This window comes from Python bivittatus, unplaced genomic scaffold (genome assembly GCF_059951505.1).
Source record: "Python bivittatus isolate LINGU-HERP-01145 unplaced genomic scaffold, Pbiv_v1 ctg000390_np1212, whole genome shotgun sequence".
In the NCBI taxonomy this organism is placed as follows: Eukaryota; Metazoa; Chordata; class Lepidosauria; order Squamata; family Pythonidae; genus Python; species Python bivittatus.
The window spans coordinates 821,022-1,953,150 of NW_028277070.1; the positions used below are offsets into that span (position 1 = coordinate 821,022).

The following is a 1,132,129-nucleotide window of genomic DNA, read 5'->3' on the forward strand; positions in this document are numbered from 1 at the left end:
TGCTGCCTACAGAAGTACCAAAATAATATCCCTTGCTATGAATTCAAGAACTATAAGCAAGATATAAACTGCAATTATCTGGAAACATCCCCCTCCCCAATAAACAGACTGCTCCCCTTTGTGAGAAGGTTCTGGTTATTCTCAAATCCTAACCACACCTACATGGGATAAGCACTGAAAACATTGGAGATATTTTAGAGCAAATACTCCTAGGATAGCCTGGTCAAGAATCTTGCCCATCTTACCTTCTAATGGTGGGGGACACCTAGTTGTTGCAGAACTAGATTTAAAATAATTCCCCACAAGCTGCCTGTCTTACTTGCGCTAGATCTGCAAGTAAACTGACAAGACGCAGAAATTTCTTCTTTTAGTTTCCAGTGAAAAGAAAGCTGGGATTTCAGTGTACAAAAACTCAAAAAAGATATTTCAGACATCAGCAAGCAACAATTTATACAAATAAATACACACAGACTGATAGTAAATCTTGGAAAGTGATGTGGTAATTGCTCTGCTGAGCATTTTACTGACTGCCAGGATTTAATTATCTCACTTTCAGGGCTCTAAGAATGTGCTTCTACTATAGGTGTCAGCAGTGCAAGACTTTCAGAATGACCATGTAGAGACTGGCACAAAGCACTTCCCACAGAAAATTCAGTGCATTAGACTGGCAGCTCACATTTATGCAGGGATTCCTGCAAATGGAGTTTGACTTTTTAACCATCAGTTCTCAAGGGTGGATTCAAAATTGCAGGAAGAACCTGCCCTGGTGCGTGGGTGCTGGTAAAAACTTACCCTTCTTGGTCAGCTGCAGGTGCTCCTGGATGAGGAGGACCTAGAAGGGTTCCAGACTGGGGGATTACTTTCGTTGCCATGATGAATGCTGTGTGGAAGGAATGCACGTGGGGGAGTGTATTCCTGCTCTTGTTCCTCACACTATTGCTCACGGTAACCCCCCAGGCCTCACGGAGGCTTTGTCGTCTTCCACTCCTACCTTGAGGGCAGGTGCCAGAAGGTAATTTTGGGAGAGTATGGCTCCTCTCCACAGGCTGTGGAATACTATAGGGCCCTGTTCTGTGCCCCCCCCCCTTTTATGCTGGGAGAGATCATCTGGAATTCTGGAGCTGGATGTCATTTTTATGGAGATGACCCTCAGATGCATTTATGTCTCTCATCCTAAAGGGTGCTGGCCTCTGTGGGAGTCTCCTGCCTGGACCAGACTCTGCTTTGGATAAGATGAACAAACTGAAGCTAAATCCAGACAAGTCTGAGGAATTACTGGTTGGTGGTAATTTCTGTCGTGTCGGAGACTTCTGGCTCTGGATGTGGGTTGTGCTCCCCTTGAAAAAGCAGGCTCATCGTTTGGGGGTATGCTTGACCCTGTGCTTTCTCTGAGTGCTCAGGTCGGTCTGGTGGTGAGGGACGCCTTCCATTCGTTGTTTAATTTACCCAGATTTGCCCTTCCTGGATACTGGTCTCACCAGCTTCTATTGTCCATGCATGGTTACCTCCCAAACAGATGGTAATACAGTTTATATGGGGATCTCAGTGTAGGAAAAAGTATTTTTGAGAAAGCAGTGCTCCCCAGTAATCACACCAAAAAACGATCTAATCCCAGGAGAGGAAGAAAGAAAACTTCAGTACAAATCTGCACAGGATCCCTGCTACCAAAAAGGACCCCTCTCTACGTGTGAAGCCTTCTTGTCCTCCCAGGAAGCTGTGCTCCCATGGCACGAATAACCCAGGCAAAGAAGAAAGGGGGCAGAGAACGCAGGCTAATGTTGAGCTGGAGTTCCAGCTGCAGAGCTTGTTCCAAGGCTGCTGGAGCTTACGTTACCTGAACTCCTATTCTGGCTGCAAAACCGTAATCAAGATTAATCATCTGAACAATCTTTTTCCCACTGGACAAAAACACTGAAGGAGAAACACGGTGCCTCTCTCTTTTTCACTACTGCTTTTTTTCTGTCTCCTCTTCAAGGAATCTTAGTAAAACTTCCCCAAATACTGAGGAAAATCAAAATACTGAAATACAGGAGCATTTACTGAAATATTATAAAAACATCAAGCACACTGGCTGTTTTACAGCATATTCAAAATATTTAATAAGACAAAAGTAACAAGAATATACTTTAATATAAGTTAGTTGGTTTTTAGAAGGTGGCTAAAGAATTCAAGAATGCTTAAATAGATAATCTAACAAAGAGTTTCCCCGTGTCATTCTTCTCTTGTAGAATAAGAAGCTTGTCCTTAGACTTTTTTCACCCTTTTGAGCACTTGCCTTGATAAAATAATTTTTTGGTGAGAGGATCTTAATATAATGCAAACTTTATCCAAAGTTACAGATCATCATTGCAAGGAAACAAGACAGGAGGTTTTTTCCCTGCTCTACATACTTTTCACTCTCAAGGCATTTGCCTCTTGTTCCTCGCACATCTCCCTTTCACCAACACTCCTTCTCCAACCCTGCCTGCCCCCCTGGAAGCCCAGAGCAAGAATTCCTGGAGAGGGTTCTGCTTAAAGCTCGTCTCACTGTCCCTGGGCTACAGGAAGTTGCCATTTGCTTAGAGGAAAAATAAATGTCTTCTTTTAGGATGCAATAAATCGCGGGGGGGGGAGGGGGGAGGCATCGTAAGGTTCTCGAAGAGGAGACTGAAAGCAGCCTTCTTTGTACCACCCCATCCAGAGAGGGTTCAATGGTGGCGATGAGTCTTGCTTCAAAGTCTCATTTTAAGACAAACAGAAAAACACTGGGAGGAGGGGTGCAGAGTAAGTCCACATGTATTTTCTGCAGTGCAATTTTCCATGGTAGGAATAACAAGGCAAATCCATCAGTATTTGCAGGCATCCTTGAGGAAAACCAGAAACAGAAACTGACCATTTAGAAGGAGAACCCACTAGGCAGCTTATGGTTGTGACCACATTTGTAACATGCTTTTGCTCTGTGAATGACGTGCAAGAGACTTGCAGAGGCACAAGAAAACTTTCTGGCTACATTCTTCAGAGTTCATTTTGACTTGCCTCAGGATACAGTTTGGTTTAATGCCTGTCCAGGGAGCTTTCAATGCTAAATCTTGGAGCTGGATTACATTCTTGACAGCTCATACACCAGCAACATTCAAAAGTGTCCTTTAAGAGTGCCAGGCACACAGAAGAATGCAAAATTGCATCTAGTGGGGAAAAGCAAAGTACATTTACAAACAAAAGGTAACAGACTTTGTTTTCACAAAAGCAATGAATGCGCTTTCCTCAGGAGCAAGTAGACCGCCACTTGGCACATCCAGGAAAGTGGCGGTTGCAGCTGAGGTCTTCTTAATTGCCCCGGCCGAATTCTAGAACTGTGGCTTTCCCAAGTCTTCCCTCGGCTGCTACCAGATACCCTGTGGAACCACTCGGCCTTTGGTGCTGGGGTCCGGAGCTCCTGCTCCGCTCAAGGCAGGGCCGAGCAAGGCACCTGCCTCCACCCACAGTGTCTGGCCAGCTTGACTTAAAGTCACAGGAGAAGCATCCAGAGTTGTTCTTCCATTTCCTTAACGGCATGAATCCCACCTATTAGTTTAAGTCTGAAAAGCGTTGCCTGCCAGGCCCTCTGCAGGATGTGCGCTGCTGATTTAAATAAGCTGTGCAGAGGAAACCCACAGAAGCCACTTTTAATTGAACCCAGGATGCAGCAGCAGCAGCAGCTTTTACCAGCTAACCTACACACTCCGCAGGGGCGAGGCCCTTACTGTAAAACGCTGAACACTTCTTGAAGAGCTTATCCTGTCCTGTGACCCAAACATTCTCTTCATCTGAAACAAGCATATCCAGAGCACCACCCAAAAAAGAAAATTCAAAAAGAAAAAACTTAATTCTTCTGAAGGCGTTTTTCCAAAAGAAAAGGTCAACTGATCTCCATAGGGTAGTCTTCTGAAATTTGGGGATGATCTACATGTTATCCCAGCTTCCACCTGTTAACTGAGGCAGCAGCCTTTATTACGATCAACACTCCGGAAGAGGTGGCCTTAAGACACTGATTCTTTGGCCAAGTAGGCCTGTCGCTCTTGTTTGCTGCGCGTGGCCCAGATTTGACACCGTCTTCAATCAAGTGAACGTGGCAAGGAAAAAGCACCTTTGCACTTCTTTTAGCTGAAGAGATGGAGATATTATATGGCTTTGACAAGGTTATGATGAGCTGCTGCTTCTGCTCTGGGGGGCATTGTGGTGTCACAAAAATAATATTTACTGAACCTTTAGGAATATTTTCTAAAGAAAGGTCTTTGTGATACAATCAGACCACCTTCTTTAGCCTTGTGCTTTCTGCAGCTTATATTCAGTTTAGTCTCTGGCAAGAAAAGGACGAAATCTTTGTAACAATCTTGAGTTTGCCCAATCACACTCTGGTAACTAAACCTCCTCACCCAACCGACCAGAAGGGTCCACCAGAAGAGACCAGCTGGTTTTAGGGTATAGTCTTGAGTTTCTGCTTCTTCCCACTATTTCCGCTCTCAGGTTTCAAAGTATTTGTAAATTGCTGTGACATACAGCATAACGTTCTGCCAGTCCGGGCGCTCTGTTCGTACCATTTCATTAATATCCTACCAAGAAAACAAGGGAAAAAAAGGCAGAAATATAAAAAGATCCTAGCCACATAGAAATAACTTCTTCCCTTCTGACCATAAGGTTGTCTATAATAGAAATAACATTAATAATTAAAAGTGTGCAGGCTCTGCCTCTAATGCTTATAGCTTGCCTGTAAGAGGAGTACATGGTGTGTTTTCCTTTGACTGAGAGTTCGGTTAGACCCTTTTGCAATATGCAGAAGACTTTTACGCACGTCTGGGGCTCTCCGGCTTTCCCCAGCTTGATGACAGCACAGAAAAGAATAGACAAGACGTGCAGCTGGCTTCTTGCGAAGAAGCCAGAGAAGGCTGGAGCTGAAAGGTTTGGGCCACAGCTGCTTCACTTACACCAAAGCTCCCACTGGCGCTCAGGCAGCCTGTGCTACTGATCTGTGGGCAGGCTGTGTGAACTGGCTTGCTCCAGCCTCTCAGCTTCAGCATCCATCTGCAAACTGAGCAGTCGCTTGGGTTGTCCTCTAGCCTTCCCACTGGGTTGCTTTTACATTTTTTCTTTTGAGAGAGCTGTCTTCTCTGAACTCCCAAGTCCGAAATATAACAGCAGATTAGAGATTTGAATGTCATGACAGCAAGGAGCAAGGGATAATAGATGTCTGCAAGTTACAAACCAAGACTTCTCTGCTGTGTCTTACCTTGATTTACAGACACAGAAATGGCAACTGATGACAAGTAGCAGAAGACACTTGCAACCCCTGGACTATTCCTCTCGTTCCTTTCTGTGCCTTTCACGGGACGGCATTTGGCATGCCCCAATTTAGCACTGTTTTCAGGCATAAGACCAGAGTTTTGATACACTGGGTTCATCTTTGCAATAACTCACCAAAGTGGATTTGATGCCAACGCTCTCAGCTGCCTGGAAAGCCAGTGTGAAGTTTCTTCTCTGAAATAGTTAAGTCACAATTACCACACAATGAACAATTAAAATATCAAAACTGGCTCAAAAGTCTTCCCTGTATTAAAAGTCTTAAAAGACTTAAAAGTCTTCACTGTATGCTTTTACAAAACCTTTGTAGCACACTTCCCCTTTCACTATTTATCAACAATTCTCTAATAGAAATAAAATGTATTCTTTCTTCAGAGAAATTCTGTTGAAAATGAGTAACAGGCGTTTTCACCCCTTCCAAAATGGATCTTTGGGAATTTTTTTGAGAACTGAGATCTTCACATTAAAAAGACAGATGCTTGTGGGTGACCTAGTAACTGCAGGAATCAGAGGGACAGAAAGCAGCTGGAAATGGGACTTAGAGATGAAAAAGGCCAGACCTGTGACAAAGGGAGAAGCAGTGAGAAAGGAATACAGGAAAGGGCCCAAGGAGAGAAGCAGTGGAGGGTGGTACAAGGGCTACTTCCCCAACACACCAGATTCTAAATTCTGTCTTTTTCACAGCAGGAATGTGTTTTATTAATAGCCCCTTAGTAGTTGTTCTTAGTCAACAATATTAACCACAGTCACTGAAGGTGACCTCTCAGCTCATGCAGGATTGGGAGCTACACAGTCTGGGGACTCCAGGAAAAGGCCGTTTCCTCCAATACAAATATACATTTACCAAACACACACACGCTTCCCTGCAAAGGCTCCTCTTTCTCTTCACTATTTCAGAGAATCCTCCCCGTGTCCAGGTAGTCCCTTGTTCTTTCTCTGACCTTCCATCGCTAACTAGACATTGTCAGAGGAGAGCCCTGTTAGTCTACAGTGACAGAAAACCAGGAGATAAATGACTTTTTAATACAATTTGTCAGTCAGAAAAGGTGCTACCAGATTAGCAACTCTGAGGCTGAGTTTGAAAAAGCATCGCTGAGGTCAGGAGCATTGCTGCTGCGCAGAACTCCCTACTCCTGCCCCCCCCCCCAATTTGTAGCCTTCACTCTGTGTTTCTCAGAAAGATAAAAAAAAAGTCTGCTTATTCATCCAGCTAACGGCTGCCTGGTATTTTGATATTTTGTTTGCCTACAATAAACTTTTAATTTACTTTTTATATTTACTGTCTTTAAACACTCTTGGATTTACCTAAGATACTTTTATTGTTCTCTTGTAAATCATTCAAACTTCCCGGGAACAAGAAATAAATTAAAAAACAGTAAAAACTCTACGCCCTAGTGTTACCTATGGTTGCTGAGGAAAGCAACTTCTTCCACTACGGTTCAAGTGAAAGCAAAGTTAAGATTGCCCGCAACTTCTCCCAGGGAAGATGGGCCCAGGGCCTTGTGCACTGCAGCCCCTGGGATTTGGCCCCATATCCTGGCCAGTGGACCTTCAGAGGCCCTGGCTTTTGGCTGTCAGCCTGTAATAAGGCCTCCCGCATCTGCGATTTTATCTGGCGTGTATTATCGAGACTTGGCTGGGTCTGTGTCTGTGTGTTCTGGGGTGGGGTCTCAAGTGGTTCAGGTCATCCAGGACCCAACATGGGCCAGTGGTCACACTCCTGGTTTTCTTGTTGGAGCAGTGGCAACATGATCTGGAACTGAGGCAGCTCTTGGTGTCTTCCCTATCATGGTCAGATCACACCCTGGTAATCATAAGATTCTCCAGCGCTGGCCCCTGCCACAGGGAGGTGGGACATATTTGACTGGTCCACTCCTGGCCACTGATGGACCCTGATGGGTTCCAGAGGGAGCTGGGTGTTATTCCTGATGGTCTGCTGCATGGTCTGACTGAAGCCTTGGCCATCGCTGGAATGAGAGAGCAGCTGAGGCCTTGGATCAAATTGTGCCCATGTGACTCCTCCCCTCGAGAAGCTCTCCATGGTTTACGGAAGAGCTGAGGGAGATGAAACAGGAGAAGAGACGTCTAGAGCACCACTGGAGGGCAACGAGGGATGAACTTGATCAAACATGGGTGAGAGTTGCTATTAAGGCTGACCTTGTGATGGTGAGGGTGGTGAAGTGGCAATACTTCGTATTTTGCACCAGTTGCGCCCATTCCTGGACCAAGGGGCCTTACTCATGATTGCTCATGCCCTGGTCACCTCCTGGTTGGACTACTGCATGGGGTTGCCCTTGAAGAGTATCTGGAAACTTCAGCTGGTGCAGAATGCGGCAGTGTGGGCAGTTACGTGTGTTTCTGGTAGCATACACGTTATACCTCTGCTTCATGAGCTGCATTGGTTACCAATCTCTTTCTGGGTCCAATTCAAGGTGCTGTTGTTGACCTTTAAATCCCTTCATGGCATGGGACCGGGTTATTTGAGGGACCACCTCTCCCTGATTTCTTCTGCCCATCCCACTATGTCTGGCAGAGCAGTTATGTTACGAGTTCCATCATCTAGGGAGCTGTGTTTGGCGGGCCCTAGGCAGCAGGCCTTTTCTGCTGTGGTGCCCAGATTGTGGAACCTTCTCCCCCCAGAGATGAGATCGGCCTCATCGCTCCTGAGTTTTCGAAGGTCTCTCAAGACCTGGTTAGGTGAGCAGGCCTGAGGCCCCAGGGGACAGATGAAGTAGTAAGGTGGCTCGATTATTAACATCCCTTCACCTATTATTTTCCTTTTCTGTTTTAGTTGTTTTTATAGTTTTTAAAGTTTTAATAATTACCATATAATGGTTTTATATAATGATTGTTTATATATTTGTTTTATTGGATTGTTGTATACCGCCCAGAGTCATTTTTTGTGAGATGGGTGGCCATATAAATTTGATTAAATAAATAAATGCATACATACATACTTCTCCGCCCTTATTGCATCTGCAGATAGTCAATCAGTGACCTTGTTTAAGATGACACGAGCCCTCCTGGGGAAGGGGGACTTGGAGGTTTACCTACAAGGCTGTACAGAAGATTTGAAGAGCATCTGCTGGACAAAATTGCTCACATTTGTTCCAAGTTGGATGCCAGCTTGGGTACAGGTCCAGGGGAGATGACTATAGTACAGTCTTGCCCAGTTATCTGGGAAGTTTGATCCTGTTGGGCCTGAGGAAGTGGACAGGTCTTTATGACTGTGAGCTCAGCCACCTGCTCCTTTGATCCAAGCCCCTCCTGGCTAATTAAGGCTGCCCAGGGCCTCGTGTGGCTGGATCCTAGAGGTGGTTCTTTCTTGAGAGAGGGGGTTGTTCTGCTGCTACTTAAGAAGGCGTTGGTTTGCCCCCTCCTCAAGAAGCCATCATTGGATCCCACCATACTAGACAATTTTCATCTAGTGTCAAACCTCTCTTTTTTAGAGAAGGTTGTGAAGAAGGTGATTGTGCAGCAGCTTCAGCAGTGCTGGATGAAGTGGATTATCTGGACCCCTTTCAGTTGGGATTCAGGCCTGGGCATGGAATGGAGATGACACTGGTTGTGTGTTTAGATGATCTCTGGCGGGAGAGGGACAAGGGTAGTGCATCTGTCCTTGCTCTTCTTGACCAGGTTTGATACCACTGACCACAGTATCCTTCTAGATCAGCTCTGTGGGCTGAGAGTGGGTGGCACAGTATTGTGCTGGTTCACTTCCTTTCTGCAGAGCTGGTACCATTTGGTGTCAATTGGGAGTGAGAGGTCCTGCTCTTGTCCCTTGTTACGTGGGGTTCTGCAGGGCTCGGTTCTCCCTCCGCTCCCATTTAACATCCACATGAAGCTGCTGGCTGAGAATATCCATTGCCATGGAGTGAGGTATCATCAGTATGCTTATGATACTCAGTTGTATATCTCTGCCCCTGATGAACTATGCGATGCAGTTGATGTCTTGTCCTGGTGCTTGGAGGCTGTGGGGGTCTGTATGGGGAACAACAGGCTTCAACTGAACCCTGGCAAGACTGAGTGGCTCTAGGTCTTTGGGCCTTCTGGTTTTGGGAATTTACTGTGGTAGGTTGCAGGAGAGAGCAAGGTTCTCGGGAAGGAGGGGACACATTCCAGAAAGGGGAGAGAGACAAGAGTCAGCACAGCCCGGAGCAGGAGTGTGGGGAGTGTAAGAAGTTTAGAATAGCCACTCCCTAGAATCTCCCAGGGTATATCCACTAGTTGCAGTAGTACAGATTTAGTCTGGCAAGATTTTGTCTTTATGGTGTAAGCAATAAAAGAAGTGAATTCAGTTGGACTGCTTCCCTGTTGTTCTTGGACTGGGCCTGACATTTACCATCTTTGGTACTTGATGGGGTGGCACTGCACCAGATACACCTGGAGCGCAATCTGGGGGTCCTTCTAGACTCACAACTTCTGCTTAAGGAGCAGGTGGCAGTCGTGGTTAGGAGGGCCTTTGCACAGCTTCACGTTGTGCACCAACTGCACTCTTTCCTGGACCATGAGGCTCTATAGCTCTACTCTACAGTCACGCATGCCCTTGTCACCTCTAGAAAGGATGACTGTAATGCAGTCTACATGGGGCTGCCCTTGAAGAGCATCCAGAACGTTCAGCTGGTGCAGAGTGCAGCTGCGCAGACAGTTATGTATGCCCCTAGGAGGGCGCACGTTATACTTCTGTTCCATGAGCTGCAGTGGCTGCCAGTTTGCTTCTGGGTGCAATTCAAGGTGCTGATTTTGACCTTTAAAGCCCTTCATGGCATGAGACCGCCTCTTCCCGCTCACATCTACCAGTCCCACCAGGTCCAGCAGGAGGGGTATGTTGTGGGTCACATCTCCAAAGAAGCCCCATCTGGCGGGACCCAGGTGGTGTGCCTTTTCTGCTATGGCCCTTGCCCTCTAGGACATCATTCCCCTCGAGGTGAGGTTAGCCCCATCTTTGTTAGCCTTCCAGAAGGCCCTTAAAACATGTTTTTTCCATCAACCTTGGGGATTCCATGGAGCCTGAAAGGTGGCTGTACGAGGTCAAGTGACCATTGTTTTCCTGCAATCTTGGGTTCTATGTTTTTTATTTTATTTAGGTTTGAATGTTTTTGGGTTATTATGTCGTTTTAACTGTTGCTATGTTTGTATGCCACCCAGAGTCACGTTTTTGTGAGATGGGCAGCTATATACGTATGGTAAATAAACAAACAAAAAAACTTGGCCAGGCCTGAAGGAAAGACTAAGCTGCCTGTAGGAGAAATGGTAGCAAAGAACCCCATTTTCTCCACTGTCTGCTGGCAGGAGGAGGGAGTCTGAGCTTTGCCCAGAGATGGGGCTTAGAATCATACCTCCGAGTTTTATCCAGCCACTAATTAGTAAAAACTGTATTTCGCACAAAGTATTTAAATAAATACATTACAGCGTAAGAAAAAGGAAGGGGGAGCCTGTTAGTAGAAAGAACTGCATGCATACAAAAAGGGTGAGAAAGAAGTGAGCTGCCAAGGATGGGATCAGAACGAGGGTTGCTAGCACTAACGGCCCCTGGCAGCTCTCGGGCAAATACTCTACCTTGTCCTGACTGTTCAGCTCCTGGTAGGGAATATGTGCTGGGAGGTAAGTGTGGAGGACAGCACAGAAAGCCAGGCCATCGTTCCAACTGCTGCTGAAGTTTGTGATATCAATGTTCTAAAATGGGGAAAACAGAAGCATGTAAGAGAAAGTTAGTATGGGAGCAAGGTACAGTATTTATATTCCTGGGATTTTTTAAAATTAAGATCCAAGCAAAATTAAATATAAAACTAAACAGTAAGCAAAGAAAAACAGTGGAGTGTAAATATTTACATTGGTGGGGGAGAGAAAAACAAGGATAGACGTTGCATAAAAACAAGAATCTCTCACTGAAACCAGTGGCTGCTTTCTGGGCAATTTGGGTTCATCCATTTTACCACAGCCAAAACTCTCGATCGGCTGCTAACTTCCAAAGAATCACAGATTCAGACCATCAAATCCAATCTGCTGCTCAGAACAGGAATCCAAATTAATGCATCCCTGACAGAGGGCTGTTTGCTTCAAAGCATCCACCATCTCTCTGGATCACTGAGGACGCTATCCAGCTGCTCTTGCCACCTGCTTCCCTGTCGCTTAAATGCAGCATTCCAGGCCTTGCTCTCTGTGGTGATGGAGAATTGGTCTCAACACCATCCCAGATATGAGAGGAGTGCTAGCAGCTATCTTTTTCTCAAGTGCCTTCCATTTCTCTTCGCAGTGGTTAGTTTCTAGTGCCCCAAGCATCCTTCTGCCCTCCTCTGACCCTGTTTCAGTTTCTCTCCATATTTCACATCCATGTAGCCTCAGGGTTTGATCAAGCAAATTTTTATTTTTTCACAGAGGTAGAGTTTAAAGTTATGGAAGAAGAGCATAGTTCAGCCAGATAGTATTTACATGAACCACTCAAGGGGAAGGTTCTACACCGCTTGCTTTGCCACAGAAAAACCCCTAACATTGGCTTCTTCTCTACCGGGGCCGCACTGCTCACAGGCAGTCTCTGGTCAGATTACAGCCCCAGAGGAGGAGCAGGGAAAAGACCTCTTCCACCCCTCCGGTCACTATAAGATCTGCCGCTTGTTTGTGAGGACTCTGAAGCTGATGCAGCTACACAATGGGAATCTCAAAGACAATTGAATATGATTTTTTTAGAAGGATATGAGATTTTACAAATAGAGGGTCTGGAATAAGAAAGCAGGGTGTGGACAGTGTTCGCGCTTGATTTCTTTTGAAATATTTTTCTCATGGATGTGTGTGAAAATGCTTCTCTCTCAAACACATCAAATGGGAAACTGTGCCCTAGTCAGTAACCTTTGGCAGCCTTGGGATTTATTTACATTCTTGATACCCATGTATTTGGGAGGGTGTACATTTCACATGATTTTTGGTTTTATATGAGATCATTTCAACCATTTAAGGTCACTGGCAAATGTTGAACTGTGCTTAATGGTAATTCTAAGCAAGCAAAAGTAGATGAAGATTTCTGAAAAGGAGCTTGTAATAACATTACAGGTTCATGGAAGAAATGCTGACTGATGGTAACCTTGCCACAGTCCATGGCACTGTTTACTCAATTTGCTAAGTCACCAATGACTAAATGCCTAGGTCTTATCTCTCTCTGAATGATGCTCAAACATGAGGGCATGAGGTATCTAACATTTTGCTGAGAGACCACTTAGAAATCATCTACACATGTTGCTAAGTTTTTTTCTCAATTAAATACATTTGTCAGCACAGAAATGTCAGCATATGTAACTATTGCCAACTAATACTCAGTAAGCAACTGTATTTCTCTATATGCAGGACTAATCCCACTATTACAAATGAACATCAGGCTGGTTTATGCATTTGCTAGCCAGATGATCCTTTCCCTACAGCATTATTTTGTTTGTTCCTATGCTTTTTATTTTGAATGGAAATGTATCTCAGAATATCAGAAAACTACAGCTACATTTGATAGCTAGGGAAAGAGACACTGGTGGATTAACCACACTTTAATGGAAGCTACAGACTGATTAGAGGGTTGGGAAAACGTCACAATATAAATGAGAAAAACAAATCCTCCAGAAATAAATGAACAATTTGCTGAATTATCATTGGACCATCTACAAATACACGTGTAAAAAGCAATAGAAAAAACAAAAAACCTAACAAACAAAATAAATACTTCTTTTATTAAAAAGATACAATTTCACCCAGGATGTCAAAGGCTACTTAGGAAAAAAACCCACTTCTGGATATGATTTGGTGAATATTGCTCCCACAGTGCATACATCTGCTAGGTTATCTCTGAGCAAAGCTTTTTTCGTTCTTGGCCCCAGGTTTTATGGCCATCTTTCCCCAAAGAGAGCCCTCCAGGACCCAGCAGTTAAAAGTAAAGCCATAAAGTTGCTTATGTTTTTCCTTCATGATTCAGGCAAACTTCTCTTTCTCAAGGCGACATAATGAAAACAAGACATAGGTGCTGTACTGATGTTTACCAAGGATGCTACAAAAAGAAAGGAAGAAGGTGAACAGTTCTGACCCGGCCAGGTGAACTGATGGGCTTTTATGGCTAAGCTTGTGGGGGTCTCGTTTTCTCTCCTCGGGGGCATTTTCACTGGGATGACCAGCTAGTTTCTAAGTGTGTGCACCAGAGATAGTCTAATCCAGCCCAACCTTTATTTCAGTCACAGACCAGGATAAAATAACCTTAGCACTCTAAGATTTACAACCATTCCAATAGGAACAGCACTGCCTAGGAGCTATGGAAAACTAAAGAAATATTAGAATTGCTAGCTCAAAGCTATAAAATCATGGCCCCACTATAAAGTGTAGATAAAAATTAAAATGAATATTAATACTATGTAAACCATAATTTGAGTGCAGTTTAGAACAGGGTGGTACAAATGTTGGCATGAGAAGCAGTTCAAATTACAAGGCTGAATAACTAAAGATAATCTACAGTAATATGTCTACTGGAGGTAGAAATGGTCTTTGACATAACAGGTCTTCCCACCACACAAAACACAGCAACCTTACTGTTACAATCTGGAGGTGGCAGGAAAGAGTAAAACGGACCTGCTTAACCTGCCTCTCATAGGCTGAGGCCTCTGTAGGATGAACAGTGCAGAGGGATGTGCTCAGCCAGCTCACCTTGTCACAGCTGCAGGGACAGATGTTCTGAGTATGGGGCTGTCCTACCAGAACAGCGGAAGGGAGAACATTACAATGTGTTCTGCTGGACAAGGTTGGGGGCCTTTGGCCACATAAGGTCAGTCAGTGACAGGAAGATGGGGAATCCTGTTTGGGTCTTCCTGGCACTCTTTTTGCTATTGAAAAAGATTTTGCTTGCCTATAGCCCAGGGAAGAAAACAGGAGGAAGTGAGCCCTGACGATGCTAATTTTGCCACCAGTGATGGATTGTTTCACACAGGCTGAAGTCATTGATTTTCCAAGGTCTGAGAAGCTCGGCCTCCTTTAACCAAGAGATGAATGTGGGCATCTGTGCTCTGGCACCAGCTCTTGAGTGCAGGTCAGCGTTCGTAACCCAGCAGGGAACCTGGAAACCTGCTTTTAGAAATATGTCCTGGACCAGCTCTAAAATGATTAGGTTAGGAAAAGGCCAGAGAACCGAGGCCACAGTTCTTGCTTCTACTGATTGCACAAATTTGAGGAGGGGGGCTGCATTCATCTGAGCAGTGCAGGTGGCATGAGCTTTCCCCCTGCCCAAGGTATGAAACCTCACCCCTCAGTCAGGAGCAATCGATTTGACCTACTGTGACTGGATCTGCCTTACAGAGGAAGGGGTGCCATCAAAGCTTGCAAACAAAAGGCATCCACTTTCTCAACCAGAGCCCTTTCCTGTTCAACCCTAGCCTGAACAGGCCATGTCTCCAGTCCAAGAATGGCTTCAGCATGATCTGGGTTAAGCTCAGTTTGCTTACCCACCCCTAAATGCTGAGTGTCCTGGACCGCAGTTTGACAGTTCCACAGCTTGCCTGCCATCAGGCAGAAAGACCTCTTAGACTGCACTTCCCAACCGAGCCCTTGCTCCTGGGACTTCCTGGGGGGCCTCCCATCCAACCCCACTTGTTGAGCTTTAGGAGATCAGCAAATGTAAGCTTTTATCTACTGATGCAACGGAGGCAGCAAAAATGAACTCCTTTTCCACAAAATGCCTCCAAGTGGTGCCTTCTGAATCTCCCCCCACTCTTTTCCTAGCCACAGATCTCAGGAGACTCCTACAGTTCAAGTTTAACGGATCATAATCTTCTTTATGGAGCATGTTATGAGTAGTTTGGAATTTATTGTACTGTTTCCACTTGACGTCATTAAGGAAAGCAAAAGTGTAAAAACAAACAACTGCAACTATCCTTTGTCATTAATTTCTTAGCCCTTTGCCAATGAGGTTCACGTTCTTTCCCAATCAGAGATTTTCTTTAGCTAACTGGTGTCAGATCTGCTAGGAACACAATTTTAGATGATTTGATAAGTGGCACTGAGATTACAAAAAGAAATGGACACCTCAGTGCCAAAGGGTCAGTCTCTGAACAAACACAACAACGTCCAGTGAATCCTGTAGTCTGAGCCTTACTTCCTACTCCAAGACCTGACTCAGTGCCGAAAATCCACACCCAGAGCACTGGGTTATAAATTCTCTTAGTCGTGCGAGTGGCAGACAAGCTGGACCTTCTTTGAATATATTTTCTTTATTTATTTACAGTCCCAAACCAATAAAACAGAGGCACAAGATTTAAAACATAGGAAAAATCAAATCTGAAACAGTTGAGAAGAGGGTATCAACTCATCTCTGCAAGCCATAGCTATTGCTAGAAACTTGGCAACCTTTACAGTGGTTGTTCACATAGGTCTTGCGGGAGGAAGACGAATCTCTTGATCAGAAAGACAACTAAAATGTCTATCCACTGGGTTTATGAATGTCAGATTCCATGGGTGGCACAATGGGCAGCATAACAATACATGGGTACTTATTCAACCTCTGTATCTGTGCAGACACACCTAGGGTTCCTGAACAGGAGACTAGTATATTTGCCTAGAGTCTCCACAATAGGTGGTGGGCCAATTTGAGCCAAGGTAAAAAAATATCCTGTGTGGAACAGGCAAGGCATTATAAAGGACAATGGAGAGTCTTCAAGACAACTATAATAAGGGTGGGTGATTTTGGCCCTATGTATATATTTGAGATGTATGTCTACATCTCAAATTGTGTAAATCTGGCTAAGAGGGATGATACTGCCTGGAATGAGAAGTCACATTATGCCAGATCAGAGTCAGTTTGCCTCCTCAAGGATGAAGAAAACCTTTCCAGTAGGGCAAGATGAACCAAGGACTCGCTCTCAAAAATGTGTTTCAGCCAAAGTCTGAGATGGCAAACTCTCAGGAGGCTCCATGAGAGATGCAGCCAAGCTCTAATCGAGTAAGGCATTTGAAGTTGAGCAAGTATAGCTTTCAGAAACTTGTTTTAATCCTTGTATGCCACCCAGAGTCACTGTCATGAGATGGGCAGCTACATAAATAATGTAAATAAATAAAGAAGCTGGTCTCATTTAACTCTTCTGAGGATTCAGATGAGGGTGGCTAGAACGCTATTACAATTGCCTCCAATCTGCACTGTAGCATTTTGATGAAACAAAAATCAACCTGGGAAGGTGATGATCAATGGATGTTGCAGCTAGTTTCCTCCAGAGCCCCTCTGAGGAACTGAATCAAAGGCTTCCTTAAATCAATAAAGGCAACCTAAAGGGTGCATTTAAAATATTCTGATCTAATGGCAGAATATCCTAATCCAAACCCAGTGTGTTTGGAGGCCAAGGTATTCTCTGAATACATCCAAAGTAAATATTTATGGAATAGAAGAAGTTTACCTATTGAAAATAAACTAATTGGGTGGTAGTTAGGAGGATTTTGTCTTTATTGTATATTGAGAAAGTGATAGAATTCAGTCACTGTTTTGAGTAGTGATAAAGAATTATTAATAAACTGGGGCTAGTGCAGAGGTCTACCAATCAGGATTTATTTTTAATAGTTCAGCAAAACTGCACTGTTACTTGGAGTTTGGATATCAGTGTATATAGGAAAACTCAGTTCATTTGTGAAAAGGAGGAAGTGTTGACCAACAACTGCATTAGACTGAGATTTCTCCCCAGAAACCATGAAACACGTTGGCCAAAATGGCAATGGCTTAGAAAATACCAAACAACAAAGGCAACTGAATGACAAAGCGATCAGTGCCTGTAGGTTGGCTATGGAATGAGTTTGAAGCATTTAAGAATGTGGCACAAATGTTTTGATGGGCCTGGAGAAGCCAGAAGAATAGTTCCTATTAATTACAGTAGTGTTTATGTAGAACAACTTCCCTATTCTATTTTAACAGAATCTGAAAAGGGTGTTTCATTATTACTATTCAAATTTCACTGACTTTTAAGCTGATGTGATGTGATGTGATCTTCAGGGTTGTTTGATAAAAATAAAAGATAAATGTTTTAAAACATTTTCTAATACATCAGACCTCATAACCAGCACGCACACAATCATGGGGACAATATATTTTAATTAACTCCACTCCACCTTTGTACTGCAAAACATTTTATACTGTATTGTATTGTAGACTGGCTCTGGTTGTTCTTAGAAATGATATTACTTTTATTCTTATTCTTTACTGTGGACATTCTGTTGTGTATTGATTACAGGTAGTCCTCAGCTTATAACAGCAATTGGGACCAAAATTGCTGTTGCTAAGCAATGCAGTTGTAAAGTGCGATGTCGTGTGATGGCACTATGTAGGAATGGCAGTTCCCGCAGTCCCCGTTGCCGTTGTTAAGCGAGGACTATGCAGGTCATTAAACGAGGACCTCATGTGACCACGACTTCCAACCTCCCCACTGACTTTGCTTGCAGGAAGCTGGCAGGGAATACTGGAAATTGCAATCATGTGACCACAGACTGCTGTGACAACGTAACCATGAGCTGGGCGCCTGGATTTGATCCTGTGACTGTGGGAATGCTACAATGGCTGGAACTCTGAGGAGTGGCCATAAGTACCACTCGTTCAGCGCCATTATAATTTTGAACAGTTGCTGAAGGAATGGTCATAAGCTGGGGACTACCTGTGTGTTGTGTATTGCTATGAGTCTTCCAGACTGGCAGTGTAGAAATTTGATAAATGCATTTATCAGCAGTTACATTTCCTGAACAAACCTTCGAGCCCTCCATCTGAACTACAAAACATATAAAATTAATCTGTTTGGCACAGAATACATGACATGTTTATAGCTTTAATATCAAAATTTGAAAATCCAAGTAACACATAAAAATAATGAGCACAAGCCCTACTGAAATATAATTTGGGAGTTTAAAATTAAATAATCATTCTATTTCTTCAGAAGAATAAACCTATTTAGAGCAGAACAAGTTTAGACTGTTCATGGCTAAGCCTTCAGCCTAACACACTAACTATACATGGAGTGTGAGTATCAAAAACACACACACACACCCCAATTCATTCCACAACTGTAGCGTGGAAGAGCCAAGAAAAGCTGGTCAATTGAAAGAAGGATCTGGGACCAAAATTAGGATTCCCTCCCTCCTCTCTGCTGACCGGAGATAACAGGGTGTGATTCTGCTTAAAGCAGCAAACAGAACCATTGCCCATCTACAAAGACCTGATATTCAGAAATAGCATCATTTGATAACTGCAGATATAGATGGAAGAGCTTAAGAACTGGGTGCTTAGCTTCAGCATTTCCAAGTTTTTGACACCATTAATTAAAATGATCAGCCTTAATTATTTGCAGGCTCTGTTTCTGAATAAGCCTAAGACTGCCGTGTAGTTCTTTTGTGTGGGGAATAAACTTCCACAATCCAAAAGAACAGCAAGAATTATCCCATGCATTAGGTGCCTTTTGTCCAAATACAACTGCGCTCTCCTCCTGAGGCGATCCATTCTATGCTCCTTCTCTACCGGGAAAGGCCAATGTGTGAAGAGAAAACAACCCATTTTTAGCCTCTTGGAACAGGAGTGTCAGCTACTCTGTGAGAAAAGATATTTACATTGTGCAAAGTAACCAGAGTAGCTATTAATAATTGTTCAGCTGGGACTCGCAGGATCTGTTCCTGCAGGCACAGGACATACCGGTTCCCCCACGATCGAGGCAGCGAAGTGTGGCACAGCCTAGCCTACGCCCCGTCTTTCCACCAGACGCTCCAAGCAGAGGACAAGCCACGGTTACCTCATAGCCTTCTGTTTTCTTCTGACACCACTTCAGTAAAGCATTTCTCTTGGAACCTCCGTACTCTCTTGCCAGAGCAGACAAAGGGTCTTTCCTTTCCTCTCTGGAAAGGAAGGAACAGATTTCTTTCAATTAAAGCATCCCCAAACATTCAGACATACCATCTGCGTGCTGTGCCACGGCACGAGAAGGCCACCCAGGGCCAAGGGCCACTTCTCCCACCCCAGGAAGGCCCTTGCCCAGGGAGGCTGCTGCAAAACTGGGTGGGCTGCTCAGACTCTGAGATGGACTGGGGGGAATGGGGGCACCATGGGTATTTCTCTTTACGATCACAGAATCACAGTCAGAAGCATTTTATACATATAAATAACGTGTAAGCATAAAGTGACACTGAACTTTAATTCAAATTTAGAAAATAAACTGATAACATCTCACTGCAACTCATGGCTGGTTAGGAATGTCACCTTGACTGGTTGGAGCGTTAACTGCTAAGAGATACCTTCTTCCAAGGCAATGCACCTTTGAAAAGAATAGCCCACCTCTTCAAAGAACACACAATAACCTTAAAACATGAACTCTCACACACTTTTTTCTGCCCAGGGAGCAGGGAACCAGGCATGGGGTGATGTAGCATGATTTCTTTTTGGAGGGGCAGCAGCAACGGGGCACCTAATTCTCCCCTAAGATCCTGATCCAGATACACTGAGCTTCAAGTCCTATGAGGCCCAGCCAGCAAAGTCAGTGAGCAGCCACTTGTATGTGCTGAAAGGTGGGGGAGGGTGATAAAGTTTAGGACAGAAATCCAACAAAAAGACCAAATTTCATAGGACTTGTTTTTCTCAAACAGCTGAGGCCTTTTTCCCTAAAAACAAAACAAAACAAAACAAAACCAAAACAAAACAAAACAAAACAAAACAAAACAAAACAAAACAAAACAAAACAAAACAAAAAAAAGTTGGGACGATTACAGCTGCTTTCAGGACCAGCAACATAAAGACCTCTGCCAACACAGTGACCAAATCAAGGAGGACGTTCTCCTGTGCGAATTGCCTTCAAATGAATAGGAGAAGCAGGTTGCTGCTTACTGCCCATATCCACTCATTTCAAACCTGGAAAGGGTAACTCCCTCAAATCAAGTCCCAGTGATTCAGGCTGCTTTCTTTTAAAGTTATTTAATTTATGTAAGGCATTTATATGGCCACACAACTCAAACACTGTGGCTGTAGGTAGTTTAGAATAAACCAAAAGACAAGAAAACAAACAGTTCCAATTAAAACCCAATACAAAACCCTCAAAAGGCGATCAGGGACTTACCATTACTGCCCTCCTCCAGATGGGGCTCCAATCATCCTAGCCCCAGAGGAAAAACCAGGTTTTTAATGCCTTTCTAAGGTCAACTGGGTTGGGGCCAACAGTGTATCGGGGGGGGGGGATTGTTCCAGAGGGCAGGGGCTATAACCAAAAGGCACACCTCCTGAGTCCCATCACATAGTGCTGTTTCAAGGAAAGGGACCCAAAGTGCACCCATTTGGAGGGTGTGGGATGGGCCAATACCACACCATACAACATGGCAGTTTTGTTGTTGCCTTCTTCCAGCATACTTTTAAAATTCTCAATCTAGCCTATAGCCTTGACATTTCCCATACAACTACCAACCATGTTAGAATCTGCTTACGTTTCCTGGGATCAGCTAAGGATGCTGCACCTACTACAGCTATTTCTGGAGAACAGTTAGTGTTCAGGTAACAGTTTTCTATTGCTCAGTTTTGGAAATGGCAGGTAACTGCAAGAAGTGTGTTCCAGCCTTCTTGCAAAACTGGATTTTTCGTATTTAACTAGGGGTGAGCAAAACTTTGTGTGCAGCCATTTTCAGGAAGCCTGTCTCCAGACCAAAATCTATGTGTTTTGCCTTGGGCACAGCCCTGAACCACAGGATGGACTCAGAACACAGAGGTTTCAGGGTGGAAGGACTGGAAAAGGGCAAGGAATGCCTGGGCTGAACCTCTGAATAACAATGCATTGCCTCTGAACTCTAAACATTTTCCATTTGGTGTGCACCCTTCTATAAAGGCATGCAAAATCCCACCTGCAACTGAAAGCAGAAAAATCAACAGCCACAGTTGCCTCCCTCCTATTTGTAGGGACTAGCCTTCTCTATTTATAACAGTAATCACAAATCAACTGCTGATCCACAAAGAATGCAATCTTTTAAATAAGTCTTACCAGGATCATATGTAGGAACTGTTAACATCCTTCAAAACCAAGATTTGCAAGTTTTCATAGAAGCTATGTACTGAGAATCTTGTCTGACAAACCAAAAGTCTAAACAATGATTTCAGAGAAAGCCTCTGTAGGGCCTCTTTCATAATTCTGTATTTCTCTCAGTATCAAAACACCACATCATTCTCTCGTTTGATCATTTTTTTTCCTGCTTTGAAGCAAATGCTATCTATTTAGCAGTCACCAGCCTGCTAAAATGTGATTAAGAAATGGCATGTGTTATGTTTTATGGAGTGTTGTTCCACCACTCCACTTACCCACCAACCTCAAATCCATTTTCCATTCCCATTTTGCACCCATTTTCAGTGTGTGTATATTCCTAAAGATCTTCAGGGCTTCTGTAAGGATTCCCCAGAATTACTCCAGCTATGTCAAAGCTTTCTTGTCTATGGCGCTAGCTGACAGAGTTTTGGCCAGATACATATGGACGTGAGACTACACGTTAAGAATATTTTTTAAAAAGTCTGAATCAATTTTTTCTTTAAAAAGAAGACAAAAATCTAACCATCCGTAACACTGTGAAAGAACAGTACAGCTTGTTTCCAAATTCCAGAGAGGAACACATTTTATGTCAAGTTCTTTGTTTTGAAAATAATGTTTCAGGAAACAAATAAAATGAACTGTGTGGACACAATGAGAAGTGGTTTACAACAAATATTAATCTTACAAATGAGTCTGTCTGTTAGGTCAACTGCATTCCAAGCCCCAAGCCAGTTTAACTGTTTTTTATGCTGGCATTACAGACCTTCACTAGGATATTGTTTAGATTTACATTTTTCTTCCCATTTCTAAGGATAATCTTATTTTAACACTGACAAACATTACATATCTAACAAGTTTTTTTTAAACATCCATACCGATACATTAAATAAACATATAGAAATGGTTTCTATCTTTCGTCTGCCCTTTCATCTGATTGCACTATGAATTAACATCTGGTTGGGCCAAAATAAAATATCTATTCTTTATGATGTAATTGTCAACCTGATGTGTTTTACTACAAGCTCGGCAGGGCTGGTTTGAGTCAAAACAACATCAGTGCAAGTTGAAGGTTGTGATTTTATGGGGTTATATTTTTTATGTTGACACTGTTAGCTACCTACAGCCTTTGGAAATGGGCAGCTTACAAGCAAAACAAACAAACAAACAAACAAATATTAAAGCATTTTAGCAGACAAATCACCATTGTGTTGCAACTACTAAAAACAAAGGCTAGTTTTAGCTACATTAAAAGAAGCACAGCATTCACTTCATGCTACGTCATACTACATTAGTATCATATTCCAATACTCTCTTTTTTTCACTAGTCAAGACATATTTGGAATAACCTACCCAACGTATGTCACTACACTGGAAGAAGAAAGGGAATTCTGCCAGGAAGCTGCTGAGAATGCTGTGGCATACAAATCGGGTAAACAAACAAACAAGCTGGAAGGGCAACCAGGTGGAGAAGCACGAGGAGGAATAAATACGTGCACTGGAATCCGCAGAGCAGAAGATTCAATGTGGCAAATGTCCTCGGAAACAAGAAGGGCCATCCTACAAATAGTGCACACACGGGGTTTTGGGTGCCCCAGAAGACTGAACGAGAGGATAATTTGGAGAAGCAGCTGAACAGATTAGAGACGTCTGACCGTTGTAAGCGCAAACAGTGAGAGTTCTTTAACAGGGAACGTCTCCCTTAAGGACTGCTGCTGCCTTCTCTTTAAGGGGCATTTAGCTGGAAGACCACCCTAACTGCACATGGCAAAGCACAGGGGGTTGGACTAAGTGATGTGCAAAATCCTTTCCAACTCTGATTTGATGAACATTTCTTTACCAGTTCCAAAGGGTAACAGTACAGAGTTAAGTGTGAAGAACTGCCTTTTCTTCTGTCCCAAAGTACCGAAGCAGTTTAGCAGAAACAGAGCATGTTTTAAGTTCCCTTCATGTGAGTATTGCTGTCTTCTCATGCTGCTGTTTGCTGCAATATCTAACTTTCAAATATGCTCCACCCACAATTAAAGGAGCTCACACAGTATATTTTAAACGGTGCTAAGTTCATTCATTCCTGATGCAGGTATGGATCTCAAAGTGTGCAGGGATGAGGGGCCGTTCTCGCACCATGCAGGGGATCAACAGAAACTAGCCAGAGGCAAGAGAGGAGAATGCCGAGTATCCCACTGAGGGATACTGCAAAAGCACCACAGCAAAGGCCAGCGAATGTTCCAACAATGCAGGCAGGCCACCACGTGGCAAGGCAGGTGCCAGCCAGCACTCATTGTTAGCAAGCCTAGTTCAGTGGTCCCAGCAATGAACATCACTAGTTCTACTGGTCAGTGCCAGAAAGAGACAATCCATATTTCCAAGAGTTTAGCAATGAGCTGTACCTTATTCGACTCCGTGTTGTAGGAGTGACAGATGCTGTTGGTGAAGATGAGAGGGACAGTTGTGGCGAAGCAGTCCCAATTGCTACGAGGGAGGCTGGAGATGTTCCATCGGGAGCAGTAATATCCCGTTTGATTTCTTCGCTGCTTCGGCGGGACACTTAAATGGAAAATGGAAAAGCCTGATGTTCAAATTTATCCTGGAGCCCACATCCGCTGCCTGAGCACCTTGTGTACCGTTAGCAACCCCAGTTAGAGTAGATGTTGCTGCCACTGAGTTTGGCCAAAGGTGTAAGATCTATGCTTGTTCCAGAACTTCGAAGAGTACATTCTAAGGGCTTAAAATATTATTCAGAAAGAAACTATTTTTATTTCACTACAAGACATTTACTTACTGATCTAGATGTTAAGTTGTAGAAGTTCTATCACAAATGCAACATCTCAAAATGGGTTTGGCAAAGGAATGAGTCTTACTTGTCTGCTTTAATCTGCCTACATTCCTCCTATCTGGTTGCAAACAGAAAAGGATTGCATAGCAATACCAGTTTCCTTACACGTAACCTGTTAACTGTGCTCACTGGGCCTAGACTAAGGCGAAGGCTGAGGTCCACCTGTTTCATACCAACTTCTATTTGTTATTTCACAAACCGACGTATCCAGAGAGTATCTCTTAGGAAAGGGTGTGTAGATCACAACAAGGGCTGCCTGCCTCCATACTATCCATAATTATTCCATGGCTAGATTATTACCAGAGAGGGATTTGGCACTTTCCATAGCTGGAACTCTTGGCAGAGAAGCTGGTCTGCTGGCAGAAGAAGTTCTCAGCAAATGATCTGCACAGAAAGGGAACGAGGAAACATTACTTCACCTTCAGCACAATTCTGACCTGATCCTGCCTACAGGGAGAGGTGGTAGAATGGATGACCCCAATACAATAAAGCCCAAGTGTTTTGTGTATGTGTGCACATGCATTTGTGTAAGCTGGCTTACTGCTTAATGTGTGGTGGGTCCCAAACATGAGACTAAAAAAAAAAATCCACCTATTCTTTGAAGTGTGGAGGAGAATCAGGCTGCTTTCAGTCATGAACAGGTGGTAATGCGGGATGCCAGATAGCCTTCTTCTGAGGCTGTATCTATTACTCTGCGAGGAAGAATTGGCTCTCCTTTTCTTTCAAGGCTTTCTTCCACAGGCTGAAGGTATTTTTCTTCTAGTGAGAACCTGATTTATGTCCTAAATTGTTAGTGTGTATAGCTTCTTTTCTCTAATTTATCAGCCTCTACTTTTATCGCATTGTATTTGTTTAATTATAATTCTGGAATGCTTATTGTTCCAACCCACACTGAGAATTATTTTGGAAAGAAAAGAATGGGATAAAAATGATTTGGTAAAATAAATCAAATGATGCTGCACAAAACCCAGTTTTACAGTATTTTCTGATCCAGGGCAGAAGGAAATGTTGCTGATGCAATAGTTTGGCAGTCAGTGTCCCTTTCCCATTTCTGTATACACTAATTTGGATTCCAATTTACTTTCTCCTGTATATTAAATAATGCCAATGGCATTCAAAAAAACAAGCAAAAAGATTAGTACAAAGTATTATTTTAAGACACGGAAGAATTTCCATTGTTGATACTCTGCTGTTATTTGTCCAGGTTCAAAAGGAAGCCTATTACTTGTTCACATGAAAACTATTCTTGAGAAAGGTCTATTTTAAAAAGCCCAGACATAAATCAAAGAGCTACACCCAGATCTGAGAGCCATTCATTCTTACCGGAAAGGCCCTTTGAAAGGAAAAGTTGATAAGTAAATCTACCAAGCGCCAGAAAAATATTTGGAAATGGAGAAATAAACATGGAACAAGTAGTTTTGTAACGTCTTATTTTTTGTTAAAGAAATTCTAAGAATACTGTCCTAATACTAGCAAAAGTAAATAAGGAAACTAGGTTGTATCCAAAACTATGCAGGTGTAGTATGGAGAACTGTCCATACAGAAGAAATTTTGAATTTAGAATGCTGTCTCATTAAACACAAGTTGGGATCCTTCTGAATCTTTCAAAAGCAGCTTGTTCAAATGTCATATGTGGAGAGAGAAGATAGTTTGAAAAATGTTCTACTGGTAAAATACAAAATATACTTCCCATGGCTTTTTGGATCCCAACCCATCATTTTCAATCTACGTTTAATTTCAAACCAGAGTATCTTCATCAATATGAGATGTCATAGTAGAAAAACCTCAGTGTAGGGCAGAAGAGATAAGTCCAAATGTGACTATTTTTCAACAGAAGGTTATAGATTGTGCCTCAAAATGCACAAAGACACTGAAAGAGTTTTTCTAAACAGGCAACTTCAGCAAAACTCCAGGAATTGATGAGTGTTTTTAAAACAACAATGGGGGAATTGGCTGAGGGAACCTTTTGCCTATCGGATCAGTGATGTGCATCACTTTGTGCTCCCCATTATCAGAACACAAGTCCAAAGACAAACTACTGTCATGTTCTGGAATGGCCCAGCAGAATTAGGCAACAAGACATCATTCAGCTCAGCCAGGCCTAGAAACACATGGCAAGGCTGCCAATTACTCCACAATCAGGTAAAGAAACGGAGCTGATTTGTCTTCTGCAAAGATCCTTCCAGGCCCCCCTCATTAGTGAATGTTTCTTAGCCAAGGGAGATTCTGGTGGGTTTTAAGAATGTGTTTGGGTAATGCTCACACCAAAAAACACGTACCTTGAACTGGAATTTCTGCATAGCTTGGCCTTTTGTCTGATAAAGTAGCCAGGGGTTTTGAAGTGGATATCGGTCCACTTATGGAATGTCTCTGAAGGGGGGAAAAATTATTTTTAGGGAAAGGAACCAGCTTGCTAAAGCCCAACTTGAATATTATGTTCCTATCTGAATTTTAAACACATCTCCAAGAGAGGCATCACCAACCCCAGTACATCACTATGATTCTGCTGAGCATATAAGGGCAGAGAATCAGGTTGAAAACTAGCAGGGCCAACGGCTTATGCCAGAATCTCAGCTGCAGGACCATCACCACCTAAGATAAATGACTTGTTCCAGAGATTGCTGCACCTAGCAAGCTCTGCTCCATCTGGCTGATTTCCAAACAGCTATGCAGGATTGCATCTGCTCAGGGAATCCCAGGACTGAACGTTACACTGAGAAGCGAGCAAAAAAAGCAAACCACCCACCCACAGGAAACGGCAATCACAAACCACTTCCATGTTCTTGCCAAGAAAAAAATGACGTGCCCATGCAGTTGCCACAAGCCAGGCTTGACTGAATGAAGACTTTATTTCAAGATTCCTGAGAGGGCAGCTGAGCATTTTAATTACATTATAATTAATCATCACATTCACGGCAGTGAAGACTGAATTGGTAACTTAAGGATCCTCTGCAGGAATCTGTCAGGCAAACCATACCTAGGCAGTCCTAAGTAGCCAGGCAGAGGTCGCAAAGACCAGAGTTCATACTCTGGTTTAGCCATTATTCATTTATTTATTTAAATGTATTGGCTGCCCAACTCCAGTGGACTCTGGGCAGCGTACAAAACTTTACAACCAGCCCTCGCATTTACGATCATTGCAGCATCCCACAGTCACATGATGCCATTTGCACGCTTCACAGCTGGCTTCTGATAAGCAGAGTCGATGGAGAAGTCAATAAAATCACAAGTTGTGGTCATGTGATGTCTTGCCTAATGACTGTGTTGCTTAGCGACAGAGTTGCCGGTCCCAATTGTGGTTGTTAAGTGAGGACTCCCTGTATTGCTGCTTTTCCCAACTGGGGTGCTTAGGAATACAGGAACAAATAACAAGCTGGAGGGTTCGCCCCCATTTCCACTTCTCACAAAAATCAGCTGCTGAAAGGGTTTTCTGATTTCTGATCTCAGGCACCACAGTTCAGATTGTTCCTGATAATCCTAGTTTGTAAGGAGTTCTTAAACATTTCTCACTTTGGACCTCACTGTTTCCCTAACTGTGGCTGAGTAAACAAAGGCACCTCCTTTGCAGCCAAAGACGTGTGTGGCTCATTCCCCTCTAAGAGACCTCGTGACATGTGAAGCCATGCGGGCCAGCAGTGGCTCAGAAAGAGCTTCTTCGAAGGTGGATGAGATAGAGGGAGATGCACAATTGGTGGTAATCGTTTGGGTATTATTATGGCAAGTAAATGATAAGTAATACTGAACGTAAGACACTCTTTTACTGAAAAGCATTCTCGGTTTTTCTTTCTTTGTGTAACGCTAGCACTGCTTTAAATGTGGCATCAGGCTTCCTTCAAACCATTAAAGTGCATTTACCTGCATTGGAGAGACGGCAGCTGCCGGAGGGGTTTTCAAAGGACTTGGGCTTAATGGAGTTCGAGGAACCGCAGCTGCAGCAGGACTAGGAACTATAGAAAAAGAAAGCAGTTCCGGATTTATATCCAACAGCATAAATATTCTAGAAGGAAACCTCTCCACCTTTTCTCATATAAAGTACACAGACGCAAACATGGCTGGCAAGTAAATTCGGCTACCCATGAATCTGTCGGTGTCTCATTCTGGGCGGACAATGCAACCTAGGCATGCCATGCTGCTTTCCTCAGGTAAGATTTACACGGAATGATGCAAAAAACCCTGCATTTGCGTCTCACGGGGATGTTCAGGAGGGCACAACCTGCAGAGCCACCTGTGTTGCCCCATAAGCCCTCAATCCCCCCCAGGACTGATGCCTCTTGCAGTCCCTGAGTTTTTTAAAATTTTCCTCAGTCTGTCCTTTGATTAAAATAAAGCAAGAAAACATGTTAATTTCAACCAGTTCTTTCACAGTCAGAACTTTAAACAATGAGTGTAGAACAATTTACTTTAAAGGTAGGTTGTTTATTTTTTAGTGCTGGCTTTACCCCTAGGGTAAATTTCATTGATATGAAAATAATAAAGAAAAACTAAGAATTTAACAGATGGGAAAATCAAATGATACTAAGATGAATGAGGGAGACCACTGATGGGACCAGACACCACACCATCTTGGTGGCCGGACTTCAGCTCTGCTTGAAGAGGCTAAGACGGTTCTTTCTTGTGGTATCTGTCAATTAGTGATGCTTTGACAGCTGAATAAGGACGAGATGTTTTAGCTGCTTCAAAAAAAGCTAAGGGATGCTTTCATTTTTGAAGCCCCCTTTTTTCTTTGTTCCTATCTGTTTTAGTCATTTCTGCCATCTTTATTCTTTTTTGTGGTTCCTTCCTTGTTTTTAAATGTGTTTAGCGATTTGTAAACTGCCCAGTCACCTGGAGTTGGGCAGCATATACATTTAATAATAAATTATTATTATTATTGTTATTATTATTGATGAATTCTGCTTTTGAAATCAAACAGATTTTGTATTTATATTAGAAAAATTAAAATATCTTTAAAGCTGAAACTATCAACATTTATGATGAATGGAATAAAGAGTTGGAATATCTGATAATGGAACATCAATGGATGCAAATATTTAAAAATGTTGTGTTTCTTTGGACTTGAGGTTGCAATTAATTCCTTGAAAGCTTTTGTTCCAAATTCACTGGACATCCCAAAGAATGCATCTGAAAGGAGGGAGCGTAGATTTTCTTTGTTGACAATGTAAAAGATTTGATGATACATTAACCCATATGATTTGGCCTTACCTGTTATTGGTTCCTTTTTGGAGTGACACTGTAACATATATAACTAGATTTATGGGTAAACGTTTTAATCTTAAAGATATTAATTACATTCCAAAACTCTGGAACGTGTCTATTTTTGTGAGACTCTGGTTATATTGGGTGTGGGAAATAGCCAAGGAAATTATACTGAGTGACTGGAAAGGTGCTATTCCTCCACACATCAATGACTGGATTCAGGAAATGTGTAATTTCTTTAATTTTTGAAAAGAATTTGTTTGCTTTGTTTATTCCTTTTTTTTTTTTTTTTGGTAAAGAACTTAAAAATTAAGTTCTTTACCAAAAAAAAAAAAAAAAGGAAATAAATTATATACAACTCGTTGGATGGTTGTATATAACATTTTTTAAAATTGTTTTTCTTAGTTGTTTGTTCCTAGTATTTTTGTTGTGCTTTAAGTTGTTTTCTCTGTATTTTTAAAAATTGCAATAAAATACATATTTATATATTTAAAAAATCTGACAATTCGTGACGACCTTATTTAGGAAGGCATTTGTCCCACTGGAAAGTAACTCTGAACTGCGGTTTCCTTTCAGCTACTTTATTTACCCACTTTTCTTGTATACCTCCTACACCCCTACATACTCACCATGGTCTACCCTTTTGGAATAACGAGGTTAGGCAGAGCGCAGGAAAGGAGTAAGAAATAGTAAGACAGACAAATTACAGGCCTGAGATACAAAAACCAAAGAAAATGTAGTAAAATAATGCTTTATTTATCATCAAATCACCATGTGGGATTAAGATTCTGAAAAGGAAGCTCCCATATAATATTTTACTAATTGTATGCAGATTTTTAAAAAAAATTACCTTGTGAGGCGCTATCAAAGGACTTGATGAGTGTCTTGACAGTGGGAGTCGGTTCCGAAGACGTGGAGGACCTGCGGCTCAAGCCCATGCCTTGCCTCAGAGCTGCTAAATCTCTTTCAACAGCGTTCATGTAGTTGTAAACTCGGCCGCGCTCCTCTTCTTGCCTAAATACCAGAGTAAACTCAACAAGGTGCGCTTTCACAGGTCTGACCGACTGACAGGTATGGGACTAAAAGCATCTGTGACACTGGGAACCACAACTTTACTAGAGAACGTATGCCTGAAGGATGCAGAGACAAGTTTATTGTCTAATCTTTTAAACGGCTGGAATTCTTAAGGGAAATAATAGGCACGCTGTCTTTTACTACGCGTAGCACATGGAACTAAGACAAAATGGAAACATTTTGGAATGAAGAGGGATGTTTCTTTTTACTTTTGGCAGTACTGTCAAAGCATGTTCTATGCTGTAATCTATGGATGTGATCAAGAGAGAGAGAGCAAGGCCTAAAGCAAAAATCCCAGAGTATATTTTATACTTAAATACATGAGTAAATAAAAAAAAAGTCAGTCACTGTTCAGCCAGATACTCCTAAGAGGTGAGAAGATGGGGACAAAGGATTTAACAGAGAAGGGACATCACATTCATATCTATTTTTTGCTACCACTACCCCAATGAAAATTTAAGCTAAATTAAAACTAAAGACAAATTGTTACACAATGACAATTTTCAAAGCAAAGTTTTGAAAGTGACACAAATGTAAACAAATTAATTCCAAAATACTTCTGATACTGGACTTTACATAATGTTCGTCTGTAAGTCCTAAACATCTGTCAATTTCTTTCTAAATTAGAAGATTAGAAAAATCCAGGTAACTAGCCATTAATGTTTTAGAGACTTTTGTAACAAATATTTGGTAACTGACTCTGCCAATTTTCCATAGCAAGTGGGAAGTTTCTGCCCTGATTCTCAAGAGGTGGTTCTGATTTAGATATCCTCCATGTAAGGGCTGCTCCTCAGCCTGATGTTCACAAGGACCCTGGCTAAAGGCCTCCAGCACTTGCTCAGTAAGTAATGGAGGTAGAGCAGCGAGCGTAAGCTTTGGTTTGGCTTCGTTAGACGAGACAATTTTCAAAACAAAACAGACAGGAGGCTCTTACACTAGAACCAAAAGGGAAAACTTCCTAGTGAAGTTAAGAAGAGAATATCTTATGGGAATTGCACTTAGTTTTGAATGCCTTGAACGAAGACTGGTGTGGGAGTTGTGTCTAAGCATAGCCTCATACCTTTTTGTTGATAATATCGGCTACAGGTAGGCCTTGACTTACAACCACAATTGGGACCGGAATTTGCCTTGCTAAGCAATGTGGTAGTAAAGCGTGATGTCACATGACTGCATCACTTAGCGACAGCAATCCTAGTTGCCATCGTTAACCAAGAATTGTGGGTTGTTAAGCAAGTACCCACCCCAATCCAAGCCATTCTGGGCTTGGTCCTCCCCCCACCTGCCTATCTCCCCCTCCATCTCGGTCCTTTCGGCCACCCTGCACCACAAGCAGCTCCAGAACCGTGTGGCTCTGGTGCTGCTTGCCACATCCCAGGAAGCTGCAGCTGCTCCATCTGTCCCAGCCCAGTCCCAGCTGCAGCCACCCTTGCCACCCCTGCCACCCCACCCTCTGAGATCCCCGCCACCCTGTGCTCCACTGCCCCAGCTGACCTTCGCCATCTCGCTCCCGCTGCTGATGAGGTGCGCCCAGCCTGGCTGCTGAGCTGGGCTGAGGCTGGGCTTTGCGCTGCGTTGTGGCTCTGGGGCTCCTTTCTGCTTTTTTTTCCGCAGTGCTAAGCCCAGCCCCGGCCTGGCCCAGCAGCCAGGCTGGGCAAGCCTTGCCAGCAGTGGGAGCAAGAAGATGGCAAAGGTCAGCTGGGGCGGCAGAGTGCAGGGTAGCAGGGGGCCAAAAAGGCATAGATGGGAGAGGGAGATGGGGGGAACTGAAGTGCCTCTGCGGCTGTAAGCGCAAGCAGGCTGCCAAGTACCCGAATTTTGATCACGTGACCATGGGGGTGCTGCAATGTCTGTAACTTTGGGCATGGGTCATAAGTCTCTTCATTCAGCATTGACATAACTTTGAACGGTCGCTGAATGAATGGTCGTAAGTCAAGGACTACTTGTACTCTATTTCTTTTTTGTCCTCAGTAGCTCCTCTGATATGAATTGATCCGTTCCAGTCTACTTCACTTCTGTAATTCTCAGAATGTCAATATTTAATCTGACATTTCTGTTCTCACAGCATCAGGTTTGCTTTGGTTCATGGTTCTGACCATGTATGTACACCATTGATACATTCCACGTAGCAATGGTGTACATACCTTTGCAGCACTGCATATTTTTTGCCTCCAGACACATCTTCAACTTTAATCCAGCCATATCATAAGCACTAGTACTACCTCTACCTGCCTTATGCTGTACACTAGGGGGCATAGCAAAGGTTTTAAATAGCTGTTTTAACTATTTTTTAATTATTATGATTGCTACTTTTCTTTTCCATTTCAGTTTTATATTAACCTAAAAAGCCACAATTTGAGTCTACAGAAACTGAGCAACTGTTTTTTTTCCCCCTAAAAGAAAGAAACTTAATATTAGAAAAATCTATAAATGCAGAAAACACTGAACATTTCAATCATTCTGGTAAACAACCTGGGGAATGTCCCACTGGGGAAGTAGAGTGGGGAAAGCAGAAAAGGCAAGCCCCACGCAGCCCCACAGCAAAGGAGATGGACAACGCAAATGGTGGAAACAATTAGGAGGAGGAGTGAGATCTTTGGGGGCACATCTCTTTCTTGTTTATGCTTCCTTCATTGGGTTCCATTTTCCTTTCTGTAGACTCAAAGGGGCAGGACAGTAAACAGCCCCAGGGCCCAGTCCAAATACTATGAAGGCAGCAAAAACTCATCTGAGGGAGGAAACGGGAAGAGGCATCTCTACTTCATCTTATCCAGTTAGAAAAGATGTTGCAGTCTATGAGCTGGAAGAAATAGCCAGTGTCTGGAGAAAACTAGTGGATGGGGCAAAATCAAGAAAAAGGAGGCCCTACCAAACTTACTGCTTTTATAAACCTCCTCTAACAGATGAGCAAAAAAGACTGTAGGTTATCAGATATTTTCCTATGTGTTCAGCAACTGCTTGCTGTGCAGCTTTCAGAAATTTAAGAAATTACCATAGGTAAACTATAAATGATAACGATAAATAAGTTTCATTAACATACTTGCGTGATTTTATTTCCTCTAACTCTTTTGTGAGCTTTTCATTCTTTTCTTGAGCTTCATGCAGCCTGCGCTTTAAGTCTCCAATTTCCTCCTGTGCTTCAGATTTTATGTCATTTGCAATGACCACAGCAGTCTGCAAGTCTGCTTGAAATTGCCGCCATTCTGCAGACTCTTCCTGAAAATAAGCAGATATAAGGCAGCCAGTTTCCAGGGAGGGAACTGATAAGAGTGCAATTCAACAGGAGGAAGACAAGGAGAAGCACTATCTTTTGAGAGACTGTGCGCTCAGCTGGGGGGGATGAAACCCTCACCACCTGAACAGCTGCTGATTGCAAGGCATGTGCCCCAAGAGCTGTTGTTGATGACCCATTGTGAATGAATAGCAAAGAAGAAGCTATACAAAATAAAAACTGCAACCAGTTTTAAGAAAACAAGTAAACTAAGTGACTGAATGGAATGTGTTGGGGGAGTTCCTTCAAATTTTCTCTGTAAGTGAACAGTCACAAAAATGAAGCCAGACATGCCTTTGCAGCCATGACCTATCATGCTTACGCCAAGTTTGTCTTCCTGCCTAAAAATAACCTGGCATATATTTGCAGCAAGCGCAGGCCTGTAAGATGCTTTGAGGATTGGTACAGTGAATGGCAAAGGACAATACTGATCAGCTCCAGCAAAGGAGGTTCTATAAGAAGAGCCAGTAAGAGATACCAACTCTCCAAACTGAAGAAGATCCAACAAAGGAGCAAGCCCAGTGGATGAAACTGACACGCAAATCCCAAAGCCGTAGAAGAAACTCTGCAGTTCTCAGGCCCCAAAGCTGTTAGGCCCTCCCAGAAAAAAAACTATGCTCTGAGGTTTTAGAGAAGAAAGAGAGACAACTAAAGTACAGGAGAGAAGGATGACTGTAGAGGGAAGAGAAAAGGGATGATTAGCAACTCAATACTCTGAGGAACAGAAACAAATATACACTGGCCTGTTTCAGATATGCCTGCTTACTAGGAGCGTGAATGAAGAATGTGACAAAACAACTACCAAAACTTATTAAATCCACTTTCAGTTATTCATTCCTGATAATCCATGTGGGGACAAATGATATGTGGTATCTCACAATCAAGAGAGGAAGCTGAAAAACCCTGCGGCTCTGATGGTGTTCGCTTCCACCCTTCTGACCCATGGAGGAGGACTGAGAAGGGAAAGAAGCTGCAGCACAGCAACCAATGACCTACTGATCATGCAAACAGTGTTGATGAGGAGATCTGCTTTTTGGGAGCATCGTTTCAGTTATCTGAACGATGGGTTGCTAGCACAGAATGGGTTGCACCTGACAAAGGAATGTGTTTGGCCAAAGCATATTGAGCTTGTTCAGAAAAGCTTTAAGCTGAATCTCATGAGGTCTGACACTGAAAATCCAGAAGAACATCAGTTAAAGACATGAACATATTTGCAAGTGGGATGTCACTGTAGAAAAAGTGGGAATGATGGTTCAACAAACATTTATTTATTTGCTTGCATGCCACCCATTCCCAAAAAAGCTCAGGTTGGCTAATAGTATCAACATAAAACAAAACAAAACAAAACCCATCAGAACTGGAGCTGTGCATGTGGAAAGATAATTTGGAAGAAGTGCTTTGAACTTCATGTGAGCATCTCCCTGATATTCATGAAGGAGCCCAACAACGTTCAGGCTTCCGTGTGAGCCTGAAAACATGTGGCTGTTTTAAGGAACTGACTTGCTAAAGTATATTGCCAGCTGCCTACATGCCAATGGATTGTGGTACTGTAGTCTGACTCAGACTTCTCCAATCTGAGAGCCGTCAGGCAACTGTGAAGGGCAGAATGAAGGGGTGGACTGAAGCTTCAGAATGATAAAAAAGATGGTGAGGGAGGGGGATGTGATACAGCAACAACTTAAAATGATAAATTAATGTGATCCATCCAGGCCCAAAATAAAGCTAACGATTGTACTCGGGTTAGGGCTGGGCAAGAAATAAATATACAGTATGCTGTGTATCAAATAAAGCAATGATAGAATTATACAACTTCATAAAATAAAACCATTTCATTGGAAAGAAACAAAAATGATCAAATTTAAAACGGTATTTAAATGGCAGAAAGAAGACAAAACAATGTTCCAGCAAACACAAAGCTACCTTTCTTCATGTTTTAAGAAATGAAAACACTACTGACACTTCTTTCATGTTGTTAGCTGTTTCTGATACTAAAAATACCATTTATTTATTTTATATATTTATTTATTTTATATATCAAATTCGTCACCGCCCATCTCGTTGAACAACTGAGTGGTTTACAAAACAATTAAAATCAATTAAAATGACAAAATTACAGTAATAAATAGAAAATAAATAGATCCAAGAATAATTGGCAGTCACTCAGGGAGCGTCATCAAGGCACTAGCCACCCCCAGGATTGGGTAAGGTTGTTATCACTCCGCGCAAGCTGGCAGAGCCAGGTCTAATTCTTTCCAGAAGGCCGGGGGCATGCCGCACCTCTGGGGGAGAACGTTCCAAAGGGCGGGGGCAACGGCAGAGAAGGCTCTCCTCCTGGGCCCCTCCAGTCAACATTCTCGCTGATGGGACCCACAACATGCCCTCTCTGCCTGACCGGGTGGGATGGGTTGATGTGACGGGGGTAAGATGGTCCCTCAGGTAACCTGGACCCACGCCATGTAGGGCTTTAAAGGTGATAACCAACACTTTGAATTGGACCCAGAAGCAGACTGGGACCTAATGCAGCTCGCGTAGTAAAGGTGTTATATGTGCCGTTCTTTGGGCACTCAAAATTGTCCGCGTGGCCGCATTTTGGACCAGCTGTAGTTTCCAGATACTCTTCAAAGGTAGCCCCATGTAGAGCTCATTGCAACAGTCTAGCTGAGGGATGACCAGGGCGTGAGTGACTGACCGGAGAGCCTCCTGATCCAGGAAGGGGCATAACTGGCATACTGCACGGAGGTGGGCAAAGGCTCTCTTGGCCACGACTGCCATCTGCTTCTCGAGCAGGAGCCATGAGTCCAGGAGGACCCCCAGATTACGCACTGGGTCTGTCCAGGGCAGTGCAACCCTGTTCAAAACCAAAGATGGTAAATCCTTGGATACAGAGAGGCCTCCAATCCATAGCCACTCTGTCTTACCAGGGTTCAGCTGAAGCCTGTTGTACCCCATCCAGACCCCCACAGCTTCCAGGCACCGTGAAAGGGTGGTCACAGCATCACTCACCTCACCTGGGATGGAGATGTATCATCTGCATATTGATGATACCTCATCCCATGTTGGCGGATGATCTCAACCAGTGGTTTCATGTAGATGTTAAAAAGGAGTGGAGAGAGTACCAAACCCTGGGGCACGCCCCAAAGGAGGGGCCATGAGCTGGACCTCTCGCCCCCAATCAACACCAATTGGGATCAACCTTGGAAGGCAGAGAACCAGCGCAAAACTGTGCCCCCCACTCCCAACTCCCCAAGTCAACTCAAAAGAAAGCCGCTGAGAGGTCAAGAAGAGCAAGGATGGATGTACTACCCCCATCCCGCTCCCGCCAGAGATCATCCATGAGTGCAACCAATGCTGTTTCCATCCCATATCCAGGCCTGAAACCTGACTGAAAAGGGATCCTCTGGAGCTGCAATGCCACCACCTTCTCAACCATCTTCCCTAAAAAGGGAAGGTGGGAGACCGGATGGAAATTGTCCAGTATGGTGGGATCCAGTGATGGCTTCTTGAGGAGTGGGTGCACCAGTGCCTCTTCAAAGCTTTAACTAGCCAGGAGGGACATGGTTCTAGTTGACAGGTGGTGGCATTGACCATCTGGAGGACCCTATCCACTTCCTCGGGTTCAACAGGATCAAATTCCTCCCAGATAACAGGGTAAGAACGTACCCTGGGCATCTCTACAGACCATGCTTGGTATCCAACTGGAACTGGATCTAAGCGATTTTATCCTCCAGATCCTAGAAAATTCCTCTGCGTAGCCCTGTAAATGGGCTACTGAGCTTCCCCTTTCCCAAAAGAGATTGTGTGATCTTAAACAGGGCCACTGGGTGGCATTTTGCAGATGCAATAACAGTGGAGAAATATTGACGTTTCACCGCTCTTACCGCCACAAGGTAGGCCTTAATAGCGGCTTTAGCTTGTGTTCAGTTGGGGGCAGTCCTTATTTTCCTCCAGCAGTGCTCTAGACATCTTTTAACCCTTTTCAAAACCCTCAACTCCTCCGTAAACCACGGGGAGTGTCGGGTTTGATGGGTCAAGAGAGGCTGCACAGGCGCAATCTTGTCCAAGGCCTTGGATGCTTTCCTATTCCAGGTAGCAGCCAAGCCTCCACTGGACCGTGCAGCAGACTCTTGGGTATAACCCCCAACTCCCTTTGGAACCCAACTGGGTCCATCAGTTGCGGGGGGTGGACTGATTGAATGGGTCCTACCTCCCTGCGGAGGGGAGTAGCATAGGAGAATCTCAAGGCCACCAGGACATGATCTGACCATGACAATTCCTCCTTCAGATCACATTGCCACTGCTCTGACAAGAAAACCAAGCCTGGTGTGAGACCACTGTCCCAAGTTGGGTCACGGATAATCTGGGACAGGCCCATAGTCAATGAGCGACTCCAGTGTTAATTTCTGAATGGGATCAGGAATAGCATGGGAAAATCTGATTATTAGTCCTTACCCCCAGTTTTTATTCTGTGCAATTACTTTCATTCACCAAAGCTCATAAAAAATTTTAAAAAACGTTTCCTTTGTCTGGGTTGCTACAGGCACCACAAAGGACATTGTTCCTTGCTTAAGCCAGCTTCTCCCAAAGCACTCTTAAAATGCTGCAGCTCGCAAAACAGCGGCAGACTGTAAGTTGCTTTGGGTTCTCTCTCCCAGTACAGCCACACTGTGCTTCCTCTCTCCCTTTCTGCCTGGTGCTTGTAAATTCCCCACCTCCCTCTTGCAACTCCTTCTTTGCTGCAACCTCAAAGCCCCTCCTCCTCTGCTGAATTCCTTCTGGGGAGGATCAGAGGTTGGCATAAGAACCTTGGGTCCCCTAATTTCCCCTCCTTTCAAAGGCAAAGACAATGTTTTGAAAAAAACACCTAACTTTCCTATGCTGCTTCGTCTTCAACCTACTTCTGCACAGAACTAGTAAGCCTATGTAGAGAGTAAGGAAAGTGATCTTGACAGAGATATGCAAGATCCTTTACCAAAGCAACAAGGAGAGAAACATATCTCAAGTCCACAACAGACAGAAAATATTTGGAAGAGGTTCAGACAGACCCCTCCCTAATTTACCAGAGTATAAGAAAGGGGAGGAGGTACAGCACAGTCAGACTTGCAAAGTTCTGTCATTAGAGCCCCTCTCAATAAACGTAATCTTAGCCTTCCTGTGGTGTGGTCTATCTGGTGGGGCTGACAGCCTACTTGAGAAGACCAGGCAGGGAAGCGCTCTCTCATGACAATCCCCTGCCTCCCCCCCACCAACTGTCTTGCAATCCTCCTGGGGTTTGCAACCCACACGTTGTGAAACTCTGGGTGAAGGAATACTCAATTATTTTGAATGGATGTAAAGATTGAGAAACAGATGAATTGCATCCTAGACTACTGAGGCAACTGCAAAGTGGGCAAATATTGTCCCTATTTTCAAAAAGGAGGGGAAGGGGAGACCTGAAGTCTGATACCGATACTCTGGAAAACTCTAGGACAAATCATAAAGAATTTGATCAGTGAACACCTTGAAAACAAGATGGTGAATACAGTCAGCACAAATTTGTCAAAAACAAGTTATTCCAGATTAATCTTATTTTTTGATCTAGTAATCTTAGTAGAATAAATGCTATAGATAAAATACACTTGATTATAGCAAACTATTTGACGAAGTATCCCATGGCATGCTAATCAGCAAGTGTGCACATGGAGCTGGCTCAAAAATCAAACAAAAAGTGCTTTTCAACGGTCCCTATCAAATTGGAGGGAGCTGTAGAGACTGGAATGGGTTGTACAAGGTTCCTTCAAGGGCCCTGCATTCTTTAATGTTTGTATTAATATTGTGGGTGAGGATGTGGAAAGGCTGCTTAGCAAATCTGCAAAGAAAGCAAAATTAAATGGGAATAGTACAGACTTGGAAGACAGAAACAACATTCAAAAAGATCATGATAGCTTAGAGAAATGGGCTGAAAATATTATTATGGAATTTAACAGAAATAATGTTAAGCTGAAATGAGATACAGAGATCTAGAGTGAGGGATACTTCACTTGGCAGTAGTTTTGGGACAGGATCTTGCGACAGCAGTTGATTAGATACTGAACATGATTCAGCAGCACACTATGGCTGCAAAAAGGCAAAGGCAGGTGTGGTTCCCAAATCATAGAAAGTATAGTTCCAGTATATATTCTGTGTCAGTCTGATCTCACTGAGCAGTTTGAGAGCAGAATGAATGACCAAGAGAGGGGGCAGGCTTCCTTTCATGAATGTGCTCAAGTGGGGTCTTAACAGCCATGTAGAATCCCTTATTTCTGGATTCCTACCCAAAGGAGGCTGTGGCATCTAATGACCTAAGTGGTTCCTTATGAATCTATGAAGAAAGAATGGTAGAAGAGACATGCATTCTTTTGAAATCATTATGAAAGAAAACAAGAAGCTAATCGGACCAAATAAAAAAATTAACTAGCAGCAAAAAGTTATCAGCCACATTATTAAATTCTGCCCAAGGCACCAAGGCAATCTGAAGGAGGACACCAGAATAAAACACAAAATCAGCAAGAAAATAAAAGCAACAGCTTAAACCTCAAAGGACACAGATGTATCCCAGCTCTTGTACGCCCTTGGCTGCTTCTCCTGAATACAGTGCATTAAACTTGATGACTTACCCTAAGTCGCCTGTGCAGAGTCTTGATCTCTCTTTCCATGTCATGCTTTTGATCCTGAAGCTTCTTAACCGTGTCTGGCAAATAAAAAGCAGCGCAGGATTTAACAATACACCTGCATACATTTCATGCATTTATTATATTTTTAATCTGGCTAATAACCAAAGTACTCTGGATAGAGAACAAGGGTACTGCAATGCTGTTATATAAAAGCAAGCATCCCTAAGGCATAAAACTGTCTTGGAAGAGGTAAGTATACTAGTCTAAAGACATTGGTGTGCATGCTATGGCAAAAGTGGTAACCTACACCTAAGACGACCTTCTCTCTTAGGAGCCAACTAACATCCCTAATCCTTATGCAAATATATAAATGCACTGCTGAATTTTAATGTGAAGTTCCTTGGCTTGCCTCAAGGACAAAATACGTTTGTTTCAGGTTAACTTTTCAAGTAGTGCAGTTTTGCTTAAAAGCTGCTATTAAGACAGGTTAAACATTGTCATTCAGAGTTGGCCTTTCCAGCTTGTAACACCCGCTTTCAAAATCCAAGAACGCCATCTAGTGAAATGTTAAAGAAGAAAGCAAAGGCCCAATTTGAGTAACACCTATCTATATCTAGCAGGGCAGTGACATTACATTCCTTTTTAATTAGAGGTTGTAAAGTTATTTCCTTTACATCTTAATCTCTGAGGTACGGTAGAACATGTAGATACTGTAACCAGTTTAGTCCTAAAGTGTTAGATTTCTATCTGTTAGATATTATTCCACCAAGTATAAAACAGTCCTTTAATGGTTATAAATTTATTCATTTCTATCTCATTGTCTACAATACTTTTACATTTGTGGGACAAAACAGGTAGAAACCAGCACCAAATAAACAGGAACAATCAAGGAAAAAACAACCCAATTAAGGCTGGTAGGATAAGCTACTGCACATAAACAAGCCAGCCAACTCCACTTCCCTCTGCACAGATAGAAAAGCAAGTTCAAAGAACATCGGAAAACAACCATTACATATTCCAGAAAAGACTGTGTTCCATCAAAGCCATTAATGGGGAAGGATACGGTGCTAATTTTTTTGACCACTTACTGTAGTGAAAGTAGAACACTCCCATTTTTTAAAATACATTCCCTTCATCCAATTTTAACTACGTTCTCTTGTTTAAAAAAAGGTACTGAATTTTATATATATAGGCTTCTTCAATCTCTATCCACTTTTAACATTTATTATTCAGTATAATGGAAACATTATATTTCACTTGGAAAGCTATAAAATTATGTACCTGCATCCTCCTTCCGAGGTCTAAGATATATTTTTCTACTTATATGCAGCCTTTTCTTTCTCAATACAAATTTTATAAAAAATGTTTGTTATGAAGTCCAGAGTTTTTCCAGTTAAGGAGACTGGCAGTGTTTGAGAAAGATGTAATGGCTAATATTCCTAAACTATTTTAGGATGCAATATCCCCTAACATAGATAAGTTTAATAACAGCCATAATTAAAGCTGATCTTCAGTTTTATGCATTAAGAAATTATAGTTTACTGTACCCAATTTGGAAGTATTTGGGGGGAAATAAAATTCCAAGATTTAAGTAATAGTTTTTATGGACCTCTCAAATTAAAAGCCCATGGGTAGATTACAACAAACATGATAAATTATAAAAGCAACAATAATATCAAATTGTAAAAATAAAAGTAGTAATATATCACATAATAAATCTCCCCCCCCCAATATGGATGCCAATAAACCTAACTAGGGTTGAAGGCCCTAGTTGAAATGAAACTGTCTATAAAGACTTCTAAAAACCCCTGAGAGAGGGAGTTCTAAAGGTGGGATGGATGGACAGCGCAGAGAAGGCCTGTGATCTCATCCATGTCCCCCTCATTTCAGGCAAAGGACCCTTAACAAGCCTTCCCAAGATGTTCTCACTGCATAGACAGATTCAGCTCCAGCAAGGGGGTGCCTGATATTGTAGTTGACATGGCACTGTTTGGGACAAGTGAAATAAAGCAACACCACCCCCTCCCTCATTACCTTCCCAAGGACTTGAGCAACAATAAACCCCCAGCCCAGCCCTAAATCACCTGGAGGGCCAAGGAATGTTGATAAGATTGGGAGAAGATACTAGGATGTAGGCATAGCCTCTGGGAACCAGGAACCGTTTAGGAGCGACTCTCTAAAAAGAAGCTATGTTCATGGTTCTCTCAAAAACCACCACAGTCTTTGTGGTCCTGTCCTCAATTATGTCCTTGTTCTGCCCTTAATTTCCTCGGTAAACATCTGACCTGCTGCTATCCAACCCATGCACAACCCTAGAGAGGCAGGTTGCATCCTGCCCTTTTTTAAGTTAGCTTTGCTGACTCCAGTTTGAAAAATAAACAATCTGTGTATCAATGAAATTGGGTGCTGGTCTCCAGCTTTAAATAACCCTTGGAGAAACTTGTGGGAGAAATTTTTCCTGCAACCTAGTGCTATACCATACAGGGCTTTACAGATCATGAGAGCATTCTGAATGGGGTCCAGAAGCTTACTGATAACCAGGGCAGCAACGTCTGGGGAGAGGCTACCCTGCAGCAGAGAGACCTGCCCATCAGTTGTATTGCCACTGTGTTCCAGATCTGTCAGCCTTTTGAAGTAGGCAAGGTCAAGAAACAACAAACAGGAATGTTCTTCATTTCTGCAGGGGATTTGGCCGTCTGGGGCAGCTGGCTTAGAAGGGACCTGCAGCAAAGGGTGAGTCTCCCTTCTTCATTAACCACCTACCCTGTGTCCCCCGCCATATCTTCCCCAGCCCATCATGATTTCAATTCAGCCCCTGTAATGGTATCTGGGAGTAGTCAGTGGGAGACAGGAGGAAGACCCACAGCCTAGGCAACAGTCTGATAAGAGGCAGCTGAGTCTGCAAGTGGGGGAAAAGCATGGGAAGGGACTCTCCCTAGTTTTCCAGAGACTAAAATGAGAGGAGGGGAGAACTACTTTCAGTCTGGCAAGACTCTGTTAATGTAACCTTATAATAAAGTAGGATTAGTTCATCTGGGTGTTCTTCTTATCTGGACTACCACGCAAGGCTGACACAACCCCAGAGAGAACTGGACCCGCCCCCTTGCTTTCATGGGCTATATCCACTCCACCAGTATTAGCCACCTTGCGTGGTCATTTCTCCAGAGTAGGCTGGTTAATTACATATACAATCAGCATTCACTGTAACCACCCATCTTGCCTTGCCTTGCCTTGCCTCACCTTGCCTACCTACTCTATCTATCAAGCTAAAGACTCTCCCCAATCTTCCTCAAACATCTCAGGCTGGGAAGTGCCCACCATCCCTATCTCTCCTCCCAGCCCCTTCCTGTTTTTTCAGAAGGTGCCCCCATCAACCCTCTCCAGTCCTTACCTGGAGTGCACAACACAGAAAGTGTCTTTCTTATTCTTCCTGGGAACTCAGAATGACTCCATCCCAACCAATAAGGCTCAAGCAAAGACTACATACCCCTCCCTCCTCACATCTCTTAGCAGCATTCTGTAGTCGTCTTACCCAGACTCTGGTACCACTCCATCCCTGCCTCTCAGTTTCATTTCAGGCCAAACCTCTCAAGCTCAAAGCCACAATCGTTCTCACTTCCACTTTCGTAGCACTCAGGATAATGCCTTACTTTCCCTGGCAGATTAAGAACGCTTGCTGGCAGCGCTGTCTCCACAGCTCACGTGCAACAGGTCCTTCTACTAATCTCCTGGGGTCCAGCTCTCCTCAAGGCAGCTCACTGGAGTAACCTTGGAGTAACCAAGGTTGCACAGAATTCCCTTACTGTCCAAATGGCATCTCCAAAATGCCTAGCATCTCTTCCACACTCTCATTCTCTATTTCCCTAACCCCAATTATCACCATTTTGACATATGTCAAATGTCCTGATTTTATCCTTCACTTCCCACTTCCCCTCCCACTGAACAGCTTATAATTCTTTTTATCCAAAACTACCTGCATTCCATAACCCGCCCCCCCGAGTAAATTCCAAAGCCCTATTCTTAACACTAAAGCTCTCTCACTACAGTATTTTCTATGAAAACAAGTAGAAACAAGAAAACCAAGCTCATGACCCACGATCTCCAATCCATCAATCCATATAATCCTCAAGTTCTAGCCTTACTGTATCCCAGCACCTGAGAGAAAAGCTAGTCCTTAAAGGCTAAAAGGGAGGGGGCCTGCTGGATTCCAGAGCGAAGGATGGTTGTGGCACAGTTCAGGATCCTCAAAGGTATAGTAAGGACCTATCATACTACCTTGCCAGGACCAGAACTCAAAACATTGCCTGTAATTTTTAAAAAAATTCTGGAGAACTGGTGCAATGCCAGCAGATACAGAAGAGGAAACGTACTTCAAATATTCAAAAAGGGAAGGAGGAAGGACCTGGAAAACTACAAACAAGTTGTACTGAGCAAAAAATTAGAACAGATTGTCAAGCAACATGCTTAGATAAGACTACTACCATTACCAATAGCTAACATAAGTTCATCAAGATTTAATTGTGCCAGAGCAACCCTACCACTTTTTATCACCAAGCGACTAGTTAGACCTAAAGAATAGTGTCAGTGGAGTGTGCCTTGATCTCAGTAAAACACATGGCTGTCTCTCATGAGATCCTTGTATTTAAAACAGATGTGGGTTAGAAGGTACTACATCCAGAAGATTTGCAATTATTTGAAAAGTCTCCTAGATAATTTAATTAAAGGTTATATGTATCTATTCTCATTATATTGTAAATAAAAGTTTAGAAGAGAGAGGGAGAAAAAAGAAGAAAATCTGCCTCTGTAAATAATTCTATATCAAACTGTAGTGAACGACTGAGTGAGATCCTTCAGGGCTCCATTCTTGGCCTTACGCTATTTGGCATCTTTATAAACGGCCTAGAAGGTAAATGGAAGGGGCTCGTATTAAATTTGCGGATTACACCAAGCCAGAGGGATAAAGGATAGGAATAGATTAAGGATAGGGAAAGCTGGCTTGGCAGCACTCAATGTGAGAAGAATGAAGAAGTACTCATAGGCCACCAGCTGAGCATGTGCAAGCAATCTGATGCAGCTTCATTGTACGCTGTGCTTGTCAGACTAGGCGTGGACTGGTCTGTTCAGTATGGGGCACTGCACTTGTAATGCACTAATCAAAATTAATTTTACATAATTACATTTCATTAAAAGAACGACTAATTTTTAGATGTTCTGGATGAATATTTGGAGTAATTTCCTGACAATAAGAACTATTAAGCAGTGTTAGCAATTTGTCCAGGACAGCAGAGATCCCCCCGGAGGTTTTCAAATGGGGACTGGATAGCTACCTTTTGAGGACATGATTTAATGGATTCCTACAGGTGGGGGGGGGGGGAGATTGGACTAGATAATTTATAACCTATAACTTTCTTTCAGGTTTATAACACTGTGATTCAATTATTTTATTTATTCTTTTTGTTTAACTCAACTCTTGTCAAACTACAATCTTACAACACAATGTACATGGGATAAATAATTTTACATGACAATAAGTAATGATTAAAGTATGGGTAAAGTCATATAAAACAATCAATCAAAAACAATAAAAATAAGGGGTAACATCTATAACTCATGCCATGCTATTTTTTAATGGCTGCTTTTAGTCTGAGCTGTTTTGTTTTGTCTATGTTTTTAATTGTTTTAATTAGTGTTAGATTGTGTTAGCCACCCAGAGTCTGCTGGGCGGCTATAATATATTTTTATATAATTTTTGAGATTTTTTTTTTCAAATAATAAAAGACAAATCTAAAAGAAAAAAGAAAAGAAAAAGTGTGAAGTACAAGAAAGAAAAAAGGAGAAGACAGGGAAAATTAACTAAAGGAACAAAAATAAGTGATTTCCTACCTTTTTTGTAACAGAAATTAACAAATTCATTACACAATCTCCCTCCTTAGTATTACAAAAATCCCTTCATATTTAATTCTTTTTTCAATCATCAAATCCATAAATCATCATTTCACTTTTCTCTGTTTTCAGCAAAAAGTCCATAAAGGGTTTCCAATCTTTTAAGAAAGTACTTTTTGTTTGTCCCTGACCAAACAGGTCAGTTTCACCATTTCTGCCAAATCTGACATCTCAACTATAATAAAATAAATTCAATGAAATAAACAACTCAAAAGTCCTTCTATGCAACACTGTTTTTAATAATGTCCTGAAATCTAACAAGGTAGGAGCTGATCAGATTTCAGGAGCGGAAAATTCCACAGCTTTGGCACTACCGCAGAAAATACATTTGTGGTCCTCCATCCCCCATATCTCCTGGAAATGGGGAACTTCTAACAGAGAGCTCTGCATTAGGTTGGGTTGAAACTGAGTGGGCTTGCTCATGTCAGCAAGTACCAGCCAACAACCAGCCCACTGCATTCTGGACTAATTGAAGCTTCTGTATGTGTCAGGCCCAGCCCAAGAACAACAGGAAACAGTCCAACCAAGTTCAGTTCTTTTATTGCTTACATCGTATAGACGAAAACTTACCAGACTAAACCTGTACTACTGCAACTAGTGGATATACCCTGGGAGATTCTAGGGAGTGGCTATTCTAAACTTCTTACACTCCCCACACTCCTGCTCTGGGCTGGGCTGTCTCTTGTCTCTCTGTCCTTCCTGGAATGCGCCCCCTCCTTCCTAAGAACTTTGCTCTCTCCTGCAATCCACCACAGTATGGTTTTCAAAGATAGCCCCATGCAGAGTATATTACAGTAGTCCAACTGAGCACTGGTGAGGGAGTTACTGTTGTAAGATCTGCTTGTCCCAAGTAAGGCTGTAACTGGAGCAACAACTGAAGCTGGGCAAAACACATCTTCCCAGCCACGGCCTCCACTTGCCTGTCTACCATGAATCCAGAAGACCCCCTGCTCCTTCAGGGGCAGTGTCATCTCATCAAGAAACACAACTGGAGATATTAAGGACCCATTTTGTCAAGGTTCCGCCTCACCCTGTTCTGTCCCTTCTAATCACAAGGTCAAGATGTTGACATCACCTGTGTGGCCTGGGTTAGCAATTCACAATTAGGTATCATCTGCATATTGAACCAAACCTCAGACTGTTGGATGACGTCTCCCAGTGTCTTCGTGTAGATGTTAACAGCAGGGGCCCCTTAACATCTATATATGAAGCATCCCACAAACAAAGTTCTGCATGGCTGACCTCTCATTCCTTCACAACCACTGACTAGAAATAGCGGAATCACTGCAATACACTGCCCCCAGCCCCCAATTCCCAGTCCTTGCAGGCAGAAGGACGCCATGGTCAATGGTATCAAAGACTGCTGAAAGGCCCAACAGGACCAGAAGAAATGTCCTCCTGCACATCCAGGTCAAGACAATCAGTGTGACCAATGCCCTGTTTATCCAGGCCTGTATGCTGACTGGAAAGGGTCCAGATAATCTTCTTCTTCTAGGGTGCTCTCTGGTTGAACTCTGACCACAGCCTCAATAACCTTCCCCCCAAAAGAAAGACTGGGATCAGGGCAATAGTCACCAAATACATATGGATCTGGGGAGGGCCCCTCGAGAAGGGGGCATACCATGTTCCTTCAGTGCCATGCCATCATCCTCTCATGCAATGAGTCATTGAGCACCTTCTAGATCTAATCTGTGTCCACTCTTCCAAGAGAGCCACAGATCAAGCTGACAAGTTGCCAGGCAGCAGGAAGACTACTCTATCTACCTCATCAGAGTTCAAAGACCAAGACAATGCCCCAATCACCACAACTGACTCTGCCCATGCGAAGTCAGGATTTTGGTGAATCCAAATAATTATATTAGCAAAATTCTGTCCTAATGGCCATAGCTACCCAGTGAAAGATCTACCTAATGCCTTTTCCCTAAAAGGGAATGGACCTAAACAAGGCTCCTGGACAAGAGCTCACCAACACAGTATGGCAGAAGATATAATTATACTTTGTCTCCCTTGCTGCCACAGAATAGACTTGACCTTGAACTCAAACCTGTTCTTGGTCAGATTCACTTTTTGTCTTCCTCCACTGATGCACTCAATCGTCTTCAGTTGTTTATTTCCCTTCAGGAAACCAGGGGCCATCTTGGATCAGCAAGAGACAGGCCACTTGGTGGCAATCTTATCAAGAGCCCATGTCATCGCCTGTCACCAGTGGCTAATGAGGCACTTGGCAGAACTGCTTGCAAGATCTCTGGGAAAATCCCCAAGTTCTGGGGAACTATAAGGTGCCTGGGGTGGACTGAATGTCCTACAATTAATCTCATTTAGGCCAAGGAATGATGTAGAGATTAAGGATAAGACTCAACTACTAGCATTATTTAAACAATCTCATGTTACCTTCCCAGCGAAGGGCCTTTTTCTTGGCTACAGTGAATGCTTTCCCTTCTAAGGTGCTCCTTGGAAGGTATAAACGCATTCCCATCCATGAAAGGCTCTGTTTTTGTGGCAGCCCAGATACAATCTATCATATCATTTTCAATTTCATTTATTTGTGTCTCTTCGGCATGATTTGCTTTTAAGACCCTTGCAGGGTAAATACCCATTGAACATTGTGGATCCTGTGCCATCTTGCCTGTATTTGCTTTGTGATGCTATATCCGAGATTACCCAAATTGTTGCTAAGTTCTTGGAGGAAGTGTTCAAAAGGAAATGTAACCAAACTCTTCTTTGAGTATTGTTTTCTGCTGTTATCCTTATGATATGTTAATTCCTTGTATTTTAATGTCTGTAATGCCAATAAAGGTTTGAATTGAATTGAATTGAATTGAATTGAATTGAATTGAATTGACTGCTAAACAAAGGCTTACAGCACTGGATACCAAGCTAAGGAAATTCACTAGAGAAGCAGAAGCCAAGAAGATAAATGCCCTGTTCTCCAAAGAACCATCCAAGGTGTACTCCCAACTGCAGTGCAACAAACAGTAACAGCAGAGCCACCAACAGCAGAAACTGAACAGTTCTGGAAGAACATGAGAGAAAGAGAAGACACATAACACCAATGCAAAGTGGCTGCAGGACCTAAGAGCAGACCACAGCAATCTCCCAGAACAGGAACCAGTCACCATCACAGTCACAAATAACCAACAGCGGGTCAAGAACATGAAGAGCTGAACAGCACCTGGCCCAGACATGATCTATACCTACTGGCTAAAGAAACTAACAGCAGTGCATGAACACCTAGCAGCACAGATGAACCAGCTGTTAGCAGCAGGCTCCTACCCAGACTGGCTGACATAAGGAAGGACAGTGCTGATCATGAAAGACCCCCACAAGGGAACAGCACCGTCCTACAACCGGCCACTAACCTGCCTCCCCACAACATGGAAAGTCCTATCAGGCATCAAAGCCACCAAGCTACAGGACCACATGGGCCAGTACATGAGCACAGCTCAGAAGGGCATTGGGAACAATACCAGAGGCTCATCAGTTGCTCATAGACAGAGCAGTCGCCTGAGACTCAAGGTCTAGGCAGACCAATCTGAGCACAGCCTGGATTGACTACAGGAAAGCCTATGACTCAATGCCACACACATGGATCTGTGAAAGCCTGACACTATACAAAGTCAACAGGACACTAAGGACCTTCCTCAATAGCTCAGTGGGACTGTGGAGGACAACACTGGAAGTCAACACAAGACAGCTCATACAAGTGGTCATCAAGTGCAGCATATACCAAGGTGATGCACTGGCCCCGCTGCTGTTCTGCATCGGCTTGAACCCCCTCAGCCAGATAATCACAAGGACTGCATATGGGTACAAGTTCAAGAGTGGAATCACCATCAGCCACATCCTCTACATGGATGATGTCAAGCTGTAGGCTAAGAGTGAACGAGACATCGACTCGCTGATCCACCTGACATGGATTTACAATGAGGACATTGGGATGTTATCCGGACTGGAGAAATGTGGCGGGATGGTAGTAAAGAGAGAGAAGGTAGTTAAGACCAGCAGGCCACATAGCAGACATACAGACCAGTTACAAGTACTTTGGTATCCCAGTGTCCCATGGGAACCACAATGAGGTGGCAAGGAAGACAGCAATGTCCAAGTACCATCAAAGGATAAGACAGGTCCTGAAGAGCCAGCTCAATGGGAAAAACAAGATCATGCCATCAACACGTATGCCCTAATAGTCATCAGATACCCTGCCATTATAGTGAGCTGGCCAAAGGAGGACATGGAGGCTGCTGATGTGAAGACCCAGAAGCTCCTCACAATGTATGGAGGTTTCCACCTCAAGTCCAACACCCAGAAACTATACACCAGCCAGAAAGAGGGTGGGCAGAGTCTGGTGAGTGTCAAAGCTGCTCTCCTGGATGAAACCCAGAGCATCCAGTAGTACCTCAGTAAGATGGCACCCAAAGATGAGCTGCTGAGAGAATGCCTGAGGCAGCAGCAGTCATGGGAGGAAGTTCATGCAGAGGAAGTGCCATGGTAAGACAAGACCCTGCATGGGATGTACCATCGACAGATAGCTGAGGCGGCTGACACTCAGAAATTCTACCAGTGGCTGGAAACGGCTGAACTAAAATACTGCACTATGAGGCACCGATCATAGCAGCACAAGAACAAGCACTAAGCACCAGATCCATAGAAGCAGGGGTCTACCGCATCAGACAGTCCCAAGGTGCAGACTGTGCAGAGAGGCCTCAGAGACAGTCCAACACATAGCGGCAGGGTGTAAGATGCAGGCAGGAACAGCATACACTGAACGGCACAACAAAGTCGCTGGCATTGTGTACAGGAACATCTGCACAGTGTATGGGCTAGACCTGCTCAAGTCCAGATGGGAGATTCCACAGAAAGTCATGAAGAATAACATGGCTAAAATCCTGTGGGACTTCCAGATCCAGACAGACAGGCAAGTACTGGCCAGTCAACCAGACATCGTGGTAGTAGACAAGGACCAGAAGACAGCGGTAGTGATAGATGTAGCAGGTCCAAGTGACAGCAACATCAGGAAGGAGGAGTATGAAGAGCTGGACAAGTACCAGACCCTGAAGGAAGAACTAGAGAGGATGTGGAAAGTCAAAGCCAAAGTGGTCCTAGTGGTGGTAGGAGCCCTTGGGGCTGTGACTCCTAAGCTGGGAGAGTGGCTCCAACAGATCCCAGGAACAACACCAGAGCTCTCTGTCCAGAAGAGTGCAGTGCTAGGAACAGCTAAGATACTGTGCAGAAGCCTCAAACTCCCAGGCCTCTGGTAGAGGGACTGAGATTGAGAAAGATACATACCACCCATAGGGGCGAGAGGGGGGAGATAGATAGATAGATAGATAGATAGATAGATAGATAGATAGATAGATAGATAGATAGATAGATAGAATTTATATTTTTGCCTTCAATGTAAAAATGGCAATACATCTACATTTAGAAATGTTGCTGAAACAATAAAGAACTTGTAATTTTTTTCTTTGTAGCAGTATGACAACTAGTGGTACAGAACTGAAAATTACCATTAAATCTTATATTGGCTCTAAGGCCATTAGAAGCTTTGAACTACTGCTTTAGCTGAAAAAAAAAATTATTAATACCTGTTCTAAAGTAATTTTACCAGTAATTAAAAAAAAAATGATAAAAAGCAGTTTGTGAAAACACTGCATCTTCATAATCCAACTAATTCAAATTCAGTCATCATGGTCAAATTGGGGACATCTATCTCCCCCACTAGAATAACAATGCTAACAAACAATTAAAGCACTGCAAGATTAAAAAAAAGAATATGTGGTTATAAGAATGTGACCACACACTCTGAGCAAAGTAACTGAAAAAGTACTAGATAAAAAAGAGAGACTACTTACTCTCCAAATCAGTTATAATGAGATTGTCATGGAGTTTCACTGCTCGATGCTGTTCGACTTCATCTTCCAGTTCAAATATGGTTTCTTTCATATCACTCCTTTCTGTTTCTTTCTCCTCCAATTCTGTGCGTAGCTTTTCTAAAGTCATATTCAGATCCTGAATTTGCTTTTTGGCTTCTTCTTGGAAAGCTCTATACTCATCTTCTATCTAGTTTAAGAAAAATGGCCAGACTCTAATTGCTTCTTCCAAATAAATTTCAACACTGAGAAGTATATTCATGAACCAGACACTTCTCTAGCTTAGTCCCTCAAAAGTAGCTCTTCCAAGGCGTTAGCCTAGCAAGCTTATTCTTCGCCAGTTGCCTGAGAACCATTTTAACTAGAGCAGCTGGGGACTAAGACATACAAATCATGTTTGTTCCCCGATGAGAGAGAAAGGAACTTAATGAGGAAAAGTGCAAATATGGTTAATTCCAATTTCCCCCCGGGCCAAATTATTTATCATGCTCCTGAAAAACTCTGTGCATCACTGGATATAGCTATCTTTTTATATCTGCTTACAGCTGAACCATAAAGACAGCAATCCTACCTTTATTCCTCCACTGAATAAAGCAGAACTTAACCTTAATGAAGTATAGTGGGCCTGAAAGGCTGTATCAGGATCTGCCAGTGGCTAAGTAGCACAGCACCAGCTTTATGCATGGCAGTTCAGCGTGTCAGGCCAGGACACGCTACACATTCACAGAAGCTTTTAAGTGAGTGGTCTGCCTCCCGCTTTCAGCACATGGAGACATCTGGGAAAGTTTTCTTGTTTGATTACACTTTTTGAACTTTACCTTTGCAATGGTATCCTGGAGGCGATTGGCATCGTTATGTGTCCGAGCAAGCTCTTCCTGTAGGGTGCTGGATAATGCTTCCGCTTTCTCTTTGTCCAGCCTGACACTCTCCAGCAAATCCTGTATGTCTGATTTATCACCAGATTTGTGTATAGAATACAGCTCAGCTACTTTCTGCTTCTCATGTTCCAGCTGTGCTTTCAACCGATTCATCTCAATCTGGTCACTGGAGACTGTAGCTTTGTACTCATCCAAGGCAGCTGCCAGAGTAGCCTTGCTTTTCTGCTCTGATTCAAGAATTCGCTCCATGTGGTGATTCCGTTCCTTCAATGCCCCGATCATCTCTTGTGCTTCCTTATTGTCTTGTTCTGCCATCTTCAAAGTGTTGCTTAGATGCTGCTGGACACCCAGAAGCTGCTCTCTTTCAAAACGTGCATTCTCTGCAAGGTCCATATAACGTTGCTCTAGCTCCATGTACCGTCCACTTTTCATGTCTTCATCAATAACATATGATATATGATGCTCATCTAAAAGTGAGCGGAAATACTCAATTTGTCGGCTAAAGTGTTCCAACTTATCACTTTGCTGGCACAAGGATTCCATGAGAATAACCTTTTCTTCTCCAAGCCTTTCATTCTCACTGTTCAGCTCCTGTGTAATTTGCTGCAAATCTGCGAGTTCCTGAAGAGTTGCTTGAAGCTCTTCAGCTGTACTATGCTGATTCTCTTCCATCTGATGTATTCGTTCTGTTAAACAAGCCACAGATACTTCACTGGCATTACCGCTGCTCCCTTTTCTTGATGTTTCTATGCTTGGCAATCCTTCTGACTCTGAAGATGACGGAGCATCTAAAGCATCATCACTTGAAGTGAGTGGCTGATAAACTTCACTGCACTCACTATCCAAGTTATCCATGGAGTTACTGTGTTGATTGTCCATCAAAGTATTCTCATCCTGACTCAAAAGATCCTCCATTGAACCAGGAGCAGAACCTTCTACTGAAGATGTAAGAGTTCCTCCACCATCACTATGGCTTCCAGTTGTCATTTCTGGGCTCAGAGACTGATAGCCAAATAGCTTTTCAGAATTATCCAACCTTTGCTCCAGAGAAAAGCCTAATGCATTTAATCTATCCTTTAACATCCGATTTTCATTTTTCAATTGATTCAGCTCTTCTCGTATGGCAGTGTTTTGTTCTTGCAACTGCAGTAATGTGGATTCTACATCAGTTGGCTGGTGAACAACAATAGTTTCTTTATCCTCAGATTTTTCAACTCCCTCAAACTGATCTTCATTAAGGCCTAGCTGAGCACGCATATCTCTTAGCTCATTTCTTAAGTGTAAGATCTCTACATCTTTTGTTTTGGCTAGCATCAAAAGATCTTTCACTTTTGCCTCTAGAACAGCTTTATCACTAATCTGATTGTCTGACTTTGACTTGCTCATTCGAACATCAGAATCTTGATTAGCACGGCTACGGGAACGTTTTGTAAGAAGGACATCATTGCTTGCCTGCCCAGTCAGCGGCAATTTTTTGCTTTGAGTCAATCGTGAACGGTCACGAATTCTTTCCCGAGAAGAACTGGATTCCTTACTTCCAGATGAAGTGTTACGTTTAGCTGCAGAATTTGTACCTGCATTGTTTTAAAAAGATAAGAAAAATACTCAATTGATAGGTAAAAGTAAAAATACAATTTTGTACAAGGTAAAGTGACTATAAACTCTAATGCGCATACTTGGAAGTTAAATGTTGAAGATAATTATGTGTAGCATACAAAATACAAATAAACATACTACAATAAGCCATAAAGTTAATGCTGGATGTTAATGCTACTAGCTACAGTGGGGCAAAAAAGTATTTAGTCAGCCACCAATTGTGCAAGTTCTCCCACTTAAAAAGATGAGAGAGGCCTGTAATTTTCATCATAGGTATACCTCAACTATGAGAGACAAAATGGGGAAAAAAATCCAGAAAATCACATTGTCTGATTTTTAAAGAATTTATTTGCAAATCATGGTATTTGGTCAATATCAAAAGTTCATCTCAATACTTTGTTATATATCCTTTGTTGGCAATTTCAGAGGTCAAACGTTTTCTGTAAGTCTTCACAAGGTTTTCACACACTGTTGCTGGTATTTTGGCCCATTCCTCCATGCAGATCTCCTCTAGAGCAGTGATGTTTTGGGGCTGTCGCTGGGCAACACGGACTTTCAACTCCCTCCAAAGGTTTTCCATGGGGTTGAGATCTGGAGACCGGCTAGGCCACTCCAGGACCTTGAAATGCTTCTTACGAAGCCACTCCTTCGTTGCCCGGGCGGTGTGTTTGGGATCATTGTCATGCTGAAAGACCCAGCCACGTTTCATCTTCAATGCCCTTGCTGATGGAAGGAGGTGTTCACTCAAAATCTCACGATACATGGCCCCATTCATTCTTTCCTTTACACGGATCAGTCGTCCTGGTCCCTTTGCAGAAAAACAGCCACAAAGCATGATGTTTCCACCCCCATGCTTCACAGTAGGTATGGTGTTCTTTGGATGCAACTCAGCATTCTCTCTCCTCCAAGCACGACGAGTTGAGTTTAGACCAAAACGTTCTACTTTGGTTTCATCTGACCATATGACATTCTCCCAATCCTCTTCTGGATCATCCAAATGCTCTCTAGCAAACTTCAGACGGGCCCGGACATGTACTGGCTTAAGCAGGGGGACACGTCTGGCACTGCAGGATTTGAGTCCCTGGCAGCGTAGTGTGTTACTGATGGTAGCCTTTGTTACTTTGGTCCCAGCTCTCTGCAGGTCATTCACTAGGTCCCCCCGTGTGGTTCTGGGATTTTTGCTCACCATTCTTGTGATCATTTTGACCCCACGGGGTGAGATCTTGCATGGAGCCCCAGATCAAGGGAGATTATCAGTGGTCTTGTATGTCTTCCATTTTCTAATTATTGCTCCCACAGTTGATTTCTTCACACCAAGCTGCTTGCCTATTGCAGATTCAGTCTTCCCAGCCTGGTGCAGGTCTACAGTTTTGTTTCTTGTGTCCTTCAACAGCTCTTTGCTCTTGGCCACAGTGGAGTTTGGAGTGTGACTGTTTGAGGTTGTGGACAGGTGTCTTTTATACTGATAACAAGGTCAAACAGGTGCCATTACTACAGGTAACGAGTGGAGGACAGAGGAGCCTCTTAAAGAAGTAGTTACAGGTCTGTGAGAGCCAGACATCTTGCTTGTTTGTAGGTGACCAAATACTTATTTTCCACCATGATTTGCAAATAAATTCTTTAAAAATCAGACAATGTGATTTTCTGGATTTTTTTTCTCATTTTGTCTCTCATAGTTGAGGTATACCTATGATGGAAATTACAGGCCTCTCTCATCTTTTTAAGTGGGAGAACTTGCACAATTGGTGGCTGACTAAATATTTTTTTGCCCCACTGTATATATACCTCTCACATACTGCAAGTAAGGAAAACAACAAAATAGGTCCCTGATAAGTCTCCGAGAAAAAGTTTCATATTCGGAGGACAAAACTAAGGTCTTTGTTTTTCCAGTTGCACTACACCAATGACCCATATTCAGCTTGCAGTCAAATACTATTCCAAGATCTTCTTTCACAAGCACTAGTTTACTCCTTATCCTCCAAAACATAACCAGAATTCAAAGTAATTTTGTAGTTCTGCACGGAAGGTAAATAGTAACCTCAGTTTGCTAACTTAGGTATCATGATCACTTATAGTTAGCAGTAAGTTTAATTTTAAAATATAAGGAATGCACAAGCCGGTAATTTGTTCATGATCCCAGATAGTTGGGAAGTGGTCTGAATTGAACATGTCCTGAGTGACATTGTGGGCCATGACACATGAACCAAGCCCCCTTCGAGTTGAACTGAACTCATCTCACTGACTCACCCATGTAGATTTCTTAGGAACAACTGAAGTGAGTGGCCATTGTCTTTTTCCATTATTTTTTTTTTACTTGCCAATCTAGCCAAATGCTGGAATTTCATAGTGGCTTCCTATCCCTGCTTAGGTTCTGAGCCCAGACAAGGTCAACCAGGTGCAAGCACCTCTTAATGAGGACTAGTATCACACATGAACTAAACCATGGTGGTGTTAATAAAAAGACCTTTGTATCTATACCTGTGGTAGACTTCAATTTATTCTCCACACTATTCATTGTGGCCCCTGCAGCAGAAGGTGCTGTTGAGGTACAAACGCTCTTCTTTCCTTTGACACCGTTGCTGATATTAATCCCTCCAGCCATCCCAGCTAAAAGATCATCATTGCTCTTTGTCTGCAGGATAGATATAAAGTGATAAATAAGGATCGAGTCAGAAGTTTAATTTTTTTTTTTTTTTACTATAGGTACGTTGCCTAGAGTCACGTTTCTGTGAGATGGCAGCATATAAATATGATAAATAAAAACAAATAAAATACTTTCCTACAATAATCATAATAAAAAATTCAGCACTCCTACATATAAAACATAGTTGAATCCCCTTTCTTAAAGCGGGGGCGGGGGGGGAGAACGATATATCCTTCAATTGCGTTACAGGTTCAAGTCAGCAGAGCATTATCCCCGCCCAGAACAGTCTGTGAGGCATCCTCAGCTACAAATGTGCCATCGCCGTATGGCAAAAAATGCATTTGTGCCAAGCACTCCCAGCGGTATGCCACTTTTGTTTTGGCAGCAGTGTTCATGCAGCTGCTGTTCCGTGCATTTACAAACAAGCGGTTCCTACTGCATCTCCTGCCATGGGAGCCTGGTGCAAATCACCCTATGTCAACTGAAGACCAGAAAGCCTCAGAGTCAGAGGGGAATTGTCTACCTAACTGTAAATTAAAGGAAAATGGATTAAATACATGGGGAACATTTAATATATATTAATTACATTTAACTTTAATTACAATGAAATAAAATCAATGCACTTTTTGTCTTGGCTCCAACCCATGAACTTTCAGCCCTAGTATTTGTAATTACTATGTTGTACATGCTAAGGGGCTCTCCTTGAGGTGGATCCATACACTCTGCACTGAATCCCCCTTTCAGGGACTGAGAAATCTGAGCACAACACAACCACGCCAGAATAACAGCATTAGTTTCCTGGTCATCTCTTGTAAGGTCTGGGTGCTGGTAGCGAGAGTCTGGTGTCCCGGTCTTCTAAGAGAAAACTCAGCACGAGGCCGAATCATCAAGAGGCACGGAGGTGGCTGAGGGGTGAGGGAAGGATTTCTTTGCGGTAGCCTCCAATTTCATTCATACCACAGCCTTCCTTACTCTAATCTTCATTTGCGTTGTATTCACTAAAAAGAGTTAAAATGGAATATGCAATCTGATCAATGTTATTAAAATTTTATTCCAGAATGTTCTAGCACTTGCGTTCAAAATTAAAAGGACAAAAGTTGTCAGAATGAAAGCCAATTTCACTGAAGATTTAACATTTTTTCTAGCCCACATAATCTTTAATTTTTGCAGCTATAATTGTGCTTGTAACTAGCGATTTATTATTTTAGGTTTCGTCTTTTTATTGGCAAGAAGTGGTTTATGAAAATCTCTTGTTTGGCCTTTCATTACAAGCAGATGAGAATACTTCCATTTAATCTATTGCAGAAAGGCACAGTAATGGTTGATGACTAAAAAAAAAGTTTCCAATGGAGCAAATTTCTCATCCTTTGATCATTTTTATGGTGGCTCACCTATATCCTTAACAAACCGACATAGATTAAGCATTCCTTCCCACTGTCTGCATTTCTACCACACCTAGTTGTTTTTTTTTTTTTTTTTAAAGTTAAGTAGGTTAACTATAGACCTGCTGTATATGTAAGAACTGTTTATTACTGAGCCAAATAGGTCAAGTTGTAAAAAGAGCTGCATGATTCAGCCTGGAAAAATCTACCCTGAAAACGATGGCCAGGATTAGTCATGCTGTAGGCTTCCAAATGCAGCCCTGAAGAAGCTCTTTCCACTGTCTTCAAAACAAAACCTTTGGAGGATGATGTGAATATAGTGGCTGTTACTTCAAGAAAGCTACCGCAGAAATGCAAAGAATTAATTTCCTTTTTTAAAAAAACAACAACTCCAGGGATGTTGGAGGCAACTATATGGGAGACAAGTAAAGCTTGTATGAGAGGAATCTTAATAGGGCCTGCCGCAAATCAGAAAAAAGACCATAATAGATGGAAATCATAATTAGAAGAGAAAATAAAGGAATCAGAACAGATTCATAAAACCAATCCAGATGAACAAGCATTGAAAGAATTAAAGTTAAAAAACAATTAGAGTTATTGGAAATGGCAAAACTGCAAAAGATAAAAATATGTTAAACAAATCATTTTGAAAATGAAAACAAACCAGGGAAACTTCTGGCATATCAAATAAGAAAAGAAAAGGTGATAGAGAAAGAGAACAAATTCTTATATACAATATTGGAAATAGCAGAAAAATATGCAATTCTTTTTTAAGGAATTATATTCCAGGCATAAAATTGACCAAGCAAATTTGAAAACATATACAGGTAATCCTCAACTTAAGACAGCAATGGGGACCGGAATTTCTGTCACTAAGCGATGTGGTCGTAAAACACAACCACACTGCTTAGCAATGGCGATCCCTGCAGGTCCGGTTGCCATCATTAACCGAATCCCATGGTTAGGCGAGGCAACTTCCTGCCAATTCCCCACCACCAAGTAAATGGGGAAGCCGGCAGGAAGTTTCAAGTCCCAGGTGGCTTGCAAGCAGGCTGGCAGGCAAGTAAATGGCTGCTGCTGGATGTGGGAGGGCGCAAGGGAGACACAGCAAGACTCGGGGATGGTATGCGGGAAGCATGGTGAGGCTCAGGGAGAGCGTGCGCGAGTGGCCAACGTGGCACGATTGCAGAGGGACTGGGGAAGGGTGCATGGGTGAGAGAGACTTACTCCAGCGACTTGCAACCTTCTCTGCTCGCTTCCCCGTTGACTTTCTGGTGAAGACGGTAGGGAAGGTCGCAAATGGCGATCATGTGATTGCAGGGCACTGCAACCGGTCATAAGTGTATTACGAATGGTTGTAATTTGAGGACTACCTGCATTGAAACCTGAGATTCTAAAGAAGTTTGAAGCTTGCACTGATTTTGTTACTGAGATGCTCTAAACACAGAAGGAAATAAATATTAAGTTTCTTCCCTAGATAAATTAGATTTCCTTTCTGCCATGCCAAGAAACTGCCATGCATCAAAAAATGAACAGCTCCACAACTAGACAAACAGGTTCCACCATGTAAAACAAAACGAATGTTTTGTTGAGATAAAATTGAATGGGCGAAAACAAAATTATTTTCCACACAGTGAACCAGCTTATTCAAATCAGTTTTGCATCTACTACTATTGGTTCTTATATTTTCCAAAGTCAGTGCAGCCTTCTTAAAACTTGTCAGTTTGGCAGGCAACACAAATAACTATGTTTAACATATAACTATGACTGGTATGTGAATTACAATGCCATGTTTTTAATTAACTTGCATCATTCTGCTTTATTATTACTGTTAGCTGCTGGGAGTCTTAATAGACCCAATGGCATGTAAATAAACAGCGAGCCTGTAAATCATAGTTATTATTTGCTAACATAGTATTGTAATTACTATGCATGAATTTTTAATGATTGCTCAACAGAGACAGGTCTGAATTCCTGAGTGTTGGCAGCCCCAGACAACAAAGTAAGGTATACCAAATCATGGTTTGGCATGATATCTGTGCCAATGATATGAATGCTAACCGGTGGCCAGAGTGACTTGGTCCCTCCTGGGTAAGGAGGGGCCACGGGAATACCTGCAAGACTGCTGTGAGGACTATTCTAGGCATCAACTGGATAAAGTCGCTTGCAGAGTTGGAATCTGACCATACTGGTCCTTTGGAATTGCCTGAGGCACAGCCTGGCCCAGTTATCTGGGAAGAGTTCAAGCCTGTTGGCTCTGATCAAATGGACAGGGTTCTCGGTGCTGCCACCTGTGTTTCAGATCCCTGTTCCTCCTGGTTGATCCAGGTGTCCTGGGAGGTGACAGGCAGTTGGGTCCAGACTTCAGGAGGGTGTGGTCCCATCTGCCTTGGACCATCACTGGACCCAACAGATCTGGCAGTTTTTGTCCAGTCTCCAATCTTCCCTTTTTAGAGGTGGTTGCTGGCTTACAGCTCCAGAGGTCCCTGGAAGAAATGGATTATCTGGACCCTTTTCAGTCAGGAATCAGCCCAGTGACATTACTGAGATGGCACTGATTGCACTTGTGGATGACCTCTGGCAGGCTCGGGATGGAGACAGTGCATCCATCCCGGCTCTCCTTGATCTCATTTGATACCACTGATTGTGGCATCCTTCTGGCTTGGCTTAGGGCTTGGGAGCGGGAGGCACTGTATTACATGTTTCTTCTTCTTTCTTCCAGGCTGGTTCCAGAGCCAGTGTTGGTGGCGGGGAGAGGTTGAGCTTGACGCCCCTGCCTATGGGGTGCTTCAGAGCTCTACTCTCTCACCATTCCTAATTTTTTTTAGATTTTTTAATCTTGCCTTTATTATTTTTATAAATAAGTCAAAGAGGCGAACATACCTAAGGAGGACATACCTTCTTCCTCCTATTTTCCCCACAACAATGATCCTGTGAGGTGGGTTGGGCTGAGAGAGAGGGACTGACCCAAAGTCACCCAGCTGGCTTTCATGCCTCAGGCAGGACTAGAATTCACCGTCTCCCGCTTTCTGGCTTGGTGCCTTAACCACTAGACCAGACTGGCTCTCTACATCTACATTAAGATCTATTGAAGCCGCTGGGTGAGGTCATCCCTTGGCATGGGGTGTGGTATCATCAGTATGCTGGCAATACCCAGTTGTACATCTCTTGGCTGACCAGGCAATGCTGTCAAGGTCCTTTTCCAGTTCTTGGAGGCTGTGAGGGTCTGGATGTGGGAGAACAGGCTTTGGCTCAACTTTAGCAAAATGTGGCTGTGGGTTTTAAGGCCCCCAAGCTCGGGAGATTTTCCATCTCTGGCTCTACCTGGGGGTACACTTCCCCAATCAGAATCAGTGAGCAACTTGATGGTCCTCCTGGTTCCTGCTGAAGAGCAGGTGGCAGCCATGGCTGGGGGTGCTTTGCACAGGTTTGCGCACTAAATACACCAGTTGTTGACCCAAAGAGGCTCATGCCATAGTCCCTTCCCATTTGGATTACTGTAACGAGCTCCACATGGGGCTCTCCTTGAAGAGAATTTGGAACCTGACACTGGTCCAGAATGCAGCAGTGCAGACCATTTTTGGCATCTCTCGCTACACCCATCTAACATCCCTACTGTGCAAGCTGCACTGGCTCCCAGTAAGCTTCTAGGTGCGATTCAAGGTGCTGGTTGTCATCTATAAAGCCCTACAGGGCCAGGCTATTTGCAGGTATCAGCCCTATAATGTAGACCAGATCAAGAAACAGACAGTGCATAGACCTAAAACTACTTTTATTAGAATGTCTGTAGTAATAAAATCTTGCAAGTCTGAATGTACTCCCTCTCCTCCCTCTTTTATATTCATATGAATTAGGAGGGGGGCTGTTTTAGGTGTTTTCATAAATCTCTATCTTGGTATGAGCTTAAGCCATGTTTATCTGTTTATTGCCTTGGTAATGGATCTTTCCTCTCTGTCAAGGCCACTCTCTCTACTCTCTAGAGCAGAACTGCCTTTCTCCCATTGTTTCTGCTTGTCCCAATAGCTGTGGCATAGAGGGCATGGTTCGGGTACCCTCTATTTTAAAAAAAAGTCATCTTGTTGGACCAACAATCATGGTTTCTCTGTAGCAGCATCCCCTGGAGATATGGATGGCCCTGACCTGTTAACCTTTTGTAAGGCACAGAAAACTGGCTGTTTTTCCAGGCGTTAGGGCCAGGGGTTTAGATGAGCTCTGTTGCTGACGTGATTTTATGATTGCAATATATCATTTACCTTGGACATCATAGGCTGTTATTTTTAACTGCTGAGTTTTTAATCTTTTTATACCATCCAGAGTCACTGCTGTGAGATGGGTGGCCATATGATTTTTTTTGTTGCCATTATAGCTTGAAATCAAACTATGGCTTTTTAATTAATCTATTTCAATTTATTCTTTAAAAAAAAACCTCAATGCAATTATAGGCCAATCTGTACCTGATGATGCAGGCAAAACTATTTTGTGTAGCTTCCCAAACACATAAATTACCTTTGTTATATCAGAAAGAGAGCTAGAAACTGAGAGATGTACGTTTCAAAGATTCCAGTGATGTCCTCTGTCAAGACTTCAATTTTTGCCTCACTTACAAGTTTAATTTTGGACTACTTGCCTTACCTGGGTCTCCTTACCTACCAAGAAAAAACCATTTTGAAATTAACGCTCTTCCAGCCCATCTCTCCAAAGGGACACATGGATGAAGAGACAAAGCAGCCCCGCAAAAGGAAGCTCTGCTTGTTTTTCCCTCACCCTCTCCTTGGTGACCTTAATAAGGCCACTGCTGATTTTTCCCCCCCATTTTTCCCTAACTGGGAAAACAAACAAATAACTGTTCATGGAAATGTAGCAGAGCTACCAGGCAAGAGGGCTTCTGATTTAACCATGACAGCTCTAATTTCCTTTGTTATTTATTACTGATCACTTGGTAAATCAGTTACGGGTAGTCCTTCAGTTACGGTGGCAATTGGGACTGGAATTTCTGGCACTAAGTGATGCTGTCGTAAAGCACAATGTTGCATGACTGTGCTGCTTAGCAACAGCGATCCCAGCTGCCATCGAAACCCCAGGACTGTGCAGTCTGTTAAGTGGGAAGAGGAGGGAATCCCAGGCAAGGAGCAGGCTGCACGGGTGCTGCGGGGAGATGCCACGGGCGGATGCTAGGGAATACAGGTGGGAGTTGCAGGAGAGTGCTAGGGAGCACAGACAGGCGGGTGCTGCAGGCAGAGGGGTGCTATGGAGGGGGCTCCTTGGGAGAAAAAACGGTGGGAGCAACTTGTGACCTTCCCTACTGGCTTCCCCACTGACTTTGCTTGTGGGAAGCCAGCAGGGAAAGTCGCAAATAGTGATCATGTGACTGTGGGATGCTGCAACTGTCGTAAGTGCAAGCCAGTTGCCAAGTGCAGGACTGGTCATAAGTTCCCCTTGTTCAGTGCCATCATAACTTTGAACAGTTGCTGAATGAGTAGTCGTAACTTGAGGACTACCTGTACTTAAGAGTAGCACCAGACTCAATAAACTGTATCATGTGAACAGGGTGAAAATGTAGAAGTATGAATTGGGTGAATCCAACACAAATTTTAAATACCACCCCGGAAGCGTGCAAAATTATTTGTATCTGCAGGTCTTAATAAACAATGCAGGTTCTGATTTGAACACATATCTTCAGATTACAGAACTTGCAATCTGTAGAGAACACATAACAACATGTGCAGAAGGTAACGATAAAAAAGCTGTCAATAAACATGAATATTTGCAGCAATTTGTCTTGTGCTATGTCAGTTAATGTCAATTATACCAATATTTGAGCCTTGGAATCATCCCCTCATTGTATTTCAAAAGAGTTGTGGCGATACCTTCAGGAAAGACGCTGCTGTTCCTGTTTTTGCAAGCTTTGTTACTGCAGATGATGTGGAGCTGTTCTCGGTTTTAACTTTCTCCGTTGTTTGCATTTTAGTTGCTCCAGGCACTTTGGGCACCGAACTAATGATCCGGCTTGTTTTCTTCATTCTTGACTGCCTGCTTGATATACATTTACTAACAAATCTGGAGAGAAAAAATACAATTTTAAAAATTGAGGGCATAGTAATTTATACAGGCACAATTCAGACACCTTAAAGCAGCCTCTCTTTCTGCACAGACTACGAATCCTACGGCCAATACCTTCGGGCTCTCTGGACCAGAACTCGGTTGTCAGTCTCCAAGCCTGATGATATGTAGCTTAACTAGGTTGCTCGGCTCAGCCCAAACTCAGCAAGAGTCTTTCAAACATCGACACCTTTTGACTTGACAAGCATCTTTACTGCATCTGGACTGAAACCACCCTGAAAAATTGTTTGCATTCTGTAAATGTGACGGTAGTGTTCCCTCTGACACCCACGGTGGTATAAACCTGTTGTTTCTTCTCAGCAGACCCTTTGCCCTGCACTTCATGGCTTTGACGCTAAGTAATTGTTGGCTTTGATCTTATCTCTCACCAACATTAATCAGTTTGGAGTAATAGCCTTATTGAGGCCCTTAACTGAAAATATAAATGAAAAGATTTAATAATCAAAGCACTAGTACAAGTTACACTGGCTTTAACACTTCTTTTTTGAAATCTTCAGTCTGTGGAGAGTTTATGTTCTAGGCCAAGTCAGTACACCGAAGTTTCTGTCATTTCCCAATATCTGCAATTTCATATGCAGATTAAGGGGGAAATGAGCAACCAACTTTTTTCAATTAGAAATGAAATATAAACAGAACAAGGATAATTAGGTTTTCAAACAAGGTTAAGACACTGCTTGTTGGGCAAAAGCTGCATCAATATAATTGAAATAACTAAATACCCCACTAATGTAACTGAATTTAAATATTCTGTATGAAGGTCCCACAAGATTTTTGCTGTAATAAATTACTTAGTTTTTAATGTAACAAAATGTTAACTTTACAGCTGGTTTGACCATTGCTAATTTGGCTGCAGTGACTCATATTGTAAACATCCTCCTGCTAGATTATTACACTTCATTCCACTAAAGGCTGAGCAGTTTCAGTTTATGTGGAAGGCTGCCATTCTGCTACTGAATGGTGTGCAAGGCTGGAGATCTATCACATCTATTCTGTAGAATCTGCACTTTTGCCTTTTCAACCTACTTGAAAAGTCACTGTTGTTGACTTAGAAGCCTTGGATGGCTTTGGGCCCAAGGATTTGTTGGAATGCTTCTCCCTAGATGTACTGGTTAGCCAATGAGATCTCTCAGTGGGACTGCTCACAGAAATACTAAGCTGCAACGAGCCCATTATGGAACCCACGATCAGGCCTTCAGAGGCTCAGCAGCAATTCTGGTCTGGCAGCCCTTTACCTAGGTTTTGGGGTCTCTGGATACATTAATTGTGGAATGCAGAGGATTTCGTTTTCAAGTACCAATTAATATTCTGTGCTATGTAATTCTGTATTGTTTTTTGTAATCTGCTCTGTTATTTTCATAAGAAGAGCAATATACGGTATAGATTAAGCAGCACAACTGCAGCTTTTAATAATATTTTCTACAGTGCTAATCTCAGGGAAAAATAATTCCATGTACTGTATTACATTAGTTATTAAATTTTTAAAACACTGGTTATCTATATAGCTTTATATACAAACATTTAGCTATATAACTATATTACAATTGTATAAAGGTGATATACTATAAAGAAGGCGGCTAACTTAATATATACTAAAAAGCTATATGGTAAAAGAAAAGAACCCTATACTAAACCACATAAGAGGGAAAATCTCAAAAAGGAAAAAAAATGAAGAGAACAAAACAATTGATAAAAAAATAGCAATTTAATGACTAAGTAAAACTAAAAAAAAAACCCAGGTTATTGAAATTACATAACAATCTTCAATCTTCTTGAACAAAGAATTAAACCTGATCTGTGCGGGATCATATAGCTCAGTCTTGCCTTTCCTTTGATGTAGTTCTAATTCAAAGGCTGAGAGTTGACAGTTTCATTAAGCCAACTTTTAGCATTTGGAACACAAGCCTTCTTCCATGAGTACACAATCACTTTTTTATTTGCAGTTCAAGCTTGAGATATCCAAAGTTCTTCATAGACTGAAAGATTCCAAATTTGGAGGATATAGTTTAACAATACATTAACTGTTAACCACCTTCCAACAACCTGGTTTGCCACAGATAAGGAATATCTAACTGATATCTAATAGGGAAGGGGGAGGCAGGCAAAGACGACGGTCAGCGGGGGGGAAGATTGTAAATATGGGCTGGCTCAAATTTTTATCATGTGACCATGGGGGTGCTGTGACAGTCATAAATTCAAGGACCGGTCGCAAGTCTATTTTTTTAGTGCCGTTGTAACTTCAAACAGTTGCTGAACAAATGGACGTTAAGCGAGGACTATCTGTATGTACTAAAGTTTCTTCAAATTGATTACTTCTCCAGCATAGATAGGATAATAAAAGATAATACATTTTAATATATCTTTGTCCACTAAACTGGATAGTTTTAGCCAGTGACCAATTGTTTTTACAATAACACCTCCATGCGTGCTAATTCTAATTTGTGCTTTTCCTGGAAACCACAGAATGTTTTTGGCCCATGGCCTGCTGCATCTATAGAGCCACTTTTGCAATAGAGGGGCTGAAGGAGATCCTTACTCCTTATATTACCTCCAAACTTTCATTTGAAGTCAATTTTTGGTCAGGACTAAGCTAGGACTAAGCTAGTCAGGACTATGCCCGGTTTTACAACATGGAGAGAAAGAATGTAATCCATACATGATAGAAAAAGAAGTAACATATACTTCAGGGACATAATGCCAATCCTCACTCAATCTGCCAAAGCTCTATCTTCCTTGGAGACTAATTTGTCCTGGATGCTGCCCATGTTCTTTTCTAATAAAATGGCCACAACCAGAACCTTGGCTGATTGTTCTTCTCTACACTTAAAGTACATGGAGCAATGTAAAATGGCTTGGAGACAGCTTTCATTTCTGTAGACCAAGAAGAAATACTTTCATATCTTATTATGGAGCCCACTTAAGAAACTATTTAAATACACAAACTCTTACACACAGAGAGCCACACCTTATCTTGCTATTCTGAGAGATAAAATGTTGGGATTACTCAAAGCTCAATCTGCTTCTTGTTAAGCACTTCTTTCATGTTGTGGTGAAAGTAACCTATGGCAATAGCAGTTTCTACGAGAATAACTCTGGTGTTAACCCCTGGTAAATCAGTGGTACTCTCTGGGGTCCATAAAGCTGCAACTCAGTTTGAGTTACCCTCACAGCAACTTATCAATCATGTGAATTATGTTCACCCCCATCCTGTATATCCTTTGCTATGTGACTTGATGGCACATCACTAATACAATAGGTCCTCATTCAACGACTATTCATTCAGCAACCATTCATACTTATGATGGTGCTGAACAAGTAGTAGTTACGACCAGTCCTCAGAGTTCCAGCTGTTGCAGTGTCCCCACAGTCACATGATCGTGATTTGCAACCTTCCCTGCCAGCTTCCCACAAGCAAAGTCAAAGGCAAGAAGTCGGAAGTCATGGTCATGTGAGGTTCTTGCTTAATGACCTGCGTGGTCCTCTCTTAATGACAGCAACTAGGACTGCCAGAATTGCTGCTGCTAAGTGGCATGGTCGCATGACATTGTGCTTTATGACTGCATTGCTTAGCAATGGCAATTCTGGTCCCAACTGCCTTTGTTAACTGAGAACTACTTGTACTGCTAACAATAGAGGATGGGATGGGATGGGATGGGAGTCACAGGCAACTGTTGACCCCTCAACGAATCTGAGACTCCTAATCTGAGTGATCTCTAATTTGGGTCTATCCATTAGGGAGGAATCCAAAATCATTCTCAATTTCTCACCATTCTGGACAATTATCCTCCAGTTTTCAATCTTCCCTTTGTAGGGAAGGTTGGGAAGAGGGTGTTTAGATGACAGCTACAGAGGAACTTGGAGGAAACATTATCTGGACCCATTTCAGTCAGGTTTCAGACCAGTGTATAGTATGGAGACAGCCTTGGTGGAGCTGGGACCAGGGTGGTGTATCCATCCTTGTGCTCCTTGACCTCTTAGCAGCTTTCAGTATCAGCAACCGTGGTATTCTTCTGGACAGGCTGCAGGGGTTGGGAATGGGAGGCACCATGTTACAATGGTTTGCCTCCTTCCTTAGTCCCAGTCGGCACTGATGGAGGGGAAGAAGAGATTGCATCTGTGGCCCCTCACTTGTGAGGTATCTCAGAGCTTGACACTCTCCCCTCTTCTGTTTAACATCTACATGAAACCACTGAATGAGGCCATCCATCAGTTTGGTATCTTCAGTACAGGGATGATACACAGCTTTATATCTCAACCCTGGGCTGAGCAGGTGAAGCTATCAAGGTACTAATCCAGTGCCTGGAAGCTGTTCAGGTCTGGATGGGATGGAACAGACTTTGACTCAATCCTGACAAGACTGAATGGATGTGGCTGTTTAGCCCCCTGGATCAGGGATGTTTTCATTGTTGGTCCTGGATGGGGTATCAGTACCCCATTTGAGACTGGCGTGCAACTTGGGCTCCTTCTGACTTGCAGCTACTGCTCAAAGAACAGGTGGCAGCCGTGGCTAGAAGGGCCTTTGTACAGGTTCATCTTGTGTGCCAAGTGTATCCCTTCCTTGACTGGGAGAGCCTTCAGATGATCACTCATGCCCTGGTGACCTTGTGATTGGACTACTGTAATGCACTCTACACGGGGCTGCCCTTGAAGACAATTCAGCTGATTCAAAGTCCAGTAGCACCAGCAGTAACAGGCATTTTTTGTTATGCTGCTGCTATGCAAGTTGTGTTGGTTGCCAGCTGGCCTCCGGATGCAACTTAAGGTGCTGTTGTCACCTATAAAGCTCTTCATGGCATAGGGCCTGGTTATCTGAGGGACCACCTATATCCAATTGTTTCTTGATGTACTCCAGACTGCCTCTGTTAAATGTTGTCATCTTGCAGAACTGAGGAAGTATGTCTTCTCTATCACATCCCGCCCCCCAAAACAGCATCCTCCCCCCGAAATACAGATAACATTCTCTCTCCTTAGCCGGGGCTGTCTGTGTTAACTCTTTTTACTATCTTTTAGATTTTGTAAACTGTCCAGAGTCTACTGGAGTAGGTGGCTCTAACAAATTTAAATAAATAATAAATAATATTTAACTGACTCCCCCTCCCCCTCACTTCCATTCCTTCTCAAGTACCTCCAGTCAATTGCATGCTTGTGCCTACCATTCTATTGATGAATGCACCCACAAAAGTTGCATGGCTTACAGGAATTTTAATTACAGGATATCAGAATGCTTGGAACAATATGGAAGGAAAACACTCAATTTTGTCTAAAGCTTGGAACGAAGCTCTGGAATGCAAGGTGTTCTATTCCAAGCTCAGAACAATATAAACTTTTCTACTGCAAGTTCATTTTAAATCTGAGAATAAATTCAAAACCAGTTACAATTACTCCTTAACAGGAAAATACACAATGTCAATCTTTATATAAACCCCAAAGAGCACCATTCACCCACAGGTGGCTTGCAAGAAATAAAATGTATTTTATTTTACAGAAGAGGGGGAGGGGGAGGAGAAGAGAAGAGGATTGTCAAAGACAGCTCAATGAAGATCAAGCATATGCGGTTACTACAGAAAGTAGGGAGGGAGAATGGGGCTGCAATACTGTTAAAGAGGACTTAGCTAGCTGGCTCTAGCTGAGACAGGAATACACTGCAACATTTTGTTGTGGTTCAGCTTGCAATGAGGCATATTTAGCTGGACAGACACAAGCCTGCCATATTTTGTAGGTAATCCTCGACTTACGACCATTAGTTTAGCAACTGTTCAAAGTTACAATAGTGCTGAAGAGTGGTACTTACGATCAGTCCTCACATGACCATCACAGTGTCCCTGCAGTCATGTGATTGTGATTCGGGTGCTTGGTAACTGTTGCACATTTACGACAGTTGCAGCATCCTGCAGTCATGTGATCACTATTTGCGACCTTCCCAACTGGCTTCGAACAAGCAAAATCAATGGGGAAGCCTGCAGGGAAGGTTGCAAGTTGCCGTCATGTGATGCCTCATTTAATAACCATGGTGATTCCCTTAATGATGGTGGCAAAAAAGCTCATAAAATTGGGTGCAGCCACGTGATGCCTCACTTAACAACCGCACTGCTTAATGATGAATTTTCTGGTCCCTATTGTGGTCGTAAGTCAAGGACTACCTGTATACATTCAGTTGTTTCTAAGAATTATGTTAATTTGCACAATCACAATTGAATCAAAGCTTTGAAAAATAGCTCTTCATATCATACATACAGCAATTTTTTTTAAGAGGCCAGTAAACAAACAATTTGAGGATATTTGCTTCCACCTGAACACTGCAATTTCATCCTCTATTTTTACAGGGATTTCTGATTTCATTCTGATCATTACTTAAGAGATAGATCTGCCACAGACTTCATCTATTCTAACCCAATTAGTCCTGCCACTTTAATCTCATTAACCAAATTTCATATATTGGACTCCAGATGTCCAGCACGGTTCAGATTCTCTGTTTGAAATATGGATACAAAGATACCTAGTGGCTTAAACTATGTCAAGTTCCAATGCTCTTCCTTAAGTGATTAATATGCGTGTCACAGAACAGCATCCTCATCACACTCCAGGAATCTGGGGCATGTCCCTGATTATTAGTTGCCCATGTGACAATTTGATCAAAGAGGAGCAAGCAGTGCCAGAGGAACACAACAGACAATTAGTTCAATAGAGAAATCCTGGTTGGGCATCAAAATTATGCTTAGCTTTTAATTATTTTTTTCACAAAGAAACGAAGCACGAACGTATGGTTCAGAACACCGTTGCTCCCTTTACCGAGCATTTCCTCCATTAAAGCATCCAGCCCCAAATCAGAAATAAAAATGTGCACCGGCACCCGGCGCCCGACTACATGATGGACTGTCCCTCTCCGTCCGTAAAGGGCCTGCGCCGGCTGCCCACGAATGCCCGGGGCTCCCCTGGGTCGATACGCCCTCAGCGCGGGACGCAGCAGGGCGAAAGGCCGCTCGCCACACCGGGATCCGCTCAGTCGCCCAGATGTACGGCCCACCTGCATCTCCCGGTCGAAGGTGCAGCAGCGCAGCGCGGCTGCTCAACCTGGCCCCTCTGAGGTGGGCGGACCGCGACTCCCAGAACCCCGTCAGCGTCGCTGGCGGGAGAATTCTGGGAGCGGAGCCCGCCCATCTCGAAGGGGCCAGGGTGAGAAGCCCCGCTCACAGCGACGCCCCCCGCCCGTAACGCTCACGAGCAACGGGAGCCGCGTTCCCCCAAGCGCGCCCTCCCCTGCCCTGCTCCGGGCGCAACCGCAGGGGCTCCAGCGCGGCGCGGCCCCCCGCCCGGAAAGCAGCCCGCAGAAGCGCCGAGAGAGCCACAGCGGCCCCTCTCCGGGCCGGCTCCCAACGCCGCGGGGGCCGAGGGGCGGCGCAGAGCCACGTCGGGCCCGAGCGCGGCCCTCGGGGCAGCCCCGCAGAGGACTGGCCGGGGCCCACCTGCCCCGCCGCGCCGAGCTCTCCGGGCCCGAAGGGGCAGGGCAGGCGGGAAAGCGCCCGGGCCGCGGGACGGGGCTCTCGCGCCTGGGCGCCCCGCCGCCGCCGCCCTCGCCTTACCTGAAGCGCCGCTGCCTCCTTCCGCGGAGGGCGACCGGCCGGGCGAGCGGGCGCGGCGCCAACGGCAACAGCCGAGGCCGCAGCCGCCCTCCTCCTTTCCCTCAGCGCGCTGGGCGCCACCGCGCAGGCGCCGACGGGGTCGCGCCTGCGCGCCCCGCCCCCGGGCCAGGCGAGGGGCGGGGCGGAGAGGGGCGGAGAGGGGCGGGGCCGGTCAGCTGCCGCAGCTGTTGCTGCTCTGCCTCCTTCCCTCTTTTCCTTCCTTCCTTCAGGGTCCGTCCGCGGCTCCTCTCCGAACCGCCGCCCGGCAGCGCTCCGACGGCGGAATGAAGCGCCGAGGCCAGGGCGGCGGCGGCTCCGGAGCTCCCCTGCGGGTTCTCTGCACGGGCGCGGAAGGTCTCCGCTCCTCGCGCGCTGCGGGGCGGGACACGCGTCTCCTTGCCCCGGTTCGGCTCATCTGGCAGCGGCCTCCGGCGGCGTCGCCCTCGGACCCGGGCGGGATTCGGCCGGCTGGCTGGCCCGAAGGGCGCGGCGGGTTTCGGCGGCCCCCCCGGGTCCTCTCTGCGTTTCCACCGCGGCGGATGTTTCCGTGGACACGCGTCGCGGGGCCCCTCGGCCGACGGGGGTCCGAGAGAACGGCCGCGGCACGAGCGCTCCTCTGGGAGCGACCGGGACTTTGAGAGGCTGAGCCACCCGCCCCATCGGGGGACGACAACAGGAAGCGGCCCTCTGAGCGGCCGCAACCCAGTTGAGTTGCGGGGAGAGGAGAGGCGAAGCTGTTCCCCCCTCACGACGACATGCCCAGCGAGCGCGCCTCGGACACGGGTGCCTTGTTACCTTACTGCCCGGTTGCGACAGCCGCGAACCGTCCTCGTCTCCCGCCGCTTGCGTGCGCGAGCTGGCGGGGAATAGGGGCACGCACCCCGCGCTTGTCCACCCCTCAGACCTAGCCGTGCAAGCCAGGGCAATATGCACCTGAGGTAGGGAGGTGCTTCGGGGCCGTTATGGGCATGTGGCGGTGCCTCCTTACCGCAAACCCATTTTGCTAGAATCAGGTGGCGACTGTGAACTCGGGGAGATGTGGCTTTCTGTAAGGAAATCCTCAGCAGCCGGCTTCCTGGCCGTTCTCGCAGGAGGGCCTCAAGTAGGGATTCCCAGGCAGATGTCAGCTTTTTCCTCAGTCCTAACACTGGGGATCGATGACCTGTCCTCACATCAGAGGAGCCTCCTACGAACACCACCCACTACTTACAACATCATTCATGTTGGCATCAACTTCAGCTACTACTTCAAGGCATGACCCCAGCCACATTTCAGTCATTGCACAGGCTCACCTTAGAATGCCCGTCGTGGAAAGCAGTGTTCCTGGGAGCCATAATCTCTGCCGGGTAGGTGTTGGAAACAGGTGCATTCTCAGACAAGGAAGCATCCTGCACCATCCAGGCTTCCTGCTGAAAGACTGGGTCAAGCAAGCCAGCCAGCGATCCTCCCTCCCTTGGGCCCCAGTCCCAATTAGAGAGGGGTTGGCACAAAGTATATGTCACGTATCGAGATTTACCCGAGTAGAACAGGGGAATTCAGAGCCTCAAACCACCTCTTAGTTTCCTATCAACAATCCTACCAGGACTGCAAAGGTTCACTGACCATATCCTGGTGGATCATAGCTTGCATTAAACCAGCCAGTGAGACTCAAATAAAGCCTGCCCCAAAGGGAATTGTGGCCCATTCCACTAGAATCACATCCATGCCCTCAACACCTATACTCCCCTGGGGAGACTTCTGTAGGGTTTCCATATGCCATCCTTTATAAAGCACCATCAGCTTCAGTCTTAGGCCTCAGGTGAAGCCTCTTTTGAGAGAAGGGTATCACAGAAAGGACTTCCCAACAGGATTAGAGCTTCTTTGGGTGTAACACCCCCCCCAAAAAAACAGTTTTGGTATGTCCACTCCACAAAGCCCTGCTTCACTCTAGGCAAACAGTATGTTGGATTTACTGTGAAGATCCTTTTTCTACAATACAGACAAGGTATCTAGCCTGCCCAGGTTAAAAAAAAAAAAGGAAGATGGTTGTCCTAAGATTCAAGTTTACAGTCTAATTTGTTTCCCCTTCCTCCATTTCCCAGGTTTTCCCTACCCTGCCTCCAAAATGAATGGGAGGGGAATAACCACATCTCTGCTGTAGGAAAAGGATTTTCATGGTACATCCAATGCACTGACGTCAAGCTTTCCAGCTTGTTCAAACAAGATCAAGCCATAACCAGTTAAAGTTTTAGGTCAGTGAAATGAGAGATTAAATCAACCTACCTCAATTAGTAAACTATTCTATTTACCCTTTCATTCAAGTGATTTAGGACCATTATCCTCTTTCTTGATTATAGGTTGCTCAGTATGTTTTGAGGAACCTACGTGGGGACCGGCGAGGGCCTGTTCCTTCTTTCAAGGGTATTTTCCTGAGAGGCCGGGCTGATCAGTTGGGGGGAGGGACTTCCTCTGCAGAAAAGACCATCCTTGCATTCGCTTCACTGCCTCCGGCTTAGCCACCACACTGGTCATTTGTTTATGACTTAGTGCCCTGAGAAATTTGCCAGTCCTTCTTAAAGCCCAGTGTTGGGCAACCATGAATGTAGCTGGAATATGGGTCCAGTTAGTGCTGCCTTAGGGACTGAATCGGTCTAACAAATTCAGTCAAAATGCTTGTCCACCTTCCTTTAAATGTTGTGTTTACAAAACACATTGATAATATGATTTACACAATTGACAGTTTTCCAGGTTTGCATTAGTTAACTAGATGGGCTGGATTCAGGGATAAGATAATGTATCAGCCATAGATGATTGCAGTCAGTATAATCATTACAAGATTTGTCTTCATCTTCATCTTACGAGTAGACTAGTGGGATCCCGGTGAGGCTAGGATGTTCCGATATTCCCAAAGTGACACTGTATCTTTTTTTCTCTTATGTATGAACAGTAATCATACATGTATATTGAAATCAGTAAATAGGTCTTAACTGATGGACATTGAATTGTGGCTAAACTTATATGTGATGACTTGACTTTTGGGAGGCAATGGGGCAGGTTTTCTTCTCCAAATTAGTCTGGCTAATCATAGTCCATTCCTACAGAATGAAGTAGAAGCTTCTGCCTAGCAACTGTGACCCTTCAAACATACAGGGAGACCCTTGATCATTTGGAGTATAGAATCCAAATTCTTCCAGGATCATGGAAGAATTGCCAAGGGACAGAGCATATGGTGGGGGAAGGACAAACAAGGCTGTGTGTAAGTGGTTCTTGACTTTTTTTCTTATCAATTTCACCGTTAAGGACTTGTGGGAAAAAAGGGGGGGTTGTAACTGGCTGTCTTTGGATAACACACTTACCCATTAATTTAATCATGGTTTATTCAAACCAGTTTCCTAGGTTTACATAACACACCGAACCACAAACTAATCTCATGGGTTGGACTGGCACAAAATTGCATAATCTGCAACATCTTCCAGGTGTTGGGACTGTATCTCCAGGAGAAAATCATTCAGCAACAGCCAGGGGTTGCATGTTGTTCATTCATGTAAGATTAAAACAGAATTGGCTATTTTGCAATTCAATGTTTTGTACAAATACAGCCACTGGCTGTTTTATAAAGTAAAGCATAGTCAAGGAAAACTATCTTGGAGCCACTTCACAAAAATAAGGACCTAGAAAAATACAGGGGAAATGGAAGAACTTGAAAGATTCTGCGTTTGCTACATCTTCTTGCAAAGAAAATGAGGCCCTCAACTCACATCCCATTTGAGGCATTCGTTTTTGAAGCACAAGATTATCACTTTCAGAAAAGCATAGGTTTATAATTAAACTGAAATTAATGCTTAAATTATACAGTCTCTTCCATACCTACATGCCTGCATGTAAAATTTGCCTGGATATTAAAGCAGTCCTCTTACAGATTACCAACACACATTGTCTCCCTTTTATCTATGTGATATAAAGCATCAACTCAATACTGACAGTACAACTATATATAAATTAAAAATATCAGAAAGAAAATCAAGCAGAATAAATTGGCCTATTTTCCTTTGTGGGATTACTTTACCAATTACTGCAGCTCTGGATATGAAATAATGATGCAAGGAGAAAACTGCAGTCATTCAGCAGTCGTGCTGCTTAAAGGAATCAATAAAATAAATAAATAAAAGCCCTTAAAAACTTTAATTTTCAAGACATGCCTCAAGTTCACAAAACAACACTGTAGCCTTCCTTAAACCTCTTATGATTTTAGTGACTCAAATGAGCTTTATTAACACCCCCAATCTCTACCACCCCATTGTGCCAGCTGTTAATAAGATACTACTAGACCTATAAGAAGGATTGGCGAGCCTACAATACTTATTTAAGGATTTAGAACAGAGGGAAAGGTATCTATTCCTTCCATTTTAGTCCAAATACTGTGCTGGGACGCTAGGAAATTTGTCAGGACAACTTATGATAAGGACTCCTCCTTGTTCTGTGGGTAAACATCTGATGTCTAAGCTTGAGCAAGACCCAAGACTGAGCAGAAAAGGATGATACTGCTGACAAGGTGTAGGAGACTCTTAGGCCAACATGTGGCCTTGAATCATTTCAACAAGATGAACAATGCTTCCTCCTTTTCTCTGCAAAATGACAGCCATGGGACATTCAGTTCTGCTGAATAAACCCAGTATCTAAATACTTTCTGTCTTCACAACCTGGGTGTCCATTCCAAAGTTCAACAGCCACAAAAGGGGAAATCCAGGATTTGCAGTGTGGTAGGATTATTCTTAAAAAGACTAGTACAGGTGGTTTCAGAAATCACATGTGGCTTAATAAGCCAAGATGGACCTTGTTTACGTACATGGGCTGCTTTGCCCTTCTCAAGGTGTCAGAAACAACCTCTGTTTTCTGCTATATCCTACAAAAATGATTCCCATCTTTAAAGCAAGCTAGGAACTGTGGGAACTCTCAATTCATTGAGGCACCCTTCAGCTGCAGCGCATCAGAAGAACCTTCTGTAGAGGAACCTTCCTCCTGCAACTGACATGAAGAGAGACACTGCTTTTGGACCCTGGAGATGATTCCCAGCCATGGACAGCCTTATCCTCCATGAGCTTGTCTGAAAGCCCCTTTCCCTTGGTAGACAGTTGGGAGAAAAATTCCACCATTTTAACAAGAGGAGGAAGGAACATACGTGTGTGGCAGCACAAGGTTTATATATCTCACCTTTGTAAAGTGAAATACGTTACCATCTAAACTAGGACGACAGAACAGAGTTTTAACTTCTAGAACTCTGGGAGAAAGAAACAATATGGAACTCCTATTTAAATATTTCCTGGTATGAAAGACACTGAGATAGTCAGACACCACACTCTGGCCACTCCCATGATGGGCTATTTCCCAATGTTAAAATAGCTGACATTGTACAACTCAAGGATCAGAGCAGCTGTGGAGGCTCATGGTTCTGTATGGCTTTTTAGCCCCCTTTAATAAGCAGAAATCTGTTACTTGCCCGAAGTCTGGGAAACCGTGGGGAAAGCTTCTCATTCCCTATTCATAAACACTCTCTGAACAAAACCAGCATTTCTTGGTCTCTCACCCTTAAGTCAGAGTTGGGAGTCTTAGTCTTCTAAGTCACTTCTGATCATCTTGGTAAAAGTGGCATTGAATTAACAAGACAAAAATTATACTGCATGATTGTGTGGGTACTGATAAGGATATTGTTCCTGTCCATATATAATATAAAAAGAGATACCTTCCTATGCTAGGCTTCTGTATTGAATTCCTGTTTCTGATTGCCAATATTAATTCTTTTCCAGTATTACAATTCATGAATGATGCCTATTCAATCTTAAATCAAATTGTTGGAATTTCTGAAAAATATAAAATGCTCCCTCATCAATCATCATTGTACAAGTTATTAAAACATCTTATCAAAACATTTCTCTTTCCCAGCAAAAACAGAGTGGCAGTGAAAAAAATATTTTCCGTAAGCAAAGTCTTTCCAAAGTCTCAACAAAGAACCTAAAAACCCAGGGGCCCTCCTGCCCTCCCAGCCCCCACCAGCTGAGCTAAGAAAAGTTACGTGAGACAATTGGCTTTTGCCCAATTGCTCAGAAACCATTGTATAAATAGGTTGTAGTCCTTATGCTGTGATTGGGTAGAAAACTAGGGACGAAATCTTTGCATCTGAAAGGGCGTGATTTTGCAGCTTATCTTCTCTAATACTTAGAATGCCTGAAGAATTTAGCAACTTCTCCACACCTTCCATCATTTTTTGGTCCACAGAAAAAGGAGGATAAGTTAGGAGCTGGTCATCATCTCATTCTCTTCCAGTCTCCAGCCTTTATTCTCTAAGTTATTAGATGATGTGTCTTCGGTAAAAACTTCCACCAAAAGAGAGTCAAAGAATAAAAGGCAAGAAAAAGCTTTTTTTTTTTTTTTAAGTTCTGACTGTGCATGAAGCTTCTAATTAATTTATTTATTAAAAAGAAACTTGCTTAAATCAAGGTTTAAATTTGCAAGTAGTGGCTATTATGGGTGAACATCCTTGTAGTATGCCATTAGAAACCAAAACAGTGGCCATAAAAGCAGTATCCTTCTGCTCTTCGAAGTAGTCCAAGTAGCAAGGACTCTCAAAACTTCCCAAACGTAACATTAATTCCATTACAAAAATCCCCACAGGAATTCCTTCTGGCACATTCCTTCCTAATGCAGTTCCGTCGCCCATCGTTTTCGTTCTCCTCTGCTAGTGGAAACTCACAGTGCTGTTGCTCCGCCCAGTTCGTTTCCTAATCCGATGAAGGGAATCTTCCGAAGAAAGTAATCTTCCGCCTGTTGCTTCCCAGACGGCGGGGGGGGGGATGCTTTGTCTCCTCTTGGTGGACAAAGAAAGGCAGGAACGTTGGAAGGACGGATGGAGCAGTTCCAAGAGCAAACACCACAAGCCTTCTTCCCTGGCTGGGCTGGCTTCTACACTTCAGTGGAGAACAGGATGCTCTGCCTCTTGCTGTCCGGGGTGGGAATAGTCTCTAGTTGCAGGAAATAGAGGAGAACCTGAACCTGCAGAGCAGAAGACATGAGGGAACAAGTCAGTGGGAGGCATTCGGCTTGACGTATTGAGCAACCGCAGTGTCAGGAGTGACCAAGAGAAGCCATGGGAGGCTTTCGAAAGACTGGACAGGATATCCTCTGAAGGACAGCTGGCTTTCCTGGACACTGAGCCTTGTGGTCCCCTCCAGCTCCAGTTTTACGCCCCTATGTCTCTGCTATACGGCCCCTGCTTTATACAATGGAACCTGGGTGCCAAACACCAGCAACAAAACAGGAGAATAAAATACGAGATATGCCGAGGTACGTACAATCCACAAGGAATATATATTTCCATCCTTTAAAAATGTTCCTAGAGCTGGTTGTGAAACATAACCAAAATATAATAAAACACATGCAAATTCATGAAAATCCTTATCCATAAAAGTATGCCTTAGTTATAAGTCTGGCCTAAAAGCAATGGCTAGTATTACTAGTACAATCAAGCAGCCCTGACACTCTGAGGCAAGAATAACTTAGGCACCAGAGGCTCCCAATGCTTGTCCCAGGGAGCTCTTCTACAGCTTCTATCGGAAAAGGGAGGCCGTGGTCCTTTCACCGGCCAAACACGGGCCACAAAGGCATCTCTACTGCATCTCCACTGGCAAAAATGGATCTAGAACTCAGTTCCCTTAGAAAGAATCAGGACAGGCTGAATTTGTTCAGCTTGGATAGACGAACACACGTTTACTGACCGCACCTCAAGAGTACAGTTTTCTGGACAGGGCACTTCTGCTGTGGGTGGATGGAGCTTCAGTTTAGTTGCTTCACCCTGTCTATTGCAAAACCCAAGCACTGGTCCAGCATTTACGTCACATCACCTGAATCAGACTCTGTTCTGTGTATTGGTGATAGCTCATTCCAGTTCTGGGCATTCTCTCCTCCAGCAGCGTCACATACATTTTGAACAGCATGGGCCACAAAGTGGAAATCCTGGGACCTTGTAGCATGCCTACAATGGGACTGCATAGAGGATAACTACTCTGGCACTACGCCCTGGAGTCAGCCACCTGGGTAAGAACAGAACAGTAGTAGCACCTGACTGAATCCCCAACTCCAGATATTTGGGAAGAAATTACGGTCAACAGTGTCAACGTTCTAAATCCCAGAGAATCAGTATGGTTGCACTCTTCTTTTTCCTTCTGGCATAAATATAACCTGGGCCTAACTCCTATCTCAAAGGGTCCACATACACTGTATCACCCAACAGTCCCTGGATTTACTCTGCTACATCTGACTAGAACACCTTGAACAGCAAGGAAATAGTATCAACTGGTTAAATTCAGAAGGTGATAGTTCACAGTTCAAAGCAACCGGAACTGATTCATCTTGAAGAAGAGTATTCACAGTCTTTCAATCAGGTAATCAGTCCTGTGCCTGCTTGATCTTATAAGCCATGGACAACAAGGTCATGGGCTTTGCCTGCTAAAACAGTGTCCCCATGCTCTCAGTCCTCAACTCCTGGACAAACTGTTTGGCAAATGTCCCATCAGAGCCTTTCAGGGTTTATAAACTTCCTGTCAAGACAAAGCACAACACAAACTATTTAGTAAGGAACATTTCTTTGCCACCAACTTACTTTCTATAGTTTCAATAATGGGTGTTTCTTTCCCCTCCCCCCTTTTTGTCATCTACTTTCAAGTTATTTCCCTCCCTAGTTGGTATCTCCTGAAAAGAACGTGTTCCCAATTCTTCTGAGAAAGGAATGGGACAAATTAAACTTAAATATTTTGGGCTGCTTCGATGTAACTTAGGCCAGAAGTGTACCCATGTTCAAACCTTCATTTAGCAACATAGTCATTGGGTAGCCATTGGCAAGCAGTTTTCTTTCAACCTGAACAACCTTTCCCCATTCTGAGCTCCTTGACAGAAGGGGGGATATAGAATGGCTGCCAACATGGTGACTGAGATCTAGTTACATGAAATTTTAACTTTGCTTACTTCCCCAGGTGGATTATGGTAATCAGCTAGACAGGGTGATCTAAGCCTTTCCTTCCAACTTTTACTGTCCTTGGGTTATGGGCTGTTCTCTCATTTTCCCTTTGATCTAAGTGGGCCCTAGAAGAAGTATGGGCCCCTGTGAAACACTGGTTGATCAGAGGACCCCAGTAGACATTCAAAGATCAAAGTTCCCTAGACTATCCACTTCTTTTTACCTGGGACATGACTTCTAGTGACCAGCTGTCAGTCATGGCTATGGGTTGCATTGGATTTGCAGGAATTTTGCTGTCCTTTTCTGACGGTCTGAGTAGTGTTGGTCCAAAAACAGTTGCCAGGTTGTGAAGTGACATCTTGTTGATGTTCTCCTTTTCAGCAACTCTGGAACAGTTGACAGGATGGGGATAGAAAAGAAAGTAAGTTATGATCTAATGCAGTGATCCTTAAACAGGGGGTAATTATTCCCAAGGGGGTAATTTGGGCATATATTGGGGGTAATGGAGCAATTTGTAATTGCTTGTTTGTGAATCAAGGCTCCAGTTTGGGACTGCCGCTGCTGAGACACTTGTGTAAAACAACAGAGTCTGGTTGTTTGTGGGGGTGAGGATAAGATTCAAGATTGGGGGAAAAAATAATAAAGGCAGGACAAAAATCTAATAAACAAACAAATAAAATAAAAAAATTGGGTGAGGCAGTTTAAGAAACACTGGCCTAATGTCTACATCTTGTCAGCTCAGGACCAGATGGAAAACAAATGGCCTTGAACAGACAGATTTTACCTCACATGTCCTGTTACTGATCCAATTGTGTCTAAAATGCCATGACAATTTATGCAAAACGCCACTTTGAAAAGGAACAACAATTTAGGTCCAGAATGGATTACAAAAATGACATGAGGAAAGAAGAACTAACCCCTTCTGTTTTCTCTTTCTGCACAAAACTGTTTTTATTGTATGTTCTTGTAAACGACTGGGAATCACAAAGATTTATTGGCATAAAAAGTCTAATAAATAAAAATGATTCTGTTTTCAGGATGGTGATACATCCACAGTAATCTTCATCAATTTATGTGCTTGAAAAAACAAGTTGCCCACCCTCTGGACCCCCCTGCTCAGGTAGATGTGGAACCAACAAAACATCATGCCCCCAATTTCCACCATTCACAGCAGTACAGAAGGATACTGTGGTCAACTGGCAAGCAAACTTTACATATCAAACTCCTCAGCCAGTCAGTTGGAGGCTTTCAGAAGAGGACATGCAATTGCTGCTTCTCCAACAGTGAGCAAGCTCTCAGCTCCCACCCACTTCAGACCTGCCCCAAGAAAAGACCTCTGAAGGTCAGTAATTCTCTCCTACGAGCATCAATTGGGGAAGAGGGAAAAGGAATACCCCAACATGTAATCTCTGTCGCTGCCACCCTCAGCAAGCTGGCTGGATTTGGGGTGGGAAGGCTGCTCTGCCAAGGAATCCCTTGACCTCCTGCGTGGGCTAAGCCTCTTATTTTCTCCTGGGCTCTCGGATCCCAAAATGGAGGCAAAGGGAATGTCTAACCTTCTTACTGGAAAGAAGTGCTGAAGACTGAAAGGAGGGGTTAGGGGTAGGTAACTCTTTTGGGCTGGCTCCATTTTTGGAGATGAAGGACCAAGATCACAGAGTTTATCAAACTACTGTTTTTTTAAAAAAAAAACAAGGGATTTGGATGAGTATCCCTGAACCGCCTCCAGTACTCTCCAGTACTCTTCTACTGGTACGCTTGAATTAAAGTTTTCAGCCACCGATCTTCTCTTGCAGACCAGGCGGGGCTCAGGTGGCCCACGAATGTGGGGATGCTATGGCAGGCCATCCGGCGGACTTCAGAAGACCACACTAGAACCACTGCGCTAGCTCTTTTTACATGAAGTACAGTTGGTCATATTGACTGATGTTCTGGAATGTCTTCGACAATAATGGCTGGGAATGCTAGAAAAAAGGAGCTTCAGCCTTACCTTTTCAAATGATCCAGGAGGAAAAGGAATGTGACAAGGTTGGGTTCCGGAAGAGAAAGCAGCAAGTTCAGCATACAGCTTTCTTTTGCAACTGGGTCTGAAAGTGCTAACACCAAAGGAGAAGAAAAATTTTACAAACTCTGCACAAGATTTGAAAGCGCAGACATCTAATGCTTGTGCACTCAATGAGAAAGAAAACCCAAATAACACATTCAGTACAGATGTTGATGAAGGTTCTCAGTCATCCAGGTGGAATTATCTGGAGGTTGAGTCATGGCAACTGGACTCCTTTTCTTTTGGTTTGATAGGTTTCCAACAAAAAAAACGGCAGACAGAGCTGAGACCCAGAGTCCACGGAAGAATCTTGTCATCCCTTAGATGGCTGGTGTGTCAGAGAAGATAAAATGGATATTTGGAAAACACCACATACCTGTGTTTTTCAAACCCACTAACACACTGAGACAGAGGCTTGTACACCCTAAAGATCGAGCACCAAAACATAAGAAGAGCAATGTAGTAGATGCAATCCAGTGCAGCGAGGAGCGTTCAGAGCTCTACACTGGAGAAACCAAACAGCCTTGACACAAGAGGATGGCCCAGCACAGGAAGAGCAACAACACAGGACCAGAATCAGCAGTTTACCTTCATCTAAAGGAAAATGGACACTCATTTGGGGACAATAATGTTCACATTTTGGACAGAGAAGATAGGTGGTCTGAGAGAGGAGTGAAGGAATCCATTTATGCCAAAGTGGAAAATCCTTCCCTCAACAGAGGTGGAGGCTCAGACACAACTTGTCCCATTTTTCATGCTGCTCTTTCATCAGTCCCCAGGAAGATTAAGATCACTTAACAAGTTCACCAGGGAGGCAGCACTTAATGACCCACTTGGGGACGAGTGAGGGATTAGGAGCAAGACCTTCACATCCCAAAGACTCTACTAATCACATCTCCTATTGTCTCTTCAACAGCCCATCATGTTAGTGAGAAACGCAGCCACCCTGGAAGACATTTATGGGGTCCCCCCAACCAACTTTCTAGACTGAAGAAGCTGCTTGGACAAGCAGCGAAACATATCAAAGCAAAAGAAAAGGAGTCCAGTTGTCGTGACTCAACCTCCAGATTCAGTACAGATGCATTTTCACCTTTCCTCATCTGTTCCAACCTGCCATGAGTTCTGTTAGCAGTGAATCTGTCCTGCAGCAGGAGAGCTCACAACAGCTCATTCTTGTTTCTAACCAATGGTTTATTTAACCATGGCTTCTTAGATAAATGACAATTGGCTGGATTTGCAGACAATGCTTAGCTGAATCACACAAATTACTGCACCCTCCGAATGCAGCCAGAGGGTGTGTGTGTGTGAGCTGGAAGAACCCCTAAAGTATTAACATGGTAGAGAACTGATGATGTTACCTAATTGGGTAACGAAACGTCTGAATCAAACAACCAAGCTCAGAAAGCACCAAGAACTCCACAAATCATTAACTGCCACTATTCTATCTGTAGAAAGATCATGTGGAAAGCTGGACTTGGTTCTTGACATATCTCACAAAGGACAGTGTAGAACTGAGGAAGGTAAAAAATGGGCAACAGAAAGATGGAAAGAGGTGCCACAACTCTTAGAAAGGAATAATTTGTTTATGAGAAAAAGCAAACATGGCGAAACACAAGACTGTATGCTAGGGATGGGCAACTATTTGGCTCCAAACCTGGAAAGGTGCACCTGCTGTCAGCGCTTCCCTGAAGAAGTTGCGTCTTTTCCTGCCTCACCTGAGTGGTCTGAGAGTTAAGGAGGTGTCACGTCTCCTTAATTTTAGTGTGTGAAGCTAACCCAGAAATTCAGGAAAGGTTGCCGCTTTCAAGGGAGCCTCTGCCAAGCGCCTTCCCATTGCTAGGTGACCACGAAGTAGCAGTAGCACCCGCATAATGCAGCCACCTACCAATGCCTTCAGCAAAGTTGGGGTAGAGTTCATCTGTGAAGAGAGGCTCTGGCAGCTCCCTGAAGTAGAGCTTTAGTGTTCCCGCAATAGCATTCACATCCATCTCGCTCATCATGATGGAGACATCTTTGTTATCTAAAAGAAGGAAAGAAAGTTGTTTGCTCAGATATGATTCTTATGTGCTCCATCTAACAAAACTGTTCAGACAAATCAGTCATAATTGTAATAATTTTCCAAACCATGAATATATTTGGTGGATTTATACCCTCTCTTCTCTCATGCACAAGTTCCTAACTGACAACTGTTAAGAACTAACCAACTTCTCTGTGATTAAGAAACTATGATTGCTACAGATTATGATTGCTTCCAAATCATAATTTGTTTCATCTGGTGGTTTCCACATCTGGTTTAATGACAATGCCTGACATGTGGTAACCTGACATGATGGCAAGGAAGGAACTGAGCATGAGCTGTGAGTAGGACGGATTCTGCATCCCAGCAGAATGTTTCTGATCCTGAAGCAACAGTGGAAGAGGTGAAATATCTTAAGTTTTAATAGGTGAAATATCTTAAGTTTTGACATCTCCCAGAAACCAGTGCAAAATAAGATGCGATAGACAGATGGATCGTCTCCTCTTCTGTACACATTCTCTTGTGACTGATTCTTGCAATCTGCTGCACTAGAGAAACCACTGGACTGATTTCTTCTCAGTAGAATAGGAAACGTCATAAGTAAATACTCACTGACATCAAAAGCAGCTTTCAAAGCCTGGATATCAGTGGCAACTCCAGAGACCCGGTAAATGCCCACCTCTTCCATGCCACGACGTTCAATCTCCTCCACACACTGGCGCACAATGTAAGGCACCTTGGATCGCTCTCTCCTAAAAGTTAGATAAAGTGGTTAGATAAGGCAGAGGCTGCTTGGTGTAAGAGTCTTTTGCTCTACAGGGTTTGACCCTTCATTTTTAGGAGCAGGAGCAGGAAGGCATAAAGAAATCTCTTGACCAAGTGGATGCACTGCAGAACAGAAGTAGATTACTTCTTAACACTGTACTTGTGGAGAGTTGGTGGGAAGAATGTTGCCAAAAGATAAAACCTAAATTAATCATTTTCTTAATCCCATTAGCAAACCTTGGCGGGGGGGCGGGGGGCGGGAAGAAGCCTGCTCTTCTTTGGGCCAGCATAATCAGTAACAGCAAAATGATTTAGTGCATTTAGTATAGGCGGCCAGGACTTGGGTATATTCAACAACTTTAATGCTGTAACTACTTAGACAGTAAAGAAAAATACAGAGAAACCATAGCTTGGTTTATTTGGAATACCGAATATAGATTTGGTGGAAAGTTCACACCAGGACTTAAGACAACCTCCTATGAATTGCAGGTAGTCTTTCCACTCACCCAGCAGATGTTTGTACCACTAGAAATAAAATCTTGAAAGATAGTGAACAAAATCTGTTGAGGCTAGTGGTCCAAATTACTTAGACTAGTCAACTCTTTAGCATGTTTTCATTAAGGTGTAAGGAAAAAAACCCCTAAATATCCATAAATATAGTAATAGTTTGTCAACATTGCTGCCACATATTTAAGACAGGAATGGGCATCCTCAGTTAACTTGAGGGCTTCACCAAGCTTGCATAGCATGCTGAGGGCACCAGTCCAAAAGAGATTGGGGCAGGACTCTCTTTTAGGGAGGTTTTAAGACTTTTGAGGGATGAAATGAGGACCCAAGACCCTGCAAGACCTAAGATGCCCATTTTCCCCTATAACTTCTTAAAACCTAAAAAACATGCAAGAAGATTGATGCTTTTGGCCCCACTCACTCTAGAGGCCATGAAATGGATGCTGGTGGGCCACTTGTCTCCTCAGCCCACACTCTTTGCACCTCTTATTTAAGAGTAGAAACAGCAAATCCCCTTTCTGTTAAGGCAGCATGGATCTGGAGGGCTGATGGATTAACGCCAAATGAAGTGCCAAAGCTGAGGAAATGGGATCATTTCCCTCTACAGCACTTCCTCACAAAGAGGTGGCCTGCTGATGTCCTCCAGAAAGGGCATAGGAGACAAGCTGTGAGGAGGCAGGAACTGAGATCTGACCACATTCCTGAAAGGGGGACAAAGTCCTTCAGGCATTTGGAGGAAAATGGTGAACCATGATTGTCAGGGCCACCACAGTACTACTGTGTTGTCTCTAGTCCATGGACTTTAATTTTTAGGAGCAGGAGCAGAAAGGCATAAAGGAATCTCATTCTCTCAACCCAACTACCTCACAGGGTTGTATCTGTGAGGAAATATAGGAGGAGGGTTCACTGTGTATGCCTCCTTGAACTTCTGAATGAAAGGCAGAATAAAAATCTAAATAATAATATCCACCTGTAAAGGAAACTATCTACCACTGACTTGTGATTAGGACCCTGCCCGTCTGCCACACAAATGTTGGCACCAACTGTTGCTGAAGGAAGCAAAACAATCTACAATGGGCTTCTCCAAGCTCTCAAAGAGGGTTTCACCTTCTGGTGGAACACCCCATTGTGACTATTCCTATGGTGACAACTAGGCATATCCACCAAGGTCATTCCCACAGGTTGATAGCAACCGCAGTGTCATACTCCACACCTCCAGCTGCAGCCCTGTGAGGTAGACCAGATCAAAAAACTGACTCCAGAGGAAGACTCTATGTTACTGATAGCCTCTAGTAACAGAACTTGCAAGTCTGCTTGTGTTTCTCCTCCCCTCCCTCTTACACTTCACTGAGTCATGGAGGAGCCCACTTGAGCCTCTTCCCAATACTGTCTCTTTTCCAAGACCTAAGGAATGCTTCTGCCCTTGTTCTTTCTGTAACAGCTTCTGAATAATCCCCTTCAAGGCCATCTCCATGGTTGACTACAAGGAGGGTTTGTAATTACTCAACCCCCAGTGTTGAACTGTCAGACACAATTTGTACTATTTGCTTTCTTAGTACTATTCTTTCTCTTTAGCCCAAAGCATTAGATAGCTACGCTACGAGGATTCTTGGAAAATCCAATGTCCTGGCTAGCTGACCTGAGTGAACTCTCCCCTCAGTTTATGTTTGATAGGCATTCACAGCAACGCTCCTGAATGGCAGCACTGGTGAGAAGTCTCCACACTGCAGATGTCTGTAGTACAGTACTCAGAATCTGGAAACTTGTTTGCTGAGAATTAACTTCAGGTGGAAAATAGTAGGAACCCTTTTTGGGTGGGACACTTAGGCAACTTAGGCAACAACTACCTTTATGACTCAGCTGTGTTTTAAGGAACTGGCTCATTGGCTAAAAAGAGCATCTGTTGTGATGGAAGAACCTCAGCCAGACTGTGTTCAGCTATGCCCCAATGTACTGTCGGTGCCAGGAGGACTTTTTTTCATTTATACAGAGGCCAATCTTTGCAAGGTGGTATAGGCATGTAAGTCGTAACTTCAGATCTACAACCAGGAGCCAACCATCCAAACAGGTGTATACCTGGACTCCTGTATTCTGAGATGAGCCGTAACTACTGCCACATACTTTATGGAAACCTGGGAGGTGCTAACAGTCCAAAAGAAAGGCTTGCAAAATGAAAGCTTGGACTCCACTGTGAACCTCAGTAACTGTTTGTAGCAAGGGTGGATCACAGTGTGGAAATATTCTTCCTTTAACCACCTGTCTTGTTCCAGGCTGAGAACACACATGGATTTGGGTGGCAAGCTGTCTACTTTCAAATCTGCAAGCATTTAACAGGCTTCTGCAGCAGAGCACTGACACGCACAGGTGCCTGCAGACACCAAAACGCTAAACTGGAAGCAAATCTTGATTGTGAGAGTCCAAAGCCAAATTGGAGTGTGGATAAATGTAGTCCAGGAGTCACAGAAAAGTAGTCAGTCCAGGGTCCAAAAGCTGAGGTTCAGATAACACATAGGATTCAGAGACAAGAAAACACAGATCTGGGTTGAAGTGATTGTTTCCAGTGGAGAAGCTGGCCACTGGTGGTTTCACTGATATAGGCTGCTGTGGACAAGCCCAATTAAGGTCTTTGCTGCTTTTGCTTCTGGAGGAACCGAACAGAACATCTCCGTTCAGCTCTTGGAGTTTGTGGTGCATTCTCAGCCTGGACAGCTGCTCAGAATCCAAACTTCTGTCATCTGATTCTGCCAGGCTTGTGAGGTAGTCCAGACAAGAAGCACACCCAGAAGTACCTTTTTATTGTAAGGTTACATTAACAGAAACTTGCAAGTCTGAAACTATATCGCTCCCCCCTCACCTTTATGGTCCAAGAAACTAGGGGGGGTCCCTTCTGTTTGCTTTGTCCCTATTCCTTCTGTGGGCTCAGCGGCCTCTTATCTGACTGTGGTCTAATCTACGGCTCCCCCTCCTGTCTCCAGGGTCATTCCCACAGACCATTACAGACTCATACCATAGCTATTCTGGAGGACTGCTGGCAGCCTCAGCCTCATGTGCTTAATTGCTCTAATTCCTGACATTAACCTAGAATAGGCTCCTCCGACCCTGACTCCTTCAACTTGGCGATGACCATAACACCACCAAGGTGGAACAGCCCCCTCATCGCAAGAGCAGGCAGATTATTTGGGAGGGACGCTGTCCTGAATTTCCAAGGCCAGGGAACAACTGTGCAGGTGGATCACTCTTTGCAGCTGGTTTTGTCCAGCATGAGGATGCTAATCTCTACTTCCCCCTTTTGAGCCCTAGATCTGAAGGTCCAGTGACAATGCTGGAATCAAGGTCAGGGAGCAGAGAATGATAGTGGACATCAAAAGGGAATCACATCTTCCTGTTAAGCTTCCTAATCTGCAGTAAAAAGTCTTATCTAGCCATGCTGCATATCTGAGAGGCTGGTATGAGCCAGGAGCCAGCCAAGCCATGCCAGGTTGAGGATCCAGGAAATTCTGCTGAGGCTCGTCAGTGTGCCTGTCAGCTCCCGATGGCAGCCTCAGGGCACCATTAGTCTCTTTGAGACAAAGTGGCCTTTTTTCTTAAAACAACAACAGAAGCGAGGAAGAAATAACTTTAGGAAGTGGAAAACAGGAGGAAATATGTATACCTCAGGTTATTCCTACCCAGCAGGTTTCTGATAATATAACTGCTGTGGTGGTCGAAAAGGAGCAAGGATGGAACTGCACTTCTAGGCATGTGCAGATGGCCTGCAAAATGGCAACAGAATATTCCAGAAGCTGGCTTCTGGGCTGAGCTCCAGGACAGGCCATCTCAGGAATAGTCTGGGGGAATCCCTGTTGTAGCCTCTGAAAGGGTTGGGGTTCCTACCGGCTGAGGAATGCAAGAGTCTTCGGTCACGGCACACCTCTGAGTTTTTCCAGTTCACCCAAGGGGAGGGGTCAACCATCCCACACGGAAGTGCCCCGAGACAAGTACAGGCTTTTCTATTTTTCAAAAAGAAGTAAGAGTTCAGCACTTGGATCTAGTAGCAAAAGGATTGGCAGTTAAATGGTGTGGAAATCAGAAGGAGAAAATCAGTAGACAGAAAACCACCACTGGGTGCCTAGGAACAGGGGAAAAAAAGGCTAGAAAAGCGCCAACTGAAATAAAGGAAGGGAGGCGAAAGAATCTTTCTGCTGGGGGAAATATTGGCAATTAAACAGAATGTGAAGCCAGTATGTGAGTTGCTAGGAGCTCAGACCCCTGTTCCCTACATCATTTCGGCACCTTGCCAGAAAAGAGAGCAGCAACAGCTGCCAGGTGGTGTAAGGAACACAATTCAAAGCAGGCTTTGATCCTTTATCTTAAACAAAAGTAAATTCTCTCTCTAGGACAGCAAAGCACCCAGCTGTCATGCAGCTCCTTTGGTTGCCGAATGACTTTATTTTTTATGCATTTACCTTATTTCTATTCCACCCAATCCCGAAGGACAATCGTGATGATAATAGTAGCAAAGCCTCAATTCTTCTCTGTGTCTGCAGACTATTGACCAGCAATCCACTTTAGAGTGACCCATCCCCTTCTAGATTCTTAGGCACTGGAGGATTCTTCTGATGGTTTGTGAGCAGTTGGCTAAGCAGTTTGAAGACCAAATCACTCATATTCCTTCTGAGTTGGACACTGAATGGGCAGAGTTCCATGAGATAACAAGAGGCAGCAAACTGCAAGACCATCTGGGATTCTTTTGAGTTTGTAACATCTGAGAGAGTTGGCAAGGTCCTCTGTGGGATGAGCTGAACTACCTGCAAGTTAGATGCCAGTCCCTCCTAGCTAATAAGAACTGCTAGAGGACATGATGGCATTGAGATGGTCAACACAGCATTCAGGAAGTGGGTAACACTTCCAACCTTAAAAAGGTGATGGTGTGTCCCATTCTTAAAAAAAGATTCCTGGTCTCCAACCTACCATTTTTTGGGAAGGTTTTACAGAAGGTAGCTGGTTTCACTTAGGGCGAGCCTTAGATGAGATGGATAATGTGGATCCTTTCCAATCAGGCTTTAGGCCTGGGCATGAGGCAGAGATTGCATTCGCTGCTCTTATAGATGGCCTGAGCTGGAATGCGGACAGAGGTGATGTGCACCTTCATGTCCTGCTAAATCGCTCAGCAGTATTTGGTAGCATCACCCATGGTAGCCTTTTGAGCCACCTGCAGGGTTTGGGGACTGGGGGCATAGTTTGCATGGTTCCATTCCTTCCTGAGTAGGCAGCGTCAACTGATTCTGTTGGGAGAGGAGAGTTCAAGCCCTTGGGCACTTCAGTGTGGGGTGGACCAGGCTCAGTCCTATTTCTCAGCCCACAGGGATAGGTCATCCATTGGTTCATGGTTAGGTGTCACCAGTATGCTGATAATACCCAGATTTATATCTCAACTTTGTGCCAAACATGAGATGTGTGGAAGTCTGACTTGGTCCCCGGAGACCGTGAGGGACTCAGTAAGGTGAAATAGACTGCAACTGAATCCTGCCAAGATGGTGTTGATGGTTTAGAAACCTTTTGGTATTGATGTTCCATCTATAATTCTTCAAAGATTTCCCTTGAAGGAAAAGGTGCAAATCTGGGGGCTTTCTAAGAGTCATGACTCCTGCTGGAAGAACAGGTGGGAGCTATGGCCAGAAGACCTTTAGGTTAGTTTTAGCCAGTCCACCAGCTGCATCCGTTCCTGGACCAGGAGGCACTGAAGACAGTAACTCCCATCCTTATCTTATCTAAGCTCAACTACTGCAATCCCCTTTATGTGAGGGTCCCCTTGAAGGTAACTCAGAAGCTACAGCTGGCAGAAACACAGCACCTTCTTTGCTAAACAGCATCAACCTGTTTAGCAGAGCCATACCTATTCTTTGGAGTTTTGCTGGTTACCAGCAGGGTTCCAGGCCCAATTCAAGATACAGGTGATCACACCTCAAGCTCTTTGCACCTTCAGCCCTTGTTGCCTTTGGAACCATTTTCCTCCTACAGAATTTGCCTGATCTGTGTGATCTAATGGGGAGAGGATGCTCTAGGCACTGGTCCTCAAAGAAGCTGGGGGAGGCTGGGACCTGAAGACTGACCTTCTCAGATGTAGGCCCCTCCCTCTGGAACAGCTTGCCCCCGAAGGCTAAGCGTAACCCTACCAAGATTTGGAAGATGGCGCAAACAATCCTCTTTAATAGAGCTTCTGGACTCATTTGATGGCAGCTGTCAGTTTACTCACAATTTTTAATAGTTTTGTTTATTTTTTTATTGGTTTTATGGATGTATTTTATGATTTAAGCCACCTAGAATAAGATAAGTTTAAGCTGCCTAGAATAGGATAGATGGCATACAAATTTTGGTGAATAAATAAATATTTCCTATCTATATTACAATTTACAGTTACAGCTGTTCTTTTCCTTCATGCTGCCCCATCAATCCTTCCGCTACCTCCTTTCCATGGTCACTGCTTTGATCCAGGAAACCACTGGCCATCCTTTGCTGGGCAACTGCAAACAGTCCAGCTTCCATCCATTGATACGGACTCTAAATATTATAACTAATTAATTAAAATATTTGTTCTACTTCAGAGAATCACATTTTTGTCTTTTAAAATAAACTAGATTGAGGGGGGAGGAAGAAATCCTTGTTTAACTTCCTAATCTTTTGCACATGTAAAAGTCAAGGAAAATTTTACAAACAATGTTTTGGCCAAGAAATAACTAGTGCCTCTTAAGTTCTCTAGCCCCACTGCACTCTCTACAATCAAAGGAGCCCAGACCAAAGTTCAAGAGATTCACATAATGTAGCAAAATCCAGATGTTGAGAGCATTTCTGGGTATGGAAAAAACCAGCTACGGCTCAGTAGCCTGGAAAAATCCCAGGATGAATCGTTTCCCAGAAGTGGCTGCCAAGTACAGCAAGTCCAAAATCAGCAAATGGGGGTTCTGAGGGAGAAGATTGGCTGAAGTTAGGAGAACCAACATCCCCACAACAGATGACATGGAAAGACTTCAACTATGAACAAGTATTAAAAAAATACGGTAACTCACTTGGTGACAACACCAATCTTTACTCCAAATACTCCCGTTTGTTTTCGAGAAGGCATCCTCTTTAGACTGAACTCTCTGCTTGTGAACTTCACGGAGAGCTTCACTTCGACCTTGGAAAGAGAGAACGTCTCAGTTCCTTGTTCCAGGTAATGCTGGATTCCCCCCGACCACAGAGGGCCAGCAACAGAGTGGAGCCTGGAAGCAAGTAGCCTGGGGACAGGCCCCAGTGCCTGGGCCAAGGAGGGCTGCTCCGGCATTTCTTACCCACTAACTGTATGTCAAAAGGGAGCAGAAACAGCAAAGCTACAAGAGAAAGAAGCATCTAAGAACAGAAAACCTATTGTCAACTGAGAAAGCTTCTTCTTAATTAAAATATGCATTAGGCCAGCAGATATTTTTCTGGAGTTCACATAGTGCATAGCAGTATTTCCTAAAAGGTCACTTTCCACGTGCCTTGTGTAACGGCCTTTCTGATTGTGATTTTACCTCTCATTGGTCATGCTTTGTTTTCGTTTTACTTTAGTATACTTTATCATGCATTGTTTCTTCACAGGCATAAGCTGCTACAGTATGTAAATACAAGAACGCTTCCTTGTAGAGTGGTTGTAACAGAACTGATTGACCAGAGACGTCTCCCAGTTATGGATAATTAACGTAAAGTGTAGTAAGTCAGATGGGCGATTGCTCTTTTCAGCGAACAGACGATGGGCCTGGTGCTGGCAAGGAGCATCGTAACACACGTGTGCAGATGTTATCATATGACCAGGAAGTGGGGAGGGCTGGAAATGAGGCATGTACACCCCCAGAAGGCGAGTCTGTAGTCCTGAACGGTCTGCCTTACCCCATTCATCAGGATGACGGTGCGTTGCCAGTCTTTATCTTGCAAGGCTTGTGGATCCAGCTGAAAAACACATTTAGCCAGGTATTAAATGGCGACATCAACATGGCGAGCAAATCACAGACTTTGCCATTTTGTATCTGCCAAACCAAGATCACCTGAAAAAGAACTGTACCGGGTTTTCTTATAAAGTCCATGGCTCTTCACAGCGTACAACAAAACAGAAAACACTCATTTTTTATGCTTCGGCTTATTGCCCCCACCCGGGAAAAGGCTAGGACATTTTTGGCAGGCAAAGAACTATGCTGAATACCAAACACGGGCCCATCTCCTTTTCTCCTGCTTTTGCCACGGGGGCCGCACAGAATTTCTGGCAGATGCTTCCCAGCTGAGTCTGCGGGGACAGCTGCAGGAAAAACACCCGGACCGAGGGGCCCGCGTCTCTTCTTGTGCTACCGTGCTGGTTCTCGTTCACCTGCGGCAGTCCCCCTTTTAACAAGGACCTGCTGCTGCTGCTGCTGCTGCTGCTGCTGCTGCTACTCGGGAGGCCGAAGCCTGAAGGGCTGCTGTTCCTGGGGCTGGGGAAGGGCAACGAGCTTCTTCCTGTCTCAGAACTGAGAGGGAGCTGCTTGTCTGGCGTCTGGTTTCCGCTGGTGAACTGGGAGCTCCACCGTATTTCTATCAGAGCTCGCGCGAAACCTTCCACAAAGGCTCTGCGTCAGATGAACCTGAGCGCGTCCAGTGAGAGCAAGTTCGCCTGCCGCAGAATAACGGAAGAATCTGCATACAGCGTTAAACCAAGGTTTAGAAGAGCTGCATCTTTTTTTGAAGATTTTTCATCCTGCCTTTCTTATTTGTATAAATAACTCAAGGTGACGAACAGACCTAATACTCCATCCTCCCCCTCCTTTCCCCACAACAACCCTGTGAGGTGGGCTGGGCTGAGAGAGAGAGGGACTGGCCCAAAGTTGCCCGGCCGGCTTTCCCGCCTAAGGCGGAACCCGAACTCGCCGTCTCCTGCTTTCGAGCCTGGGGCCTTCTCCGCTAGACCAAGCTGGCTCGCGGTTTGCAGCTGCGGGCTCACACACCTTCTTTTATATGGGAAACAGATGTTCCTTAGCATTATTTTCAAAATCAGAACTGTGATTAAACTTACTACAGGCTGCTAAAAAAAGTGAACTGTATCCGCTACACTTTGACACTGTCCTGTCTGTACCACAGTGACGACTGAGTGCGGGTTGTGGGCTCGGGCTACGTGGAAGTGGGAACTTCCCAGCCCTGCCGTACTTGAAAAGAAAGAAAGAGGACACGGAGCCCCCCCCCCGCTTTTGCCACAGCTTGTCCTTGTGATTCCAACCTTTTTCCCGCCTGAGACCGGCACTGTTACGCATGGTCAAACGGCCGAGACAACGACGGCTCTTTTAGGTCAGTGGGGCGCTGGCCCAAGACACCGTTTCATGACTCAGCCGAGAGGCAACGAGCGCCACCTTCGTATCCTGGCCAAGCAGGTTTTCACGGCAAAATGAGCGTTTAACTAGTAACGGTTCAGCTCTGCCGTTACTAATTGGTAATTAGCTTGATCCGGGGGTTCTCCCAGCAAGAGTCAGAAAAAGGTAACCTCTTTCTCACCTGAGGTGTGCATCGTTACTGTATCTCATCAACAATTTAAAGTCATCCATTTACATTTTACCAAGAGCAATATTATTTTATTCCTGAGAAAACGTTTGCAGAAGAAAAGGGGCACCTTCCTAACTAAAGGCTGGTGGCTGTTCTTGTCTCACATCTAAGCACCTTCTCCTTTAACCATCACAGTATTTTATTTATTCTTGATTGGTGGGGAAAAATCAAAGGCCTGTTAGTGTTTGGAGAAGGGCCGGTCTCTCTCCTTCCAGAGCAGAGTCGGTTTGGGCACGGCCCCTTCGGGCTCCCGAGGGGCCGCTTGGGCATCAGGGCGAGGGAAGGCATCCTGGCTCGAAGGCCGTCGAGCCGGAGGAAACGACACAGCGCCACTGAACAGGAACAGGCCACCTTCCCAGCTCAGAGCCGCGTCTGCCCTGAGCCACTGGGCCCCAATTCCAAGAACGGAAGGGAAGAGTAGGAAAGAAGCGGAAGGGCCAGAGAAACTAATAACCTTAACTCAGTCTGAAGTAGGCTTTAGTTAAATTAAACTAAAATGAATGCTAGAAATACCATCACTACCAATGCACTTAATGCTGTTAGCCTCAGGTCACCCTAACAATTCCCGGTCGAGTGTCAACCAAGGTATCTGGGAAAGGCAATACATGCCGGACATCAGCAGAACTGAAGAACCTAACAATCTGCGCCTCAAATTACCTGGCAGCCCCAGGTAATCTTGCCTACAGCTGATACGTAGTGTATTGGGGATGGGGGGGGACAAAGGGCAACCATCGACAACTAGTGTGGTACAGCATTACTATGCTGGACGGGGCCCAAGAGAGCAGGTTCTAGTTCTCCTTAAGACATGGAAGCTCCCTAGGGGACTTGGGGCTGGTCCCTCCCGCTCAGCCCAAGAGCTGGGGTGATCCAGTGGTGAATCTGCTGGACCCAAGAGTGGGGAGACCCAGGTTCTAGCCCCCCCACTCAGCCTTGCAAGTCCTTGAGGGACCTTGAGCCAGTAGGGTGGGGTAGTGGGGAAAGTGCGGGACTCGGAGTAGGAAGAGCCAGTCCTGGTCCCCCCCAGCCACAGAAGCTCCTTGGGGACTCTAGGCCAGTCCCCCCTTTCAGCCCAAGAGCCAGTAGGCAGAGAGACCGGCAGGCATGTGGCCCCCTGGAGCTTCCAAACGAAAGGAGTGAAAGGTGGCGATAAACAAACTGGTCCGTAGGACCCACTTTTCAGAGAGCCCGGATGCCATGATAATTAGGGACTGGGGGCCCTTCTCTGTCAATTGTAGATCAGCTGCTCCCTGCATGTCCATGGTGTGATGGGGTTTCCTGCTGCAGCTTTGCAGACTTCCTGCTGGAGTCCCCAAGGAGGCAGTTTCCCAGGCACAAACCAGGATGAAACTTTCAGTGGTGGGAATCAAAAACTGTACTCCAGTTCTGCCCCGCAATGCATCAAATGCCATACACACATACTGAATGTCAGTGAAGTACTCCTGTTTTGGGTATGGACGGGAAAGTGTCTGAACCTCTGCCCACACACTTGCAAATCCTGCTACGGAACCATCTGCTCTGGCCATAAAAGGTTGCGCAAAGAAAAAAGCACCTTTTTCTCCCAAGAAAGAGGGATCAGATGATGAAACGAGAAATGCCAAGTTTGCCCCTTGCAAACAGCTGAGCTTCTGCACAAAGCAGAAAGGGAGGAACGCCAACCTCTCTTCCTGGCGGTGCAATTTGCGAATCCCAGATGGGAGAAAATGAGGCCACCGATCACAAAACATGCAACTCCCAAGAATGAGCAAGACGCAGCCAGAAAGGGAGACGCTATCAGAGCAACTTCCTTGTGGCAGGAGGAGAGAAACTGGACAATTCCACCTGCCCAGCTTTTGCCAAAGCAATCCGCCCAGCTGCTCCCGAGGGCGGGAAAGGGAGCCAACGCCCTGCTGTGCTTTCTCCCAGGAAGGAAACCCTACAGACCAGCAGAATCTGCCCAGCCGAGATGGAAAGTGGTGTAAGAATAAATAATATATAAATAAATAATAAAACAATCCCTGGGCCCCACCAGCTAATCTGATAACGTACTGCCTGCACTACAGGAGAGGGGGGCCATGCGCTGCCGAAAAATCCCTCTGGGCCAGGGGCAAAGGGGGCCAGCAACATCCGGAGCGCCACAACAGGCAGGACCTCAGAGCCCACCTAGTCTCTGGGGAAACCTTGCAGCAGCGGGCAAAGCGTCTCGTTCCCTTCAGCCTCACCCGCTGCAGTGGCACAGCCAGATAACAGCTCAAAGAGGGTCCCACATCCCACCCTTGGAGAAGCTGGCAAGGCTGCATTGGCTAGGCCACCTGCCCATCCTGAAGGGGCGGGAGACGCCCTGGGGCATCCCAGCGCAAAGACCGGTCAAGGCCAGCTGAGCTGTTTGTGGAGGTCTGGGGCTTCGGCAGCGCGGCCTCCCTCCCCTGCCCCAGACTCCCTGGCCTTTTCCCCTTCGTCCACTTTCCTCTTTCTCCCTTCCTTGGTCCTGCTCCCCCCCACCCCCCGGAGGACACAGCTCAGGGTTAGGCCTTCCCCGTCCACTAGAGCAGGTCCTCGAACCCAGCCAGTTTTCTACTGCTAGAGCTTGTCTCTGATGGGGGGCTTGGAGAATTTAACAGATTTTTAACAAACAGGTTCTGCAACCTGAAGGAGTTAGAAAAACCCTGCCATAGAGCCCCCTCCCTCTGATTACCCTTCACAATGCTCTTAAAGCGTAACATCCTGACCATAAGCAATAGCCCCCCCAGGAAGCTTTTAGGTTGGCAAATTGCCATGTCGTGTGTGCGCAAGAGGGAGAGTGCCACCATGTCTGAGGAGGAAAGCCTTAATGCCTCTCTCTACCTACCCCAACATACTGAGGGAAATGGAAAAGTGAGGTTTTCCAGGGATTTCGGGGGAAGGCCAGTTGATAGGGACCATGCTGGGCAGTGGCTCCCCTTCCAGGTTCCCACCCAGAGGCTCCAGGACCGCACGCATGCCCCAAAACTTCCCCCTCAATGTGCGCATGCCATCATTTTCAATCTGAGGCGGTGGATGTGAAATACACAATTGCAGCGTAATCCTCCTGAGTATTTGCCACCTCATTTCCTGTTAAATGGAAGTTAAAGTTACCCATCCCTCACTGGGAGGGTGAGCAGTGGTGTGCAGCTCCCAGGCCACCCGGACCCTGCCCCAACTTGCCAACAGAAAGGACTGGCAGCAGCTACCCACCTGGATCTGGCCTTTGCCCATAATGCGGTCCATGGTCTCTCCGTCCTCTTTGGTGAGCTTGGTTTTGTGGTAGCATTTCTCGTAGCACAGGATCCGCAGGGTCTGGGAGCCCTCCAGTTCTATCTCAAACTCCTGCAGGAAAGAAGAGCTCAGAGCTACGGGGCAACGGGAGCAGGCAGAGGGGCTCTGCTGGGCAAAGCTCGGCCTCGCCACGCTCTCCCTGAAGACGGGCGGACTGGAAGGCTTCGTCCCTGCCAAAGGGGAGACCTTCCCTGGCTTCCGACATTCAGGGGCTACAGCCCTCACAGCGCTTGCCAGAACAGTGAAGTCCCCAAGGGAGAGGAAACAGCAGCCGAGCCTTTTCAAGGTCTCTGTGCCACGCGGGTCTCAAACTGGGGCGTTGTGCCGATTCTTCACGCCTTTCCTTCCAGGATTCATTCCTGAATCCAAAGTCCTTCCGAACAGACTGGCACGGCTCCTTTCTCGCTCGCAGCCCTGGGGATCCTGGGACTGACTGAAGTCTCCCAGTCAGGTAACACAGTAGAACAAAAGCCCTTTTGCTGAGCAAGTTATTTGCTTTTAGGACCGATTAGGTCCTAAAAAAATCTCTTAAAAATCAAGATAAAAACATTTTTTTAAAAATAACATTATAATGCAAATTTAGAAAAGAAGACCCACTTTCACAGCAGCACGATATATAAACAATGTCAGACATGGGTAAAATAAGAAGCTGTTTTTTTTTTAAAGTTAAATCACACAATTTTGTCATGTTTTATTACCTTATTTAATTCATACTTACTGCCAGCTTCTTATTTATTGTCCTGTCCCCCCCCCCCAGTATTAAGTTGGATCTAATCCAGTACTAGATCCATTTATTCTAAAGTGTAATTGATCTGTGAATCAGTCTTCCCAATTTTTCTTACAAAACCAAAACTTTGTGCATTAACATAAAACGAGACTATTCCTGCAACGTTTCCCATTTGGGGCGAGGCATCTGTCATCCTCCTTCCGGCCGTCCTATTCGGCTGTAAAACTGCTCTGCCGAGGGAACTGAGGCAAGAAGAAAGCTGGGGCCATAGAGTCCCCCCAGCGCTGCTCCCACCTACCTCGTTCCAGTTGGGCTCTGCGGTGTCTCTGTAAACCCTCGTTTTGGCCTTGTTCACAAAGTACCCAAAGGAGTCCACTTCTAGGGTGCAGTACAAGCCTGGGGGCGGGAGAGAAGGGAAGAAGCCGCAGCTCTGGTAAGAGCCCCTCGGGCTGCGGGGGTCTTCTGCTGCACCAGGCAGGAGGCAACGCCAGCCAGCCTTTGGGTCAGGTAAGCGCACCACTCCTCAGCCCGCCTCAGGCCACGCTCCACCTGCTCTGAACCCTGCGGCCCTTGCAGCTGAGCCTTAATGTGAAAGAGCCTTGTCTGAAAGACGGCCCTTCCCCACAGGGGCCGAGCTCTGGCTTTGCAAATCCTGAGGCACCTCTTTGGGGCACCGCCATCCAAGATGCCGTGAGGCTGGCTCAGCTCAATCAACACAATTGACTGGACCTCTACCACCGACAAACTCAAGCCACATTAAGGCTAGGCACAAGACATGAACCCAGCCAGAGAAGAGATGCCCCCCCCGTGTGTGCAACATGTCCCCCCAGCCGGACCACAGAAATGATCGGCTTCTCCCCACTTGTTGTTGTTCAGTCGTTCAGTCGTGTCCGACTCTTCGTGACCCCATGAACCATATCGCGCCAGGCCTCCCCACTAGCCTGGCTAGTTCTTCCAGCTCTGTGTTTCACCACGGCTTCGCAGCAGTGCCATCCATCCATCCATCCATCCATCCATCCATCCATCCATCCATCCATCCATCCATCCATCCAATGTATATGCCGCCCGCCTCCCCCAGAGGGCGACTGTCCTGGTTTCACTGCACTCCACGGCCACCTCTGATTCTGAACGTGGTCCCCGGGTAGGCGGGGCTGGCACTTTTTCACGGCTTGAAGAACTCGGATTGCCAGGCATCTCCACATGCAGCGAAACGAACGAAGCGCAGCATCCGATCTCAGAAGCCCTCCCGGCACCTTCCCCGGGGCTCTCGGGAGTACAGAGGCTGGTCTGCTGCCAGGTCCCCACTGGGGGCCACAACCTGGCTGGGCGTGTGACCAGCGGGCTTTCCCCTTCCCGTCAGATGCCCAGGCTGTGGCTCCCATGGCTCCATCGATCCAGTCCTCCTGAGAGCCACACCCAAGTTGGGCATGCAAGAGAGGTAACGTCTACTCTGCAATCTAAGGTTATTGGTTTCTAAAATGCCATTCTGTCGACGGAAGCGTCTCTCATTTCATGGTTGGGTGTGGTAAGGGTGGAAACGGGCGAGGCAAAAAAGCCCTTCTCTGGACGAGGGACGCCTGGCAGAAACCTTCAGGGCCAAGAAATGAAAAGGCGGGCCCCTGAGGCCCGGATCCAGCCTGTGGGCCAGAACGAGCAGCGGGCTCCAGGGTGAGGGGACTGGAAACCAAGTTCTAGGAGGGATGAGTAAAGGAGCTGGGCATGCTTAGAAAAGGCTGGGGGGAGGCAGGCTCACCGGAATCCGCTTAGATTCACTCCGGTAATCAAGGAGTCACAGAAGTCGATCAAGCCATCAATAAACAAACGTCCAAAGGGGTTTCATAAGAAAGGGGAGAGGAATGCCTCTGCCACCCCACAGGATAGGAGGAGAATCGGATCAGATCTTAGGAGCTGTCAACAGGCTGCCTCTTGAAGGAACATGGTCCCCTCCAGAGGACTTCAAAGCGAGTCTGGGTAGTTGATCCTGCACCGAGCGGGGGGGCTGGACTACGTGACCTCTGATGCGCTGTCCAGCACTGACCCTGTGACAAGACACTCAGCCCTCCTGCCTGTCCCCAAGTGCCAGCTGGGCTTGCGAATCAGTGCCATAAGTGCGCCAGCCACGCGGCTGCTGGTGGAAAGGAGGACCGCAAGGGCGGGCCCCTGGGCTGCGCAGAAACCGCCTCCACGCTTCACTAAGCCTGCAGAAACAGCCCAGCCCAAGTGAATCTCTCTGAATCTCCACCAGCGGCTATTAACGAAGTGCCCGAGATGGAAGCCGACCCCCCACGCTCTTCATCAGGTATCGACGCAAAGGAGGACTCAGTAAGGGCCCCCAGCCCACTGCTCTCACCCCCCAGTTGCATCGGGTTCCCTTCTCTGCCCCTTTTCCAGCTTTAGAACTAGACTTTCTGAGGCACGGAGACAAAGCATAGCGGCCCCACGGACTCCCCCAGGAGGGCCGCCATCTTGGCGTTTTCTTCTGTAGCTCTCTTCCTAAGCCCGGGGTCTGCCGCCCTCTTCCTGCTCGCCATGGCAGTTGCGCTCCGGGTGGCCGTTTCATTGGGCGGCCCTCTCGGATGCCCAATCCTAGAACACATCCACCTCTTTTAGTGTTAGGAGGTATTAACGTTCAGTTGGAATCTTCCTTCTTGTAACATAAATCTATTACAGTGACCACACAGAACTGGCCTTGACCTTCGCTGTGACTCCCTTTCAGATACTTAATAAGGGCTCTCTGTTTTCCTGCTCCCCATGCTAAATGTTCAATCTCTCTTCGCAGATCATTCTCATTGCCCTTCTCTGCACCTGCTCCACTTTGTTCCCTTCCACTTCCCCCCACTACAGGCCTGTGCAGCTGATAGCTGTTTCCTTAAGCACATAATTTTGCATTTCGTTCTGAATCCCATAAAATTTTAACTTGGCCACCTCAGTGTTCATCTCTAATTCCAGATCATTTATGAACACATTATGAAGTACTGATCCCAACCCAGATGCGGGGGGTGGGGGTGGGGGGGCTACACTGCACATATTTTTGGTGTAAAATATGGCATTTGTTTTCTATTCTTTCCATTCCAATTACCTGTCATTCAGAGCCCTTATGAGAGTTTGAACTAACAGGAAATCGTTAATTATGAAATCAAACAAATTGAGCATTTTTAGGCCCGTTTCTTGCAGGCATTTTAATACCCTTTCATCGCATTTCATAAAGACCACCACCATTGCCATTCGGTGACCATCTGTAGGTCACTCAAGTTCTGCTCAAAAAATAACCAGGACCTTTAATTCGGGCCCAATTTTAAGCACCAAAGAGGGCACACTGCCCTATTTTGCACAACAGTTATTCCACCCCTTTGTACACCCTGTTGTGCATCTACACTCACTTGAGCTCTGCTTGAAGCCGGTGGCAGAATGGACAATGACGTTCAGGAATCCATAGAGGCCGGAGGGTTCATCATCTATGGTCAGAAACATACAAAGGTGACAGTCAGGGCAGCTCCACAGAGGAAATGGAGTTCCCCAGAGCAAGGCCAGAATTCTGTTTTAAGGGAGGGAGAAGAAGATTGAAAAGTTAAGATCACCTCAGTTTGGTAACCTTTAGGCTGTAGTTTGAGAAACCCAAGCAGCATAAATTTAGTTCTAGGAATTTTAGGGTTCCAATAGTTCTAAACAAATCTGTCAAAATCCCTTCCCAAATCCAAGAGAGCAAAAGCTGTCCGGCTGGAGGCTGAGCAGCTGTCCAAAGGATCCTGACTGACCACAGCGAGACGCCCTCTCTGCAGAACGGGAGAAGGGCCCTCTCCCTCGTGCATCTCCTCAGGCCTCCATACCTCCTGGCCCCTATTCGTTGGGGGAGGAGGGCAGCGCACTCCCTCCAGGATAAGCAGGAGCCCCGCCGGACTTCATGCTCTGAAGCGCACGGCAGGTGGCTGTGCAGACCGAGACCGGGCACTGCTCAGCAGTGGGCAAAGCACGCAGGAAACAAGTGCAACGGCAGGGGTGCTGGACTGGTCCTTCTCACACACTCACCTTCTTTATTAATGGTGAGGGGAATGTGATGTACAGTCTGAAGCTTCACACAAGAATTTGTCAGCATCTGGAGTTCCACCGACGTCAGTGAAAAGCTTTTGAAGCCTGCAGTTCAGAGGAGAATGACGTGCTTGGGCCACAGAGACGCCTTTGCTCTTCTAGACTTGGAAGTGGGAATGGACTATCCTGTGCTTTGGGAATTACTGCCAGGAAGACCACCCCATGGGACCCCCTGGGAACAACAGCCCCCCCCCATCTGTGTGGACAATGCAAAGCCTCCCGTCTGGGGGCAAGGCGCCGTCTCTCACAACAAGCAGCCTGGCCCTCCCTAGAGGCAGCAGCACCAGCACCCATTTAGCAAAGACAGACCATCCGCAGGAGCCCAGCGCAGAGTGAGATGCAGCCGAGATGCCCGTCCCTGAGGCTTTGTGGAAGAAGCACTAGAAGACACTTCTGCGACCGGCAGGGACCACGTACGAGACCAGCCCCACGTCCACGTTCACCCTTGCCCAGCCCTTGCAAGGAGCTGCGCTGTGATGCGCCTCTATCAGCAGAAGGACCAGCCTTGGGACCCCCAAATGCCAAGTGCCCAACCACAACGGGATCCCGCCGGGGCACATACATTTCTTCTGCTGCTCCCGGATGATCTCTCGCCATTCTGCCCGTTCGTAGTCCGAGGAGATGAGAAAAGTGTAGCTCTAAGGGGGAGAGAGCACAGGGGATTGCAACCCATAAAAATCATGATTTCAGTGTTACGTGTTTTATCCAGCAATTCCATATGTCCAAAGTCTACTCTAGAAGTTTCCTCTCTCATAACTCAGCCAATGTATTTTTGCTGCTTCGAGTTTATTGAAAGAATTAAAATACAATGTACAAAGCATCCATTGCAAAATGGATAAACGTTTAAACATTTTCCTTATATAATCCACTATGTAAGACTACATGGCAAACAATCATAAAGGGTATGAAATAATAGCCACAGTGTATACAAAGCACCATCAGAAAGTGAGGTGTAAGAGGGCTCTGGGGGGCTGTTTCATATACTTCTTGGCAAATCCTCGCCGCACAGAAGCTTGGCAACTGGCTGGTCTGAATGATATTTCATATTCTGCCAGGTAATACAGACAACTAAATGGACTGTACAAAGAAAAAGGGCGTGTTGCAAGGCATGTGGGTCTCATGACCAGCAGTCATGAGGACTCAACCACCTGGGCAGCCAGACATACCACCTTCCTCTGAGGACAGCCAGGCTGAGGAGCCTGGTGCCGTGGCACACAGAAGCCCCTTGCCAGCTCTGTGACCCTGCCTCAGAGGATGTGGGTCTGAATGAGGCACAGCCCCCCATGCACACCAAGAGCTGAAGGCAGCAGAGGGAGAGGGGGAAGCTCAGCCAACCAGAGTGGCACCTCCTGACTGGGAAGGCCCATGAGGGGAGCTGAAGCCCTGCAGGACTTGAGGGTGGAGAGCTTCAGCCACCCTGGCTGGGCAGCCTGGAGACCAGAGGGAATTAAGGCTGAAGCCAGGTGGGAACAACATGGGTGCCAGTCTCTCCTGGGTGCCGAGAATCTCTGGTCTGCTGACCTGACCCCAAAACCTCAGGAGCAGATCTGACTACTGCCAGCACCTCTCCCTCCAAGTGCTGAGGGGGACTCTGGCTGGAAGTTGGGACCCCACTTCTGCTTGGCCCTCACACCCCTGACAAAGATGACCGCTGGACTGGTGCTTTATAACCCAGCTGTAGCATGCAAACTGACTTATGTAAGGGGCTGTTAGAGTGCAAAACCCTCCTGAGGTGCCCAAGGTCTGGGGCAACTGATCATGGAAGGGACTCTCAGAAAAGTAGTTTCTGCTTCACACTTTTGGCAGAGAAAGGCAGCCTTTCAGGGGCCAGGATATTAAACAGGGTGAGGCAAAGAAAGTCACCGAGCCCCCTTGCAGAACCAGGAGGCGGCGATGGCATTTCAAAAGAGAACAGCTAGGGAAACCACATCCTTTGCCCCTGAGCCTGGAAGAGGGGTCTGTAACACTCGGCAAACCGTTTCTGCAACGACGCTTTACCTTGGGAAACATGCACCCACCCGCTGTCCCAGTCAAACTGGATGGTTCTGGGAGAAACACAGGATGTTCCACTCCTGGAACAGACAGTTTTGCACAGAGCGAGCTTAGGAATCCGGCAGACCACTCACTTTGCCATGGCGATTATGCACTCGGAAAGCCATATTAGGAGACATCAGGAGAAGCAGGGATTCCTGTTCAGACAGCTTCTTCTTCAACCTCTCCAAGTTCTTGCTGCCTTTATTAGCTCTCTGAGGATGAGAGAAGCCCACACAGGGATTACATTCTGTTCTCTTCTGTTCACAATTTGAGGGATGCAGGGAACGCAGCATCTAACTTCCTCACACGTCTGAATGGAGTCTGGGTTCCACAAAACCCATTAGACCCCAGTAAGCCTGAGTTCTCCTTCTGCTTCATCTGGAAACAGCAGCAATCAGGGCTCCAATGTCCACAGAAAAGGACTTCCAGTTTCTGGAGTCCAGAGAAAAGGAATAAGAGCTTCCCTACTGCTGCCTCCACGGTCAAGCCAGTAAGCACAAAGCAAACTACAGGACTTTGTCACCCTCCTGGGTACCAAAAGAGGGCCTGAGTTGAGGTTTTCCATGGCACCAAGTGTGCCCACCCTCCCTAGTCCAGGCATAGCAGAAAGCATACTAAAACCACATGGCTTTTGCGTGTAGGGCTCCAATTTGGCTAACTGTTCTCAGAATAAAACAACTGTACAGCTGCCTGGTTTGCTTTAACAGCGGTTAGCTAAGTCACTCTGGGCATTGTGACAAAGAAGCCACAGTCCCTAGGCAAATTAGTATTTCTTTATCTAAAGTTTGTTAGTCTGCCCAGTGATACAGAAATAATGGATGGTTTATCACCACCAAAACCACTCCAATTCCTCCTCCAGCTTTACTTTTTCACGTTGGATGTCACTCTTGAGTTGGGAAATCTTGATCTTCATGGCATCTAGCTCCTCGTCTGGCACAAGAGAGATGTTTGGCATTGTCTCTGAGTCATCCACCATCTGGAAACTGAGATCTGAGAGGGGTATGTACCATTTGCAGTCATACTGTTGGCTCTTCCTGCAAAGGTGAGAAGGCTGAAGGTTAGCTAGCCTTCCCTGGCCTCATCAATCCTGCGAGTCTTGCAAGAGGCTGTGAAGCTCACAGCAGGCACTTGGTCAGGTGGCTTTTTGGAACTGCTTGCATGGGGTTCTCCCTTGCACACCTTTCAAAGTGCTCACCTTTCCCCTTCACTACAGTATCTCGATATTCCCTCTATTTTTAAAACTTGCCTGAATGCCTGGCTTTGGGAATCTATAACATAAACTCACCCATCTAGAAAACAGATAAAAGTACGATAGAGAACTTGGGTTGCAAGGAAGCATCTCATGGACATTGGCTGGAATGTCTTTGGATGCCTCATAAAAATATTGCTTTCCAGCCATGCAACCTCTCTTTGCAATTTCTGCCTCATAAACATCACACAAATTTCAGAGCTGAAGGCTCCAAGAAGATTCCAAGGAAAAGCCCAGAAATGCAGAACACCCCCTCCTCAGTTAGAAAGAGAAATCCCCGGCACACGTTCAGAAACACTATTTTTGTATCCTGGCATCCAGCCCATCCCTAAGGAAGTTCTCTGCTTGCACCACCCAGCCACAGCTCTTCTCCCCTACAGAACTGCTTCCAGGTGGAGCTCACCCTCCAATCTGTTTCTTGAGTTTGGCGCAGAGGAACAGATCCGTGAAGAGAAAGACATGACGCAGCTTTCGAGATCCCTCCACCAGCTCCACCATGAAGCTGTCCTTCAGGAGTTGCCGGTGCTGTCAAAAAGAAAGAGTTAGGCCTCTTAGCTAGAAAAAAAGGTACAAACAGGCCAAACCCCATTGTGTTCTCAGCCACTCTAGGGTAGGAACGATGGCTGAGATAAAGCCATAAACAGACCAAGGAGAGCTGTTTAGACTTGAACTGTCACAGCAGACGTTAAACCAGGGAGTCTAAAGTTGAAAGGAAAAGGCAACCTGTCCCAAAAGCAGCCCATCAGAACCCAAACTTAGTTCATGATAGTTGAGGGACACAGCCTGCCTTTCTAATTCTTTATTTCTAAAATGGGGAAATCTCTACAATTTTGTTTCAAGTGTGGGACAAAGCAGCCTACTCAGAACGTTACAACCTGGTTGTGTAATGATGGAGCAAAGCTTGAAGTACCTCAAGGGTTCTACAGAGCAACCAATAGGAGCTCAAACCAAGTTTGACTACTTCCTTTTGTCCAACGCCCATAAATGGGTGGGCAGTTCTCCATCCTCAATGCTGCTGCCTATCATCCAATCCATAGAAGGAAAAAACAGGAGGATAGTTCTTAAGCACCAGACCTTATTTTGATTTTTAGGTTTTGTTGAAATCAACCGGCCAAAATTCAACACATAGAAATAATTCCCAAGCCAGTGATCACTTAAAAACAAGTTACTTATAGGGCTCAAGGATCTCAGAACACGTGAAACTGCCACCTTTATGCCCCCCAAGTTCTGGACAAAGCTCTAGAAATGTCGATATTTTATTCCAAGCTGAGAATACCTGGAACGGTTGCTTTGAACTTACGGTACTTTGTACATCATGGATAAACGGATAGCCAGGAAGATTACAGCTAACCCCACGACCTATCTTTCTCGCTCAGCCTTGTTAAACTGAGGAGGGTTCAAGTAGCTAAATACTCATTGCTGAGTCCAAAGGATCTTTCCTCACCGCCAAGCTGGAGCACTCGCCACCCTCCTCAAGGCAGATGAAATCTGCTGTCCCATTGCCTTCCTCTCCTGCCTCTCCTGCCTCTGTTGTCTGTTTCCAGTCACTGCAGTCCCTGACTTCCTTCCAAGGTGACAAAGTCTAAGAGATTTTACACACCCTGGGGGTACCATCAGGCTTTGTCAGAAGGGAGTGCTGGAACCGCCATGGGGAACTTCAGCCTCTCTCACTCTCCGGGAGCAGGCAAGATGAAGGCAACACCAGGGAGATGGAGCAGAAAGAAGAGGTTGCCAGGGCAGCTTTGTTCCATGGCTGGGTGCAAGTGAGGAAAGGCCCACCTGATTCCACCTTGATATTCCTTGTTTGCCCAACCTTTAGGCAGGGTGTGTCGAAGTCCTTCCTTGTGGCAGAAAGTCTAAAGTAAGAAGGACTGTCTTCAAGCTACTTATTGCTCACCTAGGACTTTTATTACTTTGAGATCCCTCAGTAAAATTAACTGCTCTGCTAAAGAAACCCTGGGAGATACAGTTCCATAATAAAACTGGAAAAGTTTAAAGAAAAATCCTTCCCCATTTTTACCCAAATTATTGGCTGCACGCCATGACCAATTGAGCCAAATTCAAAGTGATTTACTTTTTTTCAGTTGCTGAAAGCTGATCTGGCTTCAATCCAAACAAATTCAGGAAACAGCACCATGGCCTAACTTCTCCAAGCAGATGACAAGTCTGAGAATATACAAGGCAACTCATTATTTTGGGACATTTGCACTCCAACCTCTAGGTGAAAATCTCCAACGCAACATTAAGCCTAAAAGCAACATTAAGTCACATAAAGTCAGAAGCCAGGCAAGATTGGTGCTGGTTGGCATTTGAATGTGGGACCATCTAAAAGTCCAGGGCTGTAGGCTAAGCTAGGAAGTTGAAAAACATCTGGAAGCAAGCAGCGGCAAACCACTTCCATATCATGCCAAGAAAACTACATAGAAGCATCCACGTACATCACAGGGAGACAAGCTGATGAAGATTTTATTTCACCTTTTTATTTCCATAGTATCTGAATTAGAACCCACTTGAGGTCATGTGTTTCCAGGAGGAAGAACAAGTAACTTCTGGTTATCTCTTCACTCCCACAAGAGTTTTGTTCCTGCACAGAACAAACTCTGGATGTTTTTCTAACCAAGATGGTTAGAGGCTCTTACTGCTCATGGATTTGGCCTATCTATCTGTTCCCTCTAGGGAAAAGTGGTAGAGAGTGGTCAAACCTGAAATTCCCTCTGGGCATCTGAGAAGGAAAGGAAGGGAGGTGGGGTGAAAGCATAAGATGCCCACTTTGAAGAATTACAGCTATGGGGAAGCAACTTGTCCTTTCCCACTCTGGCAGCACATGCTAAAAGTTAGTAGCAAAATTACCTAGCCTAAATGTCTAGGACCACTGGCCAAATAAAGTATACACATCGAGTGTGAACTTCTAATGAAGCTGGAAGACTGGCATCACGTTGCCATCCTGCATTGCTCTGGAGGTTGGGACACTTCAGAGAAGGGGTCATTAGACCAGTCCGACACTCTCTTCAATGTAAGAATCCCAGGCCAATGGCTGACCAATCTTTGTTCAAAAATGTCCAGTGAAGAGAGCCTGTGCCTTCTCTATATAGTTGATTGCAACGTCAAAATGTTTGTACTCTGAGGAAAAAACAGCAGATGGAATCTGCTTCCCTATGGCTTAAGCCCATTATTCCTGCACTCTGAGGAATAATGCTCTCTGAGCTGTAGAGAGCAGGTCTTGGTCTTCTTTTCTATGACATCCTTTCAGGGAGCTCAATGGGCACCTTCTGTCACAGTTTCTTGGCCAACCTGCCAAGCGGAATTAATAGTTTGGACAACCCATCTGGCAAATCACGAAGTGAAATGAAATGGTGTACCCCGCTTGCATCTAAGGAGCAGGGGCTGGGAGAAGGGCAATGAAGGAATACTCTAAACACAGCAAGTGAAGGCGGTCCAGGTGTCGAGGGAGTGCACAATTTGTTCTAGGCTAGTAGCAAGTTAAGGAAAGAGCGACTTTCATGAAATCAGTTGTCCCAGGTGAACCTGGGGCATTTGGTAGAAAGCAGATACCTGGGCTTTGAATAACCTTAGCTTTATGAAAACTTACGTTGGTGCTTTACACAGCGACTCCTCTTTCAGCGAGTCAAAATTACTGCCAATAAGAAGGTACAGGAAACAGATGTGCTGTAAGAGCCACATGAAAAAGGTGACCCTCCAGGCAGGGTTCAGGGGAAGTATCAGTGGTTAAATATTTGTGAGCTCTTCAGGAAACATCCTGCGTTCAAGTGCAAGATGATGATGTCATGCACTGATTGGCAACAAACTGAAATAGCTACTAGATATTACCTAGAGAAATGACAGGATGACCACGGCTCATCCATCCATCCATCCATCTCATTTATATAGCCGCCCATCTCACACAAGATGACTCTGGGCAGCGTGAACAGGCCCGTGAACATTTAAGGGTGAACAGAAAATAAATTAGTGCAAAAAGCATGTCTTAAAGTGGCCATGCTCAGTTCTGACCAAGATAGAGAATGGCAACCATTCTGAAACATAGGGGCACTGCAGGAGGGTTTCTTGACCACTTGTAGACTGTCAGAACCTCTGATGTACAATTCGGCCCAAAAAACTATGTTGTCAAGTGAAGACTGGGATAGAGAATCTGGCCTTCGCCCTGAAGGAGGAAGCCCAGCCTGCTGGGCATATGAGAGGTCACAAACAGCAGGTAAAAACAACTACAGAACCTGCATTGTCTTGGCTGCCAATGGGATGACAAAGATGTATATCAGTGACTGATTATTGCAATGAGAGGATGGAGAGAAAGAGCTAATGATTTGTTCCATGGCATTCTCTAGAGGACTGGGCCCCTTGCCTGCCCTAAAGCAGAATCTATTGAGCTTTCATTGCAGACATAAAAAGGGTTTTGATGGCATTGCCTTACTGAGGAAGGAGCATCCATTTGTGGGAGGTCAAGCCAATACAATCTGAAAGGTTGCCAAGGTTGTTAGGAACAGCATGGACTACTCCTCCCAAAGAAGAGAACAAGATGCAGAAGAAGGCAAACCAGGTGAGTCCCCAGCTCATGACAGGTATGTTGTGACAGTCCGGGACAGGGAGGCAATGTGAACTGTGACCTTCAAGATGAGTGCTGCAGTTACCAATATAGGGAACATCTTAGGGAGGCCAAACTTCCTACAAATAGGGTGCAGGTTTGGGAAGAAAAAGATAGCACAACCCTCTCTTGTAAGATATGTGTCCTAACCTAGAGAAAAACACTCTGGCCTATTACGGAGACAAGATTTCCCCTAATGAATTAGAGCAACAGCATTCAGGGCAAATGAGACTTTGACTCAACAAGAATTGTGGAGCATGGCCTCAAGGAGACAACTGAACAAGACTTGAAAGCCACTCCAATCAATGCCGACTCTGAGCAGCATACCATCTTCATAAATTCAGATTAAAAGCAAATAATTAAGCATACCAATATAAATAACAATAGAAAAGTCAATAGAAAAAATGTAAAAAATGGAACGCTACTCTCATTGGACCAAAAATTAAAACACCCTTCCTCACCACGCAGAGCATTCTAGGATCTGATGGAACAGCCGTGTTTTAATGGACTCTCTCAAAGCCAGGAGGGAGGGGGATATTTGAATGTTCAGGGGAAAGCTATTCCAGATTAGGAGGGGGTCACAACTGAGAAGGCACCCTTTCTATGTCCCTGCAGATGGCAATTCCAGAGCGAGTCTGCAGCACTTATGGGGCACGGAGATGTTACTGGGAGAAGGGAGTCCCACAGGTATCCAGGCCTTGAACAGTTTTAAAGGTGACAACCAGCACCTTGATTTGCACCCTGAAACCCAGTGGAACCCTTAAAGTAGAGAGGTTCCATGGGCAAACCAAGGCACGCCCACAACTCCCTGAGTCACTGCATTCCGGACCAGGTAGAGCTTCTGAATGCTCTTTAAGGGCAGCTCCATTGCAATAATCCAATAATGAGATAGTTCAGCACAGAGGAAAACAAAAGATAATATCTCTGTGGAGTTAAATGGCTTACAAATCTACAGCCATTCTTGTCTTACTGGGAGTAGGGAGGTCCCTATCCAGACCTAACAGTCTCCAGTGTACTGGTGATACCTGACCCTGCACCAGCAATGACCTCGCCCAGCAGCTTCACACAGATACTGAACAGGAGTGGGCAGAGCGCTGAGCCCTGTGGCACCCACAACTGAGCAGCCAAGGGCCCACCAACTGAAAAGGCCTCTTTTAGGAAGGAGAACCACTGCAGAACACGGTGCCCAAACCCAAACCTCAGGAGAATATCATGAAGGCTAGTAGGTTTGGGGGCAATTTCTTCAGTTGATCCCAGTGGGTTCTTAATATCTACACGAAACTGCTGGATAAAATATCTAGGGATCCAAGCCAAGCCTTGCAACCAGTCCCAATCCTCCTTTGCTTCCCATATCCCTGGGGCAGCTGATGCTGTCTGCTGGGGCTGGGGCAGGTTAATAAGCAGAATGGGACCCTAACATGCTATTCCCAGAACTCCTGCAAAAGACTGAGGAGCAATTGCACTTACAGACCTTCTTGCTTGCTGATATAATGGACTGCAGTTCTGAGGAAATATTTGGTATTCTGTGCAGCTGTAGACCCTTAAATGCAAGGAGCTCCAGACAGCTGATACAAGTTCCGCATTCTTGATGAATCATGTGCCCTCCAATACTTGTGGCCCAAGTTAACTCTCCCAGTTTAAGAGGCATTTGTGGCAACACTTCTGGATGGGGGTGAAAATCCGTATCTTAAGTTGTGGACATTTCTTCACACTATAGCATGCAAAGCACTTTCTTGCCTGTTTTGAGTCTATTTCAAGGTTGACCAAACAGAGCTGCAGGGAGCATCTGGAGTTAGGTAAGCAGAATCATTAGAATTGGTGATGCTACGATGCACTGCACTGCATGGCACCAACACGAGACAGGCCTCTCTGGCTAACAAGAACACCTTTTGAAAAGGATGGTGTGGACCCCACTGGGTACCTATACATGTGGAAACAACACATGCAAAAAATAACATGATGCAGTGCAAAAACAACAACAACCATGAATAGAAGTGCATCATTAAAAGTCACCATCCTTCTCCATTCTGTGTTGGCCAGACCACAACTAGATATTGCATCCAGTTCTGAACTCTGCATTTTAGGAAGGACATTGATAATCTAACATTTTTCAAAGAGAGTAACCCACATCATGAAAAATCTTGCAAGGAACTGTTGGAGGCACTGATTAAGAGAAGTCTGCAAGGAGACAGGATAGTATTTGAAAAGCTGACAGGTTAAGAATTGTTCAGTGTGGTTCCAGAGACAAAAAACAAGGGGTTCAAATTACAAGGAAGTAGACTTCAGTTGGACATGAGGAGAAAATTCCTAATAGTGAGAGCTGTTCCATAACGGAAAAGACTGCCTTGGGATATGCTGGATTCTCCTTCACTGGAGGTGCTTAAACACAGGATGGATGATGGTCAGTTGGGGATGGTGTAATAGCAGTTTCCAGCACTGGACAAGGGGTTGGATTAGATCAGCATTTCTCAACCTTGGTGGCTTGAAGATGCCAACTGGCTGGGGAATTCTGGAAGTTGAAGTCCACACATCTTCAAGCCGCCAAGGTTGAGAAACACTGGATTAGATCATACCCAGGGTCCCTCCCAACTCTTTCATTCTATGATTCATGGTCATGAGTGCTATTTCTCATCAGGTCAATAACTTCAGGTTTAGGACAAGATTCCAGGCAGTATTTAGGGTTAAGTCCAATACATCTCCCCTTGTTGCTTGCTTTAAAATGTACTTGATTTTTTTTTTTATTGCTTTTCCATTCATTTAGTAGTAGATGGCCTAGAAAGTGGACTTTGCCACGTTTCCAGTGGCTTTTCGTAGAAGGAACGCTACGGATGACTGTATTCTGGATCTACCGGGGGTCATCGCTTGGCTTCAGTCTGCTGAATATGCAACCCTGAGGTGTTGGTGAGAGGCAGCACGTGGCCAGCAAAAGCAGTGAACCTCTAGACTAGTCTCCTCCCAGCTGGTCTGAGGAGGAGATGGGGGCCTCCACAGAGTATTACCACGGTGCTACTAAGGGAAATGGTTTGCATGTGCTGGTCTGAGCTGCAGATGCACCCAACGGAGCACTGGGTGGCAAAGATACTTTGGTAGCTAGTACTGAAACTGTGAACAAACCCACTCTTTGGGGGGTTTTGATACGTGCATGTTAGTTCCAGCTTCCAGCAGTAAGGTGAAGGATATTCAGGTAAGAGCATTGTCTCCTTTCCCATGGTAGGTTAAGGTTACTCCTGAGATCTGGATTCATACCCCACCTTATGCAATGAAAGAGGTATAAATCCCATGCATACAACGGTGAATGGACGAGGTGAGAGCCATGGTGGCCTCTGTTTAATATCAGGCCTCTCCTTCAGTATGAAGAACCAAGTGGCCAGAAGTTGGAGCACCGGATCGCCGTCTCTTGTGCTTGGCCACAGTCATACAGCCTGCCTCTTGCTGTAGGGGGTCATTAGGACCAGGAGGAGAACAGTACTCCAATCTGTTCCTCTAATGAATACGATGAAGCCCATGTCTCTAGTTGAATAGCCTTGGGATGGGGGAGGCAAGCAGCATTACACATGGTGGGGATGCTGCTGGAGAAACCTCCAGGGTGACAAAAGCAATTCTGGCAGCCCCCAAGACTCTTGAGCAAACACAACAGAGGAGGAAAAAAATGACAATTTTCACACTGGAGAGGAGGATCTGTTACTCAGCCCAGCCAGCTAACTCTGAGCAGAGAAACAGGCAGGTTTTTCTTCCAGAGGAGGAAGACCTCCCCCTGCCTCACGGTTCTGTGTTCGTCACTGAGTGCTATATACCCCCCCCAGCCCCCAGTGAGTTGACTTTGCAGGAAGTGCAGCAATGCAAGAGGTCTGCTAGCTAACAGCACCATGTTCAGCAAAAAGGAGAAACGCATTGAGATATTGGCCCCTTCCAACTTTGAACACTGGGTCCAAGTTCACACTGGAGAGATAAGTAAATAGGATCCTGTAATGGTATGTGGGAATGACCCTGGGAGACAGGGCAAGGAGAAGCAACAAGGGAACAGTCAGATAAAAGGCAGCTTAGCCTGCAGCAGGAATTCTGTTAATTGTAACCTTACAATAAATAGAATTAGCTCAGTTAGTCGTGATTCCTGTCTGGTCTACATCAACCTTGCAAGTCTGAAAGTACTTCTCCCCCCCCGCCCCGCCTCCTTTACAGCCCAGAAACTAGGGAGGGTCTCTTCTGAGCCTCTTGCTCCACCCACATTCCTGCTGCGGGCTCAGCTGCCTTTTATATGACGGTTCCCTCCTGCCTCCCATGGTCATTCCCACATACCATCCCCTCCCCTCCACTATCTGTACTGGTATCAGTACCTTGACATTTGTTCATAAACAAACTGGAATTAGGGACGAGCAGTAATGGTACCCCCCTTCATGGATCACTGCCTTGTCGTGGCAAAGGGGCTTGCGTAACTCAGTGAAGCCATGAGCTATACCGTGCAGGGCCACCAAGACGGACAGGTCATGACAGAGAGTTCTGACAAAATGTGGTCCACTGGAGAAGGAAATGGCAACCCACTCCGGTATCCTTGCCAAGAAAACCCCATGGACAATGTTAAAAGGCTAAAAGATATGATGCCGGAAGATGAGCCCCTCAGGTCGGAAGGTGTCCAATATGCTACTGGGGAAGAGCGGAGGGCAATTCCAAGTAGCTCCAGAAAGAGTGAAGCGGCTGGGCCAAAGCCGAAAGGACGTTCAGCTGTGGATGTATCTGGAAGCGAAAAGAAGGTCCGATGCTGTAAAGAACAATATTGTCTAGGTACCTGGAAGGTAAGATCGATGAACCAAGGCAAGCTGGATGTGGTCAAACATGAGATGACAAGACTGAACATCGACATCTTGGGAATCAGCGAACTGAAATGGACGGGAATGGGTGAATTTAATTCGGGTGACCATTATATCTACTACTGTGGCCAAGAAACCCTTAGAAGAAATGGAGTTGCACTCATAGTCAATAAGAGAGTGGGAAAGGCAGTAATGGGGTACAACCTCAAAAACGACAGAATGATCTCAGTGTGTATCCAAGGCAAACCATTCAATATCACAGTCATCCAAGTCTATGCCCCAACCACTGATGCTGAAGAAGCTGAAGTTGACCACTTCTATGAAGACCTACAACACCTTCTAGAACTGGCACCAAAAAAAGATGTCCTTTTCATCATAGGGGATTGGAATGCTAAAGTAGGAAGTCAAGGAGTAATCGGAATAACAGGCAAGTTTGGCCTTGGAGTACAAAATGAAGCAGGGCAAAGGCTAATAGAGTTCTGTCAAGAGAACAAGCTAGTCATAGCAAACACTCTTTTCCAACAACACAAGAGACGACTCTACACATGGACATCACCAGATGGTCAATACCGAAACCAGATTGATTATATACTTTGCAGCCAAAGATGGAGAAGCTCTATACAGACAGCAAAAACAAGACCAGGAGCTGACTGTGGCTCAGATCATGAGCTTCTTTCTGCAAAATTTAGGCTTAAATTGAAAAATGTAGGGAAAACCACTAGACCACTCAGGTATGACTTAGATCATATTCCTTGTGAGTACACAGTGAAGGTGATGAATAGATTTAGGGGATTAGATTTGGTAGACAGAGTGCCTGAAGAACTATGGACTGAGGTCCGTAACATTGTACAGGAGGCAGCAACTAAAACCATCCCAAAGAAAAAGAAATGCAAGAAAGCAAAATGGCTGTCTGATGAGGCTTTACAAATAGCTGTGGAAAGAAGGAATGCGAAAAGCAAGGGTGAAAGGGGAAGATATCAGCAACTGAATGCAGATTTCCAGAGAATAGCAAGGAGAGATAAGAAGGCCTTCTTAAATGAACAATGCAAAGAAATCGAGGAAAACAATAGAATGGGGAAGACTAGAGATCTCTACAAGAAAATTGGAGATATGAAAGGAACGTTTAGTGCAAAGATGGGCATGATAAAGGACAAAAAAGGCAGGGACCTAACAGAAGCAGAAGAGATTAAGAAGAGGTGGCAAGAATACACAGAAGAACTATACAAGAAAGATCTTAATGTCCCTGATGTCCACGCTGGTGTGATCACTGACCTTGAGCCAGACATCCTAGAGAGTGAAGTCAAGTGGGCCTTAGGAAGCATTGCTAACAACAAAGCTAGTGGAGATGACAGTATTCCAGCTGAGTTATTTAAAATACTAAAAGATGATGGTGTTAAAGTGCTGCACTCAATATGCCAGCAAGTTTGGAAAACGCAACAGTGGCCACAGGATTGGAAAAGGTCAGTTTACGTTCCAATTCCAAAGAAGGGCAACGCCAAAGAATGCTCAAACTATCGCACAATTGCACTCATTTCACATGCTAGCAAGGTTATGCTCAGAATCCTACAAGCTAGGCTTTAGCAGTACGTGAACCGAGAACTACCGGATGTACAAGCTGGGTTTCGAAGAGGCAGAGGCAGAGATCAAATCGCCAACATTCGCTGGATCATGGAGAAAGCACGAGAGTTCCAGAAAAACATCTACTTCTGCTTCATTGACTATGCAAAAGCCTTTGATTGTGTGGATCACAACAAACTCTGGCAAATTCTTAAAGAGATGGGAATACCAGACCACCTTACCTGTCTCCTGAGAAATCTGTATGTGGGCCAAGAAGCAACAGTTAGAACCGGTCATGCAGCAACCGATTGGTTCAAAATAGGGAAAGGTGTACGACAAGGCTGTATACTGTCACCCTGCTTATTTAACCTATATGCAGAGTACATCATGAGAAATGCCAGGCTGGAAGAATCACAAGCCGGAATTAAGATTGCAGGGAGAATCATCAACAACCTCAGATATGCGGACGATACCACCCTAATGGCAGAAAGTGAAGAAGAACTAAAGAGCCTCTTGATGAGGGTGAAAGAGGAGAGTGCAAAAGCTGGCTTGAAACTCAACATTAAAAAACTAAGATCATGGCATCTGGACCCATCAATTCCTGGCAAATAGAAGGGGTAGAAATGGAAGCAGTAACAGACTTCATTTATTTGGGCTCCAAGATCACCGCAGATGGAGACTGCAGCCATGAAATTAAAAGACGCTTGCTCCTTGGGAGGAAAGCTATGGCAAGCCTAGACAGCATATTAAAAAGCAGAGACATCACCTTCCTGACAAAGATCCGCATAGTCAAAGCGATGGTTTTTCCAGTAGTAATGTATGACTGTGAGAGCTGGACCATAAAGAAGGCTGAGCGCCGAAGAATTGATGCCTTTGAACTGTGGTGCTGGAGAAGACTCTTGAGAGTCCCCTGGACTGCTAGGAGGTCAAACCAGTCAATCTTAAAGGAAATCAACCCTGATTGCTCATTGGAAGGATCGATAATGAAGCTCAAGCTCAGATATTTTGGCCACCTAATGCGAAGAGAGATCTCTTTGGAGAAGACCCTGATGCTGGGAAAGATTGAAGGCAAAAGGAGAAGAGGACGGCAGAGGATGAGATGGTTAGATAGCATCACTGAAGCAATGAGCATGAAACTGAGCAAACTCAGGGAGGCAGTGAAGGACAGGAAGGCCTGGCGCAATATGGTTCATGGGGTCACGAAGAGTCGGACACGACTTAACGACTAAACAACAACAGTAATGGTACCATGTTTGCAGACCAGGCCAACTTAGAATTATTAAAAGAAAAAGGGACAGCAGAAAGCTGCAGAATAACTGAACCCCCTCCCAACACATCTTGCAATAGGAAGGGACCTTCAGTATGCCCTGCCTGGTTGTCTGGGCAGCATTTAGGTGGAAATATCCAGGCCTTGAACTATATAGGTCTTTACAGGGCAGACTGCACCTCAAATTGCACTTGGAAACACATGAGTGACCAGCGCAACTCCCACAGCTGTGGTGTAATATGGCAGTTCTGAGACTGACAAGGGAGCATCGAGGCTGCTGCGCTCGGACCATCTGAAGTTTCCGAGAGTGGTCTTCAAGGGCAGCCCCACGGAGGGCAAATCCCAGTAATGCAATCACAAGATGAGAAGGGCCTGGGTCCATTCTAGACATCGTCCTCAAAAAGACTGTAACAGAATGGGAAATGCCCAAACAAAATCAACCCAATTTATTTCAAAGATCATAAAGAAACAAACCAAAATAAAGTAATAGTTGAATACCAGTAATGTAAACATTGTTTTACTCAATGGAACCCAGACAGTGGTTTGCAGATACTGATATCTTTGCCCGTTTATGTCAAAGAACAGTTTTCATGTCTGGTAAAATATGTTAATATAGATTCTGCCAGTCTGATCTGAGGCATGAAACTACAAAACAAAGAGGAGGACCCCATCATAAAAGGAGCAGTGTTAATGTATGAAGGATGGATTCAATAGTGCCACAGGGGCAGAACTGATTTAGACCTCTCAGCTTTTTGGTTAAGATCAAGCATAGACTGAACAAAATGAGGAAATGTCTGGAGCAATTCTCTGGATCCCTTTTGAGAATTTTGTTTTGGGGGGGGGGGTCTGTTTTTGTTGTTGGGGATATTCTAATTTTGTTTTTATTGCTCAACATCACCCCAAGTTGCATTTTTGAGAACTGGAGGCCATATAAGGCCATCTACATGAAGCCGCTGGGTGAGATCATCTGTCACCATGGGATGAGATATCATCGGTGTGCGGATGATACCCAACTGTACATCTCCATCCCGGATGAATTAAGTGATGCTGTGGGTGTTCTTTCATGGTGCTTGGAGGCTGTGGGGGTCTGGATGGGGAACAACAGACTTCAGCTGAACCCTGGTAAGACGGAGTGGCTGTGGGTTCGGGGCTCTTCCGTATCTGGGGCCTTACCAGCTATGGTCCTGGATGGGGTGGCACTGCCCCAGACAGACCCAGTGTGTAATCTGGGGGTCCTCCTGGAGTCACGGCTCCTGCTCGAGGAGCAGGTGGCAGCCGTGGCCAGGAGGGCCTTTGCTCAACTTCATGTTGTGCACCAGCTGCGCCCTTTCCTGGATTGGGAGTCCCTCCAGTCAGTCACTCGTGCCCTGGTCATCTCCCACACGGACTACTGCAATGCGCTCTATATGGGGCTACCCTTGGAAAGTATCCGGAAGCTGCATCTGATGCAGAATGAAGCGGCATGGACAGCTATGGGCGCCTCTAGGGCTGTGCATGTAACATCTCTGCTGCGTGAGCTGCACTGGGTGCCGGTCTGGGTCCAATTCAAGACGTCGGTTATGACCCCTTAATGGCATGGGCCCAGGTTACCTGAGGAACTGTCTCGCCCAGGTTACATTGACCCATCTCGCCCTGTCTGGCAGGAAGGGAATGTTATGGGCCCTGTCAGCCCCACCCTCTGGAACATCTTGCCCCCTGAGGTGACATTGGCCCCCACTCTTCTGGCCTTCTGGAAGAGCATGAAGACCTGGCTCTGCCAACTAGCATGGGGACCCAGTGGGGGTTTGCAGCACTGGGGGTGGTTGGTGGCTTGAAGACGCTCTCTCCGCCTTTTATCTTTGAATATTTTTGTAAAGATTTTTATTGCTTTTTATCGCTTTTTTACTTGTAAGCCGCATAGAGTCACTTGTACAGGGAGATAGGCGGCGTATAAATTTGACAAATAAAATAAATAAAAATATAAGTCCATAAATCCATAAACAAACTTTTTATCAAAGAAAAATAACAGCAAAAAACTTATCTCAACGCACACGATTTTTAAAAATTGTGAAGTATTAAGTGTTTCCCTGATAAAATGTTTCTTGACGTGCCCAGGGAATCAGAGCTGTCCTCTTCTGTTGGTAAATATTCCATAGGTGCAACTGATCCTCTCTAATACATTTTCCAACATCCCACTGCCAGCCCCCAAATCTCGGACCACTTGGCAGAAGGGACTGCAACAACAGTGCAGGAGGCTTACAGGAGAAAGGCGCAGGGGTCCTACCTGCTCCCCCACCCCACAGTCTGTGGGTCTCTGCCAAGGCAAATAAGCAGGAGGCCAGCTGCATGAGCACAGCTGGCCAGAAAGCAAGAAGCCCATCACCATGCCTGAAGAGCAACACATGTGCAGGCGCACACGCACCCCCCCCCATCAGAATGGTGGGGAAGAGGAGGCAGGCTCCAGAGCAAAGCTTGCCAGGGAAAGATTCTGCCCTTCTCAGCAGCATGGACAAAAACAGCCTCCCTGGGGGAAGTGGCCTCCTCTCGCTTTAGATGTCTTGCACTCCTGGCAGGGAGATGCTTCTCAAGGGTTTCTGGGCTCGAACGCATGGCCTGGAGGGGACCCACTGCAGGGAACATGAATAGGCTAACAGAGAAACACTGTCTGCTCCAGCTGCCTGCGTCAGCTGCACCCAACATTTCATCACTGACTGCCCTTTGCAGAGAAACCGCTCCCTTCCTCCTCTTCCTCTCTTCCACCTGCAAAGAGGAAAACGGGGCCTCGCCAGGGCCTCTGTAGCGGAGCTAAGCCGGGCACCTGGATCTCTGCATTCCAGCACTGGAGTCAGGCTGGTGCATGTCCCCCACCAGGACTTCCCAGGCCAAGAGGATGCCCCTACCCCAAGAACTGCCAGAGGACCTCCCTGTCCTTTAGGGGTCTGAACATGCAGTGTCTCATTGGCAAGAAGGGATAGATGCTATCCCACCTCTGCCATCTGAACAGAGAGCCAAAGCTGGGCATAGAAATGGCAGCTGGCCTGGAAGAGGGACGTGTCGGACTTTTGTTCCAGCACTGCTTGTACCTGGCCAGCACTCTTTCAGGCTGCAAACAGCCACCCCTTAAGAGAAGTCCTGCTAGCCAGGCGAAAGGCCCACCTAGTTTGGCCAGGAGGCGCCAGAAGCCACCTGGGGCACTCACCTCCCCTTTCTGGACAGTCATGGATTGCCTCCTGGGGGTGATCTCTTCATTGATGCTAGACAGGAAGTTCTGGGAGATGCGGAGTGCATCCTGCAGGAGCAGACAGTCGGGGTGACTTGATGGGGTGTGCTTCAGTAAATCCTGCTTGTTAAGAGGGAGGGGAGAACAAAGATACTCAGAGCACAGCACCAGCAGTCCACTTCACTTCCAACGGACTTTCTAGGCCTGGCAGCTGGGCACGAGTCTCTAATTCAAAGCTCAGGACCAACCGACAGAGGTGGAAGGAACCGCCATATCCAAGCTCCTCCATCAGGCCTCCGAGACAGATGGTTGCCCAGGCTCTGCTTGAACACAGCCACTGACTTCCCTCTCGCTGGTCACTGATTTCAGAGCCTCTGTCCATTAGGAGGTTTTTTCCTACGCTCTGGAATTCTACTCTCCCCAACAGCTGTATCTGGGCTTCCAGCTGCTGGTGCCTCCAGTACCCCAGAGCTAGGCTTGTGCTGAGGTCTTGCTTCCTCTCAGCCCAGAGACGAAGAAAGAGCTCCGCTGGGATGCTCAGTGAGTGGATTTCTGGCAAAGTGTAGGTGGCTCTGCATGGAGCAGCAGCCGCAGAAGAACAGACACCCTTATTCCCCAAGCACTTAAATCAATCCCTTTCCCTGCAAGCGCTGTCCTTATGGGTCCTCCAGCGATCACCAGACTTCTTCTACTGGTCTGTCTTGCCTGCCCACCCTCCTGCCCAGCCAGACTAAGCATCAAGGATGTGATTCAGTGTACTGTGGGAACCCAGCCACGATTTCACAATCCTGTCTGATGCAGCCCATCCAGTTCAGCCACAACACGGTTCACAGAGCGCGTTAGGTGAACAGAACCCCTGTGCTTTGCTTTTCCCATCGGTCCCCAGCCGATGGGAAAAGATGTCATATTTTGTTGTATATTTTGGTAACTCTTTTCATCCTTTGTGTTATTTCTCACTTGTTCACTGACTTCTCTAAAACCAAAGACGCATCTCCAATTTCCAGTAGAAAAGGCAAGAGTGTTAATATTCATGGCAACTTACGTGGAGTACAAGTGTACTGCGTGTGACCCGATCCACCGGCTTGTAGAGGAGAGCTGTGGCAAAATAAAGGAAAATGGGAGGCTGTATGGCAATGTAATTCTTTGGAAAACAAAATAATCCAAACAAGGAAGAAAAGGGAGTGCTAAGCAGAAGGTTCATCATGGGAAAATCCCTTCTCTGACAATATGTCTGCCACAATCCTTTGCAATTTGCCTGTGCGACTCCCCCACAGTTGGTCAAGCCCTTCCCACCCCACCCCACCCCACCCCACCCCAGGCACTATGGACTGCTACAGCATGCAGAGTCCCCCTTTCGCTGTGAACCCAAGTACTTCACTCCAACAAGCAGCACTGCTGCTCAAAAAGGACCAACCAACCAACCAACCAACCAAGCGTTGGTTATACAAGTCCCTCTAGAACAAAAAAGCCAGAGAAACCCTCCGCACCATATGGAACTCCTTCCAGGGGGGCAGGTCGTTATTGTTCAGAGAGCAACGAGTCTCAGATCCGCTGGTGCGCCACGCTACTTACTTTCCAAAGAGTTTTTTGTTGTCTGGTCTCTTGTGTCCTTGGAGCCTCTAGCTCTGAGATTCTGCAAAAGATGAGCAAGGCAAGACTCCAGCTTAATTTCCTTCAGCGTGCCTCACGGGCCTGCCAGCTGTTCCTTATCTGGCCACAGATGTTCCCTGGTTTGCACACCAAATCCAGACGAGGCACATTATCTTCAGCACAGGAAGCACTAGCTCAGTGGTTACACCCCCTTGTCATAATGGTTGCCACCACCTCTATGCAGGTTCTCCCCTTCCTTTTGGAAGAACACAGTTCTTTGGGGGCTTGATGAGTATCTCAGGCAGAACTGGCTGGAATTTCATCAAATTAGGGACACCTATGAACCTCCACCCTTAAGGGCCAATCGTTGAAGGCCAACGAAAGAGTTGGTAGTGGCGGACCTCCACCTGCTCCCAAGTGTCCTTCAGAGGGAGGCAGTTCAAATCCAGCCGAGAGGTATTTCTGGAGGGAAATGGTCCTTTGCTACCTCACACTGAGGGTCATGTGGGGAAGGGTTCTGCTTGGAGGGAAATTATTTCCCTGATAAAAGCCACACTGGAAGGAATTCTTCAAAGCCAATCGTAAGAATATTTACTAGGGAAGGAAGTGACTCCATCGACTGAATGGGGCTCCCCTCCCATAGCCCAGACTTGAGTTGGGGCGAGCCAAAATTCAGGCAAGGCTTTGCAGGTTCCAAGGAGAGCCCTCAAGTCAGTCAGTTTCTGTGGAGGATCCCTGGGGTGCCGTAACCCAGGGGAAGCCACCCTCCCCCCTGGGCTTCTCTCCAATCTCCGTCCTCGCAGCTGAGAGACCCACAGCACTTGCAGTACCAGTTCTGTCATGGGCTTAGCCCACTGGGGGGCAGGAGAGTCTCATCAGATCCCTAGGAGGACCCCAACCCCCACCGGGAACCGTCAGCCATCACGCAGGAAGACGCGAGGGCTCTGCGCACCCTGCGCGCATCGCGCAGCCTTGCTCACCTCCGAGATTTCTGCAAACTGCGCGTTGGCTTGGCAACACTTCTCGGCCGTCTCCATGGCAACCTCGTAGTTATCCACGAAGGCCCGGTACACTCCCAGCTGGCTGGCCTGCGGGGGGGCAAACGCGGAATGAGACCAAGCCTGGAGCGGAAAGGCGGGGGGAGAGAGATGGCCGCCAGCAGTGCCTGCTCAGGAGGCCGGCTGGAGATCTGGGGGAAGCAGAGGACATGTCGGGATGAGCCTCTGCCCCGCAACTGGCAGGATGCCCGCCGAGGGCCGAGCCAGAGGTGGGAGACGTGCCCAGCCCGGCCCCACTGACTTTGACGTCCTGGGGAAAGATGGCCCCTCTTCTCAGCCAAATGGCCTCTTCTCTTGCTCCACCCTAAGCTCGCTGGGGAACAGGCAGACGCGACAGTCGTAAAGGTCCAAAACTGGACACACGTCCGCCTCCTGCTCTTCCTTCAGGGAAGTGGGGACATCCTACGAGGAAGGCTGCCCGGAGCCATCCAGGGAACGCTTTAGGCCTGAGAAGGAGGGAGGCCCAACACTGGGATGCCACCAGGGTGGCATCTGTACTGGCTCCGCCCACTAGACAGGGAGCAGCCTGCAGCGTGCTACCTGGTGGCTTCCTTTCCCCCAGCTGGTTTCCAACGGCGGCCACCCTCTTCCCACACTGCACATACCCAGAAACATGGTGGTAAAGGATAATGGGGAGCCCTCAAGCTGGACTCAGAAGCTGGAGGCAAGAGGCCACCCAGAGATGTTCTACTTACCAGCTTCTGGAAGAGGTCCCCCACCCGTTGCTGGTGGCTCCACTGATGAACACGCGGGAAAAGCCCATCATAGAACTCCTTGTGGATTTCGTAGAGCTCAGGCACTTTGAAGAAGATGGTCTCAATCTGCTGGCTCGTCAGGACTGGCTGGGAGGTGGTGGCAGCCGCTTTCAAAGGCTTCATGGGCTGAAAAATCAAAGACCACAGACTTGGCTGCTATCTGCACCGGCATCTTCCTGGGCATCGGTTCTGCTTCTTCAAACATCTACCCTTGAGGAAATGCTGGAGCTCTTAGGGGACAGCGCGATAATCCACTCAACCCTTCCTACTGGAGGCACAAGAGCAACGTCAAGAGTCTCACGCCACCCCACCCCACAGCACCATCGGCTAGAAATGGCTTAAGCCATTAGAGAATGAGCAGAAGCTGCAGAACAACACAGCAAAGTTCTTGCTCAGCTCCCATACCACTGAATGGAGCTTCAGCAGGAGAACTTTCCAAAGAACTGCTCCATGTTGTTATCCTGGGGAGAAGGACCCACTTGATTATTCCTCCCCAGGTCCAGAACATCTTCAGCTTACCCGGAGAATAAAATCTCCCTCCCTCTCACCCACGCACTCACCCATTCCCTGGTGCCCTTACCAGCAAGAGAGCCTCAAGGTGACTTAAGTAGGTTTCCTCGCTGGCCAGGATGCCCGACAGGACCCACTTCCTCATCTCCAGACCCTTTTCCAGGTCTGGCTCACTCTAAAGAAAGGAAGAGCAAGGGAATCAATGGGAGGCAAGGTCTCCTAACACAGGCCTGGAGATTTGGCTGGGATGAAAGTGCCGGGGCTGAAGGGAACAATTAGGTCTGCAACTGGGGGAGAGGGGGGGTCTACTCTCCCCAGGAAAAAGGGGCTAAGCAACACAGGGACACTGAGGCACATTTTCACTCTGGAGTCCTTGGGGTTCTCTGAGCTTTGTTGTTTTCCTGCAAACGCTTTGTTGCCTGGCTAGGTAACATCTTCAGTGCTGCCACATGCTGTCACTCTTAACGTAGCCAGCTGCTGGCCGCCACATCCCCACTGAGCTCGGGGGGGGGCGGGGGGGCTGCCCTGGATGGGTGTAAGCAGCATCCTGAGCTGCAGCTCTGCGCAGGCTGGGTTCAGATCCTGAGCTGGGAGCCTCGGCAGGGCAGAGCCAGAGTGAAACGGCAGACCCCAGGCTGCTGCTGGAGCAAACGCAATCCAAACTGACTTGTGAGGAGACAGAACCAGGCTCCTCCCCCTTTGGCCCCTTCCTCACTCTCCTGGCCGACTCCTGAACCACACCCACCTGCCTGGCTGTAACGGGCGCAAGAGAAGCCCAGCAGGGGACCCCACTCGCCCTCCTACCAGCCTTATTGTCTGCCCCTCCCTGAAAGCAGCCCTATGACACCCCCACCCCCACCCCCACCCCCACCGGACAGGGTTTGGATCTCACTGGGTCTCAGGAGGCCCGGGGGCCAAGGGAGGCTTGCTCCCCAGGGGTGCCAGGCTCTCAGGAGCCATCAGCGCCGGGCCTGCCGCATGGCGCCAGCAGACGTGTCCAGCCAGCCGGCCCAGAAGGAGGGCTGCGTTTCCTCTTTTGGGAGGCGCTGCCGAGGGACGGAGCTTCACGTGGGGAGCAGTGGAAGAGGAGAGGGGGCAGAGCCAGCATTATTTATAGCACGCCAATAGCATCCTTGCCAATCTCAGCTCAGGAAGGGCTTGCCTATTCGAGCGGAGCCATTAAAGCAGCAGAGAATAAAGAGACAGGGGGTGAGTCAGAGCCAGGTAAGAAGGGCGGGGTCTTGGCAGAAGGAAAGGGCTGGCCAAGAGCTCCTCACAGAGGGTCACTCCCTTCAAAGCCACCCCGCAGGCCCCCACTGAGCCCCCCACCCCACCCCCATTCAGGGCCTGATCACTCTCCCAGCCTCTGCAAAGCAAAGTCTCTCCGGTTCCTTCTCCCCCCCTTCCTCTCCCTCCCCAGTTTGCGGCTGGGAAAGTCTCCGCAACTTCATGAGAACACAGCCTGGCAGACTCAAAGGGGAGAGGAGCAAAGGGCAGGACCCCCTGCCAGAAGCCAGCGTGCAGTCCCTAGATTGCCCGTTCCCTCTGGGACCTTTGAAAGGGCTGCCCCAGGTGCCACATCCACCCCTGGATGCCTCCTTCCTCAGCTTTTGCTCAGCCCTGCAGGAGGACGCAGGGAGGGCCCTTCTCAACCCCTGTGCCCAGGCGACTGCCAAAGAAGCCCAGCCCTCCCAAATGAAGGCACTGCGCCCTGTCCTCCATCTCCTGAGCCACGCTCCAGGAAAGCCCTAAGGCCTTGCTCCACGTTGGTCAGAGGAACCTCAAAAAGGGTCCGAGACCAGAAGCCTGTGAGATGCGTGGCTGAGCTGCATCTTCACAGTCAATTCTTTGTCACAATTGCTGGTATCCTTTTTTTATCCTGAGCCGCAAGAACACATCCCACCGAGAGGCAAGGCCTCCAGCAAGCACGCACAGGGAGAAGGGGGTCCGCACACGTGAAACGAGGGGTTTCCATCAGGCAGAGTCCACGAGCAAAGGAAGCCCTAAGTTCTGCCGGGCGCCATCTTCCTTCCCTCTCAGGGCACAAAGGCTCTTCAGGGAAGATGATTACGGCTGGCGCCTTGGCAGGCAAGAGACGTGAGGGCTTCTGGGAGGGACAAATGCAGCTCAGCTGGAGCAGCCCAGAGAAGCCTTCCTTGACCCAAACAGAATTCAGCAGGAGGGGAAACTGGAGATCACCCAGCAGCCTTCACGGGAGAGAAAGAACCTGAGGGCAGTAAGCCTGATGGCAGGTGGACTGTGTCTCAGGGAAGCCCTTGGTTGAGACAGAGGGACCAGGGACAGGGAGGTTCGTGGCCTGCCGTGGAAAGAAGAGCGTTGGAACCCACCACAGCTCTGTGCCAAAGTATGCCCTGAACAACAGAAGTAACTGGGCAAAACAAAGCAGAGAAAACATACAGAATACGTTTGGGAGGTGTGACAAATGGAAAAAATGTCCAGGATGAGTAGCAGAATCCAGCTTCACTTAGCAAATGTAACTTTATCTCCTGCCAAATGGAATCAGGAGATCTTTCTTTTCCTCACACTTCTCCTCTCACCAAAATGTTCTTTGTGTTTTTGGCCAGTTTTTATTTTGTGTGAAGCCAACAGCACAGCCTGAGCGGTCGAAAAGTCCTCACGAAGCCAGCACCACAGGAGAAATGGTGTAAATTCCCAAGCAGTTGCGAGGCTTCTAAGCCTCTGGCTGAACTTGCCCACCCCCCCCCTTTTACTCCAGAGGAGATGGCCCTGCACAACGGGTATCCAAACTTCCAAGCCGGAGGCGCTGCGCATCACCAGCGGGGCAGGCAGTCCAAATGCAGCTCTGGGTCCTGCTGTCAACCCAAGGCACGGCCCAACACCTCCCTCTGCACCTCTGAGCCTGCAGGGTTACAGCCGTACATACAAGGCCAACATTCCAGCTCCCCTCTTTGCCACAGGCCATGTTGCAGCAACTCACTGATTTTGAAGACTCCAGGGATCCTGAAGAGAACCCATCTCGACTGCCTCGGCTCTTGGAGCTAAGGTGGGGTGAAGAAGAGGGGGAATCATCAATGAAGGGCATCATGTCATGGTGGTGCCTCTGTTCTTCAGCTCTGTCCACATCATAAGCGTAGCCAGGTGGCATGCCACCAAAAGAAATATCTGTGAAAGGAAGGAAAGCGGAATGGGAATGAACAATCGGCCTGGGGTACAAACAGCGTTCTTGTGGTCTTCCTCTTGATCTAAGCCTTCAAAAGCTGCTCTGTGGACCCCTGATCATTCACATTTCCAATTTTCCTGCAGAAGGGTCTCCAGGAGACCTTGCTAATCTGGCACCAACACCTTCAGACCAATCTCCTGATCTTTCCAATGAATGCATAATTGAAATTTCAGAGCATGCAGAAAAAAAGGATCTTGTGACTAGGAGCAGGATATGACTGGAAAGCAAAGCTACACACATTAATTTTGTTATGGTCCAAAGTCTACTAGAATAATACATATTTGACTCTTCACAACACAAACCTGTGGGGAAAACAGAAATCTGCATTTTGTGGATTAATTTGCAACTGCAGTTTTGATGTTGTGACTTGTGGCTGCCCTCCAAACAGAGAACTAGAGACTTTGAGATAATAAAAAAAAGGAGGTGCCCAGGTCCATCGGGCCAACTCATTCATCAAGCGACAAGCGAGAGTCCACACGGGAGACTGGTGGCCCTTCTCCTGCCCAGAGTATCCACCAAACTGCTATTCATAACGTTTGCATGTGGACATTCATGATGGAAACACAGATTTGGGGATCAGAGCACAAACTGAAAAGGAAAAAAAAACCCTGGGGAGAAAGCCCAGAACGACGATTGTGGCCATCACCACGCAACGGCACCTTCAGGATTTATTTGCCGAATTTGCTGATCCAGGGGCAAAATGGAAAGTTGGCTTGCCTGTTCCCAGGGGAGTTTCCGTGCCCCTCCCCTCCCACAACACAACCCGTCTGGACAAGACAAGGTGGAAGAAAAATGGGCTAGGCAGTGGGGCAGGGCTCTCAGATGCCAACTCTGCCCCCAGATCAATACCAATGACATGAATGCAGGCGTTACTCCACCCTCAGCTCTTTGAGGATCAGGAAACAGGTCCACGAGTCTGACTGCAGCCATATTTTGTTGATCTGGGCTCTAGTAACGGAATCGTGAAAGCCTGACCGCAATTCCCCTCCCCTCCCTCCGGTACTCCAGCGAATTAGGGAGGACAAGAATCAGCCTGAGATTCTTCCTCTGTACCCCGGGCTTAAAGCATCTTTTGCAGCTGTGGTCTCTGCCTAGTTTCTCCAAGATCATCTCCGTGGCTTTCCACATCTATGCAGTGGCAGGCCATAGATGTCAAGTCATGGAAAGTCAAAGTTTATGTATTTATTTTCCAGCTTCCACACTGCTTCTGCCAACCAGCTGCCTCAAAATGCGTTACAGCCAGCAAATCCAAAACAGAAATATTTACATGTACCACAATATTCCTATGTGCTAACAATGTATAAAGTTAGTGTGGTGTGCACAATCCTACGCTAAACACAAAAAATAACTGGATATATTACAGCAATCCAACAGCATCAACATCTTACTTTGCATGAGTGGTCAGTGCCCGACGGCCTTCGGAAATACTCTAGGGTCTGAGCAGGGGCCACTCATAGGAGGAACCCGCTCAGAGAATGCTCACTTCTGAGCCCTTCCTGCCAAACATCCAGCAAGGTTTTCTCCGTATGCCCTGGCATGCGGATTCTCCCTGGAGGAGGCACTCTTGGGCATCCAGGTCTCATCACATGGAGGACTTTCATTGCCTTGAACTGCACTTAGAAACAAGAAAACTCGAAGCTGGTGCAGCTCTCACAGGACCCGCATAAGGTTAATGAGGCCACTGAGACATGAGCACCAGCTGAAGTTTCCATGGGATCTTTGCAGGCAGAAGTGAATTGACTGACTAAATGAAGAGGTGACAAGGACACGAGTGACTATCTTCAACGTATAGGAATGGCCACCACCAGTACATCAACCAAAGCTTTCCTCACCTGTGTTCTAGAACAAAGAGCGATCCTTTGAAATAAGGCAAGGCCAGCAACCCACCTCGCAAGCTGGGTCGTGAACCATAAGAAACTCCAGTAATGGCTCTTCATTGAAAAATCCCACCGCCTATCACAAATCGTGCTGCTCAGTTGATTGGTCTCTTCCCTGTAGACAAATGTGCTCCCCCCCACCCCTTTTGGATTATTAACTCCTGCAATCATTGGCTATTCTGGCTGTGGCTGACAGGTACTGAAGTCCAAACATCTGGAGCGCCCTTGGCTACCAGCCCTGCTGTTGATGTTTGAACACCGATAAACACTAGATCAATCCTGTCATTACATTAACCTCAAACTTTAATCAGTACAGGTTCTCTTCAAACTAAAGTGGTGGTCCTTAAACTGTTTGACCCAATCACCCCTTTTCCCATCTCAAGTAAGGTCACCACTCCCACAAAAAAGCTGACTCCGTTGTTTTACACAAGCATCTCAGCAGCGGCCATCCCAAACTGGATCCTTAACTCCAAAACAGCAATTACAAATTGCTCTAATACCCCCAGGATATGCCCAAATTACCCCCTTGGGGATAATTACCCTCAGTTTAAGAACAACTGAGCCAAAGGAACAGAAAGAAATGCCCAAGGGGGTAAAACATGCCCTATGCATAAACAGCATCATTTTCTACTACTGACACCCAGCCCCATAGATATAGGGGTGGGGTGGTGTTTTCTACCATTAATAGCTAAAGGATAGTCTATTCAACCTCAGACCCTGGGCACTCAAAAAGTTTGCCAACTTTTCAAACTGCTGAATTTAGGCAACGGTGGGTGATTTTCTAAGGGTGGACTTTTTTATTGTTATTTTCAAAGAGTCTGGCTCTCAGAAGAATGCCAACATGTAGACACAGAGAGCAGATTCAGGCTCCTTGTGGCTCAGACAATTAAACAGAGCCCACCAGACCTTCTTGGTGGCCTGTCAAGCTCTTAGACATCCCATTTTGCGGCCTGCTCCGTCCTGCAAAAATGAGGATTTCTGATCGGCTGAAAGGCTACTCTAGTTTCATTTGGCTTCCTGGACCACGAACTCCACGCTGCGCAGGCTCTTTGGCACGAACCCCAGCCAGTCCTCCAAGCCAAAGTCCCTTTCGCATGAACAGCTGTTTCTCAAGCTTTTCCCTGTCCCTCACCAGCAGGCTGAGTTCAGAGGCTGTATCGTCAGAGCTGCAGGCAGCAGATTCTGGTGCTGTGAAGCAAATCTGCCTTGCGGTACAGAGGCCAGCAAGAAAGTCTACACTAGTGAAATGAACAGCAGCACTTTCTCACAACTCCCATCCATTGGACTCTGGGAGAAGAAGCATTTTCATCTCCCTGGAGAGGTGACAACAGGTGTGTAGGGGTCCATTACGCCAACCTCCTATTTATCTCCAGGCCAAGACAATTCCCTCTAGGATGGGTGTGAGGTGGGGGGGGGGAGAAAATGTTCAGAATGTCCTGATAACTGACAGCTGGGAGTGGGATTTTTGGCCTCTGGTCTCTTGACTCCAGTGGCTCTTCCAATTCTAGAATTCATCCATACAGGTGGATGAGGTGTTCGGAGAATGTCCATTCCTGCTGAAAATCTTTCTTCCTCTGTGGATATTATGGATATTATAATATATATAATAATCTATATTATGGATATTATATTATGGACATTCCTCTATGGATAGTAATCCAGTCACCACCGCTGTTCCCAAAGCAGGTAGTCTTCTCCTAGAGGCCAGTGAATTGGTTGTTGTTGAGGCCAAACTGGAGGCCAGTGAGGGACATAGCCTCGTGCAGGTATTGCCAAAGGAACTGCAAAAGGTAGGCCATGTGGATGCCCGCTGCTGCTTCCCCAGATCTGTCTCTAGGCAGTCCTTCCAATGAATCAGCTATTCCATTCTGCCTGTCTGCACCAGGAACCTAAAATATTTCCATCTCAACCTCTTCACTCTCCCTCCCTCAAGATGAGAGGGTTTAGTAGAGTAAAGCATTAAGGGGCAGAGAGGGAATGGTGGAAATTGATATTCACTGAAGCAGTAAGCAAAACACTAGCAGGACAATCTATGCAACTATGGAGTCGATCAATTTAGCATCCAGCTTCTTAAGCAGTCATCTGGAATAGAGGAGTCTGAAAGAAAGCTACATGTGATTTCCAAACAATTGGGGGGGGGGCGGTCCCTTCATGGTGATGCTGGTCAGCAGACTTGCTTCTAGGAAGCCTTGGAAAGATCTCATTGTTTCTTGAGAAATTGCTCAATGCAGCAGGTGTGACTAGAGAGCTGCTTAGATTTCCTGGAGAAAGTGTGAGTCATCAGGAGTGGAAGAGAATGGGGAGGCATTAGGCCTGGGTAGTAGCTGTTGAGGCCTGAAAAGATAACATGCAAGTACAAGAATGGACTGAGTTATTCTAGGAGAACTCAGCCAAAAAATAAAAGTTCAGGCCAGTTGTCTTTCTTATAGTTTACATGGCAATGGATACTGTTCCTAGGTAGAACTGTCCTTTTGGTTTCACCGTCAAATTTAGAGAGGTAGGAAAAGGAGGATCTAAAAGCTGAAATAGACACTTTAAAAATGGGCAGTAAATTGGACAAGTTGTCAGAAAGAGATAATTGGGCATACTCAGTGCTGGAATACTGTCTCTGGAACAGTGGGAAAGCTGTGATGAAATAAGAAGAAAAATGTTGACTACCACCAAGCTAGCATCCAGGCTGTTAACAGATGGCAGGTCAGAAATAAAATGCAAGGTAAGGAGTCCCAAGGACTTTCTGGGGAGGCTAGAATATGTAAAGGGCTGGTACAGCAGCAGGTGTGACCAGAGGAAACAAAGGCCTTTGCATCTGCTCAGACATGAGATCAGCAAAAATCCTGGAACAGAAATCCTAGTTTTTTATGCTTCAGAATATTCTGCTAGCTGGTTCTTGTGGCCCAGCCACAAACTCCTCTCTAAGGGAAGGGGGGATGTACCACCATCTCCTGTGGAATAGTTCACTCGTTCCCCCAAAAAGGGGAAGGGGGAATCAGGGATCACCCTGAAAGTCGTCTATCCAAGCCTGCATAGAGGAATCCTACCAGTGCTAGGTGAGAATTTGCTTCATGTTAACCTTTTCCAAGCAAGATTCTCACAGAGCCTTTTGTTAACAAGATCTACCAAACTGAGATTAGCATTAAAGGAGTTTCAGCAACTGAATTAATGCTCATACAGAACTCATTTATTTCACTTCTAGGTTGAAGTGGAGAGGATGCTCTCTAATATGACTCCCGCGATTTGTGGAGTCAACACATGTCCCTCTTGGCTCCTTTCAATCAACTTTGAAGGAAGTGGAGTTGTGCACCTTCCTCAAGAAGCCATCCCTGGACTGGGTAGTTTAGACAACTATCACCTGATCTTCAACCTCTTTCTTGGGAGGGTGGTATGTTGTCAGCTACCGAGTGCTCTTGAGGGAGCCCATTATCTAAACCCATTTCAGCCTGGATTCAGATTCAGCCATGGGATAGAAACAGCACTGGTTGCTCTGCATGATGACATGGATTGGAGGCACACACTCCTGGTCCTTCTAGATCTCTCAGCAGCCAATGGCAACCTCCAGGAGGTCAGGAACAGTACCCGTCAGTGGCATGGGGGAGGAACGCTGGTCCAGTGGGCCTTAAGTTGTGAGGTCTCATATGCTGTGCTTTATGAAATTGGCCTAGGGCTTAGAAGCCAACCGCCAACAGTTTCTACTCTAACCTGTGATTCTACAGCCTGAATAGACAAGGCGATCTGAATGCAGTGGAAGAGCCCATGAAGTTCTCTGTGGCATCAGAATCTATCAGGGTCTGCAGAGCCAGTCTATGAAGAAATATAGGAGGGATATTCTCAATGCTTAGCATCACAGATCTGAACTCCACTTAATTTTTGGATGGCCCCCTTCGAGCTGAGGTAGGTGTTAACTCATTTAGCAACAAGCTTGCTCTGGAGCGCTTAGTGTATCTGCTTGCAAAATGCCCCTTTTCCACAAGTATGGCGCTTATGCTTCAGACCAAGAGAGTTCAGCAGAGCAATCTTGTACAAAATGCCCAAAACTTCCACAATATAAGCACAGACCACAAATGCGTGTTATATGAGAACTAGAAGCTTTGCAGACAGGGATTCAAAGAGGCAGCTCTTTGAGTGTTTACTGTTCAAGAAGAAATCCAGCAACTGCCAACTGTAAAATGACTTGTTTACAGTCAAAGCAACGTTCAGTTCTTCTACCTCTTTCTCCTGCTCGATTAACAACGGGCCAAATCCTCATGCTTTTGAGTGAGAGGAGCGGTAAACACTTGGGCATGGTTATTGTAACAAACCTCTGGCCTCAGGCCATTTTTTCTGGCCTAGAAATACCTAGCCCTCCCACCACCCTTGCTCAATCACACAGCCTGAACCGACCACATCCAACCTCCTCAAAATCATCAACCAGGCTATAAGCAGACCCTCCCTATTCTTGTTACCCCCTGCCACAATTGTTCTTCTGCCCTATGCATGAAGCTTCACTGCAGCCCCTGCTGCTTCCATGAAATTACCTGATATTTTCCAAATAATATCCTGAAGGTCAAAAAGTTTTTTCCTTAAAGCCTCCAACTCCATGAATGAAAGACCGAGCTTGCACCTCAGGGTTCAGCAGCTTTGTCTTGGCTTCTCATGGGTCCTTCTGGAAAAGCAAACTCAGGTCCAGGTTTATGCCTTAATTGCATTCCATCTTATGCGTTTCAGCTAGCCTGGCCTTGGAAGGAATCATGAGTTTCTTGGGAGTCAGGAAAGAGCTTAGGCAGAGAGGAAAAATCTCCTCCTTCAGGAAGGGCAGCTTTTATGGGTTGGCTCAGCTGAGCAGGCAGTCTAAATAAATAACGTTCAAAGCCGTTTCCAGCCAGACACCTGTAACGTAATACCATCCCATCTGTCCACCCGATTTGCATTTAAAGTTTTTCATTGAGCTGTTCTTCCCTCTCGCTCCTTCCTTTGGCACCAAAGGGCAGAGGGGCTCCGTCCCAAAAGGGGCCACTCTGCCCCGGGCTTTGACAGCATTAACAAGCATGGCATTGCTGCAGCCGATGCGCTGCAGGAAGAGCCGGGGTGGGCGGGGGTGGGAGCCAGAGTCAGCAGAGGGGAGAGAATTAAAAGACATAAAAGCAGAAGAGAGCATTTGCCTCCTAGAAATGCCCCCTGTCCTATCCTGCTGTTGCTCTTGGCAAGAACTTTTCTGCCCAGCCTAGGGGCAGGAAAACAGCAGAGTGCTGGAAAGCCTTGCCAATGCCAAACACTGGCAAACAATGGAGAAAGACTCCTGCCACTCGCCCAGGGCGCATGGTTATGTATGTGGGGGGGGGGGGAGGTGTGCAGCGCAGAGCAGTGCAATGAAGTGTCAAGCAGGAAATTGAAAAACCTTTGCAAAGTGTTCACACCTACTTTTCCAGGCAGAAAGACTTCACAGAACATCAAACTAAAAGGGCCAAAACGTCAGTTTGTTTACAAAGAAATCAACATTCAACGAGCAGAATCCAATGGAAACATCATTTTCTTTTCTAAACTGCCTTCCAAAATAGACAGCCCTTTAACCAAGGAGGTGGCCTGAGCACATTCAGATTAGTACCTCCCCCCCCCCCGACAGGCTGCAAAGAAAGGTCCCTAACCATGGCTCAGGGTCAGCCCCCCTAAACCAAACCCACAGAGCAAAGCACAAGTAAGATTCATCAAAGCTCAGCCGCCTGTAAAACACCCTTCAAATGGGAGAGGAAGACCATTTTATTCTGTTGGCTTTTTAATGAAAACCTATGTCATTCCCATATCCAGAAGAAATATACAAACTAAGACATGGTATTTGGTTTCCAAATTTTATCCCACAAGTTCGCTACTCAAAATTTTTAAAAGGATAAAAAATAGATATTTTAGGCAAATAATCTACAAAAAAATATATCAGGGTAATTGCCTGCAAAAATGTATGTATTACCACAACTGGAAACAAAAACATAATGTTAGGGAAAGCATATATGAATTTTCACGTAGATTTGTTGCAGAACAAATGAGAGCCAGCTTGGTCTAGTGGTGACGGCTCCAGGCTAGAAACCAGGAGATGGCGAGTCCTGGTCCCGCCTTAGGCATGAAAGCTGGCTGGCTGATCCTGGGCCACTCTCTTCTCAGCCCACGACATCAGGCTCGGGCGACAAGCCGGTCAGTCAATTCCTGTGCAAGCAACAGATCAACGTTCGCTTGATCCAGAAGAAAAAAAAAGCAGACCCTGCACATGTGGGAAAAATGCTAGGATGAAAAAAAAAGTCACAGAAGAACTACTGTAATGCAGAAACAGAAAGAAATGAACTTGATTGGAAAAACTGAAGTTGACACATTCATCCACCCATCCCTATTTTCAAACCCTAAGTGATTCAGGACCAGATTAATACCAACACTTTTAATCAAGCCCAGAAACTAACTGATGCAGCCGATATAAATTGCTTTAACACACCCGTATATTAAAACTCCAGTTGTTGCTCTTGGAAACATGAACACAGCCACAGACCAGAATGCGTTACGGGAAACTAGATGCAACACAGCAGGAGCCAAGTCTGCTCTCCCGGGAAAGGGTTGCAAGGGGCAAACCAGCTGGTGCCCCTCGCCCCGCACGCATAAACTGACACCTCTGGAGTCTCAGCTGGCCTGCGTACCACGGCCGTGCTCCCTGCTCAGGAACATGCAGCTGGTCAAGCGTTCTTGACTAAGACGGGTCTGTCTCGAGCCTTTCAAGGCAATGAGCTTACTGGGTCAGTGCTGGAGTTCAAGTGCTGGAAGTTTGGCAGCAAAGATGATGGACACAAGCAGGAGCTCACTGCTGGGCCAGCTTTAAGGCAGCACTGGGGCAAAGCCCTGCATCCATTCAAGGCTTTGGGTCCCCCACCACCACTGCCAGAGGCTGCCTGGAATTATGAGGTGTCTCTTTAAAGCAAACAGCTTGCATTGCAAGTTTTAGATGAAATCACTTGCGCCCATGCAAAAGTAGATAGAGTGCCTCCTTTTAACTGGCTTTTCCTCCAAGGGTCATGACAAGATCCGGAGTGTCAAGTCCCTATTACTGCTTTAGAGGGCAGGTAAGACTGAAGCCGCTAGTATGCCATACAGCCTAGTTCCCACCCAGCCAAGCAACCCAGGAGGAGTCCACAGGCTGGGTTGCTGAAAATACTCAATCTAACAGGACTCAGCATGATCCCCAGCAGCCCTCTTGCTACTGACAGGGAAAACATAAAGGATTTTCCTGGATACTGATAGAATTGTGGAGTCCTTGGGGTGCTCTGAGCTCGGTTCTTTTCTTGCAAATGTTTCATTACCCAGCTAGGTAACTGGGATGGGGTTTGCTCTCTATTTATGTGCTGTGGCCTGCCTTGCCAGTGCTGGTGGGGGTGGGTTTTTTGTTTTGCTCCTCTGGTAGTTCTTTGATTGGCATATGTCTGCTGCTTGATTGTGTGCCTGGTGGTAACCTTTGCTTATCTGGGTGACGATGCTGGTGATGACCGCTATTCACCTCTACTGATAGAATTCTTTGCAGTCACCGTCTCAAACATTGTGGGAAAGGAGAAAAAACGAGGAGCCCAGATCACTGCTACAAACATCTGCCCTCCAGCCTCAGTGCCAGATGGTGCCTGAATACACCTGTGGCCTGCATTCAGTGGTCTTGCAAGCGTTGGACTTGATTCAGCCAACACAGCATAGTCTGAATCTGGAGGAGTGGACAAGTGTGCATGTTGGTTTTCTCAGAGGAAGAAAGGGCCCATTGTCCACTATATAATACATTAGGGCGTGGATTCTATGGGTGGTGCGGCTGTTTTTTGTGGTATAACAGAAAAAGTGCTGGGTGGGGGCCCCTTATTAATCCTCATCCTTCTTGCTGTTTCCTGTGACAGAGCTTGGTCTCCAAGTGCTGTGGCTGGAGACATGGGGAACAACAGTCAAAGGGGCAGGGAGGTGTGTAAGGGAATGTAGAGACTGGAAGGTTGGCAGCTGATGGTGAAGATGGAGGCTGATGAACGACAACAGAAGAAACCCATGAGACGGCGCGGATGGCAGTACAGAAGAGGAGGAGGAAAAGGAAACTGGAAGGAGAATACTGGTGGGCAGAAAAAAGGAAGGGCGGTGGTGGGCAAACTGGATAGAACAGCTGGAAGGCTGTGTAGAGAGGACTGGATAGCTGAAGGGCTTTCACACATGATCACGGACCAGAGGATGAGAGGAGGCAGAAATCAGACGGAGTGGTTTAGGGCAGCGAGTGAAAGATGGCAGCTTTCTCCATTGATGGCCATCATTCCTGCCTCTTCCAGAGGAGAACTGGAAGAAAAAAAAGATACAAGGAGGGTTGGAGATGCCTGGAGAAGAGAAGACTGTGGGGAGACACGATAGCCATCTCAGACAGTGTTATCCGAAGGGCTGTGAAGTAGAAAAAGGGGCAAAATTGTTCAGGGTTGTTCCAGAAAGCAAGTCAGGAAGGAAGCAGATTTCATCTGGATATCAGGAAAGATTCCTAATGGAAAGAGCTGTTTAGGAATGGAGCAGACTACCTCAGGACACAACGGATTCTCCTTCGCTGTAGGTGTTTAAATGGCAGCTGGAAGGAGATCTGCTTCAGTGGATTGGTGCACTAGGCAAAGGTGCTGGACCAGATAATCCCCAAGGTCCCCTTCAATCTTCCATTCCGTGACACTCTTGCTAAGGCAGGAAGTGGCCGTTTTGATGGAGAAAGAAGTGAACTCGTTGCCACCACTACAGAAGAAGCAGAGCAGACACAGTTTTGTGGGAACTGTGGTGGCTACCACTTCCAGCAGGGCACTGGGCTGGCCTCAGGAAGGTAGTGGCTCTCTCTCAAGCTACAAAGATTAATTGTAACACCCGCCCAGAACACTTGGAGAACCAAGAGCAGTAGGGAAATAAGCCCCCACTGATGTGAATGCATGGAAGAAGCCAAATTGGTTAGGAGGACTTTCCTTCCCCTGGGAGAGACCGGGAGAGAAAGTGCAACGTGGGGACTTGGTGAGAGGTCCCAGGGGGTGGCAGGGGGCGTGATTCACCCAGAGAGAATAGGCAAGTGCTAGACTGCAGGATGACCATGAGGAAGGGCCGGGGAAGGCAACGGAACTGAGGCCACAGGATCATCCTTCAGGGGTATCAGTTCAGGGAGGGGCTGTAGACAGTGATCTAGGTCAGTGTTTCTCAGCGTTCGGCCACTTTAAGATGCGTAGGCCTCAACTCCCAGAATCTCCAGTCAGCGCGCTGGCTGGGGAATTCTGGGACCTGAAGTCCACGCATCTTAAAGCTGCCAAGGTTGAGAAATATTGATCTAGATGAAACATTGGCATGAATACAGGCGGCAGATAACTTTTTCGTAAGCTAACCCCGCTGAAGGCTTGTTCCATAGCAACAGTGGCAGAACCAAGATCTGTGCTAAATCATGGGCAACAGTCCCTTCTACTAAATAGCTTACCAATAACTTCTTTTCCATGGAAGGTTGAACATCTCTGTCCCAAATTAGCTGCCTCCCTTTGGATATGCTCACATAACATGCCGATAGCAAAACCCAGCACTTCATTCTGTTAGTTGTCAGAGGATAAGCACCACTTACTGGCACCTGAGAGTAGGTTCTGTTGACACCAACCACTTCACTTGACCAGCACTGTACTGAAATGTTTGCAAAAGAAATAATCTTTACCATTACTAATGCCTCCGGTGAAGTTACCTAATTAAAGTATTTCAGACTACATTTTAGAACAAAAAGCATCTGAAACAACTGATACAAAAATAAATATCAGCAATAGTAGAACACACCACCCTCAGCAGCCACACCCAAAATACTAAAACCAAAACCATCACTGCAGCCATGGAAAATGTGGTTTTCCTCAAGTTGGACAATATGCATGCTTTTAGAAAGAATCCCGTTCCAGCTGGCACCACCAGGAGCACAGAACGTCTTCCTGGGTCTTCCTGATCTGAAGAGTTACTGGATAGCACTTAAGCCAAACTTTCCATTTTTAGATTATGGTGGTCAAGCAGGAGGCAGCCAAGTGGTTCCAGATTCCCGAATGCGTTATTTAGATGCCTTTCAATTCACCTCTGTTTGGAGTCCATGCTGAAACTGCCACGGCGGTTCCAGACGGCAACCAGGTACTGTAGAAGGCATTCATTTTCCGGGACGTCTGGGCGGCCTCCAGCACCACTCACCATGCTCCTTTTCTGATTCAGGGACGTGGGCTGGGCGCACTAGTCTTCCGTGTTTCCATCCCCTGGGCAATTCCAGGACGAGGTGCTGGGAAACAGCAGGCAATTGTGAGACTCACTCTGTCCAGCTGGTTGGAGGACGGTGGCCCTGGAGCAGGGAAGCAGCAAACCCTGCAAGCACTCCAGGATCAGCACTCAAAAGGAGTGGGTTTTCCCCTCAATGCCACCTGTGGTGTCCTTTCTTGGAGGAGGAGGAGGAGGTCCTGAGAAGCACCCAACAAGGAAATACGGGGCCAATCTCCCGAAGGGGTTCTGGGAGCTCTGGCTGCTCCGGGAGGCGACAGTCCAGCAGCTGCACAGAGCACCCAATGCTGAAGCCCTCCCTGTTTGCTCCTGGGCTAACCTAGCACCACTTCCTTCCTTGAAGCCTCGAGTATCTCAAGACGCGCCTTTTCCCACAGGCACTTTGGTTTTGTGAGGCCCGCCTGTCGCCAAGGCCACCACCGTTCCCACAGCACGGCTGTCTTCCGCGGTCGCGGGGCTAGCCTGCTTGTGGGACGGGTGGAGGAGTCCCTCGCCCCAGGGGGAGCCATCCCCACCTACAGGATCCTTTCGGCCTTCCTAAAACAGGCTTCTGCTGTGTAAGCTTTAGGGACCGATGCCCATCACCCTATGATCATCTGGCGTTAACGTTTGCAGGAAACAGACATAAAATTTTACTGCATTTTCCATTACCTCATTGTTTCACATTTACCCGGTTATCTCTTTAACCAGCAGTGCAGAAGCAGAACCGGTGTTTGCAAGGAAGGTCCTCTCTGCCGCCAACAAAGGCCATTTGAGCAGCCTCCTCCCACCTGCCCTGCTCTGAGGGCCCTTTGTTGAAGCCACCCTGGCATCCCCGGGGCTGTCTGGAAAGAAGGCAGGCCGAGGACCGAAAGAGCAGCTCTACCAGGAGCGGCGCAGAGGAAGCCTTTTCAGAAGGGGGGGAGGTCGACTCCGCCCCCCAAGCAAGGGGGGCCTTCGAACAGGGAAGGAGCCCGCCCAGTCCGGCTTGATAAGCCTGAGGCCCACCCATCAACTGCAGCAAGGGAACAAGGCCGGCCGGCCGGCCGGCCTGTTAGGACTACGACAAGATGCCGCTTAAACTTTGCTGAAAGAGCCACAATTGCCTAGGTTTGCATACTATGTTAAGGCATGATCTTCAAATCACAATGGTTGCGCCCAAACATTATGGATCAGCACAATATATGAACTGTGAGAATATATTTGCAGCATGAGAGGCCCTGAATAAAGCTTCTTCACAAATGCAAGCGTTGCTCCTGTGCTCCAAGACAGCTGTTGCCTTCATGAACATAAAAACCACTAATACTTCGCAACAGTTGAAGAGGAGGAGGAGGAGGAGGAGGAGGAAGAGGACGGCCACTGCAGTGCGCTCCAGGATCTCAGACAGGAGGCGCAGAAGCTCCAAAGAGGAGGAAGAACTTCATGGAACAAACAGTGCTCGATCCCCACCCCCACACGCACACCCACAGCACACACAACTCACACACTGCCGCTTCCTGAGCTGGTTCTTGCCGTCATGCCAGCATCAGCTGGAAAGCCGTCCGAGCGCTTCCCAGCAGCCAAGTGCAGGGCGAAGGGGGCAGTGCCAGAGAAGGGGGTCAATGCATCTCAGAGCATTGCAAGCCAGAGAAGGGCTCCGCTCAGGAGAAGAAGGATCTTGGCTTACGTTGCCAGGCACTTGGCTTCCAACCTGACACGTCCTTGATTTGGACAGGTTTAGGGCTCAGAGCTCCGTGCGTCCCTCCTCTGTTCTTTTCCGAGTACCAGAACAATTAAGGAAGCCCCTAAGTAATTCGGGCTGGAAAAACACAGAGAGCCACGGGCGTAGGAGATCTAATTTTAGAGGATGGTTTTGTTGGGATTTTTACTAAAAGTTGCTTGGCAGGCTTTGCCAACACAAAGTTTCAGAGCTGAAGATGTTTTTTAAATGTTCAACGTGCCTGAGGCAGAGATGGCGATCTACTGCATTGCAAAACAAGGCTGAACCAAGGCTTCCCCTGGAAAATATTCTGGGTCTTAAGAGCTGTTCCTTCTCTTAGGCCAGTGTTTCTCAACCTTGGTAACTTTCAGAGAGGTGGACTTCAACTCCCAGAACTCCCTTGCCAGCCTGCTGGCTAGGGAATTCTGGGAGCTGAAGTCCACATGTCTTAACAGTTGCCAAGGTTGAGAAATGCCGTCTTAGGCAATCTGGGCCACCACCACCTGAGCACTTCCACTGAATCTGCTCCCACTGCTGACCCAGACCTCCTCTGCAGCAGCAGCAGCACCCGATTCTTTTGCACAGACAGGGATTTTAAGAGGACGTGGCGGGCAAGCTCACGGAAGAGCTGCTGGCAGCTTTGCCCCTCCCAAGATGCCTGCCCTGGAGACAGAGGCTGGTTCCCGTCTCCTGCCTGCCCTGCAAGGTGCCTTCGCTTTCCTCTGGCCTCTTCTGGGCAGTGCCAGCAAAGCACTGAGCCATTCCAACCACCCTCACTTTGATTTTCCTTCCTTAATGTTTATTTTTCCAAAATGAAATAAAAGTAAACTGGCAACAAGAACTAAGGAAAGGAAAAAAGAAAACCTTCTGGAATACCGTCGATTTAAAGACCACGTATTCAATGAGAGAGGTGGCCTGCTTTTGCATTTGGCGGGGGGGGGGTCGTATGAGGATAAACCAGAGACCAGGAATCGAATGAACTGCTTGTGCTGCTCCCATTTTCTAGAACACCGAGAGTCTCAGGGGACACGCGAGGTTCAAATCCCAGACCATCTTCCCAAAGCTTTTGAACTCTCAGGAGAGTGGTCCCATGCAATGTATTTTATATAGCAGGTAGACGCTATTTAAAAGAAATACATATGCGATATTCTTCAAATATTAATGGTCTTAACTGAGGACTCTCCTTTATTTACTAAGATAATATATAGAGCCTATTATTATTATTATTATTATTATTATTATCATTATTATTATTCTGAAAAAAGCAGGTAGGGCAGGAAGCCTGGCCGAGGCCACTGCAGGCTTGAAGGGACCATACTGGGACCCCCAACTCTGTACCTTTCATTTGCTGATCTGCTTGTCCCCATCCGTGATTTGACAGAATTGGCACTTTGCACACCAGAGATAAAACAGAGCCGAGATTCTCCATTAGCAGAAATGATTTTCTGCATCAGGACCTAGCAAACACTGGCTATGCAACTTAAGTGTTCCTTGAGTCTAGTTATCTTTCACTAGGAGTCTGATGGTATCCGGTAAACGTGTAGAATTGCATTTAATTTCGTAAGACGTTCACCGGTTTGTGCTTCGGCCGGAAGCACCCTCTGAACGGGCGGAGAAAGAAAGAAAGGCAGGATCAGAGCCCTCTTCTCCCACGGGCCAAAACAGGTCCAGCCTGTCTGCCGGACGCAGGGGACGCTTGCCCGGGGGCCAGAGTGCGCTGCCAGCCGTGCTCCCACACACCTGCCCCCAGACAGCACATTCTTCACGCCACCCAGAGATTTCTGGACAGTTTGGGAAACTGGAACCGCCGCTAGCCCCGGAGCAGAAGAGGCATCCTTCTTCCGCAACGCCCAGCCGCATCCTGAGAGGGGGAAGGCCGGCTCACTTAAGCACAGGGCTGGATTTATCCCCCCAGGGACAGCTCCCAATCCCCGACTCGGGCAGTTTTCTCCTCCGGGTCTCGGCAGCTGCTTGTCAGGGGACCGGATAACAACGAAACAACTGGCAACACATACCCATTTTTAAGCAGCTTTCAGTTAGAGCAGCTCCAGCTTTCTAACAGCCCAGGTCACCGTGCGGGTTTCAAGTCACCAGCTCCTGCTTCAGGGCAACCGGCTGAATGCTCCTGGAGGCCGTTCGGCCCCTGGATCAGGACTGCATCTGGCAGGATCGTCCTTGCGCCCCTCCGAGGTGGCTCCCTGGCACCCCCAGCCGCCCTGGCGTTACAGCCGCCTCCCGCCCGTCCAAGGCAGCCTCGAGACACGCAAACGCTATGCTTACCTCGGAGGAAGTCGGCGGCTGCTGTGACTGGAAACAGAGGCAGGACTGGGGTCGGCAACGAGGACGCCCCGTTTCATGCCAGTCCAGGGGTGTCCACAAGGCACGGCACAAAAACGTCATGACAAACAGGCAGAGCCTCGACTGCACCATCACGGCCACCACCTTGACCGAACCCTGAGGCCGCCTGTGCTTGTTTTAGGTTTACGCTGAAGTCTCGATGATACACTTTGAATCGTTCTCTGTCTCTCAAAATGGTGAGCCATAACACCAAATTAGGTTGTTTCAAACTTTTAATTAACTTTTTTCAGATGACTGTTACTGAGCAAACTACATATTCATTAACACCAAAACTAAATTAGCAGTAACACACACCTGCAGCCAGACTTTCAGCTGCACACTTTGGCACATGCTAGTTCAATATCACACCTGTCTTGAACGTATTAGCAGAAAAGAGAACCTGGAAATGCTTATTCCAACGGGAAGACCAGTCCCGCCAGGCCGCCTTCTCTGACCACCAGCTACAAGAGGGGCAGACAGCCCCCCGAGTCACCAGGCCCCGTGCCCACAAGCCCCAGAGCCGGCATCCTCCTAGGGCCAAGCCAGAATCCTGAGCCCCCCGGCTTCCTTACTGGCAGAAGGCCAAGGTCACGGGGTCTTCCAGAAAACCATGAGTGACGCTGAGCGGGTGGGCAGAGCTTTACTCCACCCTCTGGAGCACCTCAATTATATTAAGGCCCACAGATCTCTCTCATTCATTCATTCATTCATTCATTCATTCATTCATTCATTCATTCATTCGTATGACTACCCTCTCGCCGTCCCACTCAAAGCAAAAGCACCCAAAGCGCACCCGAGGCCAACCTCATCCACCCCCACCTCCCTGAAAGGCAGGCTCATCGGCCACCCGGGCCCAGCGCCCGAGAGACAAGAAAGGCCAGCAGGGTCCGGCGGCGTTGCAACCTCTCGCACACGGGTGTGCGCCGGCAGTCCAGATCCAGGGCAAAAAGCAAATGAAAAATTAGGATAAAGCCATATCTGCATTACAAAAACCACCACACCGTATTTTTGTTGGCAATGGCAGCAGCTAGGCTGACAATATGCTTAGCCAGCAAACCACGAATACCACACTGAGTACCTTGCAGCCAATCTCAGTTACGACTTCCTCATACTAGTGGCTGGCAATATCCGGGGGGCGGGGGAGAACGGGTGCCACCCAGGCCAGACCTTTTCAGCCGGAGCACCGACCCTGGCAGGGCGACGCCCTTGCCTGGCACCCATCCTGCGTCCCCTTAGCCACCAGGCAGGTTTTTCTTTTCATTCCCCGTGGCTTTTTAGAGCCTTGAGGATCTGTGAATTTTGAGGTTTTCTTTTAAAAGTCAGTATTTCTTTCTTGATCTCGCTCTAATATAGTTTACATTGTTCTACTGTCGTACACGCACGCTTGTGTGTGCGTGGGCCAGCTCTACGGATCTCCAGTTAAGGGGGAGCCCAGAAATAAAGGGAAGAGGCACAGCTGGACTTGCAGGCCGATCCTCTCGACCTCAGGACAGAAAGCCATCCCCGGCCATTTCAGGAAACCTGGCGCAGCTTGGCTCTCTCTGCCACCCCACTGGAAAAGGGCGAAACTTCGGGCGGCTCCTCTTTTCGTCCAACGGGTTGGGTACCGCTCTGTCCCGACGGCACCGCCGGGCCCAGACGCAGCCTTTGGGGAACGCAGCTCAGCCCAGGCTCGCCTACTAAACATCGCCAGCTCGTTTCCAAAGGCTGCTGGGCCGGCCTGATCTGGCTGTGATTTACTCCCCGCTGGCAGGCCTCTCCCAGCCGCTGCCCGGGGCCTGCGGAGCAGAGATAAGCCCCCCCCCCGCCCCGTGCAGCCAGCGCGAGGGAGATAGCAGTCACGGCCGCTGACAATGATTAATTCAAGGCTTTGCCAGCTCAGCCAGGCTCGGCCTCTGCAGGCGAGAAAGGGCCGCACCGGCCTCCCCTCCTCCTTCAGGACTTCACCGCCCTGACGGACCCCCGAAGCTGCCCTGCGCGCGGTGCCTTTCCCCCCTCGGACTACCTCCTGAAGCAATCCAGTGGAAAAGCTTCAAAGCAGGTCCGGAGGCAGCAGCCCCCCACTCAGCCCCGTTTGTGGCATCTTCCTCTAGCCAAGGAAACGGTCAGAACCGCCCCAATTTGGGAACAGGAGTTCAGCCTGCCAGCGGGAAGAATGGTCCTCTTTCAGACCCACACACGTGCTTCACACCAGAGTGGGAAGAAGTGCATTGCACCTCTCTGCTACTCATCAAAGCAGCCCCTTCCCTTTCGGCCTTCCGTGCGAGCCAGAGCAAAGGCAGTGCTGCTTTAAGAAGTCCATTCAATTTAGTATGACGTTTAAAGCAGCCTCAATTTGTTCACGCTCATGCAAAAAACTGAAAAACAGCAGAGAGATGTGGAGCGCATGCAAGGTCCAACTCTTTCCTGAATCTTTTGCAATGCATGCACATTTACACGTTCATAGACTAGACATGTCCCTGGCCATGGCTTTAGCCCAGAATGTGCGAGAGACACCGAGAGTGGAAGGCGCCTTTCAAAGCTTCAGACAACGCGCCAACCGCCCCAACTCCAACGCTTCCAGAGAAGGCAAACAAATGTTGGCCTCAATTCTGCCACCACGGCTGCAGCAGAGAGCTCAGCAAGGGGCTTTGACCAAGGCCCGGGTATTCATCAGCCGATGGAAAAAGGATCGGGGCCGGATTCCTGCTTGTTTGTGCCCTCAGGCAGAAAATTTAAAGCCCCACCTGATTTAGAAAAAGGATCTGGGAATTCCTGAAAATTCCAGACTGCTCTCTGGGGGCAATTCCGTGGTTTCTGGAAGTCAGCCTCCCACCGAGTCCCACACATCTGGACAGGATCAAGGAAGCAAAAACAACACCACGGACTTCAGGAAGGCATTTTTAATGCTAACCCAGGGTAAATACAGAATCAGGAAGCTGTAAGAGGAACTTCCAGCCCTTGCTTATCAGCGGGGTCTCCAAGTGATCTGAAAAGTTTCTCCCACCTGGGCTGAGTTGCCGTTTATGAGATCAGCGGACAAAGAATCACTTTCTACCTCTTGGTGGCTTCCATCCACTCCCCCCTTCTCAGCCTCCCCACAAACCCTCACACACTTCAGACCAGAAGGTTTCAAAGTATTCTAGTCCTGAAACAAGGCAGTTTAATCGGAATGCTATATCCACTTTAGGTGCAGAGAATTTACTTCCAGACAGTGCCAAATCTGGGAGGAATCTGGCGCAATCTGGAGGGAAGCAGAATGTTCCATTCCTGGATCAAGGAGTTGTGCACATCCTTGTCTGGATTCACCAGGGTATCTGAAGGACACCCCCCCCCAATTTTATTTATTTATTTATTTATTTCAGCCGCCCATCTCATATATGTGACTCTGGGCGGCTAACAACTAAGACAAAATAAAAACAGTAAAAACACAACCAGTATTTAAAAACATAAAAAATAGCAGCTGAGTCAACTCACAAACTTGAACAAGTCATGACACAGGCTCACCCCTGCTATCAGGGCCCCAGGTTGGATGGCAAAGCCAAGTTTTTATTGGCTTGCGAAAGGCCAAAAGGGTCGGGGCAAGTCGGATCTCGGGAGAGGTGACGTTCCAGAGGGCAGGTGCCACAGCAGAAAAGCCCCTTTCTGGGTCCTGCCAAATGGCACTCTCTTGCGGGCGGGATCCAGACGTGCTTCTCCTGCCGGATCTAATGGGACAGGCAGACACCACTGGGGAGAGACAGTCCCGTAAGTCACCATGAAGGGCTTAAAGGTGACAACCAGCACCTTGAATTGTATCTGGAAGTCTACTGGCAGCCAATGCAATTTGGGGAGCAGAGGCGTCACATGTGCCAAGCGGCCAGCACCCATAACTGCCCACGTCACCACATCTTGTATCAGCTGAAGCTTCTGAATATTCTTCAAGGGCAGCCTCACGTAGAGGGCACTGCAATGATCCAATCCGCAAGGCTCTGCCTGTGCCATCAGTACAACGGTGGGACTGTTTCTCCTGGTGTACCCAGAATTTAAAATGCTCTTCCCAGAGCATTCACACCACACCCTCTTTAACCATGCCATTAAAGCCATGTGTCCTCAGCAGCCTACCTTTATCCCAGGGAGGGGGCTGGAAAAGCGAGAACATGACAGCTGTTTTCACAAAATGAAAGCTGAAGATACGTTGCTGCTTTGGAACAAAAACAAACACAGGAAATCCCAAAACTCAGTACCCTGTTGCTCCAGAGCATGTGAGTGAAACACATGAACACAGTCTGGGAGCTCTGGCTAGTAGCCTCTAGGGCAGGGTTTCTTAACTTGGCTGCTTTAAGATATGTGGACTTCATATCTTCATATCTGGGGAATTCTGGAGAAGATGGTGATCCAGAGGGCAGGTGCCATGGCAGAAAAGGCCCTCTTTCTGGGTCCCGCCAGTGCCGTTAGTACAATGGCAGAATTCTGTGAGTTGAAGTCCATGCATCTTAAAGAGGCCAAGGTTGAGAAATGCTGCTCTAGGGTAAGCCAGGAGGCCCTCTTTCCATCAGAGGGTCGAGGCTGGAAAGCTTAAGATCCGGCAAGCGCTCTGCACCCTGAAATTTCCAAGTGGGGAGGCTGAAGAGGAATCTGGGTCAGAAGCCTGCTTGCTCAGAGGTCTCAGAAGATCACAGCCAGGTGGTCCCTGAAGCCACTGAAAAGGCTGCTGGGGCACTGGGGGAGCCCAAGGTGGCACTCCCAGCTATCAGGATGCCAAAGTTATCCTGGGATGCAGCCAGAAGAGAGAGGCTTGGACGTCAACACACCATACCTGGAGCTGTCTGTCTTCCAAGCTTCCAAGCTTCAGCCTTCCTACAGCTTTCTACCTCCTTAAAGAGCTGGCTGAACAAACGGGCAAGGGAACTGCTTAGGGCTTTGACCTTTTACTGCCCTGAAGGTCAGAAAGATGCTCTACTGCACGGAGCTCTACGGGAGGGGCTCAGGGTGGCTTCTTCCTCTTCTGCATTGACAGTGCTCCTCTAGGCGCACTGGGAGAATGCAGGTCTCCTCCTGGCAGAACACTCCATGCCAACACCACGCCTTTCCAGAGCAGTGGTCTGCCTTCAGCACAGCTGCAACCACAAGGCAAGGGAAGAACCTTCTCATCAGGCTGCCTTTGGCCTTCGTTCCAATGATGAGCGTGGCACATGGTTTTTAAGGGCCTGGCATGGCTGCAGTTATGCTGGCGTGACTCAGCAAGCGGAGTGAGAAACGGGGAAAAGAAGCTCAACTTTGGCCTTGAAGGACAGCTGTGCTGCCACAAGGTCTGACCAGTTGATGTGGCTCCTAGCCAGGGTTGTTGCAGTGAGGTTTTGAGACAGCAGTCCCATTGGCCCAGCCTGGTATATAGAACTGGGAACTAGAGCCCTGCGGGGCACCCACCTCCTCATGGACATGGGGACATGCTGCCAGTCTGACCCAAAATTGGAGAGAGAGAGTGGAGGAGAGGAGAGAATGGGGAGTAAAGTTACAGGAGTGTGCAGAGCAGATGTGGGTTCCTGGTTGGGGAGGGTGAAGAGGGTGGCTTCCCTGGAGGAAGGGAAGGGAAGTCCCAGAGAGACAGCATCTTCACTCAAGTTGGCAAAGCCCTGGGCTCTAGGGAAGGACTGGGCAGAAGACCCCAAGAGAGGTTCTTCCCCTACTGTGGAGGAGATGATCGGCTGAGCGGATCCAGCAGAGAGTCAAGGCATGCTGAGCACATTGCAGCAAATCCAACACATTCCTTCTTTTCACTCTCTCTTGATAAGCCCAGAACCGGGAGGTGAAGCAGTTGGCAGGAGAGCTATAAAGGGGAACAGTCTCTGGGGGAAAGACTCAGGAGTAAACCTGACACCAAGATTGTGTTGAATATACCTGTTGTAAATAGCTTCACTGAATACAGTAAAAAAAAAAAAAAAACAGAAATAGATGCCTCCACTCTCTTGTGTCAACTGCCATCCTTGCAAACCAGAGTAGACCTCCCATTCCAGAAGCAGCCAGTCACACTGTGACAGTGAGGCACCTTCCCTCCCTCAATGGAGGCAAGGAGTCCTATGTGGGGAGGGTGGTTCTCTTGGGGCTTCTGGCCTGGCCCAAGACTGGCTGGGGAATTCTGGGAGTTGAAGGCCACGCATCTGAAAGCTGCCAAGGTTGAGAAACACTGCTCTATGGTGAAGAGACTGATCCAACATCTACTACAGATGATCAGGCACATTTGACTAAATACTGGTTTTCCATAAGAAAAATCTCTGACTTTGGAAAGACATGGTATAAATTATCCTAAAAGTTGTATACTGCATTTCAGACATCCTTTTGGTCCCAGAAATTGCCAAATGATCACAAATTTCAGGTCCTAGGAGATGTACCCTGTGCCTCAGCATGCTCACACCAAGGCCTCTTTCTATGAAACCGGATTCAGCTCTCGCCCCCTTGGTTTTAGGAAGGCCACTGGCTGTTCCAGCAGGCCTTGGGGTCAGGATGTTGAACTGTGATCCTCCCAGCACGGGAACTGGTTTCGATCAGAGTAATTGATATATTTTTTTATTTAATGACTGTATCGTATGTTTTTAACCTAATTTATGAAAGTCACGCACATACACTGCTCCAAGTCCAGGCAATTGGAGTAGACTATTGGTCCAGTAAATAAATCATCCAGATTTATCTACACCTACAGGGTGGTTCTTGTCCTTTGTTCACTTAACAAGCTGAGCTCTGCAATGTCACCAAGACTTCAGTATGGCTGTTTATGATTCTGCCCCTGAAGAACACAACCCTTCCATGAATGGAAGCCACCTTAAGCTAAGCAGAGCCTCTGAACTCTGGAAGAAGAGCAGCCCCACCACGGGAATCCAACAGGCCTTGAGTTTCCCTGCCAGTCTCACTGGCTGTTTGGTCAAAGTCCTGGTGTTTGGCCTACAGAATGGGGGGAAATAATCCCAGGGTTTGATGTGAACGCTCCTGGCTGTCTTTCAGTGCAGCAGGAATGCAATATCAAGGAAAGCAAGGAGGAGGAGAAAAAGGAGGATGGAAGACGTGTAACAAACCAAGTTTGGAGTCTCCTCTCTGACCATGATGGAAAACAGTCGTCCCTCACCTCAGCACTATCTCATGCCTGGTTGAGAGGTTCTTGTGACTGGGGCTACTTGTCAGGGTGGGACAAAGAAACAGGAGTGAAGTGGTGGTCTTCCAACTGGGACTTCCCCCGAACGTGACAAGAGAAAACAATAAACAAAGAATGCTTCATAATGTATCTTCTTCACCTTCACACAAATACTGATAAACTCACAATGCTCAGCTTATCCTGTATGAGTGCATGCCCAGCCTCTGCAGCAAGGCAGCACTGTGGTTCTCCTTCTATGAGGAAAGACACCGAAGGAAGCAGAGGAGAGCAGCTCAAGAAAACAAGCTGGGCCAAAGGCGATGCTGGACAAAGTTTGCAACTACAGTGCCATGGAGGCCAAACCAAGCGACAGATTTACAGGGGTTCAGGGTCCAGGTCCCTTTGCATAAAGCCCAGCACCACTCTGTCCACCTCAAACAGGCTTTCTTTTGGGGTGGGCACCTGTAGGCAAATGGATCAGAAATGCTGGTGTTGCCTGTTAGTCAAGAACAAAGCGAGCCAGGGCTACAGCAACCCTGTCTGATCACTAGCCACTGAGCCGGGCGGGTGGACCAACCTGCCAAACCACCCCCACTCCCAAATCTCCCGGCTCTCTCACCAGGGGTCAAAGACAGCTCTAGACAAGCTCCAAACTATGAGAAAACAGCCCACGTAGGAAATGCTGTTCAGATTTCCCATTCTGTCAATTCCTCTCAATTTTGCCTGCGAGCCAACAAGGGGACAGGCAATGTCATGCCAGGGGCTAAAGCCCCACGTGATTTATTGATTTATTAGAATTATATCCCTCCTCTTCCCCAGGAGCTCAAGGCACTCCTTCCTTCATGGTTCCCCCCGAACAAAACCAGCTCTGTGGGTGAGTCAAGACGAAAGAGCACGACTGTCCCAGTGGGCTTCCAGGGCAGATGGCGGCCTTGAGCTTGGTCCCCCCATTCTAATCCAGCATCTTCACCACCACACCCCTGGCTTGCCTGGGAACTAAGAGGGGAAGCAGGAGCCCCGAAGCCCTCCACTGGAGCTTTCTGGCAAGGAGCACAGAGGTGCAGCCCAAGGAATGTGCGGAGGCTGCAAAGAGCTTTCTCGGACACCTCCCCGTCTCAGCAGCCATCTACAGATGGGAGAGGAAGCTTCGCATCAAGGCTGCAATGAAACCCTTTTTAAAGCTGGCATTAAATGCATATCCGTCTATTTCAGCAAGAGCAATGAAGCTGAAATGTAGCTTCAAACAAAATATCTTGTTTGTGGCACAGCATGTGCTCTGGATACAGAACGACACAACAGATGCCTCATTTGCAGCCAGGTTTCTCAGCAAAAGTGTCCTGCCTTCGAGTGGCTGAAGGAAAGAGGAACTCTCTTTACAGGCCAACCCGGGTGGACGTGCCTGCAAATCCTGGGGGTCAAGGGCGAAATGTGTTTGACACTCCCCTCTTACTTCAGCCATACCAGACCTCTCCCAAAGGAGAAAGATGTGGGATGAATCTGGCACCAGAGAGCAGGTCCAGCTTTGGCTCTGGCAGGCTGAATTACACTACTGCCCCAAGGCCCTTCTCTCTCCCCTAAAAGTTTGCCTTTGCCACCTCTGCCGCAACTTTGGGCGCCCTGAGATTAAGAGTATGCTTATCTGAAGAACCTCCTAAATGGATCTGGTATCACGTTAAGCAAGGGCGAAGGAAAGGTCAAACGGCACAGGCCCAAAGGCGTAGCAAGCTGCTTCCCTGAAGTTGCAACTGGTTTGCAAACACCCCCGTGTGCCTGGAGAAGAACGCAAAATGAGAGAAGCCAGCTTGGCCGGAAATCGACAAGGCCACACGGCCTGCATTTCGTCATGAAGTGAAAACTGGTTTGGCCTCTCGAGAAAGAGAAAAGTGAAGGGCCTGGAGCCCAACCGCCTTCTCCCTTCAGCTCTGCCTCAGCCTGGCCATCGCTCAAGAGATTAGTGGTGGCGGAGCAGAACATCCATTATGTTATTCATGCTTCACCTTCGCTTCTGGCTCTCAAAGCCCAGATCCCCCCATGGAGAAGGAAGGACTGAAAGCAACGTGGAGCGAAGAGGTGGAGCAGAAAGAGCTGGTCCTTTCAGTCAGGCAAAGGTGGCGGCACTGAAAGGCACCGCAAATAGAATTTCAAGGGTTCTGATGGGCGATTGTGTTATTTTAGTACTCTTCTGGTCTTTCCAATGACTATATTATTAACTTCAACTTTTCTTTCTTTCTTTCTCTCTTTCTCTCTTTCTTTCTTTCTTTCTTTCTTTTCTTTCTTTCTCTCTCTCTCTCTCTCTCTCTCTCTCTCTCCTCTCTCTCTCTCTCCCCTTCCCTTCCCTTCCCTCCCCCCCCCCTCTTTCACTTGTGCCTTCGAGTCAGTGTGAGCTCCTGGTGACCGCCTGGACAAGTCCCTGCAGTTTTCTTGGCAAGATTTCAGAAGCAGCTTGCCGATACTTCCTTCCCAGGGCTGAGAGAGAGGGACCGGCCCAGGGTCACCCAGCTGGCTTCGTGTCTAAGGCAGGACTAGAATTCACGGTCCCCTGGTGCCTTCACCACTACACCAGACTGGCTCTCCTACCTTCAACTTACAGGAGAGTTAAACAGCCCATACTGTAAAAGATCCCTCCTTTCTCCCTGCCCCCTCCCCAGTTCCTGCGCCATCCCCTCCCCTTCCAAAGGGACCCGGGGCTCCCCAGCCCTCGGCCGCTCCTCTACCGCCCAAGACCAGACCAACACAGCCACCCTGAAGCAAGGGCTCTGGTTCTTCTGAGACAAAACGCATCCCTTCTTCTCATTCTGCCAGAACCCAACGCCCGCAAGGACGGTGCTGGGATGCCAAAGGAGGCCCGATCGGAGCTACCAGCCGAGGCTGTCCAGGAGCGCTCAGCTGCATTTCCAAAACACCTCCTGCCACCTTAAGACGGGGCCCCCCAATGTGGAATAACTGGAATGGCCATTTTTAAGCGATGTCACATATTCAGTTATTTACAGCCAACTAATGTTATATTGGAAAACCATAATCTCCATGACATTATTAAATCTCTCGGTCTTTCATCTGTATTTTACTCTTTTATTCTTTCTTTGCGGTCCCTGCTTATCCTTGTGCCTGTATTTTCTTTAAAATATCTAAGTGTAAGGAAAGGAAAGGCAAAGAAAGCAAGAACATCAGTCCCAGTGCTCCAGAGGGACCCCACATCACTTTCCCACACCTCGGTGGGAGCGCTGATGAATCCAAGACAGAGGATTGTGACCAGAACCTCCCAAAGTCTTTGGGGCATCCCCAGAATTAGCAAGATGGAGACACACTTCAAGCCCCACGGCGACACTCCAGGCGCTGCAGAACGCTTGTCCACAGAGAGCTTCCCAGCCCAGATCAGACAACACAGCCTGAAACCACCATCTGCCACCAGGTGCCGGGAAGGACCGACTCACGTGAGGAGGATCCCAGGTCCCTTTTCCCGCCCTCTGACCTCATTGCAGCCTGAATCTCTGCAGCCTGAAAGTTGGTGGTTTCGTTTTTTAACCTGATTGTTGACATTCCCCTAAAAGATTACACAAAGGACAACCTAAAGCACGGCTTGCGAGATAATTCCAGCCTTCCTGGACGTTTAGCATCTCTCCCCGCAACGTAAATCAGCCCCTCTGTCCTCCACCTCAGGATCAGCCAGTCAGCTTCTTCTCCAGTCCACACAGATGAGCAGCTGGGAAGGCACTTTTGACAGGAAGGCCTCTCCTCCCCACTCAGAGAGCTCACTGTAATGAGATCACATCCCTGCCGCATTTTCTTGCGTGTCCTTCGACTGTCAAGGAACCGAACCCGGAGATTCCCAAGCAATTTTCAGGCCAGCCTGAACAAAGGCCTCACCTGCTAGGCGGAAGTCGCCTTCCCTAGAAACGGCTGACGTTCTGCGCCAACTGGGGTCTTGGCAGGAGGGAAAGTGACGCCAGGGCACAGGGAAGCCAGGCGTTTCAAGAACCCCCCTTGCATCCACACCTGCCTCCTCCCTAGCCTGGGAATTTCTTACAAAGCCAACAACAGAACTACAGGTACATTCCTTGTATAATTTATTCGTACGGGCTGTTGTCATGCTCCTTCCGAGCAAATGTCCCAGCTGCAACCTGTTTTCTTCCTTCTTTCAGAGCAGGCAACACTAACAATCCCTGCCTAAAAGGCAGGCCACGCACCTGAGGCCCAGCCCTTCAGCGGAACAGCCTCCGTCTTTTGGGAAAGACAGGCAGGTTCAGAGCGTTCTGTGCCCAGGAAGGCACCACGGGGATGGCTACAGAGAGGGCACGTTGTTCAGCCCCCCTCCTTTGATTTCACTGGGTGAAATGATGGCTGCCCCTCCATAATTCCTCCCTCGAGCACAGAGCAGGGCAGCTGTTGATAGGCGAGACGGCCCTGCAGGTACCTGGGAGACAAACCACGTAGGGCTTTAATGGCAACAACCAGAAGTTCAGATTACATCCAAAAACCAACTGGTCACCAGCGCAGCGAGGGTAGCGTCGGTGTCCAGGCAGCAGTCAGGCCACTGCATTGCACGTGCACAATAAAATAAGGTGATGGAGCTGAGCAAGCACGTGCTTGTCCAAAATGGTTTCTGGTCTTATTCATTCAGCTGGAACACTTCTGATCTACCATCTGTTTTGAACTGTGTCCAAATTGCCAGAACTTTCTAGTCATGGATAGTGACTAGCTAGGGAGATTTAAACCGACTGGAGCTCCAGAATTCCGCAGAGTAGAGAGAGATTAATCAGAGCAACGGTCCCACTCACTTCCGAAGGAGAAGCGGGGAGGGGGCTCCTGTCACTTGAGATCTACCAGAGCCCAGGTCACTCCCTGGGATGCCCCACCTGAATATATATCCCCCTCGTGATCCCTCCATGATGAAATTGGTGGGACAGCAACCGGAGCTCTGGCAGAACATTTGGAAAGTGCCCTCTGAACAAAAGGTAGAGTCCATTTCCTGGACTCCTCCTTGGACACAAAGGACCATCTTCTTCCCTGTTACCACTCTACCTGCAATAATGAATAATTTGCAAGACATCTTGCAGATAAAAAATCCTGCACATTTAGTATCACACCTGTGACAGGTCCCATTGATTTAACTACAGTCTTTAATGATATTTGCATAACCAAATGACGTGGGGAGAAGTTGCCAAAGGGGACCAACCAAGATGGAAGGAGAGAAGACCGTCTGAAAAAGGCGGTGACAGATAACACGCGCCCTGTATTCTACTGGCCAGTCCGTTTTCTTTTCTTGGCCAAATCATTCGACTGTGTGGTGGCATCAGCTTTCTCTGATTAATTGGTTTCTAGCTCCATTTCAGTTTGTCAGCTGGGACTTTTTTTTTTTTTTTGGTGCTTCCAACTCTGTTTTTGACTCCTGGTGACTGCCTGGACCAGTCCCTGCAGTTTTCTTGGCAAGATTTTGGAAGTGGTTTGCCATTGCCTGCTTCCTCGGGCTGGGAGTGTGTGACTGGCCCAAGGTCACCCGCTGGTTTTGACTCATGGTCTCCTGGTTTCTAGCCTGATACCTTAACCACTATACCAAATTGGCATTCAACTGGGACACATACAGATGAAAAATGTCTTTGGTCACCTTGGCAGAAAACATAAACCAGATTTGGACTAGAGAGATTTTGAATGTCAGTATTACCCTAGCACCTATCAAGATCACTCACAGGGGGCTCTGCAGGGTATGGTCAAAAAAGTCAAGATGGTGGCCATGGTAATGCAATCAAAGCTCCAACTATTTTTTGTGTCAAATGATGCCATCTTGACTTTTTTGACCACACCCTGTGGATATCTCTGATCACTTGACTGGTTTGGGGAATCTGACAGCCAGTTCCATCTTTCCAGACAAACGTTGCTCGCCTGTCCTGGACGCCTCCCTCCCGCCTCCATGCCAGGTAAACTGCCCTCCTGCGCTGAGCGGGGCCCCCCTTCCCCAACCCCGGGGTTTGCCCAGCCATCGGAAGGGCGTCACAGGGCAGAGGGCCACCACCCGCTTGGACCAGCCCGCCCCACTTGCTCCCCACAGAACCACGGAAAAGGAAACATCCATGCATCACCAGCTGGAAAGCGGCAGGTCGCTCGGAGGGTAAGGGGGCTTCTCAGGGCAGCTCCAAAAGCAACTGCTGCCAGCCCAAACACAACGCCAGCCTGGCGGAACAACTGCACGCACAACACACACACAGACCTGCCAGGGTAGAGGGGGAAAAGCGAGTGCAAAACCCCAATGAAAGGAGTCCGTGCCTCAAGCTGTTCTGGTCCTCCAGACAAACCACAACATCGCTCAGCTGTTGGGCACCTTATCAGACCCAGAAGGTGCCCAATCTTAGGGAGAGCTCTGTTTGTTGTTTCCAAAGACAGCTCTTTCTTAAAATACTGACTCAAAAACACAGGAAAGGACCACGCTTTGGAAGAGGGTAAAAAGGAACTTCAGAGTGATTTGCCACCACCACTGCCCCCTTTCCATTCAAGATGCCCACTTTCGGGGGCAAGCCCTGGTATTCCCCTTGCTGTGGTATCTTCCCTTCCTCGGGGCCGGGATCCGATGGCCGCTATGGGACATACAGAACCTGCAGGGTTAAGATCCTTGCCAGGCACTTAGTGCTGGCAGAAAAGCGGCTACAAGTTTGTGCCATTACCATTGTGGATAATTCCCAGGGTGACTCATGCTCCTTCTGTCTTATTAATCCCTTCCTGGAGCCCTGCCTCCTGCCCGCCCCCCGCCCCCCACTGCTCTCCAGGGCAGGGGTGGGGATCGCCATCTGCCAAGCTCTGCTGCCAGCAGCTGGTCGAGAGGCAACGGTCGTCCCTCCTCTGCTGCCATGGTCTTCTCCTTGCACTTCCCCCAACAACAGCCTGCTCAGGAGACCCAAAAGGTCCCACGGCCAGGACCCTTCCTGCCCCCGGGGTCTATTTCGGCTTCCCCTTCCCTCCCCCGGTCTGCCCTTCAACCACCGAGGCTCTAAAGCAGAGGCCAGCTTAGCTGGGCTCTGTGCAGCCCGGGCACTTTGCTTCCCCGCAGCAACAGGCATTTTGCTGCCCGCTTCTTCCCAGCCATCGTTGTGGATCGCTGCCAGACGGCAGTTCCCGAGCAAAGGCAGCCCCTGCAGGCCGCTCGTCCAGACCCAGCCTGCTTTCTCCCAAGCCGGGGACAGAAATCACCCCTGAAGAACCACCGAGGCAGGCACCTCTGGACTGAAGGGCAGTGGGGACAGACAGGCCGCCTTTGGGTGCCCAGCTCAAATGTCCCACGGGAAAGCCACCCAGCCCGTCACCCCTCACTCCTGCAGGAGGAGGGCAACGACCGGGGCTCACCTCCATCTCAGGGGTGACCTGCTGGCCAAAGGCCAGACCTCCCCCTGACATACTGGATCCACTGTCCGGCCAGACCATGAACCCGCTGATGCTGATCTGGAAGCTGCTCCACGCACAGCAGCTACAAAGAGAAGCGCCAACCGCCTCAACTCACAAGAGACCCAGAGCAACCGGGCACAGGAGAAAGGCTCAACTGTGCACCCTCCTCCAAAGCCCAGCCTTTTTTGAGGGGCAGAGCAACAGCCAGAATCAGACCGAACCCAGATTCTTGGAGACTCCCTGCTTGCTTGAAAAGGCTCAGCTCCCCCGACTCAACCCCTGCAACCCCCGTGCCAGGAGAAGGGAATCCAGCCCACGCTGCGCCTCCCCAAGGCCTTCTGCCCCTCTATACAGGAGAGGGCTGGCCCTTGCCCCTCCTCTGCTCCCCAGCCAGGCCAACAAGGGCCCCCAGGTGCAGACGGACCTCCGCAGTGCCTGGGGAGGGCTGCGGCTGAAGGGAGACCCAGAATCTTGGGGGACCTGGGGGCCCCACCACAGCCAGCCCCACAGAGGGTTGGGGTGGGGAGAGGGCTCTGAAGGGAGCTTTGAGAGCAGCAGACACTCCTACCACCCCCGTCTAGAAGGAGCTGCTGCCTCTCCTCCTCCACAATGAGGTCCAGGATACTGGCAGGGGGGGGGGGGGTTCAAAGTACCAGAGGATACCCATCCCAGCCTAGGTGTCAGGTGTTGCACAAAACAGGCGGGGAGACCCCCAGCCCCCGCCTGCAGGAATCGGGGATCACACCCACTCCCTTAAACCCGCACCGCCAAAAACCTCCGGGAGAGCAAAGGGGCCCCACCTGCGTCGCCATGGAAACAGCCGTCCACGGCGGGTCTCCCGGGGGGCGGCTCGCCGTCGCAGGGCCATACCTGCCCGCCCTTCCTCGCCCCCCCGACGGCTTCGGAGCCCACCGCCTGCTGGTGCTGCCGGTGCCGCTTGGGGGCCTGCGGGGTCGGGGGGCTGCCGCTGCTGTCGAAGGACTGCTGCGAGTGCTGGGAGGGCGAGCGGCTCTTCTCCCGGGCGAGGCGGCAGGCCGTGGCGCTGGGCGATACGTGGCTCGACTGGCCGGACGAGAAGTCCTCCTCGCTGGACGTCAGGTTCTCGTTGGAGCTACAGTCCGGCGTGTAGCCGCCGCCGCCGCCGCCGCCGCCGCCGCCCAGGTCCTCGAAGCTCCGCGGCGAGTAGGAGCGGCGCGGCCAGGTGAGGGGCTGCTCGGCCGTCCCCGCCGGGCCGCCCACGTAGACGCTCTGGTAGGGCTGGAAGGCGGCCGCTGCCGCCGCCGCCGCCGTCCAGGCGGGCCGCCCGCCGCCGTCCAGCAGCAGGTTGTCCTTCAGGAAGCGCGCGTTCAGCTCCGCGTCCTCGTACTCGCCCCCGTCGTCGTAGGCGGCGGCGGCGGCGCTCTCGGCCGAGCGGCCCCGCAGCGGCCCCGGCAGCTTCTTGCGCGCCTCCAGCTGCATGGCTTGGCTGCCCAGCGCGCTGATGCGGTCCGAGACGTCCCGGTCGTTGACCTTCACCAGGCCGCGCTCGCGGTGGTACTCCAGGTTCACGTAGAAGGGCTTCTCGGCCGCCTCCCGGCCGTCCGGCAGCCGCGGCGGCGGCGACGAGGGCGCCTTCCTCCCGCGCTCGAAGCTGGAGCGCAGCAGCGCCCCGCCGCCGCTCTGCCCGCGCTCCCGGCTCGCCGGCTCGAAGGCGCCCCCGTCCCGGTCCCGGTCCCGATCGACCGAGGTGCTGGGCAGGCGGCGGCGACTCCCGCTGGGGGCCGGCCGCGCCCTGCCCGGCGAGCCCGCCGCGGCGCCTTCCTCCTTCGGCTTCTCGTCCGCGGCGGCGGGCTTGCCGCGGTCCTCCTGGCTGGGCTGCGCGCCGTCCGCCTCCGAGCTGCCGTCGCTGTGCGCGGAGAGCTTGCGGGGGGCGGGGGGCCGCGGGCGGGCGGGCTTCTCGTCGACGTCGTCGGCCTCGGGGCCGCGCTGGAAGCCCCAGCGCTGCCGGTCGTAGCTCTTCCGCTCCTTGGCCAGCAACGTCTGCAGGTAGATCATGCGGAAACGCTCCTTGTTCACCTCCAGCTCCAGGCGGCGGATCGACGCCTTGCAGCGCTCCAGCTCCGCCTCGATGTCGCCCACAGAGCGCAGCGCCATCGCGGGCGGCTCCGAATCGGCGAACTGGGCGCGCCACGCCTCGGCGAAGCCCACCGGGTCCACCATGGCAACGGCCCGGCCGCCGCCGCGGGCGAGGGCGGGATCACGGCGGCGCGCACGGGCGGCAGCGCCCGGCGTTCATCTCCGGCGGGCGGCGGCGGGCAGGGTTCTCCGAGGCGGCGGCCGCGAGCCGCGTCGCGCTCTCTGTGCCGCCTCGCCCGCCCCGCCGCCCATCGCCAGGCGCCGCGCCCCCTCCTCGCGGCGGCGGCGGCGGAGGAAGGAAGGAAGGAAGGAAGGAAAGAACAAAGAGGCGAGGCGAGGCGAGGCGAGGCGAGGCGGAGGGGACGCGCCGGCCGGCCGGCCGGCCAGGCGAAAAGCAGGGGGCTCCGCTGCTCCTCCCCGCCCGCGCGCCGCCCCCGACCCCCGGCTTCGCTCCGGCTGCCCTAGCCCGTGCTGCCGGGGTGGCTGGGGACGCGCTGAACCGGCCGCAGGTGACGCGGCGGCCCGCCACGGCTCGCCATCCCGGCTGGTCCGGCTCCCTTCCTCTGGAGAGCGGCCGCGCGATCGGGGCGGGGCGGGGCGAGGGCGGGGCGGGCGCGGGGCGGCCCCTTAAAGGGACTGCGGACGGAGCTCTCAGGGCGGCGGCGCGGAGGGGCGGTGCGGTTCCTCTGCATACATACAGAGCGCCGCTTGCCCGCGCCGCGCGGGGGACGAGGAAGGTGGTTGGCTGCGGCCGCCCAGGCGATGCGCGGAGGTCGCGCGCCCCGGCGCTCTGCGGAGCCTCTGGAAACCGTGCCTGGCGGGCGCTTGGGGCGGGGTTTCATTCCCAAATGCAGGGCCTGGAGCGGAAGCGACGTTGGCGGCTGGAAGGCTGCCCGGCCTGCCGCGAGGGCTTGCCGGAGACCCAGGGCGGCAGCCGGGGGCCTCCGGGGGCCCGCGCCTCTCCTGGTCCTGGTCCCGGTCCGGGTCCGGGCTCGTGGGAGTTGGAGCGTCGGCGGGTCGGTCGCGCGCTGAGGGCCCCCCTCTGGTTGCTCAGTGCCCCCGCCGAGAGGTCGAGCGCTGCAGCTGCAGCATCCCCGCGCTGGGCATTTCCCTGCCTCCCAGCCAAAGCCTTTCCAGGTTCGTGGGGAGGACGCGGCTTCATGGCGGCGTTCCGCAAAGAGCGGGGGGGGGGGAGGAGAAGGGAGGCCCCGAGACCCGCGAAGGGGCCACGCGGGGCGCGTCGTGCCCGAGTGAACTCCGAAGCCCCGGCTAAGCGTGTCCTGCGCGAGAGGCGCGCGTGACGGCGCGAAAGTCCCTAAAGACAGCCGGCAGCCCCAGCCGGTGCCCGGGAAGAGGGCCGGGGCCGTCCCGCTGCTCTGCGTCTCCGAGGGGCGCCTTCGGGGGGCTTTACCAACAGCGCGTCCCGCCCGGCGAGGCTGCTCTTCATCGGCTTCTTTCTCTCGAGACCGGGCGGGCCTCTGCAGCGCAGGGAAGGGAAGAGAAGGGAGGGGAGCGGCCTCGCCGGCTGTGCAGACTCGCTTCGGGGGCCGTAAAAGAGCCGGCGAAGGGAAACAGCGACGCTGCCGCCCGCGGAGCTCTCCGAGCCGGCGGCGGGGAGAGGGCAGGTCGCGCGGGCAGCCCGGCGGAGGGGGCAGGCTGGCCGGGCCTTCCAGAATTGTTCGGCGGAGCTGAGGCCGCCGCTTCTCCTCGGGACAGTAAGCCGAAAAGGGGCACAGGCGCTCTCTTCTTGCCTCGTCCTCTTCCTTGGTCAGCAGGGGGGCGGAGATGACCTGCGGTGGGGTGGCTCCCAGGGACTGGATGTGGGGCGATTGATGGAGTGAACTCGGCGACTCCGGGCGGCTTACCAAGTAAAATCCCCAATACAAAACCCCATCAACGCCCGCTCCCGCAGTGGCCGACAACGATCCAAACGGCCCCTCGGTCGGCTCCTTTCAGCGGGGGTCCGGGGGCCGGCTGGCAAGACAGCTCTTCAGGGCCTTCCGGAACAGCAACAAGGTGGGCGCCGATCTCAGCTCGGAGGGAGCGACGATCCGCGGCCAGTTCGACATTTGGAGGCGAAGGCTGGGCGATTGTCGCTGAAATCAGCGGGGCAGTTGGAGCGCCTCTTGCATCAGAGGCGAGACAGCGCAGAGGTCCGTGGAAAGTGAGCGCCGGCAATGCTGGTACTGAGGACATTTCAGAGGGCTAAGAAGAAAAAGTGCATCGATGCTTGTCTCTTGAAAGTGTGAGCAGTTCAACTTGAGGAATAAGTGTAAAAAAAAACGAGAAGTGGAAGCCCCTGGAACCTTTCTGATTTTTCACATACCTTCCTGCCTCCATCTGCTAAATCGGTCTGTCCCTTCTGCCCAGCAATCTGCCCAGCCCGCTGCCCCATCTTTCCAGCACTTGCCATCTTCTGCCCCAGAACTTCCCAGTCTGAAAATTACTGTTTCTTAAATATAGGTAATCTGTCTAAAAAGTCCACCTTCTCGCACACCCCTGCCCTAGAGAATCCCAGGCAGATTTTTCTTTTAACTGCTCCTTCTCTAGATTTATAAATCATCTTTTTAATCTTGTACAGCTGTTCTGTGGGCTTATCCCACATACTGTACCCATCACAGTGCTCTCTTCTGAGGTGTGCAACGTTATGCAGAGAAAGAGCGTCAGAAATAATAAGCAGTTCTATTTCTCTAGACTGAGAAATCTGTTAGAGGAGAAAAGAGCAGCACAGCATATGGGCAACCTGATCCCAGGGCAACTGGCAGGGTCTGAGAGCGGCACAATTGCTACGAAGGAACTGCCTCTCTGTTATCTGTTAATTATCAGATAAGAGAGGCAGTTCCTGCATAGCAATTGCGCCACTCTCAGATCATCTGCAATTATCAGATTACAGATTAAAAAGAAAAAAAAGCATCCTGGATTTATGAGCAAGGAGGTATCCGTAACGACGGCCCCTCCGTCCCACCCATGGCGTCTTGCAAATACAAATAACAAGCCGCGTTTGGTGTTGCTGTTACAGCAGTGCTTTTGCAGATCAGACTGACAACCAAGGGGAGAAGAGCGCATCGTGCCCCTTGTATCTTATCCCTCCCCCTGTGGTTCCTGGTTTTAAAAAAAAAAATTAAAAATGGTGTGTCTGCTAGCCACCAAAAAGTGACTGCCCTGTAGGACCAGCACGGGACCAAAGAATTGGCAGCTGGTCAACATTTGTTGTTGCTCTTGGCCAACCAGATGGCCACCTGGAGATGCTTCGCTGGTAGGCAGGCTGACACAGTAAGGTGGAAATATGCAAGAACCGTTAGGCAAAGAGGGCTGAAACATTTTTTTAAGCCCTGAGAAACAAGATAACAGTTGGAAGTGGGTCAGGCAGATACTTCCCTGATTCCCTGGGGTGAAAGAAAGAGATGGGGAACTGCAGCAGAATCAGGCTTGCACAATTCTATTATTAGAGCCACTCTCAATAAAGGCCACGCTAGTCTTCCTATGGAGTCGATTTCATGGACTGGCTTATCAAGTGGGATTGACAGTCTCTGTGACACCAGCAATGCGAGAGAGGCTTGACCAGGGCCCACATTTTGGCATCAGGTGAAGACTGTTTTATTTTCACAGGCTTTTTAATCATTTTCTAATTGTATTTTAATTCATATTGTTTTAGAATTTGATGACTGCCTGCTTTGTATGGTATCTTTATATTTTATTACGTTTTAACTCAAATTGTATTATTTATTTTTTCCTTTTTTGGTGTGTATTTATTGTAAACCATCCCAAAAGCTTTGGCTATTGGAGCTTCATAATAAATTGCATAGCCTTGATCTTATCTCAAGACACTCCCATCTCAAAGGAAGTACAGGTAGTCCTTGTTTAGCGACTGTTCAGTTACAATAGTGATGAAAAAGTAATTTTGCAGCCAGTCCTCACATTCACGACCTTCCCAGGTCTGTAAAGCAAAGGAAAGCTGAAGTTAGATCATCAGCATAGTTGCAACCGCTTCACTTAACAACCAAGTTGTCAGTCCTCCTTGTGGCTGCTAAATGAGGACTACCTATATTTTTCAGGACCAGGCTGAGGCCGGAGCAGCTAATGGTTGCAATGCCAAAAAGCTCCCTTCTCTATGGCCTGAAATGGTCAGCCTGAGTGATGCTGCTTCATGGCTGGTGATCCATCACTATCGCTTACATGGCACAGGGAACTAGTCTGTTGCCAACCATGTTTACCTTACCATGTTGTGGGAATCAAAGCCATGGGTTACTTTATGGTTCAGTGTAACAAGCCAGCCCAAAAGTTGTTTAATTGAGAAAATGTGGGTTCAGCTCACTATTGTGTGTCACATGAAGCTTGACAGCCTGAATCATATCTGATACCCCAGATTTTCCTTCGCAGCAGATTGGGGAGTGTCAAATAATAGACTATGTTCACACAACACACTGAATCCTAAAGCCACCCAAGGGACAATACACTGTGAGCTGATCACATTTTGGCCTTTTTTGTGTGTGTGGGGGAGGTTAACCCAAAGCTGATCTGGGTTTTCTAAAGTATCTGGTCCAATTCCTTTGCATCTAGTTGGAGGAGAATCTGAGTTGGCAGGGGCAAAGCCATGTAGCCACCCTCTTTGGAAGGCATCTAGGGAGACACCACAACCTGCGGTGGTCGGTTCCATCAGGAAGTTTCTCCTCAAAACCCTTCTGGGCGACACCCTCCTCTTCCATGGGAGAGCTCTTTTCTGGGCAAAATACTTGGTTTCCTCCATGACTTCCCACTGGATTTGACCGTCCAACAGCTGGCTGTCTTCACTCCCCTTTCCTGACCTGCCCGTTCTTCCACACCTCTCAAGCATGGTGCCCACCAGAAGGCTGAGCTTGCAGCTGGAGCCCAGGAAGCTTGTGCCAGGGGAGGACGAGCCATGCGTGGTTGGAGGTTTAGTGGCAGTGCTGCAATTTGGCCAGAAGAATAGAAGAAAACAATTCTCTCTGTTGCAGCTCTGTACCACTAATCCTTTTGCAAAGCTGCATCTCTCACACTGTTGGGATCTTTGGCTGTCCACAATGCAGAATGGCATGGCTCGTTCTCTCCTAAAAAGCAGTGTCAGAGCTCTTCTGCCTAAAGCAAGCTGAAGATACTTGCCATGAGATGATGATGATGATGGAAACAGACATATTTGCCCCACAATGCCTCATCAGGGATGCTCCAGAACAGCTCAGGAGGGAGCACTGTGTTTACTCTGTCCACTGAAGAAATGACATGCCGCAAAAAAAAATCTCCAGCCAAAGCAGATTTCCGGTGGGAAGAAATGGCACTCGTGCTCATGAGGAGACTGTGCGCTCTGCCCCCGGCCCCACCCCACGGGTTGGCTTCTCCTTCCAAAAGAATCTGTCACTGGACTGGGCCATCAAGAGCTGGCCAAGGGTGGCCGTCATTCAGCGCAGAGACCAGGGCTGCTGCTAGCCAGAGCTTCCACAGCGCCTGGCTGGACCTCCAGAAGGAAGGCCAGGTTGGTTGGCCTCCGGGGTGCATTTTCAGCTGGGGGCAGAGCGGGAGTCTTGCCGGTCAGAGGGATTTCTTTACTAGTTTAGAATGGCCAAAACATAAAAATTCTTTGGGCTCTTGACATTTAATTTATGGAATCCAGTGGCGGCACCATGTCAGTCTGTTGCTTGTGTAAATTTAAAAAGGTTAAGAAATGATGTGGTTTCACTGTTTACTTCTCCTTAAACATAATCAGTACTACTAAGAGCTAATGTATTGTAAAACAAATACAATATATATATATGAAAGTCTTTGCAAGCAAAGCCACTTACCATTATGCACGATTTGGCAGCAGGAAATGTACATTTGTCTGGAATGGACAAATTTTCTCTTCAGCCAAGGAGGGACTTAACCATGACTGGCGCAAGCGTGCACCAAGGTTGTTTTGTTTGCTCCCTTCAGAATGCCAGTGTGCTGCAGATAACATACACTGCCGAGGGGGCTGGGAACGTCTGTGCTCTCCCTGCACAAGCTGTTGTAAAGACGTTTCTTTCTTTCTCCTTCAGAGTTCAGCCGCAACACCAGGCGTGAGTCTCCACCACTAGCAGAGACGTCTCCCTGGAGCGAAACTGTGAGAACCTCTTGAACCAAGCCCTCTGGTTCCCACCCACTGGCGGGTTCACTGATCACTGCTAAGCCAAGGTTTTGCTGAACTATGGGGGAGATACTATAGCACAGAACTCTGGGTCCTAAAGCACAGTCTTTAATTCTACAATAGACGTGAAAACATAGATCTGTTTTTACAAGAGGGAGCTCTGGCAGTAATTCCAAGCAAAGCTAACACGTAATTCAAACAAATAATTCAGGGCAAGACACTCTGGTGCCCTGAGTCCACATGAAAAGCCCTAAATCAGAGATGGCCAGGGATTATAGGCTCTTCTCCCTCCACATATCCCCCTCTTAAGTACAAATTCCTCCTGCTGGTTTTAACAGCTATTAGTCATGGTTAACATTTAACTAAAAGTCCAGCTTAAGTAGAATTTGCAGCTGCCAGGAAAGATCACCTGGTTTTGATTTGTTCATCTGAATTAGTCCATTCAACCCATGTGGTCTCTTTCTATCATCTCTAAGTAACCAGGAGATGAGCTCTGTGCGTTTGGAATGTGAAGAGTTTCCAGGGAGAGGGAACCAGGCTGGGCTGGGAATATACCTTTCTAGAAAAAGGCAGATCTTTTCTTCTACGTGAACCTCCCAAGCTTGGAAGGGCTTCAGGAGCAGCTGGGGTGGCTCTGCGTCACTCCTTGTGGTCCTCTGAAATTCAGTTATGTCTTGCTTTTCAAAGAGTGATGGGTGCAACCTGCAGCGCGTCCACAGTCAGCCATTAGCAGCAGCTCAGGTTGGATGGACGGGGACCTTGTGAGGACGCCACATTTTCTTCTATACCTGCGAGGAGGACGCCAAGGGAGGAGAGGGCTGAAGTTCCTTCCCATGACCTGGGGGAGGGAAAGGGCCTCAACTGCTGTTCTGGCTGACTGCTCTCTTCCCACCCCCAAATACTGGTTGTTGTAGGTTTGCTCTGCGTCCTTCAGAATGTGCTTGGATGTCCCCTCAGCCACCCTGGAAGGCTCTGCTCCTTGAAGAGTAGAGTCAAGGGCGCTGCAAATGCTGCCTTGCTCATGGGCTCCACTGAATTCCACAGGATCTGCTTCTGGACAGCCACAGATATGAGCACTAGCAGTCTAGACCCCTCCTAGCTGCCTCCCTGAAAATGAGGTGGGGGGAGATAATTAGGTCAACATACTGATGAAGTTTCCTGTGCCAATTGGAACCACCCGGCTGCAGCTTTTCTCCAGCTCCATCAGCACAGACTTCTCAAAGGCCAAGACAGCAACCCGGGAAAAAAAGTCCTTGATGTTTTCCCCTGAAGAAAGAGAGAGAAAAATGGGGGTGGGGGACCCCGAATCCCTAAAGCGGGCAAGTGGACATATTTGGTACGTGTTCTTGCTGTACCCAGAGAACACACAAAGCATGGCCTCTCGCTGGGAGAACCAACCACAGGAAGCCGCCTTACAGCACCACAGCGGGATGCGCAGCACATGCGGCCCAACTGCTCCATCCAGAAAGCAGGGGTGGGGGTGGGGGGGTGCAGTTCCCTCCTGGATCTGCGGTGCTGCTTCCCTTCGGCTCAACTGACCTGTTTTGGCCGAGACAGACCAATACTCTGCCTGCATTTCGTTGGCCAGACGGACTGCATCCCGCTCGGTCCGCTCACTCTCAGCCTCGGACTGGAACAGAAAGAGCCACAGACAGGGAACTGCAGTGCTGCCCTTTAAACACAGGCGCACGCTTTTCCACCGTCCTCCTCCCACGCCACAAGGTGGCTTCGTGGACATGTTTCCAATAAAGAAATTGGGGAGGATGCAGCTGTAAGAGGAGGGGGCTGACCGTAAGCTTGGAAGGCATCTAAAGAAGACGAGGGGGCAAATGGAAGCCATACTGACAAGGACACTGCAGCCAAGCCACCTCCCCTCCCTGCCTCCCCCCGCCCCATTTTGTGGCTGAGCGGTTGTGCAACGGACTCTCGCGCTTGGCCGGAGGCAGCTGATCAAGGTCACGGAAGATGGCCTTGAATGCTGCAAGCGGGTTGGTCCCCAAAGCTCGGCCTGCAGGGATGTGGCATCGGGGGCCACACAGCCAGCCCAGCGATCCCTGCAAGCTGTTGGTCCTTCAGCTCTTTGTATAGAGCACCAAGATAAGGGAGGGGCCATCAACCCTTAGATAAGAGCACCAAGATAAGGGAGGGGCCATCAACGCAAAGGAGGGGTGGCGGGGAACAGAGAGTCGGGTCCTCAGCACGCTCCCTGCCCTTCTGGCCTTGTCTATTTCGAAAAGGGACTGAGGTTAAACGTGGGAAGCAGGTGAGGCACAAAGCATCACCTCCAGCACCTTCCCCATTTCCAAGAGCCTAAAGGAGCCCTGTTAGCTTTCTCAGAAAATAAAGAGAATGGGGAGGTGCCCCCTTCTACCTAGGGAAAGGAAAAAGGTAAGCCCAGGTTGTAGGGAGGGGACATTTTGGGGCAGGGGCAGGCGGCATTCTGGCAAAGGAGTCACTTGACAAACAACAGCCCTCCTGTCAGCTGCTCCTCAAGAGCATCCAGAGCATGTTCTTGCTCTTTCAAATACACTGGCCACCCAAAAAAAATTTGGAAGGGTCTTGGAAAAAGCCCCATCAGGATCTCTTAACAGGGGTGTCTACAGGTTATGGTCAAAAATATCAAGTGGGAGCCACAACAGTGTAATCGAAGTTCCGCCTGTTTTTTATGTGTGTTGTGGCTGCTATCTTGACACCCTTGGTTTGTCATGATGGAGGAGCAGGGCCTGGGGGTGTCCCCAGTTCTTCCCTGAGGCAGCATCAGCCCCCCCGGCCATCGGGGGATCTCGTGCAGATGGGCACGCTCCTTTTGCTGGGCTGCAGCTGGATTCCCTCCCAACCAACCAACTTGGTTCTTGAGACAGAGTTCCTCAGGCTCACCAGCAGATCTTTCTTGGTTCCCACCAGAAACACAAAGCTGGAACCAGGGTGATTCTCCCGCAGGGCATCCTCCAGCCACTGCCTGGAAAGTGAGAAGAGGAAAGGTTGTGCGTGTGAGAGAAGACAAACCTTTATCAGTCCTGGCTTGGCCCAGAAAGTCACCGGTGGAGGCGTCCTTCTGCCAGGCCCAGCCCCAAAAATGCCTCCTGCCCCGCTGCAATGGAGACGCTCCACCTGGCTATTTGGTCTGGAAGGGAGGTGAGCAAGGTGCATCTCCACAAGAGGGACTGGGATCTCAGCATCTGGCAAACAAGCAACAGACTGGCCCGGTGTCTCTTTTTCTCTCTGCAAACTTAATCAGATGGCCTCCAGCCATCTGCCCGTGTTTGTCACCATTGCTCCTTTTTAAAACGAGTCCCTGAACTGGGGGCTGATCTTGTGATACACCAAGTGATAACGCAGGGGAAAGAGATAAGGAGACAGTATCAGATTCACGTTCTACGAACGAGAGGAAGAGACAGAGAGCAGAGGAAATGAAAGCCTTGAGGAGAGCAAGAAGAAAGGAAGGCGCACCATATGTTCTCCCTGCTCAGCAAACAACACTGTCCCTGTGCCAGTCCCTTGGATACGTGCCTCCTGCCCACCCAGGCTAGTTAATGAGTCAACCGATCCTCTCACTTCAGGCAGGAAACCTCAGAAAGAGCTGGGGTAAAACAGGAAGAGCCAGAGAAGACACAAGACCCAGCAGAAGGCATACCAAGTGCTGGAGGGAAGCAGCCCAGAAAGAAGAATCGCTCTGCCTGTCATCTCACACACAGCCTGGCAGAGGAGGTTCTGGGCTGACTGGAGTAAATGACAGCTTGCGCACACCATGTCCAGTCCCTCGGCCTCCTCCTCCCAGGCCCTTTAGGAAGACCTGCCCAGATTCCACATGGTAGCGTTCCCTCATTGGCAGGGTGTGTGGAGCCATCTTGCTTCAGATGGTTAATGCATGGTGCCTCTCCTCCGCATGCACACAAATATTTAACTTGTATGTGGCTTTTTCTAAGGCTAAGCGTGTCACCTAAACTTGGAATGGCCATGATTTCAAATTCCCATTGGTGATGACCACTCTGAGCTTGACACTTTGCTACAGAAAAGCCACAGGCCAGCTTAAAAGGCCTTTCTATGTGGGGTGGAGAAGTCGCAGGGGGTGTGCAGGAGCAGATCCCCTTAACCAGCCTGGATGGCTTAACGCTTCATGACAAGACACTAATAGGCCATTTCCCCACCACCGACTTCATAGGATCACCTGCCATCGCTGAAGTCTCTCACCGCTGGTATTATTTCGGCCACAACAGTGGTTGGATAAATCTTGTAAATGGTAGAAGTTGTTATTGCAGAAATGGTCTGAGTTGTAATGGGGTTTGCTTGACTTAGGCTTTGTGTATACGCAGCCAGATCTTCTTTAGCCAATCAACATGGTTAAATCATCCATGGCTCAGTGGGATATGTGAAATCAGTCAGAAGATAAAACTGTGATGACTTACTTGGTGTGATCCAAAGTCTGGATGTCAGCCAAATCGAAAACAGTTATAATTACTGCCAAGAAAGTAAGACCAGATTATAAAAGGTTTGAGCAGCCCTTGAATAGTCTGTCAGCCACGCCAAAGAGGAAGGGAGGGCAAGTGAGGACAGGGGTCTCGGCCCTCAACTTACCTTCTGCTCCTCTGTAGTAAGCAGATGCAATGCACTTGAACTTCTCCTGGCCAGCTGTGTCCCATCTGGACAAGAGGGGAAGAAGGAAAGTCAGTCTGGTGCTGAGATGACCTGAATTCTCTCACTGATGGAGCTAACGTGTGATTTGGGGGAAAGCCCCTAGACAAAACTTCCTCTCTCATTCTTCAAAAGTAATATTATTATTTTTTTTAAAAATCATTCTGGCTGTTATTCATCACCATTTGCGTATCCCCCTCTTGAATATTCCTTTCAGCCCAAATGCTGAATAACTTGCTGCCTTAGAAGACGGAGACTTTTGTATTTGAGAAAGAAAGACCAAGTTAAGCAAACGACCCCTTCGCTGAGTTCATGTATTGGGTTTATTGAATAGCCACATTTGGGGGAGTCATTCAGGGACATTTTCTTTTTAGATCAAGAGTAAGCAACATTTTTGGAACAAGTAAATCTGGAATATTGGAGCATATTGTAAAAGCTTTCACAAAGTGGCAGCCCTGATGGCCTGGGATGGCAAAGAAATGCCCGTTTTCCACAAGGCAGAAAGGGATATTGCTGTGGCCCACCTGGATAACCAAACATGGGTTACAGCATCCACCGGGGTTATTTCCTGGGATTCCTCTGGGGCCACTGGTGCTCTTGGCAATGAGAGAAGATGCTGAGGCTGGTGCTTTTCCTGCACCAAGCAGGCTTCCTCTTATTTTTAAGTACAAGGAACTTTAAAAAGAAACAAAGATCAGGTGCAGCAGGTGGCCTGGGGAATGCCAAAGGACGGGTATGTGGATACGCTGGTTCCTGGGGGTGGTACATCCCCTACAGCCTGCACTCTGATTCAGGAGTGAACCTGGTTAAGGAACTCAACCCCCAGGCCTCTGCACATGTCCATTCAGCCTGTCTGAGGAAAGGCTCCAGGGCAGGAAGCTCAAGAGAGCCTGAAGCACAAGGAATTAAGAGCCTTTGCTATCCTGGACATTCAGTGTCCTGGGTGCCTTTGGCTCTTGTTGAGCCCAAAGTACGTCATGCTGTACTGTGTCTGGCTCCAAATAAATGCAGATGCTTTCCACCAAGTCACCTAGGGAATTCAGAGCTCTGGAGACATGGATGGATCAGTCTTAAAGCATCCCCAGTCCAAGAAAGATCAGCAGCTGAAATCACCACATGGGGACCTTTCATTCCATGGGCCTCTTTGGTCATTCAGAGGCATGGGTCTTACAAACAAAACTACAGACACACATATTTGCTTTGATTCAGTTAAGCAGCCAGGGACCAGGTTGCCATTTCCTTCCTCTAAAGTCAAAACCAGCTGACCCCACCCTGAGACTGCCCTACAGTCTCTTGAGCTCAGGCATCCAGAATTATTCTTGGTCATGGGTTCAGTGAAGGCCAGCTCCCTCTGTGCCTTCAAGAATCCCCAAGATTTGCCTGGCTCTCAGATCTTTCTCAACATTCTTCCCAGGAAACTCCCTCAACTGCTACAACATCCAGCTCTGAGTGGCCTGGACCAGAGTTTCTGTGGCCTACCAGAAAGGTCCTTACAAAGCTCCCTTTGAGATATTCCAGCCAGCCAGCTTCCATTTTGGGTCACTATTTACTGTCAGCTGGCAGTGTCCTTGCTTGCACATTCAGCTGAATACCCCAGGAGACAGCACTAATTGAACAGGTCCCAGGACAAGGGCAACCACATATCCTCACTCTTAATTAGCTTCTCTTCCCCTGAAATGCCTTCCATTTTGGGATTTGCTGTGCCTCTTAGGCTTGGACTGGTCCAAGGAGAGATGCAGATTTTCAGGCTCAACAAAACAAAACCTACATTGGCATCAAGCTGGATTTGGCCACGAAGGCCCCAACGTAACATCTTAACTCTTGAGCCTCCCTCATCATCAACTGCATTGGAATTAATACCAGAGGGCTGGTAGGAGAATCTGTAAGGGGAAGTAGGAATAACCCTGAGGGACAGGAGGAAGAGCTGCAGCCAAGGCAATGGTCAGATAGAAGAAATCTGAGTCCAGGGCAGAAATGTAATTTGAGAAAGCATATCAGACTTGACTCTCCCTAGTTCTCGTGGAGGGAGGCGCATTCAGATTTGCATGATTTCTGTTACTGTCACCTTATAACAAGAGTAGTATTAGCATTCATAACTCTGATGTTCTAGTCTGGTCTACCTTGAAGGGCAGACAGAATCTGGGGGTTGAAATACAATGCATGACATCCTGAGTGCACAGCATACTTCTGCAAAAGTTCTCCGTATGTTGGGGTACATGCATGCACGTAACATTTGTGCACTCCCCTGAGCAAAGGCATTTTGTAATGCAAGACTGACATTTCCATCAGAGCTGCTTTGAAGCTTATTCTAGTGAAACATTCCATGCGCATGGAAATCGGGGAGGGGGAGCAGGGAATGGAACTGCTTTCTGACTTACATCTGAAGACTGTATGGCACCCCAGCAATCTCAAAACGCTCAATTTCAAAATCCACTCCAATGGTTGCCTTGTAATCCCGGTCAAAAACATCTTTACAAAACCTGCAATTGAAAAATGGTTAGAAAAAAACAGCATATTATTTCAGATCTCGAAAGAATGAGAGAAGGAAGTAAAAGTAGTTCTTTCTAAAGGCTGCCATTGCTCCTTTATGTGCATATCTGGGAGTAAGCCCCACTCAGCACATGGGCCAGCTTGTCAGCATGGGAAGAATACAAAACAGCGGAGAAAGGAACCGTTTTAACCATTCCATGCATCTGATGAAGGAAACTGCAGCTCACGAAGCCTTCTGCCTTTTGCTGAAATTTGGTAGTCAGAAAAGGTGCTCCCATATTCCTTCTGAAATTTAAGTGATGTGTACTTCAGAAGAGCCCCAAGAAAAGCACATTTGTTATTTCTATGATGCCCACAGCAACTAATGCTTTCCATGCTTTGGGTGAATGTCATAACTTCCTTCCTAAGTTTTTTTATTAGAAGTTGGGTAAATTACTGATTCTCTTTTATAACCCACACCTGCCATTAGACTTCATTTGAGAGAAGAAGTCCAGTTTTCGAGCTCTGTGTGCATTGATAGCCTTCCTGGAGGGGGAGGGGGAGGGGGAGGAAATCCTTCTCCTCTGCACCCGCCCCATGGAACTGCCCTGATGCCCAGCGGTTCCACCACATGGCAGGGGTCCACGCATTTAGAAAGGCCCTGAAGCAGCCTATATAGTATTCAAGGATCCCTTCGGGAAATGACAACAGTGAATTTATAGTAACCTAACCACTGGGGAAAAAACCTGTCAGCTGTTGTTAATTGCTGCTGGAAAACTGAACAGTTTTGACAAGGAAGTGTTACTCACAATACCTGTTGATAAGGCTTGTTTTTCCAACACAGAGGTCTCCCACCACAACCACTTTGGAGATTTTCAGGCTGAAACACACATTTTCACATTGGACATGTTGACATTAGCAGTTGTGTTAGGAGAAAGCAGACTGTCTCGTGGAGCGAGGGAACTTCCCAGGAGAGGTGTGCAAAATCTGGGGCTCTACGTGGCTTGCTCCAACTTGGCACTGGCCCTGTTCTCACCTATGGCAAGCCCACCATCCTCCTTTTGAGCTTGAAGCTGTTCAGACTCAAACTGTTTTGCACCCCTCTGCTTCCACCCCCCCCAATTCTTTTTCAGTCTGGGCATGAAGCAACCTAGGGAGAGAAAGGACCTTCTTCTTGGTCTGCAGCAGCCCGAAAAGGGAGCACAGTGAAGGCAACATCAGGACATCAAGATGAACCCATAACGGCTGTGCTTCAAAAAACAAATAGATCTGCAAGTATTTGGATCTCCCTCCAGCAAACCAGAGTATGTCTTTACATATTAATTAGATTTCTATCCTGCATTCCCTCCCTAGTGCCCTCTCCTCCTACTTTTCCCCCGCACAACCAACCTGCGAGGAAGGCTGAGCTGAGAAAGAGGGACAGGGCAGGGGCTCCCATGGCTAAGGGAGGGCTTGACCCAGGGTGTCCATGCTCCTAGCCCAACATTTTAATCAGTATATCGCTGTGGCTCTCTAGGTTTGAGATACAGCGACTAGAACATATTCCACAGGGGGAGACCATTTTAACTGATTCCTAGGAGACATACAGACCAATGGTTTGACCTGGATCGAACAGAGTTATCTGCACAATCACTTTTTTTTTTTTTTACATTTCTCTTCCTTCTCCCAGGGCCAATTTCTCATCCTCCCTCACCCACCAGCCATTACAATTTTGGGGCACTCTGGCATGGAGCACCAGAGCAACATGGAGGTGCCATGCTCGCTGGGCTGAATCCAGCCTTGAAAATACCCCAGCCAGAGGATTCTTCCAGACCCTGTCATGATTAAGCATGGTTTGTGGAACAAGCCCCCCCGCCAGCCCTGGTTCACATGTCACACCAAGAGCTCTTCTGCACACAGCCTCAAGCTGCTAAAGGTGGCTGGAATTAAGATGGCTTAAAAAAAACTGCCACAAGATTTCAGCCCAGCTTTGGCCACAATGCTGGACCCATGTTTTGCCCCAACTGCCTGTGACTGGAAGATTCCTCTCCACCCATGCTGGGAAGGAAAGCACCTTAGATGGGTGGCCTCTGTGGACACGTGGCTTCCGCTGGCAAATCTTTTGTGTGAGCTCCCCTCTCTTGACTCCCCATGTACTTAGAATCACAGGATTCTGGGGTTGGACAGGACCACCAGGGTCATCGAATCCACTGTTTCTTAACCTTGGCAACTTTAACCTGGGTGGACTTCAACTCCCAGAATCCCCCAGCCAGCATGTCCACCAATAGCAAAACCAAGTCCCCTTTGACCAAATTTGGGACACTGTTGCCTGTGAGGACGGAAAAAGATTTCACACCAGTGCAAGTCATAAAATGCCACTTTTGAAGTGGAGCAGGACAGCGCAACCGCTGCGCTGGACGGAGTGAGCAGAGGGTGACATTGTCTGTCCAACCCTCTCGACCCAGAGTTGGCAGGCTGTGCGGAACAGCCATGCGCCTGTGTTGGAAGCCGCCTCCCTTGAGACTCTCTGCACTCCCCGACTTTGGACATTATTTTAAAGATTAAAAAATAGGTGCTGCAAAACCCACCAGCCTCTAGCACCCTCCTCCTTTCCTGGGCCTCAAACAGAACCCCGACACCTTTGGAAACGTGCCCCCCACTCAGGAAAAGGACAGACAGTCCAAAGCATCCTACGGGGCCTCTAGAGGAGGTGGCGGGCCTCAGGAGGGCCTTCCAGCAGCCATTTCATAAGAGAGCGCACCACTATGCTGGGCCATCAGCCATGGTTTACCAACCAATATGGCTGGGTTCCCATTACATGCCAAGTGAGAGGAAAACTAATTGCGTTACAGCAGTGTTTCTCAACCTTGGCGACTTTCAGATGGATGGACCTCAACTGCCAGTATTCCCCAGCCAGTGATGCTGGCTGGGGAATTCTGGGAGTTGAAGTCCACCCATCTGAAAGTCACCAGGGTTCAGAAACCCTGCATAGGAGAATGTGTGAATTCAGCCGACTGTTTATTATCTCCCAGAACCAAGTACATCCCTTCTCCTCTCAGGAAAACAGAGCCCACGTCCCGCTCATTTCTCGGCAATGGCCACCCAACCTGGCGATTCCAGCCCCTCCACCTCAGGTCACCTTCCGTTTACACTGCAGCTGTTGGAACTGCCGCTTCCTGCCACGGAGGCCTCTGCTCCACCAAGGGTCCTGCTTCTGCACACCTGCAGTCAGAGACCCTGCAAGAGCTGCTAAGTTGGGCTGTTGATTATCGATGGATTAAACTTCTACCCACTGCATCCTGAAGGCACCATTGAGCAGCTTAGTTAAACCTCCAGGCATGATTATTACTGCACAGCCCTTTAATGACCTTTGGCGGAGCCAGGAGGGGAGTGGCACATCCATCCTTGTGCTCCTGGACCTCTCAGCAGCTTTTGATGCTGTCAACCACCGTATCCTTCTGGACCAGCTGCGGGGGTTAGGAGTGGAAGGCAGTGCTCCAGTGGGTCACCTCCTGCCTCAGCAGTTGGTCCCAATCAGTGCTGATTGGGGGGGGGGAGATTGCATCCGCAGCCCCTCACGTGTGGGGTGCCTCAGGGCTTGGTGCTCTCCCCCTCTTATTCGACAACTACATGAAACCGCTGGGTGAGGCCATATCATCCAGTATGCTGATGAACGTGCATCTCCGGCCCAAGCAGCACTGGCGAAGCTGTCAGCATATCGACCCAGTGTCTGGAAGCCGTTCGGGTCTGGATGGGGCAGAACAGACTTTGACTCAACTCTAACAAGACTGGGTGGCCGTGGCTGTTTGGACCCCCGGGTCAGGGATGTCACCATCCTTGGTCTTGGGTGGGGCTGCGCTTCCCCAGTCAAGACTGGTGCGCAACTTGGGGGTCCTTCAGGACTCGCAGCTACTGCTCAAAGAGCAGTGGGCGGCTGTGGCCAGGAGGCCTTTGCACAGGCTCATCTTGTGTGCCAGCTGCACCCTTTCCTCAATCGGGAGGCCCTTCAGACAGTCACTCATGCCCTGGTCACCTCACAATTGGATTACTGCAAAGCAATAATCTACATAGGGCTGCCCCTGAAGACCACCCAGAAGCTTCAGCTGGTTCAAAAGTGCCAGCAGTAACAGGCATCTCTTGGTGTGCCATGTGTCACCACCGCTATGCGAGCTGCTTTGGCTACCAGTTGCTTCTGAATGCAGTTCTAGGTGCTGGTCATAAAGCCCTGTGTGGCAGAGGGCCTGGATACCCGACAGACCGCTTGTCCCCAGTTGTTTCTGCCCGCCCAGTATGTTCCAGCAGAATGGGTGCACTCCAGGTCCCCTCCATTGAACGTTTTGCAGGACCCAGGAAGTGGGCATTCCCTGTTGCGGCCCCCACCCTCCGGAACAGGATCCCCCAGAGATGAGGATGGCGCCCTTTCTCCTGGGGTCCCAGAAGACCCGCCTTTGGTCCCAGGCCTTAGGCTGATGCTTGCTATTTGTTTAATGGCCCGTTTTGTTTTGTGGATTTTGTTGTTTATCAGAGCGCGTTAGTCCAGGCTGCCTGTTGATTTAATATCTTTAGCTATTTTTATATCTTCTTTAGTTTTGTGCGCTGCCCAGGATCCACGGGAGCTGGGCAGCCAATACATGTAAATAGATAGATAGATAGATAGATAGATAGATAGATAGATAGATAGATAGATAGATAGATGTCCAGACCGAGACGCTTTCCTAAGGCTACTCCCGTCCTTCAAACCCAAAGCAGTTTCTATCTTGGGCTTGCAGGAATTGGAAAACAGGATGAACCTTGGTGGTTTGCTGGCCACATCTACAAAGGGAGGGGGTGTGATTGCACTAACAAGCTCTTAAGACTAAATGTATAAACAGCATGTCTATGCCTGACACCCAGAGCAGAGTGCCTCCTTGCTATTATGATGTTGCGTGCAACCCTTTTATTAGCTCACATCCCATTAAACCATGATATGGGTTGGTTTTGGCTCAGCAGGATATGCAAACACTACAAACTGTTTGGCAAGGAATGGTTTAAACCTCCTGGCACTGTGTAAGGTGTTGAACCCATCTACAGTAGTGTCCCAGGCTTACAACCAACAATATCTTGTGAGCCAAAGAGCAGAGGGGATGAAGGACACGGAGGCCGGATAAAAGGAGGAAGAATGTCCTGTTATTCCAGAAATATGAGGGGGCCAAAGGGGTGCTTCTTGTCTACTTTTTGGGTAGGGCTTTCAACCCAGAGGAGGGAAGCATGGCTGAGAAAGCAAGGCAGACGGAAGAGCCCAAGGAACAAACCAACAAATTGAACGGCCACCGGTGGAATGGAGACTCACCCAACTGTGCCAGGGTTCCTCCGCTGACAGGCAGCCCTCACCTGGGCATGGAAGTCCTCCCTGAGCTGGAGACAGGCCTCGGGGGTGTAGCACTGCAGGCAGAGGGGAGCAGCAGCACTAGAAAGTCCGGGAGGCTGGGGGGTGGGTGCCACTTCCTTCCTCAAGCCAGGCAAAGGTCCCCACCCCAAAGGCAGGAGGGGATGGACGGAAAGGCTGCTTACCTTGGGGAAGTCAGAGATCCTCCTGTCTCTGCTCACGGGCAAGAGGGGGCCCTTCATCGCCCAGTTTGCACTGCTGTGAGGCATAAAAGAAAGATGAGGGCACAGCCATTTTGTAATCCTCAACCTCACCCTGCGAGGCGGGTGGATATTAGCACCTCTGGATGCCCACGAAGCTGAGAGATGGGAACCAGGGCCCTCCAACTTGCAGTCGAGCCTCGGCCACCATCAGCCATGAGAGGCTAGCTGGAAAGAGGTGGGGTGGGCAGGGTGGCCCCCTCCTAGCCTTAGCAACACCCCCCGCCCAGTTAGATCTGTGGGCATGCCCCCGTCAGCACAAGGAGAGCTCCCCCAGCATCACATCCAGGGGGGCACCCTCTCTTGGCAAGAGGCAGAAGCCCCTGAGAGGGGGGCTGCGGTCTCATGCGCTGCAGGGCCTCCTGGTTGACAAGGCTGCTTCCTAGTGCCCGAAGAGCAGGTGACCCAGCACTTCTTTGGCTCTTCATGCCCCTTCCAAGTCTAGCAATCTGGCCTAAAAGCTATTGCCAGCAGGACCTTGCTATGCCAAGAGGCCCAGGATTTTCCCTTTGCCAGGAGCCTTCTGGCCAATTGCGCTATCTTCAGCCAAGGCTAAAGCAGATGTGGGCTCGTGCATGGCACGCCATTTAGGTGAGCATGAAGGCTCTCCTCCACCACAGAAGGGCCCGGGGAACAGCCGGACAACTGTCTTTGTGCCAGGCCAGGCTCTGGACCCTGGAGAGGGAGTGCCGGGGGGTGCAGAAGCTGCTTCCCCAAAGCAGCAGGAAGGCAGGTGCCATTCTTGTGGTGCTCTTCCCGGATCCAAGGAAGGGGCAGGGGCAGGGGAGAGCCATTTCCAGGCCTGCTGCTACTTTAAGCCTCGAAGGCACCTCCCTCCCCTGCGGGGCAGCGCCGTGCCCCCTCCCCGAGCTGGCAGCGGCAGACAGGCCAGGCCTCCGAGCAGCTCTCCCCGCCCGTCCGCCCTCCCCTGCCGGCCCGGGCCCGGGGGGCTTTCCCGCCAATCTCCCCCCACCCCAGCCGCCCCACCTGCGCGCTCCAGCCTTCTGGCGCCACCCGGCCAGCGCTGCGGGCGCGGAGGGGCCGCGGGCCAGCGGGCACCTTCCCCCGCTCAGCCACCAGGAGCCCGGGCGGTTGCCGCGCCCTCCCCTCCCCTCCCCTCCCGACGGACGGAGCCGCGGAGACCAAGCCGCGCCGGGCCCCGCGCCCCCTGCCCCTGGACGTCCGGGAGCTGGCGAAGGGCAGCCCGCAGCCGCGGCTCCCCCGCGCCCGGGCTGCGGAGCAGAGCGGCTGGCGGAGAGCAGGCTCCCGAGCGGCTCCGCGGACCTGCCAGCGGCCGAGGGCGGGCGAGACGCCCTCACCGGGCAGCAGCCAGCAAGAGGCGCCGGCGCCGCGTGGCCATGGCAACCAGCCCCCGCGGGCGCGCGCCGGGCGGGAGGCGGCGTTCCCGGGCACAGCCCCCCGCGCCGGCCCGCCGCTGCCGCAGCCGCCTCCCTGGAAGGGCGGCGCAGCTTCCGCCACGGCAGACAAGCGCTTCTCTCCCCGCGCCCCCAAAATGCCCTTTCCTCACCCGCTTCTGTTCCGGGAAAGGCTGCATGCCTGCCCCGAATTCGTTGCCTTTCCCGTGGCGACACGCGAGGCCGTCGGGGCTCCGTCGCCATCTTCAACGATTGAACCGGTGTTTGTCCGGGATGCTCTCAGGATTCTTGCACTGAGCAGGGGCTGGACCAGATGGCCTCCGAAACCCCATGGTGAAAATGCAGCATACAGACCATCCCCGGAGGTCATCTAGTCCTGCACTGCTCAGTGTGAAGAGCTCCGGAGAAGGGACCTCAAGAGGCAGCTCACTCAGCTGGTTGGTAGCACCTCCAGGAGTAAGACCCTCCTGGGGTCCAGCCTGAGTCCGCTTCCCTGGCCTTACATCTCTGAAGGGGCTCTGTGCCTCTCCCAGCCTTCTCTTTGGCACGCTCAACTTACCCACTTCCTTCATTCCTTCACCGTTGCCAGATTTGGTTTCCAGAGCCTTCACCGCATTGATAGCCGTCCTCTGAACACACTCCAGTTTGTCAACGTCCCGCTTAGGCTGGAGGGCCAGAATTGGACACAGAAGTCCAAGTGGGGCCTGAGCAAGTCGGACTGGGGTGGGACAACTGCTCCAGTGCTCTGGACTCTGGGTGCCTGCTAGCGCATCCGCTAATTGCATCCCACCAAAGGCCCCTTCTCATCCATCGTCTGAGGACGTTGTCAAGGGGACACACCCAGCTAACAGACCCATATTTTCCTGGCTCCTCTTTTCGAAAGGGGGGGCAACCTTCGCTCTTCTCCAGCCTTTGGGACCTCGCCAGACCTCCGGGAGTCCTCCACAATTACAGTTAGCAGTTCTACAACCCCTTCCATTGGTTTCTTTGGTGCCCTGGCATTTGTTCATCTGGACACGGAGACCTGCATTCATTTAAATTAGCTCTCTTTCATTTACCCCCTCCTGGTCTACCCTGAGCTGCATCTCTCTCCTTTGACCAGTGGCACAACCATGGTGTTTTCCCTAGTGAGGGAAAAGTCAGGGTTAAGACTCTGTTTCCTCGCGATCGATCACTTGTTACCAGTGTTCCCCTCGCTCCTCACAACAGCCCTGCTGCCTCTTTCCTTGTAGCTCCAAAGCCTTTTTTGTCACCTGGACATTTCTTGCAGCCTCCACACGTCAGCCCTTCTGGCATAATCCTTGCATTGCGTATTTGCCCCTCTTTCACATCCCTTTTTCTTTTCAGCAGGCCACAGCACATAAACAGAGAGCAAACCCCATTCCATTTTAGCACTGGAGATGTTACCTGGCCGGGTAATGAAACATTTGCAAGAAAAGAACCAAGCTCAGAGAACCCCACGGGCTCCACAGTTCAACCCTGAGCTGCACATATTCGCCTCTATTGGTCTTTTCAGCCTGTCCAGCAGCTCTATGTAAGGACAGAAACGAACAGCAACCATTCCACCTGCCAGAAACAGGGAAACATCCACCAGCGGATCAGAATGGAAACAGCTACATTTCTGTTTGTGGCTGGCGGAGTCCCTTGGAAGAAACAGCTCACGTTAGAGAACTGAGGCCTGCTCCTGCTCCACTCAGCACCATCTTTCTACAGTAACTCAGGAGTTTAAAGGCCTTGCTCGGAGTAGGGGGCCAGAGCAGGCTACTCAGCTCCAGCTCTCAGCAGGGAAAGAGGCTGATCAGCAACTTTTCCCTCCCCATATGCAAATAGGCTTCAAGTTGCCACAGAGAGGATCTGCTCTTGAAACCAAGTGATCCAGAAAATAAACACATTTCCTGGCAACCGGGTAGACTGCAATTGATTTGCTGGGCTTGATGGACAAGCAAACCGTATCTATTCTTGCCTTGTTTTGAACCACCTGCTCAGATTGGCCCCTCTGGTAACTTTGCAATGTTCTCTTTAAATAACTTCTCAACAGTCAAAGGAGTTGGGGTCCCTTTCCCTCTGTTTTCCTCGGAGGGCTAATTAAGCCCTAGCAGAGAGAGGAGAAAGCTACTCTCAGGGTTCTTAAGGCAATAACCAATAGCCTAAGGCAATTTTGTTCTAGAGAAAGGAAGCTTTGCAGTGTTTGTTTTATTTAAATATGTTAAATTTTAAATGGCCTTGGGTGCCTGGGGGAGAAACGTGATGTATAAATGCAATGCCTAAATAAATATATCTCTACTGGAAAATAAAGGTTCCTTACTGCAGTAGCCTGTGGAACGCCTTAGCATCCTCTGAAATTAAGTCATAAGAACGAAAAGGACAGGTCCTAAACGGTCTAGTGTTGTCAGCATTTGGAAGTGCCAGGCTGCAGAATGGGGGAAGGGGAAGGAAGCAAATAAGCAGGTAGAATTCTGCTGCTTGCACTGCTGCTTTCTCAATCCAGTTTCCCAATTTTAGACTCTGAATGGGGACCCTTTTAGAGGGTGGTCTGTTCCCTGCCACTCTACCCGTTCCATATAGAAATAGGGCTACCAGTTTTAGGCTGCAGAAATCCAGAAGACCACTAGGTGGGAAGGAAGTGATAAAGGAAACCCCAACCCTTTGCTACCATCTAGTTGTCCTCCAGAGTTTTGCAGCCCAGAGCTTATGGGATATGGCAGCGTGTCTCAACCTTGGCAAATTTAAAACGGGCAGACTTCAACTCCCAGAATTCCCCAGCCAGCCATGAAGTCCACCCATCTTAAACTTGCCAAGACTGAGAAACATTGGGCTTTGGAGTGCAGCCAGACCCCGTGTGAATCAGCTCAGAAGTAAATCCCCTCATGCTCTGAGGAGCCTGTCCAAAGTGTGTGCAAATGATTACAAGCCAAAACTCCCTTTTCTTCCCTGATAAAAGTGGGAAAGATGCCCAACACCTGAGCCCATTCCCCGGGCTCTATGCTTCATGAGACCCACTCTGGTGTAGTGGTTACAGCCCCAGGCTGGAAACCGGGAGGCCGAGAGTTCCAGTCCTGCCTTGGGCACAACGCCAGCAGGGGGATCTTGGGCCAGTCACTCTCTCTCAGCCCGAGGAAGCAGGCAATGGCAAACCGCTTCCGAAAACTTGCCAAGAAAACTGCAGGGACTGGTCCGGGCAGTCGCCGGGAGTCAGTGCTGACTGGAAGGCGCACATACAGACCATGCTTTATAACGACTTGAAAAAAACATCCAAGGGAGAAACTGCTCATCCCCTCCCAAACCCCCCCAATCTGCGCTTGTTTGCTTAGAACCCAGTTCACGCCCCCCCCCACGCCCATCTCCTTGGCCGGGGAGGGGCCGCGACTCCCGAGCGCACCGGTGGAAGGACGGGGTCCGAAGCCGCACCGGTGGAGGACGGGGGCTCCTCAGCAGCTCTCGGGGCCCCCCGGCCCGGCCTCTCTCACCTGGTCAGCAGCGAGTCGCTACAGCCAGGCCAGCGGGATGCTCGCCCGGAGCCCCGCGAATCGGCGAGGCGGAGGCTGGGCGAGACGCGCTTGCCAGAGGAGGGGGAGCCCCCCGGAACAGGTCGGGCGTGCGCAGCCCCCTGCGGCCCCCCGCCCAACGGGGCGACCCGGCGCAGCAGGAGGCGGGGGGAGGAGTTCGGTCGTGCGCGGCACCGCGACGGGGACCGCCGAATCCTTCCGAGGCTGCTCGGGCGACCGCTCGGCCCCTCCGCAGGATGGCCCTGCCTCCGGAGCCGGCGCGTGCGCAGACACCGCGCCTCCCCCGCCCGGCGGCCCACGGGTCCCGGCGTCCCGGTCGCCTAGCAACCCGGCGCGCGCGGCTCGGCTGCGCTCCCGGCTGGCATGGCGCACCCGCGGATCTCCGCCCGGCTGCCCCCCGACATCGACCCCACTAAGGCGCCCGTGGCCTTCGGCCGCCGAGGCCTCCCCAAGCTCAACGAGGAGCTGCAGTCCCCCGAGCTGCTGACGCGGCAGCGGGCCCTCATGGCGCTCTGCGACCTGGTGCACGACCCAGAGAACGCTTACCAAGCCATCGACTTGGGTGAGCGGCGGCGGCGGCGGCGGCGGCGGGAGGCCCTCGTCTCCCCCGTCCGGCCTGGCGACGGAGGGGCAGGAGAGGGGCTGGGCACCCAGCGGCCCTCCAGCCCCGCGTTTCTCGCCTCAGCCGCTTCAAGAGGCGTGGACTTCAACTCCCAGAATTCCTCAGCCCGGCTCACTGGCTGGGGAATTCTGGGAGTTGAAGTCCACGCCTCTTAAAGTGTCCCTCAGGTGATTCGCCTGGCTGGGAGTGAGCAGGATTTGAGAGTGTAAACTAACTGGAAGATCATCTAGTCCAGCCTCGTACAGACATTCACTCCTGCGGCAGAGGCACAGCGCCTCCCGAGTCAGTCTGTGTTCCGTTGCTGAACAGCTGTTCCTGCTGGGACATTTTTCCTGTCCTTCAACTGAAATCTGCTTCCCTGCAAGTTAAGCTCCTGAACAGGTTGAAAGACTGCTCTTGTGTCTGCCTGCAGGATCACCTCCAGGCGAAATATCCCAGCACCTCCAACCCTGCCACCTTAGTTTTTCCTTCCAGGCTGCTCCCCTCTGGATACTCTCTGCTTTGTCAGGGCCATTAGTAAAATGCAGGGCCCAGAATGGGGCACAACATACTAAGTGCAGTCTGACCAAGGCAAAAGAGAGAGGAACTAGAACTCTCTAAATTTCTGCCAATGCAGTTTAGGATTGCAGTTGCCTTTTTTGAAGCTAGAGCACATTATTGGCTCACGTTCAGCTTGTGATCCATGAAAACACAGAGAGTCCATTCTATTCTGCTCTGGTCAAATAAGATTTGAAGTACTGAGTCCAGTTCCAGACACCCATTTCAGAAGGACAGTGACAGGAACAAATTCCGAAGAATGCTGTGAAGCCCTACAAGGAATCGTTGAAGGTCCTGAGTGTTTAGCCTGCCAAATAATTGACCAAGGGGAGATGTGATAGAGAGCTGTGTTCAGAGAGCTGAAGGGTTGTTATCCAGAGGAGGGAATGGTTATTCTCTATTGCCCCAGAGGGTAGGACCAGGACCAAAGGGTTGAAAGTACAAAGAAGGAGGTTCAGGTTAGACATGAGGAATTTCCCGACTGTATGAGCTGACAGCCAGTGGATCGGGCTATGTCAGCTCTTTGAGATAGGCCAGACTTGGAAACCAAAGTTATGAACACTAAAACTACTCTTATTATAGGGTTACAGTAACAGAATCGTGCAAGTCTGAAAGCACCTCCCCCTCCCTGTTCTTTATCTACTAGAGAACCAGGGAGGGTCAAGTCTAAGACATTTTCTCAAATTTCATTTCTGCTTTGGACTCAGATTTCTCTTATCTGACCGCTGCCTTGGTTGCAGCTCTTCCTCCTGTTCCTTAAGGTTATTCTCACAGCCCATTACAGGCCGCTATGTGAAGTCTCCTTTCTCGGAAATCTTCAGAGGTTGGATGGTCACCCGACCTCTAAAGTACCTTTTGATTCCCTGTTACTCTTAATAAATCCATTCTGGCTCCTGACAAGAAATGCATTGTTCTCTGTATCCTCACAAATTGACTGCTTATAACCTGTTTCAGAATTTTGCTTGGTAACATCTGTAGCTACTCAGATCCTTTTTTTTCCTTTCCCTTTTTGAAAATAAGAGAATATTTGCCTTCTTCAATCCTCTGGCACTACAGCAGTCTTCCATGACTTCTCAAAGATGACAGAAAAGGCGCTGAGATGATATCCATAATGTCTTTCAAATCTTTTGGATGTAATTGCTTTGGAGGCTTAAACTAGATTACGGTAGCCATCTCTACTTTCCTTGGGTTGCTACTGCTTTGTACAGTATGTTGTTCTGTTGAAGTCCTGCAATTCTCCTTTGGGAGAAGGTTGAAGCAAAGTAAGAGCGAGATCCCCTCATCATCTTCCCTTAACAATGGACCTCCCCCATCCTTTCTCTTCCTTTTACTACTGGCATAACTCCACAATGCTTTTTTGTTGCTTTTAGCGATGATGATGATTTATGATGATTTAATAAATGGCTGCCACTCCAGAAGACTCTGGATGGCTTACAATATCCAAAAAATAATAAAAAACAGTTAAAAACTGTTTACCAGCCTCCGGCTGCTGCTGCTTAATGCCAGGTCAGTTAAAAACAAGGCCCCCTCATATGCAACTTGATCACTGAGGAGGGGGCAGACCTGGCATGTATCACCGAGACCTGGCTGGGACCCGAGGTGGGGGTGCCCCTCTCGGAAATGTGGCCAGATGGGTTTACGGTGTGGCACCAGCCAAGATGCCAGGGCAGGGGAGGAGGGGTGGCTGTTGTCATCCAAAAGTCTCTGGTGGCCTTCAGGGGCATTGCTCCACAAGTTTCTGGCTGTGAGACACTGTTTCTTAGGTTGGGTTCCCACGAACAGTTGGGAGTGCTGCTACTGTACCAGCCTCCCTGTTACGTGGCAGCCTCCCTGCCTGAGCTGCTGGAGGCCATCTCGGGGCTGGCAGTGGAGTTCCCCAGGCTTATGGTTCTGGAGGACTTCAACCTGCCATCCCTGGGACGGGCCTCGGAGGCAGCTCGGGAGTTCATGGCTACCGTGGCAGCCATGGGCCTGTCTCAAATTGTGTGGGACCCAACCTGAGACAGTGGCCGCATGCCAGATTTAGTTTCCTTGTCTGAGCAATGGCAAAGTGATCTGAGGGGAGATATACAGCTTTCCCCACTGTCATGGTCAGATCATGTCCTGGTGACCCTGAGTTTCTCCTATGCCACCCCCCTCCGCAGGGAGGCAGGACCCATGCGATTGGTCCGCCCCCAGCGCGTGATGGACCCGTCAGCATTCCAGAGGGAGCTGGGGAGCATTCCCGTGGATCTGCTGCATGGTCCAGCGGAGGTCTTGGCTGCTGCTTGGAATAGGGAAGCAGCTGGGGCCTTGGACAGGATCATGCCTATGCGACCTCTCTTGCCACATTGGCCCCGACACTCCCCGCGGTTTACGGAGGAGTTGAGGGTGCTGAAGAGGGCCAAGATGTCTAGAGCACCGCTGGAGGAAGACACAGACCGAATCTGACCGAACACATGTTAGAGCCGCCATTAAGGCCTACATTGTGGCAATAAGAGCGGCGAAGCACCAATACTTCTCCTCCCTTATCGCGTCCCAGCGGCCCTGTCTGGGATCACTAGATCCCTCCTCGGTAAAGGGGATCTGGAGATTCATTTGCAGGGCCACATGGAGGAATTCTCAGAGCTCCTGCAGGATAAAATCACAGATTCATTCCAAGTTAGACTCTGAGTGTGGTGCGGGGTCTGGGGAGATACCAGGGGATCATTCTTGCCCAGTTATCTGGGAACGGTTTGATCCTATTGTTCCTGAGGAAGTGGACAGGATGCTCCAGACTGTGAGGGCCACCACTTGTCATCTGGACCCATGTCCCTCCTGGCTGGTGAAAGCAGCTTGGGAGGTAACATGCGGTTGGATCCAGGCGATAGTTAATACATCCTTGCAGGAGGGAGTGTTTCCAGCGCCCTTTAAAGAGGCGTTGGTGCACCCTCTCCTCAAGAAGCCCTCTCTGGATCCTACCATACTGGACAATTTTCGTCCAGTCTCCCACCTCCCCTTTTTGGGGAAAGTGGTTGAGAAAGTAGTGGCATCACAGCTCCAAAGGGTTCTGGAAGAAACGGATTATCTGGACCCTTATCAGTCAGGTTTCAGGCCCGGTTATGGAACGGAAACGGCATTGGTCGCACTTATGGATGATCTCTGGCAGGAGCAGGATGGTGGAACTGTGACCATCCTTGCTGTCCTTGATCTCTCAGCGGCGTTCGATACCGTCGACCACGGTATCCTATTGGGACGGCTCAGGGATATGGGGGTGGGCGGCACAGTCTTGTGCTGGTTCTCCTCCTTTCTTTGGGGCCGATCCCAATCAGTGGTGATAGGGAGCGAGAGGTCCCATCCTCGGCCCCTCTTCTGTGGGGTGCCGCAGGGCTCGGTTCTCTCTCCGCTCCTTTTCAGCATCTACATGAAACTGCTGGGTGACATCATCCGTCATCATGGGATGAGGTATCATCAGTATGCTGATGATACGCAGCTATACATCTCCATCCCTGGTGAAGTAAGTGATGCCGTGACTGCCCTTTCTCGGTGCCTGGAGGCTGTAAGGGTCTGGATGGGGAACAACAGGCTTCGGCTGAACCCTGGTAAGATGGAGTGGCTGTGGGTTAATGGCTCCTCTGTATCCGGGACGTTGTCATCGTTGGTCCTGGATGGGGTAGCACTGCCCCAGACAGACCCAGTGCATAATTTGGGGGTCCTCCTGGACTCACGGCTCCTGCTCAAAGAGCAGGTGGCAGCCGTGGCCAGGAGGGCTTTCGCACAGCTCTGGGTTGTGCACCAGTTACGCCCTTTCCTGGATTGGGATGCCCTTCAAACGGTCACTCATGCCCTTGTTATCTCCCAGGTAGACTACTGCAATGCACTCTACATGGGGCTACCCTTGAAGAGTATCCGGAAGCTTCAGCTGGTCCAGAATGCAGCCGCACAAGCTATTTTTGGGGTCTGAAGAAGGACCCTATAACACCATTGCTCCGTGAGCTGCATTGGGTACTGGTTTGCTTCCGGGTCCAATTCAAGGTGTTGGTTATCACCTTTAAAGCCCTACATGGCATGGGGCCAGGCTACCTGAGGGACCGCCTCTCCCCCACTATTTCAACCCGTCCCACCCGATCATACAGGGGGGGGCATGCTCCGGACCCCCTCGGCAAAAGAACTCTGACTAGCAGGGTCCAGAAGGCGGGCCTTCTCTGCTGTAGCCCCTGCCCTTTGGAACATCTTGCCCCCGGAGGTGAGACAGGCCCCCTCACTCCCGGTCTTTCAGAGGAGCTTGAAGACCTGGCTCTGCCACCTGGCCTGGGGTGGGGAGGGAGGTCATCAGATACGGGGTTGGCTAGCCCCCTAGAGGCCTGGTGTTGCTTCCATTGGCCTCTTGAATTTTTCCTTTTCCTTTTATTCTTTGTAAATGTGTCCTCTTTAAATTTTAACTGTATATTTATTTATTGTTTTAACATGTTGTAAGCCGCCCAGAGTCCCCCATTGGGGGGAAATGGGCAGGGACAAGTTTAATAAATAAATAGATAAATAAATAAAAACACATAAAACAAGACAAAACCAACCATACCAATAAAAACACGATAGAGCTCCACAAGCACATGACCCCCAGGCCTGGGTTTTAAGGGCCTTCCAGAATCCTAGCAGAGCAGGCGCCACTCATATCTCTGGGAGGATGCTGTTCCAGATGGCAGGGGCAGTGACAGAGACGACATTTACTTACTTACTTATAACCAAGTCTTCTGTTCTTTAGCCTTTCTAACTTACTTTCTGTAGATATTTGCTACCTCTGGATATACAGGAAGCATTATACGGGTAATTACATCCATCTCTCATTTCCCATAATGTGGTTTCCTAAGCTACCTAGAATCCCCCCCCACCTCAAATATAATTTTTAAAAAATAAGTTACCTTTTGTGCTCCCTTTGATCTGAGAACTTTTGTCCAAGAAAGTCTGCTATGGTTATTTAGCTTGTTGAAATTGGCTATGCTGAAATCTAGGGTGCAGGTATGGCTATGCTCTAAGTCCAATTTTTCTTTCTGTAGTATCTTGAACATCAAGGTGGTATGGTAACTTCTGCCAAAAATCCCACTGTTTTTACCTCTTCATCCAGTAAATCCCTGTTGTTTGGGATCAGATCTAGGATAGCCAATTCCTTCTTTCTTCTACAACCATTTGGAAAATGAAACAGCATAATCACCGAGGACTTTTTGGAATCTTGCAGTCTTGGCCAAGTTGGATTTCCAATGAATATCCAAGTAGATAAAGTCTCCCATTATTACTTTTTATCTCTTCCCCTTGAGAGTTCTGGTCCACCAGGAAGAAATTATCAAGATCTTATACCTGGGTCAACAGTCTTTAGCGCTTCCCCACAATAATATCTCATTTCTCCTTCTTTGAAGTCTTACCTGCATTGATTGATTGATTGTTTGGATTTGTAGGCCACCCCATTCCAAATGACCCTGAGCAGTTTTACCAAATTAACATGACCATAATGATTTTGGACTTCATTCTCAACTTTCTAGATCTCAATACATGCCTGCATGCCCTTCCCATGTAATGCCTCTCCCTCCTCCTCCTCCTCCTCCTCCTCCTCCTCCTCCTCCTCCTCCTCCTCCTCCTTTATCTGGCTTATTCTTTTTTAATAAGGAATTCCTTTTAACTTTTTTCTTTGCATTTATTTATTTATTTATTTATTTATTAGATTTATATGCTGCCCATCTCCCCCATAGGCATTCCACCTATGAGATTCATCCCACCAGCTTTCAGTAGTGCCTGCTGAATTATATTCATTTTCCTGCATTAAAATTTCTAGTTCTTGTTTTTCTCCATGTTTGTGTATTTGTGCAGAGACATTGGGATCCTCGAGTCACAGAACGTGATCTATTCCTTCCTATATTTCTGTGCTCATTATTGGGAGCCACCACCTTCTTTACACCTTCTTAGTTGCGCTGCTTTCCAAGCTCTGCTCTCCCTCTCTCCCTCTCCCACCTCTCAGTCAGGATGGCACAGCACCCTCCCAACACATTTGTCCCATTTCTTGTGAGGTGCCCTCCATCCCTTACCAGCAGTCTCATCTTGGAAATGCCTCCATTATCCAAAGCGTTCCATTGGTTCCATCTGTGCAGCCCGTTTATTGTCTCCAGAACCCTCTCTCTGGCCATGTCCGCCTCCTTCTTTACTCCTCCTCCAGGGTAGTCCCCATGTTCCCGGCTCCTTCACTCGCTTGCCCAACACTTCCTAGCACCTTGTGGGATGTTTCAGCCTATGTCTGGCTAGGCCATTTCTTCCAGGATAGATCAGCCAGAAGGGGTATTTGCCAGTGGCTTAAGGAGCCTTGGCAGTCTTTCCATCATATCCCAGAGGTGTGTCCCAAGAAGGCCACACCCTTCTCAGACTATTACTTTTTATAGAGACAGATAGGTACCAATACATCAATTTGATATGCAGATGTTAAGAAATGAGTAGAGTAGAGAATTAGAGGTTCCTATATTGTCTAGACAATGGGAAAGTATTTTAATTTTTAACTTCTATAGCAAGAATGTCAATGGACCTCAAATTACAATTTATACAACAAAAAATAATATTTAGAACTTATGAGACTCCATTAAATTTATATAGAAAAGAATTGTCAAAAATAGCATTTTTGTTGGAGATGTAATAAGGATAATGCTTCTTTAAAACACATATTTCTACAGTGTCCTATAGTTACCAAGTTTTGGGAGAAAGCAGTGGACTATATAAATATGATTGTGCGACAAAAGCTAAAATTTTCAGAGGATAATATTCTTTTGAACTATATACCTAGTACATGGAACTTGACAATCGGATTGGATTCTTAAAATAGATAAAATGGATTCTTCATGCCATTAGGACTAAATGCAATGTATAAACAGCATGGCTATACCTGACACCCAGAGCAGAGTGCCTCCTTGCTAATATGATGTTGCATGCCTTACTTTTATTAGCATACATGTCATTAAACCATGATATGGGTTTGGTTGGTTTACATTGTCTGGTTGTCAGGTTCCATGTACTGGATAGATTTAATAAAATCAGTACAAATACGGAATTGATATTCCTTAAATGAATGGGTAACCAAATTTTCACCTACTGGCATCCGTTCTGATTTGGACCAGTTAATAGAGTATCCTGCTGTTTTCCTAAAGGCATCTATCATTGCATCAACGCTGGAACAGTAGTGTGAGGTTTAGAAATAAACCAGAGAATGTCATCTGCAGAGGAAACCAATCTGTGTTCAGCTCTCCCTGTGTCGTCTAATAGCACAAGCCAAGGGTTCCACGCAGAGATTAAAAAGCAAGGGTGAGAGTGGACATACTCGCCTAGTTCCTCTAAATAGTGGGAGAGTAGCAGAGAACATGCCATGAACCTTCACCTTGGATGTGGGCGACTCATGTAACATCTTAATCCATTTTATGAATTCCAAAGGAAATCTGAATCTGTTTAGCACGGCAAACATGTACTGTTTATATATTTTGACAAAGGCTTTTTCAGCATCTAATGATAAAATTACAGATTGATCTACCTAGGTTAGTTGTAGATTTAATAGCAAACTCCACAACTGACTCCCATATGAAAGGGCCAGGTTCTGCACTGTGATTTCACATTGTAATTTTTGTTATATTTTTCATCATTCTGATTTGCAATGGCCAAGGAGAAGAGCCATTTATTCAGTGTTTATATTTTTCTGTTTCTGGAAGCATAGTGTACAATGGTTATATTGATTTGTTATTGATGAGTTTGTTTTTACCCTGGCTGCAGTCTATATGTGCATTGTCATTTCTTATTTTTTATTTTTTATGCTGTTTTTTAAATATTGTTAGCCACCCAGAGTCATGAATTTGAGTTGGGCAGCCATATAAATTGAAATAATAAATAAAATAAATATTGGTCTAGATGGACTTGTGGTTAGTAGCTTTTATATTTCCATATAAATCCTCTGAGCTGAATCTGGAGTAGGAATCGTATAAATTCCAATTCCAACTTGTTGTTTTCAGCTTATCACAGAGAGTGAACCATTGTAGAGATGGGAGAAACTAAAATATGTTATTGCACCTGTATTTTCTAAGCTCACATTTTATTCTCTTATATAGCAATTTATAAAACCTGGAAACATATACCTGTAATGGCATAACAGAAATAAAAAAAATTAAACTTAAAACTGAATTTAAAACTATTAAGCCATAACCCATGGCTTACAAATAGTAATGGTTGAGTTCATACATAAGGTGAAGCTGGAAAAAACAAATCTTTTGATACAGTTTGGTATGGAAACCCATATAAAGTCTGGCTTTGCTCAATCTTATTCTTTATTTCCTATATTGGAAATAAAAGCAAGCCATATGAACTAATTGTATGTAAGAACTTCTGTCACTGATTTATCTGGCCTTGGAAACGTTCTTTCAGTCATTAATGTGAGAAGGATGTAAAGAGGATGTGTGAGAGGGATGTGGCAGCATAGCTGGAGTTTTGTCCCTTTTTCATAGAAACTCTAAATTCATTTGATTTCTGCTGTTTTAACAACTTACATTTAGAATGCAGCTGGACTTTATGACACCTGCATTTTGCCGACTGTCCTAGCTTTCAGTCTATCTGGGGACTTGATTCCCTTTTCAACTTCTGGTGTCCTTAAAGCTCAGGAATGATGTACTGGAGATATTCCTGATCCACATATGCTGATAAGTTAACAGAGGCCATATTTTGGGTCCCTGCCATTACCTTATAATCCTTTCCTTTAAGAAAGCGTCTTGTACTTTGCTTTTATAATGCTTGGTGTTTGTTTTTAATTCTGCTGAGTGCCTTTATATTACTTCTTTATATTCTTTATTTTCTCATTTTTACTTTTGTTGAAAGGCAGGTATAAATTGAATGAATAAATAAATAAAATTCTCTCTTTCAGGATTTCTAGATAACTTGAAAAAACTGCTTCTAGATGAAGATAGCACTGTGCGACAAAAAACTACAGAGGTCTTATATATAATGGCAACACATAGCATTGGCAGGTAGGTATTTCTTAAAAATGCTATTTAAAAGGTTGGGGGAAAAAGTGAAGCGATTCTACCCTACATTACAGTTTCCAGATTCTGGAAAGATAAATTTAATATGTTCCAAATTTTAGGACGAATTTTGTAGAACATGGAGTCATCCCAGCACTGGCACAGCTTTTGAACGATCCTGTTGATATCTGTCGGTGGAACATGCATTATGCACTGAAACTAGTAGCAGAAACACCTACAGGTCAGGAATTAAACTTCAGATTAATTATTATACAAAGACTTAATCACTTCAATCTTTGATCTCAGCTGTCTTTCAAATCATATTTTATAAGTGTGCATGTGTGCGTGAGATTGACCCTAGTATTTACGCTGGTGCCCATTTCTGCAAGTCACATGCAAAATCATACAGCATTACGAGCAAGCATTTGGACCTTCCCAGTTCCTATCTCTTTAGGGTAGGAGGAACAGATTGGCACTGCAGCTTAGAAACCCTGCTGGATCTGCCTCCTCCGAAGCATGTAGTTTGACTTTCCTGCTTGAGGCATTTGGAGCTAATTATATGGCTGTCGTGCTTCAGTGCTTATGAGACTGAATGTGTAAAGATGCAAAGAAAAGAACACAGGCTATCAGATGGAAGCAGGCGTGAAGGAATAGCAACAACCCTCATCCCTGCTGAAAATTCAGTTTTGTTAAGTGGCCTAGTTGCATGTTCTGTGGAACTGGGGTCTGGGGACACAAATCACAATAGCCCCTAACGTGGCTTCTTTGATTTTGTTAGTGTGTTGTGTGAATCAGCTAATCTTGGTTTATCCTGTGGTTAAACAAAACCTGTGGTTGGCCTGAGGCATGAACCTAATCACTAAATATGAAATATATTAGGAAGCAAATGGGTGCTTATGATGTTTACACTTCTGGCCATTCTAAAAGTGTAAAGGTTTCGGTACCGATTTTTCCTAGGCCTTGGACAACAGATCAGGCAGACATGATCAGATTGGTAACCACTCTTTTCCACTGCTGCTAATTCTTGTTGATCATATAAGTTAAGCCATTTCTGGGTTGAACGCTAGAACTAGTGATTTTTCCCTAGATGTTCTACAGCAGGCTTTTCCAGCCAGTACCTCCTGATGTGTTGAAACTGCAATTCCTAGCATTCCTAGCCAGAAGGGCCATATTGGCTGTGAATTCTGACAGTTGCCATTCCAGCATATCTGGAGACCAACAGAGTCCTGTGCTATGATTTCTACTAACTGCAACCACCAAGTAGTATGTTTATTCTTCATTTCAACTTCTTTTCAGGTACACAGTAGCTTGGCTCTGGCTTAACACCCCTATTTGTTCATTTCTATAGCAGGATATATAGCAGTGATCTTAATTTTAGATGTTTGCAATTTAATGGATCTAGGAGAGGATCTACAGTCATTGTTTGGATTCAAACAACATGGTAAACTAAGCTAAAATATGGTTGGATACTCTATAGCTCACTGAGTTATGGGAACCTTGCCTCTGTCTTAGCAAGCTACTTGAATCAGGCCATAATACTAAGCTACCATATGGTTTGTTTGGATATAGCATGTTGTATACCCACTCCTCGCTTAGCGACTACCTCAGTTAGCGACCATTTGCAAATACAGATAGTCCTCAGCATACGATAGCAATGGGGCTGGAATCGCTGTTGCTAAGAGATGTGCTCATAAAGTACAACATCACATTACCACGCCACTTAACAACAGCAATTCCAACAGTCCCAGTTGCCATCACTAAGCAAAGACCTGATGTGAGCACGACTTCCAACTTTCTGCTGGCTTCCCCACTGATTTTGGTTGTGGGATGCTGGCAGGAGACGTCAGAAATCACAGTCATGTGACCACGGGTTGCTGCAACATAATTGTGAGCTGGGTGCCAAACACCCAGATCACAATCATGTGACCACAGGGATGCTGCAACAATCAGAACTCTGAGGACCGGTCGTAAGTAGTACTCATTCAGTGCTGTCATAATTTTGAATGGGTCGCTGAACAAATGGTTGTAAGTCAAGGACTATCTGTACGATGGTAATAAAAAATTCATTTTCCGATCAATGCATTCATTTATGACTAAATTTTGTGTGCTTGAAAACAACGCACGCCAGAGTGAGCGTAACACTGGCGTAGCTGTATGAGAGAATTTTAGCTGAATGAGATGGCAGCAACCAATGATCTTTGCAGCAGCTGTCTCTCTCAGTCACGTTCACTTAGTGACCATTTGCTTAACAACCTGGTTGTTGGAATGGAACTTGGTCACTACATGAGGAGTGGGTGTATAAGGAATTGAGGTTTTTTTATTAATGTTTTTGTGAACCCAGCCATTCAGTGCAATTTTTAATCAACTGAGACTAAGACAAGGGATATTGATTTCTACAGATGCAGCTAGATCTCAGAAGGGAATGGTGAATATTGGACGTAAAGATACGTTGCTGATTACTTGTTTGTGCACTGTTTGCCCATATTTTGGGAATGGGTGTTTGTGGGAGAGAAAGGCTGTTATGTTGCAATCCAGTTGGTTTCCAGGATGGAGGTTCAAAGCACAGATTACTGTAAGTTCTAAGTGCTTAACCTGGCCCTGGGTTCTGACCCAGATGTTACAAGAATGCTGTTACTTGGGTGAAGGTGGGCAGGGCAAGGCAAGGAGGGCTTCTGCTGTGAGCAGAGAGCAGACAAGGCCGCATTGTCCCGCTCCTCAAAGGCTCAATAAGCCTGCATCAACATCCCAAGCTTAAATTCATCACGTAAGAGTCCTTCCTTTTCTTGAGGCTGACGGCAAAATGATCCAGTTCTCGGTGCTCTCATTTAAGTGTGTTCATCCATCCATCACATGTTTTTGTGGGGTAAATTTTGGAATGAATGCAGTGGACTTCAGAATAAAAGCTATTGTTTGCCATTATGTGAGTGAAAATTCAGCTTCACAATTTTGTCTGTACTGAAGGGTTATTTTACAGGCCTACAGTATGAAGTACTGAATTTGTCTATTAGGGTTATACCTAAGGTATTAGGGTATAACTATTAGGGTAAATGTTTCCAAAAAAACCCAGACTGTGACATCTGCGCTCCGTTGCATTTGCTTACCATTCAGTTAGTTGAATCGTTGTTGTTCTTACTTGTTCTTCCTCTTTTCCTTTTTCCTCTATTATTTATTTAGATCTATATGCTTTTTGCATCTATTACTATGTAAAGTGTTTTATATACTAATAATACTATATATGTCCATCATGGCTATTTAAGAAACACATTTAATATATCAGTAAGTATAATTGTCTGTTGACCAAGTCAGAGTATCACAGATTGTTCTTCGAAATGTCTTCTTAAAGAACAATTCCCTGATAGCTCATTCATCCAGGAGGCCATCTGGGCCACTGTTACCAGTTCCAATGAAAACTAACCCAACCCTATTACCTGCTCTGGGAACTCTAATCCCTTCCCAGGTTACCAGATCAGGAATTATGTACAAATACTCTCTGAAGAGGACTGTCTTGAAGACAGGTACTCTTTGTGAGGGGCCAGCCCATGCATTGTGTTCTGGCCTGGAACTAATTTGGTAGGAATGCACAATACCCCGATCTGAATACCTCTGTGTGGGAAGCCTCTGTGCCGGGCAATGCATGTTGGATTTCTGATTTGGCTAGATACCTTATTGGTCTGTTTTTGCCTCCACTGGTTTTTCCATCAACGGGATATGAAAAATCTTCTCTCACTGCTCCTGCCAGCCAGTACTCTCCCCAGTTTCTCCCACAGGTCAGCCACCATTCTGTTGTCCCTAAGCATGTTTCAGCCTTAAAAAGGGGTTTCCTCTTGTTGGGTTTATTTAGTCTAGACTTTTGATACTCCCAGAGTTTAGGGCTTCCCCAAGCCTGCTGATGCCTCCCATTGCACTTGGGATTGATACAGCTTTGACTACATATAGCCTGCATCAATTCTCTCCATGAAAGTGCCCCAAATTTGTGGGGTTCTACAGCATCCCCTCCTTCCCCCAAGAGATACTCAGCATTCCTGTCTTCACTGGTTAACTCCCACCATCTGCTACTGTAGGCTCATCCATTTGCCAGGCGACCACTGGGAAGTTGCACTCCTATGCTCTCAGGAGGACCAAGAGAGCAAGGGAAAGACTAATCTGCCCCCCAAATTGGTCAGAATCATTTTCAGGAAAGTGCTTGACTGCTGTTATAAGAACTCAAGGGTAGCCTTGCTGGATCTGACTAAAAGTTTCATGTACAACCTGCTGCTCTTACTGGAGGCCTAAAGTGCAGCCTGCTTTATTCCAGACCACATAAAAATTCCAGTACATTGTGGATGCTCTTAAAAAACTGGCTGCCATAGGAGAGAAGCCCTATTCACAAAGTGGCTGCTATGGTGGACATGGCTACTCAGCAAAATATCTATGGAATTTTCCCTACCTCCTCAGCTGGTTTTTACCTTTTCTAATGTAGGCATGGTTCCAAAGAAAATCCTCGGTGTCATTTTAATTGTTTAAATGGTTATGGAGGCTATGTGTAGGTATTCTTGCAAAGACATCCTTGTAAAGATGATGCTCACGGTTGGTGCTTTGCTTTGCTTCTTGCTTTTAAAATAACACAAATTAAAAAAAAAAAAAGAATCAGATGGAGCATTGAACAGAAGGGTTTATGGGTGTTGGTGACCTTTGCTGCTTTATTTGCAGAGTGATTAATCAATTCTAAAATCCCATCTATATTTTTCACTAGTTCAGGGTGATGGATTGCAAAAAGTTCTTGAAGGTTTTAGCATTTTTTCAATAATACCTTTTATGACTAGAGAGTAAAATTACAGATCTGTCCCAGCTGCTAGAGCAGTTGCTATTTTCTGGCTTAGTTTCTTTCTGGGCAACAGTACCATTGCTGATTACGTTGCATTTTTCATGCTGTTGTTTGCGAAGCCAAATCCTATTTCCTTGCTTATTTAGTGCACTGAGATTAGAGCAGCCTAATCTGTTCAAGAAACTGTACAATGAACTTAATTATTTTTAACTCTAGAAGATTTTTAAAAAGCTACTACCACCATCTCACACCTATCTGAATTGTGAATTACAACACCATAATGCACAAAATAATAGCTGGAGAAAAAAAGGTAATTTACTTGACAGATGTCCATACCCCAGTATAAATCTAAACACAAATGGTTAGCTTGAGTTCTGCTACGTTTAGCATTCTTGTAATATTTTCAGAGCACAGGCTCTGGTGTTAATTCTGCAATCATTGTAAAAAGTAATGAAGGTGGAAAGGCAAATATATGGTTAACATCTTTATTCCAGTTTTGCAGAGCTAACCTAGAATTTGCTGCAACTTGTAGAACAGGTTTAACCCATTATATATGATCAACAACTCTCTGTCATAAAAACTTCATTCCAAAATGTACTCTGAAACATATCCCACGAGTTTCAGGCAGACCACATTTCCAAGCAAAGCAGCTTGGAAATTAGCTTTGTTTTTCTCTCCTTCCAGCCACTTTGCAGTTAGCACCAACCCACACGTTGCCACACAAGGGGACAGATCAGAAGGGGAATATCTTCCCTCTCCAAATCTGTACTGTGACCTGCAAGTTCAGATACCAGCCCCACTAAAGTTACACATCATAGAATCTGATTTTAAATTTTTTTTCCCAATTTGATTCGTACAGTATTTATTTAAAGCATTTATATGGCCACCTGACTGAAACAGTGTGACTCTGGGCAGCATACAACAAAAACAAACAAGGAAAAAAGAAATCAAAGCCATACACCATTGAAAATAACCCAAATGTGCAAAGTGGCAAATTGACAAAACAAACAGCCACCAGGGGACTCCACTCATCTAATCCCAAACACCTGGGGAATGTACTTGGTGACTGGTTTCTAAAGTGACTGTTCTTTCCTCAGAATTCCCAAGATGCACGGCCCGTTCTTTGAATGATAATTCTGGCACGCAGGGCTGGCAAGCGGTGCCGCCTTCTGCCAGGGCTACATCCTGGGAACGAGCTTGCCCCCACAGCAGGGCTGATCCCCTGCAACTGCTTCAGCTCCTTCTGAGCAGAGCATCCCATGCTGCTCTCCTACTGGCTTTGTCCTATGTGGAATAACCATGAAACTCAGCCGGGCGGAATCAGGAAGCTTAAAAGCAACAGGGAGCACACCACAGACCAGTTAGGACCATTCAGAGTATTTATTTTCTTAAAGTGGACAGCCTGTAACATTATTCATTGTTTCTGCTAAATTTTTCTTAAAGCCCTTGGCTGTGAATTCCCACTAATGTTCATACAACTGGGAAACAGAGGGAAGAGAAAAGAGGCAAGTGTGTGAGAGAAAGAAAGGATGAGTGCATGTATGTGCTTTACAATTCTTGAATACATATTTACACATTTAGCTTACACTGGAATTGGAAAGAAGGCTTTTTGCAAGGGGAGAAGGGGAGAATGAGTTGCGTGACCGCTGGCCACATGCCCCAGGTGAGATTTTCCAGTGAAGACACAACAGCTTCTCTGGCAAACTTAACTATGCATTTGCCAGAGAAAGAGGCCATTCAGCATTATTTTAACACAATGACAGAGAACTGGAAAATGCATCACTTCCATTTCTTTAATTCCACTAAGTTTTAAAAATTTAAATATCAAGACATTTAAATATTGTTCATATCACTCATCTGTTCACCTAATAATTACAGCACATTTTAAAAATAAACACCAAAAAAGACTTAAAAGGCTCTATTGTACAGTTTCATTGGCTCCTGTATTTGGAAAGGCTGTTGCAAATGTTGCCATACTTCTCAGAATTTTCTTGGAGCAAAATAATAAGTCTATCCATTGGCACACACAGAATCCAGACACAAAACAATAATTTAAAAAGAATCCATATACCTCTTATATCTGTACTAAAAAAAAAAAAATCAACCACTCATTAAAGTTACAGAGATTGTGTGAAAGGACACAATTATTTGGCAAAAAAGGATTGAAAAGAAAAACGTTCAATGTATAAAATTCCTCACTGGTAGAACAATGACCATGACTTAGCCTGGTCTTTAGTTTAGTAATTCTACTCATTTCTTACTTCTTGCTGCACAATTTGAAAATCTGAATGATTAAGGTGAGAACTCCCAGAACCATTCTACCACATCAGGCCCTTCAACAGGCAGAATATTTTGCGATACACCATGACATAAAGACAAGGCATGTACCTAGTATTTGCTTAGCATGTTCTGCAAGAAATGTGACTGGGTATATAAGATCTATGTGTGTGTGTGAGATCCACAGGCTAAGTCCCAGGAAGTAGGCAAGAAACACGGTTCTCTGGCCTCTGCTTTAGAAAGGGTGTCACAACACATCCTGCTTTCCCATATGCCAGCTCTGCATTCTTCCCAACAGAAAACTGGTTTCTAGGACAGTAAAGACAATAATCTGTCTCATCACAGATAGAACAGGATAGTTCTACCACTGCAGGAAACGAAATGACACAGAATGAGCCTATGAGGATGGGATGGTGAAAATTTTTCAGTACAGTTCAAAACCACACCATTTGCAGGGAGGTGTGCACACACCAAGACATTTCTTTTTGCGAAAACGTGTGTAGGCAGCCGAAGGGATCTGTGAACATACTTCAGGCTTCTCCCTTCCATAACTGGATCTTCCAAGTGTGCCCTGTTTTTTTCCACTGTGAATGGAGGGATTTGCCTATTTTGCATCACCACGCAAAGCCAGACTCATTTCCTCAGATGATCCTTAGCAAAGACCAATATATTTGAGGTTGTTCTGAATGATGACATCTGTCACCGCATCAAACACAAATTGGATATTACTGGTATCAGTAGCACAAGTGAAATGTGAATAAATCTCCTTGGTCTCCTTGTTGCGATTCAAGTCCTCAAACTGGCGCTGGATATAGACAGCTGCCTCTTCATAAGTATTTTGGCCCTTGTATTCAGGAAAACAGACTGTTAGCGGGATTCGGCGAATTTTTTCTGCCAGAAGATCCTTCTTATTCAGGAAAAGGATGAGGGAGGTGTTGATAAACCAGTTGTTGTTGCAAATGGAGTCAAAAAGGCGAAGGCTCTCTGCCATTCGACTCTGTGAAAAAGGATGTAAGTGTCAGCTAGAACATTAGGCACCCAATACATGCTATGTCCTTTTATTGTCAGCATTGTTAGGGTTAGAAGAAATCAAAGGGTTAGGGTTAGGGTAAATAAAGGGAGGAGTAAATCTAGTTTAAGCCAATACCATTCACTCTATCCCCCTCTATAAACAATTCTTGCTTTCAGCATTCCCATACAAGGCTTATTTAAACTTCTAATCTTTTCCTTTTCAAGGTTCTCACAAACTCCATCCAACCCAACCTTCTCAGTCTTCCCCTTCCTCTCAACCCACGTACTCTCCATTCGTATGCTTGTTTTGCAATTCAGTCCTCATTCATTTTTATATGATGAAACAATTTCAAAATACTTCTTTCAGACTGGTCATTCACATCTGAATTCAGTCCATCTTCATATATCCCCCATTCATTTTGACCCTCTCTCCTCTTGTTTAACCACACACCCTTAAGTATCCCACATCGAATATATTTTTGTTTCTCCTGACATACCCAACTCTTGCTTTCATATATGGTAAACAGACATTTTTGCTTCTTTTGTAATCACTCATTCCTCACAATAGACCATATATTGCACTACTGTTTTACCAGTATTTGCATGTCTTAAAAATGTAGTTCAGTTTATATGGCTGCCTACCTGACATAGAACCTTGGGCAGCAAACAACAAATTAAAATTTGGAATAAAAACATCAACAAAAAATCAAAAAGCTTCACGTTTGGGTCAGCACATACCTCCACCTCCACAACCCCCTGAAAAGCAGGCTGTTTCAATTACCTGGCCCAATGCCTGAGGAAAAATCCAAGTTCTGAAGGCCTTATGGAAGGCCATTGAAGTTTGGGCCATCCAAATCTTGGGGGGTATACTGTCCCCCAGGGCAAACACCATGACAGAGAAGCCATGTTTCCTGAGTTCCATCAAACAACCCTGTTTAATCAACAGGACCGAGCATGCCCCACAGATAACCTGCCTCCGTGCCATTCAGGACTTCATAGGTGACAACCAGCACCTTGAATTGCACCTGGTAGCTGATTGGGAGCTGATCCAGCTCATGAAGTAATGGGGTAACATGAGCATACCAAGGCACACCTACAATTACCTGCACTGCCACATTTTGGACCAGCTGGAATTTCCATGTTTTCAAGGGCAGCCCCATAATTGGATTATCACAATGAACTACTTATGGGGCTGCCCTTGAAGACATGGAAATTGCAGCTGGTAACCAAGGCATGAGTGACTGTGAGCAGGGCCTCCTAGTCCAGGAATGGCATATTTGGCACAGAAGATATAGCTGTGTGAAGACCCTCCTAGTATAGCTGCTACATGTTCTTCCAGCAGAAGCCAAGAATCTGGGAGGACCCATAAGTTGCGGATCACTTCCATCTGGGGCACTACAATCCCATTCAGAAGCAATTATAGAAAATACTCAGATCTAGGAGTCCCTAAAATCCATAACCACTCAGTCATGCTAGAGTTGAGCCTAAGCCTGTTTCTCTCCATCCCCACCCCTGCAGCCTCTGGATACTAAGAAAGAACTTGGATGGCATCACTTGGTCAACCAGGAGTTGAGAAATGCAGCTGAGAAACATCAGCATAATGATGATAACTGACTCTATGCCACTGGATGACTTCATTGAGGGGTTTTATGTCAATATTAAACAGGAGTGGAAAGAGGTAGAGCTCTGTGGGGCCCTCAACCCCTTGAGCCAGTCCAGAAGGATACCATGATTGAGCTGCTCAGAGTCACCCTCTGGGGGAGATGGGCAGCATATTAATTTAATACATACATACATACATACATACATACATACATACATACATACATACATGATGGCTGGACGGATGGATGGTATCAAAAGCCACTGAGAGATGAAGGTGAGCCACAACTAGTAATGTCTTTGGAACTATTTCTCCAGCAGTAATGTCTTCCCAACAGGAAACTTTTCACTGAACACATTCAGAGCTCTGAATTAATCTTTTCCTTCTTTAATTGCTAAATAAGATTAGTAACATTAGTAAAATTGTTTTTCACCTGAAAATTCAGTATTTCTTTTATTCAGAGATACCAGTTTAGATGTGCATCTTCAACAGGTGGTTAAGAGACCTTTTTGTTGAGTTTCAATCTTACCTACAATGGATCACAACAAGCACCACACAAACAACCAAATAAATATAAAAGAAAAAAGAAAAGTTGATCAAAAGTAGATCCTAAAATTATGATCCAGGTCTCAAAAGGATTATTCTAGGAAAAGAGGATAGACTGTAACCAGAAGTATGTAACAACGAAACCTGTTCTCATTTGCCATTCAAACCGACCACTTCTGAACATTTATGCAATAAAGGAGATGCAATGATATTGAAAGGATTAGTTTAATTCAGTCTTAGAAGTAAAGGCTAGAATGAAGGCCATGTAAAGCTTTATGGATTTTCATCTGAATGGTCGCAGGAATGGCCATTTTGGACAACTGCATGGCCAGAAGAGCTTTTCAGCCAAGGACGCTTTTATCCTCTTGGCTCAACTGTATCTAGCCAAGAGATGCTGCTGGTGACTGTATTCAGGGCCTGCCACATCCCAAAGAACTATTGGTCCTTGAGATGGGATTCAGTCAAATCCTCATGATTTCCACATGGCTACCACCCTTTTATCTATACAAGGCTGCTTTCCATCCAGAAGGATTGCTGGCATCCATCTGTAATACAGATCTACATGGAGAGGGAGGGAGGGAGGAAATTGGAACCATCCTCGGTACACCACTGTGTCATTTTTCTCCCTGGAATTCCAAACCTGTTTCTAATCTGCATTCTAGCCTGCTCTGCTCAAGTCCCATCAGAAGTTTAGGTGCTGCCAAATGCAATACTTCTCTTCCCCAACCTGACCTCCTCCAAAAGGGTTAATTCAAAATAGAACAGAATAATAAAATGGCTAAAATGTATTAGGAACTATACAGAAGCTCTGCCCACAACCTTAAACTAAGAAGAATGGGATGGGGAGAGAATGGAGAAACAACCCATTGAAACCATTAATTCTTCTTTGTGTCACCTGCAGATTTGGTTAATATTCCTTCTTCCACTTCATCCATGTCATTAATAAAATACTGCAACGTTGCCCTCAATACCTCTTTCCAGTTTGATGAGAAACCACTTAATTGTCATACCGTCTAACCCACACGTAACTAAAATGCTAATCAGCCACAGGGTACTTTGCTGAAGACAAGATACATTATGTCTACAGCATTTCCACAATCTATTAAGAAAATTACCTGATCAAAACATGAGATGAGATGACGAGATTTGATTTTGATAAATCCATGCTGAATTCGGGTAGTTACCATGTTGCTTTTAAGTTACCTAAAAATGGATCTCTTTATGATAATTAAAAAATCCTTGTTTTGTTTCTAGTATACACTTTGCATTACTGTAGTTGCTAAGAAATTCTATCAGCATTTTCTCTTTTTAATTTTATTATGGCTCAATATTCTAATTTGGATATGGCAAGGACAGGATTACCCTAAATAGAATGAGTAACCCAAACTCAAAAACGTTTCCAGCTTCTGCTGTTTCATATCCTTGCTCTTTCTGGAAAATCAAGAATGCTCTTCCCAAGATGAGATCTGCCCCATGTTTAATTTAAAGTAATTCTTGGGAAGCTCCCAAGGAGAAGGCAGCCCTGCTTGGGGAGGGAATGTGGGTGATTTTGCCCCAACCCACGATGGCCTCGTCTCCCACGTAAAGCGCCTTTCTCTCTCTCTTAGCAGGCCTTGCAGTCTTCACAGAGTATTAGCACCTACAGAAAAGGAACTGTTTCTGATTCAACTTGATATTACTGTGAATTTTAATTTTTTCTCACATGTATCAGAAAAAAACAGTTGTGAAAACTTGAATATATTTAGCATCCCCAATTTGAAATTCCTTATACAGCAGTTTGCTGCAGCTTGAAAGTTCATGGGGTGAGGCAGAGGGATATCTAATCTCCCAAACTCACAGGAAATTCTGCCATTGTTTTTCTTCTAACTCAACATCTTTGCTCAACAAGCTTGTTTGTAGCTGGACCTAGGCTGGGATGTCTTAATTTGGATTCCTGCACTGAGCAGCAGGCGTGATGGCCAAGTCTGGGCTCTCTAGTTTAATAAAGGTAGCATACCTTGCAGTGCTTTATCTGGGCAAAATTTAAGAGGGAGAGATCTGTGCAAGCCTGGTACAACAGCAAGCAGTTAATCAATTAAAACTGGCCACAAACACCCACACAGACCTACCATAACACTGCTGTTCCAGAAGTCTTGCAGGTGAGCCATCAAGTGAGAGCAAGTTCTTTGTTCTGTTTAAATTTAGCAGTAAAGAAAGAAAGCTCAAGAGGCATGAAACAGAATATTAAAAATGTCCAGTGTGTTTGAGCAAATTTCCACTATTTTCATAGAGAATACTTATTGCTTCTCAGAAAGAAAGGGATTAAAAATACAGCACATATGTTCTGAAATGAACGAAGTACTTTGTCAAACATTTTATTTCATTTAATCACATGATCTTATCACTCCTTTATCCCTTATTTTTCCCTAGTTATTTGTTCCTCCTTCCTTTTAAACTCAGCACACCAAGAAGGAAAAAAAAACATTTGGGATAATACCATTTTCCCTAATATCTGTCAATCCCGCTTTATAAGCCAGTCCATGAAATCGACTCCATAGGAAGACTAGCGTGGCCTTTATTGAGAGTGGCTCTAATAATAGAATTGTGCAAGCCTGATTCTGCTGCAGTTCCCCATCTCTTTCTTTCACCCCAGGGAATCAGGGAAGTATCTGCCTGACCCACTTCCAACTGTTATCTTGTTTCTCAGGGTTTAAAAAAATGTTTCAGCCCCCTTTGCCTCAGGAATTCAAGTCATCTTCTTTACTCTATACAATATCCTCATCAATTTCCCCATCTTTAATGAAGTATAGTAACCCTATGTCAGAAGGAACTCCACAAATATGCCCCACTCTTGCTCCAGAATCAGACAGCAGTGGGTCCAGTCACCATCCTTTTCTAGCCAACATGTATGTATGTATGTATGTATGTATGTATGTATGTATGTAGAATCTTAAAAGTTACAATATGCACTGTCAGTATCATTCAGTGTTCCTCAGTATTTTGCTTGTTTGGTTTATATGCCACTTCATTTCTGGACTCCAAGTGGTTTACAATAGCATAATGCTGGTTCCAGTTACGGAAACAATTCTAAGATGGATGCAGGGGTGCAAGGGAGAAGCCTCAAGATGCTAATTCACTTTTTGTGGAATCTTTAGATCTCCCCCACTTACAATCTCCACTGTATGGAGCATCTATGTAGGAAGACGAAGCATAGGATTTAATAATTGCCCTCTCAAATTAAAGGAATCTTAGAGGTTGTGAGATGGATCTGCACACAAAGCAAACATCACCAAATTAATGTTGTTTCCAGGAAAATTCATTTAAAAATTCGTTTAAATTCTTCTAATATTCTTGGATCATATCCCAAATACCATTTCTTAAAAAAAATTGATATTGCAGTAATTAATCAACAATTTTTCATCTTACAATGCTGTCCCAAACTTCCCTCACCCCCATTCCCTGAAGGGCAACTCTATTCAAAGAGATGCTGATTAACTTCATATTATATCATATTATATCGTATCATATTAGCTTCAAGAAAGCTACTATAATTTTTTAAGTCTTATATATCTTCATTCTTAAATAGACATTTATTTATTTATGAAATTTATAAGGTCATCCAATTCTAAACAACTCTGGGCAGCTTATGCTAAAAACAAGGACACCACTCTGCCATGACAGAAAAGGCATGCTTCCTAGGTCTCATCAGGTGACACTGCTTAATAGATGGAACCTGAAGCATGCCAACCCTGCCTGATTGTACAGGTCAGGCAGAAGCTATAGAAGTCCTTTAGATAACCAGGCTCTGCCATAAATGGCTTTATAGGTGATGACCAGCACTCTGAATTGTACCCAGAAGCCTCCTGGGAGCCAGCGCAGTTCACAGAGCAAAGGTGTTACATGGGTCTGACAAGATCTGCCCATAATTGGCCATGCCATCACATTCTGGACCATCTATAGCTTCCCAGTGGTTTTCAAGGACAGCCCCATGAAGAGCACATTGCAGTAATCTAGGTGTGAGGTAACCAAGCACGACTGATTGTCTGAAAGGCCTCCTAATCCAGATAAGGGTGCAACTGGAGCACAAGATGTATTTATATAAGGCCTTAGCTACCGCTTCCACCTGCTCCTCAAGCAGGAGCTGTGAATCCAAGAAGACCCCAAACTGTGCACCAGACCTGAAGGGGAAAGTGCAATCCCATTCAGGCCTAGAGATGAAACATCTCTAGTCCCAGGGGCTCCAAAACCCCAGAACCACTCAGTCATGTCAGGGTTGAGTTTAAACATGTTCCTCTCCATTCAGTTCCCCGCAGTCTCAGATACTTGGACAGAGCCTTGACAGCATTGCCTGGTCACTCTGGGGCTGAGATGTATAGTTGGCCACTATCCACATATTAATGACACCTGACCCCAAACCATAGATGACCACACCTAGTGGCCTCATTATTATTATTATTTATTATTATTTATTATTATTATTTATTATTTGTTGGATTTCTCCCCCGCCCATCTCCCCCACAATGGGGGACTCTGGGCGACTTACAAAAAACATTAGAACTGTAAATATATATAAAATACATAATACATCTAGAATGTATATGTTAACCAGAAGGAGCAAGAGGGTAGAGCCCTGAAATACCACATGCATCAGAGACCTCAGGTTCAATCACTCCCATTTGTCAATACCAACTGCACCCAGCCACAGAGAAAGGAGGAGAATCACCACAACGCCATGCCTCCCATTCCCAACCCCACAGGCGGGCCAGAAGGATACTGTGGGTGATGGTGTTGCAAACTGCTGAGAGAAGAACCAGGATGGCTGTATTTCTCTTGTCCCAGCTCTGCATATACTCCACATACACTAGCTATGCGCTACTGTAATATAAGCTGAGAAGCTTGGCAAGATTTGGGTGCACCTGTTGGATTCAGAAATGAAAGGGCAATATCCTTCCCAGGACACCTACCAAAATTGAGAGGAGAAATAAACTCCTTAAATTCTGCAAAAAAAACCAGGTGTACTACAAAATTATTAAGGGGATTTGGAGACAAGTTGACTGAGGGTATAAATACTTTTAAAATATTACAAGTATTCAATATTATTAAAATAGAGTGATCCATATTCTTGATGTGCGCAAATCTGCCAAAGCAATCCTTGTTTATCACATTCTAACATTTACACTTGTTTTACTCTAAGCTCTCACAGTTGGTAATTATAGAAAGCCACTTTCTTGTCTCATTTTTGTAGACCATATGTATCTAAATCCAGAGGAGAGTCAATTCCTAGCAAATCTCATTTGTTAGATTTTCAGCCCATTTTTCATTCAGGAGCTCAAAGGAGTGCATACTGTGCTCCTTCCTATTTTTCTCCCCAACAAGGATGGTTGGGCTGTGACTGGCCAACAGCCACTCAGGGAGCTGAGGGTGGAGTCTCCCCAGTGAATCCAGCACCTTAACTCCTACCCCATATTGGCTCTTTTTCATTTTTCCAGCTCCTTTCAATCAGTTATGGGTAACCAAGAGCTCTGTGGTACAGATTAGGGTCCAAAGCCATCTCAGCAAAGGAATTCGTGTTTTGTGTAAACCAATGCAGTTCTCGTCTCTGCGCTGTAGAGCCTGGGAATTGGGGGGAACTACCAATGACTCCATTTGTCTCAATGGATTCAATGAATGAAACATTTCACAATAATGGTTTGCAAAAACCTGCTTTTACTGATAATACAATAGAAACTCATCACTTGGATCAAATTCTGGGAGAGACTACCAATAGTAGCATTAAGGGTTCCTCTTAACAATAGTTGCTAGTTTACTTTGACAAAAGGTTGGCAATGACATCAGATTGCTCAAAAGAGATAGCTTCACAAGAGGATAGGAAAAGAACTGAGCATGGGAGATCTCCTCTGAGCAATTACACACTTGGAAGACAGATCACAAAACTCCACTCTTTCTATGGCCACAGAAGAAGTCATGCTGTCTAGCAGGTCAGGAAAAAGGTTCTCATCCAGAGTGCTACACTCATGTAACTGCAATGCCCCAGACTACCCATCGACTTAATTTGGCCTCAAAAGGAACAAGACTTAAAAAGTATCTCTTTGCATGGAGAGAAGCTGCAAGGGGTTGGACAGGCTCATATGATCTGCCAGTACCTGCTGGATGAAAGAAGGACAAACCATTTCTTCAACATGCACTGCATTGCAGAAAATCTGATTTTTTTCAAATAGCTGAATATGATAAAGAACTTTTTCACTACAAAGTCAGAAGGTGGTCCCCACTAAGAATTATTGTCCATTTCTGTTTGGTATTTAGCCCAGTTGAGGCTAGTCCTTGACAGAACAAGAGTCTTCAGTTACAGGATGCCCTATATCAACATGAATATCCTCTAATAACGCAACAGGGCAGCCACAAAAATGGGTGCAAGGAAGAAAATGAGAGCAGCCACCCCTCAGCCTGTCCGTCTATGGCTTCCTGAGGAAACAGCTTTGCTGTGACTGATGTGGAATCTCCCCTGCCTCAGATGCTGCTGCCTCCCATTCCATGCTGGAGATGAACATGAACCAATTCAGTGAGATTTTAACTATGAGTCCAAAACAAGCCAAGACCAATCAGCTTGTAACGGAAATCAGCAGTGCCTTGGCATTCACATTAAAGCTATGCAACATAAAACAAGTAAGTAAAGGAACACTGGATCAAAACCCATGGCAGGTCCTCCACTGGCTCTGATCAGGGAAATGCAAGCCAGAGGCTGCCTCCGCACCCTTCAGCCACATCCTTGCGCCCTTTACAAATCTGGCTCTGGATAGGGTGGGGTCACTGGAAAGCCTTTTTTCCCTTCCTCCTCTCTCTCTAGTAAGCAGCAGAAGTTGGCTCAGTGCCCAGGTATGGGTTATTCATTCAGATGAAGACCATCCTTGCTGTGCTTTAGGATTTCACGTATCACTACAGATAATTCAGTAACACTTATATTTATCGTTGCTTTTTAGCCATCGTGTCTTCTATAAATAGTAGGAAAGAGGCTCTTAACTTCTACAACTGAACCCTTTGAAAAGAGTCTTATGTAGCCTCATCGCCAACCACCCTGCTTCAGCAATGAAACCCTGATGGTTGCATACCTGTTCGAACTGCAGAGGGCCTGGATCATCACTCTTCATTACCTCAGGGCGCTCTCTCTCGAACATAAAACCAGTTGGGGAGGGGACCCGGCTACCATCTTACCTATAAGGTGTCTGGGTGTAACATATATTGCAATGTTTTTTTGTTAACCAGGTTAGCATATTCTGTAACCCACCCTTTAAATCTGGATGGTCAATAGCAATTCCACTTGAAGCTTCTAACATTTAGGCTCTTTCTGTATGGAAGCACTCAAAACAGCTGGCAAGAAAAGGTTCCAGGATCTTGTGCATTTGGTCTGTAAATACCATTACAGACTGAGCACTCATTTGCATGGATCCTTTGACCCTGTTTACAAATAGTTACCTGCTCTGATCTATTACAATAAGGAGAACTTTGCAGGAAGTGAATGCTATCACGGGTGTCTGAAAACAGCTTAGGCTTCATATTGCCCTAGAAAGAGAAAATGAGGGAACACTCTTGAACTGAATGCAGTCATTCCAAGTTCCTCTTCAAGTCTCCATGGAAATAGCAAATAAGGGATATTATAAGGGTTAATGTATTCAGAAGCACAGCAAAAGATTTATCTGGCAAATGACTGAGTACAAAATTGTACTATCAATTTTGAGTTTTCTAATACTCAAATGGGGGAACCAGATTAGCCACATGCGCTGTTTGGAGCCGGGAAGTAGTTTTAAAAAAACCATGACAAATGCGGCTTTCATTGTCCTTTAGATTTACAGCTGCTTCTGTATTTTGGTCTTTCACTTACACATTTACAGAGGGAAAAGTGATTTTTGGTCTAATCTGAGTAAGGCTTGCAGGCCCAGGCTGGGTGGGGGGACTGGTAAAAAGTTCCTCAATCAGCTGAAGCCTCCTTGAATTCCTTGCCAGTTGGGATCAACACAGGAATTAAGGAAGGTCTACCACCTTACTTCACTATCCCCCAAAGGCCTCCCTATTCTCAAAGCATCCTTTTTGGATAGGATGGCATCTTGCAAGTGGAAGGAGTGATGTTCCCCCCACCTGACATGCTGTAGGGGGACATCTCAAAGCTTCAAGACCACCACTCCAAAGACTACCTAAACCACATGGGTGTCTAAACCACATGAGTCACAGTCTTTAAGGGGCTTTATATTTTGAATTATTATTATTAATGTATTTTATGCTCTTCCTATAAAGAGAATCTTGATACAGTTTGCAAAAAATAATAATAAAAACAATATATTAAAAAACAGTGATGCATCCAATATTCATGTAGAGGACATCTGAATGAAGAAAAGAAGCTTTAACAGTTTGGTGTAGTGGTGACGGTGAGTTCTAGACCTCCCTTACGCAGGGAAGCCAGCTAGGTGACTTTGGGCCAGACCTTCCCTCTCAGCCCAACCCACCTCACAGAGTTATTCTTGTGGGGACAATAGGAAGCAGGAGTATTAGGTATCTTCACTGCCTTGACTTGATCATAAAAGGAGGGATAAAAATCTAATAATAATAGCAACAACAACAACAGATGCTGAAAAGATGCCACAAAAGGTATGTCACATATTACAGTAAGACTGTTCCACCATAAAGAAAGCCACCTACAGTAACAATAAGTGGGTGCTCTGCAGTTATAGGTCCAAGCAGGAGGACTTTCCACAAGAATCTCAGGGATCAATCAGATCTGTACAAATGAAGGCTGCCCATCAAAGAGTCCTGGTCTCAAGTTGCTTAGGCCTTCTTTGTCATATGCAAAATCTTGACTCTGGCAGTCAACAGTCAGGCAGATCCCCAGCCACCCAAAACCCAACTGTGGTTGCATGTGTCTATCCTCCCGGCATTTTATTTATTTACAAATTTATATACTGCCCATTCCCCAATGGCTCTGGCAGGATTACTAAATATATTCACACAAATCTACCCACACCATAAAATCATATAAACAGCAGCATAACAAACTAATAAAAGTATAGTACCTTTTTAGTAGTTTAGTACTTTTTTTATCCTGCCTTTATTTTTATAAATAACTCAAGGCGGCGAACATACCTAATACTCCTTCCTCCTCCTCTTTTCCCCACAACAACAACCCTGTGAGGTGAGTTGGGCTGAGAGAGAAGGACTGGCCCAAAGTCACCCAGCTGGCTTTCATGCCTAAGGTGGGACAAAAACTCACCGCCTCCTGCTTTCTACATGGAGCCTTCACCACTAGACCAGACTGGTCTACCTGTATACAAAAGTATACCTCATTAAGTTTTGAAGCCCTCTTCTGCATTGTGACAAAGGCGAGTCCTTCCTCAATTGTGCTCCCCTTCCCCCACTTGTCAAGGCCTATAATTTATTCTATAGTTATGCAATTATGGAAAAAGCAGAATTTACTCTTGATGTTAGACATCCATGGTGGGATCTGAAAATGATGTCCTGTTGAAAATATGAGGGCACATGGTGGATTATACAGGAGTCTAAGTTAACTTGGACCTAAATTATGTAAGGATTTGTGCACCATAGTATTTCTGGATCATCTTCAAGGTCTGTCTCACAAAGATACTCCAATAATCCAACCTGGTACACATCATCAGTGCTAAGTCTCCCTGCTCTAGGTAGAGGCATCAATGTTACGTGGCTGTCCAGCATCAATAGAAGATCCAGCAGGATCTGTGGTTCATGACTCCATTCCTTTAGAGAGAATGAGGCCATATTTACAACAGTCATATCATCTGAATCCTGAAGTTCACTCACCAGAATAACTCTTAACTTATCTGGATTCAATATCAGCTTATTCTCCCACATCCCGGCTCGTACAGTCTAGAGACATGCACAGGTTCTCAAGATGTCTAATGCTGAATTCACAGGAACATTGCAAGACTCCCTGGGACGATTCCCCAAAAGCTGAACCATACAGTCTCCAAATAGTCCCTACAGAGGGAAAAGTGAACCATTACAAAACAGGGCCTCCAACTCGAGTTTCCTCCAGCATGTCAAAAGATGGATCTATGGTCAACTTTAGCAAAAGCCACTAAGAGATCTCTAACCCCAAATGATCAAACTCTCCTGTATCTCTCCCAGTGCCAATCCTCTGTAGGGGAGAGAGGACTGCCTGGGTGCCTAATCTAGCCTTCCTCCAGAGAGAGAGGGGGCAGCTTTCCGCACCACCTGCACTTTCCAAACTGCCTTAAGAACAGACCTGTGTAAAGTACGAAGAATTAACCATCACCTACGGAGATGGCAAAGGCAGGATCAGTGTGATATTGTGGCTCTCCTCAGAAGGCACCAGCGCAGCCAGTAAAAGGCCATCAACCATCCCTTCTTCAAGAGGAAGACAGGATCCCAGGAGCAGCCTGAGGCTGCCTTCCTGTCTGTAAAGGAGTGCTGCATGTTGCTTGTCCCAGCGCCTGCACTAACGATTGCCACACGAGGCACAGCATGAAGGTGGCCATTTGCAAATGCCGCTTTCAGTTCCCTGCTGCTCCTCTCCTTTTTGTGCTGATCACACAGGATGTAATTACACTGAAGGTAGCAATAGTTTCAAGCCCAGCTACACTTTAACACAGCCAGGGCTCCATAACCAACATAGCAGCCCCAGGGGTGAAAGTGTAGCCTAAACCCCTAATATATATTTTTTTAATTTAATTGAATGTGAATGGAGCAATTTCCATTACATTCTGTATCTTTTGCATACCTCTTTAAGCTCTGCATGGGAAAGTAGTTCCCTTTTGTAATAGTTTTGGTTTAAGAGATAAACCATTGATTTCTGGCAAGAGGGCAGCCCTTTCTCTGCACATTATGAGATCTGGGTTCAGGTCCAGCCATGAAGCAAATTGACGCCTCTCCCCCGTTAACTTGACACCGTCAGCAGGGGCTCACCTTGGCTGTCAGATCACAGCTTCCTCCTGCTGGGAGGTAAGTGGGGAATTTCTAATTGAAAGTTGTGGGTGCTACCAACGAGAACATGTCCTCTCCATTATATTGCCCAAGGTGGTCTGTGCCACCACTCACGAGGACACCCGGCTCCCACCTCCCTCCCTCTGTGGGGGCTGGGCAATAAGACCACTGAAAAGGCCAGGATACGCATCTGCAAGCCTGGGAGTAAGCCACCACGGGGGTGCAGGTGAAATACCAGCACTTTACTGTCATTTATTGCTTTTATGATGAGAGATTTCTTTCTCGGTATGAAGCAAGCCAAGCGAACAAGGCACTCAGTTCCTGGTTAAAGTACATCCGTCTACTGGTCGAGAATTGGCTGTTAGTTTTCTGTGAAGAAAGGAAGTAAATCTGTAGCATCCTGATAACATAGTGGTAAAGAATGGGGAGTTAAGATAAGACTCCACCAGCCCCCTGCATCCTTCTGTCTAGGACATTACTTTTAAGACTATGTCCCTCCAGTTTCTCGTCCACCATTATCCGAAAGTTATATTTTTGTTGATTTGTTGGCCAGTGTGAGTGGGTGGAGTTCCTTTCTTGATAAAGAGTATGGATAAAAGACTAGACTGTGGTCTAATGCTAATGCCTCTTACTAAAGCCAGCTTGTTCCTCCATGGTAATATTATTTTACAATGGCTAGTCAACCAGTTTCCCACGTAGATGTCTGCCTATAGCTTGCTTACGATACTCAACAGCCTGAAGGGATGGTGATTTGAAGTAGCTTTAGGTCCTTTTTTGAATTATGGAATAGTGATAGACTTGCTCTGATCTTTCAGAATCTGAGCTGTATACTCTATATGTGTAAACAGATTTGCTAAAACTGGGACCTACAGTTAGCACTGGCCTCCAGTAATTCAGCAAAGATTTGATCACCCTCTGAAGCTTCGTGTTGCTTCAACTGTCAGTGGGACCCCAGAGCACAACACTGAGTTTTCTGGACAAGAGGTGGGGAAGACTGGAACTTGAATTTCACTTAACTGAGTTCTGAAATAGTTGGCCCTGACATCTGGAAAAATTGGTTCAGGATACAGGGAATGGGCTTTTTGAAATCAGGGGACATAGAGGGCAGAACATTGCTGAGTTCTAATAATTTGATCAAGTTTCTACTGACTGGCCTCCTGCACCATCTTTTTGTCTTTAAAAGGGACTTACTATATGTGGTTTATTTTCCTCTAAAACACTATGTTGTTGGGAACTCTAACTATGACTTCCATCTAACTTGAGACTACTAATTAGTTTTGTCCTAGCATTTACATATTCATGATCAAACTGAGTCTTAGAATTTCATCTCCCTTTGGGGTTCTTGAGTGAAGCTTTAACCAGGACAACCTGGATACAACAGGATGTCAACATTTGGAATTTGCTGTGCATGACTGGCTGAAGGCCCATTGCAAAAGGACTGGTGGACTTGCAAGGCTTGATCTGAATTTAAAAAGGAGAAAGCTTTCTCCACCCTCTTAGACAACTTTATTCTGTCTTTTTTCCAGATAATTGGCTCGGGCAAAAGTCTTCCAGTGATGGATCAAAGAATGTATTGCTAGTTTCATTACCAAGGGGAGATGGTCTGTGTCAGGGTGGCTGTTAATTGAAAGAAATACTACATTTTGTAATAGTATTGGGAATACCAGAAAATAATCTATGATACTGGCCCTGTGTCCATAATAATAGGCAGGTTCTCTATGGCAGTCTTCCTCTATGGAGCCATTTAGGATAAAGAAATCAGATTCAATAGTTGTTGGAACAATTCCAGCCTTTCTTTGGAGTACCAGCAAAAAATGTTCCAGGTGATCCACAAGATTTCCTGGTGGTCTTGCAGCAGTCAGTCAGATGTTGATGACCCCAATGGTGGGAGCGGGGAGGAGGACAATTAAAGGAGTCTGCTCAACCCAGACTCTGAAGGCTCACAGTGATTTATTAAGGCAGACTCAGTGGCACAAAAAGCTAATGTTACCATTGCCAAAGATAGGCAGATGCTGCTGCCCACCTACATCCCAGATGAACATGAAGTGGTCACTTCTTAGGGTATTTTCAAGAGGCTCCTTTAGAATTTATCACTCCTGAAAAATTGGCAATTTTAACATCAGAAAAACCAGGTCATTCAAATATCTGGGAATTCTATTTCAAGCCTTGACGTGCTGGTCCAGACAAATGAGATCTGTATCCCTGCAAGCTCTACATAACAAGCACTGTCCTTCAATTTGCCACCTATAACAATAATAACATGTCACAGCGATGATTACATTAAAAATTTAATCATTTAATTTCACTTCCTCAAGTCTAATTAAAATAAAGTTAAGTTTAAGACTCTGCAGATTTTCCACATAAATTCTAATCTCAAATGCTTATGACAAACTCCTGTTGGAAATAAAACAACAGATTCTCAACCTGGACTTATGAAAGGAACTAAGCTTTATCCAAAAATCTGTGACTTTGTAGATATGCTAGGAAGATCATTCACAGTGGCCAAATTCCACATCAACAGTTTGTGCCCAACACACAGGAGAGTCCTTACGTGCCTTACCATCAGCTGCTCTTCTGGAAGGAAGTTTCAACAGCATCCAAGATTGTTTAGGGCTGTGACCCTTGAAGGAAACAGACACTGCCTCCTTCTTTCCTACCCCTTTTATTTAAATTGTGCAAAGATTTAATCATGCCTCCTTTAACAACCAGACACAACAAAATATGTGTGATCTTATTCTTCTCTTCCTAGCCTGCACATCAGAGATACTCTCTGAATAGCCGTTGCTATTTATTGTGAGATAGTTTAATTTTCCATGTTTAGAATCTCAGGGCCCTTCAGGGCAGAATTTTAAAACTGTCATTTTATGATTTTACAATATTAAATTTGTATTCATTTACTTCTATCTTCCTAGAGCTATCACTTAAGTAGCCTATATTTTTTTTCCAGCCGTCTACTGATTGTCTGAACTTTAGCAGCCAAGATCTGGTAATCCAAAAGAACAGTAAAAATCCTGAATCTGTAAGGCCCAAGAAATCACAGAAGTGTGCAGGTTCTAGAGCAGCTGTTATGGAAGAGAATGAATTACAGCTACAGAACGTGGGAAGCGGCTTGGGCTTCTATAGGCTTTGGCATCTTAGTTGACAGTCCCTTCAGTGGATCCTGCCCTGAGCAGAGGGCTGGACTAGATGGCCCCTGAGCTCTTTTCTATCTTTACGGTTCTGTGGCTTGATAAGGCTCTGCTGATGTTGAAAAGAAGCATCTCGTGTCTAATAAAGTGCCAGCAGATATTACAGCGGCTTCACAAAAGCTGTGGACAATCAGTAGTTTGTTTAGGAAGGAATGTTGAAATATACATCAAAATGACCTATGTGAAAACTGCCAGACAGCCAAATCCTGGTTGCATTTTATCCGCCAACTGACAGATGATGATTCACGCCTGCCTGCATAGGTACAAACAGACTTGATGTCTGGGATGCAAATGCTTCTGTGGGTGATCCTTGTCCCGCTGCTTTCCCTGTTCAATTCCTCTGAATCTTTCCTACCCAATGCTTTCTTTCCATCCCGAATGATGTGCCAGGATCCATCCCCAGCACTGGCTAAGCAAATGTTTATTTCTCTCCCTGCCTCCTTTCATGGTGGACTGATCTTAAAGGCCATGAAAGAGATGACGCAGGCAGGGAGGATTCATCAAAGGCTCTTTCTATTCTTCGGCTTCTCTTAAACTGTGGCCAATTGCTGCTGTTTTATGCTATTTGTTGACTATTTTTCTTTTCACGTTAAGGCTGTTGCGTCCACCTTCAAGTTCACAGTATTACTTTCCATTCAAAGATAATACTATTGTCAGGCCTGGATAGGTTAACTGATTTTGGTTCCATTAAAATGTTGTTTGTTTTTTAACATTTTTATTAGACAACTCAATATATAAATATAAAAAAACAAAAAAAGGGGGGGGATAAAAAAATAAAATACAAATGAATAAGCAAGGGATTACAAATGTTATAGAGATTATAATTTTCTAGTATATCATTAGTTGAGTGTGAATAACTAAATATACCGTTTAAAAGCCTAGAAATCACTCTATACAAAACATAAATATCAGGAACCAGGATCAGCACGGTATAAATCACAGAATGAAACTATGAATGGCAATACATTCTATCCATATTACTAAAAGCCTGCTCTAGTTTACAAATCCTATAAAACTGAAATATAAACTTTAAGCATAGAGAAACCCAAATTTTGGAATCCATGTATCACTTGTTATCTAGGAATGGTTTCCAATTTGAAATAAATTCTATCTCAGATCTACTTTTAGCCTTTCGTCCATACAGAGGATCAAACGTCCATTCCCACAAAAGGCACAGAGTATCCTATACTTTGTGTAGTACTATACGAAGTACTACACTATACTACACTATACTATACAAAGTACTCACTATACTTTGAGGGAATATATACTTTAGTAAAGCTTAATAAAAATATCACAGACTGAAATGGAAATTCAACTTTTAAGATTTGTTTCATTCCAGCATGAATCATTTTCCAAAACTGTTGAGTTTACAACATTGTGACCAAATGTGAAAGAATGATCCAACCTGTTCATTATATTCTCAGCAATTTTTAGAGAATGAATTCTCTATCGCAAACAGAATTGGAGTAATATACCAACACCAAAACATACCTATTTTCTTTAAGTATAACATTCAGGGTAAATTTATATTCTTTCTTTGAAATTCTCATTGGCGCGTATCTATTACTGGCAGCTTATAAATAATGCCCAGCAGATGTTCCAAGTTACGTGTTTTAGAATTTCTCAAATTCAGTCAAGTCTCTAACTGTTCCTCGTTTCTGCAGTTGTTTTAATATAATGCAGTTTATCTGAAGATACTGAAACCAGACGCTGAAATGGTGAACTAGACCATTGTGAAGTAAGAGCCTCAAAAGATTTTATATTTGTCTTATTAATAATCAGATCCTGTAATCTAAACAAATTGTTATTTCTCCACAGAGTATATTTCTTTCAGCTCTCCTCTTTGTAAAAATAAACATTTTTAGTAGCAAAGTAAAAGGAGAAAAATCTGGGCTTGTTTTTCTCCTGTATTTATTCCAGACATTCAATGCATTACTTATTATTGCATTATATCTTATAAATTGTTTATTTCAGTTTATATCAGTCCAGAGATATTTATGCAGAGTCTGTGGAAATCCTATTCATTTCACAGAGATAGCCAGGCCCTAAGGAGTCACAATCCATTTGTAATCCATGTTAAGCAACTGGTATGGTAATACAGTTTAAACTTTGGAGCTGCCAACCTGCCTCACTCTTTCAAATCTTATAAAATCTTGAATTTAATCCTTGGTCTTTTACTGGACCATATGTAACTCATTACCTGTTTATGCTATGAATATCTGGTTTTCAATGTTTTAGAATCATTTGGAAAAGAAACTTACCTTGGTAAAATATTCATTTTAACAGCTGCAATTCTTCCTAACCAAGACAAGTTTTTTCCAACTCTTTAAATAATTATTTTAAAATAAATCTTTATTTTTTAAAAGTAAATTCCTAAGAATTTGACTTTTGCAATAATGTTAAACCCTGTTATTAGATTCAGATACTGCTTTTCTTCCTCTGTTAAATTCCATGTGAACATATAGGTTATACAAGCATGTGAAAAGGTAAATACACCCCATGTAATTTTTTTTTCTTTTTTAATATATGTGGCCATATCAATATTTTAAGTATGAAAAACTGACTTTGCAATCATTATTTGAACAAAAAAATTAACAGATATGCCAGTTCCTTCTGTGGAAAAAGTAAATGCCCCCTCGGCTCTAATACCTGATATTGCCCCCTTTGGCAGAAACAACCTTTAGTAGGCGTTTCTTAGAACTGTCTACCAGGCTCTGACATCGACTGGGGGGGATTTTTTCCCATTCCTCCATGTAGAATTTTTTCAGGTGTGTGGTGCTGGAGAGGTTTCTTGCATGCACAGCCAAGGTCAAATCACCCCACAGCGTCTCAATGGGATTTCGATCCAGGCGTTGACTTGGCCATTTCAGAACCCTCCATTTTTTTTCTCCTAGCCATTCCTTGGTGGATTTACTGGAATGTTTAGGGTCGTTGTCATATTGCACAGTCCATTTCAATCAGCAATTCAATTCAGCAATCTTCTGACAGATGCCCTCACATTATCCTCAAGTGCCCTCTGGTACAATGAAGAATTCATAGCAGATTGTATGACGGTGAGCTGCCCAGGCCCTGATGCAGCAAAGCAGCCCCAAACCATAACATGTCCACCACTGTGCTTTACAGTTGGTATCAGGTTCTTTTGGTGAGATGCTGTCTTTGGTTTTCACCAAACATGCCTTCTGGTGCTATGGTCAAATAACTCTGCCTCGTCTGTCCAGAGCACACTGTTCCAGAAGTCCTGGTCTTTGCCCTGATACCCAGAAAGGACAGCAAAGGTTCCTGCACCCCCCTCCCCCATGTAGGTCTAATTTGTGCAGCTTCTTTCTAATGGCAGAGTCATGCACTTTCACATCAATAGTGACAAGAGCTACCTGTAGGTCATGTGACAAAATTCTGGGATTCTTAGGGACTTTTTTCAGCATCTTGAATTCTGGTCTTGGGCTGAATCTGGTGGGACAACCTAGCCTGGTCTGGGTGGTCAGTCAGTCATTTTATTTTGGTCATTGACCAGCAAAGGCCTGGCCTGGGCAAGTTGGCTGTTGTATGACATCTCCTCCACTTCTAGATGATCTTTCAGACATTGGAATGACATGAATTGTTTGACAATCTTTTTAAATTTGTCAGGTTCAGCCCAAGAAAAACAGTGAGACAGTCCAGAACAGTTTAGCTCCTTTATTAGCTTACACCTAATAGACAGAATCTTGCCTGACTAATTCTAATCCCCAACAACAGCACCTATAACCATGATGCCCTTAGGGAGGGGCCAGTCTCCTTCTCTTGACTTTCCCACACTCTGGCTGGGGGCTGAGGAGGTGCTTTCCCTGGAATCTCTCTTCCCCCTCCCGGCAACCTTGAAGCTCCATTCCAGAATCTTCCCCGCTCATGCCTTCCATCACAAAATACCTTCCCAGACTCACAGGCATCTATAAGCTTCTTTCTGAAGGCCTCGGAGAGCTCTTTCCATCTGGGCATAGTGATACCACACACTTCAGCAACAAAGAGCAAATCAAACGAAATGTCTGAGGCTTCAATAAGACAAGTTCCTCCAAGGTCCTCTCTAACAATGTTCTAATCATCTGCATCTGATCTGGTGCTCCTGATTCTAATTTTAGGTATTTGAGGTAGTGATAAATGTAGGGATATACTTATTTTTTCCACATATGAAATTTGCATTTATGTTTATTTAAATTACACAATGGACTACAAAATGCAAATGGTACATTAGATTTGCCGTATTATATCTCCTTTCTCTGAAATGAAGACGAAATATCTGTACATTGAAATATGTTGAAAAAGTCAAAATTTCAATGGGTGTACTTTCACATGACTGTATCTTTATTGATTTGATAACCTGACCCAAAGCCATATTGCTATACATGTTCTTTATCATTCTTCTGGATCCCTGTGAGAAAATTAGAGCCACAAGTCATCTTTTTCAGGATTGCAAATATAAAGGACCATTCTAAATTGTCAAAAGCTTTTTCTGCATTGAGAAAAATCATAGCCATTTTATTTATCTTCAATAATGTTCAAAATATATCTGATATTATCTCTCATGTACCTCTTCAGAAAAAGTCCAGTCTGATCAGGACTGATAATTATAAATGGTTTCAGTTAAGAAACTATTTATTGATGTCTGTTTGCTATATATCCTGGAATACTAATTAACAAATTGTTTGATGGTATCTTTTGTTGTAGAAATATTTAGTTCCATACCATCAGAAGTAATAATTATTTTGTTCTGTTGTTTCCACAGCTGATATGCCAACAACTTATCTGATTTATAGGTTCTTACAAAATACTTCCATCTGACAAAATTTAACTTCTTGGAAGTCTCATTTACTTCTGTTAAATCTAGTTGATTCCTTATTGCTTTTATCTTTTGTTCTAAATCCAAAATTAGGTTAGGTTTATGGCTCGATTCTAATTGTTTCAGTTCATTCAGCAATATAGTCCTCTGTTTCTGCATGGCTTTCTTTTTATTTGACACCAGAAAAATAAACAAGTCTTCACAAATACTAGTATCCTATACTGTAGATAAAGAAACATCAGAGGTTAAATTGATTTGGAAGAAGTTCCTGATGACACTTCAGTCTGATATCCTCTTGTAACAATAACAGTTCATTAGGCTTCTGCCTTTTCAATCTGGAGCCTCCTGGTTTTGTTAATATTTTGGACCAGTTTTTTCTCCATTATGTTTTACCCTCTGATCTACTGGGTTACAGAAGCCTGATTCCACTTGTCCCGTCACATCATCTTACTACAAACCAGTATGAAGCTTTGCCGTGGGAGGAAACATGGGAAAAATGAGGGAGGACCAAAACGAGGTGCATTGCAAAGTCAGCAATTGATGAGAGGACAAAGGAAGACCCATCCATATACTGTTGCAGTAGTCCAAATGAGAGACTGTTAGAACTTGAATTAATGGACGTGCAATGACAGGAACCACTTTGAGTGAATGTTCAATAAGTGAAGATGACACACTTTTACAGTTGCCACTACAAATGACCAAAGGGAGAACGTATTATCTAGATCAGTGTTTCTCAACTTTAGCAACTTTAAGATGTGTGGGCTTTATTTCCCAAAATTCCTCAGTCAGCAAATTGGCTGGAGAATTCTGGGAGTTGAAGTCCACACATCTTACAGTTGCTAAGGTTGAGAAACACTGATCTAGCAGAACCCCAAAGTACCAGGCCACTGACACAGGAACCATTCACAGCTCGGGAGGAGGAGGGGAAGAAAGCTTAAGGGGGGGGGGATGATTCAGCTGAAATACCAGGACATCAGTCTCGTCCATGTTCAGATTTAACCATGCGTCATTTATCTCAGGAAAAACTATAAACCTGAGTATCATTGGCACAGCTAATATCTTTAAAAACTCATTGTGAAATTATCAGCTAAGAGGAAGGGTATACGAGGAAAAAAGCATAGGACCAAGATCAGAAGCTTGAGGAACACCCCCTGAAAGAGGGAGCCCTGAGAAACACAATGAACATACTCCCTTACTACGGTTAATATCATCCTCTCCTGTTTTGTGTATTTTTTATAGTTTTTACTATTGTTTTTATATGTATTTATGGGTTGAGTGTTGTATGCCACCCAGAGTCACTCTTTTGTGAGATGGGAGCTATATAAATATGATCAATCAATCAATCAATGAACCTGGAATACCTGAAAAAGAAGGTCCAGAGAGAAATGTCTGGAACCAATTGCCAGTGATATCAAGTGTATCAGTTGCTACGGATAGATCTAACAGCACTAACACCAAGGAAAGACACTGGCTCTTGGCAACCAGAGCATCATTCAATACCTGTCTTGGTTGAATAACCTGCCCGGAATCCTGGCTGGAATGGATTGGCAAGATTGTGGTTGGTTAAATGAATTTTGGGATGGCAGTTCTCTCAAGATTCTTGACAAAAAGGGAAGGAGCAATATAGGGCAGTAATTAAGGATCCAGTAAAGTTTTCTTCAACAGTGGATGAAGAAAGGTTTGAATAAATATTCCTGGAGAACTGCCAGATGTTAAATAACAGTCTATGAAGTGGGTCACACAAGTCAGGAAAAGAGGAAGAGCAGAATAAAGGGATCAGAAAGGCAGGTAGGGGAAGGAGAGGCTAAGACCCCACGGCAACTAGGTTCTAGGCAATCTAGGAAAAAGCAAAAGGTGAAGGTGGCTGTTAAGAATGTTAAACCCTCTTCCTGACCCTTTCCTTTTATGCTGCTGGTGTCCCATCACTCAGGTTCTTTTCTTTCTCAGTGCAAAAATGTATGTTTTCAAGGCATCCCTTTTCAAAAGTAGTTTACCCACATAATAGCATCGTAACTGGCTATCAAGGCTCAGAAAGAAAGAGGCAGTGTATTAGTAATGACCTTAAAGATTATTATAGGATATTGTAGACAGCAATGCTAGCTGTATTGGTCTATGAAAAAAATCCACTTTCCAGAGTTGGGTAATATTGTTAATGGAAATGACCAAAACTGCACAAAATGGACGCACTTTCCAATGCGCCTTCTTTTTGCTGTTCAGACAGTCCTGCTTTTTCACCTGCTTATCTTCTTCCAGTTGCTTTAAAGTTCTATGATGCTCCTTGATGTAGCTCGTTGCAGCTGCCTTTGTCATGTTGCTATTCTTATTCTTTCCAGGCATATTAGTATTCCTGGTCCCTCACTTCTGATACTAAGACTCATAAAACTGGGGCTACCCATGAAGAGTATTTGAAAGCTACAGCTGGCACAAAATGCAGCAGTGTGGACAGTTTCGAATGCCCCAGAGGGGCACATATAACACCTCTGTCACACGAGCTGCATTGGTTGCCAGTGTGCTTCCGGGTCCAATTCAAGGTGTTGGTTATCACCTTTAAAGCCCTTCATGGCACAGGACCAGGTTATCTGAGGAGCCGTCTTGCCCCCATTATATCAGCCCGTCTCACCTGGTTCAGCAGGAAGGGGCATGTTGCGGACCCCGCCAGTCAAGAAATTCCAGCTGGCAGGGTCTAGGAAGAGGGCCTTTTCTGCCGTGGCCCCTGCCCTGTGGAATAGCTTGCCACCCGAGGTGCGGGCTGCCCCCACTCTCCTGGCCTTCTGGAAGAATGTGAAATCTTAGCTGTGCCGGATGGCCTGGGGGCCTGATGGGGGCTCGCATTGTTGGAATTGGCTGGTGGGATAATTGATACTGCTCCCCCCATCATCTTGAATTGTATATAGTCTTTTTGTATAGTATCTTTTTTTAGCTAATTTAATATGGATATTTATATTTTTACTGTTTTTAATGTTTGATTTTAATTGTGAGCTGCCCAGAGTCACCCTCTGGGCGGTATATAAATTTAATAAATAAATAAATAAATAAATAAATAAAAACTTTAGGAACTAAAACAACAAACACTATAACTGCAAGATGAAAATAAGAGGAGTGGGTTAAAAGATGAGTTAATAGATCTGAATCCTAACTATTATCCTAAAAGTCTAGATGCTCCTATGCTATCTTTTTCCCCGTATTCAGCCTTTTCAGCCTTTAAACTGTAATTCTAAATCCACAGAAATGTGACATATAGAAGCCCAAATGTCTTTATATTGATAATCATATATTGGATATCACAATTCTTTATGCCATGATTCCCTATACTTTTCAGTATCTGATGTGGTAAAGTCTAGCAACCGTTGCTGTGAGGGAGTGTATCTACGAGGAGGAAGGCGATGTGGGAGATCGAGGCTGCCGGGAAGGAGGGGGCGCATTCCAGGAGGGGGGAAGGGGCAAGAGGCAGCGTAGTCTGCAGGGGGAGCGTGAGAAGCGAAAGAGGTTCAGGACAGCCCCTCCCTAGAACCTCCCAGGGTATTTCCACTAGTTGCTGTAGTAGAGATTTAGTTTGGCAAGATTCTGTCTATAAGGTGTAAGCAAATAAAGGAACTGGACTAGACTGGACTGGACTGTTTCATCGTTATTCTTGGTCTGGGCCTGGCAATTGGTAATAATTGCTATGTGGTTATTATTTTGCAGATTGCTTATTAAATCCTCTAGTCCTAGAGGGAGTTTTAAAATACTTAGGACTGTCAGCCATGTCAAAAGGTGTTTTAACTAAACATACGGCTACTGTGCATGAGTGGGCAAATAATACTTCCCCCCCCCGCACTCAATCGTTACCGATTCTATGGTGACTGCCTGGATGAGTCCTTGCAGTTTTCAAGGCAAGGTGTTTCGGAAGTGGTTTGCCAGTGCCTCCTTCCTAGAGCAGAGCCCAGCTGGCGAGCGCAGGAGGCGGGGTTTCCGTTGCTTCGCACCTTTTTCGGGCATCCGCAGCTTCCGCGCTACCAGCAACTGCTCCCGACTCCTTTTGCAAGGCGCCGCCAGCATTTTTCCTTTCACCGGAGTGAGAGTACTCATTTATCTACTCACGTAAGTTTTCGATCTGCTGGGTTGACAGGAGCTGGGGAGGAAGCAGGAGCTCACTCTGCTGCGCGAAAGCTGGGCTCGAACCGCTGAAGTGTCGACCATTTCTGGCCAGCAACTTTCAGCGTCATTAAGCTGCTGCGCCACTGCATCCCTAAATAATACTTATACAGCAATTCAAAAAACTATCATCATCTAATGCTAGTAATTGCTGTAAAGTTCATGGTGTTTGTTGATTGTCGTTAATAAGAGGTGGGCAACATTTTGGTTTCTGGAGGCCTGATTTAATGTTTGAGCAAGAAGAGACAATATGGAGGAGACTTCATTCATTCATTCATTCATATCATTTATATGGTCGGCCTTCTCACACAAGTGACTCTGGGTGGCTTACAAGATTAAAAACAAACAAACCCCCCAAACATTAACTATTACAGACCCACACTAGCAGAGCTAATCTCCACCCTGACCCAAACACCTGGGGGAACAGCTAGGTCTTCAATGCCTTGCAAAGGCTGGGAGGGTTAGAGCTATTTGAATCTCTGGGGGATGCTGTTCCACAGAGCAGGTGCATCCACTGAGAAGGCATAACACTGTAATTGGAACCAGAATTTCCATCACTAAGCAATGCAGTTGTAAAGTGCAACATCACATGACTGTGCCACTTAGCGACAGCAGTTCTGGCAGTTCTCAGTTACCATCATTAAGCAAGGACCACATGGGTCATTAAGCAAGGACCTCACTTGATCACAACTTCCGACTTCCTGCCAGCTTCCCCATTGACTTTGCTTGTGGGAAGCCGGCAGGGAAGGTCACAAATTGCAATCACGTGACTGCGGGATGCTGCAATAGTGGGAAATCCGGGCTGGTTGCCAAGCGCCTGGATCATGATCACGTGACCGCGGGGGTGCTGCAATGGCCAGAACTTCAAGGATAGGTCATAACTACCACTTGTTCAGCGCCATTGCAAGTTCAAACAGTCGCTGAATGAGTGGTCATTAAATGAGGACCACTTGCAGAAAGGACCTGGAGCATGCCCTCTCTACTAGATGGTGGGGTGGGCAGAAACAACAAGAGAAAAGCGGTCCTGTGGGTCAGAATAAGAGATCAATGTAAGGTACACTTAACTTATATGAAGGAGATGAGGAACTATGGGAAAAGAGATACAGTGGTACCTCGGGTCACGAACTCTTCTGTTCACGACCAATTCGGGTCATGAACAGCACCATTCGCAAAATTTTGCTTCCGTCCGCGAACTCCGCATCAGGTGACGAACAGGATCCGCGGCCATTTTCCCTGCCGTGACATGTGGTCGTGGCTTCCTGTAGGGAGGGGGACTCTCCCTCCAAGCAATAACTGCCTCCCCACCCGCCTTCCTGTCCTCCACGCCAGAAGTCACGTCGAGCAAGGTTAGCGTTCTCTCTCTTCGTACTGCACTGTACTGTATTTTGTTTCATATTTTTGTGGTTTTTTTAAAAAAAATACATATGGTTCAGAACAGATTAACCGTATTTACATTGAACCTTATGGGAAAATTTGATTCGGGTCGCGACCAATTCGGGTTGTGGCCAGAGTTGCGGAACGAATTAAGTTCATGACCTGAGGTACCACTGTATTTATGAAAATGAAAGGAAAACTATTTTTTTAATTTAAAAGATGAAAATATCCAAGTGGCTTTCAAAACAAACTATCATGATAGCTAGAGAAATATGGAAATGAAAGCCTTAATAGGAAGAAGGCAATATGATGTCTAAATGCAAACTTTCAAGCAACGAAGTTAACATATTCAAGAATGTCAGCAAACAGGACAATATAATAAAAAATGAAAGCAAAAGTTCTTAGATTAAAAAAATCACTGGAAAATTGATATCTAAGGTAGGAATTCTCAAAAGAAATCATGGAAAAGCTTGACAGACAAATGAAGAAAGAAGATGGAAACAACATACTGAAATCTTTTACAAATGGGATTACAAAGTGACAAAAACATCCATAATAGAGAACATAACCAGGAACCAACTCTCCTAGAAACCGTATGCAGTAGACAGTGAACAAGCTGGCAGTGAGGAAGGCGGAGATGAAATATGCCTTGAACTGCTTAAAGGTGGAGAAAAAGCGATTAACATCCTGACAGCTCTCTGTCAAGGTATATGAAAGGTGGGAAAAAACTGCTTATATTGAAGATGGAAGACAAAGAGAATGCATACATTTCTTATGCAAAGTTCAGCTTAAGATCTTACAAAGAAGAACAGATCCATAAACGGAGGGAGAACCACCAAATGGGCAGGCAGGTTTCAGAGAGCTAACCTAAGATGGATAATTGAGAGAGGAGGAGAAAACAAAAAAGAACATTTACCTTCATTAGCTCATACAAAGTCTTTGTGTTGATTATGCCAAAATGTGGAACTGGCTAAGGATAATGAATATGCTAGAGTGCCTTACTGTAATGATTCCTTAAAAAAATAACAGACAAAACGTTTGGAAAGCAGCACTTCAGCATAGGGAAGGAAGGGAGATATACAGGTAGTCCTTGGGATATGTCAATTCATTCAGCGACCGTTCAAAGTTACAACAGTGCTGAAAAAATGGACTTTTGACCAGTCCTCAAAGTTCCAGCAGTCATGGCACCCCTGTGATCACGTGATCAAAATTCAGGCTGGCCCACATTTACAATCATCCTCACGGCAACCTCAAGCCTGTGGCACCTGCCTGCACTTCCTAGCACCCCCTCACGGCACCCACTCCCTGCCTACGCTTCTTACTGCCCTGCCTGAAGTAACCACCCACCCCCACCCATGCTCCTTAGCACCCACCTGCCCCCCCCACTGCCCCTCCGCCCATAGCTCTCACCTGCCAGCCTGCTTGCCTGGGACTCCTGCTTCTTCCCACGTCGCAGTCACATGAGGTCCTCACTTAACAAACTGCGTGGTCTGGGTTACAACAGCAACCAGGACTGCTGGAATTGCCATCACTAAGCGATGTGAAGACATGACATCATGCTTTATGACCAGATCACTTAGCGATGAATATTCTGGTCCCAATTGCTGTCATAACCCAAGGACTACCGATAGATGTTATTCTCCTCATATCTTTTTAACTTAGACAGCAAGTAACTTATGAGAATAGTAGGACTGAAAGAGAACAGCTGGAATCAAAATTAGAGCCTGAAATGTGAATGAGTTAAGATAGGCAAGTGACACACTTCGTTAGTCAAAAGTAAAGAGTTAGAAAGCTATTTATAAAAGTAAAAGTAGAAAGTGAAAAAGCCAAGTTAATGATATATAATAAAACAAAGGTAACGTCAACCTGCATGCTTAGTGAATGCTCAACTGATAGCAAATAAATACTGATAGATAGATCAGAATACTTAAGGCAGTGGTCCTTCTGATAGTAGTGAAGGCTGGATACTGAAAAGGAGAGAAAAAGGTTAGGCATGAATTGCAAGAAGAAGCAATCATTCAGGTCTGGACATAATACAAATCAAGTGCTGCCTTCAGGCAACAATCAGCAAGTAAAAAGTCACAAGCTTCTGGGCATACAATGTGGCAAATAGTGGACAAAATGATAAGTTGAAGTAAAAAAAGGGAAGACAATGATAAGGTGGATGGATAGGATCAGAGAGACTGTTGGAATGTCCTTGGAAGAGTGGTAAAACTGTTACTACACCTGAAAGGGTGTCACAGAGCAGGAGGTGAAGACTTATTCTTTACTATTCCAGAATGCAGGATCTGGAATAGTAGAATGAAAGCAGATTCTGGTTCGGTATTAGAAAAATGTCCACACAGTAAAAGCAGATCAACAGTAGAACAAAGTCCTCAAAGAGATGGTGGGCTCCCATTCCTTGTGTATTCAAGCACAGATTAAACAGCCATCTGGCTGGGATATGTAATTCGGATTTCTGTACTGAGCAGTAGGCAGAACTTTAGCCTAAATGACTTCTTCCAAATCTCAGACTGTAAAATTCTATCTAAATCTCAGACTGTATGATTCTGTCTAAATCTGAGAATCCACATACCTTTCCTCTCCTTCACTTTCCTTCTCCAGATGATACACAACTCCACACTCTAGTTTTCTTCTACAAACAGTATTGAAACAGAGTAAACTATTCAACAACCACTGACAGTATGATGGATTTCAAACTACTACTGCTGCTAACAAAATGAAATCCCTGAGAGGTATCAACACGTCAAAACTATCCACTCCCCAGTTTATCAGGGAAGATGGAGTATTCTAGGAGTATTCTTGAATGGGAGTCAGGAGGCACTTGTGGAGAACAATGGTAGCAAGAAGCTTCCCAGAAGACAAAAGAAAGCCAAACTGGTGAGACAAAGAAATGAAGGAATGTAGCACAAAGGCCGAGGATGTCAAGAAGAACTCTTAAACTCCAGAGCTTCAGAATAGATTCCATTCCTCATTGTAGATGATGTTTCTGGACCTTGAACAAAGACCAGCTGCCACAAGCCTCAGCAGCAAAAAAGAGGGCTCTAGAAGCTTGACAGAAGGGAGGGATTCTTGCCTCGGACCGGAAGAGGAACAGACAGATGGCGGACATCTGAAACTCCCTACTAACAGAGTCTTTAGCAACAATCTGTTGGACAGAGAGCATATGAAGAGAGACATGCTGCCTTCCTGGGCACACGTTTAGGATCTAAAAGCCCACTGACAAATATCCCCTTCTGCTGATCCATGGAAACAAATGACGCAGCTACAAGGGACTATAAAACCCTGGGTAGGATCATGAAGGAACTGGGGGCAGAGGAGGTGTTTTCTTCACTCTTTTATGTTGAAGTATGTGGCCCAGAAGGAAGGAAAATACTGGAAGTGAATGACTGGCCATGCGGATGGTCCCCATGGGAACAGTTTGGATCCTTCAGTAACAGGACGCATTTCTGAGATAAAGGATTCCTGGCAAGAGATGGATTGTATCTCACAAGAACTAGGAAGAATGTGTGTGGAAATGCCTTGCAAACCTGTTGTAGGGATTTTAAACTGAGTAGTGTGAAGGAGGGGAAGAACAGTGCAATGCCAAATATTGGGAACAGGATTGGTAAGAGTATGTAGGATGTAGAGGCATACAAAATGAACATGTACATACAGGAAGAAATAGGTCAATTTAGGTGACCCAACAATTCCAGGGTCTTTATTTTAATGCACAGATTATGGGAAACAAACAGATGTCTTAATGCAGAAGGACATTTACAATTTAGAAGATGCCCCTGAACATGCTCGGGTAAAACTGATGAATGGATAATCAAAAGGAGCAGACCAAAGAAATGGGGAGAAGTGAAATTATATGTGAAAGCATAGGCATGTACTGAGTCCAGGAATTTCAGCATGGAGGTCCAGTCAAGAGTATGGTATCTCAGTAAGTCTGTAAGAGCCAACAAGAAGCCTAGCCCATCCCACCACCTCCAAGCACTGAAACAGAGCCTTTGTGTCTCAGGGTTGAGATAGGTAACTGGGTATTATCAGTGTACTAAGGCTGTACCACTAGATGACTGCCCAGCAGCTTCATGTAGATTATCTTCCTTGTAACTGAAACCCATTGTTTCTTGTCCTGTCTTATGGAACAACTAAGAATTGTCCTGCTCCATTTTCTACATGGTAGTCCTTCAATCACCCAAAGACAATGGTTATGTTTCCTTTCTTTCCTCCAGACTAAACATACCCAATGCCTCCAATGCTTCCTTTTAAGTATTTTAGTCCAAGTCCCATATCATCCTGGCTGCTCATCTCCAGTCTGTCAATGACTTTCCTAAAATGCAGTGCCCAGAATTAGCACAATATTCTAAGTGTGGTCTAGGTGTGCAGAATAGAAAGGAACAATGATTTATCTTGAGCTTGACACTATCCTCCTTTAGATGCAGCCTAGAATAGTTTTTTTTTTCTTTTTCTGCAGTTACATCACATTGTTAGTACATGTTCAGCTTGTTATTCACCAATACACCCAAATCCTTTTCACATGTAAAAGTAGAAAGTAGGGTTGCCTAGTATGGTCTCCCCTACTTTGCCTTTACATTTTTCCTACTGGAATGTAAAACTTTAAAAGGGTTATATACAGGGATATGTATAGGAAATAGAAGATGAGTGTAACTATTGAGGGGTGCCACCAAATAGGTTGTATCTGCAGAAAGACAGACAGACTGAAGGGGATAGAATCAGAATTCTGAAGGAACCTGAGAAGCTGGAACAATGGGCAGAAGCTAGCAAGATTAATTTTAACAGGTTATATCAACTGAAGTGTAGCATTACAATCAAGACAAGTCATGTTCCTTTGTCTTCTATTCTGGACAGATCACACATCAATGTTGCATTCAGTAGTACTGCATTTTAGGAAGGACACTGACAAACTGGAGCATGTCCAGGTATGAGCAACCAGGATGATTCGGTGCTGGGAAAGAAAACTTCTGCAGATTATAGTAGAGGTAATACTTCCTCGGCAAATTTGTTTTTTGTTCCATTTATACTCCATTTTTCCAGGTCCAACTGGAATACAAGGTAATTCTTCCAAATGAACTTAACCCTACTCTCCACCCATCAGAGAAGTTATGCCTAGCATTGGCTGGATCCTCACCTTCAGCCAGCGTTTTAAAATTTAACATTCCACTGGCTCTTTTCTAATCTTCTGGAACAGAAGCTGACATGGAAAATAGAAGATAAAGTATTTCAGGATTCTAGGATGTATGGTTTTGACCCCCATAATTTCTCAGTTTTTAATTAAGAATTGTCAAGTTGCCCTATGGTGCAGAAATGTGTTGCTCCCTTCTGTGTCTTCTCCTCTAGCTGGAAATATAAGAGTGAGTTGAAGGAAACAATCTATTTTCTAGCTGCCCATGGCTGAAAATGTATTTTTCTTTAATTTGGGGGAGAGGGCAGTGGCAAAGGACATATAGACACTTAAGGGAATGGTGCAAAGCCTAGAATTACTGTGTAGCCAACACCATCTCAAGGGAAGAATTGCACACTAATTTGTTTGTACAACATCAGTGTAAATTATAATGATCACTTACTACACTGTGCTTGCAGCTATAATGAGTGACACAAATATTTCCCTCAGGTGCATAGCCGAGACTTTAACTTCTTAGTGGATGTACAACTTCCCCAAGTTGTTGCTTGGGGGAGTAGTCCTCCAGATGTTGCTCAGCAGCTACCTAACCTAGAGGACTTTGGGTTCCTCACACCTGGCCTGACTGCTGGCCTGCTTCAGCAAGATGGCACCAAAATTACAGTCTGGCCAGTTTCTCTTTCGCTCAGAAGATGTGGAAAACACATGGCCCATGGATTAGTGTGCTCATAGCTGCTTGCGTGAGCACTGTATTATTCAGAAAACATTCCTGCTAGATTGTCTATAAAACCTCTTAGTTCCGGTATATTCAAGTTGGGCATTTAGTGCAAAGGAGACACAGCTGTAATTTTTTTATGACTCTAGAAAAGTGCATTTGTCCTTTACAGAACTAAAGGTCAAGTGACATAAGCTGATTACTTTATATGAGAATTAGTATGCATGGGCTGCTACTCCTCCAGTAAATACTTGCTACCTTTCTGTGACAGTGACAACAGCTTTGGGAATCATCAAGGACATAAATTTACAGCAAAGGGTGCATGTGCATGTGCATGCACGCATATGGTTGGGTGTTGGTTCATAAAAGATACTCTGCAGGCACAAAGGTTATTAACTTTCATGTGAGCCACCTCCAAAGGGTTTATTCCTCGGTTAATACCATTGCTTTTTTACAGAATCCAATGAAGCAAAGAGGCCACTTGCAGAAACATGGTTAAATGGACATATTTGCCTCTGGGCTGAAGCCCTTTTGAGCTTCTTGCTGCTACAGATATGGCTCCTTGTTACGAGATTAAACCTGCTAAAGGACACCTCTTCTTGTCAAAACCAAACTTTGATGTTTTACAAAAAAAGCATCAAGAGATCTTTTCTTTTTCTTCATCTTTCTCTTGGTGCCAGATTTGCTAAAACCTCAATAAAACTGAGGTTCTTTTTAAAGAGTTAATAAAACTCTGAAGAACACACTGGCCCATGGGGGGCGGGGGGGCAACCCATAAGCTTGCAAAAAAAAAAAATTTTTTTAAGACCCATTCTAAGTACCCCTCATTCAGCGCTGTCATAACTTCGAACAGTTGCTGAACAAGTGGACGTTAAACAAGGACTACCTGTAATCTCATAATCATAGGAGCAATTAAAATCACTGTCAACTGCAACTATGAGTTTTGATCACCATTGGGTATATAATAGGCATTTTAACAACAAATGTGATGCAGTTGCAACTCCATATCTGAGCACAAGCAAGTGCAGCTTTTGTACAGAGAACAAATTTCTCTGTCCTAATGGCAAGCGCCCCAATTCATGCTAGAGTAAAGAGTCATCTATGAGGAGCATGTGGGAGATTAAAGAAATGCAGGTAGTCTTCATTTAGCAACCAGAATTGGGACCAGCAACTTGGTTGTTAAGCAAAGCAATCACTAAGTGAAACCACAACTGTGCTTTCCTTTCCCTTATTTCAGCTTTCCTTTGCTTTACAGACCTGCGAAGGTTGTAAATGAGGGCATTGGTCATAAAGTTACTTTTTAATCACCATCATAACTGCAAACAGTCACTGACCAAGGCAGTCACTAAACAAGGACTACCTGTATCTAAATCTAAGTACCCTAAAAGACTAAACTGAAATTCAAAACAAACTTAATAGGTGAAGGAAATGGACTGAATGTAACAGAATAAAATTAACAGAGGTAAGTACACAAGTTTTTCACCTGATTGTAAATTGTAAATTGTTTACAGTCATTGTAAACTGAATATGAGTTAACAGTGAAATGTGGTTGTAAAGGTCTTATGACCAGGGACTAGAAGCTAATTATTCTGATGAGAGAATGAAGAAATTGGGAATATTTAACTTGAGAAGACTGAGAAAAGAGTGATAGCATTCTTTAATAACTTGAAAAGATGTCACCCAGAGGGAGATCAAGATTTGTTCTCTGTCATTCCAAAATAGAATGGAATAATGGGTTTATGTTACAAAAGGGAAATCCCACTGAATGTCAGAACAATACTGCCTGTCAATCAGAGCAGTTTAAGCACTGAGTCAGTGACCCTGAGAGAGTCCTTGTGGGGAGCTGTCAGCCCTTCAAGGTAGGCCAGGGCAGGAGGCCACAAGTAATTCTGCTTTACTGATACAGTCTATGGAAACGCTGGCAGCATTTTCCTTCCCGCCCTCCCTCTTACACTCAAGAGAGCGAAAGCAGAGCCACTTTGGGCTTCTTTCTAACGTTTTCTTCCTGTCTTGGACTCACAGTTTCTCCAAGATCGCCCCTGTCATCCTCCATAGCAGGGCACTTCCCTTCCCTGAATGTGTTCCAGTGGTCATCCCAGGCAGCTGCAGGGGTGACTGGGAGACTTTACTCGGACTGCTGCACAGAGCAAGCAGCAGCATTCAATTCTGTGACTCTACATAATCCCCAAATATTCTCTGTTAACTACATTTTCTTTCTTTCTACATTCTTGATCATTTCCAGATTGTTCCCATAGATCCATTTTAATCTATCTAATACCAGAGTATCTTTACTGTGTGCAAGAACATTGGCTATGTTATCCAGACTGCAGTAAGCTCTCTCTTCTCTGCCAAAGCCATAAATTACATTAGTGCTTAAAATGAGATTTCACTCTCCCACCATTTGCTACAGCACAAAGATCTCTCTGAATTAAGCAGCTCTTATGCCTGACTCTAGTTGCCTGTCATTCTCCGTAACTGCATATCAAATATGGAGATTTACATCATTATTGAAAAGCATCCTACAAAAACAGTACAATGTGAGAAAAGTGTTTTTTTAAACCTTTTCTCAGTTTCTATGGACACAAAGCTGAATTATGGTCAGAAGTATTTACAAGAAACCCTGAGCTCTTTCTTCAATTCCAGAAAGTATTCCTATTTCAGAGCCTGAAAATATCCATCAGGTGACCAGAGGAATAGAAAAAGAAGATGCAAAGTAGAGAGGGCAGGCTTGTGTATCTGTACATGGCCTCTCAGCCCTAATTCTAGACATCCATATAAAGACAGACTGGTGCAATAATGTGGCTGAACCAAATGGAATTGGGGCTGTACTGAATAGTTCCCAGAAGTTATAACACCTTTCCCAAAGTCCATAATCAATGAAGGTTCATACACTGATTGCATAAAGTTGCAGTGACCACCTGGATGCACCAAGTGACTGGTTTTGTCCTTTACTGGGACTCTTCAGACTTATTTTACAGGGTTCAAACCATCTATCCAGGTCTTGGAGTTCAGTGGTTACAGAAGGGTTATCTAGAAGCTCTATCAGAACAGATGGATATTAGAAGCCCTATCAGATGCATGTTGCCATCATAGATAAATTTTATAGCAAGCCAGGATTTTGGAAGATCAATGAAAACTGACGATAAAGGTCAAGTTTGGGAGGGCGAAAGCAACAGACTAGAAACACTTTTATGTATTCAGAGATTTCCATAATTATGTTTGCTCAAATTCTGAGCTGATTTTACCATATTTACTCAAAAAGAATTTAACATTGAACTTAAGATACTGCCCCCCCCACCCCAGAAAGTTAGGTGGACAAAATACTGCAAGCACACACACACACACACACACAAATCCTGTTCACTGCTTAGTTTCTTAACCTGGTTACTTAAGATTGCCTAATTCTACTGAAGCCAATCCTGGACATTTTCCCCATCTATCTTTCCATATGTGCGTACGTATGTATATGTATGTGCATATATCTATCCCTTGGCTAAAGGCCAGACTCCACAGCCAGGATGAAAAATTAGTATTTACTGAATTAATAACTACTGATCAAAATCAGTTTCACGTAAATGAGAGATCCCACTTGTAGAATTATTTGGTTTTCTCACCTGCACATACACAAACTACTGTGTCTCCTATACTTTGACAGAAGGACATTCACATGCACACATACCGAAAGAGAGACTCTGGATATTCAGACTGAGCAAGCACCATTAATCAATCAATCAATCAATCAATCAATCAATCAATCAAATGGCTCTTGCTCCCTGAGAAGTGAGATACCTCAGTTGCTCTGATGGGCTACACTTCAGGTAAAGTGAGGTGGAAATCAGATAAGAGATCCTTTAGGTACAAGTTGTTTTTCCATTCTGCTCGTAAAAAGGAAAGGACTGATAGATTACAAGCACCAGGATATTGCACATGCTTCCTCCATAGTAAGGCCAACTGAGTTTTTGGCTTTTCCTCCCAGGTGAGTACACACACAACTTCTAATCTTGTTAGGCGGCAGGCTCTCCTCCTCTTTCTCTGAATCTGAAGGGCACAGCCGCTTTATCCCTGGAGACTTTCTACCAATTCATCCTGAGCCCCCTTTTGTATGGGACGCTTCCCTGGGCAGAAGAGGATCCCCCCTTCAAACACTACCCCTCCACATCTGGGCAGCACCTCTCCCCCAAGACTTCACCCCTCCCCTGCTGCCCTTTTGGCTACCTAGCATCTTCTGTCCTTTGCTTGCTTTTAGCAGTATCTTTATGACCAGATTCCCAGTAAAAATAATCCCCCCCAATTGACAGGCAGTTATTTGGGGGGGAGATCCTTACCTTTCATTCAGATAAATTATAGTGATTCAACTAAACTACAGAGAACGTGAACCTCTTCTATAAATACAGCAGGGGGGGAACAATAGGAAACCAAGCAGTTGTTAGCAGGATGCAGCTTATCAAGCATTCAGAACTAACATTCAGTAACAGAGCAAATACTATCAGAATTCCTGTATTGATGCTGTCAAGACGGACTAAGAAAAGTCTCAGGGACACTTACTGTTTGGTTATCTTCATACAGCTTCAAGTCATATCCACTCAGCTCCACACAGAAAATTATTGCTGTAACCCCCTCAAAACAATGGATCCATTTTTTGCGTTCAGATCTCTGCCCACCCACGTCCACCATTTTGAAAGTCAGCTCTTTGAAAGTAAATTTGTTTTCCACAATCCCTGTGGTCATGTCCCGAGAGCGCAAAATGTCTTCAACGGTGGGGATGTAATCCAACGCAGCAATCCTTTCTAAGTCATTCAAGTAGTAGGCAGCATTATCCTCTAGGTGGTACTCGTTGGAGCGGCAGAAGCACTCCTGCACTCCAGGGTCAGACCAGAGCCTTTTCATGACCCCAAGCAGCTCCGGCGTGATCTCCCCTTTGCTCTCCGCAGGGCCCGTCAAAGCAAAGAGTTGCACTGCGTCATAGGCTCGGTCAGGGTTATGGAATTCAATCTTAAGGGAAGCCAGGGCACGAATTATGCGGGTGAGAGAGTCAATTGCATTATAAATAATCAAAGGCTTATATTCCTTGCAAGCCTCCAAATTAAAGCCGCCACTGTGGATAATTTTCATTTGTTTGACAATGGTACTTTTGCCAGAATTGCTGGTGCCAAGGAGGAGAAGCTTGATTTCACGCCGCTGTCGCTGACTTTCAGAGCGCAGGTGGCGGTCAATTCTTCGGGACCGCCGCGCTGCCTCTTTCTCCTCCGAACTTTGCCTACATCCCATGGTACAGCAGAGACTAGCAGAAGAGGCCACCTGAGACTCTCTAAGAAGGAGCTCCAGGAATTGGGTCTCAAAGGGACAGCTGGGCGGTGGCTAAGAATGTTCCTCCACCAGCAGTTCCTTCTCTCCCAGAAGGGGTACAAAACTCTAATGCGTCACCCGCAACTACAGACCACCATTACAGCAGATCTCAAGGCACTCTCATTTGGTGAAAATAAATGGTTGCACATTCCCAGTAAGGAAGGGAAACTTCCCTTTCCCACAAAATCGTCAAATCTCTCCTATACCTCCCCTTGTTCTCCTGCATAATTCCGTCATCCTCTTCTGAACACAAGGAATCAACTGCGTGTAGGCTGGATACGCTTCAGTTCGTTATATATCTTCCAGCCACTCTTGCAAGGTGGCTCTCAGGTGCAGACGAAGCCCTGGGCAACCACCGTGCAGCATGGAGTTGGCTTCTCGGGCAGCTCTTCAGGGCTAGGGTCAGGTCTAGGAACCCGAATCAGTAGTCCCCACCTGTGAAAAGAAGGAAAAACGAATCAACTCAACTGCTCTTTTTGCATTTCTGAACACCTTATTCTCCCAGCCCAGCAGCCTGAGTGGGGAAGAGAGAAAGAATCTTGGGGAACACAACTGAGGAGAAGAGGGTTAGTGCTGGAGAGTATGTGCTTAGCCTTGCCGGCCTGATATTTCCATTCTACGGAAAAGCAAATGTGCTATTCATGACCTTCTTCCCTCCTGACCAACTTTGTTCCAAGAGGAAAGCAGAAGGGAGAAGAGGAGGAAGGTGAACTGCTCTGTCTGGTGTTGGAACGTTTCTGTGCAGGCTTGCAAGAGCATCTACCCATTCTTAATATTTTGGCACTTCTGCATTTTTGGCATTTATGAATCACAGATTGACATTTATGAATCAATGATTTACAGCATCAGGCTCTGCAACAAGCTGGCTGAAGGACAAACCCCTCACTGTATCAGGCACTGATACTTTCATTATGTAAAAACTAGACAACGACAGTGCAAACCAGCAGTCTCTGCAACAGCGGGACAAATGTGAAGAGCGGGAGGAAGAGCAGGAGATAGTAATTTTTAAAGAGAAAGATCTTACAGCTTTGTGAAAGTTCTGGTTTTAAATAACACAAATACTGCTAACTGCAGAAACCACTGATTTTTTTCTTGTTTCCATTCGGAACAGCCCTCCCAATCTGGTTGCCCTACAAGATGGCAGTAAGTTAGGGCTGGATACTCCAGACCGTCTCTTGGGGTGTGCAGCTCTGCCTTCTCCCTCTCCCTTCCCTTTCTTGGTTCAACATACTACCTGCATTCCTCCACCCATAAGTGCTTCCAGGCAAGGCTTTTACTGTGCAACCTCCCTGGCTCATAACAGCCTTCCACTTACCCCACACACAGATACATTCCTCCACACAGCACACTTCCTTCTTTTTACTTCCCATACCTACGTACATTCACATACAAGAAGACAGAACAGCTCTCTACCACCTGGAAGGAGCTCCTCATTTTCAGCTGTAGCAAGGTCAAAGCAGGACTGGTAACATTTACTGACCTTCACCCCATCTTTCCTCCTCCACCCCATTCCATTCTTTGGGACTGTCCCTTGGCTTCTACCACAAAGATTCAGAGAACTGCCATTCCCATCATTACAGAAGGTGATTCGCTGAAGGAGACTAGACATCAAGTCCCACAATATTATGGAGACACGGGCTGGTGCCACTCCCCCCTCCTTTATGGAGGGGCCCTACATCTGCATGGTAACCAGCTTCACAAAAAATGAGTCACTTCAGATTCAATGGAATATAAGTGAGGAATAATAAATAATCAAGGTTGAATCAATGGGTGGGTCCATGTATCACACTGACTATGGTCATTGGTTGGGATTTAGCAAGATTGTAGAATTATAGAATGTAAAGATTATAACTTGAAGATCATCAAGTCCAACCAGCATAGGAATCCATTCATACAGTGGGCCACCAGCTTCTGTTTAAACACCTCCAGGAAAGGAGCATCCATCACCTCCCAAGGCAATCTGTTCCACAGTTTAATTGCTCAGTTAGGATTTTTTTTCCTAAACTCAAACCAAAATCTACTTCCTTGTAATTTAAATCCATTGTACTACCTTCTGGAAGAACTCTGAACAATTCTGCTCCATCTTCTACTCAATGCTGCTATTGGTGTTCTCTAAATTACACATACAGAATTCCTCCCACTGTTCCTCATCATTTTTTTTTCCTTCCCAGCCCCTTACCATCTTGGTGGTCTCCTCTGGATATCCTCCAGTTTGGAGAGTGTTCTTCCTAAAATGCACTGCCTAGAACCAGACACAGCATACTAAGTACAGTCTGACCAATGCAGAATAGAGAACTAGGACTTCCCTTGATCTTGACACTAAGGTTCTGCTGATGGAGCCAGGACTACATTTGTTTTCCTTGAGGCTGTATCACCCTGTTGATTCAGCCTCTATCGCTGCCTGAAATGGTTTCTCTCAGCCTATATTCATGTCTGTGATTATTCCTAGCCACCTGAAGGACTTTCCATCTGTCTCTGTTGAATTTATCTTGCCAATTTCTGCCCATTGTTTGGGCTTCTCCAGATTCTCCTGAATCTTTATACTGTCCTATAAAGCGTTTGCTATCTCCATCTTTATGTCAGCACCAATTTTTACAATATTTTCTGAGTGTGACCCCTGCCGATTTATTTATTTATTTATTATTAACTTTATATGCCACCCAGCTCCCCCAGAGGGTGACTCTGGGCGGCTTACAATAAAAATTCAAGGCAATAAAAACAATAAAAATATAAATATCCACAATTAGAACAAGTAACAATTCTATATAAAAAGCCAATATACAATTCAAGATGATGGGGGGAGCAGCATTGATCATCCCACCAACCAACTCCAGCAATGCAAGCCCTCAGGCCATCTGGCATAGCCAAGATTTCACACTCTTCAGGAAGGCCAGGAGAGTGGGGGCAGCCCACACCTCGGATGGCAAGCTATTCCACAGGGCAGGGGCCACGGCAGAAGACCCTGTCAGCTGGAATTTCTTGACTGGCGGGGTCCGCAACATGCCCCTTCCTGCTGGGCCAGGTGAGACGGGATGATATAACGAGGGCGAGATGGCTCCTCAGATAACCTGGTCCTGTGCCATGAAGGGCTTTAAAGATGATAACCAACACCTTGAATTGGACCCAGAAGCAAACCAGCAACCAATGCAGTTTGTGTAACAGAGGTGTTATATGTGCCCCCCAGGGCATTCAAAACTGTCCACACTGCTGCATTTTGTGCCAGCTGTAGCTTCCGGATACTCTTCAAGGGTAGCCCCATGTAGAGTGCATTGCCCTAATCCAAACAGGAGGTGACCAGAGCATGAGTGACTACATGGAAGACCTCCTGATCCTGGAAAGGGCATAACTGATGCACAACACGAAGCTGTGTGAAGGCCCTCCTAGCCATGACTGCCATCTGCTCTTCGAACAGGAGTCGTGAGTCTAGGAGGACCCCCAGATTATGCACTGGGTATGTCTGAGGTAGTGCAACCCCACCCAGAACCAGAGATGATAAGCTCCTAGATCTTGAGGCTCCTCCTACACACAGCCACTCCATCTTACCAGACTAGTCCCTGCAGTTTTCTTGGCAAGGTTTTTTGGAAGTGGTTTGCCACTTCCTTCTTCCTAAGGATACGAGAGAGTGACTGGCCCAAGGTCACCCAGCTGGCTTTGTGTCTAAAGCGGGTCTAGAACTCACATTCCCCTGGTTTCTAGCCTGGTGCTTTAACTACTAGACCAAACTGACTCTCAATCCCTCACTAGTCATTTATAAATATGTTTAATGGCACAGAACCCCGAAGGGAGCCTTGTTACATACCGCACCGCACTTCCCTCCAGCATGACAAATAGCCCTTGACCTACTCAAGCTGGGTGGAATTGTTTAACCAGCTCTGTGTCCGTCTAATGGTGGCACAGTCTAGTCCATGTTTTGTCTTTTTTTCTACCAGAATCCCTCAGGAGAATTTGTCCCATGCTTTGTTCATGGTTAATTCCCATGGTTAACTACATTGGTTATTCCATCAAAAAAAGATATCAGTTTGGTTGGCAAAGTAGACACTCAATAATCCCCTCCAGAGTTTTTTCTGGCATTGATGCCAAACTGACATTGATTTGTAGTTACCCAGGTCCTCTTTTCCCACCTTTCTGAAGATAGGAACAACAGTTGCCCTTTCCCAATCATCTGGTATTGCACCCATTCTCCATGATGGGTGAACCCCACCATTATATGTTGTAAATCCTGGGTTGTCGTTGAGGGTGAAGTACGAATAAGGCCATTTAACAAACCCTGATTAAAATCAGGGGTGTTCAAAATGGGGTTCCCTGCAGCTCCTGAAATCTTGGGGTGTGGTCTCAATACCCCTTTGTGCCACCAGAATATATAGGAATAAATTTATGATTAGATTTAATTCATATAAACCACGTTTTGTTCTGCCCCTGAGGGTGGGGTGGGGTGGGGTGGGGTGGGAAGGGACGGAGGGCAGCAAAGCTGAGCAGCAGTGAGACATGAAGGCCCAACGAGTCAGAATCTCTCACTTTCTCTCAGGCAAGAAGGTTAAAACCTGACAAGCAAGTACCCTTCCAAAGCCACCCAAGGAATTTGTCCCCCCCACCCCTTCACTGCTTTGCTATTTGACTGCCAAGAATATCAGAGAATCCCACTCCCACCACAACTCACAGGAAAAGGCCTCTTTCCATCAGGGAAATGATGCCCCTTTTGAGCGTGCTGGGGAGACCCATTCAGTTCAGTGGGACTCTCTTCGCAGTGTGTGGAGTGCCCCCCCGTGGACCCTCACCTCTCCTGGAGCCCCATTTCCAGAGTGCTGCACCCCTTGGAGGAATGTGCCATTGCTCCAGCACAATGGTGCTATTTCAGACTCAGGGGAGGAAGCTCACTTGTAAGAGCAGCAGCCGTTGTACTTCAAATGCACGGAAGCCCTTTCAAATCCTCTGAAAGATGAACCACCCTCTTGAGGCAGAAAGAGAGGAAGGAAAAGACTTCCTTAACCTAGACACCCTTTGGACAACTTCCCAATATTGAAAACCAAGGATAAAAGGTACTGCTTTATTTATATTAATTTAAAGATTTTTGCTAAAGCCTATGGTTGTAAATAAAAATAAATTTAAAAAAATTAACTTAAAAGAAAAACAAACACATGGGAGATAATTCTCTTTTTAAATGTTGTTTGCTTATTTATTTATTGAATTTATATCCTGCTGCAAAGCTCGCAGTGGTTTACAAGAAATGCCAAAAATTAAAATATCCTTGGTGTGATTAAAGCAGCAAAAATCAGCTAAATCCTAAAAATAACAACCAATATATAGCAAAACAAGAAAAAATTTAAAAAATAGAAAGCAAAATAAGCTTTGGCACAATAGGCAAACATCACCAGAATGCTCAGTTTTTAATGACCTTCTGGAAACCTTTTAGAAGGGGGCTAGCCAAGTGGGGCTAGCCTTCCATGGGGAGACCATTCCACAGCACCAGTGCTGTTGCCAAGAAGCAGCACATCAGGTGTCATTTAACACGCAGGCTGCTACTTTTCAGATCAGCTATAATTTCTGAGTAGTTTTTAAAGGCAGCCCCACGTGAAGCACTTGGCAGGATTTCTGGGGGAGATGGGAGGCATATAAATGTAATAAATTGATAAATAAATAAATCTGGGTGGTTATGAGGTTGTGAATTACTGTAGCCAGTTCCTCCTGTGCCAGGTAAGGATGTTCCTTACATATCTGTCCTATTTCCAAATAATATTGTTTTCCCATTTATGTTGCATTTCCTGCATGTCACAGTGCTTGAGAAACTCAGCCCTGCGAGATTCTAGCAAAGCCTTCCAGAATCACCACAACGGGCAGTGCCTATTCTTGCCCTCTCCAGCTGGTTTCTCCAGCAGCTCTCCAGAGAGTCCCCAGGAAGGGCTGCAGCGGCAGCACCCAGGACACGGATTAGAGCACAGCATGGCCCTCGATCTGTAGGAACGGATCTCTCAGGGGCACCGATTAGTTACTTAGTCCTTTCGCTTTTCGAGAGATTAAAGTAAGCAGAACTTGCTCAGAACTCATGCGCTCCAGTTGGCAGGCACTTCATTGGATCAGTAACTGCTCTATTTATTTATTTGTTTGTTTGTTTATTTATGAACCAATCTTTTATATCACTTCAATTGCCATTGACCCTAAGTAGTGAATAAAATAATATACATAAAACCAGTAAAACAAACAGCTGCAGTTGATAACACTGCATCTCACTCAAACAACAGCACTATTCCCTGAAGGTCTTCCAGAATTTAAAAAAAAAAAGTTTTTGGAAGATCCAGAGGGAAGGGGCAAATCTATTTTATAGAAGAGGAGTTCTTACAGAAAATGTTTACTTCTCTGCCTCCTCCTGCCAGATATCCCGAGAGGAGGCACTCTCTCTTCTGATGCCCTCCATTCCGGCAGGTCTTTCTCACTTTGGCAAATTAATTTTATCTGCTATCTCATCTGCAGCCTCTACTTATTGCTTATCTTACTGAAGCTGGGTTGTTCTTTCTATTCTCAATGGATTCTAATAGGTGTATGCATGTGTACATATAGTAGTTGACATACTATATACCATACCGTAGTACGTAAACGTGTGTACTATGGATGTATACATGTGTGCTGAGTAGAGCTATGCAGTACTTCAGTTTCAAAGAAGAAAATGTGCTTTGGATGATAGTATCTGTCTCCAACTGCTTAAAGCAGCTGTCTCTTTTTTCCCTGAAAAGAGTGCATGTGCTCCAAAGCACCTTCCTCTCTTTTGAATCTGGAGCACTACATGGCCTAGTGTTAACAGAAGGCAGGATCTAAATTGATTATAAGTCAAGAGTATTTATTTTATCTTCCACATCCAGAGCAATCCGCTGAATCACACAGAATGCGCAGTGACACTGTTTGACAACTGGAAGTGGCTCTGTTTCAAAAGCACCTCGCTTGCCAAATGTGAGGGGAAGATACAGAGATTTGGCTCAAGAGATTTTCAGAGTTAAAAAATATCAGTTAAACCTGGCACAGAAATAGACTGGGTGACTTCAACCAACTCTTTGTAGGTCTTAAATAACTCTTAAACAGCACAAACAGAAGCATAACAAGCATCAAATGTAATTATCAATGGTTGCAACAAACTTTTTCCGAAGTCAGCTTTCAGAATTGGCCCCTCAAATTGGAGCTGCCAAGGGGTGTCTTCCACCCCCAACCTAGGCACCATTTCCAGGAGTTTGTCATATCTGACAGTTTCTAAAGCTCCTGAGAGGTCAAAATAAATCCATAGGGTCCTATTCTTCCCCTCTGTCTTTCTCAGCAAAGGTTATTCCACAAGTAACCAAGGCAGTTTCTGTCCCTAAATCAGTTCTCAAGTTTATCTGAAATGGATCTGCAACAGTCAGGCTCATCCAATGGCAACTGCAGATGACCAACGGCTTTTCTCTCAAGCAATTTACCCAAGAAAGACAGGTTGCCACCAGACAATGGTTAACCACTTGGGCAGGTAGTGCCTTTAGGTCAAAGCCTTTTCAGTAGGGAGCTGTAACCTTGTTTTCCTATTGTTAATTAGTCTTTCTAAGCCACTTCCAAGAGCTGAAGATTGAAAACCTGCACATGCAGTGCTGCTAAACAGAATCTTCGGTAAACCTGCAAGCCGCCCCACTGTTCCACTGCCTCGGTAAAATAAGTTTTATTTCAGACCAGTGAGCATAGTTTCTTTTAGGCGGGATTGGGAGAAATTATTATTAAATATAAAACTGTCAGGAAAATAGATGGAAAAAAACTTGCTGAAAGAAAATTCACATAGCTTCTGAGGCATGAACTTGTCTCTCCAACTCCAGGAAATTTTGATGGATGTAAACAACCGGGGTGGGGGGCATCTGTCATTCAAGGCCTTCAATCAGACTTTACAGTTCTCAGATGAGAGGATGGATTTCTTACAGATTAAAAACAGAGAGTAGAAATAAATGGACAGTTCTTGCAATTAAGATATAAAATAATGGCATTTCTCAAATATTTCTCTGAGATATTTCTCAATTACCTATACTGAAATGAGTCTAAGGATTAGAATTAAGGATGTGGCCAAGTTTGCAGAGGGCATCAAGAGTGATAAAAGCTCCAAACGTATCCCTCCAAACAGGGTAAGCTGGCATTAAAATGGCAGATACAGATCAGGGTAAGCAATCATCAAGTAATACATACTGAGGCAAAACCTTCTAACAAAACTGATAGTCTTAGCTCATGGTAACTGGAAAAAATCCTTGGGTGGTAGTCAACTTAATCCAACACAGAGCAGTTCTTAGCCTTCTCCTACTGCCTTCCGTCTTCAGCAACGGAGAAGAACTCCTGCATTAGAGAGCGCTACTGGAAGGGGCCAGCTACGACTGTTTTTCAGGGCTGTCACCTATGACAGAGAGAACTCCCTGCAGGCATCTAAAGCAACCATGTTGGTTAGTTCGCTGAAGAGATGTCCCTATTACTTTTGGGCAAAGAAATGGAAATGCCATCTGTTCTTAATTGCAGAAATTCTAACTTTTCAACGAGTGGAGAATTCATATTTTTATTTATCATTTTCAACAGCAAGTGCCTTATACAGAATGATATATAACATGCCTTGTACATTAACTAGAAACACATATATTCATACTTAAATATAGCATTAATGCTAGGCTAGTGCCATGCCACCTGCCTCTCGAAGTAGGACAGACAGCTGGATCCTTCTGGATTCAGCAAATGCAAAACCAGGAGGAATCAGTGATATCAGTAGTTAGCTCAGCTTCATCCAAATCCTCCTACCAAGACCCAAAATTGTCATTCTACTCTAAGTTTTAGACTTTCTGAAAAAAAGAGAAGCCAGCTTCTATGTGTGACAACAGGTTCTTGTAACTCAGTGCTGCATCTGGCACAACCCCATGAAGAACCCCTGGCAACAGGAACAAAGGCTGCAGCTTCTGCTTTTTACTTTTACTTATTTATTCTTACAAGCTAGGTGTTACAATTGTCAAAAAGAAGACATAAAATACTAATACAAATGCAAGTTTAAAGAGAGTACAGGTAGTCCTCCCTTAACAACCATTCGTTCAGTGACTGTTCGAAACGACAAAGCTGCTGAAAAAATGGACTTACAACCCATGCCTGAAGTTACAGCCATTGCAGCGCCCCCACAGTCACGTGATAAAAATTCAGGCACTTGGCAGCCCACCTGCACTTAAACTGCAGGGGTGCTACAACTCCCCCCAGCTGCCAATCTCTGCCCCCATCTATGCCTGTTTGGGCACCCTGCACAGCAGCACTTGGTGGCAGTGCCAGAGCTGGGGCTGAAGTAGAGGCCCCGGGCCTTCAGCAGGCTCAATCAGCTGCTGCCACTCCCCAGGCCTCTACTTCAGCCCCAGTGCTGCCACTGCCACTGAGAAATGCCACCTCAAGCCCCACATCACAACCAGCCACCCCAGCACCACTGCACAAAGCCCCAGTTGCCCCCACCACCCTGCGCTCCACAGGCTCTGCAGCGCCCAGCTGACCTTGGCCGTTTTCCTCCCGCTGCTGACTGGCCTGACCCTACTGTAGGCGAGGCAGCTGCTGGCCACGCCAGGCCTCCTCCCCGAGGCTGCTTACGCTGTTCTCCAAGCCACTCACACCATTCCTTCTCCAAATTGCGCGCCCCATTCTGGCATTCCTTTGGAAACCTTCAGATCTTCCCCAGGTTTTGCGAGAACGGGCGCGCAATTTGAAGAAGGAATGGTGTGAGCGGCTTGGAGAACGGCGCAAGCAGCCTCGGGAAGAAGGCCTGGCGTGGCCAGCAGCTGCCTCGCCTACAGTAGGGTCAGGCCAGGTGCGCCTTGTCAGCAGTGGGAGGAAAACGGCAAAGGTCAGCTGGGCGCAGCAGAGCCTGTGGAGCGCAGGGTGGCGGGGGCAACTGGGGCTTTGCGCAATGGTGCTGGGGTGGCTGGCTGCAGTGTGTGACTTGAGGCGGCATTTCTACTTCGGCCTCAGCCCTAGCACTGCCACCAAGTGCCACTGTGCAGGGAGGCCAAAAGGGCATAGATGGGGGAGGAGGTACGTGGGTGGGGGTTGTTGCAGTACCCCTGCAGTCATAAGCGCTGCTGGGCTGGGCGGCTGAGGTTTCCAGGGGTGGCTGTGGCTTTGTGCCACACCCCGGCAGCTCCCCAACTTGCACACAGCCTGTGCCAGGCCTCCCAGGGCCTCCCCCTTCCCCTTCCAGCACCCCCATGCGTCTTACCTGGGATTCCCTCCACTTAACAACCCGCGATTCTCAGTTAACAATGGCAACCAGGAGTGCTGGGATTTTGGTCACTAAACGATGTGGTCATGTGATGTCCCGCTTTGCATCCACATTGCTTAGCAACAGAAATTCCAGTCCCAATTATGATCATTAAGCGAGGATCATGTCAGGCCCAGCCCAAGAACAACGATGAAACAGTCCAGTCCAGTCCAGTCCAGTCCAGTTCCTTTATTTGCTTACACCTTATAGACAGAAACTTGCCAAACTAAACCTGTACTATTGGGGAGTGGCTATCCTGAACCTCTTTCGCTTCCCACACTCCCCCTGCCGATTGTATTGTCTCTTGCCTCCTCCCCCCTCCTGGAATGCGCCCCCCCTTCCCGACAGCCTCGATCTCCCACATCGCCCTCCTCCTTGTAGATACATTCCATCACAGACTACCTGTATAGAAAAAAAGATAACAAAAATGATAATGGTGATTATAATAGGGGGGTTTTTTAGTTCTGGGCAGCTCGCAGCATAATAAAATAACTAATAAAAAACTTAGAACATAAGACATTAAGCAAGATGGCCAATCAGGTCAGTGATAACAAAACACCTTAAATAACCAGCAAGGAACTCCAGCCGCTCTGGCCCAGACCCTGGGAGAACAGCCAGGCATTTAAGGCCCTCAGGAACACTATCAGGGGGATATAGGACTAGACCTCGGGGGGACTTCATTCCAGAGGGCAGGCACTACAATAGATAAGACATTCTTCTGGTACAGCTTAGTTGAAGGAAATGGGAGTGTGCCAATCCTGTTGGATCAAATCAGCTGGGCCAACACCACAGGAAACAGGCAGTCCCTCAAGTAATCAGGGCCTAAGCCATGTGGGACTTTATAGGTCATAACTAGCACCTTGAAATTCACCTGGAAGCAAACTGGCAATCACTGCAGCTCGCAAAGCAAGGGTGTCACATAGGCATACCAAAGAATGCCCATCACCACCCATTCCACTGCATTCTGGACCAACTGAACTCCTTTCAAGTGGTTTTTAAGAGCAGCCCCACACAGAGCACGTTGCAGTAATCAGGCTGTGAAGTGACTATCCGACAGATTTCCAGACCTAGGAAAAGTGCAACTGGCACACCACATGAAACCATGGAAAGGCTTTCCTAGCCACAGCTGCCACCTCCTCATTGAGCAGGAGCTGTGAGTCCAGGAAGTCCCCCAGATTGCGTACCACTCTTGAATGGGAGGTACTACCATACAAGGTTAAAGATGGAATACAGTACACCCAGATCTAGAAGGCCCTAATATCCACAGCACTCAGTCGTTGTAGGATTGAGTCAGAGACGGTTCCCCCTATCCAAAGTTTCATGGCCTCCAGACACTGGGACAGGACTTTGACAGCTTCACTTGGCCAGCCTGGGATTTACTGATGATATTGGACCTCAAACTGGCAGATGACCTCACCCAGAGGTTTCATGTAGATGTTGAATAAAAGGGGAGAGTCAAGCCCTAGGGCAGTTCCCTTGACTGGAACTGGCCATGAAGGAAGAGAACCACTGTAAAATGGTGCCCCAACCCCTGCAGCTGGTCCAGAAGGATGCCGTGACTAACAGTATCAAAAGCCACAGAGAGTCCAAGGAATATGATGTGGGTGCACCATCCCAATCCTGGTTCCACCCCGGGTCATCCACAAGTATGACCAATGTTGTCTCTGTACTGACTCTCAGACTGAAACCTGACTGAATTGGGTCTAGATAAACTGCTTCCTCCAGGGTTCTCTGCAGCTGCAGTCCAACCACTTTCTCAACAACCTTCCCTAAAAAAGAGAAGGGTAGTAATTGTCCAGGATTGTTGGGTCCAACAATGACCTCTTCAAGAAGGGGCACACCAGTCTCTTTTAAGGCTGATGGCAACACCCCCTCTCTCAAAGAGGCTGACATCACAGCATGAACACAGCTACAGCTCACTTCCCAAGTTGTCTGCACAACCCAGGAAGGACCAGGATCTAACAAACAGGTGTCAGCCTTGCAAGGTAGTCCAGACAGGAAGCATGCCCAGATGTACTAATTCTACTTTATTGTAAGGTTACATTAACAGAGTCTTGCAAGTCTGAAATTATATTTCTTCCCCATTGCCTTTACAGCCCAAGAAACTAGGGAGCATCTCTTCTGAGCCTCTTGCCACACTGACATTCCTTTTGCAGGCTAAGCTGCCTTTTACCCAACTGTTCCCGTGGTTGTGGCTCTTCCCCTGCCTCCCAAGGTCATTCCCACATCCATTACCTCAGGCGGCCAAACTGACAGCACAGAGAACTCTGCCCATTTCCTCAAGAGTCACTGACTCCAAGTCATCCCAGGCTGCACAAGACCAACCACCAGGCGCCTCAAATAGACTTGCCCAGTCCAAGCAGACCTGAGCAACTTTACCTGCCAGGCACTTAGAATATTCCTCACAGCAGCTCTGCAGATGATCCCCTGTCCACCCACAGCAGGGACTGGGTCACTCTAAACAGGGCCACCAGGTAACTGTTGGTGGACACAATAAGGGTGGAGAAATATTGATGCTTTATCACCCTTATCACTATGAGGTAATCCCAAATACAGGTAGTCCCCAGTTTAAGAATGAGTTCCATTCCCAAGGTCTGTCCTTCAGTCGAATTGGATAAGCCAGAACAGTATTATTGTATAATACTGTATTAGTAGTATTTAATTCTAACCATTGTGTATTTAACTCGAATCACTGTGTATTTAACTCAAATTTTGCTACAATAGACTCCGTTCTTAACTATGGGTTGTCTGTAAACTGGAGGTTCTCAACCCCGGGGAGTAGCTGTATCGGCTCTTACCAGTGTATGATCAGACTTATTCTAGTCTTCCTCTAACAGCACTCCAGGCATCTCTTATTGCACTTCATCTCGTGGAACTCCTCCATATGCACCCTGGGGTTGGCACAGGAGAAGCTGCACAGGGGCGATACAGTCCAGGGCCCTAGCCATCAGCTCATTCCAGGCTGTGACTAAGGCCTCAGCCAAGCCACCCAACAGATCCACAGGAAAAACCAGACTCCCTCTGCAAATCCATAGGGTTCATCAGTCGCCTAAGGTGGGTTGATCAAATTGGCCCTATCTCTTTGAGCGGGGAGGATGACACCAGTGAGCTGGGAGGCAATCAGGGACTGATTTGTCCCGGCAACAGACTGGTGTTAATGTCCTCCACTACCAGACCAGGTCGCAACCACCCCAAGACAAAAACCAGTAATTAACTAATAAAATAAGGGTGGATAGCCAATAAATCTCAGATACCCCATTAGGAACTTTAGTTAACCCAATCAGAATCCATAAGAAGAAAAAAGATAAGCAATAAACAGTGGACAATATGATAACATTCAGACTTTAAGTTAAATTTAGATATAAATGCTAAAGCCCAAATTTCAGATATGGCACAATTCCATGTATTAAACTGGAGCCTAAAAAGGCTTCTTTCCATGACTTTCTATCTGCAAGAGAGATCAACAGCATCTCATAAGTGCTTTATTAGCCTCCCATACTGTAGTTAAGTTTCAGAAGTTAAGTTAGTCTGGAAGAAACTCTCCTGTTAATACTTCATTTTCTCCACATACTGATCCAAGAACTGAGAGCCAGCTTGGTCTAGGGGTTAAGGCTCCAGGCTAGAAACCACGAGAAAGTGAGTTCTAGTCCCGCCTTAGGCATGAAAGCTGGCTGGGTGACTTTGGGCCACTCTCTTCTCAGCAACAAGCCGGTCAGTCAATTCCTGTCACAACCAATGGATCAACATTTGGTTGATCGGGGGGGGGGGAGGGGGGGGAATGGATTCTGCACCTGCGGGAAAAACACTAAGGAAAAAAAATTGATCCAGGATCTCTTCACTCTGTTCCACCTTTTTCTGTCTATCCAAAGCCAGTAATTTCTTTTGGTCTTGAAGACAAGTTCTCAGAATATTTAAAGAAGCATTTGAGATTCTATTGAATCTCCAACTTTCAAAAGGATTTTGTTTTTTCATTTTAAAATCACCTCTTTAGTTCTGAAACATGTAGATTTTACAAATCGGTCATGTAGCAGTTGTCTTCATCATACTATCCAGGAATTTTTTCTACAGATTTTTTAAATTTCCAAAAATTCATCCATATTCAGTTGCCTTCTAGAGCTTCCTTAACAAATTCTTCTGGTTTGCCCCCAAATTTCATGTTCTTTTTACAGCTTCTTTTCTAATAATTTTAACTTGGCTTCCAATTTCTTTAGTTTTGTCAGGTGAGATTTTTGAACTAAAGATACTTCTGAATTTTCAGTCTTTAATTCTTTAACCTCTTTGTTCTGAAATTCAATTTGGGTTGTAAGCCTACAATATCCATCATCTATTTTTTTCTGGAAAATACTGAAATTTACTTGCATTTCCTGTTGTGATTGTTGAAATAACTTAGAAAGATTATCTTCCAATACATCCATCTCTTGTTTAAAGAACTCTTGGAATTGTGGAAAACAAACCAAGGTATCTTGCTGGGATTCTTCCATCTTAGAAAAGCCTTTTGTTTTTTGTGGAGTCCCTGGTGCTTGGTTGTTTGCTTGCAGACATTTCATTACCCGACTAGGTAACATCATCAGTGCTAGTGAGTGTGGGGCTCGCTCCATGTTTATAGCTTGCCCTACCAGTGTTGGTGGAGGTGTGGTTTTCTCCTTGGTAGTTCCTTGATTAGGGTATTGTTTTCTGCTTGATTGTTTGTCTGGTGTTAATCCCTGCTTATCTGGGTGTTGTTTGCCAGAGAGGATGTGCTCTGGTCTTTTTGTTTCCTTCTTAGCTTTTTCAGTGATGGCTATTGATGGCTGATTTGTCTGAATGCCAAGCTTCCAGGAATTCCCAACGTTTTTGGATTTAGTTTGTCTAGGATGCTCAGAGTTTCCCAACTGAAACTATGGTTGAATCTGTCCACGTGTTGTGAGATTACGTGTTTTATGACTGCTAGTTGCATGTTCATGGATGTGCTCTGCTAGTCTTCTGCCTGTCTGTCCTGCATAGTGGCTGTTACAGTCGTTACACTGTATGTTGTAGATGACTCCTGTTTTTTCTTCCTGGGCTACTCATCTGAATAATGTTCTTACACAGATCCTCTTGTGGGAGATTGGGTTGTTAGTTTGGTAATGGAGCACTTGGTTCGTGTGGGTTGTTTTTTGATAGGCTCACGTTTCTAATCTGCAGTCATTTCCTCTGCTGATGAGGATATCCAGGAAGGGTAGTGTGTTGTTGTTTTCTTCTTCCCTTGTAAATTTTATTCCTTTGAAAATGTTGATTGCTTTTTTTCTTTTGATTGTCTTTTGTTTTCTTTTATTCATTTTTGAAAAATAATAAAGTCAATTGAACTGATTATAATAAAAGACTGATAAAGGATCATTGATATATAACACAATAGGAAACAATCCGGTATGAGAAATATACACAAAGAAAGTTCTAACTGAATTAGACGAATGAATGAATAGTTAGTGATTTCCTATGTTAGATGCAGGCATCTGCAAAGAACTTGGGAACTCCCCCCCCCCCCCCGCCGGCACAGCAGGAAAACAGGATGTCTTAGGTACCACAGTTACTGCACTGCAAGTATTCTACTGGAGTTACTCTACTAGATCTCAGTTTAAATGAGCACACGTTAATTTTGGCTTTGCCTGATGCCAAACATTCCCCAACATGGAGGGGTATCTGCATGGTATACTGTACTCATAAAAGTTAAGATGACAGCCGTGAGGCTGGGATCAAAGGTCCACCTGCAATGAACATAAAAAGCAGACAGAGCTTCAGTCACACTGACATGACTGCCATCTTGACTTTTTTAACCATCCCCTCCAGACATTCTTGCCAACACGTGAACTCAGATGATAAGCTCTCTTCCAACCACAATTCTTCTACCTGGCTGGTTGATCTAAGAAGGTTCAGGATGAAGACAAGACGGTTGTTATAACCTAATAGTATTGGTTTTTTGTTGTTTTTAAACAGCAAAGGTATAGAGCAACTTTGGGTGCTCTATAAATGGAAAGGCAAGATGTAAATTAGATCAGGTCACAAAATCATAAAGTTGGAAGGGACCTCAGAGATCATCTAGTCAGGACTCAGGGCAGGATCTACTAAAGAGACTCTGAACCAAGATGCAAAAGCTTTACTGTCTACAAAACTCTGAGCCGCTTCCCACTTTCTGTAACTGTAATTCATTCTCTTCCATATCAGCCGCTCTAGAACTTGCACACTCCTGTGATTTCTCGGGCCTAACAGAATGAGGCCAAGAGTTTACAGATAACTCTTTCTAAGTGGAATAAATAAAAAATGCAAACATTTCTAAAAGTGCCGCTCACCAGAGCTAATTTGCAATTACGTTTCTTATCTCACTTCTAATTTGTAGAGATAAATCCACATATCATGACTACATCTGCTTCTCCTTGTTCACTCATACATCTTTCTTCGTTTTTACATAAGCAGGCTGTTCACTGAAAATCCTGTAATGTTATGCTCCACCAATTTTCCTACCTCCAATGTTAATTTGATTTTTCTCTATGATAAAAGATTATTGCTGTGATGAATCTATACCAAATTATCCAATCATACTAGGAAGCACTCGAAAGATTTTATATTTATTTATTTTTAAGATTTTTTTATCCCGCCTTTCTTATTTTTATAAATAAGGCGACGAACATACCTAATACTCCTTCCTCCTCCTATTTTCTCGGCAACAACAACCCTGTGAGGTGAGTTGGGCTGAGAGAGAAGGACTGGCCCAAAGTCACCCAGCCGGCTTTCATGCCTAAGGCAGGACCAGAACTCACCATCTCCTGGTTTCTAGGCCTACACCCGAACCGCTAGACCAAACTGGCTCTCTATTTTAGACCCAAATTTCCAGGTAACCTTAAGGTAAGTGCAGGTAGCTGCCCCTGAGATTATTGATTGAATTCTTCTTCCTCAAAACTAGAAAGTTTTTGCCAGGTCACATTGGACAAGCAAACACCTGTGCAGGGTTGGACTGGCCAAGGGCGTAAGCCAGCCCCTTCGGCTGTACTTCCCTTCTGCCTACCTAAAGTCTGAAAATGGCCCACATTCACACAAACGTGCCCAGCTAGCATGTCAATTCATCCACCAGCATATTTCAAAATTCTGTGCAAACCTGCCAGCTGTGAAAAAGAAATGCAAGCGAGCAAACTGAAACATGGCAGGTTTCAGCAAACTACTAGAAGAGTTCCCAAGCTAAACGGCCATCTTCTGCTGTGCCAGGCAGGGCCTCTGGGCTGCAGGCTGCCTTCTGTTCCCGCAGCCCTCAGGACAGAAGACAGAAAGGTTAAAAGGCAGCTGTCCCAAACAGGTGTGGGAAGAGGCCTTGCCACAGCCACTTTCTTCCTCCCGGGCAGAGCAGCCAGCAAGGCTTTCTGCAGGGCACCCATGCCAGCCACTCCAGGAGGTGAAACATAGGCTGCCAGCAGCAGCCACGCATCCTGGCGCGCATGGCCTCACGCAGCTCCGAACAAGCATCGTTCATTCAGCCTGGGATTGGGATGATGGGAGGAAAGGGAAAAGAGATTTCTGCTCCAAAGACACATACTGGCTAACTTATCATTGAGGGAAGCCAAATTTCTAAACACACTCTTACCCAGGAGTAATTCCTATTTAATTTAGAAAGACTTGCTGCTAAGTTAACATGCAGAATTGGGCTGCAAGAGGCCCAGAAATAACAGCTTTTGCACAATAATTTTCTGGTTTTATTTGTACTGTAAACCACCATGAGCCAGTTCAATCTGGCGTATACAAATATAATAATAATTAAATAATCAATTTAAAACTTGCCTTCATAAACAGGTATAAAAATTATCTAATAATATACCAAGGGAAATTATACATGGTTGGTTCTGCAGCATTTAGAATAAAAAAGGCAGGTGAGGGGAAACTCTGTTAATAAGTTACAGATGTTAAACTGTCTGTTTCCCAGAAAGAAAATTTACTTTGAATAGTAAATACGTTTCAAGTAACTCCTGGAGAAGCTGGATCAGAACAGAACCATTTAATTAGAGATTGCATCCTCTTGTGATTCAGTGTTGCCTTACGGAAGGGGGAGAAAACAAGAGGTTTGCACCCACCTTTTTTATTATGCTGTAAATGGAGCCAGAAAAGCTTCCTTTCTGTTCAGAGATGAGACAAACAGCAGGAGCCACCTGAGGTGGCAGATCTGGGTCACCAGCTGCTTTTTAAAAATGGAGTCATTAAGAATGTCTGCCCCAGGGGCCAAAGTAACTTTGGCCTGTCCTATCACCCAGTTTAGACTTTCCAAAACCAGATGAGATCAAACTAATGTCTGGATGCAGGAATAAGCTGAGGGCAAAAAACTGAGACTGAATCTTGGGGTAGTATTTGGTTGGAATATTTCCCGGTCAAAGAAATAAGCAGCTTAGCTCTTCAGAATTGAGTTGGGCTCCTTCTGATGGACAAGCGGCATTGCTCAAGAGGGGCAAAGAACCGTTCCTGTCACTTCAGGCCCAGCCGATCAGCCCCAGCAGGAGGGGCATCTTTCACCATCACCGTGGCCCTTCTGAGGCAGGAGACAGCTGAGCCCCACTTTCTCAACTGCCTTTGGTATGAGGTGCTCTGCATGGGGCCACCGTATGCATGCAAAATGCTAACTGTCACACAACACCGCTGCTGACAGAGGGGCGCTGCTGTCAGTTGCTCATGGGCAGAGGTTAAGGTTTTTGCACAAAGCCCCAAACCGCTGGGAAGCAGAAAAAGGAGAGGATGCCTCTTCCCAACCAGTGCAATTAGCAACCAAAGCCCTCTGGGTCATGCCACGGCCCATGGACTGTCACTTGGCATCCACCAATAACAGAGGCACTCTGCTGTGCCATCCGCTCTCTAGAACAGCCCCCACATTTGACTTGGTTGCAGATCAGGTTGCAGACAAGGCTCTTCTCAGGACCGCTCAGGAACAGCAGCTGCATACCCATGGCCGCTGGTCCGCGTATCTGCATTTATTTGATTTTCCATGGTGGGTACCATCCAGAGAAGCAGATAGGCAGAATATGCTATAAAAATTCAGACCAGTTCATTCTTTCTTCTTGCCAAGCCTTTTTATGGAATCTATTTAGTCAGAAGTACCTAAAGTTGTTCCAATGATAATCCAATTGTTAATACAGGAACTTATTCAACTCACTGTTGCAGCTTTCCATATTCAGTTCTCTCAAGACTGCCCCTTCTAAAGACCCAGAGAAACCAAATCAGCTGAATTTCCCTTTCTCAGACCTGCAGAATTAAAACAGTTTGTACAAGTGGAATCCTTTGGAGAGAGACTCAGTGACGCAAAAGCATATTTAAATTAAGACTCTGTCGCACAGCCTTTACCTGGCTAGTTTACAAGAATGAGGGAAGAACAAAGAGCAGCTTAGCTTTCTGCTGAGAATAAGGCTGTTTGATAGCACTGCTGGCATTTTTAAATTCTCTCACAGAGCTACAAAAGGGCAAACTATGTACAGACTCCAGAATGAAGTCCACATGGTCCTCCTCAGCTTCCTCAAAGTCATCTACCTCCTGGTCTATGATGCCATTTGGCCTAATTGGCTAAAACGTCTGCAGCTCAGTTTCTTATCCTGCATACGGATGGGCATGAACTGCCCTTAGGAGGAATCCCTAGCTTCCATAACAATCAACCATCTACAAAACCAACCTGTCAGTCTGAAACATGGAAGGTCTCAAACAAGTGCCACCTCCACATGACTAGAACCTGTTGATGCCAACCTACAGATGATGGCATGTAGGCCAAGAATGGGAAACCTTGCCTACTCTAACCCACCATCCCTTGGTGCCCCATAGACACATACCCACCTGGAACCGGTTCAGCACCAGTTTGAAAATTGCCATTTCCCTATTTTTTGCATGGAGGCTACAAAGGAAGACTTGCATGGCACCCTTGATTTCTGCATGCTGTTAGCAGCATGGTGGGTAGACTCTTCTTCTCTCCTACAGCACCCCCACTTTAGCACTATGTTTTATGTGCTATTTCTGAAATTAGTAGGCCAAATCTTAGGGTTTTTTAGAACTTTATTGTTATTGTCTATTTTGGGAGTAAGAATGCTGACATCAAGCACTAGCTGGTCTACTTTTAGAAGAACCTAAATGGAAACTGCAACCCACTGGAAATTGAGGACTAATCCCACATGGCAAAAATAGAGAGCAAGGATATAAATGTTTTTTCTCTGAAAAATCAGCTCATTGCATTAGGAAATCAGATTATAATGATACATTTATTGAAATTTGCTTTCTGCTTTTTAGTTTTCAGCCACTAAATGTTTGATGATCTTTCTCCACCCCATCCTGGTATCTTTCACGAGAGGTATCTTTTAATTGCCCTTACACCTTAACCATGTTAAATGGTTAAAATTTTTAAAATATAACTGGGACTATAAAACATAATTTGCTTTTGGATGTCACCCTCCATGTAAGTGTAAATGTGAAAAAAAAATCATGGATAAAACATTCCAGGTGTACTGAGAAGTCAGAACAAGCCATTTCAATGCTGGACAGATCACTTCTACTCTTCAAGTTTCAACTGTTTCAAACATAACCAGAAGGATTTAGGCAGATTCCAGGTATGCAGGACTGAAAGCTGCCATCCCTCATCACTACCTATTTTCAATCTTAAATACTTCTGGCTTATTCAGAACCATGTAAACAGAATATTCAGATGTAGTGCAGTTTGAGCCACTGCATATTGATCAGAATTCATTTCCAGTGAGGTTCTGTGAGGCTTCTTCCCAAGTAAGTGTGCAGAGAATCATAGACTTATGCTATACCCATTTACTTTATATTTTGTGAAGCTGTACAATGAAAACCACTAATCAAAGCAAAATTTTATTAACATGGCAATTAATGTAACGGCAGCATGGTCCTATGGCAGTTGTTGTCTGCCAAACACTTCAATGAGCCTTAAGCTGCCCAAAACAAGAGAATGTGAATGAACCACCATGAGGGTCGGCTGCACTTTCCCCAGGAGAAAGTTTCAACATCAGACTGCTGTCACCAGAAGACCCCCCTGCTAATGACTCTTCTGCAGACCAGTGCTAGAGGCAGAGCCCCCAGCAGGGCCTTCCCAACCCATTTATGGCCCGCTGGGTATTGCCGGATGATGAGAACTTCCAAGTCTAGGAGAGAGACCTGGGCCTCTACCGTTCCTATTTCCTTTCTCAATAAATCCAAGCCAATATGGTTTCCTTGCAAAGCAGAGGACTGCCAACTAGGGATGCTATCAGCCAGCGGTCCATCTGGATTTTGGCATGCAAGAACTCTCAGGAACAAACCAGTCATCTCCTGGAGCACACCTAATACTGAAGGGAGTGACTTGCCCTTGGGGACTGCAGGGACTGTCTCTGCTTATCCCCATACTTCATCAGGCTCCTTCAACGTAAAAAGCAATACGGAACAAGTACCGTCCTCTCACAATTATATGGTTTTCAACGAATACCGGCCAGCCCTGAAGCAACGCCGGGTACTCTAAGGCAGATAAACAGAAGAAGCCATCTCTGTTCTCAGTAAGGTCGGCGGCCTTGTCCACCGGCACGGGGGAGCCGCGCTGTCCTCTGAAAAGTTGTGAGGCGTCGCCGATGCTGCCGTTTTGACCGTCACTGGCTGGGTCGAGGCTTTTCCGCCTACTGTAGACTAACCTCTGCCTCTCGCTAACGGAGCTCCCGAGGCTCTCTTGTGTTGAGGAGCTGGCAAGGCAGGCAGCGCCCAAAAGGTGGAAGGGCCCTCCGGCTCACCTCTGCCCTTCGGGGTCCTTGTTTCCGACACCCACCAAATCGCGGGTTAGCCATTCGGTCTGCTGCCATGCAGCGCAGCCATCCGCCGAGACGCTGGTCGCGAGGGGTATCTGCCGGGCGCCCTCACCTGCCGGGTTATGCCCCAGCCCTCCTCCATAGCCAGCAGCGAGGACAAAGTCCCCGGTTCCCTCCGAGGGTGTTTTTTCCCGGCGCAGTCGGTCAACAGACGGAGACAAACAAGCCGCTCGCCTCCATCCGCCCGCGCGCTGAAGCCTTCATTGTTCGGAGCCCCCGCGCTCGCCCAGGGCCCGCAGCAGCCCCCCGCCCGAGGCCAGCGCGGAGCAGCCCTTTTCGGCTCCTCTCTGGGCGCGACTCCCCATCCCGCGAAGCAGCCAGCTGCAGGGGCGATCTGGCGGCCGGTAGCCGCCGGCTCGCGCTCCGGGCTGCTCCGGCTCGGCGAGAGCGCCGCCGCCCCCCGTGGAAAAGCCGCGCCGAGGGGCCAGGCGCGGCCGCGGTCGCCCGGCGGGAGCTGCGCCCGCCGCGCCCCGAGCAGGGAGCGGCGGGCTATGCCGCAGCGGCGGGCCGGCAGCCCCGCGCGAGGCGGGCTGCGCAAGGCTCGGGCGGGCGGCGCCGGGGCCGGGGCCGGGGCGCGCCGGGCGCCAGCCGAGGCTGGGGCGGGCTGCGGCGGCTCCCTCGGGGAGCGCAACCCGCCGCGCCCTCCCCCGCTGGCTGCCGGAGAGGCGCCTGGCCGCGGCACATGGCCGGGGAGCGCGCGGCCCGCCGCTGGGCGCAGCGGAGCCGAGCGGGGGCCGGCGCGGGGCCGTTCGTGCTGCATTGGGGCGGAGGGAGCGTGCCGCGGCCGCGCTCCTTGGCAGGACCCGCTCCCGGAGCGCGGGGGAGGCGAGCCAGGCTCTGGCACTCACCTGCTGGCAGCAGCAGCAGCCGCAGCCGGCGGCGGCGGGGCGGGCAGACTCTGCCGCGGCGCTTGGGCGAAGCCAGGGCTCCCATCGGCGCGTCGAGGCGGCGGCGGCGGCGGCGGCGCCCTGCGCTCCGGCAACGCCCGCCAGGCGGGAGAGCCACGCAGCCGGCCGGCCGGCTGCCCGCGCCCAGCAGCGACGGCGGCGTCTTCCTCGCTGCCTGCAGCCGCACGGCAGAGCCGGCCACGCTCCGGAGCCTCGGGCGGAGGGAGGCGGGCGCGCCGCAGAGGCTCCGCGCCCCGGATTGGTCGCTCGCCGCCGGATCGGCGTCGGCGCTCGCCAATGGCCCCGCTCGGCGGGGAAGGGGGCGGGGCCGCGCGCGCGCGCGGGGACCCGTTCGCCCGGCATGGGCGCTGGGCTGCTGCCACGTGGTGGCGGCCGCGCAATTCCAGGCGTGCGCCCGTTACGCAATCCCTGGGCGCGCACGCCGCGGGGGCCGGGCGGGGGTCCCGGCGGTTCCCGGGCCGGCGGGCCGGGCGGCGCTGCTGCCGCCCATATCGCGGGACGTCGCGAAGGCGCGCCTGAGGGCGGCCTGGCGACGGGGAGACTCGGGCTCCTCGAGGGTTGGGCGAAGCCGGCGGGGATCCCAGCCCCCTCTTCCCAGCCAGCGCCTCCGCAGGGCGAGGGGAGGGCGTGGGGGCAGCTCCTGCCCGCGCGCCGTGCCCAGCCTTCGGCGCTGGAGGTGGACCGCCGCCGTCAACGCGATGCGGTTTTCGACGTTGAGACGATCCCGTCAGCGCTCGTGGCCATCCGTTCCGTAATTCGTGCGCTGCAGGACAATCACAGGTTTTTGCGTCACTTGGAGAAGATAAATACGCTGAAAGTATCCAAGCCAGCGGACTCTCCCGACCACAGCCCTGGAAAGTGGCGGGGGAGCTTCGGGGGTGAGCAGCAATTTGCTGAGGTCGACTGACCCGTGGCCGTCTCAGTTCCACAGAATACTTGAGAACTGTTCTTCGCCAACTGCAGCCAGACACGAAAAACGTCTCGGCGTCCTGTAGAATAAAATCTTAACACCTACAACAGCTGTGTAGCTGCTTAAAGACATCGTGCGTTTCTGGTGAAGCCTTGTCATTACAAGAAGTCATGGCTCCCTGCTCTGTAGAGCAGATGTCTTCTGTGCTGGCCAGATCCAGTAGACATAGGTTAATCACAGATCGACACAGAAATTATCAGAATGGCTTGTACACCTCCGAGCCCTGTTCATTCAAGCTCTTCAGTGGTGGCCTTCTGATACCTGATCATTTAACTGGGTTTTATCTCTTCCTGACCTCATATTCTCTCAAATAACTCCTGCTATTTGATTACCTCTATGTATTAATCACCTATCGATCCAGTTCTCTCAGCAATGTGCAAACCACTAGATTGTACAAAAATTAGAACATAACTGAAGGAATACAATGGCACCTAAGCAACTGCCATAAAGAAAGAATATATTTTGCCTATAAAGAAAGAATATATTTTGTCCAGCAAATGACTTGCTGGCGATTGAAGTGCTCCTTGGCAGGCTTGGAGGGGTGAGTCAGGGTGCAGTGCTTCTTGGCCTGAGAAAGAGTAGGCCCCCGTACCCAGATCATGCTTGAGGCAGAGCAATAACGAGGCCCAGTCCAGGGAGTTCCAGCAAATGGGTGCCTGGTGCTTCAGCCACTGTCAGGATTTAGAGACCACACCTGTTGGGTCACCATAAAGGACAGGAGGAGCCTGCTGCGCGCGGGGAGGTGGTTGGTTGGAGCTGAAGAGGGTGAAGTGCCAGAGATGCCTGAGCAGTGGCTTGCGAGCCAAAGGGCCAATAGAAGGGTGAGGAACCTGACAAGTGATGCTAAAAACAGAGGAAGACTAAGTCATCAAGATTTTTCATTATTTCTTTCTTAAATTCGGTAAGAGTATAGGCAGCCTCAGGCAATGTTGGGATTTGTGCTAAAATGCCTTGTTGCCCAGTTCAGATGCCAGTTTGGATTTAGGGGAAAGTGTTCCATTGAAAATGGTAGGCCAGAGGGCAGGTCCCCACTTCTGTCTAGATCTCAGGCTCTTCAGTCCTCAAAAAGTAACCCTGATGGAAGAGAGGATGATGAAATAAGGATTAATGAGGAAACCAGCAGAGCCAGTTGAGTCACCCAGACTTGCCATGTAGGAAGTACTGATTTCCTTAAAAGTGATGGTATGGTAGAAATTTATGAACTTATGCATAACATGAATGGAAAGAGAGGGGTCTGCTCTGAAGCTTCCTACTGGGGCAACAGTTTTTCTCTCCAGACAGGCTTCACCTTTGCTGTTGTAGAGTGGCGAGGTCTTAATTCCTAAATACAGTGCTTTGTTTTTAAATTTGATTTAGTCTTTAATTATAATTCTGTATTTTATCAGCTGGTTATTGTTGTTAACTACTGCAGACAGAATTTCAAGTACAAAGGCAGAATATAAACTTAGCACATAAATAGAATAAAGAAAAGGAAAACCCTTTCTTTGGACTTGAGGAGCAAGCAAAGTCCTTTAGCCCTAGGAAGGAGGCACTGGCAAACCACTTCTGAAACACCTTGCCTTGAAAACTGCAAAGGACTCGTCCAAAAGCAGTCACTGCAGAGTCGGTAACGGCTGAGCGCAGATTTAAAAAAAAAAAAATTGAAGCATGGCGTTTGTTGCCAGGAAAAGGTGGTAAGGCCCACTAGAGAACATCATGGGAGGGGGGGAGGAGAAGTGGCTACCAGTGGCTCGGGCCCTATGGAGCTTCTGTGTTCCCAGGCAGTCTGCCACAAACACCAGCGACTGTAGAGCGGGAGCTCCAGGTGGTAGTGGTCGTTGTGCCCTCTTGCTGACTGCCAGAGGCACTCACCTGGATCGTGGTGGAAGACAGGCTGCGGGACTATGGCACAAAAAGCAGGGCTTGCTTATCTGCCGTCAAAGACACGAGAGCTGAGACACAGCGCGGTTGGCCCATGGGGCTGACCCCTAATCTGATGTTTTAGAAATCTACCTTGAAGTTTCCATAGCTTTAAAAGGACACTTTTCAAGCAGAGTTTACCATTTAAGAAAGAACAATCAACGTATTATATTCAGGGCAGGATAAAAGAGGCTTTCAGCACTGAGAGTAGTATATGAAGTTCTTGAAACATGTACATTTTGGGAATGCCGCTATTTCAGTGACAGCTATTCTTCCTAGCCAGATTACATTTAATTATCCCTCCAAATTTAAGTTTTCAAAGTTGGGATGGGGGCTTGAGGGGTTGTTAGGTACATATTATGGTTTTAATCCAGCCACTGTGAATACATTCCTCCTGTTCCAAGTGTGGCATATGTGAACTGAGTTTGTCTGACTAATATCACTTGATTATTAGCCTAGTATGTTCTTTTAGCAACGCACCATTCATAATTTAAACAGCCTCTCATCTTCCGTTAGTCATTTTTGTTCTAAAAACTAAATAGGCTCATAATCTTGTAAGTCTTTCCTCATACCAACGGTGTTTAACCTCCTCTCTCTATTTTTTAGAGATTTTTTTCCTCCAACTATTTCTCCTTACAATTTGAAAATGCAGGAGCAAAGCTGAATTCATCTTTGTGCTAAGTGTGTCGAGGGAGGACCCCCAGTAATGAAACAGTGTTTGTGTCAGATGAACCTGTATTCCAGCACCCTTCCACATCCCCCTGTCTGCAGCGTGTACTGGCCCTGGCACCTTTTGCTTCCTTCCCCTCCTTCCTTCCTGCCGCTCTCCCTCCCTCGTTTCTGGCCTGCCCTCTGACCTTTTCGAGGCAGCCGTAAGGCAGGGTTGCCTTCGAGTGCCAAGGGTCAGGGCCTACCCTCGGCCATCGGGGGTAGGCCCGGAGCGCCTCCTAAGCACAGGGCTGGGACCCAATGCGACGATCCCCAGCAGAAATGGTCAATATACAGGAGATGCGTTCTGCAGAGTTTCCATGGTAACTCTCTCCTCTTTGGGAGCAGTAGCAGATACAATCCCACATTTCAGGTCAGTGTTTGCCCACCCTCTCATGGTGAAAGAGTGGCAGCATAGAAGGCATGCAAAATCAGCAGGTTTTCCTAGGAGGCGTGTATGTGCGGATTCAGGCACAATTGCCGGCCGAGGGAGGCTGTCCAAGTCCTGGCCCAGTGCCCGGAGGCTGCAGGGGACTGGATGGGGAGCAACAGACTTGGGCTTGATTCTGGCAAGACCGAGTGTCTGAGCTTCTTGGAGTGCCCCCTTCGGGGAGGTTCCATCATCAAGGCTCGAGGGGGGTCCACTGGGAGTTTGCTTTAGGCTGAGGTTAGGGTTTTCTTTTCCTTTTTTCCTCTTTTCCTTTTCTTGTGTTCTGCATCCTCGTCCCTTCTTGTATAATAAGCAAAGTTCTTAAAATGGAGGGATAGCAAGATGAGTGGAGGATTTTAGAGAGCTGGAGAGATGTCTGTACACCAAAGAGAGTAAAACTGAAGGCTGGGGTGGCAATAATGTGGAGAAGGGAATGGGGGTATAATTTGACAGCAGAGGTGTGAGAGAGGAGGAAGAGGATGGGTGATGCTTCATGTCTGAGCAGACCAAATTTGGAAGGAAAGCTGAAGTAGCACCCAAAGAAATTGGACCTCTGGGTTTCATAAGAAAAGAAGGAAGGCTGTGAAGAGCCCTCTTCTTCCAGGCCAGGCCAATGGCTGCTGAATACCATGTTTGCTAAGCATCTGCTGGGGGTGAGAATGACACAATGTGTATTGTGACATTGTGCGGAGGAAAAAGGGAATGGCCTTGAAGGACGGGAGGAAGAGCTGCTACCAAGGCAACAGTCAGATAAGAGGGGCTTGAGCCCTGGCCAAGAAAATAATGTGAGAAAGTGTCTCAGGCTCCTCCCTAGTTCACAGGAAGCACATTCAGACTTGCAAATTCTCTCGCTATAGCTGTTAAAATAAAAGTAGTCCTGGCCTATATGGCATCGGTTTGTTAGTCTGGTCTACCTTGTTGGGCTGACACATTGTGATGCAAATTCCACCCCTTGTGTGGAATGTTGTGACCAAGGCACTACTTGTGACCTGTGTTTGGCTCAGTTAATCCCATAGATTCTGTGTCGCAGGCAATGGAGCCCTTCCTCTAGAATCCATTTTTCCTTCCCAGGCCAATGTCTAAGTTTCAATGGTGTGAATAAGCATAAAAGCCCGTTCCTTTCTCCATCGATCCATAGACAATGTCATCATTGTTCACCAGGCTGTACTTAATCTAATTCTTGCAGCTGGTGCCCTGCAACTAATAATGACCATTGATCCTCTGGGAATATAATTTACAGGGATTGGCTTTAAATCAGATACCGAAAGTTAAATGACCTTATTCTGTAGTTCTTTAACTCAAATGCATTGTCACCTTATATGTGGAAAAAAATTAAAAACCCTACTTTTTCATCTTGAACACATATTTGGAAGTCTTCTAAGGATCTTGACTGACACATAGTATCATATGTACTGTATATTATATTACAATTTGCATCTTATCCTGTCTCCCAAATGTGTCAGTTGAATCTCTAAATTATGTCAGGCTGCATATTTCTTTTCTTCTCATGTCTGAGTAAACGACAGAGAGTTCTCCAGCTGTACCCCTCCAAGGGGGGTCCACATGGAGGGGTCATAAAAGTCAAGATGGCGCCCAGAAACATGTAATCAAAGACCCTCCCCTTTTTTACATTTGCATGGTTGTAGCCATCATCTTGACTTTTTTGACCCCCATGCAGACCCCCTGTCTCCTGCCAAAGACAGGTTGCTCCTGAATGTGCCACATCTTGCTCCCCACCTACTGCTAAGACCTACATGCATCTTCTCTGTTGCTGCTGTGGTAGGCTATGGAGCAGAGGTTCAAGGGCAGTTCCTCTTCTATAGCAAGTTCACAGCATACATTTTAGAGCTTGCCCTGTGCTCTCCATACATATAAGGGCTAAACATGTTTATCTGATAAGCAAATTTAATAGTTTTGTGCTGCACTGAAATTTAGAGTTCAGTCAGTGTTTTGTTTAAAAAAGAAAGATATAAACCTTACCATTGCCTGGACAGTGTGATGGACTGGATGAGACCCAACAAACTGAAGCTGAATCCAGAGAATCCTGGAGATAGGTGTTCCTCAGGACCAGGATGAGGAAGAACTTCCCCTCTGAAGAACAGGTGTGTAGCCTGGGGGTTCTCCCTGATTCCATCAGTCTTTAGAGATGCAGATGGACTCTGTGGCACAAAGAGCCTGTGCCCAATTTCAGCTGGCCTGCCAGCTCAGACCCTCCTGGGATCAAGATCGCCTCCCTTCCCTGATCCATGTCCTAAGAATCCCTCAATTGTATTACTCTGTGCAGGGCTAGCTTCGAAAACAGCTGTCCAATTGTTGAGTGGGGTGGCTAAAAGCAACCACGTGACTTGAATTCTGAAAATGCAGCACTGTTTGCCCAGGAGCTGCCAAACAGTCCCATTTCAGCTATGGTCATTGGTCTGTAAAGCCCTGAATAGCTTTGGACCCAGCATGAAAAGAATGTGGCCTCCATCCCCTGCAGGAAGATCAGCCGGGGCGGTCCGGATCTTCATGAGGCTGGTCCGCAGCACAGTGGCCAGGGGTTGGGTCTTCTCAAGGGCAGCACTGTAATCAGGACCCTGTTTTCTGGGGATATTCACCATACGGCTTTCTTTGAGAAAACCAGTTCAACCAGACATTGTTCCAGTACAAGTTCGCCTTTAAATATAACTGCTGTTTTCCTTTATTGCTTTTCAAAATAAAATCTGTTTTAATTTTGTCTTTTTAAAAATTTTTAATTTAAGTGTTGCATTATGAAGATTTTATTTCAGATTTTTTTGAACTATAAGCCACTCTGGGCTCCTCTGGCAGGAATAATAATACTGTTCCATCTAGTTCTTTTCTTGAGTAGTGATATGGTCCAGAAACAGTGCTTGCTTGTGCTTCTTATTGTTCTGGAAAAGAGATCTGTCATATTTCAGTCTCTTGAAAAATATGCACATTGAACAACCTGCAACAGCAGTTAACCTTTCACATCCGTTTCCAATTTTTTTTTTCCAAATATTGTTTTTCATTGAAGAAATCAGACTCCAGTTCAGCTCTCTTTGTTTCTGGAACTAAAACCTGCAGATTAATTTTTGTTCCTTTTCACAAAAAGATAGAGGCCTAGCCTAAATCCAGATGAGGTATGTCTTGTGGAATCACCATAATTAATTTGCTCACATTTAAATGGGGAAGTCTTCAAAATATTGTCATCCAGCTGAAATTCTCTTATATTTTCTTGGTGCTGTTTCTATCTTTCTTGGATTCTTGAGAACTACAGAAGAATAGGACAACATCCACAAGCTTAAGTGTCCTTAGCAGGAGCTCCTGCCTTCAGTATAGCCTTTGAAAGAGTGTCATTTTTATCATCTGCTTAATTGTCAGTTGATCTACCACCGCCATCGTCATTCATCATTATACAACTTCAACCAACTTAATGTAAGAGCTGGAAAATGTCTCAAGGAACAATCTATTTATTAAAAATTTACAATTTATTATAAGTGGCTGTAGGGAAGGTGCTGACATCCCTGCACTGATTACATGGGGAAATTTCCTGGAAATTAAGTCACAATCTGCATAGTATCAAGGAATATGAAATCAAAGAAGATTTACACTTTTGTCCAGATTCCTAAAGTTTATAACAGAAAGTCAGTTCATGAGAAGTTCCAAAGCCTCTTTTTTAAGGATTCCCCACTTTTTTCTTAATTATCAGAATAACTGAGCTGTCAGATTTCCCATCCACAACCTGAGGTGTGTTTTGTCCTCTTTGTGACATCTCTGATGGATCCAGTTTTTCCCTCCACCTCATTAGGATTTGTCCTGAATAATGCCAGATCACAGCCATGACTTCCCGGATGCTGTAGCTTTCTACTTGATAGAAACAGTACCACAAGAATCACCTGGAAGGCATCTGATTGAACTATTCAGGACATTGACTGCTCAGTCTCAGTTTTCCTGTTTGGAAGTTGGTCTCACTATCTTAGAAATCCCAAACTTCAAATAGCTGTTGGGGGACAGGCCTGACCACACTGTGAGGTCCCAAGGAGGACCTGGCTATCCTTTTCTTTTCTTTTCTTTTCTTTTCTTTTCTTTTCTTTTCTTTTCTTTTCTTTTCTTTTCTTTTCTTTTCTTTTCTTTTCAAAAAAGAACTGACCAATGAAGGAGAGCCCATTACCTCCTAAGGCACTCTGTACCATGCTTCCTAATGTCCAACTGAAGCCTTCCTTGTAATTTAATCCCCATGACTTCTGGAAGAACACAGAACAATTCTGCCTCCTTTTCTACATTACTGTACAGCCCTTTCTGAGACAGCTATTAGGTGTCCCTACAGAGAGGACTCCAAGTTAAACCTGCCCAGCATTTCCAACCATTCTTGATATTGTAAGTATTTTCTTCCAGCCTCCTAACAACTTGCTTCCCCTCCAGACACGGTCTAGCTTGCCAGTGGCCTTCCTAAAATGTGGTGCCAAAAACTAGAAACTTGGTCTTCTGACCAAGAGACCCTTGACTGGATTGAGACCCAGTTTGTTTGCCCATGTGATCATGTGTGACCTCACATCACTTCTTGGCCTGTTGGCCAAGATCAAGCATGGTGTACATGGTCTCATTGAATTCAGGACTGTTACAACCTTCTTGGTATTCACTTAGCAAGAGAGATAGTCCCAGGAGACACACACAAATCCACAACTCTGAATGGCTTTCTCCAGTGGCTTCATGTAAATATTTCAAAGTAGAAAGGACAAAACACTCTCCAGAGGAATTTCATAGGACAAAGATGAAGAGGCTGAGCAGTAGTTTCCCAGTATCAGTTCCTGGGATGGCATCAAATGCTGCCCCTGTATGACTTTTGCACAGGTCATCCATCCAGATGACTCAGTGAAGTTCAGAAGCTCTGATCTGGCTTTTTTTGTAACACCCAGCTCCGTCCTCAAAGTCGAAATTTATCTGCTCCTTTCATGACAATGAAAACTAACACAATCTCCTGCAAAGAATCTTCAGAATTGCAGTTTGGGGCAAGTGCTGAGAATTGTTAATTAGGAATGCGCTTGTCCTTCTCAGAGACAAGTACGTCCCAGTAGGGGGGCTCGAGGGCAGGAGTATTGAACCAGCTTTTGAGCCTATGGTGCAAATACGTTCTTAGGATTTAAAAAATCAATAAAATGAAGCACCCTTTGTTATAACAACGTATGTCCTTCCCTGGGGCAACTTTCTAAATGGTGCTGTGAATGTCATTCACCGTCCCCTCCAGGATAAAGACAGCAGTGTGGGAAGGGAATCCACAGGCCCAAAATGGCAGTAAAAGAAAACCACATCAATGGATGGTGTATTAGCTGTCAGGGGTTGCTAGTGATTGAACTGAGGTGAAAGGGAGGGATTGGTGGAAATCTCCATCTAAAATGGGAGAAACCAGCTGGGCATCATCACGAACATCTGAAAATGCAGAATAAAGTGCAGGATGATTTTGATAACTCGGAAAACAAATGAAGTGAAAATCAAGCAAAATAAAATCTAGCGCTTAGGCAATATCAAACAAAAATCAAATGGTCAGGTGTAGGATGAAAGAGATCTGCTTTGGCATAATACTTGTAAAATTATTTGGGGATTAAAACTAGCCTAGCAGAAGCATCAGTGGGATTTTACACAAGACACGCTCAAAATCTGTGAACTCAGCTGTGGCCGTAAGATTTGCAAGTACAAAGCTGGCGTGTGTCTCCATAGTACTACTTAATGTGAAACGTCAGCCAGGAGGCCTGGCATGAGTTTCTCTAAGGCATCTGGCTGCTGGGAGCATAGGAGGCTGGCCTGTGTGCAACTTGAAGTTTCTTCTGAAATTTTTAGAAACTCTGCATTTTTATGTGTCTGGCTTCCTCGGAGGAAAAGCAAGGTTTAAAAATACAGTACATAATCTAAAATATAAAAAGCACTACCAAAGATACTTATACTTGAACACTGAAGAGTCAATGGCCTTCCAGCTTGTGGGTGTGATCCCACACAGACGCACCCCAGAGAGACAGGGACTATTTGATTGGGCCACCCTAGGTCACTTATGGACTCTGAGTGGTTCCAGAGGGATCTTGGGGTTCTTCCTGAGGATTTGGTGAGCAGTTCAGCAGAGGCTTTAGTCACAGCCTGGAATGGTGGGAACTTTGGACCGCATTGCCCCTATGCAGCCTCTCCTTGTGCACTGATCCCAGGTTTCACCTTGGTTTACCAAGGAAGTCCAGGAGATGAAGCGCTAGAAGAGATGCCTGGAATACCACTGGAGGAGGAGAAAGAGTGAATCAGAACAAACACAGATTCTGGATTACTTTGTGGTGACACGGATGGTAGAGCATCAATATTTCTCCACCCTCGCTGCATCTGCCAATAGTCACCCAGCAGCCCTTTTAAGGTGATCTGGTCCCTGTTAGGGAAGGGATGTGCCACAGGAACATCTGCAGGGCTCTGGGAGGCATATTCTATCTATCTGGTTGTTGTTGTTGTTTAGTCATTAAGTCGTGTCCGACTCTTCGTGACCCCATGAACCATATTGCGCCAGGCCTTCCTGTCCTTCACTGCCTCCCTGAGTTTGCTCAGTTTCATGCTCATTGCTTCAGTGATGCTATCTAACCATCTCATCCTCTGCCATCCTCTTCTCCTTTTGCCTTCAATCTTTCCCAGCATCAGGGTCTTCTCCAAAGAGATCTCTCTTCGCATTAGGTGACCAAAATATCTGAGCTTGAGCTTCATTATCGATCCTTCCAATGAGCAATCAGGGTTGATTTCCTTTAAGATTGACTGGTTTGACCTCCTAGCAGTCCAGGGGACTCTCAAATCTATCTGGTGGATAAAGCCATTTAGATCTGCTCAGAGTTGCACTTTGACTAACAAGTAAAGTTGAGGTGCCTGGGGCACAGTCTTGTGGTGCTATCTGGGATGAATCTGAGTCTGTGATTCTTGATGAGGTGGACAGTGTTCTCCATACTGTGAGTTCGGCCACCTGCTTATTAGATCCAGGTCTGTCCTGGGTTGTCAAGACTGCCTGGGACCTGTAGCTGGGCCTATGCAATGATGGCAGTTTCTTTGAGAGAGCAAGTGGTTCCATTAGCATTGAAGGAGGCAGTGGTGTATTCCCTCCTCAAGAAGCTGTTCTCGGATCCTATGATACTAGATAATTATCCTGTCTCCAGTCTTACCTTGGTTGGACAGCAGTTGCAGAGGATCCTGGAAGAAGGTGATTATCTGAACTCATTTCAATCGGGTTTAGGATGGGATTCAGTACAGAGACAACACTGGTTGTGCTTATTGATGACATTTGACAGGGCTGGGGTGGGAATGATGTGTCCATCCCTGTATTCTTTGATCTGTCAGTGGCTTTGATACTATTGATCATGGCATCCTTCTGGACTGTCTACAGGGTTTGGAAGTTGGGGGCACCACGTTATGGTGGTTCTTCTTTCTCAGCAGCCAGTTCCAGTTGGTACTGATGGGGAGAGAGATCACGCTGGTAATGGTCTGTGGGAATGACTTTGAGAGACAGGGAGAAGAGACACAGCCCAGGGAACGGTCAGATAAAGGGCAACTTAGCCCGCAGCATGTGGGAGGGGCAAGCAGCTCAGAAGGGACCCTCCCTAGTTTCTTGGGCTGTAAAGGCGAGGGGGGAGAAACGTACTTTCAGACTTGCATGATTCTGTTAATATAACCTTACAGTAAAGTAGAATTTGTAAGGGACTCAGTTCCAGCAATATGTAAGAACCGCGGTACTCAGTTCCCAACGAAAGCAACTCCCATTGAAACAATAGAAGTTCAAAGAAAAGTTCATTTATTGGAAAGTAGTATACAGCTCTAAAGCATTGCTGGAACTGAATCCCACGTGTGCCAAAACCCAGTTTTACTCCAATCCCATTTTACCACCCCCCCTTCAGTCTTTGAAACTCTGTTGTGCATGTCAGCGATGTCCTCAGGTTCCCAGGTTGGCATGGCCATGGAAGTCCTGGGCACCGGATAACAACCCATCTGCGCTTAATGGTTCACATTCCATTCCTCCCCCCCACTTCTACTGTAACGGCAGAAACGAGCACGCGAGCTAGCAACTAGAAGCATTGGATTGCGAGGTTCTGATAGAATTACTTCATCTGGCCGTGCTTCATGTCTGGACTACCTCGCAAGACTGGCATGCCCTTGGCCCTTCAGAGCTTGACACTCTCTCCCTTCCTGTTTAACATATCCAAGAAACTGCTGGGGAAGGTTATTTGCTGCTTCAGAGTCTAGTATCAACAATATGCAGATGATACTCAGTTATACATTTTGACTCTGGGCCAGCCAAGTGATGCTACCAATGTCCTGTGCAGGTCTAGATGGAAAGGCTCGGGCTTAATCCTGTCAACACCAAATGCTGTGGATTTTTGACACACATCCCTCTCCTAGATCTGAGGACTTTCTGTTTTCAGTCTTGGATGGACTTGCATTTCCCCATGCGAGACTGGTGCACAATCTGAGAGTCATCTTGGGCTTGCAACTCCTGCTCAAAGAACAGGTGGCAGCTGTGGCCAAAAGGGCCTTTGCACAGCTTCATCTGGTGCTCCAGTTGTGCCCATTCCTGGATATGGAGGCCCTTCAGACCATCACATATGCCCTTGTCACTTCATAGTTGGATTATTGCAATGCACTGTATATGAGGCTGCTCTTGAAAGTCCAGAATGCAATGGCATGGGCAATGATGGGCTTGCCTTGGTATGCCCATGTGACACCACTGCTCTGTAAGCTGCACTGATTGCCAGGAAACTTTGGGCACCATTCAAGTTGCTGCATCTATAAAGCCCTTCATGGTATAGGGCCTGGTTATTTGAGGACCGCCTATCTCCCATGGCTTCTGTTCATCTGCTTTGGTCCCTTCAGTCAAACAATGACATCTATCAGGACCCAGGAGGTGTGCCTTCTCTATCCTGGTGCCTGCCCTTGCTAGCTGCCCAGAGATATGTGTGGCTCCCGCCCTGATGGGGTTCCAGAAGTCTTTACAAACTCGGCTGTCCTCCCAAGGTTTGGGATAGATCAGTTAGGGAATCCTGTTGGTGGTGGTGGGATTTTGCTAAATGAAATGTCCACTTTAGTTTTTCTCTTAATTGTGTGTGTGTTTTTAACTGTAAGCTATTCAGATACTCTCTGATGTTGGGTGGCCTCTAAATCTAATAAATTATTCTAATAATCTAAATCTAATAAATTATTGTCATCATAATTTCTGTAGATAAAACTCAGCATGTGGGACTGCTTGATACTCTAGGTTGGCATCCAAGGTTTCTGTCTTGTCCTTCCATTCTCTATCCCTCCAGCTCTCACTGAAGCCCTCTGGCTCCAACGTGAGCAGAATGCTGCTGAGAGGTCTGCAGAGATCACTGAGAATCTTGCCACCTAGTCTTTATTTTAATTTTATCTCTCTGGAGAGATTGCTGCTGCAGGCTTGAGGGCCTATCCCCATGTTGTACCTGAGTGGCCAGACCTTCTGCAAACTCCCTCTAGAAATACATTCCCAACAGTCAAAGAATAGAGAAGATTTGATTTGGTTCATAACCATGCAGTCCTCGTTTAGTGACTGCAATTGGTTCCAGTGTAATGGTGTAACCACATGACTGAGAGAGATAGATGCTATGAAGATCACTGGTTGCTGCCATCGCATTCAGATAAAGTTATACAGCATACAGTATCCTGTGCCTGACCTGTTTTTTTTTTCCTCCTTTTTTTGCCCCCTTACAGGGCAGAGAGATTGCCTAAACAAGCTATCTCTTCCTGAGGTACTTTTCTCTGCAGCACAGCACTTCCCTAAAATGTGCTATAACAAGCTTTAATTAGTGAAATACTGTTTATTTGGTCAATGACCAGGAAAATTTGAAAAAAATACAACACAAAAGTAAAATCAAATAGATAAGATAAAATACTAGCATAAAAAAAATAAAATAACAAATAATGTAACCTACACTACTATAATGGTGTTTTAATTACCTCTGCAACTGTAAATCAAACATATTACAATTTATGAAGTAAAAATATGTATCACCTAAAACAAGATAGCTAGCATGTATTAAACGTGAAGTGATGAAACTGAACAATCACTGTCTTGAAACAGGTTATTTCTGTGACCAGTTATGCCTTATTTTCATCAGGGCAACACAGAATTTGGCTACTGCACAAGTGATAAAGGGTTTTGAATCTCCTAGAAGATGGCTCACACAGAAGTTGTCTGGCCTTCCTAGAAATGTTCATATTAGGGGCAGAATATAAGCAGACCTTAATTAGTTGACTAGAATCCTCCAGCAGCTGCAGCTGCTGTCTGAAACTGACCAGACCTTAATCAGTTTCACACTGAAGGTTTTTGTTGCCTTAAATGTGAGTATTTACATCATGGCCATAAGGTTGCTATCCCAGGCAATCACTAAACAAGGATTACCTGTACAATATGTGGATTCCCCGAAGGATAGATGGGCTTGAACAGCAACAATAGTAAGAAAGACTTTGGAAAGGCCCAAACAGTAAGAGAAGAACCCAGAATGGGGCTTGGGGATAGGGGTGTTGGGACATTTTAGTGCAACTGCAGTTCTTGCTGAATATCCCAACCAGTGGGATAACCAATACTTCACCCCATTTTCTCTCAAGGACAGGACTGACCAAGGTTGGCAGAAAGCTTGGGATTGCATGAAGCTTCTTGTCCTTGCTTTTCTGCAGGCAGCTGGACAGGATGGTGAAGGGTAAATCTATTCTTTGTTCTTGCAGGGGCTGTTGAGATTGTAGAGAGCAGCTTGATTCCATCGCTGGTGCGCAAGCTGAGGACAGAGGAGGAGAATATCCAGGAACTAATCTTGGAGACCCTGACAGGCTGCTTGAGAGTTGAAGCCTTTGAGGCCTTGGCCAGTGGAGCTGTTTCTATACTGAAGGAGAAGCTCCAGGATCCCTCATTGGGCATCAGGAGCAAAGCTGCCCAGGCCCTCATGGCCATCAGGTGAGGTCACACCAGTGCATCGCACATCTCAAAGGTACAGGCAGGGAAGGATTTTCCAGATAGCTCCATGCCTGGTAAGAGCAGTTTCGGTTTGGCCTGGTTGACTAGTCAGAAGGCAGTAGACCAATCTCAGCTGATCTAAATGTATTGCTTTTTCACTTCAGTGTTCCGTTGGAGGGGAAGAACATGGTCTTTGCAGAAAATGTTTTCCCTGACCTGGTCACCCTGCTGGAAGATGAGGATGAGGAGGTTCGAGCCAATGCTGCTGGGGCCCTAATGAACTCAGCAGTGACAACCCAAGGTGAGCATGGAGAAGGATAGACAGGTAGAACTCCAGCCTCTTCTGCAGGGATAGAGAAGATTGGGGGTCTCCTGGGGACCCAGACAGGTAAGGATTTGGCTGCAGGGTGTTCTCTGGGCTGCACTTAATGTTCTGTTTTTTTCATAACGTTTATTAAAGATTTTAATTACAGTAGTAAAAATGAATACAAGCTAAACTCAGAAAAAGAAAAAGAAATAGAAAGAAATAATAAGTTCAAAGAAAGAAAAAGAAAAAAGAAGTAAGAAAAAGAAAAAATATATAAAGAAGTAACTTCCAATTTTCATCACAAGTAAAAACAATTTTTATCGTAATTTTATTAAAAATTACAATTAAAAAGATAAAAACTAATACAAACTAAAATAATAAAACAATAAAAAGAAAAAATAGAAAGTGCAGAAAGAATAGAAAAGAAAGAAGAAAAAAGAATATAGTAAAGAAAAAGAAAAGAAGTATATAAAGAAACAACCTCCCTTCATCACAAATATAAACAATTTTAGTAATTTATCACCTTCTCTTAAAATACAACAAATGATCTCTTCTTCCCATATCCCATCTCTTATATATAAACAAATCCTTAAACCCTTGTAGTTCAGTCCTGATCAGCAAAAGTCCATTGAGGGTTACCAGAGATAATGACATATCTATTTTAATCTTGATCAAATAAACCAACTTTACATTCCTTCCTTTTAACAATTTTGATTTTTCATCCATTAAAATAATGTCCTAGAAGTTGATTTCTTTTCATTTTTTCTTTGTCTCTTCTCACAAAATTCTTCAAAGCTTTAACAAGTCTCTTTTGTAAATCCATTACAGGAAAGTTATCCAGGTCACTCCTTTGGTTTGTTATTTGTATATCCCTTTTAATTAATAAGACATCAGCTTGTTTCATTTATATATCCAGTGTAGCATCTTTTTCCATATCATTCTTATAGCCTGTCTTTTTCAGATCAGTCTCAATCTTGTCCAGTAAAACTTGTTCCTCTTCCATAACATCTTTTAAACACAGTCTATTTATGGAAGCAGATACTCTTAAAATAAACTTCTGAATCAGTTCTTCAAAAATATCCTTCAATATGTTGAGTGTTAAAATATTTTGCTCCATTCTGTATTAGTAAATCAGATTTACGTGTTCTTCTCCTTTAATTGTAATCTTTCGTTCCTTCTGGTTCCCTCTAGTGTCCATCCTTCAAAGTCTCATCCTATAATTTTTTTTAAAGAGAATTCAAAAGAAAAGCATTTTCCCATGGGAAGAATTCTTATAATTCTTATTTCAAATCCATCTGGACCCTTAGTCCATTTGTAACTTTCCAAAATCAAAGCTCTAATCACCCTTTGCTGTTTATTTCAAAAGAAAAAAAATTAAGTCCTTAAACTTCTACTTAAAACTTTTTTTGCTAAGGATTGAAGGAAACTTATCTGGTGCTGTGAAACTTGTTGATCCATCAATTCCTAATAGCTGAAAGGCAGTTAACAAGCAATTTCCGAAAGGGATTAGAAAAGGAAGTATGCGAGCCCAGGGTCCTTTTGAAGGCACCAACCACAGTCTGAGCAAAGATGGCTTTCCCTCATCTCCCAAAGCTCTAAACCCACTGGAGACTGCTGTCTTGTGGTCTCCTTGCAAGGAGCAACCGTATGGACCACTTGTGGGCAATCTCCTTGTCTGGAGAAGAATTATGAAGAGCTGGTCTACTCTCCCACTCTTCATTCCTCCAGGGTCATTGGCTCTGCTTTTAGCAGAGATGTCTTCAGTTCACAATTTCTTCCCTGGAAGTTCACAACAAGTAAAAACAAACTTGATAACTCTTCATCCCCTATAAATTTACAAACAAATATCTCTTCTTCCCATAACCCATCCCTTATCTATATGCAAATCCATAGTTTTCAGCCCTGGGGTCAGCAGAAAGGCTGTAAAGGGTTACCAGAGCATTATAAAAACATGTCTTATTTTAACCTTCATCAAACAAACTAGCTCGATATTCCTTCCTTTTATTTCTAATAATCTTGATCTTTAATTCATGCAGATGTTGTCATAGGATTTGGTCACTCTGCAGAGGCTTCATTGAGGTTTTAACAAACCTCTTTTGTAAATCCAGTAAAAAGTCTTTATCCATGTCATTGTCATGGTTTGTCATTTGTATTTCCACTTTGATTTTCAAATCTTTAACCAGCTTCTTTTGTGTATCCAGTGAAAAGTCCTTATCAGGGTCGTTCTCTTGGCTTGCCATTTGTCATTCCACTTTAACTGCCTTCTCTATCTCGTAATCCACACTTTTTTTTATTATCCAGTATTTCTGGTTCTAGTATTTCTGCATCAGATTTAATATATTTTGGACATAGTCTGTCTATAGAAGCAGACCTCATTGCTGACATTTCTGATATTGTAGCTAATAATTCTTCAAAAATCTCCTGAAGTACTTCTAATGTTATAGCGTTTGGTGTCATTTTGTAAATCCCCACTTTCCTTTTCTCCTGGAATCTTTAGTCCACTCTAGTGTCCAATTTCTGAAATCATAAAGTTTCCAATTTCTGTTTTGACTTAAGATAGACAAAACATTCTGGTTCCCACAAAATGGTATTTAATTATTTCCAAAATCTTATAGTAAAAGTATCAATATTCCAAAGTTGTCTGGACCCTTAAGGCATTTACAACTTTCTTAGATCAAAATCTTATTTAGCTTTTGCTGTTTATTTCCGATTCTTTACATTCTTAAGCTTATAGTTAATTTTTCTTTTGTTCAAGAAAAAAGGTAAACTCACCATATGGCTTTCCAGACTTATCATTCTGAAGATCTCTAATAGCCTCAGAACAGTCAATAAGCAATTTCCTAAAGTGATTAGAAAGTGAGGTTTGCGAACTCAGTGTCCTTTGAAAGGCTCCTCTGTGGCTGTGAGCATGATGGCTAATCCTGTCATCTCCCAGCTCTCAGGCCTGCAGGAGACCGCTATCCTGCAGTCTCCTTGCGAGGAGCAGCCATCCGGAGCACATGTGGATGATTTCCCATCCTGTCCTTATCTGGAGAGGTTCCAAAGAACTGGTCTACTTGCCGGTTCTTCAGTCTTTGCCGTGGTTGTCGTCTCCATCTTTGTGGGAGGTGCATTTAGCTCCACATGCCTCCCCCAAAGTCTCCAGGCTGCACTTAATGTTCTGGGGGGGGGAGGGCTCAGGCATGTTTAGGGAAGCAGGATTAAGATTTCTTCTGTTTCCCCTTTGCTTTAGGAGTAATGTTCCTTGTATTTTTCACCATGTTAACCCCAAGTTAAGACTTGCTTGGCAGTTTTTACTGAAGCTCTGGGTTGTAGAGGGCCAGAGAGCCCCTCCAGACCTCCTGGGTGCAGCTGGTTCCATCTCACCCCTTGATTAACCACTCACTGCTTGCCTAGTCTAGTCTGTCCCTTCTATGTTTTCTCTCGGTTTCAGGGAAATACGCTGCTATTAATGCAGATGCCATTGACTATCTACTGCCCTTGATCCATGATGGCAAGAGCAAAGTCCGCCTCTATGCCATTAAGGCCCTGACCATGTTGGCAGAAGCCCCTGAAGGCCGCAGGACATTGTTGAGGCATGTGCAAGAGTTCCGGAAGCGGATGGACGACTCAAGTCCAGCTGTGCAGAGAGCAGCCCAGATCGCGGTTCAAGTAATTGAATGGAAACCTTAGAAAGCAGCCTTAGCAACTAACAATAAAGTGACAACAGCTGTCCATGCTGTATCAGACCATTTTGTTTGAGGTGCAACTGGGTAGACTAAGACACAAGGGTATCTGGTGAAGGATCTCTCCTTTTATATCATTCAGGGTGAAGGAGAAGGGGAACAGAATTAAAAACAGCTAACTGGGGAATGCAGAGATTTGACCAACAGGGCAAAATTTCCTGGAAAATTCTGCCACAGAACCTCTGCTGAAATGGCAGGATTCCTGCCCTGTGTCTGTCAGGAGAAATGAGCTAGTGAACAGTGAGAATATGCAGGAGATTGGTGGAAGGGTCTTGAAGAGGTACACATGTTGTTCATCCAAGGAGATGAAGATGAAGAGAAGTGATCCTGTGGCCTGCGCCATGCTTATTTTCCTCTACGAAGACCACAATTATATATGCTTCAAGCACAGGCTGATGGCCTCCTGGAAGAAAAGGTATAAGGACAAGAGGCAAATCTGTCCATGCTCCAAACTCACCAAGGCAGACGAACAATTCTTGGAAAAGAGACAGGAAGCCTGTCAAAAAGAAGCCTTGTTCTCTGGAGCTTCACAACAGATTCCAGTGATGATGTTTCTGCTGCTGCCCCAACCTTCAGGAAATGAGGACAGCTCTGCAAAAGGTAGAGAGGAGTCCTGCCTCTGCTGTGATGAGGTGGAAGAACTTGTGGTGGAGATTGGAGACCCTCTACTGAGAGGGACTGAAGCAGCAGTCTGTGGGCCCATCAGCAAATGAAGAGGAACATGCTGACTTGATGGAAATGTGTGGGGAACCCTTGATGGGATGGCATGGGAAGACATGGGATAGCATGGGAAGCTTTCCCTCCTAGCTGATCCACGCAGGAATAAATGACGTGAAGATGTTGTAAGGGACTATGAAACACTGGCAGGAGGGTGAAAGAGCTGGGGACAGAGGTGATGTCTTCTTCACTCTTTCCTATATAATTGTTTAAATAATTTACTTAAACAAATAGAGACAAGGTCCAGGAAGAGAGAGAATACTGGAAAGGAAGAAAAGGCTATATGCAGATGTTCCCAATGGGAACAGTTTGGATTGTTCAGTAATGGGATGCATTTCTGAGAAGAGGACCCCTGGCAAGAGATGAGCTGCATGTCATGAGAACGCAAATGCTTTTGGAAGGTACTTTGCAAACCTGATTGGGAGGGATTTAAACTCAGTTCTGTGGGGAGGGAAAATAAAACCCCCAAAATAGTGTGATGCCCAAAGGAGTATGCAGGACATGGAGGCACTCAGGAATAAACAGGAAAGGAATAGGCCAAGTTACATGACCCAAGAATTCCAGTGCCGCTATACAAATATACAGAATATGGGGAACAAACAGGAAAAACTGGGAAATTTATGATTTACTAATCATAAATACTAATATGATTTAGTAAGCCTAGAACAGAGCCTTGTGGTTGACAGTTCCCTCCAGCTCACCCAGAGCCAGTGACAGACACATACTTGTTGGGTATGATTGTTTTTGTCCATCTAACTAATGGTAACCTAGTCCAACCCATGTTCTGCCATCTTCTCTACTAGGGTCTCATGGGTGACTTTGTTGAATGTTTTTCTAGGGTCAAGGTACTGTGTCTACTGCATTCTTGTAATCTTTGGATATGGCCACTCTACTGCAGTGTTTCTCAACCTTGGCAACTTTAAAACATGTGGATTTCCAGAATTCCCCAGCCAGTGTTTTGGTGTCATTACAAATTGCTCTGGACATTGCTGCCGTGATACTGCCAGAAGCTTCTTCAAGACTCACAGATATAATTGTGTTTATACCCATCTTTAAGAGTTGTCACACTGTGGGGGGATTTAAATGAAATCAATCAATCAATCAATCAATCAATCAATCAATCATCTCTCTTTCAACTTTTAGCTCAGGCAAAACTCCCTTTGCATTCACAATGATAACCTGAGCTGGCTCCCATTTTTTCTCACTAGATGGTATGAGATTGTCTAATTCTCAAGAAGATCCCAGACCTCCTGTGCTCCCTCTGATCTGAGGATTCCTCTCCAAAGAGCCATGCCTAGGACTTCTTTAAGCTTGTTGAAATTGGTTCTGCTGAAATGTATGTCTATGCTCCAGTTTCTCTTTCCTCCCAAAGTTCCCATTCTTTTATCTCTTCAACCAGCTCTTCCCTAAGGATTGCTGGATACAATCCTAGGCTAGGATTGAATCCAGGAAAAACAGCCCCTTTATCTGTTCATCAGCCTTGTGGAAGATGAAACAGCACATTCGCTGAGGAATTTGGGGGTCCTTGCAATCTTGGTATCCAGGTAAAGTCTCTCGGTGTTACTAGGTTTCTCCTCTGGTCTGTCTGTCATCTGATCTAGGTAGATTTTCTACCTGTTTGGCAGACTGTAGCACATCCTCACAATACTTTTGTTGTTTCCCTCTCCTTGTATTCCTACCCAAATGCTCTTAAGCTGGAACCTCATGGTCAGATTCTGAATCTCACTATACCTATGCATGTCCTTCACATGTAAAGCCTCCTCTCCTTTTCTGTGGTATATTATTTTTGAATAAGTTATATATTTCAATCCTTACCAACCACTCATGAGTTTCATCCTACTGTGTTTCAGTGATGCCTATTCAATCATATTTGTCTTCTTGTATGAAGACTTCTAGAACTTTTTGATTGTTTCCCATCCTCTCCATTTGTATAGAGACACTGGAATCTTTGTGTTACATAACTCAACCTATTCCTTCCTGTATTGATGTGCTCATTATTGGGTGCATAACTGCATAATGGGGACATGTCCCCATCCCATGTTCAGGACTTGGCATTACATTATTTTCTGGGCTACTTTCTCCCACCTACATATGATTCAGTTTACAGCCCTCCAGATCAGGCTTGTAAGCTGCCTTTCAAATACATTCTTCTATGCTCCCATAAGATGAAGTCTATCTCTTGCCAGGCATCTCTTATCTTGGAGACACATCCCATTATCAAAAAATCCCAACTACTCCCCTTCACAGTATCTGTGCAGCCAGTTGTTCACATCCAATATTCTTCTGCCTTCTTGGACCACTTCCTTTGGCAGGAAGGACTGAATAAAGAACTATCTATGCCCCCAGCTCCTTAATCCTCCTCCCCAGTGTGTCATAGTCCCTGGCATTGTCTTCATTTGTGTCATTTGTACATACACATTCCAAGTGTATCAGCAGAGAGATTCTACAGAAATCTATCTTGGGGCCAGCATTATTCAACACTCTTATTAATGGCCTGTACAACAGGATTGATGGGCCACTGATCAAATTTGCAGATGACACAGATTTGGGAGGTCTACCCAATGCCCAGGATGACAGAATGAAATTGCAATTTAATCTGGACAGGCTGGAAGACTGGACTGAGCAGCACAAGAAGGAAAACTGTAGGGGAGAAAAAGGTAGGACACACAGACAAGATGGGGGATTCATGGTTTGGAAACACTGCATCTGAGAAGGACTTGGCTGAGATCATTAACAGCAAGCTGAACGCCTGCTAGAAGCTCTAATGTGATTTTGGGCTGTATCAGAAGAACTTGCATCAAAGAGGAGGGAAGTTCTTATTCCCCTCTATCTGTGCTGGTGAGACACAGCTGGATATTGATTATGGGTAGTCCTTGTTTAGTGACTGCCTCATTTAGCAACCATTCACAGTTATGATGGTGATGAAAAGGTAACTTTACAACCAATCCTCATATTTATGACTTTTGCAGGTCTGTAAAGCAAAGGAAAGCTGAAGTAAGAAATAAACAGTGTCACGGTTTCACTTAGGAACCATTTCATTTAACAACTGAGCTGCCAGTCCCAATTGTGGTCACTAAATGAGGACTATCTGCATGGGCCATCAAGTCAGTATCAACTCTTAGTGATCACATAGACAGACTTTCTCCAGGATGATCTGTCTCCAACCTGGCCCTTCAAGTCTTCCAAAGGTGCATGTATTGCTTCTGTAATCCATCTACCTTGCTGCTGATCGTCATCTTCTCTTTCCTACCACTTTTCCCAGGCTTTATTGACTTCAAGAGAGCTAAGTCTTCACATAATGTGCCTTCATTGCTACTCTACCATGAGCTAGTAGTCTGTGGCGTATTGTTTGACTGCTGGTTTCTTTGATGTTGATAGTCAATCCTAAAAGACAGAAGCTATCCATCACTTCAGTATCTGATTGTCAGTTCTAAGGCTTCTTTATATTTAATCTTAGTTTCATTTTTTCCTTGACTTCCATTACTAGAGCTTCCAGGTCATTTGCATTTCCAGCTTACAGAGTAGTGTCATCAACACAGCACAGGTTTTTGATGTTCCTTTCTCCAATTTTAAAACTGTGCTCATTTTTTATAATCCAGTTTCTCTCAATACACATTCAGCTAGTAACAGCTGGAGTACTGTGTACAATTCTGGGCAACACATTTCCAGAAATATATGGGCAGATATCCAGAAAGATATGACAAAGATTATATAAGGACTTGAGGATGTGCCCCATGAGGACAGGCTGAAAGAACCTGGGGATGTTCAGGCTGGAGAAAAGAAGACAGAGAGGAGATACTATATTGTATCAGTGTTCTGTTACATTAAATGATGTCCTAGGGAAGATGGCCAGGAACTAACTTCTATTGTCACAGAAACTAAGATCAATAAGAATGGGTATAGGCTGCAGTTACCTAGATTTAATTTAAATGTAAGGTAAAACCTTTATGACAATAAGATTTGTACAACAATGTAATTGTCTACCTATGGAAGTTATGGGTTCTCCATCTCTGGAGGTTTTCAAGAAGAGCCTCTTGAGGTTGGTGTAAGTGGTTTTCCTGAACTTTGTAGAGAGAGAGCTTAGATGATCACTATAGTCCAAATCTATAATTCTATGATTCTGTGATATTTGTTAGTCCTTCCATCATTTCTCGAAAGAGGAATGTAGCATGGTTCTTTACTTGAAGGTCTATCACAAGGAAGAGGCTGTGAAATTATTTTCAGAGTTCCTAAAGGTAGGAAAGGAACCATTTGTTGGAAGCTTCAGAGGAAGAAAATGAGGAATTTCCTGGTGTGAGAGCTATTAAGCAGTAGAACAGTAGAACAGTTTGAGTTATGGGTGCTCCATTACTTGAAGTTTTCAAGCGAAGGTTGAGTCGCTTTGTGAGATGGATGGCTATATAAATGTGATGTGATGTGTGATGTGATGAAGGGTAAGTAGCCATTTGTTTAGGATGGTACAATTCCTACCCTGGGCAGGGTGTTGAACTAGAAGACCTCCATAGTCCCTTCCAACCCTATGATTTTATTATTCTATGATTCTATTACTTCCACGTTCCTTTGATGAAGAAAGAAGGATAATGCCTGCTGCTTGGTTTCCCCTGCCAAACTGTCATTTGGTCTTCTTATTTCCTCACTCAGTTGTTGGCTTCCTGATATCTCCCCTGAAGCTGCCTCAACTAGATCAGCAGCAAGCAATCCTTCAATCACATTTAATGAGCAAGTACTGAGGAAACATATTTATAAGCTACTTAACTGAAAGGTTGGAAAATATGATTCTCAAATTTGCAGATGACACAAAGATGGGGGGACAGTATATCTGAGGTATTGTATGTTCCTCAGGTTATCTGAGGAACTGCCTCGCCCTGGTCACTTCAGCCCATCCCACTCGGTCCAGCAGAGGGGGCAGGTTGCAGACCCCACCGGTCAGGGAATTTCGATTGGTGGGGTCTAGGCAGAGAGCCTTTTCTGCTGTAGCGCCCGCCCTATGGAACATCCTGCCTCCTGAGGTCCGGTGTGCCCCCTCCCTCATGGCCTTCAGGAAAGAGATCAAATCCTGGCTTTGCCAGAAGGCCTGGGGGCCAGAGGGAGGCCCACACCTGTGGAGATGGCTGGTGGGATGATGGGTTGCCCCCCCCCGCAGCATCTTACAGATTTTTATAGGGCCAAAATTAGAGGAGGTTTTTTAGGGTATTTTTAATATGTTTTTAAATTATTTATAGTTTTTAGCCATCCTGGAGAGAATTGTATTTCTCTTTTTTATTGTGAGCTGCCCAGAGTCACCCGTGGGGGAGATGGGCGGCACACAAGCCGAATAAATAAATAAATAGATAAATAAATATATAGTACCTTATAGGTCAATATCAAGATTCAGAAGGTTCATGATTAGCTGGAGCAAGATGAATTTCAACAGGGACGAATGCAATAATACAATAATATTAATCACTGGGGATAATCAAAGGCATGAGAATAGGATGGAGAGACTGCATTGGTCAGCCACATACTGTACGTAAAAAGGGTTTGGATATCTTGATGGATTACAAGCTGAACATGAGTCAACAGTGTGATGCAACTGCAAGAAAAGCAAGTGCAATCCTGGGCTGCGTCAACTGAAACATCATGTGAAGCGATAACAGTCCCTCTCTATTCTGCACTGGCCAGACCAAACTCAGAGTATTTTAGCCTGCTTGGGAAACCACGTTTTAGGAAAGACATTGACAAACTGAAACATGTCTAAAGGGGAACAACCATGACTACAAGCGGCCTGGAAGTAGAGATTTACAAAATATACAGTATATAGCTTGGAGAAGACAAAGACAAGTTGCCTGTGTGCAAGTATCTGAAAAGCACAATTGTTCAGAGTAGTTCCACAAAAGGGGGCAAGACACAATGGGATCAAATTACCGTGAAGTAGATTTCTGCTTGATATCAGGAAACATTTCCTAATGTTAGGAGCTGTTCAACAATGGAGCAGATGGCCTTAGGCGATCCTGGATTTATGGAGGTGTTTAAACAGAGGCTGGATGGCCATCTGTCAGGGAGGCTGCACTATTGACTAAAATGGTACTTAATGGATTCTTACACTGGGCAGGAGTTGGACTGGATGTTCTCCAAGAGCAAATATGCCACCAAGGACCGGAGCCAAAAGTGCAGGAGACAAATGGGGAAGCAAAAGAGTGGGCAAGCGGGGGAGGCAGGTTTGGAGATTGGCAGAGAAATACATCAAAGGCAGGAGGGAGGACCAGGCATAATCTCAGATGCTCCTACTCCAATGCACAACGGGAAACAAACAGGAAGAATGTTAAATGCTGACAAAGGGGGATTTGAGTTCACTGAGGCATCACTGAAACTTGGGATGACACTGAAAATGGGTGGCACACCTGACTGGAACATAACCCTCAGAAGCTGTCACTTATGCCAACGGAACAAACTAAATAGAAAGGAAGGAGCTGTCTGGCTACACAACATGAAAGTAGAAATGGACGAATTGTTAACAGGTGACGATGGAGAAGTAGAGCATCTCCACTTGCATTTTATGTCTGTCCTCTCCCAGACGGGAAACAGGACACGGTGGCGGGAGAAGTTCCTTCCCCCCCCCCCCCCCCAGGACTCCAAAGATGAAGTGAAACAGGAGAGTCATAGATAAGCAATGAATACAATGGCCTGGTTCACACAGTGGCAATGACGATCATGATGGCTGGTTTCACATGTTGCAGAGCCCAGTGGTAGTGGGGGGCTCAAAAGAAGCAGGGTGGCAGATGTGGCATTGTAATGGAAGCTCTGCCCCTTAGCTATGTGTGCAACCCACGTCCTCCATCTTGCCTTCCCCCACCCCCCACAGATGCTACTGCTTGTCACCGCCTGGTGCAATCTGTACATCATGCTTTATGCTAGAGCATTGTGTTATCCCAGCCATTTGTGGTGTAGTCGCTAAAGATGCAAACCTGGCCAAAACCATGGATGGGAAAGGCCCACAGCCTCCTTCTGCTCCGAACTGCCTGCCTGCCCCTTCGGTGCCCAGAACCCTGTGGGCTCCACTCCTGCCTGCCCCCCTCTTGGGCCCTCAAGGGACTTTTTTCTGGTTTCCTGGCCTTCCTGGAGCACCAATTTCCTCTCCTAGTAAACAAGTCTGAGACAAGGGGCCATTAAGAAGGCTCCCCTTGGCAGCAATTCAGTTCCTCCGGCTTCTCTAGCAGAACAAATGGGCCCGTTCCTGGCATTGATCAGCTGCAGGCCTCCTGAGACCAGCTGGGAGGAGCCACTGCTGTGCTGAGAAGCAGATGCCGCCCTGGATGGGGTGGAGGGACTCCTGCTCTCGCTCTCTCTCATGCACACGCACATGCAGCCTTGGCCTTCAAAATGTGGTCTGGGGGGGCCCAGAGTGAGCACATGCTCCTGGGACAGTCCCAGGACTTTTCCAGTGGGTCTGCCAGAGGGTCTGGGATGGGGTCTGCCGTGGGGTTGATGTCTGCCTGATCTCCATTCTCGGCCTCAGGGCAAGCTGGCATTCTGCTCAGACTTCCACTTTTTCCTCAAACGAAAAATTGGAACTAAGAGATCTGAAGCAGCTGTAATTTTTCATCTGGGCTTTCCAGGGCTTTGAGCAGCAAACGACTTAGTCACCCAGAAATCCAGGGAGGTGGCGGGGAGGGGGAGTTTGTCTTGCCTCTGACAAAAGGAAAACGCAGCAATTAGGCTGTCGGCACCTGACGCCTTCATCCCCTGCAATTAAATCAAAGGTTGATAAAATGGGGCTGGACTCATCCTGCATCTCCACGCATCCTTGCAGCCGCCCAAGCTCTGCTGGGCCTGGGGTGACGCTGAGCCCGCCTCATGCCCTGACGCTGCTTCTTTCACTCCTTGAGCCAGCCAGTGTCATGCTGCCATTAGTGGAGCCAGAGCTGAAAAACCTCAAGAGCACGGTGTCCATCCTCTACCCAGAAGGCTTCACACGCAAGGCGGAACCACCCGCAGGCCTTCCTGCTCTTCCAGCTGGTAAAGCTCAGCTCCCTGGCAGTTGGTGGGCCCACGACCCGGGCAAGGCCAGAGGCAGCGTGAGCCCCAAGAGGCAGATTCTTCCACCAGGCCCTGGGGAGCAGGGCTGCCCCGGGAGCCACGCTGCTGCCAGTGCTGGCGAGGGATGTCTCCCCACAGCCTCCTGCCCAGGTTTCCCAGGAAGGCCAAGGGAGGGGGCAGCGGGCGGAGAGGCCTCCACTGCATGTTGGGAGGAGGGTCCCTCCTGCAGGCTGCGTTCTCTGGGGCACGATCAGCACAGCCCAAAGAGGAGCCATTGGCATTTCCACCTTGCTTTTCTTACAGCAAATGGCACACCCTTTGGGGGGAAACCAAATTCTACGCTGGAATCATTGCAAAGGGACTGAAAGTAAACAATTACTGTTACGTACACACACACATACATAAGTGTCTCTGTGTGTGTGTGTGTATAAAATTATAATTTAATACCAAGGACTGCAATGTCTAAGCTGCCTTCTCACTTAGGCAGCAAAATCCCATTTTTTGGGCCTACAATCCTTTCAGTGAATTTTTTCTTTGTGTTTTTAGAAGTATTTTTGAATGATTTAAGCACACATACAAAACATTAAAAGGCTGTTTCTGAGGCGCTAGCCTGTGTTGACACGCTAGCCTGTGTCCACGTGCACTTCAACCTGAAAACGACTGCCGGCAACTGCTCCTTACAGTGCTGGAACAATGATGTCTTTCCTCAGAGCACATAATGAACCCGTGAGATTCATTACCATGAATTAACTGAATAGCTTTGGAAAGTGAAACAAAGTCATGAGTAAGCCGTCAGTGGCTGCTCGCCATGATGGCTATATCTCACCTCCAGGTGTCACTCCTGTTTATGGGTTTCTGAAGGCTTCTGGCTGACTCTGGAGCCTGCGAGGACTGACCGCTAGATTCAAGGAGCCTTTGGACAGAGAGACCCTCTGGGCTCCCTGTAGTTATATGCAGGGAGCTCTCCGTGGTCCTGCAAAACCACCCTGTAGTCAGGTCTACAAGCTGCTGCTTGTGGTCAGACCGGTTGGACAGAAAGGGGACCCAACTCTTCCTGGGAGCTCAGAGGGTTGAGGTTAAGCGGTGGTGACTGCCCAAAACTGCACTGTTAGCTTTGCAGTTGAGCAGGTTCTTGATCCAACGCACATCCATACCCTGGGCTGGCTCCTGAGTCAGAAGGTTATCTTTTCCAGGCCAATCCTGGCATCAACCAGGTCCTGGCAATTTTCCCGTCAGTGCAGAAACCTCCCGCCTTTTCCCCAGGCTGTTGCCCCTGGCAGAAAGCCCACGCTTGCCATGGACGTTGGATGACCTGACCTCCAGCCTTGCTGGATACCTGAGCTTCAGGGAGAAAGACAGGAGTTCTGCTTCATTTTGCTTTTCCAACAAAACACAGTAATTTTTAAAAATAAAGCTTATATATTTTTACAATTATACAGTGAATCCAATATACAAAGAATGATAGACAATATCAGTATGTGTGGTCCCAGTGAAAGAGTTTCAAACCACCTTCAAACAACTTCAAGCTGATTCTAGATGAACTTGGTAATAACAATTCAATTCAAATACTTCCAGTTCCAAATCTAACACAGGTAGAAGCAGTTCGGTGTGAATCATAAAGGCGAAACTTAAATAGAAGAGAGGCAAAATTAGAAGAGTCTGCCTCCAATGAAGATTCATACAGTATAAAAGTCAGCCTACTCGAGGCATCTGAACTTACGCACTTTTCCCCCCACAAATCAGACACTTAAAAAAAAAGAAGGGAACAACAACTGGAAAACTGAATTTCTAACACACACACACACACACTTGAATAACACAATCTAAAAACAGGGCCAAAAACATTGAGGATTGTCCCTTCGAGGAGAGGCTGCAGCCCCACATTGCCTCCCCCCAATCAGTTACATTCACAGTCACATTTTCAGTTAACTTGATGGGTTAAATGATTCCCCTGACAAATAAGTTTCAAGTCTGATAAGGTGCAGTTTACAGATTATGATGTCACAGTGCAGTTTAGTGATTGAGACCTTCATTCCAAAGCAAAATAAAATGTTTGGCCTATGCAAAAAATCCATGGCAGAATACAGCCACAGCCAGCAAGATGATGGCGTTGATATTGACCACGCGTCTCCAGAAGGGCTCCTCCGTTGTGTCTGTTAACTTATGCTGCAGAGCTTCCTCCTCTTCTTTGCTCAGCCTGGGGCCCTTCTGCTCCAAGCCGCAGAACCAGTTGTAGGCCTTCTTGCAGCAGTTTGCCTCTTTGTCTTGGACTGCAAGGACAACATCATTGCAGGGAAGTTAGATGTAGCAGCCAAATTGCCCCTTTAATGCCCAGAACACCCTCCTAAAATGCCACCATCCAATTCTCATACATTTTATCTGTTCCGTTTCATGTTGAAACAAATGACTCTGCCAGAAAGAGCCTGGAAAGAATATTGAAGGACTACAAGAGTTAGGCAGGAAGGCAAAAGAGTTTGGAGCACAGATGGTGTTTTTGTCGTGGATTGCAGTAGAGAGCAAGGTTCTCAGGAAGGAGGGGGTGCATTCCAGGAAGGACAGAGAGACAATAGACAGCACAGCCCGGAGCAGGAGTGTGGGCAATGTAAGAGGTTTAGAATAGCCACTCCCTAGACTCTCCCAGGGTATATCCACTAGTTGCAGTAATACAGATTTAGTCTGACAAGTTTGATGTCAGGCCCAGTCCAGGAACAACAAGGAAATAGTTCATCCAAATTCAGTTCTTTAATTGCTTACACCATATAGACAGAATCTTGCCAGACTAAATCTGTATTACTCTAACCTAGTGTTGTCTCTTGTCTCTCTGCCCTTCCTGGAATGTGCCCCCTCCTTCCTGAGAACCTTGCTCTCTCCTGCAATCCACCACAGTTTTCATCCATACTTCCAAGTGAAGAAGGAATGGAGGATTCTGGGGGTGAACCATGGGCTCAAGGGATGGTATACTCAAGAAAACTTTGTATTCCTGGACCACAATCTGTGCCATCGATAGGAAGGGCTTCTGGCAAGAGATGGGCTGCACCTCACAAAGACTGGGAAGAATGTGTTTGGAAGACATCTTACTCAATTCAAGTGGCAGGCTTTAAACTAAATCTGGAGGAGGAGGGAAACCAGAACTGCAGTCAAAGCTTATGCCCAAAGGCAGTAACCCTTACAACAAAGGAGGGAGTGGTAAGAAGGAAAGGGCACCCAGGAACACACCAGAAGGTGCAGTAGGCAAACCTAAGAAGGGCAGTACTGAAGAGTCAGATTTTTTTTTTTTTTTTGTACATCAGTGCTCAGAGAATGGGGAACAAACAAGAAAAACATGAAGTCCCAGCATAGAGAGGAAATATGACATTATGGGTATTACTGAAACTTGGTGGGATGATTGGAATTGAAACATGATTGGAATACAAAATTGGAAGGACATAATTTGTTGAAAAGAAACTGGCCCAACAAAGGGAGGGGGGAAGGGTGCAAACCTCCCTCCCTGTGGACATAGAATTCTTTGCATATAATATATGTAAAGAATTTCAGCACCTGTACAGAAATTCAGGACATCAAGTGTGAAAATCTTGCCTGAAGTGTCTGAGTGAAAATCAAGGGAAAAAACCAAACAAAAATGACATTGTTGTGGGCGTGGGTGTGCACTACAGGCTGCCCAACCGAGCAGAAAATGTAGATGAAATCTTTGCAAATCAGATCACCGAGGTGTCCAGGAAACACACCACTGTGCTAAGGAGGATTTGAACTACTTGAACATCAACTGGGAATCAAACAGCACAGCAAGTGGGAGATTCTGTGGGTTCTTGCTGTGTCTTGCAAGCAACTTCATCATCCAAAGACTAGAGCAAGGAACTAGAGGATCAGCTGTATTGGGCTTCAGGCTTACTAACAGGGAAGAAATGGCTGAGTGGAAAGGAGAGAATAGTAGGAGAGAATGACCATGTCTTCTTAGAATTCACCACGTAGCAGGCAGGGAGAACCAACAGTAGCCTGGTTAGTATTCTACATTTCAGGAGAGCTGACTTCAACAATATAAGGGACAAAGTAGGAAGGATTCCATGGATGGAAATGCTGAGAGGAATTGGGAGCTTCTGAAAAGTGAATTAATTAAGGCCCAAATGCAAACAATACTAAAACTACTAAATAAATACTACATACATACATACATACATATGAAATAAATACGAAATACGAAAATACTAAAGCTCTCTGTCAAGTTAAGAAACAAAAGAGGACAAATTTTAAAGAATGGAAAGAGGGGCATATTACAAGAGCAGAATATCAGAGAATAAGTCCATAAGATGGGGAGTCAATGACAAGCAACAGGGAGAAGGTGGAACTGCCTAATTCCTACTTTGCATCTATCTTTCAAAAAGGAAAACGTAGTCCAAGGAAGTGGTGAGAGAACACCAAGGTCTTAGAGAACAGAGGAAGTGCCAGAAGACTGGAGAAGAACAAACTTCCCATCTTTAAAAAAGGAAAAAAAGGGGGATGCAGGAAACAACAGACCAAACAGCTTGGCCTCAATTTCTGGGAAAATCCTGCAAAAAATAATCAAGCAGTGAGTTTGCAGGCACTTAGGTAGGAACAAGGTGTTTACTGGAAGCCAGCATGGGTTTACTAAAAATAGGTCATGCCAGACAAATCTTACAGCCGGTTTTTTTTTGGGGGGGGGGACAAAGTGGCTAGATTTGTGGACCAAAGGAATGTGGGGATGTGATGTACTTAGACTTCAGTAAGGCATCTGATAATGCTGACCATAGCCTCTCTTTGATAAAATGGAACAGTGTGAGATGGATGGTCCCACTACTACATGGATTCACAGTTGGTTGGAAAACCATCTGCAATGCATGGTCATTAATGAATCTATGTCCACAGGGAGGGAGGTTTGCAGTGAGGTATCTCAGGGTTCTGTCCTAGCCCAGTGCTCTTCAACAATTTCATAAATGACTTAGATGAGTAGATAGAAGTGATGCCCTGCAAATTATCAGATGACACAGAGCTGGGGTCACCTCAGAAGGTAGGCTGAAGATTCAAAATGATCTAGGTAAACTTGAATACTGGGTCTTTTCAATGGAGAAGTATAAGGTTCTGCCGTTAGGTAGGAAAAAGCAGGTGCACAGGTACAAGATATGTGACACCTGGTTTGGCAGTAGTATTAGTGAGAAGGATCTGGGTGTCCTTTTAGAGCATAGATTAAGCATGAGTCAGCAGTGAGCTGCAGCTGCCAATGGAGCCAAAATGGTCTTGAGCTGCATCAACAGAGGTATAATGTTGAGATCACTGGAACTGATAGTATCCTCAGCACTGGTCACACTGAACCTGGCATACTGGGTCCAGTTCTGGTCACCACAATAAAAGAAGGATGCTGAGGAATTAGAAAGAATGCAAAGAAGAGCAGCAAAGACGATGAGGGGGTTGGAGACTTAAACCTGTGAAGACCAGTTATAGAACTGGGTATATTTAGTCTAAAGAAGAGAAGGCTAAGGGGTTATACAGTATGATAGCTGTCTTCTAAGAGTTGAAAGACCATCACAAGGAAGAAGGTGTGGATTTATTCTCCATGGCTCTTGAGGGTAGGAGAAAAACCAGTGAGTGGAAGGTTTACAGACAGGGATCCAAACATGAAATAAGCAGGAATTCCCTTGCCAGTAGAGCTATTAAACAGTGGAACTGCTGTCTCCTGGAATCAAGAGGTCTCCATCACTGGAGGTTTTCGACCAAAGGTTGGACAGCCCTTTGTCTGGGACGGTCTAAGGATTCCTGCCCTGGGCAGGGATTTGGATTAGAAGACCTCCAAAGTGCCTTCCACCCCCAGGATTTCACTGTTCTCTTTAGATCACCCACTCCAATTTCCTGCTCACTGTAGGAACCCAAATTCATACAATATCACAGATGGTGGTCTAGCTTCCATTTGAATACATCCAGTGAAAGGTAGCCCACTACTTTGCTGGGTTATTGTCCAACTTCTCTTGTTATGTTATGAGGTATGTTGTAACACCCTTTATGAATTTTTCTTTAGAATATTCACATCCTGTGGGATGGAAGGGGCCATTTAGGCCATAAAGTCCATTCCCCTGCTCCATGCAGGATCAACTAGAACATTTCTTTATTTATCAACTTGTAAGCCACCTCAGTCATGAAGTAACATCTCTGACAGATGACCATCTAGCATCTTTCTGCAGGACAATTCAGCCTCTTCCACTGGCTGACAGCTCATACAGTCAAGAAATTCCTCCTGATGTCCAGTTGTGTCAGCCCCATCAGGTAAACCAGACCAGGAATCAATTCCTAAGGTTACTTTTACCGTGACTGCTCTAATAACAGAATCTTGCAAGTCTGATTGTGCAGTACCTCCTCCCCCTTCTTATACCCATGTGAATTAGGGAGATTTGAGACACTTCTGTGAACTTTCTGCTTGTTTTGGTCTTTTGGATTTTCCCTTCATCACTTTGGTAATGGATCTCGCTTATGTCCATCAAGATCATCTTCTTGACAACTCTTGAGCTACTTGAAGACAGCTATTGCATCTCCCTTCTGTAGGCTAAACATACCCAGATCACTTAACTGTTCCTAATACGGCCTGCTTTTCAGATAGTATACCATCCTGGTAGCCCTCATATGAACCTGCTCCAATTTGCCACTGTCCTTTTTGGACTAAGATGCCTAGAACTGGGCACGAGACTCCAAATAGGGTCTAATCAAAACAGAGTGGAATGGAACAATTCCTTCCCACAATCTGAACTGTATGTGCCTGTTAATGCACCCCAAGATAGCACTGCATTACTGGCTTATGTATAACCTGTGGTTGACAAGGACATCCAGACCCCTTCACATATTACATTTGCCTACCCAATTGTAGAATTTTACATTTCTCTGTGCTAAATTCCATCTAATTAATTTCAGCCCACTGCTTAAGCCTCTCTAGGTTTTTAAAATTTCTCTCTCTTTCATCTAAAGTATTAACCATCCCTTCTAGCTTTGTGTCATCCACACATCTTTGATAAAAATGTTGAACAGCCCAAGGCCCAGAACAGAGCTCTGTGGCCCCCCATTCATCCTTTCTTCCAAGCTGAAGCAGTACCATTCATGAGCATTCTTTGGGTGCAGTCAATCATCCAACTGGCAGTCCATCTAACTGCCATATCATGTAGTCCATGTTTTACTATTTTAGGAAGGAGGATGTCATGAGGCATTGTCAAAGGCTTTGCTGAGATCTACAGTATTTGCCTGATTTACTAAGCTAATAATTCTATCAAAGAAGCCAGTAAGGTTCTCTGTCATGCTTTGTTTTCTACAAACCCAAGCTGGCTCCTGTTAATTGTAGCCTATCTATTCAAGAGCTCACAAACATACTGCTTCATTATCTGTTCAAGGATCTTGTTCAGTATAGACATTAAGTTGATAGGTCTGTAGTTTCCCCGGCCCTCTTTCTTCCCGTCTTAAGATGAGGGTGACATTCACTTTCCTGCAGTCTTCTGGGACCTCACCAGTCCTGCAGGAGTTCATTAAAGATCAAAGCATCCCAGACAGAGGACTGTCCAACCCCTTCATAGACACCTCCAGTGAAGGGGTATCCACTGGCTCTCTAGGTCTTTGACTCCACTGCTGAGGTTGCCTACTTATTTACTGTTAGGAGGTTTTCTTCTATCATTCCATGATAATCCGCTTTCCTATCACTTAAGATCATTATTTCATGTCTTGAACTGCAGGGTCATAGAGAAGTAGTCCTGATTTTCTTTGAAAGACATCTTTTTAAGCATTTGAAAAGGACTGTTATATTCTCCTTTTCTCCAGACTAGATATGTTCACCTCCTTCAGTCTCTCTTCTTATCACTTAGTTTCTAATCCCTTGATCATCTTCACTGTCCTTCTTTGAACCCTTCTCTGAACCTTCTTAATATTTAGTGTCCAGAACAGCACACAGTGCTTGAGGTAGGGTCTAACCAAGTCAGAAAAAGAAGGTTAGGGTTAGGGTCAGGGTTAGGGTTAGGGTCAGGGTCAGGGTCAGGGTCAGGGTCAGGGTCAGGGTCAGGGTCAGGGTCAGGGTTAGGGTTAGGGTTAGGGTCAGGGTCAGGGTCAGGGTTATAACTCATGATTTGAAAGCTGGCCCAAGATCACCCAGCTGGCTTCGTACCCAAGGGGGGACTAGAACTCACCATCTCCCAGGTTCTAGCCTGCTGCTTTTAACCACTACACAAAACTGGCTCAAAAAACGTATCACTCTTACCATACAGTCATTTTTTTTCTTCCTAGCATTTTTCCCACAGGTGAAGGGTCCACTTTTTTCTGGATCAACTGAATGTTGATCTGTTGGTTGAGACAGGAATTGACTGACCAGCTTGTTGCCCAAGCCTGACATCATGGGTTGAGAGAGGGTGACTGGCCCAAAGTCACCCAGCTGGCTTTCATGCCTAAGGTGGGACCAGAACACACTGTCTCCTGGTTTCTAGCCTGGAGCCTTAACCACTAGGCTAAACTGGCTCTCCTATTACCATACAGTAATATATTACTATACTATAATTTATTAGATTTCTGTTCTGTCTTTTCCCACTGAGGTCAAAGAAGCACCCATTGATATTTTATTCACAGTAGGCTGAGGGATGGCAAGGCATTTTAATGCCATCAGTTCTCCACGTCCATCCTGCAAAATCATGATTCCATAACAAATAGCTCCAAACCAGGACTGGTAACATTTTCTACATTTCTATTAAAAAAAAAAAAAAAACTCCATTCCTTTTCAAGTTTAAGAGAGGGATTTTAAGGTGCAAAAATAGCAATTCAGCCATGCTCTAAACATCTACCTCAAAATCCTTAATAATATGGAAAGAACACATATTTGAACCATTCAACCATCTTAAGTTCCATCAAAATTTCTCTTGGCATTTTTCCTGAGCATCCCACCCCTAAATTTGGTTTTACTAAAACGTGGTGGCTCTGTAATGAGTTATGATCCCTGCTAGTATCCAAATCTTGGCCAAAATTCTTCCTTTTGATATCTAGGTCAGATTATGGTCCCATGGATGGTAGGTGAGGAGTGGTCTGGTCTGACCTAGATTTGAAATAACGCAAAATCTCATGGCAAGAAATAAAATGTGACCTCACCTGGCTCTTCCTCATAGTCCTCCTCTGTTTGCACCATCTCCCCTGCATCCAGATCAACGCGTTGTTCTTTACTGTTGCGGAGAGTCCAGCAAAGGCGATAGAGCTGCTCAGATCGATGCAAGGAAACAAAGGAAACAAAGATGAAGCAGGAGCAGCTGAAATTACCTTGAACTAGGGCAAAGTCAAGATTATGCCCCACCCTTGGTTCAAAACAAAAAAGGGACTACTAGAAGTGCCCTGGAAGCTCAACTATGCCTACCCTCTTTGCACCCAAATACTTCTGGCAAAGTAACACAAACTTTATGTAACTGCTCACAGCAATATTGATCTTCCCAACAAAACTGAGCTGGCAGATGCATCCCCCGGGAAGCTCATATTTAACATAGATTCAAACTGATTTCCTCCCAACCTGCTGGCTTCCACTTGTGCTGAGCGTGAGGTGGCTCCCTCAGATCTGAGAGCCCCAAAGGTGGACATGAAGGGAAGAGCGTTTCAAAGTGGCTCTTCCTTTTATTCTCATCCATGTTGGGCATTCAAATTAGGCTCAGGGACTGAGACCTGGTGAGCCATTGTGTGTTGTTACCCAGAGATATTTGTTTATATGTTGCTAAAATCACAGAGGGCAGGACAGAGAGAAGTCGGGGTGGGGAGAATCAGGTAGAGGAGGGATGCTGCTTACATGGACATCATCGATCGGCTTGGTCAGGAAGGAGACGATCAAGATGACAGTGATGGAGACAGCAAAAAGAATGATAGCAAAATAGAGGTAGTGAACTTTACAGATGATCGCTGGGCATTCACTGGGCACGGCACAGCTGCCAGTTCCATAGGCAAATTCTACAAACATTCGAGACAGCCCAATTAACAGTCCCACGATCAGGCCCCAGAAGGCGCCCTGCAAAAGACAGCAAAAAGTGCTTAGAAAAGTGCTTGTCCTTCTCCCACTCATGTTCCTGTGATCTGATTCCGCACAACCTGGTGGTTCATTTGGGTCATGATTGTACACATATTTTAGATATGGGGCATATTAAACTTTTCAGCAACCTTCAAGGTTTGGAGAATCTTGTTTGTCTCTTGGCTGCAGCTCCAACACAGCATCCTGACTCACATGTACGCTTTAGAAAAAGCCCAGCAGGGTCCTCTATTCCTTGTAGGCCATTCGAGGAGGACAAGACGACAGGATGGATATTTATGGTCCGAAACGCATGCAGGGGGTTGCCAGCACTCACATCCTGCTTGTGAGCTTCCCACTGCCCTCTGAGAAACAAAGGCCAACACGTGACCACACCATTGGTCACAACTCCCCGTTTTTTGAAGACAGGGGGACAAGAGGCAACCCACTTCCTCCTCCGTGGAAACTGCCTGCGCGCGCGTGCTTTTAGCACATCTCCTCTGTGGATTCCTTGATTCAGCCAGAACTCTGGAATGGTCTCTAAAACCTCTGAGGTACTGTATACTGTATATAGACACTCCAGGGCTGCAAAGATAGGAAGTAAATTTGCTGCCACAGTACTTGTTCAAAAATTGCTTCTTGGGATTGTCCCACACAATGTGAGTATTGGATCCCATAGTTCTAGCTACCCATAACAGCCACACTCAACTCGGGTCTTGCAAATCAGAGGACACAGACATGGCATGGTACTAAAAGTGGTAGAAGATGCTTAAGAAAAATGGTGTCCACAGAATCCTCTCCATGGTACACAAGGAGACACAGGACTAGGTTCTACTATTGCAACAAGCAAGGCCTCATGAGGAGCTCTCAGAAATCCAGATTCCACTGTCCTACAGAGACAGATGAAATTAGTGAGTTCACCACCCCATGGGAAGGAATAGTTGCTCCCAGACAAAATGTCACAACAAGTGACACCTCTGGCAAGCGAGTTCAAAGAACACTTCTTCCAGGTCCAGATCTTCTTCATGCTCGTTAGTCAGGTACAGCAGATGGTGCACCGTGATGCGTGCATTTGTTGGCTGTCCCATTTGATTGTGATCAGAACAGAGAGCCACCAAGTCCTCGCCATAACCAAGTGAAGCTGACTGAACTTGAGCGGGTGGAATAAAAGCATCATGACTCCCCACCACATGCTAAATACATTTAAAAATTAAAAATCAAGACACAGTAACTTAAAATACACATAGCAGCCTGTTCCAACATTAAATGAAATTATCCAAATCCATTTCAGGGAAACTCAGGATCACAAAACGTTTGAGTTCAGAACATGTGCAAACCATGGAGGTGGCCCTGACTCTCAGCAACACTTTGAGTTAAGGTTGGAACTTGATTCAGGACATTTTAATTGATTAATTTTGATTATTAATAGATTTAATTTATTCTATAAACAGTTTGCAGATCTAGGACATCTAAAAATAAAGAATGTAGATTGGTTACCTGACACCTGCTTGCTTTATTTATTTATTTATTTATTTATTTATTTATTTATTTAATGCATACACCACCTCAGGCCAACTGGACTTTAGGCAGTTTGCAGTACAGTGGAACCTCGGGTTACGAACGCTTCTGTTAACGAACTTTTCGGGTTACGACCAGCTCCGGCTGCAAAATTTTGCTTCGGTTTGCGAACTCCACCTTGGGGTACGAACAGGATACGCGGCCATTTTCCCTCCCATGACACGGTCCGCGGCCATTTTCCGCCCCTGACACGTGGTCCCTGGCCATTTTTCTGCCCCTGACACGTGGTCTGTGGCCATTTTCCGCCCCTGACACGTGGTCGTAGGGAGGGGGACTCTCCCTCCAAGCAATAGCCGCCTCCCTGTCCTCCACGCCAGAATGGATTAACGGTAATTACATTGAACCTTATGGAGAAATTTGCTTCGGGTTGCGACCAATTCAGGCTGTGACCAGAGTCACGGAATGAATTAAATTCGTAACCCGAGGTACCACTGTATTTATAATAAGATAAAATAATACTAATAATGCAATAACATAAATGACGTATAAACTAAATCTTACATTGACGGATTTGGAATCAACCCCAAAAGGAAAGGCCTTTCTGGAGCAGGCCACCACTTGGAAGGCTGTAAGAGTGGGACCCTCCTTGCTTTGGAGGGTAAGCTGTGTCCCAGGAGGAGACCTGCCCTGGAGAATGCCTGCCTTGCCCTTCCTGAGAGGTGGGCAGGCAGATTTACCCAGGAGAGATGGTTTCTTGACACCCTGAGTCACCCAGGCTTGAAAGGGAGCAACTGGCATCTTGAACTGCACCCAGAAATGCACAAGTGCTAGCAGCGAGCGCAGAGGACGTGGGAGGGTCCAGGCTGACCAGTAAGCAAGTGGACGGCTGCAGCTGGAGTGTCTAGAAACATTGGCTAAGCGGTCTTCAAGGACAGGCCCACAAAGAGGGAATGGCAGTGATCTCAGTGAGGGATGACAAGGGGTGTATAAGCAACAGCCCTGACTGGGAAGCAAGCAGCCTGTCTTCCTGGTTTTCAAAGGTTGCCTGCAGGTGCTAACCCCTGAAGAGGTCTTCAGCAACTCACTTTCTCTGGGCATGTGATACAAGCAGATGATGGATTAAAAAAAGGATGATGCTTGGCAAGGTTGAGGGAAATAGAAGAGGCGAGAGTGGATATGGGGGATGGATGAGAGCCAAGGAGATCGCTAGAACGTCCCCAGAAGAGCCACAATTCTTGCTAGAGATTAGCTGAGATTTTTCCATACGGTCACCAGAACCTGACTAAAGAAGAGCTGGGGGTGGGAGGGAGGGGGCTTGCATGCACGGCTTGATTCATTTCAGGGGGGTGTCAGAGTCAAATGAAAGCCCTTTGCATGGACACCCTGTGGCCCCTGGGAGAGCTTCAACAGCAGCCAGAAGCTCTGGTGGACATGCTGCTGGATGTGGGCAGAGAGGAAGACTGGCCTGATGGTAGGAAGGACAGAAAGGAAGGTATCGCAGGGGGCATCAGACCCACCCCCCGCATGGAACTCTGGAAGTCCTTTAGAAGACCAGGGCCTGGTAGCAATTTTCCTTCTTGGGACCAACAGCAGGAAGGAAAGAAGACGCCCTCAGCCCAAAGAAGAAGAAACGCTCGGCTGCCCCTCCATTCTGGCTGGGGAATCTGGCTTAGCACCGGGACCAGGGGCCTCCCAGCAACAGATTGCTCCAGGAGCTCTCTGTTAACAAGTGGATCTGGCCAACTGATTACATCTTTCCCGCCTAATAAAGACGGCTGCAACAAAAATAATTATGTTGGCACAACCCACTGTGTTGATCACATAAGCCTTGCAACAGATAAGTAAAGCTCTTAAGTCAAAGTTAAAATGAAAGTGTCTATCAGCCAACAGGAATATCGCAGCCTGTGAGGTGGAATATCGCTGTCTTCCCGGGCTGCTCCCACTTGTTCCGTCCCTTGTGCCAGGGAAACCACCCCATGCAACTGCCTTTCCATGCCCTGGGCATGAACACTCCTCCTTTCGGGAGGGCATCGGTGCCAGGTGTTTGTTGCGTGAGGAAACCCTGGAGCTGCTGTCCATCCACGCCCAACAGCTGACAGGGATCCTCCTGCCCTACCGTCCAGCTTCCCTTTGGCTCCCTCCCAAGATTATAACACCCCCAGCTGGAGAGGCAGAGAAAGAAAGGGGCCCCACCCCAGCTGGGTTTGGCACGGGGCTGCCCCCCCCCAAGGGCCTCCTGCTTACCTGCTCATTGACTCTCTTGCAGAAGATGGCCAGGAAGAAGACGGCAGCAATGGGCGGACCCAGGTAGCTGGTGATGGACTGGATGTAGTCAAAGAGCTGCCCGCCTTGCGCGGACTGGATCACGGGCACCCAGGCGATGCTGATGGCAATCAGGCCCAAGATGAAGAGCCTGGGAGGAGAGGGAGGCCGAGAGAGAGCTTTGGAGGCCAGCTCCCTGAACCCACGAGGGGAAAACAGCTGGCCCAGGAACTAAGTTGGCAGCTTGATCTGAATCATGCTCATCACCATCTCTTTCAGGGGCGGCTGCTTTATTTACATTTACTGATATATGTATGACTGTAAATAGACGCTTTCTAAGTTTGTATGGGTTTTTTTTCCAGCTTTTTTTTCTCCTATGATTTTGTGTGTTCTTTTCTTTGTGTTTTGTATTTAGTTAACTGAAAAAAGCAAAAGTAAAAGATGGTGGCTATGGCAGTGCAACTGAAGTTTTGCCCAATTTTATGCACATTGCATTGCACCTAGAAAGCAGGTGGAGCATTGATTGCACCATGGTAGGTGCCAGCTTGACTTTTTTGTCCACATCCTGCGGACACCCCTGCTTTGTTTAAAGGTGCAAGTCAGCCTATATTTCAGTAAAGAAGAAGATCAACTGAGCCACTTGACTAGCCATCCCTCCTGCGAAGGACGAGACAGGAAAAGCGGCCTTCCTTCTCGCCAGCCTACCAAGGTGCACATTCAATTAGGCCAAATGCCCTCCAGGGGGCGCTGCAGCACTGCTGGTGCCAGGGAGCTTTCTGGCCCATGAGTGACCGTCTCAGGTCTCCGGAACCGGACTTCAGGCAGGAAGCTGTGCAAAATAACGGGGGGGGGGGGAGGTGTTGGAACTGGTGGGTTGGCCTCAGTCTGTGGTTTTCAGGTGAAGAACAGGATGCAGAGGACAGACAAAGGCCATTCATGGCCTCCAACATGGCACTAGGGGCTCCTCGGCCCACTGGACGACTTGCTTTGGTTAATGTTTTGATTTCAAAAATCTGGAAGCTTTCTTGAGCAGGGTGGTCAGAGGCCCAGAAAAGCAGAGGGTAAGCGGTCTTCCCTGCACTGCAGCCATTTTGTGAAAGTGACTACCACATGCTTCCAGAACGCCAAAGTTTGCCTAAAGGGTTTGGCAGCCCTGATCCTGGTTTCCAGTAGCCCTCTTCTGCAATTCCCCCCTTGCGAAGCCTTAATTGCTGCCGCTGCCAAGCAAGGACCCCCGTTACCTGCCGACAATCATGAGCTCCCTTTCCTTGGCTTTGGAGCGTATTTTGGTGTAGATGTCCATGGTGAAGAGGGTGCTGGCACTGTTGAAGATGGAGGTGAGGGAGCTCATCAGAGAGGCCAACATCACAGAGAGCATCAGGCCTCGCAATCCTGAAAGACAAGCAAGGGGGACCAGATGGGGTGTGAATAGGCAAAGTTTGGTGTCCTCAACACTCCTTGAGGGTTACAGCCAAGGCTGGTTGGCTGCATGCCCCAACAGACGAGGACTCAACTGTCCTGGCCTAGTCCCAAACACGGGAGCGCAGCTGAAAAAAGGCTGTGTGATCAGGCTCACGATTCCTATCGTTCCTAGAAGAAGCACTTCCTGCATGCTCTAAAGCGACCTTTTCCTGCTTAATAAAAAAAAGCTACCACTCATCGTAATCACTTTAGGATCAATTTAGGATTCACACACGCACACACTCCCATCTCTTATGGCAGGACTGTGGGCAGAAGGCACCCCAGAAGAGGGCATGTTTCTGAGAGAAGGGTCAGCTGCTCTCTCTCCCCCCTCTCTCCCCAAAGAGGCCTTACACAACTGCACAGCCTTTGGGATACTCTATCCTGGGTGTATTCCTTAGCCACGATTCAGTTCCAGGGCCCAAATAACCCACCACAGGGCTCATCTCACCATCAGGCATGAGCTTCACCACCATTGTTGGATAGGCGACATTTGTGCAGCCAACCTCTGTCCCACAAGTAGCCTGGCACACAGAGGGAACGACACATGCCACTTCATCTGCGAGAAAGAGAAACCATGGGCCTCGTGAGGGAGCTGAGCGAGAGAGATGTGGCTTCCTCTCTCCCCTCTGCCTCCTGGGCAGACCAGCTCTCACCTTTGTAGAGAATGCGGCTGATCATGCCCGGCATCACCATCAAAAACATGGGCAGCAACTTCAAGTAGCCGCACAAGATGCATCCAGCCTTGACGTGGGACATGTTTTTCCCCGAGAGGCACCGCTGAACAATTACCTGCCCGAGAGAGACACAAATGAACAGAGCGCCGTGATGGGTTGGGACAAGGGCCACCTTCGGAACGGGCCCCTGGAAATGGCTTCTGCTCTGTGCAATGGTTCTCCAGAAAGAGCCAGCTGGATTTGGGGGAACAGGCTATCCTTTAGCAGTGCCCTCCAGGATGGATCAGGCATCACCTGGGTGAAGTGGGGGCTTTCCTTACTGTTACGGCAAGCTTGGTTTGCTTCCATGAGTTATGTGGAAGATCTTGGGTCTACAGGCCCACCTCCCCAGTGCAGTGGCACATCTGCTGGTTGGTGCAGCTCTTTGCCCAAGATACACAGGCTAGATTCACATGACACACTGAGCCACAAACTAGTCAAGTAGAGTTTTAACTTGTGGTTGTATCAGGCAGCCTGTGGAGTTACCTTATGGTTCAGTGTATCCTGAAAATCAGCTTCATTCCCTAAGCCACAGTTCAGTTAACTTAGGGCCATGGAGTAAGTTGTCTAAATGTCTGGATAATCCAGCCAGGGAAGTAAGACTTGGGACTGGTGACATCCTTCCAGCTCACATACAGTGAACCAGAATCAGAGACCCTCTTCCCAGCAGAAAGCCACCCTCAGCTTTGGAAGCCCACGTTCAGAAACCAGGGACTAGGTCACCCGTCTGGGCCCAAGAGTTCAGTTCTTAGCTAATGATCTAGTTCCTACAGCCAAAGCACTGTGTCTTTAGGGCTCAAAGCATGAGATCAGGACAATCCCACCGAGAAGAGGCTGGGTGTGGGAAACATAAAAAATACCAAGCACATTGTTACACTACCTGGTCAGTGCACCAATACCACAAGGCCAGAATGCTCAAGCCAAAGATGAGTCCAGGCCAAGGGAGGTCACCGTCCACTGGGTCCCGAAAAATCTGGAAGGCATCTGGACGGGGAGTGTAGCATTTTTCAGGGATGGTCACGTTTCCATAGGAGATCTTGGATGGGATTGCTTTCATGTACTTCTCCAACAATCCTTCGTATCCTCCGATTTCGTTAAATGCTGGGAAAGGTTGTACAATCCATCAGGACAAAGCAAGTCCATGACAAAGCTGAGGAGTTTACCTCCTCACGCAAACCCACATGGTTAGGCAGACATCAACTTAGGCACAATTGTTTTAAAGGCACAATTGGACCATTTCCTAGAACATCCCTTCCTTGGAACCTGACCTGTTCTGGCCACATCTGGGTCTGGCAGTTAGGGAGCGTCAGCTTCACTTTAAAAAGAAGGCCCCCAATCCTTATGCTGTGGGCGGGGGGGGACTCAGTTTGTGTGTTCAGCTGAACGTGCATGGCGGTGTTCATACAACATGCTTACTTTGCGATTAAATGAATCCATTTCCTCAGTCCACACAATCTACTGAACCATACGCTGACCACACAGGCTGGATTCCCACAGCATACTAAGCCACAATTTTTTAAAATTTGTAATCAGCCTGTATTGTTTGCTTATTAGATTTACAAACGCAAGGGAAAAAGAAGAAAAATAGGAGATGTGAATTTTACAAGTGCTGTAAAATTAACTTTAAAAATCAAAACGATATTCAATTATTTTCACTATTTCAACAAAGCAGCCGAAAAATGATGCAACTAATGATCATGGATTCTCACCTCAGACTCAACAAATCCCAGCACAACACAGATAACCTCAAGGAGCAACTGGAAGTAACTGACACAGAAAAAGGCTGACAGCCACCACCAAGAACACTTCCCTAAGACAAGCTGAGAAGAAGAAAACAAAACTCCAGACCAAACTGCTCAAGCTAAACCCCAGAAGCAGAGAGGCTCCTGAACCCAAATGGGTAGTCAAGGTGTCCGGCCACCCACTGTCCACCGCAGAACACAATATCCTCCAGCAAGGCCTCAACTGTAACACGGACGATGCTAATCAGTTAGAATTCTCTGCAGTCTTAGCAGCAGCGTCAAAACCACAGGGCTTGCCACAGAGACCCAAGAAAACATAAGGCAGACAATCATACCAGAGACCAGAAGAACACAGAATCAGAACCAACTCAATAGCCTAAGGAAGGACCAAACTGTCACCGTCCTCCCAGCAGACTAGGGCTGAAGCATGGTTGTCATGGACAGAACACAATACAGGGAGAAAGCCGAAGAATTACTGGAGGACCAAGAAACCTACATCCCAGGAAACACCAACCCACATCGATGATCCCACACCCTGTGCTGTGGGATGACTTCTCCCAGTGGTCTCATGTATATGTTAGACCCAGCCCACCATACTTAGTGCTGTCTAAATTCCCAGAGTCTTCCTCAAGGAGCTGCCACCCAGATGAGGGAATGGGCATGTTCTTCGGCACCCCGGAGGGCAGGACCAGAAACAAGAGGCTGAAGCTACAGGGAAGCTGATTCAGGTTAGATACGAGGAAGAATTTCCTACAGGGAGGAGCTGTCAACCAGCTGAGTGGGCTGCCTCGAGAAGTGGGGCACTGAGGGTCTTCAGAGTGAGGCAGGACCACCATTTGTCTCAAATGCTTTAGCAGATCCTGCAGAGAGCAGGGGGTTGGACTAGGTGATCACTGAGGTCCCTTCCAACTGTATTTGTACTTTGCCCTGAGAAGAAGACCTCCCTCTGACACAAGGGCGAAGGGCACCAGGAGAGAAGTTTCAGTTCGCCAGGACAGCCTCCTCTTCGCAGCTGCACCTTGAATATGCCAGGCACCTCATGCCTAGGCGGATCTGGGTTCTGTCCGGCCTTCTTGAAAGCAATTCCTGGAAAACCTAGAATCAACCTGGCATGAAAGGCGAAAGTCTTTCAGGAGTCCCTGAATGTCTCACCTTAATTCCAGCCACAGGACACCTGGGACACATGGGGCAAGGTGCATTAAGTGCTCGTTTTGAACTCTGGCTTACCAAAGATGGTCAGAATGATGGATCCCACCAACATGATGAAGGTTTGTAGTGTGTCTGTGTAGATCACAGCGGCAAGTCCTCCTGCCAGGCAGAGTGGGGGAAACACAATGCTGGGGTAAGGGGAGGGTGGCGGCCCAGGGCCAAGCCCATCCCCCCACAAACCCCCTTGGGCTTCTGCTGGGGCGCCACCCACGCAGGGAGATGGGCAGGGTGCCAGCGGGAAGGCTTGCCAGGTGCCAAGGGACCCGAAAGGGTGGGTGCTGAGCCTGATTCAGCAGGTGACGTCAGGGCTGGGAGGCTCACCTGCAAAGAGAACTCACCTGTGATGGTGTAAAGGGCAGTAATAGTCAGCAGTATGATGATGGCCACGTAAATGTTCAGTCCCATAGCAATTTGGATAAATATGGCTCCAGAAAATATATCTGCCTATGGTGGAAAGGAAGAATTGGCACATTAAGCCAGAGCATCAGAGATGTTTGGCAAAGCAGCTGTGCCAACTGGCAGCAGCCTCTGGAAGATGCAAGAGGGAAGGGCGGTGGTGCCCAAGGACTTGGCAGGGGGCTGAGCACAAGGGGCTTCTTGTTGTGCGAAGACAGGGGGCTGCGTGGACCTGGTCCCAGGGGTGCCCCACTGGAGCCGTAGGGGAGGAGTGGCGCAGAAGGAGGCGGGAGGAGCCGCGGCTGCCACCTCATCACCTCCTCCTCTGGGGCTCCTGGGTCAGCCATCTCCGCTGCCACCAGGCTCTGCTCCCTAGAATCCCAGAGGGCAAGGGCAGGCTATAACGTTAGAGGTCATCTAGTCCAACCCCTGCCCCAAAGAGGAGTCACCACTGCAGTCTTTCTGATTTAATTAGTCAGACTTAACAGGGGCGCGAGGAGGGCTACATCATGCGGGGCCCTGGAGGATCACCACAGGCTTCTCTCTTCCTCCTCTCCTCAGCTCAGGGACTCAGGCCAGCTACTGCAGTGGGTGGGGATGAAGAAGTGGCTGCGCCCTCCCCTCCTTTTACCTGCCAGCCCTCAACTCTGCAGCGGGGGGTTGGTACCTGGGCACTCTCCTCACTGGGGCCCCTCTAGGAGGTTGGTCTCCGCACTCAGCACCCGGGCTGCCTCCATCTTTCAGTCTGACTCATCCCGTGCCAAAGAGATAATTGCAGGTATGCAGTAAAAGGCGCGGCTTCTTGAAGGTGCCACTTACGGGAACAGCCAGCATCCCCACGCTGGATGCAAAGCACTCTCCCAACACCGGCACCTCCCTCGTAGCCTAATGCAACCTGCTGGGGTAGGGCTGACCCAGATCCCCAAGACACAGACTGGGTCTCAGACTCGGAACTGGCTGCGTTATTTTGCAAAAAGGTGGCGGGTGCCCACTCCAAGAAAGCCTGTGCTCTAATGGCACCGTTTGCACGGAGGGCGGCACTCTTTCCGCTGCCTTGGCCCTGCCTGTCCTGGCAAGAGATGGCCTGCCTCTGCCCGCCACCCGAGGAGGCGGCCCACAGCCAAAGGGCTCCACGGCTGCTCCCTTCGGATTGGGACTGCCTGCTTTTCCAAGGAGGACCATCCACTTCTCTCCCACCCCCAGCACGTCCCCTGCCTCCAGTGGGCCTGGGGGAAGGGGTGCCGTTCCCATCCCATTACAGTTTAATCAGTAACCCTGATGAGGATCATTTATTGCCAGCTGGTGAGAGAAGGCAGCAGGCTTTGGGTTAATGTGTGCAATTATCTCCTGCCCGTTGCTCACAAGGGCAGAGTCGCATCGCATCGCAGCTGCAAAAAACGGCTCATAGAGTCTGGTGAGAGAGAGAGAGAAAGGGAGCCCCACCGTGCCCCCTCCCTTGGGTTCACCAGCTCTGGCTCCCTGCTCCCCAGGCCTTCTCGCAGCCCCACCCCACTAAAAAGAAGGGCTCACAGGAAGGCGTCCGTTTTGAAAACAGAGTCAGGCAAGCACTTGTTTGGGAGCTGAAGGAGAAGGAGTTCCCTATGGATCGGGCCCCTCAGGGGTCCCTGGGAAGATGGGGACGGGTGGGGGTGGGCCTGGCTTAGGAGACCAGATGCTGCGATCCAGGGGCAGGCGGGAGAACACCCAGCCCTTCTGGTGGGAAGGTCCCCCCAGTCACTTGGCCTGTCCTACAGCTACCAAGCCATTGGGAGGGCCCCAAGAGACTTCTCTAACTGACCCCCTCCACTCCTGAAGCTCCCCCATCCCCTGAGGGTGGAGGGGTGCAGTGTGCCTGGGCCAGAGGGAGATCCATGAGGGCCCCCTGTCCTTCCGCCTGGAGAAGACTCAGCTCCTAAACTCACCGAGATCTTCGTGAAGATATACAGGAGCAGAGAAAGGACTGAGAGGTAGATCTGAATCCGTTTCCCCCCAAAGCGCTTCTTCAGGTACTCTGGCATGGTTACCACCTGCAAGGGAGGAAAAGGTGCTGGGGGGCGGAACATCTGGTGGGGAGCATCCCAGGAACTGCAGAAGCATGGAGTGGAAAAAGGGGGACGCTAATTCTGGCCCACCATGCAAAGAACCTCTGGGAAAATGGCTGTTGTATGACTGACCAGGAAAAAGGGTAGGTTGGCACCTTTCTTCCCTCCCCTTTTGCTTTTCTTTTTCCTTCTCAGAGTTGGGATCTGTGTAGAGTAAACCTGTGCTTGCATCTGGCATCAACACCTTCACTTTACTTCTTCACTCGAGAGTGGAGAGAAGGAGGAAGGGCCATGGGAGCAGTTCTGCTGAATTTTTCTAAGTTAAAAAAGAGAAGATCTCTGCAGCCCTGGATCTGGGGCCATCCTGCTGAGAAACCTGCCCCACGCAAATGCACCCTTGCAGGTCAGTGATGACCTGAAGGGCAACCTGCCAAGAGACTCTCTTTCTGTAAAGAAGCCTCTGAACTGAGAGACCCTGCAGAAGCTCTTCACGGGCACTCTCTGGGCCAGCCCCTAGCAGGAGAGCGGTCAACCTCGGCCGCATCAGCGCCTCCTTACTCTTCGGGGGTTAGAGGCGTTCCGTCACGGACCGTCTGAACTCTGCAGGCAGGGAGCCGTGCTTCCCTACGCAAATGGCGCGGGGGGTTTATCGTGACCCCGATGGGTCCAAGAACGCCTTTCATTCTTCCTCTCCTCTTTGGATCACCACTTATAACTGAATGGCAGCAAAGCAAGGATTAGGGTGGTCTCAAAGCAGACCTCAGAGTTTGAACTGGACTGTCAGAGAGTGGAAGTCTGGCCAGGTGGCTTGCTTTAGCTCACTTTTTCGGTCAACCCAGAATCAGAAACCTCATGTTTTAGAAGGTCCAGAAAAGCGGTAGAGCCGTTTGCTCATTCTTCGATGCATGAGGAGCACAAATGTATTCCAGCTGCCCTTGAGCTCCTGGTGGCCAAAGCTCCAGTCCAACTTCTTTCCAGAGTGGAATTACGGTGAGGAGGTCAGACATCGCTCTTGAGTCCTCAAAGGTCTCCCAAGGGGTCTGCTGCGTATCGAAGGCAGCCTTGCAGGCCTGCCCAAGGGTGAGACTAGATCCTCGGGGAGGATACGTAACAGCTGGCTAAAGCCGAATTTCAGCCCCCAGGCTCGGCCCCGTGGATACAGGTAGACTCCTTCCATGCCCCAGAAAGTTAGGGTAGGACAGAGAAGCTGCTCTTGGAAGAGGGATGCGACCACCCAGGAGATGCTCTGCAGTGGAGACCGACTGACAGGGCAGGCAGGAAGTTCAGAGTCTCAGCGAGCAGGGCTGCTCGTCACTTGTGCCAGCAGCTGAAGTCTGGCAGAGCTTCTCTCATGCTCGCTTGGCTATTCCCCCGTCAGACTGAAGATCAGATCCGCCCGTGCGGGGCATCCGAAACATTTGCCCACGTTCCTCTGTCCTGTCCCCAGGGGACAGATATTTGCAGAGCTTTCCTTGCTCCTTTGGAGAAAAAAGTCCTGACTGCGCCAGATGGCATTTAGGTAAAATATCCAAACGTTACCTGGCAAGTAGCAAAACTCTGTTTAAAGCAGGCTGAACATGGAGATGCCTTAAGAAGCATCCAGTAGAGCTGATAAATATTTTAGGACTTTTATTGTATCACTGAACTTATGGAAGCCGATTAGTGGCACTGGTTATGGTTCTTCAACATAATGAAGAATTTGACAAATCACCTTAAATATTTTAGCGTTTCACATTTTCAAAACATATTTAATATATTTTATTTTATTATATTATTATATTATTTTATAATACATTCAAACAGTGGTATATTAAATAGCATTTTAGTGCTTAAGTATGGTATTAATTAATGGGTTTTATGGGACTTTAATCAAATTAGACAAGCAGCGTGGAGGATCTAAACACTACATAACTTTTTTAGTTCCCACTTTCCTTCAATTGCCTCTTTTTGTCTCACTATGTTGTCCTTTCTCTGCTGTCATTTTATAGAATCTCTTTCTGCATTTTAATTTGGGATCTAAAATTTCAGTGGTGACCTTGTGGGCCAGCTGCCCCTTCGGGAGACCTCCCTCTTGCCGATGGTCTACTCACCCCGGCCTTGATGTAGATTGGCACAAACACCCAGCCAAGGATCACCACGATCACCAGTGCCTAGAAGCAGGGGGGAAAGCAGGGGATGGCTCCGTCTCTCCCGCAGAGCTCAGTGCCAGGCAGGAAAGGGGGGAGCCACCCACCAAAGCAAGGCCTGGGGGCAGCCCAGCATGCCCCCCCCCTCAGCGTGCCAAGCAAAAGTGCCTCTTCTGGGTGGGCTGGGCTGTCCTCCAGGGGCGTCCAATGGGCTTGAGGGGTCTTCTCACCCCCCCTGCCTCCAGGACACCACCCCCCAGCTAGCAGTGCCAGGGTTCTGCAGCTCTGCTGGAGACGGGCTCAGAAGGACATCTCCAACTGAGATTTCCATCTAGGACCGAAGGGGAAAGGACTTACATTCCATTCAAAGCCTCCGATCGCAATTCCTGCAGCCGCCCCCGTCCCAGCCAGTCCCACAAAGTGACCGCTGCCAATATTACTTGCAAACAGAGAGGCACCGATCTGGAGAGAAAAAGGAAGGGAACCCTCAGTCAGTTGCCCAAGGAGGCTGCTTTGGACATCCTGGGGCCACCTAAAGATGAAGAATTTTAGGGTGCTTCCACAGCCCACATTGTCCAAATGCCTTCTAGCCCACAAAGCCTTGGCCACGGGACTCGGCCCGTTTATGGAGAAGTAAGCCCCACGGAGCTGCCAGGAAAGGCTGGGCAAGGACAGCAGCTAAGCGACTCAAGGTGTTGACTACGCCAATGGCCTCTGAGTGAAGAAACACACAGGATTAGGAGCTCCTCCAAGAAATTCTTCTCCCTGCTCTGATCGCGTGGCACAAGGAACCTTCTTGGTCTGAAAAGCTGCTGGGAACAGGAGTGACTTCAGCACCTCCTCACCCTCTTGATTGAAACCAGCAGCTCCCTGAACACCACTCCTCCTAGTAAGTTGCTCCCTCGCCCATCCCTTGGCCCAGAACAGCTCGGGACTCTGGAAGTTTCCCCAGGAGATGAGCTGAGCTGGTCCCCACAGGCCCCCTTGGCTGTCAGGGGTAGGGTCCTGTGTGAACGCAGCTGGATCCCTTCTGCTCTTCGTTGGAAGCCCTGTACCTCCAGGCACCATCGGACTTGAACCCACCTTATCTTCTTGCACTTTGGTTTGCACAGTGATGTTACCTCCCGGATGTGATCCTCGCCCAGCTCTATCTCACATCACTTTGGTGGATTCCCTTCCCCTTCCCCACCTCTTTTCTTTGCACAAGCTAAACCACACTGAAGGCGCATTGGCTTAATCCAGGACCCTCCCCCAGAGTTGAGCTAAAGAGCCCCCTGGGCTTGGGCGGCTGCAGTGCAGAGAGAGCCAAACTTGGGACCTTCTGCCCACTCAGCCCTCAGCCCCAGAGCGGTCAGGCTCAGCCCTCACGTCTAGAGTCCCTCCTTTGGAAAGTCCCGCCTCAGACCAGAACCAGGGTCCATCCTGGCCCCGGCCTCCTTCCACACACCCTTTGCGCAGGCAGGAAGGGTCCCCTGGCCAGGGATACGCTTTGACGTAGAGCCAGGAGAGAAATACTCTGCAGTGTCCAGGGCTGCTTTTGCCTGCAGCAAATTGCCAGGAGTGAGATGTTCCCCAGGACCACAGCTGGAAAAACCAGGGCTATTCCCCCCCCGGGTCTGAACCCCATGCTGCACACAGGTGTGCTGAGCAGAGCATGGAGTTAGGAAAGGGGGCTGATTTGCACAACGTGCCCCAAATTGCACTAAGTGCTCTTTCCCCTTGGGGGCGCCAGCCCTCTCTCCCAGCCCTCTTCCTCCTGTCAGCTCCTCTTGCAGGTATGTTTTGTGCCACATCCTGCAAATGTCCACTCCGGTCCAAACAAAGTGGCACACGTGAGCAGGTGACTGGAAGCTGCATTTCCCTGAGAGAAATGGAGGGGGGGCACAGAAGAGAGGGCTGGGGGGAGTGCTGGCGCTGTTCAAATACCTGGAAGGGGGGGACACACGGCTGAGTTTGTTGTGCCAATTCAGCCTCTGACCATTTCCTTCCTTCGCCCGGGGCCTTGGCCCCGGGACGGACCTCTTGGGCAGCTGCTTTGACGAAAAGCTGCTTTTGCTTTGACAGGGCAGTTCAGGCTCCCTCCTTCCGACAGATCTAAGCAACGAAGCAGACACGGCTGAGCTGCCCAGAAGTGGCACCGGGCAGGCCTTCTTTTAAACTGAGTTCACCAGCTTGGAAGCCTCTTTAGCGTGGCCAAAGGTTGGGCCACAGAGCAAAATATCACCCCTTAAAGAAGCTGCTTGTTCCGCTTCCGGGCCTAAGAAGGACCTGGCAGCAGCTGAACTGCGTCTTTGCCATCTGTCCCCGAGGGCCTTCCTGTTCCTGGCCAGGAGAAGCAGGATTGGACTGGCGGTTGGGAGCCAAACTTCTATTTTGACTGGCAAAAGCAGCAGAGACTTGCAATATGCCCAGGGCAGCTAGTCCTAATGCCTTTCCTGGCTTACACTGGCTTTCTGTGTAGCGCAGGTCTCGTGCTCTTTTGAAAGAGCACCGAAACCGTATTTATGAGGAGCACCTGAGACTTGACAGGTGCTAAGGGAGGTATTACATGGGCCTCTGTGGCAGCCAGGGGCCAGTCTCTCCTGCAGCCCAAGCCAAAATGGCCACGGAGGGCAATGCCCAGGGACTCCAGCAGAGTGGGGGGTCCACCTCAGCCTAAAGTGGCCAGTAGGAGCTGGACAGATCCTACCCCGACACAGCAGCAAGGGAACAGTTGGCAGCATCTAGGGAAAAGCTGGGTCAGGAAGAGAGGAAAAAGTAAAAAAGTAAACTGGGAACAACTGGGGGCTGCCAATGAAGGCAACGTCAGGAGAACACGGTGGAAAAAAGAGGTGGGTGGGCCCGTTTGTAGCTTCATGGCTGTGGTCTTGACAGCGAAGACGCCTCTCCCAGCACAAACCCACATGAGGCTCCTGCCCTGGAGAACATCTGCCCCCCCCCCATGTAGGACACGGAAAGAAAAGGTAGACGCCACCTTTCCAGAGAGGGAAGCCAGTGGGAAGAAAGGGCTCTCTTGCTGAAACTCACCGGCCACCACACCATGCTCCGGCCTGCCAAGAAGAATCCTCCGACCGTTCCACGGTTGGTCGAGTACATGGCCTGAAGGCAAGAAAACCAGAGATGTGTTGTCAACCCAGCAAAGAAATTGGTAACTGATTACTTGCTTGCCTCCCAGTATCCCCCCATACTGGAGATAGTTTCTCTCTACTTGCCCACCCCCAGGCAGATGGCAGCACCTTCCCAATTGGAAGCTACAACAAGCTTCCCACAAGCTAAGCAGGGTTGGGCTTGGGCAGCTCCTGGATGGGGGAACACCAGGGAATCCCACGGCTGTGGGTGAGGGAAGGTCCAAGGAGAGAGGGAGAGGAGCTGAACTTGCGCACACAGGCTTACATTCTGATTTCAGTCTGGGAAGAAAGTAACACAAAATCAACCTGAGGACCAAGGCCTGTCTGGGCTAGCAGTTAAGGCACTGGACCAGGATCTGGGTGTTGGTAGCCAGAGAGGATGAGCTCTGGCCTTTTTGTTTCCTTCTTAGCTTTTTCAGTGATGGCTATTGATGGCTGATTTGTCTGAATGCCAAGCTTCCAGGAATTCCCAACGTTTTTGGATTTAGTTTGTCTAGGATGCTCAGAGTTTCCCAACTGAAACTATGGTTGAATCTGTCCACGTGTTGTGAGATTACGTGTTTTATGACCGCTAGTTGCATGTTCATGGATGTGCTCTGCTAGTCTTCTGCCTGTCTGTCCTACATAGCGGCTGTTACAGTCCTTACACTGTATGTTGTAGAGGACTCCTGTTTTTCCTTCTTGGGCTACGGGGTCTTTTGGTTACCTAGGATGTTTTAGAGGGCTTTTGTTGGTTTGTGTGCTACAGTGATGCTGTGTGGTTGTAATAGTCTGTTGGTTGTTTCTGAAATATTTCTGATGTGTGGCAGTGTTATCCTTTTCATAGCTTGTGTTGGTTGTGCTGTAGTCGGTTGAGTGGTCAGGCACTTTTTGATAAAGTTGCGTGGATATCCATTTTGATGGAAGATGTTGTATAGGTGGTCTGTTTCCTTTTTCTGGTGTTCTGAGTGGCTGCAGTGCATTTGTGCCTGTCTGAATAATGTTCTCCGCTCCTCTTATGGGAGGCTGGGTTATTACTTTGATAATGGAGCAAAACCTAACCAAATGCAGTAAGATCGAAATACCCAGAATCATGGACCTCATCAACCTCTGCTTTGCTACCTATTTCCAGTTTGATGGGCAAATATACCAACAAATCAGAGGTACACCCATGGGATCACCACTCTCAGGACTCATCGAGGGGACTGCAATGCAGTGTCTGGAAACTACAGCACTCCCATACATACAGCCAAAAGGAGGAAACAAAATGACCAGAGCAACCGACACCCAGATAAGCAGGGATTAACACCAGACAAACAGTCAAGCAGAAAACAACAGCCTAACCAAGGCAGTGCCAAGGAGAAAACCACAGCCCCACCAACACGGGCAGGGCTAGCTGCTGTATATAGACAGGGAGCAAGCTCAGAGAGCACCAAGGACTCCATATAGTCTCTTTTATTGAAGGGTAGCATTTACACCTTCTTGGAAGGATCCAGTGTTCAATAGGCATTGAACAAACAATCAATACTTTCCTATGATTACTTATGCAAATCACTGCAGGTGTCCTGATGACCATTATCTTGATGTCAAACAGAAAAATGTGTTTTTGCACCTTAAAGGTCAGCAGATGATTAGATGCCAAAAGACGATTTCCAGTGGGAGGTTTACTGTAGGGCCACCGCTGCTGGCGGAGAGAGGGCCGTTGTCAGGTTCAGCCCAAGAACAACAACGAAACAGGCCAGGCCAGGCCAGGCCAGGCCAGCCCAGTGTAGCTCCTTTATCGCTTGCACACTATAGACAGAATCTCGCCCGACTAAACCTGTGCCAAAGCCACTGGTGGCTGTACCCTGTGAGACTCCAGGGAGGGGCCAGCTCAGCCTCTTCTTCCTCACGGTCCTGCTGCGGGCTGGGGAAGCGCTCGCCTTGCCCTTCCTCCGGATAGCCTTGACCCCGCACGGCAGTCTCCTCCTTGCCTCTGCCTTCCATTGCAGCCATCCAGCGACAGCCGCGTTCGGCATAACCCTCGCTGTGGGCGTCCAGAGTGGGTCCAAGATGTCAGGATGGCAGCCATAGCGTGTGACTGAAGCCTGATTCTTTGTACGTCTGTTGAAGAAAAGGCTACAGCTTTGGTGACATGGCTGTGGCCACCATCTTGACTTTTTTGACACACACACCCACGGATACCCCTGACCTTTGCATTGGTATCCTATTTATCACATGATTCATGTCTGAATGACTTTTTAAGCAGAACTAAAACCGTTTTCTCCCTATATGTAAACTTTTTAAAATAAAGGTAATAGTATAATACCACTTCAAAGGCATTACAGAGCGTAATGCCCCTTATTTATTATTCTTTCATGGCTACAGACACCAAGGCAGAGACTGTTCCTCCTTCAGTTTCTTCTATGTCTATCCACATTGGGCTGAGGCTAGCAGCAGACATACTTTGATTTCTTCTTTCGTAATGAATGTCACCTTCTCCGAGAGATTTTATACGTCTTCTTTTCCAGCCATGAAAACGGCATTCTCAGATATCTGCAACTGTTGATGTCTCATCTAGCAATTCTAAATGCCATTTCTGCTTCTAATAGTCCAGATCTCGTGGCAGAGTCTGCATGTGTGTGCAGTAAGGAAGGGGGCGGCAGAGCACCTGACTCAAGCATTTGGTGCTCCCTGTTCTCCCCGGACAACCTACAAATTCTTCCGCAGGTGGAGGTGGGGGGGCAGTTTTTGGGGCTGCCTTCAGTCCGTTGCGGCTTGCACAGTCAAAAGCCTTTGTGTAATCAATACGGCAAAGACAGATGTCTTGTTGGAACTCCCATGACCATCGGCTGTTTGTTCGTTTTGCTAATTGCGCAGAGAGATGGAGGGGGAACTGTGGCTATTACAAATGGGCGATAACAATTTCACTGGGCAAAAAGTCCAGGGCACGTTGCAAAAGAGCGGAAGAGCAACGATTAATGGGCTGTCCAGGGCCGCTTTTATTGTGCTTGCTGCAACTGACCGAAACGGCTGCCCTGATGGAATTTCCTCGGCAGAGATTTATCTCAACCGCTGGTCAGACCGCCCATCGCAGGCATGGAAGACTCAGAAGCCAGCTCCCGGCTGCTGGCGAGCAGCCACCTGGGCCGGGCCGGGCCGGAGTGGTGCCTCCTGCGCTTCTCCCCCGAAACCCTCTGCAACAGCAACCCTTTGGGGCCGTCTCAAAAGCACCAGGCTTGTGGACAGGAGCAGGACGTTCTGAGTAGGCCGTTGTCCTGTTTGTTTCCAAGCCATGTTTTCAAAGGTCTTTTAACTGAGGTGCTCTTTCACAATTATTTCCAAAGCTCTTTAAAGCCTGCAGGCTGGTGTTAAGGGATCCATCAAAAAGGTACCCCCCATGCCCCGCCTCAGAGTATTGTATTCAGAAAGAGCTTTCCGGGTTAAGCTCTCCTGCCCGTGTTTCCGCGATGCATCGTTAGGCAAAGGAGCCTTTCCATGCTATTCGTTGACCCAAACGGCAGACAACAGAGTCCCAGCAGGAAAGCTGAGAGGCAGCTGAAGCTGTGAGCCTGGGAAGTGCCTTCACCTTTAAAAAGTCCTGCGGTGATCTTCACCTAAGAGACGGTGCCAGATTTTGACTCTTTCCCCCCCAAAAGCCGGATTTTCTGTCCCCTGAAAAGAGACAGAAACAGCCACAGCAATGGTTTTGCTCTGTGGCCAGCTTGTTAAAGAGGGTAAACCAGATGTCATTCCTCTTGAGAGCATCTCCAGTGTGGAAGCCACTGAACAGCTTAGACCAGGGTTTCTCAACCTTGGGAACTTCCAGATGTGTGGACTTCCACTCCCAGAATTCCCCAGCCACAAGTGAAGTCCACACACCTGAAAGTTGAGAAACTCTGGCTTAGACCAATATGTAGCCGCTCCAGCGAATACTGGCAGTCACCTACAACAACTGCTGGTGGAAGGTCTGAAGAACAAACGTTTATTCAGCTGCATGCACAATCCGGTATTTCCTCAGCATGCCCCGTGGCATCCAGATGCTTCTCCACGGCTGCCCTGGAGCCCTCCTTGGCTCTGGGCGTGCCCTGCTGCCAGGTACGAGCCACCATCACAGCGGACTCCACGTGGGCCTGACTGCAAAGATGGAGAGCTGGAATGGTCGACGAGGCAGAGGGTGGCTGGCCCCACGCGGCAGAGTACCATCATTCAAGCTGATGAAAGGCCAGGTGCGGCATAAGATGGCTGGGGCTAAAGAGGGCCTTTTCTCACATCAGGCCTTTGGTCTGCCAAGGAGGGCTTCCTCCCTTGCTTGCCCCCCCGAGACTACCTGGGGGTGCCAAGGGATAGCCCACTAAGTTGGCCACGACGGTCAGTCCCCTCCCTTCGGATGCTCTTGGGCATGTGATTCCTGGGCCTTTTCTTGAGATGGGGCTGGGAAGTTCTACCTTTTTGCAGTTTGAGTGGTGAGGCAGGAGGCCCATCTCATTGTCCTCATGAGTTTTCATTAATTTGGAAATGCAGGATCAGCACTGGTTTATCTCAGCTGCCTCAGATCAAAGGCAGCCCAAACAGTGTATAGAAGCAAACTGGAAAAGACAGGAAAATAAAGGCCAGCGGAACAGTGGGGGGCACCATCCTGGAGGCCAGTTCTCGTTCTGCAGCACAAGGCGGAAGGAGAGTCCGCTATCTCTTGGACAGGGCAGCGATCTGCACCCACAGAAACCAACTTGTGGAAGACTTGAACGACGTCCAGCATCTGGGGTGAGATTTAGCTGTCTAGCTCAGAACCAGGGAGTTCCTGGTTTGTGCAAAGAGAGCAAGGCTGCACCAGCCCTCATGGTTTCTGAGAGAGGAAAAGGAGCAACAAGCACATCAGACCTTGTAAGTCCTCATGAGAAGGAAGTGACCCGAGTCCTCTTCGGGCTTCCGGCTTGAGAAGACCGTCAGTCAGCCTTGCCCACTGAGAGGCTGACCCAGCACTCCTGTCCAAGCCTGTGGACTCGTTTGACCAGGCCAAGGCGCCTGTCTTGCGAAGCTGATCTGGATGGCCAGCAAGGGCACGGATCCTTTGTTCTCCAAGACGCTACTGGTGTTGCTTTCCTGCCAGCAGTGGGATCAGCTGGGTGAGAGATCTGTTTCTTCAGGGGCAAAATGACTTGGCCTTCCTCCCTCTCTCAAGACATCCTTCGCTGCTGCAGACAGCCAAGCAAGGGCCACGTTGCCCCTCCCAGCCTCTCCCGGCCTTCTCTGCAGCGGGGCTGGGCTCGCCCAGAAGTGACACAGCACAGAGCACAGGAAGCGACGGATCCAGCGATGGGCAGAACGCCTCACAGGCAGGGAGAGCTTTGCCATGCTGCCCAAGGCTGGCCATGGGTCCTGGCAACCTACCTGTGGGTGGGATTGAGAGTTGCCCACCACCCTCCCTGTCTGGGCTCTGCGTCAGCCTGGCACGCCTTGGCTTTACCACCCTTCTCCATACTAGGAAAGGCCTCACCCCCCACAGCTCCCTCCAGGCTTTGAATTGAGGGGTCCTCCTGCCCTGCCTGGCATTTGTTTCTGGGCCAGGCTTCGTTTGGCCATGGAGGTGGTTGGGTGTGGCCATGATGGGAACCTCTCCAGTACCCCGGAGGGTTCCTTGCTCCCTCTGGACATGGCAGAGCTTTTTCTTTTGGGGATTTCCAGGGCTCAGCTTCAATCCATTGTGGCAATTTCATTGGGTGGGACAGAGAAAAAATTGCCCGTGCGAGCGTTTCTCAGCCTTGGCGACTTTAAGATGCGTGGACTTCAACTCCCAGAATTCCCCAGCCAGCCTGGAGAAATGCTCCTCCCAGGAGCCTGGGAACTGGACTTTGGCAAAGGATTAAGTCACTGAAGCCCTTGTGGGAGGTTTGCCCCAGGACAGGACAGGGTGTAACTGGGATGAATTCTCAGCCTGCTTCAAACCAAGAGCCCTGGGACTGTGAACAGACAGAGGAGTGTTGCACTAAGCGTGTGCAAATGTTTGTGCCCCTCTGCTAAAGAGAGGAAAGCCCCCTTCTCTCCCTCTCCTGTAATTTTTCATTGCTGATATCACACCTAAACGGTCAAGGGGGCTGGAGCCTTGCCAGCCATGTCCCTTTGGGACCCAGTCTCTGGCCGCCTCGTGTTCTTTTCCTGGGGGGGCAACCCCGGGTTCTCAGGGTCTCTCGCCCCCTCTTAGACAGAAGGCCTAGCCTACATACCCCACTTGCAAAGGGTGTTTGTTGTCAGCCTTTCAAGGTAGTCCAGACAGGAAACCACAAGCAAGAATATTAACACTAAGGTTACAGTAACAGAAACTGACAAGTCTGAAAGCGCTTCTCCGCTCCCTGCCTTTACAAGTAGTCCTCGCTTAATGACCACTCGTTCAGCAACCATTCAAACTTACGATGGTGCTGAATGAGTGGTACTTACGCCTGGTCCTTGTACTTATGACAGTCGCAGCGTCTCCGCAGTCACATCATCGCCATTTGCGACCTTTCCTGCCAGCTTCTGACAAGCAAAATCAGTGGGGAAGCTGGCAGGAGGTCACAAATGATGATGACATGACATTATGCTTAATGATGGCGTGGGATTCACTTAATAATGGCAACCAGCTGTCGTTAAGCGGCGTGGTCATGTGACATCAGGTTTTACAACTGCATCGCTTAGCAATAGAAATTCCAGCCCCGATTACGTGGTTAAGCAAGGACTACCTGCACATTCCAGAGAACCAGGGAAGGCCCCTTCTGAGACGCTTTCTCCAGTTACATTTCTGGTTTGGGCTCAGATTTCGTTTATCAGACCATTGTCTGGGCTGCAGCTGCTCCGCCCCGTCTCCCAAAGCTATTCTCACAGCCCATTCTGTGTGTAGGCGATTTCGTTGTCCAGGGAGAAGGGACCTGATAGCCCTTCTGACCTTCCCTCCCTCCCAGTGGAGATTTTCTATCCAAAGGAGAAAAAGGCAGTGGGGAAACAGGGGAGATACCACCCCCCAGCTCGTGCGCAGAGGTAAACCCCAACCCACTGGCAAGCCTTTTCTGTTCCCACGCCAGCCTCCTGCCTTCCGTCCCCACAACATCCCCCCCTTGCCAGTTTGCTTCAGGGCTGCCCAGCAATGCCCATTCCTCCGCGCCCCTTGGCCCTCCCGTTGCTGCTGCACCTCCACGTCTCCCAGTCAGCTCCCCCGAGTCCTTCTCCGAGTCTCTCGGGGGCCTCTCAGGAAATGGGCTCCTGGACCTTCCACCCAAACCTCCCCCCAAAGCTACTCCCACTCTTCTTATCTGGACCCCCTACAAACTGTGGCAAAGAAAGCCGACACTTACCCACAGGCCAACCGCCAGGACCACTAAGAAGTAGAGGACAATGACCGAGATGTCTGCTGCATTAGCGATTGCGATGTGAGGGGAGACCGGCTCCGTTGAGACGAACGCTGTGGTAGCCGCTGGGGTTGCCATCCTGCCAGTTTCGGTGCCTCCAGACCCTGGGCTGCTCCACGACTTATGTCTCCTGGCCAAGGTGCCCAGTTAATGATAAATTCTTCCCCTTCCCCTCTGAATAATATTTAACTTGGAGAAGGAGGACCCGTTCCTTGTCCTGGGATGCCTAAGTCCTAGCAGGTGCCTTGGCCAAGGCAGCTTCTCTCTGGAGACGCTGAGTGGAAGTCCAGCTGCACATGCCCCGCAGCAGTAGCTGTGGCAGGTTTTTGTAGTCCTGCAGCAGGTGGCTTGGCAAGAGATGCCGAAGAGGCGTGGCTGAGCTGGCACCCAGCTGGAGAAGTTCCGTGCTCTGGAGCCTGCCCAGCCAGTTCGGTTCCTGATACGCAAGAGCTCCAGATCACTCACCATCCTGGCACATGGGGCTGGGAACTCCCCAGGAACATATGCCTGGCATTCCTACCAGGGTGGCTCATCCATACGTCAAGCTGGAGACCAGAAGATGCAAAGAGTGAAAGCGGCAGGAAGGCAGTCACACCTCGCCCCAAGGAGAGGCACAAGCCTTAGCTGCTAAAAGCTCTGCTCTCCCCAGGTCCATAATAGGAACCGGCTTTAGAGAAGGACCCAAGGCCATGGTTCCACAAAGGCTCCCTCTCTATACGAGCATGGCCTGGTTGTGTATTGGTCTGCGTATGAACCAGGGACCCCAGACAATGCGGATATGCCACATGGGCTACCCAATGATACAGTCACCACTGGCTTGAACAGAGAATGGACTTCTGACAGCCCAAAGCGTGTGCCCCCAGAACCCTCTGCAACATTCACATGGGATTCTGGGACACACGTGCCAGAATAGAGGGCAACTCTGGGTTGTGCAAGAGGAAGGACAGGTTGCGTGCAGTTTTTGTTCCTAGGTGGACACCTCCCCCCAGGTGATTCCAACAGAACCTTAAGTCACGGCATCTCTCTAAAGAAGACCAGCTGAGACTACAGCCATCCCATCAGATCAGCTGGGTAGAGGTTCACCATGGATTCTGATCGCTTTGTGAGAAATACCCAAGCTTACATGGGTGACTTTCTGTTCCAGTGCATTAAACTATGTTCCAACCAAAAATTAAATTTGTGCAAATGTTGAACATTCAAGGCCCCTCATCACCTAAAGTCCCCAGATGAATTGCTTGCTACCAAAGAAGATTGCTGAACAGATCTGAAAGTGTTCAGTGCAGCAGGTTCAGTGTCTGTCTAATTCCTAGTTTTGAAGTAACTTTTTCCCATTCTGTGAGCAATGTGTAAACTTGAGTTAGCGGCATTCTTGCCAGTTTGCTTACCTTGGCAAGGTTACACCTAATCTGGTAGCTAAACAAGAAATACCTGGGTGAACAGCAATGATTAAACTAGAACTAGCAAATGAGAAAAATAAATCTTTTGCTGCACTTCCCTGGCCCTGCAATCCTAAACTTACCCAGAGAGGCTGGCTTCTGCTCCCAAAAAAACACACGGGACAGCCCTGCAAATGGGGACTGGTTGGAATATGCACCCGTTTTAAGAGTCTTCTGTCATTCCACCTTGTAACAGAGACGTTCTGCCAAGAGCTGGGTGGATTGAAACCGCCATATGGAAGTTCAGCATGCCCTTTGTTGGCCTGAACGGGCCACAACTTTTCCTTCCCTTGACAAGGCTCTTTTGGGCTTGGAGGCTGCAGAGCAGAGCAAATGAACTAAGGAAGTTGATGCAAGATTCTCTCTCTCTCTCTCTCACAGAAAGAATGTCTTTGGCTGCTTTTTGCAACTGTTAAAGATCAATGAACCTTTTGCACAAAGCAAGTTATTAACCTTAATTAGGACGAGGGCTGACAACTTTTCAGCTGTTTACCGGAGTCTAGCTTTGGAAAAGCTGGAACTCAAGCTTCTAAAAACATTCATTTGCACATTTCTGCAGGTAACTTTTCTGTAAAAAAACCCCACTGACCCACCTACCCACCCACCCACCAGGCCAGACCAGGTCTTTCAGGCCAAGTGGCCAAGCCACTCGAGACCAACATAACGGCGCTCCAACCCAGAATGGCGAGGGCACCTCCAGTGACAATGAGGCTGTGGTGGTATCAACCCACATGACCCACCAGCTTTTATCCCTACAGCTGATGGGCTCAAGGCCTGGCAAAGGAGAAGATCTGGCACCTGGAGTGGGGCCATTCTAGAAGGGGGCCAATCAGGAAGCAGCTGGCCCTTCCAGAAGGCAATGTGGGGTGGCAGTTAGAGGCAGTTGGTCTGAGGGCAGGAGAAGGAGGAGGTCCAGTGGACCTCTCCTCTGTCCATCAGCCACAAAGATCCCCAGGAATCTCCTGTCTCTCCCCAGCATTTTCGATCTCTGCATCAGAAAGTCTAACGAGGGCTGTCTCCCCCACCCACCTCTTCTCTCACTGTTCCGTCTACTCTACGGCCTCTGTTGATTTTCTCCACAGTTACCTTTCACAGGTGGGAAAAAAACAACAGTCAAGGAATCTGTTTTGAGGAAAGGGTTTATGTGAAAACCATATTAGCAACACTTGGAAGCCAAGCTGGCCGGGTGCACCTGACAGCCTTCTCCGATTGCGTGTTCTCCAGATGTCTCGGCCTTCAGTCCTAGGGATCTGCCACATCTGGAAGGCCGCAGTTGGAAGAAGGCTACTGGGCCCCCTTCCAAGCGCGCCAGTGTTTCTGGTGAGACGCGATAAGGGAAGTGCCCCATACCCAGGGGGTGGAAGCTGGAGAAAGAAGGCAAAAAAATGGGAGATACTGACTTCTTTCATTGCATAACTTTAAAAAAAAAATTGACATTCTTTTTGTATTGTATCTCTTCTCTGCCCTCAGTAGTGGGTAAACACTCAAGAAGTTGTCATATGCCAAAAATGTTCAGGCTATTTGGGAACAAGTGGGTTGCTTGGCATAATAGGAAAGCACTGTGGGCATAACCCCAAAGGAGCTGGTGAGGAGCATTAATCACAAAGCATTGGAGGCCCCCTCCCTGTTTCCTTCCCTACCAAGAAAGCAAAAACAGAGAAAGGAAAAAGATACAAAGCATACCAGAGGGGGAGGCGAAAAAGGTGGAACTGGACGAGGAACAGAAGGGGGGAGAAGATGGACAGAGAGGCTGTCCGTGTCTCAGAAGGGAAAAGTTTATCCTCCAATGCAGCAGAATGGAAAAAAATCCTTCATTTCTTCATGTATTTAAAACCGTTTTCATGTGCTGTGGTACTAGACAGGTTTTATGGGAGAGGAAATGTTAGAAGTGCCTTATTAATAGACATTTATTAATCTCCGAGGATGATTAGCTATTCACCTTCCACTCTATCTAAATAAAGTTGGTAATGATTGCAGGATCCAAGGGTTAAATGAGGGAATGCAAAAGTGGAAAAACCGTGGGAGCATCAGCACAGAAGCGAAGCCCCGGCAGCGGATCTGTCCTTGTAGGAAAAAATCCCCCAGAGGTCAAAACGGCGTTTCCCTTGTCAGATCAGATCAGGCGAGCGCAGGCACGCCCTCCCGCTGCACCCCAGCCGCCCCCCCCGCAGGCCCTTGCTGGACCACGTGGACGAGGGCACGGAAGGGCAGGAGCTCCCCTGGCCCCGGTCACTGCCCGGGTGGCATTCTCGCTTGACAGGCCCTTTTTGCAGCCACAGACCAAGTCCCCCATTAGGGGGAGATGGGCAGGGATAAATTTAATCAATCAATCAATCAATAAAATCTTGGCAAAAGGACAGCCACATATATCTGTTGAATGAATAAAGAAATCTTCCTCAGGCTGCCTCCTTGGGTCCCCCAGGGCAAGCCAGGCCCACCTGAGCTGCGTGGAAGTCCCGGGGTGGTTGTGACCTGGGGAGGTTTTCAGCACAAGAGCACCCTTGACAAGTAGGGCACCTAGCTCAGCTAGTCAGGGGGCGGGGGAGTGGTTCCCGGCCGGTTTTCCTTCCCGGTAGAATCAGGAAGGGGCATTTCTGGGAATTTGTTCTCAGGAGGAAAGAATCAGGGTTGGCTGAAGAGTGGGGCAGCTCTCCTGGGGTTCAGGGGCACAAACATTCACCGGGGTGACTTAGAAAGTCTCCGATCCACTAACCCTGGGGAGAGGGGCAGCGCCAGTTGGCTCTCCAATTAGTGGAGGTCACCTCTTGTGTTTCTCAACCTTGGCAGCTTTCAGATGTGCGGACTCCAACTCCCAGAACTGGCTGGGAATTCTGGGAGTTGGAGTCCACACAACTGAAAGCTGCCAAGGTTGAGAAACACTGACCCAGTCAAAGCCCTGCTTGGTTTCCGTATCCCAGGCCTGGCTGGGACAGAACCGGGAGACAGCAGCCGAGAGCTCGGGGGGATGACCGAGGCCTCGTCCCTCCACTGGATTAAAGCTTCATTTTAAGAGCAGGAAGTGGGTGCTGTGATGTCAGCAAGAGTGGGCCCAGGTCCTGGGCAGGGCTATGAGCCTTTGGGGAAGGGTGTTTTCCTAAGAAAAAGCTTACCCCCAATTAGTAGCCTTCCCACCTAAAATCAGAGGGAAAGGGAGCAAGACTTCTGACAGTTCAGAAGTGGGACTCCCAGAAAGGAGTTTGGGCATCCTGTCCGCTGCTCAGGGCCCGGAGCCTGCCAGAGCCAACCTCACATGGTTGCCTCTAAGCCTCATCCGAAGGGTAACAATTCAGTGGCTGGTCCATTTTTATTGGGCCTTTTACCCACAGAGCTTTGGTTTTCTAATTGGCCATTAGTTTTTTTATTTGCTCGCAGGAGTCTGATTGCAATTCTCTAGCAAGATCCAGTTTCTCAAGAACATCCAGACTCCAAGCCAAACGGCGAAAGTCTGGAATCTGGAAGAAATGAAGGTGTCTGCTCTTTCTTCCTCCTGAAAGAACCTATAGTTCTTTCTATAGCTTCAGAGAATCAAAGAGTGGGAAGGCACCATTTTGACCACCTAGTCAACTTCCCTCTTCAGGCAGGAATCCCAGCTATGCCTCCCGGAGAGAAGGAGACTTTGCTTGACATTTAACTCAACTCTGTCTTCCCATCATCTAACCCCCTTAGCATTTCAGGTGCTGGTTAGTGGCTCCCCTTGAACTGGAAGGACATTATGGAGGGAGCACCATAATAGGTGGTCTGCCCTGGGCCCTGGACTGATCAACAACTCAGATGTGGGCCTTGAGGGGACACTTCCCAAGTTTGTAGATGACAAAGCAGAGAGGGTGGCTAATGCTTCACATGGAAGAGATTCCAGAATGTCTAGGCAAGGTTGGGTGGCCAGGAGTGTCCGCAGGGTACAGTAAAAAAAGTCAAGATGGTGCTACAATGGTGCAGTTGAAGCTCTGCCCTTTTTTTGTGACATACATAAAAAGCAAGTGGAGCTCTGATTGCACTGTTGTGGGTACCATCTTGACTTTTTTAACCATACCCTGTGGACATTCCTGGCAGGTAGCTTAAATTAGTGGGGTGGAAATTAATAGTGGAAAATGTAAAGTTCAGCACTGGGTAAGAAAAATGTAAGGCACAAGTATAGTCTGGGGGAGACGTGGTTTGGACATGTAAAAGAGATCAGGATCAACCATAAATTAAACCTGAGCCACCAGTATGGTGCAGCTGCAGAAAAGGCAAATGCTCTCTTGTGGTGCATTAACAGGTGCATAGAATCCAGATCATGGGAAGGGACTGTTCAGCTCTACTCTGGGCTGGTCAGTTCCACTTGAAATACCATGTCAAGTTCTGGGCATCAAAAGGATAGTGACAAATTGAAGAAAGTTCAGAGGAGGTTACCAAGATAATGAAGGGTCTGGAAACCAAACCTGATGAGGAATGGTGAAAGGACCTTGGTATACGTGACATGAGAGCAGTCTTCAAATATCCGAAGAACGTCATACAGAAGAGAGACCTGTTCTCTGTTGCCCCAGAGGGCAGGACCAGAACTAGTGGGGTGAAACTTCACGACCTATGATCAGTCTCTTTAACTCACTCAGAAGAATTTTCTCAAGCAATGTTATCAGAATTATTGGTCTTTCCTGGGTCTTCCTTTTTCACCTTTTTGAAGACAGTGATAACATTTGTTCTCCTCAATTTGCCTGGCCCTTCATCCCTTCACCAGAATTTCTCCAAGATTATACATTAAAGCTTGGGCATGCCATCAGGGAAGTTCCTGCAGGGCTGTAGAATGAAGGGATGTGCACAAAATGGAAGACCAGCTGTTCTGAACCCAGAACAAGTCTCGGTATTCTGGAAGTTCTGCCAAACTCTTCTGGATCCAGAACGTTTTACTTGTGCTGGCTTTTGGCCAAAGCAAAATTTGGGCCATTAGACAGGGCAAGCAGGGCCCTTGCTCTGTCTGTGTCCTCAGCAGTTTTCAGCATGGCCTTTCTCCATGGCCAGGCTCCCCCCACATCCCACCAGCACCTTGTCTTCACTCTCCCCTGCCTTCAACTCCCACCAGCATCTCGACTCCCCGCCAACCACTGGACACAGCTGCGTATCAGTTTGTGCCCAGACTGTGCCTGAACTCAAGCCCCTGGCACATGTGCATTTTACTTTGGGCACAGACCTCCTGAAGCCAGTGCCTTCGTGTGAGGAACGTATTGCACATCCTTCCTAGGATGAAGTCCACCTGGCCCTGGAGATGTAAATTCAAAGAGGTCTTTCTGTCAACAAGCCTCAGTCTTGCACCTTCTTCCTTCTCTTAATTATTGCCTGGTGAAGTCTTTGAGCATTAAAGCTGCATGGAAATGCTGTCCAGTTCCTAATCTTTGTAAGCACCTTGGTTTGCACGGCATATCTTGAGATAAGAGTAGAGTGGAGTGGGAGGGCTGCTCTCAGCAAAACTTCCTGTTAAAGTTGAATATTTACACTCTGACCTGAGTGTGGCTTGATGAAGCTCCACAGCCAGGTTCTTTCCCTTCCTTTAGCTCTTGGTCTCCTGGATAAACAGGAACGCCTCAAGACTGAGGGGGCAAAGGGGGGCTGCCGAGTCCACATTGAGAATCTGCTAAGGAGCCAGCTTCTTGGAGGATCTTCTCCAGCAGTGCCCTCTCCCTGCAAACGACCAAGAGCTGGCTTTCCCAACGTGGAGCCCTAGAATACAAGCCCCATCATTGCCAGCCAAGCACCATGGGATGATAGGTGCCATCCAGCGTCCTGGGAGGGTGTCCAGTTTGGCTTAGCCGGGCAACTAGTCCGGGACATTCTGGCTATGGATAAATTACCAGGGGTGGATTTTTGCCTTGTTCATATTTTGATGTCCCAGTGAGTTCTGGACACACAGTAGTTCCTCAAGGGCTCAAATTCTCTCTCCTGACTTCCAGGAATAGGGGAGAGCACATTACAAATGGCCTTTGAAGAAACTGGAGCCTTTGAAATGGACTCTGTGGGAAAAGTAGTTGCATTTTCTGTAAGAAGTGAATCCCAACAGTATATACAAGTAGTATTTCATAGAACAGAAGGTGATTAGTAAAACAGTCTTTACTGCAACATACTGTAAATGACATCAAATCTTGAGCCACAGTAGCAATAACTTTTATTTTTGAACCATCGAGAGGTCCGGTTCTTTTCTTTAGACTTTAGACTTTCCATATTCTTCAGATGTCTTGCATCTTACGGATGATACTTGAAGGCCATCAGCTGGGAGGTTCATAGAGAGGAGGGCCTGGCCGCACTGTCGTGGCCACGCAAATCCCAAATCCTTCCCTGCATGGATGTAGTTATGAATGGCAATAAAAGCATAGGTAAAATCACAAAATCATCAAAATAACAACAACAACTTGGGAAGGACTTGATAGGTGGATAAAAATGCCAAATCCAGTCTAACATCTGGCTGACTGTGCAACCAACAATAATGCATACAAAGCCAGAATTGAGAAGACAGCAACAGACAGCAAATGCCGTCTCTGCAAAGGAGCTGAAGAAACGGGACCACCTAGTTAGCTGCTGCAAGAAGATCGTACAGACTGACTAAAAAGAACAGCATGACAAAGTAGCAACAATGGTGCATTGGAATATCTGCAAGAAATACCACTTGCCTGCAAGCAAGAACCGGTGGGACCACAACACAGACAAAGTAATAGGAAATGAAGAAGCTAAAGTGCCCTGGGGCTTTAGAACTCGAACAGACAAGCACCTGCCAAACAATACCCCAGCCTTAATAATTGTCGATAAGAAAGACAAAAAAGTCTGGATGGTGGACATTGCAATACCAGGAGACAGCAGAATAGAAGAGACAGAACTGGAGAAAATCACAAAATACAAAGACCTTCAAATAGAAGTACGACGACTGTGGCAAAAGAAAGCAAAGATAGTCCCAATAGTAATAGGCGCCTTGGGTGCAGTCCCAAAACGTCTGGAGCACCACTTGAAGACCATCGGCATTGACAAAATCACCAACGGTCCATTGCAAAAGGCAGCTTTACTTGGAACAGCTTACATCTTGCGACGATACCTTTAACACCACCAAACAACAAGATCTGGCTATCTCAGGTCCTTGGGAAGGTCTTGATAGGTGGACAAAAATGCCAAATCCAGTCTAAACATCTGGCCGACTGTACGACCAACCATAATAATAATATATTAAATTTATATGCCGCCCAACTTCTAGCAACTCCCAGCAGTTCCAAATGATTGAACTAAAGCAGCACAAGATTTATAACAAGTCAGGGTTAAAATATTGCATTCAAATTATATTCCTCTAATGCCCAAAATGCATTAATGTACTGCTGGGCCAGGGGTTTGTGGTCCTCTCGGCCTGCCAGGCCCTTGGAGAAGGGTCCAGGGATGAGCCCAGGAGATCGGCATTCACATCTGGGGAAGCTCCCCACATGCCGAAGGAGACGTCCTACCCCCCTCCCTGCGTGACACTCCTGGTGAGCACTCTTGCAGCCACCCCCGAGCTCCTGTGGGGCCACCGGTGGCTTCCTTTGTGAGTCCTGGGAGCAAGCGCCAGCAGGCAGGCCCTTTTCTCCCAGGCTTTTAGAAGCTGCCCGTGTGTGAATCAAGGTGGCCTTGGGTGACCTGAAACTTGCGGCCCAAGTTACACCCTTGCTGAGTCAGTACCCTTCTCTTTCCCTTCTTCCCCAACACTCCCCCTATTGTTTCCTCTTCCAGCTGCTGGCCTGGTTCCTGTTTTTCTAGCTAAACGGATCTTGAACCTCTGAACTCCTTCTTCTTCATGGTTGCCATGGATACTCTGTGTGCTTTCTTGAGCCAGAAAACGACACTACCGCTGGGATCCCTAATCCCCTTCCCCGGCAGGCCTCTCACTGAATTCCCCGAGTCAGCTTTCTGGTTTCACCTTCCTTCCCCAAAGGCTTCTGACCTCCCTCTCCTTGCGCGTCCCTTCCTTTACCTTCAGCAAAAGTCGTCAGCAATTCCTTGGCTTTTTTTCCCCGGCTTCTCCCCCTTTTCTCTGAAGACGTGGCCCCATCTTTCTGCTGCTCCCTTCCAAGCACTTGCTGAGGACTCTCCTCCAAGGCTGAGTCACCTGGGCTCTGCCGCCCCTGGATGTGGGGTAGAAGGGGCAGGCAATGACATGGCTCTTTTGGCCAGAAAGCAACCTTTCCATGCGCAGAACAAAGTGATGGCTGCCATGACAGGGGTTCCCTTTGGATCTGACTCCTCTTCAGCCAACATCAGTCATTCATGTTCAAGATCTTGCCCAACACTGAGAAGGGGGTTCAGACATTGGGAGAGCTATTTTGGCCATGTCCTTGAGCATCAGAAGACTTTGCCTGCCAAGCAAAGGAGCCCAACAAGGGCCAGCACGCTGCCTGAGATGGATGCCAGAGAGGTCTTTAAAACTGCACGAGGAAGGGGTGTGTGCCATCTAAGTATTTCCAAGGGAAGCAAAGAGATCCAAAGAACAAAACTGCCTAAAGGTTTGGGACGCATTATGCCTTGACAGAACAATGCTGCTTTTCCCAAATATGTGTCACACGGAAAGGCTGTTGGGAAGGAAGTTTCCGGAAATGTCAACATTTGGAAAGTACTGTCTTAAGAGCTGCTGAACCAGCTGGGACAGTTTCACAAGAGTGCGTGAGAGAAAGTTCAGTTTGATGAAGAAGATGCGTCTCTGGGGCTGCCCATGGCAAACATGTTTGAACAGGGTCAAGGGAAATTCCCATTCCCATCAGGAATTATTGTATTTCTTTGGTCTCCCTTTAATTTCTGTTTTGGCCCATGGTTTGGTCGTACCTTCAGCCCAAACTGCATCTGCTCAGTGGGTTTCCTGTTGCAGAAATACATATTTCCACCCCCACCCCCAGAAATCCTAAAGGCATTGACAAACTGGAGAGTGTGTTAAGGGAGCAACCAAGATGCTCAGGGCCCTGGAAGGAAACATTTACAAGGAACTGTTGGAGGCATCGGATATGTGTAGCCTGGAAAAGCAAAGACTAAGGAGACAGGATGGCTCTCTTTAAGTATCTGTGATACAGAAGATCAGGGAGAATGATCTTCTATTTAGAGTTGTTTCAGAAGACAGGAGAAACAGCACGGGTTTAAATGATAGAGAAGTAGTTTTCAGTCGAACATCAGGTCCCATCAATACGAGCTTTCAGCAGCGGAAGAGACTGCTCAGGAAATGGACTCTTCTTTGCTGGAGGTGCTCAAACCAAGGCTGACTGGCCCTGATCCGGTTGGCCTTTCAGAAGGTCTTAAAAACGGGCCCTTCCCTCAGACTTTAAGGCCAAGATGTGAGCACAGCCCAGGCAGGGTGTTTTGCTCTTCGTTGTTTAACAGTTTTGGTGAGAAATTTATTATTTTTCCTTGTGTCTTTTATTGTTTTTATTTTTCAGTGCTTTTATATGTATGTTTCAGTTTTATGCTTTGTTAGCTGCCCAGAGCTGATTGATTAAAACTGATGTTGCAGGAAGAGTGGCAAAAAATCTCGAGTCTGGGAGCACCTTTTCTGACTTACGGAGTTGATGAAAAGGCAGAAGCGTTTGTGCACTGATGTGCTGCAGGAGCGGATTCTCGCATTGGCAAGAGGTTGGATTGGATCTCATGTTCTGTGATTCTTTTCCCCCTTTGTCCATTCCTTTTTCTAACCCTTTAAAAAATGCCATCTACATGCTACAGTTCCAGTTAAGCATGTCAACAGAATCTATGCCCTTATAGCTGTTCATTTGATCGTCTGCTCACTTCCTGTTTATAAACGAACTTGCTGACAATGGAGGGCTGTTCGATCTTCCCCTCCTCTGCTGGAATCTCATCCCAAATCCATAGGGATTAGTCATGGCATGAAAAGTTCCCAGTTGCTCACCTTCAGGATTCTCCTTCAGGGAAGAAGTGTGTGATGTAACCCAGGTGTGCACTTGCCAATGTCTCCAAAATTCCCAAAGATAAAATAGAGACATAGAGAGGCCTGGAGATACCAGGAGGATCTCTTTGTTCCCAGGAGCACAAGCTTCTTCCCACTGATTTCCAGCCAGCAGACCTCAAGGGGATAGACTAAGGCCTTTCTCTTTGTCCAGATCCAACCAGCTAGAAAAAACTGTGGTGGGTACCTGGCCATGGCAGTCCCCTAAGAACTCATCGGGTGGCCCAAGAGAGAGGTCCGTCCCCAATTCTGGCCGGGAAGGGCAGCTCCGCTGCACAGCCTGCTGCTTCCTTGACTCTTGGTACGCAAAGACCGGACCTTGAGAGGGGAATGATGGAGCCCTCAGGAGGACACCAGAGAGGTTGGCAAGGTGTGGAAGCCAGGAAGGAGGAAAGCTCTTGAGAGGACATGATTGCAGCACCAAGGAATGGCGAAGCTAGTTAAGCGTAGTTCCTTCAAAGGCGTGCCCAATGAGGGCAGAGCAGGCTTTGTTCTTAGGCCAGGAGGGACAATATCAAGGCACTCCTCTGCTTCTGGCAGCGGAGAGCCTGCTTCAGCTCTGGTGAGGAGGCATCTGATGAATCAGAGGCAAGGCCTCCCTTCCTCTGGGCTGAGGAGCAGAGGAGCATTCCCTTTTCCAAAGGGCTGCTCCCATCTCAGCCACCAGCAAACGTATTAGCATCTCTGGGCCTCAGCTCAACCAGCAACCTCCTCCTGGGAGAAATAGCTCCGAAACAAGAGCAAGTCCCTGTTCAGATCCAGCGTTGGCAGCCGTCTGGCTGATCTGCCCAGCTGCCCCCTTTTGCAGGGCCGTCTGCTTTCCCAGAACCTGCCTCCTTCCCAGCGCTTTTCTGTGGTTTTTCTTTTTCTTATAGGAGGGCAACTGACTGACCACCAAGAGGCCCTGCAGCCCAAAGCCCCCAACCGATGGGCACTGCGCACATACTCACCTCACCCCCTCTAAATCCCACCTTCATCTCGCCACTTTACGCACCTGATGAAGAGAGCAGCAACTCATGGAAGCTTCTGCCTTTTAATACCTTTGGTGGGTTGGAAAAGGTGCTCCCAGACGCCTTCTGACCTTTTGGCACGATAGACGATCCCAGCTGTCCTCCTGCCAAGCCCTCCTGTGCTCGAATGCCGTGCGCTGCAAGTGGTCCGGGGGTGGAAGGAGGGCAGGGGCCTTCCTGTGTCTTGCTTTGCTCTGGCCGGGAAAGAGACCAGGGAGGACCCAGCACCGGCAGCTGCTCTGCAGGCTTCATTCCGAAGGATGGGTCAACTCACAGACCAACACACACACAGTAAAACGTCTTCCTCAAACACCAGCCCTCGAACAACATTACTCTCCTGTACTATCTGGTGGCTGCATCTCGGTCTACCCAAAGATGGCAGCCCAGAGCTGCGAAGGCCTCCGGCTCTTTGCTGCCACTGGATGGTCAACAGGATTACCAGGCAACAGAGCCATCATCGTTCTGAACCAGTGAACCAATGAAGCGGATGTACCCAAGAATGCTCCACCATTTGACATGTTCCTCCCCAACCAAAACCCCAGGAACATGTACGCAGCAGGTCAGCACCAATCAGGGCAATCATGACGTTGCAGTTGAGAGAGAGGAAGCCTTTGCTTCCGTCTACTAGCAGTTGGATTGATAGGCTTTGGGGGTAAAAGTGGTGGAAGAATGGCTCAGATTTATGCCAGCCCCAGCCTGGCATCTATTTTGTACGGCAACTGGTGGCAGCTCTTCCCTCAGGTTGCGAGGTTCACGCTCCAGCCAGGGAAACCCACAATTGCTTCTCCTTTGCCATTGCGTGGCTCTGCAGACAGCAGCACTGCCTGGTCTCTCTTTCCCAGTGTGCAGCAAGGGGTGCTGTGGGGACAGCAAAGTTTAGGGTGGCAGGAGACCCTTCCAAGTTTAGGGTGGGAGGAAAGGCTTTGGCGGGGGGAGTGGGACACTCGCCTCATCCCATCTGGTCTGTTTGTTTATGAAGATTCTCGGTCATCCAGGTGGAATTGTCTGGAGGTTGAGTCATGGCAACTGGACTTCTAACCAAAAAGTCTGGTCTGTTGCATTTGCCTTCTTTTATCCTTTACATTTTGTTGGTTTTAATGTTATTCCTTTGATTGTTGTGAGCCACCCAGAGTCACTGGGAGTCAGGCAGCATACAAGTTTAATAAACTACTACTATCATCATCATCATCATCTGTGTAGATGAGTCCTGAACAACTATCCTCTAGACAACTAACCCAAACGAATGTTTGCCTTATGTCAAGAGCATTCAGGATAAATTTACCTTCCTCTTCGGATCTGGACACGTTGCTGAGAGATACCGAATGCAAGGTGAAAGAATCGTTCAAAATTCTGTTTGTCCTGAAGATCTTTTGATCAGGTTCATATCTACATGTCGAAGTCCACCAGGTCCATATGCTTATACGCTTAATGTGATTATAAGTTTAAAGTCCGCAGATATGAACGTAGCCATGCCATTATTTGCTCCAGAGTCACAGAACAACAGAAGGAGCAGATTGTAGGCAACCTTGGAGATCACTTACGCCAAGGCCCTGCCCAGTGCGGGAATCCATTCCATTCCTGCAGGGTCCTCGGCGGATGGCCGTCCAAGTCCTCCCACGAAGGAGAGCCTGCTCCCTTCTGAAATCCACTTTCTTGTGAGGTAAACCTCTTGTTTCTTGTCCGGCCTGCCCTGACTTTTCTACGGGAGTGACTTAAAGGTCCCTGTCACATGGTCTTCCCTTCTCCAGGCTCAGCGTTCCACTGGGGCCAACTGTTCCTCATTCCTCCGAGCGCCGTATCATTCTGGCTGCTCTCCCTCTGGACACTCCTCACCCTGCCCCAGTTGGTCAATGATCTTCCTAAAATGTGGCTGTCAGAACTGGGTGACATGTTTATTGCTGAGTATTATGAACACTATCAAAATGCTTATCGCATCTGCTTACTTGATGGTTTGGCAAAAGGCAGCCTGGCTCACTGGTGTTGCCTGTTCAACCCGGTGAGCCAAAGGCACATTTGGCCCCAGAGGGCGGACCTGGACTCTACCCCATCGCCTGAGGTTGCAGTTCAGCGTCAGCAGATCGGATCTTCGCAATGGCCCCTAGAACGAGCTCACCAGGCACCTTTCTACCCTCTAGTCCCCGCAGCTCCCTGATAGAAAGACACTCAGCCTGCAAAGTTTTTTCTGTTGCGTTTGCCATCATTTTCCTTCCCACAGAAAATGCATTAAGGAGGGAAAGAGTGAATAATTATGCAACGCCCTTAATTGGCAGCCCCAGTAAGAGTCTTCTGTCTGAAAGCAACAGAAAAAAACCGTAAGAAAAGGGTTGGCAGCCTGGCATTTGCTGTTCAAAGAGTTTTTGCAAAGATGCTGGCTCTTCCCAAGCGGCATCAGACAGGCCCACGACTTCCACTTCTGCTGCTGCGGGAGGGTCACTTTCTCAGCACCCCGAAGCCAGTGGCCTACTTTACGCAGCATGAGCTCTCGTACTCCTGAGACCCCCAGAGCTTGTACCAGCTTCCACCCGGTCCCAAAGGGCCTTTCTGGGGCAAGGGAGTTGAAGGGCTGCAGCCGGGCAGAGGCAGCCAGTTCCTCATCCTTTCTGACCTCCATCCTGGGGAGAGAGACTGAGGGGGGAGGGTCCCCGGGGTGCAACGGTGGGTTTGGCTAAGTGTGTGGTCAGAGTAGAGCCTTGAGGGCTAGGAAGTGCAGCAGACTCACAGCCACCCCCAAGTTTGCATGGTGAGGGTGTTGCTGGAGCTGAGCAACAAGATGCTTGGAGAAGGGAGCGAGGCAGTTCGGTCATGGTGATGAAGACCAGGCGTGTGTTTCAACAGGGCTGCCTTCCAGGATGATGATGATGATGATGATGATGATGATGATGATGATGATGATGATGATTAAATTTATGTGCTGCCCAACACGCAGCAACTCTGGGTGGCTGGATGGAGACTGCACATGGCTCAGTTCCTGCTTTCTAGCCTAGTGGCCCTTCCCTAGGCTTTGGTAGCCAGATTGTGGGACCCCTTGGCCACAGGTTGCTACAGCTGAACACCACATCTGTGCAGAATAAGACCTCATGGTCTGGGGGGCAAACCAGGTGGATATTAGTGAAATCTGGTTGGCTGATGGGGAGAAGTTGCCTGCTCAGAGCTTTGCCTCCTGAGCTCCAGATCCTGCAGCAAAAGAGGCAGCTGTGGTTATTCAAGGATTGAGCAGTACGTCTACCAGTTGCACTGATTCCAAGGTGCCCAGGTATGAGTGCCTGCACATAATCCTGGGCTGGGCTCTTCAACCAACTCCTGGCCCTTGCTGCAAGGCAGGTGATGAGGCTCCCAAGGCTTTGATAGCGGGGGGATTTCAGTCTCCAAGTCTGGCGTTCATGGTGACCACAGTATGTCTCAGGGGATCTCAGCTCCAACTCACATATATAGGCACAGACTGAATCTGGGTTTTGTTTTGGAGCAACTGGCATGTGATCTAAAGTTGCTAGCAGCATTTTGCTGAGCTCAAATTACTTTCTTCCAAGCTCTGAATTGTGGGTACCCTGGATCTCTCTGAGGGGAGTGGACCTATTGGGATGGTCTACTCTTGGCACTTGTGGAACTTGAAGGTCTACTGGAGCGGGGAACCATAACAGATTTATTTTCCAATGACAGGAGAGGAGCTGGATGTTGCACCTGGTCAACCTCTGGCATAAAAGACGGCTTCTGCAGGACCTGTCTCCAATCATCCCTGGCTTGCCAAGGACCTTTGGGAATGAAGGGAGAACCAAAGGTGGTTAAAAAACTATAATGTTTGGGCCCATGTTATCTCAGTAAAAGTGGAGGACATGTATCTTTGTCTGCACTTATAGCACCCAAAGATTCTCACCCAGCTTCCCTGTTCAGAGTGACCAGGACACTGTTAAGGAAGGACAAGAGCCAAGGTGCTTGCAGGCTGCTTTGATGATTTTACAAGTATTTTCACTTTATTCCTTTGGGGTTCAACTTGGGCAGTCATGCTGTGTGATTAGGACTGTGTCTTCCACTGTAATCTGGGATTCTTTTGATCTTGTGGAACCTGGTGACATTTTGATCAGTCTCCAATCTTCCCTTTTGAGAAAAATTCTGTATAACATGACTGGCATCAGTTACAGAGATTCAGAAGTGAAGTAAATTACCTGGATCCCTTCCAGTCAGGATTCAGACTGGATATGGGATAGAAACAGCATTGTTGCTCTGCTAGATGACTTTTGTTGGGACTGGGGGGAGGGAGGGAGCCCCTCCTAGGCCTTTTAGAACTCTCATTGGCATTTCTGATCATGATACCCTTTTGGACCACCTGCGAGAGTTGGGAGCATCATTTCAATAGTCCTGGTGGAAGAACAGTTGAGCTTGTGGTTGCTTTGAAGTGGGGTCCTGAAGGACTTGGTCATCTCCCTCCACCTCCATGCTAATTAACATCTGGTTGAAACTGTTGAGAGGGATCTGTCAATTTGAGAGAAGTGCCATCAGTAAGCTGATGATATTCAATTAAGTATTGCCACCCTGGGCTAGGGTGGAGATGCTGTGAAGTTTCTGATCTGATCAGGAGGCTCTTATGGCCTGGATCAGGTGAAACAAATTCAGATTAAACCCTAGTAAGATGGAAGTACTACTCATCTGTAAAACTCTGGACTGTCCAATGATAGTTCTAAACCTGAAGAAGCAAGTTCATGACTTGCGGAGTTGGAGGCCACAGAAGGGAGGCCTTTATTCACCTGCAGCCTTGAGCAGGAAGCTCTGTTGACAGTAATACACAGCTCAGATGGGCACGTTATTACATTTATTCTGAGTTAGGAATGGGTTGGCGATGTTTTATTGTTTGTGGATTTTTATGTTTTTGTGCACTGCAGAGAGCTTGATAACATGGTGCTATAAAAGATCTATATAAAATAAGTAAAGGTGGTTTCGGCTGCGGCTTATGAATGGGAGTGTCTTAGATGCCTTGGTGACTGCTTCTGTGGGAGGAGGTGACCCTCCGCTCTCCATTTCTTCTTATTCTTCTGGATCCTCTCCTATCCCAGAGTCAGAAGACCCATCCTAAGTGGGGGTGCTCTGCACCTCCTCGGGGGCGGGGAGGGAAGTTATTAGGAGCTTTTGATTCAGGGAAGGATGAGCTGCGGCCTGGGGACTGCGAGGTGTTTCCTGAGGAGCAATAAAATGAGTCTGACTCTTGAGCAGATGAAGGTCCAGCAGACCAGAAGGCCCCAAATAAGCCTGCCTGTCTCAGTGGGGCTGCATTCCCTCCGCCAGAACGGGCTGATGGCTCTGCAGGGGCTCCGGGAGCACTTGCTGCAGTCATGAGGTTCAGTGGAACAGCAACTGCCCCTTTTCCCAAACAGGACTATGTCCCCACTGGAGTCCGTCCCCTGATGACCTCATGCTGAGATGGCAGTGCGGCTGCAGGGGCTCCCCTCGTTCTCGGCCCAGGATGATTCTCCTGCGGTGCAAAATGCCATGCAGGTGGGACTCCTGGTCCTGCTACACCTGTCTGGAAACAACACCTCTATTAGCCCCCACCCACAAGCCACTATTTCCGATGGTGCTACAGGCGGAACCCTGCTAAGGTCTCCAGAACAGGCATGGACAGACTGTCACCCAGCACTTACCCGGAGTGGCCCTCTGCCTGGGCCCTTGTCCTCTAGAAGCCTCTTGCCAACAGCCTGAAGGCCAGACCTCTCCTGTGTGTGTGTGTGTGTGCGCGCGCACGTGCGCGCACGCATGCTTTGGCTTTAAACGTTGGCTTTAAACCGTTTAATTACTATGCAATCTGACTGCAATCAAATACTATGCAATATTTTAAATTGTTTACTCTGTTCTTTTATACTGCTTTTAGATCTTCTTAATACAGGAAGCAGTACTGTATTAGTTTCTTACATGAATCAATAAAACTATTTGGTAACTGGGAAAATTAAGAGTTTTCCTTGTTAGTGCTCCAGGTTCTGTTTCTGAGCAGAGGATGGAAAACATTTCATTATTTATTGCATGCACTTCTGTCTTGCCACCCTTCCAGGTACATAAGCAAAAGAGATACCTCCTCCTCCCGCCTGATCCTCACAACAACCTTGTCAGGTAGATCTAGCTGACTGTGACTGGCTAAAGCAACATGGCTGAGTCAGAATTTGAAACCAGGTCTCCCAGGTAGGACTAAATCCAGTATTAAGCACTAAGGCACACTCCTTGTTGATGGCAAAAAATCAGGAGGGGTCCAGGAGCCCCTTTTCTGACCAACCAATTTTATTAAAAGGCAGAAGCTCTGGTGGGCTGCAGCTCCCCTCATCCGGTGCACAGAGTGACTGGACTGGCGTAGGCTGGATTGATGTAGGACGCATGGCGAGGGATGTGCGATATCACTCTTGCCACCCACTGGATCCGATGAAGGGAGCTGCAGCTCACCAAAGCTTCTGCCATTTAATAAAATTGGTTGGTTGGACAAGGGGCTCCCGGAGGCTACCACGGCTCTCCTACAATGTCCTTGTTGATGAGTGATGACTGTTCAGTGGCTCGGCTGGGTGGGGTTGGAGCTCTGTCCTCCAAGATCCTCCTGAGAAGATCCCGACGGTTGAGGGTGCCTACAGGAAGGACTGCTGAGCCTCAGAAGGAAGCAAAGAGCGTTAAGCTATACAACAGGAGAAATGCCTTGCTACAGAAATCACACGGTTGCACCAGACACGTTGCGCAAGCAGACGGAGGGAGTAAAATGGTTCAGTGGGGAAATTAAACAATTCATCCTGCCATCCTGAAGAAGAGCATCTGTGCTGCTGTTGGCTCATCCCTTGGGGTGTTCTGCCTCCTGCAGAGGCATTGCAGAAGTGCAGGATGACGCTCCATTGAGCAGAAGCCTCCCAGCTCAGCTCTTCTCAGTCACGTTCGTGCCCTCCTAAGAAGAGGGCAATGAATTTTAAATTTTAAAAATTGACACTTACTGCTCTTCCCAAGACAAAGGTTTGGCTACTCTGGAAAGGGAAAGTCTTCCCGAAGACTCAGAGAGTCTTTTGGTTCAGTGTCTTCTCCAAGGTTCTTTGTGGGGTCTTCTGTAACTTTCATGATCTGGAATCTGGACCTTCTGGGAACACAGACTTGGAAGGGGTCCTTTAGGCCCCAGAGTCCAAGGCCCTGCTCCGTCCGCCGAGTTCAGCCATTCTAGCTTTTTTCTTCTCTGTTATCTATCCTTTTTCCACCTTCACTGAGCAGATGGCTTATGGTTTCCTTTTTCTTTTCTTTTGAGCTTCTGAAGACATTCTTTGTGTTGTCCTTAACTAATCTCGGTTTATTTTTAGCTTTCCTGACATACTCTCTACAAAGGCAAGCTATTTCTGCTCATATTTCCTTGGTGACCTCCTGCTACCTGCCATAGGAGGCCTTCTCACAAAGCCACATTGGCTGTCTTGCTTCCCCCCCCCCCGTCCCCCACCGTTATTGTAAGTCTTTGAAATTATCCTTTTAGAACTCTTTTGAGAAGCTCCCCCACAACTCGACTTTTTCCCCCATTAGCTCCTGTCTTGGAATTAATTTGAGGGGTTGGCACAGTGAGACCTATCTGACATTCAAAACCTAGGAAATCAAATTTTCATTGTGTCTTCTCTGAATTATGCTTCTGCTGTTCTCCTATATTGACTAGGAATATTTGCAGATGTTTCCTCCCCTTCCCTCCAAGCCAGCTCTGTATCCCTAGCAACTTTCTACATGACGCGTTATCCAGTCCCCATGGCAACCATTGCTTGGGCAATGACATCATGGCATTACTAGGGCTATATTCCATGAGAGTCAAGAGGAAAGTACTCGAAAGCAAAGCAGGATTGGCAGTCTGGTGGGGGAGATGCAAACACAGAAGCAGACCTAAGAACGAGGACCCACCAACACCAAAGCTTAGAAGGTAGCCAGAGAAGAGCAGCGTGGGACAGACAGGAGCGACTCTTCTGAAGCCCTGATTATCAGCCAGATAAATGCCTCAGATCCGTGATGGTTTCTTTTTCTGGATTAAGTTCTACTTGGAAACAGACCCCCTCACCAAGCTCCAAAATTAGGCACTTCTGAATGGTAACTTTTCATTAAAACTCTGAAAGGTGAGACACTAGACCAGTGCTTCTCAACCCCAGCAACCTTAAGATTGGACTTCAACTCCCAGAATTCCCCATGGCTGGCTGGGGAATTCTGGGAATTGAAGTCCACACATCTTAAAGTTGCTGAGGTTGAGAAACACTGCACTAGACTAGCTGGCTGTATGAACGAATCCCCATGTGCAAATACACCAGAAGGCTTAACAGTCCCTTCTGATGTTGGTGATCAAGGCTGTCCTAGAAAGCCATTTTCTGGACCTCTTCTAGCAGCCCGTCTCTGCAGCCATTTTGATTTTCATCTCCCACAGCCACAGCCACGTGTCTAGGGAGGGTTTTAAGCGGGCAGAGGTGGAATAGGCTCTTCTTCCAGCATTTGACTTTGATGCCCAAAGGGGCAGAGAGCAGAGAGGGAAGATGCAGCTCCTTTGTGGCAGCTGGAACACTAAAATGATGGCCACAAGCCAGTTCCAGATCATGTGCCATAGGCACATGAAGATGAGCAAATGGCCCAGGGAGATCAACCGGGTCAGCTGTGCCATGTGAATCAGGCACTGTGTCGCCCAGGCTTTGGCCAGCATTTCTGCCCATCTCTGCCTTGCCAGGCCAGGCAGAGGCAGACTGAATCGCTCCGGGATGGAACATGACGCCACAGCTCAGCAGGGTCAAGCTACCCGCAAGAAGATTGAGTGCCGTGAGACTTTGTTGTGTTCAGTCACATGTCAGAGCCCCACCTCTGAAGAGCAACAGGGAGGTAAGAAACTAACTTTCTTTATCATTGCTTGTCTTGTATGATACTTGCGAACTGCCTCCTTCCCTTAGCATCCTTGATCTCACTGGAAAATGCCATCTCCCTGTGACTAAAGAGGCTGGAGCTGCAAGAAGCACGCAGACCTCCTGCAAGGCACATCTCATCCCTAAACAGTCAAATGCATCGGGCACCCACTGTATCTGGAGTAACATATGCTCTCTGCACATCATTGGCACTCAAGCTAGCAGTGAGGAAAAAACCTCCTTTTTCTGAAAACATCATTTAAATCCCAAGATTAGACACATTTTGAATGCTGTGATAAAGGGACATCTGAAAACTGAGGAAGCTTGTGAACATCTCTGCTCTGCCAGCTGCCAGAAGGTGTGACCTGGAACAGCAGCACATCAAAATGTCATTCTGGGGCATCCTCAGACAGAGGCAATCTTGGATACAGATTATTTCCCTTTTTTTCATTGCACTGAAGATACAGTAAGCCATGTTGAATACATAAAGATTCTGGACAAACACAGAAACCATTTATCTCCCCAAAGCAAATCTCCCCTTCTTAATTTAGAAGTCTGACATCTCATTATTATCCATCTTAAGAAAGGGTAACGTTAACACAGTGCTGCCAGAATGAACAGGCAACTGAACAGCTGAAGAATTTACAGTAAATCATTATTCTTCAACCCCTCCCCCCACTACATATATCACAGGCAATATCTCAAGATGCATCATTTCAGAAAGTTTGTGCACACAAAAGGCAAACACCAATAATAAAATCTCACATTTTGCAATAAATGTGGCGGATAAGATCCACTCACTCCTACTTAGATTTATTTCCATTCACTGTTCACAGTGGAGGACCTGCTGAGCCGACACGGCTCCTTCCAAATGGAAATTTAAAGGATCTTGCTTCTGATCCATTCTCCTCAATAATTTCCATTATTTTAGAAGCCCTTATGTATTAAATGAAATTAAGATAATTTGTTTTAGGCTTCTTTCTGCACAATTAATATGCCACTATGCTAAACCATGCAGCAATGTCCCTGCAGCAGCACATCTGGCCAACCTCGCAGCTGTGCCAACAACAGTTAAGCTGGGCACTAGATGCATAGTTGACCTTGGCAAAGGACTACTGAACGATGGCAGTGAGATGATGACTGATGGAAAGCTGGAATACAAAGAACCCTTCAGATAGTGCCCTCCCCAGGTTCCTCATCCTGCTGGGTCAGCTGCCCAAAGGGAGGCTATCTCGAACGAGCTGAATGAGGAGGAATCCTCATTCAGTGTGTCCAGCTCTGTGATAGTATCACCCAAGACTTGTTTGGCTGGAAGGCAGGCCAGCTCAGGGCCACGTCATAGGAGAAGACAGAGAGGTTAAGCGATAGCCCAGCCCCAGCTGGACCGGATGGTTGGGTTGCATGCGCTCCTTGCTGATTTCACAGCCTTCCTCATCAGCAGCCTCTGATGCATCCGCCACATCGCTTTTCTTTGCCCATGTGGCATTTTGGCCAAACAGTGGCAATAATCATCTTTCATTTTTAGATTAAGAACTTCATGTTCGCACTGAATATCACCGCGGTTCTTGGTCAAGAACTTATCTTGGAGGGCCAAGACATCATTGCATACAGCCTCCAGCTCCTTCTCCATTTTCTCCCTGTGTGCGTTGCGTTTTCCCAGCTTCTTTTCATTCTCATCAGCTATGGCTTTCTGCTCCATGCTGATGACTCACCAGGAAGATCGCCTGCCACCCTCATTCCTGTACGTGAGATAACAGGTTTCTCTCGTCATTTGAAAGAGCTCGGTTACCTGGAAATGCACACAACATTATTGACAGCTTCAGTTTTGGAGGACAAAAACGTCTCTCTAAAAATATCCCATACAAACCCAAACATACAAGTTTCTGCCTGATGGCTGTAATCATACATTACAGTTTTATAGCTACAAAAAGATCAGCTGTTGAGTATTGGAAGGAAAGCACCATAAGACATTTCCAAGCTTTTATACACAGACAGAGAGATTCATATATGTTTCCTGGGAATGTCGCTTTGTGAGATGGGCAGCTATACAGATGTGATATATAAATAAATAAATAAATAACCAACTAACCAACCAACCATCCAACCAACATTTACACGTGCAACTTTAGGTGGTTTAGAAGGTACAGAGCTAAAAACAACCATAAAACAATCAGCGTTAAATAAAATCTGTTGTCCTAATTAAATTCTGCCCTGCAGAATTCACCCATTTGCTGAATGAGAAAAGGAATGAGGATGGGCAACCTTGAGCTCATGGGCACCGTTCCAGAATGTGGGGACTGCTACTGAGAATGCCACTCTCTGAGAGCCTCCTCCCCTCATCTCTCATGCTGGGCACCTGGGCATTCCCTCCTTGCTAGTCCCTGTAGATGGGCAGATTCGACCTGGGGAAGATGGCTGGGGCTTTTTAGGTAGCCACCGGCATACCTGGCCACAGCTTCCTCCTGTTTTTCCAGAAGGAGCTGTCAGGGCAACCGCTCTGGAGCAATAAACGAAACATCCACGCCAGCGTTTCTGCACGAACGGGATCTCTGCCTTGCTGGGATTCAGCCTCAGCACCTCAGTCCGTTCTGCTCACCCTGTTTTGAGGTTTAGCAAACTGATCTTCTCTTACTCTTCTAGAAACTCTACACTCCAATTCTTTAGCTGACTTGCTTAGTACTATCACCAAGGTCACTCTGGATTGGATTGCTCCTGGCCACAGACCAGAACCAAGATCTAGCCCTCTTCACCAGGGATCTGGTGAAGACACACACACGCACACGCACACGCACACCAGGCTGTAAACATGCACCAAATTGCTTTGGATAAGTACTTCCATCACCTGCAGGAGACCAAAGCAGGCTTGCTTTCAGGCCAGGACTCCTCACCAGCTTTTGCCACCTTTCATTCCCCATTAGCCTCACGTGCCCCTCCACCAAGAAAACATGTTGCCTCCCAGCTTTTCTCTTTCAGCTGAGGGCTTGGGAGGAGTCTTCTCTAATAAGGTGACTAATATTGTTCATTCCTTTTCTTCCGTTCATTCTTTTTCGTCCTCTGCTATGCTTCCTACTGCTTCCATATCTGAAGGAGAATGAAGTTCAACAAATCATAGAGGGCCTCCCCTTCTGATCTCTTCCTTCATCCTATTCTTTTACCTCTTTTTCTATCTTATATTATTTACCTGTTCCTAGACTTTTATAAAGCATGCTATTCTTTATCTTTTGTTGAAGAAACTTTCCTTAGATCCTTCTGCATGCAAGTTCTCAGTCTTTGTCTCTGCATCTTTTCTTATTTAAAGCTCTTAAGAGTTCCCTGTCACACCTGATTCTACTTTTGTTTCCTAAAGGCCTTCTTGGTCCATCTTAATCTGGATTTTGGCCAGGCCATTCCACTGAGATGGCACTTTTTCAATGCTTTATATTGTGCTGGTACTTGTCCATTGGATACTGTTGTCCAGATTACTGTCCCTGGCATCATAACAGAATCACGTATCACTGGCTGGGCACTTGATTGGTTCAAATCTCTCTCTCTCTTTTGTGTTCTTCTCATCCTTTTGCAATACTGGAGGGCAGAATACAGTCCCGGAAATTTCCCCTTATAACGGGTATCTCTCCGGGATCAATCCTGGATCCTCCTTTGTTTACCCTTTTCCCTCGGTTGCCCTGATTATGGATATCAATATCATTGTTATGCTGATAATACTAATCTGGTAACATGTGTTCAACCGTGATGCAATGTGGCATCCATGGGGTTGTCTGAGCTTGGTTGTTTTCTTGCAGACCTTTTGTTACCCAGCTAGGTAACATCTTCAGTACTAGAAGGGAGTGGGGTTTGTCGCTGTTTATATTCAGTAGCTAGCCCTGCCAGTGTTGGTGGGGGTTTGGTTTTCTCCTTGGCACTGCCTTGGTTAGGCTGTTGTTTACTGCTTGATTGTGTGCCTGGTGTTAATCCCTGCTTATCTGGGTGTTGATTGCTGGCAAGGAGGTGTTCTGATCTTTTTGTTTCCTTTTTATTGTCTCTTGCGAATGGTGTGTAGTTTACCTCTATGTGCCTGTTGATGGCTGACTTGTCTGAATACCAAGCTTCCAGGAATTCCCTTGCATTGTTGGATTTAGCTTGGTCTAAGATGCTGAGTTTCCCAGTTGAAACCATGGTTGTGTTCATGTATTGTGAGATTAAGGAGTTTTCATCATGTCTTCTGACTGCTAGTTGGATGTTCATGGATGTGCTCTGCTGGTCTTCTGCCTGTCTGTCCTACATAGTGGCTGTTACAGTCCTTACACTGTATGTTGTAGATGACTCCTGTTTTTCCCTCTTGAGCTACTGGGTCTTTTGGTTTACTTAGGATGTTTTGGAGGGCTTTTGTTGGTTTGTGTGTTATGGCAATGCTGTGTGGTTGTAATAGTCTGTTGGTTGTTTCTTGGGAAGAACCAACCAACCAAGGCAGGGGAAGACATCCAAGAGATAATGCAATGTCTGATTAGCATTATCTCTTGGAAGTCTTCCCACTGCCTTAGGCTGAATATGGCTAAGACAGGGAGATCCTGTTCTAGCTTAATCATCCTTCTTGTCTACTGTGTTCTCTCCCATTTGCCTCTAGACCTGATCACAGCCTTGGGAACTTGATTGTCAGCTGACTTTGGACCCATTTATTGTTCTTATCACACTTGGTGTAATTTGATTTGTAGGTTTAGCGTAGGGCTGTTATCCCACCCTACTCTCATTAGTCTTGTAGTTCCTAGGTTACCACCTGTTTTAAGTATAAATACACGCTCAGTTGTACCGCGAAGTGTTGTTTACACATATATGCGACACCTAAAGACTTAACCAATTTATGTGGGAGAAGCATTTATGGCATATAAAATGCCATACTCTTATCTTTTAAATGCCGTTAAAATGCAGACTTGCCACTTGAAGTCCAAGCAATGTTATTTTACCTTCCTCAGTTTCAAAAGGATCCTGTTGTGAGATTGGGTCTCTACTGGAGTAAATCCAAACAGACAAACAAAAAATCACTTAAATCTGTTACTATAGAGATCATAGAACCATAGAATCAGTCGGAAGTCACCCAAGAGGTGATCGAGTCCAACTTCCTGCACACTGCAGGATTCACTACTCCATCCTTGATAGTCTCTTGACAGTTCTTACAAGAGGTTCTTCCTAACGTCTAATCTGTATCTACATCCTTTTAAGTTTCATCTCACATTGTCAGCCCCACTAAGTAGACCAGACCAGGAAATCAACTCCACAGCAAGGGCGAAACTGTTGTATTGAGATTGGCTACAGTAACAGGATCTTGCAAGTCTGATCGTGCTGGATCTCCTCCTCCTCCTCCTCCTCCTCGTGCTTCGGTGAATTAAGGCAGTGCCTGCACAGGCCACTTCCAAATGTTATCTCACTGTTGTGGACTCAAAAATGCTTCGCCCTCTTTTGCCTAGGAAAGAGTTTTTGCCTAGCTCTGTCAAGGTCCTCTTGCTTGCTCTCTATAGTACATCCAGCCCTTATCAGAACACTGATGTGTTTAGCAACAGGTAACTTAAGTGGACAAGCAGTGATTTATACTACTTTTTAAACTGCCGTTGCTGAAGTTTATGTCAGCGCTACATTGCTGACTCATATTCAAATTGAAGTCATTATTCCAAGACACTTGCAAATATTAGCAAGCTAGATATCGCTTATCGTCCTGCCTTCGATTTTTCTTTCCTAAGGGATGACATTGGATTTCTGTTAAATTCAGTTTTGTTTTGTTTTTTTGTCCATACCTCTAGCCTATCAAGATAATTTTGGATTTGTCTTCTAGGCTATTATCTACTTCACCCAATTTTGTGTCATTGGAGAACATTGTTCCTCCATTAACAAAACTATTAAAGAGGAGACGATCCAGGACTGAGCCTTCCAATGGATAATTGCCCCAATCCGATGAGCCGCTTTCGAGCTATGTGTCCCCTTGTGTCACCCAATCCACACTTAACTACCTTGCTTTTAGGATGCCGTAGGGCACTTTGTCAAATGCTTTGCTGAAATCAGGTTATACTGTATTAAGCCTATAGTAGTCCCATTATCAAATTACTAGATTAAAAAGTGATTTAAGAAGAATCAAGATTCAATCTGGCAAGACCGATGCTTGACAAATCCGTTTCTGCATTGTTTCCAAGATGCTTTCAGATCAATTTCGTCAAGATCCAGACTAAATATTCCCCTATGTCAGTTACTGGATCCCCGTTTCTGAAGGTGCGGGCAACATTTCCTCACCATCACCTGGCACTTCCACAGTTCTGACATCTCGGTCCGGTCCCCTTCATATACCCCGGAACAAGTAATCTTTTTTGGAGGAGTCAGAGCCAAATGGGCGTTAAGCAATTGGCAAGGAGGATTCTTTCCTCTTCTTTTTACTTTGATCCAAATGTTTTGTGGGTCTCTGCGCTCTTTGCCAATCTCAGGTCAGTCTGAGCTTTGGCTTCCCTGATACCATCTCTGTGGTTCTGAGCTGCCTAAATTCGCCTCCTACACGGGCCCTTTTTGTTAATTTTAGCTGGTCTTCAACCAAGTGCGTAGGAGAAGCTGGTGGTAAAGGCTGAAGGGGAACGAGGGAAGTGGGGCATTTTCCATCCAGCAACTTCTACCGCTGCAACCACGTCCGTCCGTCCGTCCGTCCGTCCTTCCTTCCGTCTGTCCATCACACAAGTTGTCTGACACGGCGAGAGGCCGCCAGGCCGTCCTCCTCTGCGTGGCTCAGCTCTCTCCGTGTGTATATTCACTTATCAAACGCGCATGCCGCTGCCCCAGGAAAGCCCCGCGCTCGGTGCCGGGCCCAGCCGGGCCCCTCCTTCGCCGCCCTCGCCCCGGGCGCTTCTAGGGAGGCCTTTCCCAAGCCTCCCCCTCTTCCGCGGCCCAACTCCGGACTGACCCCCGTCGCTGCGGCCACGCGCCTGCGGGCCCCGGGGAGGCCCCGGCGGTACCGGGGCGCGGGGCCCGCGTCGGGGCCACGGGGCCCGCCTCGCCTCCCCTCCCCGGCAGGCGCGGGGCCTCGCAAGCCCGGCTCAGAGGAGGCGCGCAGGCCGCAAGGCGGCGCGGGAAGGCCGGGCGCAGAGGCTCGGCCCGGGGACCCAGTGCGGGGCCCGGGGCCGCGGAACCCTGAGCCGTCCAGCCCCCCCCCGGCACGGGCCCCAGCGGACCCACCCCCGCTGCCCGACGAAGAGGCCGCGCGGGAAGGCCGGCGCCGTTTCAGGGGCCCGGCTGACCCCCGGACCGCTGGCCCGGCTCGCCACGGCACCGGGGCGGCCTCAACCCGTGAATTTGAATACATTTACATAAGGAGGAGGGGCCTAGAGCCCGGGCAGGCCTGCTCGGCGGAGGGCCGCGCGGCCACCCTCATCAGGGCGGAGGCGGAGCCGCGGCGCCCCCCCAGCTCCCCAGAGAGAACCGGCTCCGGCGGGCCCCGGGGCACCCAGCGGAAGCCCGACGCGCAGCGCGCCCTCACGGCGGCTCCCCCTCCCTCAGAGGCACGAGGACACGCCCTCACGCACGCGCGCGACAGGACAGCCGCGCAGGCGCGCGCGATCCCGGTGACGCCCCCGCCCTCCGCCGCGGGATCCTGGGAGTTGTAGTCCTGCGGCGGCGCAGGGCCCCGGGGCAGGCGTGCGAACGCCCGGGCCGGCCAGAGGGCGCCAACGGGCGGGCAGCATCTGCGCCCGCCGTCCGGCTTCCGCTGCCCGGCGGAGCGAAACGCCCAGCGGCTTTGCTGAGGCTGCCCGGCGCTTCTCGGCCGCGGTGCCGCCGAGGGCGGCCTCGCCTCGCCTCGCCTCGCCCGCCCCGGGCATCCTGCCTGGGGGGGCCGCGCCGAGACCTCCGCCCGGCTCCTTGAGGTCCCTCTAGAGCAGGGTTTCGGAACCTTGGCCGCTGGACGAGGGGGGACTTCAACTCCCAGAATTCCCCACCCAGCATGACTGGCTGTGGAATTCTGGGAGTTGAAGTCCCCCCTCGTCCAGCGGCCAAGGTTCCGAAACCCTGAAGAGGCTCCTCCCTGCGAGCCTCGCCACGCCCATTCCCTCCCCAGCCCAGCCCAGCCTCGCCTCCTGATCTCCCAGGATCCCCGCCCAGCAGCCCCTCCCAGCCCCCGGGCAGCCATAGCTCCCCCGCCCCCTGGCCCCTTCCCCGTCTCTCCTGTTTGACCACCATCCGCCTCCCAACCCATTCCTTTGCCGCGAAGGTGCGCTTAATCCGCGCCTTCGAAAGCGGCGCTGGGCTACGCAGCCCCCCATGGTCATTCTCAGGTCCCCAAACGCCCCACTCCCCTTTCTGCGCCCCCGCGCCTGCCTTCGGGTCTTTTCCGCCGGGGACGCAACCGTCCCGGGTCTCGCAGCCATCGCCCCACGAAGACTTCCACGCCGCGCGCACAACCCTGCAGAGGACGCCGATCCCCCCTTTCCAGTGCGCGGCTCAGCTGAATCTGTAACTCGCGCGCTCCGCTCCCCTGCGCCTACGCCTGCGCCCGCTCCTTAAGCCCAGAGGCCGGCTATTTCCCCCCTTAATGCGCAGACACAGAGCGTGTCCGCTTTACTTTGACTGCTGATTCCTTTGCTGCTCCTGCACTCCAAGGGGCGCTTTGTGGCATTCCCAGGTTGTCACAGAGAGGGGCTTCGATGGTGACCTCTGCGGTCAGCGGAGGCTTTAGGACAACCCTTCCAGGCAGGGCGTGCGACAGGTTAAAGCCTTAGTCACACTCGTGCAACATTCCCTGCTCGAGGTTCTCTTTTTCAAGCATGCAGCCAAACTCGTTACCCCAGGCATGCTTGCCTTCTTCCAGACGGGACGCTGACCACCTGCTAAGCTGCCTGCCCTGCCAAAAACTGATGGACCCAGGATACTAGAAACAAATTTTATTCGCCTGTAGGGCTTTATAAACCGGTGTATGTATCCTAGTGCAAACCTGTTGAACAAAAACAGCCACCCACGATCAGGATCTGAATCCTGCCTAATGTACGCAGCTTTCCTCGAGGAACACGTAACCAGCTACCCGCAGGGCTTTGGCCCGGGTCAACAACGCCCGCCTTTCTCTCCTGAGAAGCCCCACGGCCACTGTGTGGCCAGCCCGCACAGCAAGACACGGCAAGGGTAGGAAGGGGGCCAGAGCTGGGAAGGGTCCGTGGTTGGCTTGAGGAGGTGTGTTGGGGAAGACGGGGGAACATCCGCTCGGGGGGCCCCCAGCCCTCGAAGCACTGGCTCCACTACTCCCAGTAGGACCTGTTGCAAATGAGAACCGCGGCCAACATTCAAGCCTCCTTTTGTCTGGGAAGTGATCGGGCTCCTCCTCCCCTCCCTCTCCCCACATCACCACGCAGGGAGTGCCAAAGGTGGGCCTACTTTGGAAGGGTGCGTGTGGCCCCTGCAACCAGCTCAACAGCCTTAACCCCTCATCGAAACAAGCTTTGCCAGCTTGGAGCCTCTGGTCAGGACCAACTAGGTGCCGCCACGACTGAGCCAAAGCAGCCCCCCGTCTCTTGGGGCAGCAGCGAGACACCCCTGCAGGACGCTTGGTTGGGCCCAAACGGGAGGGCCCCACGCAGATCTGCTGAAGTCAGACGGGGCTGCCAGAAGATAATTCACAGAGCAGTAAAGCCGCCCAGAAGGTGTCGATGGCGACTGGATCGCTCGTGGAATCCCACAGCACCTGGGGGAAACCCAGAAAGCAGGGTACTGGATTACAAGAGGGGCTTTTCCCATCTGGAGATGCGGGGGGGGCACTTAAACAGCTGGACACAACGAATGAAACAGCAGAACAGCAATTAAATGTCAGGTTCCCCTCATGTGCAGCCATGAATGTGCACAAACACAGAAATTGCCCTAAAAACCGGTGAAGTAAGCAACCGTGATGCAGCCGCCCTCTCTCTTCATTTCCCAGTATTTTAGCAAACCAGGCATGAACCCATAACTGTTGGCCTCTTGAGTGTGGGGCTCTTGTGCACCAGTTACTGCCACTCCTAGGTCAGGAGGCCCTGCTCACGGTCACCCCACGATCACCCATGGCTGCAGTGCACTCTTCAGGGGCTGCCCTTGAAGACCGCCAGGAGCTACAGCTAGTCCAGGATGCAGCGACAAGTAGTCATGGGTATGCCTTGGTAAATCCATGATATATCCCTACTACACGTGATGAGTTGCGGTTGGCTTCTGGGGGCAAGTCAGAATGCTGGTGGTCACCTTTAAAGCCCTGCAGGGATTAGGGCCCGAATACTTTGGGGACCGCCTGCTCCCAGCAGCAGCTGCAGCCAGAGACCCTGCGCTCTGCGTGGGCCGGCTTCTCTGCTGCTGACGGCCCCCTCCCAACCAAGGTGCGGGGGGCAGCAATTGGCCTGCTCGGGGGGCCTTCCAAGCAGCCAGTCTTGTGATCAGTGGAAGCATCCTGATGAGTCGTCGTCGTTGCTGATGTTGTTATTAATTACTCAGGCTGCTCCAGTCGCAAGCCCAGTAAGCTGGCTGAAGAACGCAAGAGCACAACGCAACTCTGCATAACCAAGTCCTCTCACCCTGAGGAATCCTCACATCGAAGTATCTGCCCATCAGTGGTTGCAAGGGAGCTGCCAGCTCTCAAAGTGCCTTGGAAGGGGCAGGTCTTAATGTCTTTCCTGGTGGCAACCAGGTTAGTGCTGACATGATCTGGGTGGGAGGAGGGGAGATGCCCTTCTGTAGAAGGGGGGCAACAGTAGAAAAGGGCCCGATGACGACACTCTTTTAGGGTGGGGACCCCAAAGGGAATGTGGATGAGCAGGTGCTGCTGGGAGCAGGCGGCCCCCAAAATATTCAGGCCCTAATCCCTGCAGGGCTTTAAAGGTGACCACCAGCATTCTGACTTGCCCGCAGAAGCCAACCGCAACTCATCACGTGTAGTAGGGATATATCATGGATTTACCAAGGCATACCCATGACTACTCATCGCCGCATCCTGGACTAGCTGTAGCTCCTGGCGGTCTTCAAGGGCAGCCCCTGAAGAGTGCACTGCAGCCATGGGTGATCGTGGGGCGACCGTGAGCAGGGCCTCCTGACCTAGGAGTGGCGGTAACTGGTGCACCAGACAGAACCGGTTTCCAGACAGGCCACACGTGGCCACAGAACTAACGACTTAAGCCAACAACTTTATGGAGGCTGGGAGTGGGGATGAAACAAGGCCAAAGCGCAGCGTCCACGTAAACAGACGACTGTGAGGGCAGCTGAAATCAGAATTTGGAAACTGGCAGGAAACTCTGCCATCTTTTGGCAGTATCCATAAACAGCCTGTATGTCTATCTGTAAACCCGCATATTACACAATACCCATCAGTCTCCTGTAACTTCCTTCCAAAGGAAGCCAAACCTGGGCATACCTGAAATTTCACATCCGTAGGAAAAGGAGGCGAAGTAGAACCAGGAGGAGGACTCCCTGCTTGCTCACCCGCCCCAGCCTGGCTGCTGGTCTCCTGGGGCAGGAGGGCATCCTGCAAAGGGAGGAAAAAGGCCTCCATTTCCTGGGCTGGGGAATATATTTCACCGAAAGATAATACACGTAATTATTATTAATTTATCTAGACTGTTCAGTTTGAACCATGTGCTGAAGGAAGAGAAGACCCTTTCCGTGTGTGATTCCTGTCCCCCCAGCCTTTCCCGCCCGAGAACTTCACAACAGACACTTGTTCCTTCTTTTCCAACTTGTTGCGTCTACCACTGTCCCTATACTCCCAGTCCATCAATTAACTGCCGCCCAGGAGCAACGACCAGCTTCACTCACCAGGTCCAGTTATGGTGGGACTACAACTCCCAAACTTCCCAGCCAGCAGCAGCTGGGGGAGACGTGTGCATCCCCGAGGGCTTAAGACCAAGTCCAGGGTTTCTCCCCGCAGAGGATCATGAAAACTAGAGCCAGTTGGTCTAGTGGTTAAGGTACCAGGCTAGGAAGCAGGGGACGGTGAGTTCTGGTCCTGCCTTAAGCAGGAAAGCCAGCTGGGTGACTTTGACCAGTTGAAGAATCTGGGAAGGGCAGTTTTTTAGGGGCTGCCCCTCCAAATGAATAGATGTATTATACTTCCATCTTGCCCATCCTTTACATTATCATTGCATCAAACCGTGCCATGGTCCTTCAGGAGAGCCAGACAGAGAATGGGTCCAACCACATGGCTGCTGCAGCCTCTCTGAGCGAAGACAGGATGCAATCCCACTCCCCGGTTTAAGGCTTCCCCGGACTCTCTGCCGGGTTACTCAGAGGCAAGAGGTTGGGGGACAAATCCAACCAGCAGGAACTGCTCACCCACAACAGGAAGGGCTGAAAATTTGGGACAATGTTCTCACAGGTAGTAGCTGCGGTGGCTGCCCTCTCCCTCCTCCTTTCAGCAGCAGCACAATACCTCGTGGTATTCGCTTATCATCATCGTCCATCTGGCACATTCTCCAAGCGCCTCACTCACGTCCCCTCAAACCAGGTGAGGCCTCCTGTTTTCTTCTGAGGGACTGTGGAGCGTCCCCTCCCTAATCCAACCCTGCTGCCCTTACTTGATTTCATTATTCAAAATGTTTTTCTTTTATCAACTCATTGCTTAAAATAGAATCATTTTAGGCAGCCATTAAGGACGATGGCCTCCCCAAAAGAGGTCTTCATAAAACGAACAATAATCCAGCAAAACCCCACAAGAACAGAAAACCAGCCAAGAGCTGGTGGGAAGAAGTTGTGCTGTGGCATCTTCTAGACAGGAGCTCACAAAGCCCCATGGGAACTCTCTGCAGGTGGGCCTTACCTGTGCACAAGCCACGCCCTGGCTTTCCTCTGGACAAGGTTCAATGCTAACTAGGCCACTTGGAGAAAAGCTGGGAAAAGAAAGAAAAAAACGAGGCACATTCAGTTTGCTACACAGAAGCAAACCAAGATCTCTCCAAACAGCAGAAAGTCACAGTGATGGGAGACTTTAATTACCCCAAATTGTGCCAAATACGTCCTTCCGGGAAATCCCTGGCTTGTCCTGAGGGTAGCTTTCTCCTTTAGGAGGTGAAAGAAGGCACAAGAGAATCAGCTATCCTTGACTGAGAGGATGGCTTAGTCAAGGATGTGGAGATAGGCTCACGTATGCTAGAATGCTTACTATGGAGGGAAGCTAAAGTTGAGTGCGCTTCAACACATACCCAAGATTCAAGACAATAGCTGTAATTAACTCAGAACAAAAATAAATAAATAAACAAATACATGCAAGCATGGATGCATACATACTCCTTCCATGGAGTATGGGAAAAAAAAGCTCAAGTTGGTTATAAATTTCTTTTTAAAAAGAAAATACTGAAAACACAACTGGACTGGAGCTGATTACATGCAAGGAAGTGAGGTTTTAGGTTAAAGGAGGAATGAAAGGGTCAAATCATGTCAGAAAATATGTATGGGTGTCACCTAGATTACTGTGGGCATGTGTGAAAGTAGAAATGCATGTGCTGGGGACAGCTGCACATTGTGCTCTAATGTACAGTGGAAACAGAAGAACCCGTGATGACTTTTGGGGAAAAAATTGGCAATCATTTGAATGAATGTGATCCAGGACAAAATGTTCCACTAGGTGACATAAATATATGGGTGGGAACGAGATAAGAGAGTACAGAAAAAGTGACTGGGCCATTTGGAAACTCAAAGTGAATGAGAACAGTGACTGCTTGGTGAACATCTGCCTAAAAGAAGGTCCGTTCTGAATACGTGGTTTAAGCTTAAATCTATTCGTACATATCTATGACAAAGGAATGAAAATAAATCTAAAGCCACAATAGATCTGATTGTTTATGATGAAAGTCTGAGAGGATTAGCAAAGGATACAAGGGTGGTAAGAGTTTCTGAATGTCAGAGAAACCACTACAATGTCAAGCGTGGAGCTTGGGATAAACAGGCATAGAAGAAAAGGGAAGAATGGAAAGAAACTCAGGTAGAATGACTGTGGGAAGAGAATGCATGAACCCAGAATGAAAACGTATTAGAAAACAGACTCATTGCCCAACAGAACCAAGAGAAAAAGGAAGCTGAAGGTTTTTCTAACAGAATGAATTCAAAGGAGAGAGTAGGTGTCCTCTCTTACTGAAGAGGGCTGGATTAGAATCAGTGGGCTGAAACTACAAGGAGGATTCAGGTTGGACATGAGGAGGAATGAGGCTGTCAACCAGTGGAATAGGTAGCCTCATGAAGAGGTATGCTCCCTGTCACCTGAGGTCTTCAGAAATTAGATAGCCATCTGTCCTGCCCTAGAGTTCCTGCACCAAGCAGGAGGGTAGACCGGATGACTTCTGCCCTTCCTTTCAAGTCCGATTCCATGAAAAGAATTATGAAACAGAGCGCCACAGCAGTTTGTGGAGTTATACTGAGAGGAATTGTGAAATGCTTGATGGAACGATGACATGAAAGAGGCTGTGGATGAGAAAAATGCATAGTAGAGGATTATGAAAAAAAATGACACTGAGGGATATTGTATAATGCATATATAGAGGAAAAGACAGTTGCAAAGAATGTAGCCCAGAGATCAAATTACATTAAGTTAAATTAAAAGAAATTGCAGCCCAATTTGATGGAAATAGATCATTTTGGAAGAGTATGTAGAAAGTTAAACAACTCTTTAGGCTAAACAGTGGGGTCACCTGGCAGAGGGGGCATGGGCAAACAGCAGCAATAAAAAATGCAGCCACCACCTTGTGGGTGGGCCTCTCACAGCCCGTCCCTCCTTCGCCCGGGACAATCCCTATTGAGGTACTGTGACCTGTCTGGAGGACATCTAAAGGGTTCAGAGAACTGGAATAATTTCAGAAGCAATGAGGACAACCAAGGATCTAGAAACAGACTCTTAGGGAGACTGAAGAAGCTGGGAACGTTCAGCTTTGTGAAGGCTGAGAGGGAACATCACAATGTTCTTCACAGCTAGAAAAAATGTCACATAAAAAATGACAAAAAAACTGTTCTGTGTCTAGAGCACAGGACAGAGAGTAAAGATTTAAGCTGTTGATTGATTGACAGGATGGATTCCTACTGAAAGTTTTGAAAGAAAAAATTAACAGTGAGAGCAGCAACAGTGGAACCCATGACAGACAGCAGCTTTGGTTCAAGCAAAGGCTATACAACCATGTATCTGGAGTGTTTTAATCTGGATTCCTGCATCAACCCTTGCCACCAGAAGGGTGGTGGTGGGCTCCTTTGTTGGAATCCTCCAAAGGCCATCTGTGTGGGATGCCTGAATTTGGACCAGGGAGTTGGACTCAACAGTGTGATTGTTCTGGCAGGAGTTCCTGGAAGTTTGTTCTTGTCTTCTGGAAGGCACAAGTTGTGAAAATATTGGGCCCCCAGTGCATAACCTTTCTGGAAACATCGCACTGAAGGAGAGCAAGTGATCCTGAGGGTGATTGCTGAAGGAAGAGAGCCTTTAGGACAGTGACATCTTAAAGTTGCCAACATTGAAAAACATGGCTTTAGCCTGAGGTTTGCAGCCCAGAAGCATGGACCTTCTGCCTAGGTCCTGGTGGTTTGAGCCTTTCTTAGCCATTGGTCTCCCATTTTTGGCCTCCAGTAGATGGCTCCTCCAGATTTCTGTACTGTTTCCCAAAGCTTGCCTGAGCAGAGGCATCAGGGAGCCAAGAGACATGGCCAATGACATCGCTTGCTCCCCCACTGGCTTTCCCGTCTTGAGGAGGCAAGAGATGCCATGCTGAAAGCAAGCGCCCCAGTGGCCTGGAGCCGCCTGGTAGCTCTTCCCACAGAGGGAGGGAGGGAGGGAGGGAGCGTGTCCACCACTGCCCTGCTCAGACTTGAGACAATGTCTGGAGGGTCAGTGTGTGTGTGTGTGTGTGTGTGTGTGTGTAATTGGGCACTGGGTTTGCTGCCTGGCAGGAGGCTCAAATACACGCAGCTCCTCCCCAGGCAGTTGCAGGCCGGTTCCTCCCCCTCCCCACTTCTCATTTACCTGGAGGGCAGGTTTGGGACTGGCCAGGATCCCAGCAGCTGTCTCCTCAGCACTAGGGCTTCAATCTGCCAGTCGGCCTGTTCCCTGACAGTCTTGGGGCCAGCCTCCCCACACGCCCTGGGCACCCTGGCACCATCTGCGAAGAGACAAACGGCCCGCTTTAAGAGCTCTGCCCCACAACAAAAAGAGTGGAGCCAACTGGCACCCGCCGCCTACCTCAGAGGACGACCTTCAGCCCAAAGGCGTCCCTCCTGGACAACCTGCTGCCCCGGCTGCTGGTCTCTTGGGCCCAGACGGGTTGATCTGTTTCCCTGGAGCAAAGCACCGTCCCCCCGACTGCCTCTGGGGCACTCTCACCTGGCCAGGTAGGGAGGCTGCTCTTGGTCCTGGAGCAGCTGCACTGGCAACAGGCGTCCAGGCTCCAGAGCGAGCACTGCACCTCTTTGTGGGCGGCTCGGGAGATTGGCAGCTGCTCTGGCATCTGCTGGGCTGGGCATGCGCTGCGGTAGGGATGGGCTAGGTCCTGCCCCCAGGGACCGGGCACAGGCCCAGCCGGTTCCCACTTGACCTCCAGCACAGGGGGGGCGAGGGCTGGCTCAGTCTCTGCCTTGGTGGCCTGGGCGGCTTCCAGGGGGTCCAGGTTCAGGTTGCGCTCTCCCAGCTGACCGCCTCGTGAGCTGCTGGAAGGAGACAACGGGTGACAGTGCTTCCCTCCCTGACGTTTCTGCAGGGAAGGAAGAGCCTCCCAGCGGAAAGGGTGGCCGGCTGCATCCACGGGGATCTGATGGGGATCCAGGGACACTCGGCATGATCACCTGTTTGCTGGGGGGGAGGCCCCTGTGGCGGAGCCAGGCTGCGTGACCCCGCCCTGGTCTGCAGACGGCAACTTGAGAAAGGGCTCCTTCCTCTCCGCCACACCAGCATCTCCAGAAAGGCCACCTGGAAAGGTAGGAAAAAGACTGGTGGGGGGGGAGGGTTTTCCCAGCAGCGCAGAGGAAGACACCTCAGCTCCCCCCCCCCCGCTGCTCCCTGAGCCCCTCCTGGGACGCCCTGCTCTTTGGGAGGCAAGGGATGGAGGCCGAGAGACGGAAGCGGAGTAGGGGCTGGCCCGGAGAGGGAGGAACAGGTGCCCGACAGCCCCAGGAAGAGCTGCTGAGGAGAGGCCTCTTCCCACCAGCCCGGACCGGAAACTGCCCGTGTTGGAAAGAGAGGGGAGGCCATGGCGCTCCCCCCACCCCCCACCCCGTTCTTCCTGATGCCTCAGGTGCTTCTCCCCGCAGGAGAGGTGGGCGGGGGGGAGGGCCAGACTTCTGAGGAACCGCCCTGGAGGCGGCTAAAGCGCTCCTGCCCTGTGGAAGCAAGCTGCTTAACTTTTGGACCATTTGCTTAGATAGGGATATTCACATTACAGTTGTTCTTAATTAGTCTGCTTTGAATTCTTATGGAATTGCGGAGCGCGTTGTTGTGGTCCACTGCCCGGAGTCTGGGGATAAAGCACAGCTGCCCCCCAAGCCAGGCGAAGTCCAAAATCCCAACTGTCTACGTACACCGTGACACTCTCACATGCAGACACGCACGCTACTCTCTGCGCCCTGCCACACGCTCTCAGCCCCACCCGCCCGGCAAGCGGGACCCTCCGCGAAGGGCCAGGCAGAGAGAGTCAGCCGAGGGGCCGGCAGCGCAGGGGGCCCCGGGAGACTGACCCGCTGCTCTCCCCGCCCTCTGCCGCTTCTCGGGCTCCGCGGGCTCCGCGGGCAGGGCGGGCTGCTGGCTCAGGCGCGGCCCCTGACGGCGGCGGTAATTGGCAAACCAGCTATAGACGAGGCGGGGCGGCAGGTTTGCATCAGCGGCCAAGGTCTCCTGCGGAGGACAAAAGCTTCAGGAGCCAGATCTTTTTCATTAGAGATCACACTCCATAACTTCCTAACTGACGTAATCGTCTCCAGAGATACTGGAGTATTTTGATCCTAATACTGGCCATCCAACCAAAGGTGCTATATATGTATATTCCAAAGTCGCCCAAATCGGAAAGTTAACACCAGTCGTTGGCTTCCAGGATTTAATACTTGACAATCAGTGAGCATGATAATATAGCTCCAGGTTCGGAAAACCGAATCCTCCCTCATTAATTGCTAGTTGTATTTTCTGTAAAGATATTCTCGGAATCAAAGAATCTCATAGAAATTTTCTAAAAAAAAAAAAAAAGAATTTATTTTCTGAAAATATTTTCCAGACATATGAACTGGAATTCCTCTCAGAATATAAATTAATCTGGAGATAATATTCATTTTGAGAACATTCACCTTTCCCCAAAGTGTAAGGTTTAATGACTCCCATTTGTTGATATCTGAAGAAACCTCTCTATATATTTTATTTTTATTACATGTTACTGAGTTATATCTTTTGGTATGCACATACCTAGTTATTCAATGGATTCAGTACAAATACGGAATTGATATTCCTTAAATGAATGGGTAACCAAATGAAAATAGGTGAAAATTGGCATCCGTTCCGATTTGGACCAGTTAATAGAGTATCCTGCTGTTTTCCTAAAGGCATCTATCATTGCATCAACGCTGGAACAGTAGTGTGAGGTTTAGAAATAAACCAGAGAATGTCATCTGCAGAGGAAACCAATCTGTGTTCAGCTCTCCCTGTGTCGTCTAATAGCACAAGCCAAGGGTTCCACGCAGAGATTAAAAAGCAAGGGTGAGAGTGGACATACTCGCCTAGTTCCTCTAAATAGTGGGAGAGTAGCAGAGAACATGCCATGAACCTTCACCTTGGATGTGGGCGACTCATGTAACATCTTAATCCATTTTATGAATTCCAAAGGAAATCTGAATCTGTTTAGCACGGCAAACATGTACTGTTTATATATTTTGTCAAAGGCTTTTTCAGCCTCTAATGGTAAAATTACAAATTGATCTTTGTTTTTGTTCAAGTCTATTAAATCTACAACTAACCTATCATTATCTGCTGCTTGCCTAGTTTTTATAAACCCTGCTTGATCATTCTTAATAACGAACAATATCACTTGCTGTAATCTACTTGCTAACACTGCTGTTAAAATCTTTGTATCAACATTAATCAATGAGATTGGATGATAATTAGCACACAGAATGTGATCTTTACCTGCTTTTGGTATAACTGTAATATAAGCCTGATTAAATGCCGGTGATAAAATTCCCTTCTCAAATATCTCTTCATATGCTTGACAAAATTTTGGCACCCAAAGATCTATAAATGGTTTATACCAGTCGATAGGGAATCCATTTAATCCTGGTGTTTTACCACTTGCCATTTTTAAAATTTCTTTAATCTCTACCTCAGATAGCGGAGCAAATAAAAGTTGTTTTTGTATATCATCTAAATGTGGTAGGCTAATTTTATTTTAAAAGGCCTCTCTATCTTCTCTTGATACTTTCTCTGGTTTGCTATATAATTCTGAATGAAATTTTAAAAATTGACAATTTATATCCATTGAAGTTTTATATATGTCTTTTCTTTCACCTCTAATAATTGGAATCATTGCCCTTTCTTTTGCTTTAAGCGATTAGCCAAGGTCTTTCAACGTTCTCCCAGTATCTCTGTTGTAGACATGTTAGCATAAATTCTGTCTGCTGTGATAATTCATATTTCTTTTTCTGCATTTCTCTGTACAAAATTATATTTTTAATCTTATTTTTGTATGATGTATAAGCAATAACTTGACCTCGAATGTATGCTTTATATGCTTCCCATTGAAAAATTTGGGCATCTGATGTTTCTAAATTCAAATCAAAATATTGTGGGGTTTCTACACACATTTGTTGCATGAATTCTTTATCATTCATTAGGGAAACACTGAAATACCAAAATTCATTTGAACCAAAATGGCCACACCTTTCGCTTTTGTCAAAGTATCTGTGAGGTGAACCTGCCCTACCCAATCCTTCATTAATAGATTTATCCTGTTCCGTTAAATGAGTCTCCTGTAGGTAAGCAGTATCTGCCCTTAATGATTTTAAATATGCTAAGATTACATTTTGTTTCTTAGATTCTCACAGCCCTTTTACAATGAGACTAACGAACTTCATCCATTAATTTTATTTTGGCCCACTTATCAATATTCTCCCAATACCAATTCATTTTATGATCTGTACCATTCAACAAATATCTGATAATAAACTTTTCTAAATATTTAACATATTTTCTAATATTGCTCAGACTTAGAACCTCCATAAAGACTCAATTTAGCATTCAAATACCATTCTATTACATATATCTAGAACCTATACTTAAAAGAAAAAAAAGAAAAACATGATTATGTGCAAGAAAATACAAGAACAAGCAAGTAACATTATTAAAGAGATTAAGAATCCTAAAAAAAAGAGATGAAAAATACAGGAGAGCTTCCCAAAGGGGATGGCACGGTGGCTTCATTTCTCTTCTTACAATGAAAATTACAAAACAGTTTCAAACATTACCAGTTGAAGGAAATGTATTGGGTGTTAAAGACAAACGGTAGAGTTGGGAGCATGCCAGACTTTCTATCTTGAAATTAATCAAAACATAAACAAAAAAGAGTGCAAAAAAAAAAAGTGCAGCCAAAGAGGCTTTTAAAATAAAGCCTCTACAGCAGAGCTGTGGGCAAACTCAAACTTCTCCCGCAGCAGATTCCGTGGAATGAAACACAATCAGGCTCGTCCATCAGCAGATTTTAAAGACAGGATGAAGAACCCAACTTCTGTGTGCTCATCTGGCCTCAGGCCTCTGCCTTGTCTCCGAGATAACCCTGGACTTAAGCTGCACCCTTCTACTGCCAGGATCTCTCTCCCACAGAGCCTCCAAAGAGCAGCAGCAATGTGGAAAGATCGCAAGAAGCCCCCAGAAGGGAGCTGGCCTCCTACCCTCTGCTTCCGGCTTGGGTTGGTTGTCACCTCCATAGCAAACCTTCGCAGCCTTTCCCTCACATCCAGTGGATAGTTCCTGTTCTTCACTCCGTCGGGACACAGGGATGCTGGAGGGGGATTCCTGATTGGGAAGAAAGCAGAGTGGGGTATGTCCTGCTCAGAGACCATTGAGCAGGCATACTTAAGGCCCCAGCCCTCCTTGTGCACGAGGCTGACCCTAACCCCCCTCCAAGGCATAGGTTCTAGGTGAATTCCCACCAGGTTCTCCCTCCATCATGCTGCTCCAAAGGATCCTAAAACCCGAGGCTAGAAAGTTAAGGTCAGCTGAGCCCATCGTGAATCATGTGATGCTTAAGGACGATGCTTTCCTAGCCCTGGATGTTCCAAGAGCAGCAAAGAACGCATCTCAAGTGGGATGGACGTATTGTTTGGCTGGCCCTCTGGAGCCAGAGAGAGACCAGCAAGTCAATGGCTGTGTGCTGAAACAGCACCCCACAAATCCCTGGGGCAGGTGGGTCAGCAGTAAGGCAAAGAGAAGCCAAGCGTCAACAAGGAAGTTCCTCCAGAAATGCCATCAGTGTGCGTGGCAGGAGCAGAGTTTAGGAAGAATGTTAGATATTCATTTCCATTTCCGAAGCAACTCAGGAGGTCCCGGCCAGGGGAAGAGGGGAGAGCCTTTCTAGAAGCAACTCTGCCTGGCTCCCCCCCCTCCCCTGGTCATCTGAACCCTGACTGTTGCCTTTCTCAAGTGTTGTGCCAAGGCTGCCCAGTTGTCCTCTGGTGGACTTCTCCTAGCAACATAAAGCAGGTACATCCCAGAACCCAGGGAAGCTAAGTGGGGTCTGCAGCGCCAGGTCAACATTCCAGAAGAGACTTCATCTTCACTTGTAACTACGCACTCAGCCACCCACCCAGCCCCTGCTCTTTGATCCCAACACCCTCTCCCTATACATGCTTCAGGGCCCCCACATATGCTTCAAGTACCTTTTACGGCACCTGTATTTCTGGACAGGAGTCAAGGAGGTCGTCTGCTGCTTCTCCATGGTCTTATGGTAGTGAATCTCATGCCAAAGCTTCACCAGCTGCTCTCTCTCTATTGCTGCGCAACCCTGAGACAAACAGGATGGTGCTTCCTTTTTCATACAGAACATCCTGCTTAAAGTAAACAATTCCCCACATCCCTTTCCAACCTATATCACAAATGTTCCCAACTCTGTCACCTGTGGCAGGGTAGACAGTGCCATGCTCGTCAATGGACCCACAGGCCCCTCCATGGGTATCCAGTGCATTTCCTTTCCCACAAAACTTATATTGACGTTTCAAAAATTAAATTAGAAGCTGGTGGGTAGCAAAAGTGCCAGCCTCTGCATGCTGTGGCCTGATTTTAAAAAGAATACCAGAAACACATCATTCTTGGAACTTTGTGGGATCTTTCCCAGAAAGTTAAGAGTAACCTGCAGTTCCACAGGAGCAATTTCTTGGCCAAAACCATGAAGAACACATCCCTACCTCCAGAAGTTTGCAGGCCATGTCATGCTGATTCTTCTGGAGATGGACCGATACAAATGCCTGGACAACCTGGAGACTGGTACAGAGGTGTGGCCAGTGCCTGCCCTGTACCATGGCTCTCACCAGCTTCTCCAGGCCAGCGGGGGAGTGCTGAAGACGCTGGCAAAGCCTTCCTGCCTCATCCCGCAGCTCGGATGGGGGGACATCCTGGAGGTCACTCTTCTGAAGCAAGACCATGAACTGCTTCATCCCTGCAGGCTTCAGGGTGCTTCTTCTGTGACACAGACAAGATTCTTAAGGGAGGGGGCGCTTTTTTCTATCAAGATGGAAATACCAGAAAGGAGCTGGTCCCCCAGGGTGCTCGGATGAGTTTAGCAAGCTCAGATCCTGACTCACTATCTCATCTCAAACATCTCCTTTATGGCTGTTACCAGAAAGAAGAAGGGAAACAAGGGCACGAAGCAGGAGTACTGAACGAGTTTCTCTTCCCCACACCCGAAGGGCTGCAAGATCCTCATTTCCAGTCAGTGGGTTGGCCTGTGCAGGGTTTTAGAAATCCAAGCGAAGTCACCCCTGCAAATTCTGATTGGCTCCTGGCTGAATTCCAAGGTTTTGGGGACAAGGGAAATGGGAGGAGGCGGGAGCACTTGGAGCCAGCCCTGTTGGGGTTTTGGCCTGACGGGGGGCGGGGGGCGGAGGGGAGTCCTTGCAGAAGGCTCCAGCTGGGGTTGAGGGGTTCTCCTACAACTCTGTGTCCAGGCAGCAGGGCCACGTGCAGCCTGCTGGCCTTCCTTGGAGGCGGCGGCTCGGGATGCTGTAACAGATCCCATTACTTAGGAAATACTTTGTTACTCATCTTAGCAGTGGTGTTTTTCCAGAACCTTGTGCTTGGCTATTATGTAGCTTTAGCAGAGCTGTCATGAAGCAATGGTTAGGTTAAGGTTCCCCCCCCAGCCCCTAACTTGTGGGGTACTGCAGGATCCGGTACTCTCTCTGCTCCTGTGTAACATCTACATGAAGCTGCTGGGTGAGGGCATCTGTAGCCATGGGGTGAGGTATCATCAGAACGCTGTGTATCTCCACCCCTGGCGAACTAAGCAGCGTTGCTGATGTCTTGTTGTCTGAAGGTGGGGGCTCGGAGGGGGAACCACAGGCAAGACTGAGTGGCTGTGGGTTCTGGGGCCTCCTGGTGCTAGTTATGCCATCTTTGATACTGAATGGGGTTGCACTGCCCCAGACAGACCTGGTGAGCAATCCGGAGGTCCTTCGGGACTCACGACTCCTGCCTGAAGAGCAGGTGGCAGTTGTGGCTAGGAGCGCCTTTGCACACCAGTTGCGCCCATTTCTGGATCAGGAGGCTCTACCGTCACTCATGCTCTGGTCACTTTCTGTATGGATTGCTGTAATGTGCTCTACATGAGGCTGCCCTTAAAGAGTATTTGGAAACTTCAGTCGGTGCAAAATGCAGTGGTGTGGTGTGGGCAGTTCTGTGTGCACCTAGATCTGCGCAGGTTACACCTGTGCTCTGTGAGCTGCACTGGTTACCAGTTTGCTTCCGGGTGCAATTCAAGGTGCTGCTGCTGAGCTGTACAGCCCTACATAGCACGAGGCTGGGTTACTGGAGGGACTGCCAGTGACTTCTGCCCATCCCATCAAGTCTGGCAGAAGCAGCTTGCTGCGGGTTACATCCCCTGGGGTGTCGTGCGACAGGCCCCAGCGGAAGGGGCTTTTCTGCCGCTGCACCCGCCCTGTGGAACATCATTCCCCGAAGGTCAGGCTGGCCCCGACCTTGGTGGCCTTCTGGAAGGGCCTGAAGATGCAGCTTTGCCATCTGGCCTGGGGACCAGAGAATGGTGTGGAGCGCATAAAATAGCTGCACGGTTCTTCAGTTATTGTGCTCTCCTGTTATTGCATTGTATGGTTTTTCACTGCTTTAACGTTTTGCATTGTTCGTGCGGCTGTTTATTTTCGGTTTTTTGGCACTGTTTATGTTTTCATTGGAAGCTGCCCAGAGTCACGAATGTGATATAAGTTGAACCTCCGAAGGAACGAGGCCGGAGCCCGCGGGGCCAGGGCTCCGACCAGACGATTCCTAACGTTCGGAGGGCCGACTTCCGGACAAGGGCCATCCCTGCGAGGTCGGCCATTCCAATCCCCAGCGTGTCCGCCGCGCTTGGGGTCAAACAGACGGATCCGGGGCCCGCGTGCCTTCCACCCAACCCGACAGCGTTCCTCCCCATTCCCAGCGCCTTCTCTCGAGCAAACAGGCCCGGGGTCACCGCGGTTTCAGACGCCTCAACCGCCGCCGTGGCGACGGGCACCCCGGGCCTCGCTTCTTCTGGGGCCCACCTGCCCACCGCGCCGCCTGATTAGCCGGCGGCGGCGGCGCGCGCTCTGCCCGGGGCGGACACAGGAAAGGCGTCTCCGCTGGGCATCCCCGGCTCCGGGGCCGGCAGGGAGGCAGCTGAGCTCCCCAACTGTTCGGGAAAAGCCCCGAGCCCCTTTCAGAAGATCTCCTCGTGCCCGCCCCGTTCCCCCGAACAAGAGCGGGGGTGGGGGGACCCAGTCCCGGCGTTTCCAGCGCGCCAGCCCTGCAGAGCAACGCGCAACTGCCGCCGCCGCCGCCCGGCTCCTACTTTTACGCGCGCCGGAGCGCGGCTCCCAGCAAAAGTCGGGCCCTCTTGCCCGGTTCCTCGCAACGGCCGCTTGGCAAGGGGGCCGGGGGGGCCGGCCTGAGACCGGGCGGTGCTTTCCCGTTGGCCTAGCTGGCCTGGACATGTTCGCGAAGACAACGTTCAAGCGAATCGATCTCTCGCTGGCTTCATTATTTCACCGGCCGCCCTGAGTCGAGCGCCTTTCTGTTAACCTGCTTGGAGGGTTTATCATTCCGGAACGCAGCCCTGAGCTCAGCGCTTCCCGCGGGGCGCAGCCGGAACCGCCGGGCCTGCGGGCAGCGACTTCTGGCCGGAGAGAGGCGCCCCGCGGCTCCGCGGGCGCGAAGCCTCCATTACCTGCCCATCTCGGCCGAGGCAGCGCAGCTGCCGTCCCCCACCGCTTGCTCGCGCCGCTGCCGGACTCCAAGGGCCGCGCCCGGTCCCTCCCCGCCCCTTCCCGCCGCTGGAGGGAGGGGGAAGAGCGCACGAGCCCGCCCGGGGCCCGCCAGCGCACGTGCCTGGGCGCCTGCCCGGCGGGAGCCAGCGAAGGAGGGCGGCAGCCCCTTCGCCGTCCCTCGTGGCCAAAGCGAGGGAAGGGGGCGCGGGGGCCCCCGCTGCCGCTTTCTGTAGCCAGGGGGTGGGCACCCGCCGCGGGCCGGGTGTCTGGGACACAAGCGAAGCGCTGGGCCTGGGCAGGTCCCCCGGGGCTCCCTCTCCGCCGGAGCAGGGCTTCTTGGCCTGGGGGCCGAAACCCACCTGGGGCCGTGCATAATTGCAGGGGGCCGACAACGTGGGTGGGAACAAAGCTTTCACTCCCCTCTAAGGGACATTTAGCTTTTCGTTCAAGATGTGGGTGGGCGGCCAAGTCATTTATGGCTTCTAGACTCGATGTGGACTTTGAAGAAGCAGGAGAGGAAGAGCGTTGGCACCTCTGAACTTTGGTGTTGGAGAAGACTCCTGAGAACACCCTGGACAGCCAAGAAAACAAACGGATGGATCATTGAACAAATCAGCCCGGAGTTCTCCCTCGAGGCACAAATGACCAGGCCCAAATTATCCTACTTCGGACGCATTGCGTGAAGGCCAGCTCTCTGGAAAAGGCTCTAATGCTGGGAAGGGTGGGAGGAAGAGGAGGAGAGGATGACCAGCAGCGAGGGGGATGGACATTGGGAGACATGAAAGAACAGGTTAGGGACAGATCGTCATGGAGGAAATCTATGTGGTCACTAGGACTCGACAACTTGATGCCACGTAACCAATCAATCAGGCTTAACTTCAATAATCTAAATAATAATCTAAAATTATTATATCCTAAATAAACGGTATTGTCTTGTTTCTAACGGGTTAATTTGATAACTGCATTTGAGCATAATTGGCTTCCTTTGTAATGCAATCTGTATGTATTTTATTTATATATTTAAATACATTTCTGAGAAGAGGTCCATAGGTTTCACCAGTCTCAAAGCAGAGTTACCTTTCCTAGTACATTTTTCTGTTGGAAATTCTTTTAAAGATGCTGATTTAGCTGTTCTTCATTTCCTCTGTTTTTGAATGTCCTCCACTTGACTTGACGTTTACAAGGAAGGTTTTTTTAAAATGAAGTTTGATTGTTTATAACTTGTGAGGTTCATCTCTGTTGCCGAGGAAGTGGGGGAAGGCTGATTTCCCCAGTGATATACCTCAACACCAGAAGTGGAGCTACCGACTTTATGAAAAAAACATCCTTTTACTTGCCAGTGAGGCACATTGGTTGGGGGGACCCCACTCCCCCCAACACACGACAGGGCTGGGGAAAGGACACCCGGTAAAGGCATCCTCTGGTAGATCGCTGGTAGTGCTAAAACTGCACCACAGCAAGAGATGCGAGGCCAGAGGGTGTGAACCCAGAGGGTTTGTGGGAGGAGAAGACTGGGACCGCTCGTCTTCCACCCCATGGTTCAGCCCTCCCACAGTACCTTCATTTGGACAACCCGGTCTGGTGCCCAGGAAGCAAGATGCCTCATTGTCAAAAGCTTTAGCAGAGGCCTGCCACTGTCCTGCCACCCTGACCAGGAATGCATCCCAACTCCCAGCTCCATCTCCTCTTCTTTCTCCTCCTCCTCCTCAATCATTGGCTGGCCTCCCCTCACGATACAAATCTCCCTGGCTCCAGCCTCTGGCATAATCATCTTCTTCTTTTAATGCCTGTGATGCTGAGCTTTGATTTTGTTACCCGGCCTTAGTGCTTTATCTGAAAAGATCTGTACTAAGGCTTTGTGTAAATCCTTGTTCTGCTGGAATTGCTTCTAAGGAAATGGGTGCACTTTGGGGGGAGAAGAGCCATTTGCTCTCTGGGGGTTCTCAACTTTTGTCTCCAGAACAAGCACGAATATTTGAGGGTAGCCAGGCCCTTCCTTCATCTCTGAAGCAGCTGCCACCTGGGCCAACGTCCCAGGGTGCCTTCTGCTGCTCCTCTCTACATGCTGGGCCTTAGCCAAAAGGCTGAGATCTGCTCCTCTCTCTGCTCCAGGTGATCCCATCTTTCTTTTCCTCTGCAACCCATTTCTGCTTCCCTGATCCCTTCTGGTCAAGCAACACCATCTTGTTCTCTGAATTTCTGGTTTGTTCTCTTCCCACCCAGCACCCTTAAAAGTCCTCCTCCCAGGATTGTAACAATCTCCCTTCTGGCCTTGTTCTTTTCGGTCATCGCCATTTCTGCTCTTTTCCCAACTACCTACCATTTTAATATGCTGCAGGCTTATCAAAGTACAAAGAACAGGAGGAGAGGATGTTATTTCCTATCGCCTACATTTTAAATTCCATATTTACGTATATTTACATATTTATGTATATATAGTATCTTCCACAGAGAAGCAGGCATAAGCTTCCAGTACGCCTACATACTTCTGTCCATTATTTTTCAGTTCCTCTTAATCTTTCATCTTGGTCTGAACCTTATGGACCCCCTCTGCTCCACTCCAGATGCCAAGTCTGCCAAGATGCTTTGCCACAGCACCACTGCCCCAGTCGGGTTTGGTTTTGCCCCAGCCTGCAGGAGACGGCCCTCAGGGTGCGCTGGCGTGCATCTTCTCAAGGCAGCCCATCCAGAAGGAGACGAGCCGACTGTCCTTGTTGCAGCAGAAGTCCGTGAAGTCCTTCAGCAGCCGGTCAGCAAACTTCTCGTCGCCAGTGGCGCTGGACCGCCAGGTTTTGGTCAGCATGGTGTTGTAGGCCCAGTGGTAGCCAATGCGCTCCTCACAGAAGACGTTCTGGTTGGCGGAGCTGGTGGAGTTGCGGCGGCGGCGCTGCTGCCCGGAGAACTTCCGCTTGGAATACGGCAGCTGAAGGAACACCGTGCCTGAGTGGGGAGAGGAGGTTTTTCAGAGAGACCAGCAGCTTTAGTGAGCAGGGCAGGTCCCCCTGGGCCTTCTTACAACCAACAAGGAGGCTGATCCCCTTTCGAAGGTGGGCTGCTGCTCTAAAAATGAAATTTCACTGCTGAGCTGTGCTTGGCACATGAAGGGCTCTTGTGTTCCCTAGCAGCACAGCTTTCTGCAAAACTAGAAGCAGACTGGCAGGGGCGGGAAAGTTGCAGAGGCAACAAGCATCATGCCAGGCTGCTGGGTTTCAGACGGGCAGCAGCCAGCCAGCCAGCCCGAGGCTGGGGTGGGACCAGCAGGACAGCGAGGGCAGGGCTGAACCAGGAAACCAGGGTGGGGGCTCTTTCTCCAGGTCCCAGCAGCAGCAATGCAGCCTGGCGCCCGGGCCCTGCGAGGCATCACAGCCTGGGGCAGGTCTCTCCTCCTGCGCATCTGTGTGAGGAGCCCCTCCCTTGGGTGGGGCAGGGCTACGCCGGGCGCACAGAGAGATGAGCCCACAGGAGGGAGGCAGGAGGCGCCTCCTGGTTCCTCGGTGTTTGGGGAGTTCCGGAACTGCCAAAGGGGAGGACTGTCTGCCGGCCGCGGCAGCTCACACTCAGCCTCCCCTTCGGAAGCATCTCCCGCCTGCTGAGAAGTGAGCTGATGCAGGGTCAGCCGCCCCGGAAGGGAAACGTGGCTCACCTGTCACATGGATATACTGGGGCTTGTTCTCCGAGGGAAAGTTGAAGGCAGAGGCAGAGTATTTATCCTGTACGAATCCAAACCTGCCGGGAACAAGCAGAGCTCTTCTGAGCAAGCCAGGGGAGGCACATCTTGCAGCCCGTCCTGCCCATAAGCTTCACGGCACCGCTAAAATGACCCCATCCAGTTCTCTGGTTCTCCTTTGGATCTGGGGCAGAGGTATGCTCGGAAGGGAAAGCAAAATAAAGGCCGAGCCTTGCAGAGGGGGCATCTCTGACTCTCTAGCTTCCTTCCTAAGCCTCTGGTCCCCCACCCCGGCCCCCCACCCACTGGCCAGCAGCCCGCTCACCTGTGTGCAATGGCTTCCTGCAGAAGGTGCATCCGGTCCCAATAGGTTTCTGGCTCAAAGCCTGCAAGAGAACCGGGAGGGAGGTTCCGGTTGCTGCAAAGATCGCTTGTGGGATTGTGTGCGTCCTGCAAAGCTTCCTGGAGAACTCGAAAGCTGGGAGATGCCTTTGTGTTACCTCGTTTGGTCCCAAGAAAGCATGGATTTTGTCTCCCCAAAGCCCCAGACGGTTCAGCTCCTCCATCTAAGTGAGCCTGATCCAAGCCACCCTCCAGGCTCAGGTGGACAAAGAGCTCACCTACCAACAATGAAGTTGCCTACTGAAGACTCTGGGGATAAGAGCAGCTGCCCTTTCGTGGTCTGCAAGCTAGTTAAAAAACCGCCAGCCGCCCCCCCCCACACCATCAAAGAGGTGCTCGCTGCCCTCTTTCAGCAAACAGCTGATATTGAGGGGGATGAAAAGCTGGGCTCGAAGGGGGTCTCCATACAAGTAACTGGGCAGTGCAAACGGGCCTTCCAGGACTGGGACCAGCAGGAATCCACAGGAAGTGGCTTTACGATGCCAGCCTTGGACCTGTAGAAAGAGGGGAGTCAGTCGGGAGGCTTCGCCTTGTCTGCAGGCCTGCCTGTAGGAGTACTGGGTTCAGTTGATGCCCAGACACTGACTGGATCCTGGTGCCTTGAAAACTGGCCTCCAGGATATCTAGTCAGTAGGAGGCCTTTCTGATTTTCTGGAAGAAGCCCAGCCAGAGAGCCCGGCTGCCAAAGCTCACCATCTCAAAGAGGACAGCTGCTGTCGCCGCCATCCAGTGCAGCTTGACCTCAAAGGCGGCGCTGAGGGAGAAGCTGCCGTGGTAGTAACAGCTGCACCACTCCAGGCGGTCCGTGCGGTTGTTGATGTCCACATCCAGGGTCACCGTCCGTTGTTCTGGCACCGTAGCAGCTACCCGGAGAGAGGAGCCAAATAGCAGAAGGGAAGGAAGGAGAGAGCAAATAGGAGACATTAGCCATTCGGCAACTTGCTGGCTCACCTGACCCAGATTTGGACTCCTTGATCAATGCAAGCAGCTGAGTGCCTTCCTGTTGGAAAGCAGTATCAGCCCTTATTCCAGTAATTTAAATTCCCCAGCATGCTGTCTGGGGAATTCTGGGAGTTGAAGCCCACACATCTTCAAGCTGCTACAGCTGAGAAACCCTGCTCCAGAGAGTGCCCAGTCCAGGTTTTTGTGTGCTCTCTTTCGGGTCCCATGTTGCACCGCAAACGCTCTGACCCGTGTGGAATCAGGAAGGAATTTTCTGGAGGAAAGCTCACGTTTGTTGCTTCTCTTACTGGTTAAACTTTCCTTCATCAACCATTTGCTGGCCTCACCCAGACAACCCCCCCCTCGTGATGGAAGACCACCTTTGGGCTGACTTGTGTTTCTGTGGTCTCCCCCCCCGCCCCGCTCCAGTTTCTGTTCTCTTTACGTTTAGAGAAAGCCAGAGCAGAGTCATGAGACAGCACGCAGACAGATCGGATGGCTACTGGTGGCTCTCCCGGGCAGTCCTAGGCCAAACCCACTTGTTCCTGCCAAGTCGCCCCTCAATCTTACCTCTGCTCCACCCTGCAGAGGTCCCCACCGTGACATTGGAGGGCAGGTACACGAAAATCCCTTCGGTAGAGAGAGACAGTCCTTGCCCACATTTCCATTCCCGGTTTTCTCCGTGCCGCTGTGGGCTCTGCCCTTCTAACCCCTTTAACGCACGAATGGAACTCAGTCCCACTCGGAGGTAGAAGCCAAACACCTCTTCCTGCCGGATCTCAACTCATTTGTTCTAAATAAAGAGGCTCAGTTCTTATCAGCTGCTATCTCAGTCCAAAGGACAATGTTGGTTTTGCCCTGATGCTGCTGATATTTGTTACTGGTTTTCTGTTATCTTCTAGTTTTATCTCTTTTTTTAGACTTTTATTCATCTTTTATCTTTACTTCTATTATATTTTCATTGTTATTTTATTCTCTCTTAATTTTTTTTTTAACCTGCTGGTCATTGACCACATTTTCTGTTAATAAATAAATATATGAGAACATAGCATAGCAGGATTTTGGCACTGGTGAAGGACATTAGTGTTTCTGTATAACTGAGATTCCCCTCTTAGATGATTTTGGAAAAGCAATACCCATCATGGCCTAAAGGGCCTAATTTGGAAGCAGTGCAACATTTTCAAATCGTCATCATCCCCTCCTCCTCTCTGTTGCTGAATTTCCTCCCACATTTTCCTGGTCAGGCCCTACCTGGCTTGGAGGAACAGATATTCCTCATTTGGAATAATTCAGAGCCCCACAGCCACTGTTCCCATGGCAGTTACCCAATAACGCAGCCGCCTGGCTCCGTCCTCCAAAGCTGCGGCTGAAGGAGCTGTGCCTGCTGGCGTAGGATGCCGGGCGGCTGGGCAGCCACGGCAGGAGGAACGCCGGGATGTCCGAATGGGGAAGCTCCTCGGCCACAAACGCCACCTCAAACCACTTTCGCTGGAAGGCGGAGAAGTCGTCCTTTGCTGCCGTGTGCCACTGAATTCCCCCTGCTGTGTGCTGTTGAATTCCCCCTGTGGAAGAGAGGAAAAGAAGCTCCTTTGGGATGGCCGACGCTGCCCAGGGCCCAGGGAGAGTCCCTGCGAGAGATGGGGAGGATCCCTTTCCTTGCCCAGGCTGGGTACAATCTCCAGCACAGCCTATTGCCAAGGAAACTGGCAGAAGGCTGGCCTCTCGCACTCGGGCAGAGGAAGGTCAGGGGTGGGGCGAGGGCGGGGTTCGCTCCACAGGTTAGATCTGCCTGCCCTGCCCTCCCCAGTCCCAAAGTGTTTTGGTGTTTTAGGCTGGCCTGTTTTGCTTTCTGGAGCGCCAATGAGCCAGCCAAGGGAGGGGCCTGAGCCAAGGGCTCCTGGGGGACACAGGTTGCCCCAAACTGCCCCGAGCCTGACCTCGCTCCTGCTCCTTGTCTTCCACTATCTTGTAGAAATAAAACCCATAAATAAAGGTGCGAAGCGCCTCTCCGGAAGCGTGAATTATCAGCTGCTCCTCCAGCATTTTCTAAACCGTGAGAAGGAGAGAAGATGACGTGAAGAACAGCCTCAGCTTGAGGAGCAGCCGGTGGCCGTGCAGGCAAAGAGGAAGGGAGCTGGTCTGCAACCAGGGTTTCTGCTGCCTTCAGAAACTGCTCATCCCACCTGACTTGGTAAAAGCCAATTCCTCATCTAAGGAACAGGCCGAGGTTTATCTAACAGTCCCCAATGCAGCCCTTTGCCTGAAACCCCTGGATTCTGCCAGAAAGGTCTCTCTCCCCACTGACAAGCAGTGATGTCCAGCCTTTATTAAGGCAGAAGGGAGGCATTTTTCATGTACATCTATCAATGCTGCAAATATAGAGAGCCGAGGGGCTGGAAAGTTCCAGATATCATCACCTGCATAATGTCGATGGCCATGGCCTGGGTCTGCACCCCCTCTACCATGTTCACCAGCCAGTGCACCACTTCTGCACTGATGAAGCAGGATGGGGAGAGGCCTTTCTGCTCGGAGAGCAGCTGGATCCCTGTGCTGAAAGCCAAGCAATCCACAGGTTAAGGAAGTCCAGGGACCTTCTCACTTGTCCCCAGCCTCTGCCCCTCCACCCCCCGGTCCTGCGTTGTGTGCCTTGAGATCCCACTGGGAGGGAAATGGTTGGCCTCCAGCACACTCTCTCTTCCAGAAAGGGCTGCCAGAAGGCAAGGGAGAGAGTTGAAGGAAACCTACGTGGGATGTTTCATAGCTTCGAGGATTTCTAGCAAAGTAGAGGATGACGTCAGGGAGCTGGTGGAGAAGGGCTGGGAGCTGCAGAATTCAAACAAAACAAGCACTGAGCTGGCAAACTGGTGCAGATTCACAAAGCAGAAGTGAGCTCAAGACAGGACGGTCACAAAGGCAGTGCGCGTCTGCTTAAGGACACTCCTGCTCCAGGGGGGATTTCAAATGAACTGTTCATTGATGAAGCTCTTACTTCAACTACAGCTGAACCCGCCCGGTCCTTCTTACCTGTTTTCCACAGGGCCAGAGGTGGCTGAGGCCGGGTCTCCTCCATGCAGGGAACTGGCCTGAAGGCCACTCCGGTCTGCAGACTGGCCTGCGCCGATCAAAGTGCTGCCTTCCACGGCTGCCGGAACAGACTGATCGACAGAGACCTTGGGAAAAGAAAGGAGCGGCCATAGCATAGGTCGTCAGCTGAAGGCACCGGCTTTGGGCTGGCCCTAACTGTAAGACTTGGGTGTTTCAGGCTAATCTGTGCGTGCCTGTCATTCCCTTGATTTCTTGGCAGAGCGAGTCCAGCAAACAGGTCTGAGCTGTAGTCTAAAGACACTCTCAGACCAGGACCACAAAAAGCGTGGTCATACACGTTTCCATCTCTCACCATGAAGAACCTGGCACTTCCCTGGAATCCTTTCCACACCTGGAGCTGCAAATGAGCTCACCAGGGACCAAGGACTGAGACAATCAGAGAGAGAATGTCTTGAAGGACATGGCCTGCAAGGGGGACAGGGAGGACCAACCCCGACTCACTCCAAAGATGCAGTCCTACCAAAAGGCAAGGGAGAGGCAACTTCTCCAAGCTGCAGGCTGAAAGTAGCACCAATGTGGGAGATGGACAGACCTGGCCCAAAGGACAATTCAACGGAAAGTGAATGTGAATGGGAAAGTGAATCAGAAGCTCCTCTGATATGAAACAGAGCATGACTGTTCTTTGCACAACAGGTTCAACAGCATCTACCTGCCTAGTTTCCATGACCTACCATGTGGGCAGGACCTAGCAGCGCGTTCTCTGCCTGGGTCAGTGAAGCTTACACTGGCAAATGTGCTCCCAGGTCATTTCCCCAGTTAATTAATGGAATGCGAGCCTGTGAGGGTACCTCAGCGTGTTCTGAAAATGGTCTCTTTGGATTAGGACATTCTCAGTTCTGTTTGGGTTTCCAGGAGTGCATCAAAGGCCCATGTTCTATTCCACACTGAGCTACGAAATGATTTCTGCCTCAGGAAGGGGTCACAGGAGTTCCAAGGTAGTCCTGGACTACCAAAAAGAGCAAACAACAACCATCTTCTAGAAAGACCGGGCCCCAGGAAGACCACCTCCATCTGCCATAATCTCCATCTGGGGGGGGCAGCATATAAATTTAATAAAAAATAAAATAAAATAAAATAGTAAAGTAAAACAAAACAAAACAAAACAATAAAATAAAATAAAGCAACGTTGGGAGGAGTAACCAGGGAGGAAATGGGCCCCCCATCAAAGGTAGAATCTCCAACTGCTAATTCTGCACTAAGAAAAAGAAGATTCTTTCCAGCATCTATGAATTAATGCTGAGCAACCTTTACCTCTTTCCACTGGAAATGGTTAATTCCTTTGCCAGTTCCTAAATCTTCCACAAACTATTTACTTGTCCTTTTTTAGTCAGAAGCAATTACAGTTTAAGCCAGGGTGAAATCGCTCAAACTACATTGTGCCTTCTTGCCCATAAAAGAAATCTCAGCAACACCACATTTCCTATTTTTGCCTTTCTGTCAAGTAACATCCACATGGTTGAAAAGGGTCTCAGGCCCCTTCCAGCCAAGCCTGCGGGCACGTCTTCCCAGCCCGCTCAAAGCCGAGGGTCAGTGCGCTTCCTCTGCAGCCACAGGCGGCTGTTCTGAATTCACCGCCATATCCTCGCCGTGGATCCCGTCCAGTCCTCCTCCGCAGAATGAGCCACAGCGCAACCAATCTGAACTGGCTCTGGAGGTCCAGTGGCAGCCTTCTTCCTCCCAGCACTCCAGCACCCCTCACCCTTAGGGAAGGCTCCACCTTGACCGGGGGTCTGCCCAGCCAAACCTCGGACGACAGCACAAACTGACCGGGACAGAAAGCCCACAAGGTCTGGTGCGCAGAGTATCGACCAGGGCCGGGCTCTCCTCTTTAATTCACAGTTCCCTGGGTCAATGGTGACCTTCAGCTCTCAGTCCGGTCTGTACCACAGCCCCGCTGTCACTCTGGCCAGGCTGTAGCACCACCACGGCCCATGTGGGGGGCGAGAAGGCAGGTGGCTGCTGTGCGCAAGCTCCTTCTGCCCTCGTGGGGAATTCAGGTCTTTCAAACATTTGGGACCTCTTTTGGAAAACTCAAGCCCAAAACATACCCAGTTGCCAAGAATCACTCCCATATCTTTGCAGTAGCTAGACAGTAGCTGAAGGTGGGGGGAGGAGAGGGGAGGGGGGAGGGGAGGGGAGGGGAAGGGGCAACCAGCTCACACAGACTTTCCTCCTGTCTCTGCAGGAAAAAGGGCCAAGAGCTTTTGGCCTGGGTCCTTTCTAACGAAAACTGAACAGTCCAGGAATGGGAGGGGCAGATCTCCAGACAGGGGCAAACGGCATTTTCCTCCCAAACCAATCCACGTCCTTCTAATTGACTCAGACCCGGCCTCCCCTACGGAGGGGTATGGACCCCAAACGCACTTTGCAGCATTGCCACAAAGAGCGCGTGCCCTGTCCAAAACTGACCTGCGTGTGGAAGAGAGATGCTGCGCGAGGGCTTCGAACAAACTCCATAAAGAAGGTCCCATCCTGAAGCACCGGGACACGGCAATGGCGGCAGCAGAAACAAGAGGGGGAAAGACACCGTTGGGCAGATCTGTCACTCCAAGTGGAGGGGCAACAGGGCACGCAAACTGAAGCAGGCAGAGAGGGCCCGCGAGGCGGAAGGAGGCAGCATTCAGAGCGTGCAAGAAGGAGAGCTGAGACTTCTGCTCCGACCCAGGCTGCCTTAGGGACTGGAATCGGACGTCCCTTCCATGTTCTGCCTTCGTTTTCTGCCTTCCTGGCAAAGCAGATGCATCCCAAAATAACTCTTCAGGGCTCTTAAGATCAATGCATCTCTTTCCCAAGAGCAGTGGATTTGCACAGGGATAGAAACGCCCATAACAAACTCCAAGAATTTCTCCACCTTCCAGCGAGTGGCTAGCCAGGCAGAGCACACAGGGCTGCTCTGGGCTCCCATTGCCGAGATGCTGAGGCAGGCAGGCAGGCACCAAGAGAAGGCAGGCCGGCCTAGCCCTTTTTCATGCCTCTCCTACATGCTACCTTTGCCTCCCTGAGCTTCTCAACGGCCCTGCAGGAGGCAGTCACTTTGCTGCCCATTCTACAGATGGGAATGACAAGCTGAGAGACAAGCCTGGATCAGAGCAGAAACTGAAGACCTGGAGTCCAGGCCCCGCAACACCATTCACAGTCCGACCTCCTGAAACGCCCTCCTGCTCCTAACTGTCTCGGTGAGACAGGAACCTCTCTGGGTGTTCATGGGTGTCAAAAAGAGCTTCACTGAACGACTGCACTTCTAACACGAAGCAGGCGGAGGAGCAGATGGTTTGTAGGACGCAGCTTGCAGCTCGACAGCCACGGTGACTCTTAGCAGCATCGGGACTAAGCCTGTGGGTTGTGACGCCCCCGGCCCAGTTATCAATTCACCTCGAGCCTGAACCCCACCAGGAGGGGCCGTGATACCAGGGTTGCACAGGAAGCGTTTTGGATGCACCAAAGGGCTGCATGACTAGGACAGCATCTCGTTACTGGGCCTGTGCGCCCAGCTTTGATCCAAAATGATCAAACCAGGCAAGTAGCACAAGAACCGCCCTGTGGGTCAAGCTCTCCAACAAACGCAGCCCCCGCCCCACCTTCCTCTCAGAAGAATGCAAGGGCCTCAGCCACGCAGTGTCCCAGAAGAACCCCCAAAGAGTGAAGACTCGTTAGCTGTGAAGACGGCTGAACACAGAATGCGACCTCTTTGGCGTACACCTTGCCCACCTGGCCCAGGTGGCAAGACTCTTCCCTTACCTCAGACTTGTGACACTGGCAGCAGTTAGCGGAGGGCCCATGCAAGCCACATGCCTGGAGCCACATGCAAAGTGTGCCAGTGCATCTAAGATTCTGCCCTCACCTTGCGTGGACTGTCCATGTAAGTGGGGGTCATGGCGACGCTGCCACTCTCTGCTGGCTGGACAGAGCTCTTCCCGGCAAGGGCTGCAGCCTGCTGATCACCCAGGACCCTAGGAACAAGCAAGAGAGGTCCATGGAAAATTTCTCAGCATTCAGGTGGAAGAAAACTGTTCGTCTTCATGCCAGAAAGGTCATGCCTGCTCCTCTCAGAGGTTTTGACTCCAAGCAAGGGGCCCACAGAGAAGCTGCCAACAGGGCTGCCCAAAATGTCCCCCCCGTGGGGTGCCTATGCACACAAAGCAGAACCCGTGCAATTATTTCAAAACCGAACGTGGGCCTTTTGAGGCATGGGACTGGGCTTTCACAAACTCCCTTCAGGCTGCTCCGTAGAGCCACACCGACCAGCCAGGTCCCTGCTGCTGGGCTGAGGTGGCGGGGGGGCGATGGCAGCAGTCAAACAGCAGCGAGACGGAAGAAGACTGCTTGCAAACTGCCTGCCAAGTTGTTGTTCCTTTGAAAAAAAGGTCTGATTTGCACATAAGTGCTGCTGGTGTTGCTGCGGCTGAGTAAATGCAAAATCTACTATTGTCAAACAAATGTGCTTCAGTTGGTCTGCTGAGCTTTAATGAACACATGTACTTTGTATAATTTTTTGTGCCCTATTGTATAGTACCTGGAGTGCCCTTTAAAATCCCCAAACTGAAGACTTTCTTTTGCATTCTCACTGAGCTCTGATCATGCCTTTTGCTGCTGAGCTTCTATTAACATCAGCTGACTCAAACTACACATGCTTGCATTTTGCAGAATGCATCCTGTTTGCTGGCTGTACAGAAGCTACAAAGTGCTGTGATGCAGGGCAATGATGTTAACTTTTTTTTTTTTCACAGTATAAAACCCTTCCAAACAGAAGAGCAAGATTTGTCCCAGATGGTCAGACCTTTTGCTCTTTCTTGGGAGTTTCTGTTGTGATTAAGCGGTAAGCCGCGACTAACAGATAAAGTGGATGCCGGCTGAAAAAACGCAAATGGGTGTTTTCAGCACTCTCTGTTCTCTTTGCATCTTGGCTGAGTGCCTCAGAGGGTATATTTAAATAACTGAAAACCAACTCACTCTTTCTACTGAGGCGGAGACCAGAAAGCATGCTGAGTGAATCTGCTTCAATTGTATGCTATTGGCGATTATTTTTAATTTTTTAAAAAAGTTTTAAAAATAATCTCTTTGGCTATTTTTTTCTGCCAATAGGCTGGCCTATAGTAGTAAACATGGGTGGCTACCTCACCCAGTCTTGTGATATTGTAGTGAAACACGAAGGAGTAAGGAGTTAATACTAAATTCCCACTGTTTCCTAAGGCTGCATTTTGAGTCCTGATCTGATGGAACATTCAGAAAGTTCGGAAGAAATGCCTGAGTGGGACTATTTTATTCTGAGTTTGAAACCAAATGTTCTTCATTTTGTGCAGAATCCTGGTAGTGAATACTACTGGACAGGATGATTGATACCAATGGTATTCAAGGTAAACTTCCCTTTGCCTACGCATTTCAGGAAGTCAAAATACAGTGGTACCTCGGGATACGAACTTAATCCGTTCCGTGACTCTGGACGTATCCCGAGTTGGTTGCAACCCGAGGCAATGTTCTCTTCAGAGCCTTACTCCCGCCAAGCCTGCTCTGCATTTTCTTTGGAGCCATGCTAACACGCACAACAAAAACCTTCACAAAACACCGCAAAACACACCACAAGCCTCACCGAACGTCTCCTTGCTACCGCGACCTTGCCCACAGGAAGCCGCGACCGCGTGGCAGCAGGGAAAATGGCCGCGGATCCAGTTCGTAAGTCGAGGCGAGTTCATAACCCGAGGTACCACTGTATTAGCCATGGTGAAATGAACATTTAATCTCTAACAGCTCTGAGTGTGAGCACAGATTAACACCCAAGGATCTGAGACAAAGACAGGGAGAAGAGCAAACACCTTAGAGGACAGTATCAAGCTTCAAGAGAATTTGACATATTATGGGCCCCTGGCCTGCCTGTATTGGCTGTTTGAACCTGTCTGTAAAAAACCTATAAGTTCCAGATCTCCAGAAGTTCTCTCTATTCTGAATTATTTTGACCACACCCAAAATATTGCATCTAGTTCTGTGCCCCACATTTTAGAAAGGACACTGACAAACTGGAGCAGGTCCAGAGCAGGGCAACAAAGACAATAAGGAAGGAATCTGGAAGGAAAGATGTATGGAGAACAACTGGAGGCCCTGCGTCTTTTCAGCCTGGAAAAACTGTGGGGTGACACGATAGCTATCTTGAATGGCTGTGGTGCAGAAATGGGGCAGAATTGTTCCACATTGTTCCAGAAGACAAATCAAGAAACCAGGGGTTTAAATTATAAGGAAATATATTTCTACTGGATGTTAGGCAGAATCTCCTATGATAAAAGCTGTACATCAGTGGAGCAAACTACCTCAGGAAACGTTCAAACAGAGGCTGGATGGCCGTCTGCAGGGGGTGCCACAGTAGTGGATTCTTTCACTAGGCAAGGGGTTGGACTAGACAAAAGTCCCTGTCTGACCCTTACCATCTATGATTCAGACCTGACTGGCAGGGTGCCAACGTGTGAGATGAATGGAAGCCTTCAGAGAGGGTTATCAAGCAAAGAAGCAAAGTACGGCATGTGGGTGAATGTGAAACAGGTCCTATGCACTTCAAGGGTCTCCCAAAGAGATCCACTCCATAGATCAGCTGAACCAATTCAGTGCCAGAGGGATATGCGCACGCATGTTCCTAGACGCGTGAATTAGGGTATGTGGATGTGTGTGTGGAGAGAATGAGAGGTGCGCTTCTCCGGGAACTCACTTTTGGCTGGCCTCCATCTCTAACAGAGCCGAGAGCGCTGAGGTCCCCTTCTTGGCTAGCGGAGGTGGCCCCGGAGGCTCCAAAGAGGGAGCAGGAAGGGGGCTGGTCATCTGTAAGCCTTTCATTGCAGGACCTTTCTGGACAGAAGGAGGACAGCAAAGAGTCAGCGAGGAGGAGGAGAAGGAGAAGGAGAAGGTCAGGGGAACCTTGTGTTGGGCAGTTTTATGACAGCTGTGGTTTTGCCCAAAGGTTTCTGGGAACTGTAGTTACAGGAAAGCAGTGAGAGCTTTCTTCCTTTCATCTATGAAGAGCAACAGTCCTCAAAGGAATTTGCTCTACTGCTTTCTCGAAAGCGGAGAACTTGCATAATCTTGCAATGCCTGTCATCTGAATGGCTCCTTGTGGTGGTGGAAGTTTTTATTGTATTTTACTATGCTGTAAGCTGGTATGACACTGGAAGATTCAGCAGCAAACGAATCTGATAGGTAAATAAATAAAGTCTTACCTTCTTCATGTGGGCATCTTAACTGCTGTCTTTTCACCCTTCTTTTTTAAAAAACCCATCTGCCAGGAGGCTGAGACAGTCTCGTGTTACTTCTACAGCAGAGGATGAGCTCTGTTCTGTAACCGGGGATTTGGGGTTGGGGGGACCGCCAGCCCCTTGAAGCACCCCGGCGGCGTGTCCTGACTTACCCGGATGATCCGGTCAGAACGGTGCCGTCTGCGGATGCGGTTCAGGCCTTCCACAAAGCGGGTGAAGCCGTCCAGAAGCTGCCACTCCTCTTCGTCAGAGCGAGCCTTGCCGCCGTACACATCGCAGTGGGCTTCGCCTTCCATAACACGCTTTGTGGCACTGATGCAGGCCGGCAGGAGCAGGAAACGCGTCCGCCAGAATTTTAGTGACTCGATGAGGCTGTGCGGAGAGAAAGCGGTAGCTGAGGGGGAAGAAATCAAGCCTGATGCTTTCCTCCGTGGTGTTGTCACGTGTGGTCATCTGACACTCCCTTTTCCCAGTGAGCATTTCATACACCATCTCTTCCCTCTCTTGCAAATACATCCCCACAATCTTCTGTTTTAACTCCTAACCGCATTTACATGGCTGCCATTGGGAGCCCGGAAGAAATGGAGGAACCGCGGCCCTTCCCCACCGGGCTACCTGGAAGGATAAGGAAAAGGCACCCGAGAGTTCAAAAGGGGGGTTTCCTTCTGCCCCGACTAGGCAGAGGTACAAGTGCTGAGTTGCCAGAAGGGTTGCTCATTTTTTGAACCATCTCTTGAAATATTAAGAGATACAGGTCAGGAAAGCCATATAAATATTAAAAAAAAAAAAATTACAGGTGGCAAGCCATGTAATCTGTTAAAGCAGCACTTTTATCATTGCAGGGGGAAACAAACCAGCCCCCAAGAGCTCTTCCTCTGTTTTCTCTCCCAGTTAATGCAATGCCAGGGAGACAATGGGGGTCTGGGCTACCAGCCTTTGGCTTCTCACCACCATTACTCCAGCCAAGGAGAAGGTCCACAGGATCTTTTCTTACTGAACAGCTGAAAATGTACCCTATTTATACAGAAATCACTTCCAGTTTTTTCCCTCACAAGGTATTCCCACAAGACTGGAACAAGTTCAAGCTGCCCATCTTTCTTCTGGAATGTTTTGACTCATTCTGAAGAGCTAAACGGAGACCTATGTGAAACATCTAACAGACCCTGCATTTCATGCCCATTTCTGCAGACTGATGCCCCCCAAATAATTCCCCATGGCCTTTCATCAACCCCCTTTTAACCCCCTTCCCAACAATCTCCCTTAACCTTTAACACGTCTAGGAGCAAAGGCAACAGTGTTATTCCAGGTCAGACGATTTGTCCTCCTTGCCCAATACTGCTAACGCTGGCACTCCCGGGGTTCTTCCCTGATTTGGAGTTAGTGCTTCCTGCGCTGGGACAGAGGCTCTTCCCTCTAGCGGAGACTACAGGACCCTTAGAATTTAGGTTAACAGAGAATGCACATCGCTGATGCAACTGTGACTATTAATAGTTCCAAGTTCTCTGAGAAGTGCAAGGAAGGTGAGCAAAAAGACCGTTTCCTGTAATGTTCCCAAAGCTGCTCCCTGGCAGATGCTGCCTCCAGGGACCTCCCCGCTGACCCAATAACAAGGCTGGCTGTTCTGCCTTGGGACTCCTTACAAGGGCATCCTTTCGAAGTGGAAAAGCATCGCAGCAAACAAGGCCCTCTGCTTACCTAAAATCTTCTGAACCAGCAGAGCAGATGTACTGATCCAGGTAATTCCACTTATATTCCTCTAACCTCTCGTGGGAAAACTCAACCCAGCAAGAGACAAACTCTGAGTCTGAGTGGGAAGGACACAGACTGTAAGTATAATTGATCTGGGCAGATTCATACGGGTACCTAAAAAAGAACAGAAATATCAAAGCAAGCCTTTTCAAGCCAGATGCCAGGGTGGTTTTTCTTATTTTCTAACATAAAAGCGGCAAATGAAGGACTTTTGCCTCCCAGCTTTCCTACTCTTGTGCAAAAGACAGTGAAACTTGCCTCAGGACCCTTCTAAAATGTAGGGCCTGCTGATTTACTGGGAATAGAAAGCTGCCAAGCGTGGCTGCCGAGTGCCAGAAAGCAAGCCGTCCACTTTGTGCTTGGAATCGGGTTGAAAGGTCAGGAGAAGGTAGAGACTTTACAAAAATGCTCTCTCTGTCCCGGGAAAGGAGAAAGCGTGAAAAAGAAGCTCCAACCACTCTGCCTTGATTGGGTGAGGGCGGCGTACGTTGAAAGGCTTTTGGGGTTCTTTTCCAGCACCCTAAAGTGCACTGAAGATACTGCAAGACTTCCAGTGACTCCCGTTTCCTGACCTTCTCTGCTCAAAGGGCTCACAGGAACAGATACTCACTTTGGCAGATACCGAGTGACAGTAATGATTTTGTCCTTCAGGGTCACTTTATGGAAGGTCCGGCCCATGCTCAGCCAGTGCTGGTCATCCTCCTCAGGTCGATTTCGTGACACAAGGCCTAGTTGCAGAAAACACGTCTAGCTTTCCAACCAAGCCTTCTACAGCCTTCCCCAGCTGTGGGCATTGGGACTGCAGCTCCCAGAATTCCTCTCCAGAATGGTGGCTGGCTGGGAATTCTAGGAGCTGAAGTCCTAACGCCTCTGATGGTTGCCTGGTTGCTCTCTCGCATTTCAAACCACTGAAGTACTCAGAAAGGTTTGGACAAGATACCCAGCCGCCTTCCTAGCATTTTCTTTAAAGTTGCTGGACAGGCTTCACTTCACTTAGCCCCTTGCAGGAGGGGCAGCAGCTGCCTCCAGTGGTCTGACCCATGGGGAAAGGGGGCAATCTGCCAGGAACTTCCCCAGGGCAGGAAGGGGGCACAGGATCTCACTCAAACCCATACGGCATATGTAAAAGCACGGTAGGAGATGGGATTTAAGATAAATAGCCAGGGAGGGAGAAGCACACCACTTTTGAAACCCACCACATCAGCGAAATCTAGTGCAGATCTATGTCACTTTGGCGTTCAGTCTCTCTCTTCTTCTTTCTCCACACTCATACACACTCCTTAAGTACTGTAACCCATTCTCATGGCAATCGGCTTCTATTTCTCCCAAAACACCCCCCTCTCTCTTCCATATAACCAAGGATGCTCTTATAGTAGCCAATCTGTTTCCACTGACAGGCACTCCTTCCTTCCTTGCAATGTATTATTCCTCAGCTACCAGCACATCTTAAAATTTGTCATCCATCTTTCAATGAATGGTAAACTTTCTACCATGGTGCACAAAAATTATCTATTTATGTTTAACTTGCAACTATTGTTCCACTTTCCTTATCAAACAGAGGTATTTGGGGTTTTAATTTTCAGATCCATACGCCTTCTTTCATCATACAATCTATTTAATATTTGCTGCAAATCTTTTGGATTTTCAGCCAACATCACGGCATTGCCTCCATACCAAAGCACTGAACGTTCACTTCCCAATTAATATGCCTCTGTCATGGCAATAAGGATCCTTGTCTTTGCTCAATGTTGAACCATCACTAAATATTTCATTTATTCTCACACATGCCTGACGTCTGTCCTGTATTGCTCATATCACATCCAGCAGCCAACCCTCCGCTGCACGTTCACATGAAATACGTGGTTTTTCAAGCCTCTAGGATGTCCTTTCTCTAGGTTCCATGCTGGCAGGTACATCTCTCAGGCAGGACTGAGCCGTTTCAACTCAGAGGGGATTCCCAAATATTAAGCAGCCCAGTAAGCTGCAGCCATTAACACTGCTATCACTATCCGTTAAAATATAAGCTCCAGGCCTTCCTGAAGCCTCTGACCAAGAGCCAAGAGGAATCTTGCTGGCATGTCTAGGTCTATTGAATGAGAGCTTGAATACAGGTGTCCCTTTACTACGTTTCTCCATTCCAGTACATTGATTAGACGGACGGACAATTTTCCCAAGGAATCTAAGCAGAGGTGAATTAAATTGGCAATCACATTGCTTCCCTAAGTTGCCTTGCAGCTCCTTGATTCTAGAAAGATCTCCCAGCGTGGAAAAGGTAGTGAGGGAGGTAGCCAGCGAGTAGGAGCAGCAAATACAATACCAAGCTACAGAACAGAAAAGCTCTTCCTCTTTACACACCTCACACCCTTCTCCCAACTCACACAGAGAGTTCCTCCTTTTCTATTTTATGACCTAAAAGTGTTGGACTCTGACCAGCTGGTTTTCATCAGCCCTGGCATGGCATATTGTTACAGTGTGGGGAGGGGTCTATCTGTCCCTGGATCAGGGAAATCCAAGTCCTATTCTTGGTACTTTTAACCATCCGTCATCCTTTGATCTTTGCCTGGTCCGGGGCAGATTGCTGTTTCAGTTCATCCTAGGGTGCTTTTTGCCTCCAGGCACCCGGGTGTTCAGATGGATTGTGTGGACTTCATTAGGCTGGGTGCTCATCATACAATCCACTGAGCCCACTTTCTGTCGTGATCGCTAGACAGGTCACTTGCTGATTATGCTCTGTGTCTCTCGGGCTCAGGTACCCGTGGCTGCCTGTGTCCAAAGGACCCTTCCAGCGTGGGACTCACCTCTGCTGTACAGGGGGCTGCTGCTAAGGGGGGGCTGGACCGCTGCTGGCTTCTGGGGCTTACTCTGCACAATGAGTTGGTAGCCCTGCATGAGACGCTGGCAGATGAACTCCTCAAAGACCTGCTGGGCTGTCATCTGCAAGCCTTCCTCGTCCCTCCTGAGAAAGAAATGGGGGGGGGTCATCACAGGGAGAGAGAACAAAGCTGAAGATCCCCCCCGCCCATTACTTCCTCTTCTCCAGAGAAGTCTGTGCCAGAGGACCCCGGAACCCATAAGGAGGGCCGGTGCCATCTGGCACCAACTCCTGGCACTTTCAGCCACAGGGCCCTGCCAAGGCCAGGACACCCTTCCCTGCTCTCTCCCCACCCGTGAGTTCAGGGGAGCCAGAAAGTGGGAGAGCTCCTGGAGCCTGCCTCTCTGCCATGGAAATGCCTCTAGGCCACAGCTACCTCCTGACTAGGCTGGCTGCTATGTGTTCTATTTCTTAGATTATGCATTTTATCTATTTTACTGTAAGCCGCCTAGAGTCACAAACATGAGATGGGCAGCTATATAAACCAAATGGATGGATGGATGGATGCTCGCTCCAGCTGTCATCTCTGCTGCTGCTTCTGTTCTACTCCCTTCAGGTGCCCTAGAAGACTGGCTGGTGCCACTCTTTGCAGTGCCCCTTGCTCTGGCACTGGTCCCGGAATGACTGGAGAATGCCAACTCCATGCTTTTACTCAGCCCAAATGTCCCCCCGGAGCTGAGCTATTGGACACGCTGGCAGATCAGCTCCCCTGAAGGCTGCTCCCCTCCTCCCCAGAAATATGCTTAGATAGTAAGAGCCTTGGGGCTTCCTACCAAGGGGAAATCATTTGGCACATTTAGATTGTGTTATAAAGTGCCACACGCAACAATGCCATTTTGGATCCTTCCGAAGAGGCACCCCCAGACACGACCACCTACAAGCCCAGCCAAGGAGGAGGAGGAGGACACAGTGACATACCATGCCCGAGAACTGCAGAGGTGCTATTGCTGGAACTGAAAGCTACAAGTTCAGAAGCACAAAAGCTACCAGGAATGTCTGGACAAGGTGCAAGGCAGTAATGGGCTCAAGCAAGTAAAGGCGACTGGCCAAAATTGGATCAAAATGTTCCCCCGGTTGAGTAAATACTCTGGGGAGCTAAATCTGCAGAATGCAGCTTTTCTGAATGGCCACTTCAAAACCAAGGGCCATCCTGTCTCCTCTCTGCAGATGTTGCATCAGGGCCTGCAGTTCAGAGACGGAGCCCGAGTTGTCCCATGCTGGGAAGAGAGGTCCCATCTACCTCTCTCCAAGGACAAGCTGATCACCAGCCACTGGGGTCAGGCTGGAGCAGAGGGGACAAGGTAGACGCCTCTCCTCCCAGCCATGCCTCGTTGGGGCTCGGACGACAGCTGGTGTTACTTGGTTGCCTGAGAGAAAGTGGAGTCCTCGGGCAGAGACGTACCTCTCCAGGTCTGCTTCAGGTAGGAGATCGTAGCAACCCTCCGTGTAGTCATTCTGCAGGCTCTGGCGGTCCGGGAAGTAATCCGTGGTCAGGGGAAGACACGCTGGAGTGGTGAGAGACTTCCAGTCCACCCCAACAGTACAACAGAAGCCTGGCACTATGGGGGGAGCAGACAGCGTCAGAACTGTCTCGTGATGGGGTACAGATGACAAGGAGGAGGAGGAGGAGGAGGAGGAGGAGGAGGAGGAGGAGGAGAAGGAGGAGGAGGAGGAGGATAAATCAGGAGCCAGGAAGTGGTGGGAGGAGGAAGGTGCCACATAAGCAAATGGAAAGAAACAGATACACAAGGGGTGAAAGAAATGAAATCAAAAAGGGGGGGACAGTGGGGAGAAAGGGGGGGAAAGAAAGACAGAGTTTGTTAAACAGTGCAGTGAGCCCATGCCAGCTCATTCCCATCATGCAACTGGGGGTTTAAAAGTTAATATGGTTCAATTGCTGTTGATTTGGAATCCAAGCCAAACTTGGACCAAGCTGCTGCAGAATTAACATCACTCTCAAGCACAATGAGGCGCACAAAAACACCGAACAGCACCAGTATTTCAAGCCCAATCCAGCGAATTAAACCAGGTCCTCCTCTTGCATCAGTGCGAGAGAAATTGCAGGGTGGGGCGGGGGGAAGCCTGTGTTTGCCGAACAGGCACATCAGTACCAGCAGCCATAGCAGAAAGAGACGAGAGGGGGCATTCTCAGAGTTCTCAAAGAAACAGAAAATGGAAGAAAAATGAGTACAGGTAAAAGCGGAAACAGGAGAGGGAAATCCAGGGGAAAGCAGTTTTGCTGGACTTTCTCTGAATGCCAGAAAAGAGGCGCTCTCGGGACCGGAGCGGCTTTCGCTCCACTTTGAGTGGGACCCAGCCCACTCCCACTCCCCTCTCCCTAGTGACGCAGCGCAGAGGGCACCCCCTTCAGAGCTACTGGCGGGGGCCGGCCGAAGGAAGCTGAGTGGAAGCGACGCTAGCGGAGCTTTGACCGCGGGGTCTGTCTCACGGACCTGTTAGGATTCCTCGGAAGACCCACACGCAGCTGGGAGTAATCTGATCAGCACGAGATACTGAGATCTCCACACCTATATTGGAGGAGAGCTCCCTCGCAAATGCTCCCCATCCAGGGCTGGGGAAATGCTAGAAGAGCAGGGCAGGTCTTTGGTGGAGAGCAGAGTAAGTGGCCAGTTCTATACTGAAGCAAAGCGAGGGTTGGAACTGGATGTTTAAGGTAGGCCTATGTTCTTGGGAGCAACAGTAAGATGAACAAGAGGACAGGTACAGGAGGAGAGAGAAGGGAGGAGGGCAGCAGGTTTTCCAGAAGCCTGGCCCAGAAGCGCTCCTTCTCAGCTTCAGGAAAGAGATATGAAAACGGCATCGTCAGTTATGTCCCAGTGCTGGTCAGCTAAAATCTTTCTGCAAAACTCTGCAACTCAGCTCCAGAGCTTAATATTTCATCTCTAGCACTTCTCATTCGTTTCTACCCAGAGTTGCTGGGAACCGGGAGGCACATAAATTTAATACACACAAACACACATAAACACATTTCAATACCAATTTAAAGCATCTTCATTGGCCCTGAGAAGGACCTTGGCAGGAATATGCTTCCTAAAATAGATCCTTCCCTTCAGGCCCAGCTTGCCACTCTTCTCCTTCCACCTGGTCATTCCTGGGAGGCCACAGAGAGGGCCTGATGCCCACGGGTGCACGGCTGGGTGTTTCTCTCCCCTTCCTCCACAAGAGGATGGCAATGCAAAGTCTGGACTCTAGCTTCTGCTAGGACTGGCTGGAGGTGCCACTCCAGAGTCAAGAGACTGACAGCAAAGGGAGATAAAAATGCATCCAGACTTATCCCCCTCCCCCCCAAGGCAGTGCTGCTTAGGAGTTATTTTCTTTGGGCTTTCAATGGATTGTTGGCCTAAGTTTGCCCTTCTTTCTTAGAAGCTGACCCAGGATGCTTCCTAGGGCAGTTTCCCCATGAAATACCCTTGAGGGAGTCACTCACATGAAGATACATCCACAATCCCATCGCTACCATTCTGCACACCAGTAACCCAACCCAAACTTCAAAGCCTGTTTTCACTGTCTGGAGGTGATGCCTCAGAGCAGAAAGATTTGGAAGAGGCTTTCCCGCTGGTGCATGAGGAAGAAGAGGAGGAGCTCTTTGAAAACGGGATTTTCCACTTGCATGGTTTCTTTACATTAAGAACTTGTATTCTATTTTTTATTGCTGCCTAATTAATGCACAGCTTCTTTGGAAGCTGAGAAAAAGGCTGTTATCCTTTTGAAGGGTACCAGCACCGATGGTCCCTTTTCTGTTATCTCCTGCTGGATGTTCCTTGCTTGGTCCAGAAGACTTGCTTGAAACAGAAGGCTTATCAGCTCCTCTCTCCATCCCGGCTGGAGCAATGTTTACAAAAATCACAAGCTAAAGGTCGAAAGAGTTGATACAACAAAGGGAGCTAGCTTCTCCCTTTTGGTTTTTCTTTCTTCCATTATTATCTTGGAAGAGAATTTTTCAAGGATGGAGCCATGCCCTCATGCAGCCGGGCACATGGGTACATCTCCAGCAGCAGGAACTGACTGACAGCTGGAGCTGTGACCACTAAATCCAAAAGCCCTCCCAGAGAGAGGGGGACACATAAGTCTGTCTTCCGTGGCATTTGAGAATGTGTTCCATGTGAAAGAAACACGCATATCAAAGCACATCACTTCAAGGAAAGACGTCACGAAAAAGAAAGGAAGTGGGGTGAGAGCCTGGGCCCTGGCGTTGACCCTCAACCTCACACGGCTTTAGCAGACCAACCTTCTCCCCCCAGCCTCACCCCACTGTGCTTACTTGGATCTGGTGAGCCTTCCCACGGCTCGTTTGGTGTGTGGACATTCATTCCTGCCTTCGCTGAAAGGGAAGGGGATACAGAGGGCTTTCAGGAACAGCATCCAATTCCCAAGTATCACGTCCAAGTCAACCAAGTAATATAATTACCCCTATCCCCTACACCCAGATAATCAATCCCTGGGTACATCATTTGCCTCAATACTGACCTGCTTCTAAAATCTTTATACTACAGCTCAGGTTTATTATGCTGTAAACAACTGAGGACTCCAATCAACAAGGGGGTTATGCATTTCTTAGCAACCAGCCCAAAGCAGATTTCTCTTGCACTAGTTTCTTTGAAAGGAGGGAGCCTAATCCTGTGAGCATCGCCTCCCACACAAACAAAGGCAATGTACAAGGAACTTGGCTGCAGCAGGAGAAGAACAGACAACATTCAAGTTGCCAACTCCATCAGCCATTCAGTTTTGGGTGCCCATGAAATCCAACAGCAGAAAAATGGCTACCTGCTCATGGGATCAGCTCTTCCAGGCTACCTTAAAGCATCCAAAGCCAGGTGGGTTTTGTGGATGAGAGCAAGGCCAGGTGGAGAAGCAATACCCCATCTCAGCCAGAACCCGCTCACTTGATTACCTAGACTCTGGCTACCCGTCAGCTGGTTTGGATAATCTTTCATGTCTCTGAAGCTCAAGAATGAAGTGCTGTCCTCAGGCTGCCGAGAAATGCCATGCCTCGAGAGAAGGAGAGAGAAGCCCGCCTTAGACTAAGGCAGCTATGCTCTGGGCCAGATCCCCAACTCCACCCCCTCCCCATAAGCAGGAGCTCCCCGTGTCCTCAACAAGCATCTTGCAAGTCAACCAAGGGGGAGGAGGCAACGTTAGCCATGCTGCATGCACACTTCCATTGACCGCGGATAAACATCCTTTCTATCCAAACCCCATTCTGTTGTTACCATGAGGACTATTTTGAAAGTGTCCATGCACAGAAAAGAAGATCAAAAGGCAATTAAAAAAAACTCACTGGGCAGCTGTAAAAAGAATGGGAAAGGGAAGTAGAAGGCTGAGGTGGAAATCAAACAACAGGAACAGATATTTTAAAAAATCAAACAAAAGAAGATAAATCCCCAGATGAATCTTCTAGAGAAACTAGAAGTACCTAGAAAAAGATGAAGCAAGCACATATTGTATATAAAAGCAGCAATTAAAAACAACAAACAAATGTTGGCATCTCTGTGAAGAATCGAAAGGTCCAATACGAGCCGTACAAATTTACTCTGATAGATAGGAGAAGACTGTAAATGGGTTGCATCTTTTTCAGAAATAACAAGAAGTGGATTCCTGGAAGGACTATTTAGATTCTGTTCTATCACTTTAACACTGCTTCTTTAATTACAAAACTCCCCTTTTCTTGTTTGAGAGCCAGCATAACATGCATGTGCAAAACAGTTCACGAGACAGCTAGCTAGACAGACACCAGCTCATAAAATTTTTCTCCACTGAGGATCTAGTATAAATGTATCAGCGCTTCCTGACCTTTAGTATTACATTAGGTTTTATAAGATCAAATATTAACATTTTGTGACCTGTTTCATCCCAAGGAGGATATATAAAAGAGGTCCATCTAAGAAATGCACGAAGATGCACGTTCCTATTTTTCAAGATGCTAAATTAGCCCTGGGGGAAAAGTTATTTCTAAGGCCTCTATTAATGGGGGACATCTGCACATCTGCTTTATGGGTTACTCTTTCAAACCAATGGATCAGAGTTGACTAGGTTTAATCCCAAGCTTCACGTTGTAATGGCCTGGCAGCTATAAGCATTTATGGCTCCCCAAAGGGCCTAATTTAAAATATGTAATCTGTAAAATGGATTTAGCCTTGCTGCTTAACAGATTAAAAGAACCGAGTAGGATCAAAATAATCTTTCAAAACAGTTTGATCCTGGGTGCATCTGAAATTAATTCTTGTCACAATTATGTATCAGAGTCTACAAAACCTCTCTCAACAGAGCATTCCACATGCCAGGTGCCGCCCCCCAAAGACCTAGACTCGACAGCCCTAGGCCTAATTTCATAAAACAGGGGTCTAGAAATAGTGGCCTAGATGACAAGCAAAGCACATAGGAAGCTTCCCAGGAAAGATGGTATCAAAGCAGTTTAGAATGTTAACACCAGCACCTTGGATTCAACCTGGAAACACACTGGCAACCTGTACATGCAGGACAACAATTTCAGTCAGTGTTGTTTTGAATGGAAAACAGTGTAAAAGGTTTCTGAAAGGGTTCTCCAGAGTGGGATGGTGGTCTTGCTATGGCATGGTACCCAGTGAGTTATGTGTCCACTTGCCAAACGCCATTACCTGCCAGCCGCCTCGTGATAGGCGAGTTCCAACAGCTCTGCTGAGGAGTGAGTCCAGTCCCTCTGCCCGCTGCCCTGCATTTCTGCCATGTTCTGACGGGTCTGGTGGTGGATCTGGATGGCCTCTCCAGAAGGACCTGTCCAATCACATATTTCTGCTTTGTTAGTCACCTTAAGCAAAGCTGGCTGAAGTTCTGTTTATGCATGTATGGGTTCATCATATATATAATCTCCAATGCATAAATCCCATTTCAAAGAGGGGAAAAAGGGGTCTCAGGTAAATACAGATCGGTCAGCCTGTTGTTATATCCGGCAAAACCTGGAGAGATTACTGAGTAATCTATGGATTGCTAGGCAGAAACCAACATGAGTTTATCAAGAATGCAAGTCGTGACAAACTGACATGATCTTCTTTTGGATAAAGTGACCAGTATACTGACCACAGGGGCATCGTGGATATAATATACCTTGACTTTGGCAAAGCATTTGACAAAGTCTCCCCATGAGACTCTTGTACAGTGATGGCAAACCTATGACATGCATGTCAAAGGTGACACGCCATGACGTTTTGGGTGATACGCCACTGTTCACCAACACCTGACAACAACTATTCTCCCTGAGTTACCAAAGAAACTGAGTTTGTTTTACTCGTATTTCATTTTTGTATTTATTTGAAGTTTCTTTATATAATACATAGCACCATACATGATTGGACTGTATTTTTTTAAAGTAAATGAATATGTAAAGAATTGTTTCTCTTTTGGGGGGGGGGGGGTTACATGCCAGCAGAGTCAAGGTAGGCATTTTCCAAATTTTTGACATGCCAAGCCCAAAAGGTTCGCCATCACTGCTCTAGTAGAAAAGATTACAAAACATGGGCCGGACTGTGCTATCAATAGATGGATACAGGTTAAACAAGGGTATTTCAAGGGCTCTGTGTCAAGCTGGGAATAAGTGTTGCAAGGGTACTGCACGATTCTGTTCTATGCTTTCAACATATTTATACATGATTTGGGTGAGGGGTTGGAAAACATTGCTATAAAATTTGCAGATGATCTTCAGTTGAGTAGGAAAAGTCAAAGGCATGAGACATAGTTGCAGAGGAGACCATACTGGGCAGCAGTACAAGTGAAAACCATTCTAGCCCTCCTGGATTTCTCAGCAGCTTTTGATACCATCAACTATGGTATCCTTCCGAACTGGCTCCGGGATTTGGGAGTGGGAGGCACTGTTTTGTAGTGGTTCGCCTCCTTCTGCCCTGGCTGGTTCCAGTTGGTGTTAGGGGGAGATTTAGACCTAGGCCCCTGTGGTGTGGGGTGCTTCAGGGCTCAGGTCTCTTGCTGCTCCTCTTCAACATCTACATGAAACCACTGGGTGAGTCATTCGTTGACACCCCGGGCCAGGCAGGGGATGCTGTTGGGGTGCTGACCCAGTGCCTGCAGTCTGTGAGGGTCTGGATGTGGAGGAACCGGCTTCAACTCAACCCTGGCAAGATGGAGTGGCTTTGGGGTTTTGGCCCCCCAGGGTCTGGAGGTGTGTTATTTTGACTCTTGATGGGTAGCACTGCCCCAGACAGAGTTGGTGTGCAAATTGGGAGTCCTCTTGGAGTCATGGCTCCTGCTCAAGGAGCAAGTGGCAGTCGTGGTTAGGGGGGGGCCTTTGCACATTTTCCTCTTTGTGCCATTTGTGCCCATTCCAGGACCAGGAGGCTTGCTCATGGTCACTCATGCCTTGGTCACTTCCCAATTAGACTGATACAATGCACTCTACGTGAGGCTCCCCTTGAAGACTGCCTAGAAGTTACAACTGGTCCAAAATGCGGCAGCACGGTGTTGAGCACCCCTTGGTTCGCCCATACAGGTAGTCCTTGTTTAGTGAATGCAATTGGTATAGCGAAATGGTTGCTAAATGACATGGTCGCTAAGCAAACCACATGACTGAGAGAGAGAGACTGCGAAGGTCACTGGTTGCTGCCTTCTCTTTCAAATAAAGTTCTCTGTACAGTGTCCTGTGCCTGCCCTTCCCCCCCCTTTTTTGCCTCCTTGCAGGGTGGAGATTCCTTAAACAAGCTATCTCTTCCTGAGCTGCTTTTCTATGGATCAGATCCTTAAAAGGTGCTAACCACAAGTTAACAAGCTCAGCTCTGTAACCTTAATTAGCTCATTAGAATCCTCCAGCTGGCTTCCAGCTTTGCCTGAAACTGACCAGATCTTAATCAGTTTCACACTGAAGGTTTTTGTTGTCCTAAATGCACACTGGTCAGAAAATGATTTTTTTATTACCATTTATTACCACTGCATTTGTGAATAGTCACTATCCAAGGCAGTTGCTAAACAAGGACTACTTGTATTACACCTCGGTTACACAAGCTGCAGTAACTCCAGTTTTTTTCTATGTGCAATTCAAGGTACCGGTTGTCACCTTTAAAGCCCTACATGGCTAGGGGCTAGGTTATTTGTGGGACTGCCACTCCTGGAGGGTATCTGTCTGTTTCACCAAATTGAATAGAGTAGGGTCCCTTCCCTTAAATCCTGCCATCCAGTGAGACCTAGTAAGTGTGTCTTTTCTGTAGTAGCCTCTGCCCTGTGGAACACCCTTCCCCCTGAGATCCAGCAGGCCCCCACCCTTTTAGCCTTCCAGAAGGCCATAAAGAGCTGGCTGTTCCCCCAAAAGCTGGGGTAGAGTGAAGATTGGAGCCCAAAGATGGTGGTGGTGGGCTGCATCAGAGGAGAATGGTTGGGGTGCCAGGTTTTCGCTTTTATTGTTTTTTGGTTTTTATTGCCATTGTGAACCACCCAGAGTTGTGTTTCTGAAGATGGTCGGCCTTGCAGTTTTTTAAATGAATAAATAAATAAAAGGAATCAGATGTGTTGGTGGATCACAAGTGAACAGTGTGATGCAGCTGCAAAAAAAAGTAAAGCAAAGAAAAAAAGCAAATGCATTCTTAGGTTGCATCAGCAGAAGTATTAAGATCAAGAGAACTCATGATTCCTCTCTACTCTGCATTGGTTGCCACACCTAAAGCCCTGAATTCACTTCTGGACATCATAAACTGGACAACGTCCAGAAATGAGCAGCCAAGTTGCTAAGGGGCTTGGAGAGAAACACTCCTAAGGAAGGGCTGGAGAATTCTCTAGAGAAGTGACGTCGGCTTGACAGCTCTCTTCTAGGAGCTGAATATATTTTCAGTTAGCACAGGTTGTGCCATGACTCAGTCTGCCCATATTTTACTGGGGATTGGGCCCTCCTCTCTGTTTTAAGAGTCAGAGTGTAGCCCACTCTTCCTAGTGCTGGAGCAGCTCTCTAATGTCTCAGGCAGAGCATTCATACATCCGTTGATACCAACTTGCCCATCACAGAAGAGGAGTAAGAAACAGCATGCCAATGGAGGGCGGAGCTGGCGTCGCGGCGATACGGCGGGCGATCCTGGGCTCCCAGGATCGCAGCCGATATCTCCTCCCCCGGACGGTCCCGATGGACCTAAGCCGTCCCGTAGAGATGGCGATCGCAAAGGGCGCGTCCCGCGGATCTCAGGGACGCCGCAAGTCCCAGATTGATCCCGGGAGAAGCTCTTGAAGCCGGCGGAGGAGAGGCAGCCAAAATGGCTGCGAAAGCCGGGACAGCTCCAAAGGAAGAAGGAAGAGAGGGGTGTCAACTGGGTGAGATGGACTTTTACTATTCAACTATTCTTAGAGAACACCTTAAGTAACTTAAAGAGATTTTTAAAAGTGAAGAAAAGTGGATTAAGCGGCGAGATTGAGCCTTATAAAAAAAGGGGCGAAAATTTTTTTTCTTTTCAACTTTCCCTTTTTAGTGGAATTGGCAAGATGTTTTTCTCTTAAAAAAATATATTTTTAACTGGATTGGCTTTTTCTTTTTAATACTCAATAACTCTTTATCTTAAGCCTTTTTTTTGACTAAGATTTCTTTATTGTTATAAGAAATTTATACTTTTTGATTTTGAAATGGGGAAAGTGGAGTTAAGAGAAAGTAAATGAAAGAAAGTTGCACTGCCATCTAGAGGCTCGACATAGTGCTTTTTTCCTTTCATTGTGACGCATGCTCAAGGACTCTGTGCTTTCTAAAAAGATAGTGGGGTGTGCATGTTTATACAGGTGCCATCCGTAACTATAAACAAGAAAGTGGAGTTGAAAGCGATTTTGAAAATATCAAGATGGAAAGTTTGAGCTAGTCACAAGAGCCCTGATTGGTGGCAGTAGCTCTTCTTTCTGCTAGAAGCTCTGCTTTGCTCTCCATTCCCCCCTCAGTTGGATTTTTTTTAAAGAGACTTAGTTGTTTCCCTCCTTTTTTTTTTTTTTCTCCTCTTGCTTTTTTTTTCTTCTTATTTTTGGCAAGAACAAAGATAAAGAATCCTTTGACTCAATAAAGGTTTATCAAGATAATAAATTATACGAGAAACACAATGTAGAAAAAGATCTTTAAACTACTGAGGATGACTATAAAAAACTGGAAGAAGAGCTGCAGAAATTCCCGCAAAAAAAAAAAGAAAAAAAGATACTAAAGCTAAAATGGACTTAATTAAACATAAAACGGGATCAATGGAAAAGGAAGAAATAGTACAAGAAATCAGAAACATTAAACAGAATTATTGTGAGGCCTATAAACTGAGAATTAAAAGGGTTAATCAACTGATAAATGAAGAGGGACAGACTTGTTCTTGGCACTGAGGGTGAGAAAAAGATTATACAAGATTATAATGGAAAATCGTACTAAGAGAATGCACAAAAAGAAGAAGTAAAACAATATTGAAAGAAACTATTTCAGATGTTTAAAGAAAAAACGAGGGGAATACAACAATGATGGAACTGACAGAAGCTTCAAAAAGCAGAATGTTTGAAAGGACATTTATTATTGCTTTCTCTTATCCAATAATATAGAAAAAGGAATAAACAGCTAGATATTTTGGGATATTGAATGAAAAGGGTGAACTCAAAATTATGCAAGCGCTGGAATAAAGTATAAATCCGAGATATATAGTTAAAAATTGTATTTGATTGTAAATGTTTCAAGAGATTAGACTAAAATTTATACATGGTTGAATATAGTAACATATAGATTTTAAACTAGAGACATTTTTGTTGAAACATGTAGTGAAGAATCTGGTTAGAACTGTAATCCGGTTAGAACTGTAACTGATATTGTAACTGATACTGGTTAGAACTGTAACTTTTAAGAATTGGAAAAATTAAAAAGTACTTATGCAGGAGGAAGTTATTGAAAATTATGGAATGTGCAGAGATGAGTTAAATTGAGATTTGAAATTAGAGTAAGAAGATAAGTAATTTTATATGACACTGAGAAAATATAGTAATGTAATGGATTAGGAAATTTTATAATAGAAATTTGATATTAATTATTATATATATACACATATAATCGATAGATGAAAATGTATTACTAATCCTATTGAAATTTAAAATTTCTTGTAATAAATGATTCTATAGATTAGCTATGAATGATTAATAATTGTTAATTGATAAGTATACAAGTATATTTTGAATAGATGATATGAGAATTTAAGATTATGAAAGGGGCACCAACGAGTTGGTAACTGGTTGACACACGGTATAAAATGGAAGATGCTTTTTTTATGCCTTTTTATGTTTTTGTTTGTTCATGCATGTTCTGTGTTTGTTGTAAAAATAAAAAAATATTAAAAAAAAAAAAAGAAACAGCATGCCAATGAAATTAAAGGCATAGGATAAGAACACTTCTCTCCTCACTATACCTCTCCATACTTTCTATCCTTCCTTCCCTACTTCCATACACTGCTTTGTCCTTCTTTTGTTCTTTAAATCTTTCACCTCTTTCCTTCTGAGCTTCTCAAATATGGCTTCTCGGTCTTCCCTTTCCCTTAATATGCTGGTTTGTGATTTAATTCCTCTACATGACAAAAACACATCCATGCACTCTTTTCATACTGGTCCCCTCACTTCAGCTCTGCCAGTCATTCCTGACCCTATCTCTACTTGTTTTATTACTTTTTGTACATCTGCTTGTTGCCCTAATTTCTGATTTTTTATGTGTAACTTGCAGTCGGGTTATATGTAAGGAATGTCTATACCTGTATGCCAAAAATCAGGAGGAGTCTGATAGATGGATCTTATTCATTCAAAAAGTTGTACAATTTTTCCACAAAACCCACTTTTGGTTTTTCCATTATCACCATTCACTTGAGCATAAGATATAATTATCACCATTTATGCATTCCTTTTTACATATGTATCCACAACAATTAAATTACACCAATTCATACTCTCTGACAAACCTTTTAGCCCTTTCAATTATAATTAAATCTACACCTTCATTTCCTTACATGGTCCACTTCAGAAGATCAGACCACTTTATTCAGGTTTATGACATCTTTCTACCTTTTCTTAGTTTCACAGACACACAAGATATCTAGTGCACGAAGGATATATACAGTCACTTTATTATTTAACATCTGTATCATGAAATATGTTTGTATTTATATTGTATTGTATTTATATTATAACACTGGTATGAAAAATCCTGGGCTAGAAAAAATAGTGACTAGAATTAAAATTACTGGGAGAAGTACCAACAATCTGAGGTATGCTGGTGATGCTACTCTGACGACTGGAAGTAAGGAAGGCTTAAGGAAATGCTTACTGAAGGTGAAAGAACAGAGTATTAGAGCTGGTCTGATGTTCAATATATATGATTATGTCAACATGCAGTGTCAACCTGAAGAAAAACTTGAAGTAGCATCAGGCTTTGTTTCGTAAGCTTAAACATTCACAGGGATGGTGTAGAGGGAATAAGGAACGGCCTTGAAGGACAGGAGGAAAAGCTGCTGAAGGAATCAGATAAAAGGGACTTGTGATGGAGGACGTGTGTGAGGAGAGTCAAGGCCGTGGGGAGAAGCATCTCCTCAGCCCACAGGAAGAGCGTGTGAAAGCAAAGAGGATGAGACTGGCACCACCCTAAGGAATTCGTAGTGTTTAGTTGCAGACTTTGGGAGTTAGAGTTAGTCTGGTGAGATTCTGTCTAGCAGGTGCAAGCTAATAAAGAACAGAGCAATTCCAGAACCGTCTCGTGGAGTTTCTTGGGCTGAACCTGACAGGACTTGAGGAGCTGAAGGAATCAGATAAGAGGGGCTTGAGCCCAGGCCAAGAAAGTAACTTGAGAAGACATCTCAGGCAAGCCCCTCTCTAGTTCACAAGAAGATAAAATGAGGGAACAGGAAGCACATTCAGACTTGCAAGTTGCTGTCACAATAAAAGTAGCCCTGACCTACATGACCGTGATTTCGATCTTGTAGGGCTGATAGATGGTGACTACATCCATGAAACAGACATATGCTACCTGGGAAAAATATTATAACAGAACTATACAAAATATTAAAGTGCAGAGACATCACACTTCCATGTTGTCCATATTGTCAAGGCCATGCTTTCCCCAGCAAAATTCTAATGCTGTAATGCATGTCTATGGGAGTTGGAAAAGCTGAACAAAGAAAAAACTGATGCCTTTGGACTGTGATCCTGAAAAAAAATTGTTGAAAAGACCTTGGAGCAGAAGAACAAATAATTCAATAGTAGATGACATAAAATCAGGCTACTCACTGGAAGCACCACTAATAAAGGTACAGCTTAAATATTTTGGAGACACAGTGCAAAGGCAAGAGTCAGACCCTAATGCTTGGAAAAACTAAAGGCAATATAAAAGAGGCTAACAGAAGACATGGTGGCTAGATACTATCACTGATGACAAAAGCATGAGCTCACTGGACTCAAACAAGTAATTATCAACAAGACAATCCTGACAAAATGATGTCTGTTGGGAGAATTGGACTGAATGACTTGTCAAACTCCTCTTCCATTCAAAATTGCAACCTTCCATATACCATGCTTGTCAGGCAGGCCTACAGATACTGACTTCTGCCACCTAGCAAGATAGCAGTCAATCAAGGCTCTCACATAATGCTTTTTAGTTAGATAGAAAAGGTGAGACTGAGTTACCAGACTTAGCCACACTCATGCATAGGGAGAGTCTGTTTTGACTTATTTTGGCTAATATAACACAAACAAAACTCCGGCTTTACTCCAAGCATGCTAACACTGTTCTATATAAACTGGGATGTATAATCTAGACACTACCATGCAAGCCAACATACTGTTGTCCACATCCCACTAATTATGAGGTACATATAGCATACTGACAAATTCAGGCAGAGAAAGGTCTTTTTAAAGCCCAGCTACTCAAGATTTGGAGGAAGAAACATCAGTAACCTGTGCTATGTTGATGACACTACCTTGATAGCCAAAAATGCAAAGGATCTGCAAGCCCTAGTACAAAAGTCAAAGGGCACAGTGAAAAAATGGGACTAAAATTAAATATAAAGAAGACCAAACTAATAATAATAGGTAGAACAATCAGCCTTAGAATTGATAATGAAGATATTGAAATGGTGGAGAGCTTTTGCCTTTTAGGATCAACCATCAACAGCAAAGGAACAAGCAGTCAAGACTTATGCAGACTAGCACTTGGTAAAGCAGCCATGAAAGCCTTGGAAAAGATATTCGAATACTGGGACGTGTCCATACCTACAAAGATCAGAATTGTGCAAGCCATGGGGTTCCCTGTGACCCTCTATGGAAGCAGAACAACTTTAAAGAAGCAGGAGAGGAAGAGCATTGACACCTCTGAGCTTAGGTGTTGGAGAAGACTCCTGGGAAGACTGTGGACAGCCAAGAAAACAAACCGATGGATCACTGAACAAATCAACCCGGAGTTCTCCCTCAAGGCACAAAAGACCAGGCTCAAATTATCCCACTTCAGACACATTATGTGAAGCTTGCTGGAAAAAAGCTCTAATGCTGGGAAAAGTGGAAGGAAAGAGAAGAAGAGGATGACAAGCAGCAAGACGGATGGATTCAGTTACAGTGGCGATGGGGGCACTATCGGAAGACCTAAAAGAACAGATTAGGGATAGATTGTTATGGAGAAAACCTGTCTATGTGGCTGCTAAGAGTTGATAACAACTTGATGGCGCATAATCAATCAATCAATCAATCAATGAACTCAAAATTTCCTGAATGGGCTGAATCCATGAGCTGTGGGCCTCAAAGAGTATGACACAATGGAAGCAACCTTAACAACAGGACAAAAAGCAAACCAAACAAAAATGTGACAAAACATCTATGGTTGGCAGAAGCACCAAAAAAGAAAGAGTTCCATATTACACATCCATACACACCAATGAAGCACAACAAAGGCCAAACAGGAATTCCTTACCCACAGGGAAAGTGTGCATCCAACGCCTCCTATTGGACGTGAGTTTCATGGGCATCCGGGAAGGGGCAAAGGGATTGATCAGTGCCCGTTGCGGTGTGTATCCCCCAGCAGAACGGATGTGCAGCCTAGATTCAGCACTGCCCACGTGAAATCTTCCAGGGGCACTCGAGTCTCGCTGCTGAGACTCCAACATGTTCTCAAGGGGATCTGTGAGGGAAAAAAAAATCCAATAAGAAATTCTCAGAGCTCACGAAGATCTGGCCTACTTTGAAGCAAGGTGAGGAAGCCACTTCATGCAGCTCTTCTGAGGCACCAGAATGGGACATTCTGGTTAGTCCGTGAGGGCTAAAGATAATGCTTTTATGCAGCCCCACTGATTCCCAAAAGGCCTGCGCCCCATATTATTAGACAGGGAGAGCCGCTAGCTGGATTTTCTGATTCAAACTCCAAGCTTCACTACATTTCTGGCCCATATGTAATCTTACCTAGAGACCTCTTCCTCTTCCCACCTTATATAGGCAACCCCTTCACTCTTTCCAGCTGGGAGGGATGTTGGGAAAAAAGACAGATAAAGGGACAGAGGACTCTGCCTGTCTCTCCTTCAGCAGAAAACTCTCCAAAAACTGGACCAAATTCAGTACTGGGCGAGAAGCTGGCAAAGGAAGGACCGAGTGTGAAAGTAGGCTGGGTGGGGCTGGGGGTCTGGAGGGGGAAAAGTCCAGGAAGCCCCCCGCCCCCGGCCCCCCAGGGGGGGCAGGCAGGCAGCAGCTCGGGATGTTGGCAGCTGCTCAGTTCTAAGCCCCCCTCCCACTTCTTTCCCCGTCATGTGACCCAGATCAGAGCTCCTTTTCAGTGGCTGGAAAGACTTCCAGGAACCCGTCTCTGTAGATTCTTCCTACTTTTTGCTTGCAGTTCTTCACTAAGTTTCTGCACAGTTAATGCTACCAATGAAAAATGCTTCTGGAATCAGGGAGGCTAGAGCATATGCTGCGCTTTAGATTCTGCACAGGGCAGGACTAGGCCCATCCAATGCAATGATTCTATGAAACTGTAAGTATACATGTTTCTACATCCTTCGTGGTTAACCTTCAGAACCATTCCACATGTCTACAGCAGAAATCACTTATTGAGGGATACACAGCCCTGGTCAAGCCTGAACCCCAATCTTCCCATGCCAAGGTCCCTCCTTAGTAGTGAATCTTCAGAGGAAGAGCATCAAACGTTATTGCAGAAGACAGTCTGGCCACGTATTTTCCCTGGCCGAGCAGGTGGAGGCAAGAGCTGAAGACCTGGTGGACACAGTGCATAAGAACCCACAGGGGGCCCGAGCTGAGAGGCCTGGGGGAAGGTTGCAGCTTCCAAGAGCAAGGACACAGTCCAGGGGAAGAGGAGGCAGCAAAGGCCAGAGGGAGGAGGAGTACACGGACCAAGACAAGGCGAGGAAGGACCTGCTTCCCAGAAGAACAAGGCACTCTCACAGGTTGGGCTGCACAACACACTCAGTCCTAACCCTGGCTTAACACAGCACAACTGTTCTCCTCACCCAAGATGTTCTTCTCAAGTGGCATGATAGAATGGAATTATGAAGGCCAGGCTCAGGGAAATAAGCATTTTCTTAGCTCACCGGAACCGCGTGGGAGGAACAAAAGGATGAGACTGGCACCTCCCTGAGGAATTCACACTGTTGTGGCTGGAGGACTTTGGGAACTGGGGTTTTAGTCTGGGAAGACTGATGTCAGGCCTAGCCCAAGGAACTCCAAGAGACCATGCAAATTCAGTCCAGCTATGTTTATTAGCTACAACCTCTGGCAAGAATCTTCCCAGACTCAAACCCCAGTTCCCAAAGTCCTCCAGCCACAACAGTGTGAATTCCTCAGGGAGGTGCCAGTCTCATCCTTTTGTTCCTCCCACGCGGTTCCGGTGAGCTAAGAAAATGCTTATCTCCCTGAGCCTGGCCTTCCTAATTCCATTCCATCACAAGTGGATTAACCATACAATGGCATTACCTGTTGGACCGGTTCACGCAACATGTAAGCGAGGGCTGAGTTCCCACAACACCCTGACCCACACGCTGCCCAAGCCCACTCAGCCTAGTGCATTGTGTCAAACCAATCACCGTGTCTCAGACTGAGTTACATTTCTAGGATGGCAAGGATGATGCGCAAGAGAAGTTTTAAGAGGGCTGGGATTCTATTTATTTCTAAATTCTGCGTTGGGGAAACGCAAACAGCACGAAGGGAAACGAGAGGAAAAGGTCAACCAGGGCACTCTTGGAAGAAATCCAGATGTTTTCCCTGGGTATTCTGCCTCGCCCGTGAGGAGGTTGCAATTTGCACTGAGGAAATGAGATGTGGAAGGGGCTGGGGAACTGGGGTTCTCTGTATGTTTTTTTTAAGAGTTCATAACTATTAAAGGTTCACAAAACCACAGATCCACAGCTCCGGTTTTCCCAGCCCTTGCGCTGACCTCGGGTGCTGGTGTAGCCCAGTGAGCTGCTGACTTCATACTGCAGGTGCAGGTGAGGGCGTGGGATCATGAGGATGTCGGAGATCCTCCCCAGAGAGCTGTCATCTGAAGCCTGGCTCCGGACCTCTTCGGGGGGCAAGGGCCGACTCTGCAGGGAGGGGCTGGACGAGACATCATAGGAGCTGGAGGTCTTCCAGGGCCGGCTCTCTCTCTCTCGTACAGACCTGCCGCGGAACCCATAAGGAAGAGTTTACTCAGGGTTAGGATGCCTGCGTAGTGGACTGAGGAGACCCCCGCAGTTTTAATGGCATGGCGTTCCACATTAAACCACAAGAGGGATTTCACCTTAGAGATGATTGATGGCTGCCTACCCAATGCAAGAAGCTGTTACTGAATTCCCCAATTGATAACTGTCCACCCCCCGCTTAAATTATCTCCAGTGAAGGACAGCCTACCACCTCTCAAGGAAATCTGCTCCGCAGCTGAACAACTTTTACTGCCAGGATGTTTCTCCTAAATTTAGAAGAATTCTCCTCCTTCTTGCTCTTCTGCAGGACAAGCCTTGCGGTTTCTGAGGGCCACAGTCTTTCTCCCTTAATAATTTCTAATCTAGATCAACCTACCCCACTGTTCTTCATATGAGTTGGCTTCCAGTCTTCTCACTCTAACCTGCCTCCCCAGACCCATCCTGTTGATCAACGTCTGTCTTACAATTTAGCATTCAAACTGGAGCCAGGAATCCAAATGGGGCCTGGAAGAGGGCTGAACCTGTGACCCAGATATGATGTTTCTGTTGGGACAGTTTCTCAGCAGCAGTGTAGCACTGTTGCAGGCTTCTGTTATCCACTAAGGCATCTCCCTCATTACTGCTTCCCCCATCTAGGACTCTCCTATCTTACACTGCATTTTTAATTGCTTGTACCCAAATATAAAATTTTCTTATTTGTCTTTTTTCGCCGCTGGAATCAACTGGGCTTGGCTATAAACTTGCTGACCTGAAGGTGGTGCAACGTGGGGCTCTGGAGGGGCCAGGCAGACGGAAAACCTGGGCATCATATCCATCGTAGTCAACTTGAATGGGAAGAGCATTCTCTGCCTCTTTAGGAGCTCCCAAAGCTGAAAGACAAGCAGATCAGGCTGTTACTGGAGAGTCTTTTAAGAACTGGGTCCAAGGCTATGGGCACGCGTGCACACACGTGCGCGCACACACACAGAGAAACCATTTTGTCAGCTTAAACATGGGCGCCGTGTGGTGTAACATGGGAGGAGGGGGTACATTTGCAGAGAATCCGATTCTTCCACCTTCTCCAGCTACCCTCTGCCAGGCTGGATTCCTTGCCTACAAAATCAGCACTGCATAAGCAGAACTTGTGAGGGTATCCTGGATGGGGCACAACCCTGTGGCAAAGCCTCAGCAGGACTGAGACTGCAGACATAGTCTCTCTCTGAGGCCCTTGGCTGCAGCGATTGGGAGAGCTGAGCCAGATCTATGATGCTTTCTTGCCCCGTACCCACCAGGCTGTGCTGGCCCACTGGCCCCAATGCCCTGCAGCTCCACCGATGATATGACTTCATTTGCTGCTGAGTTTGGGTTGCTCCAAGGGGGGCTTAGGAGGTGGGCAGGGGCCTACCTTGCCCTCCCTGCCCCAATCTTTGACATTTCTGTCTTCCTTCAGAACCACCACTGTGCGAGTGCCCAATTTTTCTGAGTCTGCTTAGATGCTTTTTAAAGGCCATAAACACAGTCACAAATGGAAATACCACCTGCTTCCTCCTCCACAGAGAGAAGAGAGGCAGAGGGAAAACAGGAAGGAGAGAGGGACAAAGACGGAGAAGGAAAACGGAAGGAGGACCAGAGAGAAAAGGCAGGGGTGGGAGAAGAGGAAACAGTGAACGGGAGGGGGCTTCAGACAAGAGAAGTGACTGGAAATCCCTCCAGTCTCAGTAACATCTGGTTAGCAGCACAGTGGGGGCGTTGGGACATAAAACTGTCATTCTCATCTTTAAAAAAAAGAGCAGCACAGTAATGTTGGAGAGTTACTCACAAGATTCCCTGCTACTTTTTGCTTTTTCACTCTGTGGCTGAAATTCAACAGGCAAAAAGAAAAACTGAAATTAGTCTTTGCAAAATCAAGACCAGGCCTGTACAACACATGGCCTGCTAAGCAGCCTTCTGCAGCCCGCCGGCATTTTTTGAAATAACCAATCCATTGTTGCCAAAAGTCGCTATTGCCGGGAAGGCTCTGCCGCCCCCACCTAGGTTTTCGCAGCCACTTCTACCCCAAAAGACACACTGCGAGCGCCTCTAACACACCAGGCCTTGGAGACCTTGCCAGCTCCATAGCTGCTGCCAGGCCATCAGCCACCCAACAGCTGCTGGGCACACCAGTTATGTGTGGCCCGCAATTATTTTTAAGGTATTAATCCTTAAAACCTTTCCCCCTCTACAAATTGTGCAGGCCTGCCCTAGAGGGAGAATTCTTAAGCCTGTTTTTTTTTCCTTCAACCATTCTGATGTCTGTGCGTAAAGTACCTTGTGGTGATTATTCCTGTGGTTCCAAAACTGAGTTGGTGCAGCTGCACAGCTACGGCTGCACTAGACTTTTAGGCTAGTCCACTTACTTTCTGGGCTGCCAGCTTGATCCGTGGGGTGAAACTGTTACACTGAAGTTGGCTTTTGGAAGTATAGAAACTAAAAAGAGAGGGAAGCAGAAAGATGAGGCAAAAACACAACAGGTTAGAGAAAATATCTGAAGCAATCTCTTTTCTGGAAAAAGAAAAAGAATGTGTTCAGAAAGAAGTAAACAATCCAAAACAAAAGATGTATTATCGCTTTTGCCTCTCCTCAAAAGCCACTTTCTGCGATTTAAGCAAAAAAGTGATGAGGCAAACCTCGTAGCAGGAGGGGGCTGCAGGCCTTTGGAGAGTCAGGGTGACCCCCAGGCCTGTCTTCTGGAAGCGAAGCTACAAAGGGGAGACGGTCCCACGCGGACACTACCTGCTCCTGTCAGAGCCCAGCTGCAACGGCTTGGATTTCGTACCTGTGGTTGATCCAGTGGGGTATATTGTAGTCATCCCCCAAGCGAGAATCTCCAGAACTGCAGCGATTGTGTAGCTAGGAAGAGGTGAGGAGGAGAAACCGTGAATCACAAAGCTGTGAGGTGTCTGGAGAACCAAACGAGATCCTTTGCAGGCAAGGGATTAATCCAGAGATACTTAGCCTCAGTAATCTGTGGCTCTGGGAAGACTGAATATTGTTGAACTACAATAGTCCCAATCATGTTGGTGCCAGCTGAGGCTGATAGGAGACGAACATCCACAAATTTAGAAGGGCTGGAGGTGGCCTGCCCAGGTTTAAAGGAACGCTGTTCGTAGCCCTCAGTGTTACAGAAAGCGCTCAGAAGCAAACTGAAAGCACACTTCTGCCAGTGAGGAAGATGTACCTGTAAACGCTGAGGCCTCAAGTCCTCTCTGTAGCTCCTCTTTCCTCCCTCCATGCCCATCTTGCCTTTCCCCTCCCTGATACTGAGCCCTCACCCAAACACCACATGCCTCCAAGTGGAGGGCCAGGGTGTCCAACAAGGCCATCAACCCAAAGGGCTTGTGCGTTCTGTCTCCATTCCCTCCTTGACCTGTTTCTTTGCTAAGAAGGAAAAAACCCGCAGCAGCAGCAGCAGCAGCAGCAGCAGCAGCAGCAAACCAAGGAAAGAAGGACTGAAGGTTGACTGACAACGTCTGCAACCCCACCCTGCTTGCATGAACGTCAGCTACGGTAGAAGCACAACTGTGCAGGCACATTTTTAAATTTTAATTTGGAAGCCTTATTCTGGCAGTGGCCCAGGGTGGCCACGCTGGCGAAATTGCCAGCACGCCACAGCTGACGCTTTGCGCTGGCGGGTGGGTGGGTGAAAACTGAAGATGGTCCAAGCCAAGAGGGCCTTACCTTAAAAAGGGGCACTGCGTGGAGGGGCTGCTCTCCCATGCACACCAAGTCTACCCCAATCCCTGCAAAGAGAAGCAACACCAAGATGGCCGTGAGGAGCGGGAGTGGGACGAGAAGAGAAACTTCGTCGGCTGAATTACCCAGTGCTAAAGAACTGGGCCAAAAGGGTTCAACTTTAAAATGCTTTTGCTTGTGAGCAAGTCTTTGAATCGCATCAAAACGTTGTGACCCCTGAAAAAACTCTGGACCTCGGGGTCAAGAGGAACCAGCATTCACATTAGCACCTCATGTGTAAAAACACTCTTGCTTTGAATGGAGAAAGCCATCTGGGCTATCTTTCAAAGCATGCATGAAAAAAGAAATCAGTTACAATTAGGAAGAGGGAAGGGAGTATCCAACTTCACAATTCTTCACCCACAAGGAAAAGCCTCCATTTTGCTGACAGTAGATGATCATCATGTCTTTGATAGATGTCTCATAAGCAAACAAAAAAAGGCCTTTATTTCACTTTATTTTACTGACTGTAAGTTCTGACTTTCCAAAGGACCCGCCTCTCAGCCCAGACTCACAACACAGATGGAAACAGGCTATTGCTGACTACTCACAGTCAGCAAGTCAATAATGATGAATTAAGGATGTGCAGGTCTGAGAAAAGTGCTTCATCCACTCTGCACCTGCCAGCACCTCCTTAGAGAGGCGGATCTTTTCCTTGGACTGCAGAATGGCTACGTGATCCAAGGAACGTCATTCACCTTTGAATTCTGGAGGCTCCGACAGCATGCCCACGCCTGAAGGCCCTTGTCACATCCCGTCACAACCTCTTTAATCAAATATGTATTTTCCTGGGATCACACATCTAGCCAGATGCAGTTTCTTGAAGGAGGTGCCAACAGAGGTGGCATCTGCCCCACCCCCCTTCCAAGCACACTTTGGCTTCAGACTTGAAGCGCTGCACATCCCTACTATATAGTATCCCAACAAAGGAGGTGGCATATTCAGCCTTTGAATGCCACCTTGCCCTCAGATGCAGCCTGTGACCTTTCCACAGCTTTCTGGTTTAGAGGGGCCTTTGGTCTAATCCAGCTTCAGAGTGCTTGTTTAGTTTTTCCATAATGCCCACAGCCCAGAACTCATTAAGAAAGGAGCCATGTTGTGGGGGGGGCAGAGGAGCAGCTCCACAGACTGGGTTATGAGGCTGTTCCTCAGAAAGCCTGTCCTGAAGCTGATGATATTTGATCCTCTCAGAGTAAAGCCCCTTAGATGGAACCAAGATGAGCAGAAGATTCACTCATGTAATCTTCTGCTCATCAAATCTTTGGAAAAATCATCAGAATGAATCGGGGTGTTTCAAAGCACTTCCTTGATGTTGGCAGTCAGAAAAACAAAACGAAAGTCAACCATGCCTGAGGAAACACCTGCTGGCTGTCTCCACACCCAGGATTGCTTGCGTGGAGAGAGGAACGTGGGAAGAAGGGAAACTTCCCACCTGGTTGGACCATAAATCTCCCAATCCCCACAACTAAGGGGAAGACTATAACCAATTGTTTTTTTTTTTTAAACCAATTGTTAAAAACATTATTTTACCATTGTCTATCATTCGTTGCTTGGTCAAGATCATGAGGAGGCGGTCCACTTCAAAGACTCCCACCCCTGGCGTGATGACCACAGACATCTGCCCTGTCCGGTCGAAATTTCGATTGATGTAGTGTTTGTCAAACACTAAACAAGTAAGAGCAAGAATTAAAAGGGTACCCAGAGCTTTATGAAGAATATCCCTTACCCATAAAAGACAATTATATAAAATCCTGATGCCTTCTCCAATCAGTCCTCCAGGGCTTACCTAGAAGAGGGGCATAGTGTCCACCTCTGTTGTGATTTAGAACTTAAACTATAGGATAGCAGTTAATTTGTTATAAAAGCTCCTGGGAACTGGAGAGCCATTTTGTTCAGTGTTCCTTAATAACAGAAGCAAATTTGCCCACACACCTGGCCACCACTTCATGATCTTTGCTTGCAAAGGGCTAATTCAGGAGGCCACATTCTGAGCTCAGGGAGGCAATAAGGCAACACCACTGGCCTAGCCAGGCCCCCCATCGGATGAGCACATGCATCAAAAATATCCCCAGAATCCTTTGCAACAGACTGAGATTTCCTTTGAAGAAAAATAAATATGGAGTTCCCCAAAAAGAGAAATATTGAATGCCGCTGAGATATCTTGCCCAAACCAGCCTTTCCAGCCTGACCTCTTCCAGCCTGACCTGTAATGCGGTTACAGGGCCCTTCATGGTTCAAGAATATCCCAGTGCTGCAGACAAGAATTTCCCAAACTCACCATTAAAGGAGAGGTTTATGGCCTCCAAATAATTTCCTTGAGCAGAGGTGGAATTGTATCCAGGTGGAAAACTCTCTAATTGTTCATCATCCAGAAAGGAGGGAGGAAGAAAAAAAGGAGTCTTCATATATCATGAGAAGATAAATCTGTATTATTTATTTGAAGACTTTTTTTTACCCCACTGCATTGCTTTAAATTTCAACAATGATGCATGTAAACAATATAAGCACTACCCCAGCATGTTTTAAGAAGTCTGGGGAAAATAGTCTTTATGGACTTGAGCCAAGTGAGACCCTGGACAAGGCTCTTCATGGGTAGCACCTCACAGGCCACAAGACCCTCGCAAAGAGGTACTTGACTAGGAAGGAGACAAACGACTTCACACGAGCCGAACACCTTCACTACAGGCCCTTCCTTCCCTGGAGACAAGCAAGGTCAGTAATATAGCCTGGACTGCAAGGGACAGCTGGCAGCTTGTTAGCCTGAGTAGCTCTGGACTACTCCTGGTGCCCCCAGACATAATTGCTGCACAACCCTTCACGTCTGAGGAGGTGCACCAACTTCCCAGCAGCAGCACAAGCTACGGAGTGGAACCGAGACTGAGGAGCACCCAAACCAGAAGGACATGCTTGATGCAATGCTGGCAACAGCCATGACTGCAAGCATCTCACCTGCCTTCTCTAAGCGCACCAGAACAGGGTACTGGATGAAGAGCTTCTTAATGGTCACAAGCAGAGACGTCCACTCCTCTCGTCGTTCATTCTGAACCACAACCCTGCAATGAACACTGTGAGTAAGTTACACAGAAAGAGAACAAAGACCTTTACAAAGAATACACAGGATGAGGACAGAGCAGGAGCAGTTTTCCAGTTACGGTGTTTTCACCCTTCTTCGTAAATGTCCTATTGTGGCAGCCAGGCAGGCAGGCAGGCAGGAAACTGGCTGGCATCCGCCTACCTATTTGCATTATATTTTGCCCTGTTTTAAAAACTCCAAACAGCTAGCACCTAAATAAAATTCACAAAATGACAATATCCTTATATAAATATACCAGTAATAAAAACCCATCAGAGCATTAATGCAACCCATGCAACAGCTGTTTATCCCCAAATGCTCTCTCAAGAGGTGGGACTCTTTTGCTCTGCAGGAAAATAGTGGTATGGGTATGGATTTTGGAGGGCACAATACCTCACAGGGAAAAAGGCCTGTTTCTGGGTCCCCAAAACCCAGAGCATCCCTCAATGGATGAATTGGACAGGTAGATTCCCTCTGGAGGAGACGGTCTCATGAGTAGTCTGGTCCTATACCATGTATGGCTTCACTGGCAAAAACAGTACCTTGAACAGACCCTGGAAATAAACTGGAAATCAATCCAGTGCCGATAACATCGGTGTGGCACTGCTGCAATGGCTCTCACCTGCCAATGGACAGGCTGCTGTATTCTGCACTGGTTTGAAATGTCCTAGTATTTTTCTAGCCATCTCCAAGTAGATTGCATTGCGGTAGTCCAACTTCTAAGTAATGAAATTGACGAACTGCTGCTAAGGCTTCCAGCTTTAAGGAGCGTTACAAGTAGCATGCTGGTCGATGCTGTTTCATGCAGATGTTAAATTAATGAGCGCGAGTACGGGAGCCCTGTGAGATCCCCCCATATTAGAACTGCCAAAGGCTCAAACACCCCTCCTCTACTAGGATTGATTGGAATCGCCCACTCAGGAAGGAGCAGACCTGCCGTAAAGCAGCTCCTCCACTCCCAATCCTCGCAGGAGGTCCAGAAGGATACCATGGTTGGTGGTATCAAATGCCACCACAATGGTATGTATGTTCAGAGCCCAAGAGGAGATTCACATCCTGGCCACCTGGACACACTTCTCTAATCAGTTGGGAACACAACCTCTTCGCCAGCTAACCCAGTTAGTGAAGATAGAAAAAATCTCTGCCTCGTTTGTCTGGGAGATAAATTGGGTTGCTGAGACTTCTGTAGCCTTATTTTATTTCTCCTAATAAATCTTGATAAATCTCTGCGAGCTTTGCTTTCTGTTGAAGTAGATCTAAAAGGGCAAGGAGAGCTGCATTCCCTCCCACTTGGAGATCACTTACAAGAGTGACCAGTGGGGTTTCCCTTCCGGGCCTGAACCCTGGCTGCAGAGGCTCCTGATGATCTCTTTCCTTCATGTCCCTCTGCAACTGCAGCCCAACCTCCTTCTCCAAAATCTTCCCTAAACAGAGAAGGCGGTAGACCAGGCAGAAGTTGTCTAGCATGTTTGGACTGAGAAAATGGCTTCTTCAAGTAGCGTGCACCATCTCCTTTCTTAAAGAGGCAGCTATAATCTCCCAAATCCTTGACCCTTACTCTAGCTGCCTGAGGAGCCAGACGGGACAAGGACCCACCCCACATCTGTCTGAGCTCATGCTACAGAGAACCTTGCCCGCTTCTTTGAAGTCCACAAACTTCAAAGAATCCTGCTTCAAAATCATCTCGCAAGACGTTGCTCTGTTACCTTTCATTCTGCCAAGCTTGATTCAAAATCTGAAAGAACACCGATTTTATCAGTGATGGGTTTAGCCAACCAGTCTTGTACACCATCCTGAAGGCAGACTTTCCAAACTGTCCTTCCCCGAGAATATGGCCCTGCTTAAACAGAGCTGCTGGATGACATGCCACCAATGCTACAGCAGCAGAGGAGGTCTGATGCTCTGCCACCTTTAGAGCCACAGTGCAGATCCAAACACGGCTCACACCTGTGTTTGGTCATGGGAACTATTTGTCTCCATCCACTGTGGCTCTGGGGATCCCTTTGCCACATCATCTCCTAGAGCTCCTTTGGATCTGCAAACAGGGAGAGGCCACCTAGGGGCAATCCCGTTCAATGCCCTCATCACATCCATATTCCAAAGACCAATAAGGATTGCATTGGTTGCCAGTAGGCTTCCAGGCATGACTCACAAGGCTGGTAATTACTCTAAAGCCCTTTTAGAGTGTAGCTCCAAAATATATCAGGCAACACCTTGCCAGAAATGAATCCTCCTGTTAGGTTCAAGCAAGGGAGGCCCTGTTGCAATTCCCTTCTTCTCGCAAGGTACATGAGCAGGCAACTGGCCTTTCTGGTGGCAGCCTCCGGAAGCCTCTGGAGATACAGATGGACCTAACCCTGCTGGTATTTTGTGCACAAGCGATTGCGGTTTTGTTCCAGGGTGTGTGTTCATCCTTTAGATTTGATTAGCTTAATTTTAAAGATGTCTATGTTTATTAATGTCTTTAAATGATACTATTTTAATTGTTAACTTTTGCTCCTGACTTTGATGTACCCCTCCCAGAGTTTGTTAGGATTGGGGCAGGTTATAAATATTATAAATAAAAAATAACTCCATTTGCAGAATCTAGAGTTCTTAGCATCCTTACAAAAGATCCAGGATACCTTGGAGGAACCACAGCATTTCTTTCTTTATATATGTGGATAAAGCTATTTTACAAAACAGTGCAAATTGTCAGTTCCCCAGAGAGGTATAAGGCTCTCCACATACAGATTTCTCACAGATCCCTTGACACACCTACCTGCGTACTTAAGAGACACTGCCCACTTTCAGGGGTAGGATAACTATTTCACAGAGATGGCTCAACCTCGTGGCAAACCTACTTGTAAAAGTCTTCATAGAATCGGCCTTCATGATCCTGCTGAACTGAGCAACGCTGCGTCTCTGGAAATTCATCTGGAACAAACCAAGCCAGACGTAAGAGAAAGCTGCTGTTTGCTGCAGCTTTACGCTTCCCAAGGAGGAGGAGAGAAAGAGGTGAGCATGTCTCAAGACCAGGGGAGGCACACGTGGAGCAACTCACTTGGTGACTTGGCATTGTAGAAGGTTCGAGAAAAGAGAACCACTGTCACTTCATGGCTACAGTTCTTCTCCTGCTAGGACAAAAGCAAGCCAATCAAGGCACCGTGGGCCCACCCGACTCCCTGACAGGCACCACGGACTCCATCCACACAGACTGCACCTGTGACACTCCCAGATGTTTCTCAGCTCCTGCCCTCAGTGGGGAGGACATAAGGGGTGGGAGAGATCCCACATCATAAAATGTGGCTGGGGAGGCCTCTTCCCAAGAGCAGCAGAGGTAGCTCCCCCCTAAACTCAAAGGAAGAACCAGCACAAGAGTCTTCCTCCTGACCACATCAAGGAAAAAAAGTCAGAAGTAGCCAGAGAGAACATTTCCTTTGCTGGGGGAGTCGAGGGACAGGGTGCAGGCAAATCATTTCAGGCAGGAACAGATCTCCTCTCCTCCCCCTTTTGGGTCCTCTGCTTCTCTGCCCAGGAAAGGCACCTCCACCCCAGCCATGGCCTCTCCTGGACACTGGTTAATTCCCCACTTTGAAGGGAGCAGACGGCTGCCAGGTCAGAATCCAGCTCCCTGGCCCCCAACCCCTGTGCTCCTCAGATCCCTTGATCCCTCCTGGCCTGGCCTTTTAAACTCAAGTGCAGGAAAGCTGGCTTGAGAAAGGACCACAAGCCCTGCTAAGCTGCAGACCCCCATGATGCCAGTTACAAGCACCCCTTTTGTCCCGCCGAGCTACCTTCCACTTGGTGAAAAGGTCAGCCAGGAAGCCATTCACAGCCTTCTCAAAGTAAAGATCTCCTGTAAAAGAAAGAGGAACCCCATGTGAGAGAGGAAGCCATGCTGCCTCTGGTGGAGGCTGCCAACCCCTCCGCTGAAAAGCTGCCGGGCTATTTCACCCAGCCAGACACTGCGTGGGGCAGAGACACTGGTGCAGCGAGAGTGGCATCAACTTGTGATTCAGTCCTGGGCGTGATTTCCTCTCAAGCCCTGATAGGGCCACAGGCACACTGTTTGAAGGACAGCTTCCTTCCACGTGACTCCGTCCTTCTGTCTCGCTCAATAACCAAGTCCCCCTTGGTGGCAGAGCCTGGCTGTGAATTAGCCTCTTTTGGGACGCCCAGCTGGCTCCTCTCTTTGACCCTTCAGGCTCAGGGTTATTCTGCCTGGCTTTGGGGGTCTTCCAACTCTGCTCTCTGCTGCTGCAGGCTACTGCTGCTGGCAACACCTAGCCCTCCTGGGTCTACTGCATCCTTTCATCTATACTGGGAGCTACTTCAGGCTCTTGCAGCTGAAGCACTGAGGCTAACCCAAATCGTTCCACTGGAGGTCAGTGGCAGAGGCCCTGCTTGTTTTGCAGATGCATTCAGAGGGTGACATCTGCGGGCAACACTGACCTCAACATCTGCCTGAAACTCTGGAAGGGACGGAGACAATGCACTAATAGATAATTCACTAAGAAAACAGCTTCCCACTTTCCTTCATGATTCCTTTACACCACTTTTTTTTTCTTCCTAGTGTTTTCCCACAGGTGCAGGGTTCGCTTTTTTCGGACCAACCGAATGTTGATCCATCGGGAGCTGAGAGAGAGGGACTGGCCCAAAGTCACCCAGCCGGCTTTCGTGCCTAAGGCAGGACTAGAATCACCAACTCCTGCTTTCGAGCCTGGAGCCTTAACCACTAGACCAAACTGGCTCTCCATTCCTTTACACCACTTTTACTGCCTTATAATTTGTCTTTAAAAAAAAAAAAAAACCCAACCCTCTTCAGGTAGAAAAATTAAACTATGTCAATAGATGCTTCCAATTCCTCACAATTCTTGAAGTCTGCAAAAAAGGGAAAGTCCTTCTCCCCCCCCGCCCCCTCCCTCCATCAGATGGGAAAGGATGTTCTCGGCCAAGGCTAGATTAACTACCAGGCAACCCCAGGACTAGACAGAGGTGGGAGAGGAGACTTGGGGAGGGCTTAGGGATCCTTACCGTAGATGTCAAAATCCCACATTTCACAACTCATCTGGATGAAGATGTAAACCATGGCAGAAGTCGAGCGGAACACCACCTGCAAGGCACGCCAGGCATCAGCAGAAGGGAAGAGGCTGATGCTGACCCCTCAAGGGTCTTCTTTGAATCAGCAAGATCACATCTGGCTTCCACATGGGAATTCCACATGGGAATCTCTGCCCAGTCTCAGGAACCACAGGGGGATTAAACAGTGGTCAAGGAGTTGCCTCCTGGAACTGATGAACTTGAACGGGACTAATAACAGGCTTGGACCTGGCAGAAGCTTTTCCTGTTGGTCCTGCTGAGTGGTGGACTCAGCAACCTGGAAGCTACAGGTGGGACTGCAGTTGGCGAATCTGATACAAGAACACCAGGACTCACAGCTGGGAGGGCAAAATTCTTGTTCTAAATTTTTTTCACATTTGGGATTTTCAGGAACAAAATGGGTGCCCTAATTTTCTTTGGGACTGTGAACCACACTGAGAACAGGCCAGCAAGCCTCTTGCACGGAGGAAATGGCTCTATCGCTGGCCTCCAACTGCCCTTGAAGCACTTTCAATTTCCCAGATATTGACAAAGAAATAGAAACCTGCCTCTTGCAATGCACCTGACCTTCAGACCGTATCACTCACCTGTCCCTAAGAGACCATCTGCAGGTAGCCCCAAAATTGCTGTAGGCAACTGGCCCCCTAGTCATCCCTGGTGTGAATCTCATGTTCTCTTCTGTTGGAGCCAGATGCTTTTGCTTGGGCACCGCTGAAGTCATTGCCCTGCCCATCCTATTGACCCCACTGACTTCCTTGCCACTTTTGAAATGAAAACGACTGGCAGGCTGTTTTCTGGCTTGGAAAGAATCGGCTGGCTCCCCATGCTATCTGGAGGATACTTTCTCATACACAAACGCTCATACTCTTCTTGCTCTCGGCCAGCACCGGGTCAATGGCCTCCCAAAAAGCTTCCTACCCACAAAGGGCTCAGGTGCTAGGCTGGCCTTGGGCCGCAGATCAATCTTGCAGGGCCGTTGCAGGCAGCCACCTGTACTGTCATCCAACAAACAGAAGCACCTGAGGTTGGAACTTGCGCCTTAGAGCGCCCAAAGGAGAAAGAGGTGAGCTTTCTATGAGCAGAAACAGCCATGTTTAGTATGTGTGTTCAAGTCTCTCTCTCTCTCCCTTTAAAGGAGAGATCAGAGACTGATCCAGCTGCCACTGATCATCGTGAATGAAGGGCCAAGGGTCAAGTCTCCCAAAGAGGCCACCACTGTTACTGTTGCTCAAGTCTCCCGATGTCCCTGGCCTGCACTTTAGCCTTTAGCTGCATGAGACTCCCAGGGAAGGCTTAAAAGTGAATCTGCAGCACACTGAACGGGGACACCAATTATGCCCCCAAAGCCTGGCCAGAAAGGGTGGGACAATGGAGTCAGCCAGGCAGGTGGGGAGAAAGGAGAAATATTGCCACCTCCGTCAGAGCCTGCTTAGACCATTCTCTTGCTTGGCAAGATCAAACTTTGCTCCCCTGGCGTTGCTGCACTATTTCCTAATTCCTTCTCTGTCAAATGGTTGCAAACAATTCTTCCTTCTTCGCAGAATGCAGAGCAAAGACTATCCACAGGGGCCAGAAATCTCAGCCTGCCTTTGGATGGGAAGAGGGAAATTACATCATTTCCCATCATACCATCTTTGATGACCCAGAGCAGAAGGAGCTTAATGCCAAGAACAAAGGTTAGTCTGGGAGAAAAGAGAGCCAGCCAGCTGATTCCTGAATTACCAGCAGGAGATCACGGAAGTACTTGCTGGCAAGGCTGAGCCATGGCCACATGCTCTGTGAGCAGTCCATGGGAACCGAGAGGGCCCTTAGCACCTTCCCTGCTCCTAGAGCATCCTCCTCTGAGGCATGCAGGACAACCAAGGGGTATCCTGCAGGAAGAAAGCTGGGAAGCCGCTGCTCTGGCTGTTAATTGCAGGAATTCTGAAGCTCAGTGTTTGAGAATTGGAAAGGAAATGTTCGAAGTCAGAGTCCTACCCGAGTATCCTCGCTGATGTAGCCACAGGTGACTTTCTCACTTTTAACCCACAGCTCACCTGCCTGAGCCCTGAAAGCAAACCAAGAGAAAGGATCTGAAACATGGAGAAAACCTTGCTGTGAAAGCTGGATGTGAAAATTAAAGAACTACTGGCCAAAAGGTAGTAAAAATCAAATCAAAGAGTGATGGTCAACTTGAAAGGAATTCAAGTATTGGAGTTTTCTCTCCCTCCAGGAGCAGCTTTGCAGCACAGTCCCAAATCTAGGGCCTTCCACAGGCTCCCACTGCTTTTATCAAAAGGAGAAAAATGCCATCATCCTGCCAGCTCCACTCCTTTTCCACTTGCATGACATTGTGACATGTGTACAAAGGGGGCGGAGTTTGCATTGTGAGACGGTTGCTTTCATCAGCCTGACCCATTTGACCCCACTGAAGACCACTGTCCAAATGTCTTTTCCTCAGACTGCCAATCAGTGTTTAAATCAATCAATCTGATTTGCCCATATGTGACTTAACTTTGTAAGTTAATTATCAAAATCTCAACATGGTGCCTTTTAGATCTCCTTATTTAAACAGAAGATAAATTCAACAATTCGACAAAAGCTTCCATTCACAAGGACATCCTCAGCTGCCATTCATCCTGGCCTGCTTACTCAGTGATTATGGTGCCAACATGCCAGGATGTTGGTGGGGTAAACAGCTTCATCAGCTGGCTCTGCAGTCCAATGAAAGTTTGAAGCTCCCAGCCCTCCAGGCAAAACAGGCTCCAGGTTTTTCCACCTGAAGCCTAGACCAAAGAGGGAGAACTGAGAACTTACCAGATGCCACCCCTTCCCCTCCTCTGGTAAGACTTGACATGAGGGCTACTCTCTCATGCCCTTATTTGGGAGGAAGTTTCATTGAAGTAAATGGGGCTGATTTTGGAGTCTGAACTTTACTGAAAAGGGTGCAAACCACAAACAGTACCTTGGTAATGGAAGCAGCCAAAATCTGTCCTCCTTTATTATCTGGAGATAAGCATTAATTCCTGATACAGCCCAACTTCCTCCCTAAACACTGTGAAAGGGAGGTTTGCCAAGGAGGGCGAGTGGAGTGCAACTGCTTACTCACCGAATTCCTGCATATTCCACCTTCTGAGTGATGTAAGCACATGTGCCAACCTAAGTGACATCGAAAGAAAAAAGAGAGAAATGGAATAATTTGCACACAAGAAAATTTGCATTTGCAGAAGATAAACAACCATTTAAGAAGCAAGCAAATTTCTAGTTGGCATGCATCAGTCTGAAAATATTCAGATCATTTTTGCTAAAGGACACAAGCCAGGACTTCTGAGACAGGCATTTCCACTGGAGCCTTGTGCCTCTCTGCCTTTGATCCCAACCATCTCAGTTCAGTTCTGACTTCCTGCCAACCCTCCGTCCTTTACCAGAAATCCAAGTCCTGCAGCACCCACCCACCCACCCACCTCATGTTTCAATTCTTTCATTATTTCCTGAACAGAGCTGCAAGCTCAGATGCCATCGGCCCTTCAAGGTAGGCGAAGTCAAAGATCAGACACCACAGGGATTCCCAGAATACTACATTATGGTTGTGGGGTATATTAACCAAATCTTGAAACCCTGTCCAAAACCTTCACTGCCCCCTTTTTAAGGACAAGGTGGGGCTGTTCTCTTTCTCACATTTTCTACTTTCCCAGAACTAAGCAAATGTTTTACTTCTTCCATTTCTTTCTCAAGGCCAGAGCTAAATTTCTCTACAGATGCTCAACTCCCCAATTGTGAGTTGGAAGGGGACTGTTAGGTCACCCAGTCCTACCCTTACTCCATACAAAAATCCAGTTTAAAACATTCACAACAGATGGTCATCCTCACCAAGCTCTTCTTAAGCCGCCACATATCTCCGCGTCCAATGTACTGGTCCTTGAATGTCAGCTCCACTAAATCCAGAGTCACATCCTAAAAAGGAATGTGGTGATTTCTGCCTCTGCCACTGTGTTTCTGCAGAGACCAGCAGCTGATGCTCCTGGTTGCACAGGTTTTCTAGAAGCCACCTGCCTATAACTTCCCTTTCAAAAACATTTCAGGACATAAATACCCACAGCCCCCAATTGTTTGTCAGTTAACAACAATTCCTTATCCATTACTGAGTGTCAGAAGATTTTGCCAATTTCAAAAATTTAGCCAGATTAACTTCTTTGCAATCTCCAGAAGAAAAAGCAGAGGGGGGTTGACTGGGGGGAACATATTTGTCCAATACAACAAAATACCAAAACACACATCAGAAATGGGCAGGAGGGAAAGCATCAACTGCCAGGCTGGGAAAGCGCACTCATGTCCACGGCCACTTGACCTACAGCAAAGGATCAGTCCAGCCTCGACCATTCTTAGAACTGCTGTGTTCATGCAGGAAGACCATCCAAGCATGTTTAGCAAAAGCTGAAGGGCGGCAAAATCACAAATACCTTGGGGTCAACAACATTCACATGGACATCCTGGTAGGGCCTCAGTCGAAACACCTGAGCAACAGTCTGATCAACGCTGATGGTTTCTGTGCAAGGAAGAGAGAGAAAGATGGGAGAACTGGGAGGCGGCTTCCCACTGGAATCACTCCAGCAGAAACATCAGAGGAAGGTGGAACTGACCTGCCTTTGCCGTCATGAAGAGCTAGTCCACCAACCAGTATGACTGACAGCACTATGAAACACTGTCCAAAGCAACGCTCAGTGACAAGAACATTGATGCCTCTCTGGGGTCCTCATCAGCGGGTGATGCTCCGCCTACAGATACCTCCTTCAGAGCTTGCCTCGTTCCCTCCCCATCTTCCTTCTCTTTTTTGGCCTAGTGCAGAGCAAAGCAACAGCCTCCAGCGTAACCTGCTTCAATTACCGTAAGTCCAAGGGGCCCCATAAGCTTCCTCAGAAATTAGAAACAATGCCTGGCCCCAATCCAGAGCTGTGTTTTGGAAGTGCCCCATATGCTCCGGAAAAGGACAGTAAATGCCGAGGAGCCGCCATATAGCAACTGGTACAATGGTGCTTTTTGACTGGTAGCGCTGGCAGCAAACCAGACGTGAAGTCTCTCCAGCTGCCAACTTGCAAGGGCATCCCAACAGGATCTAAACATTCCCGGTATGATCCCCAATCCACAAAGGTAACTCTCAAGCAAATAGTGGCTTCTGCTTGAAAGGAGGATGACAAGCCAGGAATTCATCATCCCGTGATGAAAATGACATAAATTACAACAGCATTCCAGACTGCTCCAGAAGCAACCAGCTTTTCTGCTACTTGGGAGTGAAGTCTGACATGAAGATTGTCAGTCCCAGCTAAACTCTGCAGAGATCATAGATTCAAGATTCTTCCATGCAGAAGTGTGCAAATTCCCATTTGGTTTGGATTACGAGGAGTCTAACCAAGCAGTATTCCTTTCACGCTGTTCCCAAGACTGGCCCCTAAGAGGCTCGAGTCTCGCTGCAGGCAGCTTGACCAGGGCTCGAAGACCAGTCTTGGAGCTCAGAGCTGCTGTCGGCCCTACTATGACACCTGCATGAGGACTGAAAAAAAATACTCTGATTTCTTTCAGACAGGCAAAGCCCTCCCCAAATCAGATTTTAACAAATATTATACTCTGCATCCCTAGAACTAAATTACAGGCAGTCCTCACTTAACGACTATTCTTTTAACGACAGTTTGGAATGATGACGGCCTTGGTAAAAGTGCTTTACGACCCTCACGGTGATTGAAATTTGCAACCTTTTTTTACAACAGTCGTTAAGCGAATCACTGCAGTCATTAAGTGAATTACATGGTTGTTAAGTGAATTCTGGCAAAAAATGTCCATTGGGAAAGCTGAATTCGCTTAATGTGATTCACTTAACGACCATGGTGATTTGCTTAATGACTGTCGTAAAAAAGGTTGTAAAATCAGCTCTGATTCGCTTAACAACCAAATTGCTTAGCGACCTAAATTCCAATCCCTATTGTGGTCAGACAGCAAGAACTATCCGTATATCCTTGGTTGCCTCTGCTCTTTCATGAGAAGAGATTTCTTTCAAGTGCTCTTAAGAAAACCTTTCCAGTGGCTCCCACTGGCTTATGAGCATGTGCAAACTGTCTAAGGACAAATCTCAGCTTTAAGTTTATGGCACACACTAGCTCTTATATTCGCTTATGGACAATCCTCCACCTGCAGCCTTGGAAGGTCATAGGTGAGCCTGAGCTAGTCCCACCTAAGCTAGGTGGGTTATCACTGTGTGGAAAAACGTGAAAAGGCAGGGGCATATACTCTGTCTTGAGCTCCAGCAGACCAAACGAATATATAATAAAAAAGTCTCTCTCTTGTCTACAGACCTACACTAATGGAAACGTTGTTAGAGCATCACTAATCGTTTTTGAGAGAGAGAGAGAATCCCACCTTTCTGTAAGTCTTCCTTGAGCGACTTCACTTGCAGGAGCAGCGGACTGAAAAGCAAGAGCGACGATCAGTGACATTGCCAGGACCTCTCCAACAGCTGGAAAGCATTTCAGCCAAGAAGTTCCTCAAGAATTCTAAGTTCTTCACACCTCTGGCCAAGCAAAACTCCCAAAGCAGTACTACCGGTTACCATTTAGGAACAGTTTGTTTCGCTCAAGCTTTTTAGGGTTTTTCACTTTTTATGTTCCTGGTTTGTACAAGTTTGTTAATGTGCAGATTATTATACACTGATGTCTTGTATGCCACCAAGAATCCCAAATGGGAGCAGGCAGCATATGCCTTTTCGAAGCAAGCCAGCAGTCGCAAGGTGTTCTCCATCTGGCTGGCTCCCCTGATTTCCCAGCAACCTCCACTCTCCTCTGGCTCAGAGCAAGCACACCAGCCCCCATCTGTGGCAGTCCTCCTTTCTATCTCCCACTTGCAAAGCTCAGGCCCTGCCCCCTCTCCCTGCCCCCTTTATCGTGCGCTATGTCCCAAGGCAGATCCATGCATAAGGGTTGGAGGGAAGGACAAGGAGAGTCACCTGTATTCATCATTGGGGTGTGCTATTTCCACTATATCTCCCAACTTGATCTGAAGAAATACTTTTGGGTTCACCATAAGCTCATCATCTGAAAAGAAACAGTTGGAAAAGAACCCTTGTAGATGTTTGTAATTTACAGCAGCTTTCATAGTAGTTCCAAAGTTATCCCTGGTGCCACTAAAGCTGAGAAGCCTGAGGTGGGACAGGTGCCAGGGAGGAGGAAACACAGTGAAAACCTAAGCAGTTTTTGAGAAAGCACAACAGCTGAGAGCAGGGGTTTTCAGCTCAAATCCAAATCTTGTCCTAACAACAAACTGAGCAGGCCTGTCTCAGCCTTACTGCATACCCTGCAGTACATTGTAATGTTGATCAATTATAAACATAACATCTTTTTTTAAGATTTTAACATCTTAAACACCCTTATTAGGGACAATTTCCCACTAACAGACTGCAATTTCCTTCCAGATAAAAATGTACTATTTTAAGCACTGCTTTACAAACACCAAATAACTGTTATTGTTATCATTAAGCTAGGAACCTCAAATTTGCCTGAATGGGCCTTGTTGCAGTTCAGATATTGCACAGACTGAAAGATGTTGCTCCCAGAGGGCAAAAGGCTTATTTTCATCCTCCTGCACCCTCAGGGAATCCCAAGGCACCGCCACCTTCAACAGGGCTACTAACCGCTGCTTCCGAAGCCTTTCTTGTGTATGACAAGCTTGTAAACTTTGTTGGTTCTCATCTTGATTTCCAAATTCCTATTCTTCTTGGTTATCAGAAATCAGGCATTAGACAACTTTCTGCTTTCCTGCAGAACAAAAGCAAGTAATGCATGTAAAGCCACTCATCTTCTAGTGTATGCTGTGAGGAAGCCAACGCAAAACAAAATAAAATCACAGGTGCCAACAGCTTTATACATTCTTTATTTATGTATGGTCACAGACTAAAAAACATAGTTAAAATACAAAGCATTCAATATAAAAGTCCTGTTCCTAACAGATAAGCCTAACTGGATTTTGTTCAGATCAAATGGCTTCTAACAGCAATTCCCATAAGCAGAAAATTTGATCACTTTTCTGGAAACTTCATAATACTGATGTTTTAGCTGCCTATTGGGACCAACTCAAGTGGTTTACAGTTAGAGGGGAGATTAGCTTCAACCTCTAACAACGATTTTTTGGGCAACTCAAGAGTCCCTGTGCAACTGATTCAATTTCAGTATCTGAACAATCCCAAATAATCTTAGCAGGGATATTACTGAATCTCACGGCAGGGCATCTACATGTCCCAGTGTAAGTAAGTGCCCTTCTCTGTGAGGGCACAAGAGAGTAGGAAAAGTATTTGGGAGAGGTAAGTAGCGGATACCTCAGCTCACCAAGGCAGAGGTTTGAGGCAACCCTTTGTGTGTCAAAGTCTAAGATCCTCAGCTTGACCTCAGTCCAGTCTTTTATAATGCCATGTTGAGACACCACATCCCATTTTGGAAATCAACATTTGATGTTGGGGCTGTGTGGCCGTGGTCTTGAAGTCTTGTTTCCTAACGTTTCGCCAGCACCTGTGACCGGCATCTTCAGAGTGCAGGAGCACAGACAGGAGCAGTTCTCTCTGTGCCCAGCTCCTGTCTGTGCTCCTGCCCTCTGAAGATGCTGGTCACAGGTGCTGGCGAAACGTTAGGAAACAAGACTTCCAGAACACGGCCACACAGCCCGGAAGACCCACACCAGCCATTGTATGCCGGCCGTGAAAGCCTTCGACAAAACATTTGATGTTCTTTGGCCAGGACACAAAGGGTGTTATGCGATAAAAGCTTATTTTGAAGGAAAGGGAAGCTTCTGTACAAGCCCCGAGGACTCCCCTTTGCAGGAATGACCTTCAGGGAAGAGGACCGTGTAAATAACACAGAGCTCTAAAGTCACTCCAGACAGTGCCGCACCCCACAGCTTGGTGATGCTCCCGAAGGCAACGTTACCCGAGCCTTTAAGGGACCTTGCCTTTCTGCCCAGGAGGCGGCTGCGGCCGGCACAAGACTTAGTCACATCAGAAGGACGCAAAGGCTCATGCTTGATCTCTGGGGGCCTGAAACCGAGCCCCCCAGTGTCCCACAGGATGCAAAGCACGGTCCCCGGAGCCGGGCTTGGAACCTGGGTCCCAGAGGGGCCACCGAAGCGGCTGGTTTCCAAACGCAATTTCCATCGCCAGCACTCCCTATCCTGAATCGCCGTGTAAAGCCGTGGCCCCCCATGCTTCCACTTCTGCACCCGCCCAGGAACGCGCTCCTTTCTGCTCCTGCGTCTCCTTCGGCTGCGAGCGAGGGACAGGGAGCCTCGCTGCCAAGACCTCCCTGCAAGCAGAAGAGCCACAGCGCAAGCCGAGGCCTAAGGGAAGCGCCTCATCCCAGCCGTGCCAGCTTTCCACTTGCAGGGTCGTCCATTCCCGCCTTCAAGACGGGGGGCCGAACAAGGGGGGCGGTCCCCGCTGCCGCGGCCCCCGCGCGCGGTGCGGAACGGGACGGGCGTGCGCAGCACCGGGAGGGGCGGCGAGCCGCTTCCCCTGCAACTCACCCAGCGCCGCCATTCTGCTGGGCCTCCTCCGGAAGTCCAGGCCCGGAAGCGCTTCTCCCCTCTCGATGTTCCAGGGCGGTGCCCGGATGAGGAAGGACGCGACCATAGAGCAGCAGTCCAGAGGGAGAGCGAGAGCGAGAGCGGCGCGATGTCGGAGCCGGCGCAGTGGGCCGAGGCCTGCCGCCCGCCGAGGTACCCGCCGCCGAGCTCCCGGCCGGCCGGGGCTTTTCCTGGGGCGCAGGGCCGGGGGTCGCCCTCACGGAGCCCAGGCGGCCTGGGGTGGCTCTGAGGCCCAGGAGGGGTCCGGGGTGGGTCCTGAGGGGGGTCCGGGGCCACGGCTGCCGTGCCCCGCCTGACAGACGCCTCTTCCTTCCAGGAGCGGCGACGCCTCCGTCCGCCGGCGCGGCGCTGCCGGAGCGAGGGCGGACTGACGCCTCATGTCCGCCGCGGGGCGGGAGCTCTCCGCCGCCGGCCTGCCGGGCGCTCTCCCCGCGGAACGTCCCGCCTCGGCGGACCGGGCCGCGGGCGAGAGGCCGGCCTTGGGGCTGCCCCCCGAGCCCCGGAGAACGCATGGCTGGGCCCTCCGTGCCCGGGAGGCGCCCCGGAGGCAGCCCTTGGCGGGCGAAGCGCCGCGCCTGGAGGAGGAGGAGATGCGGGGCGGCGGCGGCGGCGGCAGCGTAGCGAGGCCGGGCTTGTGCGAGGGAGACCCGAGGGAAGATGGTCTCGCGGCGACGGGCGGGCGGGTCGTTGCCCGGCCACGGCTCCCAGCCCCCGAAGAAAGCAGGCGGTCAGAAGAGGTAAGAACCGGAGCGGCCGCTTCATCTCTCTTTGTCGCGGTGTTTCCAACCTTGGCTGCCTTCAGATGGGGGGGGGGGACTTCAACTCCCAGAATCCCCAGAATGCTGGCTGGGGGTTTCTGGGAGTTGAGGTCCCCCCATCTGAAGGCGGCCAAGGTTGACAAGCACTGATTTAGGGGGGAAACCTTTTTACTTTCCCTGTAACTGACTCATCTAGCGTTGCCGTAATTCTTATCCAGAGAAAATTGTCTTGCATCGGCATTGATAAGCGCCGAGGATTTATCAAGAGAATGCTTCCAATTATGGGCGTTGCTGTTATGTCTGTGGACTGCTTCTGGTACAATATCAAGACTTACGGATGAATACGATTAAATACGTTAGGTCTCCATTCCGTTCTTGAATGTGCTGAACGTGCTGAAATCTAAAATCTGCAGTCAATGATAAAATGTATTTGGTTATTACTGTAGAGCAGTGTTTCTCAAAGGCTGGCTGGGGAATTCTGGGAGTTGAAGTCCCCATATCTTAAAGTTCCCAAAGTTGAGAAACACTGCTCTAGAGAGACGTGCCCTTTTTCTTTATTTATTCTTGACACTGTTTTGTGGTGACTTAGAATATGTAATCAGTGTCTACAGGAGTGAGCAGTAGCTTGCTGACCTGTGAATTGGTGTTCTTGTTTTTGCCTTGCAGCTTATAACAAACTATTTATTAAAGATTATGGTTATTTAATTTCAAATAAGGGCATTATATGAGTGATCATCTATCTTAAAAAAAAATTAATGAAGGCACAGTAACACAAAGAAAGGTTTGTAGAGCCACGATCAGAAAAATGCCTTTCCCCGTCAACTTTATTCTAGAGAAAATGGCAGCTCCTGTTTTGTCTGCATCTTAGTTATTCAAAAAAATCTAACACGTGATTTGATTGCAGTAATTCCCAGAGGAAAACAGGTGATTGCTTGGGACTTTGTGCATGTTGGAAATACTCACTTAGCTTTGCACCGTCATTAAAATTTTCCAGTGGCATTTTTAAAAATAAAATTCCTGTACCTTTATTGTTGTATTTATTTATAATACTTCTAGTCCACCTCAGTCAAATGACTTTTAACAGTTTACGATCTAGACACAAAAAATGAAACATCCATGGTGGGATTAGAATTCAAACAATACCACCATATAGAAACCTAAGAGCACAAAAAGAAAAAAAATGAAGAATAAACCAGAAACAAAAAAGCAAGATGGCACCAGATATAGACTCAGGAAAAGCCCTTCCAAAACAATTCAGTTTTTAAAAGTTTCTGGGACACCCCACAAGGAAGGGGCCAGTCTGATCTCTGTCAGGAGGCTGTTCCAAAACACTGGTACTGCCACTGAAAAGCAGCACGGTCTAGCCTCAGCCCCCTGAAACTCTTAGAAATGCGGGATCAGAAGAAGTTGTAAATGGTTGGGCCAATGCTGGGTGGAGCACGCTGTCCTGATGCTTCTCTCCTATTAGTAGATGTCAGTCTGGCATATAGAGAGGGCCTGTGGAAGTTGTGCAAGTGTTGCAGGGCAAAACAGGGTCTCTCACACCATCAGGAACTTATATACCACACTTATTTTTAGGGGCCCCCAAGATGTATCATCATGTGCCAGCTTTTCTTTTCTCCATTCTTCATGACAGGCAGTATCTAATCCCATTTTTCATATATTTTTTCGTTCTCTACACCCCTTTGTATGTATATATTTGCCAATCAGGTACCCTCTCATGGATTTGATGGTTGAGTGGGCCCTCACCCAGAGAAGCTGCTATGCCATAGCAATAAATTGTTGGGATTTAAGGAGCTACAAGACCCTTGCTTTTTGTTGCTGCAAGAAAGTTAACATGGGCACCACTCCATGAAAAGAGCAAAAAATCGTTCTCTCAATACTATTAAAATAAACACTCCTTGAGAGCTGTGCTTTTACAAGAAAGCTGTGGCCCTCCAACTATTGGAGGGCAACTCTCTCAACCCCTCATGTTGGCTCCGGGTGGTGGAGGTTGGAGGTAAGTCACTCTCAGAAGGCAGTATGTGACTCTCTAGCAAACATGCCTCCAATATGGATGGGCTGGGATGCAGTTGCTCTGCCTGGAAAGGTGTTCAGGAAGTTCTGATTTTCCCTACAGCTTTGGTCCCGTTCCTACTGTTCCATTGATGACCTGCATGCTTTCCTTTCAGAAAGAGTTTCGGCTAATCCAGAAGGAGAGAGGATGTATTTCAAGTCCTTCCTGTGTTGAAATAAAAGGCTTGCCGCAGAATCTAGGTATGCAAGTATGTTTTTTATTGTGCATTCTTTTCAGGGCTCTGCTGTGGTTTTATTTTGCAAACTCAAATGTTGCTGCTCTCTGGTAAAGCCCATTTGATCTGGGGAGAATTTGCTCCCCGGTTTGCTACAGCCAAGAGGCACCCCCTTTAGGATGTTAGGAAGGAGGCTGGTTGGAAACAAGCCTTTTCAGGAACAGCCCCTCCCTCTGGAATGCTTGGCCTCCGAAGCAGTCTGGCCTCTCCCTGCCAACATTTGGAAGGCAGCAAAGGCTGTGCTCTGTCTGAGTTGGAAGGGTGAGGATTAGCTGGCAACATAATGAATGATACATTTGGTATTTCAGTATGGTTCTCTTGTTTTATTGTTTGGGGTACAAGTGGTTTAGGAGCTATGGAGAATACAGTATACAAGAGTGTGCATAAATAAATAAATATTTATACCACTTTTCCTTGCTTCACATATAAATGCAAAAAATTTATTGCCAGTGCATTAGGCCCTTGGGCTACATCATTAGAATAGAAATCTTTAATGTCATTGTACAACTTGTACAACGAAATTAATGCCACTCCAGTGCAGCTTTAAAAATATAAAAACCATAAAACACATAAAACACATAACACACATAAAACACATGTAACACAACCTTCACATTAGTGTACCTATGTAGGGATATTATGTTGGGGCGGTGAGAAAGTAGCATCAAGGTGATCTAATGCAGTGTTTCTCAACCTCAGCAACTTTAACATGAGTGGACTTCAACTCTCAGAATTCCTCAGCCAGCATGGTGGCTAGGGAATTCTGGGAATTGAAGTCCACACATCATCAGGTTGGTGAGGTGGAGAAACACTGATCTAATGGATGGACTGTCAAGAAGCCTTCCTCAGTTTGTTCTATGAACTCTTGGTGGGTCTAGCAATATGTTGCCCTCAGATCCTCATCTAAAAATTGAGATATAGGTGACCCCTTTTTATTGACAAGGATGAAATTAGTCTGACATATATAGGGCCTGTCAATTTGCTAGCAAAGTTTTCCCCTTTGATCTGGCCATCTTTTCCCTTAGCCTAGCCTAACCACTGCCCTCTGATAAAGTTTCAGTTGCCATCACAGGGAAAAAGGTGCTCATGTCTACTGCTAGTGACTTCCTCCAGTTCAGCATAAGAGGTATAGTTCTGTTTCTTCTAGATTTTTCTTTTTAAAATGTGTACCTATTAATGAGAAAGCAATAATAATAATAATTTATTTTTGTAAAAAATCAAATGATTTTATTAAGAATTACAAACAGAAAGAATAAAAACTATTACAAACCACATAAAGTGTAAGAATACAGAAAAAGAAAAAAGTGTAAAAAAAAAAAGAAGTAACTTCCCCCTTCATCCCAGCAAGTAAAAGCAATTTTAGTAGGTTATCATCATCTCTTAATACAACATATATTCTCTTCACCCCATAACTCATCTCTTAACTAAAAAACATAATCCAAAAGCCTCTTCATTTGTTTTTTATCAGCAAGAGTCCAGTAAGGGAGACCAGATATAACTAATTTTCTATTTTAACATTGATCAGATAAGCCAACCCTGTATTCCTTCCCTGTACTTTTAATTTTTAACCCCTTCAAATATAGTCCCAGAGCTTGATTTCTGTTCATCTTTTTTTTTGTCCCAAGAATCTTTCAAAATTTTAACAGACCTCTTTTGTACATCCAGTAAGTAAAATTTGTCCTTTTTTAAATCACTTCTCATAAAGTCCTTCAATACTTTAACAGACCTCTTTTATACATCCAGTAAGAGTAATTCAAATTAGTTTTCTGGTTAAGTAATTGTACATCTCCTTTAAGCAATGAAACATCCACTGCTTTCTTTTGTATATCCAGTACATCTTTCTCCATATCCTTCTCATTGCTTAACACATTTAAATCTACCTTCAAATTAATTTCAGACTTCTCCGGTGTAGCTTGTTCTTCTTCTTAACTTCACTGGCACATGATCTGTCTATCATTATCAAGTAGTTTTGAAGACCAGTATTCAAAAATATCCATCAAAGTTTTTTGCTCCATTCTTTATTAACAAATGTATTATCCTCAAGCTCCCTCTAGTGTCAAATCTTCAAGGTCCCATTATCATGTTTCCTTTTAAAAAAACCAAACAATTGCCATTTCCCATGGGAAGAATTCTAATTAATTCAAAACTATAATTCCAAATCCATCTGGACCCTTAACTCATTGTTAACTTTCCAAAATCCATACTCTAAGCACCCTTTTGCTATTTAATCCAAAAAATAGTATTTTTTCTGTACTTTTTAAATTGTATTTAATTTTTTTTTCTCCAAGGAGAAGGCCACTCACCCAGTGAATACAGTAAAAACTTGTTGATCTGAAAGGTCTTAATCTTTCCAGGTCAATAATTAAAAAAATAAACTAAAAAGTGTTTAAGAAATGAGGCTCGGTCAAGCTTTTTGTCCTTTAAAGACTGCATTACGAGTACAGGCTTAGATGGTATCCCTCAACTCCCAGCCACTCAACTCATAAGCCAACTGCAGAACGTTGATTCCTCCGGTCTACTCACAAGGAGTGGCTGTCCGGAATGCACATGGGTTATCTCAGTGATCTCTTCATCTGGAGAGATTTCACCCGTCTGGATCCAGCATCCAGTCACGATTTTCCTCGTAGACACTGTCCTGCTCGTCAGCTCACCATGGTGCCCACCGGAAGCTGACCCAATAATTTATTAAACTTGTATGCTGCCCAACTCTCGACTAGGCAACTCACAACAACCAAAGAAATTACAATAAGACATAAAAGGTAAAGATGGCAAGCGCATCGAAATGAGGAGCCTCTCTCCCTTGGTGAAGAGCTTGTTTTAAAAAGTTGATTTATAGAAGACCAGTGGCTGTGTCCCACTGGATTTGGCAACAAAATGGGATCAGAAAGGAGGTTTCTGCAAAGACGAGCAAACCCAAAGGCACACAGCAGTCTCCCCCGCCCCATGAGAAGAATTTGTGAGCATCCTGTCTTGAGGTGGCCTGAAGGGCATTAAAGAAATGTGCTGGCAGGAAGCCGATCCGCCCTCGGGGCTCCGAAGAGCAGACTGCTTTGGCACAGGAAGGTGCCGGCCTGCTGGATGGACAAGGCCTTGGCTGTCATGCTGGCCACCGTTCAAAGCATGCCTCCAACGTTCTTGGTATTATGGGATGTAGCGTCTTAATTGCACACAACTTACTTGGCTTGTTTGTTGTAAATGAAGTTTGATTGTTTACCCCAGAGATAAGTTAGTAACCTGTTTGTGGGAAATACAGATCACCAGACAGATATTTCTGGTGATTGGGTTATTCATTTCTTATAGTTACCATATATGCTTGCAGATAAGCTCATCCACGGATAAAGCAACCCTCAACATTTTTGTATGTTTTAATTTTCACAATTGGCTTTTCTGTGAGTGGCACGTTTTTCATGGTATTTTGGTTAAAAATTTGAGGGTTGGCTTATCCACGGATGGGCTTATCTACAAGTATACATGGGTACTTTAAAGGAGTATTATTACCATATATACTCGTGGATGACCACATCCGCGAATAAGCCAAACCCAGTTTTTTGGGTGTATTTTAGAACTTAAAATTGTTGGCTTATTTATAAGCATATAGGGTAGAATAGAATTACATTTACCATGGATTACCTCAGTCTCAAATAATTAATTTACTCCTTTTTCCAGAATGGTTGGCAAGTAGACAGCTTTAGAAATAGAAATTATGTATGAATGAATAAATAAACAAACTAAACCTCCATTTTCAGAGGCAGTATATCTATCATTAACATACTGAAGACAGGCAGTGGGGAGAACTAATAAAGGTGCCCAGTTAAAGTTATTGTAGGAGGAAAGCTGTCTTAGTTGATGGTGGCAAAAAATCAGGAGGAGTCTGGTAGCCCCTTTCCCAACTAACAAATTTTATTAAAAGGCAGAAGCTCTGGTGGGCTGCAGCTCCCCTCATCCGGTGCACAGAGTGACTGGACTGGCGTAGGCTGGATTGATGTAGGACGCATGGCGAGGGATGTGCGATATCACTCTTGCCACCCACTGGATCTGATGAGGGGAGCTGCAGCTCACCAAAGCTTCTGCCATTTAATAAAATTGGTTGTTGGAAAAGATGCTCCCAGACGCCTCCTCATTTTTTGCCAGTAAAAGTTGTAAGTTCTGCCATTTTTTCTTGGAACCTCCTACCCAGAATCAGTGACATCTGAAGCGTTTTGTCTGGCTTTCATCACAAACAGTAGCACATGTCAAATTCTAGAACCTTATCCAAGTTCTAGCATGGGCACAGAGCATGATGTCCTGCTGGTCACAGGTAGGACGTTTTGCTTGCATGTGGGAACCTTGCTGTTCTGAGCTCAGGTTGTCAAATTAAGACTTGGTTGTCATGAACTGGAGCCACCCTGCTGCTTTTCTCCATAACCCTTTCTGTGGAAATCAGCCAGCTAGTGAAGAAAATTATATCTTTGTTTCTCCAGTGGGTCAAGTGTGGCCTTTTTCAGGCTTTTGCCTCCAGGTCACTTGTTCAGTGGATGAGGATCCCGAGTCCTTATGTAGTATTTTGTTGATGGTTTGGAAGGATTTCCAAAGGGAGGAGTTTAGGGGATCCTTCTGAAAAGCCTTTGTGGGGAGGAGGGGTTTGAGCAGTTGTACAGAACAGCCAGAGGGATTTCCTTCATTGGTCTGCCCCATCCCATAGGGGTGTGAGCACAGGAGTTGCAGAGAGACAGAGCACTGGGCATAGGAATGTCTGCTGCCACATGGGAAGTGGTGAGGACAGTCAGGGGAAAAGGTTATTTTAATGTGCTAAGGGAAAGAGGGATGGCCCATATCTTACTAATGTTTTTCTTTTCTTTTGTGTGTGTGTAGAAGAAAGCCCAGCAAAAGCGCAGGTCGCATCTGAAAAGCAATCAAGCCTCACGAAAGAAGCACCAGGTATGAAGGCTGATGGGACTAGGCTGTATTGTAAAACAGGAGAGCACGGTGCCCGAGCGAGGACAGGTATTCTGCCTGAGGCCAGTCGGTGCTCAGGTGGAGACACAGTCATGGCCAGAGTTGCAGTTTCAGGAGCTGACAGCTTAGTCTCTCAAGAGCCTCTAAGTCCTGCCTCCCCTGAAGAAGAAGAAAGTGGAGGAGGAGGAGGACTCTCAGCCCATGCCAAACAGGCTGGGGAAGAGACATTTCAGAATCAAGGCCAAGAAATTAATGCCATTTTTAACATTCGTCCATCCGTTCAGCAGGATACGTTCAGCATGCATGGTAATAGCAGCCTTGCTCTGGCTTTAGATGCTGGCCCACCAGGCATGAGCTCTGAAGCCACAGGTCATACTTTTCAAGGTAGCTCCACATTTGGAAATACACCCTGGGGTGAATGCATGGATCTCTCTGAAGTTGCCTGTGACGTGCAAGAGAAAAGCTTCAGGAGCAGCCAGAGCTGTGAAAAGAGAGAGGTCCTGGAAGAATGGGCCTCTGAGCTGAATATGGTTGAGGCTTTGTTGCAGACCAGGAGCCCTGAAGGTGAGCTGTCTAACAGTGATGATACAGAGCAGAAAGGGGATGATAGTATGGATCCTTCTCATAGCTGTGCACACAAAGGAACAGTTGAAATCCAGAAGGGATCTGCTGTACGCCACTGCTGGAAAGAAGATGGACGTTTTCATTCAGAACATGGCAGATTTCCCATTCCAGCTGAACAGCTAGCAATGCCAAAAGACGTGCATTCAGAAATTGGCACTTCCTCCCTTTGTGATGTTGTCCCGGCATCATTTGAAGATGACCTAAGAATAGGCTCTTCAGAGGCTGGCATTATCCAAGAGGATAACGCTGCTTTTCTTCATCATGAAAGACTGATCCCTATAGCAAAAGAAAATCAGACTCTTTTGTTGAAAGAAAGTAACTTTGGGTGCTTTCAGAACAATTGCCGTATAAGTATTCCTTCACTCTGCAGCTATTTGGATCATCACCTTGACTTTCGGGAAAATGGTTTGCCACGAGTGGAATCTAAGGACAATCTAGGCACGGCCACCCTGATCTGTGATTTAACTCTGCCTCTGTGTGCCACCAATTCTTCCAGTGTAATAGATGTCAATTTATTTACTAATAACAAAAGCCTTAAAATCCCTTCACTCTGTGACAGACTTCCATTTACCACGAAAGCTAATTCAAGGTTAGGTCATGGAGGGCCCTTGGACAGCCGGTCCCCAAGGGAAGTCCTTGTGATGCGGAGCATTAGTCCCTTGCTTCATCACAAGAAAGGATTTGCTTCAAGTCAGAATAGTGGCGGTTGTGCTGAAATGAACGAAGGGGCCTGGGAAATGGTCAGACACATGCTGAGGGGGGCAGAAAAGGGGAACCCTGGTATGGGAAACCTCTGGAGAAAAGCATCCTGTTCTAGTGACCAGGGCACGAATGATCTTTGTTCTGCTACAGAGGAGTTCTGTACTCTGTCAAGAAATCTTTTTTCAGATTATAACCATCTACAAGAAGGGAGAAGAGGGACCGCCACCAAAATATCTTATGGGTCGGGAACAAGCCCATCCTCTTTTGTGTCCAATGGGAAATTCACCTCTCTACAGAAATTTTGTAATACAGCGTGCAGCTGCTCTCTCTACGGAGATAACTGTGTGGACCCAGACGGAGCAGGAAGCACCTTGGGCTCGGTTTATTCTCTGGATGCTCCCTGCTCAAATCTGTCAAAGGCAGGAACTTCCAGGGCAGAAGCTGAAAACAGGAGGGTTGATGGTGATGATACATTTGACAATTCAGAAGGTATTCTGGGTGTTAACAGTAATATTTTTCCTCCCTACGAAAGAGTAGAAGTCAACAGAGCTTCATTTGGAGCCGATGCTGGTGGAATGAAAACAATGGAAAGCATAATAGTACGTAACAATACTTCAACAGCCAGCCCATATCTCCCACTGGCACTTGATGGAGACTTGAGCAAAACTCTCCATCTCTGTGAAGCCAGAGTTAGAAAAGATCAAAACCTAGAAGAACAAGAAAAATACCAGATTCATCCCTCTTCCTCAGCACCTAATCTCTCTGTTTTAAAGCAGGGCTCTTCTTTATGTACTAAAGTATCAGCTCAACAAAGGGAATCCATTTATCGGATGAAAATACTTCTTTGTTCACGTTATGTTCTTGATAGTTATAGCTTGTTTGAACAGAAGAATGATTCACCAGAGAGAGAATTTCTAGAATGCCAGCAGCCTTCCTTAATTTTCTGTAAAAAAGTAGATTATCATGATTTACAAACTCTGATCAGTTCAGCTGTAAAATATATTAGATGTAAAGAAAACAAATCAGTGCATTCAAAGATTGACCCACCAGTTACTGCACTTTTAACAGAATATGATCAAAATGCATTTCGGCAAAATATGCTTGGTGAAGAGTCATCCAGTGACTTGGGGTCAGAATTAACTGGTGATCTTCTGAAAGAAGACTCCGCAGAATCACAAAGTGCCAGGATACCGTTAGGATGCTTAGAACGCACTTTTGAATTACTGAACCAGAATGATTTTGGTAAGAATCAGGCTCCTCAGTCAAAAGCTGATGAACGCAATTCTGCCTCTGAATCAGTCAGTAAAAGTCCTTCAGAGAAGTTAAACTTTAAAAATGGATTATTATCTGACAGTAAATTGGCTTCATCTCCTAATCAGACATCTTTTCAAACAGGCCCTACAATTTCTGCCAAGATTAAGGGTCAGAAAAGTAAGAAAGGACTACATTTTAGGTCATATGGAAAAAGAGAACTATCTACTTTGATATGTACAGGCCTAGGCTTTCAGTCTCCTCAGAATAAAAAAAATTGCTTATCTCAAAAAGATGAAGCGTTAGCTTTGCCTTTGGAAGCTCACAGCTCTCCTCTTGCCAAAGAGCATATTCTAGTAACTGTGGTGCTTGAAAGAGAAGCTGATTGCCATGTCAAGCCGTTAGGTTTGGAAACTGAAAGGGCAAGCAGTTCTGTCAGACGAGGTTCGCTTGTAGATTGCCTTCCAGCCATAGAAGGTGCCAAACAAGAGTCAGGAGGAGTCGAAGAGATTGGATCCATATCATCCAATACTTTAGAACAGTCCTTGGAGGCAAAACAGAATTTGGAAGCTGCCCAGAGAGAGGCTGGCCAAACAGCTGGGATGACAGAATTTCCAATTCTTGTTCTTTCTGACACTGAGGGGTCTCCAGAAGCCCTCTTAGAAGACTTAATGTTTCCTTTCAGGGGTGAGAAGGTCACATTTTCATTCAAGGATGCAGTACACACAAGACTTCCTCTCTGCTTGCCCGAAGATATTTCAGAATTTGATTCCAGAAAAGCCAAAGATTCCTCAGAACCCACAATTACTCAGTGGCATGCAGAGAACCTGAGTTATGCGCTGCAAATGAAACCTTTATTTTCCTCAAGAAAACCAGCAGAACGCCTTGGCAGCTCAATGCCATCTTCCTTCCTAGAGGATGGGATATTAGAAAGTTCCTCCAGGCGGCTCAGTAGTAAAGAAGGACATTTTCTGAGGGTAGAGAGCACCCAGGAACTGGCAGCAGGGCCAGAGGAAGTATGGGAAAGTCACTTGGTTGGTGAGAGCGTAAGGAGGAGGGATTCTGAAGCAGGGGCTCAGCTGCCCCCACAAAAAGAGAAGCCCAAAGTGAAAAGAAGGCTCGCTGCCAGACAGCCTTTAGCCAGCTTTTCTGATGAGAATGCTGGGAGACCAGAAGACCCTGGACAACAGGCTTTGGCTCCTGGAGGAGGTGTTGGGCAGAAGAGGAAGCAGGAATCCCCTTTCCACGCTGGAAGCAAATCAAAAAGGCAAAAGAGAGGCCAGGGTTGTAGGGAGACCACAAGCCTGAATCTCTGCCTCAGGGGCCGTAGCCAGTGGGCAAAAGGTTGGCCTAACTCGGTTCCAGCTTTCAGCACATTGCCTCAAGCTGTCGGCTGTCTTCAGAGCAGAAGCCAAGATGCCTTTGGACATTCGCGCCCAGTAAGGCCTTTTCCACCATTCAGGAAACTGTCAGGAACAGCTTGCACAAAAGTTGGTGTGCCGAGCCAGCTCAGGGCCCCAAAAAACTTGCCTCTGACATCAAGTTCTTCTGTCCTAAAGGGTCCCCCTGAAATTGTCCCTGAGGAAAATGGCGAGCTCATTTATTCTGCACAATTAGCCACAAAGCCAGCAGCACCCCCCACCCCAAAGGCTGTCCTTTGGGACCAACTAGCAAAGCAACAAGGCAACCAGAGCAGCTTGCTGGCTTCCCTCTGGCTCAGCGGGCGCCCCAAAGATGCCGCCTTGTTGATGAGGCTCTCTGTGTTAGCTGAGACATTGCTGGCCCCGAAAGGCAAGCCGTTCCTGCACTGTGGTGCGCTGCTTCCCTCAGCTGAAAAGCGGAGCCAGCTGAGAAGGAGGAAGCTCCTGGAAATCTTTTCCTTTGTCAGTTTCAAGTTAAACTCTCATCACTGGCTCAACAGTGGCAGTTGCTGCTTCAAGATGGCGAGCTCTCGGGCCCTGTCAGTTTATTCCGTTGAATCAACAATCCTATGTTTCTTTGAGCTGAGTAACGAAAGTCCCTGTGTGTGCAGCACTCCAGTTTTCCCAGTGTCTTTCCATCACCCAATGGACACCAGCCCGACCAGGAAGGCCCCTGAGACTGGGCCCCCAGGCCCTGTCTCCAGATTAGCTTTGGGAGGCCCACTGCCTCAGCAGCCCTGGAGACGGAGCCTCCCTTTCCTTCTGCCTTGGAGCTGCCCGGGTCCCACGCCGATCCCAAAAGATGCTGAGCCGAGCTCCATGTCAGCCCCCAGGGGGAGAGAGGCAGTCGCTCAGAGCACAGGCTCCCCCACCCGCGGCCTCCCGACAGCCTTAGCCTTGTTTTCCCCCGGCTGCTATCGCGTCTGGACGAGAAAAAGACATCTAAGCAGCCAGACCCCGACTGTCCGAAGGCTGACCCTGCTGCAGTTTGCCCAGGGCCTGAAGGGGCTCAGACGTGGCACTTCTGTGTCAGCTGACCTCTTCTCCTCCGTGCCCCATTTGCTGGGTAGGGTTCTGCCCATATGGAGCCAGCATGGTCCTTCCGCCCGTCTCTCCGAATTTACTCCTCTCCATTCCACTCCCTGCAAGGGACAGCCAGCCAGCCCTGCAGCCACAGGCCTGGGCCACAGGAACAGGTAAAGCCCTCTCTTCCTTCTGGGAATCAGCTTGCACAACTGTATGTATTTTGCTCTCTTTCTCTCTCATGGGGACGTGTGTGTGTGTGTGTGTGTGTGTCCCAGCTCCTTTCTTACATGTGTTGTGTACATTTGCTAATGCAGAGGGCCCTCTCGCAGGACCCATTGCTGTGTTGTATTCTCAAAGACCACTAACTCTGTTTCTCTCCCTCCCAGCCACTGTGAGGGTTCTTTGTTTTCCAAGGACCGGACACACCACAACGTAGAAGATAGCTGTACATAGTGCTTTATTGTAGCGTGCACCTTCCCCAACAATAAGCTGTTGCTCTGTGTTAACCCCACCATTGTAGGCCTTACAAGTTGATATAGCCATGTAAATAAATCTTTGATGCTTAGTCCGTACAACTGGTAAAAGTCTTAAAGGTTTGTCAAGGGCCATGCAGCCTTTGCCTCCCTCCAAAAGTTGGGGTTAGGTGCTGCCTTTCTGAGGTTGCAGACTTTTATGGCCCTTTGGGAAAAGGGGTAAGCTGAGCCTAGCCTTGGGGAAGTGGGGGTGGGAAGCGTTTCACACCCAGCTTTGCTTCCGACCCATCAGGGGCCAGAACAGACTGCAGGGAAATGAGCTACCTCGCTCCTTCCTTTCGAAGCTGGTTGCAGAGTCCCTGGTTGCTTGGGGCAGGAGAGGCTTGGTGACCTGAGCCAATCTCTAGGCTCTCCTTTGGGTTTAAAGCAAAGGGGCATCGTGCAGGTGGTAGAGTGGCCGCAGAGAAGACTGGCTGCTGGAAGAAAAGCAAGTTGACCGAGTGCCCTCACTTCCTTGGGCTCAATTTGGCAGGATTTTCCTAAGACAGTTGAGTGGTTTGATTTATAGGCTGGACTCACATTCTGTAAAAATTCAGTTTCATTTCTCCCTTTGTGAATCTTTGACAGGTGTATCTACTAGTTAACAAAACATACACCGTTTATGCTGGACTGGTGGTACAGAAAAAAACCATCCAGAGTCGCTGGGAGTTGGGCAGCATGTAAATTTAGTAAATAAATAAAATAAAACTGGGTTAAGTGTTATTAAACCTATTTGAGAAAATTATTTAGACGTTACCCAGTTCCAGCTTCCCCACACGTAAAATTATTGTTCTGCTTCTGTACATGAGTAAATGAGTTTAGCTGTCTATCTGAAGCTGTTTTTCCCCCAATGGACTGTTGGGTGCAGGGGCTGCCTAAGAAGCCCGCCTCCCTCTCAGCTAAAGCAATGCAAGGGCCAGTTTGGTCTGGATCACTGAGCTGTGAGTCTCCACACAAATGCCGGTAGCCGAGATTTGGGCAGCCTTTTGAGATGAAGGAAAACTTGGAATCCTCTCCTTACGTTCCTTCCATTGCTCACTCCTTTATTCTGAAGCAGAGGCACTTGGGATGCTCAGAAATGGGTGCTCTCTGTGCCCAGCAGGCAGTCCTGCTGTGACTTCATGCCCAGCCTCCCAGCCATCAGATGGGAATGTCGTATTTCATTGCTATAAGGGCATCTTTATGGCAAATGCAGGAAAGTATTGTGTTTGCAAAGGAAATTTCTGGGTAAGCTGTGGCAAAACATTTTGCTTAAGCCAATATAGCTGTAGTCATTTTTTTAGTTGTCCCAGAGCAGTATGTGTAGAGTGAGGATTGAGCTTACACATAACAAAATCCCTTCTGTTGGCTGAACAAAGCTTAAGGGAAGCTCCAAACCAAAGGAGGATTTGCTTTTTATTTATAATTGCTACTTTGGAGTGAAAAATTCCACACCGCATTTAAATTGATAAAGAAACAGAGATCCCTTGTTCATCTTTAGGTGGCTAGAACATGAGAATCCTTCAGAAGGGGAGCCTTCCATATAGTTAAGTTTATGGACACAAGTGCATTACGATGCTTGAATAAGTGGAGTTAGGAAGGAGGCAGGTGCAAGCAGGCATATTAACTCCCAGGTCTCTTCCAGTGGATCTCCTGTAATTCTGCAACCTTTGTTTGTTTCTGGACTAACACAAGGTGCTGCGTGAGGCTTCAATCTCAGATCAAGTTGGAGTTTCCACCTTTTAATCCTCTCTCACTTAGAACCAAAGTTCTGCTTTTCCAAAAGCAGTTCTAGGGCAGCTGGTGTAAAAACAGACTGCTAGTGAATGGCCTTTCTGCAAAGACCAGTGTTAGCTCCAGCCACAGCGTTGATGAAAGGCTGCCCAGGGGGAGCTCAGCCGCTTTAATGGCCCTTGGCCCCAAGGCTCAGAGCCAGGAAGGAGGGAGGGAGGGCGGCCCTTTCACTTCTTGTCAGGCCCCACAGTTCAAACCTTCACTGGTTGTGGCCTTCAAATGGACTTGATCTTTGGAAAGACGTGTGAAAGCGGGGACCTTGGAACTCTGTCAAGCTCTCCAGTGTGTCCTGGGAGAAGTCTTTGCCCTTTACACTCCACTAAATGAATGGTTTTAAGACCAGGCTTCCTTTTTTCCCTTCTGTCCTGCTCTTGCTAGAAATGCCCTTCTTGAGCGCAGGCCTTTCCTGCCCATTTCAAAGGCTCTTGCAGAGCAGGAAGGAGGATATCAGCCTCTTGGAGAGCTTGGTGGCATGGATAAAACTTGCCCTTGTATAGAAAGCCATTTTGAGATGAGCAACTGCCTCTCCAGCTAAAGGGAGCGTCATCCCATCCTGGTTTGGGTGTTTGTTTTTGCCCCCAGCATGACCTCTGCCTCCCAGACAAGCAGACCTGGAAAGCTCTAGTCCCGCTCAAGCCTTCTTGGAATGTAGATTAAATGAATGCAGTATCACTTTCTGTAATGTTCTAATTTTCTCTTTGTTTCCTGTGATTTTTCCCCCTCTTTGAACCAGCTTAAGCATGCCACCTCTGGTGCCCAGCCCACTGAGTGACACTTCCAGGGCTATAAATAATGACATGAGGTCAGTGTGCCCCTCCTCTACCCCCAACACCTACTTATATGTAAAGGAAAGTAGTTCCATTCTAGAAGTTTGCCTTGACCTCTCCCCTTTCACCCATGCTTTTCCTTCTGGCTGGCAGTCCCCATGGAGGTGCTCTTAGAGTATGCCCACATGTGCACGGACAGCTGGGGAGCCTTGGAAGCAACTGTGCTGAGCCTCCAGGAGGACACAGATGCTTTTGTGCTTTGAGGAGGGGTGCTTCGCTCACAGTTGCTTTATGAAGCATCCTTTCCAAACGTGAGAGACTGATTTGGGAACTCTCCCTGCTTTAAATGTTCCATTGAAAGGTGGTTTTCAAGTTTTTGTGAAGGTTCTCCTCTGGTCAATGAAGTGAGCCTACACATGTTCCCACACGAGCTGCCTCTGCTCAGGTCAACTGGGGTGAGCAAGGCTCATTTTGCAACCTGCCTTGTCCTTCAAGTTGTCAAGGCCCCACCAGCCCCTCTTGTTCTTGCCATCTTTTTTTCCCTGCCATAATGGACTTTACTGTCACTTTATCACAACTCGAGAGATCCCTGGCCTCACCCAGCTTTTTTTCTCTGCCCCTTTGCCATTGTCCTAGGTTGGAACCATTCTTGTCTGTGTTGTTGCCAACGTCTTGCTCAGCGCCAGAACCGGCTCACTCTCCTCTAGGATTTCCAGCTCTTGGATCTGGAGATAAACATGATGCTTCTGTCCCAGCATTGCCTAAGGCTGGAACTCAGCTTGAAAAGGTAAGCAGTGGAGTCAAAATGGACAGTTAACCTAACATGAACTCAAGCTGGCTGTAGGAGGCTTCTCACTGTTGCATGGGGAACCTATTTCTGTTGATAGAGCATGTTACTGAGGGTGGAGGTAGAGTAATGGTAAGAAAAGCCACCCCTTGCCTGTTGGAACTGAAGGCAGCGAAGATGGCAATTACTCTCAGTGAGCATCAGCTTCAGTATCGCCTCACCTAGTAGAGAGCTGTGCCTAAGGACCACTGGAAGAGCAGGTGTGGTTCAGGGCAAGTGCTGGGAAAGCCACTGTGAAGGGAGCTGTCCTGTTAACATCTGGCTCTGGCATTCTGTCAGCTCAAATCATTCAAGGACTTGAGTGAGGAGAAGATGAGATCATCCCATTTCACATGGACCAGAGGGATAAATGGGGGGAGTGCTGCCGTAACATCTTGACTAATGCTGAACATGTATGTCCCTTTTCCCCCAAGGATGAGTCAGAGAACAGGCCAAAGAAGGTGTCTCAGATCCGGATTCGGAAGACGATTCCTAAGCCAGATCCCAACCTCACCCCCATGGGGCTTCCTAGGCCAAAGAGGTAGGGTCACTGCCTTCATTTGCTGCTACAACAGCCAACTTGCTTGGTATCTATGACATCCTAGGTGCTGCTCAGAACTGAGATGGTGGGGAGGTTTTAGCAAAGACGTTTTGCAGAACAGGTGGTCAGTTGTGTTATTTTTTTAAAGCAGTCAAGAGGTGCCCACAGGTGGAAAAGAAACCAAGTCGTTCTCTGAGTTTGGAGGATCAGCATACTGTCAGCCCTTCAAGGTGGACCAGACCTGGACACCAAAGTCATGAACACTAAAACTACTTTTATTGTAGGGGGTCACAGAATCTTGCCGGTCCTCCCTCCCTTGCCCTTACCCTACAGAGAGCTAGGGAGGGCCCAGTCTGAGGCGCTTTCTCAAACTCCGTTCCTGCTTTGGGCTGAGCCTTCTCTTCTCCGACCGTTGCCTTGGCTGCAGCTCTTCCTCCTCTTCCTCAAGGTTATTCTCACAGCCCATTACATATGCTGGATGAGAGGCAGGAAAGTGGAGGTTCTGCTGTAGGAGTCCTTACAGTTTTACCTTTTGCTTGTCTTGAGCTTCAGCATAAGTGTCTTTTTCCCCTCCCCACGAGGGATGTATCCAAACAGAAGAACTAGTAGAAGCACAAGGCCACGGAGTTTGCACATGCAGCAGCTCTGTGGCAGGAAGAAGGGTGACCTTCCAGCATAGGTCCCAACATCCTGGCAAGTGGCCCCTCTCTCGATTCTCTGGGGAGGCAGAAGTTGCTCCCTCAGTGCTGGAAGCTGGACTGCTGAGGAGACAAACCTGTTTTCAGTAAATGTATTGATTTATTTACCCCTGTTTGTATGCCACTACTCCTGGCAACTCTAAAAATTACAACATACATAAAAATACTATAAAACCAGTTAAGAAATAGCCTTACTAAATACTGCTCATAAGGCCTGTTGCTACCCTTAGAAAGATCTTCTTACCTGAAAGACCTCTGAAAGCAAACGGTCTTAATCACTTTGCTAAGGGCATGAGGGAAGGGCACATTGGGGCAGGCATGCTGTTCCCGAGTGGGGCTGCTCCAAGAATGTGCTCCTCCGAGTCCCAGCCCACCAGTTCTTTTGGAGGATAGGGCCCCAAAGCATCCCCCAACGATGGAGGGCAGGCAGATTCTCTCTGGAAAAGCCAGCCCAAAAGTTGCAAGGGGCCAAGCTGCAGAGGGCTTTATGAGTGACCCCCCCAGCCCTTTGAATTGGATCTGGAGCCCTGCTGGCAACCCTGCAGCTTCTGCCACACAGGGCTCATTTTGCTGAACCAACTTGCACCTGTCAGCAAGTGGGCACCATGTTCTGTACCAGCTGCAGCTTGAGGACTCTCAAACAGCAAATGCTAGCAGTATAACAGAGGGCATGAGTGACCATCCTCAGTGCCTCCTGGCGGACCCCCCAGAACTGGCTGAAGACTCTCTTGGGCACAGCTTCCCCCTTCTGTTCTAACAGGAGTCATTAGTCCAAGAGATCCCCCAGATTTTATGCCAGTATCTTCAGGGTGATCATCAGGAGCAGTAGGTGAAATGGAAGGTTTCTGTACCAGCAGGAATCCCATTCTGTTGGGATTCAGCCACAGTCTGTTTTACCTCATCCAGTCCTTCACAGCCTCCAGGCACTGGGCCAAGATTTCCACCGCATCTCCTGTTCAACCTGGGATAGGAATGTAAAGCTGGGTATCCTCAGCATATTGATGATACCTGCCAGCCTTGCAAGGTAGTCCAGACAAGAAGCACACCCAGAAGTACTAACTCTAATTTTATTGTAAGGTTACATTAACAGAATTGTGCAAGTCTGAAAGTACATCTCTCACCCCCCCCCTTACAGTCCAAGAAACTAGGGAGGGTCCCTTCTGAGATGTTTGCTTTGTTCCCATTCCTTCTGCGGGCTCAGCTCCGTTGTCTGACCATTGTCTAGTCTGTGGCTCTTCCTCCCATTTCCCAAGGTCATTCCCACAGACCATTACATCACCTGACCCCACCTGACGGATGACCTCTCCCAGCATTTTTAAATAGATGCTAAATGCAGTGGGGGAAAGGGTAGAGCCCTGGGGCACCCCACACTAAAGTGCCCAAGGTTCAACCTGTCCTCTCCCAACAACAGTGATTGAAACCAACTGCTTAGGAAATGCCTCCAATTTCCAACCGTCAGAGGCTGAGAGAGGTAACAAGACAAGAAAGGAGACCTCCTCCTCCTTCAAGTCTCAGTGCGCATGATCCATCAGAGCAGCCAGTGCTGTCTCGGCCCCATGCCCAGGCTTAATCCCGACACCTGACTGAAAGGTATCTGGATGGATAATCTATTTCATCCAGTTCTCTTTACCGTATAGCTAAAGCTTCACCACCACTTCAGCAATCTTACAAAGGAATTGTAGATTAGAAACTTACCAATAATTTTCTAAGTATGTTGGGTCAAGCGATGGCTTCAAGGCAGGCAGCAAGATCAACTCCACCAGAGATGCATTCATCACCCCGGAACCCATGGTTATGTAACTTGCCTGGCTGCATGGATCAACCAGGAGCACCGAGAGCAAATTCCTTTCATCTTCCTCAGGCATCACGCAATCAAAAAAATTGCAGATGGCCTTACAAGATATTAGCTTCTTTGCAACTAGATGTCTTGCTAACCCCACATGGGTATGAATTGTTGCTCAGCAGTTGTGCTTGTCAAGCAACCACTATTCAAGACACTGCTTCCAGGAACGTAGCCCAGGTAAGGGGAACAGGCTTTAATCCACCTCAAACGTGCTAAAAGACATACAATATGCACTTTTTTGGACAGAAGGAAGGCAGGCAGGCGGGCCTGCCTTAGAACAGAGGAAGTAAAAGATGCATGAGTAGCAAACAGTTCCTTTGATGCCAAAAAGGAGCTGCAGGTGACGGGGGTAAAAAAGGAAATGATGTTCTGAAATTTAGAAAAGGCAAATCCTTCTGACATGAGACGAAGACAAAGAAGAAAAGGGGAAGTTATTGTGGTGGCACTATCTCCACACAGATAAATTCCATCAAATTTGAAAGTGACTAAATTCCACTATATTGGAAAGGGGATTCCAAGGAAAAGATGAAATGTCATGGATATCTCTTCTACAACACGTTATCTTAATTTCTTACGTTTTTAACCTGAGAGGGTGGTTGCCACACAATGTGACTCTTAATAGCGGTATGGGACTGACTCCTTTGGATTTCTCAAGTTTTTGACTTTGTGTCATTTTATGTTCTGGCACACCTGATAACGTGATAAATAAACATACCTTATACCTTTCTTTTAAAAAAGTGCTTTTTATGTCTATTTGCTTATTTAAATACTTTAAAAAACAGCTCTGGGCAAGGTAAGGGGCCCTGTCGATAGCTCTGCAGCTGAGATGGTGACCCCGCAGCAGTTGGAAGCCTTCCCTGGTGGGAGGAAGGAGTCACCTGCTTGGGGTGTCTTGCTTCACCCAGACATGATAAAGCAACTTTGGTACATGGCTAAAAGTAATCTTTTCCCTGACCAAGAACTGTAACTGCTACTAGAATGTAATGTTATTAATTAAGAAGATATGCTGATAGCGAGTTGCCTTTTTTTTTCTTCTAGGTTAAAGAAGACTGAATTCAGCTTGGAGGAAATATATACCAATAAGAATTACAAATCTCCCCCTACAACCAGGTTGGTTACATTTACAAGTAAGCTATAGACAACACAGCAATGGAATGGAGGATTTTGTGATTTAAAGTTGCTGTTCAAAGAAAAGTTGTAGGAAAGTATCTAAGTGGATCTCCCTTCTACATGTGCTATATGATTGCAAATGGTTATATAGCAGTATATTTTGTGGCTTGAAAAAACATATCTGGCCTTGAGCCCACTTGCTAGTTGTATGAAAGGGCTTTGGGTCCATGTCCACATTACAATAATGATGCCCCGGGTTCACTCCTTTTTGGTTTTCTCAGGTGTCTGGAAACCATTTTTGAAGAGCCAAAAGAGAAAAATGGGTCTTTAATCTCAATCAGCCAGCAGAAAAGAAAACGAATTTTGGAGTTCCAGGACTTCACCATTCCCCGGAAGAGGAAAGCTCGCAGCAGAGTCAGAGCGATGGGTGGCTACACTCGGGCACAGAAGGCAGCCATAGAAGGAAGAGAACTTGACATCCTGCTGATTCAGAAACTGACAGACCTCGAAATGTTCTTTGCCAAGGAGGAGAAGCAGGAACAAGCGTCGGGCAGCTGAGTTCGGGTCGATCCGCCGGAAGAGGCCAAGGTTTTTAGTGGTCTGATGTGCCTGGAAAGAGTTTCGTTTTCCCAAACCAGCCACTCAGCTTGGACCAACCTATCGGACTGAGTCATATAGATATTTTCCTATGTGTTGGAGGAGAATAATTAATATCTGTTAACATTGTCAAACAGCCCTGTCTTTAGCCTCCATTATCACTAGGAATTAACACCTGTGGGGCTTTTTAAAATCTGGGTAAAAGCATAGGGCAGAACAAAGGCTAAAGCACCTTCAAAGACATGAGGATTGTAAAGACTTCCCGAAGTTAGCCAAGTGTTTGCCTCTGCTGCTCTCCTTGTTCTTGAACCCTGGTAATGTGGCAGCCAGGACAAGGGATTTTTTTTAGTTGTTTTAGCAAATCTCCTTAGTTTGCATCGTTGGGCAATAGGACCCATTGTACCCATCAGCAACCACGTCTTGCTCAAAGAAGAGGAAGCTGTGTGTGGCACTTCCATCCTCTGCAGTCCTCTTGTCCCAAAGTGTGTTCTGGGGCAGAAGCCTGCCAGGAGACCAGGACGTGGCTACCTGTGGCACTTCGTTTGCTTTGCTACGCGAGGACCCACTTCGGAGGTCCATCTCCAGTTCCTGCATTAGGGGATGCAGGATCTCTGTTTCGCCTTCACCGCACTCTGCTCTGCAGGCTTCCTCTCCCGTTGATGTCAGTCTTGGAATCGGGGCCAGCAAATTCGTCGTAGATTTTAATTGTGATGTTATACCAGAATGCCAATGAGACCTCAACAATCCCTCATTTTTTGTGTGTGTTTCTTCCACCACCTCAGCTGTCAGTCAGCGCCTATTGTTACTTCCTGTTTTCCTGATTCTGACTCATTGGGGCCCACATGCAGTGAATAGTACAATCGCAGCGTAAGAAGCTGGTTGGTAGCACGAGTAGCATTACTGGATCCTGGTGGAAGCTGGTGGAAGTAGCAGCTATATGAAGTCACGCAGAGGATATTTTAGATTTGTACTTTTCCTTATGGGGATGTTTCTGTGCTTGGGAGACTGTTAAATATTTATCTTAATTGAAAATTTTACATGATGATCAACAGCTGTTAGCTGTCTATAGTGCCTGTAATTCAGGCCAGGTTTAATGGCTGAATTGCTCAAAGGGTTTGCCTTCTGTTTTGCCTCTAAAATTTGCACTTTTGGTACCTTCAGGCCCACGTGGACACTTCGTTTTACCTCTAGAATGAACTCTGGGGGGCAAATGATGATATGCCAGCCAGGGATGAAAACTGTGGCTTGTTCCCAGACTCTCCCATTCCAGACCTGAACAGGGAAGACGTTGAAATGGGCCTTGTAGATTATGGAGGGCCTTAAAACTGGAGAAGTAGTGGAGCAGTGCCCCACCTGTGCCTGGAAGTAGAAATTAATTTCTGCTCCGTATTGTTTTCCCATTGTGAAAAAGAGAATGGGAGTAATTTTTAATAGTTGAGATGTCAGAGCCAGTTTCTTGTGTGACTGTGTGTCCTTACATGTTTCCTGCTGCATGCAAATCGGTGACACCAGTGACCATCCCTTCATACTTCTGATCCTTGTAGAAGAGCCCTGATTATCTCCCATCTCCACATTTTGGGTGGGCTGAATTTAATCATTATCAGAAGTATGGGGCTTTATATCCTTTTGTCCCATAGTGGGATTCTGTGACATGGCACCCTCGTACAGATGCCCGTGTGGGAGTTCTGGTTCTGCCGTTGAACTGCTGCTCTGGCTCTCCCGGTGGGCGACTGCTTGGCACTGCTCCTCTGTGAACCTCAAAATGCCAGTCAGGGTGCTTCATCTGTTCTCACTGTGCTTTGTTTTTGGAATTATACTGATGGGAATGGGAACGCAAGGGTTCTCAGCTTGCTTTTGCTGCAGCTGTCCAGAACAGGCAGCCACTGGAATGCCTAGAGGCAGGATCTGGAGTCCACCAGGGTTGCCTTGAAAGAGCCTCCTCCAGCTCTGAGGGGCAGCAGCAGGGCTGCTGCTGAGAGTGCCCTCAGACCATGCCTCCAAAGGATGTGGCACCGGGCCAAAGGCGGCCTGCTTTCAAGCAGCATTCTTCCAAGGCAGGGACCGAATTACTTGCTTAATTTTCAGTACAATCATGAAAAAGATTCTACTAAGAGCACTTGAAAGAAATCTCTTCTCAGGAAAGAGCGGAGGCAACCAAGGATATAATTCAGTTCTAGGGCGTGGAGTATAATATTTGCTAAAATCTGGTTTGTGGGGGCTGTGCCTGTCTGAAAAAAATCAGTTTGTTCCCCCCTTCCCCCCGTCCTCGTGCAGGTGTCATAATAGGGCCGGCAGCAGCTCTGAGCTTCAAGACTGGTCTTTGAGCCCCGGTCAAGCTGCCTGCAGCGCGACTCGAGCCTCTTAGGGGCCAGTCTTGGAACAGCAAGAAAGGAATACTGCTTGGTTAGCCTCCTCGTAATCCAAACCAAATGGCAATTTGCACACTTCTGTACTGGTGGCTGTTCTTGTGCCATTATCACATGGTTTGTGTTCATTCCTGTAACCTTTGAGTTTCAAATTTCACTTTTTCTAGTGTTTTAAATTATGGAAATAAAAAAAATAAAATAAAAGTGTGCTGGGGGGATTTTTTTAAAATGTTACCTTTATTAAACATTTCAAAAATATACAAGGCAAGTAAGAACAAATACAACTTGTGAAAAAAAACATTATATCTTCGTTCTAATTGTTTTGATATAAGCAAAACTATTAAGTACACTAAACTAGTAGCGCAACTCCGTACATTGCTATTAAGTCTTAAGCCCCCAATTAACTTTAGTTGACCTGCAAAAGATGCTTCTATTAATACCGTACCTACTCTGCTTCACCATAAATATAAATGTCCCTCTGTGGATGATATTCGTGGCTCTGCTGCTGAGGCTCTTGTCTCTCTGGGAATAGATACTGCTAGTTAGTTCTCTTCCTAAGCAAAGGATCAGTGACTTTATCCTTTCCTCACTTCTGTGTGTTTGACAGTTGCCATTTCTGTCCCCCTCTTCTTTCCTATTCATTTGGAAAGGCGTACTAGTTCGGGGATTTGTGGCTTACACCCTTCATTCCACCTCTGAACGTTGCAGGAATAACCATGGCCGTGGTCGCCCAACAGCAAGGCTACTTTCACAAGTGCTGCTAGTGTCCTGCTAGTTCTTGCTCCGTACTGTAAAACACAAGTACCATTTCTGCAACTGTATTACGGAGCTCTTCAGCCATTGTAAATTACCACAGAAATGTCACCACTCTAATGTGTCAGGGAGCTCTCAGAAGTCCTTGGCTGTGGAGATGAGTGTGCAGTGCTCTTCTTGGTACCTGCTGGAGGTGACTGGATACTTAGATGAACTATTGCACCAAGTCCAGAAGCCAGAAAGAGCTGGGAGCAGGTTTGGATTTCTGGAGAGCTCTTCAGAAATGTTGAGCGGGGGGGAGGAAATGGCATCCCCTAAAATTACTATCCTGTGCAGTTACTGGCCATGCTATATGACCGTGGCTGATCTCAGAAAGTTCAGCAGGGTCATACTCAGTTGTTATTTAGATAGGAAACTGCCAGGGAATCCCACGGCTATAGACTGGCCTGGGAAGAAAGCAAAGGCAAGCTGTGCCCACCTGGTTGCCGAGCAAATGACGCGGCCATAGAGTTGCCAGCGGTCTGGCTCAGTTTGAGGGGGGGGGTCATCCCTGATGCAAGTGCATTTGTGTTTAGAGCAGCTGGGGGACAAGCACTTTAGAGCAACATTTCTCAACCTTGGCAGCTTGAAGATGTGTGACTTCAATTCCCAAAATTCTCCAGCCAGCCACTGTAAACTTCAGTCAAGAGAAGAGCTAAGGAGAGGGTCATGGTCTCTTACATCTTGCGAAAGCCAGAGAAATGGAACTCTCCTGGGGCTCTAAGATGGCTTCTCACTGCCGGGACTGGGAAAATTGGAGCCCATCCGTGTGGCGTTTTATCAGAACCAGGCTGCAGTTCCTGTCAGTTCAGATGGAGCTTTGGGTCAGTGATGGGCAGGGCATCTAAACCGAGGTGAAAATGGGCAGATCAATTTTGGATGCAGAAGCACGAGAAAGTGACCAGAGGGAAATGCAGCAAATAGAGGAAAAGTTCCCAAACCAGCCTGTCCTCTGTCCTGGGTGAAGGCAGAGAACAGGCAGGTTAGAGCCGATAAGGCAGCAGGCGCAGCCAAAACCTGGCTGGGATTCCCTGTGTGTCCTAGAGATGGGGGGGAGGGGCGGTGAGCTTTAATCCATGGCATGGGTGCCTTCAATTGGCTAACATACCAGTAAGCTACATTCAAAAATGGATTTTCCAATAGATGCTGAAGGACATTTGATACTGGATTAGAAAACGGCAAATCGCTGCAGACCAGAATCCTCATGTCGGGGAATCTTGGTGACGGTAAAAGCCTTGTATAACCATCTGCCTCTTATTTTAGCTGACAAAGTTGAAGGGAGCTCCTCTGAATAAGCTCAGGGCTGTGTGAAAGAGGTACAAGTATCCTGGTTGCAAAAGTTCAGGATACCTGAAAACCAAGAATGGCAGTATTAAATATGTATCCTCCACGTTCCTCTGGCTTGCCTCCATGGAGAGCATGCCCCCAAACTTACACAAGGACATAATTCAGGTCTCCCACCACAATGATTAAGCACAAAACAGATTAAGCAGACAGGTACATTTGCATCGTTTATATTTATCTCAAAATCTCAGCTACTAGAAAAAAGCATTTTATCAGAGCGCAGAGTTCAAATCAATTCTCTTTGTGTTTCGACCTGCATCTAATTTCAGTACAATTCCAACACTGATATTTTATTTCAGGACCTCAGATATCTTGGAAGACGAGCCACGCTATCTCCAGCATGGAATGGGAGACGGCCCATCTCTTCTTTCCTGCTGAGGCTGTGGGAACCTTCGACTCTTGCCTAGTTACATGTGGAGGGGCATGATAGGGGCTCCAACCTCAAAAAGCGGGTCAGGAGAGAGGTTTCTTTTCCTGTTGCCTCCCATAATAGTGTTCTTTAAAAAAATTCTTAAACCTTGCCATTAACTATGAGCTGTTAGGGACAGAGCAGGTCAATTTCCTATTTTTCATCCTGTCTTGAAGGTTCCACCTTCTCCACCCACCCGCCCCGATTCCACTCACCCTAGGAACTCAAAGATCCTACCAGGCTGTTTTTAAAAAGTGTGCCATTTTAGGGATTAAAGTATAGAGCTAAGGTAAACATTTTTTAATTTCCATACAGCATCCTTAAATACCCTAAGTATATCAACATTAGAATCTCATTTTGGGATGAAAACTTTACTTTCATCTCTGGATGGAGTGGGTGAATGAACTGATTACAGTTTGGCAGTTCTCACAGTCTTCGGCATTATTCAACACATCGACAATATCCAAGCCAGAGAGAAAAAGGGAGTTTGCAGCTTAAGGCCCAGCCTGGCATGTGTGTCCTTCACAAGGACCAGCTTACCTGCAGGGGTGCAGCTGAAGACGGATTGTGCAAGCTGAAAGAAAGACTGCCCAAGAATCACCTTGAAATTCAACTGGCCTGTGAAAATGAGACGTTGAGTAGCGTCTTTAAAGAGCAGATCACTTTCTCCATATCTTAGTGACTGGAAGAGCTGAAACCTACCATTCTTGCTTGATTCCTAAAAGGAAAAGGCCAAACGGAGAGCAGTGATGATAAGCAAAGCCACGGTTGGGGGTGGGGGGAGGAGAGGCGGCGAAAAGAGGGACTGGGCATGATGACCGCGTCGCCCTAATGTTGCAACTTGCATACTCAAGTCAGGATGCAAGCACATAGTTGCAACATTTGTGTGATGAAATCACTGTGTGTGTGTGTGATCATTCTGGCATTACTGGAGTGCTGTGGCCACTGCGAGCAGTAGACCCAACGGTTTTCCTTCTTTGCTTGTTTGCAGTTGAAGTGCCCAATTAGAGTCCTTCGAAATGTTTATTAAAACAGTTGCATCAACAACACCAACACTTGCTCTGGTTGGAAATAGATCGGGGAAGAATAAAAAGAAGCCTCTGGCTAGCTCTGAGAAGGTCTTTCCATAACTAGGACGCCAGGCAGTCCTAACTCCTGACTCTCTCTACATGCTGTCCCTGGAAAAGAGCCTCCTGAGAGGAACAAGGCGAACCTGGCCCTGCACCAGGTTGGGAGAGATGGGCTAAGACCGGAGAAAGCCTTGGAAATGGGAGCGGGGCAAGCACAGCAGGTGAACCCTGTGGGCAGTTGATGGAAATAAAAGTGCAAGATGAACAGAGCTGTATCCAGGCATCGTCCCTCATTCCTAGCTTCCTGTTCTGACAAATAATAATCCTGACGTGCCTTCAGTCAGCTGCCAAGCTTACCTGGGACTTTGCCAGGAAATCATAGACCTTAGTGACAGTCACTGGCCGTGTCACCACAATGCTGGGAGGAACACGGCCCAGGTTACAGGCCCTCCAAGCTGTTATGGCTGCACGGCTCCCATCTGGGCAAAGGAGCTCGAAATCCCCTGGAGTGGAGCCTGCGGCCCATCCTGAGCTGCTCAGGTCTGCAAAGAACAAAGTAATCGACTTGAGATTTAGGTTCCGTAAATCTTACCAAACAACAATACGATCGTTGCTGCTGTTTGAGCACTGAGCATGAAGCACCAGGGACGGAAGAGGGCTCTGCGTGATCTCGCTTGCTTAACTCCCATGCTGATTGGCACCACTTCTAAGAGAAGGCCTGCTGTATTGCATCTCGGTCTGGTGTTCCTGTGAAGCGCATGTAACAGGGCATGGAGCCCTCTGTCAACTGTAGTGGATTTAAGTTTATGCCACAGAGTTTCTGAGGAGATTGAATCAAAAGCCCACTTGAGGTCTACAAACAGAGTTGACTTCTATATACTTCTATTCTATATCCTGCCTTTCTTCGGCTATCAGATTCTCATTTTCCAGCCAGTCCAGAAGCTTCCAATAAACATGTCGGGCACAAATCTTACTAATTACAGTAAGGAAGCTCACTGGGTGGTAATTGGCTGGGTCATTTTTCTTTTCCTTCTTAAATAAATAATCATGGTCAAGCCCCAGATGTTAGGAATGCAGTCTGGTTTATCAATATAAGTAAAAAAGAGACACCAGCACAGGAACTCCCCATTCAGCATGCTTCCATAACAGCTCAGGAGCAATCACACCCACCCCTGGAGCTTTTCCTCATCTGAATTCCCTAGTTCATGTATGGACCTCTGAGATAGTAAGTGGGGGCTACTCAAGCAAAGATTTCTCCCTAGTTCCAGTTCAGAGATTTATGAACTTGTTGCCCCTCCATCTAGACTTTGAAAGTGGGATTCCCCGACAGCTGCTGGAATATGACACTCTGCTCAGATCAGATTAACTGGCCTTCAGCCTCCAGGGTTTGGCAGGATCCCACCCATGTGCTGCCACTATCAGTGGGACCCAAGATGCATGAACAGTGTCTCCCTTGTGGGTGGCAATCAGGGATGTGTAGTGCTGCTTCTGAAGTAAAACCTTTAAATACTGGATATGCAGATAATTCTGTAATGTAAGCCCTGAATATAACAGTTACTTCTTTTTTTTTTTGCAGAGTTATCATGCCACTGCTTTGATCTACAAGTAGACCTCACTTACCAAGTGCCTCATGCAGTGACCGCTCAGTTACGACGGTGCTGAAAAAATAACTTTGTAACCAAGGCGTACGTGTTGTCCTGTGCCTGACCAATTTTTTTTTCTTTTTTCCCCTCCTTGCAGAGTGGAGAGATTGTTTAAACAAGCGATCTCTTTTAGCAATCTCTCTTGTGCCAGACCCATTTTTTTTCTTCCCCCTCCCTTGCAGAGCAGAGAGACTGGAGAGGAAGGGATTACAAGAGAGTAAGTAGGTACATCATGGGGAATACACATTGAAAGGAATGTGCTAGCACTGGCTGTTTGCCTAGCTAGACAAAAAGCCATAATTCTTTTTGATGTGTATTCCCCATGGTGTGCCTGTTTATTCTCTTGTAATCCCTTCCTCTCCAATTAATGTAAATACAAACATTATTTCCCTTCTTGCTAATTATCCCAGGACCGGGGTGAGCATTCCAAAGGGTGAGGGAGTGGGGAAAAAGGAAAGCTGAAGTAAAATTGTAAACCATTGCGGCCACATGATTTTCTATTTAGTGACCATGTCATTTAACGACTGAGTTGCCGGTGCCAACTGCGGTTGCTAAGTGAGGACTACCTTTATATAGATTGATCTGGGAAAGAATGCTGTCTGTTTGCAAGAATGGCTCATATGTTCATGAAGTCTATGTTTTATCAAGGGATTTAAGATAGTCTCCATATGGATCCATCTTGGATAAGTGGAATAAAGCTCTTCCAGAACCATGTTCAGTTTTGTTGACCAACCTATGTAGCCAAAGCAAGGGTTCACTTCTACTGTGGTTAAACAGGGCATTTCTGTCAGCTTAGTTTTTTTACCTGTCAAAAGCAGATGGTCTCCGAATTTGGCAACAAAATGGCCAAAATTCAGTGATGTGATATTATTATTTATTCACAATTTAAATTTCTAAGTCCACATGACTCTGGGTGGATTAAAAAACAATCAATACTTCAAAATTCATAATAAAAAATTGTCATCTTAGCCCATTTTGAGGAGTTGGAATGGGTTTCAAGGTGGAAATGGGAGCAGTTCCAGTTCAGGGAACTCTTTAGCCTTAATGCCCCCCAATGGGCATTTTTTTAAAGTGCCTCCACACATAGACTATCTCTTTCAAAGACGTCTCATCACAATTGGATAGCTTTATAAGGCCCTTCAAGGGATGATGATGATGATTTATTAAAATGGTATGCCACCTGACTCCCAATGACTTTGGGCAACTCATAACAATCAAAGAAATTACAATATAATAAAACAATAAAGAAAATAAATAATACAATAAAATGCATTCAATAGGAGGCTATGCTGCAGCTTCCAACTCTAAGATGTTGCAAGCCCTGCTATAACTATAGCAGGAACTGGGTTCCCTCAGGGTGCTGCCCCATAACAGAGCTTGCAGCAAGGAGATAACATTTGGCAATTTACCAGAACCTGAAAAGGTAGTACAAAATATTTTACACTCAATGTTCTGAAGTAGGTTATGATGTTCCAAGAGAGCCACATCACCAAAGCTTCTTCCAGTGGGATCACCCAAGAGGCATCTGGAAGATAAAGCAAACCAGTCTAGCAAAAAGGGCTTGAATGAATGAATGAATGAATTTTATTATAGCTTTTAGCCACTTAAAAAGGATTAAGCCTGAAACCCCTGACTTCCAGCCCAGCCTTATACAGTAGAGATTCTTGTAAGCCTGATCTGACTTAAGTCCTTTGCAGCCACTCAGGCAAGGTTATCAAGCAGGGATTGTAACTCAGTGACCATAATTGATGATATTATGCTTTACAAGGGCCCCCCTCCCACACATTTCATCAGCTTAGGTTCAGACTTACTATGACCTATGCATCCAAACTGGGTGCCACCTTGGAACCCTACAACCTGGATATTCTAGCTTAAGCTTTTCATAGGTTAAAAAGTTAAAGAGGTTTTAACAGAATGAAAAAGACAAGGAATGGGGTGTGTGATAGAGTTAAGAAGAGGGTAGAAACAAAACAAAAATACTAAGCAAAGGAAACTAAAGGCCTGAGATAAGGAAAGAACAAGAAGTTTATAGCTGAAACTAGTTGATACCATCACCATTCCCTCTGCCTCTCAACACCTTTCCACCACATTTATAAACTACTTTTGCCCTTGAAACTTCTCACCTCCCTCTTCCGGAGGATCTCAACTCCATCCAGCCATGGCATTTTCAGCCTTCCCTTCCTCTCAGCCCTTGATAAGGCAACTGTTTCACCTTTCAGTCCTCATTCACTCTCTCTATCTGGCCAAACCACCTCAGCATACTTCTTTCTGACTAATCTCACGTCTGTATTCAGTCCGCTTTCATTTATGACCCTGTTTTACCCCACATACTTCTTAAATATCCCGTTTCACCTTCTTTTTTTGTGTGTGTAATAACTGTATTAAAGAAGATAAAAACTAACAAGAACTAATGTTTAAGATAAAAGAAAGGAAAAAAAGAGAGAACAAAGCCAAAAGTGCAGAAAGAAAGAAAAAAAGAAATATGAAGAAATGACTTCCAATTTTCTTTTACAATAGTTATAGGTATACATTTAAATTGAACTCTTACTGTACGGTTATAACATTACTTTCATTTTTTCTGTCACCTAATATTTTTTCTAATCATCCAACCCATATATCATAATTTCATTTTTTTTCTGTTTCATGCAAAAAGTCCAAAAGGGGTTTCCATTTCGCCTTCTTCCATTGTTGTTTCTTCTGACATATCCAACTCTCATTTCCACATAACAAAATGAGCAGAAGCATGCACATACACATGTGCATGCACACACACACACTTATTTTGACATTCATGCCTTGCATTTGCATTATCTAAAATGAGTAGTATTTGCACGATTTAAAACTACTCCATCCATTTCCCCATCTTTAATAAACATTCTAATAAGATACCTAACTTCATCTACTTGTTCTAGCTGTTCACCATTTATGTATAATTTGCAATTTTTCATTCTATTTTCTCTGTCATACAGAACTATCTTGGTCTTTGATTTATTCATTTTCAGATCCATACTCTTCACAGCATCATGGAATCTAACATTCGCTGCAAATAATTTGGATTCTCAACCAAAAAGGCAGCATTATTTGAATACAAGAGTAGAGGGAGATTTATATCCCTAACCAACCCATTTCTAGTATCACTGCAAGTATTTCCCATGCATTTGCCCAAAAGTATGTTAAATAACCATGGAGATGTCACACATCCTTCTTACTTTTGCTCCCTAAGGATTCCATTTATTCACATACATTCTTTATTTCCATCATATACAGTGGGGCAAAAAAGTATTTAGTCAGCCACCAATTGTGCAAGTTCTCCCACTTAAAAAGATGAGAGAGGCCTGTAATTTTCATCATAGGTATACCTTAACTATGAGAGACAAAATGGGAAAAAAATCCAGAAAATCACATTGTCTGATTTTTAAAGAATTTATTTGCAAGTCATGGTGGAAAATAAGTATTTGGTCAATATCAAAAGTTCATCTCAATACTTTGTTATATATCCTTTGTTGGCAATGACAGAGGTCAAACGTTTTCTGTAAGTCTTCACAAGGTTTTCACACACTGTTGCTGGTATTTTGGCCCATTCCTCCATGCAGATCTCCTCTAGAGCAGTGATGTTTTGGGGCTGTCGTTGGGCAACACGGACTTTTAACTCCCTCCAAAGGTTTTCCATGGGGTTGAGATCTGGAGACTGGCTAGGCCACTCCAGGACCTTGAAATGCTTCTTACGAAGCCACTCCTTTGTTGCCCGGGCGGTGTGTTTGGGATCATTGTCATGCTGAAAGACCCAGCCACGTTTCATCTTCAATGCCCTTGCTGATGGAAGGAGGTGTTCACTCAAAATCTCACGATACATGGCCCCATTCATTCTTTCCTTTACACGGATCAGTCGTCCTGGTCCCTTTGCAGAAAAACAGCCACAAAGCATGATGTTTCCACCCCCATGCTTCACAGTAGGTATGGTGTTCTTTGGATGCAACTCAGCATTCTCTCTCCTCCAAACACAACGAGTTGAGTTTAGACTAAAACGTTCTACTTTGGTTTCATCTGACCATATGACATTCTCCCAATCCTCTTCTGGATCATCCAAATCCTCTCTAGCAAACTTCAGACGGGTCCAGACATGTACTGGCTTAAGCAGGGGGACATGTCTGGCACTGCAGGATTTGAGTCCCTGGCAGCATAGTGTGTTACTGATGGTAGCCTTTGTTACTTTGGTCCCAGCTCTCTGCAGGTCATTCACTAGGTCCCCCTGTGTGGTTCTGGGATTTTTGCTCACCATTCTTGTGATCATTTTGACCCCATGGGGTGAGATCTTGCATGGAGCCCCAGATCAAGGGAGATTATCAGTGGTCTTGTATGTCTTCCATTTTCTAATTATTGCTCCCACAGTTGATTTCTCCACACCAAGCTGCTTTCCTATTGCAGATTCAGTCTTCCCAGCCTGGTGCAGGTCTACAGTTTTGTTTCTGGTGTCCTTCGACAGCTCTTTGCTCTTGGCCACAGTGGAGTTTGGAGTGTGACTGTTTGAGGTTGTGGACAGGTGTCTTTTATACTGATAACAAGGTCAAACAGGTGCCATTACTACAGGTAACGAGTGGAGGACAGAGGAGCCTCTTAAAGAAGTAGTTACAGGTCTGTGAGAGCCAGACCTCTTGCTTGTTTGTAGGTGACCAAATACTTATTTTCCACCATGATTTGCAAATAAATTCTTTAAAAATCAGACAATGTGATTTTCTGGATTTTTTCCCCCATTTTGTCTCTCATAGTTGAGGTATACCTATGATGGAAATTACAGGCCTCTCTCATCTTTTTAAGTGGGAGAACTTGCACAATTGGTGGCTGACTAAATACTTTTTTGCCCCACTGTACTTCTCTTACTGCATCCAGCAACCAACTTCAGCTCTACATATTTTGATTAGCATCAGAAATTCCAAAAATGAGTTAAAATTCAGAGGGTGGGGGAACATGATCTGCTTTCTCTGCCTGCCCTCTTCCCTCTTTCTTGTGCATGCGTGTGTGAGAAAGACGTAACAGCCAGCTTGTGCCTAGGTATGCCCCTTACAGCATTTTGTGCCTTTGAGTCAGTGTTGACTCCTGCTGATTGCCTGGACTAGTCCCAGCAAATTTCTCAGCAAGACTTTCAGAAGTGGTTTGCCCTGGCCTCCTCCTTCCCAGGGCTGAGAGAGAGGGACTGGCCCAAGGTCACCCAGCTGGCTTCGTGCCCAAGGTGGGACTAGAACTCATGGTCTTCCAGTTTCCAGCTTCGTGCTTTAAGCCACCATGCCCAACTGGCTCTCTTTATGGCTGTATGCAAAGTAATTTTAAAAATGCCAGACACACTCACAGGCCCCAAAGGCAGGAGCTTCCTAGCTGCTAAGGCATGGTCCCATAATCATATTTTACTAAGAAGTGACCTACTCCTTTCCTTTTCCTCCAGTGTGACTCACCTGAGGGCCCCTAGATTGCCATAATACCGTTCATGATGATTAGCTGCACACCTGGATGACCCCTTGCCTCTCTCCTCTTGTCCAATGCACACTTTGCACAGATTTCCCCCAGCTCCTGGCATGCAGCCTTTCCAGAAGAAACCCTGGTATGCTTGGAGAAGGGAAAAGGCCAGCTGTTACTCAGTGGAATTAGGCTATGCTGATTTTTCTTTTACTGCACAGACAAACTGGCGAACCAATGTGGGTAGCACTGCAAAATAAAAAAATAATCTCTGGTTTCTTAGAATATTAGCAGAGGGGGACTAACTCTGGGACATCCCCAGTGTTCTGGTTTACAGTGCAAAATTGGGGAGGGGGAGAGGCACTGTACAGAGAAACATCAGCGCTACTAGTTTGGGTAGCTGTTCAGTGCCTCTGGATTTGTGGGCAGTGTAACTTCTGAAGAACAGCAGCTGGGAGGCAAGAGTGGAGGAGGAGGAATGTCCTCCTGTTTGTGCTCATGAGCTTTCCAGATGCCACTGCTCTGCCACTGACTGGGAGGCACCCAAATGCTAGACTATAGCAACCAGCGGCTTGCAATCTTCACTGTATAGGTAGTCCTCGCTTAGTGACCACAATTGGGACCAGCAACTTAGTTGCTAAGCAATGTGGTCACTAAGTGGAAAATCATGTGACTGTGACAGGTTTATGACCTCCCCTTCGGTCATAAGCAAAGCACTGCAGTCACTAAGCAAAAAAAATCACATGACCGCAACTTTTTCAGCAGTTGCGACATGCCTGAATGGCAATCACACGACTACAGAAAGCTGCAACAGTCATAAATGCAAGGATTGGTTGCAAAGGTAATTATTTTACCCCACTGTAACTTTGAATAGTCACTAAACAAGGCAGTCAGTAAGCAAGGACTATCTGTAATGCTCTCTGGCTTCTATGTAAACCATACTTGATGATGCCTTGCCCCTTGACTGCCCATGAGGAACGGTCTTCACCCTGCTGGATTTTATCCCTCCCCCCAGCCCCTCAACAACTGCACCAGTTATTATTTAATAACAGGTATCACTCAGGTCTTGGAGGTGTTATGGGTTTGATATGCTAAACATTTTTAGCTAACTGCTCCGTTTGAGCCTTAAGAACCAGGGTTATTCTGTAAAGTTGTTCTCTCGCTAAAAAAATTTCCAGTCAACTTCAGAAATCCATAACCAGTAACACAGCAAGTTCTTTTTAAAGAAAGTGCCCAGTATGTTAAAAATGGAGTACAAAATGAGCAAAATAGGCACATAAGCGTGTAATGTATAATTTATAAATAGAATATTACTTTAAAAAGAGATTGGATAAATTCATGGAGGACAGGTCCATCCAGAGCTATTGGTCCTGAAGACTCAATGGGCCAGGGAGCAGTCCCCATCCAACTACCAGCTGCAGGGGAACAACAATGAGAGAGGTATGTCCCAGTCCCCTGCTTATGTCCACCCTGGAGGCATCTGACTGGCCATTGGGAGAAACAAAATGGTGGACTAAGATGGCTTTGCTGAAATCAAGCAGAGCTGTTCTTATGTTCTTACGAAGATCTGTCTGGAAGATCATCTCAAAATTTATTCTGTATCACAAATCCAACAGATGCTGCCTCATTAAGTTCCTATGTCTATTGTGGGTCATGAATCCTTCTATCCCAATCCTTAAACATTCAAAATATCTTGTTCCTACCCAAAAAGAAGACCAGCCCACCTCTCTTCTTGAACCAAGCCATTCACCAAGCAGACTGGAATGCTTACCTGAGGTGAGATTGCATATGCTGCTGCCATTCTCCAGAACCCCAACAGTGTACTGTGAAAGCAGCAGCCACCCTCCTGGGCTGTACACATGGCTGTGGCAGGAGCGCTTTCCCCTCAAGGTGTATCTGCTTACATGCTGGCTTGTCTTTCTTACCAGGGCTACGATGTAGAGTGGAGGAAGCCCTGGGTTACAAGAATACACCATTACCATCAGGCGGCAGGAGACACTGGAGAAAATAGAGACTTTGCCATAGCAAAAGGGAGCCTTATTCAATTTCCACCATGCTAGGCTTCAGTTCCCAGAATTCCCAGCCAAAATGTTAGGAGCTGAAGTCCCACATATCTGGAGGAAACTAGATTGGCTTAAGGAGACACAGTCCATTTCTGGAGAGAGTAAGGAAAGTGACCTTGATGGAGATATGCAAGATCCTTTACCAAACCAATGAGGGGAGAAACATATCTCTAGTCCACAACAGGCAGAAAATACTTGGAAGAGGCTCAGACAGACCCCTCCCTAATTTACCAGAGTATAAGAAAGGGGAGGAGATACAGCACAGTCAGACTTGCAAGATTCTGTTATTAGAGCCACTCCCAATAAACGTAGCCTTAGTCTGTTGGCTGGTGTGGGTCTTCCGGGCTGTGTGGCTGTGTTCTGGAAGTTTTGTTTCCTAACGTTTCGCCAGCACCTGTGACCGGCATCTTCAGAGTGCAGGAGCACAGACAGGAGCAGTTCTCTCTGTGCCCAGGGTGATGTGACCCTTCTGTGGGTATTTATAGAGATCTGAGTAGGGGGAAAGGGGGGATTGGGGGTGAGGGTGGGGGGTTGGGTTACTGAGTGGCTGCTTGTTTTGGTGTCAGAATCTGTGTGTATCTTCCTGGGGATTAGGGAGGGTTTTTTCTTCTATTGAATTGTTAACGAGGGGCTGCTGGGGGTGATTAGCAAGTTCATTGTGTGAACTGTTCACACATCCTGGTGGTTGAGCTGAGTTGAAAAACCCTGCCTAATCCCCAGGAAGATACACACAGATTCTGACACCAAAACAAGCAGCCACTCAGAACCCCATTCCCCCCCACCCCCCCAATCCGGCCCACTCCCCCCCCCTCAGATCTCTATAAATACCCACAAAAGGGTCACATCACCCTGGGCACAGAGAGAACTGCTCCTGTCTGTGCTCCTGCACTCTGAAGTTGCCGGTCACAGGTGCTGGCGAAACGTTAGGAAACAAAACTTCCAGAACATGGCCACACAGCCCGGAAGACCCACACCAGCCATCGTATGCCGGCCGTGAAAGCCTTCGACAGTAGCCTTAGTCTTCTTGTGGAGTTGATTTCCTGGTTGGGTCTACCTGGTGGACCTGACAATTTCCCACATTTAACATCTTCCCAGCACTTCCCAGCGATTACTAAAGTGATAGAGAGACCATCCACATTACTTTAGCAAGCAATGGTTGGGTATCTCTAGAAAATGCTGTCAGCTGCCATGACCGCCGGTTTTGCCCATGGCAACTTTGGTGCCACTAGCAGCAGAAGAGGACAGAGACGTTATTCTGTGTGGCCTGCATTCCCCTCCTTGAAAAGAACTGGGCTACTTTTCCACATACCACATTTATTGCTGATTATTTTATTTTGTTCAAGGAACATTAATTTTCAGTGCAGTGGGCAAACGAAAATAGCATAAAGCAAACACACCTCTGAAATCAGTAACAAGCAATTACAAGCAATATTTTTTAAAAATCTAGACTAGAAAATCTGTCAAAAATCTACAAGAAGCAAATGGCCCTTGGGGCGGATCTCAGGCTGAAGAGCCTTCCAGAGACAGGATGTCACATATGAATCTGCCCTCTCCTTCAAGGTGGCATCACAACAGGCCTTGCTGGTGGCTCGAATAACGTCACTATTTAACAGAGGGTAGACTCTCTGCTGCTAGCCATTAAGTGTTATTTTACTTATTTCTAAAATGTGTTAATCAGCCAATAGTGAAAGCTCTCCGTTAGAGCAGTACAAACCATGTCCCAAAATAATGCTTGAAGAACAGTACAGCACTCACAGCACTTCCTCTGTTTACGGGCACTCCTGCTTACCCCCAACATGGGTCAACTTTTCAGGTTTCTCCCTTCGGGGAGCACATTCTTCTCCTGGGCAGAAGAGACAGGGGGCTGAAGGGGCACTCTCCAGGACTCACCAGAGTTAAAAACTGATAACATCACAAGTTTGCTATCAGGCAGGAGACAGCCTTCTCCGTCACACACGAGAGCTGTACAATGACTGGACTGAGATCCCCATGGCCAGGATTTGGGCAATCTTGTCTTAAGGGGGAGACTTTTGGCCATCTCTCATCTGGAAGCCCAAAGCAACTAAGGTAGCCTTTGACAAAATAGTGCTCCATGGTTGCTTTGAATTACAACTTCCATCATCCCCAGGCAGCATTCCCTTGCAGGCCTTGTCTTTTTAGTTTGTAAACATAATGGCAATCCCCCCCCCCACTTTAAATTGACATTGTCTTTCTAGTTGACAGTGTGAAAGACAAAACCACTGTCATGTGTATATGACTAAATATTTTGTATGTCATCCAGAGACTGTTGCTCCTTAAGAGCCCTTCTGTTCAGAAAAATCAGGTATCTCCCCAGATGCTCCACTAGTCTTTTTCCCATCTCCTGGACCATACCGTTGCTATGGGCATAACTGGGCCTTCATCTTTTTATTTACTATTTTTACTGAAGATCAAAACTTACCATAACACTCTGCCGCAACAGGAGCAAGTGCGCAGGTCTCGGCAAAGTAGGCGTGGGTGGCATCCAGAGTAACAGCATCTGCCTCATTCTTCTGTCATGTGAAGAACCACTCAGTTAGCAGCGTGATGCCAGCTCTTTTCAGAGAAAAACAGCCCTTGCAAGCTGTGATCTGTTGGGACTACAGCCTTTTTCAGCCATTATTTGACTGGACTAGGAAAAGAACAGACCTCAGAAGTTGAGACGGGAACCCAAAGTTGCTTGCAGAATCTTAGAAAGTTTCTCCATGTCACTTCTTGGGCAGGATTTGTACATTATTTTGAGTCACGGTCTATTTAAGCATGATTTATTTAAATAAACCACAATTGGCTGGGTTTATAAAGCATGCAGAACCACAAATCACTGTTCACAAGCCATAACTGTTGGACTAATATTACACTGTGCCTCAAACAAATCACCCAACAGCTCAGTGCAGAGGGCCATGTTCCCCAAAGACCCCTCTTGGTGGCTTACAGAGCCCCCAAGCTATGATTATTGAATAAACAAGCTGTTTTCTGACATTTGGAGGAGCACGTTGAGCCATAAAATAAGTATATCCAGCGAAACATGAAGAGGACCCCCAATGTCACTCTTCCCAACCAGCCATGCTCCTAAGTCTGATACTGCCACCCAAGTACGTTGGCTCCCTGCTGACTTAGTGCCATGCATGAGTCAAATCTTCCTGCTCCTCTGAAGTCTCTGCCTGCCTCTGGCAAGGGGCTGCTTGGCTACTGAGGCCAGTTTTCTGCTTGCAAAGTGCCCAGGACTCAAAGCTAGTACAGTGAGCAAGTGCTCATCTTTCCTCCCATCACTCCAGAAGCACAATTACACTCCTGATCCACAAATCCTAGCCCGGTCCCATGAGCCAATCTCTCAGCCTCAGAGATGGGGGTCTGAGTTCCAATCTTATGAATATCCATCTAGACTGAGTCCAGAGGTATTCCTCACTCCCCTCCTCCATGCAACTTTGATCACTAGAAAAAAACCCACTAATTTCTTAGGGCATGTTATGCAATAGTTATTCTGGGGAAAGGCCTGGATCTCTCCCTCCCGCCTCCATTTTAACCCCTTTTTCTTATAGGAATATTCTCTCTTGAAGAAACCACTCACCTTGATGAGCTCAATGCAGCTGATCATGGAGTCTGCTTGGACACAGACCAGTGGGTCAGACCTGACATTCAGAGCCCACTCCTCACATTTACGGAGCTCCATGTCACTGATACAGCACCAGCGCACCAGGCTATTGGACAGGGAGGTTCCTGGGGCAGCAGGAGAATGACAGTCAGAGGGGGGAGGACCAGCCGCCTTGCCCAGTTGCTGAGTCGGCTGGAGAATGGGCCTTCTCTCACCTTCGTGTCCCAAACCCTGCAGGAGAGCGACATAATCTAGGCCAAGAACTTGGCTGATCTCGGTCTCTTCTCCAAGCAACTGCAGGTACTGAGCAGCGTCGTGAAACAGCAGATCCCTCCCTCTGAATGGTGCAGAGGCAAAGAGCTCAAATCTGGCCTTTTCTTTTCCACTGTCTCCAAACAGGCGCTAAGAATCAAAGCCAGTTATCACAAGGACGTGCACTCAGGCCACAAGCAGGGGCTAGCCAGGGCAGGGGATGGGGAAGCATTTGCGGAAAGCCACACCATCGGCAAGCTTCCAGAACCTCATGCAAAGCAAAAGGAGCAGCTCGCCTGATCGCCAACACCAGCCGCAGGAAGGCAGAAAGGGGATTTAATTTAATTGGAACAGGTTTCTGGGGCAGAATCTTCCTCAAATACTGTATGATGTATACTCAGCCACCCTCCTGGTGCTATCTGTCCTCAAAAGTATGTTTTTTTCTGGCTACATTACCATCTGGCTTTAGGTCAATTGTGGCTTCTGTGTGCTACTCAGAACAATGTATTTCAGGAATCTGCTCCTACGAGGTTGACTTTTGGGATGCTGCTGGAAAAAGCACAGGAATTATGGAATGATCATTCAAATATTTGCACGTGGGGAGGCAGGAAAGTAGACTTAAACAAAACAAAACCAAAGCGCAGCAGCAACTGGAGCCTGCCATTGCAGTGCTACCGATCACCAACATTTACACCTTCTACTTTCCTGCCTCCAGGAGGGTACACAGCAGATTTTGTGTGCCATTCTTTGAGAATTGCCTCCAGAGCACCAGTTGCATCTGGGAAAACTACCACCATCGCAGCACCTCACATGCACAAGAAGCTCCCGCAGAGATCTTATCCTGGTCTCCAGTTATAATAACAAGCTAGTTAAACTGGGCCAAGGAGAACCAGTTTCAGTATCTATATTCTATTTGCTGAACAAATTTGAACACCAGGAGGGCACATGCCTTGTTTACCTTATTTTAAGCCAGAATTCCTGGCTAAGAATCTTCTAAAATGAAACTAAGTTGTAATTTATGTCTCCTTCTTCCCAGCTAAGAGAGAGCAAGGAGGAAGAACCCTTGAGGCCTAATACTCTGTGCAGGCTCCTTTCTCCTCGTGTACCTAGCTCTGAATCATGGCTTAATATTACATATGAATCACAGCATGCTTTGCCTCACCCAGAGCCTTCTTTCCTCCTCCTTAGCAATCACATCCTTCCAAAAGCCTGACATACCTCCTGAAGGAAGTGGACTTTCCCCAAGGGCAGTGAGGATATACTTGAGATTGCAAGAGGTGAAGAATCCTACAAAGCTTGCTATCCCACCTGGCAGGTGTGATCAAGGAAAGAGAATCCACCCAACCCTGAGATCTCCTAGACAATCTCACAATGGGGAAAACATCTACCTACTTTGGGAGCAACAAGTGTTTAAGCCTCACTTCCTTCAGCTAAGCAACAAGAAAAAAATTGGCATCAAATGTTTTTCTCTCATGTTGGCACACAGAAGTGTTGCTTACACAAATCAGGGGGAGGGGGAGGGGGAGGGGGAGGAGGGAATGATGTAAACCAGTTTCTCAACCTCAGCAACTTGAAGATGTGTGGACTTCAACTCCCAGAATTCCCAGCCGGCATGTGGATGAATCTCATGTTCAGTCCCCTTCTTGAGACTCAGAATCTGTACATGCTTGCCAAGAAATACCTGAATGACCATGAGGAAATTCTTAGTTATCTTCTGAAAATTGTGGCGTGTGACAATAGCACGGCCTGGTCCGTGGCCCAGGTTGCAAGTAGAGTAGGCCGTCAAGGGAGCAGTAGTTCCATCAGGACACAGCAACTCATACGCTTCCCGTTCCAACTCTTAGCAAGAGAAAAAAGAGGGCTGGTGTTCAGGGAAGCTGAGGCCAGAGCCCCCAGAGCAGAAGTCCCCCTGGTCCCGGATGGATGGATCACTGCCCACTCAACCACTAGGAGGAGGAAGTGCTTGGCCTTCTCTTGCTCACCAGACAATGACTTCTGAGATTCTGTGCTGGCTTCCTACCCAATCTTCTTATCAAGAGTTGTAAGAAGAGAGATTTAGATTGAAGATAAAAGGCCAGAAAGATCAGCTTCCTTATTGCCCTGAGAAAAACACCTGGCACAGCTCTTGGAAGGAAGGAAGGAGCAGAAATATTCAAAAACACCTCTTGCAGGCAGTTGACAAAGGCATATCTTTCTTTTTTCTCTATGGATTATGCTCAAACTATACATAAACTAAAATACTATGAAATGCACTAAGTCTTGCAAAGAAAATCAAGCCAGGATAGAGGCTATGGACGGTCCCTTTTAATCAACTGCAAAAGTCAGATGCCGTCCTGGGCCCAAAGTTTACCTGTAGCATTCATGACTGTGAGGTGATCCAAGAAAGCAACATCTGACAGCCCCAGCCTCAGGCATCTGCACAGATTAAAGTGATATTTAGCGTGACTGGCTGCTCTGCATTCCTTCTAATTCCACTAAGAAGAAGTACCAGAATGAACACAAGACCACCTGAAGGCTCCCTCTGAGCCAAAGAAGGGTTCGCTGTGGCTAGTCTCGCAGAAATGGTTCTTGTCCCAGATGTACGACTTCTGCCCTTGGCAGAGAGCACAAAGCTGAGGATAGGTAACTCCGGTGCCAGGGATGCAACTGGCATTGAAATAACCACTGATTGCTGACAAAAGAAGAAGACTTGAATGAAAAAGCAGACATGCATTAAGGGCAACACTAGTACAATCAGGGTATGTCTCCTTGGAGCGCCACCCCACCTACTGGGATCCGTGGCCTTATTTCAACAAAGTGCACCCAAGGCTGCATCTGTAGGACCAGTCTACATAAACAGTTTATCCTGAGTCTTCTGACCTACTCATGAGGTGCACAACACACTGTGCTGCAATCCTGATGCTATGTTCTCTAAATAGCCCTTACAACTCCTTAACACTCCCTGCTTCTTCCACACCTATATATTTATTTATGGGCAAGCACTGATATCCTGTCCAAATAAAATATTTTATTTGTAAAATAATAACATATATATCATAATAATATAAAGAAAAGGCAAAAACACATTTGACGTTTAGAGACAATTCAAGGTAGACCTTGTTTTACAATATAGTCTGAATGTGTCCGAATTCACAAAACATACTAGGCTAAAATTAAACCATAATATTTGTTAAATTTGTTTAAAAATTCTCATGTGACCACTTTAGAGATTCTAAGCACTTCAGATATATGGGAAAAGATCTCCCCTTAACAAAAATTACGGTAACAACAAAACCTCAAAGATAAATGAATCCAATACAGGTAGCTGAATCATCATCGGCCCTTAAATAGTCCTCAGAATGAAATAGATTTAACAGCCTTGCAAAAACCCAAGAACTTGGGAACCCACACGCCTCAGAGGGCAGCCCCTTCTGTAAGGTGGAGGTGGGTCACCATCAAGGAAGACTTTGACCCCATCCCCTGCACCTCCTGAAGGTGCAGCCCTCACCATCCCCTCTTGAGATGACATGTTGGGCTGTCTAGGTTAACACTAAGACTTTGAAGTGAATCAGGAAACCTGCTGGTAGAGAGTGCTTCAGCCAGACCACTGGCGTTCTGCTGCTAAACCTGCTCAGCCCCATAAGCAGCTGGGCATCCACATTTTAAACACATTTCCAGGTCAACTTCAAAGGCAGCCCCACGTAGAGAGCCTTGCCTTTGAAAGTGAATTATCTTGACTCTTTTTAATCTGGTTTCAAGGCTGGGTGCAGTGTGGAGATGGCACTGATCACATTTGATGATGATTCTGGCAGAACTGAGATGGGATGGTGCAACTATCTAGGTTCTGGATGTCTCAGCAGCTTTCAGAACCTTCTGAAATATCCTCCTGACATAGCTATGGGGATTAGGAGTGGGGTGTGTGGTGTTCTGGTTGTTCTCCTTTTTCATTACTAGTCCCTGTTGGTGGGGGCGGAGGGCACAGACTGAGCCTGAGGCCCCTGCTTTGCAGAGTGTTGGAGTCCAACCCCCAGCCCAAGGCCAGAATCTTCAGACCATCCCAGACAAAGGGCTGTCCAGAACTTTCCTTGGAAACCTCCAGTGATGGAGCCCCCATGACTCCAGGAGGGAGGCTGTTCCACTGCTTCACAGCTCTCGCAACCAGGAAATTCCTCCTTATTTTGAGTTTGGATCTCCTTCTGTACAGGTTCCACCCATTTCTTTTGTCCTATCTTGGAGAATAAATCCACACCCTTTTCCCTGGGATAGCCCTCCAAGTACTGGAAGACTGCTACCATGTCTCCCCTTAGCCTTCTCTTCTTTAGGCTAAACATGCCCAGTTCTTTTAACCGCTTTTTCATAGGCTTTAGCCTCCGAGCCTTCTTTGTTGCTCTCCTCTGCACTCTTTCCAGGTCCTCAGCATCCTACCTGAATTGTGGCAACCAGAACTGGACCCAAATATTCCAGGGGGGGTCTGACCCATGCAGTATAGAGCTATCCCTTGCCGAGATCTCAACATTATACCTCTGTTGATGCAGCTCAAGATCATAGTGGCTCCTTTGGCAGCTGCAGCACACTGCTGGCTCATGCTTAAACTGTGGTCTACCGGGACACCCAGGTAGTTCTGCAGGTACTACCGATGAGCCTGGCATTGCCTATCTTGTCCCTGTGCACCTGGTTTTCCTACCTAGATCCAAAATCTTACATTTCTTGTCACTGAAGCCACTGGGTAAGGTCATCTGATGGCACAAAGTCAGGTACCATTAGTATCCAGATGACATCTTCAACCCAGGCTGATCAAGCAATGCTGTAAATGTATTGTCTCAGTGTCTGGGGCTACTGGTGTCTGGATGGGAAAGCCAAATTCAGCCCTAGCAAGACTGTCTGTAGGATCACGGACCAGCTGGTTCTGAGAACTTATCAACTTTTGTTCTGAATGGTGTGGCGCTTCCCCAGACAGAATTATTGCAGAATTTGGGTTGTTTTTTGGGGGGGGATTCAGGAAAGCCTTTACCCAGGTTTGTCTGGTGCACCAATTGTGGACTTTTTGGATTGGAATGTCCTGCTCACAATCACTCATGACTTATTCACCTTGTTAATGGGTTACTGCAATACATTCTACATGGGGCTGCTCTTAAAGGCTACTTGGATTATACAATTGGCTCAGAAAGCAGGGGCACAAGTAATTATGGGCATCCCTCACTAAGCCCATGTAAGACCTCCACCACCAGAGTTGCACTGCTTACCAGTGGGCTTCTGGGTGCAATTTAAGGAGCTGGTTGTCATCTATAAAGTTCTAGATAGCAAGAGCCTGGATATCTGCAAGACTGCCTATCTCCTGCTGTGCCCCATCTTTGCATGCTTTGGATCTTATCTATTAATGTCATCTTGCAGGACCCCACAGGCAAGCCTTCTCTGTTGTTGTACTTGCCCTCTGAAACAACATTCCCCCCAACTGCCAAGTTTTGCACAGCTTTACCTCTAACTGCCCAAGAAAGCCTTGGATCTCTCTATAGGTGCTGAGCTAGGGGCTTTGTGCATCCACCATTAAGGCTGAATAGGGTAAATTGGGATGGTTCTTCCCTCCTGGCATGGCTATTTTATTTCTGTTTTAATTGTTGTATTGTTCCTAATCTTTGTTAGCCATCCAGAGTTATGTATGAGTGGGTAGCTATAGAAACTGAAATTATGAATAAATGAATAATCTATCTGAGACATGATAAGGCTGAGCATTCCCTTTGTAACGGCATTCCAGCTGAAAGAGGCCCACATCTAATGCACCAGCCAGACGGGCAAAGGCTCCCAGTTGTGAGTCCAGGAGAACCCCCAAGTCACACACTTGCTCCTTTGGGGGGGGGGTGCAATCTTGTCTAGATCTAAAGTCAGTACTGAAGAAGAGCCAGACTGGTTACCTACAACAGCATCTCCATCCTTTTGAGATTCAATTTAAGCCTGTTTTGTCCCTCAACCCTCCAGATACTTAGAAAGGACCTCCACAGCCTCTCTGCCTGGGGTAGCAGTATACAGTATATGGATTCCTCACCCTATATTGACAAGGGTTTTATGTAGATGTAGGGCCAAGTCTACAGTACCCACATTGGAGCAGACATGTACTAGAACTGCCCACTTAGGAGACAGCAGAACCACTGTATATTTGCCTCTCTTCCCCACCCTTACAGGTGGTCTAACAAGACAACATGGCCAAACATTGCCAAGAGGTCTAACAGGACCAGGAGCAGTACACTCCCCGCATCTACCCAGGTCCTGATGTAAGTCATCCACCAGAATGACCCAATGTGTATCAGTCCTATGCTCAGGCCTGAAACCTGACTAGAAGGGATCTAGGTAATTCATGTTGGATGACTAATGCAATATGATCTGTTTTTAGTGTAGCATGAAATGTGAACCCAGTCACTGTGGTTACAGACCATGGTTTATGGCAGTGGTCCCCAACGTTTTTCTTTATGCAGACTATCATGTCATCACTGAAAACTTCTGAGGATCACCACATCAACTAAGAGTACATGACATGGCACCCAATTACTTAAAAAAAAAAAATAGCTGAAATCTCCCCACGCTACCTAATCTCAAAAATGTTGGCATTTTTGTCCAAAATCTCACATTTGGAGTATTTGGACAAATCCTGAGATTTGGCGTATTTTATTTCTTTGATTATTTTATTTCGGCATCTGCACCAAATGCCCTCATACTGTGAGGGAACCACCGGCTTACAGCATAGTGTGTTGTATGAACCCAACCACACTGTGAATGTTATGACCTGGGAGGTCTTCTTATGGCATTATGGAATGACTCAATACGTTCAGGCAATGGTCACTGTGTCTATGAAATGGATATGATTCAGCCAAACGTCAGGAGCTGAATGTAGTATCAAGTCCAAAGATATATGCTTCCATCTCACAGCTCACTATCTGTCTGGATCTATTAGGATCAAGTATCTGTGGAGATATTATCCCAGATTCAGACAAAGAGGCAACCCTTGTCCACTCACCATGGCTGAGGGGCTGGCCTGAGTCCCACACCAGATCATTCCTAGCCAAGAGGAAGCCCATGGGGATGTTCCAGCCCGAGGTCCACCTAGCCCCATTGTGGCAACTTCGGGATCCTTTCAGCCTTTGGAGATCCAGCGTTCCACGCTTGGCCACAGCCACTGCAAACACACAGCTACCTAAGACAGCGAAAGTTAGGGGAGCAACAACATTCACTTGTAGGGAAGAAAAGACGTAGGTCTGCCTGTGTTGAGCAGTTTTTTGCATCAAATATGGTACTCCTGATTGACAAGAAACCTAATCCAAATTTTGGATTTTGAAACATTCTGTTCTGCAGCATTTTATTTTCTTAGGTTTAAATTCAGTCTGAAAGAAGTGATTTCAAGCTATGTGGCACCTGGGGTGCATATCTAGCAGTATGATTAATGCCATGGTTTCTGTCCAAAGAATCTTGTGAACGATAATGTGGTGAAGGTGTTATAAATCTTGGCCTTGCTGCAATGGCTCCTTATCTGCAATGGACAGGGGGATCTAAGTACACTGCTCCTCCTGTTAGCTCCAGAAGGCCAAATGCTTTTAACACTCTTTTCTTATACAAAAGTCTCCCTTCCCCAGTTCTTGAAAACAAAGCACTAGTATAGCTCTGCTCAATTACCTTCTTGCCTTTCTTTGCATTTACAGTTAAAGACCCATAGTCTCCACATTTCTTGGGACAAGAGAAAAGGCCCTGTGTGGATTTCTGAGCAGAGACAATGATGCAGCCAAAACTAATGTACCTTTGAAAGTCCAGTCCAGTGGAACCTCTCTGGATAAGGAGAGGACGAGAGATCGCCCACTCGTGCCCCAGATGGCTGCTCCTCATGAGGAGACCACAGGACAGTGGTCGACTCTTGGAGTTGAGGGAGGCCATCAAGCTCTCAACCACAGCAGAGCCTATATGGACACTAGGTTCGCCAAGCCTCACTTTCTAAACACTTTTGGAATATAACTATTTTAAATTTAAAAGAGGTCTTCCAAGCACAAGTTTGAAAAACTACCTGGTGACTGATCCTTCATTCCAGAAAGCAGGGAAAATTAATTAACAATTTAAAGATTTAAAGATATAAAGTAAACAGCAAAAGGCTAGATAAGAATTGAATCCAAAAAAGTTTGAAACGAACTAAGGGACCAGACAAATTTGAAATACTTGATTTAATATTTGAAATATTATGACTTTTGCTACAAGACTTCTGGAATAATTAAAAACAAAACAGTAACTTCGTGGGAACAGAAATTGTTTAGTCTTTCAGGAAAGAGATGATAGGCTGAAGCAAAAGAAATCTGAGACAGACTATGTAATATACTGTAGAAAGGAGATACTAGAGGAGTCTAAAGACCCCAGGCAAAGGAAAAAAGGAAAGAAAAGACTGCTTTTTACTTTTGAATTTGATGATTAGCAGTGACACTTGTAAAAATGACAGATAAGGGTATTACATTGGAGACACTTCAAAAGATTTTTGAAGAAATGGGAAAGAAGCTCCCAGTTATAATGACAGCAACAATATCTGCATATGCAAATACATTATTCAAAAAAGTTTTTAAAAAAGAAATGAAAGATGTGAAGGAGAATAATTTGGAAGAATTTACAAACCGGCAGGATGAAGAGGTAAAACAAATTCTAACCTAGAGAGAAATACTAGAAAATAAAACAGAAGTCATGGACTATAAGACAGAGATGAAAACTTAAGTGGAAATACACATGACAGGCCAAGAGATGAAAAATGACCCGGGTAGTGACTTATTACTGAATTTACAAGAGAGGGTTGTTACAGCTGTGAAGAACTCCCAAGACAGGAGAAAGAAAATCTGAATGGAGATCAAATCATACACAGCTTCTTAATGAAGTAAAAATTAAGATTGTCAGGAGCAAAAGAAAGGAATATAAAGTTAACCTGTTTCATCAGGCTTAAAATAAGAAATACTTTTATAAAGTTCTGGGTAACCTTTATGGACTTTTTATTGATCCTGGACAGAAACATTTAATGATTTTTGGATCTGTGGATGGATAAGGGTTGGGATATGGGAAGAAGCGATTTATGTAATATAATATCAAGAGATACTAAGTTTGCTTGTACTTTTTGTGAAGAAGATCGGAAGTCACTTTTTTAAATATTCTTTTTTCTTTTTTTTCCCTTCTTTTTTCTGCACTTTTCATTTTTCCTTTCTCTGTTCTTTTCTTTTTTTAATTTCAGTTTGTATTATCTTTTATTACGGTTACATTTAAAAAAAATTTTTTCTTCCTAGCATTTTCCCACAGGTCCAGGGCCTGCTTTTTTCGGATTAACTGAACGTTGATCCATTGGTTGCGACAGGAATTGACCGACTTGTCGCCCGAGCCTGACATCGTGAGCTGAGAGTGCATGACTGGCCCAAAGTCACCCAGCCGGCTTTCATGCCTTAGGCGGGACTGGAACTCACCATTTCCTGGTTTCTAGCCTGGGGCCATAACCACTAGACCAACCTGGCTCTCTGCTAAAATTTCTAATAAAAAGTTAAAAAGAAAAAGAAAAAGAAAGGAAAAGCCATGTGTATAGTTGCCTAGGCCTAAATCTCACTGAAATCAGTGACATTTACTTGTAAGGAGACATGCCATGGTAAGCCACTGTGGGGCAGACAGCCCAAGGCGACTTTCCTACATGAGAACAAACAAGGCTACTTTTGTGAAGAAAGTCTGCAGCCTGTTCTTTTCCTCCACACGAGACCTGGCGTGGTCATCTTCCGGAACACCCAACTCACAATAGTCTTTTGTCCTAGAAATCTCCTACCAGAGACTGCCTCGGATTGGTAGACCCCTTGACCTTCTCTGGGCCCTGACAGTCAACTCTGGGAAGAATATAACTGACCTTCCAAGTAGATCTCCTTTGCCACCACAGTTAAGCCATAAAGCTTTATAGCAGAATATACATCTCCAGCATCCAAGGAAACCGCATCGGCTTTATTCTCCTGGGAGAGATTTAAAATAACGTTCTTAGTTCCTTCTCTACAAGTTCTTCTGGTCCATCTGGCATCTTGCTTCTAATTACAGAAGAATGTCGTATGCATGATGCAATAGGACTGGCTTAATTAGTACCCAGCCATATATGGACCGTAATCCTTTACGAATGAAGCACGAACACTCATAACAACAACTAACATGTTTTCCTAGAGATCAAGCCACTTCCACCCTCATGGAACGCAGAGGTCATTCAGCTGCTCTGAGAAGGGCTATGTATCCCACCTCTGACCACCACTGGCACCTCGGCTGGAGAGCTGAGGTTCTTGGGAGACCTTATGCTCTGATAACAAAAATCAGCACGGAGCATCTTAAAGAAATGAAGTGCTTGTGCCATTTTCCTAGATTCCTGACTTTGGGAAGGGGCAGCCATCATTCACTGCATCCACTAGTCACTAAACAGAAGACATCCGTCACTAAGCAGAAGACATCCACCCTGTCATCTCAGCGTAATGAGAGGTGCTGAGTCACTTGGTTATTAAATACCACACTCAAAAATGTAGAACCCACAACTAAATGGGTTACACCTCAGAGTATCTGTGTCACCTGCTCAGCAATTCTAATTTTCAGAAATGCTCTGATAAACAAAGTTGTTTGTTTCTCCAAAGAGGCAGATAGTAATTTGTGCTGTTTATTTACTTACTTACTCACTTGCTGACACAGGCACTGACTGCTCCTTGCTGCTCTTGGGAGCAACTCGCCTTTTCAACAGCTTCATTTTGAAATTATCCTAAAAGCAACCATTCTGCCTTTGCCCTCCCTCCCTCCCCCCAAAGCCAGTGGAGAGAGCATTTATTTTTTCTCACTGATTAATAATTATATTATATCCTATATTCCTATATCAAGGAATTCGTCCAGTTTTCCTTCCCATTTGAATCAAGGGAGGCTTATCTAGATAATTTTGACTGTGATTTTTGTCTTCTAAGGTGTCAGTTATCCCACCCCAATCTGGGTAATCAGCACTCCTTCCGCCTCTTCATCCAAGTGATCCATGGAAATCGTGAAGAGTGAAGGACCTGGACCTCATCCTTGTAGAAATAGTCTAATTTGATGCGAAACTGTCCTAGTATGATTTTCACACCTGCTTTGCATCCCCTTAACTGTTCTCCTATCCAGCTGAGGGTTAACCAGCTCGCTATTTTAAGCCGTCTCGAGCACTTATACAAACAGAAAGGTGGGGTAGAAAGGTAATATAAACTTCAAAATTAAAAACCAGTCAGATGTCCTGAGATGCACAGATAGCCTCAGTGGCCAAGAGGGCCTATACCAAGTTTGGCCAGGTGCCCAGTTACTACCCATCCTGGACTGAGGCAGCCCAGCCTCACGATGCTGGGTTCCCCCAGGAAGTTTAGTTCAGGAATACCGCCTTCTCAGGGAGAATGCCCCAATCATGGAGCTCTGCCCTATCCCCTGGGCACCAAAAGCTGAACTGGTGACTTGGGTGACTCCTGGAATGTTGAGGGACTCACTCGAATCTTATTGATACAGTCGTACGTGTTGTGAGCTCGGATGCAAGAAACCCTCGTAAAAGCACCGCTGGAGACGGATGACAAAAGAGACAGAAGTGCTTTGGAGAGCTCAGAACATTTCTTCTGCTCCAGATGGGAAAGCGTGCACCATCGGAACTTCTTCCCTGCGAGCACAAAAGAGATTAAACAGCTAAGTAGCTATAGCAACAGGACATACCCAGGTCATCTCTAAATGACCAGTACATGAAAGTCACAGGGTCATGTCCACTTAGTGGTCTGCACCATCTCAGCACTGGCCACTTTGAGCTGCGGAACCTACAACTGCTGTTAGCCTTCTTTGGAAGTCGTCATTCTAAGCATATTTGTGAAATGACATGCTCTTCATACTATTGCCCAACTGTACAAAGCCTAAAATCATCTACTCAAGAGTAAGCCCCACTATAGGACTTATGTTCTGGGTTACGCAATGGCATTTGAATTCACACTTCTTCCATACCCATTCCTCTACTTTCGCTGTGACTTTGTTCCTGGCTTACGCCTTCACAATTCAGAAACGTAGATACTGACAGGTTTTGTACATCAGAGCAAATTGGGGTGCCCAACATGCTACCCAAGAGATAAATAAGTTCCAGTTGTAAGCCCCTGGCAAGGGCTTGATTTTGCTCACTCTATGAAGCCTGAGATCCACTCAACACTGAATCACCAACCAGAGCTCCAGTGTTGGAGATGGGCCTAATGTTCAAAAATCAGATGGCGTAATAAGGGGTAGCAGAAGCAAAAAAGATGTTTGAACTGGATAGCCCCCCTTTCTGTCACCCTTACCTGAGGCCAGATGAGCAACAACAGGCAAGACAAGGAGAGCAGCCACGGGAACCAACTTCATGACTGCAGAGGCACAAGGAGGCATAAGCCATGTTGTCTTCCCCTTTCCTCATACCAAGGATTCCAGAGCAGTGACAGAACATTGGGACGGGAGGGGGGAGACTGAAAATGCACAGTGCGAAAGCAGTGTCCGCTGGAAGTGAAAGCGGGGGCGGGAAATGAGACCCATCCTTGAGTGCTAATGGGAAACCTCAGCCAGGCAAAATAAAAGATTACAGACTTTTTCCTTTTCTCTTTCGGTTCTAGGCAGAACTCTGTGGAGCTTAAAAAGCACGTGCTACATTCGAAAGAAAACACTGGCCAGTGTTAAATTTAGACTAGTACGGCGAAGCACTCCACGTATCAGCAAGAGATTTTGAAAAATGAAAACATTGTAGAAGGAAAGCCATGTTCATCTACGGCAGTAAAAAATCAGGAGGAGTCTGGTTACTGAAAGACAAGATCACTCTGATTTTTTGAAAAATATAGGTGAAACTAACCTGTACCTTCTCCATCTTTGTTCTCCACTGGCTGTTCTCTTTTTGCATTTAACTATAACAAGGCTGACTTGGTGTAATGTGTGAATCTGTATCTTATACTTAGCTATTGTGTTAACATTGACTGATTATGTGCCATCAAGTTTTGACTCTTAGCAAATACATAGATTTCCTCCATGACGATCTGTCCCTAACCTGTTCTTTCATGTCTCCCAATGTCCATCCCCCTCGCTGCTGGTCATCCTCTCCTCCTCTTCCTCCCACCCTTCCCAGCATTAGAGCCTTTTCCAGAGAGCTGGCCTTCACGCAATGCGTCCGAAGTAGGATAATTTGGGCCTGGTCATTTGTGCCTCGAGGGAGAACTCCGGGCTGATTTGTTCAATGATCCATCCGTTTGTTTTCTTGGCTGTCCAGGGTGTTCTCAGGAGTCTTCTCCAACACCAAAGTTCAGAGGTGCCAACGCTCTTCCTCTCCTGCTTCTTCAAAGTCCAACTTTCGCTTCCATAGAGGGTCACAGGGAACCCCACGGCTTGCACGATTCTGATCTTTGTAGGTATGGACACGTCCCAGTATTCGAATATCCTTTCCGAGGCCTTCATGGCTGGTCTGCGGCGTATTTTTTTTACTGATGGTTCCTTTACTGACGACCCTAAAAGGTAGAAGCTCTCCACCCCTTCAAGATCTCCCTGGACAGCTCCAAGCGTTAATGCAGAGTTGCCGCCTCAATGCCGGACCACCGCTGGAGGACGGCGGCTTCTGCCTCTCTCAGCTGCCGCCCAGATAGGGCAGGAGCCGCAGAGGTCGCTCCGTCAGGGGCACCTGCTCCAGAGCCGCGGCGCCTCCTGCCCGCCGGAGCCCTCTCCCCCTCCTTTCCCGGTGGCAGCAACCCCTGAAATCGGCCCCCGCCAGAGTCCCATTTGCAGTGGGATCTCTCAGGGTGAAAAAGCACTAAAAACATGCCTTTAAAAAAATGGAAAAAAAATTAATTTATTGCAGGGTTATCTATGGGGCCATTTAGCACAGAGGCCTCTGATAGAGAACCATGTCATAAATAAATAATTGTATCATTCATTTCTCTCTCTCTCTCCCTCTCTCTGTTTACGGCGACGGGCAGGACGGGGGCATTTCCCACCGCGACCCCCTCAGGCGGGCGGGATCGCTTGCCGGGCCGCCCAGGCCTCCGGCTGAGGAAGATGGGCGTTGTGGTCCGGCGCCCGCGGCCGCCGGCGGAGGCTGAGCGGGGGGTGTGGCCCTCGCCGCGGCGGCCGCTCTTCGGCGCGGCCTACCTCACGGGGCGGGCGTGAGGAGGAGGAGGAGAAGGAGGAGGGAGCGCGGCCGCCTTCAGGCCCGCACTGTTGGCGGCGGCGGCGGCGGCGGCGGCGCGGGAGGACGCGGTCTCTTCAGCGGCAGCAAGATGGCGGCGGCGGCGGCGGCGAGGGCGGCCCGGCGGGTGGGCGGCAGCAGGTACCGGGAGGCAGCGGGCACAGCTCGGGGCACCGGCGTGGGGGAGGCCCGGCCCCCGCGGCGTTCCCGGGCGCCAGTCTGCGACCCCGGCCTCGCGGGGGCAGAGCCGGGCCTCGGGCTCCGTCCCCGGAGGGGCTGCTCCGAGGATGCAGAGGAGGCCCGTCCTCTTGCCCTTCCCTTCCCTTCCCGCACGCCGGGCTGACCTCGTTGGACTGCGGGGCCCTGCTCGCGCGGGGCCGGAGGGTGCTCGTCCCGGCGGGGGACCTGGGCCAGAGCCCCCCACGCCGGCCGGTCCCCCGCTCCGGGTGGGGCCCTGCCTTCCGAGCTCCCCCGTGAGGGACCGGCCCGAGAAGAGCGGAGGGCGGGCGCGGGATACTAGGAAGCCGTGTTTTTCAACCGTGGCCGCTTTCAGATGGGTGGACTTCAATTCCCAGAATTCCCCTGCCAGCACAGGTTGAAGTCCTGGGAGTTGAAGTCCACCCATCTGAAAGCGGCCACGGTTGAAAAACACGGCTTTAGATAAATCAATCCGGTTACCCGAGGCCTCAGAAGAATGGGGAGGGAACCCAGCTCGGTTTTTCTTGTAGGGGGTGGCAGGGATGAAAAAAGGCTCAGTGGCGTGGCGGCGGCCGCCCTCCTCACTTTTTTGCCGACCCCCCTGCCAAGGGGCGACTTTGTGCCCATGACAGCCTTGATCAGCAGGCCTGGAAATGTTGCCCGCTCGAGATTTGGCAGATGGCCCCTGGTCTGTTTGTTTCTTTACTTTGTGTACCTCCTGCCTTTCTCGCTCGTGGCAAAGGCAGATCGAAAACGTGGCTCGTGTTTTGCTGTGTGGAAGACGCGCCGCCGCATCTTAGAGCCCCTTTTTAACTAAATGTCTGGCTACTTGACCCCTTTCTACCTACAGGTGCTGTTAGTTGGCCAGGGTGACTCAGTTGCTCTAAATGAGGGCACATTCTGTTTTGGTGGTTTTTTAATTTTCTGTGCCTTCAAGTCAGTGTTGATTCCTGGCAACTGCCCGGACTAGTCCCTGCAGTTTTCTTGGCAAGTTTTTGGAAGTGGTTTGCCATTGCCTGCTTCCTCGGGCTGAGAGAAAGTGACTGGCCCAAGATCCCCCTGCTGGCTTTGTGCCCAAGGCAGGACTGGAACTCACGGCCTCCCGGTTTCCATATTGGTGCCTTAAGCACTACACCAAACTGGTTCTTATACCAATTTCTGATTTATTTTTATTTTATTCTGTGTGTTTTAAATTCTTACTTTGCCTTTAGTGGAACTCTGGCCAATTATCACAATAAGGTCTATTCTGTTCTATTTTGCCTTTCTGTTCAAGGCAGCTGATATTAAAAAAAAAAGTAAAACACTTTAAAATCAAAAGTCTTCGAAAGAGATGAGTTTTTCTAAATGTTCTAAATATCGGGCTGGGCCAAACGGGAGTTGAAAGAGAGCGATGAAGCAGAAGATTCCCTGCATGAGAAAGATGTGCTGCTGGGAGACTGGGATCTTCCGAACAGCATCTCCCGCAGGTCTTCCTGGCTGGACAGATTCATAGCAGGAGAAGTGGCCCCTCAGATGAGCAGGCTCTTCATCAATGAGGGCTTCAAAAATCAATGCCAGCACCTTAAGTGGTGTCTGGAAAGAAAGTGGCATGTGGGGCAGATCTTTCTGGATGGGTATCATACAAGCCCTATATCTTGCATGGGTTAGTAATCTAGTTGCTTCGTTGACATCAACCACAATTTCCGGACTCTTTTTCAAGATAGTCCCATATAGCGTGCATTGCATTGTGAAAAACTGTTGCCAAATCCAAGTGGTTCAGCCATGGCTACAGTTGACATGGGAGATGTAATTGTGCAAAAATACTCCTAGCTGCAACCAGCCCTGTAAATTTAGTGAAAGCTGAAAGTCAAGAAGTGTTCCTATGGGAAGCACTATTGTTTAGTAGAATGCAGTCTCATCCTAAATAGAGTTAATGAGCTCCTACCTCTGAGTCCAATTTTCCCCTGAACACCTCTCCCAAGTGGTTAAATTAAATTTAAATGCAGTTAAATCCAATTGCAGTTTGTCCTCCTTAATCCACCCATTTCTGAACTTAGACAACTTCAAGGATACGGATTACTTCCTTGGCATCAGATTGCAAGGAGCAGCAGAGTTGATATTATTTGCATACTGTTGGAATTCCATGCCAGAGCTTCAAATTACTTCCACCACTAGTTTCATGTGGTTGTTAAATAGTATGGAGGAGAGGTAGAACCTGCCAGATGGATATAAAAAGTCACCAAGAAGTCCAGGAGAACTGGTAGAGTTGGACTTTCATCCCTGATCCAGTCTCCAGTGCCATGATAGAAGTTCTGAAGAGATTTTTGAGAACACCTTTGGACTGGCAAGGAAGAGTACAATGAACAAGGTGGAAATAGTCTGAATTAGAGGAGCTGATGTATGGATCAGGTTTGATCTGCAATGCCCTGAGTGGTGTAGGATGACTGTAGTGTCGGAACAGTCTCTTGTGCAGAGCTACCTGGGAACTTTGTGCCTCTTTAAAGGCTTTCGTTTTGGCTGCATTCACACGACTAAGTCAAAATGTCTGCCACTAATGAGTGAATGCAGCCTGATCCAGCCCCTGTCGCAATCAATCATACTTCTTCAACCAAAATCTTAGGCTTCCTATGCAGAAACTAGAACATTGACCAGATTTATAGGCTTCTGTAGGTTTTAAGTGACCCCTCCGGGTTTGGAAGACGTGGAAAGACTTTGGTTAAAGGGACATGTGGGACATGAAGAAGAGGGTATTCATTAACCTGGCTTTCTGGTCTGACTATGAGCAAAAGGGCTGAAGTATCTTTATGGCCTAACTGCCTAGAGAGCCTTTGTGCCTCACCATCTGGACTGCTAAAGCCATTGAAGGCTATTTTATTCCAGCATATTATACTTAAACATTGTGATTCTGTTCTAATATTTTCTTGTTTGGTTTTGGGGGGGGTAATGTTCTGTTTAATGTGAACTAAGCTGCTTAGAGTGTCTTTTCTGTAGGAAGATGGGTATAATAAGTTACTATAATGTAGTGTGTTGATCTTTAGCTATCACGTTCCATTTGGCACTTCAGAGTGTAAGATGAGCTTCCTGGCTGGGGACAGGATCCGCTCTTGCTGACCAGAACATTCTGATCCTCCTCCTTTACAATGTCACATACAGACCCAACTAGTTTTCCTTTTTGGAAAAAATCTTCATTATAGTGCCTAAACTTCATTAACAGCTTAAATATATGTAGTTCTTTAAAATACTGTATGGCCCTCCTATCAGCTGTTCCATTTTATCAGCTTGATCACATATATATTATCTGTGGACCTAATGTGAGTTTTTCTCTGGAGCTGATCTGGGTGCCCAAGCTGTCCTCTACTGCCACATCCCCTCCCAGGTGAACAGAGCTGCCATGGTGGGGAGGGTCATCCATTGGAGCAGTAGAATTGGCTACCTTGCACTGTGAACTTCCAACGCCCCCAGTTGGTGTGGGGAGACGCCAGAAAGGAAAGTGATACACACCCCTGGCCATCTTTGCAAGGGAAATGGGAAAATCATCTATGTGAATATTTAACAGGGCTCAAAAGCCAAAGCTGATCAGGTTCATGCAATATGCTAAGTCATAAAGCAGAGTTTACCAACCACAGTGAAGGTGCTCATGCTTTTGAGTGCTGAGGGGAACTCAAACATTCCCAGTCTGGGCTGCTTTAAAGTGGATTCCTGCACTGAGCAAGGAATCAGACTCGGTGGCTCCTTCCGACACTAGGAGTTGATCACGTTATGGCTTAGGTGATTGCGCAGACCAAGTATAAGGGTAAGAAGGGGGGCAAGGAGGAAGCCTCCACAGTAGATGCCTTAGGGTTAAAATCAGCTCTTCAGCTGTTGCCTGCCCTTCATGTGGTCCTTGGATCGATAGGTTGGACTGCTTCATGAGAAGCATTTTTAGCTGACAAAATTTGGATTCCCAGCTTTGTTTGGGGGCTACATATACCATACCGGGCAGCCCTAGGCTGTTGAGGTATGTGATTGGATGGAGAAAAGTTATGGCAGCTACTCGTTTATATAGGCCAGTGACAGATAGGCTGATGTTTTTAGATATAAAACAATAGTCTCTTGTGTTTGGATTACAGAGAAGGAGATTTGCTGTTTGAAAAAGATACTGCAACTTTCTTGAGAGCCAGCATGGTGTAGTGGCTAACTAATTCGGTTAGGAACAGGGAGATCCCTGTTGTTGTTGATTGAATGTATTCGCCGCCTGACTCCCAGCAACTCTGGGAGGTTTACAAAGTTCAAGTCCCCCCCTCGGCCACAGAAGGTCCCTGGGTGACTTTGGGCCAGTCACACTCTCAGCCCAATCCACCTCACAGAGTGGTGGTTATAAGAACATAGGAGGAGGGAATGCTGTGTTTGCTGCCTTGAGCTCCTGAATGAAAGGTTTGATATACTTCTAATAAATGAATGCATATGATTCCATTGTTCAGAAATATCTTTAAAAACTTGAATCTAATCCAAGTATGCAAGTGTAATGCAATATGCATTTAAAAATATTACTATGTCTGGGTCTGTCACCCCTAAAATAGACTGTAATCTCAGAAAATATTTGAAAGGGCAAAATTACACATCAAATGTTTCAGGTGTAATTAGATTTGGGCCATGGTTTTAAATTCACTTTGGTGTAGTAATGATGAATGGAAAGTTTATATGTCCTTGAAATATTCTGCTCCCATTGGCTCTTTCATCTTTTCACCAACTTCCCATTTTAGGCAACAATTTTCCTACTATGATGAAATAAGTCAGAATATAACCAACTGAAGTTGGAATTTAGGAGACATGGATGGTTATAACTTTAGATAACTTAAACTTCAAACTTTAGATTGAGTTTATATTGATCTAGAGAGCATAGGTACAGTCAGTATTACATCAATATTTTGAGCATGTGTAATTCGATGTATATCCCATCTGTTTTTCTATTAACAGAATTGTCTGGTGGCATGAAAACCTACCTACGAAGAAGAGATTATTTTGGAAGCAGCCAGTTTCCCCATCCTTCTTTGCTGGTAAGAACCCTTATAGCTTTTGTTTTAATCTGTATTTGGAACACATGGAGGATTCAGAGATCATAGCAAACTCAAGCGAAAAAAGAAAACCATGAAGTGAAAAAGAAGCTAAAAGCCAAACTTCACACTGTGAAATCCTTGCATACTTGAGTAAGATGGCGTCAGGGACAGTGCTTTTAATGTTAGAAAGCTCTGATATGATAGGCTTTAAAACAATGTTGGATTCATATTGTGCAAAACCGTGCTTTGTTGAATCGTGGTTTGTTGAATAAAGAACAGTGCTAACCTCCAGTTGCCATCCCATAATCTAGCTGGCTCAGTCTCATGAAAAGGCAAATGAGGTGAGATTTCAGATCTCCTATTTCAGATTATCTTAACATCATAATCAAACAAGCTGATAAAGGAGGGGCAGTCACTATCTTGAATAAGGAGGATTATGTCAGGGAAGCCAAGAAGCAACTCTCCAACACCACATTCTACCAACTTATTTCTCACAACAACATATTAGAGAGAACTACACAATCTGACAAAAGAATTTCCTGAAGACATATAAGTAGACCTTGCTTACTGACTGCCTCATGCAGTGAGTGTTCAAAGTTACGAAGGTGCTGAAAAAATAACTTTGCAAAGATCTCTTTAGACAGTCTCTCCTGTGCTGGCCCATTTTTTTTCCTTCTCCCCCCTGTCAGAGTGGAGGATTGGAGAGGAAGGGATTACAAGAGAGTAAGCAGGCACAGCAGCCTTCTTACTTTCTTGTAATATTTTCCTCTCCATTGAATGTAAATACAAACATTAATTCCCTTCTTGCTAATTATCCCACTGCTGGGGTGATTCCAAAGGTGAGGGGGTGGGGAAAAGGAAAGCACAGTTGCTGTCAAGTGATTTTCCACTTAGCGCCCGAGTTGCCAGTCCTAATTGTGGTTGCTAAACTAGGATTACTTGTACAGGACCGTATCTACATCGAAATACCCCAGGAGCTTCAACTAGGCATCTTCTACCTACTTTCCAAAATACAGGCCTTCTTATTGTCTCAAGCATTAGAACTATCACCACTGGAATACAGTATCAGGTTTCATGGACTTCTCAGACCTTATGCCAATAACATTCCCAGCTATAGAAGACATCCTAAGAAATGTCTCCTTAGGCAATTTTCCTAACTCCATCATTTTAGCCACCATGGATTTTGAGGCAATATATACCAACATTCCCCACAAACATGGACTTCAAGGCATCATCCACTGGAGTGGGCAGCCCAGACAGGAAGGAAAGGAGGGAGGGAGGGAAGGAGGGAGGGAGGGAGGGAGGGAGGGAGGAAGGAAGGAAGGAAGGAAGGAAGGAAGGAAGGAAGGAAGGAAGGAAGGAAGGAAGGAAGGAAGGAAGGAAGATAATCACTGATGCCAAAATAGCATGTCTTGCCACCAGACTGTGTGATTGTGTATTCACCCATAACTACTTCACCTTTGGCAATTACGTGTACCTGCAAATATGTGGCATGGCCATGGGCAAACACGTGGCTCCTCAGTATGCCCACATTTTTAAGGCTGATTTTCTTAATTCTTACCCCCTGAAGCTCCTCCTTGACTTGAGATTCATTGATTACATTTTCATCATCTGTACCCATGGAAATGAATAATCAAATTCCATAATGATTTCAACAACTTCCACCACAACATCTATATGCTCCCAGCTTTCACACACCACCAAATCTATCATCGGTAGCCAAGCTCTATGCTACAATCACATTTGTTCTGACCCACTTGACAGAGATGCTCAACTTATGGAATTAAAGCAGGCATTCAGGAAACTAAACTACCCATCCAGTGAAATCTGTAGACGAATCCCTGGAGCCCAATCAATTCCCAGGGAGGACCTATTAAAACAAATCAAAAGGTTTCAGACAATCTTAGAAGGCCTCAACAAACACAATGGGTTTTTAACACATTACAATTTTTAATTGATCGTTTACTTGTAATCAGTCTTACATGTAACCTGATTCTGTAAAACCATCCTATCTTCCCTGTCCTTCCCCCCCTTCCCCCAATATAAATCCTACACCAGTCTAGTCATTCCACGCATCTGATAAAGTAAGCTGTATCTCAAGAAATGCCTTTTTAATAAAAAATGTTACTCAGAAAAGAGGCTACCAGACTACCAATTTTTGCCACCATAGACTAACATGGCTGTCCTGCTAGACTATCTCAGTGACAAAGTGATGGGATATTTGTTAGGTTTGTATTTCATCTTCTCTCAAGATATAAGGCAGTTTACTGGGAATCTGCCTCTCTGTGAGGGAGCTGGACTATGAAACAGTGACTGTCTCAAAATCACGCAGGGAGCTCCAGCGGCCCGGGTCCAGCTCCTTAACCACTACATTGTGTTTTGTTACCAGTGCAGAGATTGGCCAATCAATGAGATTGAGTTTCTCTTCAGTTCAGTCAGTGCATCCCAACTATGATCTGTGCTGCCAGAGCAAGTTCACGTTCAACTGTATGTCGGTCCCCAAATTCCAAAATGATATCAGAAGCAGTTCCAGGAAAAGGATTCCATATCGGGCATATCTTCCTGTCCAGCAGGGGGCAGCAGGACCATAAAAGATTATTCTGAAACCTTAATGAGAGAGAGGTCATAGCAATGTCTCTCCTTTGCAAAGAGCAGAAGGTAGATTAAGTTTTTTTGCTAGATATTTGGACAGTCTGCCATGAATGAGCAAGGACTGGTAATTCCCACAGTAGCCAAATTACACAAAAATATATTAAAGTGCCAAGATCCTCTGACACCATAAAGACTAACACATTTTTTAGAGAACAATCCTAGTCTTGACTAGAATTGGCGAGGACTGGGTTTGGTTCAGTTCTACCTTCACATATGACAATGGGCCTCTTGTTAGCTCTCAGCCCACCCTACTTCACAGGATTGTTATTGTTGGGAAAAAGTGAGACAGCAGTTAGCAGAACATTCATGCACAGACACATAGCCATTCCACTGTTCCCTCTTGGGGGGGTAATAACCTGTCCCATCAACCATGACTTTCTTGGCCTTCCCCTTCCCTTTGACCCTCTCTCTCATATATTTGTATGGAGATTCTATCTTAATTCCTTCTCTCTAAATGACCAAACTACTTGTGTGTACCTCTTTCATACTGGTCACTGCTTTTGTATTCAGTCCACATTCATTAATTTGCCATTCATTAATTTTAAATAAAAACCTAAGTAACCAAATTTCATGAGATGTTGGTGTTCCCACCTTAAATCTTGCTAGATCTGGTAACCTCCTGAGATTTGAGAGATTAAAAAAAAAAAAAAATTGATGCCCCACACCAGGGACCATGTTCACTAGTTTTGAACCATGTTCAGTAGACTATCATGGTTCTCAGACATGAAAAAGGGTATACTAATAAATCTAAGCTGGATGCAAAATAGATCCCTGATTACTGTTAACTCTTGCTGAGTGCTCTGGTTTGCCAATAGTTTAGCATTTATGTGTGGTTTTTCTGAAGTGCCTTACATCTGACAGATTTTGAGTCACAAGCCAATTTATCTAGCTAGCAAGCCACAAACCTGTATGGCAGCAAGCCAGTCTTTTTCTCCCTTTGGATACAAGTTTTGTCTTTGTGCAGCCTGTCGTCTCAGGTTCTTTGGCCTGGGCCACCAGCTGGGCTCCAACATCTTGCCTGCTTTGATTTCTAAACGGTAGATCCCTTTTGTTCCAGGGCAGCGACTCCTGCACACTGGACCTCTGAATGTCGTGCCACGCATCCGTCCGCTGCATCTTTTGGTGGCTACAGGCACTGGATATTTGGGATACAAGCAATATGAGAAGCACAAGGAGAAGAGTCTTGAAAAGTTGGGTGTGGAGGTGGCCCCCAAAATTGCAAGTGATTGGGAAGTAAGTTGTTAACCATTCTGTAACTTGCTCTTAAATGCCACATTAAAAAAAAAAAATCTTCCAGGGAAATATAAGAAGAAACAAGTATTGTGATGCGTTGACTAAAATGTTGAATTTGGGAAGTGAGAATTCATCTTAAAATCTCTGCTTATCTTCTAGTATTTCTTCTGTTCAGCCAATTAGAGCTATGCTTCCACTGCTGATCTGGATCAAAACTGTTATGTGTGTCCCAGCAGTTTAAATTATATTTATAGGAAAGTATTTAACATTCCCAGATGTCAGCATCTTGCTGGTAGAGGTGAGGTGAGGCTACATAATCTTACAATTGTCTTTTAGTTATACGAACACTAAAAAACAATGCGAATGAAAAAAATCTCAGTGTTACATCTGTGTGATTTAGCCTTTATAGTGGGGAAGATATCTAAATCCCTTGGCCTTTTTTCTGATTTTCTGGTAGTGCCAGGTGGATGGATTTGTCTATTCCTGGTTTGTGTCAGTTTTCTTAAGTTCATTTATCCCATTCCTGTATTAATAATCGTTTTTGAAAAAAATGAATCATGTATGTTACTTTAAAACAATTTTCATAAAAATGTTCGCATCATACTTTTTAACCTAAAACATGCAATGTATACATTTTAACATCAAATTTGATTTTAATATTTTAATTCAGAGAAATGTGAAATCTAAAGAATAATTGCATTTTAATTCACATGTTAGAATGGAGATCATGAAACTTTATTGAAAACGCAGACTGAACAAAATTCTTGAGCGTTGTTAAATGTAAGTGAGAGCTAATGGACTAAGTAGTAGATGGTTTTTTAATTTTTTGTTTTGAATCACTGTTCCATTAAGAGTATTTCTAATCAGCCTTTGTAGTGGTGAAAGTTAATTCTAAAAGGTCTTATCCTGTTGGCAAACAGTTCCCGTGCAATATTGGCTACATGTGTTAATTCATTTCTGAGAAGGAAACAGTTTGTTTGGACTGCCTTACATGGTGTGGCTCTATTCCTGTGTCTTCTTGTGATGGTGAATGGCCAGTAACTGGATCTTCTTGTGTTCTGTGGGGAAAGGGATTCATGTTCCATTAACTCGCGAGAGGTGAGCAAGTGGCTCGGATTGCCGCATTCGGGCAGGAGGCACGACCCGAGGCATTCTGGAGCACTTCTGCTGCCCCCGGCTGAGTCCGAGGGTTTCAGATCAGGAGGAAGCTGCAGCCTTTCTCCCAGAGAAGCCCTGTTTTTGTTGCGTGGATTTACACAAGGAAGACTTGAGTGAAGAATGGGCTTGTGGTATATAAAGTTGAGGCCAGAGAGCCTTTTTGGCTTTTAGTCCAGGTTTTTGGAGAGCTGCTACATTTTTTAAACTCTTCTCCACCCTTGGTGTTGGTTTTTTTCTCTTTGATGGATAAAATATCTCCCCTCCTTTGGAGGAACAGTAAACAACTGAGTGTCTATGTGAAACATGGACATGGGTTTTTTATATATACTGTATATATTTTATTGTGGTTAGACGTGTTTCACTATGTCCTGTGCAAAGGCAGGATGCAAATTCTCTCCTTAATTAAGAGGTTTTATATCCATTAGCTCACTGCCTGTTGTGATAACATAGTTTTAAAGCAATAAAAATCAAGATAAAAAGACAGTACATCATTGGGGAATTTATTTCCCCAAAGCAGTGCATCTGATTACCTGAATAAGCAGGTATGTGAGTTGAGTGCCTTTGAATCTCTGGTGGATAATCCCGGTCTAATGGCCGCCTTGACTCAGGCCCTTTTTTCCAGCTTTGTCTGGTTTCCCAAAGGTCAGAAGAGGGGCCACAGGAATCCATGCTTTAGTGACCTCCCCCCGCAACCCCAGTTGGATTATATGATGTATTGTTTGTAAGACTGCCTTGAAGAAAAGTGGAAACTCAGTCTGAGAATTCTGTTTGATTTGACTCAGTTGGGTGGCTGTGGATGGGGTGGTACCATCTTGATACTACTAGAAGGATAGGGTCAAGATTTTTACTCTCATTTCTGCCTTTTTTGGGGTGGTACCAATCACCCTTTCCACATGTCTAGGTATGGCATGGCCTGTCTGAGATGCCACATTCAGTTTTCCATTGCAGTTGTGGGGGGCTTTGTCAGTTGGGGTAACACATTTTGGGAGGGATTTAAGAAATGGGGTTTATAGGTGAACTGGATAGAGCCCCAGAACATCAGCTGTGAAAGTAGCTGCTATTTGTTTCGAGGTGATGGTACTTCCTTTGGAGGTCCCAGTGTCCTGCCTTCATCCGTCCCTAAATTTCTGAAGGAGCTGCTTTTCTCCACGCCAAACTGTCTGTGTGTGCAGATAATTTCCCTTTTTCTTTTAAAAGAGAGCTTGTTTGTTTCCCGTGAAGAAGAGGGCTAGTTTATGGTGGCCCTAATTTTGGAATGCCTCCTGCATTTTATTATTTTTGGTATCAAGTTGAAACCTTACTTGCGCAGATGTTTTAATACAAATGATACCATTTCATTTTTGCATTTAAATGTGCATTTTTAATCCTGGTTGATTCAGGTTTAGCAGTCTTCCCATTTGGTTTATATGGCAGCTGGCATCTTGTACTGAATGTCTGCTGTTGTCTGAGTCCACCCCGTGGTCTGAGGCTGATGGTGCCTTCTCTTTGTGTTCTGCCTGGGGCTTGCAACCACAGAGCTGCTGATGCTGTGACATCCGTGGGGGGAAAGGAGGGGCTGCGCTTTCAGCCTCGGGTTCCGCATTTGGAGTGCTGGTTAAGCAGCGAAATGGATGCCTTAAACTTTAAACCCTGTTAAAATAGGAAAATTGCTTAGTTTGTCAAGAGGGGCTCTGCAACGTATCCAGCACCCATTCATGTCCCAAACTACACTGAAAAAGCACCCACAATTTTCACTCCTGCCCATTCCAGGGGGAGAGTTGGAGCAACCAGTGCAGTGCTGAGCATTTCCCCTCCCCCCATTCATGCCGTCCCTAAATCTCTTGGAAGTGTGTAGCATTGAAAAGCTATCACAGCTGCTGCCAGCTGGGTTTCCTTAGAGTGGCTCCCTTGAATGCATGCCAGTAGATTTTTTCCCATGGCCTGGACATAATCAGACTATAAAGACTGGGGTGATTCGTTCTTGCTTTTTCTGTCTTCTACTTCCCTCTCTGTTGTTTTATTTGCCTTTAAATATAGACTGCGGATTACGTTGTATAAAGACAGTGTAGCTGGCGGGAACACTGTCTAAAGTCTGGCAGAGAAGCAGCACACGTCCCCCAGAACCCAGTGAACTTTGGCTCCAGTTCATGGTGACATCTTATCCCGTGAAGGCTGGGTACAACATGGCATTCCAGCTGAGCTTAGTCCTCCCTGTCTCTAGATACCTGACCGGGTCAGGAGAAACCCAAAGTCCCCAACCTTCCCTTCAGCCCCTGGATTGGCTACTGGCTCTCAGCAGAGGGGTGGGGCCGGTGTTGACAAGCAGTCCCTCTGGTGACATGGCCCAAAGGGCACCGGGTTTACTAGAGCCACCCCATGGGAGATCCTGGCTCAGAAAAAGGATCAATGGAAAAGGCCACAGCGTGACCCTGGAGCCGAGGATATTCCTGTGCAGAGGGAAACCTTCCTCCAGGCCAGCTGTCCAGGAAAGAGAGGTTTTTAGGCAGGGAGGTGTAACCCCTGCCCCTCTGTCCTCAGTATAGGCAATAATATTGGCGTGACATAAAGGGCTGTTACAAAGACTACGGGATTTGAGCCCTTGGGAACATTGGAATGTTCAGTACTATTATTAAATAGGGAAATGCATTTTAATCCAAAGGTCTGCTATAAATCAACAAATCTATCATTCCCACAAATGATAGGCTTTTTTGTATATACTATAACTTGGACTAAATCTGATCTGAAGGCCATTAAGGGGTACCATTTTGTCCAGAGGCACAAGCTTATGCTAGGCTGAGAATATGTAAAGATTTCTCTCAGATGATTCAACTGTAGTGGTCTGTTGGTGAGCAAAGAGTTTTTTGGTAGATTGCACATGATGAAAAGGTTAACTTCTCAGAATCTTGGAAACCAATGGTTGTTTGTTGGGGAATTGGAGGCACAAGTGCTATGTAAACTGTGTGGAGCTTCTGGAAGAAAGATGGGAAATAAGTTTAATAAATAAACCAGGAGACTGTGAGTTCTAGTCCTGCCTTAGCCGTGAAAGCCGGCTGGGTGACTTTGGGCCAGTCACTGTCTCTCAACCCAACCCACCTCACAGGGTTGTTGTTGTGGGGAAAAAAGGAGGAGGAAGGAGGATTATGTATGTTCACTGCCTTGAGTTATTTATAAACAAATAATAAAGGTGGGATAAAAACCTAATAAATAAATAAATAGAAGTGTCAAAGCACTGCCAAAATAAATTGGGTTTACATGCTGTTGGGAAATTAGGAGTGCACACTCCTTGCTCTTTAAGATTGTCACGATGAAGAGTTTTGCAACCAGATACAGGGAAGCAGACATGGAAGGTAGTTGCTGAAGGAAACAGGGTCCTGGCAAAATCATAATGCCACACATTTGTTGAGATGCAGGGGACACATATAAGGGAAAATTAGTAAGGCTGCCAAGGGAAAAAAACCCCGTCCTTGAATATTCATTGTGCAAAGGGGAATGTGTGGCTTTGCAAGCTCCAGGTCTGGTTTCATACCTCAAGTACTTGAGCTCTAATCTATGAAGGGGCAACTTTGAAAGATACCAGCGGCTGAAACTTACGCCGTGCAATTGTCAGGAGGAGAAGCTGACATTCTTCACCAGTTTTAGCTCTAACTAGCCAAGACTGAGCAGGCTATGGCTTATGGCTTACAAGGGGCTGCTTGGGCACAGTATTGAAGCAAATCTTCCCCATGTGGCACCTGTCTTGTGGAATCATTTGCCCAAGGCAAGTATGTTTTCATGACTGCATCCCAGAAAGTTGGCATCCAGCCTTTGTTTACACACCTCCAGCAAAGAAGAATCCACCATCTCCCATCTATTCTACTACTGAATAGCTGCTGCTGTAGGACATTTTTCTTTTAGTTCATCTGAAGTCAGCTTCCTTATAACTTGTCCTGACTTCTGGAAGAACTCTGACAGCTAACGTTTCTCCCCTCTGTCTTCTCCCCTCCAAGCTAAACATATCCGTGCCTCCAATTGTTCCTTGGACAGTTTTCCTTCAATGCCCTTTATCATCTTGGTTGCTCTCTTCAGGCACTCTCTAGTTTGTCAATGATCTTCCTAAAATGTGGTGTGCAGACCTGACACAATATTTTAGATGTGATTGGATCAATGCAGAATAGAAAGGAAGGATGACTTGGCTTGGCTGATATTGATCTTGACATTTCCATTGATGAAGACTAGGATTACATTTCCTTTTTTTTTTTTTTCCCAACTTAATCACACTTTTGGATCATGTTCAGCTTGTGATCCATCAAGGTATCCTGATATTAAGGGTGGTGTGGGTCTTCCAGGCTGTGTGGCCATGTTCTGGAAGTTTTGTTTCCTAACGTTTCGCCAGCACCTGTGACCGGCATCTTCAGAGTGCAGGAGCACAGACAGGAGCAGTTCTCTCTGTGCCCAGCTCCTGTCTGTGCTCCTGCCCTCTGAAGATGCTGGTCACAGGTGCTGGCGAAACGTTAGGAAACAAGACTTCCAGAACACGGCCACACAGCCCGGAAGACCCACACCAGCCTTCGTATGCCAGCCATGAAAGCCTTCGACAATACATATCCTGATATTTTTTGCATGTTCTGCTGCCCAGTATGATTCCACCCATCCTATACTCATGTCCTTGATTTTTCCTGCCCAAAAATGGAACTTTGCATTTGTCCCTGATAAATTCATCTTGCTGACTTTTTCCCATTGTTCTAGTTTGTCAGATTTCTCCTGAATTTTGATACTGTCCTCTAAGTTGTTTGCTGTCTTTCCTGTCTCTGTATGTCATCCACAATTTGATATTCATAGTTTCTAAACCCTCATCCAAGTCATTTATAAATATGTTGTACAGCACAGGGCCTAGAAAAGTGATCTGTGGCATCAACCCCATCTTCCAACTTGATGTGGCGCCATTGAGATATGCTTGCTGGACACCAATTCTGTAGCCCTTTGATGGTAGCAGCATCCAGCCCACATGTTGCTGTCTTCTGTACTTGGATCTTACAGGAGATTTGTTGAATGCTTTACTGAGAACAAGATATATTGTGTCCATCATGTTCCCATGGTCGACCACATTTCATCCATTGTTTTCATATATTACTGTTGTAAACTGCTTCATGGTTCACATACATGTCTAGTAGTCTGTAATTTAAGTGTGTGTGTGTGTGTGTGTGTGTGTGTGTGTGTAGTAAGTCCATTTAAAGTTAGATGGATTTTCTCTTAAGGAAGCAGATGTGGAATTGTGATCTTAGTCCTAGAGGATGAGAAGTGCAATGCGTGAAGCAGCGGGGTAGCTTAGTCCACAAATTTAAATTGGGGATATTAAACATTCAGTTATTTACTTTAGCCATTAGTTTAAACATCTGGCTTATTTTACACTTTTAGTTGCAAAGCAGCGGGTGCGAGATAGTTTACAACAAAACAAAAGAGAACACTACTGTGGAATTAATTTAAATGCAATAAATGCTTACAGAACAGACAAAGCCACACCACATTTCTGCCCAGGGTAGCTCATGTACCTTTAGGTGCCCTTCTAAAACCGCCCCTCTACCATAGGGATTCTTCTTCTGCTGGGGTCAAGGCTTTGAAGGGCTTTCTCTGCTTGTTAGGACAACAGTTTGTATCTGGAGTCTGGCAGCAGTGCCTCCCAAATGCAAGTTCGTATTAACTGTCAGCGGATGCTCCTGTGAGTTAAATTTGTATGCTGGCAAGATGCGGATGGAAGATCTGGGAAGTACTGTTCCTGTCACTAATGCTTGGGAGTCACAAAGGACGTGAGAGAATTTCCCGGGCAGAAGGAGGGGCTTCCTCTCTTCCCTTCCCCTCCCCACAGTGACTTATAAAATAGTCTGGAAGAACATCTGCAGGAGTGGCGTTCTTTTCTGTAGGAAAGCGAGTGCTGAGAAAACCGCGAGCTTGGGCGCAGGTGAAGTCACCGGGGCTCGGACTGGATGGAGGGAGCTCTCGTCCCAGCCTGCAGTGTCAGTCCTCTCTCCTGGTGAAGGCGCTGGGCTTCTCTGGAGATCGGGTACCTAAATGTTGTGGAATGTAGGCCGTTTTCATTCCCGCTGTCGCTCAGTAGGACAATGAATTTCATGGCTAACCTGAACCTGCTTTTCTTTGTGAATAAAGTTTTGCTTAGATGCATTGTATTTCCTCTACTTCCTAGCCATCTTTTAGCTGAGGGTCTTTCCAAAATGGCTTACAGCATTAAAAAAGAGTTGATGTAATTTGACAGTTTCTGTTCAAGTGGGGTTTTGGTGCCTCGAAAAATATTTTCTAATGCTATTTTTCCAACCTCCATTAATATTTTTCTTTGTTCAGAGTAACCACTGTTCCAAAAGACGATCCAGAGTGTGCTCCTGTTTCATCCTTGTGCGAGTGAATTGGTTGATAAATCAGTTCCATGCTTTTGTACACTTGGCTGCTGCTGCGGTCTAAGAGGCTCCCTGCCTGAAGCGTCTTGCTAGAAGGGCTCCTGCCCCAGCTAGCTGCAACGTGAGGGTCCTCCCACTGGTCGGTGACTCATCGGCTGCTACCCGGCCCAGCCCCCTCTTCAGACTCTGCCTTCGGCACATGCTGCCGGCTGGCAGGAAGCCTGGGGGAAGTGAGCGAGCCCTGTCATGAGGTTGGTCGCTCCTCCTGCTTTATTGCCTGCTGCGCCTCTCTTAAAGAAGCCCGTCCCTGTTCTGGTATTGGCAGAAAAGCCACCTCTCCATCTCTGATGGTGGGGCGTCCTTAAGAGGGAATCGCTGAAGCGTGAGCCGTCTCCTCTACCCCCCTGAGCTGCTTTCTTAAAGAAAAAGAGTGCTGAGGCTACACTCCGTAAGAACCAGGGAATCTCAGAAGGGACCTCGATTTCTGAGGCCTGTTTTGGTCTCCAGCAGTCCTTTTCTTCTTCATCCTCCTCCTCACTGTCATCATAATGAGTCAAGGGTATGGCAAAATGGTTCTCCTGCTGACTAGCTCTTAATTTTTCTGTCAATTGTAAATGTGAGTTTTACCTTGGAAATGGTAAATAGGGAATAGGGATTTGAATAGGGAAGTGTGTGAGTCCAGGTATATTAGTCAATGATATGGTCTCCAGTTATACGGTGATCAGAGTTTGTATCTGCCTTGGGAGGCGTATGATAAAACATGGTTCTTTTAGCTTTGATCCAGTATGTCTCCTCAACGTGTACCAGCCTTACCTGTCTGGCACTGATAAAGATATTGTTAGGAAACAGTTGATCTCAGACCAAAATATCCCAGTAGAATGCCTGAATGGGCTGGGTTTGGCAAAGATTTCTCCTCTCATCAAAAAAAGTCATGGATTTATATTCTTGTTGAGAACTGTTTAGTAGGCATCATATCAATTGCTTTCTACCTTTGGACACAGGGAGCCGTGCCTTTGGAAGGAGGCATATACATTCTGGTTTTGAAATAATACTGGTTTTAGTAAATGGCAGAGCTTGGAAGGTGAATATGGGCCATAATTTTTTTTCCATTTTTAAATTATGGAAGCAGGGGTGTGCACTGCACATAAAAAACAGGTGGAGTTCCAACTGTACCATCATCTTCTCTTTTTTGACCATACCCTGCAGACACCCCTACACAGGAGTAACTTTTCAGGTTATTATAATGGCAATGAAACCTGAAATGGCATTTGTTTGGGCTGGCCTCTTGGACAGCTCGTCAAGAAGATGCCTTCTTCACAGGGTGAGCAGCTTGGAAAAGGGAAAAGCCTTTCCCATCCCCTGCTCCCCGGTCAGGACTGGGGCTGGGAGTTTCTGCCTGCAAAGCAGCTTTCTGGATGTGGAATAACAGCTTTCATTTCCATTTCATTTCATTTCATTTCATTTCATTTCATTTCATATTTTATGCTTATGAGCTCTTGCAAAGTACTAAAGGGAGGTAGTTGAAAAATGTCTGCCTTCATTGATTCTCTCAATGCATGAAATGTCATCCTTTCTTAGAAGGGAAAGGAGCGTTTCTTGAAAATGGCGTGAGCTCACTAGCAGCCAGTCAGAGCCTTGCTTTCAGTCTCTATTGTTAGGCGAGGTTTAGAATGTAAAAGTTTCTGAAGAAGAAAGAGCGGTCCCAGGAGGTGGCAAGGAGGATTTCAAGAGAAGTAATGTGTTGTGAAAGAAAGTGGGAAAGATTTAGGAATATTTTTCACAAATAGCAAGTGAAGAATATGGCCTCACGTGGTAGGCTGTACTGTTATACCAAGAAATTCCCTGCTTGTAAAAAAGCAACACAGGAGTTTTGGCTTAGACGTCTTCACGAAGTGCCAGGTTTCTCTGCAGATAGTTTGCTCATTTCTTTGTTTCATTATGAAGGGAAGCTTTTAATTCTGAAGACTTCCATCCACAGCCTGAAGCAGTCTGGACCTGAATGACGTCATGCGGTCCACAGTGTACCCGGCGTGTCTCAGGGCTGAACACTCTCAGGTTGCTGGGGCAGATTTGTGTGACGTGATTGACTCAGCCAGCCAAGAGTCTGCAAACTGAATACAAAAAGGGCCTCATAATTCTTTGGGGAGATGAAATGGTAATCTGCCCATAAGAACTCTTTGGTCTTTCTCCTCATTTGCAGAATCTGTTTTGGGGACAATTAAAATCTGTTTAGCTGATTAATTATCCCAGCTATCAACACTGTAATCAAATGTTAATGATCAGAAAGTTGGAAAATCCTCTTGTGTGCCTAAAGTCACATTATTTTAGAGGTACAGAAGTAAGTGTCACAGGATCAGAGTCTTAACTTAGTCAAGCCAGTGGGATTCCTGTACATAAAACACAACATTAAAGTAAGTTTAAAAGGCGCAGAATGTAATGAGCTTGGCAGCTGAGGGATTTCTCTTTCTTCCTCTCTTCTCTGTTTCCTCTCAGACTTCAATCCTGGAATTGCGTCTACTCTCAGAAGGAAAGACAAAAATAAATTTGGTGAACTCTTGTCACTTCTAGATGTCAAGTTCATGAGGTTCCACCTGATATTGCAGACAGGATATATAAAAAGTGGCTGCAGCATCCGATGCTTCTGGTTGCTAAGTCCCTGAGACCTTGTAGTTCCTATGGAACCATTCAGCTGGTGATATAAGATTATAGTTGATTAGGCTGAATATAAGATGAAGTGGGAAAATTGCCAGAAGTAATTTAAATGACAGGAAGAATGTGGAAATGTGGACTTTGCATTAACTGTAGAGAACAAAGGCAACAATTAAAATGTGTATCATGGAATCATAGAGTTGAAAAGGGTAGGGTCATTAGCCCATATCAGGGCAGGAACTGCTAAAGCTCTTCAGACAGACGGCTATCCAGCTTTATTTATTTGTACAATTTGAGGCTGATTATCGGTCTTCTGCTTTGATTCAGATCTTAGGCAATCCTAAGTAAAAGCAGCTGCCTCAAGTGAAGGATTTGGGTATTATTCAAGCTGGGAATGGAATGGACCAGACTGATTTCATCACGGGATGCTGTCTGTAGAAGCCAATGGAGAAAAGCAGAACCTGTGCACTTCAGCTGCCACACTGAACCATAAACTGGCCACCCATATTTTAGACTAATGTGTTGGGCAAACTGTGCTTAATTTTGGCTTGCGTCTGTTCTGCAACCTCAAAAATAGAGTTAATTGAATAAACTATATTTAATTAACCGCAAGCAAGCATATCATGCAACCACAACCAATGAAGCATCAGCAGAATACAATGGAAATTATCTCTTTTCTGTTCTGGAAGAAAGGCAAGAGGATACATTTGCCCCACCCAGAGGCAGTTCCCACGTGGTTACAACGTGGGCCGGAGGGTGAAGGGACCTGAACGTATGTATCCTTATCCAGACCCTAATTGAATGCCTTTTCTGGAGGGAAAAGAATCAAATCCCCACTGCCCACAAGACCTCAAATCTACCTTTGCCAGCTCTGAGTAGTGAGTGTGTAGATGCAGGACAAAAGAAAGCATAGTCAAGGAACACATTTTTATAAAAAAATGCATATATAAATAAAACTGCATGATTGCGTGTGTTCCCTTTTCTAAAATTTTCTTTTCTAAACTTATATGCGAGGTTGAGAAAGGGAGTCGTCGTCCATCTTTATCAATTCCTGCCTCCTGAGTTCTCTATGGAATCTTCTTCCTACCTCAATCTTACTTCCCCCCCCTTACTTAATCCCTACATTCTATTTTTCTTATAGTTACCAACCAAGCAGAGGTAGTATTCATGTGGGCTTCCAAAGGTCAGGCGAGGGTCTTCCTAGGCCCCCCGTGTTCTCCCAGCTTTCCACCAAGGGTTGCTTCGCGCTGCTTCCCACTGGCCTCCTGGTTCCGGCTGGACCTCGCGCCTCTTCTCTCTTCCTTTTCTGGCTTTCTGTCTCTCCTTCAACTGCTGCTGCTTCCTTTTTTTCTTTTTCCTTCCAAACCAGCTTTCAACTGATGAATGGCAGAAATTTAAAAATTTTTGGCCCCATAATTTTTATTTTTCTCATGGGAGAAACATTTTCTCATTCATCTCATGGGATGAAATATTTTCAGGTCCTGATCTATGTACAGTATTAGGCATTTAGGATAATATGGGAAGGGAAACCATTCAAGGGTACTTTCTGCCCTCAGTATAATCTCTCTCAGATGACTGATCATTGAATGAAATTTTGTATCATTAACAGATAAAGTCATGCCTGAAACAGAACTTTCTGATAGAAATCTAGATTAAAATCTTCACCTGAAAGATGGATAGCAGAACAATTAAGTGGATACAATTAAGTCATCAAATTGAAAGAGGTACTGGGATGCCACAAGGAAGGATTAGTCCTGGCTCCTCCCTTCTTCAGTATTTGTATTAATGATCTGGAATAAGAGGAGGAACAAATGCTGATCAAATTTGCAGATGGCATAGAATTGGGGGTGGGGTAATCTAATATTTTAGAAAACAAAATTCAAAACTATCTTGATGCATTAGAGAAATGGATTGAGAATATCAAAATAGGAAGCAGAAATCAAATGCATAGATAAAGAGTAAGGGATACCTAGCTTGACAACACCATTTGCAAATAGATCTTGAAATAATAATTGATTACAAATGCAGTATGAATCAGCGGCGTGGTTTGACTGCAAATCAGCCAAATGTAATTCTGGGCTGCTTCAATAATATTATTGTTTCCAAATCATGGGAAGCAGTCCTTCCATTTTATTTTGTCTTAGTCAGCTCCACCTTGGGTATTGTGTCTAATTCTGGGCATCAGACTCAAGGAGGATTCAAATCCAACTGGGACTAGCTCAGGAAAGGGCGGTTTGGATGATTAGGGGACTAGAAATTGTCCTAGAAAGAGAGATTGAATGTTTAACTGAGAAGAGAAGATGGCGTGAGAATGAGAGCACTGTTCAGATACTTGAAGGGGTATCATGCAGAAGAAACGGAGGACACGGAATAAAAGATTAAAGACTGATTCCAGTTAAAAGTAAGGAATAATTTCCTAAGAGAAAGAGCAGTTGGGCTCAGAAACAAAGAGCGGAAGGTTCCGCTTCGCTGGGCGTGTTCAGGCAGAAGGTAGGCAGTCTGTCTGGGACGCTTTACTACACTTTGGATTCCTGCCTGATCAGTACTAAATAATTATTCCTGCAACCAATTACAGGAGATTGGACTGGATGGCCTTAATGGACCGTTTCCGTAAAATACAACTATCATCCTTTAAATTCTAACCTGGACTAAAATGTATGTTGCAGTCTTATTTCACTCTTCCTCATAAGAAAAAAAAATCAGTTTACCTCTGTATTCCACTGTTGCTTTACATCTCAAGGCAGTTGGTCCAATGGGAGAATTTCTCCAGATGGTCTCTTCTATGATCATAAAAGCAGTTTTGCAAAGTATAAAAAGAAAATGGCAAAAATAACTGAAAACTAAAGTATCAGATGGAAGCAAAAATCATCTTTAAAAACATTGATAGATATTATATTCCATATCTGGAATGTTTTAATTGTAATAGAAGTATATTGGGAGTGGCGAAGAGGGATTTTTGCTTATACATGGTGGGAAATCTGAATGAGATTATACATGGCATCAAAGAAATTTTGCACTTTGAGACCAAACAGCAGGCTTGAAAATGAGCAAGTTAACTTCCCTGGCAGCATTTTTGAGTCCCCACAGTGTGCTCACAAGACTCCCAGTGTGGCTCCCATCTCAACAAGATTAACTTAGGCCAGTGTTGTCCAAACTTGGCCACTTTAAGATGAGTGGGCTTCAACTCCCAGAATTCCCCAGCCAGCCATGCTGGGAGTTGAAGTCCACTCATCTTAAAGTGGCCAAGTTTGGACAACACTGACTTAGGCACTGCCCCATGGAAGGAGAAAACACGTGGAAATGAGTTTTTGATCCTCCAAACTGAAATGTCCCCGGGGAGGGGGGTGATTTTCATTGGCTTTGCTTGTGAAGCAAATATGGAGATCTGCTTCTGAGAGAGAAAGTTAGGAGAAGATGGCTGAAGTGTAGGAGCTCCAGTTTGCCTGGAATGCAGGAGGCCTGAAAGACCTTCCAGATTTGCTCTTCCTACCCACCCATTTCCGGCTGAGGCTCGATAGAACTGCCTTCTGCTTCACAGATGGATACTGATGGAAGAATGAGATTTGCTGAAATTTGTATTCAGATCTTGAAGGAATATTTTGGAATAAAGTAGGAAGGGTTTGTTCTCTGGCCTGCTTATTCTCTCCTAGCTTCCTTTCTGAAATATACATGCCCTTGAGGGCTGCTGACAATATTGGGTGACCAGAAACGAGCTCAACCGTTTCATCACCAAAACTCAGCCTTGGCTTTCTGTTTTTTGGAGGGTGAAGTCCTTTATTATCAGGCTTCTGGGTTTGGTTTCTGGTCCCCCGTTCTGTACCAGCTCAGACATCAGGAGGGCTCTGACACGACTTAGATGGTCCTAACTATGAAATCCTTGGATATGTTTATTCTTCTGAGCTACTGCCTGCGCTGCTTGGTGCTCAATATGCTGCTCGTTCTCATTCGTTCCGTTGCTGGAAAACGTTTGCAGATGGGATGATTCCCTTGGCCTGGGCCGGGTGGGCTTCACGGGGCCATTCCTGCTGCCTGGAATGAGAAATTGCCCTCTCCCTTCCTGGCATCTAGCTTGCTTTGGCCGGAGAAGGAGAAGGAGAGCGTCTCTGGCCCTGAGAAGGCTGCATGCGTTGCCTGGTCTTGCACGCCTGCCCAGAACCGACAAGGCTGTCATTACTGCAGTGCAGAGTTGACACCGAGAACGGCCTCCCCCTCCTCCCGGCCTCTCTCGCATTCAGCCTGGCTTTGGGAGAGATGCGTGTGGCTTGCTGGCAGCATTCCTGACCATCGTGATTCAGTCTCCCACCGCCGCTGCTCCAGACTCTTCAGAGAGGCAGCCAGGCCTCAATGGCAGCCCCTGGCTGACGCAGGGCCTCTGCACGTGTGTTGGGGAGAGTGTTTGCTTTGTCTCTGCAGAAGGATGTGACCCAGTGCCTGTTTGTTTGCAATAGCTGAGACCATCCTAAGAGAGCAAGAGGCAGGGCCAGTCGAAGGAAGTACCTGCAGGAGAACTTGGGAGCTGTGACTGCGCCTCCTCCTTCCTCCTCCCGTTGCCGGAGTGAGTGAGGGAAAGAAGCAAGCGAGAGAGAGAGAGAGAGACTGATTCTGAGCCTGACAGCCAAGGATGTGTCAGTCAAGCGCCTTGCAGGGACCAGAGCTGCACTCAGGGAAATGGTGAGATGCTGCAAAGCTTTATCTAACCCTCCTCCCTCTTGCTGCAACCTCCACAAAGTTAAAATTCATGTCCGGAGGCTGCGTTCAGGAAACAGTGGTGGCAGCGGCAGCTGTGCCAGGGAGCAGCATCCGCAGCTGGAAAGTGCGGCCCCAGCTGGGAGCACCCCAAATAGGAAGGTCCGTTTCAGGTACTGTCTGGCGTATCTTTTGCTTTGTGGGAGGGAGGGGGGGAGAGGAGACTGGCAGGTGTCCACAAAGCCTTTGTTTGGCCTAATTACTGTGATAAAGCTCTTGATTCACTTGACTGGCCCAGGAAGGAGGGGCACGGCACGTCTGTCAAGCCCTTTGAGGAGTGGAACCAGAGGGGCTTGTCCTCACCTGGGGATTAAGGTGGGACCCTTTGGAAACAAGGCCCTGCATTGCGAGCGTGGCTCCTTTTGCAGACAGCTATCAAGCCGCCACTCTGCAGGGATTGGCTGTGATTGTCTGCAGTGAAAGGGGGAAAGATGGAGCCATAAAGCCAGCGTGATGCCATGCCTCTCAGCTCTTGCCATTGTCTTCTGTCTAGCCAGCTTTTGGGGGGCCTGAAAGAGCCGGAGGGTGAGCAGCACGCAGGAGCTCCCTTTTAGCTTCCCTTCGCTTAAGAGCCTAAACTCTTTCGGCTCCACTGAAACACAGCTGCCCCTTCTGGGGCTATGGACTGTGAGTGGGGATATTGCTTGACTCCTCAGGGACCCAAAGGACCTGCTCCAGATTTTATTCTTGGGACAGATCCCTGCTCTGCCAGGAACTTTCCAGAAGTTTTTTCTCCTGAAGGAGTTATCTTCTCCTTGATACTGGTGGTCTTTGCACACTCGCCCTATGTGGGCAACTGAGCCAGCCGTTGAGGCTTGAAATCCAAGTCCGCAGCCAGTTTTGCTTCTAATAATGCAGCTAATGTATGCTAGGAGAAAAGTGAACGCTGTCTTCCCAGATAAAATAAAAACGAACAACTGGGTGGGATTTGCTGGTGGTATTCTTTGTTTTGACCAATTTAAAGTCCATCTAGCCTTTGTTCCTTTTTGTTATGAAGAGTCCGATCCAGAAAGGGGACAGGTCAGCTTTAGGAAAGATGTTTCAGGAGCTGCGTGTGAGTCAGGATGCAGCGCTGTCCTGGCTCAAAGCAGTCCTGTTAGTAGTCCCTACAGGCTGACTTAATACCTCAGTTCCTTTTCTCTGTTGGAACATGTTGCCTGCTGAGAGCAAGCAGATGCCTGAATCTTGCTGGTTTCCTTGTGGGCTTTATGGGACCCACCTGGTCCTGTGCTGGTCTTGCTGCAACATGGCTCTTTACAGTGCTAGCAACTTGTAGGATATCTCCAATGAAGTTTTCAGCTCTTGAGGGGAAACGAGACAAAGTCCATGCCCTTGTACTATGTGCCAGCAACTACAGAATGTTCCACCATTATTTCCCGCAAAGGCCAACAGGAATATGAGTTCTTGAAAAATAACAGGGAAGAGGCTTTGACTCAACCTGCAGTGGAGTAGGTGAAATTCTCCAGGAAGCAGGACTTAGCGTTTCCTGTACCGCACTGTCTTGCAGCTCTGTTTTTACTGTGGACAGTAGTAAAACCATCCTTCTGGGATATATTTGGAGGGGTTTCTATTGTCTTTCCCACCCAGTACTGTTTCCTGCTTCTGGACTGTACAGGAGCTTCCCTGAGGGCAAGACCATCTGAAACATCAAGAACGTCTGTGACAGAGCAAAACGGGCTGCTGTGCTTTGCTGGGGTTAGGCCAAATTTGTTTCTGATGGGAGCTGCCCTGTTATTTGGGAAAACCTCAGGAGGCAAAAGAGAGCCCCCTTGACACCAGGTTGGCTGACCATCTTGTGTGTCTGTAATCCTACAGGTTGCAATTTCCCCAGCTGGCCCTGAGGCGAAGGTTGGGCCAGCTGAGCTGTATGTCTAGGCCTGCTCTGAAACTCCGTTCTTGGCCTCTGACTATTCTCTATTATCTCCTGCCTTTCGGTGCTCTTAAACCCTTGACCAGAGTGAGATGGAGACCTGTGAGCAGGGTAAGTGCTTGCGGGTTTGTCTTGTGCTTGTGGTGCCCCATTGCTGTGGGGGAGGGAGGTGACTCTTGGTAGGCCACAGAAGCTGAAATGGGGATGGCAGGTGAAGGGCAAGGATGCCAGAGGAAGCTGTCTCTTCCTTTTCCCTCGCACCTGGTCCTGGTCCTGCCTCTGTTAGGTCTTTGCAGAAGGGACATGCACGCCTAACCCTCCAGTGAATGCTTCTGCCTGGAAATGTTGTGTTAACTATGGGGACAGCGGGAGAGAAAGTAATGGCAGCCTCTGCTCCTTGTCATGGGAAGCTAGAGAAGGCTGGCTCCTATGTCTTTAGGCTGCTTAGAAGTGCACTGCAGAGAAGTGAAACTCCTTGGCTTTGGGAGCTGCAGAACATGTCTGTAAAGGGGATCCAGAGGACACTGTACCTTTCTCAGCACTCTTTGGGGCTTTCTTTGTGTGGTCTTACACATGTGAGTCTTACCTGAGAGATGCAGTTCTGCGTCCCTGTGGAGTACCATTGTTCTGAAGGGATTTCTGTAGGGTCAAGGGATTTTTCTGCAGGAGGTTATGGTCACAGCTATTCAGCTTGTTCCATTTAATTAGGTAGTGACACTGGTACTAAGTAAATAATTAGCATGAAAGGCAAATGTGATGGCTGGCCATTGCTCTTGTTTCAGCTGGCTTCCTAAAGCTGCTGCTCTTTCGTTTTCTAATTTCTATCCACCTTAGGATTCTGCCATTCCAACTGTGAAATGGAAAGTAAGACAAGTTTAACAAAAAGAATCATAAGTACTCCAAGAAAGTAAAATGAGGAAATAATGCACAATATAGCAGTTAGCAAACTCCAATACCACATACCAACTTAGATGTTCTAAGCTTTGAGTTTCACATAATCTCACACCTATGTGCATAGTCTTACCCACTTTAGAGTGCAGTGGGGAGGGGGGAAGAGGTTGAGGAAGATATTACACTCTCTGCGTTTGTCTCTTCTTGTTTCGGGGTTGGTGTCATTCATGTGTGAAGACACGTGCTCAAGAGTCTATTACAGGAGTACTCCCTGTTATGTCTGCATGCAGAGATCTGTGAAAAATATCTTCAGGGTGTTCCAGTAGGAGACCTGTGCAAAATATTTTCCAATAGAGGTGAATATGTGTAGCTCAGGGTTGAACTGTGGAGTCCGTGGGGTTCTCTGAGCTTGGTTCTTTTCTTGCAAATGTCTCGTTACCCGGCTAGGTAACATCTTCAGTGCTAAAATGGGAAGGGGTTTGCTCTCTATTTATATACTGTGGCCTGCCTTGCCAGTGCTGGTAAAGGTGGGGGTTTTGTTTTGCTCCTCTGGTAGTTCCTTGATTAGCATGTTTGCTGCTTGATTGTGCGCCTGGTGGTAACCTTTGCTTATCTGGGTGATGACTGCTGGTGAGGCGATCTTCTGGTCTTTTGTCTCTTTTGAGTAGTGTGTAGATGCTGTTTATCTCTATGTGTCTGTTAATTGCTGCCTTGTCTGAATACCAGGCTTCCAAGAATTCTCTTGTATTTTTGAATTTAGCTTGGTCTAAGATGCTGACAGTTTCCCAGTTAAAACTATGGTTGAGTCTGTCCATGTGCTGTGAGATTAAGGAGTTCTCATCATGTCTTCTGACTGCTAGTTGGTGCTCGTGGATGCGCTCTGCTAGTCTTCTGCCTGTCTGTCCTACATAGTGTTTGTTGCAGTCCTTACACTGTATGTTGTAGATGAGTCCTGTTTTTTCTTCTTGGGCTACTGGGTCTTTTGGTTTACTTAAGATGTTTTGGAGTGATTTTGTTGGTTTGTGTGCTACAGAGATGCCGTAGCACAAGAAAAAAACAAACAGGAGTCATCTACAACATACAGTGTAAGGACTGTAAGAAAAGAACCAATCTCAGAGAACCCCGAGGACTCCACAAAATATTTTCCGTCTTTTTGAACTCTTGGCTTGAGCGAGGTAGATACCTCCCGGGCTTCTGCCTGAGCTTGCTATCTATGCTTCTGCTTGAGTTAGGGCTTTGCCCATTAACCGTTTGTTATCAACAACCTGCAGAGGAGTTGTGAGCCATTAGAGAAGGCAGCCTGCCTCCAGCCTCCCCTTCCCTGGAAAGCTAGCCCGCTGGACCGGCTGGCTGATGCAACTCCAAAATGGCTGATGGGATATGTTCTACTGACAGATTGATAGGCTGAGAGACTCTCTTCCTCTCCTGTACTTACTGCACAGTTTAGAGCTTTGAGTGAAGTTTAGCCCCTGTTTTTCTTGCTGCTATTTGATGGCACATTTTTATTGCACTCAGCTCTTGGGTGGTCCTTTTTCCATAAAAACCATCCCTGAGGAGCAGTTGGATCAATGCTGAGTAGAGGAAGATGATGCATTTTAAGATTTCCTTGAGGTGCCTGTTCTCCCGGCACCTGTGACACAGTTCATTTGGCATATTTAAATTTAAAGGCCTTTAAAACAGACCCCTGAATCCACAGAGAGTTCAGAGAACAGAGCTGTTTGCATATAGTCATTGCACGAGCATTGGTTTTGTCAAATGAGAGAGTAGCCATTTTCCCATCTGATACGCTAGGAACTTAGCAGAGGAAAAGGGCATATAGGTAAGCGCTTAAAATAAGCTGGAATCGCCCAGTAGACTGAGCCTGATAAATAATGGAGGTTGGTGTGCCTCCAGAGTTCTTAATACATTTATTTTTTCCTCAGTGTTTTCTTATGAGTGATTTTTAAAAAGTGTCTTCCTTTTGATTTTCTTTTCAAATATTTAGATTTAGCCTCATTCAATATGCCCAGCAGCCAAGCTCCCTGCTCTGCACACACATACATGTACACACACACATATTTATGTATACAGACACACACAAGAATTAATGGAAAGCTAGCATGCTGCAAAGAAAAGGTAGCTTGTATTTTCTAACAGTGCTTTTGCATTCTACATAGATCCTAGAAACATTTTCAGAAAATAAATTTTGCCTTCTGGTAAGTGAAGTTTTGTGATCATACTTAGGACACCCATTTTGTAAAATCTCTATTATGCTCTCAAAATTCCAAATGTGTCTATTGTTTCAAAAAGGTTAAGGGTCCCTGAAGTAAACTAGAATGTTAGATAGTTTGGCTGAGCATGTGGTGTGAACTGAGCCGCCATGGCTTAGGCCAATGACAGGTGATCTTTTCAGCACCTGGAAACATATAAGGGGTGACCTTTTTTAGGTGGCTTATGAGATGGCAGGCTCATCCTAGAGTCTGGGCACAAGAATGGGATGTCATGCAAGAATTCCAAAAATCACATGAGGAAAAAGCTTTTGGTTGGTTGGAGTCCACAGTTGGTAGAGCAGTGACCCAAAATACATGGAGCTGCATGCATGTCTGTCTGTCTGTCTGTCTGTCTGTCTGTCTGTCTATTCAACGTCAGGCTTGGGCGACAAGCCGGTTGCTCAATTCCTGTTGCAACTAATGGATTAACAATCAGTTGATCTGAAAAAAGTGGACCCTGCACCTGTGGGAAAAATGCTAGGAAGAAAAAAAATATTTTCAAAGACAAGAAAAATATTTTCTGTTTTGTGTTAGGAACCTCATTACTAGGGCACTGGAATTCCCTAAAATCAGAATGCTCACTAGGAAATAATAGAAGCTGACTGGCTGTATTGTTCTCAGGGCACCCGTTGCGATGGCAATAGACTGGAATTTCTGATCGTGTGGTAGTTCCTGGCACCTCCCTTGGGCAAAGAAGCTGGGCTTCTCCCCCCTCTAGGCACAGAGGCATTGCTGTAAACCTGACATTGCTGCACCAACAACCAATTCCTTGAAGAACTGCACAAGCAGGAATGCTGTTGGATGTAATACTAGCAAACGACTAACCATGTTAGCTTCTTATTAGAAAAGCCTTATTACCAGGAAAACTGGTATTTAGAAAATAAGTCCATCTTTTACTTCCTTGGGTTGCAGGAAAAGTCCCTCAGCAATTCCAGCCTGTGTCGTGAACTGCAGCTTAGCCGTGTCTGGAAGAACATTGGTTTGCCACCCCTGGTGTGCAGTATACCTAGTTGCATGGAGAAATAGCAAGAGCTTCCTCTTAAACCCGAAGTTGGAGCTACCAATAATTTTAGATTTACTCAGCTTCTGCTGATTCTCACCAGATCTAAGGAGCATCATCTCGATCTCTTTCAGCAGTTCCAATCTTGATGCCTGACCTAAACTATTGATCTGGCCCTGAATATGTTTACACAAGTACCTCAGAACCTCTACTAAGTGGGCCAGAGCAGAGACAGGCAATTTTATGCAACTGGACCCCCATTTCTGTTTCTTTAAAACACTGGAGTGGCAGAAGGCCAGAGGTAGAAGATGACTTCAACAAGAGGTCTGAGGGAATTTGGGGCACATTTTTCCTCTCCTTTAATTCTGAATTTTTATTTTGTTTACAGCTTTTGGAGGTACAAACACTACCTTTTAAAGGGTTAGCACGCTTTTATTTCAGGTGGAAAATACTGTTTCCTTGGCCATTCTGCAGATGTGTTGTTGAATGAATGTCTTTATCAGGCACATTGCTGGCCCCAAGAAAAAGAGAATACAGCCAGAGAATTATGTCTCCTCCTCCCCATGGGGCATTTATAAGTACTTGTGAGTATGGAAATAACTACCTAGTATATCTGAACTATCTTGGCTGCCTTCTCCTTAGTCACCTCTTACCATTGATGGCAGCTACTCTTCTGCATATCTCCTAGGCAAAGTGGAGTCAGTGTCTGTGATTTCAGAGATAGCCAGCTTGTTATTATCCAAGTTCTCTTTATGGAACTTAAGCAAAGCTATCTACAATATTCACCTCTTGTGGTGTAGAGCACCACCATCACTGTTCCTCCTGATGGAACCATTGTGACATTTGCTATATACAGTCCTCAACTTCTGATGTTCTCATGCCTGTAATTTGGCTGTGGAGAGAGATTTTGAAATTGTCACTCTGGAATCTCCAGTAGGATTCCAGAACTAGTGCCTAGTAAGAGATCCATTCATTTGTCATAGAGTGAGGATCTCTTCCCCTGAAACAAAAAGAAACTATGGTTATTTAGAACAGATGTATAGGAACCCATTCCTCAGGTATACAAACCAGACAGACTAGAATCAGATGCTATCATCTGCTACTAAGTAAGCTGGCTATGCAATAAATCCTCCTTAAGGTGCCTGGGGAACAATGGAATAGACAATTATGATAATCCTTGTGATTAATAAACTGACTTGGCAGTTGGCTGTGCTGTAGAAGTGTTTGTCTGTTTGTTTCACTGTGGTTTGGCCTGTTGTTGTTAAGAGTTGGTGGTAAGGACCTATCTCTACAACATCAAGAGTTTAAACACCTGCTCACTATCCACTGCAGTATTGACCATCAGCTTGCAGCACCCTCTAGCAGCCAGGTCCTAACGAAAGAACAATGGGTACAAATCTGACAGTAGAAATATAGGTAGTCCTTGGGTTATGACCACTCATTCAGTGACCGTTCAAAGTTATGACGGAGCTGAATGAGGGGGACTTACGACTGGTCTTTGAAGTGGCAGCTGTTGCAGTGGGCGCTCGGCAACCAGCTTGCAATTACGCAGTCGCAGTATCCTGCAGTCACATGAGCACCATTTGCGACCTTCCCCGCTGGCTTCCTACAAGCAAAGTCAATGGGGAAGCCAGCAGGAGTTTGTAAGTTGCTCCCGCCGCTTTTTCACCCAAGGAGCCCCTGGGCAGCATGGGGATCTTGTACTCCATAGCACCCACCCGCCTGGCTGTACTTGTAGCACCCACCTGTGGTACCCGCTCGCCACACACCGTACTGCCTGCCTGCAGCACCCGCCTGCCTGCACGCCATAGCACCCACCCGCCCACTCGTGCTTTGTAGCACTGGCCTGCAGTGCCGGCCGGCTCACACTCCATAGCACCTGCCTGTGGCACCTGCCTGTGGTGCCTGCCTGTAGCTCTCGCCCGCCGGCCTGCTTGCCTGGCATATAGTTTCAGCTCCTCTTCCCACATTGCGGTCATGTGAGGTCCTCGCTTAATGACCCGTGCTGTCCTCACTTAAAAATGGCAATGGGGACTGCCAGGATTGCCATTGCTAAGTGATTCAGTCACGTGACATCGTGCTTTACAACTGCATCTCTTAGTGATGGAAATTCCGGTCCCAATTCCCAGCATAATCCAAGGACTGCCCTTAGAGTTATCTAAAAGGAGTGGGGGAATATGTCGACTTCTAGGACAAAAGCAACGGAATGACAAAGGCTGAATTCATCACAAAACAGCTGAGCTAGAATTTAATAGGAGGCCTTATTCACCACAAGGATTGAACAGAGACAAAAGGTTCTTATTATATAATGCGCGTTAATCCTCCACTGGTGCAAAACTGGGTAACACCTAAACAACTGTTATCTGTAGATAATCTATTCCTGTCTCCACCTCCTACAGCATAACCCCAACTTTTATCATCTAAAAGGTGTCACTCTGAGAGGTTCGTGTAGATGCATCAGCAGCCATTGGCCTTCAGGGACTTGCTTTCCTGAGCAGTCCACTGGATACGTCAGCTCCCAGTTACCAGTTTGGAATTCAGCAAAGCAGGTGGTTCTTTGCCAGTCAGCACAGCAGCAAAGAACAGAAGGCTGGCAGGTCAGAAAGAGGGGCCTCCACTCATCTACGGGGAAGCTGAAGAAGCCCTGTCTAGTGGTCCCCCCTGCTTGTAGGCAGGCAGCTTGGTATGGAAGGAGGCCAAAGCCACGTCTTTGAGGCTGCAAAAGTTGGGATTATGCTTTGTGTAAATTCAGAAGGGTTCCAATACATGCAAGATCCTTATCAGAGTGGTAAAATAATAGTAATAGCAATAACGACGATCCCTTTAACACCATCAAACAACAATATCTGCCTGTCCCAGGTCCTTGGGAAGGATGCATAAAAATGCCAAATCCAGTCTAAACATCTGGCTGACTGTGCAACCAACAATATAATAATTTATTAAACTTGTATGTTGCCCAACTCTCAATAACTCAGTGATTATATTCTTAAAAATGGCTCTTCTTCTGGTCAATTCCAACAGGCAAAAATGCTGAAGAGAGCAGAAGAAGCCAGGGTTAGTGAAAATCTGAGCATCAGACAGGATCAGTGTAGGGTATTGGGGAAGAAACGGAGCATCAGAGCAAGAAAGATTGATGCCATTCATGTTTGGAATGGTTGAAATTAGCAACGGTTGCCAGAACCAACCAAAAAGGCTGTTCCAAATATGCTCAAAATAAAAAGAAGGGAAAAGAAACAGAATATAGTACCAGTTCCTTACAGATAATAACAAAAAAGGCTAACAGATAACGAAAGAAAAGGACGGGAGGGGTGGGGCAACTGTCTGATCCCTATTTTGGCTCTTCCTTCTCCAGCAAAAGAGGATGTGTTCCACTAGTTAATAGTGAACAGCAGGATGAAAGGACAGGACTGAACCTTGAGATATATAAAGTTATAGATTCATAGTGCTGTAAAGAAATCCATTTACTTAGAATGTTTTGATTTCTAAGGAGGTCAGATGACTTACATCCTAGGCTACAGAGGGAAGCTCTGTATGTTACCTTTGAGACATCCTAGACTCTGGGTTGATCAAACGTCTCCATTTATTATAAAAGGTAAAAGGAGGATGCAGGAATTACAGACCAGCCAGTCTGACAGCAACATCCAGGAAGATTCAAGAGCAGATCCTAGAGAGGTCAAGACACTTTGAAAATAATGCAGTAATTGCAGGAAGTCTGCATGGATTTGTCAGAAACAAGTTTTGTTAGGCTGACTATTTTTTGTTAGGCAAATCAATGATTGTGGCAGTGGTAGAGACATAATATGTCTTGATTTCAGCAAAACACCTGATAAAATATCCCTTAGCATTGTGATGAGCAAGCTAATTAACTGTGGGTTGGATAGCATGACAATTAGATCGATACATAGCTAGCTGGAAAACTGTATTCAGGGAATGCTCATCAAGGGTTCTGCATCAAACTGGGGTCAGGCATCAAGTGAGGTGCCACAAGGTTCTGTCCTTGGCCCTCTACCTGCAGCATTTTAATGACTTAAATGGAAAGGTGGCAAAACTGGTTATTAAATTTGCAGGTAATACAAAATTGGGTAAATAAGCGAAGAGGCTTACAATTCTAAACAATCTTGATAACTTAGAGAAGTGGGCTGAAAATTTAAAAAGAGCTTGCAGAGAGAAATGCAAAGTTTTTCTCTTAAGAAACAAAAATTAAATGCACTGCTGTAGGATGGGGAAATACCTAGTTTGGCAATAGTATGTTGTGAAAGATTTTGGAATTAAAGTTGATTATAAACTGAATATGAGCCAGCCCTGTGATGTGGTTATAAAAAAGGCAAATACAGTTTTAGACTGCATCAACAGAAGTATAGTTTCCAAATCACAGGAATTTATAATTGTGCTGTGTTCTCTTTTGGCTGGACCCCTCCTCTGAGTACCGTGTCCCATTCTGGGCATCACACTTCAACTTTTCAGACAGACTGGAACCAGTTCAGAGAAGGGCAGTGGGGATGATCTGGGGACTGGAAACCAAGCCCTAGGAAGAGGGACTGAAGGAGCTGGGTGCATTTAGCCTTGAGCAGAGGCGGCTGGTGGTGCTCTTTGGGTAACTGGAATGATGCCAGAGAAGAAGCTCCAGTCCTGCCCTCTCTCATTCCAGAGAGTACCTCTCTGGCTCATAAATCCCTCCGTGCACTATGAATCTCCCAGCCCAGCATGTGCACTCGTGCATACATGCGCTCAGGTAGCCGCCAGTGATACACACACCATACACGTACCCCTTGTATATATACCTCGGGGCAGGCTTAGATGGCAACCACAAGCAAAGAATGCATTTAAGTACTCTTTCCTTAGTTTAGTGAAATAATTTTGCAAGCATACAACTTATGACAAATAGGCAGTAGCAATCAAAGTTACAAGCAGAAGACTATGCCTGGATGCACATCCAAGATGTGGGTGGTCACTCTGCTTTGCATCCAGTGCCTTCAGCCTGGCGGGGAAAGGAAGACTGAAGGGGTAGATGAAAAAGCAGGGGCGCCCTGGGCATCCAGGAGAGAGGACAAGATGTTTGCCAGGAGAGAGATGGCAGCATCTCCCAGACAGGTAGAAGCCCAGCACTTTTAAGCCCTCAGAAGTCCGCATTGCCTCCCAGACTCGCACTCATCCTGGCCTTGGCTGCGCTGCTGCTCCAGATTGGACCCCCGCCGCTCAGTTCAAGTGGGGATTGGCTCCCTCGGGCTCTGTGCCCTCTTTGGGGTTTCTGATTGGCCAAGAGGGCGCTGCGCGTTGGCATTCCGAGCGCCCGTGCTTCCTGACCCCAGCCTGCTCTCCCCCTTAACGGTCGTTAGCCGGGCCTTATTGCTTATCCCTCCTCACTTCCAGGGTGAAGCGTCCCCGGCATCTTCAGGGGAAACAAAAAGAGGAGGAGAAGGAATGTAAATGCATCGACTTTATTGTTCTAGAGAGCTTGTTTCTTTTCATGAGGCCACCGGGTCAGCCGTCCCACGGGGCTGCCTGTCAGTGTTCGACATTCAGCAGAGGGAGCACAGAGCGGATCAGTCAGAACCGAGCAGGGACAGGAAGAGAGAAAAACACGTTCCAAAAGCAATTTAGGCACAAGGAGCGTTATAAGCCCGCTATAATGCAACTAGAAAAGCCACGCTGGGGCTGGTCGGTTCCTGTGTCTGTTCCAGCAGGGAGAACCGTCCTTAGAGGACACTCCAATCTGGGTTTCTTTGCTGAGCAGGAGACTGGATTCGGTGGCCTAAATGCCACTTACAACTTTGCCATTCTTCTACAATTTCTTACTTACTTTTCTTTCTTCTTTTTTAATGAAATAAGGATGGCCTCTTCTAATTGTAGGGCTTTGGGCTTGTTTTCCTTTTTTTGGCCAGCAGCTTGTACCCAGTTTTATGAGTCCTCTTAAACCTCTCCTAGTTTCCTCATTTTCTCTGCAGAGAGTTTTTTTTAACTTCTGTGTCCCTGAGAAGGAATGCCCAGGTTCCAGGATTAACTCCATAGGATTTAAAAGAATTAGCTGCAGCAAATTTGCCAGGCTTTGCTCGTTACAGATTATCTCAGTCTTCTTTACCCCTGTTCTGACTTTGATCCCATCCTGTTTCAGTGTTTCTTCTTCTGCAGGGAATGGAATTTTCTTGCCAGTTTTTACCTCTGGTGACCCTGCAGACCAGTTAAGGCAGGACAGCCCAGCTGGTGCGGGGGCTCTTCAAGCAGAGCCCTGGCCACCTGGCTCTGAGTCCCCCACCCTCCAGAAGACTGCTGGAGGAGGTGGTGGTGGTGGTGGTGCTGCTGCTGCTGCTGCAAGTCTTTCTGGGGCCAAAGATCTCTATTGGTGTGGCAGAGCTTGTCCATCAGAAAAGGTCTGTCCTGCTGCAACCTCTGCCTGGAGTGCAGGCATTAGGACAGGACAGTGAGGAGTTGTGGACACAGCATGATAGGTTGATGGCCTTGCAGGGCCCTCCTCCCCAGCTAAGCTGCATGGAAGAGGCCAGCTTGGGGCCTTTCCACTTTGGGGAGGCCAGTTGCTGATAAAGAAACCCCCTGGCTAGTACCAGTTACCTGGAGAAAGGGCAGGGTAGGAATCTAGAGTTAGAGATGAGGCTTCTCCTCTCCCGACCCCCTTTCAGGAACAGGGGGCACAGGAGGAGTACCTTGGCTTTTTTCTGAAAGGCAGGGGGACAGGCTGCTGATCAGCAAAGAGAGGCAGGCCAGTAGCTCTTTTTATTAAAAATTACAACTACAATGATAAAAAAATTAATAAAAAGAAAAAGAAAAAATAGAAAGTACAGAAAAGAAAAAAGAAAAGAAAGAAAAAATAATATAGTAAAGAAAAAGAAAAGTATATAAAGAAATGACTTCACTCTTCATCACAATAAGTATAAACAATTTTAGTAACTTATCACCTTCTCTTAAAATACAACAAATGATCTCTTCTTCCCATATCCCATCTCTTATCTATAAACAAATCCTTACAAACCTCATCATTTCAGTTCTGAACAGCAAAAGTCCATTAAGGGTTACCAGAGATAACAACATATCTATTTTAACCTTGATCAGATAAACCAACTTTATATTCCTTCCTTTTACTTTTAACTATCTTGATCTCTAGTCCCTTCAAATAATGTCCTAAAACTTAATTCCTTTTCATCTTTTCTTTGTCCCTTCTCACAAAATTCTTCAAAGCTTTAAGAAGCTCTTTTGTATAAATCCAGTATAGGAAGATTATCCAGGTCACTCTCTTGGTTTGTTATTTGTATATCCCTTTTAATTATTAAGACATCAGCCAGTTTCTTTTGTATACCCAGTGCAGCATCTTTTTCCATGTCATTCTTGTAGCCTGTCATTTTTAAACCCAGTTTCAGATGAGTCTCAGTCTTGTCCGGTAAAACTTGTTCCTTTTCCATAACATCTTTTAAGCACAGTCTATCTATAGAGGCTTAAAGTTAAAATTAACTTCCCGGTCCATTGCCCCAAAATATCCTTCAATATGTCCAATGTTAAAATATTTTGCTCTGTTCTGTATTAGTAAGACTTACTTACTTACTTACTTATCAGATATGTCACTGCCCATCTCACTGAAATGATTCTGGGCAGTTTACAACACATTTAAGTGTTCTTCTCCTTTAATTGTAATCTTTAGTTCCTTCTGGTTCCCTCTAGTGCCCAACTTTCAAAGTCTCATCATATTTTTTTTAAAGAATTCAAAGCAAAAGCATTTTCCGATGGGAAGAATTCTTATAATTAATTCCAAAATCTTATTTCAAATCCACTTGGACCTTAGTCCATTTGTAATTTTCCAAAATCAAATTCTAATCACCCTTTTGCTGTTTATTCCAAAATAATTTTTTTAAGTCCTTAAACTTGTATTCAAAACTGCTTTTGTTAAGGATTGAAGGAAACTCACCTGGTGCTGTAAAACCTGTTGATCCAAAGGTTCCTAATAGCTGAATGGCAGTGAACAAGCAATTTCCAAAAGGGATTAGAAAAGGAAGTATGCGAACCCAGGGTCCTTTTGAAGGCGCCAACTGTGGGATGAGCAAGATAGTTATTCCCTCGTCTCCCAGAGCACTACTCCTGCCAAAGAATGCTGTCTTGTGGTCTCCTTGCAAGGAACAACTCTATGGACCACTTGTGGGTGATTTCATGTCCTCTCCTTGCCTGGAGTGGAATTATGAAGAGCCAGTCTACTTGCCAGCATTTCATTCCACTGCGGTCATTGGCTCTGCTTTTAGTGGGGCCATCTTCAGTTTGGCATTTCTTCCCTGGAACTCCTGAGAGAGGGCCAGTTGTTCTGATGGGACTTGATTCCTTTGCCCAGGCTTGCCTGCTAGAGTGGGTCACCCTCCATGGGGGCAGGAAGACTGCTGGGCAGCCCCACCTCTTCTATCTCACTTGAGGTTGCTGGCCAGGGAAGCTCTTAAGCCACTCTCCCAGGATAGGAAAAGACCCTCTGTGTCATGGACAGTTCCACATTGCACACAAGCGAGAGCACAATAAATGGGGAGAGAATGGAGAATACAGTTTTTAGACTGAGAATTGGATTTGAACTGAGCTCAGTGATCTTTAAGGGAGCTTAAAAGCGAGAGAGCAGGGTGGAAAAACCCCATTGCAAGAGCAGTGATAGCTGCAGGATGGATCTTAGCAACCTTTCTAGTGATTTCTGGAGATGAATCACCCAGAAGGAGGAGAGTTGGATAAAGGGGCATTATTGAATCTGTGTGCCAGGCTGTATGAAATGGGCAAGGCCATGGTAAATGCATAATTGGCTGTTTTGTCTGCTGGGCAAAGACATAAACACTCTTGCATTGAGATGTTGGTATATCTCCCTTCCATAAACATAAATAGCAGAGCATCAAATATGGCCAAAGAAAAGGCTCTCAAGTGAAACAAATGAGATATTACCTAGATAATTGGTTGAAGCAAGGGGTCTTCACGTGGAGCCCACTGCCATAACAGCTAGGTTGAACTCAGATCTTTCCTGTGATATGTGTTGCCTCAGGGGCATTTTACTTCTCAAAATCCAGTGCAATTAATACTGTACACAGTATTCCAATTCCTATTCTGATCTGTTGCTTCGTTGCCTCTGGGTCACTATGACTGTTTAAACAGATTACATGTTCTTCCCATGTGTAGTATGATTGTAACTAATCCACTGAAGTTTAAATCCTAACACTCTGGTGGTTAGCTAAGCCTTGAGCAACCTGATCTTGGGAGATCCCAGAGTGCTCTGCTGAGGATCCTCCATTATTGAGATGAGATCACCAGGACCAGCAGCTGTCTGTGCCAACTAAGCCACACACTCTTTTTTTACCTCTCCTGCTGAGTATTAATCCACTTTTTCATCATTCCTCTGGTCCTACAAAGGGACATAACCCTCATTTGCATAAGTTGAATGTCTTCAGATGGAACTAGCTTAGTTTGGACTACAAGAAGGCCGTGGAATTATGAGAGTTAACGCTGCCTAAACAGTGAGATTCCTGATTTCAGATCTATAGTCTCATGAGGTCAGAATAGTAAACAAGAGTTTTCAAAACAGTTGACACTGACTTTAAAATAACCAAAGGAAGTATGTGATGCCTACCTGAAATAAGATATCTGCACTCTCCTCCAGAGGAGTTTCTTCCAGACAGTAGAGAGCTATCCAAAAGGATAGAGGAGGCAAAGGAGCCATCAGTGTAAATCAGTTTTAGCCGGAATTGTAAATGATTGGAGCCTCACGTTAGCCTCTAGAGAAGTCAGTCCAGGTTAGGGTTAGGGTTCCATGTGCAAAATGAATTAAAACACTGAGGAACCTGAAGCGTAGCTCTTAGATCTCTATGCTTCAGGTTCCTCAGTGTTTTAATTAGATCTCTCTGTACCCCTTCCAGAGGTTTGGGGCCTTTATCTTTACAAATCTAGGAATCATGATGGTGGCTGATTACCTTATCTTTAAAAAGATGTAGAGTCATGAGCATAGTCATCATCCGTGTGCTAGAAAAATGCAGGATAGCATTAGCAATCTTAGGGGCCCAGGCAGAACAGCTGTTACTTGTTCTTTTCAACAGCAGAATATTGAAAAATAGCTCCCAAATGTTTAAATGCCTTAATTTGCTGTGGCAGATGCCACTGATCTTCCAGCAATGTCTACGACTTGCAAGCTTCTTAATGGCCACCACCAATACCTTTGTTTTCAATAACTGACGGCAAGTCTTTCCTTAGTGCAGAGTGAGGGCTTGAAGGCTCTGCTTTAGACTGCTTTGCACAGTAGATGGGCTGGCTGCTGGGCCATCAGCGTAGAGGACTGGATGGAGCTCTGCTTTTGTCAAGAGCAGAAATGGGAGTGAAAGGCCACCTCTCAATCAATAAAGACATCATGAAGCAGCACACCATAGGGCACTTAAAATACTTTTCACTCTGGTGATACAAATTAATTTACTGGCCAAGTTAACGTTCATCATCCTGACCCGAACCCAGCTGTTTGTCAGCTAGTACACTGTCCTTGCTCGGTCAGACAATTTCTTGGAGTGCTAGTTTCCACCGAGCTTCCAGCTTGTTCCTTATAAAGTTCCGTACAAGGAGTAGCAATTAACATGTCTGTAGGCCCTATATACTTTGACTGGTTTAATCTTGGCATCAGCACATTCTCCATCAAACCAAGCTTAGATTTAAACTTAGTTCTAGAATTTTTAATTGGAGTCTAGATCACTCGTATCTGCTGGAGATTATTAACTGTTTGCTGGAAAGCAAGCACTGTCTCTCCAGCATCCTTCCCAACAAGGCTAGACTTCCATAGGTGAGAAGCTGTAGTGAACTAATAAATGACAACTCCGGTTTATTTATGGTCAGAGAACAAAAGAATCCAGGTACAGTTTGTTTGATGGCAGAGTAAAAGAACCAAACTATAATTATAAATTAAAATTAGAGTTTGTGTGAGCTAGCCTATGAGAGCACTAGCTTCTAGATTAGCAAATGAAAGCTAAACCACAGGTCTCTTATGGCAACAGCAATTGAAGAGAAGATGACAACCTTTCCAGAAATTTCAGTTGACAAACTGGTTAGTAGAAAGGTTACCTTATTCTTATCTAACCTACAGGGAGAATGATTAAAACAAGCCAATAAGCCTGATAGAAGGGATGCTGCAATAGAACATGAGAAATTGACTCAGTCACCCTCTCCAGACAGGGACAAAGAGGAATGTGAAAGAATGTTATATCTCCCTTCAAAAAAGCATTGAGTCTTACCTGGGGGAGCGGGGGTTTGTCTATGGAGAATAAACAGGAAATTTATGAGATAATTGGCAGGAGTGAATGGACTTCTAAATAAATCATTTTTGTAGTATTAGGGGAAATACTCCATACTTTCTGGAAGTCATGATCAAATATCTTGTTGTAGCTCCACATTGGCTCTCTCAAAACCCAGTGAATCTAAATACTGGGCCAAGAAGCCACAATTTCTAATATCTTCAAGTACTCCTATCTTCCATAAGGACCCAAAATTATCCCCAAGGATAAGGAACGCCAAAGATCTCTGCATAAAGGCCAGTTTTAACTAGAATTTAAGGTGGTGTAGTCTCAGATGAGTCTCATCAGATACTAGGCTCAATTCAAGTGCAGAGCAGTCTTGAAGACACACTGAAAAATCTTATAGATGAGCTTGAAAATAGTGAAGTCGCCCTCTCCCGTCTAGATCAGCTAATATGATAGAATCTTTCCATGGGAGTCTTGGCCAGGCAAGTTTGCTCTGGACAACATACTGCATACTAATTTCACAGTGAGAGAGAAGCAATCACTACTAGTTTGTATATCAGTCTTAAAGAAATCAATTTTGGAGACACAATAAGCAATCAGTCATGCTGGCACCGCATCTGCCCCAGCATATCTATTCCCCTTTTGTGATCCCTTTCTACAGACCCAAGATGGTTGAATCAAAGTTAATGATCATTTGGGCCAGCTGCCGGTCCCCATGATTCTTTATACTTGGACTGACAAAACTGAAGATGGATTAAGCCATTAGGTGAAGGGGAGAATCAGCACTTGAGGCAAGTATAAAGAGTGGCACCATTTGGGCCAAGTCTAGCAACAAGATCACTAGCAAGAACTACAAGAGAATAATGACACATCAAGAACATCAAGATACAATTTTCAAGCTTATCCTTGTCATTAGTTGTCTCAGTAACTGCTGAGGAGGGTGGGAAATATTAAAGAACATATGATAGCTAACCTGTTTTGAAACTGATGGCCACAGCCAATGGAAGTGCGAGACCTTTGGACAGGTTCCTTGCAGATGGAGAGTCTAAATCCTTCATGAGCCTAGCCTTCGTTTGGGCTAACTCCTTTTCTATTATAGTCCATCAGGTGAAGTAGGCAAGGGTTATACCTTGGGTCTGTCTCTTCTGGGGAGAATGTGCACTGTCAGATGCTTCCTCCCCTCTCCCCTTTCTGAAGTTCAGTTATTTTGTACTATGGCTATATACTATGTATATTTTTCATTTTCCACCAAAACCCAACCAGAAGTTGTGGAGTGTTTGCAGCACAATTTTAGAGGGTTTTGTAGGCTGCAAATCAGGTTCAAGGCCAGGGTCATTCCATTTTACTCTGGGACTAGGATGTCTTGGTGTTTCTGCCTTGCCAGAGGTGCAAAGTTGTTTGGACCTTTATGGAGGAGGAAGCTCTAGCCTTGCAGTGCTCTGAAAACTTACTTGCAGTTGTTGAAAGCTGCTCTCCTTTCCCACTGTCACCACCTAATCCAGGACCAGCAGAGGAAAATTGTCTAGAAGACAGAGCTTCAGGTGGCTTGAGACAAGACAGGCTGAGCTAGGTTGAGCCTCTTTTTGACCAAGGAGCTAAATAGGCCAGCTTGTTGAGGAAAGGGGAGAGAATTGTATTGGCCAAGAAAGAGGGGCTGATCTCTTACTCTTAGCAATTAGTCAGTTTCTGCAGACTGAGGTCCCTGATTCTGAACTAAAAGGAGGAAATGTAAGTAATAGCCATAGTTTGCATATTCAGCATTACAAAAAGCTATCCATTGGACCAGACCTGCCACAACAGGCTGTAATTTTTACTTATCTGTGGTAAAGTGTTTCCATTGCTTAGTGCAAGTTAAAATGTGCTCATTCCAACTCTTGCTTCTTCCTCATATAGTAATAAGGCAGAGGAGAGAGGATGCTCTTGAATGCAGTGAAAAACAGTGCAGAGCAGTTCTGTGTTTCCTTCTGGAATGGATTTTGTGGAAGAAGTGATGAGAAGGAGTAGCTGATGAAAGGTGGATTTTGGCTTCTGCAGTCAAAATCAATTAACAATCCAATTAACACTATCTGGAAGTATGTCACTCCACTCTGAGATGCAAATAGCTACTTTCTTCTGAATCTTTCAGGGAAACCATGGAAGGGTTTCTTTGCAATACCTTAATATATAGAAGGAATTCTGCCAAAGGGATCTTGGCCTAACTGGGGAAAATGTGTCTCTGTGAAGAGAAAGGAGACCATCCCTGTGGCTGTAAGTGGATTGCCCATGGTATCGCTGCTCAGAGTTCAATGTGGAAGTGTTTTAACAGAGGTTTCCCTGGTCTGAATAATTCCACATTTTCAGTGTTAAATCAAAAAGGAGGTTGTGTTAATACAATAGAACCAGGTCAACGAGCTGTGCGCATGTTTCTGTTCGGCCTTCCGAGGGAGGCAGATACTTGCTCGGCCCAGCCAGTTCCTTGCTACTGATCTGAAACTCTGCCAGGAGTTGGGCCAGGAGGATTTTTCTCTTTCTTCCCTCCCTCAAGTGGATAGCATCAATTCAAAGACAACTCTTGTGGCTACACCATCTTCCACCATAATCCCTCCCTCTGTCTGTAGGTTTCTTTGTACAAGTCAGTGCCAACACGCCTGCTCTCCCGTGCGTGGGGCCGCCTGAACAACGTGGAGCTGCCTACCTGGCTGCGAAAGCCTGTCCTCAGCCTCTACATCTGGACCTTTGGGGTGAACATGAAGGAGGCAGCCGTGGAAGACCTCCATCATTACAGGAACCTGAGTGAATTTTTCCGACGGAAGCTGAAGCCTCAGGCCCGGCCTGTCTGCGACCTCCACAGTGTGGTCAGTTTCTGAGACTTTCTCCTCTCCAACTTTTGGATAGGGAGGTTTTGGAAAATCTTTTTTTCGTATGAAAAAGCATTTGATGTTCAAGTTGTTTTACTGCTGCTTGTTTGGGTAGATTAATTACATCTACACTATTTTTATTGCATTTAATGAAAGTGGAACAAAGTAATGTGAATTTGAATAACTGTTGATATTGTTTAATAGAGGAGGGAGAGAAGATAGCATCCAGATTCTTTTTGCTCTTTCTCCTCTACAGATCAGTCCTTCAGATGGAAAGATCCTCAGTTTTGGACAAGTAAAGAACTGTGAAGTGGAACAAGTAAAAGGCATTACTTACTCTCTTGAGTCCTTCCTGGGTCCACCTGCCAATCATGAAAACCACCAAAAAAATCCAAGTAAGTCTCCCCTTCAACTCCAGGACCCTTTTTTCCATAAGCTAGCTAGCAGGGCAGAGGGTACTTCTGCCATCCAGAGCAGTTCTCTCCCTTTCTGGCCAGCCCTGTTCCTTAGAAGCATCTTTAGAAGAAGGATGAATTGCACCAAGCGAAGTAGCCAGCCTCCACTCGCCCCCTAGAAACTTCAGGAGGAATTGTGGCCCCACCAGTGGAGTTAAGGAACCACGTGTGCTTCGCATCTGGCACAGCCCCCACCTCTTGCTGCTCAGCAGAATAGGCAGCGCTGGGATCAAGGGACAAATCCTGGCAGCCACCTCCGTGGAGTGGGAGGAGGTCTTATGAGGAGGAGGAGGCCAGGCAACTCAGGACTGCAGCACAGCCGTGGACACTGAGATAACCCTGTCCCCAAAGAGGAGGAGGTGCTTTTATTCAGTTTCTCTTTACTGGACATATGTCCTGCCTGTCCTCCAAGGAGGCAAGCGCCTTCCAACTCTTTCCTACAACGAGGTAGGTTGGACTGAGAGAAGGGAAGCTATGAGAGATGTCTCAAGCAGGCATTCAAATCATTGCACTGCCCTCACAGTCTTCTTTGCTAGCATGACCAAGTCTCCAGAAATCTCCTTTCATAAAACGTAATGATTTCCAGGGGAGCTTTTTCAGAAGCCAAGTTTGCAGGGCTTGGGGCCCCAGTGGCTGTTTAGCTCCTAAGTGTCCCACAGGAGGAATAAATGGTATTCTGTAACTCACAGTCTGCTGGCTATATATTCAATATAAATACATGCAGTGAAATTTGCACAGGGAAGGTGCACTCTGGTGTGCCTCCCCTGCTCTTCTTGTGTTTGCTTCTTGATTTTCATCAGTAATGAATATGGTATGTGAGCTCAAGAACAGTGTTCCAGCTTTGCTTCTCAGTTTCTCCAATTCCCAAATAAGACCATGCACAGCGGTAGATGGTTTGTGGAACCAAGTTGTTGCCAAGAAATGTTCAGGTCTCCGGGTCTCAAGGAGACTTTGACCTACCTTGTTTTTGAACCTATGGCTGTTTTAGGTTTGCTTCCCAATCCAGTTGTGTCTTGGTCTTATTGCTCAGGGATGGGGCCCTCCTTGGCATGCAGGCGATGCCAGGATCAGCCTTTAGCTGTTGTCTGGAGGGAGGGAGGGAGGGAGGGAGGGAGTTACTTGAGTTACTGAATCGATAATAAGGCAGCTTTCCAAGTTCTTTCTCAGAAAGCCTTTCCTCTCTGGCCTTTTCCAGCTTCCTGCTGCGACTCCTTCCAAAGGCAGCTGGTCACAAAAGACACCAACGAGCTCTTCCACTGTGTGATTTACCTAGCCCCTGGAGACTACCACTGCTTCCACTCACCCACAGATTGGAAGGTCTCTCACCGGCGTCACTTCCCAGGTAGGCCTGCTTTCCACAGGAGGGAGACACAGAGGCAGGTCTTCACACACCTAGCATTTGCCAGCCGAGCAACTTAAACATTAGTCCCTCTCCAGTGACTGCTCAGGAGCAGGAAGGCTGTCTCACGCGTGAATCCCAGTGGCGTGCAAACCTCTTCCATGTGGCACAGTCTACACTGCTCTACAAACAAGTCTTTGAAGGAACCGTGGGTAGCGGTGCCAAAACCCATTTGGGAGGGAATGGGGGAGCTTGACCTGCTAAGCGTGTGCTGCAGTCAAGCTCCGCCCCCCAGCAGTGGTGTTCCTCCCTCAGCCTGCCCTGGCGAGCCCTCTCCCCCTCTTTTTTCACTAGGTTCGATCTTCTCAGGGGTCAGTGAATGTTAGGGATAATCCTTCTCTGGTGGACTTTGTCTTCAGACTTCTGCTGAGCTATTTCCCAATGTTAGGGACAGACAGCACCCAAGAGGCCTGAGATTGTCTTCTGGCGCCTCCCCTACTGCTCCCTCAGTTCTCTTCCAGCTTCTGGAAGCAGTAGCTGGATGAGCCAAAAAACGCACCAACTTGCTCTCCCTCCAGGTGCCCTGATGTCCGTGAACCCCGGTGTGGCTCGTTGGATCAAAGAACTCTTCTGCCATAATGAACGGGTCGTCCTGTCAGGCTACTGGAAACATGGCTTTTTTTCCTTGACAGCAGTAGGAGCTCAGAATGTAGGATCCATCCGCATTTACTTTGATCAGGTACGTAATCTTTAAAGAGAGGCGTGGGGGGGCGAGGTGTAGTCACTGAAGTGGAGAAAGACACTGTGCCCATCGGGAAAACCTGTAGATTCTCCTCCCTAACAAGACGGTTCATGCGCCCAGAGCTTTTGGTCTCTGGGTTCTTTTTCTGGCTGAGGGCCCCAATTATGCGTTGCATAGAGAGGGGACACAGCATTTGCTTTGGATAGAGGATCTTTTCAGCCTGAATGTTGAGAGCCTGCACAAAATGGTTGCCATGAAACCGGTGTTATTTATGCAGAGGCAAACTGGTGAGTTTCTCTCCTCCACCCACATACCCTACTCCTTTTCAGAGGCGGGGGGCCTTGCCTTGATTTCCTAGGAATGCCCTTGAGACTCTTCTGTGGGCCCAAAGGTTTTTTCCTAAGGCAAGGTGGTGCTTCTGCAGCATGCCACTGACCAGGCAGAGCAGGAAACCTGGGGGGGGGGGCTGGGAGATGCCCACCAGCACCCCATTGCTGTTCCTGCTCCACATGAGCCCAAGGGGGGGATCTTTGGCTTCTTCAGTTGTAGAAAGGGAGACCATTTTTGTGCTGGTGGGATCTGCCCAGCTGCCCAGAGGTACAGGGAGACCTTGTTCCAGAATATCTGGAGGGCCAACAGGTGATTGAGTTGGTGGGGGTCACGTTAGAGGGTTTGCTAACCCTGGAAAGCTGCTCATGGTGCTGTGAGTCCACACAAGTTGGGCCAAAGGCTAGCAGCACTTCCCACAGGAGAGGAAGGTCCCCCTTCTGAGGACCAGGCAGAACCACCACTGTTTGGTTCCTCCCTTAGCCTTGCCCATTTTTAACACCCAAAAAATGATTCAGGCAATAGGTGGACAATCCAGGTGGCAGGCTGGCCTGAGCGCAGGCAACGCGGTCCTCCCCGCCCACAGAGTAACAGCCTTTTTCCTGCTCCTCCCTCTTCGCAGAAGCTGCAGACCAACAGCCCTCAGTACAGCAAAGGGTCTTACAACGATTTCAGCTTTGCAACCAGCAAGAACCACGAAGGCATTCCTATGAGGAAAGGAGAGCATTTAGGAGAATTTAATTTAGGCTCAACAATCGTTCTGATCTTTGAGGCACCTAAAGACTTTAATTTTTACTTGAAGCCTGGCCAGAAAATCCGCTTTGGGGAGGCTTTAGGCTCCATCTAAGGCCCCTGTGGTCAGATGGGGAGGGGCTTTTCTATGGACAGGGACTCCGGTCATACAAGGAAGCCTTTCTCTATGGCGGAGTATTGCTCAGCAGGACCTGAGTGAAGAGAACCGAGTCCTTGGTCTTCATGTGGGGGTGCCTGGGTCTTCCCCTCGTGAGAGTTGCAGGTTTATCACGGATTGTGGCCTTTAAGAACGTTGACCAGGTGGCTTTTCTTCCCTTCGGGCCTGGGGTGGCGGCAGTGTCTTCCTCCTGCTCAGAACGCAGCCTGCCTTTGCACAGCTGCTCAAAATCTGCATTGGATGTGCAGTCAAGAGGAGGAAGGAAAGCGGCAGAAAGCTCTCTTCTTTAAAGGGATAGGATCCGATTTACAGAAGCCTCATTAGCCCTCAAATTCAAGTTATCTACTTCACACCAATTTTGCAGTCCAATCCTAGAGGAAGGTGGGGGTAGACAGAAAAAACGGACATCCTTGCAGCTTGAGATCTGAAACCTGCTAAAAATCTAGTTCTCTCCCTTTAAAGCAGAGGTTTGCGCTGCACTTGAGCCTCAAACAGTGTCCAGACTCAGCATCTGACTCGTCTTGCCTTTGATTTGAGGAGCCCAGTTGACCCACACCTCTAGCTTACGCCAACTTCAGACACTGTCTTGCTGTGCTGGGCCTTTTCCTGTGTTGCCTGGGAGATCTCAGATCTCCTTGTTTGTTAAACCGGGCTCGTGCAAATGCACACTAGTCCCACTACGAGGGCCTAGCGTTGGCTTCTCTTCCCCGTGTGCAGCTACTTTAGTCGCCATGTCCTGGGACGTGGCAAGGTGGACTCCGCCCAGGACTACTTAAAAACACCATTAGGAACTTTGAATAATTCTCATTTCTTCTCCTATGTATTAACTTTTTAATTCTCTGCTGGAGCTATTCGAGGATGAGGCTGAGGAGGAATCTGAATTAATCACAATACATTCTGTGTTACCCTGAAATATCATTTTCTATGCATCAGACTTTGGGTTATGCCACACCTCCAAAAGCTGTCCTTTTTTTATGGCCAGCAGTTTTAGGAGACAACCATGCCATGGCTAAGTGAAGAGCAAGACGTGATTAGATGCACGTACTGTTTGAGGCTGCATACCTATGACAATGGCCTTTTTCTGTGGCTGTGAGGAATGAAAGGCAGAGAATTGTCCTTTGTGCTGGCTGGTCTCCCTCCCTCCCCACAATGCAGAAATGAATTCCTTAACCAGAAAACAGCTCTTTAATCCTACACCATCATCATGGGGTCTGCTGCCATTGGGCCCAAGGGAGACATTATGAAATGTATGATAGACAGCAGTGCCTTGCTCCATCAGTGCAGAGGAATTACTTGCTTCCTCTTTGCTTGCATTGCAGTACAACTCTGAGCCTTTAGTTTTCTTGTTACTCTAATTGTCCTGCTGTACAGGAGCCCCTAGTAGTTGGTCTCTGTAGGAAGGTTGTTCTGGGCCAGGTCCTGCGAAGCTCCTTGTGGGCTTAGGGGGTCACCCAAACCCTAAACAAATGGGAGTGGGTTTCTTGGTGACGCTGTGAATTTCTCCAACATGGAGAATCCTTTTATTTTTCAACTGTATCAGTAGCACAGTATTTTTGTATGTCAAAATGTACAACTTAAGACATTAACTCATTAATGGCAAATGTTTTAAAATAAAAATAAGGACTGTGCTTTGACTTTTAAAGTGTTTAATTTATGCAAAGAAATACATTTTTCTTGCAGTCCAATGCTCTAGATGCGTTCTTAAAAGCAAGTCCCCTCCTTCCTGGGGTGGTTCAGTTTGTCGGTCCTCCGAGGGATGCACAGACTAGTCTAAGCCAGTGGGTGCAGCTTCTCTGGCCTTGCAGAAGCAAGGGAGAGAGACAAGTCCTCTACTGTGGGATCATGCAGACAATGGAGATACTTAGGTCTTCAGAGCAGCTCGGATATCCTGGACACGGTTCACGTACTTCTGCATCAGCTGCCGCCCTCCTTCCAACGTGCTTACAAGTGAGCCAATCTGTACCTTCAGCTGCAAAAAAGCAGGAATTATGTGGCTGAGCAACAGCCCGACTCATCTACAGAAAGATGGCGTGCTCTATCTTTCTGAAACTATTGCTAGCTTTCTTAATCCTAAAAATTTTTCCATGAGCAAAAACCTGGCTCTGCCTTTCTGCAGGTCCTCGATCACTATGAGCTGCCAGATCAATTCTAAGTATTATTCCTCAAAGGGAATTGCGGGAAGCAAGAGCAGCTTCATTTACCCCAAGGAGATTTTTCAGCCAAAACGTGGGTCAGCAGTGTAATGCCTCTGCTACAAACAGGCAAATGTTGTTCTGGAGTGTATTAACAGGAGCACAGAAGTCAGGGGAAGTCACTGTTCCTCTCTCCTTTACCTTGGTCAAGATCTGCTTGGAATATTGGCTCCAGTTCTGGGCACCACAGTTCAAAAAGGGCAGGGGCAAACTGGAGTGAGTTCAGAAGATGGTGAAGGGTCTGCAACCCACGGCCTACGCAGAAAAGTTAAGGAATGTGGGTGTGTTTAATCTACAGAAGAAATCATGAAGACCAGCTATGATGACAGCAGCCTTTCAGTATCTGAAGATGCCACACGGGCTGCTTCTCTACTGCCCCAAAGGGCAGGACCAGAACCAAGGGTTTAAAGCTACAAGGAAGGAGGTTCAGGCTAGACATCAGGAGGAACCTCCTCATTGTATGAGCTGCCAGCCAGTGGTACAAGGTACCCTACGAAGGCAGTATGAGCTCTCTCTTGCTGGAAGTCTTGAAACAGGCTGGATGGTCATCTGTCAGATGTTCCAGTGAATCCTGGACAAGAGTATTGTGGTTGGACTGGATGACTGGTTAGGGCCCTTCCAATTCTATGATCTAAACCAGGGTTTCTCAACCTTGGCAGCTTTAAGATCTGTGGACTTCAACTCCCAGAATTCCCCAGCCACACATCTTAAAGTTGCCAAGGTTGAGAAACCCTGGTCTGAGCCTTAAGCTTGTGTCTAATTAGAAACCAATCAGTTTAACCTCTACTTCTTGCTTGCATGTACCACGGAAAGGGGAACGGAGGATGCTGAGCAACTTGCGAATTGCGACACAGGTGCCCATTCTCAGGATTCTGGAGGATTGTTCTTCCGACCAATTAATCTGTCAGCTGCAGCCATCAAGCTCAGCCCAGTAACATCTGCTACAGGATTCAGACCTTGGGGATATGTTATATTACACAGTTAAGGAGATCCTGTACTAAGAAAATCAGGACATTTTGTTGTGATAGGGAAAGGCACAAAACAACCTCGTCTATTAACAGCTCCTCCAGTTTCTGTAATGTCCCAGTTTTCAACTTTGTTATTTTCGCTGAGATGCCTGTCTTTAAAATGATATGAAGGTAAACGTAGGATTCTATGCTCAGTGCTACAACTCCAGGACAAGAAAGAAACTAAGGTCCTCTCAAAGCCAGACAGCATGTATTTTTGGGGTGGGGGCAGAGGGGGGAACTATAAGGCTCATTTCTGCTCATCCTGAAAAAGCTGAAACGCTGCAGCAGTTTGTTCCGGCCGATCTGATGGCCCCCTTTCTCACAATGGCACCAGAGGCCTCAGGTGGATACCTGGCTCAGCTTCTCACGGATTTCCTGCGCATCTGTAGGTTCCTCGACCCCTCCTCTCAATTCCAGCCACTTGCACAGGAGGCGTTCCTGCCGCTGGCATGACCTAAAAGGCAAGCCAAAACAGGTTCCTGTTCTTGCAGAGAACCAACAGAAGCAACAGGCAAAGGATCCCCACCCAAAGCCCACATCAACTGTTTCTGCTTTTACAGATGATGGACTATTTTATTTTTTAAATGAAAGTAAAAACAAATCAAACCATTAATTAGAAACAGTAATAGAAATATAAAAAAGAAGGAAGCTGGATGGCAAAACCTCTTCCAAAGCAAATGTTGACTATTGAGAGGACTCCTGGTGCACCATGGATAGAGCAGGCCACCCTTCTTCACATGGGTCTTGGTTTCCAACCTGCTCTGGCCTCTACAAAGCCACCATCTGCCCCTCCAGCTAGCCAACCCAGCAGCTGCCTTCCACATCCTCCTAGAGAACGATTTCCATCCGCCACCAACTTGGCTTCCCAAAGACATTGGGTGGCACCCAGCCCCATTTCAATGCCGTCTCACAGGAAACGCAAGAGGGGAAGGGAGCTGGCCCTTTAACTGATGCAGACAAATCAGGCTGAGCTTGAAACCCGTGCTCTGGCAAGAGGGTGAGCCCTGGAGAGCTGTAACTCCTTGGGGACCCCTCTCCCTCTCAGACAAAGGCAGCCCTGGCTTCCCCCCGCCCACGTCCTTTATCCTCTGCAGCAGCACTGTTTTCCGAAGGATGCTCTCAGCATCTCTGGACGAGGAAGGCGTGGACAGCAGGTAGCCCAAGGCAGGGCAGATCATCGGACGAGAGCCCTGCTCTGCAGCCCTACAGAAGAAGGGCTTCCTGACCGTCCTCGGCAGCAAAGGGATGCTTCTGGCGCTTCTGCTCTGCTGACAAGCTGAAACGCGGAAACCAACCCCCGAATCGTAACAGGAAAGACGTTTTTGGTACACACTTCAGTTCCTGCTGCTGGTTGTAGTAATGCTGCATTTTTTGCCCAATAAGTTGGAGCTCGTCCTCCAGTTGTTGAATTTCAGCCTCCCTCTGTTTGGTTCCTAAAACAAAAAGGAGGTAAGTTGCTAAGTCTTTGGGACATTCTTCCCATCCTACTTTCCTTCTAGAAATTATCTCTAGAACTTGCCAAAATTTATACAGACTGGTCACTTTCACAGCCTCGTTCAGCAGGTATGAGCAGGGATTGCCAGGAGGAAACATGGTCAGATCATTCCTCATATCAAGACCATCCAAATCTTTTGCTTGAAAAGCTAAGCAACTGTCATCCAAATATATAGATTTTCTTTGGCAAAAGTCAAGTTCTGGCCGTGCCTATGAAGCTCCAAGGACCTACTTTCAAAACATTTCAGAATTTCTCCCTGCTTCTTTCTTAAGTACACTGGATTGAGCTGAGTTTCATTATTTTCCCTACCACATGCCATTTTACATTTTTCTAAAAGGGGGAATGAAAAGCAGCTTTGGGAAAAGAGCTAATTGTAACATTCACATTCTGCTGATTCGACATGGATTCCTAGTGTTTTACACACAGTCCAACAATAAAACCCAAAAATGCAATGGTCTATCTAATTAAAACAGTTGTCATCCCCAGGGTGAAAGCTCAGTAACATCAAGTACCAAATGCTCCCCAGAACAATCTGGTCTTGACCACCCATCTCGAAACCACCAGTGAGGGGACCATTCTGGCCAAAGGAACCCCACAGGACAGAGCGTTTACAGAAAAACATCATTTCCTTGTTCTTCCTCACAGTCTCAATGGTCTCAACTTCCTCAAGCAGAAAGTGGACAACTGTACCCGAAGGTACCCAGGTGCCAAGCCATCTATGGCTTATTATAGGTAATGAGTAACATTTCAAATGGATCTTGGAAGCTGACTGGCAACTAATGCAGCCCTGCAACATTAGCCCTGCAACATTAGTGCCATGCTCACAAGGTGGGCCCGTTCTGCATCGCCTGCAGCTTCCAAATGCCTCCACAGACATCCCCACGCTGCAGTAGTCCACCCTAGAGGTGATAAGACCATGAGTAACTATTGCCAGGGCATCCTGCTTCAGGTGGAGCTGCAATTAGTGCTGCCCCCTAGTCATGGCTTCCATGTGGCTATCTAAGAACGAGACCAGGATAATCTCCAAGTCATGGACCTATGTTCCTCAGGGGAGCACAGCTCCATCCAAATTTACAATGGAACCAAAGAAGACCAGATGATTTCAGGACAAACAGCACTTCTGCCTTGCCAGGACTCACTCTTAGCTTGCTCCCATCCAGTCCCACACACCTTCCTGGCACCGGGTCAAGATTTCCACACCATTTCTGGCTTAGCCTGGAATAGCCATAAATATCCAGGCATCATCAGTATATTGCAAATACTTCACTCCAAACTGGCTGATGACTTCCCTCAATGTTTTCCTGGACATGCTGAAGAGCAGGATCAGAGGGGCAACCCCTGTAGCACCCCACAAAGGAAGAGCCACCAGGGTGACCCCTCCCACTCTAGCACCAACAACTGCAACTGCCCCTTAAGCACTGGCCATTTTCCTGATCCAGCCCTTCACACAACCTCAAGTAGAAGCCAGGTTAGGTACAGATCTAGCCCACAGGTTGCAGAGCCCATTCTGCAGACTACTCCATCCACTTGCTCAGAATCACCAAGCCACAAAGAATCCCAGAGAAGCTTGCAAGTCATTACCCCCCTCATTTCATCAGACATTGTCCGTTCAGAATCCAGGCCTGAGCAAATTTGTGTGATTTTATCAGCAACACATTGCACAAACATCTCATGGTAGCCCTCCAGTAGATCTTGAGTTTCACCTCCCAGAAGAGAGCAGGTAATCCAGAAAATGGCTAATTGGGCATTTTTTGCTCATGTAGGAAAAAGGAAGAACGCTTCATCATGGGGCATGCCTTAACATCAACCTTACCTGTGTTTGGTCAAGTACATATCTAGTCTCTTCTGCTGCTTCATCTCCTGGGGTTCCTTGACCAAGGAACTCTCCAGAATCTGCAGGTGACGGCAGCAGCTTGGATGCAATCTTGTCAAGCATTCTGGCTTTCTCCATGTACCAGAAGCCAGCCAGGTACTCAGCAGAACTGCTTACTATGCACATCCTATGCATGTGATCACCCAGATGGATCTCTGAGGGGAACCCCTCAGAGATCCATCTGGGTGATCACATGCATAGGATGGGCCATTCTAATATGTCTTTCTAAACAGAGGTGAGCCTCATACAAATCTGAGAGTGATCTATGGCAACAGACTAACCGTAACATTCTCCAGATTCAGATCATGCATCAATTGCTTTGATATAAAGATCAGACCTAATTGGGTTGGGCCAACTACTATATGGCACAAGCCCATTGGCGCTACGATGACTCTAAATTACTGAGACTCCCTGGAACTCTCTCCCAGAGCATGGAAGTTAAAGTTGCCCGGCACCACAAGCCAGGGACACTCCAACACCGATGCGGAAACCAGTTCCAGGATCTCCGGAAGTGATCCTGCCATGCAGTAAGTCAGGTGGTACATGAAAGGACCCCCAGCTTGCCTTTACAGCCCAACCTCACAGCCTGTCGCATCAGAGACATGGCCCTGATTGCCATCAAAGTGTCCTGGAGAATCACCTCCCCTTCTCCTATCTTGGGACTGAGGCTGGTGGAGGACCAAAAACCCAGGAACAGAATTTCCAATAATGTGACATTCTACCCTTTCCCAGTCAGTTTTTGGTAATGCCTTATCTTTTTGATAAGCTTGGATCCTATGAATTCAGGCAAGAGTCATTCATCAATCAGGTGGTGGCAGTGGCTACTTCTGAAATGTACAAACATCTCTTGCAGCCTGACCCTCCTCCAGGCTGGGGAGCGTGGATGCTTCTAGTTTCCTCCGAGGCTGATCTCGAGTCTTGCTCAGCCAGAGGGAGACCACATCCCAGAAGCAAAAGCACTTCCCACACTCCTTTGCTCCAGTTGCTGGTTCTCCAACCCGATTCAAAAGCCACTCCAAGTACAGCCTCCTAAGAAGCAACTGCCAGAAACCCACTCCATGGGAAGACTAGAGCTAGGCTCTGTTGAGGTTGGCTCTGGTGACAGAATCACGCAGGTCTGATTGTGCTTTACCTCCCCTCCTTCTTATGCCCCAGTGAATCGGGGGGGTCTGCCCGAGTCGCTTCCAAATCCTCTCTCGCCCCTCCAGACTCAAGGAACGTTTCAACGCTCCTGGCTTACGTAACGATGCTGGCATATTGCTGTCCAGCTCCTCTCCCTTATTCTCCACACATCCCTTGCGTGAAGCAGGCAACTCTCCTCATCAGTGAAGGAAAAATGTTTCTTCTGAAAGCGCCTCAGATCGAAAAAGGCGTGGAATTCCCGTTACCTGCTTTTCCACAAAGAGGAGGACTCCTTCTTCTAGTAAAATCTTCAGGCACAAGCAAAGGAGCCTTTGCAACCACGGCTGCCCTCTCCTTGCCAGGGGCTGCAGCAGGAGGGCCGGGGGAATGCTACTGAAAGGCAAAAAAGACAATCACGCCCGTGGCTCACTGGTCCAGCTTGAAGCCCATGGCAGGGCGCTCCACGCCCCTGGGCCGGAAGCTGGACCGGGAGCCTTTGGAACCGGGAGCCTCCACGTGGAACGCCACAAGCCAGACCCAGTGCCTGCCCCTGGGCTGGAGGGAGCAGTAGAGCAGATGTGGCCTGCTAGACACTCACCGCCTCGAGGCTCGCCCTCTGCGTCCCCAGCATGAAGGAGGAGGGGGGCCGCAGCTCTGGGGCAGCACCAGTGGGGCCGTGGGGCCAAGGACTTCCAGGGGGCAACAGCCCAGGTTTGGGAAAGGAACATGGTGAGTAACCGCAGCCACTGAAAAGGGATAGTGAAGGGCCGCTGCTGGGGGGGGCAGACAAGAGGGGGTCTGCTTCCGTTGGCTGAAAAAAAGCAGTCGAGGTTTCCAGCCTGGGGGAAAAAAAAGGAACGTTTGATAGTTTTTGTACAAATGCTCAGGGCTTTTCCAAAAGTCTTTTAACTTGGGGAATATCCATGCGCCTTTCCTACAGCACCAAGGTCTCTTTACTGCAGCCGGAAGCTATCACACCCAAAAGAGCAACTTCAGGCGTAGGGCTGAATGCAGCCCCCGCACTTTCCCCACAGCCAGGTCTACGCTGATAACTGTAAACTTCCCTGGGCGTAGTCTGGAGCTGGCAGGAGGCCCTTGCTGTCCAGGGACAAACCCTCCTTGGAGACCAGCCAGGGACTTGTGGTCCCTGAAATCGGAGATGCAGCAAAGCCACGCTGTTATCTGCTCATGGGTTATTATTTAACAGGCTCTTCTTTAACAGTCATAAACTGGCTTATCTGTCAGAGGAAGCTGGAATTGTGCAACTGGAGATTGGAACAAACGTATTTGCATGGCTGAATCTGCTCACGATTGGCGGCAATCCAGGAGCCAGAAAAGTGCCAGCTGAGAGACTGACCTCGGAATGGCCCAGAGCAGAGTCCGAGGTGGAACGGGCCACTCCGGCTACTGCTCAGTCCAGCCACACATCAAGAGGAAGCAAAAAGGTGCCCCGTTTAGCTGTGTACCAAACCCATGAGGACTAGAACCCTGACTTGACTCTTTCCACCGTTCTTGTTGTCTACTTACCCCTTCCCTGGCTGAGGCAGCTCCCTACTCTCAGGAAATGGTAGCAGGAAATCGGGTCTACGAGGCTGCAGCCTCACCTGGCGAGCCGCGTACCTGTGGGCAGGAGCAAAGTATTGCTTGCTTGGCGCCCCGGGGCAGCTGCAGAATTCAGCCGCACATCCACCAGCAGGACACACACAAAGCGGCTTTGCACGAACTGATGGGTCAGCCAAACTCTCCTCCTCCATCCCCCGGCCCCTTTATCTAGGACTACGGAGGCAAAGAGGCCATCAAGCGGCGCCCAGCCCAGGTTAAGGCAGGCAGCGGGGGAAACCAGCTCCAGAGGCCCACCCTTGCCAGACAGCCTTGTGCCTCTGACCTGAAGCTATCTAAAGGGGCCCCTGGAGGGAACGTGGTTGCTCCCACTGCCAGCCCAACGATTCAAGGCAGTCTCTCTCAAGCGGGGCATCCAGGAGGCCTCGAGGGAGGATGTCACTCCCCTTGCAGATAGGGAAAGAGAACGTAAGAGGAAGGGGCTCTGACAGTCTGGGCTGGGGGGGGGCGGTCTCTTGCACGCATTAACTCTTCTGTTGCTCGTTCTTTGCAGGGAGATCGCAAGCCGAAGAGGAGCCAATAGCGTGATGCAGCTGCAAAAAAAGCAAATCCAGTCCTAGGCTGCATCAGCCAAAGAACAGGGTCCAGACACAGAGAAGGCACTGTTGCTCTCTCATCCCCATTAGCCACGCTCCACTTAGTATCCTGGGTCCAGTTCTGGGCATGCAATTTAGGAAGGACCTGCCAAACTGGAGCGTGTTCAGGGATGAGCAACCAAGGTGAGAAGGAGCTGGAAGGAAAATGTGAGGAGGAGCAGCTGGAGGCCCTGCAAGTCTTAGCCCGGAGGAAAGGAGGTTGTGGGAAGACGGGAGAGCGTCTTCAACTGTCTGTCATGTGGAAGATGGGGCAGAATTGTCCAGGGTTGTTCCAGGTAAGGTAAGAGGCAGATTTCCACCGGAGTTTAATTTCCTAACCGCAAGAGCAGTTCATGAACGGAACAGAGGCGCTGGGCTCTCCTTTGCAGGAGGGGGGTGCTCTAAGAGTGGAATCCTGCACTGGGCGGGGGTTGGACTAGATGGTCTTTGAGGCCTCTTCCAACTCTTCCATTCTCTGATTCGAGGTGCTGACTCACAAGCCTGTCAGGACGGAGTCTCCAGCAGCCTGGCAGTCGCTCGGCACACCGGAAAGGCTGACCTTCCCCCTGGGCAGTCCAGCAGGGACGAGGCCTGGCCTTGGCACCTCGAAAGTCACGTGCTTCTTGGCGGGAGCGCCCAAAAGTGCCGGGCTGGGCTTCCGGCAAAGCGCCTTCTGCTTCCACGTCATGGCACAACGGTAGACCAAGTGGTGACGCTGACAGGCAGCCTGCAAGCACAGGGCAGGAGAGGTGGGTCTCCCAGGCCCTCCATGCGGTCCCCGGCCCTGAATCCCACCCAGGAAGGCAAAGCTTGCCCCAAGCAGCCCCCCCCCCCCCAGTCATGCAGTGTAATCAGACTGGGCAGGCCGCCACATACAAATCAACGCGCTTGGAAAGTGAAATGCCCAGGGGCCTCGAGGATTGTCGGGGGCATCAAAGGATTGTGGAGGGGCTGCTCCTGTCTCTTGCATCTGCGCTGGGCACACCCTCCCCTTGCGCCTCCCAAGGGGAACAGGCCTCACTGAGCACCAACGGGCCCAGCGTGTAAACCGAAGGAGGAAAGGGCACCATCGTGGGGCGAGAGACGGCGTCTGCCGGGTGCAAGACCGAAAGCCCAGCAGGGTTCGTGCTTCACCTTCAGCTGATACTGGGCTTGAAGCTGCCCTCGGTGCTGCTTCACGGCGGCCACGTATCTCAGGATGCGGCTGACCCCCTCCCGCAGCAGCTCCGCCTGGTAGCTCTCAGCCGCCTGCGCAACCCGACTCTTCTTCCGCTGCTGCTCCCGCACAAAGCCTCTCCAGGCCCCAAGCACCTGCGGCCGAGACACAGCGGGGGAGCTGAGAGCAGGATCCCCTCACTCGCCTTCTGGCGCTCCAAGGGGGACAGAGAGGGAGACCTCACCGGCTGCTGCGCTTGGGGAAAATGACCACCCGGCCGGCCGGCCCGCCCGACAAAGCTCTCCTAGCGGGGGGGAGCCGCTGCCCTCGTTGGCAACGAAGGGAAATCATACCTTTGCGGGGAGAGTCGTTAATGGAACAAATTACAGCAATTACAAGGGAACTTCTCTTCCAGTTTTTGAATTTCATCATAAGAATGCACATTCTACAGAAGTGGATGCAGCTAGTGAGCAGAGAGATGTTTTTTTAAGCAGGATAAATCTTTCAGAAATGCCTGACTGTGCCCTGATAGTTGGCAGAAGTCGATGGCCTGGTGGCAATGAGGAAGCCAGGCAGAGCAGCTCTAGAAACGAAGAACCAAGCAGTTCCTGTCCTCTGGAATCTAGTTCTCAAGGGCAATGCGGCCCCTGCAATTTTGAGGACTCTGTAGGGACAAACGCCCCTCACTTGTAAGCGGAGGAGTCAGGCTATTCGAGGATGGAGAAGTGACCAATCCGTTTTAAAAGACCTCATAGGGAACCAAGTGTCTCTGTGTGTGCAAGAAGCACATGAGCAAAAGCACAGGCTAAGCCAGTGAGAAACAGACACACTGCTCTCGGCTGGCCTGAAAGCCCGCAGCCACCCTGTGCTCCTGCGGGCAGATCCAACTGTCGCTGCTGCACAAACTCCTCTTCCTACCTTTGGCCTCCTTCACTCTTTGGCTGCGGAGCTGCTGCTCCATCATGCTGGGCAGAATCTGACCTTTGTCCAAGTTGTTATCACCTGTGTCTCTGTTGATACTGATGCTCAGATTTTAAAAGGTACACGGGTGAGAAGATTATGGAAGCTATTTCCTGTGAAGCCTGGTTCCATAAAAATGTATCGGGCTTTATATAATCTGAGAGTTTGGGTTGATGCAATACCCTTGTTGCATGCTGATAAATATGAATCTACGATGTGAATACTAAAGCCCTCCAAAACATCCTAAGTAAACCAAAAGACCCAGTAGCCCAAGAAGGAAAAACAGGAGTCATTTACAAGATACAGTGTAAGGACTGCAACAAACACTATGTAGGACAGACAGGCAGAAGACTAGCAGAGCGCATCCACGAGCACCAACTAGCAGTCAGAAGACATGATGAGAACTCCTTAATCTCACAGCACATGGACAGACTCAACCATAGTTTTAACTGGGAAACTGTCAGCATCTTAGACCAAGCTAAATCCAAAAATGCAAGGGAATTCTTGGAAGCCTGGTATTCAGACAAGGCAGCAATTAACAGACACATAGAGATAAACAGTATCTACACACTACTCAAAAGAGACAAAAGACCAGAAGATCGCCTCACCAGCAGTCATCACCCAGATAAGCAAAGGTTACCACCAGGCGCACAATCAAGCAGCAAACATGCTAATCAAGGAACTACCAGAGGAGCAAAACAAAACCCCCACCTTTACCAGCACTGGCAAGGCAGGCCACAGTATATAAATAGAGAGCAAACCCCTTCCCATTTTAGCACTGAAGATGTTACCTAGCCGGGTAACGAGACATTTGCAAGAAAAGAACCAAGCTCAGAGAACCCCACGGACTCCACAGTTCAACCCTGAGCTACACATGTTTGTTTCTACTGACATGAATCTTGTTCGATGTAGAAAAAGCTCCTGATGAAGAATATGCTGCATTAAATGTTTAAGAATCTAACAGTACAAAGAACAAGCTTGAAAGAAAATTTTCAACAGTCAAACTGATGGTAATCAACAAGATGGAGGATATACAAGCCACTTTAAAACTGAGATTATGAATATTGCAAAGAGTGCTCAAGGCATGCACAACAAACCCCAGAGTTAAAAGAAAAACAAGAAAAACTGACCAAAGAGTTATATCATTTCAATAGCCTGCTTTTTTTCTTAAAATGTTTTTCTCTTTCACATTTAGAACTGGATAGAAAGTAGACATTTTCAGTTTAGTTTAGTTGCTTTTTGTTTTCTTTTAATGGTGTATTTCCTGTTTCCTTTTCCAGTTTTTTTGTCATTTTTTCCTTAATAACATCAACAGTGACTTCAAAGCTTCATAAAGCTATAAAGGAACGCTGTAGTTCTCCTGAGGGGGCTGGGAGTGGCTGGCGCTGCATCTCTCCCCTCTCAGGACGAAACAGGCCTGGGTCTCCCTGCATCGTGAAATGCAGCATTGAAAAGACGAGGACACCCCTGCCGCGCCCCTTCTCACAGCCTCTCGGGGCCAGAGAAGGAGCTGGTGGGCCACCCGGCCGGGGTTCCCGCCCGCAGCCCCAGCACCCTCCCAGCAGTCCCGAGCTGAGCAGAGCCGGGGCCGGACTCTGGCAAGGCCAAGACTCACCTTCCGCTGGAGAGTCCGGGACCAGTGCCACAGGGCCCACACGGTCTGCTGCCGCTCCCGCCGCCTGCCCGCCAGCTGTAAGCACAGAAAGAGGGTGGGCTGAGCCACCATGTCGACGGCAGCATCCGCAGAAGAAGCCCTGCGGTTTGCCGTGAGACTGGACGAGGCTGCTCTTCCTCCGCTGAGCGAGCAAAGGGTGAAGGCGCCCTCTCTTCCCAGGGAGCCGCCAGGCCCAGCCAGCCTGGCCATCTTCCTGCCCGGCTTGGCAGGCGCACGAGGGGCCAGGTGCCAGGAGGGGGGGCCAGGTGCCAGGAGGGGGGGCCACGTGCCCGGCCTCACCTGCACCTTCCAGGAGGAAAAGGCAGAGGAGCAGCGTCTCCAGGCCAACAGCCGCTCCCCTTGTCTCTGCAGCAGCTGTGGGGGGAAAGCGCAACCTGAGGCCCCCTTCCCACCTGGTAGGGGGAAGTGTTTCTGCCTGGCCGCAGCTGCTTTTCCCAAAGCAGGCAGTAACCCCAGCGCCATTCCCTCACAGCATCCCCCAGAGGGCACCCTGCTTTGGGGGGGTCCAACCGATGGTAGCACCACCCTTGCCCGGGGACGGCCTCTCAATGATGCTCCCACCCCCCCAGCAGATGTGCTCACCGTGACCCTTATGGAGCAGAGGTGATACCGCCTCCACCTCTCCAGGCCCCAGCCAAGCAGCTGCCTCCTGCGGTGCTGGGCTGCCGCGGCAAGCAGCCCCCTCTGCTGAGAAGAGCCGGCAGCGGCCTCCTTCCAGCGGAGAAACAGCCCCCGCAGCCTCACTGCCGGAGGGAAGACAACTCAGCCGCCACCGCCACCGCCACCGCCACCGCCGCCCCTCCTTGCCCCACGGCTGGGAAGCCTCTCCAGACACAGCGGGGCCACCCCATGACGGGCAGTTCCAGGACCCTGCCCTGTGCCCGACTGGTGGTGCCCCACAGCTCCTCCACCAGCTTAGATTTGAGGAAAAGGGAGAGCAAGTGTGGCTGGGGGGCCAGTTTGGGGACGGCCCAACTGTCTTGCTCACAGAGCAGCCCAACCAGCTGCGACGGGCTTGGAAAGGGTGCGACTTCTCGGGCCTGAGCATCAGGCTGCTCTTTTAGCAACTTGGGTGAACTCGACCAACATGTTAGGCAGAATAGGGTTTACTCCTTGGGTGCCTCGTGCTGTGCAAATGCAACAACCGTGCTTTCTTAATCCAGACACAGCCCCAAACTCCAGGTGAACTGAAGAAGCGACTCCCATTTTGCCAAAGGGTTAGCAGGGGCTCAGGCAGCCCTGCCCTCAGCCACCACATCTTGTCTGCCCCCCAACAGGGAAAATCTGTGCCTGTCACTGTGCCCGTCGCTGGATGGGAAGAGGCAGTCACTGGCATCCCCTCTACTGCTGGCACGTGGGACAGAAGGCACGGCCGCCAGAAAGGCTCCAAGGCTGAAACGCTGCAGCCCTGTGACGGTACCCAGGAGGACCCTCCTCTCACCTGCCTGCAAGCGCCTCCTGGCATCCTTCTCGGCCACTGCTGCCCTTTCTCGGTTATCGGCACGCACCGCGGCCGCCTCTCTCCACTGGAGCAACGCCTGTCCAAGAAAACGGGGGCCTTGAGTGCTTCCAGGACTCCTGCTTGTCTAGGGGGAAGGAGGCACCTGCAGACCCCGCAGCTGCCACTCACTAAGTCTGCCTTGCTCTGGACTTCCCAAAACCCACCCAAGGCAGGCAGCAAGGGCTCCTCGGCTTTGGTCCTGCCGTTTAATGCTCGGCCTCCAGCTGAGCTTTTGGACCCCCCTCGCCCACAGTTACCTTGGAGAGAACGACTCTTCTGAAATGATGCCCAGCCAGGGCAGCTCCCTTGGCCTCCCGCCTGAGATCGGCAGCGTTTTCCTTCCAGGAACGCAGCACCTGCCTGGGAACCAGAGAGGAAGCTCGAGGCGCCGGCAGGGCTCGCCCAGCAGCCTGCCTGTTCAAGGGGCACGGCCGGGAGACGAAGGGGGATCACCCAGCCCTGAGACTAAGGGCAGGGCAGGTCTTTACCGCAGCAGCTCCTGGCGATGGCCTCTCTCCTTCTCGGCCACTTGCTGAAAGACATGCCGAGTGTTATTCTGGTAAGCCTGGAAAGAGAGAAGAACCAACCTTCATGTCCACATAAACTTTCCCCAAGAAGCTTCTTCTCTGCATGGAAAAGGGCTCGTATGTACACACCAGACTTGTACACACTTTTCTGTGTGGCAGCTAACCCCATTCCTGCTTGAGGACATAACTGAGCACCAAAAACAGCCAAACGTCACTCTTGTTGGTCCAAGTAAAATGGCACAAGAGCATACAAGCTTTCATGTTCTCCAGAATTCATCAAAATAGTATAGCAGCCATAAGATGAAAAACCACGTGACTGCACTGCTTAATGACGGCAGTTCCAGCAGCCCCAGTTGCTGTCGTTAAGCAAGGACCTCATGTGATCATGACTTCCAACTTCCTGCTGGGTTCCCCATTGACTGTGCTTTGTGGGGGGCTGGTAGGGAAGGTCACAAAAGGCAGTCACATGACCATGGGATGCTGCAACAGCCGTAAGTACGAGGCCTGGTTGTAAGTACCACTTGTTCAGCACCATCATAAGTTTGAATGGTTGCTGAACAAGTGGTCGTTAAATGAGGACCACCTGTAAACCCCACTTCATTGTTTAATTAAAACCTTCACCCACTTTCCTTTTTTTGTTTTAACTAACTGCATCAACGATCCTTTTTATTCTGCCATTTCTCTTGCTGCCTCACACCTCTTTTCCTAAGCTTCCTTCGGCTGACGTGATTTCCAAGCACCTTAGATGGCACTCAGCCTTCCCAGCCTCCAAAGCAGGGCTTACAGAGACAGGACACTGCCCGCATTCTCTGAACACAACTGGCACAATGAAACAAACCGAAATCATCAGTGAGAAAAAGTCTCTCGGTTCAACTGCAGCCAGCAGATGCTCTGGTCATCCCTACCTTCCAAGCTGCCATGATCCTGCCCAGCAAGGTCTGCTGGTAGTGCCCCTCGGCTCTTGCCATCTTCTTCCACTTCTCAGACTTCTGCGTCAGGTACTGGAAGGAAAAAGGACCGTGGAGCAGGACTTGTGGAGACAGTTCAGAAATCAGAAAAAATGCACACACACCCCCAACTTTCTGCAAAGTAGCCATTAGCGGGCCAAAAACAGAGTCAGACTTTTTCCGATGGAAGGTGCACAAAGACAAGTCTCTGGCATAGAAACCTTCGGCCACCATCAGTTACTCTCCTGGGGCTCATCTTTCGAATGGGGGGGGAAGTATGAGCTAGGAGCCCCCCACTCCTGGAATGCGTCTCTTTCCAGACTCAAATGCTCCAGGCCCAAAGAGAAGCATTGGGCAATGGCAGAAGGGTGGCGCAGGAACAGAGCTCCTTTGAGATAAACGGCCCAGAGTTTCCCGCAATGAATTGTGCAGGCTTAACCACACAGTTTTACAAGCTGTGGCAACGTCTTGGGAGTGCAACGCCAGTTAGAAAGAGAGAAACATAAAATGCCCTGACCTGCCAGAGACTGGGAACAGGAGCAATAAAAAAAGGGCCATTTCAACCAACGTTTCTGTTGCGGGGGGTCTGGCGTAGCTTCCCCTGGAGCTTCTCCCCCCATTACAGGCAGCAGCAGGAGAGGCATCCAAGTAAAGGGGTCTCCAGGGTGTGTCCACAAGATGGGGTCAAACAAGTCAAGATGGCAGCCGCAACAGGGCAAAGCTTCATCTGTTCTCATGCCGCTAAAAAATGCATTGTTGTGGCCAACTTGACTTTTTTGACCACATCCTGCAGACTCCAGAGTCTCTCCGGCACTTGAAATCAGAATAGAAATTCTGCCAGAGTTACGTTTTTCTTATGACCCCCAGCCCTTGATGGAATTTATATGCACATGACCACAGCCAAATGCGGGTTTCCTCAAGAATTTATAAAGTTGGTTCAGATTCTCTGAGGCCCCAGAATCCAAAGGGAAGGCGAATGGTGTTTTCCCCCTTACAAAAGCCCTAGACAGGACGCCCACTTTCCCTGTGACCCTTGTCCAGAACCCTTAGCTGATGCTAAGAGGCAAGATTATAACATCCAAGGATTTCTGCAGAATTGGTACTACATCTGATATTTCATTTATCTCTGAATAAAATACATAATTTCCTCCAGACACTGACAGGCGGGGGGTCATTAAACTTTATCTTCTGGGGTGGGATAAACACTCCTATTTTCAAAAGCTGAATACCCTTTGGGGGGGTGCGAGGGAGGTGCGGCAAGGCTTGGGAGGGATGTGCAGAGACACAGTGAGGGTTGGGGAGGGTGCCTGGGGGTATGTGAGTGGGGGGGAGGTACAGTGAGGCTTGGGGAGGGTGCGCAGGGGTGCAAGGGAGGGTCAGGGAGGGTGCAAGACTCAGGGAGGGTGTGCGAGTGGTGGGGGAGGCACAGGGAGGCTCGAGGAGGGGCTGAGGGAGGGTGTGCAGTGACTGGGAAGACTTACTCCAGTGATTGCAACCTTCTCTGCCAACTTCCCCATTTTCTGGGGAAGTCGGCAGGGAAGGTCGCAAATGGTGATCACGTGATCATGGGGCACTGCAACCGGTTGTAAGTGCAAGCCAGTTGCCAAGTGCACAAATCACAATCATGTGACCACAGGGATGCTGGGATGGCCAGAACTCCAAGGACCAGTCGTAACCACCATTCGTTCAGCGCTGTCGTAACTTCGAACGGTTGCTGTTCGAGGTCTACCTGTACTAAATTGACACTATGGGTAACCCAGATCTCAAAACTGATAAAGAACAGTTTTATGGAAGATCTGGATGGATGGCGAGTTTTTATCATTTTCTGTGTTAAGACCAATCTCATTAGTCAGCTGCCGCCCAGTGGCCATAATGTACAATTACAGCATTTATTGATATCTTGATCTGGACCAGCAGCATTCTGAACCTCAGAGACACCTATGTTGTGATCCATCACGTTTATGGTGAGCTCTTCTTCTGGCTGGAAGAGAAGGCCTACAAGATTCTCCTCCACCCAGTTGCTACAAAGGACAGAATTACTCTGCTGTCTGCATCAAATAATACAGGGATAGGACAATTAACCAGCTCTGGAGGGTGAATTTATACTTGTATAAATAAGGGAAAAAAGGCTATGATCAAATGGTGGATGCTTTCAATTTCTCCCACAATCTATCTATGGATATAGAATAAAGCGCCAACCTCAAACCAAGACAGACAACAAACAGCACCCCTTCAGTTCCAACAATACATTTTTCAGACCAACGTTGGAGGATAAAGCACTGACCTACAATGGGGGAAGCTATTTGTTCCTCATCCTCACAATCTGCCTGTTCCACAACTTCTGGCACAAGCGCATTAATGTTAATGATGCTTAGAGGATATGTGTGGAACAAGAGAAAGTCAAGGAAATGGTAAGTCTACTGCTAGGAGAAGATAAGGAGACGGTGACAGGTAACACGGAGAAGGATGAACTGCTGAAGTCCTATTTGCAAAAGGAAAAATTTGCTCCTACCTGCCAGAAACTGCATCATGGGGGTGGGGGGTAGGAGAGACATGCAGATCGAAATAGGCAAGGAAGGATACTAAAGGGACTGATCTCGGAAGCACTGACCGTAATCTCTGAGAACTCCCAGACTACGGGGAAAGGGCAGAGGATTGGAGAAGCGCTCACGTTGCTTCTGTATTCAAAGGCAAAACAATGAACCCAGGAAGTTACAGTCCCTAGGAAGATCCTAGAAAAGATCATCAGGTAGTGGGTTTGCAACCACCTACAAGGTGAGCGAGGGGTTTCTAGAAGCTAGCGTGGGGTTATTAAAAACAGATCATGCCAGACAAATCTTACTGCTTTTTTGACACAGCGACTAGATTAACAAACCAAAGGAACGTTGTGGATGTGACGTACTTAGGCTTCAGTAAGGCGTCGATAAAATTGACCATGGCCTCTCTTTGATCAAGTGGAACCATGTGGGATGGATGGTCCCACTTCCAGATGGGTTCCTAGTTGGTTGAGCAATCACACCCAACACGTGGCCCTTAATGGATCTCTGCCTACACAGGGCGGGTGTGGGGGGCGCACCTGCAGTATCTTGGAGTTCTGTTCCGGCCCAGTTCTCTTCGGCATTTTCATAAATGACTTGAACAAGGAGAGAGAAGGGATGCTCACCAAATTTCAGATGGCAGAAAGCTGGAGGGGAAAAAATGGATGCAGAGGTACAAGATGGGTGGTGTGTGGCTCACTAGCAGCACTTAGGAGAAGGATCTGAAGGCCACGGATTAAGGGTGAACTAAGAGCCACCACAGTCTTGGGCTGTGTTACAGAGGCATAATGCCAAGGTCACGAGAAGGGATAGTTCTGCACCGGCCAGGCTGCACCTGGAATACCGTGTCCACCTTTAGTTGTAGTAATGCCGAGGAACTGGAAAGAGTGCAGAGCAGCGATGAAGATGGCGAGGGGCTTGGAGGATAAATCCCATAAAGAATGGTTAAAGGAGCTGGGTACGTTTAGCTTAAGGAAGAGTGACATGATCGCAGCCTTCCAATACTTGAAGGGCTGTTACAGGGAAGAGGGGGTGGATTTATTCTCCACAGCTCTTGAGGGTAGGAGGAGAACCAGCAGGTAGAAGCTTTATAGAGCGAGATCCAAATTCAGAATAAGGAGGAATTTCCTGATGTGAGAGCAATGAAGCAGTGGAACAGCCTCTCTCCTGCAGTCACGGGGGCTCCATCGCTGGAGCTTTTCAAACAAAGGCCAGACAGCCATTTGTCTGAGAGGATGTGAGAATTCCTGCCCTGGGCAGGGGTGGGACTATAAAATCTCCACGGTCCCTTCCAACCTGAGGATTCTGTGAGGTTGAGCCTTTTGTGCTTGACCCCCATAATCTTAGGGAATTTGAGCAAACAAATCATGTAAAAAGGGCAGCCGGCATTGGGGCACCTCCTTAAATAGCGCTCTGGACAGCCACCAAAATCCCCAAACTGGGTTCGTGATTCTTTCAGTTTCACCAGCCAGACAAGCAGCAGATCTTGCCCTTGAAGCTGTTAAGAAAATATCCATCCCTAAGATGGTTTTTGGATGCTAGTTTACAAAGAATTGACTTTTCAGTGAAAAACCATCGAGGGCCCCACTGCCTCTTCCTTCACATGTCACTGCAACAGGAACTTCAGCCAAGACCAGAAAGAGATGCTCAATCGGCATTAAGACTGTCTTGAACAATTTCCTTTATATTTACATTTCGTTGATGAAGCGTGTCACTGTGTACAGGCTCATGCATCTTGTTAAATTTATGACCAATGGACTAAATGTATAGGCAAATAAGAGAATTATTAAAACACACATTGCTTCAGTATTCCTTTTATCTCCTTTTCAAAAAGAAACAGGCAATAAACATTCCTCATAAAAGAATTTGGGGTCATGAAAAAGAACACTTGTTCTCATGCAACTTCCTTCTCCGGACAACTTTGGCAAACCTCCCTGCATCTACCAAATGCCTGCTGTGATGTCCTAAGGTATTTCACACGCACATCGTAGAGTCGCAGCTTTCATCTCGGGAAAAAAAAACACAAAGGAAGCCAGCGTACAGCCTTTGTGGCTGGAATAAAGCATCCTGAGAAATTTCAGCAATGTTGGTAGAATATGTAACACCAGGAAAAAGCTCCTGATTTCAGCGCTCAGCTACTTTTTGCTTAATTTTGCCCAACCAAACCACTCCCTTGGTGCCCCTCATGAATGTTGGTTTCCATGGGAGAGGATCAATGGGATTTGCATCCACAGCTTCTCTCACCTGCCGCCATTTCCTCCACGAACGCTGCAGGAGCTTCTCAAAATGGAACTGCCATGCTTCTGCCTCCTTCACCCGCCTGAAAGAAGCACAGGGGTACCTGAGCTCGGATGCCAGCAGGCCCTTGGCCAGAGATACAGGCACGTCATCAGTGAAGGAACCCAAATTTCAGCCTGGGGAAGAGGCTTCTTAAGCCCAGCAAAAGCTAAGCTCCACTCAGTGAATGATTCATCCATGGAAATTTAGTACTTTGCTCCCAGTTTTCCATGACGCTCTGGTGGAAGCCTTGAGACCATAAAGAGGGGATTGGGGCCTCTCATAGGCTGTTCATCCCTATCCCTAGAACACAGCAAAGTGGAGCGTGATGATTTAATCTCACCTAGACCAACAGCAGTGTTGCCACCATCCCTATTCTTGGCCCACTTTCATTATGCTACCAATAAAGAGCAGCAACACCTACATTAAAGAGAATCACTATCCCACTCAAGCAGTGACCACGTCAGATCTGTCCTGTTTGGCTACAATGAGCCAAACATCAGGGGGCTCCAGGAGGAGGCCAGCCTGAGGGACACTGGCCGGGAGCTCCCTTCACCAAGTCTTGAGCAACAGTGGAACCCAAATCACTTCTGGGGTGAGGAGCTCAAGACAGGGGAGTCTGCCATCCTGGCTCCTTTGCACACACCATTTCCTTGCTTTCAAAGTCAAGTCCATCTATTCCCAAGAATGTCTGTGGGCTCCAAAAGGGCCCTGCAAACTTTCCCAGAAACTAAAAATGAGGTGCCAGGGAGAAGCGAGGCCCCTAGCAAGGCCATCTCAGGGCACAGCTATCAGATCAGGGCCACTGAGAGACAAAGAAAATCAGCCCGCAGCACCAGGGGAGCTGGCCTGCTGTTGGGACTCTCCTGTTTGTGTCTTACCCTCTTTTAATTTCCCAGACATTCTCCCTCCAGAGGTGGAAAGCGGCCTGAAGGACCCAATGCCTGTGATGTACCCTGGCCAAGGAGGTATGCTCTCGCTCTTCCAGCCAGGCCACGGTTGCCCCGTGCCACCGGCCCCAGAACTGGGACAAAAGCCGCCGTTCAGCATGCAACGTTGCCTGCAAAGAGAGAGGGTGGTGGTCGGCACCTGCGGCCGGGCTGCCCCAGGAGCGGTTTCTTCAGCAGCTTCTTGGCCTTAGGTGGCCAAAAGCTGGAAGCAGTGGGGGGGGGGCGGGTGGTGTGGCACCCAAGCGAGAAAGAAAAGCCTCTGGTTCAGGACCATGAAGCAGAACTGAGACAAAGCTCAGGACCATGAAGGTTGCTCCACATCCCCCCACCAGGCTAAGCCTCCCTTTGAGATCCAGGCCCTGCTTTCCATTCCCAGAACCCAGAGACTAGGCAGCCAACAATGAGCGCAGAGATGCTCCTCTGACTCCAGCAGGAGAGCTGTGCAGAGATCACGGGCTCCCGCAGAAGGCTACGTTTACCATCTTCCCTGCCGCTCGTCCCTCGTGCTGCTCACGCTGTCTCAACAGCCACCTCTCAAAGAATCGCCTGGTCCACATCTCCCTGTGAAAGAGCACAGCGTGAGCCTCCCCTGCAGAGCATCCTGGCCTCTCTGGGTTGTCACACCCCACATTTGCAAAGCCTGGAGTACCGCAGGGCTGACCGTACAAGAGGCAAAACAGCAGGATGAGGGAATCCAGAGCAGGACAGTCTTCTCTGAACAGCAACCTGCCCGACAGAACTCCAGCAACAGTATCTCAGAGCCCAGTCCTCACTTCCCTTGCGGGCCAAAACACAGCACAGCAGCCAGGGGATATGCTCCCAAGAGGCTAACAAGGGAGTTGTTAGAGACTAACAACGCTGTTTTTTGTGGGTGTGTGCACCTCCGAGTCACTTTTTGACTCCTGGCAACTGCCTAAACAAGTCCCTGCAGTTTTCTTGGCAAAGTTTTTTTTAGAAAGTGGTTTGCCATTGCCTCCTTCCTAGGGCTGAGGGAGAGGGACTGGCCCAGGGTCATCCAGCTGGCTTCGTGCCTAAAGCAGGACTAGAACTCAGTCCCCGGCTTCCAGCCTGGTGCCTTCACCACTAGACCAAACTGGCTCTGCTAAATACTTTAGAAGTTTCAAAATGACTGAGACAGCCTTGAACAGTGGATTGAAGATAAACTTTAACAGGGAGAAACATAAAGTCCTGCAACTGGGGAGAAAAAATGTGAGGCACAAGTCTAGGATGGGAGACACCTGGCATGGCAGTTATACAGGCAGAAAGGATCTGGAAGTTTTAGTAAATTGCAATAGTCCCACACAGGGGCTAATGAGGAAAATGGTATTTGGGTGTGTGTGAACACGCACAGAGTCCAGAGCACGGGAAGCAGTTGTCCCACTCCACTCCGACTTGCCCAGGCCCCACTTGGACTTCTGTGTCCAATTCTGGCCCCCCAGTCTAAACGGGACGTTGACAAACTGGAGTGCGTTCAGAGGACGGCTATCAATGCGGTGAAGGCTCTGGAAACCAAATCTGGCAAAGACTGGATCAGTGTTTCTCAACCTTAGCAACTTTAAGATGTGTGGACTTCAACTCCCAGAAGTGCTGGCTGGGGAACTCTGGGAGTTGAAGTCCACACATCTTAAAGTTACCAAGGTTGAGAAACACTAGACTAGATGAAGGAAGTGGGTAAGTTTAGCGTGCAGAAGAGAAGGCTGGGAGAGGCACGAGAGCCTCTTCAGAGATGCAAGACCAGAACCAAGCGGCTGGAGCTACAGGCAAGCAGACTCAGGCTGGATATGATGGTAAAAGCCGTAACAGAGGAATGGGTTGCCTCATGAGGTGGCCTGTTCCCTTCCCTGAAAGGTGTTCAGATCTGTCTCCGATGCCATAGCAGATCCTGCATCAAGCAGGGACTTAAACTAAGGACCCCTTTCTAGCTCTGGTGATACTATGATTTGATGGTGGATCCTCTCAACAGCCTCTCTGATTCAACATCCCCATCATTCATGACTAAGCTACAAACCTTTCCTAACTTTGCTCCTGGAACCTCTCAAGAGAAGGTGATGCCAAGATCCCCGCCAGGCGTCTCCTTCCAAGAAAGCATGCGTTTTCCCCTTTGCTCAGAACCAAACGGCTACAGCCAGCCAGCCCACCTGTGATAGCACGCAGCCACCCCCTTCATTCCGCTCCACCAGCGCTGATGATCTCGGAACAGCTTCCAGGCCAGAAAGGTGGCAGACAAGACCACAGTCTTGTGATGCTGGCTGGCTTGGGCATACTGGAACTGAAGAAAAAAGGGGACTCTTAATGGGATTTTTTCAGCATCCATGACAGTCTCCTCCCAGGAATCATCAGCTACCTAAAAATGGGTGTCTGTGCGTGTAATTCAAGTGGGAAACACCTACCCAGAACATTTTTTTCAGTGCTTAAACTGTGCTCCATTTAAGGCTTTTTGCAGTTCCTTGCTCTGAAACAGCTGCCCATGTTAGGAGCCCATGACCTACTGCTCAGCACCTTCTGAATCAAAGTTGGGGGTTGGCTTGTCCCTCCACACCCTGCGTGGACTCAGTGAGGCCAGCTCACCAGCTCACCCTCCTTTCTGAAGCCCCACCTCCCAAGTGCAGGGCACACAAGACCCTGTGCTGATGGATCTCCCAGCTTCGGCTTCCCCACACTTTGCTGCTTGAAGGGGCAGCGCAGAGGCTGAAGCAGAGTGCCCTGGCATCGTGCAGACATCCAAGGCCATCGTGGCAGGTCCTCAGGGCAACCAGAAAACATGAAGAACTGGGGCCAGGCAGCCTTGCTTCCAGTTCCCCCGCAATCTTTCGGTGAGTCTGAGGATAGGGACCGTCTGGCTTTTAATACTCTACAAACCCTCTTCTGTCAGCTTCTGAGAGTGAAGGGTGGGGCTAAAGTGCTCAGGACAAAATAAAGGTAAGACTCAGAAGGAAGCACTCAGATGCCTCTCTGATGGGAAATTAACAAATCTCAGGGGGTCACTCGGGTCCCACGTGGAGGCTGGCACGCAGAGGCTTCTGTTTCTGTTGGCTCACCTTCCTGCATCTTTCCCCGCAGGCTCGCTGTCTCCAGGTCCACAGACACTTCCGCAGCAGCCCCAGGCTGAAATGCAGAGCAGGCCCTTCAGCCAAGAGCCAGCTGGCACTCAGCAGCCAGTTCTGGATGCTCAGGACCAGGGACGACCCTCCCTGGGTCAAAACAAACGGCACAGGAAAGCAGAGGATGTGGCACTGGGGCTACTGGATGAAGACTACAACTTGCAAGGATGAAGCTGGGCCAGTGCGGCTCCTTTGGGCTTACACAGGTAACTTTGTCTTTTGCTAGTACCACAAGCTCCACCAGTTGGAGCTGTGGACAAAAAGGGGTGCCTGCAAGCACAGGTTCAGTCCAGGGTTGGCTGGAGCTTGCACCCAAATCCTTCCACACCCATATCTACTATTTTCAACAGGCTGGTTTACAGGAGGAACTAGCAACTACTCTAGCCAATTTATGACAAATCCCCTGCTGCTTACTCTACTGCCCTGCTGCATGAGTATGAAAGAACGTCGACAGCATCGCTGCGGAGAAAAGATGGGTGCAGGTCAGCGCCACCAAGGGCGAGCCTGCCACACCAGGCTTCACGCAGGTGAATCTCTCTGACCCTGTCCATCCATGCCCCAGCCCTGGCCCAGGAAGCGCTGAGAGGCACCTGTTGCCTTCCCTTCTCTGATGCCGGGCAGGGTTTTCACAAAAAACTCAGCGTATCTCGCTGTGAGCTGCAAGGCACAACGTCAGCATGTACGTAAGCAAGGCCCACGCCACCCCACTGCAGAACCCTACAGAAAGTCACCCGCCCCTCTGCGAGCACCTGTGGTGAGAAACGGCTGCCAGAGCCAAGGAGTGGTGCTGCTCTTCCTCCTTCCGCTCCAGGCGAGACTTCCAGCAAGCCCAGAACCTGCACGTGAGCTGGAACAGAGACCGAAGCAGCAGGGAACGAACTGTAACTTGATTTGCAAGACAGAGGTAGAGAGGGGGACTGCGCGGTGGGAACAAAGGGACCTCCTTTCTCATCCCAAACGACAGAAGCTGCTGCTTGCAGCAGAATTTGGGTCCAACGGAAGAGCGTACTGCATTCATCTGTCGCCCAGAACTACCTTCCATATCAGAAACATCTTCTTTTCCCTCATCCCCTCCGGGGCCCGTTCTGATCAGTCAGCTACCCCGATTCTTGGAAAGGGCCATTAGTTAGGTGCTATCAAGCTGGGCTCCACCATCCTGATCTTCTCTAGTAATTAATTGTAGCTCTTCTAAGAACTCTCTGATCCCGTCTGTCCATCCTCCTTGTCTACCCTCTTCCCTTTTCCTGCTTCCCTCCATGCTGGCAAGGATCATCTTTTCCCTAGACCGTTATCTGCTTAGATCACATACCAAGACGTGTGTTCGAGCTTGTTGATCGCTGCTTTCAGAGGAGCAACCCATCTATATTTGGCCCAGGACTGTTAACTGCTTCTTCTGGGAGTCCATGGTGCTCTTAATAAGTATATCCAAATCCATAATTCAAACATGTCTTGCCTGCTTTCTCTTTGTCACTGTCCAGTTTTCACAGCCTTATATGTTCTCATAAAAAGCAGCCTAATCCTTCTTGATGTCCTTTTTATTTTTCCTGCACACCCTCCCTCTTTAGCTACCTTTGAGCCCAGAGACAAAACTATCCATCGTTTCCTTTGTCATAACTAAGCAAACAAGCTGGCAGTACCCAGGTTTTTCATTGTGGAGATGCAAAGGATAATCTCTAATAACAGTGTCAACACAACACCTAAGTTGCGGCCTGCAATTTGCCCCCCCCCCGCCGTTTCCTGAATCATGGAAACAATTCGGCCACACGAAACTACACTTTTCAGGTTGACGGCTGAGGTGAGCGCAGAGGCAGCAGTGGAAACAAGGGCGGCCTCACCGTGACTCGGTGCTGCTGACAAGCCAAATTCCTTCTCACTTGCTTGAGGGAAGCTTCCCTGACGTTCCTCCGCAAGGCGCGAAACCCACAACTCTGTGAGAAGGGAAAGAACAGCTGGCCTCAGTCCCAGATGCAGGGAAGGTGTGCCTACCAGGAGCCTCCAGAACAGCCCATCCTTTTCATCATCTGTGAAAACAGAGTTGGGGAAGCAAAACGAAGCGGGCAAGCCGGCGCGTGTGTGTGTGTGGCCTGGGCACAGGGCCAGGGAAATCCTCCCTATTCGCTTGCCCTTGAAGTGCCCAAGATCAGTAGCCGCGGAATAACAGCGTGTGGAGCAGAACGCGTGCCCTTCCAGCCCCGTCCTCCTGCTGCTTGCGCAAGTGCGGGGGAAGGAGCACGAGAAGCGGCTCTCCCTGCTCAGAAGCCGCCCTGAGGCGTCCAGTCTTTTCCACTGGGGAACCACAAAGCTCTTACCAGCAGGCTGCGGTTATAGTGGCTTTCAGCCAGCCCATAACGCCCCGCTGCTTCGGCACACGATGCCACGTCTAACGGATGGGTTAAGAAATGCAACGGTTCTCAGCTGGACGGGACTAACCTGCAGCTGTTTATCCCTCAGAGGGAGTAATCCAAAACTTCGCAAGATGAATTTGCATGGCTGAAGCACTGTTTTAACATAATCCAAATGTACGCCTCAGTCAGTTTTACTGTCTGGGTTAATAGGCAGTGGCCCTGTCTGTCACCTCTATTTACCTTTGTAACTTCTAACATATCTATTTATTGCAAAGGGACTCCAGCCAGTTTACACCAAAAATAAAAGCAAAATCCATTAAGAGCACGTGCTTTATCTCAGGCGGCCACCCACTCCATCTCAGCAGCACACCCAGGGCCCTCTCAACTACCCTGGATAGGCTAACAGGGAAGGTGGCAGGTATTCCTTGGGGAAAGGGTTCTCAAAGGGACAGGAGCCTCCACAGCCCCCCGCACACGTGTACCAGTCAGGCAGATTCCATGAAGACTCCCTGGAGCCAAGCCATACGGGCTTCATGTTTGCCTTTGCATACAACTTTCTTTCACGTACGTTCTTACTTAACATAAATAACACCAATGATTCTCCTTTTTTCTATGCAACTTGAGAGTTGTTTTTAGTAACAAAAAACTGGTGTAGAACTTCTGTAAACAAACAATACAGACCTCCTTTTTCAAACAGAAGCTCACGAACACATGGGGGGGGCTCTGCGGGGACTTCTGGCCAGAAAGGGATGGCCCCTGGTCCCGCCCACGGCAGCCCCCAGCAGCAGGATAGCACAAGAGTGGATACAGAGCTCCCAGTGCGCAAAAGCCCTTCGCAGAGCTACGCCAGCTGCAAGCTGGGCAAGGTGCTCCGACCGCTTCTTGTGTTGCCGTGCCAGCTGCCAGGCTGAGAAGTGCCACAGGAGCAGCTGGGTGCGGTGGTGCTGCAAAGCCAGCCCTGGGAAGAGAGAAAGACGGGATTTCCAGCCGGCTGCTCAGAGGAAAGGCAAGCGCTGGGCATTCCAAGTGGCAGACGTTCTGATATTGATCAGGATAGGGATGTGAAAATCCCCGCCAGCGGTTCATCTGTGAATCCGGGAGTGAAAGCAGCATTTATACACGTTCAAAAATATCCCCTGCCCTGGAATGGCTATTTAATCATAATAAGCTCAACTAACTGTCCCCCCTGCCCTCGAGTCAGTGTGTGGAGGCAATAATCTTCTCCTATCCCATTCATGGCCTTTCTGCCTCAATCTCAATCTCATCGACATCGGTGCTTGTCCTGGAGAGCCACCTCTGTTGGGGTCACGTGCCCCCAGCTCACCCAGGCCGTGCCTTGCAGCCATTCCGCCTCGGACCCTCCCGCACTCGCTGCCCCGGAGAAAGGCCTCCTTCGCCTCCGCGGAGCAGGAGGGTCCTCCTGTGGCTGCCTCCCTGATCAAGAGGGGCACTCACGGCTGTTGCGCCGCTTCTCTCTCCGCTGGTTCACATAACGGAGCCAGGACTCCAGGCCCTTCCGCATCTTCCAGCGCTGCAGGGCCCTCGCTGCCCAGCCAGCTGCCGCCTTCTCCCGCTGGAGTTGGGTGTAGAGGGCCTTCCACTGCAGCCAGGCCTGACAACAAGGATGACCAGAGAGGCTAAAAGCCAGAAGCAGGCAGGGAAGGGAGAACTAAGGCTGAGCATCGCTTGGGAACCAGACCACTACACTCATTCCACAAACCCTGGTTAAAACAAGCCATGGGTTAATAGGATGTGGTTGCTCAGCCTTCCCTCGTGGGCCTAAAGTACATGAAGGTTCTGGACTCACACGAAGTTGCACGCTGCGTGCCCACTGCCGGAGGGCCTGGTTATCCATCACATGGTAAACCTGACTCTGGCACCGTCGCTTCTGCCACAATCTCCACGAGAGTCTGTTTGAAACAAAAGAGCAAAGACCTGCTTCAGACCGTAGCTCTCATCCCGGAGAACAGCTTTAGGAACGTCATGGGTGCCAGAATGTTAGGGGGCCATGTCAAGAGCCCACAGATCTGGCTGGAGGGGGCTGTTTAGGCCATGAAACCCCTCTCCCCCACCTCACCTTGAGCCTTTCTCCCCGAGCAAGTTTGCTCCTCAGCAGCTGGGATTTGCTTGGAGGGGGAATCCTAGAACCTCCCCCATTCAGCAAAGGAATTCATATTAAAGTGGCCGAAAAGAAGTCTTCTCTGGGCTCCTCTTCAAAAGACCCAGGGAAAGGCAGCCCACCCACTTCCTCTAACCCAGCCAGCCTTCTCCTTGTAAATTAACCCCATTAATCTGCCTCCTGAACCCCCAAATGGGAGAGATCAGATCTTGACATTCTTCCGTGTCTCTCTGCGAACATTTCAAAGTGCTACTACATCCCCCTCCATCTTCTCATGGCTAAACATTCACAATTTCTTCCAACTCCCCCAATTAGCCCCCACTTCATCCACTGGCCAGACATAAACTATTACTTTTATCCACTAAAGTGGTTTTTCACCAGTGTGCTGGGAAATACTGGGGCTCCTTGGTAGCCTTCCCCTTCAAAAGTGCCCTTGCAGAGGGCTGCAGCCTGGTCCCAGAAGATCTGCTGCCCTGTCCTAAGCCGTCACTGGTAGGGCCACGGTTTAGGCAACAACACAATAAAAACATTGCAATATCACTGACCCACCATGACCTCAGACTGCACAGGAAGAGAGGGAGCCGAGCTTTGCACCTCAGGCTACAGAGACAAAGGGAGGCTGTTCCCCAGAAGAGTGTTCAGGCCTGGGATGTTTGGAGGGGGACTGCGGCCAAGCCCCGCCAGGCCTCCCACGGGCTCTCACCGCAGGGTGCTCTGCTGCTGGAACTGCAGCGCCTCCCGGTGCATCTGGTGCTTCATCCTGCGCAGCTCAACGTAGCTCAGCCAACGCTGCCAAGTCCCAAGGATTCTCTGCTTAGTTGCTGCAGGACCCGGTTGGCAAGGTCATTGGAACAAAGAACAGGGCTGGGTTCACACATCATGCTAAGCTATGGTTTAACCACAGTTTGCTAATCAAACACAACAGCTAGGCTCACCTAACACGCAAGCCAAGACTAAACAAACAACATCATAGTTTAGTTGTTTAAGGCAAGCCTAATTAAAAAAAAAAGTGTGTCCTTTTTTTGACAAAAATGCCATTTTCCAATCCTTTGGGAGCACGGTCCTAAGAGGAATAAAGCCCAGCTGGTGAAATTGATGATGCCAAAGAGAGCAGACTCTCCAGCACCCTAAGAGAGAAAGCACCGTTAAAGGCGGCGAGCAACAAGCAGGAAAGGAAGCAGATTAGGACCAGGACAGCCGGGATGCCCTTTCCTCGATAACCAAGGGCTGCCGCTGCCGATGGAGCCCCATTTGGGTAAGAACAGAAGCAACAAGGAAGAATGAGTGTCAAACCCAACCCAGATGTGCACAACAGATTCACGGGTTGTGAGGCTCTTCTGAAGCAACAACAAGCGGTGTTTGATGAAAAGAACCTCAGAATAGGGGAGAAAGCAATCAAGCAGTGGTGGGAAGAGGCAGAGATGCCAACGGTGACAAACAAACACTATTACTCCTACATAGGGGTGGCTGCAAAGAGCTCTGGAGGAAGAAAGACGTTGACATTCTCCTTAATACAACTTGCTAACCTCCCTGTTAGTCTTTTCCATTTTTGCTGTTCCTTGCATCCGCTGTTTCTGCCACAGTGTGTTAGAACTGTGGTCCTGAAAGGGCAGAGGGAACTCTTTGAACTTTGGGGGCAACTTAATCGTGGCGGAAGATACAAAGTGGAAGTTGGATCCCAGCTCTGCACCTGCCACAGCATGAACTAAAGAGCAGCAGTGGGGAAGGTACAGCTGCCCAGGCCTTTCCCTGCAGCAGAAGAGATGCTTGCAGGAAAGGGGAGAGCACTCAGCGGCCCAGGGAAAGGGCCCGCACCTTCCATGCCATCTGCCCCATCCCCAGGGGAGGGACAGGGGGAGAAAACTCTTCCAGCCCAGAAGCACTTCCAGAATTTGGGGAAGATACAGTAGGCACAGCCACATAGGGTGCACACTGTGGGTGGGCAGCCCATCAGGGGAGATGGCAAACTGTCTGAAGGAAGCTCTCTCGGCCTCTCAGGGGCCCCAAAAGCCTTTCTGCAGACACAGGGCCAGGTTCGTGCTTGGCTTTGCAATACGCTAGCTTCCCTTTTTTATTAGAAGAATTTTTAAAAAGGAGTCCAGTGAGAGAAGAAACTGGGCGGGGCACAAGAGATGGAAAGGGAATGGCCTGGAGCTCATCTCCCCTTCCAAGACGTGGGCACTGACCCTCATGCCCCTTGCCCAGCCCAGCCCTCCCACATTCTCACCGTGGGCTGCTGCAATACGGTAGGTGATCTTCTTGGCGCGTTGCTGGAGCAGGTGGGACCTCCAAGCCTGAAACATCTTGTTGTAGAGGAAATACCTGATGAATTGAGAACATAACACTTGGTCACCCACCAGGATCAGCTTGAGCTAGGCCCATCTAGATGACACGATCCACTCTGAGGGATTTGTGGAAATGCTTTCATATCATATGCTTCTTGCCTAGAAAAATTATTTTACATAACTTTTGTGTGCGTGTGTGTTAGGAGTTAGTACCGGCGGGACTTTTCTCTGCAGCCTCAACAAGATCCAGCAGCAGGTTGGTGTACAGGAAACTGTCTGGATACCTCAAATGTTTTATAAAAATGCTGAGTGTATTTCTTTTCCTTTCTCTCTTTTTTTAAAGAAACTTCATGGGCCACCAAAATTAGCTATTGGAAGTGGAAACATCAGGATGACAATGCCAAGTGGAAGGGACTGAATTCCCATTTCTCCAGATGGGGGCGAGAACAGTGATTTTTTTTTTTTTTAATGAATTTGGTCTATGTTAGGGTTTACCCAACAGGTTTTGTACACTTCCTCTCTCCAAAGAGCATGAAACCAGGACTTCTGCAGAAGGAAAGGTGAACTGAAGGCGACCCCACTAAAAACAGGGTTGACGACCATGGCGGAATGAAGAGCCGGCAAGTAGACCAACTCTTCGTAATTCCTCTCCAGACAAGGAAAGGACTTCAGATTGCCCACAAGCGCTCCAGACAGTTGTCCCTTGCGAGGAGACTGCAAGACAGCAATCTCTGGCAGGAGTAGCGCTCTGGGAGACAAGGGAACAGCCATCTTGCTCAGCCCACAGTAGGTGCCTTCAAAAGGACCCTGGGTTCGCATACTTCCTTTTCTAATTCCTTTTGGAAATTGCTTGTTCACTGCCATTCAGCTATTAGGAACCTTTGGATCAACAAGTCCGAAAACACAGGGTGAATTTCCTTCAATCCTTAGCGAAAGAAGTTTTAAATACAAGTTTAAGGACTTAATTTTTTCTTCTGGAATAAACAGCAAAAGGGTGATTAAAATTTTGATTTTAGAAATGTTCAAACAGACTAGGGTCCAGATAAATTTGAAGTAAGTTTTTGGAATTAATTATAAGAATCTTTCCTATGGGAAAATACTGTTTTGAATTCTTTTAAAAAAAAAAAAGGGACTTTGAACGTTGGACACTAGAGGGAACCAGAAAGAACTAAAGATTACAATTAAAGGAAAAAAAGCTTACATTTGACTTACTAATACAGAATGGAGCAAAATATTTTAACAGTGGACATATTGAAGAATATTTTGGGACAAGGGACCCAGAAATTACTTTTAACTTTAAGCCTCTATAGATAGACTGTGTTTAAAAGATGTCATGGAAGAGGAACATGTTTTACCAGACAAGGCTGAGACTGATCTGAAAGTGAATTTAAAAATGACAGCCTACAAGAATGACATGGAAAAAGATGCCGCGCTGGATATACAAAAGAAACCAGCTGATGTCTTAATAATTAAAAGGGATATACAAATAACAAACCAAGAGAGTGACCTGGATAATCTTCCTATACTGGATTTATACAAAAGAGCTTCTTAAAGCTTTGCAGAATTTTGTGAGGACAAAGAAAAAATGAAAGGAAATCAAGTTCTAGGATGTTATTTGAAGGGACTAAAGGTCAAGATTGTTAAAAGTAAAAGGAAGGAATATAAAGTTGGTTTATTTGATCAAGGTTAAAATAGATATGTTGTTATCTCTGGTAACCCCTAATGGACTTTTGCTGATCAGGACTGAAACAACAAGGCTTTAAGGATTTATTTACAGATAAGAGATGGGATATGGGAAAAAGAAATTGTTTGCTGTATTTTAAGAGAACATGATAAGTTACTAAAATTCTTTATGTGTGTGATAAAGGGGGAAGTCATTTCTTTCTTTATTTTTATTTATTTATATATCACATTTATATAGCCGTCCATCTCACACAAAGCTACTCTGGATGGCTATATATTTTATATTTTATATTATATATTTATATATTTTAAATACTTTATATATTTCTTTTCTTTTTCTTTACTTTCTTCTTTTTCTTATTTTTATTTTTATTTCTATTTTTTTCCTGCACTTTCTCTTTTTTCTTTTTATTCCTTTTTTTTCATTTGTATTAGTTTTTATCTTTTTAATTGTAACTTTTAATAAAATTACTATAAAAAAAACAAAGAGCAGGAAACCACTTCACCCATTCTGGACAACCAGACCACTGAAATTCAGCAACACGGTCAGCAGAAGCTCCATCAGAAGAAATTGAGGGAGAGCTGCAGGTACCAACTCCCCTTTCTGAGTTCTTGACTTGCAATGGAAAGCCCTATTTAACTTTTAAATGAATCCCTAATTAGGGAAGACAACCTTGGTATAAACATAGTTTCCTTCTCTTCTGAACTGTTTTTATTAAAACAAAAACCGGCCACACAAAACACTGTCCAGGTTCATGCATCATACTGTGCCGCAAAGTGATATGCTTATTTGAAACATATTGCACGAACCATTAAACAAATCATGGCTTGGACTGTCCAAGTTCAGGCTTCCAAACCCGTTTAATTAAGGAAATTCACAACCCATGGAAGTCGCAAACTAAAATTAGTAACTATAATTTCAAGTGGTTTCGCAAACTATGGGATTGGATCCAAACAAAGTCACAACATGATTTCTTTGATTTTGGCTTGGTACTCTGTGTAATTCAGTCACTGCATTTTGTAAACCATAATTTACAGCTTAGCGTGTTGTCTCAACTGAATCAATTGTGATTTACCAATAAGCCCTGACTTGGTGCAATACCTGAACCCCCCCCCCCCCATGCAGCTACACTGGAGGAGGCATCCTGGTGCTGACTGGAGAGTCTACACATCAACTCCACAATCTCAGGGCAAATGATTTGGGGAACTGCATTCCAAACTTCTAGAGGACCAGGCACGCCAAGCTACTTCCAATCCTGTGATCTGGACTCACTAACTATGGTTTAGTTGAATATTTCAAAATATTATTTCATATTTGGCTTCATGTCCAGAGACCCAGAAGACAAATGCTGAATAGATGGAAGATAAACACAAATAAACAGCTCTAAGCTGGTTTGTCTGGCTCAAGTCAGTTTAGGATCTAAACTATAGTTAGCATACGTCATGGTTTCATACAATGTCTAAACGGAACCATTTTTTTTTAGTTAGGATGCGGGAAGGAAAACGTAAGCTTGGGAAATGAACACAATTTTTAACAGGTTCAAATGGATTCTCAGCCCAAATAACAGAGCGTGTCCTGCCGGGGCATCAAAATGTCTCTCGCACAAACCTGTAATGGCAGTCGGCTCTGATGATAAGCTTCCATTCTCTGCAAAGAACCCACCATTCCTCCTTCCACTCTCCAAAGGTTTTCTGCAGTGTCTTCTGAACAAAATAGGACCTACACAAAGAAGACAGTGAAAAACCCTGAATGGCAATTTAAATAGCGTGTGCACTGGGGCAACCATATGAAGGACGTATGGAGCTAACCGGGCATTCCAGAGAACTGCCCACCAGGTTGCTAAGAAATACATCCCTGCCTGGGAGTCATCTGGACCCATGAGACGCCAGGGCGGACCTTCCGATCAGCCCTATGCAAGCCCTGGTGCCAGCCAAACTCAGCCAGCCCAGAAAGCCATATGGCTGTGGCAAAGAGCTGGCGGAAATGCCCTCCACGTCTAGATCTTCAACCCTGGGCTCCAAGGCAAACAGAATATCTAACGTGTGTCCACCTACAGGGGCAGAAGTGCTAGAAATAGAAAAGTACGTCTTTTCTAGGAAAAGCTAGGAAAGCGTGGCCTCGAGGGCTGGCTCACTGCTGGAGGGAGGGAGCAGAAGAGCAGGGTTCTCTTTCTCTGTCTTTCCCAGCGCCAGAGCTCGGACCAATGGCTGGGGCTCCCTTCCACCAACTGGCCTGGCTCTCCCATTCTGGAGAGGGAAAGGGCACCTCCCTGGCCACACAGAGCAGCCAACATAAAAAGAAAACAGGCCACCAGCTGGGAGTCGCAGCCCAAGGCCAGGACCAGAGGCCAGGACTTCTCTTTAGGCCTGTTCGGGGGGGCCTAAAGAGAAGCACCCTGAGTACGAAAAGGCATGAAGCTCCTTCTTCTTGTTCTTTCCAACTGGAAGGGATGTTGGGAGAAAAGACAGGTAAAGGGACGGAGGACTCTGCCTGTCTCTCCTTCAGCAGAAAGCTCTCCAAAAACTGGACCAAATTCAGTACTGGGCGAGAAGCTGGCAAAGGAAGGACCGAGTGTGAAAGTAGGCTGGGTGGGGCTGGGGGTCTGGAGGGGGAAAAGTCCTGGAAGCCCCCCTCCCTGCAGGCGGGCAGCGGCTCGGGATGTTGGCAGCTGCTTGGTTCTAAGCCCCCTCCCACTTCCTCCTCCGTCACATGACCCAGAGCAGAGCTCCTTTTCAGCGGCTGGAAAGACTTCCAGGACCCAGGCTTTCCCTAAAGTTACATGCTGCGGATGTTAAACACACAACAGCAAACATCGCGTTACCATCAGAAGAAAAAGAAACCTCAGCCAAGGCCTTTGGGACCAGATAAACCACTCCTACTGGGCTGGTTCTGCTGTGTGTTTTTCTTATTTGAGCCAAAAGCTTTCTCTACCTAGCTTTGGATGGCAGAACTCTTCCAAATGTCTTCTTCTTCCACAGATACAGAAACTTCCTTGCCAGGTGTCTAGGAAACAAAGACAGCAATGCTTCTGAGCAGGCCTTTCTTCTCTACAAACGTTCACCCACAGTCTTCCCTAAATAAACCGGGACTGCCATCAAGCCTATTTTTTAAGAGCTTCCATTTTCTCTAACACAGTCATAGCAGCTACAAGGAAGAGCTGAACTGGTGGTGGGAGGTGGGGCTGTGAGATGGCTTGCACTTTATCTATTACAAACATTCAGAGTCTAGCCTTCCATATCCAGATGGCCAAGGATGCTAAACAAATCTGTAAATTCACAGAGGCCAACAGCCATCTTAAAACAAGCGCCAGTTCTAGGAATAGATGGAACTGAACAAGATCCCGTCCAGGAATCATTGGCCCTGAGACTCCAACCCTCTCCCAGCTGGCCACAGGCCACAGTTGAGGCTTTAAGCATCTTTTCAATATGAACAGCAAAATGTTACTAACTGCAGCCAAAATGGAGCAAATTCTTACTTTACTGTACAACTCTTCTTTGTGGAGTCCTTGGGATTCTCTGAGCTTGGTTGTTTTCTTCCAGATGTTTTGTTACCCGGCTAGGTAACATTTTCAGTGCTAGAACGGTACTGAAGGTGTTACCTAGCCAGGTAATGAAACGTCTGCAAGAAAACAACTAAGCTCAGAGAATCCCAAGGACTCCACAGTTCAGCCCTGAGCTATATATATTCTCTTCTATTGGAAACTCTTCTTCCTTCTCGAGATGCAGGACAATATAACTGATGCTGTGACCTGATTCACACATTGCACTAACTGATTTGCTTAGCATGTTGTGTGAAGTCACTCACTGTGATCTGTAACCCTGACTTACAGCTGAAAAGGATTAATTTCATCTGCACCTGATTACACAAAACATGGTTAAACTTATGCTGGCCTTCAACTATAACATAGTTTTATAATTTAACTACAGTTAAACCACTTTCAGCTGAATGCAATAGGTGAACCCAGCCACAGTATATTAAATCAGTTCCCTACATAACCATAATCTGGCTTGGCAGCAGCTCGTACATAAAGGATGATACAGATTACAACAATGCACTTTTCTTTTTCTGAAACTCTCAAAACACAAAAAAGCACTCAAGTCTGCTCACACTTTGTGGCACCAGCTGGGGATGCTTTCATGAGCAGGAGGTTGGATTAGATACCAAAAGGTCCCTTTCTCTGATCCCATGTTCCTGGGATGTAACTTTTATATCCCAGCTACTGGGATTCATGCTTGAAACATAGATCATTTAAAGACACTGCCTAGGTGGATAAAGCAGGAAACACATTTTAAAACTAGTTGCATTTCCAGATCTAATTCCTGCATACCCCCCCCCCCATTTCTAACAGACCATAAACACATAACACAAATTTAGTTCTTACCTAATGCGAAGTTCTTTCAACCTCCCACCTCGGTTCCAGGTGTAAGTCACACGATAGAAGATCCGACAACTTCCATTCTGCCCCGAATTTCCATTAGAGCGAGAAGGTATCAGCTGCTTGCCCATGCAACCTTTATGCAATTTCTGTGTCTTTTGAAACTTTGAACTTTAAAATAAAAAGCACATTTTTTATCTTTAGATTCCTGCTCAAATAGATATATTTAATATTACATTATATAGACATAGAAATAACACAGTGTCAGAAATAATCCACGTCATCAGACACACGTCCATTTCTTGGCAGCAACTTTTCTGCTACCATGGCTCAATCAATTTTTCTCTTTCTGTAGTTGGAAGGTCTTACGGACAAATCCGGCTTTCTTGAACCAACCTGTCTGAAATTCAGGCTCCACAAAACATAATTTAATGCAATAGAGAATTTGCCAAGATAGATACTATCTATCTTTTTAGAAGTAATGGCTCTATATGTCTTTATATTAAAAAGTGCATTTGTACTCCAATGCAAATAGAAAGCAATGGGTGGGTTCCCTGAACAAGTCAAGTCAAAACCAAACCACGCTATAGCTTAGTAAAATATGTAAACCTAGATAATATTTCTAAGGCTATAGATCAATTAGGATTGGGCACCTGAGCAGTCAAAAACATTTTTTTCACCTGGTCAATGACCAATAATTGTAAAGATTTTTTAATTATCAAAAAGCTTTAATGCATGTTAAATTAGTTCAAGCTGTAAAGAAGGGCTGCCTCTTAACTAGTTCTTGGTGCATATCGCTTCTGCCAGGCCCATCCTGTACCCCACATTCCACATCTTCTGAACTATAAGAGATTTTGAGGGAGGCACAAAGGGTTGAAAAGATAAAGGTGTAGTGGGAAAACTCATTCTGTACACACAAATGATTGGATTGATGGATAAAGAGTTAATATTCAAGCCAGGATGATTAACTTTTAAAATAACACAGACACCATTGCAATGTGGAACATACTCCCGTGCCTTCAGCCAACATCCTTTTCCAAATACATCTAGGCCACCCTCTCTTCCCACTGCAGCTTATCATGGTCAGTTCACACTCAACTGTTTTTAGAGGTAGTTTTTTTGTAGTTGTGAATATTTTGGTAGTTCTCTCCATGGACCCTGCCTCTCACAAATGGCTGGCATTTTGCTATCAACATGGAACTACTGCCCTTGTGAGCTAAAAGCAGAAATAAGTGGGCCCTTTACCCAAATGCTCTTGTTGCAAAGTCCCAGGGCCCTCTACTCAGGATAGTGCTAGCAGTATGCTTGTCTCTTCTTTGCAACCTACAACCCTTCAGCTGTTAGACTATTTCCCAAAAAAACACAAGAATTGTAATCTCAAACCACTGGAGGCACCAAAATTTGTTTATTTATTTGTCACATTTATACAGCTGCCCATCTCACAAACTGCGACTCCGGGTGGCGCACAATAACTTTCTTTAAAAAACAATAATATAAAAAACAACCAACAATTAAAGAATTAATATTACAATTAAAAAAGGTAAGGATACTAAGGAAGGCTCTTTTCCAGTACTTTGTTCTGTTTTAAAATGTGAAAGTTGGGGGGTTCTGTGTTTAGGCTGCTAAAAGGAAGATACAGTGGTACCTCGGGATACAAACTTAATCCGTTCCGTGACTCTGGGCGTATCCCGAGTTGGTCGTAACCCGAAGGAAATTTCCCCATAGGGTTCAATGTAAATCCGGTTAATCTGTTCTGCCCTCCGAATTTGGTCACACCCCGAGGCAAATTTCCCCATAAGGTTCAATGTAAATACGGTTAATCCGTTCCGCCCTCCGCCTGAATTTGGTCGCACCCCGAAGCAAATTTTCCCATAAGGTTCAATGTAATTACCGTTAATCCGTTCTGGCGTCCGCGGACCACGCGTCAGGGGCGGGAGAACAGCCGGGCGCCGCACCGCACAGCGGGAAAAAGGCCGGGCGTGGCGCGGCAGGAAAACGGCCGGGCGCAGCGCGGCGCCACGCGAAAACGGCCGGGCGCCGCGTGGCGTGGCGCGAAAACGGCCGCGGACCATGTGTCAGGGTGGAAAAATGACCGTACCCCGAGGCGGAGTTCGCACATCGAGGTAAATTTTTGCGGCTGGAGCTGGTCGTAACCCGAAAAGTTCGTTAGTAGAGGCATTCGTATCCCGAGGTACCACTGTATCTTTTAAACCATTTTCAGCTTTCTTAAATTGTTCATCTTCAGCACATGGTGACAAAACCTCAAGACTGTCCAGAAGCAGAGACTGATGCAACAAATTAATTATTGAGAAAGAAGGGAATCAAAGGCTCATTTCAGTCGGTAGAAAGTCATTTGTCACATAGATGCAATACAATACATTCTATATAATTCTACAAAAACTTATTCAAGGAAAGGAGGTTGGCAGACCAAACAATCAGCAAACATGAGTAGCAGCCAAAGGTAAAGCTACTGAAGCTCTTCAGTATTTCCTTTTAATAAAATCCCTACAGGTAATCCTCACATACCAACCACAGTTGGGACTGGCGACTCAGTCGCTGAGCGACATGGTTGTAAAGTGAAGTATCACGTGACCCCACCCAACTTACGACAGCAGTTCCATTCTGGTCATTAAGCGCGACATCACGCGATCGCAACTTGTGACTTCCTGCCGGCTTCTCCATTGACCACTTGAGGGAAGCCGGCTGCAGAGGTCGCAAGTGGCAATCACGGGATCATGGGGACGCTACAACGGCTGCAAGCTCGAGGACCGGTTAGAAGTCTCCTTTTTCGGCACCTTCGTAACTCTGAACGGTTGCTGACCAAGCAGTCGGTAAGCGAGGACCACCCTATGGCTACATCTTAAGGCGGTGCCTGAACAGAGGCCGCCCGGCATCGATCCCGGCGATCCTCAACCGCAGCAACTTCCAGAGGCCTGGACTTCAACCTCCAGGCCACGCCGAGCCACTCCACCGGCCGAGGCATTTTTCCATTCGCACTGCAGCCGCTGCGGGTTTACCCTCGCAAGCGGACCCTCCTCGCCCCTTCCCCGTCCCGTCCCGCCACCGGCGCAGCGCGAGCGCCGCCCGGCCTTCCTCACCTGCCTCGGCCCTTTTTCTCCATCGGGGCCGGCCCTGTTTCCGGGCGGGTCGCGGGGGAGCAGAGAAGCGCCGGCGGGCCTCGAGCGCGCGCCTTCAGCCGACCCTTTCGGCGCATCGGCGGCGGGCGGCCCCGCGGCCCGGCCCGGCCCCCGCCCCCGCCAGCAGCAGCAGCAGCAGCAGCAGCAGCGAGAGGCGGGCTGGGCTCCCTTCGGCCCGGGCAGCAAACGCGGCTGAGCCTCCCCTGCCCGGGCGGGGGGCGGCAACCCGAGGGCAGCCCGCGTCCTCCGCGCGCGGCTCCAGCCGTCGCCACGGAGACGGGGCGGGGCGAGAGCTCTCTGGGCGCACGCAGAGTGCGCCCCGGGAGAATCGCCGGCTCGCCCGACCGCCCACGCACGAGGCGCCCCGCTCGCCCCTGCAGGACGACCGTCGGGGGCCAGCCGGGCAGGTCCCGCACGGAGGGCGAGCGCCCCTTCAGCCCGAGCGTGGTACCCGCTGCGCCCCGAGTAGCGGCGGGGACGCGCCGGGCCGCCGGGCTTTTCCGCGGGGCTGCTCGGACTGGCCGGGGCCTTCGCGGACGGGCTCTCCCCGAGCCCGCTCGACCGCCGGAGCCCCGCGGAGCTCCGTCTCTGCGGGGACGCCGCGACGTCTTCGCGCCAGCCGAGTGCGGTCCCCTCCCGGCCGCCGTCCGTTCGCGCGCGACTCCGCCCTCTCGGGAGCAATGTCGCCAGCAGGACGCAGGTTGCCCTCAGCAAGCTGCCCACCTGGTCGCCTGAAGGACCCCTCCCGCGCTGCCTCGCCACGGCACCCGCCCTCCGCCTGCCACGTACACACCAATGGCGACGCAGCTGCTGAAGAGAGCTTCCCGGGGCGGCGTTCCGCGTTCTTCGCCAACAGCCGCGGGACTGCGACGCTTTTCCGTCAGGCGCACGCGGCGGGCACCTCTCGCGCGGGGGCCGTCGGAAGAAGGGCGCCGGGTGCGCGCGCGCGACAGGAGGCGGAGGAGAGAGGAAGGGGCGCGTGCCTGGCGCATGCGCCGTAGCTATTAAAGGGGGAGGGGTGGGTAACGGAGGCCCCGGTTACGGCGGCTGAGGAGACGCGGAACAGGACCCGCACACGGACGGACGGACGGAAGGGCGGGCGGAGCCGAGCCGAGCCGAGCGCCGGCCGGCAGGGGCGGACGACGGCTGACGAGGAGAGCGCGGCGGCGGCGGCAGAAGGGGCAGCAGCGACGGCCGCTCCCGCGGTTCCTGGGCCTGAGGGACGGGAAGGCCGGAGAGCGGGGCCGGCCTCCGCGGAACGCGTGAAGCCAGCCCGGCGGCAGCGGCGGGCGGTCCGCAGCTGGGCCCAGGTGAGGGTTCCGCTGAGTCACCTGTCGGTGCGGCGCTCCGTCTTCCGGGGACGGCCTAGGCCTCGCCTCCCTCCGTCCCCCTCTCGCCCGCGCCGGAAGTCCCCTCCGGCCGGGCGGGCCGTGCCCTCGCCTCGGCCCCCGCGCGGTTCTCGGGCGCGCGGCGGTAACTTCACAACGCCCCTGCCAGGTAGGCCGGCCCACCGCCGCGACTTGGACATCGCCGAGGCGGCTTTCCGCCCCCCGCGGAGCCTGCGCGATCCGGTCGCGGGAGGAAGACGACTCCCCTCGGCGCCAAGCCCTCCCGCTGCCGGGCCTGTCACCCGGGCGCCTCCGGCGGGGCCACCTGCTTGCCGGCGCCGCCGCCGCCGCTGCCGCTGCTGCTGCGCGGCCCCCCGCGAAGAGCGGCTTCATTGGGGCCCCGAGCCGAGGGCCACTGCCGCCGCCCGCAGACGGGGTGCCCTTTCCGCGGTGCCTCCGCCGGCCTCCTGCTGGCCGGGGGTTCCCGTTGAAGTTCCGCTGCGCCTGTTGGCGCTCCTGAGGCCGCCCCGGTGCCTTGCCTGCTCAAAATGGCTGCTGGGTGGCGGGGCTGGTCCCGGGCCGAGAGCCGGGGCGGGCGGGCGGCCAGCCCTGTGGAAGCCCCCTGTGGGATGTTGGGCGCTCGCTGGGCAGCGCTCTTCTCCTCTGCCCTCCCGGTCCCTGGAAGAAGCACCCGAGTATCTGGGGGTGCTGAGACCCAGACAGCCTCTTGCCCGATGTGATTAGCCAGCGCAAGCCGTTTGAAACCCTCCGCGCTTTGTTCCAGCAAGAGTTTAAGGCGTTCTTTGCAACCTGATGCCCACCCCTCAGCCTTGCTAGGCATCTAGTTTGCAGGTGACTCTAACTTACACCTGCCAGGCACAATCGCGGATCAAAGGGAGAACAGGCCATTGGGCCAAATCTAGCAGGGTGGTGTTCAATTTAAGGTCCTGCATCTGGGCCCCCAGAAAATCAAATGTGTAGATTTAGGTCTGGAGCAGCCTGGCTTGGCAACTGGATTAGGAATGTTATTGGAACCACCTGATGCCACAGCCATTTGAATGGCCTTAGCAGGTCCTGGGAGGCCATCACGCCGCTGTGTTGGTTTGATTTGGAGTACAGCGTCTAGTGTGAAGCACTGTGCTTTAAGAGGGATTTGGAGAAGCTGACCTGGGTTTCGTTCTGGTTGCGCTCCTCTGAACCAAGCCGTATGAAGAACAGCGAAAGGGGCTGGGCATCTTGAGGCTGCAGAAGAAGAGACTGGCGGAAGATTCACAAATGTCTAAAAGGCTCATGTGGGTGGACTTCTTTTCTGTTTAGCTCAGAGTAGGACAAAGAGCAGTAGGCTGAAATTAAAAAGATTCAGGTTGTCTGTTTGGAGGAATTTTCTGACAATAAGAGCTGTTAAGCGGTGAAGCAATCTGCGGGTGCTCTTGCTGGAAAGTTGGGGCCACCTGTGGAGGATTCCTGCCCTGCGCAGTGGATCAGACCAAATGGCCTTTCAGCTTGCACATTCTGTGATACTTGAAGTGAAACTTTGTTGCACAGTTTTTTCAGACAAGGTGTAAGATGTGATGTCAGATTTTGTTTCTGTCCTTTATTGCCTGCGCAGTTCAACTATGGATAAACGAGGTGTATTGGCAGAAGCTGTGAATGGAGACACATTGCTTAGCGTGAACATAATCAGTACAATGAAGTTCCCTCATCGCTACACAAAAGTAAGCGGCTAGACTTCTTGTTTAAATATTGAATTTAAAATGTTATTAAATAGACATCAAAGTCTCCCTCCCCCCATCTTTAGAACATGCCCCTATTTCTGCAAGTATAGAATTAAATTTGGTAGCTACTTTTCTGGTTTTGGACTTGATTTTCAAATCCTTTTCCTTTGATAAGGCATTAGTGAAATGCACATTTAAACTGACACCCATGTTAAACAACAAGCATCTCAGGCTCTGTAAATTTCAGTTGGTCATCACAGTAATGTATGATGTAAAAATTTGAATATTAAGCTGGCTTATAGTTGTAAAATATTCTTGTAATTGTTACTGCTGTGGGTTTATTCTACTAAATGTTCTGAACAGTGAATGAAACCAACTTTTCTGAACAATGGTTATCAATTTAAATTATACTATTTTTATTCTACTAATTTCTGTGTGTTATTTTTAGAGTAAATGTCTATGTATTTCAATCTGAACAATTATACACTAATACAGAATTATGTGACAGACATAAAACTATGTGCAATGCTGGCTAATCTCTAAAAGTGAGATTTACACTAAAGACAAATAAGTGTCACTAACCTGGATACCTGTTGAGAGCTATGCAGAGGTATGCTTTTAGACCAGTGTTTCCCAACCTCTGAAACTTTAAGGTGTATGGACTTCTGGAAGTTGAAGTCTACATACAGTGGTACCTCTACTTACGAACCCCCCTACTTACGAAATTTTCAAGATACGATCAGCTCCGGCCCCAAAAATTTACCTCTACTTACGAATTCGCCTTGACTTACGAGCCATTTTTCCGCCCATGCCACGTGGTCCGCGGCCATTTTTCCGCCCGTGCCACGTGGTCCGCGGCCATTTTTCCGCCCGTGCCACGTGGTCCGCGGCCGTTTTCCCGCCCGTTCCACGTGGTCCGCGGCCGTTTTTCTGCCCCGACGCGTGGTCCGCGACCATTTTTTCCGCCCCGACGCGTGGTCAGCGGCCGTTTTTCTGCCCCTGATGCGTGGTCTGCGGACGCCGGAATGGATTAATGGTAATTACATTGAACCTTATGGGAAAATTTACTTTGACTTGCGACCAACTCGACTTGCGATCAGAGTCACGGAACGGATTAAGTTCGTAAGTAGAACACTGTATCTTAAAGTTGCTGAAGTTGGGAGACAATGCTTCAGACTATTGATGATCCATGAAATCATCTGTGAATTTCAGGAGCTGATGGCTCTGAATACATGCTGTGAATATACCTGTTGCATTCCTGTGAATTCTTTTATGTTATCCCAGTCATAAATCCAAGGGATTAAGTCCCATTGACGTCAGTAGTATTTGTATTGAGGTTCAGTATATTATAGTGAAAATGTGTTAAAAAATTAAAAGGGTCTTCAGTCAGAGTACTTGTTTCAGCTGTGTAAGATCATAATGTGGCTTGTTAAGTAAGGCAATAGGAAATAATATAGAAACATTTAAATAAAAATACATTTCATAAATCTATAGTTGACCACTAACCACTATAGCTTTTTTCTCCATATCCTAACATAATTTTAAGAAAGCACACAAAACTTTTCGTAGAGGACTGTACAAGATTGGGCCAATGAGCAAGATATTTTTGTCATTTTCTAAATCCTTTAGTTTCCAACAGAATAGCTCAATGAATTTCTACTTCTGAAACATTCTAACTTTAACAATATTCTTTAAGAACACTTTTATACAATATCATATTTACATTGAATATCACAATATAGTGAATTGGATATTGTTTTGTTCTTTTACAGGAAGAACTCCTGGACATTAAAGAACATCCTCAGTCTAAACAAAGGCCGTCATGTCTTTCTGAAAAATATGACAGGTACTTCTGTTAAGCCAACAATATGGGCCAGTTTGGATGTTGGTATGCCAGTTTACTAACTAGGAATTAATCATATGCATTGCATACTACACTTTGTGTTATTACATTTTTATGCCTCCCAAGAGGAAACCAACTGAGTGTCAAGTAATTTACTAGGATTGATCCTAGTTAATAAAGTGACCTAAAATTCTTAGCTGCACAATTTAAACAGATGGATTAAGGTGCCAAAACGCATCACATGAACAGATGAGGTGAGGAAGGATAGCATGTGGCTTAGCAAGGAGCCTTCCTGCCTAACCGGCTGCACGAACAAGTTATCCAAGGTAGAACTCCCATGCGCTCCCTCCCCATTAGCAGCCTGCAAAACTGATGAGATCATGTGGTTGGTTTGTTTTGTGTGTGGGTGACCAATCGGCATTGTTTCACTTGTATAGTGAGATGGGCTGCATATATACATTTGGAAAATGAATAAATAAATACCTTGCAACTACCGCTTGAACCCACAGTGACTGTGCTTATCTTAGCCATTTTCATGGCACGGTGACTGTCTCTCAGTACACTTTCTGTTTGAAGTCATAGTGAACTTTTTCATTGACCCATTTCAGCCTAACTGTACAAGAAGGTGGTGATACTGGTAGTTCCATGCTTTTTCAGAGAGCGCTTCACCAGATAGAGGCCTTCCTGGATTTGTGGGAGAGTGTGAGCTTGGAGCAGAGTTGCTGAAATACGCCTAATTCATAGAGCGCTTCTTGGTGCTGACAGTTGTCCAACACCCTCTGGCTTTGCATCACATTTTAGCCAATGTGATCAGTGGGACAGTGAGTATTCTTGCCTAATGGAGAAGCTCATCCTTATCTTCAGTTAAACTTCCTTGTAGCTGAGTGCCAGCCATTCTTCTCTCTGTTTCAGCCATGCATTTGCAGAACCTGCATATTAACTCAGGTTTTGACAGGTATATTGCAGGGGCACTGCAGTCTTCCTTTGAGCTTTTTTGTACAGTAAACCGCAAATGTGGGCAGCCTATCCTTAGCCCACCTTCAGGAAAATGAGGTTTTGGTAGAGAGTCAGGTATGCCATAGCAGAGAACCAGGGCTTCCTCCAGCATTAGCAACTGGTTGCTATGTTCCTTTTACTCACTTTTTCTATTAGAACAATTTCACTAAAAGCAAACACAAATGTGTCATTTTTTTCTGCCCAATTCTGATGGAAAGAATACATGGCTTCTAAAATGCAGTTTTGTTGTTCAGATTGATGGTTCCTTCCATTATTTTGTATTTGCCATCCAAGTCATCATTTTTTGAAGTCACTTGAAGGATCTGTGCTAAGCTCCTCTGTCCGTACTGTCAAGGGAAGGCTGCATCTTTTAGGATTCTTGCCATTAGGTACTTTAGCATCAGGAGCATTCCTTTCAGTCTATGGGATACCACCTAACATTCTGCATGAAGCAGTTCCTTCAGAGGCATACTTTGTCAATTCCTCCCATGATCAACAGGGAATAGTCCGTTACCATGGATTATTGCTATGCACTCTACATGGCGCTGCCGTTAATGACCACTTGGCAGCTGCAAGTGGTTCAGAATGCAGTGGTATAGGCAGGAACGGGAATTGCCACAGTAGGTCCATGTAACCCCTTGCTTCATGAACTGCACTGGTTGCCAGTTAGCTTCCAGGTGCAATTCAGGGTCCTAGTTACCACCTATAGAGCCCTTCATAGCATAGCTATCTGAGTGACTCTCTGTTTCTGGTAGTTTCTATCTGGCCTGTACAATCGGGCAGAGTTGGCATGCTCCAGGTTCCATTGATTAAACAGGGTCACCTGATAGGACCCAGGAAATGGGTCTTTTCTGTCACAGTGCTTGCCTTTGGAACAGCATCCTCCCAGAAATCCAGATAGCCCCTAACCTGGCCTTGTTTAAACAGTCTTTAAAAACCTGCCTTTTCCCCCAGGCCATAGGGTTTGTACAAAAGAGCCGGTCAAATTTTAAAATACTAATTTTTGTAAAACAACAGAAAACTATCTTAATCAACAAGTTTGATGTTCTATTATCAAGCCCAACTAAGTTTGGTTTTGGAAGTAATCCAAAATTTTGAATGCTGGATTTCAAGGGTCAAAATCTTCTTCCTGATCTTTTATTACTACAGTAGAGTTTCGTTTAACCGACCTTCGCTTATCCGACATTCCGTCTTATCCGACGCCCCTAAAAAAAACACAACACGCATAAATTGGCGACGAGAAAAGTGTGCCGCTTGTTTGCGAGCGTGAGTGTACTCTTTCTTGTTGCTCCTGGTGGTGCGGCGCCACAACGCAAAAATCGATTGCAACAGGCGCAGCAGATCGGGTTTTTTTTTTTTTTTTACCGCATTCAATCATTACTGTGTGTTATCTGACATTTTTGCTTATCTGATGTTCTGCCGGCCCATTTATGTCAGATAAGCGAGACTCTGCTGTAATTAAACTTGGTATGTGAGGTTGCAACCCCAAATTCTAGTTCCTAGAAATAAGCAGGGTGCCAAGGCTTTTAAGAAATACTGTATAGAAAATGTATTCTCATTAATGTCAAGCTTCTGATGAGGGCTAGGGCTTGTGTTTCTCCTTTGGTGTTTCCAAAGCATCTGAGGCACTTCAGAGGTATAGTGAAACTTAGGGATGAAATGCTACACTCTTCCCAGTCCAAGGCTAGGACTTAATCAAGGAGGGTGGAATGTTTCCTTTGGTCAATAGCACTGAGCATCTTAGATGTTATGAAACACTGGCCTAGTGACTATATAATAATAAACCTATCTATTGTTTATGAGTCTTATACTCTTCCCATTAATGGCAGCTAGAGCTATTCTTTAGCAAGGTTTGATTCGTATTTTTTTCTAACTGGGATTCCTGGCTTATTGCTTCCAAATAAGACAGGAGCTATAATCCAAGGTCAAATCTTTAACTGTTGAAAAATTTAATAATAAAGTATGGTCAATTGCTCTTATTGAAAAGGCTATTGATAACTTCTGCATATTAAATTCATATCTGGAAAGATATTCTTATTAACATCTTTCCAGATCCAAATATATTAATCAAAATTCATTCATAGTCTCCGTAAATTACAAGATTTGCCAATTTATTCCTATTAATAGCTCTAATTTTGGCAAGTCTTGTAATTTATGGAAACTATGAAAGAATTTTGATTTATGTTATTGAATGTTAAATGTAAACATGTTTCAACAAGTTGAAGAGTTCACAACTCAGGATCACACCTTTTGATCACACCCATTCAGTACTTTTCTTCAGTTAGGTTAGTAAGCATTCTCTTAGTGTGGTTATGAAGCCTTAGCTCACACTTAAATATCTTTTTAATGAGAATGCCATGGGTTCATTGTCTAATGTTTTGCTGATGTCAAGGTGCATTACATACACAGATTGTGTATATGGCACTCCCAGTATCTATTCAGAAAGTTGCCCACTTGAAAAATTAGAAAGTTATTGACAAGCCTCTTCTTGACAAATCCATGCTGACTACTGGTAATTAATTTGTTTTCAAGATGCTTGCAGAATGACTGTGTATGACTAGATCTAGAATCTTCCCACATTTTCCTGTCTGAGTGGCTGACTATAGTTTCCTGGATCCTTCCCTCCCCCCCCCCAACCTTTTTGAAAATATACATGCTTGCCATCTTCTGATATCCCTTTACCTGTTCTTCAGGTTTTTCAAAGAAAATGTGTATGTGTAGATCAACTAGACCATTAACAAGTTCCTTCAGCATACTAAGATGCAGTTCATCTATCCCTGGAAATTTAAACTCAGAGTAATTGGACATTTCTTATTTCTGTGATTCTGAGATTTCAGTCCTGCCTCTTCTTTCAGTTCTTCACATTTCTTGATGAAATTCCTATTGAGTTATTTGAGGGACAGCTTCTCCCAGATTGTGTCTACCCATCCCATCAGATCCAGCAGGATAGGCATATTATGGGTCCCATCTATTAAAGAGCACCACCTGGCGGAACCCAGGAAGAGAGCCATTGCTGTTGTGGTATCCATTCTTTGGAACATCATCCCCCCCGGAGATTAGATAGATCCAAGCCTGTGGCCTTTTTGATGGCTTTGAAGACCTGGTTACGCCACCAGGCATGGTGGTTAGAATATGGGACAGACCCTGTAGGATGATTGTATTGATGGTTGGGATGGTTTTACCTTGGCTTCCAATTTGTATTTATTGTGATATTATTGTTATGTTAAGTTTTTAACTGCTGTTTGCCATCCGGAGTCATGAGGTTGAGAAGGGTGGCCATGTAAATTTTAATTAATTAATTAAAGTTGGAGAAGAAAAGCCTAAATAAGGATTCAGTAGCTCTAATTCTTTTTTGTTACTTGTTAGGATCTTTGCTGAATACCGGTACACTGTTTTTTATTTTTATTTCAAACATGTTTGTTCTTGGCACTCTTCACCAGTCTCAGTTTATCCTGTATGTACTCTTCCTTGGTGACTGATTCCATCTTTCCACTTCCTGTGTCTGTCCATTTATTTATTTATGACATGCTTTCAGTATCTCTTTTTTGAATCAATTTCCTTTTCTAATTAAGTTCTCCTGCTATTGAATCTTGGTTATCGTTGCTCTGAGATTATTAGTTCACTTTCTTGAAATCCAATATAAGTATTCAACTGCAGTACATTCGGTTTAGTTTCCCTTAAAATTAAGAGTTCCAGCATTTCTCCCAGTGGACTTGCTTCTTCCCCACTTAATCAATTAAGTCTTCCTGTTTTCAAGAAGAGGGATTCTTTTTCAGTCATTTTGAATGTTCTGTTGTAAAATCAGTGTTTGACATCCTTGTACCTGCAAGCATTCATTGGATAGATTTGGACAGATTCATATTATCCCTGCATTTGGCTTTTGGTTGGAAAGAGTAGCTTCTTAGACACCGAATGGTATTGATTATACAGCTTTGACGAAGAGACTTCAGCAACAGGTCACGGCTTAACTTCTGCCCGTCACTGATTACCAGATGCAAGGTGATATCAAAAGTAATGAGATTTTGGTTTTGCAATATTGCAGTGATGGGGTATGGGACCCTGAAAAATGGCATGCATCACTGTACCCAAATTCTGGAAGGACTTCGCCAGTGGAAGGTCTAAAGAAGGAATTAGATTCAGAACGGCCTTCCCTCATGCGGAGAATAGTGGGTGAGTATTATGCTTGCTACAAATTGAATTACAAATCTAACATATAACAATGTCAGTGTCATGAAGTGCTAATTTAGGGAGTTGGATTCTGTGCTTGCTTAATAGAATGGATTAGTATTAAACTAATGCAGATCTTATTTTTGATGTTGTAGGTGGTGATCATTTTGGATATTTAAAATGGAGATACACTGTTTTACAAATAGAAATGCGAAATTGTTATTTGCATATAAATGAATTGTTTAACAAGTAGGAACTATTCCTGTTTTTTCTTGAATTCATTAACACTGTCTCATCATGTGGCTAAAATCTCTTCAAACATATAGATCCCAGGGAACGGGTAAAAGAAGACGACTTGGATATAGTGCTGAGTCCCCAGAGGCGAAGTTTTGGAGGGGGCTGTCATGTTACTGCGGCTGTTGGTGCCCGTCGAGCCGGGAGTCCACTGGAGAAAGAAAATGACTGTGTCCGTTTCATTGGTGGACGTAGAATTGGTAGTGGAAGAATAATTTCTGCACGAAACTTTGATAAAGACCACCGAAGTGGTGAAAAGGACTCACGGGATTCAAGAGATGTGAGAGAGAGAGACCGTGACAGGGAATACAAAGACAAGCGTTTCAGGGTTAGTAAAAAAGCAGATGAAGTAGGAATGTGGTTTGGACTTGAGTGTTTACTTTTTAGGTTAGATTTGTTTTTGATGCAGGGATTGCAGACTGCAAATACCTTGTGTGTATTCCAATGCTGGAAATATTTGCAGCCTGGACTTCTGATTGATAAGATAATGCTAGAGAGTTTTTTCAGGAACAAGCTTTGGGGTGCATCAAATTGTTGAAACTAGCATTATGCTACAATTTCTGATTTCTAGTTGGAGACAGATGATATTGACCCAAACTGGCTTAAGAATTGGTGAGCTGGACTAAGCATAGGAGTAGTTTGCTTCTTCCTTTAAAACATGGCACTTTTCTGTCCTTGTGAGCATCATGGGGGCAATCGGTGGGAGCTTTGATGGCAGAGACCAGGACTAGATGTACCATTACCAAGGTTCAACACAGCAGTCGTAGGGTCCCAGCTTTATCAGTTCAGTTGTTAGATCATGTCTGTTGTTATTAAAGGGAAATATGTTCAAAATATCAAAAAGGAAAACTATTTAGTTATAGTCTTTACCTCTTCAGGGGTGTATTCCCACCTCCCAATTTTTTTGTTAATTTCTTCCTTGCTTAGTATCAAGCCAAAGATTGGATAAGAATGCAGTAATGGTGGGAACCTGATACTTCTTGTGACTCAGTTTCCTTTTCTCTGCCCTCAAACTTCAGAGGGAATATGGGGACAGCAAGCGTGTCTTTGGGGAACGCCGAAGGAATGACTCCTACACAGAGGAAGAGCCAGAGTGGTTCTCGGCTGGTCCCACAAGTCAGTCAGAAACCATTGAACTTACCGGATTTGATGATAAAATCCTAGAAGAAGAACATAAAGGACGGAAACGAACAAGGCGCCGCACAACCTCTTTAAAAGAAGGTACTTGATGCTGAAAACTACAGTCTGGATTAGGTGAAGAAAAGCTCCATATAAGACAAAACAAGCCATCATTTATGTTGGTTTATCTTCTGTAATTTTATTTCCAAAGTGTTGTTTTGTAAGGTCACAAAAAGTTGGATTGGACTGAAATGCTTCTGCTCCAAAATCAGCCTTCTACTTCTACCTACCATGTGGGTCTTCTTTGTCCTCTAGAATGAGGTCCAGAGAAAAGAAGATTTAATGCAAAGGGCAGACCAAAGGGTTTAATGAGTCAGTGTCCTTGGGTCCTTTATGTCACCAGAGTGGTAGCAAGACAGTAAGCCTTACAGTAAGCATGACACACTCGGATGAATTCACAATTGACAGTGACTGTGTCGATCTTCATCAGAAACTAAATTAAGACAAAAGATCCCTTTGCCTGCTTCCAGAAGGAAAATATCACCAGTTGTTAATTTGATACTGGGGAAAAAATAGCCATATGTGAAGTTTCCCAAACAAGGTCTTTGCTTACGTAGTGTTTTTACTGTTCTCCACAGCTGGCTCTTTCTAGAGACAGCGTGCTTAGGAACCAGTGGCTGAATGTGCTAGTCTCAAGACTTCCTCCAAAATAGTTTTTGAAGCACTCAGTCAAAAATATTTGAGACAACCAAAATTAGGATAATGCCTTTAACTGGTACCTTTCTGGTATTACTCCTGAACGTTCAGTGGAGGGGCTCTAAGATTCATCTTGAAACAATTATATGTAATTGAGAGAAACTTTTTATGAATTGAAATTCAGCTGTCACAGTGAGCAACTGAGCAATTTAGTATCAAATATTCAGTTTGAGATAATCCTGAAGATCATTATGGCTGGACTGATTTTGGATTTACTGTTCCAAGGAATAGAATGCAATGGTGGTGTAACAGAGGAGGAGGAATTGCAGACAGCTCTTGGCCAGGAGACAGCAGCTGACCAGGAAGTCCCAAGGGAAATGGTACTACCGGAGCCAGCGCCAGGAGAGTTTGATTTCAACGAATTCTTCAACCTGGATAAGAGCGTTCCAGGTTTGGCTTCAGTGAGTACTAAAACAGCATCTCCTTCACTAGGGAGCACCTTAAAGCAAGATACTCAGTCTCTGGCAAATGAAACTAACTTAGCTTGTTCCTATTGCTGCATGGAAGATTTGGGTAAGGTTGGTCAATGGAACTGAGAGTTAAAAAGCTCTAGAACACCCTGTTTTGGCTTTATGTGGATCACTTGCATGTCCTCTCTGGATATTTGGGCAGTTCACTTCATTTCTTGGCCTCCTTGTTTTGGTGACGGTTGCACAGACACTCTGCAAGGGGATAAACACTGTAGATCCTATTTAAAGAAAAGTGGGTGTTAAATCTTTTCAATAACAGGTTACCAGTTCGTAGTTCTGATTGATTTTTCTATAAACTTCCAATCTAGTTCTAGAGAAGAGTTTTACTAAACTTTACTTCTGTTCTTAACTGTTGAAATTCCACAAACTATTGTGAGTTGTTCCTTTGAGAGGCTATGTAAGGAAGTGACTCCACAGAATAGCAGATATAACCAAATATATTGGTCATATAATTGGTTTTGGTTATATAATTATATCCAAAATAGGGCCTCCTAGAAACAAGAGGGAATGTGCATGCTGAGGTTTGCAGGAGAAAACAGTCTTCGGGGGGGCCAACCTAAAATCAGCCTGGTGAGGCCTTGGCTTGCTCAGTCATCACAGTGCAGGTTGATAATTGGGAAGCAAAGCAGAAGGTGGGAGGGAGGAGTGGAATGAAAGGCCCCCTTGGAAGCCTTGCCTGGCTGAGACCCTGAACAAATACACCTTCAACCCTTTATTGCAGATCCTACTTGGTAAAACTCAAAGGAAACTTCCACGGTCTCAGGTAGAGAAATCTTACATTTGCACTGAGCGTGCAGTATCTTTTTAACCAATACGTCGTAGATATTTGACTACCGTTTCCTGCTTGCAATTGGGGAGACATGGAAGAGAAGCTTGCCTGACAGAAGATGGGAACTGCTGTGAGACATTGTACCTGTGGGCACTTTTTCTCACTAGTGCTGAACGTAATGCAAATCTCAGCTTTTACCCAGAAAGTGCAAGCGTGGATAGTGTTATTAAAGCTATAGGATGGATTATCATTAGTTCTTACGGGGCCAAAATTACGCCTTAGATAGTAAATTCCTTTGTGGTGGTTTGTATAAATCCTTTCCTCCAATATGATGATCTGACTTCTCCCACCAGAACAGCAGTCCCCTCTTTGGACTGGTTGTGGGGTGGGGGGATTAGGAAGGTTGAGACACAGATTCTTCCGCAAATATTGGCATGGTGGGTAGACTGTTTACAAAAAGCCAATTATCAGAAGGCAACCTAGTGAGATTGCTTCCTGGCCCCAGAGGCTACTTCTCCCTGTTTTCAAGCCAAGCACAGGGCCCTGGCCACCAGTGTCTTTAAGAAACATAGTTTGTTCTACAGCCACTCCTTATTTAGTGGCTACCTTGTTTAACGACCATTCACAAATACAATGGTAATAATAAAAAATTGATTTTCCAACTAATGCGCACATTTATGACCAAATTTTGTGTGCCTGCCAATAAAAGCCTTCACTGTGAAACTGATTTAAGGTCTGGTCAGTTTCAGGCAGCAGTGGGGAGGATTCTAATAAACTAAGGTTACAGAGCTGAGATTGTTAACTTGTGGTCTGCACTTTTTAGGGAAGGGCAGGCAGCTCAGGAAGAGAGAGCTTGTTTAAGCAATCTCTGTCCCCTGCAAGGGGCAAAAAAGGGGGGAAAGGTCAGGCACAGGACACTGTACCAGAGAACTTTATCTGAATGAGATCTCAGCAACCAGTGATCTTTGCAGTCTCTCCCTCCCTCTCCCTCATTCGCTTAGCAACCATTTTGCTTCCAATTTAAGGAACAGATTGCAGTTGCTAAACGAGGAGAGGGTTGACCTTACCAGCCTCAATTAAATCTTGCAACAAATCAAAAGTATGTCCCAATGAAGCAATTGAGAAGTTACAAAGCAGTTTAACTGATACATTTCCTTAATTGCAAATCTATATGGAGCTGACCTGTGAAAAGGTGTTGTGGGAACCGAGTTGAGAGCCAGCTTTCTGGAACCCGAACTGTGAATCTGGATTCAAAATTGGTGTGGCTGAAATAAAAAAGAAACTTCTTAGATTATTTTTTGGTGAAAGAGATTTAGATCCTTTCATGTGCTGTGTTCATGTTTGCACTAAACCATAATGTGATTTAGTTTTCGTTTTATGAGAACTCAGTCATTGTGGTTTATAAACTATGGTATGGTGTGATCCTGTTTAAAGAACTGTGATTAAGACCATGACTTATATATCACCCCAGTCTGATACATGATTCAAATGGTTAACTTTGTGTGATCCAGATGTTCCTTGTTGATTAATCAGTGCAGTTTGAATTAAAAAAAAAAAAAAAGCGGTGGGGGGGTAATATGGCTGAATTAGTTTCCAGGAAATTACCATTAGGAGTCTCTACCTTTACACAGAATGGATTCTACCTAACAGGAAACGGTTGGCCGTCAGTGTCCATTTTAAATAACATTTCTGTCTGGATTACTCTGTCTTGCCTTTAAAGAGTTAACGCATTCAGAAAAGCCGGCTTCGGGCTCCTGTTCTCTGTTGACCGGTCCCAGGGCTGTCGGGGCAGACGATCCTTCCTCCTAGCTCAGACGGAGAAATCCATTTCCTTTTTTTACAATCACTTTATTAAATTTTTAATAAGAAACAGTAAAAACTAAAACTAATATTAAGATAAAAGATAAGAAAAAGAAAATTGGCAAAGATCAAAAGTGCAGAAAAGAAGGGAAAAAAGAAACAACAAAAGAAAAAAAATTGACTTCCGACCCTCCTTGCAACAGATATAAGTAACAATATACATCAAACTTCTGCTCTAAGTTTACAACTTAACGCCCATTATTTCTAAACATCAAATCCATACAACATGGTTTCATTTTTTTCTGCTTCCTGCAAAAAGTCCCCCCAAAAAAGGTTCCAATTTGCATTAAAATTATACAATATCTTTTCTTGAATCAATACCATCAATTTTGCCATCTCAACCAACTCTGTGGTGTTATATCTTTCTGTCCTTATACATATAAAAACACTGCTGCTATTATCATGTATAAAAACAAAAATTCTTTACCTTAATCCTTATACACAGATCCTCAACACCTCGTCATTCAGTCCTGGTCAAAAAAAATTCCCATTAATAACTACCAAAAAACCTCAGCAAATACATTAACCATAATTGAATATATTCATTTTGTAAACCTTTTGTTTACTTTTAAAAAGCTTAAACTTTAATCTTTTCAAATAATGTCCCACTGGTTGATTCTCCATCATTCTCTCCTTATCTTGTCCCAAAAACAGCCCCAGTAAGTTTCTCTTTGTCTCTTCCCAGGAACAGCCTCACCGCTTCAGCACAATCCTTTTGCAAATCCAAGATAAAAAGTCGTTCCAAGTCACTCTTCTTTTCCATTATTTGTATGTCCTCTTTACCCATAACATCAGTTGATTTCACTTGTAAATCCATTCTGGCATCCTTTTCCTCATTCTTATCCTTTGGCGTTTTTAAATCCATTTTCAAATCCATAGCATCTTTGTTTATACCACCTTCATGGTCCTGCATTTTTTTGAACTCCAAATCCACTTTCAAGTCAATCTCCACCTCTGTTTCAAAATTAACCACTTATCAAATCTTTGCTCTATTCTTTTTTCAAGGGACTTAAATTTAGCTCCTAATTCACCAACCATTGATTGAAGTAAACTTAAAGGAGTGGCTTTATCTTCTAACAGCTGCTCCAAGGGACCTCTTCTAGCCATTTCTTATTTTTCCTCCAAAGCAAACAACCATAGGAATTGTATAAGTGAAAGTAAACAGACAGTTCATGGCCTCTGGTGCCTTTCATGCTGAAATTGCAGGCACGCATCAGAGGAAACACATGAGGATCAAATTATATCTTCTGTTTTAAGAACTCAGCCAATTAACAGGCACAATCTAGCAAAACAAGAAACTTTCCCATGGAAAAGGCAAACCTTGTTACTGCAAATGGAGTTTTGTAGAAAAATAAACTTCTAACAAATAAATCTTTCCTTTTCATAATAAGTAACTTTTAAGTCTCTCTTAAATTCCAATTTTCCCTTTTTTGCGAATTAATCAAATTCAAATTAAAGCTCTATTTCTTCTTTTAAAAATATAGTCCCTAAAATAAGGATAAGCACCAAGAGAATTACTTATCTGTTGCAAAGGAAGATCTCTCTTAAATTAAAAACTAGTTATGATCCACAGTGTTTAGAAATGAGGTTCGGTCGGTTCTAGTGTCCCTAAAAGGCTGCACCGCAACTTCAAACAAAGATGGATCCCCGCCTCCCAGCCGCTCGACTTGAAAACCATTTGCTGAAGCCGCCGACTCCGTGATTAGCATTCAAGAAACGGCCATCTGGAGACATATGGGTCTGTTTCCTTGCTTCCTCCTTAATCCAAAGCAAGTTGGGTGGCTAGCGCTTGTTGCCAGCCACTGATCCAGCTGCAGTGCCGTCTCCCCTCTCACGGAGAGATAACTAAGCCACCATTGTCCCCACCAGAAGCCCTGAGAAATCCATTTCCCTGATGGTCCTGAATAGAGCTGTCGCTGGCTTTGTTTTGCAGAATTTCAAGTCAAAAGCTTTCAGATACCTTGGCTGTTGCCAAGTAAGGAATCAGAATAGCAAAGTTAAAACTGTGTTCCTTTTTTAAAAACAATCCCATATCTGCATTGATCAATACAGTCCTGGCCTAAATGCACGGTAGCGCTTTTGAGTTCTGCAGCTCAATAATTCTTAATTATACTCCTCTCCTCTTCTTGGTCCCTACGTGTTAGGGTAACACTTTTAACTTTATAACTATTTGTACAAGGTTGGAAAGGTCCCAGTTTTAAAGCAGCCAAAGTAGATGTTGATTATAGATGTGGAATGCTATAGATCTGTGGCCACATTTGAGAGAGTCGTGAGTGCTCTTTAGAGGGCTGCCACAGAGGCACACTTATTCATGAAGTGGCTGCCAACCCAGGCATGGCCAGTCATACAATCCCCATCTTCCAAAAAACAAACTGATCAAAACAAGAGAGGAATTTGCCCAAGAATTTAAGCTCAGAGCAGAGGGGAGGGATCAAATTCCCAAACATGAAACAATTCTTTTCAACCCCCGTTTTCTCTTCCAATACTTATTTAATAAAAGACAGTTGAGGACAGAAGACAAGTAACTTGGCCAAGGACTTGAATGCAAGGCAGAAATGGAGTCTGAGCTCCAAATGCCAAATCATACATTTACGCTCAGAAAGGACAACAAAATACATTTCTCAGTAATACAAATTGGTATTGCAGCCTTCCAACCTTCTTTGCCTCCTACCAAGTCTAGCTCTCTAGGATACATTGCCTTATCTGGTTTTTGTTCTTTTTTTCTGAGTTGGTACATTTTTTAGAAATAGCCACCCACATTTTTATTTTCTGACAATACCTTGGGGATCTTTGTGGAGCCAGAAGCCTTCTTTGAAATTGAGATGGCACTGGAAATTAGAACTGCGCATGGCAGCAGCATGGCAGCCTCCCCAGTTAATTCTGTTCTCCCTCTCCCTTAATTAAACAACTTGGCTTAAAAGAAAATGGGAATTTAAAACAATATATACCCAGAGTTCAGATAATAATTATTAAGTTTACACATTGGGCTAACAGCTGCTTGTCCGGGTAGAAAAACAAAGTAGCTAAGAGGTAAGGATTGTGTCTTCATGGTACCAGCTTCTCTCTGTAAGTGGTTGGCAGGATAAGCCAACCAGTGATGTCTGTGTTCCTGTTAAAAGAAAATGGCTTTAGAGGAATGTGATCGAAACCTTGGTTAGATGTACTATGTGGACTCAGTAATGCCTGTTGGTTGTGCTGTATTTTAGCAGGTCATTTTGGATAGTTGATGAAGCATCCAGAAATGGTGTAGAGAACAGTTAACCTTATTAACCATTTGGCTCACCTATATTCTCTAGAGCTCTTCAGTGAGATGTTATGAGAAGCGTAGTGAATCCCATTTTTTTCCTCAAGAAATGTAGCTTTGGCGCATAGTATGTTTGAGATAGTGATAAAACGCGGGACTGAAAATCCTGTCTTCTTCATGGACTTCTAAAAAAAAATGGCCTGTTTCTGCAACTGGAACGTATAATGCAAGCTGTTGAACCAAGTGCCCTTGGAGTCGAACACATAACTGGACATACCTTTAGAAAGGAGATGTGGCAAGTATCCATCTTGTATGGATGCTTAGACATAGCTTTTGGAAGGAAGAGAAAGAATTGCTTATGACATTTCAGAGTCAGAAATTCAGGGAGTAGTCATCTGCTACAGCAGAGGGTTTTTGCAGAGCTTGCAATGAGTGCTACCTCTTACACACAATTCTCAGACTTTTGTTCTGTCACTGTCTGAAATATTATTCCTTTCCCCTCATGCTATAGATGATAGAAGATGTGCTGGGGGAAGGCTCTGTGTCTGCCAGCAGGTTCAGCCGCTGGTTTTCTAATCCTAGTCGATCTGGAAGCCGCTCAAGTAGTCTTAGATCTACGCCCCATGAAGAGTTGGAGAGATTGGCAGGTAACTGTGTCTTGTCCTTTCAGCCGCCATTCCATGCCTTCTAGAGAGCTGTAGGATTGTGAGCTTCTCCATGTTGGTGGTTGCTTCTTCATTCTAAAGCGGTCACATCTAGCCCATGGAAAGGAATGTGTAGAAAATTGCTGTTGCAGCCTGTGAACATCTTGCTGGGTTCCCGTTGTGTTACTTAGCAGCAAAACTTACAAGGCAGTCCTGGTTTTTACTGTTTCAGGTCTAGAGCAAGGCATTCTGTCCCCTGGTCAGAACTCTGGAAACTACTTTGCTCCTATTCCTTTGGAAGATCATTCTGAAAACAAAGTGGACATCTTAGAGATGCTACAGAAAGCTAAAGTGGACTTAAAGCCTCTCCTCTCAAGTCTCTCAGCCAACAAGGAGAAGCTTAGAGAGAGCAGTAAGTCTTCCATTCTGCTGTTGCACCTCTGCCTACGGGTACCTCTGGCAAAAACATGTTTAAGGGCCAAGTTTTTCTTTCCATGCAGGAAGTGCTAAGGTTCACTTCAGGAATCCCCTTGGGTATTTGTTGACTTGGGATTGCCTGGCCCATGCCTGTCGGTGTGGGTGAAGTTCCCCCTCTGGTCCTGAGTGGCATCTGAAGTGATGATGAAACCACTAAGCCCTCTGATGCTTGCCTCTTGAGCAGCTCTTGCCAAGCTTGCTTCCAGCATCTGTTGCCTCAATGACTTTAGTAAAGTTTCAGCAGCTACCTGAGGCTTTTCTGGATCTGATATAAAACAGGAAAATTCAGAAAAGGGGAAAATAGGCAAGTGCATGAAATGGCAAGCCATGCTTACAAGAATTGCACAGGAAGTGATACTTAGTCTTCCTGCTGGAATCCCATCATGCTGTTCCTGCTGATTATTGAGGTCCACCTTTACCTGTGAGCAACTGGCATGGAAGACCTGCATGTGGCATATGAGCAACCAAGCAGCCCTGCTGGGTTTCAGGACAAAGTTTGTTGGCCCCTTGAAACCGATCAGGCACGTTCCCAGTGCTGAACACCTTAAAATGTTTGCATATTTTGCTTTGTGCATCCAAATTACCTGGAGAGCAGAAGTTATATTTTTGTTTCACAGCTTGGCTAATGTGCATGCTGGAAAACTGAGGGTGTGGTCCTGCAACAAGGACATCTTCCCAAATAAACCTCAAGCCTTTTTTGCAGACTTCAGCCTTCCTGCTGAAATATTGCTGAATGTGTTGGAAAGACGGATTGAGATGAATTGGGACTAGGTCTCTACCTCCGTGGATGCTGGTGCATCTCAGTTGCAGCCATAGCAGCCAGGTTTGTCCATCCCAGGGCTCCTTTAGATTTCCGTGCGGAAATCCAGCCCAGGGGAGCCTTCTGCTTCAGGGTTCCCTCATCTCCTCCTGCCTGGAAGTGTCTTGCCAAGACAAGCTGCTCTTAGAGCAAGAGTATTTTCTTAGGGATTCTCTGGCTGGGATTTGCCAGCCATTTCCATGCCACCAAAGAGATGCTATTTCTCTGGCCATCCTCCCTAGCAAACATGGCCAGTTGTGTCCTGTAAGCCTTCTGACAAGCAAAACCCTGGAATGGTAAGCTTGTACAGCTGCTCCAATTCTACCTGTCCTCCACTGTTAAACAGAGGATAATTCAAGTGGTGCTTCTGCAAGAGAGGAAATAGCTATTCCTCAAAAATTGAGGACTGTTGAGATTGTACATCTTACCAAAGTGAAATAATGAAAGAATAGAAAAAGCCTTGTGAATGGAAGACCTGTCTTTCAAAACCAGAGTGGGAAGTACTAACCCTAGTTAGTAGACGTTGCACCCTAGTTAGCATTTTTGAGACATGTGGCCAAAGGATTGCAAGCTGCACAACAGACTGTTTGCTTTCTAGTGTGAGCTTCTGCTTAGAAGTGGAGATGAGAGACATATGATGCAGGCTTCATCAGTTGTCAGTGTGAGTGAGAGTTCTGTTTTTGCTATAATCCCTCCCAGGGAATGATAAATTAGAAGCCCCAATGATCTCTCTCTTTACTTCAGATATATATGTCACTGAATTACCATTCAAAAGTTCCTGGAAGAAATTATTGTTTAAAAAGTACGTTGCTCCACTGGCAGATTTCACAAAGTCTCTTACTGCTTCGGGTACAATACACTTGAGAAGTGCTGTTGTACTGCTTGTGTCAGTGAGGCTTACATTCTGTGGGCATGGATAGCTGGTTGTTTTTTGTTCCCCTTGTGTGTACGTTAAATTCTGCAAACCTGCTTGCTGCTTTATTATTTTCACTTAAGGTTCAGATTTGTTGGCATCCTGATAATTGAAAATCCATTAACTTCCTCTATCTGCATGTTCCCATCCCTTGTTTGATTACTTTGCTATTTAGATGGCCTGAAAGCTTTATTTCAGATTTAGCTGCAGCTTGAATGTTAGTTTCTAGCATGGCTTTGGAATTCCTGCTATTTTAATAGTCCTCCCAAATAAAGGTGGAACCAGCTTAAAATATTCTGTTGGCACTGCTTTCTCTGTAGTCCCTAAATCTACATTGTAAACTAAGCATCTAGTTCTTCATTATCCATCCTCCTCCCCCCTTCCCCACATTTTTTTCAGCACATTCAGGGGTTGTACTTTCAGTGGAGGAAGTAGAAGCTGGGCTGAAAGGCCTGAAAATGGATCAGGAGGGGAAAACAGCAACCCCTTTAATGGCAGAGCGGATGGAGGAGCCACCAAACATGGCTGGTTCACGGCCCTTTAAAGACGGTGATATGTCTGCCTTCAACAAATTAGTCAGCACCATGAAGGCAAGTGGAACTCTACCTTCACAGCCCAAAGTCAATGTAAGTAATGATACTGAGGTTATAAACTCAACCACCCCTGATCTTGGGGCATACCAGACTACCTCCATATTATACACATGTGTAACATGCGTAATTTATATAATAAATACTCAGCTTCCCTATACATAACCTTTTCCTTTTCAGCACAATCAGCTTACAAATTTATATGTAGCTTAGGCATTAAAGCACCCATTTCAGCAGTGGATAAAATACCCTGGCAATCTAATTGCTTGAGCCCAGAAGTATCTGCATTGAGTATTCTGTGTTAGATAAATGGAGCGTTACCACCGGAAATACCAACTCTTGGTCTCAGTCTGTCGCAAGGCTGAAGCATTTGAGTAGACTCAGTGACTGAAGATACTTTTTCAGAAAAACCTCAATGGCTTCCATTTGGATGGAAACAGACCCCTCCCCCAGCAAATCCTCTTCCCAGGATACAAAATCAAGTTTCTGATGCACCATGGGGAGGCCCAAGGGTGAGAGGAACACATTTCTAGATAGCTGCATGAGTGACATGTTCCTGAATTAGATGTATGTTCTGGGGAAAATTTGTCCTGCAAATGTCACTTAAGAAGTTATATACCTAACTTTTGCTTCATCTAATCTGGAGCATTATACTTCTGATGCTTTTGGATGAGGGAAAGAAAAACAGCATTGCATTTTTGGAGTTAACAGCTTAAGTGGGTCATTGTTGCAAATACCTTGATCAGCGCAATAGTGGAACAAGGTCCTGACTGAGGGCCTTGCTCTACTGCTGCACCTCACAAAGCTTTCTCTGGTCTTGTTGGGGTGGGGGCTTTGTATGATAGATGAATCCAGCCATTGTGATTTCGTTATGGTTTAGTATTGATGCTATGAACCAGGCAACTGTGTCTTCCTCAACAAACCATGTTTAAAAAATAGCTCAACATAATGCATGAACTGAACAAAATTCTCTAGTATCTTTCATGATGCTCTTTGTATAAGCTCTGCGGTCTATAAGCCTGTGTGTTGATAAGAGCAGGTCGTCTTCCATGGTATAATCTGTAAAGAAATGTCCTCAGTTGTAGTTCCTGCTGAGTTCTCTTGTGGAAGCAGTTTTCTTGCTGGTATGTCTTCAAGAGGAGAAAACACTATCCTTTGAAAATCATGAATAGTCCAAGGGCATAAATATCCTCTGAACTCAGTATGGCTTTCATGGTGAAATGGTTGAGCGAGATTAGAGAGAATTTCAGGTTGAAACTAGTGAAAGGATACTGTGCCCACAGGCGTGATGGCTACTCCCTTTCTTATTAGTATACTCTGCCTTGACTATTTAGACATGCCGACTAGCACCTTGGATCATCAAGAAAAGCAAATCTTGCATTCTGGTAGAGTTGTAGTATATTTTTGTGGACTTCTTGGATAAAAAGTTGTTGGCCTTTAAACTCATAATTCATCAGGACATGTAACCTTAAAACCATTGAAACATTGAATTGGAAGAGGTCACTGAGGCCATCAAGTCCAACCTCCTACTTGGGGCAGGTTGCTCTGCTTTGGAGCACATCCAGTGAAGGAATATCCCCCCCCCCCCAACAGCATGTGCGGAATCTGTGAGTTTTGTTAGAAAATGAGGAGGGGGGGGCAATTGTAATAGAAAGTGAAGTCACTTGGGTGAGTGGATTGTGTACGTTGGGAGTATGCGATAAAACGTACAGTAAATTCAAATGAATAGTGATCCAAGCTCATATCCTGCCTTTGCCTTTTATTGAGGTTCTTGGGCAAATTATTTTTATTCCCACTCATTTGTTTTCTGAGAAATTGGTGCACCCACCACTACCGCACCCACCACAGAAAACATTTTAGAATTGAAAGCATATACTACTTCAAAATTCTAAATGCGCCATAAGATCAAAAGGTTGGAGACTCCCTAAATATTTCTTTACTAAAGCTAGAGAAAAGAGGTAGATTTAAATTATTTGTTAGCATGACAACATTGTCATCTTGCAGTGTCTGAAAAGAGCTTTCTTGCCACCTTGTTAAGGAATGAGGGCTACCTGATTTTGAAGGCTGCTGAAGCCCAGATTTAAGAGCCTGACTATAAAATGTGATATGCAATAAAATGGCTTTTGAACTTGCAGTTGTCTTTATTTTAAGTCTGCGTCTTGACATAATTGAACAATCTATATTACAGAATAAAGGGATGACATAATTTGCTGCTGCATAGTCAAAATCCTTGGAAGAATAATAATGTTTTCTTTAAAAAATTAATTGTGAACTCAGGAGGGAGGAGTTCCCTTAATGTTTAATCTGGGCTCTTGCTGGCAGGCAAATTCAGCTGCAGACTATGCAGAATTATTTCCTTTGTGGTTTGTAATCAATAGAATTTATTAAATGTTATGCAAAGACCAGATTAGTCGTTTTATATATGCAAAGTAAAGACCCAAATCGGGCATACCAGGAACTATTAAATGTTGTCCAAACACTCTCATAATTCCAGTGCTGATTTATTAGTTTGGATTAAGGTCAGCCAAATATGTGTTTGGACTGTTAGGGAGGCATATGAGCAGGCTAACCATGGCTTTTAGATACCCTAAGTTACACATCTGGTGGCAAAATAGATGTTTAGCACACCATTGGTTAACGGTGCTCACCTTTGCATGTGGTGGTGGACTCTGGTTGAATTTAGACCAGTGAATACTAGCAAAAGAGAGAGATAGCTGGCATGTTCTTTTCCTTCCAGCAAACTTCTGAAAACCAACTGATATCACCTTCCGAGATGTCAGGCCAGTCAGCTACAAAGAATATCTTGCAGGTATTATCGCATTCTCTTATTTTGTTGAGATCCCTGTTGGGGGCCTGTCTTCAGGCCAAAAGCATTTCTGACTATAATGTTAGAGCATCAATAGAGCATTTTAATTATTCTAAAATCCTTTCTATATGGTGCACAAGACGTGTAATGATCAGTTGACATCTGTAAATCAAGAATGCACCATTTAAAGACTGATTTAACGACTCTGGCTACGTATGAATGAGTTGTCTTAGAACAGCTTTCTTCCCCACACTTACTGCTTTCTGCTTTCGCAGACATAATTAATAATCTGTGCCCTACTAACACACCCAATTAGCAAACTTTTCATGCTTTGGAGTTTGAGATGTCTGCATCAGACTCCACACCTCAGCTTCTTGATTTCTTTTTGTTTTGCTCTATTTTTATTAATAGAGATATACATATATTAATAGAGATGTATTAAACATAGAGCTACCATGTTTGTAAGCATTATAGCATTGCCAGGAAAATGCAGAATGCATAACTGCATGGAGGGATTAAAAGAGCTGCCTTCTTCCCAAGGAGATCCTCGGGCCCTCCCCTTGCAGGCAGACTTCATCCCACGTCCTCAGCACCTTGATGGGCGGCTTGGAGCCTGTTCCCTCTCTCCTCGGCCAGAGAGCACCCTCTCCACCACAGCCTCCCATCTCGCAGATGTTTCCCACTCGGGCTGCTTCGGCTGACTACTTGAGGCATCGCATTCCATCTCCAGTTGGTGAGAAACATTCCTGCTCAGGTAGTTTCTGTCCCTTGAAACGTTAGCCAAGTCATACTTGAAGGATGTTTTCTTCCGTGGGATAAAGTTGCAGAATGGAAGGGATGCTGGAGTTCATCTGGTCCAGCCCCTTGCAGGAACTGCTGTTGTAGCATCCTACAGAATTGCGGGTCTGCTATGACAGCTGACAGTTTCTGATCAGAATAAGCCAGACTCGATTTTCTAAATAATGCTTGGATCAAAATTAACACAAATGCAGAAGTAACCCCTTAGCTGGTTTAATCGGGTACTGCTTTCAGGGGGATTGGTGGAGGGAGCGTGACAGGCTACTTGCCTCTCTGCTTGCTGGTGTGTGTTTTACCATTCTAAGCATTAGGACTACAGTTTAAAAAGAGTTCTCTTGAGCAAGTTAGCAATCCTCTCTGGAATTAATTGGTAAAATGTCCTGGTTTTTTTTCTTCTGTTTCCTGCAAATGGTAACTCTCATTTTTATCTTCTAAAGAGACTAGCATTCTGATCTGCTGTAGTGAAAGATGCTTGTTCTAAAACAAAATAATGCAAAAACTGCTGTTTCCACAGAATAAAAGGGCTGTTTTCTTATTGGTGAAATTGCTCATTATCTTTATAGGCTTTGGACCAGGGTCTCAGCAGTTGCTTACTGATCCGTTTCAGGGGATACGAAAATCGGGGAGCCCAGCTGCTGCTCAGGTGAGAGAAGGAACCACCTCCTCTGCACTCTCCTGGCTCTAAGCTTGGAAGCACGATGCCAAAACTAACATCAGAACAAAGCTGTTGGGCTTGCTTCTAGATGGAACGGTTTCATCCAGCTGAGTAAAATGTGGTGTTTTCAGTGAGAAGATGCTACAGCTAAAATTATTTCCCCCTAAATTATATTCAGAATAATTTGCCGTGCAAGGAAGGTGTGGCGCACGCTCCCTTTCCCACTTCTGGAGGTCAGAGTGTTTTGCTCTGGGAGGCAAACGTTTGGAAAATGCTGGGATATGTGGAATGGCAAAAAGAACACACCAATAATTCAATTATTTTTCTAATTACTTAAGAGGATAGTGATAATGGGGAAAACATCATTTAATGAAATCCAAGAAACGGAAGTGTGAAGTAATAGGAAAAAAAGATGACACATTTTAGAGTAGAATATGTAAAGATGTGACATAGCAATACATTTATTGTGATACTGTACACAATGGTACAGCTCTGAGAAATGGCGTTGGCTTAGTTTAACTGGTATACATGGAGTATACTTTTAAATGGAGGTAAATCCTGCAATGCGCAAGACAAAGTTAACATAGGAGAAACAGTGTAGTGTAGCATGACACACTCTAGAGAGCAGCAGTGACTGGTGTATGTACTTTGCAACAGAATACTGTGAAGTGGCAGAAATTTGAAGGCAGTAAAGACTAGTGTCCACAGCCATGGTAGGCAGAAGTAATAAAATGCCATCGTTAGAATCTTGGCTGATTGAAGCCTTCTTGATTTCAGATGAATCCTCTTGAGTTACAGCAAGCTGCGTTAGAAGGTCTCTCTCTTCCACATGACTTAACTATGCAAGTGCCAAATTTCTACCAACCAGGTTTTGGCAAACTACAGATGGATAAAAACAGAGATGGCTTCAGGAACCGGTGAGCTTAAAATTCAAGGCTGAAAGTTGGAAATGAAAAACAAATGTCAAACTGCCTGCCCATCTACCTCAGTTTTTCCATCTTACAAAGTAAAGTGAAACAAGAGGAGACGCCTGCTATTCCTTGCTGGAAAATCTTCAGGCAGGATTCTCCTTATTTTCTTGCAGGCAGAGAAAGACGTTCTAACGTGAATTTCTGTTTGATAGGCAGCCGCGCATGACTCAGTCTCCTGCCTCTTTGGGGCTCAGAGGAAACGCCTCTTCTCCGCCAGCCACTGCTGCTTCCATCACTAGCATGGTCAGTGTTACCCCAGCCATTACAAAAACCTGGGAGCCTTTTTTTAAAGTTCCATGTGACAAATGCAAGATGAAAGGAAGGGATGTAATAGCAGAAGTTCAAGCAAATGGAAATATGGAGAAGACAGACTTAGTTTAGCATGATTTTTTGGGGCTGGCAGCATTTTCCATTCTAATCCACCCTGATTATTTGTGTTTTCTTTTTGTCTTAGGGTTTTTTTTGTTTTTGTTTTTTTGCATAAGTGGGGCCCATGAACTTAACCAACACTGGTTATTTGGGGGCAGATATGCTGAATATTAATTGTTGGTTTGTGATTTTGCAGCTGTCTCCTTCCTTTACTCCTACCTCAGTAATACGCAAGATGTATGAGAGCAAAGACAAAAGCAAAGATGAGCCCCATGCAGCAAAGCTGAAATCAAGCGAGAGAGAAGAAGGTCCGAGGACAACTGAAGGTATGTTTGTTCACATCTGTGTAAAGAGAGATGGTTCCTAAAAGGCACTGGAAAGGAAAAAAAACTCATTAGTGCCAGAGCACATACAAAACTATTGACTGTAGGTCTTCCTAAAGTCAGGAAGTTTCTGAAGAGGACTTTTATCTAAGAGGAAAGCTCCTGGTAGATTTGGCAATTGTGTCAACATCCGTAAGGATTATGGAGACTAAACAAATTACCACACGGATTCTTGCAGTCCATCACCAGACTTCCAGGAATGCGTAGATATAATAGTACATATAAATTATTCCTGGACTAGGAGCAAGGCTATCACTCTGGCTGCTCTCTTCTCAAACAAGACAAGTGTCCATAGAACAGATCGTCATACAGCCATAGGACAGAAAAGTAATGTAAGGGAAAAGCACAACTCTTTCTCTGTCTTGCTGTTTCACATCAGAAATACCATCCAAGGGATTAAGTACTCCTCCAGCTATACAGTGTGGACAATACAGAGCATGCAGTTTAGGCAAGGAAGGGCTGCAAACCACTCCTGGAGCCATGAAGCTCATTGTCCTCATGAGCTAGCCTCCATCCTTCATGTTTACCCTTGAGGAGTTAAGTTGGCCGAGAAGACTTCCTCAAACCAAGAAAAGGATAGATCATGCGATTATACGTGTTGGTTGAGTTTGACTTCTTTTGTGTTCCTCTGCAGAGAATCTTTTGCCACCCAGGTCCACAGATCATGTTGATCAAGAGAACTCACCCTCTCTAGCTACCAAACTAACATCATTGCAGCGTTCTACATGTTCAACCCCCCTTTCTCAAACCAACCGTTGCACCAAAGAGCAGGACTACAGGCCAAAGTCTACTGGGAGAAAAACCCCTACAATGGCTTCTCCAGTACCAGGGAATACTTTTCTCCGTCCAATCCACCAAGTTCCCCTGGTCCCTCATGTTCCAATGGTACGACCTGCTCATCAACTGCCCCCAGGATTAGTCCAAAGGATGCTGGCACAAGGCATCCATCCACAGCATCTTCCTCCTCTGCTGCAAGCAGGTAAGCTTTAGTTACACTCCTAGTTGAAGGGGCCTTGTTGACCATCTAGTTCAGCCTTTCATTTATGCAGAAAATTTCTGCATGCGGCTTTCAGACACTGCTGAAAGACTCTGAAGATTACCCCCCGCCCCCGCCAATCCTTTGATCAATCTGCAGCCTGGGAGTTTGCTTTCTCACAAGGGCAGCTATTGCATTTAGCCTTATGGATCCCATCATATCTGGAAATTGTGGGAGTTGTAACTATAAATGCTTAGCAGCTCCTGATGATTTCAAGTTTGACTATTTCTGAAATGGCTTTGATGGCTGGGGCAAGCCAACAATTAAAAACTTTGCCATTCTCAACTCACAAGTGGTTGTTTAAGTGCTGTTTCCTTTTATCCTTGAATTGTGGGGAGAGGGTTAGGGTTTTGAGAAGTACAAATTGGAAAGTGCTACGTCTGTGGATCCCTTGCTTAATAACTGTATTGGTCAACAGGTATGATTCCTCCTGGGGTTGACCTGGCTCACTTACAGGGAGTATCTGCTCCCCTCCTTGGCCAGCCATGCTACCCACTAACAGCAGCTGGCCACCCTCTCTTGAACCCTCGTTCAGCGACACCTTTGCAGCTGGCCATGATGCAGCAGCAGCTACAGCGATCAGGTAACGCATCTCCCTTTGTCATGCCACCCATTTGAGGGTTACACCCATAAATGTTGTTTTTGCAACAAGCTAGCCATGCACCTCCTTCATCCCGGATCTGTAACACGAGGTTGTCTCTGCTCTCTTGCTTGCAGGCTCCGGCACACAAGGATCTGCTGTTGGCGTGCAAACCACCCCTCCCCCTGTGTCCTCTCGGACTGGACTGCCTCACGTGCACTCGCAGCTTGACCATCGTGCCACCCAGCGAAGCAGCTCTCCTGTCGGTCTCGCAAAGTGGTTTGGTTCTGATGTCTTGCAGCAGCCCCTCCCTTCCATGCCATCCAAAGTGATCAGTGTGGATGAACTGGAATACCGGCAGTGAAGGGCCTTGCTGGAGAGCAGGGATCTGCGCTGCACCTGACTAGACACGGATCTCCTTGGGCAGCTGGCCTCTTACGTGCTTCACCGCTATTTCTTTTGGGGTGCTTCGTTTTTAGCCCTTCGTGCAGAGTTCTTTTTGGAGTGACTAAAGCACATGGCGCCTGTCCTAGCTTCCATGTCTACATCAAGATTGAAAGAATTCATTGTAGATTGAATAGTGAACCCTGAAAAAACTTGGATGCGAGACAGTACCAGTTGAATTCTGGAAGCATCTAGCTTTTTTGTTTGGCTTTTTTGTAAAAATGTGGGAATGAAGTGCTGGTGACCTCTTGGGACAGAGGTAACAGCCTAAGGGTTCATCACTGGAAATTCTATGTACAGACCAATGTATGAACATCTTTTTTTGTATATATCCATGGGAGAGCTTTTTTGAACTTATACAGCTGTACATAAGAGTAGCTAGTAAAAGGTTAAGCTTTAGTTTGTGTGCCTCTGGTTTGGATCTATTCACTGTACATGTGGGACTTGTATTAAAGGTGCCGCATAAGTCAATGTGAGTGAACCAGGTGACGTCGCTTTGCCTCTTGCGTGCTCCAGTCTTCTTCCACTACATTCTGTTCTAGGCGAAAGTCACAACATTTTTGCAGTCAAGAGGAAAAGAAGTTACTAGGTTGGGACCTGAAGCACCTGGAAAGTGGGCTGCACGATGCGGGCCTTCATAACTGTACACAGATTTAGGTACAATAGACCTTGCACCTGATTGTCAACTTTGCTGCAGTGTGGTATATCTTCGGTGTTGCTGTCCACTAAACAAGTCAAATATAGCTGCTCTTGAGAGTCTACTGCTGCTAGCAGTTGTAGTAACTTGTTTTCCCCTGCTGTGAAGTAACAGCCTTAAACCACACACAAATGTGATGTCTTCAGTCCAAAAACAAACCAAATCCTGAACTGTTCCAATTGGTGGCATGCTGTGTTAGTGTTGATGACCCAGAATAGTTTGGAGAAATGACCTGTCAGTTGTGCCATGAAATCTATGTGGGCCATCAATGACTAAACACTTGAAGATTTTGTAACATGAACTCATTGAGCACAAGTGGTCATAGTCTTGTCCCTGTAAGATTGTTTCATAACTTTTTTTAAAATGATAATTTCCCCAGAACTCATTCTGTAAATAAAGTCAATTCTATGAGCTTTCTGACTCACTGTGTAAAGGGATACTTTTTGCAGCTGCATATTTACTAAATTTGATTCAGCCCCCCCAAAAAGTAAATCGTGTTTCCCATGAGAAATTCCAAGATCCATTGTGAAACATCCATCTTTTATCAGGAAAACTCAAATACTGAAGCTCTTGAGAAGGTCTTCAGAACTCTGTATTGGGCAAATGTTTAGAAAAAATAGGTTTTGGAAAGTCGGGAACTAGACTTGGCTTGATATTGAAATCTTAAAGGCTGCTTAGTCTGGTCTGCCAGAAGAGAGATGCAGACATTCAAATAAGGCTCCTCCTCATCCAGGATTGCTGGAATGAAACAATTCCTGATGCCCATTTTTAAAATTATGCAATGAGTTATATTTGCACCAACTTCATGAACAGGTAGACGTAAACTTCTTCAAGTCAGTGAATTAGGAAGAGAATACAGTTGGGGAGACTAGCCAGGGAAATACAAACTACTATTCTGGCTAGCCGCAAGCTTTCTAGCAACCCTGCTTTTAGGGCTAACCTAGCATGGATTCTTTTTCTGTCTTCAGGCCTATTTCACAGGGAGACAGTGACCTTTACAGTGCATTGAGAATGTTACAGTTCTTTTGTGTGACATAACAAATCATTGGTGCGTAAAAAGACAAATACTCGCTTCTCTGAAATGTTTTTCAAAGGCCAGCTAGCTCAAACTGGTATCTTAGTTGTCATCACAACAGTATCTTTTCCTCAACCAACAGTTTTCCAATGCGAATTTTGGTTCTAGAACTGCAGGCCAAGAAGTATTTGCGAAGGAGAAACTTGATCCCTTCCTGAGCAGCTCCTCTTCATTTGGATGTCCAAAAGAATGTGGAAAAGGGTCAAATACTTGGGGCAAACTAAGATCCAGGGATGGATTAGCTGTTGAGTCACAGTTCTGCTGCAGTCTTTCTCCAGGCAGACTTGAACTTCAGCAGCAGTAATTAGCAGCATGCATGAAATAGGAACTGTTCTTTGCTTTGAACTCAGAACAAAACTTGAAACAGTTCGTACATTCCAGCATGGAAAACAACTGGAACCTTGAATGAGCCCTCCACTCTTATTTTTCTCTTTTTCCTCAAGGCTACCAGAGTATGAGGAAAGGTGGTCCGTGCTGATTGCTACCTACCACTCAGCCTGCAGAAGACATTATCAAGGGTTTTTTAAGTTGCTTCCTAGGGAGACACTAAATGTTTTTAAAAATTACTGTTGTCCCAGGTTCTGCAAAACCAGGGTTAAATGCAGCCTGAAGCACAAGAGCATATGCAGAGTGCACACCTCACCAACACTCAATAAACGTATGGAATATGAGAGTCACATATTAGTAATTTTGGTTCAGAAGAAATGCATTGGTAGACATGTACATTGGGTTTATTGTCCTTGGCTATCTGCAAAGAAGACTTACAGTAGTGAGAAAGCTAATTAACCCTTTCAAACTATCCTTAATCCTATAGTATGGTGAACTACAATGTGATCTGAGTTTCCCTGAAGTCCTATCAAAAGATAAAGAGTTTCTGGTTAAAACAAGGTGTTCTGTATAGTGTCATGTTTTTACTGAACTCATTCAGCCAACATTCACTGTCTTCACTGAAAAAAAAATGTGAAGGTTTTGATTCAGTATTTGGTGGTGCCTCTCTTAGCAGCAGTGACTTCAACCATTTCCTGTAGCTGTTGATCAGTCCCAAAGATTGGTTTGGAAGCACTTTGGCCCATTGCTCTTTAAAGTTGCTTCAACTCATTGATATTTTGAGGTGGCCTTGCATGAACATTTCAGGTCATGTCACATTTAAGTTGGGTTAAAGTCAGGCTTTGAGTTTGCTATTTTAGGATGCAAGATTCCTTTGCTTAGTCATAGTTTAGGACTTATGTGGTGTTACCCTCACTTGTTTAACTTTCTGCTTACATCCGGCTCCCTGACATGCTCTTGTAGAATATTTGTTTATTTTATTCTATTTTATTTATATAGCTGCCCATCTCAGACCAGTGACTCTGAATTTGCTGGTACTGTGCAGACCCTACTGTTCCATCAGTGGTTGGTAAGCGTCCAGGTGTTTCCACCACCACACTTCACAGTTGGCACGAGGATCTTTTGTTGAATGCAGTGTTTTGTTTTCTTGTAACATAATATTTCTCATTAACATAAAAAGGTACTACTTTCATTTCATGTGTCCACAGAACGTTGTTCCAATCGCCTGCTGAACCTTTGGCAAGTCTATCTGCTTTCGCTCCAGATTGTTTTCAAACTAGCTTCCCTCTCAGTCTCCTCTTCACGCATGACTCAACTATGGATAGAGAAAGATGCTTGACTTTCATGATGTGCATAGGGATAGCAAGGCAGTTTTGCAATTCTGCTTCTCACGCACTTGACTGAAGTATGAAGAAGATCAACATCTCTCCATCTGAATATTAACTGTCCAAGAACTCAAAAAGCTAAGTTGATTTTCCAGCAAGACTTGCCTTTCAATATGCTGGCTTGACAGTTTTACCTCTAGAACATTGTAATGAGTGACAACACCCCAAGAGCTTGAGAGATCAGAATTAATAAATCAAAATGAAGCCTGTCAAACTAGGTAAGTGGGCAGAGACCAGCGAAGCCCAGGAAACAAATTCTGAGCAGCAATTGGTAGGAAGCAAGGAGGTTTCCTTGAGCTTAATCAGGAAGCACAGGAAGTAGGCTCTGCATTAGGCCTTGGTGGTTTTGCCCCCCACCGTGGCTTCCCAATCTCACTTCTGTGTAGGAAATGCATCTGGACTTGGAGAGGGGCTGAAGAATCAGATGGAATGCCTAAAATGCAGAGCAAGATGCCATTTAGGATTTTTTTGGAAATTGTAAGAGAAGAGATTGATTTTAGCTGGTTCCTTGTATCCTTAATCTGGTTTTGTTCGAACAATATTGCGTCTGGATGTCTTCTCATCCCTGGAAGATTAGCCTCAAATTAACATGCCTGCAGAATTCCTGGTAGTTCCCTGATACAGAGTAAGGAAGATGACAGTGACAGACATAGGCCAGATCCGTTACCAAAGGGACAAGGAGAACGTAAGCTCCAAACAAGCAGGAGAGTGAAAGCAGTTCAGACAGACACCTCCCTAGCTCACACGACTAGGGGTGGGGGGGAACATTAAGTAGCTTTAGCATTCCTCTGGAGCTGGTATCTTGGTCTAGTCTACATAGTGGGACTGACCTCTTTTTCCTTTCTTGGGGGGCCGCAACAGTAGGGATTGTATTGGAAGAGTTTAAGGGGCCCACCCATTGTGTGTGAAAACACACACTCCATTACAAACATGCTCCACCAAACTGACCAAACCATTTAGCCTGTTCCTTCCCTCCCCGCAAGTCATAGTAGGAAGGGTTGATGCCAGCAGCCCTTCCTTAAGAGGCCCTCCCTGGAGCCACCTATACTTGATGACTGTTGCCTAGTCTCCAACTTTGTCTTTCAGGAAAAGGCTGTAGGGAAGGTGGTGGAGTTGTAACTCTGCTATAGAAAAAGTGGATTCCCTAGACCAAGAGATGGGATAGAAAGATCAATCTGGCCAATGACCGTTGGGGAGGGGGCAGGGGGTTATGCATCTCCTGGCCCTATTGTACCCCTCCCCAGATACTGGCCACCATGGTATCTCTTGAACCACCTATGAGGGTCTGGGATTGGAGGCAATACTTGTTCCTTAGCAAATGGTCCCAGTTGGTGGCTGCAAGAAAGGAGAGGCAGGCCAGCTGGTCACTCCCTTGTGGAGATCTCTGGAGTTCCAGCTTCTGCCCCTAGCAGTGGGAGAAATGTTTTAATGCTTACCTAAAGCTGCCAGGAGAGGTGGTCAGTTCACAATGCAGGACCAACATACTGGCTATCATCACCCCAGCCCACTTTGGAGATGCTGCCACACCAAGTGGGAGCTGCTGGGCTTGGATGAGACAAGCTGAACCCTAGCAAAATGGTGCACAAGAGTCCTCCATCAGTGTCATGGCTGGCGCTCAAGGGTGTGATGCCAGCCTATGATGCAAGTCCTCCTGGACTCAGGCTATGCTGACTGGGTAGGTGGAGCAGCTGCAGCCCCTCAGAGAGCAAGAACCAATTCCCTTATCACCACCCGTTGCCTGCTGCTCCATGAGGGCTGCCCTGGACAAATGCTCAGAAATTGCCATAAGGGCAGAAGGCAGCAGTGGAGACCACACACCGCTGCAAGCGCCTGACACAAGTTCTGGGAGCTTCCAAGCGCAAATCAACATAAAAGTCCTGCATGACCTGATGCCTGGGTACTTGCAGGACTGTCTTCTCCAGCTGGAATCGCCCATCCAGTACATGTTTCTTGAGAGAAACTACCTGCAGCTTCCTGCTTTCTGAGGTCCAGGGTGGGGTGAAGGACTGAGGCCCAGAGAGGCTGCTTTTCAGTTACAGCCCCCACTTTAAGGAGCAGCCTCCCTCCTGAAATTAGGTCAGCCTTTTTTAGCTGTCTTGTAGGTTTTTTAAATTGTATTTAAAAGATTACAAAAACATGTTTAATACATAACTTTAAAATACAGTTAGTCTTAGCTGTTTAGATTTCTAAGTATTTTTCTCTGGGCCTTTTTTCTATTCTTTGTTTCCAAAGAACTGAGTGTCTGGATTAAGACTGATCACTTATTTGTTTCATTTCAATTTCTCAACAAGACCCAACTTCATCTCCCATCGCCACTATTTGGCTCAGCTCCTGGGAGTTCCTGAAAATATCGATCGAGATAACGCTCAGACGACTTGCTGATCTTCCACAGTTGCAGAGAAGACAAATGAGAGCTGTGCATTATCTCCACCGCAGTCTCTGTGTCTTCCTCGAGTGCTCTTTCGCCATATCCTGCTCTGACTGTACTTAAACCAAGGCCAAATTCTTACCATTCTCCTTGCTAATAGCAATACCAGCTCTTCAGTCCTTTTTCGCATCCCTCTTGGTCTGTTTCTGACGTTAAAAATAGGTTCGTGGGGTTTTTTCCTTCATGTTTGGATAAAATTGGTAAGAAAGCCAACGCTGGTGAACTGCTAGACAGTGAAACCTTTTCTGTCAGCTTTAATAATTCCATGAAGTAAACTCCTTGTATTCCAAAAAGATATTAACACTGATTTTCCTTTTGGTGCTTTCTTTACAAATCCCGTTTTTAGTGAAGTTAATTTTCTTGATGTCAGCTGCAATCTTGCAGAATCTTAACATACTCAGAGAATTAAACTTCAGTCCTGCCTATTTCAAACCACCACCTGAGCACTTTTGACGTGAATGTCGTCTCCCAGCTTTCGCCCGTAGACTTTATTTACATCAATCAGTAATAAGGACAGGACCGCCACTTTTGTATACAAATCCACATACTGTAACAAAGGAGGGTTGTACATTTTCATCCTTGTTGCTATCAGCAGCCTAATTTAAGTTGGCAGCATAAAGGCTCCATTGCCTGGAGTCTTCCCAGGGCAAAAATGGGAACTCGGTGAAACAGCTGTACAAAGCCGGGCCTTTGCGGTGCCCCCCTCCCCCCCTCAGGAAACAGACTTTAATCAGCCCACCAGCTAACTGGCACAGTTGCGTTCACATCCACGCAACCATTTGGCAAGCCAGGGAAGTTTTATAATCTAGTCTTTTTTGAAAGGAGTCACAACTGATGGGCCAGAGGGTTTTTTTTTTATTTCTTCACTATCTGAATTACATCTTCATCCTCCAGAGTATGATCTTTTCCCACTTTCTGAGGGTTGTGCTTGACAGATGAGCCCCACACAAGGGCACTGGGGGGAAAAAAGAAACAGAGTTAAAGTTGAGCATCTTCCTTTTTATGCAGATTTGCATCAGGCTCCCCACGTGACCCTCTATAACTCAGTTACTAAGTTTATTCCCTTGATCCTGTTCTTCTGAAATAACAGCCAGGCATTGCTGGGCGAAACGTATGTGTGTGCATTTCAGCCTGCCTTCAAGCTGTTTCTGGACTAAAACACTCTTGTTACTCCAGGATGTTCTTTTTTCTGGTGATTTGTCTTGCCCTGCTTCCGTCCTGATCTGGCAGGGAGGCGTCAAGACATGCCAAGAGCTTGTGCTGAAATTCTTTCTCTTACGCTTTTCAGCATCTACCTGAAATCACCAGCAAAGATCATCTGAAGATACAGGATGATGCACAGCAAAATGCTGACAAGACTCAAATCTGGATCCACTGGGTCACGAGAAGGCCATCTTTTCATTTAGAGAACTGGTACGGCCACCCATCTGACATACATAACCTGATCTTTTTATATAGTTCGACTTTTTAACTAAATTAATGTGGATATTTATATTTTTAACTGTTTTGGGGTTTTATTTTAATTGTGAGCCGCCCAGTGTCACCCTCTGGGGGAGATGGGCAGCATATAAATTTAATAAATAAACAAACAAATATTTACAAGTTCTGAGGAACAGAAGATAGCCAGGGAGCAAACTCACCAAGCAAGCAGCTGTAGGGAATATCAGGAATTTGATGTTTAAATGGGAAATCCCTAACCAAATTTTCCCCAAAGTCAAGATCAGTACCTGCCTAAAAAAACCTGCCATATACTTGCAGCAAATGTAAGCTCACAGGAAAAACCAAAAGACAAAGGTTAAGGAAAACTTAAACTGAGGACAAAACTTCAAAAACAATGACTTCTAATAACCTCAGAGCAACGGCAGAGAGAATTTCCTGGCAGGAGAAGCTAATGGGGAAAGTAGTTTTTCTCATTATTATAAGAATGAGATGAGGGTGGAGAAGGATGCTGAAAATTCTTTAGATAAGCTCAAAATAAAAGGAAAATAAAAGAATCGGTATAGCAACCATTCAGAGAAGCCGGCAAAATTGTAGCAGACAACAAAGCAATACCAACTGACGGAAGTGTACACGTTGTCCCTATCTTCAAAGAGGAACAAGGTAAGATCCAGCAAATTACAGAGTCAATCTTACATTGTGTGAGAGAATTCTAGAGCAGATCCTAGAATTGGACTGAAAACCAACTGAACCCTTGAAAATGATACCACAAGTTGGCATGGATTTGTTAAGAAAAATCATGCTGCGTTAATCTTACCTTACTGTTTTTAATCAGACAACTTCGCAGATTAGGGGAATATTGTAGATAAAGTATATCTTGGCTTAAACGAAGCGTCTGGGTGGCTGGCTTGGTTTCGATCCCCCCTCCTTCACCGATGGCCCAGGCTCTCTGGGCAGGACGCAGGGCCCAAGCACTGGCTGCCCCTCCCCCGGCAGGCTGGAGCTCCCAGCTCTAGCCCAGTCAATTTAACCGTGAAGGAACTGAGGTGGTTGTCTGCAGGCCATACTCACTATTTAAAGTCTTTAATTAGGTTTTTATGAATCTTCATGCAGAAATCTTCCACAGTGGTCCGAGAGTAAGGCAATACTACTGGAGAGGTATAATCCGGGAGTTGCCCTTTGGGTTTAGTGTAGCTGCAATTAAACAAAAGGACACGCACCTTCATGAAGCAGACATGCTTTCAGACAAGCCCCTTTCTAATCAAGATTACTCTTCTTTACCCTGTCGTTACCACAAATGCAGTGGTTAACCCAAAACTGTTCCACAGGCGGAGGAACAGAAAGGCAGGCCCCTCTATCCAGAAATAATTCCCACCCTACAAAAAGCTACGTGCCCATGAAAGAGAATTTAAGGTGGTCTTCTCCATGACATACTCGTTTTCTATATATAAATATGTTGGGTTTTGTGCTGGAGCATGTCCTCCAACATCTCATGAAAAAATTCATTGATTCCTAAAAATACCATGGGTGGGACTATTACCTTTTTACAGAACAGAACTGAATGATTCCAGCATGTACATAATTTTTCTGATTACAATCCAGCATATCCGAAAAACTACCAAAATTCTGGGCATCAGAGAATTACCAGGAACAGTGAAGATCAAAAAGATAGAGTTGAGATTTCTGAGTTGAGCGGGAGGAGGAACTGACACTATGGAGCATTTTTAAGGGACTCGGAATGAAATACACTTTGAGCTCTGACAAAGCAAAACTTACATTCTCACAAGTTTGAGGTAGTCCCAGATTTTCTCCAGCAAGTCATCAAAGTTCCACCGGTGATGAGCAGAGATTGGAACACAATGGGGCACTTTGTAAATGATGTCCAGTTCCTCAATGGAGATCTGATCAATTTTGTTCAACACATATATGCATGGGATGTAAACTCTGCAAGGATGAAGAGGTGAGCAAAAAATGTAAAAGACAGAGAGGTCCTTCCCATCTCCCTGAAGGGGAGAAGGCTTCTGATTCTAGGTAGTTACAGTAACAAAGCAGGGAGAGCAAGGAATCTGCCCTGTAAGTTATATTCAGCCAATTTACTAGTCCTAACGAGTAGCGAGGTTTGGCATTTGTTCAGCTGCTAGAAAGCAAAGATAGGCCTCCGCAATTTTCCCTGCACCTGAGACTCATTCCTGGAGCAACATCTTGCACTTGGAAACGATCACAAGAGCCAGAAGCACAGCTCTTGGAGTGGATGAGGAGCACAGGCTGTTCCTGTAAGGTATCTGTCCAAAGAGCAGCCACGGGGTAAGATGCCCCCAGTTTCCTGCCATGCAACAGAAGACAAGCCCCCAACATTCCACTGCCCCTTTTCTTGTTCATCAGCCCATGAACACTACCTGTTTCCTTCAACCACGTCAATGAGGTCATCTGCAGTCACATCGCTCCGCAGGGTGACATCAGCATTGTGAATTTTATACTCTGCCAAGATGCTCTTCACGGTTTCGATATCTAGCTCACTCTGTGGACACTGATCAAGCAAAAAAATTATGATTAAAAGAACACTGTAGACTTGGAATAGGGACCGGGTCAGGAGCGGAGCACACTGGCTTGTAAGCTTAGCCATATGGCAGGAAAGGTTTAATTAATCAATTGGCAGTTTTTGATGTGGCGCTTCACCACTCAGGACAGAAGATGGCCACAGCACACCCAGATGGTATGGATGCCATATAGAAGCCATGGAGACTAGAACCTGGGGTGGAAGATCACATCCTCGCAAGCCCTTCCCAGAACCCCAACCCCGTTGCCGAAAGTGTCCTGACCAAAGACCAATGCCCGCTTCTCATCAAGGAAAGGCCAAGAAACGGCTCTGAGTACAAATTAGACATGTACAGATTTGCCAGGTGCAGTAAGGCGGGAAACATCCTGCCCGCACCAATACTTACTGTGGCCGTGAGGTTAATGCCTCCTTTGTCCTTTTTCTTGAAACCGATATTGGGAGGTTTGCTGTTCAGACGTATCCCGAAGCCCTCCAACTCACTCTCAATTATCTTCTTATGTCCCAGAGGCTTCAGAACATCCAGAACTATCAGGATCAGGTTGCAGGTTCGGGCAACTGAGAAGAAAGGGGAGGGCCTGAAAACATTTTCTGTCAGCCTCTTCTAAAAAGCCAAAAGTAAAGTGTTGGAATCTGAACAAAAAATGTCATGATCCACGTAATCTCCTAGCTCAAACCAGAGTAATAAATTACACATATTTTTAATCAAATGTAAGTCAAGGAAGCAAGAAAAAGCCATGTGTCTACTTTATATGAAAATAAGCTTTCCCCAAACTCTTGGGATCAGAAGCAAAAGCCACACCAAGAGCGTATCTTCTCTTCCCTTCACCAGCCAATCCTAATCTCCCTTCTTGCCCCTGAACCACCAGCACTTACCTGCAATGACCTGGCGACCTCTGCCTTTCCCATCTTTGGCACCCTCAATAATTCCTGGTAAATCAAGAAGCTGCAAAGTTTGTGGAAAAACAAATCAGAAACTAGAGATGTGGAGAAGCCTGATAGAATACTTTTACTGGGTGTTTTCCCTTGTCATGTGAGACTTCCATAATGCTGTGCTGACCATCAGAATATCTGACCAATCCCCCCCGGCGCCTGTTGTCAGAACCCACTGCCTTATTCTCCACCAAGGACTGCTTCCCAAACTCTACTCAGCAACCTACAAAATTCACAACCTCACTGCCAACAACATGAAAGAATGTGTTGAAATCCTAGCTATTTACTTGCTTTGTGGTGATCTGGGGGCAGATACCAAAGTTATTCTGCTCCATTACTGTCAAAAGGAAATAACCTTGGATGGATTTATGATCTGAAAAAGATCCCTCTATCCTTTTGGAATATCATGAAAAAGACTAAGTGCTTGAAGCTTTCAAAAATGAGCTTGGCAGATGTATCCGGCAGATGTACCTGAACAAACCCAACAAGGGACAAATACCCATTAAATTCATTCTTCTAACTCAATAATTAACATAACACCTCCAACCATTCCTCATAAGTTGTTCTTTCCAGGCCTCTCATCTCGGCTGCTCTCCTCTGGACACCCTCCAGTTTGTCAATGTCCTTTATAAAATGCAGTGTCCAGAACTGGCCACAATATTCTAGGCCTGACCACTGCAGAAGAGAGGAACGATAATTTTTTTTTTTGCTCTTTATACTACAATGGTGCTTAAATGTCCGTGAACCCTTTTAAATTTTCAATATTTCTGCATAAATATGACCTACAGCGTGACCTGTTCTCCACACAAGTCCTACACCTAGATAAAGAGAACCCAGTTAAAGAAATGAGTCAAAAACATTACACTTGTTCGTTGATTTATGGAGGAAAATGATCCAAAGCTACATATTTGTGTGTGGGGCAAAAGCATGTCAACCTCTGGGACGATCAGTTCATTTGAAGGGGAAATTAGAGTCAGGTGTTTCAATCAATGGGATGATAACCAGGTGTGAGTGGGGGAGGTCCTGCCTTATTTAAAGAACAGGATTCTGGGTATTCAGTATCAAAGTCTGATCTTTACAATGCAGGGATGTGGAAGTGTGTCACGGCTTGAAGAAAGAGATTTCTGAGGACCTTGGAAAAACAGTTGTTGATGCTCACCAGACTGGAGAAGTTTGCAAAATTATTTGCAAAGAGTTTGGACTCCACTGTCAGGCAGATTGTGTATAAATGGAAGCAATTCAGCACCACTGTTACTCTGCCCAGGAGTGAATGACCAACCAAGATCACACCAAGAACAAGGTGTGTAATACTCTGGGAGATCTCAAAGAACCCCAGAATAATGTCTAAGGAAATAAAGGCTTCTCTTGCACTGGCAAATGTCAGTGTTCATGAGACCACCATCAGAACACTGAACAACAAAGGTGTGCATGGCAGAGTTGCAAGGAGAAAGCAACTACTCTCCAAAAAGAACATTGCTGCCTGTCTATAGTTTGTGAAAGACCATGTGGATAAGCCAGAAGGCTATTGGAAGAATGTTCTGTGGATGGATGAGGGCAAAATAGAACCTTTTGGCATGAATGGAAAGTGTTTCATTGGGCGAAAGGCAAACACTGCATTCCACCATAAGAACCTTGCCCCACCTGTGAAACAGGGTGGTGGCAGTATCCTGGTTTGGGTTTGCTTTGCTGCCTCTGGACCTGGATGGCTTGCCATCATTGATGGAATTATGAATTCTGAATTGTACCAGCAAATTCTACAGGAAAATGTTGGGGGATCTGCTGTGAACTCGATCAACAGTTATTGGAAATGTTTAGCTGCAGTTCTTGCTGCCCAAGGGGGTACACCAGTTACTGAAAGCAAGGGTTCACATACTTCTACCACACACAAATATGTAGCTTTGGATCATTTTCCTCAATAAATCATCACACAAGTATAATGTTGTTGATTCATTTGTTTAATTGCATTCTCTTATCTAGCTTTGGGATTTGCGTGGAGAACAGATCGTGTTTTGGGTCATATTGATCAGAAATATTGAAAATTCAAAAGGGTTCACGGACTTTTAAGCACCACCGTACACCGCACTGATGCAATCCTGTTCCTGTTTTACCATCTTCTCTTAGCAGTACACCGACCACTGCATTTCCCTTCCTTTTCTGTTGACAGAAGAGCCGTAAACTCCTTTATCACTTTAACCTTTCTTTCTTTCTGCAGGTATCCACTACTGTCTGGTATACCTCCTGGGTGATTGCACCCATCTTCTATTTCCTGTAGCATCCTTTTTAATTCAGAGCTCAGTGGAAAGCTCCCTGGGCGTCCACAGTGGTTTTCTAATCTGCACAGAGAACCTACCTATGGGTCATGTGACTTGATCTATTCCTTCCAGTATTTGCATGCTCCTTATTGGTACCTCCAGATTCTGCCTACCGCTTGTAGTCCCAGAGATCATGCTATTTTCTGGGGGAAGGGGGGCCTCCCTCCCCCACAGGATTCAATTTAAAGTCCTCCAGATCAGGTCTGAAAGGCACCTTTCAATTGTGTTCTTCCCAGTCCTTGAGAGTTACTGCTCGTAATTCTGTTTGGAAGCGTATCCCACTGTCAAGGAATCCAAACTGCTCCTGGTGGTACCGTCTGCGCAGCCAGCCCTGGTCTACAGTCTTGGGATTTTGTAATGGTTTCCTATCTACAGGTCAACCATGCTTGGTTTTTGCTTTTGTTTTTTTAAATATCAGCTAAGGTTGGCTTGGTATTTATGAAAACCAGGGAGCTACAAGTTGCCCATCCTGCCATACGCCACAGTTGGACTTACGTACAAAGCGAGCTCCTAGAGTTGTCAGAGGTTTGCCCACAGGTCAACCAGCAGAGAAAGCTTTGGAGGCCAAAGGTTCAAAGCTATTTGATACTCACGGTATGTGCATCCCCCCTGCTCTGGACTTGCTCACTAAGCGTACATACACTTTTATGTGAAATAAGAGGTACGTACAGGCACAAGCCTTGGCTTCATAGGCCTCACCTGTATTTTGGCTCCCTTGTACCGGATCACTCCTGGAACTGTGGTTAGGGTAGTGAACTCATACGCAGCTACTTCCGAGTAAACACCAGCAAGGTTGCTCAGCAAAGTAGATTTCCCCACTGAAGGGAAGCCCACAAAACCAATTCGGGCATCGCCAGTCTTTGCAACATCAAAACCTACAAAGTGATCATTAATTCAAAGTAACTGACAGGCCCCAGAAAGCCTCTGCCAGGAAAGTCAAAGCAGAGAAATTCATCTTAGTTTGTGTCACCTGGGGATCATCTTGGGCAAGAGAAAGGTAAGCTAACTCCCAGCTGTCCCTCCCCTCCAGCATGTTGGGTGCCCACCCCTCAAATCTATCCCCAAATGACAGCCTGGTGCTAAGCTGCTGAAGCAAGAAGAGAAATATAATACCCAACTAATTTAAAATTCTGCACCTTTCAATAAGTTTTTTAAATAAAGTGACAGGAACATACTCGTGCATTTTATATAATTTATTACAATTCATACTAGTATAATAAGGCTGGCAATCTTTTCACACTTCAGTTGACAAAATCGTGTGGGCATGATGTATCCAAACCTGAATGTGTTTACATGTGGACAAAAGGGCTTTTTGACATATTCAAATTAAAAGGAAGAGAATTGGCTGCTCCACAGAGACCCATGCCAATAGACAGACCACCAACCCATTTTGGTTTAGTCTCTGCTGGCAAAAAGGCACAAAGAGCAGGAGGAAGGGGCAAGACTGACACTTGGGACTGTCAGGAAGACGGGCAGCCCACCCCACAAAACTTGGTTTGCTTTCTACTCCCACTACTGTTGGGGCCGCACAAGCGCCACGTTGCTGATCCTGCACTGGTGACAGACAGGGGCTCCGAAGCTGTACTCCCACCCGGGCAAAACACGCCCGTCTCCTCCTCGTCCCCGCGAAAGGCACACGCACCTTCTCCGGGCCCGCTCCCGCCGCCTCCTTTCGGTGTAATCAGCTCCCGCCGCAGCTTGGCCAGGCGGGCCTTCAGCAGCCCCAGGTGGTGGGCCGTGGCCTTATTCTTTTGCGTGCGAGCCATCTGGAGGGGGGAAGGGGCGATCAGGGCCGGCCGGCCTCGTCCCTCGGACAGCCAGGCTGCCTCCGCGTAGACCGGCGGAGAGGCGGCGCAGGAGGGTCTGCGCCCCTCACGCCCCTCAACGCCCGCCGCCCCCCACGGCCCCCTTTCAGGCAGCGCGCGGCCCCAACCAGGCCCGGCCCGGCCCGGCCCCCAGCACCGCCATTCCCCGCGACGTTCCGGAGGACGACGAGCCCAGAGCTGGGACGGGCCGCGGCGGGGCGGCTGGGCCTCCCGGCTAGCAAGGGGCCAGGAGAGGGAACCCCCGGCCGCCCCCGGGCAGGGGAGCCGGCCGGGCGACGGGGCTGCTGTGGGGACAAGCGGAAGCAGCAGTCCCGGGCATCTCCGCTGCCTTCAGCTGACCGTAAAGGGGGGCACAGAAATCTAGTGGCGGGAACCGCCTTTGTGGCTCCCCCGCGAGAACCGGAGCAGGGAATCCCGGGCAGCCCCGGGCCCGGCGCATCCTCCGCACCCGGCTGCTCACAAGCCCAAAGGCGCCCCGGGGAGACTCGGCACCGCGGCTCCTCCCAGAAGAGCTGAGGCATCGGGGAGGTAGACTGCCACTGTGCGGAAGGTTCCACCGTAACGTCACGGCTTCCTCACCCCCTCCCGGTAGACGCAAGCAGCCCCTCGGTCCTCCCTTACCTCCGCCTCGATCTCGGCGATCTTGGCCAACGTCGTACTCATGGCGGCGGCGGCGGCGGCGGCGGCGTTCCCCCCTCCTCACGGCTCGCTCCCCTCGGGCTGCAGCCGCGCATGCGCACGAGGCAACTCTCGCGCGACCTCCGACAAAAGCCCTGCGGGGGGCGGAGTAGAAGAGAACGAGAATTGACCCGCCTGGCTCGCGCGCGGCTACTCCGCGCTCCCCCCATGACGCAGGGCGGGAAGGTACGATAGAGCGTGGAGGCCAGAGCGGGACACGGCCGCCCAGCGCCTTCCTCCTCCGCTGCTTAAGGGCGCCCCCTGGCTCCGCGGGGGGGGGGCGCTCGGTCCCCTTCCCCAGCGGAAAATGGGGCAGGGCGCCCCCGCCCCCCCGCGAAGGGGAGCGCGGCTTTCGGGCGGACTGGCCCTGCGCCCGCCACGGCGGCGAGGGAGGCCGCCCGGTGCCCTGGAGACGTCGGCCTCCGTTCCCGCGCGGCCAAGCACGGGGCGCCAGGCGGCCGCTCCTTCCGCGGCAGGCGGGCTGGGGGGCGGCTGACCCCCGCTCAGCCTCGCGGCGGAGCGCAGCCGCCGACCTCGTGAGTGGCGCGAGGCCCGAGGAGGGGCGCGCTGCCCGGGCACCGGCGGGCCGTCCGAGTCGAGTCGAGGCGGGGCTGGCCTTCCCGCGGCCGGGCTTTGCGGCCCTCCCGGGCTCGGGCCCCGGGGAGGGGAGGGCCGCAGCCGAGCCCGCGTCCCGGCGGCGGCGGCGGCGGCCCTCGAGCGGGTGCGCGGCGCTGTTTGTCGCCCGCCGCGAGCCAGCCGCGCTGCAGGGTCTGCAGGCGGAGCCCCGCGACCGGGCCTCTTCCCTTCTTCTTGGTTAGAGACGGTTCGCTGCTTGTCCGAGCAGCTTCTTCAGACTGAAGTAGCGGAACGTCTCTACCCAAGAGGAAAAGAAGTCCAGTCGACCTCCAGACAATTCCACGTGGATGACTGAGAATCTTTGTAAGCTTTGTAATGCTAATTCCGTTTAAATCCTACCTAAATAGGCACTCAATACACCGCGCAGAGAACATAAATAAGCCTACAATTCAGGAGGAAAAATGGAAAAGGCCGTTTTCAGCTTCCCAGCTACTTTGGATGCCATTTGACTGGTCAGTTCTTGGGAAAAGTCCCAGTTCGGGATCCAGGTGTCTTGGGTTTCCAGATCCAACCCCCTAATTCAGGTAATCCAGCCAGGAATGGGGGGATGGCAACTTCTATCCTGAAGTATGTCCTCCATCGGCAGAGTACGCATTGCTGAGATGACACTGAATTTATGCTGCTAGAACATCACTTGGGATTTATTTGTTTAAAAAATCTAGGTGGAACACAGCAATTCCGGGTGGCATACAATAAATAAAACAGAAAGCAAAATAAACAACTATTTCCAAAAAACTTTTTAACTTTTTAATAGGAAATCGCACCCACATCCCTCTCCAGATGTGCCACACACACTTTATAAACCGTGGTTAATAAACGATCGTGGGAGTGTTCACACAACAAGCAATAAATCACTTTCTGCCTTAAAGTGATGCAAAACTCAGCCAAACTACATTTGCGTACCGCTAACCTCGTTTCCCTGAACACCTTAAGCGACGAACTAATGCCCAAGCGCGGGCAGTGAGGCACAGGAACGTTTAGTGTGTTGTGTGGTCAAAAGGCCTGTGAACCAAGGGAGGCTGCCCAGGAGCCCCCTTGCACAGGCATTAGCACCCTGCCCGGGAGAGTCTGCTGCCCCGTGGCTCCCCTTGGCACGTCGGGGCACTTTCTTCTGCCGGTGCAGGGATAACACCAGGACAGGAAGGCAACCCTTTGGGGCTGAGGGGAGTCTTTGGAACTGGGGGGGCGCTCCATAGAACAGCTCACCGATGTCAGAGCGGCAGTCCTGGGGGCATGACCAGTCACCTGAAAGCAGCCTGACTGGGTGCCCACAGAGAGCCCCCAGCTCACCTGACTGGGGGGGGAGAAAGCAAACCAGCCCCCCTCCCCACACAGCATCAGTGGGGCTGGCGCCACTTTGATTTCCCAAGTTTGCCCATGCATCGCAGCTGGCCGGCTCTCATTTCATGATTTTCATAGGGACCTTCAAAGAAATGCCCCCCCCCCGATACTTGAGAGCCACAGGTGGTGCCCAGCGATACGGGACCATCCACGCTGGGGCCGGTTTCCCCACGGGAGACTGCGGCTGGCAGGCCCAGGCCCAGGCCCGGAGCCGGGCAAGCACCCTGCCGAGCAAGGGGCCGGGCCGGGCGGCCAAGGGCAGCCGCCGGGCTCCCCGTGAGCCTTTGGGGCTGCCTCTCCTCTCGAGAGGCTGGAAGTGCGGATGCTGCCGCCATGGCAACAGATGCTTCAGGAGGACCACACTGCCCTGGAAGAGGGCGGAAGGAAAGCCGCGGCCACCGGGAGCCATGCGGGGAAAGCGAAGGGCCCCCAGCCCTCCCTGTTTCGTCCTTCCCTTTCAGAGCTGTTCCACGCGCCGCCTCTAAACCCGAACCAAGTCTGGCGGCCCGGGAACGCCAGGGCCACAAAGCCCGGCCCGGGTCTAGCGGGGCCCGAGGGGCCCGGCCAGGGGGCCCTCGGGGCAGCGGCGCGGACGCGGAAGGCTCGCAGCGGGAGCGGGGGCCGCGGAGGGGCCGCGGTCCCCTGGCGCCGCGGGAGGGGGCGCTTCTGCTCGCCCGGGCCGGGCCGGGCCGGGCCGGGGGGGCCGCCAGGAGGCCGCGCGGCACCGGGCGGCCGGGGCGGGGGCGCAGCGGCAGGAGCCCCAGGCGGGGGGGCGCGGCGCCCGCGGCCGCGCTCGCATTGGCGGAGCCGCGGGGAGGGGAGCGCGGGGGAGGGGGCAGGAAGCGGGGGAGGGGGCAGCGCCGCGGCGGCCGGAGGGGCGGCGGCGGCGCGGGGGGCGGCCACCGGCGGGGCGCGGGGCGGGCGGCGGCGAGGGGCGGCCCCGCGGCGACCCCGGAGCGGCGGCCGGCCGCTCTCGCGGCGGGGGGGCGGGTGGGGTGGGTGGGGGACGGCCCCCCCTCCCCTTCCTCCCCCCCAGGGGTGAAAGTGCAAGAGGAAGTGCAGCCGCTGCCATCTTTCCTCCGCTGCAAACACACACACACTCGCACGCACGCACGCACACCCAGGGAGGGAGGGAGCGACCCCCCCGCGCCGCACCCCCGCGCCGACGGCGGAGAAGAGCGACTCGCCGAGGCCTCCGCCCGCCGCCGCCGCCGCGCCTCGCCTCGCCGCGGCCGCCCGGACCCGTGGAGAAGCCGCCCGGCGGGGCCTGCTGGCGGCGCCCCCCGCGCCCTCTGCTGCTGCTGCGGCGGCGGCGGCGGCGGCCGGCCTTTGTTCCTCGCGGGCGCCCCCGCCGCGCCGCCGGCCTCGCGGGCGGGCGGGCGGGCGCGCGCTCCCCGCCGGGCCGGGGCTGCTGGAGGGCGCGGGCGGCGCGCGGCGGCCTCCCTGACGGGCGCGCGCCGCGGCCCCTCGACGGGGGAGCGGGCGCGCGCCTCCTGCCGGCCGCCGCCGGGCACAGCAGGCAGGTAAGCGCGGCGGCGCCTCGGCCGCCCCGATGGAGCGGGTGAGCGAGGCGGCCGCCGCCGCCGCCGCCGCCGCCAGCAACCCGTGCGGCGCGTCCCCGCCCAGCTGCTACACCTACCAGGTGAGCCGCCACAGCGCCGACCTGCTGCACAGCCTGAACCAGCAGCGCAAGAACGGCGGGCGCTTCTGCGACGTGCTGCTGCGCGTGGGCGACGAGAGCTTCCCGGCGCACCGGGCCGTGCTGGCCGCCTGCAGCGAGTACTTCGAGTCGGTCTTCAGCGCGCAGGGGCTGGGCGGCGGCGGCGGCGAGGGCGGCGCGGCCGGGGCGCCGGAGGGGGGCGCCGGCGAGGCGGGGGGCGGCGGCCCGGGCGGCCCGGGCGGCGGCGGCGGCGGCGGGGCGCGCGAGCTGGAGATGCACACCATCAGCTCCAAGGTCTTCGGGGACATCCTGGACTTCGCCTACACCTCGCGCATCGTGGTGCGCCTGGAGAGCTTCCCGGAGCTCATGACGGCCGCCAAGTTCCTGCTCATGCGCTCCGTCATCGACATCTGCCAGGAGGTCATCAAGCAGTCCAACGTGCAGATCCTGGTGCCCCCCGCCGCCCGCCCGGACGTCATGCTCTTCCGCCCGGGCGCCGCCGCCGCCACCGCCACCGCCGACCTCGGCTTCCCGCTGGACATGACCAACGGCGCTGGCCTGGCGCCCAACGGCAACGGGATTGCCGGCATGCCCGAGGACGAGGCTGCGCGAGCCGTGCTCTCCGCCGCCGCCGCCCAGGCCTCGCTGCCCGTGCTGCAGGGGGTGGACCGCCTGCCCATGGTGGCGGGGCCCCTCTCGCCCCCCTTGCTGGCATCGCCCTTCCAGAATGTGGGCGCCGCCGGCCCCTCGCTGAACAGCAAGCGGGGGAGGGGGCGGCCCCGGAAGGCCAACCTTTTGGACTCGGTGATGTTCAGTGCCCCGGGGGGGTTGAGGGATGCCGGAATCCTGCCGTGCGGGCTCTGTGGGAAAGTCTTCACGGATGCCAACCGCCTCCGGCAGCACGAAGCTCAGCACGGGGTGACCAGCTTGCAATTGGGGTACATTGATCTCCCGCCCCCGAGGCTCAGTGAGAATGGGATGCCAGGCCTGGACGACCCCGAGGCGCCCCGAAAGAGGAGCCGGACAAGGAAGCAGGTGGCTTGCGAGATCTGCGGGAAGATCTTTCGGGATGTTTACCACCTGAACCGGCACAAGCTGTCGCATTCTGGCGAGAAGCCGTATTCGTGCCCCGTGTGCGGGCTGCGCTTCAAGAGGAAAGACCGAATGTCTTACCACGTTCGCTCCCATGACGGTTCGGTGGGGAAGCCTTACATTTGCCAGAGCTGTGGAAAAGGTTTCTCTAGGTAAGAGAGGAAGCGCTGCTGGGTTCAGAGATGCTGAATTCCAAAGGCTGCCCACCCTGGCTCCCTCTGGGCGCCTTGGGGCAGCGACAGCCCCAGCCTGCCCCGAGGCACCAGTTCAGGCAGGCAGGCAGGCAGGCAGGCAGCAGCGGTTGCCAGTGGCGTTGGCTCCCAGCCCACCCCCTCCCACAGCAGTCCCCTTGCTAGGGCACTCTGGGCGGGATGGCTCTTCCCCCAGCAGCAATCGGGTGACATCCCCTCCCAGCTCTTCGGCGATGGGTGAAGCCATCCAGACGCGCAGGGGGCGGCCGTGCTCTGGCCCTCTGGCTTGCATCCGCTGTGCCGTTTTTGTGGCACGTGGTGCTGTGTCCTGACAACTAGGCCTGCAGAGTTGATTTCTCAAAGATGCTTTGGATTCAGCTTCTGGGGAGAGACTTTCAGGCCCCTTTTTAGGGTTGCATCCAAAACTCTGCCCACTTTTGGCTTCTGTCCAAACCCCTTTGATAACTCTGTCCTTTGCGCTTTCCCTCAAACGGTTCCTGAGCTTAAGGGCTGTGGCCTAAAGAGTACGAGAAGCCTTCTTCAGGATTTCACGGCACCTGTCCAGTGGGAAAAAGAGGATGGCTTGATTGTTATCGCCTCCCCCCCCCAAAAAAAGGGCTCCCTTCTTTCTATATTCCTTTTTCTAAGTGTGCTGTTATGGTCTGATAGGGTTTTTGGAAACAGTGGCTTGGATGTCACATTTTCCAACTGTTTCTCCTGAGTAGAGGTATAGATCCAGATTACTCTGCCAGTGGGATCAGTAATATTTTTGCAGAGGAGATCCTGCTTTCAGTTACTGCTTGCAGACTTGGAACATTCCCGTGCTTGTCCTTCCACTGTCTCAGCTTTAGGACTCAACCCTTTTGAGATTACGAGAGCAGACCCAGACTGGGACCGGCTTGGGCAAGACGAGCAGCCTGCGGGGCAGGTTTGCAGGACTGACTTTGGCTAGTGTCCGAAGGGAGAAATTCACTGTGGCCGAGTTCACGCTGCAGGCTGAGCCAAAACAGATTTGGGGCTTGGCTTCGTGTCTTGTTATGCAGTCAGCCAATCATGATTTAGTGCGACTCTCTTGCACTCCTGTGTGAGGGGCGGGCACCAGGTCAAATCAGACCCCTTGCCTTGTTCCCAGATAGCCCTGAGTCAGTGGGGTTGGTGGAAGGACCGCTGACAAGTTAGGGGGTGCCTCTTGCGAGATCTTTTGCCAAATCCGGGTCATAGTGGATCTGAGAGAAATATGGCTGTGGGAACCCACTTTAATTAACCTACTTTCATGCTTGATCTGAGCTTCAATACTTGAGTGCCATCCTGTCCAGGCAGGGCAGCTAAGCCACCCATTCAGAACCCGCCCCCTTAGGAATAAATGAGCCTCGTTGAGCCTGGCAAGAGTTTTGCGCGCATCTGCCTAGGACCAGGCGGTCAGAAACCATGCCAAAGCCCTGCTTGGCAGCCGGCGGCCTTAGGAACCTTTTCCAGGTGGCCCAGCAGCTATTTTTCCTTCTGGCATGCCTGATCTGCGTTGGCACAGAGGAGCTCAAGGAAAGATGGCAACTGGGGCACCCTGTGACCCGCACATGCAAGGCTCCCCTTTCTGAAGAGTCCTCAGCGTTTCAGACAGGGACCGGCACCCCCTCCTGCCTCCGCCTGAGTGGCATCTCCTCCCAGACACGCCCTTCGTGACAGAGCAGCCACAGAGCTGGACATCTTCTTCCTCTCCTGGCAGTCCCATGGCCTCTGCGGAGCTAATGGTCACTCTTCCCTTCCTTTGACCGAATGAGCATCAGGAGCCACCTCTGGTGAGCCAGGATTTGGCCACCTCAGTCCAATGGGCCTGCTCTTCTCAGATGTGGCAGTGGCATTCCCAAGAGCCTGGTGGCAGGGCGCTTCGCCTGGCGCCTTCATTGGGTGAAGCACGTGGTCTGCTCTTGAGTCGCCCTCTGCGTGGAGAACTGAGATGGGAGCAGCCTTGTGCCTCGTGGCCTGGCATCTTTACAGCTCTCTGAAGAAGGGGAATCTTTCTAGGCTGTTCGGATGCCCACAAGCGGGAAGGGCTCTTGCACAAGCCCCCTTAGGGGCAGTCCTGTAGATGAAAGTAAGTTCCACTGAGTTTAGCAGGGCTTCCTTCCAGGTAAGTGGGTTGAGGGTTGCTGTCTTTAGAAGGAAGGCACGGGGGTTGTTGACATCAGGCAGGGTTCAGCAGCTCAGCTGCGGTGCCCATAGCAGTTCAGAAGATCCTGCACAATTCCAGCCATGCTGCTTTTTTATTAGAAGTGGATGGAATCTCATGAGGTCCCCACATTTCTTGAGCTTTCCATATTTTGCATGATATTATCAAGGCCTCAGGTGAGAATGCCAAAGGATTTGGGGCTTCCTGCATGAGACCACCTGAGATCTCGAGGGTGAGATTCCTGCCTTTAATTTGGATTTTATTCTGTGGTGCCCATGCGTGATCTTGCGTGATGGCACACAGCACCTGAAAAGCTCACTGTGTGGGGGACACTTTTATGGCAATCTTTTAGATATATTGGCATTTGGGAATGAAGCTCAGCTGGGGGCGGGGGAGGCAACACAGTGAAGCAGAACAAGAGCAAGGCCTCCTTGTGAGTCACAGCAACCTTCTCAAGATCAATGAATTTTGGGCCTTGTGGTTTTGCACAAAATCTGCCCTTTCTTGCATGCAGAAAAGCGTTGAAGGGTCTTCTGGCTGAGTCTTGCAGCCCAGACTCGCAGAGAAGGAGAGACGTCTTCACCAGCTTTGAACCATGGGGTGTGATTTAAGAAGCAGCAAACAAGTGAGATCCTTGAGGATTTCCTTAACAAACTCAAAAGTGTTTCGCCATTTCCAAGTTCTTCCCATGGGTGGTGTGAAGCTCCGTCTCCCTGCAGAAAGGGATAACCTGCTGCTGAACTGTCAGGTTTTATCATGTTGGTCCCAACAAGTTACAAGAGAATAAGCTTCCACTGGACAGAGAGAGATTTTCCTTTGAATCTAACATCTAAAATTGCACGGTGCGAGAAGGATCCCAAACGCTACATAGAGATGATTGTTGTGTGAAATTTTATCAGTCCTAATAGATGAAAACTGCTCTTTGTGGCTATCGGTCTTGGGCTCAGTGGGTGCAGTCCAGTCCATGCTCCCCCAGCCATCCCTGGTTTTCCTAGGATCGTGTTCAGCCTGCGCGTTTTCTGATCGAGAGCTTCCCAAAGGCGGTTTCTAGGGCTGTGCTGGTGCATGAAAGGAGGACGTGCTTGGTTGCGGAGCTCGGAATGGCTCCTAGAAGGGCCAAACAGGCCTCTCCGGTCTGGTGGCCAGAGCCCACCTGCCCTTGCTCCCTCAACTGAACTATGGTAGGCCTGTGGTCTACCTTCTGTGGGTGAGTTCCACTGAGCTGTGCGCAGATGGCTGAGGACAGAAATGCCGGGGAGGATCATCTAGTTTCCAAGCAACTTCTGGGTTTCAGACAATGCCAGGCTTTCTTCCCACCGGGGGCAGGCAGGGAGGGAAGACTCCCCTTGTTCCAACTCCTTTGGTGATGCTTGAAAAAGAAGCTTGTCTGCGGTTGCATTGCCTACTGAATGGGTTCTCCAAACACTAAATTGTCTATTCAGGTGGCAGTCTTATGCACGCTTCCCTGGTAGCGTGTCCAGTTGATATTGATGGGTGAACTCAGCGGTCAGAGTCCAGCAGAAGGCCATGGCCTGGCTTCTCTAGCCAGCAAATCGCCTTGCAAGCGTGCGTCCCATAGCAGTCTTGCTCGTTCACCGAGTAACTCGCCAGGCCACACAACAGTCTCCCATGCTGTTTATCTAAATGGAACCATTCCAAAGAATTCCACAATTTTATCCTGCCTTTTGACCCAGAATTTTGGGAGGTTCCAGGCATTTTTCTCCTCCAGACCCTAATGAATCTCATGGCTTCTGCAGTGGGCTGCAACAGATTCCCTGCTGAGTTGCATGAATGCTCATTCAGAGCAATGGCACTCAAGACAGCTTGCGGAAGATTTTAAATGTTAAACAATAATTATAGAGATATATTTTAAAATCCTTCAAGGCACCAACTGATGCTTGAACATACAGAGGAATGTCACTAAATCTTAAGTTGATAATACGTGCGTAAGCTTGCATGTGAGCTGGTTTCAAAAAATAGCAACCATTTGCATTGTTTTTAAGATGCTGAGAAAGAAACTTGGGGGGAGAGAGAGAAGGGGAGATGCCTCTCTGAAGGTGGTGGGATCCTTGCAGTTCTTAGAAGTATGTGATATAAAAAGAACATTTAGAAAAGGGGTTCTAATATGGAGCTGTTAGGAGCTGGGGGGACTGAAGCCTGCCTTGCTGCAAAAATTCAGCCGAGAGGCCCCACTGCACCACTGCTCCCGGTCTGGGCAGGTTATAGGGAGGGCTGACTCCCAGCCACCGTGGCTCCTGGCCTGCCTACGATGAGAGCGAAACCAGGCAGAAAGCAGGTGGGTCTTGTGCGTAAGGCTCTCCTTTCTGGGATTTCTGGATATCGAGGGAACCAGAGCCCTTTCAGGTACCTAAGTCTGGACCATTAGATTTTGAAGTTGGTCTTTGGACACACAGGCCCAGCTGAGCTGGCCCCGGAGGTCTCCTCTAGAACAAAAGGACCATTTCTGGCTGCAGCCCCGTCTGGAGGCCACTGGTATCCTTGGAAGCCTACGCAGTTGGTGTTCACTCGCAGCATGATCGCCTCCTTGTACTTCAGGAGATTGGGGGGCGGGCAGGGTCTGTGTGTAAATGTGGCTGCCCCTCCCTCCCTCCCTCCCTTCTGGAGAGACCTCGACCAGAGTGTGGTGGTTGAACTTTGTGTCCGAGGAACACCCTTGCAGACTTAGTTATGTCTGTACCTGTTTTTCTTTTCAAGGCCTGACCACCTGAATGGGCACATCAAGCAGGTGCACACCTCGGAGAGACCTCACAAATGTCAGGTAGGTACCCTGGGATGGGGTGGGTGTGGTAATAATAATAAAGCAAAGCCCATGCTTGCAATGAAGGTGGAGCCCTGGGGTGGCCGTTCTCTGCAGTAGAGTCCAGAGGCTGCTGGACCCGTTGTCCTCTTCCTGATGCCGTCTTTGGCATCTCCAGCCCCATCCTTCCTGGAAGACCCTTCCTGCTCCCCAGCCTTGGATCCCTTTCTTTACAGCCTGGCTTCTCCCAGTTAGACCCTGGGGTTCCCCGCTCCTTTTCCTCTCCTGCCTGTCCACCAGGCGCTGGCTGACCATATTTTGCATGGTCATGGCTGACCATATTTTGCATAGTTTGGGGGCAGTTCTAGCTAACCCCGGAATGCCATCTCCTGGATGTCCCCTCCCTGCCTGAGCAGCCGTCAGAGCATCACGTTGGGGACTGGTTGCTGCTTTCCTGCTTTCTCTCAAGGCTTCTTCTGGCTGAAGCACAGCTGGAGCAAGCAAAGCCTGGGTGGAGTTTTCCTTCCAGTTGCCTAAATGTTTGCAGTTGAATTTTAAGAGCACTGAGTTAATCCTTGTGTAGTTAATGCTGAAAATAGAGCTTTTGTTGTTCTTTTGATTTAATAGGATTTGGGGGGGAAAACCTCTCTTCCCCTTTGCACGAAAACCAAAGCATTTACAAATGTCGAAAGTCTTGTCCAGCTGTCAGGATACCCCAGGGTTTCATTGCAGCTGCTGGGTCCTTCTTTCTCTTTCCCATGTGTGTGCAACCCCCTCCCCCCGCCTTTATTTCCTCTCCCCCATGTCATGTTTGGCTTTCCCCACCCTGGATGCTCTCAGGAGGGTGGGCTTCAGCTCCCAGAACACCCCACCATTACTGTTGCTGGAAATTTGGGAAGTGAAGGCCACCCTTCTGCTGGGCACTGGGGGAGGGAAGGCTGGTTGAGCCCCAGAACTCTGGTGGAAATGAACTGGGATTAAAAGAGACTAAGCATTCTCTGAACCTGGGTTTCGTTCTGGGATTTATCAGTAGAATTAATAATAGTAGATATGATATCAAGCCAAGACAGGGAGGACTGCTAGCTGCAGGTTTGAGGGTCTCAAAGAGGTCCAAACTGAGAAAAGTTAGAAAATGGGGAATTGTTTCAAGCTGCTGTGGGGTTCCCAGCACGCTCTCTTAGAAATGGGTGGTAGCCATCTGATGTCGCAGCCTCAGTCAGTCTTCTGGAACCACCGTGGTCTAAGGGCTGTTCAGCTGCCCAGGAGAGCAGACAGGAAATACCCCCCAAGCAGCCCTGCAAATAGAAAAAGATAAATTCCTTTAATTTGGCTCCAGGAAGATTAACTACGCTAAATGTTAGCGGGTTTCTTTTGGGAGGAAATTGTCATGGGGAGGCTCTGCAGATTTTTACTGGGTGGAAGAGGCGAACGTCCACAGCCAGGCTCTCCACCCGAAAGGGCAGTGGGCTTGTTCAGGAATGGTGTTTGACCCACAACACAGCCTTGAAAGATGCTGCAGCTGGCACAGGTTGGGTTGGATGGCAGAGGAAGACCGCTGGAGGCCCTGATCACCTTGCCTCATTCGGGGGCCAGAGCCAGGTTCAGTTGTTTTTCAGGGCAGCCTCGTTTGGGTATGTTCTCTTTCTAGGCATTGCTCATTTTACCAGTGGTCACAGCCAGTGCATTAGACATAACTCTGCAAACCCACTCCTTGCCATCATCATCAGCTGCAAATTCGGAGGCAGCCAAGGGGTCCCCTGATGCAGATCTGCTCTTTCAAGGGGGTATCTCCAACTTATCTGGACTTAACCTCAGTTTGTTTTCCTTGTCCAGCCCTGCCAGACTTGGGCGGAGTCAAGAGAATCAGCTGCTTCCTTTCAGATGGAGGGGAAAGAGTATCACAGCCGGGTCTCACCAGCATTCAGACGGCACCCAACCTCAGTGCCCCAGTGGTCTCATGTAGATGTTTAGGAGTGCTGGGAACAAGATGGTGACCTTGTGGGGCATCACAGAGCAAACCTGGGCCCCAATTTCGGGGAGGGGGGTATCATAATCCAACAGGAGAGACGGGCTCATTGTAAAACAGTGACCCCGATCTCAAGACTGCCAGGGGGTTGAGAAGGGTACCATGCTTGGTGGGACTGAAAATCTTGGGAGGTCCAGGAACAAGTAGGCCTGAAGTCTGCCATCCAGATCCCAGCACAGGTCACCTGACATGGCAGCTGCGTATGCTGGACCCAGCGCCTCCAGGTGCCCCTGACGCTGTAAGGCCTACTCTCTCAGTCACTTAGCCAGAAATGGGACGTTTGAGATCAGCCATGGTATTCTCCAAGTCAAAAGAAGTTTTCTCTAGCCATGTTCTTACTGCCCCCTTTAGGCAGGGAGGGGCCCTTCTGACTCAAGGAACCCTTACCTCTTGGCTGTTCCCAGCTGATGAGCAAGGGGCAAACTCTCCTTGCCAGACACCCTTTTCCTCCCACCCAGGGTGTTGGGGAGGGTGTCAAAAGGTGGCCACTCTTACGGCCACCATCTTGGCTTTTTTGACATCCCCCCCCCCCGGTGAATGCCCCTGCCTAGCAAATCAGCCAGCCCCTGTGATACGTCTTTTCCTTGTGGCTTCGTGCCCGGATGTGAGCAGGGGGTCCCTCCTTACTGTGAAAAGCATCCCTCACTGATTTTGGCAGAACAGACAAGGATAAACAACCTGGCCGTAACGGGTCCCTCCAGATTTGCTGGGTCTGGAGGTCCCCGGGGTGGAGAAGACCGAGCCACGGATAATCCGTGCCTGGGGATTCTCACGATGTGGCCAAGAGTTTGGCTGAATGATGGGTAAAGGCCATTTTTCATTGGGGTCAAGGCATATTTATTTGGGGTTGTTTTTTTTTTTTTTTGCTTTTTGGTAGAATACCTTGTTCTGGTACAGTATGTGTAACTGTCCTAACGAATGAAAAAAGAAATAGGTTTGCTTCTCCTCTTAAGCGACAGTCGCTCTGTGTACATTAAATTGCAAATTATACCTTCAATATTTCGTAATGTCTCCTGGGTTGAGTTTTTTGGTTATTGGTAAATGTACTTACATTTAATGAATTTATTTATGTAATTATATTTTTATGTCTCATGGTTGGCACCTTAGGAAAGAAACACAGCATCGTTAGGACTCCTTCTCCCCCCCCCCCGATCCTCATAGACTGCATCGGTTTCTTAATCTGCCCAGCTCCAGCTTCTGTCCGAGGCAGTTTGGTCCTCTGCCTCCTTATTGAAAAGTACAGCTGTAGCTAAGGAAGTGTCCTTTTTTGAAAAAGAGGAGCCAGGACCGAACGAGAGATGCTTCCGCCTTGCTTTTAGTCCTTCTGGCCATTCCCTTGTCCGGAGGCCTGGCAGCTTCTGGCTGCTGTGGCTTGTGAACGCGCTCAGATCAGAATTGCAGTCCGATCCATCTGCGGACTGTTGGCTCAAGAGCTTGGCTCCTGGGACTTGCAGAAGCGTCTCGGCGGCCTGGTTCAGACATTGCAGCAAAACAGTTGATTTGGGGTAAACCTACCCGGGGTGGAACAGCCGGAAATGACTTAGCGCAGGAGTATCCAGTGGGTGTTCGTCTCCCTTTACTCCCTGCCCTCCACACGCCCTTTTCCCCTCTCTGCTTCCAGCAGGGAGCGTTGAGTGGGCACATTCTGTTTCTCCTGAGTTGGGAAGGCTGACAGTCCTGGTTGCTGATCCAGACGCGGCCTCAGAGCCCTCTGCCGCACTCGGTGTTGGGGGCACAGTGGGGCTTCACGGTCCTTGAGCTGGGCAAGGTGGTATGGATGGGCCACGGCACCACGTAGCACAGTGGAGGGTGATATTCTCCATTTCATCCTGATTTTACTGCAGTTCTCACGCACATATGCACAAAGACAATGCCAGGGTCTGAAATTCTGGGGGGGAAGACTTCCTGCCAAAGCCCAAGCAGAATTCTTCTGCATTAGCTGTGGTGATCTGGTTTCACAACCCTGGGAATGTCATTCTGACCTTGGAAACTTCCATGGAGCAGAAGCCTGGGGAGAGCTTTTTCTGCCCTGGCCGGTTGTACTTCTGCCTTCTCCTCTGGTGCCAGTTTCTATCAAGGCCTCACCTGTGGATTGGGCCCTGTGCCCCACGCTGCAGTGCGGGGTCAGCCGATGGACTGCGGGGAGCAGAAGGGAGGCCGGCCTTTGTAAAACCCTGAGAAGGGCTGCATTACCATAATATGTCGCTGTTGTTCAGGACCATAAAATGGTGAATGTGCTCTGAGTGATCTCCTGCTAACTGATAGGACTCTACACTGATCTGGATTTGAAGGGGAAAAGGTGATTCAGGGCACACGCAGGTGCGCGTGTCACACCTTAACCTCAAGCCTGGCTTTGTTCTGGGCTCATGCGTGTGATCCCAGGAAAGAGTGCCTAATTTAAGGAGGTGCAGCAGGCATGCTCCCATTTTCACCTTTGGGTCTAGAGAGGGGCCCAGCCTTTCTAAATGGTTCCCCAAGAACTGATTATTTGTTGAGTGGCTGATGTGCTACCCCAATCCACGGTACGGAGTTTCTGGATCTGCAGATGTTCCTTGTGTCTAGCAGTAGTTCCTAAACCTTGTTTCTGGTTCTGATGACAATTTCTATTCCTTTCCTCTTCCACCTGACTCAGACCAGATGCGCGAGGTAACAGGACCCCCATAGGCCTCCGAGCCGGAGAGTCTGATGGTGCTGAGAGCAGGAGGAAGCCAGACAGCCATTGCCCCGTCCAGAAGACCTCCCTGCTTTGTGGTTGCCATTCCTTTGAATGGTGGAAGTAACCTCCAAGCAATGTCTTGCATTGGGTCCTTTTGGGTACTCCTAGGTGCGTGTTTTTCAACCTTGGCAACTTTAAGATGTGTGGACTTCAACTCCTTCATGCTGGCTGGGGAATTCTGGGAGTTGAAGTCCACACATCTTAACGTTGCCAAGGTTGAAAAAAACTGTACTGGGCTGTCTTAAGTATTTGGGGGCCAATTCTGATCCTCAGCCAATCCAGACTTGTATTGACTGAAAATAAGAGTTAAAAAGTCAGCCTGGAGCAGCCCAGGGCTTCCCCACTGATGTTGATGCAGAAATTAGTTTTCCTTTTCTAATCTTTCTTACTTCCTGCCTATTAGCAGGAAAATTCCAGCCTCCAGGGGATAAACTCAGAGACCTCTGCATCCATAGAACAGTTGAAACTTCAAGAGGTATTTCTTAAACACTGTTTATTCTTTAAATATAAATAGACTTCTCTGTGTTTACTATATTTGCCATGCTTGACAGGAAACTACTGGACCTTTTATTTATTTATCATTGTTATTAACAACAGTGATCTCCTGAAATATTTTACTCCTCTTTAAAAGGCGTTAACATTTTGCGGTTCATTTTAAATTGTCTGAGTCTTGCATTTTTTTTGTAATTATTTCTGATAGCTAACCTCTGCATTCTGGATCTTGTATTTCGGCTTCTTTTAAAATTATTTTTAGTTTGACCTTCCAGTCTCTTAATTTTGACTGAGAATAAGCTGTGATTTGGCATCGGGAGAGATGAGCGAATTAAATGTTGTCCTTTAACTGGTCATTGGGAAGTTCTCTTGGAGAGAGAGGAACCCTCCTCATGCAGCTCCAGCTTTTTTTGGTGGGACCTCTGGGGGACATCCTGAAACCTCCTCAGATCATGGTAGGGGCATCGCTTACAAGTGCAGGACAAGTGATATTTTTGTTCTTGTTATGGGTACGATGATAGCTATGACATAGCTCCACAACCTATAGCTGATAGGCTTTCTAACAGCCAGCAGACTGATAACGTTCCACCTGAATCATAAAAACTGCCCTCCGTTTTTCATGGGTGACACTGCTTGGTGCGGGGAGCAATCAGGATTGGGAGGTACAGCTTTTCATATCCAAAGCAGGAAAGATGCTTAGGAGGGGACACCCCTTTGCCCCCTTGAAAGATCTTTTCTACTTCAGATCCAAAGGGCTCCTCTTCCACTGATTATGAAACAGCACTTTTAATAGAGCGGCAGACCTGTCAGAATCCTTTCTGAGGTCTCTGTTTTTGGTCACTCTTGCTGTTTTCTCCCAGATAAAAGGTGTGGCTGTTTCGCTCAGTGCCAGGTCTTAACGGGTTGTTACCTGAAATGGATATCGCCTTTTGGCTGTCATCGTTTGAAATCCAGCATCCTGTCCTAGGACAACGTTAGCGACCTGGGTTGCACCCACTTGCACTGCAGTACAGTAATGCCATTAATGGGTCTCACTGCTTCAGGAGGAGGTCAGCACCCTCAGCTGGGCGCCTAGGGGATCCCAAGCATTAGCTGCCCACCCCTTCCCTGTTCCTTCGCTTTTGCACCACAATATAGGCATCGCTGGAAATGCAGCTGCTGTCGGGGCAGGACTATTTGCCCAACAGGACCCTAAAATTTCTAGGAGACCTTTTTGATACACAGAAGAGGAGTTGGGGAGAGTCTTCCCGCTGTAGGGTTGCTTCCCTGCACTGTGCTTTGCCTGGGGCTTGTCCAAGGAGCCTTTGGACTGTTGGGGCAACCCCAGTCGGTGTTGGGGATGGAACGTCCTGAGCACACGCAGAGCAATTGCCACCGAGGCCACCCAAAGATCGGGGTGAACTGGCATCGAGGTCATGTTGTCACCCCCCCTTGAGCTTGTGAAGGCATCACTGTTGTTTTCTTGGCAACGTTATGGAAGGAATCAAGAATTCTGAGGTCTAAGTGGTGCAGATTAAGGCCATTTCTTTAATTAGTCCTGCACTTTACATTGTTTACTAAATCTCTGCAATTGCTGTTGCTGATCCTGAGGAGGCATCCAGCAGGGATATGAAGAATTTAGAGTGCTGTGAACCCAGCTTTTGTGGTTTTTAAATCATGGCTTACAGCTTAGCAGGGTCGGTGAGGCTGTGGCTTCCACGTGAACCTCAGTTAAGCAAGCCATCCCCAACTTTGGGACAATGGCTGCCATCCAGATGTGCCCAGAGGGTGTGCATCTCTCCATCTTCCACGCTTCTGTGTGGATGCTTTGTGAATCACCTGGACTTTCAAATGGGGGTGCAGGGGGTGCCCCGAGACATGCTCTGGCTTCCATCCCCATTACGGGTCACTTTTCCGCGCCAGCTCGTTTGGCAGTGAAAGGGGCGGCCACGTTGGTCGTGCATGTTCCGAAGAGCGGCTTTTCCCTCAGGGGAGGGACCTGGGACGTCACTCTGGCCCAGCCTGGGCTTGGGGTGGCTTCTATAAAGGACCCCCGAGAGACTCAGAGCGGCCTTCCCTGTATAGCCTCCCACGCCTCTGTGGATTCCCCAAGTCTTGGCTCAGGACGTGGCTGCGGCTCGTGGCCTGGGAGGAGATTCGACACCGCTTGCACTGCTGAATGGCAGAACTGTGTAATGACCCAAACCAAGCCTCCCGCGGGGAAGCAGGCGCTCCTTGGAAGTTGCAGAACAGCTCTAGTACACGCAGGAGCCTCTGCACACAACCGTGGAACTGCCTGCGCCTCGAAAGATCAGCCACAGCCATTGCCCCCCCAACCTATGAACGTTTCAGGATCTGCAGTTCTCTGTTGGGGCAGTGGAGGTGGGGAGGGAGTAGCCTGAAATGAGAAGCAGGGTCGAGCCAGCCTCTCCCGGCCCTGCCGTGCTAGCAGCAGGGCTCGTGCACGCGTTGCATTGCAGCCACTGGTTTTGCTGGGGATGTTGGCTGTTGTCAGCCCTTTGAGGTAGGCCAGGTCGGGGAACAGCCACTGCCTGACCGACTGGAACTCCTCCTTTGCTACAGAGAGCAGAACAACAGAATTGTGAAAGGCTGATAAGAGATCCTCTCTCTCCCCACTTATACTGAAGCGAATCAAGGTGGGGGTGCATCTTTTCCTCGTCCCCTCCGGTCTGTCTGGGCTAAGCTGGCATTTGCATAACAGTGGCTGAGTTCCTCCTTCAAGGCCTCCTCTACGTTTGTGGAGGATAACCCAGAACCTGCCTTCCATCTTCAGCAAAAACAAGGCAGTTGACTGTGTGCTGGTGGGAAAGTGTCTGCAAACGTTTCCTTCAGGGCCAGTCTTCTTGGCTTCCCTAGCTGTACCTTTCCTGTTTGAGACAGAAAAAGAAAGAGCAGGCCTTTACATGAAGATCTCCTGCTAGGGAGGAGCCCTTTCTGACAGGGCTTCAACGGGCCAGCCGTGATGCTGCTGGGTTTCGGTGCAATGGCTCAGACTTGATTCTTCTTGGTTAGAGCGGTCTTGGTCGTTCTTTTGGCTCCAACAACCGAATGGTGGTGGTGGGGGGTCTGCTGAGCTTGGACCTGCAGCCCGCTAGGCAGATGAGGCAGGAACAGGGCTCGTGGTGCTGAGCCAGATCGTAGTTTGGGTTTGGGCGTTACGACGCTGCCATTGTGGGTTTATAGCTAAGGGTGAATTACGGGCCCAGCCAACTGGCTTATTCAACGATCTGTGGTCAAACAACCCCAGCTGAAACTAGTCCCTTTCTCCCCCGTCGGACTAATGTCCCTCTGCTGCCGCCCACAGACCTGCAACGCTTCCTTTGCCACCCGGGACCGGCTGCGCTCGCATCTGGCTTGCCACGAAGACAAAGTTCCCTGCCAGGTCTGCGGGAAGTACTTGCGGGCTGCATACATGGCGGATCATTTGAAGAAACACAGCGAAGGACCAAGCAACTTCTGTACCATCTGCAACAGAGGTAACGCATCCCCTGCTGCTGGTGGGGCGCGGGCGAGGGGAGGCCAGCTTGACTGATGTCTTTTGGGGGAGGAGGAGAAAAGCAGCTCTTCCGTTGTGCAGAAGGAGGTTCCTCTTGGGCTTATTGCTTGTTGACTCTGGCACCCCGATCCGCCTCTGCAGCCGCCACCTCCACTGCTGCAGCCATGGTGCTTCTGGACACTCACTCAGGCTTTCAAGCTGCCAGGGGTCAAAGGTTAAATGCATGGGCATTGGGCAGGGGCCACGTAAGCATGAACCAGCCCCACCAGGACCTTCTCTTGCTCCCTGAGTCTTCTAGAAGAAGGAGGATCTGAGCAAGGGGGAGGACCTGAGGCTGTGCCACTGGCTTCGCGCTTTTTCTGGGTGGAACTCCACCCATTCTTCCAGGCAGAAAAACAAGGGACCCCAGAGACTTTCCAAGAACGTGGGTGGGGAAAGACACCTGCACTTTCCCACCAGTGTGCCGGGCAAACAAGCCCTTCTTCAGAATGAGGGCATGGCAGCAAAGTCCCTTCTCAGGTTTTGAAATGGATGGGTGCCACATTCTGCAAGGTGTGTGCTTCTCTTACGCAGAAAAGCATACCTGAGCCCTGAAGAATCTTTCCCAAGACCACCTTGCAGCTTCGGGGCCATTGCTTAAGCGTCCAGGCATGTGGCCAGGTGTTGGCCCTGCTCTGTGATCCTCCGCCTCTCTGCTTCTTTCATGGGGAGTCCCTGGGGTTTCAATGGGCTTGAGATTGCAGCTGTAGGCCAGAAAAGACATCATTAAGGGGTAAAGCTGCTTAATTCTTACTTAGAAGGCTTGATTTGGATACTGGAAATAATGATTAAGAGCTGTGGGTGATATCAGTGGTATCAGCGGTGGGTAATATATCCTTTGGACTCCAGCAGGGACAAAATGATCCTGCTCCTCCCTGCTTTTCTGAGAATCCTGCTCCATTTGTGGCGGTGGGGAATGCAAGAAAAATAGGGATCTGTAGTTTAGTAGATCAGGGGGATGCTGTAGACGTAGCATACTAGGACATTTGCAAAGCCGTCAGAAATCTCTCGTGATTTTCTCCTTAATAAAATGGTAATTGTACTTAATAGCTCCCTTCAGCTTGAGGGACGTTTGGGGTAGAGTTCCCCAGGCCCTGTTCTGTTCACCATCTTTATCAAGGACTTGGATGGGGGAGTTGAGGAGACGCTTACGAAGTTTGTAGATGACACAGAACTGGGAGGGATGGATAAAACTGATGAAACAGAACATATTCAAAAAAATCTACCCAGGGCATTCCAATAGATCGCATTAAACATGATCCAGTAGCGCGATGCAGTTGCTAAAAAGGCACATGCTACCGTGGAATGTATTAATAGGAGCGTAGAGACAAGATCATGAGAATTAATTGCTCCCTTCTACTCAATCCTGATCAGATCCTATTTGAAAGATTGTGTCCAGTTCTGGGCACCACAGTTCAGAACGGGCACTGACAGATTGGAACAAGTTCAGAGGAGGGCTGCCAAGATGGTGGAGGGTCTGGAAACCAAGTCTTATGAGGAACGATTAAAAGATCAAAATAAGTTTAGCCTACAGAAAAGAGCACTGAAGGGAGATATAATAGCAGTCAGCAAATATCTGAAGGATTGTCACATAGAGGAGTGGGTAGACTTTGTTGCCCCAAAGGACAGGATCAGAAGCAGTTTGTTAAAACTACAGGAAGGAAGTTCAGGTTAGACATCAGGAGGAACTTCCTGAGTGCACAAGCTGTCAACCAGTGGAACAGGCTGCTCTATGAAGTGGCGAGTTCTGCTTGCTGCAGGCTTTTAGACAGTGACTGGATGGTCATCTGTCAGAGATCCTGCACTGAAGCAGAGGGTTAGGGTAGGCGACCTCTGAGGTCCCTTCCAACCTTATGATTCTATGCTTCTACCCCACCTTGGTGGCCAGTGCGTGCAGAGAACCATATGTGCGAGCCCTTGTCTCCCTGGCCAGTTTGGAGAAGATTTTTTATTAGCTGGGGTGAGAATGACTGTCTCTGCCCCAAGCTCTGGAAGGCCCTCATGAGTAAAGAGCTGAAGAGCCCTCATGGCTGCAGAGGAAGAGCACCTGGTTCAGGGAGGAGAAGGCCATCTTCACCTTAAGGAAGGACCCACTGCATGAGAAAAATTCTGTGTGCAGGCAGAGGAGGAAGAGGACCTCTTCCCCAGGAACATCCACCTTCAGTTGCTTTGTTCCTTTCTGGTGGAGACTGGCACTTCAACCTGTGTGGATAGTTTCACACAGATAAAAAAGTTTATGGTTGGTGGAGAGGCTGAAACAGGTCTGGCCATCCAGTCAGATGATTCAAAGCCAGGGGCATCTGTCAAAGAGATCTACTTTACAGAGATTAATATTTCGAGTAGAAAAGACTGATGAAATGGAGAGGAGAATGGAGGACAAAGTTAAAAAAAAAAAGCTATAGATCATTGCTAAAACATTTCCTTTCAGCCGCATCATATGTATGTAGACTCAGAAACACAACCGGTTATATCCAGTGATGTTTACATCCATGCTTAAAAGTGCTGGCTTAGTCTTTTTTGGTGATTGCCAAAATCACATTTTCCACAGGGCTTCAAAGAAACCATCCTTTTTAGGTCCAAATTGTCACTGGGTTGTGCTTCTTTAGCGACTGTGCAGGAAGTTTGTGGGGAAAGGGAAAATAAACTTTGAGGTGTCAGATGTTATTATCAAAACATAAGATATTCATGTTTTGTTCCTCTTCAGTCAATAGAGAAAGTAGGCTGAACATTCATTTGTGTTAACCCAGGAACTTCCAAGCTTGCAAAGTTGGATTCATCCTCTTTGACAAGGAACCACGAGGAATAACAGATTTCGGTCTCCCATATTTATTAATTTATTTGCTTGCTAGGGAAGGAGGGAGAGTGATGAGAGTAAGTTTTTATTTCCATTTTCCTGTCCCCAAGGAGCTGGTCCTGGACCACATGATCTACATCCTGGGGAACTGGGGAAGACCCCCATGATTGCAGGAGGGCAAATGTTGCCCCCGTCTTCAAAAGGGGAAAGGGAGGATCCCATGAACATCTGCACCCGGGAAGACCCCAGGACCTTTAACAGAGAACTCGATCGGTCAAGCACGTATCTTGACGGGCTGATTGTGCCTCATCTTTAGACTGGGTAGCTTCCTTAAGAGATTGCTGGGATGCTGTCGATGCAATTTTAGTTTCTATTAAAAAAGTATAACAGCCAAATCATGGGAAATCATCATTCCACTTGTATTCCCTCCCCACATTACTATGTCCACTTCTGGATACCACATTTAAGAAGGATTTGGAGAGAAGGGAAATGCGGACGGGGAGTGGGGTGGGGGCTTAGAAACATCAGTCCTTTGAAGGGAAGATGAAGGGACTGGGAATGTTTAGCCTTGAAGAAACATGCCAGGGAAGGAGACATGACAGCGTTCAGAAAAGAAATCCCAAGGAAGACCATCTTGTCTTGTTCCTCAGGAGAGGACACAGAATCCTAGGCTAAAATTACAGGGCAACTGATTATGGCTGACCTCAGAAAGAGCTTCCGCCCACTCAGGAGGGAATTGGGGACCGGCGGGGGGCTCAGCCATGGGCAGGAGCCACCACGTGGAGGGGGGCTGGGCCATCCTTGTCTTAAGACGCCCCTTCCGGTTGGACGCTTCTCTTTGCTGATACTTTTCAGTCTGTCAGGTTTAGCTGCAGGCAGCAGGGGCAGATCCAGTGGGCCTTTTGAGCCCTTTTCGTTCCAGAGACTGCTGCACTGGGAATGGGGGAAATAGCTGGAGAGGAAGGGGCAGCTCAGTGGGGCTTCAGCAGGCTGATCGGGGGGGCGGGGAAGCTGCCTGGAGACACAGCAGCCTTCTGGGGAGCTCCCCCACCCCCGGAAGTGGCAGGGCAGGGAGCTTGGTGGTCATGCAGACGGGCACGTTGGTCGTGGTTGATCTGCCCCAGCAGAGCAGGAGGTCGTGGTCGTCACCGGGATTGGTGCCAGGAGGGCAAAGCCATGCCGGGGGGCCGAGGCGCCCAGGCTCTGCTGAACTAGGGCTGGCCAGCCTCTGCCTCGCGGCCTCTTGTCCCTCTGGCTTTCTGGTTGAGGAAGGGCAGTGGGCTGGACCTTGCAGGCGAAGCGTGGCCCCCTTGGCTGCCCCACCAGTTTGGACCCCCCTCTGAGGCCAAACACCCCAAGGGAGCCCCGCAGAGCCTCGGCCGCTTGAGTTGAGGAACAGGCTCCTCCTGTGGGCCCACCCGGCTCCGGCCCCTCCGATGCCAGCTCCGGACTAGGTGTTGTGCCCCTGGTTGCCCCACTTCCCTTGGCTGCAGGGAAGGCCCAGAGCCTCTTCCAGCACTGTGCCCCACAGAGGTGAGTTGGCACACCTGGCGACCTGCCTGGGGATGGGAGGGCCAGCCCAAAGACTGGCAAGTCCATGGTCCAGCTGCCTCCAGCTGCTGCTCTGCATTTGGGCCCGGCTGCTGGCTCCCAATGGCGTGGGGCTCGGCTGAATCTGGCAGCCTGCAGGAGCGTTGTGCTTTGTCTATGGGGAGGGCTCTGCGGGGCCCCCAGGTCAGTTCCTCCTCAGCTGAGGCAGAAGAACAGCCTCCATCATACTGGAGCTGCTGAAAGAGTGACGGCAAGTGGAGGCTTGGTGCAAGGGGCCCCAGAAGGATCGGGAAGGGGGGCTGCTGCGGCTGGAGGGGGCACTGGAGACGGCGCCTGTGTCCCCCCCACCAGGGGCTTTGAGCTGCTTCCACGGCGCCTTGACCAGGGTCTCCCAGTTGGGCTCCTCCTCCTTTAGCCTCAGCTTAATGTGCTTCCTGGGCAGGGATCTGATTTGGGGGTCTGGTTCTCCTGCGGATTTTATTTTCCTCCCGTTCCCCTCTCTTACCTCACTGAAGGAGGTCTCTTGGCCAGAAATGTGGCGCAGGTCTGTTTCACAAGCCAGGTTTATTTGCCTTGTGGGTCACACCAGATTGTGTGTTTAGGTGGCCTCACTCTGCGAGAGGAAGTCCTCCTCCCAGCCATTGCATTTAAAGCACGGTCAGACCCACCCCATTTCACACAGAAGCCACTGCAGATGACAAAACAGGAATGCCCGGTCTGTGCCCACCACCCTCACCCGCTTGGATTCCGCCAGGGAGGGCCCCGAGGCCTTGAGCCCAGCCACATGCCCTGGAGGAGGGGAGGCTGCCGATTATCTGGGCAGAATAGGCAACCCTCCGTCCCGCGTTTGCAAGCCCTCCAACCAGGATTGTTGGTGGCTTCCTTCCAGTGCGAGCTTGGGAATACAGGAAAACTGCAGGGCAAGTCACGGTTAAAAAGACAAAACCCTCAAATGCCTTGAAGTTGCCCCACCCGGAAGTGCGATTGTCCCCACCCAGCCAGTTTGCAGCTCACAGCTCTCCTCTAGTATTAAGCAACATGTTTTGCACATGCGCGCACGCACACACACGTGGTTTCCGTAGGCTGATGCACAGAATGGAAACTTTCCTCCAGCCCTGTTTGGACTGGCTGGCTGGGACTTCCTGGAACTGCAGATTCAGGAGGGTGGGGTCCAGGTCCAGCCTCTGTCCCGAGACCCCCAAGCCCCACCCCGCCCCACAGCTCCCGTCTGGGATGCTCCCATGCTGCAATGGATGCCACTGCACTGAGCGGGCAAATTGAGGCTTTTTCCTTGCACAGAGAGCTTTTGTAGAGAAAACAGGTTCCCCCTGCAGCAGGAGAAACAGCGGCTTATGGCATTTCTTTACTTGCTTACTGTATTTAGCACATCCCCATGAGCAGCGTTTTGAATGGGCAGCATAAAAGCACGCAAGGCCATTTGAAACCATGAAGTAAGTTCTGCAAGAAACACTAAACAGCCAATCAGTATTAAAGAGGGGGAAAGCATTAGGAAAACGTAATTGTCTAAACCAGGGTTTCTCAACCTCAGCGGCTTTAAGATGGGTGGACTTCAACTCCCAGAATTCCCCAAAGCCGCTGAGGTTGAGAAACCCTGGTCTAAACGTTTCTGAGGATAAGACAGTCCCATTAAAACAGCAGGCTGCGGGAGTGAAAACGGCCCTGCGCAGCCGCTCTCCCGGCCAGAATCCCTGCTCTGCAGCCGGCCCAGCTCTCTCAGCCCCTTTTCCGCCAGAGATGCACTTGGCCAGTTCTTCGTTCTTTCCTGCTCTTTGGCCAGACCCCTCGACACACTGCTCTCCTACCGGCCCAACTTCTCTATTCCGTCCACCTTCATTCAGCACCCATTTGCTCATTCTGGCTGATCTCCTCTTCTTCCATCGGACAAGTTTCTTTAGAAACCGTCCCCACAGCGTTCGATTCGCTTTTATGCATCTTCGGACAGACCCAGTTCTGTGGCATCCGTGGGGTCCTCTGAGCTTGGTTGTTTGCTTGCAAACATTTTGTTACCCGGCTAGGTCACATCTCCAACGCTAGAATGGAGTGAGGTTTGCTCTCTGATGTGACCTAGCCGGGTAACGAAATGTTTGCAAGAAAACAACCAAGCTCAGAGAACCCCAAGGACACCACAGTTCAACCCTGAGCTACGTATATTTTCTATTGAGACCCGGTTCTCCCTTCCGTGTAAAACATGGTCAGCCCGTTAGTATTATTCGCCTCCCCTGAGCTACTTTTGAGAAACTTTAATTTTTTGAGACTGACCACATCCTACGTACTCCTATTCCGTGCATGTTGTCGAACCATTCACTAAGCATCGACTTTATTCTCACACTCACAAAATTCCTCCATACGTGCCTCTTTTCCCATTCTGCAACCAAGCTTCAGCCCCATTTCCACACAACGTTCCATAATCCAAACCTTCCTCAAAATCAGCCAACGTGCAGTAAACTTTCTCACGTTCATACATTTCTCAATGGCCTGTTGAAGAGCAAAATCCCTGCCCAGCATGAAGCTACACTGCGTAGACCTGGGCTCCTGTGGGAGAGAAAGAAGGGAACGTGCCAAGGCATCCACTCCTTCCCGCTTGGAAGTGGGAAACTGAGCTCAGCAAAGGGCCCCAAAGTGCCAGAGGCAGCTCCCTGGAGGCAGGGTGGCGTTGGCGTCTGCGTCCCTCTGAGCGAACAAGATCCTGATTCTCTTGAGGCCCCTTCTTGTGGCGCGAGTCGGCTGGAAGGCAGACCATCCTCCCGGCCCAGAACAAACCTTGCCTTGCTCCTCTTAATCAGGACAAGGCCCTCTGGCTCTGTTTCCTGGGGCCTCATGCGACCCTTCCCTTCCCTCCCCTCCCCAGCAACAGGACATTTGCATCGTGGCGTCACCTCCGGGAGCCGTTTGAAGCCGGTTTGCAAGCCGTGGTTAAAGCTAGTCCTGCTGCTGTTGACCTCAGCGCTGTGGGAAGGAGTGACGCGGAAGGGAACCGAGTTAGGCGATGGAACTGCAGTCCCCAGCGAGGGCCAGCTGAAGTTACTCCAAAGGCGGGGGGACATGCTTCTGGCCATCGGGCTCTCAAGTTTACATCTCTTGCCCCCTTTCATCAGAATTCTGCCAAGCACCTTCCCTGTCGTTCATGCGTTCCCTCTCGCCCCCCGTTCCTTCATGTTGGAGAAGGAGAACAGCGTTCTTCCAATGGTCGGGCGCAGACGTAGCCTTCACGTGCCCTGTAAGCAAGACCCGGCTGCTCCACACGCGAACCTCCTCCGTGTTTTAATACGTCTCCGCTGACACCGTCCGTGGCTGCGGCTGTTCTGCCAGAGACTCCCTGTTTAGCCCTCTTCATCCACTTCCAGAACGATTTTACTTTGCTCTACCTCTTTTTAAGTGTTGGTCTCCTCGACCACTTTCCACACTTTATCTGACACCTTTGTTGAACAGACCACTGGACAGTCCAGCTTCTCCTTGGGCCTAAATCTGCGTTCTTCTTCCATGAAATAGGTAAAGGTCTTCTGGTGCCATAAGGAGGCCTGGTTGATAAAGCCGTCAGGGCGTGAGGCGTTTCGGCCAAAGGAGCATCAAGGGTTGCTTTCTCACCAGAGCGGGGTGTGCGCGTAACTCTTTCCTGCCCCCTTTCCTGTGACTGCGGCATCTTCTGGCTGACACCCCCTCCCCATTTTCTTCTCTCGGTTTTCTATTGTGATCCTGTCTTTTAATCTGCATCTTTATCTGCGTTCTGTTACATACATTGCGGGCCACCCCGGTTGCCTTCAAAGTAGAGGTCAATTCCAAGTCAGTTCCAGCCAAACCCAGAATTTGTGGAACGATCGCTAGCAGACCGGAGATTTTGCTGGTGTGCAGATGTACTGGGGTTCTGTGCTTGTGAAACCCGCAGCTGCGCGAAGCCTTTCTGCAGAATCGCAGCTTTTCTGGGTAAAAAGTGCCAGATAACACCATCTTATTTAATCCAGACAGCTCTGCAGCTGCTGTTGAGGTTTCTGGTGCCCTGGAAGTTTTAGAAGCATCAGTCTGTCAAGAGTAACTTTATGTAACTAAAGAAAGTGATGAAATGCAAAGAGCTGAGAATGGCACGGTAGTGGTGAGCCTTGGGGGGTAGAAGGACCTGGGTTCAGCCCCTCTAATTAAGGGTCTCAGGCAGTGGCGTTGAGAGGAGACCCCCTGGAGGTGCAGGGAAATGGGGACAGGGCGGCACGAGAGACCTATCTGACCTCGGGAGGACACATACTGTCACCATGAGAAATGCCCTGCTCTGTGGGGGTGGGGGCGTGAGTCCTTTAAGGGGCAACTCTTCCTAAGGGAGCGGTCTAGCGGCATTTGACCAACACCCATCTTGAGAAGATGGTCTCAGGCTCTCTGTGGAGTGTCCCAAGTCTCAGCCCCGCCATTCCTCACCTGACGTGTCAGGAGCGCAGCTACGCCGGTGAGGAGGTCCAGAGGTGCTCTCCTATCATGTCTGGTGGGACCCAAGTTAGGGATGGCAGATCTCGCCTCTCCAGGAGGATTTTCGTCTTCCCGTCCTGTCCTACCAGAAGAAAGAGGTCCTCGGTGCCAGTCTTGATGTATTGGCCAAAGTTTCTCACTTCTTTTGGCCTGTTCTGGACTACAAACCAGATATTGTAGATTCCTTCAGGAGCAGGGTAGACTTGGTTGTTCCAAGGTATTCCTGGCGTGGGATTTCCTGGAAGGGAAACAGCTTTGAGGTGGATTCTAGAGTCCTGGCGTGTTCTTGCCGCAGCATCTCCTGGCCTGGAAGTTCTCGTCACTTCTGGGCAGTCTTTCCCCACCGGTGGGGGCAACGGAGAGGGCACCCTTTGCGGGTCGCTGCCTCTTCCAGGAGCCCCATCGCGCCAGTTCTGGGAGCGGCCGGAGAGGTCCGAGGGGAGAAAGGCAGAGGCGCGTCGGTGCTGGTGGCAGGATCTCATCTCCTTTTGTCTTGTTTAGGTTTCTCCTCTGCCTCCTACTTAAAGGTCCATGTTAAAACCCACCACGGTGTTCCCCTTCCCCAGGTCTCCAGGCACCCGGAGCCCATTCCGAATGGGGGAGCGGCGTTCCACAGCGTCAGGACCTATGGCATCAAAGGCAAGCGACCCCTCCCCCGATCGTGGCGTAGGACTGTGGCGGGGGAGGGGCGGGGAGGCGGGGGAGGGCGGCCAGGGGCCGGGGCCGTGGCTGAGCGACGCAGGCTGCGGGTGAGGACAGGACAGAACAAATGCCGTAGGGAGGACGTGCAGGCGAAAGGAGGCGGCCAGGCCATGCCCAGGGAGTCAAGAGCACCCACAGGCTCTGTAAGGCCAAACGGGGATGCTGAGATACCGCTGTCTCTGAATGGGGGGGGGGGTCTGTCTCGCTGTCATGCAGAAGAGACGCAGATCAGCTGCTCCCACTCTTAAGTCCGCCTAGGACCTGGGGCATCACTCCCTCCTCCAGCAGCGTGTCCCCTAGGTTGGGTGTTCATTGCATGGAGAGGCTGTTTGGGAAGTGAGCGGTTCTGACGTTGTCTTTCGGACCCTCAGATCAATGTTTTCCTCACAATGAGCCACTGACATTTTCCAGACACAGAGTCTGCCCACCCCACGGCTGGGAGCCCAGGACTTCCTGGAGAAACTGCATTTTCTGAATAAGTACCCTGGAGCCTCAAAAACTTTTAGCGGGGTGTTGAAAGAGACCTCTGGCGTTCTGCGTAGTGTTCTGGCCAAGGAAGCCCAGGCTGCCACGTGGGAGGGTGAGAGGGGGCTTAATTCTCCTCCTCCTCCCTTCATGCATGCTTCAGACCTCGTGGCAGCCTTCTCATTATGTCAGAGAAATACGAGAGCCATAGCCTGGCGCACATCTATGGAGAAGGCTGGGTGAGGGAAGGGTGCTCAGCATGCCGACAGCTCAGCCTTCAGATGGACAAGCCTGGTGGCCCCTCAGGCAGCACTAGGCTGTGGATGTTGGGGAGAAGGTGCGGCTCCGGCTCGTCTCGTTTTGAGACGCAGGGATGCTTCTGAGTGCAGGCCCTGCTAGCCATTGAAGGCAGGCAAAGCCTGGTGAGAGTGGAATAGGGTCCCGGCCTCTGAAGGCTGAGAAGACAGTTGCACGATGCTTCGAGTGGCCACCAGATCTTCCAGGCGTGGTAGCCCACCAGGGCTTTTATTCCTAGGGGGATAATGGACCTTCCTCATCATCACCTTGTCATGCATGCACTTGGATCGAGCCCCTTCTGTGGGGTCTGGCTGGGGGAGTCTGGTTTTGCTTGCTGAAGAAAGTGACTAGAAGTTGGACGTGTGTAGCCCCTAGGATGTTCTTCTGAGAGTCCTTGCCCGCTTCTGTGTCCTTCTCATTTGCCTCCCCAATGTCCCCCATGTGGAGCAGGGGCTCTGAATCATCTCTGGTCGGCATGGTATCCCCACCCACCTTTGAGGTTGTCTACTGGCTTAGGCCAAATGTGACTAGATCAATGTGTGTTTTAAGGTTTCGTTCACGTGTGATGCTATCCTTTGGGCGCAAACAAATTGCTCCCGGGGCTCTTCCACAGACCTGCTGCTCCTGGGGCAGGGTGTCCCGGAGGGATCCCTTTCCTGAAAGCGTCTCCAGCCCTGCCCTCGGTTCTGCCAACAGTGTTGGACCAGTCTGGCAGGGGCCCCCAGCGTAGTGTAGCCACTTCCTAGTTTGGCCACGTTCGTTCAAGCCAGGGTTCACCAAACACAGGTGCTGCGTTCACACATCACATGCTGTACCCAAAGAAATACACTCTATAATGACTTAACTGCATAGGATGACTTAACATACGAAGACAATGGCTGGGTTCCCCAACACGCAAACTATCTGACCCCTAGACAGTTGCGTGTAGAGGAACCCAGCTTGGTGTGATAGCTGGAAGAGGAAAGTAAGGCTTCCGTGTGCCTGTCTGGGCCTTTCCAAACATGGCAAAGGGGTGCAGTTGTAGGGTGGGAAGGGCAATTCGGCCTGTTTTCTATTCTGTGGGTGGCAGAGATGGTGGGGGGCAAGGTCTGGGTTTATCCCCCTGAGTGGGTGGAGCCTAGAGGGTGGAGCTGCTGCTGGATCTCCCCGTGATGCTCGACTTCCAAGTGGCTGTGCCTTAGGGGTCCGCAGGCGACATCCAGCTGCCACCCGTAGCTTTTCCTAATAGCTTGGCCCGGAATGCTCCGTTTCTCCGTGGCCAAGGCTTGGTGGACGCCGGCTTCTCTATTGTAAACTTGGGGGTGTTCTTGTTTTCTCTTGCACTTTCACACCATGAGGGCATCCTGGTTCACAGAGGGGTGAGCAGCTGCAGTAGATAAATCACAGGAATTACAAACTTTGCGGGGCTCCTTGAAACACACAAAGGCTTTTTGCTGCGGGATGTTTTTTATATGTTGATGGCAGGGCAATCGCGAAAGACGATTAGCTCGGGTTTGGAATTAGCCCCGTACCCGAACCAGGCCGATTAACCGAGGCGCCTCTTGCGGCCATCGCGTGCCCCTCAGGGCCTGATGCTCTGGGGTAGTTCTGGTAGCCGCGGCTGCTCTTCTCAGCTAGACGTGCGCTGACTGCATGGGAGAGAACGTAGAAGGAACGTCCCTGGGAAATGGGTGGCCGCCTTCGGGTTTGAAAACTGCCGTTTCTTTCTCTCCCTAGAAGGCCAGAAATGCTCACATTCGGACCAGATTGAGAGCTCAGATTCCTACGGAGATCTCTCTGACGCCAGCGACCTCAAGACTCCCGAGAAACAGAACGCCAACGGTTCCTTCTCCTGCGACATGGTGGTCGCCAAAAATAAATTGGAGTCAGAGGGTGACAAGAAGTACCCCTGTCCTGAATGTGGCAGCTTTTTCAGATCCAAGTCCTATCTCAACAAACACATACAAAAAGTTCACGTCCGCTCCTTGGGCGCCCCCTTAGGGGACTTGGCCTCCGCCTTGGGGTCCCCCTTCTCTCCCCAACAGAACATGTCTCTCCTGGAGTCGTTTGGGTTTCAGATTGTTCAGTCTGCCTTTGCCTCGTCTCTGGTGGACCCAGAAGCCGACCAGCAGCCGGTGGGGCCGGATGGAAAGTGAGGCGTCTTTGCTCTTAAGCAAGCAGCGGCCTGTTTTTTTTATATAGAAGATGGCTGTGAGATACCAGATCCAGTTTTAGAGTGGGGAGAGGCTTACTTAAATTCCTTTTAGGTTCCCACCCTGCCCCTTTCTTTTCTCTCCAAACCCTTCCCTGGACGAAGATGGTTTTCAGCTGACAATCTGCAGGGTCCCTGCATGATGGTGAATGGGTGGTGGGGGATCTTTGGTGGCAGGCTGGCAGATCTGGGGCAGCACCTCGTCAGAGACCCAGCTCGGGAACCACGTGAACAACACAAAAGCCAGAGGGCCGGATCCAGAGTCTTGAGACGTCCTAGTTCAGCCGGCAGAGAGCCAGACGCTCCTCTGCCCTGCAGCTGTTCTCTCTGCTCAGGATTCACACGTTAGCAAAGGTGTCTGCTCATCCATGCGGACCCGGTGGTATCCAGTAGGTAGAATTGCTGTTTTCTTTGAAAGGAAAATCCACGGGAGGCCATTAAAAACAAACCACGTTTTTCCTTTAAAGAAGACAGGGCAGTTCTCAAGAAGCAGAGAGATGTCGTGGGAAAAAGATGCCACCAAATTCTTGAGCTGGCCGGAAAGCTTGCCTGCACGAGACCCCCGTAAGGGAGCAGCCGCTACTCGGGCGCCGCTCCTGCTTCCCTGTGCAGGGACGTCTCCTCAGTTGTGTTGTTGGCTTGTTTTTCTGATCCTCAACACTTGGCCATTGGTTTCCTGTCTCTCTCTTATAATTATGGTTATTATTATTACATTTATGATTTTAGGACCTGTTGTAGTGATTTGCTACTGAGACGCCTTCCAGGGCAATTATACAGAGAGCTCTTAAAGCAGCAGTCATGTTAGGATAGGATTAATTTTTTTTAGATGTATCATAATTAAAAACTTGGCTAGTTGATTGTTTTTAAGTCTATGGGATAATATAGTTATGCAAAGTGAAAGAAAGTTGGGGGAGGGAGAAATAAGCTTAAATTTCAGAAGAAGGTAAGAATGCACTCTTGGTTGGTTGATGCATAAAGACCTCCAGAAGTTTTAACATTTTCAATGAGATAATACGTTTTTTTGTACCACCAACCTCCTGTGCAAATAAATACAGAGTTCACAGAGTGATTTCAAAGCAGAAAATAATCATTGGATTGGACTGCATTAAAGAAGTTAGAATGTTACTTTATAAACTTTCTTTTGTCTTTTTTAATTTTTACATTTATTTTTATTTGTTTGGCACAGGGATTGAAAGGTGTTTGTATACTTTGATTGCAGAAGAGAGATTGTCCTGGTGTGAAGATGCCATTTCTGATCTCTATCTTTTGGGGCTCACTCTCCCTCCTATATGTTTATGTTTGTCCATGGGAACATAAGCAGAGCCCAGTTAGATCAGACCCTTTAGGTCTGCCCATCCCCTTGCCCAGTTGCTCCATGCCATCGGACATTTAAGGTTTGTTGTCTGATTCCATGGGAATGTATGCAGCCCTCAAGACTAGTTGCCATCAAGAGCCCGATGGCCAGAAACGTGTCCCCCCCCCCCTTTTGGAGTAACTTCAGCTGGCCCTCGCTGGGGACTGCAGTTCCATCGCCTAACTCGGTTCCCTTCCGCGTCACTCCTTCCCACAGCGCTGAGGTCAACAGCAGCAGGACTAGCTTTAACCACGGCTTGCAAACCGGCTTCAAACGGCTCCCGGAGGTGAAGCCAGATGCAAATGTCCTGTTGCTGGGGAGGGAAGGGAAGGGAAGGGTCGCGTGAGGCCCCAGGAAACAGAGCCAGAGGGCCTTGTCCTGATTAAGAGGAGCAAGGCAAGGTTTGTTCTGGGCCGGGAGGATGGTCTGCCTTCCAGCCGACTCGCGCCACAAGAAGGGGCCTCAAGAGAATCAGGATCTTGTTCGCTCAGAGGGACGCAGACGCCAACGCCACCCTGCCTCCAGGGAGCTGCCTCTGGCACTTTGGGGCCCTTTGCTGAGCTCAGTTTCCCACTTCCAAGCGGGAAGGAGTGGACGCCTTGGCCTGTTCCCTTCTCTCTCTCCTGCAGGAGCCTGAGCGGCAAAGTCAGAGCTGAGCCGAGCTGAGCTTGGTGAAGTTGGGTGGTGGGTGTAAGTTAATGCAAGCTTATGAAAGGTGGCGAGGTTGGGGTGGCAGGCAGGCAGGCAGGCAGCGTGAAAAGACAGCAGCGCAGCCAGGATAGGGAGCCCACTGTGCCTCCCTCCTAGTGGCTGCCTTCCATAAGGCCATATTGCAGTCTGTTCTGGTGGCCTGGATTACTGCTGCTTTTGCGCCACTCGGTGTGAGCGAGAGGTGTGGAAGCAATCCCAGCTTTCGTTCAGTGTGTGGAACTGCCAGCTGGGCTCGGGCACCCCTCGTGGGAGAGAGCCAGGCTGCCCAAGTCACAGAGCAGCCCAGGGCAGGGCGCGGAAAGCAGGGTGGGAAGTTAACAGCTGCTGCTTCTACTCCTCTGCCAGCCGGCCCAGGCACGGTGGCGACGGTCACACTCTGAACGCCATGGGACTGCCCAGCCAGTTTGCAGCACCATCTTTGGCACGTCTTCCCAGAAAAGGTAAATCCTGCAAAATTAAAGAGCCCTGCTCGTACTGGGCCATAAACTAGCTAGCCACTTTTGACTACGTTATGGGAAATCATGGTTAAGCTCACCTTGGGTAAGCCTATTGTGTGAACACAGCTATTGGGACTTACTCTACAGCTTCATTTTGCAGCCACAGATAAGCAATTCGGCTGAGAATGGATGGTCGTGGGGATGAGTCCAACAGCTCTGAAAAGAGTAGCCAGAAATTCAAGTCTTCTGGTACAAACAGCAATTTAGCACCTGGATTTCCAAGTTAGTGCTGGATCCTCATTCTACTCAGAGGCTAGGTTAAAACAACGCGCAGTGGCTGGGTGCACACGACCAAACCAACTGCGTGATGGTTTAGCATCCAGTGTCTTCCTTTGGACGAAGAAAACGCCAGATGCAACTCTCCCAGGCTGAGGAGCTGCACGAGGGGACGTGGCAATGCAGGGAACCATGGTTTCTGATGGTTTCTGATTCCTACAAGAATCTCCTTTGGTTTGCTTGCTTTACAGAGAGCACTTCAAGCATGGAGCTATGCAGGCAGTGGAGCTGGGGCAGAGAGGTGAAGCCCAGGAAATGGAAAAGAAGTGGGTGTGCGTAGATTTTGTGCTTCTCCTTTTTGTGAGGATTAGACAGCAGAGTTTGCAGAACTTCCTGAAAACAATGCAAAGCCACATCTCGAGATGCCCTCTGTCTTCGGTCCCTTTGGGACGGTCTCTTGCGTTCGATGTTGCTTAACGCAGTTGCCGCCTATCACTTCCTTAGGCTCAACGAATTCTTTGCTGTAGATACAAAGATATACAGGGGGAATGCACACACGCATCATTTATTTGTGTACCCACTTGTGTGCTGCCTCCCCAAAGGATTCCAGGCAGCTTATGGGTCATAAAAACGCCAGTGCCGCATAAACCCATGACTAAGGTAGCAGCATCCAGTTGCCATCCATCACAAGAGCTGCCTCCTGTTATGCCCCCCCCAGCTCCATGGAAGACCAAACTTTGGGGGCATCTCCTCCTAGCGCCCCCACTGAGGTCAGTCTGCTCCATTTCTGGGGAGGGGCAGCACTTACCGAGCAGGCGGGGTCTGCTTGGAGTAGACGGTCCAGAAGGTAGCAGGGACTTGATCCATCTGCGGCTTTACCCATCCCTTGAATTGAGCCCAGAAGCCAGCCAGCAACTGGGGCAGCTCCCACAGCATCAGGGTCCTCCTGCTGCACCAACTTCCCCGTTGGCAAGCAGGCTGCTGAACTTTTCACCACTGCGGTTTCTGGACCTTCTGCGAGGGCAGCCCCACGAAGAGCAGAAGTCCAACCAAGGCCGCAAGCCCAACAGACTCACGGATCGCACGTCCACTCCCGAGGTGGCGCCGTCCCACCCAGAGTTAAAGATGGAGGTGCTTGTGGAGCCCACGGGCTTCTGGTGAACCTGTGCCTCCACCTTGCTAGGATTTATGGTGCGCCAGTTCCACTCCATCCAGCCCCACGACCTCCAGTTCCAGGGCCGACTTCCGTTGCATCTCCTTTGTTTGTGTGAATAAAATTTGATGAGCGATTGAAGCGTTTTTATTTTAACTTCAGACTTTAATATCTCAAGGAAAACCTTCGCTAAGCAACGTACATCACAGGTTGCAGCCAAAGTAAGTATGATTAGCCAATATTAGAAAGGGGGGGCGGGGGGGCTGAGCCGATTTGTGGCTTCCCCTCTGAAATCCAGATGAGGCAGATGCAGCGCCTCCATTGCCCCCCCCCGGTCTTAGACAGTCCTGGCCTGTCAATAGATAGCGATGCCTTCCCATTTAGAAGGAAATAACGCGTTGCTGGCCATGGGGTTGCTCCCCTGCTCAGTAACAGGCGAGGATGAGGGGACGGCAGACCATGCCGCCCTCCTGTCGGCCCTTACCTAACCAGGTTAGAGAAGTTGGTCAGAAAGACCTCCCAGTGCCCCGGCACCCGGGCGCCCACCTGCTGCTCTCGGGAACGAACGGAACTGACCGCACGCGCGGACGCTACGGGGAGGAAGCCCTTCCGCCCCAGAGCCTGCGCTTGGCCCCCACGGCCCCTCCGAGGGCCTCTGACGGACGAGAGGGCGGTTCATCGGCAGTGCCAAGGCCCGCCTGGCACCTCAGCGGGAAGACGGCGCGGGTGAGGCCGCCAGCGTTCCCTCCGGAAGTGGTTCACGGGCGCGGCCCCCCTCCGACACGGTTGCTGCTGCTCCGCCCGGAGCCCCAGAGGCAGCCCGAGCGCGACGCGAAGAGCCAAGATGGCCGGGGCGGCGTTTAAGCGGCTCCCCATCCCCGGCGGTGGGCGGGGGCGAAGCGGCACGCAGCCTCGGGGACGCGAGCAGCGCTCCGGGATCACGTCTGCGGCGCGGCCGGGGACCGGAGGGGCGCCCCTCTGCTTGGGCGCCCCGGGAAGGGGCGGCGGCGGCGGCCAGCCCCGGGCTTCGGGGGCCGGTGGCTGCAAAACGCGGAGGGCGGCTGCCCCCGCCCGTCGGCCGAGCACCCCGAGCCACGCGGGCCGGCCGCGCACGCGGAGGCGATCCAGGCTCTGGCCGAGGCCGCGACGGAAAGGCTGCTCCCCGCGGGGCTGCTGGGCTGCGCGTGTCCGTGCGCGTCGAAGCGCGAACAGCGCCGCGGCCGCCACGCCGGTGGCCGTGCGGGCTCGCCACTACTCAGGGCGCCCTCTCGGCCCTCGCCCGAACCTCGGATCCGGGCCCGGATCGAAGCGGGGAGGGGCAGCGGCGACTTCTCTCCGCCGACGGCCACGCTTTCTCCGAGCGCGGGGGCACCTGCGGCGCGCCCTCCCCGCGTCCAGCCCAGGTTCAGAGGCGGCTCCCGCTCTGCCCCCCGGCCGGTCTCTCGCCGGCGGACGCCGCGGCCCGGACGGTGCCCAGCAGCGCCCGCCGGCTGAGTCTCCTCGCGAGCGCCGCGGCCCCGCGCCTGCCCCGCCGCTCGGCTCCGGGAGGGCCTCCTCCGCGGGGCTTCGGGAAGCTGACGAGTCCCCCCCCCCGCAGAGGCGGCCGCCATTCGGCAAAGCAAACGGATTCTTGCGGGGGGCGGGCCGGCCGGGCTGCGCCTCGGCCTCTCCCGCCCCGCCGCATCGCCTTTGGCAGAAGCCGCCCTCCCACGGGCGGGGGGACGGCGGGGAAAGCGCCGAGGCCCTGAGCGAGGCCGGGGAGAGAAAGGCCTCATTCCGCTCCGGGGGGAAACGAGCTTTGCCGCAACCCGCCTCCCTCCGTCCCCCCGCCGCCGCTTCCAGCCGCCAGTTCCCCTTGCCAGCGGCCCCCTCGAGGCTGGCCGGAGCTGCTCGCGGCGGGAGGGTCTCTCGCGGGGCGGGGCTATGGCCCACCGCGACCCTTCTCTGCCTCGGCCACGACGCGGGGGGCTCCTCTGCCCCCCAGCCCCGCGGAGCCGCCTCCAGAGAAGAGCAACGGAGCAGCAGCGGGGGGGGGCTTCCTCTCTGCAGCCAGCGCGCCCGTGGGGAGGCTGCCCTGCTGGGGCCCGGGGGCAGCCGATGCGCGGGACCAGCGGCCTTCCGCTGGGCACTCATCAAGAAGGCCTTTGCGGGGGGGGGGGGGGGCGGCTGTACAGCCCGAGCACTGCTTCTCTCCAAGGCCGGGGCGAGGGGGGCGCCCCACCAGAGGCATGCCAGAGGAGCACCGGGCATGTGCTTCCACCCCTCCCCTTAAGGCTTCAGAGCTGGGGCAGGGCTCAGCCGTGCCTTGGGGCTCTGCCCTGGCACCCCCCCAGTACAGCTGCCACAGGAGTGAGGGATGAAAAAGTATTTCCACCCCTCCGCCTTTCCCTGTGGGAAATGCAGCAGGGAGACAGCTCTTCAGCCACTCTGTGGGAGAAGTGGCACCCCAAGACCCATCTCCCCTCCTCCTGCACTCATGGGAGGGCCAGAGAAGCGAGAGGGGTGGCTTTCTGGCACAGGGAGGCCTCTCAGCTTTCTGCCGTCAAGGGCAAGTGGCCCAGCGCCCAAGGACTGGGGCGGTGGGGGGGTGCTCTCTGCAGCAGAGACGCCGGGAACCAGGGGGAGTTCAGGGGCACCCAGCCCGGCGCTGGGGACACGGGGAGGAAACATTTCAGAGTCGCTGCTTCAGGTAACTAACTCCCTGTAAGTCTGCCTGGATATCCACTCTTACACCTTTTAAAATTCTATTTTTACCCTGACCGGCATTAAAGGTGCCTTTCTGAAGTCCACATGGTTCCCACTTCTTGGATTTGCCAACGATGTGGGGCTTAGCAGGGAGTCCCCCACCCCTAAACGTACATTTGCACAGATTGTGCTGGCAGAAGTGAAAAACACCACTCCAAAACGGGGAAAGACAAGCAGAGGCTACTTGCGTGGGTGAAGCGTGACATCCTGCACTCCTGTCCTCAACAAGCAGCTGCCCGCTCTAGGACGCCCATTGGCATTCTTCCTCTGCCTTCTTATAAATAGGCCGTTAACCTCAGGGCTCTCTGAAAACCTGGTCAGCACTTCAGTTTCCTGGAAGGCTGGGCTAGGCTAGGGATGGGAAACCTACAACGGGGGCAGGGGTGGTCACCAGTGAAGGACAGCAGGACAGGGAGCCTGAAAGCTGTTGCCAACCAAGCCAGATCATTCATCCACCAAACTGGGGATGTCCTGCCCTGCACGCAAGATCTTGGCAACCTCCCACAGAGATTCCCATCTGGAGAGGGCTCGGGGTTGTAGGACCTCTGCTTGGCCTGCCGAATTACACCTCGGATTCCATCCCTCAGTAAGGTGGGAAAAGATTCCTGGGGCCTAGGCGGCCCTGAACGGGCAGGCTAAAAGCTTGCTTGGCACAGGAAACAGTAGTTATGTTTAGAGAGCTCCAGCCTGCCAAAGGCCCGAGGATGACATTTGGCAAACGAGGCTGTACTGAGTGCTCCTGTCTCCGTGGCAGAAAGCAACCAGCCAAGAATGTGTGGACGTTCATCAGCCTTAAGAAAACGGCTCTTTGGTGGGTGAGACGTTCGTGTCAGTGAGCCAGTGCCTCACTCCCCAGGGCATCCAAGAAAGAGCCTGTGAGTGCACACAGCTGGGTCTTGGCACAAAGGAAGGTGACCGGGCGCTTTCTCCTTGACTCTCTCCTGTTTTCTCAGTGACCAGGAGAGTTTGTCCCTGTTTCCACCTCTGAGGCATTTGATAACCTGCTATGGATAGAGAAGTGAAATCTTAGCTACGCTCGGCCAGTTCAAAACACGTCAGCACCTGGGTTGAAAAGGGGGCCGCCAAGCAGAACCCCTCCAAGTACGAGTTCTAAAGAAGGAACATCCTAAGCAGGACCTGAGAAAGAATGGTGCTGGGTTTGACTCCGGCATCTTCACCCAGCAGGGCACGGGTGCTAACACCCTCCTGTCAGTTGCCCTGCATCAATACCGTAGGTGGCAAATAGCCATCGGACTAGTAGCCATTGCATGACTTTGTCCAACACCCCCTTTTCTAAAACCCTCCACGTTGGTGGCAGTCTCCTCTAACACACCAAGAGAAAGTTTGCAGAACAAGCCCAGTGCCCAGAGATTGCTCCGGCTGAGCCAGACACAGAGAGCCAGGCGACATCAACACCAGGCTCTTCTTCCACGCGCCCTAGATTGTCCACACAGAAGGTCTTGCACGGGTAGGAGGAGGAACCATTTCCACACAAGAACATCTGAACCATCGTGGGCTGCCTCAGAAGCAGGCTGGGGATGAGATGAAGGCAATGTCTTGAAGACGCTTCCTCTACAAGCAGCACAGGAGGCATCTGTGTGCCGGGCAAGGAGGGCAGCGTACCCGGCTCCCACAAATCACACAGATAAAATGGCACCTGATCCAAATGGTAACTTCCCTGTGCTGGTAATTATGTGCTTGAGTTATGTTTGTGCAGGATTCCAGTTCTTGTGCTCCTGCCTCCCTCTCCTCTGCCACTCACTCTGGTCCCCTCCCTCTCCCTGGGGCTGAAACACCGTCGCCCCAGCATCCGCCACACAGCGCAGAAGGGGGTGTCGTCAATCCCCACGCCCAGCTCGCACCCTTCTCACCAGGCCTTTGCCAAAGAGCGGCACGTCTTGGGGCACCAATGCGAGACACAGGCGCGGCTCTGGGAAGCTCCTGTTTTCCCCAAGCCCCACTGGGGGCTGTGATCCCGCGACCCCTCCGGCCATATTCGCACAAGGCCTGGGTCGGAACGGGGGGAGCTCAGCCACGCCTGTGCTCGCCGAAGGCGCGCGGCCTGCCGGCTGCACGCGGCCCGCTCTGCTGGAAACGGCAGACGACGGGCCGCAACAAACCAAGCCGCACGAAAGCAGGCTTCCTTGCGGCCTCAGGTGCTCGGCGAGCACGGCCTGACTTCGCAAGACAGCAGGCCCGGCGCCTTTCGCTGCCCCGGGAGCGCTCCGGACGGGGCTCCGCTCCAAGGCGACCCGCCGCACCGCCGGGAGGCACAGGAAAGCTGCCCGCGCCCGGCTTCTCGGGGCGCCCGGCTCCGGCAAGCGCAGTCCCCGGGCCGGCGAGGACCAGCGGCGCGCCCGCCTCGGCGGCGGCGGCAGCCAGCCCCACGCGCCCGCGACCGGCTCCGTCTCGCTCCGCCGCGGAGGGGCCGGGCGCCGAGCCGCCCCCCCGCCCAGCGCCGCGCCGCTCCCCCCCCGCGCGAGGCGGGGCTGCTCCGGAGCCTCCCCGTCGGCGCCGCGCCGCGCCCCGCCCGCTGGGGCCGTTCCAGATGGGCCGGCCCTCGCCGGCGGAGGAGGATGGGAGCCGCGGCCGCGCCAGTCGGCTGGCTGCCGCTCGCCGGGAGGGCGGCCTCGGGGGCGTCGAGGCGTCTGCGCACTCCGCGGGAGGAGGAGGAGGAGGCGGCGGAGGGCGAGCCGCGCTGCGGGCTGGCGGAGCGGCGTCGGGCGCCGCTGGCCTCGCCGCCCGCCCGATGGAGGCTGCCGGGCTGCCGGCGCCGCTGCTGCCGCTGCTGCTGCTACTGCTGCGCCTCGGCTCCGCGGCGGAAGGTGCGCGGGGACCCCGGGCACGGCGCCCGGCGGGCGGGCGGGCGGGCGGAGCGCGACTCGGGGCCGGCGCGGCGCGGGCTCCGGGGGCGCGGGGCCGCTGGGCCGGGGCGGCGGGCGGAGCTGCGCGGGGAGCCGCAGGCGCGCCGTGCCCGCGCCGGGGGCTCGCCGGAGGCAGGGGCCCGCCGCGGCCGCCCGAGCACGCGCGCCGCGTCCTCCGCGCGGCGCTGGGCGGCGGATGTTTTCCTCCGGGCGCCCCGCCCTCCGCGCCTGGCGATTGGCGCGCGCTGTCTCCGGGCTCGCGCGCGGGCTCCTGACGGGCCCCTCGGGGTGACGTCACCCCGCAGCCGCGCTGCTCCGCGAGTAAACAACCCGGCCCCGCCCCCGGCACGTGGGCTGCCCTTCCCGCTGGGCGGGGCGGCCTCCCGGAGGAGCTCCACCCTCTTCGTGCTCGCCCCGGCGCGGCGCCCCCGGCGTCCCGGGACTCCCGCCGCCGGGCCCAGCGGGGACCGGGTGGATGGGGCCCGGCCCGGCAGCCTGGCCCTCCCCGCCGGTCGGGCTGGCTGAAGTCCGTCGGGGCCCCTCCGCCGTGGCGCTGCGCTCGGCTCCCGCGCAGCCTGGGCCGCCGGCGGGGGAGGGGAGGGGAGGGGAGGGGGCGCGGACCGGGCCGGCCGTCGGGGGGTGCGGAGGCCGCGAGCCTCGCCGCAGCTGCTGCCCGCCTTCCTCCTCGCCAGGTGCCACCGCCGCCACGCCGGCCTCGCCGGCCCTTCCCGCCCGGACGGCAGCCGCTGAGGAGGCGCCCGAAGCCTTCGAGCCCGCCCGGGGCGAGCCGGCCGCGGTGCAGCCGGTCGTGGGGATCAGCCAGCGGGTCAAGATGAGGCCGAGCGAGAAGAAGGACCTGGGCACGCTGGGTGAGGAGGCGCGGCCCCGTCGGGCTCCGGGGCGGGGGTCGTGCTGCGCTGGCGCCCCTCCGGGCCCCCCTTCCCGGGATCGTGAGAACGCTTCCGGGGTCCTGGATCTGCGCTGCGTGGTGTGCAGGGGCGGGGAGGAGGAAGACACAGCCGCCCCCCCCCGCAGAACGGCCGGCGATGCTGCTTTGTCCCTGGGAAGCAGCCCCGGGGCTCCGGCCCTGTTCCGCCCTCGGAGGAGCAAAGACTGACAGCCAACCCGGGTTAGCTGCTTGGACAGCGGGTGCCCCAGGCGCAGGTTTGCGGGGGGGGGGAGCAACCTAGAAGGTGCCCGGGCCCGGATGGGGGCACTAATGGCCTCGCTGCTTTTTCTCCCCACCACAGGCTACGTGTTGGGCGTTATCATGGTGGTAGTCCTCATTGGCATTGGAGTAGGAATTGTTGTGGGCTATGTGTACAAGAGGCAAGTACTGGGCCGGAGCCCTTTGTGCCTGTTGGGGCGGGGCGGGGCAGGGGGGTGGGGTGGGGTGGGGGGGCCTTTTAATTAAGAAGGAATAAATGGGACGCTCCAGCCTCAGTGTCCCCTTTGGGTTCCAGCGAATCCCAGCCTCATCCCTCCTGTCCAGAAAGGAAGCGAGGCAGCAGGGTTGCGGTGTGCGTGTGCGTGTCTCCTTTCCTGTCTTAGTGGTCTGTTTGCCCGTGCACGCACTGACGCACCTTTTGTAACACAGTTTCCTTGTGTGCTTTACGGTTTTGCATTTGGGGCTCAAACCCGCCTCTGTCCTGTTCTTAATGCTCAACCGAGAGGTTTGCTCCTGAGCTTCATCCGTTCTGCTGGGGTAGAAGATGCAGCTTGTGCTTCGCCTGCTTGCTTTAGGCCTTTCTTAGCCCGGGGGCGTGTGTCGCTCTGCTCTGCTCTGCTCTGCTCCGCTCTGCACTTCTGACAGAACTTTTGGAGATCGGCAAGCCGTCCACTGCCCCGCAGCCATTTTGTGAGCGCACCTACAACGTGCTCTCAGAATTTGAAATGCGTCCAGCAAGTCTGTCCTGGAGAGGGATCTCCAAATTGGGGGGGGGGGGGTCTGTGCAGAGCACCACAGATGGTGAAGGGGGAGGAGAGGCAACTACTACAGTTGAGCAAATGAGCAAATCAAAACTCGTTTTCCATTAAATTCAGTGGGTTGTGGGCATCCCCCATTGACCACGCAGGACTGAATTTTTTGGAGCTGTTCCTGCCTTATTCCTACAAAAGATGGGCCTCTTTTTGCTTCTCATTCTTCATGTAGCTAAGAGTGTTGCCTGAAGCATTTTAGGTTCCATGAGCTGGTGGAGGCGATCCTAGAATGGCCTTTGTGGAGTAGAGAAAAGCGTTTCCAGGCCAGCGTGTGGCCTTAGCAGTGGCCGTAGCCGCCTCTCCAGTGGCCGTAGAGGGCAAAAGCCACCTGCTCCATGGCCCGTGGTAGAGACGCGGTGGGATCTCACGTGGCTCTGGGCCGGAGCAAGCAGCTTGGGGCGCCAGTGCCGTGAGGCGGTTAGGGTTTCCTGCCTTGGCTTGGGGAAGAACAACACCTGCGTAAGTTGTAGGTACGCGCACACACAAACGAGCCCATCTGTTTGCTCTCTTTCAGGGGTAAAGATCTGAAAGAGCGGCGGGAGCGGAAAGCCACTGAGCGTGAAATGCAGCGGATTACTCTGCCCCTCTCGGCTTTCAGCAACCCAGCCTGCGAGCTTGTGGAGGAGAACGTCATTGTGGTGCACGCCAATCCGACTCCAGTGGAGGAAACGCAGGGCGGGGACACTCCTCTCATGGGCCAGGCAGGCACTCCGGGGGCTTGAGGAAGAGACGCCCCGCGGGACCTCTGAGGTGGACCCCTCTTTGCCTCTCCATTTAACCCGAGAATCCATTTGTATTTTGCTTTTCCACTTGAAGGCAGGCCACCGGGACAGACAAAACGCCATATGGATCACAGCTAGCTCATTGGAGCAGAAAGACCGGCGTGGCAGCCACTCGAGCCAGTGGCCACTATGTGGAAGGTCCATCTGGTACAAGGGACCCAGACTGACTTTTGCCTCTGTTAGAGGAATCGTTTTCTTCAGTCGTGGGGCCTGCAAATTCCTTGAGCAGGGTAATGCAAGAGTGGGGAGCTTTATTGAAAAAAGAGAGTGTTTGCAAGGATTTGATCTTGTGCACACTGATGCTGCTGAAAAAGCTGCACGAGCAATTTGGCTGCAGCCCGACAGCGTTTTCCTTCAGCCATGGGTGGGTTCCAAGTTCCTTCGCAATCACCGTCTTGAGGGCCCCCTAATGCTCCCAGGTGGGGTGGGCCAAGCTCTCGAGTAGAGTCTCTTCCGCTCTGTGGGTTCTCATGCAGGCCTGTCTTGGAGGGCCCGGGGCAAGGGGCAAATTCTGGTACGACCTAAATGCTTTGGCACCCCAAGGAGGAAGAGAAGCAGCTGCAGAGATTGGCGCCCCTTTCTCCCCTCGCCAGGCCCCAAACCGCATCTGAGTTCAGCAGGCACAGAGGCGTATAGCCCAGAGGGCTTGCAGCCAGTCCCAGCCGCTTTTAATGGGCTTCCAGCAGAGGGGCATTTCCCAAGAAAGGGATTGACGCAGCAGCAGTGGCACTGCCAGCCCTTCAGAAATCAATCCCAAGTCTGCCTGCTCCCTGGGGTGGAAGGTGGCCAGGGAGGGCAGGGCCGAAGGCAAGGGCTGGCGACGGAGATCACACCCAGAAGGGCTTTGGGGAGGGCTAAAATGGCGTGCCTCATGCCAGCAAGGAAATGCCAGCCGTGCTGTTTTTTTTAACCTTTTATCCCTTGAGGGAGGGAACTGGGACTCGGATGCCAAAAGTGGAGATTTCTTACAAGTTCTGTTAATGCAGGTTAGAGGTTTTTAAAAATGTTTTAAATGCCTTTGAATACCATTTATTTGTAAGTGTTTTAAATACCTCATGCATACAAAATAAAACTATTCAGGTTGTAAGTAGTGTCGTATTTGGTGGGATTCACCGTGCTGCATCTCAGGGGCACACCTCCTCCCTTCGCTCTCCAACTGCCAGGCTGCTCTCAGTTCTGCCATTATTCACCCAGGCCCAGACCTCCCCCCCCCATCAAAAGGGTTGGCATTTGCTCCAACTGCCCAGGCCCCCCAAGTCTCTCCCCCAATGCTTCTGAAGTTCCGGCAGACTCGAGTCCTTAAAAAGTCACCAAAGAACACCCCCCGGCCCAGCCACCTAGGTTTCCTGGTCAGGAGCAGTTCTATTTTCTCCCCTTGAGAATTGGTGTGGAGTCAAAAGGGAACACGGGTGGACAGCTTTTAGGAGTGAGAGATGTTAGACCCACTTAAAAGCAGCTTTCCTCTTGGGCGAGTGGGCTCGCCCAGCACAGGCATTGCCAGCCCAGCTGCAGACTCACCCGCTGCCTTGCAGCTGCACCACAGGAGTTGGGTGCTCTTGTTCTTTACAGTGCAGGAACTCTCACCCGAGAGTGGGAAATGGACCAGACCCACCAACACGCCCTCGGGTGGCCAGCTTCTAACTTTGCTTCAACAACTGCCATCGATTTTCAGCTTTGTAAAACAAACTTTATTGCTTTTAATTTAGACAAAAATTTGCTGTGCAATTACAGGAATGTGTGGAATCTCTTGAACACATGATCCAGGTTTCTCCTTCCTGGAACTAGCCCATTTATACACACGTGCACACACACTTTTTAGGAACAACAAAAAAATCTGGTCTAAATGCATTGGATCTGGAGCAACTGCCTAAACCTACCATATATGGGTCCAACATTTTGCGTTTTGGTAGTGTGAGGGGGATTGGAGACCCTCCAGATACCACTAAACTACAACTCCCAGCATTCTTCACTCTTGGACTTGTGGCCACAGCTGCTGGGAGTTGCTCAATATCTGGTGGTCCATATGTTGCCAACCCTTAAGTAGCACTTAATATATTTTGCAGAGGGGAGAGATGCAACCAGCGCAGCTTCCTCTCTACGTCCAGAAGAATGTGGGGCACGACGGCCCCAAGCCAAGTGTTTCTTTCTCTGAAAGGGGAGAGGCCTGAAATGGAGGACAGAGGTAGTGACTATAATGTGCCAGTCTTTCAGATCTGTGGCCCAAGTTGATAACTCTACTCCTGGTCAGCTACATATAAGTTTGAGTATAAGCACTTACTTCCAGGGATCCATCTCAACTATCCCACAATGAACCAACCCCTCCCCCAAATGGGGAAGCTGCTGATCTCCTAAGTGGAAGCCAGCCCCCACCCCAAGCCTATGGCCCTGTGACATGTGCGCCACAGCTGCTTCGTCCAACAAGGTAGACATGAAATACCATGTCCTATCCATGTAGTGCATGAACATTTCTTTGGCCAGAGATCGTTGTTTACAGCTGTCCTTGTGAGACAAACTCTGCAAACTTCAACAGTCCCATCTGTAGAGGTCTGTGCAGGGAGTTGAGGCTGCCCTCCGATTGCTTGGTCTAGCAGGGAGCCGCAGTCAAAGGCAACCCCAAGGTTGCATCGAGGCTCTGTCTCTGCTATGTGAGCACAACCAGGCGGCTTCACAACCTGTAGTGTATTGAGTTGGAAGGCAGGCCCACACCCAGACTCTTGGGAATTGTGTTTCCAAAGCTAGAGCATCTGTATTAAGAAGCAAGTAGCATGGAGGACGGGGCGATGCTTTCAGGAAGTGCCACAATCCACGGGAGGTGAAGGTGTTGGAGGCAGGAGGCACCTTCCTGTCCCCTCCAAAGGGCTGGAATGGAGTTCTTTCTGCTGCCACCAGGACAATCCGTGGAGAGATGCGCAGCGATGGCGGAGTGGTGGGCGTGGGGGGACTATGTGAGATTGCCCGACAGCTTGTCCCGAATCAGGCCAAACTGCACACTCACACTGTGGTCCAGTTCCTCCAGTTCAGAAGGGAGAGGGATGCCCAGTTCCCCCAGGTACAAAGAAAGGGCTTCAAAAGAATCCTCCAGTTTGGAAAACGGGGGCCTAGGAAGAGATGCGGCAGGAGGAGAGAGTAGGAATGCGGCCCTCCAGAGGACAGGCACCAGCAGGCTTCCAAACATAATTGCAAGCATTTGTCAGAAAAGGAGCTGGCCCTACTTCCCAGTCTAGGCCACGTTCTTCTCCTGGATAATGACTGTTTCTGCCCCGGCCTCTTAAGCCACCGAAGAGAACCAGGCCCAGGACCCAAGAGCTCCCATTCTGCTGTGAGTCCACCAGAGAACAAGGGGCACGTGGTGAACTGGCGACATACAGCAACGTGGCCGCCCTGCCGGCCACCACCCTCCCCCGAGCCGCTTGCTCTCAGCACCGAAATGGGCCGTGGCAGAGAAGGAGGCGCCCCCCCCCGAGACTGACCTGCTCTCCGGCTCCAGCCTGCAGCAGATGGCTGCCAGAGGGAAAAAGGCAGGGGGACAGTCCACAGGAACAAACTTTTCCCAGAACAGCTTCACGTTGAGGCCAAAATCCAGTGTGCGAGGGAGGCAGTCTGGGTCCGCGTACACTTGTCCTATGATCTGAGACAGGCAGAGCCGTTCCACACCAGCCCCTGCAGGCCCCGGACGCAGGGCCTCCGCTGACCCTCCTGTTCCTCAAGAAAGAGCCCGCGGCCTACCTGTGAGGCAACCTGCAAGTGCCCGAGTACCCCAAGGCTTGGTGGGAAAAGGAGGGTCCCTCTTGGCAGCTCGCACTGTGCGCCACAATATTTATTCCCCCTATCCTGGCTTCTGCTAAGCAGATGAGTCGCCACAGCCGTCCCTACTGACACGCACGGCTCAGGGCTGTGCAACTTCCCTCCGTCGGAATATATGCTCTCTTATTGGAGCACGAGATTTGGCCATTAGCTGGACTGGACTCCGTTTGAGAAAACAACCTTCAAACTATCACGAGATTTGAATTTCCAGGCCTATTATTTTCTCATCCTTTCCCCGCAGGAAGAGAAAATTAGATCAACGCTTTGCTGGAATAACTGCCACAAAAATAGATGCATGTTTTCATTTATGGTGGATATATAAAGGTGGCATACAAACAAACTAGCTAGCTAGCTTAGGGCTTAGAAATTGCAGGTTTGGGGTGGTTAGTATTTACAAAAATTGTTAAAATAATCAAACAGGAATTCAAAATGGACCCACTGCTAGCTTTGTTGGAAATATTCACTGCAGGTGACAAGCAAATACAATCTAAAGAGCTGATGGCGTATTTATATGCTGACCATTTATTTATTTAGTGGATCTGTATGGCTGCCCCCCTCACACACACACACCTCATTCGTGGCAAGAACGGTGGTAACAAAAAATTGGAAGCAGGAATCAGTACAAGCTTTGATGTATTGTGTGGACAGAAAAATTGGCCCATTTGTTACACCTCTGAAAAGGACGATCCAAACCAGGTTTTTGGTTTTTTTTTTGGAGACATGGAAAGACCTGATGCTTTTATTGACGAAAAATAAACCGTGGTAAAAAACTGTCGGTTTGTTATCTCTGATACAGAAAGATGCTATTTATACAAAGTTACAGAGTTGCTAGGTAATGGGTTAGATTAAAAATTGTAAGAAATATAATTTCTTACAATCTCTTTATAAGAAAAGTATGGAAATGGAAAAACTCCTATTTGTGTGCTGCAGGTGCAGTTCTACGTTATCTCTGAGAGAACCCCCAATAAACCTGTCAGAGGAAAGCGTCCCTCGGCCCGGGGTCCCAGAGGGGCTTTGCTTCTCCTCCTGCCTTCCTGGCACGGGGAGAAAACTTGCCCCCACGACCGCTGCCTTGGGCCCGCTGACCAAGCTGCTCTGAACTGCCGTCCACACAAGAAAGACTGATGGTTTGAAAAGGTGGGACAAAAGGCCAGGAGCCCTGGGCAACCACTGGCCAGCCCTTGGAGAGGAACAGCAAGCCTGCAACTCAGTCGAACAGCCCAGACCAGAGGCCAACCCTTATCTCACAGCTGGCCACCAAACCCTCCTCTGAACAGTCCGAAGGGCAGGGCAACCCACACTCGCCCTTTGCCTCTAGCCTGACAGTGCATCCCCCAAAGTGCGTTTGCCTGGGCAGGACCGATGCTCGAGGCCCCCCTCGGCCCCCCAACGGGCTGGGCTTACCTCACAGAGCACTATCCCAAAGGAGAAGATATCGACCGTCTCGTCGTAGCTCTGCCCTGCAAGAAATGAAACAGCCGCCAGGAGCAGACGCGTCATTAAAACAGAGGCAGCGGGGACAAGAGCCCATGTGGGTGCTGGGGCAACTGGACACAGGAGGGAGCACGGAAGAGCAGGTGTGTCTTGTCCTACGGGGTGTGTGCAAGCATCACATCTGCATCCAGCTGCCAAAGAGCTCTCGGAGCCTTCGGGGGATGCCTCCATGCAGCCTGTAATGGGAGGAGGGGGAGAGGGGGCTTCCCCACCAGCACCCGGGCACCCCTTCCAGGAGTCCGACCCACGAAAGAACATCAGGCCGACAGCCAGCATGTGGATGTGTTTCCCCCATCAAATGGGGGGGACAGAATGAGGAGAAGGGGAGCAGGAGCCTGTCAGCCCTTCGAGGTAGTCCCGGTTAGAAGTACCAACCGTGAGTACGCACACGACCTTTATCGTAAGGTTACAGCAACAGAATCTGGCAAGCCGGAAAGCATTTCTCCCCTCCTTTCCTTTTACTTTCCAGAAAACTAGGGAGGGTCCCTTCCGGGCCACTCTCTCTGCCCCCGTTCCTTCTGTGGGCTGCCAGACTGTTGCCCAGGCTGCGGCTCTTCCTCCTGTCTCCCAAGGCCATTCCCACACACCACTGCAGAGCCCGTGGCAGGACAGGCCCGTTGCAAAATGCACACAACCGAAAGAGACACTTTGACCTGGCAGTTGGGCTCTGCAATGGCGAGAAGCTCTGCTGACTCCTCTGTGACGCCAGGGGCAGGGGGCTCCTACCGTTTAGCATCTCTGGGGCCATCCAGTAGGGGTTCCCAACCACCGTGTAGCGCTTTCTCCGGTCACTCTTGCGCAGCGTGCGCTTCTTGGCCAGTGGCTTTTCCAGGGAGGGCTTGTTCCTTTCCTCCACAATCAGCCGGGAGAGGCCAAAGTCAGCAACCACCACCGTATTGTCCTGGGCCAAAGGTGAAGCAAAGTCCATGAGGATTAGAAAGCCCTTTGGGGAAGCTCTGGACCAGTTATGGCAGAGGAAGCACGAATTCTCAGAAAACGTTTCTGGGCAGACACCGCTGGACCAGGGCCTGAGCAACGCATTTACTGCAACTGGCATCGGCAGGGCTCAGGGGCCCAAGAGCTTTCCTGGCCCTTCTCCAAACGGCTCCCGCCTCCTGGAAGCCGAAGCTGCCCCAGCCCCGCAAACCTTTTTGACCTGCTCCCAGTTCTTTAGTTCTCAGGCATAAAGGTTTTTCAACTGTATTTAAATTACATTTGCGTCCTCCAAGATGCACACAAAGCAATTAAGAAACCTCCAGTTTAGGCCTTCTCCATTCCTTGGTACTCAAAGAGTTTTACAAATTTTGTTTGCATTAAAACAACTAAAAAAACAAGAAGGGGATACAAGTCTGGGACCCTGGAAGAGCAAAGGATGACCTCTGATGCTCATCATTCATATCTTCCTGGAGCTGTTACATCAATGAATGGCCTTGGATTCATAAACTGTATGTTCCACAAGCCGCAATATTCTCAAGGATACTGATGATGGGTTGAGAAAACAATCACTGGCTCCTCTCTAACGGTTGCCGTGTTGTTAGGTGAGTTTTCCCACTGTGAGAGCATCGTGCAAGTTCAACCTGAGCTGCTCTCCTAGGGGAAGTCGCTGGACCCCAAAGCACCCCCTAAGGTGCTGGGCCCCAAAAGCCAGTCCCTTATGACTGCGGCAAGTGCGCAAGGAAGCAGGCCTAGCCAAAGGCGCCCCAAAAGAAACGAGTGCTCACCAGTTTGATCAGGCAGTTGTGGGAGTTCAGATCTCGGTGGATGATGCGCATGGAGTGCAGGTAAGCCTGCAGATGGGAGAAGCAGGGCGGAAGACGAGGCATTGTTAGTCCCAACGTGCAGCCAGCCGCACTGACCCCTCAGCTGCGGCCGCTGACACACAGGAGCCTTTGGTGCTCGCCGCTGCCAGCGACTGAGCAGACCGAGAGGCTGGAGCAGCCCAGCCCAAGCAGCTACTTCCACCCCTGAGGCCATCCCTCGGGGGGACGGACGCCCAGAGGAGGGCAGCAATCCTTGCCCCAAGGGAGAGCCCCACGGCTACCCTTTCAAGAGCACTTTCACCCCGGGCTGGCAAAGGAAGCTGTGGGCGTTAAGGCGATGGACTGAGATGGCGAACTCGGGTTCTAGCCCCCATTTGACCCAACCTACCTCATGAGATTATGGTAGGGATAAAATGAGAGGCGATCTCATTATTCATGCTTTGAACTACATGGCATGGGACCAGGTTATCTAAGGGACCGCCTCTCCCCTATGACTTCAACCCGTCCCACCCAATCACACAGAGAGGGCATGCTTCGGACCCCCTCAGTGAAAGTACTTCGACTGGCGGGGTCCAGAAGGCGGGCCTTCTCTGCGGTAGCCCCTGCTCTTTGGAACATCCTGCCCCCAGAGATGCGATTAGCCCCCACACTCCTGGCCTTCCGTAAGGTTTTGACAATCTGGTTCTGCCACCTGGTCTGGGGTGGGGTGAGAATACCTCAAGCATGGGGATGGCTAGCCCCATAGAGGCCGCGGCCTTCAGCCTCAGTTTTTCATCCCCTTGGTCTCTCCTTTTTTTTAGTTATGTTTTAATTTATGGTTTTATGTGTCTATATATTTTATGTTCTAATGTTTATTGTGAATCGCCCAGAGTTCCCCCATTGGGGGGAGATGGGCGGTTGAAAAAATTTAATAAATAAATAAAATAAATAAACAAACTTTGAAGAAAGATACAATAAAGCAACCAACTCTTGTGCCACTCTTGCTTTGGAAAACACATGACTGACTAAATCTCTGACGCTCCCCCGGGACATTCTATAGTTTGGGCAAACCTTCAGACTGCAGCTGAACGAACTGGCAATCCACACCCTCTCACATACACAGTTCATCCTTTGCCCCCAGACATCCCCTTCCCAAGGCCCAGGAGGGCGGCTCACCATTCCAGAGGCAATTCCTTTTGCAAAGCTGACCTTCTGTTCCCAGGGAAATGGGTCCTGCAAGGGAAAAAGGATCCCTCTGTTAACTTGCCTTGAGGGCAGAGAGGGATGCCAAGGGTTCTGCCATCACAGCAGCGGTGGGCATTTAAAAATTGGCAAGCTGATACTGATGTGTAGGGCAGGATGCAGAACGGGGCACGAAGCTGGATTTTCTGCACAACACTGCCCTTCCCAACGTGCCTGCAGAAAGTTCCTTCAGCCCATGCTGGGAATCCCATTCTCTTCCTTAAAACATTTAAACGATAACCTGGCAGGCTGCAAAGCAAGAATGTACTGTATGTCCAGAACCATTTTTTTGCCAGGAATGTTTCTGGGCTCCAAATGAGCCCCCCGGGGTTTTAGAAAACAAGGAAAAAAACTAGGGCTGTGGGGGGAATACACAAGATGACCTTGAAGGAAAAACGCAGAAACCATTACCTAGGTAAAAAGGGCTGGAACATTTTTTAAGTCCAAACAGCGAGATAACATTTGAAAGCAGCTCAGGGAGATCTGCTGCACTTTAAGGAGGTGGTGAAAATACAGCACAACTAGGCTTGCAAAACCGATGTCAGTCCCACTAGGCCAGTGTTGTCCAAACTTGGCCACTTTAAAATGAGTGGACTTCAACTCCCAGAATTCCCCAGCATGGCTGGCTGGGGAATTCTGGGAGTTGAAGTCCACTCATCTTAAAGTGGCCAAGTTTGAACAACATTGCACTAGGCAGACCAAACAGAAAGTCAGCTCCCTGAAAAGTTAGCACTATTTTTTATTGAGATTGGTTATAATAATGGGATCTTGCCAGTGAATCAGAGAGGTGTCTGCCTGAGCCGCTGCTGAATGTTATATTGTTGTTCTGGACTTAAACATGTTTTGCCCCTTGTGCCTAGGCAACAGCCCCTCCATCAAGGCCATCTTCCGTAGTCTCTGTAAGGGCACATGCAAGGCCCAGGGCAAATGGACTGGAGGCAATACTCTTGTGGTCAAGAGGGGTGGCAGAGAGCAAAGGACTCAATTCACCCTTTGTAAGTGGGTATTTTGTGACTGTTGATGCCAACTATGTCAACCATTTTGTAGGGAGGTCCAGGACTTGCTATCAAATGTCACACAGCCCAGAAAGGTGGTTACCCATGTTCTAGAATGAATAATCTGAATGGGAACAAAGCAATTATTAGGTACCGGTGGGCTTCACGCATCAGGCTAACCCATGGTTTGTTGAAAAAGTCACCACTGGCATGTTCAAGCCAGAAACCAAGCATAGTTTTTCATGATACATGAGCCCAACCATGGAGTGGGACTACATTTTGTGAAGTTTTAGAGAAAGGGTCTTAGTTGTTTCTTTCAGAAGGATCAAGTGTCCCCTTGCCACTGCTTACTGATGTTGTAAGAGATGGAACCCACCACGTTTCGGAGGAAGTCCTTCAGAGTCCCCCCTTCAATGTACTCTGTGAGAAGATTCAATTTCTTGTCCTTGTACAACACCCCAATGAACTTCAGGACATTGGGATGCTCTAAGCTGCGCATCACCTTCACCTGTAAGACAGAGAAACCTGGAATAAACCAAGGCCATTGCCTCTCCCCCAGGAACCCGACTTTTAAAACCAAAATAACTAACTCTGATGTGTCACAGGGTACCAAAAAGTCAGCGGATGTCCAAGAACTAACTTGCTCTTCCTCTGGTGGACCCCACACACAGTGGGGTTGGAAGCCATTAGGCTGTTGAAAGGGAAGTGCTGTCCATTGCCTGCACACCTTCATGAGAAATGATGCTTACCTCTGTCAGGAAGGTCTTCTGTGTTTCTTCATCACAGCGAATCAATTCCTTCATCACCATCACCTTTCCTGTGGCTTTATGAGTCACCTGATGAACAGAATAGTATTACCTCTGTGTTAAGAAGTGTAACTGGAGGAGAACAGGAGTTCTTCTGACTTTGCCATGCTGAATCGCTTTCTCGAATTCTGCCTGGAGCTCTGGGAAAAGAGCCCAGCCACAGGCAGGTGTGAGAAAGGAAGGAAATCAAGCTTGGAAGGTGAAGACGCTCTTCCCTCCCAGAGATGCCACATCACATTATTTCCTACTGTGACCAGGCTTCTTCCTGCTCCTCCAAGATTTGAAAGTGTTGGTCTACGGTGGAGTTAAGATCTCCAGCCACTGACCCTCGCTATGGCTGCAGGCCAAGTGACAAGCGAGTGAGAGATTCAACATGATCTTTGTCTGGAAAATCCAGTGTGGGCTTGCTTTTGGGGAGGGCTTATTCCTTTCTGCCCTTCAACAAATTGTTGCCCTGACTGAGCAAACAAGACTTCACATTTTTTCAAGCTGGAAAATCAAACATGCTCTGCACCTCCTTCCAGGCAGGCTTCACCAGCAAGCACTAGTATCCGTGTTGTACTGAAACAGTTTCACCGTGACTCTGGGCACATAGAGGCCTTTTCTTTCTTTCTTTCTTTCTTTCTTTCTTTCTTTCTTTCTTTCTTTCTTTCTTTCTTTCTTTCTTTCTTTCTTTCTTTCTTTCTCTCTCTCTCTCTCTCTTTCTCTCTCTCTTTCTCTAATCTATCTATCTATCTATCTATCTATCTATCTATCTATCTATCTATCTATCTATCTATCTATCTATCTATCTATCAAATTTGTCACTGCTCATCTCATTAAAAAATGACTCTGGGAGGTTTACAAGGCGGTTAAAATCAATTAAAATTACAGTATAAAATAGTCCTAAATAAATATAATGCTAACCCTTGGCTCGTGTGGTGCACAGATGCCTTCATACCCACAAAGGCACAAATAATTTGCTTTCCACTTAGAAACTCCCCTTTTCTACCATCTACACATGGGGGTACTTTTCATGCTAGGATCCCAAGGGCAATGGCCCTCATAACAGGTGCATGGAAATGCATGTATATGTATACTTGGAGCACTATTATTTGACGTCTATGAGCTCCTCTTGGCTGAGTCTGCCCAACCAGGGGCCAAACTGGCCAGAGAACTCCAGCAAGCCCTGCAGGAGATCGGGAGCCACACAGGCAGCATCTGGCTTTTGAAAGCAGCCTTTGCAACATGCCATGACAATCTATGGAAGGAAAACCTGGCTATTCGAGTTCTCTGTTGCCCCACCAGGTAACCGATTGCTCACTTCCCTCCCTCCCTCTTTCCTGCAGAAGGACAGGGGTACCCAGAAGCTTTTGCAAGCCAAGTGCCTTCTAGTAAGCTGATCCAAATCAGCCTGAGCATTTTGCAAAAGTAATTATGTTGAAGGAGCCTTCGATTCAAATGTATTTGTGTACCAACACATCCCACAAATTTCATTAGCCAGAAAAACCTATCTAGCACTGGGGGAGAAGTCTCTGACCTTTTGCCCAATAGCGTCTTGGCAATGTTGAGTTAACACATCTTATTTACATTCACAGTGCCCATGTGGTTACGCTTTTTTTCCTTTTAACTCCCTATAACACAAGCTGGGAAAGTCTGTAGGAGAGTCAAGATCTTCACAAGGAACTCTTCCTTGTGCTCTGCTTCTTAATCATCAAGCTGCAGCAACTGTAACTGTGATATTTTTGGCCCGGAAATATAAAGCTGGTGGAGACCAAAAGGCAAGCTCTGTGCTGGTTTGGAAAGCTGTCACAAGTTATGACAAGGTAGAAGACTCTGCTTAAACCACAAAAAGGCTTAGCGTACTCTGCAGCCTGGTGCGCTTTAGTTGGGCCTTCATATCCAAGGTCAGGCATGGCAACTCGCCAGCCAGGCCCTGGAGTCAACAAGGCAGACAAGCATCAACAGCCCGGGAGGGGAGGGGACCCTTCAGCAGGCTGCGCCTTGCTGGGCTTCGTTTTCACCGGGCAGCCGTACCTACGTGGGCCTCACACAAACAAGACGTTCATGTCTAAGTAACACCCTGGACTGCCCAAGGCGTTTCAAACTAGGATGTGAACACATAACTTGAGGTGGGCAGCAAGGACATTTTTGCTTCCCTTCTACTGCCCACAAATGATCTCCAGGCATGACGGCTTAGCAATCAAACTGCAGAGGCCCATCCATGGTTAAGCAGAGGGGCCCAGCACAAAATATTATACTGTAGTGTGAACTGCTGCTGTACAGCAGGATGTTTAAGAAGCTAAGAACAGGCCAAGGTCCCTGTTAGTCCAGCCTCATCCCAAGTCCATCAGGGCAAATCACCTTGCCTCACAGCCACACATTAACTCCCATCCAGGGGACTGGGATACTCCCATGAAGACACGAACTTTGTTTGGGATCCTGGGCCTGGAATTATACAGTAGTGTAGTTTATCTCCCAGAGTTCGAAAAAGAAGCATAGATGTCACCATAGCCTCCGCAAAGCCTAGAAGTGAAGTGAAGTGAAGTGAAGTGAAGTGAAGTGAAGTGAAGTGGAGAGGAGAGGAGAGGAGAGGAGAGGAGAGGAGAGGAGAGGAGAGGAGAGGAGAGGAGAGGAGAGGAGAGGAGAGGAGAGGAGAGGAGAGGAGAGGAGAGGTAATAAAGGGGTCTCTGTTTAGCTGAATCTCTCCCTTGCTTAGCCAAGAAAGAAAATTTAGTCTTAAAACAATTTACTCTGCTTCAGCATGGGAAAAAAGAAAATGCAGGACCCTGAGACCAGTTAAGGCAGTCGAAAAGGTGAAAATTATTCATTCTACAGCTGAAGTAATAATGAGAGATGAACAATCACCATATACATAAGAAAAGCAAGTTCAGAAGAAAAACCTTTGAGATAATGCAACTAGTGGTAAGTCATCTGTTTATATTAAAAATAATATAAATGTCTCAGACTCAAATGACTTAGATGATATTTCTCCTAATATTATAGCTTGTATTACACAGTGTCGAAAAGCTGACTTTCAACTGCCCAAACTGTAAAATACACAAATAACTGCAATTTCAACAAAAATAGAAGAGTTAAAAAGATCCTTTGATGGGCTTACAGAAACTATTGCTAAGAATATAATAAGATGATTTGACTTTAACCAAAACTCCTTAATGGCAAAAAGTATTGGTAATAATAGAGACTGTGCTCCTCCCTATCAACACAAGGAAACCATTCTATACATGGCGAGTAACGACATCAATGCCAGGAGACAGTATTCTAAAGAATCTAGTAAACTTTCTTTAAGCCAACTTCTTCATTGCCAACTGCAAGCCACTGGTATTAATAGGACCACCTGGCTTCCTAGCTATAATGGCAGAAAAAGGATTAACCACCTGGCTATTCCAACAGTGCTGTTAAGGATGAGAACCTATCTGGGATCCTTTGGAATTACCCCCGTGCGAGTCTTTATTGACAGCAATGTGAGAGCACTCTTGGACAGAGATAGGCATTTACTCCTGGATTTATACAAAACGTCTAGCGGGGATGGATGGCGAATGCCAATCACTCCTCTCCTTTTGCTATGGGCTGAAGAATCTGCGCTCAGTCCATTCGAGCAAGAATTGATTACCTTGTTCAGCGAGATGCCAAAAGGCGAGCAGACAGGATATAAAATCTCAGACATGCAATGTTGCAGATTTGGGAGACAGCAAAACCTTTGGCAGCTCTAACAGATTCACAAAATAACCGAGTCAATCCAGAATGGCGTTTTAAAGCCAAAGTCAGAAAAGGAAAGACAACTGCCTGCTTTACTCACCCCTATGCCAGTTAAAGAGAATTCAAGATCTCAAAGAAAAGATATGGGTACAGAAGGTGACCTGGCCCCAGTTTATCTTTCTGAACACAGCATGCAAGTAGGTGTAGCGTCGCTACAAGATTCTTTCCCCCTAATTAACTTTGTGGAAAGTTAATTATAGGAAGACAGCTCCAAGCACTCTCTATCTCAACAAGGCCAGTCAGTGGTGTGAGAAAACCCTCTGAGACCCATACCTCTCATTTGGACCCTGCTCTACAGAAGGGGAAGGCCCTTAGGGAAATTGGGAACCAAGTCATGGTACCCCAAATAACTCCTCTTAATTCTCCCTAGTGGATGAATGTCCTTTTTACACTTCATGTTGAGGACCTACCCCAGACAATTAAGAGAGGTTTAAGCTCATCTCAAAATTCCTTACAAAGGACTGAGACCCTCAACATATATGAACATTCACCACAAAAGCCTGTTCTCCAGTTTGAACAAAGCGTTTGTGATGTGATGATTAGGTATGACCTCTTAACTAAATCACCCTCATATCATAGGTTTTCAACTGATTTTATTGAAGACCCTCTGGGGAAAATTAACCAACTATATCAGTTGGAACCTTCTTATCTAAGAGTTTATTTTAAAGACTCTGATTTACATCATAGCACACAAGAGGTACCTCCAATGCTAGCAATGGTAGACGTGATAAGCCACCACGCTCTGACACAAACGTCTTCTCTAGAACTAGGGGATACTATATTTAGATTACCAACTACAACTGATAACATTTGTTTGCCCCAGTTTGATAAGACAATTTCACTGGGTAGAGACTCCAGGGTGGAAGGTTCTATAGCAGACCAGTTAGCTGGGTGCACTTCATTTAAGGGAACAGAATCAAAGGATTGACTACAAATGCAAAGTGAGGCAAAGTTTAAGGCCTACTCATGTAATATTAGGCGTATGGGGTTAGGGTTAGGGTGAATGAAATATAATGAAATATATTTGAAATGAAATATAAGAGAGTACTTAAAGCAATATTTAGAGAAAACCCCGCCATTACTTTTTTTACAAGGAACACATGGCTGGGATATAAATTAAAAGGATATTTTTTTTCCATCCTGCAATTCATAACGAGAGAAGTTAGGGGAGTCGCTTTAATTTTAACTAACACTTTCAACCTGCAAAATGTTAAAGTCAAGAAAGACCCCAAGGGTCGATTCACATTCATGAAAAGTATTTATAATAACAAGGCCTATATACTTTGGCTTCCATTCATTGCCCTTATCAAAACTCACATAAATTTCTAGATTTTACGTTCTCTAAATTGTCAAACTTTTATATTGTTATAGGCAGAAACTTTAATTATGTTGCAGAGGTCAAATTAGATAAAAATATGGCAAAAAATATACCCTGCAGACAAAAACATAAATAGTTAATTAAGCTTTTTACTCAATTTTCTCTAATTGATGTCTGGAGGAAAATAATCCAAAAGCTAGAGATTATACATATTACTGCCCAAGATTCAAGACATATTCTAGAATCTGTATTATAAATTATATATTAATTTCTGATTCTTTGAATGTTTCAATAGTTTCAGCCAATATTGGGTCTATTAGCCTATCTGCTCATGCCCCAGTATCTGAGCCATATGTTCGATTAGAGATGCTGGTGGCAGTAGACTAGCTAGTAGGCAAGAAATCTTTAATTCTTTTGTTTATTTTTATTCAACTTTATATACCACAGACCCTATGAATAATAAGGAAATTAGTAATTATTTAAGTAGCTGTAATATCTTACCACTTGAAGACAGTCATAGGGAAGAGTTAAACTCCCCCTTCATAAAAGGGATAAATGACGTAATCTCAAATTTGAGGAGTCATAAATCACCTGGCCCAGACAGCTTTATAGCTTTGTTTTATAAGAAACTGGGAGATACCTTAATTCCAACATCAGCGACTTCTTAAACTCTATCTTAAGTGGGAGTTTAATTCTAGAATCATGGACACATTCTAGAGCAGTGTTTCTCAACCTCAGCGACTTTAAGATATGTGGACTTCAACTCCCAGGAGAGGCTGACAGGGGAATTCTGGGAGTTGAAGTCCACACACCTTAAAGTTGCCGAGGCTGAGAAACCCTGGCATAGATGGTGTATGATTCTATATAAACTAGCATGCAAGAACATAAAAAGCTCTTCCCTTTGTTGGAACAGTTGTGAGGAAAAGTGAACTTATTTCCACTTATTTCCCACAGTGGTTGTGTTCCCGTGTCTTTTCCTTCTGGTCTGAAGTGCTTTTGGAGATTGGTAAAGTTATAAATCAAAATTAATGTGTGTTCACAACTTGCTTTGCTGAATATATTTTATTCATTATATTTATTATTTATATAGGTCTAATTCAAATATTTACTCTAAAGAATTAGTGGTATTTTTGTTAACTGCTGCTAGAATGTCCCTAGGTAAACACTGGAAAGGTAAAAACTATGAAGTTGGAGCTTTTGACACCAGAATGTTTGGCACATCGCTACGGCTGAGAAATTGACCTACACTCTTCACCCACGTGCTGGCCAAATTAAAGTTAAAGCCTTCTCAAATACATGGGCTGATTATATATCTTACGCTAACCGGGGAACCAAAATTATTTCATGTGAGATGTGTGGGAGGAATATTAGGGAATTATTAATATGTGTTTTTGTAAACTGCTCATTTCCCTTTTTAACTCTTATACGTATGTGTTGAATTTTATCGCACTGTTTATAATTACCGTACATTTTTTAAATTAACCTCCTTCCAGGGTTGGTCCCCTAAAATAGAGTCTATTTTGTTCCTTCCCCGTTGGACAGCTGCCATTCCTGGTCCCTGCCCTCCCATCCGCCAACCCCAGCCATGCTCAGCTCTCCTTGGACCACTCTTCCAGTCTCCCTGGGCATTCTCCCTCCTTCCTGAAGGTCAGCCAAGGAACGCAAGAGGCGGGCGACCACAGCGATGGTGCCTGCCCAGGGCTGACAGCCGAATTCCGAGAGCTAGATGGGGAGCAAGCAGCAGCCGCCAGCCTCTCTCTCGAAGCCAAGCAGTCAAACCTGACACCGCGTCCAAAGAGATGACAGAAGCCCGAGGAAACCTGGCAATGGCAGGAACTGGCCCCAAATCATGGCCAGCCGGACGGTGTGATCTGGAGCCAGGTCCAAGACAAGCCTGGGACGCGGCATCTGCAGAAAGGCTCTCCCGAGACAACACCGTCTGCTCTGCCCTTAAGCTTACAGGGGTTTATGGGACGGGGAGTGGCATTACGGGGTGCAGACAAACACGAGGCAGGGACTGTCAGCCATGCTGAGAACCCCAGGAAGAGCCATGCTGCAGAGGGACCTCGGGCTTACCTGGATTTGCTATCGGCTACCCAAAGCAGGAGCCACAGCCGCACCAGGCTTACTGATGAGGAAAGAGAAAAGGCAGCATGAAGGCGAGCCCACGGCCACCGCCACACATCTCAACCCCAGAAGCCCCGGGTGCCCAGCGGGGGGTGGATTCAGCAGCCGCTTGGCGAGTGACCCCAAGACACACCTCACCTGGGTTTGCATATGCTACTCCCTTTTTCTAATGTGGGGAAAATTCCTTTCAAACCCTAGCAAAAACACTAAAAGTGAAATGATTAATTATGTAAGTTGAATATTTGCTGGAGGAGCCAACAGGCCACTGATGTTGGGAGACAGGTGTCAACCTGCTATCAAGCTGACATCCATGTGGAAGGACTCCCATGTTTCATTAGCAGTACAACTGCCCCAGATCTATTCTTCTGCTCTGTTTATTAACAGAACTACACCACTCCTTGTTTAGCAACCGGGTCCTGCTCCAACCACCAGGCGGTTCAGTTAAATGGTTGCTAAGTGAACACATGACTAAGAGAGAAGCTGCTGCAAAGATCACTGGTTCCTGCCGTCTCATTCAGCTAAAGTTCTCTCATACATATCTCATATCTCATATGATATCTCATACAGGCGTGCACATGAAATTTGGTCATAAATGCGTGCATTGGTCGGAAAATGAATTTTTATCACCGTCGTATATGCAAATGGTTGCTAACCAAGGTAGTGACTAAACGAGGAGTGGGTGTAAGGTATAATCCTTACACATAATGAGAAATGACTGATGCATTCACTAATGATCACACAATGTGACCTTTATGTAGTAACAGCTGGACTAGAATTGGGAACACCTTGCAGATTCTACACTCTGGCACTGCCCGCTTTAGGGATGGGGCCTTCAACGTTCCCCAGACAGCTTAACACAGCCCGCGATCCAAGAACTGTTGCCACCCCAATGTCCCATATTCCTGCAACAGGTTAGACTTGTAGGTAGCTCTTCTTCTGAGAGAATTCACTAGAACCTAAACCAGCAGCTCAGCAATAAACTTTCCTTGGCTATGTCAGGTTCAGCCTGCACCGCACGCCTAGGAACTTGCCCAGCCACGCTTTAGTCAATTTCACCGCTCGAGCGCCAGCGCAGAAAGAGGAAATGCGAAACCGAAAGCTAATGAATGGGCCGCCTGGCACCACTTCACTAATCTGGAGCGGATGCCGTTGGATGCCGTTGGGCCGCGGGCGCTATAGACAAAGGAGAGAGCCGCGGAATTGAGGAAGAGATCAGCGCGCGAGGGGATGCTCCCGGCTGGGCGCGCGACAGAAGCCCCAACGAAGGCAACGACCACGCCACAGGCAACAACAATCAAAGAAACAAGAGAACTGGGCTGAACCGGCCATTCCAGTAGAAGGGGGGGATTACAGGGGGCAATCTGCAAGCTAATTGGTAATATGTAACCTAGCAACGGGGCCTGCGGGGGGATTGAGACAACTATAAAGGAGTAATGTAAATGTACCAAGCCAGTCCTGGCTTTGCTTGTGACTGCTACGTTACGCATGAGTAAACCTCTTTTGTGAACCACACGTGTCACGGGAGTTTCTCTGTCGAACCTCCCTGTCGAACGGGGCAAACCTTACAGGCTAGACGCAAAACATCTGGCATTTTCTTAACCAGATGGTTCAAGCCAGTCCTGCAGGCTTCTTCAATTCTTTCACAGACTCCATGTATCATATTCCACGACAGTCCCACCATCCCTCTTTGAATCACATGTTTTCTAGCAGTCAGTAAGCTTTTAGATGTCATCCTGCATGCAAATGCACACTAAGCCCAATATCAGTGCATTTTTTGAATGTTGGTGTGGTTTTCAAAACAATCCTGAGACATGCATGCATGCTGTTCTAGGGGTTACCTCGGAGCCTCAAAGAAGGGAGGAAAGCAGGCTCTGGGTAAGGCTTCCATCCCATCTCCAGCCATCTTTGTTTTGACCGAAGATGCCCCAACCCCAGCCAGAGGAGAGAGTTGCTATCCACCCTCCTTCTCCCCAGCAATGAGGTTCTCCCTCCTCCCTCTTTATAATCCCACAGTAGTGCTTCACTTCAATAATCTTCCTTGTAGGCCTCCCTCCATGATGAAAAGCTCCTGCCCTAACCACCACACAAGACCAAGCCTCCCCAACCTACTGCCACCCAGATGCAATGGCAGAAATCTGGAACTGGCAAATTCTATATGTACAGTTCTGTATGTAGTGAATTCTATAATTCACTCAACTTCAGGGGCCACCTCTCCAAGGCTCCTGAGGATTTGGGGGGGGGATGAAATTAACATGTGAAGCCTGGGTGTTGGGAGAGGGGGCTGGCAAGCTGGCTTTCTCACCTTGATTGCTTGACCAAAGAAACCTTTGCCCAGGACCTCCCCATGGATCAGGTCACAGGGGCGGAAGATCTGCTGGGAACAGCTAGTGGAAGAGCGAAGTGATTCCGAACGACTGATATCGCGGCTCAGGATGAGCGGTTCCTTGGGGGAGCTGGGACCAGGGGACTTGGAAATGCTGTTGCTTCGCCTGGAATACAACACATTCAAAAGTTTATGTCTTTGACAGGACTCTAAGTACCATCTGCAGCCTCAGTGCTCTCTTTCCAGTGAGGAAAGCCTCAGCCAGGCTGGCTTCTGGACAAGAGGAGCACATTTAGCCAACAACATACCCCTCCCCACCAATCTCATCACCCTCAACTGATTCAAGAAGCTGAAGAATTGGCTCCATGGAGGAGTAGGATGGACCAGGATCTAGGCTACCAAACAAATCCCCCCCTCTTTTTAACCTTTTGCATATATGTTATTTTGCCCAAAGCAATTCCTAAACTGTCCAATACTCTACAGAAGGAATAGATCCAATTAGTTAATTGATTACTAAATATCTCTACCCTATCAGTCCAGAAAAAGTAGACTGGGGGTGGGTCTTGCTCCTTAACAGCAATTTGCTTTAGGATTTTCTGTATTGTCCTTGTAGGAGGAGATTCACATTAGCCTAGGGTAGCCAAAAATCAGAAAGTCTGGTAGCACCTTTTCAGACTAACCAAAGGTACAAACTTTCGTGAGCTGCAGCTTACTTCATCAGATGCATGGACTGGCTTGACTAATGTAGGGTTTAAACTGAGATGAGGTGGGGGGAAAAGGGAGGAGAGGACAGAATGGTTAGGCAGATTACACATCAGACAGATTATAAGAACCGTAAGAGTTAACAGCTGTGATGTGTTAAACATTGATTGTGTATGTTGAAACCTTCTGAAATAAACTGAAACTTGTTGATGCATGTGAGTTCACTGGTCTTGTGCTCAACTGTGGTGGTATAAAATTTCTTTGTTCCAAAACAGCTGGCCTGTCTGTCCTACACAGAATCCAGAGGAGCACCGCTGGCAGATGATGGCATTGGAAGAAAAGCATGTGCTCTTGTGTGCATCTAGTCTTATTTGTGAAACTGTTGGAATCTGTGATGGTGCTGTTGGTGTAGATGTGGAGGCAAGCTAGACACCTGGATTTGTTGGAGGGTCTGGTTCCCACGTCAGCATCACTGTCTTGTTGCTTCTTGTGGCTTGTGAGAATCTGCTTCAGGTTGGGTATTGTCTGCATGCAAGTATGGGCCTGTCACCCAGGGCCTGAGAAAGTGCAGAGTTATTGTCAGGTATGGGCTGAAGCTTAGTAATGCATTTTTGTGGCTTGAGCTGTGAGATGTAGGTGACAACCAACCAGTAGTGTTCTGCTGTTCTGCTTGGTGGGATATCCTGTATGTGATAATACATGAGCTACATGCTTTATGCACAGCCAACTACCCTACACAGCATCCCTCTTACAGAGTTCCTTACAACAACCTAATGGGGCGAGTTGGGCTGGAAGATCACGAGCGGCCCAAAGTCACCCAGGGAGCTTGCAGGACAGAGGGTGGACTTGAAGCTGAGTCTTTCTAGTCCTACTCCCACACTTAACTCTGACACCACACTATTCCTGCTGGGTCTTCAGGTAACTTTCCCTTCCCCCATTATTATTCCAGTCCCTGGCCTTCAGGTTTCATCTAAAGCTTCAGCCTGTAATTTGAGCTTCATGGTGGTATACGCAATGCTAAGAGCGGTTTGGATGACGAGACAAATAATAAATGAGTGGCATTGCTCTTGGGGCTTGGCACACTTGAAGAGGTCCAGTCCAACTATGCTGACTGGGGATTCTGGGAGTTGAAGCTAACACTCGTGGCCAGGATGGCTTGCTTCCTTTGGGGAGTCAGAGAGCTCTCTCTGGTAACATGTGATGGAGTGTGATGGGCAGTCGTATGGAGGAGTCTGCAGGGAGGGAGTCAAAAAATCCATCCCATCTTATAACCTTCTCCAAGTTTACAAGAAATTCCTTAAAGGTGGGGTTTGTAATTCAAACAGCATTTTTTAAATTTCCTCTGCCACCAACTGTTCTTACATGTGACCACTTACAGATAAAGTAATTGCTATATATTTTTCTTTTCTTAATATTGATTTTAATTATACCTTGTGACTTTGATCTAACTCCTGAAGTAGGGAAGGGGGATTTTCCTAGTCCAGTTGTCAAAGGACCAAGGGGTGGTGCTAGAGAATTTATCTCATTTTTCTCATCTATTTTTCTTCTATTTGCCAGTAAGGTGCCTAGGCTGATGGATCCCTATCTATCTCACACATCAGGATCAGAGGGAGCGACACCAGGTAAAAGCATTCGCTGCAAGACAGATAACGGCAGCAGTAACAAGTAGGTACAGTAATACCTCAGTTCACGAATGCTTCTGTTCACGAACAATTTGGTTCGCGAACAGCAGCTTTTGCAAATTTTTGCTTCCGTTCGCGAACTCCGCATAGGGTGATGGATACGACCCGCGGCCATCTTCCCTGCTCTGACACGTGATCGTGGCTTCCTCTAGGCGAGATCATGGTCGCAGACAGATACTTGCTGTGAAGCTTTTTGGTGTCGCCTCAAGCAAGGTTAGTGTTCCCTCTCTTCATACTGTACTGTACTGTACTTTGTTTCATATTTTTGTGGTTAAAAAAAAAATACATATGGTTCAAACGGATTAACCTTATTTACATTGAACCTTATGGGAAAATTTGATTCGGGTCGCGACCAATTCGGCTCGCGACCAGAATCGTGGAACGAATTAAGTTCGTGAACCGAGGTACCACTGTATTCCAAGGCAGGACAGTAGGACAAGGGGGTGTAAATCCAGAGGGTTTCTGAGAGAAAGCATTTACAACCACAGGGTGTGCTTCAACTTCCCCCCATCTCTGCCCTTTTGACCACCCTGCACTCCACCGCCGCCTATCTTTCACCTTGTAGCTCAGCCACTACAGAGACATTCTGGTCAAAGCTACTGTGTCAGGAAACATGTAATTGAGGGGATGGTATCCAGCCTATTTCAGTTATGTCTTACACTTTACATATAACTGACTACCAGTCCCCTGGTAGTTTACAATCAAAGTGGAGAGCCATAAGACCAAATCAACAGTGGGCTAAGCAGTGATCAGCAGAGGCAGATGGTGGTGCCACCAAATAGGAAAAGCACCTAGCTCGTAGAGAGTCACAGATATGGCCTTGGAGAAACTATGCAGAGACAGTTTCAACAACACGTACAGCAACATGATTTAAACATGTTGGGAAGAAACAAACATTAGGAAGAAACTCAGACTGGCACCACCCTGACTCCCTGGGGTATAAGAGGGAGGGAAGGGAAACACAATCAGGCTTTCAAAATTCTGTTACTAGAGCTCATGTCGATAAGTAGAGTTCCAGTCAAACTTGTGGAGTCAGTTTCCTGGCCTGGCTACCTCAAAGGACTGTTATAGCCAGAGGGCCAGCACTTGCTTTGTGTTCCACCTTACCAAGCCGGTAACACTAGCCGGAGATTAGCAGGCAATTCTGGAGTCCTGGTATGCTACCTGAGGGAGCGACGTCGCAGTGTTCCTTCCAGATTCTCCTTGAGCTCCAGGGCAGAAATTGAACAGGATGAGGACTTTTTATTGCACCCCGACAGCCGAGAGTCCAGACGCAACCGGTCCAAGCGCTGAGAGACCGGGTCATGCTCAATTAACAGCTGAAGAATTTGATTTGTCTTGTGAATCAGTTCCTTGACCTGAGAATTAAAAACAAGAGTTCAGGGATTTGTGCCATGCTGGGAAAAGGTTTCCAAAACAACACATTCACATTCTTCCTACATCAAAGAGGAAAGGTGTTGCTATTACAGATGGGGTAGGGTTGGATGAAGGAGGCATTTCTTTGCCTGCTCATTTTCTTAAGAAGCAGTTGAGCTGAGTTCAATTAAGATGTCTTAGCTGTTTAAGCAGCTTGTCCTAATTAGGGCTCCTTTATATATGTCATATACAGCTGAGATGAAAATCAAAATATGCAAGTCTTTCAACTTGCACTCAGGAAGACAAGAATATGAAACCCCTATTTTTGTTTTAAAATGCTACCCTAAGGAGGAATTAAAGTCTTCTTTAATTGAAGGATCCGACAAATCCCTCAAGAGCCAGCCTGTTCTTTTCTCTGTCAGCACCTCTTCGTGTTTTCAGAGAAAGAAAGATCTTTCACAATTACTTAGAGAGGCTGAGAACTTAGCAGGTGCTCCAAAACTCAGCTCCTGCCCCAAGAGGCTTTCAGTCCCCTCCTCAAGTCATGAGACAGCAGGAAATAAGGAAGGGTGTACAGAACATACCTCTTCAGTTTGCAGTGTGCGAACTGGGTTTCCGTTGATCTCCAAGATCTTGTCTCCAGGGTGAATGGCATTTTGGACATCAGGACTTATGTGCGTTCGGTTGACTCTGAACAAAGAGCAAAACATTACATGAGATCAGAAGAATTTGCCTCCTCCATGAGACTCTGTGAAAGAGCACATAGCAAAGAGGGAGAGGAAAAGGTTCAAGCAATGCAAGCCACCTCTGAAGGAAGGACACCACAGCAAGCATTTCCTCCTAGGAAAAAGTACAGGTAGTCCTTGCTTAATGACCATTTGTTCAGCGACTGTTTGAAGTTATGACAGCGCTGAATGGTAGTTACAACTGGTCCTTGAAGTTCCAGCTGTTGCAGCAGCGCCATAGTCACGTGATCAAAATTTGGTGCTTGGCAGCCTGCCTGTACTTACAACCGCAGGGTGTGCTTCAACTTTCCCCTACTGCCTGTCTGTCCCCCCATCTCTGCCCTTTTGACCACCCTGCACTCCACCACCACCTACCCCTGCTGCCCCCAGCTGGCCTTTGCTGTCTTCTTCCTCCCGCTGCTGACGAGGCTGCTGACCCTTACCCTAACCCTTGCATGGCCTCCTTGAAGCCTTGGGAGGCCGCACGGAGGCCTCACAAAGGGCCAGCAGCTGCCTCAGCCGGGCGCACCTCATCAGCACTGCAGTGGGAGGAAGAAGATGGAGGTCAGTTGGCAGCAGGAGGGGCAGCTGTGGTGGAGTGCAAGGCGGCCAAAAGGACAGAGATGAGGGAGAGAGAGGCAGGTAAGGGGAATTGAAACATGCTACAGTTGTAAATGGAGGTGGGCTGCCAGGTGCACAAATTTTGATCATGTGACCACAGGGGCACTGCAACAGCTGGAACTTCAAGGACCGGTCATAACTACCATTTGTTCAGTGCCGGCGTAACTTCAGGTGATCGCTGAATGAATGGTTGTTAATTGAGGACTATCTGTAAGCCAATACCAAGCTAAGGATGTAGATGCATATTTCTGCTTGCTCCAGAAGGGCTGAAATTTTGCAGGTCTTCAAAGTAGACCTACCAAAAAGCTGTGGTCATATCCTAGAAAGCCACCTGTTTTACATCTGCCATCTTCACCTCCATGTCTGCAAAATGAAGCATCCGTGGCTTCTCCAAGTCCCACAGCTCCTTGCTATAGAACATACTTATTGATTTATTGCATTCATATCCCACTGTGCTCAATTTGACGCTGAGTGCATTACTATTGAAAAGTCACATGATTTTTCTATAGGGTGTCATATTTCTCCAAGAGTCCCAATTCCTAGCAGTTAGGACATTCAAGCACGTCCAGCTGGGAGGGAAGCATGCTTGACTTCCAGGAGGGATTAATGAAGGTGGTGGAAGGAAAGCAAAGCAAAGCAGAATCCCAGAATCTGACTGTAAGCAGGCTGGACTCATCCCACCCCTATCCTGCAAGCAGTCAAAGAGAAACATTCACCTGGGGAACAATCTCACTGGGATGTTTGCTGCACCCAAGATTAAATCATATGCAAAAGTTTTGACTATAGGTCAGGAATCTAGGATGCAACTTCTAAATTCCAAAATTGCCACAAAAAATAAATGAGACCAACCAACACAAGCCCTATAATTCTTGTAATTTAAATAATTAACCTTGCCTTCTGCACTCTTAGGTGATACAGAACAAGATTTCTTAGTGTGGAGTCCTTGGGGTTCTCTGAGCTTGGTTCTTTTCTTGCAAACGTTTCATTACCCGGCTAGGTAACATCTTCAGTGCTAAAATGGGCTGGGGTTTGCTCTCTATTTATGTGCTGTGGGCTGCCTTGCCAGTGGGGGTGGGGGTTTCGTTTTGTTCCTCTGGGAGTTCTTTGATTAGCATATGTCTGCTGCTTGATTGTGTGCCTGGTGGTGACCTTTGCTTATCTGGGTGATGATTGCTGGTAATTGAATGCTGGTGAGGTGATCTTCTGGTCTTTTGTCTCTTTTGAATAGTGTGTAGATGCTGTTATGTGTCTGTTAATTGCTGCCTTGTCTGAATACCAGGCTTCCAAGAATTCTCTTGCATATTTGCATATTTCTTAGTGTACATGAAGGGTGCTATAATATGCTCCACCACACATTTTTTCCCCCTCTTTTGGAATAACAGGATCATGGAGTTGAAAGTGGCCATTCAGGCTGGCAAATGCAATCCCTTGGTCAGCAGAGAAATCCAATTTCACTCCTTACCAAAAATTATCTCTTCAACCTGTGCAGGGCATCCACCTGCACCCTAAAGCATTGGTTCTGCGGTCAGGCTACTCTTACCATTAGGAGACTTTTCCTAATGATTTGAATCTGCTTTTCTATAAGTGATTCAGTGTCCTTTACTCTGGAGTGACCAAGAACGAGTCCTGACCCTTTTCTTATGGCGTCCTTCCAAATATTTGAGAAGAATTAGTCACCATTTAGTCTTCTCAAGACTAAGCACACGTGGTTCTTTGTAGGGTTTTGGTTCTTGGTTTTTTTTTGCAATCCCTTGGTCATCCTTGTTATCTTTCACTGAAACTGTTCTACTCTGAAGCCTTTTGTCAGAGGAGACCAGCATCACTTTTTCCAACTAAGAAATTTTATTAAAAGTTAGAAGCTTTCATGCATTACAGCTCACTTCATCAGATGCACAGACTGATGTAAGACTGAAACTGGGAAGAAGCTGAGGGAAAGGGAAGACTAGTTGATTATACAGAAGCAGATTACATGTGAGACAGATTACACATGCCTTATCAGTTAACAATGGTAATGTGTTGAAAATATATTGCATTTCTTGAGACCTTTTGAGGAATCTTTTCGGAAGGATTCAGGAATGGAACCATTTCAACACGATGCCTCCAATCTTCAAGCTGCAGAGGAAGGCACCTTGGCCAATGGCATTAATGCCACTGAGAAATCCAGGAGGATCAAGAGAGGCTCCTTTCTCAATGAAGATCGCCACTCAAGATGCCCAGAGCTATGCAGGTGCCATACCCATGCCAAAAGCTTGAATGAAAATGCAAAGCCACATGTCTGTGGATTTGGATTCCTAAATTCCTATATTAGAGCAAAACCCCATGCATCTCACAGCTACAAGAGCATCATACTCACTCTTTCACTTCAACAGTAGCAGCATAGGGTGAGCAGCCCCCTTCCACAGCCACAGTGAACCCCCTTTTGCCATCAGTGGCTGCAGGCATGGAGATGAGCGTCAGAGTGTACGGCAGCTGTTCACACAAAGACTCTGTTGACAGTCTTTCGATCATTGGTGTCAGCACAAACTGGTTATGACATTTGCCACTGAAAAAGGAGAGCAGAATTTTGCTGTAAGTTTAGACCAGAGGGCTGAAGAGGCCATGTATGGTCTCCACACCCAGGTTGTCAGCTACAAAGCAGCCCATCTAAAGCCTTCCCCTCCCCTACAGTGCTACTGGCTGCAAAGACAAGGTCTATATTTGGACAGCTGTTGCTACCACCATTCACTCTTTGACCCTCCAACACTCCACTGCCCCATGGTTATCTCCCCAAGTAGGACCATGGTGGCCAGGAGCTGGGAATGCATCAAGATCCCAAGCTATAGATCCAAGGAGGAGCTTGGCTGACCAGCAGGAAAGCACATGGTCTATTTTCCACTTCTGTTTCAAAGGAGTTCCAAGACAACAGGAGGACTGTCATCAACCGTCTAGCCTTCCCCTTTAGCGGGCACTCAGAGATCTGGGTTGCACATGCAGCTCATGGCAGTTGGCCAGTGAACTAACCACTGCCTCCTAAAAACAGCACAGGTCTTCTGATTCCTGTTCCCAAATCCTATACGCTGGCAGGGCCTCTTCCACCCCGGAACATGGATATGAAAGATTGTCCAGAGAGAAGAAAAGCAGAACCGTCTCGTGCAATCTTCCCTTACCTGGTGCCCTGAAGATCCACTGATTTTACAATGCTCCTAAATCCCAGCAGAATGGGACTGCACTCAAGTCCCCTTCCCTCCCTGGGGGAATGCAAAGGGGAAAACCTCAAACATCTCTTCCCACTCTCACTTCTTTGGTGTCAGGACAGATGAGGGCCAAGTGCAGACCAGAGGAACCTCCCTGTCCCAAAGAGCCATCCAAACCCACAGCCGAGCATTGCTGCTCCTCCTCACCAGTAAAGAGCCGAGTGCTGCACCAAAGCATACGTGTCACCATCTTCAATGATCACTTTACATCTCATACATGCAAAGCATTCTGGGTGGTACTTGTATTCCCCAGCCACCTGCAAGAAAAGGGATGTGCAGGATGATAAAGAAGAAAAGTGAGGAAGCTTTAGGAACCCTACCACTGAATGAAATCCCAATGATGCTTTTGCCCTTTTCCTGAAAACAGACTCTGTAGTGCCGTCAAACCAGAATTTTATCACAGTCTGAAATCCCAGCTTCAGAGATATCTCAGGATCAATGAATCCTTCTGCAGCCTTGGAAGTTATCAAAACCGAGTACATGATGGGAGAACAGTGCTCCAGGTGAGAAGAGAGCAAGGAGCAAGTTGGCCCCTCAGTACCCTTCGGTTCCAGGAAGGAGAAGCTGGGCTAAGGCGAGGGGTAATCCCAATTCAGAGCAGGAAATGAGGAGCCAAACCACAGGGCGGTTGCTGCTGGTTGGGAAACAGAGGCAGGATCAACAAGCCAGGACAAAAACCGGCGGTTGGATGATTCAGGGAAGGAAAATCTCGGGAACTGTCTGGGGGAAATTACCTTGCAAGGCTCTGTTTGGTTTTAATCAGACTTCTTGCTCACCAAATAATGTCATACGGACTGCAGGAATCTGGGAGGGAGACCGTAAGCCAAGCCAGCTACAGACCTGTCCTTGGCAGTATTTCTTGCTTGCCATACTGTGCCTTCAGGACTCCTCCACAGGACAGCGGAGGTGCTCTCTTCCCCTTCTCCCCCTTGTGAAGGAAGCTGCCCTCTTCCTCAGGGCAAAGCAAAGCTAGAAAACCTGGGAGCCCAGAGCCTAGAGCTGCCCCCTGCCCCCTCTCTCAACTGCAAAAAATAGTTGCTCAGCTTCCAGCTACTTTGAAGAAGAAAATGAATAACCCAAGAGACTCATCCCCCATTAGAAAATGTGGGAAATCCCAGCTTTGCCCATCACATCAGTGAAAACACCCATTTTCTCAAAAGGAAGTAAACAAAGCCCTGTTCATCAAAGAGATGGCCGTTCCCTTAAGGAAAGCATCTGCCTGCTTTGTGTACAGCAAGGAAGGGGCGTCCTCTGCACTGCAGCCTTCCCCAGGCATCAGGCAAAGATCTCAACCCACAAGGCCAGCAAGGCCAGCACAGGAGCAAAATAGGGCCCCCCTCCAGCCCAAGAGGGCCCTCTGGTGGCCACCACCAGGTTTCAACACTCAGATGGTGTCATACATGAATTCAGGCCGCAGAGTCCACTGGGGTCACTAGGTCTGAAATGGGCTGCAGTTTCTCACCACTTTGAGACAGGAAATACATGAAGACAATAGCAAAGTCCCTTAAATGGGATTAGCATTATTTAAAAATAAAAATACTCCCAAGCCCAGGAAGAAATAAGAAACCGTGCTCCCCACCATGCAAGTGATCTTGCCTTGCCACACCCCCTGGCATCATGCTCCTACCCAGCACGGCCCTCCAGGCCCACCCAAATAGGAAGCCTGACCTCAGGACCCTAAAAAGCCATTCTTCCAGCCTTTCCAGCCTTCATGGGAGGGGTTAAGGGATGAAATGAACGCCTTACTCCTTGACTTCCACGCGTCCCTTCCCCCAGTCAGGCACCCAACCCTTGAAAGGGCCAAAAATCTGGACCTGTGACTCATAAAATAAAGCAATTTTTGGTTAAAAAGCCCAGTGTTGAGAGTCTGGCCTAGATGTCTTAACAATGCCGCTATTTCCTGGAAGCCCCCTCCCCACTTGCCAGAAGACATGTGTTTACGCCCCCTTCTAGGAGAGAAGCCCGCCGATCCCATCATCAGGGCTTCGAAAGGCAACTCCTCTCTACAAAAGGGAAGCCAGGAGCACCAGCTAGCCAAGGCAAGGGAGGGACAGGAGAAGACCTTACCATGACGGGCCCCGTCATCAGCAGCGAGCAGCCGTGGCAAGACTCTCCAAACTTCCGCCAGTAGTCCTTGGGGCAGTACAGCTTGGCATCCTTCTCGTAGTACCAGTTGGTGAGGAGGTCCTGGCACTCAGAACAACTGGCAGGGAAAAGAAAGAGTGCTGGATGTTTTATTTGCTAAATCGCAGAGAAAATAGGGCAGAGGCGTAAGAGCCAACAGCAGTAATGCCAGCAGCTAACAGAGAGTGACACAGCAGTACTGTTCTGGCAGACATACTCAAGAGCAAATGGACAGCAAGACAACCTTGTCAAGCCTGCGACAGCTGGCCAGGGCCAGGTTATACTAAGAGGGACTGGCAGCTCTGCCATCTCTCTCCAGATAACTGGGTCCACTCTCAAGGTGGGACCATCAAGCATAGCTGAGAACAGACTGAAAAGCCAGAAGGACTTGGTTCTCCCCAGGCTGCCAGGCTAAGCCTCAGCTGCACTGCACAGCCCTGAGAACAACTGGGGGACAGGCCCCTTAAGACCCAATGTGGAAGCTAACTCAGGTGGGCGCAAAAGGCAGAGCTCTGCCTCCCTCTGAGTCCAACAGCAGCTGTGACCCTGAACTGAGGCCCAATGACAAGCCTGTCCACCAAGGCTCCTGGACTAGGATGGGAGAAGGCATGCTATCTGGCTGCAAAGATTTTTTTAACAGTCAGATGTTCCATCTTGCCCTCCTGTTCCTCTTTTCCTTTTGCAGTACAGGTAGTCCTTGACTTACGACGACAATTTGGATAGAAATTTCTGTCACTAACTGATGCAGTTGTAAAGTGCAGCATCCCGCGATTGCATCGCTTAGCAATGCAGCAATCCCTGCAGACCTCGTTGCCATCATTAAGTGAGGATTGTGGGTCATTAAGCTAGCACCTCCTTGCAACGTCCTGCCAGCTTCCAACAACCAAAGTCAGTGGGGAAGCTGGCAGGAAGTTGCAAGTCCCAGGCAGCTCGCAAGCAGGCTGGCAGGGGGTAAACGGCTGCTGCCAGGTGGGCAAAGAAACAAGGGATGCGCAGGTGCCTGGGGAGGCACACCATGAGTGTGGTGGGGCATGTGGTGGCTGCTGCTGGGTGGGGAGGCACAGTGCAATCTCAGTGAGGTTGGGGAGGGTGCATGAGATTGGCTCTGCCTGCAAACATCTTTGGATCAGCAGTGGCAAATTAGATCTTCTTGTACCTATTTGAGAAAAAAATGATTAACTGTGCCAGAGAAGCATCTTCAGCCTGGGTCCACACAGTGCTGACAAGAATAAAAGGGTGGAAGGAAGTTAGTACAGGATCCACTACGGTATTTCTGACAGATGACTATCTAGCCTCCATTTCAAGACTGGAATCAAGGACAGCTCACCGCTTCATGTGGCGCTGGTTGATGGCTTTTACAGTCAGGAAGCTTCTCCTGATGTCCAGCCTGAGCCTCGTCCTTTGCAGTTTCAACCCAATGGTTCTGGTCCTGCCCTCTGGGTAATAGAGAACATACCCACTCCCTCTTTTATACAAAAGGCCTTCAAATATCTGAAGACTCTCCTATCATATCTCCCCTCGGTTGTCTCTTCTACAGACGAAGCATATCCATCCAGCTCCTTTAACCATTCCGCATAGCGCTTGGGTTCCAGAACCTTCACCATTCTGGTAACCCATCTCTTAACTTGATTCAATGTATAGAAAAAAACCTCAATAGTGGTCATTCAGTTGTCAGACCTTCTAGGATTTAGTGACATGTGTAAGAAGAGGCCAACACCCTTTGGACCCAGTTATGTATTATCTGTAGTGATGAAATTTTCAGAGCGTGTCCTGAACTGACTAGATGATTGCTACGTTCATGACACCTCTCTCCTTTTAAACTGCTTCCTTGGATCAGGGGAAGGAGTAACTCTAACCTGGTGCTCTCCTAAAGAACCTCAAAACCCATTATCACATGTGGGCTGAAGAGCAGCAAGGCTACTCTGTGCGTCCTTCACCTCTGACTCAAGTCTACCCTTGTGTGATATTGGAGGGGTAATGTTCTCAGCATCACTGCTTCCCTCCACCACAATTGCTACACATCCTTCAAAGCAACAGCTGAAATGCTACAGTCAAGCTAGAATCTAGTTCTGAAGGTATCTTGCCTTATTCCCGAGAAACCACAACAGAAGATGGACTACAGGATGACACAGTCATCATAATCTGTAGAAAAGAGAAGCAATTCCCCAAGTGCGTATTTCTTTCCAACTTTTATTATTCTTCTATCTCTTCAGGTTTTTTCAGAGCAAAACTAAGATACCGTTAGATTGCTGTTCTGAAACAATACAGTGCAGACTATTCCTCCAAAGAGAAATAGACTAAATAGCTTCTAAGGATGAACTGGAATATTCCAGCTACATTTGGCAAATTTAAGGTCTCCAGCATTTGGTGCTGTCCATTCTTTTCTCCAGACCTTCTGAAACTGCTAAAAAGATGACCAATGCTCAACTGTAGAGATGAGGCTGTAATGCTCATCAGAGCCAAGTTGTAGCTGCAGAAAGGCTCACTCACCTCCAACCATCTGTTATTGGCTACTTTGAAAATTAAGATTAATCCTACATACTAATCTGACCTTCAGTTAATGTTGCTTGATTTTAATACAGGAAGCCTGCACATATTCCCACCTCTTCAGCTTAGGAAAGAGACAATGAAGTAGAAACCCGACAAGAAAACCCCAGTTAGAGTTTGGTTTCTTCCAACCAGAGGCAAAGTGAGGCTTCATGAAAATAATGACGGCACATTTCCATCTGCTTGAACCAAGAAACATCTTTTGGAAGACGGACCACGATGAAAATTGCTTGGAGTCTGTGCCGTATTAAAAGAGCTCCCTGAAGCAGCTGTAGTTACCTGAGCAGCAAGGAAAGAGACCGGAGAACTCTTAGCTATCACTGAGCAAGAAAACACCAAAGACACCCCCCCCGCAAACGGAGACACACTGTATTCTTGCAGTGACTCTGAACACTTTGTGACAAACACCACTGGCACCTGACCCTTGGCAAGATTTCAAAACTATCTTTATCCTCCCCAAAAGCTCACTGCCTTTGCAGCAAAGACCAGTTGTTCCATGGGAGAAAGTACTTTGGCTTCTAGTTGCGGACTCTTGAAACCTTCCCAAGCAGGAGACATGCTGGTGCTAGCAGGACCATGCTGTCTTCACCCAACTGGTATGCCTTTCCACAGATAGCTCCACCCGCCCAATTTGTTCATCGTGCAACTGAACATGAAATCTGACACCAGCTGAAAATGTGCCATTCTGAAACTCTTTGCATTTGTTTCTGGCTCTCGCTGGTAAGAGAACTGGGAAGTTGATCCAGATTTCATGGCAGGCAGGGAGAGGGGTCTGTAAAGTGGTACCAAAGCATTTTATGCATGAGTTCACTAGCACAGACTCCCATGCAGCATCTGTGCCTACCAAGTGAGTTTTGGAATTCCCACTGGGAAAAAAGCCATTATCGTGTCCCACACTATCTGAAAGACAGAAACAGTCCCCACCTACTTCTTTTTCTGTTCTTCCTAGAATCTACAGCAAAATTCACGCAAGGGGACATCGCATTGTTTAGGCCCCTTTAAGTTTACTTGCAGCTTCCAGGAGTGCATTTTGGAAATAGGCCCCAGATATCACTCTTTCCTTATGCTCAATGACATTTTTCATTTATTTTAAAACGAGGTTCTATTGTTGCATAAAAGCCGGACAAGATCACCTCTATCTAGAAAGTGTCATGAACTGAGTCAAATCTCCTACGTATTTTGCAATCTACATAGCACTGACAAAACAGCACATTAAGTTTTAAAACCAGATTCTAAATACTGTACACCTAAAGAAAACCAGTGGGTGTTCTTTTGGTTGCCTATGCTGAAAGATGCAGCCTGATAGCCGATCGACAGCTTCTGACCATCCGTAGTTCTTTATAAGCTGATCTATACCAGGGAAAGGCAATCTGTGGAGATGGGTGAGAACTTGTAGAATTTTGAGAATAAGACATGGGCACCTTCACTGAATGGCTGCCACGTTGGGAAGATCATTCACAAATATCTTGATGACCACAAAGTCAACTAGTAAAACTGCTCACTGCCACTCCCTCTAGTACCAAAAATGCTCTTCACCATCTCAGCTCACCTTTATCTTTTTTCCAGATTGTTAGACATACTTCCAAAGAAAGAGTGCAGTTTCCCACCATTTTTACCTTCCAACAACCTGAAGCTCATAAGGGGAGGGATTTATAGACACTTTGGCACTCATAGGCACTATGTACCACTAACTGCTGATGCCTACCACCAGGCCAGGAATAATAGACATTATCAGTGTTATATTCCAATAAACTACCGAGATCATGTATAAAATTACAACTTCCTCTTCAGTAATAAATTACACATAGTCCTCGACTTGTGACCACTCATTTAATGACCATTTGAACTTATAATGGCGCTGAAAAAAGTCACTTACGACCGGTCCTCGCACTTACAACCATTGCAGCATCCCCATGATCAAGTAGTCAAAATTCAGGCGCTTTGCAACTGGCATGTATTTACAATGGTTGCTGCATACCGGGGTCATGTGATCACCATCTGAGACCTTCCCAGCTGGCTTATGACAAGCAAAACCAATGGGGAACTGCATGATTCACTTAATGACCATGTGATTAGTTTAACAACCACATGTTTCACTTAACGACCACTGCAAAAAATGCTGTAAAATCAGGTGCAGTCACATGACACCTTGCTTAACCACCACACCACTTAACGACAAATTTTCTGGTCCCTATTGTGGCTGCAAGTCGAGGACTACCTGTAGTCTTACTTTCCATGTTGTATCTGCCATATGGACAGAAAATCCTACCATAGAGTGAAACAGACAAAGACACCTGCAATTATCATCCCTTTACCCAACTTCCAAGCTAGGAAGAAGGAAGACTGATTGAAGGCAGGGCTCCCAGACTGTTGCCTCTCTTCACAAACAATGTCTACTGGGCAGACAAGGCAAACAGGAGGATAGATGGCCAAGACTTACCAAAAGGGCTTCCTTGGAGTGACATAAGCCGAGGCAGACAAGTAGCTTCCCATCTCCAGAGCACTGGCTAAACCAGCTTAGCAGCAAACCTGTCCAACTGCTTCTACTCAGCTGATACGGCCACAGCAAGGGTGCACTTCAGCTCCTGCTGTTTCAGGTGCTAGCACAGGAATGCCAGATCCTGGCCCAGCGGTTCCTTGGTAGACTTGCCCCAGCTCTCATGGTCTCCTTCCCTGGAACTGTCCACAAGGCAGCTCAACTAGGAATCTTGCAAGAGAACCATCGTACTTGGACAGAGCCTGACCAAGATGTCAAGACTGACTGAGCCACCAAGTTTCCTCCCTTTGCAGTTCTCCCGCAGGGGTGGAAGAGGAGGAGCTTTCTCCAGAAGAGAGGTGGATAGTTAAAATGATCAGCAGCAGATAATAACTGATCTGCAAAGGGTGGAATTGTAGCCACGGAAATCCTGGAGGGCATAAAGCTCTTGCAAAAGAGAAACCTGCCTCAAAGACAAAAGATGCAAAATCAAGCCCACAGCCACATCTACTGTTACGCCTATTCTCTGCCATACAAATAGCAGCAAAGCAGCATTTTTTTCTTTTTCTTTTTTTAATAATTTTTATTTAAATGTTTTTTTAAAAAAACAGTAATAAAAGACAATACAAACTAAACTCAGAAAGGAAAAGAAAAACAAAGAAAGGGAGAATAGAAAGTGCAAGAGAAAAGAAAAAAAGAGGAGGAAAAAAGAAGAAAAAGAAAAATATTTAAAGAAGTGACTTTTGATCTTCTTCACAACAAGTACAAACTTAGTAATTCTTCACCTCCAATAAGGTTACATGCAAGTATCTCTTCTTCCCATAACCCATCCCTTATCCATATGCAAATCCATAAATCATTAACATTTCGGTCCTGGTGTCAGCAAAAAGTCCATAAGGGTTCCCAGAATTTTATAGAAACATGTCTTAGTTTAACCTTGGTCAAACCAACCAACTTCGTACTCTTTTGTTTCTAGCAATCTTGATTGTTCATTCAGATGTTGTCGTAGGATTCGATCTCTCTTCAGTTTTTCTTTTTCCCACCTCAAAACTTCTTCGAGGCTTGAACAAACCTCTTTTGTAAATCCAGTAAGCAGTCATTTTCCAGGTCATTCTCTTGGCTTGTCATTCGTATTTCCACTTTAACTGTCATCTCTATCTTATAATCCACAATTTTTTAAATTTTCCAGTATTTCAACAATTTCTTTATATTCTGATATTTCTACATCAGATGAGGTTTGTTTCAGCTCTTTATCCTGGAGATCTTCCAAGTTATTCTCTTTTACATCTGTCACTTCTTCTTTAACATCTTTTGGACATAGTCTATCCATAGAAGCAGACATCATTCCTGACATTGCAGCTGCTAGTTTCTGTCCCCCATTCTTCAAATATCTCCTGGAGTATTTCAAATGGCATACATTTTCTGTTATTCTGTCTCAGTGCTGACCAAAGGCAAGCCTCTTTTTTTCCCCTTCTATGTCTGGAATCTTTAGTCTCCTCTAGTGTCCAAATTCTGAAATTCTCAAATTTCTGTTATGACTTAACATAGACTAAACAATTTAGTTCCCATGAAGGTGCTATATATTTATATAATTATTTCCAAAATCTTATATCAAAAGTCCTAATATTCCAAATTTGTCTGATCCCTTAATTCATTTATAACTTTCTTAGATTAAAGTCTTATTTAGCATTTTGCTGTTTATTTCAAATTCTTTAAATTCTTAAGCTTATTGTTAATTTTTCTTTTATTCTGGAATGAAGGTAAACTCACCAGGTGGCTTTGCAAACCTGTCATTTTGAAGATCTCTAATAGCCTTAAGATAGTTAAATAAGTAATTTTCAAAAGTTATTAGTAAGTAAGGTTAGTGAACCCAGTGTCCTTTATAAAGCTTCACCGTGGTTGAGAGCATGATAGCTTCCCTTCATCTTCCGGTGCTCAAACTCATGGGAAGCTGCTATCCTGCGATCTTCTCGCAAGGAGCAGCCATCCGGAGCACAAGTGGGCAGTCTCCCATCTTCCTCTTATCCAGAGAGGTCATGTGAAACCCGTCTACTCGCTGGTTCTTCAGCCATGGCCGTGACATTGCCTCCGGTCGTTCAGAGACATGCTAACTCGCGATTCCTCACCTGGAAATCCCTCCAACGCAGCATTATTTTCATTGTGGCTGCAACTTTGCTGCTTCCCAAGAATATTCTGGAGGTTCCTAAGCTGGTCTGACAGAAGGCATGAAGTAACCTTTATCAGGACACTGTCAGATCCTTGTTAGATGTTTCAAGGATAAAATCCAGTAGCTATCACAAATAGGCTATCACAATTAATGCAGATCAAAGCCTGCGTGATCCAGTTTTGTTTTAGTTGGAATTATTACAGCCCTAGAATGTGGAGAAAATGCTTGGCAAAGTCCACCAATCAATGCAAGCTCACTCTTCCTGTCATAGTTCAGAAATGCTTCTCTGGGAGAGACAGCAATCCCAGCTACTCCTCACTGATGCCTCCAAATATTCAGCAAATGGTTGGTGGCACCCTTAGATGGCACTGGCTTTCCAGATGCAGTTTTTCTGAATGTTGTTGTCCCAGTGCGGAAACCTTTGCCAGGAGGCAGAGGAAACATAATCCTGCTAGCTCTCAGTAGCTCTTGACACCATTGACCATCTGTAATGGAATGTGAGAATGACCTTGGAAGACCCGGGGGGCGTGGAGAGATGCTGCCTAGGGAACGATCCGATAAAAGGGGGAGGAGCCTGCAGCTGGGTAATGAGCAGAGAAAGAAACTTAGAAAGGACCCGCCCTAACTGATCAAACGGTAAATAGGGATGGTGGGAGACCTATACTTTCAGACTTGCAAAATTCTGTTAATGTAGACTATCAGTAAAGTAGAAGTAGCTCATCTGGTTGTGTTTCCTGTCTGGTTTATCTGAGACGGCTGACACCATCATACCCTTCTGGAAAGCCTAAGTGAGTTGGAGCCAGAGGAACTATTTCTGGATGGTTCCAATATTATTTGAATAGCTAATTTCAGAAGGTGGTACTAGAAGGCTTCTTAACTCTTGGCATTCATATTTTGAGTCCTCACATGACTAGTTTTATCTTCATGCTAGGTACTTCCTGAGTACATACCATCAACTTGACTTCTACTTTTCATCAAATGCACATAAGGTGGCAGAAAAGTTTAAATTAGTTCCCCAAATAGCAAAGGATTGAATGAGGACCAATAAACTCACACTTATCCCAGACAAAGTATTTAGTAGATAGCTTATTTGCCTAATAACTGATATTCAAACTATTATGTGGAAAGCTGCAGTCCTCCACCTCTTGCAAAATGAAGCACATAATCCAGGAAGCGCTCATGATTTGTCTTTGTCATTGGAGCATCTGTAGGAGCCTTATGAATTTGACTCTTTTACTAGAATAAGTGAAAATACCAGCTACAACCCTCTTGGGTCAGGGATACCGTACTGTTGTTTCAGTGATCCATGTGTTGGGAATTTCCTATCTTGACTACTGCAATGCATTATATTTGGAACCAGTTTTCAAAACCATTCCAAAATCTTAGTTCAGTCAGAATAGGGCTGGGAGACAGCTAACTGGGAATGGGAGATCAGAGCATCATTCCAGGGCTCCTCCAACTGCACTGAATCTTAGAATATCTTTTCCAAGGCAATTCAAGAGGTTGATTTGAATCTTCAAGGTTCTTCATAGTACAGAATCTTTCCCCTGCTTGCATTCACCCAAACTGGCTGGGAGCTTTTTAGAGGCCTTCCTAAAGGCCAAATGAGATGCAGGAGACGATCGGTAAGGGTCTTTTCAGTTCTATGGTGCCCCAATTCTGCAATATCTTCCCTGGAGAATCTCATTAGCACCTAGACTGCTTCATTTCTATACTAGACAAATACACCTTTTTGGTGGTGGTGTTTTTTTTGCTTTGCAGGCTTCTGAATCTGCCTTAGCTTTAGGCTATTTTTATGCTTCAAGACTTTGCTTTTCTATGGTGACTGCTTTTTATTGTTATTGAAATTCTACTTGCTTTATTTCTTGTTGTGAGCAACTCTGAGAACTTTATTACAGGAACAGGGTCTCAGTTGCTTTGAGATTCATGCCTTGCGTTTCCATTACCTGTTAAATGTTAATCACAGGGATAATATTGGGAAGTCTCCAAACATTTAATGTCTATTTGAATTTTATGTAAAAACTCATATTTATTAGTCATATCTGCCACACATCATGGATCGGATCCTTCCAAGTGCTAAACAAATGCTGAGGGCGACTATGGCCGCATTGATTCATCAGTCCAAACTTCCACATGGTCCAGTCACAGTGGCCAATCAGATGCCCTCCAGGAAGCCCCAAACACAGATACACAGCACTTCTCAACGCAAATTCAACTGCTGCCTCCAATTCTGGAAGAAAAATACAGCCACCAGTGGCCATGAATAGTCTTATCCTCCAGAAATTAGTCTCTCTTCTTTTTAAAGTCATCCATGGCCATGGACATCACCCAGTAATGGATTTCAGAGATTATCTGTGTGGGTACATGGATAAGGATTTATTATTGTCTTGAACCTCCTGCTTTTCAGCTTAATCAGGCAATTGTTACATACAAAATTCAGTCCTGGGGAACACTTAAATGTTGCCTTTCCCCCCCCGGATCATGCCAATCCTGTCATTCCAGAAGACAACTGGACCACCCCCATGAATGATCAGGCTGGCATGGTTAGAATGTTCTGCCAGAGGAGCTGAGTTCTACATATTTGGGTCCTGCTCCTCTTCTCATTCCATTCCTGAGACAGGAAGAAGTTTCTCTACTGTACAGCACAACACCACACATCACTACTACAGTGCCGGTTGGTTTAGACTTTTCTCTATGTGCTGTCATACTGACAGCTTCCTCAAAGGACAGCACAGAACTGCAAAAAGTAAATAAAGAAGACTGCGACTTGCCTTCAGATCAAGACAGTAAATCACTTAGGGCAGGAAGGAGAGGAATAGGACTATGGCCTTCAGGTTCTCACAGCTGGGAACCAATCATTTTCTTTGTCCCTGAAGGCAGGAAGGAATCTGACACATGTACCACCTATCACCAACTGCAGCACCCAGGCTACCATTTCCACTCTGAGGCAGATTTTGAACTGCAAACCTTGTGGCTGAAACATCTGGTCAAATTTTTGGTATTTCCAGCTGCACGTTAAGGATTTACCAACGCAACCATGAAAGTGAGATGCCAACTGTTGATCCTCAACGTGGAAAGGAGATTTGCCATACCCCTTGCATGGGAATAATTTAAAAACAACAGATAAACAGGGTGGGCCCCAGCAGCAAAAAATGAGCTACCCTTGCTTTAAAATACATATAAGCTTTCAAAGTGTAGAAATTTGTCATCAGGCACCCCTCCTCCCAGCAAGAATGCAAAGGCACATTTTGTCACATTTTGAAAGGAAATAGAAGTTCCAGCTCTGCCCAGGGCTCACAAGATGCCTTGGTCTGAAGTGCAACAGAAGGATAAAAAGAATGTATGTACTGGGGAGAGACAAAATAGACATGAAATGGTGTGTTGACCAACTGGGTGTTACATGCTGCTCCCTGGCTCAAGAGTTGCACAAAAACTATTGTCCTTTTGGTATTGATTCTGCTCTTTGGATTGTTGCCCAACACAGCTGATTTCATTGTGCAAGCTTGCTATGGGAACTTGTCTGGCTGAGCTCTTCAGTGCCTCACTGAGGAAAGGCAGGGCAGCTCCTTGTTTAAAACTGGCAACATTTGGACTTCTTCTTAAGTCTTCTTCTTCTTACCTTGGATCCCTCAATGGGGGAAAATTATAGGCCAGTCTCCAACTTCCCTAGGTTGGGAAAGATGATGGAGAAGGTGGTAGCAAGTCAGCTTCAGGTACTTTGGAGCAAACAGGTTATCTAGACCCATTTTAAGCAGGCTCTAAAGTAGGCTATAGGGTTGAAATGGGCTTGGTCAGCCTGACAGATGACCTTCACTATGGAACTGTCTCAGAGAGTGTGACGGTTGGGTTTTTCTGAATCTCTCCATGACTTTTGATACCATGGTATCTTCTAGATTTATTGACTGAGGGATTTGGGAATTGAGGCACTGCACTGCACTAATTCCATTCCTATCCTTTAGTTAGATCTCAAATGATACCTGGTGACACAGTTGCTCCTCAAAATTTACATAAACTCCCTCTTTGGAGCCACTTTGTCATTGATATGAAACTACTGAGTGAGGTCATCTTGGTGTTATCAAGATGCTCTTGACACTCTAACTTATTTCTCCATGTTATTGTCATCAAGTAATCTTAAACGCCTACGACAATAGGGCTATGCAGTGCTTAAGATTCAAAAAGGTGTTTCAGTGTGTGTAGAGACACTCTAGTAGTACCCGTTGGAAACTCCTTAACCTATCTTTTCCTGAGATCATGTAGTGGCTGCACGGGACAGCCATGTGATCTAAGAAAAAGATAAAACTGCTTTGCAGAGTTGCCAGCAGATGCTACTTGAGGGTCACTACACCCTATGAAGCACTTTTAAGAATCTGAAGTGCTGCATGGCCAAAGAGAGGCTGATAAGAGGTAATAAATTAGAACTGAATCCAAGCAAGGCAAAAGTGATCATTGTGAAGGTCATGATCTGGAAGTGGATGGACTCTCCTATTCTGGATGGGATTATACTGCCTCCAGAAAGCACAGATATACTAGCCATCACTCCTTTTCACCAGCTGAGACTACTACAGTAGCTCTGCCCATTTCTTGAAGAACTCCAAAGCAGTTGCGCATGAACTGGTGAACTCCAGACCGAACCACTGCTGCACGCTCTACGTAAGGCGACCGTTGCATACGGTTCAGAAAATTCAGGTAGTTCAAAATGTGGCCAGACTGGTAACAGGGACTACGCTTAGATACAATATTGTGCCTGTGTTCAAACAGTTGTACTTTCCATCCATAGGTTTTCAGACAAAATGTCAACTGCTGTTTATCATTTCAAAGCACTAAACAGCTTTTGCCCACGTTACCTCAAAGAACACTTTTATTTAAGATGATCAGGAGAACTTTGCCTGCATAACTCTTCTGCTTTTTATTTCTCGGTGCAAACTGAGTAACTGTATGCATTCAGCCTGTTATGCATATCTCACATTGTGAAATGAGTACATTTTTCTTTAGAGTTTTTAATGATTTTGAATAAGAATTTGGAATCCCACTCTAATCTCTTTATTGCAAGTTTTTCTCTAGCAGATGAGCACCATCATATGGCCTGTCTGGAACACTGGATTTTCTTTTGGAATTCCCTTTTAAAACTGCTGTATTTCTATGATCTGAACAGCTTTGTATTTAGCTCCTCCAACATAGAATGTTGGCATTATAATACCACCTACACTGAAAAGGGTTCTTACATTTAAAAAAAATGTTTGATTTTATCTCTTGTCAGATTGGTTATTACCCAGAGGGTTTTTGCTAGCAACCACCCTCAATACTACATGGCCAGGAAATGGTGAACTGAAATTTATTTCAGTTATTTCACTTGCTTCATTTTTTTTATTGTTAATTTGTCAGAAAACCAACAATAGTATCAATAGAAACGTTTTTTAAAGTCTCATTTTATCATCAAAGGATTTTCAGGGAAGGGGTACACATAAAAGAGGGTAAAACTTCGCAGTCGAATCCTAACTAGGCATTTTATAAAATTAGGATCTACTTTCTAGTGAGAAACAGGGCTGAGAAGAGAATGTGCCAGCCAGCCATGTGGGACACATCAGAAGGTCAATCTGGAGATTCCTCACTTATACTGTAAAGCAGGGTTCTGCTGCTCAAACTATAAAAACAAAATAACAGCTATTTCCCACTAATCAGCACATAATGATGTTGTTTTTAACTCAAAAAAGGCTATGCGTGGCTAGCATGGGTTAACGTTTAGACGGAAAACTATCAGGGAATCCCATGGCTGTAGGCCGGGAAATGGAAAACGCATCCTGGAAGAAAGCAGTGGCAACCTATGGCTGTGTTGTTGCCAAAAAAACAACTCTGAAGCCAACTGAGCTGGACAGAAGGGAGGAGACAGCTGCTTAAACTTGGGGTACCACCGGCAGCAGCTGCCCTGCAGAATTCCAGCTAAAACAAGTGGGAGCTGCACAAGGGCTCCTGACTGACCAATTAACCCCCTTGCCCCTAAATTAGCCATTCCCTGCAGCGGCGGGTGCACAGCCCTCGACTGGGCCCCAAGGGCCCTGACTGCCTATCCTGCTCTGGAACCCAGAACTGATCGCCAAGTTAGTTAAGGTGTTAAGTTCCTTTGAGGAAAAAGGCAGGCTGGGCCTTTCAGCCATGATCCTGGGTAGAGCAGGCAGTCTTCCCCAACCTGCTAGGCCAGGACTATGCGATTCCCACAATTCTTAGCCAGCATGGCCTACGGATCCTGGGTATGGGAGTCTCAACACCAGGCAGAGCAACCCCAGCTGAGCTCAAGATTCCCAAGAACTGCATTCTGGGGAAGGGTTCCCAGGATCCCTCTTGGTTAGGCTTTAAAGCCATGAGCAAAGTGCAAATCCATCTGAGATTCGGGTGTAAACCCTGGGGCTGCCCATCTGCGGGGTGGGGGTACACTGGAAACAGCCAAACTGGGATGAGTTTGTGTCTAGGAACGTATGCCTTTTTTCCATATCAGCCTTTCCCATCCCGTCCTCTTCTGAATGTCAGCTTGCACTCCGTAAACAAACCACTCACCCCCTCGAATGCGTGGGGCGTGTGCAAGGGGAAGAGATAATCCTGCCTCATCAGCAAGGAGACAGGTGGAAATTGCCTCTGCCTGACAATGATCTACGCACAGTAGCTGGCTCTCAACCCTAAATTTCTGTGCTCTCCTTCCTTTTTCACTGTGTTATTTAGTAATTCTGAATCGTGGAAAATATAAAGTGCTCAACTGAGCCAACTGCTGTTAAGCAATTCCATTTGGACACTCCCTTAAAGCCAAACTAAGGATTCAGGATATTCCTTTAAACAGGAAATGTCTTATCAAACCCAGGTCTCTTCTGAATCAGGTTCTGGCAAGGAGTCAACCAATGTCATCCTTTCCAGCCGAAGGTATTTAGCACCAATGAAGGGAAAGAGGACGCTATCGCTCTGCTGGGGATACGGCAGCCCTGATAAAATGCAGCCTAGAAGAGAGATTCACGTACCTGAATTTAGGACACTTCTCTTCACATCTGAGCTACTTCGGCCCGGTTAAGCTTCACCAACTTCCGACAGTAAGAAGAGCTTTTTCAAGGGGGCTGCCTGATCGCAATTTTTTCAATGAAGTGTTTGAATCAGCCTTGCGCAATGTGGGCCCCCTCCGGGGATGTGGACTTCAAATCCAGGATGGTCTTGGCTGAACATTTATTTACTGTATTTACAAACATATTTACCAACACATCCAGAAGACATCCAGATCAAGGGAGATGGGCTATGCTATGCTATTCCGTTTTTAAAGGCAACCTCCCCATTACAAAGACTTCTGGGCACTGTAGTCCAATGACAGCACTGAGGAATGCCTTTCCCTGATCCCACCGTCCCTGAGGCAACTGGGTCTCTTCTCCAAGATGTGTAGACTTCAGTTGCTAGAACCGGCAGCCAGCTTGGCCGCTCCTGAGAATTCTAGGAGTCCACGCATTTGGAGACCATCCAGCCTGTCGAGGGCTGACCTTGAATACAGTACTTCCTTTCCAAAAGGAGTCCAATGTGAGCAGTTAATGTAATGGAAAAGGAAAAGTAGTGGGGAATAATTTAGTGCAACGAAATCCCATTCGGTTTTCATCATAAATCCCCTATTGGAAAGGCAGCTTCAGGGCCCCGCTCAGCACAAAAAAAGTTTGCGCACCCTTGCACTAGGCTACGCATGGTCTGCCTGGGGCCCCCAGCTGCAAAATGGCAGACCCCACCCTCTGCATCAGCCAGTTTAGAACCCTCTGTTTTCAAGACTCATGACCTCCTCCCAAGCACAGAACAAATCTGGGGCTTGGCAGTGCCCTTCCTGCTGACGTGCCTCTTCAAGGGAACGTGGCTGAGATTAAGCAGGTGGCAGCGCCCAGAGGAGAGGGCTGGTCCCGAGGAAAGCCTGAGACGGAGGCCAGGGCCACATTCCTTGCGGTCCTTTAGTAATACATTAACTGCTGCAGGAGGAGCCAGGCGGGAGGGAGGTGCTGCCTGCAGGAATGGGGGAGGACAGAGTGGGAAGGAAACCATAAAGAAGGCTCCGTTGTTTGTTTCCACAGAGTTGTAGGTCTACCCAACCCAGCTTACTTCCAGGAGCAGGCCCAGACCATAGAAACGAACAAAGCAAAGCAATGGTACCCTGGGGAGAGGGACCACAATTTCTGCCCCCCATCATTTGTTGTAAACAAAACACAACCATTCTACCTCACTTCACACCCAGAAAAATATAGATGTCTTTATGAACAACTCCCAATTTTTAAGGGACATGGGTCTTTAGCCTTTCAGATAAGAAGTCTCAGTTTAAAGCCAATCCCTTCATGCATTCATTCTTTGGGGGAAGATTCACATTTCTTCTACAGCAGAGTCCAATATTCCCTTTTCCCTTAAAGGAAGTAAATGCTCCCTAAACATTAAAATGAAATACTTAATAAAACTTAATAAAAAAAATACTAAATACTTAGTTTGCAAAAGATGAGCTCTTATTAATCAAGCTTAGGAAAACTCAGTAGAAGGAGTGGCGTCCTATGTCCTTTGCTACGTGGACAGGTGCCGATAAATCAGAGCAGTGGTCTGAGAGACAGAGATAGGGTGCTAACTAACATTTTCTCCAGGGGAGGGAGACTTGGTTTTCTTCCTGCAGGAGGTAGGCTTGAGAAGAAAAGAGCAGGACAAACCAGCAGACTGCGACCTACGGCCCTCGCCTGAGAGAAAGGCCACCGGCGCGTTCTTGATCCGTATGCAGAACCTGCTCTCATAGGGACAGAAAGTGGGGGAAGACAAGCAGAGCGTAACCCACAGATCTGGCTTACTGGCCCCTTGGCATGCTCGTAACCCCAAGAGAAAAACACGCTTTCGAAGGGATGGACAATGGTCAGCCAGGCATTCCCAGCCCTCCCCAGGCACAAGAGGAGCCTGTGTCGCCAGAATCCTCTCCCCCAAACTTCTCTAAAGGCAGCGTGGCCCCACAGGGTGAAGGAAGGCGGAAACTGCCATCCAGCAGAACTACCCAGCCCAGACAGCACTAAGTACACAAAATGGGGATTTGGGAAGGAGGAAACCTCCCCCCACCAAGGCTTTCGCCCCTAACCTCTCTTACAAATTTGTCATTCAAAAGAAATTGCTTCTGGTCACAGAGTGATGGAAAATGTCAACTACAGATTGGGAGTGGGAGGAAGTAGGGATTTATCCTGGGATCTACAACTCATATCAATCCAACACTCAGCAATTCCGACTCGGGCCAAGATTGGGTGCTCTTTGACACAGACCCTCACTTGCAGTCACAGGAATGCCCAGCGCTGCTGCTGCTGCTGCTGCTGCTGCTGCCACCTGGGCAACGCACTGCAATCAACTGTTTGCTTCTTGGAGGTTTTCAAATGCCAGTGGAGAGAGTCTTGCAGACCGCCTGCACCCCTCCCCCAAATGCTCCTGTGAAGACGTTGAGGATGCAAGGAGAGAACAAGCAAGGGCTAAACCCCGTTGCCCTGCAAACATGAAAACTATGGAGGGCTCCCAAGAGGCAGCAGGGGGAAAGACCAGCCATTCCTAGTAGGATTGTCAAGAGGCTACTCCGTGACTACATTTGGACAAGTAACCTCTACTTACAGAAAAACAACTGATTACAAACAAAGGGGAGCAAAACTGGTCATACTTCAAACTAAAAATAAAATGGTATCATCAGCTGCTGAGCTTGCAGGACAGTAAATGGGCTCAAGAGCCTGGGGGCGGGGGCATCACAGGTTCCTGTATGAAGACATTAAGTCAAAAAGTGACCCAAAGGTCTGCCTGGGCTAAAGTTAGTCTTGTCCTTCCTCCTGAGAGGGATAACCCTTTCCCGGATTGGTATTGGATTGGTAGGGGAGCCCACCAAGTCATTGTTTGTGTTCAACCACAGGCCATATTAACAGCACTCCACCAGCCCTCGGTCAACTGGCAATTGTTCTGCTATCGGCTCCAGGCCAGATCCTGTTCCAGCCAGGTCCCGTCCGGTGCACAGCAATGGTGAACTGGTGCCCAGCGGGCAGGGCACTTCCTAGCAACATCCCCTTGTCAGGCACCTCCACCCCACAGTTTAATGTAATGAGGGCAGCATTAATGCATGCTGTGGAGAAATCATGCAGCTGCTGAAGAGGGCTCCAAGATTTGCAGAGCTGCAGAGAAGCAGCAGCAGGTCATAGCAGTAGCCTTGCACAAAGGCTACTATGTCCCCTTATGGCTGGTTTCAAGGTCATGGATATCAAGAGGCAAAGTGAGAAAAATCTGGGCCCAAATGAGAGGCAGGGAGATTCAGCCCAAACTGTGCGTGCGTGCGTGCGTGCTGAGCAAAGAGAGTTATGCATGCCTGGAGGATGGCCAGTCACATACCAGCACAACTGCACAGCAGGCCAAGGAGTTAGCTAATTCACAGGAAGCCTGTCAACAGCCTTCATGTTGTTGGAACTTGAGGCTACAAGCTGCCAGAGGTTTTTCACCCACAGCAGCCTCTCAAAAATTTGGCACAGGAGTGTTCGCTCAGCCGCAGAAGGAATCGGGGCATTTTTAAAAAAAAGAGGCCTTCTTGAGGAAGGAAAATTATTTTGTTCCTGGGCGTGCAGGGAGAAAGACGTTTCATCAACTAAAGTTTCAAATGTAAAATGTTGCTGTTCTGACATGGACAGCTGGCCAGAAAGCAAGTACCAACGGGTCCAACTGCAGGGTGCTCAGCCTTGGATACAAGCACTTGGCATCCACCTTTTGTTGATGCATCTGAGGCTGAAGTGGACACTGGCCCTCCACAATTAAGTCCACCAGAGGAAAAATCAAGTCATTTCCACTCCAATGACAAAGGAACACACGCAGATGGTGCCAGATTCAACCTTCCTCCCTCCCTCCAGCCAAGATGACCTGGGACAGAACCAGCCTTAAACCGGGGAAGCAGCCCCGGTTGGGGCAGAGAGTCATGCGCCAGAGGGAGAGTGTGTCTGTGGGGGATAAAGCTGCTTCCAGCTCACCTGACACAGCCAGCTCAATCAGCTCCTGTCAAACAGCCCCACCCTCCGAGCCTCCGCTCACTGCTTGGAGCGTTGGGTCTTTATTTCATTTGTTAGCTTTAAAGGCTGCCTCCTCCAGGCGTTCAAGGCAGCATCCACAGTGCTCCCTCCTCCCATTTCCCCATCGCCCTGTGAGGTAGGATGGGCTAAGGATGACTGGCCCAAAGCCACCCAGGGAGCTTCTATGAAGCAGACCTGGTCCACTGCTTCAACCACTACACACTGGTCACCTCCTTCTTCCTTGTTCTACCTTTTAATCTACAGGATGTTAGAGGTGACACACAACTTATTTAAAACAGCAACACACAAAACCAGCGAAACATAACTGGATCTGAATATCAAGAAGAAACCATTTCCCGATTTATTTTTCTTTTTTTTTGGGAAAAAAGCCTCCCCTTCTCATGGAAAGACTTTCCCAAAGCAGCAAGAGGGGCCCCCCTCCAAAAGCGTTCCCAAAAGCACCTCGACCATTCATGTGGGGATTCCTTCCAGGCCCATACATGCAGGCCAAACAGTAGATCTCTGACAAGGAAATAAAACACAGGAGAAGCTTTTGACCCATCTTAACTTTTTGGACCATACCCTCCAGACACCCTTGTTTCCACCTCTTCCAAGCCCCAGGCTGAAAAATCTCTCTCTAGCACAAACAAAGGCACACCTGCCGAGGCAAACAGAACTGCTGAAGGCAGCGTGCAGTGAGCGTCAGAGGGGGAGAATTGCACCATGGCTGTTACTTGCTGGACTGGCTTGGCCAGCCCCCTTCTCCACCCTGGCCGTTTACCCTGGTTTGTAATTCACAGAATCAGAGGGGGCCGCTGAGATCCTTGAGTCCCCCCCGGCTCAGGGTGGGAATCCAAATTCAGGCATCCTGACAACACCTGCTGGGCTTCTGCTCGGAGAAGGGCGGTCACCAACTCTCTGGCTTGGTGGTTCTTGTACTTGATTGTGTTACAATTTTTTTCTTGGAATTTAATCAGACTTTGCTTTCCATCTAACTTCAAACTGTTTTCCAGGTCCTGAACTTGGCATGATAGAGAAGAGATCCTGATCTGCATGCTGCTTTTCAGATACTTGAGTCTTATCAAGTCCCACTCAGTTGTCTTTCTTCAAGAGCAGACATTACATACATACATACATTTGTTCACTCACTCATTTAACAAATATGTTAAATATATCTATTACATGTCTATTCTGTCAATCTTTCTTCCCAGGCTTTTGTTTCTATTCCCCCATCATCCTTACTTCCCTTCTCTGAACTCACTCCAGCCGGTCTGAATTCTTCTTACAGAGCGGTACCCAGAACAGAACACAGTACTCAAAATGGGATCTGACCATCACAGGGTGAAGCCAATTGACTTTAATAATAAATAAATAATAATAAATATATCCTGTGATTTATCTCGCTGTGCAATGAAAAATGACCAAAAGAGTAAATAGTAAAATTACCCCCAAATAGAATCAGATTATCAGTATAATAATATACAGTAAAGACAAGGTAGGGGATACAAAAGTAAAATAAAAATCTCTATAAATGTTTAGATTACATTTTGTTTTTCACAAAGAGGAAAAGAAAATAGTAAGACATCCACTCTCCAGACTTCAGATGCCACAGACATAATTTTGCTCCAGGCTTCATCACCAAACAATGGTTCATTGTTTCTAAAGGAATCTGGGCAATGATATCATTTATATCATCAGCAGAGTTACATAGGTGACTTTGCCTCTATTTGTAATTATGCAGTTGGCATTTCTACATCATTGGCATCATTGAAAAAAGTCTTAAAACAACACATGATATAAATAATAAACTATGTAACTATGTAAGTTATGTAAATGTATGCAGATGACATAAATTATTACCTAACTTCAAATTTACCAGATACCTTTCCTCTCAAATGGTTCTTTAAACTGAGGTTTTACTGTACTAGGGGAGGGACAGACTACACCAGGGGTTGCAAGGGAATGGTAATCTGATGAGGTGGCTCCATTGTTTATAATTTGATGCTCTCTCTTAGTCCTTTCATGATATTAGTTTTTGTATGTTTTTAAAATTGTTTTTTATGGTCTATTTGTATGCCACCCAGAGTCGCCTCACATGACAGGGAGGGCCATATAAAAATGACTGATAAATAAATACAGATACACATACATACTGGCAATACCCCTAATGAGCCACATGCTCTGAATTTCTATAGTCCAGCACAGAATTCAAGCCTTAGGCAACCAAGAAGGAACAACAGGACCTCTTTGACCTACCGGAAACAGGAAATATGCCAAGTTTCATTAACAGTCTTGAAGAGGCGTTGACCAGTTGCAATGCTATTGCCACATCCCAGGCACTTCCAGTCTTCTTCACCTACATTGAGCACAAAGAACGGACAGTTCAGCAGATGCTGTTTCACTAGCAGATATATGGGAACAGGATATGAAGAAATGCAGCATTTGAACCATTAGGAAAAGCCCAATATGTGTGGCTATTCTACAACCTGCTTCCTACACAGCCAGCCAGGTGTTCCTGGGGACTCTGCAAGCAGGAGATGAAGGCAAGAAGCCCCTTTCTCAACAACTAGTATTCATCACAATTGGGTCTCCAAGAAGCCCAACTGCATAGGCTAAATCTCCTCGAATTTGAGGAACCTTGCCCAAATCCATACATACCATTGCTTCGTCATGAGGCAGCATAACAAAGGGGTGTAAAACAGTTGTTTAAACAAACAGGCAGCCAAGAAAGACTTACTCCATCAATTCTGGGCTTCACAGGTTCTTATAAAGGAGCAAATAGCCAAGACGCTTCACTTATGACAATGACTTGGACTGTCTCCTCACACAGCTTGATTCCCCTGGCAATCACCAACTTCAGTTGAAATGCCCAGATTTCTATGTTACTGTCAAGCCAAAGAAAAAAATTACCTTTGGCGGCAGTCTCTTGAACTACTCTAGCCCATGATTAGCAACTGGAATTACAACCTCTCTACTGAATTTTGAAAACACAGTACTGCCAAAAGAAAATTATTGCTGACAAAACTGCCCATATTGAAGTTCTGGTTCCCAAAGTTCCACATTTATGCACTGGTTGCATTTCTACCCTTCAGCTTCTAAGGAATTCAAGGCATTATATTGGTGTAGGCTTTCACGGCCGGTATCTGTTCGGCAGTGTTGGGCTTCAGGGTTTAGTGACCATAGTGTAGGGAACAAATTTCCTGCCTCTGAAAATGCGAGCCACAGTTGCCAGCGAAAGGCCAGGAAAACTGTTCTCTGGATCACAATCACTAAACGCTGAAACCCAACCCTGCCCAATTTAGGGCATTGTTTGAGCTCAACCACACTGTCAAGGATGACCTGAGAAAAAAATGGCTTTGAAAACTGAGTTCTCTGATCACTGCAGATAGCTCTCATTTGTTTGCATTCAATAAATGCATTCTGGCTAGTGTGATGCTGGATCTACAGGGGAACATTGCTTCAACAAATTCCTAAAATATCTATGTCCACCATGCCAGCTTGCTTTGCTGGTTCAGACAAAAGCCTTCTGCTAGGTTCCCTCCAGACTTGTCTCCTTCCATGCTAATTTAACAGGGTGAATAGGAGGAAGAGCTGTGAAGCAGGAAGCCCCATTAAATCCTTTGTTATGCCATAAATTCATCAGACAGAGCCTTGGCTATGCAAAATGGAGCTGTGAGAATTCAGCCTGTAGACAATTTCAGAGGAAAACTATTTTCTGTGCTACAATATTAACAGCTAATTACCCATTTGGGCTGGATTATATTAATTCAACTAGGGATTTTCCCTAGAATTGGAATACTAGCAGACCATTTCTCAGAAAGGGAAATGCACACTTCCTTTAAGGTACAGACCAATTCATTAATACTGCAGCTACTGAACAACTAGAAAGCTAGCCTAGTGAAAATAATATTCTGACTAAAGACCAAACTGGATTCAGTGAATGAAACTCCCCATTAGGCTTCTATTTAATATTAGATAATTTGGCTCATAAATGTGCAAGTGCATCTCTCTTTGTGATTTATTTTTGTGCAACCTTTTATTCAATCAAGAGAAATGGGCTGGAGAAAATTACCAGCTACAAAGGGCCCTGTCTCTCTGATTTTGTTCCAATTTTTAAGTGCAAAACCAAATATCCCAGTGAGGCTTTCCTTCCATAGGATTTAGATCTGATAACATTTAGGTGACTTGCGATCAAGATAATGATGCCCTCACACTGCTTTAGGTCTCAGATTAGAAGGAATGTTGGTCACTTAGTTACTAAGCAAACACAGATAGAATCCGTATAACAGAAACATCATTAACGAGATGCAGATGATCCTGGATCCACACTTCAGGTGGAAAAGGGTACCTTGGGAGAGAGATTCCTCTTTCTAGCAAGGAGGGTATCAATCTAATACCCCGGAAGATCAGATTCCTCTGCAGAATCACTCAAGATGGCAATAGCTGACCTTAGAGATAAATTAGGTCTTGGGAGATGCTGTTGTGTGTCTGGTCAAAATGCGGAAGGGGATCCTGAGATGCTAAAGGTTGGGGAGGCCTGCAAAGGAAAAGTTCTTACAATACTGTGAAACTTCAATTACCTTCATATAGACTAGATATTATATGCTGAATACCTACTGAAGGAGGCTGGATTGGAAGATGAGCATGGTTTTAAAACTGGAGGAAGAAACTTTAATAATTGTGCTGTGCTGATGATAATTCTCTGATAGCTAAAAAGGCAAACGATCTACAGACTCTAGTGATGACACTGAAGGAGCACAGTGAAAAGAATAAGACTAAAATTAAATATAAAGAAGACCAAACTAACGACAACCGGTACAACAACCACCCTTAAGACTGACAATGAAAATACTGAAACGGCAGATAGCTTCTGACTTTTAGGATCGACTATCAGTGGTAAAGGAATCAGCAGTCAAGAAATATGGCACAGACTGGTACTTGGTAAAATAGCAATGAAGGCCTTAGGAAAGATATTCAGATCCCAGGATGGGTCTACACTTACAAAAATCAGAATCATGCAGCCAGTGGCTCTCCTTGTGAGATTCCATGGATGTGAAAGGATCTCTGGAGAAACAGCACAGAAAGAGTATTGATGCTTTTGAACTCTGGCGTCGGAGAAGACTTCTGAGAATGCCATGGATAACCAACAAAACAAATGGTTCATCAAACAAATCAATTTAGAGGTCTTACTCAGGGCACAAACGAATAGGCCCTCTTCTGGGACAAGGATGCTGGGACTTGCAGAAGCAGCAGTTGGAGGCTTCAGTCATGTTGGTGCCTTCCAAGGCACCCTCTTGTGCCCCCACCCCCACAGGTGAAAAAGCTAAATTGCAGCCACTGAACCTTCAAAGGTTGCTCATCTTTCAACTGTGATGTGAAAACTGTATATTTTAAAGGCATTATTATTGTTGTCATGATTCTGATTATTTTCAGTTACTGGCCAAGTTACTTTTCCTTCAATACACTGGATCACCTAAAACAGCCCTTTCAGAACAAACAAGGGCAAGTGTTTAGCTTGGTTCCAAAAGTTCAGGTTTAGTATTACATCTTCCCCTAAAGTTGTTTTTTTTTAATCTCTGAATCTTTTTTCTAAATAACAGACCTTAAGAACTCAGCTTTGCAGCATTCTACCCAATCTGGTTTGTAGCATATCTTCTGGAGTGGGGCTGCATGCCATCTCACCAGCTCCTTCTCTTGGACTTAGGGCCAAGCACCTTGGCCTTCTAGCCTGTTAAAACTGGCTCTCCTATCTGTTTCTAGGGAAATCTCCCAATTCACTCCTTGGGTTGCTGAGTCCCAAGGGCAGGCACAGCCTAAGGCAGGGTCACTGGGCCATTGTGAAGACCCAGGGGAACGTGAGCATGGGTGTGAGTACTGGGGTGAATGGGTGGGATGAATGGCTGCCTTGACCTGAAGAGGAGAATGAGGGGTAGGAGGGATCTGAGGGGGGCAGGCTTGAACATCGAGACCATGATGGGTAAAGGGAGATATGGTGGGATCGTATGAGTGGGTCCCTCTTGAGAACACTGGGCATGCTGTTTAAGAGCAATCCCAACGTCCAGCCCATAGGATTTCCCCTTGGGGCCAGGTTATCGGATCCTTGGTAGCCCTGGGCTCTGGCTGTTGAACGCCAGATCAGCATGTAATAAAGTTGATAGTGGATGAGGCAGACAACCCGGCTTCCATCGCCTAAACCTGTGGGGTGGGGTATTCCCCTCTCTTGAGATGTGCTCATCTGGGTTTTGGGTCTGGCACCAGCTGTACCTCCAGTGGACGGAAAGTGGGTTGGCAGATAACCAGGTGTGAGACACTCCGGTTGAAGTTGGGCTCTAAGGATTAGATGGGATTGTTGCTGTCGTACCACCCTCCCTGCTGCACAGCATCTACTCTGCCTGAGCTGCTGGACTCCAGTGCTGGACTGGCAATAAAGACCGCAAGGCAATAAAGACCACAAGGTTTATGGTTTTCAGGGACTTCAATCTGCCATTCAGCAATGTTGAGTCCAGGGTAGTTCAGGCGTTTCTGGCCACCGTGGACCTGTCACAGGTCATCAGGGGCTCAACACATACCGGAGCCTGCACATTAGACCTAGTTTTTGTCTTGGAGCAGTTCAGTTGTGATCTGGTCATGACCTGGAATGGCATGTGGCTGGGGCTTTAGACTGGATTACCCCTATGCAGCCTCTCTCTCTGTGCAGATCCTGGGGTACACCTTGGTCTCCTGAGGAGCTTCAGAAAATGAAGCAAAAGAGGAGGTGCCTGGAGCGCCGCTGGAGGCAAAAACTGGGATGAGTCTGACTGAACACGGGAAAGAGCCCATATTCAGGGTTACCTCAAACTTTTTTTTCTCTGCCCTTACAGATGGATGGCCCTAGCTGATGTAATAGCTGTCCAGGGGCCCTGTTTAGGGCCATCTGTTCCCTGCTGAGGGATGGGATGCAGGAACACCTGCAGGGGCATTAAGAGGTATATTCTCGCTATTTAGCAGATAGTCACTTGGATTTGCTCAGAGGTAGATTGTGACTGGATGGGTCCAGTTGAGGTGTCTGGGGCAAGGCCTTGCATAGTTTGGCCCTCTGATCTCAAGGAAGTGGACAGGGTTCTCCAGTCTGTTAGCCTGGCCACTTATTGTTAGATCTAGATGGTCAAGGCCATCTGGGAGGTGACCTGTGGTTGGGTCCATGTGGTGGTATCAGTTTCTTTGAGAGGGGCTGTGGTGTTTCCACTCCTCAAGAAGGTATCACTGGACTCAATGGTCCTGGACAACTATTGTCCAGTCTCCAACCTTCCCCTTTTAGGGAAGTTGGTGAAGGGGGTGGTTGGGCTTCAGCTCCAGGGGACCCTAGAGGAAGCAGATTAACTGGACCCATTTCAGTCAAGTTTCAGGACATAGTTTAGAACAGAGATGGCATTGGTTGCACTTGTTGATGACGTGTGGCAGAGCCAAGAGGAAGGTGGCACATTCATCCTCGTGCTCCTTGATCTCTCAGCGGCTTTTGATATTGTCAACCGCTGTATCCTTTTGGACCGCCTTTAGTGGTTGGAGGCACTGTTTTACAGTGGTTCTCCTTTCTTGCAGCTGGCTCCAATCAGTGTTATCAGGTGGAGAGACAATGCACCCAGGGCCCCTCATTTGTGGGGTGCCAGAGGGTTCAACACCCTCTCCCTTTCTGTTTTACATCTACATAAAACCAACAGATGAATCATCCACCAGTCTGGGGTCAGGCATCATCAACATCTGGATAATACCCAGTTATACATCTTGACCCCTGGCTGGCTGAGCAATGCAGGCAAACCCCTGACCTGTTGTCTGGAGGCTGTACTGGTCTGGATGGGGAGAACAGACTCAGGCTCAATACTGACAAGGCCAGTAGCTCTGCTTGGGCCCTCTGGATCTGGAGGTATACTATCATTGACTCTCCATGGGGTTGCACTTCCCCATTTGAAACTTGTGTGCAGTCTGGGGGCCCTCTCACAGAGCAAGTGGAAACTATGGCCAAGAGGACTTTGCACAAATACATCTTGTGTGCCAGTCTGCGCTCTTTCCTAGACCAGGAGGCCCTTCATGCCCTGGTAATCCCATCTCACAACTGAATTACTGTAACATACTCTACATGAGGCTGCCCTTGAAGACCTTTCAGAAGATACAGCTGTTCCAGAATGCAGCAGCACGGGCAATGATGGGGGCACTATGTTATGCCCATGTGAACCTGCTGCAGTTGGCTTCTGGGTGTAATTCAAGGTTCCTGTTATCACCTTTAAACCCCTTCATGGCCTGGGGCCTGGCTATCTAAGGAACTGCTTATCCCCAGTTCTCTGCCTGTCTAGTTTGGTCCAGCAGGATGGGTGTGCCTTGTTACCATAAATTAAACAAAGTTATCTTGCAGGACCCAGGAAGCATACCTACCCTGTTGCAATTCCTGTCTCTGGAATGATCTCCCCCCAGAGATCTGTGTGACTCCCACACAACATTAGACATTATCTAATCCAACTTTCTGCTCAAGGCAGGATCCACTAAATCTGAAAGTACAATTCTCTTGTAAAGTCTCCTTTACAGCCCGAGAAACTAGGGAGGGTCCCTTCTGAGCCTCTTGTCCTGCCCAGTTTCCAGCTGTGGGCTCAGCTGCCTCTTATCTGACCCTTCCGTAGGCAGCGTCTCTTTGCTCCATCTCTCAAGGTCTTTCCCACATACCATTACAGTGATTTTATTAGCAGTAGATTTTGCTTGCTCAGCTTTTAAAGGATGGACTACTTTGTGTAGTGCAGCAAATTGTTTGCAACATTTTCTTTCACTGTAATTACCGGTCTTTCTTTCTTATTATACCTATTTTCTACTTGATTTTCTTTACAGCTCAAGCATGAGACTATCGCTATGTGACAGTATTATGTAAATATTTTAAATGTGTCTGAATACCCGAAGGTACTTTGAGCTTAAGTTTTGACACAGCTCTATAGAAGCAAATGTAACATTCAGAATGAGGTGGCCATATATTCCTTCTTGCTTCTTCTCTGGCAAAAAAATTTAGACGTACTTGAAAGAGACGGGAATTCAAATGAATGTATCTCCAAGAGATGCTTGTCTTGGAGCTGAAAACAGTCAGAAAAGAGAAGTGCGTCCTCTGCGTCAGAGGATGACTCAACCGCTGACCTGCTTTCTCAAAGCTTTCCCTAATATTTGGTCAGAATCTGCCTTCCCTAACTTTAACTCATTAGCTGGTGTCCTGCCCCACAAGCCTGGTCATCTTGGCAATGTCATTCTAGGTGCTTCGGGAAGGCACTTTCTGATCAACTCGGAGCAATAATAAGTAGGGTTTCATGGCAGGAGAAGCAAGAAAAGGAGTTCAAGATGGGCAGGCATTCCCAAAACCGGAAATATTAAAGGCACAATTCCAAACAATTCCTGCAAGCATAAAATGGAAGACAGGAGCAGACAGTGTGACTGTATAAACTAACTCAACAAAGATAGAAAACCCCAAAAGATGGAAAAGAAAGGTCTCCAGTAAAGAGCAGCCTGGAACTGCAGAGTCTCTCATGCCATGTAATTATAATATTGCTGTAGCTGTCCTTGGTAACATCATCTGTCCTGCTGGATTAGCAGACATAGAGAACTGTTGGGGGACTTGCTACATCTTGGAAGTTACCCTGCAACCTTTCATGCTACCCATGCTCCTGGCTGAGTTCATGAGCCAGTGGTATGGTTAGCACACATTTGTTTCTGTTCCTTGTAGTAGTCAATTGTTAACTATTACAGCTCTTCTCTGGGCAGGGCTCAGTAGTGTACCCTGTGCTCTTTAGAGATCAACTCTGTCATTCAGGGTTTCTTTTTCTTTCGCTAAAAGCCCAAAGCTTGTCTGTCCTGCATGAACCTTAAAGCTCTTTCTAGGTTCCACCAGTAGAGATGTGTCTTCTTTCCTTGCTGTAGTCTATGGAGAGTTGCTTCCTCCATCAGCTGCTATTATAGACTTTTTATTTGGCCAAATGAATCTTTGTTCATTGTTCCAATCCTGGTGCATTTTTGTTCATGAACTACTATAAAGTTGCATTTGCTGCAAAATACACACCAGACTATATTCAGGAAGGAAAAGAAACATGCCATAAATATTAGAGATCATGGTTGTGGTGTCATGTTCCCTGATTATTACTTCTGTTTCTTAAGGTACACCAGGAGAAAGGCATCTATTTCTTCCTGCTTCCTTCTCAGCTTTGCAAATTGGCAAAATACTTACTGTTGTTATCTCTCCTGCCCAAATCCTTTAAGCTTTTTTATTCACTCACTCAGTGAGCTCATTTCTTGGAAACTGCCTACTTTATATTCCACCTGCAGTCTTTCCAGTAGCCTCTGCTTCCTCAGCAGGAAGCAGTCATTTAATCACCCAGAGTGGGCAATCAAACAGCTCTACAGCATACCCCTCGCAATCATATCCAGGCAATGGCTTTTTCATAGCATACAGTCCTTCCTGGTTACTCTCCTGTACTCTTCCTGTTGAACCCCACTACCAAACTCCTGTTAGCACGTCCTCTTTGCAAGCTCAGTCAGCTCCCTGGAGGGTTCACACAGCATGGACCGTCAAACAGAACAGAATACTGAAACATTACAAAGTGTCTAGAATAATTAGACCTCTAACATCTGAATTATTTCAAGAAGTCTTAGGCAAAAACTTGTACTGTACAGCCGTAAAAATGATCACATGTGTTCAAAGTCACACAACAGTATAGAATCGGGATAAGGTGGAAAATAATTACTGAGCATGAAAACATTTCAGAGTTTCAGTCAACACTGAGCTACTTTCCAAAGAACTCTGAGTAATCAAGTAAGGCTACAGAATAACTTGGGCCATGCGGTCTGCATTTATATCTAACAAGATGCCACTTCAAACATCAATGGTTTTCAAGCTTACTGAGTTAACAGCCAAGGTTTCTGCCAATGACCACTGGTGTTGGGTTGTGGTGCTCAGAGAGAGCACCAACTGCCCGATGACGTTACTTGCCCTGGCCATGAACCGCCTGCAGGAGCAGAAGCAAGCTTAGAGAACACCAAGAACCCAGCAATTCAACCTGAGCTACACGCATTTTCCACCAGGACGGTGTTCCTCAACCGCGGCGACTTTAAGATGCGCGGGGTTCAAGAATTCCCCAGCCAGCATTCCGGGAGTTGAAGTCCACAAGTCTTCAAGTCGCCAGGCTGGGAAGCACCGCAGCGGGGCAGCCACCGGCGCGACAGGATGCGCTAAGCCGGGCCTCCAAACACACCGGCGGGGCTCCCCTGCGGCGCTGCCCAGAGGGCCCCGTCAGCAGGAGCAGACGCGACGGCACCTGCCCGCTTTCAGGGCAGGTTAACTGAGGGTCGGGCGGCAGGCCAGCTTCATTCGCCACCCCCCTCCGCATACAGACGCCCTCCGAGCACCGCGCGACTGAGTCCCGGCCCCGCTCCCCAGCAGGACACCGGAAAGGAGCTGCTTTCTGTCGGGTCTCTCCGCGCCCCCTCCCCGCCCCCGAGCCAGGGACCGTGCGCCCGCCCCCGCGGCAGCCCCCGTCCGCGGCGGGCAAGGCCCCTCAGGGAGCCAGAGCCCCCCGCCCCGCCTTGGAAACCGCTTCGCCACCGGGCCGCGCAGAGGAGTCCAAGGCCGCCGAGCCCGAGCGGGGCCGGACTGCGGCCACGCGCCCCGCCGGGACACCTGGAGGCCGGGCGCCGGGCGACGCGCCAGCCGGGCCTCCCGCAGACGCTGCTTACCCGCCGGCGCGGCGCCTCCGCCGTCCATGGCCTCCGAGCGCCGCCTCAGCGACCCGCGCGCGCGTGACGTCACCGCCCCTGCGAAGGCGGGAGCCGCATCCCCCGCGCCAGCGCAGCGGACACCGCGAGCGACGTCGCACCTGGACCTCCGGCCGCGCCCGCCCCGCCCCTGCCTGCCCGCCCGCGGCCAATGACGGGTCTCGCGCCGGCCCGGCCCCGCTTCCCCGCCCACCGCTTCCGACCAATGGGGCCGCGGAGCGAGCCCTCGCCGCCCGCCTCCTCCATTTCAACTTCTCTCTGCGCCGTTCTATCCCCGCCCCTCGTCCACCCGGGGAGCCAATCGGCGCCTGCCGCTCCCGCCGCCGCACGTGGCCGCAGATGCGGCCGACCGTGGTTCTTGAGAGGGGTTGCAGAGACTCGAGCAGCCAAGGCGGCTGAACCGGGGCTTCGCTGGGCTCGCTTGGTTTTCCCCGAACGGAACGCGTCGTGCAGACCCCTCCGGAGCTCGCTTTCAGTTCCGGGGATTCATAGGGCGAAGCCAGAAAACGCCAGGTTGGCCTTAGGATAAGCGCGTCGTGGGAACGCGCTCGACAGATGCCCGGAGGGTGCAGGGAAGGGAGGCACCTGGGGCCGCTGCCGCTCGCGGTCCTGCTGAGGAGCTCGTGCGCCTTCGCGGAGCCCGCAAATCCCGGGTTCCGCGTCGTGCCGGAAAGGCTCCCTTCTGCTGGCCGTGCCCAGCCACGAGGCAGCGCGGAAGCGGGGGGTCGCTTTCGCCTCCGCCGCGAATCGGGCCGCGGTGGCTTCGACGCCGCCGCTCCACCTGGCCGGCGGCAAGCGAGGGAGGATGGGAGGGAAAGGGCCTCGGCCGCCCGCAGCCTTAATGCCGCGGCAGCGAACCTGGCGCAGCCGTCGCGGGGCCTGTGCGACCCAGTCCGGGCGCATAACTGGCGCTGCGGCCCAGCCGCGGGGTGCGGAGTCAGGCTAGGCCGGGGAGGAGGAGGAGGAGGAGGAGGAAGGGTCCGAGAGAATCGCGGCCAGCACGCCCCGCCCCGCCCGGCGATGACCAAAGAGCCTAGCTGCCCGCGTGCGGCCCTTTCCCCCGCCCTTTCTGGTGGGGGCGCCCCTCCAAAGAATTGGGCAGGAAATGAACTCCACGCAGCCTTAAGATAATGTAAAAAGGTGTTTATTCTGACTTTCACAACAGTGAAAATTAGTGAACAGCAGTGTTGCACAGTGGTACCATACTTCGCTAACCACAAGCCAAGTGGAATCTAAATAGGTGGTGCGGAGGAAAAAGGGAATACAAAGAGTATGGGCGGGCGACCCTTTAAGACCAGAGGAAGCCCAGGATGGGTCTGCTTATCAAACAGAAACGTCGGCAGGCCAGTGGCTCCCTGGAACAGAGGAAGCACAGAATCTGCCACAATCAGCTTCAGCAATTACACCAGAAAGTTTGCAAAGCAAAACATTTAGTCTTTCAATGCCACACCACTGTTCCCCAAAACACAGGCAAGACAGAAGGATCCCCCCAAAAGGCAGTGGACCTTGGCCAGCACACCCAAGCGAGCAGGGGCCAAAGTAAGACAATTCAACACCTCAATTCCTTTCCCACTATCCCAGCTATCTGACCGTTTCATAAGGTTGATTTCAGCAATACAGCTTTTCTGGTATGCTGCAGTTTCTAGGAAAGGGGGCAGGGGGAGAAATAAAAGATATCTTTCCTAGATTAAAATGCAACTGAATGTTCTCTGTTGACAGTAGGTGGCACTCGGATCTTCAAGGGAGGGATCCCTCCTGCTACCAAGTATGTTTTTGTTGCTAAAAGCTAGGTCTGTCTCCTGACCAAGTCACGCAGGGAAGAGCCAGGACAGAATTTGGGGTACAAGATCATTCACATGTGGTATCTCACTTCTGTGAAAGGAAATGGCCGTGACGCTCCTGAGATTTCCAGCCTCACCCCCATCATCAAATCCACAGAAAAATAACCCTCCCTGCCACAATGCCAGTGGGGTTTGGCCAGCAAGTCTTTGTCAACATCCAGGAGAAGATGAAAAGGATTGCAAAATAAAATAGAGTAGAAGTCTCTGAGAGGCACCCTTGCAAGAGAATCAGCAGTCATCCAAGTGAGAGTTTTGCATCCTCTGGATGCAAAAGATTCAACCACAACTTATTTTGAAGCACTATTCCTCCTGTGCCCCCTCTGTAAAGAGTTCTCCAAAGCCACCAAGTACCATTGTTTGGGATGCTCTGCTACTAAAGCGCTGTTCAAACTACTGCTGCATTGGGCCCATGATTACCCTTCAAAAAATCATTTTCTTTGGTAATTTGAAAAAGCTCACACACGCAAACTGCTTAAGCAGAATTTCTTGTACTATCAAAAATCTACAGACTTATTCCCACTATGTAATAATCATAATTGTGAGGTGGGGAGGCATAAAATACTCAGTGAATTACCCCTGCAAGAGACTGTCCTATGCTCCTCCCAGTTAGCCTATTCCCAAATATGAAAAAAAATGTCTCTGCACATTTCAGGAAGGAGAGATGTATACAGTATAAATAAGAACCACAGCTGGAACTATGTCTACCTAAATTAAGAGTGGATGGCTGCTACAAACCCTTTAAAACACTGCTTTTATCAGTGAGGAAGTGTGCTGCATGATAGCCAACAGCCCCCCCAAACCCTGAGATGAGAGAGCCCCCCCCCAGTTGATTCCAGTAAATTTATGTATGCTACCATTTTAGGTTAAAGAGTCTTTTATCCTTTTACTTTTGTGATAGCTGGAAAACCAAAGATGGATGGTCTTTTATCACTTGGGTATGTAACAGCAGGAATGGGACAGAACCCTCTTCAGCCAGATGTCTTATTTATAGAGATATTACCTGGAGTCAGTTGGCTTTTGAGCAAGATGTGCAGCTGGGTTCTGAAGTCCACTGATCTCCTTCCTCTCGCTGTTCTTGAGAACAAGCTACTGGGATAAATGGCAAGAGTTTCCATTGCTAGCCACCATGCCTGATTCCTTCTGGAGCCAGCATCTCTCCCAGCTGTTTGGCACAAGATTCAAACAACTCAACTCCCCATTGAGGTATGGAGCTCAAAGCTAGGGTCACAGTTCCAGCCAGGTCCTTGCTGTGGGAGATACAGCGGAGTTTCAGAAACTTTTTAAAAACTTTAATTCTGTAACTCTGGCAAAGTGAGTGAGGCTCCTCCTCAGATGAAGACACCGGTGGCTTTTAGGAGCCCATCATTAGCTGAAGAATGAGACACCAAGAGGCAGACCAGGAGACAAGCAGCAGTCTGTGACTAGTTCGGAGCTCCACAAACCATGGTGGAATATCAGGTACGGAGCCAAGTTAAGCTATCAGGAGCCAGAACATGATGACCAGAGCCACGAACAGGAAGAGGCGGGACAGAAACTGCTCATCCACATACTGAGGAGTCCCTGGAACAGCTAAGGGAAGAGAAAACAAAACCTGCGGTTGGTATCTCCTTTCTTTCAGAATGTACAAACAGAACCTTACATTTTTCCAGAGTTGGAGCACTAAGTGTGGAATCAGGCTCTAAAGCTTTTGTATTAGAAAGCTTCCCAGAATCCTTTTAATGGATAATTCCTACAACTGTCTTGTCTTCTTAGAAACAGGTGCCCTTCAGAAGGACTAGGAAGAGTCCTTCCAAGGGATAGATGTGTCCAGTAGGTGCCCACTGCTCATTTATTCTTTTAGAAACACTCAACCCATCTAAAGCTGTTGATTTGGGAGAAGAATGAAAGGCAAAAATATTTCTTTGCTATTAGCGAATACTGTTAGAGAATGCTGTTCTCTGCTTCATGGTGGACAGAAAAGATCACTTTCCTCAACATAGCCTTCCATAGTCCCTGTGATTCCTAACCTGGGTAAACCAGTTTGTGGAGACCTGCCTTAGTAGAACCCAGGAGGAGGTTCAGATTTGGTTTAAATGAAGAAACAGGAAGTTGAACATAGTACTATTGTAAAAAGGTCTTAAATCACTGGAAGGCAGATTCCAGTTGAATGTCGGAAAAATGTCTTAAGACCCATTGAAGAGTTCAGCCAATGAGCCAGAGAGGTAATGAGTGTCCCTTCCCTGGATATATTCAAGAGGAAGCAAGATGACCACCTGCTGAGAATGTTTTCACATGGATTCCTGTCCTGGCAGGACGTTGCCCTGAAGAGGCCATTCTAACACCAGGCTTCTGTGTGCCGTAGCTGTTCAGGAAGGCCACAAAATCTCCCAGTTTTTGCAAAGACCTCCCAAAGGAGACGTCCCTGTTCTCCAAAGCCAGCTACGACTCATCCAATGCAGTGACTCTGAAGAGCGTCACATACAGTACAGATGCTCCTCAGGCACGGTGGGTAGAGGTGCACTGGTTCACGGATGAATAGTTAAGCAAAAAAGATCAGCATCCTTGGTTGCACAGCAACAAAAGCTCAATGGAGCAATGCCAGCCCAGGCTGATTTTTTTTAAATTCAAAACTCAGATGTTCCATACCTGGTGGGGGACGACCATCATTTATATTGAAGGCGGTAGCAAATATGCCAAACGGAAACGCTCCAATTCCAAATGACATTTGGAAGCCTCCATCACCAAACCCAAACCCCTGGAAACCCTGGAAGAAAGGGAAAAAAAAGGTCAGTGTGCATATATGTCCTAGTTCACAAGTTGTAACCCTGACTGATTGCAATCTCTCTCAGGGACTTCCAGCTATGTGCCATGAGAACATTGTGAGCTGAAAGTAGCACTCCCAGACCAGACAACTCTATAGACCTGGCTCCATTTCCCTTCCAACAGAAGAGAATAAATGTAGCTCAGGGATGAACTGTGGAGTCCTCGGTGCTCTCTGAGCTTGGCTGTTTTCTTGCAGACATTTCATCACCCAACTAGGGAACGCCATCAGTGCTTCTCCGGCCTTGCCTCCTTCCACTCAGATGGCAATTCTTTTCTGCCATTGATGCATCTGGATAAAATCTCACCTCTGCAAGGCCACACTGGAGTGGAAGGACCTGCACCTTGGCCACTGTTATTCTGAAACTTTTCAACTTGGGGGGGAGGAGAAGCACTAAGGACTTCTGCATAAATACAGTGACAGGAGATTCGTTCAAGGCTTTGTAGGAGGAGAACCATGTTAGTCCACTGGTAGCAAAACTTAAGGAATCTGTAGTACCTTTTTCAATGAACACATTTTATTAAATTTTATTTTATCTCATTAAATGGGGTCATCAGAAAAGTTGCTGTAGATGCTTTCTGATTCTTGAGCTTCAGCTCATGAAAGTTCATGCCTTTAATAGAATTTGCTAGCCAGGAAAAGTGCTGCCAGACTCCTGATTTTCAGGGCTTTGTTAGATTATTCTCATATGCTCTCAAGGAAACCCTTTTTGGGTACAAGAACGAACCACGTTTCCAATTTAAATCTAGCAAATAGGTAGCATTTTAGTCCTCCCAAGACTTCAAAAGATGAACAGGATAATTCTTTGTGGGTCACAGGTCACAAAAACTATCTGAGCCTGTCCCCATAGCAAAAAGAGCCCCAGGGATCAGAGTTCAGCTCCACGCTGGGCAAAGCAGCATGTGCACTTTGCCATGGGAGCTTCAGTCGCTACAGCGGGGCATGCTGAAAAGGCACCCTCCACATTCAGCAAGGCAATGGCTCTCCGGGGAACGTAAAACAGAAGCGTTGCTTAATCACACCCAGCAGAGCTGTTTGTCTGATGAGAGGAGGCCCATGGAGAGCCTCTGGGGGCTCCAGCCGACTTGCGTGGAAATATGCAATTCTTTCGTCAGGTCACGCATGCTCACCAACTCAGAGCGATGAAATGCTGGAAATGGCCCCTTTTCTCCACTAGGCAGAGTTTACTATTTATAAAACTGGCATTCATGGTCTCTTTTTACACATCTGGCTGCACCTCCTGCAATTCAGACTAACTTGATAGCAACCATATTTTAAGGGTAGTTACATGGGAGCTGGAAGTTTGTAAAATCTACACCACAATATTATTTCTACCAGAAGTCTATATACAAATGGGCATCCAATATTTGTCACATTTATCTTGGCTTACAAAGACCTGAAGCGGACAAGTATGAAAGGTCTCCCAAGCTCCTCCCATCCTCCAATAGTTCAGCCTTGGTGCATTTTTACTCTATAATTCTGAGAAGCACAAGGCTCTCCCAAATTCTCTGTTACTTACCCCTCTGTTTTCTGGCTCGGGCCTCTGCCCTTGAGGCCGTGGTGGCGTTTTCTCCCTGCAAGATAACATCCATTTTGGGGCTTAATGAGGATGTTGCTCGGGCCCACAGCCTCCCACTCCCTATAGGTCCCAATTCCCCCTTTTCATCTTCAGAGCCAGCCTGCTGCTCTGAAGCAAGTCCATCCCTGTGGTTGGAAAGCACTGCCAGCCGGTGTAATGTTCTGAACAGCAGAAGAAGAAGAAAACTGCTTGGTGATGGAACGCCAAAGTTACTGGGCTACTACTGCCAATGATACATTAGCAGAAAATCCAGAAGAAAGTGCCCCCCCACCCAAAATGGGATATATCCTGATCCACATTTCTCCCGCAAATGTCTCCCTAGTGAAAGCGATCCAGTGAAAGAACTCATCTTCCAATCGTCTGTCTCCCCCATCGGACATGTCCGATCATCCTCCCACTTTTCCTGGGGCCACTGCAGAGCAGGGATTGGCAACCTTTTTAGGCAATTTGCCGAAAATTGGAAAAAACATCATGACATTCTGCACATCCTGCGTAAGAGTTGTAGGTATTGCCGCTGCAGAGCCAATCACAGGGAAACCAGGGAGCAGGGTGGACACAGAAGTCCTGAAAATGGGCTCACAGACAGTCCCCTACTTGCGAACCTTTGTGTTGCAAACTTTCACCGATACGAACAAGATGGACCCAGAAGTCAGAACTGGGAGTTGGAACCAGAAGTCGAGAGAAGGCAGGAAAGGGTTAGTTTGCAGCGCACTCCAAAGTAACCCTTTCCCACCTTTTCCTGCCTTCTGTTTGCATTTGTGACTGAATGTATGTACTAGGAGGAGGGCGATGTGGCGATCAAGGCTAACAAGGAGGAGGGGGCGCATTCCAGGAGGGGGGAGGGGGCAAGAGGCAGTGTAGTCTGTAGGGGGAGCGTGAGAAGCGAAAGAGGTTCAGGACAGCCCCTCCCTAGACTCTCCCAGGGTATTTCCACTAGTTGCTGTAGTAGAGATTTAGTTTGGCAAGATTCTGTCTATAAGGTGTAAGCAAACAAAGGAACTCTACTGGACTAGACTGTTTCACTGTTTTTCTTGGGCTGGGCCTGACAGCATTAGAGGTTTGCACTGGAATCAAAGTTCCCAGAAAGGGTTAGTTTACGCACTCCATTGCTGGGTGAGGCAGGAGAGGGGGCAGTGGCAGAGGACAGGGGAGAGGGGGTGGAGGTCTCCTGCCTCATCCAACAACAGAGCATGCCACGCCCCACCGGCTCCCCTCTCCTCCGCTGCCACCCCCTCTCCTGCCTCACCTGGTGACTCATTGGCAGCAGAAGATAGGGAGCCTCTGCCCACACCGCTGCCCTGCCTCTTGCCTCTTTTTTTTTACTTTTGACTTGGTTGGACTTACGAACAAAACGGACTTACGAACAGCCTCTTGGAATGTAACCTGTTCGTAAATAGGGGACTATCTGTATTGGAGATGCACAGAAACCCACGCAAGGCTCACTCGTTATGCAGAAGCTTCCAAACTTATTGGAGCATCTGCTAGGAGACCCTCCATGTTTCAGCAGACCCTGGTCACGAAAACCCCGGACAGGCATCACCACTACATATGAGCGGTGACAAGCAAACAGCCATTCAAGAAAACGCCTCTACCATTACTAATTGTCTTCTGAAATAATCTCAATAAAGTCCTAAAAAGGCAAAATCCTCCTGGACATGAGTTTTTTTTAATCATTATTTCTAAGTTCCAAACAAGGCTTCTGCTGTTCAGTAATGCAGCTGTCTATGGCAGATTTGGACTGTGACCTCTTAAGCTTTGTTGTTGTTGTTCAGTCGTTAAGTCGTGTCCGACTCTTCGTGACCCCATGAACCATATTGCGCCAGGCCTTCCTGTCCTTCACTGCCTCCCTGAGTTTGCTCAGTTTCATGCTCATTGCTTCAGTGATGTTATCTAACCATCTCATCCTCCTCTTAAGCTTATATAATGCTAAATTTGTTAATCCTTAAAATGTCCAGAAGGTTGTTTCTTGTCTATCCTACTATTCCGAAGGTAGGGATAGGAGGGGAGGAGAAATCCCCAGGACCAAGTTTGATGATCTTTGCTTGACAGATTCTTGGCCTGTGAGCCTCCTGGTAGGACACAGCAAAATGAAGAAATGTGGAATGCTATTTTCAGTCTCCAGCTGCATCACATTAAGCTACACATGAATGCTGTGGCAGGGAACGGGAAGCACACGGAGCAACCTATTACTAGTAACAAACATTCGAACGGTGAGATTTTTACAGGTAGGAAAAGACTGCAGAAACCTGAAGACGTAACCTGATCCAAGAACACCCAGACAGGTTTTCTTTCATGAATTCCACTTGACTAGAGCTTGAAAACAAAAGGTGGTTCTCCCAAGAGGCCTTCTTACCTGGGGTCCTGTTGTCCAGTGCTGCCCCTTCCATACAGTGGGATAACTTTATCACGGCTGATTCCTGCTTTACATACAGGACACACCTGTCTGTTTGGCCTGGTCTCTAGCCACTGAAAGGCAGAAAAGAGGAATAGCATCCGGTGAAAACCTGGACAGCCGACCGAAGAACAGCCTGCATCTCCCAGACCTCTGGGTAGGGGGGTTGTTGAACTCTGGGGTGGTTGCTAGTTGTGCCATTGGTCCGGACTCTTACGTTCTTTTTCTTGTTTTTTCTATTTTAAGCATAATCATTTAGGAGCCACCCAGAGTCACTTTGGAATCCTAAATCTACCGAACGAGTAAAAAACAAAATGATGGAATGCCGCAAATATGCTGCCTATTGACTCTGCAAGTTTCATTTAGTGAGTGCAACTGGGACTGGCAACTCGGTTGTTAAGTGAAGCAGTTACTAAGTAAAAAATCACATGGCTGTGCGTGTGCTTACAATTTTACTTCAGGTTTCTTTGCTTTACAGCCACAGAAAAATATGACCCCAAACAGCTGGGTGAGCCCAAGTGGCGGAGAAGGTTTCCAGAACTTGACTCATGAGGAAGCTGGGTAAAAGGGCAAATTTTATAGCCCTTTTTCCCCACTCCCCCATCCTTCGGAAGGCTCATCCTGGCCGGGGATAATTAGCAAGAAGGGAGTTAATGTTTGTATTTACATTCATTGGAGAGGAAGGGAGTACAAGAGAATAAGCAGGCACACAGTGGGGAATACACACAGAAAGGGAACGCCTGGTGTTTAGGAGGCAAACAAAAGCCTTTCCTGTGAAACTGATTAGGTTCTTGTCAATTTCAGGCAGCAGCGACCAACAGCTCATTCCAATCAACTAATGAAGGTCACAGAGCTGAGCTTGTTAACTTGCCCTTAGCACTTTTTAGGGAGGCCCTGCACTGCATAGAAAAGCAGCTCAGGAAGATCTCTCTCCTTTAGGCAATCTCTCAGCTCTAGGAGGGGCTGGGGGGGGACAAAAAAAAAATGGGTCAGGCACAGGACAACAGGTACTACCTGACCGTAATGGTGAACAGTGACTAAGAGACGCTGGGAAGGTCTAAATGCGGACATTAGTCGCAAAGTTACTTTTTCATCACCATTGTAACTGCGAACGATCGCTGTCTGAGGCAGTCGCTAAATGAAGACTACCTGGACTGTTTGGAGGAGCCCAAAGTGTCCAGCATTTTCCCCTCCCACAGAGCTCCCGACATTTTAGAATAATCCTGAACTCTGGACAGAGTCTTAATAGTTCCATGATTTTACACTGTTGGGATTATGGAGAGGAGGAAAGCAAGCATTAACTCTCCCCTAAGTATTTCACCATTCAACAGGAGATGGGTCGGCACCTTTTCAGGCACAGGCATCAGACGGTACAAATTAAAAGAGGTTAAAATATCCAGAGACACTAGCAATCTCAGTATCCTATCCTCCTTATCAGAAAGTTTACAAGATCCTTATGTGACAGCATCAAAATCTCAAAAGATCCAATGTCTTTTAAAGCACCGTGTGGTCTACCCTGTTGTAGGGCTCAGAGTGGGAAATGTGACTTAAGCCCACCATAAATTCTAAAAGGTGTCCCCTAAAACCATCTAACCTGTGACCTGAGATATATTAATCTAACCTACCTCACAGGGTGACAGAAAGGATAGACAGAACATGTCCTCATCATTACTAAAGAGCGCCATCTCGCTGCCACTCGCCTCCCTTTCCCACAACGCCCCAAAACAGAAGATTGCCAACAATTGCATGTTAACACTAATTACCAAATAGAGTTGCCTTGGGGAGGTCACACAATCTATTTAGAAATGAAAAGGCATATTGTATCTTCCCAGGGTCCCTTGGGAAACCAAGCAGGCGGATTGGGTAACAAAAGCTGATGAAAGACAAAGCAAAGGAGAACCAGCCTTACCTGGTGTAAACACGGCCAACTGGAGGGATTCCCAGCATGATTTGTTCATAGAGCAGAATGTCAGCAGAGGTGGCAGTGGGAAGAAAGATCAACATACACTCATTAGATGTGAGCAACCAGGAGCCCAGAACCTAGCTGTGCAGATCTGAGTCTCAGGCAACACAGCCACAGTGTTTAAAAAGGCAGCAGCAAAAGCAGGATTTCCCTTTTCTTTTTTAATTACTGGTCTCCCCACTTATGCCATCCAGCATATAGATGTCTTGGACTAAGTGACTGTAAAGTGAAACTCCCCTTACTAAGCAAGCATGAATTGAATTCTGCATAATAAATTCTGTATTAATTGAATTCTGTAGAATAAGGAAAAGAACATGAACGAAAAGCAAGTTCCGCCCCCAGTAAATGCAGTGCAATACGCAGCCTGAGTAACTAAATAACAGCACGCTCAGAAAGAAAGGAAAGGATTTCTTGCTCTGTCAAGTCGCAGAAAACAGGAGGTCTCAAATACTGGATCCAGCTGTGGAAAGAATCTCGGATGCATTCTCACATTACCTACAGCTGCTTCACTGATGCCACTACAATATTTCCACCCCTGTTAACTGCATGTACTACTTATGGAAACCCTGGATTAGCTAAGATAAGATGTTTTTACATTTATGTGAAATGTTACACCCTGGCAGAACCTGCCCATGTTAAAAATGCCCTCCAGGAACTCCTGTCTTTGTAACCCAAGAGCTTGGCCCATTGTCGTCTCCACACCTTAATGACAGTGGGTGAAGCTCATGGTCATTACACTGAGAAAGAGAAGGTCTAGATTATGTGGCTGGGTTTGGAGCTTGGGTATAAGGCAAAGTGGTTCATTCTATCTGCTTTAAATTCAACAAATTTTATTTTAAACAAGACAAGAGACAAATTTAAGCTGAAACATTAATTCAGAGTGAACAATTGTGGGGATGCTGTCCAAAGCTTCTTGGCTGCAGCTAAGCAACATCTGAAATTCAGGTCTCAGCAAAGCTACCTGTGAGGATGTGACAGAGAAGGAATGCAGGAAGCCACCTTATTCTAATTTCAGCCACTGGCCTACCTACCCCAGTACTGCCAATGCTGCCCCAATTTCACACATTTAGTCACAGTTTAATCATGGATGAATGAAAAGCAATTAGCTCACTTAAACATGGTTTACAAGCCACAACAGCTGGATTTGCACAACATGCTGTCAAATCCAATCAAGTCAAATTATGCTTTAGCACAGCGTGGAAATCCAGTCACTAACCAGCAGCAGTCAACATGCCATCCAATCACCCAGTCAGGAGCACAGGATGGCAGCTCATAGCTCATTGACGAAACCCACGTTTTGCAAGCAGAAAGCCACAGGCTCAATTGCCAGCATCTCCAAAGACCTTAGTTATGAAAGCCTCACTTTGCCAGGGGCCTTGGAGAAATAGATCATGCTGAATGAGATGGGTTGAGGGGCTCCTAGAAGCAGAGCAGGTCCTCTAGTCATTTACAGACAGGTCCACCATCTGTGCATGTCTGTGCCTGCCCCACCCCGAGTCCCCACATTTCAGCTCCCTTTGCAACAACTGACACCCAGCCGTCCAGCAGCAAAAGTTGCTCTTCTGCTTTCAAGGGCTCTTGAACCAGGAGTGATTTTCCCAAAGACTGAAACTCCATAGCAGCCAGTCCTCAATATAATCATCACAAAACTGAACCCTGAGAGGGGCAAAGGTGGGCTATGAAGGAGACACAATTCCATCAGTTCTCTGGGCACAGCAAATGGGCTACCTCTTGAACCCCAGCTGGGATTGATCACAGAAACCCCTTCTCTTTCCTTAGCCCACTCCTTCCACAGCTTCACCCCTTGATGCATTCTCAAGGATTAAACAGTGCCAACACTCACTATGGGGAGAAGGTCAACTGCTCCATGTGGGGTCAATAATGAGTTTTAAGACTTGAGCTTTACAGCTCTCACCTGCCTAGTAAGGATGATGCAAGGAAGGAAGAAGCAAGAGGGAGTCAAGAGCCTTCTCAGGAGGCGGGATTTTAAATATTTCTCTGCTGAACACTAGGAGTGATACTGACCAGAAGAGGTGCCCACACAGACTGATCACAGCATCCTTGGCAGTGTCCAAACAGATGTTGCATTCAAATGTGCTGTCCTGGCCTGTACTGTCCCCATTGCTGCTGTTCCCACTGGTCCCACCAGCACTGGAACTTTCTGTGGAAGCTGAAGCCGCAGATCCTTTGCTGGCCATTTTTGGCTTCCAATTTGGACCCGTCAAGAAGTCTGTGTGGAGCTGAATCCTGCCAAAACAAATAACAATAATAATTCAAAAACACCATTAGATTATTTTGCTAATTATGCCCACAAGGAGAAGATACCACTAGAGGCTACTGTTGTGCAATGATGACAGATCGTCGACTTCAGAACAGGCAAGAGAAATCCTGGCAGATTAAGAAACAATCAAGTCTTAATATGAGAATAAGAATCCTGTGTGTGCTTTTCATTCAGGCTAATTTCTGCCGCAACATCGAACAAAGGAGTTTCTGAACAATTGTTAAAGTTCATTGTATGCGTCTATATAAATGTGTATAAATATATAAATATGTAATAAATAAAAATTATATATCTACGTGCTGCCCTTTCCAGAGAACCCAGAACAGCTTATTTGTAACAGAGCAAAGCCAAAATATAGGTTTAATGAAGAAGCATGAAAAATTCCCTGGGATTTCTAGCATTCAATAAAATGCGTACAAATCTTTACAGAAAGAGTTTGGCAAGTAACTTGTTAGGCAGGATGACCAGTCAGCAACTGAAAGAAGGATAGCAGGAGAACAGGAAGGAGCTCAGATCATCAGAGGAACAAAGAGAGACCCGGAGGTGGCACTCTGGATCTCTGAAGGAGCAACCCAAAATGCCAACATACTGGACAGTTCATACAGGAAGGAGCCAACTCCAGTTAAAGTGTTCAGATTCCCAGAAATCTGTCTCCTAATGGGCTGGGAAAGTTACGGAGGTTCTCCCTTCTTGTCCTTGAAAGGGCAGGCTTGCCATGAGGGTAGACAGAAAGAAAACATGAGACATCTCCTACCTTCTGTTAGGGAGACAGGAAAAGTTCCTGGGCTGACTCTCACTGGGAGTGCAATGAGGTGAGCCTGTATTTTGAACTGGCCTGGCCTGGCCTGGCCTGGCCTAAAGAGGTTTCAGGATGCTAAACCTGAACAGCCAGAAAACAGAGTTCTTGGCTCCAGGAGTCTTGAATTTATTTAATTCAGCCAATGGAAGAGCAGAGATGGAATAATCAGTTGCACAAAAGGAATTAGCAGTCTCCTAGCCTGAGATGAATGTTAGAACATTTCAATTATTTTAAATCCACACAAGTTATGCTGCAACACAGTGCTCAGGTGGTAAATAGCTCTTAACATTATTCTAGCAGGAAATATATATTTAAATAGGGGGAAAATAGACTAAATTGAGAAGAATGTGGTACTAAATTATAGGCTGCCCTCTTTGTATTTTTCTGGCTTGAGAAAATTCCTCGTAGGAATTTCTATAGTGACAGATGCCTCTGTCAGACCTGAGTTTCGTGATAGAAGTTATTACATCTAGAAGGACTGAAAGAACCTGAAAGCCAAGTGTTTCTCAATAACTGTTTCTGAAATTGTACAACATGTATAAACACTGCATTCTTAAGAATTACACTTGAAACAGACTTAAACATAACTTTAAGGACTCTTCACTATCTGCATTAACATTAGTTAATTAATAGCTTTTATACTTTTCTAAGCCAATCTCTATTGATTTTCCTCTGGCACAAAGGCTTTTAAAACTCTGTATTAATCACACACCAATCCTGGGGCAAAGATTTAAGATGAAACTGCATATCAAGAAATCAGGAGGCGCCTGGGAGCACCTTTCCCAACGAGCCAATTTTATTAAAAGGCAGAACCTTTTGTGAGCTGCAGCAGCTCTCCTCATCGGATCCAAAGGGTGGCTTGAGTGATGCGTAGGATGTGGGCTAGACCAATGTCTTACATACTCAATGCCTCTCATGAAGGCAGCTGCAGCTCACAAAAGCTTCTATCTTTTTAATAAAATGTGAGAGTCAGAAAAAGTGCTCCCAGAACTGATTTTTTACCACCACAGAGTAACAGAGTTCTCCTTCAACAATGCCCCTCAAGAAGAAAGCCAAAATGCTGCTAAAGTTTTTTGAATTACTGCTTAAATCTGTTGTCTTGTCTGTCTACAGAAGAAAATGCATTTATGCTAGACACATATTATGTTTTTCAGTTCAACAGCATGAAAATGTAAAAGATCACTGGAAGAGAGCTATAATAGGGGGGAAAATCTGTCTCCCTTGATACCTGGGATCAAATACAAGCAGTTTGCCGGACTAACTCCGTGAAATGAACAGATGCCACAAAAGGGCCTACAGTTCATTTTTAAGGGTCTGTACGGATCACTACACCTAATCTGTAACTTCAACCTCTCATATCCAAAGAAGCAGATCCAACGGAAGACAGTATTATGCCAATTACAGCTAAGCTGACTCCCTCCCCATTCCTATTTGGGGCTGAGATGCTCCCTGTGATCATTAAGATTCTTGGCTCATCACCACAAAGGGCAAAACTGACCACAGAACTTCTCTAACTCACAGGATAAAAACAACATAGCAATGTTGCTTTTTGATCTTTTGATGTCAGTTCTTCCTATTGTTGTGAAGCAGAATTCACCAAGGGTTGGACTGTTCACCCACTAATAGGAAATGTGAGCTGGGATTAGACCGTCATGAAACAGGTTAGTTTTACCCTACTGACGTGTTGTAGCGCTAGTAATCCTGCTCGGTATGAGAGGAACCGCAAGACATATTTTGTTTTAGTTTTCACGTATAAAACACAAGTGTGCTCCCAGTCTCCCCTACGGCAATACACAAGAACCCCCCAATTTAAACAAGGGTGCCCTTGGCATTTGATACATCACCTGAAACAAGGCTGCTACTCAAAAGTACTGATCAAATCTTAGTTAAGTAACATCCAGGTTAAACCTGAAGCCCTTGTAAAATCACAAAATACTTGGGGATGTGTTAGAAAAAGGACTGAGAAAACACTTCCTTCATCTTAGCTAGTACATTCAAATGAATAATAATAATCTCTTCCTCTGGCCTTACTCACCTGACAGAATCTATGCTCACTTCCTATGCAAATCCTTCCAAGAAAAACAAAAGCAGCTAAGAAGACCTCTATATCTCCTCTCAGCTCTGATGAAAAAGTTATGTTCACACACAGCAACGCAAAACCACAAGGAATCCAGGGAGACTTCATGCCCATAGCATCCAAACACAAGTGGGGAAAGAGAAGACCTCTATTTCAACAGATTTTTTTTTCATTCAATTACATCATGCAGCAGAATGTCCCCAAAGGACAGCGCCACAATCTGTTAACAAGCATCTAACAGATCCAGCTTTGCTAGCTCTGGGCTCTCTTTAGTGACGTCAAAGTGTGCAATTTGAATGAAAAAAAGGCAATACTGTAGGCAAAGGTTAGCACCAATTTTCATATCTTATGCTTCCTACTTCACAAAAAAAAATTATTCTCTCAACTTAGATGGGAAATAATTTTTTAAAAATTAAATATTTAATTTAAATGCTTTGCCTTTAGGTTTGAAGCTCTCAGTGCAAAATCTCTATATCCATGTTAATATTATTTGATGGCTTGGTACATTAATTATAGCCCTTCAGGCAATGAGTCTTAAAGCTTATGTATTTGGAAATAAGCTCAATTTTTTCACTGGAGCTTAGTTTAAAAAAAAATACAAGGAAAAGGAGGTAGGGTGGTATTATTCTTCAAATGTAATTTTTACACTAACCATGTACAGTAATATAGGCACTTGCCTACTTACCAGCAGCAAAACATTGTATTGAGTGATCCCCGTACAACTCACTAGAAGCAAGCAAACTTTTAGTATAAGACTGGAAAAATCTTAGATGGCTGTTCACACAAAGGTCTAAAATTCTTATTCTGAAAATGCATAGTGCTCAAATATTTATTTGTTCAATTTAGGCACCACCTGATTCCACAATGGCTCTGGGTGGCTCACAATACATGGAAAACAAAAAATAATATTTTAAAAATATTTTTTACATAAACAGCAAATGGAATTTTAAAATTTCTTTGCAAAAGTGAGTATTAGGAATCCAAAGTATCCTTTCAGCTGTGTCATAAATTGCACAATATTCTAAAAAGTTAATATGATTACTTGCAAAACATTTCCCACATATGGAACCAAAACACATGAAGGGCTACCCTGGATCAACCCCGAAAGCCTGTCTGCCCCGGTACTGATGCCCCTGGAAGTCCATATACAGCCATCAGTCAAGACGAATAGTTACAAACAGCCTTAATTAATTTCCTTTCAAAGCCACCACTTCTTGAGTTCCACGTAGTGAAAAGCAGCGCCTCCTTGAATCTCCCACCAACCAGCTTCGTGAGACGCTCGTCCTAGTAGTTTAGGAAAGTGATTTTCATCAGCTGTCTGCACAACGCACTTTTTAGGCTTGTTTATGATCGAATGACAGTGATACATACATACATATACATAAATATAATAGGTGTATTACATACACACACCATATCGGCAAGTTCAAAAACCTGACCGAAGCCCGGATCGGCCCTAAACACCCTTCTGGAAGCGTCATTTCCCCGCCCCGCCCCTCCGCTCGGGACCCCCAATAACAAGCCGCCCTTCCCACGGCAGCCTCACCTCGGGCCAACCGCCTCGCGCCCGCAGGACCCTTCCCTCTGCTCAGCTCCGAACTCGCGGGGACGGCTACCTTCCCCCCACCGGCTTCAGGGGGATCGGCGGGCGCTCCTCCGCTGCCCCACGGCCCGCCGCCCAAATGCCCCGCTCTCCCGCCCACGCGGCCCTCCCGGCGCCCCCTCGGCCGCCTGGCCCAACGCGGGAGCCGCCGCGCCTGACGCCCCCCCCCCCCCACGGTGCCCCTCGGCCTGCCCGGCCTCCCGCTCACCGGAAGGGGCCACAGTCGCCGCTCTCCCCGGACGGCGTATACTTGTTTCCTCTCCTAGCCGGAAGTGAGGCCTGCACCGGAAGCGCTCCCTTCCCCCGGCGCTGCCACGCGCCTCCACGACGGTTCCGGCTGTGGAAAGGGCCGGGGCGATCGAGCCGCCCGCGCGGCCTGAGCGGCCCGGAGCGCAGCGGGTTTTCGTGGCCCAGAGCCCGCGCGGAGGCTGAACGTCTCGGACTCGCTCTGCCCCGCCGCCGGGGCGCCTCAGCGGCCGCCGGACTACAACCCCCAGAGTGCTCTGCGGCCAGGACGGCTTCGGGATGGCGGCGCCCAGGCGCGACGCGAGCGACGGCGACAGCGAGGAAGAGGCGGCGGCCTGGGAGCGCCTGCGGGAGGCGGCCTGGGATCCGGCGCTCGGGCGAGCGGCCGCCCTGGCTCCAGGCGGTAGGGCTTCCTGGCCTCCGAGCGGACCCCGAGGCTCCTCCGCGGCGTCCGGCAAGGCGCCTCCGATCCGTCCGGCGGCTCGTGGCGACGGCCCCGGTTGCCAAGGAAGCCTCCGTGCCGCGCCGGCCCCGGGCGTCCCCGAGAGGCGGCCCGAGCCTTTCCAGCGCCACCGTCTTCGGACCAGCGGGATTAGCCGCGGCGGCGGGGCTTCCTCTTAGGTGCGCGCCCGGGGAGGCGAAGGAAGGACGGAAGCGGGCGAAACGCTGCGGTCGCTGCCCGGATGGATCCAGGGAGGCCTGCGTGTGTGTGTGTGTGTGTGCGCGCGCGCGCGATAAAATATACATATTACGTGTTTTATACACACACACACACACAGGCACTATGTATACATGTTATATAATATAATATAAATTATCTATTATAAATACAGTAATGTAAGAAGGGGGACTCAGAGCCCATCACCGCGCTGCGGCCGCGTTTGTGCAGCGGGCTTGGCTGGGCTCCGCGGGAGGGACTTCGGGTAACAGACCCCGCGCAGCTCTGTGGGCGCGATTTGCTCCCATCCGAGGGGCGTCCGGGGTGGGGCTTGGTGGCTGCCCCGGATCAGCTGCTTGCATCGAGTGCCGACCAGGGAGGGGACCGGCTTTGCCTCTTCTGAGCTCTGGACCGTGTCCTAGAGACGACCCAAGTCTGTGGGAATGGGGCAGGTCTGGGGCTGTCATCTCTGCCCGTGTTCTCATTTCCAGACACCCCCGGACAGGCGGGGGGGGTGTGGGAAAATGGGCAGAAATGGATGGGGATGCACAGCCCCCTGCTGCCAAGACCTGTTTGCAGGGATGCTGATCCTGATTGTGTCGCTGATGTATTTAAATATTTATACAAAAAGCCGGGGCAGGAAGCAGCGGTCTTCCTTATGCTGACTGAGAGGACTGAAAAAATGTCTGACGTGCAAAAAATCCAGCCGTCCCATATTATGTGCTGACAGTTCATAAAAGTGGGTCAACTGACAGCGTGAGGAGGGCTGTGTCACATGAGCAGGCCTCTGTGAAACGAGTCTAATGCAAGCAAATTCTTGTAGCTTTGAACTGATTTAAAAAACAGGAGTGGTGCTGTTACTGCCGCCCAGGGGGGCGGGGGGGGGGGGAGAATTCCTCTGCAGAGCTTGTTTCGGCATCACTGTGGAGGAAGCCTCACCCAGCACCGGCAGGTCTCGCCTGTCTTGAAGTTGTATGATCTAATGTTGAGGCGTCCAGAGAAGATCTTAAGATCAAGGAATTCAGCAGTAAATTGTGGAGAGAAATTTGGGGTGAGGGCACCTTTTCCAAGCTTGTGCAGCAGAGTTAGGGTTCTCTTTATGCACGAGCCATTCTTGCTGATTCAACACCCAACTGTGTTGCTGCTGCCGTACCTGCAGTATCCTTTCTACTTCTCTGCATCACTTGCCCCTCCATTTCTTACAGCCATTTGGAACTGTGACTGTTTTACACTTTGTGCTGAGTTATAAACTGTTTTGCCTTCATGTGATGTGACTGTGGTTTATAAACCACGGCTTACAGCAGGACTCACAACAGGTTAAATTCCAGCTAGCAAAGCACAGCGACTGCATTGTCATAACTTGCTAAGACTGGTTCATATTTAGATGATAACTAGATTCTCACCGCATGCTGAACCAACAGTTAGCCAGTCCTATTTTAGCCTGTGCTAATGTGTAGAACTTGCCAATGCTTAAACAGGACTCCTTAAAAGGAGACTCCAAGGACTTCTTGGCTACATTAAGGTATCATTTTGTATTGAAACACCCATTAAATATTGTGTGGAATTGAGTTAGTCAAGCTTTGCATCAGCAGGACCCACTTTTTAAAATTGGATCTGCATTGTGGCACTCTCCCCCAAAAGGTTGGAGGTTACAGAAGTGGGCAGAGCCACACATTCCCCAACATGAGCATGGAGAATGTGTTTCTGCACTGGATGATGAATGTAGCCATAACCAAAGGGAACGAACTGCCTCTCTCCCCCTGCCAGTATGATGACTGAGAACGGAGCTTGGTAGGATGAGGGGTCTAGAATTCCACTGGCTATGAAAAGAGTAGTTGATTGGCAGAGGGGTAGCCAGATCCTGTATGTGATCCTCCATGAAAAGGTATTTTGTTCATATGGGGGTTGGAAGGGATCTGGGAGTTCATCTAACCCTTCCCTGATGCTAGAATCCACTACTACACCAACAAATGGCCATCCAGCCTCAGTTTAAACCCATCCAGCACAGTCCACCATCCCCAAGGCAATCTATTTCATTGTTGAGCAGCTCTTGCAGTCAGGAAATTTTTCTCATGAAAAATGAAGAATGAAATGAAAACATTTTCCTTTTAATTTATTTCTTCCTTTTAATTTAATAATAATAATTTATTAAACTTCTATGCTCCCCAACTCCTAACGACTCTGGGCAGCTTTGAATTACTTGTTTCATTTCCTGTCTCCCGGAACAACTCTGAACGATTCTACCCTGTCTTGTACATGGCAGCCCTTCAGGTATTTGAAGACAGTGATCTCCAGAGTTCTCTTCTACCTAACACTTTCTATTCCTCATCTTCAATTACCTAATCTTGGTTGTTTCCCTCCTCCACTATGCAAATGTGTCTCCTAAAATGCAGTGCAAGTAGTCCTTACTTACCAACCACAATTGGGACTGGCAACTCTGTCACTAAGTGACATGGTCATAAAGTTAAACAACTGACCATGCTGACTTACAACATCAGTTCTGGCTGCAGTTGCTAAGCAAATCACCCGCAGCCATTAAGCGTGACGTTGCGTGGCCATGACTTAGGACCTCCTGCCAGCTTCCCCATGAACTTCCTTGTCAGAAGCCAGCAGTAAAGGTCGCAAATGGTGATCATGTGACTACAGGGGTGCTGTGATAGCCTCAACTTTGAGGACCAGTTGTAAATCCCATTTTTCAGGGCTGTCATAACTTCGAACTGCTGAATGAGCAGTCAGTAAGTGAGGATTACCTGTATCCAGAACCAGATACCAGATACTAGGTGCAATCTGATCAGCACAGGACAGAAAGGAATGTTTACCTCTTTTTACCTTCTGTTGGTACAGCCTAAAACTGCATTTTCCTTTCTTGCAGCACTATCACACTGTTGGCTCACATTCAACTTGTGATGCACCAAGACACCCAGATCCCTTTCACATTTCTGGTTCGCCTATCCTGTATTCTTTTTTTACCTTTATTTTTTCCTGTTCAGATGTAGGGGCTTGCCTTTGTCTCTGTTTAAATTCATCTTGCTGGGCTTTGCTCAGTGTAGCCCCGCTGTCTTTTTGTTATCTGTAAATTGATGATAATTTTTTCTAGTTCCTTGTCCAAGCCTTGCAGTCCTCTACTTGACACTTCCCTCCAGCTCAATACAGAGCCATTAATGCAGGTTCAGCCAGCTCTGTATGTATCCAGTATCTGTCCATCGCCTGACTCCTGTTTTACTAACTTCTCTACTTGGATCTCACGGGAGACTTTGTCAGAAGCTTTGATGAAGCTGAGCTACGCTGTGTCCACTGCATTCCCATGGTTAGCTAAGCTGGTCCTTCTGTCAGATACTTCAGTCACAAGTATTGTGATTTCGTCTTGAAGTTTTTTCTAACCTGGATTTTTGTTTCAGATAACTGTTGGACAAGGAACCAGCAAGCGGCTGCATCCAGCATCAGGTAATTAAACTGTCCCAAATTGCATCTACTAGAAATAAATCTGAATTAAACAGTGGCACCCCCTTCCCTCCATTGCAGATCACAGTTTCCCTCCCACAAGTAAGAGAAAGCTGTGCTTGTGGAAGAGTAACACACTGAGAATAGGCGGAAATCCTTGATTCCTGACATGCTGGTTTTCCAAAGGCAAGAATCAAAAGTTTCAGTCCCTGCCCTCTGGTGATGTGATTATCATAACTCCTCCAATGTCAGAAAGGGTGATGGGGGAGAGAGCACAGCTCCTGAAGAAAAATATGCCTGCTCTTGGTGCAGGCAGTGCTTATTCCTTCACTGAATTAGTGATGATTTCTTGCGAGTTGTCGTATGCAGTTCTCATCTAGATATTAGAGATCTACTACACTGAAAGCAGACAAATGAATCCCAAATCAGGCTGTAAGAAGCAGATACGGTGTTTTTTCTCCCACAGCTTTCCAGGAACACCCTCCCAGGAGCGTGGACTTCAGCTCCCAGCATTCCAACCAGCAGAATCATTGCAGAGAGTGCTGGGAGCTGTAGTTCATGCTAATCATCTGTCCCACCCCTGATATTTTAGGGGTGACATTATGAACTGTAGTTGCCAGCATTCTCAGTGATCACCAAATACACCTAAATAATTCTGTTCAGGGTTAACTGCCTGACTTGCAACTACCTGATGTACGTCTTCCGGAAGTTACTCTTACGGCAAAGAGAATGCTCCAAGAAAATAACCGAACATTTGTTCTTCTGAAACAGAGAGAAGATCTGCAATCGTGGGCAGGATGGGAATGAACTGCAGACCACGCCAGAATTTCGAGCACATGTTGCAAAGAAACTGGACACAATCTTGGACAAGTAGGAACAAGCATGTTATTAACATTTTCCCTTTGGTGTGGCCTAGTGGGAACTTTTCCTAGAGAATTCTGAATAGTACATTTTACATTTCACACTCCAAGTGTCTGTCAATATACTGCAGATACCTCCCAGTTGGTGATATGCAGGAACCAGTATTGTTGGCTTGGAAAGCAGTTTCTAGATTAGAGATCCTGATTTGCATAGAATTGTATAAACAGCCTTGGGGTAAAGCTCCACTATGTGCTTGTATCCCAAATGTCCCAACCTGGGTGGTGGTGTCCTTGGCAGGGAATGCTTCATGTTGCATGGATACAACCAAGGCTGCTTACACATTCACTCCTTTACTAAACATGTTCCTTGAAAGCCTTGGTGGGTACTAGAGGTCAATATCTGTGGACCCATCCAGTGACCGTGGCGTAAGGGAGATGGTGACTTGGCATGTAAGAGGAGAGAATGGCAGAGAGCTTGAAGTAACAACTGAAAGAAAGGAAAGAAAAATACAGGTAGTTCTTGTTTAGCAACTGCCTCATTCGCAGTTATCATGGTGATGAAAAAGTAATTTTACAGCCAGTCCTCTCATTTATGACCTTCGCAGTTCTGAAAAGCAAAGGAAAGCTGAAGTAAGATCATCAGCACAGTTGCGTTTTCACTTAGTGACCACTTCGCTTAATGACCAAGTTGCCGGTCCCCATTGTGAGTGCTAAACAAGGACTCCTGTAGATATGCCATGGGTTTCTGAAGCTAGGAGGAAATAACATGATGTAATAGATCTGGTCTATTGAGTTGACGAAGTGAAGATGTAGGTTTTTTTATTAATAGAAGGGCTAAAATGCATGTCTGGAAGCATGCATTAGTGTCATCTAGGTTGCGGTGGTTGCATATGAAAGTAGGAATCCATAGGTTGGAGGTATTTGCATGTTACGCTTCAGTGAATGGGGACAGTGGAAGAACCAGAGGTGAATTTGGAGGAAAGTATGCAACATTCTGAATTAATGTGATCAAAGGAAAAATATTCTGTTAAGTGACCTGAACGGATGTGTTTGGATGTGTGGAAACGAGATGAGAGCTTATTAACCTTAGTTTTCCTTTTTGAAACTCTTTCTTTAACAAAATAAGAACTGACTTTAACAATGAGCTTTTGTCTTAGTGAGAAGGTATGTTACTTCTAAATCAGTCTTGCTAAAGTCCTGGATTTCTACATCCCTGTGGGATGTAGGTGTGGGAGAAGGGGAAAACAGGTTCCAAAGACATCTCTGGATGCTTGTGACTTTGGCATTTTCCTGTTTCCATCTGCAGTACTGCTCTGTGGAAAGTGGGAGTCGGCCAGTGTCCCGTAAAGCCGTGGGACAGAATGCTGTCTGCTTGCCTGGCCTTGTATGCCTGGGGTATGAGGCCAAGGTCATGGGCCTGGCCTTCGCTTTTCTGGGAATCTGGGCCAGCTGGTGGTGTTAATGGTCAGCAAGCGCCATGTTGGAGAGCTAGGCAAAGCATGGCATTTTTTCAGACCGGAGATGATGGAAGAAAACTCACTGCTAGCCTTCTTTGGTACCACTCTTAAAGGCAGCCACGGCTTCCTCCCTTTTTCCTTTGCGCTGATCTTGCTTTTCCTTTTAGCTTGATAACCACCTCGACGTGGCCGTTACGACCCACACAACATGAGAACAGAGCCTCCCTGGAGGAAGACGATGGTGAGCTGCCCACCCAGGGAAACTCCCTGGGGCTAACTGGCCCTGTACGTTCAGCCAGCTGGGTCAGGAGCTCTGAAGCTGGATGGAGGCCCCACTTAGTCCCAAATTGGGATTGAGCCTCCTGAGTGACCTGGGGTGACAGGTGCTCCCCTGTCCAGGGGTCCATCTTCAGGCACCAGAGAGATTGGCGCTTGCAAGGTGGGCTGTATGAAGCTCGGCTCCCGGGAGCCTCCCTTCTTGCTCTTTTGGGCAGCAGCTGAACGCTAGAAAATAGCCTTAAGGGTGCCCAGCCTAGCCCGAGCAGCCAGCTCACACGAGTCCTTTCCTCTCCTCCCTCCTGAAATGGCGCAGGCTTTCGCCTCTTTTCCTCTTCTGTGCCAGGAGCCGGTGGGGAGCCCGAATCTGCCCCTTGGAAAAGGCCGGCACTGCGGCACTCCAGCTCCAGGTGAGGACGCAAATGGGCGGGAGGGGAGGGCTCTGGCTTGAAAGGATGCAGTGGATGAAGACCTCGGCTCCTGCCACGCACGCGAGCCCCCCGGCCTGCAGATGGCCTTGGCCACCCTTTGAGGCTGGCTCAGGGTCTGGGCTTTGGCGACCTGCCGGCTGAAGAGTGCCTGGTCTCCCTGGGTTCGGGCCTCTGCCAAGCCACGGTCTTTCACTGAATGAAGATAGCCTTGGTAATTTTTAAGCCATGGCTCAGAGGGTTGTGTGAACTCAAGCAGTACAATTTGCTTAGCGTAGCAAGGTAGGATTTACACTGGACTGGGTTTGCATGACATGGTGATTGTGTTCACGTGGCATAACAAGCACATTTAAGCAAGCATATTGTGCAAACTCAGCTCATGAAATGATGTGTTGTGCAAACCTAAATATTGATTGAATAACATGGTTAAGGATAAGCCAGCATGACTCACCCATGAAGAAATGGAATAGCTGGTCTTCCAGCCTATAAATATGGTTTGATTCAGATATCCTTGTGTATATCCAAATCTTCCATAATCTTCCAGCCTCAGAATCATAACCTATTAATAAGAGTATATATGTTTGCTGAGTATGGGAGAAAATGTAATTGTGCTTCATTCCCCAGTGTTGCTTGTAATTCTTCCAGTGACCTGGAAAGTGACCCAGAATGGCAGAGATGCCAAGAAGCTGCAGTGACGGCAGCAGACATTCTGAAGCAAAGTGGCCTGCCACCACCAGCGGTCCAGGACTCCGACCAGGGCCAGAGTCGCCGGGCAACAGAGGCTAGGTGGAAAAACATCAAGAAGAAGAAGAAGAAGAAAGGGGAAAGAGAGGAGGGTGGCCAGCAAGAGGCCATCGAAGCAGGAGGTAACAGCCAGACCATCCTTGGGTCTGAGGGCCCCTCATGTCCCAGCAGGGCCCATGAGAGCACAGAGACTGTCAGTTGGACAGACACGGTGCAGAGGAAGAAGAAGAAGAAGAAATGGAGGAAAACAGAAGCAGGAACAGAATGAAGATCCCTCCCATACTTATTTGCCAGTGAGAGTTACTTCCAGAGGGGAGGTGGCTCCTGAGTTTGGCCTCAGAAACTTCAGAGTCTGTGAAAAAGAAGGGATGCTCAGCGATGGAGAACAGCAGCTCCAACGACAGACTCTGCTTTCTGGGCAGCTTGTGGGGTGGGATAGATCAGGAGGGCTGCTTGGCTTCTGGGGTAGCCGTTACAAATCCTGGAGGAAGAGCGGGCTGGCGTTCCTTGCATCCCATCAAGGTGGGCCCCTGTGGCTGTCGCTTTCTCAGACAAGCTAAGTGGCTCTCGGAGCTGCAGGACGTGGCAGGTATGACCGGTGTGGCACGGATGACCACCTTTGTGGGCTGCCTTTTCAGGAGCAGCAGCAGCAACTTCTCTGCTTTCCGACCTTGTCTATCTGAATAATAACATGACTCTGCTTTTGCACATCCCCCCTCCAGACACATGGCTCTGGTTTCTGTGAGATGCTTATTTTATAAACAGCCAATACACATAACAATATTGTAGATACAACATCTCCCCTGTTTGATTGACCAAAAATTAAATATATTTACAAGACAGAGCTGAAGAGGCACTTGATTCTAAGAGTTGAATCTCCAGAGTACTCTGGGGCCTAAGGGCAGCCCTGGAGCTTGAGATAGCCAGATGGAATAGCTTTGCTGCGGATTTACGAGATTCAAAAGCCCAGTAAAAAAATTATTTGACCCTAAAATAAGCAGGGACAACAGCGTGATGGGTAGACTAACTCTTCTTATGCCTAGTTAATTTCTCATTTTCCTTTTCGCTCAGGCTTGGCCAGTATTTTTCCCTCTGGCTTTTGCTTCCAGCTCCTTAAATGCGAACAATTTGTGGCTCTCCTAGCAACAGAGAGGTCTTGGCTTTCCCTGTTTTGTTTGGAGAAACTGATCTCCACTGAGGCCAAGAGTAAAGCTAGCAGACCCCCAAACATTCACTGTGAAGAAAATTTGAATTTTGGGTTTTGAGAAGTGGCATCATTGGCCATGTCTAAGTTGCTGCTTTTGAGGGCAGGCGTACATGGCCTTCGTGCTGCCTCTGGCCACTGCTCAGGTGTCTCCAATGTCTGTTTTCAAGATGAGCAATCAGTGGAAAAAAGCAAGCAGCTAATACTTTGTCCTTCAAAAATATTTTTTTGAATAAAGCAGCTAATACGTTGTCCTTCAAAAATAATTCCTGAAATTCCTGTTTCTGCCACTGGTTCAGGTTATGCCCAGTCAGAGGCTGTGTTACATAACTAACCTAGCACTTGGGGGTGTCTGAATCCAGGAAAGGAGGGTTGAGACACATCCGATGCCGGTGGAGAAGAGCTGACAGGATGCAGGTTGTCTCGGATCGCATTCTTTGGCTTGAGGCAGCAGCAACAAAGGCCCCTGGTTCCTAGGCGATTTGTAGAAATGATGCTCGTCCTTTTTTGGATGTGGGATTTACTGTTGTTTTCACTAACATTATGAGGGCAGGCTATTTGGTTTCTTTATTTCTAAAACGGGAGATGAGTCTCTTAGATTCCAGTACCTTCTGCATTTGAACTCAGCGTCCATGTTTTACTTAGCTAGACCCTTATGTCTATTAAGAGTGCATCTTTTCATTTAAATTTGAAAATAGTTCCTCTGTATTCTGTCTAAGATGGTTTGGTGGCAGGATGCAGCTGTCACGCTTGATTGCTGCAAGAGCCGAGTCTCCTAGTTCCTTGCACCAGCGTGCAAGCATGCAGAAGATCTGAGACGTATCACCTGCCTGGTTCAGACCTCTTGCATTGTGGCCGCTCTCCTTGCAGTTTCCACCCAGGGCCGGGACTGAGGTGCTGCTTGTGGGCTGAGAGCCATCCGGGAGCTCACTGCAGCCATAGCTAACTGGAATCTGGTTGGACAGCAATGGCCACACGTTTTCCCAGGGTTCAGCACCCTAGGTCTGGGCCCTGTTCTACACCCCTTATGAGAGGATGAATGCTTCCTTTTCTTTGTTCCTTGGCCTATGGGCACCTCTGCTCTCCCCTCCTCCAAGACTTGCTCTGGGGGCCCATGTGAAGGGGAGAAGGGGCCCCCCACTTCTGCTGTGCCACCACGCGTCCCTCGGCAGCCTTCCTCTGAGGACAGCTCAGCCTCAGGTCAAAGAACGTTGTCCGCTGAAAGCCTTTCCTGTCTACTTTTTCCAGCTCTTCCTTTCTGTTGCTTGGCGCATATTTTTGCTTGGAGCTCTGAAATTACAGTGCGGGGGGGAAAGGAGCGTGCCGGTAATGGCGGAGGCGGCGGCCGTGGGCACGGACTGGCCTTCCCTCCCGGGAGCGGGCGTGGGAGAGGCCCCTCGTGCTTCAGGCAGTGGCTGCTGATTGTCCAGTGGCCAGCCGGTTATTGCGTGGAAGAAGCCATTTGGGTGGAGATGAAGGTCTCTATCACGCCATGGGCGGAGGGCAGCAAGTGGCCGTTGGTGGAATCGGAGCTCTGGTAAAGCACCAAGCTGCCGGAGGAGGCTGCTTTGGGGAAGAAGGGGATGGGGGAGCACAAACGGCACATGAGCACGAAGAGCTTTTCATTTCGTTCCTTCCTGAGCCACCCCCACAGTATCAAAGTCACATTTGATCAGCTAATTAAAAAACAGGAAGCGATTATTTTAAAAACACCTGTGATAGGCAGCAGGTTTTATTCCTAACAGAGTTCATGGCTGACTGTTGGTGGCATCATAGCAGAGATACCCCTCCCACTCTTGCAGGTGACAGTGACTCTTCTGGGATGGTGCTCCAGCGCCAAGTGAATCCTCAAGGAACAAAGCAGGATTCCTGTCCCCACCTTATATCACAGGCAGGTGAACGCAAAGCTTACCCGTTTGCATTTGTTTTAGGGCCCTGGGGGGCATTTTGAAGGGAGAGGACTCCACCACAGTACACTGCCAGAGCAATGCATCTCTCCTCAAAGCTGTGCAGGTAACCCTCGACTTACGACCACAAGAGGGACTGGAAAATTCATTGTTAAGCAGTGCGTTCATTAAGCAAGGCATCACATGACCACACCTGATTTTATGGCATGTTTTGCAGCGGTCGTTAAGCAAATCATGCAGTTCCCCATTGATTTTGCTTGTCGGAAGCTGGCTGGGAAGGTCACAAATGGCGATCATATGACCCTGGAACGCTGCAACCATCATATATACGTGCTGGTTGCCAAGCATCCAAATTTTGATCATGTGACCGTGGGGACGCTGCAGTGGTTGCAAGTGCAAGGACCAGTAGCAAGTCACTTTTCTCAACCTGTTGTAACTTCAAACAGTCGCTAAACAAATGTTTGTAAGTTGAGGACTACCTGTAATGCCATAGGGTTTTGGGATGCCTTGCCGCTGCAGATCTTCCCCAGCTATCTGTACATGTTTGTGCACCCTCATACAAGATGAAATGGCTGCGTGTACACGCACAGATGGCTGGGGTTCCACAGGTTAGCCACAAAAAATTTCCGCAAAGGCAGCTGTTGGGTCCTTGTGCTGCATGACTACACTTTAAGGCAGTGTTTCTCAACCTTGCCGAGTTTAAAATGGGTGGGCTTCAACTCCCAGAATTCCCTAGCCAGCATGGCTGGCTGGGGAGTTCTGGGAGTTGAAGTCCACCCATCTTAAAGTTGCTGAGGTTGAGAAACACTGGTTTAAGGTGTTAAGTTGGATTGAGAAGAGCAGATTAAAAAACATCACACAGCTTTAAAAATATCTTAGTACTTTCATACACTTATGAAATGGAAAATTTTGTTGGCTCCAGTATGGAAGCTTACGTTGATAGACCCATAAGTAGGGGCTATGAGTGAAATGTTTTGGGATCTACCAAGAAATGGAACAACTCCTAGCACAAGGTTGCAAATAGCAGCCCCTTACCAGCAGGGCTGGAGGTCAGGCGGGCGCCCGACTGAAGGTGCTGCTGAATGGAGCCTTCCTGGCCCTGCAAGTGGACTGAGGACTGGCCGGGTGGCGTGGGGATCCCAGATTCCGTGTGGGTGTCCGAGTCGGATGTGAAGATCTGGGGGAAAAGCATATGAAAAAGCACAGGCAGTTACAAAGCACGCCCGTGCTGCCTGCTAGAAGCGTTGCAGTAGAAGATGGGACATTTCGATTCAATAACAGTGGCAATTGTTGGCCAGGCTTCGCTTAGAAACTAAAATGGATCCAAAGCGTTGAAATGAAATGCTTTGGATCTTGCAGAGTGACAGTCCCTCTATCTGGGGATGCAATCTGTTTGGTCCTAGAGATTGAAACTCATACGTTGTTTATCAACCTTCCTTCCTTCCTTCCTTCCTTCCTTCCTTCCTTCCTTCCTTCCTTCCTTCCTTCCTTCCTTCCTTCCTTCCTTCCTTCCTTCCTTATTTATTTAGTATGCCACCCATCTCCGCCAATGGGTGACTCTGGGCAGCTCACAATTAAAACCAAAACCCCAAGCCATTCAAAAACAATACCATATAAATAATTAAAGTGAATTAATTAAAATCCGACTATAAAACATCTATACACCGTGGGCTTCTAAAAAACATCTAAAAAACTTCTGTACATTGTGAGCTTCATCCTGTCTCTTTATAGCCCACCCTGCTCCTCACATTTTCATACTCCTGTTTGTTGAAGAAGACTGATGAGGCTTTTCGTTATCTGTCAGCATTCTGAGTTCTTCATTGAGCAGCTGTTAAATTTATCATTTCCTAGTTCCTTTATTTGAACATACCTGAACTAGCCTTTTACGTTGCTAGCATCGCCACTAACCCTCATCTCATTCAGACTGTTCACTTTCCTCTCACTGCTGGCTGTCTGGCTACGCTCTTCCCTGGTGACCCAACTTTCTTTCCATTACCTGTCAGCGTCTTTTTTGTTTTCAGATCTTCATTCATACTTTGTGTGGCTGTTCTCTTGTTCTCTATTTCGTTCCTTTGATTTATTTGTAATGGCACTCCTTTATCTATCTCCTCCTTTAGGTACAGCTACTCATCTTGAACTCCTCTTCCCATTTCTCTGTTCTGCCACGGATCCCATTTTTCACTGCTCTATTTTGATCAGAATTCAAATTCAGAATTCTTTAAAGTCCAAGACACGCATTTGACTAGACTCAGATTTATTTTCTCTTAAAACCAGGAACCAGCATTACACGGCCCATTTCCATCAATGTTCCTGCTGCTTCCGTTTCCTCAGCTAAGCCTTCCTTCTTGATTAGCATGGAGTCCAGGATGGCTGGACCTCTTGTGCCTTCCTGGACTCTCCCAAGTGGCCAGCAAGACAAGCTCAGAATGTCTTGGAAGGACCAAGCAACGCTGGAGGAACTGAAGTCCCCCGTTCACGGCCCTTCGTGCCTTTGCCATTTGCAATCTGATTTTGGCATCTGCAGTTTGTTTTTAGAAAGCCCTTCTTGGCTGGCTGGCAAATAGTTGACACCAGCAATAATGTTGCTTTGATTTCTTCTGCCATTGATTTTAACCCAGGTCCTCTCGGCTGTGCTGCCAAATTAATTCCCTTGGATTTCCCAACAGGTAAAGACGCTCTTAACGTACAGTGTTTTTCCTTTCCTTTCCCATTGCTTCTGTTCCTTTTTAGCAAATTGCACTCTCCCCTTCCATTCCATTCCAATCATGGGAGTTACCCCACTGGGTTTCTGTTTTCTCCCCCTATACTTAGAGTTCAAGCTCAAGTTCAGGCCTGTTTATTTCCCATCCTCTGAGCATTAATATACAGACAAGGATGGCCATGACCTTTTTCAGCCAATGTTCTTTTTGCTTTTTCACTGAGAGGTTTAAGAGGCCCCCATTCAACAGCACCCCCACTTCTGCAATGCTTAAGTCTGTATCTGAGGTCTTTCCTTTAGAGTTTTCAATTCCACACAACCCACAATTCAGTTTAAAGCCCTCCTAGGCAAGCTTTGGGGAAACATATTTTTCACAGTTCTTGTGAGGTGCAACCTATCTCATGCTGGCATCCCACTGTCCCGAAAACTCAACCCATGGTCTCTCATTCCCATTGACACCGCTGTGTAACCAGTCATTGCCTTACAGCAGTGTTTCTCAACCTTGGCAACTTTAAGATGAGTTGAAGTCCACGCTGGCTGGGGAATTCTGGGAGCTGAAGTCCATACATCTTAACGTTGCCAAAGTTGAGAAACCCTGCCTTCCAGTGCTAGTCTTTCCCTTTCCACCCCTCTTCCTTGGATGGGAGAAGTGGGCAAGAATGCCACCTAAACTGCTGGAGTCTTGAGATATTCAAAGCCTGCGATGATACAGTTATAACTGTTGTTCCACTACAAGTTGCCCCATGTGTATGAGGAGGAAGGAACAATTGCCAATGAATTTGATCAATTTCGAAAGCTGTTCTGGCATGCCTAGTCTAGTCTCCTGTCTTCACTAGCCTCTTGTTCCACAGAAGCACTGCAGGAGAAGTTTCCCCCAGAGAGATTTGCCTCTAAGACTCAGGTTGACCTGATGTGGATACAGAAGCAGACGCAGCATGGCTCGGCTCCGCTCGTTCTCTCACGGCTTGGAGCCCCCTGTGTGGTGGGCCTCTGGGATCCTTTCAGCCGTGTCCTCCCCACAGTCCCCCCTCACCTGTTTGGTTGGCGTCAGGCTGGCCAAGGTGCTGAGGTTTGCCGTGTCTGTTATCACCATGGTCTGGGGCAGAAGACTGGTGTGGGCATATTGAGTCACCTCTGGCTTGTGGCTATAGAGAGCTAGGAGTAATGGAGATGAAGAAAGCACCATGAGCAATGGCGACCCTGAGGGACAAGCTGGGGAAGTCCTCCTTTTTATCAGCTCCAAGGTGATCTTGGATGTCTCTGGCTTGAGGATTCAATTCTATTTTTCCATCCATAATGGATATTTGGAATAAGAAAAAAATGAAAACCCAGCAAGGTTTGTCTAACAGACATTATTGTCTGGACCTCTCCTAAAATAATGCACTTGAGACTGGCCAGTTGGCCAGTTCAAGTCTGATCTGGAAAAAAATATCTTTCCTTTATCCCATTTATTTTATTTAAAGGATTTATTTCTCCACACCACCTTGAAGAAACTCAAGCTTATACATTTATTTTATTTATTTATTTGCTTGCTTGCTTTTTTCTTCGGTGCCTTTGAGTCAGTATTGACTCCTGGGGACTGCCTGGACCAGCCCCTGCAGTTTTCTTGCCAAGACTTTGGAAGTGGGTTGCCCTGGCCGCCTCCTTCCCAGGGCTGAGAGAGAGGGACCGGCCCAGGGTCACCCAGCCGGCTTCGTGCCCAAGGCGGGGCTAGAAATCCTGGCCTCCCGCCTGGTGCCTTAACCGCTGCACCGGACTGGCCCTCTCCTTACTTATTTACTTACTTACTTTTGAGATTTATAGAGCACTGAGAATCTGTTATGACACTGCGCAGCTTACAAAATACAATAATAAAAAACACAGTAAAAACCAATAATTATGTCATGAAAAAAGAACACGCGGCAAAAGTCAGCAATCCTTTAAAAGGCCAGAACGTCACACAAGGGGTGCATCCCCCGCTCTGGCCCAGGGCCTGGGGACAGAGCCAGGTTCTGCAGCCCCGCTGGGTACACCGGACCAGAAAACCAACTCCACGGAGGAACTACACTCTATTGAGATAGGCTTCAGTGACAGAACCTTGTGGCCGTCCTCCTTCCATAAGTGCTAGTCGAGCGAGCCTGGTGGGAAGGGACGGTCACTGCCACGCACCCTCTCCCTGCCTTCGTCTCCAGGGTTGGGGGAATATTGTGCCCAGGCCTGGGGAGCTTTCACAGGCGCTAAGTGGATCCCCACTAGGCCTGTCCCGATTCTTATCAGTCGGACTAACCCTTTCTCAGAGCTGCATCGGGCAGTACCACCCATGCTGGGATCAAGGCACGCCCCCATCTGGGGGTGCCTGGTGTGGAGAATGCCCTGGATTGCCCCCCTCACTTCCCAACCTACCATGAGGAGCTTGGATCTGGGCCATGGTGGCCATGAAGGGGCTCTGGTTGAGGTGGCCCTGGACTTGCTGCATAATTGGTTGCTGGTAGGACGGGTGCAGCTGCTGGGAGAACTGCACGGGCTGGAGGGTAGTGAGGCTGCTCCCCATGTTGTTGATCACAGGCACACTCTGTGCTTGGGTAGAAGCGAGACCTGGGAGACAGGGGAGCGTAAAACCAGCTTGGCAGCAACAACACACAGCTTGTCAGATTGCGGCACCTAGGTGTGTGTCTGTCTGTCAAAACCCTAGTGACTACCCACAGACATGTATTCACACCCTGCATGTGCGCCCACACACAACTGGATGGGCTCTTGCGTCTTACTAACCAGAATGTCATTTGTTTGGTTTTGGCCTAGCAGAGTCTTTTTTTGCAAAACGTGATGACTAGCTTACTGTTATGGGCAAACTTGGCCACATTATGGCTTGTTCAACCAACCATGCAAACTGGCTTAGCATAGTTTGAGAACCTTGAGAGCCATTGAGCTGAAACATTGTACGGCTTTTCTTAGTGTGCCCTACAAGCCCAGCTGTTTTGATTTACAAACCATGGTTTATGGCTTTCTGTTATGCACATGAACTTATTCAAATGTTGGTTCAGATGAACTGTGTCTGTATGGAATGTATGAATCCAGCCACACGCACTCTTTGACTACCCCACTGGTTCCTTTGGGTGAACGCTGAGCAAAGTGGCCCTCCCATGCTCTGGCCATAATATTTTCCACCCAAAAATATCCCCACAGCTGGAAGGCCTCACACTCTGGGAAGCGCCTCTCATTTAGAAAGGAAGGCCCAAGCTGAGCAGAGAAGGGCATGGCGCCACACAAGTGAGCTGCTCGGCACACCCGCAGGTGTCAGTTCCTTTCACGATGCCCATAAGGAACCCACTCTCCCCACCTGATGCCTCTTCACTTACCAATGACTAGGGTGGAGGCCCCCGTGTTGGTGAATGTCGGCGCGAGTGAAGGCGTGTCTCCGGGGCCAATGGCCATGACCCCTGGGAGCGAGGCCATGATGAGGTTCTGCGTTTGATGGCTTAGAGCATGTGGGTTTTGCTCCAGGCTGTGCAGCGCCGTCAGGGTACTGACGGGCGGGAGCGAGCCCCCTGAAGCAGAGATCTGTAGGACAGGAAGGAAGCCAGAAGGTCTAAGTGCTCTTTGGAGCTCAGCCGGCTCTTGGGGGCCACACTGTTGCCCAAAGAGCTCCAAGCCAAGGGTCTCTACCATCTTTTGCTTGATCTGGTGAGTCTTGACCCTGGCTACTCCTTCTCCTATTAAGCTACACTAGAGTCAGCACCCAGCTTGGATATAAACAAAGGTAACACTCCTTTAACAATCTGCCTTACTGGGCCACTGTAGCTGGAACATACCAGGATGGGGAAGCGCTCAAAATGCACCCTCAAAGGATGGCAGAAACTGCAAGGGGTCCTTCTCCTTGGTGGTAGGGTGCATGCCTTTGCTCCCTGGCAGGCTCTGAGAATCCAGCCGGATTGTCTCCCTTCTGGCACCCACCATTCACTCACCAGCTTGGTGTCTGGCCCTGAGCCAGATCCGGTGGAGCAGAGGCTTGGGGAGGAGGCTTGGTGCAGGATGGTCTGGGTGGTCGCAATGGGATTGTGCTGGCTGCTGTTGGAGGTCTCGGTCTCGCTGACTGGCTGCTGGCTGTACCTCATGCCCGGGTCTGAGAAGGAGAGACCTTGCTGCTGCTGCTGCTGCTGCTGCTGCTGCTGGAGGGGAGACGGCTCTGCAACGACAACGGGGACAAGAAGGCCGGGAAATCATTCCAGCAGCGGGTCCTCAGGCTGATCGCACCGAGACGCACTTCCCTTGCCGCGGTCAAAAAAGCCGGGCCACAGCAACGCCCCCGCTCATCCCCTCTGCCCCAGAGCTCCCAGGGCAGGGCGGTCTGCAGCTGGGATTCAGAAGCCCCTGTGCAAAGAGGGTTTTCCCTTCAGAGGAAGTGAAAGGGCAGACCCGAGGCCCCTCTCCCGAAAGATAGCCCATTGCTGCTCTGCTTGTGGCCCAGGTCAGCAGGGGCCCTGAAGGCCCTCAGCCAGGGTTGGAAGACCCATGAGGGTCCAGGCCCTTCCTATGGGCACCCAATATCCAAGGGCATTGCACAAGGAACTCCACTGGTCAGTGAATGCAAGCAGCACCAGCTTGCACCACTAAAAGTCAGCAGCAAAAGAGCAAAATCTGCGGGCGCAGCTTTTCTGGGTCTGAAAACAGCGAGCAAAATAAGCCTTCATTTAACCCTCAAGCCAACTCCACCACAAGATGGCCTATGAGCAGGAGGAACCTCTGCTCCTATTTGATATTTCTCTATGGACACGTTTACTCAACGTCTCAGAACCAGTCTAGTGCAGTCCAGAGGGAAATTCTTCCCTCTGCCTTGCGCCAGATGCATCAAGCAGACGTGAGCAGCGAGATGCATCCGATGGGGTTATTGGGCCAGTCAACTTGGACAGGCATGCCAGCAATCTTTGTGGTGCCTGAAGTCTGTTGCTTTTGCACATTCCTTGAGTCCTGAGGGGCGAGAGAGGATTTGGAAGCGACTCAGGCAGATGCCCCCCTGATTCACTGGGGCATAAGAAGGAGGGGAGGTAAAGCACAATCAGGCTTGCACGGTTCTGTCACCAGAGCCATCCTCAACAGAGCCTAGTTCTAGTCTTCCCATGGAGTGGGTTTTCTGGTCTGGTCAACCTAGTGGAGCTGATAGCATCGTAGATTCCTTCGGGGTCCCACACAGAGCACAGCAGCATGCTTGGAAACACGAATGTTGGGAGGCTGAAACTCAGGGCTGTGCCAGGACAAGTGCTAGAAAGTGGGGGCAGAGGAGCAAAGTGGGCCCTGGGGGACAACCAGCATGCCTTCTGCTGGGAGGATAAGTCAGGGTGGTGAAGAGCATCATCTTGCAGGGCTAAATGGAGGGAGAGGCAGAAGGAGTCCTCCCCAGTTGGATTTCTGTGGCTGTCCAGGCCCACCGCTGGCCATTTTATGAGGGTGCCTTTGACGACATGTCGTCTGAATTCCGGGTGGGCCTTCTGCCCCAGAAGAGCGAGGCCTTAAACTGGAGCAGAGGGAACGCTATGGCAGGGCCAGGGAACACAGGTGGCATTCCGGCTCTAGTGAGGGCACTCACAAAACAGCTGCCTTGGTGAGCATGGCCAGTTGCAAAACACCCACCTCCCAGAAGGCCAGCCGGGGAAGGTGTTTTCTGCCACCCCGTTGGCCATGCTGCCCTACCCGTGTTTCCTTTGTCAGCAAGGCGCAAGCAGTATTTGGAGACTAAGCACCGGGCACTCCGTAGGTTTTATTCTCTATATGGGAAGTGTGTCACCCCCTCAGGAGGCCCAACCTCCCCCTCCCCGCTCTACAAAGAGCATGGCAGAACCTGAGGCCACAAGGCGGAACTGCAGGAAACAAAGATGCTCCAGGGCAGCGAAGGTCCAGGGTCTTCCTGTCTCGCTTAAATAGGCATACACACGTACAGACCTCCTAGTCGCTGACACCTCCCTGGGGGCTCCTACTGCCCCCCCCCCTCCCGTCTGGCACTCACCATGGACTTTGCCTGGGGAGAGAGCAGTCGCTGGCTGGAGGGAGGAGGAGCCGTGAGAGGTCAAGGTGGGGACGGAGCCGGCCTGGGGGCTGTTGTAGCTGTCCATGGCAAGCTTGTGCCGGAAGGCCTCCTCTTTCCGGCGGTTGGCGAACCAGTTGTAAACCCTCACCTCGGTCACCAGGTTGGAGCCCAGCCCTTGGGCCTGGGACGGAGAGACGCCGCGCTGAAGGCACTCTGCCCTGCCGAGAAAGGGCATGGCCTGGTCAGGTCTGGGGCAACCACGGGGCCTCCCCAGTCTGAAATGCTCCCGACGTGGCACAGCCGGAATTCCCAGCACGCCGAATGGGAATTCTGGAAGCTCGGGTCCCCAAACATTTGGAGGTTGGGAAAAGCTAAAGTGACCTTCAGTGATCTCCAAGAATATGTTGCGGTTGGGAGCCTTGGCCTGGGGTGCTTAAGGCAGAATTATCACGGTTCACAGCACATTAAGCACCCTCGGCTATGGTGGCTGAGTTCATTCAACAGGAGTAAAGCAATAACATGACTTGTTTAGTTTTGGTTAAGGTGATACATGAACCCAGCAAGCGATTAGGTTTCTGTGTCGGAGAAAATCATGATTTTCCTTTCCAAGATTTATTGACCAAGTATACAGTTGTACTAAACCATATATATGATTCATAAACCAGAATTGCTGGGTTTACCTAACATACTAAGCCAAACCCAGCGGACCATATTATGGCTTAGTTGATAGGTAAACCAGGTTCAAGAGATGTTGTGCATTACTTGCATACATCATGGTGACCACCATCCTGAAAGATGGCTTGTTCAGCCCAACATGCAGTTGCAGAGAGTTGCAACTGCGTGCCAGAGCTGGCAGAGTCCACACCAGGTGCCGACGGACCCCAAAACGCTTCGGTAGGAATCCAGCACTTTTTGCAAGATTCAGGTCTTTTGAACAGACAAATCCTCGTAGAAATGCTTCTCCAGAGAGGAAGTTTGAAAGCTTTTACCATGAATAGCCCAGGGAAGTTCTCATATATTTATTCTCGGCAGCTGCACTGTAGTCTAACTATGACTGTGCTGAATCTCTCAGCGCTGTTCCATTTTTAGCATCAAGTTATTGGAGTTCAGGTTTGGTTATTTGTTTAATTGGAACAAAATAGAGATGGAAGGGTAAAGAGGCACCCACTCCCTTTTCATCTGGACCAGATTGTCCGGAGGGAAATCAGTGAAACTTCAGCTGTCCCTCCCAACGGGGATCCGGGGGGCTACTGAACTTGGCCCAGGGTGGCTGAATTCACGTCCTGACTGAGAAGAACAGAAGGACCCTGTCTTGTGGCGCTGGATCAAGGGGCCACCCATCTGGCACGCCCTTTCCCGTGCTGGCCTGGGAGGCTCACAAGCGGGACCCCAAGGTCTTGTCCTGAGGCGGCCTTCCCAGGACAAGCGGCCACAGGAAGGTTCAAGGCAGCGCCCTTCTCGCCCGGTACCTGTTGCACTCCTCTACTAGAGCCTCCCGTTCTTCCTTGCTAGGGTTCTTCTGCCTCTCATAGGCTTGAAAGAGGATTTGCTGTGACGCTGGGCCCCACTTGAAGCGGTTCCTTCTGCCCTTCTTGGCCGGAAGGTCGTCTCCCACAGGGTCCTCCACCATGAGACCCTGGCCAGCATGGGTGAATTCTGGAAGGGCAAAAAGAGGGCTGCACTCCTCAGAGAACTCTGAAGGGAGCATCAGCTGTCGAGGACTGGAAACTAAGCTATTGCTACTGGGGAAGGAAGCAGAAAAGGCCTTCGCGTGTTTTCTTGGGCCTGAGAGTTGAGGCACTGTCTTCTTGCCCCTTCCATTTTCAAATAACTTTCCCCAAACTATTGCCCTCCGTGACCAAAGGCCGTTGCTGGTTGGGAATAATGGGAACTGAACTCAGACATCTCAGAGCCCTGATTTAGATCCCACCTCCAAAATCCATCATCTTGCAGTGTATGACCAATGTCAAAAAAGTCCCTCCCAAAATTGCTATGAAATTTTAAACATGTACATGATGGAAGGAGGATATAATTAAATGTTTAGGAAGTCACCATATTAGCTCTTTTTAATTAATTCCATGTATATGTACAATTAAATTAAATTAAATTAAATTAAATTAAATTAAATTAAACCTAATTGCCATGGCTTTGCTGCCTATTCCTCTGTCTTGACCCCATCTCCTTTTTGGGGGTGCAGACTTCCACAGTGACACTCATAGACACCCCCCCCCCCAAATTTGCAGGGATCAGGATTTCAGACCCACAGGGTGACATGTTGCTACATTTCCACAGGAAACATTTTCTGCACAGCTTGTAACCCAAGAGGGGCTGATAAGAACAACCACATCTGCCTATCCCAGGTCCTTGGGAAGGACTTGAGAAGTGGATAAAAATGCCAAATCCAGTCTAAACATCCAGATGACTCTGCGACCAACCATCATAATACTAAATCCCCCAAACTTTTGCAGATGCTTCAGAGCCCCCTCTGACTGTGGCTAACATCTAGCCGTGTCCTGCTGAAAATTGTCAGTGAAAATCCAAGGCAGAATGGCTTACGAGCCTTAGAGTATCTCATGGACTAAACAATTAGCCCTCCCCAAGCCCACCTCTTCTTCTTCCCACCGCTTCCGCATCGCCCCCTGCCCAGGCAGCCCTCAGCCCGGAAGGAGGAAGACTGGCCCGGTCTCAGGGTTGCCTGCCTAGGACACCATCTCCTCTGGCTGGGAAATTGTGCTCAGAGGCGCGACGCCTCCGGGGAAGCTGCTTCCAACGTGGGCTTGGAGCAGAGGCACCTCCCAGAATCCGGGCCAGGGCCTGGTCTGCAGGGAGGGGAGGGGTCTTGGGGAGGGGCACGCGGGCAGTTGCTGTACTTACGCTGGGCCACCTCTCGCTGCTTGCGAACGTACCAAGTGTACAGGGCCGCTCTCTTCTGGGTCTTCATGGGCGTGCCCTTGTTGAGATGCTGGGAGAGGTGGGACTGGTTCAAGCCCGTCGTGTCCACCACCTCCCGCTGGGGGATGTTGTGCTGCTGGAGGTAGGACTTCACCATCTTTGCCACCCTCCAGGGATCCTCCCTGGAAGAGACCGAAAGCACCTGCCTGAGGGAGGGGTCCTTTGGCCCCGGTGACTCTTGAGGCACAATCCAGAAGTGCTGGGTTCACACAACGTGCTGCCTCCAAATGAATGAAGCTTCTTAGGGCATAACACGATGGTCTCTGATTCCTGCAAAGTGTGAAGACGCTGGCTGCGTCCCCAAGCCCTCTTTTAGCCCCGCGAATGTCATGACTAGGAAGCATGCTAAGACTACTTTTATCCTGAGGTTACAGTAACAGAATCTCACAAGTCTGAATGCGCTTCCCCCTCCCTTCCTTTATCTTTGCGAGAACCAGGGAGGGTCTTGCCAGAGACCCATTCTCAGGTTACCATTCTGGCCCAGGTTCAGATTTCTTTTCTCTGACCCTTGTCTTGGGGGTAGCTCTTCCTCCTGTTCCTCAAGGTGATTCCTTCTTCCCCTTACAGTGAATTGTGCAAACCCAGTCAAGCCTCAGCGAGCACAACTTCTAGTTCACAGTGAACAGCAAAGGGATCTTTCATGCCAAGCTTCACGTCGGTACAACTTGATGCACGACTCTTCAGAGGCTCAACCCTTTGAGGAGAAGCCGGAGTTCAGCAGAAATTCAGCTTATCCCAAACACAGGCACCCCACCATGTGTGCATGTGGGTGCCACTGTGTGGGTGTGTATGTGCTCCCAGGGTTTCCGTTTTCCACCTCCTTCTCCAGCCCTTTTCCCAGACTGGAAGATGGAGGCCCTGCGCCGTCTCCCCAGAGAGTCCTGCCTGCTTGGCCCCTCTCGGCTTCCTGCCTTGCAACTTCACTCTCACACTGATACACTTTTGCACACGTTGTTTCCTGCTCAGAACCATTGCATCTGAGTAGCCCTGCATGATGGCTTGTCTGTTTTTCCTGCAATAAATGAAAATGGTGCTGCGTTGAAAATAGGGGGAGAACAAGGTAAAAACTGGGTGCTGTGTGAACAAGCGCATCCTCCCTGGCTCTCTGGGTCACATGGCAGGCCTACTCCTGGGCGCATTCTGATGCAGTGCTGGTCTCCCGTTCCACTCACGTCCCTGACAGCAGGGTTACCAAAGTGCCGAATCCCAGGAGAACGTGCTCCTTCCAACCAAACTTTTCTTTTTTTTCTCCTGTGGCAGAAGCAGGAGAGCCCGGAGAAACACTAGGATTTGGCGCATACGCACTCCCCCCACCCCCATATCCATCATGAAACAAAAGCTATTTGCACAGACAGGAATATAGGATCCTCCAAGCAGCTTGGGCCTTGCAAGGTGACCAAGCCAGGCTTTGAGAAACAGTGAACCGCCAAATAGGATGGAACTGAACAGGGAGAAATGTAAAATTCTGCATCTGAGTAGGAGAAATGAAGGGCACAATACAGGGTGGGGGAGACCTGGCTTGGCAGCAGTACACGTGAAAGGGATCTGAGGATCCTCGTGGACAAGTTGAACATGAGCCAACGGCATGATGCAGCTGCCGAAAAAATAAATGCTATCTTGGGTTGCAATATCAGGAATATAGACCATGGGAAGTAACTGTTTCACTCTACTTTGCCCTGGTCAGACCCCATTTAGAGTCCTGCACCCAATTCTGGGCAGCAGAGTTCAAAAAGGACAGTCACAAATTGAGGTGAGTTCAAAGGAGGGCTACCAAGATGGTGAAGGGAAGCCAAGACCTATGAGAAACACAAATCTGGAGCAGTCAAGCATGCACACTAGACTTCAGGAGACCAACAAGCTTAGAGAAGTACTAGGCAGAGTCCCGTGGACAAAAATCCTCAGGTCAAAGGGAGCGCGAGGGAATTCTCCAAACTAAGATCCTGAAAGTAAGACAGCACCCCATTCCAGGGAGGAAAAAACCAGTGGGCAGCATAAGAAGCCACTGTGGATGCACAAGGAGCTTCTGATTGAGCTAAGAGCCAAAAGGACAATAGAGGAAATGGAAGAGGGGTGTATTCCCCCAGGAAGTGTACCAGACGGTAGTTAATATCTGCAGAAAGGAAGTCGGAAACACTGAAGTGCCAAAGGAGCATAGGCTCGCAAGGGAAGTTGAAAGCAATAAAAAGGGCCTTTTGGCTCTATCGGTAGTAGAAGCAAGGAGGGGGAAGGGGTGGGCCCCCTTGCTAAGAGAGGATGGTAAGAAGGGGAAAGGGCAGAATTCCCACTTTGCTTCCGTCTTCTCCTCCGGGGGAACTGCATTCGCATGGCTCTAAGTAGAACTGTGGGCAAAAGGAGGGAATGGTAAAGAAAGGGGAGTAAGAGGTGTTTAGGACGCACTGACGACTGCGAACGGGTTTAGGGCTCCAAAATCAGATCAGCTGCATCCAAGAGTCACAAAGGAACCTGTGGATGTTGCCTTGGTTATCTGTACCTTCCAAAAGGGGGAAAAAGAGGACGTGGAGAGCAACACACCATTCAGCTTGATGTTCCTCCTGGGCAAAACTCTACAACAGATGACTAAGCAGTTGGTTTGTGAGCAATGAGAAAAGAATGGAGTGGCAGGGATCCATTCTAGGACCTCCGTTTAACATATTTATAAGTGACTTGGAGGAAGGGTTAGAAAATATGGTGGTTGCATTTGCAAACCACACAACCAAGATGTGGGAATACTGAAGAGTTTAGATCAGTGTTTCTCAACCTTGGCGACTTTAAGATGTGTGGACTTCAACTCTCAGAATTCTGGGAGTTGAAGTCCACACATCTTAAAGTTGCCGAGGTTGAGAAACAATGGTTTAGATGACAGTATCAAGGTTCAGGAGGGTTTTGACGAGTTGGAATAAGGGACAACATCCAGCGACAGAGGCAAATGCAAAGGGATTCATCTCCTCACTAGCAATTAAAAGGCCCTCAAATGCATCACATTTGTGGATTTTAAAGTCTGTTTTGATTTTGTTGCTGTTGTTGCTGTTAACTGGTATCAAGAGATTTTGGCAGAGAGCTGTACAACAAATTTTTAAGAGATAAAGAGATAGCGAGACTATTATATGCACAAAGATGGAAAAATACTGAAATACCCACAATGGAGGAGTAGATCATGAAGATGGCAGAACTTGTGGAAATGGCAAAACTGACCTGTTTGATCAGAGATAAGACAACAAGTACTTTTATATAAGACTGGAAATCTCTTATGGACGTTTTGCTGAAAATGGAAAAAAACGAATTGGTGATTTATGGATTTGCTAATTAAAGAGGGTTGAATATGGGAAGAGAACCATGTTGTAACTTTAAAGTATACTTTATTAATTAGTCAATTGACCATATCAAACCCAGAGTAAGTTGTAACTTTAAAGAGGGAGGAGATATAATGAATTTGTTGATAACTGCTGTGAAGAAGATTGGAAGTCGCTTCTTTATATATCTTTTCTTTCTACCTGCACTGTCTTTTCTACTTATTCTTTTATCTTTTATCTCTTTTTTCCTTAATTTCATTCTATATAATTTCATGGTTATCTTTTACTTATGTGAAAACATTTAATAAAAATGCATAAAATGAAATGAAATAATAAAAAATAAAATAAATGCAAAGTGGCAGGGTGTAAGATGCGGGCAGGAACAGCGTACTTAATGACACAAACAAGCAACTGGCATTGTGTACAGGAACACCTGCACAGTGTGTGGGCTAGACCCTCCCAAGTCCAGACGGGAGGTTCCACCGAAGGTCATGGAGAATAACAGGGCTAAGATCCTGTGGGACTTCCAGATCCAGACGGGCAGGCAGGTCCTGGCCAATTAACCAGACATTGTGGTAGTAGACAAGGAGCAGAAGACAGTGATGGAGATAGATGTGGCAGTGCCAAGTCATAGCAACATCAGGAAGAAGGAGCATGAGAAGCTGGAGAAGTAACAAGCCCTAGAGAGGATATGGAGAGTAAAGGTCATAATGGTCCCGGTGTGGTAGGAGCACTCGGGGCTGTGACTCCTAACCTGGGAGAGGGGCTCCAACAGGTCCCAGGAGCAACCTCAGAGCTCTCTGTCCAGAAGAGCGCAGTGCTAGGAACAGTTAAGATACTGCGCAGAACCCTCCAACTCCCAAGTTTCTGGTAGAAGACCCGAGAGTGAGGCAGACACAGAACACCCATAGGGGTGAGAGGGATTTTATATATATATGAAATAAAGAGATAAATGAGTTTAAGGTAGCCACAGTGGCTTATTTAATTCTGGAGAAAAAATCCAATATTTAATTGTCCCATAATGCAACTGAAGAAAATCAGAAATAAAGTTGAGTGAAAGAAAATAAAAGCATAAAATGTGCCCACGTGTCCCCAGAATGATCTCAGTTACCTTGGTGCAATCCCACATGGGGGGTACTTGGGGGTAACAGTTTTCTGGAGCAACAGTTTCTTCTCTGTTCTCAAGCCTTGAAGGGGAGGCTGGAAAGAGCAGTCAGACCATGTCATGGCTGGGCCTTCTAATGTGGGGCAGGGCTGGGGAGACAAGATGGTCCTTCCTGAACGAGGAAACCCAGATGTTCGGAAGGTGGCCCTGATTTCCCACCAGCATCTGCTGATTCTGCTCTGGTGAGCCTCTCTCTGCAGGATGGCTCCTGGAGGTGGGGCGGCTGAGGAGTGGTCCCCGGGCCCCCTCCTGCCCACAGGCTTCAGCCACTAACCTCCAGCCTGTGGCTGCACCGCTTTTCCCTATGGGGGTCACCACTGGGGTTCAAGTTCCCTCTTTTGCCCAGTCCTGAGGTTACTCCTGAAGGGTTTTCTCACCTCCCTTTTGTTTCCTGAACAATAAGTAACCCAGGTAGTTAGTTATCAACTCAAAGGGAACAAGAGCCTGGTTGATAATTTATAGCAGCATCTCAAATTTAAATGGAAAGTAAATATCAAGTTGTTAGCATTAAAAGAAAACCCAATCCTCAGAACAGGGAATTCAGCATTCAGGGGTGTGGGGGGGACGGCTCCACGTTCCTCCCATCATCACCTCTCCGGCTTAGCTATTCCGCTCGGCTTTTCGTTCTCCTCCACCTCCAGATGTCCTCCCATCCTCCAGCCCTGCTTCCCCAGTGCAGAGCCAAGGCAGGCTTGGGCGTCCCTGGCTTAGCCCAGGCCAGCTGGACCTTTGATTCTTGGGAAACCACCCTGGGGCTCCTTGCAGAGGACCAAGCCGGACTCAAGACCGCGAGGCGTGCCAAGGCTGCTCTGTTCCCGCTGGCCTTTGACCCTGGAGCTGACATCTCCCTTGCTTTCGTGGAGCGTGTTGGGGTTGGGGAGACGGGCAGGAGGAAGGTAAGAGTTGTGTGCAGCGATGTGTTTTGTCCTGGCTGGACTTGGCCCTGCCTGGCCTAGGCTGGATTCTGCGCTGACCGAGGCAGCACAAGAGATGTCGCAATTTTCAGACTCGGGCCCCATTATCTGCAAAGAAAAAGGGGGGAAGGGCACCGATACCCCACTTCCATTTCAAAGAACATGATTCTAGTTGCCTAAATGGGTTTCCTTATTCCTGGAATGGAATTCCACTCCCCCCCCCACCTCCAATTTCTTTTCGGTTTGCATTTCAAAGAGATTTTGCTTGGTATGTTCTTTCAGGAAGTAGCAGCCTCCCTTCTAAAGGGTTTGGTGCTTGACCCGTGTTTTAACCCCCGCCTATCCGTTGGGCATTTGTGTACAGCTCCAGCTAGCGAGGGGGTCGACCTTTTTCAAATCCCATTACCGCCCTCCCCAGTTTAGAGGTTTGGCGGGGGACCCTGTTGGGTGCTCCGTGCCCCCCAACACATCCTCTGTTTCCTTGGCTGCGTGTTCCAGGGTCAAAGGATATGCCGAGCAAGCTCTGTCGGTGGAAGTTCTGGAGGAGCCCAGATGTACTTCAGGACTTCCACGGAGAGAACAAACTTCAGGAGAAGGAGACGTGTTGCTCCCTTGCAAGCACACCCACACCCACACCTTTCCCTTCAGGGAGGGGCTGGAAGAGCTGCTATTCAGCTGTGCAAGGGCCACCTCACAATCTGCGTCTCTGGCGTTATCAGTACACTTCCTCAGGCCAAAGTCCATGTGCTTCAACAAGCGGAGCAAATTAATAGGACGGAATGGAGTCCCTGTTTACTCTCTCCTCCCTTACTAGATAGAGAGAACAATGTGTTCCCTGAAGGGCAGTAAAACGGCCTGGATGTGGTCCAGAAATGGCCCTGGAACAAGACAAGGTGGATCTGGAATGCCAGCAGGGGCAGAAAAGTGGGCAGACTTGTGGGCACGGCTTCTGTTGACTGCTGGGTTGTAACGGCCCCCTTCTATTCCTCACCCTGCCAGTTATTTCAGGGTTTCCCCCCCAAAGTGGCTGTGACCATCTTACTAGCCAGGGAAGGTGAGCAGAATTAGGGCTACTGAGTTCTTGGGTAGAAAAGCGCCAGGACCTCTGGGGAACGTAGGCTGGACTGGGAAAGTGAAAAGCCTTCCCGGGAGAAGTCATCTGCGGCCATGAAAATGAGACAGAGTTGTTTATGAAGCCACAAGGAGTTGAGAAGAGGGGAGAGAGGGGAAGAGAGCTGGAGGAGAAGGGGAGCATCTCCTCTTAGCTCCTTTGCACAGGAACTACCTCTGCTGAAAACATGCGCTTATGAAGAGTACTATTATTAGAGTCGGACGCACAAACGTGTAAATTAATTAAAATCAGTGCAATCAGATTCATATGCACTAAAGGTTTTCAAACAGGGGCTCTTAAATAACACATAAAGAATCCCATTTTTTAGTTCATTGGAGCTAAAACTAGATTTGTATCAGACTCCTGGTATTACAGACTCACACTTTTGATCCCTTGAGAAGAGAGTGAAAAAGGTCAGTTTCAGCCTTGCAGGATCTCTTTTATTTTATTGAATGCTTTCCTAGGGATCCAAATGAGTATCTAATCGATTGGGATTGACTCCAATGATCCAGCTCCTAGCCAAGGACCTAAGAGTCGTGGATGTATTGCCATAAAATCTATGCTATTCCAAATAGACTAGTCTTTTGCGAAATTAGGAGTGTCAAGTCCAGTAAGTTTACAATGCCTAATTATCTGGTGAATCCCTTTGGTATTGCACCAGGGTCCCACTGTTGTTGTGCTGTTGTTGTTATCTCCAGGAGAGGTAGACACAGAGTACTGGCTAGGGGCTGAGCCAAATGCAAAATGGCGCTTTGGGGTCAAAGTGGCTGGGTTTGGCAGGACACAGGGGTGTACGCAGGGGGTGGTCAGAGAAGCAAAGACGATGGCTGTGATAGTGTGGTAGAAGCTCTGCCTGGTTTTATGCATGTTGCGCACAAAAGCAGGCAGCGCATCAGCCATTCCATGGTGGCTGCCATCTTGACTTCCCTGACTACACCCTGTGGATACTCCTGGTGGGATACGAATCTGGTCAGTGAATCGATCAGCGGAGGACGCCTCGCGAGTCTTGGAGCTGGTTCACATTGCTGCAGGTCCCTTTGATCTTGCCCTCGAGGCTACGTTCACACAGTGTGCAAAGGTTAACCTCTTCTGCTTCCTGGTCACCTCTTCTGCTTCTGGGTCTGCAGAAGAGGTGACCAAGAGGAGATGGGATAGCTGCCTTCAGGCATTGGAAGGCTTGGCACATGGTTAGGGATTCATTGCATTCTCTGTGGCCCAGAGGTCTGGAGCCAATGGGCTGAAACTACGGGAAAGTAGATTCAGGTTAGATATGAGGAGCTATTTCCTGACAGTTTGCCTCTTGGAGGGGCACGTTCCCCTACACTGGAGGTTTTTGGACCCAGGCTGGATGGCTGTCGGCCAGAAATGCTTTAGCAAATCCTGCATGTGGAGAGGGGTTGGACTAAATAACCACTAAAGTCCCTTCAGGCCCTAGGATTCTTTGAAAAGTCTTCTGTCAATGCTGTATTTGGGGCTCTGGGGCTGAAAAAGGCAGCAGAGGGGCTCACGTGGCCCTCAAGCCATTACTTGTCCATCCCCCATTTAATATGATGTGTGATCCAGGTAATTGTGAATCTTCAAATCAACCTTGATTTAGCAAGCCATGGGTTAATATTATGGTGTGGATCCAGTTGCAGACTTATGTTCTTGGCTACTTCCTCCCAAATCCCCTTCCCCGGGCTAAAACACAGATGAGGAATCATGATTTGGGCTATGGGAAATTATAATAGGTATCCCAGGGAGGCAAGTATGGGATACCTATTATAATGGGAAGGTGACTTTTCTTGTAGCCAAGTGGCCAGATGGTTTATGATGAGGAAATGCCGTCCCTGGGGAGAACCCTGACAGCCGAAGAACCACAGGCAGGTAGGGAGTTACCCAAAAGGACAGAGGGCACCCATATTCCCTGGGAGAGATTGCAGGAAGAGAATCATCTTAGCCTGTGGTAGCCCCAAATAATACCTTTTAAGGCTCACTGGTTTTATGATAAGGCATATCGCACTTCCTAACAAAATGTGTTACTCTAAAAGTTGCTACCAGACTCTTTCTGACCTATATTCTAGGTGTCCCCTCCAGAACCTCTGAGCATGGTCTTCCCAAGTGTCTTAATGCCTGGAGCTTTTTCTGAATGCTCTCTAAGGAGACAAGAAAAGGAGGGAGAGAAAGGGTTGCTTTGGCCCCGAGGGGGCTCTGGAGGGCCTCATGTTCTCTGCAGAGAACGAAACCAGCTGTAGATGATGTGCCCCGCAGGTTTCCATTAGTCCTGCAGTTGAAGGGAGGACGGTGAGGTTGGTCCAGTTTCCTGGGGGGTGGGGGGTGGGGGGAGATACGAAGGCTGATTACTGAAAGAGAGGCCCGGTCCACACCATGCCTTAAGTTATAATGTGTCCTGCTTGATTTGGGGAGACCTGATGAAGTCAGTCACTGTGGTTTTTCTAATAAATAAATAAAGCCATCATTTATGGCTTTACGAGAACTCAGCTAGATCCTAGTTTAGTATGATGAGTTAACCCATAAATGTATGTGAGATGTTTTGAATTCTGAGATAATGCCAGATCAGAGTGTCAATACTGTTGTAGCTGGGCATATTTCTGCCAAACTGGTCCCAATGCCCTCACTGAACACTGGGCATCCAACCCGCGTGAACCCCCAGCCCAGTGCTAACGCAGCCAGAGACCCCTGTTCCCTTTCCTCTTCCCCTTCTGCCATCCCGGCTTCCCAGGACAGATTGCAGAACAGGTGTTCTCTGGCTTCTGTGCCTTCCTCCAAGAAGAGACACCTGATAAATCATCAGAAGTTAATGATCAAAAGGCTTATCTGAGCCTTTTCGTTTATAAATGTATAAGACAAAAGAGAAATAATAAAGCCACTGGATAATTAGTAACCAGTCCAGTCCTGAAACTCTGGAAACCAAGCTGACCCTAGATCTCAGCGCAGAGTCAGGGAGAGTTGGGGGACGAGAAGAAGGGGTCATCTGAAGGGCAAGGTAGCTTGGAAGCTGAACCCGAGAAGGGAAGTTAGCAAAGGAAGAAGAGCTGGGGAAAGTCTTCTTAGCAGCAGCAGAGGAAGAAGAGGGAGAGGAAGAAGCCCAGGGGCCTCTCTGCTTCACCCCACAGGTAAGGATTCAACCTAGTGCGTTCTTGTCGTTTGCTAGAGAAGGGAGCTCTATCAGTTTACAGGGCAGAACAGCTTCGGACCCCTGAGTGCATCTGGCAAGAGATGGTGCTTGGTTTTAACACTCCCTTCCCAGCACATCCCTGTGATCTTTCTATTCCTTTCCTTCTAGAAGAAGGGTGTCTGCATTCATCCTCATCTCCCCCCTGCCCCCCGGTGTGGAAACAGACCGCTGGCCCGCAAAGATCTGGAGTCGGATCTGGATGGGCTCATTCGGGCTTCACATTTTCCAACTGAGCCTTGTATAAAATACACCAAGTGAGATTCCTCACCCTTTGTCCAGGTGGGCCTATGACCCACCCTTTAGCAAACTCCCGAAATTGGAGAGCCGTTTAGAAAAGAAGGAAAAAACAGCATAAAACAGAGTTAGAAAACAGCCATTGCATTACATTCCAGGAGAACTAAAGCTTAGGATGGGGAAGGTGCAAATCAGAGGGGTTTGCCAGAAAAAGTCACATTTGGTGCAGAAAGCGTCAGGAGGCATGACTTTGGGGGAGCGGTCATGGTGCTAATGTCATGCAGCAAAATGCGTTCCCCGAAACTTGTTGCAAAGAGCAGGAGGTCCTCATACAAAGACGAATTAATTGCAGTGGAATTGTATACCTGATTGCCCCTCCAAGAGTGCAACCAACAGTTTTTAAGCTGGTTAGGCGCAGAGCAAAATGGCTTGTAGGTTGTGTGTTTGTGCAACTCACTGTGTTGTGCCACGGGTTCCAATTAATACATGTGGAAGGTACTTCTGCCATAAACACAGTTCCTTTACAGCACCGACATTCATAAACGGCTTGCTCCCATTTGGTTTTATGGGGTTCCTGCGCCCAGTTCCCTCCAAGCAATATTTGAAATGGGGGCTCAATAGACCAGAATATGGAAGTTTTTTCTGCTCTGACTGAGAAAGGATCCTTTCCCAGATGTGCCTGAAATGTTCATTGTTTTCCCCACCCTCTTTCGTGATTTCACGGAACGGTAGAAGCTGTATCTCGTTCGGCATTGGGATAGACCTCTGAATTTTAGCTTAGTTGTGATCGAAACTACTACTGAGGTCATCTTTCTCTGACGTGGCCACCCTCCGTATGCGTTGGACTGCAGCTTCCATCATCCACAGCCAACACATCCTTCAGAGGGAACCTAGTTGGGGAAAGGGGGCACGAAGTGAGTGAGAAAGAAGACAGAGCCATGGAGGAGGGGAAAGAGAGGGGCGAGAAGAGGACAAGAGGCAGGAAGTGCCCTTACTGTAATAATCTGTCCACCACGGCTTTCTGGTGAGCAGCTTCTTCTGGACTCAGGTTTTCCAGTTCCTTCATGATCGGAGGAGTGAAGTCTTCCCCATCATCAGAGGTTTCCTCTTCCGACATCCTTGACTCCCCCATTCCATTGGGGAGGCACGAGATTTCGGGGCAAGGGTCCCCCTTCTCTGCCTGGAGGGCTCCGGCGGGCTGCTGGCTCTCCCCGTGGTGGGGATCCGACTCCGCCAGGGCTTTGATCAAGGTCTCCTTGCTTAGCCCAGATTCCAGCAGGGCTGCCAGCAGTTCCACCTGAAGGTGCGTCAGTTTGGAGACCATGGTCCCGACTTTCCTCCTCTTCTAGGACCTGCGCTTTCAACACCTTTGGCTACAAAGCTCCTTTCTGGGGCTACATCATGTTTCTGAAGTCACACGTCCAGCCGTCAGCAGAGTAGAAATGGCCGCAGATCTTCTCTCTGCAACCCCCCCAAATTTCCCCAAGACCAAAAAAAAAAAAATTAGCTGCCTCAGACCCCCCACAACTGTCCTGAGCCAGCACTGATAAAGGGACCCTCGCCTCTCTGTTTACATTGGAGCAATGCAAATTCTCCAAGGTTCATATTTATCTGTGTGCTTAGGCAAGTAACTGAACTTTGGACTTCGGCATTGCGACAGCAGTTCACAAAGTGCGTTAGGAGGGAGGGAGAGCAAAAATGGGGGAGAGAAAGCGAGAGAAGGAAGGTTCGTGGAGAGAAGGCATACAAGCACCCCACAGCAGCCATCTTCTTGCAATTGGGGGAGAAGGAGCTTCCAGTCAAGGTGAGAAGTTGAGGGGCCTCATCTAGGAAGCTCCATGGAAGCTGGAGGACTCAGGTGGGCCCTCCAGAGCCTTCCTCCGAACGAATGGAGAGCCATCTCCAGCAGGACCCCGTTGAAGGAACAGGTGCTGGGGTCCCACCCTCTGCTCCCTGCCTGGTGTGTCTTCCTTGCCTGCCTCGTCAGGGGACCTTTGAGCTGGAGGGCCACTTTGTAGACCTTCTCCTTCCTTTGCAACCTCTTTTCTCTTGTAGGGGAGGGGAGGGGAGGGGAGGGGAGGGAGGGAACAGCTTTACTCCGAGCATAAGTGCCCGCAGGAAGGCTGGGAAAGCACGTCTGATCGCGCTTCACCCTGCTTCTGTCACACAGAAAAATCACGATCCCTCAGCTCCAGGTCCGTGGAAGGGGCACAGGGCTGAGCTACTTGTTTTCTCAGAGCTGCATAACTGTGCTTTTACTGTCCCCAAAGGCAACCCAGAGACATGTCAAAATAAACACATCACAAAGTCCGAAGGCACCTTGAAGACTAGTAAGAAGACGTGTTTGATTTGTTTTGGTCCTAAATATTGGTTTTACTGGTTGATGATTAACTTGTGAACTAATATGATGGGTTGGAATTTCGTAATAATCATGCTTTTCTTTTGATCTGTGCAATGGCTTAGTAGAGGCTCGTAATGAATATTATGATTATTATTAATAACCAATTTATGGTACAATAAAGCTTCCTTGACCGGTCGCCAGAAGGACTAGGCTTAGCTTGCGAAGGCAAACGGGATATTTTAATGCCAAGCCGCCCTCTGCCCACTAATTAAGATGAAAACAATAAACAAAAGCTTGTGTGCTTCTGCGGTGTTAACGTTTTCAGGAACCCCACATATCTTAGGATGCCGCGGGACTACCCCAAACTTCCAGAGAATCCTCCCACCCAGGTTGGGGGCACCGTAATTCCCACCCAGGAGGCTTATGGGGGGCAATTCTCCAGCAGAGGGCGTGGCCAGGGCTGCCCCCTGATTGGTGCAGGGAGGAGGGGCATGGCCAATAGGGATATAAAGAGAGGTCTGCTGGCCATGAGCTCCCACCTTGAATCGGCCTCTTGGGGTTTGTTTGCTGGAGAGATTTTGAAGAGAGAGATAAGTGAACACTGGTTTAGGCAGTTTAGGGGCAGCCTAAACCAGTGTTCGCTTATCTCTCTCTTCAAATCTTTTGATTTCATGCCATAGGTAGGGATTTCTGAAGGGCAGAAACTTTTGGGTGGAAACTTTGGGTTTGGTGGAAATGGCCAACAGAACAAGAACTGAACGAAGGGGCCATCTGCCCTTTCGCTGTTGCAGAAAAACACAAGTAACTAGATTCTGTGTACCACAGTATGCAATGCACACTCTCTTTCTTCATATAGTAAAGTTGGTAACCCTAAAATCCGCTAATATAGAGGAGTTGAAGAGGGGGATGGCACTGAGAAGGTGACTGTGGCAAGCTGTGTCTCGGTGCCTTCTTGCCTATAATGGGGGTGGTATACGCGGCCTTTGGCAACCTTAGCGTGGAACAATTTAAAGACACTATGTAACGATAACCACTCACCTTGTGCAATGGTACAGCTCCAACTCAGTGGGCTCAGCCATGTTTGGCCGGAGGAGCAATGATTATCTAGGACCGGACACCTTATTTGCGGACAAGGGGCTAGCATGTTTATGTGCTGCTTGTGGCATAAGGAAACTTGCTAGGTTCGCAGAAGATTGAGGCTTGATGGCACTAGCTGTGTGCTAAACCAGAGCGTCTTTTATGTTTGTTTTGTTAGCGTAGTGTAATCTGCAATTGCCTCCTCTTTGGTTGGTAAACTAGGGTTTCTTCCTTGGAATGGGCTTGATCTTGCACCAAGCCCGAAGCTAACAAACAGATTATGAGTTTGCAATGGGTTCTTGAACATATACTTCTCGCATGATGCGGTGCTGCTAATTCAGAGAAAAGAGGATTGTTCTCTGTAGGTGGACTGAGTGGTGCCCATATTTGGATCGCAAGTGGGCAAAGGTGCTTCAGGTCCAATGCGGGACTCCTTAAGGGAGCTGCACTTTTTCCTGGGCTCCCCTGCTCCAGGCTGCATCCAAGGTTAAGGCATCCCCAGATTGATGGCTGTGCAGCCAACATGTCCAGCCAAGGAACTGCAGGCCTCTGGCTCCACTTTCAAATTGCTCTTACTGTTAGGATCTTGCTTATTTGGGATCTGCCTTTGGAATAATAGGATCTTGGACTTGGAGGGGACCATTGAAGAGGCCAGGAAGTCAGCCTCTAGGAAAGGGGCCGGTGATGCCACGGTCAAATTTCTATCTTATGCTACCGGTACTGACTGCTGTTTGTTTTTACATTTCAGGTCTGCCTCTGAATAGCTTGATGGGAAAAGGGATAGAAACAGATCCGTGTCTGTTCACCGGGAAGAAAACCTGGAGGGGGTGGGCCGGGCCGGGCCCCAAGCAAAGCAGTACATCCTTTCCAAGCATCTGCTTATTCCATCAAATGCATTGAAAGGTTATCTTTGGCTCCTGCAAAATTCTGCTTCAGAAATGCAGTGGAAGCATATTTCCTTTCTGTTGAAGTTGCCCACTCAAATGACTAAAAACAGCTTGATCAAATTTCTAAGCCTCCTAATATTCTCTCTCTCAGAATCCAAAACATTCTCGCACAATTGCAGATTCTCCATACGTGCCAACATACATGTACATATCAGCTGATATTTCATATAATTTTATTATTAGATTTTTATCAGTTTTTTATATGTATATATTTTCGCCAACTAATTTTTGCCAAACGTAATCTGGCATTTGAATTAAAGCCCATCGTCTGACGATACCGCAACATGCTATTTTATAGGCCTTGAAGAGAAAGTATAAATGCCCTAATCATCTGTTTTGGAGGTATTTCTAATTCGGATGCAGCTCCTTTTAAATCTTAATTGACATGGATATGGCATGAGTTTGTAGGTTAAAGAATCTGCGGGGGAAGATGGCCACTGCAAACGGCCCGGCCAAAGGTTTCCCCCCTTTTATGCACACATGGCTGGTGTAAAAGGGGGCAGGTCTTCACTCACAGAGCTGCAGATGCCATGCTGACTTTTATGACCTCCTGGGGATGTCTCTGACATGATTTACTCATTGTCCGCAACAGAGTACCTGACCAAATAACCCATTGTGATAAGCAGTTGTGTTGGTGTGACACAGTCCCCTTGCAGTACCCAGCAATTCCAAGACCATCGGATATAATCTGTTCCTAAGATTTCTGGATTTTTAAAGATATCTTTGTAGCAGATAACAGTCAAAGCTAACCGGCCTGTTTACAGGTTATTTACCCTTATTCTATCCAAAAATGTGAATTAGTAGGGATGTCGCCATTAAAAATTATGTTTTTCAATAGGACAAAAGGTGAATATTGTTAAAGAGAGTTTATAAAATGTATTTCATAAATTTAGTTAGCATTGGAATTGATCTATACTTTATTTTTGTCATTTATTCTATAATTGAAAAAAGCATTCTCAAAATCCCACCTACTTCTAGGCAGCTTCTATATCAGTTGCCCCCCCCCCCCCGCAGCTTAAGCAATGGCTGGAAGGCCCCCCAAAGTCCAGGTGAAAGCCTTCCAAATAATACTATTTGTTAACATTAGGTTGCAACCCCAAAGGAAGACACAGTTGAAACATGCTGGTTAATATTTTCATTATTTTAATAAAGTTTAAGTGCACTTGACTCAATCTTTCTCTTTGTTCAAAATTCTCCACAAAACTGCCATCTGAAACAAAACATCATCTCTCCCTCTGAAAGCTGGGGAGCTCTTGGGTGCTGCTGATTGGATCAATCTGATCGGAAGCGTCAAGCCACGAACAGGTTTTGCCTGTAGAGAGACCTTTCCGCTCTCCTTAGCTGAAGGAAGAGACCCCACGGGCCCATCTCATGTCAGAAATGCAGGAACTAGAAAAGGGAAAATTATTAATCTAAATTTAAAAATTGAAAACTTTAACCAAAGTATAGATTTATATAATTCTTGCCCAATGCAAGAATTCTTACCCCAAGGGCTAAGCAGCATAATTTGGGGCCAGGGGAGATCCCTAACCGATTCTCCTTCTGAGGGGACAGCAGGGACTTAAACTAGAATAAAAAAGAAGCAAAAGGCTTTCTTTAGCCTTTTGGGAAAGAGGAACCCAAGCTCATCGCGTGCTTGCAGAAACCGTAAGAGTGTCACAAAGTGAGGGGCACCTTTCAGCTTGCAGGAGTGCGGGCCGTCCGAGAAAAGCAGAAAGAAAAACCCAGCTTTGCCCGACTTGTGGCCTGCTGGGGGCACTGGCACACAATTCCCATCCTACCCGGCCTGCCAGCCCCAGCAACGTTGGATTTCTTGCTCCGCTTGTGCCAGGACGATGATCTTGTGCTCACACTCCTCCTGCAACAGAAACCTCCCCTTTTCCTGTCTAGGGTGGCAAAAAGATCAGGAATCTGGAAGCACCTTTTCCAAAGAACACATTTATTACAAGGCAGAAGCTTTTGTGAGGTGCAGCTGGCAGACCAGAAGGATCTGGGAGCACCTTTTCCAGGACACATCTTGGGAACGGAATTCGTTCTTGAACCTGTATTCCGTAGCCCTCTGTCTAGATCAGCGTTTTCCAACCTTGATAACGTTAAAACGTGTGAACTTCAACTCCCGGAATTCCCATCGCTATCCTTCTGGTGCAAAGCTAAGCTGCTCCTTTCCCCCCAGGCATTTTAAACATTTTTATAGTTCAGATTTTCAAATGTTATGACTGTATCAAACTGGAGGAGTGATTTCTTGTTAACTGCATTTATTCTCTTTAAAGCTATTTATAGTAAACGTTACAATACAGTGGTACCTCGGGATACGAACGCCTCTACTAACGAACTTTTCAGGTTTGCGGCTCTGGCCGCAAAAATTTACCTCGATGTGCGAACTCCGCCTCGGGGTACGGCCATTTTTCTGCCCTGACACGTGGTCCGCGGCCATTTTTCCGCCCGACATGTGGTCCGCGGCCATTTTCCTGCCGCGCGGCACGGCGCCCGGCCGTTCTCCCGCCCCGCTGCGCGGCCGTTCTCCCACCGCGCCGTTCTCCCGCCGTGACCGGCCTTTTTCCCGCGGCGCGGCGCCCGGCCATTCTCCCGCCCCTGACACGTGGTCCGCGGACACCAGAACGGATTAATGGTAATTACATTGAACCTTATGGGAAAATTTGCTTCGGGGTGCGACCAAAGTCAGAGGGCGGAACAGATTAACCGGATTTACATTGATCCCTATGGGGAAATTTGCATCGGGTTACGACCAACTCGGGATACGCCCAGAGTCACGGAACGGATTAAGTTCATATCCCGAGGTACCACTGTATTGGTTCTGTTGCTACCTTTGAAATCCATTGGGCAAAATGACCAACCATTTGCCTAGTTATTTTAGGTAAGAACCTTCCACTTCGTAAAATGGTAGAGTGGTTTCTTTTCTCTTAGTAGGCTACATGAGAGTTGGGAACTAGTAGCATGTACGTCAAGTTGGTCCACTGGGCAAGGAGCCTCTGTGGAGCCCAAAGCATCACGCCAATGCCCTGTCCAGCTCTGACGGTGGGGGGGGGGGAAGAGGCTTGGGGGGAGGCATCCTCTCCTGTCCTTGTCTGAATGCAGGGAAGGTCTCCCCACACCTCACCTCCCAAGTGGGAGACAGAAGTAGCGATAAAACTGAGCACAAGTCCCCACACATATTGAGCTGCAGATGTGGGGAGAGACACCTGCCTCCGCACATTCCCACAACTGACACAAAGTCTTGCATGAGAACGGAGGCCCCTCCTCCCCTTCCGAGGCTCATGCCGACATGTGGAGTCCTGCAAGCATGTCACAAACATGCTCATACACAGGGCTCTACCATTTGCTCAATGGGTGCCTCAGGACAAGCTCCAAGCGGGTGGGTGCTTCCCTGGTCCTTTTTCTCAGCAGGTAGGCCCATTTCTAACCCAAAGAAGCCAATACCCCCCCCCCCCGGTCTCTTACTCTTGAAAGGTACCCAAGGGACTCTATTAGACTACTTCAGAGTAAGTGGTTTGAAGATTGTAGCCTAAGGCCACCATATCATTATGATGAATGTGCATTACAGAACTTCTCAGCTCTCTTGGGAAAGTTGCTAGGAAGGTTAATGATGTAATTACTATTATTATCATAAAGATAATGAGTGGAATTGCCTCATTTACTTTAAATGCTGCCAAGCTATTTGCTCTTTGCTGGACTTTTCCCCAAAGGATAGCATCTCTGCAAATCCTCCTGGCAAATTCATTCTTTTCTTTCATGTTAAAGCTGTGAAGGACTGGAAGAGAAGTCTGAAGCCCCAGGTTCAGTTCTCAGACATCTGAGCTGCTGCAGAGTTCCAACAGGTGTGAGGGTGTGCAAATACGGGGGATTGCAAGATGTAACTAGCAAGACACTAAGACTTCCTCTCTGACTCCAACTCTTCTTGAACTCAACTGGATTCCTACAGAGCAAGAAGCCACAACGTGGTTGCTGAATTCTAAGTTCACATGTGCTAGTTTCTGCCCACTGGGGTTCAGAACCATCATATATGGCTTAGTGTTCTATGTGAACCTCTGTGGCTTGTTCAACAAACTACAGTTAAAACAATCATAGCTTAGTGTGTGCCAACCCAACCACTTGAAAACAAAGATATAGGATTCTTTTTTATTTTTTCATTAAGATTAACGTTTTGTTAATTGTATAAGTATAAAATAAATGAAATTTATTAAAACAACCCCCCTCCAGAGATGTTGGATTCTGTCCCCAACCTTCAACTTTCCTTGATTCCTCAGTTCAGCTTAACTGATGACAACTGACCACCTTAATTATTTGGAAGATACCTTAAGAACATGCTTGTGTGAGGGGGTTAGTTCCACTGTCCTAGGGAAGGAAATGGGCAGCAGATAAGATGGGTTTCTCTGAAATAAGGATTTTAGTCTAGGAGTGACTGATTCACATAAATCATTGGTGGTGAGCTGTTTTGTGGCTGAACAAACTCTAGAGATTCAGCCAACTGTGTTCCTTCATAAAGCAAACATTAAGTAAACCTCACACTAACAGTTGCGTAGGGACAGCTACAAGGTATGACATAACTCAATGACAATGCTATTCCATTCTTGAATTTTCAAGAAAGTGCTCACTTTATCCCCCTTTTGGTAAATATGTTTTTTTTTCTACTGTATTCTGCATAGGCTATTCCCATCTTGAGTCCAGCACAGGGCACTTCCACCCCCAATAATTTTCATTCCCCAGCCTCAAAGCAGTTTGCAATTGGCCTGCAACGGTCTTCACTGCTGCTGAAAAGCAGGAAACATGTTGAAATCATTATGAGCCAGCATGCCCTCCTACTGAACAATGGAAGAGTCCAAAAATGTAATTCAAACACTGCCCAGCCTTGAAATTTCCCCTAAACAAATAAACACACAACACCCCCTCTCACCAAACTGCTCCCCCCCATAACCCATACTGTGTTTTGCTAGGATGGCTGCTGTGTGGAAGATGGGTCCTACATAATAGAGAGAGGCTGCAGGAATTCCACTGTACTGTAAATTGCAGCTGGGATTGATTTGGGCTTTTCTGAAGTTTGCAGATTCTTACAATTCTTCCTGGGCACATGGGAACGCAGGCAAAAGGCACCGAGTGGACAAGATGTCTCTTCCAAAAAGGCAGGCTGCTTCTTTTTCTGGTTTAGCTCCTGCTTTGCAATGAGCTCAGGGGCAGGGAGAGGCAAGCTTTCTCACTGGGGCAGATCACTTTGTTCACCAGCTCCAGCCTTGCAAAAGAAAAGAGCAGTTTGGCTTCAAGCAGATCAGAGACAGGAAGAACTGCCTTGGCTCTCAAAATAGAGCAATGTCATGAAATCCAGCAGGTCCACAGGCAATTTTGAACTGGAACACAATCCTTGTGTGAAAGTGTCCATATTGGAACCAGTTCACGAAGGAGAATGATCTCGGACAGAAAGTAATGAAGCAAGACTGAGGGAACTGAACGTTTTAGTTGGAGAAAAGATGGCAGGGAGGGGGAAGGTGATAGTTATGGGTACCCCACAGGCCAAGGCCTATTTTTTTTTTTTGGGTCTCAGAATGCAGGGCATGGAATATTGGGTTTATAGGAGTGCAGGCTCCTGGTGAGTAGCAGGATCAGCTTCTTAGTGGCAAGAAGCTGTTTGACCAACGAAGGGGGTGGGATTCCCTCACTGTATGGATTCCGGAAGAGGTAAGACAGCCATTTGTTCATGAGGTTTCATTTAGATTCCAGCACTGAGCAGGGGTGGCACTTTTCAACCTTGTGGTTCTTCTTTCAGGAATAAAGAAAAAGTGAACTGTAGCCTTACTTCCAGGTAAATGAAGGTTTTTTAAAATATTTTTTTATCCCTTTATTATTTTCATAGGTAACTCAAGGCAGCGAACATACCTAATACTCCTTCCTCCTCCTATTTTCCCCACAACAACCCTGTGAGGTGAGTTGGGCTGAGAGGAGGACTGGCCCAAAGTCACCCAGCTGGCTTTCATGCCTAAGGCAGGACTAGAACTCACTGTCTCCTGCTTTCTAGTGTTCACCACTAGACCAAACCACTACACCAGAGTTACCATATGACTGTAACTTATGAGTTATCTGATGGGTTGTGAGCTTGGCTGGTGAATTTTTCTAATTCAGTTCAAATCTGTCCCTTCCCTTGTTTTTGTCAAGGCAGAGTTCCAAGGCTAAAACATCTGGATGACGTTCTTTGTGGATATGAAAACACCATTTACTTTGCTCCTCCTGTTTCTTTCTAGAAAGGAGGTAGGCCTGCCATCCTGGTTGCTCAAGGTGGGCAAGAAAAGACATGCATGGAAGACGCTGGAGTGGGGCCCCTTGAGCGATGCTCTATTTGTTCTCATAGGCTTGGATGAATGTCTGGACAGGACTACGAGGAGGAGATGTTCCATGTCAGGCACAAGCACGTTCTCCCCTGCTGGGGGCTGCACTTCTCTGCGTGTATTGTTGGGCAGTGGAGGGACACACTCAGCTGGTCAATGAGATCACTTCACAGATGGCATGGGATAGGGGCTGACAGCAGAACAGGGAATAATTTTTCCAGACCTATTTGAGGCACGTTACGTCTATCTGCCGGCTGACAAAAGTTGAAATTCTAAGTACGACAACAAATCAGATGCTTTTAACAGTGTGCAAGTTAAAACAAACCTGTTAAGTGTTTTTCAAATCAAAGGGATAGACCCACTGTGTGGCCTTCCATTTGTTGCCATTCTCTCTCTCTTCTAGTGGGATTCTTCTCTCCCAACCCGCTTTTCTTTTAATCCTGCTGCTTTTACAATTACATCTTCAGCGTCGTGAGACAAGGGAAAATACTATATGACAATATTAGGCAGATGCTTTCTCACAGCGAAGTCCACCGTCAGCCACTGAGGCTCCCCGAGGGCCTCTGGGCCAGCCCAGCCCAGCTCACCTCCCGGACCGTTGTGGGAAAAACAGGCTGGGCGCTGTGGAAGCCCTCACAGAGCTCGTGATGTAAGAAATAGCGCGGGGCGGATATAAATCTGTCTATCGGACAAACAAGTAAAATGCAGCGATGGGAGATGTGATGGATTTCCACAGCGCGCCGGGGTGTCCCGTGCCATACTTACCCCACACGGCTCAGAGCTCACATTCAAGCCTGCGCTGTGAAGCCAAAGCCACACTAACGTTTCTCGGCCTCACGGCACCCTTGCCGGAGAGCGACCAGGAGGCTGCACGGGAGGACGGCCCGAAGCGGCCGCCGGGCTGCCGCGAAGGGCGTCCGGGGCAGCCGGCGGGCAAGCAGGGGCTGCTCCGAGCTGGGTCTCCGCTGCGCCGGCCCTGCTGGCGACGGCGCCTCGCGGGGCACCCGGGCTGGGCCGGGCTCCGCCAGCGGCAGGCGGGGGCCGGGAAGCGCGCCGGGCGGCCTGAGCGCCTCCGGGCCAGCCGCGGCCTCGCTCCTTGCGCTTCGGGCTCGCCACGCCCGCCGAGAAAGGCGGCGGCTGTAGCCGGGGGGCTTTGCACAGCTTCGTCCGACCTGCCAGTCGAGGCCTCTCCGGAAAGCCCCTCTCCCGGTCCGCCCCCGTGCACGGCGCTTGACGCGGGGCGGCCGCCGAAGATCGCTCGGCAGCTACAGCGGCTGCGGTCGAGAAGGCTGTCCGGAGGGCGAGGGCTGCTGCAGCCCCGCTGCTTCCCGCGCCAAGCGGCACGGTCGCGGGCTCGACCCGGCCCCGGCCCCGGCCCCCCGCGGGCGCTCCCGGACAAGTCCACGCAGGCGCAGTAGCGCCGCCAAGCCGGGCTCCCCTCGGGGCGCACGCGCAGCTGGGTGAACGGGGCCTCCTAGCCCGTCCCCCTCTCTGCCTGGCGCCGCTCGCTCTCCCCGATGCGAGTGCGCCGGGGCACGTGAGCCTGTTGGGCCACGTGACGCGCCGCCGGCTCGCGCGGGGGTGCGTAAGCGGGCGACGCGCCGCCGCCCCGCCCCGCCCCGCCCCGCGCCCGCCAAGCCCCGCCCCCTCCGCGCGAGAGCGAGCGAGCGGCCTCCCCTCCGGCGCTCGCCCCGGCCCGCTCCGCTCCCGCCGCCGCCGCCGCCGCGCCCTCCTCCTCCTCGGTTATGAGACTCGTCCGCCGGCGCTGGAGCGCAGCTGGGTTTGTGCGGCGCGGCCGCCGCTGAGGCATCGCCGGCGCCGCCGCCTCCGCCTGGGCGGGGACCGCCTTTCCAGACCCCGCCGCCGCCATCGCCGCCAGGATGGGCCGGGAGCCGCAGCCGGGCCGCCGCTGAGGCGCGAGACGCGGAGGGAGCCGAGAGCGGGAGCGGGAGGACGACGCCGCGGTGGAGGACGGGAGAGCGGCCGGCGCCATGGCGGAGCAGACCTACTCCTGGTGAGCCGCCGCCGCCGCCGCTTCAGTCCGGGCCCCTCGCGCGCCCGGGGCCCCTCCGCGAAGCGCCCGGCCGCCGAGCCTCCCCGCTCGGACCGCGGCGGAGCTCCGGGGGCGCCGCGCTCCGCCTGCGGGGCCCGGCCGGCTGGGGGGCGGCCGGGCTGCCGCCGGACTTGGGAGCTTTTGTCCCCCGAGCAGAGGGGCCGGCCCCTTCCCCCGCTCTCGCGGGCCCAGGCCGCCCAGGGTCGCGCTAGCCTTGTTGGGGAGCCGGTCGCGGCGCAAGGTCTTGGGGATGAGCGGTGCCCCTCCGATCAGCCGGGGAGCTGATTCGGGGCCTTCTCTTGGCTGGAAAACTTGCCGATTAGGGAGCTGTAACTCAGGTCTGGCTGCTCCGCCGGATGGGAGAGGTGGAAGGCGAAGGAGCCGTGCGGGCCTTGTTGCGAAACAGGATCCTGGTCCCATCGGCCTGGCCTCCGATGGAGTCCCGGGTGCTGCAACAGAAACTCGGCGCTGTAATCCGTTTAGGCTTTAAGCAGCAGGGCATCCTGTCGGCACACTGACACGGGGATGTCTGCGCGTGTTCATCCCTTTGTTCTTGGGGAACACCCAAGCACACCTTTTGCGGTAATCTCTAAGGTACCCTCCAGCCCTTCTGTGAGGAGCATGTTTATTTGCATGGAGAAAAAGACGGAGTTGTGGAGAAGCACGTTTTCAGTGGGGGAGTGGATTTAAGAGAGAAGGCAAATCCCGCGATGTCCTTGAATGGCTTTTTTATGGTCATGCTGATGTGGGCTCCTAACAATTTGTCTAGTTGTGGTGGTAGCCTTGCTCAAAGTCTTGCTTGTGTGATGAGTGGGAATAAAAGGTGCTCGAGCTTTGCAAGTGTCTTGCAATGGCTTTTGGCCTGATATCCCCCCAAAATCATAGTGGTGAGAAAAGGCAGCCCTGTCCTTTCTGTTAATGCCTTCTTATGATGAACTCCTGCAGAGGCATGATTCATACTGCACATTAAGCTATAAAGTGGTTTTATTTTAACTATTATTTATTTACTGCTGTGGTCCAACAAGATTCCCAGTAGTTTTAGTTTAGAATATTCCTGTTAAAATATCAAAATCAGATAAATAGTACAACTGATAGTACTTCGTAAATCATGGTGTGTTGTTTAGCATAATGTGTGAAAACAGCTAGGATCTAGTGGGCTTCATTTGTAAGTGAATGGGCATAATATTGCACCTTGCTCCTAAGTGTGGTTGGGAAGTAAGTATTCATACATAAGACTCAGTAAAATCACATAAAGCAGTAAAGCATGAAGCATAACGTGCGGATGCCTTTGTTAAGTGGTGCTTTTTCATATTCCTTTGGTGAACTTTTTGTAAGATTAGGCTGATGCCACATGGCTGAAAATTCACTACAGTAGAATGTAGGCTTTGGAATTAGGCTGGGTGCTTGTGTTCCAGTGACACTACTGGCCTGAATTAGAGTAAATTGTGGGTGAATTGAGATTAAGGAACTAAACATTTAAAAGAATATTGGCTTGACATTTTATGTTTCGGCCATTACAGATCACATGCCAATTAAACTGTCCTAGAGCCAACATCCTAACTCAGATTTCAGTCCTTCTGACTTCCATGACAACTAATTGACAAAAAGAATCACAACAATATACATTTGAGAGTTCTTAAAGAACTAAAATGTGGAATTCTTCTTCTAACAGAAATACTTCTGTTTAAAGTTGACATCTGTTCCTGAGAACTAGAAAATAGTTAACATAACTCCAGTTTTTAAAAGAGAATTAAGGGAGAAGACAGGATGGACTGTCCTGTAATGTCCATTCTCAGTAAATGATAAAAATTATTGAAGAGACAATAATTAAACATACAGAAGAACAAGCCTTGCTGCTAAAGAACCAACATGGCTTCTGCAGAGATGTCAACAAGTACTTGGATCAGTTATATTCAACAGACATTGGATATCTGATGCTTCAAAAAGCTTTTGTTGATGTTCCTCATCCAAAGCTCCTGTACAGTCTTAAAACTATTCAATAAAAGAGCAGGTGTTGTCATAGATGCTCAAAATGGACAATGTTCAGTCTATAGTTTTAATTTATTTAGACTTAGGATTGAGTAGTGAGTTGGCCAGGTTTGCCAATGATACCAGTTGTAACATCAAAAGAAGATTCTGGGAACTTCAAAAGGATCTCTTCAAACTGAATGAATACTTGTCAAAATGAAAGATGCAGTTCAATGCAGCTGCAAAAAGGATCAGGTTGGCACAAAAAAATCCAAATTTCACATGTACATTGATGGGATCTGAGCTGGTGGTGAGTGATAAGGAAAAATCCTTGAAGTCATAGTGGATAACTCAAGATAATTATTAGGCCAGAGTGTGGGTGCTGTGAAAAGTTAAGTTCCAAGCTATAAATTCTTAAGAAAAGAACCAAAACTAAACCAGCCACTATAATATGGTTGGACCATACTTGGAATAGTATGTGCAGTCCTGGTCACCATACCTGAAAAAAAGGATATTGTGTCATTGAAAAAAATACAACAAAGGCATCCAAAATGATTAAGGGGCTGGAGCAGCTTCCCAGTGAAGAAAGACAAGGGCCTTGGAGTGATGATAAGATATGATAAAGATAAAATCATGCAAATTATGGAAGATATGAACATATTTTTTCTCCCTCTAGCAATATTAAGGCATGGGGTTATCTGTTGAAACTAAAGACAGGGAAATTCAATACTATTAAAAAGAAGGGTCCATTTACATAATACATGGTTAAAAGTATAGAAGCTGTTTTCTGATGTGATGTGGCCAGTTTAGGGGGTTGGATCAATTCACAGAGGATCAGTTATTAATGATTATTATTTATGGCTATGTTCTGTTTCCAAAAGTCACGGCCAGCTGATCTTAAATACCAGCTGCTAAGGAAGCAAAAGGACTGTTTTGCTTGTGAGCATCCCAAATCCATCTGATTGGCCACTGGCTTATATGGAATGCTGAGTTAGATGGTAGTTGACCTGATCTAGTAGACTCTTAAGTTCTTAATTTTGTGTCAGTATGCTTAGGACTGCAATCTGAATTTTGTAGCGATTGCTCCAAGAGGTGAGAATTCCCAAGCTATAGTATAGTGGCAGTTTGGATAGAGAAAATCTGGTTCAAATTGCTCTTTTAATTAGAAATTGCATTTGGTGGCTGTGGGCATGTCGCAGTGTTCAGGTTCAGATTTTAAGTGTTCATGTTGTGTTTCTCCTTTCCTAGTGGAATCTTGTTACCTCTATTGCTTTTTTTTTCAGTAGGTATAATATCCAAATTGGAAAAGCTATGTTTATGACAAGCAAACATTTGCTTCCAAATCAGAAAGGAGGACTTGTATCACTGTCATTTTGATTCCAGTTTGCAGGAAACCTATAACTCTTATAGAAATCAGTCCATGATTAACAGACTGTTGTTTGTACTTGCTTGATGATGACAGTCGGTTCATTGTTGAAATTGCATTTTTGTACATTGTTTTACATCAAGATTATTATGTGACTGAAAATGACAATTGAAGCAAATTCAAACACGATCAACCAAGTGTCATCAACTTTCTGTTCAGTATTAAGCTATTAGACTTTAGCTGAAACTTACTGATTTACAGTTTTTATATCTTGTCCCAATCAGGGGACTCTGGGCAAGTCATAACAGAGTACAAATATGAAAGAATAAAAAACACTGTATAAATACAAAATACCTCCCCCAAATGCTTCTGGTAAATTAAAGTAAAAGGCTCAGTGGGATAGGACCAATTCGGCCATTTTTCGAAATACCGTGAGAGAGGGGCTAGGTAGCCACTGGGGGTTGAGATTTCCAAAGTGTGGGGGCCACACAGGAAAGGCCTAGTGTCTGTTCTTGTCTACCTAACCTCTGATGGGAGGGGGGGCTCTTAATGAGCCTTCTGAAGTTTCCATCCTGGCAAGGAGGTACCTTATGTATCCTGGTGCTCTATCACATAGAAGTAATAATGACACTTTGACTTGGGCCCAACATTCTACTGGCAGCCAGTGCAGTGATTTTAGAGAAGACATTACATTGCGGTGGTGCAGTTAACGCACCAGTAGTCTCAGTGCTATGTTCTGGATCAGCTGCAGTTCTGGGTCATTTCCAAGGGCTGCCCCATGTAATGTACATTACAGCCATCAGCTGGATTGTGATAAAAGCATAGGTTCCTATTGCTAAGGCATCCTGGTCCAGTTGAGTCACAGCTGGCACACCTGAGGGACCTGAGCAAAAGGCCCCCTTACCATGGCCCCCAAGAGGGCTCCCAGCTCATAAACCAATTCCTTTGGAGGGAGCATGTCTCCATTCAGACTGACTATTGGAACCAATGTTTCTGGACACTTATTTACATATAGCAACTCAGTTTTGGAGTTAATTTAACTCCAGCATTTAATGAGTTTATTTTGCCCCATCCAAACCCTGACAGCCTCCAGCTATCAGTTCAAGCTTTCCATGGCATCCCAGGCTCATCCCAGGATGACAGGATACAGTTGAGTATGATCAGCATACTGATGGCTGCTCACCTGAAACTGGTGGATGACTTCCCTCAACAGCTTCATAGAGATGTTAAATAACATGGGTGTGAGCAGCAAGCCCTGTGGTATCCCATATTACAGCAACTATGATGTTGAGTGCTGCCTCCCATGATTACAGGTTGGAACCTTCCCTTCATGAAGAAGGGGAGCCATTGAAGATTAGTACCTCCAAATCCTGCAAAGAGTTCAGCAGGATACCATGGCCAATGGTATTGAAAGTTACCCAGAGGTGTAAAGGAACAGGAGGATCCATCTCCATTGAAGTCTTTGCAGAGGTCACCCACTAGGGTGACCAATTCTGTTTCTGTTCCATGACCAGGTTTCAGTACTGATTGGTAGGAATCCAGATAATCTGTTTCTTCCAGGATCATCTGAAGCTAAGTTGTCACCATCTTGTCAACAATCTTCCTCCAAAAGGAGAGCTTGGAGATTATAAAAAATGGCTAGATCTAGGGAAGGTTGCTTTAAGAAACAGTGCGTAACCACCTCCTGGTGTAATCATGTGTTCTCTCAAAGGGTTAGGTTAGGGTTAGGGTTAGAAAATTGATAATTTCTCTGTTCAGCCACTTACTATTGAACAGCAAAATGGAGCTAAGAAAAGCATGGATGTAAAACTCATTCCACAGAGACCCTACATTTCCTCAGGTGTAATAAGCTCAAAAGATTCCCAGACAGCAGGATGAGATCCAGTCTTGCTCACCACATTGGATTTTCTCCAGCCGGCTCTCAGCCCAGAGTGGATGCAAGTGAATTTATCTGCCAGGAAACCCACAGAATCATCTGGCAAGCCTGCAAGTGTCTTAGCCTATCCAAAAGAGTTTGGGTAACTTTGAGCATGGCTGCTGGAGTCTGTGTGGAGAAAAATTGATGCTTTGCCACCATGTGGGCTTGAAGATGACTTCTTACCAGTGCTTGATTAATCACATTCAATTTTCCCTCCCTTTTGCTCAAGGTGTGTTTTCAATCAGTTAATTTCCCTTAGCTTAATTTTCTTGGTAAACCAAAGAGCTGCTTGGGATCATCAAATGGACAGGGGTTTTGCAGGAGGGATTTTACAAATTGCTTTGGTGGCTTCTGTTTTCCAGAGGTGCAGCAGGCATGAGATGGAGCTGACTTCCAAATTGATTGGGATTTATTTATTTATTTATTATTTATTCAATTTATAATTCAATTTATATTGCCTGCATGCCCTCAGGAATCCTTCTGAATCCATCCTGTGTCTCAGATGGACCATCTGAAAGGTAGTTGAGAAGTACAATATGGCAAGGAATTGATCTGACCACAGCAAAGGACAGATATTTATGTTATCCATTTAATGTTATCCATTAATCTCATCTGCTATTTGCCCTCCCATGTGCTTTGAAGCTGATATTACTTGAGATAGGCCCATGGTCACCATGGAAGCCATGGACTTATGACCTATACCAGAGCTCCCTCTCAGGTCATAGAGATTCCCCTAGGATAATGTTTTAAGAGCTCCAACATCACCCTGAGATGACATCCAGGAGCTTATGAAGGCCACTACCTTGTAAGGATGCAGATAGTACACCAGCATTAGCCCTATCTTATCCCTAGGGCCCAACTCCATGAAGAAGTGCAAGATCTTATATCTTCTGGATAAGTAATTCTTTTTTTGGAGAGGGTACTTAAAATTAAAATATCCCGCATCTGAACCCGTATACAGGTACATGGATGTATGTCTAATTCTGGGTAGATGTATATCATGGTGTTGTTATAGGTTAATGCCATACTTAAAAAAACCCAAAGCTTTCCTTGGAACTTTACTTTTATTGGTATATTATTATAGATAAGGCTCACATGTAATTACTGTTCAGTGCCCAGTTGGAACCTTATATTTCTTTTAGCCCTTTCTAAATTCCTAACGGTTATACTCCAGGTAGTCCCTTGTTTTCCAAACGTATTGGAACTGATTACTGATTGTAATTGTGAGCCAACTGCAATGGAATTTCATTTTATTATGCACTTGGTGTATAGTGGAATGACAATAAAGTTATTGTTCTATTCTATTCTATTAGGGAGGCAGGGGTGACACGTCAAAATGGATACATGGACTTGCATCGTAGCATACTGGCTGAAGTTACTGCTTTTTCTCATAGGCTTGAGTTCTTTCCATATTAAGGACAGTTGTGAATCAGGACTGACTGAGACAATTTTACAAAAAAGCTAAAGTCTTGGCATTTCTAGGGAGGTGTCCTTAATTATGAGTTATGAGTATGCACTTAGTGGAAATACAGGTAGTTCTCATTCAGCAACTGCCTTGTTTAGCAATTGTTCACAGTTACAACGGTGACAAAAAGGTAACTTTACGGCCAGTCTTCGCATTTACAAGCTTCGCAGGTCTGTAAAGCAAAGGAAAGCTTGAAGTAAGATCATAAGCACAGTTTCAGTTTCACTTAGTGGCCGCTTCACTTAATGACCAAGTTGCTGGTCCCAATTGTGGTTGCTAAATGAGGACTACCTGTAAACAATGTATTAAAGATCTAGAAGCCTACCAGGACCAGTCTGCTTTGCCCAAGAATGTTTTTCTGAGCAATCAAGCCCCCTTTTTTCAAACCAGCAAGATGCTTACATCACATAATTGTCTCCAAATTCCAAAGAGCACTAACTTTAGTATGCTTTAATACTCTTCACACAGCAGTTTTGGAGGGCTGATATAAAAAAGTTCTCTATGAGCTAAGACTGTGCCCCTGTACAGTTACTATTATCAGATCAGTATGACTTAGTTTCCTTGAATGTAGTCAAATTCTGTTATATTGCCTGTAAAATTAGATGTGCTCTTACTGCCCATCAATTAAATTGGTGCCAATTGTAACATTCTTGCTCTGTTTTGTGCTTTAATTCTTATTTTTAATGTGTTTTGTTTTGAACCCCGGTTTGTGACTGTAATAAATCCTGTCTTATTGTAGAGAGCCATGGAGATGGCCTTGAAGGGAATATTCAGAAGCCATTACAGAAACAACAAGGCCAGAAGCATTCCTTAAGGAGTGAGTGTTAGGAAGAGACTTGAGTTGGTTCCTCCCTGACTCAGTGAGGTATAAGAGGGAGAGAAGGTAAAACATAGGACTTGTAAGATTACTGTAGCCTATCTCAATATACAGTGGTACCTCGGGATACGAACTTAATCCGTTCCGTGACTCTGGTTGCAACTCGAGTTGGTCTCAAGTCGAGGTAAAGTTTCCCATAGGGTTCAATGTAAATCCGGTTAATCTGTTCCACCCTCCGCCCAAATTTGGTCGCAACCTGAGGCAAATTTCCCCATAGGGTTCAATGTAAATCTGGTTAATCCGTTCCGCCCTCCGCCCGAATTTGGTCGCAACCCGAGGCAATTTTCTCTTCAGAGCCTTACTCCCGCCAAGCCTGCTCTGCATTTTCTTTGGAGCCATGCTAACACGCACACCAAAAACCTTCGCGAAACACCGCAAAACACACCACAAACCTCACCAAACGTCTCCTTGCTACCGCGACCTCGCCCACAGAAAGCCACGACCGCGTGGCAGCAGGGAAAATGGCCGCGGATCCAGTTTGTAAGTTGAGGCGAGTTCGTATCCCAAGGTAATTTTTTCCTGCCGAAGCTGGTCGTAACCCAAAACGTTCGTTAGTAGAGGCGTTCGTATCCCGAGGTACCACTGTAGTATATTCTAGTCTTTCTGTGGAGTCAGATCTGATCTACCTTGTAGGGCTGACAATTATGTCTAAACTCAACAAAATATTTCCCCTAAGCTGTTGTTTTAAAGAAGTGAAGAAGCTTTAGCTTATAACGTGCCCTATGAGTTGCACGCATAAATTCATGCTCCTTAGTGTTTGCCTTTACAGCAAGAACCCTGTGAGGGAGATTATGTTGAGAGGCTGAGTCCTAAAGTCCACCAGAGAGCTTCTGTGGTTGAGTGTGAGCTTGAATCTGGCTCTTGTAGTTGTAGCCCAACTTCTGAACATCTCACAGGCATGAAGAATATTGCCTAAAACATAGAATACTGTAAGCATTCTGTTTCTCAAATTTAACTTGTATTACACTCATTACTTCGCTGCTTAATGTCAGTGTGGTGCCTTTGGATGCAAATGACATTGGGTGTTTGCCAAGCTCTCTGCCCCACCTGATTTTAAGATTCTTTTAATTAAAACAAAAAACAAAAACAAACGAAAGCTAGTGTACTGCAAAGCAGAACATCAGCTTCAGTCATAATCTCAGTCTCCAAGAATTCCTTTGGGCCTGTAACCACTGCAGAAGCATTTTTAGCAAATAAAAATGATAAGTGGCTGCTGCCTAGAGTTTTGTTTGGGAGTAAGCCCACCTGCCCAGAAAAACAGTGGCTGGAGAAGTACAGAAGCTGCAGGCATTGGTGAGGAGCAACCTCAACAGCTTGCCTTTAGCTCAATGGGAGTTTTGTGATGGGCAGTGCTTGCTTATAGCAACCACATTATGCAAGTTCTCATAAGATGCTTTCAAAATTCCAGATGTGCCCACCAGCCTAAAAAGGTTGGGGACTCCTGGAGTTGGTTATTGGATGTATTGCTGCTTCACTCACCCTAAATGCACTTTAATTATACTTACTTTGCCATCAGAACAGATTTATGGTTGGCAGTCACCATAGTAAGCCCAATTTAGATGTCATCAAGCTGTTAAAAGTCTGTTATTGCAAAAAGAACCTTATAACACTTTTAAAAGTTACTAATGTATTAGAGCTTAAGCATTCACTTCATCTGATGGGAAAGTAGGGTTGATTAAGGAGGAGAAGACAAATAATCCTAATGGCCAAAGTAGTTTGTTTTGTTACTTTCCAATTTAACACACTTAGAGAGAGAGGACATACCTGTCATGGGTAGAAAAGACTTTGTGGATTACTACATCTTCATGTAAATTAGTATATTAAACTGTAGAATGGGATAATATTGCATAAGTTGTAACAGTTGGCTTCCAGATTGGTGATTCAGGCCCCTACAGGTGGAGACGTTCCCTTTATTAGTGAAGATACCCCTCTCCTCTCTGATATGCTGCAGACTTGAGAGAGACTCATGTACACATAGCTGTTGAATAATTGAATAAAACAAACAAACAAATAAATAAATAAATGCATTGGTTGTAAATTGAACACAGTTCACTTGCTGGAATTCTTGTATCATTTTTGTATCTGCATGGCAACTCATGCCCTGGCCACCTCCCGTTTGGATTACTGCAATGTGCTCTACGTGGGGCTACCCTTGAAGGGTATTCGAAAGCTACAGCTGGCACAAAATACAGCGTGGGCAGTTTTGAACACCCCCGGGGGGGCACATATAACACCTCTGTCATGCGAGCAGCATTGGTTGCCGGTTTGCTTCCGGGTCCAATTCAAGGTGTTGGTTATCACCTTTAAAGCCCTTCATGGCACAGGACCAGGTTGTCTGAGGAGCCATCTCGCCCCTGTTATATCAGCCCGCCCCACTTGGTCCGACAGAAGGGGCATGTTGCAGACTCCGCCAGTCACGGTACTTTGGCTGGTGGGGCCTAGGAAGAGGGCCTTTTCTGCCATGGCCCCCACCCTTTGGATTGGCTCATCACTTGACGTGAGGTCTGCCCCCACTCTCCTGGCCTTCCGGAAGAGTGTGAAATCTTGGCTGTGCCGGATGGCCTGGGGGCCTGATGGGGGCTCGCATTGTTGGAATTGGCTGGTGGGATAATTGATATTGCTCCCCCCATCATCTTGAATTATTTATATTGAATTGTTATCAGCTAATTTCAGTACGGATATTTATGTTTTAAATTGTTTTTACTGTTTTGGATTTTAATTGAGAGCTGCCCAGAGTTGCCCTCTGGGGAGATGGGTGGCCTATAAATTTAATAAATAAATAAATGAATTGCTGCTTTCATCTGAATCTTACAGAAGGAACTCTTGAGGTTTGTGCTTGCAAAACATCACTTCCAGTTCAGGCATACACTAAAGGTCTGATGTGTATGGCATGTATGGGTGGACAATCAGTGGGGAGTAATTGATTGCTGGTGGGATGAACTCTGATGATGTAATTATTGAAAATGAATGTATAAAATCTTTACTACATTGAAATATATGACTTGCATTGTTTTTTATGCCAGATATAATTAAACATAGCTTGTGGCATTAACATAATGATTATAAGTTTGGGGACTCTTCCTCTAAAATTGATGCTTTCTGAAATACAGAAACAATCTTTTTTTTTTTTTAAGAAAATTAGGAATACTGGTCTGTGTTTCATATTAGATTCTTCAGAAGTAGCATCCAGATACTTGTCATCTTCTTTTTTGAGATTTAAATCATTGGCAATATTTGCAGAAGAAGTGGGAACTTGTGGTATAATTTTAATCTTCCACATGCTTTTTAACTGAAGTTTCGGGATTACTATGTTGTATGATAGGCTGCCATCTTGAATCCTTTTGACATTGATGGTAGCATTTCCATTGCTGTCTGAACTGAAATGTAAATCTGCCTTGTTCTGAGCCAAACTGGGATTTCACTTTTGAATTAGGTTTGTTTTATCCATAATTTGTTGAATAAGCCATAGCTGCTTAATTTACCATATAATGCTGAGCCATAAACCCTGGTTTGCAAAACCTAATAAATTGAGTTTAAATATCATGCTGAGCTAAAACCAGACAACCCATGTTCCCACCTAATGTAATGCATGAGCCCATCCATTGTTTGCTTCCAAGATGGAGGTAGTCTTGTGTGAAGGAACATTTTCCCTGATAAAAATTAGGATCTGTGGCCAATAATGAGCAAAGACATTGCAATCCATTGTTTTAGGACTGTACAGCTTGCTTTCTATGCTATCTTGCATGAGATTAGCAAGTACCTAGTTCTAGCCTTAAATTAATCAGAGTTCCTTGGATTTGGGATGTCACTGGGATGTAGTTAATTTTAAAATTAGAAATGAATGCTTCCAGTTTACATGAGATAAAAAAGAATGAAGGTGAGAGCATTTGGGATGGTTAGTGTATGTTGCTTTATTCATATATTGAGAAAAAAAAACATGGGTTCAATCAATCAATTTTATTGTGGTCTTACCAGTACAAGCAGAGCACTCTGTGAATATCTGTCTGTATCTATCTATTTTAATAAATAATAAACGAAATCCAGTTTAAAACAAAGTTAAAATAACTAGCATCTATGAGTGAAGGAGGTCCAGGATACAGTCTATATGTAAGTTATAAAATAGACACTAAAATTATATAAAATATAATAACATCTAAAATTACAAAATGATAATATCTAAAATTTAAGTGGATTTCAGATACATAGTTACATAGAGTATGTTTAACACCTCAAAATATTTCAGCCTCATAAGAGCTGTTTTGTGTATTATGAGTTAGAAATAGAATATGATCTCAAAACAAGCTTGGCTGTTTTGAGCAGTGTTATTCCAAAATTTTTGATATCAGCAAATATCTTAAAAGTTGACTGTCTTGTTTTGAGCTTGAAATAAATACACCAGATATATTTTTCATGAGGTTTCAAGTTTGTTCCAATGGAGCATATTTAATTGGCCTGTATTATTTCAGGCTTGAAATAAATCACATTTCTAATTTTGTATGTACCCGTAATGAATTCCTAATGCTTAAACCAAGCTTATGTATGATACAGTTGTTATAGTATCATACGTTATAGTTGTGCTCATAACTGGCTTAAATGTTTAACTATGATGGGTTTTATATTAGGCTATGCTGATATCTTATGTTCAGCTTCTGTTCTGAATAGTTTAAAAGCTGTCCTAGTAGTCTGTTTATAGGCTGGCTTTGTGACGGTGCAGTTTTTAAAGTAAATGGAGAATGGATTAGTCCTACTGGACACAGTTGGATTCTGTCTCTGTAAGCTTCAGTATCTCCAGACCTACTAGACGTTTTATTAAGTTTGAATATGCCTGGGAAGAATTCGGGCTTCGCTTTTATCTGCAGGAGAACTAGTCTCCATTAACAGTAGTCCTTGGAATGCCACATGTTCCTTTTTCTGAAAACTCTTTAATTGCTGCAGTTGTCCTGTTCAGTGTTCTGCTCTAAGGGATGACTAGTTCAGCAAAAACAGTTAATTTTGTATGTGGCTACCTTTGAATAAATCAGAGTGCTGCCAGATTGTCTGTGCTTGTCTCTTCTCATCAGCAGGAACAGCCAGGTAATCCCCAAGGGAAGCAAAAGCGTCCTGCTAACTCTGAGCCTGGGCCTGAATCTGCTACTTAACCAACAAAGCAAACATGGGAACGAATCTCAGACTTGGATTTCAGGCCCTGTTTTTTAGGAGAGCAACAGGCCAGGAGTCCCGTATGGGTCTAGCAGAAGAGTGTGAGACAGGCTTATGCAGAAACCGTAGTTTCTGTGCTTTCATATGTTTATGAGGAGCAAAGGAACTATTGGTAAGCTCCTCAGAAAGAAATGACTCCTTTCACTTGAAATGCAAAAAATGTGTTTCAGAAGCCATTTGATATGACGCGATAGGTTCATTCTAAACGTGGATCGTTCTGAACACTAGATCTGAGTGAAATTGCTTAAACAGCTCTTTGGAGTCTCAGATCTGACCATGGCAATGTGGTTTCCAAATACAAATAAGGTAGTTCTCTACTTGTTTCTTTGCAATTCCCCTTTCTGAAATTTTAACTTCAAATCTGCAGCTATAAGTATTGTTGCATTTTCTGAAATTAAAAACAAAGCACCAAGCAACACTGCTTGAGGATTCAGTTTATTATTTGGTATAAGAAGTCAAGTTGTACATGTCACAACAAAGCTCCACAGTTGATGACTTCTCCTTTTTAAAAAAAAAATGTATTAGTGAAGTGTAACAAGCAGAAAAATACATGAGTGATACTGCAATAATCATCCAACCTTATTTGGCGTAAGACTGACCGGTTGGTTCTGTTTGTAGTCCGCTGGGCTACAATGCCGGTTGCCTATTCTTGTTAAAGTTTGCAATTGCCGTGGTAAGTGAAAGGCTTGAATTATCTCATATTTGTAACGTTTGATCACAGAAATCATATTTATGCTGCTGGTTTGTTCCTTTTAATTGAACTCAGTTTTTGTATTTTTTACTGGATCATCAACTTCCAATATCTGGGCATCCGTTTCGGACAGCCCTCTTGCTTCTCTGGGGTCCTGCCTTCTGTAGCAGTTGACGGTAAGTGCTGGAGGTTCTGGAGCGCGGTTCCTACTCGGTTTGCAAACTGCAGACTGTTGCCTCAGTTTAGAAAATGAATATTAATCACTGGTCTTGCCTGGATCTTTACGCTGATTAGGGAGAATTCTATTTGATGAAAACACTTATGGTACTGTGGATGCACGCAGATGGTTTGCTTATTAATAACTCAGTAGTTTCCATTTTTATTCCAATGAACCCTGGCTTCTTTGCTAGCCTGTTAGAGGTGCCATTAGTCTGATGCGTTTTTTTCAGAAGTTCATATGCTTTTGATTCAAACATATGGTAGGCCCTTTCCATATTATGAGTTCTGAGCACACAAAAGATCTTAAATCAGTGGCACCAAACTCCAATAAGAGTCTCATAAACATCTTGTAAATAATGAATTGTTAGCAAGGCTGTATAGTAAAATGAACATTCTTTGATGGGAGTGTGATAAAGCTTCAGATTTTTGGAAAAGGTTTTTAGGTTTATTATATATTTTTGATGGACGAAAATTGCAAAATAAAAAATGTATCAGATTTCTGCTTTTAGCAGCCACATTAATTATTGCTAAGCAATGGAAATATCTAGATAACGTTCCAGTGGATGGTATGATAAGATCTGGTCTATAGCATTGCATCAGAAAGTTTCTGATAAAATCATTGCTTGAATATTATTATTAATTAAATTTGTAAACCAACAATGTAAAGGAGCAAATCATTCTATAAGGTATAAGAGATAGGAATCTTTGTAACAATTTGTATCCAGAATTATGAGCAAGTTAAAATGTAATAGCATCATGTACATTTTAAATTTAATTAATAGAGAAAAACACTACATTTTGATAATTCAATAATTATTCTAAACGGTTGAATTGCCTTACTTGGGGTGGTGGTGGTGGTAACCCTTTTGTATTCACTGATAATGGAAGCCGTTGCTGAAAGGAATGATGGTTATGAGATGGTAACAACGAAAGCAAGCAGGGGAATATATTTGAAGATTAAGCTCTGCCAGTGGGGCTTGAAAGGGGCAGGATTCTTTCACATTGTTTGCATAGTGACTTTTAACCCTTCTTGTAATGCCAGAACATGGCATTGGAGCTTTTTCATTATAGATATTTATCTTCTATATCAAGCGAAGGACAGGAGGAGAATAAAGGAAAACCAGATCAGTAACCCAAGGATATCTTCCCCAGTTTTACCCACCATTCATACTGATAGAGCTGCGTTTATCCCCAGGAGAATTGCATATTTATGTGTTCTGTGGGACTTACTACACAGTAATACAGAGCTTCATGTTTGCTTAGCATAATTTCTACAGTTTGTATGTTCATGAACTTGTATGTACAAAAGAGAGATTGTATGTGAGAGAATATTTGTATTTGCTGATGGAGCTCAATTCATTTTACAAATGCCATGCCTTATTTTAAACTAATTTATTTCAGTCAGTCATTTCAGTTAATTTTTTGTCCTGGTCCTTTTTTGGGTGTGTGTGCGGCGTTTGGCCAGCGTGTCTGTGTGTGCGTGGACTGGCCAAACATATACATGTATGCATGTCTGTCTGTCTGTCTGTCTGTCTGTCTGTCTGTCTATCTATCTATCTATCTATCTATCTATCTATCTATCTATCTATCTATCTATCTATCTAGATGGATCACATATTCACAATTGTTGCAAAAAGAACAACTATACAGGATAGATTTCACTGGGAGCTGGCAACCCTAGCTAACAAGGAAGGGAAATTGGACAGTGTACAGAATTTTTAAAAATGTGTTTATAACTTTTTTTGTTAATGTACAGGAGGGTTGTCTTAAATTCAGGGCTGTTTTCCTTTGGGATAAATATAGTATGTGTACTATATGGTATGAATATTAAAAGTTTTTTATAGAGAAAAATGGTTCAGATTATCTGCAAGTGAATGCTGGACTATGGAGAACAAATATGTATATATGTGACTTCATAATCAGATACATGTTTATAGGAAAAGAGTTATTTATTGTTTGAACTCTAGATTGTTTCTGTGGTACAGAATGCCCTTTATTAGCTTAGGTTGACAGTTGTGGCTCTATCTGAGGATGCAAAGAGTATGCTACACAAAGCTTGGTGCACCCCTTGTCCACTGTCCATTCCCTTTCAACAGTGAGAATCTTGCCTTAGTTAGGCCTTGGTTACATCCAAGTTGAGAGCACTGTAATGGTCTTTGAAGACTGTGCAGATAGATAGCATGGCATGTTTATTAGAAGTGATCAGGTATGGTCCTTGACAGTCCTTTTATCAGCATATATTTATACTTTCTTCAAAATAATTGTATTTTAAAATTTGTTGTTCCTCACCTAATAAAGTTTTACTAGCACAGAAGCATACTTTTTATGGATTACATTTCTATAAAATGTATTCTATACAGAACAGCAGGAATCTGAACGAAGTGCTTATGGGTTATTGTTTTTTTTACTAAATAGTATGGGTAAAATAAAACAAATAAATCCAAAAATATTAATTTTATTTTAATGCAGGCTGCTGAGAAACAGTGGTTAGCAGTATAGCAAGCTCAATAAATAAATATAATGCATACGTTGAAAAGTAATCAGATACTCTTTAGAGAATTCCATACCAGCATGATGCACACTTGTACTTGGAAAACAAAGTACTGATCTGCTACTTTATTGCCCATAATTGGTGCTTGGTAATTATACTTATTTATATGTAATATTCTTATGTACATATAACGTAAGAATGATCAGTGATATATAATTTTTTATTAAGGATTTTGATTATAATACTAAAAACTAATACAAACTAAACTTAAAGAAAAAAGAATAGTAAGAAAGAATAAGAAGTACAAGAAAAAAGAAGAAAGAGAAAAGAGAAAAAATTGATAAAGAAAAAGAAAAGAAATATATAAAGAAGTGACTTCCAGCCTTCATTACAAGAAGTATAAACAAATTTAGTAATTCTTCACCACCTATAAGGTTACAAACAGATATCTCTTCATCCCATATCCCATCCCTTATCTATAAGCAATTCATAAAGCATCAACTTTTCAATCCTGGTGTCAGCAAAAAGTCTGCAAAGGGTTGCCAGAACTTTGCAAATAAATTTCTTGTTTTAACCTTGATCAAATAAACCAACTTTATATTCCTTCCTTTTACTTCTAACAGTCTTAATCTTTAGATCTCTGTCTGTCTGTCTGTCTATCTGTCTATCACATTTATATAGCCATCCATCTCACACAAAGCAACTCTGGATGGCATACAACAATGAAGTAAAATAACAAATGGTTAAAAACAATCATTATAAAAGATAAAAAGTGATTATTAAAATGAAAACATCAAAAATTTTAAAATATACAAACCCCACAGAGAGAGCAGAATATCAGTTACAGTGGAGCCATCTAAGAATGTCTCCAGTTTCCAAAGACCCCCAGGCCTAATGACACAATCAAATCTTGAGGGACTTCCTAAATGACAGCAGGGAAGGGACGAGCCTAAATTCAGACGGGAGAATGTTCCACAAGAAGGGAGCCAAGGCAGGGAGGGCCTGCCTCCTGGGACCTGCCAAATGCAAGTCTCTGGCCGTTGGAATGTGTAGCATACCTTCCCTGCCAGATCTAATGGGATGGGCTGATGTAACTGGGAGAAGCGGTCCCTCAGATAACCCGGCCCCATGCCACGAAGGGCTTTAAAGGTCAAAAACCAGTACCTTGAATTGGACCCAGAAGCAAACTTGCAGCCAATGCAACTCAGAAGCAGTGGTGTAATATCTGCTCTTCTAGGAGCACACATAACTGCCCACGCCACTGCATTCTGCACCAGTTGAAGCTTCTGGATACTCTCCAAGTGTAGCCCCATGTAGAGCGCATTACAGTAGTCCAATCTGGAGGTGACTAGGCATGAATGACTGTGAGCAGAGCTTCCCAATTGGCGCACAACACAAAGCTGTGCAAAGGCCCTCCTAGCTATTACTGCAGCCTGCTCTTTGAGCAGGAATCGCGAGTCTAGGAGGACCCCCAGATTGCGCACCAGGTCTGTCTGGGGCAGTGCCACCCCATCCAGAACCAAAGATGGTATAGTCCCAGAACCAACAGGACCCCAAACCCAAAGCCACTCGGTCTTGCCAGGGTTCAGTTGAAGCTTGTTCCCCATCCAGACCCTCACATAAAGCGTCCTTTTCCAAATCATTCTCTTGGCCTGTCATTTGTAGTTCCACGTTCAGTACTTTCTCTGTGGTATCAGCTCAAATTTGCTCCACATATGTCATTCCCTCATTGACATCTTTTGGACATAATCTGTCCATAGAATCAGACATCATTACTGACACTGTTGATATTGTAGTTACTCATTTCTGGCTCCATTCTTCAGAGAGCTCCTTTAATATTTTCAATGTTATGGTGTTTTGTGTCATTTTGTAAGTCCCAATTAACCAACATCCAAAGCTGACTTGTATTTTTTTTTCATTCTACTTAGAATCTTTAGTCCCCTCTAGTGTGCAGTTCCTAAAATCGTAAAGTTGCTTATCCTTGTTATGAGCCAAGATAGCCAAAATAACTCTGGTTCCCCTGAGAAGCTATTTATTTTTTATAGTTAATTCCAAAATCTTATAGTAAAAATCAATATTCCAAATTTAACTGGACCCTTAATTCATTTTAAACTTTCTTAGGTCAAAATCCTATTTAGCTTTTTGCTGTTTATTTCAAATTCTTTAAGTTCTTAAGCTTGTAATTAATTTTTCTTTTGTTCAGAGTTGAAGCTAAACTCACCCGATTAAGACTTTTCAAACTTGTCATTCTGAAGGTCTCTAATAATTTTAAGATGGTTAATAGGCAATTTCCAAAAGTGATTAGAAAGTGAGGCTACTGAACTTAGTGTCCTTTAAAAAGTTCCACCTTGGTTGCGAGCAAGATGGCTGATCTCTCTGTCTCGCAGTGCTCAAACCTATGGAGGACTGCTGTCCTGCGGTCTTCTCATGAGGAGCAGCCATCCTGGAGCACATGTGGGTGATCTCCCATCCTCTCCTTATCTGGAGAGGTTCTGAAGAACCCATGTACTCACCAGTTCTTTGGTCTTTGCCGCAGTCATTGGCTTTACTTTTGCAGAGACATCTTCAGTTCGCCATGCCTCCCCTGGAAGTCCGTAACATAATGATTAATGAATGCATCATCTGAGGTTTGAAATGATTACAATGAATAAAGAAAATGTTGACATAAAAATAAGATCAAATTAGTATAGTCAACCTATCTTTTGTGAAAGAAAATACTATTCAGAGAATATGTTGGGAGAAGAAACTTCATGCTCTTCCATCAAAATGATTAAGATCTGTATACCTTTTGACAGAAATACATATTTTTAAACAAGTTTTGAATGTTTCAAAGTAGTGTTCTTCTCTTATTAACTATACGTCAAGAGTCTTTCCTCATTTTAACTGAGAATGTGAATTTGTCAGTATTGAGTCCAGATTACCCCAGAGAATTCTGATTTCTAAAGACAGTGTTCCAAAATGAAGATAGGTATCTCCAACTGCCTGTGAACAGATTATTGAAAACAAATGTGCTAAGATTTAAGGCAAAAAAATGTGGCTTGCCTGAAATGATTCCTGTCATCACGTCTCTTACAATATCTTGCTTTCCTTACCACAAAAAAAAACAAAACAAAAACAATTTGCTCTTTACTAAAAAGTACTTATAATGAAACACTTTATGTCTGCAGAATGCAAGTTCATTCCATGTTAGCAGGGCTTAAATTTAGGAGAAAATGTATTTCCCATGATTTGTATTACTAGATGTCCAACGTCTGTCAGTAGCCTCTAGTCTGGAATAGACAATTTATCCTGGCCTTCCAGTTTTACAACCATTGTAAATTAGCAAGATGCTCTCACTTAATTTGCAAAGATAGGTTGTTACAATAAATCATGCACAAGGTTCCTGCCAGCAAATTGGATTCAAAGGGGAAGCTGGAGTGAGATTAGAGTGAAGCAGAGATCCAGATTCCAAGAGACAGACATGGCATGATAGTCAAAGATTGAAAGGCAAGGCAGAGTATGTGGTCAAAACCAAGCAGAGATGAACAATTCCAACAGTCAAACTCACCATGAACTGAGGCACATGAGATCAGGCTGTAGATGGGAATTTTTTCCAGCACCCAACTGCATGTGCGTGAAGCCTAGCCTTAAAATCTTTGCCTAGGCACGTCTAGTGCCCACCTTTCTTTCGTTATTGAGCCTGGCATTTTCACACACTCTTCATTTCTTATAATTTCTCTACCTGAAGCTGGTAATATTTCTGTGGATTACGTGGTCTGATATCTAATTCAAGGTCCAATCTGGAGACAGGGTCAAATTACTGTCTGAAGCAATACTTTGATTTTTGTCAGAGCCTGAGCTAGTTGGGTCAAGGTTCAATACATATGCCTGGCTACTTACATTCTCATATTCGGCCACTCTCCTTTTAAGTTCTATAAGACAGTCTATTTTTTTGTTGCTTGGATGGTTTCGTCAGTGCTTGTGTGCTGGAATTCATTCTTTGTCATTTCTTCCTCTTCCCCATGCTATTATCTGCGCTTGGCAGTAAATTATAGACAATTCTCACCCAGTTATGTTTGAAGGGTAGTCGTATACAGCTGTGTGCAAGGTCAGGTACTTAAAAAAGAATTTAGTCAGATAGTATAAAATAAAAATAAAATTTGCTGGAGCACTCCAATAGTTAACTGCTTTTCACTTCACCATCTTGCCACGCCCCCTCCTCCCCATACTGAACCTACCGAGATTTGTACTTTTACATTCATGAAATGCCCAAATAATATTTGTGGCGAGACTAGTTATGTTATTTCTGTTCTTAATGGGTATTGTCCTCTTGGCAGCTGTTTTGTAAGAGTGTCCATGAGATTTTCTCAAGATTCCAAGTGTTCACCTGCTGAAAAAGGTTGAAAATTTCTTCAGTTAGCTGTACTCTCAAGCAAATGGCCCAGCATTAAAAAAAAATTTCATTGAAACACTTTGATGCTCGTGGTCATTTTAACAGGTGCAAGATCATCCCCAGAAAGCCAGTAACTTAGTAACTGAGAATGGAAGACATTTCATGAAACTGACCTTAGTTATGGTAGACTGAATTGGGAGTTGCAGAACGATACTTTCATGTATAATCCAGATTACGGTATGTGTATGTTATCACTGCCACAACATGGCAGGTTGGCTCAAAGATTTTTAAAACCACTGCTGCAATTTGTATAAAAAATAGTGAAAAAGAGATTATGTAAAAGGCCGTACATCCAAATCTTCCAATAAAGTATATGTAAGAGATGAAATGTGTAAGGGAGTTGAAAGTCTTAGAGTCTTACTGTGGGAAATAAGAATTTTAGAACTAGATCAGATCCAATCAAAGAATTAAACCAAGACTGAGTGGCAGAATGAAACATTAAAATTAAATCTTTGGAATATAAAATTTTAGTACTCAGAGAAAATACAGTGGTACCTCAGGTTACGAACGCCTCTGTTAACGAACTTTTCGGGTTACGACCAGCTCCGGCCGCAAAAATTTACCTTGGTTTGCGAACTCCGCCTCGGGGTACGAACAGGATACGTGGCCATTTTCCCTCCCATGACACGGTCTGCGGCCATTTTTCCGCCCCTGACACGTGGTCCACGGCCATTTTTCCGCCCCTGACACGTGGTCCACAGCCATTTTTCCGCCCCGACACGTCCACGGCCATTTTTCCGCCCCTGACACGTGGTCCACGGCCATTTTCCGCCCCTGACACGTGGTCGTAGGGAGGGGGACTCTCCCTCCAAGCAATAGCCGCCTCCCTGTCCTCCACGCCAGAATGGATTAACGGTAATTACATTGAACCTTATGGGGAAATTTCCTTCAGGTTGTGACCAATTCGGGGTGCGACCAGAGTCACGGAATGAATTAAGTTCGTAAACCAAGGTTCCACTGTAGCTGATAAAAAAACGGTAAAAGAAACAATGAATCCAAATTATATCAGGAAGACTGCAAGGGAGGTGTCCAAGGCTCATTGCATCATGGAGTGCGTACATACCTCTGAAAATTTAAAAACTAAACGTGATCTGTCAGTTTTAGATCTTAAGCTGTTTGTCTAGGTAGCAGAATCAAAGCCTGGGAAGATCAAACACTAAAGCCAATCGGGGAAGAAGATTTCTCTCTCAGGTGGGTCTTTAAAAGGAGATAGGGAGAGCCAGTTTGGTGTAGTGGTTAAGGCACCAGGCACCGGTAGTTCTAGCCCCACTGTGGAATCAAAACGCAGGACACAAAGGCAAAATAATCAAGGCTTCACCGCAGTGTTGATTAGGCAGTACACGCTAGAGGGGGACTCCACCAAAGGTTAGTGGGAGACACTCCCCCGTAGGCAAAATGGATGCCCTGATATTTATACAGTTCTACAAGAAGAGGAAGGGAAAAAGAACACATACGCATACATATTCATATGATGATGCAGGCATACCTAAATGAGCAATACTCTTTTCTAGTTCCATAATCTTGATATGTAGAATGAAGACTTGGATTTGAACTTAATCAGCAGTCTCATTCTGAAAATACTTGAATGTATCTCCCCTCCTCAGTTAAGTACAAACTAGAAAAGAAAGAGGGGAGGAGACAGCTCCTCCTGAGTAATTTAGCTTCAGAGAAGGTGCCTCTGGGGCAAAGTAGCTGGTGGCAGTGGTTGCCAGCAGACCCTCCCAAGAGTTGTATGAGTGTCCAAGAGGGATTTCAGGGTTAGGGTTAGATGTCTCCTCACGGGGCCCAGAGCAGCCAACCTGTCACATCCCGAGTAGATGTGCATTTGCCTCATTACAACTCCCACTCAGAACACTACCATGGAATATATGCAGTTGGCAAGAAGAAGTTTATAATATCAAATTTTCCACACTTTAAAAAAAATACAGTGTATAGAAGTGCAAAGCATAATTTAAAGATAATGTATTTGCATATACAGTAGTTATTTAATAAAACTTTTCAATTAAAACTAAGGAAATTAACCATATGATAGGAGAATAGATAAAAGAACAGTTGGGAGATACTAAAGCAAATTTAAGATACACATTTTAACAAAACCAATAAATGGAATCAAATTGGTAAGATCTGTAAAATTTATTAAAACCTAACACTTAAAACTTGATCAGATGTGAAAGTATTGGCTAAGAGTCTGCTTCATCTGTTCAGAAGTTTGACAAACTGGGAAGTGGGATTTAAAAAGCACCATAAAGTTTCCAAACAACACTGATAATGTGACTAAAAGCAGCATTTAAAACAACTGAACAAGCACTTGCCACAGAAAGTAGGATTGAGGCTTATGCTGTAGTGTCTACAAACTGCTAGTACAATAACACTTCCTCAGTGGATAAATTAATCTTGCAAATAAAAACAAGAAGAAATACAAAGAAAACAATTGTGTTCATATTACTTAATTCAGATTATATCCATTCAGTAGCTTGAAAATTAAAACTTCAAGAGATTAGAAAAATGTACCCCATTTGCTGGGAGTGCAACTTGTTTTTTGTATCTGTTGAAAAATTCATTCAAATTTAGAGAAAGGAGATTCTCTCTGTTGGGTAAGAGAGTTGGGGTGGGCAGATAGTATTGGTCACAAATAATGGCTATTTAGTGAGATCAGTCCAAATTTTGTAGAACCAGTGCCTTTTATGGTTTCCATAGAGTTGCCATGAATAAACCTAAAGAAATTGTTATAATTCCAAATAGAGTGAGGGGGACCTGTTGTCTTTCCTACCATCCTTATATGTGTATTTTTCTCTGAGAACCTTATTTTTTTATTGCCCACCTGGCTGCATGGCAGGAACAGAACTAACTCCTTTTCAGATTTTATGTTATCAAAAAGCAATTGAGAAGAATTGTAAAACAGTTTGAAAACTGAAATAGAGAACACTGTAATCAACTTAGCATGGTGGTTGGTGTGTTTGCAGTTTAAGTTGTGGATTATGTTGATCTTGACTCTGCATATTTGTATGGATTTACAGGTAGTCCTCAACCGATGACCATTTGGTCAGTGACCGTTCCAAGTTATAACGGCTCTGCACAAATGGTGGTTATGACTAGTCCTCGGAGTTCTGGCTGTCCCAGCACCCCTGCAGTCATGTGATTGTGACTTGGGTGCTTGGCAACCCATTTGCACTTATGACCAGTTGCCAAGTGCCCTGCGATCATGCGATCATCATCTGAAACCTTCCCTGCTGGCTTCCCCAGAAAGTCAACGGGGGAGGCTGGCAGGGAGGGTTGCAGGTCACTGGGGTAAGTCTCCCTCCCCCATGCACCCTCCCCCAGCCCCTCTGCACTGGCGCCAGCCACTCATGCACCCCCATACCCTCTCCCCGACCCTCCCTGTACTCGTGCACATCTGACCCGTGCGGTGCCTCGTGCACCCTCCCTGACCCAGGCGGTGCCTCTCACGCACCTTCTTGCACCCTCGTGCACCTTCCTGACCTGTGTAGCACTCTCATGCACCCCTTTGCACCCTTGTGAACCATTCCTGTGCCTCTCACACACTGTTCCAAACCCTCCACGCACCCCCCACTTACCTGCCTGCGGGCCTGGGACTTGCAACTTCCTGCCGGCTTCCTCACTGATTTTGGTTGTGGGAAGCTGGCAGGAAGTTGCCTTGCCTAATGACCGTGGGATTCAGTTAACAATGGCAACCCGGTCTGCAGGGATTGCCATTGCTAAATGATGAGGTCATACTTTATGACCTCATCACTTAGCGATGGAAATTTTGGTCCCAATTGCTGTTGTAAGTTGAGGTCTACCTGTATTTATTTATTAGCATTATGTGATGCTCTACTCCCAATAGCTTATACAGGGTTGTTGAAACCTGAAAATGTGATCATAGGATTTTGAAAGTTGTCTAGTCCAGCGCCCTGTATAGAGCAGGAATTTACTAAGGTAACTATCTTTAGGCTGGGTGTAGGTGTTTGTTTTTTCATTTGTTAAAGGAAATGAAGGAAATAAAGGTCATAGTCACCCAGTCGTGAGAGTCAGTTTATACAGTGGTTAAAGGCTCCAGGCTAGAAGATGGGAGATTGTGAGTGCTAGTCCTCCTGTAAGCACAAGGCCAACTGGGTGACTTTCGGCCAGTCCCCCTTTCTCAGCCATAGGAAGAAGGCCAGGGCCAACCACTTCTGCGAATGTTGCCAAGAAAACTATCCAGTTTGTGTAGGCAGTTGCCAGGAATCCAGACTGATTTGAGGGTGCCCATGTGTGCATGCACACACACAAAACCACCTATTTGTAATTTTAAAAGCACATGGTATTCCTTGCTTCTATTTTTGTACAAATGCGCTGTCATTTTATTCATATTTGGTGCATTGCATTTAGTGCTGTTTATATTTACTGGTTGGTAAATCGATTACTGACGTCAGTAACTTCAGAGCTTATGAGCCAAGCACATATTGTAATGTTGCTGTTTATTGATCAGAATTAGGTTAATTTTTGTGCATTTATTAATTTGCTGTGATTATTATAAAGTGGTTTTTTTTTTAATGCAGTTGCCCCTAATTGTGAAATTATGCCTCCATGTTGTGATTCCTCAAACTGTTTGATGCTTGGATTTGAGTCCTCTATTAATAAATGCCATTTGAAATGTTTACTATGCCAACAGACCTTTTCAAATCAAGCTGTGAAACCATCTCATGTGCTTCCTCATCTTCAAGTGATATATCCAGACAAGGAGAAAGGCTTGGCTTATTTGAAACATCTTCATGGATTATTTAATTGTAGAGGAGTACAATGATGGCCTTGAAACAACCATTAGAAAAATCTGAATTTAGCCTAGGAAAACGGGGGTTTGAGAATGAAACGCAAGACTGCCCTGCCTTGACTCTCTTTGGGATAAGAGGGAGGGAAGGAGAAATGCTGTCACTATTCTATTATTATAGCCTATAAAGTAGAGTTCTAGTACAGTGGTACCTTGGTTCACGAACTTAATTCGTTCCACGACTCTGGTCGCAACCCGAATTGGTCGCGACCCGAATCAAATTTTCCCATAAGGTTCAGTGTAAATACGGTTAATCCGTTCTGACCCCTCTGAATTTGGTCGCCAACCGATTTTGGTTGCGACCCGAATCAAATTTTCCCATAAGGTTCAATGTAATTACGGTTAATCCGTTCTGAACCATATGTATTTTTTTTTTTAAACCACAAAAATATGACACAAAGTACAGTACGAAGAGAGAGAACGCTAACCTTGCTCGACGCGACTTCTGGCATGGAGGACAGGAAGGCGGGTGGAGAGGTGGTTATTGCTGGGAGGGAGAGTCCCCCTCCCTACAGGAAGCCACGACCACGTGTCACGGTAGGGAAAATGGCCGCGGATCCTGTTCGTCACCCGATCCGGCGTTCGCAAACGGAAGCAAAATTTTGCGAACGGAGCTGTTTGTGACCCGAATTGGTCGTGAACAGAAGTGTTCGTGACCCGAGGTACCACTGTACTTTTTGCAGTGTCTGTTGCCTGACCTGGTCTACCTCGAAATGCTAATAAACATCTAACAGTCAACATAGTATTTAAGAAGGTACTGAAAAGGCCATAAATGAATGTATTGCATCTTACTGTATTTCAAGAATTATCGTTAAGTGCAGTAAACTACACAGTAGAGGACATTTTAATAATGCTAGCCTTGCTGGAAGTTTTCACAGTAATGCATTAAGATCAAACTGAGATTTTGAAATTCAAGCCAGTTAGTAATACAGCTGTGCAGAGGTACATTGAAAAAAAGAGTAATAATATTGAGCTTCGTCAAAACAAAACAAAACAATCTTCCTGCAGTTGGACAAATCTACAGTTACGAACAGCAGAGCTCCAGTAATGGCTTACTGCATATGGTACTTTGATGATAACTGTATTGCAAGAAGACAGATTGATTGATTGATTGATTGATTGATTGATTGATTGATTAAATGCCTTCAAATCTATGTCAGTTCTTAGTGACCACATTGATAGATTCTCTCCAGGGTGATCTGTCTGCAACTTGGCCTTCTAGGTTTCTCAGAGGTGCATTCATTACTGGTGTAATTGAGTCCATCCACCTTGATAATTCTTTTCTTCAGATTTTCCTAGCAACTTATCAAGGAAGCTGGGCCTTCATGTAATGGGTCCAAAATATGATAATTTAAGCCTGTTCATTTGCACCTCAAATGAAAATTCTGGATTGATTTGTTCTATGATGTACTGTACATGTTGATTTTCCTGACTTTCCATTGTATGCTTAAAAGTCTTCTCCAGCACCAGAGTTTAAAGGTGTTGGTATTCATTCATTCATTCATTCATTCATTCATTCATTCATACATACATACATACATACATACATACATACATACATACATTTATCAAATTTGTCACTGCCCATCTCGTTGAACGACTCTGGGCGGTTTACAAAACAGTTAAGATCAATTAAAATGACAAAATTACAGTAATAAATAGATCCAAGAATAATTGGCAGTCACTCAGGGAACGTCATCAAGGCACTAGCCACCCCCAGGATTGGGTAAGGTTATTATCACTCTGCGCAAGCTGGCAGAGCCAGGTCTAATTCTTTCCGGAAGGCCGGGGGCATGCCACACCTCTGGGGGAGAACGTTCCAAAGGGCGGGGGCAACGGCAGAGAAGGCTCTCCTCCTGGGCCCCTCCAGTTGACATTCTCTCACCGATGGGACCCTCAGCATGTCCTCTCTGCCTGACCAGGTGGGATGGGTTGATGTGATGGGGGTGAGACAGTCCCTCAGGTAACTTGGACCCACGCCATGTAGGGCTTTAAAGGTGATAACCAACACTGAATTGGACCCAGAAGCAGACTGGGACCTAATGCAGCTTGCATAGTAAAGGTGTTATATGCACCATTCTTGGGGCACTCAAAATTGTCCACGCGGCTGCGTTTTGGACCAGCTTCCGGATACTCTTCAAAGGTAGCCGCATGTAGAGTGCGTTGCAGTAGTCTAGCCAAAGGATGACCAGGGCGTGAGTGACTGACCGGAGTTCGTTTTCTCTCTCTCTCTCTCTCCCTTTCCCTCTTCCCCCTCCCCCCTCCCCCTCTCTCGTCCAACTTCTGCTTTCATAGTGTGTCATGGGAGAAACTTCTTTGAATGGTTCTAATCTTTGTAGCTTTAGACATCTCATGGCATCTGAATATCCTTCCCGAAGCTTTTATTGCTATGGTACAAAGTGCTCATCTGTGGTTTATTCCTTGGCTGCTGGATCCTTTATTGTTGATGGTCAGTCTCAAAGGGCAGAAACTGTCTGCCACTTCAGTCTCTTCATTAATCAGTTCTGAAGCTGGTTGCTGTACTAATGCCCAGTTGTCATTAGAGTGATTAGTCATTTTTATATTTAATTGTAGTCCCTTTTTTTTCACCATGCTCCTTGACTTTCATTACTAGACCTTCTAGAGCATTTGCATTTTCAGCTAACAAAGTAGGGACATCAGAGCAGTATGGGTTATTGATGTTTCTTCCTCTGATTTTAAATCCATGCTCATCTTCCAGTCCGGCTTCCCTCAACATAGATTGAATAAATAAGGAGAGAGTTGACAGTTTTGTCTCACTCCTTTGCTGCCTTGAAGCTGGTCTGTTTCATCATGTTCCATCTGGATAATGGCCACCTGTCCTACGTATAGATTTTGCATGAGAACAATGACAGTTTAACAGGGTTAATGCACTCGAAGGCTTTTCTATAGTCATTGAAGCACATATTGACTTCTTTGGCTTTTTCAGTTATTCAGTGTGGATCAGTAATGTCTCGTTCCTTGGCCTTTTCTAAAACTAGCTTTCTCTTTCCATGTAGGGCTCTAATCTGTAATTTTTAAAAATCCGGAATATTTTTTACAAAAAGAGAATCAGTGTCGCCACTTTAAATGTACCCTTTGAAAAAAACAGTATTCCACTGACAAACATTATTGTTTGCGCAGAGCTTCAGCAGTGATAGGAACATACTATGGATTTATGGCAGTTTTGAAGAAGGAAGTTCTAGAAGTTTTTTGCACTCAGTGTGTAATTCACAGACATCTTGTTGCCAAATGTTTAGGTTGATACCTAAATCAATGCTTTATGGGTAAATGCAGTAAATAAAATTGAAACTAATTTCAAGAATCATCAGCTGTTTCAACTACTTTGTCAAGATAATGATAAGCATTTTGATCATTTGTTATTACATCCAGATGTTTCGTAGCTTTCTCAAAGCGATTGTTTGACACATTTAGTAGAATTATTCAAAAATGTATTTGAATTCTATCTTTTCTATGATAATGAAAACAAAATTGGCATCTGTAGAAAATGTTTAAAAATGAAAAAATATGCTTTATATGACAGGAGTATCTAAAAAGCTTAATGAGATTAATTTCAAATTTAGCTAGTTATACTTACTGATGTTTATCTCTGCATTGACTGTATTCAGGCAAAAGATCTTGCAGAAAGAATTCTGTCAGTTCTCAGAACTATTCTCAAGGAGCTTAAAATTGCTGACAAATTTAGAAGCCACTTAGTGGGCTCTGAGAATTGACATGGTGACTCAGTTCAGCGGCCTAATAAATTTAAAGGCTGGTGGTAAATACACTCAGGGTAAATGTGTCAAGAGATAATTTTGCAATTGTGCCACAATGACGAATGAAAGCCTGTTTTATTCAAGGTGGAAATTTACAATTCCAGCAGAACAAGAAGATGCTCTTTACCCACAATTATGGAGCCAGCTTTCATTAATGCTACTGGTTTTCCAACTTTGTATCTAACTGAATCAGGTTTCAGTACAGTCAGTAGTCTTTTTATAAAAGAAACACATTTTGGATATATTTTTATAAATAATATATATTAACAAGAGCAAAATGTAACAGTTGAATGACAGTAACAATTTATAAAAAGGTTATAAAAACTAAAATTGTATGTGTGGGTGATAAGCTTATTGCAGGTATAAAAATATTGAAAAACTGGGTGCTGATAAAAAAAGATTGAAGATCATTGCACTAAAGCATCCATATAGGTATAGCCTGTCACTGGGAGTTGGGTGGTGTATAAATTTAATAAATTATTATTTATTTTTATTATAGCCGATGTTTGAAAGCCTCCCTCGTATTCAGCCTGAATCTCTTTCTATTAATTTCAACTCTGTTCTTGTTTTGCTCTCAACAGCGCATAGGTCTGTTCCTTCGATAAGACACAGGGTAGTCTTTTAGATAATTGTAGACCTCTAACAGGTCTCAGTCTTTCTGTTTGCAACCTGAACATGCAGTTCCTTTAGGTTTTTCTCATAGGGCTTTTTTCCCAGCCCTTTATCATCCTGCTAGCCCTCCTAAACCCATTCTAACTTTTCCATGTCCCGTTTGATGTGTGCTGCCAAAAATGGGACCCACTGGGCTGTGGTCAACCAGTGCAGAGTACAGTGTTTCCTCCCATGATTTGGTTGTAGTGTTTCGGTTAATGAAGCCCAAGATAGCATTGGATCACTGGTTGCTTCACACTGGTTGCTTCACACTGGTTGCTCATGTTCTGCCGGTGGTCTGCTAGTACTCCTGGATACTTCTTACACACTAGGCTGCCATGCCACATTTCTCCAGTGTTATACCAGTGCATTTTAATTTTCCTCCCAGATGCAGGACTTTTATAGTTCTTACTGTTAAATTATGTTCAAGCATGTGGGGTATTATCCAGTTCTCCAGCTTGGTCACTGATAAGCAACACTTCCATTCCATTGTCTGTTACTTGTAAATAAGTTTTACTGGGCAGCGATGGAGCCCTGGGGGATGCTTAGTACTGTCTTCCAGTATGATGAAGAAGCATTTATAAGCACTCTTTGGGTGCAGTGGTATAAACCAGTTGCACATCCACTTGACCATGATCCTGTCTGAGCTACCCATACCATGGGAGATTTTTGTCAAGCATTGCACTGAGGTACACTACCTTGACCCATTATTATGGAAGGATATACATTTAGGCTTACATGTTTTTTGTTGAAAAACCCATGCTGGCTGCTGGCTCCGTGCTCACAGACTTACTGCTGATGGTGCATTCTAGTACTCTGCCTGGTGTAGCTGCGGTTTCCCAGGCCTCCACTTCCTCTTCTCGAATAGCGGGACCATGTTTGCTCTTCTCGTCTTCTGGCACCTCACCAGTTCTCCAAGAGTTTTCAGAGATGGTTCTTCAATCACTTCTGCTAGCTTCTTCAGCATCCTGGGGTGTAATTTGTCTGGTCCAAGAGACCAACTTGTTAAGGGTAAAAATCAGTTCTGGGCTAGATTCCCTTCCTTTGTGCAAGGAAGTTAAAAAGAGCTATCTCCTTTTCTGAGAGAAGAGAAATGCAAGAAAAGTACTATGCAATTCTCCCTCGCCTGCTCTCTATTATCACTTCCTCACTTCTTCTGCGAACAGACCAGCTGCTTCCTTGACTCTTATTTTGGACATACCCTCTCCCCCCACACCCCTGGCTTATTATATTTATGTTGTTATTACCTTAAGTTTTAGCTTTCCTGACTTCATCCCTACAGCACTGACTCTCTTTTCTTCCCAGCCTGTCAGTAGGCTTGCTGTTTATCCATTTGTTGTGTCCTGAAAATGTAGACCTGGTGCTTGGTGCCCTGTTTCTGGTAGCTGAAACGTTTGTCTTTCAGGGTATCTCTAATAGCATAGTATTGACTAACCAAGCCCGGATATTAATTAATGCTGTCTTGTATGAAGTGATCATACTTTAAAAGAGGCAGTTGTGTGACTGCTCCTTAAAAGGGCGGCTGAATATTGCAATAACTGCTGGCCACCTTCAATGAGGTAAATCTCCTGAATGCAGGGACTGCATTTGTGGTCCTAATAGGAAAGCTGTGTGATCTGGAACTGTATCTGTTCATCCACTCTTTGTTTTTTGCTACCTGTGCCTGAAATATCCTGGGTTGATTTGGGAACTGGTAAAGTTGTACTAATCCTAAAAGTGCAGAGTTGTTTCCAGAAATTGCTCCAGGGGATTGCTACTTGATCGATTGACTTTTTATGCAGCTTGTATCTTCTAACATTTGATGAAATTGCTAAGCAGAAGGTATAGCTCAGTCCCAGCAAAACTGCTTTGAGATGTTTAATATTTTAAATAAAATAAGCAAGATGGAGGCTCCACCCATAATTTCTTAATTTATGGAAGTTGGTGCTCAACTGTCCTGGATGGGCTTCATTTTTAGTTTTTCTGGCTTATACTCTGGTGCAATCTCTTTTGGAAAGGGAAACATTTAGCAATTTGTGATTTGTTTCAGTGTTTATATATGATATTGCTTTTTGACAGTCCTAAAACTGAACTTAATAAAAATATATGGTTGTGGAATTAAACAGAGATTGTTGTTCATTGGAACAACCATTTCATTTTTAAGTTTGTTCACTGGCTGCCAGTCCATTTACGTGCCCAGTTCCAGGTGCCAGTGCCTACAGGACTTAGAGAAGGTGTACCTACTGCCATATAAACTTGTTGATGTATTAACAACACTTAGTAGTTGCTTTCCATTCTGGCTCCCCTGCTCTTTAAGATGAAACAGATGGGAACCAGAAAGGAATGTTTTTGGCTGCTATGCACCATCTATGAAACTACAGTATTTCCCTAAAATCTTGAACATCTTCTTTGTTAACATTTAGGTAATGGGGAGACATGCTTTTATTTTCTTCCACGCATTTTATGTGAGATAAGTGCAATATTGTTTCAGTGTTTTGTTACATGCTATATGTTGTTTTAATATATTGTAAACCATCTTAGCATTGATGAAGGGCAGTATTCACATTTCTAAAGTAATAGTTTTTCTGAGATATAATTGGCTGAGATTTCTAAGAGAGCCTTTCTGTTTATGCTGTCTTATACTCCTTATCCAAAGAAGTACATTGAGCATTTTTTTAGGCCCTCATTTTTTTCTAGCAGAAAAAAACCTGTAGCAGGATTTAATCTGTTCATGGTTTTAAAAATTGTTTCAAATTGCTGGCTTATTATTTTAACTGTGTTTTTCTGTTTCTGTTCTTTCATTTTTTAAAAAATTCTTTCTTTGTTTAGTATCACACCTCAGTAAGAAAAAAAAAGTGAGGCTTACAGAACAATACAAAGTGATATTTCTTGCCCATAGGTTTATAATCTGAAAAGACACAAGATGGGAGGAACAGGAAGAAGACAAATGAGTCTTAGGTACCAGTTCTTAGCGCTATAGAGTTCTTAGCATGTCCCTCTGCCACAGCCTGATGGGACAGGTAATCAAAGTCCACTGAGAAGGAGGCAAGTGAGTTAGGAATTTTGGAATTGGAAGAGCTAACAAAAACTCACCTGATGAAATATTTATATAGATTGTGCTTTTAAAACATAGTATGTTGTAACACACAAATGTGCACTTTCTTATGCTTAATCATAGAATCCTAGAATTGAAAGAGTTCATTGAAGCTGTTGAAAGGGTGAATAAGTGGTTCTACTATGGAGTTCTTATTGTTAGAAAGTCTTTTCTCTGATGTTCAGTTGGAGCCTGCCTCTCTATAACTTAAATCCATCATTCCATGTATTGTGTTCTAGAATGAAAGAGAACAGGTTTTCCAGTCCTGGAATCAGAAAGCTTCTGAATTAACAGCCATTATCTTGCTTGGGTTTTTCCCCATCTAGATCCTGACAGCCTCCAGGCATCGAATCATGACTTTTATTGCAGCTCCCATTGGGGCTAGGGTGGATATGTACAACGAGGTATCATTAGCATATTAATGATGCCTCGCCCCAAACCAGTAGATGACTCTCCCAGCAGTTTCATGGAGATGTTAAACAGGATAGGGAAAAGGACCGAGCCATGATGTGCTCCCAGTCCTTCCACAGGTCACCCATGAGAGTGACCAGTGCAGTTTCCCTCCCATATGCAGCTCTGAAGCCAGACTGCCATAGATCAAATAATAAATTTTCTCCAGAATTTTCTATAATTGCAGTCACACTGCCTTTTCAGTGACCTTCCCTAAGAAGAGAAGATTGGGGAGGGGATGGTATGCTGCATGCAGGCCTGTCTCCTGCAGAGTGAGCAGACCAGAGTTGCTGGGACCTCACCTTCTTTCAAAGAACCATTTGTTACAGCTCCAATCCAGCTCTCAACCCTAGCTGCTTTCAGTAGCCAGGTAAACAGGTATCCAGTACACAGGTGGCAGAACTGAGATCACAGAGAATGCTGTCCATTTCCTCAAGATCCACAGGCTCAGAAACCTTCCACAGAGTGTCACCTCTGTCATCTCACTAGATTCTGTCCATTTAGCTTTGCTCTGAGCCAGAATGGGAACAATTTTATTCAGAAAGTGCTTGGGCAGATTATTGCAATTTAACCTAATAGGTTCTTCGAATCTGTCTTTTCTTACTAGGGATTGGAACATTCTAAATAGTGCAGCTGGCCAACATTCCACAGATGCAGCAAGAGCAGTGAAGTAATTCTGTTTTGCCACCCTTATTGCCACAGCATAGGCTCAGATTTGAGCTCATAGATGTTTTTAGTCACATTCTTTCTTGTTTATTGCCAGTGGTTTTCACCTGTTTTATTTCTCAAAGCTTCTCAGAAAATCAGGGAAATGGACTAAGTTGGTGGGGCGAGGATGGTGGAGAGGCTACTCAAGGGCAATCCTGTTCAGTGTCTTGTGCGCCTCTGTAGTCTAGAGGTAAACAAGGCACTCAGTAGAACTGCCCTCCAGATTGTTGGGAAAATCTCCAAGTAGTGTCTAAAATGCCTGCAGATCCATTAGGCACTCACAGTAGTCCATCTTAATTGCCTCTTCCTCCCTGGGGTGGTAGGTGGCTCCAGTTAACCCCACTGTTATGAGAAAGTGATCTGTCTGTCTTGTTATAGGGATATAACTGAGGGAAATGTTCCCCAGAACTAGATCATGTTTCAGCTACTCTGAGATTACTAAGCCAGGTATCTTCAATATTATAGCTTTACATTTAAGTTTTATTTACTAGTCCCGGATTAAGAATGCCCGGGTTACAGACGACCCATAGTTAAGAGTGGAGCCTATTATAGCAAAATTCGAGTTAAATACAGAATGGTTTGAGTTCATTACACAATACTACTTATACAATATTATGCAATAATACTGTTCCAGCTTACATACAAATTTGACTTAAGGACAGATCTTGGGAACAGAAGTAATTCGTAAATGGGGACTACCTATATTAAGAACTTTTCATCTGCATTGGTTAAGTTTCATTCTGTTACTTTCAGCTGATTTCTCCAACTTGTTGAAATAGTTTTGAATGCCTTTTGTGTCTTCTAGAGATTAACTGTTTTACCCAATTTTGTATCATTTGCAGATTTGATAAGCATTGCCTCTACTTCATCACTGATGAAAATATTAAAAAATAGAGTAGGACTGATCTTTGTGGCACCCCATTGAATATATCTCTCAAATTTGATAAGGATCAATTAATGAACATTATTTGAGCACTGTTTTTGAATTTTAAAGTAATTGTCATGCCTCCAGCCTTTCATTTCACTAGCTTACCATTCAACATGAAAATGGGTTACTTTGTCAAATGTCTTCTGATTGTGAAGCTGAAGAGAAGAATCTGGTGGACTCCAAGTCTGCAGTTCAGGAAGCAACAGGCTGTCAGATAAGTGATGAGGATGACTTAATGCAGGTAGCTGTTGATTCAGAGTCTAAGCCTGACCTTGGGAGAGTACCAAGCCCTAAATCATACCATCAGTAAATAGGGCTAAGCAGCAGTGATCAGAATGACTCCTTGAGAGGGGGCAACTCCTCTATTTAAATACTTTGGCTATATAAGAGCATCCTCCAGACCCCCTCCTATTGTTGGAAACAGCTCAACTTCTTTTTCTCTGCATTCCTGTGACACCCATTCCAAGTTCATCCTGCTTGTTGCTCTGCAGTTGCACCTTTAGCTTTTATTTCTGAACTAATTTTCATGGAATTCTCTGACTAGCTCACAACTTGACTCACAAAGTGACTCACAACTTTTTGGATTATTTAGTGTTCCTGCCTCCAGATTCTTCAAACCAGCAGCCTTGCTGTGCTGGTATAATTTATAAAGGAAACTGTATTTTTGAACTCTCCAAGCCTTGTTCTTACTATCCAAATAGTCTACCCTTACCTGGACAATGGTCCAAAGTTTTACAATGTGCCAATAAGAGCTCTCAGACTTGTAATGGCCTTGCTTTCTGTTTGTATCAATCTAAAGGTTTGCATGGCATAAATGCTTTGCTGAAGTTAAGATTTATTATGTCCACAGCATTCCCTCCATCTATTAGGAAAATTAGCCAGCCAAAAATAAATATAATTCATTTGGAGATTTGTTAGATGATTCCATGTTAAGCAGAACCAAGGTGGCTATGTGCAGACTTGGTATGACATTGTAGGAGGTGTATTATCTGTCATATGTCATATAGGGGATGCAATAGAGAGGTTACCAAGATTATTCAAACCTACCAACCATTATCCTTTCCTCTTAATCCATTTGGGGATAAATGATACATCCAGAAGAGTTCTTAAAATAATCTCTGGAGACTACAAGACCTTGGGTACAAATGTGAAGGAACTAGGAGTACAGGTAGTTTTTTTCCCCCCATCAGTCATTTTAGTAGAAAACAGGATCCTGGAACCATCACAAAAGTTTCCTTTTATCTTATAAAAACTGGAAAGGAAGTGTTTGGCAGCATCTTGTCAGTCTCATCAGGAGAGCATTAAACTAGAAGAAAGGGGCAGGGTGGCAAAGGCCCAGAACCAAATATGCAGCCAAGGACTGGGAGCAGGAAAGTATATCACAAAGGGAGAAATGGGCAGCCAAGATGGGGACTTAGATTTTTCAGGACACCAATACTGTAGATGGTACTCAAAACCTCAGATGTTTCTATACCAATATGCAGAATATGGGAAATAGGGAGAATAGAGATCCCTGGAAAGATATTAGGACAGCTTATAAAGCAGGCCATTTTTAAGCATCTTAAAAGAGAATGCTATGCTTGTTAAGAGCCAACATGTCAAAAATAGATCATGTGAGACACCCCTCCTTTGATGGGGTGAGTATTCTAGTGGACAAGGATAATGCCATGGATATAATCTAGATTTTGACAAGGTTCCACATGATAATCTCATTAAAAACCTGTTGAAGTGTGGTTTGGATGGCACTAAAATAAGATGGATCCATAACTGGTTGGCAGACTGCACTTAGAGAATCAGTGCTAATGGCTCTGCATCAGGTTGGGAGAGTAGTAATCAATGGGGATGATAAGATACATTGCAATCCTTATCAAATTTGTGGGTGGCACACAAACAGCCAACACCCAAGGAAAACAGAATGAAATGTAAGATAATTTACGGCAAAACACTTTAGATTCACATAAAGATGGAGGATTCATGGCTTGGAAACACTACATCTGAGAAGGATTCAGTGTTAACAACAAGCTGAACATAAATCAGCCATATGAGACAGCTGCTAGAGTGTCTGACACAATTTGGAGCTTTGTTAGAAGAAGCATTGCATCAAAGAAATGTGAAGTCATTATTCCTCTCCACTTGGGACTGGTAAGACCACACTGGAGTTCTGGACACCACAGTTCCAGAAGAATATTGTCAGGCTGGAGAAGGCAATCAAAATCATACAAGGACTTGAGGATATGCCATATGAGGACAGGCTGAAGGAACCTGGGATGTTCTATCTGGAGAAAAGAAGATTGAAGGGAGCCATGATAGCCACGTTCAAGAACATAAAGGGAACCCATAGGAAAGATGGTCCAGAAATATTTTCTGTGGCCACAGAAACTAAGACCAGAAATAACAGGCGTAAGTTGCAGCTATCTAGATAGCTTCTTTTCCACTCTTACAGGTAAAATTGAAAGAACCTGCCTCCTGTGCAGTTTCTGACCATCTGTGCTTTCATTTGGGATGTGTTGGCAGAGCAATAGAATAGGTGAATAGAAAGACCGACAGTTCCCTTTGTATTTCTGGTGTGTTTTTGAGCTATCTGCAGTTGTTGCTTGGAAACTATAGCTGTCTGAGCATTTTGCCGACACTGAAAGAAAGGGACTGGTCAAATATAGGTGGCTGTGAGCTCAGGATTGAGGTGAGATTGTCCCATTGCACACAGCTGTTCCTTCTACATTTCTCGGAATATTGCTTTCTGGATCACTTCTTCCTGCATCTTTTATAGGCAAAAAAAAGAAACAAGTTTTGTGTCCGTCACTGTCTCAAAGTGGCAAATAATTAATTATACAGGGTGGCTGATTTGTTTGAGGTTCCTGCATACGTAGAACTAAGTTGCAGCACATAGCTGACCTTGGCAAGTTTTAAAAAATCTAGCAAATAAGACCACATTTTCTAGATGAGTAACACTTGATGAGACTTGGGGGGCTAGTCTGATCTTGCACGATTTCAGGAAAGCTAATCAAGCCGGGTAGTACTTCAGTGAGCAATACCAGGTCTACAGATTAGACTTCCTAGACAGACAGTGGCAACCACTTCATTGCTGTTGCAAAGAAATGACATAACCACACTCATGCAGTCACCAGGAGTGAAGGGACTCTCTGCTTTTAGAAAAAGAGCCACCTGAATCTGCAGTTGTCATGGTTCTCCTACCATTGTTTTGCAGTTGGCCTGTAAGACAGGCTTCATTTACAGCTGCACATTAGGTTTACTTATGAGGGTTTCCTTTGTCATAGTGGTATTTGCATATTGACTGTGCTTGTGTGTAATTGAATTCCCTTGTACTTGCCTCTTACTGCTTTTGTATCTTCATTGTGTTTCCCATGCTTGTAATCTGCATAGGCAATCAATGGTTTAGCTCAGCTGGCACATGATGAAGAGATGGTTCAATAGAATGCTCTCCTCATACATCAGATTGACCTATTTCAGGAGAACCCACAGTGGAGGTAGGTTTGGAAAATATGTAGAGCACGGTTCTCTGGTTAGCTGCATTTGCAGATGGCTGTCAGAAGACAGGAGGATCCCAAAGCAAGCGCTGAACAATCTTGCTGCCGTGCGGGGCTGAACAGGCGTGTGATGTCTTCATGACAAATTACAAACCATAGGGAACGTGTTGACTGAATGAAACCTCAGTGACAAGAGTAAATGTTTTATGTCTCGACTGGTCTTTGACTAATTGTAATAACAGTAATGAGTTTTCACTCAGATTATGTGATCTCTGGATCTGTATGTATGTATTTCTTTGCAATGTGAATTTGAATTGCTTTTCCATTTTAACATTTCATTTTGTATATTTTATGTTTCTTGTTTGGAAAGCTAAACTTTCTTTTTTTTTTTTTGTCTGCGCTCAGTCATTGCTGACCCTGCAGTGACTGCTTGGACGAGTCCTTGCAGTTTTCAAGGGAAGTGTTTTCGGAAGTGGTTTGCCAGAGCCTCCTTCCTAGGGCAGAGCCCAGCTGGCGAGCGCAGGAGGCGGGGTTTCCGTTGCTTCGCGCCTTTTCGGGCGCGCGCGGTTTTTCGCGCTTACCTGCAACTGCTCCCAACTCCTTTTTTGCAAGGCGCCGCCAGCATTTTTCCTCCCACCGGAGTGAGAGTCCCCATTTATCTACTCACGTAAGTTTTCGAACTGTTGGGTTGACAGGAACTGGGGAGGAAACAGGAGCTCACCCTGTTTAACGCGAAGGCTGGACTCGAACCGCCGAAGCGTCAGCCATTTCTGGCCGGCAACTTTCAGCGTCATTAAGCCGCTGCGCCACCGCGTCCCCTAAACTTTCTAAAGGAGTCTAAAAAACTCTAAACAAAAGTTTAGAGCTTTCTAAACTAAACTGGTTCTAAACTAAATTAAAAAGTTCTAAACTTTAGAAGAGTTTATTTATACTGTTGATTGTTTTTATTTCTATGATGTTTTCCTAATAGGTAATAACTAAGAGATGCTGATTTCACTTTAATTTTGAACACCAGGTTTCTTTGTAATTATTATTTAAATACACACTTTATTTTCGATTTACATAATATGTACTATTTGGATACATAATTTCAATATTTTTCCCCAACCGCCCCCCCCCCCGCCAGCCCCATCATGACTTCTTTGAATAGCATGGCTAAGAAAAATTATTGCCTGTGAATTGGGAGCATTTTTGCTGGGAACGTGTAGCAATCAGGATTCAAAAAAAAAAAAGGCTGATCTGGAGTGTATGTGAGAGTACACGTCATACCTGTTGCACTTCCTTAAATGAAATGTGCTTTTTCCTGAAATCCCATGGCTGCTGCAACGTAAGTCCCGGTAACATGCAGCATCTTTAAGGAGTTGCAGTAGGTACAACATACATGTTCACATGCACACTGAATCACCTTTTCTTCTTTAAATCTGGATTACTGCAGCTCTGTTCCCATTTTTTGTCATACGGTCCGATTGTGTTCGTAATATTCAAGCAGCATGCAATAGGGAAGCGTTATCTTCTAGGGCATGTATTTCCTTTGCCTCGCATAATGCATCTTTCCAAAAGTAAGACTCCCAGGAGCAGCCCTTTTGAAGGTGGTCTGTTATCGGTAGCTTGTCTGTTTGGCATGATGATAAGCTTTCTCTGTACTGCTCCAAGGCTGTGAACGCCTTCAGAGTTCCATTTGGCCCTCACTGTTTTGTAAAGAAGTATTCTACTTCCCAAGTTGAACAGTTCTATTTTAATTCAGTATCAGTAATACTTTATTTATTTATGCAATTTCTATAGCCACCCACCTCAAACTACTTAGCTTTAGATCTTGTATTATGCTCTTAAATTTTATTGGCTTCCTTGACTGTGAGCATAAATTGAATAAATAATACTTTTTTCTGTTTATACAACCATGGATCTGACATTTTCCCAAATTAAAACTGCTACAAAAATGTTAATGAGATTTTTCTCGGTTGAAATTCAATTAAATTTGATTCTGTCTCTCTCCAACCAGAATTTTCTCAGCAGACTTCTGGATTTGGTTCCTTCTGAATTTTGGCAGTGCATTTCATGGATGAGCCAATTTTGAAGAAAGTTATACAGTAATCTTGTAACAACTGGCAGTTATAACTAAACCACATTTAATTGAAGCCAACTTATAAAACTATTTATCTGCAACAGGACTAGTTAGAGTGTTGACAAGGGCCATTGAAACCACTGAACCCAACTCTCTTTCAGTGCAGAAGTCCAATTTACTATCCAGTCTCTATTTGAACATACCCAGTACAGTTAATTGTTTGCATTAACTAACAAGGGTATCAGAATACTGTATGTATCTCTGAATTGATGGGATATGGGCAGTGATATTGCAAGTAGCAAGTATATTATATTAGCAAGTATATTATTAGTATATAGTATTTATATATAGGGGTTTTTTATAGTTGGATTTTAATTGATTAATTTTAATTATTTATATGGTATTGTTTTTTTAATGGCTTGGGTTTTTGGTTTTAATTGTGAGCCGCCCTGAGTCACCCATTGGGGGAGATGGGCGGCATACAAATTTAATAAATAAATAAAAAATATATTGTGATATTGCAAGTAGATTGCATAGAACAGCATGAGGATGCTTGGGTAAAATTCTGCTTTAGTTGCGCTTGAGACCTACTGGCCAAAAGGTGCCAAACAGAGAAGTACTGTCCTTACTATTAGCAGGGAATGCTGCATGTAACCTAGTTCATGCTTCTCTATCTCACTAAAATTCATTATGCATAGTTGCAAAGAGTATAGTCAAAGAGAACACAGAATGGTTAAAAGAGGCATTGAAAATGCAGAGTGATGTTGATGGAAATAGAAAAAACGTTCTGGAAATTGGGCGAAGAAGCCTAAACAAGGAGCCTTCAGCAAAGTGAGTAGAATTAAAAATAAAAGTGGTGAAGCTATTTGGGATGAAACTAAAATGAGGGCAAAGTAGGAGGAGTATTTTAGAGTTTTCTTTGGAATGGATACTGATATGTTGAAGTATGGAATTGAAACAGATACTGTACATGTGAGTGCCCAAGAAAAAAATGATAAGGCAGTCATAGATAACCATATAAATAGAGTCTGAAATACTTGAGACTGCAGGTGAAGATAGTATACCTGAGAAATGTGGCTTGCTCATGGAATGGCTGTGCAACTTGTTCAGTGCGTGTGTGAAAATGATGTTTGGAAGAATGCTGGTATACAAAAGAAAAGAAAGCAAGGGTGAATGCAAAAGCTGCAGAGTGATTAATTGGTTAAGTGTGCCTATGAAAGGTTTTGGCAGAATTCTCATTGAAAAGTCATGAAAAGTAAAACTGAGAAGAAATCGGGAAGTGCAATGTCAGGCAGAAGGTGTGCAGACCAGGTATTTGATCTTCAGCAAGTTATTCAGAGCTGTATGAATATGAAAAACAGAGCTTATTGTGCTTTTCCGTATTTGAGAAAAGTATGATAAAGTGAATTGGCTTGAGTTGGGGAATGTTTGTCATGGCCTTAGGGCCAAGCTGCGAAATGCAAACAGATCAGGTCCTGCTGGGTATTGTGCCTGCAGATTGAGCAATGGCAGACCCTTCCTCTGCCAGCACTGACGCCGCCTCAGGTCCCTCCTTGGCCAACACTGATCCTTCTTTGGCCAGCATGAGTGCCAAGCAGTGGGGAAGACTCCCGGCTGAGAGTCCTGTGTCCTGTCAGAGTAAGCACCTTGTGAGTAAGCGGCAAGTTGCTGACTCTGAAAGCAAGCCAAGCACTTCATTATTGGCAGCTGCTGAGCCAGGGAAGCTTCAGCTGTGCGCACTCAGCAGGGAGAGGATTTAAACCACGCAGGGACTGCCTCCCATTGCTGGCAGTAACTTTGGCATTTGGCTTTGTACTTCATGTTTCCTTGCTCCTGATTCCTATGTATTTGACCAAGTCTTGGGCTCTTCCATTGGTACTTTTCAAGACATGGTGTGCTTTCTGATTATGGATTGCCTGACCCACTCTTCAGCCCCCAGTAAGCTGTCATGTGCACACATGCTCTTTGTTCTACTTCCCAACTCCACTCCTGTTGTTTCTCCCATCTGCCTACACTAGTAGTCTCCTCATGCCTCATCTTTGCCCTCCTGTTGCTGTTTTGCCAGCCAAGCTCCCCTGACACCTTCACACACCTCTCTGGAAGTGTACTGTTCCAGTTGCTCATATAAGCACACTCTTCTTGGCTCTCCTTGCTTCCTGGTCTGTGCATCTTCTACCAAGCCCCCTCCTCAGTCTCTGTTTTCTCCCTAGCACCTCTGTCAGGCTCACACACAGTTGCTTGCATGGTGCCTGTAGCTTGCCTGCCAGTTCCATGGGCATTTGCTCCTTCTGCTGAAACCAGGACGTGGAAATGTTCTGCATGAATATGGAGTTGAAGGTTGGTTGTTGAATGTGGTAAGAGCAGTATATGATGGGAGTAGAGCATGCAGGGAATGCTTAGTTCAGTACTGAGCAGGGAATAAGATGAAGAGGAGAAGGTAGATGAAAATGGGTCTGCAATCTTGGACTTAATCCTCACCACCCAGGAGGAATTGGCTGAAGACGTAATGGTAATTGGAACCTTAGGAGAAAGTGGTCGTATTATCCTTGAATTTGTGATGTCTGGAGGAGGAGTAACTAAACTTGTAGAACTTCAGAAAAGCAGTTTTTGATGAACTCCATGTAGTTTGGACACAACAGCTTGAAATCCTACTTTCAAAGAGAAATACATCCAGAAAGGAAAGAAAATCCTATAGAAAGAAGTACCGAAGGCACAATTGCAAACAATCCCTGCAAGAAGGAAGAGGAGAGAACCCTAAAGAGCTCAGCATGGAAATATGTAGGGCTTACTGACATGATGAAGAGAAGCAGGGAGTGGAAGGAGAAGAACACAGCCAAAGAAGACTACAAGGTAGTCTCCAGAAACTAGGAGCTGCATCAGAATAGGCCAAAGCTCAGAATGAACAGAAGTGTGTAAGAGACACCAAAAATTTATTTATTTATTTATTTATTTATTTATTATTAAATTTATATGCCGTCCATCTCCCCCAGAGACTCTGGGCGGCTTACAATTAAAAACCAAGACAATAAAAATATAAATATCTCCCGATTAAATTACAAATCACAAATCTATAAAAGCAGTATACAAATCAAGAAGATGGGGGAAGCAGTATCAATCATCCCATGAGCCAGTTCTAGCAATGCGAGCCCCCATCAGGCCCCCAGGCCATCTGGCACAGCCATGTTTTTATACCTTTTTTGGAAGGCCAGGAGAGTGGGGGCAGCCCACACTCGAGTGGCAAGCTCTTCCACAGGGCGGGGACCACGGCAGAAAAGGCCCTCTTCCTAGACCCTGCCAGCTGGAATTTCTTGACTGGCGGGGTCCGCAACATGCCCCTTCCTGCTGAACCAGGTGAGACGGGATGATATAATGGGGGGCGAGACAGCTCCTCAGATAACCTGGTCCTGTGCCATGAAGGGCTTTAAAGATAATAACCAACACCTTGAATTGGACCTGGAAGCAAACTGGCAACCAGTGCAGTTCACATAGCAGAGGTGTTATATGTGACCCCTGGGGCATTCAAAACTGTCCACGTGGCTGCATTTTGTGCCAGCTGTAGCTTCTGGATACTCTTCAAGGGTAGCCCCATGTAGAGTGCATTGCAGTAATCCATACAGGAGATGACCAGGGCATGAGTGACCGTACGGAGGGCCTCCTGATCCAGGATGGGGCATAACTGATGCACAACATGAAGCTGTGCGAAGGCCCTCCTAGCCATGACTGCCACCTGCTCTTCCAACAGGAATCATGAGTCTAGGAGGACCCCCAGATTATGCACCAGATTTGTCTGGGGTCGTGCAACCCCACCTAGAACCAGAGATGATAAGCTTCTAGATCTTGAGGCTCCCCATATCTACAGCCACTCCGTCTTACTAGGGGTTCAGTTGAAGCCTGTTTTATTATGTATTTATCAAATTTGTCACTGCCTATCTTGTTGAAACTACTCTGGGTGGTTTACAGCAAAGATAACATTCATTCAAATACAGTATAAAAAATGTCCCCCATCCAGGCCCCTACAGCCTCTAGGCATCGCAAAAGGGTAGAGACAGCATCACTTAGGTCGCCTGGGATGGAGATATATTGTTGAGTATCATCAGCTTACTGATGATACCTCATCTCACGGTGCCGGATGATTTCACCCAGCGGCTAATGTTACATAGGAGAGGCGAGAGCACCGAACCCTGAGGCACCCCACAAAGTAGGGACTGCGAGCTGGATCTCTCGCTCCCTATCCACATCAATTGGTGTCAGCCATTGAGGAAAGAGCTGAACCAGCACAAAACTCTGCTGCCCAGCCCCAACTCCCACAGCTAACTCAAAAGGATACCGTGGTTGATGGTATCAAAGGCCACCAAGAGGTCAGGAAGAGTGAGGATGGACACACTACCCCATCCCGCTCTCACCAGAGATCATCTGAAAGTGTGACCAATGCTGTTTCTGTCCCATAACCGGGCCTGAAACCTGTCTGAAAGGGGTCCAGATAATCCATTTCCTCCAGGGACCTCTGAAGCTGTCACGTGACCACCTTTTCCACAACCTTACCCCAAAAGGGAAGGTGGGAAACTGGACAAAAGTTGTCCAGAAGGGTGGGATCTAGTGATGGCTTCTTGAGGAATGGGGTAGACCAGGGCCTCTTTCAAAGGTGTCGGGACTACCTCCTCTTGCAAGGATGAATTGACCACTGCTAGTACCCACCCCAATGTCACCTCCCTGGAGGCTTTAACCAACCAGGAAGGACAAGGATCTAATGCACAGGTGACCGCGCTAGCAGCCCTGAGGACCCTGTCCACTTCCTCAGGTCCAACAGGGTCAAACTGTTCCTAGATCACTGGGTAAGTCTGCTCCCTGGGAAAAATAACACAGAAGGATTCTTTTAGTATGTTAGAAATAAAAGGAAAGCCAAAGAGGATATCCACTGTGAGGAGACAGTAGTGAATCAGTAATGGGTGATAGTGAGAAGGCAGAATTTCTAAACTTTTATGTTCTGTCTTCTCTTAAAGGAAATGAAACCCTAGCTAGTCATTGTTATATCACTGGGGGAAAAGGGGAAGCGTAATTTAGGATAGACCACTGTTTCCCAACCTTGACAGCTTCCAGGTGTTTGGATTTCAACTCCCATATTTCTCATCAATGGCCATGCTGGCTGTGGAATTCTGGGATTTGAAGTCTATGTACCTAGAAATTGCTAAGTTGAAAAACACTGGGATAGACAAATGAAAGTCAAAAGAGGGTATATTTAAACAAATTCAAGTCTCCAGGCAAGACAGATTTCATCCCAGAGTATTTAAGGAAGTAGCAAAGATGTTTGTGGAACCTTTCTTGGTATTCATTGAGAATTCCTGGAAGACTGGTGAGGACCCAGAAGACTGGAGGAAAGTAAATGTGATCCCCATCTTCAAAAAGAGGACAAAGGACTCAGGGAACTACAGATCTGTCAACTCGAAGAAGAATGTCTTAGAACTCTGTTCCAGGCCCTGCACGATTCAACATTTTTATTAATGACCTGGAGGAGGGGATTGAGGGGTGACACCAAACTACGAGGAATGAAAAGGGAAAAAGAAGATTCATAAAGACCTAGACAGGCTTGTGCAGTAAACTGAAATGAAAAGGATGGAATATTTACAGAAGTGTAAAGTTTGGGTAGGAAAAAATGTAAGGCACAAGTTGGGTAGATAGGTGGATGGGTGGGAGACCTGGCTAGGCAGTAGTACATGTGAAAGGGATCTGGGAGTTCTTGTTGACCATGAGCTAGCAGTGGGATACAGCTGCTAAAAAGGCAAATTGCTATTTTGGGGTGCATTAACAGGAGCACAGAAATTGTTGTTCCACTCTACTCTGCCCTGGGCAGATCCATATGGTGTGCTGGCACCTCAGTTCAAAAAGGACCGTGACAAATTGGAACATGTTCAAAAGAGGACTACCATTAAGGTGATGTGTTTGAAAATCAAGTCCTATGAGGAACAGTAAGGTTCTAGTTTTGTTTAGCATTCAGCAAATATAACTAAGGATGATATGATAAAGGACTGTCATATAGAAGAGGCAATGGATTTATTCTCTGTTGCCCCAGAGGGCAGGGACAGAACTAGTGGGTTAAAACTAAAGGAAGTAGGTTCAGGTTAGACATTAGGAAGAGTGTCCTGACTGTATAAGCTATGAGTCCAACCAATTCACATTTAGAAACAGAGTTGATTGAGCTGGAGTTGGAGGGATTTTGATTGAAGTGGGGGTGATTACTTTTTCTCATTTGCTCATCGCATGTTGGATCACTCTGCTTAGAAACAAACTTCAAACTCTGGTGTTATTTATCTCTATCTAAATCTCTGACTCATTTGCTCTCTATAGAGATTTAAATGATTTATTGCATAAAGAAAATGGCACAAATGCAGTCACTAGAAGACAAGCTCAGTTCAGGGGTATATTTAATGTTATTTGGTTTCTGGATCATCAGATGAGAGGTTTTGAAAAAGTTGCTCTCATGTGTTGATCCAAGGTACAGGCAGAGGGAGATGGAAGGAGTCACCAAAAGTGTCTCTGGATAGATCTTTAATGCAGTAATGTACTGGAGGTCCTAATCCATTTAATTCAAGAATGCAGGCTAAGGCTGGAGGTGGTTCAGGTCTTCCAGCTGCTATCTCCTTAGGAGGTGTGGATTTCTCTTCTTAGGAAGAACCAGAATGCAAAGCTCCACATTGCTTGTTCAATATATTGAAAGGGGACTTGGAATAATAATTGCGACAGGGGTGTAAATAGCTAATTGGCAGCTAAGATAATTTTCTCCAGGTGAGCAGGTAGGGGACCATTTATGTTTCGTGGTTTTTTTTCCCCCTCAGTGAACTGCTTTGTGCATTGTTGAAGCCAAAGATGAGGCTCTTGTGCTTGGTGTGGCATCCAAACCTGGACGTAGGATAAGTTGCATTGAAGATGGAATGTGTCTTGGAGTGTAGTTGAAAACATGCTTCTAACAGGAACATCTGGAGTCTGTTTAGCCCCCCTTTCCAGGTCCTGAGCGCAGAGCCAGAAGGCAAGAAGATAATGTACTGCTCCAGACATTTCAGTTGCTCTCTGCTTTCACCCTCCCACAGGCAGGGAAGGCTTAAATAAGAACGTCAAGGGGCGAGGGCAGGCCGAGGGGTTTCCCGTCTCACTTCTTGTGGCTTTAATCCTGGCTGTCCATTGTGTCAGCCAAATCTCATATCCATAGTTTATGCTAAATCAGGGGTAGCATCATTCATTCATTTGTATGAGACTTTACAAAAATAGATTAAAAAGAGAGATGCAAAAAGTAAAAATATAGTATAATAAAAATACATTTCTACATTGTAGAAGGAAGCATTCAATAGTGCACTCTGCCCTTTCCTTTCATTCGTCACCCAATCACTATTACCCAAATATTTATACTTTGCTTTAAACTTTTACAGTTGTTGTTTATTATATCTATTTAAATATTTTTTTTTGTTTTTTAATCTGTTTTCATCAAAAGCCATATTCTAAATGTCTTAGCTTGTCTTCCTAACATGTTATATGTAAGGGAGCCATTCCTGCTTAAATTTGGTTTGATTTCTGTTGTGAATATATAAGTCAAGTTATTCATTGTCACATATTCTACAATTTTAGTTTCCCAATCTTGTATAGTTGGCAAAGTTTCTCTTTCCCGATATTGTACAAAATTGATTCTTACTGCCATCAGAATATATTTCCGTAAATTATGATACTTTTCATTTGTACTCTCTGGAATTATTCCTAATAAAAGCATTTCTCATTTCATTCATATTTTATTTTCAAAATTCCCTGAATGTTTCAGTGCATTTCTTTCTACTACTTTTGAATTTTTTTCATGACCACCACGTATGATAAGATGTTCCTTCTTTGTTACGTTTCCTGCATTTATTGTTATATGATTTATCCATTTGGCAATTTTTGACTGAATTATATACTACCTGTGAAATATTTCATACCAGTTTCCCCTTAAATTATAGCTTTTCCCGTTGATCCACTGTAATTACTTCTTTGAAATTTTGCATCCATTTTATCATACATTTTTTTGGTCCTGTCTCTGTATCATATTTCAGTAACAGTTTATAGATACAACCTAATAAATGATCTTAGTTTTATATGTTTCAAATTCTGTCATCTTTCTCAAAGTCCTTCCTTTTTAAAGATCACTTTTATCTTTTCAGTTATTTGCAAATACATTAACCATGATAGGTTCCTTTGTTCATGGAACAATTCTTGTTGTGTCTTTAATTTCTTTCTTGAATTGGAAGGTACCATGTTGGCCTTAGAGTAAGTAAGTTGTTGTTAGGGTAAAAAACATTTGATGGTGATGCTAATGGTGAAATCATTTTTTTCCCTTCTTTTAAAAGATTCCTGATTTTTAACAAACGTTATCTTATGTCCCTTCAGAATATTTTCTTTTGTTTCTTTATACCGTAGATTCCTATGAAGTCCATTAGCTAGCCCTGTTTGTTCTATAATTGATGTTCTACTATTCAGAAATTCTATCCATACCGCTATCCATAACAACAACTTGATCTGTGAGTCTTGCAAGGTTTTGAATCTTATTCCTGTTACCCCCCCCCACTCCATATAAATCTATTAATCGCTCTTTGCCTGTCCTGCAAATTTTTGCCTAAAATTGGAATTGTGCCATTTGGAATAAGAAATTCATCTTGAGTGATATTTTTGTGGTTTTTGTCTCAAAGAGTCCTAGCCAAGAAAGTTTTAAACTTTTCCTCCTTTCAGTGTCTTATTTATTTCTATAATTTGTTGTAAATGTTTTGAAATGTATCTTTATTGCATCCTGTCAAATAAAGTGCTAGATATTTCATTAGGTATTTTGTTGTCTCACAGCCAGTCTGCTTTTTCACAAAGTCTTTTTCCTCGAAAGTTAAATGCCTTGTTTTTATCTTAGTTTTCTTTTCATTGATTTTGTATCCCGAAAGGCAGCCAAAATCTTTGATTATTTTCATCAACTGTCATATACAGCTTTGCAGTTGCATAATTGTTAGTAATGTATTTTCTGCATAGCATTTCATCTTGTATTCCTCTGCTTGAATTTTGATCCCGATGATTTGTTTATCTTTTTGGATCTTGTCTGCCAGGACTTCCAAAGCAATTATTAATAATAAAGGAGAAAGTGGCCGTGTGCCTTTACATATTGAGAAGCTTGCAGAGAGTATTCCATTCACTGTGATCTTTGCTGTTTACCGTTAATATATACTTTCCACCAAAGTTTTGAATTCTTCTTTTAGACTCATTCTGTCTTACAAGAACTCCTCTCACGTAAGCTTTATTTGTCTCCCATAAGATTGTCTCTGACATCCCTAGAGTTGTATTTATTTTGAGGAAGCATTTTAATTCTTCTTTACATTTCTGTAATATTCCTTCTTGTAGTAGTGTATCATTCATCCTCCATCTAAAGGGCAGTTTTTCTCCTTGGAACCGTGATATTAAAATTGGATTACTAAAATTGGTCTGTGTATGTCATTGAGCAGATCTGCGCTTCCTTAATAAATGATGTGAGACCCTTGGAGATCCAACACACATAGATTCTTGAATACATTTGATGTCTAGCTGAGAAAAACCTGTAATCTCTTTCTATTTTTTTTTTTTTTTTTGGTCTCCAAGCATCCATCAAAGCCAACATGTCCATCTATTGGAAAACCTTTTGGGGAGTTTCCCTCGGTTTATCTAAATTCAATTAGAACTCCATTCATATCTCTTAAAATGATACTTTCTGCAATTTCTTTCTGCAATTTCTATTAGCATGTGGAAACATCTTTCATAAAATTGTTATATAGATCCCTGCGTGGTTGTGTAGGTAAACAAGGCAAAAAACAAAAGGCCCAATAAGAGCCTGGATGGCTTTTCAGAGCATGGATTATCAGCTGAAAAATAAGACTTTTGTGTCATCTTAAAGATTTAAAGGATTTATTAGCAATAACAAAATAAAACAATTAATGTAAAATATATTTATGTCAATCGCAAGCTTTCTTGAGGCAGAATTTTGAGAATCACCAGGCTCATACTTAATGCTGTGTTATGGTGAGGTTTGGGGGGTTTTTTTATCCCACCTTTCTTATTTTTATAAATAATTCAAGGCGGCAAACATACCTAATACTGCTTCCTCCTCCTGTTTCCCCCACGACAACCCTGTGAGCTGGGCTGGGCTGGGCTGGGCTGGGCTGGGCTGGGCTGGGCTGGGCTGGGCTGGGGGAGAGGGACTGGCTCAAAGTCTCCAGCCAGCTTTCAGGCCTAAGGAACTCACCGTCTCCCGCTTTTGAGCCAGGAGCCTTCACCGCTAGGCCAAGCTGGCTCTCTTCAAGGTTTTCAAGGTTTGCTTGTTTTATTTAGCACGATGTGAAACATCCTCCCCTCCCCACCCCCAAGCTGTGGCTTAGTACGATATGTGAATCCGGTTAGTATTCAGCAACCATGGCTTAAATGATTCTGATTTAGCGCTACGTGTGAATGAGTAATTAATTAGTATGGCTTTCTCAGGCTTGTTTTCATTGCAGCCTTAGAAGGTTTTCTTTCTGCCTGTTCCCTGGGGTGCGCGATTGCTTGGTCACCCTTTGTTGTACCTGCTTCTTCGTGCCTTAGCCAACCTTTAATTCATGGGCGGCCCAGGATCAGGTGTTGCCCCATCGGAGCGATTGCTTTGCTTCCAGAAGGCTGTGCGTTTCCGCAGACTCAGTTTTTTCTTAATGCCTCCTTGCTGCAGACTGATAAAAATGAGTTATGCCACCTTTTTGTCTGGTTACAGAGAAAGGATAGTTCCCTCCTCCAGTGTTGAGGATCCGCAGTTTAATTGCAACACTCTGCTTTCACATCAAGCATTTGAGCATATACCTTCAGAAGCAGCTGCTTTTTGCCTGTTTTATATTCTGAGTCCAGTGCGTGCAGGAGATACAGAATCATCTGTGTGATTCTTGGATTGCTGCTCAGTTCTTTGGAATGACCCTTGGCGGGTCTAATGTTGTCAGCTCAGCCCTTAAACCCCCCCCCCCCAAAATCCCCCTTCAAATGTGTATTGTGCCAGATACATCTAGCTTTAGTTTAGAGGTCGTCTGGCCAGAGGGGGACTCGGTTGCCACATTCTGCACGTGAACACATTGCGCCACAGACCCTGAAGCACACATTTCCTAGCAGGTTGGTCGTCTTTCACTAGCTGCCTGCTAATAGTGGGAGGGAGCTGTGATGATGCCGCTTATAGAAAAGTTTCCATCTTTCTGAAAACTGCATAGAGATACAAAGTCTTGATAAGTAGGGGCCCTGCTTTGCTTAAGAGTGGAGAATTATTCATCTCTAGAAATTGTGTTAACTGTTTGTTTTGTTTTTTAAAGGAAACATACAAAAATGAACTTCAGACTCCTGATCTGAGATACACTTTTCATGATGCAAAAAGTTGCAGTCTGGTGCAGAAGGAAGGATCCTTAGGATTCACTCCAAGCAGTTCAAACTGAAACCAGATTGACTGATCAGTGCATGACAGCAAATTATGACGTCGGTGTTTATGAGGTTACAGCATGCGGAACTTTAATGAGAAATGTCACTTTGGGGATAAGACCACTAGAAGAAAATACGAAAATAGGCTTTCCGTTAACAATGTTTTTGTTTTTACATTTCCTTCCATGGGTTAAAAAAGAAATTTATTTTGGAACTTGATGTGCAGATTTATTTAAGTTAACAAATGGTCTGACATTATTCTAGACCTGATTTGAATTTTTATAGTGTATTATAAAAATTGCTGGTGTGAACAAAACTTGCAGCAGTAATAAACATTGAGGCAAATAAACCTTTTCACAGAAGAAAAACTGATCAAAAGACAGTACCAAGTTGCGTATTTGACACCTACAATAAAAATGCTCATTTCATAGAAGTCAGACTCTGAGGCAGCAGAAGTTCACAAGTCTGACAATAAGGCAGGTGTGACTCAGTTCCAGAATTACTCCATTGCTTTGAAACGGGTTATCTCCCCCAACCGAGCACTCGTTTCACAGAAAACAAGCCAGTTAATTTCCCCACATCATTTGGAAATTAATTTATCTTAAATGAATTGTTCCCCAAATTAATTTCCCACAGATTTATTGCTTGAATAAATTACTGTTCAGCTATCTCTCAGTACAATCGTTTTCTTTTCTGCTGCCAACTCATCTTTTCTGTCCTGCTTCTTTCTGTCAGCCAGTTGTTTTTTTGTTGTGTATATGACTCTGTGTATATAAATATGCAACACACATACACTCATACTCCCTCCTTCCACCCCGTCACCCATCCCAGAATATACACAGCTCCTTCCCCTTTTCAAGATCGTTCCCTCCAAATGTACACACACACCATCCTAATTCACGTTACCCTTCTCACCAAAAAACTCCATGACTTCTGATTTCCTTTTGAAATCATATTAGGGCCCTTATTGCATATTTTGGGAGAGAAATGCATACTTATCAGGTGTATGTAGCCCCCTCGTCATCTGTGGGGTTCAAACCCTGTATCGGGTATTGAACTCATGGGCTATTTGCACTTTAGATGGCTACATATAGTAACTTCCGTCTCTGATCTGAGAACTAAAAAAAAGGAAGTGGGTTGTATATACCATTCTAACTTTCCCCATAAAAGCAATCCACATACATTTCCTAGGGAGAATTCTTCCCAAAGCACCTCCATTAATGTTACTGAGCAGACGTTTAAAAAGCATTATGTTCTTTTGATACAAAACATTCATGGTCTGCTTTTATTCTTGTTCACGTGGAACCCATCCATTTTCTGCAGGCCCAACTAAGCATTCAAAAATGCTTCATAATGCCAAACAACCTTCTCCAAGTGGTGCCCTTTAGATATATTGAACTGCAACTTTATCCCTAGTGGCAGCAGTGGCTAAGGATGATGGGAATCAAGTTCCATCCCATCTGGATGTTGTGAGCTTAGGGAAGTCTGATTTAACTAGTATATACACTTCCACTGTCTCATCCGTACAGCAAGACTCTTCAGCTTCATTTGTCTAGTTGGTCATGCGTATGGGAGACAGGTTGTAAGCAAGAGTTTCACAGGGCAGGAATGCAGAAAATGCAACGAAGCAGCTGCTTCTAGCACACAGCGTGAGAAATGGAAAGCAGAATTTCTGTTAAGTTATGGAAAGGACGACTTGCTGTTTCTAAAGATACTGAGCTGTGAATTTTTCAGGCATAGGATCTGGCCAAAAGTTCTTTTATACAATACTGTACGGGAAAGAGTAACCTGTAGTTGATTTGCAGAAACAGGTTGCTGATATGTGTCAGTGTTTGATTAGCCTTTTTGTGGGGGTGGGGGGACCAAGGGGCAGAGAAAGTGATTTGCAAACATATGATCAAAGGTTTTGGACTTCTGCGTGTAACATAATTTTTTCCCCTTTTCTTTCTTTGCTGCTAATTTTGTGACTCTTGATCCTGCTGTTGTATGCATTTGTACTTTTTTTTATTAGTTTCCATTGCATTTGTATTTATACAGTAGAGTACTTTTTATAAATCCCTATATGGACACAGTTAGCATCAACAACTAATTCATTTTATTCTGTGTCAGAGCTCATATTATAAAAAAAAAAAAATACTGTTGAAGTTAAAGCCTGCGTTCTCCCTTGAAGAGGGGGACTGAAAAAATATTCTCCAGATTTTTTTAATGTTAATGTTTTAGCTTATAATTTTTATAACAGTTATGCTTTAATGTTGTTTTCATGAATATTCACTATATTAATCACCTAGCACTGTCAAAGGGGTGAAAGAGAACATGTCTAAACGCATACATTGCGAGCTGCGTCATCTCTAGTGTCTAGGAAGATTCAGCCAATGGGAGCTCGACAGTCTCCCCCCGGCATATCTTCCACAGCATGCGCAAAACATAGGGCAGTTCAGAGATGGCTACTTGGAGCCCTTGGTTACCTTGCACCCTGGTTTCATTTATCTGGAATGTGGGTTGCTGCCCACTCCCTTCGCCTTACAGAAACGCAGTTAAAAAAATTCTGAGATATTTTAAAAACAATAAAGCAATGGGCTTCTAGAGTCCATGTGTCATTTAAAATTTTTGTATTAGGAAGATAGGTCACCATGTACTTTGTACAACAATCCTACATTTAGCTATGTACTTTCCCTATGAAAATGTCTACTCCTAAGGGTCACTTATCTCTGTTGATATATTCCTCCATCTGTTTCTTACATACATGTGTGGGCACTCTTCTATGTGTTTCTCCCAGCTGCCCTTACCATGGCCTCATTTTACTAGGCTGAAAAGCATTCTAGGAAAATGAAAATGATGCAACACACCATCATTGATGATGCAGCATACACAAAACTGCAGCACACCAAACGACCTATACAGGTAGTCCTTGACTTAATGACCATTCGTTCAGCAACAGTTTGAAGTTACGATAATGCTGAAAAACAGACTTACGACTGGTTCTCGAAGTTGTAGCCGTCCCAGCACCCCGGTGGTCACGTGATTATGGTCTGGGTATTTGACAACCCATTCACACTTACGACTGGTGGCCCGCAATCACATGATCACTATTTGCAACCTTCCATGCCGGCTTCCCCAGAAGGTCAAAGGGGAAGCTGGCAGAAAGATCGCAGGTCGCTGGCTCCCTCCCCCAGCCCCTCTGCACTTGCGCTGCATCAGCCACTCATGCACCCTTCCTATGCTGCACCCCCACACACCTTCCCTGACCTGCACATTTTAAACACAAAAAGTAGCAGCAGAGGGCCTCCAGGCACCAAGGGAATCTGGGATGTTGTGGGACCTACTGATGCCTTATTGAAGAGAGGAGAGTTACTCTATTCACGCCAGTCATTAATAGAGATTGCCTGTATTCTGGTTATGGTCTTCATGTTATAATTCTGAACACAGTATACAGGTGGTCATTGTTTAATGATCATTTATTCAGAAACCATTTGAAGTTACAGTGGGGCTGAACAAATGGTACTAACACCCAGTCCTCGAAGTTACGGCTATTGCAGCGCCCCCACAGTGATCAAAATTCGGGTGCTTGGCAGCCTGCCTGCATTTAGGACTGCAGAGGTGCTTCAGCTTCCCCCCACCCGCATGTCTCCCCCCCATCTCTGTCCTTTTGGTTGCTTGCACTCCACTGTCCCTGCCGCCCCCAGCTGACCTTCGCCATCTTCCTCCTGCTGCTGATAAGGCATGCCCACCTGGTCCTTCATGAAGTAGCTGCTGGCCATGCAAGGCCTTCCTGAGGCCACGCATGGCCATCTCAAAGTTGTGTGAGGCCTTTGGAGTTCTTGTGAGGATTTGGAAGGCCATGCATGGCCACCAGCTGCCTTGCAAAGGGCCAGATTGGGTGCACCTCAGCAGTAGGAGGAAGACGACATAGATCAGTTGGGGGCTGCAGGGATGGTGGAGTGCAGGGCAGTTTGCGTACCCTCCTGCCCCTGGCAGCAGTCACCCTGGTGTGGCTGCACTTGTGCTGGGCCACAGCAGCCACTCGCCCACCCTCTGGCCTGCTTGCGAGCCACCTGAGACTTGTGACCTCCTGCTGGCTTCCCCATTAACTTTGCTTGTTGGAAGCCGGCATGGAGTCATGAGGAGGTCCTCGCTTAACAACCCGCAATCCTTGCTTAATGACGGCAGGAGGGAATGCTGGGATTGCCGTTGCTAAGTGGTGTGTTCATGCGATGTCACGCTTTATGACTGCATCACTTAGTGATGGAAATTCCAGTCCTAATTACCATCGTTAACTGAGGACTACCTGTACATAAATAATTAAACATAATGTTCCCACTGTAACAGAAATAGGTCGAAACAGAAATATGCAAGTTCCATTGGCTGGTGGTCTATATTGCAGCTGGAACCCATTTTTAAAACATAAAGTGGATGTCTGCAAGGCTGAAAGCATCCTTTTGCTCTTAATTCCCCTTCTCCCCCCCCGCCCCCCATTTCAGTTCCACCTGCTCTGTAGGATGCAAAAGGAATGCTGCCAGGGTTACTTGTTATGTCTTTAGATCTCAATTTACAACATTGAATGGATTTTGAAAATAGCTTTGGAGTATTTCTATAGATAGAACAGCCTTTGGTTTGTATCCCACTGCATAGGCTGAACAGCTACTGAAAGTGAGGCTCCTGATGTTCTTGTCTTCCTGCTGAGAATGCTTTTAGTGTTGTACATTTTCTTATTGATTATTCTGTATTAATGAGTTATTGTGAATCACCCTGGGGATATTGAATTGAAGAACAAAACAGAAATATTACTTGGCATGTGGAAGAATTACAATTTTCAGCATTATTTCCTTTTGCGATTGAAGATGCTGGAAAAATAAGTCTTGTGCTGTTGAAGTCCAACCTTAAGCCAATTGCATAAGTCTTCCATATTGTGACCCAGTTTATATTCTGAATCATGAAATTGTACAGCTGGAAAAAGGCCATTTAGGCCATTGTGTTCAGCTTCTTATTTAGTGTAAGAATTCAAATTAAAGCATGTGCAATGCCAGCCTCTGCCTACACAACAAAAAAGAGGGAGCCCAACATTGGTCCTGTTGCTTTTATATAGTAGGATTGTTTCCCCATAACACTTAATGATCCTCTTCCTTTTTTCCCTCTGTACTCTGGAAAGACAGAGAGTAGATCTTGACTTTCTTCTACATGGCATCCTTTAAGGCACTTGAGCCAACTGCCATATCCGCACCGCTCCTCCCTGTCTTCCCAAGGTTGAACATTCCCAGCTTCTTCAGTCTTCATAGGCTGTGATCCCCTTTGCTGCCTGTCTGCTCCAGCAACAGTGTGTTCTTAGTTTACCTGGGATGCTCGTGTTTGGGGGCCACGATGTCCTGTAAATGGGTGAATGTTGAGAAGGCAAGTAAGTAGACAAGTTACATCTTGTGACAGATACTTTAGGCTTATTCTGAATTTTCTAAAAGCCCTTTGTCCAGTTTTGGAATGATCAGATTTTAAATTGGAGTGCTTCATTATTGTAACATGTTGTGTGTCTCTCTCTTGCGTTCCAGGGCTTACTCCCTCGTGGATTCTAGTCAAGTATCTACGTTCCTAATTTCCATTCTTCTCATTGTTTACGGCAGCTTCAGGTAAGGTCGTTGGCTTTTGTGTATTGCCACTCCCCCCGCCCCCCCCCAGCAAGTCACAGACTGCTGAATGTATATTGGTGCTGTTTTCCTGAAATGCGTAGTTGCAAAGCAGGCCAGAGCTGGAGAGCAGGTCACTTAACATGCTACTTGTTCCTGAAAGCTTTCATGGAAGGTATGAAAAAAAGGTTAAGTGAAGAAACAATTACTTTGATTGTGACTTGCGAAAACATTATTTAAAGGTGAAAATTAAAGCATTTGTCAATTTATTCTTCTTAAGGCTCACCTTAATCCAACTTGCAATAAAAAGTTGTAATCTGGCTCTTCTATCTGGAACATTCAAGATAATTCAAGGAAAGAGTAACGCGTTCCTTGAATTTCTAAATAAAAAAATAAGCAAAAACTCCAGAGCTGTTACAGAAGACTGAGAAATCTAAAAATAAAACAAGTATTGTGCAGTTGCTGCTCTTCTTCAGTGTGGTTTTTGTTAAATTCACAGAGATTAGATTCTTCTTTGAGGAAGAATTGAAATGTTTTAAAATTATCATCTGTGATCTACTGAAGCTTACAGAAAAGAGAGAGAGAGATTATTGATTGATTAGTCTTATGACCATATTTTAAAAAAATAAAAATAAAGGTAAAATTCAAGGTATGTCTCCAATATAAAATAGATAAAAGAAAACACAGTAATAAAATACATATGTGCTAAATACAAAGAATCAACATTCAGATAAATAGATCGCCTTTACATGATACCCCAATCTGTTTGATATAACGGATTCTTAGCTGAACTGCCTTGTCTATAAACTTAGCAGTTCTGCTAACAATGTATATGTTAGAAACCAGGGGAAATAAGACAATCTGCGATTCAGGTCCCTGGGCTGTTCTTTCAAGTGGGGATTTTAAATATCTAAGCCTAAAAGAGGCATGAGGTGGACAATAAAATAAAAGATGAGCAATATCTTTGATGGCTGGGGCACCCCATTTACATGTCCTCTCATGGTATGGCAAGTGATGGAAGCGCCCGTATTTGGCCACGGAATCCAACAGCTCAAATCTTGGTCTAGATTAGGCCCTTCTTAAGAATTGCATCAAACTCTTTGACAGTTTTTTTTCGGTTTGGAAAGGGGTTTTGTTCTTAGCCAACCAATATAAAAATCTATTTTTTTGCCAATAACTCAATGTCTGTTTGGGACTCTCTGTTTAAAATTGTCTTTGCCTGGGAGGCAGTTGAGAATAAATATTGGGTGGAAAACCCATGCTGTAAAATAACTTTAGTAAGTCGGCTTACCCAGGAAGTGGGTTGAGCCATACTTATCTGTTCAGCTAAACCTATTTTGGGTAGCCTATCAGGGTCCATTGAATGGATCCTCTGCCAATAGGTAAAACCTTTGATTGTTGAGTGGCTGTGTATGGTGTGAATACCTGTTTCTGCTCTGACTGCAGGGGCTGCGTGTTCTTGTCAGTTCCCAGTATGTTTCTTAAAAAACAGGTCTGAACTTGTTCAAGTGAGGTAGCTTTTGTAAGGCCCCACAATTCTGTGCCATAGATCAGTATTGGGACTGTTTTTCCCCAAATACTTTCAATAAGGGGGTCAGGGTACCTGGGTAATTGTAATTAAATAATTTATATAATTTTTGGTACTTGCTTCAACCTTCACTGAGCTTCTTTTAAGATGATTTGCCCATGACTCTGTGTTGGTAAAGTTGACTCTGTTGAATTTCCTTGTTCAACAGACTCTCCATCTAGCTGCCAGTTATATTTTATGCTTTTTTTTTGCTAAGTACCATCACCAAAAACAAGAAGAACAGATGCTGCTTCCTGTAGTTCTAGGTATTCTACTTCAAACTCCTTTCAAGTGAGTGAAAGGGAAGTGGAAATACTTGGAGTCCCCAATAACAGCCCAAACATTTGGAGTAGAGAGTGAAAGTTTAGTTGAAACATTCAAATCGATATCATCGACACCTAGATGGATAGGTGCCTATAGCATTTTGGATACAAGTAAGAGCTTACTTGCAAAGAAAGATGGGTGCTGGATTGGGCAATGTACTGGAATTCAGAGCAAGACCAGGGAAAGAGTTCTTGCCATCTCCCTTCTGAAGGAACCGAAAGGAACAAAAATGGGTGAGGGAAGCAGTAGATCATCTATAGCACTGGAAACTCTGCAATAGGACAGGTGCTGACTATGGAAAGGAACTCTGCTCTGTTCCTTTCATGGTGCTGAAGAAGAATTGGGCTTGGAGAGCTGTACTGAAACTCAAGCCCATGAACAACTTTGTAGACATTTATAGTGTGGCAGCTTGGTCAGTATCTTTTACCTTCATGAAACGTTAGAGAAGATCACATCCAGGGGTTGTCTGATTTGATTTGATACTAAATGTTAATGATAAACTGCAGTTTAGGAGCAAAATTCAATGGTGTGGCTGTTAATTTGGCCAAATATTTAGAGTAACTTCAGATGCCTCTTCAAATATTTTATGAATCTGGATAGGTGGGCACTAGATCTGATGAAAATCTTATTGGATTCCAGTACCTGTCTGTTAAGAGGTTGTTGTCCCACCATCTGAGATAAGCTTGTTTTGCAAGTGGTCTGAGAAAAAGCATGCTTTTTATTAAAGTTGCTCAGCTACAGAATGATCTCCCTGGGAATGTATAGCTGATCCTAACTGAATCTAGAAACTGAAACTTGAAACTGGCCTTATATTGATTTTATAAGCTGATATTATTAATAATGTTTTAATATATTTTAGTTTATTGTTTTGCTTCCCTTTTCTGTACAATGAACCTAGAAAAATGTCTTCAAAAAGTTACAAATCTTAAATAAAAACAAAAATAACTCTTGTGCATAAGGATTTTTTAATGAATGATGCTGCTAGGTTAGATTCTGGGATTGCTAGCATTTACACTGCTAGTATTTCATACTTTTCTGCATAACTGATTTTTGTTATTGCATTTACTATTTTATTTTTGTAAGGCAATTGGAATATTCTGCCAAAAAGCGAGTATGAATTAAGAAACAGATGTTTTGACTGCACAGACGTTCCATTCAGGGATATCAAAGCTGTGAACAGTTATGCCCCTTCCAGATGGGAAGCAGATATTTTGCACGTGTTTGTTTTCTGCAGGTCCCTGAACATGGACTTTGAGAATCAAGACAAGGAAAAGGACAGTAGCAGCTCGGCAGGGTCCTTCAATGGCAGCAGCACCAATAACAGTAAGGCAGAAAGCCGACTTTCGGCAGGGAAGACAACAGGATAGCAAGTTCCTTTTTGGGGGTAGACTGCAATTAGCACGAGCCACTTCCCACAACAGGCTAATCCAGCTCTCTGTGTGGCCCCATGGAAAGAAATGAGAGCTGGGTGTCCTTTCTGCAAAAAAGGGATGTTGAAAAATCTTCCGTTACTGGACTTTCCCAATGGGAATTAAAGATAGGTTCCACCCCAAGGTATTTTTTGACTACAACCAATCTTTTCAGTTGGGTTAGGAGGTCTTCGGCCTTTTTTCAAGGACCCCTCCATTCTGCCCAGCTCTACGAAAAAGTATGTAAAAAAGGAAAGTGCTTTAGAATTTCTTGTCCAAAGTGAGAAGCACAGAACATGGTTTTATGCAATATCATAAGACAAGAAGTAGCTCAGTAAGACATTTCTTTTTAAATAGTGCTGGCGTACAGGAAGATATAAGAATGAGGTTATTTAGGAAAAGGGGAAAATTAAAAAAAGGGAGGGCAACAGTCATAAATTCCAAATAAAATGTTAGAAGTAAAATTAGTTGATGGCTCATCATGTTATTATTTACTTGTGTAAGTTTCAGAACAGCATCTGCAGAAGCAACTGCAGTGAAAACAAGTCTCAGAAGCTCCTGATTAGATGTTTTTAGGAGGATCTAGACTGTGAGTTAAGTCCTCTGGGATTGTGAGATCAGTGAAAGCTTATCTCTTAGTGGGGAGAGTAACTCGTTTGTCCAGTGGCATTCTGTCATCTGTTTCTGGTGTTAGTGGTCTAGACAGTAAATCTTAAAATTATTGCATGGTGGGAGCTGAAGATGAAAAAGGGGAGGATTTAAAGAGGGTGTCACGATTCAATCTATTCCATTCTATTCAATTATTTGAAGTCCCTGCTTATTTTTATTGTAATCTGTTAACTGGTAATGTTGTAGTTTTAATGTTTTTATTTAAAATTCTATTTAAAAAATTAAAACTCACCTGTAATGAATGACACAATTTAGGTGCATGTTGGGGATTAAAAAAAAAAAAAGATTTGACCTACTCAAATTACCTAGCATGAAAAAGAAATGTAAAACTTAATATCAAGATTTTGCAAATCTTTTACTATCTTTCCTTGTAATAATTAGATTTGCCCTGCACTAATAGGATCAACCTAGAATTAAGCATTCCTAGTGTATGTTAATAACAATTATTTCATTTTGAAATAGCAATTCTGTTGTCCATAAAATATAGGTGAAATATTTTAAGAAAATTAATCTGATCTTGGAAGCTATAAGTAGTATAAGTTTATACAAGTAGTATAAGCTATAAGTGCATCTTTTCTTGGAAGGAAGGCCTATGAAATGTAATGGGGTTCTTTCCATTTTTAATATTTTTAAGTTTGCAGGTTAAGAGATGTTGGTGATATATAAATAAGTTAGTGCAAGTATTAAACTGTCTCCTAATGGGCTGTGAGTTTTTATTTTTTTAATTATTAGAATTTTAAATAAAAGCATTGGAACTACATTACCAATCAGCAGATTAGCATAAAAATAATCAGGGACTTCAAATAACTGAATAGAGTAGAATAGATTGAATCGTGACGCCCTCTTTAAATCCTCCCCTTCAAAATGATCATTCATCTTCAGCTCCCCAAATCCACATTATTGTTGAGGACAAGTGTCTTTTAATTGATTCTGAATTTGTATCAAAATGAATAAAATCTTCCCAGGTTGTATTAAAATAGATGTTTTGTCTGATACTCTATACTTTATGTATTGTATCCATGATTTTTTCTATTTCTAATAATTTAGAGTACCAGTGGCCTAAAGTTGGAATACTGGTCTCTTTCCCTTTGGGGACTGTAACAGTGGGCTCTGATTTTGATAGCAATTGCATCTCTTCTTTCTCACCCCCCCCTCAACACTTGCTATTTGCATTTCAAAAAACACATGCTTCTAGTTTGTCACTTCAGTTTGATTTGTATGTGTGCCACCAAGACCCTAGAGGCTGATGCTGTTCTATACATGGATATTGTGTGATGCCAAAGACTCACGGCCTCTCTTTCTTCTACCCTGTAGGTATCCAGACCATTGACTCGACACAGGCACTCTTCCTACCCATTGGGGCATCCGTGTCTCTCCTGGTTATGTTCTTCTTCTTTGACTCAGTTCAGGTGGTTTTTACAATATGCACAGCAGGTGAGGGCTCATCCTGGAAACAGAGCTGTCTTTGTGGGTGGTTGTCTCAAGCAGGGGTTTTCAGACTTTTTCATGCCGCAGAAACTATTAGCTGAGAACTGATTTTCTGGAAACCCTGATCAAGAAGTACAGCATTAGTGATATAAATTGGCTGTATTTGAGTAAACTCTTCTTATTTTTATAAATAACTCAAGGTGGCGACCATACCTAAGACTCCTTCCTCCTCCTATTTTCCCCATAGCAACAACCCTGTGGGGTGAGTTGGGCTGAGAAGAGTGGGACTGGCCCAAAGTCACCCAGCCGGCTTTCCTGTCTTAAGGCAGGACTAGAACTTGCTGTCCCCTGCTTTCTAACCAAACTGTCTCTCTTTGCCCTTATGTCACTCAGAGAATCTTAAGGTTCCATGGAACAGTTTGAAAAACCTAGTCTAAAGTTTGGCAAAAGTCTGTTCAGCCTTGTATGTGTATCCAAGAGGACTGAATAAATGTATTTATGTTATAAACCCCAGCCAGCATGGCCAGTAGTCAGTTGCATACTGGGAGTTGCAGCATGAAATATTTGGGCAGAACCAAATTGTCAGCCCTTGTGTTTGGGTAATACTGAACAGAACAATACTAACCCCCCCACCAGTGCCTGATCTGATCTATTTCTGCTGATTTTGTGTTTATTATACTTCTGATGTTTTTATGCAGCTTTTTATAAATTACATTGATTAATTCTGTTTTACCTTTTTACTGTAGTAATGTTTTTTTTGTAACCACCATGAAATTGAAGGGTGGGTATAAACCTCTAGAATAAAACAAAATGAAATAAATAACAGTAAAACATAATCTGCTGGGAAGCTCTTTTTCCAAAACTATATTTAAGCAATTAGAAACCCAGCAACAGCCCCAGGTGCCTATTTCTTTCACTGGGGCTGCAGAGGAGAACTTGGAGGGCTAGAGTCAAAATGTGCTGACAGCATCTATCTATCTATCTTTCTATCTTTCTATCTATCTTTCTATCTTTCTATCTATCTTGTCCCCACCCATCTCCCCCAATGCGGGGGACTCTGGGTGGCTCAGAACATATTAAAACAATAAATAAATATACAATTAAAATTTATAACAGGACATCATGTTTAGCATTGCTAAACTTCTCCAGCTGCGTATTAATGACTGCACATCTGCGTGCTGAAACTTGGGCCCAATATAAGAACACAGCCTCTAGTATAGGAGGGACAATTTTCTGAGTTCTGCCAAACATCACACGTGGTTCTCCCTTTAAGAAAATATTTGTTTCATGATGCTAATATATTTGAGAGCAAATATCGAGGGTACCAATATCCTCCATCAAAAAGTAGGACTCTTTAAAAACTAAATGTGCCATCTCTGAGTTAGTTGTGGGTATTCGCTTTTCTTGGGTTGCACTGATGTTTTTGCACTTCTGTGGTAATGGCATTTTTTCTCTTTCTGTTTCTCTTTAGTCCTTGCAACAATAGCCTTTGCTTTCCTCCTGCTCCCGATGTGCCAGTATTTAACACGACCTTGTTCACCTCAAAACAAGTAAGGAGTTAAGGAATTTTGTTTGACTTCTGTGTAGTTAAGAGATCCTGTGGTTGCTTCAACAAGATGGCATTGTTACGCTGGTAATGAAGTGACTTGGCAATGAGTTCTGCAGGGGCTTTTCATGCTTCTTCTGTGTGTGGAGATGGTACCATGCGCTATCTTTCAAAAGGGAGCTTTTTTTGGTATCAGACAAGGAAACCCAGACTTTCTTTTCCCTGGTAATGTAGGACACTGCTGGTGGGCAAATAATACTGAAACAAACAGAACTATAATCTATCTACCTACAGGTAGACCTTGACTTAACAACCACAATTGGGACCGGAACTTCCATTGCTAAGTGATGTTGTTGTTAAGTGAGTCAGGCCTAATTTTACAACCTTTTTGCTGCAGCTGTTAAGCAAATCACACGGTTGTTAAGCGAATCTGGCTTCCCCCATTGACTTTGCTTGTCAGAAGCCCCCTGGGAAGGTTGCAAATGGTGATCACATGACCCCAGGATGCTGCAACCTTTGTAAATACATGCTGGTTGCCAAGTGCCTAAATTTTGGTCACGTGGCCATGGGGATGCTGGAGTAGTCATAAGTGCGAAGACCAGTTGTAAATCATGTTTTTCAATGCTGTCGTAACTTCAGTCATTAAATGAATGGTGCAAGTTGAGGACTACTACTCTCTCTCTCCCGCTCTCTCTCCACCCACCTACCCATCCATCAACCCACCCATCCATCCATCCATCCATGGTGGCCCAATCTTACAACATTGTTATGGAGAAGAATTTTTATAAAACAATCTTACAATATAACAGCATAAGTAAAAATAGTTAACTACTTGAATAAAAAATGGCCACCCTCCTCCTCTAGACATCAAAAGTATTAAAGGCCCACTTAAAAAGGAAGGGTTTCAGGAGTTTCCTGGAGTCCAGGGGAAAGATGAACAATTCCCAGGGGCACATATTCAGTCGTGTTGGGGCCACAACCCAAAAGCCCATCTTCTGGTCCATTCCTGCTTTATTTCACAAGCAGGTGGCACCCTGAACAAACCCTCTCCTTGTGATGGGGCATCTTTTAGTTGCCATGCCTTTAGGGAGAGAATAACTACTACAGTTTTACACAATTATTTAGCACCGGCTTTTCAATTTAGGAAAAATACCCCAGTATACATGACCGACTGGATCAGTGCACTCTCCTGAAATGGTTCTCTTCATGAATAGAAGACCACCCTGAAGTGGGAGATGTATGACAGATTCCCTGGCCCTGTTTATAAGACTATTCCCAAGATTGCTGCAAGCTGATAAAATTCTCTTCCACCTACAACAGAAGGCTCAGTGATAGAATCTTTGAAATAACTCTTTTATTTGGAAAGGAAATTAAGCCCTCTCTCTTAGTAATGGCCAAGGAGAAGCTGTTGAACATGCTCTCCTCATGTGTACACATAATGGAGACAGCCCTTATTCATTCATTACTTGTAAAGTTAACAGGCTGTACAAACCAGTTCTGTATCCATATTTTTGGATGATAATTCTTTCATTACTTATAATGTAGCCAACTGTGGCAGTGTATAAAATACAGCACGAATTGATATCCAGTTAATGTTAATTGGACTAGAAATTCTGTTTTTAAATTTTGATCTTAGCAGCTAAGCTCTGTGACTCTGTTGTTTTAAGTCTTTTTTAATTTTTAAATTTGGTTACACATTATCTAAGTTAAAGTCATATGATTTTCATAAATTTTATAGAGGCTTACAGATTTTAGAATTCTAGATTTGTTTATAGTTATTTTATAGTATCAATATTATAGTAGTATATAGATTTTAGATTCATAGTTATTCACTTGAACTTTGTAGTTTATGGATTGTAGTCTCATAGGTATTTTATGGCAAATATATTTTATATTATTAACACCTAGCTCAGTGGGTACAACATCGGTTTTGTGATTAATTTTGTATTGTTTATTTTATATCTGGTTGAAAACTGAAATAATTCAAGACAACTGAAATAGAAAAGGGCACTTCAGTTTATCCTTACAAATTGCTCTAGTCATTTTAATAGCTTCGCTGCGGGTTTTTATTGTACTTTGTTTTAGACTGAAAGTATGGCATCGTTGTCCTGTCATATTTATTACATGCCTTCTACTACATGGCTAGTTTCTGAAAGGCAGAAATCTAGTGGCTGATTTGAGAAGAGTTTTGGTGTTCCCTTTAGCGCTTTTTTGGGGACAGATCTTTGGTCACCTTGACAGCTTTCTTGTGCTCTGGTGCCCTCGAAGTCCATCCAAGGGAGAGTTGGAGGTGTTTTCTCTCGTCCTGCTTGAACTTGTGGTGATCTTTTCCAGGATTTCCTTTGGCTGCTGTGGGCGTTTCACCGCTGCTGAGCTGCTCTCCTTCTCTCTCTCTGTGATGCTCGTCCTCATCTGGGTCTTAACTGGGCACTGGCTTCTCATGGATGGTAAGTGCAGCATGTATAAAGTGGGTTGCTTGAGAAGGATCAAACCTTCCTGAATTTTTTTCCCAGAGGGCCTCACCTTTCCCATGGAGTGGTGTATTCCATATGGCATTCGTTCCTGAATTGGAATAAAGTAATTGGGTTCAAAGAACTTCACAATCTCTGCACACATCCACCTTCACTTGATTTGTTTGTTTGTTCTACGTTAGCTGTAATGGGGTCATCTAGATCTCAACCTCGGCAGCTTTTAAGATATGTGGACTTCAACTCCCAGAAGTCCCTGGCTACTTGTCTCATTCTCAAAGTATTTCAAACACAGACCTGTTCTGTTTCAAGTCTGAGACACACCATCGGAGACACACTATTCTGAACTCAAAACGCTTGCAAATTGATCAAAAAAGGATATTTTGAATCTGAAACAATTCAGATACTGAGTATGGGTACAACCCTTGGACTACTTGATGCAGAGGAGCAGCCAGAATCTCCTCCTGAAAGCTGCCTGCTGAGCCTTTGCTTCAGTCACAGTTCAGAGTGCAGAAAATGCCCTTCTAGCTCATACAAAAGAAGTAGCTGTGCTTGTGGTACACTGCCTTCATTCTTCACTTTCAGAATAGATTTTGGATGCTGAAATTCTGAAGATTCTGAAAGCCGAGCCGTGCCTACATTTTGGATGCAGAAAAAGGCACGGCTCGGCTTTCAGAAATTTGGAGAAGACTGTGATACGGCATTTTTCATCTAAACTCCTGTAGCTGAACCAAGCACTTAGTGACTTTGTGTTGGTTTGGATTTCTAGCTAGTTATGACTTAACCTTGTGTATAAGTGTTATCCTGGTTACCTGTAGGCAAGTGAGTCTTCTTTTGACCCAACATAAGGAATAAATGGACACAATGGAAAGACAGTTCTCCATCCCTCATCCATCTTATCTCAGCTGGCTAGTAAATTTGTTTCTATAGGCAAATAGTTTGGGAGGGCTTATTTTTGATGCTGGTGTAACATTCTGACATTAAAATAACCCCTGGAGACCAGTCGCCTAATGTGAAGAAGCGTAGCATGCTTCTGTATTCCTTTGGGGGTTGGTTCTTTATCTGCTCTTTGGCCTGGTTGGTTCTTTCATCAGAGAATAAGAATTTCAGGCATTGAGAGCAGCCCCCTTTTTTCTGGGTAAATACTGCTGTTTTATTGTACACTTTTATCCCATCTGATACCCACGTGGTGTGATGAACCCCTCAGGGCCTGGACTTGCTTGATGCAACAAGGACCAGCTGTGAGTGGAAAGCGGCTCCAGCACATTCAGTGAAGCACTATCTCTAAATGAACATCTATAATATTGTAGAATCATAGAGCATAAGGGTTGGGTGGGACCTTGGAGATCATCTAGTCATCCACTGCTACAGCATCCCCAGCAGGTGGCCTTCCAGCCTGTGTTTAAACATCTCCAGCAAAGGAAAGTCCATCACATCTCAAGGCAGTCCATTCCATTGTTAAACACTATTCAACTGAAATCTCCTTCCTTGCAATCTAAACCCATTGTTTCTGTATTCTGGACAACTCTGAATAATTCTGCCGCACCTTCTGTATGGCAGCCCTTCAGATACTTGCAGACAGTGATTGTATTTCCCTTTAGTCTTTTCTTCTCCAGGCACTGCCCAGTGTCTCCACGCACTCCCCATCTGCTTTGACTTGCATGCCTCTTATAGACTTGTTTGCTGTCCTCCAAAAACACTTCAGCTTCTCGTTGTCATTTCCAAAATCCGTGCCCAGAATAGAATGTAATGTTCTAGAAGCAGTCTGGCCCAATGGAAAACAGAAAGGAAACCTGACTTCCCTTGATGTTGCTACTGTATTTCTGTTGAAGCAGCCCAGGATCACCTTTGCTTTTTTTAATAGTTGCCTCTCATTATTGACTCACAGTCAGCTAGTGATCCACCAAGATACCAAGATCCTTTTTGCATGTACAACTGTTGATTAGGGCTCCCTCGCCCATCATGCATTTGATTTTTCATAGCAGAATGTAAGACTCTTCATTTGTCCTTGTTGAAATTTATCTGGCTTGTGTTTGCCCAGTGTTCCAACTTACTGTTCTCTAAGATATTTGCTATCTTTCTGTTACTGCAATTCTAATAATTGTGTTTTCTAACCTCTCATCTAAGTCATTTATAAATACGATGTCAGCCCCGCTAGGCAGACCAAACCAAGAAACCAACTCCACAGAAAGGCTAAAACTACTTTTGTTGAGAATGCCTATAATAACAGAATCTTGCAGGTCTGATTGTGCTGGACCTCTTCCTCCTCCTTATAGTTCAGTGAACTAGGGAAGTATCTATCTGAGTTGCTTCCAAATGTTATCATTTTTCTGGACTTAAAAACTGCTTCATCCCAGAGTTGCCTGTGCTGTTCCATTCTTTCCAGCTTGACATGGAACCATTGATATATACTCTCATTAGGTATGATTATTCAACCAGTTCTGTTCTATTTTCTGATAGAATAGTCCAGCCTACATTTTGCCGTCTTCTCTACCGGAATCACATGGAAGACTTTACTGAATGCTTTCCAAAAGTTAAAATACATTGAGTGTACTGCATTCCTGCAGTCAGCTGTACTGGTCACTATCAGAAAAGGAGATCAGGTTGGTTTGGCGTGATTTATTTTTTGTAAACCCATGCTGGCTTTTGCCAAGCAATAAATTCTTTTCTCATTGCTCACAAACCAACTGCTTAGTCATCCATTGCAGAGTTTTGCCCAGGAGGAACATCAAGCTGAATGGTGTGTTGCTCTCTGCTCTTTTTCCCCCTTTTGGAAGGTAGGGACAACTTTTGCCCTTCGATCCTCTGACACTATATCTGTCTTCCGTGATTTCTCAGATACCACCAAAAAGTGTTCCAAGACAACATCCACAGGTTCCTTTGTGACTCTTGAATGCAGTTGATCTGATTTTGGAGCCCTAAACCCGTTCGCAGTCGTCAGTGCGTCCTAAACACCTCTTACTCCCCTTTCTTTACCATTCCCTCCTTTTGCCCACAGTTCTACTTAGAGCCATGCGAATGCAGTTCCCCCGGAGGAGAAGATGGAAGCAAAGTGGGAATTCTGCCCGCTCCCCCCCTTACCATCCTCTCTTAGCAAGTGGGCCCACCCCTTCCCCCTCCTTGCTTCTACTACCGATAGAGCCAAAAGGCCCTTTTTATTGCTTTCAACTTCCCTTGCGAGCCTATGCTCCTTTGGCACTTCAGTGTTTCCGACTTCCTTTCTGCAGATATTAACTACCGTCTGGTACACTTCCTGGGGGAATACACCCCTCTTCCATTTCCTCTATTGTCCTTTTGGCTCTTAGCTCAATCAGAAGCTCCTTGTGCATCCACAGTGGCTTCTTATGCTGCCCACTGGTTTTTTCCTCCCTGGAATGGGGTGCTGTCTTACTTTCAGGATCTTAGTTTGGAGAATTCCCTCGCGCTCCCTTTGACCTGAGGATTTTTGTCCACGGGACTCTGCCTAGTACTTCTCTAAGCTTGTTGGTCTCCTGAAGTTTAGTGTGCATGCTTGACTCTGCTCCAGATTCTCTTTCTGTAATATCTTGAACCCCAAGATGATGTGATCATTTCTGCCAAGATTTCCACTGCTTTTTCCTCTTCAGCCAGCTCTTCCTTTTGGTTAGGATCAGCTCAAGGAGAAGGAATACCCTTGTCTTTTTTCTCTTTCTTTTTAACTGTTTAATTGTGTCCGATTCTTGGAGACTGCCTGGACAAGTCTCTGCAGTTTTCTTGGCAACATTTTTCAGAAGTGTTGTGCCATTGCCTCCTTCCTAGGGCTGAGAGAAAGTGAGTGGCCCAAGGTCACCCAGCTGGCTTTGTGCCTAGGTGGGACTAGAACTCATAGTCTCCCGGTTTCTGGCCTGATGCCTTAACCACTACATCAAACTGGCTCTCAAACTTTTCTCTAGCCTTCTGGAAAACAAAAGTCAGCAAGACACTGAGAAATTGTAAGGACTTTGCAATCATACATGAGCTAGCTTTCCAACAAATGGCAAATAATTGACATCTCCCATTATCCCTGTCTCTCTCCTCCTGAAAGTTCTGTTCTTTTGTCCAGGAAGACATTATGCAGTTCTTCTGCTTGACTTTGTGACTGATACCGCAATTGTATTGTTTTGTTTCCCTTTCCTTATATTTTACCCACATCCTTTTGAATAGACTCTCATCTTCAAATTATTGGAACTCTGAATATGTGTATTTCCTTCACATATAATGTTCATTTCTTTTCTGCACATTGAAGGCATTGTTCAATTTTATAAACAAAGATAAATATCTTGTAATTGTATCTGTTCTGGTACCCACTGCTGCAGTTTAAAAATGGTGTTGACGAATTTAAATGAATGCAGAGGATAAAGATAAAGATAGCAGTATAGGAGGTAAGTTTTACGAGAAGAAGTGAAATAACTGTCTGGCTTTAGTCTAGTGAACAGAAAGCCAAGGGTACACACAGCCCTTTATGGGACAGATTCTTGTAGTGTCCCATAAAGACCAAGGACTTGTTAACTGGTTCTGAAAATTGAAAATCATGAGAACCTTCCATGTCATGAGGAGTCTAACAATGGAGCCATTTATCCACAGCTCCAAATCTTCAAGCAGAGGCTGGATAGGTACCTCTTTAAGATGCACTAGCTGTCCGATTTTGTGCATAAAGCAAGGGATTAACTAGGATGGCCTTCACCATCCTCTCCAGCATCCTGCCATGCTGCCATGTTTTTCTAGTCGTCTACGTGAAAGTGCTGAAATACGTTAGCGGTTGGGAATGACTTGGTTGCAAAGATCACAGATTTAAATGTTTGGCTTGCAAAGTAGCAAAGCACAGAACTGGAGAAACAGAAGATTTGTGCGAGAGAACTGCTAATACTGAGAGTGGGATTTAAAATTCATTTTGAAAGTGTTGAACCAGCAGCTTGACTTGCTCTTAAGGGATTCTGAAAGGCTTGGTTTTTAATTGAAATGTTTAAGGGTGTTTAAAACATCATCCAGAGCGGCACTCCTGACTGACTCAAGGAAACCCTCTGTGACTTAATAAGTAATGAAAAAGTGTATTTTCCACGAGCACTTTGCATAACTGGAAAGCTTTCTAAATTGACAGATTATTAAAATAAGCTTGAACAAAGGACTTTCTTGCCTGTTTGAGGCAACTGCTTGTGTGCCTAGGGACTAAGATTGCAGAGGCATCGGGGATGGGGCCTTAGGAATGCACTTGGTTTGTCAGCAGTTAAATATGTTTGTCTTGACTAAACTATGCTTTATACAAGCCATGACAAGTGGCTTGTATAATCGCACCACCAAAGAGGAAAAAAAATTAATGCCCCTAGAAAATAAGCAGGGTGATAGCCTGGTACCCCAAGCTTTTGAAAGTAGCTGCCAGGCAAGACAAACGCCTTCGCAGCAGAAAGGCTCTCCTGAGGAGGTCCCCTCCAGCTGCTTCCTCCTTCAGAGGTGGGCTGCCTGGGAAGGAGATGACGCGGACCCTTGGGGCTGCACCTTCCTCATCCCATCTTCCCAAATGGGCAGCCCCATTCGAGTGTCGAACTGCAGCGCTGCCTCACATCGGGCTGGCGAGGAGAGGAGTGTCAGCGGATGAAGAGGAGCCTCAGCTGGGGCCCAGTGAGGGCTGTGGGCCTTTCGGTTAAATCTCCTGTTTGGCAGCAGTGCTTGAAAAGATACGGTTTTGTCTAATATTTGGCTGTTGAAATGTTTAACTGTCTCACAGCTGCAGCACTAATCTAGATGAATGCTGGGAAGTGAGGCATTGAGTAGATCCTGGTAAATTTCCCCAGTTCTGAGCTTGGTATCTTAGTTGTTGCTTTAATTCAGAGTTTGTTTCCTACACTGTGTGTCTCATGTTTCATACAGGAGCTCAAGGCAGCGTACCTAAGTGCTTCTTCCTCCTGTTCTTCCCCACAACAAGCCCCCTGTGAGGTTGATTGCTCTGGGAGAGGGTGCCTGGCCCAAAAGCCCCTCGGGGAGTTACTGTGCTTGGGTTTCCCTACTCCTGGTTCAACAACCACGTCATATTGATTTCTTGACATATTGCTACCCTAGACCACTAGAGTTCTTTCTCCATTAAAGATTTCAATACCAGTTGTTCTGCCTAATAATGCAGTTCTGATTGCATTTCTTCTTTGTAGCTCTGGCAATGGGCCTCTGTGTTGCAATGATTGCCTTTGTCCGGCTGCCGAGCCTTAAGGTCTCCTGTCTGCTGCTATCGGGGCTATTAATTTATGATGTCTTTTGGGTGAGTTTTTTTTTTAAATATATATATAAATCTATATATATAGACAATACCACAAGCACAGTATTGTTCCAGCATTGGAAATTGGCTTGCAGAATTTGACATCGCAAGCTACTTTCATTGAATGTGGTGTAATGCATCTACAGGCATTATATTCTAGTGTGTTTTTGCATTTATCAACCGTGACCTTTCAAAAATATCCTTTCTTTTATATAAAATGTATGTTCTTTTTTTTCTTCTCCTGTATACATTCCTCTGGGCTTTCATGTTCACTTCAACCAGGAAGAGCTATGGAAGAATCTGCATTTTTCCTTAGGAGACTAAATATACATCTTAATGCACTTCAGAGTTTTGGAAATAATAAGTTGCTGTACGATTTACATCATAAACTAGGCTCACCATGAAAATCTAAAATATTCTAATTCTAAATGTGTGTTCTTCCATTTATTCATTTATTCTTTCCTTTGAGCTTGAAAGACCATATTAGGCGTGCAGTATCAGCAGCTGTGACTTCATGGAAGGGAAAGCTGTTGGAGCTTCTGGGGTGGGGGAAACAGTAATATTGAAAAATCACCTTGGTGGCTGCTCCTTTTTCGTGCTATCAGAGACCAAAGGACATGACCAGTGAGTCCTTGCCTTTCAGCCCCACTCAGTAGAGCAGGCCAGGAAATCACAGGAAGGCTAAAACTCCTTGTATTGAGATGGGCTGTAATAACAGGATCTTACACGTCTGATTTGCTGGATCTCCTCCTCCTTATAGCTCAGTGGATTAGGTGCCGCCTGCCTGAAATCCTTCTGAATATTATCTGATTGTTCTGGATCTAAAAAATGCTTCAGCTCCCTTTGCCTGGCAACGGTTCCTGCATATCTCCATCAAGGTCATCTTCCTTACTCTCCTTCCTGGACCCTAGGGCCACCCTGAGTGGGCAGGCAGGCCTCACCTTCTAGGAACCAAATATCCAGACAACATCAGTGATTAATGCCCAAAGAGGGCAAATGCCACTTATTTCCTGGACAGACCTTCAACAGGGATTGGTTATTTCAGGGTGAAATATCTAGCACAGTCTCTAGTTTGCTACTGAGTTTTGCAGCGCTGCCTTGCTATGAAGACATGCCTTGAGGTTGAGGGAGGGCTCTTTCAGAGTTCCTCAGAGAAGAAAGGTAGCTAACCTGGACGTGCCTCCTGCTTCCTTGTTCACTGCTATCTAGTTCAGTTTTTTTTTATTAAGGAAGGATTACCAAGTCATAGGTAGAGCTGAATGGTGCAAATAGACAAAGGTGTCACTATTTAATTTGGCCACAAAACATTGGTGTATGTCTTTCTCACTGGCAACGAGGCTGCTATGGCATGCCACTGAGATCTGGCAGATACATCTGCAAACCCACTTTTTGCCTCCCTGTCTTGGTCTTTGTGACTGCTGTGGGTCTCAGGATGGTTGATGGGGATGGGGTTTTTGAAAACCCTTCCAACTCACTTTTCCCCCTCTCCAGGTCTTCTTTTCTGCCTACATCTTCAATAGCAATGTTATGGTGAAAGTGGCCACACAACCGGCAGATAACCCTCTTGATGTTTTATCTCGGAAGCTTCATCTCGGACCCAATGTTGGTCGAGATGTCCCCCGCTTGTCACTGCCTGGTAAACTTGTCTTTCCAAGGTAGGATTAAGCTTCATTATCTCCTGTCCTTCACATTTCAACTTTGGAAACTATTTTGTGATATAATTGCCTTTATAAAATAGAGAACCTAACTGGGAGGGCATAGTTAGGATCAGCTTTCCATTAACCAACCTGGCTTACCGGGTCTGTGCACTGCTGATGCTGGCCCAGAGGGAAGGACTGGTGCTGGGGGGCTAACCCTGCTCGTTCTTTTGCAGTTCTACAGGCAGTCATTTTTCTATGCTGGGAATTGGAGATATTGTGATGCCAGGCCTCCTGCTTTGCTTTGTTCTCCGTTACGACAACTACAAAAAGCAAGCTAACGGTGATTCCTGTGGCACCCCAGGTCCTGGGAACATTTCTGGTCGTATGCAAAAAGTCTCCTACTTCCATTGCACTCTCATTGGATACTTTGTAGGTAAGAGTAAAGGACAACTAGAAAAGTCTATGACAACCATGGAAACGTGTGTGTGTGTGTGTGGTGTTCATTGGATCTCTCCATGGAAAGGATAATATATCCTTTGCTTACAAAACTCCTAACAGTCTCTGTGGTATTTTCCTGAAGCTCTCTTGCAAACCATTCGTTTGGTTTTGCTGTTGCTCATAATTTGGAGTGGTTTATGATTCTTTTCAAAGTTCTATTTTGTATGCACAAAGAAAAGGGGCGGTAGTACAAATTCTTAAAACAGTTACATACTAATCAAAACTTACCTTACATACATATTCATGTTATACAATTAACTTATTGACACAGTTTATGTAGAAGTAAGGGAAAATGGAGAATTAAACATATAAACTAGTATGTACTGTATGTACATATGTATCTATTTTTATGCCTTTGAGTCAGTTTTTGACTCCTGGTGACTGCCTGGACCAGTCCCTGCAGTTTTCTTGGCAAGTTTTTTCAGAAAGTGGTTTGCCCTGGCCTCCTTCCCAGGGTTGAGAGAGAGGGACTGGCCCAGGGTCACCCAGCTGGCTTCGTGCCCAAGGCGGGATTAGAACTCCCGGCCTCCCGGTGTCCAGCCTGGTGCCTTAACTGCTGCACCAGACTGACTCTCATAAACATAATATATGCAGTGTGAATTTTGAAATAGTTTCCAAATGGGACTTCTGGCAGTTCAGATACAGGGTCTTCAGACCACCGTATAATGGACAGATGGCATCTTTGTAATTGTAAAGGCACACACTGTCCATTTTTAGTCCAAAGTTGCTGATAGCCTGCGAGGGTGGCCCCGTCTGGGTCAGCCGCTGGGCTTCCCCCCTTAGCTGCTCACAGCTGTGATTATTTGGCCAGAGTAAGCAGGGGGCCGTTCTTTGTGAGCGTAAGTGGGACAGACAGTTTAAAAGGTTTTGGAAAGAGGTGGGAGTCTGAAAGGAAAGTGCAGTGCAGGACTAAGAATACTGTGAAAGTAGTAAGCTTTGTATTTCTGCAGTATATTATTTTTTTAAAAACAGTGAGATGTTACGAATGGTGCTCTGGAGAGCGAGTTGGTTTGATACCTGAGGCTAAGCGCTTGCTTGGTATTTGACCTTGGAAAAACAGACCTTCTCCTGGAATCTACCTCAGAAGACCTGGACTGAGGTTTATATGATCAAATTAGCAGACTTAAAGTTCATGGGGAATGTCCTTTGTAAACCTTTTAACCGAACATGGAACAGGATTTAAGCTTGACATTCCAAATAGAGTAATGGCCTTCATGAGGTAAAATAGCCTGAAATTTTTATCTAACTTTTTTTTTAACACCAGGTTTCCTAAATATAGCTCTATCTTTTAATTTGCTTTAGCATATACATAGAGGCTAACTGGCTGAGAAGTGTACAGTCCTAGAGCCATCATTAGCTCTCAGAAGCTTTTTAATCTTTAATTGGCATTTTCCAAGAGTACCTTTTTATTTATTGCAGTGACAACATTTATCTTCCAAGGTCAGGTTGGGTCCACTCCCCTAACTTTTTTTCTCTGATATAGCCTTTAATCACTTCCTCTGAAATAAAATTAGAAGAATGAAGTTGGAAGGGCTTTTTTCTCCAAGGAGCTATTGCAAGGCACACTTTCTCACATCGCCATCTTAACCAGAAGTCCTTCCTAAAATCTAGACTCGGTCAAGAAAACCCAGACATGGCTTGATGCATGTTTGCAGCATAGTTACAGAGTTCAGGTTTGGTTTTCTTGTAAATTAAGATGAAGTTTAGGCTGAGTGGAGGTGAGGAAGGAGCAAGGAGCTGAGGGCCTCTTGGGAGGAGCACTCAGCAGGCATCCTGCTTGGTTGCAGAGCAGTTGCACAAATGATTCGTGGCCTTTGATGGTTTAGAAATAATTCTGTTTGCTCACTCTGCTTTCCCACCAATTTCCAAAGGTTAGTGCAACGACATCCTTCCTTCCGCCCCATGCCTTCTAGGGATAGTATATTTCTGTGGGGGTTCAGGCTGATGAGTAAAACGTGTAAACCACCCAGAGTCGTTTCATCGAGATGGGCGGTGGCGAATTTGACATATAAATAAATAAATAAGCAAGCAAGCAGTGGCATCTTCTAGAAGAAGCCTGTCACGTTCTCTCGCCTTCCTTCGCAGGGCTCTTAACAGCGACGGTGGCATCTCGCATCCACCGGGCGGCCCAGCCGGCCCTGCTGTACCTGGTGCCCTTCACCTTGCTGCCACTCCTCACTATGGCCTATTTAAAGGTAAGCGGGACGGGACGAAGACCCTGTGGGGAGACCCACTGGAAGAGTCTGACTTTGTAGCAGTCTAGGAATTATAATTACAGTAATTAGTATATTTCAAGTTGCAGGGCAGGAAACAGCACAAAAATTGCAGTGGATGGCTTATAAATTATGAGATCAGGGTTAGGGGAATCCACCCCTCCTAGTTCTTTTTGACCTCTCAGTAGCTTTTGACACCATCTACCATGGTGTCCTTCTGGACATCTCTGAAGGACTGGGGGGGCACACTTTTGCAGTGGTTCTCCTTTCTGAAGGAGCAGTTCCAGTCAGTAGTGGTGGGAGAGCTCTGCCCTGAAGTTTTGTGGACCTCTCCTCTCTCCACTCCTTTCTAACATCAAGCTGATGGAGTAGTTCATCCCCTGGCTTGGGATCTGGCATCATATGCTGAGGATACCCATCTATACATCGTAGCCCAGGGCCAAACGCATGATGCAGTAGAAACACCCCAGTACCTGGAGGTTATCAGTGTCTGGAGGAAGGGAGAACAAACTCATACTGAATCCCTCCAAGATGGAGTGGCTTTGGGTTTGTGGGCCAAACAATTCTAGATAAATATCATTTTTGATTCTGAATGGAGTTGTACTCCTCCACTGAGAAGCAGTTTGCCATTTGGGAGTCCTCCTAGAGTCCTCCTAGACTCTCAGGTCCTGCTCAATCAGGTGGCACCTATGACCAGCTTTCGCACAGTGATGTTTGTGTGCCCATTGTGCCATTCCTGGACTGGGCAGTGCTTCTAGGCCCTTCCTATTTGGATTACTGTGGTGAGCTCTACGTGGGACTGCTCTTGAACATTCGGAAGCTGCAGCTCTTATAGAATGCTGTTGCCTGGACAGTGATGGGTGTATCCCAGGATACCCACGTGACCCTACTGCTTATGGACTTGCAGTGGCTGCCAGTTGGCTTCTGAGTGTGATTCAAGATGTTGGATGTCATGTCAAAGCCCCTACATGGTTCCAGGTCTGGTTATTTGATGGACTGCCTTCCGTCAATATTCATTGCCTCTCCAATCCAGGGCCGACTCCCTCCAGGTCATATCTGGCTGAGGAATTCTGGGAATTGACATCCACACATCTTACAGTTGCAGAAGTTGAGAAACACTACCCTATATGTGATTGTGTTCTCACAGGGCTTTGGAAGTAGCCAAAGGCTACTTTGGGGACTTTGAGTAGTGCTCCCACATTTAGGAACTCCCTTCCCATGGAGACTCAGCCAACTCTGTTTCTCCTGAGCTTTAGCAAAGCTGTCGAGACCCCATTTGTTTCCTCTAGCATACAGGAAGAGACGGAAGTGCTCTGATTTCAGTCCTTGCATTCCATCCTTGAATTTTGCTTCAGTGATGCCTCCTTATTCACCTTCCTGCATTAAAGCTTCTAGTTCTTCTTTCTCCCCATGTTCTGTGCATTTGTACAGAGAACTGGAATCCTTGAGTCACAGAACTTACTTAATGTGCTTCCCATTGGAGGCTTCACATCCCATATATCTCTGCCCACGTCCATTCCCAGTACGTTGTGTTGTGTTATGTTCTGCTCTCTTTTCACTTCCACACAGGATTCAGTATACAGCCTTCTGGTTCAGGCTAACAAGCTGCCTTTCAATCAAAGGTATTCTTCCAAGTCCATCTCTTGTCTGGAGTCCCTGATCTCAGAAATATGTCCTATTGTGAAAGATCCCAAGGTGGTCTGTTGGGACCATCTGCACAGCCAGCTGCTCCATTCTTTTCTCCCTTCCTGGGCCACATCCTTTGATAGGAAGGAATAAAGAAAAACATCCCCTGTGCCTTTACCTCCTTCAGCTTCCTGCTCAGAATAATCCCTTGCAGTGCCTTCAATTCTGTATCATTTTTGTTGTGTGAAGTACAGGTAGTCCTTAATGGCCACTCGTTCAGCGACTGTTCAAAGTTACAACAGCACTGAACTAGTCATACTTAAAACTGGTCCTTGAAGTTCCAGCTGTCACAGCACCCCTGCAGTCATGTGAGTGTGATCTGTGTGCTTGCACTTAGCAGTGTCCCATGGTCACATGATCACCATTTGCAACCTTCCCTGCCAGCTTCCCACAAGCAAAGTCAATGGGGAAGCCGGCAGGAAAGGTTGCAGGTCACTCTGGTAAGACTCCCACACCTGACAGCAGCCACCCCAAGCCCCACCATGCTTGCATCACACTGGCCCCTCGCGTGCCCTCCCCCACCTGGCAGCAACCACTTACCTACCTGCCAGCCTGCTTGCCAGCCACCTGGGACTTGCAACTTCCTGCCAGCTTCCCCATTGACTTTGCTTGTGGGAAGCCGGCAGGAAATTGCAAGGAGGTCCTTGCTTAACGACCTGCAAACCTCACTTAACAATGGCAGTGGGGACTGCTGGGATTGCCATTGCTAAGTGAAGATGACATGCTTTACGACTGCATCGCTTAGCGACAGAAGTTCTGGTCCCATTACCCGAAGACTACCTCTGTATTTGTCAGTGAGAATCTTTGCATCACATCCCATATGTGAGCCGCAGGAAGGCAGCACATTTCTCCTGAGAGGACAGTCCAGCTGACAGATTGTTGCTTCTGCCCCTCTCAGTAGAGAGTCTCTGATCCCCACCACCCGTTGTTTCCTCTCCATCAAGGCAGAGGCAAGACTCCTTTGCTGTGCAGGGCCTGCAGAATCCTCTTATTCAGGCTCTGAGGTTTGCGGCAGGCGCTCTTTATTCAGTGGTGTCCTCATGGATAAGGCCCTGGAGTGTCTTCTTAAGCTCCAGAGAATAAGAGCTCTTCTTGATAGCTTGGGCCGTTGCAGCACAGTCCTCCATTTCTTGGTCCCCTCCGCTTGGGCCTTTTTTTTTCTGTCTTCTAGAAGCATTCTTGTTACTGTTGTCCCTCTGAAAGCATTTCCTGAGTTTGATGTAATGATTCAAAGATAAAAGCCAGTTTTGCCTCCAACCAGTCATTTTCCAAGACAGCAATCAACTATATATGTAGTAGTGTATGAGATTTTTGTCTTCTTTGGGGAAGAGAACAGATATGGCACATGCCTTACAAGTCCCAAGAGCAGTTCTTTACATCTTCTTACTCCTCTGATGAATAGCAACCACAAGACAAAAGTGCCACCTCCTTGACTTGCCAAAGTCCTGTTTGCCTCACTCAGTGAGCTTGCTATCTAGGAAGCTTCCTTATATGTCATCTGAAACTGCCTCAACTAGGTCAGTAGCAAGCACTGCTCCAGTGGGCATTCAGCAGTGCAGTGCAATTAGCAACAGTCAAGACACAGGTCAGCCATCTCTTTCTGTCTTTGTTTCTTCTACTCCCTTTCCCCTCTTCCCTCTTCAGCTGAACTCCCCTGGTAGACTTTTGTTTCTCTTCCTGTTTGTTTGCTCAATGAGCTTTCTTGGCAGCTGGCTTCCTTATATGTCTTCTGAGGCTGCCTCAGCTAGGTCAACAGAAAGCAGCACTCCAGTTACACACAATGGGCAATCAAAGCAGCAGGCGGTCTGGAGTTCTCTGTCAGCAGTCACTCCCTCTGCTTGGTTCTTCCACTCCTTTCTTGCTCTTTGCTCTCCTTATTTGAGTTCCCCACTAGACTCCTGCTTGCTTGAAATTTAGAGATCATTTGCCTCACATTATAATTACTCCAGTGTGTTAGAACAGTGTTCTTCAGGTTGGGTGACATCACTGAGGAGGCCATGCTGCCTTCTGCTCTGTTTCTAGCAGGAGTAGGGTCTCCAAAGAGGGTATGGACGGTCCTTTAGGACTGCCCGTGTTTCTAAGCTGTGGAGTGCTTTACAGTTAGGCATCAGGACTTTGGGTTGGGACAAGAAGCAGACAGTGAGCTGGGGTGCCCCAGGGTGACAAGAAGCAGACAGTGAGCTGGGGTGCCCCAGGGTGACAAGAAGCAGACAGTGAGCTGGGGTTCGGGAGCAAACTGCCTTCAATGGACGACAGTTTTCAAATGCTAGCAGCTGATGGGGAAATGCCAGGCCTTGCGTTCATGGTGCAAAGCAGGTAATTGTTTTTGCTCTCTCAAAACAAGTTTTCTTCTAGTGGAATGAACTATTGGATTGCATTTATGTGATGTGAGCACTGAGTCCAGCTGAAGGTTTATCAACTGAGCCAGGCTGGCAGAGTTGGGAGGCTCGGTAAAAAGCAGTGGAAGAGATGCAACTGTCACAGATGGAGCCCGGGCAGTGCCCGAGAGGCATCCGGTCAGCCGGAATTCCCAGAAATCAGGCAGGATCCTCAGCGCAGCTCCTAAGATGCTCCTCAAGCGCCCTCCCCTCTTCCGTCTTGCCTCCATTCGCTCTGTAGCTAAGGCGCCCCGAAGGTAGCAGGCCGGTGACGTGGCTCCAAGTTCTTCCCACACCCACCGGATGGACTCCCACTGTCTTTATTTATTTATTTATTTATTATTTGTTTGTTTGTTCGTTTGTTTATTAAATGTATATGCCGCCCATCTCCCCCAGAGGCGACTCTGGGCGGCTCACAATCAGAATATTCTCTCTCTCCTAGGGTGATCTGCGTCGCATGTGGTCGGAGCCGTTCCATTCAAAGTCCAGCAGCTCGCGTTTCTTAGAGGTATGATGGAGCAGATGGAAAGTGACCGAACTTCTGCCTGGTCCTTTTTTCGCTCACAGCTTGGTTGACCGTGCCTGAGGCTGGGCTGGTACTTAGGAGAATTGCCAGTTTGTGGAACTTGTACAGATGGACTTGCTGTATTACAAGGAGGAGAGTGCAAAGCCGTAGGGGCCTCCTTCCTTGCAACTGGAGAGGGTTTGCCACGGCAGCCACGCGCCCCGGCTTCCTTCCCCTCCCTTCCTTCCTCTCCTGTTTACAGATTAGTGCCAGACCATCAGGTGTTCCTGAGAGGAGGAAGAGACAGACTTTGTAAGAAAACGGCTCAGAGTCGTTGAGGAACTTGTGAACACTACAAGGAAAAATGGCCACAGCACTTGGAGTTTCTTGGAAAACCCCAGCAGTACTTTGGAACCAGTTTTTCTGTTGGACTCCAGTTTCAGAAAGAACTGAGACAAAATTTCTTCTCTCACTGTACTCTTTTTTTTCCTTTTCCGTTTATATTTTCTGTGGTGTGAGACGACCTACGAAATCCACAGACATTGAGTGACTTCTTGCCGTACACCAGATGAAAACTTCGTTGTAACAAGTTACATTTCCACCCTGATACCATAATGCAGTGAATAAGAGCACGACACATGACACACACACGCACACACACTCCTACACTCATCCTCCTTTTGTACATCCATACGGGCATGCACATATAGCATATATATGTGTGTGAACACACACACAGACACACACACACACCACACTGCAAGGGTAAAATCTGCTAGGATCATGCTTCGTAGCTGACAGGGGCTTGCTGTAATTTTTAGCATGTAGAACAGTTGACAATGGCTTTCTTGTATATGGATCTGCAAATAGGCTGATGCCTCTCCTTGTTCCCCTCCATGAGTGAAGCTTCAGTTTTTGTTTTTGTTTTTTTTTTTAAGTGTAGTATGTTGTACTGAGTGTCCTCCTGGATTTTAGGGGATTTTTTGATTTGCAATCAATGTAGCAAACTTAGGGGAGGAAGAATGCTGAAGCCTTTTCCTTCCTGCCCCGTTTTGTTTGTGGGTTTGTTTTTTACAACTTGTCCATTACAGTTTTTAGTAGCTCTCTTCTTGACCTAATGCATGTATTATAGCAGCTGTTGTCTTTGTGTGTTCTGATCATAGTAATGTATGACTTGTAAATACATTTTTTCTATTTTCTATTTTTTGGTAATTTCTTTTGCATTGTTTCATTAGTGTGTTGTATTTCCCCCCATTACCCAGTGTTTAAAAGGGGGGGACCCCATCCTCTGCTGTTGTGATTGGTCAACGTTTATGATGACTACTTTGTACCTGGGAGTCTCTTAAAACAAGGACTTTTCTAAACAAATTGTCCAGGTTCTGTTGTGTTAACTGTTACAGATCAGCTGTTTCAAAGTTTCCCAGGATAATTATCTCTTTCTGATCAAAAGAAAAGTTTCTGGTTTTCTATTTGAAAGGTCTGTGCCTGTGAAATTTCAAATCTCAGTAGGTAACATGCCTTTATTAGGCTTGTTTTTAAGGAGTTGGACCTGAGGTGGTCTTTGTTCTTCAGTCCTGCCTGGACAGTCTTCTCCTTACATGCTGCTCTCCCTCAGTGTTTCCTTTCTCAGTTCCCCAATACTGTTGCCTTCATGTCCAACTTGAGAGCTTCCCAGAAGCATCTGGTTGGGCTTCTCTAGGAAATGGCATTGTGGACACCATTCACTCTGATCCAGTAGAGCTCCTCCATGTTTACAGGTTAGAAGACACCTTGAGAAGTGATACAGGATCACAAGTTCTTAAATTAAGGAAGCCCCTTTTGATTTCTTTTCTACATGTATATTTCATGTTTTCTCCATCCTGGAACTACAGGCAACTTTACTTCTAACCAAGCCCTGACCAGACTAAGATTTGCTTGACTTTATAAAGGTGGCTGCTTCTGTTGTCTTTACACAGGGTCCTGGTCAAGCAGTCTGTCTGAAGCATGTTGAAATTTTTGGTGTAGTTTTCTGTCCAGACAAATTGAGGACTACTGTAATTTCCAGACAAATCTAGCTTTTGTACGGTGTATTGAAGTCTCACAGTTTGGTTTGGTTGGCTGATTGGAATTGATCCTAAGAATATCTGCACGTTTCTCACACTAGACTCCTCAGGCCGAAGTCTGCTTCATCTTGATGTTTGCTTGCTTTACACTTTAGTTGTAGTTCTTCAATCTTACATATGCAAGCTTGTTTTTTACGATTTTACTATTTGAAGAGCACAGACCTTTGGAAAAGGAACCGCCTTTAAAAGAAAGTTTATTTTGCATTTGTTCAGTTCATAGGGCAGGGATTCACTTCCAAATACAGACTCTCTTAAAGCTTTCATTAGCAGTGTGTATCTGTGTGCATTTACATATGTGACACAGTGATGAAGACATTTTCAGGTTGCTCGCCTGCAGAGAGGCAAGGTTTTTATTAAGGGAACAAAATTCACCTCATGCATCCAGGCCACCAATTTTGTAGGCTGAATCTCTGCACCCCCTCCTCCCCACAAACCGCCCTGGACTACCAAACGGTGGAGAATACGGCTCTTGGGTGTCTGGTGGCAGAGGAGGGAGCGGCGGCCTGAGATGCTGGGGCTGGATTTTGAAACTGCTCACTGGAATCCCAAGAGCTTTTCTCATTCGAAAGCTCTTGTCACTTTCAATCATTTTTCGATTATCAGAGTTAATTTTCTTGTTATCAACTAAACAACAGTTTGATGTAATCACTCCTTGTCTTAAAAATATTTTTGGTGCTCCTAGGAGAATTTACTCATTTCCATGGAGAATTGGTGTAAGATGCAGGTTATAAGAAAGTCTGAGGGACGTTTTGAAGCCTTGGTAATAATTTGTTGGGCCTTTCTTGACTGGCTTTAATGGCCAGGGGATTGGCATGTGGGAAGCACTTCTGTCCACTCTGGGCAGCAGGAATTCATTAAGGGCCCGGAGGCAGCCGGAAAGCCTGCGCACGAAGGGCGTCTCTGGGTAGATCGGCCCCCCTCGCTCCAGGCCCTTGAGATGTGTTGGGTTATGGTGACCAGGATTTTCAGCTGCATGGGAAGCGCATATGTGATGTTTATTTTGCTCTGCTCAGACCATGCCTTTCTATAAAATGTTCCCAATGTATGCATATTTTTAAACCATACTTTTTAAAAGTCATATTTTTACAAGTCCATTAAAAAAGCAGCTCCAAAGTGGATGCTATAATTGTACTATAATTAACATCCCAGCATCTTATAAAGTATATATTAATTTGTGCTTGTGGTTCTAATTTATTTAATGAGATGTGTAGAAATTATATGTAATTGAGGAACTAATTATCAGTGCCTAGTTTCTTCAAATCCATTTAAAAATGTTTTATAATTTTTGATCCCTTCATCAATACTAGAGAGAGAGAACAAGAGGGAGGTAAAATTTTTATAAAGGCAGTTGATGCTGGGTTGTGTTATATAAATTACATATTTTACTTCCTATTGAAAGCTGTTCACATTTTCTGCTTTGAGTTTGCTCTGTGGGAGGAAACAATCGCTCACTTCGTGTTCTCCCACCCTTGCTGTAAAGTGACTAGAAACTGGTGGATTTTTTTGTTACTTAAATTCCCCGACTCTCTAGGCAAGATTCATATGTTTTTATTCTGTCCTAATTTTAACAGGGGCTTTGGTTTGTTCGGAGGCCCAGTTTTGCAGAAGGCTGTTCTCCAGTGCAGAACAGAGGGCCTTTTCCTAAGGAAAGCTGATCAAAGGCACGAGCAGTTGCCAGCTGGGACGGGCAACGCGAGAGCCAGTGGAGACGGCTCTGCCAGTCAGAGACATCTTCAGGAGCAAGACACTTCAGGGTCTCTGTCTTGTCTGGACTGGGTCTCTGTTTATTGCCCTTGCCCAGTCCGTTGCCCTGTCCAAGCACTGGTTCAGAATGCCGATTCTGACAGCCTGTCCAGAAAGACACCATGGTTGCCAGTCACGATAGCCACTGGGAGGCCCAGGAGGACCGATAAGATCACAGTGCCCCTCTCCTTCCCAGCACAGGCCACCCCATGAGGCAACCAAGGCAGTTTCTGTTCTGTAGCCAGGCCTTCCTGTAAACCTGGAGAGGCCAATTTCAGCAAATCTCCAACTCTTTCTAATCCCACTCTTGTGTTTTAAGACTTGGGCAGGAGGGCTGTCCAAGGTGTTGTCTGGGCCCTGTTACATCAGCAATTTGGGAAGAACCTGCTAGATGAGTCTCAAAGATACTCTGTGCCATGCAGTCACATTTGGACAGCTGAGGAGGAAGAGGAGGAGCACATTTTGTTGACTTGCTTTTTGTTAAATATTTTTATTGATTCAGAAGCACATACTCTTTCCCCCCCTGTGCTGTAACTGTAGCTGTACGGTGAGGTCCTCGGTTTGTGTGAGAGGCAGACACAGAGAGTCTAAGACAGATGGAGAGGTGATCCTCAGCTGCCTGACCTGAATGCTGCTTGGGCTCTTGGTTGGATTGCCTCTCCATCTGCTGATGTCTTCAACTTGCGGTGGGCAAAAATAGGATCACACGCTTGTGCTACTTCTCTTGTTGTTAATCCTGGAATGGTACCTTTTTTAACTTTCTTTTTATTCCTATCTTAAAGACTAATTTTTCCTGCAATATCTTTATTATGATTTTTTAAAAAATTATTACGTATTACTTAGAGTTGCTTACTGCTTCAGTGGCAACTGATTCTAAGAGATATATAATCTATATCAGTAACAAGAGTTAAAACAACACTTAACAATCATTAATCTTATTGCACCGAGGAAACGCTCTCCCAATATAAATGATCAGAAACTGAAGTGGGGCCATATCCGCTTCAGTCCCCAAGGCTTTCTGGAACAACCGAGTCTTAGTAGCTTCCTAAATTCTCGGACAGTCAGAGCTGCTTTAATCTCAGGGGAATTATTTTCCATAGGCTGGGGGCAGCAACTGAGAAGGCCCCTGAAGGGAGGGGTCTTAAGAGAACTCTTCCTGCCCAATTTGGAAGGGAGCAGGCAGTCTCAAGGATACCCAGGTCCGAAGGTGCCATATAGGGTTTTAAAGGTGATAACTAGCACCTTGAATTGCATCAAGATCTGGCAACCAGTGTAGCTCTCAAAATAGTGTTACTTCGGTAAAACAAAGAACTTCCATAGCTACTTAAGCCATTCAGAACCAGCTTTAGCTTCTGGGTTGGCCTTCTAGGGTAACCCCATGTAGAGTGCATTGCAGCAATCCAACCAAGAGAGAACCAAGGCATGATGAAAGTGCACAAGGCCGCCTGATCCAGAAACACGCATACAAGATGCAGTTGTGCAACAGCCCTCTTGGCTGCAGCTGCCACCTGTACTTTGAGCAGGAGCCCTGAGTCCAAGAAGATTCTTATTAACCAGTTCCAAATGAGGGAGTGCAACCCTTCCACAACCAATGATGGAATATCCCCGGATTCAGATGGTCTTGGAATCCAAAGCAATTCCATCTTACTGGCTTCTGGTCACTCCCCTGTGGCTTGATGCCAGGATATACTGAATACTGATGATACCTAATCCTGTGTCAAGAAATGACCTGCCCCAGTGGCTTCATATAGATGTTAAATAATAGAAGACAGGGTATCAAGCACTGCAGCCACCCACAACAGAGGGCCTTGGGACTCAACCTCTCCCACCACCATTAGCTGGATTCAGCTAGAGGAAGGAGAAGCACTGTAAAAATGTGCCACCCGTTCCCAACCACAGGAGACAGCCTAGAATGATGCTGTGACTGACTGAATCAAAGCCTGCTGAAAGCTCAGGGAAGAACACAGGTCATCAAAAAGAGTGATCAGTGTAGTTTATCATTTCCCAAAACTGACTGAAAATCCATTTCCTCCAGGACCCTCCACAAGTTACAGACCCACAACCTTCTCAAGAACTTTCACTGTGAATGGAGCATTAGAGACTGGTCGATAATTCTCCAAATCAAACAGGTTGATGTTTAAGTGAATAGGGAGTGCGCCACCACTTTCAAAGTTGGCAGCACCAACCTCTTCCCTCAAGGATGCATTTTCCACTGCTCTAACCCAACTTTCTATCACCTCTCTGGAGGCTTCCACCAATCAGAAAAGGCAGGGATCTAACCCATAGGAAGTGGAGTTGATGTCCCGGGGATAGAGATCCACTTCCTCAGGACTAACAAATGTAAACTCATCCCAGGTAACCACAAGATGAGCCCTTCTTCACCTCAACTGGTGTCCCAGCTAACTCCCAACTAGCATCTGCTGAATGCCAGATGCATAATGGTTCAACAGATGTTCCTCAGGGCCATCCTTCTCCAAAGAGGTGGGGTCGTTTTAAAGTGGGCTGTTGGTTCAGATGCAGTAAGAGGAGAGATGCTGACATTTCACCGTTACTCCTACAGTGTACACTTGAATCTGGGCTCTTACCCATGCTTTGTCATATTCATTCTATTTTTTGTCTTCTACCAGTATCTTTCTAGGTGGCTCCTTTACCACCTCATTCCCCAGTGGTGGTTTACAAAGATGGTGGTTTACCAAGGAGCAGCTCTGAATTACTGTGGCAGGAGAGGCCACTCAAGTGCAGTCCTATCCAAGGATATGGCCATCTCCAAATTCCAGCAAGCATCCAGAGACTTGAGTCTCCCTGCTCCTAGTCCAACCCCTTCACCATTATACCACTCTTTTGGACTGATAGGTTGGGAGTGATCCAAGTCCCCTAAGGAGCTTCTGTTGCTGAGGGGGTATTAGAACCTGTTTCCCCACTCCCAGTTCAACACCTTAACCATTCAACCACTCTGGTAACTGGTGAGGCGGGCCTTCAGCATCAGCTGGGACCCTCAGCTCTGGGAATATGGTGACCTGACTCCAGGTAGGTATCAGCCTGTTCCCTCTTCCTGAGAGAGGCTCCCCCACCTCCTTCCAAATTCTTCCTTTGTTGCAACAACATGGCTGATCTTGAAGAAGTTTAGAACTTGGGTGAGAGAATCCCAGGAAGTTGGAAAAGCATTCTGGCAGAAGGCTATAGTAAATTGTTCTGCTGTTAACCATGAATTGAGTTTGCATCAAGGAAATGCACCCCTACTGAGAAATGATTTGCTCATTGAAAAGTGAAATGTGAGTCTGGCAGGCTGAACAATGTTGATTGCAGGTTGTAGATTCTCAGCTCACAGTTGACTCCCTTAAAGCAATGCCATCCTGTTTGGTGAGGCACACATGAATTACTTGCAGCTAAAATGACATAACTGAGAGAAAACTTGTTGGAAAGTGGAAATTGCTATGTGAGGAGGCCCCAGGAGCAAGGAGGCAGAAGAAGGGTTAGGGTTTCCATCTCTAATTCCTCTTCAGGATGCTGTTGCCAGAGGTTTGAGTGCCTGGCATTACAATTGGCAGGTGAACAGAGGGAACTTCTCACGGGAAGCCATACGTTGTCATTCGGAGTTGGGTCTCAGTCGGTTCAAAGGCAGTTAATGATCACCAGCTTTGGAAGCTTCTAAGACAAGGTGAAGCACCACCATTTGTTAAAATGACTCCCTGACAGAGGAACTCATAGCTTTATTCAAACCAGAGTAACCTTGATACCACCTCTTAGTGCCAAGCTGGAAGTGGTGCCAGAGCACCCTCATTAAACGATGCTGCTTTGGACTGCAGCAGTGTTTTTCAAACCTGGCAACTTTAACGTGTCTGGACTTCAGCTCCCAGAATTCTGGGAGCATGCTGGCTGGGGGATTCTGGGAGCCGCAGTCCACACATCTTAAAAGTTGCCAAGTTTGAAAAACGCTGGACTACAGTAACCAGCCAGAAACCTGATGCCCCTCTTTGAGCTGCTGTTGCTGCTGCATAGTTATAACCATTAGGTCAGCCCACCTTGTCTGGAAGAATCTGGGAATGGATTTGGAAGGCAGCAGATTGATGAACGTGACTGTTTAGATACACGAAACCTCTTGTAATTATGTCCATGGCAGAAACTCATGCCGAGCACGTGAACATCAACTAGCAGTCCTGGATTTCCAGCAAGGAAGTTTCTGTCATCTCGGAAGGGAGTCTGGAGACTATGGTGCCATCCCTCCCACCCTGTTGGGGTGGCTCATGAGTATTTCCTTACGGTGATTTTTTAGAAAGTGGGGGGAGGAGGGGACTCTGTGTCACTGAGAACAAGAGGGCCAAGACCCAGCTCACAGCAGTCATGGGCAACCAGGTTTTGCAAGTGTGCCTGAACAAAGCAAAGAACATGGTGGGGAAGCAAATTGTATAGGTTCACTCCCCTCCCCACCCCATGTGGCTGTTTCTTTCCAAGGACATGGTGGCCCTTTTGCAGAGAAGGTGCAGCCTCAAAAGGGCTAGGAGGTCACACTCCTCTTCAGATACCCGAACAAAAAGGAAATACAGGCTGTTTTCTGTAACAAATTAATGGACTTAAATTTCAGAGGGATTCCAGTTGAATGTCAGACAAAATGCTTGACAGGGACACCAGTTTGAAAGGGGAACCAAGACCCAGGAGGATCAGGTCTCCCACAGCAGAAGCTAGACAGCCATTTCTTTGGGAAGTTCCTCCAGGTAGGCCCTGAGCAGTTGGTAGGACTTGGTGGCTCCAAGGCCTCTTTAGCATTCTATCAAGCAGAAGGCCTGCACTTTGAATGTGTATTCAACAAAGGACTGTAATTAAACCAAAAGATACAGCAAGTTGTTGATGCTCAAATTTAATAGCTGATTTTGACTCTATCCGTAAGGTGTCTTCTTGGGAATCCGCATCTGCGGGTGGAGGAGGACTTGGCTTTGGGGCACAAACAAGGCACTTGGACTCGAGGCTACGATTTATCGTCTGCCACTAACACCAGCTCCTTTTCAAGATTCACTTCAGTAGCTGATCCAGGGTTGCTTCCTGACCCTCCCTTAACTCTGTTATTCATCTTGTCTCCCCGATCGTTTCCCAACAATCTGCTTTCTTGCAGATGCCGCTGAAGACAGAGTAGTTTCACCTGAGCAGATCTCACTCCGCTGGAATTCATGTGGTCCATGGTAGAGTAGACCTTACCTAGGGACTAGAGGACCAGTAAACGGCTGGTAGTGTACCTTGACAATCATGGGACCCGAGGCTCTCGCACATCCCTGTTTTCTGATGGTCATTCCTCCCCTGGTTATTCAAGGCACCCTCTTGTAAGTGCTCAACCTCCGCCAGAGACTTGATGATCAAAGCAGTTGGGTGCTCAGGCCTTTGCCTTTTGTGAGATGAGCAGAGGGGGCGATTCCCCACGTTTAATCCAGCCCCTGACCTAAGGTGTGACCTGTCCTTGAGGCCCCTGCAGCAGACCTCCTCTTCAGCCGCGATAGGCCTTCAGCAGCTGCCCCGCAATCACCAGCCTCTGGATTTCACTGGTTCCTTCATAGATCTCAGTGATGCGAGCATCTCGGTAGTGGCGCTCGGCTGGCATCTCCGTCACGTAGCCCATCCCTCCCAGGATCTGGATAGCCTGAAATAAAAGCACGGGTGCTGGCACGTGCGGAAACGGAGGCAGCTCTCCACAAACTGGGTCAGTCTGCCCATCATTTAATCAACAGGCTTTGCAGGGCTCTTCTATCCTTACTAAGATAGAAACACGATTCACCTTTTGCCGTCCCACCTTTCCTGAAGAAATCAGACCTCGCGAACCATTGGGAGAAACGTACCTGGTGGGAGATGAACGTTGCTGCCTCGGATGCCGACAGCTTGGCCATTGCCGCTTCCTGTGGAGAAGGAGCAGAGAAGCTGCCTGGCACCACACTCCCAAGGAGGCCCCCTCTAGGGGCATCTGCTGCTAGTGGGGCTGCCAGACCCCAGGCCAGCTGGCCGGCCGGCTTTCCTCGCAGGATGGAAGGCCTGCTAATCCCAGCAGCGCTTTCCTTGCGGAGACCAGGCGGCCTTTACGCCAAGGAGCATCAGGTACCGCCTCCCAATTTTTAATTTTTTTACAATTCTGACAACTCCATCCCTGAGATCCCACCTATTCCTTTTTGTAAGCTTGCAAAATGTTGGCATTCTCATGAGATGCCAGCCATTTTTAAAAGATGTTCTTTAATTCTGAAGGTCTGCAGGTGCCCCAACATCTACTCTACAGATGCTAATCACCTTTCAAAAGACCGCGAGTGCTCCTGTGTATTTTTCTAGGCTACTTGGAAGACGTTCACTGCCAGTGAAGATAGAGATTACCTTTGTGTAGGGCTCTCCACTGTCACTCTGCGTGGCTGCTCTCCAGGTCAGCAGGCGAGCCGCCTCCAGCGCCACGGCCATATCAGCTAGCTTAAACTACAGACACAGAACACCCAGCGGGTAAGGCCTCTTGCAGATCATCCACGCCTACTAATCCACAGGAGTCTAATCCTGCATCATTTCTGGCTAGCAGACGGCCCCACTTAGCAGACGGGAAGGTGGCTGCTCCAGTGCCTGAGATTCTGGATGCCATGAAGGAGAGCCAGGCGGCCCTTGGAAGGCCCAGGCAGAGCCCTGCGCAACAGAAACAGCCTGCGCACGTCCTTCGGGGTCCTTCTGCTTCAAGGGGGTGGAGCAGGGGCATGTTCCATGAAGCAGGGGAGGCGGCCACGGTGTCTTCTGCTCTGTCCCACCGAGAGGGTCATGGGCCGGAGCTCCGAACTGGGCAGGGGGAGCCGGCTGGCTTTTGTAGTTTGAGCCCCAGAAGGACTTCACAGGTCACATATTCTGTGACTCCGAAACAGAACCTCTTGAAGGAGAGCAACAGCAGCAAGAAGGGGGAGGGGGTCCCATTCCTGCTCCCCCCATACCTGAATGGCCTGCAGCTTGGTGATGGGATGCCCAAAAGCCATCCTCTTCTCGGCGTAATCCACGGCACAATCTAAAGCTGCCTGGGCAATTCCCAAGGCCTGGGAAGCAATTCCAATCCGGCCAGAGTCCAAGGTTTGCTGAGAAGAGGAGGAGGAAATGGGGTGAGGAGCCTCGTTCTGCGGTCTCGGCCAAGTAGGTCACCCCTCCACCCTGCACTCACCATGGCAATCTTGAAGCCCATTCCCTGCTTCCCCAGGAGGTTGTCCTTGGGAATGCGGCAGTCTTCAAAAATGAGGTTGGCGGTGGAGGAAGCTCTGATCCCCAGCTTGTCCTCCTTCTTTCCCAGCGAGAGGCCCGGGGATGGCATGGGAACAAGGAAGGCGCTGATGCCCTGCAACAAACAGCAGCCTTTCCGAGCATCTGCTCAGAAGCCTGAAAGCCACAACCATCTCTTTTTGCTGCCCAGCAGGACTTGGGGAACAGAGAAGGAACAAAGAGGCCAAGGAGATGGTGCATCACTTGAGGAAGGTCACCTGTTCTACTTCTAGCTCAGGGCATGACTGGGACACCAACGGGCCCTCGGGTCCTCTGTCCAGTGGCAATCATCACTGGGAAGTTTCTCCCAAAGTTTAGGAGAACCTCCACTTTCAATTCCCACCGCTTTCTTCTGGTCATGCCTTCCTTTGGATGTTGATGACCACTTTGGTCTCCCCTTCATCTTCTCTGCCGAGGTTCAGCTCTTTCAGCCGCTGCTCCTCATCCTCCTGGAGGCGTTTCCAGAGGACTTTTTCTCACTATGCAGAGACCACCTGCTTGCCCGGCATGGCCGAGGCCCAGTGCCTACCTTGTGCTTCAGGGATTTGTCTGTGGTGGCAAACACCACGGTGGCAGAAGCGTCCCAGGCGTTGGTGATCCAGGCTTTGGTGCCATTCAACACCCACTCGTCCCCAACAAGCTGAGCCACTGTAGATGCAGCTCCAGCGTCGCTGCCATTTCCTTGGCAAGAAAAAGACGATCTGGAGGCAAGAGCTCTGCCACTCTGCAGGGGCACGTGGACGGGGAAGGCTTGCCTTTCGCTCTTCCCCCTTCCCTGCCTCCAGCGAGCACTGCCTGGTCTACACCAGTTGGACAGCCCCATACAGCTCCCTGGCACTCATTCAGTTTTGATGCAGGCAAAAGCAGAACCCGCCATGACACTCTGTGGAACTCCCACCTGGCTCAGCCGGTAGCTTTGCCAGGTGAACATGGAGGCGGTGGTATTTCAGCAGCATCTGAACTGTGCCTGGGGCTTGTGGGGCACAGCCTCCCCCGGGAGCCCCTTACTGCCTTGCGAGCAACTGCGGGTAGGCAGAACGTGGCTAAATGTTAGAAAACACACAACTCCTGGGAAGTAATTATGCAAAACAGAAGTCGCGCAAGGCAGGGAGCTTCCAGCAAACAGCAGCTCTGGTTCTCTTAAGTTCAGTCTACGGTTTTTCTAAAAGCTTATGCTCAGAGCTGAGCAAAGCAGAGCCATCCACCACAGCCAGGCAGGCGGTTTAGAGCCGCGTGTCAGGGCACAGGTGATGCACAGGTGACAAGGTGCCGCTCTCCTTTCTGAGGGGTTTCTAACTGCAAAGACCCAGGCAAGAATTTGGGGGGGGGGTGGCTCTGCCCCAGCTGCACAGAGAGAGAGAGGCCGCCTCCCATGGCTGTTTGTCACGTAACACCCTACACACACACTAAAAGGAAAGGGTTGCCTGGGGGCAGCTCTCAGACACCCAAATTACCTGGTTCACTTAGGGCAAAGCACCCTATTTTATCCCCGCTGGTGAAAGGAGCAATCCATTTCTCCTTCTGCTCTTCCGACCCAAACTTCAAAATCGGTCCTAAATAGAGCGACTGAAGAAACAGAAAGGATCCCCGTAAGTCACTACTGTGGGAGCCACCACTTCTGGACCTCTGGGGAGCAGGGAGCGACCCCCCTCCCAGCAGAGCTGGGCCAAAGGGGGCGGGGCGGGAGGCTGGGCAAAGGAACGATGCCAGCGCCTACGTTGTTGACGCTCATGACCACCCCGGTGGAAGCGCAGCCGCGGCTGATCTCCTCCACGGCGACGGTGTAGGCCAAGCAATCCAAGCCAGCTCCTTTGTACTTTTCGGGCACTGCCATTGCTAGGAGTCCGAGGGCCCCCATTTTCTTAATCTGGAAGCGGGAGGGGGGGGAAATGAGGTTACAAAAGGGATTGAGGCCATGTTAATTAGTCCCAGTTTGAAAACCCAACTAAAGCAATTTAGGGGTTGTTGATTAAGTCTGCCCTTGCCCTTCTGTTCTCTAGCTGCTTCGTAATGGTGCCAAGTGCGCAAAGGTGCCCTCAAGCTACAGAGTTTATTCCCTTCCTTCTTCCCTGAAAGGCGTTGCTCGTAGCAACTTACGAGTAAGTTCAACAAGGACACGCAATACAACAGAAGCAGCGCAAAGGCTCTTGAGTCTGCAGCAGCTTGAGAGACAGAAAACGGCCCAAGGTGGCTGGAAATTTCCATTTTTTTGCGAAGCAGAGTTGCGCTGTTTCGCTTTTCGGAAAATGACGCGCCTACTTCGGATGGTTGGCGGGACGCAGATAAAAGCGCATCGGAAACAGCCGAGAGGAAAGGCTGACCAAGTCAACGCTGGACTCGCGCACTGGACGGGACGGACTCCGCGACGGGTTCCGGCGCCTCCGCGACCTGCGCCTGCCCCGCACGGGGGGCAGCTCCGCCCAGGGAAGCGCGCGCGCGAGCGACGCCGGCCCTGCAGCGCCGCCGGCCGTCGGACCTCGAAGCGCCCCGACAAAAGCCGCCGCCGCCTGCGCCAGCGCCGGGGCTGCGCGCGGGCAGCGGAGACTCGACGCGCCGACGGGGCCGCGCGGCCTCCGCGGCCCGCCCCCCGCCCCCCCCCCGCGCCGACCTGTTCCGCGGGGAAGCGGTGCTCGCGGTCCAGCCGCGCGGCCACGGGCGCCAGCTCCTTCTCCGCGAAGTCCCGGCAGGTCTCCCGCAGCATCCGGTGCGTCTCGGGCAGCTGCGCGTGCAGGAGCCGGGCTGCGGGCGGAGGGGCAGCTCAGCGCGCGGGCCGGCTCGGGGGGCGCCCGGGGAGCCGCCCCGACGCCCCCGCCGCCCGCGCCCCCGCCGATGGACTGCCCCGGAGCGGGGGTGGCCGGCCCGCCCGGAGGGGTCCCCCGCCGCCCGCCGCCGCCGCCCCGCCCCGCCCCGCCGACCTCCGCGGGCAGCAAGGGCGCCGCGCCGCGCCGCCGCCAGAAGGGCCGCCATCGCTCCCGCCGCCGCCGCCGCCGCCGTCGCCGCCCCCGGAGGGCCGGGCTGCGCCAGGGGGCTGGCCGCGGACGGGCGGATGGGCGGGCGGAGCGCCCGTGACGAGCCCGGGGCGGGCGGGGCGCCGGGAAGGGGGCCGGCCCCGGCCGGGCTCGCCGAGGCTGCCCGCGCCCCTTGGAGCGACGCCCCGGGGGCGCGCAGGCCGGGCGGCGCGAGGCGGGCCGCGGAGGCGGCTCGGGCCAGCTGCGTCCCGCCCCGGAGGGGGGGGCTCTGTCCGCGGCCGCCGGCTCCTGCCCTGCGCGGAGCAGTCCGGGGAGCGGAGCGGAGAAGCCGCGCGGCTGGGCCCCCGCCGGCCCCGCTCCCCTCCCCTCCGCTGGTCTCGCGGGCCGCATTCCTGGAGACGGAGAGCCGGGCGGGGGCGGCGGCTCCCAACCGCCTCTTGGGACAAACGCTCACCCCGCGGGCGCGGGGCCCCGGCGCTCCTCCCGTGGGTCCGGCGCCGCCGGCTGCGCCCCCCCCCCGAGGCCGCGTCTTCAGGATCCGTTTCCAGGCGCGTCCTCTGAGCTTAGTGGAGCCTCCCGCCCCCCTCATGAAGCAAGACCGGAATGGAATGTAGTTTTTTTAATTACTATTGCTTGAGACAAAATAACATTTTATACAAATCGGTCAGCTAGTTTACTGCAGATCAAGGAGAGATATAAAATAGACATAGCATGATGGTGCTGATACTATTCAGGGAACTCACGCAGGGGCTTTCAACGCTTCCGCCGCTCTCTATCGAAAAATACTCGGCAGGAAAATGGAAAAACTACGAACCCTTTCCTGTCCATTGACACGTGTCGCAGGGCGCACGCTGGCCGCCCCAAGGATCCGCGGACGGGGAGAGCCGCTGCGCCGAACAACTCACAAATGCCGGCGGCCAATTCAGAGCCACCGGCGGGGGCGGGGGGAGGGGAGGGGTTATGTCGGCCCCGGTGCTGAATCTGCCCCCTCCCTTGGAAATTAATCACGCTGTTACCCTGAACGCCAACCTCTTAACGTCACTGCATACAAAATTCCAGAGAACCAGAGACTGCTGGGCCCTGAAGCTCCGATCGGTTCCCGCAACAGAACCCTACCAGAGATGCTCGGGCGGAGGTTCACAGCCACGGGGCCAGCAACACTCGGGGTGGGTGGGGCACGCTTGGGACCGGACGGCTACCAGTTGCCACGAGGCGGCCGAGGCCACCACTGAGGGCCGAGAGCAGGTCTCCCCGGAGATGGTCCTCCCTTCCAAGGCAGGACGCGTCTAAAGGGGGTCTCCTGTCTTTCGCTTCCCTCGTGGGCTGAAAAGGAAACAGGAGCGGCCATCCCAACGGCGAGCCAGTTTTACCATCCTGAGGCAGGTTTAGAAGCCACCGGCTCAGCAAGGGGCCAGGCCCCTGCAGTGCTCAGGCCAAAGGGCCTCCTGGATGGCTAATCGCTCCACTGCCACCTGCGAGCCACGCCCCACTTTTGAATGGCAGCGGCCCCCTCCTTCGCCTGCCCCCTTTGGTCGGCATGGCAGAAACTGCAACCCACCCACCCCACTTCATCCCTGCCTGCCCAGCTGGTGTGGCAGAAACGCAGCAGCAGCCCTGGGAGAGATCAGCAGACCACAGCGGGTCAGGCCAGACTCCAAAGGGAAGCGGGGGGAGGCGGGCGCAGAGGGCAGCTCAGCTCCGGGAGAACTCAAGGGTGCCAGAGGGCGACCAGATGCACTTTGGATCCTGCGCTTTGGGCATCAGTTGGTTCCCTCTCACCCAGCAAAGCATCCCGTTCTCTCTCTCACACGCACACACACGACACACACAACACACACTCATTCCCTCCCGCTTATTGCTGGGACAGTGATCCCAAGGAAGGCACAGAGGAAAAGCTTCCGCTCTCCGGGTGGAAGGAGGGGACGGCAGGGGGATCGGTTATTGCAGAGCAGCTCCCGGGATCCGCTCGGGAAAACAGCCCATCCGAAGAGCTGCCTGGGGAAGCCTGCGCAGCAGGGGGTGGTTGCAAAGGCACCTGGCGCTGAACCGCTGGGATCGGGAAGAAAGTCCTTGGCGAAAGGCACTTTGCCAGGGAAAGCTGTGGGCAGCCTCATCCCCCAGGGTCCGTCACGAGCACCAACCCCTTTCGTAAAACAGTCCTGCACCTGAAGCTCTTTCGCTGAGGGGCAGCTAAAACCTCCCCTTGGACTAAGCCGTTGCCCCCTGGAGCCCCCACCCTTTGGGGCCTTGCTGCCGTGGGAGGCCCACGTCCCTCCGCAGAGGCCCCAGCCCTTCTGCCAAACGCAGAGGCTCTGCCAAAGCAGCGTCTGCAGCACCTTGCCAGAGGGGCCAACCAGACCACAGAGGAAATTCCCACCTGCAGTTTTTGCCCTCCAGCCCCTTGGAAACAAGGCAAAAACGAGACCCGGGGAGGGAAGTGGGGAGATCAGGACCTCTCCCACCCCCACGATGAGGGCTGCCAGGAGGAGCAGCAGGGCCAGGCTTCTGTCCCTCTGGCCGGAGGGCACCGCTAATTCATACAATACAGGTCGGGCCTTTATGGATCGCTGCTGTTCTAGCAGGCCCATGGAAAAACACTGCAGCGCTCTGCCCTCTCCCCCTGGGGACCCTCCCCAGGCACCTCCGACCCCAGGGAGGAGGAAAAAACCCACGACAAGGAACGCCAGCCCAGGCAGAAAGCAGGTCGGGAGGCAATGGCGTGAGCAAGAGGCGCCCGCACCAACCTGCCTGCACAGCTCTCTGGGTGGCAGATGCGTTAGGAAGGGAACTCTAGCCACGCCTGCTCAATTGGAAGGGTCCCCGCCTGGCTTGTCACGGGACCAGGACGCCGATGGAAGCCAAGCCGAGATGGAGCGAGGGACAACGGGCGAGGGCCCGGAGAATTCCTTTACTGTCCCAGAAGAGGCCCCTCCCCGTTTCCATGCTGCCCTTGCTGCCCTTCCACAGGCGGTGCTGGAAGGGCTACTGCCCACCATTGTAGGCGTAATCGGCCTTGTTGTGCATGATCAGCTTGTTGTCCACAAAGTAGAAGCTGTCCGAGCGAGTCTCGTAGGGGTTCTCGACCATCAAACGTACTGTACAGACAGAAGAGAGGAGAACGGTCAGCCTCAGCCCAGAAACGCCCCCCCCCCCCCCGCCAGCCCGCAGAGAAGGCCCCAACTCTGCCTCTGCAGTGGAAGCCTGAAAAACTCTGGGGAGCAGGACGCAGCAAGAGGATCTGTGGGCTTCAGATTAATTAAAGTAAAGGGATTTATCTTCTGTCTACCTCAGGGGCCAAGAATGGCTATGGAAAGATCATCGAAAGGACCGAAATTCTCTGGCTGCCACTGTGGGAAGCTGGTGCTCACAAGGAGCCTATTACAGAGAGGTCCACTTGGGCCTCGGGGACTCATCCGGGGTGCTGCCCTCCATCCGTGGGCTGTCGACCCGACCGAGCCCCAAGAGATACTTACTGAGATCCTCTGAAAGTTGGGGGAACTCGTATATGTGCTCACAAGTGTTCCTGCTGCAGGGGATGCAGAAGCCAAAATCAAAGTCAAAATTCTTGAGAAGACGGTCTCTGAAGTAATGCCTCTCAATCATCCGGAAGTTTGATACTGGCTTGTCTCCCACTGTGAACTCCACCCTGCAGAGAGAAAAATGGGCAACCGCTGGAGCATCCAGCCATCTCCTAACATGCACAGGACAAGGAAGGTGGCTCTGGAGTTCTGCCCTAGAGATGGCACTTATGCTGGCGAGGCAGCATGAGTGACCTAGGAGGAGGGCCCAGCTGCAGGATGACAGAAACCCGCACGGATTGTAACTCTTAGAAGAATCTATTTCCAGGGTTTAAAAACATAAATCAGTATTTCTCTCCCTCTGGTTGCAAAGAAATGCTGGACTAGGAGGAGGATACCCAGTGACCAAGGATCAGGGCTTCAGGTACAGCGCAACTAAGAATTCAAATTAGTGGAACAAATTTGGCAAAAAGAATAAACACAGCAGGTATCTTTCATTTGATTCATACAAACTGCAAAATTCCAGACTTCACTTTGGAATTTTTTTTCTTTCTCCTTAAATACTCATCTAGGAGTGCTGAATTAATTAATCCATTAATTAATTAATTAAGTGCTGATTTCACTAATCCAGACACATTTGGTTATGCTTCGGTGGCTGGTGCTGAGGCAGCCACAGCAGCACTGTGGTCTCTCCACCCCATCAGCTTTTGCCCAGACTCACGTTGCCCCAACTGTCCGGAGACGCAGGAAGGCAGGAGTGAACTGATAGCGAACAAAGCGTCCGGCGCTGGTGTCCACCTCCCCAAGGTCACACTCTTCCTCCTCTTGCTCTGCAGGAATTAACAGGTAAAGAATTCAGGAGGTGTTGATATGGTTGCAAGACTAATCAATAAAACTGATACTGATTGATTGATATTGAATTCACGAGGTTGGCTGTGTGGGCGTCTCATCAGCCTGAAGCATGCCTGAGTTGTGCCCTTCTGGAAGTGGGGCCTCTCCAGGAAAACCCCACGGCCACCGCCTGCACTTCTGGTCTTAGGCTTTCTGGGGCCGACTCTGTAATGCAGCCAGAACCAAGGTCAGGAGCAGGAACTGCACAGCAGCAAGTATCAAAGCAGAATTTCTGACACAGCCTTGCTGGACCAAGCTAACACAAACCTAAATGTGATCTGGGTTAACAAACCAAAGTGCTGTGACAGATGCCTTTGCGGCATTTGGAATAATGCATGGAACCCGTATTCAGACAGAAAGTTCTCCCAGAGAAGCCCGCTTAAGGACACCGAACACCCCAAGAATGCTTGAATGGTGTCACTGAGGATGAGGGGGGGGACCTAAGCAGTTCCAGCCAGCAGGGCCAATGGTGAAGGAAAAGGTGAGGAAGAGATCAAGAACATCTGCATAATGTCGGACTGGATTACTGCAACGTACTCTACATGGGGCTGCGTGGGCAGTTAATGGCGCCGGTTATTCGGCCCGCGTGACACCACTGCTCCACAAGCTGCACTGGCTGCCAGTTTGCTTCCAGGTGCAATTCAAGGTGCTGGTAGTTACCTTTGAAGCCCTACACGGCTTGGGGCCGGGTTATTTATGCTACGGGACTGTCTCTTCCCAGTTGTCTCCACCCATCCTATCTGATCTGGCAGGAGGGGCATGCTACGGTTACCATCGGCCAAGCAGTGTTGGCTGGCAGGGCCCTGTAGGAGAGCCTTTTCTGCCATGACATCTGCCTTCTGGAACATCATCACTTCAGAGATTAGGTTGGCCCCAACCCTGCTGGTCCTCCGCAGGGCCTTGAAGGCCTGGTTCTGGGCTCGAGCCTGGGGCCTCGGGTGTGTGACAGAGTCCGTTTCCTGGCTATGCTGAGGATTTTCTTGCGATTCTTCAGCTACTGTGTGTTTTATTCCTTGTTTTATTTTGTATTTGTATTTTTTTTGTTTTAATGTTGTGAGCCACCCGGAGTCATCTAGGAGTCATGTACTGAGATGGGCGGCTATGTAAATCAATTTAAACAATAAATAAATAACTTCAGGTGCCCTGTCCCCGATTTCCAGACCAAAACTTCTTCAGCAATATTCGGACTAAATAAAGGGGGGAGAAGGACCAGAAGGAAAAGCAAACACAAACCCACCACTACACATTTTTACAGGTAGAGTACACAAACTCAGGAAAGAAGATAACTAGGGAATTTACCAATATTTGCTTAACACACAAAAATGGTGTTAGACGAACCTCAGGAAGCACGTTTGCAATTAAAAAAAGAGAGTCGTCAGTCCCGGAAGACCTAATAGAACTGCCACCTGAGAAACAGTTCCTGAAGTAATGGCGAAAAGGGCAACACCAACTCCAGTAATTTCTTAGTTTGATAAATTGAGCTATGGCAGCCTATGCCTGGAGCTCCAGAGGAACCCAAATTGCTTGACAACAGCAATATGGAAAAAACTGGACCATTGCAGGAGAGGACTCAAATCCCGGGTTAAGTTTTCAAAATCATAAATCACTGCAGTTGGAAGCAAGACATCCTCCCAGGCACTTTTAACTGTTAGTTGGGTTTTGCGATTCATAACATCGTCCCATTTCTTTACACCAAGCTTACCTAAAGTTGAAGGTTTGGCAATTTCAAATAGCACTGTCCCAGTCTCTAGGTCCCGGATTTTAAACTTGGTGAAGTCGATATTGTAGATGTTGTCTTCGGGTCGGCAAAGGTAATCTAGAAGAGAGGAAAACAGAAGTGATATTGAGAAGCAACACTGAGGATTCAGCCCTCGGGTGGCAACAGAGAAGTTGCCTGGCCCTACCAACAGAAGGGTCTTTGCAATCAGGACAAGGAAGCGCTGCTTCCCACCACAGCAGACAATACTGGGGAAGCCTCTCACCCGAGGCTCCTGAGCAGTGGTCAAGAGAGGCGCCCGATTAAAGCACGGGAGGCAGAGCAGAGCACAGTGTGGAATCAAAACGCAGGACACAAAGGCAAAACAATCAAGGCTTCACCGCAGTGTTTATTAGGCAGTACGCGCTGAAGGGGGACCCCACCAAAGGTTAGTGGGAGACACTCCCCCGCAGGCAAAATGGACGCCCTGACATTTATACAGTTCTACAAGAAAGGGGAAGGGAAAAGAGCACATACGTATACATATTCATACGATGATGCAGGCATACCTAAATGAGCAATACTTCTCAAGTTACTTTCTGTCCCCGTTCTTGGCTGCTATCTACAAGGATAGAACAACTGCTCTCTATAAGGAAAGCAATAGTGTCAGAGGGGAAGAAACAAATTGTTCAAGGTGCCAACTGCCAGGAAGAAGACATCCTCTCTTACATTGCTATGGGGGTGTTTGTGATAAGGGGTTTACAATCAGCCTAGTTCATACCAACCTCAAGGGTGCTGCACATTCCTTTATGTTTCAGTTTTATTAAGGCGATCCCATTCATCTGAGGCCTCCAAAAACTTGCTTCTTTTACCCAAAGATTCACCCAAAGATATATTTTCCTCATTTTCCTCACAACAGGAATAAGTGGAAGGATGTAAGTCATGGAGACACACAAGCACCGCACCAGGGATTCTACTTCCTAGAAAGCTTTGGATTTAGAACTGAGCAACATAATTGTCAAGCTTACTAATGGCACCAAATTATTTAGGTGAGTGAGACAGAAGAAATGTAAAAGAACACTTACAACTGGTCAACAGGGAATTAAAACAAGCAGTCTACTTAAATGTAAATAAGTGCAACCTAACTCATGTACAACCTATGTACAAAGAACTGTGGATCATAATTTCCTTTATCTAATTTTTTTGAGTAAAGTCTTATTTGTGGAGGAAAAAAGAGGGATGTGGTAAACAGAGGTGAGAACTGCTTTAGAGAGAGTGAGTAAAAACAAAGGAATGACATCTCTGTACTGAATACCTAGTTCACACATTGTGAGATAAAAAATCCTAGAATTTGTTTCAACAGTAAGAAATTGGGTTCAACAGCCTAATGAATTCCAGCTTCACTGTTTCCTGCACTTGCCATTGGGGAGTTTCTTCTAATATTCTTCTAATATTCAATCAGAATCTACCTTCCTGTAATTTACATCTAATATTCCTTGTCCTGCATGCTGGAAGAAGACACAAGTCTTGGCTTATGATACCTTGGAGAAGGGCTATCAAATAAGCACCATCTTCCCTTCTCAAGACTAAATGTTCCTAAGGCTAAATTTTAATTCTCCCTTCAAGCCCTCTGATCATCCTTCTTGCCCTTTTCTATACACATTCCAAATTATCTGAATCTTTTTAAAATGTCCAGAATGCTGCTGTTCAGACATTTAATAACTTCCAACTCTTCCTGACCCAACAGACATCACTGTGCCAGGACTGCACCTCCCGCTGATGTCATCGGTCCTGGGCTCAGACAGCATCTCACCACTCCTCACACCTCACTCCTACCAGATGTCAGAAAATACAGGAGTGGGAACAGCAGGTCTACAATACAGGTGCCATGGTCACCAATGTGGCTAAGCATGAGACGATAGTTAAGCAGACAATCATCCTGAAAGATACCACTGGTGAGGATGTCTATAACAGGGGCAAATGCCAGTGTGAACATACACATGTCAAGCTCATCATCCACAATGGCCACACCTGGCCCCAAAACCTCCACTTCCCCACTCCCAGCAGGTCTGCTGCTATGAAGGCGATGTTTGGGAAGCCATCAGAGAAGCCACACAAAAAGAGCAATCTGGCTCCTTGGGGTCCAGGGCAAACAGCTGAGCATTGACCAGGAGGCCCACATGAGACTCTAAGAGGCCTGTGAAGCCCTGGGGGATGAACCTTTGGCCAAAAGGGCCTTTGGGGTTAACCATGTAGTCAGTATAGTTGTCAGAGAATGCAACAGCTGGATGTCTACGCCAGCCTCTCTTCTAGAAGACATCCAGAAGGTTTGCGTAGAGCACAGTCACAGCAGTCTATGAAACTTCATGGCCTATGACAAAAGAGATGTCATCATTGACATGAAAGAATGCTACTGAGCCAGTTTCCAAGATCAAGGCAAAGCCCAACCCTACTTCAAGATATTTGGGCATCCCACCCACTGATTGACGAGGGTGGCCATCAATGGGGAGCTCCCAAAGGATGTCAGGACTGAGTTCACCGAGATCTTCAGGTGGGAGTTCAAACCAGGTATCTGCATTCACTGTGTTATCTGACACCTATCGGGGTATGGGAAAACAAATCTTTTGCTGAACCTATTTATCAAGAAGAGCTATCTTAAGTTTGACCACCTCTATTCGAAATCCCTTGGTCAAAAGAAGTACCAGTTTCTCCATGACTGGGCTGAGGCCAATCCCAGAAAAGAAGTAGCTATGTTTCACAGTTCTTCTGAAGATACCATTCCAGTGGAGAGTTTGAACCCAAAAGAGTGGAGCATCATGGTGTTCAACGTCATGCTTGAGAAACAGGGACCCATCAAAAAATACTTCTTTTGGGGTGCCACGCAGGTGCGGATTGTTTCTACCTTATCTAGAACTACTTCCATATTCCCAAGCAGGCGATTTGCAATAATGCGAATCTGCTTGTCCTGTTCATCCTGGACAGCAAGAACTTGCGAACAAGCCACAACACATTCACTGGAGGCGATATGCCATTTTCGAGTTTATGCGTTCTTCAGGACAAACTTTGTGATAACTGACTTTACAAGTCAAGCATGTGATGGCAAGTACTTCTGTGGCTTTGATTGCTTTTGTACCGTAAAAGCATAAATTTAATTAAAGCACAAGTAGCCAACATAATGTGGACAAAACTAAAGAGCAAAGAGGAGCATGATGCACTGACCCAGGGGTACCTGGTGCGCAGGGACCATCTTTGTGACTTTACAAACCAAGGAAGCTAAGCTGTTCAGCCTGATTACCAGCAGCTCGCTGCTACAGAGCTGCAGACATGGAAAGCGACTGATGCCCAGGAGTGCCCTTCAGCACAGATTGCAGCTGAGGTGAACTTCAACCCAATTGTGGCCCTGTTTTGTAAAGCGGGGGCTGTGAAATCAGCGCTTCCTGCGCCTTTGGGCTCCACTACATTTTGTCAAGATCAGCCAATGCTGGTAGTGGATCCAGGCCAGGGCCTCGACGTAGAGCTCATGAAGCAACACAGCTTTACGCCACTTAGCGAACAAAACCTATCACATCCAACCCTATTAAAAATGACAGTTGACGCTGTTTTGAATTATAATCAGAATACTTGGAGCAGGCCAGAAGGGAAGGGGATGATGCAAAGGCAGCCACACTCACTACTGAAATCCAGGGGCTCGCTGCCTATAGGGAGCAAATTTGCCTGTTGTTGGAAGACCATAAGCTCGTGGCTTCCGGTATGAGTCATAGCAGACTGAAGAGGTCTCCACGAATGAGTGGAGATGATCACTGCTGTGAAGAACTAAACACTGGTGAGTAGACCACTCTTTCGAATCTCTCCAGAGAAGAGAATTGGGAGATTGCCCACAAGTGCTCTGAATGGCAGCTCCTTGTGAGACCATAAAACAGTGGTCTCCTGTGGGTTTGAGCACCAGGAGCCGAGGGAGACAACATCTTTGCTCTCAGCAGTGGCAGAGTCTTTAATAAGGACACTAAGCCAGCCAAACTCACTTTCTAATCACATTTGGAAATGTGATTTTGATTTAAGAAAGTTTTAAATGGATTGGGAGACCAGAGAGATTTGGAATATTATTTTTGCTGTTAAGATTTGAAAAGCAAGTATATAATTAAATAATATACACGTGAAAAATGAATGAAACCACCATTCCATCTTGCTAGGATTGAGTCACAGCCAGTTTCTCCCTGTACAGCCTCCAGGCACTGAGCCAGCATCTGAACAGTATCACTTGCTCAACTTTGGGTAGAGATGTATATTTGAGTATCATCAGATGACCTCTCAGTTGAGGCTACAAAATCATGGAGGATGCAAACAATCTTGTTTATCTACCAATCACTCCCGCTGGTAACGTCCAGAGAATGCGCATGTAGCTGACCAACCAAGATGCTGTGCAATTAAGCCTCCATGGCGAGACAGTTTGCCTCTTTGTTTGTCTTTGTGGGCAACATCTGCCAGCTTGCCAAAAGGCAGCAAAGATTCGTTGTCAGAGACAGTTTAACCAGATACTCAGTCTTAGCAGTATCACACAAGCTGTCGGCACTGCAGGAAACTTTATCAGTGCCAATAAGGACACCATAAAGAACATGACATGTTGCAAAGGCTGGTGCCACAACAGTGTCTGTGATGAAACAAATCATTCATGTAGTAAAAGCAAAGTATGTTGTGATGGCTGTTGTACAGGCACTTCCAGAGCCAAAAAAAAGGTTAGGTCAGAGAAGTCTCTCAAGTACTTAAAACAGCTGGAGTGGCTGAGCTCAGCCAGAAAAGCCGCTCTACTGCTGGATCGATGATGCCCGATATAAATTGTCACATCATGGAGCTGAATTTAAAACACTGTGTTCCAGCAAGGGAGACAAGGGTTGTTGCTCGGCCCGAACCATCTGTTTAATAATATTCCCGTCCTGGGCACAATCGTGTAGTGGTCCACCTAGCAATTAAAGAAGGGTCTTTTTTTTGGTGATATCACATTGTAACCTATTGTGAAGGTTAGTGTAGGGAGTGACATTGGAAATTGTTGAGGTGGTGCTAGTCAACAAGAGCACTGAAAGCTACGAATTTTGAAAGTATGAACCCCAGAACCCTGCTGCCACCAACAGTGGCAAGACAATCCAGATGGACATACAAAACCAAGATGTCTTCATGAGCTGTCTACCTACTTGTTGAGGACACACTTACATCAACCAGTGATGAAGCGTATACAGTAGCAATGCTGGTGGCGCTCATAAACAAACTCATCCCCTTCACATGTTCAGTCAGATCTGGTATCTTGTGAACAACACTGAGATCAAAAATATTATGAATCCCGGGCAGGCCACAATGATGAAAGGAATGTTGACCTATGGCAATGATTTCTTGAAGGCTGAAGGTTTCAACACGTCCCAGCAAAAAGATACAACTGTGGCCATGGCTGCAAACCTCTGCTTCAAAGCCTGAAGACAGCTGATCATCGCCAGACTGAACCCTGTTGGCACGCTGTCTTTCACAGTGCTGTTGAGACACCTTTTCAGCTTCTGCAAAGACTGCACAGAAGTTGTAGACAGGAACAAGCAGTCCCTCCTGCTAGGCTGAAAGGGTGATGCAGATCCTCTTTCAGGGCACCGATGTGACAAAGATTATGTTCACTAAGCTGCCTTGGTTCATGCCTCATGTTATACCACCCCTTGAGAACAAGAGCCTTCTCATGAAGCAGAATGAAAGCAAGGCGAAGGTGCCAGTGGCATTCTGTGCCACGCAGTGCGACACCTATGCCATACCACAAGCCACCCCTCTCTCATGGTATTTGGGTGTGAAAATCAGCACAGAAAAGCCTCGCTGGATCCTCATTAGTTTCCAGACCAGAAAGGCCACTAACCAGCAGCATACTCCTGCACTGTTTAACCACGTGTGGCTATACAACATTTATGCATTGCTCAACAGCGTTTGCTACCCAATTGTTGACATGGATGTCAACTTCACCCAGCTCAAAACCAGCTGTGCCTACAAGGCTATGCGCAACTTCAAGGAGTAGTACTATGGGATCATCTCTTGTGAGTCTTTGAAGTAAATCATGCCACTGGATTGTGTGGACTTCTACCCAATCTTTCTTCTGGATGGGCAAAGGCAATCCAAACGTTTGATGATGAGTACTGACAAGACAGACTTTGACGCTACTGTGCTGGCTAATGCAACTACGTATGACCTCCTGATCAGTGGCAAACTAATGTACTCTGAATCTGATGGGAGCATTCAGCTGAGTACTAACTGACTGGAGCAAGTTTGACCGCCCTGCCCCATTTTTGGTTCATTATGAGATACTGAAATCAATCCAGGAGTTGGAACGAGCAGCAAAATGAAATAGACAGAATACATTGTCTTTGTTGTAACGCTAAGCGATGGGCAAAAAGAGGTGCTGGCCAAAGTCACAAGCGATGACCAACTCCATGGAATTGACAAGCTTGGGCTAATGCAGAGGTAGACTGCCCACATCATGAAAAATAATGGCAAGAGTGCTGGAACAAAACTGAAGTTCAGTAAGATCCAGCTGAAGCGGATGACCAAGATGGGCTGCATTCTTCTGTTACTACTACTGATCCTCGGTGGGCTGTGTGTGCCCTGGCTGGTGGTGCCACTGGTATTGCCAAGGGTGTGCAGGACAAGCAAGCAAACAATGCTGCCCAAACCAAACTTGAGCAACACAACTGTGAGGTCGAGGCACAACTGTGAGGGACCATTGGATCTGGGTTGTACCTAGAGTGTGAGACTCAAGGCGGCTGTTGCCCAACATGCAGCGGTAGAGGGCCGTACCTTTCAAAAAACTAGAGCTGTTGAGCAACTTTGACATCGAGAGGGCAACCAGGGCACTTCTGCCTTTCTGTGGTGTGTTTATGCATGAAGAAGGAGCGTGGTGGGGCCAACCTGGATAGGGGGCAAAGGGGGGGTGAGCCGCTTGCTCAAACCACCAAGGTCTCATAAATATTAAGTAGACCGGAAGCCTGGAAATCCCCAACCCTCGTTTGCCTGGCCATGCAAGGCTACAATGACTCACCATCACACGTTTCGAGCGTGCCCAGCTGCAGGCACAGGGGGTTTAATGCCCTGTTCGTGCGATACCAGTTTTCTTGATTTTTCTGTGGAGACACACACATAAAGGCCATACGCGTTCCTTTACTCCTGGGGTGACAGATTTCTCCCAGCACGACAAACTGATCCACTGGGACCAGGCAGCGGGACAGAGACAGGCCCCAGTTTTTAGAGCAACTGGCTAAAGAATGAAAACCTTCCAAAGGGAAAGCCCGTCTAGAACTGGCGAGAAGGCTAACGCAAGGGCCGAAAACTATCCAGGGCCGGAGGGGAGGGAGAGAGAGAGAGAGAGAGGGAGGGAGAGAAAGGATCCGAAAATTAGCGATCGACTCGGAGACCCCAGAGGCTCAAACGGGCCGGGGCTATGGGGCCGGAGGGGGCGCAAAGCGAGGAACCTCGGCTGTCGGAAGGCGGCTCCGCGGTCGAGCCCTTCACCGCTCCCAGGCTCGGCCTGCCCCGCGGAGCCTCAGCCGCTGCCGGGTCTTCGAGGAGGCCGAGGAAGGGCCGCGGCCCCGGGCCGGAGAGGGGCGCGCCCCTGCGGGGACGGCGCCGGGGCGTCCGAGCCGCGGGGTCGCTCGCGCTTCCGGGGCGGGGCTGGGGCTCGGCGCCGCGCTCCCCGAGAGCCGGCCGGGCCGGGACGCGCGGAAGCGCCCCGGCGAAGGAAAGGGGGCCCCGCGGCGGGAGGGCGGCGGGCGCTACTCACGCTCCGTGACGCGGCTGAGTCCCAGGACGTGCTCGGGCCGCACCGCCTCCAGCGCCAGCAGCTCCGCCTCCGTCCGCGGCGGCGGCAGGGCGGCCCGCGGCGGCGGCGCGGCGGGAGATGCCGCCCCGGAGCTCCTTTGCCCGCGCAGGCGGCTCAGTGCCCCGCCGGGCCCGGCCGGGGCCACCCTTGGTTTCGAGCCGCTCATCGCCGGGCCGGCCCCGCCGCCGCCAAGATGGCCGCCGCCTCTCCCTCTGGCCCGCCGGTAGCCATGGCAGCCAAGGGGCGGGACGCGCGGCCTAGCAACAGGGCGGCACCGCCCCCGAGAGGAGGGAGGGCGGGTGGCCCGTGGACACGGGCCCCGCCCCCGCGCTACCCTCCGGGTGGCACCTCAGTGCAGAAGGGGCCAGTCCCGCGCCGGGTGCCTGCGGTCTCGGGGGGCAGGTGGCGGTGTAGGCCGCTCGGAGCCAGCTTCGATTAGAGCGGCCGATACGGCTCGTAAATCCACAAGCCTAACTCTCGCAGAGGAGCCGAGCTCCTGGGGGAGAAAGGGCTGCGGGCCCCTTCGGGCCGGCCTCTGCGGGAAGGCCGGCCGGCGGCGGGCCAGCCTGGTTTACCGGTTGCATCCAACGGCCCAATTAGAGGCACTCCCCAAATAGGTTTCCGCCACTGGCAGCACGTTGCCTCTGGATACGGTTTCTTTAGGGCAGCGCTTCTCAACCTTGGCAACGTCAAGAGGTGTGGCCTTCAACTCCCAGAATCCCCCAGACAGCTGTGTGGGGTATTCTGGGAGCTGAAGGCCACAGAGCTTAAAAGTTGCCGAGGTTGAGAATGTCCTAACTGGATCTGTTAACAGTTGTGAGAATTTCACCCGCCTGTGGGCCGTTTGCAGAAAGCAGATCTTGTTAAGTTAAAATATGCCGTATTAAGACAGTGAGAAAAGTATTTTTTAAACCATTAACCCTGTTTTTTGTACTTGTAAGAACAAATCTAATAATAAAGAGGCAAGAATACAACCGCCAGCCTTGCGAAGGATTCTTTGTCATGGTTCCACGGTTTTAAGTTAGGTGCCAGCTGTAGAGGAGTTTCAAGCCGAGACCTTCATTTTCCCATTCAAAAAATAAAAACACAGGTTCATTTAAGTGACAATATAATTTTGTTTTATTTAATTTTTTTAACACACTGCTGGTTAAAACTGCCAGGCAGTAGATTTCAGAATATTTCCCTCAACCAGACATCCTGGGAGAAAACAAAAATAGAAACCAACAAAATGTATAAAACAAACAGCTAAATGTACCAAAAAATGGGGTGGAGGGAAGAATTAATGCAGAACTCACCCACACCTATTTCACTTCCCCAGGAAAAGAAATCTTTTGCAAAGCCGATGTAGTCAGACAAGTCATATGTGCTTTTTACCCCTCGCCCAAGCTCAATACTAAATGCACGCCTACACACGTCCCAGTAACAAGAAGCAGCACTGCCAAGTATTAAAGACGCAAAGTAGAGGACAGCTGCACGCACCGCCCTGCTTTGGAATCGTGGACCGAGTTCGAAGTTACGAAGGACGAACCAGCGGCAAGGCCAGATTCCACCCAATTTAGGTTTGTAACCTGGAAGCAAAGATCTAGGCGGTCCTAAGAGGCCACGTCAATGCCTTCTCAGCAAGCAGGGCCACGAACAGAAAGAAGGAAAGCATCCACAGTGGTACAATAAAGGGTGGGGGCCTCAATCATCTGACAGCTGAGACAGCAGCTCTCAGAACCTGCATCTGCCTCGTTACTCCACTGATAACAAGGGTTATCTCCACACAAACTCTGATCGCGATAAGGTGACCTGACTCCTATTTGCTTCGGAAGTGAAGTTCAAAAAAAAAAAAAAAGTCAGGCCCTTTCCCTGGGGGAACTAAAAAATCTCACAAGGCACTCCCCAAAGGCACCCCAATAACTTCCCACACCTTTAACCAGGGAGTTAACTCATGGTTCAAAAAACCAACCGAAGGGCACCCACAGCCCTGGCCAAAGAATGATTTGGAAGCTAAGCACCACTCTTGGATCCCCACACAAGCACGGCTTGAGAATTTGGAGCCTCCGGGCAGCCCAAAGGCATCGGAAGGAGGTTGGCTGCCAACGCTCCCTTTATCACCACCTTCCTCAGCTGTTCTGCTTCCTAGGAAGCAACATTAAGGTGCTAGCAGGCATCGTGTGCCAACAGGGATCATTCCACGCCTCAAGCTCCTGAAGGAAGACTGGCATTCAAAGCCCACACAAAATTCTCAAGCAGACATTTCTACGGCCTTGCTGTCTTGGGGCTTTTCAAAAGCAAGCTACAGGTTCTGGTGACCTGTAGATCTTTAGGACACAGTTTCGCACAGCAACAACCCCCAACTCTACTTTTTGCTTTGGGACCAGGGAGGCCCAACAGTTTACTTAGACTTTCTTTTTTGCAAGTTGCAGCACCTGATCTTTCCAACTTATATTGAACGCATTTTTAGCAAGTCTCGGTCTACATCCAATACAATACTTGTTAAGTCCAAGCACAGCTTTACCTTTGGGATTCACTGCTGATGATGCAGACCTTTCCCAAGGCTCCTCAAATGGCCCCTTTTCTCTCTTAAAAAATGTAAACTATGATGCCTGATCCACAGGCTTCCTCTTCTGTGTTCTGGATGTTCTGGATGGAGTTGCTGCATTAAAACAGGAACTTCTTTCAACAGTATTTTTCTGATGGGATCTCAGGGACTATAAAGCAACCATTTACTCTCCCTACTGGCTGGGGGAGAGGGATTTCTATTTGTGCAAGTAAAATGTAGATGTAGGTCAAAAAATAAAACCATTCCAGAAAAGGGCAGCCTGATACCATCGTGCCCCAATAATGCTACTGCATCAGCATAAATGAACCCAGAACACTGTCCCTTCTCACAGCAGGCAACAGTCAAAACCTTTAGCACTTTTTGGCATCTGGCAGGCAAAGAATCGCTCTCATCTATTCATGTTGCCATTTGCTCAAACCCTACACTGCAAACACAAGATTTCCAGCTTAGGTGGAAGAGCCCAAAGGACCACAGCCCCTAAATCAAGATGCCAAGGCAACATAAGCCATTTGACCACCGACCCTCTGAACCAACACTGTTTGTGTGCAGATCACAGCAGTCTTAACACTTCTATAGATCCCAAAAGGGTCTATGTCCCTCACACCCAACCAGAGAGTCGTAATGGCAAGATCCCTGGAGCGGGAGGAAAACAGCTTCTGTTCTATGGCTGATGTTTCAATGTGCTTTGTGGAGGGCCACTCTGCAAGGCTCTTGACAGATTACCCGGTTTTTGATTTTCAGACTATAAAAGAATGAAAGACCAAGCCCTCACACGTGCCCACACTGTTAGTGACATCTCAGAGCAGGAAGTAAAATGTAAAGGTTGACCTTCTCCACGTTCTGCAAGTGTGAAGACTGTGGGGCTCCAAGGGCCCTTTCTCACCCAAAATATTTAGAAAACACAAGTTCCTTAAAAAGAGACTTCTTGACATGCAAAGCCTGCCAGCTCACAGGGTTAGGGTGAGTTTAAACTGGAAAAGTTTAAAAGGCAGAAGCAACACAAATACAGATTCAAATTTTTACATTCCTGCAATTTCCTCTAAGAAAGAAACTACTGGGATGCCTTGTCACAATCAAAGCAACCAAATTCCAAGGGGAAATTAGGGCCATGTTCTCTCCATATATAAAAATAGGGATAAAGCTACTCTTACTAGCATGTGATTCGAGTCAAATGTTCTTATGAGGATAAAGAGTTGTCATTTTTTACACCCCAAGACTCAGAAATGCAGAATTTCAGTTGTGTAAAAGACTTTGGTGGGGATAGAGCTTCCAGTCTAGAAACAAGCCCTCTCTTTTCCTGGAGGGATTTAGAGCTCTCTAAAATGGAGAAGATAGGAAGTACAATTGTTTCGGAAGATAATCAGTAACCGTTTGCCTCCTCTACCCCTGGAGAGCAAAGGGAATGGAAATGAGCCCTCACAATAGCCCACTTGGTCATCCTCTATGTTCCATTTGCTTCAGTTTGTGGAGGAAACGTGCATTCTTACAAATCAAGTGGGACAAATTAGGGTATGAGCGAGGCAAGGCAACCTATCTGTTCTGTTTACTTGCAAAATATAAACCAGCCCCTAAATAAACAGCCACAAGGGCTTTTGTTTAAAGATTAAGGACTCAAAAATGTATCAGTATCAAGATAAAAGCAGCCCTTGTCCTCATGGCTAGGTACCTGAGCTCACATAACATCCACTTCCTTTGAAGAACAGAGTAATCTGTCTGGACCTGCAACATCTAAACAGCTTCCGAATCAAATTCTTCCGAGTTGAGATTAAAAGAATATGGGACTTGGTGAAATTACTTCTGGGTAACCTGTGTGAGACAGTGAAGGTGTGCCGTTTCCCTAGCTGTATCTGTTGCCATATTTTGCTAGCACGTATCAACCATCTCACGTAGCGTAACCCAGAAGTCACTTCACCAATAGCAGCTATGAAATTTATATCTATCAAATGTGGACCTCCGTCAAAGAAAGTTTACAGCCATGAGGAGAAAGAGCAAATGGAAGCTTTCAAGCTGAGGACTGTTGCAAATCCCTGGCAGCATTTTCAGCCAAATGGATTTTATTCCTGAAGAAATGAATGTTAAATGCATGGGGGCATAACACTACCCTCTAATAGAAATATATATAAATAAATAAAATGAAGAAAAGAAGAATTTACTTTGGGGCCAAATGTCCAAAAGGAGGCCAAGTCCAGAGAGGAAGACGATTTTCTGGGCCATGTGGAGAAAGAGATTAGCTGTCTGAGTTTAATATGTTTACTAACAGTATGAAAAGAAAATGGCTGTGTAAAGCAGTCATTTCCTTGTTGAGATTGTACCTAGAAAGAAACCAGGCAAGTGCCTTAAAATTAAGCACGCTGAAACTGGAAAAACAGGACAGGTTGTAGGAACAAACATTAAACATTTCAATCTTCTGAGAAGAAAGGTGAAATTTGCTGGTGAAGACTGACATCTTCAATCTGGACCACTCTTGCAACTGGCAGCAGGATCACCAAAGTAAGAAAAAGTCATCCACGGTATGATTTGACATCATATGACACTTTTTAACTATGTGAGAACATGCAAGGGAATTACGGTGGGGGAGAAGACGAAGGCCCAAGAAAGGCCATAACCATCACACAGGACGGCATAGGCAAAATGACCAAAGGGAGTGGGTTAGGCATATGGAGGAAGAGCTATGGCAGAGCAGGGGTGCAGTGGGGCTGCAATCACCATGAGCTGAATATCAACTGGGACTGATGTACAAGCACAGCCATTCGGTAATGCTTGCTCTGTATGAAAAGGCCATTGAGGAAAATGACTTCTACTCTGCCTTGTTTCCCCCAGATTCCACTATATAACTATAGCAATGGAAAACCAGAAAGCCACATCGAGAGAGAGAGAAATACTCCTTAGATCCCTGTAAGTATTTAGAAAAGATAACAACAGTAGTCACAACAACCTAAGGAGGGAATCTTTCTCTAGGTTGTAGATAGTCAAGCAACCCTGTATTTGCTACCTTACAATCTGCATTCCATGGCATTGAGTACCTTTTAAGATCACTTCAGATTGCACCCACAGAAAGAACTGAGAAAGGAACAGTCAACAGGATCCCTTCGAGGGGCATGCATCTCTTTCAAAAGTTGCCTTGAAACTGAGCCTAAAAGAACTTAACCACTCAAGAAGCTCAAGGACATGACAGCTTTTGAGATTTCCTTGCCCTGGACTTCTTAAGCAGAAAAAAGAAGACATCCTCTTAGATTGTGGAAAGTCTCCAGGCACAAGAAAAACTGAAGGCCTTCAGGAAAACTTCCTACACCTCCTCTGGAAGGCCAGCTTCTACCTGTCAGGCTTTTGCCATGTAACATGGAATGGGGAGAGGAATAAGTCCTAGGAGTGAAAGCATGGCATGGGCTGGGGGTGGGGGAAGAAACCAGATTAAAGTTACACAAGGGAGTGAGAGGGAATTCTCCAAAGATAATCCAAGACTTCTGCCAGAATTGTCAGGACCAGGGAAACCACCTGCCTGAAAGTGTAATCTTCTCAGAATGCCTGGCAGAGCAGGTGACCTAGATAACCTGTTCAACCTGTTCCATAACCAATAGCATTTTACCAAAGATCAATCCATAAGGGTGAGTCTTCTTGTTCAGGAAAGAAAAGAAGTACCATGTGCTGAGTTACAAACACTCTAGCGGATGTCCACCCACCCCCGACTCCACACCTGTGAATCATTCCAGCAAGGGTGGTCAGTGGCCAAGTCTGCTTTTCTTTTCAGCCAACCTTTGGGTTCTGTGCCCTCCTGTTTCCTCCTCCCTCCCCTTTTGACTCCATCTTGCTCGTCACAGGATTCACTGCCCAAAATATCCAGGTTCTGCTTCAAGACTTTCTGGACAGGAAAGGTCCTGCTTGGGGCACACAGCTGGCCAAGACCCAAAGTTCTGCTGAGGGGGAGGCAAACTCTCCCTTTATTGTACCTGCTGCTCCTTAACAAGCCATTATTTTCCTTAAATTATGAGCAATATGGAGAAGCCAGGACAGACTCCGCATCCGGCCCAACTCCTCCTCCCTGGCTTGCAGACCACTGTGCTTGCTGTCTTTTTCACAACCTGCAAAGGCAGAATAGGGTTGGAATGAAGACGCCAAAGGCCACTAAGATCGGGAACATGAGGCTGCTGTTGTCCGAGGCATAGGGGTTTGGTGTGCGGGGGCCTGATTGGACCCGGTTCTTATTGGTCTGCTTTTTAGGGCTGGACCCTTCTTCGTACTCCTCTTCATCTTCCTCCTCCTCTTTTTTTTCCAGGCCTGGGTGAGGCTGAAGCTTTGGAACATCTGCAGAATGAAAGGAAAACAATGCCATAGTCTATACCATAGTATAAAACAGAGAAATTGTGGGGAGGCAGGAGGATGGGTTTAGCACTATGGAGACACAAGGCCACAATCACTCATTACAACTGAAACCTGTATTTTTGATGCTTAATGCACATATGAAACATCATCAAAGCCAGTGTGGAATCCCACTGAGGGTATATATGAACTTGCTTGCCTCTCCATAGAATGCAAAGGGTTAGTATTGCCAGCCCATTACAAGCTCCCTTTTTTTTCTGGAAAGAAAGGCTGGGGCGCCGGCCCTGGGCATTAGAGGAACCTAACCCCACGCACCCCATCCTGCCCTCCATTTCCTGTGGATGTTTCCAACGGCCTAGTGGGCTGACGCTGGTCAGAGCAGCCTGAGCACCTACACTCGGCCCCCTGCCCACATGAACTCCTCTGCTACCCAGAGGAGAGCAGCCAGTTGGAAGCGATCGCTCGCAGATGGCAGCACCCAACCTTCCCTGCCCCAGGAGTTCTCTGGCTTAGCAGGCTAAACAGCAAGTGGCGACACACTCAGCTCGACACATCCTTTGCTAAAGCCTGCCTACAGACTGTGTCTCCTGCAGCAGGACTGGCAGGCCACTGTAAAAACTTAGTAAAAGGAAAACTGCCGCAGGTAGGGTAGGAGGAGTTCCTTTCTGGTCAAATTTCTTTTGAGTCCTAGAAAAACTGAAGGATTGCCGTGCAAACTAGCACATGCTGAACGGCATTACGTAGGAGATGAGACAAACAGCTCTTGGCAGCAAGAGAACAGCCTGTATTTGGGGAAGTGGGATGGGGCATCCCAGGGTTTTTTACTGATCAATTATACCTGAACCCCCTCAGCTGGACTCACCAAAGAGTACCTTTCTAATTACTAAAAGATGGACCCAAGAGTAAAGGGTTAACTCCACCTCTTCGGCCAGAAGGCAGAGCTTAAGACATTTTCCTGTCTCCTGTGGGAAAACCCTTCCTTAGGTGACATGCATTGACTTCAGCTGAATCTAGTTCAACAAGTTTACTGAATAATGTACTCTAACAATAGAAAACCTTTCCACTGGCATGGGGAAAAGGAAGAACAACACGTAGCAGTTAGCAAAGAAAAAGTTAAACCTGTAAGAGCTAGAACTATCTCTGTGTTCCACTAGCAGTGTGGGACTAATTCCTACCTTTTGGTGACCAGGAAAGTATTAGAAGGTAAATCCAGCTACCGTTATCAAAATTATATTGTCACTCAACCTTGGCTTGTGCCAGGTTTGCTCCCTAGGGTGGGAAGGGTCTGGACAGAATTTGCAGCATGCAATCTCTTGTGCTCAGTGGAATTTCGAATCAGCCTTGGGCATTCAGTCTTAGTACTATGCAGTCTTCATCGAGAAGACAAGATCCCCTCCCCTAGAGAAAACTCCTAGTTTTCCAACCCACTAGCCATGGTGAGGTGACCCAAAAGGCTGTCTGAGGATGTTAAGGGTATCTGTCAGATGGGCTGGCAGGGAACAACGGTTGGAGCCCTAAGAACCAAAGACAGGCCTCATAAGAGGAAACGGTGAATACACAATGACAGGGGGCTCGCACAGCTAAGGAAGTGGCACACGAGGATGGCCAGAGAGAGATGTCCTTAGTTATCAAGATGACGGAGCCCAAGGTGGCTGCCTCAGTATGGTGTAACAGTTACTCGACACCTCCCCGGTCCTGCCTTCAAGGACCCAGTAGTTCTGTTATCCCTGCTGCTGGAGCCATACATCTTTGTGCCACTGTTTAAAAGCATACAAGTCAGATTACAGATTTTTGGGGTGGTTCAGTATCTTGAAGCCAAGATGGCTTCTACTGGAGAGCTGGAACTCGGATGTTTCCATTTGATTACCAGCACATAAACACAGCCAATCTGATACTGGCTTTGAGGCAAGAGGTCCAGGCGTTTTGGACTCCTCACTCACCTCCACTACAGTGGAAAGTCACAGTCTCCTAGGCCAGAATGGCACGATTAGAATTACCCGTGCCTTGAGTGTTTGCACCTTAGACACCACTTTGGAGAGCGCTAGTATCAATGGGAATGGACAGAGTGGTCCTTCTGGCCATGGTGCCACCAGGGTTTTGAATCCCCTTGAAACTAGAGAAAAAGCGCTTGGCTTGTCTATTGCCCACTATCACAAACAAGCCAATGTGGAGGGATCCCATCTTGCTGAGATGTTGTGAAAAATCTCCAGGTCCAGACCCCTCCTTCCGGCAACAACAGCTGACAACTCAGCCAGCTGGCAGTGGTGTTCAAGGATACTCTTAGGTATTCAGCTGATACAGAGAGATGTCCATGTGGTTAGCCTTGTGGCTTCCTTCACAAGGCTCCCTGATTTGGACCCACCATAATTGTTTGCCCAGGCTTTCATAATAGATTCCATCTGCTCCAGTTGGTGCTGCCCGCTGCCCTGGTTTGGTCATGCTTTCAGAGCCAGCTATATAGCCCTCAGTCCCCAGTTGATAAGCAGTGCCCCTCATGATAGGTCCATGATTCCAGCACTGCTCCTCCCTCCATTAGACATCCATTTCCTGTGGCAAGTTGGAAGGGAATAGCAAGTGCCTTGCTTGGCACCATTCTAGATAGAGGAATCGGAGGGCAATCTGGTCTTGGAACAAAATCGGGCCCATGATACTGAGTCCAGAGCTGTGGCTGTCACACTTTGCGATCTTGAGGGCAAGGCTCTTGGACCTTAAAGTCACCCTCACAGTCCTTTGAAACTTAAGGGCATGCTCCTGAGACTGGAATAGTTTTATTTCCTCTGTGTTGATGGTGATTCCCAGGTGCAGGATTTGTTTGAGGGTGTTGGGGCTGCTCACTGCTTTCTCTGTTGAGGACAATCCAATAATCAAATCATCCAGATTATAAATGTGGACACTTTTTGGAACAGTGAATCCTGGGGTGTCCCACAAGGGCTACCATCATTTTGAATAATACTCTGGGTGCTGAGGCCAACAAATCTGAGGAACTTCCAGTAAGACGGTCTGATCAGGATGTGCAAACAAGCCTCTAAAAGGTTCACCGAGATTAGTAAAACTGATACAGTGGCTTTTCCTCTTAATTCTCCATCCTGAAGACTCAGTGCCTGATAAGAGTTAAGCACTTTTATTGACTTATCAAGTAACACCAGGAATAAATCAGTATTAAACAGTCTCTGATGGGAAAAAGAAGATTGTGTGAAGTCACCCATCATCTAAAAGTTGACCTTCCTCTTGATCCAAATTCTACAAGAAATGGGCTTTAGATAACTTAGTCATATAAGTTATCTAAACTTATCTCCTCTGTCTCCTTGTGGGTACAAGAATTCTTCCTTATCACTTCAGGCAGTGATAATTGAAAATACCAAGCTTGAGGGAACGCCTATCTCTGCCTCTGACACGGCTGAGATGGATACCCACCTCCCTTATGCATTTATTCTCTTTGCAACTGTTTGTGTGTTTCACTGTTCACTTCTCCCCTTCCTGTGTGAATATGAAAATTATGAGGAAGCAGGAAAATTTGCTTACAAGATTTGCTTGAGTGTTTCTGGAAGCAGTGGCAGCTCATTGTCCTCTCTTCCTGCTTGAGCTGGAGCAGCCTCTGTTCTAGAGTCACAGAGAACTCAGCCATGGAGACTGACTCATCTGAGGCTGCCTAGGGTTCCCATGTCCTCTCTGAGTAGACAGGGCTCAATGGAGGACCTGAGATGCCCTTTGGGGCCTAATAGGCTGGCCTGTGCCTTCTCTGCTAACCATAACAATTACTTTAGCTCCGCATTGCACTGCCTGCTGCCTTGTATACTGATCTGATCCTGACCTTCTGCAAGGTTAATTGCTATGCCAGATGCCTCCTCCACTTGCTCAGCTTCAGCTGATTTTGGATTTATTCTTCCCTGCTCCAGTCTTCTAGGTAACTACTACCATATAGACTCTTCACTGTGGCCTCTGATCAGCATACAGTTTGGCTTGTGTAGTATTATGCCTTGCGTCCAACCACACACTATTCTGCTTTCTTCCCCTCTTTCTTGGCCCTAAAAACAGAGCTAGGGGGAAGTTCCTACTTCCTCCTCAAAGGGAGAGCTAAAGATTCCTCCACAAGACAGGAAGACATTTTAAGCCCTGCCTTCTAGCAAGAAGAGTTGGAGTGAACCCTCTTCTCCATCATTGGTGAACAAGGCTAGTTGAGCCAACCAATTTTTAAAAAAATTTAATAGTGAAATACAAAAAATACAGCACCAACAGGGAAAAAAAGATAAACAGTAGTTAAACAGTGAAGATAAAACCCTAGCTAGATTAAAATAAATTACATGAGACAAAGAGAAAACTAATTAACAGAGAGAGAGAGAGAAAATCTGTATAGTAACTATTGGTAGCAATATAAAATTAATTCAGTGCTTAAGTTTATCATTAATAATAGACCATATCAAAACATGACTTCATCTTTTCCTTTTTAGAACGGAGACTTCAAAAATAAATAACAGACTCATACACTGAATCCATTTCTTAACATCAGGAATTGTTTTCCATCTACACAACATTATTTTCTCTGCTGTGCTCCAAGTTATATTTCTTCCCAAAATTGTACTTATATAACTAATGATTTGAAACCAAAATGAGAGTACAGTTGGACAAGACCACATCATGAACTGAAGAACCCTCAAATTTCTTCCAATGCCAAGTTCACAAAATTAAGATCCATCCCTTTTCAAACATTATTTGATGGATCCTATAAACACAAAGCAATGTTTTCTGATGAATTAAGTTTCCTTTTTAAACGTATTTCTTATATTTTACTTTTCATAACATCTGGACCCACTGATTCCCCAAAATTGGATATTCCAGTTCTTCACTCAGCAATTAAAAAAACTTTCATCTTACTTCTTACTTCCTTATAAAATTTGGCCAACCCAGATTTGTGATCATTAGCAGCCCTGGAACGCAACAACCAGAGACAGAAGCTGTGTGACCTAGAGCTGTTCTTTGGCCTCTCATAAGACAGAGACAGGATCCCTTGTCATTTGGCTGGGCATTCAAAGAAGAAACATGAGGACGATGCTAACAAAGGAATTACTCACCATCCACTGTTCCCGCGAGGACATACAGTGCACAGATTTTTGGATTATCATAGTACCCCTATGGAAAGCAAAAGAGAGGTAACTTCTTTCTTTACCATTAGTTTCTTTGAAAGAGTCTACTTTTAGAAACTGTTTACATTTGGGGCTGCATGAGGGGGCCTTATGGCAGCTCTGTAGGGTAGTTCACAGATCAGGCCAGCCCACACTGTGGTCCAGAGGTATAAGACACCACTGGAAGAGAGGATGCTGTGCTGATGGACAGGACCTTATATCAGCCCTCCAGTTAATCCCCTGTGAATACTTGAAGCAGAGATGTGGCGGAGGCTAATTTGGATTCCCAGCCAAGTACCTCCTAGACTTTCCTAAGTACAGAACTTCAACTACTTCAACTGCCCTCCCTGCCCTCCCTCAGGCCAAGCCCAAAACTCCATTATAGGCAAACATTTCACACTCCACTGAGTGGGATTCAGACTGGGTGTACTTTAGATGTCCCATTAGTTCCAAAAAAATTCTATGCGTTCAAGCAAATCCCAAAGTTTTTTAAAAGAGCTGTATCCCGCTTTTCAACTGGATAATCATCAAGGAAGGTTACAATATATCATGACATACATGTGTACGTGGTCGTGCACATTTATGCACACAACCCAAGAGACCATAATCCCTTGGCCATCTGCAGGAACAAAGCTTGCTTTACTGCAGCTTTGCAAATCTCAGTAGAAGTAACAGAGGCAGATGTTCTTTTGGCCAACAGATGAAGACCAATGATAGACTTTGTATGGGACAGAGGGTACAACTTCTTGTCCTATGTCACTGGCCAAAACACACTGCCCTTGGCTCCTGCAGTCCCCAGGCAAGCCTTTGAATGTGTAAGGGTCTGAAGTAAGACCTTATTTTGGAAATGGAATGCTCAAAATGTTTTGGAAGCACAAGTGGTAGGTACCAAGTGCTTGATTTCCACAACATGCAAGTAAACATGCCTGGAGATGATCACATTAGGACCTCGTATCTTACATTATTTGATTGTCCACTCAGGAGAGGGAAGATGTTTCAAACTCTGAATATGAATCTGGAAGATTCACTGAACCACATTCAGTCTGCAAAATGAGTTTTGAATTATTTTTAAAACTGAGCATCACAGTTTTAAGTCACAGACCTGACAGAGCAGAGAAGCAAGATGATTAGTCAACAGTAAAACACGCATCATTAAGGCACCCGTGTCTTGAAAGGTGCCTGTTGATGCAGAGTCTCTGCAAGACTCTGGCGTGAAGGCAGCAGCACTGCAGGAGCAACCTTTTGCCCTTCCCTAAAATAAATGAACAGCAGCTCCTGGCTGAAGAAAAGTCTGTACGTCTTTCCTGCTCTAATGGCCCCTCACTCTTGGGATAAAACTTGCTCCTACATGAAATAGACATGGGTTTTTCAGGCTCCTCTGCCTGTGTAGGATAGTGACATGGCCTATCTTCTGAAGGGGAGAAGGGGCTTAGTAAATTTGCCTTATTGCTGCTCCCATACTTCTGCAATGGAGAGAGAGAGGGCACCCACGCAGGTTTTTTACCTTGACAAACTCAATGTTAAGCTTCCCTGTGAATGTAGAAACCTCTCCCTGGACACTCAGCTTCCCCTTCTTGATGCTGATGGGAATAATCTCATCATGGGCTGTGCTGTGTCCAACTCTGTCAAAGATGTCCAAGTCCTTCACCACCACATGGCCATTCAAACGCACATCAAAAACCTGTGAGATGAAAAGAAGACAGAACTGCTAACAGTGCATAGAAAAGTAGGCCCCGGCACAGTAGAGGCAAGTTTTCAAGCTACTTAAAATTCTCCTCACGAAGAATGGAACCGCCACCCTCCTATATTCCTTGAGATGACTGTGTGTTATTTTTTCAGTAAATGTTGAGCCAACAGAAATGCTACTTTATTCATGTTGTGCCTTATCTTGAAAGGGTGCCAATATCTGGAACTCTTATTTAGGCAGAATGGTACATCCAATCACGGGTAAAATAAGCAAGACAAGTGCCTTTATGTATAAGAAGAGTTAGAGCTAACATTTATGGTCAGTTTGTTCCCCCTCCACAGCCCAAAAGTGTACCTCCTCAAAGTTCAGGGGAAAATAAGCTGCATGCTGGAAACGGCAAGGAGAGTACCCCAACCCATACCTCTTGGAATGCACCCTCCAGCTCCACCAACCTTTATCTGATGCCTTTCAAAGGATGCTTTTGTTCATTCACAAAAAAGGCTAACTTGGATTGTCCTCCCAGGATGACATCACTTTTTTACCTTCTGCTGGGACTGTGCAAAATAGACTTCAGCGAACTTCAGTACAAGGACATAGTCGCCCTCTTCCTTGATAGGGACCTCGTATCCAAACGTTTCCTCATTGTAGCGTTCCGTTTGGTAGAGAATTTGATCCTCAGGGTTGGATCGCAAGATTGGCAATTTCATGCCATAGTCAGAAGCTGCATTCCAATACATAAATAAAATAGGAACATTCCCTAAGCATTTTGCAGCTTACCTTTGCTCATGTGAATGTAGCCCCAAAGTTCCTCCCCCACATTTAAGTGTTTAGCTTCCCCTTCCCTCCACTTCTCCTTCTCCCAGACTTTAAAGAAAGAACTCCCTGATCGAAGGGCACACGCAGAGATCACAAATACACATAGCTAACTTGAAACACATCAGCAGGCTCAAACCAAGTGGGTCACAAGGTAACTCAAGAGCTCTGCCAGTGACATTTGGCTCAGAATCTACTGGCCTATCTCCCAGTGATATGTGGCAGATCAGAAAGGACTTCCTGCTTTTAGTAGCTTAACAAAAACATAGGAGCATTTTCTTCCCTCCTAAACTAGGCTGCTAAATCAAGAACACTTTGCCAAAACCAGGAGGTGATTGGTAACGAGTGGGTGAGTGAGCTTCAGAGCACGGGAAGCAGTTGTCCCACTCCACTCCGACTTGCTCAGGCCCCACTTGGACTTCTGTGTCCAATTCTGGCCCCCCAGTCTAAACGGGACGTTGACAAACTGGAGTGTGTTCAGAGGACGGCTGTCAATGCGGTGAAGGCTCTGGAAACCAAATCTGGCAAAGGTGAAGGAATGAAGGAAGTGGGTAAGTTTAGCGTGCAGAAGAGAAGGCTGGGAGAGGCACGAGAGCCTCTTCAGAGATGTAAGACCAGAACCAAGCGGCTGGAACTACAGGCAAGCAGACTCAGGCTGGATATGATGGTAAAAGCCGTAACAGAGGAATGGGTTGCCTCATGAGGTGGCCTGTTCCCTTCCCTGAAAGGTGTTCAGATCTGTCTCCGATGCCGTAGCAGATCCTGCACCAAGCAGAGACTTAAACTAAGGACCCCTTTCTAGCTCTGGTGATACTATGATTCTAGGCAGGAAGTTAGAAAAGAAAGGATTCAGGAGGTAGATGCAAGGAATTAACATAGAAAATACACCCTTGTATTCAGAACTCTAGATAGTTTCATCCAGGAAAAAATAAATATGGGGAATATTCATGAACGCGAAGTAGATATAATCATCAGGTGGTCAGGATACAACTCAGTAAAGCCCTTTCTTTCTCTCAGCTAGACAGTGCTCTGAACCAGTTTGAGAACACTGTTTTACTTTACAGTTTAAATACACTTTACTGTAAAATAATATAATATATAGGGGAAAGGGGGATTAAACCAACCCCCATCTCAGCACCACGTCTGAGTATTTTTTGGCTTTTAATTTTGAGTGCAATGCAAAATGCCCACAAGAAGTCCCTACGTGGAATATGTGCACAGCTCGAGCCTCAGGCTTGGGTCTTTGCCTGGGCTTCCTCTCCAGAAAAGCTCAGCAAAACAGCCTTGGCAAAGGATGGCAGTTAATACTGTCTCCAGCTCGGGAGTATCTGTGAGAGAAACGGAGCTGCAAAGTGTTGTTGACGGACCTGCATGGCCCCAAGGCCATCTCTTTCTTGGGACAAAGGGATGGCACTGCCCACCCGGCTGCATCTGAGGAAATGTGAGACTCTCTGGGCCCACCGCAAGCCTGAACGTGGCCCACTCCTCTGTCACTCCTCCTTGGCAGCACATTTTCCATACACAACAGCACGGAGGAGTCGCCATTCTTTCCTGTTTCACTTTGTTTCTTTTACTGCTCCAAATTACAAACCAGGGGAAAGTAGCATATAAATTTGGGAAACAAAGCAACTGAAAATTCCCTTTACTCACAGCTAGTGTCCCAGAAAGCACACTGGACTTCCAAACATTCAGCACAGCTAAATGAGGCAGGGAGTGGGAAGCAGACTGGGGGAAAAGGCCATGTTCACCAGCTTCCGGGGAAGAGGCATTTGGGACATATCCTCCCACAGTATCCAGCCAGATCTTCTCCCACAGCCTCCTTTGCAAAAGCCAAACTCCTTGAGGGTTTGACTGAATACAACGACGAAACACAGACAGCATGCACACATAAATCCAACAGCCTGTAACCACAAGAGGACAGAATATTGCAGCCAGCTTGAACCTGAAATACTTTTTATAGATTTGTGGCAAAGTCCAGATTTTGCAAGCCAAGGTTTCCCAAACCGGCGACTTCCAAGTGTATTGACACCTTAAATTACAGCTAACATAGAGAATCTAAACACTTGCATGGGAATTGAACATCCAAAGAATCTTCGTTTTGACATCAGAGGACAATTTGAAAATGTGAAGGCAATACAGAAAATGCCTGAAGTGGAGGTTCAGTGTAATATATCTCACACATTGATTTTGAATGAGAAAACTGGATTTTGCTTAGTATAATTAAGTCTGATGATAATTCAGTTACATAGCCATACATTGAGTGAGATGTCAGAAATTTTAGCCCTGGGCCCTGTCGTTTTTAAAAACTACAGTTTATGAACTATTTGCATGGAGAAGACAATTCTTAACAGATTTGCAGTTGACAGAGAATTAAGTGGGATAGTTAATATCCTAAAATGCAAAACCATCTAGGTACATTAGAGAAATAATCTGAAAATAACAGAATAATTCCTATGACGAGAGATTGAAGAAATTTGAAATGTCGTATGTCTGCAGCGTGATCACAAGGGCAAGATCAGAGAATCAAAACTTTAAAGGAGCCCTAAGACCACTGAATCCAACTCCCTCCTCAACTCTTGAGAAATTTCTTCTAACATTCAGAATCTGCCTTCCTATAATCTAAATCCATTATTTCACGTCCAGAACTATGCAAAGAAAGAAAACAAGATTTTGACCTTCTCCCATGTGACGTGATTTCAGGTATTTGAAGAGGGCTATCAGCTCCACCTTCAGTCTTCCCTTCTCAATGTTAATCCTTTCAAATCCTTCAATCTCTCGTCATAGGAATTATTCTGTTATTTTCAGATTATTTCTCTAATGTACTAAGATGGTTTTGAATATTAGGATATTAACTATCCCACTTAATTCTCTGTCAACTGCAAATCTGTTAAGAATTGTCTTCTCCATGCAAATAGTTCATAAACTGTAGTTTTTAAAAACAACAGGGCCCAGGGCTAAAATTTCTGACATCTCACTCAATACCACTAAAAGAATCTACAGTGCTTCAGCTTATGCAGCAAAATCACATTCCATATCTGTAAACACCCCCGGAAGATAATAGGCATTACTGAAGATTATGATCTGTTTTGCAGAACCACACAATCCACTAAGGTTTTACTCATCATGCCCCCTTCCCCTATCAGTGAAAGTACTTCTGGAAATGTGCAACCAAGAACTGCAGCATTGTGTCAGAGTACTGTGTCCTTCCAGTATAACCCTGTAGAATTCAGTCATTCTACCTAGAACAGGCAAGCTGCTTAACAATTAACAGGCCCAGAAATGAGCATTGTGAAGAAGCTGAGAGAGTTGAGTTAAACTTAGGAAGAAAACTTTTGGAACCGCTGAAGTACAAAGTGATGAAAATGTCTAGCAACTGTGCAGTGGCTCAACCTCTTCCACTCTCCACCAGCCCAAAGAAAGAGACTAAAAAAAACCAGTACAGTGCAGAACGAAAAAAACAAGCAATGTAGAAAGAGCAAGCAGCAAAAATTATTGCAGCACTTTATAAGAGAAGAAGGTAAAAAAGAAACAACTTCTGGTTCACTGAAACCACACACAGCTCCTTAAAAAAGCACCTGGAATTGCTGTGGTTGTTTGTTTGAACAGAAACCACAGCTACCTCCATCAGACCTACACATCTGACAGGCTGTCCCCACCCCATCACATACCAATCAAAAGGAGAACAGACCGTGTGCTCAAATTCAAGATCCCCACATTTGCAGTTTACCATTCCCAAGAGGAAAGCAGATTATAATGACTTGTCAAAAGAACCCAGAGACCCAGAGTTAATCACCGAAGCAACAAAATCCAGCCACAATAAGAGAGAGAGAGACAGACAGGACAAGGGGGAGGAACTGTAAAAACTGAGGTGTTGGGAAATGGTGAAGAAAAGAGAAGCAGATCAGTGAAGGACGCTCTGAAGAAAGAGAACAGGCCACTGCAGTGAGGAGAGGGGGAAACCCAGCAAGGTCAGAACACCCGGGCTACCCTTCACCCATCCTGACCTTCCCTTCTGTATCCCAGAGAGCTGCAAAGAAGAAGGTTTCAGGGCTTAAATTTTTGCTTGCCTGCAGGAGATGCATTGGAATTCACATCAAGACAGCAAGGCAGAAGTGTCATGTGAGATGAACCCAAGATTTCCCTGGAGCTTGGAGCCGGGTGGGAAGGAGCAGAGGCCGGGATAAGAATGACAGAATCAACAAAAGGAACAAACAGGACTGGGATCTACACTACGCACAGGACTTGTGCTCCAACGCAGCTGGAAGCCCCAAAGCTGGGCATGGCTGTTCTGGGTAATGGGATCTGCTGCGTTACTCCTGGCTAATGACATCTGCACAGTGCCTGGGGCTATTCTAAGCATGTGTGCCATCAATGTTCTTTCAACCTCTTTCACCCCAACCCTGAATTAGCATCAGCAGCCCCGTCTGCGGGGGGGGGGGGGGTGAGGGGCTAATCCTGCACGGAGAGGCTTCTACCCATAGCATTTCCCTGGAAGAGTGCCCACTGAAAGCCGAGCTTCAGTTCCAGGCAGCAGAGTGCAGAGCCAGGCGTCCGCTGGTGTGGCAAAACGGGGATGGGGGTTTTCAAGTTCACTTTCTTGGCCACCACTCAAGCGGTAACAACTGCCGTTGTGCCACGATAACGCAGACCGCCGCATAACCCTTTTCACCCACGCCTGGGGCACTAACGGCGGGGACGCTGCTCCCCGGTGAGGGCTTCTGGTCCAGCCCGGCAGACGTGCACAGTCTCACCGCTGACAAGCCGCCCTCTTCTACCCAGAGCTTGACGTCCCCCTTTTGCTGAGGGAAAAGACTCGCTGGAGCACCGACTTCGCTGCCCGTCAGGCGCCCAAAGGCCCCCTCCCCTCCCCTCCCCTCCCCTCCCCTCCCCAAGCCAGCCCCGAACTCCTCTGGAAGCTCGCCCCGAGAGGGCGGCCGCCCCGCTTCCCGCGCCGCCCGACAGCCAGATGCGCTGCCCTGCGCGAGGCAACTCCGCCGCAGCCGGCGTCGCCCTAGCCCCCGGACCAGCAGCCGCCCCCGCCTCGCGCCCCGACCTCCGACAGCGAGCCCAGCAGCTGCCCCGGGACGCCCCCGGCCGCCCCCGCCCCACGCAAGCCCGAAGCGGAGAAACCCGAGCTCCGCGACCGTCGGCCCGCCGCGCTCGGGTACACCAGCCCCGCGCCTGGGCTCCGGGCAGGACCGCGGGCCTCCGCGAGGCGGAGGGGCCGCCGGCCGGGGGGGGAGGCAGGCAGGCAGGAGGGGCGCGGCGAGCTCACCTCGTCCCACCCGCCCCTCGAGGGGGTCCTTCCGGAAGTGGATGCCGTGGACGTCCACATGGGCCTCCCCGCCCGCGTTCACGGCCCAGATCACGTTCTCGGCCAGGCTGGCTCCGGCCACGCTGCCAGGCGGCGGCTGCAGCAGCAGCAGCAGCAGCGCCGCGGCCAAGAGGCCGGCGGCGCGGAGCTGCGGCCCGCCGGCCGCGGCCGCCATCTCCGGCTCCTTCCGCGCTGGCGCCTCAGCTCGGCAGCGGCTCCGCCCCGCCGCCGCCGCCGCCGAGATTGCCGTTGCCGTCGCCGCCGTCGCCGCTGCCCCTCTCGCACATGCCTCCCGCCGCCTCAGCCGCAAGGGGGCATCCCACCGTGCTGGCCGTGCCGGCTAGCCTGACGCCGGCCAATCGCCGCGCGGCGTCGCGGGTCGCGCGGCCTCGTTGGCTGCTGGAACCCCTCTATTTGCATATCGGCACGGCCGCCGGCCCATAGGTGCGCGACGTGGGGATGGCAGCAAGGTACGTTGAGAGCGCAAGTGGGCGAAGCCGATTGGGGGACGTTTTGCCCATTGGCGACGCTTCCCGCCTTTCTGGGGGCAGAGCGCGGTGGTGGCCCGTTCCACGGCGCTCTGATGGGGGCGCGGAATTCGCTTCTCTTCAGGAAGCCTCCGCTCCCCGAGGCTTATTAAGCCACAGAGGAGGGGAAAGGAGGAACCGCGATGTCTCTGTTTCCCTGGCAACGTTTCCCCACACTACCTCCCGGCATATCCCCGGATCTAGTGGTAGAGCCCAAAGCAGGCTGTCCAATTAGAAAGCTACAGCGCGGCTCCTGAGCGCGGTGGATTGTGGAAGTCGTGCTGGCAGGAAGCCGGAAGTGGATGGCCGGGTGCTCAGAGGCCTGGCGGTTGCCATGGCAGTACACGCCTGTCCTCGAGTAGGGGCGCCCTCGTTGCCGGCGTCGCTCTGAATTTCCCGGGTGATGGGGCCCAGGATGCCTCCGAGTGGCAGGGTTACCCTCGGAGGAACACTGCTGGGTTCGCGCTCCCCGGATTGAGTTGATGTAAAATAAGCACAAATAAGTAACGTATAGAGCAGTATTTTTCCAACTTGGCAACTTTAAGAGGTGGTTTAACTCCCAGAATTCCCCAGCCAGCCATGGTACTGTATAGAGCTTATTATGGTGCGTTATGGCTCCATATTTTATATTATGATACTGTCCCCCGATTGTGTTGTAATGGATTATTGTGTGTCTGTACTTTGCCTAGAAGTAAGGGCATAATAAACAGAAGCACTATTACTGCTGGCACTTGCGCATGTGCAGAGTGCATTTCCTTCGGGCAATTGACTCCCTGCTTTCTCAGAGGAACCTTCCCCGGCCCGTGTTGTCCAGCTTCTCGACTTCAGCAACTGCAGCTGACAACCAACAACCCAGGGATCTTGTGGGAATCCTTCCAGTTGGAAGGGGCCATTGAGGCCATCCAGTCGGGCTCCCTGCTCAAGGCAGGAATCCAAATTAAAGCATCCTTGAGGGACCCGGAGCCCATGGCCTCTCTGGGTCTTTCGCTTCATGGTCAAACCACTCTTGCTACTGGAGCCATTTTTCTTCCTAATTTTCGAAAATCAGAATCTGTCTTAATCCATGATTGTGTTCTTGCAATCTGGGCCTCCATGTAACATCCTTCAAGCATTTGAAGAGGGCTGTCGAGCAGTGCTCAGAACTGGACAGAACTTAAGGAGTTCTTGAGGATTTCGTCAAAGTAGAATAGTGCATCATGCTTACTTTCTGTGATTTGGAAATTATACTTCTGATGAGGCAGCCCAAAATTGCATTTGACTTTCTTTTACAGCCACATCACACTGCTGGCTCATACTCAGCGTGTGGTTTACCAATCCAAAATCCTCTTTGTGTGGCCTATTACCAAGCCAGGATCTCTCATCCCATATTTGTGCATTTGAACTGTTTCCTATGTAAAGAGCTTTGCCTTTGCCAAGTTTATTCTGTTATTTTCAATCTAGTTCTCTCTTCTGTTCTTTCTCCTTTTTCTGTCTTCTAAAGTATTTGTTAACCCCTTGATCTGCGCTTTTGACAAGCCTGCCTTCCTTCCTCCTCCAAATTTTGATAAAAACATTGAAGACTACTGGCTCCTACACTGGGCCCAGTGCTATCCCATCTGCTACCTCCCTCCTCACTGCCAATAGATGGCAAGTAATTCAGGTCCAGCTGGATATATTACTGGATGTGTGTTCATTTCAGTATTTTATATAATGTGTGAAGATTTTTTGGTACAGTTTTTTGTGATAACATACTTTCAAGTTGGTGGAAAACTGCTAAACGTAAGTTAACTTTGTTCATGTTTGTTCTACGTCCTGATGGGATGACTTGATTTTGAATGAACAGATCCCAAAGGGAATGAAAGTGGTCAAATGAGAGCCATCTTCAAAGCCATGTTGGAGCTTTGACATCTTGCACTCAATTATTCTGCAGGTTTTCCTATGGGGGAGATGATAGTGGATGGCTCCTTCCATTTACTCCGCTGGGCAGGCTTCACTGCCCTGTCACTGTCCTGGCAACGGAAGAAAGCGTTCCCTCCTTTCCATTTATGTTCCTGCCTCGCTGTGGTAGATTCTGTGGAGTTCAGTCCATTCATGGCTTCTTCAAGCAGAAGCCCAGCATTGCTTCTGGATACTTCCAAGGACACCTGAGGTGGTGGGACAGCTGCAGCGGGACTCTCAGAAGATGTGACCCTCTTATGCTGGGCTGCCCCTCCATGCTGTTTCAGGAGTCCTCAGCAACCTGGCAGAACTTGGCCAAAGCTGTAGGGGGTCTTCGGTCTCTGGCAGGCCTGCTTCAGAGGCGTCCCTTTGGCATTTAAACAACATCCAAAAGCTGAGTGACCCCAATTAAAGGGTTCTGAGCAGTCAGATGGATTCACGAAGGCAGTTAGGCAGTTAGAACTAGGCGCTAGGTGGAGCTGTGTATCTACGAGAACTGTGCTACAGAATTCCTCCCATTGCAAATTTTGAGCCAGTCTCCTCGTCAGATTACAGAAGCGGAAGGGACTGGGGACACCATCTAGTCCAATGCAATGCTCAGTGCAAGGCCTGCAAAGTCGGCCAGCGCTACTGTATAGCATCCTAGGTAGAAGACCGACCATCCTCTCCTTCCACCAAGAGAGAGCCCTCCCCGATCTTTCTCTTGGGAAGTTTTTCCTAATCTTTTGCTGACTTCCATGCATCTTCTGTCTCCTGTCTCTAGTTTGGAGCAACAGAGAACAAGCTTGTTCCATCTTCTGCAGGACAGCATTTCAGATATTTGAAGTCTACTTTCATATCTCTCATTACTTTCTTCAGGCTAAATTTATTCAGCCTTTTCAAGTGTGTGTAAGAGGACTTGATTTATATGTCCTTCACTATTATGATTTTCTTCTGGGCACACTTGCACCTTCACAATAGCCTAGAGCTAGATCTGCAGACAGTCCAGACGCAGCTTGACCAGTGCAAATATTTAACCATCCTGATGCCCTCAACTTATTACCTTCAACATAGCTGTGATGACTGGAAATAATGCTAGTACAACCCATCTAGAGGGCACCAGGATGAAGAAGGCCAGTTTACCTGTAGGCTTCACTATGGTTGGACGGTCTCTGGACTCAGCTCCCAGCTCTGTTAAACTGTCCCTTCCTTATATACAGATAGCACATCAAGCCATGCGCTACTCATTGTTTTGATTTTTTTAAAAAAAAGATATGTGCCAACTTTAAAAACAATCCAGTATTTACCTGAGGTTTTGGAATTCTGAAATATTAGAGTGGACTACAAGAGCTGAATATAATTTAAATGCTCTGATTGTCCTTTTTAAAAAATTACTTTCAAAAATCAGGGTGAAAGATTATGACTAAGAGTCTTTCGGTATGAAAATCCTTCTAATTCCACTTCTCAGAAATTGGGACATTATGAGGATGTAATATTTAAATTGAGGGAACTGTCAGCCAGGCACCATCTGCTGTCAGTCAGACTGGTCCCCCCATCCTGGCTCATACTGAAACCTGTTCTCCTTTCACATCTTTAAAGAAGGGAAACAGGTTTTCTTTTATATAGCATTGTACCATTTCCTGCCTTTGGACTTCCTTGGAAGCTTGGCTTCTTGGCTAAGGCAAGAAGCTGAAGTTTGGAGGTGAGCGACCTGAAGGAGAGCACAGACAGCCCCCAACCCATCCAGAGAAAGGAAGTGCAGCCAAGCTGCTTTGAGAAAATATCATTACTGCTGCTCTGAGAAGGACAAAATGAGAAGAAACTGCTTTTGCAAGATAGCAGTAATGATGTCATCCGATCAGGGTGGGAGGTTGGAATCACCACAGTTCTTTGTCAGGTCCAACCCCTCATCCAGAAGGGCCCTTATCAGTCTCAACACACTCCTTGCTGGGCTAATTCTTCCCTTGCGGAGGAATTGTGTGCTCTGCCTTTTGCAGAAACTCTGCCTCTTCAGGCTGGCACGACTGGCGTTCCCTGCAATGCAAATGCTTCACTTGTCTGGTTGCCTGACCAGGAGCAGGTCCTCTCCACGGGGCATAGAGAGGTAAGCAAAGGGAGGAGAAAGCAGAAGCAGAAGAGCAGCTTGGCTTCCCTTGGCTGAGAACCAGTTCTGGCACACGATCATGCCATCGCACAAAGGATGCCAATTACCTAACATGGATCGCTTGGGTCAGTGGCATAGTCTGCACCTTTTGCACAACAATGTCATGACGCGGGTCGCTTTTTGCTCTTTGCCCAGCAGGATCTGAGGAGCAGGTGGGGGGGGGGGGTTCTGTTTCCTTGCTCCGTGGTGGGAATATCCATTCCGTCCCACCACAAGTGAAAAGAATTTTAGTTACAATGGAACAATGGCATACAAATATTTAAAATAAAAATAAGTTTCTTGAATTCTTCATTATTTCACCTCCCTTACCTTTTTTGGCAAAATACTGCTGGCAGAAGGAAAAATGTCATGAACGTGCAGTGAAGGGCCACAGGGAAAAAGGTGCTGGAGCCCAACCTCATTATCACTAACCCACCTTTCTGTGCTTATGTCCACAGGGGAAAGGAAAGTTGTGGCTGGTTTCATACAACCCACTAAAACTCCAATTCCTAAAACACAATGGCCGCATTCACAGAACGTGCTACCCTCAACCCAATAAATCAGGGGGACATCTAGGTGGAAGGGAGCTTAGAGATCCATCTGTTATCATGGTTTAAGAGGACGACCCACCCAATATAACCCACCCGAACAACAGGCGAGCCAACCACAAACTGCCCGTTGCAATTGTCTGCTGCACTTCGCTGGAGCGTGTGGGTTTGGTTGGATCCTACTTGGAACGGCAGAAAGGTCTTTATTCAAGCTGCCAAGTTGATGCACCCATTTGGAGAACGCAGCACTTTGCTTCCAATTCATATCTAATAATGTGCTCTCAGCTGCATTTAAATGCTTTGAAGGAGGGCTGCTGATCTGGACAAATAAGAGCTTAAGTTAAGTGAGAAATCATAGGAGATTAACGAGCTTCATCTATAAGCATAGTACATGAGCCTCAACAAGGCTTAGTCCACCAGGTGGAGAGCAATAGAGTTGCCATATTTCAACTTTATGAAGAAAAGGAGACCTGGAAGGGGGCTGTTTACGTGGCATGCAGTGCATTGTGTGGTGTGCAGAATCTAGTTATTTATTTATGTTCCTTGGCAACAGGGCAACTGCAAATGGCTCCTGACTTCAGCTCTGGCTCTGTTGATTGTTTCCACCAAAGCTAACAGTGTTTCAAAATCAAAAGTTTACGGTGCTTAAAAATCCCTCTCCGTGGCATGAAATCAAAAGCCATTGGCACTGAAAGCACTATTTTAGAAATCTCTCTCTCTCTAGCAAAAACCCCAAGGAACGGTAAAGCAGGATTGCACCTTCTGGGACACACAAGGCCAGCAGATCTGTCCTTCGATGACCGTGACCGTGCCCCCTCCTGGAGACCACCGTTGGCAAGCCCTGGCCCCTCCTCTTTCTGAATGCTGCATTTTGGAGGTGGCCATCTGCAGCTGCTCCAGCTTGAAACGTCTGGAACTGGGGGCTCTAATCCCAGACATTTTGGGGTACTTTCTCTTCCGGAGCAAGGCGAGGGCAAGCAAAGTCCTGTTGAGAGATCCAGATGTTTGGCGATGCTGCTATCTAAGAGCAGTTTGACCCACCCTGCCAGTGTTTCTCAAGCTTGGCAACTTTAAGATATGTGGACTTCAATTCCCAGAATTCCCCAGCCAGCCATGCTGGCTGGGGAATTCTGGGAGTTGAAGTCCACATATCTTAAAGCTGCCAAGCTTGAGAAGCGCTGCATTATGCAGACAGGGGCAGGCTGCCCTTCACCCCCTGCACGGAGCCTTTCCAAACACGTGCACCATCCGTCTCCAACCTGCCACTCTCCTCCTTGAGACTTCCTAGGCAGAGAGGCTTCAAGGCAGCTGCGCGTCCTACACATCTGGAGAACATGAGGCTGGAAAGGCTCCTGCAGAGAGAGCGAGAGAGATTCGGTCCCTCCCCCAGATGTCTCAGGCCAGAAAAACAGCCGACCCAAAGGGCCGGGATGCTGACCGACCGAAGCCGCTCTTGCCTTTCTCCCGGTGGCCTCCCGGACTGTTGGAAGCCCCCTCTGGGCTGCCTGGGAGATGAAAGGAGTAATCTCTGCAATGAGATTATTAGACTGAAGGCTTAATCCCCAAATCCATCTGTACATGAAAACCGCCCCCCTCGCCTGCCTCCCCCCATGAGCACTGTTTGCAGAGCGTGAATGAAGCAAGGGAACCTCTCCTAGGGGAGGAGCAGGAGGGGGTGGAAGGACTGGATCCTGACCCCCCCCCCCCGAGATTTAATGAGAGGTGCTAAGGGCCAAGGCCAAGCTGCCAGGGATGAGGGGGGAGGATGTTTGTCAGGACAAGCGGGGTCCACACAGCGTGGGAGAGGAGGCTAATGGATTTGCATCTTTGGGGTTCAGCCTGTTGTGGGAACCAGGCAATCCCGTGATCGGCTTATTGGTGGGCCCTAGCACAGAGCCACCGTTCTGTTATCCTGCGATTACAGTTTAGCATGTTGTGTGAACACGCTGTGCAAGAACTAAAGGTTTCTTTTCAACCACCTCCCTGCAAGTTGTGATTTTCCTTTTGCAGGCATGTGAAGTCAGAAAGAAAGCCACCCCATGGCTGAGCCCCGCAAGAGATGTCAACGCCGTCAAAACCTCCCCCCCTCCCCACCGGACTTGTCATCCAGCAGCCGGCAGATTGTGCCACAGGGTGATCTTAACCTCTGAACAGCTTCAGTGTTCGTGTAAATCAGCGTTCCTCAACCTTGGCAACTTTAAGATGTGTGGACTTCAACTCCCAGAATCCCCCAGCCACCCATGGCTGGGGGATTCTGGGAGCTGACGTCCACACATCTTAAAGTTGCCGAGGTTGAGAAGCACTGATCTAAATTCATTCTGTTGTGCGGTATTGAGTGATTTCAGTAGTTCTGTATTGAGTCATCCAACAGAACAATATTCCCGCTGATTACATTATATCACACTTAATATATGTTTGGTCTATGCTGAAGGTATTATGCAGACATTACAAGGAAATGTCACATTTCAGTGAGCATGTAATAGGGATGCATGTGTTTGTGCACGCGCACGTCTTTTTATAAAGACAACGTCTTCCTTCATGGATGCATGATCCACAGTGTTTTCTTGGCACCAGTGCAGAAGGGCCTGGCCACTGCCACTCTCTGCCATGCGTTTGGATTTCCTGGTGTAGCCTACCCTCTCGGATATCCTGGTGGTCTCCCATCCAAGCATTCACCAGATATCACCCTGCTTAGCTATTCGAGGTGCTGCCCCTTGCTGAAGGTGTGTTTTTACATTCCATGCTAACTTTACTTTTATCTATCTGTAAAAGCCCTTTTCGATCTTTTCACTCGCTTGGTGAGTTGCCTGCTGTTCTGAACAGAAAACTGCTTCGGCATCCAAGCCACAGTCAATTGCTCCAGCCATGTTTGCTGTCTTGGCATAAATGGGTGTGGCCCCATTTCAGGGATGTCTGCAGTGTTTGGTCAAAAAAGTCAAGATGGCGGCCACAACAGCGCAGTGGAAGCTCCGCCTGTTTTCAGGTACCTTGTGTGTGCCTCAAGGACCTGGCTTCGGCTGGCTCAATTAGCGGCCAGCCCAGTCAGGGGAGAGGCCTGTCCTCCCCCCCTCAGCAGCTGCCCTCTCTTGTCTGGGTTCAGGGTCAGGATGGCAGCAGTGCACGGACAGAACAGGCGGAGCTCCAGCTGCACCTGACTTTTTTGACCTCCCCTGCAGACACTCCATTTGGGCTGAATAAAAGCCCACCGGCGCTTGGGGAAGACGATGCCCAGATAGGTTTGGGGGCCAGAGGGTGAGTTTGGGAAGTCGACAGCACGTTGTCAGTTCTCTCACAAAATGGCTTGTTGGCCAGCTGGCATGATCCGCGTGGCCAGAGTGCAAACTGGCAAGGTTGCTCCAAAGTAACATCGCCCCCCTGCCCCCCGCCAGCATTCCCTTCCTGCCTATCTGTGCACACTTGAGTTTCCTTTGCAATCTAGGAGGCCGCTGTGCGTGACGCCCAAAGACAAGGCTGGGCTGTGCCTCGTGCCCTCTTCCCTCCCCATTCACTTTTTTCAAAAGAGGAAAGAGGAGAGCCACGTGGACAGGGAACTGGGCAGATCCGGGGGTGCCTGGGCTTGTGGGCAAGGGGTTGCCTTCGCTTGACTCCTCCGAGCCATGGGGGTGTCTGGGGGTGGGGACGAGAGAGAGCAGCAGCAGCAGCAGTTTGGAGCTTAAAGAAGACATCAAAGCAGACGAGAGCAGCTGCAGGAACCATCATGGGGCATCAGAGAGCTGCTCTGCCTTGCTAATGAAGCTCAGAGGGCCTAGAGCAGGGTTTCTCAGCCTTGGCAACTTTAAGGTGTGTGGACTTCAACTCCCAGAATTTCCATGTTGGCTGGGGGATTCTGGGAGTTGAAGTCCACACATCTTAAAATTGCCAAGGCTGAGAAACCCTGCTCTAGAGTAAACCAGGTAAACATTCCCTGCGTCCTAAGGCAAGCACGGTCCGGAGTTTTGTGCCAGCGAGAAACGTGGGATGCTCTCACCGGTATCAGGAGCAGCAGAGGCATGTTTCAAGGCCACAACGCCTTGCCTGTTTCCTAAAGAGCGAGAGCCACCGAAGAGGAGCTGGTGCAGCGCGCTCCTGGGCATCCCCCTGCTGCAGAGCTGCAATGTTTACACGTGGCCTGTGGCACCAAGGGCTCTGTTGGGCCACGCACTCCTGGCCCCTCTCCTTGAAAAGGGGCTGCCTTCGTTATGCCAAACTATAAGGGGGTCCTGCCAATGGGCAATGATTCCCAGATCCAGCTTCCTTGGGGCATTAGAAGCCCCCCGTGGCAGGGTTGCAGGGCTTGAATCCCGGTTGCCCCACACAGCCCCGTCCCTCCCCCTCGCAAACCAGGAATGGGGCCAGTCTCGAGAGTATTTGCTCTGTATTATTTCTTTGTTTTTCTGCACAAACACATATCGGTACTCCGTAACATGACTGTAGGGAGACAGAAGAACATTCCAGGAGGCATAAGTCAACGCGATACAGAGGAGACAAGAGGAGGCATTCGGCACGAGGCTCTTTCGCCAAGGAAAAGAAGTGCAGAGCACGGTCCGGGTCAGGCGCTGATCCTGTCTGGCCCCTGCTTGAGGGGGCCCCTCTTTCTCATTGCTTTGCGGGGTCTGCTGGAAGAGCAAAAGCAGGCGAGGAGGTGGAAGAGGAGACGTCGACGTCCAGTACTCTGTGGCTGCTTCGGGCGCACCGCTGCCTCCCTGAGGTCACCCCCCCAGGAGCGCTTCTGACGCAGGAGACCGTGAACCTTCCACGGTGTGGAGGGGGAAGGAGCATCAGGCCAGTTGGATCAGGGAGGCAGGTCGCTGCGGCACACCGTCAGTGTGGCAGCCAGCATTGCATAGGAGCTCAGGGCACGGTGCACCACGCAGGCCCTTTTCTACCCTCCGGTGCTGAGTCTCTGTTCAGCTCCAGAACCGTCTTCAGCGAGACATCATCCTGACAAACTCTGTAGACAAGGGAAGAGGCCAAAGAGAGAGTGCTGGACGTGGCCTTCTCCCACCGACCACGGGTCCTTCCAGACCAGTGTTTTTCCAACTTGGCCACTTTAAGATGTGCGGACTTCAACTCCCAGAATTCCCCAGGCTGGCTGGGGAATTCTGGGAGTTGAAGTCCGCACATCTTAAAGTGGCCAAGGTTGAGAAACGCTGATCTAGACCACATTACCGATTCAGACTTACAGCAGTCTTCCAGAGCTCCAAAAGGGGTGTTTCTGTGAAGGAATTTAGAGCTGGCCTTGGGGAAGGTAGGGAAGAGCCCCTCAAAGAAGACCTGGAAAAGAGATTGCATGCCCAGAGGTAGAAGGAGATATGCCAAGAAGCTCAAAATAGCCCACCTTCACTTTAACAAGAGGGCAGGGAGAGAAACCTGGACAGGCTTTCCAGATTGATGTCAGCCCTTCAAGACAGGCCAGGTGAAGAAACAGGCTGGGGGGAGGGAATTCCAGGAATGTATTTATTTATTGTATTTATTCAAATTTATTATAGCCGCCCAACCCTAATGGACTCTGGGTGGCAAACAAAACCGAAAAAATCTGTAAAAAAAAGATAAATCTATAAAAAATAGGTAAAGGAATGCTGCTTTACTGTTGTAGGATATAGGATTAAGTAACAGAATCTTGAAAGCCTGTTCAGGTTTCTTTCTGTCCCCTCTTTCACTCATTTGAGTTTCTTTCTCACACTTCCTTCTGTCTCATGATCTCTTGTCCATCTCTCACCTAAATGGGTCCTTCCTTCCTTCCTTTCCCTCCCTCCCTTCCTTCCTTTTCCTCCCCTTCCTAGCTCTTTCGTACCTTCCCCAAGTGGACTCTGGGTGGCAAACAAAATCCCCCATCCCTGGGCAGCCCTGTACAGCCAGGCCAGTTTCCTTTCTCTAACCCAGTAAGGTCAGGGGGCAGGGGGTAGCTGGCCAGAGGCCCCTTTCTGCTCTCCCTTAGAGGCTGGCGGAGGGTGCAGCTCGTCTCCGGCAGCCTCACCACGGCTTGCGGAGGTCCCTCGTGGGCAGTTGTGAGAAGAGTTCCGGGCACCTGGGGGTGCGGGGTGGCAGCGATGGCCGTGGGGAAGGGCCCTTGGTCTCATTTTAGATTCTACTGAGTGCCTCTTAAGTGCCTCTGCATGCTGTAGAAAACGGCACAGGAAGTACGTCCTTCACCAAACAGCCCTGACCTGCAGCCAGCCCTGCTGCTGGTTCCCCTCCCCGGGGCCGATGGACAGGCTCCCCCTCACCTTCGAAGTCCACTCGCCCATCTCCATTCAGGTCGACATCTCGTATGATGTCCTCTATATCTCGGTGTCCCACTTGCTGCCCGAGGAGCTTCTTCATAGCTTCTCGTAGTTCGTTAGTACTGATTTCTCCGTCTCCATTGGTATCGAACTGCAAAAGGGCATCGGGGGGAACCAGGGTTGGTTCGTCTTCCAAACGCTTTCCACAGAACTCGCAGCTGCTCCCAGCCCAACCTCAGCCCGCTTGGCCAAAGTCGCTTTTGTTTTACATCCCACGTTTAGTGAGCTTCCCTTGAAAGTGGTGTGCCACAGCAGCATGAAAATGCAAGTGCAAATTGCGCATTCGGACTGGGACCCAAGAAGAGGGAATTCCCAGGGGAGGGATCAGGAGGGGATTCTCCTGGGTTCCGCGTGGAAGCAATGGCAGCTAGGAAGCAGGGCTGCGCCGCTCTTCAGATACGGTCTCCAGAAAGTGCTTTGGCGTGTGGGGAAAGTGAACCTGGCTCCTGTCTGCAGCAATCTCGATCAGCCCCCCGTTTTCAAGTGTTGCAGGACAGGCGCCACGTCCCTATTCCACGTGCTATGAAGCCCTTTTTGGAGATTCAGTCTGAAGCGTGCCTCGCCCTGCCAGGAAGGAAACGGGGATGGAACAGAAGCAGTGACAACAGCAGAAGCACTGCCATCATTTCCAGCAATCAAGTAAGAGAAAAAAACAACTCCAAGAGAATTTGGAGAGAAATCTTGGGGTCCCCCAAGAATAAGGCAGGAAAACAGAAGCCTCTCTCAAGGAGGAAGAAAGAAACAGAAATGCGAGGCAGATTTTGCAAGGCAATAGAGCAAGTGGTTCCTCACCTCCCTGAAGGCGTCCCGCAGCTCCTTGACCCCAATCATGTCCGCTGTCTCTGCCAGAAGCTTGGGTCCCATCAGTTCCACAAAGTCATCAAAATCTACATGGCCGCCCACTGGGGACATAAGGAGGGAGAATGTGCAGAAGGCATTTACAGCTGAGCCCAGACTCCGATCACACCATCTGGACGCTACGGAATGAGCACAAGCGGCCCCACACCGAGTTGAGAAGGCAGCATGCGCTGAGGGACTCCATGCAGCTCGGCCTGTGCCTGAAAGGGCACAGAAACAGTTGACACCTCAAAATGGACGGGCCGCGATGCCAGTCGGGGCCACCGCCCGGCTGTTTTGCAGCCGCTTGAGAGTACAACCTAATCTACGCAGACAGCAGGGGAAAAAGTATTTTCGACGGCAACTTCCTACTGGAAAAAAAGAATGTAAAACATTAGGCTTATGATGAGTCCGTACCGGAATGTCGTAAGCAGCCACAGCACAAATGTTGACTGACTGGCAGTGCCCACTTAAAATAAGCCGTAGACCTGAATCTGCAAGGCTCTGTTATTTCTTCCAATCATATTTTCAATCTGGATTTCCTAATTGAAATAGACTCGGCGTCCTGCTTTCTTCTGCCTGACGCTGCACACATTCACGCAACCTACATTCCCAGCGCGCCAGTTCAGTGGAATAAATCGGGGCTGATGTATGTGCACAGCCCAGCGCGGAGCGAAAACAAGCAGCTCTGCATTCAGAGCTGACTCACGATCCGAAACGTTCCCAGCCCAGTCAAATTTGCGGCTGTGACGGGCACCAGGCCCCCTGGCGTGGGATGCCCGGCTGGCTTGCCTGAGCGGAGGTTGGAAAATATTTTTCTGCAGAGGGACTGGAAACGTCCTCGTAAACGCCTGACAAGCAGCCAGAGGGAAGGAATGCCTGCGGCGCCGGCTGCCCCTTTCACGGCCGATCACAGGGCAGGCGGCAGGATTCTGCGGCCAAGGGGCGCAACGGGCAAAGGCCGCTGACTGGGGCAGGAGCAGACGGCGCGGCCTGGCAGTTCGGGCTTGGGCATGCACGCACGCACATGCACACGCACAGCCTGGGGACCGTTACAGCTCTCAGCGCGGGAATTCTTCTTTCTTGTTACGTTTCAAGACGGCAGCCTGACTGGACGCGCACAAGTGTGTCGTTTTCTTCTTTTGCGTAACTTTCACATAGTAGGTTATTTCCCGAAACAAAATGATGCTTCTTCCCGAACAAGGCGTCTGGTGGTTCAAGGCAGCAGCGGAGGACTGTTAAGCCAGCCTAAAACTCTCCGGCTGCCTCGCCGTGGCTGCTTCACCACAAAACGGTTGCGGTTACCCTTCTAGGGAGAAAGGGCAAGGCTATCACTGGACAGTCGTGGCTAGGCCAACTGGAACTGATTTAAGCCAACATGGCCTGGTTTCTGTTCCCCAGCAGGGCCGGCCTGCGGAGGCAGGAGCCCTGGAGGAAGGGACCTGGAAGAGACGCAGCAAAGCGGAAAGTCGGCGATGCGCGCGGGAGTCACGTTCACTTCCCATCTGGCCTTTCCGAGGGAGCCGTGCTTGGGGGAGAGTGCTTCTGGTCGCCTTGCTCTGAGTGAGCGGGAGGATGCGCGAGCGGCTAGGGGGGCATTCCCCACCTTCCTCCCCAACTGGCGCCCCCACGGTTTGCAGACTCCCAGGCTGGAAGGAGCGCCTCGGCCCAGCCCCACTCAGGGCAGGAAGCCAAGCAGAAGCACCCCAGGCAGGCGGGGGTCCAGCCTCTGCCGGAGCACGTCGCGTGAAGCAGAGCCCACCACCTCTTGGGTCAGACTTTCCGAGCAATCCTCGGGAATCCGATTCTGCGTTCTGTGCTCTAAAGCAGCGCTTCTCCACCCTAGCGACTTGAAGATGTGTGGACTACAACTCCCAGGATTCCCTAGCCAGCATGCTTTAAGACATGTGGACTTGAACTCCCAGCATGCTGGCTGGGGAATTCTGGGAGTTGCAGTCCACACATCTTCAAGTCGCTAGGGTCGAGAAGCACCGGCCTACACTAACAAAAAACTCGGGGGGAGTCTGACTTAACAGATTTTATCAAAAGGCATAAGCTTGCTGTTGCTGTTTCGATTGCTCTAAATCCTTAGCATGTGGGATAAGATGATGATGATGATGATGATGATGATGATGATGATGATGATGATGATGATGATGTCCCAGAACTGAACACAGGACTTGAGGGAGGTCCAACCAGTGCAGTAAAATGTAAATTATCCCTTTCCATGATTTCAAAATGATGGTTTGAGTGATGCCACCTAAAACGCAGCCGCGCTCTTTGCTGTAGATTCAGAGATTCATGTAGCATGGGATTATAAGCTAAAATGGAACAGGCACTTTGTGGTTCTGCACCCTATTTAATACTATATTGTATACTATACAGCAGTATTGTCCAAACTTGGCCACTTTAAGATGAGTGGACTTCAACTCCCAGAATTCCCCAGCCAGCCAGCTGGCTGGGGAATTCTGGGAGTTGAAGTCCACTCATCTTAAAGTGGCCAAGTTTGGACAACACTGCTATACAGTATTCTCAATTCATATGTATTTCCACGGTGAGCCATGAATTTGGTATTAAGTATCCCTCTGTTGCAAACGCTGTGGTTTGACTTAGTTTTTAAATAATTAAACTTAGTGTTTAAATAATTAAACTTAGTGTTTAAATAATTTGTACGAAAAATATTCTAGCCGTGGTCCAGCGCAAAATATCCTGCTTCCATATAATGGAGAGGCTGCAGGGAGCACTGTGCTGTAAGGTCCACAAAATGAGTTGTGTCGTGCTGCGCACTGTAGGAATTCAGTTATTGCTTTGGTGCGCCTCACCCAAACCGGTGCATCCCGTTAAGCCTGAATGTGAGTTTTGGAATGATGTTTTGCTAACTCGGTTTTAGGGTTGAGCGTATTGTGTGAACCGCGCCAGAGAGCGCTTGGCCAAAGCGATTCTCCTGTTCTTGCTGAAGCGCCTGAGCTGGCCGAGGACGGACGCCGTGCCGTGCGTGTGCCCAGCGAGGGCGGCAGTGCAGGTGAGCGATCAGGGCAGGCCCTGCTAAAGGACGCGTGGCACTGGCAGGCTGACCCTCAAGGCCACGGCTGGCTTTCGGTTGTGCGGATCCCACCTGGCCATGCGGCGCTCATGCCTGGCGCAAGCAGGGGCGCTGCCTGTGCAAGAAGGCGGCCAGATGGGGAGCGGGAGGAGGGGGCCAGAGAGAGAAAGGCACCGGGAGGGGCGGGGGCCGCAGCGGGCAGAGGCCGCCACTCACAGTTCATGTTGATCTGCTGGGAGAGCTCGATCAGCTCCATCTCGGTCGGCATGTACCCCATGGTGCGCATGCAGTTCCCCAGGTCCCGGCAGTTGATGTAGCCGTCCCGGTCTCGGTCGAACTCTCTGAAGGCTTCTCTCAGCTCTGTGGGGCAAAGCCAGTTGAGGGAGGGGCTGCCGGGGGCGGGTCTTTCCCCCGGCCTCCCCCGAAGCCTGGCCCCGGAGGGGCTCTCTTCGCCCCCCGCTACTGGCCGGAGCTCCGGCAGGGCCTGGGAAGCCAGCTGTGGCAACACGCGTGTCCCTGCGGCTCCCCGCCAGCCCTCTCCGACGTCTTGCATTTTAGAGAAATCGACTGCAGCGAAGCCGAGAACCCTCCAGCCTCGTGTCTATTTCCAGGGATGCGCCGAGTGGGTGCCGTTTCCCAAGAGGGTGAATATGGAGTTTGGCAGCAGCCCAGGGATGTCATTTGCAAGCGCAAAAACTGCCTGAAGGTGAACAGGGATCCTGCAAAGAGGGGGAGAGGGAGGGGAGAGGAGGGGAGGGGCCACCTGGGGGGATCGGTGCTTCTCCCTCAAGCAGCCTTCTGGGGAATCAGTGGGACCCTCGGCCATAGCGAAGTGCCCACAACTTACCGCCCTCCCCACCAGTGTGAAGAAGCTAGCAGCCTGGCTGTAGGCACCCTTTTGGGGAGAGAGAAGAAGGGGCCGAGTGACGACCCCTCCCTTGCAAAGGTCTTTCTGCTTCTCTACAGCCTCCCCCCACAAAGAGCTGAAGTCATGCATGATCCCACTCAAGGCAACTCAAAGCATCACGCTTTTAAATAAGCGCATCTTTAAAGGCCCACCCTGCATCTCCCTGCTCTCCCCCCCAGGGACGGGTCGCTGCTCAGACCACCAGCTGGGGAACCCAGAGCCAGGATCCTTCTTCCGACACCCCAGTCGGACGCTTCCCTGCTGCTGATTCAAATTCACACTTCCAGATCAATATGCCATCCAAAGATGGTTCTCCAGCTTTCGCACTTCTCAGAAGTTATGTAAGAATGCAAAGTGTAATCTAATATGTGTGCATTAGTGGGTGGGAAATACAGAATAACTGCTTGCAAAGATAGATTGGTAGATAGATTAGACAGAGATAGATAGATGAGAGAGAGAGAGATAGCATAAATGCTTATGAATTTTCATTTTTTTTTAAAGTTGCCAGCTGATGCGGAAGTGGGAGAGAGCTAAAGATTGGAAAAATGAGAACTGGGGACTCTGAGATGAATGCTCTCTTTCCCTTTCACAGTCCTCTAAACAGGAGAAAAGAGGAAAACATCTTACCTTCTATTTCTTCGGGACGCAGTTCTCTGTCCTGGAAGGGAAAAGTTCCTGGGATTAAAACTGGCTCTTTCCCAGGCAGCTTCTGAGCATACACCAAGTGCGTTAACAGGGGAGGGGAGGGGAGGAAAGGGAATTAAAAGCCCCCAGTAGGGTCTTGCTCTTCTGTGGCCATCGGGTCAAGCAGAGAATTTGGCCAAGACCCACCGAAGGGGATGTTTCCAGCCAAGCCCCCCTCCCTTCCTACGGCTCATCGATTCAGTTCAAGTGGACTTGAATAAACGCCGTCACTGCCAAGGACAGAAGATGGCAGAAAGGGGGATCGGGAGTTACGACCCCTTCCTCCCGCCCTCCCGTTTTGGCTACAGCCTCCCCGCCCTCGCTCTTCAGAGCCCCAGGGATGGCTCAGCCTTAGCCTGGGGGCACCTGGGGTCTGGGGCCCAGAGAATGAAACACGAGGGGCTCGTGGGGAAACAAGGAAGGAGGATTCCGCGAGGTCAGGGAGCAGCCAAGGCTGGGGGCGGGGGGAGGCTTGTCCAGAGCAGAAGAAAACTCTGTGGCTGCCCGGAGTGGGAGCAAAGCCAGAGGTGGAAATGCGCTGCTTAAGGGGGAAACGTCTCTTCTTCCGTAGGAGGCTGCTAGCTCCCGGGCAAGAGGTCATTCCCAGCCCCCCGCCAATCTCCTTGCCTGACAGAGCCCTGGTATTGCCCCCAAATGAACGCCTGGGGCTGCCAGAGTCCCCCGACCACGCTTCTGCCCCGAGCCCGGGGCGGCTCCAAGTGGCCCACGCTTGCACAAGAAGGCTGAGCTAGACAGCAAAGCCCGCCCAGACGCCCCTTCCCCACCCCAGAGCCCCTTCTCCCCTTTCTTTCGCCAGTCTGGCAGGTGAGCTAGATGCCGCGGAGGAGAGAAGGAAGGACAGCAACTGTGGGAGATCAGCAGCAGCCATTTGCTGGCTTTCGGTAAGGGTCCCTCGAGGGTCTCGAGGGCAACAACAGGAATGATCACCCGGAGCTGGAGCTGAACACAGCCAGCTGCCTGGCAGAGCAGCTGAGAGGAGCCACGGGGTTAAATGTCTTCTAGGGCACATTCAGGAGAGCTCCCTCGATGCATTAGCCTATGAAGAAGCACGATCCCCTAACAGGCATCCTGGAGCCCCTGTGGGCTTGCAAAGTTCCCTGGGGTGGGGCACACGCAGGAGACCGCCCAAGTGTCAGCTGGTTCTCCCACTCTGCCAGCCCCATGCCCACTCTCAAGGGCGATCAACTCACTTTGTCCTCCTCCCAGCTGAGCTCAGCTGGGCATCAACCTGCCATGCCCTACCTGCCACAGTGCTGTGTCCATGCAACTAAGCGGATGTTCGGCTCCTTGGAGAACCACCTCCTGGAGCGCAGCAAGAGCCAGGCTTGGTCCAGCCCAGGCTGGGAGAGAGGAATGGTCTCCGTGGCCTGGGAGCAGCCACCTGCCCATCTCCAGCCCTGGGGGCAGGGGATGCCATGCCCTCGGCAGGCTGCCTGTCCCGAGAGGATCCAACTTACATACCGGCTGCCTGTTTTCTGCGAATCCCTTCCTCAGGAAGATGCAGGCCGGCCCCAGCAGGTTGTGCATCACGGCGCAGTTCTGGGCCAGCGCCATGAGCGAGCCCTGGCGCTCGCCGGCTGACGGCCCCTCCTCACTCATCTGGACAGCCTTATAGCATGCCTTCTCCTCATGGTGGATCTTCTTGGCCCGATCAGCAGCAAGCAAACAATACAACAGAGGAAGTTACCTCTCTGCTCCTCGCAGCTCATTAGGGCACCCTGCCTCTAGTACCCACCCTACAGCTTGCAATGGCGCAGAAGCACTCTCCACTGAGGCCTGTTTCAGAGGACGGGTTGTGTGATTCCAGGACACAAGTCCTGTGTTCAGCCACGTCTTTCAGGCACAGAATGTTCTATCTCCAAGAAGCCTTGTATCTGCCACCGTTCCACGCTCCCACCCCCGAAGCAGCCAGAACACGTTCACTTCTAAGAGGGGACGAAAGTGAAGCAGCCCCCTCCCCCCAGTGGATATCAGAAGCCCTCTTGGTAGCCCACACAACCCCTCCGACAGACCACAGGCGCAGCTTGGAAGAAGGCGCTCCTGGATCCAGTTCTGCCACTGGAAGAGGGAGGAGGCCAGGAGTCTGGGTACCTGCGTGTGCCAGCAAGAAGGCCACTGGCAACTGCTTGTTACTACTAACCCCAATGGCAGGTCCCTAGACTAATCCATTTAGTGCTGGGGGCCATAACTCAGGAGTCCCAAAGTTTTGGGTGAGGCCACTAAGCCTCCTCAAAACTTGTATTGAATTGCTACTATGCTGGGGTCTGAGAAGTTATTAAAAGGAAGCCACTACACGAGCTATACTTGGTTAATTAATCATGTTGTGCTGGCCAATCTCTTCCATCCACTTCATGTCCCCTACATGCAGGTGGGAGCTTCATCTGGAGAAGGGTGGGCGCCCCAGCTTAGTCTGGCCTGCATTTCCAGAATCAGATCCACTGAAGGATGAAGCCAGACCTCAAATCAAGCTTCGGGCAAAGTGGTGGGTTGAAACAGCAGCCAGACCCGGCTTGCCAGAGATGTTTCTAGCCCTGGAGCGCTTCTCTGGGCTTCTTCACAGGAATGCTCACCTCCCCAGATTTCTCTGGCCCAGCAGCCCCCAGCATGGCAGGTGTGGTGGGGAACCCCCTTCCCAAGAGTGTCAATGGCTGTCTTCAAGACCGAGACAGTAGCGAAGACCCTTCAGAGAAGGCGAAGCTGCTCTCCCTTAGCCTGTGGGGTGGGTTTGCTTTAGGTGTTAAGGGACAGAGGCTCGCAGTTCATGTTATCTGCCTAAGACAGGACTGGCCAGGGGCTCCCACGACGTTCCTGGGGAGGGAAAGTGCCACAGTTCCCGGTTTCTTTGTTAGGGCTTCCTCTACAGTTTTCACATGCCCCCGCTGCAAATAGCGGGAGATTGCCCATAGGATCCTCATCTGTTGCCATCAGAAAAGCCTTCAGGGGCCGCGGACTGTCCCTCCCTGCTGTGGGGAAAGATGTGGTGCCGTGATCGAGATCACACCTCGCCTTTCTTTTGCAGACTGGACACTTGGGGACACAGACTTCTGTACCAAGGCAGAAAATGCAAACCGCTTGTGGGTCTGATCCCTCCCCACCTCCACAAATGCCCTCCCTGTATCTGCTCCCGGACCCACTTATTGAGTCCTTTCAGTCGGGCTGCACTCTGCCCATGTACAGGAAACAGTGCATAGGCTGACCAGCAATTCAGAATCCCTCAAACTTCAGCTTTGGGGGTTTTATTTCAAGACTTGTGCAAAGGAGAAACCGGGATGCTGTCCCTATGGAAATTTCAGAAGCTTCCTTTGCAACGAGGGAGCCTTGCATTCCGTGTACAGGGTGGACTGTGTGTGCGCGCGTGTGTAAGGCTGTGTGCATGACAAGGGAGACAGGAAAGAAGCGAGTTCAGCAGCAGCAGCAGCAGCAGCAGCCAGGTATGGCCTGGTATAGCTCCACGGGAGCCAAATGCATCCTGGGCTTCAACCCACTGGGTGCAGCACAGCGCCTGCTGGCTCCCCCGCCTGAGGCCAAGACCCACGCGCCCTGCTCCCCGTCATGTGGGGTGCAGCTTTTCCAGCAGGCCCTCCGGGGCCCAGAGTGGAATCCAGTAGCAATGCTTCCAGGCCCACCAGAGAGCCAGTGGCTCACCTTATATAGCCAGCCCCGAGCCCCCCTGGGCTCTGGCGGAAACGTTCCTTTCTGACATTCCCATGCAGCTATAAAAAGCAGCAGTGCTCATGAGGACCTCTGAATTTTATGCAATAAACATTCACCATCCTATTGCCGCTTTCCTGAGAGGCCGAGAGCTTTTTTCCCCCCTAAAGTTCCTCCGGCCCCGTTTGAGAGCTGCTCTTAAAAAGCTGCTGCGCCGTCACCCAGCACGGCCGAATGCTTCCTGGCAGGGCTGAGAACGCGGACCCAGACGCTCACAGATTTGCACGCACGGCTATGTTGAGTGGCAATGAGAGTTTCTTGCAGGACACACACCCTGCCTGATGGTGCTGCCATTTCTTCTGTTTGAAACACAGCCTGAAGTGACCCGCTTCGGTCAAATGCCGCTGGCATTGGGTGCAGGGAGAGCATCCAGGGTAGGATCACCATCCACAACAAAGATGCTTCAACAAAATAAGGTGGGCTCTGTTCCCCGAGAATAGGGCACCCTCCCCTGACCATCTGCCCAATTGGGCAGCCCAAGTTGAGCAGCTGGAGGGGATTTCTGGCACCATGTTCAGCTGGACAGCATCCTTTTGAAGAGGAAAGATTGGACCAAGGAGAACATCAGTGCTATGCAGAGAGGGGCAACTTGGGTCTGGTGGCCCTGGGGCTAATCTGCAGCAGATATCTGATACTTGGTGATGGGAAGGAGCAGGTACCCATTGTCTCTGCTCAACCATGGGGTTACCGGGGCCTTAGACTCCCAGAGATGCTACCTCTAAGGACACACAGCAGCATCTTCTCACCCTCGCTTCTGGCAATGGGAAAGCAGAGAGTGCAAGAAGCAGCACTGAAATCACCATCTCCTTCCATTTCAGGTCGTCTACTGGTTTCTCAGCCTCTCCACTCCACCCCCACCCCCAAATCTGTCACTGGGCAGTAGACTTTGTGCTGCAGACCACACATGGAATACACTGTCCAGTTCTGGTTGCCACAATACAAAAAGGATGCTGAGGCACCAGAAAGAGTGCAGAGAAAAGCAACAAAGATGGTGAGGGCCTTGGAGGATCAATCCTATGGAGGGTGGGTAAAGGAACTGGGTGAGTTTAGCCTGAAGAAGAGAAGGCTCAGGGGAGACGTGATAGCAGACGTCCCATACTCGAAGGGGTGTCACAGGGAAGACAGGGTGGGTTTGTTTTGGAGAGCGTGAAGGGGTAGGACAAGAGCCTTACAGAGGAAGATCCAAACTTGAACTAAGGTGGGATTTCCTGACTAGGATTGCTCTGGAGCAAAGGGAGAGTCTGCCTCCTGGAGTCATGGGTGCTCCACCGTGGGAGGCTTTCAAATAAAGGTTGGCAGCCTTTTGCCTGGTGTGGTCTGAGGATTTTGCCCAGGGCAGGGGTGGAATTCCAAGACCTCCAAGGTCCCCTTCCAACCCTAGGATTCTAGATTCTATCATTTGGTCAGTTGAATTTGTGGTACCCTCCTCGCAGGTGGGGTCATCTGCATTTTTTTATATAATTTTCATTTCAGTCAGAGAGCCAGTTTGGTGTAGTGGTTAAGGCACCAGTCTGGAAACAGGCAGACCATGAGTTCTAGTCCTGCCTTAGGCACAAAGCCTGCTAGGTGACCTTGGGCCAGTCCCTCTCTCTCAGCCCTAAGAAGGAAGCAAGGGCAAACCACTTCCAAAAGTCTTGCCAAGAAAACTGCAGGGACTTGTCCAAGCAGTCCCCAGGAGTCAATACTGACTTGAAGGCACACACAGACACATTTCAATCAAAATCCTCCCTCCCTCCCCCCCTCCCTCCCCCATTCAACACTCTGCTATCTCCTCTGTAAATCCAAAGCACCAGGAGCCTCTCTGGGCAGTGCCAGCAAGATCTCTAAAACTGCAGTGGAGAAGGGAAGAACAAAGCAATGGGGAGGGTGCTGCCCCATGGTTGTGTAGGCTGCGTTTTGAGGACATGGGAGCCACCAAACGCAGATTTACTTCTCATGAAGAGGTGCCCCAATGAGACCTAGCTCCCTGATCAATGTGCCAAGATGAGGGGTTTTGCACATGCGTTCCTGGGGGTGCACTTAAAGCTTCTTCAAGAAGGACTTCAAGGGGATGCAGAAGAAGAGACAGCCAGAGTTTGTGTGAGCTTTTGAGTCTTAAATTATATTTATCCTCTTTTGGAACATAATCTCTAACGCTAATTCTTTATGAAACTTTATCTTGGGTTGCTCAGAAGGAGGCCAGAGTAAAAGAAATAGGAAGCCTTGCAACTGAGCTGAAACCCCCGCAAATAAACTTAGTTATGGTGCTGTATCAGCACGCCTGAAGGTTATACCGGAATATATACATTAAAGATTCTTCAACCTCCTCCAGATGTTGCGTGTCTTGACATTGCAGCCAACTCTTCCTATCATCTCTCTTGACCCATCTGAGATTCACCTGGGAAAGCCAGCAGCTGTTGGTCTACCCCCCTGGCAATGGGCCAGAACATTGCCCAGAAAGACCCCCAGCCACACCATGTTGCCTCCACTCTCCACTGACCGTAGAGACGTTATTTAAGCATTGAAGTGGCAAGTGCTGTCACTGCTGGACATCTCTCCTTAAGGCATTTTGGGGCTTTGGCGGGAACACTCTTTCCTCATTTCCAGCCTTCATCACCTTTAGGGAGCCCTGCCGGGGAGGGGTCCCTTCCCACCTTGTGGCTGAACTGACATTCTCCCTTGCAGTCACGTTCCCTTCCGACTGCTTCCCTGAAGTTGGTCACAATGGAGAACCCAACTCTCCCTGTCTTAGCATCTCTCTCTCTCTCACACACACACACACGGACACACATGCACGGGCACAGATATTCAGAGCAACATGCTGACTGACTGCTAAGTGCACATAAACCAGTTATTCCAGATGATATCAGCGTCCGCTTGTTCAGACCAGCGGGGATGCTCAAACACACAGGAAGAGAGGCAGAAGTACTCTGGTTAGCATATGTCCAGAATGCCTCCATAAGATGGTATGTTGGGGTGCCCAAGGAACACTGGTCAATACACCTCCCTATTACACACACACACACACAGTCACTAACGCCATATGCATTTGTGCATGAACTTGCACTAATACACTCGTTTTCCTCTAGAACACTTGCTCGTACACACCCGCACCTTCCCCAGTTCCTTGAAGGATCAGATTCTGCGGGCCCACGGAGGCCCCTTTTCCCTGCCACCTTTGAGAGCAACCAGGCTTGCAAGAAGGAGGATTATTTTTCTTTGCAGTGGGCAGCCCAGTTCTGGAATGCCTTCGGGGTTCCACGGAAGGTTATCAGTGTTTCTGTAGATAAGATCTGACAACTCATCATCGCTGGCCAATTATCTTTTACTGCTGTTTAGCTTTGCACTGGACAGTTTTCCTTTTCTTGGTTCTTATTACATATATTAATGTTCACCAGCGCAGGGAAGTGGTTTGCCTGTATAACAGCCATCCTAGATGCAAATGAAGCAAACAGCCCAAGCTAAAGGTTTCATTCACAGGGACCGGGGTATCCACAGGCTATGGTCAAAAAAGTCAGAATGGCGGTCACGGAGGGGCAATGGAAGCCAGATCGGCAGAGGTTCAATTGCGTTGTTATAACTGCCATCTGGACGTTTTTTATCACCCCCCGCAGACACCCTGACCGGGACCATTCTGCCGCTCCGCCGCAAATGGAACAGATTACTTGCTTCAGAAACTACCTCCTTCAGAGCTTCGCCCCACTTCAGAAAAAAGGGCCTTTTGTGAAAGTCAGTAAATGCTGCGGTGTCGCTGTGTTTCTTTGTGAAACCTATCAGTTGCATTCTCTGTAGCTAAAATGATTTGCAAAGGAGGTACAAGAAAAACAGAGCGAACTACCAAACTCAATAACGCGGCTAAACCAGCTAATGCTCCCCGAGAAGCTAATCTTGCCTCCAGATGTGATCCAGCTGCGAGTTCCCAGAGAACACAAGTTGTCTGGGAATTGCCATCCTAGAGCACCACGGGGCGCCAGGCTAGCAAGAACTTCGCTAAAGCCACAAGCCCCGTTGGAAATCTGCCCCGTAACACCTGCTAGTTCACCCAAACGATTCAGAAACACTTTGGAGCTTAAACCTATACAAGGAAGCTCCACTGAGCCCTGAGCAAAACTGATGACTTCCTGTGGAAATCTCTCCCTCAGCAGACTTCTTGAGTTGGAGGTGTTTGCACACACGCGCATGCACACAACCTCTCTCACCTGGAGCTCCCGAAGGGTTTTCTCTGAGATCAAGCAGGGACTGAGCGGGAAGCAAGAAACGGCACAGGTATACTGACCTAGATCCACGTGGCAGGCGCGGAGGGGAGGGGAGGGGAGGGAGGGGGGATTCCTTCAAGCGCTCCCATTGGAAACAGACCCTTCTTCCTCCCTCTGGGCACTACTTTGTGCACAGATCAGCTGCTTGCGCTGGGTGGTGAGGAAACAAGCGCGATATGAGGACTCGTGGGGGAATGCACCCCAAGGCAGTTGGGTGCCAAAGACCCGGCCGGGCACGGTGATCTTGGTACTCCTTTATGATTTCCATCTGCGTCCCCCGCTGGGGAGCGTCCACACGTCCCGTGCAAAAGTCACGCTGCAGCCATCGGAGGCGGCTTCAGCGGTTAGTGTTGTAGAAACCAAGGCAGGGATGTGTAGAAGGGAGAGGGAGCACCCTGGCGCCTACAGAACACGGGGAGGGGGCTTTGCCCCCCTCCAGGAAGTTCTCCTTAGCAGCCCGCATCCCCAGTCGCTGCGGCTCCGCGAGAAACGCAATTCAGATAAGCTAAATGGGGCGAGGGTCCCCCCCGCCCGCGCAACCCCCCTGCCCCGGGACACGAGTCTGCGTGGCCGGAGCCCCCCGCGTGCCTGCCCACTGGCGCCGGGGCTCCTTTCGCCCGCCGCCCGAGACCCGCGGGCTGGGCAGCCTCCCTTCGCAGGCGCTTCTGCCCGCGCCTCCCGCACCGCCCCCGGGCCGGCTCTCGAGGCGAGGGGCGCGCGGCGCGTGGGGACGTACCTTCCGCGAGAGGCTTCGCAGGGGAGGCTTCACGCAGTTGCCCATCGCGGAGGCGGCCTTCCCGGCTTAGAAAGGGCCGCTGGCAGCCGAGCCCATCGGAGCGGACCCGCCCGCCCGCCCGGCCTGCCTGCCTCCCGCCCTCCGTCCGCCCCTTCCTTTCGCCCAACTTTAAGCCCACTTTCTCCACCGAGACGGGAAAGAGGGAACCGAGACGGGGAAGGAGAGGCGGAGAGCGCGGGGTGAACGGTCTGAACTACTTCGGCTTGCAGCCCGGATCCCTCCCTCCCTGCCCCCCGCCCCCCCGGCTGTAAGGGAGGGAGCTGCTCTGGCTCGGAAGGGGAGAGGAGATTAAGGGCACAGCGCGCGCCCCCCCCCCATTCTCCTGCTCAGGATCGGGCGTCCGGCTGCCTCCCCGCCGCTCGGCCTCTCCATTCGCGGCCGAGCGGGGGGGGGCTCCCGGGCTGGAGGAAAGCCGCCCCCGAGAGGGAGCCGCTGCGGGGGGAGGCCGGGCGGACTCCTCCGAGCAGTGAGCGGGGTCCCGGAGGCGGGCAGCGCCCTGAACTCGACCGGGAGGTCAAGGAGTTGCCGCCCCCCCCGTCCCCACCCCCGCACTCCGACGTGCAGGTATGCACGAACATTGAGGGTGAAGCCACCAACGAAGAGCGAGCAGATCAAGAAGAGCGAGCAGATCAATCGGCTCTGAGCGAGGAGGAAGAAGAGGAGGGGGAATTCTGGCAAGTGACTGGGAAAGGGATTAGGACAGCAAGGAAAGAGGCCGCCCGCCTGCCTGCCCAACCGCCCGGCCCTGGCAGCAGCTTGCAGGGATCTCGCGCTCCCTTCGGTGCCCACCTGAAGCTCTGAGAAGCCTTAACGTGGATCCGATGGGACTGAAATCGAGGGGGCTGTAGCAGGACTCTGCCTTCGAGGCCCCGGACCACCAGGCCAAGCCCGCCCCGCAGCACACAACCGAAAGGGAAGAACAGGCGTCTTTCGGCCAACGCAGCGGACGCTGCGTCACCTCTGCTCGCCTTGCCCAGGCAAGGCAGTTCAGGTGCATTCCCTGAAGTGAGGGACCAGGAGGGAGACCTCCCCTCACCTGGAGAGCTGCAGAGAGGAAACTCACGACCCTCAAGGAGCCCTGCCCTCACACCGCGGCCGACCTGAACCTGCAGCCAGATATTCCGGTGGAGCGCAGAGCCAGTTTTAGGAAACCGAGGATCCGCTTGTTCAAGGAGGAGAGAGAGAGAGGGAGAGGAACAGGCCATGGGGGCCCAGCTGTTTGCTCACAGCCAAAGGAGATGCAGGCAGACGTTTCCCCACACCCAACTTGGGGCAGCCCCACAAAAGTCACTCCAAAAGCAGCCCTTGTGCAGTAGCGCATCATTCTCCTCCTGGAGAGCCTGGTTGCTCTAGCGGTGAAGGCGCCGGCCTGCAAACCAGGAGACCTAGTCCCGCCTTAGGCAGGAAAGCCGGCTGGCCGGCCTTGGGCCAGGCCCTGTCTCTCGGCCCAGCCCACCTCACAGGGCCATTGCTGGGGGGAATATGGGAGGAGGAAGGAGTATTGGATATGTTCGCAGCCTTGAGTTATTTATAAAAATGGCAGGATAAAAATCTAATAATAATAATTATTATTATCAGTGTCTGCAGTTAAACGGTTTTATTTAAGGCTTAGTTGTGGTGTATCTAACATAAAATGGTGATGCGGAGGTTTTTCAGATTTTGGGGAAGTGCAGCCTCCCCTCATCTGATGTGCCCCCTGGCTCCCGTGTTCGAGCATCTCTCTTCATCCTTCCCGTGGAGGCTCAGCCACTGTGCTGCTGGGGACTTTGCCTGTTCCCCTCCTCACTGCCACCACTTAGCATCTTTGGGAAATGCCTGAGCCAGTGCAGGCAATGTGAACTAAGGGTGCAGCTGGGGGAGGACACTGATGGAGCATCCATTCTCTGCCCAGTCATCTTGCGGAAGAACTGAAAGGAAGACCGATCACTTCATCCTGTCCTTGCTGCGTTGAAAATCACCGCAGCTCAGCTTCCAACTCTTTTTGAGGATGGGGAGGGTGCACCTTGGGGGTGGGAGGCAGGAACTCTGCTTAGTGTTTGCTAGATGTGGCTAATGCAGTGTTTCTCAACCTTGGCCGCCTGAAGATGTGTGGACTTTAACGCCCAGAATTCCCCAGCCAGCATGGCTGGCTGGGGAATTCTGGGCGTTGAAGTCCACACATCTTCAAGCGGCCAAGGTTGAGAAACCCCGGGCTAATCAGTGACCAAGGCTGCTGCATTAAGACAAGAGGGCCCAACCTCTCTGGCCCTGTGCTCTGTATGTGATGGGAGCAGAGCCTTGGTTCTCGTCTCACAGGACATCAGTCGCAGGCTGCAGACTGAGCTGTCCAACGAGCCAAGATGGATCCATGTCTTCTAAAGCGTTGCTGGCTTCGGAAATCTGGGCGTGGAAATCCACACATCTTCAAGTTCCCAAGGCTGAGAAACGCTGTTCTTCTAGACAGAGACAGGAAGGGAGTGGAAAGAGCCCCTGCTCCTACCTGGTTGTCCAAGAGGGAGACTACTATTGTGTGAAGTCATCTTCCATTGCTCCCTTTCCACGGTGTTTCTTTTCGAACAACGCATGTCTTAAAGACGCACAGAACTATTTCTCAGATGGCAGCATAGCCTGGTTTATGCTTACGAATAGCATTTTACCAAAGGCAGGTTTCATCCACCCCACAGCATATGGGGAGCGGGTAACTCTAGTTCAAAATCCGCTTTGCCCTCCCTGAGGCTGGTTTTGCCTACTTGGAGTCGCCTTGTAGGAATCCCAGCAATTCGGCTTCCCACACAGCTCTTGCGCTGCTCAGGCAGGGGAGACGATCTCTGCCCACTGAAGGTGCAGACCGTGAGCGCTGCCACCGGGTCGCCCCCCCCTTCTCCTCCAGCCACAACGGGGGTGGGGTGGGAGGGCAGGATGGATTTCCTTCCCAGAAGTGGCTGCTTATCTTATCAAGGCGGTGACAAGATGAGACTGAGCCGGCCTGGGAAGCGAGCAGGAAGATGCCAGTGTCCCTTGGCTCTGGCTGCCTGCAGCCAGACTGGGAATGGCTTCTCCAGGACCCCCCAAAGAAGCCGATGTTCAGATCCAGATGTCCTCCTAGGACACCGTCCCCATTCCAGTTTGAATGCTCCCCTTTCGTGCAGAGCTGACCTGCCACTAGGTGGGGCTGTCCCATCAGTTCTCAGCCGGTCTTCCCCTGAGTGTGCCAGGCTGCTCACAGCGGCACCGAGAGGCAGCTGGGGGTGGCGGCTGCTGCTGCTGCTGCTGCTGCTGCTGCTGCTGGCAAGGTTTTCTCCTCTGATCCCCCTGCCCCATTCTGACAACCACTTCGTGCAGCCGGCAAAAGGAGCCCTTGCCTCCACAAACTGAGGCCGTTGGCAAGACACTTGTTCTGAAAGGAGTCCTGTGGTTCCGCGTGGCGTTTCACTGCTGTGGGCTAACACAAAGGCATTTTAGGGGAGCCTCCACTGTAGAGGGGCAGATTAATTTCACATGTAGGTGCCTTGACATGTATGGCATTCTGACATGTATGTATTGTGAGATTCGGTCTACTGCAGTGTTCCTGACGGCGCCAGGCAGATGGGAGGAAAACTCGCCAATTGCTGCCTCTTTCACAGCTGCTGCTGCTGCACTTCCAGAGCTCTGAGAAACTCAGGCAGAGCCGAAGGGGTGCGCGCGTGTGCGCATGTGCGCGCTACAAATACTCTGCCAAGAGGACAGGTCAAGAGACAGCCCCCCCCCCCCCAGAAGAAAGGACCACTCAGTTGCCCAGTCCTTGGCTGGAATGGATCCCCACTGGCTTTCTGAGAGATGGGGACGCTCTCCCTCCAAGAAGAGCAGTCAACCAGGGAAGGAAATTGGGGGGGGGGTCTTCCCCCTAGCGGTGCAGGTGAACCTGGTCTTCTGTGGCAAAGCTGCAGCTCACGAAAGCCTCTGTCTTTGAATAATATGTATTAGTCAGAAAAGGAGCCACCAGGCTCCTCCTGATTTTTTGCCACCACAGACTAACACGGCTTTCGTCCTTCATGGTCTTCTCTCGGGAAGCAAAGGATTGGGCCTCGTCAGCTCTGAGCATTTTGAGTTGACATGCAGTGCTGAGACTGTGGGGCACGCCTACATTACATGGCTATCTGCAGGGGGTCAACAAAGTCAAGGTGAAACCGCATGATCAAAGCCTATGCCCGCAACCCCCCCCCCCACTCCTGCATATGAGCATACCTGGACGTCATCAAAGTACTCAATACAGTAAAGCCTCGTGTGAGTTTCTAGGGGAGAAGATGGCAAATAGGACTGGTCTGTGCTCTCATTAGATGGATACAGAGATGGTCGAGCCAGACTGGGAATGGCTTCTCACCCAACGATTATTAACCAGCTTCATATCAGGCTGGAAGGACGCGTTGAGTGGTGGGTCAGAGGGCTCTGCTCTAGGCCTTAGGCTGTCCAAAATATTTACAAATGGCTTAGATGCAGGTAACATGCAGGTACGTGGATAGCAAGCACCATACAGGACAGTATCAAGTTTCAGAAGGATCTCATCAAACTGGAATAATGGGTAGAAATCGGCAAGATGAATCTCAACAGGATCCAATGACAAACCTTACATTTGGATAGAAAAAACTCAAAGGCATGAAAATAGGATCAGCGAACTAGATGGCGTGGTAGTGCATGCAAAATGGATCTGAGTATGTTGATGCATCACAAACTGAACATAAGCCGATGTTGTGATGCAGCTGCAAAAAATGCAAATTGGGCTGAATCAAGTGAACTATAATTTCAAAATCAAGAGAGTTTGTTTTTCCTCTATGTTCTGGCTTGTTTTCAGACTGTAACTAGAAGATTGCACCCAGCTCCAGGCATCATATTTAGGAAGGACGTTGCAGGCTGGAGACCGTCCAGAGAAAAGCAACCAAGATGAGGAGGGTCAGGAAGGAAAAAGTGATGAGGAATGGTTGAAGGGGTTGAGGACACTTAGCCTGCAGAAGGAAAGACTGGAGGAAGCCTGAGTACTGTCTCTCTGTCAATCTGATGGGGTGGAATTTTTCAGAGTCGTTACAGAAGGCAGGAAAACAATCCGGGGGTTCAAAATTGCAACCAAGTCGGCTTCAGGAGGAATTTCCTAACATTCAGAGCTGCTCAACAGTCTCCTGCCTCAGGAGATGCTGGACTCTCCCTTGCTGGCGGTGTTTCAGCAGAGGCTGGACAGCCGTCTCTCGCGAAGGCTGTGGGGGTGGGCTCCTGCCCCAGGTGGGGGGTGGGAAAAGATGAGACTCAAGGTCCCTTCCATGATTTCCTCTCCAGCTTGTGGTCAGAAGCTGGAACCATTTATCTGTTTATTTATCGAGCAGCTGGATTCAACAAGGCTTCCGGCAGAGGCTGCTTCTGGCCCATCCAAGGGCAGAAAGTTTTCCTGGGCAGCTGCTGACACTGTAATCAACATGCAATTCTTCCTCCCTGGTAGAAGGCGGCTGTTTTTTCTCCATTATACTTTTTACATCTTAAAAAAAATCCCCACGCTGGACTGAGAACAGGATCGAGGAGGCCAGGAAGCCCACGCTGGCATTCCTCACAGTGAGGGAAGGAATGCCTGGCCCCGTGTCCGTAGCCCGCTCTGCTTCCCAGGAAAACAAGCCTGGGCTGCATCTGACATTTCTACGATGTTCCACAGGCCTGAAAATGAATGCTGGCAATTTTGCAAGCACACGAATCGATGGACATTTATTTTACCGGGTGGACATATTTATTACTTCTTGTGGGCTTATCCCAGTTCAGAGAGCTTTTGCTTTTCAAAAGTAGCCACCTCTAATAGCTAGCAAATCAGATACCTGCAGGCAGGGTTCAAAATACTGATGACAACCTGTCCGCCTCTCTCATCCAAACCATTATGCACGCTCCCTGCTTTTTATGTACTGGAAGCCTTGAACCGTGGTTATTTAGATTTTATTGTGTCTTACTTGCTGCAAGTTATTGTGAGGCCCCGATAGATCATAATACTACAATTATGTAATATTATAATATCATATTATAATTATAATGTTATAATGCAATATTATGTAAGCACAGGCATACACAAATACTCCTAAGGCGAGCAAGGACAGAGAGCGTCTACTGTCTGCCGGATCTCTCTCTGAAGAGATCGGCCTTGACCACAGACTCCTAATACCACCGCCCCAGTTTCCTGCTGTTTCCAGCAGGAGGACTGAAGTGGAAGCCCCAAAGAAGCTTAGCATGAGGGGGAAAAAGGGCCCGCTCCCTAACCCTTCACCCACCCACCCTCAAACCAGCCAGCACAGCTAAGCCACGATTATCGACCAGGAACGTGGCCCTTGGCTCTGCAAAGTTTGCCCCTCCAGACTGGCTTCCTAAGAGCCCCGCCAGCCAGAAAGCCTGCGCTCTTCTAGGAGAGGTCCTTGTTACTGCTTTTAGAGAGCAGACACCGGTTTCTGGAAAAGCTCAGGCAGTTTCACTGTCACCTGTCCCATGGCTGCTTTGCTATGCGCAGAGAAGCTGACTGCCAGGCCTCTTCCTCTGGCCCCTGGATTGCCGCAAGGGCAAGAAGGAAGCCCGGCAGCGCAGCCCAGCTATGCGCCACACGCAAAGTTGAGTCCGGCTCCCCACCTAAGGAAAGGAAGATGCCAGCCATGGCAGCCCATGGCTTTGCCATGGGCCTCACTTCCCTCATAACCGAGGAGAAGAGAGCCAGGGAAGGCACCAGAACTGGGGAGGCACACGAAATGACATTCGGAACATTCAAGGTGACGGTCACACCGGTGCAGTCAAAGCTCTGCCTGGATTTAGGCGTGACACACATAAAAGGCAAGTGGGGTTTCAGCTGCACTTCCACGGCTGCCATCCTGACTTTTTTCACTGGGCACCTCACTGAAGACTCTTCCGCCGGAGATGAAAATATTTGATCACTTTCTGTGGGCACGTTTCAGGTGGCGGTCAATTAAAAGCTGCGAGGAGGCAGCGGAGTTTCGCTTACAGAGAGGTGGCACCTGGACGCAGCTTCCAGCTGAACGTCAGAAACCTAAAAGAGCCATTTGGCAGCGGTGGCGCTGAGAAGTCGTGGACTCCTCTTGGCCAGACGTGGTCACGTGGAGGCTGGGCAGCTGTTTCCCTGGGGTGCTTGGACTTATGGGTTCCGCTATTGGCCGCAGGTTGCACTTCATGGCCTTCCGGCTCCAGGATTCTAGCATTCCCCGACGTAAATAAAATGCATGTTCGCAGGGCAAATGCCTCCAATGTGGAGATGAGAGCCGTCCTTGCAAGCCAGGCCTTGCAGAAGGCCCGTGAATCGCAAGGGAGAGCCGTGGGTGCCCGAGGAACTTCCTGCTTGAAATTCCACTTGATCTCGGACTAACCCTGCAGATATTAATTAAGTTGTAGTGAGTGAGTTAGGTGCCACTGAGCCAGATTCAGCTTCTGCATGGACAAAGCTCACCGCCTCAACTTGTCCATAGCAATAATGTAGAGATCTTCCAAAGGCATTCCTGCAATTGTTTTTATCCTGTCTGTCCACCTTGTCTGTCGTCTTCCTCTTCTACGTCCCTCAAATTTGTACCTTGGGTGTCCAAGTGGGGGAGGGGCAAGAGGGGGACAAAGGGCCAAACATCACCATGCAAACTCCACAACTGAGGTACTTCAGGCAGCTGTTGGGGTGCAAGTATGTACGGGCGGCGGGCGTGTGATGACATCACAGCAGATGTGTTAACGTTAGGGCATTATTGTGGTTTATTGTGGAGGCTTCTCCCAAGCATCATGGTTTTTTCTGCTCCATCATCCGCTCCACACCCAAAGTATGTGAGTTTCTGCTTCCTGATCAGTGCCTCAGGGGAGCCATCGGCTTTTATTTGGTCCAGGGTTGATTCATTGGTCCTTCTGGCAGAACCTGGAACTCATCTCCAAATCCATCATCCAAAGCTGCCCTCCTTCTTGCCCTCTCTAAGATGAGGGGAATGCAAAGTGCCCCTGTGGAGCTCCAGTGGCCAGGGAGGCTTCACTCCCTTGGGGAACAAGAAATCCTGTGGCATCACTGGCATGAGTGCCCACTGATAGATTGAATGATTGATTATAGGCCATCAAGTCTTTGTCAACTCTTAGCAACCTACAATGAGCTGTCACAATCAGAGGAAGGCCAAACTGCCTTTCTATGGGGGGGGGGGGAAGGTCTACCTTCAGGGGGCAAATAGTCACAAGCAGGATGAATAAGTTGCCATAGAGCAAGGGGGGGGGATGTCTCTGTGGAGATCCCCAGAAACTCTGTTGCCTTGTCATCACTGACAGTGGATAATAGGAATAAACATATGCAAACATATATTTCTAATTATAGGGGATGATATACAACTTATTATAGTCTATCTAAAGATTGTGGGTCCTGGGAAATGCAGTTGCTGAGAATTTGCTCTTAGAGTTATGCCCCACCCCACTCCCTGCTTAGCACAGCTGGAAGAACAAAAAGATGGATTCCAGGACTGACATCTTCAATGGCCCAATGCTCAGATTAGTAGAATTCTTACGGTTTTTGATGGCTCAATGTAAGAACTCCATTCCATCTCTTATTTTATGGGCTATCTTAATGGCTGAAATTTGGATGGGACAAATAACTTGTGAACCAGGGAGGGGAACTTTCTTTATACCAAGGACTGAATTCCTTCAGCGTATCTGTCTGAGGGGTTGCAGGCTCAATGGGGGCGGGGGGAGGGAGGGGAAAATCAAGTCAAAATGGGGCTCCTGCTTTCTCCACAGTGGCTTGGTTCACATCGCATCAAGCTATAATGGGGTTGTTTGGTGTGGCTCATTGGGCGGTACAACCCAGCCACTGGGGCCTATAAACCATGGTTGATGGCTCACCATGTTGTGTGAACTCAGCCAGTTGCAGTTAATTCAATCGCCTGCAGTTAAACAGATCCTATTATGGGTTATTGGCCCTCTGCTGTCCTTTCTTGCTCTGGGGTCACAACTTGCATGTGGTTTTTGTGATTAGGGGGCACCCAGCCCCAAAATCTTCTGGTTTCCCATCCCTGTGCTAAACAAGGAAGAAAGAAAGGAGTGCCTGGGTGGCCAGCTCCATATAGTGGGGCTGGAGAGAAACAGCTGAGCGGCTGGAGGAGAGCCACAAGGAGGCAGCGGAGCTGAGACTAACAGCTTGCTTGAAGATGGGATGAGGGGTATCCAAGCCTAATGGGTTTGGGGAGCAACCGAGCCATCTAAGAGTTCTTCCTTTGATGGAAACAGTGCTGCTGAGATTTCCAAGAGGGACCAGCCGGCAGATATTTCATCCATCTTTCTTGGAGCCAGATGGTATTGGAGTGATCCTAAGAGCGGCTGGTAGGAACTGTGCCAGGCTGGGGAAGAGCATCATTGCAAACATAAAAGCAGACAAGCAGAGCATCAGGACTTCTATGGCAAGATCACTTGCCTGGAGTCATCCAGAGGGACAGAGAGCAATAAATGTTCCCTGTCAAGGCCAAGAGAAGCAAAGCTGAAGAAACTGGGCTCAGGGGAACCTCCCTAAGAACGAATTTGGAGCACCTTGCTGTTCCCACACAATGCAGAACTGGTCTTCCCGTCGCAGGGCCTAGGGGCAGTGCTGGCATCTTGCTAACAGCACACGGCTGTGGTTATTAACTGCATCCACTCTGGAGTTAGTGCAGAGAGAGGAGATTCATTTCTTGGATGGCTTCAAAACTGGAGATCAATAACATGAGGCTCTTTACTGGTACATGCGTGTCATATGCACGTAAGTCTCGGCATCTAAATGTCTCCCTGAAATCCTGCATCCCTTATCCATCTATCTTTACAGCCCATGTGCTGTGGCTCTCTTGAGAAAACCAAAGTGTTAATCAAGGCAGTGCTATTTCTGCAGCCATTGTACTAATGTTACTCCCCAGGTTATGCTCCAAATAAGAGTCCTGCTCGGCTGATCAAAGCTATTACCATCAAATTGCAGAGCCGCAAAAGAAAACAGTGGGTAGTCTACACACAAGGGGGAAAGAAAGATAATCATTCTGCACCAAGTTTTCTGAAGTGTGTAGAAATGATGCAAGTATTCTGCAGAGTTTGGATTATTTTATTTTGCATAATCAAACCAAATTATATTGATTCAATCTGGGGACACGCAAAGACCTATGCAATGTTATGCAAAGATGTTTGACTCCTTCATTTCAGTAGGAAAAATCATAGTCAAGAGTACACAATGGGGGAGACCACCTAGGGTATCAGGGCATGGGTATCTTTGTGGATCGTACTCTAAGCATGAGCCAACAGAGTCATGCAGCTACAAAAAAGCCAAATGCAATCCTAGGTTACATTCACAGAAGTACAGAGTCAAGATCATTGCTCTTCTCTAGTCTCTATTGGCCGGACCCCACCTAGAAAATTGTGTCAGTTCTGGGCACTGCGTTTTGGGAAAGATATTGACCAACTGGAGGGTGCCCAGAAGCGAGTAATCAAGATGGTAAAAAGTCTTGAAGAAAAGACAAGAAACAAGAGGCTTAAATGACGAGGGCATGGCTTTGGTCAGGCACCAGGAAAAAGTCCCTAGCAAGAGCAGCTGTTCACCAACACCAGATTGCCGGGGGGGGGGGGAGGTGGACTCTGCTGGAAGTGTCGGATGGCCCCCTGCTTGGGAGAGCTGCCAGAGGGAGGGGGTTCATACAGGAGGCAGACCGCTGGGCAGAGAATCCCAAGACCCCCCTCATGCTCTACAGTTCTATGATCCTTCAGGCCTGCCCACTTTTGCAGCCCTGAACTTGGGAATTTCAAACAAAGAGAATGTAGGATTCTTAGGAAGCAGACATCCGCATCGCAAAGTTCTGTGTATCAGGCACCCACACCTGAGGGCTTTCCGGAGCGATGCCTAGAGGGGGTGATGATGATGATGGTGATGCTCTCCGTTCAGTCGTGTCCGATTCTCAGCAATTCTGTGGACCAGCTCTCTGCACGTCTTCCAATCTTGTACGACTTTTTTCAGTTGTTTTATGCTCTGGCTGATGTCGGCTTGATGGTGTCTAGTCACCGTGTTTTTTGGTGGCCTCGCTTCCTTTTACTGCTGACCGTTCCCAGCATAACTGCCTTTTCCAGTGAGTTTGATTGCATGACATGGCTGAAATAAGTAAGGCGGAATGCTGTGATTTCGCCTTCCAGCGATACGTCTGGCTTCATACACCCCAGAACTTGCTTGTTGTCACCTTCGCTTTCCAAGGTATGCGCAGGAGCCTTCTCCAGCACCACGGCTCGAACAAGTCGATTTTCCTCCTGTCTAGTTTTTTCATAGTCCAACTTTCGCAGCCGTAGGCAGCCGTGGGAAACACGATAGTGCAGACTAACCTGCCTTAGTTGCCAGGCTGATGTCCTTGTTTTTCCATGCTCGCTTCATCCTCATCATTGCTGTGGGACCCAGTGGGATTCAACACTTTATTTCTGGACTGCATTCGCTGCTTTGATCAATCCACAATCCTAGGAAAGTGAATTCTTGCACGCATTTGAACTCTTCACCATCAGTTGCTATTTTGACATTTCCATTCCTCACAGTGGTCATGAGCCTGGTCTTTTTGATGTCCAGGAAGAGGCCAAATTTCTTTAATCCTTTTGATCAGATGTTTCAGGCCTTCTTTGGTTTCTGAGAGGAGAGTTGTGTCGTCAGCATATCGAAGATTGTTGATGTTCCTTCCTCCAATCTTCGATTGTTGATTCTTCAAGTTTCAGCTTCCTCACGATCACTTCGGCATACCGGTTGAAAAAGAAAGGTGAAAGAATGCAACCTTGCTGCGCTCCTTTCTGTATCTTGAACCAATCAGTGTTTCCATATGGTGTTCGCACAGTGGCTTTCTGATTTGTGTATAGTGACTGCACCAATTTGACCAGATATGTTGGCCCCCCAGGTCTTCTAGGGCTCTCCACAGCTTGTCATGATCGACACAGTCGAAGGCTTTCTTGTAGTCAATAAAGCAGATGTAGATGTTCGTTTGATATTCTTGAGATTTTTCCATGATCCAGCGTAGATTTGCAATATGGTCACGAATGCCACGAACCCTTCTGAAGCCAGCTTGAAGTCTGGTAATTCCCTTTGAATGGCCAGCGCCAGGCATTGTTGTATGATCTTACAGAGAATTTTGCTAGTGTGAGGCATGAGGCAATTGTGTGGTAACTGGAGCAGTCCTTGGAGTCGCCCTTTTTTGGCAACGGAATGAACACTGATAATTTCCAATCCTGCAGCCATGTGTTCGTTTCCCAAACTTCCTGGCACAAGGCTGTGATGGCTGCGGGTGGCACAGGCCTCAGCAATTCTGCGGGAACGGTATCCGCACCCGGGGCCTTGTTGTTTGGCAGTGGGCTCATTGCCCATGCGGCTTCTTCCCGAAGGGCGGCTGGTTCTATTTCTGCTGCCCTTTCCTCATCATCCTGGGCCGGGTGCAGCTCTTTTGAATACTCTCGCCTAGAGGCAGATACAAGGGAACGTACAACAGCTGCACACAGAAGCTTTCCTTCCCTCGATCTACTGTTGTCTCCCGTCTGTCAACGTCTAGACTGTGATCTCCTCTGAAGAGGAACTTTCTTGCTATAAATTACAAAGTGACGCATTCAGGAATGTTGCTCTTCTAATAAATAAGCAACGGCCAGAGCAACACAATCGGGCTCCAGAGAAATGCCGCAGGAGACCCTGACTGCCTCCAGCAAATCGTGTCTAACAAGTCGCAGACCGCCTTTCTCCTGGGGCCTTCCTGCGCCATCGCAGCAGTGCTGCTGGGTGGACGTGACCCGACCTGCTAACCAAAGGCGATTCCGTTTATATTGCAACTCTGCAGGCGGCCAGGGATGACCACCAACAACGAGAGTGTTTTTACAGCCTCAGTGAAGCAGCTGGAAGGACTGACACCAGTCTCCGTCGCCAGTTGGTGGGAAGGATCCACCAGCGCGAGAAGCTGAGCATCACAAACCAGCGTAGCCTCCTCTGTGCCACCGGAAATGCAACTTGCACCAGAAGCTGAGCTTTTGCAAGGAGACCGGCAGTGTTTGGAGAGGGACTCAGTTTCACTCTCCTGAGCTGCTGCATTTCAGACAGACGAACCACCAACAGGGGCTGGTCTGCTCCAAGCTTCGGTAATACTCTCACCGCAGGCGTGCCTCGAGAGCAGCTTTGCCTGGCCTCAGGGTCACAGCCGGCCCGGGGGACGTGGCTGGCTGGTGGTGACAGAAGAGGAGGGCAGGCAGCCTGAGTCCCAGGTGGTGGGTGGGTGGGTGGGTGGGGGGCTTCCGCTTCTCTCAGTGCTCCAGCAGTATCCGCTTTACCTTGGCTCCCACTGGGCAACCTCGGCCAGCCGGCTGCATCTTGGCTTTGGGCCCCTCTCCCGCAGAGCACTCCGCCCGGCTAAGATTTAGCAATTACTCCACCAGGCATGCACACTAACCGGTTATTAATCTAATGCGACACTGCAGCTTGAGCCCAGAGTCAGTGGCAGTGAAAACCGAGCACACTGTGCCAAGAGCAGCGGGAGCCCCAGTGCCGGACCTGGGCTGTGCCTTTCCTTGCGTGCCCCGTTTCCCCGGGTGCTTGAGCCAAAGTGACCTCTGCAGCCAGAAGGGGGGCATCAGGTTGGGGAAAGTTGCCTGCTAACAGAGAAGGGCTCCTCCTCTTCTGGTCTCTCCCTGGAGCCCCACAACCTCTCCTTTCCTGTGTCATCACAAACAAAGGGAGGCTCAGGAAAACACGCAGCTCAGTAGCTGCTTGCTCACCTTGAAACGACACATCCTGTAAAGAAGCTTCAGCTTTGCCCTGCAGCTCTGCAGTCTGAGCAACGAAGACAGTCGTGAAGGGCTCGATGCTGCTTTGCAGCACCCCCCAGAAAGGCTTGCAGATTCCACAACATCTGTCTCCCCTGCAGAGGCAGAGGAAAACTCTCTGTCTTGCTTCTGTTCCCTCCAATCCAGCCTCCTCAACTTTCCTGTAATCCCCACCTGAGGGAGCAGCTCCATATTGCTCCGTGAGGTTTCCTGGCTTTGGTCCTCTGCCCACGCCAGGTGTCCCAAGGCAAGATGAACGCAGGGGACTCGAGCCTTGGCACTTTCCCACCTGGGGAACACCCATTTCCTTCCCTCCGAAGATTCGGTGCAACCAGATACCAGCAACACTCCACATTCAACCCTCAACCACATCTTAGAACCAACATTCAGATGCAGACCTCTGGGGCCTCGACACCTGCCCTAATTTTCAAACGTGTTTTCTAACATCTTGTCTGATAAAAAATCCCAGAGGACTTCTAGGGCGCAGGCTTCTTCTGTCATTTTGATTCATTCTACAAAAGTCTTGCCCAGCCATGGATGTGAGGTGCCATTATTTTATTAGCAATGTTATCAAGCGTCCCTGATCCACCCCGTCTGCCTGTCTCACTGTGGCTGCCTTTCCCAGCTGGGTCCTCTCCAGATAGGCTAGAATAGAGTCCGCGGGGTCCCTAGGCAACACCAGAAATGATGGCATTTGTAGTCCAATCCATTGGAAGGGCTACAGGGATGGAAAATATTAGTTTTCCAACTCCTGGAATAAGTTGTTACGTCGTCTTTCTAGTAAGATAGGAATAAAAGGAGAGAAGAGTTCAAGCAGAGCCCACATTTCTTCTACAGTGAAACTGGAAGCAAATGCCGGGACTCTTCCGTGCTTTGGCAAATCATTTGAGGATTCTTGGGATGGCCAGAAGGGTCTCACCTGGACCCACCATTGGTTTCTAGGGACTTTTGCTTCCTCCTTCAAGTAGCGCTCAGGTGGGAGAACTGTCTTTTGGATCATCTCCTACTCTTTCTCCTCGGTTGCTAGCATCACCAATCATGATGAAGTATGCCTGGGACAACCACACAACACAACAAAGGACACAACTAGTGGCTGCGGATTGTGACTTGCATCCCATTCCTGCAATATATGAATGAGAAACAGTGACTTCAGTGAATGAGAAAGAGGAGAGTTCCACCCTTGTCTTCTGCTCTTTCTCTCTGCTGTCAGTGGTTACCTCTACATTATCTTGAAAGAGACTGGAGTCTTGGATATTTAAAAGAGAAACTCCAGAATGACAACTTGGCATTTACCTTGCTAGCCAGTCCATTGCAATGTTTCTCAACCTCGGCAACTTTAAGATGGGTGGATTTCGACATGCTGGCTCAGGAACTCTGGGAGTTGAAGTCCACCCATCTTAAAGTTGCTCAGGTTGAGGAACCCTGGTCTATTGGACCCCCTTCCTTTGGGGAGCACCTGCTTGAGGCCCCGCAAAGCAGAGCTGCAGATTTTAAAGCACCGGTGCAGGGAATGAAACAGGGTTCCAGATCACAGAAGGACATCTCTCTCATCTACTTGCCTTCCTGTTTTGAGCCCATCCCACTTCTATGAGTGCACTTGCCTGGGTGCCCAGAAGCTTGCCATATTGTGCTTCTACCCTTTTAGCCAAAAAGGGCCAAGATATGTCAACTACAAAGTAGCCAAATTTTGTGTTTGAGCTTGTGGGCCCGTCTCGATATGCTAAAGGAACCTCTGCCTTTAAATGGGATGTTATATTTTATGATGTTTCTGCTGCATTTTAATATGCCACATTTATGCCATGGTGTATGAAAGCTGGTTTGGGATCATAAAAAAGAGCTATGCTATGTAGAGGCTGTGATTCCTGAGGTTCAGCATGTAGTCCCACTTCTCCCAACTATATGGCAGATGAATTGGCCACCTTGCCTTGAGGGCCTTTTTCCCACTGCGACTGGTAGGGTCTTCTGGCATCATCCAGTCTCAGTACAGCAATGGTTGGGGGGCATTTAAAGTCACTAGGGGAGAAATGGTTACAGTTTTCTACTTAGAAGCATTTTTTTCTAACTCTTTGGCCTCTATCACAGTCCTATCATGTCATGGGCCCGCCAACCGCACTGCACCACTAGCTGAGCGTGAGGCCTTTCAGGAGCGCCACTGTCATGCCAGCCCTCTGTGCAGGAAATTTCAGCCAGCCCCTCTTCCTCAGTCTCCTCTTCTGGCTGAATGAATGGCACTGCCGGGGGAATCCCATCTCTGCCCTTCAGTCACCATCCTGCCCACGCTTCCTCCGGCTCTCTTCTTCCTGCCCTTCGGAGGGCCTCTGAATTGGGTCAGAAGGATGGTTGATGGAGCTCGCACACCCGTCAATCTCCTTCTGAGTCTTCCCTCATCCAAGTGTTTGTGACTCACTGCACGCACAGGAGCAGAGCAAGGGCACAACTCGGGAAATAAAGCAAGGGTTCCAGATATCTCCCCTGCCCTCTGCCAAGTGGCTGGGCTGCTCAGCCTTGGCTTTTCCCTCGGGGGACACAGGAAAATGAGACAGGAGGACAATGCTAAAAGTCACACCCCCTTTGCCATTGAAGGGGTAACCTGGAGGAGAAGCGGAGCAGCGGGTGGGAGGCAGGCGCACATGGCTGGGGAAGGCCTTCCGGGAACGGAAGGGCACTGAGCGAGCAGCACTCCAGCAGCTAGGCAGGGATTGCAAGATTGCGTGTGTACACTCTTGGCTGCACACACACAGCCTGACTATAAGGGTGACTGAATGAACCCACATTCCGAAAGCCTAACCTAACAAACGGACTGGGTTTGCAGGACAAACCCCCACAGAAGTAGCCAAGCTTAACATTAACCAGGTTTAGCATGCCACACAAATGGTGCTGCTAGGTTTGTAACTGAGTAACTGATCTGAATAGCTGTGTTGTGTGCATACTGCCGCTGTGTGTGTGTGTGCGCATGCACGTATATGTGGGGTAGCCTCTGCTCCCACAGGTACCAGACCACCTGCCCCCAGGAGACGCAAGAAGGCGACACCAAGACCAGCACTGCGGCGCATAAAGCCCAGCCTGGTCACTGGCTGGCCAGCTTCGGAGACCAACAAGGCAGTCAACGCTCACCTTTGGGGGGTGAAATCTTTCTTGCACCAGGCACCCAAGTCTCTAGACTGAAGGCCAGGAAGGAGGCATGGAGCTCCAAGGTGGTGGTGCCCACACTCAGTTAATGGGGCCACCTAACATCCTACCCAGCTGCTCCTGCTCCTGCCAGGTGACCACTTTTCCTTCCCCATTTTGCCTGGCCGTAGACCTTGAGGACTAGTGCGTTTTTCCGGTTCTGTCCCCTGTCTTTCCTACAGATGTACCGGCCAGAATTTCAGTTACCCTGGAACACAAACGCTCCCCAAGCTGGCCAAAGCTGGCCCTGAATAACTCAGAGAAGTTTTATGCCTGTCAGCCCCGAAGCAGCGCATTTCCAGAACAGAGTTTTCGACCCCAGCGGAGGAAGGCGAGGGGCGAGCGCCTACCTGGCCGAAGACGGCGCTCAGGACAGGGCGCAGCCGATGGACCAGCGGGTCGCCGTCAACGCCGGGCTTGGCCGCGGGGCTCTTGCCGCCGGCCGGCAGCAGCGCTTCGGGGCTGGCCCGTGGACCGCCCGCGGAGGTTCCCCAGTCTGAGCGCCGCGCCGCCCAGTCCTGCTCACCCTCCGGGCTGGGGTTCCGCACGAGGCGCGGGGTCGCCTGCCCGGGCTCCTGGGGACGCGGCCGCCCCCGCCGCAGCGCTGCCTGCTGCTGCTGCTGCTGCTGCTGCTGCTGGCGCCGCCCGAGGCTCCCGTTGGCCGCGGCGTCGGGCTGGCAGAGGGGCCTCCTGGCGCTGGGCTCGGCGGCGAGCGGCGGACAGGGGCTGCTTTCCGCTTCTCCCGCCGCCGCGGTGCGCCCGTTCCGCCTCTGGCTCCGCGGCGGGGGCGGCGGCTGGCCGGGTGCCCGCCTGCCGCTCCCGCCGCGCGCCGCTCGCCGCAGGGGCGCCTTGGAGTCGCTCTGGTGCGGTGCGGAGCTCATGGTCGGCGCGGCCGCGGAGCGAAGCGTCTCTTAAGGCGGGAAGGCGGAGGGCGGGGCGCTGTGGCCGCCGCCGAAGCACTCTCCCCCCGCGCGGGAAGCGGCCCCGTAGGCGCCGGCGCTTCAGCACCAGGGCTGCGGACAGCGCCAGCGGGCAGGCGGGCGCGCCGGGCAGCTGCGCGCCGAGACAGCTCCGAGTCGCGACGTTGGGCTCGCCCGCCTGCTCGCTGGCGCTGTCCGCAGCCCTGGTGCTGAAGCGCCGGCGCCTACGGAGCCCGGGGCGTCCACAGACGCTCCTCGCTGGCTTGGTGGCCCACTGAAGGGGCGGCGGGCCAGGCGCGGGGCCCGAAGCTGGCGGGGCCGGGGAGCAGTCCGAGCACAGGGGTGATCTTGACGGAGCCGCAGAGCCAGGCGGGTCGGCAATCTGGAGGAGCAGGATGGGGAACTCGCCTTTCGAGCCAAGAAGTGGAGGGAGGACCTCTCTTAATTTTCTAAGATTCATCCCCGACCCGCCAGTGGCGCAGCTCTGTGGCTCCAGTCCCCTCACCCACCACCCAGTTTGCCTGGGGTACCTCTTCTATCATCTGCTTCAGCTGGCAATCTCTGGATGTGTTGGCTGGCTACAAGGTCCATCATCCCCAGCTCTTGGGGTAAGTACAGCAGGGATGAACAAGCTTTTCAGGTCAGGCTGGCATCAGCCAGGCTTTGAGGCAATGTCAAACAGCAAGAACCACAAATTCAGCAATTGTACTGTAAGGATAAAGTCTTGTTCCAGTCGAGTTCAAGTGCTGGTGATGTCATGGAGCCATCCATGTGGTTTCCTATTTATTGGTTAGACTGGCTTTTCTTCAGGGGCTCAAGGAAGCATATCTAGTCCTCCCTCCTCCTATTTCTCCCATGTACAACCTTGTGAAGTGGGTTAGGCTGAGAGAGCGAGAGAGAGAGAGAGAGAGAGAGAGCGAGCACACAACTGGCCTGAAGGAGGACTGGAGCCTGCGTCTCTCAGTGCTAGTCCAACATCTTGCCATGCTGGTTCTCAAGTGCTCTTGGCAACCATACAGGTCACTGCCCTTTTCCAGGATGTATTTTTACTTCCCAGCCTATCCTACAGTCATGGAATTTCCTGGTGGTCTCTCATCCAACTACTAACCAGGATCAATCCTGTTTTGTTTCTCAAGCTTAACTTGGGTTAGCCAGATGGTGAGTCATGATCTCTCTCTCTCTCTCTCTTCCTATCTACTATTAACACTGGCCCAAATTTGGTGACATCTGTTGTTGGATTTTGCAAGATTCCACATATTTTAAGAAACAATCTTTTTAAAATCTGGTGACTCCTTCAGGCCCATCTAATGATATTGTAGCACCATTGTTGGCCACCACACTGCTGTCCCAGACCTGTTTAATTTCATATGATTTGTACAATATGGCCATGTTTCCACAACATGGTTTGCTGCTCCTGCAGTTAATGGATTCACCAGCACAGAGTCTCTGTTGACCCTAATAACTGGTGAGTGGCCATTTTCCAGAGGAAGCTGTGGAGCACTCACTGTCAAGTTTCCTCTCCTCTCTGCCAGAGCTAGAGGAAAATAACCCTGCTAAGAGAGTTAGATGTAATTGATTTGGGAGAAACTTACCCACCCACACCCCTTTTGGCCCCCTTTCCACCTTCCAATTGGCAAGGGTGGGTTGAAACTAAAAAGAAGTAGGGATCTCTGTAGGACTTTGTTCCAGAAGTGGAAAGGAACTGTTAGTCCTCCACAAAGCTCTTTGGATGACACAGCCACTCAGGGGAAATTATTTTAGCTCTGAACAACCTTGGGGCCAATGGGGGCTAAAACTAAGTTTTTTTGAGTTGCCTGTTTGCATGCCTGTTACCTCCTTCTTCATGATCCAGTTAAGTGTGGCAGGCAGACCAAGCTCTGCCTGGATTCTGTAGAGACTTCTTGATCTTTTGGGTCTGTTTTTCATTTGTGGAGTGTTGGGTGCCAAGTTGAGTGCCAATCTGTTTCTGACCAAGGGTGGTTGGGCCATCCAGCAGAGTTCTAATTTTGTCTTAATTTTGGTCAGGCCCACGCCGAAGCCACAAAGGCTGCCTGTACTGATCTCCCCGTCTCAGATTCTGGAATGTAATCTATCTTGGGTTAACTATCCCTTAGAACTGGCCATGTCATTGAAATCTCTCTTGCAAAGGTAAGTAAAGAAAGTCTTGGGCCAGATAGACACTGAGTATCAGCAGCCAAAGGTTACACCTCTTCCCTCCTCAGCTTTCTCAGGTGCCCACTTGACACCCAGGGAGGTCACAGCAAGCTAATTTTATGCCTAGTAACCATCTGCAATATATTTCCACAGGCGACCAGTGGGGGAGGCCATCTTACAGATGGATTGAAAAGCAAAAATGCATGAATGCCAGATTGCCTGATAATAAGTAACCAGATAGACACTCTGTCTGAAGTCTTAAAGCTTTACATAAGAAAAGGATATTAAATATAACATTCCCTTAATCACCAAACATTTCGAGTTATATTTTTCTTACTTGTTTCAAGGCATCCCACAGCACAGGCGTAACATGTCCTTAATTGATTCCTTTTTCCAAAACACCATTTGACTCTTGCATATATGTGAATCATGTCTGTTTGTCGTTTCAGTCAACTGAACTCTGCAGGGGTGAAAGTAGCTAATTTATGAATGGAGCGAAAATGGTTGAGGCAAGACGCCCTAATTCTGGAGGTGCAACTGACTTGATGAAGAAAGTCAACAGTTCCCGGTTAGTTACAACATGGCTATTTGTATGGGCTGATTAAAATGGTCTACCCAAGGTGAATACAATAGCTTTACAGATGCATTTGAAGATGAAAGCTTCATTCTGTCTCAGACACACACATCATAGTATTGTCGAAGGCTTTCATGGCTGGCATACGAAGGCTGGTGTGGGTCTTCCGGGCTGTGTGGCCATGTTCTGGAAGTTTTGTTTCCTAACGTTTCGCCAGCATCTGTGACCGGCATCTTCAGAGGGCAGGAGCACAGACAGGAGCAGTTCTCTCTGTGCCCAAGGCACCCAGAGCTGGGCACAGAGAGAACTGCTCCTGTCTGTGCTCCTCACTCTGAAGATGCCAGTCACAGATGCTGGCGAAACGTTAGGAAACAAAACTTCCAGAACACGGCCACAAAGCCCGGAAGACCCACACCAGCCTACACACATCATACATACCCACCCAGGCTAGGTTTGGAGTTCCAGATGAACTTAGGCAGGACATCAGCCACGCCCAGGGTCTTGTTCCATGTGATAGTCCTGCTGCCTTCTCATATTTTCCAAAGCCTACATAAACCAACATTGGGGGGTGCCTTTCCTAGAGTGCAACGGATCCTGGATTCTGGCTGCAGTAATTTTATTGGCTCCCTCCATGCTGCATGTCTGTGCTTGCCTCAGGGCCTAACTGGTAGATGTTTCCATGGTTGTGGGTTGGGAGAACGGCCATTTTGCACAGTTTTGGATTGTCTAAATCAGTGTTTTTCAGACTTGGCAACTTTAAGATGTGTGGACTTCAACTCCCAGAATTCCCAATCCAGTCATTCCACTCACCCGGTGACAGATATCCTTCCCCCCTTACATATGCATTATAGTTGGGCTGTAATAATTGAAAGTCCTTTAACCAAATACAAAGTGCTCCTGAGAGTGTGTAGAGTATGATTCTGCTCCAGGAAAGAGAAAGCAGAAACATAGAGTGGGATGGGAGTAATATTTTTGGCCTGTAAGCTAGGAAGCTCAAGCAATAACAGAGTCTGAGAAACATTCCCTCATTCCGTATTGGCTCAGGAAGTTCCAAATGTCCCTCCTGCCATGCCCAGCTCTTCATCCTGGGGCCAACCTGCAGATGGGTACAAAAGAGCTGTGGAGGCACCCCGGGCCCAAACCCATTCCAAGAAGAACAAAGATCTCATGTGATTAAACTGCTAGCTACATAAACAGCCTCTCGAGAGAGGGTGGATTATTTGCCATCTGGCAGCACTGAATTGTCAAGACACTTAATATTTTACATAATATGCTTATTCACTGCTTCTGAAACAAGCCCACCATTGGCACCTATGCGCTTTTCAAGGCAAGAAAACGCCTTATTCTAGCCATGCAGCAAGGCACCCAGAGCACCTAGAAGGTGGCATCCAATTCTGGACACCATGTCTGAGGACTTTGACAGACTGGAGGGCGTCCAGAGCAAGCAAGACAATAAACAGCCAGGAAGAAAAAAACTTGGGAGGAATAGTTAAAGGTGTTAATATTTTTTAGCCTGGAGACAAGGAGATGTGATACCAGAAGGGAGACATGATAGCTCTCTTCAGGCATCTGAAGGGCTGTCATGTGTAAGAAGGGCAGAATTGCTCAGAGTGGTTTAAATTACAAGGAAGTCGATTTTGGTTGGACAGCAGGAAGAATTTCTTAATGGAAATAGCTCTTTAACAGTGGAATTGATGACTTCGGGAGATGATGGACTCTCAAGGGAGCTGCTTCAAAAGGCTAGATGGCCTGTTGAAGTTACTGTAGGAGTGAATTCCTGCCCGGAAGTTCTCCAAGGTTCCTTCCAACTTCAGTTCTATGATTCTATGATTGCTTTGGGATGAGAACCTAAAACCATGTCAGCCAAAGGGTTAGATGTGGTTGGGAGGGCACCCAGATGCAGCAACAGTCAAGCCTCTTGACCCAGCAAAGTGGAACTATGTTTTTCTTGGCTTCAAAGTCAGACTGTTCTTCCAGTGAAGAGCAGATTCTTCCATTGAGTTAGAAGGTGCCAGGAGACAAAAGTCACATGATTTTGTCTTTAAAAAGGTCCCACAAACGAATGCTGCCTGCATGAAGCACATTCATGCAACCTCCAAGACACACTAGTTGGCTTGCCTACAGAAATGCCTCCAAGGGATGCTGTTCCATATTAATAACCTCAAGAGAGAACAGGCCATGCGGATTTTTTTCCTCCAGGAAAACATCTGCCATGAGTCAAATGCTCCCTCATCCATTCACAAGATCTTCTGCTCATTTGTTCTGAAAAGAGCCGGGGGAGGGAGACAGGGAATTGTCCCAGATCCCATATATAGAAGGGGCTCAGTTCAAAGTTTTGAATGATCAGATGGACAGATACTTTTTATTTCAGGCAGTAAAAGTAATGAATTAAAATACAATCCCAATTCATTTGATGGTATTTTCTGGGTGGGACATCCAGAGTTCTGGGCCCAATTTGGTCACTACATTTGAAAAAGAAGGTAATAGAGATGAAAAAATGCAGAAGATGAAGACAATGCCTCCTGAGGAGGGGAGAAGAAAAGGCTGGAGCAGAGGCATACGCAGGTATGGCTAGAAAATCAAGATGGCGGCTGCACATAAAAAATGGGTGGAGCTTCTATTGCACCATTGTGGCTGCCATCTTGACTTTTTGGTCATCCCCTGCAGACCTCCCTGGGTTAGAAAATATGGGACTCTTTTGCTTAGACCGAAGAAGGTACTTTTTAAACCTGTGGAATCCATGGTGAGAGTCACCAACATGGATGGCTTCCAATGGAGGATAAGTCTGGTGAAGGCTTTTGGGTCTTGGCCAGGTTGGGAGTAAGATGCCTCCAGCTGCAGGAGAACATTGGTGGAGAGACAATGGCCTTTCCCCGCCTCCCGCTTGTGAGCTGCTTGAGGACATCTGGGTGGCCGCTGCTTGTCTAAGAGTTGCCTGATCCAGCAGCGCTGATGATAATCGCTAGGTCTGTGTGGTGTCTGTACAGAAAGAACTTTACTAATCCCCAGTTGCTTGCCAACCACGATTCCACGTGTTATTCATTTGCCAAGTGTTTGACTAAGAATCAGACTTGATTTGACTCAAGAACAATGCCACCTTTGCCCATTTTTAATTTTATACTCTGTATTTTAATTATTGTTCAAAGTATTGAATGTTTAATTGAGTAACTAAAAATATAAAATAAAACAAAACAATGCAATGCATGTGTCTTTAGCATATGTAAGAATGCCATTATACTGCAGCTGTTCAGCTTACCATGTAATGCAACTGCCAAAAAAGGCAAATGCTATCTTGAGGTCCAGCACAATGCAATTGCTAAATGATGCTTTCCTGAATCTTGGATTTTTCTGCACAGAGCTTTAGCTTCTGAAGTAACCTTTTTGTTTTTCCTGAGCTCTCATATTCCTGTAGTGCAGTGAGATCTATAGCTACCATAAAGAACTCTGATCTAAGTCTGACCTCCTGCACTTGTAATTGCTGGCACAGGACAGCCAGCAGGGTGGCAAAGCTGCAAAAAAGGCAAACGCGATCTTGAGGTGCATCTACTCTGCCTTGCTCAGACTTCATTTGGGAACCTGTGCCCAGTTCTGGGCACCACAGTTCAAAAAGGAACTGACAAATTGAAGTGAATCCAGAGGAGGGCTACCACAGTGGTGAAACCCTACACAGAAAAGCTAAAGAATCTGGGTGCATTTAGTCTACAGAAGAGAAGACTGAGGCCAGATGGGATGGCAGTCTCTAAATATCTGAGGATTTGTCATGTAGAAGAGGGAGTGGACTTATTCTCTGCTGCCCCAGAGGGCAGGACCAGACCCTGCAGGATAAAACTGCAGGGAAGGAAGTTCAGGAAGAACTTCCTAGATATCAGGAAGAACTTCCTGAGTGTGTGAGCTTTCAAGGGTCTCTCTCCAAGCCAAATGCATGCATTAACCCAGCAGCACCAAACATCACAGCCAGTTCTGATAGAAGACCTCCAAGGTCCCTTCCAACCCTAGATTCCAGGATTCTAGGGTAGAGGGGCAACACTGGTGTTCTTTCATGGGGCAGGATTTCTTCTCCCAGAATGCTGAGCAAAACCACACTGGCCTTGAAAGAGTCATAAATATTCAGGTCTCTGTCCAAGAAAAGCAGAGCTCAGTATGAATTATGTATGTTAAGTAACTTTGCATAATTTCTCACTCTGTGTGTAATTTACTCATCTACTTAATCTTCAGAAGCTGTTATAGTTGTAGCAAATCGTGAGAGCAAGATCCCCCGTTTGAAGTTCATTGAGTCATGAAAATGAAAGATGAGTCAAGGGGGTTGGACATTTCTAAGATTATTAACTGGTGTTTTTCCTAAACTTGCTTTCCATTTTAGAGGAGAGTTCAAGCCACATTTAGGATAATCTTGCCAGTAGGTTTTTTTAAATGCACTTATAACTAGATGAAAGACAGTATCAAAAATTAAATGCAATAATTCATTAGAATCCAATTTAAGATCAGAATTAAAATTCCAAATGGCCCGTAGCATTTAAAACTGTATCTATTTATTTGTTAGAGTTATGTCCTGCCTTTTGTTCAGGAGCTCAATGCAGTATGCATAGTATTCCCACTTCCCATTTGGCTCCACAACAACCCCCCTGTGAGGTAGGATGAGCTGCAAGAGAGTGACTGGCCCAAAGTCCCCCGGGTGCCTCCCTGTCTGAAGATGGGCTAGAACCTGAGCCTCCCTGCTCCTCATCCAACTCCTTCATCACCCACCATCACACTTGTTCTGAGTGTGTCTAAATAACAGTACATTTCTGCGTAAGAATAAAGGCTTAGTCCCTCAAGAAGACCCCTGAAAAAGTAACCTTCCAAAATGTTAATAAACCAGGCATAATTCTGGTGGAAACTGATTCCAGAGGACCAGGTGTGACAAAGCTCTTAACTGCAGTGTGGCTATTTTAGTATGAAGAAGTACCAGCTGGCCTGGCTAGAGGAGTGAGTCAATAGATCAGTGTTTCTCCAACTTGGCAACTTTAAGCCATGTGGACTTCGGCTTCCGGAATTCTGGGAGTTGAAGTCCACACGTCTTAAAGTTGCCAAGTTGGAGAAATTCTGCAATAGATGTTCCAAAGGACTGGGTCTGCCAACACACACAGCCCAATGAATTATCCTCAGCAACTTAAACTGGCATCTTTTGTGAATACCCCATGGAGGGACTGGCGACGGAGGGAGGGGTAGCTGGCAGAAAGTCCAGGAGTGTGCAAGCTGGGCTGTTCTGGACCCAGATCGCAGGGTGGACCTGCAATATGGAACTCTTAAAAGCCATTGATTAAAAATATACGGCTGCTGAAAACAGCGCTCACTGCACAGGGCCTGTGAACTGCGAATACTACGCTGAGGCTAGGTGTAAGGATCATGCCATGTAAGGATGTCAGGGCGGTCTAACCACATGGAAAACGCACAACATTGCCCAGCCTCTGGGGGGGCAGCTGCAGTGGCACCGGTGGCCCTCAGCAGAAGAGGCATCCTTTACGCACGCTGGAGAACAGCCCAGTTGGGCAGCCGGAAAAGCGCTGAGGCCGCCCCCATAGATGTAATGTGTGCACGCACCTGCACCCGGGAGGCAAGGGCTCTCCAACAATGCGTGTACATCACACACGTAAAAATAGGTGGATCGCCAATCACACTGTGGTGCCTGCTATCCTGGCCTTTTTTACCACACCCTGCAGGCATCCTGGCCAAGCTCAAGAGAAGCCACAGCTCCTTCCTCCTCTGTGCTGGCTAGCCGGGTGTTTCTCGACCTTGCCATCTTTAAGGCGTGTGGACTTCACTCCCAGGATTCCCCAGCCAGCAGGTTGAAGTCCACATGTCCTAACGTTGCCAAGGTCGAGAAGCACTGGGCTAGACAGTGCATCCAGTTCGGGGTCTCGCATTTTAGGAAGGTCACTGACGCCAAGAGGGTGCCCAGAGAGAGCAACCAAGGTGAGAAGGGGCTGAAGGAAAATGCAGAAAGACTCTGAGTGCTGCTCTGTGGTCCTCCATGGCAAGCAGCAGCAGAGGAGATGTGCACAGATTAATGTGGGGGGTGGAGAGTGGGGAGAGCTGCATTGTCAGTAGCCAGTGTGGGTACCGGATGGGCCACGCCTTCACTACAGAACTGCCCTTTTGTTTTTTCCCCGTCTAACATTCATGGTGCACCTCTGACTGAATAGGTCCAGTGCTTGGATGGTGAAGCCGTGCCATGTAAGAGCTGGGCCCCGATTCCCAGAAAGAACTCTGAGCATCAGGGCAGCTCATTGCTCCCGGTGGCGGCTGGGAAGGCAGTGGGGCAGCCTGGGCCCCCTGGATGCCCATCTGCTGCCTCCTCAGGAGCAGCTCAGATCTCCAGGGCAGTTGGTGAGTTTTCCTCTTGATCAGGGCCAGGAGCAACTGCCCGAATCCCACCTCCACCGGTCCTCTTTTCCAATTACAAGAGGAAGTTCAGGGAAAAATGGAGGAAACTCCAGGCCAGCCACGTTAATTCCGACCCCTGGTTAAGAAAAGCCCTCAGCCCGGTGGGCAGGCAGTCTTGCCAGCCTTCTCTGCAACCCTCCTTGGCCATGGGAGGCAGAGGAACCGATTCTGCCGTGTAACAAGCAAGGACATTTTCTGTTCTCTGCTAAGCCGTTGCCATATTTGCAATGCAAAACATGAAGATCCAAAGCATAATCAACAGGAGAGGAGGAGATTTGCCTTAAGTAGACGTTGAAATAGGCCTTTAAGCCTTTCATTTTCCTTGCACATTTTCAAGGGCTCTGTATATAATGAAAGAGCTGGAGATCAGCATGCTCGATTCCTGGGGACTAGATCTGACAGGCCCAGTATGGATAAGAAGGTTATATAAGATAGGTTGTCAGATATCACTGAAGCATATCACAATTAAGACAGGACATTAAAAAAACGACTTAAGCAAGAAAAGTCTCCAGCTATCAAATGGATTAATTTTTCCAATGGTCTAAGCAGTCTTCCCCAATTCAAGCCTTCCAGATGGGTTGCACATCAGTTCCCATATAATCTCTCATTCTGTGTGTCCACTGGATCACGAAACCTGACACTCAATGCATCTAGAGGGCATTGTTTTGGGGGAAGTTGGTGTGGGGGTTATAGGCTTGTGGGTGGGGAAGAGCATCGTGTTCCTTCTCAACAGAAGTAGGAAGACAGCGCTCCCTCCAGGAAGGATGAGTTGGCAGTCATTCAGAAGTGGGGGCTGTGATCCAAGGCCATCTCTTGCATATGAGAAGCAGGAGTGAAGGAGTGAAGAAGACCTTAGTGACGCAGCTTGAGACCGGAGCCATGTGGCTCCCTCCCAGGTCCAGAAGGAGACCTCCTGGATCAAGCTAAAAGAGTACTTTAGCAACCTTCTCCAACATTTTATGAGCAGAATAATAACTGAATATCTTGGTTAACTTCACAGCTACACTCTTCAGCCTTGGGGACTCCATGGACATATCTGACTAAATCAGATCCTCTGACAAGTTCCATTTACTACAGAAAAAGGAAGATGGTTAGATATGGCATAGGACCAGGTTGACTGCATGACTGCCTTTCTCAAGAGTCTCTGCCCATCCCTCCAACAGGGAAGGCCCACTCAGGCTCCCTTCTCTGAAACCCGGGAGGCACACAGTCTTGATGGTGGCCCTCGCCCTTTGGAATGACCCCCCCCCAAAGAAATACAGTTAGCTCCAACCCTGCAGACTTTTACAAAGGCAGTTAAAACCTGGCTTTTTCCTCAGGTGCTTGGGTCAGGATGAGTAGTGGTCTTGGTCGGTGAGATTTATTGTATTTAATTCTAATCACCATTTAATTGTTTTAGTTTGCCCTAGTGCCGTGTGTTATTTTCCTTTTGAATTTTTGTTTAATGATTTTGTACACTGCCCAGAGTCACACTGCTTCAGTTGGGTGGCCCTATCAATGTTCCAAATAAATAAATAATAGCATGAGAGGGAGGGAAATCTCTAATTTCCCCAAGAGAGCAATGAAGAGGTCAACAAGAACAACAGCAACAATTCTACCTCAGAGTACAGAAGGGAAGGAATGACCACCAGCCCCACACACGCAGTGGGCTTGGAAGCCTGAACTCAATATGGTTGCCCCAAACCTGTGGCTTTTCTAGTACTTCCTATTTCTCCCACAGTTATGAAGGATGCTCTAAAATCCAAACAGTAGATTTTCTGTCAGTCACCCGTCTACCAATCAGGAAGGCGTTTGGGGAAATTGCCTCCAATGCAGACACAGGAGGAGAGCTGGGCTAGTCTATGGCCGTGTTTCTCAGCCTTGGCATCTTTAAGATGGGTGGACTTCAGCTCCAAGAATTCTGTGAGGATCCCCGGACAGGAATAAGAAAGAGGACTGAGTTTTCAGCAGGAACCTCTGAAGCAAGAGTGTAGTGCAGGGAGACTTGGAGAGGGGCAATGATCAGAGAATGAAGTACAGACATGCCTCCTGCCCTTCCCACCACACAGACGGACCCCTCGGAGAGTTTTTCAAAGCCACAGGAACAGAAATAATTTAGTTTGAATCCATCAAGCATAAAATCCTTTCCTTGAGGGACTGAACTGAAAAATGAGCTGCAGACTGAAATTAGAAGCTCTCTATCCAAGCTGTCAAAAGGGATTTTCCCAGATGGAACACAAACAAAGCTGAAATCACAGGGAGCAGATCCTTCCTGCATTTCTGCTGATGCACAAGTGGGACCTGTTTTGGTGGCTCTCATTCTAGTGGGACCATGATCCGTCTCAACGTGGCAACAGAACATGCCAAGGAGGCACAAACACCTCTTGTAGGGTTGATGAGCTCCCTGCCCCAGAAGGGTGTCCACAGGATCTGAATTGAAAAGGTCAGGATGGTGGCCATGATGGTGCGGTTGAAGCTCTGCCTATTTTTTATGCGCATTGCATATGCAATGCGCATAAAAAACAGAGCTCCAACTGCACCATGATAGCCACCATCCTGATCTTTTTTTTACCATACCTTGCAGACACCCCTGCTGCCCCACTGAACTTTTTACACTGTTCAACAGTGCTTTTCACTTAAGCACTGAGAATCCAGCGCACTGCAAAGTCTAGAATTAGCCTTCCAGATCATCTCATGCCTGGTCAGAAATAGGGGCAAAATTTGTTCTAACTATGCTGGAAATGCCTCATAGAAAGTATTTATACTGTGTGGGTTGAGAAGCACATATCTGGTGAACATTTATTTCTTTACTTCACTCCTATCCACCCACCCAGCCCACCTTCTGTCTGTCTCTCAAACCCGAAAGGGATAAATTCCAACAAGGGAGCAGTAACTGATATTACCAATTAGGGGCGTATGAAGTTTTTAAGGCATCCAATTAAATTAGGGCCCTGAAACTAGAGAAACTGGAAGGCAGTTGCTCTAGTTTCCTGGACTGTAGGGTTTTGCAGTCTCAGACATTCTTTCCATAAATTCTTTCCATAAAGGGATGAGACTGGGGTGGGGGGAGGAAGTGGTGTGACATGTTATTTGATACTGCATGGGTAGCAGGCCAATGGATGCTGTCACCTCTGCCAACAGTGCCTATCACAGGGCTTGGCAAAGGGCTATTCTGTTTGTATCTAACACTTCGGCCAGAATTTGTTTAGGCAGGTTCACCTGAATGGAGAAAGCGAGAGAGAGAGAGAGAGATGTATTCTGCTGTTCTTTTTTTTTTGATCGGACACATTTTGTCTCACGCAATCCTCTATTTTTCCCAAATCCATATTCTCTTCTACCTACCCGTTCTTAACTCTGTCTGTTCCTCTGACTTGTAGTCTAGTCCCTGTTAATCTCTGTGTCCAGCCGATGAGTTCTGTTAGTCCGTTCTGCCCGTTCATCCCTTCCAAAAGAAAAACAAATACTGCTTTCTGTTTGCTTTCTGCCTGGTTCTGAGTGTCATCTTCATTGCATGGGGGGCGGGGGGGGGGGCTGAAATAATGTGCCTGACATTAGGCAGTTGTTGCATATAAGGCAGAAAGCATCATATGATAACACACAGACATCTCAGACTTTTTTTTAATTGTTCCCATTTCCAGAAGAGGCTTGTGCTGCTGCCTATAGTGCAGTTCCTCAACCTCGACAACTTTAAGATGGGTGGACTTCAACTCCCAGAATTCCCCAGCCAGCCATGCTGGCTGGGGAATTCTGGAAGTTGAAGTCCACCCATCTTAAAGTTGCTGAGGTTGAGAAACCCTGGCCTATAAGATAGGCAAGAAAATCTTCTAATCCATAACTGCAAGTGTTTAGCAGATGGTGGACTCCTTGTTTTTTTTAGAAAGAGCTCTCTTTTTGAACAGCTTTTGGATGGTTTTGAACTTTTTTTTAATATTCTTTGCCCTGGATAATTTAGAGGCTGCTTTGACATCCTTTCTTCCTCCCTGCTATCTCTGTCCTAAAAAAAATGCAGGAGAAACTTTGGCTGAAACCTTGCATGCTGAATATCATCTGAAGGACCGACTGCCCTTGCGATTTTCATCCAATTTTGCCAAAAATAAAATAAAATACTGTAAAGTAAAAATAAACATCAAGTTCAGTTCAATTTACTGTTATCAAACACCTCCCGAAATAAAAATAAAGCTACTGCATGTGTTTCAATACACCCTCCTGATAATCTGTAGTTGATTCTTTTATCAGATTGAATCTTAAATTGATTTGAATTGAATCTTGTTTCCTTTGAATGTTGAATCTCGGATCCAAATTGAATTGTGGCCGATGCACACCTTCCTGGTAAGTGGAGCTGAACAGTATTTGTCACAATGGGAACAGAATTCCCTTAAGTCCAACAAAAAAAGATGAAATTCCTCATAATGAAAACTAAATGCCTACCGATCCCTGAAACCGTCAATCATTACAAATGTCAAATTATTCTGAAGTAAAAGGAAAAAAAAACAGATAAAAATAGTTCTGCATTGACTCCTCTGTCTGTTACTTTGTGTGGGTTGGAGAAAGAGTTGATCTGTACCCGAGAAGATTTTATATTCTCCATTTTTCACATGTCCTCTGTTTGACCAAATCCATATGTTGCTTTATAACTTGAATCTCTCCATGAGATCTTGAGAACACATAAGCAAAAGTTGAACAAAAGCCATTCCTCTTACAAGTGGTTTTATAAATTCCTTACCCACAGCAGAACATGCAGAACTGGATGGAATTCCCCAGAGTTTGTTCTTGAATTCTAAAACAAGCCTTTGGAAAAACAAATCTATCTTGGGTAAGAAAAGAACTTAATTTTAATTCAAAAAGGATTGAAGTTCTTCCCTCCCCAGCACATATCCTGTCTCTCAAGCCCTAAAGGAATTCGTCCAACAGAACCCTCAAGCCACATTACCATCACCATCTTACAACCATTCTTAAGATAATGATATTTCCTTTAAAACATAAAAACTGTGCTTTGTATGAAAACATGATTTAAATAATATATTAGCTATTAAGGAAATCTTATCTTTAGCACTGTTTGACAGAAGATGGGACAGGCTGAAATGTTGACACCACTGAGTTGAAATGTATGAGGATGAAGGGAGAATTGTGTTGGATCTCACTTACTAGAGGACGCTTTCAGCCTTTGGACCGGGGGTCTCCATCAGGCATCCTCAGGGTTTTGCCCTTCGGTCTCTTCCCCACGGATATGTATTTATCATTTTATTTCTTAAATGTATATTCCATATTTCCTATAGGTACTCAAGACAGTGCATTTATTTATTTATTTATTTATTTATTTGGTAAATTTATATAGCTGCCCATGTCACATACGTGACTCTGGGTGGCAAACCAAGTTCAGAAAGAACAGTTCAACAAATAATCAAAAAACAGAACAAAAAGCATGAAAACATTAAAAGCAGTGAAACCATAAAAGATCACCTGTGGAAGAGCTTTACCCCAGATTAGGGACTCCAGAGGTCCAGGATTGGGGGCACCTGGGCCCAAAACCTTCAGGGTCTATGCAATGGGCTATGCTATTGAGGTGGTGACGGGTAGGGGACAATATGGTGGGAGCTGGAGGGCGGGCCATCTTCGTGTGTGTTACCGGTGGCGTGTTCCGGCCCTCCTTGCTCGTTCCAGGCCCTGGTCAGCAGATCCACAGGGACCCTGGCCTCCGGCTGCTGCTGCTTAAGGCCAGGTCGGTTAAGAACAAGGCCCCCCTCATATATGACTTGATCATGCGCGGAGGAATTTTCAGAGCATCTGCAGAACAAAATCGCTCGGATTCATTCCAAGTTAGACTCTGAGTGTGGTGCGGGGTCTGGGGAGATACCAGGGGATCATTCTTGCCCAGTTATCTGGGAACGGTTTGATCCTGTTGTTCCTGAGGAAGTGGACAGGATGCTCCAGACTGTGAGGGCCACCACTTGTCATCTGGACCCATGTCCCTCCTGGCTGGTGAAAGCAGCTTGGGAGGTAACATGCGGTTGGATCCAGGTGATAGTTAATACATCCTTGCAGGAGGGAGTGTTTCCAGCGCCCTTTAAAGAGGCGTTGGTGCACCCTCTCCTCAAGAAGCCCTCTCTGGATCCTACCATACTGGACAATTTTCGTCCAGTCTCCCACCTCCCCTTTTTGGGGAAAGTGGTTGAGAAAGTAGTGGCATCACAGCTCCAAAGGGTTCTGGAAGAAACGGATTATCTGGACCCTTATCAGTCAGGTTTCAGGCCCGGTTATGGAACGGAAACGGCATTGGTCGCACTTATGGATGATCTCTGGCAGGAGCAGGATGGTGGAACTGTGACCATCCTTGCTGTCCTTGATCTCTCAGCGGCGTTCGATACCGTCGACCACGGTATCCTATTGGGACGGCTCAGGGATATGGGGGTGGGCGGCACAGTCTTGTGCTGGTTCTCCTCCTTTCTTTGGGGCCGATCCCAATCAGTGGTGATAGGGAGCGAGAGGTCCCATCCTCGGCCCCTCTTCTGTGGGGTGCCGCAGGGCTCGGTTCTCTCTCCGCTCCTTTTCAGCATCTACATGAAACTGCTGGGTGACATCATCCGTCATCATGGGATGAGGTATCATCAGTATGCTGATGATACGCAGCTATACATCTCCATCCCTGGTGAAGTAAGTGATGCCGTGACTGCCCTTTCTCGGTGCCTGGAGGCTGTAAGGGTCTGGATGGGGAACAACAGGCTTCGGCTGAACCCTGGTAAGATGGAGTGGCTGTGGGTTAATGGCTCCTCTGTATCCGGGACGTTGTCATCGTTGGTCCTGGATGGGGTAGCACTGCCCCAGACAGACCCAGTGCATAATTTGGGGGTCCTCCTGGACTCACGGCTCCTGCTCAAAGAGCAGGTGGCAGCCGTGGCCAGGAGGGCTTTCGCACAGCTCTGGGTTGTGCACCAGTTACGCCCTTTCCTGGATTGGGATGCCCTTCAAACGGTCACTCATGCCCTTGTTATCTCCCAGGTAGACTACTGCAATGCACTCTACATGGGGCTACCCTTGAAGAGTATCCGGAAGCTTCAGCTGGTCCAGAATGCAGCCGCACAAGCTATTTTTGGGGTCTGAAGAAGGACCCTATAACACCATTGCTCCGTGAGCTGCATTGGGTACTGGTTTGCTTCCGGGTCCAATTCAAGGTGTTGGTTATCACCTTTAAAGCCCTACATGGCATGGGGCCAGGCTACCTGAGGGACCGCCTCTCCCCCACTATTTCAACCCGTCCCACCCGATCATACAGGGGGGGGCATGCTCCGGACCCCCTCGGCAAAAGAACTCTGACTAGCAGGGTCCAGAAGGCGGGCCTTCTCTGCTGTAGCCCCTGCCCTTTGGAACATCTTGCCCCCGGAGGTGAGACAGGCCCCCTCACTCCCGGTCTTTCAGAGGAGCTTGAAGACCTGGCTCTGCCACCTGGCCTGGGGTGGGGAGGGAGGTCATCAGATACGGGGTTGGCTAGCCCCCTAGAGGCCTGTCGTCTGCAGCTCTGGAACCATCGGCCTCTTGGGCTTTTTCTTTTTTGGTAGCGCTTTGTATAGTTTTCATGTTTTATGTAATTTTGGATATATTTATTGTTTTAACGGATTTTGGGAGCCGCCCAGAGTCCCCCCATTAGGGGGAGATGGGCAGAGATAAATCTAATAAATAAATAAATAAATAAATAAATAAATAAATAAATGTCCACAGAGTGTGGTGAAAAAAGTCAAGACGGTGGCAACAGTGGTGCAGATTTTTTTAAATCCCACTTTGGGGACATCGCTGCAGTGCAATAAAATGGCCGCCTGCCTTTGGCTAAAGAGATAGCAGAGCATAAGATGTATATCACATCTTGAAGAAAGTCTCTCTCTCTCCCAGCCCCACGCAGACGGTGTGAAAAGATGTATATTTGCAGTATCAAAGGGCACAAGCAGAGGGGGGGAGAGGGGAGCAATACTGGCGTGCAGAGAAAATAAATGCTAGTTTCCCCTTCCAATCCATGATGAAAACAGTTTAGAACGGCAGATTGCTTCCCCGATTTATTCCAACACATCGGATTACTTTGAAGTCCTTCTCCCAGACTGAGTGCGGTGTTCCTGCACTTATTTCCAGACAAAAGGCATTCAGGGGGAGGGAGCAGCCTCCCTGCTTCCGACATGCTTCCCCAGGGAAGGCTTTTGAGAAAGGCCAACCCTAAGACTGTAGGAGGGCCTTATCTGTTAGCACAACATGACCTCTGGCTTCCACCCCATCCAAGGTCAAGCCTTGATCATTCATGCATACGCTTCCCTCTGCCTTCACACGTTTTGGCTTAAAGCATTCGTTTACATTGCTCTAGTACTCTGATAAGCATTGCTAGAGAAATTGCATGAAAAGCAAGAGTAAAACACCTCTGTTTTCCCTTCCAGGCCCCTCATCCTCTTAGTTGCCTTCCTCTGGACAGGCTCCAGTTTGTAAAGTACTTCACACAACGTGGTGCCAGGAATACAACGTTCTAGGTCTGATCTGACCAATGCAGAACACAGAGCGAAACGTGGCTTCTCTTTTGACACGATATTAGCCTGGGATGCGGTTTCTTTTCCTCTCTTTTCTTGTGGCTGCATCCTACGGTTGGCTCACTTCCAGGCGGAGACCCACCAAAACACCCAGATCCCTGTTGCGTATGGCACTCCCAGTACGGCCTCACCCATCCACACTTCCCTCTCCGCAGTCTGGACGGGAAAAAGTGAATCTTAAGGAACAAGAATCCAAGACTTCTGATTCATATTAACCTTTCTGAGAAGGAATAATATTAATCTTTATTAGAAGGAAGATCAAACCTTCCAGAGGTTAAGGTTAAAAATTCCAGTGGGAACCCTGCTTTCAGATGAAGCACCTATTTATACCGTAGGCAATAAGGGGGCAAAACCTTTGCCCATTTCCTACTGCTTTTTCTGTGCAGGGGGCTGGAAGGCTCCCTGTTCTGTGAAGGGCCCCTCTCCCCTGTTTGGATGACGGCCTCTCTATCGTAGCCTCTTTCCATGGCTTGACTTTTTTCATCTCCAAACGTAAGACTTGGTCCTTGCTGAAATGTTGTGATTTCTTCCCACTGTTCCAGCTAGTCAAGATGGTTCTGTTTCTTGTTACTGTCCAGTTTCCCCAATCTTTGTATAATCTCCAAATGTGATAATTGTATTTTCTTGTCCCTCAACCAACTCATCTATAATATAATATACCGTACAGGGCTTAGCACAGAGACTTGCAGGACACAACTCAGTACTTCCCTCAACCAGCTTGGTATAAATCCAGTCGTAGTGTCGGCCAGCCCGCATTTCCCCATCTTCTCTACTTGTATCTCACGGGAGACGTTGTCGTACGCTTTGTTGAAATCCAGGTACACGTCTGCCACATTCTCATGGAAACTCTGCCTAACAGGGAGGCTTTCCCACCCCCTGCCCACAGCACTGAAAATGTTCCCTTTCCTTTTGCGTGGCAATGTGGGTGTGTTGCTGCTTTCTCTCTATGAAGCTGAACAACCGGTTCTTCCTTGCTGCAAAGTTTCCATGGACCTTCAGAGGACAATGGGGATGAAAGCACAACCCCATTGATCTGGTTACTGTAGCTTCGAAAGGCTCTGTGTTAGTTGGTGTCCAAAGGAGCTGTGTGGGAAGGGCAATCGCCTAGGAAAGCGAGGGCACAGGGGCTGGGGGGCGGCCCTGGTGGCAGATGGGCCCGCGTGGGAGCCGGCCGGTGAGACTCGCCTTCCCTGCGTGGATGGGAAGGGCAAGAAGAGCGAGAAGTGGGAAGCAACTTTGCAGTGGCCTCAGCCCGGCCCCATTGCCAACCTCTGTAATTTGGACTGGAGTTTCTGGCACTGGCTGAAGGAGGGGCCGGGGACCGTGGGAGACAAGCGTTTTGTGTCCCAAGTCCTGCAAGCAGGTTTTTGCTGCGTTCTGGTCTCCTCCATCTTCATCTTTGCCGGAGGCTGCTATGAAAAGTTCATCTCCTATCCCTGATGACTTTGGGAATAACATTTTGGTCAAAATGGAAATGCTCCAGGTTTCTTTTTCTATGCCAGGCTTGTGTGCCATTCCCACTTGTCTGAGTTTTCTGGTTCTTCATTTTCTCCTGTTCCTGAGAAAATAGCCTCAGAGGCTCACTATACAATGTGTTCTCCCTGCCTGCCTGCCTGCCTGCCTGCCTGCCTGCCTGCCTGCCTTCCTTCCTTCCTTCCTTTCCATGTTCTTAAACTAGGTTAGTAAGTTGTTCTTTAATGGCATGTATTTTTTCCAGGTCCCCTAAAACATGCTTATCTTTTTTAAAAGAGGAAACAAACTTATTTAGATGTTTCAGTATGTTCTTGTTTTCTTCCAGGGTTTTTTCTTTCATTTTCACCTAAGAGTATCAATTTGCTCTCGCCCAGTTCCTTCTGTTTATCAGCTGACAGCTTCACTGCCCCATTTCAGTCAGGGCTTTGTGTGGGCCGCTCTACGGAGTTGGCACTCCATTAGGGCATCGGTGATTTGCTGATGGCAAAACACTACAGACCAGCATTGGCACCGCTAGATTTGTCTGTGGCGTTTGATAGACTTAATCACAAAATCTTCTTATCTTCTCTGAGTTCATTAGGCACCGATGATACTTTCTTTTCACTTTTCGGTACAGCTGTAGGGCTCTCCTGACTCACCCCTCGGTCTTCCTTTTTGCCGGGCCCTACACTGGTGGGTCTTTGGCAGGGCCAGACGTTTCCCTGGCTGGTCCTGACCTTCTGGGCCGCACAGCCAGAAGCACCCAGCTGTTGGAACAGCTTCGTGCCGCTGGCGTTCCTGCCTGCTCGGCTTGGCCTTGAGATCAGGGTGGGTTACTTTGCCCTTGGGTTCAAGTAGGCACCTCGCGCTTTAGGTCTTCTCCCCATGTAGCCTCTGGAACGGACTCTCCCTTGAATGACGCTGAGCCCAGTCGCTGAAGCTGAAGAAGGCTCTTCAAAGACTTCTTTTCTCAGGACCTCTAGGAAGCCAAAATTCTCTTTGTTTTTATACTATAATAGCATTGTGTCACAGTTGTGCTGGTACTAGGAAACATTTTATATTGATTACTACACTGTTTATTGCTAATATTGGTTTACACAGTGTCGTATTTTACTACTTTGCCTGTATTGTGCTTAGTTACAAGCACACTTTAAAGGAAAGTTCCTACTACTAGTACAGCCACAGCAAAGCTCCCAGGAACCGGCCGCAACCACAGCAGTCCGCAATCTCTCCTCTCAGAGAGGGAAGGTTGGCGGGGTGACCTTGGGAGACACGGGAAGAGCCGAGCCAGGACAACGGTCAGCTAAAAGGCAGCTGAGCCTGCAGCAGGAATGGGGTGAAGCAAACATCTCAGAAGGGGCCCTCCCTAGTTGCTTGGGCTGTAAAGGGCGGGGGGAGCGATGTGCTTTCAGACCTGCGAGATTCTGTTCATGTAACCTTACAACAAAGATAGAGTTAGTACTCCTGGGTGTGCTTCCTGTCTGGACTACCCCACAAGGCTGACAGGTATCGCTGGAGTATGGTCAAAAGAGTCAAGATGGTGATGGAAGCGCCACCCATTTTTTTGTTCATTGCCCCTTTCCACCATGCCCTCTAGATCACCTGCGCCTCCTCCTTGTCTCTTCCTCTCCCTTCACCCTCTTACCTTACCTTGGCAGGGTTAGCGCCTTTGCCGGGCCCTCCCGTTCACCTGCTCAGTAAAAACAGAAGCATCAAGGTGACGCTGTGTCAGTCACGGTCCAGGATGAGGCCTGGGGAGAAGGCTAAGAAGTGTGGGGCCAGGCGCTCCAGGGCCCACTCCAGATAATGCAAGTCCACAGGTCCCTGGGAGCCTCCCCGGCCTGGAGGAAGGACATGGCTGATTGCGGAAGCGCTGCCGGGGCCTCGGCTCTAATTCCGCTTCTGACCGTTCCTGGAAAAAGTAGGGCCTCATCAGCTCTCAGATGCTCTACTGCGGGCTCACCAGAAACCAGCTGTACCAGTGGTGCTGACAGCCAGCAAGAGGCGGGTGGCGTGAGATGCCGCTGCCCCCTAGAGGGTCCGTCAAGACTTGCAGCGAGGGGGCTTCAGCCTTGGCGTTCTGCTTCTCCTGGATTTGGGGCTTTTGCAGGGTTGGGGGAGGGACTGGGACTCCTACAAATGGGCATGAAAAGGGGCATGTCGCCCTGCTTCAGAGGAGTCCCCAGCCAACTGCCATGATGCCAGAATGGCCTCACGCACATATGCGCACATCAGTATAGCAATCATTATCTACGAGCGTCCTGGCATCTGCAGCAAGTACACAAGTCACAGCATTCGCGTGAGGTTGTTGTGCTCATTTCATTGTTTGCCCCCCCCCCAGTGGACACCCCTGTCCCTTTTTCGAGTGGGCGGGAGGCAGGAGCTTCCCCGTCTCTCTGAAGCAGCGCGAGCCGCCCGACCTGGGCAGTGGAATTACTGCCTGGCTGCAGTAATTCAGTCACTTTCCTCAATTGCTGTACTTTTCCTGCCAGTGTTTTGGCATCTCAGCGCCTTGATCCGCCTCTGCTGGCGTGCGACTGAAAGCAAACAGCAGGGAAATGCCCGCCGCGGTGGCTGTGGCAGCACGGGAGGAAAACAGCCTCCCGTGCAACTTGTTTGTGACTCAGGAATAACAGGCCATCTTCTGAGCACAGCCATGGATTGTCCTCTCCATAGGTGCGGCTCCCTGGCAGGTCCTCATCCTGACCCTCCAGTTGCTGACTCTGGACTGGGAAGATTAAGAGATTTTCAGGAGGACGAGAGAGGAAGCAGGGGAGAGCGACCCACACGGAGCAACCCACACCTTGACCTCTACTTGCCTGTGGTGGCTGAGGGTGGTCTTTCGTATTCTTCAAGATTTTCATTACAATAGTAAAAGTAAATACAAACTATACTCAGAGAGAGAAGGAGAAATAGAAAGAAAGAATAAAAAGTACAAGGAAAGAAAAAGAAAAAAAAGAAAGTAAGATAAAGAAAAAGAAAAGAAATATATAAAGAAGTGACTTCCGATCTTCATCACAAGAAGTATAAACCAACTTAATAACTCTTCACCCCCTATAAGGTTACAAACAAGTATCTCTTCATCCCATAATCCATCCCTTATTCATATGCAAATCCATAAATCATCAACTTTTTAGCCCTGGTGCCAGCAAAAAGTCTGTAAAGGGTTACCAGGGCTTTATAGAAACATGCCTTATTTTAACCTTGGTCAAACAAACCAGCTGTATATTCCCTCCTTTTACTTCTGACAATCTTGATCTTTAATTCATTCAGATGTTGTTGTAGGATTTGATCTCTCTTCCATTTTTCTTTTTCTCATCCCTTAGGCTTCTTCAAGGCTTTAGCAAAACTCTTTTGTAAACTCAGTAAAAAGTCATTATGCAGGTGATTTACTGGTTTATCATTTGTATTTCCACTTTGATTTTCAAAGCTTTAACCAACTTCTTTTTTTCTTTTAACCAACTTCTTTTGTATATCCAGTGTCCTTTAAAAGGCTCCACCACAGTTGTGAGTGTGATGGCTGATCCCTTCATCTCCCAGAGCTCAAACCTGTGGAAGACCACTGTCCTTCTGTCTCCTCACGAGGAGCAGCCACCCAGAGCACATGTGGGCGATCTCCCATCCTCTCCTTATCCAGAGAGGTTCTGAAGGACCAGTCTACTCACCAGTTCTTCAGTCTTTGCTGCGGTTATCATCTTCACGCTTTCAGAGACATGCTTAATTAATAAATGTCAGGGGGATGGCAATTCCTAAACAACTGTTCGTACAATTCCTATCTTGAATGAAGCAATTCAGAGGCAGGAGGAACCCTATGGAGCTCATCTTTCATCTAATCAGGTGTGTCCACAGGATGTAGTCCAAAAAGTCAAAATGGTGGCCACAATGGTGCAGTTGAGGGTCCACCTTTGTTTTGTGGGTGTCACACATAAAAAACAGGCAGACCTTCTATCACACCATTGCAGCTGCTATCTTGACTCTTGCTATCTTGATGCTTTGAATGACTCCCTGAGGATTCCTCTGCATCTAGTGGTTCCATCATGACAGGATTGGGGAGCAGATGTACAGGGTTGGGGACCTCACAGCCCATCTGGTCTGGCTTGCCACATTTTCAAGGAAGTGACGTGAAACACGTGACCGGTGAAACTAAAGTCACATCCCCAGGGAAACTCCTGAGCTAATGAGTCACAAACAATCGCCAGGCCTTTGTGATTTTGCAGGGCTTTTTCAGAGCTGTGTACCCTCCTGCTTTTTGAGGCACCTCAACAGAACAGCAGTTGGTGACCAGACATGGCCATTATCATATTAGGCTTTTCCTGAAGCCTAAGTCAGCTCTCCTCATAGACCTCCAATTCAGGCAGGGGCCTTCGGTGGAGAGGAAGGACGGTTCTCCTCATTTCCCACGGAACGCCTCCGTCGCTGGCTTCGTAAGAGACTCTCCCTACAGCAGACAACTCCTTTTCTGCTCTTCAGTTTAGGAACTTCTTTCCCAAATGGCTGAAGCATTTTTTGCTGGGGGTCATACGGTGTCCCAGAACTGGATACCTGTCCAGGGGGTTTCAAGAATGCTTTCTCCCAGTGTGTTATCACTGCAACTCCCATCCTCCACAGCCAATAGTCATATTGCCTGGGGTTGATGGGCATTCCAGTCTAGCCACTCTCACTCTGTGTGTGTGTGTGTGTGTGTGTGTGTGTGTGTTCTTTTGCATATCCAGTGGACTAAATCTATCTTTGGCTCTGTTACCTGAGTCTCAGGTTCTCATTCAGTCCCGATGACATTTAGATTCACCTTTTATTGTTTCCTCCTCCTCTGTCCTCCTTGGCCAATATCCAACTTGATTTTCACTTGGAGATGTCTGGAATTTTCTTTACTAAGAAGAAAAAAAGGAGGGGGAGAGAAAGTGCTTATTGCTCATTAATGATCTGGGGAAAGCTGCACTATGGGAATTATGCAAAGTGAGACTCAGTGGCACTTATCTCCATTTGTATGCAAGGAACTTTAATGCAAAAGGATTTGTGTGTCCTGCCAGACACAGGAGTTGCTGCCAAGTGACAAGACAGCTCCACATCCTTGAAACACCCTGGACAAATGTCCAGTTTTGGGGGAGGGCGGGTGTAATTAGCTGCAAGAGTCTTTTGGAGAACAAAGAGCTCAAGGCAAAATTGCTTTAGCTACTTAGGAAATGTGATAATCCTGCCCAAATGAAAAGCACAAAAGGGCTTGATTGCCATTAAGAAGAGGACTATGAGTCACAGGAAAAGGAAAACAACCGCATCCAACTGGATGCGAGGCTCCAGTGGAGTGCTGACTCCAATCAAACAGGGAAAAGTTTGTGTCCAGATTACCAACATTTAGATCTACCAGCAAAATGTCCTCCATTATTTTGGATGGAGGGGAGAAATCACGGTTTCTTCTTACACCAGGTTTGTTTGAGCCCAGTTGATTAACCTAGTTTATACAGCAAACTAAGCTCAGAGCGACAAGGCACCAAGTTCCCAGGAGTCCATTTCTGGCTCCAGTATGGCTGGGTTGGGGGCTTTTGAGGAGCAAAATATTTGCCTCAATCCCACCAACTTTGTTGGAAGTTATTTCTTCCTCCAGATTATTGGGGGGGGGGGGATCAATATGTTTCTATGCTCCTTCTCTTTTTTGTAGAGCCCTTTATGCTCTTTATCTGGGAGTGAGTAGCAACCTTCACTCACATAGGAAAAGAAAGGTGAATCTTTTTCACCTATGGTCAAATCAGGTTGTGCAAGAATCAGTTCGAAGTGGGCAAAGGTGCTTCAGATCTGGGGTGGGCACCCTTGCCATGCCTACTGGAAGCTTCGTAAAGAAATTACATCTTTTTCTGACCTTGCACAGCAGCCACAGGGCTCAGGAGAACTGCCCCATCATCACCTCTTGCATGTTTTCTTAGGATCACACACAACTACCACCCATGCAAGACAAAAAAAAGTGGCTCCTTTAGGGAGGTGCTGACAGACACGGTCCAGGCCAAACGTGAAGCACCTTTGTTTTCAGGATGGCAAAAGCCCCCCTGGATTGCAAAGAGCTTCGGCAGCATCACTCCAAAGTGGGCAACTACATTCAAGGTTCGACGTGAGGGCAAAATGAGACAGATCGAACAAGAACATGAAATAAAATTTCAAATGCGCATGTGCACTGAGGCAGGGCCGACACACCCAAAAAACAGGTGGAGTTCAGACTGCCCTGTTGTGGCTGCCACCTGGATTTTTGACGATGCCCTGTGGACACCTTTGCACTGAAGGGAATCTCAACTTGGCAGTGACCAGCTCAGAAAGAGAGCCTGGGACGGGCAGCTCCATGGAGCTCCATGGAAATTCCTTGCCAAATGCCAAATGCCAGGAAAAATGCCAAACTTGATCCCTGATGACATCATGGACACCTCCAATGTGGTGTTCTTGGCAGCAGTATGGAAGCAGTTTGTCATCCCTTCTTCTGGGATGATTTTCAACTTCCTGCTACTCCTTCATAGCCTCCCATCTAAGGACTAGCTCAATATGAGCATACTTATTTTTTATCAAGGTTGGCCCAAAGTAGCTACACGCTGCCTCTTGCTCTGGGTATGAACGAATCCAGCTTTTTTAACCTGGACATCTTTAAGATGTGTGGACTTCAGCTCTCAGACTTCCCCAGTCAGCACGGGGAAGTCCACACGTCTTAAAGTTGCCGAAGTTGAGAAACACCAATAGAACATGAAGATTACAATGCTATTATAACATGTTTGGTGCAGCCACGTTTGGAACGTTCTACGTTCGTCTTTTATTGCCCCATCTCAAAACAGAATAATGAAAGCCCCTGCAACTTCCCCATGGAAAAAATTACCATTTGGGGCTCTCTGTGAGGAATAAGCACAGCTAAGAGGGGTTGTTGGAAGAGGTCTATAGAAGTGGGACGTTGGCATGGAGAACGGTGATGGGAAGACATGTTTGCCCTTCTCCTTTAATCATTCTGTTTGCTTTGGCAGTAGGTTTGCGAAAGGCAAAAACACCCTGCTTGTTTAAAGAATTGTAAACTGTAATTAGTTCATAGAACTCTTGGCCACAGCGTGGTGATGGCCACTGGATTAAAAGGAAATTAGCTGTAGTAATGGAAAAGAATGAAGGGATTCATGACTCCGTGGAAGGCCCACCTTAAGAAACAATATGTCACTGAAGACCAGTTGCTGGGAGGCAGCAAGAGGGGCTGGGGGGCATCTATGGGAAAGAGAATGCTGGCCTCGGTGCACCCCTTATCTGATACAGGATAGTCATATTTGCCCCAAATTTCCCGGTTTGCCTAGCAACCCAGAGGAAGCGGATCACTAGTTCTGTCAGAGTTACTGCAAGGTAAGGAGCTGTCAGGATTTTGAGCAATGCAGAACACGGGGTTACTGGCTGAAACCCGCTCTGGTGAGGGGACCTGTTGTCCCAGCAAACGATAGCATGTGACTGATGCCTTAAGGACTGAAGTCTTCAGGACCTTTCACTGCCTGTCAAGCGTTGTCATGTTATCCTTCAAGGGCCCGTGGCTATCTCAGTAGCCCAGTGCTCTTAAGAGAGGCTGTCAGGCACAGTGGTTAAAGGCATTCGACTGGAAGCTGGGAGATGCTGCGTCCTAGTCCCGCCTTGGGCACGCAGCCAGTCCCTCTCTCTCAGCCCCAGGACGAAGGAGGCCAGGGCAAACCCATCCCAAAAATGCTGCCTGGAAAACTGTATGAACCAAGAGTGACTGGAAGGCAATTTATATCATGCATCTATACGGCTGATGAGAAAAAAACCCCGAAGAAGCATTTTCAGAAGTTGAGATTTAGAGGGGGATTCTACCTAAGAAGGCAGATTCCAGAGGGTAAGAGCAGATGGACGGTGGATTCTGATCCCCAGAAAAGAGGGGATTTCCCGTTACCGGATAGGTTTACTCAGAGGGCAAAGAGGCGTCTGTCCGAGATGCTTTGATCTGGAATTCTGTCTGTGCACGGACAGTCCGTAATAAATAAGCAGCTATTAGTCTAATTGAAGATGTATAAAGAACACTGTTCTACAGCTTGCCTGATACTAGGACACTGAAATACTGTATGCCACCCAGTGTTGCAGCTTATATGGGCAGCCATATAAATCCCAAAATGGTGAAATAAATGAAATAAAACAAAACAAAAACAGCAAGAAAGGAGAAGGGAACATGCACTCAGATGCCTCCAAGAGGCAGAAAAGCAGCCCAGCCTCCACATCACGGCTGTTGACTCACCGCCCGGCCAGCCAGTAGCACCAAGCCAACCTGGCTGATTTGAAAAAGCAGGCTTGGACCTTGAATGGAAACCCACCAGGGAATTGCAGAGCTGTAGTTTGTACTGGGAAGTTGAAAAAACATCCCATGGCCAGGGGTGTCTGTAGAGTGTGGTCAAAAGAGCCAAAATGGCGGCCATGATGGTGCAATCAAAGCTCTGCCTTTGCAACACACATAAAAAATGGGCGGAGCTTCAATCACCCAGTGATGCCCGCCATCTTCTTTTTTTGACCACCCCTGTGGACGCCCCTGCCAGTGCCAAACCACTTCCATAATATTGCTAAGAGAAACAACACGGACTTGTCCAGGAAGTTGAGCTCAGTTTGACAAAGGCCACCTTTACTTGAACTCACCGGCTCTACTAGAATAGGGGTGATGAAAATGGGGTTATGTTCCTTCAAAGGTCATCAATGGTTTCAGTTCGGCCATTTGGGATGGTGCCATGATGTCTTAGCAAGAGAAAAGACACCCTGAGGGAGGGAAGGCAAGCCGGTGGTCCTGCCAGCTCCCCCCCAGAGGGCTCTGGAGGTCTGTGCAAAGCCTTTATATACCACATCGCTTTCCCCCAAGTGCTGGGATGGTGTGATCAAATCTCTGCCCATTTTTCATGGGCCAAATGGATCTTCAGCTGCACTGCTGCGGTCACCAGCTTGACTTTTCTGACCACTCCCTGCAGTCACCCATTTTCTAGCGGCTTCCCTTTCTGGGTGGTGTGTAAGAGCTAAAATTCACCTGAGGCTGGAGCTGAGAGATAGACAGCTTTTGGTTAAGACCAATTAGTTGCCAGTATAATACTTATGCCCCGAGGGCTGTCAGTGACTGGCATCCAGGAGGCATCATGCTGGCACCTGGATAAGATGTGGCGCTGTGGCTACCCGTCGGACTCCACAGACCATCGTTCTCCCCTCAGTTGGCTGTTCCCCCAAGGCTGCATCTGCCCTGCAGCATGGCCATGCGTGGAAGGGGGATAATCTAAGGCAGTGTTGTCCAAACTTGGCCACTTTAAGATGACTGGACTTCAACTCCCAGAATTCCTCAGCCAGCTGGCTGGGGAATTCTGGGAGTTGAAGTCCACTCATCTTAAAGTGGCCAAGTTTGGACAACACTGATCTAAGGTCTTCTCAGGCAGCTGTCCTCATGTTAGAATCCTGGCTTGAGTGACAGACAGACAGATAGACCAGTGAAGCTCCTGAGCAGAGGAAGGGGCCAACCTCAAAGATACGGTCATTTTGGGAGGCTTGGCATGTGACGGTTCAGTCTAGAGGAAAATTAAAATACTTTGTTCTTCCTTTAGAGGTTTACAGTCCCGCCCCCCCTTTAATCTTTGCAGGGCTCAGAATGACTTACAGCAGCTCGGAACAAGCTGAATAGGGGGCACAGGGGCTCTGGAGCTCAAATCATGCATTCTCTGTCAAGGACCAGCCTTCCTTTGCTGTAGTTCAGTGAAAATAAGACATGTGCGTATTGGTACTTCTAATTCGCGACCGGGATGGCAGGCGAAGACAGTTTTTTTCCTGACGACGTCAGGCAACACCATTTGGACGCTGCCCTTCATTGTAAAAAATGCTGGAGGGCGATCCGGGCCCCTCCAGGTCTCTGCTTCCAGGGCCACGGGGCATTTGGGTTGGTTATGCTCAACTCCTCCTCCTCCTCCTCACAGAGATGCCAGGGCTCATCCACATTTTCTGAGCCTGATGATGGCGGTGGTGCATCCGTCCTTGTGCTCCTTGATCTTTTGACCACCTTCTGAGCCAGCTCTGTGGGTTGAGGACTGGGGCACCCTTTTACGGTGGCTCTTCTCCTTTCTCCGGAGCCAGTTCCAGTTGGTGTTGGTTGTGAGGGGGGAAGATCGGCCTCTCCTGTTTGGGGCGCAGTAGGGTTCTACTCTCCCCCCTCCTTTTCAACACCTATGTGAAACTGCTGTGTGAGGTCATCTGCCAGTTTGGGGTCCAGTATCATCATGACCCTAGGCCAGCTAAGGGAGGCTCTCACGTTTCTGTCCCATTGCCTGGAGGCTGTGTGGGTTTGGATGGGGAGGAACCATTTCTGACTCAACCCTACCAAGACCAAGTGACTGTGGGCGTTTGGACACCCAGATCTGGAGATACTCCATCTCTGACCTTGGATGGGATAGCACTGCCCCCTTCCACGCAATCTGGGGGTCTTCCTGGAGTCACAACCCCTGCTTGAAGAGCAGGTGTCTGCTGTGGTCTGGAAAGCCTTTTGCACAACTCCATCTGGTGCGCCAGTTGAACCCTTTCCTAGATCAGGAGCCCCTCAGAAAGTCACTCATACCTTTACAAAAGGTATGAAAAAAAAAACGTGGCTGTGTTCCTGGGCAGGGGTTGTCAGGAGGCAAATGGGGCCTGTGAGATGATGCTCTTGTGACGGTTGTCCTTGGCCGCCACTCTTGGTGTATCATTATTATTACTGTTACCGGTGCGTTTTTTAAATTGAGTTTTAATTCATATCAGCCAACCAGAGTTGCTGCTGCAAGATGGATGGCTACGTAAACTGATTGAAATTAATTAATTAATTAAATATGGTTACCATTCATGCTATAATTGCAACTGCAAAACTAGTTCTGGAATGAATGCTTTGATTCATGAAAACAGATTCTCTCTTTCTGAAATCAGGTCAGTTATGTCACACTAAGGCAAGAATGAAAGGAAACCTAGACAATTTTGGTTAGTTTAATGCATGAACCCAGAAAATGGATATTTCAACCACCAGGTTAAATGTTTGTGAGACACACCTGTATGTTTCACCTGGAAGACAGAAGACTAAGAGGGGAATGAGGGAACCTTCTTGAAAAACCCAAAGACAGCAGCAACTGGTTCTCCATTTCCCCAAAGAAATAAATGAGGCTTAAAAGAGGGGCAACTGCAGAGGAGGGTTGTCAAAACTGGAAAAGTGGTGGGTCTGGCACCATGACTGAAGCTCCTTCCCTTTTGTACGTGCACATACAAGAGGGTGTCAGCAAGGTAGTCCAGACGAGAAGCACACCCAGGAATACTAACTCTAACTTTATTGTAACGTTACATGAACAGAATCTCGCAGGTCTGAAAGTACATCTCTCACACACACCCCTTTACAGTCCAAGAAACTAGGGAGGGTCCCTTCTGAGATGTTTGCTTCTCCCCATCCCTTCTGTGGGCTCAGCGGCCTATTATTGTTGCTTAGTCTGTGGCTCTTCCTCTTGTCTCCCAAGGTCATTCCCAAAGACCATTACATCAGCTTTGATTGTGACCCCGTGCCCACCGACCTGCAGATTTTGTCCCATGCAGACTTGGCTTAGGAGTGATGGGAGGGGAGCTCTCAGTTCAACATTGGGGGGAATTCCTGAGGGGGAGGGATGTTTGGGCCTGAGGCCCCTCTCCCACAGAGATCTAACCCAAGCAGAGCCTTGGGGAAGGGGCGCCTTTGGAAGCCCTTGGCTAAGGCTCTGACGACAACCTTCAGGTTTTTGAAAACCTTAATTAACTGCCTAATTGATTGGCGTTGTTTCTCCAACATATTTGCATTCTCTTCTTTTGGCCTGCTGCTGTATTTATTCACTGGCCGTTTTAAGGGTTTTTAATGGCGCCAACTGCCATTTTTCTTGCTTATGAAAGACATCTTCAAGGATGTCTGCAGGAATGGTCAAAAAAGTCAATATGGCTTTGATTGCACTGTTTTGACCATCCCTTGCAGACACCCCTGGATACCTGGGTTAGATATTAAATCTTAATTATTAATGCTTCTAATAATGTGAAAGTATGTATTGCCTTTAAACATTTTCTCTAATATAACATTGGTGAGCCCAGAATCAGGGCAAATGTTAGAGAAGTGCCTCCCAGGGTATGATCTGTGCTCAGCACCAAAATCAGAAGCTGAAATTCCCAAGCCACCTTTGCAGGAGATTCGCTCCATCCACCAAAATCCTTTTGTGGCAGCTCAGACAGCAGGCGGGATTTATCCTTGCAAACGGCGATGGCAGAGGGTCTTTCGAAAGAAAACTCTCAAGAATTGGGTGCAAAGGGAGGAATGTCCCCTGTCCCAAGATGGTTTTGAATTCTTTTGGTCTAATGAGCAACTGGTTTGGAAAAGCATTGGCTGCCTGAGTATCTCTTGGCAAAACACTGATTCTTAGCTGCGTGTTCCAGAGGGAGCTTTTGAGGGGGCTCAGCTTGTACAAGTGGCCTTCCTGGTGCACTGAGCTCCAGGCCAGTGTACCAAAAATGCTTGTTTCTGTTTCAGTGAGTTTGTAAAATGAGGAAAGGGAGGCCAGGGTATGGGGTGGGCAGAGAACAGAAAGCCCCAGGCAGGAGCAGCAAAAGATTCAAATGGCTGTTTTAATTTTAGCCAGATTGTTTTGTATGTTCAGCAGAGGAGGCTATTTTGGGATGAAAATATGCTTTTGGTGAAACAAGTGCGACAGAAGGATGCAGGCTGTCTGGTCGCGTCACCAGGTTTATGTAAGCCTGGATGCAGCCCCTCTAACTGGCACCACCTGAGGCATCCAGGTGGGGAGGATGGGCAGTTCGTGGCCGCTTCTGGCAGCCAGACCCCACCATCCCCAGGGCCACGTCCTGCAGGCCTCGGCTGCAGGGGTGACCTCAGGGCGGTGGTCAAAAATGTCGAGATGGCAGCCACAACAGTGCGACCAAAACTCCGCCTGTTTTTATGTGCATTGCTCGCTGGATGAAACCCAGGATATGCCTGGAGTGGCAAGACCTCTAAGAGATGCTTGAATGGAAAAAATATTCCAGGTTTTCCTGAAAGCAAAAAACTAATATTTTCTGTTGATAGTAACCAGCACTCTAGGAAGGGAGACCAAACGCGAATTTAAAGGAAGGAGAAGTCCGGTTTCCACGCCAGAACTCCCTTTGCATTCATTCTCATCATTAATGTGGATCACACATTGTCATTACTGCTTGCATACATTGGCTAAACATGACAGCAGGCTTCTTCTTCACAAAACAACGGGCAGATTTGCTGGATGTTTTGTAATGTGGGTTCTACAATAGCTAAACATTTGCTGTTTTTTACATCTGAAAGCTGGGAAGTTGCGCAAGACGGCCGGTCTTGCACGAGGCAGAGAGCCTCCTGCCCCTTCAGCCCGGGGGTCACAATTGAGGCTGCCCAACTGTGAACAAAATCAGAACGGAAGAGTAGCTTCAAAGGGATCCTGTAGATCACCGAATGCACAGTCAGACAGCAAACAGTTCTGCCTGGCTGAGGTTTTGCACGCTTCAAAAACGATTTTGGGAAAGTGCTTCAGAGCACAACAGAATGCAGCTGGTTTGGGGGAATGGTGGTGGTGGGGCTTCTGTGAAGCATGAAAAAAGTCATGGCTGCTCTGCTTACATTCCGGCCTGTTCTAAAGCATCTCCCCCAAAGAGGAATCTGAAAAACAGCTCACGAGAAGGCCAAAATAATTGTGCATTATGGGGGTAGGGGTGGAATAATAAAGGAATGGCAGGAATCCAGCACAAGGTTGCCCCTTGTTCTGGCCAGCTTAATATTATTTGTAGGTGCTGTGCCTGTAGACCAGTGTTTCTCAACCTTGGCCGCTTGAAGAGGTGTGGACTTCAACTCCCAGAATTCCCCAGCCAGCCATGCTGGCTGGGGAATTCTGGGAGCTGAAGTCCACACCTCTTCAAGCGGCCAAGGTTGAGAAACACTGCTGTAGACAACCAGCAGTGGCATTTTCCAAGTTGGGCAGAAGGAGAATCTACCTAAATATCCCCCAGCAAATAAATCTGGGCTTGGTATAAGACCATTTCCAGGTTGCCAATTTTGGTTTACGTATCACCCAGACTTTTTTATTTTTCTGTTTGTTCTCTCTCTGACTGGAGCCTTTCGCTGCTTGTTTAGGCTTTTTCCTGGAAACAGAGAGCGTGTGTATCTTGATGGCTGCAGGATAGGGGCTAATAAGAAAATTAAAAAGTTAAGTGAATGGTGGCCCACCAACAGCTCTTCAGGTAGCTATAATGATGAAAGGCAAATGCTGTTGGAGATGTGTGTGTGTGTGTGTGTGTGTGTGTGTGTGTGTATGTGTAAGGGCAAGGGCCATTGTGATTGCCTGAGATGCCCTTCCAGTTAAAGTGAATGTTGGATCAGGAAAAGTGGGGCTGGGCAGACGCAGCATGTGTTGCAGGACTGAGGAAAGCTCGTTCACATTTGGTCTTCAGGCAGCTTTCCAAATAAGGTTAGAGGAAGCTATGATGGAGATGAGGCTATTAGAAAGACCTGTATCCTCCACAGGCTGTTGGAGGTCAACTACTGTCCATTTTGAGATGTCGAAAAACAGCCAGTCCAGGTACACGTTTGAGACTCCTGAGTGACTTGGGAATATGTCACCATGGTAGATTCTGCCTAATCCCCTTTTTTTTGCATGTTAATTAAGGCCATTGCTGACTAATTAGATGTCCCACCATCTATGGGGCATCAGCAACATGCCAGACCTTCCTTCCCTCTATTATCTGAAAGGTTAAGTGATGTTAAGTACTGTGGGGAAGCCGGAAAGCTGCGCCTCCTTCCTTGGGCTGTCGGAATCGGAGACAGACGGGCAGTGGTGGCACCGACAGTAGCTGAGAGCAAGTCCAGCTGGTATGCCTCATAATCAAAACCTGCCCAACATTTTAAAATATAGAGGGCAACCAGGATGGTGAGCTCTTTTATTCTGTTAATAATAAATAAGTTTACAGGGTTTTCTTCAGGAGCTGTTTTTTGTTTTGTTTTTTACAGGACTGCGCCAAAATTGTGGGATCACCCAACTTTGCATCACATGGTCATTCCAAGAAGTGCGCAAAAAATGATACAGCCTCTAAAGAAAGAACGTGCAGGGTAGGTCCGGTTTTAAATGGAAAGCATTAGTCAGAAACTGCAACCAGTTTTACATTTTAAAAGTAACAATCACATTCCAATCACATTCCAGAAAGCCATTTGTCTGGTCAAAGCATTAATTTTCCAAGTAATTTTGACATTCAAGTTTTAATTTCTGTATATTGGAAATGTTAATTTTGCATTTACAATAAACAGTTTATACTTATAATAAGTGGTGGAAATTACTAGGACAGTAATTGGGGCATCCTTTTTTGTGAAATTTAAATAACCTATACATACCTTTGCATAAATAACAAGCAGAAGTTTCATTTTATTGCCCATTTTCTATCTCTAAAACTTACCTCTTGATCAGGGCTTCTGGGATTTTTAGTTCTTTTAACTAAGAGATTCCACAGCCTGAAATACTTTGAAAACCTCTGCTATAGAGAGCACTTACTAGCAATTTTTTTCCCCTTTTATTTCTGTAAACATGTGCTGTTATAAATTTTAATTGTATATATATTTATTGTTTTAATATGTTGTGAGCCGCCCAGAGTCCCTCACTGGGGAGAGATGGGTGAGGACAAGTTTAATAAATAAATTTAATTAATTAATTAATCCCCATGGCAAGAGTGGAGAATACAGTATATCTAGCTCTGGGTTGAACTGTTGGGTTCTTGGCGATGTTCCCTAGCTTGGTAACGTCTGCAAGAAGAGAAGAAAGTCAGAGAACGCCAAGAGCCCCCATCCCCATTCCTTGGGAGGTGCGATCCCCTACTTGGAGGGTCCTTTGGACTGCCCCCTACCTGATGTAAGAACTGTGCCCTCATTTTTGAAAACAGGGCACTTCCAATGTGAATTTGGGGAGGGGGTGGCCAGGCGAGAGCAGGAAGGTCCCTGAATATGGGATGCATCCTCTTGTTCCTTGATGACACTCGACGCTACGGTTTTCTGACTATAATATCATGACTGTTGACTGTATTTTATGGCTTGATCTATTTAGCATTTTTTCTTCGATTATTTATTGTGTATTGACATGCTGCTGCTTGTGATCTGTGAGCAGAAAAGCATTGGTGATAACTAAATACTAATAAATAATATACAGATTTGTAATAAATTATGAGAGAGCCAGTTTGGTGCAGTGGTTAAAGGCACCAGGCTAGTAACTGGGAGATGGTGAGTCCTAGTCCCACAAGGAGGCAAGGGCAAACTACTTGCAAAATCTTGCCAAGAGAAACCATCGATACCGGCTTTGGGCTACCAGACCTGAGCAGCAGAATTCTGGATGATCTTTGGGGAGCAGCAAGGGGGCAGCTCTTTCTGCGTCCTTCTGCTGCCCTCTAGTGGTCTCCCCGGTCAGTGCACACCGAGTTTCTGGCCACCTCTCCTGCAGCCAGCTTCTACCTGCTGCTTGACCCTTGCCCGTTGTGCTGCCCTAGGCGCCTCCATGGGCAAGCATCAGTCCTGCAGCTTGTCTGGTTACTTTAAGGACTGAAAGCCTGGCTGAGTCCTCTCTGCCTGCAGGCTCAAAGGGGACGGGGCTGCTCTGTGCCTGGCACGCTGGAACAAAAGAGAACAGACCTTGGCCTCTTTCTGGGCGACGCGCTTTCAGATATATTTAACAACCGTCCCCTGCTCTCATCTCAGAGCTCTGAGCACCATCAATCTCTCTGCATAAGACTTAGTTTTTAGAGCCTGAATGCTTCCTTAAAGGTGGTTCTGTACCGAGAACAGAACAGAATACCCAAAGCAGGGAGGGTCTGATCAACGCACCGCAGGTGGAACTATTGCCTTCTTAGGATTTGGAAACTAAATTTCTACTGATGTGGCTGAGAATTTCATTTGTTTTGTTTCACAGCCACAACTCACTGCTGGTTCACAGAAAGTTGCAATCTGTTCTTCCAAAATCTTTTTCACCAATACCATTGCCAAGCCAGGTATTGCACATCTTGTATCTGGCAATCTGATTTGTTTCCCCTTAATTCAAACTGTTGTTTTCAACTCTGATCTATCAAGATTGGTTTGAATTTTTATTTCTGTCTTCCTACTATGTATTCCATGCATTTTTTTCTGGTCGGAGTTGGAATTTTTTTCATGATATGCAAATCAGATAAGTGTTCTTTCCACCTTCTTACCCAAGTCATGAAAAAAAATGGTCAAAGTGTAGCTTGGACTCCACTGATACCCCCTCCCAGTTTGATGAGCACTGAGTACCCTTTGCAAACCAGCTATGGATCCCTGTGAGAGTTTCAGCTGTGGCCCAACAGCACCCCCTAAAGTATACAGTAAGTAGACCCCATCCTGAGTCTGAGTAAAGGGAATTCAGCTTGTGTCCCCCCCTCCCCGCAAACCTCCCCAGTAACTGTACAATAACAGAAGCGTTGCAAGTAGACTGTGCCTTCATCATTCCATCTAGCATCATTAGCCACTCGATTTCTGATCTCTACATCTCTGATTTCTGGGTGAACATCAAAGATGGAGCATTTTGCTGGACTGGACAAAGTCTCTCCACAGCATCTTTAAAAGAAGCTGCTTTTAACCCATATTCTATAAAGCTGTGGCCAGTGCTGGAAGGAAGGAAGGAAGGAAGGAAGGAAGGAAGGAAGGAAGGAAGGAAGGAAGGAAGGAAGGAAGATCAAAGCAGAAGCATCTCCAATGTTACTTCCTGAACAGAGAAAATGAACTCTGAATGAACTCTGAACATATGTTAAATTCCAAGAGGCTTGGTAGGAAAAATTTAGGAGGAAGAGTTAGAGGAGTTGGGTACACACATGTATAACCTGAGGACGATGTGGAGACCCAATAACTGAAGGGCTATGATGCAGAAGATGGAGCAGACCCAGGTCCAGAAACCAGGGGTTTAACTTACAAGAAGCAGATTTGGGCATCAGTAAAACTTCTTAATGTTAAGAGCTGCTCAGCAACAGAACAGATTTGCCTTTGGATACAGTGGACATTCCTCCACTGGGTGTGTTCGGGCAGAGCTGGGTGGCCACCTTTTGTGGAACCTGTAGCAGATTGTTTGGCCACCAAAAACAATCTGTAGTAGATTGTTTCACTAGGCAGTGGGTTGGACTAGATCACCTTAAGGTCACTTTGGACCTCACAGTCTATTATTATTGTTTTCAAGGTGCTTACAGACTAATCCTTTAACAATCTGCTCTACAACCTTCTTAGATATTGATGTCCAATTAACAGGCCAGTCGTTCCCCAGATTCTCCTTTCTCCCATTTTTGAAGACAGGGAAAATATTGTTCTCCTCTGCTCATCTGGCACTTAATCAGCTCTCCAGGATTTCTCAAAGAAATCTCACATTCTGGCCAGACCCCCTTTTTCTCCTTCCTTGGGAATGTTCAAGAGGATTTATTATTTATTTATGTGCATATTATGTTCACGTCCCCCTCTTACCTCCTGGGGGCTCCCTTCACTTGATTCCACAACAGCAGCCCTGCCAAGCAAGTTGAGCGGAGAGAGTCACCCTGTAAGGCCAATAGTCAAGTAGGGACAAATCTGGTTTTCCGTGGTCCAGATCAAACACACAACCACTGACAGTACACCACTTTCTGACTTAAAACAAAGAGAACTAAGGCACTGACAAGGCAATCTCCGTATTGGAAGAGACTGTGACTCCGTCTCTCCATTGAATCAGGAATCCAAATCACAGCCTCACATCTGGTGATTAGAACTCATCCCCTGCAGAGGCCCTTGTTACAGAGCTTTTCCTAATAGTCCGCTGAAACTACCTCCTACAACATCAGTCCTCCCATGTTTTTGTTATAAAGGACCAAAGCATTTCCCCTGCCATCAGCACTCGGGAAAATGTTTCCATTGCTCCAGTGGGTGTGTTCCTCCCAGGCCAAAGGCCCCTCTCCAATCTAATTCTCCTCCCCACTTTGTTAATCATTGTAAGAAGTTCCGTCTACCATACTGATGATATGATGAAGACCTCATTTAGTTTGGACGGAGTTTGTTGGTAACAGAAATGCTAGAGGAAAAAAAAATCTTTACTTTGAGCCATCAGGATGGTTCTCCTCCCAAAATTTCTAGAGATTCTGAAGCCCCATTTTCCCATGCCACTGGTCACCGAGTGTCATGGATCCATGTCTTCTCTCGCCTGTATTTGTCCATGATCCAGCTATAGGTGATGTGCATTTGATATACTCTTATGCTAGAGAGCATGGACAATAAAACACTATCAGTTTCCTTACTTTCTTGTTGATGAAGAAATTAAGGAAGCTGATATTGATGACAATAAGTTTGTTGAATTTCCACATGGATAATAGTTGTTCTATCAACAGTTACCCGGGGAGAATGTAGTTACAATGGTGTTTTCCTGTTCGAAATCAAAGGAAAAATTATTTCTGTTTTGCACACCCTTTCTCTGTAAGACCCAGCTTCCGCCTTCCACGTCGCCCCTAATCAGACTCCTGAGCCAAAAATAGAAGCCCTTTGCTACTCGCTGGACCTGGCTCAGTGCACCCATCCTATCAGATTACCCGACTGAGTGCACCAAGACAGGCAGGGCACCGAAGCCTCAGCTGCATCTTTGTCAGATGGAAAAACACAGTGAGCACAACCTGAGTTCATAGTTTCATAAGGCACAAAACAGAGAAAGGGTTCTTTGGAGAAACTTCCATGCCCACTGGGATCCTAAGCAGGAAGGTGAACCATTCTCTGGGGGAAATGTCCAAAATGCAACCGGATTAAACACAAATTAACAACAAAGCTTAGAGCCAGAAGGGAAAAGAGGGCCTGAAGCAGGAGTGTGGTGCTGAGACTCTAACAGACTCAAAGGATGCAGAGGTGTCCGGAGTTTATCGTCAAAAAAGTCAGGGTGATGGTCGCAATGGCACAACCGAAGCTCTGCCCATTTTTATATGCACAATCATGACTGCCATCTCCACCTTTTGACCATACACTGTGTGCAAGCTCTTTTCAGGCACAAAAGGTAGGGAGTTTATGAATTTAATGTTGGATATATTAACATACATTTTAAACAAATAAATGTTCAGTCTCTGAAGGGGGAGGGTGGTCCAACATCCCAGAAATATTCTGCCCCTTTGACATTTCAAGCATTTGCACAAGCCCACCTGGGTGAGCCTTGTGTGCAAGCTGCAGGGTAACATCCTTTGCACTCACGGTGTGCTCCTACAAGTGCTGGCAGGCCAAGATTTGAAGTGTAAATGAGATTTCCAGAGAGCAGAAAATGGAAAGGGAAAATTGAAAGCCACAGGATGTCACTTTCATTCTATTCCTATAATTTCTTCAATTTCCACTGGGTGGAGGTAAACATCTTACATCAGTGTGGATCGCCAGAGCACCTACCAGAGTCTCGGTAGAAAATTTTCCTTCCACTGTCTCGAGAAAAAAATAATAATTTCAAAAACATTTGAGTAAATTGTGGCTAGATACACTTCGTGGCCAAAGAATCCTTGTGGTGGTTCTGATTTCTACCTTTTGGGATTATGAACTGAAGACCCAAATGGTTTTGACAGTTACCTAGAAAAAACATTAACTGTATCTACTGAGGTCTGATCTACAGAAAAATCAACCAGAGAATCTTATTAATACATGTCTACCCTGCTCTGCTTGCCCAATACGGTGGTTTACAACAGCATAAAGGCAATGTCTCTTTCAGACTGAACTTGACTTCTTCCTCCTAAATGTATACACACCTCAGGGCTTGCATTGCATGATTTTTCTTCAGAGCTTTGAAAGCTCCTCATTGACCTCTTCAGTCTTCTCACAGTAGGCCTGGTTTTCTGTCTTCATCTGCTCAAAGTCCATTTAATGCAAACCTTCTGCCAGTTCTTCTTGGCAGTCTTAGACTTTTGAATCCTAGCTTTAATTTTATATTTTTTAAGATGAATCTTTGTTACAGGCGCTCCCAGGCTCAGCTTATGGTCACTCACTCACAGCTTGTTCAGGCTTGTAAGCGCCCCTTGCTTTCAGCTTGGGTTCTCCAGAGAGCAGACAAGACACACAGCCCCGGGCAACAGGAGGGAAATAATTAGGGACGCACACACATCACTTTCCACCGAACACTGAGGCACAACAGGTTCTTCGGAATACACGGAGAGACCCAGTGAATTTAGAGTAACAGCAAAACTTTACTGGTTGCAAGGTACATTTGTTCTTTCTCACACACACACACACACACACACACTCATCCACACTTACCCATATCCTTCTCAACTAGGCTACCAGGCACTAGCTAGAAAGATGGACCGGGACCCAAAGACAACTCAAGGTGTAGGCGAGCTTCAGGATCCCTTTCATCCCCCAAAGTCCTTGCATTGTTGATTCACAAGACTGGCAACCACTTTTGCCTTATTAATTTGCAAGTCTGATAGCTGTTGATGGGATTGGGGATGGTCAACTTCCTTTGTCTGGTTCAGGTGACATTTTTTCCTTTGTTTCCTTCTTATCTACCTCCTCTAAAGGATCTTTTAGATAAGATTCCTGGCTTTTCCTCCTCTCTGCTTACCTGCCTGCTTTCTCTTTTAATTATAGCAGCTTCAGCCTAGTCTCACACCTTTGCCATCTCCCTTCTCTTGTTCTGCTTTCTAGCTTGGATTTTGCCCACTTCCTTGATGGCAGCATGTCTATCCCCCAGTGTGCCCACTCCCCGCCACAGCCCATGTATACAGCCAGCTCCTTGACTGCCGAGCAGATCTTCTGTCCACCTTGGCCAATTTTTGATTGCTGGATTGCTGGAGAGCACCCCTCTGTTTCTGGAACCAAGCCGTTTTCTCTGCCTGCTAGTTCCACAACTCCCCAGGGCAGTAGTTGCTGCAGTGCTGCTCCTGATGCTTGGGATATCTAATACTTCCTGATATTGCGGCGGCTGCCCTCTGGAAAGAGGTTTCCCCTGAGATCTGGGCAGCCCCTAACCTGCTGCTGTTTTGGAGGGCTTTGAAGACCTGGCACTTTGCCCAGGCCTTTGGCTAGACGGGTGCTGCCCCTTCTGAGGAGTAGGTGTGTTTTGTTGCTACTGAGGCGGGGGGGTGTTGTCCTCTTTTGTTCCTTGTTTTTATTATTCTGTTTTTTTATCTGTGTTCCACTACTTCCCAGAGTTGTTGGGAAGTATATACATTTAATAAAAATTAAATGTGCTGCTCTAGCTCTGGCCCTTGGCTTTGTTCGAGAGCCAGCCAACTTGTCCTGCAACTTTGTGTTGTAGCGGCAGAGATGGCTGTCTGATCCTGTCCCAGGAGCCCAATTAGCTGCTGCTCTTTATCAGCCGGCACTGCTCTGTCCGCTCCTCGGTCTCTTCTTGCTCTCTGAGTGCCACTGACAATTAAGGAGCAACTGCTTAAGTGCCTCCGCACCGGCTCCCAGAGGCTGTGGCTGATCGGCAGCCCAGGCCCACCCTCGCTTGCAGTGGAGGCAGCTCCTCCAGTTCTCTCCCAGCGAAGGAGGTGCTGGGTGGGCTCTCGCTGAGGGATGCCCTGGGGGGAATCCTTCTCCAAGCTCTTGTCTCTGTCTCCAAAGGAGGGTCAGTGGCAGGGACTCTTGCCCCGGCTCCCTCTGCTTCTCCTGGCCCTTCGCTCAGGCTGCTTCCTCCAGCGCTTTTCTCCTCTGGCTGCTGCCTCCTTGGCCACGGGGGGGGGGGGGGCACTCTTCAGAATCTCTGCTGCCCCCATATCCGCAGGCAATTCCTGTAATTGTGGGGAAATCAGGATGGTCTTCCTGTGCCTCGAAGAGGGTCCTCCTCCTCCTCCTCCACCTGCAGGTCCACTCTCTTCTCTCCCGAGTGACACATTTCCTTGGCAACAATCCCCAGATGATTTCCCACTGCCTTCTTCTGGCCTGCTTTTCAACTTTGTCATTCAGCCCTGGGCTTTCCTGGTGGTCTCTCATCCAGAGACTGATCCGGTCTAATGCTGTTTAGTGCTGCCACCCTGCTGGGTGGTTTGCAACAATAGAGCACCAAACCAATCCCACATCCAGACGCCACATCTACAAGGCAGGACGCGGCCCGGGTTTGCCTCCTTCGCGGTGGGGATGATGGGAATTGTTGTCCCAGCCATCCCCAAAAGGCTCATTTCCCCAGTATCTGCCTGTTGGCGGGTTGTGTATTGAAGTGGCAACTGGCATGTCGCTTGTAAATGTCCCGTCCTCTTATCTGTATTGATTTGCAGAAGACAGACGCTGCCTCGGCCCACCTGGACTCGAGGCCCCTCAGACTCCGCGCCTCGACAGCGAACGAGGCGAGACGACTCCAACGAAGGGCGGGGAAAAACGGTCAGCGGCTTTTATAGGCTCCGGCTCTGTCCGCTCCCGGCCTCTCCCTCTCGGGCAGCCAATGAGAGAGCGCGCTACGTGACAGAAAGGGAAAGTGGACTGTTGGGGGGGGGGAGAAAGACATGAGAGCGCTGATTGGTCCACTGGAGGAAAAAAACCGAAAACGAACGTCCCAAAGGTGAATGCGAGTGTAGAGAAAGGAGAGAGGCCAGGGTGCAAAAACGTCTGCACGTGACTTCAGAGGCGGGCCAATGGAAAGGTGCGTCTTCAGTGACGTTCTTGGTCTTGTCGCCGCCCCGCCTCCTTGGTTGAATAGAGAGACGAAAAGGAAAAGAGTCGTGCGCGGTTCAGAAATTGGCCGTCCGGCTTCTGTTTATCCCAGAAAAAGAGGCCAGGTGCAAATGCCCGTAAACGCAACTGAGAAATCAACGAGAAAGGCCAAGATTTGTCCACTGACTCCAGCGAGAGCGGCGGAACAGGTGAGGTGTGCCCGTTTCCTTTCGTATCTCTGTAAGCGAGGGAGCTTCCGCGATAGAGATGCCGCGGGCTAGAGCGCACCGACCGAAACGCGGCTTGTCTGCCCTTCCGGAAGTTGCGGCTGCTGGGAGCGTCCCGCACGATGGTGCGGTTCAAGAACCGGTGAGGCTTCGACGGGCGGCGGGGGGGAGGGATTGGCGCGCCGGGGCTGGCCGCTTTCCCATAGGGGCTGGAGCGCGCGGTTGCGGCGGGCACGCGGCGCCGTCGCCCGGGGGCACGCGGCCGGCCGAGACAGCGGCTGCTTTCCCACGACGCGTGGAAACGCGGGTCGAGCGCGTCGTGCGAACGCGCCCGCGCGCTTGCTTACGACTCCGCGTAACCCGGGCTAAGCCCGCCCGGCCGGATCCGAAGGGCAGCTGGGCGTCTCGGGCGAACGCGGCCAGTCCGAGCTGAGCCTTCGGATGCGGGCCTGGCAGGGGAGGGAGGACCGCTTTGCTTTCCTCACGTGTTTAAAGCTGATCTGGCCGGCTTTTCTGCTTGGAAAGCGCTGACGGTGTGTATTGGGAGGCTCTTCCCGGTGCAGCCCTGAGACCCCTTCATTGAAAACAGCGTAGAAATGTTTCAGGTAAATAATATCGCTGGCCAAACGAAGCTCTGGCTGGCTGGCAACAGATCCCCAGGTTCTGAATCAGCCTCTGCCAAGGGCAGGGACTGGCGCTGCTGTCCGCAGGCTCAGCTGTTAAACAAAGCGTCTGTTTACACGTGTCTGCCAAATCCTGTGAAGAACACAGTGCAGATTTGAGCCTAGGCGCCCCGGTCTTCGTCTGGCCTGGAAGTCATGCAGGCGTTCTGCTGTCCAGCTGCATAAAATATGGGCGGCCTCAAGAAACCTTTCTTTGATCTTCTGCCTGCTCTGCTTTTCCAGGTACTTCCTCTGCGAGATCATCTCCGAGGACCCTCGCTGTCGGCAGCTCATCGAGGAGCGCGTAGTGCATAATGCGGTGAAGAATGCTGTCGCACGAATACATGGAGACTTTGGAGTAGCCTGTTGCTCCATTGCTTTTTCAGGTCTGGTGTCAAGTCCACAAAGTCCAAACCCCAATTTAGAAGAATCCTCGTGAAACCAGGCCTGGTTCAGATAAATGCTCCTTTATTAGGTGGTACATGCAGCTTGAAGCAAAGCATTGCTAAAACTAAAGCCTGTGTAAAGTTCCCTCTACTTATTCCCCCCTTGCTACATTGGTGCCAAATTTCTTTCTCACAGGATGGTGGCCTTCTACATTCCTCCCATTGATAACACAGTTCCTCCCAGCCTTCAGACTACCACTGGTTTTGTCTGCATTTAAGTCTTGCTGTAAATTCCCATATCAATGTAAGCGCCTCTCCATCTCAAAGCAAACCCCAAGCACAACTATTAACTACCATTCCCCCCCCCCCCCGACACAAATGGCAGAATCAAATCAAGCAAACACCCACTGATTGCTATAGCTTTTTTAAATTGACATTTGATTGATGGAGGTTCTGACATGTGGTTTCCAGGGCTTTGCCGGTGCACAGTATGCTGTATGCTAGAATGTGTGGCTGCTCCTAGTAATAACAAATGATTGAGGCCCAGTTGAGAATTACATCAGTGTGTGGCAAAGGTCTAGTTCAGCCTTCTCAACACATTTGGGAGATGTCTTGTCAAGGAAGGTTTCTTTTGTTAATGCTTGAATTTGCTTAAGGAAAAAAATATATACAGGTAGTCCTCAGTTAACGATGGCAATTGGGACTGGAATTGCCATTGCCATGCAACGCAGTCATCAAGCGTGATGTCATGTGACTGTGCTGCTTAGCAACGGCAATTCCAGTTGCCATTGTTAAGCGAATCAACATGGGTTGTTAGGCGAAGACATCATGTGGTCACCATTTGCAACCCCCTGCCGGCTTCTCTGTTGAATTTGCTTCTCGGAAGCTGGCAAGATTACAAATGGCGACCACGTGACCGTGGGACCCTGCGATGTAATCATGAGCCAGGTGCCGAGTGCCCAGATCATGATCACGTGACCATGGGGACATTGCGATGGCTGGAACACCAAGCACTGGTCGTAAACACCACTTGTTCAGCACTGTTGCAAATTTGAATGGTCACTGAACAAGTGGTCATTAAGCGACTATCTATATTTGAAAATAACATATAATTGGATAACTTGCTTTTCTTACCTCTTATGTAGTTCCTCCACAATGCTGTAGGTGAACATGTAGGTGGTTATTTTGTTCCCACAACAATTCTTCAGGGGAGGTTGGGCAACCAGTCTGAATCCGTCTGATAAGTTTCACGATTGAATGGAATTTTATCTTTGGGCTCCACATTCCAAACATAATTTTTCTTCATTGAGCTGGCAGGTTGTTGTTAGAACAGGTTTGCTGTTGTATTTTCAAGGATGTCTGCACAACTGTAAAAGTGACTAAAGGAAGCCACAAGTCTTCTTTAAGGGAGGGAAACCATTGCATGCTGGTCATCCCCCCACCTCCCCTTACTAGACTGGGAAGCAACCAGATCCTCTTCTGTTTCCCTCTTCAGTAAAGTACCTCAATGCCTACACGGGAGTGGTTCTCTTCTGCTGCCGGAAGGATTTTTATCAGCTTTTGTGGTCATCGCTTCCCTTCATTACTCACTTGGAAAACAGGAGCCAACACTGCCCCTGTTCTTTTAACACACTTCATGTTGGAGGTAAGCCTTCTCTTGTAACAGTCTGCATTTAACAATGCATCTTTTTTAAAAAAATTGTGCAGTGAAATCTCTTAATGTGAATAGTATGATTTATTCATACCATGTTCATCTTTGCCAGAAGTGAAATCATTCAGAGCCTCCTCCCAATAAATGTGGGTAGCAGCAGCTGTTGTAAATGCAGTGGGGTACAGGTAGTCCCCAGGTTAAGAATGCCAGGGTACAGACGACCCATAGATAAGAACAGAGCCTGTTTGTAGCAACATTTGAGTGAAATACACGATTTGAGTTAAATACGTACACAGTGGTTTGAGTTCATGACACAATGCTATTTATACAGTATTATACAATAATACTGTTCTGGCTTACATACAAATTCAACTTAAGGACAGACCTTGGGAATGGAACTTGTTTTTAAACTGGGGACTACCTGTAAACAGATGTGTTTTTTTTTAAATAAAAAATCTACACACTTTCCATAATGCCACAAACTCAGTATAACAATCAAATTTAAAAATAGAAGGTTGAAATGAAAAAAAGAAAGGTTGGTGTAGTGGTTCAGGACACTGTATTAGAAATGGGAGGTAGCCTTAGGCACAAAGCCAGCTGGGTGACTTTGGGCCTGTCACACACTCTCAGACCGAGGAAGAGGGCAAGGGTGAGCTCCTTCCAAAAATGTTGTCAAGAAAACTGCATGGACTTGTGCAGGCAATTGTCAGGAGTTAAGATTAACTCAAAGGCACACAGGTCATGGGAAAAAAAGTGAGAGTTTCCCAAGATCACCTCCTAAGATGTAGCCTTCCGGGATGAACATCACCATCTTAGGGCTCAAATTCCCTTTCTGTGAGGCAACTCAAAAGGATTCCGTGATGGGGGCTATTGTCAACATCAAGAATTTTTTTTTCCTGGCACAAGTTGTCCACAAGTATGACTAGTGGAGTTTAGCTCTTGGGGCCACCCTGAAATTATGCTCAAAGCAGTTCAGAAGAATTACTTTCTCTTGCACCAATATTGGGCAATAGTTATGCGTACATCTTATTTCTATGCTAAAATAGAATGCACTTAAATATTCTAAACTAAATTCTGGATTACATAAATAGTAAATATTTCAGTCAATAGATGGCAGCAGAGATACAGAGAACATTAACATTTTGCTGGCCTCTAGTGGCTATCTGGATTTTTGCAGCACAGATATTGTACCCGTAACAAGTTAAGGAATTGTGCACAAGTTCTAAAGGTTACATCAAGGGCCTTAATATAATCTCCATTTCTTGCTTATCATGTGAATTCTGCTAAATGGGCAACAAGAATGGCTCATTGTGGTTTGCTCTATTACTTCTTCTATTGTGTCTCCTTCCACATATTTGGTGCCCACAAGTGCCACAAGATTCCTCTTTGATGAATACTGGCAAAATTTCCTGCTACAATTTGTTTCCTGGCTTTTTAAAAATCCATTACCTTGAGCGAATATTTAGGCTGCAAGTACTTCCTTGCCTGCAGAGTGCTGATCTCTTCCTTTTCTGCCACTAGCAACAATACGCAGGTGTCAGAAATTCCTCATTCAGTACAACAAGGACCAGCTGCTGCTGCTGTTACGGAACTGTACCAATGAAGGTAATTAATAGCAATGTGGAATGTCGGCATACCCCCGAGCAAAGTGCGAGCCTCTAACATAATCTTCGTTTATAAGAACTTCTCTGAGTCCCAAGCAAGACCCATAAGCTTTCAGAGAAAATGAAAACGAAGGGTGGGGAAGTGGCAGGACATAGTTTGGTAAATCAGTGCTTGGTAACTTTGTTGTACGTAGTGGCAGCTCTTTTGAAAAAAATATGAAATCATCATCCAACCCAGGAATTTTGCAGATCTCTGTTAGAGGAAGGTAGACCTTCGTATGTCTCACAGCTAGACCAAGATCAGAGTGCCACATAAAAAGAGAGTGAATCTAACATTACCAAGAACTTGTCACTAATTACCTAATTTAATTACCAAGCACTAGGGCTTCATAGGACATTGGCCTTCTTCCCCTCACTTTCTGACTATTTTGTCCAAATGGGCTGTGGAGTTTTTTTCTTTAAATCAAATCCTGTGTATTTTTTGAATGAAGGTTGAATATCGCCATTCCACAGTGGGAGTACTGAAAATCTATATGGAACACCAGCTTCCTGGAAATCTCAATGTTTTTCTTCTAATTTCTAGTCCCTGATACCCAGAAAGTTAATCCAGATTGTGTATGAGCAGTCAAAGCCTGCTAAAGCTCAAGGGGGACAGCCGTTTTGTTTTCTGTTGCACCAGGTGCTTGAACCCTAGGCCGATGGGTTCAGACAATCAACAAGATTGGATGGAGAATTATGGGAGCTGCAGTGCAGGTTGGGGAAGGAATGCTCTAGAGATACTCCATCACCATCATCTAAACTAGAGGGGGCTACTGGAAAATGAGGAGTCCCTTATTATGTGTAAATGAGGGGTCTTTCAAGTTCCTTTCACTTGTTTTACCAGCTGATAGAAAAGCCATCCAGAAGTCGGTTCAGAGCTGTGCGCTTGTGGGAGTGGAGCAGTTCCAGAGTGAAGATGAAGAGAGCGAGGAGAACGTGGAGATGGACTGAATTACATCACCCCTGAGATGGTTAGGCGAGGAGATGGGTTGCGTGGTTGTCACTGGCAAGGATCAGTATTTCTTCCCCCATTTTGTTTTTCAGGGTTTTTTAAATCTGTGCTAACAAAACTAGCTGAAGTGTTTAGTTCTTTCCCTGTTCAGCTGTGTGTGTGTGTCACATAGATCTGCCTCCCACAGGTCTCTCTATTCCTGTTTGCATAAGTGCAGGGGAGGGGTGGGAAGGCTTTTGGCCAGAAAGAGTATTGACCCACAGGAAAACTGCAGAGGGGCTGAAGCTGGACAGTGGGTGGAATTTACGGGAACACGATCCTTTTGCCTCCTTGTCCTTTTCTTCCTCTTACCCATGCAGCACGTAGAAGCAGTGTTACTTTCAGAGGAGTGATCTGGAGAATAAAAGCAAGCTCACCCTGAGTGGAAAACGTGAACAACCTTGAAGGTCAGGACCCTTCCTAATGGCCAGAGTTAGGTCCATTCTTCCATTCCCCAAATCAGCAGAAAACTGCACTGCCCCAACATCCAAGCTCTACTCTGCCTTAGTAAGGCAGCCAGTGAGGGGTGCTGTCCTTAAGTTTCAACATGAGACCAATCAAGGAAACCATTGGTGGATATCCCGGCTTTGCTTGTCGTCTTACTGAGCATCACCTGCTGGCAGGAAAAGCCACCTCCATTGCTCTCCTTAATATGGTGGGTAAATGAAGGATAGAAGCCTGGGATAGAAGGTCGAGCCACTCTGTGTCCCAAAACCAGGGGCTGAAGCGGGAGACAGTCCACACGGAGAATCAGGAACGTCCTTGAGCTTCATTCCATAATCGTCTGCCACCCCTGCAAGCCATTCTCCAGGCTGTTTTCTAGGCATGGGTTTAGCATTTTTTCCAGAAGACAATCGAAGACCATGAAGGCCCAGCTGTGGGGTCTCAGGCAGAGCAGAGGATCTGCAGAGTGCAGTCAGCAAGTGCTGCAGAGATTGGCAGCACCCAACAACAGCCCATGGAGTAGGCAAAATGGTGCCCCTCCCTCTGATAAGAGCAGCAAAAAGCAAAATGTGAAATCCTGGTTGACAGAGGCAGCAGCAAACCCCGAATATGCCTGCTTGGGATGGAACTAGCAACACGGTCAACAACATCTGAATTGGGCAGGTGTGCGCTTTTGTATATTTTCCTTTTTTTGTATTATTTTGATAGTTCTACAGTTGGGTTTATTATTTTGAGAGCAAACTATGAATGAAGACTAGAATTCTTTGTATAATATAAAGGGCTAAGCAATAAAATAAAAACCAAAATTTGGTTTATTTTATGCGTGTATACTTTTGAGTGATGTTTCTAATCATGAGTCATCCAGGAACAAGTGGCACTCAATATGTCTTTCTTTCTCTTTCTTTCTTTCTTTTTCTTTCTTTCTTCCTTCCCTTCCTTTCTTCCTTTTCTCTTTTTCTTTCTTTCTTTCTTTCTTTCTTTCTTTCTTTCTTTCTTTCTTTTTCTTTCATTCATTCATTCATTCATTCATTCATTCATTCGATAAACAATTCCTTTCTTCAGTTTATTTACTTACTATTTGACTTATACATGACTAATAGGCCAGTGTTTCAATTCTACCCTTAATTGTACTGTTCTGGGTTTCAAAGGAAACTATCCAGAATAATTTAACCCAGGGACTTATCCTCACATCCTGCTAAGTGTAGCACAAAAATACCCTGTTGTTGAAGGACTTGACTGCAGGAAATTTAAAATATGAAATATGCCACTGCAAATAGGCTCTGCTTTCCAAAAGGAGGAAAATGCAGTGTCCTAAGACACAATAACAGTCTGAAAGGATATCAAGGCCTGTTCTCTTGTTCCCGAGTGCTGGACATGGAATGATGTATTGGAATTACAGGCAGATTACGATTCCTAGAAAAACATTAACAGTAAGGGCAGTTTGACCTGTTCCCCAGGGAGGTGGCAGGCTTCCTTCATTGGATGTGTTCAAGGGAGGCTGGACAGGCAGCTGTCGGGGATGCTTCAGTTTGGATCCCTGCCCTGAGCAAGGGATTGACCTCAACGGCCCTCCAACTCCAGAGTTCTATGATGGAGATATCAGACGTACTACCACCATGTCATTTTGTGGGCAATTACAATTAAATTCCACTCAGGCCTGGCCGTGCCGTTACTACAAGAGTTGAACTGAAGACCTGCGGTACTTTTGGTAGTCATCACCCGCTCCACTACAGCGTCCTTCGATTTGCTGCAGTCTCACTTAGTACTGAGAGCCAACGACTATCTTAGTATATTTTTTAAATCAAGGTAGCTTGTTTGGGCATGGCATGTTATGTAAATACAAACATTGTAGTCTGTGAATCTTGGGTTTAGCATACAGAAGGCTGCTAGACATACCTGAAAGTACCATCCTGCTAATTAAAAAGTCTCTCATACTATTGTATACCTGGAAGTAAAGCAGCATCTGTTATCAAAGACACGTGTTTCTAAAGGCCCACCTTGTACTGACAGAATATTCTCCACAGTGGGGAACTTATACAGTCTTCCAGGGAAAGGCATTTCATGCATCTGCTAAATGAGGAGATCATGCAGAGCATAAGTCTGTTAGTTTTAAATTGCTGCAAGATGTGTTACTGGTTTTGGCTGCAATGGAGTAACAAAGCAACAGCTTCCTGTTCTGGATGACAAGCTACATGCTTTGGACATAGGCAATGCCTGTTCACAATGAAACAAGTCGATTCCAAATGAGGGTGACTCAGTCCAAAACAGAATGGGGGGGGAAAAAACCCTAGAGAAATACCAATTGTTGTGCATATGGTTTATTGCAACTATTTACCTTTGCTGGTATAGTACACCAAACTTTATTGTAGTCAATGGAAATGACACTTTAGTACTAACTAATTTCAGATCAAGCCAAAAGCAGTGCAGAATGAGAGACTTTCTCTAACAAAAGAAACAAAAGTGGGAAAAGAACACACACCATCCTGTCCAAGTGGAATCTGGGCACCAAGTGAACGCCAGGCTCCTTCGGGCTGCCCCTTCCGTGCAAAGGGAAACACTGTTCCTCATTTCTCCCTTCCCCAGGAATTAGCACCGTAACTCCAAAAACAGCCACTGCACAGGGACTGACTACAGTAGGTTTCTTCCAACAGAACTGCTGCAAACGCCCTTCAGGGAAAGATTAAGAATGGCAACTGGAGGCAGGAACTGAATTACTTGCACCACGACCGATTCTCCGTCGAGGTTCTAATTAAGTGGACGCAGCAATCAGTACGCCCTCTATTGGCTGGTGCCTTACCTATGTCCGAAGAGGGGCAAAAAGCAGGCTGTAAAAGACTGGTTGCGCTCAGCCCCCTGCAGCCCCAGGCTGATCTTATTCAAAGCTCTCCTCTCAAGAGCAAAAGCAGCTGTGCGCCCTCCACCCAGCTGTGCTGTGCTGTGCTTCTACAGTCCAATTGCAAGTCAGGTAAAAGGAGTCAGCCTGGCATAACCCACATCCTTTTAGCTAAGGGTACGTGATGCAATACTTCATTTTGGTATCAGCAAGCAAACAACATATGCTCATTTTTAATCCCTAACCCTCCCCGCTCCCCGGAAACAGATCGTGTTCGAACTAAAATAATTTATCTATAGCAGCAAAAACACAAAAGCAAACCCAATAAATCTAAAGGAGGAAGAATTTGCCCATTAGTAGAATCACTTGGTGTGAACCACTGAAGTACTGAACAGCAGCTTTTGCTTCTGCTTTTTTTTCTTGCCTCTTTTTTCCTCTGCAAAAAAAAAAACAGCCATCAGTGCTTTTCCAAGCAACTTTCATTTGAGCAGGACTGCTAAATTATTTGCAAGGAAGTTTCAGCCCTCAAGCATGATGGCAGTACTGATTGGTTCCCTTCCTACTTCTTCAGCCATCATTCCTAGGAAGCAGTGTTTGGGAAGGAAAAAGGTTGCAACCTACGATGTAAGTTCCATTACATCGACTGCATGTTGCGTGAAGACCCCAATTCTGTTTTACTGATAAAAAGTACAGCCTGAAAGTTCCAGGGCCCACCCTTGCCATCTCACATGTAGGTCTGGCTAAATATCATTTCCTGGCACCATTATGACTCAAACTCAACTCTGAGCCACACGTAGCCAGTAACTCCACTACCTGCTACTGCAGTACAAGCTGGCACTGCCACACCATCCTATAAAGTCTGATTCATACACTGTATTCTGCTGGAAAAACCCAAGGGAGGTATGACCAGGATGGCACAAAAGTGGGAACCACCAGGGAGCCATGACAGAGAGGCCCAGCTGCACCTACATTTCTGCACAGAACTAAAGGCTGGTTCCCTGTTCTTTTGCTTACCTAAGAGGTGGTCAGAAGTGGACGGTTTGTCCAGTTTGAGGAAGGCGGCCTCAATAGCTTGGCTGAACGAGTTCTGGAAACTAGGCACGGGCACACGGTCCGAGTTATCGCTCTCCCCATCGCTGTCTCCTGGAGCCGGACGTGCCACAGTGGTGGTCTCTTCTGAAAAATGCTGTTTTGAGATTCTGGGAAATGCTAAACAGACTTCTCACACCATCATGACGGAATAGCGACCACAGAGCTCCTCTCTGTTGGCTCGTCATTTGTCAGGAAAAGACTGAGATCTCTGCTTTTCAGGTTGCTCTGATTTTAGTATTTACGGCTCATTTGAATATTAGTGTTAATATTCAGATAATATTAACACTAACACAGAAGATAATAGTGTTTTATCGCTATCCTTGATTCATTTTATCTGTTTTTAATCTTATTGACAGAGGCTAACTTTTTTTGCATTTTATCACTATTGTTGGCTATTTCAAATGTGATGCATAAGAAAGGTAGGAGTATCAACTGAGATAGACCCTTCGCTGCACAATTATTTAGAAAGGCCTACTTTAGAAAGCTACTGTATATAAACCCCACACTCCCTCACACCGATGATGTTACCTAGTTGGGTGATGAAACATCTGCACGGAAACAACCAAGCTCAGAGAGCACCAAGGACTCCACAGAAAAGTCTAGACCAAAAGAATAATCCTGCTTACCTTTTTTCTTTGGCTGAGAACTATTCCATATTTCTGGTTTGGCTTTTCCAGCCCTCAGCATCTAAAAAGACACAAGATGGACTCAGAAACCAGACTATTCACCTCACAAGGTGATTTTTATTGATTTCATGATCAAATTGGATCATTGGATTACCAAGTGAGACATAAATCTTTTGCAGAATAATAAGGATGCTGGAGATAAATGAAATGATAAAGGGAATGATAATTTCTACACTTTAGATTTACTCAGCAGTGTAGGCTGCTTTATAATTCGAGTTCAGTCTCAACTCCTGGTCTCCATAAACAGGGCTTGTGAAAGGATCTAATGAGAAGAGAAGGTCTTGCCTACAGCAGCACGCACCTGGGCAAATGAGGGGAAGGCAGAGTCCTCCTCCAGACTTCCAATAAAGGATGTGGGACTGCCAAGGCCGGCAGATGACAATGGAGTCAACAAGGACTCTAGAAGAAACAAAGCCACACGTTGAACATAAGAATGAAGAGTTGTTACTAAAGTGGCAGGGAATAAGTTGCAGATTTTTGATACTGTGCCCTCGAAATCCCACTTTTATTACTATATTAACCCTCCTGGTTTTCCAGATGTGAGCATCCTGTAACTACTATTCAGCCCTCCTAGAGCTCCATCTTGCAAACATCTGCTGCTTTGCCTTTGAAAGTGTCTGGCGATCTTGCAGCTTCACTACTGTCCCCTTGGACATGCAGATGTTAAGAGCTGCCACCAACTGGCGGAGGAAGCAGAATTAAACAAGCCTTTAGACCAGTGTTACTCAACCATGGCAATTTTCAGATGTGTGGGCTTCAACTCCCAGCATTCTGGCTGGGGAATTCTGGAAGTTGAAGTCCACACATCTTAAAGGTGTCAAGGCTGAGAAACACTAATTTAGAGGATGCTGCTGGTTGATGGCTGAAATCACCTTGGCTGCTCACCTGACTGGGAAGTGGGGCTTCCTCCAACACAAGCTAGTAGCGTGTCGCTCTGGTTCTCGGGGCCAGTATGTTCTCCTGAACAGGCGCTGAAGGCCGGAAACTGCTGCAGGTTCTCCAAAGCAATACGGACCTCTGGATCTAGAGGTAAAAGCAAAAGTTCCACTCCTATAACAAACTCACTCATTTGGGTAACAGCTTTCTATTCCGTTACTCTGGTCAACTGAAGTTCAGGCACCTTCGTTTTCTTTCCAATAGCCCCAATGACTTCAATAGCCCTGAGGCTTCACTGTTCCATTTCCATTTCTGCAAAATCACATTTGGCAAGCCAACCTTGTCAGAGTATGGCATAAATGATCCCTTAATACCAACTCTGCTTTCCTTCTCTGCCAAACTAGGCCTAGGGCTGCATACTGGGTGGTAAAAGATACATAGTTGAGCTGTGCCCGGGAGTACCACTCACATTTGCCCTGCTTCTTGTTTTCTTCCATCTCAATTCTGCGTTCCCGACGTCGTTCATCACGTGCTTTCTTCTGTCTAAGGCGCTTCCTTTTTTCAATGTCATCTAAGGGCCATTGAAAGAGAGCCTTGGTGAGATGGGCTACTGCCAGCAAACAGATCTCTCCTGCACAGCCCTTCAGGGAGCTGGGCAGCAGCTCTTCTCCCCCATTCCCATCCCTCAGAAGCCCAAACCCAGTACTTGGGCTTCAGGTTTCATTGGCTACTGAAGTCATTCACCTCCACAGATTCAACCTCATTTCCAAATTCTAACATTTCCATTTGCTGTTTTTCTTCTTTCAACCCAAATTTCAAAGCGTTCTACATGGGGCTACCCTTGAAAAGTATCTGGAAGCTTCAGCTGGTTCAAAATGCAGCCGCACGGGCAATTTTAGGTGTCCCAAAGATAGCACGTTACACCTTTGCTGAGTGAGCTGCATTGGGTCCCAGTTTGCTTCCGGGTCCAATTCAAGGTGTTGGTTATCACCTTTAAAGCCCTACATGGCATGGGACCGGGTTACCTGAGAGACCGTCTCACCCCCATTATATCCACCGGTCCCACCCAGTCAGGCAGGGAGGGTATGCTGCAGACCCCGTTGATGAAAGAAAGTTGGGAACATAAAAGTAAAGTCTCTGACAAAAGTTGCTGAACCCGTCTCCTGAGGATTTCATGGCCACATCCATTCAGCTTTCCTGGGAACAACAGGGAAGCACCAGGATGTTTTTCCCATGTCCCAGGCTAGTCTACAGCTACAGCATTCCTAGTGGCCTTCCAACGATAAACCAGGGGTGAACTCCAGCAAGGTTTGTCAGGTGCTGCCACCTGCTAAATAGAGAGTTAACTTTTTCTCAGAATCCCTTTTTACAACAGAAAGCAGAACTCCTAGAGCTCTGTTTTCAGAACTCACCTGAAAACATCTGCAGCGTTTCCTTCGAAATGACAGGAGGCTTCAAAGCTAATTCGCAGATACTGAACTCACAGGTGAGGGGCAAATGACACAGGTAACGATGACGCTGACGCACATCCTGCAGGCAGGAGTTGTGGTTTAGAGAAGAGAAATGGACCACAACTCTTCTCCCCCAACTCCCACCCCTCAGACTGCCAGCATACAAAATAGGCTAGTCAATTCCTCACATGACCAGCATGTGTTTTCATACCCAACCCCAACAGGCTCCCAGAAAGCGTTTGAGCAAGTACTGAACTGAGCCATCTTCTAGCAAATGAAGGTTTTAATGCTTATCCAAGAGGCAACGTATGGCCATCAACAAGGGCACCACGCCCACTCGTTACCTCCGTCATTGAGTGGCCAGATATCTCGACGACAGTAGCTGTGATCTTCTCTGGACTCTTCTCGAGGCTCCCGTACTCATGCACAAGGCAACGGACATTCACTGGATGCAGATACAGACACTGCCCATCTTCAGCTACGGGGCCAGAAAAGAAGTTATTTCAAGTTACGAAATTAAGACAGCCCCCTCCAGGTGAGAGCATTTAGACAGACCTGTTACTCTGCTGCTCAATATCTAGCAGAGTAAGTGAAAGGACTTCAAAGAGCAGACCACGGTACTCCCAACTGCCAAGGGCAAGAACCTTTTTTTGGAGCTCTGTCTGGGTAATTGCACAAAGGAGATACTCTGCTGGGAACAGGATTTTACTGAATAACTTGCACGTTAGACTCTGGAACAGAAAGGGGCGTTGATTTTGATGAGGAACCCAAGCCAAGCCCACCTCTGCCCTACATTATTACCAACGGACTACACCGTGGGAATGCAGAGCTGCTGCAGAGTATTTTCCAAACCAAATGCATAGCAAGTCAGTGTCCAACTAAGCTACTCAAGCTGTAGCCCAGCCTACAAAATAGGAGTCCAGCGTCTGGAAAACACTGCAGGTTACTGCAAACTACTCAGGGCCTGACCTGCAGTACTCAATGAGCCTTCTCATGGGCGAGATAATTTGGGACTCACTTCTGCCCTGATACCCCCCTCCCACTTCACCGTGTCTCCCTCTTATGTTGTAACAGCTTGATCCCAACCTTCCAAAGCCTTCCCATAACATACAGGACTAACCTTGGTAGAAGTAGTAGGAAGAACTGTGTGCGCGTCCACTGGCAAACGCAGTCTTAGATTTTTCCAAGGCAGATTTACTCAGAATAGCTTCCCCTGCTTCACTTGTGCCTGCCAGATCCACATTACATTCCACTGCATTATCCACTGCCGCCTCTACACTTTCCAAGGGAGGTGGATCTCCACTTGCAGGATCCACAGGAGATTCCAGCATTTCATCATTGAAAGCAGAAAGATACTCTACCATGCACTGTAGCAAAAAAAAGTAGTTAGTTCCAATTGTTCTTATTCCACTTAATTTCTTTTCTACTGGCTCAAGATAGCAGAGACCAGCACAAGGACAAGGGAAAACAACGGCCATGAAGAGAAAATGGGAGATTCATACTCCAGACCAATGGCCAAGTCTGTCTTTGTTTTAAAACTAGGTAAAAGCTGTTTTCAAAACAGGCAGCCTCTGGAGACCCATAGTTCTCAGGGGATCTCTGTGCGGACAACAGCAAGGGCTTCTATTCCTCCCTTCCTGGCACTCCCACACTGCTCTCACCACCGCTGCTTTCAGCCAACCCACAAACAAGCCCCTTGACAAGGTACAGGAGATCCTTCCTCAAGCACCCTCCTCCTACTCATGAGTTACCTCAGTGCTTACCAAAACAGCAGGAAGCCTTTAGGCAGAAAAGGTCACTGACCGACGTTTTCAAAAGCCCACTTCCTTGTCAGCAGAGAACACTCCAATGTCTGGCCGCCCAACAGAAGCAGCAGACATTTCCAGTGCCCACCCTGGAGAAAATCTAATTTGGCGATCACAAACTCAGCACCCATCTCAACATACAACTGCAGCTGCCAGAATTCCCATCCATTGGCCAGGCCCTTTACATCTTGGTTTCTCTTCTGGACATGCTCCAGATTTGAATTTATTTATTGTGAATACTTCTACGCAGATTGCCAGTAATCTTTCAAAATGTAGCATCCAGAAGTGGATGGGACGTCCAAGCTGTCACCCTCAAGTGCAAGGCTAGAGAAGGCTGACCTGGTCCTAATTCATTCTAGGAAGCCCTCTTTATGTTCCACTGGCCTCCTTCTGGAGGCTTATGATGTGTGTTTCAAGACCACGCAAGGGCTCACCTTTCTCTCCTGGGATACTGCTGCAGTTTCTTTCTCATAAGCTTCCGTCATGACTAATTTTTCCACAGCTGCAGTGACACCAGGAGCATCACTGTCTTCTTTATTGTCAGACATCAAGTTGCCTTCTCGATCCTAGAAGGAAAACCAGTCATGTGTATCTTCAAACCACATAATGTAAATCTAATCTATTCATTTTTTCTATCACTGAACTTGGAATGTGATCTTGCAATGTGCAAATTATCAGAAAAGTATTAATAATTTTCTCTTGCCAACATGCTGAAATCTTTATATATTACAGAATACCTTCTATTCTATGGACCCCTATCATGTCATGAAGTTTTGACTCTGAATAAACAAACACGAGCCAATACAAGGGTTTCCAACTTCTGTGTTTTTCTCCAGCAAACGTCTGTCCGTTAAGAATCCACAGAATCATACAGTGTAGGGAATGGAAGAAACCTTGGAGAGTTCATTTAGTCCAACCTCCTGCTGAGTGTAGAAATCCGTTCATAATGCATTTCTGACCGATGCCAACAAAGGAAAGTCCAGCTCCTGGAGCTCTCAATTCCACAGCTGAGCACTTTTTATTGTTCCTTGATGTCCAACCAAACCTACTTCCTTCTAATTTAAATGTATTGTTTCTTATCCTGTCTTCCTGGACAATGCTGATCCCCTTATCTTCTACATGATTCTTGATGAAAGCTATTGAAAAAAGCTATTACAGCCATCTATACCAATGCCTCCAATCCTTCTTCTTTTCAGGCCCTTGATGGCTTTACTCTGGACATGCTTCAGATTTTATTTCTTATCAGTGTTTCTATTAGATTGTCAGTGTCCACAATGGATGCTATATTCTAGGTATAGTCTGACCGGTGCAGAATAGAGAAGAACATTTATCCTCATCTTGTCACTACAATCTGTTAATGCAACCTAGGACTGCATTAACTTTTTTTGCAGCTGCATCAAACTATTGGCTTGTGATTCACCAAAATCCCTTCCTCATGAATTGATGGTCCCACCTCATGCCTTTGATTTTTCCTATCCAACTGTAGGACTTTGCATTTGGCCCTGTTGAAATTAACCTTGCTGATGTTTCAGCATTCAAGATATTGAATCTTGTTATTGTCTTCTAAGAGTTATTCCTCCTTTGTCTTGTCTGCAAATTTTATTAACATATTTTCTAACCCCTCACCCAATTTCAGAACATGCTGAAAAGCACAGGAAGCCCTGTGGCATGCCCCTTGACATGCAGGCACTGGGTACAACTGGTCAGCCAGCTCCATATCCATCCAATGGTAGCACAGTCCAGCTCTTACACGTCTTCTCTACTAGAAACTCATAGGAGATGCTGTCAAATGATTTGCTAAGGACAGGGCACACTATGTCCACCACATTCCATGGCAAACTAAAATGTTCACTACATCAAAAAAGATCAGGTTGGTTTGGCATAAATACATCTGCAAAGAAATGTACTCTTTTCTAAAGGCTCAGAAACAGATGCTTAATAATCTGAGTTTGGCATAGTATATATGTAAGTTCTGTAGTTCCCCATTTTGAAAACAAGAACATTTACTCTTTTCCAATCCTCTGGCACTAAGCCTGTCTTCCAAGACTTCTTACAGAAAAAGGCTCCTAGATGACACCTAGAAGCTCCTTCAAGACCTTCAAATGTAACTGGTTCAGGGTGTCCAGGTGCTCCCTAATCAACACATTATTTTCTTTGGGTTGCCATTTCTTCCTTTTGTCAATTGTTCTGCTCAGGAGAATTTAAAGACAGTTCCCCTTTGGGGAGAGGTCTGAAGAAAAGCAGGAGTCAAGGAGATCTGCCCTCTTCCTATCTTTACTTAGCAGCAACCCCACTGCTTCCTTTTTCTATCTTTGCTACTGACAAAGCCCAGCACCCCATCCCCTTTTTATGCTTTCAGCTTCCCTTGTGAGCCCAAAGGCCTTTTACACTTTAGCCTTTCCAACTTTCTGCAGTTATTAGCTGCTTGCTGGTCCATCCTTTTTAAAGGAAGTGGCATCTTTTGTCCTCCTCCAGTCTTCTATTCTCCTGGATTTCTCAAAGATGATAAATTAAAATGTGGATGCACATCAGTAAGTATTGTCTGTACCCTAGGGCACAACTGAACTATGACTCTATCAAGCTCAAGCTGGAATCTTCCTCTTTCAGTTAGTTCTTCACAGTTATTCCATGAAATGCATATATTCTTTTTGGTTCATTCTGAAGTTCAGCTCTCCTGATATCAAGTCTACAGTTTCAGGCTATCTGTATGTGCTCTTCCTTAGTGAGCTTCCAGTTTTTTAAATTTTCAGTAGCTTTTTGGGCAGCTACCACAGTTGCTCCTGCTGTTTTCCTTTTTTTCTTGCCAGGAATGACTTGCAGTTGTGCTTTCAGTATATCCTCTCGTCTTCAGTAATTTTACTCATTAGCTTCTTTTATGAAAGAATCCAGCTCTATGTCAATTCAAATCTGGTTTCCTAAAGCCCAAGGGATGAGTTTCAGATTTATTTCCTTTAGTATCAATACATCCAACATTACATGGTACTTTCTCTCAATGTTGCTGATCTTCTGCTTCCTAAATTAACTTTTCTGTTTTGGTTAGCTGGTCTTCTACCCAATGAAGGAGAAAATCGCCAGAGAGGAAAGTCAGAAATTTCTTGGAAGGACTATTCCTGGCAGAGTTTGTCTCCCAATAAGGTAAGTGTAATTACAGTCCCCCATTGCTACTTTATGCCTCACTGAGAGATCTGCAATTGGCTTCTGGAATGCTTCATCCACATCCTCTTAGGTGGGTGGGATACACCGTATCAGTGATGATGCTTTTATTCCATCTTCATCTTTATTACCTATATATCCTTTCCTCCTAGTAGTTAAAAACCACATGGGGTCATTCCTTATTTTTACTTTTAGAATCACCATACTGGGAGGTCAGTTGGAGTTACCCAGTAAATATCATGATCAAGCAAAGATCTAAACATGGGTTTCCCTCAGGTCAGTCCAATCCAATCCTTGTAAAATAAACCATACTGTGTAAGCTGGAAATATATGCACATTACTTCAGGCTATTCTAAACAAACAAAATACATTAGCCCATCCATGAAAACAAGGGCATGTCCAATGAAAGTGTCCCAAGCCAATGACTGTCATTCTGCAAGCCAGTAAATCACACTGATTTCCACCCCTCTCCATGTATCTTTAACCCAAAGTTTAAGGGTTCTCCACCTTCAGTTCCTGAAGGGCTGCTTCAATGAAACATGCTTCAGGTGTATGCTTATCCTCCTCGTACTGATGCAGAAGGGCCGTCTTTTCCTCCAAGATTACTTGCTGGAGCACCTGAGCCTCAGAGGCCAGAAGCAGTTTTGAATACTGGCCGTGCTGCTTGTCTGGTTGAAGAGACATGAAGAGGTAGTTAGTTAGTTATACACTGCCACAACCCTTATCGCTGCATGTGGACATACTGGAAACCAGCCGCCCACAACGTACTTCATATTCTCAAAGCAACTTCTTAAAGGAATTTCATTAAAACTTGGTCTTAAATGACAAAATACTTAAGACCCATTTATAATGAAGAAAACCTGCATGATGAGAAATAACTTCTAGCTGCTTCAAGCTGACTAATCCGAGTTTGTGTTCAGTTGCCTTTAGAGGGCATGAGTTGATTTTAAATAGTATACGGTCTGAACAACTGCAGGGCATCAGTTCTTTATGGAACTACTGCCAAGACTGGCTGTCCCTTTCAACCAACTGGTTTCATACCTCTGAAAACAACTGTGCCTCATTCTGTACACAGCTCATGGTTTGCAGAACTCGAAGCAGCCCCAATTTATGAGACACTCGAATCCTCTCACTTACCTCCCAGATGAATAGGCTGCTCCACACGAGTTAGCTTTGACTTTGGCAGGGCTATCAAGACCCCTTTCTCCCGCTGCATTAGCTGCATTGTAATTATATCACCAATGGCATACTGACGGGTTTCCAGAGCAACCACACTGCAAAAAAGATAGGCAGTGAATGACAACTGATTTGGTACAGAAGCAAAAGAACACCTCACTCAGGGAATCAATCTCTTTACCTCTTGAGGTCCTTCTTGTGAATAGAGCCGTAACAGATGGGGCACTTACTCCAGGTCTTCTCACTCAGAGAGAGATAATGCAGGATACACGCCCAGCAGAAGATATGCCCGCAGTGAGTGATCTTGGCAGCAGTGGGCGGATATAAGCATATGGGGCAGGAGGGCACTTCATGGCTGTAAATCCGCTAGAAATGTGCAACAGAATCCCATTTATAAAACTAAAACCTCAAAAAAGTATTTTTCTTTAAAAAGTAGAATGTATCAAACTTGATGTGGGGAGCTGACTATTCAAAATCCCAGCCATCAGTGCAATAAAGCAGTTGGCCATCTGATTGATAGTTATGTAAGAAAACATGCATCTCTAAGCAGCACTGAGGACTGTCATTCCAGCCACTTGCTCAATTCAGGAACTGCAATGGAGGACATAAGGACAACACCCCTGAGAAGTGACTGTCCAGTCTTTGTACGAAGTCCTATAGAAGAGCAACCCCAGAATCTGAGACTGTCAGTTCCACTGTCAAATAGCTTGTACCATACTGAAAAAATTAAATTTGCTCCCCTATAATTTCCATTCTAGTTCTACATGGCATAAAGCAGGCAGCAGGGTTTTGTTAAACTCCATTCCACTGTAGAACATGTCAACAACATGTTAAGATACCATTCCCTTTGCTCTGGTCACAAAGTTTGCTAACCAATTATTTTCGGCCAATAAAGCTGAGCCAATGATTGGCTAGCTCAGAAATAAGAAATGACCAATTTGCATGGGGTGGTACTATAATCCCTTCAAGGTGAAGCATCAACCCAAAAGAACAGTCTACTGACTGTGGCCCGCCTAGCCCTCCTATTAGACAGCTGTCAAGCCAAAGCCAAGAAGAAGCCAAGCAGACAAGATATGAGAAAACTAGCACCCTCTAGGAGCTTGAGCCATCAGAACCAGCATTAATAGCTTTATCATCAATGATTTTCCAGCGTTATTCTAAAAGTTCATCAAAAATGGAAATCAGAGGCAAGAGAAAAGAAAAAGCTGCTAAATCCAAGAGGACCAGTCAAACTAGCCAGCACTGGAACTGTGGCAATGTTCAGACCCCATCTCTTCTGAATGCAGTTGCTATCGTGCAAAGTGTTATAATTTTCATAGCAACTTCACTGGACTTAACAGGAAAAGCATTACTTTTAACCGAAACCAGTCCAAGTGAGCGCAGATATGGGAGGTTAGCCCCGAGCAGCCGATCCGGTACAGGGCAACTCAGAAGAACACGTGCAACTGGCTCAAGCTCTGGGCCTAAACGTACAGAGGCATTCTGGAAAAGGGATGGAGGGATGTTGTTAAGTCTCTTCTCCGCCCCCCGAGAGGGCACGGCATCAAATCGTGCCAATGTAGATGCCCTTCCGCGGGGGCTGAGAAGGGCTAGTAAAGATATTTAGGGAGTCCTGATAAGGGCCCTATAGCGGTGAAATTACGTTCCAGCCTTATCATTGTGTAAATCTGAATCAATGACTCCTTGTTTAACCTTTTCTAAACCCAGCGTGAATAGGTGTGGATCGAGAGTCTGCACTGAGCCAAATTCACCGACAGCAATTCATTTCTTCCGAGAGAAGCTGGAAACGATCAGCCAGACTGAGCTGGGTTACGGACTTGTCCTCAAATGCCATTTCAATCAACATTTGGCTGGCAGAGTCTTATCTGGGAGAGTCTTTAGCTGGAGGAAGTGCTGGCCACCAGGAGACGGAATTGATTCTAATGCAGATGTGTCCTTATATGCACAAAAGGCTTACCATTGGCTTTAAACTGTTCAATTGCTGGCAGGACAGAATTACTACCATTACAGCTGGAAAATTTTATTACAGCTGCAGTGGACCTTTGTGCCCCAACCGAGACGCCGTAACTTTGCTGACTGCAAGTGGTGGCAGACTGGTAATAAATGCCTAGCTATTTAAAAGGCCTTGACCTGCTTAATTTGGTTACCATTAATTGTCCAATTATATGGGCTGTTTAGTGTAATGCTTTGTGAATACAGTCCCCTAGATTTTGGAATAGCTGATTTCTAGCTTTTTATCTTGACGGTATGATGCTAATGCATGTCGGCTTTCCCACAGTACTCTCTGGGACACCAGCGACTACATTATCAACATACAGAAAGATGGACATTGGTTTGTGAGCCAAGGGTAGAAATCATGTTTGGCAGGAGCTTATTATCAGTAACATAAACTTTTAACTAATAAAGAGGCCAGAATGCAATTTTGTTTGACTCCTTTAAGGGTGGAAATAAGGTTTGTCAGTGCAAGCCTTTTGACATATATAAAGGTGTTTTTGTGTGGCATCATTATCAGCTAGAAAGATGAGGCTGCTAATTTCCTCCATAGCTTCTTTCTGGGAATTGTAGTTTTGAATTCCACAAGTTACCTATGAGCTGCGTAGAGGACTTCCTTTTCTGTCCTGAATCTCTCCCACCATCCAGATTCACAGGCTGACCCCAGTTCTTGTTGTCTCAGAGAGAGGAAGAAGAAGGATACTAACCACTTGTTGCACAAAGTCCCAGTTGACCAAGGTATCTGGGTCAGTGAAGTGAACCGTGTAGTCCTGATCATCACGCACCACAAACTGGCAGCTGGAAGGAATATGAGGGATTTAAAACTAAAAACTCACTAATAATAATTACTTGAAATTGATTATATGGAAATGATCCAGGGAGACAGATATTCAGATTAAGTAAATGTTTCGACAATTACCTACAGCAATCTTAAAACAACACAATTACTCTCATTTTCCCATTCATCTTTCCAACTGTAGTCTAAACTGTATGATGAGAGGCATCAGTGGGGAAGGATATACTACATGAATGAGTAAACCTCTTTCAGAAAATCAAACATATTAAGGAGAGAAAATCTGAAAGCATCTGCTTTTTGAAAATCTATCAAGGAATGCTCTCAATTAACCAGAACTGCTGTCACTATTTATTTCTGCAGATGAAATAATGCACATTACATCTTCTTAGCTTTAACAGTTTCATAAAGCTCTGTTGTATTGGCAAAACTGGAGTTGAATTCACATCACTAATACTTTTTCTTTCTTTTGAATGAACTCAAATGCAAATAGCAATTTTAATACTTTTCAAATAGAATAGGGCAATGAGAGCTAATTACCAAAATAGCTTCAAAGGTAAAATATAAATCCAAAGTAAATGTTTACATGGAACACAAAAACTATAAAATAGTAGCTTAACCAAAGGAACAGATAGGAAAAGAAGCATAGGAACTTGATTAAATGTTCTCTCAGATATTTATGATCCAGACAGATTTCACACTCACTTGGCCTGAAGGAAAAGCTCCTTGTTGAAAGGTTTATTTTCCCATTTGTTCCTTTTCCCCCAGGTGCAATGGCTACTCCCATCAAAATGGCTAGCTTGGCCACGAGGTTCAAATGTGAAATTCAGCAAATGGTTAAGATTAATCTTCTTGGGGCCAGAGAATTGGGCAGGGCTAAACTCTGCCCGCTGGGCTTCTGCTACCTGAGAAAACAGACAATTTAGTTTGCAGGAGTTGTATACAAAAAGCTGTGCCATACAAAGACCATTATTTTTACCAGGAAGATGAACATTAGGCCAGAAAGTTGGAACAATCTCCTGGAGGAGAGCAAAGGCAAACTGCTGCTTTACTCTTGCCAAAAAATTTTTTGGCATGAGTAGGAGCAGAGCTCAAACCAAAGGAACCTTTATTTTCCTTATTCCATTAAATGAGCCAATAGCTTCTTATTCTATAGTTCTTTACATCACAGAGCATACGATTCACATGCAAAAGGACAATTGACTTTTCTCTGATATTACTGTCTATGTATCATCACAGATCTTTTAAATATATTTTGCTTTGAAAGACCATGATCTGGAAAACTGCTTATACATCCCTTAAAATACAAGTTAAAGAAGGATTTGCGATTTATTGTGAATGATTTTTTAAAATATACAAATGGAAGCAACAACATCAATAGTCTAATAATTTACAACCTTCAAGTTTTGATTGATTCTTCTTTCAAGAATTAAATATTTGAGGCCACACTTCAATGAGATGTATTTTGGGACTATAACCCTCATCATCCTTGAATATGAGTTAGATTAGATACAAGATAAAACCTTAAACATCTAGAGTTTATATGTCTGGGGAATGCTGCACTACATTATCTTTCTTGCAGCTGAAGACTGCCATAAATGTTTGATTACCACATTTTATAGAACCAAGAAAAAAACATACACACTGATGCCAATATTTCCTTCTGTATTCATATTCAGGAGCAAAGAATCCATAATAGCTTCTTGCCTGCAGCCTTCTGAGAACTGAATTTGGTCATGATTTTTTTCACTCCCCACAAACATGATAGGGCATTATTGTTTGATCCTCCCACAAACATAATATAAGGTTAAAATATTCAGTTCAATGAGATTCTTAATTCTAATCTGTATTTCACATTTTTAATGAGAGAAGAAAAATACAAGTTTCCATTATGTCAGAAGAGACAGAAAAGGCAGAATGTTTGCTTAACTAAGGCACGTAAATATCCAGGTTAGGGCAGATTCTCACCTCATCTCGTCTTCCACCATTAGAAGAAAGGCTAAAAGATTTGCCACCACTGTTCTGTTCCCCCCTCTGAGGGGGCATCTTGTTAAAAGCTTTGCTTTTCTGTGAAAAGGAGCGACGGGACTGACTGGAGAAAGTCTCATTTTTGGGATATGAAGTTTCTCTCTTACGATTATAACGCTGTCTGGATCCATTTGCATTTTTTCCCTCTAAAACAGATTTTAAAGCCATAAAGCAAATTTTCAGCATTAAGTCAAAAGCAACTCCTACCACAGTAAATAACGTCTATCATGTCAAAGGGACAGACAGATAGGTAACACAAGCAAAATTTATCTAGAGAAGCCTATTGCAAAGAATGGAAGCTTCAAGACTTCAGTGTCAAACCAAACATCTTTCTTTAAAGATCTTGCTAACTGAAGATATTTTGATCTTAAAAGCTAGCATATTTTTCTGACCCTTGAACTGGCATAAAAAAAGTATTGCACTAATAGAAATATTGGCATATTTACTTACAACAAGAAAGCATTACCATTATTATTACTCATCCTCAGAATCACTTAGGAAGAGAGCTGTGTTAGTCTATGGTGGCCCAAAAAGATTCTGGCAGCACCTTTTCAGACGAATACAATTTTATTAACATTTGGTAGTCGTAGTATACTTTATTGATTAGTCAATTGACCATATCAAGGTTAACATTTCCTAGAAAACCTAATGATTATTAGTTCCTCAGTTGCCATTTCATTACAGTATTCTATTGCTTTGAATCATGCTAAGGGAATTAGATAAATAAACTTAAATGTTTTAGGTGTAATAAATTTATTTTTGCAGACAGTTCTGACAAGGAAAACACTGGTCTTTTTAGAATTTGAATTTATACACTCAAGCTTTTCCCTCCAGCAACATTCAATTTAGCACACATCCAAACATTTGGTGAACAAAATAAACTGTCCTGCATGCAATCCAAAGTAACAATGACTGCTATCCAATGCAGGAAATAAATTTCCATCATCACTAGTTTCTTCTTCTCAAGAAAGAAGCTGCTGCTAGGACAGGGAGCTTGGGAGTACTATGCAACTTTAAATACTACAAGGTGTAAAATTTAAAACTTTGTTATATAAATTCTCTCAATTGGAAACAGATTTCCCACATGCAGTATGCAAAAAGGCTATACATACAGATGACAGAAGTTGCCACAAAATGAGAGTAGGCATTTGTAGTTTGCAACTTATAAATGTTAAGCACATTCAAATAACTTCCTGATTGGAAACTATTAGAACCTATTAGAGCCTCTTTGGTCTAGTGGTTAAGTCACCAGGCTCGAAACTAGGAGACAGTGAGTTCTGGTCCTGCCTTAGGCATGAAAGCCGGCTGGGTGACTTTGGGCCAGTCACTTAGCCCAACTCACCTCACAGGGTTGCTGTTGTGGGGAAAATAGGAGGAGGAAGGAGTATTATGTATGCTCACTGCCTTGAGTTATTTATAAAAATAATAAAGGTGGGACAAAAAAAATCTAAAAATCTAACCTAGCAAGTACTATACTGAATTTTTGCTTATTGAATCTTGTATATAAAAAGGCCTTTTTTTATAAAACATTTGTCATATATACTTTTTAAAGCTTACACTTGAGAAATAAATTGTTTGATAACTGCTAGACAATTCTGTAGCTTCAGAACTGTCACCACAGGCTTGACAGAATGTGAAGGTAATATCAGCATCATCAGCTATTTGCACTACTGGCTGTTCAGATTAGAACATAATCAATGTCTGCACACATGGCTGTCATAAACTAAAAGCAGCACTTTCTAAACCCAAGCCTTTTATCTACAGAGAGCCTCCAGTTGCTAACCTGAAAAATTAGTTCAATATAGTTGGCCAAACTGAATTTCACCTTCTGTGGTGATGGAAAATTTGTGGACTCTACAGAACTAACCACAATCCTGCATTACCGTGACCTGGAACGCAATCAGAGCTTCATCTAAGTCTTGTTAATAAAAATATTCTAGTTAAACTATAAGCCAGTTTGGTGCAGTGGCTAAGGCAACAGGCTAGACTGGGAGTAAACACCAACTCGCAGGCACAAAAAGTTAAACTATACATAAAACAGCATAGTCTTTCATATCTTCTTGTGGCAGCCCCTTCCTTTTGGAATGATCTTCCCCCGAGATACGGTTGACCCTGACGGCTTTCAGAAACAGTCAAGACCTGACTGTTTCCCCAGGTGTTTGGGCCAGGATGAGTAAAGTCCCAATTGGATGAATTATAGTCCATTTTAGTTCTGATAGCTATTTTATTGCTTTAGGTTGTTTTTAATGTTGTAGGTTGTTTTCCATTGCATTTTGTGCTTGCTTGATGATTTCTGTATGCTGCCCAGAGTCAGTTGTTGAGCTTAAGCTATTCTTTAAATGAATAAATACATTGTTACTGAACATAATGAGCCAATATTTACAGTCTTTGTTGGAAAAATTATGTGAAGCCCTAGAATAATTAGTTTTCTTACACGGGGCAGTTGAGTCAGATGTTCAAACCAATGAGATGATACGCAGGTGTGAGTTTAAGCGGCATTCTCCCATTAAAAAGACAAACCAGCCACAAGTGGTTGCCACCACTTGAGTCTGCCTTCACGAAACAGCTCTGTGGAAATGAATTCCATTCCAGTCAAAAAAACCCTCTGAATAGCTCAGAAAAAGAGTTGTTGATACTCATGAGGCTAGAAGGGCTGATTTAATCATTACCAAAGACTTTGGCCTCCATCATCAGGCAGACAGGATACAAATGAAGAAAATGCAACATTATTATTACTTGTCCAATAAAAATCACCCCAAGTACAAAGCATATAACACTCCAGGAGGTTATAAAGAATCCCAGGATAATGACAAAGAAACTGCAGGTGCTTTTGTGCTGCCTGATGTCAGTATATGTGAGTCCACCATAAAGGAAACAATGAACAAAAGGGGCATGCATGGGAGGATACCGGGGGGAAACCGCCACTCTCCAAAATGCACACTGCTGCTCGTCTCAAGTTTGCCAAAGACCACCTGGATGATATAGCAGGCAACTGAACAATGCTCAAAGGGCAGATGAGATGAAAGTAGTCCTTTCAGATAATAATGAGAAACCTTATGCTTGGAGAACACAAAACACTGTTCCACCACATTTCAGATGTGAAGCATGGCAGTAGAAATATCATGACTTAGGCTGCTTTGCAGCCTTGGGATCTGGACAGCTCAATCGTTGATGGAACAATAGATTCTGCACGGTACCAGCAAATTCTACAAGAGAATGTCAGGTGAACGTAGCACATGCGTTCCAATAATCAACAGGTACAGGAAACATTTGAAGTCATGGCTGCTAAAAGAGGCACCACTGTTACCAAATCTAAAACTTCACATACTTTTTCCAATGATGTCAATGAATGTTGGCTCAGAGTGTTCAGTAAAGACATGACACAGCAAACTTTTGCATGCTGTTTCTTTAGCCAGAGTCTCTTTATCTATTAAAACGACATAGATGACGCTCAGATCACACTATAGGTCACAATACTGGACATTTCTCAAGGGCTCACAAACTTTCATTACTGTACGCATGAATCCAGGACAAAATATTCAGACAAGTTTTAAAAGACCATGTTCCTGCCCCTGAAGCAAGCAGAATGAGCCCTATATTAATTATGAGATTTGCTCAAAAAAGGGTCCCGTGACTTTAGCTCAATTGGTGACTTCATGAACATGTTGGCTTGCCATTGCTTCCTTCCAGGATGTTTTTTTCAACTTCCCTTCTAGCCTACACTTCTGACATTTCCTATGGTATCCCAAAAACTAACCAGGACCAGTCTGGCTTAGCTTTTTGAGATCACAAAAATGAAGTTGGTGCTGTCTAGATATCAGCTTCAAATATAGCATCGTTGCTATTTGTTTGGACAGCAGGGATGTCCAAAATTTGTTGATCTGGGAATAAAATATTCCAGAATGTTTTAGTTCCCTCCAGAATATGCCAAATCTCCCCTTAGACCATGCCATTTTAAGGCAGTTTCTGGAAGTAAATGGACATGGTATTCCTGAGGAGACATCTGATTTGGGGTTGAGCAATCCCTGGATCACCTCAAATTATATCCACTGAAACAATGAACTGCTTGTAGATTGGCATGGTCTGGAGAGATATGTTCCTAGGAACCATTTTATTTATTTAGCATATTTATGTAGCCACCCATCTCACAAACATTCCTGGATCAATACATTTCCATATCCCTACCACACAGTTAGCACCCAAGACTGCATGCTGAACGCAATACTTTTTTACAGTATGCATTTGCTATTAATCATATCAACGTAATTAAAGAATTTCAGGACAATTAAGATATAATATTGAGAATTATATAATTTAAGGTTGCGTCCCAAATCAAATATAACATTCAAAGCTTTATCATACAGAGACATTAATTTTATGGTGTCTGCTCCACAATAAGATCTTTAAATCCATCTCTGGTATGTCAGTTAAACACTGAAGTGCCTAGACTTTAGAAACACAGTTGCAAATTAGAATTATGGGGGCTGGAATTGTTGAAATTGAATTTCAACTGTATCTAGCATTGCTATCTCGGCAGTGGCAGCACTTAACAGATCCTGGCTGATCTCACAAAGAAAGAAGAGTTGGATGTGAATAGTCTTCAGATAGGAGATCACCTGGGCACTCCAGGACAGTTGGTTAGATAAGACAAGAACATATCTCAGACACTGACAAACTACTTTCATGCCATTCCCAAGAAAAAAATATGGATGCAGTCACCAGAAGTCAGGCTCAACTTGTGAGAGTCTCTACTTTTCTAACTCTGCAAAATGAGGATGCCTCCAGGACAAAGGAGTGTTTCTTCTAAGGTGATTGGCAGCTTGGCACAGAGCAACAACTGCATCAAGAAGAATGGAGACAAGGACTCCTCATCACTGATCATCAGCACTGCCAACAAAAGTTACTGGAGTGAAGACCTATTGAGGCCATCTGCCCTATTTCATCTTATTAAAAAGCTGTGAACAATTTTTAGATTATTATTTCTGACTTTTTAGTTGCAATACGTAAGTATTCCAAGTAAAGAAAAACAAATACAATAATGCTTTTCAAGAAATGATTGGACAAACATTTGTCCGAGATGGTATGAGGACTCCTGCCTCAGGCAGGGGGTTGGACTAGAAGACCTCCAAGGTCCCTTCCAACCCTAGGAGTCTATGATAAGCTTGGAAATCCAGCTAGCAGAGTTCCCTGTTTATTGGACAAATAAATAGCAAGCTCCTAAGGCTTTTAAAGATGCTTTAACATCTTCAGGCTTTGTGTAGACACTCTACATATTTGCTAACATAGTCTTTCTTTGATTTGTTTGTTTGATATGATTGCCAAACATAGTATTTCCTAATTGGCCTTTCCCCATTATGGAAAGAAGTCTCTACCCTCCCAAGTTACATGTTAAAAAAACCCTGTTGAAACATCCCAGCATCCAAGTATTTGCCCCACTCTTAATCAAGAGCAAAGTTGAGATCTGACCTAGAGCTGGCAGCAACCTTGTCTGAAAGTGTTTCATCCTCTCTTTAAAGAAGATAAACAAGGATCACCCCCACTGTCAGTGTCTTGTGGCAGGAAGCTGTACATGTTGGTATAACAAGATTTGTGCAACCAGCTCAGCACGTTGTACCAACCCAGCTGCGGGTTCTTGTACTTCGGTCTAGCGCAGCGTTTCTCAATCTCAGCAACTTTAAGATGGGCGGTCTCCAACTCCCAGAATCCCCCAGCCGTTCCGGGAGTTGAAGTCGGCCCATCCTAAAGCTGCTGAGGTTGACAAGCACTGGCGTAGGGTACTCTCTGAACCAGATCACCGCCCACCAGCTTCCCCTCGTGGTCCACCCCCGCCGCGCCGCCTTACCCCCTTTGGGCTTGGACTCCCCCCCGGCCGGGCCGGCGGAGTTAGAGCGGGGCTGCTGCCCTTTGCCTCCCGTCGCGGAGGAGGAGCCGGGGCCGAGGCCGGAGCCGCAGGGGCTGTTCTTGTCCATGGCGCTGGCAGGCGGGCGCGGGGGCGCCACTACGAAGCAGGCGGGCGGGCGAGGGCGGCTGGCGGCTGGGGCCGAGGCCCAGGCTCATGGCCCGGCGGCGGGGTCGGCGCAGCGCAGTCGTCTCGGCCACCCTCATGGCGACATGTTCCTCGCTGCTTCGCCCGGGCGAGGGAAGAGATTGGCCGGCGCGCGGCCGCCACAGGCCTGCGGTGCCGAGTCGGAGCCTGCGCCCCGCGGACGGAGGAGCGGCCTCGGGAGAGCGCGGGAGCCCGGGAGGCTCCGCAGCCGGCCCGGCCTGCGCCGGCGCCTCGAGAGCGGTGGGAAGGGGAGTTCGCCGGCCAAGGGGAGCCCCCAGGCCGCGTCGCGCCGCCGGTCCCGCCTCAGCGCCGCCGCCGCCGCTGCCTGTAATGGCGACGAGTCGCCCTCCGCCGTGACGGGAAGGCCCGGATGGAGCCTTTCTGGCGGGGGCGGGGCGCGCCCCGCCGCAAGGCATGCTGGTCGTGGTGGTTCCTCGTTCCGCGGCCGGAAAGAGCTCGCGCCGCCCTCCTCTCGAGAGAAAACTACACCTCCCGACAGCCCGTGGTGGAGACTCGCCCCAGCGGCGCCCTACGCCGGCGTTGTTTTGGGTGTTGGTTTGGCGAGCCGAGCCGAGCCGAGCCTTGCGGGCGGGCGGGTTCCTGCGAGCGTTGAAGCGGCAGCGTCAGGTGGATGCGTGCAGGTGGGGGTCGCGAGAAGCTGGCGCGGTTTCCTGCATTAAGGAGGCTTGCACGGGAGGCGCGGTCTCCTTTCAAGTTATCCCTGCAACGACCCACCGCTGAGATAGAAACTCACCTAATTCCTGCGCCTGGCCAGGCTGAACTTTGGGTGTCCGCATTCCTACTCTATCGAGCCCCTAAACTCTGCGGGCCACTTGGAAAAGTCCGTGGAGGCCCTGAAGACTTCTCACGGCACGGCGCGGTTCTCACCCGGAAACCGTAACGATGCCGGATCGCAGGCAGGGCCAAATTCCACATTCCCGCCTTGTTCGTGACCTAAATTACGATTCCCCCGCAGGAGGGATCAGCAGCGGCCAAACCGGCCGGCGCACCTCATGTTTCGAGCGGGGCTGCTCCAGGCCTAGGCGCAAATCGCTTGTCCATGGCATCGAGGCGCAGGAGGGCCGTCACCCAGTCCAGCCAGCCTCCGGCTTGCGGCAGGGCTTGCTAAAGCGTTTCAGGCAGCCTCTCTGAGGGCCTCCCACGGAGGGCAGCGCCCCCTTCCAGAGGCCAGCTGTTCCACCGGCTGACGGCTCTTACTCTGGGAATTCCTCCCAACAGCTACAGCGGTACCTTGGTTCACGGACCTAATTCATTCCACGATTCTGTTCGCGAACCGAATAAAATTTCCCCATAAGGTTCAGTGTAAATAAGGTTAATCCGTTCTGAACCATATGTATTTTTTGTTTTACCACAAAAATATGAAACAAAGTACAGGCGGTCTCGCCTAGAGGAAGCCACAACCACGTGTCAGAGCAGTGAAGATGGCCGCCGGTCGTGTTCGTCACCCGATGTGGAGTTCGCGAAAGGAAGCAAAATTTTGTGAACGCTGCTGTTCGTGAACTAAATTGTTCATGAACAGAAGCATTTGTGAACCGAAGTATTACTGTATCTTCCTCTTTCCCTGCACGTCATCCTGCTGGCCGGCCCCACCCTCTGGGGTGACGGAGAACAGACGGCTCCCTGTCCTGTGCGACATGCCCCGAAGACCACGCAGACAGAATCGTATCCCCCTCGGTATCATCAGCACGATACGACCAGTGATGCATCTCCACCCCTGGGCAACCAACGACGCATTTCAAGTAGTGAGAGAATAAGCCGGGAAAACAGAAACCCTGTTATCAGAAGCACCCGCTTGCCCCTCATCCAGAGCTCGAGGTCTCGCTCCGACAAGCGATTCCAGAAAACAGTATTGCTGCAGGCACGATAACTTTGCAACGATACCTCGTTATGTCTGAGGGGCAAAAGCTACGCAGGAGCGTGTCTAGCAGGAGGAGAGTTGCTGCTTGCGATTCCCTGGCGCATTGTCTGGGGACCAGGCGGGATCCTGCCTTCTGCTTCCCAGCGGCCGTCCAGCTGGCGACCGAGGCCCCGGTCAGGTTCGCTCCCTTGGGCCACCTTTCCAGATCCTTGCAAGACACCGCCGCATGATAGAACCACGGGCCTGGGCGGCAGAAGTTGCCACGCTCAGCTGGGCTTGGCTGACTGGCTGTTCGGCACCCTGTGGAGTCCTTGGGGTTCTCTGAGCTTGGTTCTTTTCTTGCAAACGTTTCGTTACCTGGCCAGGTACCATCTTCAGTGCTAAAACGGGATGGCATGCCTTCCCAGTACTGGTAAGGGTGGGGGTTTTGTTTTGTTCCTCTGGTAGTTCTTTGATTAAAATAGGTTTACAGCTTGATTGTGAGCCTGGTGTTGACCTTTGCTTATCTGGCAAAGGGTTAGGGTTAGGGTTAGGCCAGCACTGGCAAGGCAGGCCACAGCACATAAACAGAGAGCAAACCCCATCCCATTCTAGCACTGAAGATGTTACCTGGCCAGGTAATGAAGCATTTCCAAGAATAGAACCAAGCTCAGAGAACCCCACGGACTCCACAGTTCAACCCTGAGCTACACATGTTCACCTCTATTGTTTGGCACCGGCTGCCAGCCACACCTTTGCAAAGGCCGGGGCGCATTTCCGCAGGGTGCTAAACCAGTCAGAGCAGACAAGCTAGACCGGCGTTTCCAGAGCCTGGCGACTTTCACATGCGGGACTTCACCTCCCAGAATTCCCCAGCCAGTCGCCTAGGGACTTCTGGGAGTTGAAGTCCCCACATCTCACAGTCGCCAGGTTCGGGAAACAGGGATGGGTGCTGTCTAAATTTGAAATACAAACTAATGAGTAAACTTAGCGCTCCACAGGCGAACCCCTTGCTGCCGCCTAGCGGGCGTCCGGAGGTGCGCAGCCCGGTGCGGCGGCCCTGGCTAAGCGGGCGCTGCTGGGCCGGGCGTACTCAGACCGCCGGAGGGCGCGGCCGGGAAGGCCTGTCAGTCTCCCGCACGTGACCGCGAGCGCCCCGCCCCTCGGGCGCTCTCGCCGGCTGGACGATGGCGTCCTCCCGCGGGCGAGGCGCCAAGGCCCCCCGCGCGCATGCGCCGCCCTCCCCTCTCGCCCCGAAGGGGGCGGGCCGCGGCGGCGTCCCTGGCAAGATGGCGGCCTCCGTGCTGGGCGCTTCGGGGCGCGCCTGGGCGACCTGCGGCGGGCGGCGGGCGCCGGGCCTCCTGCGGGGCCTGTGCGGCCGCGGGACGACGCACTTCGGCTTCCAGGTCGTGTCGGAGGAGGAGAAGGGCGAGAAAGGTGAGGGGCGCCCTCGAGCCGCCCGGCCTCCCGCTGGCCCAGGACCTCCCTGCCGGTAGAAAGCGAGCTCCGCAGGCGCCCCGCCTCGGGCGAGGAGCGAGTGGAAGGAGTCGCGCGGGCGGAGTGGAGAGCCCGGACTGGGCGCGGCGTGCGCGGGCCTCGCCCGTCCCGAGCAGCGCCTCCGAGGCCGCCGGGGGCGCTGGGCGCTGCGGCGCGCCTCCCGAAGAAGCCTCGGTGCGCCCTGCGAGGAAGCGAAGCGCCCGTTCCGCAGAGAGGCGGGGGCGCTGAACGCTTTGCGAGGCCCCGTGAATAGTGTTTTGAGGCGGGTCGCTGCAGGGCCGGGCGCGGGTCAGGTACCCGCTGACACCCGCCGGCTCGAACTGTTTCTATATTGCTGCGTTTTAATTTTGTGAAGCCGCCCAGAGTTGTTTGGAGTTGGGTGGCTTAGAAATTTAACAGACAAATAAAAAATAAATATTAGGAGAGATAGATGCTTGGTTACATCTTATACTATTTGAATACGCAGATGTTGCTAGTCAATTTGATTTCTATCGGAATGGTATAGATATTAGTACAAACAACAAAACCTGCCTCATTTTGAAAAAAGAAAATTTCAGTTTACCAGGTGTTTGAAAATGTGGCAAAGAAGTATGATGTAATGAATGATTCGATGACTCTCGGAATCCATCGTGTCTGGAAGGACATCCTGCTGCGCCACATGAACCCTTATCCAGGAGCCCAGTTAATTGATGTTGCTGGAGGGACAGGTAAGCCTCATAATGTTCACAAGCCCATCCAGATTCTCCACAGCTTCCAATTCAGGGCTTCCCAGGCATCTCCAGCTTGGCCCAGGGTGTTGTATAATTGAGTGACATCAGAGAGATCTCATTTGCCAGTATCCTGTCCACACCCTTCCCCCAAAAAGGGAAAGTTGGAGATTGGGCAACCCTTTGTCAAACACGGCTGGATCCAGGATGGCGTCTTGAGAAGACACACTATGGCCCCCTTTAAAGCTGGTGCATTGTCCCTTTCCTTAAAGAAGCATTGACTACTTTCTGGATCCAGCGGTCAACACCCCACCCAGTTGCTGAGAGGAGCCACAAGAGCCATGGCTGAAACCTGCAGGTGGCAGAATTTAAATTGTAGAGAACCCTAGCTACTGCTGCTGCAAGCTCCAAAACACCCTGTATCACCACAGAAGCCTTTGCCCTGTTCGGCACCGTGGGCTCTGTGCATCTGTATGCAATCCAGAGTAGATGTGAGACTTTATTCACCAAGGAACCTAAACATTCATCCAGCAAACTTGCAGGAGATTTGCCCTGCCTGCCTTTCCCTGAAAGACTCTGGGTAACGCTGAACAGACCTGCCGGACAAGAATCTGTGGAGGCAATAAAACGCAGAGAAGTATTGGCTCTTTGCTGCTTCTGTCGCCAACGTGCAGGCTCAGACATGAGTTCTTACTAGTGCTTGGTCACACCCAGGTCTGGTTTTCCACCACTGTTGTTCTAGCATCTTTTCAGTTGCTCCACTTTCCTCAGCTCCGCAGGAAATCAAGAAGCCACTTGGGATCAACAGCTGGGAACAGCATCTCAAGTGCCCTGGCCACCTTTCCATTCCACAGGTCGATCAGGGGTGAGATATAACTCGGGTGGAGTGTTCTAATCCTTCCCAAACCTTTGCAGAGGTCTAGGGCGTCCATGATCCGCAGTAACAGCAAGACCAGAACTTCCTCTCCTCCCAGTGTGGGAGGAGTGCTGAAAAGTCCTTCTCCAGGCCTCAGGCGTTCTCACCAAGATAGTAACTATGAACGTGCCTCCTTGCAGCTTTCCGAGTTTAACGTTCTACACCAGCTGTAATACCCAAGTGTTACAAAACTCCTTACCTTCATACTTACCTGTATGTTGTTTAATTCCAGGAAAAAGAAATCTCACATTTTGAATGTTCCTTTCAAAACAAATTCAGGTGACATCGCCTTTCGATTTCTCAATTATGTTCGTTCCCAGCGGGAGCATCAGATCCAGCAGAAGCTGAGATCCCATCAGAATTTATCGTGGCAGGAGATTACCCACCTTTACCAGGAAGAGGAGAATGGATCTCTAGGGGGATCCCACGTAGTGGTCTGTGACATTAACAAAGAGATGGTGAAGGTTGGGAAGCAGAAATCTCAGCAGCTTGGCTACTCTGAAGGTAAGAAGTTTATTGCTTCAACAGTGAGGTTTAAATCGTGACTGGCTGTGTGTTTGTGGATAGACGTGTTTGTGCTCAATAACTCTTGAGGGAGTTATTGCTTAAGGGAACCGAGCCCTCTCCCACCCGAAGACAGACAGGCCCTTGTAAGCATCAGTGAGGGCGTAGGATTGGCTGAGTTTTTCTCCTTTCGACTCTGAAACTTTTCAGCAGCCTCTATCGGGAACAGAATGAAGGATCCCAAAGCCCTTGCTTCTAGGACTGAGCCTTTGGGAAGAAGTTTGATGAACCCTTTATTGTGATCCTGCTGGGGAGAAGAATGAAAGAACTTTGCTTGGGGCTAAGCTGAAAAGAGAACGGCAGAGAGGCACAGAACGTACGGGCGTGAGCGGGGGTATTTGGATTATCTGATGGGGCACTTCTTTGGGAACTATGACGTGATCCCAAGCCTCCAGTTGGGCACGGATGGCAGATACTTCGTGCATTTACTTCATCAACTTTACGAACACATTTTTGCAGGCTGATTTTTCAATACGTGCTGATGACCTACTCTGCTTGGCTCACAAGCAGATCTTGTGCGTAATTCAGTAAGAATATAATATTATGCCATGCTTTCTAGGCACTATATCCTGTAAGTTGTCGGTAGGACAGTGTAAATCAAAGATGGGTAGAATCCAGCCCATTTCTTCAGCGCTCCCTCCCCCCGGTTTTAGCTAGCTCAAAACTTAATTGAGAAATAAAGCTACAAGTCATTATCTAAAAGTGGAGTAAATGTATAGTTTGTCTAAATAATGCTCTCAGCTACTCTCTTTTACATTGGTGGTTTTGCGGATAAATTGAAGGGAGACCTCCACCTAAGCCACCTTTTGTTCCTGGAAGCAAGTGAGATAGAAATCTAAAACATGCATTAGATCGTTAATTAGTGACACAAATTGCACACTTTCGCATTGGACTGTTAACTTTGTCATGCGTACGTTCAACACAGGTTCTGTTTTCATAAAATGTTGTTGATCTTTAATGAAAGAGCCCTTTGGGAGGTCCTTTGAGCTGGGGCACTGACCACTTCCATTTCTGATTGTTTGAAGGATTGTCCTGGGTGGTGGGGAATGCTGAAGATCTGCCCTTCCAGGATGACAAGTTTGATATTTACACAATTGCTTTTGGTATCCGTAATGTCACTCATATGGACCAGGTGAGTGAATGGCTCCCATTGGACTGGGGGGGGGGGTTGTTGCTAGACTTGTAACTGCCTTTTCTCCAGATATTCAAGGTGGTGTTACACTCCTCCTCCTCCTCCTAGTTTCCCCCCATAACAATAACCTTGTCAGGTGGTTGGAAAGAAAGAGAATGATTGGCCCAAGGTCACCCAAGGAGTGGCCATTTGAACCTGAATCTTCTTGATCCTAGTCTATCCCTAACCATTACAGCACTCCTACCTGGTGTATGAATCATATCCACTGCTCATACCTGGCAGTTATTCAGTGGTGTATCTTAAAAAAAAGTTTTCCAAAATACAGTCGTGTAAAAAAGAAAGTACACCCTCTTTGAGTTCTATGGTTTTATGTATCAGGACATAATAAAAATCATCTGGTCCTTAGCACTTCTCAGAAGTAGGTAAATACAACCTCAGATGAACAACAACACATGACATATTACACCATGTCATCATTTATTTTACAAAAATAAAGCCCAAATGGAGAAGCCATGCGGGAAAAATTAAGTACACCCCTACTGCTTCCATAGGTATGAAGAGGCTATGTTGCAGCCGGGTGCTGTTAATCAAATGCCCTTGACCAACTGATCATCAGCAAGTGTGACTACCTCTATAACAGCCAAAGTTTTTGGAGTTTGCTGGTCTTGAGCATTGAGGTGTGTGTTAACACAATGCCAGAGAGTAAAGACATCAGCAATGATCTTAGAGAAGCAATTATTGCTGCCCATCAATCTGGGAAGGGTTATAAGGCCATTTCCAAACAATTTAAAGTCCATCATTCTACAGTGAGGAAGATTATTCACCAGTGGAAAACACTCAAGACAGTTGCCAATCTTCCCAGGAGTGGGCATCCCAGCAAATTCCCCCCAAGGTCAGACCGTACAATGCTCAGAGAAATTGCAAAAAATCCAAGAGTTACATCTCAGACTCTATAGGCCTCAGCATGTTAAATGTTAAAGTTTATGACAGTACAATTAGAACAAGACTCTGATGGAATGGAATTATGAAGGCCAAGCTCAGGGAGATAAGCATTTTCTTAGCTCACCGGAACCGAGTGGGAGGAACAAAAGGATGAGACTGGCACCTCCCTGAGGAATTCACACTGTTGTGGCTGGAGGACTTTGGGAACTGGGGTTTGAGTCTGGGAAGATTGATGTCAGGCGTAGCCCAAGGAACTCCAAGAGACAATGCCAATTCAGTCCAGCTATGTTTATTAGCTACAACCTCTAGCAAGAATCTTCCCAGACTCAAACCCCAGTTCCCAAAGTCCTCCAGCCACAACAGTGTGAATTCCTCAGGGAGGTGCCAGTCTCATCCTTTTGTTCCTCCCACTCGGTTCCGGTGAGCTAAGAAAATGCTTATCTCCCTGAGCTTGGCCTTCATAATTCCATTCCATCACAAAGACTGAACAAGTATGGTTTGTTTGGAAGGGTTGCCAGGAGAAAGCCTCTTCTCTCTAAAAAGAACATGGTGGCATGGCTTAGGTTTGCAAAGTTGCATCTGAACAAATCACAGGACTTCTGGAACACTGTCCTTTGGACAGACGAGACCAAAGTGGAGATGTTTGGCTATAATGCACAGCTCCATGTTTGACAAAAACCAAACACAGCATATCAGCACAAACATCTCATACCAACCGTCAAGCATGGTGGTGGAGCGGTGATGATTTGGGCTTGTTTTGCAGCCACAGGACCTGGGCACCTTGCAGTCATCGAGTCAACCATGAACTCCTCTGTATACCGAAGTATTCTAGAGTCAAATGTGAGGCCATCTGTCCGACAGCTAAAGCTTGGCCAACATTGGGTCATGCAACAGGACAATGATCCCAAGCACACCAGCAAATCTACAACAGAATGGCTGAAAAAGAAAAAAACAAATGTGTTGCAATGGCTCAGTCAAATGGCTCAACCTGATTGAAATGCTGAGGTGGGACCTCAAGAGAGCTGTGTGTAAACAAATGCCCGCAAACCTCAATGAACTGAAGCAATGCTATAAAGAAGAGCGGGCCAAAATTCCTCCACAATGATGTGAGAGACTGATAAAGTCATACAGAAAACAATTACTTCAAGTTATTGCTGCTAAAGGTGGTTCTACAAGCTATTGAATCATAAGGTGTAGTTAGTTTTTCACACATGGCTTCTCCATGTTGGCTTTCTTTTTGTAAAATAAATGATGATATGGTGTAATATGTCATGTGTTGTTGTTCATCTGAGGTTGTACTTACCTACTTTTGAGAACTGCTAAGGACCAGATAATTTTTATTATGTCCTGATACGTAAAACCATAGAACTCAAAGAGGGTGTGCTTTCTTTTTCACATGACTGTATCCAAGCAATCAACAGGGTATTGTTTGATCTACCCATAACCCCCTCCCTCAAACTCTCCTGTTTGAGATCAGAATAGAGCTAAGTGAAACATCATAATACGCCTGCTTACTGTGGTGTTTTGTTTGTTTGCTTGTTGTCTGTGATTCCAGGCACTTCAGGAGGCTCATCGAGTTCTGAAACCAGGAGGGCGGTTTCTCTGTCTTGAATTCAGTCAAGTCAACAATTCCCTTATTTCCAGGTTGAAACAAAGGATCTTCTTTTCATGTTTTCATCCTCCTTAAGCAAATGATATTTATACGCTACTGTGACAGTATGAGACATTTCCTGTTTATTGAATTTAGTACAGTACAGGTGGTCCTTGTTTGATGACCACTCATTCAGCGACTGTTCAAACTTACGACGGTGCTGAACGAGAGGTAGTTATGACCAGTGCTTCTACTTACATCTGTTGCAGCATACCCACGGTCATGTGATCATGATCTAGGCACTCGGGCCACGATTATAATGTTGCTGCGTCCCACAGTCATCAGATTGCCATTTGTAATCTTCTTTGCTGGCTTCCTAGAAGCAAAGTCAATGGGGAAGCTGGCAGGAGGTCACAAATGGTGACCACATGACACCCTCACTTAACAACGGCAACCAGAAGTGCTGGAATTGCTTTTGCTAAGAGGTGTGGTCACATGACATCGCACTTTATGACCACGTCTCTTAGGGACAGAAATTCCAGTCGCAATTGCCATTGTTAAGTGAGGACTGCCTGTACATGTTTTGTTCAAGAGTCTTTTCTAATTGGTGACACCTCCCTGCTGCCCCGGACAGGTTGGCTTAGGAAAACAGTAAAAAGCAGAAATAGAGTATTCTCTTGGCCAAGGGTGGGCAATTTGACCATTTCAGACTGATCTGAAGGACTAAAAGAGTGACTTCAAGTAACCCCAGAGTAGTCAAATGCAGTGCCTAGAACCGGATGCAATATTCTATCTAGTGAACGGGGAAGAATGACAACTTGTATTCACACTGTATTTTTGATGGTGCAAATTCATTAATGACTAGGAGAAAGAGAAGGAGGGATTGGTTATCATCTTTGCAGATAATATACAGGTAGTCCTTGGTTAATGATTATTCAGTCACCATTTGAAGTTATGGTGGCGCTGAATGAATGGTGCTTATGGCCGGTCCCTAAAGTGCACCCCCATGGTCACGTGATCAGAATTTGGGTGCATGTCAGCCCGCCTGCATTTATAACTGTAGCATGCGTTTTGACTCAATCCTAGGAAAGCAAGTTCTTGCACGCATATCGGTAGTGGGAGGGGGGTTCCTCCCTTAAGACCTGCCACATGTGCTGCCCAGGAATGGCTTTAGAAAGCTGCTAGAACAGATCTTGGTCCCTCCCCCGAAGGAAATTCAAAAGGAAAAAAAAACCTATTTGCCCTTCCTCAGAGTTTACCTTCAACATGTGAAAACCCAGTACTGAAGTCAAACTAGTTTATGCAAACTTTAGTCAGGATGTATTAGCTGCATCCAGTATCTGTACTAACTTTTAAATTTTTGTTTTCACAGTCTGTATGATCTCTATAGCTTCCAAGTTATCCCTGTGCTGGGAGAAATTATTGCTGGTGATTGGAAATCCTACCAGTATCTTGTAGAAAGCATAAGGCGCTTTCCGGCTCAGGTAAAACAAGTCCTCCAGGTTAACCTAAACATTAAAACTTCAGTCTTACAGAAAGACACGCTAAAGAAAAGCATTCAGTCGCAGTTGCTCTTGAAAATGTGCTAGGAACACCAGGAATGAGTTTCAGCGCTAAATGCTGTATTTATCATTACTTTATTTTAGGAGGAGTTCAAGGAAATGATTGAAGATGCAGGCTTTCTGAAGGTGGAATATCAAAACCTGACCTCAGGCATTGTGGCCATTCATTCTGGCTTCAAGCTGTGATTGTCGTTTTGTGGGGCTGAGGGAAAAACACTTGTCTTCCAGTACTTCAGTGCCTTATCTCCTGGGCAGGTGATGGAAAAGGAATGAATCACTCAAAAGACCTTAAATATCAAGTCAGGACAAAAGAAAGCAGCTGTTATCAGCTGTGCTTATTTAACACTTGTGTTCATTTTACTGGACACAATATATCACTCATTTGAAACCTGGACATTTTAATCAAGTACTTTGCAGCCTTCAGAAGAAAGCTGGTAAGACTTAAACATTTCCCATGTTTTAATCATTTCACCGAACTCTAATGTGGCAGAAGAAATGGAAGACGTGAATGAAAGCCATATTCGCTGTTCTTACTTTGGTCCAGTCTTTCATGAAGAGATGTGGGATTACTTGGTGTATTAAAATTATTATTTAAATTTTCAAATATTTATCTTTGTTTTTCTGAAATGCATGACTATATATTTTTTGTTATGAGGTGTCTTCAAGAAATAAATGAAATCTAACTCACATCCTGGTTGTAGCAGTTGTCAGGCAGCTACTTGTGGGAAGTCTGCAAACCCCTTCTTGCTGAATAGTCCCTCATCACCTACTCAGCTTGCACAGTGATTTATCCTGGTTTAATGTAGCATGTGAATCCAGCTGCTCTGTTTTACTCAAGCTGAGAGCCTATCTTAGCTCAAAGGTCGGATATGCACTGTTGTACTCTCTCAATGGCTGCACGGTATTAAACCAAGAATTATTAGCCTTATTCAGAGAGTCTCCGTCAAGGTGAGGTCAGTGATTCCACGACCACATCCATGCAGCTTCCTTGCAACAATTCAGATTTGCCATTGCTGCTTTCTGGGATATTTTTCCAATTCTCTAGTTTAGCCTACAACCCTGGAATTCTATGATTCTGGCACGGACCGAGCCTGATCTTGCTTAGCTTCCGGGTCTAAGTAAGGCCAGCTGAGAGCTGTCACCTCCCAAGGTCACTCATACACATTTGTTTATAAATCATGGTTTACAAAGGCCAAATACTGGGTTTGTATGCAAAGTCGGAAGCAAAGCACGCTATAGTTTACCGTGACGTGCAAATTAGGTCTCATCTCTACAGAGCCATGAGCATATTATACATAAATGCAACACAAGCTTGCTTAGGTGGAATGTATGCTTGGTAGTCAAAACACCCAGAGGTTATGGATTCTTCCTCAGCTCGGCTATTTTTTTTTCTTGATAGCTATGAATAAAAATCACCCCTAGAGAAAGTTCCTGGTATTCTCTGCCTGTCCTCTATGGAGACTGAGCCCTCTGCTGTACTGCATTGGGACTGGCCAGCCTTTGAACATTTTAAAGTATATGTACACTGAATCCTTAGAATAGCTTGCACATGTGGTGGGTACCACCACGCACCAAGTTAATCTAATATTAACTCAGCCACATTTATTTCTGTTGGCTAAAGGGTGTTCAAACAATTACAGGAGGGACTGATGACCTGCTTCCAAGCACGACACACCTATGGAGGAAGGAATAAACCAGCAAGTCTTTAGGGTTAGGGTTAATCTACTAAGCATGCATGAGTTTCATGTGGAAGATTTCAAGGATTCTTTAAATTAATAGCATTACGGGATATCCTCTTGCATAGATGTGCTTAAAAGGAACCTTCTGAGTTAGGAGGAAGTCTAATTTTGTGTCTCAGCTTGTGCTCTCTTAAGTGGTGTTTGGAAAGCACCTGAAGCCAATAAAATTAAAGAAGACACTTGGATACATTAGCTGGTATGGAAAGGTATTTTCAAGGTTTAACTCAGATATAGTAAACCACGCGGATCCTACCAAAACTTGGAGTTAAGCTTTGGAAAACACTAGCTGGTTTAGCTAAAGAATGTCCAGCTTCAGCATAATGCAGAACCCCAGTAGTCCAACGGAAGAGCTACCCAAATTCAGGAATATTCGAATATGTTAAATGATGGATACCCAACAGTTTTATTAGAAAACTTGGATGGATTGTTTGTTTTAGAAAGAAAATACATACAAGCTTGCTTTTTTGCTATTTTTTATGGCCACAACAAAAACACAAATTGGTACACAGAAGTACATGCAATTAAAACAAAAGGCTTGAAGATCAAGGTATGTTCCCTGGGGAAGGCTGAAGACTTCAGTCTATTTGGAATTAGCATGCAGTCCTGTAACCGAATGCGTATTTGGGTGAAAAAGTCCCATATTCTAACCGGATTTGAAAAGGAGAATAGCAACTTGACCCAGGTAAGAGTAGATGAAGTGTTTGGTCTCGTGAGTCTCGTAGCTGCCCAAGGATGAACAAACTTTTCCACTGCATAATTGGTGAGTTTTGCATTTCACCAGTGTCAGTCCTCTAGGATTAATTGTGTAATACAGATTTACAATTAGGCCACCCATATTGACCAGGCTGTGTACAAGAAAATAACTCACTCTTTTCTCGTAGTCCAGAATATTCCCAAGACTTTCTATTCACCCTCCGTCACACAAGTAGCACCTTTCTTTGGCAATTAGGACTGGGTACTACTTTACTATTAACTTATGACCTCAGTTTAGATCAGGGTTTCTCAACCAGGGTTTCATGGAATCCTAGGGCTTCATGAGAGGTCACTAGGGGTTCCCTGGAGATCATGATTTATTTAAAAAATTATTTCATGTTTGGGACATGTGCTCTCGCAGTGATGAGCAGAGGCCAAACAAAAATCTAGTTACAGCTCTTTTTGAGGTCTCTGGAAGCGCACTGTAGGACTGTGTTTATTTTGTTGAATGCATTGTTAATTTTTGACGTGAGATGGGGAAACTATTGATAACAGGTGAATGCTACATTGCAGGAAGGGAGGGGAGGGAGAAGAGCATTTTTCAAGAAATTAATGGACTTGTCCATCTTAATCTGTGATGTCTCTTTCTCTTGTCTGCATCTCTCCCCTACGCTTCTCCTGTAGTTGTTTCATTATGTTATTTTAAATAAATTCCGTACATGTTTCTTCAGTCATGTCTGAGGGTCCCATCTGGTGTGAGGTGTGAGAGGAAGTGTGAGAGAGAAGAGGAGGATTCTAGAACGGACAATACCAATAAATCTAATGATGATGATGATGAATTTAAATCTTCTCAGGGACTTCCCTGCCCTGGTACATTAATGGACTAAAAAGAAAGCCCGTCTTTACAGTGGGTTTTATATGGACTGGGGATCCAAGTTGCCCTATTCCCTTTGAGTCTATATTTGACCCTGACTGTGCAGGGGTTCCTCGAGGGCCGAAAAACATTTCAAGGGTTCTTCCAGGGTCAAAAGGTTGAGAGAAGCTGATCGAGCCCCTAAACTCTGCGGGCCACTTGGAAAAGTCCGTGGAGGCCCTGAAGACTTCTCACGGCACGGCGCGGTTCTCACCCGGAAACCGTAACGATGCCGGATCGCAGGCAGGGCCAAATTCCACATTCCCGCCTTGTTCGTGACCTAAATTACGATTCCCCCGCAGGAGGGATCAGCAGCGGCCAAACCGGCCGGCGCACCTCATGTTTCGAGCGGGGCTGCTCCAGGCCTAGGCGCAAATCGCTTGTCCATGGCATCGAGGCGCAGGAGGGCCGTCACCCAGTCCAGCCAGCCTCCGGCTTGCGGCAGGGCTTGCTAAAGCGTTTCAGGCAGCCTCTCTGAGGGCCTCCCACGGAGGGCAGCGCCCCCTTCCAGGCGAACCCCTTGCTGCCGCCTAGCGGGCGTCCGGAGGTGCGCAGCCCGGTGCGGCGGCCCTGGCTAAGCGGGCGCTGCTGGGCCGGGCGTACTCAGACCGCCGGAGGGCGCGGCCGGGAAGGCCTGTCAGTCTCCCGCACGTGACCGCGAGCGCCCCGCCCCTCGGGCGCTCTCGCCGGCTGGACGATGGCGTCCTCCCGCGGGCGAGGCGCCAAGGCCCCCCGCGCGCATGCGCCACCCTCCCCTCTCGCCCCGAAGGGGGCGGGCCGCGGCGGCGTCCCTGGCAAGATGGCGGCCTCCGTGCTGGGCGCTTCGGGGCGCGTCTGGGCGAGCTGTGGCGGGCGCCGGGCGCCGGGCCTCCTGCGGGGCCTCTGCGGCCGCGGGACGACGCACTTCGGCTTCCAGGTCGTGTCGGAGGAGGAGAAGGGCGAGAAAGGTGAGGGGCGCCCTCGAGCCGCCCGGGCTCCCGCTGGCCCAGGACCTCCCTGCCGGTAGAAAGCGAGCTCCGCAGGCGCCCCGCCCCGGGCGAGGAGTGAGTGGAAGGAGTCGCGCGGGTGGGCCGGGGGAGTGGAGAGCCCGGACTGGGCGCGGCGTGCGTGGGCCTCGCCCGTCCCGAGCAGCGCTTCCGAGGCTGCCGGGGGCGCGGGGCGCTGGTGCGCGCCCCCCGAGGTCGCCAAGGCGGGGAGGCGAAGCGCCCGTTCCGCAGAGAGGCGGGGGCGCTGAACGCTTTGCGAGGCCCCTGCAGGGCTGGGCACGGGTCAGGCGGAGCTTCCCCCGACGGTAGCTTGGCCTTTGTCGCTGACACCCGCCGGCTCGAATTGCTTCCACTGTAAAATACCTGATTCGTCGAATAATTGAGGGCGAGACTAATAGCCTTCCCCACGCCTGACGTGCCCCTTGCCAGAAACCCCTCACGGGGAGGGTAACACCCGCACTGGGGCAGAGCTCTTGGTTTTATCATCTCTCCTGCCTTAAGGCAAGACCAGCTTGCGCGGCAGGGTTAGGGAGACGCTCATTCGTGAAAAAGAGAGACGTGAAGACAAGTAGAAAGATCTGAAGACCGAATTTGTCCTTGCATGGCATAGGGCCTGGCCGTCTTCCGTGGAGCCTGCCCATCCTATTCGCTGCAACAGAGTCTAGATCCCGTCAATTCAGCCATGCCATCTAGTGGGACCCTGGAGCTGGGCCTTCTCTGTCTCTGCACCTGCCCGTTGGAAGAGCACCCCCTCCCCAAGATCCACACCGTCTCTTCTTTGCCTGTCTTCAGGTGATCTTTAAAAACGTGGCTGCTTCCCCAAGCCTGGAGCTAGGTGGTTTTTTTGGTGGGGGAGCACCTTTTAGTGGCAGGTGTTGTGGACATAGGCTTTGCTTTTTGTGTTTCCCCCAATACGCCAAGTGTTTTATACTCTGTTCTGTACTGTGTTGTGTATATTACTGTGTTTTAATTTTGTGAAGCTGCCCAGAGTTGTTTGGAGTTGGGTGGCTTAGAAATTTAACAGACAAATAAAAAATAAATATTAGGAGAGATAGATGCTTGGTTACGTCTTATATTATTTGAATACGCAGATGTTGCTAGTCAATTTGATTTCTATCGGAATGGTATAGATATTAGTACAAACAACAAAACCTGCCTCATTTTGAAAAAAGAAAATTTCAGTTTACCAGTTGTTTGAAAATGCGGCAAAAAACTATGATGAAATGAATGATTCGATGACTCTGGGAATCCATCGCATCTGGAGAGACATCCTGCTGTGCCACATGAACCCTTATCCAGGAGCCCAGTTAATTGATGTTGCTGGAGGGACAGGTAAGCCTCATAATGTTCACAAGCCCATCCAGATTCTCCACAGCTTCCAATTCAGGGCTTCCCAAGCATCTCCAGCTTGGCCCAGGGTGTTGTTGTATAATTAAGTGATATTGGAGAGACCTCATCCTGAGCCAAGGGATGATCTCGCCAACGTTTCCTGTAAATGTTAAACAGCCGGGGGGGGGGGGATCACTAAGCCTGTGCATTCCCATTGATCTCAGGGGTCCCCCATCCCCACCAACTGGAATTCCAACTCAGGTAAGAGTAGAACCACCATAAACAGCTCCCCCAGCTGCAAGATCTTGTAGGCCGTCCAGAAGGATAAATGATTGATGGTGCTGAATGCCACAGAAAGGTCTAGTAGCATACACATCCTGTGTACCATGTTCTACATGCGCTCCCCATCTAGGTCCTAATGAAAGTCATCCACTAGAGCAACCAATGCCATTTCTGTCCAGTGACTGGGCCTGAATCAAGACAGAAAAGATCCAGATAATTCTCTTTCTCTAGGATCCCCTGTAGTTGATTCGCCACCAGCTTGTCATCAAACACAGTCCGATCCAGGATGGCATCTTGAGAAGACACACTATGGCCCCCTTTAAAGCTGGTGCATTGACCCTTTCCTTAAAGAAGCATTGACTACTATCTGGATCCAGCGGTCAACACCCCACCCAGTTGCTGAGAGGAGCCACAAGAGCCATGGCTGAAACCTGCAGGTGGCAGAATTTAAATTGTAGAGAACCCTAGCTACTGCTGCTGCAAGCTCCAAAGCACCCTGTATCACCACAGAAGCCTTTGCCCTGTTCGGCACCGTGGGCTCTGTGCATCTGTATGCAATCCAGAGTAGATGTGAGACTTTATTCACCAAGGAACCTAAACATTCATCCAGCAAACTTGCAGGAGATTTGCCCTGCCTGCCTTTCCCTGAAAGACTCTGGGTAACGCTGAACAGACCTGCCGGACAAGAATCTGTGGAGGCAATAAAACGCAGAGAAGTATTGGCTCTTTGCTGCTTCTGTCGCCAACGTGCAGGCTCAGACATGAGTTCTTACTAGTGCTTGGTCACACCCAGGTCTGGTTTTCCACCACTGTTGTTCTAGCATCTTTTCAGTTGCTCCACTTTCCTCAGCTCCGCAGGAAATCAAGAAGCCACTTGGGATCAACAGCTGGGAACAGCATCTCAAGTGCCCTGGCCACCTTTCCATTCCACAGGTCGATCAGGGGTGAGATATAACTCGGGTGGAGTGTTCTAATCCTTCCCAAACCTTTGCAGAGGTCTAGGGCGTCCATGATCCGCAGTAACAGCAAGACCAGAACTTCTTCTCCTCCCAGTGTGGGAGGAGTGCTGAAAAGTCCTTCTCCAGGCCTCAGGCGTTCTCACCAAGATAGTAACTATGAACGTGCCTCCTTGCAGCTTTCCGAGTTTAACATTCTACACCAGCTGTAATACCCAAGTGTTACAAAACTCCTTACCTTCATACTTACCTGTATGTTGTTTAATTCCAGGAAAAAGAAATCTCACATTTTGAATGTTCCTTTCAAAACAAATTCAGGTGACATCGCCTTTCGATTTCTCAATTATGTTCGTTCCCAGCGGGAGCATCAGATCCAGCAGAAGCTGAGATCCCATCAGAATTTATCGTGGCAGGAGATTACCCACCTTTACCAGGAAGAGGAGAATGGATCTCTAGGGGGATCCCACGTAGTGGTCTGTGACATTAACAAAGAGATGGTGAAGGTTGGGAAGCAGAAATCTCAGCAGCTTGGCTACTCTGAAGGTAAGAAGTTTATTGCTTCAACAGTGAGGTTTAAATCGTGACTGGCTGTGTGTTTGTGGATAGACGTGTTTGTGCTCAATAACTCTTGAGGGAGTTATTGCTTAAGGGAACCGAGCCCTCTCCCACCCGAAGACAGACAGGCCCTTGTAAGCATCAGTGAGGGCGTAGGATTGGCTGAGTTTTTCTCCTTTCGACTCTGAAACTTTTCAGCAGCCTCTATCGGGAACAGAATGAAGGATCCCAAAGCCCTTGCTTCTAGGACTGAGCCTTTGGGAAGAAGTTTGATGAACCCTTTATTGTGATCCTGCTGGGGAGAAGAATGAAAGAACTTTGCTTGGGGCTAAGCTGAAAAGAGAACGGCAGAGAGGCACAGAACGTACGGGCGTGAGCGGGGGTATTTGGATTATCTGATGGGGCACTTCTTTGGGAACTATGACGTGATCCCAAGCCTCCAGTTGGGCACGGATGGCAGATACTTCGTGCATTTACTTCATCAACTTTACGAACACATTTTTGCAGGCTGATTTTTCAATACGTGCTGATGACCTACTCTGCTTGGCTCACAAGCAGATCTTGTGCGTAATTCAGTAAGAATATAATATTATGCCATGCTTTCTAGGCACTATATCCTGTAAGTTGTCGGTAGGACAGTGTAAATCAAAGATGGGTAGAATCCAGCCCATTTCTTCAGCGCTCCCTCCCCCCGGTTTTAGCTAGCTCAAAACTTAATTGAGAAATAAAGCTACAAGTCATTATCTAAAAGTGGAGTAAATGTATAGTTTGTCTAAATAATGCTCTCAGCTACTCTCTTTTACATTGGTGGTTTTGCGGATAAATTGAAGGGAGACCTCCACCTAAGCCACCTTTTGTTCCTGGAAGCAAGTGAGATAGAAATCTAAAACATGCATTAGATCGTTAATTAGTGACACAAATTGCACACTTTCGCATTGGACTGTTAACTTTGTCATGCGTACGTTCAACACAGGTTCTGTTTTCATAAAATGTTGTTGATCTTTAATGAAAGAGCCCTTTGGGAGGTCCTTTGAGCTGGGGCACTGACCACTTCCATTTCTGATTGTTTGAAGGATTGTCCTGGGTGGTGGGGAATGCTGAAGATCTGCCCTTCCAGGATGACAAGTTTGATATTTACACAATTGCTTTTGGTATCCGTAATGTCACTCATATGGACCAGGTGAGTGAATGGCTCCCATTGGACTGGGGGGGGGGGTTGTTGCTAGACTTGTAACTGCCTTTTCTCCAGATACTCAAGGTGGTGTTACACTCCTCCTCCTCCTCCTCCTCCTAGTTTCCCCCCATAACAATAACCTTGTCAGGTGGTTGGAAAGAAAGAGAATGATTGGCCCAAGGTCACCCAAGGAGTGGCCATTTGAACCTGAATCTTCTTGATCCTAGTCTATCCCTAACCATTATAGCACTCCTACCTGGTGTATGAATCATATCCACTGCTCATACCTGGCAGTTATTCAGTGGTGTATCTTAAAAAAAAGTTTTCCAAAATATCCGAGCAATCAGTAGGATATTGTTTGATCTACCCATAACCCCCTCCCCAAAACTCCACTGGATGAGCTCAGAATACAGCTAAGTGAAACATCATAATATGCCTGCTTACTGTGGTTTTTTTGTTTGTTTCCTAACTGTGTGCTTCCAGGTGCTTCAGGAAGCTTATCGAGTTCTGAAACCAGGAGGGCGGTTTCTCTGTCTTGAATTCAGTCAAGTCAACAATTCCCTTCTTTCCAGGTTGAAATAAAGGATCTTTCTTGAAGGATGGCTGGTTCTATTTCTGCTTTCTTCTCCTCATCATCTTGAGGAGGCTGGGCCTCTTTGCTGCTGGTATATAGCTCTACTCACCATCTGTTCTTGACACCTTGTTGGCCAGACAGCTCTTTCCCTTGGTTATTTTTGATGATGCTTTTAAGAGCAGTAAATGGTATTTGAATCCGTTTGACTTGTGCAAATGCATTCTTGACGTGGCCCTTCATGCAGTCCTCGTCTAGCTGCTTGCAACGCTGGTCCCAGTAAACTTTGTTGTCTTTCCTTGCTGCTCTTTGGAAATCCGCATTCAGTCTCCTTGGTTCCTCCTGTTTGCCCGCTGCTTTGAATGCTTTTCTTCGCTGAGTTATTCTGGTTTCATCTGAGAGCCACTTGCGCGTTTCTCTGGCTTCTTGTATGGCATGTGTTCAACTGCTTCAGCTCTTTCCCGTATCAACCATTTCCTGTTTATAGATAAGCAAAACCTGCAAAGTATCATCATCCAGTCCTAGTCAGCGAAAATCCATTAGGAATTATCAGAGATGACAACCCATCTATTTTAACCTTGATCAAATAAACCGACTGTATTCTTTCCCCTGTCCCACAAGAGTCTTCAATCTCTTCAGCTAATGTCCTAGCATCTTCTTTCTTTTCATCTTCTTTGTCTTTTATCACAAAATCATTAAGAACTTTGACAGGTCCTTTTTGCAAATCCAGTATAAAAAGGTTATCCTCAACAGTCTTCTGGGTTAGTACTTGTATGTATTTTTAAGCCAATTTCATTTGTATATCCAATATTTCATCTTTTTGTGTCATTTTTAAATCCACGTTCAAATCCATTTGTCTTCTCTAATGAAACCTGTTCTCCTTCCATAACAGATTCCATATCTGTAATAACAGATAACTTTGAAATTACCTCATGAACCCACGGTTGATAGTTCTCTCTTAATGTAGCCATTGATGCATTTATTTCCTTCTAGTGCCCTCTAGGGTCCAGCCTTCAAAGTCGTATTCATTTCTTATCTGTTGTTTCCAAATATAAACATAGCCAGTTTCCCACAGGAAGGATTCTTTAAATTAACTTCAAAGTCTTAATTTAAGTCCCTCTGAGCCTTAATTCTTTAAAAAAGCTTTCTAAAATCAACACTCTAATCACTCTTTTGCTGTATATTCCAAAATCATTTTTTTTTTTTTGCAAATCTTTAAACTCATGGTTAAAACTTCTTTCTTAAAGGATTGAAGGGAACTCACCAGTGAATTCAACCTGCCGTTCTGAAAGGTCTCAATCTTTAAAAAGCAGTTAAAAAAAATCCAAAGTGATTAAGAAGTGAGCCTTGGTTGAACCTTGAGTCCAAATAGGCTACATTAATAGCTATAACCTTGATGGAATCCTGCGACTCCCAGCTGTTCACAAGCCAACCACAAAAACATTGGTTCCTGCCATCTGCTCACAACAAACAGCTGTCTGAAGTACATGTGGGCAATTTTGAGATCTCTCCTTCCTCAGGAGAGGTTTCAGCAATCTGGATCCAGCTTCCGAACACCCTTTTCAGCCATGTCATCCTTCTGTTCCAGAGACATCAGTTTGCCATGGCACCCACTGGAAGTCTCCAGCATTCCTGTACCTTACTGAGGCTCAGGACAGGGAGGACCCAAGCCAGGAATGGCTTGGATCGGGGTAGGTCCTCACTTAATGACTGGTAGGATTCGGTTAATGATGGCAACCCAGACTGCCGGGATTCCTGTTGCTAAGCCATGTGGTCATGTGATGTGCTTTACAACTGCATCGCTTAGTGATGGAATTCTGGTCCCAATTACTGTCATTAAGTGAGGACCACCTGTAGAACTGTGTGGGACAGAAAAATCTCTAGATGACAAATACATTTCAAAGTGATCATATTAAGGAAATGGTCTGAAAGGAACAATTAAAGTTTAACAGAAACAAATGACAATTCTTCACTTAAGAAACAGAAATCAAATGCACAGGTGATACCTGGCTTGCTAATGGGACATATGAAAGGATCTTAGAATTGTAGAACTTCAGCTAAAAAGGAAAGTACAATTTTAGGCTGTATCAACAAAAGCATAGTGTATTCTCAAGAAGCAAAATGTTCCCTGTATTCTAAATTGCTCAGATCTCACCTCAAATACTATGTTCGGTTCCAGATACATTTTAAGAAAGATCCTGAGAAACGGGAAAAGAATAGGGATCATCAGCCAACTGGAAACTAAGGCTTAGGAGGAAGGACTGAGGGAATGGGATATGAAAGATTTATGAAAAGTGGATGGAGGTGGAACACAATCACAATTTTCAGATATCTGAGGGGACATCACACAGAAGATCGGGGTGTAGTGGCATAATGTCGTTTCCTCTCAGCTTGATGGCATTGCTGGCTCTCATACAGATTAGGGCAGTCTCTTTCCAATCTTAGTAGGACAGGAAGTCGGGACAGAGTCCTATTAGTTCTAGACTATCAGTCATTCTAGGATCTGAAAGTCTTTCCACCAGCTCCAGGTGGCTCATGTGTCTGGAAAATCTAGCCTGTGAAATTCTGCCCGTAATGAAGACTGTTAAGGTCGTATGCCTTGTCTGGACAACCCATCTGACCTGCAGCCTTCAGCAGGAGTAGAACCTTGCTTGTATTCCTAGCTGGAATTGTTGTGGCCACAGTTAGCCCAACTTTCCTTTGCAGGTGTCCCACTTGGAGTGGCAGCAAGAGGCTATTTCGGCTGCCCCACACATTTCTCAAGTCAGGCAGAGGGCCACAAGCTGCTCCACTCAGGAAGAGTCAGCATGCCAGCATCATCCTGCACTCTGAATGTGTTGGGATGGAAAGAAAGACATACGAGAAGGGGGGGGGGATTCCTCCCTTAAGCTCTGCCACGTGCTGCCCAGGAATGGCTTTAGAAAGCTGCTAGAACAGATCTTGGTCCCTCCCCCGAAGGAAATTCAAAAGGAAAAAAAAACCTATTTGCCCTTCCTCAGAGTTTACCTTCAACATGTGAAAACCCAGTACTGAAGTCAAACTAGTTTATGCAAACTTTAGTCGGGATGTATTAGCTGCATCCAGTATCTGTACTAACTTTTAAATTTTTGTTTTCACAGTCTGTATGATCTCTATAGCTTCCAAGTTATCCCTGTGCTGGGAGAAATTATTGCTGGTGATTGGAAAACCTACCAGTATCTTGTAGAAAGCATAAGGCGCTTTCCGGCTCAGGTAAAACAAGTCCTCCAGGTTAACCTAAACGTTAAAACTTCAGTCTTACAGAAAGACACGCTGAAGAAAAGCATTCAGTCACAGTTGCTCTTGAAAATCTGCTAGGAACACCAGGAATGAGTTTCAGCGCTAAATGCTGTATTTATCATTACTTTATTTTAGGAGGAGTTCAAGGAAATGATTGAAGATGCAGGCTTTGTGAAGGTGGAATATCAAAACCTGACCTTAGGCATTGTGGCCATTCATTCTGGCTTCAAGCTGTGATTGTCGTTTTGTGGGGCTGAGGGAAAAACACTTGTCTTCCACTTGTCTTCCTCTGTGCCTTATCTCCCAGGCAGGTGATTAAAAGGAATGAATCACTCAGAAGACCTTAAATATCAAGTCTGAAATGCAGTATTTTTTGTTATGAAACGTCTTCAAGAAATAAATGAAATCTAACCCACATCCTGGTTGTAGCAGTTGTCAGGCAGCTATTTGTGGGAAGTCTGCAAACCCCTTCTTGCTGAATAGTCCCTCATCACCTACTCAGCTTGCAGAGTGATTTATCCTGGTTTAATGTAGCATGTGAATCCAGCTGCTCTGTTTTACTCAAGCTGAGAGCCTATCTTAGCTCAAAGGTTGGATATGTACTGTTGCACTCCCTCAATGGCTGCACAGTATTAAACCAAGAATTATTAGCCTTATTCAGAGAGACTCCGTCAAGGTGAGGTCAGTGATTCCATGGCCACAGCCATGCAGCTTCCTTGCAACAATACAGATCTGCCATTGCTGCTTTCTGGGATATTTTTCCAATTCTCTAGTTAGGCTACAACCCTGGAATTCTAATTCTGGCACGATCTTAATTAATTATCTTAAGATAATTAAGATTATCTTAAGCCTGATGTTGCTTAGCTTCCGGATCTAAGTAAGGCCAGTTGAGAGCTGCTACCTCCCAAGGTCACTCATACACATTTGTTTATAAATCATGGTTTACAAAGGCCAAATACTGGATTTGTATAAAGCCCGAAGCAAACCACGCTGTAGTTTAACGTGACATGCAAATTAGGTCCCATCTCTACAGTACAGAGCCATGAGCACATTATACATAAATGCAGTACAAGCTTGCTTAGGTACAGTCCTGGCCAAAAGTTTTGAGAATGACAAAGATTAATTCTCACAAGGTCTGCTGCTCCAGTGTGGAAGATGGCAATGTGCATATACTCCAGGATGTTATGAAGAGTGGTCAGATCAATTGCAATTAATTGCAAAGTCCCTCTTTGCCATGAAAATGAACTTAATCCCCAAAAAACATTTCCACTGCATTTCAGCCCTGCCACAACAGGAGCAGCTGACATGTCAGTGATTCCCTCGTTAACACAGGTATCAGTGTTGACCAGGACGAGGTTGGAGACCACTCTGTCATGCTGACTTGAGTTAGAATAAGAGACTGGAAGCTTTAAAAGGAGGGTGGTGCTTGAAATCATTGTTCTTCCTCTGTTCACCATGGTTACCTACAAGGAAACACGTGCACCCATCATTGCTTTGCACAAAAAGGGATTCACAGGCAAGGATATTGCTGCTACTAAGATTGCACCTACATCAACCATTTAGCGGATCATCAAGAACTTCAAGGAGAGAGGTTCAGTTGTTGTGTAGGAGGCTTCAGGGTGCCCAAGAAAGTCCAGTAAGCGATAGGACTGTCTCCTAAAGGTGATTCAGCTGCAGGATCAGGGCACTACCAGTGCAGAGCTTGCTCAGGAATGGTAGGCAGGTGTGTGTGCATCTGCACGCACAGTGAGGCGAAGACTTTTGGAGGATGGCCTGTTGTCAAGGGCAGCAAAGAAGCCACTTCTCTCCAGGAAAAACATCAGGGACAGACTGACATTCTGCAAAAGGTACAGGGATTGGACTGCTGAGGACTGGGGTAAAGTCATTTTCTCTGATGAATCCCCTTTCCAATTGTTTGGGGCATCCGGAACAAACCTTGTCCATAGAAGAAAAGGTGAGTGCTACCATCGGTCCTGTGTCATGTCAACAGTAAAGCATCCTGAGACCATGTGTGGGGTTGCTTCTCAGCCAAGGGAGCGGGCTCAGTCACAATTTTGCCTAGGAACACAGCCATGAATAAAGAGTGGTACAACATCCTCCAAGAGCACCTTCTCCCAACCATCCAAGGACAGTTTGGTGACGAACAGTGCCTTTTCCAGCATGATAGAGCACCTTGCCATAAGGCAAAAGTGGCTTGGGGACCACAACATTTGAGATTTTGGGTCTATGGCCAGGAAATTCCCCAGACCTTAATCCCACTGAGAATGTGTGGTCAATCCTCAAGAGGCGGGTGAACAAAGCCCACAAATTCTGACAAACTCAAGTACAGTGGTGCCTCTAGTTACGAACTTAATCCGTTCCGTGACTCTGGTTGCAACTCGAGTTGGTTGCAAGTCGAGGTAAAGTTTCCCATAAGGTTCAATGTAAATATGGCTAAACAGTTCTGAAACATGCATTTTATTTTTAAACCTCAAAAACATGAAAAAAAGTACAGTACAGCACAGTATGAAGAGGGAGAATGGGGTGAGGAGGCAGTTATTGTTTGGAGGGAGAGCCCCCCTCCAAAGGGACATTGGGGAGATCTCCTTCAGGGGTTTCCTCTCTTCTTTGCCTCTTAGCTGCAAGCTCAGTTCTGGGGAAAAACCTGTCTAAAGTCAGTTGCCAGCCTACTCTGCATTTTCTTTGGAGCCATGCTGACAAGCACACCCAACACCTTCCAAACGCCACAAAACACACCACAAGCCTCACCAAACGTCACCTTGCTACCGCAATCTCGCCCACAGGAAGCCGCGACCGCATGGCAGCAGGGAAAATGGCTGTGGATCCGATTCGTAGCTGGAGGCGGAGTTCGCATGTCGAGGTAAATTTTTGGGGCCGGAGCTGGTCGTATCTTGAAAAATTCGTAACTAGAGGTACCACTATATTGATTATGCAAGAATGGGCTGCCATCAGTCAGTATGTGGCCAAGAAGTTCATTGACAGCATGCCAGGGCGAATTGCAGAGGTCTTGAAAAAGAAGGGTCAACACTGCAAATATTGACTCTTTGCATAAACTTAATGTAACTGTCAATAAAAGCCTTTGACACTTATGCAAATGCTTGTACTTATACTTCAGTATACTATCGTAACATCTCCACGAAGATCTTCGAACACTGGAGCAGCAGACCTTGTGAGAATTAATCTTTGTGTCATTCTCAAAGCTTTTGGCCAGGACTGTAGAATGTATGCTTGGTAGTCAAAACACCCAGAGGTTATGGATTCTTCCTCAGCTCGGCTATTTTTATTCTTGATAGCTATGAATAAAAATCACCCCTAGAGAAAGTTCCTGGTATTCTCTGCCTGTCCTCTATGGAGACTGAGCCCTCTGCTGTACTGCATTGGGACTGGCCAGCCTTTGAACATTTTAAAGTATATGTACACTGAATCCTTAGAATAGCTTGCACATGTGGTGGGTACCACCACGCACCAAGTTCTTCTAGTATTAACTCAGCCACATTTATTTCTGTTGGCTAAAGGGTGTTCAAACAATTACAGGAGGGACTGATGACCTGCTTCCAAGCACGACACACCTATGGAGGAAGGAATAAACCAGCAAGTCTTTAGGGTTAGGGTTAATCTACTAAGCATGCATTAGTTTCATGTGGAAGATTTCAAGGATTCTTTAAATTAATAGCATTACGGGATATCCTCTTGCATAGATGTGCTTAAAAGGAACCTTCTGAGTTAGGAGGAAGTCTAATTTTGTGTCTCAGCTTGTGCTCTCTTGAGTGGTGTTTGGAAAGCACCTGAAGCCAATAAAATTAAAGAAGACACTTGGATACATTAGCTGGTATGGAAAGGTATTTTCAAGGTTTAACTCAGATATAGTAAACCACGCGGATCCTACCAAAACTTGGAGTTAAGCTTTGGAAAACACTAGTTGGTTTAGCTAAAGAATGTCCAGCTTCAGCATAATGCAGAACCCCAGTAGTCCAACGGAAGAGCTACCCAAATTCAGGAATATTCGAATACGTTAAATGACGGATACCCAACAGTTTTATTAGAAAACTTGGATGGATTGTTTGTTTTAGAAAGAAAATACATACAAGCTTGCTTTTTTGCTATTTTTTATGGCCACAACAAAAACACAAATTGGTACACAGAAGTACCTGCAATTAAAACAAAAGGCTTGAAGATCAAGGTATGTTCCCTGGGGAAGGCTGAAGACTTCAGTCTATTTGGAATTAGCGTGCAGTCCTGTAACCGAATGCGTATTTGGGTGAAAAAGTCCCATATTCTAACCGGATTTGAAAAGGAGAATAGCAACTTGACCCAGGTAAAAGTAGATGAAGTGTTTGGTCTCGTGAGTCACATAGCTGCCAAAATTTCTTCCCACAATGCAGTGCCAAGTAGGATTGTATTTCTTGTCAAACTCCTGGAAGAGAACCCCTTAACATCTTAGCATCACAGATGTTAATATTTTCACTCAATCTGTTAAACTGGAAAGCATGTCTTATTCCAACTTACTGAATTTTAACTCTTGAACATGTTTAGTTACAGCATATCCCATGATCTTCACCAATTCTCTTTCTGGTGTGTAGACAAAAGGTTCCAACCCCAAGCCCTTAAAATTTGCAGTGGTAATAACGTGCTTCGGGTGTTAATTGGACTTTTTGGAGCATATTATTTGAGCACCCTTACAAATCTGAGATGGGAGAAGCTACCTTTTTTAATGGCATAGTATTCTTTTCCATCTATCAAAAACAGCAAAGTGCATAAAAGAACTGCTTCAGTCTGAACCCTCAGCAAATTCATCAAGGTATTATGAAAATTATTTAAGCCAGAACTCGTATGTCATTTCACCAATTCTGGAGTGTCAAGGGAAACTATAAATAAAGGTATATATACATTACCCTTTCCAGTAATTAAATCAGTATGTACTACTGATAACAATATTTGCAACTAGATAATATAAATATAGAAGTATTATAGATGCAAAATCTATGGTTCTGGGAACATTCCAGTATGTTCCATTCCTCTGGGCCTCATTGATCCAGAGGTAATTTGCTGAATTGGAAGTGGTCTCTGCTGTTTTCAATGAGAATATGTATCTGGAAAACCAGGGATCGCCTCTCGAACAGCACGGTCCAGAGAAGCAACTGAATACTCTTGAGTCCAAAACACTGTAGTCTCATAATGGCAGGTTTTGTACATACCAAAAAGCGTAGTAGATAGAGGAATAACAACGTGAATGGGTCTGAACATTTATCGTGGACAGCTATAATGACTGATCCGCTGAAACAGAGAACCTTGCTTATGAAGGACCAGGGTCATTAAACTGGTTTTTATCAGTACCTGCGCACCTTTCCAGAGCTGATCTTAAGCATGTTTTACAGAAGCCTACCATCTCATCTTAATCTATGCATCTTGGGATAATAGCACATTGGTTAATGTAAAGTTATTTGCATCACTGTACCTGTTAAAGCATCAGGCCTAAAGGATCTATCACTTAGCATTTTTCTATATTGAAAGGCAGGCCCAGAATCTCGGCTCACGCTAGGTTAGCCAAATGCAGAAGACTGCAGTTGCGTGTCAACTAACGCTATACAAAACTCACCAATTTGAGAACAGACTATTCTGAAGAGCTCCAGAAACTTCTATCCTCCCTCTGGATTAAGCCAAACATCCTCTGGACCCTCCTATTCAGGAGGCAATCTGGCAGTTTCTGGAAGTAAATTCCCCAAACTGAAAACGTTTTGAAGTGTACGGGGAGTGGTCTGGCCTTAAAACAGGCTTGTATGGTCCAGGGGGAGAACAAGAACACAGCATAACACTTCTGGTTCAGAGAACTTACTTCCAGAAACCACCAAACCGACCCTGCAAAATCTTAGGTGCAGAGATTTGGCACAGTCCCAAGGGTGAACAAACTTTTCCACTCCATAATTGGTGAGTTTTGCATTTCATCAGTGTCAGTCCTCTAGGATTAATTGTGTAATACAGATTTAAATTAGGCCACCCATACTGACCAGGCTGTGTACAAGAAAATAACTCTCTCTTTTCTTGTAGTCCAGAATATTCCCAAGACTTTCTATTCACCCTCCATCACACAAGTAGAACTTTTCTTTGGCAATTAGGACTGGGTACTACTTTACTATTAACTTATTACCTCAGTTTAGATTATATTCTTGGCAGCACCTGTTTCAAACTAAGAATTCTAAAGTAGAGATATGGGATGATGGTTCAGTACTACCTTCTTTATGTGGGCAGCGATATCCTTCTCAATGTTATATTTTTCCAAGGCCTGTGTAGCACACTCCACAGAGTCCTGCTGCATCTCCTCAGACATATCTGCATTTTTGATCACAGCCTTTCGATCACTCATGGTTACCTACAAAGAATGAGGGTTAGAAATGATAATTTAATTTATTCTGCAAACAAAGTCTTCAAAAAAAGCAATGGTAATCGGCACTGGCAACTCCGCCACTAAGTGATGCAGTCATAAAGTGTGATGTCATGTGACCATACCAACCTACGACAGCAGTTGCACCAGTCCCAGTTGCCGTTGTTAGGCGAATCCCACAGTCACATCGTCCTGTGGTCACATGATTGCCATTTGTGACTTCCTGTCGGCTTCCCCATTGATCTTGCTTGTTGAAGCCGGCAGTGAATTTCACATAAGGTGATCCTGTGATTGCGGGACGCTGCGAACTGGTCACCAAATGCTTGAATTGCGTCCAGAGGGACACTGAAACAGCGGCAACTACGAGGAACGGTCATAAGTCTCCCTCATTCAGCAGCACTGTAACTTTGAACAGGTTCAATAAGGACTACCTGTAACTATTTTTGACAAGTTTAAAAAATGCAATGAAGTAAATTACCTCCCACTGATTCACCAGAATCAGTCCTTCAAGTACTCAGAATCTTTCTCCTGGAAGGGATCAATATGCAAAACTCATCTCAAATGCTAAATATGATTGGACTTGATTTCTATGTGATGGAAGACCACCAGGAAATGCCAGTCTGTAGGCTAGACTGGGAAGTTTAAAACACACAATCTGGAAGAAGGTGATGACAAACTATGTATGTGCCCATGAAGTCACAGATGTTGAGGAAACTTTACCCTTTATTGCTACCATAGCTACAACCTATACACTACAGGTAGTCCCCAGTTCAAGAACAAGTTCCATTCCCAAAGTTGAATATGTATGTAAGCCAGAACAGTATTATTGTATAATATTGTATAAGTAGTGTTGTGAAATGAACTCAAAGCATTGTGTATTTAACTCGAATTTTGCTACAATAGGGTCCGCTCTTAACTATGGGTTGTCCTTAAACCGGTTGCACTAAAATTAGAAGCACAAGCATCTTTATGTTGTTTGCACTGCTTTGTAATAGAGCAGAATCTAACTGCTTCTTGATGTCTTATCTTTACTTCACCCACCTGCAGAAGTGCAATTACCTTTTGCACAAAAAGGCTGCTTGCTCAGGATCACAAGAGATACCAATCTAATCACATTCTTCAAAGACACAACTCCCTTTCTCAGATTCCATCATTTCACCAGCCCCTGCAGTGCTATATTCCAAATGTTAACTCCTTCACACCAAATCCATCTAGCTATGTCTCCTCTCATTCACTGGCTAATCATATGAGCCTCACAATTCAACCACTATTAACCCCGCCAAAAGCATCTAAATTTGCAATGCCATGGACCACCAACTGACTTGAGCAAGTCCCCTCACACCCAACTACTCTTCCCTTCCTGTAGAGTAGATAATCTCCAACATCCACCATTTCTCTCTTCCCTGAAAGAAGCAAGTGGGGAGAGATCTTCCTATTTTTAGCACTATTTGTAGATTGCCTCAATAGGATTTCCTCCTCTCCCACGTAACTAGGGCTCTCAACCCTGAACTATTTTGATATTGTCCCTTGTTCAATCTTTATTGGCACTGTTTATACTAGATTTTAAACTGTAAACAGGAATGTTAATGCTGAAAAGCGCCTACCACGTAGGCTCTTAAAGCACTAGGTGCTTAAGGGACATGTGTGTTATTCCTATTTAGAGACTATTAACCCTTTGGTTCATGGACCCAAAGCAATTTATATAACACAAGATACTTGTATTTTATTAGGAAAAATGACAAAACTGCAGATTAGACACAAGGAGTGCTTCAGAAGTTGTCCATCAAAGGCTAGCAATTGGTAGGGCAGATGGTGAGCCTATGAAGCAGATTACCCTTCCAGAATCCCTTCAGATGTTTTTCCTCTGCACCATTTAAAGATGCTCATCCCTCCTTCGCCCGCTCTACCCGGGTGGCTTCTCTCCAAGGGACCTGAAGCGCAGGCATGATTGTTCTTCGCCTTCCAATTAAATCATTTCTCCTCCCCGCCAGCCCCACAATGCACACACGTAGGATAGCTGCCGATGGCTTGTAACCTAATACGCTTCTTTTTTGAAGTTGCAGAGGGGATGCCAGCAAAATAACGTGGAACTCCAGCAGCGCGTCTCGTTGCAACGACCGGGGCAGGGGGTGCCGGCCCCCGCCCGCCAAGAAGGCAGGCACGCGCTCATCGAGGCGCTTCTGCATCACGCAGCGCCGGGCGATACAACTGGCGTTTGCACCAGAGGAGACGACAGCGCCTGGCGACTGTCCCCAATTCTTCTGGCGCGCCGGGACAAGCTTCGTAGCCCGGGCAGGAGGCGCAGGCGAGCGCGGCGTCCGCCCCGACCCTTGAGCGGGGACCGCCCCGGGCTCCGTCCGCGCGCTCCCAACCGGCGGAAACGCTGCACGCGTTTCGGAGTCAACCGCGCGGATCCCGAGCCCCGGTCCCGGGCAGAACGACCCGGGGGGCTGGGACCACAACTCCCAGAATCCTCCAGCGGCCCTACTGCTGGGAATTTTAGGAATTGTAGTCCCGAGCCGCCTGGGGTACCCGCAGCGGCCCATTGAAGGCCAGCCCCGCACCCCGCTCGGTGGTTTTCCCGATCACCGCCTCCCCGGACGGCTCCGGGCCCAGCCAGTACGATGGGCGCTGTAGTCCGCCGCGCGCCCTCGCTCTCCTCACCGTGCGGTGGTGCGGCCGCTGCTGCCAGGCTGCTTCTGAGGACAGCGGGAAGGGACGTTGGTGGAGCGGGTGAGCAAGTTGGCACCTCGGCGCTCCTCCGGGTCCCCCGTCGCGTAACGCACTGAGGAGAAGCCCGCGCGCGCGCTCAGCCGCCCTGCCCTCCTTCACCCGCGACAAGCCTCGAATGCCCCCGGCCGGTCGCTTCGCTCCTCCCTCCGGCCCACGGCCACGCCCAACGCGCCGCGCCCCGTCCCGCAGGCAACGGTCATTGGCGGCAACAATACGCCTCGCGGCCTATTGGCTGGGACGCCCCCGCCTCCCCCCGGGTTTTATTGTTGCATTTTATTGCGGGCCAGCATGCACCGCGCCGGCGTCCGTTGCCGTGGCGACCGGCCGGGCGGTTTCAGGGCCTTCCCGGGCACGTGGGGGGCGGGAGGAACGCCGCCAGCTTTGTCTGCGTGTGGCTCGGCCGCGGAGCGAACCGATGGAACGAAAGAATGAAATCCCAATGAAACGAGTATTTTTAAAAAATCCAGTGCCACAGGCTGAATTCCTCGGAGCATATGCAGAAATTCTTCCTCTCCCAGAAAGGCGGGTCTTCCAATTAATTTCACCATGCCGTTCTCTAAAGCAGTGTTTCCCAGCCTCCACTTGAAGATGCGTGGACTTCAACTCTCAGAATCCCCCAGCTGCCAGCTGGGGGATTCTGGGAGTTGAAGTCCACGCATCTTCAAGTTGCTGAGGTTGAGGAACACTGCTCTAAAAGAACACTCCCACAGTCCCGTCTGAGATCCTGCATGGCGTGGCAGTTTCATCCCAGCGCATAAAGGCACCATAAAAGTGCCACACTCGCTTGTGGCGCACCAATGTGCAATACCAGCAAATTCAGATGCCCACTACATGAATAGCTTGGCTGGAATCTTTCTATCATAAACACATAAAAAGTTCTTGCAAATGAAAACTGATGTGTCAAGTATTTATGTTGGGAGGGGACTAAACTTTTTCATCCATCCATCAGAGCTTCAGAGTCAGGCTTAAGCGCCGAACAAAGTTGGTTGATCCCACCCCAGTTATTCAGGATACCAAAAATTGAATACAGACTGAACAGCTCCAAAAGAATTAAGGCTACTAAGTGATTTATCAGTGGTATTATAGGAATGCATAGGAAGCATCCAGTGGTATTCATCCTATCCTGCAGTATATTATTCAGGGGAATCGGGCTGACATTGTCCATCTCCTTTTCAGTTTCATCAAAAGAATATTGCTGTTGCTTCCAACTCTTTGAATTATGTCATCAATGAGAATATCTAGCCTCCTCTTCTATCCGCCTCTTTCTCAACTGCCTTTCATTTTTCCAAGCAACTTTTTCACCTATTTGCAAGAAGCTGGTGTTGCCTGTTTACATCTTAAAAGTTTTTATTGTTTTAATATTGAGCAGCAACACTGTTTCATATTCAACAAGAGATTCCTTAGGTGTTCCTCATTTCAGCCTCATCAGCAATCTGAGGTTGTTGGTGTTTCTATTAGTAATTTTAATTCCAATTTTTATTTCTTCTAGTCTAGGGTTCTTGTGATAAATTCTGCATATAGGTTAAAATAAATGTGACATTAGACAATTTTGATGCATGCTTTTCCCAAATATATTTATATTCTAACTATCTCTTGCTGCCTTACAAATTCAATGGCCAGATGATACACCCAGTTTTTTTAAAGGGCTATCCACAATTTGTTATGGTCTGCACAGTCAAAAGCTTTTGTGTAAACAATAATAAAGCAAAAATATGTGTTTTTGGAACTACCTTGCCTTTTCCCTTATTCACTGGATGTTAGCAAAGTGTTCTTCTGAATTCAGCTTATCTGGCAATTCTCATTCCATGGGTGGAAAAAAAATGAGCATTATCTTATTAGCTGCAAGGTAAGTGCAACTGTTTGGAAGACTTGAGTTTTCTTTAGTACCATGCTTTTTTGGTATTAGAATATACACTTATTTTTTCCATTTCCTTAGCCATTGCTGTGTTTAAACGCATAACTGGATGACTTTAAACACTTCTGCTGATATTTCATCAATTCTTGCAGCTTTATTAATATTTTCTATGGCCTGTTTTACTTCACTGTCCAGAACGGACTCAGACATTCAGTGATCAAATCCTTATGTGTATTATTGATGCTGGGATCTTTTTTGTAGAGCCCTTCTGTATGTTCACATCATCTCTTCTTTACACCTTCTTTCTCCAGTAGTTTTTTGGTTTCTTTTATCACGCTCAACTTTGCATAAATGTTTCTGCTGATTTCTATTATTGTCGTATAATTAAGATTGGTACAGTATTCTTAATTTCTTTGCATTGTTTATTTAGGTATAACTCCTTGTCTCTTGCATGTTTAGTTGGGGACATTTTCCTGTCTCTTATGGTAGTCTAAATAGGGTATGGATAGCATGTAGAAAGATGTAAAGATAGTACTTAAGAGGTATATTTTCTTCTGTGTAACTAGTTATTGGTGGTGGCGGTGGTGTTGTGTGTAAGTATGCGTGCATCTATTTCACCACAGACCTTGGCATGATCTGGCCCATTTTTAAGCTTGCGCTTTCTTTTGCACCAAGATCAAAGCTGGTCCCAGTCTGCACCTAACTCTGAATAGGGTCCTATGGGAGATAGGCTGAGCTATCACAATTGGTCATGGGAAGACTGCAAAATAGCTCTGCATGTTTGTAGACATGAAATCATCCACAGGGCTTCGCATGCACAACAGGAAGATCTTAAGCAGAACGGTGGGAAATATACAGAAGCAGCCTTGAATATTATTGGATCTGTCCAGCTGTCCAGCTGTCCAGGGTAACACAGTCCCTATTGGGTAGGGGGGGACGCGGTGGCGCAGCGGCTTAATGACGCTGAAAGTTGCCGGCCAGAAATGGTCGATGCTTCAGCGGTTCGAGTCCAGCCTTCGCGTTAGCAGGGTGAGCTCCTGTGTCCTCCCCAGTTCCTGTCAACCCAACAGTTCGAAAACTCACGTGAGTAGATAAATGGGTACTCTCACTCCAGTGGGAGGAAAAATGCTGGCGGTGCCTTGCCAAAAAAGGAGTCGGGAGCAGTTGCTGGTAAGCGCAAAAAAATACCCGTGCACACCCAAAAAAAGGGCGCGAAGCAACGGAAACCCTGCCTCCTGCATTCGCCAGCTGGGCTCTGCTCTAGGAAGGAGGCTCTGGCAAACCACTTCCGAAACAATTGCCTTGAAAACTGCAAGGACTCGTCCAAGCAGTCACTGCAGAGTCGGTAACGACTGAGCGCAGATGAAAAAAAAAAAAAAATTGGGTAGGGAGGGCCTCCCGGAACATTTATTGGGCCGCTGTGAGTATTTAGGCTATCTGATGGATAAAGTCGCTCGGATTCACTTGAACTTGGATTCTGACTGGGCAGAGCAGGCTGAGGTGCCTGAGGCATGGTCTGGGGATGTGATCTGGAATGAGTTTGAGCTGGAGACTCCTGAGGAAGTGGACAGGGTTCTCAGTGCTGTCGGTCAGGCCACCTGTTTACTGGATCCGGGTCTCTCCTGGATTGTAAAAGCAGCCAGGGAGGTGACCATGATTGGGCCCATGCTGTGGTGCCAGCAACTCTGAGGGAGGGGTGGTACTTCCCGCCTTGAAAGAGGCAGTGGTATGTTCCCTCCCGAAGAGGCCATCTTTAGTTTTTGGTCTCCAACCTTCCCTTTTTGGGGAATGTTTTTGAGAAGGTAGTTGGTCTGCAGCTGATGAGAACCTTAGAGGAAACAAATTGCCTAGATTCATTTCAGTTGGTTTCAGGCCAGGATTTAGTACTGAGACAGCCTTGGTTGCGCTTGTCAATGACCTATGGTGGAGCTGGAATCACAGTGGTGCATCCATCCTTGCACTCCTTGGTCTCTCAGCAGCTTTCAATACATTGACCACGGTATCCTTCTGAGCCAGCTCTGTGGGTTGAGGATTGGGGGCACCCTTTTACAGTGGTTCTCTTCATTTCTCCGGGGCCAGTTCCAGTTGGTGTTGGTTGTGAGAGGGGAAGATCGCTCCCTTGGCCCCTCCTGTTTGGGGCGCAGTGGGTTCTACTCTCCCCCCCTCCTTTTCAACATCTACGTGAAACTGCTGTGTGAGGTCATCTGCCAGTTTGGGGTCCAGTATCATCATGACCCTAGGCCAGCTAAGGGAGGCTCTGTGATGGACTGGAATGGTGGGAGGGGAGTAAAGAATGTGCTCTCATCTCCAGAGGAGCGAGGAAGAGATAAGCGGAGGAGACTGGCACCTCCCTAAGAAATTCCATCGGTGTGAACTGACTGAGCCTGGGAACTGGTTTCATTCTGGGAAGATTCTTGTTAATGGGTTGTAGCTAATAATTAATCTTGCTGGATTGATTCTGCATGGTCTCCTGGAGTTCCTTGGGCTAGGCCCGACATCAATCTTCCCAGAATCAAAATTACCTTCCAGTAGAAGGAGTTACATCATGGCTACAGATCCACAGGGAGCTAATTTGACCCCTCAGCTCTTGGCTGCTGCACTACTACAACACCAGCAGCAAGTGGATGCACAGATTGATAACCTGCAAGCGGCTATGGGACAACTAATACAGCAAATTGGACCGGGAGCCCAGCCACCACCACCACCGCCACCACCAGTGTTGCTGCGTTCACCTGGTAGCATGCCTGAGAAGTACGGAGGTGAGGTGGAACAGATGAGAGCACATTCTTTACTCCCCTCCCACCATTCCAGTCCATCACAGGCTCTCATGTTTCTGTCCCAGTGCCTAGAGGCTGTGTGGGTTTGGATGGGGAGGAACCATTTCTGACTCAACCCTACCAAGACCGAGTGACTGTGGGCGTTTGGGCCACCCAGATCTGGAGATACTCCATCTCTGACCTTGGATGGGATAGCACTTCCCCCTTCCACGCAATCTGGGGGTCTTCCTGGAGTCACAACTCCTGCTTGAAGAGCAGGTGTCTGCTGTGGTCTGGAAAGCCTTTTGCACAACTCTATCTGGTGCGCCAGTTGAACCCTTTCCTAGATCAGGGGTCCTTCAGAATGTCACTCATGCCCTAGTCAACTTGCAGCTTGACTACTGCAATACACTCTATGTGGACCGCCCTTGAAGACCACCTGGAAGCTTCAATTGGTCCAGAATGCGGTGGTGCGAGCAGTAATGGGCATGCTCAGCATGTCCATGTAACATCTGTTTCGCGAGCTGCACTGGTTGGTTTGCTTCCAGGTGTGATTCAAAGTGCTGGCTGTGGAGTCCTTGGTGCTCTGTGAGCTTGGTTGTTTGCTTGCAGATGTTTCATTACCCTAACATCATCAGTGAGTATGGGTTTTGCTCTCTGTTTATATACAGTAGCTTGGGACTGGGTTACTTGAAGACTGTCTCTCCCTGGTTGTTTCTACATGTCCAATCCACTCCAGCAGGATGGGCATGCTTCAGATCCCGTTGGTCAAAAAATGCCGGTTGGTGGGGCCTGGAAGATGTGCCTTTTCTGCCATAGCACCCACCCTATGTAGCAGTCTCCCTCCAGAGATTAGAATGACCCCAATCCTGTGGCCTTTCATAAGGCCCTAAAGGCCTGGTTCTGTGCCCAGGGCTGGGCCCCCAAATGTGTAAAGCAGTGTTTCTCAACCTTGACAACTTGAAGATGTGTGGACTTCAACTCCCAGAATTCCCCAGCCAGCCATAGGAATTTTGGGAGTTGAAGTCCACACATCTTCAAGTTGCCAAGGTTGAGAAACACTGGTGTAAAGGGACCTCTCTCCTGGCTGTATTAAAGTTTGTTGGCCGTGATACTTTCCTTGGCTGCTATGTATTTTAATTTTTGTATTTATGACTGTAATTTTTATTTTTATTTAATATGTTGCCACTCAGAGTCACTTGTTGAGATGGGTGACTATACAAATTGAATAAATAGAAAATGTTTATTTCTAAGTAAATACAGTATTTTATGTATTTATAAAGCCATGGACCATGAATAGTGGTTAACAATCCTTTAAGGCTATACCAAATCCAAGCGAACCACATAATGGGTTGTGTGATCCAATCAGTCATAATGTGGTTTCTAGATTTTGATTTAGAATATAGTATGAAGATAGCAGTTCTGATTGATTGGCCATAATTTATGGTTGACGGTACAAAATATATAACTCCAGGTCAAAAAATTGTTCTTCATGGGAGGGGGGAATTAAGAGGCAAAATGGTTTAACTTTTTCAAGGGCTCCAGGTATGCTTTTTGTTGTTGTTGTTCAGTCGTTAAGTCGTGTCCGACTCTTCGTGACCCCATGAACCATATTGCGCCAGGCCTTCCTGTCCTTCACTGCCTCCCTGAGTTTGCTCAGTTTCATGCTCATTGCTTCAGTGATGCTATCTAACCATCTCATCCTCTGCCGTCCTCTTCTCCTTTTGCCTTCAATCTTTCCCAGCATCAGGGTCTTCTCCAAAGAGATCTCTCTTCGCACCAGGTATGTTTTACCCATTAAGAACTTGACTCTTCCCCTCAAACTGGGGTCTGGCCTCACTGGTTTTCGGAGCACAGCTGTCAGTCCTGCCCTCAAGCTGCCAATGAAAGTTGCACACCTCTAATTTACGGCTTAACAAGCTGTGCAAACCGCCATTAAACAGCACACCCACGATTAGGTTAATAATTAATCACCCACGCTGCATTTACAGACCACGTACAGTAAAATGTGGACAGCCAATTCCCTGAACTTGCAACCTTTTGGTCCTCCGCATTGTGTGACGTAAACCGTTAGTTTGGCGTGTTGTGTGAACCAGCCCTCCCGGGGGCCCTTTAAGCCACACTAGGGTTTACCTGGCCACAGCCGTTGGTTGCTACACTTTATTTACTATAGCATGAATCCCAGTCGCTAGGAGGTGACACGCAGAGAGGACGAAGCCCGTTTACAAGTAAGTCAACCCCAGCGCCTTTATAGGGTCGCTCCCCCAACCGAGCTGCCCTCCCGGACCTCGGGCTGCTCCTCTGAGGGAAAGAGAGAAGCACGAACATCACCTGCACCGCCGGGAAGAGGCGGGGCTCTGGACAGCCGAGCGCGAGGATGGCAGCGCGGGCAGAAGGGCACGGCCAAGCGCCCCCTCGCCGAGCACTGAGCCTCGGGCAGCGGCCGCTCCAGCCGGGCTCAGCCAGCGCGCAGCGCCGGGAACCCAGCCAGGCCCCTTCCCCAGCCGGCCCGGAAGTCCCGCCCCGCGGCCAGGCGGGCCCCGCACCGATTCCCCGAGCGCGCGGCCCGCCTTGCGTTTTCGGGCGGGATGGGCGCGAGAGCGGCTCCGAGCATGCGCCCTCCGACCCTTTCGGCAAGGCCGGGGCCGCGGAGGCAAGGCCTGCTTCCGGCGCGCGCCGCGCGGCCGCTTCCTCCTCCCCTTTAAGGCGGGCGCCGCGTTCCTCTTTTCTGCCCTCCGTCAGGCGGCTTCTGAGGGAAGGCCGTGAGGGGAGGCTGCTGCGGTCGCCGAGCGCGGGAGGCGGACGGGCGAGATGTCCGGGGGCTGGGGCCGGGACATGATGGATTACGGCGGCGGGCCCGGGATGTCCGGCGGCGGCCGCGGGGGCGGCGGCGGCGGCGCGGGCGACGGCCGCATCTACGTGGGCAACCTGCCGGCCGACGTGCGCGAGAAGGACCTGGAGGAGCTCTTCTACAAGTACGGCCGCATCCGCGACATCGAGCTGAAGAGCAAGCGCGGGCTGGTGCCCTTCGCCTTCGTGCGCTTCGAGGACCCGCGGTGCGTGAGGGGGGACGGCCTTTCCCGCCCGCGGCGCGGCCCGCAGTTGCCCTGCGCGCGCTCGCGGGGCGCGGCCCCGGGCCCTGCCTGACTCGGCCGCGCCTCCCTCTCAGGGCTGTTGTGGCAGGGGCGGGGGGCGGCCCTGGGGGGCCGACTCTCGGGTCCCGGAGGAGAGCCCTGCCTCGCTGGGTCTGGGCTGCATCTCCCATCATCCTCGGCCAGCCGTGGGGATGACCGGGGGGGGGGCGTTGAGCGGGGCTGCAGCGGCGAGGACGCGCTCGGAAGGCGCCCGCCTCTTCTTGGCCCCGGGGTCAATACATCGCTGCCAGCCGAGAAATCGAGGGTGAGTTTCTGTGGGAAATGTGCCCAGGATCGCGTATGAAGAACTTCCAGACACAGGCGGACATGCGCTGTCCAGCTGAGACTCCGGTCTTTAAAAATACGTGTTTATATTGCTGCTCTTCGCCAGGCAGCGTGCAGTATAAGGGCTATTTCTAAAACAGCTCTGAAAATACGGTAAAGCTAACGTTTAAGATCTGCCCCCAAAGGCAACTACGCAATCAGTCCATTTTCAAACACAGATTGACAGATTATTTATCACTTTTCCCAGCCCAGTATCCTTCAGGTGACTGGCAGGAATTCTACAAATAGGGAAGTCATAATTCCTATTAACATGCCTGTGTAAGAAAATATGATGTGGCTCCAAAAATACTGTGCACCTTGCTTGATCTGTATTGCAGTGCTGTGAATGGCTGTGACAGGCATTCACTTTTTGCTCTCTTCTCAATATCCTCATTCTTAAATTAGGTAGGGAAGTTTTTATATACAGTACTTTATACGTTACCTATCATTCAATATCAAATTGGCAGGGTAGCTATGAAAAATAAAATTGTAAATTCAATAAATCTTCAGTGATCAATAAAAATACAATAAGATGCTCCTGGGCATTTGTATAATGCTGCAGAATATTCAGAGCGTTTAACTGCAGATTATTTTGTGGGTTTTAGAACAATCTTGAAAAGGAGTGGTGGTAAATAATCTTCCAGGCTGAGCTTGATTTGCCATTGCCTTTTTCTGGGAGTTTTTGTGATGGTCTCTCTTCCAAGTATTGAGCAAATATGCCTCCGCTGGTTCTGTTTACCTTTCTCTGGATCAGCTAGGTATTCTCACCTGCTGTGACTCTTCTACACTAATAATAATCATGCTGATACTGGTAATGTAGTGGTGCTTCTGTGTTTTACAGGAGCATCTTATATCAGTAGGCAGTTTGTGGGTTCAGTCTAGTAAGTTTTGTGCCAAAAGCATGAAGTCCTCTGTGTCACTTAACAAAGGGACCTGTTTGGCCCATGTTTATAATATAACCATAGTGATTTTTTTTTAAGTGTTAATTCTGTTAAAATATATTCATTTGAAATGTAATCTTGGAAATCTTAACAATCATGTGTGCATTTATAATAGCTCTGCTGTTCTTTTTCCGCCTATCTTCACTTTTAGACTCAGGCAAGGAAAGCATTCAGTCCCTACAGTCTGTTCATTATGAGAGCAAATGTTTTTGCCCACATCCACCTTGCCTCGACATGCCCTCCTCAGAGACACTGAAGTTTCTATTCTTGAATTACTTTCTTAAACTTCCATCCTGTTTGCTTTCTCCAAACCTTAAATGCCCTCTCTCTTTTTTGTCTCTTGAGATTTGCTCAAGCAATTCACAAACAAATTTGATTAGGTTAAGAGGAACACTACTGACCCATTTCAACATAGACCTGAGAGTCTCAAAATGGGAAATGTATATTGCATTTACCATATGCCTGTGTACTACTTCTTCTCTGAAAAGTATAATGTCCTTTGTACAGCATGCCTCATTCTTGTTGTTAATAGATATATTGTACTGTACAAAAAATAGTACCTGTCAGTATAACCTGGTAGTACTATGTAGGTGCAGAAAATAGCTTATCTCTTGGCATCCTGTAGTTTTGAAATGAAAGAGCTGCCACAAAGATTTTCCACTCAATAAACATTTATAAAAATAGGCAGGAGTATTAGGTATGTTTGCTGCCTTGAGTTATATATAAAAAGGTGGGATAAAAATCTAATAATCATAACAAAAGCAACCTTATGAAAGCCGCTTCTTCCTGTTCCCTCATATTCTGAAACACATCCCATAGTCTTTAACTTGCAGTGATATGATGAATAATATTAAAATGGGGTTCCCTTTTTTGACTATAATTTAAACAAAATATAGAGTAAATATGTCATTTTCTACCTTGGTCATAGTCAGTCAGAGGAAAAAAATTAAATGGTCTCTATTATGGCCCATTTATGGCTAATGCTGTGTGCAGACGTAGGTCTGGATACAGCATGATTATTGTTTGAGTGTCTGCAGATATGGTACTCTCTAATTCAGTGTTTCTCAACCTTTACAACTTGAAGATGTGTGGACTTCAACTCCCAGAATTCCCAGGCTGGCTAGGAAATTCTGGGAGTTGAAGTCCACACATCTTCAAGTTGCCAAGGTGGAGAAACACTGCTCTAATCACTTTCAGACAACTTGACAGTATTAATGGGATAAGGAGATTTGGATTCTACCAAATGAAAGAATAACTGAAATACTGTGCCCAAATTTTACTTTAAAAAGCTATTCTAATTCCTGAAGCAGTTAAACCTCAAACATTACATTTTGCTGAAGTACTATCTTCTTGAATATATACTAGAGACAATAGCTTGGCAACGTATATTCTGCTGATAGTCATAAAACTAATACCGGCTTCTATGATTATGTCCTGGTGGTTCTTCTAAAGCCCCAAATTTCTCAGTTCCTTTTTGCAGAATGATCTGCATTGATGATGAATAATAATTACAGTCCCTCTTTCATGCTATGATTTTTGTTCAAAGATAGAAGCATTTCTGTCATTTATTAACTTCACATGTTTGTTATATTTCTAAAATCCTGATTACCATGAACATCACATTTTTGTGATATTTTTAAAACAGTGAACACTAATCTTAAGACCATTTTATATTTAATCAGATGGATTTGGGCATGTAGTAATGTCTGCCAGCTTAGAAACTAGGAGTTTCTAGCTCTTTTGGGCTTGTATTTCAATATTTTACACTTGTTTTAAGCTGTAACATTTTCCAAAACCTTTCATGTTCTTCTCAGACTGTTTGAATAGTGGTAAACATGGCTATATATTGTTTGTTTACAGAGATGCAGAAGATGCAGTTTATGGAAGGAATGGTTATGATTATGGCCAGTGTCGTCTGCGTGTTGAGTTTCCCAAACCTTCCAGAGGTCGGGGTGGAGGCTTTGGTGGGGGGCCTCGTGGGAGGAATGGCCCTCCTTCACGACGATCTGAATTTCGAGTCCTTGTTTCAGGTATGTTCCCTTCTGTACTTCATATTGACTGGGATCCCTCCTGATGTAATGTCTCCAGTTGTACTGGGGAGAAGATTATCTTATTACTACCATAATATATGGTTTCTTTTTTAATATGGAACCTATGAAGGAGTTTTTTAGAACTGCAAGAGGACACTATACTTTTCTGATTCGATTCATGGAGAAAGTCTTTGCTTATGGATTCATCATGGTGAATGAATGGTGAGCAAAAATGTCTCCAGCTGGAGGCAAGTGGATTCTTGGATGTGAAAAGGGCCACTATATGGGTGGGCAAAGGGAAGGAAGAAGAACTGGGGGATCAGTTTTATAGTGTTCATGCCAGAAGGAACAGGTCTTAGATGGTGCTATGAGACCAAAATATGACTGTTAAAACTTGAGAATCCAGCTGCACAATATTTGTGTTCTTTATGAAAGAAAATTAACCTGAATTAGATCCCCTCTGCTCAGAGCCTTGTGGACTCCTCAGAACAACCTTGATATACCTGGAATAGGTGTCTCTGTCTAGTGAGTTGGGAGACAAGTGAAAAAGTCCTAATCTCACTGGAAAAAAATGGAAGTATTTTGGAGGTTTTGCCATGGTGATCAAATCTCTGAAGAAAATTCAGCACGCTGTGGCCAAACATATGGAATGGCCCACTTAAAACATAAAAACATTCCTATACACTAAAATAAAATGCCAAGAACTGTGCTTCTCTGCATGCTACTGTGGCATCGTGGCTAGAAATAGGAGTACTCATGGTGAGGAAATCCCTGAATGGCAACCTCTTCAGCTTTGCAGCAGGACCTGAAAACGAAAATGCTCAACCCCAGGTGTACATCTCCCACACAGAAGCCTGGGAGGGCAGGGAGGATATCTGGACCTGGCTTTTGGCTTGAATGGGAGAACTTGCCTTACTAGAGAGTATTGTGAAGCATTCTTGAAAACTGCCAGGAAGCAGCAGCATACTAGTTTCTTCAGAATATGCTGTGGAACAGGGAACTCACTTCCCTTTGCCTTTCTTTATAGCAAACTTGCGGATAGTTAACACAGGTATCCTTGCTTCGCTGCCCAAGGATAAGCTATTGGAATCTAAGGACCCAAACCCACTCTCTTAGAATGGGACCCTCATTCTTGGATGGGAATCTGACCTTGAATACATGGAGGACAATCTGTCCAGTCAGAGTTAGGGGTGATGTTAAATTTACATTGGACAAATAGGAGGATTCTTCTGACTACCCAGTACTTTGAATCCTAGACCTACCTTGCTGACACGGAGGGCTCACCCTTTGGAATGGAACTTAATTGCTATTCTTTGGACCCTAATTGTAGCACTCGCTCTCTGGAATGAACAGGAAGTCTGTGGAAATGGTGGAGCACAGCCATGCCTGGCATAGCCTCAGCAGCTAGTGTCATCTCTTTACACAGTCTCTTGTGTTTTGTGTTCTCACTGCTCAGGGCTTCCTCCATCAGGCAGCTGGCAGGACCTGAAGGATCATATGCGTGAAGCTGGTGATGTATGTTATGCAGATGTACAGAAAGATGGAATGGGGGTGGTTGAGTTTCTTCGCAAAGAAGATATGGAATATGCACTGCGTAAACTGGATGACACCAAATTCCGATCTCATGAGGTGGGTTCCTGCCTGTGGGTGAAGAGCATGTGCGTGTGCCAGTCATGGAGGAACATACATTAACCTGTCCTGTTGTGGTGCTCTCAAGAGGCTTTTGGGCGCAGTCTAGCAATAGTCTTGGAAATGGTGGCTTAAAGTAAACCTTGTAGAATTAAGGGTGGTCAAGGCTGCGTGAAACCTACCCCATGATGGTGTGGTTGAAAGCCCTGACCGCAGAAACTAGGTTTTGTGGTTTAATTCCTGGAAAATGAGCATTTGGATTACTTGCTTTTGACATCTTCTGAGCAAGTCAAGTTGACTTGCTTTGCCATTCTCCCACTGACAGCCAGGGGCTGAACAAAGATGCCTACCAGCTGGTTGTTTCAGGAAGTTTAGCTTGCCTTGTTTTGGCAAGCTAAAATGATATTTCCCAGAGGAGCAGATGAGTAGCTCTGTTGCTTACTTAATATTAATCTTCCCCACCTGTGCTTGGATCTTCCTACTTAAGATGGTCTGATATCTCTGCTATAAACCAGTTTTTTATTCTTGGGGCATTGCTACTTCACTTGCAACCACCTTCTTCTAGTGGCTGGCTTGATCTACGACCACCCAGTCTATCACAGATGGAGGCTGCTTGTTATGGAATTTTCTTCAAGAATCTGAACTGCAGAAACAGAATTAAATTAAGATGGACTGGTGAGAGTTCACCAAGACCTTTCCTAACTGTGCTGAAGGACTACACTAGCCTGCATCTCTCCCTCTGATAGCTTAACGTTGGAAACTGACATCATCACCCTTCTTAGTTACGTGGGGACAAAACATGTCTGTGTTTGCCTGCACAAACTAGCTGTTCTGTAACATGCCCTTTTTCTGCAGACCTCAAGGGCCAGATCTGAATTGGCCTAAGGCAGCAATAGGATTTGTCCTGCCTGTGTATGAAAACTCTTCGGTCCCGAGCCATTGTGCATTGGTTTCTCGTCTCCATTTTTGGCATTCATTTATTCATAACATTGACCAGAGGATGTTATGCCAATGTTTGGGTTTTCTCTGTTCTAAATTCCAGGGTGAAACAGCCTATATCAGAGTTTGTCCTGAAAGAAGCATCAGCTACGGCTACTCGCGCTCCCGTTCTGGTTCAAGGAGTCGCGATTCTCCATACCAAAGCAGGGGATCACCACGCTACTCTTCGCCCTTTAGGCCATTCTGATCGCACCCAATAGGGACTTGTAACAATGTGAACTGAGCTTGTTATTTCTGCTCAGAGTTTACATTCCAAAATGGATGGATATAGTCTTTCGTAGAAAACTTTTTGGTTTTTTTTTTCTTTCTATTCAATAAAATCTTTTTTTTTTATGACAACTGTTTTTACTAGGGAAATGTTGGTAATGAAGTATTATAAACCATTGCCACTTAAAATACGTTTTATTTGGAAAATGTAAGTTGTTTTTGTTTTCCTTCTCAAGGAAGGAAAATGAGCTTGAAACTCATACACTTTAATAGTTTGTCTGCTGGATGGGCTTTAAAGCAGTGGAGCAAGGCCTATTGGTGGTGTTTTGAAATATATTCCAATGTTTCTGTAACTCTTAAGTGGGTGGCTGTCCTTTTGTGCAGTAAGGGTGGAAAGTGGAGATAAACAGCTGACCCTGGATTTTAAGTTGCTTTCTCTTACTGGGTTAAAGAAGCATTTTAAAGTTTTTGCTCACTGCAGGCATCATAGTGGAAACATCAAAGGGATGTTTAAACTGTTCTGCTATAACGCCAGTATAATTACTTTTACTGGCTGTTTTGATAGGTAATTTCACAAATAGTGTCCAGGAAAGATTTTACCAAGCCTGGGAGCAGGGAAGGGTTAAGAGAGCAGGATTAATACAAATTAATGGCTTAATGGGAGAGACTGAAAATTTGGGAAACTTATTGGGGAGGGAGTGTTCTGTGCTTCTCACTAACTGCAAAATATGTCCAATTTTAGCATTTCTTGAAGTTCTATGGAAGTCCCATCATTAATTTGATCCATAAAATAAAATGGATTTCAGTGGTTTTGTGCTTAGTTAACTTGTAAAATGAGGTGTTTCATTTGAATTCTGTGTCCGTAACTGTCAATTTATTAAGAGCTTATAAGATTCATTTTTAGCCATCTTGCAAGTTTAGAGAAAGTGCTGCCAACTTACAGCTTTAAGAATATTTTGAAACTTTGCTCAAGTGAATGGCTGCAAAGACCTAGTCCCAGGTCTTCTACTGAATTAATACCTTACTGCATCATATTATAGCTGCAGTCACATGAACACTTATAGGAAAATAAAACTAACACAATTTTGGTATAAAAATGGGTTAGGCTACTTGTGTTGTATTTGAAATACAATTAATATACAATGTAAGTTAAAAAAAATAATTATATAGCAACATTTGGCTAGAAAAACACACAGCAACATGTCCACTGCAACATCAAATGTGGGATATTTGTCAAAGTCTCCATTTTTTGCTTCCATTTATTAATCTGCTATTCAATATTTCTTAGTTGATTTGTTAAGGACTAACAGCACATCTTGTTTCTGGAAAGCTCCCGCATACGTTCTTATATTCATTATATAGCATGATAGTGAATTGTCAGTGGAGGGGAAAGCATCTGTGCAGTCCAGAGCATACGCACCTAAAGCAGATGCCACTAAATAGTGGCTGGGGTTCAAAATGTGCTGAGTAAAAGAAGTGCTTTTTTGTGGCTTAGTAATTAGGCAGCCTGCAGAATAATGTCACGTGCATTTTAAAAATTTCCCCTGGACTCTCTTTCTCTGCAAGGCTTAAATGCCTCCACCTGCTCTCCCTAAAGTGCCGAAAAAATTAGCTGTCCCTTTTTGGGCCTTTAGGTGCCATCATAATAATCATAAAATGTGGCTACTGGCCACAAAAAGCCATGTATCACTGCAATAAATTCTGGTAGAACAACGCATGATTAAATGTGGGATCACAATTTACATATATTATTTGTATGTCTTAGAGAGGTTAACCTAAACATCCTCCCTCATCCAAAAAGGGGCTAAATTAACCTCAGCAACATATCTGCAGCCACTCAGTTCCATCTTGAAGACTGCTCTAAGGACCATGAAAATTGTTTCTCAGTTAATTAAATCTAAATGCCACAGCATATTCTAATAAACAGTACCACGCATTTTCTTCTAATTAAATTAAAAGAAATTTCAAAGCATAAAAGCAATTGTGCTACATATTATTCAGTTTTCCTGCAAAATATTTTCTCCATTTCATGACAACATAGTAATTGGAACATGAGTAACGTAGTAACTGGAATTCATAAAGCAAATAGCTCTTTTGTGATTATGTGCTGGTGCTTCTGAAGCACCAAATTTCTGAATTTCTTTCTGCAGAATGTTCTGTGCTGATAGCAATATACATGGTCCCTCTTTTACGTTGGGATTTTTGTTCAAAGACAGAAGCACATCTATCGTTTATTAACTCACATTTTTGCAATATTTCTAAAGCCCTGAATACTAAGTTCATTTTAAAGATCTGCGAATAAGATTTTATCAGCTAGATCTTGGCTTGTGCTAATGTCTGCCAGCTTATAAACTAGGAGTCTCTAGCTCATTTAGACCTGTATTTCAATATTTTTATACCTAAACTTTAAGCTATAATAGTTTTGGATACTTTTCGTGTTTCTCCTGGATACTGACTGAGCAGTGCTAAACATGGCTATATATTGTTTGCTCACAGAGATGCAGTTTATGGAGGAATTGTTGCAGTTATGGCCAGTGTTGCCTGTATACTCAGTTTTTCAAACTTTTTAGAGGTTAAGGCATAGGGACTTCCCCATTTTATGTCTTTTGACCATAGTCTCTTCATAATTAAATATGTCTTTTCTTTGGGGGGATTTGGTGACTGAGGTTCACTGTATTTTAAACATAGGGTTTAAACCCCCATAGGGTTAGGTACAGCTAAACTTGTGCAAAATTTTAATACAGTCTGAATTATTTCTTGATTGGGGTTTAAAACAGGTTTTAAACATGTTCACACAACCATGTGTTAAACTTAGTGTCAATAACGCTCTTTCCTGACCCATACAACTCTTTAAATACAGTCTTTTTTCTCCCCAGCTAAGTAACACCAGTCATTTCAGTGCCTGTCCCCCCCTCCGCAGTTATATAAGTACATGACGTAAACATTCATTCTAGATCCCACTGCACATCCTGGGTTTTCGATCTAAAAGCAGGCAGTGATGGCATATCAAGTAGGATCTTCTATTAAGAGTCTTCCCTGTGAAGAAAAGTATTTCTCTCTTCTACTTTTGGCAGAGGGATGTTACCTAGTGCAAACAAAATTTGGCAAGAATAAAATACTTTGACAGTTTTGGCAATTTCTATTACAAGTAAAAGTTGTTACACTACCCAAGATATAATTAAATTAACAGTGCTATAAAGCTAAATCATGTTTATATTACTTGATGAACAAAGGAAAGAGGACTTCTGTTTCCTAAGGACTTCAGCTTTCAATTGCTCTCCTAGTAGCAAAAATGAACTTCAAGGGCAACACCTTATATATTTTAAATGGAAAATGTTTTTCTGTCAACTTTCAAGGATGTTCATGACACAGTTCTGTGTGTTCCTTCACACACAGTACTGACCAAATTATACTCCGCAGGATAGCTGAAATTAAGGGCATATATTGAATTCAATAATTGAGACAGGTTCCAAAATCCAGGGTAATATTTTTTTAGCAGAGATACAACAGACTCACCATTACTACCTCCTATATGTGGAAATTACATTATAAATTCTCAGTTATTTCTCTTCCATTCATGCTGGAAAAAAGTTTTTTTACAGGATGAATTTCCCTGCATGTATCCTGCAAAATGTTACCTGGTGGAGCTATAAAATATCCTTCAACTGTCTTTGCAGCTTTCTTCAGTAGTTCCTCTGCATGGTTCCCTTCTGAGATATTATCTTCCCTGAGGTAGAGATGCCTGAGGAGCACAAATCATTCATCATCATCATCCTAGGAAGCTTAGAAATATGGCAGCTCTCCGCAATGTTCCCTACCTGGAGGCCAGGTGATATTACAGGGGCTGCTAAGGCTAGAAGGAGCAGTGTGTGCAAGCAGTCCCACCTTTTATTTGTTCATCAGAAGGGGGAATGATCCAGCGGTACCAACAGTCTTGCTCTGCCAGCCTCCTGCCTGCAAAAGCTCTCGGCAGGGTCTAAAGGGGGGATGGCTTACCCTTCCTCAGAACTAAATGGCTTCCGAGCACACCACGGCATGGCTCTCCTGCAGTTGCAAAGTCAGAAAGTAAACTCCAGAACTGATCGGCGCTCCTGATAGTTACCTGTCTTCCAGCACGGATTCCATGGGCTCTACTCCATCAGTGTTCACTGCGTGAAGCTGTTCAGCAAATTCAACGGCTTTCTCCAAGCGCCGGACACCCTCCCAGTTGCGAAAATCAACAAGTGCCAGTCGCTCAAGATGATCCAACAGCTCCAAAGTAATTTTTGTCCGCTGAAACAATTTTTTCAAACAGCGCATTTAAATCTTGCAAAGAAATTCCCGACAAACAATACTGCGTGGCAACTGGGAATATACTGTGAGAAGTGGAAGAGAGAACTTCAGCTGTTTCTGACGACATTAAAAAATGGAAACAGCCATTGGGAAGCCCTTTAGGGTTCGCGTTTTTCTTTTTTGCCTTCAGGAATAGATTTGGTAGCTTTAATGACCGCTTTTTTTCACCCTGCCGCCGAAGCCCACGAGGAACCACCTTCCTGCCAGGCTAAACGACGAGGCGGGGCTGCTTTTTTAGCGCCGAGAGGTGCCGGCCGATCTCTCTGGCAGCGACCTCGCGGACCAGGCTGCGCCTCCGATGCGGCAGAGCCTGCGGGGGCAGCATCACCCGCTGACCTTGTCGGCCCAAGGGGGGGCTCACGACCAAGGCGCTGGCGAAGCACTCTGCGCGCGCTCAGAGGCTGGCCTAACTGTCTCCCTCCCCCCCGGCTATCTTGGCGGGGGGCCCGAGCGCCCACTCACCGGGCCGGCTCCGGCCTCCCCCGCCGAAGAAGCGCCCCGGCAGCCGAGCGCGGCGCGCAAGGCGCCCAAGCCCCGCCGGGCCCACATGGCGCCCGAGCACGTGACGCGCGGCCCGCTTCCGGCGCCGACGCGGAAGTGACGCGCCTGCCTGCCTCCGGGGCGCTGGGTCGGTCCGCCATGAACAGCGTCGGCGAGGCCTGCACGGAACTGAAGCGGGACTACGACCAGTGCTTCAACCGCTGGTTCGCCGAGAAGTTCCTGAAGGGGGAGGCCGGCGCCGGGGGCGACCCCTGCGTGCAGCTCTTCAAGCGCTACCAGCTCTGCGTCCAGGTGAGGACCCCGGGCGGGCCTCGGGCCGGGCCCGCTCTCGCTCCCCGCGCTGCTCGGGGGTGGCGGTTCCCCGAGGATGCTCGGCCCAGCCGCCCAAGGCGCCGCGCGTCCGGCGGTGTCTCAGCTGGCTTGCGCTGGGCGGGGGCCTCCCAGAATCCGGCTGGATCCTGCCGAGGGTTTTCCGGGCAGCGTCCTAGGAGTGATTTCGCACCGGCTTTGGGGGGAAGCAGACAACCAGATGCGGCGCTGTCTGCTGGTGTTTGCACGAGGGCCTTCCGCAGCTCGCAGCTGACTGGACTGTAATTTACTCAGCTGGACGTATTTGAAACGTGATTGGCAGTGATGGGTCATTGGGTCAGGCAAACCCAGTACAGTATTGGGAATGATGACTAAAGGACTGCCAGTGCCTCGTGGCAAATCTGCAAATCTGAAAAAAATATGTTCTGCTTTTCTACAGTTTACACATGTATCTCAAGGTCGTTCTGGGCTTTTAATGCTTGCTATAACTTGACATGTGTTCTTTGAGCCTCCTTGGCAACTTAAAATATCCTTCATTTGTTTCAGAAAGCTATTAAGGAGAAGGACATACCCATTGAAGGCTTGGAATTCATGGGCTCCAGCAAAGAAAAGTCTGAAAACTCTTCATAAACCTGATGACGGCTGCAATTCGACCCTCTGGAGGCTGTAAAACAGCCAAACAAGGAACTCTCACTAGTAACCTGTTAGTGTGAGTGGGGAGATACAGGGTTCCTCCTCCTTGCAATGTCTGTCTCATCAATCCAGTAGCTACTGCTTCATTTCCACTGTTACTGGAAAATGTTTTTATCATGACTGCCTGTACTTCACTTCCATGTGAAAAAGTAAGTGTACCCCATTGAAATTTTGGACTTTTTCAACATACAGATATTTGATCTTCATTTCAACAATATTGATAAAGGGGATACAATATAACAAATATCATGTACCATTTAAATTTTGTGGTCTATTGTGTAATTTACATAAACATAAATGCAAATTTCACATGTGGAAAAAGTAAGTACAACCCTACATTTATCACTACCTCAAATACCTAAAATTAGAATTAGGTGCACCGGATCAGGTGCAGATGATTAAAACATCATTAGAGAGGACCTTGGAGGAACCTGTCTTATTGAAGCCTCAGACATTTAATGTGATTTGCTCTTTGTTGCTGAGGTGTGTGATATCACCATGCCTAGATGGAAAGAGCTCTCTCAGCCCTTCAGAAAGGAGGTTATAGATGCCTGTGAGTCTGGGAAGGGATTTAAAAAGATCACCAAGCAATTGGACATCAGTCATTCCAATGTCTGGAAGATCATCTAGAAGTAGAGGAGATTTCAAACAATGGCTAGCTTGCCCAGGCCAGACCTTTGCTGGTCAATGACCAAAATAAAATGACTGACTGACTACCCAGGCCAGCCCAGGCTGTCCCACCATTCAGCCCAAGAGCAGAATGCAAGATGCTGAAAAAAGTCCCTAAGAACCCCAGAATTTAATCATGTGACCTTCAGGTAGCTTTTGCCACTATTGATGTCAGAGTGCATGAGTTTACCATTAGAAAGAAGCTGAACAAATTGGATCTATGTGGGAGGTGTGCCAGGAGGAAACCTTTGCAGTCCAGAACAAGACTAAAGTTTGCTCATGAAACTTAAGTGTCATGGCCCAGGACTCAAACAACTCTGAGTCTGAAGCTGCTCCAACTGAACCAGCGGAATGTCAGCCTCAGGAGACACCAAGCCAGGAATCATCTGAGGGTGGTCAAAAACCTCAGAATAGCTGAAGCAGTCAGAGCATGAGGCATGGCCCCCCCAGCACTCGGACTTGGTGAGAAGAGCAGAGCAAGGGTGCTCAGTGAGGCTCCTTGTCAAGCAGGGACATGCCTGTCCCAATTAAAGACAGCTGGCTGCAAACTGGGTTAAGAGGCAGCTCTGAACTGTGTTTCCTTGCTGGAAATAGCTGTCTGATTTCCTGTCCTGGTGTGTTGTTCCTGTGAATTCTGCTCATGTAAGAAACCTGAAACTCTGGCCCTCGGACTGGCTGACGAGCCTGGCTTGGCGCTCTGACCTCTGGACTGAATCTTGACTACTCTTGCCTGTCCTGTGGAAAGTGAGACTACTCGGCCAACCCTTGTCTTCAGGCACTCTGATTTATCTTACTTTGTCTGCTCAGCCTCGGGTAAATTGCTTATCACCAAGCAACTGCATGTGTGTGTGTGTCTGAAACCTGAAACAGGACACTAGGCAAAGACCAGAGCTGCTGAAACAACGTGCTCTGAACAGACGAGGCAGAGAGAGGGTTATTTGGCCACAGTAACAGAAGACATGGCAAAAACCAAAGACAGCATTTATTTGTTTATTCAATTTATATAGCTGCCCATCATATGTGGCTCTGAGTGGCTCACAAAGTTAACATTTCACAAGAACTTGATACCGACTGTAAAACGTGGTGGTGGATGTGGTAAGGTTTGGGGGTGCTTTGCTGCATCAGGGCCTGGGCAGCGCATCGTCATGCAATCCGCTATGAATTCTTCATTGTACCAGAGGGCACGTGAGGATAACGTGAGGGCATCTATCAGAAGACCGAAGCTCAACTGAAGGTGGACCGTGCAGCATGACCATGACCCTAAACATTCCAGTAAATCCATCAAGGAATGGCTTAGAGAGAAGAGAAATGGAGGGTTCTGAAATGGCCAGTCAGCGCCTGGATCTAAATCCCATTGAGATGCTGTGGGGTGATTTGACAATGGCTGTGCATGCAAGAAACCTCTCCAACACCACACAGCTGAAAAAATTCCTCCCAGTCAATGTCAGAGCCTGGTAGACAGTTATAAGAAACGCCTACTTGAGGTTGTTTCTGCCAAAGGGGCAATACCAGGTATTAGAGCTGAGGGGGTACTTACTTTTTCCACAGAATGGAAAAAATGGCATATCTTGTTAATTTTTTGTTGAATAAATGATTGCAAAGTCAATTTTTCATAGGTTTTTTTTGTTCAATTACATCACCTTTATATACTGTGTGAATGAAGATAAAACATTGATATGTCTGCAGAAGTTAAACAACTGTACATGGGGTGTACTTACTTTTTCACATGACTAGAGCCCATCAGGGCTCTGAGCTTCCCTCTAAGGGCCAAGGCAGGTGGATCAAAGTTATGTGGTAGTTACTGGGGCTCCAACATGTTTTTCTGAGGCCTGCAGTTTAACACCTTGGTGGGGAGCAAGTAGAAATGCTTAGAGCTCCTGGATCAGTTGCCTCTCTTGAAGAATTCGTGCCCACCTGTGTAAAAAAAGGAGCATTCCTGTCTGGCTGGCTAAGGTGGTGCGGATGCCAGTGGGCCCCCCGAAGAGGCCCAAAGAGGCTTCCTCAGATTCCACATCTGCAGCCCCAGAACGTTGCCCTTGGATCTAAGTCTGGGCGGAAGTGGTGCCTCTCGGACAGCGGCTCATGGCGCTGCCTTTCAGGGCTTGGCTAGCGGAGGAACGCCAGGTGGGCATCCTCTGGACACCCCCTAGCTGGGTTTGCCCAGCAGGCAGTTCTGTTGTCCGGTTCGTTTGGCCTCAGCTTGGTGTGACCTCTGAAGTCAGCCACTGTGATTGGCAAAGCGTAGTAGGTTTGGGCTTAGTGCGCTGTGCAAATCCAGCCAAGGGAGCTTCTTACCCACTCTGTGGCGTCGTGCCTCGTGCTGTGGCACTTGAGGGGAGCAGTCCCAGGGTTAGGGACTCTGAGACTAATTCAGAGGAGGGGAAAAGGGGATCTGTAGGGAGAGGCAGCTGACCGCTCTGCCCAAGGCTGTCACACAGGCCTCCTTCTCAGGCTGCTGCCCTCCGTAGCCTGGTCCGCGTTCGGAGTCTGGGGACGGAAGGCTTTAGCAGGACCGGGCAAAAGACCCTCAGCAGCCTCTCTCTTCCTCCCTCCTAGATTGGCACGTGTGGGAAAAGGAACATGAGGGAAGAAGCGATGCCCTCTCCATCTGCCGAGCCGCCTCCAGCCCACGGAACCTCTGGGATGGGGACCGTGCCAGACTCCGCGGCTCCGCCCTCCCAAGGACACCAGTGGTGCCTTTCCAGCTGATCTGACCTCCGCTGGTGGAGGTGGCGGCCTCCTGTGCGCAGACCCTCCGGCTCGATCTCCCTGCAAGAGCAGCCGATCAAGCCGAGAGTTCGCGGGGGGGTCCTCCATCTCCAGGCGGCCCGGAGCACATCATGGGGCAGAGTGACAGGTCTGTTGTTGACTTCCTGCACATCGAGTAGCTCTCCTGTTTGCCTTTTTGCCGTAGGGACAATTTCTGTGTTTCTACTACTGCATTTGCTTTTAAAGAAAGGCAAGTACCCCCCCCTTTTTTTTTTGACAAAGGAAGGTTTGCAAAACTGTTTTACAGCTCATGAAGCAGGTTCTTACTTGTTAATAAAGCTAGAAAATAAGGGCAAAGTTTGCATCTTCAGTTGCAAAGAAGTTGTTTATTTTCCTTACCTAAATCACCCAGTATTTAAATGAGTTCCCTTTTAAATTTCTGCCTCTAATACCATGAAAGAAATTCTAGAAATGAAATAATTAGATATTTGACATAAGCATTAATAAATCCTTACCAATTCTGAAGGCCAAACTGAGTTTGGCCTTCAGTTAAAGCAGTTTGAGCTGGTTTAAAGTGCCTCAACTTTCCTAACATCTTTAAGAAAGCTGGATCCAGCATGATCTTGGTAAATGCTTCTTGCAGCAGAAAAGTCCTCTTTTCAAGAACGCTGCTGCTTTTTCCTGTTAACGCTGTCATTGAGGCAGCAAGACTTCAAAAACTTCAGACTCTTAATATAGCAGGAAGCTCTGAATCCCAGCCTGTGTCACTTGCACAGGCTCCTTTCCAGCAAGCATCATTGCCTTGAAAAGAGTGTTCCCGCAGTTGCAGGGTCCACTTTTTTCCAGATCAATAGAATGTTGATCCATTGGTTGAAGCAGGAATTGACTGACTGGCTTGTCGCCCGAGCCTGACATCGTGGCCTGAGAGGGGGACTGGCCAGGGTCGCCCAGCTGGCTTTCATGCCTATGGCGGGACTAGAACTTGCTGTCTCCTGGTTTCAGGCCTGGTCCTTTACCACTAAACCAAACTGGTTTTCCTATTGCCTTTGAAAGTGTTTCGAAGAAATACCCCATTCTTTTGTAGGTACAGGAGTAGGTCTAGCATCAGCATGATGGAGCAGATTCAGGCTCACTATAGCAAACTCCATAATTTTATCTTCAGTTTTAGAAAATGGATTTTGAGAGGGAAGCCCTTAGTGGGAGAGCACTGGACTAACCCTCCCCCTGGACCCACCCTGACAAAATACCCTTTTGCAATGCTTTACTCTCTCCCAGATTCACCAGGAAACGCAGCAGCAGCAGCTCTGCAAACGTGCCAAGGCAATCTAGAACTCACTTGCCTGTGTATAATGGAAAAAGAGAAAAATCTTTGGAGACTGTCACTGGAGATGTGGAAATAGTTTTGCAGGAGAAAGTGCCTTACAACATGATTGAGCAGTTGAATGTGTGTTCTGGTATGTGCAATAATGGAAATTAAATTAGGAGAATAAAATGCAAAAATAGAAGTGACTTGTGACTTGGCTTTAAACTGGGGATTATGTATTAGACAGCCTGACAGAAGACCTGTTTCTACATCATCATAATAGCTATTTATCCAGGAGAAATCATGGCAACTTGATATTGGAATTCCACCCTCAAACTGATCATACAACTTTGGCTTGAACAGAGTGGAGGTGCTCCAAAACTACCAGAGGGAATATCTGTTACTAGAGCTGCATGATCCAAAATGAATAAGGGCCACATTTCCTCCGATGGGACAGTCTGGAGCTAGAACCTCCTCCACCCCCATTCTCTTTACTAATATCTCCCTCCCAAGGGAAAGTTACATTTTGATCCCCCAGGCCAACTGCTGCAACAGGGTGATGCGTCTCCTGCTAGTCTTTCTGCAGCTTTTAGTACATTAGTACAGCCACCTACTAATACTGTACCCTGCTCCCCTTTGGTCCCAGAGACGTATCTCACCACAAAAATAAAGATCTGGGTAAGATGCAATTACATACAACAGCTATTTATCACATTGTGAATTTTTTTTTAAGCAGTACTGGGTCTTTGAAAGGACTTCAGATGTCATGAAGTTCAGCCCCTGCTTGGGGCAGGATCTGCAAAATTTTGGGCGGAGGGTTCTCCAGCCTCTGAAGACTTCTGGTAAAGAGGAACTTTAAAAGGCAACCTATTAGGATGGTTGACAGCGCTGACCATCAGGAAATTTCTCCTCGTATCTAAACAAATCTTTCTTAGAATCTAATTCAACCTACTGATTCTGGGTCTGCCCCAGGTGTAACAAAATACAAGTCTGCTTTCCCCTTTATATGACAACACTTTACATATTTGAAAGCTCCCATCATATTTCCCCTCAGTCTTCTCTCTCTTTAGGATAAACACCTGGGTCCTTCAACTGTTCCTCTGAACTTACTCTAGCTTTTGGTGTCCATTTTAGACTGCAGTGCCCAACCTGAGCAGAATGTTCTAAGTGGGTCTGACCAAGGCAGAGGAGAGCAGGGTAACTGCTTTCTGTGATGTGGATTCTTTGCTCCTGTTAATGCACCCCAAAACAGCATTTGCCTTTTAGTAGCTGTGCCACATGATTCAGCACTAAATATTGTTGAAAAATTAAATTACCGTTGCAAGATGAGAATGTCTGCTGTCACTAAAATGACTGGTTACTCATTTCCTTTCAACTTCCATACTGGAAACTTCTTCAGAAAATAATTTGCTCTAATTCCAAACAGTCTTGTCCAATACCGGTTTCTACCCCATTTTCCCTCCCTACTCAGAAAAACCTTAATAATTTGAGCACCACTGCTTCTCTGCACAAACAGTGCTGCTTAGTTTTTCCTCTAAGGCTCAAAGATGTGCCTCCCTAGAAGTACTAAAATAAAACGGTATTGTTCTAAAGAGTTAAAAAAATAAAAAGTTTGGATACAATACTTTTATTTATTTCAGGTGACTTCTACAGGAAGAACATTAACTGCAAGAAGTCAGAATAAACAACACAGGACATGTATATTATGGGTCCCAGCCTTGATTCTGGTCCAGCTACCGTTAATGGTCCGCGCTGAGGCTGTGGTCCGCTTGCTTAATCTTCATACCCAGTTGGGAGGGCATTGACATGTGGGTTATGGAAAAGGCTGTGGTTCCCATCACCCCAAGGGAAGGGCTGCAAAGAAAAGAGAGATGGTAGTCTGAGCTGCTTAAATTACATAAGGTAAGATCTTTATAATGGCTTTTTGACCAGCAGGGTGGCAGCAGCCTGCCAATGTTACCTGATCTCGGAAAAGCTAAACCTGGTCAGATGTAATTAGTACAGAGATGGGAGACCACTACAAAATCCCCAGGGCTGTAGACTAGGCTGAGAAGTCAAAAAGGGGGGGGGAATTCTCAGAAGGAATGGCAAACAACTTCCACGCTGCAGCCAGGAAAACTGCAAGGATATTTCCATGAAGTCACCAGGAGTCAAGCTTGACTCAAAGGAGCCTTGTTTTCTATACTAAGAAATATGGTAGATGATTTTAAAAAATACTCTTCCAAAAATCAATCTCAGATGATCTTGTGCAACCAAACGTGCAGAACAGAGGGTTCATTTAGTAATAATACAGTGATTTTTTTTGGAACTCGCATCCACTGGGGTATATCAGGAATAAACTGAACATTTTATAGCCTCGTTTTCACCACTTCAGCTCAGAGAGAGAGAGAGAGACAGCAATTGGGCCAATGAAGATGCACAAGGACCATATGTACAATTAATGAACAAACTGGATGAGGATCTGAAATATTTTTTTATGAGCTGGAATGAAGCTCACTTCTCATCAAAATTACAACTCTGAATGTCTCACCCTTAAAATTTGTTCTGAACTAGTAACAAGAGTTCACAATACTAAACAACTATAATCAGATTCCCAATAGGTAGGCAATGTGATCCTCACCCAATTGCAAAAGCACTTTGCAAGCATTCCACTTGAGCCTCATACAAGTCTAAGACTGTTATAGGAAGGGAAATATCAGATGAAAGACAACGGATGTCCAGACCATCATTTTGGGATCTGACCCAATCCATCTAAACCCAGTTTTATTGCAGTCCACTACAGTCCTCAACAGATTGCATGCAACAAGGTCCAGGAACAATGCAAATTCAGTACCTTGGTCCGGATGTAAAGATGCTTGTAAGGAATAAACTCTGGCCTTTCATGCTCCTTGTCTTTCTTCAGGTAGCAATTTAGCTGGCAGACAGCAACTCCAGGAAGAGCAACCACAAAAGACAAGATTTTCCATGTACGAGCTAATTGATTGAATTCAAACACAAGCAGAACGTCAAGGAGTGTTATTTCTTTGTAATAAATTAAAAACACAGGACCAACAGAATCACTACCTGAGCATCAAGGTCTTTAAATTCACTGTATAAATTGCCCAAATCACTGTGATTTCAGATAAATCTGCAACACTGCAATGAAAAATTGCTGCAGAAGGACAGCTTATAACTGAACTGAAAATGGACCAGGAGGAAGAAAAAGTGGAAAGTGCTAATTAGTTTGGAGGTACTTTTTGATTACACAGTGGCTCAGTTCACAAAAGATGCTAAGCTAAAATCAGGCTGCTTTGTGATTCGGCCTTTTGTGTGACTTGGCCAGTAACTATTTTAACTTCCTACATGGCAATTCATCTCTAGACCAGGAAGTCCCAAGTTGAAGCCTCACTGCTGCAATAACTTCCTGCTTAATGTCAAGATAACCCTTTCTCCACCCCAGCCCCTCCTTTCCACTATCAGTCCCAGAATAATATCAGCAAAGGAAAAAGAACAACCCCGACACCATGACAAGAAATCCAGTTATAAAGGGTTAGTGTCAGTGTTTTGTAAATAGGTCCACTAAAGGTCATTCTCAGAATGGCACAATTTCTGGCCATCAGAATGAAGACACTTCTTTAACCGGCATCACTATTCTGTCATCCATGTAATTTAGCACCTTACATTTTTCCTGTTCTATATTATTATTATTATTATTATTATTATTTAGATGTTATAGCCATCCCACTCCAAAACACTCTTGAGCCCATACTGTGAAATGCTTCCTCTCTTTATGAAGCATGTGTGCTTTTTGGAAACCCCTAAATTGCTGTGTAAATGTAATACAATGAAGTGTACCTAGAAGGCTTCTTCCAGCGTGATGGCTATATTCACACCACACGCTTAACCGGTTTACTACATTGACCCATTTCCCACATTCACGCAATCCACTCAACCACAGTCTAGCTCAAGCGGCTCAGACTGCACAACGTGCTAAGCCGCGGAAAGCTAACCACGGCTAATGCTAACCCAGTTCGGTACCTTGTGCACGCGCTGCCCCGGGAGCTCGGCCTCCCACTGTAGGCAGCCAAGCGGGGAAAGGGAGCCCTCCAGCTAACGCTCCAGAAGGGCAAGGACACGAAGGCCCCTTCGACCCCTCGACTCCCTGGCAGCGGGAGGACCGCAGGGCCCCGCCTGAGAGCTGCCGGGGGGGGGCGGCGGGGCGGAACCCCGGCTGACGCAGCGCACGCTCTCCGGCAGCTGATCCGCGTAACGGGGATAATGGGTGGCGCGACGGCCCCTGAGCCGCTCAGGGGCGCCAGGCCTACCCTGCCCGGGCCGCAAAGACCCGGACGGCCGCGCCGGCCCTGCAGCCCGATACGGCGGGGAGGAACAACCGCAAGGTCACCCGGTCACCGGCCCCGTCGCAACGCACCGGTCCCGTGGTGCTTCCCCGGCTCCGCCGCCGCCGCCGCCGCCGCCGACAGAGCCCGCTTCCAGCTCGCCCGGGCCGCGCCGGCCCCCAGCCGCCGGGAGAGCCCGCCGAGCGCCGCCATCTCCACCTCCTCCGTGCGTTCTCAGGAGGGTCGCTCGGAACCGGAAATAGAGGGGCGGGGCGCGGATGGGTGACGTCACGGCGCCGCGGCCCTGCGCTGCATAGACCGTGGAAGTAGAGTCGCGCCCGAACGAGCTGCTGCCGGGTCCCTCTTGGGCCGTGGAGGGCGGGCAGGCCGAGCCGCGCTGCGCTTTGCTCCGCTTCGGCCACCGGCTCCGGGATCCAGGAGCCGGCGGATTTAAGTACCCGGAAGCCCTGCTGAGTGAGATCTGAATCGTATTAGATCTGGGAGCCCTCCTGGAGAGCCACGCGTGCGCACGAATGCGTGGAGGCCGGGGCTCGGCCCCTGCGGCGCCGCGGGGGTCTGGCGCGCTGGAAGCCGGCCGGGGCGCGGGCGCCGCTGGTTCGTCCGCTTGCGTGTGTCTTACGCGTCCGGCCTGCGCGGCCGCCGCCTCGCGCGCGTGACTCGTCTCCGCGGGCGGCAGCCGGGCTGAGGCCGGGCGGGGCAGCCGGTGGCGCTCGCGGGCGGTCCGTGACCGACTGGGGGCGCCGATGCGGGCCCCTGGCCGGGCCGCGAGTCGTCCGCGGGCCGGCCACCGGCGCAGGGGCAGCGAAGGCCTCGGCGGAGCCCGCCGCCGCCGCCGCCGCCGCCGCCGGTGCCGTCTTTGGCCGAAGGGCCGCTCCCCGGGGAAGAGCGGGGAGGCGCGGCCCACAACGGCGGGGAAAAGCTCCTCCGGCCCGGGGGCTCCCGGGGGCCTTCCCGCGCCCGCAGGTCGCGCGGAGGCCTCGGGCAGCTGCAGTCCCCGCGGGCTCCGCGCGATGGCCCGCCCGCTCCGGCCCCGCGGCCAGAGAGCCGAGCGCCGCGCCGCGCCGAGGAGCGAGCGCCTGGCCCGGCCGGGCTCGGCCGCCTGCGCGGGCGGCTCCGCGGGTGCGCGCCGGGACTCTTCCTCCCGTGGCTGGACGCCGCATCCGTGAGGGCCGCGCTGCCGCTGGAGCCCCGACGCTTAGCGGGGTTCGGGGTCCTGCGGGGGAGGTGGGGAAGGTGAGTCTGCCTGAGTCTGGGGTGCCGAGAGGAGCCCCCAAGGCCAGGCTGCATTGTGGGGGGGGCGTATCTTTTCTTTTATGGCGCTTTTGTCTTAGCATCCTGTTACTTACATCATTCTGGATTTTTAAAAGTTCTGGTTTTCTCTCTCTTGTTTCCAGGAGTCTTGGGGGGGAGGGAGAAAAAAGGTCAAGGTGGCAGCTGAAACTGCACCTTGAAGACCCTTCTCTTTTTTACATACATCATCATGTGTGGCAGAAGTTAAAAAAGGGGGAGCGGTTCCTGTCACATAGTTATGGCTGCCATCTTGACTTTTTTAGTTCCTCCCCCCCCCCCGAGATGTCCACGCCCTTTATTTATTACTAACTGGCTGGCCTTGTCTTGTCTTGGATCCCAAGCAGGGTTGGGCCCAGAATCCTTTTTGGTGGAAGACTTCTAAGAAGTGTTAGGAAGGTTGGGGAGCAGAGAAGAAATCCGCAAAGGAGACATGGAGATTGCGAAGTAGCAGCTGAACCTGACTGGGAGGGAGACTCAGAATAGCCAGATGCGTAAGGAAGGGGTCAGGAGGCCTAAGGCCCAGAATGAGCTGAGGCTCGCAATGTGCACCAAAAATAGTTTTAAAGGGTTCTTTGGGTATGTGCTGAATAAGAGAAAAGTCCTTGGTAGGAAAAAAGATGGTGAGATGGTGAAAGAGACAACTGGGAGAAGGCTGAACCGTTTACTTCCATCTGTCGTTTCGCAAAAGGAAAATGTGGTTGAACCACTCAGAAGCTGCACCATGGGGCAGAAGAGAAATGCAGGTCCAAACAGGCAAGGAAGTGCGAGAGAACACCCAGCTACCCTGGATGAATCCTGGTCGCTGGATGACATCCCAGGGTACCCCTAAAGGAACTGGCGGGTATCAAGGGGTACTGACTGTAATCTTGAAGAACTGCTAGAATATGGGGGAAGAACCAGAAAAATGGAGAAGAGCCAATGTTGTTCCAATCTGTGAAAAAGAAGAAAGTGGACCCAGGAAATCAGCTTGACATCCATACCTGGGAAGGTCCTAGAACAGAGGACAAGCACTAGGTTTGCAAGCACTTAGAAAGGAACAAGGCGATTGCTAAAAGACAGTGTGGTTTTATTAAAAACAGGTCATGCCAGACTATTTTTTTAATAAAATAACTAGATTAGTAAACCAAGGGAATGCTGTGGATGTAGACTTCAGTAAGGCATAGCAGGAGACTTCTAGTGATGAAATGGTGAACTGACATCCCATGATGAGTGGGAGACATTATGGCCAGAAACAGTGGCTGGATCCTGGAACTGGATCGGCAAAGTCTCTCCAGAGGAAGGAAAGATCTTGAGAACACCCTTACATATTCTGGACAGCTGTTTTTCTGTGAGTAGATGGCAGGAACCGAGGTTTTTGTAGTCGGCTTGCAAACAGCTGGGAGTAGCAGGATTCCACTGAGCTCATAGCCATCAATGTACCCTTTACAAATGCAAGGTTTGACCAAACCTCACTTCTTAATCACTTTGGATTTTACTTTTTTTTAACTGCTTTTTAAAGATTGAGAACCTTCAGGACTGCAAGCTTTATCGTATTCACTGAATTTTTCTTCAATACTTTAAGAAAGAAGTTTTAATTATGAGTTTAAGGTTTTGTAAAATAAATTTTTTTGGAACATACAGCAAAAGGTTGATTAGAGTGTTGATTTTAGAAAGTTTTGAACAGATTAAGGGTCCAGATAGACTTGAATTAAGACTTAGAAATTAATTATAAGAATCCTTCCCGTGGGAAATTTTCTGTTTACATCTTAAAAAAAAACCTGATAAGATTATTTTGAAGGTTGGTCACTAGAGGGCACCAAAAGGAAATGAATGCATCAGTGGATCCATTGAGAGAGATCTATGACTTTTGGGTTCAAAAAATAATTTTAAAGTTATCTGCTATTATATATCAATTAGATGGTATCAAGGAAGAGGAACAAGTTCCATCAAATAAAGCTGAAATTTATTTAAATGTGGATTTTAAAACGACAGCCTATAAGAGAGAGATGGAAAAAGATGAAATAGTGGATACACAAAAAGATGAATTGTTGGATATACAAATGAAACCGGCTGATGTTTTAACAATTAAAAAAGACACATACTAAACCAGAAGAGTGATATGGATAATCTTTTTATATTGGATTTACAAAAGGGGCTTGTTAAAGTTGTCAACGTTTTCTGTGAGAAGAGACAGCATGAAAACAAAACAGTCACTTGGACATTTTCTGAGGAGAATAAAGATTGTTGTGAGAAAGGGGAAAGAATATAAAGTTGGTTTATTTGATCAAGGTTAAAATAGATGGGTTGTTGTTTCTATTAATGTTTAATGGATTTATGCTGACTAGGACCAGATTACGATGTTTTAAAGGGTTTGTTTATTTAAAGAAATGAGATGAGGGGATTTGTTTAAACAGAAAATGAGATATAAATGTAAAAGGAACTATTCAAAGTGGGTTTATTAGATAGAGTTTGTAATACTTAGGTTATTTCTGATAACCTGTAATGGAATTTTGTTGATTAAGATGGAGTGATGAGGCTTTAAAGATTTGTTTATAGAAAATGGAGTGGAATATGGGATGAAGAGATGGTTGGTTGAATTTTAAGAGATGGTGATAAGTTGTTAGTGTTAACTATACTTGCTGGGGATGAAGCGGGAAGTTTCTTTTTCTTTACTTTTTTCTGCACTTTTTATTTTTCCAAATGTTTATATATTTTTATCTTTTGGTAGCTTGTATTAGTTTTATCTGTATAATGTAATCCTTAATAAAAATTATTATTTTTATTTATAAAAAAGGAAAAGAAAAGATAAAGTTGACCATAGCTTCTCATAGATAACATGGAACAATGTGGGATGGACAGTCCCACTACCAGATGGATTCCTAGTTGGTTGAAAACCATACCCAACACATGGTCCTTAATGGATCTTCCTCTGCATGGAAAAAGACACCTGTTCTGTGTCCAGTGCTCTTCAACATTTTCATAAATGACTTAAATAATGGGATAGAAGAGATGCTCATCAAACCTGCAGACAAAAAAAAGGTGGGGAAGGGATTGCTAACAAGTCAGAAGACAGGCTCAGGGTTCAAAAGGTTCTTGAATATTGGGCCTTATCCAACAATATGCAGTTCAGTGGTGAGAAATTTAAAGTTGATTCTGCACTTAGGCAGGAAAAACGAGATGCACAGGGACCAGACAGTACTTGGCTCATCAGTAGTACATGTAGTCCTCGCTTAGCACCACAACTGGGACCAGCAGCTTGGTTGTTAAGCAAAGCGGTTGCTAAGTGAAATCACAACTGTGCTTATGATCTGACTTCAGCTTTCCTTCGCTTTACAGACCTGTGAAGGTCATAAGTGCGAGGATTGGTCATAAAGTTACATTTTCATCACCATCGTAACTGAATGGTTGCTAAATGAGGCATTCGCTAAACAAGGACTACCTGTACTTGCAGAAAGGATCTGGGTGTCCTGGTAAACCACAGTTTAAGCATGAGCCAGCAGTGTGCTGCAGCTGCCAAAGGAGCCAATACAATCTTGGGCTGCATCAACAGGTATAATGTTGAGATCTCGGCAAGTGATAGCTCTATACTGCACGGGCCAGACCCCCCCTGGAATATTTGGGTCCAGTTCTGGTTGCCACAATTCAGGTAGGATGCTGAGGACCTGGAAAAAGTGCAGAGGAGAGCAACAAAGAAGGCTCGGAGGCTAAAGCCTATGAAAAAGTTAAAAGAACTGGGTATGTTTAGCCTAAAGAAGAGAAGGCTAAGGGGAGACGTGGTAGCAGTCTTCCAATACTTGGAGGGCTATCCCAGGGTGTGGATTTATTCTCCAAGATAGGACAAAAGAAATGGGTGGAACCTGTACAGAAGGAGATCCAAACTCAAAATAAGGAGGAATTTCCTGGTTGCGAGAGCTGTGAAGCAGTGGAACAGCCTCCCTCCTGGAGTCATGGGGGCTCCATCACTGGAGGTTTCCAAGGAAAGTTCTGGACAGCCCTTTGTCTGGGGTGCCCTGGGATTCCTCCCTGGGCAGAGGGCTGGACCAGAAGACCTCCCCGGTCCCTTCCCACCCGATGATTCTGTGGTTGATCCTAGCCCAACACCTCAAATCAGTTTCTATGTTAGTAAAATGGTGGGAGGTAAACAAGCCTATGAAAATACAGCCTAAGAACAAAAAATATGGGAAATGAGTAAAAACATAAATAAAAGAGGCTTAGAAAGACAAAAGCGTTTGGGAAGCATGCTGAAATGTCAGGGACCAGGGATCTTTGAGTGGTGAAACTTCAGTGTTGTTACCACATAGAGAGCCCTTATTTGTATCAAGATCAGTTTTTGCTTCATTGCAGTTTGCTATTTTTGCCTGTATCTCACTTCACCCGTATTCAATCCCAGTGTGCTTTTCCTCTTTGTTCACTACTCAGAATGCTGCTATTGGAAGTCTTAAAGGGCCATGAATAAATATCCGTTTGGGCTCTGCAATGCCTCGGGTTAGGCAAAAAAGACGCCAAGGAGAGTCTTAGCAAGCATCTGCAAGTGCTGAAATCGCTGTGTCCATCCTTGGTGTCCTGTGGGTTCCCTCCGCAGCTGCACCGTGATCCGAGGAAAGGACGCTTTTGGGCCCAGGAGTTCCAGGGGGGGCCACAGGCTCCAAGCCCCTTTTGGCTTTGGAATCCAAAGCACCGGGCAGCTGGAAGAGAGATTCCAGCTGTTATCTTCTTCCTAGTCTTGGCACCAGGCAAAGACCGTCTCGTTTTGTTTGTCTGTCTGTTTTGAAGAATTTAAATCAGCGTTTCCCAAGCTCTCCCTTCAGGACGGGGTGGGCGGCTTGCTGGCCTCCGTGAAGAGTTGCCGTGGCTCCCGTTTCGACTGGAATTGGGGGGGGGGCTTATGGCAAAGTGCACTGCTGCATTTAAATGGCAAATTGCTTGGAAACAGTTTCTAACTCTCTGCGTTTAAGCGTGAGGGTTAAAAAGGAAGAAGCGGACCACTGAACAGATGAACTTTATGTCAAGTTACATTTTGTACATTTTGCTATCTACGTCATGTTTACAGTGCGGCTCTGCTATTACAGTAAGCTTCTCAGTAGATTTCAGTATTTATTTATAATCTAAGAGGTGGAGTGAGACACTGACCTTTAATTTCATGCTACGGAGGGCTATCAAAGCCAGGAGTATAAGACTTCACACCCACGTTCACGTAATCTGCAACAGCCAAAGAAATACACAGCGCTACCGTTCAAAACCCTGGTCCAGGAGCCACAACCTGCTCAGGCTGGTTTCCCACACCAAACTGAACCCCAAATTCCTTGGTCCCCCTCATGTTTGTGACCCCAGCAATAGCTTACCACCATCTTCAGAAAAACATGTCTGAGTGTTGGGAGGCTGTAGAAAGGCAGGCGGATAAAGGGGGTGCCTGCTTGGGTCAAAAGGCAGTGCTAGAACCTCAAGCCGCAGAGGCCGAAATAGGAGAGGCACAATGCAAGGCTTCTGAAGCAAACCCCGTCTTCTGGGGTGGCTGTTTTCCAGAACTGGATTGACTCCTAGAACCGGGAAGGGAGCTGGTCCCCAGAACGCAGCAGACCCGGCTTGTGGATGAAGGAGGGACTCAGTCAGCAGAAGGCCTGTGCTTAAAGAGCATGACCCTGTTCCTCCATTCTGGAGGGCATTGAGGCCAAGTCTTGTAAAAGTTGTCGGAAGAGAAGGGAAGAAGAGAAAAGAGGAGTCTCCTGCAAATGGGGCAGTTTGCATCATAGAATCACAGAGTTGGAAGGGACCTAAGAGATCCCCAGAGTGGATGAATACCAACAGAGGTGAATAGGTGTAGCTCAGGGCTGAACTGTGGAGTCCTTGGGGTTCTCTGAGCTTGGTTCAACATGTTACCTAGCTGGGTAATGAAACGTTTGCAAGACAAGAACCAAGCACAGAGAACCCCAAGGACTCCACAGAATGGATGAATGGAGAACTGATCTTCAGGATTATTCTAATTTACCAGAAGTTCACCATCTTCCATGTGCTTCAGGTATGTTTTTGCCTATGCACTGTAAGTTACATCAAAGACAAGCAGTTATCAGCAGTTCATCTCTCCTCCCTCCTGAATGTACTTTACTGCCACATTTATTGTTGGAAAATGAAACTTCTGGAGTAGGAATGGGAACATCATTCCCTCTCTTTCCTTGAAGCTCTGTCATAGGAAAGTTTCTTATGATGCAAATGGGGCTTTCTCTTGAAATGCAGGCCCAGCATGGCTGAGAAGTTAACATTCCCCACGGCCTGGGTCTGTGCAGCTACTTTTTGGATAACCAAAATGTGCACCACATCGCCTGGCGAAAGCCACAAGGCCAGCTCCCAAGGCTTGGCTGCTTTTGATGTTCTTCTCTGCAGACTTGGAGAGACCCCTGGAAGAGAGGTGGGCATTTGTAGAGCACGGAAGTCAGGAAGAGGGATTATTCCACGCTGCTTTGGGCGCATCTGGTGCTGAAAGGTATCTGGAATGCGTGCCCACCCCCTCCTTTGCAACTAACGCGATAGACCGCTCTAATTTGAGATGAAATCACTCCGCATCTTTTCCTTCTCTTTTGTCTCTACGCAGGCAGATTTACACAGCCAGAACCAAATCAGGCAAGCTCTTTTGACGAGAGGTGAAGGTGGTGTGAGAAGGCCCCTGTGGGGAAGGCCTACCTCCCATGCTGCTTTCAACACTGAACTAAGAAGAAACTCAGTGGCCCGTTTGCGGCCATTAATCTGAGTGGCAGCCGAACCAGGCAGAGCAAATGAGAGGACAAGCCGTGGCCGAAGGGCCGCATCTCCGCCCGCCCGCCCGCCCCCTTCTTCCCTCTTGGAAACTCTTGCATGTCTTCCATCTCATTGTGTCCTCTCCCCGCCCGCCTGTCCCTTCTTTTGACAAGCCACTCCATCCGTTTTGCCAGGCGGGGGAAGGAGGGTGGAATGCCATTGTCCCTCTCTAAAGAACAATCTGGGCGTCCTATGCAAATCTTCATTCGAAGACCCTGGGAACTGGGTCTCCGGAGGGGAGGGGAGGGGAGGCCTGGCGGGGCAGGAGGGGAGATCGTTGGCGGCCGCTTCAGGAGCAATTCAGCCATCGGGTGAGCTCTTTGCTTTGCTCTGCTTCCTTTTGAAGGAGGACACCACCCACGGTGGACGTGCAGGTGTCTGCGCTCCTGGTTACCCGTGTCCTTCGGGCATGGCCTGAGCAGCGGGTGGAACAAAAGATGACCTGAGTGACATTCCAAGGCCGCCTTTGCTCCCGGGAAGTTCACCAGGCTGTTCTTACCAAGCCTAGGATTGACCCAGCACTGTCTGGGGCTCAGGTCTCTCCGGGATTTCTGGAGTCACAGAGAGGTGCAGGCTTGGCCTTCTCTAATCGACTGCATTTGCTGTTTTTCCTTTACCAAACTTCAAAATCAGCTAACCGGGTGGGTGCAGGAGACAGAGGCTGGGGGGCACAGTTAGATCATGTTAGATTCTGAGTTTCGTAATCTTACAAGAGCTCCCTCTGTGGATACAAAGCCTTATTATTCACTCTTTCCAGGACCTGCTTAGCCCCGGCGTGTTTATGGCCCTCTTGGATATTTGCCGTAAAGGCCAGCCCCACCACACTTAGAGAGGCCCGTGGACCTCTGAGCACCTGTCGGGCCCGGGATTTGTTCTCAGAAGCAGAGCTTAGCCCAGTCCTTGGCCCTTTCATGCAAAAAATCAACTGGAAAGTAGCTGTCCTCCCTCACTTGCTTCCTTCACTTCAGCGGACTAATTTGGCTGGAGAAATGAACATTGCTATTGTTCTTAACCCGGTTGCTTAGACATGCTTGCCAATCTGCCCTGAAACACACAACGCCGCACCAAGAGGCCCGAATCCAAGAGCAGGGTGGAAGTCACCCTTAAGACCCAGAGAAGGAGAGGATGGAGACCTGGCTGAGAAGGGCGAAGCAAAGAGGCTGTTTTGGAGGCCCTGGCTCTGAGGCGGCCCTGCTGGTTTTCTCCTTGACAAACGGCTGAGAAGCTCCAGGGGAACTCCACGGCGTCTGCAACGGTCACTCCGTCACAGGCCGCAAACACCTCTCTGGGCAGGCCGATGCTCCATCCACACTTCTTGCACTGGCTCTCTTTCTCTTCTTCCTCTGATAGCCAGCCATTCAAATAAGGAGAACAAGTTGTACTTTCCCTTGCCCGTTTCTGTGAAAAGGTCACGCCGGGCAGCCTCGTCTGCTGCAAGAAAACAACTCATTCTCTCGCTGTTTCTTATGGACTGTTGCCCTGGGCTCAAAGCAGGCAGACGGAGGGGAGCGATGCCCCTGAGGCCAAGGAGAGCTCTCCTTCGCCATGTTCAGAGAGCCGGAGTCTGGGTGGGCTGGGCTTGAGGGCTGGCTTCGTGTTCTGGCTCTTGCCTACGTTGCAGTGATTTGATAGCTGTGAAATCCCTCAAGACCATTGGCTGGGATGCTCTAATGTCAGAGAAGGCCGTTGCCAACAATTGGCTGAGCTGCTGAGACCCGGCAGAAGAACAAAGCTGGCAGAAGAGCATAAGGAAAAGTGGGGCGTATGTTGGGGGAGGACACTGTAGGGCAATCAAGGGGCACCTTGGACCTGAGGAGGATTTGGAAGGAACTGCTGGAGGAGAAGCAGATGGACATGGAAAAGGCTGTCTCCTGGAGACACTTCCCACTATCAGCTTCAAAGCTACATGGAAAACCTTTGCGGGTCCAACCCCTTTGTCAGGCAGTGAGTTAAGAAGTTAGCTTTGTGGCCCATGACACAGACACACAAGAGGGCACTCTTGTGCCAGGCTCTCCTTTGGCAGTTCTGGTCTGGAGATCTTTGGCTGATGCTTTGAAGAACATAAAATGTCTAGTCTTTAGGCTTAGCAGAGGTTCACAAGGGTTGGTGGAATAGAGCTGCCACCATCACAGGTAGACTAAAGCCACCAACATTTATAGTAAACTTTGGAGCAACTTCTGGGAATAGAGAGCTGCCTCTTCAGAAGAGGTCCTCTTGTAGGAGCAGAGATCTGGAAAATGAAGACATTATTCTCCCCAAGCATATGACGAACAGAAGTTCTCCTGCGGCTGCCTTCCACCGTTGTAGCCGTTACCTTCCGCGCTAACTTCTAAGTGAAGAAGGACAGAGGTAGAAAGGTTGAAGTTATTTCTATCCTGATTCCCTTGAAGTCCCCTTTTCTCCTGTTCAGGGTAAAACAGAAAACTGCCCATCGTTGATGGGGCTGTGCTGGGGCAGCCCCAGTTCCCTCCTATCCACAGGCAGCTGAACGACCCAGTAACTGTATCACAGGTCTTGTTTTCTGGGGAAAGTTGGGTTGTTTGAAAGCTCTTCAACAAGTCCCCCTTGCCCAAATTATGACCATTTGAGGGAAGGAGAGGGCTGTGGCTGAAAAGGGGGGAGAACCAGAGGCCAAGTCTGCTGGTCACAAAAGGGCCACAGTTTGTAGCCACGGGAGATTCTGTCACTCGTAAGGGTTGCTGGGGATGATGAAGATCCCAGGGGTGAAGCCACGTCATGCAGGAGGGGAGAGAAGATTTCTGAGGGGTTTTTTCTTCCTCTGAAGCTGGTTTGGATTTCCCGTGAAGTATCCCCATCAGGGTTTCCCCGAAAGGCAGTGGAGGATCCTTGCGCTCGGTTCATTTGCCTTCAAAGCCGCTCAAAATGCATGCAGATGAACATCTGGGTAAGCATAGGGCGGGGCATCTGCAGGCGATGTCCAAAAAGTTAAGATGGCAGCCACGATACACACAAAAAACAGTCCAAGCTTGGATTGGACACCGTGGTCACCATCTTGACTTTTTGGACCACATCCTGGCAGACATCCTGGAATAGGGCTACCGCATCAGGGCTGGAAAAATCCAAACTACTTCTAGACGGCAGCCAAGAATTCACATGCTTACTATTTCTTTGTTTTGATCTAGTAGACTCCTGTGTGTTTGCAGCCCCAACAGAGCCCAGGCACCTTTCATTTGGATCCCTCTGGTTGGGGACAGCTGGGCATCGCCCTTCCCCGTGCACAAATGTGCCAACGTGCCTGGTTTCTCCCTTGAGCCTCAGAAAGAGAGGGTTTTTTTGTGATGGAAGACCCATCTCACTTTTGCAGAGAACGGGTCTCCTGCAGGATGACAGTATTTTCCAATTGTTTCTTCTACCTGTTTCCTTATGGTTAAAAAAAAAATCCTTTTTTGTTGTTGTTGTTGGTAGAGAAAAAACCCTCTAGACTAAACTGTCTAGAGAGCAATAACAACACCACCACCCTAGGAAATGGTTTTGTTTGTTTTTTCCTAAAAAGCCCAAATCTGCGAAGGAGGAAAAGCCAGAGTCGCGCCCCATTGCCTTCTGGCCTCGTGCACCCCCCGCTGCCCCCAGGAAACGATGGCTCCCAAAGCGAAGCCGGGGAGCGTCTGCGAAATTGCCCCTTAGAAGCCCGCAGCGATCCCCGCTGGGCTTCCCTCTGCCGGCGGCCTGCCAAATTTCTTCTAGGGGCCTAGAAGCGTGGCCTGTCCAGAAGGCGAGGGCAGAGGGAGCAGGCGGAAGGGCAGAGAGGGTCGGCTTGTTTCTCGACCTGCCTTGCCAGTCCAAAGGCCAGGAAATGGCGAGAGGAACTGAGAGCCTGCCCGGGATCAGGGGACCGTCCCTTCTCCTTTTGCTACTTGTCCCCCAGATCAGTTGATGCGTGTTCGAGGAGGAGCTTTCCCTTTCCCCTGAACCCCGGGTGCGGTGCAAAGAGTGCAGGTCTTTGGCGAGCGTGATTGGAGCCCCCCTCTCCTCCTCTCCTTTGTTCCCATCTGGGTTTGTTGTCTCTGCCATCTTTGTTCCTTATGGTTTTCTGTTTGTTTTTTTTTAAGGTTTTTAACAATTTGTAAACCGCCCAGAGTCACTGGGAGTCAGGTGGCCTATAAATTTAATCAATTAAATTAAATTATGGTCTGGAGTAGCTCCAGGGCTTCCCACTCTGAATTGATCCACAATAGCGACCGCCCCCAAATAGTTTTACGGTAATTCAGAGGTAGAGGGGGAGAATTGCACTGCCCTCTTGACTTTTTTGACCATGCTCTGCAAACAACGAAGAGGTGCCATCTCAGAGGGAGGAAACAGGGTGCAGAGACATTTATATTGTCTTCCTCATCTGTCTCCGAAAAGTGCCACCACTGACTGCAAGCAACAAGAGGGAAACTGTTCTGGGCAGCCGAAGGCTGGTTTAACCTCTTCGGGCACCTGAACGGCAAATATCATTGATGAGATTACTCAGAACCACTCTGCTAAGGGTAGGCCATCTTGCTTGCTCCAGCTGTCGCTTCCCCATGCCCTGACTGAATCAGCAGCCCCATGACAACAAACGCTGTTTCTGCCCCCACTTGCCCCTGGGCGAACCAAGATGCTTTAGGAACAGGTGTCACAGTTTTCCTTTTCCCTCCCTTCTCCCGCTCCTTTTGAGCGGTATCTTCTGAAACCGTACATCTAAGTACCAAGGCTATCCAGTTGTTACCCATTTGTAAGTTGCTCTGGGAGAGCGAGGTGCAAATGCATCGAGCGAGTTAACTAATTTCAAAGCCATCATTTCTCCTATCCAACCAGCATCGTCTGGCTGTGCGGCACCAGCTCCCAGGATCATCTGTCTGCATGGCTGTGTGGGAGAAGCTAACCAGAAAAGCGAATCTCCTGGCAGTCCCCTTCTCTCTCTTCCCCTCAGCTTTCTGCTCCCACCCACAGTGTTGGTGCATCTTGGGGCAAGGAGTGTGCCCGCTTGTTCCCTCTTTATGCTGTATACATGTACACCTGATCAAGTGGCGATGGCCCACTAAAGCTTAAGGGTTAATCAGTGCACCACAAAACTCATGGTGGGTTTCAAGTTTCCAGAAACTGTGAAAATGCATTGCTGATTTTGTACTTTTATAAGCCTTCTCTCTTATTCTCGAACGACCCCGTTGGGTCTCCACTCAATCACATTTTTATCTTCTTGAGTTAGGCTTGGCTGAGAGGCAGCAATTGGCCAAAATGCCATTCAGCAGCTGAGTTCAGACGACCCATTGAAGCACAATGACATTTCAGCCCGTTGGGTTGGTCTACGGTCCAGTGGGTTGGCTCCATTAACTGAGCCATGGTTGAGTTCACCCCGGGTAAATGCATGGCGCAACCCCAGCCTGTGAGAGCTTTTGGCTGTGGGAGGTTTGAATCTGTCCCTCCCGATCTGGCTTAGAGGTGCCCACCTTGCTTAGTACCAGCCCTCATACCCACAACCAACCCCAGTGCAGGAATTGTGTTGGCGAGAGCAGCCAACCAACAGCCACCAATTCTAGGTGACTGAAATTTGCATCTGAAATGGTTCATTTCCACAAGGTGAAGATGAAGATGAAGGGGCACTTTCAGCTTGAAGAGACAGAGCTCCAGGCAGACCTTCAGATTTCCTGGAGCAGGCACTCCTGCAGAGAGGCTGCCGAGAGAGTGACCCTTCGGCTGAACTGGAGGAAATCACCCCAAAGCAAGAAGAGTTCAAGTGAGTAGACCCAGATGACGAAGCAGAAATACAGATTGCCAGCTCCTCCTTGCAGGTGGACTGGAAGAAAGCTGTGATGGGCCTGTAAGCCTGCAGAGAGACCACAGGAACCCATTCAGCTCAGGAGGACCTTAAACTCTTTTTTTTGTTGTTCAGTCGTTAAGTCGTGTCCGACTCTCCGTGACCCCATAGCTTAGACCTGCGCTGGGCTAGCTGATCCTTCACAATTGGGAATTTCTAGCCTAAAACAAACTGTTCAAGGTGCCAAAACTCATCATTTGCTCATTGAAGGGATTATTCCCCGCTTCAAGTTAGCTTCCACAGCAGCAAGTTATTGCCTTGGCTGTTAAAGTGGAGGCCCTTTATTATAGAAAGAATACATTCCTCCGGGCTCCGAAGTAGCCTTTGCTGGCCGGGCCATGGCTTGCTGCATTAACTGCCACAGAAGAGCTGTTTTCCAAGTCCAAAGGAATAAAATGGGATATAAGAAATTAATTATGGCTGGCACGAGGCTTAAAACTATGACATTAGCCGAAGCTGGGAGGAGAGGCTGCAGCAGAGGGGCGAGCGAAGACCTCTCAGCGCTTGCCACGAAACAGCTCAGCTGCTTGGGACAGGGTGGGGCAGGGCTGGGCAGGTAAGAGCTCTCTCGCCACAGCCTCCCCCTCAGGATTGCCCTGCGGGGAACCAAAGTCTTGCGTGTCCCACCTCGAACTTCTGGAGAAAAGATGGATCTGCATCTAATACAGAAATCAAGTCAAGGAGGACTCGGCAGACTGAACAGACCGTCTGCAAGGGAGCCCCATCGTTTTGGCACGTTGGAGTGTGAAGCCCCGCCTTCCTTGAAGGGACCCCCTTCATCTCCGAAGCCACCTGGATGGTCTGGAGCACGTCCTGCTCTCCCCCCACCTACTTTCTCCTGGGCAGCAGGCTGGCCGGCCAGGCGGACCCTCCGCGCATCCTGTCAGTCTTCCCGGGGAAGGCGAGAGTCTGTGGGGCTGCAGGTCAAGGATCGGGCGGACAGCCTTCCTTGGTGCAGAAGGGTGGAGATCGCGACTCCCTTCCATGCCTTCTTTCGGTCGGGGTGCCCATTACTTCTTTAAATTAGTAGCCCATTTCCAGGAGCCCAGAGGCCACACAGAGCTTCTGGTGCTTGCCAAGGGCCACACTTCAAAAATGGGGGCGGGGCGGGGCGGGGCGGGTGCTTTTTTAAGAGGGAGGTTCCGGGGCTGTAATGGCTGAAATCAGTACCTTGAACTTCAGCAAGGTAAAACTCAGCTCCGGCAAACTTGCGTCAGACAACATGCGCCGTATGCCCAAAAGGGAGGGGCAAAATCTGGGGGACTCTGAAGGTCACAACAGGCACAGCAGGTCCGGGCAGTGATCTCTTGGACCACGGCTTGATGGCAGCCAAGAGCAAGAGTTCTCGGCTCCCCTTTGGCGGGTGCATGGATTCCGCAGCCCGGAGCAGGCACGGCTCTCTCCACGCGGCTCAGGGCCGCCCCCTGGGGGCCCAAGGCACAAGGGCCACTTTCAGATTCTAGGAGTTGAACTCCACACATCTTCAGGTAGCCAAGGTTGAGGAACACTACTTGGGGCACTGCCTGTTAGATGAGCACAGCAGCCATGTTTTGCCAACCCTGGTTTGGGGGTTCAGGTTTTTCTACTGGTTTTTTGAAGGTGACCAAATCACAGGGAATGACTTTTTAGAGAGGCCAGCATGAAAATCCATGAGGATGAATGAGGCAGAAGCAAGATCACCCACCTGAAGGTTTCCTGGTCCATCAAGCAGCCCTCTGTTTCTTCCCTTGCTTGGGACGGTTTTCCAGGGCACTACCAAGCGATGTGGTTTTTCTTCCAGCAAATCGCTTGCAAAGTTCAACTTCTGTGCCCTATAACCTGGCCAGCAACGGGGCCAGAACCGCAGAAACCCCTCTGCCTCTCTAGCCTCTTCTCCCCTTCCGTGGTCTTGAATCTCAGATCGTTTGTTTCATGGGGCCAGCCTCACTCCTCCACATTTCATGAAGTGTTGTCCACTTTATAATTATATAATATATAATATATAAGGGTTATATAATATATATAAGGATTCATAATATAGCAATGATAAATATGCAGTCTGTGCAGGTGGGGGCCAAAAGTCTTGGCTTTAAGGTACCACCAACTCAACAACAACTCAAACTCCACCCCAAAATTTCTGGTCCCCGCTCTCTCTAGTGGCCTCATGACGTCACAGGCTGTTCCCCTGCAGACGTCAAGTGCCTTTTTTAAGAAAAAAACCCAAGACTATTTCCTGCAATAACCTTGACCCCAGGCTCTACCCCCAATATTATGCATTCCTAAGATGCCAGCAGAGTTTTGGGTTTAAACAATCTTCAGGATAGCTCCCAAAAGAATGCATGTGAAATATGTCTTTTACATGCATTCTTATTTCCTATCTTTTTGGTCTTCATTTCTAAATACAGTGTCCTCAGAATGGCATAGAAGATATAGATACCCATAGACCCATCATGCTAAAAGCCTACTCTCTATCCCATGCTTCTCCAAGGAGCCCAGAGGGATGTGTATTTCTCACAAGTCCCTGGGGGGGGAGGGAGAAGCTCTGGCGCAAGTCTCTGGGCTTCGGGGTGCTGAGGCCCTCGTGCAGGGGTGGGCAACCCACAGCCCAGGCGCCAGAGGAGCCCCCAGCCTCCCCACGCCCTCCCCTCGAGAGCTGCTGGGTCTCAAAGGCTCAGTGGGTGGCACGGATTCAGCCCTTGCTGGCTCCATGGGACCCCTGGCAAGCCGAGCGGCGTGCGAGGAGCCAGGGCAGTTCAGGACGGGGCACCTCTGGGAAAGCATAACGTGAGCGAAGGCAGCAAGCACTGGCGAAAGGGGAACTGCCCAAAATATTTTATAAGAGGCTGCCCCTCAGACCCGACCCTGCCCTCAGGAAGCAGCTCGCGGCGGCCTTTATAGAAAAGTTTCCCCACATCCACGTTCAGCTCCTCCCAATCGCAGCCCCCCCTCCCGGTACATACGTGCGCGTGAGCATGAGTTTGCTCCCAGGGTTTCAGCCTCCAGAAGGCCCTGCCTGCTCGGCTCCTCTCGGCTCCCCGCCTCGCAGCTTCGCTCTCACTCCTTTGCAGAGTTTTCTGCTGCTGGATATTTTCTATTAATTTAAGAACTGATTTACCCAGATGGTATGTTTTAAATTGATTAATGGGGAAGAACACTCTGATGGCATTAAGCCTGCAGTAAATACCTTATGACAATATTTTGACAATTAATTCCGACGAAGTAACCTAATGAGGAAATTCACTGAGACAACATTGACACAGGAGTAGAAAATGAATGCTTATTACCCAGAAGTTGCACACCGGTGAGGTTTGCCGTTGGTTAAGTCAGCCGCGCTTTACTGAATTCATCCGATGTTTGAGTTACACGACATGCTGAACTAGGAACTAACCCCGTGGGATGAGTTCACACAGCACGCAGGGTAAACTGTGGCTGGCTGTTTGTGGTTCAGTGTTTCATGTGGCCATTTCTGCTTCTCCCCCATTTTATCAAGACAGGCTCAGCAACATGAGGTAGGTGGTGGTTAATGACCTGGGTTCATATAAATCCAGCATGCTAAACCTTGAGGGTTTATCTGTCCAGGCATGGCAGATTTTGTGAAACTGCAACTGCGCTTGTTATGTGAACCTAGCCTTGGGGACGAGGGTATCTGCAGGGAGAGGGTCAAAAAAGTCAAGATGACGGCCACGCCCCACCTCTTTTTACACGCAATACAAGATTGCATGGTTGTGACTTTTTTGACCCTCTCCCGGCAAACCCCCTACTTGGGCGTGGGGCTGGGCACAAGGCTGACTACAGTCCCCAGCCTTCTCTAACCACTCTCTGTACCAAGCAAAGTGAAATGAGCATCTCCTGACACAATTGTGTTCCTTTTTTGAAAAAGAGAGCATTTAGGTCCATGCGAAAAAACAAAATCCACAGTCCAGTAATACCCGCATTCCTATTTTCTAGCCTCTGTTATTTTCACCGAAATCAACCGCACAGGAGTGTTGTCAGAATGATGCAGGCAAAGGAATATCCCCAAGATCCTGGGGCGGGGTAAACAATCAGCCTGTGGCACCGGGGCCAACCGGAAGGACGAGGGAGGACCGTGTGGTGACAGGAACCCAGCCGCTGCCTCTGCATGTCGTGCGAACCAGGTTGTCCTGCTAAGCCTAACAGGGTTTATTTGGGTAGGTGCACCACGTTATGCGAACGCAGCGCTTGTGTTTTATTGGCCCAGGTGCAGGGTGTTGGGGAATCCAGTCCTGGACAGGTTCTGATGTGCCCTGAGGCATCTTTCTCTCTCTGGGATGGCACTAACCAAGCTGCTGAAATGCTGCTCCTAACTGGTGTCCCCATTAGATGCAGGAATCGGTGAAGCTCCCGACGAACGCTCCCAGTCCCAAGATTTCAGAGAGAACAACGATGCTGCAAACGTCGGCGGGCTTGCCTTCCGTGCCAGCCCGAGCCAAGGCCACAAAGTGAAGACTGGGCCCACTTTGGGGTTCATCTCTGAAGGGATGTTGTGCAGCTGGAGAAGGCGACACAAAGTTAAAGCCCACCCCCAACCGGGGGGGGGCTTGGCCCTTCAGGAAAGAGGCCAAGCCAGGAGGCCTAGATGGGCACCGCAGCGGGACAGAAAGTCATCCAGAGAGGTGTCTGCAGGGCAGGATAAAAAACATATAATAAAACGGTAAAATTAAAACTGTGTGATCCAAGCCCCCGCTTTTCAGTGTGTGTCCCACTCCGCCCCCAGAACGTGTTTCCCTGAAACGCTGCCTGAAAACCAGCGGTGGCGTTTCCTGTCATTTTCAGGCAGAAAACGCCTGAAAACTGTGGGGTGAGCCTAAAGAGGGTGGCGGTTTTCTTAAATGGCAGCCCCGCAAAGAGAAAGGCAGGACCACAGGGAAGAAGAGACGGTGACCTGGCCGCGTCCCCCTCCAGCATCGCTCGGCCTCCCCCGAAGGCGAGCCGTTGCTCCAGCCGCCGACAGCGCCGCAGAAGCCCGCGAAGCCCGCCCGGTCGTCCGCCGTGCGGGTGGACCCCCCAGCCGCGGTCTCCTCGCGAGCCCGGCTGAGCGCGGTGGGCGGCAGCCCGGGGCGCCGTTCCGCTCCGCCTCTCTTCCGCCGCGCCAGCCGGGCAGGGACCCGCCCGGACGCCCCGCCGCGCCCCCTGCAGCGGGGTCTCGCCGGCAGCTCTCCCGACGCTGCCGACGGGCCTGCCGGAGCCCGGGCGCCGCCCTTCTGGAGGGCTCCGGGGCGGGGCCCTCCCCATTTCGGCCCCCAGACTCCGGCAGGAGCGTGGTTGTCGGGCCCGGGAGCGGCTCCCCCCGGCTGCCGTCCTCCAGCCCGACGGCCGGTCAGGGAGACGTTTCCATTACGGCCGAGGCCGGCTCTTCCCGCGCAGCTGGCCCTCGAAGCGCCCGGGGCACCGCGGGGCAGAGAAAGAGGGTCCTTCACGCGCCCCTGAATGAAGACGGGAAAGGGCTGCGGGCGGGAGGGGTCGGGTTTCTCTGCTTTTTGATTGAAAGGCACCCCCGCGGCCCTTGGCTCCGGGCCTCGGCTCAACCCAAGCCGGGCCAAGCAGGAAAGGAGCCGGATGGGCGGCAGAGGAGCTGCCAGCGGGCCGGCGGGGTGTCCGGGACCTCCCTTGAGAGCCTGGGCAAGTCACTTGGCTGGGTCTCCCTTACAAGGCTGTTGGGAGGCTACAGCTTAGCCCTGCTTGGATGACAAGCACAGGAAGTCACATAAAGGAGGCAGGTTGTGCCAAGGGGGGGGGGGGATTTTGCTTATCCAGCAGCTTAGCCCCCCTTTCTACCCCTCCATCCTCCAGCGAATCTGGCTGGATCCGGGAGCGAGGAGGACCAGCTGCGTCCCAGCAACTGCCACTGAAACTCTTCCTGACTTCTGAGGCTATATACTTTCAACTTTGTCTTCGTGGTCCTGGGGGCTAAAAACTTGCTTTCTAAAGAGCCGGTTGCAGCATGAGACCCTTTGGGAGCAGTCAGTGAAAGAAAGGCAGTGAAACAGGACAACTGTCAGGCCAAGACCGATCTGCCCGTGGGCATTCTGAAAATGCGGCCTGCAGGGTGCTCAGCAAACAGCAGCGGAAGCAGGAGGACATCCCACGGGTTGGCATCTTCACAGAAATGCCACCACTACATATTTGCATGCTGATGACTGGCACAAGCACAGGGGTGTCCCAGGGGGGCAGGTGCTGTCAAGAAAGCCAAGATGGCAGCTGCAAGTGTGTGGTCAAAGCCCTGCCCTTTTTTAGGCACATCACGGTGTGTCTTTGCATGGTTCTGGCTGCCATCTTGACTTTTTTGACCTCCCCCATCTGTAAGCAAATAAGTGGTGGCATTTCTGTGGTAACATGGTGCAGTTGTGGCCTCTCCGCGGATCCTGGCTTTGCTTTATTCCGCCCCATTCCTCTTCTGTTTGTGATGCATCCACCGTGCCGGGAGGAGGACAGCCGAAGGGCCCCCAGCCTGGCTGCTGAAGAGCTTCGTGCTCCAACCAGGCATCCTGGAGAAGTATGGGGGGTTCAGCTCCTCGCAGCCTAGCCTCCAGGACTCAGCCGGTGAATTCTGCCCCGCCTGGCAGCCCAAAGAACCCTCCTGGAGCAGGCGCTCAGGAACTCCAGCCTTCTCACCCATTGCTGTGTTGGGGGGCCACAACAGTGTCAGCCCTGCGAGATAGTCCAGACAAGAAGGACAACTATGAGTAACTATGTTACTCCAGCAACAGAATCTTGCAAGTCTGAAAGTACCCCTCTCATCCCTCACTTTTACTCTCCCGAAAACTAGGGAGGGTCCCTTTGGAGAGACTTTCTCCATCCCCATTCTCGTGCCCGACCACTGCCCTGGCTGCAGCTCTTCCTCCTGTCTCCCAAGGTCATTCTCACACACCGTTATGGACGGTGCCTTTCTGCTCCCCACGTCGACAGGAGCGAGTCAGCCGAGGTGAGAGAAGAGCTCAGTGGTGCTGGCCATCTGGTCCTGTAAGGAGCTTGCAAATACTCCTGAGCGGCAGCCTTGTGACCCCACCTTTGTGCCAAAATACCAGGAGGAGTCTGGCAGCACCTTTTCTGACTAATCAGTTTAGTTAGTTGAAGTCCACACGTCTTCAAGTTGCCACAGTTGAGAAACCCTGTTTTAGGACAGCCAGTGGCTGCGGTGGAAAAGGGTGCTGGGGGCATTGGCTGCAACTCACACACTTGGAGGGGCATTAATATGGGAGAGTTCTCTTGTCGAAGAAATCTTAATCCCTCGATGGCATCAGTTACCTTAACTAGTTAGATTTCTGTCCTTCCCCTCTTTCCTCCAGAATTCAGGGCCTTCTCTTCTGACGTTCTCTACACAGTATCAACCCTGTGAGCTGGGCTGGGTTGAAAGTCTGACTGGGGGGGGACTTGGCCCTGGTGCCACACTTTAACCACATCACACTCGCTCTCTAGTGATCAGGCAACAAACAGTTTTGAAGTGGGGAAAAAGCATGCCGGATTAGTTTTCAGACGGTACGGATAGCAACTTAGAAAGGATTTTTTCCCCTTTGCACAGGAGTGTAAATGGTGGGCTTGTGTTTCTCCTAAAATGGCTTTTGTTCCTGCAATTTTCTCTAATTAAAAACAACCTTTTTAAAATGTATTAATAGATTGATAAGAAAATGTCATTAAACTCAGTTCAGAATACTTTGGACTGCTCAAAGATTCCAACCCTAGTTGAAGTAACGGTCATATTTTATCCTCCCACCAAGGTTTAGAATAATGAAAAGGTAGCTCTGGGGAGGGCGAATGAGAGAAAAAGCCAGGTCTCACCTGTTTAGGGTTTAATGGGGCAGCAGATCAACCCCTCACACGCAGCTCCAGATTGAGTTTGGCTCTACAGCCCAACACAGGCTGGCGGGCAGGGAGGGAGAGAGAGACCGCATAGAGCTCGTGCAGTTGCTATTGCAGAAAAGATGCACCCTACATTAGTAGTGAAAGGGGTTTTTTTTCCATTTTAGATGTCCAACTATTTTGTAGCTATGGTGAGTGCTAAGCAATCCCATTTTCATACACAGCTCGTAAAACTTCTATTCACTTCAGGAGGACCTCCCAGTAGGTAAGATTCATGGTGGGCTACAGTGGATAGAAAGGTGTCCAAGAATTACTGTTTGCCTCCACTTGGTTCATGGTGAGCCTGGTCCGATTTACCAAGACAGGTGTAAGATGGGGATGAAGAGGAGGAGGCGGTTGAGGAGGAAGAAGAGGAGGAAGAAGAGGGAGGGAGGGAGGAAGGGGGGAAGGAAGGAAGGGGGAGGGAAGGGAAGGGAAGGGAAGGGAAGGGAAGGGAAGGGAAGGGAAGGGAAGGGAAGGGAAGGGAAGGGAAGGGAAGGGAAGGGAAGGGAAGGACAATAATTTTTATTGGACCAATTTCCCCCCTCCAGTTCCAAAAGGTTCTTTAAATCATTCGCTTGGATCACCGCCCAAGATTTCAGCAAATTTGGGACTAGGCAAGAAACTGAATTATTTATTATCAATTAGAACTTTTCAGGGCCCTTGACACGGTGTACGGAGCTAGTATTGTTTGCAATCTGTATTTAATGCTCCCACAGATAAAAGGATGAAATTATTACTTTGGAAAGCTTTTATTCCAAACCAGCTACAAGATGGCTTTTTTGCATATTTGGCAATCTCTGACTCCACTTCAGTTTGTTAATGCTACATCTTGTGGCAGGCTGTAAGGGGAGGAATAAATTTAGAATCACAGACATGTTGAGCTGCATCTGAAGACCATCCACCCCCCACCCCACCCGAAAGCCTTTTGAGCCTTGCCACAGCATGCTGACTGGGAAATAATGGGAGTTACAGTACAACATGTCTGGAAAGGTCGTGAGAAGCATCAGGTACGGAAAGGTTGTGGGCAGAGCAGAGGCTGAATAGCATCGTGGCTAATCGCTTAAAGGGAAACACTGGAGCCTGGCTGTCTCCTCAGCCAGAAGCCGAAAAGAAGAAAGACTTGGAGAAGAGGTCAAAAATCAGAAGGAGCTGGACACACCTTGGCAGCTGCGGCTCCCCAAAGCGTCTGCCTTTGATAGCATTTCTTCGTCTGGAAAGGGGCTACCAGCTCCTTCTGATTTCGAGCAACCGCAGACACACACAGGCGGCAGCAGGGAGGTGGATCTTACAGTGACCACGCGTCCTTTCTTGTAAAGGACGGTCCTTTCTTTCGGAAAGGTGTCCTTTAGATTGACTTACTTTTCCAAAACTCACCTTTGTCCTTTATTTTGGTCATTTAGCTTTTACCGTACAAACGGTATCACTTCATGCACAGTCTTCCACTTTCAAATATGGTGAAAAATATGGGAATTGAGCTGTCTTTTTAAAGTAAATTTATACATGCTGTTTGATTTTCGATATTTTTATCAGAATACGTGCTCTTGTAAAGCTTTCCTTGGTTTTGCTCTTGAATTTTACTTTGTAAAGCGGTTATAAACATAAACAATTTTAGCCTTATGAACCTCCTTCAGATTTGGCCCCTTTTCAGGTCTGTCCTGCATTTTTTCCCAAGAAAAGATGGTCACCGTAGTTTATCTGGACATCTTGCACCTGATCCACAGACTTTCGCTTTCCCCTGCCAAACGCGCCAGAGGAGCTTTGGGCCACGAGGGAGCCATCTGGGTGGCAGCATTCCTCCCACTGCGTGTCCAGCCCCAGACCCCCGAGGGCCAGTCGCTGCCCAGCAGGCTCTGGGAGGGGGCAGACGTGAGTGGTGTGCCCAGGGCTTGGCAGTCATGGGTCCCGACCCTTCCTGATGACCAACAGATGAGAGCAAAGAGATGCAACACGCTATTTGGTAGCCCAGCCCACAAACGTCCCTTGGAGTTTGCCCTCCTCTCACCCCCCCCGGCTTTTAAAAAATAGCCTTTCCTTCTTTAAAGGTGTAGTTGGAGGACAGCACTCTCCCTATAGCCTCGCCTTGCCTTACAAGAATGCCGCGCATGGTACCAGTCCCATTTGGGCTGCTCGATTCAGCCTGCCAAACCCTGGACTGACACCAGATGCCAGAAAGGGGTGCTGAAAAGTCTTACCCGTTGCTGCCCCTAGTGGCTGTCTGAACGTTTGCATCCAGGATCCGACCCGGGTTCCGTTGGCATTCATAGAAAATGTTTAAAAAGATGACCCGCCCTGGAAAAAATGAAAAAGGGAGCTGGGGTGGCAGGAAAGCGTTTTTGGGGTGATGGGGACAGCCTCAGATATTTCCTTCTGGTAAGCGGATGCTTTGTGGCTGGCCCTGAGCACGATGGCAGCCATTTATGGTTCGGTGATGCCCCGCAGCAGGCATTTCTAAGGACTCCCAGCGGGCTCCTCACGTTCCTGGCGCCTGCCTGATTCAGCGCTGGGGAAAAGCCGCTCCAAACCCGAGTCGTGAGTTTGCTTTGACCCTTGCTGGGTCAACCCCTGACACTCAGCAAACGCCGGAGGCCTCCATGATTGACTCCTTCCTTAGACCCTTTCTGGTCACAGCCCAATATCACCGGCACATGGACGTGGCTGCCATTTTATTTTCCCACAATGCCCTTGAGGCAGTGTTGCCGAAATGCACTGTGGGAAACGGAAAGGGCGCTTCTCCCCACAGGGCTGCTGTCCTCGGGCAGCTCTGCTCCAGCCTGGACAGCTGGCTGGCGTCGCAGATCTCCCGCTGCGGCCCCAGATTGCAGCCCACGTCTGCTTCAGCCGCGGACCTCCTCCTCTGGATTCTCGGGGGCCGCGGCTGCTGCCTTGGGCAGGGCAGCCTCCCGGCTGTGGATTGTGGGTTTGGCGCTGGACCAGTCAAACCAGGGCCCGGGTCTTCTTCCCGGCTGGTGGAGATGGAGAAGGAGAAGCCGAGCGAGTTGCTGGCCGGAGGCACAGAGCAGGGGAGGCCACGGGGGTTTTGCAGCAAACCGCTGAACCGTGGCTGGGCGGTAATTCTGTTTTGGTTTTGGTTTTTAAAGAAGAAAGAGTCGCATTAATCCTTTGAGAGGTTTAACACACCTATTTTACTAAGCCTTCTCCAAGCCCCCTAAAATGAAAGGGGGCGGCGGGAGCCCCAGCCTTGGTCTGCCTGCTGGTGGAACCGGGCCGTCGCCCCCCCGCCTTCAAGCCTCAGCCCCTCCCACGTGCCCCACCCAGAGCAGAAGCCCCTCTTGCTCACCATGACCCCCCCAAGGGCCGTGTTCCTTTGCCAGCAACTGCTGCTGGGCACGACTGCCGTTTTAAAACAAACAGTTCCTTTCTCTCCCTCCCTCCCTCCCTCCCCCCTCCCTCCTCCCTTCCTCCCTCCCTCTTCAGCAAACAGGGGGCCAAGTTGCTGTCCTTCCTGGGTTGGGGGAATGCGCCGTTCTTTGGGCACGACCCTGGAGGCCTGCATGAGCACAGATGGCCTTGGGGGATGCCCCCCTCTTCAGAGGATGACAAAAGACTTATATTTCATCGGGGAGGGGCAGAGCGAGAGCCCCCCGAGCGCCCCGTGAGCAGCCCCCCCAGGCCCGGGGTTGTCACCAGCCCCACAAAGCGGGTGATCAATGAAAGGAAGAGAGCCGGCCTTCCCGCTGGGGCTCCGTTCCCAGCCCCTGTTTGCTCGGCCGTCTCCCCGCTCCCATTGACCAGGCATGCAGAAACATTCCCCCTCCTGGACGCCCATTGTGGCCACCCGGTTGCCAGGCTGCGCGGCGGCTTGAATAGCTCTGCTGATCCGGGCTGCTCCGAAACCCTGCCATCCGGCGCTTGGGGGGCTGGGGGACAGATAGGACTTGTCCTCCCTCCACCGGGCCCCTTTCCATCTTTTGGGAGGGGAGAGCCCTGGAGCTCGCTGGAAGCCTGGCGGGGCAAGAGCAGAGGGCGTGAGAAGCGGGTGGCATCGCTCCTTTCCCAGAAGGCTCCCAGGGCCTGCTGCCACCGCTGCTGCCCAGGACCGCAGGTGCCGGTCTCCCTTGCAGGCGTGGGGTCACTTGGATCACTGCTGCTGCACCTCAGCGCAAACATCTGCAAGGAGAGGGCTGCACAGAACTTTTCTGCCAGGCGTGCTAGGGCCGTTGTCTTTTTTCAACTGGAAGAGAGATTTTTACACCGAGGGAGTCATCAGAAATGTACGCCCACTACAATTTATCACCTAAATATTCAACATGCAACCGCAGACTTTGGACAGGGTAGCTCCCTGGCAAGAAATCGTCGGTTCACACCTATGGCAGAGATCTCTGGGGGAGGAGAGCCCGCCAGGGGCTCTGGGGATACGACACATGTCCCTGTCTTTCCTTGATAAGGACGGTGGCCTTTCACCCGGAGGCAAGGGCAGCCACAGAGGAGCATGCCAACCCAAAAAATCAAGGCAGCAGGTTGTCACATGGTGGCAACTGCCATCTTGACTTCTTTGACATCCCCCTCTCCCCCAAGAGATGGGAGGAGGAAGCATATCATAACAGAATGATGTGCTGCGCTAAGCCATGCATCCATTAACCATGGTTCCCTGGATCATAAGCTATTGCAGTGTTTCTCAACCTCGGCAATTTTAAGATGTCTGGCTGGGGAATTCCCCATGCTGGCTGGGGAATTCTGGGAGTTGGAGTCCAGACATCTTAAAATTGCCAAGGTTGAGAAACACTGAGCTATTGGGTAGGTTTGTGTCATATTTACTTAATGCCTTGTGGGAACCCACAGTTCACACAGTTATGAAACAGACATTGGCCTAGCACAACATATAGTCTTCCTGAAAGAAAATTCCCAGACCCGGGAATGGAAACCATTTCCTCTCTATTGCTGGACTGTGCTGCTGAAATAGCTTACCCTGAAATGTTCAAACTAATTTTAATTCGCCTATGATTATTACTGAATCTTAATGTTTTGCCTTTCGTAAAGTAGCCCATCAGTGCAATCAATCTTTTGGGCAGCACAGAAATGCCATAATTTTTTTCAGAAGTGTTCCCCCATACAGGGTGCTTGGCTGGCACTCACAGTTGTCGTAACTGTGGGGCGGTTCTGGACTCCCGGGGAAGTACGCAGATGTCAGAAGGGAATTGGATTTGAGTGGTCACACTTCGCCCAGCCCTCCCAAGCTACACAACTCTCTTCAACTCCTAGAATGACAGAATGGTGGGTCTGGAGGGGACTTTAAGGGTTATTTACTCCAGCCCCCTGTAGTGTGCTCAAAAACCAACTAAACCATCTGTGAGAATTGACTATCCAGCTTCTCCTTAAATACTTCTGGAGATGGAGAAGCCACAGTCTTCATAGAGAGATTTTGGTACACATCTCACCATCAAGCAGTTTTTCCTTACAGTTAAAACTTTAAGTAGCTGCAACTTATACCTGTTCTAGTTTCTGTGGCCATGGACAATAGTTCCTGACCATCTTCCCTGTAGCTTCCCTTGGCTATCATGTCGCAATATGGCTATCATGTCTCTCTTTGGAGATGTTTGTTCCTCACCCTGTCCCCAGAGGACATGTCCTCAAGTCCCTGTATCCCCTTTCTCACCCTCCTCTGAACCTGTTGATACCCTTCTGGAAGTGTTCCCAGAATCCCATGTACTCCAGGTGTGGCCAAGAAGAGTAAAGACTTCTCGTGTCTTGGACAGAATGCTTCTTCTGGGGCAGCCCAGCATTGTGTTGGCTGTTCTAGCAGCTGTTTCACACTGCTGACTGACGCTTAGCTTATTGTCAGTTAATAGGCTCAAGTCCTTCTCAGATGTAGTGTTTCCAAGCCATGAATTCCCCATCTTATAATTGTGTCCTACATTTTTTCTCCCTTACACTTTTCACTGAAGGACATCTTCTTCCTCGCAACTCAGTCTCCCAGGCTGTCCCGATTGCAGGCTTGGTCTGTCATGCTGGGTATTGGCCAGACCTCCCAATTTTGCGTCATCCACAAAGGTGTGGTGGAGCACACTGTTTCATTCAAGCAATCACTCTGGTCTGTTTTTGGACTACATTTGCATGATATGGTACACTACATTATCTTCAACAGAGATTTTTAGGAAATAATTTCGGTGCAAACTGCCTGTTTCTTGACCCTCGTTCTCTGTCTCCACAGTTTTCATGCTGTAGAAATTCTCCCTGTCTGTTTTTGTTTCCGGAGCACCTGCTAGAAGCGCAGAACTTTTTTTAAAAAAAGTCTATTCTGGCAGTTGGGTGCACATGGTAGGAGCTGAATTGCTACAGAGAAGTTCAATGGAAAGTTTGTCTGGCCCAGTAAAGCTCTCCATATGTTCCTAAGCAAGAGTGCGGGTTCAGGACCCTGTCTTTCAAAAGATCCTGCCCGAGCTGTCTTCTCTTGCTTTGCGCACAGGGTGCAACCCTGAAATCAGCCTTCCTGTGGTGGTTTAGACTGGAGGGCTTTTGAAAGCCACAGGGTGAGCAATACTTTCTGTTCAACTCAACTGAGATGCCGGAAAGTACTAGACCATCTTTCAGGTGCCGAAACTGAAATGTGCAACTGACAGCTGACTTCAGGGAAAACAAAACAGAGAGGCTGATCCCTCTTGGCTCCAAACCGCTCTTCTTGCCCCTCCTGTGAGTCAGAAGGATGCAGGAGTGCAGCTTTGGGGTGATTAGCATAACAATCCTTACAGATCCGGCTTCCTCCTGAGCTCAGGACTTGCTCAATCCAATTTGCAGACTCTGCTCTTTGTTTAGAAGCCTAATTCCTGCCACCAGGATAGTGAAATGACCTTCTTGAGGAGACACAGCACTGCCTTGCCCACCCCATGGAACCTGCTGTCACTTTATCACAAACAGGTTGCGGAATTCCCGAGAACTTTGTGCTTTCCAGGTGTATTCAACTATAACTTGGGAAGCCCACCAGGTTGGGAAAGCCTGAAAAAGGGACATAAATGCACCTTTGTTTTGCAAACGAATTCCCCAAGGATGGCAAAAATAAATACAGTGCTAATACACAATTTCAACGCTTTTTCTAAATGCTTCCTAAAAATATTAGTGACTATTTATGATAGCGCAGAGTGATCTTTAAAGAAACAGAACCTGATTTGTCCTTGTACCCTGAGAACAATTTTATTTTCAAAAATCAGCAACTGAAGCTTGCCATAGCACAGGAAAGAACGTCACAGCAAGGTGATATAGAGGGCATACATGCAGAAGCCATAGGTATGTCGTCAGCAATCCTTCTTTCAAGAATTCTGTCAAACAGGCTGATGTTATTGTCCCCATATTAGCAGGCAGAACCTGGCTGACCTTATTGGGACTTGGAAACTGAGTGGAGTCATCCGAGTTAGTACCTGGATAATTGACGATCAGGGAATTCAAGGGTTGCTGGACTGGGAAGTTGAAAAAACATTCTGGAAAGTGGCAGTGGCAACCCGCGCTATGTTTTGCTGCCCAGCAAAGGCTTCTCCTTGAATTTACTTGAAGGTGACCTCCACCCAGCAGAGGCTTTTATTAGAGGGAGGGACATTTTGACTAGCAGAGTATTATTCTTAAGTCCTCCCATGTCCTCTGAATGGCCTTGGGATTCACAGTCTTGCCTCTCTCCATCCTTTGGGGGGATTTTGGTCAGTTTCTCTAGTTCCTCTCCTCGGGGATAGTTTTGGTCAGGACATACACAAGGAGCTCTTGGTAAGAAAGCTGGGGATCGCTGTGGTTTTCTTCTGATCAGGATGAAACCCCCCAGTTTTAGGGTTGCCAACTTCTAAACATTGCTCTTGCTCCTGTGCCATGAGCAACAATGAACACAGGAATCAGTAAAACATTTCCATCACATTGGATAAAGACATTGAATGAAGCCATGGTTTATTTTAACCATGGCCAGTTGAATATGCCATGATTGCTGGGTCAATACATGTTGAGCCAAAGCCCAATAAAGCAAATTATGATTAGCACAATGCGGGCAACCAGCCTGTATCTCAGTACCAAGAACAGAAAAAGACATCAAAGGGCAAAAGTAAAGTCTCTCTGCACTCTTCTTGGTCACATGGACGGCCAGCCTTCTCCTGTGATATATTTTTGTTACTTCCTTGTCTAGCTTATCCTGAGATTTGCTGATGGTCTTCCATCCACATACTAATGCAATCCCAGGATTGTCTATCCATATAGAGGTAGTCCCTCATTTAGTGACTGCCTCATTTAGTGACCATTTGCAGTTACAAAGGTGATGAAAAGGTAACTCTATGACTAATTCTCGCATTTACGACCTTCACAGATCTGTAAAGCAAAGAAAGCTGAGGTAAGATTATAAACATAGTCACAGTTTTGCTTAGTGACAACTGAGTTGCCAGTCCCAGTTGTGGTCACTAAATGAGGACTACTTGTAAGTGAATTAGGAGGCTGCCTAGGGTGCCCAGTTCCAGTAAAAAAAAATCAAATTAAAAAATACAAATATTTTGGTGGGGTGGGGGTACTGATTGCATGGTTCACCTTGGGCCTCCAGCTGCTGTGGGAGAATAGGGCTGTCACGGCCAGATCCAACCCTACGTGGCTGTTTCAAGATCAGCCAAGGTCTCCTTGAGGCTGTCATCTGCTGACCAAAGACTGCTCCAGTGTCTGATTTCATGGACACATCTATGTTGTTTTCTTCCTGACAACCACGGGGGCGGGGGGGTGGGGGTTGTTATTGCTCTCTGATCTTTGCTGAAGTGTTTCTTTTTCCAGCTTCCCAGTGCAGATTCCAGAACCCCAGATTCCTGGCGGCCTTCCCTCAAAGGGCAAACCAGATCTGACCTTGCTTAGGTTTGGGTGAGATCTGCCAAGGTCACAGTTCCCTCTGCATTTCCTGCAGGATCACCAAGCTTCCCAGTTGGGTAGCGTCCCACCTGAGAGGGCAAACACATGTCTGGAGCAGAGTCGCCTTTGCTCCTAGACAGGCAGGGCCGTCTGCAGCGTGTGGTCAACAAAGTTGAGATGGTGGTTGCAACACTGCAGCTCCCTTCATCCAATCTGAGCTTGGATTGCACCATCGTATCCTCCATCGTGCCTTTTTTGACCACACGCTACAGACACCCCGCCCGTAACAACCCCCAGCTCGGGCACCTGAGATGATACCGCATTACCCTCGTTGGGCCACTTTGAATACTGGAGACGACTGGAAGAAACCAGAGGCAATACGGCCACCGGACCCGCAGCGGACGTTTCTGTGATTTCTGGAGAAACAGACTTCTGTGCTGCCCGTAGAACGCCCCTCCTTCTTCAGTGTTACTTGAGTAAGACAAGCATCAAAAGGAGTTTGGAAGCACCGTTCGGACCTACAAACGTCGTTAAAAGCCATCAGCCTGTGTCAGCTACAGTCCCTTCGTCTGATGCATGGAGGGGCTAAACGTCGTCCAATGCAACGGGGTAATTGTGGATGAGGTGAGCTGCAGCTCACACAAGCTGATGCCTTTTAACAACGTTTGCTACTTTGACAAGACGCTGCCAGACGTCTTCTGACGTTTGGCTGCCGTGGACTAAACCCAGCTTTCCTTGCCCTTTGAGTGAGACGGGGGGCTTCTTAGCTGGGGGGGGAGGAAGGCACACCTGCAAAGCCACAGGTGTCACAGAGGTTAGGTCACCCCAGCAACTGAGAGCAAGCTGCAGCTTTCAGGCCAGTTTCAAACACATGTTTGGAGTGACTTGTCTCTTCCCCAGAGCCTGCGGTGAGGAAGGAGAGAAAGAGGCTGTAAAAAGAAATGAAAGGGACTGGGGGAGGCACCAGACGGGCGTCTGCACCCACGTTTGGCTTTGTCAGCCCCTTTCTCCAGCCCACCTGCTCCTGCCTGCCACGGGCCTCCTCGCAGAGAGTCCCTGCAGGAATGCGTCCCTGGCGGAAAAAGCATGGCCCCCCAGAGCTCAGGGGAGAGGCCTCTGATCTGAGTGGAGGGCTGACCCAACGGGATGGCCTTCAGGGCGCACATCAGCCGCGCACCAGGGAGGCTCCAGAGCTGCTGCGTGCAGAAGAAGGAGCACGGCCGGGAGGGCTGCAGTCCCAGCAAAAGGAAAGGTACCCCAAAAGCCACAGGAGGTATGGGGGGGACACCCTGGAGGGATCTGCCCTCCCTGATGTCTCACGACCCTAAAACAACCCCTGGGCAGGTTGTGGTCAGAAATAACAAGATGGCAGCCAGGACTGTGTGACTGATGCTCCGCCTGTTTGTTATGCGCGTTGCTCTGATTGCACGTTGCGGTTGTGGCTGCCATCTTGATGTCTTTGACCACATCCTGCAGGCACCCTGCCTAGCAGTCATGGTCTGTGACCTCCAAATGACCTGGGGTCCTCCTGTAGCTTTGGGTCCAGCACTCCAAAGTGTGATTTTTAAGATGGCAGAGGAAGGAAATAATTAATTATATAATATGGGGCAGGTGATGAATTAAAATTAGATTCAGTTGAGCAAGTCTAGCTTTCTCCTGGCTCCACCCATTCTTTTTGCATGGGCCCCAGCACCCCACAGAAAAAGTCCCTTGCTCCTGCCCGCAGAACAAGGAATCCTCTGCAGAGAAGACCCACAGAACTTGTGAGCAAAGAGGATGCTCCCCAAATCAGCCTTCAGGCAAAGCATGGCTGCACTCTGTTAACATTATCCCCAACTCCCTTCCTGCCCCCCAAGCTCCCGTGCCCTTTTCCGCATCCGGGACGGTCCCTCCCACGGCCCGGCCGGCTTTGCCTTTAGGGGCAGCCTGAAAGGCAGACGTGGAACAGGTGAGATCTGGGGGAACTTCACTCCTGTGCTGCAAAGAAAGCAGCCGCTTGGGCAGGGCAGCCTGAAGGTGGTGAGGCGTTGGAGCAGGGCGAAGGGGACTTGGCTGCAAAAGGCACAGATGCTTCATCTGCAGAAATGGCGGGGTGTGTGTGTGTGTGTGTGTGTGTCAAGGGGAGGGCAGAGAGAGCCTTTCTGCTGCACAGGGGACACCGTTTTGCCCGGGGCAGAGCAGAGCAGAGCAGAGCAGAGCAGAGCAGAGCAGAGCGGCGTTCCCATCTCTTTAGGGCCCTGTGCAGAAGTTGGCCGATTCCTTTCTGCCACGTTAGTTGATCCTCATCAAGGTGATGCCCAGCTGTGGACTTTCGTTCCCACCCTTTGTGAGACCCCCGTCCTTATCCCCCTAATCTTCGTCCTCCACCCCCACTTTCGGCTCAGGAGGCCCCTGCCGTGGGGCGGGTGTGAGAATGTCTCTTTAAGGCGTCCCTCCCTGTGCCAAGCCCCATCTCCTCCCCCACCTGAGAACCAATTAAAACTCAATGAATTCAAGTGGGGGCTTTTGTGCTTCCCATGTGGTAGGCTGACAAAGGCTTCTCGGGCAGGGATAAAAGCTGCTATTCAGCCGCTCCGCTTGTTCCCATTCAAATCACTTCCACTCCAGCCTCCCCTTCTTGCTTGCTCTCCGCCGAGTTCCCAGGCCCGGCTCCCAGCCTGGAGGAGCCTCCCCAGCCCCCAGCCCCCAATCTGGCCTGCCTGTACCAAATGGCAGAAGATGGCTCTGGGAGCCAAACGGGTTGGGTGGGGGAAAGCCCGCTGGAAGCAGGCTGGCAAAACCGGGGACAGCCGGTTGTAGCCGTGCTGGGCACCCAGAAGAGGGGCCGAGAAACAGCCCAGCAGAGAGGGCTTCCCGGGCAGGGTCTGGATGCCATTTTGGACGGGGAAGAAGAAGTTGGTTTAGGTCACTCTGAAGATAAACATCCCTAATTTTGCATTTTCAAACCAGCACCCAAACTCCTATGTAGTTATCACTCAAAAGCCACGTTTCTCCAAATTTTGCATTGCTATTGCAATTTTTTTTTTAAAAAAGGGGTAAATAGCATTAAAAAAATATTATTTTTAAGACAAGTGGTTTGCCAAAACTGTATTAGGCAGAACTGCCAACTTTTGTGCAGAAGTTTGGAGCAACATGCCCCAGAATGCATACAAATGCTCGTGGAAACTTTTTTTTTTGATCCTTAAGTTTCTCCAGCTGAGTGACAGAGAAAGTAAAAAAAACCAGAATGCAAAATATTCACTAATTTTAAATACTCCCCTAGGAAAAAAAAGTCCCAACCTCCCTGAAAATAATAATTAAAAAAGAGGACAAGCACACGGAGTAAGATGGGACGCTTGGGATACATGAGACAATATTGGACTCCAACTCCCATCAGCCCCAGCCACCCCATCATGAAGTCCGTCAATATCTGGAGATGGCAGGGTTCCCAGACATCCCTTCCAATTTCAGTGAAAAAGAATTTGCCTTTCTAGATAAGTACGAGAAATCCTGCCGTCTAAAATGGTGGGACCATTCGTTTTGCCTCGGACACGTTTGTTACTTCTCCATGTCAGTTTCCTGGGACGGAGCGTATCTGAAGATTACTCGGAGCAGCAATCTTCCATGATTCCCTTCCGTGATACTCCTGATCAGCTGCAACTGATATATGCCGCCTAGAGTCACTTGTATAGTGAGATGGGCGGCATATATGAATTTGAAAAATAGATCAATACATCAATAAATAAATCTGTAAAATAACTTGTGCCGCCTTCTAAACTCTGATGCAGCTTCTGAGCTGGGTGCAGCCACCAAACGGGCCAGCCCCGCATCATCTCATGTGCTATCGGACATGAAACTTCTCGTCCAAAATGAGTGAATTTGGTCACTCTACGGACGAAGGTGGGAAAATCCCAGCAGGCAATCTTGAGCGAGCACGGAGGGGCTGATCCTCCAGAGAACAGGTCTGTGCAGGCTGTTCAGAAGCTCCCCCAGAGGCCCAGCTGGCCCCCCCCAGGGGCCAGGCCTGGCACGAAGGGCAGCCGAGCAGGAGCAGTCTACCGGACCTACTCTGCAGCCAGCTTCCTAGCCAGCCGCATCCTGGGGGCCGTGGTGTGCTCTGGCCACGTGTCAGAGTCCACGCTGGATGCCTTCCAGCATATCAAGAGGACCGGCTCTTTTTCAGTTTCTTCCCTTCTACTTTTAATGATAATTGTTCTTTTTTCTTAATGTAGCAGGAACATTGAACTGCTGGACTAACTTTGGAGCCTCTGGTTCCCCTTTTTCACTGCAGGGGCCTTCTTTTTACCTGAA

The 1,132,129-nt window shown here is 47.3% G+C and overlaps 36 protein-coding genes and 3 long non-coding RNA genes across 94 annotated transcripts; 14 read left to right on the forward strand and 25 right to left on the reverse strand.

The window, feature by feature from the left end:
* Positions 1 to 1,498: 1,498 nt before the first annotated feature.
* SPECC1L (sperm antigen with calponin homology and coiled-coil domains 1 like) lies at positions 1,499 to 72,510 on the reverse strand. 2 transcript variants are annotated; one of them, XM_088143751.1, is made up of 16 exons: positions 72,355 to 72,510; positions 64,525 to 64,714; positions 57,110 to 57,263; positions 52,976 to 54,609; positions 52,140 to 52,347; positions 40,348 to 40,421; positions 33,485 to 33,660; positions 30,224 to 30,387; positions 28,033 to 28,124; positions 26,457 to 26,547; positions 24,478 to 24,561; positions 23,732 to 23,888; positions 19,083 to 19,185; positions 10,876 to 10,992; positions 5,434 to 5,493; positions 1,499 to 4,571 (listed from the first exon to the last, which is right to left on the reverse strand). In XM_088143751.1, the coding sequence occupies exons 2-16, from the start codon at positions 64,675 to 64,677 to the stop codon at positions 4,482 to 4,484; spliced, it is 3,357 nt and encodes a 1,118-aa protein (XP_087999877.1). In that variant the 5' UTR covers positions 64,678 to 64,714; positions 72,355 to 72,510; the 3' UTR covers positions 1,499 to 4,481. The 2 variants fall into 2 exon arrangements, with proteins under 2 accessions (XP_087999877.1, XP_025027054.2); XM_025171286.2 differs by lacking the exon at positions 72,355 to 72,510 and adding an exon at positions 57,961 to 58,273 and having other exon boundaries at positions 1,608 to 4,571; positions 64,525 to 64,664.
* Positions 72,511 to 76,531: 4,021 nt separating this feature from the next.
* BCR (BCR activator of RhoGEF and GTPase) lies at positions 76,532 to 163,488 on the reverse strand. Of its 2 annotated transcripts, none has more exons than XM_088143749.1 (23): positions 161,587 to 163,488; positions 129,937 to 130,121; positions 127,048 to 127,152; positions 126,408 to 126,593; positions 125,635 to 125,742; positions 124,637 to 124,697; positions 124,107 to 124,159; positions 123,044 to 123,184; positions 108,043 to 108,164; positions 107,256 to 107,424; positions 106,483 to 106,602; positions 104,919 to 104,994; positions 104,297 to 104,401; positions 103,651 to 103,725; positions 100,569 to 100,666; positions 99,463 to 99,594; positions 94,600 to 94,659; positions 93,759 to 93,868; positions 86,053 to 86,192; positions 85,309 to 85,443; positions 83,370 to 83,475; positions 81,603 to 81,765; positions 76,532 to 79,419 (listed from the first exon to the last, which is right to left on the reverse strand). In XM_088143749.1, exons 1-23 carry the CDS (start codon positions 162,983 to 162,985, stop codon positions 79,330 to 79,332), a joined length of 3,939 nt encoding a protein of 1,312 aa, XP_087999875.1. In that variant the 5' UTR covers positions 162,986 to 163,488; the 3' UTR covers positions 76,532 to 79,329. The 2 variants fall into 2 exon arrangements, with proteins under 2 accessions (XP_087999875.1, XP_087999876.1); XM_088143750.1 differs by lacking the exon at positions 161,587 to 163,488 and adding an exon at positions 142,971 to 143,218.
* Positions 163,489 to 166,864: 3,376 nt separating this feature from the next.
* RAB36 (RAB36, member RAS oncogene family) lies at positions 166,865 to 187,272 on the reverse strand. 8 transcript variants are annotated; one of them, XM_088143753.1, is made up of 12 exons: positions 186,568 to 186,680; positions 182,712 to 183,765; positions 181,650 to 181,722; positions 181,429 to 181,520; positions 176,935 to 177,000; positions 176,030 to 176,131; positions 173,595 to 173,659; positions 173,426 to 173,477; positions 171,897 to 171,978; positions 170,559 to 170,649; positions 170,166 to 170,285; positions 166,868 to 169,807 (listed from the first exon to the last, which is right to left on the reverse strand). In XM_088143753.1, the coding sequence occupies exons 2-12, from the start codon at positions 183,341 to 183,343 to the stop codon at positions 169,746 to 169,748; spliced, it is 1,437 nt and encodes a 478-aa protein (XP_087999879.1). In that variant the 5' UTR covers positions 183,344 to 183,765; positions 186,568 to 186,680; the 3' UTR covers positions 166,868 to 169,745. The 8 variants fall into 8 exon arrangements, with proteins under 8 accessions (XP_087999880.1, XP_087999882.1, XP_087999879.1 ...); XM_088143754.1 differs by having other exon boundaries at positions 166,865 to 169,857; positions 182,712 to 186,708; XM_088143758.1 differs by lacking the exons at positions 182,712 to 183,765; positions 186,568 to 186,680 and adding an exon at positions 187,153 to 187,272.
* On the forward strand, positions 186,820 to 284,542 carry RSPH14 (radial spoke head 14 homolog). The gene is made up of 6 exons (XM_088143762.1): positions 186,820 to 187,168; positions 196,653 to 196,755; positions 196,872 to 196,990; positions 280,338 to 280,563; positions 280,728 to 280,864; positions 284,304 to 284,542. Exons 1-6 carry the CDS (start codon positions 186,970 to 186,972, stop codon positions 284,540 to 284,542), a joined length of 1,023 nt encoding a protein of 340 aa, XP_087999888.1. The 5' UTR covers positions 186,820 to 186,969.
* Positions 202,816 to 265,804, reverse strand: GNAZ (G protein subunit alpha z). The gene is made up of 3 exons (XM_088143761.1): positions 265,549 to 265,804; positions 241,826 to 243,061; positions 202,816 to 204,827 (listed from the first exon to the last, which is right to left on the reverse strand). The coding sequence occupies exons 2-3, from the start codon at positions 242,546 to 242,548 to the stop codon at positions 204,483 to 204,485; spliced, it is 1,068 nt and encodes a 355-aa protein (XP_087999887.1). The 5' UTR covers positions 242,549 to 243,061; positions 265,549 to 265,804; the 3' UTR covers positions 202,816 to 204,482.
* A 10,183-nt stretch (positions 284,543 to 294,725) lies between the features above and the next one.
* LOC103053705 (sodium/glucose cotransporter 1-like) lies at positions 294,726 to 327,588 on the reverse strand. Its single transcript, XM_007435732.4, has 15 exons — positions 327,212 to 327,588; positions 319,828 to 319,899; positions 317,158 to 317,262; positions 316,765 to 316,824; positions 314,555 to 314,659; positions 312,575 to 312,680; positions 312,255 to 312,335; positions 310,166 to 310,386; positions 309,226 to 309,361; positions 309,021 to 309,128; positions 308,350 to 308,500; positions 307,091 to 307,259; positions 303,116 to 303,331; positions 302,437 to 302,539; positions 294,726 to 295,598 (listed from the first exon to the last, which is right to left on the reverse strand). Exons 1-15 carry the CDS (start codon positions 327,341 to 327,343, stop codon positions 295,387 to 295,389), a joined length of 1,977 nt encoding a protein of 658 aa, XP_007435794.1. The 5' UTR covers positions 327,344 to 327,588; the 3' UTR covers positions 294,726 to 295,386.
* A 20,817-nt stretch (positions 327,589 to 348,405) lies between these two features.
* On the reverse strand, positions 348,406 to 355,191 carry YWHAH (tyrosine 3-monooxygenase/tryptophan 5-monooxygenase activation protein eta). Its single transcript, XM_088143763.1, is given in 5 exon segments — positions 348,406 to 349,820; positions 349,823 to 349,859; positions 349,862 to 349,974; positions 349,977 to 350,236; positions 350,238 to 355,191. Coding segments are annotated over 5 exon segments (702 nt in total). The 5' UTR covers positions 350,393 to 355,191; the 3' UTR covers positions 348,406 to 349,683.
* A 2,187-nt stretch (positions 355,192 to 357,378) lies between these two features.
* Positions 357,379 to 365,232, reverse strand: LOC103052649 (uncharacterized). Its single transcript, XM_007444514.4, has 5 exons — positions 364,780 to 365,232; positions 364,423 to 364,558; positions 361,246 to 361,315; positions 359,845 to 359,955; positions 357,379 to 358,158 (listed from the first exon to the last, which is right to left on the reverse strand). Exons 1-5 carry the CDS (start codon positions 364,901 to 364,903, stop codon positions 358,066 to 358,068), a joined length of 534 nt encoding a protein of 177 aa, XP_007444576.3. The 5' UTR covers positions 364,904 to 365,232; the 3' UTR covers positions 357,379 to 358,065.
* Position 365,233: 1 nt separating this feature from the next.
* On the reverse strand, positions 365,234 to 373,888 carry ANHX (anomalous homeobox). The gene is made up of 6 exons (XM_088143692.1): positions 373,838 to 373,888; positions 370,827 to 371,100; positions 370,302 to 370,426; positions 369,315 to 369,438; positions 366,126 to 366,282; positions 365,234 to 365,361 (listed from the first exon to the last, which is right to left on the reverse strand). The coding sequence occupies exons 1-6, from the start codon at positions 373,843 to 373,845 to the stop codon at positions 365,234 to 365,236; spliced, it is 816 nt and encodes a 271-aa protein (XP_087999818.1). The 5' UTR covers positions 373,846 to 373,888.
* A 1,029-nt stretch (positions 373,889 to 374,917) lies between these two features.
* DEPDC5 (DEP domain containing 5, GATOR1 subcomplex subunit) lies at positions 374,918 to 434,007 on the reverse strand. 7 transcript variants are annotated; one of them, XM_088143780.1, is made up of 43 exons: positions 433,912 to 434,007; positions 432,035 to 432,158; positions 431,351 to 431,438; positions 430,768 to 430,814; positions 428,820 to 428,905; positions 428,230 to 428,313; positions 427,469 to 427,518; positions 426,358 to 426,427; positions 424,315 to 424,393; positions 423,075 to 423,136; positions 422,342 to 422,411; positions 422,142 to 422,214; positions 419,175 to 419,278; positions 418,504 to 418,578; positions 417,756 to 417,890; positions 416,172 to 416,233; positions 415,270 to 415,343; positions 414,851 to 414,920; positions 414,274 to 414,310; positions 413,224 to 413,344; positions 412,229 to 412,452; positions 409,763 to 409,969; positions 400,482 to 400,617; positions 398,759 to 398,856; positions 398,129 to 398,188; positions 395,249 to 395,432; positions 393,773 to 393,930; positions 391,585 to 391,702; positions 390,921 to 391,088; positions 389,378 to 389,597; positions 388,685 to 388,821; positions 385,835 to 385,943; positions 384,403 to 384,465; positions 381,913 to 382,058; positions 381,634 to 381,711; positions 381,306 to 381,438; positions 380,826 to 380,934; positions 380,214 to 380,450; positions 378,640 to 378,809; positions 378,269 to 378,440; positions 377,870 to 377,930; positions 377,521 to 377,603; positions 374,918 to 376,817 (listed from the first exon to the last, which is right to left on the reverse strand). In XM_088143780.1, the coding sequence occupies exons 2-43, from the start codon at positions 432,090 to 432,092 to the stop codon at positions 376,525 to 376,527; spliced, it is 4,809 nt and encodes a 1,602-aa protein (XP_087999906.1). In that variant the 5' UTR covers positions 432,093 to 432,158; positions 433,912 to 434,007; the 3' UTR covers positions 374,918 to 376,524. The 7 variants fall into 7 exon arrangements, with proteins under 7 accessions (XP_087999906.1, XP_087999907.1, XP_087999905.1 ...); XM_088143781.1 differs by having other exon boundaries at positions 395,249 to 395,405; positions 422,342 to 422,414; XM_088143779.1 differs by having other exon boundaries at positions 422,342 to 422,414.
* Positions 433,984 to 458,236, forward strand: PRR14L (proline rich 14 like). Of its 2 annotated transcripts, XM_088143776.1 has the most exons (9): positions 433,984 to 434,103; positions 434,288 to 434,708; positions 436,901 to 436,985; positions 441,872 to 447,149; positions 449,998 to 450,066; positions 450,668 to 450,818; positions 451,292 to 451,398; positions 454,978 to 455,049; positions 455,331 to 458,236. In XM_088143776.1, the coding sequence occupies exons 2-9, from the start codon at positions 434,349 to 434,351 to the stop codon at positions 455,605 to 455,607; spliced, it is 6,399 nt and encodes a 2,132-aa protein (XP_087999902.1). In that variant the 5' UTR covers positions 433,984 to 434,103; positions 434,288 to 434,348; the 3' UTR covers positions 455,608 to 458,236. The 2 variants fall into 2 exon arrangements, with proteins under 2 accessions (XP_087999902.1, XP_087999903.1); XM_088143777.1 differs by lacking the exon at positions 449,998 to 450,066.
* A 33-nt stretch (positions 458,237 to 458,269) lies between these two features.
* LOC103050389 (serotransferrin-2-like) lies at positions 458,270 to 488,728 on the reverse strand. 9 transcript variants are annotated; one of them, XM_088143801.1, is made up of 17 exons: positions 487,680 to 488,728; positions 486,127 to 486,290; positions 484,509 to 484,608; positions 481,629 to 481,805; positions 477,152 to 477,314; positions 476,994 to 477,058; positions 476,205 to 476,482; positions 474,607 to 474,793; positions 474,368 to 474,516; positions 473,222 to 473,312; positions 472,571 to 472,624; positions 470,490 to 470,672; positions 468,718 to 468,868; positions 464,713 to 464,795; positions 461,985 to 462,169; positions 461,098 to 461,275; positions 458,270 to 460,154 (listed from the first exon to the last, which is right to left on the reverse strand). In XM_088143801.1, the coding sequence occupies exons 1-17, from the start codon at positions 487,705 to 487,707 to the stop codon at positions 460,102 to 460,104; spliced, it is 2,289 nt and encodes a 762-aa protein (XP_087999927.1). In that variant the 5' UTR covers positions 487,708 to 488,728; the 3' UTR covers positions 458,270 to 460,101. The 9 variants fall into 9 exon arrangements, 8 of the variants coding, with proteins under 8 accessions (XP_087999927.1, XP_087999924.1, XP_087999925.1 ...); XM_088143798.1 differs by lacking the exon at positions 487,680 to 488,728 and adding an exon at positions 486,949 to 487,475 and having other exon boundaries at positions 481,629 to 481,787; XM_088143799.1 differs by lacking the exon at positions 487,680 to 488,728 and adding an exon at positions 486,949 to 487,474 and having other exon boundaries at positions 470,490 to 470,648.
* Positions 488,729 to 488,747: 19 nt separating this feature from the next.
* Positions 488,748 to 538,305, forward strand: PISD (phosphatidylserine decarboxylase). 7 transcript variants are annotated; one of them, XM_088143805.1, is made up of 9 exons: positions 488,894 to 488,948; positions 493,941 to 494,020; positions 497,730 to 497,905; positions 514,639 to 514,804; positions 532,665 to 532,901; positions 533,161 to 533,299; positions 534,555 to 534,701; positions 535,277 to 535,437; positions 536,390 to 538,305. In XM_088143805.1, the coding sequence occupies exons 3-9, from the start codon at positions 497,760 to 497,762 to the stop codon at positions 536,612 to 536,614; spliced, it is 1,221 nt and encodes a 406-aa protein (XP_087999931.1). In that variant the 5' UTR covers positions 488,894 to 488,948; positions 493,941 to 494,020; positions 497,730 to 497,759; the 3' UTR covers positions 536,615 to 538,305. The 7 variants fall into 7 exon arrangements, with proteins under 7 accessions (XP_087999932.1, XP_087999931.1, XP_015744254.1 ...); XM_088143806.1 differs by lacking the exon at positions 514,639 to 514,804 and having other exon boundaries at positions 488,748 to 488,948; XM_015888768.3 differs by lacking the exons at positions 488,894 to 488,948; positions 493,941 to 494,020 and adding an exon at positions 512,526 to 512,748 and having other exon boundaries at positions 497,771 to 497,905.
* A 1-nt stretch (position 538,306) lies between these two features.
* Positions 538,307 to 579,683, reverse strand: SFI1 (SFI1 centrin binding protein). Of its 6 annotated transcripts, none has more exons than XM_088143788.1 (32): positions 579,472 to 579,683; positions 575,010 to 575,174; positions 573,560 to 573,631; positions 572,237 to 572,347; positions 568,887 to 568,981; positions 567,363 to 567,480; positions 566,348 to 566,450; positions 565,996 to 566,152; positions 565,349 to 565,498; positions 564,505 to 564,575; positions 564,031 to 564,123; positions 562,945 to 563,042; positions 562,133 to 562,199; positions 561,233 to 561,363; positions 559,574 to 559,655; positions 559,026 to 559,204; positions 558,112 to 558,187; positions 553,289 to 553,384; positions 552,345 to 552,388; positions 552,114 to 552,216; positions 551,797 to 551,893; positions 550,938 to 551,098; positions 550,635 to 550,709; positions 550,296 to 550,370; positions 547,699 to 547,875; positions 547,062 to 547,291; positions 545,897 to 545,989; positions 544,968 to 545,208; positions 544,636 to 544,759; positions 541,213 to 541,312; positions 540,231 to 540,333; positions 538,307 to 538,646 (listed from the first exon to the last, which is right to left on the reverse strand). In XM_088143788.1, exons 1-32 carry the CDS (start codon positions 579,666 to 579,668, stop codon positions 538,539 to 538,541), a joined length of 3,792 nt encoding a protein of 1,263 aa, XP_087999914.1. In that variant the 5' UTR covers positions 579,669 to 579,683; the 3' UTR covers positions 538,307 to 538,538. The 6 variants fall into 6 exon arrangements, 5 of the variants coding, with proteins under 5 accessions (XP_087999914.1, XP_087999913.1, XP_087999916.1 ...); XM_088143787.1 differs by having other exon boundaries at positions 552,345 to 552,421; XM_088143790.1 differs by lacking the exon at positions 579,472 to 579,683 and adding an exon at positions 578,102 to 578,874 and having other exon boundaries at positions 552,345 to 552,421.
* EIF4ENIF1 (eukaryotic translation initiation factor 4E nuclear import factor 1) lies at positions 579,123 to 609,336 on the forward strand. 4 transcript variants are annotated; one of them, XM_088143792.1, is made up of 19 exons: positions 579,124 to 579,450; positions 581,078 to 581,183; positions 582,956 to 583,029; positions 588,065 to 588,192; positions 588,516 to 588,811; positions 589,503 to 589,704; positions 590,584 to 590,759; positions 597,213 to 597,348; positions 597,578 to 597,757; positions 599,934 to 600,160; positions 602,862 to 602,933; positions 603,471 to 603,663; positions 604,292 to 604,371; positions 605,161 to 605,300; positions 605,507 to 605,597; positions 605,920 to 606,049; positions 606,741 to 607,085; positions 607,561 to 607,725; positions 607,860 to 609,329. In XM_088143792.1, exons 2-19 carry the CDS (start codon positions 581,085 to 581,087, stop codon positions 608,084 to 608,086), a joined length of 2,961 nt encoding a protein of 986 aa, XP_087999918.1. In that variant the 5' UTR covers positions 579,124 to 579,450; positions 581,078 to 581,084; the 3' UTR covers positions 608,087 to 609,329. The 4 variants fall into 4 exon arrangements, with proteins under 4 accessions (XP_087999921.1, XP_087999918.1, XP_087999922.1 ...); XM_088143793.1 differs by lacking the exon at positions 579,124 to 579,450 and adding an exon at positions 579,517 to 579,637 and having other exon boundaries at positions 607,860 to 609,332; XM_088143795.1 differs by lacking the exon at positions 597,578 to 597,757 and having other exon boundaries at positions 579,123 to 579,450; positions 607,860 to 609,336.
* A 5,211-nt stretch (positions 609,337 to 614,547) lies between these two features.
* DRG1 (developmentally regulated GTP binding protein 1) lies at positions 614,548 to 623,903 on the reverse strand. Its single transcript, XM_088143772.1, has 9 exons — positions 623,762 to 623,903; positions 622,957 to 623,080; positions 622,014 to 622,189; positions 618,946 to 619,015; positions 618,458 to 618,627; positions 617,912 to 618,042; positions 617,292 to 617,459; positions 616,587 to 616,709; positions 614,548 to 615,033 (listed from the first exon to the last, which is right to left on the reverse strand). Exons 1-9 carry the CDS (start codon positions 623,801 to 623,803, stop codon positions 614,934 to 614,936), a joined length of 1,104 nt encoding a protein of 367 aa, XP_087999898.1. The 5' UTR covers positions 623,804 to 623,903; the 3' UTR covers positions 614,548 to 614,933.
* A 3,228-nt stretch (positions 623,904 to 627,131) lies between these two features.
* PATZ1 (POZ/BTB and AT hook containing zinc finger 1) lies at positions 627,132 to 656,027 on the forward strand. 8 transcript variants are annotated; one of them, XM_007443699.3, is made up of 6 exons: positions 627,132 to 628,699; positions 633,621 to 633,684; positions 638,809 to 638,880; positions 642,202 to 642,373; positions 651,749 to 651,886; positions 654,428 to 656,027. In XM_007443699.3, the coding sequence occupies exons 1-6, from the start codon at positions 627,348 to 627,350 to the stop codon at positions 654,844 to 654,846; spliced, it is 2,217 nt and encodes a 738-aa protein (XP_007443761.2). In that variant the 5' UTR covers positions 627,132 to 627,347; the 3' UTR covers positions 654,847 to 656,027. The 8 variants fall into 8 exon arrangements, with proteins under 8 accessions (XP_007443761.2, XP_087999890.1, XP_087999892.1 ...); XM_088143764.1 differs by having other exon boundaries at positions 654,431 to 656,027; XM_088143766.1 differs by lacking the exon at positions 651,749 to 651,886.
* A 13-nt stretch (positions 656,028 to 656,040) lies between these two features.
* On the reverse strand, positions 656,041 to 662,152 carry LOC112542821 (uncharacterized). 2 transcript variants are annotated; one of them, XR_015796668.1, is made up of 3 exons: positions 661,767 to 662,152; positions 658,489 to 658,937; positions 656,041 to 658,201 (listed from the first exon to the last, which is right to left on the reverse strand). It is a non-coding gene; the product is annotated as an uncharacterized LOC112542821 (long non-coding RNA). The 2 variants fall into 2 exon arrangements; XR_015796669.1 differs by having other exon boundaries at positions 661,763 to 661,781.
* A 1,312-nt stretch (positions 662,153 to 663,464) lies between these two features.
* PIK3IP1 (phosphoinositide-3-kinase interacting protein 1) lies at positions 663,465 to 668,291 on the forward strand. The gene is made up of 4 exons (XM_088143771.1): positions 663,465 to 664,403; positions 665,135 to 665,311; positions 665,693 to 665,771; positions 666,937 to 668,291. The coding sequence occupies exons 1-4, from the start codon at positions 663,488 to 663,490 to the stop codon at positions 667,142 to 667,144; spliced, it is 1,380 nt and encodes a 459-aa protein (XP_087999897.1). The 5' UTR covers positions 663,465 to 663,487; the 3' UTR covers positions 667,145 to 668,291.
* Positions 668,292 to 668,853: 562 nt separating this feature from the next.
* LIMK2 (LIM domain kinase 2) lies at positions 668,854 to 727,370 on the reverse strand. Of its 2 annotated transcripts, XM_088143773.1 has the most exons (16): positions 727,217 to 727,370; positions 717,743 to 717,842; positions 697,198 to 697,333; positions 695,278 to 695,387; positions 694,251 to 694,439; positions 691,136 to 691,241; positions 690,360 to 690,553; positions 686,791 to 686,977; positions 677,228 to 677,314; positions 676,855 to 676,986; positions 675,418 to 675,474; positions 674,224 to 674,289; positions 673,229 to 673,403; positions 672,413 to 672,468; positions 670,675 to 670,832; positions 668,854 to 670,302 (listed from the first exon to the last, which is right to left on the reverse strand). In XM_088143773.1, exons 1-16 carry the CDS (start codon positions 727,242 to 727,244, stop codon positions 670,146 to 670,148), a joined length of 1,938 nt encoding a protein of 645 aa, XP_087999899.1. In that variant the 5' UTR covers positions 727,245 to 727,370; the 3' UTR covers positions 668,854 to 670,145. The 2 variants fall into 2 exon arrangements, with proteins under 2 accessions (XP_087999899.1, XP_025027849.1); XM_025172081.2 differs by lacking the exons at positions 717,743 to 717,842; positions 727,217 to 727,370 and adding an exon at positions 711,446 to 711,890.
* A 1,001-nt stretch (positions 727,371 to 728,371) lies between these two features.
* Positions 728,372 to 744,968, reverse strand: RNF185 (ring finger protein 185). Of its 2 annotated transcripts, none has more exons than XM_088143775.1 (7): positions 744,799 to 744,968; positions 739,856 to 740,077; positions 737,777 to 737,795; positions 735,829 to 735,941; positions 733,416 to 733,470; positions 731,722 to 731,839; positions 728,372 to 730,665 (listed from the first exon to the last, which is right to left on the reverse strand). In XM_088143775.1, the coding sequence occupies exons 2-7, from the start codon at positions 740,026 to 740,028 to the stop codon at positions 730,568 to 730,570; spliced, it is 576 nt and encodes a 191-aa protein (XP_087999901.1). In that variant the 5' UTR covers positions 740,029 to 740,077; positions 744,799 to 744,968; the 3' UTR covers positions 728,372 to 730,567. The 2 variants fall into 2 exon arrangements, with proteins under 2 accessions (XP_087999901.1, XP_007436579.1); XM_007436517.3 differs by lacking the exon at positions 744,799 to 744,968 and adding an exon at positions 744,534 to 744,696.
* On the forward strand, positions 744,949 to 753,937 carry CUNH12orf43 (chromosome unknown C12orf43 homolog). The gene is made up of 6 exons (XM_088143774.1): positions 744,949 to 745,239; positions 748,893 to 748,938; positions 749,707 to 749,805; positions 751,420 to 751,493; positions 751,845 to 751,938; positions 752,602 to 753,937. Exons 1-6 carry the CDS (start codon positions 745,116 to 745,118, stop codon positions 752,966 to 752,968), a joined length of 804 nt encoding a protein of 267 aa, XP_087999900.1. The 5' UTR covers positions 744,949 to 745,115; the 3' UTR covers positions 752,969 to 753,937.
* Positions 753,938 to 754,074: 137 nt separating this feature from the next.
* HNF1A (HNF1 homeobox A) lies at positions 754,075 to 778,945 on the reverse strand. Of its 2 annotated transcripts, none has more exons than XM_025172080.2 (10): positions 778,347 to 778,945; positions 767,382 to 767,581; positions 765,977 to 766,163; positions 764,487 to 764,725; positions 762,451 to 762,671; positions 761,845 to 762,046; positions 760,892 to 761,083; positions 759,543 to 759,664; positions 756,847 to 756,988; positions 754,075 to 755,467 (listed from the first exon to the last, which is right to left on the reverse strand). In XM_025172080.2, the coding sequence occupies exons 1-10, from the start codon at positions 778,673 to 778,675 to the stop codon at positions 755,346 to 755,348; spliced, it is 1,956 nt and encodes a 651-aa protein (XP_025027848.2). In that variant the 5' UTR covers positions 778,676 to 778,945; the 3' UTR covers positions 754,075 to 755,345. The 2 variants fall into 2 exon arrangements, with proteins under 2 accessions (XP_025027848.2, XP_025027847.2); XM_025172079.2 differs by having other exon boundaries at positions 754,075 to 755,470.
* LOC107326324 (uncharacterized) lies at positions 772,367 to 782,883 on the forward strand. Its single transcript, XR_001560073.3, has 2 exons — positions 772,367 to 772,810; positions 781,518 to 782,883. It is a non-coding gene; the product is annotated as an uncharacterized LOC107326324 (long non-coding RNA).
* Positions 782,843 to 789,584, reverse strand: LOC112541654 (uncharacterized). Its single transcript, XR_003085641.2, has 2 exons — positions 788,814 to 789,584; positions 782,843 to 783,105 (listed from the first exon to the last, which is right to left on the reverse strand). It is a non-coding gene; the product is annotated as an uncharacterized LOC112541654 (long non-coding RNA).
* Positions 789,585 to 789,671: 87 nt separating this feature from the next.
* On the forward strand, positions 789,672 to 872,646 carry SPPL3 (signal peptide peptidase like 3). The gene is made up of 11 exons (XM_088143808.1): positions 789,672 to 790,062; positions 847,650 to 847,727; positions 850,850 to 850,938; positions 853,008 to 853,127; positions 854,593 to 854,671; positions 857,002 to 857,114; positions 863,273 to 863,379; positions 864,868 to 865,031; positions 865,250 to 865,449; positions 867,600 to 867,709; positions 872,234 to 872,646. Exons 1-11 carry the CDS (start codon positions 790,040 to 790,042, stop codon positions 872,303 to 872,305), a joined length of 1,155 nt encoding a protein of 384 aa, XP_087999934.1. The 5' UTR covers positions 789,672 to 790,039; the 3' UTR covers positions 872,306 to 872,646.
* An 8,334-nt stretch (positions 872,647 to 880,980) lies between these two features.
* ACADS (acyl-CoA dehydrogenase short chain) lies at positions 880,981 to 886,551 on the reverse strand. Of its 2 annotated transcripts, XM_088143804.1 has the most exons (11): positions 886,305 to 886,551; positions 885,998 to 886,128; positions 885,107 to 885,256; positions 884,844 to 884,955; positions 883,919 to 884,070; positions 883,295 to 883,465; positions 883,074 to 883,211; positions 882,484 to 882,579; positions 881,964 to 882,020; positions 881,570 to 881,767; positions 880,981 to 881,338 (listed from the first exon to the last, which is right to left on the reverse strand). In XM_088143804.1, the coding sequence occupies exons 1-10, from the start codon at positions 886,354 to 886,356 to the stop codon at positions 881,615 to 881,617; spliced, it is 1,212 nt and encodes a 403-aa protein (XP_087999930.1). In that variant the 5' UTR covers positions 886,357 to 886,551; the 3' UTR covers positions 880,981 to 881,338; positions 881,570 to 881,614. The 2 variants fall into 2 exon arrangements, with proteins under 2 accessions (XP_087999930.1, XP_025026730.1); XM_025170962.2 differs by lacking the exons at positions 885,998 to 886,128; positions 886,305 to 886,551 and adding an exon at positions 885,487 to 885,969 and having other exon boundaries at positions 880,981 to 881,767.
* Positions 886,552 to 886,962: 411 nt separating this feature from the next.
* On the reverse strand, positions 886,963 to 900,528 carry UNC119B (unc-119 lipid binding chaperone B). Its single transcript, XM_088143809.1, has 5 exons — positions 900,256 to 900,528; positions 892,470 to 892,583; positions 890,598 to 890,706; positions 889,832 to 890,004; positions 886,963 to 889,453 (listed from the first exon to the last, which is right to left on the reverse strand). The coding sequence occupies exons 1-5, from the start codon at positions 900,458 to 900,460 to the stop codon at positions 889,341 to 889,343; spliced, it is 714 nt and encodes a 237-aa protein (XP_087999935.1). The 5' UTR covers positions 900,461 to 900,528; the 3' UTR covers positions 886,963 to 889,340.
* Positions 900,529 to 901,395: 867 nt separating this feature from the next.
* On the reverse strand, positions 901,396 to 920,404 carry MLEC (malectin). 2 transcript variants are annotated; one of them, XM_088143810.1, is made up of 5 exons: positions 920,055 to 920,404; positions 914,509 to 914,687; positions 913,784 to 913,960; positions 912,229 to 912,286; positions 901,396 to 907,144 (listed from the first exon to the last, which is right to left on the reverse strand). In XM_088143810.1, the coding sequence occupies exons 1-5, from the start codon at positions 920,266 to 920,268 to the stop codon at positions 906,915 to 906,917; spliced, it is 858 nt and encodes a 285-aa protein (XP_087999936.1). In that variant the 5' UTR covers positions 920,269 to 920,404; the 3' UTR covers positions 901,396 to 906,914. The 2 variants fall into 2 exon arrangements, with proteins under 2 accessions (XP_087999936.1, XP_087999937.1); XM_088143811.1 differs by lacking the exon at positions 920,055 to 920,404 and adding an exon at positions 918,847 to 919,597.
* A 9,192-nt stretch (positions 920,405 to 929,596) lies between these two features.
* CABP1 (calcium binding protein 1) lies at positions 929,597 to 945,710 on the reverse strand. 3 transcript variants are annotated; one of them, XM_088143695.1, is made up of 7 exons: positions 945,666 to 945,710; positions 938,445 to 938,621; positions 936,906 to 936,936; positions 935,588 to 935,731; positions 932,284 to 932,393; positions 931,435 to 931,582; positions 929,597 to 930,158 (listed from the first exon to the last, which is right to left on the reverse strand). In XM_088143695.1, the coding sequence occupies exons 1-7, from the start codon at positions 945,708 to 945,710 to the stop codon at positions 930,133 to 930,135; spliced, it is 681 nt and encodes a 226-aa protein (XP_087999821.1). In that variant the 3' UTR covers positions 929,597 to 930,132. The 3 variants fall into 3 exon arrangements, with proteins under 3 accessions (XP_087999821.1, XP_087999820.1, XP_087999823.1); XM_088143694.1 differs by having other exon boundaries at positions 938,445 to 938,624; XM_088143697.1 differs by lacking the exon at positions 938,445 to 938,621.
* Positions 945,711 to 1,006,580: 60,870 nt separating this feature from the next.
* On the forward strand, positions 1,006,581 to 1,012,689 carry POP5 (POP5 ribonuclease P/MRP subunit). Of its 2 annotated transcripts, XM_007442080.4 has the most exons (6): positions 1,006,581 to 1,006,697; positions 1,007,461 to 1,007,603; positions 1,009,099 to 1,009,248; positions 1,010,776 to 1,010,859; positions 1,011,742 to 1,011,868; positions 1,012,209 to 1,012,689. In XM_007442080.4, the coding sequence occupies exons 1-5, from the start codon at positions 1,006,678 to 1,006,680 to the stop codon at positions 1,011,846 to 1,011,848; spliced, it is 504 nt and encodes a 167-aa protein (XP_007442142.1). In that variant the 5' UTR covers positions 1,006,581 to 1,006,677; the 3' UTR covers positions 1,011,849 to 1,011,868; positions 1,012,209 to 1,012,689. The 2 variants fall into 2 exon arrangements, with proteins under 2 accessions (XP_007442142.1, XP_007442141.1); XM_007442079.4 differs by having other exon boundaries at positions 1,011,742 to 1,012,689.
* Positions 1,012,690 to 1,013,381: 692 nt separating this feature from the next.
* On the reverse strand, positions 1,013,382 to 1,036,638 carry RNF10 (ring finger protein 10). 2 transcript variants are annotated; one of them, XM_007442081.3, is made up of 17 exons: positions 1,036,060 to 1,036,638; positions 1,030,158 to 1,030,363; positions 1,028,895 to 1,029,094; positions 1,028,104 to 1,028,194; positions 1,025,586 to 1,025,770; positions 1,025,366 to 1,025,502; positions 1,024,736 to 1,024,896; positions 1,021,510 to 1,021,641; positions 1,020,391 to 1,020,637; positions 1,019,615 to 1,019,748; positions 1,019,232 to 1,019,349; positions 1,018,289 to 1,018,390; positions 1,017,829 to 1,017,966; positions 1,017,245 to 1,017,342; positions 1,016,884 to 1,016,944; positions 1,016,180 to 1,016,341; positions 1,013,382 to 1,015,601 (listed from the first exon to the last, which is right to left on the reverse strand). In XM_007442081.3, the coding sequence occupies exons 1-17, from the start codon at positions 1,036,184 to 1,036,186 to the stop codon at positions 1,015,528 to 1,015,530; spliced, it is 2,373 nt and encodes a 790-aa protein (XP_007442143.2). In that variant the 5' UTR covers positions 1,036,187 to 1,036,638; the 3' UTR covers positions 1,013,382 to 1,015,527. The 2 variants fall into 2 exon arrangements, with proteins under 2 accessions (XP_007442143.2, XP_087999938.1); XM_088143812.1 differs by lacking the exon at positions 1,013,382 to 1,015,601 and having other exon boundaries at positions 1,016,180 to 1,016,343; positions 1,016,885 to 1,016,944.
* A 2,732-nt stretch (positions 1,036,639 to 1,039,370) lies between these two features.
* Positions 1,039,371 to 1,047,636, forward strand: COQ5 (coenzyme Q5, methyltransferase). The gene is made up of 7 exons (XM_088143813.1): positions 1,039,371 to 1,039,558; positions 1,040,176 to 1,040,325; positions 1,041,521 to 1,041,745; positions 1,042,831 to 1,042,937; positions 1,045,435 to 1,045,523; positions 1,046,843 to 1,046,954; positions 1,047,117 to 1,047,636. Exons 1-7 carry the CDS (start codon positions 1,039,411 to 1,039,413, stop codon positions 1,047,216 to 1,047,218), a joined length of 933 nt encoding a protein of 310 aa, XP_087999939.1. The 5' UTR covers positions 1,039,371 to 1,039,410; the 3' UTR covers positions 1,047,219 to 1,047,636.
* A 3,504-nt stretch (positions 1,047,637 to 1,051,140) lies between these two features.
* Positions 1,051,141 to 1,059,903, forward strand: LOC103063681 (2-methoxy-6-polyprenyl-1,4-benzoquinol methylase, mitochondrial-like). The gene is made up of 7 exons (XM_088143815.1): positions 1,051,141 to 1,051,324; positions 1,052,546 to 1,052,695; positions 1,054,249 to 1,054,473; positions 1,055,559 to 1,055,665; positions 1,056,143 to 1,056,231; positions 1,059,350 to 1,059,461; positions 1,059,624 to 1,059,903. The coding sequence occupies exons 1-7, from the start codon at positions 1,051,177 to 1,051,179 to the stop codon at positions 1,059,723 to 1,059,725; spliced, it is 933 nt and encodes a 310-aa protein (XP_087999941.1). The 5' UTR covers positions 1,051,141 to 1,051,176; the 3' UTR covers positions 1,059,726 to 1,059,903.
* A 3,674-nt stretch (positions 1,059,904 to 1,063,577) lies between these two features.
* On the reverse strand, positions 1,063,578 to 1,068,663 carry DYNLL1 (dynein light chain LC8-type 1). Its single transcript, XM_088143814.1, has 3 exons — positions 1,068,532 to 1,068,663; positions 1,065,718 to 1,065,855; positions 1,063,578 to 1,063,902 (listed from the first exon to the last, which is right to left on the reverse strand). The coding sequence occupies exons 2-3, from the start codon at positions 1,065,847 to 1,065,849 to the stop codon at positions 1,063,765 to 1,063,767; spliced, it is 270 nt and encodes an 89-aa protein (XP_087999940.1). The 5' UTR covers positions 1,065,850 to 1,065,855; positions 1,068,532 to 1,068,663; the 3' UTR covers positions 1,063,578 to 1,063,764.
* Positions 1,068,664 to 1,075,862: 7,199 nt separating this feature from the next.
* SRSF9 (serine and arginine rich splicing factor 9) lies at positions 1,075,863 to 1,083,296 on the forward strand. The gene is made up of 4 exons (XM_088143816.1): positions 1,075,863 to 1,076,267; positions 1,079,471 to 1,079,640; positions 1,081,097 to 1,081,269; positions 1,082,312 to 1,083,296. Exons 1-4 carry the CDS (start codon positions 1,076,023 to 1,076,025, stop codon positions 1,082,453 to 1,082,455), a joined length of 732 nt encoding a protein of 243 aa, XP_087999942.1. The 5' UTR covers positions 1,075,863 to 1,076,022; the 3' UTR covers positions 1,082,456 to 1,083,296.
* A 276-nt stretch (positions 1,083,297 to 1,083,572) lies between these two features.
* On the reverse strand, positions 1,083,573 to 1,087,386 carry GATC (glutamyl-tRNA amidotransferase subunit C). Its single transcript, XM_088143817.1, has 4 exons — positions 1,087,270 to 1,087,386; positions 1,086,578 to 1,086,747; positions 1,086,114 to 1,086,217; positions 1,083,573 to 1,085,560 (listed from the first exon to the last, which is right to left on the reverse strand). Exons 1-4 carry the CDS (start codon positions 1,087,354 to 1,087,356, stop codon positions 1,085,499 to 1,085,501), a joined length of 423 nt encoding a protein of 140 aa, XP_087999943.1. The 5' UTR covers positions 1,087,357 to 1,087,386; the 3' UTR covers positions 1,083,573 to 1,085,498.
* A 16-nt stretch (positions 1,087,387 to 1,087,402) lies between these two features.
* Positions 1,087,403 to 1,092,853, forward strand: TRIAP1 (TP53 regulated inhibitor of apoptosis 1). The gene is made up of 2 exons (XM_088143819.1): positions 1,087,403 to 1,087,599; positions 1,088,164 to 1,092,853. The coding sequence occupies exons 1-2, from the start codon at positions 1,087,447 to 1,087,449 to the stop codon at positions 1,088,245 to 1,088,247; spliced, it is 237 nt and encodes a 78-aa protein (XP_087999945.1). The 5' UTR covers positions 1,087,403 to 1,087,446; the 3' UTR covers positions 1,088,248 to 1,092,853.
* A 1,749-nt stretch (positions 1,092,854 to 1,094,602) lies between these two features.
* Positions 1,094,603 to 1,097,583, reverse strand: COX6A1 (cytochrome c oxidase subunit 6A1). The gene is made up of 3 exons (XM_088143818.1): positions 1,097,403 to 1,097,583; positions 1,095,825 to 1,095,964; positions 1,094,603 to 1,094,845 (listed from the first exon to the last, which is right to left on the reverse strand). The coding sequence occupies exons 1-3, from the start codon at positions 1,097,521 to 1,097,523 to the stop codon at positions 1,094,765 to 1,094,767; spliced, it is 342 nt and encodes a 113-aa protein (XP_087999944.1). The 5' UTR covers positions 1,097,524 to 1,097,583; the 3' UTR covers positions 1,094,603 to 1,094,764.
* Between the last annotated feature and the right edge of the window lie 34,546 nt (positions 1,097,584 to 1,132,129).

Excerpts from the sequence above, each read along its gene's own strand:
- COX6A1 (XM_088143818.1), bottom strand. The coding sequence starts at position 1,097,523 with ATGGCGGCGCTCGGCGGGCTCTCCCGGCGGCTGGGGGCCGGCGCGGCC. Across the intron at positions 1,095,965-1,097,402 it reads GGGGAAGCACCACGGGACCG|CTCGTACATGGAAAATCTTG; the intron begins GTGCGTTGCGAC and ends TCAATCAATTAG. Across the intron at positions 1,094,846-1,095,824 it reads ATCTTTACATCCGGACCAAG|CCCTTCCCTTGGGGTGATGG; the intron begins GTACTGAATTTG and ends TTTTCTTTGCAG.
- GATC (XM_088143817.1), bottom strand. The coding sequence starts at position 1,087,356 with ATGTGGGCCCGGCGGGGCTTGGGCGCCTTGCGCGCCGCGCTCGGCTGC. Across the intron at positions 1,086,218-1,086,577 it reads GAATCCGTGCTGGAAGACAG|GCATCTCTACCTCAGGGAAG; the intron begins GTAACTATCAGG and ends TGTGCTCCTCAG. Across the intron at positions 1,085,561-1,086,113 it reads ATATTTTATAGCTCCACCAG|GTAACATCCCTCTGCCAAAA; the intron begins GTAACATTTTGC and ends TGTTTGCACTAG.
- DRG1 (XM_088143772.1), bottom strand. The coding sequence starts at position 623,803 with ATGAGTACGACGTTGGCCAAGATCGCCGAGATCGAGGCGGAG. Across the intron at positions 617,460-617,911 it reads GACGTGGTTGAAGGAAACAG|AGTTTACATCCCATGCATAT; the intron begins GTAGTGTTCATG and ends TCATCCTTGCAG. Across the intron at positions 616,710-617,291 it reads TACCTCAAACTTGTGAGAAT|CTACACTAAACCCAAAGGGC; the intron begins GTAAGTTTTGCT and ends GTTTAATTGCAG.
- SPPL3 (XM_088143808.1), top strand. The coding sequence starts at position 790,040 with ATGGCGGAGCAGACCTACTCCTG. Across the intron at positions 865,032-865,249 it reads GGTAAACTTGTCTTTCCAAG|TTCTACAGGCAGTCATTTTT; the intron begins GTAGGATTAAGC and ends GTTCTTTTGCAG. Across the intron at positions 865,450-867,599 it reads TCTCATTGGATACTTTGTAG|GGCTCTTAACAGCGACGGTG; the intron begins GTAAGAGTAAAG and ends CTTCCTTCGCAG.
- SFI1 (XM_088143787.1), bottom strand. The coding sequence starts at position 579,668 with ATGTCCAAGTCGCGGCGGTGGGCCGGCCTACCTGGCAGGGGCGTTGTG. Across the intron at positions 566,153-566,347 it reads CACGCAGCGTGCAACTTCGT|GCCTGGCTGCAGTGGAAGGC; the intron begins GTGAGTCCAGAA and ends CCTTGTTGTCAG. Across the intron at positions 561,364-562,132 it reads GCGGGGAAAGATGCAGGAAG|TTCCAGTATGCCCAAGCCAG; the intron begins GTGAGCCAACAG and ends TTTTTTCTTCAG.
- PATZ1 (XM_007443699.3), top strand. The coding sequence starts at position 627,348 with ATGGAGCGGGTGAGCGAGGCGGCCGCCGCCGCCGCCGCCGCCGCCAGC. Across the intron at positions 628,700-633,620 it reads TGTGGAAAAGGTTTCTCTAG|GCCTGACCACCTGAATGGGC; the intron begins GTAAGAGAGGAA and ends TTTCTTTTCAAG. Across the intron at positions 638,881-642,201 it reads AACAGTTGAAACTTCAAGAG|ACCTGCAACGCTTCCTTTGC; the intron begins GTATTTCTTAAA and ends TGCCGCCCACAG.
- RNF185 (XM_088143775.1), bottom strand. The coding sequence starts at position 740,028 with ATGGCCAGCAAAGGATCTGCGGCTTCAGCTTCCACAGAAAGTTCCAGT. Across the intron at positions 733,471-735,828 it reads ACTGGACAACAGGACCCCAG|GGAGAAAACGCCACCACGGC; the intron begins GTAAGAAGGCCT and ends GTTATCTTGCAG. Across the intron at positions 731,840-733,415 it reads CCGAGCCAGAAAACAGAGGG|GGTTTCCAGGGGTTTGGGTT; the intron begins GTAAGTAACAGA and ends CCTTTCTTCCAG.
- LOC103050389 (XM_088143797.1), bottom strand. The coding sequence starts at position 487,033 with ATGCCTCCTTGTGCCTCTGCAGTCATGAAGTTGGTTCCCGTGGCTGCT. Across the intron at positions 484,609-486,126 it reads ACTGTATCAATAAGATTCGA|GAGAATAAAGCCGATGCGGT; the intron begins GTGAGTCCCTCA and ends AATCTCTCCCAG. Across the intron at positions 473,313-474,367 it reads GCTGCATTGAGCTCATCAAG|AAGAATGAGGCAGATGCTGT; the intron begins GTGAGTGGTTTC and ends TTCACATGACAG.
- DYNLL1 (XM_088143814.1), bottom strand. The coding sequence starts at position 1,065,849 with ATGAGTGATCGAAAGGCTGTGATCAAAAATGCAGATATGTCTGAGGAG. Across the intron at positions 1,063,903-1,065,717 it reads TCGCTGCCCACATAAAGAAG|GAGTTTGACAAGAAATACAA; the intron begins GTAGTACTGAAC and ends GTTCTCTTCCAG.
- RNF10 (XM_007442081.3), bottom strand. The coding sequence starts at position 1,036,186 with ATGGACAAGAACAGCCCCTGCGGCTCCGGCCTCGGCCCCGGCTCCTCC. Across the intron at positions 1,030,364-1,036,059 it reads GGAGTCCAAGCCCAAAGGGG|AGGGAAAAAATGCAAATGGA; the intron begins GTAAGGCGGCGC and ends AATCTGTTTTAG. Across the intron at positions 1,018,391-1,019,231 it reads AACGCTGCAGATGTTTTCAG|ATGACATTGAAAAAAGGAAG; the intron begins GTGAGTTCTGAA and ends AATGGCCCTTAG.
- GNAZ (XM_088143761.1), bottom strand. The coding sequence starts at position 242,548 with ATGGGATGTAGGCAAAGTTCGGAGGAGAAAGAGGCAGCGCGGCGGTCC. Across the intron at positions 204,828-241,825 it reads TGTATGAAGATAACCAAACA|AGTCGAATGGCAGAGAGCCT; the intron begins GTAAGTGTCCCT and ends CCTTTTTCACAG.
- PIK3IP1 (XM_088143771.1), top strand. The coding sequence starts at position 663,488 with ATGCGAGACACAGGCGCGGCTCTGGGAAGCTCCTGTTTTCCCCAAGCC. Across the intron at positions 665,312-665,692 it reads GAAGGACCTGGGCACGCTGG|GCTACGTGTTGGGCGTTATC; the intron begins GTGAGGAGGCGC and ends TCCCCACCACAG. Across the intron at positions 665,772-666,936 it reads GTGGGCTATGTGTACAAGAG|GGGTAAAGATCTGAAAGAGC; the intron begins GCAAGTACTGGG and ends GCTCTCTTTCAG.
- SPECC1L (XM_088143751.1), bottom strand. The coding sequence starts at position 64,677 with ATGAAGAAAACAAGCCGGATCATTAGTTCGGTGCCCAAAGTGCCTGGA. Across the intron at positions 30,388-33,484 it reads GAGGAAATAAAATCACGCAA|GCAAGAAGAGGAGCGCGGCC; the intron begins GTATGTTAATGA and ends TCTGGTATTTAG. Across the intron at positions 24,562-26,456 it reads TGCAGAAATTCCAGTTCAAG|ATCATTTGCTGAGAACTTCT; the intron begins GTACGTGTTTTT and ends CTTTCTGTGCAG.
- SRSF9 (XM_088143816.1), top strand. The coding sequence starts at position 1,076,023 with ATGTCCGGGGGCTGGGGCCGGGACATGATGGATTACGGCGGCGGGCCC. Across the intron at positions 1,076,268-1,079,470 it reads GTGCGCTTCGAGGACCCGCG|AGATGCAGAAGATGCAGTTT; the intron begins GTGCGTGAGGGG and ends GTTTGTTTACAG. Across the intron at positions 1,079,641-1,081,096 it reads ATTTCGAGTCCTTGTTTCAG|GGCTTCCTCCATCAGGCAGC; the intron begins GTATGTTCCCTT and ends CTCACTGCTCAG.
- CUNH12orf43 (XM_088143774.1), top strand. The coding sequence starts at position 745,116 with ATGGCGGCGCCCAGGCGCGACGCGAGCGACGGCGACAGCGAGGAAGAG. Across the intron at positions 745,240-748,892 it reads GGCCGCCCTGGCTCCAGGCG|ATAACTGTTGGACAAGGAAC; the intron begins GTAGGGCTTCCT and ends TTTTTGTTTCAG. Across the intron at positions 751,939-752,601 it reads CTGCGGCACTCCAGCTCCAG|TGACCTGGAAAGTGACCCAG; the intron begins GTGAGGACGCAA and ends TAATTCTTCCAG.
- LOC103063681 (XM_088143815.1), top strand. The coding sequence starts at position 1,051,177 with ATGGCGGCCTCCGTGCTGGGCGCTTCGGGGCGCGTCTGGGCGAGCTGT. Across the intron at positions 1,052,696-1,054,248 it reads TGATGTTGCTGGAGGGACAG|GTGACATCGCCTTTCGATTT; the intron begins GTAAGCCTCATA and ends AAACAAATTCAG. Across the intron at positions 1,055,666-1,056,142 it reads ATGTCACTCATATGGACCAG|GTGCTTCAGGAAGCTTATCG; the intron begins GTGAGTGAATGG and ends GTGTGCTTCCAG.
- HNF1A (XM_025172079.2), bottom strand. The coding sequence starts at position 778,675 with ATGGTCTCCAAACTGACGCACCTTCAGGTGGAACTGCTGGCAGCCCTG. Across the intron at positions 766,164-767,381 it reads GCAGCGAGAGGTGGCCCAGC|AATTCACCCATGCTGGCCAG; the intron begins GTAAGTACAGCA and ends TTGCCCTTCCAG. Across the intron at positions 755,471-756,846 it reads CCTGACCTCCAGCCCTGCTG|CAGCCTCCTCCGGCAGCTTG; the intron begins GTAAGGGGCTGC and ends TCTTCCCCAAAG.
- UNC119B (XM_088143809.1), bottom strand. The coding sequence starts at position 900,460 with ATGAGCGGCTCGAAACCAAGGGTGGCCCCGGCCGGGCCCGGCGGGGCA. Across the intron at positions 892,584-900,255 it reads ACTCAGCCGCGTCACGGAGC|ATTACCTTTGCCGACCCGAA; the intron begins GTGAGTAGCGCC and ends CCTCTCTTCTAG. Across the intron at positions 890,707-892,469 it reads TGCCAAACCTTCAACTTTAG|AGCAAGAGGAGGAAGAGTGT; the intron begins GTAAGCTTGGTG and ends TAATTCCTGCAG.
- DEPDC5 (XM_088143779.1), bottom strand. The coding sequence starts at position 432,092 with ATGAGAACCAACAAAGTTTACAAGCTTGTCATACACAAGAAAGGCTTC. Across the intron at positions 414,921-415,269 it reads CCCCACTGGATCAACCACAG|TTTCTATACTTCCAAAAGCC; the intron begins GTACGAAATCCA and ends CTCTCTTTTTAG. Across the intron at positions 395,433-398,128 it reads GGAAGGCTCACCAGATCCAA|TTCTGACGCTGTCTGCTCCC; the intron begins GTAAGCACAGTG and ends ATCACGAGACAG.
- RSPH14 (XM_088143762.1), top strand. The coding sequence starts at position 186,970 with ATGGCGCACCCGCGGATCTCCGCCCGGCTGCCCCCCGACATCGACCCC. Across the intron at positions 196,756-196,871 it reads GCAACACATAGCATTGGCAG|GACGAATTTTGTAGAACATG; the intron begins GTAGGTATTTCT and ends TCCAAATTTTAG. Across the intron at positions 280,865-284,303 it reads CTCAGCAGTGACAACCCAAG|GGAAATACGCTGCTATTAAT; the intron begins GTGAGCATGGAG and ends TCTCGGTTTCAG.
- POP5 (XM_007442079.4), top strand. The coding sequence starts at position 1,006,678 with ATGGTGCGGTTCAAGAACCG. Across the intron at positions 1,007,604-1,009,098 it reads TTGCTCCATTGCTTTTTCAG|TAAAGTACCTCAATGCCTAC; the intron begins GTCTGGTGTCAA and ends TTCCCTCTTCAG. Across the intron at positions 1,010,860-1,011,741 it reads ACGGAACTGTACCAATGAAG|CTGATAGAAAAGCCATCCAG; the intron begins GTAATTAATAGC and ends TTGTTTTACCAG.
- PRR14L (XM_088143776.1), top strand. The coding sequence starts at position 434,349 with ATGTCCGCCGCGGGGCGGGAGCTCTCCGCCGCCGGCCTGCCGGGCGCT. Across the intron at positions 447,150-449,997 it reads GGCCTGGGCCACAGGAACAG|CTTAAGCATGCCACCTCTGG; the intron begins GTAAAGCCCTCT and ends TCTTTGAACCAG. Across the intron at positions 455,050-455,330 it reads AAATCTCCCCCTACAACCAG|GTGTCTGGAAACCATTTTTG; the intron begins GTTGGTTACATT and ends TGGTTTTCTCAG.
- CABP1 (XM_088143694.1), bottom strand. The coding sequence starts at position 945,710 with ATGGGCAACTGCGTGAAGCCTCCCCTGCGAAGCCTCTCGCGGAAG. Across the intron at positions 938,625-945,665 it reads TGCGAAGCCTCTCGCGGAAG|AAGATCCACCATGAGGAGAA; the intron begins GTACGTCCCCAC and ends GATCGGGCCAAG. Across the intron at positions 931,583-932,283 it reads TGCGGGACGCCTTCAGGGAG|TTCGATACCAATGGAGACGG; the intron begins GTGAGGAACCAC and ends GCCCTTTTGCAG.
- RAB36 (XM_088143752.1), bottom strand. The coding sequence starts at position 183,343 with ATGGCGACGGAGCCCCGACGGCCTCGCGTGTCGCCACGGGAAAGGCAA. Across the intron at positions 176,132-176,934 it reads AAAACAAGCCTTATCAACAG|GTTTTGTAAAGATGTTTTTG; the intron begins GTATTGTGAGTA and ends TTTCAATTGCAG. Across the intron at positions 169,808-170,165 it reads TGGCACAGGAAACTTCATCA|GTATAGAAGAAAATGTGGCG; the intron begins GTATGTTGACCT and ends TCCTCCTCGCAG.
- EIF4ENIF1 (XM_088143792.1), top strand. The coding sequence starts at position 581,085 with ATGGATAAACGAGGTGTATTGGCAGAAGCTGTGAATGGAGACACATTG. Across the intron at positions 589,705-590,583 it reads CACAACCTCTTTAAAAGAAG|GAATAGAATGCAATGGTGGT; the intron begins GTACTTGATGCT and ends TACTGTTCCAAG. Across the intron at positions 606,050-606,740 it reads AGGTCCGAGGACAACTGAAG|AGAATCTTTTGCCACCCAGG; the intron begins GTATGTTTGTTC and ends GTTCCTCTGCAG.
- TRIAP1 (XM_088143819.1), top strand. The coding sequence starts at position 1,087,447 with ATGAACAGCGTCGGCGAGGCCTGCACGGAACTGAAGCGGGACTACGAC. Across the intron at positions 1,087,600-1,088,163 it reads GCTACCAGCTCTGCGTCCAG|AAAGCTATTAAGGAGAAGGA; the intron begins GTGAGGACCCCG and ends CATTTGTTTCAG.
- COQ5 (XM_088143813.1), top strand. The coding sequence starts at position 1,039,411 with ATGGCGGCCTCCGTGCTGGGCGCTTCGGGGCGCGCCTGGGCGACCTGC. Across the intron at positions 1,042,938-1,045,434 it reads ATGTCACTCATATGGACCAG|GCACTTCAGGAGGCTCATCG; the intron begins GTGAGTGAATGG and ends CTGTGATTCCAG. Across the intron at positions 1,045,524-1,046,842 it reads AACAATTCCCTTATTTCCAG|TCTGTATGATCTCTATAGCT; the intron begins GTTGAAACAAAG and ends TTGTTTTCACAG.
- LOC103052649 (XM_007444514.4), bottom strand. The coding sequence starts at position 364,903 with ATGCCAGAGCAGCTGCCAATCTCCCGAGCCGCCCACAAAGAGGTGCAG. Across the intron at positions 361,316-364,422 it reads GTCCCAAACCTGCCCTCCAG|CTTTTCTCCAAGTGGCCTAG; the intron begins GTAAATGAGAAG and ends TTCTTTTCCCAG. Across the intron at positions 359,956-361,245 it reads AGGGCGTGGCTTGTGCACAG|GATGCCCTCCTGCCCCAGGA; the intron begins GTAAGGCCCACC and ends CTCCCTTTGCAG.
- BCR (XM_088143749.1), bottom strand. The coding sequence starts at position 162,985 with ATGGTGGACCCGGTGGGCTTCGCCGAGGCGTGGCGCGCCCAGTTCGCC. Across the intron at positions 108,165-123,043 it reads TGACTGTCCAGAAAGGGGAG|CACCGGCAACTCCTGAAGGA; the intron begins GTGAGTGCCCCA and ends TCTTTTTGACAG. Across the intron at positions 94,660-99,462 it reads TGGGCAAAGGCCAGATCCAG|CTGGATCCACAAGCCTTGCA; the intron begins GTGGGTAGCTGC and ends TGTGTTTTTCAG.
- MLEC (XM_088143810.1), bottom strand. The coding sequence starts at position 920,268 with ATGGCGGCCGCGGCCGGCGGGCCGCAGCTCCGCGCCGCCGGCCTCTTG. Across the intron at positions 914,688-920,054 it reads CGAGGGGCGGGTGGGACGAG|CTTCTGACTATGGCATGAAA; the intron begins GTGAGCTCGCCG and ends ATTGGAATGCAG. Across the intron at positions 907,145-912,228 it reads CCTCGCGGGAACAGTGGATG|ATGTTCCAAAGCTTCAGCCT; the intron begins GTGAGTAATTCC and ends TTCATTCTGCAG.
- PISD (XM_025169221.2), top strand. The coding sequence starts at position 512,746 with ATGGTGAGATGCTGCAAAGCTTTATCTAACCCTCCTCCCTCTTGCTGC. Across the intron at positions 533,300-534,554 it reads AAACCACCAAAAAAATCCAA|CTTCCTGCTGCGACTCCTTC; the intron begins GTAAGTCTCCCC and ends GGCCTTTTCCAG. Across the intron at positions 535,438-536,389 it reads TCCGCATTTACTTTGATCAG|AAGCTGCAGACCAACAGCCC; the intron begins GTACGTAATCTT and ends CCCTCTTCGCAG.
- LIMK2 (XM_088143773.1), bottom strand. The coding sequence starts at position 727,244 with ATGGACGGCGGAGGCGCCGCGCCGGCGG. Across the intron at positions 697,334-717,742 it reads TGGCATATTTCCTGTTTCCG|TTGTTCTGAGTGCCAGGACC; the intron begins GTAGGTCAAAGA and ends TTTCCCTGCCAG. Across the intron at positions 670,833-672,412 it reads TTGGGATAGTGCTCTGTGAG|ATCATAGGACAAGTGTACGC; the intron begins GTAAGCCCAGCC and ends TGCCTGTCTCAG.
- ACADS (XM_088143804.1), bottom strand. The coding sequence starts at position 886,356 with ATGGCGGCCCTTCTGGCGGCGGCGCGGCGCGGCGCCCTTGCTGCCCGC. Across the intron at positions 884,071-884,843 it reads CTTTGCCCTAAGTGAACCAG|GAAATGGCAGCGACGCTGGA; the intron begins GTAATTTGGGTG and ends TTTCTTGCCAAG. Across the intron at positions 882,021-882,483 it reads GTGGAGAGCCCTACACAAAG|GAAGCGGCAATGGCCAAGCT; the intron begins GTAATCTCTATC and ends CCTTCTCCACAG.
- ANHX (XM_088143692.1), bottom strand. Across the intron at positions 369,439-370,301 it reads AAATACAGGTGCCGTAAAAG|GAATCCCCCTCCAGCATCCC; the intron begins GTACTTGAAGCA and ends CTTCCCAATCAG. Across the intron at positions 366,283-369,314 it reads ACCCAAGCCGGAAGCAGAGG|GAGACCTTGGCCGCTGATGC; the intron begins GTAGGAGGCCAG and ends TGTCCTCCGCAG.
- LOC103053705 (XM_007435732.4), bottom strand. The coding sequence starts at position 327,343 with ATGGCAACCCCAGCGGCTACCACAGCGTTCGTCTCAACGGAGCCGGTC. Across the intron at positions 309,362-310,165 it reads GGTATTGGTGCACTGACCAG|GTAATTGTTCAGCGGTGCCT; the intron begins GTAGTGTAACAA and ends TCTCTCGGGCAG. Across the intron at positions 307,260-308,349 it reads GAGCTCATGATTGTCGGCAG|GCTCTTCATCTTGGGCCTGA; the intron begins GTAACGGGGGTC and ends CTCTCCTCCCAG.